General features: G+C 48.0%; 5 protein-coding genes, 4 long non-coding RNA genes and 1 pseudogene across 21 annotated transcripts; 4 read left to right on the forward strand and 6 right to left on the reverse strand.

The window, feature by feature from the left end:
- Window positions 1-29,049: 29,049 nt before the first annotated feature.
- LOC141411569 (uncharacterized) lies at window positions 29,050-38,560 on the forward strand. The gene is made up of 3 exons (XR_012436409.1): window positions 29,050-29,451; window positions 34,151-34,266; window positions 34,918-38,560. It is a non-coding gene; the product is annotated as an uncharacterized lncRNA (long non-coding RNA).
- A 29,698-nt stretch (window positions 38,561-68,258) lies between these two features.
- On the reverse strand, window positions 68,259-627,447 carry LOC141411417 (uncharacterized). The gene is made up of 5 exons (XR_012436131.1): window positions 627,045-627,447; window positions 383,072-383,187; window positions 266,354-268,161; window positions 69,915-70,051; window positions 68,259-68,490 (listed from the first exon to the last, which is right to left on the reverse strand). It is a non-coding gene; the product is annotated as an uncharacterized lncRNA (long non-coding RNA).
- On the reverse strand, window positions 101,732-105,170 carry Sox1 (SRY-box transcription factor 1). The gene has a single exon (XM_074042972.1). It carries the CDS (start codon window positions 104,423-104,425, stop codon window positions 103,274-103,276), a length of 1,152 nt encoding a protein of 383 aa, XP_073899073.1. The 5' UTR covers window positions 104,426-105,170; the 3' UTR covers window positions 101,732-103,273.
- A 63,065-nt stretch (window positions 627,448-690,512) lies between the features above and the next one.
- Window positions 690,513-700,315, reverse strand: Tex29 (testis expressed 29). The gene is made up of 5 exons (XM_020165609.1): window positions 700,261-700,315; window positions 699,123-699,233; window positions 692,366-692,435; window positions 691,479-691,579; window positions 690,513-690,550 (listed from the first exon to the last, which is right to left on the reverse strand). The coding sequence occupies exons 1-5, from the start codon at window positions 700,313-700,315 to the stop codon at window positions 690,513-690,515; spliced, it is 375 nt and encodes a 124-aa protein (XP_020021198.1).
- An 8,791-nt stretch (window positions 700,316-709,106) lies between these two features.
- Window positions 709,107-835,994, reverse strand: Arhgef7 (Rho guanine nucleotide exchange factor 7). 8 transcript variants are annotated; one of them, XM_074042974.1, is made up of 22 exons: window positions 835,766-835,992; window positions 802,524-802,610; window positions 775,845-775,929; window positions 772,428-772,558; window positions 769,320-769,521; window positions 759,523-759,611; window positions 752,631-752,725; window positions 752,317-752,412; window positions 742,981-743,103; window positions 737,846-737,984; window positions 736,972-737,031; window positions 735,960-736,106; window positions 734,186-734,272; window positions 731,527-731,605; window positions 731,222-731,361; window positions 728,691-728,915; window positions 726,467-726,560; window positions 722,993-723,082; window positions 720,227-720,403; window positions 712,844-712,943; window positions 712,494-712,548; window positions 709,107-711,519 (listed from the first exon to the last, which is right to left on the reverse strand). In XM_074042974.1, the coding sequence occupies exons 1-22, from the start codon at window positions 835,928-835,930 to the stop codon at window positions 711,397-711,399; spliced, it is 2,589 nt and encodes an 862-aa protein (XP_073899075.1). In that variant the 5' UTR covers window positions 835,931-835,992; the 3' UTR covers window positions 709,107-711,396. The 8 variants fall into 8 exon arrangements, with proteins under 8 accessions (XP_073899075.1, XP_073899077.1, XP_073899078.1 ...); XM_074042976.1 differs by lacking the exon at window positions 835,766-835,992 and adding an exon at window positions 802,717-802,845; XM_074042977.1 differs by lacking the exon at window positions 835,766-835,992 and adding an exon at window positions 785,214-785,475 and having other exon boundaries at window positions 802,524-802,710.
- A 51,017-nt stretch (window positions 835,995-887,011) lies between these two features.
- On the forward strand, window positions 887,012-898,520 carry LOC141411570 (uncharacterized). Its single transcript, XR_012436410.1, has 3 exons — window positions 887,012-887,147; window positions 896,355-896,417; window positions 898,426-898,520. It is a non-coding gene; the product is annotated as an uncharacterized lncRNA (long non-coding RNA).
- A 6,373-nt stretch (window positions 898,521-904,893) lies between these two features.
- On the forward strand, window positions 904,894-910,760 carry LOC141411418 (uncharacterized). The gene is made up of 3 exons (XR_012436132.1): window positions 904,894-905,004; window positions 909,305-909,385; window positions 910,557-910,760. It is a non-coding gene; the product is annotated as an uncharacterized lncRNA (long non-coding RNA).
- A 9,045-nt stretch (window positions 910,761-919,805) lies between these two features.
- On the forward strand, window positions 919,806-950,047 carry Ankrd10 (ankyrin repeat domain 10). 3 transcript variants are annotated; one of them, XM_074042983.1, is made up of 7 exons: window positions 919,806-920,155; window positions 921,846-921,998; window positions 926,188-926,279; window positions 931,152-931,313; window positions 936,859-937,094; window positions 945,075-945,170; window positions 948,492-950,047. In XM_074042983.1, exons 1-7 carry the CDS (start codon window positions 919,940-919,942, stop codon window positions 948,968-948,970), a joined length of 1,434 nt encoding a protein of 477 aa, XP_073899084.1. In that variant the 5' UTR covers window positions 919,806-919,939; the 3' UTR covers window positions 948,971-950,047. The 3 variants fall into 3 exon arrangements, with proteins under 3 accessions (XP_073899084.1, XP_073899085.1, XP_073899086.1); XM_074042984.1 differs by having other exon boundaries at window positions 931,185-931,313; XM_074042985.1 differs by lacking the exon at window positions 931,152-931,313.
- An 86,415-nt stretch (window positions 950,048-1,036,462) lies between these two features.
- Window positions 1,036,463-1,042,145, reverse strand: LOC109687615 (inhibitor of growth protein 1). 4 transcript variants are annotated; one of them, XM_020165573.2, is made up of 2 exons: window positions 1,041,942-1,042,145; window positions 1,036,463-1,037,975 (listed from the first exon to the last, which is right to left on the reverse strand). In XM_020165573.2, the coding sequence occupies exons 1-2, from the start codon at window positions 1,042,075-1,042,077 to the stop codon at window positions 1,037,272-1,037,274; spliced, it is 840 nt and encodes a 279-aa protein (XP_020021162.1). In that variant the 5' UTR covers window positions 1,042,078-1,042,145; the 3' UTR covers window positions 1,036,463-1,037,271. The 4 variants fall into 4 exon arrangements, with proteins under 4 accessions (XP_020021162.1, XP_020021180.1, XP_020021172.1 ...); XM_020165591.2 differs by lacking the exon at window positions 1,041,942-1,042,145 and adding an exon at window positions 1,040,341-1,040,480; XM_020165583.2 differs by lacking the exon at window positions 1,041,942-1,042,145 and adding an exon at window positions 1,039,514-1,039,954.
- On the reverse strand, window positions 1,040,337-1,041,332 carry LOC141411558 (inhibitor of growth protein 1 pseudogene; annotated as a pseudogene).
- Window positions 1,042,146-1,045,992: the final 3,847 nt, after the last annotated feature.

The following is a 1,045,992-nucleotide window of genomic DNA, read 5'->3' on the forward strand; positions in this document are numbered from 1 at the left end:
GGGGGTGGCATGGGAGATCCTGTGGTTCATGTTTTTTGTTTTGGGGGGGGAGTTTGAAGGCATTGATTGACCTCTGACTTTGTTAAAGTGAATACGTGTGTAAAAAATTGTAGAATAGGCACAGAAACTGACTATATAATGCCCTACTGAACAAAGGACAAACAGGAACTAAAGAGGAAGAGGAAAATCTCAGTCATTCAAAAGAGAAAGCAAGAAGGCTAAGAATAAGGTAGGACATAGGTGACAAATCCAAATGCATATGTAATAACAAATGATGATACTTCCCAGTCGAGAGCAAGGATCACCAAAATGAATTTTAAGATAAAACAGCCCAATTTTATGCTATTTACCAAAAGCACGCAATGAAATGGTACTCTCAGTACAAGAGAAGTGAGTACCAATGGGAGGAACGACAGGAGACTTCATGTGCTATACTGAGTGGAAGAAGTGAGACACGGGGCCACCACGGGCTGATCCCATCTGTGTGACCTTCGAACAGGCAAAACATGGGGCAGGAGACAGATAAGCCATTGTCAGGGCTCGGGGCGGGGAAATGGTGACCACAGGGGCTCCAGGGCAGTGTAGGGAGAGAACCATATGTACCTTGTGATATTGGGATGGTTGTTACAGGCAAACATTCATTCAACAACTGCTTCTAATCTCACAGAGGGAGCAGCACCCCTGACTTATTTTATAAAGATGAGAAAAGAGCCTATGGGAAAAACTGGTGGGATCCTAATGAAGCCTGCAGCTTAGTCTACAGAATCGTGCGTCACTTCTGCTAAACACATCATAGCTATGCAAGATCTCACCATTAGGGAAGTTTGTTGAAAGATATTCAGGAACTTTGTGCTATCTTCTGGAAATTTAAAATTAAATTTAAAATTTAAAATTATTTCAAAACACAAACTTTAAGATGTCAGTCATATTCCTATACACTAGGGATAAACTTTAAGTGGATCTTCCCAAAAGGAAACAGAGATTAACCAACAAAATAAAACACAAATCGTATCTGGCTGCCCAGAGAAACCAAAGACCTAAATAAATGAAGAGACACACTACAAATTGTAAGACTCGACATAGTAAAAATATCAGTTCTCCCAAAGTGCTTGTATGGATTTAACAGAATTTCAACAAAAATCCAAGATAGATCTCTATAGATAGAGAGAAACTGGTTTTACATTTTTTTGGGAAGCCAAAGAAAATAGAATAGCCAAGTCCTTTAGAAAAAAAAAAAAGTCAAGTTGGAGGACTCACACTACTGTTTTATTTTATTTTATTTTATTGTTGTGCTGGGTGTGGGTTCATTGTAGCATTTACAAATATTCTTACAACGTATCAAATACATCAACCGTGAATTCCCCCTCCCCCGCTCTCTCCCCTGAATCCTGAAACAGTTTCAACAGGACTCATTTTTGTATTTTCATGCACGTGCACACATTGTTTGCACGATGTTCACCTCCTACCCCTTTCCCCCTTTCCCTGCCACCTCCCCCTCCCCAGGTGGTGACCCCCCATCCAGACAGAACCTGTTCTGACCTTTGTTCTCTGATTTTGTAGAAGAAAAAAAACATAAAAGATAAAACTAGAAATGTGACACTTTTGCTAGCTTGACATGTGGATAGCTACATGGGGAGTTTCCTTGCGTTGCTCCCATGCATGTGTGTTATAACCCCAAATGACTCACCTTTTCCAGTCCTCTTCCCTCCTCCCCAATCTGCTTCCATGGTGGCCACAGCCAGTTTTAAATGTCCATATTCATTCCTGTCACACTACTCAATTTCAGATGTGGCATAGAACAGGGTGATAAAGACAGTGTGGGATCAATGCAGAGATTTTCTGGGGTCTAGAGACAGAGCCACACAAAAGTGACTGTTTTTCTCCAAAGTTGCAGAGACAATGCAGGGGAGAAATTAGTCTTCTAGTAATTGAGAAAATTGGCCAACCGTGTGCAAAAGGAAGAAAATAAGAACCTTGGCCTAGTCCTCACGTCTTGTATAACAACTAACCAAAACAGATCTTAGGACTAAATGCAAAACATTTAGTCAATCTTTGTGACCTGGGATTTGGCAATGAATTAGTAGATGTGACTTTGAAAACACAGTTCATAAAAGAAAAACATCAGTACAGAGCTTCATCAAAGTAAATGCTTCCCTCTGGGAGACACAGCTCAACAGACTGAAAACTAACCTAAGACTGAGATGTTTTCAGCACAGCCCCAACAGGGGACTGACCTCCAGGATTCGTGAGGAACTCTTCAATCTCAATAGTAAGGAATGACCCCAAATACAACGGTCCACAAACACATCACATGGAGAACCCATGGCAAGCACCCCAGCCTACATCACCGGGGGTTTCCTTAGGGAACTGCAACTTAACCCCTACGAGATGTGAGGTTCTCCTTCACACCATCAGGACGCCTCAGAGCAGATGCCCCTGGGAGCAGCTGGAACTCGCACAGTGGTGACAGAAACGAAGACGTCCAGGCTCCACAGCACTGTTGTGGGTTCTGAAACGGCTTATCAAGCTTTTACCCACGCTCAGTCTTCCCTATTGCTCAGTGTTCATCCTCCATCCAGACAGTTTTACTCCCAGGGGACATAGCCCACCTCTGGGGACATTTTTGATCCTTGTCACTGGGAGGGGTGCCACTGGCATCTGGTTAGAGACCAGAGAGGCTTAGAGGCTGGGAGCATCCTGTATCCTCAGGTGTACAGAACAGCCCCATTGTATTTTCCATCCCAAAATATTAGTGGCTCTAAGGTTGAAATGCTCTGCTTGGGAGAAAGGAAAAGTGATCCTGAGCGCCTAAATAGAACATGCGACTCTGTAATCATAAAAACTGGTAACAACCCAAATGTCCTCAGCATCTGGTGACCGGATGAACAAGTCATGACATAGCTGTGGACCGTGACACCACTGAACAACACTAGTGACCTCAGCTTTGTGGGTGAGTCTCCAAGACACAGTGCTGTGTTGCAGAAGGCAATTGCCAAAGGTTAGGCACCTGTTATACTCAGAAAGGTGAAGCCAGAGAGAGAACAGATTCACTGCTGCCAGGCCTCAGGGGTGGGAGAGGCGTGGAGTGTTTTGGGGTGGGCAGTCTTTTAGTCAGATGTTGGTGATGGGTGCATTAATCTGCCTCTGTGTTAGTGTTTGTACAACTGTGAACCCCAAAACCAATCAAATTATATTAAAGTCATTCAATTTCTTAAAATCTCACAAATTAGGGAAAGAAATCTGTAAGAAAACTGAAACATGAAGGATTTTTGTCTGAAATATATAAAGAACTCCTTTGAATCAAAAAGACCCAAGCAACTCATAGAAATGGGCAAAAGACAAAAATAAAGGTGTGACTGATGCAGTGAATGAAAACATGGATAGGTAAAAAAAAGTAAAAAGACAAAAAGAAAAAAATGAAAGAAAAGAAAGGAAAGAGATACGGAGTAATTGCACTTCTCAGAAGTGCATGACACATGCATTAGTTGGCGACAGTCTCTGTCAAAGGCCACTTGTGTTATCAACTCTACGGGGTTGAAAAGTTTCCCTTCAAAAAGATAGGCTATCTCCTAGAGCATGGACCTGTGAACGTGACCTTTTCTGGAAAAGGATCTTTGCTGGTGAATTAAGTTAAAGATCTTGCAATGAACCATCCTGGATTTGGAACCCACCTAACTTATGTGATAATTGTCCACTTTGTGATAATTGCAAAGTTATAGCAAGAAACTTTGTGAAGACGGAATGAGATAGGAGACATGTGGCCACAAGCCAAGGATGCCTGGAACCCCCAGGCGCTGGGAGAGGCCGGGAGGACCGTCCTCTGGAGCCTGGCCCTGCCCACACCCTGGGTCAGACTTCTACCTCCAAAGCCTGGAGACCTTAGGCTTCTCCACTGTTGACCTATGGTAGCAATGACAGGGAAACTTGGGCAAAGGCACGATTTTCACTGAGTCAGTGTCTCCAACTGCATCCACTGGGAGGAAGCATTTCGTGCCACTGTTCAGTGTCCAGATTTGCTAAACGAGACCATGTGCTCTTGCCTCTCCAGGGTATTTCCTCCATTCTACACCTTTTCCACTAAAAAAAGAAAAAGTGCTGGCTGATCTCACAGGCTGATTTCTTAGTCCTCTCAGGAGCGTGACTAATTGGAAACACTGTCCTAAAAGCTCCCACACCTTGTGGACCAGGACGGGAAATTCAGGAGTGTTTGTAACTCTGATGTCTGTGACATAAACAAATGGAAACAACCCAGTGCCCATTGCCAGGAGAGATGATGTGTGCTGTGGACGGACATCAGGACAACAGATGTGAAGGAAACACACACACTTGAATCATTTCAAAACAACATTGAGTGAAAAAGGAACCACGGAAGAGAACAAACATCAGAGTCAAAACCAAGGAAAGCCCTGGTACTTTGTGTCACACGCTTGTACAGGGAAACTGTTTTATAAGGCAGGGGAACGGTAAAGAAGCCTGAGTGGACGTCAATGCTGCACCAGGGCAGGGGCGAGGGTGGAGGGCACGGGCAGTCTCCCAAGTGGCCTCTTTCCATCCATCTTGGTTCGCGTTCTCTTGCACAGAGGCCGTGCGTTGCACACCATTGCAATGGGTTTGTGATTACGCCTGCCCACCTCACGGGCATTGTCCCTTTCCTTCCTGGGCAGTGAGGAAGAGCAACGCTGAACACAGCAGGCACAGTTGTTGTCCTTACAGTGGTGACACTTCATTTACGTTGCTTACTGCTCACTGTGGTTTGTTAAATGCTTGGTCTCCAGGGACGTGCTGTTGGGAGATGGGGCCTAGTAGGCAGTCCTTGGGTCTTTGGGGACCTGCTCTTGAGAAGACTGTGGTACCCCTTTACTTCCTCATTCTCTTTCTGTTCCTGGTTGGTGACATGAGCAGTTTGCTCCACCATCCGCTCCCACCACAATGTGCCATCCTCACTGTCCCAAGGCAAATGGAGACGCGTGATTTTGTACTGGAACCTGTAGAACTGTGAGCCAAAATAACTGTTATCTCTTTTTAAGTTAATTGCCTCATGCACTTCGTTATAGTGACTGAACACTGACCGATGTGGTACTGATCGTGTTGGCCAATTTTAACGGGAGTTTGTTCACAGCTATACTGAACGACAGCTTAAAGCTGGGTCTTCAGAGCTCTATTATTTGGATACTTCCATCCGCTTAAAATAATAGATAAGGAAGTTAACTTTGAGTTCTAAATCATGACATTTGGTTAAAGAACCAGGGGTAACAAACACCAAACATTGTTTCCTAAGGGTTTTCTGTACTAGAACACCTTCATTTACAGCTAAGAATAATATTGGAAGGGTCTCACTGTCCTTAATGAGAAGCAAAAATAGAAAAGACCATTCCACATGGCTTCTGTCCACAGGATGTGTACTGATGACACAAGGTCTTTCCTGAGGCGTGAGAAGCCACAGCTACCGGTGTCCTCCACGTGTAAAATAACGAAGGGCTGGAGAATAGAAGGTCTGTCTGGGAGAGGCCGCGGTTAGCAGAGAGGGAGGAGCCATCCTGTGGTTGGTGTACAGACATCTTGAACAGGTCACAAAATGAGGGCTGCCACATGGCTGTGGCTTTCCAGGACAGTGGGAGGTGTGGCAGGTGGACAGTTAGATGGAGTTGTATCTTGTTTCCTTTCTGATGACTGCAGACTGCTCTAAGTCACACAGGTGCCACGTGTCACAGGCGAGAGGCCCAACCCCACTGCAGAGAGTGCCCGGGAAGGGCCGCATGGGACCTGGGGGTCTGTGTACGAATGGAGACTCTCAGATACTCTGGACGTGCCTGAGTCCCAGGCCAAAGGCCCGCGAGACTCAGGGGTCCATTCCACCCCCTGCTGCCTCTTCAGCTCCGGAGATGGGAGTCTCTGTGGCTGGCACCCTAATGGTTAGCGCTCACAGCGTTTACAAGACAACTGTCCACAGCAGCCGTTTCTACCAGCTACAGTGGTGTCTCTGGGACATGCATCAGACACCAGGGAGGCAGTGGGTCTTAAGGTGGTTGCTTGATTTTTGCATTTCTCTCACTTTCTTCACCCATGTGACTTGTGAGCACGAGGCACCAAACCGAGCGTAAGCAAACCCGCTGAGAAAGCTCATCCCACCATTCTCAGCGATTCTGCCGGGATGGAAATGTATACGCGAACACACTCAATTCGTGAACATCTTCAAGATGTGCCTTCTACATGAGGAAGGGGGAGGGGGTTAGGACTGAACCAAGCCCCCCAGATTCATGTGTCGGAGTGTAACTCACAGCGCCTTCCTCAGAAAGTGGCAGTGGTCTCTAAGGAGGCCATCAAGGTGAAATGAGCTTGGGAGAGTGGGCCCCAATTTACCTGTTACTTATGAGAGGAGGACGCAGACACACACAGAGAAACGACCCTGAGAGGATGCAGGAGAGGATAGTGTCTGCTGGCCAAGGAGAGGATCCCCACCTTGGTCTGGGACCCCAGCCTCCAGGACCGAGAAGAATCAATACCTGCACTAAGCCCTCCAGGCCGAGGTATTTTGTGACCAGGGCAGCCCCAGCCATATAGGCTGCAACAAAGTCATTGGTACAATAAAAGCATTTCTCAGGGGCTGGGTGTGGCTCAGTGGCAGAGCACGTGTCCAGCATGTGCTGACTCTGGGTTTGATCCCAGTCCTCCCAAAATAAATAAGTGAATAAAAGCATTCCCAGCAGAGCTCTTTCACACACCATATATGACTGCTCCCCCCCACCCCCGCCGCCCCACAGCGGTCAGCCTCTGGACATGGGTTTCCCTCCTGCCCCGGCCTTGCACTTGGCTCTGTCCTGGAGCAAGCACTGGCCCAGCAGCTCTCAGGACCACTGTCCTTTGAGATCGCCCAGCTCTTGCACGTTGCTGGGCTGTGTCCTGACTCCACGTGTCTGGAAACTGAATGTAATGCCCCAGGGAGGGAAACCATGGGTCTCACACCCTCTCCCTCTCAGTGGAGCCTCTTCATGCATCAAGGGTGGCATTACAAATGGATCAGTGGACACAGGAAAGGAGGCTGAGGACTAAGTCCTCCGGAGCGCGGAGACAGGAGAAGCCAGAGGTGTGACCAGGAACACTGCGCTGGGTAAGTGAGGAGGTATCACAGGAAGCTGGGGCCAGTACTGTCCCATGGCTGCAGACGCCACCAAGCCTGGCTTTGATCTGTTCCATTGTAACCACATCCACTCACATGCATGTGCACACAGATCACACAGGTGTACACATTCAGAGAGCCAGACACACAGCGTCATGCTCTCACACGCATGTGCACACACTCACATGTGTAACACGTACATGCTCATACACATATGCAAAGTGTTTGTGTGCACACATACACAGTCTCATACACACACAGTGTGCACCATATGTCACACACTCTCACACATTGTCATGCACCCTGCACACATACGTGCTCTCACACACATACATAGTGTCACACATACAACACACACACAGTGTTTGTGCACACAAGCATATCCCCCCCACATACACGCAAGTGTTCACACACAGATATGCATACTCATGCTTGCACACATACCTCCACAGTGTCACGCACACATACACACGTGCACTCATACACACATGCTGGCCCATCACGTCTGCACGTTTCATCCTTCCCATCCCTTTCCTTGTTTCTTCCCCTACCTCTACGAGCACTTTTTAGCCTTTTTACTTTGTGAACAAGGGTGCTCTTTAAAAGTCAGCTTTAGAGAGAGTCGATGTACACACAAGTGAGTGTACATTTGTGTGCTATGATGCTTTTAACACATGGATGCCCCATCCTCATTCCAACACCCCTCCCCATGTCCGTCCCGCCCTGGGAGTTCCTGCAGGTTATTTGCACTTCATACAAGTGGCGTCTGTCCTCTTCTCTGTCTGGCCTCTCGTCGCACAAAATAACGTTTGGCTCCTCGTCCACACCGGAGGCAGGCTGATGGAGAGCAGCAGTTACTGTGCCCCTTCACTTTGGCTCGTGGTGCGTGGCATGGAGACAGTTTGTCTTTCCGCTCATCAGTCCATGGGCAGGTAGCCCTGGCGTAGGGCTGTTACGTACGTGTAGAATGCTATGGCCAGGATGGTGGCACACACCTTAATCCCAGCACTTGGGAGGCTGAGGCAGGAGGAGTGTTAGAGGCCAGCCTGGGCTACATAGCGAGACCCTGGCTCAAAAAAAAAAAATCATCGGACACAAAAGGACTGTTATGAACATTTGTGCACAAACATTTGTGTGACATGTGTTCCTCTGATCTTGGAGGTACGTCCTACAGGAGAGTGGCAGGTGTGTGACTGACTTTCAACCTTCTCCCGCAGTGTGTGAGCTCTGACCTGGACCATACTGCACGATCAGGTTTGTCCTCTTACCCAGTAGGTGTGCAATGCAATTAGGAGTCTCTTTTCACTGGATCTCAGGTGCCCTGGATTCTGACGAGTGTCCAATGACGTAGTCCATCTGTCCACATTGCCACAGTCATCTCAGGTCCAGCTGCCAGCCATGGAGGAGGGAAGGGGGCTCAGCCCAGCAGCCAGAACCACCCCACCCAGGTGTCTTACACTTTGCACTTCCTATGTGCTTTTTCTGTCTTACAAGTGAGTGAAGCCATCGTCCTCTGTGACCTCCAACCTCTTTCCCAGGCTGCCTCCCTGAACTGCAGAGCAGCAGCACTCACTCCACTACTCCATGGGAAGCAGGGTAGAGAGACTTCCTCTAGGCCCTTGCCCTCCTCACGGGACATCGTCCACCCACATCAGTGAGGGAGTGAGCACCAACCAGCTGTGGACCTGTTCCATGACTGGGCCTCACACGTGGGTCTCGCTCTCATCTGAGGCTAACATCTCTGTGCCGTGACCCCATCGAGTGGGCACTCTCTGAATGTGCACAGCTCCTGTGACTAATGGAAAGCTTGCATTCGTGGACAGTTCACCCTGAGCAGCCTTGGCCATGAGCAAGTTGCTCCCATCATGCATGGTGGGATGTCTGTGTCCTCCCTCGGCTCCCCAGCCTCCCCACCAGCCCTTGTTTTCAGCCGGCTGTGAAATCTGCCTCACTGGCTGGTCACTTCCTATGCTGGACTGTTTAAAATCAGATTTTCTTAGCCCTCAGACTCTACTGGTTGTTGTTACAACATTCATTTATTTCTAGCACTTGGACCTGGATAGGTTGGGATCCAATTCCCCACATCCTGTGGGAGTGGAGGGAGGGCAATTTGAGTTTAAGCACACAATAACCATGTCCCTGTCAGGAGCCAGAAGAGTTAAGCCATTCGGCTGTTCCCTGAGGAGGGTTTCAGCAGAAGTAGGAAAATAAGTACCAAACTGTCAGACAATGAACAGATCTGGAATAATGTGGGAATTACTGCCAAGGCTGAGACTCTGGTGTGTTTTGTTGTTAGTGGTGAGTTTCTCCCACAGAGCAAGGTACTAAGTGGACTGAAATTGGGGTACTTAGATAATGGGGTGAAGCTGGCCTGGGCGGAAGACAGCTGCTGGCCCTGGTCACTTGCATGTGCCAACCCCTGGGGCTGTGTAGAAATCAGACACTCTTGGCCAGAAGTCACTTCTGTCTGCAGGTGGCTTCAGGGCCCTCACCTGCCTGGCGTTGGCACAGGGTGAGAGGCTGGCAGCAAACACTCTGGCATCATCTCTGTGCATAAGTGGCCACTTACTTCCTGGGGACAAAGGTCTCCTTTAGACACAGGCTCAGCCAGAATCTCCTCCTGGCTCCGTGGTCCAATTCTCTCTGCACACAGGGGCCCCATTGTCCTTACCAGGAACAGCGAGGACAATAACGACGCATGGGGCAGGGGGACACAGGAGGACTTCAAAGCAGGGAGGGGAAGCCTGCTGCCCAGCCTGGTCCCCTCTTCTCATCCATGTTCTGTCTTCTCTCAATGCCCAAGCCACTACAGCTCAGCGTCACCTGTGCTGCCCAGGACCATGTGCCGTTTTAAATACCTTTACTCCGGGAAAGTAATGACCACACCATCACTGGCCACTTTGGAAAAGAAGCATGTCTTCTATCTGCTTTAGGGTGGGCAGCCGCCAGGCTTGGCAAGGGGTTTGGTTAGTTCTGCACAGGTCACAACACTGGCTTTCCTTGTCTTTCCAGGATGGGCGTGGGGCTGTCCTGGGTAGCAGGGCCTGAGACTTCCAGATGGCGGCCGTAGGTAGCTGGAAGATGTGGTAAGGGTTGCCACCTCTCTGTCCCCTCAGTCCAAGCTGTCACAACAGGGACAGAGACTGTGGCTCCATCAGGTGGTCTTGCCCTAAGGACACTTAACTGACCTTTGGGTTCAAAAGAGAGTTCCTGCAATAAGAAACTCGTTTAAGACGTAAGTGTGTGGACAGCTCGGTCAAACCACAACAGGTACTTGTGTTCCTGGTGTCTTTGAAAATCCACTTATTCTTTTAAAATCTTTGTCAAACCAAGAACACCAATAAAGAACAAATAAACTATGTGTATGAAGGAAATACAGAAATAAGCATAACAAAATAGAGGGAGATGGGTACTTGTTCGCACCTGTAATCCCAGCTACTCAGGAGGCAGAGATCAGGAGGATTATGGTTTGAAACCAGTCCTGGTGAATAGTTCACAAGAGCCTATCTTGAAAAACCCTTCACAAAAATAGGGCTGGTGGAGTGGCTCAAGGTGAAGGCTCTGAGTTGAAGCCCCAGTACTGAAAAAAAAAAAAAAATCTCCCAGATGGGTGCTTACAATTAATTTGGAATTTTTCTGGTGTTTGGGGTCACCCTCAGCCATGAGAAACCTGTGTCAGAGGCTGCCTCAGTGGACACACATGTCAGATAATGAATAAAACTTGGCCCTTCTGTGATGTTTTGGCCTGTGATGTTTGAAAACAATGCTGGCTACACCCATCACACGGTGACCAAGACGCCATGGTGGGCAGCACCTCAACGGCCTGCTTTCTGGTTGGTGGAAGAGCTCACACAGGCTCTCTTAGCAGACCGGTGTGCATTCTCGTCATGTCCTCCACCAGCTCACCCACAAAACCTACTGCTGCTTCCCCAGAACGGCTGCTATGGGATGAAGGAAAGGACTGGGCGGTTTATTCTCCTGTACTGTCTTCTCTACCAGGTTTTGTGTGTGTGTGTGTGTGTGTGTGTGTGTGTGTGGTGCTGGGGATTGTACACAAGCCCTCTACCACTTACCGCTTGAGTCACGTCCCAGTCCCTCTATTGCTTCTTAGTTGACTTAAACCCTGGGATTTCATCTGGTATTGAGAGCTGTATACCAGTCTGCTGTGCCAAGCGGTGTGGACACAGTTTCCTGCTGGAGAGATGATTCTGCAAGAACAAATCCATGCTCTGTTCCAGGTTGAGAAGGGGACAGAGGTGAGGAGGAAGAGAGGGGAAAAGACATTTTTGTGTTTCCAAGATACCTGCATTAGCGTCTGACTTTTTAAAATATAGGTAAGAAAATACCACTGATACCAGTGGATTCCTGTTACAGTCCGTCCTCCGTACCTAGGGATTTCGTATTTCTGAGTCAGCCAACTACAGATGGAAAACGTGGGGAAAAATTGCTTCTGTTCTGGACATGCACGGGCATTTTTCCTTGTCATTATTCCCTCAACAATATAGCGTGACAACTGTTTACATAGCATTTACACTGTGTCAGGTGTCACAAGTCACCTAGCGAGGACTTGAAGTATGCTGAGGATGTATGCCGATTACACATAGACACCTCACAATTTCACATAAGAGACTCACGTGGACAGCCCTGCGTGAGGGGCAGACTCCCCCTGCACCTCACCTGGACTCCATCCACCATGCCACAGTCTTCATTGGAGCCTCCAGGACCACTGCCATCTTCTCTCTGGCTTTCTCAAAGAAAAGCTCCAGCTTGTGATGAAGGAAGAAATGGTGGGAGCAGATCACAGATGGGGGTGTCATTGGGCCGTAAGGGCAGCTCCAATAATCACACAGGAGCAAACATCCTCACCATCCCCACCTCTCAGCCTTGTCAACCATCTTCCACGTTATCCAAAGTCTGTGCTTTCGATTCTCACTTCTACGTGTGGAGAGCACAATCATCAGTCAGGAGGGAGGCCAGTGCACACAGGCAGACAGTCCTAGCAAAGCAAGAAGCCAGCTCCTCGCGTGGATTGTCAGCATTCGTCCCCAAAGCAGCTTCCCTTTGGCTGTTGGCCCAGGAAGTTATTTGTAATCCAATAAAAATTAAAAGGACTCTGGGAGAATTGACTTGCCGAACGGATTGGCTCTCAAATTCAATTCTTCGTTAACATTAATTCCTGTCCATTCTGAAAACTCTGAATATAGAGCTCTTCCCTCTATGGAGAACTTGGCAAGTGGACAGCTACAACGGCCGCCACTTTTTTTTAAATTCGGCATTGGATGCTCCAGGCCCAGCACCATGGATGGGACACAGGAGGTGCCAGCAAATGCTCTTGGTGTTAAAAAATAAAATAATAAAAAAAAAAAGCTAGCCCTGCAAGCCACACAGGTAGGGCTGTGGTCCTTCCGTAAAAACAGAATACATGGAACTCATGGGCAGCCAACAGGAGAAAGGCTGGTTAGGCCGTTAGGATTTTGTGAGAGGCCCGGGGGTCCCGGGCTTTGTGAGGACAGCTCTTAGGGGAAACATGTCGTCCTCAGTTTTCTCTTCGGCTACATTCATTCATACATTTGTTTATTCTTCTGTACCTTATATTCTAGAAGACTTTAACTCCCCTGTAAAGCCTGTCTAAAACAAGACTAAATGTACATACGGACATGAAGACCAGTGTGTGCTGAAATGTGACCCTCTGAGGAGTCAGTTCCTGAGGTCAAAGACTGCTCAGGAGGCAAAATCCACTCAGTGACACAGACAGTGCTCCCCGCATACTGGGGACATGTCAGGGTTGTGCTACACATGGGTGTGCGGAGGAGGCTGCTCGTGGGCTTTGGGGGCCCCACTCCCCCAATTCAGAGAGGAGGGGAGTCCACAGCTCCGATCTCCCATGACATATCTCTGAGGACACACAGTCTGCCTGAGAGAGTCCTTTGTGGCATCAACTTGCACCCATGCCTGCGGGCACTGAGGAGGAGAGAGGAACAGGCCTTGTGTGCTCTCACCATGGCTGCACCAGAAGTCCAGCACAGCCTGCTTCCCACGACCACCCTCCACGAAGGCTCGTAGTTTCCTGGGCTGTTGCAGACAAGTCTTACAAACTAGGGGCAGAATCACAGAAATTTGTTCTCTGTGGGGAGGCCAGAGGTCAAGGCCAAGGTGTGGGCAGGCCCCCACTCCCTCTGGAGGCTGTAGGGGAGGCCCCTCTGCCTCTTGCAGGTTCTGGTGGCCATGTGTTCCTTGGCACTCCTAGGCTGGTGGCTGCATGGCTCCTGTCTCTGCCTCTGTCTTCAAGTGATCTTCCTCCTTCTATGACTCTGTCCTTCCACAAAGTAGGACTCCAATAGTGGCCTCAACTAGCTACATCTGTGTTAGTCACTTTTGTCACTGTGACAAAATGGCTGAACAAATCAACTCAGGAGGAAAGATTTATTTTGGCTCATGGTTTCAGAGCTTTCACTCCATGGTTGGCTGGCTGGCTCTGCATTTCTGGGTGAGGCAGAGCCTTGTGGCAGAAGGGTGTGTGGGAGAAGAGCTGCTCACTTTGCCATAGCCAGGAAGCAGAGAGAGAGAGAGAGAGTGAGATAGAGAGAGAGACAGAGAGAGAGATTGATTTCAGGGATATATCCTTCCACTGTCCACGAGGACCTTCTTCTGACTAAGTGATGTGTCTTGCTTTCCAACACCGCCCAACAATGCCATCAAATCATGATCAAGGGACCAACCCATGGATCATTTCAGGGCCCTTGGGATCCAATAGCTTCTCAAAAGCTTATCCAGCTGCCAGTCAAGCATGTGCCTTTGGGGACATTTAAGATTTAAACCATAATATCCTGCCATGACCCTATGTCCATGTAAGGTCACATTCATAAGTACTGGTCATTAGAATTTCAACATATTTCTGCGTGCAGGGGGAGTGGGGGAACACAATCCAACCCATAACACACCAATAAAAAAATGCAAAGGTGAAATTGAAGCCGGGTGCTGGTGGCTCAGGCCTGTAATCTCAGCTACTCAGGAGGCAGAGATCAGGAGGATCACAATTTGAAGCCAGGCCAGGCAAATAGCTCATGAGACTCTACCGAAAAAACCCATCACAAAAAAAAAAAAAAAAAAAAAAAAAGCAAGGTGGTGGGGCTGGTGGAGTGCCTCAAGGTGCAGGTTCTGAGTTCAAGCCCCAGTACGGCAAAAAAAAAAAAAAAGAAGAAAAAGAAAAAAGGTAAAAGTGAAGAAATCAATCTGTAAAGGCTCAAAACAACAGAGGCCACAGAGAGAGGCCCTAAGGTGTGGCTCCATCTGAAGTGAGGTGCGTGATCCATGATGTCAGCCACTCAGCCACCCCTGGTCAGACCTGGGCAGCTGGGGACTTGGACACATCCTCTTAAAGGCACATCCTTGACCCACGATTATGATTACAGGAATGCCGGGGACTCAGCCCTGGCCAGGAAGATCTGCCGTGGGTCCTGCTCCAACTTGTTGACAAAGGGCACATGAGCTCCCTACTTCCCTACCATGGAGCTGGAGCGCAAACAGAACACAGGACTACCCAGGAGTCCCGGCATTCAGCCTCAGAGCCCCTCTCCACCCACATTTAGCCCTGGAAGAGCAACAACGAAACCAGCAACACGATTCCTTTATTGAATCGTTGATCTGAAAATTTGAAGTCAGTGTCGGGTGGTCTGGCTGGGGAGCTTGGATTCTGGACGTGCACTGGATGTTGAGTCCACCCCCATGGGTGCTCCTTCTGCTCATGGAGGACAGTTCGTTTGTGCGATCTTGGGTCCTCCTCAGTGACCTGGCCACTCCCCCGCTCGCAGTCACAGGGAGTTTCCTCAAGGCTGGTGCACGAGGAAGATTTGTGGTAATCACAGATGCAGGGTGGACGACCTGGCTGCACTGGCCAACAGTCAGGTGGTATGGTGCTTAGGTGACCACATTTCAAAACTCCTTTTCTTCTGTCCTGCCTGGAGATCCAGTTCATACTTTTGTCGCACTTCCTACTTTTCTCAAGCTGTAACTGCATTTGTTTAAACTGTTGAGCAGTGCTACGATGTATCGATTAATTTGCCAGATGGTCAGGGGAGCTTCTATCATAGTGTAGCAGATCGCAGTGCCGTGCTGGGTGACTGTAGAGCAAAGCTGTGGACTATTTTCCTAGCATCCTGGCCAGCTCACTCTCATTCCTTCCACCATTTCTGCAGTTTCAATAGTGCCATTTGGCTCACGTCTTCAGCAGTTCGTGAGGACACTCGTTCTCCATCCTACTGTCCCTAAACATTCCTTATGGGAGGGTAACTCAAGTCTGCAGAGTCCATATTGCCAGTAGTGCCCAGTCCTGATTATACTCAAAGATTTGGGAGTTTTGGGGTTGCTTGAGCGGAGCACACAGCAGCACATGGTTCTCCAGCAAATGACGCTGGCTTGGTGTTGGCAGCCATGTTTGGAAGAACTGCTTTCTTCTCAACTGTGGAAGTGGTAGAAAACCCACCTATGTTGTCCTAAATCTGCCACACGGGACCCATGTGCCTCTCTTCAGTAAGGAAATGCTCAGCCCTCTTGTAAAGTCCCTGAAGTGTTAGATGTACTCCCCCAAAGGCTGAAATACATTTCCATTTTAAAGAAAATGTATTCCTTGACACATCCGCTTGCTCGGCTAGGAGGGTGAGATCCAGCTGTTCCCATCAATTCTGAGCCCCTCTTCTCCTCGGAGTTGGTGGATGCATTTTGTGTAATTACCCTGCTTGTTTTTCTGTTTTAACGATTTTCCCGGTAGCTCCTTGGGTATTTTTTCTTGGTTAATTGCTCGCTTCGCATCTTGTTCCAGGGACTTCAGGGGGGGTGTGCTCCAGGTGGAGCTGTGTAGCTGCCCTTCGCTTGGTCCTCAGGCATCAGGACGCTCCTCAAGACAGGAAGGGCTCAGCCTGGCAGGCTGATTGCTGGTTCCGCCTCTTTGCATTGTAGACAGTGCAGTCTTGGCGGCTGGCTGTCCCCAACACCCACCCCTTGGTCAGCCGTGTTCCTTTATACAAGGACACACTGTTTCAAAATACCTCGGCCACCACTGACCTTGAACGAACCTGCACAGAGCTGCAGAAGTGCTGCAGGACAGCTCTGCCCCTTCCCACTAAGGAAGTCAGCTTGGGCCAACCTTGGTAGTCAGGTCACAAACGTGGCGCCCTTTGCTGGTGCCTGTGCCCTCGGGTGGCCCGGTGGGGTGGAGGTCCAGGGCAGTCTCTCTGTGTGGTCCTTCCATTGTCCATCAGCCTGGAATGGACCCAATCTCAGCTTTTGCCCAGGCTTCCAGCACAATCCAGAACACTGGCCGATTGGGCTGGCTGAGGAAGTAAACTGTTCTCCTGTGGTCTCACAATGGGCCCACACAGGGTGTGCCAGACTTGCTGGCGTTCTATCTCTGAACTTGGAGCAGGGTTTGCAGGCCGCATCTGCTTGGAAGTCCTGGCAGAAGGGAACTGGAAACTTTGTCTTGCTTTTCTATCCTGACACTTCAAGCCCCTAAAAAGCAATACTATGACTTGGATTGTGCCCCCAAAAGAAAGGTTGAAGTCCTACCTGCTCCCCAGATGTGTAACGTTATTTGGAAATGAGGTCTATGCAGATGTAACCGGGAAAGCTAAAATGAGGTCATGGTGGCGTGGGCCGGGCCTTCATCCAGGAGGACAGAAGCAGAGGCGGTGGAGCTGGCGAGGCCTGGCCCCATCCTTCCTGGCCCAGGGGGACCAGCGCTCTCACACCTGGACTTCAGGCTCTGCACCCTGTCTGTGAGGCCACAGGCTGTGGTGCTGTGCTTGTCAGTGAAGAAAGTGGTTGAGCAAACAGCCACATAAAGGCAGGAAGTGCTTTCATTCCACAGGACCGTCCTTCGTCTTTCTACACAACTGTGCTCTGCCCACTGACCCTTGGTCCTGCAGTGAGTCCTTCCCAGGGACTCAGCTGGAAGCCTCAAGACTCCCAAGCTTCCTGCCTCTCTTTCTCCTCCCATCTGAGCACCTACTGTATCTATTCTACTAGTTTCACTTGGCCTCTGATCTTCCCAAGGCCTCCCTGCCTCCTCTCTGCCTCAGCACTCACTTCTTCACATCACTGTCAGCATTATGGTCCAAAAGCTTGGGTATAACCGTCTCCACCCTCCTTTGTAGCCTACTGTGGCTCCCATCTACTTTCTGTAGGGCAATCCTTTTCTAGAATAAAACTGCTACTCCTAGGAGCCTCACCCTCCACGTGGGTCCCACAGGTCTGGTCCCACACCTGACCACCATATCCTCCTCCCCACCAACTGGTTTCCTTCTCCTGGCTGTGCTCAGGCACCTCACACCTGTCCTTCATCCTGGCAGAAGTGTTCTTCCTGATTCCCTGCTGGTCAAGTCAACCCCCTTCCAGTTTACCCAGCTGCCACTTTTGCAGAAAGAGTTCTTCCCTCTCTGACAAAGTCAGCATTTCCCACTGTTTGGCTGTGCTGATTAGAACTTTCCTGAAGGGAAAAGAGTGCTGGCCTGTAGGAACACCCCCGTCCTACCACTGGGTTCTGCTTCCCCAGAGTGAGTGCCTATGTGGGCACAAACCCAGGTCCACAGGGTAGTGGGCAGCTCGGAGGGGCTCAGAGAAGTTTCCTCTCTCTTTTGCTCTTTGTTCCCACATGTGCATGGATAGGACACTGCCCTGACAGTCTTATCCCCTGAGCTCCTGAGAGACTCCAGCACATCCTGGCTTTGCAGTACCTCGCCAGCCTAGGAATCCAAGGTGTCTGCACAGACCCTCGCCAGACATCTGCAGACACCTGCTGAAGGAAGCGTGATGCCTGACGCCTCCGTGACTGTTGTCACTGCATAGGAAGCTGGCTGGGACCTCCGAGTCTCTTTCTGGTAATTCTTAAAAGTCATCTAAGTGTCTAGGTGTATGTCCAGGCACACACTACACGTATGATCCATTACTCAAGCACACAGCTGATGGTGGAGATTCCCTCTCACTTATGGCACTGGTAAAAGAAAGATAAAGCCAAGGTTGGTGAAGACGTGGTGCTAGTACAACCAGCTACTCGACGGGCGATAGGAAACCTTCTCCCTGCCCCTCCTCCTACATTCTCAGATACAAAGACGTTCATAAAATGACAATAGTTGCAAAATGCTTCCAAAAGAAATATGAAAAAGAAGTCAAAGAAGAAGAAAAGCTTACTGCTTCCCTTGGTGGAACATCTCAGGCTCTTGGGGTTGGAAGCAACAGAGATTTATCCAAATTCTTCCAAGTTGTGGATTGGGGGTGGGCAGTGCTGTTGGGCCCTGGGGACTCAGAGCCCAGGATGAGGCAGGAACGGGGAGAAGGCCTGACCTGGGAAGCAGGGGTGGAGGATGGAGAGCAGGGACTCTTGAGGGGGTCCTGGGTCCCCACTCCCCATTGCCCTGTGAGCAGGTCGTGTTACCCGTCAGTCTTCATTTCCTCACCCCTGCCAGCGGTGAGAATAATGCCTGTCCGTGGAGTGGCTGCCCTGCCACTGATCAGTGCTCCAGTCTCCACACACCAGCCACAGAGGGGTTGGTCATCCTGTGTGTCCCTGTTCACTCTGCCCCAACCGCTTCCCAGCACCAGAGTGTGCTTTCCTAAGTCCCTCACCACTTCTGTAAGCAAATAAATTCAACTTTGTCCAGCATATAAAGTGACTGGGTAAATATTATCCAAATTAGCATCCTGTCTTCAAATGACTATGTTGTGTCCTTGAGTACAACCCTCTGGTACAACCTAGAGGGAGGTGGGGGTCGAAAGGAAGAATGTGGGTGAACTTGTGTCCTGCGACTGAAGGATTGAAGTCCGTGGATAAGCAGCAAGGATGGGGTGGAGCTCCCTACGACTCCAGGAACCTAAGTCTGAAATTTGAGGCCAGTATGGTGGGGTAGTTGATGCGCTAATTGCTAGTGCACTGACTGTATTCAGAATGGTTGGAGCAGGGATGGCATAAACGAGAGGACATCGCAGTCTACATGACAGAGACCAAACTCAGATACAAAATTGCAGAGCCATTTTCAAATAGCTGATGGAGTGGGCTCTTATTTTAGTGCTCTTATTTACATGGGAGAATGGAAAGAAAGAAGGAAAATCACAGAGAAAGCCTCAAGAAGCCCATGACTTTTTAGTCAACAGATCTTCTTGGAGGACTCATTTCAAATAATTATACAAACAGCTCCCACTCGCCTGGCAACTAGAGGAGGTTCTCTCGTCATTCAGTGAACTTTCCATGAACTTCTTCCACCAGGAAAAGCAGCTGGTGCCTATGACAGATCTGCGTGCTGTCTGCATCGTGAGGTTTCATTCTTGGTGGGTTTTTAACGTCCCCTCTTTCATGTGTGGGTCTAATGGTTTGCTGAAATGAGCACAATTTCTAATCCACTGTGAGACAGGTAGATTTGTGATGGTTTGGACAATGTGGTGTCCCCTTATCAAAGGGTGACATATTCGAAGTTCCCCAGAGGATGCCTGAAACCACAAACAGTACTGTCCCTGTATATTCTGTGCTTTTTTCTATATGAACACAGCTATGATGAAGTTTAATTCATAACTTAGGTACAGTTAGATTTTAACATCAATTATAACCACATTCTGTAGTAAAAGTTATGTGAATGTGGCCTCTCTCTCTCTCTCTCTCTCTCTCTCTCTCATATAGACTGCGATTACATACATATATTCTTTTTCTGTTTCAAAACATCTTATTACACTTTCACCTTTTCACTTAAAGGACGCTCTTTCGGGCTTTTCTTCAGCGTATCTGAATTAACAGTATCAGTACTCTTGTGCTTTGGGGCCATTATTAAGTAAGATAAAGGTTATTTGAGCACTGGACCTGGTCAGTTGGATAACTGAGATGGCTACTAAGTGACCACTGGGTGGGCAGCATATACAGTGTGGACACCCTGGACAGAGGTGAGACTTGCATCCTGGACAGAGTGGGACAGCACAATATTCATCACACTTTCTTGATTGTAAACTTAAGACTTTTGATTTCTGGACTTTCCATGTTACATTTTTGGACAACACTTGACTGAAGGTAACCAAAATTATGAGACTTCATCTAAGGGCAGACTACTGTCCCAGCCTGGACCCCAAAGTGGCTGGAAGGAGCAGGTAACAGACATACTCAAGAGGTTTGGGTCCTCAGTCAGAACCTGAGCTCCCCTTCCACCACCTCCACTTAACCAGGAGGCCTCATTTGAGCTCTTCACGCATCCATGGGGTACCAACAACTGTGAACCTCCCCGAATGGATGGACAGAGAAACTGAGACTCCCAGCATGGAGTACAGTGCATGGTGAGTGCTGGAGTACACAGCAGGTCCTCCATCAACACTGGCCACAATGACAGTCCCCCTTAACGGGACTGTCTCCGTGAAGAACTACTAGCATAAGTACAAACACTGGGCCTCATCAAATAGACCAAAAGAGAGAGAAATAGAGACTGAGACAGACTTTGCTCAGACATTTCAACTTTGCCCTGATGCCTGCCTTCCCAACAGATTTCAGAGTTCACGTTCACATCTACGTCATGAACGCCAAGGCCTTTTCAGCTACATGAATTAGTGACACTGAAACCTAGTAAAAAGGCAACTTATACATCTGCAGCTTTCACATTCTATCCGGACAAGCCAGATTGCTGGCTAGAGTTCGCACTGAAGTACCCCGCTTTGGGGTATGTGACTAATTACCGTAAGCATCCTCTGTGAGGATGCATGCCTGGCCCTTTGTGTCATGGAAATGTGACATCAAGCCAGCATGAAGAAGTTAGGGAACCACTGACAGTCAGAGACATGCCTTAAAAAGACCCTCAACTTTTGGTATCACTGTTTTCCCAGAAGCCTTCAGGAGTGGTCACAGTTAGGCACGTCCCATGAATGTGGAGCAGTGGACAGCTTCCTTTGTGAAGCCATTGCTGGGGAAAGATGTATTTGTTTACAGTCGGTCTTTTCCTTGCTTGAAGGAGCTTTTTCAGCCATGCTTTTCCTCAGGTGGACATTTCCATAGTAAAACCATCATTCATTCTGCTGTGCCAGGTGCTGATGCTACGCGGGCATTATTTGAGATATCTCCCATCTGGGAGGAAAACACTATTATTTCCCCCATTTTACTAATGATACAAAAAAAAATGTAGCTTAGTAAAAGAAAGCTCAGAAAAGAAAAACTGGGGAGTTTCAGGCAATCCATGTCTCTAGTCCCAGTACGCAACTGTTGACCTTTCTTTCTCTCTCTCTCTCTTTCTTTCTTTTTCTCTCTCTTTCATTCTTTCTTCTTTCTTTCTTTTCTTTTTTTCTTCCTCCTTCCTTCCTTCCTTCCTCCCTCCCTTCCTTCCTTTCTTCTTTCTCTCTCTCTTTCCTTCCTTCCTTGCTTCCTTCCTTTTTTCTTCCTAAAACCTGGAAAGTTTTCTGAGCAGTGAGAAGGGCTCCTAGCCCTACAGTTATGCTTGGGTTGTGAGGTTGGAGCCCCCTGCTCAGCACCTTGGGCAGCACCTGCTTCTCATGTAGGGTGTGGGGCGCTCAGGACCCTCAGCTCCCTGATCTCCGCCCATCACTGAAGACAGAACCCTTGCCTCAGTGGACAATGGCGCCACACTGGCAGATCTGTCAGTTCTCCACTCACCATAGCCTCCATAAAACCAGCTTAGAGCAAACCTTGAAAAGCAAGAATTTAGTAAAAGTTCTATAAAAAGGAAATGTGTTATCCCAAGACAGAACTTGTTTTTCTCAGGAATTCACAATCATTTGCAAGTACAACGTAATTTCTGCAATAACTCCTTGATAAAATATTTAGCATCTCGTTTTCTTTGGTGAGTTAAGATCACACACTTCTGGCCCACCATTGAATCTCTAAAAGGCAGGTGGCTCACTGCGGAATTACGGAGTTACCGTGCACATCATGCTGGCAGGCACAGAGGCCTTTCCCCTTCAGAATTCCCATACAGAATCCCGGGGACGCTGGAGGGTTTGTCACTTGCTGAACCATGCGAGCTGTGCAAAGCGGTGGTTCCTCTTTCCCACCTTGTCAGTCTGTGTCAGAGGCCTTTCCTAGCAGGCGTGATTCTGCCAATGCACCCTCCAAAGAAGAGTGTTTAAAACACACCAGGTGTGGGGCGAGGGCGGAGAGGACCAGGCTAAGGAGAGGCGTTGCTCCTGCAGCTCAGCCTTAAACAACCTGCCATGATGAGGTTCCACAAAACAGTGAGGGGAGGGGAGAAGGGAAAGGGAGGAACCCTGCTGGGTCTGGGGGGCACAGGATGGACCACAAGGCTGGCTTCCAGCTCTTCCTCTGCCCCTATGTCCTTGACCCTGGGTAAGCTGGAACCTCAGTTTCTCCATCTGAGGTTTGGTCTAGGTGAACTTACAAGCATCTAAGCATAAGGGAGAGAGAATAAAAAGTTAAGTGGTCAGCTCAAAGCAAGAATTTAGTAAAGGGAGTAGTGGAATTAAAACTCTGCCCAGGCTCTCGCCGTACTGGCCTGTGTTCAGAACACCAGACCTGGATTCTTACAGGAGGCAGTCATGTCCATCAAGTCGAGGTTGGAAAGTCAAGAAGGGGGAGAACTGTCATTCTCAAGCCTTAGGAGGGCTTGCTGCTGTTAATCTATCAGGGAGCACAAGACAGCCTCGGCCGGCAGAGGCCTTTTGGGAAAAGTGGGGTGTGGCTGAGGTTCAACAGCAGCCTGATAGTATAACTTGAGATTCGGGGACCCCATCTCTCTCCTGTCCACCTGCCTTCTGTTGTAATGGAAAATCTCACTTGCTCTAATTTCCCTTCTTTCTGTCTTTGCATTTAGCCCTTTCCATTCATATCCCTTACTAATTGGAAGGTATTTAAAAGAAAGTTTACCAGCTGGGCACTGGTGGCTCACGCCTGTAATCCCAGCTACTCAGGAGGCAGAGATCAGGAGGATCTCAGTTCAAAGTCAGCCAGGAGAAATAGTTTGCGAGACCGGATCTCAAAAAACTCATCACAAAAAATTGGGATGGTGGAGTGGCTCAAGGTGAAGGTCCTAAGTTCAAACCCTAGTACCAAAAGAAAAAAAGAGAGAGAGAGAGAAATAAAAGAAAGTTCTGTTTGTCATTAGATCCTTGGTAATTTTCTTTCACTATTTTTTTTTTTAGGGGAAGTTTTGGATTCAAATAAGTTTAACTTTTCTCAAAAAAAAAAAAAAAAACCCCAAAAAAACCATTAAACACTGGTACAACAAAATGAATTTTTAAAATAATATTTTTGTTATGCAAAGATGTTTTTCTAAACAAACAACATTACTATTAGTGGAAACACCTTGTAGAATAAGTATAAAAGTCTTTGAAACCCTTTTTGGGGGGGAAAATCATACAGATTTTATATTAGCAAATAAAATCTTCATGTTCAGGGATAGTGTTGTCCAAATACGCCTGAGAGCTGTCACAACCTGTTCTCCTAGAACAATACAGAAGTGGTTCCAAGCCTCCCATCCCGATCAGTTTCCAGACAAAGGTTATCTGTGCATTGCATTCCATGTAAAATTTTTAAATTTCGAAACATTTTATTATTACAGTAACAGCTATTGCTGCTTCTCACAGACACCCTTGTCAAAGGTTTAAAAAATGTATGCTTGGGTTCATGCAAAAAAAAAAAAAAAAAAAAACAAAGGTCAAAACTTTTAAAATGTCACTTCTTGTGCAGTTTTGCATAGAAAATACAGGGGGAGCAGTGGGAGGCCTCCCTGCCCATAGAAACGGCTGCAGGAAAGAATGTCTCCCTGCTGCCGGGCTCCGCTTGCCCTGCAGCTGGGCTGCACAGAAAAGCACTGTGGGAGCCCATTGTTGCCCAGCTGGGTAACAGTGTTCTTATTTTACAGTCAGCAACCGAGGGGGGCTGGATGTCTCCTAAGTGCCTGAAAAAAAAATATCTATCTCCTGCAAATAGATCACTTTCTCCCTCCTCCACGAGAGGCAGGAATCGAAACTGTGTACTTCATTTAGGAGCTTGCCTTGCAATTAAGCATCACAAAAAAGGCAACCCCGCAAGGGGGGGCGTTGTGGGGTTCACGTGTTCTCCTGACAAACCTGGGCTTTCTTGCAGGAAACAGGGCCTTTGCAGGGTCTGTGTGTGTAATTGTTTCTTTAACCAATTATTCTTTCACTTCTACTTTCCTTGAAGGTCACCTGCCATAGGGATGAAGGACAGAGCACTAAAATTTTAATTTCCAGGGTTTGCAGCAAGGTTTTCAGAATCTTGGGGGCAGGGGGTGGGGTGCAGCAGTTACTCGGAGGGTCCAAGTTCATCCTTCATTGCCCAGGTTGGTTGGGGGTCGTGTCAATGGCTCAAGTTCGAGCAGCACCCAGACCTCGGGCTGATTTTGTTTTGAACTGTTGAGTTGTCTGTGGCTTTTGTTACCATGGAAACTCACTTTTTAAAGGTGAAGAGTCAGGACCTTGTGCAGTGTCCATGGCAGGAATCTGTGATCCAGGGGGACAGGAGAAGAGGTGCTTAGGGCAGGTGAGGTAGTTTTTGATGACATGCCTATGGGGACCACCTAATGTGTAGCCCGATGTCCCAGGGCCACCGGCCTCTTACATTCTTGGTCAAACCAAGTCACCTTCACATAGGACGTTTACTGAATAGTGACACTAGTGCAGAGACTGAGGGATGTTGTTTTGTGATGGGGAGAAAGGGCTCTGGTTTCCCAGCAACCCAAGTGTTCGCTCACTTCCTGGCAAGTGGCAGTTGCTGAGTTAGAAGCGTTCACTCTAATCCCCTGGCTCTCTGGGAACCGGACAAGTGGGTCCTTTACAGAACTGGTGGTGAGCCACCCCAGCGTGCGCTGGCAGGGTGAGCAGCCTCGGGTGACTCAGACTCAGGTGGTCAGGAGAACCTTCTTGTGGGGTGGATCGTTCTTTTAAGAAGACTAAACATGGTGGAGGGAGGGGCTAGTGGTAAATGCATGACAAGCACGTACAGACCGAGCCCCTCGGAGGTCACTGAGTGCAGGGGGTTCTGTGCATGGATCAGGACAACTCTGCAGTGACCGTTCACAGGACACTCGAGGGGGTGACATCTGTTCGGAGCCTGACGTCAGAATGCTCCTGTATCCATTCCCTGACCGTATCCTGATTGTGTGGCAGCCCGGATCTGAGATGAAGGTTCTTCACATGGGAGTCCAGCAACAGGAGGGGCAAATGAAAAGGTGCGTGTTTGACTGTGCTTCCAGGATGTTGAGAACCTGCCCGGCATGAGCAGGCAGGCCTGGGGGGGATTGGAGGGGCTGCTGGGCACCAGCACAGCATCTGGGAGCTGAGCAGCTTGTGCCAGACACCCAGGTTTTCGGCGCTCATCATGCGCGAGCGCCCTGCAATTCTGCTCACCAACCCGGGGGTGGGGAAGTAAGGCTGACATGCTTCCCAGTGACCTGTGACTTAGAGTGACATGATCTGTTCCACAGCTTTTCCCAAGGGATGGTGTGCACGACAAGCTGGATGAAGATGGTGGGGCGCCCGTTGCCAGCTGCGCACACCTCAGACGTGGGTCAAGAGCAGACCTCAGCACCTGGCCAGGCACTGGCAAGGCTCCTAGGAGAGGGGAGAGGATCTTGACCCAGTCTGAAGACAGCAGCAGCTTACACAAGGCACATTTGGAGGCTCTCCTGTCCGTGTCTCCACTGCCCGGAGGGAGCCTGCAGGCTGTGTTTCTTCTGCTTGCTGTGCTAAAAAAACGCCTGTGCATGAATGCTGCATCACGCGTGAGCAGAGTCACAGCAAATGCTCCATTGCAGGGCATTTGGAAGAAGAGGAGGGAATTCCAGGAGACCCTTTTCTGCCCAACCTGCTGCCTCTCACTCCTTTGCTCCCTTCCCTTGGGGCAGTCCCACTCCACCCCAGTGTCTCCAGCAGGTGTTAACACACAGATGCACAAAGCCCACGCAAAGTGATTCTCAATTCTGAAGAAACGATTTAAAAAAAGTGATGTAAGGAAAGAAGTAATTTAGAAAAATCATTTGACCTTCTTTTTTGATCTGTCCCTTTTGTATCTTCCCCTAAATTCAACGTCTGCCTCACAATTTCCCTAGAGTTACTACTAGAGTTCAGTAGTCTTGTTTTGGCGGGGCGGGGGGGGGCAGTAGTGGGGTTTGAACTCAGGGCCTCACACTTGCTGTCCAGGTGCTCTACTGTTTGAATCACGTCTTCAGCCCTTTTTGCTCTGGTTGTTTTGAGATAGAGTCTCGCCTTTCACTCAGATCAGCCTGGACATTGACCCGCCTATTCATGCTTCCTGCAGTAGCTGGGATGCCAGGCGTTGCTACTAGGCCCAGCTGTTTTCTGTCGAGACATGGTCTCATGAACTTTTTGCCCGGGCTGACCTTGAACTTAGATCCTCCCAATCTCAGCCTCCTGAATAGCTAGGACCGTAGGCATGAGCCACGGGTGCCTGGCTTATTGACACATAGCCTCAATGCGTTTATACAGCTGGTGACCAACTGGGAGATCCCTTTGGTCATGTAGGAAGGCAAAGCTTTGGCAGGGTGGAGAGGGGCAAGTACAGCCAGACATGCCAGGACTTTACTTTTCTCATCAGTAAAATGGGACTGAGAATGTTTACGGTCCCTAAACCACGGCCACAGTCAGGACTTTGGTTGGTCATGAAGTGGGTGATGATGTCTTCCACCGCTAACCTACGGTCATCCTGAGGACGGACCTGCCATGCCATGGGTGGCAACGTGTAGTGACAATATCTGCTGTTCCTACCCCCACCCCTGCTGTAGAGTTCCAGTGTCAAAGGGCTGGGGTGGGGCCTGACCCGCCTGAAGGATTCCCTCCTCCGTGACCCGGCTGTCCCCGTTTCCAGCACTTCCCTGGGTTGCCTCTCTAAGTCCCACGTCCAGATTCCCTTCACTTGTATGAGTAGATGGACCTTAAATTCTGCTGGCCTGAGAAACCTTAGGCCCCAAGAAAGAAAGGTCAAGTTCTGAATTTCCCATTTCCTTTCAAGCGATGGTTCTGAAGATAGAAGGGATTCCTCAAGCAGGATTCTGAGGACAGAGTCCCAGGAAAATGTAGCAGCCTTAGGACAGGCTTCAGCTCTGTCATACCCTCCCTGTGCCCAAATCCAACACGGCCAACTCGACTAAGTTCAAAGCACATTCGGTGGTCCTGGGATGGGTAAGGATCACGTTTGTACCAGAGGGGCAGGCGTTTGACCTTAAGAAGTTTGTCTCATGGAATAGGAAAGAAATACCCGTAACAAAGCTTGTTAATAAAGGTCAGGATGTGTGACCACGGCAAAGCCAGCACTGGGGAACAGACGCTCAGCATGGAAGAGTGACACTGTCACAGAGAGAGCTGAACGGGCTCCATCCAGATCACCTCCACGGCCATGTGTGTCTACAGGTTCCCTGGACACACCCATGACCACAGGCGGGGCTCGCTTAGAACGAGCGGGAAGAGGTTTTTGGATGCTGGAAGGAAAATCTGGCTGGTAATATACAGATCATTGAAAAGCAATTCATGTAGCCACAATGGTTTTAGTTGGTCACTGGTAACGTGGTGCTGTTTTATTTTACCCTTATTAGTAATGAGATTGTACCCATGCCTCCAGCTAATTCAGAACGAATTCAATGTCAACCTGTTGCCAACTTTGAGAGAGGAAAATGGTAAATAAAAGAAGAAATACTGCAGAACAGTGATCTTAGCAACATTTAGAGTAAATTCCAAATTAAAAGTATCAAACCCAAAAAGTTATAATCAGAGGCTAGCTGTGCTGTTTTATGAGAAAAAACACATGCTGCTCAAAGGGAAAACCTTGTTCTTTTTCTTGAACTAAAAGTGCTTAAGCTTCATAGCGTTACTAGGAGTTAGGGGGTGGAGGATGGAGCAGAAGAGTCAGGCATTTTGTCACGTCTGTGTGATAGGAAGAGAGAGGGAAAAAGACTTTGGCTTTGGGTTTCCATCTATCAATGTAAAGACTGTATCTGAGTTATGAGAGAGAAAGGGAGGGACAGGAGCACAGTCACTAGTTAAAGGGAGAAGGGCAGAAAAGCCAAATTACCAGAAGCAAAGTGGGAATAAGGGAAAGGAAAAAATACTATCACAAATAATCTTACGTAAGGAAGAAGGATGAAGTCAAGCCTATGAGTTATTATACTAAACATGACATAAATTTTCCCATGAAATTCAGAGTTTGTTGAACTATATTTTAAAAATCCACCTATATGTTGGATGTAAGAGGTCCTTCTAACAAGGTGGCAAGGGAAACTGAAAGCGAAGAAATCAGCAAACAGATACCACCCATGAAAACAAAAAAGAAAATGGAGGTGATAGTACCAGACCACGCAGAATTTAGGGGTATTGGCTCCAAATGAGGCAAAAACACAGTATAGACTCCTAAAAGCTATAATCTGTGAAGATGAGCCATTAATCTGAAGGCACCAATCAACATAGTGACTATGTATAAACAATAACAAGAAAGAAAATAAAATAAAAAAGTAACATGAGGCCAGGTGCTGTGGCTCACACCTGTAATCCCAGCTACTCAGGAGGCAGAGGTCAGGAGGATCATGGTTGGAAGCCAGCCCAGGCCAATGGTTCTCAAGACCCTATCTCGAAAAAATTCATCACAAAAATAGGGCTGGTGGAGGGGCTCCAGGTGTAGGCCCCAGTACCACAAAAAAAAAAAAAAAAGAAAGAAAGAAAGAAAGAAAGAAAAAAAGTAGCATGAGGACAATGTGTACCATCCTAAACTAAAAAATCCCAAACAAATGAAAATGTTGACCTTTATGATTTGCAAGTGTTAAGGAAGGCCTTCCTAATTAGAACTTTCTGAAATGTAAATTCCACCTACATTCCTCATTGGGATTGCAGGAGTTAATACAAGTTACCTGGGAAGACCCTAGAATTAATAGGATCCCAAACAAGCAGGCAGCCCTCTCTGTTCATTGAGTGGCTTGTTGAAGGTTAAGGACTCTAACCATTTACTGAAGAGTCCCTAAAACTTACAGAATGATTTTGCTTGCTTAGAAAAACCAGGACCATCACTAACCATATTTGTAAGTAAGTGCCAGGGGCTTTTATTTTCTTCTCAATAGACATTACCTGACTTCATGCATAGTCATGCTTGCGAGAAGTTTTATGTAAATCAAATCCCATTTTCCAGTTGACTAACTTATTATTTAAAATTTTTTTCTTGCTTGCTTGATTCTCGGTTGACAGTGGCTCTTGCATTTTAGCTGTAGGTTTTCTTTCCCATCCTTTCGGCTGAAGCACTAGTGATCAATCAGAAGTGATTAGCTGTGCTTGGAGACGGGGACTCAAAGAGCCTTGGTGAATCTCATCCCGGGAAGCACGCTTTGGTAAGCAGGGCTGCTCTGGGGTGTGAGCAGTAACCCCAGAATTTATCTGCTTGGGAAGTAGAGAGATATCTGCTCAGCAGTGTCTTGCACCTCTAGGGTACTGAAAGCTGGTGGAATCATCATTTCCAGGCCACATGGTCACAGAGCTGACTCCAAACCACACTCCAGGGAAAGAAGACAAAACCCAGTCTCCTCCAGTGACACCAGGTCACCCAGTAAGCCGAAGGAACTCAGTGGTTCAGTGTGACAGGGGCTTCTTTCCTTCCAAAGCTGGGTGGCTGCAGCAAGCCTGGCCGTGAACTGGGAAAGACCCCTGTTCACCCCTGGAGCTGAGACCTGGTGGAGTGGGTGGGACAGCCCTGGTTGGTCAGATATTATCTTCATTTCATGCATGAGAAACTGGGTCTCGGGGGGGCCTCATAACCAATAGGTCTGCATGGAGCCACGAGCCAGTTCCCTGGGAACTGTCTTTGAGCAGCTGCTGGTGACCGGGCCACCTGCAATTCTGGTTTGATACGTGGATCTGGCTTGATAGGAGGATGGCTGCCTGCAAAGGGCCTCTCCTCTGCAGTGGCCCTTTTGGCTGCTGGCACACTACCCTTCAGGGGACAATGCTCGGAGGCCTCTGCACTCGATGCCAAAGCTCCTAGATGACGGTGGCTGGAGCTTCTCTGTCTTCTCTTCTGTCCCCAAGCCATTGTCTGCTAACCATGCCTGTGGTTCCCAACCTGGGGAGCGTTAGAAGCCCCTGGAAACCACTCTTTCTTTTGAGGTGAAAACTCCAGCCCCAGAGATCCTGATTTAATTGGTCCGTGTGGGCCCTGTGTCACCAGTGTTTTTAAAAAGCCCCCAGGTGATTCTAACCCCCATCATACCCGAGAGCCACTGGACTCTCTACAAACCCACAGGACTCCCTACAGCTTGCAGAATATGTCAGGCCCAGACCTGTGGCCTAAAAGCAAGACTTGATTTGGCCGAAATGTATTTCTACAGCCTTGTCTTTTATTACAAGGGCCCCTGAGCACTTTTTCCTCAGCAATGTTGGTCTACTTACTCACCTGTGTGGTGCCTTCCTGTGCCAGGTGCCTCGTATTGGGGCTATGCACAGGCGCCTCCAGGGAGGGGGGCAGCACAGCAGGGACTCACACGTGTACATACGTGCTGGTGGCAAGAGTGCACACCGGGCTCAGAGGCCAAGCCCTGCGTGGGGCAGGGTCAGAACTCCAGGTCATGCTGAGCTGCCTTGGAAGATGCCACCCGGTTCGTGGGTAAAGGAAAGGGCCAGATGTTCAGGTAGCAGGATGGCATATGGCTAGAGAGCCTGGGAGGTTCCTCAGAATTGGTGGTGTGCAGGCAGAAAGAGGGGTTGAGGAGGCTGCAACCCCTGGGCAGAGGGCCACTTGGGAAGGCCTTGTGTACACTCACTGACTCCTTTAAAACCGGCCTTCATGTCTCCACTTCGCTGTGACAATCCAGAGCCTCAGAAAAAACGATTACCCAAGGCCACCAGCTGAAAAGCAGTAGTGATAAAGTGTGAACCCCCGTTTTACTGATCATAAACCTTCCAGAAATGCCTACTACTACCCCCACTTCCTCCTCCTTCTCCCCTCTGCTGTAGTGGACTCCCCCAGTCTTCTCTGCATTGTCTGATGGTGCATGCACGGAGTGGCCTCTCCACCTTGTCCATAGCGCCCCACATACCTTGTACCTGGCCACATGAGCTGCTGCTTAGATCCTAGCTTTTGTCTGAGGTCCTGAGGGCGTCACTCACATTGCCCTCTCACAGGTGCCCTGGTGGTCCTGTGTCAGCATGGCTCTTCTTCTCTTGGTCTACAGGACCCCCGGAGGCGGGCTCTGTCTGCGTCAGTCCTGGCCTGGCACACGGAATCCGCACGAGTACTTGTTCTGAGCCAAGGCTTGTGGTGGAGTCACGAGTGCATCTCTGAGTTTGTCTCAAATGTCTGTAGTCTACACAGAACTGTCAGAAGAGGAATTCTAACACCCCATCCTGGGGCACAGAGGGTGTGCCATGGAGCAGTTTCTAGATTTGGGGGAGTCTTCTTCATTGCAGGCTTGGGAAGGATCTTTCTGAGTCTTTGCTCTTGGCACTGATGATGGGCTGTGCGCCCAGGGAGCCGAGGTGGAGCATGTAGGAAAGGGAACGGAAAGCTCTGCACAGAGGTGGGCTGGGTTGGCCGGGAGGGTTCTCACTCAGCTCGCTAGAGAGGCAGAAACTCGGGGGAAATGCTTGACCCAGGAGAGCACGTTTGGGTGGAACTGCCAGGAGTCTACCAGTCAGGATCTAGTCATGGTGGGTACAGCAGAGTCAGGTAAATTGAGGAAACCTGACATTACAGTTTCCTAAAATCCTCTGCCCTTGGGTCCACTTTTTCCTTTCCCACTCTTATCATATCACACACAACTGTGAATGTCTCAGTATTTATACATAGCACCACACACGACTTTAACTGCAGCCATCTCTGAGACAAGTCATTGGGGGATTATAAAATATGCTCCATGTCGCATTGTGAAGTGCTTGAACCCTTTTGGTAAGTTTGTATGGCTTTCGGAATCAGAGAATGGTCAATAAAATTTCTAAAGTCCAAATAATTTGGGAAGAGGAGGGGCAGATGGCAGGGGGTCCATATGATCCTGCATCCCACCAAGGTGGGGGCAGCAGGTGCTATTTTGCCATCCAGTGTGGGACCCCGGGTCCTTCCAGCTCTGATATGCATATGCCAGACACCTAGGTCACTTGGACTGGTTCCGGTTTTGACCCACTCCACAGGAGGCAGTTTCTGTCAACTGCTGGCTGCTGATCTCCAGGCCCAGAGGGTACCATGTGGCCCGCTCAACCCTGAGATCCAGAGCAAAGACTTGTCTGTAAGACTTGGGTGCAGTTCTTGCTGCCACTTCGGCTTCCAGGGCTACTTTCTTTGGGTCTCATGCCTCCTGTCTCTGAGACATTAATCTCAAATATATATATTTTTGTATGTATTTGTGGCACTCTACCAATTGAGCCACACCTCCAGTCCATTTTGCTTCGGTTATTTTGGAGATGGGGGTCTCATGAACTGTTTCTTTGGGCTGGCCTCTAAACTCATCCTCCTATCTCAACCTCCTGAATAGTTAGGATTACAGGCATAAGTCAGTCACCAGTGCCTGGCTAGTCTCAGATTTTATAATCCAAATAACTGAAAAGTGTTAGCTTTCTGGGCTGTCCTAACAAATCAACACAAAATGTGTGAGTGAAAACAGACATTTGCTCTCTCACAGCTTGGGCGGCCAGAAGCCTGAAGTTCAGATGTAGGCGGGGCCATGTTCCACCCAGCAGCTCCAGGGAGGGTCCTTTGGAGCGTCCCCAGCTTGTGACATTGGTCCATCACCCTTGGTGTCCCTTGGCTTGTGGCTGCAGTGCTTTATCCTGCCTGTGTCAGTACGCAATGTTTTCTCCATGCGTGTGTGCTTCTCCTCTAGAAAGACGCCATTCATGTCAACCCAGGGCCGTCTCCTGTGTGACATCTTAGCCAGTAGTGTCTGCAAGAACCCCATTTGCAAATCATGTCGCAATCTGGGATGCTGTGGTGGAAAACTTCAGCATGCTACTGGAGAGACACCAGCGAGCCTGTGACGCCCACAGGTTCGAGATTTCAGTTAGAAGCTAACGGGACTTAGAGCTAATGTCTGAGGCGGAGCTCATCTGAATTTGTTTTAAAAGCGTCCTAATTATCTCGACAGGACAGAGCATGGAATATTGGTCAAATTATTTCAACTGCAACCTGCCTGGCTGATTTTTCTCCGAACAGGGTTGCCAACCCCTCCTCCTGCCAGGTTGGGCTGAGCTGGCCTCCTGCTCACCCTGTGGGGCTCTGCAACCCTCCTCCCCTGCACTCTTTCTGTTCCTAAGAACACAGATGTGACTGTTGCTGAAGTGGAAAACAACACTGGGACATTGTTCAGAGGAGTTTTAGGGCCAGTAGCACTTAGAGCAAAATGCCGGAGCTGACGGACTTAAGTTTTTGTTCCCTAAGTGCCACAGGCCATCTCCGCGGCTGGATGGTCAGGATGGTCAGGATGGTCAGGATGGTCAGGATGGTCAGGATGGTCAGGATGGTCAGCCCGCACCTGAGCGCTATTTCCAGCTCTTCCGTTACCTTGAGGGTGACCTTGTGAAAGCTCTTTTTACAAGGAGCTGATTTCGTCTTCCTCTGTAAAGTGCAGGTGGTAGTCATGAATCTTTGTTTGCTGCAGGTTTGCTTTTGTAAACCTCATCTCAAATGAAAAGTGCTGTGCAGCTGGGAGCATTGTTTTTATTAATAACTTCACTTTGGCACAGCTTACCCACTTCTCACGTTTCAAATTAATATTCTGCTTCGGAAAGTATGCTACGAAAACAACTTGTCTGACTTCTTCTGTCTTCTCTTTTGGAAGCCGACCTGTGCACAAAATAGTGAGATTGTCCTAAAACTCGGTACATGGTTTTCTCTTTCCATGTTAGGATCTAAACTTGGCCAGGTCTTCTACACTGAGCGTCAGTCTGTCTCCTCTGGCACTGCTGTTTGTTGACAGCTGCATTGATCAGTGTGGGCTGCCATAACAAAATACCACAGGGATCGGTTTCTCCCGGTTCTAGAAGCTGGAAGTCTGGGATCTCGGTACAGTATGGTCAGTTCCTACTGAGGATTCTCTTTCTTTGTAGATGACACATTCTTGCAGTACCCTCACATGGCAGAGACGGACAGACAAAGACACAGCGAATTCTCTGTTGTCTCTTCTTACAAGGGCACTAAATTCCATCATGAAGGCCCCTTACAGGTAACCTTATCTCAACTTTGTTGTCCCCTAAAGATCCCCATGGCCAAATGCCATCCTGTTGGGGGTTAGGGCTTTGACATGTGAATTTTGGGGGGATGTAAACATCAGTCAGCAGCACTGGTGGTAGACTGTCTAGAAATAGGATTGTTTTGGTCCAACCTTCTCAAAAATAGTTCTGTCTCATATTAGTGGTGTGTCTGAAGCCGATCTAGAGATATCTGGATAGTCAGTCCATTATGCTAACGTTCCCATTCTCGCCACTACAGTCCTGGAGATGGGCTGTGGTCAGGGCTACTCCAGGACACCACGTGTGGACCCCAGAGAGCTCCAGACCCAGTGCCGATGCAGTGAAGGGGGTGAGGCAAGAATTGGAAACCTTGAACCCTGTCTACTTCTGGGTGGCATGGCTCTCTGAATCGCAGAGTTCTCAGTGCATCTGGTGGCACATGGGAGAGCAGTCCGGGCTGGGTGCATGAAGGGACCGAGCCTCCCATCCTGGCTCCTCTGAGTTAGGGGGAGGGGGTCTCATTCCTCTCCACCACTGAGACTCTAAACATGGTGCAAGTCTCCGGGAGACACAGGGGTGACAGCACAGTGTCTGCCCACTGGCACCTTTGTCGCACTAATTTCTTCTTCATATCTTACTTGCAGCCTTGGGAGCCAGTGACAGCAATCTCCATCGAGGTCAAGACTATTCACAGCACCAGGAGCCCAGCCGAGAGGATTATGGAGAAGGCAGTCAGCAGCCCCGGGGCTCAGCCCCTTCCTGCCAACTGCAGTGCTCTCCTGAGGGAGGGATTCATGGATTCTGGTTCCACATGGTGCCAACCTCAGGTATGACAGAAAGGCAAGACTACACTACTTGGAAAACCAGGGTTTCTTTGGCCGTGCAGTCCCCTTTCCAGTGTTTATGACACTCAGAAGCACGGGCTCAAAGTAGGAAGAAGCAAAAACTCCAGCCGTCAAAAGATTGGGGCATCAAGACCCCTGAGCTCCATCTGCACTGTGTTTCCCAGATTGTGAAGAAGCTGTGGACGTTCCTGGGCTCTGACCTTCTGTCTCTGAAGTCCAACAGTGTTTAGTGTCTGAAGATGGATCTTTGGGGGGCAAGATGGAACGTGACAGAGCTATGAGGAAAGCTCACATCTCAGGAAATCGTTCTGATGAAGCCCCATTCCTAATACAAGCATTTTTCATAAAGCACAATTAATAATTTATCCAGCCGTGGTCAGACACTTCCAGTCTTTGAACAGAACATGGGTATCCACAAGTGCTTGGTGCCCATGTCTTCTGGATTATGAAAGCCACCAAAAGAGAACTCTGCTGAGGAGCCTGGCTACAGAGAGCAGTCCTCAGGGGGACAGCCAGGGAAGTGCTGCTGAATTCCTTCTCTCTCCTTCGTCCCCTGGGGTGTTCTCAGAGGATGGGGCTACAGGCTTAAACCATTAAAACCCTGACGGCAGTGAGAACGGGTCTCTGATCAGATGGTTACTTTTGCAAGAGAAGTGGCTGAAAGCCAAGCCTGGCCAGGCCAGGTAACAAGGAAAGTCAAGGTCGAGGAAGACTGCAGAGTCAGAGCGGCTACTGGAGAGTCTATTACTTGTCGTCTTTCGAGCACCACAATGAGATGTAATAACCCTAAACTGGCTGAGAACAGAAATCCGGCTGTCCGTCAAGTTCATTGTGTCGTATTTTACCACAGTCAGCTCTGGGCTCACTGAACCTGTGATAATCACTCAGGAAGAGGCCTGAGGACTGTCCATCAGCCCTGGCCCAGCTCCCCGAAACTGGAATCTGCTTTTGACCAGCATGTCATTGTTTACTGCATGGGAAACTTGCTAATGGTTAGCTAATGCTTATTCTTGTTCACCACGTGACTAAAAATCTAACAACAGCACGATCTTACATATGTCTTCCCTTCCCACACCTGTGGCAGAATTTCTGTGGGTCCGGATAGCACACTGTGGATCCTGAACCGCTGGCTCTAATGACAGGAGTTCTGTACTACACCCTCTGCTCCCTGGAAGTACCGTCCACTGTGCCTGCGGGAAGGAAGCTGGGGAAGCCTGGGCTTGAAATGAAGGAACGGAAGCCTCCTGCACTCTCAGGGGAAATGTATGTCTCCCTGGACAGTTGTCACCTCTCTTGTTCCATGAAACCCAGGTGGGCTGCCTGTTTGGGTGGCCATGGCGCGCCTATTGGTATGCATGTGCTGCTCCTACACTGTCAGCACAATGACTAATGTTTACTGGCACTCTCTTTAAGCCAGCACCACCCCCTGTCATTGCATTTAGCTTTTCCCCAGCTCCCAGGAGTGAAGTGTGACCCTACTGCTGAAGCACAGCCGGAAGCGACGTCCCAAGTCCCTGGACTGGCAGAGGCTCCAGGGCCTGACTCAGGCGTGGCCTGCTCTGAGCACAAGGTACCTGAGACGCTGAACTTAAATGCCTTGCGTTCTTCTCAGCAACGTAGTAGTTTAGAAGCAGGAACAGGAATGCATCATGACGGCTGGCCTTGCAAACTCTTTGCTGCTTAGGGCCTAACTGTATGTAATCTATGGCCTTTGTTTCCAGAGTCTTCTTCTGGGATGAACTGTATCATTAATGCCTTCAGTTTCAATCCCTACAGGGGCCAATATTAACTCATGCGCATGGTGAATGTCAGCTGGTGTCAAGGAGAAAAGCCTCCTCAAGTACTAAAATTGAGCCTAAATCCACACAGAAATGCAGAAACAACAGAGTTCTGGGGCCACCTGAGTATGGGTGGCTGAGAGTCTCTTCTGCAGAAAAGGGGACCAAGCCCAAGACGGAGATGAGGCGAGACAGTGAGGACCATGGCGATCTCCTTTCTAGAGAATTCCCTTAGCCAAGGACTTGCTCTGCACATGCAAACTCTGCTGAGGCCCTTTGTTTCCCACCTGTGAAGTAGGAACAAGTCCTCTCTCATCCCATGACCATGGCCACCTTGCTGAGGCGTTGACAGCTGGGGTGGTGGAGGCTTTGAGGCCCCAGAAGCCATCCTGCACATGGGACCTGACTGCACTTGGACATGTAGGATCTGCAGCAAGACATCTGTCTACCAACTTCCATGGCCAGGGGCTGACCATGGGAGCTTGATCTTGCCCAAGGCTCAGGACAGGACTCCAGGCTCAAAAGCCAGCATTAGCACCAGGCCTTTGGGGTCCAGCAGACTCTTCTAGTGTGTGTGTGTGTGTGTGTGTGTGTGTGTGTGTGTGTGTGTGTGTGTGTGGAGGTGGGGGGGCGGAGTGGCTCAAGAGTGGACTCTGGCAGACCCACTCAGGAGGTTACAGACCAGGCAGGACAGAGGCAGGAGGCAGGATGGGAGGTTCGGTTTCGGTATGACTCCTCGCTCCTCTGTAACTTAAAGCTATCCACCAAGGCAGGTGAGTGCCTATCTCTGTTTCTTAGAGCCAGTTTTCTTTACGTCCATCTCTGGATCTTCTTCATCAGCCTCTAGTCCCATTCTCAGCTGACCTGGCAAATTGAGTTGAGCCCTAGGGAGTCTCCCTCAGGGCTGTTAGGGTCTAGGGAGGGCATGCTCTGTCTTTCCCATCGGACCTCCCTCTGCCCCAGTTGGGTGGACCATCTCTGGGCCCCCTGAAAACTACAGGGGTGCAAGGAGTGCAGGTGCAGTTGTGCAAGGAGTGGTCTCCACACTTGAAGCCATGCAACACCCTGTCTCCACTAAGACAAGCAGCAGCAACTCCATTTCTTCAGCAGTAGAATAGCATCTCTTCTGTGTCCTGTGAGGGGCACAGGGCACATTGTAAGTGTGTCTCCATGCAGTCACAGTCACCAGCTACTGACAGTGGTGCCAGCACTTGTAGCAAGTCTGAGTCACTTCCAGGTTTTCATCCCCCCTTCTGGCTGTGTGCAGACTCAGACTGCTACTGACAGCCAGTGCTGCCGAGTGTGTTGAGGGAATTCAGGTCTTCCTGTCACTCCAAAGGGCCAGAGAAGGTCCCCGTGAGGGCTTCTGTCAGAGCGGCACAGCTCTGCTCTTTCCATGGCCGAGGAGCACCAGGGTCCCCCAGGAGTGTCAGTCTATCCCCTGGACTCATGGTGCTCCCTGACCTGGAAGCATTAACCAGCCAGCAGCAGAAACAGGGCAGCAAATAACCACTGAAGAAAGTGCATGGGAGCCAGGGAAGGGGCCCTGGGGTCCATGAGTGAGCGGGAGCGATTGCTCCACTGATGAGGAGGCCCCGCTGGAGAACAAGCAGGAGAGGACCTGCACAGGACGGAGGTGGGCTTAGTGGAGAGAGCTGGGCAGTTCTGTGTGTGGGGGTGAGGGTGGGGGTGGGGGAGGTGGAGTTGGTGGGGTCTCCTGGGAATACAGCAGTGGGGCCTGCGCTCAGGAGGTGAAGCTGGGGAATGTTGCTTAGAGAGTGCTAAAGGCAGGTGAGGATGACGGTTGCACCCAACAGTGATGGGCACGGGAGAGCCCTCTGCTCTGAGTCACAAGAAAGCCAAGGAGCTGACCCCAACCTGTGTGGCCGAGAGTGTAGAGGACAGCCTGGCCTTGCCTGCCCTCGCCTCTCTTCCACCATGTTGACTGACGGGCACGACTGCCCCCTCCATCCGGCTTCCCTTTCGGGTGGACTTTGTTCCTCATGGCAGGAAAATCTGGGCTCCCCTAACCAAAAGATAGGGCTAAAAGAACCCCTTCCCTTTATTGCTAGAGATGGTGAGCATTTTTTCATGTGTTTTTTGGCCATTTGAATTTCTTCTTTTGAGAAAGTTCTGTTTAGTTCACATGCCCATTTCTTTATTGGTTCATTAGTTTTGGGAGAATTTAGTTTTTTAAGTTCCCTGTATATTCTGGTTATCAGTCCTTTGTCTGATGTATAATTGGCAAATATTTTCTCCCACTCTGTGGGTGTTCTCTTCAGTTTAGAGACCATTTCTTTTGATGAACAGAAGCTTTTTAGTTTTATGAGGTCCCATTTATCTATGCTATCTCTTAGTTGCTGTGCTGCGGGGGTTTCATTGAGGAAGTTCTTACCTATACCTACTAACTCCAGAGTATTTCCTACTCTTTCTTGTATCAACTTAAGAGTTTGGGGTCTGATATTAAGATCCTTGATCCATTTTGAGTTAATCTTGGTATAGGGTGATATACATGGATCTAGTTTCAGTTTTTTGCAGACTGCTAACCAGTTTTCCCACACTAAGATTCCACCTCACCCCTGTTAGAATAGCCATCATCAGCAACACCACCAACAACAGGTGTTGGCGAGGATGCGGGGAAAAAGGAACCCTCTTACACTGTTGGTGGGAATGTAGACTAGTACAACCACTCTGGAAAAAAATTTGGAGGCTACTTAAAAAGCTGGACATCGATCTACCATTTGATCCAGCAATACCACTCTTGGGGATATACCCAAAAGACTGTTACTCCAGAGGCACCTGCACATCCATGTTTATTGCGGCACTATTCACAATAGCCAAGTTATGGAAACAGCCAAGATGCCCCACCACTGACAAATGGATTAAGAAAATGTGGTATCTATACACAATGGAATTTTATGCAGCCATGAAGAAGAACGAAATGTTATCATTTGCTGGTAAATGGATGGAACTGGAGAACATCATTCTGAGTGAGGTTAGCCTGGCCCAAAAGACCAAAAATCGTATGTTCTCCCTCATATGTGGACATTAGATCAAGGGCAAACACAACAAGGGGATTGGACTTTGAGCACATGATAAAAGCGAGAGCACACAAGGGAGGGGTGAGGATAGGTAAGACACCTAAAAAACTAGCTAGCATTTGTTGCCCTTAATGCAGAGAAACTAAAGCAGATACCTTAAAGCAACTGAGGCCAATAGGAAAAGGGGACCAGGAACTAGAGAAAAGGTGAGATCAAAAAGAATTAACCTAGAAGGTAACACCCACGCACAGGAAATCAATGTGAGTCAATGCCCTGTATAGCTATCCTTATCTCAACCAGCAAAACCCCTTGTTCCTTCCTATTATTGCTTATACTCTCTCTACAACAAAATTAGAGATGAGGGCAAAATAGTTTCTGCTGGGTATTGAGGGGGGGGAGAGGGAGGGGGTGGAGTGGGTGGTAAGGGAGGGGGTGGGGGCAGGGGGGAGAAATGACCCAAGCCTTGTATGCACATATGAATAATAAAAGAAAAATGAAAAAAAAATATCAATCCAAAAAAAAAAAAAAAAGAACCCCTTCCCCCTGGGGAAGACATGAAAGAGGAGTTCACCAAATTCTGAGCAGTTAACCTTTGAAAAAAATTTCTTTGGGAGACCGAAATCATAGCCTAACCCTGGCACACAGCACTGGGACTATCCTGCAACTGTACCTCAGTGACAGAAACACCCGTGACAAATCGGGTCAGAATAGTTTACCGGTTGGGCTGGGGTGGCTCAGTGGTACAGTGCTTGCCTAGCATGCGTGTCAGACACACATGCCTAGTCATATATGTCTGGCATGCCGTTAAAAATCAAACATGCACACCTGAAATCATTCAGGTGTTAAAAAATAAGTATTAACATAGTCAACTTAGTGACAACCTATAGATTGCTTTAGCTTTTATAATGAGGTGCACATGGTCACTGCAGGCTGACATCCAAACATAGCAAGGTTAGCACATATTTGTGCACATGTGTGCATGTCTGCAAATCTTGTGCCAAGATAGTCATTTTGAAGTAACATAGCTATGAACAGGAACCAATGTTCCTTTGAGAAACAGCTATGAAAGCTAGAGATGGACAAGAGTTGCTGGGGACATCCTGTCCCACCACAGTGACCGGCAGAGGGAATAAAGATTCTGATGGCCAATTGCCATCAGTCACACTGTCAAAGACTAAGGACTGTGGTGCATTGAAGCCCAAGACTGTCTGTTTACATTCTGAGTCCTTAATGAAACAAACTAACAAAACAATAGTCTGTAGTGATGGAGGTTGTTATTTTTGAAAACTAGTAAACAGAGAGTATCAAATGCTTACCTCACCTTCCAATATAATGGTATGACTGGACAACCAGATGTAAGAGGAGAACAGAGGAGATGGGGAGGGGGGAAGGGAGGGGACGGAGGTGGGGGGTGGGGGGGGAGTCTAAGCGCCCTGCAACCTGAAATGCATTAATGAATGATGATACTCTGGAACATTGCCTGCCTCCTTGGAGTCACAGAACCACCCAGAAAGTAGCCCTGTCCTCCCCAAGCCCCGTCCTCCCCACGTTCTGTCCTGTCCTCCCTGGCCTGGAACCCGAACCTGACCAGCTGCTCGGATCTAATTGCAGTTGGTGGGAAATGCAGAGGAGCGTGTTGGGAAAACCTCAAATGTGGAAACCTTACAGATCCATGACCATTTCTCTCAACAAATAAATTATAAAGGAAAATGGGAAGGAAGAAGAGAAGTGGCAGTGAGGCCTATCACCTGGAAAGACTTGGCAGACGCTTCAAGAAACCACAGCTGTAGGAGTCTTATTTTCATCGGGGTTCAAACAAATTAGAAAGAAAACTGAAAATACAAGTTTATGACACGTGCGAGATACATGGCATTCAATGAGATGGCTGGGAGGTTGGGCATGGTTTAGGTGTTTTACGGTCGTGAGGAGTCAGTGTTAATTTGGATGCAATCATGAATTTTTTTAACAGATGACTTATTTTTTAATGATCCATACCTAAATAGTTATACACAAAAATAAGTGACATTTGGGATTTGCTAGGGGGAGAGGATAGATTGAGCAAGACTTCTGAGAATTGCTGGTTGTTGGAACTGCGTGATGGGTTTAAGATGGTCCACTATGCTTTTCTCTCCACTCCTGTATGTCTGACATGACTTTAAAAATCAAACATGCTCACACACAGAGTCTCAGATTCTTACAGTATAAAAATCACTTCTATTGCTGAAACATGGAAGGATTTCTGCAGCATTTGTGAGTGTCCGTGCACACCTATCAACAAATTAATGACTGCATGTCTTGCCAAAGGTCTTAAGTGTACATAGTCCAGATTACTAGATCTATATTTTAATTGCTTTCCGTAGTGAGCGAGATAATGCATTTGGGAGCCATTGATTAAAAACATTAACTGTGAAATTATGCTGCAAAGTTTAGAAAACTTTCAGAGGTTACATTTTGACATCCTCAGATCTTGCCTTTAGCAATGACAGAATGCTACACAAAAACAGTGCACTTCCTCCCGTGTGGGTCTTTATCTTATCTTGACAGATTATTGCTGGTTAAATTGTAGCACTGACTTAAAGGCAGGACTCTTCAAGGGAGTCAGAAATTAAGGCTTCACCAAATGGTAATAAAGCTATTAAAAATGCAAACAGCAAACAGCTACACTGTACAGGTTAGACAGCTAATCCAAACTAGCGGTTTAAAAAGCAGAGCAATTACACTTTTATTTAAATGCAAGGCATATGAGCAAGAATGGAATGAGGAGCCTTGTTTAAATGCATTCTTTTGAATATTTATTAGAAATAATACATGTAGTTAAACCACTTATCTGATTTCAGTGAATAAGTAAAATGCAAAAGATCAATTTTCATAATTATACCAAAGAAGTCTGTCTTTCATAAAAATCTCATTAATAACACCATTATTACTGAAAAAATATCTTGGTATTATTATTGTTATTCTAATTATCAGCAAAATGCTACCTGATAATGTTGTCATAAAATTTCCTTTTAGTACCCTATTAAGGGAGATAGGCTAAGTGGTGGTTTAAGTTCAGTGTAGACCCTGAACAGCCTCACACAGTCTTTGTGTGTTTGGTTAAAATGTATTATGTATATAATTACATAAATTGCCATGAGTTTGGCAAACAGGACTTATGTGGATATATGTCTGTATGGTGTGTGTAGTCCCAAGCACACACCTGTGCATCTCCATGGCACATCTACACACTGGGGCTGTTGGGGCACAATGGCTTTGTGCTCGGAGACCATGCCATTTGTCATCTGACTGCAGAATATTTTTGCTTTTTGACCGATAAGCACGTTTGTATTTTTGTACTGTTGCTTTTGCTCCTTGGCCGTGATCACCTGTGTTTGCTAACATCCACCTTTACTGGAACCAGTTCCTTTCTGACGTCTGATACCACTGAAAATTTTTGCTGGAGGTGGGGGCATCACTTCCCTTCACCAGCCTGGTTTCCATCTCAGAAACCCACCTAACGAGGCCTCGGTTACCATTTGATTCCTGATTGTTTAGCTAAAAGTGAAACAATGGCTAGCCTGAATCTTGGCAAACATTGCTGCAACAGAACAAAACAAAACAAAAATCATTTTAAGACTTCTCTTTGCATAATGAGCTCTATTAAGGGGGAAAAAAAGGATCTGAAGCAAAATTAAGTATGCCGGTATTGTTAGGACTTTGTTCTCAGTTCCCATAAAAAAATGATTTCACAAACTCAAGTGTCTTTGTTTAAGCAGCATGTTTTCCTCCACCCCGCCTCCCCCAGCTCCCTGATTGTTAGGCCTGTACCAGGCCGGGGACAGCCTGGTGCTCAGCACCACCTGCGTGATGGACCTTATATCCGTCTCGTCTTCAGGCCCACAAAGAAGCCAACGACGCCTGCACACGCGCCTGCACAGGGGGATGATGCAGACGACTGATTCAACAAACAAAAAGTAAACCACTCAATTTAATACCTGTGTGAGCAGATTTAAATATCACTGTGTTGGCATGAATAAAGCCTTATGAATACGGGAAGCATTTAAATGCCGAGCCTCGTTTGGTGAATTAATGCTAAAGTATCTCTTTGAATTGGAAGAAATAATAATTTTTTGACAGTGTAGAGGAGAAGAAATAGCCACGGTGAAGAAAAGGCTTATTTTCACTTTCCTGGTTTTTGTGTCAGCTCAAAGCTGAAAACATAAAGGAACTGAGCGGATGAACTCACCCTTACTCCCCTGTCCGAGTGGCCAGCCATGGCCAGTGTGGCCCGAAGCAATGTGCACCCTCCTGGTGTGGGAGGCTGTGACTGTGTGGGAGACTCATCTTTGGGGAAAAGCCTCAGCCCAGCTTCCAGAGGTTTTCACAGCCATCCTCATCCTCAGGCAGAAGGGACTTCAGTGGTGAAGCAAGGGGTCCCTCATTTCCTAGGACATTAGGGTTTCAGAGCCCCAGAGGGCAATCTTCTACCCTGGCAAGCTACTCCCCGCACAAGGCGGCAGTCAGGAGCTTGCTGGTCCTGCCTGAGAAGACCCCCTGCGCAGGTGGCCAGTGGGGTATTAAGTTCTATCTAAACCCAAAGTGGAAACCAGACATCCCCATGTATCCATAGTGACCCAAGCTCAGCCTGATGGACCTACACAACCCAACCTTTTCCTTCTGTAGGAACTCACTCAGGATCTGGAAAGGCACTATGGCTTTGCTCTGGTTTTCCCTCTTGTGTTTCATTTGTCCTTGTCATACAGATGGAGGGCAGAAAGAAAGCACAGGAAACAGTCCCTGAGGCTGTGTTACCTCATGGCCACATCTGGGATGGGGGAAATCTGGGACGAAGAGGATACAGCAGAGAGGAGGGCCTAGGAGTTGAGTCAAATCAAGACATGAAGGGTAAGAAGGTGGTCAGGTACAGGCAAGAGGAGTCCATGATAGTCTGCAAATCAAAGAGGGCAGAAAGTCCACTATTCTGGAAAGTTCCCTCCTGGTCTTTCTTCTGGAAAGTGTGTGAAGTGGCCAGCCAAGGCAGGCCAGTGACTCAGGCAGGCTGGGTCCTTGTGTCTAGGAGCCTCTATGGTTACAGAGGGCTAGGCAGTGGAGTGTCTCCAGGCAGGGGGAACAGGCTGGAAGCGTGGACTGCTGGATTGCGAGCAGGCCCAGAGGCAGTGAAGGTGGAGAGAGCAGAGAGACACCATGCAGACGAGATTCTTAGAATACATTTCTCAAATTTTTGTGAGAAATCGGCTCCACAAGGGTGATGTGCGCTTTGGTGTGCTTATCTCTGAGATGAATTACTCTTTGGTATTCTTTCTGTGGAGAGTATTCTAGCTCTATAACTGAACGAGGTGTCATCTACTTATGAGTGAGCATTGCTTATGTGGATGGCTTTTGCAATGCGTAGACAGGGAGGGCTGGCCTCTTGGTGGCTCTTGGCACCAGCTGTGTCTTTCCTAGTCCTCAATTCTCCAAGTGGCTGCAGCTTTGGGTGGCTCAGAGGACTAAGTCTAAGAAGGTCAAATGGACTATTTGTGAAAGCGCCTGAGCTGGTTTTGATGGCGCCCTCAGTGTTATCCAAAGATAAAGGGTAGAAACGCTAAAAGCTGGAAATGCTTCCTGCTATGGGTTAGATCTTAAATGTCCTGCAAAGGTCCATGTGTTGATGGCTTGGTCCCCAGGAGGGCACTGTTGGGAGCTGGTAGATCCTTGAAGAGGGCCTGGTGGGTGGTCTTAGGTCATTAGGGACGTGCCTTTGGAGGAGATAGTGGGACTCCAGCCTCCTCCTCCCATTCCTTCTCCCACTCTTCCTCTCTTCTTCCTTTTTCTCTTCTTTTTCCTTCTTTTCCTCCTCCTCTTCCTCCTCCTTCTTCTTATTTCTCTCTCTCAGCTCTGGGCCACCATGAGGTGAGAACTTTGTCCCTCTCCACACTCCCTGCCATGATGGTGTTGCCTTGCAAAAACAAAGCAAAGGCCCACCCAACCATAGCCTGAAATCTCGGAAACCATGAGCCAAGATAAATCTTTCATCTTTTAAGTTGATTTTCTCAGATATTTTGTCACAGTGTTGGAAAGTTAACACATTTCCCCCAATAAAGTTCTAACAAATAAGTCATAAAATCAATCTCTGTAGGAACTCAGGTCTTGACTAATCACTGCTATTGAATGCCAAGAAAGAATTTATGGGTGCCATCTTTGTGCTGGTGTCAACCCATGGCCCAGAGCTAGCATTTTATTTCAAAGCTCTGATCTATCATGGAATGATGATTTTGTAAAACAGCATAAAGATTAATTACTGAAAAAATAAAATGAAAGTAACCCACAAATGATAACCTTAGTTTTTGGTTTTTGTTTTACTGTAAGACTCAATATATATAGTGCTTCCTGGTTGAGTTGTTAACAGTGCTGGTGCAGTCTGTGATCAGAAGACTTCCAGATTCTTTGTGTCCCACGGGGTAGAATCCGTGGCAGGACACGTGAGTATAAAGAGAGCTTACTAAATGCTAGGGAAGGGAACTACAAAGGGAGCATGGTGGGAGCAGGTGGAATCTGGAGACTGAGTGCGTCTCTTCTCCAGGTGCTTTGAAAACCTATGCTAATCTATGGGAAGAGAGGAACCTGGTGATTCCCATCCAATCATCAATGAGTGCATGGGTGGTTCCTGGCCAGGTGAGGGGGGTCCTGGGGCCAGAGTGTGGTGAATCTGAAAGGCACTGTTAAGTCACATATTTTCTTATGAGTCCCAAACTTTCCTTAATTCTAGCCTACCTCAAAATTGCTGTAGCAGTTTTGAAATTCTAACTCCATGTCTGCTTAACTTCCTCATATTTGGGCATCTCCAGGCTGTGGGCTGTGAGCCAGCCCAGAGTCTGGTGGTGGCTGGATTAATATCTGCCTATAGAGTCGGGCAGACCGTTTGCAGTGTGCTCAAGATTTGAAGGGATGGTAGGAATTCACATTTTGTGTGTTTCCTTTTGGAAGGGCATCTCCAGGAGCCAGGTGTAGCAGTATTCTTGTGGTCGTTTTACGTCCTAGAAAGCAGGCTCTACTCTTCCTTGCCTTTAGGGGCTGCTGCTTTCTGCTTGGCCCCTGGGACATCAGGATACAAGGAGGAAAAGGTTCCCTTCCATGGTATGTAATCAGACTTTGTTTGACTTCTGTGTTCCTCAGCAGAGACTTCATTTCTCCTGGACCTCAGGCAGAATCCCTGAATAAAAGGTCCATTGATGAAATGATTAAAACATTTGAAGTTTCTAGGATCTAGAGGCGGTTTGGGGTCTCTTGTGGGAGGAGCTGCAATCATTCACAGCTCCAGGCATCCTCTTTCCCACATTCCCTCCCCTTTCTTCCTCCCTGCTTCCCTCCCCCAACCCTATGGGGAGGTTCTTCCACCCCACCAAGGAAGATGAGCTGCAGATTCATGATGGCGCTTGGTCGGCTCCTGGTCCTCAGCTCCACCCTTCCCAGCTTGGTCTGTTGACTTGTGAATCTATGTGCATAATCCAGGGGAATTTATTTTCAAGGTGGGTCCCGAGGCCTGGCATTGAGCAGCTCTGAGGGCCAGGCGAAACAGCCATGGTGCAAACAGCCCTGTGTCCATGGTAACAAGCAGTTCAACATTTAACTTTTCCGGGTATAAAGGAGGTAATTACTTTCTTCTTTACATGTGTCTAGTTAATAATAGCGATAAATACTGCTCCCACTTCCAGGTCAGACAACTCCTGGTGATTAATGACCAGCTGGCCATTTTCATTTATGGGTTTTTTTTTCTTAAAAGGCCTTTGATTTCACTCCAGGATTTTAAACTCCTCTGGTTGCTTGCTAACTGCCAGAAAATCTCATCCTCATGGGTCCCAACTGCCCCCACACTCTTGGTTTTAAGACAGAGGGAAACCCTCTGGCAAGGCCTTGCTGTGTGGCACTGTCTTACCCGCTCTGTGTGTTCATGCAGAAGGCTGAGTGCCTAGAGAGCTATACGTGGGGACATTTGTGAGAGACATAGGTGACAGAACGGAATGACAAAGGAATATATCCCATTTAATGACACTGCAAGGACATTGCAATTTTTTCCAGTTCTCTGAGTGTCACCAAAAATAGTAATGTCTTCCCAAGGTTTCATCCATTCATCCACCCATAGAGACAAGCAGGAATTCAAACTTTCCTTGGAGTGCGCCAGCAGGAAAATGTGCCAGATGTAGTGATGATGTTTTCCTCCAAGGAGGTTTTGTACCTTGACTAAAATGCGCTCCTTTGCTGGACTTGGACAGTGCTTGTGACCTGCTGGTAACCGTTGAAAGAGACCAGCGTGCTCAGTGAATCCTACTACAGAGCCTACAGAATGGCATCTGAAGGGCACAGCAAACCTGAGATGGTTCAGATGTTGTCTACTGATGCATCACGTACTATGCCTACCTGCACAGGTCTTCGCCCACCCACCTTAATCCACATAAGGGGTGGCTGTCTCTCACAGGACAGGCCACCACCAGGCAGAAAACAGACCATACCTGTGCAGGTATTGAGGCTGGTAAGCATATGCACAGATTTGCAGTTCAGTGGGGCTGACCACCAGATGAATTCCCAATCCCCTGCCATGGCTTTTGAGATCAAAGTCTTCCGCCCTATCACAGATGGAATGTAAATGCTCTCCACAGGCTCATGTGTTGAGCACTTGGTTCCCAGCTGTTTTGGGAGGTGGAGGAAGCTTTAGGAAGTGGGGCCTTGCTGCTTGTACCTGGTCCCTGGTCCCCTCCTCTCTCTCTTTACTTCCTGTGCCTCTGCCACACATTCCTACCACCATGATGTTCTGCCTCACCACAGGCCCAAAAGCAATGGTGCCAAAGGACTGGGAACTGAAATCTCTGAAACCATGAGCCAAAATAAATAACTCCTCCCTTTGTTGATGACAGGTATTTTGTCACAACAACAAAAGGTAGCTAACAGGCTCCATGACACAAGTCCCCCACTCTGTGGGGGAGGGACAGGATGTGTCTGGTGTCCTGAGGTCTGGGTACATTGGGGAGCAATGGCTGGGTACCGAGGAGCTGAGATAGTGCTCTTTTCTCTGCAGGTGGCACTTGGAGATTTTCAACTCACTGTGTATAATTCTTTCTTGAACTCCGAGACGGCTGAGAACACACAGAAGACAGAGCCAAACGATGGCTGCTTCTCTCTCTGGACGTAGTCCTCATGTGTCATGAGGGCCTATAAAGGCAGTTTTTAAGTGGAAGTCCTAAAAGCCACAGATGCTGCATGCATGGGGAGCTGTGGCAGGATGCGTTCTGGCCACTTGCTCTGGAAGAATGTGGACCTGAGCCTGGCAGGAGTGACAGGCACAGGCTTGGGCTCCCCTCCCTCAGCACCCGGAGTCCCTGTAGTGGGCCCCTAGCTTTTTGTCCCTGCATTTCTTGACTAACCAGGAAGGAAGGACCTGGCCGTGCAGAGGCCTGAGCAGTGGACCAGCTCGGCCCAGCATGAGTGATGGGGACCATCCTGGCGGGACCCTAAAACCCCAGCTGGGGGCTTGGGGGAAGCCAGAGAGCTTCGAACAAGGAGGGGCCTGGATTGGACGCTGAAGATCTGTGGGACTGTAGACCAGAAAGAGGTGAGAAGAGGCTGGGAGTCAGCTGTGGTGTCCGTGAGGGGTGAACTGGATCTGTGAACTGGAGGGATGGCCGTGGTAGGAGTGGAGATATTGCTAGTGTGGGATGAGAGAAACAGACAGCTCACGTCTCCAGGTTCTGACTTCATGACAAAGGATGGGGATGCTGTTTTCTGCAGAGGGAGGCTCAGGCACTGCAGATACCATGCAGTACTGTGACACACTGAGACACCAGCTCCAAAGAGACAGGCGGATGAGCTTCACGCAACACAACACAGAACGCCATTGATTTTGGATTATTGAAAAGCTCCCTTGTGACTGTCAGCTCTTTGGTTCGTTACTTTGAACACTGATTCATATATCGACACAGCAGTGAGTGCTGTGTAACTAGTCCTCATCCTGTGTCAAATACTGCCAGTGTAGACTAGTTGAATAGGGTCCGGGGCCCCAGGATGCACCCGTTTTCCAGAGACCCTGATCCGGAACATGGCTTATCTGGTTCCCCTGGGAAAGTATGGGCCCCTGGGAGGGGAAGTCCTGTCCTGCTGGCCCACCTGGAGTTGACTTTCATTAGCTGAGTAACTTAACTGAAGGTGATATGACCACTGCCATCCAGGAGCCCTTGCTCACGGTTCTGCATGGTTCCCGTGTCATCTGCACCGCACTGGTGTTCTTATTTGGTTTCTAAGTATAACTTGCCCTTTTCAGCATCTTTTGTTCCTGCCATGCCAACACCTCCCCACTGAACTTTTCTGTAAGTTACAGAATCACAACAGTGGAACCTCATTCCAAACCTCATGCCCCTAGCCTGACATCCTGTTACTCCCTCCCCAGGTGAGAAAAGCACACTGTGGCATCCATATCCATTCTGAGTGTCATTTATTCAGGTTCTTATTAACAAATAGTAATCGAGTGTATATCTGGGTTTGGGAGGTTCCACACTGTGCACCTAGCAGAATGAGCAAACCAGGCAAATCCACAAGTGTGATGGCCCCACACTCTTGGTGGTGACCACACTAAAACCCACTGTTTTGTGACTTTGAAACAAGTGTTGCACTATTGTTAAGTCTGGTGGCTTTGCTGTGTGTAGACCACCAGCACCAATTCCTTTAGACTAGCTGAAACCCCATACCTTTTAACCAACATCTCCTCTTTCTGTGCTGCCCCCTGCCCTTTGCAGTTACCCCATTCTCCACTCTCCTCCATGACTTCAGATGTTGGAGTCCACCTATGTTGAAACCGTGCAGTATTTTAATTCCTGTGCCTGGCTATTTCACTCAGCATAAGGTCCTTGAGGTCTATTCACATTGCCCCAAGTGGCAGTGTCCCCTTCTTCTTAAGACTGACTAATACTCCACTATGTACAGGTACCACACCTCTTTATCCATTCATCCGGTGCTGACCAGTTGGGCTGACCCCACATCTGGGTCACACCTGGGTGTTGTGAGTAGTGCTCACCAAGGACCTTAGATATCTAGGTGCACTCAGCTCGTCCCCTGGACACATACACGCGAGTCTTCAGGATCCTGTGTGAGTTGTGTTTGCAAAGTTTTGAGGAACCACATCTGTTTTCTGTGGTAGCTGTGCTGTTTACCTTCCTGCCCATGGTGGTGGGAGCGCCCTTTCTCCACCTTTCCAATCACTGCGAATTATTGCTCCTGGTTGTGACTTTCTACACATGACAGTGAGGGGACAGAAGACACCAAAGGCTCAAGAGAGAGCAGATACTGGAAGGAGCTAGCACAGTGCGTGAGGGCTGCACCCTGAAGGCCTAAGCCAAAGGACAGGGAGCTTGCACCCCAGGGCTAGAGCACTTTTGGTTCCACACACACCCAGAGGACCTGTGGAGAGCAGAAGTGGAGAGCTGATGTAAAGGGACTTCCACAGCATGCACGAAGGGGAAAGAAGTTCCAAACAACGTGTGTGTACATGAGCTTTTCTAAGAGCAGGAAGTAGAGCCGGGCTCTGGTGGCTCACACCTGCAATCCTAGCTATTCAGGAGGCAGGGATCAGGAGGATCATGGTTTGAAGTCAACCCAGGCAAATAGTTGCCGAGACCCTATCTTGAAAAACCCTTCACAAAAACAGGGCTGGTGGAATGGCTCAAGGTGAAGGTCCTGTGTTCAAGCCCTTGTACCACACACACACACACACACACACACACACACACAAGTAGAAATAATGCATGCAGGTAGGGAAAGGGTGCAGGAGGGTGAATATGGTGCAAATACAGAGTACATGTGTGTGTAAATGGAAAAAAAAAATGAGACCTGTTGAAACTATTCCAGGAATGGGGAGGGGATAAAGGAGAACTGTGATATATTTGATACATTGTAAGAGCTTTTGTAAATACCATAATGTACCCCTGGCACAACAATAAAAAAAGGATACACGTATGCACACATGCATGCACATACATGTTGTTAACAGAAATAAAGGATGGGTAAACCAGAAACAGAGTATTGACCCACAGGGTGTGGTTGCACACTGGATGAAGGGTATAGAGATGGGAGCAATACTATCCTCAATTCTTACTTTTTCCTCAATTTCTTATTTTTAAGCTGTGTAAAACAAAAGGAATACAAAGAAACCAGAACCTCTTCCTTTGTGGGTTTGTATGGGTGGAATGATTCGGAATCATTCGGAATGATTCGGAATTTGCAGGAGGGCAAATCAGCAGGTGCATTGATGATCCTAGGAGCCAGAGGTCTCTCCCTGGGAAAGGGACAGCTGGTATGCAGTTGGGTGTAGACTGGAAAGGACTCTGTGTTGATTAAATTGGAGAAACCGGTGCAAACCCACAGTTTCTAACCCTCACCCCGCCCACCTCAGGAGCCCAAGAGTGTGGCACACAACTGGTGATGAACACTTTCTCACCAGGTCTGCACTTCCAGACTCTTCCATCCTAAGAGCAAGACTCGTTGGAGAGAAGGTGAACTTCAGGTCTTGAGAAGATGATCTTGGGGCATTTTCTTATCTCAGAAGGCAAAGCTCTAAATCCGAAGGGTTTCAGTGCTGAGCACAGGGGACAAGCCCAGTACTGCCTGCAGCTCCCACTGATCAAACTGGAAACTCTGGCCAGGATGTGAAGACAGACAAGCTGGTGTTATTGAAAGCAAGCCAGAGGCAGATCAGGAAGGACATCAAAACCCATGGTGTGGACTGAAAGTGACCCCAAAGGTTTGGTTATGGAAGGCTTGGTCCCCAGCTCATTTAGCTCTTTGAGAGGTGATTGGATCTGAGGGTGCTGAGCTTATCGATTGGCTAATCCATTGATGAGTTCCTATTGGACAGGCTATTAGGAGGTGGGGCCTACATGGAGAAAAGGAGGCACTGGGGCCACAGCTTTAGGGTAGTCTTGGCCCTGGCCTGGCTCCTATCTCTGCTCAGAGCTGAGCAGCTCTGATCCATACGCCCTCTGCTGTACCTTCTCCACCATGATGTTTTGCCTCACCACGGGGCTGTAGCAAGGAGCCTGCCAGCCATGCAGTGAACCTTTCTTTCTTTAAGTTCTCTTTCTCAGGTATTTTGTTTTGAGTCTCAGTCCATTCAGGCTGCTGTAACAAAATACCATAGACCGGATGGCTTATAGACCACAGGGATTCATTCCCCACAGTTCTGGAGGCTGGAAATCCAAGATCTAAAATCTGCCAAATTGGCACTGTCAGATTTGGTGTCTGGTGAGGATGCACTTCATGGTCTATGGGCTGCCCCTTCTCTCTGAGTCTCAGATGGTAGGTGGAAGAAGTGAGGGGGCTCTGTGTGGTATTTTTTTGTAGGGGCACTAATTCCCTTCTTGCAGGTGCCACTTGGATAACCTAAACATGTCCCTGAAACTCTCTCTTAATACCTGCTAATACCATTGCCTGGGGCTAGGGTTTCCACATAGCAATCTGGGGGACACGAACACTCAGTGTTCACAGTTTGCTAAGCCACAACAAGACCCTGAGAAGAGCCCAAATTTTCTGTCAACGGCCACCTGGCAAAGGCAGTCTGTGAGCCTGGAACAGGGATGCCCCCATTATCTTTTTGCCATCCTGCCCAGGCTAGGCTAGCCCCCCATGGATCTGCACCATCACTGTGATGGTCTCGGCACCTAACATCCCAAGAGAAACCCAGCTCTCTGGGTGAGGAGCTGCAAGCAGGACCTGTGGTGCAAAGAATGAGGGGATCCCTGCCACATCTTCCTGGGGTTCTTTTGTCTGGAAACTCCACAGAAGTGTGGGGGCATAGGGGCTCTGAGAGGATCCCCCTTACTGGCCAGAGACACTTGGAAAAGGGGCCCACAGACTCTGTGGGATGTGGGGGAAGTCCCAGAGAGAAGCAGGTGGAGAAAGGGCTTCCCCACTCTTTCGTGTGAAGCTAGGTATGGGGACAACACCCCAAAGAGGATCAGGAAAGTGGTGAAACTGGACAACAGCACCGACTGGTAGTTCCCAGACAAGAGCCCACGTGGTATGGCAGGGCCAGACCCAAATCACATGGCAAGGACTGGCACAGAACTGCCACTGAACCAGGCCCACGGAAGTCAAGGGAGCTAACAGTGTGACCGCCTTGTAAGCCACCAACAGGAGTGGACATTGAGAGGATCAACAAGGCCCAGAGCTTCACCATACAGCCTTGAAGACAACCAGGATGCAACTTGAAGTTTCTCCCAATGCAGCAAACAAAACCTGGCTGAGTCAAAGGGGAAGCAAGGGGAGGGTGCCATGCCTAGACAGCCTGTAATCAACAAAGTGGAGACAACAGGACGGAGGGGACCAGGATGGAGGGGACCTGAACAGCACGACCCAGCTTGACCTGACCGATCCCCTCAGAACACTGCACAGCAACAGCACCGGGAGCACCCCTAGCAGAGGTCGGACTGTATGCCGCCAGAGGAAACTTTTAAAGTGTATTTCCATTTCTGCATTTGAGAAGAATTTATGTCCCAAATCAAAAAGGTAGATTCCAACCTTAAGAAGCTAGTGCAGTAAGAGAAAACAGAGCCAGAGCAGACTGAGGGAGGAACAATGAGACAGACATCAGTGGAACTAAAAACAGAGGCACAGAGAAAAACGGATGGAGCCAAAGACTGACTCCCTGAAAATATCAGTAAACTGACAAACCTCTAGCTAGATAGAAGAAGCAGGATACAGCCCAGGCACGTAAGAATGAGAGGGAGGATGTCACCAGGATGTCACCAGGACGTGGAGTGTGTAAGGGGTGTTGACTGTGAACAACCCGCCAGTCATATTTGATATCTTAGAATGACAGAACCATTTCTTGAAAGACACAAACCACAAAACTCACTCAAAAGGAAAGAGAGAACCTGAGTTGCCTTGTATCCATGGAAGAACTTGAAGCCAGACTTAAAACTTTAAAAAAAAAAAAAATCAAAACTCCACACCCAGATACTCTAGAAAATACCATCAAACATCCGAGCAAGAAATGACACCGATGGACAGACTCTTCCAGAAAATGGAAGGGAAAGCAAAGTTTCCCAACTCATCTGGCGAGGCCGCTGTGACCCTGACAGAAAGGCACCTCAAGACAAATCCAGGGTACCATCCCTCATTCCTCTAGACACGGATCCTCAGTCAAAACCCAGCAAATGGAATTTGGCAATTTATGATCAGAACGGTATACGCTGACCAAGCGGGCCTTATCCCAGGGTTACAAGTGTACTCAGCATTTGAAAGTTAATAAATAGGTCACGGCATAAACAAACCAAAGTAAAATTTCACATGGTCAGCTGGATAGATGCTGACAAGGCACTTGACAAAAAAACATCCATTCGCTACAGAAACCGGGACCGAGAGATAGGTGATCTACAAGACCCCGCAGCCACCCTCCGGTTAACTGGGGAAGGCCGACCACTGCTCCTGTAAAACCACAAGCAACCTCACTACGAGCGGCTCAGCCTCACCACTTCTGTGTTTTATTTGGCATCCTCCTGGAAGTCTTCGTCAATGAAATCAGGCAAGGGAAAGAAACAAAACATAAGAATTGTAAAGGACGAAATAAAACCAGTGACCATCTCATCCTCGTACAAATCCTATGAAATGTGCATAAAAGTCCTAGAACTTACAGTGCATTCCACCACGGCCACGGAACCACAAGCAAGAAAAGAGCCAAGTACTCTTAATTGCATCACAAAAGTGAAACATTTAAGTATTCATGTCATAAAATAGTGCAGGATATGTGTACTAAAAACTACAAAATGTTGATGAAAGAATCAAAGACGACCTATGTTAGTGGAGTGGTGTCTATGCATGGGTTGGAAGTCAAGTCACTGGCATGTCACTGCTCCCAAAATTGCTCTGTGATCTCAAGGCAATCCCTTTCGAACCCCAGCAGGACACAAGCTGATTTTAAAATTTAGATGGAAAGGTAAAGTTATTAGGATTGCCAAAACAATTTTGAAAAAGAACAAAATTAAGACTACCTAATTTCAAAACTCCCTCTAAAGCTACTGTGATCGATGTAAAGCTATATTGGTAAAAAGACAGACACAGATTAATACGCAGAATAGTCCAGACACAGGCTTGCACAAGTGATTTCTGACAAAGGTACAAAGACAACTGAATGGAGAAAAGGCAGTCCTTTCAACAAATGGTGCTGCAATGATTGGACGTTGGTATGAAAAAAAAATCTCTGTTAACTAAAATTTCATCATAGACATAAATGTAAAACATAAAGCCATAAAAGTTTTAGAAGAAACAGGAATAAACCATGTGTCCTTGGTTTATCAAATTCTTCTTCAATACAATATGAAAAGTATAATCAATAAAGAGCAATTAAGAAATTGAAGTTCGCTGAAGTTAAAAACTCATTCTGCCCCAAATCACCACTAAAAGAATAAAAGTACGAAATGCAGATTAGGATAAACCACTTTAAAATTACCTACCTGACAAAGGACTTGTATACAAGGTATATAAAGAATTCTCAAAATTCATGGATAAGAAGCCAAGCCACCAGGTAGTAAAGTCAGCTAAGTGCCTGAAAACATACTTTACTAAAGAAAATACACAGATGGCAGATAAATGCATTAAAATGCTCAGTCCCATTATTCACTAGGGGAGTGCTTAGTAGCACCACAGTGAGAGGACACCGCACTTTTTATATGTATATATATTTCAGTGTGGAGTCGCTAGAATTCTCACATGACACAAAATGGCACAGACATTCTGGAAAACACTTTTGAATAGTTTCTTAAACTTCTTATAAAGTTAATTGTAATCTTGTAACATTACGCTTTAATCCTGCTTCTACCCATTTACCCACATCCACAAAAAATCATTTTTACAAGTGCTTTTAGCAACTTCTTAAATTTTCGGTAACAGCCCCCAAATGGGAAAGAATCCGAGTGCTCTCACCCAGGCCAGAACTGCTGCCCTGGGCTCTGAATGACTCCATTTCCGCAACATTCTGGAAATACAGGACTATGAGACAGAGACAGTCAGTGGTTGCCTGACTTATTGGTGGGAAAGGTGACCACACAGAGGTGGCAAGGGACCTCTTTGGGGGGTGGAATCACTCCGTCTCTACCTGTGATGGAGGCTGGCAGCTTAGCATTTGTGAAAACTCACACAACTGAGCATCGAGACAGGTAAATTTTAATGTGTGTGTAAATTTTTTAAATGTTACAGTTAAAGGCAGAAGCAGATATGGGAGAGGGATTTAGGGCAGGTGCCACCCCCACCCATGACAACCTTCCCTCACAGGATTTCCTGACTGAAAGCAGCCTTGACCCCTCAGAAAGACCCAATCACCTAGGCATGTGTGGTGGTACATGCCTATAATCCTAGTGGAGGCAGAGTCAGGGGAACTTTGGACTCAAGACAGTCCCAGCCCTATCCCAATAAAACAAGGGAAGGGCTGGAGATGTAGCTCAGTGGTGGATACTTGTCTAGCAAGTGCAAGGCATGGGATCCAGCCCAAGCACTGAAAAAGAAAGGGAGGGATGGAGGAAGGAGGGAGGGAAGGAAGAGGGAGGGAAGAAGGGAGGAAGGAGTGAGGGAGGGAGGGAGAAAGGAAGGAGGCAGGGAGGGAGGGAGGAAGGAGGGAAGGGAGGAAGGAAGGAAGGCATGCTTACTTAAGCACTTACTTTCTAATACCATGAATGAAATGTAAGCTTGAAATAAACTTTTCTCATATGCTCAGCACTGAACTACGTGAGAAACTAGGACGATGAAGAAAAGAACATTTTGTCTATGAAAGGTTAAACAAATTAGTCCTATCTTACCCTTGGAACCAGGACAGTAAACTAGTGAGGTGACCCAGGCCATCTTGTAGAGACAGACTCCCTCATTTCAACACCTGCTGGACAATCAGGTAACACATGGTGTGTTCAGTGTAAAATAAAAGGTCAATGTCCCAGACATAAAGAAAAGTGCTTTGTTACAAGGAACTTCCAAGGACTGTTATTAAAAGTCCACCTTTGGCTTTAAAATCCATGTTTATTGATATCTATTTTAGGCTATATAATTAGTGAATACAAGGTAAGGGATAAAAAATGGCTTTTGAAATTACTAACTGGATTTAAATAATAAAATTTTTTCACTATTGTAACTCGAACTTGAACCTGAAATCCTCAAGACCTTTCCAGATCAAATACAGGTACAAGTCAGACAGTCCTGTCTAGCTTAACCCAAAAAAGATGGAGTAGCCAGGACAGAAAGCCAGTCTCCAAAGAAAAGACCTCAATCCTTTGCATGCAATCTTGAACAAAATTCCGTCCTTGTTTCCCTGGCGTGGGTGACAAGACCCATACTCTGTCGTGCTGGACAAAGAGCACATACATTGGAACGGGGCTGCTCTGTGACCCCAGGGGGCAGAAGCCCACATGCAGTCCCAGATGGAGAAGATGGGTTCAAGCACTGGGTCCCACCTGTGGCTCTGGCCAAATGCGTGGCCTTGGAGGCTGGGTCTCCTCCCTCCTTCTCTGTGTAATGATGCCTTCCGAGAACACTTACAGTCCTGATTTCAACACACACACACACACACACACACCACATCCACTCACAAGCACTCACACACGTATCACACACACGCACAAGAAACCACTCAGAGCAGAAACCACACTTTCAAATTCTGCAAACAAATTGGAATTAACTCCAAAACACACTGTTGGTATAGTGTGAGTTTTAATCCTTTCCTGCTCTTTACTTTGCTATGTCTTGTGTCCCCCCCTTTCCTTCCCTCTCTCCCTCCTCCTCCCTTCTGTCCCTCTTTCCTTTCTCTCTCCTTTCCTCCCTCCCTCTCATTTCCCCTCCCTCCTTCTCTCCTTCTTCCTTCTTTCCTTCCTTCCTTCCCTCCCTCCCTCCCTCCCTCCTACCTCCTTCCCTCCTTCTTTCCCTCCTCCCTCCTTCTGACAGTCAAGTCCAACATGTGCTGGACACAGTCCTTACTGCTGAGGACACAAGTCAAAGACAGGGCTCCTGCCTTAAAGGAGTGAAAGGGACAGAAACTGAACAGTGATTGCATGCCTTGTGACAAGTCCTGGGGAGACATCCATCCGTGATTCGAGGAGGCTGTAAAGGACCAGGGCTGGAGAGGAGCAAAAGCTCCCAGGCAGATGTTGTTCCTGTTCCATGGCTGTGGACAAGGAGGAAGGCATGGGTGTCACAGAGCCAGTCCACCCTGTGGGGAGCAGGGCTGATTGCAGGCCTGCGCGCATCGCTGGCCCAGGCCCCCCCAAAGTCACCAACGCCCATTGAGTTTTAATATCCAAATTTGCCTGTTTTGAAATGTGTGTCATGGACCTACTTAAGTGCTGTCTGCTGCACAAGGGGTGCACTTGATATACGAATGCTTTGACTTCATTTCTCATTTATTATCCTTCATATTCAAATTCAGTGTGTGCTTCCGTCTGAGACTTCTGTGGACTTCTATGATTGAGATGGGGACGCCTCTCTCACCTCCTGTGGGGTCCCCATCTGAACCCCTTTAAGGGCTGGGCAGATGGGGCTGCCAGTGCCTCGGCCTCTGCCCTGCCTGTGGGCTGAGGTTGGGCCCTGGTGTCTGCAGAGAGCTGGGTGCAGAGCTCATTAAACGTCCTGAGGCCATGCTGGCCTCCCTGGCAATCTTCAGAAGGGGCAGCTTTGGTGATGGCCCCCTGATTGGGGCTTGGGGGCCCAGCGGGGGTCAAGAGAGCTCAGCAGGAAAACAGGTCTGGGCCTCGCTGCAGATCTTGCTCTGTGAGTGGCGGTGGCTGGAGCTGCCTCTGCTTAGGATGACGCGAGGTGTCGCCCAGCCTTGTGAAGGCAGCTCTGAAACTCAGCCCCTCGGGGCTGATTGGCAATTACACTACCCGTGGGTGCAATCAGATCAGAAATCATCTCTGCCCGCTCTCACGCTCAGGCTGCTCCTCCACGCACCCCTGATGGAGTACCCCGCATTGGTTGAGAGCGGGCTATTAAAATAGGTGACACTCAGTCCAATTTATTCTGAAGGCCTGGGCTGAGCACAGGTGAAAGACAGCCAAGGGGGAGGCTCGGAAGCTGCAGCCTGACTGGCTAGCTCAGTGGACAAGGGAGAAAAGTGCTAACTGAGGGGTCAACCTACAAATTCAAATAAAATAGAGCTGGGCACACTGGGGTGTCCCTTTCTCATACAGAGAGCTTCCTTGTAGCTCTTCTATCTGAGGGGGAAAAGACATCGCTGCTCCCCAAATACGTTCAAGTGTCAACATGATGCTGAGGGGTGGCCGGCCTGCCCCCCTCCCCCTCCTCGCCATGCTTGTTCGACACTGGTCTCAGAGGTGAGCTGGCCTGTTTTACGGCCCTCTGGGTCCCGGGGACTTGCACACAACACGGAGCTCAGAGCACCATTTCAGCCCTTGCTCAATCTCTCACCCTGCAGGTGAGGAGGGTGACACACTGCTGCCAGCTGAGTTCTCTGCCATCAGGGCTGGGTCAGGATGAATCTCAGGAGCCAGAGCAGGAGTGGAGAGGTGAGGTCATCTTCTGGCTCCCTGGCAGACCTGTCTCTTAGGATGCCTGCTAGATAAAGCGCTCTTCTCCACGAGGGTCCCTGTGTATCCTGCTCTGGATACAGGTTTTCCCACATCCTGCCCCCTCCACTGGAAACCATCCCTCCTCCAGGCCCCCTGAAGTCTCCTGCCAGTTCTCTGGGGGCTGAGGGGTCCCGTATGGATCCTGGGCAGTGAATGGATGGCGGCCTGCACCTTGGTTCTATCAGGCTGTGGTGGTGTGGAAGGACTCCCTTTCCTGATCCAGCTCTGCCAGTATCTGAGAACCACCCCAGCTGAGGCCCTCCCTAGGGTTGTTAGCTGCCCTGGCCATCCTGGGAGTCTGAAATGCAGAGGTTGGCAGGGCCAGGCTCCTTCACATCTGTACAGCAGAAGCCTCTTGGCTTCCTCCCAGCTGCTGGGTTTGTCAGCAATTCTTGGCATCCCCATCTGTGCCTCCATCTTCACAGGGCCCCTGACCTTCTGTGAGTCTTCTCCCTTCTCCTCAGGGTGCCAGCATTCTGGGTTTAGGGTGTCAGCTTGCTGAGACCACCTAGGCTAATTAGACCTCAATGGCTCTGTTGCTAACAAGGACATATTCTGATGTGAAGGGTGGGGTCGTGGTGGGGACAACTCAACCCAGCGTGGAGTACCCTGCCAGATGGCTCTTCCCTGAAGCCCACCCTTCTCCTTTCTCTAGGGCAAGTGTCCTCGTGTGAGCAAAGTCCCTGATCCTCACTATCCCTGGTCACTAAACAGGTTCCTTCATGGTCTCTCCCTCCTGTCAGGTTATCCATACAGTCCATCACCTACCCCAGGGCCCTCTTTGTGTGGAAGGAGGTAGTGTTAGTGTTTGGACAGGTATGGGTCAGAGCGCAAGGACACACGGAGACCATTCATCACTGTTTAGCAGCTTTTCATTGCTGTGAGAAGACACTGCAGAAAATCAACTTGAAGGAGGAAAGATTTATTTTGGCTCACAGTTTCAGAGTCTGTGGTCACCTGGCCCGTGTTTCTGGGCCTATGGTGAAGCGGAGGCTGAACCACGATGAGGAGTTTGTGGTGGAGCAAAGCTGCTCCACCTCCTTGTTTCCACCACTTCCCAATAACGCCATCAGCTGAGGACCAAGCCTTTGGCACGTGGCCTTTGGGAGACATTTCAGATCCAACCCTAGCAGTTATCTCCTTCCGAGTCCCTGCCAAAACTCACCTTCCTGAGGGCCCTGCCTCTCACTGTCTGTGTTTAGTAAGGGCAGTAATATTTACTTTTTAAGAAACAATGTGTGCACATAGACAGCTCCCCACATCATTTTTCTTTGACCAACTCCACAGGAGCATTTGGAGATTCTGCAGTTCGGGGTACAGAACACAGTGCTAAAAAATGTGGCAGTAAAGTGAGTCACAGAGGGTTTTGGTGTCCCTGTGCATAGGAAAGGGATGTCACACTGAAACATGGCCTATTAAGTGGTAACAGCACTGTGTCTTTTAAAAACAGCAGACATATCTCAACCAAAAAGACTGTATTGCTAGAAATGCTAACAAGCGCCTGAGCTGTTGAGTGGAAACACGCCCCGTGCACAGTTGCCACTGCCCTGTGTGTACGTAGCAAGGCCTGAGAACACAAAGTAGAAGCAATATAGTGACTGAGCCCATGCAAATCACGGGACGATGTTCACATGAGGTCTCACCTGCTCCGTTTGGTTTGGTTTCTCAACAATCATTGGTGGGTTGCAAGCATTTCTCTTCTTTTTCATGGTTGTCGTCTAAATGTCTGCTATAGTTTGGATCTGGAGAGTCCTCAAAGGCCAGGTGTTAAAGGCTTGGTCTTGTGGTGCTGTTAAGAGGTGCGAACCTGTAGCGTGTGGTCCCTGGTGGGAGGAAGTGAGGCCACTGGGGAGCCTTGAAAGGGGCCTGAGCCCCTGGCCCCTTCCTGCCTCTCTCTTTTGCTTTGTGCCCCCCGCCATGAGATGAAGTTTCCCTTGGCCTGCTCTTCCACCATACCTTCTGTCTCTCCACAGACAGAGCCAAGCCACCACAGTCTGAAACCTCTGAAACTCCGTATCTGTTGTCGCCACAGTGACAGAAAGCCGGCTAACACTCCCTGCGGCACGGTCTGTGAAGCAGCACAGAATGACTGGGTCCTTGTCTGGATTCTGACCCTGAATGCAACACTGCCTCAGTTTCCCCACATCTCAGAGGCTATCGTGATGAGGCAAACAACCTCTCGGAGCTGTCTAGGCTCTTGTGAGGTAATCCAGCTGGAGACAGGGCAATGCCCGCACACCAGAAGCGCCCACAGTGTTGGCTACTGCCCATAACCTGGGCTTTGGTGTGGCCTGTGAGCACTGTGTGCTGGGCACAGATGGGCAGCAAAGCCGCACAGCACAGACACAGTGGCCTCGTCTCTCGCATGGGATGGACAGCTGGAAAGCCTACTCTGCCCCATTGCCACTCGTTAGATCTGAACCCCTATCTCCAGTAGATACTCTATTTCTGTTTGTGCAAATTAAGGACATAGCATAATTTTCTCAAGGGTGTGTGCTGTTAAGTTAGGAGGATCCCAATGCTGGTGTCAACAGGGCTTAAAGTGGAAGTATTTCTCCAGACCACAATCCGACGTACAGAGATACCTCAAAATGGTATCTATAAATATTGAGACATGAATTATATATTTGTGCTTTTATTACCAATGTTTCCATTACAAGTCCATCATAGTGGAAGAAGTATTTTATTTTACCAAGATAATAATTTTGGCAGTTTAGTTTCTTTTCCCCCCCAAAATCTTGGCAAAGACTTCTGACCCCAGTACATCCAACTGCCATATGTAAATCCTACCCACCACCCACATGTGGAAGTGTGTCAGCAGACAGTATGTCATGTTAGGTGTGTTTGATGGCCATCTTTTCTGCCTGACAGCTGCCCGGCATCTTCTGCCCCTGCTGGGCACATGTGGGGTCAGCCTGTCTACTCACCCACCATGTCCCATGCATGGGCCGCAGAGCCCTGGTTGGCCCTGACTCTCCCTACAGCATTACACCTCAGCCCCACCGAATGGCCTGGCCTCTCAGGTCACCAGAAATCCACAACCATCTCCTTCCAGTGTCCTGATACTACTCCACCCCAAGAATTTTCCTCCTCACTCTCAAGCATACACCTCCTCTCACAACCACCTGGGTGTTGTCCTCCCATAGCTAAGTGCTATGGAGTCAAAAGAGGGAGGGAGCCTCTGTGTCATGCAGGAGGCCAGGGAAGCCCTTAATGCATTCAAGCAAAGAGCCGCCATGCCATGCGGAAGTGAGGCCAAACAGCAAGGAGCAAGGCCCTCTGGCAGGAGAGGGAAGGAGCTCATTGTGGTTGGTGTGGACTGACACAGCATAGTGGGAACTTGAAAACTCAACCAAAGGGGTAACAAGGGACCAGAGTGTTGAGGGTGCTGTGCACAGCAGGCATCCCACACAAGAGGACTGGGTCTGGCCGTTCACCAGCCTAGATTTTGTCTCTGACCTCCTTCCCTCCCCTCCTGTCCCCTCCCCTCCCTTTTCTTCTCCTCCCCTCCCCTTTTTCCCTCCCCCCCTCACTTTCTTGTTTTCCTGACCAGATCCTCCCCCCTCTTCCTTGACCTTTGTGCCCTGAGTTTGCACATTGTCTTCTACAACCAAACCTAAGTATGTCCCTAGTCCCGGCCTCATCCCTGCCCACACCAGCCTTCCACATGCTGCCTTTAGGTAAGAACCCAAGCAAACTTGGTTTCTCTTGCTGCTCAGTCCCAACCTGTGCCTTTCTCACAGAATTAGTAAGGCATTCCTGCTTGTCAATGCAGCCTTAGGCACTTTTCTGAAGACCCCTTGCTATTTATTTCATGCCTCTGTGCCTTTGCTACGCTGTTCCTTCCCTGCAATGCCTTTCCCTTCCACCCCTCCTAGAAACCGAGATCCCTGAGAAGCTCCTGCTCCCTCCTCCTGCTGCATTGCTGTGTTGCGATTGTGCCAAGGATGTTCAAGTGTTTGCTCTGTCTCTGTCTCTCTCTCCCACGAGGGGGGGAATTTCTTGAGAGCGGAATCATGATCAGTTTCATTTTGGGTTTGGTACCCTGCCCTTTGTGAAGCGCTATGAACGTAACAGATATCCACGCATGTCTGTTGAATTGGGTTCTTCCCGTCCAGGTCAGGAGTGTCTTATCTGGAGCTGTATAAGTCACTGTGCTTGCTTATGAACAAACCCGGGTAAGGCATCAGCTAGCCTTTCAGACCAGAAAGAAAAGGCTGCAGAGCTGCAGAAAGACCCTCTCACGGAGGGGGATTGGCCAAGCTCCTCCTTGCCTTTATTCCGTCTTTCCTCTTATGCCAGAAGCCATGAAATGGAAGTTTTCACAAGCCAGGCACCTTGGGCCTGCCTCCCTCAGGGAGGAATGACGGAGTGGACTCAGTGGAGGGAGTCCTTCCATCTCCCGTGGTTCCCACCAAATGCACCTGCTCTGGGCCAGCAGGAAAGAGGAAACAGATCATCTTTCTGGATTCAGTAGAGGAGCTGGGGGCTTCCTCAGGTCCTGCAGCTACTTCACAGACACAGTGTTGGCAGGTCGACACCCAGGGTCACGTCCACCAGGCACAGAGGGCAGCAAACCTGTTGAGTCCCAGCAAGCCTCAGGACTGTCTTCTGAAGACCCTGCAGTTCTCCAGGTGCTGAGGTGAAACCACTGCAGGCAGCAGGAGCATCCCAGTCAAGGAAGGAGGGTGAGAAGTTGGGATCAGATCCTGGCCCTGCTAACCTGGGTCAGTGCCACATGGGTGGCCAGGCTACCCCAGCACACCTGTCCTGAACAGAGCTGACAGCCAGGAGCCATCGATGGCTGCAGCAGAGTCACTGGGTTTGTTCTTGGGCTGAGAACCCTGACCTACTAGAGTCAATTCACCCCAGAAGTGGACAGGGGCCCCATTAGCAGACCTGGGGTAGTTCTCAGCCCTCTGACTCACTCATTTTCAAGCGAAATTTGGTGTTTTGTGTTTTTAAAAATTCTTTATTCCAGACCTCAGCTTCTGACTTCTTTTGTGTTTCTATTTTTGCCTTGGCAGCTGTTTCACAGCGTTTGTCCCTGCCACAGCTGTGGCTCGCTGCAACATTTGAGCCGCTGTGGTGTTCTGCAGCAAGCTCACTTCCCTGTGAGAATGCAGAAAAGCTGGATTTCTCCTTAGCTTTATTTCATTATACTTTATTGCATGCCTCACACAGCGCTTCTGTGGGAAATGCAGTTTGGAGCCAGGAACTCCAAACCGCTACTGTAAGCCTAGCTACTTGAGAGTTTGAGATCGGGAGAATTGCAGTTCAAGGCCAGCCTGGGCAAATAGTTCCAAAATAATCAGAACAAAATTGGACTGGAGGTGTGGCTCAAGTGGTAAAGTGCTTTGCTTTGCAAGCATAAAGGCCGGAATTCAAACCCCAGCCTATCAAAAACAAACAAAAAGACCCCAAACAAACACAAGCAACACAGCTTGGACCTGAAGGTAAAGCTCGCCGTCATTCCTGCCACTCAGAAGCGGGGACATCCTGCATGGTTGCAGGCTGTCACGCTATCGGTGGTATTCTTGACGAATACTTACCAACAGCCATTCTGCTAGCAATATCAAGCTATCACCTTATTAAACAACTTCTGTGATATAAATAATTAAAATGTCGAAAGGAACAACCACCCAGCGACCTTTGGGTAGTAAGAGTGACCAGTGTGTGACAGGGAAGCAGCCCTCATAGTGGTGCGAGGCCCTTGTCTCTTAAGCTTCCCGTGGGTTCCCTTTTTCTGGAATCAGGAAACCGAACAGTCCAGACAGGGTACCTGACTCTTGCTAGGACTTTGCCCTGACATGGAATGTGTCTTGGGAAAAGAACAAAGAACCCACCAGCAATGGGTGGACGTGCAAACCGCACAACTGGCATAGTAGGATATGGGATTTTAGAAACATCCATTTGCCCATGCAAGTTATTTAACTTGCAAAAACATTTATAATTTGCTTACAGCCATATTAAAATCTAGATAAGGTCCCTCATTTACAAGAGGACCTTGTTGCTTTCTTATCTGCTTTTGAGACATCTTGTAATAAGACTTTTTTTGGTGTGTAGGGCTTTTTCAATCAACGCAGCTGACACAAGATAATTTCAACACAAGGGACATATCACACTGGCCTTGTACGAGCGTTGTCCTAATTTAGTTAATCTTAGATTATTTATCCCGAATATCTTGCCTGTGAATATTTGAAAGTGTATAACCGTTATAGTCTCCAGGGGAAGAAAGAAGGACAGAAGGCCAACGAGCGTCTCTGTAGTGGCACAAGATGACGGAGCAAAGGAGACCACGCAATGAGCGCGCTAAATAAGCAGAAGCGGAGATAATTGGAATTTCTAGTACATGGGCTTTGCATCCCCCGATGCCTTTTTCCTGGACTTCTTTTCTCCATCGTGTTTACCATGCATGATTCTTTCCCTCCTAGATGGTTCCAAAGAGCGGTGTGACAGCGAGTAGCTAAATTCTTACCGTCTTTCTCAGCAGGGACCTCAGTAAGTCTGAGTAGCGCAAACATGAGTTTCAACAACAGAAGCATCCCGTCAAGCCGAGGAACCAGCCATCCTGCACACTGGAAGCCTGAGTTCGGGAGGAAGTTGATGTCCTTTGCGGGACACCTGCTGCATTTTAGTTATTTCCTTGGCAACGTTTTAAAAACAGCTAGATGAAGACTGACATGTTTGTGTTAGTTCCTTACTAGTTGAACAGAGGCCTCAAATAAGTAGAGGGAGGTCTTCCCACAAACGAATTCCCTAAATAAGCCATTTCAATTCACTTACCCACAAAACCCCAACCACTTTGGGTATTTTACATATATTCCCTTAGTTAAGTAAAAATTTAGTTAAAAATAGAATAGTTGATGGCCATACAAATAATGAGCAACAGGAGAGATTTTTGTGATGAAAAATAATTTTAATTTTACTCAAAATAATTTTTGAGATATTTCCAGTTTATTGACAAAATGGACTTAACTTCACATTTTTGCTGAATTGTTTATTAATTATACAACCCTCAAAATAACTGTACTAAAAACGTACTTGTTCATACACCAAGCTTATATGCATGTACAATTTTTTTATCTTGAACTTCTACTGGATTTATTTAAAAGAAGAAGCTTGGAATAATCTTTTCTCATTTGCTGTCATCAAAAGACAAAATACAATTTCTAATTTTTACAACTTTACTGCCAGATGTCTGGTGTCTGAAATGTTACGTTCTTTTTTTTAAAAGAAAAAAATCTTCTCTTAGGTAAAACATTTATGACTATGCTGTCTTGTAACCTCCTGACCCAAGTGTGACTTCACAGAGTTTGAAAGCTTGAAGTCAATCCTGGGAATAAGAGAAATCTAGAAAGAACTGCTACAAAGCATTTCACTGGATGCAAATTCTCTCTCCGTTGTTCGTCTGTTTTTTGTTTGTTTGTTTGGGGTTGCCGTGCTGGTAGGTGATGCGGCAACATAACTGCATGGAAAAATTAAAGCAGAAAAGTGCAAATGCTGGCCTGAAATTTGAAAATCATAGGAAATGAGTTGTTAGAAGCGTGCAGACCACATGCAGTAACCTGCAGTATTTACCTCCGTCATTATGCAACACCAGGAGCAAGATGCTTCAAAAGTTACTTGCAAGTTCGTGTGATTGCTGACTGAGATCACAATGCAGTAATTAGATGGAATTAAAGTTAAAATGGAGAGAAAACGAATCAAGCAATAAAATACAATGTAAAACACCATGCTTGCATCCTCCTGAAGGAAGAGAATTTAATAAGATATTATGTTAAAAAGGCAACTTTGTTTGGGGATGGGTGAGGGCTTTCCTTGGCCTCCTGCTCCATCACAGGCCCAGCTTTTCCCACCACTTCTGCCTTTCCTCTTCCATTTACTGGGCATCACTGTCAAGGTCCAAGGCTCCAAGACAAAAATGCAGTCCAAATAGGAGCCACAGAGGTCAAGTTAAATTTCTGGTATCTGCATTTTTCAAAAGTAAAAAGAAACAGGTGAAATTCATTTCAACTGAACGTATCCAAAACACAACCATTTCAAATTGCAGCCAATGTTGAAGTGATGGATGAGCTGTTTTGTCTGCCTTTTCTCATTCAGCATCTCTAAAATCCAGTGTGTATGTTACACTCAGCACATCTCAAGCCAGACGGCCACATTTTGGGTGCTCAGGGGCCAATAATGGTTGGAGGCTACCAGTAAACACCAAGTCCAAGCAGCACACAAGTGCAGCAAGAAAAGAATGCTGAGAAAAAGCATCACTGAAAACAAAATAGACACAGCCTTCCTTTCTCTCTGTCGTAGAACTTCTGTAAAGATTAGCTCACCTCTTTGGTCCCTGTGCGGGCCTAACCAAGGGTTCTCCCCAGCTCTGTGATCTCTCCTCCCATAAGCTACCCGAGTTTTCAACCAGCTTGTCCCTCTGAAGACCCAGGAAATGAGAGAGAGAGAGAGAGAGAGAGAGAGAGAGAGAGAGAGAGAGAGAGAGAGAGAGAGAGAGAGAGAGAGAGAGAGAGAGAGAGAGAGAGAGAATGTGTAAGTCACATGTAAGAGTGAGTAACTGCAGCATCTGTTTTGGGGCATTTGTGTGCTTTCGAGTATATGCTTGAATGTGTGTTATGGGTAAGGGGATGCATATATGGTGGGGGGCTTGCAAGGGCAAACCAAGGTCATAGTTTCTAGGTAAAGGGGGCAGGCCTTTGTGCAGGGGAGAGACCCAACTGCCCACAGAACTCCTTTGGCCCCTAGCTCCCCACACCCCAGCACCTCTTCACTGCTTGGGCAAGTGTACAGGTGAACACCCACCCGTCATGAGCCAGATGCTGTCTACAGCTTGGAAGACAAGAGCATCCAGTCTGGCAAGTCCCCCTTTTCTATGTAACTTACGCGGCCCTGGGGCCACCTCCCTATGGCAGTGGGTTCTCTGCCTTGGCCTTCCCAGCCTGGGCTACAGGAGTCCTACAGAAGCGCTCTGGGCTTGACCTTTGGCTTTGCAGAAATGCACACCGCCAGGATCTACAGCCTCCAACTCTCCAGAAAGAAAGCAGGGCTTTTCTAGTTCAATTTCCCCAAAGGTGTCCTATTTACAAAGAGTCATCCCAGACATTTTCTCTGGGTGGCTATGATAGAGGCCTCTGCCTTCACCCAATGTCCCCAACTAAACAAGCCACTCACCCTATGACGCCATTTATTTTCCAGTTCTTCCTTGTTGTGTTTACAAAAACAGTACTTAGTTGTACTCGCCTTCCAAATCTTACCCTCTCTGATTGTCAAGAGGCAGGAAGACTCCTCCAGTACCTGGTGGTCAGGACCACCCTCAGGATGACCCCCCCCACACACACACACACCTCAGAGGCCTCCCAGGGCACAGGGGACATGTATGCTCTTTCTACCTTCGAGAATCTGTGCACTGGATTCTCAGCTCAGAGCTGTGAATTGGCCTGGTGGCTTTCTTCCTGTTTACTGCCTCTTCCTGGGGACATTTTTCAGTCCATGGAGAAGGGAGGGAGAGGACAGAGGGCTCCCAATCCTGTGAGAAAGCAGAAGAGCAGAGATCAGTGGGTTGCCAGGGCACAGCACAGACTCATTAGGGGAAGAAAGTGCCTCAGTGGGCACCTGGGCCTCCCAGAGATGTGCCAAGCTCCTCCACTGGACTTCTGGCCCTCAGGACCAGACTGGGCCCTGTGGCCCCGGTTTGGGAGGCAGGCACTGGCACCCAGAGTGTGATTTGTGGGTTCCCGTGCTGGTCCCCCACCTAGGGACCGCCACTGGCACCAAGTATATCCTTCCCGGTCCTAGCTCCCAGGAAGAGGCGGTCACCTAGGAACGGAAACCAGGCAATGGAGAGGGAGTGGACTCCCTTGGAAATTTATGACTGCCCTGACTTAGCTAAGTTGCACACTTCTCTACTAAGTATTGCTTGGAGTTTTATCTAATAAAAATAACATCAGCAACTGTCACTGGCATGCTCACGAAGACCGACCGAGAAAGGTGTTCACTCACTCCACCTCATATCCTGGCTCCTTGCAGTGTGAATTTACGCTAGAGAAAATGAGAAACCTCCAAGCCTCAGGTTCACTTGGGTCAGACATACAGCCCAGAATCCCAAGGACAGTTTTTAAGGCTTTCAGATCCATCAGGAAGAGGAAATCAGAGATCCTCACTGGTTGTCACTTGCAAACTCTCGCCTGCCTAAGTAAGCCTCTCTCCCTTCCCCAGATCCCCCTCCCTTCCAAATGGATGTGGACTTTGAAACTTGCCATGGAAAGAGAAATCTTCCGAAAAAACTGCTCATGAATTCGGATTGTGTAGTTTTCAAAATCTGCTGTTTTGCAATGGTGACATGTCTGTGGCGGCCGAGGGTCCAGGGCGCAGCTGCTGGGGCTTTAGAAGGCCTGGAACAATGGGCGCACTGTTCCCTTGAGGGGCCTCGGGTACTTGCTTAGACTGTTCTGCCTGATTAGCCAGAGGGCTGTCTGGGCTCAGCATTGTCCACAGATCACTTGAAGACGGCAGAGGTGACAAGATTCAGGTGAGAGATGAAGTGGGATGATTCCCAAATGCCACCGCCCTTAGGAGCCCAGCAAGAGCTTGGGTCTGTTGATTGGCCAAGTGGAAGTGGGGGTGTACTCGTTTGCTCTTAAAAGGCCTCTTGGGTGGTTGGAGGGGGCGTTCAGAGGAAGGTTTATAGACAGGAAAGCCCTATATGGGGATTAGTTTGGGTGTGTTCCTTCATCTAAAAGCGAATGACTACAGCATTTGATTTCACTGCGTACTACTCGGAGAAGTTTGAGCTCTACTTGCCAAAAGGGAAGCAAATCATTTCATTCTCTGTGGCCAGAAACTGTCAATGATTCTGAATTTGCTCTTTTCCAGACACAGCATTTTGAAAAGCTTCAATCCTGGTCCCTTGGGTGGAAAACCCAAGTGTAAACTCAAGATGGTTTACCTCCCAAGTTACTAGACTAGAGCAGTACAGCACTGGTTTCACAAGCCCATGGTTTTACACCTACTCCAGAGAGAAAGTCAGAACACTCAGCACCTCCACCACCATGAAAACCATTTTCACTCCAAGCTTGTGGTTTGTCCTCAGCTCAGAAAGACAAGATCTTTGTAATACAAGTACCTTTTCCCCAAGAGGTTTGACACCAACGGCCACCTTTACCCCAGCTCTGGATATGGGTGTTGGGGTGGGGAGCTGTTTGGGACTGGAACTTGCCTCCACGCCCATGGTTTCTCCCTCTTGGAATTCCAATCTTGCAAAATGTAAATATTGCCAATAATTTGCAGAGACTACAATTTCGAAGGAGGAGGAGGAACCCAAGGCGGATGGTGGGTGGAGGATGGGATGAAAATCCAAACCGGAGGAGACATTTTTTGCAGCAAAACCCGGCAGGAGTCTGAGGGCCTCGATTCTCCCACATTCATGCAGCCCGCGTCTCAGGCACCTGCAGGCCTTGTGCCATTGTGGAGGGCCTACGCAGCCTGGCCCTGCACCCCCGCAGACCTTCCTCCCCCTATTCCTTGGCCTCTTCTGTGGCTGCCTGCGCCCGCACCACCCACTGGAGCACAAACAAGTGCTGGAAAAGGCGCCCAGCTGCCCTCATCCACCGGCGTGGACACCCACGCTCCATGGCCAGGGCCGCAGGGAACTGACCCGCATCCGGCCCCGCGAGGGCTGGGGAGGCGTTTCCATGTCCCCACCCGCGCGCTCGCTGCGGATTGCAGCGACGCTCATCTCGGGAATATAACGATTAATCCAACCGCAGGTTTCCAGATAAGTGATTGTGATGGAGATTGTTGGCGAGAAAATAGACAATTATCCGCTGTTAGCTTTACATAAAGATCGCATTAACTCAAATTAGTTATCAGACAAAAGAGCGTCGGCGCCCGCGCCCTGCCCGCCCGCGCCCTGCCCGCGGGGACCCCGGGGCGCAACCGGGCCCAGCGCGCGACGGGCGGGGCGCAGAGTGGGGCACGCGGAGGGGACGCGGCCCCGGCCCCACGCGCGCGGCGCTCGCCTGGCCTTGGGACTGTGCGGCTCGGCCATCCCATGCTCCCCCCACGCCCCTCACTGCACCCCAGTTCCCCACCCTGAATCCCCCGACCCCCATCCCCAGCAAGCTTCCTCTCTTGCGCGCGCCCTGCGAGGCCGGTGCAGCCATCACGTCGCCGCCCATAGCCCCTTAAGCGCCAGCAGGGACTTCATTCATTATTCCGGGAGGGACCCGGTCTTCCTCCTGTCGCGCAACTAGACTCTTCCCACACCTAGCGCGCTTGGGCCCAACCATCCCTCCCATCACTCTGCGTCCAGTCGCTCTCTGCGGGACCCCAGGGGGAGAAAGGACGCAGAGTGACCGTAGGAGTTGAGTGTTGGTGGCCTGGGGGCGCCAAGCAGTGCGGGGACAAGGCCAAAGTTGCACTGTCCACGCAGGGCGTAGCCTCCTGTCACGCTCTTTCTCCTGTATCCCTACCATAGTGGACACCCGCCTGTCCACGCAGGACGGATTTCACGGACACTGCCGGTCCAAACAAGCCCAGCGCCCAATGCCCCGGCCAGCAGCAGCAGCAGCAGCAGGACCCAGCGGGGTCCCCACTGCCGCAGGCGCCGATGGTGGTGGCGCTCGCGCCGGGCCGGCCTCGCCGGGCCCCCAGGGTCCCCGGGCCCCGCTGAATAGGGCGGATAATGACCCCCGGTTCCCAAGGCAGGCTTTCTGCTGCCTGGTGAGCCTTGGATTTGTGTGGTCCAAGCCTTTCCCAGCTTGTCCCATTCTGTCACCGGGATAAGGGGCTCCCTCGGCTCGTTTGCACCTGCGTCGCTTTTGGCTCCTTCAGGAATGCGCTGAAGCTTGTAATCAGCTTTGTGAAAGCCATTGAGTGCACGGCTGAGTGAAACTTCCAAAGCTCAAGGAAAACTGGCCGCTTGAATAGGAGCCAGCATGGGGCTGCTCTCCAAGCCTCCGTGCTGCCAAATTCCAGCAGAGCCTCTCACAATCGCTCCGCGCGGGCTTGACTGCTTTCCCCACACTGAGAAAAGTGAGAAAAGAAAAGCGAAAATACCAGTCACCGAGGTTAGCCGTTTGTTCCCAGATTAATGGCAAACGGCTCCCTCCCACTCCACCCCCTCAACACACAGCTCACCAGTTCAGGAAATAGGACACAGGCAAGGAAGGACGGTTGTTAGTATCTCCTCATCAAATTCACACCTTCTGTCCCCTCCCCCCCAGAGTCCCCATCTTCTCCCTGGGCACGGAGGGTCTTCCATCTTCAGTTTTCAGTTGCTGAGCTGAGCTCCAAGGCCCAAGTCTGCCTTTGCACCTGCAGCCTCTGAGCCTCCAGCTTCTGCCTCGCTGAAGTAGAGCAGGCCCACGAAGTGACACTGAAGAGCTCCCAGGAAACAAAAACAGCCAGTCAGGCTCTGCCATTCCTCACTCCCATCCCCACACAGGTCCAGGAGGGCCCAGACTGCCCTCCCCACCCCTACACACACAACAGGCACCTTTGGGCTTCAAAGGCCTTGGAAAAGAGGAGGAGCCAGAGAGAGGACTTCTCTGGTACCTCAGCTGCCAGGTGAGGAGGAACAGAGGTGCCTGCAGTCTCAGAGGTGATGCTGTCACCCAGCCATAGTCACCCGAGATTGCCTCTGAGTCTAGCCCTTCAGACAAGTGCCTCCACCTGCCCTATAGGCCTCTCAGTCTCTCTCTCCCACTCAAGGTGAGTGAAGTTTCCAGTCTGGCTTGGCTCTGAAAAAGAAAATCCCTGGAGACCAGTAGGAGATCAGTCCCTTGTGAAAGGCAAACCCCAGCTTATTAGGGTCAAGTCATACCTGCATCCTTGCCCGAGGGAGGCTTTGTTGTGAGGTTGTACCAGGTTCTAGGACAGTGCCTGCCAGTGTGGACAAGGCATGGGCACGTTTACTGAGTGAATGCTGTCCATTTTTGTGCCTGAACTCAGGGCCTGGAAGGAGCTCCCTCTGCAAAGGAAGCAGGGAATCCTCCCTCTGGATTGCTCACAAGACCCTCTTCTCAGCAAATCCCAGTGGGGATTACTTGAGTGAGGAAAGTGAAGACAACAATTATGAAATATGCATAAAAACCCTCTTTGCAACTGCTGTGAATTTCCTTAGCTAACCTGTTCTCTCCACCATGACCCGGAAGCCTTGGCTTTCCTGCCAGCACAAATACCCAGCTTTCGAATTTCATCTGGATTTCTGTTCTTACAGCAAACATAAAGTCAGCCCCACAGGGCTCTTTCTGCCATTGCAGTGTCTTGCTTTTGTGGGGGCACCATCGTGTCTAACTGTGGCTCTGTGCTATAAATAGTCCCCTGATAGATCGAAAGGCTTAATGGGTGTCTTTAAATACCTAACTTATTATAAAGCCCTGGGGAGAAAAACATTAACAGCAGAGAGGAACAAGAAGAGAGCTCCCCCTGCAGATGCCCGGTGACAGCATTCCTGGTTGCACTCTTAGGAGGTACAGTAGGCAGGAATTTTCCTAGTTATACATACTGATGTGCATTGGGCTCTACAGCACACCAGCACGAGGAGGGTCTTGCATGAGACACTGCCTGTGCGGTTCAAGGACGAGACCTCCTAGAGAGGTCAAGTGACTGGTCCAGCCTGCTATGAGTTATCAACAGAGTCAGAAAAGCAGTGAATGCTTTGCCCTGGTTTGCAACACATCAGATCGTCTCATAGATGAGCAAGGAAGTCCTTCACTTTGGATGGTTCTGAATCCCCAAAGGTGGGAGAACAAGAGAGTGTGGGACCCTGTATGCCAAAGCTTTGTGCAGTCATCCAGAGACACCAGAACGCTTTAAACACCCCAAATCCCACCACCCTCATTGGCGCACAAAGTTTACTTTTTTACTGTGAAGTTTGGCACGATGTTTTCAGCCGTGTCTCTCCTTCCAGCCATGCTCAGTAACAAGTCAGGAGGATATACAGCCATTCAGAAATTAGTGAAATTTTATTCCTGGTGGGGGCGTTGGATTAAGAGGCTGGGCGAGTGTGAAGCAAGTCAACGTGTAATTGCGTGATAAGGCTCTCGCGAGGAATTTATTGGCCAAGTTGCTATTTCTCTTCCTTCCTAATCTCGTTTAGCACATTCGTTCTCTGCGATCAGTCTTCATAATCTTCTGGGGCCGGGTGGCAGCCAATAGGAACGCCTATGTTTGGAGAGGAGAGGAAATATGCAGAAGCGTGATAAACTGACGCTAATTATCCACGTTTAGGACACCGAGTGCAGGAGATCAAGGTTTACAAATAACGAGCCAGAGCCAGTGACGATGGCTTCCTAGTGTGGAATATATCAGAGGGGACCAGATAAGAGCTTCCCGGGCAGGAGAGATTTATTGGTCAAAGGGTTCACCTTCCACTTTCATCTACAGTAAATAATTTAGGCTAAATTCACCAGAACATTACTCTTCCATTTGGCAGGGTGCCATGACTCGCTCTTTCTTTGTGTCCGTTCAATGCAAATCCTTGTAGTTTAACATCGGTTGATAAGAAGCAAATAATTGAAGTAACAGGTAATTCCCTTTAAATCGTTCATATAGGATGGTCCTGGGAAGACTGAGATGAGGTGAAGAGCAGAGGCTGAAAGTGAGGCGACACCGCCCCCAGCCTCAGATGGCACAGCTGCCAGAACTTGAACGGGTGTGGTAAGAAGCAGGGTTCCAGCGCCACAATCCGGCCGTTTTATCTGCCTGGAAATCTGGTCATTTGAAAGATAATAATTTAAAAAAACCCACCTAAGCACCACCTTTCTCTTCCTCCACTGTCCCCCACACCTCCCCAAGCTGATTTAAAACAGGCTCCCTGTCTTCTGTCCTCTCCAGGACTTGTGGCTCCAAGAGAGGACGCTGGAGGGAGCCAGCCTGGTTGAGGGGCTGGTGGCAGAGATTTCCCAGCATTCCAGTAATTGCCTTGTACAGTTTCCAGAGAGTGAGCACCAAGATGGCACAGAATTTTATGCAAATTTGCGTGCTTACTTTAAAATTTATTATGTCAACTAAGTCCCATCCAGGGGTACTTTGATTTTTTTTTTTTGACTCATCATTAGCCTTGGTGCCAACTGGGAATTTGGTCTATTTGCTTCATCCTTTGACAAGCTTCTAGAGTTTTCAATTGTGGCTTTCTGGGTTGATGGCGGATAACGCAATAGGAATTCTCTGATAAACACACATCGAAACTGGTATGGGCCACGTTTTATGAGAGCAAGATGGTTTGGGAATAAAAAGAGTCACACTGAAGTTTGGGGCTATCATTTATGATTCCCACATAAAGAAGTATTAGGAGACTGACCATGGTGGCACATGCCTACAATCCCAGCTACTCAAGAGGATCACAGCTCAAAGCCAGACTAGGTAAAAAAGTTAGTGAGACCCCCCCCCAATCTCAACAAAAAGCTGAGTGTGGTGGTTCATACCTGTAATCCCAGATACATGGGGATAGATCGGAGGTGTTGCCAACTCTGGGCAAAAAAATACAACATCCTATTCAAAAAGTAACTAAAGTAGAAAAGGACTGGGGGAGTGGCTCAAGTGGTAGAGCACCTGCCTAGCAAGCAAGAGGCCCTGAGGCCTCTTGAACCCTAGATTTAAAAAAAATATGTGTTAGGGAAGAATATCTGATTTTGACGCAAACTCTTTGTCTTACACCACATGTGCCTCTCTCCGCTCTACTCCATCAAGCCGAAGAAGCACCTCCTTTACACACAGCTGGAAAGAAAAACACCACCAGTCCAGAGTCCTTGCTGCTGGTGTGTTAGATTCTAGAGACGACAAAATATTCACGTGTTGTCTTCCAGAGGAACACAGTACGCATGTGTAGTTAACTGAATAATGAGTTTGAAATGTGTGGCTCAAAATATTTTCAAAATTACTTGTTCTATAAAGATTAACTAATTAACAAGTAGGTTAACAAGCGTGTGTAGTGAGCACATACTCTACAGGCTTAGTAAAATTGAAGTAATTACTCACTCAGTTCACCAAGAAAGGAAGGACGACACACAGGTTTTCTTTCATCAGTCATGGTCTCGTGATTGAGGCAAAAGATGTTGACTGGTGGGTTTTCCAGAAATTACTGAATTGGAGCAAGAACACCGCTGCTATAGGCAGACACGAAGAAGCCAGGTGTCGCTGCACATACACATCTGGGGCTCGCCAAAGTGGAGCGAGTCACTGACCCTGTTGGGTTTGTTTTGGTTTTGCTTTTGGGGTGAATTGGACCCTGGACCCTTGGGCCACCAAGTCAGACTTTCCCCCCAGTTACAGGTCACCATGAACGGTCGGACCGGGGCCCGTGCTCTGCCCGTGCCTACTCTGCTCTCAGATTCACCTCCAAAACCTGTTCTGCACCAGGCACAGCGCTAGTTGTCACTGAAAACAACCCTTCTTTAAAAATGGCATTATCACCAGGGACCAACAGTCTTACAGCGACCAGCGGACTGGGGAGCTGGGTCAGCCGGACCCATCAAAGCTAATTTGACATTTTAAGCTTTTTAAATCAAGTGTTTTCTTTGAAACTGACTGTGTTCACGCAGACAGACACAGAGACTGAGTTTCACCCCTCGAGTCTCCTTGGGCACCTGTAGAAAAGCATCAGGGAGAGAGAAGATGGCCGTGTGGTCACCAGGATGCCCTCACCCTTCTGACGCCCGCAGCCTGTGTGCATGTGTGAGCCCGGGCAGTGTGGGCAGGTGTGTGCGTGTGTGTGTGTGCATGTGTGTGTGTGTGTGCAGGTGTGCACGCATGCGTGTGCATGTGTGTGTGCAGGTGTGTGTGCACGCGTGCAGGTGTGCGTGTGCATGTATGCATGTGTGCATGTGCATGTGCACGTGTGCATGTGTGCATGTATGCATGTGTGCAGGTGCGTGTGCACGTGTGCAGGTGTGTGTGTGCATGTGCATGTGTATACAGGTGAGTGCCCACAGGACCACGTGCTCGTGGGGAGGCTCTGCCTCACAGCAATCTGTGACAGACAGCGTTCCTTGCCCCTGTCGGAGTTAGCACCCGTGGAGCCTGGGAAGGAGAACGGAGAAGCGCAGACATGGCAGGGACAAGAGTGAGAAGAGGGAGGGTCTTCTGAAGGCTGGCTCTGTTCTGCCTGGTGCCACCTGTGGAGAGATGTGACCTATCCGGCTCTCCCGCTGCAGCTGGCCTGGCGGGTGGCTACTCTTGGCTCCCATATCTGCTCTCCAGACCTTGTCCACACCCCGTATCGGTTCATAGTCAACACGGACTCACTCAGCGCAAAGAAACCTAGGTAAGTCTGTCTTCCGTGAACATCTGCTTCCCTCCAAAGGTTACACTCCAGTGTCCACCTTCCTGGATCAGCTCCTGGGCCACACCCTGCGGTGTGTCCTCGTGCAGACCGTGGGAACGGGGCACGTGTAACGGGTGCTGAACTCTGGCACCCGAGCCTGTGAACTGGTTAGCAGAGCAGCACGAGATGGCTTGGCGAGTTCAAACACACTTTCAGCTTCAGAAAGGGGATCGCGTGAACAGAGTAGGACGGGACTTACTTGGAGTTACGCAGGACGAGCCTCCTTGGGGTATGACAGTTCCAGCCAAGTCTTCGTTCTTCACAGGGGCAGAGGGGGCTGTCCTGTCTGAAGCTACGGTGCTGGTCAGCTTGGCTTATTCCGTGGCTTCAGGGACCACCCGGCTGCCACGGGGGTCCTCTGCACTCACGCGTGGCTCACCCCGACTTCTGTACATTACGAGTGGAATGAATACCCGATCGACTCTCCTCCATCATTACTGTGAGTTGATGTGTTAAATGAGCCCGTTGCTGGAGAGGTTATAAGTGACACGATTTTTACTATTACGAGTAATTTACAGCTATTTCCTGTTTGACGTGACAGATTCTCATGGCGAAGTCCAAATTTATCGGCTTGACATACATTTATTTTAGCACTTTTCTCCTTCTCCAAATTCCAGCGTGTGGTAACCACTGTTTTCCTAGGTGTCAATTTGCACCTGTGGGGTCCACCTCTCGAGGCCTCGGCGAGGTCCCCCGGCCTCCATGCCTGTTGGCACCTGCGTCTCAGCAGCTAAAGTGGGTGATTGCTGGCATATTTACTGTAATTTATAAGAATCACAGGAAATGACATTTTTATTAGTCACTGACTCCACCACCAGCAACGTTAGGCATACAAATGCAATTTTTAAAATCGTTCTTCCGAAATCAGCTCTCCCTAGTCGCTCATTCTGTGAAATGATCCCGTTCCACTCTGCTGTGAGTCAGGTCACGAAGGAGTGCAGATCACAGCTGATTTTGTAGACTTTGGGTCCTTTCGTGTGGGGACCTGAAAAAGGGTTAGGGGAGCCCCCACAGAAATGTCCCGACCATGGTCTGAGAAGATAGAGTGGAGGGTCTTTCTATGTGAGCCCTGGTCTCGGGCTGAGTCCCTTGTGACCATGTGTGTCTGCTGTCATTTGCTGGTTGTGTGACAGTGTCTGTGTGTCCCCTATGCCCACAGACTCCTGAACCAGGGCAGAGCAGATCCTGGCACAGCCTGTGGGGAAATGAACCGAGTTTCCTTCTCCCCGTCCCCGGGCCCTCAGAGGGACTGCTCACCTGTGAAGGGAGGGAGGGTTGAATCCTAAAGGGTGACTAGCTTTTTGTGTAGACTTCGGCCAAGGACAGCTTGCTATTAGCTGTGGCCTGGAATTATGAGAAAATATGTCCGATCGATGGTACTGGGGTGCCCAGGAGGGAAGAGCAGACATTAGCTAGGGGCAGTGGGAGATTAACAGAGGATGAACTTGTGCAGGTACACTGCGTGCACATATGGAATTCTCACGGTGAAATTCCCTCATATTATTAATGCATGCTAATTCAAAAATAAAACTAAGCTGGGCGCTGGTGACTCACGCCTGCCATCCTAGCTACTCAGGAGGCAGAGATCAGGAGGATCACGGTTCAAAGTAGGCCAGAGCAAATGGTTCATGAGACCCTATCTTGAAAAATAATCACAGAAAAGGGCTGAGTTTGAGCCCCAGTACTGCCAAAAAAAAAAAAAATGTAAAAACCAATGAAATTAGAGAAAAAGAAATTAAGCTGGAATCCCACTTTCCCAGGGTCGTACTCTGAGTGGCGCTGAGCGCCACACTTCGGAGGTGGAATGCTGTCCTGTAGGCAGGGAGCAGCCTGTCGAGTGTTGGGCGGTCTGTGTATTTGAGTCTGGCCGGGTTAGCTGCATGCTTTGCGGGTGGAAAGTAGTAGCTGAAGACAACCCATTGATGGATTCCCAAGGGTCAGGGTGAGAAAGGACGGAAGAGGGCTGAAAGTGAGCTCTGGGGACATGGCCTCCCACGGGGGGGACAGGAAGGACGCAACTGTGGGCAGGAAGAGGAATGAGAGCGTTGTGTCAGGATGTGCAGGGAGTTTGCCCGCTAGCCAGATGCCCAGGAATTCCAGTTGTGAAGCCAGTGAGCCATGAGATCCCAGGTGCAGGGAGGAGCAAGCACGAGTCCAGACAACGGGCAGTTGCAGGGCAGTGCGGCTGTGAGGGCAGCGTGAGGGGGACTGGTGTGGACAGGAATGGGTTTGAGCACCTTAGAGCTGGAGGAGGTGGAGAGCACTGAAGGTCGGTGTGCGTGGCGGGCACAGATTACCAGGACGCCGTACGCAGCAGGTGCCATGCTGGCGTTACCAGGACAGTTTCCTCAGCCCTGTCCCCTTGCTAACTGCAAAATCACTCAATCGGTGTCATCGCTGGATGTGGACCCAGGCAGGCATGGCTCCACAGTCTGGCTTTCACCCCGCTCTCTACAGTATGGGGCCGACTGTGACCCCAGAGGGAAGAGGCTTTAGGCCAAAGTGGAAGGAGAATCTTTACCCTGGACAAGAAGAGGGAGGAGAGGGGAGAAGGGGTGTTGCCTGTTAATTCTCTCACATTTTCTGGTACATTCCAGGTAGGGCACCACAGCCCTAGAGTTTATTCCTGAAGTGCTCTTGAAATGACAACAAAATTTTAGACACTCAACAGTGTGGCACCCATTACGTCCCACAACAACAACAAAAAAACCCAGATACATCAAGAAGCAAGGAAATGTGAGGAAAATGTGAAAATGACCACAGTCAGTCAGGAGACCTGAAGCGACAGAGATGCTAAACTCCAGTACAACCATCATGACCAGTTGGACATGTTTGAAGGAACATATGAACATGTGTGGAACCCTTGGAGAACACTGACAGAGAAGCAAAAGTGACCGAAAACACACGAAAATTCCCGAGCTGGAGAATCCAATCTAAAAGGAGCATTTCCCCGTCTCATCTGGAGCTTCTGATCTCGTCGGTCTCGTGCATAACAGGGTGACAGAGCTGGTGCCACTGTCCTTACTCCAGCTGACTTCTGCAGGGCAGCAGGGATCTCCACCAGCGTCCAGGTGCTCTGCACCCCTGCAGCCACGCGTGGGAGCCGCCTGCCCCCTGCGGCTGCCAGCACCTTATCTTCTAGTCACTGAAACGCAGCTCAAAGGTCCTAAGGAAGATGTTCATGGCTTTAAGTCCAATTTTGTAAAAATCTGATTTTTTGTGATGTTGAAAGAATCAACTCCAGACTTTGGAATAATTTAATGACTCCATAAAGAGTAGTTTGTGCACTGAGGAAGACGGGAGGGAACTTTTTTTTTTTTTTCATTTTTTGGTCAGCACGTTGACTGAAAAACTGAAGGTCATGCCAGTGCACTTTTCTCAGGGCGAAGAAGTCAGTTGGACAGTGGGTCATAAAGGTGAGTGGTGGGTACACTGCTCCCAGGCCTGGGGGCACCCATCCTGGGCACCTCATTGTGGGCAGGCATTTGTGATCATTTGTGATCCTAAGGAAGGAGCCCAGGGGTGGGGGGGGAGGAATGTACATATGTCTAAACCACATAACCACACTTTGCACAGCAGCCGGTGTTACTGTCATTGGGAGTGTGGACTAAGCCTTTTCTTTTGGAACTTGTGTTGGTATTGATCTTGTGTGCTCTTTTTACATATATTTTTTCTGTTTTTTATTTTACCGAATACAAACTACATTTTTCAGACGGTCCACAGTGTCATGTTTTGCATCCTAAACCCCCGGATATAGTAGGTGCCATTTATTTGATGAAGCTGGGTGACGGCTGCCTCACGGCACCATCTCTGAAACACGTGCTCCTCACACACTGGTAAATTAGTGACGTGACAACAGGACACTTGATCTCGGCCAAGCGTTCTCCCCGTGACATTGCCAGGATGCACTCCACAGGCTCTTGTGACTGAGATTCAGTCCTTTTCTCTTTGTAAAGAAGCCGTAATACGAATTTCGCTCACCCTCAATGCAATGTGTCCTGCCTTCGAGGTAAATGGAAATTCTCTCTCATAGGATACGGGTCTGGCTCGTTTTGTGGGACTCAGACTCGGGGGCCCTGTGGGAGCAGCTGAAGGAGGGGGTTTGGTTTCACGAATCTTGTTTGATCTAGGATCTGTATGCTGACTTAGCAAACTAGCTCTTAATCCTGACAGAGCTGTGTTTTCATCTAATCAATTTTCCATTGAGCAAACAAGTTTCTTGTACTTGAAACTTGAAATCTCCTTTGCAGGAGCTTATGTCTATAATTTTAGAAAGGTTTTCCGATCTGATATTTAACAGGAGTTTTGGTCTGATTGCTTAATGGAATTCTTCATCTTATTTTAAAAGCCAGACCAAATTGTTTTGTGTTGTGGTGTTTTGTGTTTTTGATGTGTTGCTAGATCAGGAAGTGGTATGTCTGTGTCTTAAACATGCTAGCGTGAACACATGTTCCAGATTACACAGGGATTATCCAAATGGTTCCAATATCAGCCGTAATTCCACTTGGTCCTCTTTGTATCTGTCATGTGCTCATGAGGAGAGGGACGCACTGAGATTCAAGTGTAGCCACAAATGTGTGCCTTGACGCAGGAAACGCCTTCCTTCTTTCTCCTTTATCAGAATTCTGAACCTTACACAATGTCCTCCCATACTATAAAATGCATTTGAAGAAGTACTTGTTTGACTTGCAGGTCCTTAAATCCTTTTCTTTTTATGTTCAAGAAATTTCTATAGTTTTGAGGAACCATAGTTCCTTTGGACTTTATCTTGAGGGCCTTTGATTCTAGCTGTGCTAGAGGGGAGACTACTGGATTAAACCGTTATAAACTCTGTGTGTATTGTCTACTTCTGAACACTCCCATGAACCACTTGAAAATTCTGTGATAGTCTTTCTGTGGCAAGTGCTTGGCTATCTCTCACTAGCTGAGAGAGGAAATTTCATGTTTGTGGGTCCGATCCTTACGCAGCCGTGTCTCTGGGGAGTGTACAGCTCCCTGCTCATCTGAGTCTCACCTGGTGACTGCCTTCCTTGTGCTCCTGTTGGTGGTGGCATTTGTCAGTGAGGATGGTGGAGTTTACCATCATGGCAAATGATGCAGAAACTCAAACCATAGAATCCTGCTTCAGTTGTGGCTCTGTGCTGTCTGTGTGCTCCATGTGCCAGTGCTACCTCTTCTGCGGACTCCTGCTGCCCTTCCTTTCCCTATACCACAGGGTTCAAGCCTTACCATGTTCAAAAGGGAGAGGTGGGGTGACAGGCTAACCATAATGAGGTTTGCTAACCATAATGCAAAGCAAAACCAGTCATGACTTGGGACATTTCACCTCTTGAGATGAGAACCCCGCCACCCAGGAACGCTACAGTGCGTGCTCACGGATCTCTGAAGCTGTCAGTCTAAAGGTGGAGACAGGCAAAGGTGAGTTATTGGTAGATACAAAGCGCTGCTCCATGCCAAGAGACTGAAAAAGCTTGGGAGCGAGGGCCTTATGTAACTTGACCTCTATCTCTCCTCCCTTGTGCGTGCCCATCCGAACACTTGAAGCCCGGTGCAGTGTGAAGTGGTGAAGCTTGACATTCAGAGAAGAAAGAGGTGGAGCTGTGCTTCCAGAACATGGGGACAGAGGGGAAAAAACAGAATTGTGTGAGGCAAAACAGCAAAGGTCCAAGACCTGATAAAACAGCAAATCCCAGGATGGTCAGATGCAAAGGCTTAAGACTGGATTTCTAAGCCGATGGAGAAAAACTGCCTGAGATGTTCCCTAGACTTCCAGCAAGTCATGCCATCCCGAGTTGCAAGCCACCTGCTATGCAGTTTGAGCTGGGTAGTTGGAACGTGCGTGTGTATTTTATTCCTTTTTGGAACACCTCTAATATGAAGATAAGTAATGAAGAAGAGGAGAGGCCTGTCAACAACAACACAGTTTTTGGAGATGAGAGGGAAGGAGGGGTGAGCAGGCTTATAAACGTCAAGAGCCAAGTGTAAAGTGAGTGAAGTCATTAGAAGAGGCTAATTCTTACCACAGAGCCAGAAGACACCCAAACTCTGGAATTCCAGGTTCTGAAGTCATTGGCAGAAGGCCCAGAAGTACCTTCCCTGGTCCAGTACATGGCGACTGCCCCTCCTCCAGCACCACAGGTGTATCAGCAGAAAATCAAAGCAAAGAGGCACCAGATTTTGAGGCCACAGCACAGCCCAGGGAAGGGGAGACAAGCTGGACCAGAAATGATGAGTACGTGAAAATTCACAGACTACATTGTGAGTCCCTCAGCCCCCTTCTCATGCTCAGCTCCAAGAATGCCTGCTGGTGGTTCTAGAATTCTTCTCCAGAGAGATGAAAGCATTTGAGAGGGGTGGCAACTATAAGTCGCCGTCATTTGGGTATTCCTGCAATGAAACATTCAAATTTTAGGGAAAATAAAGCCTTCAGGTGCTGTGCACCCCCCTCTATGCCAAGTGGGTCAAGCCTTATCACATTGAAAAGGAAGGGGTGGGAGGACAGACAACAACAAGCGATAATGCAAGTTAAAAACAATTACGACTGGTATTGGGACATAGTGGTGACCCAAGGTTCCAATCTGCTTTTTGAGGCCTTGATTTAAAATATTAACAGAGGAAAGGGATAAGCAGACATTTATGGAAAGCCCCCAGTGAAAGACTGCAACCAAAACTAACAGGCAGAAGGGACTCAGAAAGAACGGAAGCAATCTAGAATAAGGGGAAAGTATTTTCTAAAACCCTCAGAAGATACCTAATTCATACAACAAAATGAACACAATATTTAAAACAAAAAAGAACAGAAGCAAACCCAGAGAAAATAAGTGCTAGAGTACAAACACGATTGCTGAAGCCAGATGTTGGTGGCTGGCACCTGTAATCCTAGCTACAGGGGAGGCTGAGATTGGGGGAGTTGCAGCTCAAGGTCAATCCAGGCAAAGAATTAGCAAAAGTTAGTGAGACTCCACCTCAGCCAATAGCTGGGAGTGGTGGTACATGGCTGTCACCCCAGCTAGAAGCATAAAATAGGAGGATCAAGGTCCTAGCTGGGCCAGGCTAAAAGTGAGACCCTGTCCCCAAAGTAAACAGGGATTAAAAGTGCTGGGAACTGGTAGAACCTGCCTTGCAAGTGCAGGGCCCCGAGTTCCAACCCCAGTGTCATCAAAACCCAAAACAAAAAATAACTGGAGGGAAACCACTGGAGAGCCAAAAGAGAAAGAGGTGACCTCCAGTACAAAGTTTTGGAAAAGAGAAACTAGAGAGGAGTCTTCAAAGGAGTAATTTATGACATTACTCAGGACTGAAGTACACACCAGATTCTAGTACAACAGATGAGAAAAGACTCAAGTCAGTGCACATCACCATGCAATCTCAAAAACCAGGAATGAAGAGAAAAGTTAAAAAAAGAAATAAAATAGCCTGCATAGAAAGGCCAAAAATCAGAAAAATGCAGACGTTTTAATCTCTTCATTTCTAATCTGCATGCCTAGAGGCCAGCGGAGAGCGAACGGTGAAGGGCTGCAGCTTCTGATGGAGAGCAAGTCAGGAATGCCTTCTCTCATAGCTTCTGTTCAGCCTGGTTCTGGGGCTTCTAGCCCATGCAATAAGACAAGAAAAAAGAAGGCACACAGATTAGAAATGAAGGGATTAAAATGTCTGCATTTTCAGATGGTGGAATTGGCTACATGAAGTCTAAAAGGGAAATGGCTTGGCATAAGTATGACAAAAGATGCTTATGATTAATGCACCGTAAAACAACAAAGCCTCATTAAGAGAGAACAAAGAACACCAAAGTGCAGAGATGTAACACGTGGACGAATCAGTTCTCCCAAACTTCATTGACCGAGCGCATGAAATCCCAATTAAAATCACAGAAATTTGTTTTTCAATACTGAGGATTGAACTCAGAGCCTGTGCATGCTAGGCAAGCACTCCGCTGCTGACCTGCACCTACAGCCCTTTTTAAAAAGTATTTTACTTTGAGACAGGTTCTCACCAAGTTGTCCAGGCTGTCCTTAAACTTGAGCTCCTCAGCTTTCCTAGTACCTGGGGTTACAAGTGTTTCCACACCTGGCCAGCAGATTTGGGGTGAGTGGTAGAATATGGCAAAGTTATTAAAAATTTGTATGGAGATTCTAGGGACATGGAAAAACAAAGCTGGAAGATTTACACTGCCTGAGACTCACTGTTACCGAGATTGTGCGTTTGAGCACAGAGACGGCCTGAGATCAAGGAGGCAGTGAGCCTCAGAGTAGGGCCACACATACATGACCAGCTGATTGTTTTATAAAGTCACCAAAGCAGTTCAACGAGGAAAGGATAACCTTTAAAAAAATGGTACCGGAACAGTGAGTAGCCACATGCAAAAATATGAATCCTTACCTCACACCACACACACGCACTACTTAGTTCAAAATGCAGCACGGACCCGAGCGAGAGCTAAAATTGCAAGATGTTTTGTCATCCCACGATGATGAAAATGCTCTTTATCATAGCCACCGGCCATGGGACTACCAAGCGCTTGAAATATGACTATTGTGAGGGATGAACCACACTGCTCTATTTTATTTTATCTGATTAAATATTCAGTTGAAGTAGCTTCAAGTAGTTGTTGGCTTTTGAGGTTAGGGGGTGTCAGGAAAATAATCTTAGTGACTTGGAGTTTGGCAAGGATTTCTTAATTCTAGAAACATGAACTGTAAAATAGAAAGGAAATCAGTAAATCAGACTTCATTCAAACTTAAAATGTTTCCTCTTCAAAAAACACAAGAGGAAGCATTTGCAAACAGGTATCTGACTTGCACCCAGGATATATTAAGAACTCTCAAAACTCCATAAAACAAGAACCATAGAAGGGGTGAAATATCTGAACAGAAATTTTTCCGAGAAGATACATGGACAGCTAATAAGCTTGTGAGAAGGTGATGCTGAACTCTGGTTGCAGTTAGAGAAAAGCAGATGGACCCTGCACTGGGATTGCACTGCACACTTGGTCCTGTGGCTAAAGTGAAGAAGGAAGTGGGGACAACGTGAGGAACTGGGCCTCGCAGACATTGCTGACGGAACACAAAATAGCACAAACACCTGGATAAAGTTTTGTAATTTCTGAAGTTGAACTGCCCCATCATCGGCACAGCCATTTCACTCCTAAATGCTGACTCAACAGAAATGAAAGCTTATGTCCATGCATGGACTTGTACCCAAACTCATGACCAAATCCTGAAGACAAATGCCCATCAACAGGCACATAAACAAATTGTGGTATATCCACACAGCTCAACAGCAAAAGCAAGGAATTATTGACACATTATAACATGGATGAATCTCAAAATCATTTGATAAGTGACAGAAGCCAAACAAAAAAGAGCTCATACAATTCCTCACATGAATTTTAATAATTGCAGACTGTTCTATGGTGACAAGGGCAGATAGGTGGCTGCCTGTGGGGTAGAGGGCACAGGAGGGGTTTGCAGAGAGGAGAAGGGAATCTGAGGGTGGTAGATGTGCTGGTCTTGATGGTGGGGACTTCATGGGTGCGTACATTCAATCTATGTGTTTACTATGCAGTTTAATACACAGACCAAGTATACTCCAGCAAACCAGAAAAAAGAAAGTGTCAGGAGCTGCCCACAAGCAGCACAGGAAATCAGAAGATAAAAATCTCAAGGGAATATTTTACTCCCCCCCCCGGAATCCTATACCCAGCTGAACTGCTACTCTTGTGTGCAGCATGCTAGAAGACATAACTTCCCAAAACAAGGGAGGAGAGCAAGCAGGCAGAAAGCATGGGATCCAGAGATGGGAGGTCCACTTGGGAGAATGATGAAGTGAGAAGATGGCACCCCGGCAGCAGACTGGAGAGCAGCCCATCCACTTTGGAGCAAGTGGACAGAGGGGCCCTCTGTCGGTTCCAAGACGAAGCTGAACAGATGAAATTCCTGATGTAGTCAACCTTGCAGAAAACACTACTCAAGGTTTTACTAATATTTATGCAGAGCCGGAAGGAACTGAAAACCAAGCAAATGAACACCTCACAAAACAAGACCATCACTAAGTCAGGGAAAACAGTCTCATAAGAAAGGAACTACAATCTTAGTTTACCATGGGGCTCAGCCATAAGCAGTACTTCTGTGTTCAGAGTAAACCCTCACGGTCAAAGTCACAAACAATGGGTGCGTCTGCATGGACACAGGACAAAGATGGAATGGAGAGGACATAAAAGAGTATGAAGACTCCTCTGTGTCCACTAAGGTCTGAACACAGAAAGCCTAAATTTGACAAATCAACAACAAGCAATGTAAACATGTAATTCAGAAATAAGGAGATAAAGAAAGATGGGGGGAGAACAGCCCCAAAACTGTAAAAATGGTCTGAAGGTTGGGGGTGAATGAAGCAAGGGTGTGTCTTGCTCCTTACAAGGCTTGCAAGGCTATTCAACTATTACTTTAAATTTTTCATATGTATTATGTTAATTATAAATCCTAGACTCTGTGAGCTCTGGATTTTGACTTGAATTTTCTCCTCATTAATGATACGTCTTCTGGTAGATTACCTGACTCCTCCTGGTTTCTTTATCTATAATAAGGGGAAAGGCCTGGGTTCGGTGGGTGACCTTGGGCTTAGCGTGCTCAGGGCTCAGGGTTCCCTCTCCAGCGCTGAAGAAAGCAAAAGGTGGGCGGTGAAAATAGGACTTGTAGACCACATGACGCTCCAGATGCGTAGGGAGGGTTGAAAGGACAGCTGTGAGCTGTGTGGTGGATTACTTCTTTGGACATTGTGTTCTTCCAACAGGATGAAGGTGGTTTACAAAGGAAAAGATAATTTCTCAAAAGTGAATTAAGAGTTAATTAATGAGTTAAAATCTGGCACACAGGAATTGTTTGGTTTGGGGGTAATTTCATGAGTTGGTGTGTCCACTGCAGCCTTGTGGGACTCCCACCACCCCGAGGCAGGTGACTAACTTCAATGGACTCGGCTGGCGAGACGACAGCTAGGCTGGGCAAGGCTCCTGGCACACACGGGCTGGGGGCAGCTGCACAGAGTCTCTGAGAGGCCACCAAGGCTGAAACATTCACTCCATCTTGGGTGGAAACAGCTTCAGAACACTGTGTGTTACGAGAGAGAGTTCATGAGTGTCACTATCAAATGAGTGAACATGCACACATGAATAATAAAAAAATAAAAATTATTAAAAAAAAAGAGCGAACACTGCGGCTTCACTGGTGTTTCCCACTGCCCCAGGACCCTTCATTGGAAGCAGGGTCTTTTCAGGTAGACACATCAGGACAGGCTCATTCGTGGGGCCCTCAGCTGGTGATCGCCAGGCTTTTCGGACACAGGCAGCACACAGGAGAAGATGGTGGTGTGAACAGGAAGGCAGCGGGTGACACTTCTCTAAGCTGAGGAGCAACACCAGTGGCCAAGGGATCTTGGAGATCTTCCCAACAGCCTCAGGAGAGACTGGCCCTGCCACACCTTCATCTCAACTTCTCTCTGAAAACTATGGGTGACTAAATCGCTGATCTCTTTATACACATTATTTTTGGCGTACTGGGGTTTGAACTCAGGGCCTTGAGCTTGCTAGGCAGGTGCTGTACCACTTGAGCCACTCCACCAGCAATTCCTGTTTTTTTTTTTTTTTTTGTGAAATGAAAACACCAATTAATTTGTCCAATAAATATTTTGGGATGTGGAGTATTACAATGGTGAACAAAGCAAATGTGCCTTCACAGAGCTTTTAATTCAGAGGAATAAGTGAAATGATGCTACAGGCTTACTTTGTGAATTTCCTACAATTTTCTTGTGGGTATGTGTGTGTGTGTGTGTGTGTGTGTTGCTGGGGATTGAATCCAGGGCCTTGTTCATGCTACATGTGAAAAGAGATAAGACTGAAATATATTACATTATTAAAATATTTTAATGATGCCCTTTTTCTTTTGTAACAGTATTGAGAATTGATTCCAATGTTATTAAATATCTCAGTTTAGTGCTCCGATTCTAATGTATAATTTTGTTTGTGATCCAATTACCTTGAAACTTAAAATGTGTAAGATAGCATTTGAGACTGTTTCAGTGGTTCTGAGCACTCTTGTCATCTGTTTGTGGGGCAGTTTTCCAACATTATGATCCTATTCCTGTCCATCAAGGTGTCTTGTATGTTTAGTATATTGTGTATGATGCTAATATATGTTAATGATATATTATCCATATACACTTGACATAATATATAACATTAACATGATCTGCAGTACAGTTTGTTATTAATATAATACAGAATATCTAATATATTTCTCTTTTGGGGAGGTGGATTTAAACTAAGGGCCTCCCACTTGGTAGGCGGGTGCTCTGTACTTGAGCCACACCTCAGCCCATTTCACTTTCGTTATTTTTTTAATAGGGTCTCATATTTTTGCATAGGCAGGCCTGGATGATCCTCCTATTTCTGCCTCCCCTGTAGTTGGGAGACATGCCACCACACCCAGCTGACTGGTCAAGGTAGCATCTTGATCACTTTTTGTCTGGGCTAGGCCCGAACTTTGATCCTTTGGAATCTCCACCTCCCAAGTAGCTGGGATAATAGGTGTGAGAACAATTCCTGTTCTTTAAGATACCTGGTGTGTGGTGCTGTGTTATGACAGCCCTAGACACCAACACAGGTTGAAGTAGGCAGGTTGAAAAGTCCCCTCACTTAAAACGGTCCTACACTGAGGGCTGGATCCTAATTGATAACCTTTGCCCTGGGCCCTTGGTCCATGCTTTCCAGGCTGACCACTGTCCCTGAGGACCCTGGTCCTCCTCCTGCAGCTGTGGACAATGGGCATCTCTCCAAGGTGGGGTGGTCTCATTGCCAAAACCTTTTCTTTCCAGCATTTGGTCTTCCCAATGGGAGCCATCTTTGGGCTCTCTCTGTTCTGCCTTCACTCCTGGCTTCCAGGAAACTTCTTGTTTCGGACAATTTCCTCAGGTTCCATGTGTTTCTTGGCCTGAATTATATTCTCTCCTTGTTCTACCGTCCAGTCATTGTGATGAATACATACAAGCAAAATATTCATTCAATCTCCTCTACCTGAAGTGCAGTTATAGGGTTATAACAGAGGGCTCTGACTTCAGCAGGCGGGCGGTTACTGGGAGCTGTATTTACAGTGAGCAAAGCCACTGCATGGTTTTTGCTGAGCCTGGGTGAAAACAGATAGTGATGCCTGATGTCTGTTTTTTTTTTTTTTTTACTCCAACTACGGTCAGCAACATGCTGGTGTAATGGTCGGTTGCCTTCTTCTTGCTTCCTCCTTCCTTCCTTCTCACTGTCTTCCTTTCCTTACTTTTCCTTGATTTTACTTACCAAAGCAAAAAGAGAAACTTTAAAATAAATAGCTTTGGAAAAAAGTCATTTAATATGTAATGTTGAGACACCACTTTCAAAGGAAGCATTTTCTCATATCTGCTGAGTAGTAAGATAGAGATAATAATTTGAAAAACTAAAAATGCTGATCAAAGGTGGGGTTTCAGTTATTACTGCTTAGTAACTATACTCACCCCTCTGGGTTTGTCGCTGGTGTTTTGCACCACTGAGCTACACCCAGCCCCAGCCCTCTGCTCTGTGAGCCACCTTCACACACTGAGTGGATGGTCACATCTGTCCTTATCACTTGGTGTCAATACTGTCACTACTGTCAAGAGCATTACACAGATCCCCCCATATGCTGCTCGCACCTCCCTAACTGCAGACACTGCTAAAGGCTTTCGTCCAGAAGAAGACCCTGCACGCAGAAGGAGAAGGAATAACCGGAACTGAATGTGGGTATCAGAGTCAGTGAAATAAAACCTAGAAGTGAGATCTACAGGGACCCTGCAACTTTGCTGAGGAGAGTCAACACTAGCAGATAAGCATCTTCTGGGAAGCGGTGGAGATGCCTGGCACGGGTACATTTGCCACCAAGACAGACAAAAAGCCAGCGAGCGCAAGCTGTGCTGGCAGTCCCTCGGTGCACGAGTTTGTACGCTAGTGTTTTGTCATCTCTGATTCTCTCTGAGTTGCCTCGATTTAAAGTTTGGTTATGTTGATGAGAAAGATGTTAAAGAAAGTTAAAAACTTTCTCTGCTGTTTTTTTTTAAAGAAATAATTTTTCAGTATTTAAACTGAGACTATACTGTTAGAGATGTCTCCATTTCATAACAGTGACTATGAAATTTGGATAATAAACTAAATTATCCACTTGCTAAGGGAAATTATATAAAATTCTTAAAACTAATTAAACCAACACTTTATTATTCCAAAATGAATCCATCACTTCTAGCAATTATTTGCAGAAAAATAAAATTGTATTTCAAGCCACAGCTCAAATTACTTGATGCAATTGCATAAAGACTTAAGCGAAAAAAAACCAAACAAACTATTAGATGACTCTGTAAGCTCTGGCTTCCACGTCACTGTGAGTGGTGGACATTTTCTCCCTGCTCCAGCACTGTCCACAGAGCCCAGGCTGCACGTGGTGGTAGGCAGCTCCGCCCGTTACTCAGTCAAGTCCAAATGACTTCATATATAGTCTGTTCTGATAACATAGCAAACATTTTTTAAAAAAATAACATGTACAGAATGAAAGAAAAATAATATTTCACTTCAATCTTAACCTGGTGAGTCCTGTGCAGTCCCCCAGCCTGGGCCCAGGTTGGGCTCAACACCTCATTTCCTGGTCTTCTCCACCTTTCCCATGAGAATCAAGTTTTTTGTTTGTTTGTTTGAAACAGGGTCTCACTATGTAGCCCAAGCTGGCCTCAATCTTCCTGCCTCAGTATTCCAAGTGCTGGGATTACAGGTGTGTGTCACCACTCTTGGTCACAGGAATCAGTCTTGACATGGCAGAAAACCTAGTTACCCAAGGCTGGGATTTAGCTGCATGTTCACATTAGGACTGAGAACAACCTCCACTAACTGTTCTCATGGCATCTCAGATGTGCCTGGTATGGCTTTGTTTCTCTCAGAATTTAAAAGTATCCTGAGCTATTTCTCCAAATTCACTATGGGACTCTGGGGAGCCTTGCCTCACAGTTTGGGAGAGAACCTAGTAGACACAGGTGTTCATCATTGCTTGTCCCACTTGCTACCCTTGCCCAGGGTTGACCCCACCATCCTTGTTCTCAGAAGGACATTTCCAGTTCTGTGCACAGGTATTCCAAATACACAAGCAAGCCACACAGTCAAATTCACACTGCAGTAAGGAGACACACAAAGCAGAACAGTAAACCAGCATCTGATCTGGTTCCAGTTCTGACTTGCACACAGAGGTCACTCATTGTCTTATGGTTTGCCCTGCCCCACCAGCCCTCCTGGGTCCAAGTGCTGGTTGGGCCAGCAGCACATCGTTGCACTGTGTGGCTCATGGTGGCCCCAGGACCGGGTTTCAGTCTGGGTAGTGGCAGTCTTTTCCTTGCTTAGCTTCCTCTTTTCTAGGAGCCTGAATCATCGCTTTGCACCAAAGGGGACCCTGCCACATTGTCCTAACAGGAAGCGCTATCCTACGCCTGAACACTTCACACCCACTATGCGCCCAACTATGCATAGGCCCTGGGGAGCTCCAAGGCAAAGAGCAAGCTCCCTGCCCACAGTCACTCATGCAGTGTTTACACACCACAGGCATGCCAGCCAGTCCCGCCTGGGACTCCAAGCCCATTCCTCAGTTGGCCTCCTGGGGAATGAGGCCATACTGGCTGGCCAGAGAGGACAGCTACTTCCTGTCCTTTCCCTGCTCCCTCTCTCTCAGGACTGAGCTGCTTTCTCTAGCTCCCCTCTAACCACAGGGCCAGAGCCACGGCCAAAAACCCACTGACCCCTATGGCATTCTGGGACAAAGCGCCAAGCACATCAATCCCTATCCTGATCGCAGCTCAGCTCAGGACTGAGAAGGACAGGGGGCTCTTTGGATGGGGCAGGCTGGCTCTGACGTGCTCAAAACTTGACTGATGCTTGAAATGACAATTTTCTAAAATGTCAAGCTGGACACATTGCTGTCCGCAAGGGTGCTTGATGATGCTACGGTATCTGTCCCTAAGTGACCTCTGCCCAGGGCAAGTGCATTCCACCCAGGACAACTTTGCTCACAAATGGCCGTGGGCCACGAGCCTGCAGCAGGGACTGCAGGAGCAAGCCTGGAGAGGTGACCCTTTTCTTGACAAATTAAAAAAGCAGTCCTAAAGAATTCACCTTAAAATGCTATTGTAATTGTTCTCATCTCCTCATTATCAATTGGACATCGTCATAACTGTGCGAAATTCACTTAAAATGCCATGTGGTTCACATTGGCGTTGAACTTGTAGATTGGTTTCAAGTGACCCATTTTTGTTTATGTCATGTCTGCTTACGGGTGGATGATTTAATTTAAGCTGCAACTTTAAATGCGATTTTATTTTTCTGCAAACGATTGCTATAGATGACGTATTCATTTTAGAATAACAAAGTAAACTTTATATCATTTTCCTTAGCAAGTAGATAATTCAGTTATCTAAATTTCATAGTCAGTATTTTAGAATTGAGAATGCATTTCTGGTACTCCGCTGAAAGGCTAAAATGAGTGATTTGCTGTTTTAAGTGAGCATTTGAACATTTAGAATTAGGAGACTCCTCTTTTATTTCAAATTGATGTTCTTGCCTGCTACTCAAACCCTGAATTCTTCCACAGCCACTCTGTAATCCGAAGCTGTGCTCCTAAACACAGGAAGGCTGTCCTTCCCAGGGCCAGGCAGCAGCACTAGAACAACCATTGCCCTGAGCCAAGTGCTTTCGACCGACACTGCTGGGCACAAGTTCTCCTGTGCAGTGGCCCCTCTGTGGGTACCACCTCTCCCTCTCAGGACCGTCCCAGTCCTGCACGCACTGAGTCTTTTGCACAGGTTCTCCCATTTTGCAGAGGACAATACTGAGACGCTGGAGAGCTAAAGGCTGTCACTGCAGTTCTGATCGTTTTTTGGGGGACAAGGCAGTCATTTCCTGTGCACCCACCCATGAATGCCCCCTTCCCACTTCTGGCACACACTGTGGTTATGAGGATGGTGCAGACTTGGTCTATGGTAAAATGAGACACTGGTTGGACACACATCTGACTCCAGCAGCCCCTTCACTCGCCCGTTCCCAAGGTCAGACACGTGTCTGTGGCGTGTACCTGCTGGGGTTGTATGGACAGCCTTTCAGGAGGGCACAGAGGCATTGGTGGGGCCTGAGACAACCAGTCAGAAAATGGGGCATAAAACCAGTGGACAAGTCACTTTCCAGTCACGAGACTAGTGATCCAGCGTGGAAATTTTTTCTTTCCCTGCTAATTTTTTTTTCAAAAATCACCTAAATTGAACAATTATGAGAGCACTTTATAAATAATAAATTGCTACTCAGATTTTAATGATCTCGACACAGCCCTAGGAGCTGCTTACCATAAACAAATATTCAGTTCCATCTCCCAACACAGGTCTTCCAATTGTCCTCCAGGATCTGCCTCAGATGCTCCTGGAGTGTGCCTAAGAAAGGATTGTTCTCCAGGCACCTGGGGGCAGCTTTCCAGGGCCCTGGGTCAGAGGACTGAATATGTGGCCTGCTTCCCTGTGTACCCTGAAGGCGAGAGGCTGCTGTCCTTATAAATCTCCAGGTCTGACACCAGCCCAACCTGAAATAGCCAGTCACCAAAGCAAAGCTGTGCCCTGCTCCTGTTTATATCTCAATCTTTGCCAGTCCTGTGTCCAGCCTTCATCTGCCATAGTCCCTGCTGGGTGCCCCCCACTCAGGAAGACCCAGCAGGCAAACCCTGTCTGGTTGGTCTTCGTATTCTGCACTCCTGGTAACAGGCAGGTGACATGTGCTCATGGCATATGAGTGAATGTGGTGACCATCCAGTGACTGAAGAGAAGCTTTGTTCTGGGTGGAGGAGGGGTGGGGTGGCCCACATTTTGTGAAATGACCATAATTTCCCAAACTGGTGCCCGATGTCCCAGTTTTCCACTTCACTCCTCCTTTGAGGACACGGGCTCCTACTTCACGTGACCCTTCACGAAGGCCTTCAGTCTCTGGGCTCCGAGGCCCCTTGGGACATGTGTCCTCTGAAGCTGGTTTTATAATTGCTACTTTACATCCAGGAAGCAGACACACAAGTGAGAACAGCACTACTGACAAGGCAAAAGAGCCAATGGCCAAGGTCATTGGATAACTTCCCTCTTCAGTCCAGTTTGACACAAAGGCCTAGCTCAGGCTCCTCCACTCAGGTGGAAGTTGGGGCTCTTTCACTCTCTGAGGCCCCCTGACTTGGATTCTGCAGCCTAAGGTGGAGCGGTCCTTCCCTGGGTTGACGTGGTTACCTAGCCTTCCCCTGTTCTGTTATTAGAAGTAAGAAGGTAGATTCTGCCTTGGGTTTTTCATCGCCTCTCTCCTGGGTATATCACACACCTACCTGTGGGCACTTGTGCTCTGTAAAATCAGGGACTCTTTAAGTGAAATCCAGGATCAGTCTAAACCTCAAGCTGTCTAAACCTCTCCTTCCACAGAGCAAGCGTGGGACTAACGCAGAGTGCCACTGCCGCTGCCAAGTCTCATGGCTTGTTAGCATTTCCGGGGTGCTGGGAGAGAAAACAATGTCTGGGTGATGACTCTTGTCAGTTTCCCCATTGTCAGGCCCAATCTTACGTTCCTCCACACTCACAATATTTCCCCACTGGGAACACATCTGACATCGCAATTTCTCAAAACTGCAGCTCTGCACTGTGTGCCTAATTCCTGAAACTGCAAAATCTAACAAAAGCTGATTTTTTCCACTGATTTGACTGGCTGCCTATTTCCAGGCTTTGCATGTGATGACCTACGTTCTTCACAAACAGCATCTTTAATGTACCCACATGGTTGTTCTGAAGTGGCTAAGGGCAATTAAATCCTTGCGAGCCGCCTGCGGGGCATTCAGAATGACTCAATGTCCAGCGTTTCTGCCACAGACAAATTTTCCTGGTAGGTCACACTTAGCAGCTGACCCAGTACCATGCTGCTGCCCAGATTTTGAACTCAGAACCTACTTTCTAGCACCGTGCCCCAACCCACCCAGGTTGAGCTGTGCAAGTGACAGGTCACTTGGAGTTCGTTGCTTTGTTTTTCCTTTTTTTTTTTTTTTAAATGCTCTGTCCTTTTTCTGTTGTTGGTGGGGCTTTCATATTTGCAGAGGAAAATATGGCAATCTGGTGGTTTTTATTTTTTACTATCAAAATAGATGCTCTCTCTCTCTGTGTCTTTGGCTGCTTCACTTGTTTGGGTTCTTATACATTTTCTGTATTTGTCTAAAAACTCTCAACGTGCTCTCTCAGCACCAATTCCTGACCTGGCCCTTAGGAAGCCAGACATTGCCCTAGCTTCCCTCTCCACCTTCACCCCAGGTCCGCGCCCCTCAGATGAGTCCGTGGATTTTATCCGTGGCTTTTCGACCGACCGTGTTGGGGCTTCACCCTCCAGCCTGATGGAAAATGGGGTGTGTCGACAACCGGCCTTCATACTGCACCCCTCTCAGTACTGCTTGCCCCGCACACAAAATAAACCAAAGACTGCTAAGAATCTAGGATAAGGCAGGGTTTCCTGGAGGTGCTGGGGAAGACGAGGCGGAGAACGAGCAAAGGCCGCTTATGGAAATGAACTGCGTTTGTGAGCCGGGGCCTCTCAGGCAGAGCCCTAGAGGCCTGCGCGCCCTCCAGGGCAGCAGCTCGCCAGAAGACCCAAGGCGCGGGACGGGTCGCGTTTCCCCGAGGACGGGGACCTTTGATGGACAGCCCGCGCTCCCCGGTTGCAGTGCAGACTCGGGGGTGACCCGCCTCCCCTGCCCCTCCGCGCCCACTTGTTGCGGGTCCCGCCTGGGACCTGCTTGTTCTGCCCGCTGACTGTGAAAGGGTTTGGCTGGCCGCTGACCCGGGGTCAGGACTCTCTCCGCAGTAATCCTGCGGTCCTTCGGCCCGCGCATCAGTCGTCTTAATCCCCCACCCCCTCCGGCCGGCGCGGGCCCCAGCGAGGTGGGCGCCAGGACCGCCCCCGCACACACCCACGCCCCGACGCGGCGCAGGAAGAGGACCCAGCGCCCCCGGGCACCCGCCCGACCCCGGCCCGTGCCCCCGACGGGGCGTCCGGGCGCGGCCTCGGAGGGGAAGCGGACGCGCGGGCGCCAAGACAAAGGGAAGGCCGGGCCGTGCGCGGAAAGAGAGCGATGCAGAGCTGGGGCGCAGGGGAGCGGGGTGCTGGGGGACACGGGGGCCGCGGACCAAGAGAATGGATGGAGGGGACCGCGAAGGGAGAGGGCGCCGTGCTCGCGCTCGGCCGAGGACAGAACCCGAGTCAGGGCAACTTGAGAAGCCGGGCTGGGCGAGGGGCTGATGGCCGCGCCAGGGCCTGAGCTCCGCAGGAGGCCGGCCCCCGTGCTGGACGGGTCGCAGAACCCGGGCCCGGGCCGCAGGGCGCTGCCCGCCCGCGGCGCTGCCCTTGCTGGGTTCCCGGGGGCGGGCAGAGCGGGGTCCCGCGGACGCGCAGCTGGAGAGGAATGGCCGGGCGGGAGGAGGAGGAGGAGGGGGATGGGGACCGGGGAAGGGGGAGGGGGAGGGGGAGGAGGGCCGGGAGCGGAGGATGCTGAGCGTTGCCCCCCCCCCACCCCCCGCCGCCGTTCTCGCCCTCCGGCTGGGGAGGCGGTTTGGAGGCCCGGCGCGCAAGGGAGAGGAGGCCGAGAGTTCGGCTCCAGCGCGCCCGCTGGGCCGTCCCCACCCCGCAGGGCTCCGGGGCGCCCCCAGCCCTCCCCATCTGGCCCGGCCTTTCAATCCCGCCAAACAGTCGCGCTGGAAAACAGCTGCGCCAAGGCCAAGTCTGCTGCTTTTCTCTAGAAGTTTCCAAGGAATCAAACCTGATTCGATTCTGCCGCGGAGCTGGCGGAGCCTCGGGCCCGCAGGCCAGGCTGCCCAAGCGGGGTGGGGGCGAGGGCGAGGGCGAGGGCGGGGCCCCCTGGAACCCACTGAGACCGAGGGCCTAGGGGTGGTGGACCTAGGCCGAGCTGGAGCGTGCCTCCCAGGAGCACGCGTTCTGGGGCGGATTTCTCGAATTAACCGGAATTTTCCTGAGACAGAGATATGCGGTGCCCAGTCTTTGTCGAGAGAATGAAATGCGTGAATATGCGCGTTATTCTTCTCCCACACGCACAATTTTAATAGACCCACCGTCACACTCCCAACATCTGCAGATCAGGCGCGCTACGCCCGCAACTCTTGTAAAAATTAATTCGTTTCATCTAGTTACTGGTGGGTTTCTTTCAGGGAGGGTGTCAAAGTGTTAACGAGAACAATAACAAAGGGCCAGTAAGCTGAAAAACAAGACAAAACAAGAAAGAAAGAAAGAAAGAAAAGGAAAAGGAAGGAAAGAAGGAGGGGGTGGGAGAAAGAGAAGGAAAGTGCCTCAAGCAAACCTAAGGCCCTGTTCAGAGTCGGGCCCTGCACAATGGCTGGGTTAGGAAGAAGTCACGCAGTTGCCAGCAAGAAGTTATGAAACTTTGTCCAGGGCTGGAAAGGATCCTATTCTCGTTCTCCGCAGGGGTTTCAAACAAACTTGCAAAGATCTACAGAAATACCACTCTGTGATTTGGAAATGAGTAGTCATTATGTCATACTTATCATCATACAGAATTTCACTTTATGAAAACAAAGAGCATTACTTGGGCAGGAACCGAATTCGCAGCTGAGTGAGCTGTCTGAGGCCCTCCACTAATTTAATCTGGAGGAGAGAAAGTGGCCTGGCCATGGGATCTCAGCCCTGATGAGCCCTTGCTAATCCCTCCGCTCCCACCTCCCCTTGTTTTTTAATTGAGTCATTAGAGAATTTATATTTGTCTTTCTCCCAGTAGTTCTAAAGGGAATAAAGTGGCTCGAAGCACCTGGCATTGAAGATTCCAGCTAACCATGGATGGAACGCAAGCCTGAGAAATGCCAGGCTAAGCCCTTCTTCCAGGCAGACAGGCCGTAATGCCCGGTGTTCCCAGTACCATGACTGAAGTTTTTGTAGTCTCCTCCATTTAAAGTGAGGCTGCATTACTAATATGTGTGAAGAACCAAGACTTAGGTACCCACAGTCTAAGGTACTCAGAAACCTGGGCATACAAGTGGGTGAGCATGGCCACACAGTGTCTCCCACTGAAGTAAGGACAGGGCGCTGCTGAGGTGTGTGTGGGGGGAGTCACCACAGGGCCTCGGCAGGAGCTTGTAAGCCCTGTATTCTGGGGTGAAAGTGGCCTGGCCCTGCAAGCTCACTGTGGCATTAGCATCACCGGCCTAATGTCCCAAGGCACCTCCCACAGTGGGTTGCTGGTGGCACTTGTTCCAACTCTGTTTTTCAGCACAGCTATCCATATGCAAGCAAACACTTTCAGAAACAAGTTTAGAGAGAGATCAAACCCTAAAAGAAAAAAAAAAAGGAGGGGCTTTTATTATCTTGTTAGAAACAGTGGACATTGCTCTTGATCTTTTTTTTTTTTTGCAATTGCTTTAACGCACAAGTGGTCTGAACACAATTATCAAAATGATTCCAAAAATTCACACTTGTGACTTGTCAGATTAGCTCTACACTTAAAGCTGTTCTCTAATGCAGGCTGACTGGGTTCTTACTCTCTTGATAGACTAGGCCCACTTTTCTATCTAGTCTAATAGTATAGACTATCTTCTGTACTCATTCCAGGACAAGAACAGATACAGAGAAATCGAAACAAAATAGAAAATGAGGGGAGAGGCCAAGGCTGCTGAAATTAGCGTATTTCCCACCTGGACTTAAAGGTGTTTTTTTTTTTTTTCTTCAAAAAATAGAAATTTCAATCTTAACATCATGATTAATTTCAAAGTGTATTTGCTACAGTATAACTTTCAAATGCAATGTTTAATGCTGTCAGATTACTTGAAGACAAAGTTTTACAGAAAACTTTAAATTCCAGAAAAAAACTGCAATGTACCAATAAACACCTAGAAAAAATATAATTAAAAAGTTTAAAGCATCAAACAAGCTCGAGATCTTCTCAGGAATAATAAATAAACACGGCATTTTGCGTTCACATCGGTTAGCAACTTGTATCCCAGCTCACGTGTGTGGGGGGGGTCAAATTGTGTGTGAAAATCAATATTATTTTGCACTTTCCCAGGGAGGAAGGGCAGGAGGGGTGAGGATGGAGGAGGATTCAGTGGCAGTGCCTTTTGGCTCAGTGATCATTTACTGAACCAACTTCAGATTCATTCCACTTGCAATTCTAATTTCAGGGGGATTGGAGGCGCCTTGCCCTGGCGGTGGTCTTTGTCCCCTCCTTGGCCTGGTCCCGACATTGGGCATTCCCAGTCTTCCTAACCTCTGGACCAAGCTGCTTCCTAGATGTCCTGGCGGGTGGAGAACAGCTCCACACTGCCGCAGTTAAACAGCTAAACCATACAAAGATATTTTTGTAATTATATCTCGTTCTGTATCAACGCTTCAACTCTACAAAATAGTCTATGGATTTTAACTTTCCTGCCCTCCCTTTGAGTAAAGCTCTGAAAACGCTCCCTTCCGCTCCCTCGTCCCTGACTTTTGCGTCCTGCTGACTCCCCTCCACCAGTTTACTAATTGTATTTTGAACTCATAAAACATGCATATAAAATTAGCACGTTTCAATTTTATGGGGAAACGGGCTTTTTCTCGCTTAAATGTATTGACTCACTCGCATTTTTAGGGGACTCTGTTTTCGTTTTTTAGATAAAGGCTTGTAGGAAACTATGTACAAAATCTGACTCCTCCTCCCCGCACCGCAACGCCTAAAATAAAAATCTCACAATGCATTTACAAGAAATAATACAAAACCAAAAGTGGAAATGCTCAGATACAGAAAGTTTTACAAAATCCAGAATATAACTCCGCCGTCTTGGGGTGGGGGAATCTTTCTGTATAAATTAACAAACCAACTCAAAGGAGCCATAACAACTACAAAAGCTTGTGAATGTTGCATCTGCCTTACTACATTTATAACAAGGGAGGACAGCTCGCGGTCGCTGGGTCGCCGGCAGTCAAGCCGTTGGGAAGCTACGCAGGAAGGAAAGTTTGCGCGCCGGCCGTAATACAAAAGTTGGCGTCGCTTCGATGGGTTTTGTCTTATTGTCCCCACAAACAGAGAAAACATTTTCTGCCTCCTCCGTGGACGATAAATACTGTACAAAAAGTCTCAAGAAAACACCTAAGTTCAGTCTAAATGCAAGACTTGGGTGAGCGCCTCGTGGTCCCCAGGAGCTCCTGGAAAGGTGAGCGAGGACACTTGTGTCACCTGGTAGTGTTCTCCAGTGTTTTCATTTTTACAAGAACATGGAAACGTCTGTCCAAAAGCAAGGCCGCGCTGGCTCAGCGCCGGCCGAGAGCCGCAACGTCCCAGCGGCCCCGCGGCGCTAGATGTGCGTTAGGGGCACCGTGCCGTTCACGCCCGCGCCCGCGCCCTGGTAGTGCTGCGGCAGCGAGTGCAGCCGGCTCTGCGCCGCGGGGTCGCCACCCTCTCCCGCCGGCAGGTACATGCTGATCATCTCCCGCAAGTCCCCGGGGCACGGCGCCCGAGAATGCGCTGGCGCCGGCGGGCTGCCGCTCGGCTCCGACTTCACCAGAGAGCCGAGCGCGCCCAGGGCGCCCGACGACGCGGCCGCCGCCGCCGCCGCCGCGGCCACTGCCGAGTTCTGGTGCGCGCCGCCCGCAGCGGCGGCGGCAGCGGCCGCGGCGCCATAGGGAAGGCCGCCGTAGCCCGAGGGCGACGCGCTCATGTAGCCCTGGGAGTTGGAGATTGGGCTGTACTGCAGCGCGCCCATGTCGTAGCGGTGCATGGGCTGCGGGTTGTGTGGATGCGCGTGCGGATGGTGCGGGTGCGGGTGCGCCGGGTGCGCGTGCGGGTGCGCGCCGCCCGCGCCCGGGTGCTGCCCGTAGGCCAGCTGTGCCTCTTGCATCATGGCCGCGGCCGCTGCCGCCGCCGCCACCGAGCCGGGGTAGGCGCCGTTCGCCCAGCCATTGACGTGCGCGTAGCCGCCGCCCGCTGCGCCGCCCGGGCTCTCCAGGCGCTGGCCCACGGCCGCCGTGCCCACGCCCACGCCCATGGCCACAGCCGCGCTGCCGCCGCCGGCCCCGGCCGCCAGAAGCCCGCCGGCCAGCGAGTACTTGTCCTTCTTGAGCAGCGTCTTAGTCTTGCGGCGCGGCCGGTACTTGTAATCCGGGTGCTCCTTCATGTGCAACGCGCGCAGTCGTTTGGCCTCGTCGATGAACGGCCGCTTCTCGGCCTCGGACATGACCTTCCACTCGGCCCCCAGGCGCTTGCTGATCTCCGAGTTGTGCATCTTGGGGTTCTCCTGGGCCATCTTGCGCCGCTGCCCGCGGGACCACACCATGAAGGCGTTCATGGGGCGCTTGACCCGGTCCTGGTTGGCCTTCGCGCCCCCACCGCCGCCGCCCCCGCCTCCGCCCCCGCCGCCGCCACCCGCCCCGGCCGGGCCCGAGAGGTTCGTGGGAGCCTGGGCGCCTCCAGGCGAGTGCAGGTCGGTCTCCATCATCATGCTGTACATCGGGGCGGCTCGCGGGTTCACGGGCACCGCGCGGAGAGGGCCTGGAGCATAGACGGCCGGGTGGTGGGGGAGATGGAGTGGAGCTCAAATCGAGCGAGCCGGGGGATGGGGGAGCTAGCAGAAAGAAGAATGGGGGTGGGGTGGGGGCAACGACAAAAAAGAGGCAAAAACACACGCACTCAGCGCTGGTCCGGCTCGCAGGTGGAAAGTTTCTCCTCGTGCACAAACCACTTGCCAAAGCGGCCGACGGCTAGGGTCGCCGCCGCCGCCGCCGCCGCCGCCGCCCGGTCGCTCTCGGCCCAGCTGTGCAAACAGGTGCAATAGTGGCCAAGTTGCTGCTCCACTTTCTGGGCCCGGAGCGATGCGCTGGGCCCGGCCTGGGGTTCGCTGCCTCCTCCTCGCCCGCGGCCGCCGTGCGCTGCCTTCTTCCTCCTGTGCTGGTTCCTCTGCGGCCTCCAACTCGGGGCCCGCAACTTCTAGCAGGGCGGCGCGCCGCGTGCGCTGGGCATGTGCCGGTCCCAGGTGCCCGGGGGGGACCGGGAGCCGAGGGGGGTAGCGGGAGCGGAGGGGGCCCCAGAGGGGGCGATCGCGGTGCAGCGAGGCGCGGGGGGGGGGTAGTCAGGGACAGTGCAGAGTGTGCAAGCTCGCGGACAGCGCCAGAGAGCCGAGCTGCCTTGCCCAGGACGTGCTGTCCGCTGCCTGCCCGGGGCCGTGCGCTCGGAGCGGAGGCGCACGCGGGGCCGGCGGCGCGCGGGGCCCAGCAGCCATACGCCGGGCCCGGGCTGCCATTAAATGAGCGCGCCGCGGCCAATGGGAGCCGGCGGCGGCGGTGATTTGCATGGCGCGCTGGCAAGTGACGTGGGGAGGGAGTAGAGACTGTGGGCGCGGGCGGCGGAGCCGGGAGGAGGAGAGGAAGGAGGGGGGAGCAGGGCAGGAAGGAGGGGGGAAGAAGGCCCGGGAAGGGGGGGGTCACAGCCACATCGCTTCCTGAGCGCGCGCGCGGCGGCAACGGCGAACCCCGAGCTCGCCCCCTTCGTCTCTCCCCGCCCGCGCGTTCCGATTGCTTTTAAAACCAAAAGGAAGAAAGAATGGCTGGGGGGCGGGGAAGGGGGCAGAGATTCAGCCCCAGGCCATGTTTAAATGCGCGCCTTGGAGGCCCAGCTCCTCCTCGGTTCCCCGCCAGCTAACTCTGTGCCTGCAGAGAAGGGGAAAGTTGGCTACAGAAGCCCTCAGCTAAGTCCGAGTACAGAAACGGAGGCGAGCAGGGGAGATCGTCAGAAACCGCATAACCCGAAAGCCCCAAGGGTACCCCCGCAAGGATCCTGACAGTTGCCCCCTCCCTTCCCCCTCGCTTGAAAGCATCTTTCACTGCGGCGGGTGGAGTTCTCCAGTGCTCGCTCCTGCGGGGAAGGCCTTCGCAGTCCAGGCTCCATAATTTGGGCATCGGGGGCGCATTTGTGTGGCACATGGCTCACAGCTTTCTTTTAGTATCAGCCCTGAGATTTTTTTGGGGGGGTGGTGGTGGTGTCTTTTAATGAACCTGGGAGTTATAGTCCGTTTGCTTCCTTTTCTTGAATTTCTTAGGTCAAAAACAAGATCTATTTGGAATCTAGTCATTCCAACAGTTGAAAAAGTTTGTTGTAATAGCGAGAGAATAATCTAGCCCATGCTTTTCTGGAACGAATCTTCCACAAGCTGAGTGCCTAAGAACCGCGGCAAATGCGGGGGCCCAACCTGATACCAAATCAAAAGGTGGGACCTCATGACCACGTTCCTACAGTATGCAAAAAAAAAAAAAAAGGCCTGCTTGTGGTAAGATTAAGGCATCCAATCTGCCGCTATAACTCTTTAATTTCAAAATATCTGCATTCTGGGGACATACAGGAAGACTTCCAAACTCAGCCTTAAACGCTATTGGGTTCAGGCCGCCATTTCCAGGAGAATGATAGGAAAGTGGCTCAAGGACTCCGGTGGGAAAAACCCACTGAGCCCAGTGATTTCTCCCGTGTCCTGGGGAAGTTACAGGCAGTGTTTTTAGATCGGTGCTGGGTGAAGTAGGCCTTAACCAAATGCCACCAAACTGCCCTCCTGTAATAGGCGCGTGTGGTGGGGATGATGACAAGGACCACAGCAGAAATGAGGATGTTTAGAGTATGATGGACACCAAACGCCTGTCATTTCACTTTTTTTTCTACTAAAAAGAATTTTTCAACCCTATTGCTTGTCTGAGGTACAGGAATAATGCCTTATGTCCGTTCCCTACTGTGATTATTGCTGTAGGTTTTAAAAAAATATTATTGCAGGATTGTTACAGTGCAACAGTGCATTGGTCTTTCTGAAGATTAAACTGCTTTCCCTTCAGGTCACTCAGCATTTAACAGTAAACTCATCAAATAATATATAATTATATTAGAAAGGAAACATTTCTTATTTATTTTTCACCAAATATCTAGGTTACATACTCGATTTTCAACTACGTTCTTATTTCAGCAATCAAGTTTGTTAAATCTTTTGATTTGTTTCATGCATTACCTACAAATATCAGTTACATTGTGAATGAACAAAAAAGGAACAGGAATATTGTTTAGGAATGCTATAGACCCATTTTCCTTTGATGATTTAGGAGGCAATGGGTGTGCGGTGAGATCCCGTGTGTTAGGGAAAGTCAGCAAGACTGAAATAAAGGAAATGGTTTACAAATTATAAACTATATTATCCACTTAGCAATTGAAAGATTTCTTCCCTCTGCTTTTCAATTTAGATTTTAAACTAAATAGCTGAAGACCCCCTGAAAATGCTCTGTATGAATCAAGCTTGGCACGTTATTTTCCATATCAATGGAGCAATTTATTTTATAAACACCCTGCTCTCCAGTATGCTTTGCAGGAATGCTTTATGCTTTGGGGAACTTGGATAACTGACTTTGAAATGGTCTTATTTCTTTCTACCTTAGTCCTGAAAACTGTTTCCAAATACGACTTTACCCTTGTTTTCCAGAGCATCTAAATAGGAGGCAAATGGTTTAACGTTGTGTGTGATCACACTAGTGCTTACCATTCAAGCCCAGTTTAGTGATTCAATGTTTCCCCAGGCCCAGGCGGGTGCACGCCCTGTGGGTGCCCACCTGCAGCAGTATTAAACCAGAGTTGCAGGTGTAGCTTGTTGCCAAGTGACAGACGATTGACAAGCCACAGCCTGTGCCAAGGAGGCAGTGGCAGGGCACTTGGTGCCAGACCTCCTAGTGCCTTCTCTCCTGGCATGAGGATTGAGGAGCATTACAGGAACTCCAGCCAGTGATGGCTTCTAGCTAGGAGCCTCAATTTCTTCCTCTCCCTCTAGTGACTCTTAAAAAAAGGGAACAGTCCAAAACCAATCTGATAAACACCTCTGTCTGCCTCCCACCCTCTCCCACCCAGTTGGCAGGGATGTCTTTCCTGTCCCACACCTTCCTAAAAGCCAGATTCTGGAGGATTTGAAGACTGATTATAGCACAAAGTCCAGAACCCAAGGCAAAGGATTAGTTACATTGTTGACTAACTGAAGTTGTTCTCTTGATAACACAGAAATTTCAAAACACTAAAGACAAAATCAACTTAGAAATGTGGCTAAAGATGTTTTCTGTGTTTTTGTTTAGCCTGTGGCCCAATCCTCGGATTTCGGGTTCAGTCCATCAGTAGAGGACGTTATGTGCACATGTGTCCATATGTATATCTGCAAGTGTGTGGCTGAAAGTGATGGATTGAAGCAATTACACAAGAGCCTTTGACTTTCAAATAAATTGAGTCCTGGGCTTCATACCATAAACTCAAATGGAGTGACTAACATATTTAGCTTTTGCACTCCTTCACCCGTCATCGTGTTCATAAAAAACCTGGGAAGCAGAGAGAGTCCCTGTGGACACAACCCGACCCCCTAGTCTTTCATGAAAGTTAACCTTCAAGCATCTAGATAGAGAGGGACTCTCTGTACTCAGTGTCTGTCTCAAACTCCAACACAGGGTGTGATGGACAGATGGGAGTTCTGGCCAGTACAAGAAAACAAGAAACCTCCTCCTAGTCCATCCCTGCTCAGGTAGTCTGCCCTAGTGACTTCCAGGGATCCTTGACCAGACCACAGCTCGCAGCCCCCTCCTTCAGCTGTAGCAGTTGATGGTGTCTTTGGAGGACTGAGGCCACATGGAGTTGCCTTTGCGAAGCTCCTAGGGGCGCAGCCTTCCCAGCCCTGGCGTTGCCCCTAAAGGTGCTGAGACTACAGTTCAAGGGTGGCAAAACACCAGGGAGCCTCCAGTTTTTAGGAGGGAGGGAGGGAAAGAGAGAGGGAGAGAGAGAGAGCAAGGACAAGGAGAGAAGGGATGAGGGAAGAAGAGAGGGAGGGAGCAAGAGGGAGAGGAGAAGGGGGGAGAGAGAAGAGGGACAGAGCAGGGAGAGGAGAGAAGAGAGAGAGAGACAGAGAGAAGAGAGAGGGGAAGAGGGAGAGAGAGAGACAGACAGACACACACACACACACACACACACACAGAAGGACAGAGAGAGAAGGGAGAGGAGAGGAGGGGGAGAGAGAAAGAGAGATGAGAAGAGGGACAGAGAGAGAAGGAAGAGGAGAAGAGAGGAAGGAGAGAGACTGACAGACTGGGAGAGAGAAGGAAGCAAAGAGCGGGAGAGAAAGTACAGTTCAAGTGTGAAGAGACCTTGGAGGTCACCTCGGCCAACAGGAGGCGCAGATCCAGGGCGAGGTGGGAGGTGAGCGGGCCGGGGAGGGGCCGCCGAGGGCGGGGCGGGCGCCGAGGCCGCGGTTCCTTCCCCCGTGCGGGGGCCGCAGGAGGTGGAGGGGACCCGGCCCCGGCCGCCCGCTCAGGCCCCGAGGTCCCGCTGCGCTCTGCGCTCGGCCCTGTCGCGGCGCGGGCCGCGATCGCCGTCTGCTGGCCGCCACCGCCCTCGCTGCCCTTGCGGAGCTACTTCGGGCTGTCGCCTCTGCCGCTGCGGCGCCCCAGGCCCAGTTCCCGCAGCAGTGGCTTCGCTCCAGGGCAGGCTGCGCGCGGCCGGGGCGTTTGCATCCCAGCGCGCACTCCCTTGGTCAGGAACTTTTTGGGGCGTCGTCTCTCCCGAGTACCTGGGCGCTCTCGGCCAGTCTTCTATGCCGCGGCTCAGGGCTAATTTGACCAGCTGTTCCCAAACAAAACCAAAGGAGCCAAGTAACAAAAGTTTTTTTGTTGTTGGTTTGTTTTGAAAGGAAAAAGAAAAAGTCAAGGTAAAGGAATTAAGGTGGAAGGAAGAGGAAAAGAGTTACTTGCAAATGGGGACTTCGAACGAACCCCTGTGTCATTTGGGGTAGGCACAGAGCCCCTCTCTCCAGCGGCTCTAAGCGTAACAGCACGGCATCCTCTCTTTGGACCAAAACCGAGTCCGGGTTTGGAGAGTCGCTCCAGCAACGCCTGCGGGAAAAGGGTAAATAAAGCTGGTCCCCACCCCCCAGCAGGTTAGGCGCTTTTTCCGGCGAGCTGCGTGGTGTGGCGACCCGCGCACGCGTTGGAGAGCCCCGCACTGTGCGTGCCTCCCAGCTCTTGGGTGGAAGCATTTGGAGGATCTCTGGGAGCTTCGAGTAGGGGCTCACCCTGTGAGCAGTACTCACACATATAATTCAAATTTCACAGCTGACCTGCTCTGAAAACCTCAATCAGCTTCTAATTGAAGGGAAAACAAAATATTGCTTCCCTACAGCAGAGCTAACGATTTAATCATTATATCAGACATTATAGCTTTTAATTAGGCTAATGCTGATACTGTATGGAAAGAGATAATTCTTGATGAATTCTGTAATTGGGTTAACGGCGGAGCAGTCGGGGGAGAGACGTCAATATTCAAGCTGCGTCTGTAGCCACCAGGTTTATGAATGAAAAAGGAGACAAGAGGAGGAAAGACTGGAACCCGAGGGGACATCGCGCCCTCTCTCCACGGAGGGAGGCGACCGAGGCGCGAGCGGGGCTGAGCGGCCGCTGGGTGCCAGGCTGCCCGGGTCTCAGCAGAGCGCCGGCTTCTCCTGCCACTGGCTTGCCCAAATCTTCTACCCTGGGAAACTTTCCGAGGAAAATCTCAGCAGGCCTACCTGGCGGGTACACCTAAGCACGAGTCTCTCCGCACCATCCCCGCCCAGCCCACACCCATCCCAGCCGAGGGCTGGCCTTTGAAGATTCGGGAGCTGCGCGGGCCCCAGCCCTCACCGCCCTCGCCGCCCTCACCGCGAGTGCCGGGTGCGCAGAGCTGCCCTCCTCATTCAGCGCGCCGCGGGCGCGCGGTGGGTGCGCGGGCCCCGGCCTGTGGCACCGCAGGCTGCCAGCACTGGTCGTGCCCACACCGATTATTCAGAGGCCAGCAAGAAAGGGCAGCGCGAGTGGGGGACCCCTCCTGCTCATGCCTAGAGGCCTGGACCCTTGGCTTAGCTGAGCCGCAGCTTGGCCCTGGCCTGAAGATGAAGGTTAGCATTTAGAGCGCCTGGCCCGCTTTCCTTTCTCCAACCAGTCGCCAAGGGTCCTGCAAAAGAAGGGGGAAAGAAAAATCCGTTCAGACTCTACTGCGGGAACCGAATTGTGCCAGGGGGGCTCCTACCCCACCCCTGCTGCCAAGCAGGGCCTGGGCTTGAAACAGTTTCGGGGTTAGATCCGGATCGCGCTCCGCAGGTTGCACTGGTCAAACCTCTTCCCCGAGTCGGAGTGTGTAAACCCAGGGCCGCAGCAGGGCGGACAGTGTCTCCACCCTTTTCTGCCTCTAGCTTTCTAGGACCTGCAAAAGTTGTGCTCAAGCCGGTGAATTAGATTCTGAAGCGTGCAGATAAGAGGGTACTGAGCCTTGGATGTTGAGAAGAAAATGCTGACGCCTTCACAATTTGGTTGCATTCTTTAAAAAAAAAAAAAAAAGTCATGTAAGCAGCGCCTTCCGCGGCTTGAACACAAATGGTTTCAGGGTGTGATTTGTATGTACTTTTTATATCTCTGCGACCCTTCTTAACTATTCCTCTTAGTCTTCGGTTTAACTACATCAGCGCGATATTCTCCTTCAAGATAAATATACTGTATTGTGAGTCATCCTTGTCTTATTTTGTCAATAATTACAGCAAAATTAAGTGGGTCACTGCTAAAGTTTCATTTATACAAACCCCCATAATTAGCAGTTTGAATACACCTTTTTTGCATTGTGCAAAAGTTGTAATTTTCCAGAGCATGTTGTTTCGTACTGATAAAAAATGCTAGTGTTAATGTGATCGTCAGAATAGAAAGCCCTCCTCTGCGCACAGGGATGTTGTGCTTCCCGAAAGAGAGTGTCAAGAATGCGCACAAAATCAAACTTTTCCAAGTAGGGGATCCTCCTTACTACTCAAATGAAAATTTGCAGTATGTAAACAGAGAAGAATAGCGACAGCCAGATTAAGCTACGCCCCCAAAACAAACATTTGAAACCAAAATTCTTGGGAGCTGCATGCAAGACTCCCTGTTCTTGGTGGGGAGAGGAGTGAGTGGAAAGGTGGGGCTTGCCGCTCTAGGACAAGGTGTGTTCATTCTGGAGAGATCAGAGCATGTTTCAAGCCCATGCAGTGATCCGTTAAGCCCAAGTGAGCCAGTGACCAGGCTGCGTGCAGAAAGCCCTACAGTTCTGAGTAAATACAGCCCTTGCTCAAATTCTCTCATTAGCCCCCAAATAGAAAAGGCATCACTCACAAGAGGAGACAAGTCATGAGGAATTTCTATATGAAAAGGAATAAAGTGAAATCAAAGATGCTTTTTTTTCCAGGCCATCCCTGTTATTGCAAATTAGATTAGCGACTCGGGCTTCAATATAAACATGACACCCAGTTCACGCGAGTGAAAGCCGTCCACTCCAATCTCGCCTTTCATCGAAGCAGCGCACACAAATCACATCTTGTCCTTTAATACACTTTTCAATGAGATTAAAACATCACTTTGACACAATTTCGAGCCCTTTCAGTCATGTGGGTTGCTTACTTCAGAAAGCAGCAAATGGGAAAAGTGGGTCCCTGAAACCTCTGGGCTGTGGGATGGGGCTTTACTGTCCCGTCCTCCACACTAATGGAGCCCCCACAGCCCCATCGGAGCACCATTTATCTTCCCTCGCAGAGACAGAAACCAGCTGTGCTGCAGGCAGAAATCAGATTTCCTTGGGGTTGGATGAGGCCTGGCAATTACCTGCCTGCAGGAGTGTTTTGGGGGCATAACCTCTGGACAGGAGGGATGGGGAAGGGTGGTAGCCCACCCTCCCAGAACCCAGACACCCCTCAGGTCACTAAACCTTTTGGGGAGGGGTACAATGAAGATATGATAGAGGGTGGTTTAGCAAATCAGAGAGAAAACCCTGTTTTGGATGGCCTTTGAACCTTAAATAAGAACACTCATTCTTAGAGGGGATGAGGAAGAAGTGAGGTAAGTTTTGTCAAAGGGAGATCTTTGTCTCTCTTTGCCCACAGAAATGCCCCTAACTCCACTGGGCACCACCTTTCCCTTCAGGGTCTGGACCAACAGGACGGCTCTGTTCTTTGGGCCCCCAAAGGACAAAGGACTCCAGCAGGCGATAGAGGAGGGGTGTTTGGGTTTTAGGGTAGGAGCTCTGTGTCATTTCTTTGTCTTTTGGCTGTGTAATGCGTTTGATGCTCAGAACACCTAGGCATATTTGTTCCTGGAGGACAGACTAGTTAAAACTCCATTCCCAGGTGGTGGTACCCAATGTCACCTAGAGCTTCCTCTCTCAGGGTTCTGGCCATTTCCTTGTGGGGAGGGTGGCCAAGTGCAGCTAGCCTAGCAGCCCACTGGTGCCTGTTCCCTGGGATAGACCCCTGTCCTCCATCCCAGTCCCCCACCCCATGTCTGTCAGGCATTTGGCTCCATCTCTTCACTAGGACCAGAGTAGGAGGCCACTTGGAGGCTGTCTGGTGTCCTCACTGGGGACCTCGGTGCTCAGGCAGAGTTATCTAGCCCTGTGGCCCCATCTAGGGGAGACGCTGCCCAGGGAGGTAACCAGGTAGCTCAGAGGGGAGGGGGGAGACTTGTGAGGAGGGAATTCCCTTTCTTTTGGATCCTGACCTTCACGGCCATCAGCACCTACAGCGGTTCTTCCCCGGCCTAAGACCAGCCTGGCGCTTCCTCTTTGCTACCGGTGTCATCTGTCTCCAGGCTCTAGTTGGGGAAGGACAACTGGGGTCTGGAGACCTCGGTCCTGGGGAGGACCGAGGAGGACTCCTCTTTTCAACCCCGGCGGGAGGGAAAAGCCTAGGTCCTGGCCGCTTGGGCAGCCCACTCGTGGGGGTCCTCCGCACCAACTGGGGTGCCTTCAGTACAGTTCCCCTCCAACTCCCGCCTTTCACAAAGGAGCTTTCAGAACACCAGCCCTTCCGCACTGCAGGAAATCGATGCCACAAAGCGGGCTTTTAATGGGTTAATTGACTGGCGGCCGCTATCGCTTCGAAACACCGGTTTCCTGCCAGGCGAGGTGGCCAGCCAGGTCCCGGCCTAGGTCGATGTTGCCGGGCCTGCTCGGCACTGCCCATCGACTCCAGGCCACGGCGAAAATCCATTTCACCCCTGGAACTTCCTGACCTTTCCTCTCCACCGACTGCTCGAGCCCGGGCAAAGAGTGGGCCGAAGCGGACGGCCTGCTAGGGCGGGTGCGGGGAGACTCCCGCTACTCGCAGGGAGGACAAGGTGCGCGGCGCCGAGTAACAGGAAGCCGAAGGGTGCGATTTCGCTGGAGCAGGGAGGACAAGCCCACAAGACGCTGTGCATGCGCGCGGGGGTCACCTGCACCTATGTCGGCGTTTTGGGGGTACTCAGCACCCCCCTTTGGGGCGCCCTCCCCTCGCCCGCGGGACGGAGGCGTCTGCTGCGTCCGTGCGGCTCCTGGACAGACACTGGGTTCGAAAGCATTCGTTGAGTGGCAGGGACTCACGGCCCAATGATTTCTTTTTCTTTTTTTTCTGGTAGAATTAATGTAGTCAGGTCTGTCGGTCAGTCAAAGTTAAATTGATTCTTTGCCCAAAACACCTCTCACTAAATGGCACTCGCTTCAACATGTTAATTTTTTAAAGGTAATTTCATCCCGCGGATTTAGTTCTTGGCGCTGCCGGACGCAAGTGGCAGAGAGCCGCAAGCCTGGAGCGTCCCGCGCGGGGGCAGGGTGGGGTGTGCGGGCGGAGTGGAAGGGGAGCCGCCACCGACCGAACCTCGTCCCCAAATCCACTGACTCGCCCTCCCTCCCCGCTCCGCAAAAAGGGCGACGCAGACAGAAACAGCCCCCCGGGTCCACTGGGCGGCGGCAAGCCTTGGACACACGGCTAATAAAATGACCAGTGCACCCCGCGCGTCCGCTCGCGGTGATCTCCACGGCACCCACCTGTTCTCTACCGAGGACGCAAAGCTGCGGAGCCACCCCACATCCCACTCGGAAGGTCGCCGTGGAGACGCGCGCCCCTCCCCTGCGCCTCTCCCGCCGCGTCCCCTGCCCCGGGCGGGCGAAGCCCCCTCGCGAGTTCGAGACACACTTACAGTTAGTTCCTGCTCCAGCTCCAGCGGGTCCCCAGAGCGGGTCCGGGCGCCCCCAGCGCTCTGGCTTTGCCCGCCGGCACCTCCCGGAGCCCCGACTTGTTCTGGGCCGCGGTGTGGGGGAGAGGTCTGCCATTCCGCAGGCCGAGCGCGCCGCTGCCGGCGGACCCCGGCCCGGCCCGGCTCCCGGCGGCGCCAGCCCCGGTGGCGGCGCCCGCGCCACGCGCACGCACACTCACACCCGCACTCACACGCGCACCCCCGCTCGCACACTCGCTCGCACACGCTCCTCGCTCCTCGCTTGGCGCACACACTCGCAGACACACACACTGCAGGCGAGAGAGACAAGAAAATGAAATTTATTATTGATAGGAAAGACTTTGAAGACAATTTCAAGTTATTGTTTCTCTCTGGAAAAAGGGGATCCCTGCACATAATGAAACGCCTTTGTGTGGCGCCGAACAATACTAAACAAGTATTCTTAATAAATAGCCACTTTTTTGTTCCTCCTCGACAGTGAATAGAATTGAGCAGTTGGTTCGCGAGCAGCTGGGACGCCGTTTTGAGCGGGGAGGTGGAGCCGCGTCTCGCCCTCCTCTCGCCGCTCCCCAGCCCCGCTCCCCATTCGCCCGCGCGTCGCCGCCCCGCCCGCGCCCGCCGGCCTGAGCTCGGCTCGCCGCCCGCCCCGGCTCCCGCCTGGACTCTGAGGATCTGTCGCTCCCCATCCCCAACGGCAGTGACCCGACACCCCTCCTTCCCGCATCAGAGGCTGGGAGCCCCTCACCCCCCCAAAAAAACCCAGTTGTCACTAGTGTCATCACCCAGGCTGCGGGCTTTCGCCTGCAACTGCTCTCCCGGGTCTTCCCTACCTCTGCGTGGGAGGGGCCCCCGCCCGCACGCCTGAGTCAGCGCGGTCATTTCCAGGGCTCAGCCCCCGCCGCGTCCTCGCCCTGCGCTCCCTCTGCTCAGGCACAGGGCCCGAGCTTTGTTGTCTCGCCGAGGGGACACCTTGGCCGTGGGCGCAGCGCCAGGCCTCCCCGGGAGCTCTGGCTTGCTGGGTTTTTTATTCCTTTTTTGCTCTGCTACGCACTCTTCAATTCGCTCCCTCCCCCCGCCCAGTGCCCTCACGACAAATGGCAGCTGCTGAACGAGACAGTGTCTGAGGATTAGTGTGTGGACACTCCAGGTAAAAAGTCACCCCAGCCAGGAGGCCCGCGTCCGGGTGCGCACAGCGGGTGGAGTCCAGCGGGGCTGCTCCGGGCTCCGGGCAGCGCGGCCACCCAGCCCGGGAGTGCCGGCCCTTCCGGCACGCTGTCCCTCCCTCTGCAGACGGACCCGCACCCCCGGGAGCGAGCTGCCCGCCCTCCCCGCCCTCCCCGCCGCGGGGCGGGAGCACCCGCAAAGACGGAGGCGGGAAGCGTTTCTGAGAAGGCGCCGGGGCGGGAGCCGCGCACCCTTCGCTGCCAGTCTCCGTGCGTCTTCACCTCCTCTCTTTTGCCTCCCTCCGTCCCCAATTGTGTGAAGATGTCAGCCCTTCGGACTTAAGCCCGTCACACTCTGAGACTTTTTGGAAATGTTTCAAATACAAACTCACTGTTTTGTTTTTTTTTTAAGCGATGACCCCACGTTTGGTCCAAAGGACTTATGATCCCCTCACACTCTGAGGAACGACATTTGTTAGCATTAAACTAAGCTATGGGGGATACACAAGGACTGCACGTGTGATGACACTAGGCGCTCGCCCCTCCCCCATGCTCTGGGGTGCGGGGCGCGTGTACTTATCTATAGATCTGTCTTGGACAAACATATGATAATTTTTTTTTTCATCGCTCGCAGCTGCAGTTTTCAGGAGATCCTTGTCTGTCTGGCTGTAATCTCGGAGACAAAAACCCACATGACTTTTACTCAATGGATCTTAATCTAGAGAAACACTGTGTCATTTGCAAATTATTTCTTAATCGGACCTAGCTAGTTAGAAGTGCGAGTAGAGGGTTAGCGGTTTGGAACTCGCCAAAGACCCAGATGTTGGCTAGGAATTGCCCTTCCTAGCAGCGTTGATTTGTCCCCAAAGGCACGTTGGTTTGTGAAAGGAAAAATAAAGCAGGTACGTCTCTTTCCTTGGGGATTCATTTTTTTTTTTAAATCTACTTTGGAGAAACTGTGTTCTCTCAGAGGAGTTTAACGTAATTTAGCTCAGTTATTCTAAATGTCGGTAACAACAGGGAGAGGGAGTTCGGTACCTGACATTTTTTAAAACCCGGGTTTGTGCAGGAATCTGTTGGCGGGAACCTCGGAGATGCAAGGGGATTGGACTCATTCCAGCAGGCACCCTGAAAGCTCTTTCCTTTTGTATGGAAAATGGAAACATTTTGGAATCCAGATTTAAAACTTTGACTTATATTTTACATGTTAAATCACTGAAAGATTGGGTACAACAGTGCATAAAGCTTCAGAACCTGCAAATATTTGAACGGTTTTTGTAAGCCGAGCAGCTGCCAGTCAGCTGGCTTTGACAAGCTGCCACGGTTTTGTCACTTAATAGTGGGTGTTAGGCTAAGTGCAAAACACTCTGGCAAACAGATGTCAAACCCGTATCAATGGGGGTTGTGAAGTGGAGAGTTTTAACCCACATCATGGGAGCTGGTGTGCACACGGGTCCCGGCCGCAGGGAAGGCACGCTCCTAGAAGTTGTGGCCTGGCCTGGGGTGATGGAGATGCGACCTTGGGATTCTGTAAAAGTGTGGATGCTCCTCTTCCGCCCAGGCAGAGAAGAAACTGGGCAAACCGCGATGCAGGGCTTGAGGGATTGTCAAATGTAATCGCCTCACCCCTACTACTCTACTCTATCTGTTCCCACTCCCTTTCTGCAGACGGTGGCTCTCTGCAGATCCCTAGGCACAAAACTGTAGGCGCAGACTCGGGGCTTCCCTTCCTCCAGCTCTCTTTGGGTGCTGCCCTTCTCTCTCCCAAGCTCGGTCGCTGCAGCAAGCCTTTTTCAGCCTCCAGTGAGACTAGGGGGAAGCGACACATTACAAGACCTGCGATGATGGGGCACCGCCAAGGTGGCACCGCCAAGGTTTTCCTGCGAGGCCCAGAGCCAAGTGCATAGGGCCTGCGCACCAGACCTTTTATTCTTCTTGCTGTCATCGGAGCGTTTGGGTCCGAACTGGCCTTGTCGCGTTGTTAGCGACAGTGATGGGGTCAAAAGACGCTCGCTCGAGTCCTCGCTGCTTTGCAGGGCAGGCAGAGCGCTCCAAAGAACACCTTTGTTCAGACACCCAGAGGAGGGTCCTGGGGGTTCCTCTCCCCCAAGCACAGTCCTCCCAAATGTCTGAATGGTCCCCTTAGCCAGAAGGGCAGGCGCTCTTAAGGGTCCCCGGTAAAAAGCCCCCTCTGTCCTGCACCTCACGGGAATCCTTCAGCCTTTGTATTTCTCGTTCTTGGACTCTAATACTTAGGCATGGCTGCTGGGTGAGGTGTCCTCTCTTGGAAACAGTGTAGATTGGATTATTCTGCAGTAAGAGAATTACTCACCCAGAACATTGGTTATCTTTGAGATGTCTCCCCAAATTTTCATCTCTCAGTGAGGTGGTGCCTAACTTGTACACTGAATGCCAGCATTTACAGGATCACTTCTGTCACCTTAGGCTCATGCCATAACAGATTACTGTTAGTTTTTTTTTATAGTATAGTATGGTATAGATTGCATTTGACTTAATAGTTAGCTCCCATTTCTCCTTTCCTCTGTATTACCATCCTGCCAAACCTTTATTTTTGGAACTTAAAGTCGGAAGGTTAAAATAAAAAAAATATTGATTGTAACACAAAGTGTGATGAAATACAGATGTATCCTTAGGAAGACTTTTTTTTTTAATTCTCAGGGCTTTCCCTGAGGAAGGTGACTGCTTTGCCGAGCATATTCCTTCATGATAAGTTTTTTTTTTTTCCCAAAATGACTGTGAATCTTTTGGCTGTTCTGTACGGTACAGTAAACAGAGGTCAAAATACTCTACTTGCAATTCTGATTATTCTCAAATCAGCCTGAAATGCTCTCTGATGCTCCGTGGATGCATACACAGTTGAAAGGAGATCCTTACTGGTTCCTTGTATTCTTATGAATGGAACACAATCCAAACATAGTTCAAAGTCCTCCCCCCAGAGATATAGAACAAATATTCCACCAGGATGGGGGGATGTTACTGAGCTTCTCTGTGCCCACTGATTTCCATTGTATTTCAAGGAAAAGCAGATGCCTGAGATGTTAAAAAAAAAGGTCACAGATTAATTAATTCTAAAGGCTCCTAGATGCATTGCATTTTCACTTTCTGGCTAAAGTTTGCTATTTTCACCTGTAGAAGTGTCCAATCCCAGGTCTTCTGCTGAAGTGTGTTTGCTTTCCAAGAAGGCAGGGTTAGAGCCAGACAGGTGCCACCAGGCACAGGTCCACTGATTTTGACCTTGGAGGTAGAACTACGCAGGAAGCAGATTTTCATTAGGTAGACTTATTAGGATGTGGAGGACTCAAATCTCTTGAGAGAGGGGCAGGTAGCTCTTGCTCATGTCCCAGATGTACGGTGAGGATGTGGTGTAGCAACCATATGGTTCCCAGCTAAATTGTGGGGTGCAGGCTGAGCCGTTCCAGGGGGATTAGCACCTCAGGGATGGAGCTTGAAAGCCACAGATGATGCAGGTAGAAGGAGGGCCTCCTTCAGATGAATGACCCTTCCCATAAACTGGGTTCCAGGAGAGGAACTAGCATAACATCATAGTGTTCTCTTCTTTTATTTTTCTCAAAGTCACTCAGAGCTAGTTATGACCTTCTTGTTCAGGCAATATTCATTTGCTTACCACCTGGAGAAATGGGTTCATATCGGTGGACTCTATACTCTCAAAAATTCTTCAAATTTACGTTCTACCTACTGATCCCTTATTAAAGGCAATAGTTTCGCTTTTGTGGTAAATTTTCTATGCATGTTATCTAAGAATTTAAGTGGAACCAACTTGTAAGCTTTAAAATGATGAGTTTCACTGGTTTGTTGTTTTCTGTCTTCACGTTTAACTGGACACAGCTTCTTCCTTTTCTTCCTCTGCCCTGTTCCCTCTCAATACTTAACCAATATAGATGTGATCAGAACTGAATCTAAAGATTGTTGAAGAGGGATAAAATTGGTACTGCAAAATATTCTCTGCATCAGAGCTGAAGAGGGCCAATAATTCCCTCTGTTTCAATTCTCAAATTCAGAAGCACAGCTTCAATTACTGGAAGACCTCATCAAAAAGTTCTCTCAATGGAGAGTCACTAATAATGCATATATTATATCTGACATAAATCCCAACAAATGATTACAATACCTTATGATATATAAATTATAACAATGTATATGAATAAAGGGCCTTCTCAATTACTAACTTATAATTAAAACAATTTTCATTTGCAAGGTTAAACTAAACTTGAAGTTTCTAATACTTATTGGACTGTGCCTCGTTCATGCTGATTTATAGAGTCTCGACCATCCTCTTCAGCCTTACACTACAGCCTGTGGAGGTGAGGGCATGGTGTGATCTGTGGCCACCTGGAGCAGTGGTTGGTACCTCCCAGATGTTGGAGATATTTGTTGAATGAAGAGATGGGCAGTTGCACAAGAGAGTCTGTGACAGTCCGGCTTTGTTCTTCTGTTCTGCTTTGTGTAATCTTGGATGAGTTCTGGAGATATTGACTCCTATGTTGTAGGATTCCTGGGACAACCAGCTCTCCCCATATCATTGTAGTGTTCTGGTTCTTCTTCTTCTGTCTTCTCAGCAGACCCTGCACCTGATTTCCTACCCAGGAGACCAGTGCAGAGGATGGGTCAAGCCAGCAAACACCTCATTTTCTGGGGGGAGAGGTCCCATAGTCTTGTCTGGATGGCCCCTCTGGGTTTGGAAGCACGTGTTCACAGCATCAGCACACTCTCTTCTGCCCTGATGTCTCAGTGGTTTTTGCCTGAGTCCAACCTGAGATGAACTCTCCCTTCTCAGAGCTGTGATCTGTGACAACAACTAGACACTGTTGCATGCTGTCTTGTACTCAGATTGACTTTTTGTGGAAACAGCAGTTGTATCTTACACCTCTTACTGCTCCTGCTGATTAAGGCTTATTCCTTGACTTGAACGTTCACACAATTGGAGTCCACAGTCCCTATTTCATAAAATATTGGAGTTGAGGGCCTTAACCCTTACTTGTTCGAGGTTTTCTTTTTTGTTTCAGACATCCATTCATGATCCATCCATCCATCCATTTATCCTATCCATCCAACCATTCATTCACTATAGATCCATCCATTCATCTATCCATCCATCCCTCGACCTACCCATCCATCCATTCATTTCACAAATATCTACTGTATGCCAGGTTCCAGGCATTGCCTTAGACTTTGGGGTGAAATAGGGAGCTGAGTGTGGGGTCAGTCTTTGTCCTTGAAGAATGTGAGCGATTTGTAAGAGGGTTTGGTGAGATTTCTGCTTATTTTTCTGGAATAGCTCCTCTTTGTCCTTCTCAGCTATGTTTCCTCCTCATGTGGTATTTACTTCTTAAAGCTTCTTCTCTTTTTGTTTCTGGTAATATGCTTTCTTTCTTTTCTCTTAGGTCTATGATCATGTGGTGGAAATGATGTTACCTTGGGAGAAAAGTTAATTTTTTCTGGCTGTGAGTCCACCTGATGCAAAAGTCTCTGAATAATTCAGTTTTAAGTTCAGTTAAATTATTGCTTCTTCAGCTCAGTATCAACTAGTGTCTGGATAGGACACTTGGCATGTTACCTTACTTTCCTAGGATTTCAGTTTTCAAAGCTCAAAATTAAAGTAGCATATTCAACGGTTTCTGGATCCCTTTTCCAGGTTGAATGCTTATTATTCTAGAATTGAATAATGGGATGTCTTGTCCTGGTTTATGCCTTCAGGGCTCCATTTCTACATCTAAGAAGTGGGTACAGAAGGCACTATCTTCACAGAAACACTGGTGCTCATGGAGGAATCTGGAGCTTCCCACCGTGTCCAGTGCCAATTGCTATGGAGAATTTCCCTTCTTACTCCATGTCCAGGCACAGAAGGGGCAGAGCAGAGAGGGTGCCTGCAGCAGCCCTGTGGGGACAGAATCCCCCTGCCATTGGAAGTCTGCAGCTCTGACACAGTACTGGGTGTTAGCACTCAAAGAGTGATTTCATAAAGAAAAAAAAAGTGTAGTTTATACCAAAATGGAATAAACCCCCTTTTGAGTAACAACAATCTGCATAAATGCTTTAAGAAAGCCTATAATTATGATAAAAATGTTGCTCAAAGTTAAAATTATGAAGCAATCAAGATTTATAAACAGTCTCATCGACTTTTAATCATTCTTTCTTTTTTATATACAAACTGTACACAATATATGGCTGCAATATATCATGCTATACATCTTATTTTCAGTAATTTAGCTGAGTGAAATATATGTGAGGTGCCATTGAGACTAGGTTCCATATGCACGCAGTGATGGTGTGGAATGCTTACAGTGTGTGCACACACTGAGACAGCGATGGATCTTTTTGGCGTCTTACATAGAAAAGAAGCTTTTAATGTATCAGATTCTTTAAAATTCTAATTTGCATAGCTTCTTTTGCAATAGTTTGAAAAAGTCTGACGTGGATGTGAATATTGATTACCTTTTGCTAAAATAAAATATTGTTAATCACCAGATACCTGAGGCTCAAATTGAGAAGGGTGATCAATATTTGTCTATGTTGGGGGAAAATTGCGTATTTTGAGTGGTTGGAAATAAGCAATTTGGCTGCTAATCTAACATACGACTTGCAGATACTATGTTTGAAACTTTCCCCTAAATAATTTTTAAATGTTGAAGCTCAAAATGCAGAGCGAAACCCAAGGATAATCTTGATGACAGTAGGCTTATTCTTTTTTGTGTGTGGTACTTGGGATCAAACCCAGGGCCTTCCACATGTTAGGCAAGTGCCGTACCACTGAGCTGCATCCCCAGCTCAAAGGAGATTTCTTAATGTCCATGTTTTTGTCAAGGACCTGAAGAAGATTCTGGCAATATTTTCAAATTGCATGGGAGCAGAACCTGGCGGCTGAACGCGTTTGCCCGGGGTCAATCCTTGCCTCCTTTGACATGGAGTTCCCTCACATGGACTTCCCCTGTGTCTTTACACCTCTGGAGTACTAGTCTAGCCCACTTAATTCTAGTTTCTTCATTCAGTGGTCCTGGCCACACGAAACTGAGCCTGTCCAAGTCTGAAGGGGTCCTAGGTAGAACCTCGTGATCTGAAGATGTGAAGGGGAAGGGTTAACTACTGAGCTCCATTGTGTCAACACATACCAGCCAAGGTCAATGTCCTCAGCTACTCTCTATGTTCTCTGGAAGGTTTCTTTATTCGGGTTCTCTTGGAAGACTCAGCCATGACAGACGTACTGCCGCTGCTGCCCAGTCCATTTCTGGACTTGAACTGGCTGGAACCATTCCTGTGGGGCTCATGTTTTCTGAAGTCATTGCCTCAGAACTTTACCCGGGTCTCTGCCAACCTTTCTGCCAAATCTTGGGCTGTTGCCTGTAGATGCCTCCCTCCTGCCATGAATCCTTCCTTCCCTTTCTGCTCAGGGTGGGGCCTTCTCTCACAGCTCTTCTCTGCCTGGTTGCATGGGCTCTGCATCTGTAATGGTTCTGCCATGTCTTTTCTGAGCCATTTACATCCCAAACCACTTGTTTAAAGAGCCTTTCTCCCCAGTCTACCTTGGGGTCCTCACTCTGTTAATTCTCAGTGCACGGACTTTTAACATGCAATATCTATCACAGTTTCACTTATGGATTTGTTTCTATGACTACTTGTTTAACATCTATTTTCCCCCATAGGTGGGTAGCTCCGTTAGGTAAGGATCTAGGCACTTTCCTCATTCTGCACTCGTAGTGCCTGACACGTGGTAAACACTCATAACACATTTTTAGATGAGTGAATATGAGCAGTGATGGCAGCCGCTCTGTGAGAGTTACAGGAGGCAACCCTTCTAGCAGTGGACAGCAGGCATCCCGGCACCATCGTTGAAAGAAGGAAAGCTTTTGGATCCCATGCTCTGCATTCTGCCCAAGGACAAGTCCCTGCTGTGGTGCAGAGGGCTGGAACTCAAGGAGAACATGAGGATCCCTCTGGACTGAGTTAGCAAAATTCAGAGGCTGGGTAAGTGAAGCAGCTGGAAGGTGGAGGGTGGAACGGTGAAGAAGAGAGGGCCACTCAACTGGAGGGCTCCAGAAGTCTTAGCAAAGAATCTGTGGCTGAGGACCAGACCCAAGGTAACACTAACCAAGGCTTATTAGACAGAAGCTGGTGGGGATTGAGAGTGAGGCAGAAACACTGGAGATTGAGCAGTGGGGCACTGCCACTGTGGACAGATTGCAACATTAATGCCATGGTATCCAGATGAGACACTGGCAAGCCTACCTTAGGGGCTGGGGACCACACACTAGTTAGCATAAGACGTGATCTGGTCCGGCCTCACAAAATCTAGCACCAGCCCTGCAGAGACACACAAGACACATGGAGATGGGAAGTAAAGCAGGGCCAAGTCAGAGGCTTGGAAAACACTGGTTCTCCACATATTTCACTGACAACTCACAACACCACATTCTCAGTGATCCCTCTGTAATTAAACTTTCTGCTCTTCTAGCACCAACAGTGAAAAAAGGCAGGCCACAGAAAACACAGTCTCTACAGTCCAGTGTGAAGTTTAAGAAACTCACTGAACACACTGAGAAACAGGAAAATGAGATCCAGAGTCAAGAGAAAGAGCAACCATCAGAAACCGATCCTGAGATGACCAGATGTCTCACTTGGCAAAGATTCAGGAAATGACCATTCCCACCAGAGGACCCAGTGGGGATCTTAGAAGGCAATGGGCATGGTAAAGAGCCAGGTAGGATTCACAGAACTTAAAAGCACAGCGACTGCAAAGGAAAAGGTCCTAGGTAGGCTTCACAGCAGAGGGGAGATATTAGAGTAATTAGTTTAGGACTGGGGTATGGCTTAGCAAGCATGAAGCCCTGAGTTCAATCACTATACCATTAAAAAAAGTAAGTACAAGATATGAACAGAAATCATCTAGTCTGACCAAAAATAAAAATTGAGGAAAAATTACTAGAGTCTCCAGGACCTATGGATAAGATCAAATGGCCTAACAGACATGCAATTGGAGGCCCATGGGGAGAATCCAGTGATATGGGGTGTAATTTTTTTTTCTGAGAAAATAATGGCTAGACACTTGCTTAAATAGATAGAAAATATGACTTATAGATCCCAAACTAATCAAACTTCAAGTGATAAAATATGGCAATCTGGGCTCAGAGGCTCCTGCATGTAATCCTAGCTGCTTAGGAGGTAGAGATTGAGAGGGTCAAAGTTCAAGGCCAGTCCAGGCAAAAAGTTAGGGAGACCCCCCTCCCCATATCAATTAATAAGATGGGCATGGTGGTTCGTCCCTGTGATCCCAGCCTTAGACGGGAGGGTCATGGTTTGAGGCTAGCACTGGGCAGAAAAAAAACCCTAAATAGCAAAATAATTAAAGTAAAGAAGGGCTGGAGTGGCTCGTTGATTGATAGAGTACCTGCCTAGCAAAAACAAAGCCCTGAGTTCAAACTCCAGTATCACCAAAAAAATAATATACCTCCCCCCGCAACACACATCCCTATGATGACAGGTAAGCAATCAGTCTGCTGAAACCAAGGTAAAGGGGAGGTCTTGAAATTAGCCAGAGAAAAAAAGACACATGGTCAGAGGAAGAAGCTGCCTCCTAGCAAGGTAAGAGAGAGCAGAACACAAGGAAGGGCGAGGAAGGAGAGTCAGGACTGTCAGTCCAGAGCACTTCTGTAGGAAACAAAAATATCCTTCAAAAGAGGAAGGAGCATGACATCAGCGAACTAGCAGACCTTCGCCAAAATGTGCATGGATGCCTTCCCAGAGAGTGGGGACCCAGAGGAGCACGGTGACATGTGCTGGACCATGCTGTCTTTCTTTCCTGACTTGCTTAAAGGTAAGGAAGTGCTGACAAAGTAGACCCACTGCTTTGGAATAAGCACAGTTGACAGATAGCCTAGGGGAACTGACTCTGCTCTGTCCTGCCGCTCGCTATTCTAACAAACGGAACTCTCGCTTACAAGCAAAGCAGAAACCAGCAACATAAAACGGCCATGCAATGTGAGAATGATAAAGTTTGTCCCAAAGTGAAACAGAAGCACTGGGAGTTTGCAAACTTTCTTGAAGATAAAGATGCCTGTTACCTTCTTGTCAGGAACGGATTATGCTAAGGAGCTATCATGTTCTTTAGAAGCCTTCTCAGAAGTGCTCCAGCACCAGAGCACCACAGGACAAGGGGGAGAAGTGTTGAGTAAAACTGGCCCTTTTAACAGAGTTGTTTGCAACACAATTTGGTATTATCTTCTCCTCAAGAGAAGTTCACAGGCAAACTTTAGAGCTGAATGGTTACTTGACTTTGAACGTTTGTGTATAGTGATAAAATAAAGATGCATTTCTCTTGAAAATAAAAAAAGGTAATATCCAAATAGCTGCTGTAAGCCTTGCTTAGTTTCTCCTTGCCTTTCTTCTTTGCTTCTTCCTTTCTCTCTCTTTATCCCTCTCTTCTTCCTGTTCCCCCCGCCCCCCCCGGAATATTAGTCATCATTTTCCATGGTAGCCATGGATAATTTACTTTTCTTTCTTTTGAATATTTTACTACTTTTATTATCAGCCAGATCATAAAAGTCTTACACATTATGAAATAATGGTATATTTAAAAAATTTGAATTATACCTTGTGCATAACCAAGAATACTTGTAATACGTACGTATGCTGTGGAGCATAATAATAAAATGAACAGCTACAAAAATATCACTCAGTTTAAGAATTACGTTATCAAAACCCTCGTGTTAACTGCAGGTTGTCCTCCATTTAGTCCTCTGTGTAACCCAAGAGACAACCACAAAGTTGAATTTTATATTTGTCATTACCTTCCTTTGTATCTTATATGTTGATCGCATGTATAAAGTTTAGGTTAGGTTATTTTTGAAGCTTTCTATAAATATTTTAATTTTATGCTACTCTTTCATGCAACATTAAATATCAATTTGTCCGTGCCTTAGAGTTTTGTTATAATTCACTTGTTTTTCCTTCAGTAAAAAGTTCTGCTTCTAGATGGTAAGTTACTACTCTTGCTCGTGAGTCCTCCATTGTGAATTAAACTTCGGAAAGACAGAAAGCTGTGTCACTGAATGTAGTACTCGGAAAACAAGAGACACCTTCGCTGGAATGTGCAGCGTTGCCTTTGAGGACTGGATCATTCAAAACTGTTTATTTAAAAATTGTATGTATTCATGAAGTATTTTAATAATTCGACACGTGTGCAATGTGTGATCCAGTCAGGCTAACTAGCATTTCCCTCACCATTTCGTTTCAGGAAACTTTGAACTCCTGTCTTCTAGTTTGCTATAAAATTTGCAGTAAGTTGTTCTAAGCGATAGTCAGTCTACTGTGAGTGGAGCACCAGAACCCATCCTCCCCCCGCTGGGCTTTGGTGCCTACCATCCAAACCCCTCTGTCCCCCACCCTCCTCTGTCCAGCCTCTGCTCTCTCTGTGCTTATGAACTGGCTTCGTCATGTGAGCATGAGTGAGAGAGTGTGGTACTCATCTTCCTGTGCCTGGCTTATTTTCCGAGCGTAATGTCCCCAATTCCGTCCGTGTCGCTGCAAATGGCAGAATTTCATTCTTAGTGCTGAATATTCCATTCCGCATACATACGGTCTCTCCACCCGTTCACCTGTCTGTTCAGGTCAATCGACCATTTTAAATTGGATTCTTTTTTTGATGTTGAGCTGCATTCCTTGTGTGTTCTGGAGATTAACCTCTTGTCAGATGTATAGTTTGAGAATGTTTTGTCCCATTCCGTGGGTGGCTCTTCACTCTGTTGATTGCTATACAGAAGCTTCTTAGTTTGATGTAATCCCATTTGTCTATTTCTGCGTTAGGTGCCTGTGTTTTGGGGTATTATATCAAAAATTAATTCCCTGTTCTGGTGTCTTGAAGTGTTCACCTGTGTTTTCTTCTGGTTGCATCATATTTTCAGGTCCTGCATTTAGACATTTGATCTGTTTTTAGATTTTTTTGTATATTGCAAGAGACGGGTCAAGTTTCCGTCTTCTTGTGGATGTCCAGTTTCCTCAGCAGCATTTATGGAAGAGACTGTCCTTTTTCCTGTGTATGTTTTTGGCACCTTTGTCAAAGATCAGTTACTGAGGATGTGAGTTTATCTATTTCTGGATTCTCTATTCGGTTCCATTGCTTGATGTGTTGGTTTTATGTCAGCTCACACTGCCCTGAGGTAAGGTATTGGGACACCCCCAGCTTTGTTCTTTTTGCTCAAGATTGCTTTGGTTATTTGGGGTCCTTCATGGTTCCATATGAATTTTGGGATAGCTTTTCTATTTCTGTGAAGAGTGCCATTAGCATTTGATGGAGGCTGCGTTGACTCTGTAAATCATCTTGAATAGTATACACGCTCGAACAATACAGACTTTCTTTACATTTTTTTAGTGTCCTCTTCAATTTCTTCCGTGAGTGTTTTGTAATGTTCATTGTCAAGATCTTCGCTCCTTTGGTTAAGTTTGTCCCAGGTATGATTATTATTATTTTTGTAGCTACTGTGAGTTAGATTGCTCTCTTGATTTCTTTTTCATTATTTTGTGTACAAAGTTGCTACTGATTTTGTATCCTGCAACCTCACATCTAATGTGTATGTGTGTGTACCTTTCAGGTTTTTCCCCATATAAAATCATGTCATTTGTAAACATAAATAATATGACGTCTTTTTTCCCAGTTTGGATGCTTTTTCTTCCCTAATTTTTCTGGCTAAGACTTTCACAACTATGTTAAATTGTTTCCAGATATTAGAGGAAATGCTTTCAGATTCTATTCAATTTGTGTGTTGGCTGTGTGTATTTGTTATGTATCGCCTTTATTGTGTTGAAGTAACCCTTTTATACCTAATTTGTTGAGGACTTTTTCATGAAGTGATGTTGAAGTTCACTGAATACTTTTTTTTTTTTGCATCTTTTGAGAGGATCATACGATTTTTGTCTTTTATCCTGTTGATATGATATTTCCCATTTATTGATTTGTGTATGTTAAAATATTCTTGAATCTTTGGGATAAATCCTATTTGACTATGATGTATGATTTTTTTTGCAGTCCTTGGGATGGAGCCCAGGGCCTCACTCATGCTAGGCAGTGGGCAAGTGTCTACCACTGAGCTAAGCCCCCAGCCCAGTGTATAATCTTCTTTATGTGCTGCTGGATTCAGTTTGCTAGTGTTTTCTCGAGCATTTGTACATCTATGTTCATTAGGAATATTAGTCTGATCTCTCTCTCTCTCTCTCTGTCTCCGTCTCTCTCTCTCTCTCTCTCTCTCTCTCTCTCTCTCTGTCTCTGACAGATTTCTCTATTTTGCTCAGCCTGGGATTCCAGGTCTAAAGCAATCCTCCTGCCTCAGCTTCCTGAGTAACTGGGACTACAGGAGCCTGCTGGATTCACAGGGTGAATTTGGAAGGGTTCCTTCGCTTTTAATTTTTGACATGCTTTGAGATTTGATGCCAGTTCTCCCTTAAAAGCTTGGTAACATGCAGTAGTGAAGCTATCTGATCTTGGGCTTTTAATCTCTAACTCAATCTCATTACTTATTGCTTGTTCAGATTTTCTGCGTCATCATGGTTAGATTTTGGTATGTCAGAAATTTATTCATTTCTTCTGGGTTTTCAATTTGTTGGAGTATAGTTGTTCACAACAAGTGCTTATAATTGTCTATATTTCTGTGAGATCAGTTATCATGCCTCTTTTTTCAATTCTGATTTTATCGTTTGGCTGTTTTCTCCTTTTTTCTTGGTTAGTCTAGTTAAAGGTTTGCTAATTTTATCTTTTTGAAAAATGAACTCTTCGTTTCACTGATCTTTAATTTTTTAGGCTTTAGCTTATTTCTGCTCTGACCTCTGTTATTTTTTCTGGGTTTGCGGTGTTCTTATTTGTCTAGCTCCTTGAGTTACACTATTTGGTTATTTATTTAAGATCTACATTTTTTTCAATCTAGGTACTTGTTATAAACTCTCTTAGTCCTGCTTTTGTTGTATCCTACAGGTTTCGGTATGTTGTGTTTCCGTTTCACTTTTTAAAGAAAATTTTAAATTTCCCTTTTGATTGCTTCATTGACTCGTTGGTTGTTCAAGAGGATGTTTTAAAATTTCTAAAGTTCCTCTTGTTAATTTCTAGCTTTATTTTATTGTAATCAGGGAAAATAAATGCTATGATTTCATTTTTTAGAATTTGTTGAAATTTGCTTTGGGTCCTAATGTATGAGCTATCCTTGTTCTAGGTACTGATGAGAAGAACGTATTTCTACAGCCTTCCAATGATGTGCTCTGAATGCTGCCAGGCTTGTTTGGTCTACACCACACCACACCATGCCGCCTTGGTCTTTTTTCTTTGTCTGGGTGTCCTACACATTGATGAAAGTGGGGTGTGAAGTCCCTGACATTATTGTATTGGAGTCTGCCTCTCCCTTCAGATTTAATAAGGTTTGCTTTATATAATGGGGTGTTCCAGCATGGAAACACATATCTGTAACTGTTATTTTCTCCTTTTGAATTGACATCATCTTTGCCATGATACAGTGACCTTCTTTGTCTCTATACAATTTTGATTTAAAGTCTATTTTACCTGACATAGTAGAGCTACTTTTGTCTGTTTTTGATTTCTGTTTGCCTAGAATATCTTCACCTTCAGTCCATGTGTATTTTGCCAGGAGAAGTGATATTTTTATATGCAATATATTTTTGAATTAAAAAAAATTCATTCAACCAGTCTAAATGTAATTGGGGAGCTTATCCATCTACATTTAAGATTATTATTGATGTGTAAGGACTTATTCCTGTCATTGTGTTATTTTTTTCTGGTTGTTTTGTATATCCTTTGTTCCTCTCTTACGGTAATCTTTGTTATTTGTTGGTTTTCTGCACCAAGGTTTTATTCTGCTCTTTTCTCCTTTGTATATATGTTCCAGTAATGAGCTTTATACTTTCACGTATTTTTGTCATGATTCTTTTTGTCTTTTGGCTTCTGGACATAGAAATCTCTTAAGCATTGCTTGTAAGGTTGGCTTAGTGGAGATGAATTTCCTCAAGTTTTGCTTATCTGGCAAAGTCTTTACTTCGCATTTCATTTCTGAAAGATAGCTTTGTTGGGTACAGTTCTCTTGGCTATTATTATTTCTCCTTCAGGAGTTTGAACACGCCATTCCATTCTTCCCTGGCCTGTCAGGTTTCTACTGAGATGGAGATGCCCTTATGTGTGACTCGATGCTTTTCTCTTGTTTTTAGAATTCTCTCTTTAGACTTGGACTTTTGATTTCTTGACTGTTACATGCCTCAAAGTAGACTTTATTTTGTCTAATCTAATTGAACTTCCTGGATGTAGATGTCTATACCTTTTCTGAGATTTGGAAATTTTCCAGCTATTATTTCATAGAATAAGTTATAGGTTTTAAATGTCTTTTCCCTTCTCTCCTCTTTATCACCCATAATTTAAAAGTTTTCTCATCCGATGAAGCCCTGTCATCTTGCATGCTTTCTTCATTCTGTTAAATTCATTGTTCTTTCTGTTTGTTTTGGTTTTTAAGTTCAGAAATCCTTCTGATTGATCTGTCTGTTGTTGAGGCCCTCAGTGGTGATTTTAATTTTATTTATTTAGTTCTTCAGCTCCAATATTTTTGTCTTCATTCCTTTTTTTTTTGTGGTACTAGGGTTTGAACTCAGGGCCTACACCTGAGTCACTACATCAGCCTTTTTTTGTGATGGGTTCCTTCAAGATAGGTCCCATGAACTATTTTCCTGGGCTGGCTTTGAACTACAATCCTCCTGATCTCTGCCTCCTGAGTAGCTTGGATTACAGGCGTGAGTCACCGACACCTAGCTTATCTTCATTCCTTTTTGTGACTTCTACATCTTTGGTGAATTTCTCATTCAGAGCATGAAATATTCTCCTAATTTCTATCCATTTTCTCTTGTGTCCCACTGAGTTTCCTTAAACTCATTAATATGAATTATAGTTCAGGGAATTTTTTCTTTTCTTTGGCATTTGTTGCTAGAGAGTTGTCACATTGGCTTGGCTTTTCATGTTTCTCGTGCGTCTATTTGATATTTGAATATCTGGTGGATCTGTATCAGTTTTACAGGGAAGTTTTTGTGGCCACACGGAGTGGGGCCGTCCTATAGGTCTGGGTGGTGCAGGACGACATGCTAGCAGCGGGGGTGGGTGCACATGGATGTCCATGGGCCACATGGGCTCCCGTGCTGCACCTGTCAGTGTCCAAATGCAGCCTCAGTGCCTTTGTGAGTTCTTGGTTGGTGGAGCCACTCAGGGAAGGGCCACTCAGTCACTTGCAAGGACCAAAGGTGGGTGGCAAGGGCACTTGTTTGCTTCCTGGGACTGACTATGAGGAAATTTCTCCCTATATTTTTTCTTTGCTATTTGCAAAGTGGTGGATGAACACTACTATTTGGAGGTACAGAACATGCACACACACACACACACACGTGTACACACACATGTACACACACACACACACACACACACACACCACACACACACACAGTGCTCTTGCCTTCTTCTGAAGAGACACGCTTACCAAGGTCTTCTCCTTGAGGCTGGTTCTCTGCCCTTCTTCCAGTCATTCATGGGCTGCTCTCAAAAACTGACATTCTGCATATCAGTACAAAATCTGGAAAAAACGTGTTTCACGTGCCAGTTGGATAGTTGTTTGTAGTGATAGCAAATTACATTAAAAGACTAAGTCTTATCTAGCTCATGTAGACAAATTTACTCACATTTAAAGAATAATTAGAATATGACCGAATATTCTTTTTTATTGGCTCAATTGCTGCATTTTCTAATATCCTTTCCGTGCTTTTCAAGGGCTACCCTTCTGAACTCTGCATCTTGAGAATGAAGAACTCCACGAGTGGGGCGGAGACATCCCCATCAGCTGGGAACTTGTTAGGTTGCTGGCTCTCATGGCCCCCACCTTCTGCAGGGCTCCGGGAAGCGCTGCCCTCTCACAGAGTTTCAGATTTGCCTTGGACACTGAGGTTTACTGCAATAGTTTTAGAGGTGAATAACTGAATGTTTTGTGCAGCAGGCTCGTGCAACGAATCTCCAGACAGACATGAATAAGAACTTGTTTTGGGGGGGGCAGTCCTGGGGTTTGAACTCAGGACCTGATGCTTGCTAGGCAGGTGCTCCAACACTTGAGCCACACCCCTCAGCCCAAGAGATTTTAATTATTGTTTTTGATACTTTTATGGAATGTGTGCATAAACCCCTTGTTTTACATAAAAGATTGCTTGTTTTATGGTTTAAGATAATGATAAAATGTGTTATGATGTTCTTCTAAGTTCATTGTCTAGACAATTCATGAGTTATTTGGGGGTCAGACTACACACAATCTTAGTTTAGTGTGTAAATACTTAAATCTTTAATGCCTTGTTACTCATCGTCCCGTGCTGCCTTGTGGTTGCTAAAATATAAAGTAGGGTCTCTAATTTAAAAACAGAAACTTGCTTTCAATGGAAATTTGGGCTTTGACTCTTTTATCATTTAGACACTGATGGAGAGTGGAGGAGAATCAAAATGAAGTAAATATTCGTGAAATGCTATGGGCTGGGAAGCAGAGAATTGGGGGTGACATCTTCAGACTTGGGATAATCAGCCTCTAAATTAATTTTACCTCTCTTCTCTCTGGATTTCTCAAGCCATTATTTACAAGCTGTCAAATTTCATGGTTGAAGTGATTTGTACAGAGTGTGCACTGAGGACATATTTTATCCGTTCATTTCTTGACTGCTCATGGTAACCACTCATCTCCTGAAGAACTCTTTTCTGCTTGCACAGAACATAGATTGAAATATCAGTCTTCAATCTGTCCCTAATGCAGGGACAAAGAGAACACGCTGAGAAGTTATTGAGGCCTGGGTTCAAGTCATAGCTCTGCCCCTTACCCATTCTGTGCACCACAATTTCCTCACTGCTAAAGTGCAGGTGATGATAGCCTAGCGTGCAGAAGAGCTGCAGTGAGAGTGAAACAGGTTAACATGTGTGAAGCTCTGTCACTTGGAAAATTTTTAAAGAGCTTGGGAGACTTTTTCTAAATGAAAATCTTTGTAAGTGCAGCTTTATCTACACTTGAATTTCCTCCTGAAGGAACAGTCACTTCCAGGAATAGCAGACAAGGTAATTTGCAGTAACTCTCCCACAGAGGATAATCCAAGAAGCTAGGCAAAATGTTAAATAAACAAAGTCATTTTTTTTTTAAAGCATCGGCGTGAAGCTGGCTAGAAAAACCAGGTATAAATCAACCAAGAACAAAGCTCTTTGGAGTTGCTTTGCAGGAAACAGTTTCCAAATCAACCCGCTAGAGACCAGCTGAAAGCTGGCTTTCCCGGCTGATCATGCCCAGATGTTACAAGGTCAAAGTCCCCTATGCAGAATGATGAAGACCCCTGAAAAGGGACATGAGACCTGTGAGGAGGCATGGAGGAGAACTTCACAACTCCCTGCTTTCACCATCAACCAACAAGCAGCTTCTCCCTTCCTCCTTCTGATGACTCTGACTCCTCTCTCTGCCAACGGATGGGAGACAGATTTGAGTGTGTCTCCTCACTGAGGAGCCTTCAGTAAAAGACCTTTCCTTTTGAAGAAACCCAGTGCCACAGTACTGGCTTCCATGCACATTGGCAGTGAGCCCTCGCCCAGTATCAAAAGAATCAACGGGACAGTGGGATATTACCTGACCAAAATCTGGAAGAGGTCTGAGTCTAGAGAAATGAGTGTGGTGTGTGGGCCACTGTGCATCTTGTGGGCATCAGCTGAACAGAAAGCAATGACTGAACATGAACTAAGGTTATGGTGGCATCTTTAAGTGCAGGGGACAAGAGCTGGAACTTGGGGTCCAGCAAACTGAGGACTTTGATAAGCTAGTCCCTGCTTTGGATTGACATTTTGAAGGGCTGGTTCAGTGGGGACACTGCTGTAATCCAGCCCAATGTTGGTCTAAAGCCCTGTTTCACATCAGCCAGATGGCCAAGAAATCTGCAAGGCTGGACTTTGGTCTCAGGTGGCTCGAAACTGCTGCCTTCCCTAGTGAGCTGCAGAAGCAAATAGGCCTGAAATGATTTCAAATGCTTTTAAAAAATACTGCATGAATACACAGTCAAAGATAACCAGACAGGCTGGGCACCCGTGGCTCACACCTGTAATCCTAGCTACTCAAGAGGCAGAGATCAGGAGGATCGCAGTTCGAAGCCAACTGGGGCAACTAGTCCATGAAACCCTATCTTGAAAAATCCTGTCACAAAAAAACCCCCAGTACCACACACACACACACACACACACACACACACAGATAACCAGACAGAAGGGGACACCCTAAGTGAGAATGGACAGAAACAAGAGGCACCAAAAACATAACTGCAGTGATCCAGATATTAAAACAATCAGAAGAAAAGCTACTGTGAATTGAGGCTACCCCAAATTTAAAGATGATGGATAGGAAGTAGAGACCACCAAACGTGAAGTATGATTATTTAAAAATTCAGAAAAAATTTGCAATAACTCAACTAAGAATTCACTGGAAAGGTTTAAGACCAGCTTAGACATGACCAAAGGGAGAAACGGTGAGCTGGACCCATTTGGAAGTTCACCCAAAAACCATCAGGGAGAGATGAAAAGTGGGACACAGCCCTCTAAAGGAGCCACGGACCCCACAGGACTAAAACTTAACATAGCCTTAAAAACGAGAAGAGAGAGAATGGGGAAGGTGAAAGAGTTGAAAAGGTAAAGGCTGGTAGTTCCCCAGAACTAACAAATGACATCCAAGAGCAGACTCCAGAAATCCCGCTTAATCTAAGTGGGGTCAATAAAAGGAAGTTCACAGCCGGGTGAACAGAGAAGGAGGGTAGGCAGCCCGAGGAGCGTCACCTTCTCCCGCTGACCCTGACAGCGCCCGTGGAAGGTCTTGGAACCGTGCTCTGCGCAGGCTAGGCTGAGTGTGAGGGCAAGTCACCTGCCTGTGGCACGACACTTCAGGGGATGTCAGAACTCGGTTATCAATAGACAACAGCTGGTGGCTGGCCGACAGTGTCTGCAGCTTGGGCTTTGGTGGACAATGTCACTGGAGATCAGCCTCTGATGCACTGGTGATCACGTGGTCCATCTGCTCAGAAAACCTAGCTGGCTTAGGAAATTTCCATTTTTTTAATTGACCTGAACAAAAGTTCATGTCAGGTAAATAAAATTGGACAAGAAAAGTAAAAAGAAGCACAAATCTGCCATGTTAAATAACTTTTAGACGATCCCCTCTGATCTTTCTTCTTATGCATGTGATTCTATACAATTGTGGGAACGGGACGTATCACCCTGGCTCTGTACTCACACCCATCAACCACTGCCTTCCCCTTCCCTCCTGGGAGGTGGAGAAGGACAGCTATTGACCCCAGTCTAGTGGTTTCAGACAGCAGAAACTTACTCAGTCCAAGTTCCGAGGCTGGGAGTCTGAGATGGAGATGACAGCTGGGCCCTGCCCCTTTGGACTCTGGGCAGCATCCTTCCTGCCCCTTCTAGCTTCTGGTGGTGGCCCCTCACCCTTGATGTCCTTGGCTTGCAACTGTGGCACTCCAACCTCTGCTCTGCCACGTGGTGTTCTGGTGTGTCTGTCCTCACGTGACTGGCTCCCTGCAGGTCCCTGTCCTCTTTTTGTAAGGGTGCCAGTCATATGGGACTAGGACCTGCCCTACTCCAGTAGGGTCTCACTTGACCAATTGCACCTTCAAATGCCCTATTTCCAAATAAGGGCACATTCAGTGGACTCCTTTGGGGACACAATTCAGCTCCAGCAGAATCAAACAGAGTAGGTAGCTCATGAGCCCTGGTGCTCAGGCCTCTGCCTTCTCTGTCCCCCTGTCACTTCCCAAGTGACCCTGTAGGAAGCCCTTTTCCACTCACTTCAGTACAGCATCCTGCTGGCCCGGGGAGCTTCACTCTGAAGCTGGATTCCAACGGCTCCTCTTCTCAGGAAATCAAAAAGCATGAGGATTTCATAGTGAACAGTCCCAGTCCCACACTTTGATTCAAGTCTATTGTTTTGTTTTGTTTTTCTCCAACAGAAAATGTTTTCCTCTCCTGGCATCAACCTAAATGAACTACTTCCTGCCATCTTAATAGTTCTAAGTCCCCCGGGGCTTTAGCGAGACAGGGGTTTTAACATCCACTGCACCGGAACTCACAGAGCTCTCTGGGAAAATCAGTTGTTTTCAAAAGCCAGGGATTTGGTTCTCTCGCAAGTTGGGAGGTAGTAACATAGCAGAAAAGTACTCCTCTTTCCGAGGAGTGGCTGTCTACTTTAGTAAGGAAGGACTCTATTTCTGTGCATATTCATGTTGTTTGAGACTTAGATTTTCTTTTGTGTGCTGAAGCAAGTGCTTGTCCACTGCCAACCGAGGGGGACCATGGGGGACCTTACTTCTCAACCAACAGTCACTGAATAGAAACCACTTATGCAAAACGACCTTTCTGATGCATGTGCACAAAGCAGGTGGCGGGTTTGGTAGGGAGCACGGGGGCGGCACAGGTTTGGTAGGGAGCACAGGGGCAGCACATCTCGCAGGCTTTTAGTCTTCCTCCTAATGGGATTATGTTTGCATCAGGAAGATTTCAGTTGCATATCAAAAGTCACTTAGGTGCAATGCCTGAGGTTCTCTTCCAGGGAGCATAAAACCTTTGTCACAAATAAGCCAGTCAGCTTTCTGGGAGACAAGCTAAGAATGGAGGACCCAAACCTCAAGCTTCCTGTTCCAGCTTCTAAAAATAGGGTTCCCAGTGCAGGTTCCAAGGGGCCCATCATCTCGTCTTCTTATCACCCCGCAGCCGTGTGGGCCCAAGGATCATCTTGCAGGTGTGGCACAAATTCCTCCTTAAAATGAAACCAGAACAAAGAGTCTTGCTGTTTTGAACTCATTCTGGAAGGAGATGTGGTGGCTACAACCATATCACTTGAGTCACAGAATCCCATTAGTCTGAGTTAAGCTTTTAATAGACACCATCATGACTCAGTCATCACTCAGCAGCCATATGCTAGGTGCTGAGCACAGTCATACAACAGCAAACAGCAGACACCCTGTGACTACTATGCGTCACTACTATGACTGTCACACAAATGAATCTCTGTGTGGAGCAACACAAGCCAAATACAAAAGACCACAGGTGATGTAGCCACTTTTAGAAAGCTCAAAATTAGACAGGCCAGTGTGTGGCACAGGAAGGAGGGTTGCTGGTGGGGTGGGTGGTTTGCTCTGTGAAAGTTTGAGATAGCCCCCATGCCCTCGCCATCTGCTGTGTGACGCTTCTGAGTGTCCCCTGTAAGATCTACAGTGGGCTTTGATGCAGGGAGCACCCATGGGGCTTGTGTCTGGGGGGAGTTCTTTTGCTGTGCTGTGTGAAGTACATTCAAAGGAGGCAGCAGAGAGACCTGTGAGGGGCCATCGCAATTGTTTCTGTGGGAAGGTGAAATGGCTGGAACACGGGACAGGAGCGTTGAAATGTGATCGAGAGGAAGAAGTGCTAGGACCTGCTGAGGCGCTGGATGTGCGCAGGAGGACAAAGAAATCTCCACTGGATGGATAGTAGTGAACTTGATTTCTTCTTTCATCTTTGCACACCCAAAGTTCCATAGGGTCAAAAACAGATAATACAACACAGCGTAGAGACTGTGAGACTGTGGGGCATAAGTCAGTCAGCTCAAACTTTATCGGTCTCTTCCCTAATGAATCCAAGTCTGCATTAAATTGCATTGTGTCTGTGTGGGATGGCGGCAGGCCAGGTCAGAGGCTCGACTTGTAGCCAGTGGCGGCACCTGCATGTTTCTCAAGATTTGGGAATCGCTTACTGTGACAGACAGAGAATTGGAGATTCCTAAAATATGGAAAGGAAAAAAAAAAACCTATCAGCCACAGTCACCGCTGGCAGGTCCATTTGGCACCATGGCCTGTGACTTCGAGGTGTTAGTGTAATTGGGTGGGTGTGGCCCTCGTGACAGACTGGACAGTTTTTCACCACTGTGCACAGCACACATGGGGCAGCTTCCTGCATATCTCACACGGCCATGCTTATTTTAGAGTTTTAGTTTCATGTACACATTCATGTGGGATCTAGCCAGATGGTACAGTGATTTATTGATAGAACTTTTTAATGAATCTGCTGCTTTTTGTTACTACGATGTATTTAAAGAAGATAGTTTCTTTCTTTCTACTTAATTAATCCCAGTTTATCCCCAGAATAGTTGGAGACAGGGAGTTATTCAAGGTAACGAAGGGCCCAGAGCTGAACTTTCAAACAACTCCCTGTGGTGACAGAAATGCTCTGTACTTGGGTGTCCACTGCTGTGGCCCCTGCCACATGAGGATGTTCAGCACAAGCAAGGAACTGAAGTTTAATTTTGTTTGATTTGAACTTAAAGAGCCACCCAGAGCTACCACACTGGACTCTGCAGGTACAGGCCACCGAGCCTGTAGTTGTTCACTTTCATACCAGAGCTCCTTAGCAGGTGACAATGGCTTAGACTTCCTCCGAAGCTATGTTTGAAACACTTCTACTAATTCTTTGGTGAAAAATGGGTGCATTTGTTGTATGTCACAAATGAAACTGGGCTTAAGAGATTGGCTTAGTTGGGTTGGCTGGGGGTGCAGCTCAGTGGGTGAGCGCTGGAGGCCCTGGGTTTGATCCCCAGCACACCCCCCCCACACACGCACACGCACACACGAAGACTGACTTAGTATCTAGGAGGATTACTAGGCTAGTAGTTTTTTCAGTTGATACTCATAGGAGCAACAGTAACTGTGTTTTTTCATTAACTCTCTACGTGGTTTTTAGTGAGAACCTCTGTCTGTGGTCGACACCCCAGGCTGGGACAGGGTAAAGCTGGGTGCTCATGGAGCTGGCTTTCCATGTTAATGGAAACTCTGATATGGAGGAAGAGGGGAGGAAGGCAGCTTAGCTAGGGAAGGGTTCCCCAATAACGGATTTGAGCAGAAATCTGAAGGGGGTGAAGGAGAGCCCCAGGCCTGTTGGAGAGAAGCGCTGTCCAGACAGAACTGTGAGCTGAAGCCCAGGCCTGAGACCCAGGCAGGAGACAGCTTGGACCATTCAAGCAGCTACATGAAGTCCGCTTTCTGGAACAGAGTGACAATGGGACTATATGAAACTAAAACGCTTCCGCACTTCAAAGGAAACAGTAACCAGACTGAAGAGGCAGCCCACAGATTTCGGGAAAGCCAGCTACACATCTGACAAGAGATTAATAACCAGAATATATGGGGAGCTCAAAAAACTAAACTCCTAAAAAACCAATGGACCCAATGAAAAAATGGGCAAATGAACTAACGAGAGTTTTTTCAAAAGAAGAAGTCCAAATGGCCAAAAAACACATGAAGAAATGCTCACCATCCCTGGCCATAAAGGAAATGCAAATCAAAGCCACACTAAGATTCCACCTCACCCCTGTTTGAATGGCTGCCATCAAGAACACTAACAACAGCAAATGTGGGTGAGGATGTGGGGAAAAGGAACCCTCATACACTGTTGGTGGGATGTACATTAGTACAACCATTATGGAAAACAGCATGGAGGCTCCCCAAAAAACTAAAAATAGAACTGTCATATGATCCAGCAATTCCACTCCTAGGAATATACCTGAAGGAATGTTAAGTCACGTTACAACAAAGGCACCTGCACACCCATGTTTATTGCAGCGCTATTCACAATAGCCAAGCTATGGAAACAGCCAAGATCCCCACTACTGACGAATGGATTAAGAAAATGTGTTATTTATACACAATGGAATTTTATTTAGCCATAAAAAAGAATGAAATTTTGTCATTCGCAGTAAATGGATGGAACTGGAGAACATCATCCTAAGTGAAGTTAGCCAGACTCAGAAAACCAAAGGTTGCATGCTTTCACCCATAAAGAAGAATGAAATTGTCATTCCTATGTAAGTGGACGAAACTGGAGAAGAACATGTTATGTGAAGTTAGCCAGGTTCAGAAAGACAAAGGTCACATGTTTCCCCTCATATATAGAAGATAGATCTAATACAAATGCAGGGACAGGGTCTCTGGGGAGGGACAGCAGGAGAAGTCATCTATACATATATATATTTGAAGAACATGTTTCCAAAAGTGGGGCTGTTAGAGGAGACTGAGGGAGGAGGAAAAGAAAAATGATGGAGAATGAGTAAAAAATGAAAAACATCACATATGTATAGGAACAAGACACAACAAAACACACGAAAAAAACCAGCAGAGGGTAGGTGGAAAAGGGTGAGGAAGAGGAGTGGAGGGGTTAGACTGATTACTGTGCAATATATTTACAGATGAAAGAGCAAGGGGAAAGCAGACCCTTAAACAAAGAAGGACAGGAATGTAGACCAGGTCTTGTTTAGGGCAGAGTAGAACTGGGAGGGAGGGGAGATGAAGAGGAGAAGGAAGGTAAACGTGGTTCATGGGTTTTCTATGCATCTGCAAATGTGGTATGTAGAAGCCTGTTGAAGTCATTTTAAGAAGGGGAAAGAGGGAGAATAATGGAGGGGATGAGATAAACGAGAGTGCATTGTACACGTATATATGGAGATGTCACAATGAATCCCTCTGCACAATTATTATATACTCATAAAAAAAAAAAAAAGAGGAGCCAGAGAGATAGTGCCAGGGGTGGGGCCACAGGGAGGGGCGGGGCCTCGGGAGGGCGGGGCCTCGGGAGGGTGGAGTCTGGGGAGGGGGGAACCCATGAGACTGCACAGGCTTCCAACACATTTGCTGAAGGGCTGAGCCTGAGGTGTGAGAGAAAGGAGATGCCACGGGCTCCAAGGAGTTTGGATCCAATGGGGCAGAATGGGATTGCCACTAGCTAAAACGGGGAAGGGGATGCTTGGTGTGAGGGGAAGTTCTGGCTAAGCAGTTTGACACACACCTGTTGCACAGCTGAGCAGAGGTTTGGGGGGCACAGAGATTCCAGCTGGGTTTGCAGGCTGTCCCAGTGCACAGTGCAGCAGCCTGGGGGAGGGGACAGGGTCTCTGGGGAGGGACAGCAGGAGAAGCCACAGTGGATGGTCATGGACCAACCTGATGCCGAGAGGCAGACGGACCTCAAGGAGAGTGAGGCTGCAGAGATCACCAGGCTTGTGGCAATTCACTGAGGATGGGCTTAAAGAAGAGAGGAAGGGGACTTTGTGCAGTGCCCCGACAGGTGAGGCAGCCCAAGACTGAGAACTGATCTTTGGGTTAAAAGTGAGGAAGTCATTGTGGTGACCTTGGCAGGTACCCTTTAGGTAGATAATGGGAGATGAAGGAGAGACTGAGTCCAGACGGCACCTAGGAGGGACCTTCAGACAGGTCAAGATACAGATAGGTCACCAACCCCTAAAAATGCATACAGCTGACTCTCACTGCAGAGATTCACTGCAGAGGCTCAGAGGCCTGTATGGAGGCAATTCTGTCATTTCCATGGAAGCCATCAGGCTTCTCTAGGTGGCAGGGAATGACCAAGCAAAGTCAAATCATTACTTTTTCTTCACACAGCTTCCAGTGCCACTGACACCGTTAGGGGATCCTTTAGGCCAGTGGGGAGAGGAAATGAATATCTCTGGGCCAGGCAATGTAGATTAAGTGAGCTGAGTGCCAGAGGCCACTCCTAGCAAGTTGCTGCACCAGGAAGCCTAATTCCTCTCTCAAGCAAGAGGGTGGGATGCCCAGGGAACCAGGGAAGAAAGCAGGTGTGAGGCCCAGGCCAGGGGCAAGCCCTCTGAGCCAAGTCCCGTTCCTCCAAGCAGCAATGTCCAACGCACAAAGCTGACTTTGCACCAACCTGCAGGCACTGGAATTGATGGAGAGGGGTGATTTCTGGTTCTGTTTCTTCATGTTAATGGTCGTGAGAATTCCAGAAGGGAGAGGGAGATGGCCACTGTGGTACTGCGTAGGGTAATGAGAGGGAGCACCGGAGGGGAAGCACAGATTGCTGGGTGCTGAGAAGCTTTGCCTCCACTGGACTCAGTCTACAGAGTCTACAGGAATTACTAATGTTGGGAAGACCCATGGCTCTGTCGTTTGGGACTGTCCAGAGCCAGTGACAAGTAGCACTCTGCTTATAAGTCATGTCCTGTGCCCATTTGGACACCTGCTGGGCTCCTCTGCCACAGAGGGACTTAGAGCTCCACTTCCTGACTCCTTTGCAGCTAGGATTCCAAATGTCAGTCACATTCCCCAACTCAGGTTCTCCTGCCAGTGGGAGACTTCAGGGCAGAGGGGAGCTGGACGCCATCTTGTAGCTGCACCTGACCATTTCCTGCCAGTGGCAAAGCCAAGGCTCAGTTGTGGTTGTGGAGCGATGTTTGAGATGGGGCAATGGCAGATTTGCCATGACAGCTGTGGTAGGGTGAAGTCAGGGGAGCTCCCTGAACCTGGCTGTGTGTGCTTAAGTTGTTGGTGGTCAGTTCTCTGGGGTTTTAAGGGTCTGAAGGTCTCGCCTGCAGCCCCTCCTACCAGTTCTGCTGTGGAAGTCAGTCAGCAATCAGACTAGAACCCCAGTAGTGGTTTCTGTATCTTTTGCTAAACCATTGGTGATACAGCTCACCTTTTGCTGGGAAGATGGATTATCTTTTGCGCGTTCATTCACTCACTCACTCACTCACTCACTCATCTGTTCACTTGCTCTTTGTTTAACAAACATAACACTGATACTCACAACTTGTAGGCTCTTTCCTAAGCTCTGGGGACATAAAAATAAGTGAGACCCAGCTGGGTGCCATGGCTCACGCCTGTAATCCTAGCTACTGGGGAGGCTGAAAGGGGAAAAATTGCAGTTCCAGGCCAGACAGGGCAAAAAAATGTTTGGGAGACTGCATCTGAACAGGAAAACCAGGCATGGTGGTGTGTGCCTGTCATCCCAATGACAGCAGGAAGGATAAATTAGGAGGAATCAGGTCCAGGTGGGTCTGAGCAAAAAGCAAGACCTTATCTCCAAAATAACTAGAGCAAAAATGACTGGAGAAATAAAGTGCCTGCCTAGCAAGCACAAGGTCCTGAGATCAAAGCCCAATATTGCCAAAAAAACCCCCCAAACCCAAAACAGAGCTGATCTTTAAGGAGACAAAAATGTGATGAGACAGACAGACAGACAGCCCCAATAAAACACATCATGGAGATGACAGTGCCTACAGGATAGGGCACCTGACCCAGCTGAGAGTCTGAGGCTACCAGGTGGGGGGATGAGCTGTCAGGGAAGGTTTCTGGGGGACCATCACAGGCAAAAAACAGAAAAAGCATAATCCCTGGTCTCACAGAGCTTGTAAACTAAAAATAAATAGTCAATCAGGTATGCTTCACAGAGCTAAGGGGATGTGAGAGAGAAGCACAGCAGGAAGTGGGAGGCTACGGGAAGGATGAGTGGCACTGAGGAAGGATGAAGCTGATCTCCAAAGACTTCACGAAGAGGCTGATGCTCCAGCAAGACCCACGGGAAGAAGGGCTGTGGAGTGCGGGAGAAGAACAAGGCAGACAGTGGCCTCTGTCCTGTGCGCTCAAGGTATTTTTTTTATCAGCCTTCACTCCGATTCTCCAGCCTCAATCTGCCAGGCTCCCTCTTCCTGGCACCACAATCCCTGTGTCTACAGTAGGTCTTTCCCCTGGGGACCTAAATCGGTGACAGGGAACTGTAGGGTAGTGTCTAATTCCTCCCGGATCGCAGGAGAGGTGGCTAGGATGGCGCCTCAGGTTTTCTGCACGTGCAGCACCTCACACATGCTCTTCCAGCCCTGTCTACCTCCCAACCAAATTCAAGTCATCCTTCCACTCAAAGTGGCCCTGGAGACTCCTCTTGGCCAGGTCACACCTGGGGATCGTTTCTTCCCTAGATCCCCACATCAAGCCTAGAACAGGACGTCCAGCTCTGCCCTGGCTGCTGCCGTTTCATGATTCTGTGTTCTCACTCCACACCTTGACTGGCCGGGCCTCGGGTCCGTCATGCTGTCATTGGTACCGGAGCCTGGCGTGTCCCTACTGGGGGCGGGGGTGATCAAGTGCATAATGACTTGCAGGAGCCCCTGCTCCACAGGTATTGACTGAGGACCTGCCACGTGTACATGTGGATGTCCAGTGGGATAAACAGGGCTCCGTCTGCTGGAACCTGAAAGACTAGGCGTTGACATAGGAAAACGACCACATAAAGGTGAGTGCGAAAACTCCCGTGGTGAGGAGGTGACAGTTTTGGGACAGAAAGCAGGAAGGTAAGCAAATTTAAATTCCAGAGACAAGGGCTATCCCAGGACACGGGGTGCCTGATATATGAAAGGTACCTGTCCCCAAAAGGAGGAGAGAAGGAGCAAAAGTTGGGCACACTGATGCCAGGTAATGTGCAGGCCTGTGAATGGTCCCATAGGACTTAACACTACCTCTCCCAGGCAGGAAACTGAGGCAAGGAGCTCACACAGTCAGAACTTGGAGCGGGGATTTGACCATGGCAGCAGGAAGAACTTGCCAGCTGGGTGGTAGAAAAGGCAGAGGAACGGCACATGCAGAGGCCGGGAAGCTGGAGAGACCACACCAGTGGCGGGACTTGGGGATCTCCTCAAAGTCCTGGTGGCACAGGATGCACAGGAGTCACCCAGGGGACACTGATGGGCACTGACAACAGAAACCCATCTCCGGTGGCCACTGCTCATTCTGAGAGGACCACGACAGAGCAAAGGACAGGCTTGGGACTGTCAAACCACTGTTTTATTGCTTACAACCCTGAGATCACAGGCAAGTCTCAGTTTCCACAATTACAAATTAAGAAGAAAATGTACTTGTAGCCTGGTCTTGATATTGGAGACAATACAGGGAGAGCCCCATGTCTGGCACAAAGTAAATGCTTGGCAAATGGACACTATTATCGTGTCCTCACTCAACACACAGTTGGGTGCCTGCCTGATGGCGTGAGGACAGGAGCCCTGTGAGATCCCTTCTTGGTCCCCAAGCACCTCTGAGCACCAGCTCCTGGAGTTGAGATCTGGAGTTCAGGTAACATGGGATCGCTGGCTACCTTCTGCCAGGACTCACCCCTTCCTGCTGCTTGTGTCTGAGAAAAGGGCAGAAGCAAACCCACAAAACCCTCCAGCCACAGCTCCCGGAAGGCATTGTGGCATGTCCTGTTGGCCCCTGCAGCACCGATTCTATTCCTGGCCTCTCGCGAGTGATATTCTGTTTTTGTCACAGATCATTGCATCTCAGAACCGGCTGGCACCTCGAAAGGACTTTTTGCGGTGTGACAAAATCAAGACAAAATTTGTGAGCCCGTGGTACTCCCCTACTGGTCTGTCTCCCATGGACTAGAGGGGATTGCATGGGATTAGTGTTCTGCTGTCCAAATTTTACAAACTTTTCCTTAACATGAACCAGCAGAAACTTCCTTGCTTGCACCTAGACAGCCTGACAGAGGACAGGGAGAAGACAGATGTACATCTCCAGAACGCCCAGAGCCTGTGCCCTAGGCACTCCTCAATCTGCAGAATCATCCAGACACTGATCGTAAGTATCCATCTCGTTTCTTCTCGCCTCATTAGAAAGGTTCCTCGTTGCCCTTATTGATTTCTCTCTCTCTCTCTCTCTCTCTCTCTCTCTCTCTCTCTCTCTCTCTCCAGCCAGGCCAGTGAGCGAGGGGGAGCACTGATCTGAGAGATTCAGGCAACTTTCTTCCCAGTGCCAATAACCCAGCGTGACTTGAGGATGCTTAACACTTAGGCCCCAGGGAGCGGCAAAAACAAGACCCCAGGGCTTGGATGTGCGCTGAAGCTGCACATTGATTTTTAGCTCATGTGGCTTGGCCACTGTGGCATTTTGCCTGGACTTTGACTTCATTTGAAACACCGTGGGTGTGAAAATATGTCAGACTGTCTCCTTGGGAATGAGGCCTTTGCCAATGGGCATAGAAACCTGCCCCGTGTGATAAAATATTTTCTTCCAGAGGGTATGTGCGGGTGGGGAGGTGAAGGTTCTGTAAAAGCTGAACATTCCAGCATCACTGAACCAGGGCCTCCAGCTCCAGCAGCCAGAAAGCAGAAGCTAGTTAAAAGGGCATTTCTGCCCGCTTCCAATGCTGGAGCAGAAGGCTGAGAGTCTGTGTATGGCAGGAGGATCCTTCTGGAAGACAGAAGCCCATCTAGACCCTCTTCCTGGGCCTGTTCAGCTCTCTGTGACTGTGCCACATCCCCCAGGGTAGCAGGGCATCGTCGGTGCCAGGACCTACCCTGGGGAATCCCATGTGGTGCAGCAGGTCAGCGTCTTGAAGCTCTTTGGCTTTTTCTGATGGTATCCAGGAAGCACAAAGTTTGCTGCCTGAGGGCCGGGTTCCCTGGGCCAGGGTCTCACACGCTCACGGCAGGACACACCTCTGATGGAGCTCCTGCTCTAGATCCTTGTCCTGTTTCTCAGGGACCTGGGGTGGCAGGGGAATTGAACATGCCCTGGGGCCACAGGAAGGACGGGGTATGTGTATAGAATCCAGGTGTGCAGGGCTTGTTGGGACAGGTGCTATGGGATGAAGTTTCACACTCAGGGACGTTTACTTGCCTTCCCTGCCCCATCTGTGCCAGCTGCTCAGTAGGGGTCCAGAACCATCATTCCTGAAGGTTCATTTCAAATTTGGTGTCTCTTATTTTCACCTATCTATTTTCCTGTAAACTGTTCTATCTCTTCAAAAAAGAAATGAGACTTCTTGTTCATTTGATAAATCCACTTCTGAAAAGCACCTGCTTTGTGTGAATCAAGAGAGCTGAGCTCCCTGGTGTGACACCTCCAGTGGTCACAGCCTGGTTAGGGCAGCCTTTGTGGTCTTTGACATCCATCCATGGCTGATTTATTGGGGCACGGGGCTGTGGGGGTAAGACTTGTCTATCCCTCCCCTCAGTCCCAGCTGTGAGGCATTGACTGGCCCTACTGGTCCTGCGCTTCTGGCTTTGTCCGTGCTCTGGACTCGCTCCTCCCTGCTGCTTTTCCAAGCCTGCTGCACTGCCCACGTGGCCCCCATGCTGTCCTCTTACTTTTGTTGGTTCCTCTGACATCGTACAGCGAACTCTGCTCGTCTCTTTGCCTGATTGGTGCCAGTGTCCACATGCCTCTCTGGACTTGTGCCAGTCCAGTGCCTGTCGGGGTCTTGTTCGCAGTGTGGCATCTCTGAGGCAAAGAGCCCTGGGGCCAGGCTCGGGCAGCAGAGCCTTGTTGAGATGAGATTCTAGCTACTGGTCAGTCGTCAGTTAATGACAGCAGTGTGGCTGCCGGGGAGAGAGAAAAAGAGTCCACATCCAGAACTAATTAATTCTATCCTGTAAGAAATGCCACATGTGTAGCGTTCAGAGTCATTTGTAAGACCTGTGTTTCTCTGTGAATTTCCCTCTCTTGAGAAACCTCCTCCTTTGCTATGCATTCCTCTTCCTTCCAGCCCCCTCCGCATCCCCTCTGACCAGGAGGCTGGTGGAGAGCCCCCCAGAACGGGAGCCCAGAGCTGCTCACTTTGTGGCAGCTGGGAGGCGACCTGCATCCTATGGCAAAGGTGTGGGGACTCAACACTGCAGTCCTCTACCAAGCCTAAGCCTGCTGCATACCTGTGCAAACACCTGCATATACTTCCCTAAGCTTCCTTCGGTATTGACTTCTTCCCAGAGCTCCTGGTGAGTGCGTCCACTCTCTTTCCTTGGCCACAGGGGCACCAGGCTGGTTTGTTTTTGCTTGTCATGACACCAAGCCCGCCTCCTCCAGTTTTGTCAACATGGCTTCACTGAGTGTGTCTGGGGACCTTCTCTGGCATGTTCCCACTGATGCCCATTCACAGCAAGTTCACACTGTGCCCACAGCCCACCCACATGGACTCATTTCATTCATCGCTAGCATTCAGTTCAAGTTTGTTGGGGACAGAGGCCATGTGGTATTTCTCCTGGGCCACTTGTTGAAGAGGGGGTGTGCAACGAGGTCCGTGGGAAGGAACTGGGGCTTGTGGTGCCCAGGAGCAGAGGAGGGAGGGGAGTCCCCTGCACCTAGAGAACCCCACGAGGCATCAGGTTCCCATAGACTGCCCAGGAGAGGCCTGCTGGATGAACGTGGCCACTGGTCCTGGGACTCAGGGAAGGTGTGTGCTGCCCCTTTCCCCTTCCCTTGCCCTTCTCTTCCCTTTGCAGGAACTGGGGCAGCCCTGGGTCCAGCAAGGAGGAGAAGGAGCGCTGGGGACAGAAGAGATTCTGGGGATGTCTGACCACACCCCTACTGCCTCCAGGGCTCTGTCCAGCCACAGGACCAGGCTGGGGCACTGTGTCATAGGGGCAGCAGGAAAAGAAGTTTCAACCTTAAATGCAATCCTGGAAGGTCTTGGGGCAGGACTCAGTAAGTCCTGAGATGAGGTATTCTTGCAGCAGGCGTGACCAGTGGATAGGATCTGAGTCCTGTGGCTGCAGATTCCCTCAGGGGAGGAAGACAGGCTCTGGCCACCTGCCAGCTCCACGCACCTGTGAGATCCCTTCAGATCTGGGACCTTCAGACTGGGATGGCAGACGCCCCACAGACGTTCAATCCTCTGTCCTCTACCTAGCGCTGCAATCCTTCCTGGGCACAGGGACCAACAACGTAGCGATCACCACAAATATACTACACAAAAATCATTTAACGTAAATTATTTTTTCTCCCTAATGTGCTGTTTTGAAAAATTCCAAGCTGTAAGAGAAAGGATGATGCAATGAACTCTTTATACTCGACAAAGGTTAACGCGGCTCCAAGTGTGCATTTTCTCTCTCCGTGTGTGGGTGCTATGTGAAACTTTGTTCTGTTGCCATTTTTTGCTGAACCATTTGAAAGTAAAGTGTAGATGCACAGCCCCGACACTCCAATGGACACGACGCCATCACCAGGCCAGGAGACGTCACCTTGTTTCAGGATGGGATTCTAGTTCTACAGAGTCTATGTACAAATTTCCTCAACTGTCTCCAGAAATATTTTTTTGTGGTTTTCAAAATACAGATGCAAACAAGAGTCGCATTGCATGAACTTGCCATGGACTCAGCTTCCTCAATCTACAGCGAACCCCAGGATCTGTTTTGCTTTTGCTGTTTTTGTTTTTGGCTTTGAGGTTGTGTTTTTGGAGGTGCTGGGGCCAGCTGTCTTGAATATGTGTCTTAAAACCAGTATCCCTCATAGATCCAAACCACAAATTAAAACATGTAAGTGAGAAAAAAGACTCCATTTATCACAGCAAAAGCAGTGCTATGGTTCAGACCTTGAATGGCCCCCGGACCCCCCTGTATTACAGGCTCGGTCCCGAGGGTAGTACTATTGGGAAGTCCTTTAGGTCCTTGGAGCATGCCCCTTAAGGGGATTGTAGGATTCTTGTTTTTTCTGCTTCCTGCTTTTGCATCCTGGTTCATGAGGTGAGCAGCTCTGCTCTGCTGCTCACTCTTGCTATGGTGCTGCTCACAGAGGCCCAGTTTAATGGGGCCAACCTTGAACTGGAACCTTCAAAGCTGTGGACCAAATTAAGCCTTTTCTCTTTATATGTTAATTGTCTCAGGTGTTTCCTTATACAGATGGATGAAAAGCTGGCTCATATAAACAGCAACACCTTTCAACAACAAAGACTAGCAATGAATCCAACAATAAATGTGAAAATGCATACTGTAAAGCAGTACTGAAATATACAAAAGGAGGCTGGGACAAATGGAAATGCATATTTTCTTGATGAAGTCTCAACCCCACAAAGATGTGGATTCTGTGTAAGTTATCATAAAAATGGAATACGATCCCAAATAAAGTTACCAGCAGTGATATTTTTAATTGAGAAAACGATCTGGAAACCATGAGGACTAAGCAATGACAAGAACTCGGTGCCAGGGCATGAACAGATGCAAAAAGGAGTGGGGAAGAGAAGAAAGTGGATCGACACACAACCACTACAGGAGTGAATACAGGGTGAAGCCACATCTCAAGTCAAAGGAAAAGAGTGCTTTGTACCAAACGGTGTTGGAATAACTGTGTGTCCAACTGAAAAATTACCAGATTCGCATATCATGCCACACCATGGGATAGGCTCCAAATGAACCAAAAACTCAAGTGTTAAAGAAGAGAGGGCACAAAGATACAGAATAAAGCACGAGCAAATTCCTTTAAAACCAGTCTCAATACCAGAAAGTCAACGGTGATAAAACCCACTGGTCTCTTCCAGTCAGTGACATGCACGTGTGTGTGCCCATACATCTGTGTATACTCCTATCCAACTTTGTCTTTGGAGCGAGGTTTTTCTCTTGCTCCTTTGTTGGAGTGAGCTTTCTCTTGCTCCTAGTTATTACTGAACCTAACTGGGTTTAACTGGGGGAGACTGGAGATTCAGAAAAGACACAGGATAGACAGACAGAAAGTGGAATCAGGTGTGTTGGGTGCTCAGGTGGAGACGCACAACCCTTGTTGCATCTTTTCTCTATCTTTATTTTTTAAGGCCTTTCTCCTTTATAGTTCTTTCAAACTGCTTCTAAAGTCTTCTTTAAAACCTTGCTTCAAACCTCTTTCCTTAGACTCACTCTGTCCCATGTTTTCTCTTAGCTGTTCTTTAGTCTTTGCCCCCAGACTTGCATTGTCTTTTTAGCTTTCTTAAAGCCTCGGTGCTCAGACTTGCAAACAACAGTTATGCCTAAAATCTGCATATGCGTAACTCTTAAAGTCCGGGTCCTTAGACTTGCACTGTTCTCTTTAGCTTTTCTTTAGCTTAGCTTTTCTAAAGCCTATGTATAAAGTTCTTGGTGCAGACTTTCATTGTCCCATGTTCTCTCTTTAGCTTTCTTAAAGTCTCAGCCCTCAGGCTTGCTAGCAATTCCCTTTTAGCAATTCTCCTTCAGCAATTCTTTTACCCTTCAGCAATCTTTTACCCTTCCAAAGCCTCCCACATCCAAAAAGCCTTCCCCATCAGAAAACCAGAAGCAAAAAGCCTCAAAGCAAAAGCAAAAGCCCCCAAAGTAAAAGCCTGGTGTTCTCCTTCAGTGAGTCTTTTATACCCAGGGTGGAGCTGCGGTTCTCAGGGAGGGGCGAGACATTGTAAAAGGTGAAACTGCATTCCTGCTTAGAAGCAGCTGTTCTGCATTTCCCTCTTCTGTGGCTGGGGCTGTGCCTACCTCTGCCTACAGATAATCTTAGGAAAGACAGTTGAGCTGCATCTCGCCTTGCTTATGTCCAGTTGCCATAATCTGCTCTCCACAGTCTTGTGTGTGCCTTCATGTCAACACCATCATCTGCCCACAGAGCCTGACTCCTCTGGCACACCCCACATCTCACCCTCTCCTCCTCTTGTCCTCAGCCTCAAAACCACTGATGTGTTGTCCATCTCTTTAGCTGTCTCCTTTCAAGAATGTTCTGTAAAGGGAACCTTGCAAAGCCTCTGAAGACTGGCCTTTTCTACTTGGCACAATTTCCTTGAGGTCCCTGTTGTCATGGGTATCCATTGTGTACCCCTTCTGACAGCTGGGTTGTGTTCCACGGAGTGTGTACATCACTGTTTGCTCAACTGCTCATACACGGATGACAGCCAGGTACTTTCCAGTTTTGGATTGCAAATAGGCTGCTGTGAACATCATCATCTAAGTTCCTGCATGAATGTAGGAGTTTATTTCTCTGGAATGAACATGTAAAGGGTGAGTTTCCTGAGCCATGTGCTAAGTTCTTTCTCTTGTGTTCGAGTCATTGCGCACATTTGGGTCTATTTGGTACGAGCACCGTGCACTAGTTGTCCCTAATTTATACAGACTGGAAGTTCACGGGAACCCAAGGAGTTGCTGAGACCTACAAGGCAGCGACATTTTGGGGTTCCTCGGGCTCCTGTGGTGGGGGCTCTTTTCTGCATGGTGGGGGCTCTGTGAGCATGAGACAGAGCACTGGAGTACACTGACCTCATGTCTCCAAAGCCTCACCTTCAAGAAGGCAAATCATCTCTGTTTTGTTTCCGACCACTGGAACTCAGTATCAGGAGGGGAGGGTGGGAATCTTGGAAAATTTACAAGTATGTGGAAATTAAGCCACACATTCCTGAACAAGCAGTGGTCAAAAAAGAAACCGAAAAGGAAATTAAAAACTAGAACTCAACAACAAAAACAATAGTAAAAAACATGCAAACAGCTGGAAGCTGAACAACACATTGCTCAATGATCAATGGGCCATTGATGAAATAAAAGAGGAAATTAGAAGGTTCCTGGAAGTTAATGAAAATGAAAATATGACCTACTGGAACCTATGGGACACAGCTAAGGCAGTCCTGAGAGGAAAGTTTACAGCCATGAGTGCATTTATTAAAAGGACAGAAAGATCTCAAATCAACAACCTAACACTACAGCTCAAACTCCTAGAAGAACAAGAACAAGCAAATCCCAAAACAAACAGGACAGAAATAATAAAAATAAGAGCCGAAATCAATTAAATAGAAACAATTAAAAAAAACCATACAAAGAATCAATGAAACAAAAAGTTGGTTCTTTAAAAAATAAAGAAGATTGATAGACGCCTGGCAAACCTGACTAAAATGAGGAGAGAAAAAAACCCAAATCAGTAAAATCAGAATTGCAAAACTGGAGATAACAACATACGCCACAGAAATCCAGGAAATCATCAGAGACTACTTTGAGAACGTACATTGTAGTAAGTTGGAAAATCTTGAAGAAATGGACAGATTTCTAGATACTTATGACCATCCAAAATTGAACCAAGAGGACATTAATCACTTGAATAGACCTATAACATGAAATGCAATTGAAGCAGCAATAAAGAGTCTCCCAAAAAAGAAAAGTCCAGGACCTGATGGATTCTCTCCTGAATTCTATCAGAACTTTAAAGAAGAACTGATACCAACCCTCCTTAAACTGTTCCATGAAATAGAAAGGGAAGGAAAACTGCCAAACACATTTTATGAAGCCAGTATTACACTTATCCCAAAACCAGGCAAAGACATCTCCAAAAAGGAGAACTATAGGCCAATCTCCTTCATGAACATCAATGCAAAAATCTTTCAATAATGGCAAACTGAATCCAACAACACATCAAAAAGATTATTCACTACGACCAAGTAGGCTTCATCCCAGGAATGCAAGGGTGGTTCAACATACGAAAATCAATAAACGTAATAAACCACATTAACAGAAGCAAAGACAAAAATCACTTGATCATCTCAATAGATGCAGAAAAAGCCTTTGATAAGATCCAACATCATTTCATGATAAAAGCTCTAAGAAAACTAGGAATAGAAGGAAAGTTCCTCAACATTATAAAAGCTATATATGACAAACCTACAGCCAGCATTATACTTAACAGAGAAAAACTAAAACCATTCCCTCAAAAATCAGGAACCAGACAAGGATGCCCACTATCCCCACTCCTATTCAACATAGTACTGGAATTCCTAGCCAGAGCAATTAGGCAAGAAGAAGGAATAAAAGGAATACAAATAGGTAAAGAAACTGTCAAAATATCCTTATTTGCAAATGATATGATCCTATACCTTAAAGACCCAAAAAAATCTACCCCAAAACTCCTAGATACCGTTAATAGCTACAGCAACATGGCAGGATACAAAATCAACTTACAAAAAGCATTAGCTTTTCTATACACCAACAAACTGAGAAAGAATATATGGAAACAATTCCATTTACAATAGCCTCAAAAAAGACCAAATACCTAGGAGTAAATTTAACAAAGGATGTGAACGACCTCTACAAGGAGAACTACAAACCCCCGAAGAAAGAAATCGAGGAAGACTACAGAAGGTGGAGAGATCTCCCATGCTCATGGATTGGTGGAATCAACATAGTAAAAATGGCTCTACTACCAAAAGCAATCTACATGTTTAATAAAATTCCCATCAAAATCCCAATGACCTTCATCACCGAGATTGAAAAATCTCCCCTAAAATTCATTTGGAAACTCAAAAGACTGCAAATAGCCAAGGCAATACTCAGCAAAAAGCAATGCTGGAGGTATCACAATACCTGACTTCAAACTATATTACAAAGCAATAACAATAAAAACAGCATGGTACTGGCACAAAAACAGACATGAAGACCAGTGGAACAGCATAGAGGACCCAGATATGAAGCCACACAACTAAAACCAACTTGTCTTTGACAAAGGCACTAAAAATATAAGATGGAGGAAAGACAGCCTCTTCAACAAATGTTGGGAAAAGTGGTTTTCTGTTTGCAAAAAACTGAAACTAGATCCATGTTTATCTCCCTGTGCTAGTATCAACTCAAAAGGATCAAGGACCTAAATATCAGACCCGAAACTCTGAAGTTTCTAAAGGAAAGAGCAGGAAACACTCTGGAAGCAATAGGTACAGGCAAGGACTTCCTTGATAGAACCCCAGCAGCCCAGCAACTAAGAGATAGCATAGATAAATGGGACTTCATAAAACTAAAAAGCTTCTGCACAACAAAAGAAATGGTCTCTAAACTGAAGAGAACACCCACAGAGTGGGAGAAAATATTTGCCAGCTACACATCAGACAAAGGACTGATAACCAGAATATATAGGGAACTTAAAAAACTAAATTCTCCCAAAACTAATGAACCAATAAAGAAATGGGCAAGTGAACTAAACAGAACTTTCTCAAAAGAAGAAATTCAAATGGCCAAAAAACACATGAAAAAATGCTCACCATCTCTGGCCATAAAAGAAATGCAAATCAAAACCACACTAAGATTCCACCTCACCCCTGTTTGTTAGAATAGCCATCGTTAGAAACACCACCACCAACAGGTGTTGGCAAGGATGTGGGGAAAAAAGGAACCCTCTTACACTGCTGGTGGGAATGCAAGCTGGTGCAACCACTCTGGAAAACAATATGGAGGCTTCTTAAAAATCTAAGCATAGATCTGCCATATGATCCAGCAATCTCACTCCTGGGGATAATACCCAAAAGAATGCAACACAGGTTACTCCAGAGGCACCTGCACACCCATGTTTATTGCAGTGCTACTCACAATAGCCAAGTTATGGAGACAGCCAAGATGCCCCAGCACTGACGAATGGATTAAGAAAATGTGGTATCTATACACAATGGAATTTTATGCAGCCATGAAGAAGAACGAAATGTTATCATTAGCTGGTAAATGGATGGAATTGGAGAACATCATTCTGAGCGAGGTTAGCCAGGTTCAGAAGACCAAAAATCGTATGTTCTCCCTCATATGTGGACTTTAGATCGAGGGCAAATGCAGCAATGTGGTTAGTCCTGGGTCACAAGACAAGGGCAGAGCACATACGGGAGGAATGGGGAGAGGTAGAAAACCCAAAACATGAAAGCATTTGATGTCCCCACTCCAGAGGAACTAATACAGGAACCTTAAAGTGATAGAGGTTAACGTGAGAAGGGGATCACGATCTTTACCAGTGTAAAGATCAGTTAGAGATGAATCAACTTGAGATGTAACACATGTGTACATGGAAGCAATGCTAGGAATCTCTCAGTATAGCTGTCCTTATCTCAACTAGCAAAAACACTTTGTCTTTCTTATAATTGTTTATACTCTCTCTTCAACAAAGTTAGAGATAAGGGCAGAACAGTTTCTGCCTGGAAGCCAGGGGGGTGGGGGGGAAGGGAGAAGATGGGGGCGGGGATGGGGGGAAGAAATGGCCAAAACAATGTAGGCACATGTGAATAAATGAATAAACACAAAAGCAGGCTTGGATGCTTCCAGATGACCATGTGGGAGTCCCTGGGGGGCCCGTGCAGAGGTAAGGAGCTCACACCCTTCCTCACACCTCACTCTATGCAGCAATCATGACGCCTCCTGCTGGCTTTCACACAGCCGGGAAACAGGCCTGCTTTCTTCCTTTCAGATTGTTGAGAGGCACTGCTTCCAGAATGAAGCCTCATGGGGTCAGAGGCCTTAGAAATGTGTCCTTATGAACCAACCCTCGTGACCTGTGAGGTGACAGCCAGCAGGTTACAGTTCTACCTGTCATCACGCAGAAACTAAAATCCACAGATGACTGTGAAGGTGGCTAACTGCAGACACGGTGCTTGTCACTTGGTCCCTACCTGAAGCCTCGAGGAGCTGTGAGGCTGGCTGCACCAACAAAACGCTGCCAATGGTGGGCCATTTTATCTCCACATGCCTTTTTATTTTCTCCAACCTTGACACAAACGAAACACTTCCTCAGGCTGCCAGCTGATTCCTGACCCTATGTCTGGACATAGGTACCGTGTGTCACCCTCCTACCTTGTGCTGAGGACCGTTGCTCTCAACGTGCTGATCTGTGAAAGTGACTCAAAAAACAGAAAATGGAAGCTGCTGATGACAAATCTCCTTACAGCTTTAAGTCCTGGAGAAAGGACAGAAAGATGGACAGAGAAGTCACGGAGTAAGGCGCCAGCACACGCAAGAGTTAGTCCTAGGTTGAGAAATGTTAACGGTTGAGCTTTAGCAACAGCTCTTGTCATTGCTGGCATCTTAACATGCTTTTATTTATTTAAATCAAGGGCATTTAAAAGAATCTTGAGACAAAGAACAATGGAAATACAACGTATCAAAGGCTGAAGGACATATAGAGAAATCACTGTCTGTGTTCCACAGAAATAACTTAACCTCATATAGAAAAGAAACTAGAAACCACCAAGCTAGAAAAAGAACAAACTAAACTTCGTGTTAGCAGAAGGAAATAAAGACAAGAATAGAGAGAGCCAACAGGAAATCCACGGAAAAAAATCAATGAAACCAAGGGTTGACTCTGAAAAAAGAAACAAAATTGACAAACCACTGCCTAGGCTAAGGAAAACAGAGAGGACTCAAATAAATGAAGTCACAAATGAAAGTGGAGACATTGTAGCAGAGGGCTCAGAAATGAAAGGGATTATTGTGAAGAAACTGGGTAACCAAGAGGAAAGGGGTCAGTTCCCACACAAATACAAGCTACCAAGACTGGGTTGGGAAGAAGCAGAAAGTCCGATCAGACCAATCACAAGGAAGTAAATGAAAGCCTTCTGACAAAGAGAAGTCCAGGCCTGGACAGCTCCATCAGAGCACTGTCCCAGACATTTAAAGAGTTGTTACCAATACTTCTTAAACTCTTCCAGAAATCGAGCAAGAGGGAACACTTCTAAACACACTTCCAGCGTCGCCTTGACACCTGACCCAGAGAAAGCCACCATAGCAGCCCTGATGAGCCCTGATGTGACACTCCAGAGAATGCTAGCCACGTGTCAACCAGATGACATTCATCACCGGGTGGGAGTCCCCAGCTTGCACGGCTGGGCTAAATTATGCAAATCTGTCCAGGCAGTGCATTCTATTAACAGAACGAAGGAGGAAACCCCACGGTCAACTCAATTGATGCAGAAAAAGCCCTTGACAATCTGGTGTCCCTTCTCGATGAAGTCTTCCAGTTCAGGTGTGGAAGGAAAAGCCATTTACAAAACTTCTGCAGCTAACATTATAAGCAATGGGGAACAATGGAAACCTTTCCCTTAAGACCTCGTACAAGGGGGCTGGCGCAGTGGCTCAAGCATGACTGCCTAGCAAGTATGAGGTCCTGAGTTCAAATTCCAGTGCTGCAAAAAAAGACCTCGTACAAGGCAGGGATGCCCCCTCTGCCATTGCTATTCGACATAGTACCAAAGTACTCATGAGCACAGACAAGATAAAGAAACAAAAAAAGCATCCAAACAAAAAGGAAGAAGTAAATTATTGCTATTTACAGGTAACATGATCCTACGTGCAAAATCCTCCAACGATTCTACACATGCACAAAAAATGTTAGAAAAAGTGACTTCAGTAAAGACTCTGGTCACAAGAAGCAGCACAAAAATCCGCAGCACTTCTGTGTGCAAATAACCTAGTGGAAAAAGAGATGAGGGAGCAACACCACTCATGGAATAAAAGCACTTAGGAATACTTTTAACTAAGGAGGCGAAAGGTTTGTATATTGAAAGCAAACACTGATGAAACTGAAAAGACCCAAATGTCCTGTATTTATTGATCAGAATTAATATTGCTAAAAATATCCTTTATCCAAAGCAATATGCAGATTTAATAGGACTTCTATCAGTTACGGTGGTACTCTTCCCAGAGAGGAAACAATCCTGAAATTCATATGGAATCAAGAAAGAAAATCCCAAATAGCCAAAGCTATGCTGAAAAAGAAAATCTGACTTGGAGGCATTGCAATTCCTGATTTGAAATTGTATTATAAGCTGCAGTCTGATACAGACGTAAAAACAGAAGCACTGACCAGTGGAAGCTAAATGAGGTGCCCAGAAATAAGTCCAAACATGTATGGGTCAACTGATTTTGAACAAAGGGTATCACGAGAACGTGACGGAGAAGGGAGTCTGGGAAAACAGCTTGTCTACATGCAAAGAGATGAGACTGAGCCATTATTTCCACCACATGCAAAAAATAACTCAAAGTTGTTGGGAGAGTTAAATGTTAAGATCTGAAACCATACTGGTCTTGCAACAATAATTTGGATTCACACCAAAAGCTCAAGTCATAAAAGCAAAAAATAAATAAATAGGACTATATCTTACTAAAAAGTTCTGCAGCAAAGGAAGCAACCAGCAAAATGAAAAGGCAACATATGGACTGGAGAAAAATGTTTGCACACCACCTATGTGGTAAGGGGGTTAATAACCAAAATATATAAAGAACACTTGCAACTGAGCAGAAAAACAAATAACCCCTGACTGAAAAAAAAAAAAACAAACAAAAACAAAACCAAAAAAAACGGGCAAAGGACCTGAATAGACATTTCTCCCAAAAAGATCGACAAACAGCCATCGGGTGTTCGAAAATGTACTCAATGTCACTGAGATAAATGCAAATCAAACCCACAGCGAGGTCTCCCCCACATCTGTCAGAATGGCTGTATCAAAAAGGTAGACATTGGTAGGGCTGTGGGGAAAAAGGAACCCTGGGACATGGCTGGTGGGAATGTGGGTGGGTTCAGCTGCTGTGGAAAATAGGGTGGAGGCTCCTAAATATGGAGCTAGCATAAGACCAGCAGTCCATCACAGGACAAATAATAATGGGCAATGACCCCCACTAAAGACACCTGCACTTCCCTGTCCATTGTAAATACAAAATGGAATACAATTCACCCGACAAAAGGAGCTCTGTGGATGAACCAAGAGGATGTTGTGTTAGGTGAATTAAGCCAGGCCCAGGAAGAAAAGCATTGCACAGTCTTACCTATAAGTGGAATCTACATAAGAGGTAAGGGAACAAGGCAGGCAGGATTAAGGTTAAAGCAGTGGTTATGGGGACAGGTGGAAGGGGGGGAAAGGAGGAGGTGTCAAAGAGTGGACAGCCTAGAGCTCTTCCTCCAGCATGAGGACAACAGTGTACAGCATTAAAAGGTACAGAACCTGGGATGTGTGCGGCTCGGAAAATGTTCCTGGCACTGACAGGTGTCAGAGGAAGTCAGTGACTGACGTGGACCCATTTCTGATGAGAAGGGTTGGGCCCAGGGATTTGGTTTGCATGTAGGTCTTTGCAGTTGACACTATTTAAAAAATTCTCTCCCTTTTTTTTTTTTTTACTTTATTAAGTTGTTTTCTTTTTTAAAAGAGTCTCTCTAGTCTTTGTTTTTTCATTATCATATTATTGTCGTGCTGGGGGTACAATGTGACATTTACAAAAGTTCTTAGGAAACACCACAGATGAATTCACCCCTCCATCATCTTCCTTTATCCTCCTCCCCCATTCCCGGAACAGTCTCAACAGGTCTTGTTTTTGCATTTTCGTACATGAGTACACATTTATTTATTTCCACCATATTCACCCTCCTCCACCCTTTCCTATGCCCTCCCCTCTCCCACTGGCACCAACCCCAGACGGGACTTGTTTTACCTTCCTGTTTCTAAAAAAGACATTTTGTTTAACTTAGCTATACAGGAAGTTTCAGTAGGACATTTCCATATATATGAAACCTGAATTGGTTCATCCCCTCCATTTTTCCCCTAGACCCCTTCTCATGATGGTTTCAACAGGTTTAAAAATTCTACATTCATTCTTGTATAGAAAGTGCACCACCCATATTCACCTTCTTAACCTCCTTCTTTTACCCTTTCCCTCCCGTTAGTGACCTCCCCTTAGTGTGACCTGTTTTTCATTCTTGTCCTTCGATGTTTAGGTGCCTGTTGTTCAGTGGGATTTTTGCCTTGTTATTACACCCATGTGATTAAGCTCTGCATTGTGTTTAAGTCAACGTAACCCCTTTCCCCATCCTGTGTTGTTTAACAGTTTTCAGCGTGTTTCCTTGTGTTTTGTTCTACACAGATGTGATGTAATTCATTATTATTTGCTATCTTTCTTTCCTTCTTTTCCTCCTTCCTTGGCCTCCTTTATCAGTCCTACTTTTGGGTACATGTTCTGTATATATTTCTATGTATATATAATATTGCTTGTATTTGTTTTGGGCCTATATTACACACATGCAGCCTTTGGTCTTCTGAGCCTGGCTAACTTCACTTAAGATGATGTTCTCCAATTCCATCTATTTACCTGCAAATGACAAATGGCTGAACACAATTCCATTGTGTATAAATACCATATTTTCTTAATCCATTCGTTAGTGGTGGGGCATCTTGGCTGCTATTGTGAATAGCACTGCAATAAACATGGGTGTGCAGGTGACTTCGTTGCAACCTGACTTTGGGTGTATCCCTCAGAGTGGAATTGCTGGATCATACAGCAGTTCTAGTTTTAATTTTTTGCGGAGCCTCCATACTATTTTCCACAGTGCTCGTACGAATTCAATTCCTACCAGCAGCGTACAAGGGTTCCTCTATCCTTACATCCTCACCAGCGTTTGTTGGTGTTGGTGTTGATGATGCTACCATTTTCACGGGAGTGAGATGAAGTCTCAATGTGGTTTTGATTCACATTTCCTTTATGGTCAGGGATGGTGAGCATTTCTTCATGTGTTTTCTGGCCATTGGACTTCTTCCATTGAAAGGGCTCTGTCAGTTCATTTGCCCATGTCTTCATTGGATCATTGGGTTTTTTGGGAGTTGTTTAGGGTTTTTTTTTGGCTCCCTGTATATTCTGGTTACTAATCTCTTGTCAAATAGCTGGCAAAGATTTAAAACTTCTTTCTTCCTTAAGAATCTTTGGAAAGGTCTCAAATTTTTTCTTGAAATTTTGGGGCTGCGGGAGGTCAGGCAGTGACTCCAAGAGCTTCTCAGGGGGTGATTACTTTGGGACAGTGGAACTAGAGCTTGGGCTGCACATGAGTGGGAGAAATGGTACTTTTAGAGCAACTGGCCAGATGGCTTGAAACAGCCCCACTTCTGGGAAATGAACCACAGTGGTGCTCTCTCTCTCTCTCTCTCTCTCTCTCTCTCCTTCTGTCTTGTCTACTCCGAGTCCCCAAGGGATGTTTAGCATCTGCTGGTGAATCTTCCAAATGGAGACACTTCATGCTCATGTCACAGGGAGGTGGCAAAGCTGGGTGGGTTGTTCTGGAAGGCGCCTTGGCTGTACGGCACAGATGCTGTGTCAGGTAATCGGATCCCTTGCTTTTCAGACTCTTCAAAGTCATCGTGTCTGCTGTTCTGAGGAAAAGCCCTACCGGTCGTCCGTAAGCCCTGCCGTCTTCACCGTCAGAATGGAACCTTCTAGAGCATCTAGAGCACAGCATTTTCAAGCACAGCAGTTGAGCCTTCTGGGACAAATGTATGGTCTCTGTGTGGTCACTGCGTCCTCTGAAATGCCGGGGGAGTCCTGCCAGAACCCAGTCAGGGTCCAGGGAGGGGCAGGAGGAAGAGTGGCGCCTCCTGCAGGCTCACAGTGCCCGGCCACCTGGCCATACACTGCCATAGTGCAGACAACAAGCGTGAGCGTCCTCACCTGGGAAGGAGAGCAGGCCCTTGGCTCTGGGGCAGGTCAAGCAGGGCCCAGCCGTAGGACATCTAACTCCGACAGACAGTCTGAGATGCTGTCTGGAGTCATAAGAGAACTGAGTTCATCTGGGTCAAAACATGCTTGTCGGGGGAAGAATGCAATGTATGGCAATCCTCCGACCCCAGTTCTGTGTCTACCTCCTAGTTCTGAGGGGATCACGGGGCTGTGAAAGAACTTGTGTGCAGCATGCAATGCAGTCCCTTAGCCACTCCCTTCCTTCCTTTCTTCCTTCCTTTTCTTCCTTCCTTCCTCCTCCCTTCCCTCCCTCCCTCCTTCTTTCCTTTCCTCCCTCCTTCCCTTCTTCTTTCTTTCCTCCCTCCCTCCCTCCCTCCCATCCTCCCTCCCTCCCTCTCTTCTCCTTGGTACAAACACTTCACATCTACCCTCTCAGCAAATTGCAAGTGTACAGATGGACATGTCTACTGTATGCATCTTACAATACACTGGATCTCTAGAACTTATTCGTCCTGGCTCTGTGCCTTTCAACCATCTCTCCAAATTCCCCTCCTCTAGCCATGGTTGACCACCACACCGCTCTGCTTCTGTGGGTTTCACTATTTCAGGTTTATAGTGAAAGTCATGTAATATTCATCTCTCCACACCTAGCTTATTTCACCTAGCACAATGTCCTCATATTGATGATTGTTCCTGCAAATGGCAGAATCTCCTTTGATTGTAAAGCTGCATGGTAACAGTCCATTATTTTCTTTCTTCTCACCTCAGTCTACCAGCCCCTAGGTTGTCTCTGTATTTTCTTAGTCCACTGGGGCTGCTATAACAGAATACCTTAGAACTAGGTAATTTTTAAATAATAGAAAAGTATTGCTCACACTTCTGGAGGATGGAAAGTCCACGATTAAGGCAACAATAGACTTAGTGTTTGGTGAGAGCTGCTCTTGCTGTGTAGATGGGCTTCGTTGCTATGTCCTCAGAGGGTGGAAAGGGCAAGGCAGCTCCTTCAAACCTCTCTTACTAGAGCACTGATCCATTTCATCACACCACCCAAGGCCCTGCCTCTTCCTACTGCCTGCCACACTGGTCATTAGGTTCAGCATTCAGACCAGAGCACAAATCCCGGCTATTGTGAATAATGCCGCAATGAACGCAGGAGTGCAGAGGTCTCTGGATGTATTGTTTGCAATTCCTCTGGCACTGCTGGGTTCTATGGCAGATCAATTTTTGATTTCTTTAGGACTGTCCATACTGTTTTCCATAATGGCCCTGTGGTTTGAACTACCATGAGCAGTGCTCAGGGTTCCTTCTCTCCACATCTTCACCAGCACTTGTCTTTTGTGGTTTTGGAAATGGTTGCTCTTACTGGAGTGAGATGATGCTCACTGTGGGTTTGCTTTGCATTTCTCTGTAGTCTGGGACACCATCATGTACTTGTAGGCCACGCGTGTGTCTTCTTTTGAGGCTGTTCAGGGAGGTCTGCTCATTTACTTGCTTACGTCTGTAAAGAGTATGTCTCCAAATGAGTCATGCTGTGACCATGGCGTGTGGTTAGGATTTCTGCATGAGTTGGGTCTCCTCCTCCCTTCATCGTGGCTGTCCACTGGGTTCCTCTGTGCTGACCCAGTCCCATTCCTGCTGTGAAGGTGGACTCTGTGTAAACCCGCTGTGTCCTCAACCTATCCCACCTCCTGGGCAGTGCACATTGCTCTTGGAGGAGCTCCGAGCTAGTTCTTTAGGACAAGGTCTTTCTGTTTGCTTCAGGAACATTCTCCTTTCACACAGTCATTCTGTTCCTTTCCTCCACCTGCAGGGACAATGTGTGTCTGCTGTGATGCAGCCTGTATCTTGCAAGGTGGTGCGTTATTACCACTCTACAGATGACAAAACTGAAGTGCAGGAATCACACATGACTTGCTCAGGGTCAAATGGTTAGGTCAGCTCGGCTGGGCGTGGCTGGCCCTCTGAAAGGCCATGAAACCCACTCCCCTTCCATCACTCCACAGCACTGCTGTTAGTGAGAGCAAGGACCATGTCGGGCCTTCTGCACATGACCACTTCCCTTTCTCACCATGCCAAGTTGTGAGGAGGAAGCTTCGAGCCTCCAACATGTGCTCTGCCACCTGCTTGTGGACACACGGGTCACAGCACAGGCCCGGCTGAGGTCACAAAGCCATACATACTGCCCAAGAACAGAGGCTGTGATGATAGTCTGGTCAGCAACCTCAACGACAGGTATCACTAGCTAATTTGCTTTTCATTATTAGAAGTTCCTTAAAACAAAACGAAATGACTAAGAAAGTGAATGAACCCATTTATGCCTATTAAAAAAAACCTTGAGGAGTTGATGCTAACGGAGCAGGTAGAGGGCAATAATGGAGCCAATATTAACACATTTCAGAATTTCGGTCCACAATGGGCAGTGCATGGAGAAATACAGAGGAAGCAACCCACTCTCTCCTGACCAGAAGGTCCATTAGGAGATGATACAAAATGAGAGTGAGACAGAAGATCATGGATCTGTCAATGCACCACTCAAGATGAACCTTTTGGGAAGAAGTCAGGTAGAACAGTATGGTGGCCTGGGTGCAGGGTGCCCTTGCGCCTGCTGGCTACAAGCTGCAACCCTGTCCCTCTGCTTCTCCCCTGTGAGTGGAGAGCGCTGGTGAGGAGAGGCCTGGGCGAGAGTGTCCACATGAGCAAGGGTTGCAGTACCCCTCCCACTGCCATCTACCCTGGAGTCAGCTCAGCACCAGCCTTGACACAAGACACCTGGACTGTGTCATGACAGGTCCCTTCCCACCTAAGGAAACAGCCACCAAATGGTTCGTGGGTGGGAAAATGGCCAGCGTCTGATCAGGCCCCAAGCTGTGCTGCCTGGTGATAGAGTTGAAACCCATGGCCCTGGCTGTTCACAGCCACAATTCAAGGGCTCAGTGGCCTCTTGTGGCTGGGGCCCTTGGGTCTGGCAGGGGACAGAACATTTCCTTCTTTGCAGGAGGTGCAGTGGATGCCCCTGCTTTGGAAATCACAGTCAGTTTACAGAGGACAGACGAGTGAAGGAGAGCTGGGCCAGGAGGAGTCAGAAGAATGCAGAGATACAGAAAACTGCAGGTGTATCCTGTTGCAGGATACACCAACACGTGAGTAACAAGCACGCAGAGGAGGTAAGACCTGTTCTAGACCAAAAGAGACGTAAGAAGCATCAGTCACAGACAAGTGTAGGCCTGCTTGTGTCTTGGTTTGGACAAGCCAATGGGGAAAAGGCATTTATAAGATGAGTGGGAACTGGGACTTTGGCTGGATAGTTGGTAATATGAAAGAAATTTGCCAATTTTTCTTTCTAAAAATTGTGGATATCCATCCATCCATCTATCTATTTACCTATCCATCTATCTAATACAACATAAATATAATATTTAAACCATTCTTGAACATACAGCTTGGATGGCATTAAAGACCTTCACCTTGCTATATAACCACCACCATCCATCTCCATCCTAAACTGAAACTCTGCTCCCTACATGCTAACTTCCCTATACATGGCTCTGGTTGGCCTCCATCTTGCTTGCTTGCTGTTTCTGTGAATGGCAAAGACCTCACTGACGTGGAATTATGTGGCATTTGTCCTTTTGTGCATGACCCATTTCACTTCCTGCACTGTCTTCAATGTGCGTCTATGTTCTGCTCTGCGTATGCCACATTCAGTCTCATTTCCACCTTTTGGCCATCATGACCATTTGGGTACAGACACTGCTTTAAGGTCCTGTTCAATTTTTCAAGGTCCACACCCAGAAGTGGAATTGATGCATCATCTAGTGAGTCTATGTTTAATATCCGAGGAGCGCCGTGCTGTGCTCCCCAGCAGCTCCACTGCACACGTTCCCAACAGTGCACAGGTTGAAGCTTTCCACACCTGTTTTCTGGTTTTGTTTTCCCATAATAATCGTCCTAAGGGAAGAGTGATGGTGTCTATGTGGTTTTCATTTGCATTTCACTGATGATTATTGACCTTAAGCGTCTTTTGAGTTGCTCATTGGCTATTTGTAGCTCTTCTTTGGAGAAAAGTCTGCTCAAGCATGTGGACCGCTTTTCAATTAGGTTTGTGGTTGTTGTTGAGTGGTAGGAGTTCTTCATATATTCTGGATTGTACCCTTAATTTCAATATTTTCCCCCATTCCATCGCTGCCTTTCACTCTGTTGCTTGTGCCCTTTAATGTGCAGGAGTTTAATTTTGGTTTAATCCAATCTACTCATGTTTTCATTTGTTGTCTGTGGCTTTGGTGTCATGTCCAAGAAATTACTAGTGAGTTCTCTTAAGTTTTAGGTGTGATAATGGTATTGCATCTGTTTTCTGAAAGTCCTTTTCTTTCAGAGACACGCATGAAGTATTATTGCTGATGAATGACCAGGTCCTGGGTTAGCTGCCTCTCAGCAGAGTAAAGAGTGGGACAGGGTGTGGATGCAAGATTGGCTGCATGGGGACACCTGGCCTCGTCTGTCTGCTTCAGAGTAGGTTTGAAATTTTCTACAGTGGAGAAGTTAAAAACAACAACAACAACAACAAAGGACTGGAGGCACTCACTCTTCCTTCTAGAGCACCATGCTTCCTGCCCAGGCTGATGGCGCCTCACAGAGGCACTCTCCTGTGGACAGCCCTCTCCTCACACTTGGCACCAGCTCCAAGAAGGAGAGTCCTACAGCAGTGGGGGCCAAGGCACCCTTGCTTAGCAGTCTGGTCAGTGTTCTTTTGGATATCATATTTATCAGTGCTTTCAAAGACCCAAGGAAGAGAGCAACAGTGGCAGGCAGCCTTTGGAGAGAGATGTGTTGACCCTAGTCCTTTCCCTCTGCCTGCCACATGGTGGTAAAGTGTTGGGAAGCCCCTCCTCGTGTGGCTTTGAGGCCACACATGGGACAATGGAGGGCACGAGGTCGGAGTGCTTGTGTAGTCCACGGTGCTGCACCCACGTGCCTGCCTCAGCAGTATTTTGCAGCACAGTGACTACAAAAGAAAGATTTTCCAGAGGCAGCGACCAGAATAATTGCTTCTGTTTGCTGAGCACCTACTGAGGAAAAGTACAAAGCTGTCTTCAGGAACTACTTCATTCAGTTCATCCTCAAAGCGCCTTACGTCATAGGGGCATCGTTTACCCTCACTTCACAGATGAGAAAACCGAGGCTCAGCGCGATTAAGCAACTTTTCCAAGTTCACAAAACCTGCAGGTGCAGAGCTTATACCCAAATCCATTCTGCTCCATTTCTCCTGACTCTGAGGACTGGCATAGTGAATCACTGTCTTGAATTTAGTGGTTTGAAGCAACGTTCACACTTTTCACAATAAAATATCTGCACTCAGTCCAGGCTTTGGAGTTTCCCTTGTCAACACTTTGCATTTCCACTGCATGGTTGATTGACATCACTCATGTTTAGGAGTGGTCAGACCAGACCTCCCGGACGTATGACCCTGGAGGACACCCTCAGCCAGCCAGAGAGCCCTGAGGATTGCATGGTGAGCCTCACAAGGGCCCCTCCATGCCTGATCACAGCTGCCACAGGAGAGCAGCCACACAACAGGAGACCAGCTCACCTGGGGCCCAGTTCCTATGGCAACAGGTGCATAGATTTTTTTCCCCACTGGCAACTTCCAGGGAGAAGACTTTCTATCCTAAACCTGCTACCCGGTCTGCTAATCCCACACAGCTGTGTCCCATGTGTAGGAAGGGGAATGAAATTAGGCAAAACATGGCCAGGTAGGTGGGGATGGCTTTCTTGGCTATATATATTCTAATTAATCACATTTATAAAGTAACCACCCTATGGATGAAATGTGGAACCACCAGACATACAATTACCAAGCATCAGTGACATAAACCCACACAGTAAATACATTATAATTACTAGTTAAGACAAAGCCAAGATGGTGGGTCCCCCCTCCAAGTGCTCACTTCATTGAAAAAGCTTGAATAAACAACACGGTGCCGTTCTGTGGTCTCCACAATGTCTTATTAGGCAGTGATAAAGCGATCAACTATGGTATAAACAGAACTTACAATATCTAGCCACTAATTTGTAAGGTATTTTTCTGGATCAATTAGTTATACAGTATCAATATCCTTAAAATATCAATACGCATTAGCATTGCATTGACTTTCTGTTTTTAGACCTACCCCATTCTGTTCCAAAAAAAAAGCCTAGTGAAGGCACTTATAATCAGATGCACAGCCTCTAAAACAAATGAACGGAGAGTCGCTGTCTTTGGCAGGAATCTGAGCCTTATAATACTGTATATTTTCAGCCTTGTTTTGTTTTTGCCTGAATTGAAGCCAAAAAGCTTTCAAAAACCTGCGTTCACCAAAAACAGAGTAACTGCCAAGGCATAAATTGAATTCTAAAGACCCGAGCCATTGTTAGCTTTCATCGTCTTCGTTTGCTTAAAAAATGGATTTACAGTCTGAAACGAGGACACTAACATTTTATACACTTTTGCTCATTTTACCAATCTGATTTTTTTCTTCTGAGAATTTTTATTAAATTATCTTGTTTTCAGTAGGAGGTGAGATATATTCCTAGTGATTTTTAAGAATTGAAAAATGGCTTTTATGAACATGATCTACAATTCTAAATTTGCTGAGATCCACGTGTGCTTCCCCGTTGCAGCTCCGTGGGTGCAAAGACCTGGGAGGTAGGAGGGGTGTGCTCTGCCATTGTGTCGCAGCCAGCTTGTCGCTCCACCCGCTGGAAGCTGCTCTGCCTCCACTCGCGCTGTGCAGAGGTAGTCTCTCCACTTGCAGATGCCAGAAGTTAATGCGAGGTTCTTTCTACCAAGCTCTCCAAGTGCATCGTGCATTTGGTCACTTCCATAGCTGGGGACACCTCTGCCACCACTGAGCACTGGGCTTCAGTCCTTTTCATTTTTCCTGATGTACTGAAAGATTTTCAGTAACGTAACAGCTTGTTTTTTCATCTTCACCCACGATCAGTGATTCTCAAAATGCAATACACAGGGGGAGCCCCCCAAACCTTTACCAGGGTCCCCAGATCAACTTGTTTTCACAATAACACCAAATGTCCTTCACCCTTTTTCGTGCGGACACCTGCGGCCGTGGTGCATGCATGCTGGTGGTGAACTCCTGGCACCGGGGCCCCATCCAGGAGGTGGCACCCACATGTGCTGGTCCTCCCAGCATTCATCACTGCCAGGTGTTCACCAAGAAGATGATGACAATAACTGCAAATGCAGCCAGCATTCTCATCCCCAGAGTCTGTCTTTGTCGTGTTCTGCGTGACCGCCTGGTCCACATGCACGCTGCAGGGCAGGAGCTCTGAGGGGACTCCAGCAACACCGGCCCCTTTCTCATGGATGCCGTTCTCACTTGGAAGGATGCTGACAAAAACTATGGTGATGATGTGAGGTAGTGTGGTCTCACGCTTACTCGGGTAACAGGCAATCTACCACTTGATCCACGCTCCCTACATCTTTTAAAAATAGGAAAAAAAGCTTATAGAATAAGGCTAAAAAGGAAGAATTTTTTCTATGGCTGAACAATGTGTTTGTGTTTTAAGGTGTTATTATGAAAGAGTCATAAGTTAAAGAATTAAAGTTTATGAAGTAAAAAGGTACAGGACTGGAGGTGTGGCTCAAATGGTAGAGCACCTGCTTCGCAAGTGCAAAGCTCTGAATTCAAACCCCAGTCCCACCAAAAAGAAAATAAAGCAGTTGCAGTAAGCTAAGGATAATTTAGTAGTGAATATTTATTTATTTTTTACAAGTTGAGTGTAGCCTAGGCATAGAGTGTTGATGCAGGCCACAATGGGGTCAGTCATGTCGGAGGCCCTTCCTCACCCTGCATTCACCCCCCTCCCCCCTCCTCACCCCCCATGCACCCCCCACACACTGCTATGGTGCAGAACAGCTTCTAGTCTTGGGAGCTCCAAGCTTGGAAAGCCCCCTACACCGGGCACTGCAATATCCTTGATGTCATACTGTAACCAGCCTTTTCCATATTTAACTGGGTTTAGACAAACACACGCATAGCACTGTGGTACCATTGCCCACGGTGTCCAGCACGTAAACACCTGCCCAGGCGGTAGCCCAGGAGCAATGGCTGCGCCATGTAGCACAGGTGTGTAGCAGGCTGTGCCCTCTAGGCTGGTGTAAGTCAGTCTGTGATGTGCTTACAGTGGTGGGCTTGTGCACCAACCCCGGGCTCAGGTCATATCCCTGTCCTTAAGCAGTGACGTTTGCAGAGCTGCAAAAAGGCCCATTTTGTTCATTACAGATTGCACGCCCAGTTGTCTTCTGCTAAGCCAGATATAAAATAATGCCACCCTCCTTACTAAACTGCTTTGTTCCCTGAAACATATTCGCACTCAAAAAGTTACAAAGTAATGATTTATGGCTGATATTTTAGAATAAATTAGATAGTCTAAAATTTTTATTGGTTTTAATTTTCACACAGCATATGTTTACAGAGGTAACCCACATACACAAAAACTCTTGGGGTCCTCCACAATGTTAAGAGTATGTTGTGGCCTATGACAAACTTCACTTTTTAGATATTTGAGACTCCTGCTCCTGAGTTCCTAACTCTCAGATGTCAACAGTCTCACAGTTTTAGCTCAACGTTCTTTATACCTACTAAGATCTCTGTTTTGGCCAAGGTCTTCCCACGTCTTCCTGGCATGGTGGCATGGTCTCTGATGCCGTAGAGTGATGGTGAGGAGACTCAGTGCTCCTTCTGGGGGGGCCAGGGAAGCAAGCAAGGGGCAGAGTTTACCCAGAGCGCGTCTCCGGTTAGATGTCTCACCCGGGCCCCGCAAAAGCATTTTTTATGCCTAAGGAGTGATGCCTTTGATTAAGTGAAAGCACAGAAAACTGTCCTGGTCTCAAACACGGGAGGACGGGGGCCAGCGTGTGCCTGCCCTGCCCTGCAGGAAAGACCAGTGCTCCTGGTCACTTGCTGTGGTGTGTGTGGCGCTGAGCCTTTGATCCCAGAGGACTGCTGACTGCCCACCCTTCCCTCAGGTAAAATGACCCACAGCCTGGGAAGTGGGGGAGGTGTGGCTGTGTGCAGAGGGTGGAACATGCAGAGGCGTGGAGCAAATTCCTATGTCTGCCAGGTTGGAAGGGGCCGGCCAGCCAGGCAAACCCCTTTGCTCTTGTTCTCCATGGAAAAGCCCTGTGACTTCCACTAAGGCGTGTTGTGTGTCTGAGTGTGCGAGTGTGTGTGTGCACATGTATGAGAGCGTGTGCACGTATGTGAGTGTGTATACGAGTATCAGCATGTATATGTGTGTGTGCATACATGAGCACATAGGCTTCCACATTCCTCCTGGCAGGGTGTGTCACCCTGGCATGGATATCTGACACTGGATGCCCACAGCCTTTGCACCACGTGGGGAAAGCAGTGGAGACACTTTAATTTCTAATTTATTCAGTTTGTGGCTTTTGATGATAGCTAATTTCCAAATCCAAATTAGCTGATACTTATATTCTACAAGATTGCCACTTCTGCTTTAAAAAGAAACCCCAAAATGCATATGGAGGATGCATGTAAAACTCAATCAGTCCTCATGCCTCCTGTCATACGTTTTCAAGGTCCTCAGCACCAGCAGTGGCCGTGGAGGAGGAGAGAAGTGTGGACAGGTTAGCAGTGTGGGCTTGGGTGACTCTCCAAAGGTCTTTGAGTCTCTTTAGGCACCTGTAAGTAGGGATGAGTAATGCCTACATTTTAGGTTGACATGAGGATTTAAGGAAATAAAACAGAGGTCACTGTGGTCAGTGACCCTAGTCCATTGACATGGTCGCTGCTGAAGGAATCCTCTGACCTGCTGGGCAAGCAGATGTCAGTCGTGTCTGTGTGCCTGCTTTCCTGGACCAAACTCCGAGTCAGAATGCCGATGCTGGAGCTCCATGCTGGGTGTTACTGGTAAAATTTCTTAAACTTACTGAATCATTGAAAGAATCTTGCTTGAAGATCGCTCCTGCCTCTTACTTACATGGGTGAGATGCGTAGCTCTGTCGCCCATGAAAAAAGTCAAGGAGACCCATGAAGTTGGGCCACCTCTGTTGGCTGGCAGATGAAATCTCAAGATGGAAGAGCTCCTTCCAGAGAGCCAGTGCTGCGGTGAGGACCCCGAGTCTCCTCCCCACCAGATTCTTCATGCATTTGATCATTCTGTAACAGCGCTGGCTGGTACCTGGCACCCAGACTCACTGTGAGATAACATTGGCTCATTTCTCAGAATCAACAGCTCCACTCGCTCTTCGTCACAGTCGTGAACCAATGGCTGATTTGTTCTTTCTTCTCTCCTCTAATGGTCATCTGCCACAAGAATGCCCCAAACCAGATTGTAATGGGATGCTTTGGGCTGCAAGTACAGAACCTCTAAGTTCATTGTCTGCTACAATCAGGGAAATGCTTCGTTTTCTTTCACTATGTACAAAATTTTTTTATATATTATTTTTTGTTTTGCTTTTTAAATTCATTTTTATAATTGGTTTATTTTATTTTGGTGGAACTAGGGTCTTGAACTTGCTAGGCAAGTACTCCAGTCCTTTTTGCATTAGTTATCTTTCAGATAGGGTCTCGTGTGATTTTTCCATCATCAACCTTGGACTGTGGTCATCTTACCTATGTCTCCCACGTATCAGGGATGATAGGCATGTACCACCACGCTTGGCTTATTTGTTGAGATGGGCCTTGCTAACTTTTTGCCCAGGCTGGTCTTGAACTGTGATCCTACTGATCTCTGCCTCTGAGCAGCTGGGATCACAGGTATGCACCAGCATGCCTGGCCACCTTTTAATTAATTTTAATTGATAAATATATTTGTGTATATTTATAGGGTACACTGTAATGTTTTGACCCTTGTATGCATAACAGAACATTTCAATTAACCTGATTTATTTATCACTTCACTAGTTTACCATTCTTTTGCGGTGAGAATGTAAAAAGTGTGTTTCAAAATTTTGTTCTAATCTCAAATAAGAAGGCTCCAGGACCTTTAGTTGGGTAAAGGAAGATGTAGCTCTTTCTGTGCCCTTTGGGTCCTCTGGTCCTCTGGGGCCATCTTGGCCTCAAGTCTTCTCAGGGCTATGCCAGGCCAGCCACAGGCACCACATTCCAACAGGATCGGGCGAGGCAATCTCTCCCCTTGTCCTGCCAGGGTCAGAATCCTCTCCACAGACACCCTCAGCTTCCGGGGCTGCAGCTGCCTCTCACTGGGCTTCTTGCTGGGCCTGTCAGAACCATGCTGGACCTCTCACTGGGCCTCTCACTGGGCCTGTTGGAACCAGGCTGGGCCTCTCGCTGGGCCACTTAGACTGCTCTTTGGAGTAGGTCTGGCCTGTGTGCTTGAACCCATGAAGAGGAGGAGGGTGCACCCTTGAGGAAATGTGGATTTCCTTGGGAAGGAAGCAGGGTGTGGGAATGGCTGTGGAGCTGGCACCTTAGGGTGTCTGCTATGGAGAGAGGAAACAAGTCTGAAACCAGCTCTCCCAGGCTTTCAAACCTGGGAGGGAGGCCAACAGCTTCCTTCCCCTGTGGGAAGATTGCATGTGTCCTCCTCTGGGTATCACTAGACCCTGGACACCGGTGCACTGGCCCCTAGAGCAGACTTCTGCTCTCTTTTTCTTCACTGGCCGTGTGTCATTTCCAGGGCCTTTCACCTGTGCCCTGTCTGGACCTCAGGAATGGGAGTGACACAGTGAGCAGGCACAGATTACAGCAAGGTGACAGCATCAGGCTCCAGGCTCCTCTTTCTTCTGCTTCTACTCCCGACTTGAGAATATTAATGATGGGTATGTGAGCCGAGCACCCACTCCACCCAGTTCTGAGCCTGCTTTGTGTCAGCACACAGGAAGAGGACCCTTAGGAAGGGAGTGGGGGGAGGCGCCTGGGGGACAGTGTGCATCTGCGGTGTGAGTGCCGAGAGGAGGGAGGCACTGGCTGCAGGAGGGAGAACAAGCACCGGTCAGATGGCAGAGGAGGAGAAAACCTCACCAACTCAGATCCAAACAAAAGTCGTGCCTGTGCTCCAACCCAGTGGGAAGGGCACAGGGAGACCCCCTGATTTTAAATGAAGAAAATGTCATTTTTCAATATTCATAGGTTGCACATGGCATAAATCAGTAGATTATTTTCAGATGACAGATGACTCGTAAAATAAAAAGCAAACCTCTCAATAAAGGCAACTTGAAATATTGTCCTTTCTGGAAGCCTGATTTAAAAAAAAAATCTCATTTAAATGTTGGTGATCTGATAGAGCTTATGATAAATAAGTAAATCTTATTGGGCCTTTAAAAATGCAATTAGGATGCCATGATAAATTGGTCTGGAAAACTAAAATATAATGAGATATGCAATATAAAATTTACTACTTGGGTTACAAAAAAATTCAATAATAACTTTGTATTTCCAGAAAAACTTGATTCTGAAAAGCATGTTTAAATGTTTATTTTTAATCAAAGAGTAGAATCTATGTTTGTTTATAAACTAAAGACATCTAAGTTTACCTTTAACCAGGGTGAAGGGAATATGCTATCAACACAAAGAAGCAAATTAAATAAGGGAAAGAAAGAACACAGATATTGGTGGACAAAGTACACACTAGCTATCAAGGTCAGGTTTTTTGGCTGCGTGTTGTCCACCATGCAGTGGGAGAAAACCACGTGACACGAGTGAAGCCGTTCCTGTGAAAACAGTACTTTGCAACTGTTCCCCGTTGTCACTATACATTAACCCTCTCCCAGTTAATTACATCACCCTTTAAGACAGACGTGTAATGTAATTAGAGATTTGAACAGTTCACAGCCAGATCACTTAAAGTAACATTGTTAATGGGCTCTGGAAGTTCTCCCTTTAATGTTGCCAGTGTTATAACTTCTAATTACCTTAAATAGTTAGGGCTCTGTCACTCCTGATGGAGGTAACGGTCCCTAACACTAATGGGCATTAGCCGTCTTGTGCGAGGCATGTTTTGATGTTCTCATCCAGTCGCTTAGGGTCGGGGAGCGATTTGCCCTTGGAAACCTGGCGGTTGCTATGCGGTGACCTGGGCATCCTTGCTGCCTACCTCACGCTGCCTTTGCACTGCTGTTCTCTTTCAGAGGGAGTGCATAAACTCTATTCACTGGAAACTGCTCATGAAATGTAAATGCAGCACCTATGGATGAAATCTTCTGAATTTAAATTGCCCCTGTTGCTTGTACTACAAAATAACAGCATAAACCTGGATGTCAAATCAACTGGGGCGGAAATTAGAAGGCATGAGAATTTCTTTCGTGTACAATGAGGAGCTGCTGTGGGTTGACAGGAGTGAGAGACTGAAAGTATTTGGGGGAAAAGAAAAAAAAATCTTGCAGCTCTGTTGCGATTCACACGTGTGTATGCAGAATGGGGGGGTCGTGTGGGGTGGGGGAGTGGCAGAAAAATCACACGGGGGACAGAATAGGAGGGTTATGTGCGGGTGTGGAATGGAGGGGAAGTTGCACCAATTTGTCATCGGAGCGATAGATTAGATTTATTTACACACTTTATTAGGGTATTTCCAAATTCCTGAAAAGGTGATCAGTAGAAACTGAGTTACTTCATCCTAGCACACTCATTCGTTGCATAAATGGGCTTCTGTGCAGACCTCAAACAGCTATGGTCAAACTAAAAATACATTTGACAGAAGAAGCTTTTCCTTCTGTAGATGTCCCCCTCATAAGGATGCAGGCTTAGCTTCACAGTGTTTCAGCTCAAGACAGTCTCCAGCCCATATGTTACCAGGCGATGTTCAAGATGGAGCTCCTGGGAAGGCAGGCTGTGCCTCCCAGCACCTGAAGGTGGATCACATCACCTGAGCCTGGGTGAGTTCTATCTCACGAGCCAGGATGGATCCCATCCCTGGAAACTGAATACATTCCATCGTTGGTCCTGAATGGATTTCATCACGTGATCCTGGATGGATTTCATCATGCAAACCTGGGAAACCTAAGAAATCCCTGTAGCTTATCAGACTGTGGGCTAGAGACTCATCGTGTCATCTGACCTCATCTTCATAATATTCCCACAAGACAAGCACACCAATCTTATTTTTCATTTGCATAAAGCGGTGATTTGAACTCACATCCAGCACACTCCAGACGCTACCATGTTACATTTGTGTATCTAGAAATCATCGCGCTATCTACCATACAACAGAGACCACATGGCTTTATGACGGTGGACTGATGGTGTGGAGGTAACCAGCTAACATTAGAAATGTGGCTTTTTGAGTCTGGGGAAAAGATTGGAAAACCCATGATGGACTCTTAGGAGACCTGCAGTTAGTGGGTAGCCACAAGGAAGTTAGTGACAAGAAGGGAGCCAGTGCCACCCTCACCTGCCTTCGATGCGGTACAGTGGGTCAGAACTTCTCCTTCCTCAGCCCTCCACCCTGTGCCATCGTGAGCTCTGTCAATCCATCAACAAATCCTGATTCGACATTCCTTGAGCCCGGGGCTGGTGCTTGGGCTCTGCAGTGGACCAATCCATGCTAGACATGGTACCCCATCCCAGAGCTCAGGAAGGCTGGGAGAGAAGACATGACTACAGGAAAAAGTGACCATACATCCAGGCAATGGGCCAAGAACCAGCCACCTGATTCAGATACAAGATGTCTGAGGATCCCAGAGAGGGAGAAGCTCTTGCATGGGGTAGGTCCTGAAAGCTTCCTAGAGGAGTTAGGGTTTGATGTAGAAAGACAGAAAGCTGGAAAGACACAATTTCATTGGGGAGATGGAGGAGGGGTGAGTACAGATGACAGGGAGGTGGAACAGTAAGAATTTCCAGTAGACTTCCAGCAGATCTTTGAGTGAGAAGAAGTCAAAATTTGAAAGCTAAGGCATGGAAAACAGGGAGGAAGTGAGACCTAGAGGAGAAATGGGCCCCATCTTCCACGTGCTACCATGAACAGCAGCTGGAGGGCTGAGATGAGACGATGGTCTGAGGAGACAGTGACTTTGGGTAAGACCTGTTAGGTTCATGGTAATGGAGGAATGTATGTGAGGGAACACTCCGTAAGTCATCAGGACATGGTTCCTGCATGGAGACTGTACCCCCTGCTCCCACGAAAAGCCCTAACCTAATGCCTCAGAATGTGACCTTGTTTGGAAACAGGGTCATTGCAGATGTAATTAATAAAAAGAGGTCAGCCTGCAGAAGGTGGCCCTCACCCACTGTGACTGATGTCCTTCTAAAAGGGAAAGATGGTTTGAAGAAACACATGGAGGTGGTGGTCATCTACACCAAAGGAGAGGCCTGCAACAGATTCTGCTCTCACAGTTATAAGGAACCAGCTCTTCATCTTGGACTTCGACCCAGAGAACTGTGAGGTGACCCATTTCTGTCATTTAAGCCCCACATCTGGGGAGCAAACTCCTGCAGGTGAGAATCTGCCCAGCACTAAACGTTAAGGAGCCCTGCAATCCACCTTGAAGGCTGGGTAAAAGGAGGGCTAGAGGTAGCCAGGAGGAAGCTCTCACCCAAGACTGAGATTGCTCCAAGAGGTAGAGAGGTGCCAGCAACCATGCCTGGAGAGGCCAAACTGTACTCTGAGGAAGTGGCCCAGGTTGGGCAGGATGACAGACATTCTGTAAGTGATATGGAGTGCCCAAGCTCTGTGAAGACAGAGCCAACACCACAAGAGTAGTGACTGGGGAGATGTGTGGATTAGCGTGAGTGGGTGGCCTCAGTGGATGGGCTTTTGGTCTGGGAGGGAGGCACCAAGACTCCCTCTCAGGGGGTTGACACTGGAGTCAACCCAAATGGTGGGGAACCCGTTGTGTTAGAGCATCCCATGCAGGCAGTGGGTCAGACAGGAGCTGCGCCTGTGTAGAGTGTGCGTCCTGTACCTCGTTCCACATGTAAGAGTTCTGAAATAATCCCACCTCGACGAGTGGCAGTGCGGTTGAGGAGAGAGGGAGAACACTGCAGTGTGGAATATCATTCTCCGACGTATGGGACCTTCTGGAGAGCCCGCCTAGCTTCCTCGGTGGCAGACATAAAATAAGAAATATACTTCCCATGGACAAACGTCCCACTGAATCCTGGCTTTCTAATAAGGGTCATAGGACTGGCTAGGCGCACATGGGACTGGTAACTGTATTTGAAAGAGCTTCCCAAGCTCGATCAGAAGGTGATGGTCTCTCCACCCCAAGACTTCTCTCACTGTGGGTGTTTCCACCTTTGGCTCCCACCAGATGCCTCACAGGACTTCTGCCACACCTGAACACCTGGACTCCACCCTCATAGGATGAATCCCACTTTGGAGGGCTGGCCTGGAGGTGGGCCTCCAGGAGGTGGGGAGGTGCCTGATCCAACCAAGGAGTCTGCCCTATGTTTGGAATTCCAAGGAAGATCTCAGTGGACTGGGAATTCTGTGGCTTAAAAAAGGAGTGTGACAAGTGCCTCAAGTAAGACCTAATGATGCCTGTTTGTATTGTGAAAGGATTTGCCACTTGAAAAAATTTCATCCGATTTAAACAGAAAAACTGCCAGATGAAAGCTGGGCTGTGAGGAAAGGCAGAGACTTACCACAGCAGAAGAAGGGGCAGATGGTGGGGGACCAGGTAGGGCCCCTTCAGGTGGGGACTGAAGACAGGCCTCTCTCTGCTCTCTTCCTAAGGTCCCTTCTCCACACCTACCTTCTGGCAGGTCCTGGGCAAGAGAGGGGCTGCCCCTGGTCCTCCAGGTTAAGCCATGCCTTCCTGCCTCCCACTTGTCAATTCATGTTGGCTTCCCATTGGAGCCTTCTGTTTTTGACCTTTCATTGGTCCATTGGATTTTTGACTTCCCATTGGGCCATTCATTCACATTTCTGACCTCTGATTGGTCCATTTCATCCAGCAGCAGGACCTCCATCCTCCTCTGCCCAATTCATGCACCAGGGCAGGTCCTGGGGTATGTACAACACCAAATCCACCTGGACTCTAGAAATGTCTGTCCCCTTAAGCTGGCCAGTCTCTCCAGGTGAAAACCAACCTAATTCTCCAGTCAGAAAAGTCACTGGGATAACATGGAGTGGAGCAACCTGAGCCTGGTGACAAGTGTCACCTCATCCCAGTCCATGTGGGACAGTTCTGGGACAGAGGTGGCACTGCTGGAACCTCTGTGTGGACTGGCCAACTATGGAGAGATGGACCCGACTGCTGGGCAGCATGAGGAACTTGGCTCTTCCCTCCTGTGCCTCAGGAAATTAGGGCTGCTTGTGTCTCCTGCCTCATGAGTCCATCCCTCCTAGCTTGAGAAGGGCAGCTGGGCAAGGGACAGGAGCCCTGTGGGTTTTACCCCCATCTCACTGTGGCAGTTCTGTTGAGGTTTGAAAGACTGATAGATGTGGATATTTGCATTTTTAACCAAAAAGTGATTGAATGAACGTGAAGAGGGGTTCATTCTAAGTGGTGGACAACCTCCTCCACCACAGAAGAGCAGGTCAAGTCCCGGCCCTCAGTTGGCAGACTTAGGAGCAGCACCTGCCACCTCCTTCCTGACTTCACAGATTCCTGAGGTCATTTAGGTGAACAGGTTGCTGAGTGCCTCATTATGCAGATTTAAAATGGGTAAAGGTCCTGCGTTGAAGTGGTGTCGAAACTCATTACAGCAACGTCACGTCAGGAGACCAATCAGCCACTAATCCATTTCTGTGCTTTTCTTGTGCTTGCCCAAATGGTGTTGTGTGGGGCTTTTCATTCTTAGACAGAAGCCTGACCAGATCACATTTGTATTGACCTGCCATGGTCATTACCAAACGGCCACTAGGAAGAACTTGGGGCTGAGTGCCTGTATGCACTGGAACCCTGGCTCCTCCACCGCATCCCATACCTGTGGGATGGTTACCATCTCATTCAAACTACCACAATTGTTGTTGCAGATTCAGGGGACTCAGGTGGCCTGACTGGAAGAATGAGGAACAGGTTAATGGGGTGTGGTTCTCAGCCTCGAGGTAGGCATGTGCCTCTGCCTTATTTATTGCTTTTGTTTTACGTGGTGTCTACTCTGATTTCCTACTCAGTTTTTCTGCTCATAACAGCCACCACCTCCCTGCTTCTCCCTCTTCTCGAATTCCTGTGCGTCATTAGCACTCGAGAAAGCTTGACTGCTCTGCTCGGCTGCTACAGAGAAAGACGATGCAGGAAGGGCAGGCCGTGGGCACCCAGCAGTGTCCTGCCACTCTGCTCACACAAAGTCAAACCTCATAGCTAGTCCTTCAGGCGCTTCTGCCACACTGACTCACAACTGATCCTGGATCCCCCTTGCCCCACATCCTGTCTCCCTCACCCTGTCATACACTGCAGGCTGGAGCAGCCTACTCGTGGTTCTTAGATGCTCCTGTTTTGTGGAATTCCACACAGGGCAGAGCGTGGTTGACACCATCTGGGTGCATCCCCTCCCTCTCCGCGTTTCTCCTGGTACATGCGGTGAGCATGATGCAGGTGACTTTGAGGAGCTATGCTTCCCAGAATCTTTTGGGGTGACCTTCTTCTTTGCAGTTACTGGTGTTCGGGGGCTTAAAAGTGGCTTTGGAGGCGACAAGGTAACAGGTGCTTCAGGAGCCGGCTTGCTGCTTGCAGTGGGCTCGTGTCTCAGCTGCTCCCTGTCTTATACTTGTATCTGCAGTCTGACATGGGAACAGGTTCTCCAGGGACCATCAGCTCATATACGACCACTGTTTAGTCCTGGGGTGCATCGACATAGGGCAACTAATTTTGTTTTAGTACCTGTCAGAACCTACGACTGTTACTGATCCCAAATACTTCTGTAGATCCCGTAAGTTCCAGGCACTGAGTAAAAATGTGCATTTAATTTTCACACGGTTTGGGTGTGAAGTAAAGAAAATACCCACTGTACTGAGACCTGAATTGCCAAGCCCGCTCACCTATGAGGCAGGCTCATTGCTCATTCGGTTATACAACCAGCGCTTCCCTCTTGTTTGAAAGGTTCACATTGAGAATATCTAGAACGTGTGTATAAGCTGCTGTTCTGGAACATGTGTCTGGAGAGTGGCGGGAAACGCAAGTCTTGGAACTTGCTTTACTTACAATGACTTTGACCGTAAGTGCCAGTGGTCATCTACGTGTCAGACCTTCTGTGACCACTGATTTTTGTCTGTGCATTCTTTTCTCACTCCTGTGACTTCTTTGGGGACCATCAGGTCAGAGGGGCTCCAGCATGGGAAGCCAGGGCACACTGAAGCTTCTCTGTAGGTGTGGTCAGCCAGTAAGTAGGAGCTTGGGCCTGGATGGCAAGACGTTCAATCCTAGCGAGGTCATAGGTCAAGAAGCTGGGGCTGGGTTGCTCTGTGGGCACAGAAGAGATTGTGGGAACCAGAGAGGGAAAGAAATGATGGGGCTCCCTTTAAACCCTTTTCTTAACTCAATCGCTGGAGGTTCTCCTTCTTTTAAGAGAAAAAGAGGGCATTCAGTGGCTTGACCACCTGATCACACACAAGAAGCTTCAGTAGAGGTCAAGGTCCATATTTACAAAGGCCTTTCTGTGCAGAAAATTAACCTAACCCCATGCATTAGCCCTTGGGTTCCTCTCAGCAATTCTGGGACCCAGGTGCCCTGTTACAGGTGGGAAAAAGAGACCTGGGGAGGTTATGTGACTTGCCCGCGGTCACAGGGCCAGGAAACGGCAGAACTGGGATTCCAGACTGCATGGGGAAAATCACACCGGCTCTCGTGTGGCACAAACTATTCTGTACTAGCACTCAGATTTTTCTCCTAGCTTACAAATCCTTTATCTAGTCTTCGCACACAAATGGAGACGGGCGTTTTAATACACGAGCGAAGTACTTAAGTCCCCCAAGGATCCTATTTGACTTGGTATTGCGTCAGTTTCTTTCCTATGTAAGTAAAGATGTAAATGCCACAGATCTCTATCACAGAGCCATCTGCAGGATGGGGACGTGGGAGGGGATGGATCCTCGCGGCACACACTTCATCACTGCAGGCCACGGAGAGCAGAGTCCACCATCCTTTGCCACTCAAGATGAGAAAGTCATCACCATCCTCATTGGAGCCTGCAGGGGCGTGTAAAATGATTAACACTCAGCAAACTCAGAACGAATCAAAGTCCACTTCACTCTACTGGTTGTTTTCAAGACAAGCCCAGAAGGGAGCCTGGGTTCTGAAGAGTAATTATGAGATCCCATTGCAGTGGGCTAAGCTGATTCTGTCCTGAAGGACTTTTGGCGCTGACAGATCTGGAAGGAGAAAGAGTCAAGAGCCTAGCCTTTCATGGAGAAGGCTCTGCCTCCATCATTTCTAACCTTGAGACAAAATTCTAGAAGACCTGCAGCTATCAGGAATGCCAAAGAAGTTGATTCTAGATTCATTAAGCTTTCTCTGATTGCTTTTGGCTTCCCAGGAAGGCACCCTCAAAGAGTTGCACAGAGAGCATATCAGCAAGGCATGACCCGACTGAGGCAAAGATATTGTCCCAAACTGGAGGTCACCAAAGAGCAGAGTGGTGGGCGATTCTGGAGGCAGCATGTTTTTCATGGGAAGCGTATCAGGCTCTGATGAATGAACGTGTAATATTCCCCAGGGCTTCCCGATTAAGCGCAGACTTTAATAATTACTCTAATTACTTCTGTTGCGACTTACCTTTGAATCAACACCAAACAAACATATAGCAATTATTACACTTTCATTAATCCGCTAGTCCTAGAAAAACCAACCGTCATTATTTCCCTTTTCCACATGTTTGCTTGTAAAACAAGGCCAGAGATAAAAATTGTTTTTATTTAGTGGCAAGCATGTACTTAGTACGTAATGATGTGATTTCCTTTTACATATTTTTACTGTGCTGACTGTTCTGAAAGCCACAGTAATGCTGTCTGCCTTAGAGCTTAAAGCAGCCTATGGATCCTGCAGGTAACAGTGATGGCGAATTTCCCATAATCCAGCACTCCCCTTGCCCCATCCCAAATGACAACTGGTACATCCTGGTGGTCTGACATACCTTCAGGGATTTTGTCTAGAAAATAGCTTAAGGGTGCTATTCTTCACTAGGGCTAAGGTATGAGTATAACCAGAAAACCTGAAGCTTCACCCCAAGTTTCTCTACCACTGTCTAAAATGGACTTCCCAGTGTCTACGGTGGGGATCACAGCCGGTGTGGTGGCACACGCCTGTGATTCCAGCATTTGGGAGCCAGAAGAAGGAGGGTGTCAAGCTTAAGGCCCCCTGGGGCAAAGTTAGCAAGACCCCCATCTCAAAAACAAAACAGAAACAGAAGAACTGCAGGTATAGCTCAAGTGTACTTGCTTAGCAAGGAAGAGACTTGTTCAATCCCCATTCTTCACAAAAGGGGGCAACCCTGGGCATGCCAGGGACATCGTCATGTCCAAAGGGATGTCGCCCTGCCTGCAGTGGACATTACAGGACAGTGGACCCCACCATTCCCAAGAGGTCGTCACGTGCCTGCAGTGGATCACAGTTCTGAAGGGAAGGGCCCAGTGTCTGAGTGGCTGTCTTCATGCTCAGACAGGGCGTTTCCGTGTCTGCAGCGCCCTCCGTAGCTGGCGTCCTGTGTGGCTGGGCAGTTCCTCGGGAAGTCGGGGTTCTTCATTAGTAACAGTGGCTGCTTCAAAGCGCTGTGGTGAGAGCTAAAGGAGAGAATGGGGTTTTTCCTAACCTTGCCGTGCTGTCGTGATTGGCAGAGGCACTTTTGGAAAGTACGTATTTCCCTCCCTTTCTCTGGATGGTAATTTAGCGGGTCCGGGACAGTGTGGGTGAGAATCTGAAGTTTAACAAGTCACGCCGAGCCACCCTCCCAGGAGAACAGAACAGAGACCGAAGAGCTTGCCATGGAAACTCCATAGACGGAGGCCAGGTCTGTGACATGGATTCACACTTGGCCATGGTACCACAAACCACGCAATGGGAACCGGGCCATCTGCACTCGCCTCTGTGGGGAATTTTCACCCCGTGGGGATGGACTCAAGTGAGTCTAAGTGTTTTCTTCGACCTTTTTTTAAACTTAATTTCCTGCTCATGCCTGTAATCCTAGCTACTCAGGAGGCAAAGCTCAGGAGGATTGAGGTTTGAGGCCAGCCTGGGAATTGTTCTTGAGACCCTATCTCTGAAATACCCAACACAAAAAAGGACTGGTGGAGTAAGTGTGAGGCCCTGAGTTCAAGCCCCAGCACCACCAAAACATTTTTTTTTTTGACATCTAAAAACCTGTTTGTAATCAATGTATGCAACTGAATGAGTCTGGAGATAAATATGGCCCTGGGCAACCATTTGTATGACATTTTCCCCATCTCTTACTTACAATTGTCACATTTTCCCCATCTCTTACTTACAATTGATAAGAAGCACATCACAGGAGATCCACCCTCATAGCACGTCCAAAATACTCAGTTCAGGGTCGTTAGATGTAGAGCAAGCTCTGGAGTTTCTCTCTCTTGTGTAACTGAAGCTTTGCTCTCTTTTCTTAATTTCCCTCCACTTCCCCTCCCCCAGGGCCTGGCAACCACCATGCTACATCTGCACTCTTTCAGGGGTACCACAAGTTGTGCCCCCTGGAATTTGCCCTCCATGTCTGGCTTATTTCATTGAGCAGGGTGTCCTCCTGGTCATGCCGCACTCCTTTTGAAGGGTGTATAGTATTCCACTGTGCACACAGGCCACATTTTCTTTGCCCATTTGTTTCTGTTGACACCGTTCATGTTTCCATTTCTTGGTTCTTGTGAACTGTGCTGCAATAAATATGAGAGTGTAGGTGTCCCCTCAAGACCCCAATTTCAATTCCTTTGGATGTATGGCCAGAAATGGGATTGCAGAATGACTCAATAGTTCTGTTTTTAGTTTTTTTGTGGACCATCCACACTGTTTCCATGATGGCTGTACTAGTTTCCATTCCCACCAACGGTGTACAGGGCTCCTCCCTTCTCTCTGCATCTCCTCAGCACTTGTAACCTTTTCTCTGACAAGAACCATTCTTACTGGCATGAAGTGATATCTCAAAGCACCTTTACAAATAAAATAGATATATTTAAGGTGTGCAATGTGGTGTTTTGATATACGCTGTGAGATGGTTATAGCAGAAATCTCTTTTTGTTGATTGTTTTCTAGGCTCTATTTCCTTTCTTTCCATCTAAGCTTTAGACCCACTCCTTCTTCCAACTTTGGACTTGGTTTGCTCTTGTTTCTCTGGTTCCTTGAGATGTAAGTTTAAGTTGCTTATGTAGAATATTCTTTCCTTCCTTCCTTCTTTCCTCCTTCCCTTCCTCGCCTTCCCTCCTTCCTTTTGGCAGTACTGGGGTTTGAACTCAGGGCTTCATACTTGCTAGGCAGGTATTCTACTGCTTGAGCAACATCTCTAGCCCTTTTTGTTCTGACTTTTTTGGAGATGGGGTCTCTCTTTTTGCCCAGGCTAGCCTGGACCAGGATCTTTCTATTTTACACTTGTCATCTCACCACACCCAGATTTTTTTTCCACTGAGCTGAGGTCTCATGAACTTTGTTTTGTTCAGGCTAGCCTGTAGCCATGATCCTCTTGATTTCAGCTTCCCATGTAGCTGGGATTACAGGCATGAGCCACTGTGCCTGGTCCAGGTTAAGTTTTTTTTTTTTAATGAGTATTTTCTTTTTTTTTTTTTTTTTTTTTTTTTCATTTTTCTTTTATTATTCATATGTGCATACAAGGCTTGGTTCATTTCTCCCCCCTGCCCCCACCCCCTCCCTTACCACCCACTCCGCCCCCTCCCGCTCCCCCCCTCAATACCCAGCAGAAACTATTTTGCCCTTATCTCTAATTTTGTTGTAGAGAGAGTATAAGCAATAATAGGAAGGAACAAGGGGTTTTGCTGGTTGAGATAAGGATAGCTATACAGGGCATTGACTCACATTGATTTCCTGTGTGTGGGTGTTACCTTCTAGGTTAATTCTTTTTGATCTAACCTTTTCTCTAGTTCCTGGTCCCCTTTTCCTATTGGCCTCAGTTGCTTTAAGGTATCTGCTTTAGTTTCTCTGCGTTAAGGGCAACAAATGCTAGCTAGTTTTTTAGGTGTCTTACCTATCCTCACCCCTCCCTTGTGTGCTCTCGCTTTTATCATGTGCTCATAGTCCAATCCCCTTGTTGTGTTTGCCCTTGATCTAATGTCCACATATGAGGGAGAACATACGATTTTTGGTCTTTTGAGCCAGGCTAACCTCACTCAGAATGATGTTCTCCAATTCCATCCATTTACCAGCGAATGATAACATTTCGTTCTTCTTCATGGCTGCATAAAATTCCATTGTGTATAGATACCACATTTTCTTAATCCATTCGTCAGTGCTGGGACATCTTGGCTGTTTCCATAACTTGGCTATTGTGAATAGTGCCGCAATAAACATGGATGTGCAGGTGCCTCTGGAGTAACAGTCTTTTGGGTATATCCCCAAGAGTGGTATTGCTGGATCAAATGGTAGATCGATGTCCAGCTTTTTAAGTAGCCTCCAAATTTTTTTCCAGAGTGGTTGTACTAGTCTACATTCCCACCAACAGTGTAAAAGGGTTCCTTTTTCCCCGCATCCTCGCCAACACCTGTTGTTGGTGGTGTTGCTGATGATGGCTATTCTAACAGGGGTGAGGTGGAATCTTAGTGTGGTTTTAATTTGCATTTCCTTTATTGCTAGAGATGGTGAGCATTTTTTCATGTGTTTTCTGGCCATTTGAATTTCTTCTTTTGAGAAAGTTCTGTTTAGTTCACATGCCCATTTCTTTATTGGTTCATTAGTTTTGGGAGAATTTAGTTTTTTAAGTTCCCTGTATATTCTGGTTATCAGTCCTTTGTCTGATGTATAATTGGCAAATATTTTCTCCCACTCTGTGGGTGTTCTCTTCAGTTTAGAGACCATTTCTTTTGATGAACAGAAGCTTTTTAGTTTTATGAGGTCCCATTTATCTATGCTATCTCTTAGTTGCTGTGCTGCTGGGGTTTCATTGAGAAAGTTTTTACCTATACCTACTAACTCCAGAGTATTTCCTACTCTTTCTTGTATCAACTTAAGAGTTTGGGGTCTGATATTAAGATCCTTGATCCATTTTGAGTTAATCTTGGTATAGGGTGATATACATGGATCTAGTTTCAGTTTTTTGCAGACTGCTAACCAGTTTTCCCAACAGTTTTTGTTGAAGAGGCTGCTATTTCTCCATCGTATATTTTTAGCTCCTTTGTCAAAGATAAGTTGCTCATAGTTGTGTGGCTTCATATCTGGATCCTCTATTCTGTTCCACTGGTCTTCATGTCTGTTTTTGTGCCAGTACCATGCTGTTTTTATTGTTATTGCTTTGTAATATAGTTTGAAGTCAGGTATTGTGATACCTCCTGCATTGTTCTTTTGACTGAGTATTGCCTTGGCTATTCGTGGCCTCTTGTGTTTCCATATAAATTTCACAGTAGATTTTTCGATCTCTTTAATGAATGTCATTGGAATTTTGATGGGAATTGCATTAAACATGTAGATTACTTTGGGGAGTATCGACATTTTTACTATGTTGATTCTACCAATCCATGAGCATGGGAGATCTCTCCACTTTCTATAGTCTTCCTCAATCTCTTTCTTCAGAAGTGTATAGTTTTCCTTGTAGAGGTCTTTCACATCTTTTGTTAGGTTTACACCTAGGTATTTGATTTTTTTTGAGGCTATTGTAAATGGAATTGTTTTCATACATTCTTTTTCCGTTTGCTCATTGTTAGTGTATAGAAATGCTAATGATTTTTCTATGTTGAGTTTATATCCTGCTACTTTGCTATAGCTATTGATGATGTTTAGAAGCTTCTGAGTAGAGTTTTTTGGGTCTTTAAGGTATAGGATCATGTCGTCTGCAAATAGGGATATTTTGACAGTTTCTTTACCTATTTGTATTCCTTTTATTCCTTCTTCTTGCCTAATTGCTCTGGCTAGGAATTCCAGTACTATGTTGAATAGGAGTGGAGATAGTGGGCATCCTTGTCTGGTTCCTGATTTTAGAGGGAACGGTTTTAATTTTTCTCCGTTAAGTATAATGCTGGCTGTAGGTTTGTCATATATAGCTTTTATAATGTTGAGGAACTTTCCTTCTATTCCTAGTTTTCTTAGAGCTTTTATCATGAAATGATGTTGGATCTTATCAAAGGCTTTTTCTGCGTCTATTGAGATGATCAAGTGGTTTTTGTCTTTGCTTCTGTTAATGTGGTTTATTACGTTTATTGATTTTCGTATGTTGAACCACCCCTGCATCCCTGGGATGAAGCCTACCTGGTCGTGGTGGATAATCTTTTTGATGTGTTGCTGAATTCGGTTTGCCATTATTTTGTTGAGGATTTTTGCATCAATGTTCATTAAGGAGATTGGCCTATAGTTCTCCTTTTTGGAGGTGTCTTTGCCTGGTTTTGGGATAAGTGTAATAGTGGCTTCATAAAATGTGTTTGGCAGTTTTCCTTCCCTTTCTATTTCATGGAACAGTTTAAGGAGGGTTGGTATCAGTTCTTCTTTAAAGGTCTGATAGAATTCAGCAGAGAATCCATCAGGTCCTGGACTTTTCTTTTTGGGGAGACTCTTGATTGCTGCTTCAATTTCATTTTGTGTTATAGGTCTATTCAGGTGATTAATTTCCTCTTGGTTCAGTTTTGGATGATCATATGTATCTAGAAATCTGTCCATTTCTTTTAGATTTTCAAATTTATTTGAATATAGGTTCTCAAAGTAGTCTCTGATGATTTCCTGGATTTCCATGGTGTTTGTTGTTATCTCCCCTTTTGCATTCCTGATTCTACTAATTTGGGTTTTTTCTCTCCTCATTTTAGTCAGGTTTGCCAGGGGTCTATCGATCTTGTTTATTTTTTCAAAGAACCAACTTTTTGTTTCATTAATTCTTTGTATGGTTTTTTTGGTTTCTATTTCGTTGATTTCAGCTCTTATTTTTATTATTTCTCTCCTTCTATTTGTTTTGGGATTTGCTTGTTCTTGTTTTTCTAGGAGTTTGAGATGTATCATTAGGTCATTGATTTGGGATCTTTCAATCTTTTTAATATATGCACTCATGGCTATAAACTTTCCTCTCAAGACTGCCTTAGCTGTGTCCCATAGGTTCCGGTAGGTTGTGTTTTCATTTTCATTGACTTCTAGGAACTTTTTAATTTCCTCTTTTATTGCATCGATGATCCATTCTTCATTAAGTAATGAGTTATTTAGTTTCCAGCTGTTTGCATGTTTTTTGTCTTTAGTTTTGTTGTTGAGTTCTACTTTTACTGCATTGTGGTCAGATAGTATGCACGGTATTATTTCTATTTTCTTATATTTGCTGAGGCTTGCTTTGTGCCCTAGGATATGATCTATTTTGGAGAAGGTTCCATGGGCTGCTGAGAAGAATGTATATTGTGTAGAGGTTGGATGAAATGTTCTATAGACATCTACTAGGTCCACTTGATCTATTGCATATTTTAGATCTTGGATTTCTTTATTGAGTTTTTGTTTGGATGACCTATCTATTGATGATAATGGAGTGTTAAAGTCTCCCACAACCACTGTGTTGGTGTTTATATATGCTTTTAGGTCTTTTAGGGTATGTTTGATGAAATTGGGTGCGTTGACATTGGGTGCGTACAGATTGATGATTATTATTTCCTTTTGGTCTATTTCCCCTTTTATTAGTATGGAATGTCCTTCTTTGTCTCGTTTGATCAATGTAGGTTTGAAGTCTACTTTGTCAGAGATAAGTATTGCTACTCCTGCTTGTTTTCGGGGGCCATTAGCTTGGTAAATCTTCTTCCAGCCTTTCATCCTAAGCATATGCTTATTTCTGTCGGTGAGATGAGTCTCCTGTAAGCAACAAATTGTTGGATCTTCTTTTTTAATCCATTTTGTCAAACGGTGTCTTTTGATGGGTGAATTAAGTCCATTGACATTAAGTGTTAGTACTGATAGGTATGTGGTGATTCCTGCCATTTAGTTATCTTAGTTGTTTGAAGGTTTGATTGTGTGTACCTAACTTGATGTTACTCTCTACTGTCTTGCTTTTTCTTATCCTGTGGTTTGGTGCTGCCTGCCTTTTCATGGTTAAGTTGGGTGTCACTTTCTGTGTGCAGGATCCCTTTCAGAATCTTTTGTAATGGTGGCTTTGTGGTCACATATTGTTTTAGTTTCTGCTTATCATGGAAGACTTTTATTGCTCCATCTATTTTGAATGATAGCTTTGCTGGGTAGAGTATCCTGGGGTTGAAGTTATTTTCATTCAGTGCCCGGAAGATCTCACCCCACGCTCTTCTTGCTTTTAATGTTTCTGTTGAGAAGTCTGCTGTGATTTTGATGGGTTTACCTTTGTATGTTACTTGTTTTTTCTCTCTTGCAGCCTTCAATATTCTTTCCTTAGTTTCTGAACTTGTTGTTTTAATGATGATATGTCGTGGAGTAGTTCTATTTTGATCTGGTCTGTTTGGTGTCCTGGAGGCCTCTTGCATTTGTATGGGAATATCTTTCTCTAGATTTGGGAAATTTTCCATTATTATTTTGTTGAATATATTACGCATTCCCTTCGCTTGCACCTCTTCTCCTTCTTCGATGCCCATGATTCTCAAGTTTGGTCTTTTGATGGAGTCGGTGAGTTCTTGCATTTTCTTTTCACAGGTCTTGAGTTGTTTAATTAATAGTTCTTCGGTTTTTCCTTTAATTACCATTTCATCTTCAAGTTCTGAGATTCTGTCTTCTGTTTGTTCTATTCTGCTGGATTGGCTTTCCGTTTTGTTTTGCAGTTCTGTTTCGTTCTTTTTTCTGAGGTTTTCCATATCCTGGCTGTTTTCTTCTTTATTGTTGTCTATTTTTGTCCTGAGTTCATTTATCCATTTATTCATTGTGTTCTCTCTTTCACTTTGGTGTTTATACAGTGCTTCTATGGTTTCCTTTATTTCTTCTTTTGCTTTTTCAAATTCTCTATTTTTATTGTCTTGGAATTTCTTGAGTGTCTCCTGTACATTTTGGTTGACCCTATCCAGTATCATCTCTATAAAATTCTCATTGAGTACTTGTAGTATGTCTTCTTTTAAATTATTCTTGTAGGCTTCATTGGGTCCTTTGGCATAGTTTATCTTCATTTTGTTGGAGTCTGGCTCTGAGTTTCTGTTCTCTTCATTCCCCTCTGGTTCCTGTACTAATTTTTTGCTGTGGGGAAACTGGTTTCCTTGTTTTTTCTGTCTTCCTGTCATTGTCCTTCCTGTTGTTACTGTCCCTGTACTGTGTGTAATTAAGTATTTTCTAGCTTGTAATAATAACAATGGTAATATTGAGAACGGAAGAGTGAGCTGAGATGGAAAGCAAGAAGTTAAAGAAAAGGGGAAAACAAATATACAGACAAGAGGGAGAAAGCAGAACAAGGTATCAGACAAGAGAGTTTCAAAGGTATAAACAGGGAGTGTTAGTGTACTAATCGACAGTAAGCTGAACAGACAATAGAGTGACAGAGAGAGGATTGAAAATCAAAGATAAAAAAAATAAAAAATAAGTATATGAAAGTAATATCTATTTATAAAAATGAATTAAAATAAAATGGAAAATAGGAAATTAAAAAAAAAAAAAAAACCAAAAAACTTCCAAGTTTATATGCAATGCAATTTCAGTCTTAATAATTTGGATGTCCGTCTTAATCTCCAGTCCTGGAGTTGGTGCCTCAGATGTTGTTCTGTAGTTGTCTCATCAAAGGGGATGCTTAAAGTAGAACAAAACTACACTCACACACACACAGAAGAAAAAATAAAAAAAAACCCCCACCAAGTGTCCCCAGTTCAAATGCAATAGTTTCAGTAAGTTTTTCGGCTTGCAGGTGTAATTCGGTTGTTCTCTCATCAAAGGTAGGGAGAAAAAGAAAAAAAAGCATCTGGAGGCAGTTCTGAGAGTGGTATCTGCAACTGTGGCTTGCCTGCCTGCTGCTCTCAGCCTGTAGCTGGAGGCGTTATTTATGCAGATCTCTGGGGTGAGCTTAGCACTCACCTGGTCCCACAGGCTTTGTTTGCTCAGAGTTCTCCTGTGCGGGGGAGGGGGGCCTCTGCCACAGGCTTTCCCCTTTCCAAGCACTGGGAAAGGCGACACTGCCCCGCGTTGTCAGGCCTGCGTGTTTATTTACAGTTCACGTGGGAAGTGGGTCTTCCCTCCTCTCACAAGCGTCCCTGCTCCTGGTTGCTGGTGCGCCCCGCTCCCGCCAGAGCCTCTCCGGCCCGCCCGGCTCGTTTCTTTACAGTCCCGGGAAGGATTCCCTTCTCCCAATCTTCAGCGCTCAGGGCGCCCCACCCTCTTTCCAGCGTGTCTTAACTGTTCTTATTGCTTAGTACTCAGTTTCTCTTTTTTTCCCGGGTGGACGTCAGTCTGTCCAGGGGGCTATGCTGCTCTGGCCCAGGCTTGTCTGTGGGGGAACCGCGGTACCGCGAAGCTCACCTGGTCCGCGTCTTCCCAAGCCGTATGGGCGCCGGCCACTGGCGGCCCCGGGGGCCTCCTCGGTTCTCCGTTTAACGTGAAGTGGAGATTCTCTGCGCCGGCTGGAGATGTGGAGGAGTCAAAGTTATGCCTTTTCTCGGTGATTATGCCTGCAAAGTGTGTCTCCAGCGTCTCTCCAAGATTTCACTATAGGAGGCTCGCTTTCTGCTTCCTACCTCTAGCCGCCATCTTGGAATCTCCCAGGTTAAGTTTTGATGAAGCAAAGTAGCTGGGAAAATTCTGGCTGATGGTTTAAATGAAGGGACAAAACTGGGGAGAGGCCTAGACAGAACCTTCCTCCCAGCCCAGGAGGAACAGACACCTCGATATTGGACTTCCAGCTTCCAGCAATGAGGGAGGAGTCTGCTGTTCAAGCTGCACAGACTACAGGTGTTGTTAGGGTGACCCTCTCTCCTGCCACCTACCTCTTTCTTTTTACTTGTTTTCAAATCTTTCCTCTTTGGCCAGAACAAGAGCAGGAAGAAATGGCTCAGCTTGGCTGGAATGGATTGCAGGAAAATGGTTCAATGATGTGATCTTTTGGAATGGCTATGAAGAAAAAAGAGCTCCTTTGAAGATGTGCTTTCTTCCAGTTAGCCATTCTGTCACTGTGGCATGTCCAGGTGACAGCACCAGCCCAGGTGAAAGAGAGCCAGCCTTGTGGGAGATACAGCACAGGGACACTTGCACACACAAGCTTCCTACACCCAACACACCAGCTGAGTCACCAAGATTGCTCAGCTCTGCTCAGATGTCTGCATTTTACCTATCACTAGACCACAACCAGAGAGAGTATGTCACCTGGCTCAGGAACCTCCAGTCAAGTACTAAGCCCCAGTCATCCCTTCTCTCATTGCGAGCCTGCCATGCTTGCATAGGACCGTCCTGTCCCTACAGCAATGAAACCAAGCCCAAGGACTGAGCTGGCCACAGGCTCAGGGCAGATGCAGCCAGCGCCTTCCCGGCTCCTCTGTGAATGCAGATCTGCTGCTCAGGCACCTTGCAGCACCTGGGGAATTTTCCTTTTGGAGACTGGGTGGGAGGAAAGAGAAAGCCCCACGCATCGGTGTGATGGTTAATGGAGGGTTTGTGGACAAACAAAGGAAGACCGAGCCTTCTGTAGAAAGCATTGACTCTTCTCTCCTGTTCTACCTGTTCCTCAATCCCCACTCTCAGGACCGTCGCCGCAGGACGGAGCCCTTTCCACGCACACTTCTGTGGGTTGTTTCTCCATTAATGTTGGCAGAGCCCCAGCAAGTTTCTTAGAGTCAGAATGAGGTCAAGAGAGTGGCAATGAGCTGGGCTCTTCTCTCTGCCCTCTGACTCTCCCCAAATGGAAGTCCTCTAGAACCACAATAGAGTTGGTCGGTGACAAAACTATGTGTTAGTGTAGAGGTCCACAAACAACACAAATCTATACATGGAGCATCTTAATAGAAAAATGTGTGCATATTTTTATATAGGGCCAACCTCTTTTCTGAGTAAGGGCAGCTAACTGACTTACAGTCCTCCCTCCTGCACAAGCAACACCTATCCATGATGCATTTCCTAAGTTTCCATACAATGAGACAACTCATTAAAACCACTTGTGAAGTCATCTGACCATTGACTTTTGGTTAATCTACACTGGCTTCCTGTGTAGGTTATTCTGTATTTTAAAAAGCAACTTGCCTTTAGTCTTTCAAAAGTACTCAATTTAGTTCTCATAGGAAAGCAATTGTCTTTTCACTAATATTTCAGTGGCTTGTAGTGTTTTGTTAAAATACAAAATGGCCATTGCAAGGAAGGTGTTGGAGGACCACAAGCAGGTCACCAGACAGGAGTGGATCAGTGTCCTTCATGGAAGGAACGAGGAGGACACTGTGGGCAGGTGGGTAAGAGGTGGATCGGAGGCTCACACTGCCTACTGATACCTTAACCTTGACACTGTGCCATGTCTACTGTGTGCTTTGGGTCCTGCTTCCCCTTCGGCCATCAAAGGGCCCATCCGGCCGCTCAAAGAAGAACAGCAGGATGGTGCCACTGAAAAACGAAAATGTCACTTGGGTGACACTTAGGGAGATTCTTGGTTTTGCTCACTCTCCTCATTTGCTCAGTTCTTCTCTGACTATTAACCTTGGATCAACCAATTTTAATGTCTAACACAAATGAGCCTGTCAAGGCCAGCAGGACCCTTGCCATGGACCCTCTGGGGAAAGAGCAGTTGTCTTCCCTGGGGTTTGCTGTGCTGCATTAGGTGGAAATGATCCAGTCAGACTTTCAGGGGAGCACGAATCTTGAAACTCAGAGGAGGTGCTGGCCTTGCAGGACACACACAGGTGGAGGCTGTGGGTGCTGGTGGGTGTCCCAGACCCCACCCCTCCCTCCTCTTTCCCTTCACTGTGGTAAAATCTATATAACATAAAATTTGCCACTAGAGCCATCGCCAAGTGCACGATTCAGTGTCTTACGCACATTTGCAATGTGCAAACGTCATCACCACCTATTTCCAAAATGTTCCCACCACTCCAAAGGGAAACCCCGTCCCCATTAGGCAGTGACATGCAGACTTGTCTCCTCCTTAGTTGGGCTGTGCTGAGCCAGCACAGATTTGCCTGTTAACAAATTTTGACCATGACTTAACTAAGAAATAAATGCTCCTTGTTTTGTGTAAGTTAACGGCAAAACACGGCCATTTTTCACAGGTGACCCTGAATTACGTAATAAAGGAAACTCTTCTCTTAAGAATTACCAGAACCAAGTCATGTTGGCATCGGTCTGGTGAACGTGGGGTGGATGATGTTGCAGGTCATCCAACGTTAAAGAAACGGCGTTTAGATTTCACAGGTTGGGTTTTTTCGAAAGCAACACTGCTATCTCATCCCCAGTTTTTACATCCAGGAAAACTCATTACTTTCCTTGTATTTTTTATATACTGTATTTCATAACCAAAAACGACACTTGACCAAAGTCAGCTCAGTTAACATCCCATCCTAACTTCTGTTTTGGACTTCCTCAAATCACGCAGACCCCACACGCCAAGCCGCTGGCCCGGGGAAGGAGGAGGTGCCGGCATAGGGAGAAGCCACCCTGGGATGTAAGAGACCTCAGAGTCTCAAGTAAGCCCAGGATTTGCTGTCACCAGAGCAAGGCAGCCACGAGCACTTCCCGATCCTGCTCCGGGGACTTTGAGACACTCCCCACACATTCATCTCTGTAAGTGACACCCAATAAATAATATAAACATCTTTAAAAAGCAGATACATACGTTTAAAAGAATAATTTCTTTAGTCTGCACACTGATTTTTCAAAAATATTTCTCACAAAATAAAACCCCATTTCAAGATGTGTGTATTCCATCGGATTTGGAGAAGGAAAAGGGACGCCCGTGCCCTTTATCTGAGGAAGACACCAAGGTGGCCGTAATCCTAAAACGGGCGCAGCGCCACAACAGTTAAGTGTCCAGGGTGCGCGGCGGCTCGGAGCTGCGAGCTGGAAGTGTGGTTCCAGGGTATAATCCGACTGATGCACCGTGTTCTTTGCAAAGGTTGTGAGGCCTTGCCCTAATAAGCATAATCTCATTACACTGCAAATAAAAGTTTCCTATTTATCTCTAGATTTCAAATGAATCTAATAAGGCTTATGATACAGTCACCCAATACCCTAATCATATTTCTGCCTATCTAAAAGCAATCAGTAATTGCGTTACGGCAGAACGTGCTGACAATACCTCTGACACAGAGAGGAGAATGAGAGCCCAGCTGTACTAATTAAATTAAATGCTGGGCTGATGGAATACATTTGCCGCAGCCGGGAGCATGGGTGCGGAATTAATAAGCATTACGGCTCCGAGCGGGAGATGGTATCACAAAAGCGAGGGTTTGATGTTGAGAGCCCATTCAGATTCAATGCACCATAATGCCCAGCTCTGACAGCTGCTTACAGAGGTGCAGAGCCTCGAACAAATTGCACAGGAACGTTCTCGTTTGTGTGTTCCTTGGCGGGGAACATTGCATTTTGCCTTGCCCTTGCAGCCTACGGGCCGCCAGGCTGGCCCCAGTGGGCAGCTGCCACGCCTCTGATTTCCTTTCCCAGTGTTTGCATCCTCACCCCGCACCGCACGTCTCTGACCTCACCCTGCTCTTCCCTGACCACCTTCCCCCGCTGGCTTTTAGACGCCAAGCACGACAGGAGGGAGGCCCAACAGATCAGCTTAGGGACAGGCTCTTCTGCACGGTGTTTTCCCACTTCTTTTAGGGAACCAGGGCCTAGGGGGACCTGTGCCGTGCATTTGGAAGCTACCCACTGGGGGCCCAGCAAGAGCCAGTGGGGACCGCCCTCCACGGCGGGGCCCTGGCCACTGTGCGGGCGCAGCACAATCCCGTGCTCATAAATTAGCTGCACTATCTCGCCGGCTCAGTGCAGAGCTGCTGTGCCAGCCGGCCAGCCAGGATTCATTAGCGTGAGGATTTTGACAGGATATTAAGTTTACTAATCCTGAACTTGCCGGACTGACCCCTTGCTGGGAATAGACAATGCCATGTCTGCCGGTGAAACACTTTCTGCTTTCTTTCTTTCTTCTTCCTTGTTTCTTCCACGATCCCACACTTCCCCATCCCTACCACCCTGGCCTCCTTCGTGTGAACTCAGCCACCCACGGCACCAGGGCTGGCTCCCAGCCTGTTTCCCCAGCTCTGCAGACTCCTGCCCGACACCTCGCTCCCCACAGGTGACCAAATACAGGCAGCTGGGCACCGCCCTCCATGTAGATGTGTTCACAGGTCATCCGCACAGACACACGCCCCACCCATTCTGCACACGTGGACTGACACCCTTTGTGGATGGGTTTGCTGGGTAGGCCTAACAGATGTCCACAGTCTCATGGGCTCTGACCTTCGCTCATATGACTTTGACACAGACAAATCAGCATGCTTGTCACAGGTTATAGCCACACTTACGTGCGAGCATGCCTCAACAAGCATGCAAACACACAAAAGCATGCACCTTCCTACGCCACCATGTGCACACACCCACGTGTACACCCACACATGCACACACAGAGATGCATATCCACACACATACCCCACATATGTGCTCACACAAGCATACACAACATGCATACCACATACACACCACCCATGCGTATACCACGTGCATGCACTAACACTCCCCACACATGTGCACACATGTACACTACACGTGTACCCAGTACACACTTAAGCCTATACATGTATGCACACATGTCCACACCCACACACATGTATGCATATCACACTCACACATGGGCATATACACACATTCACACCCACACACATGCACCTTACATGTGTGCATCCCATAAACACTTACGACCGTGTACATGCATCACACATGGGTGTATATATATATATATACACACACACACACATTCATACCCACACACATGCACACATGGAAACACTCACACATGTGTACCCCATATGCTTATGCCTACACATGTGTGCACACATGTCTGTACCAGCACATGCACGTGGGTATACAGACACGCACACACGCATACCTGTACATGTGCATACACAGGCCCTGACGCATACCCATGTACATATACACACTGTGGCCCCAAATGTACACATGTGTACACATGTCAGGTACTGAAAGCACGCATGTGGTACCCACAGACATGTGCATGCCCCGCTACAAGAGCCTCCAACACACACACATAAACAAGCAGCCCTGTGTCAGTGTGGGGCTGGGTACTTCCCCCTGGGTCACCTGTCATCCATCCCAGGGCAAGCAACTCCACACCGGAGTCCATCTGGGCACACGCTGGCTTTGTGCGGGCTGCAGCCTCTGTGTGTGTCCTCGCTGCCCTCCCGAAGCACATGCGCTCATATGTTGTGATAGCAACTGCTGCTCTTTGTTTATTTCTCTATAAATAAGCCCATGCTTCATCAGACCCTGTGAATATTTTTAGAAAGTTCTGGGTATCACAGCAGAATCCAGTATCTCACCCATTCATAAGCTTTCTGTGCTTTAGAAAAACAAAATGCGCCCCAGATTTCCACTGACATTCTGCTAGTTTGATCTCTAAATAATTCAGCATTAAAATCTGGTCAGCTCTCCTGCCTCCCGAAAAACTCCTGCAAACACAGTGCCAATTAAGTTGCTGAAAGCAGCAGATTTCCACTGATACCGTACAGATAACGCTGACCATTAAGGTGCAATTTGACATCCCAGGCAGCAGTAGCTGGTGGCAGCCCGCAGAGCTTGTAATCTCGTTTAACCCCCTCCTGTCAGGAGCAGGCCCACCCCTTAGCATAATGCCACCAAATTAGACCTGACAGGGCCACAGGAGAAAGTGAAGCCTCTTTAGCTAAAAGTCAGGCCGCAGTGGGCAGCCCTGACCTTCAGCGGCCCCGCTCACCGCTCAGGTCTCCAGGGACCCCAGAGACATTTGCTTCGAGAGAGGAGGAGAGGCGGCCAGAGAGGAGGTGGGGCGGGGGCCTTGGCCACAAGGCACTTGGCTTTCCCTGGGGGCAAATTACAGAGAATTTTCCTAGACAATGGAAGAAAATTTCACCTGGGCCTTTTCAAGTCTTTCTTTGGTAATAAAAGATGAACCCTGACGGTTCTGTTCAAACCAGTCTGGCTCAATATTTCCCTTTGCCTGCGGTGCCCTCTGACTCGGAGCCAGGGGACGTCTCTGTTGGAACACAGAGCCCCCCTCCGGCCTCCGCAGCCTGCATTTTAGATGAGGCCATCTTAGCTGGTGACTGAGTCTTCAAAGCTTCCTCACTGGTATTTACTGCAGCCCCTGTTTTCATAAGGAAATCAGCTGCCTTGAGACCCCGGCCACGCTCTCCACGGCCGCCCGGCCCACCAGCTCCACCTGTTTTGTTCAGAGCGGGTGGGAGAGGAGGTGGCGTGCAGGGTCCCAGGGGAAGACCTTGGACCGTTACTTTGTCTCAACATTCGAAACCGTGTCTCCAGATCAACGCAGGGCGGCTTTCAGAAGAACCTGCACTGCTTTTTAAAAATTATTATTGCTTTGTATTTACCAACAATTATAAGCCCAGAAATTTAACCAAAATAGCATTCTATGTACATTCTATTTTAGGAAAATTCATATTTTTCTGTCATAGTCAGTTACTAAATTTAAAAGAGCTCCCTTTCCCAATGTGAACTTTTTGCTTTTTCTCTTAAGCAAATAAAATAATGCATTGAGGCCACACATTAGAGAGGCACATTTGTGACCGTGGTGCATCTTTGGTCTTTAGAAAGACAGAAAATGCCAGTCAAAAGTTCTAACTCCCCTTTTGATGCCCTTGCTTGAATTAAAAAAAAAATTGTAATTGCACACATCAACAACTTCAAATACTACAAGTAGAATTAGAATGAGAGAGAGAGAGAGAGACAGAGGGAGAGAGAGAAAGAGAGAGAGAGAGAGAGAGGAGAGGAGAGGAGAGGAGAGGAGAGGCGAGGCGACAGGAAATTCTCTTCTTCCTAGGATCACTCCCTTCCTCTTTTGGGAAGCAGGGTGACAAGGTTAAGAATGTCTTCCTAAAGGGAGAGAAAGTTAAGGCGCTTGCAAGGAGAAGGCTCTGGGCTCCAGCACAGCCTGCTGCTGCTCTTGGCGGGCACCCACCTTCTGCCCCGCAGACGTCCCTCTGCCCCAGAGCCTCCCTGTGACTCACCATTCAGGCTCCCAGAGCCACGCAGCGGGAAGGAGGTCCCAGCACTTCTAGAAGCTGCGGCCTCAGCGCGGTTGTCGGTGCCTGCGGCAGAGGCCAGCTCGCAGTGCGGCCGACTGATTCAGGTTCTGAACACCCCCACTCCCCATTTTTTCCCTCTCCTTGACTACAGTTAGCTGGAATTCCCAGCAGAAAGCACCTCAATGTTTATTCCGACTTCCCGGGGCTGCAGTGGACAGAAGCCCTGCCTGCCTGAGCCTTTCTGCAATGGAGTGGTTTATTTAATTTGTCAGAATAATGGGAGCGGCTGAATGAGAGACAGAATGCAGTGTGGTATAAAAGAAACAAAGGCTAAAAGTACCACTATTTTGATTCCCTTTTTAAAATTACTTCCAAAGTGTGGTATCTATTGTGAAGAATAATACTGGATAAAGCATAGGTCCTGGCAGTATTCACAGAGCTCATTCACTCACAGCCAGCGCTGTCTGTACATTCAGAGGTAGAATGCACTTATCAATGATGTATTGGAAGAACTGGAGCCTCTATTGTGTTCTCAGTGTAAACAAAAAGGCAGACAGGAGCTGACTGGCATATGGGCTGCGAGGCCACACTGGATCCAACCATTCCCTGGCTCCTAAGAGGGAAAACAGGAATCTGTACACCCGCACAGCAGGCTCCTCTCCACCCATTAACCCTGGTTCGGGCTGCAGGAACTTCCTGAAGGTTCCCCTGGGAAGCATTGGCCAGAAGGCACCCATCCCCATTCCTAGGTGGAAGGTGCCTTCTGATCCTTTTGGCAATTTCCAGAATCTTCCACTTGGAGGACACCCCCATTGACAATAGTTTGCACAAGTTTCAGCCCATGCAATGTGATTGTAGCTTCAATGTGCCCTGTGTCGTGGCCAGGTCAGGTCCTGCAGCCTCTGGGTCAGCCTCTCCCCAGGAGAGGGCCATTTGTGGTTACTGAGGCTACAGCAGCAAGCCCGGCCTTCCCTGACCACACATTGTGTCACTGAGAGTCCCAGAGCAGGTACTCCAGGCAGCCTGACTGCATCACACCCCCAGATCTGCAGTGCTGTCAGCTCTCTCGTTCAGCAGTGTATTTAGCAGAACGACACCACAGCCTGCTGGGTAAGCCATGAACTAACGACCCTCGTCCAGCATGTTTTGAATATTCTAACGTATTTTTTAGACACTTAAGACAACAGGGGAAAACTGTTTGGTTCTTTCTCTGTGAATCCTGCCCTGTGATAGAGAAACACAGACACCTTGTCTCTCACGTCATGCTAGGGTACTGACAGGAGGCCTCAGATACCCTCCTTGACCTTGACCGAGTGACACATCCACACCAGTGGCTCCTGTATGAAGAATCAGCCACCCTAAGACCGGACTGTGCCTGCTGAGAATTGAGCTATGTGGGAACCACGTCAGAAAGAAATATATTTTGTGGACATCTGTTTTCCACACAGAATGAATGCTTTGGTCACAGGGAGAGAGACAGTGAGAGTAGCACACAGTCTATCCCAGCCCAGGTTGCACAAACCCAGTGTTCAGGGGCTCACTGGACCTCTGACCGTAGTGTGCTCTGTCTTTAATGTTGCCGTGCTACATTCCATGAATGTCCATGTCCGACAAAACCTCCATGCTGAGGACTTCAGAGGTCAGTGGTTTCCCAGGCCTAGGCTGAGCAAGGATTGTGAGACCTCTGTGCACTGTGGCTAGTTTATCTAGGTGTCAGCTACCCTATTTATATTTTTCATTTCAATGCAGCAAATGACTATTGCTTAGGTTGGAAAAGTCACCAGCTCACAGCTTTAGCTGTGAGTCCCCACCTCCCTGTGAGGGAGACATGGTGTGTCAGAGGTACAGACATGGTTGGGAGTCTTCCTCAGCTTGGAATACTGTCCACATCTGCATTCCAGAGGCTTTCCCCTCTGCAGCTCCAAGGACCTCACCAAAGTCTGTCAGTCACTTGCTGCTGAGCCTGTGTGCCTCAGTTTTATCATTCCCCAAGAAGGAAGTAGGAATCACTCCCCTGGCATTGGTTCTAAGACCAGGACTCTTTGAATGACTTTGAAAGACAACATTTCAACAAATTCTGCAAAGTTCTACATTTACAAAGATTCTTAGACTGAGTTTTTAGTGAAAAACTCTAAGACTTCTACTCCAGAGGACACAGAAAAGGCACACAAGTTGTTGGTGTGTGAAATAGACAATCCACTCTACCCAGGTGAGGCCTGGCAAGTCCTGGGGTGCAGCCTGGCTCTGGTGGGAGCTGGGATCTAACGTTGCTGAGCCTCCATCTTTCCCTTTTGCAATAGAGGTTGCCATGTGACGTCAGGAGAACAAGGAAGGCGAGGAGTCAGGACTGCTAGGCCAGAGCCTTGGGTCCCAGACAGGGGCACATCATTTTTTTACCTGTGTGACAGTTTCAGGGCCTGGCTGCTGACAAGAGGAACAAGCCTCACCTCCGTGGAGAGGACAAGCCCCATCTCAATGGGCAGGAGAGGCTGTGGGTCAGAACCATGAGCCTTCACTTGAAGCCAGCACGTTTTCTGGCCTCTGTGACTGGCGGTGGTGGCCCAGAAGGAAGCAGGACCTATCAGTCACACCCAGCACTCCACTGAGGTTCCCATGCTTTTAGTTTTGTTAAAACTAGCACAGCATTGTCTATATGGATGAAATGGCTAGGTGATCAAGTTCACAGGATTGGATTTTTGGGGGAGCAGCCCAGAGGTTTCAGGAGCCAAGTTCAACCTGAACAAAACTGAGCTCTGCAGAGCGTGGACAGGGTGTGTGTGTGTGTGTGTGTGTGTGTGTGTGTGTGAGAGAGAGAGAGAGAGAGAGAGAGAGAGAGAGAGAGAGAAAAGAATCCAGAAGGAGTCTTAGAAATCAGTGGATCCAATACTTTTATTTTATGGAGGGAAAATTGAGATTCAAAGAAATTCGAGCTGCTCAATATTAGCTAGCAGACAAATTGTGGTTAGATCTCAGATCTCTTAAGCCACCCAGCTACGCTAAACTTTAAAAAATATGGTTAGCTCCCACACCCACGGTTTCTTATTGACAGACTCGACCAACCATGGATCAAAAATACTTGAAAAAAACTTTCATCTGTGCTGAACAGATACAGACTTTTCTCTTGTCATTATTCCCCGAACAATACACGCAACAACTGCGTACAAACTGCTTTCGTTATTTTAGGTTTTATGAGCACCCTAGAGATGATTGAGAGTACACAGAGGGTGTGTGGCTTCTCTGCAAACATCACGTCACTTCACATGGGGGCTTGAACATCTGTAGAGTTTGCTATCAGCAGGGGGTCACGGACTCCCTTCCCCCCCAAGCCCCTGGGATACCAAGGGACAACTGTAGTGTGGATGATAAAAGCCAGTTGTAAAAGATGAGTGTAATCAACTTAGCATACAGACTTTCCTGTATGCGTGCGTTATTGAATATACCAGTTCTCTGTGTTGTCCAGAAGATTCACAGACCCTGAGTGAAATGGCCCACTGTTCTTGAGTTGGCAAAGATCCACAGACCCCCTCCCTGGGCAAATCTTTCACCTGAAAATTCCTTTCTCTCTGATCATGAAGTAACCAGCGCGGGATGGCATACCTTAGCTTCCTCCCATCAACCCTGCTGCTGGCTCGTGGGCTGCCGGTGGCAACCTGGATGCTGGACTTCCTCAGAGGCAAGGAACATGGGGCTTGGTCATTGACTGGCTTTCTCAGCCTTAGAAACAGATTATTCTCGAAGCCCTCGGATGTATAACTTTGCTCATTACTGGTAATAAGTGGGCCGGTCGAGACTGAGGTTCTGTTAGGGACAGAGTCCAGCTCTTGCTGTAGCTGGGTGGGGGAGGGAAGCTATTTTACTTCTTTCCCTCCAATTCTCCACTTTGAAATGACCATGTGATTTGTGTTCATCTACTCTGACATGCACAACTTCCCCACATTTCCTGGATAGAGAATGTTCCAGTGATACACTTACTCAGAAGAGACCCGGGTGAGGAAAAACTGCAAACGCCCTCATTGCAGGCTCCTGGAAGCCAGAGCTGCACAAACTCAGTGCAATTCTAGTCTGCGCGTGAAGGCAGTCGTCAAAGTTTGGAAAGCTGCTGTCACACGACTTCTCCCCCATGTCGTCTTAAACGGTTCAGATCCCTATTCAGTAGCTTCACATTGTGGTCCCAACTAGACAGAGAGCGACAGGAGGCTACGCGTCTCTCTGAGTTTCTCACACATGTCATATCAGAGTCCGAATTTTTTGCGGAGAACCCACGAGAAGTAGAATTCCTCTTTTGTTGCTCTGATCTTGAAAGTCCTTCCGCTTAAATAGCACGACTGTCTCAAGCTGTATTCTCTGAATCTCATTTTCCATTATTGGGTCGTGGTATGTTTAGATTTCAAACAAGGACTTGTGTTTCCCTCAGAAGAGTGACCGAAGGAGAAGGAAAAATTTCACATTCTTAGCAGCAGCCTGACTGCTCCACGGGATTCAGCAGCAAACCCATTAAAAAAAATCGGTTCTCCGCTCTAATTTTTTTCAGCTCTTCTTTCTCCTTTTTTATTTTTTTCATATGCTTTAAAATTCTTTGCAGTCTTCCTTCCTAACTGCACAATATCAAAAGCTCTCTGTTCTAATCCTCTCCTGGGCTGCCTCAATTAATCACTTCTTTATTACAGAACTTGGCATCTTGCCCTGTAGACCACCAGCTTCCACGGCGCTGGGAAGACTCCTTTCTCCTTTGCCATCTAGCTTTCCTCGTTTTTTTTTTGTTTTGTTTTGTTTTGTTTTTTAAACTTCATTTCATTTCCAATTTTTTCTCTCAACCACCTAAAAACCAGCTCATTTTTACCTGGCTCCACACAGATCACAACATACTGGCTCTGTCTTCTGTGCCAAGCCTGACTTTCCAGCCTTCTGGCTCACGGTAGGGCCATGCTTGTGGGCACTGCTGAGCACTCCAGTGCCTGGTGTGTGTTGCCCTTGTGAACTGTCCTTAGAGGCCTCCAGAAGTCTGCAGAAAGGTTGTGGCCAGCTGTGAAGGTGGAAAAGTGAACTAGCCATGCTAACCAGAGACGGGGTGATCTGACTCTAGGCTCCTCAGAACCTCTGCGCTGCCTGTCTACCAGGGGCTGCTCACCAGTGGGCCTGAGTCTGCGAACTTCAACCACATCCTGCCATGGTGGAGGTGGCTCTGCCGAGATGTCCCCCTGGGTGTGGCACTGCCTCTCTCTGCCCTTCCATGGATGCCAATCACTCTGTGCGTGGACAGCTACACCTGCTACACTGCAGCCTGAGGAAAGGATTTCTACCAGAGGACTTCATGGGTGTAAACTTGGGATATCCACAGAACATCTGCTTTGGGTCAATATCAGGCTTATTTGTCAATATCTGGCTTGGCCTTCAGGGGAGCCATGGTCAGTTAGAATGTGTGCTCAAGGGTGTACTCGCCTAACACAAGATAAACAGGGTTTTAGGATTTCTTTCCTCCCTCCCTTTCTCCCTCCCTCCCTCCCTCCCTCCCTCCCTCCCTCCTTCCTTCCTTCTCTTCTCTCTTTCCTTTCTTCTCCTCCTTCCTAACTTCCCTTTTAACTTCCTAGTTTATTAAATAAAAGTACTGTGAGTGTGTACCAGGTGTGTGCAAGGCACTCCTGCTCCAGCAGGGACCCACTGTGAAATGAAATGAGAAAACTCAATGTTTTGGTAAGATGGGAGCACCCCACTGAAACTGGTTCCCCTGGTGTGGTCAAGAAAGGTCAAATCCAGAAGATGCCTTCATGCAATTAGTCAGCCATCGCCCAGCTCTGCTCCAGGCTGCTGCCATGCAGCACCTGAGCTGAGCCCAGCCAGCTCCCTGCTGCTGGGAGAGGCTGCTCTGAGGAGGGGGTCGCTGGTCCCACCTGAACCTGAGCAAGGGGTGAGGTGTGAGGGTCTGGTGAGCCTTTGATGCTAAAGACTTGCAGGGGAAAAGGATGTCATTCCTAAAGTTTGGTGACAGGCCGAATTTTAAGGCACTTTTAGGTTCACAGCCAAATTGAGTGGAAAGCAGAGATTTCACCTCTTGCCCCACACACCCATGCACCGCTCCCCGCTGTTGGTGTCCCTCCCAAAGAGGCCCATGTGTCACAGCCAACGGGCCAGAGGTCATAGACTACGTTCTGGATTTGAGCAAATGTGTGATGACATAGGTCCGTCACCACCATATCACGCAGAATTGTCTCCTGCCTCAAGTCCCTCTGTGCTGTGCCTGTTCACACCTTCCATCTCCCAAACCCCAGAGGCCACAGTGGGTTTTATCATTAAATAATTAGATTGTCTCCATGGTTTGCCTTTTCTAGAGTGTGTCTTCTATAGTCGGAGTCAGAACATGCTTCTTTCTCTAAGCAGCATGTGTTTAAGTTCCCTCCATGTGAGGTGGGGGGGGGCGTGTTTCTTTTCAGTGCTGCATAGCATTCCACTGTTTGCCTGGCCCTGTGTACTTCCTCTCACCTGCTGAAGCACATTCTGGCTGCTTCCAGGATGTTTGGGCTGTTATGAATAAAGCTCCCGTACACATGTGTCTGGGTTTTTTTCATGGATGTAAGTTTTTGCTTCATTTGGAAAAATACCACGTGGCTGGTTGCTGCACCGAAATGAATGTATTTTTAATATAGTGTGTTAGACAAGAGATATTCTGAAATTACTTTTCCTTTTGCCTTTTTTTAATGACTGCTAGAAAATTTAACCTCACCTTTGTGAAGTTATGTTCCATTGTATTCATGTATGTCACGTGAATGTTGCCAGGTAAGCTTGGTAAAGACTGAGCCGGCACACCCAGGCTGGCGCACTTCCCCAATTACTCCAGCTGGGAGTGTGGAGTGCGCACAGCCCGTGACTCGTGGCCCCATCCCCCATGGGTAGCTGGCTCAGGGCAGATGAGACCCGCGGTCACAGACCCACCACAGAGCAGGCAGGGCAAGCTCCAGGCTGGTTCACTGAGCTCTCGTCACACAGCAGTTTGGTGGGGACGCTGGGTCCCCCCAGGAGAGCAGGACTATGCTGGTCTTTGGTTGAGTTGCCTGTGAGGTCCACTGCCTCCTTCTCAGAGGTCAGTAGAGACCAGCTCTAGAAAGACAGTGGGGGACACTGCCGTGCTTGGAATTCAGGACCTTCCAGCATCGTGTGGATTCTCTGCCAGGGTTCGGCTGTGCCATTTCCAATGGGTCAGAACCACATGGGCAAATACTCAATGAGGAGATAGGGTTGTGTTGGGGCTGGCAGGACCTGGGTGGATGAGGTGCGCTCTGAGTGTGCATCCAGGCTGGCCAGGGCTTTCAGCCAGCACTAAGGTAAGCAAGGCTCTGTGCCTTGTGTGTGTAAACCAGCAACGATGCATCTGCCAGTGTAGACTCGAGCCAGACTCCATCTGTGTGAATCTCCACTTTGCTCCTGCACAGCCGTGTGATCTTGGAGAGTCACACACTCCTGCCTCAGTTTTCTCCTCTATAATGGGAGTAGGGACCAGAGAGAGACCCTACTACATAGGGTCACTGCAAAGCCTGTGAGCCACCCTGCAGAGAAGGTGAACACTGTACCCAGCTCACAGCAGGGGCTGGGGAGGGATCTCAGAATTTGCCATTTGTGTTGTCTTGACAGTGTGGGACTGGGCTGAGCCCAGAGGGAGGAGGGCTGAGGGGGGTCACTAGATCAGGCCCAGGGCCTGCCATGGGCAGAGCTGGTGAATAGACGCTTCCCTGGAGCAGCTGCCAGTCGAGGTGTGTGCCTGCCCACTAGCCTTCATTCAGAGTGCTCCGTGAGTCTCCTGCTCCAGCAGTTACCTTTGTTCCTATTAGGGTGTAAGACATCTCGCTCGGCTCCTGTGAGGTGTGGGGGAACGACAGCAAGAGCAGAAGTGAGAGCACGTTCCTGCTGTTGAAAGACTGGCCTGGCCCCGTGTGCCACAGCCCGTGCGTGGTGACAGTCTTTGCCTTTTAAACAGGTATCAAAAAAGTCACTAACATGTTAGCTGTACGAAGGGGTTTCTTTGTGATACTTGCACACATGCATACAATATGAAATCAGACAGATATTTTAAGGCCGTGAGGTTTCATCCAATGTGACCAGGAGCTGGGAGCTGACCTTGCTCTGTGGAAGCTGTTGTCCCAAGCTGGTGGTAGTGGGTGAGGACTGAGCTATCGCTGTGAGTTCAGGATCTCATACCATCCCACAGCTCTGGCTCTCCAGGCTACCCCTCTGTGGCTTCATGCTTGGGACACAGTTAAGGTGTGACGTTGGAGTCTTTGATGCCACCACCAGGGGCAGAGTGTGAAGTTCATTGCTGGGAAGGTGGCACTTAAGAGGGGAAGTCTTTGGTGGTGCTGCCTACCTCACCAGCTCAGTAGGCCGGGGCTTTGTGCTCTTGGCCTTCCCAAGGCACAGAGGTGGTCTCGACAATCGTCATGTTACTCAGTGGGACTCTGGGCTCCCCACTGTTATGGGGGATACCCTCAGGGTTGAGTGGGACCAGAGGTGTCTTGTTTAGTATTCACAATGGTTTATATGGACAGCAAAGTTTTACTTTAACCTGTGGATTGACCATGGACCTATAATTTAAAATTTCCCAAGAGAGAAGTTATTTGGTAACTGTTTGATGCTGGATCACACTGCTGATCTGGGGCTTCCAAACCTCGGTGCTGGGAGAGAATGGAAGATGAGCAAATCGACTTGTAAAGAATCAGTCAAAGACAGGTGTGTATGCTGCACCAGGGGCCCTGTGCATCTGCAGGACCCCAGACCATCCTGCAGGGCTTCTGAGTAGGACAGAAAATTGTCCCAGGATCACCACCATCCTATGTCTTGGACCCACGAGTGAATCAGAGCAGACACGAAGGTGGTGGCTACTCAGCCACCCAGTGGACAACACTGGGTGGTGACCACTGTCTCTGAGCATGAGTGCGAGGAAGGTGCTTCACCGTGAGCCCTCCCGGCATTGTCACAATGACCCAGGGGCTGCATCATGTCTGTCACACCATGGAGCAGACATGGAGGCTCAGGAGGTGACAAAACTTCTGAGGTCACACAGCCAGGCGCAGACACTAAGACTCCACCTACTCCATGTGTGCCTGTGGTGATGTTCTTAGGTGTGCTGGTCTCTATATAGGTCCTAGCCTACAGAAGTGACACAGCTGACCCACGGCTGCTGGTAAGTCAGACAAGCTTGTTACCACTGCAGCTCTGTCACAAATACACACACCAAGAAAATGTTGCATGACCTTAAAACAGTTCTTGGGTCCAGTAGCTGCATCTCTGAGGCTGGGATGGGAAATGGATTCTGATGACTTTGAGAAAAAAAAAGGGTTTTGGTAAAGGGACGATGACTTCTAGCTGAGCATACCATGGCCATAAAGACAGTGATGGGTCATGGAGACCCATTTTCCCAGACCCTCCAGCAAGCTCCCAACCCTGTCAGCCTGCCCCCAGTCTCGCCATCCCCCAGCCCCACCAGCCTGCTGCCTGTTGTCAGTCTGTCTTCTGCTCCCAGCCAGGAGAGCAAACCCTCAGCCCTTGTGGGATGACTTTTGGACAGCTCTGCCCCAAGTGCTTGGGCCTGGGTCAGAAAAGACACAGTCAACAGCTTCAGCAAGGACAGTGGAAACAGGGAAGGCAAGGGAGCAAGACCCAGGCCAGAGTGGGGAAGTTCAGAGACCAGAGGTCACGGCTGGACAGAGATGGGGCTGCCACTGGGATCTGTACATCCCACCCTCGGATTCTCATGTGCAGATGGAGACACTCTGAGTAGCTCCTGTTGTGGATTCCTGTCCTCATGCCCCGTGGTGGGAACAGGAGCTGGAGTGACTGTGCCCTTCAGACAGCACATACTCTGCTCTCCTGAGGCCAAGAAGAACCGCTCTGTACCTCCCAGGCCCTCGTCTACTGAAGCATCCGAGGCCCTCAGAGGCCCACAGGCACGAGAAGACAAAAAAGCAGCTGAAGGAGCCAGGGGGTCCAAGCACCCTGGCAGGCTCACCACCTTGCTGGGGCTCACTATAGGAAGGCAAGGCTGGCTCTGGGCTTCCTGTGGGGAAGGGGTGCTTATAGGAGGCAGCTTCCCAAGATGAGGGCTCACAGACAGGAGGAGAATTCTGCTCTGGACCCTCACAATGAAGACCTCTCTGACACAGGGGAGGAAAATGTTTCCCTTTTTTGGATTTTTGCTCATACACAATTTATTGTTTGCTTAAGAACAGGAAAATCCAGGGCTCTTGTTCTGCTCTTAAGGGAGCTGTAATTATTAAGCTCACAGTCCCCCATGTATAAGCCCAACCCCAGCGTTCACCCCAGTGCACAGGGGAGGAGGCACACCTGGGTGGAGTCCAGGAGCGCCCAGGCACCTCCTCAGGTTCTTCTGCAGTCACTGCCCTCCAGCGGCAGGGCATGGCCTATGAGCCAGGGTGGAATGCTGTTCTGGATGACAGAACGACCTGGGCTGTGGTGAATGTGGGGTGCCCACACAGGTGTAGGGGCACTTGGCAGCAGGTCCCTTGTTCATGTATCTCAAAAGCCCCTCGCGTTCCTGTGTCCACAGACCCATAGCTTGAAGATGGTCGGGACTGAGAGACACTGTGACAGTCACTGGCATAAGGAAGTAGTTAAAGCCATAGTGTGGTAGGAGGAGTGGGGAAGATTTGGTGAGTGAAAAGGCCACAGCGGTCAGGCACAGACTCTGGGTGACACGCACTGGGGCAAATAAGGCATGGCCAGAGATGTGGGGACAACACCACACATGCCTGAGAAGCCAGTGGGGTATAGGTCGGGGGAGGAGTACACTTTACGATGAGGTCAGAAAGGTGTCCTTGAACTCAGCAAGCACGAGACAAGACGTGTGCACCATGTTACACAGGGGACGCCTAGAGCCCTGCTTCCCAGTGACCAGTCACCAAGAATGCTGACAGCACAAGAAAGCAACAGTACATTATTGCACCAGCCAACAAACTTGGCTACATAAAAATAACTGACACATGGGAGGAAATGCAAACATAACAGAAAAAAGAGAAAATCCTGCAAGCCCCATGAGCGTCCTACAGATCCCTGGGTCCTCTGCCAACAGCCAACCACTGGTGACAGTTTCTAGTGGGAAAATTCCTTCCTTCCTTCCTTCCTTCTTTCCCTCCCTTCCTTCCCTTCCTTCCCTTCCTTCCCTTCCTTCCCTTCCTTCCCTTCTCTTCCTCCCTCCTGTTCTCTCTCTCCTTCCTTCCTTCCCTTATTTATTTATTTACTTACTTGTTTATTTGTTTCACAGTTCTGGGGTTTGAACTCAGGGCCTGTTTGATCCCATTGAACAGCCCATTCCTTTTGGTTTTAGTTTGTTTTTCAAATAGGGTCTGGGGCTGGCCTCAAACTTTGGTCCTCCTGTCTCTGCCTTTTGAGTAGCTGGGTTTACAGGCATGAAGCAGCCCATCAAATCATTTTGTTTATATGAAGGCAGGTTTTGAAAAGCTATATAAAGAGAACTTTTGGTTGGCAACCTATATCTGTGTCAAGTCCTCACATACATGAAAACAGGGCCCACGTGTCCTTGACTTGCTGTATAGCAAGCGCTGTTGGGCTCACCAGGCAATGGCCTGCTCTGGCCTTGGCTCTTTGGCTCACACCTTCCCAGTCTTCCCCCAGCAGATGTGTTTGTTTAGTGGGGGACAGTCATCCAAGGCTCATGAGGGATCATCTGAGCAAGCTGACCAGGAGAAGGAGGACAGATGTTGGCTCTGAACAGGAGGTTGGTGCTAACCACGAGGACAGCAGGCCTGAAATGTGACCCGTTTAGATGTTTGCTTAATAAAGACTGCACACGTAAGATTCTAAATGCAGAAGTAAGTGGAGAGCCTTGTAAGCAGCCCGGTCCTTACTGTCCATTGGCTTTGTGGTATGTCCTCCGTGAGGCCTCAGCACCTGTCACATGTCATGTTTAGGGCTACAGCAGTGGTGCTCGCCAGTCTCCAGGGGACACGTGGAGATGTCTGAAGATGGTTTGAAGGACTGGGCTGGGGACCAGCAGTGGTGGGGGTGTGGGTACCGCTACCCATCCTGTACTGCACAGGGCAGCCCCATATTACAGGACACCCGGCCCCAAATGTCAGTCGTACAAGGCTTGCGGAGTCACGAGCAATTGTGGACCTGCACTGTCACAGCTCGTTGGTGACACCAATGAGCCACCAAGTCCACCTGGAGCCACAGCGCGATTCACAAAGTCAGACCGTTAAGATGAATGGACGAACGTCCGGCTGTGTTCCATGGGTGTCCTTTCCCTGGCTCATTCTCCCCGAAAGCTCTTACATCCACACCCACTCAGGCAGCGTGACTGGGAGGTGCATTGTCCCGGTTTTGCACGTTGGCTTTGCTCAGCTACCAAACAGCGTTGAAATCTGCTGTCTCCATGCTAAATTAATATATTTTAATGCTTATACCCATAAATCATTCATTCCAAACTTCCCATCTCTTATGAATAAGTTCATCATTTTCATTCACATTTTGTCACAAAAATTAGGAGTTTAGCTTGTGGGAAATTTCATTTTCCACTTGTCTTTTTTGTTCCGCAAGTAAACCAGCAGATTAGCGTTTCTTCCTTCTCGGCGGAGGAGGGCGAGCGAGAACGTCACACAATCAAAACAAATTGCTTAGGAAATAATTCCTTTATTTACAGGAATTACCAATAAGTAGGCTGCTTTCATGAGAAACAAAAACTGTCATGGAGCTAGCTAGGGTCGGGATACGGGGAGTCTGAATTGTACTCGCTCTACTGAGTTGCTCTTCCAAATTATAGCAATCCTTACATCTCATGAATGACTTTTCAAAGTGCCTAAGTGAAACACTATGTAGAAATCAGCTGCTCTTAACATCACAAGTGTGGATCTCAAGCAAGGATTCTTTGCCTCGTGTCTGACTGGGCGCAGTGCGCCTGGTCCCCCAGCGTGTACTTCGGTCGATGAAGGACAATGGCCCACTGATACCATGTCACTATTTTTGCAGAGGTAATTCTCCTGGCCAGGGAGTTGTTACAATGCTAGCTTTCATCACAGAGCCGCTGCCTCCATACATGTTCTCATCTTGGTTATCCAACAGCAAGTATAGTCTTCTGCAAAATAAAAGATATCCAAGTGACACTTGGGTGATTTCAGAATATCTGAATTAAAATAAAAATTGAGATGCAAATTGAGATTTCATTTAAATTTTGAAGAAAAGCCCATTTAAAGAGAAATGAAAGCAAAAGCTCGAAACTAATTTATGTGTTTGCTGTCTTTGGATCACTTTCACTGCTGGAATAAAGGAAGGAGTAAATTAAAGATGTCCCAGGATATTACTGTAAGAGGTTAAGGTATGTGCTAATAGGCAGATTAATTCTGTAGGGAAATAACGTTAAATCTTTCCGAAGCCTTAAAATTTCTCAAAAAAGCATTCTTGCAGCTTTCTTGTTTTGCCACAAATGCAGTGATCTGGCCAGATGAGCTGGCACCCTAGATAACTTTGCACTTGAGGCTCGTCAGTTTGCTCTTCTCAGATTAATTGATTTTTTTCAGCAGATATTCTTGCCAGAAAAGACCGGAGTATCACGCTGTTTGGTGAGAGGGTGAAAAAGAGGGGGCTGCTTGCCCTGACCCCCTCATTGTCTGGTCTCCGAGGACGATGTGGGGGCAGGCCTGGGCTCACCCGTGCGCCCAGCACGAGGATCTGCAGGAAGCCTTGCCTCTGAGGGCGGTGCTCACTTCCTCCTGGCCTGGTGGCCAGTGCTGCGCTCACCCTGGACAAAGCCTAGCTGGGGCTTCCAGGGAAGGCCAAGGGCTACCAGTGATCAAAGTTCTTCAGAGGCACAGCCGGGGGTTGAGGGGACAGCCCCTTGCTACACAAAATGGTGCCGCAGACCATCGGCTGAGCAGAGGGGCTGGCTCAAGCTCAGGGGTTCTTGTATAGGCATGAGAATTCAGGGCATCGACATGTGTGCTAAAAAGACAAAAAGAAATCCCAACCCTTCCTAGCATTAGGAAGGCCTGGGTTTACGGAGATGCTACAGGGCAGCACAGCTCCCTCTCTAAACACAACCTCCTCCAAACCCCAGTGGGAGCACCAGGATGCCAGCTCCCTGCCTGCCCTGGACCGCTTGTGTGCACGTGGCCCCTGGCATGCCTCCACCTTCTCTGCTCTCAGAGGAGTGAAAGCGTGCCGCTCTGCCAATTGCTGGGTGATGGCTCCTCCTCGGCTGCACCTTGCCTTCCCCCAGCTGGTGTCTGGCATTGCTTGCTTCATTTCGGGTGGGGCTCCCTGGTCCTCTGAACTTCCTGGCATAGCCAGGGAACAGAGGGAGGAAGACAAAAGGGACGCTGTGAGGTGCCAACCACGTCTGGCCCTCCAGCTCGGGAGTCCGGGAGTGAGGCTGGCTGGCAGGGCCTCCTGTGTTCTTGACTGCACATGGCGGCAGCCCCACCACCCAGGAGTGGGAGGGAGAAGGCCACAGCTTTATTTACATCACACGAGAGATGTAACAATAAACAAACATTAATCACGATTGTTATGCCAAATCCTACCAAATTAGGCTGCTGACCGCTTCCACAAGGCATCGCTTATTTTTGGTTCCTTTGCTTTTCCTCTTAGAAAAGGGGAGAGCCCGCAAAAGCATCAGGAGCCATCCAGGGCCCCCCAAATTAACACGTGTGTAAATTAAACACATGTGAAGTGCTCGATATGTGGCAAATTAGTACGGAAAATACGGAGGCCTGTACATCTCTGGAGTCTGCCTGCACACGGCGATGTGACAGGTATTATTGCCCTCTGCGGAATTATTTAAGCCCGGCAGGAATTCCCAGTGTCAGGAAATGTCAGGGCCCTGTTATTAGACAAGTTTAATTAGGATCTACCCTGCTGATCCCAACAAGTATTTAATTAACTTCAAGGCAGGGCAATTAGCCTCAGATTGAGGCTGATTTTCGCGCTCACCTTCTGTTGACACTTGGCCCGCGCAGCGCCCTGCGTCGCTGAAGTTGTAATGGATCGTGTCGCTGGGAGTCAACACACGGCTCAGCAGTGAGGATGAAAGACAAAGCGACTGCACTGAGCCCCAGCCAGGGTGTCACAGGTCACACATTCCTAACAGGAGCGGGAGGGACAGCCTGACCTGGCAACTTTAGGCAAAGAGGAGTGAGAGGACAGGCACTGCACTCCCCTCCCCGACACTTGCCGGGCACGCGTGAGGAGGTAGGGAGGGCGTCTCTGCTCCTGGGCAGGTGCAGCTTGTGTATCTGCCTTGTTCCAATGCACACCGGTGCCTAACAGAGGCTCTGGCCACGCTCGGTCACTGTGAGTACACAGAGATCTAGGGGCCGCTTCCAGCACTGGCGATCACAGGAGCCTCCACCCGTGTTCAGAGGGCTGTGTCGTCAAGCACACCTCCTTGGGGTTTGCTCTCTGTGTTGCTTATGTTTTGCGTCCAGCTCCCAGCCACTGTCTGCTGGTCACTTGACCAACATCCATGGACGAATGCGGAACAGACACCACCCCACAAAGACACGGGGGACTTGAAACGACGACTCCCAAGTGCAGAATCAATCCAGTCAGGGTACGTTCTGCATCGGCCGGGTTTTCCAGTGGGAAGCGAGTCCGGAGAACGGCCCTGAGTATTGGAAACAGATTTGAACTGATCAATCGATTCCACAGATTTATTGAGCGCTTCCTGTATACTAGCCTGGAATACTGGAGATGATGGAGGCGGGATACCATTATCGGTCAGAAGCAGGAGATGCTTCTCTGTCCTGTGTGGGAAGTGTATCAGGCTAGCTTCCATCAGGGGAGATGGGTGATGAAAGTGAGAAGTGGGCTCCTGACCTCAAAGGGTCTTTTACAACGCAGCTTTCAGAAGCAGGTCCGTGTGCTCAAAGGTCAGAGCTAAACTCAGCAAATCACATGTCACCCGTTCCTCTCCGGCCATCCCTTAACCCACTGCAGCAGCTGGCTGGGTCACACGTCCAGCCCTTGCTTCCATCAGAGGTGGCCTCTGCTCTCCACATCATCCTTCAGAAAGTGCCACGACTCAGCATGGGAAGAGTGAACCCACTGGAAATCGAATAGTTAAGAACTTTTGAAATGCTCTGTGAAGAACCTCCTGAGCTTGGAAAGAAAAGAAACCAGCCTCAGTGCCTGTCACCTGACGTGCAAGGAGAAAGCGACAGAACATTTCCACCCGGTTTACGCATAAAGGGAGCGTGGGCAAACTAAGAGAAAAGGTTCTTCTCGCTTCTCAGCCCTGCCTTCCACAGGTGGATGTCTAACCCTACTCAACACACACCTGCAAAAGAACAACTTACGCCCCTACCCTACTTTCTGCTTTGTGATTTCGGGGTTGCATACACACATAAGCGAGGGAGCCAGTGGAGAACGCAGAGTCCGTCACCTGTGCTGGTTCCTGCTCTCCAGCAGCCTCTGTAATGATTACTGCTTTTCTAGGAGCTATGTCTCTTGTGCTGCTTTCTACGGACAGTGGGCAGAGCCAGAGGAGCCCACCAGTGGTCCAGTGCCACCTATGGGGGACCTCTGAATCCATGGATTGGCTGGGTGCTGCTGACCTGCTTAGATATAGCTGCTGGTATAGAAAGGAACCACCATGGACCTCAAACTTCAGCCAACAGCCTCTACAAAGCTGGCTCAGATGAGTGACTGGAGACACACCCAAGGGCCTCAGGGCAGGCCACACTGGCTAGAAACACTGAGCCTTTTGTGGGGGGGTCGTCCATTCCGCCTCTTGCCCAACAGTTTTCTAGCTGCTGATTTTTGTTTTTATTTCCTTCTGTATTCGGAGGTTCTGCACAAGTGGAGGCAGGAAGAGGCTGGGATAATCAGGAGAAGTTTGGAGACCAGGGTCTGTGTGCTCTGGCCTGGCTGTCAGGGTCCCTGAGGGCCCACGGGGGATGGTCAGCTCCTGGGCCCACTGGGCATTCAGCTCCTTTTCATTCTCCTCATGCTTCCCACAGGAAGGATGCTCAGCCTGGTCCTCGGCCACCGCCACCCTGGCTAGTATTTCTGGCCTGGTAAACTCAGGTGGGATTCCCTCACTTTGATGCTGCCCTTTCTGGGGCCACTGCTTCAGTGAAACCAGTGGACCTCATGAGTCTCCTTCTTGTAGCTGGCTGTGGACATACAGCACTGCAGGGACCTGGAGGTGTTGGGCCCCCAGACTTTTATGCCCCTTTCTCCTGGCCCTTCCTTATGAGCTGGGGACCAGCTCATAGCTCTGTCCTGTGTCCTTCTCACAAGTCAGTACTGAGAGAAGAGGGCACTGGCCAGCAGGGGCCCACAGACAACGTGGCTATTGTTGAAGGTGGTTGTCACCGTGGGTTTGCAGTTGAGTGCATCAGTTACTCAGGGTGTCTGTCATGAAGGTGGTCTGGTCCTGAAAGGGCCCAGTTTTTTCCTTGTCACAGTGTCTCGGCTCTTACTACCCATGGGGAGGTGCTGGGCCCAGCCAGTCCTTCCCCTAGGCCCTGGCTCTCCAACCCCCTCATACACACTTGCCTCTGGTGTCATCTCTCCTAGTTTCATTTCCTTCCTCCTTCCTCCCTCCCTTCCTTCCTCCCTCCCTTCCTTCCTCCCTCCCTTCCTTCCTTCTTCCTTCCTCCCTTCCCTCCTTCCTTCTTCCTTCCTCCCTCCCTCCCTTCCTTCCCCCTCCCTTCCTTCCTTCCTTCCTTCCCTCCTTCCTTCCTTCCTCCTTTCCTCCTTCCTTCTTCCTTCCTTCCTCCTTCCTTCCTTCTTCCTTCTTTCCTCCCTCCCTCCCTTCCTTCCTCCTCCCTTCCTCCCTCCCTCCCTCCCTCCCTCCTGCTTTCCTGCCACGCTGGGGATAGAACGCAGGGCCTCACACATGCGAGATAAATGCCTTGCCACCGAGCCACGCTCCAGCCCTCTCATTTCATTTATATCTGAATCAAAGCTGCAGGTGAAAAATGACAGGCAGATTCAAACAGAATAACAGTCATCTTCAAATGCCTGTCAAAAATTTGGGCCATGCTATATGGGAGCCCAGTTGCAATGCTGCCTCTAACCCAGGACCTGGTGACAGCACTGGTCACTGAGAACCTGAGAAAGCTAGGTGGCTGCTCTTCTTTCCATCTTCCTGGCCCCTCGTATTTTCATCTTCTTGGTCAATTGCCATGGTTTCAAACTCACTTTAGCTCCAATCTTGACTCGTCTAATTTCCAAATCCATTATTTCTAGTCGTGTAGAGGACATCTGACCTGGTCCGTTCTAGTCACTGTAACAGAGACCACAGCCTGGGTAGCTTACAAACAACAGAAACCCCTGTCTCACAACCCAAGACCAAGGTGCCGCAGGGCTGGCCCCGCCCGAGGCTCTATGGGAGCGCGTGTTCAGGCCTCCTTCTGGGGTTCGTGTGGCCGAGAACCTGGGGTGTTCCTTGGTTCATAGAAATGTCACCCACTCTGTGCCTCCATCTTCTGTGTGTGTCTATTACAAGGGATGAAGCCCCACTCTTGTGACTTCATCCGCTACGACCCCTATTTGTACACACAGTCACAGTCCAGGAGGGGCTGAGGGCCCAGCATCTTCATGGGGCTCGGGGAAAGATGAGGAGCAGGTCAGCATAGAACTCTGCCTGTGTCCCCTGTCTCCATCTCTCAAAGGACTGCAAGTGGATGCTTCCAAAATGACAGCTTCTCAAGCTATTCCCAAATAAGAGCTTGCAACTATTGGGACTTCGTTTTTGCTATTAACTCTCCCCAGAGTCTACACTCTCAAAATGCTGTGGTGCCGGTGCCTGTGCTGGTGGCTGACGCCTGTAATCCTAGCTATTCAGGAGGCAGAGATCAGGAGGATCACAGTTTGAAGCCAGCCCGGGTAAACGGTTCATAAGACCCTATCACACGAGAAAACCCATTGCAAAAGAGGCTGGTGGAATGGTTCAAGGGGTAGCGCACCTGCCCAGCAAGCATGAGGCTCTGAGTCCAAATCCAAGTCCCACCCCCACTCCACAAATGTCTCAACACAGAGGGGCTGGGTAGTGGGTACCACTGTGACTCAGTGGGCCATCACTCCCTGTGATAGGCCACCAGTGAGCCACAGAAGAGAGGCCTGGGACCAGTCTCAGGGAAGAGTGGTAGAAATGCTGGGACCGCAGCTCCAGAATCACACAGGAGGGGCCCACAGGGCAGGGTCCCAGGGTCCACCTCCGTGGAGCAGCATCCACTCTCTGTGGTTGGAAAAGCCTCTGTGAACCCCAGAGGAGGGAACCATGTGCCAATTGTCACACAGCACTCTGACAGATCAATACTGAGAAGCCACTTTGCTTGTCTTGTCCTCTGTCACAGAAAGGCCATATGCCGCAGGTTGTCTTCAAACCACGTGCCCTTCCTGCTGCCCATCCACCTGGAATAATCACAAGGAGGACATCGGTGTCCTGTTTGGTTCTGCGTAATGCGAGTGGGGCGTGATGATATGATTCAACTCGCTCAGGTGTCTGCTCTGCCTTTTGAAATCTCAGCAATATTACACGTTTTTCCTCATATCAGACCATTCCAAAACAAGGGCAAAGCCTGGTCTGAAGTCAGTAGGGTTAGAAACAGAACCTGCCGTGGTGACCAGTGATTCCCAGCGAGGGAAGCAGTGACACGGTCAGAGGTGACAATCACAAAGCAGACAGGGGACTGGGGAAATTTTTTAAATGAAAAAAATGTTCTGATGTTTGTGGGGGTCTTAATTCTAGGTTCTCTGGCACAATAGAACCTCTTCACCAAAGGTCACGGCTGGCTGACACTAGCCCTGGCCACATGGCTCCTGTTGCAGCCCTGGTTCTTGGAGCTGTAAATAGCTTTCATTCTTTTTGAAAGGCAAATAAAGACACACAGGATAGGTGCCTCATGCCCAGTGGCAGCAGCCACGGTTTTTATTACACAAGAAGCTATGGTGCATTGGGCGTGGCCATGGAAACGGGTGGACGCCCACGGCCATCAGATGAGCAAACAGCCATGCACCTGGGCTGTGAACAGCTCATCTCTGAAGGCAGGAGACAGAGCAAATGGAGGACGATTTTCTTTTCTTTCCATCAGGAGGTGGGGATGGCCAAAGTGGGGACAGGCTGGCCTTTTGGGATGTCTTCCCAATGCCCTGGCCACACACACTGCGTTAGGTGACATGTGGGCTGGGGGGTGGACTTCAGCAGACACTGTGACATGAGGACAAAGTTGGAGCACTGGCACTTCTCCAAGGAAGCAAATTGCCTCTCCAGGTGTTTAGAATGGCATAGCCGCTACCTCCTGGGTGGCGCCCTGGCGGTCAAGGGCACAGGGAAGAGACTTATTGTCCACCCTGTGCCCTCTGGATTTGTAGCATGTGAAGGTACTGCCTACTTAAAATTACAAATGAGGCCAGGTTGGTGGCCCAAGCCTGTAATTCTGGCTACTCAGGAGGCAGAGATCAGGAGCATCATGCATTGAGGCCAGTCCAAGCCAAAAAAGTTATCAAGACTCCATCTCAACCAATGGCCGGGCGTGGTGCTGCTTGCCTGTCATCCGAGCTCTGCAGGGAAGCACAGATAGGAGGAGTGAAGGGCTACTGGAATGGCTCAAGTGGTAGCACCTGCCTAGCAAGTTTGAGGCTCTGAGTTCAACCCCCAGTACTGCCCCTCCCCGAAATTACAAACAACAGTGGACATGAGTCCCATGCTGCCATGGGACTTTCTGCAGAAGGTGGGCACGCTCACAAGTCACATTTGTAACATTGTGTGGCTGCTGGGCAACTGGAGTGTCCAAGGTGCTCAAATTGGGAGCGACAGGACAGAGAGTTCTTCTGTGGATCCATATCCCATGCACCCTTTCTAGGACAGACTGATGTCACACTTGGTCAGTGTCCTCCAGGGATGCATGGCTGTACACCATTGGACAGCAGACAATATATAGGACCAGTGCCTTTCTCCTGCTGTAATATGAACAGTATTTGAGGGTACAAATGAAACCCTCTGCCTTGACATCTGAAGAACCTGGTGGATCCAAGAGGCTTCACTGTGAGTTCCATCCAGCTCTGCCCTGCAGTGATGTCTTCTGGCCAACAGCAGCTCTCCTCTCAGAGACCAGGTGTGGCCAATCATGCCTGAGGAGTAGGTTCCACCTGCCAGCTATGAGATTCTTCAGACAAGCCAGTCCTGCTCTCCTGTAGGGCCCAGGCTGGGCCTCTGGATGCTACAGAACCTGTTCCCATGGGCCACTTGCTTGCTCTGGACTGATGCAGTCCAGGCCGTCCCATCAGGCTGTAGTGTATGTGACTGTCAATGGCTGCCCACCTCATCTGCCCAGGGTTGGGTCTGTGTAGGGCCTGCCCAGGACCTTAGGGTGTGAGTCCCTTCCATGGAAGTGGGGAGAGAGGAAGCAGGCAAACCCATGCTGCATGACAGTCTAATTGTGATCTCAGAATCAAAAGGGCTGGTTGTGGCTGGCCAAGCCCCTCCACTGGGACAGTAACATTGGACAATGTGTGTCATCCTCGCCGGTCACCTTGGTGAAACATGCTTCTTGAGTTTGGGATGCAGCTCTTTCTTCTCCAGGCCGTTCAGTCAGTTCCTTCAGTGTGCTCTTCTGTGGTCTGTCCCATTGTCCCTTAAACACTGGTAATTCTTGGTGCTCTTGTTCTCTTGGTGCCCCTTTGGGACTTTGTCCCTTATGTACTGTCAATACCTTTCCATTTCAACGGCTCCCCTTTAGGGAGTGCCTGTCACGTGCTGGAGATGCTACCTGCATTATTACGTCAGCCAGTTACTCCTCAGATGGTTCTGCGGGGTGTTAACCAACCCTACATCACACAGGGGAACCTGAGGCTCAGAGGAATGACTGGTGGGCTTAAAGCCAGGGAGGCAGCAAGAGGAACAGCCAGGATCCCAGCCCAGATCCTGGGACGCCAGCCCCCAAGATCGTGTTGGATGCCCTGTCTTTCTGAATGTCCCCCAAAGTCCTGCCTGTCCAGGGAGGATGAGTCAGACCCTCTCCCCAGGACCCTTCACACACCTTGCTGCCCATGGCCTGCCCCTGCCTTCCCACAGGCACCACAGTCCAAGTCCAGTGTGAAAACCTCCCAGCCCCCTGTGAAGGTGAGACCCTCTAAACACATTCCTGCTCACATACTCCTGTGGGGTTTTTGTTTTTTGTTGAAGTATTTTGAAGGAAGTCAGAGGTGTCATCAATTTGGAATGTCGCTGCTGCACGTTTCGGTGTTAATTTCCCACTCTCATCCATTTCTCTCACTCAGGTTTTCCCCGTGTCTCGTTTCTCTGTTTCTATAATGGCTCTTTGTGCCCCTGTGACTAAATGAGTCTTGACTGCAGGTGGCCCTACCCTAATTTTTGCTGGGAATTTGATTATTCAAAGACAAGAAATGCAGCCCTCCATCAGTGGTTCTAACAGGGAAGGCTGAGTCTCCTGGGACACTGTCAATGTGTGAGCATTTTTCATCCACTGGTTCCTGGCATCTGGTAGGAAGTGTCTGATGATGCAGAGGACATGATGCCAGCCTAAGATGCCCTCTGTGTCGGGGCTGAGAGACTGTCCTAGAGTGTCCCAGGAAGCAAAACCCATGAAGCTGGGAGCCTTCTCCACATTTGCTGCTTCCGTTCCTTACCGGGTTCTTAGACAGTTGTGGCCACTGCTCTGAATGCTTGCCATACAGCACTGACCTCAGTCCTCAGATGACGCCAGGAGCTATGCACCTAGTGCCATCCTCACTTATGGACTGAGGCAGGAGAAAGTAAGCCAAGCGTCCAGGGTCACCAGGCCTAGAACCACAACAGCACTGACCACCGAGAGGCTCCACCACCTTAGAGCAGGATGGGGCAGAGCTCTGCAGGTGAAGAAGTGAAGGACCACCAGTGGGGCCTTCTTCACATCTTCCACCTGGAAGGACACGGTTCAGCCTGGGCAGTGACCAGGTGACGCTGAGCAGGTGTGCACTGTGTGTGCGTGAGTGTGAGCTTATGTGTGTGTGCGTGAGTGTGTACACTGTAAATATGTGCAGTGTGTGTGTGTGCTTTTCTGTTTGTGATAGTACATAAATGAATGAAGATGGACTGCCTAAAAGTCCATCAGGGGAGTTTGTCTGTAAATAATGTATTCCTCTGAAGCCACAGTAGGAAGAATGAGGTGTGTCTGGATGTGCCGACATAGAGCAAAGGTGCAGGAGCTGTCAGAGGGAAAGCAGAGGCAACAGTTCAGTTCCATCTTTATCTCACAGGCAGGCTCTGCTGTGCACAGTGGGGCTGCAGCAGGAAGTAGCTGTGTACCTGGAACCATGCACCACGAGCTTTGCAATCAACAGGGGGACTCCAGTCATTGAACGACCTTTAGATTGTTGAGAAACCATTAGCTCTCTCACCATCAGTTATGATGCAAAGAAAAAGAAAAATTGTTATATTTTTTCTAATATTTAAGCAATATTGACCTAGCACACTATAATTTAGAAGAACGAAAACATTGAGAAATAAAATGTTGCATTTCAAGTGAAAACATTATCAAGCAGTTTGAACAGCGCCTGCCCTCTTGCTATGTAATTTTCGGTACAGAGAGTGTGCATTTTCCATGCTTTGAAGTAGTGGTATTTCTTCTTTCTACCTTTGGATCAGAAGCCGGCATTTTATCCTTTGCACTTTCCGTGTGAGGAATGCTCTGAGCATTGCTTCTTGTGCGGTGCTGGGTGGCCTCACCAGCTCGGGGACATCACCATTTTTGCTCTCACAAAGACTTCCTTACTTTTGGGAAAGTCACCTTCACTGAGCTCTGTCACTGGTCCCCAGTGCCCCAATTGCAGTGCCCATGTTCTCACGGTCAGCTCTTCCTTCTAAAACCCCACTTCGGTTCAACTTGGATCTGACTTCCATTGTTCTTGCTTTGCGTGTCTTTGCCAGTCTCCCATCTTTGCTAGCCAATTTCCTTTTTGAGTGTCCGTTTTGTAAAATGTCAGGTGGGCACATTTATCTCTGGGGTCAGGAGGCAACAAAACCCCTCTGTCTTGTGGGAGAGCAACAACATATGAGGTTTTACTCAGGTGGTACGCACCTGTGTATGACGTTTGTTCTCCTCACAGTCTTGTACAGCTCAGCTAATGGGCCATGGCGACTGTCATTTGAATGTGCTGTTGGGGGACCAGGGTCACTGAAATTTGTACATAGGAGCATCATGCAGAGAGAGGCATGCTGATGGGTGCATGAACACATGTACACAGGAAAGTGATGGGGAGGAAGGAGAAGGGGGAGGGCGACGGATTAATTTTTATTTCTGGGGCTCTAATTGCTGTTTCTTTTTTACCTCATTCATTTCTGTCTGGTTTGCTTTCGTTCTTTTTGTTTTTTTGTTAACAAGCATGATTTTGTTCTATAGTAAGAATAAATCCTATAAATGACTATTTATAGATGCTTGACTATTTTATTGGCTCTTGAAAGAAAAACGAGATAGTTAACACTCAGATAACCAGATGTTCCAAGCACTCAGAACATTCAGTATGTCTTGTACCTGTTCCATGAGGAGAAAAGGTGTGTGCATGTGCGCGCGTGTGTGCATGTGTGCACTCGTGTGTATGCGTGCATAGGCACTCAGAGAACCAAGTGCTGAGAGGGTGAGGAAGAGGATCCTCTGTTCTCATACAGCCCACCCAGCTGCGCTAACATTGATTTAATTTTCTTCAAACTGAATTCAAATTGGCTCTTTTTTTTTTTTTTTTTCACTAAGCATGAGGCTCGGGAGATCACATGCTTGATGTACAAGCTCCAGGTTTTTTTCCTAGTAGACTGGAATAAATCTTTAACCATTAAATCAAAAGCATGCCTTTGGGTACCAGCTGACACCCTTGCCACTGTAGGAAAAAAACACTGTGCTATGCGATGGAGACACATCAGTGGGACAGCAGAGGCCAGGTCGGCCTGTGGAGCAGGACTTCCCTGCACTGTGACTGGACTCTTTGACTGGGTCAGTCAGCCAAGACTCTGAAGGTCATTGGGGGACACTGAGGTCTACAGCCAGAGGAGCAGAAGATACCAGTCTGCATCCTTTATTTCTGTTCATGCTGGAAAAACCATGCACCTCACAGAAGGGCTAGGCTTTGCTTTGGAATCTCACTCCTCCAAACTCAGCTGCACTGGCAGCCTGGGTGTCACCAGGAGCATGTCAGACACTGAGTCGGGCTGACCCAGGCTGCAGCAGCAGGGTCCACGTTCTCACAACCAGGCTCAGTGTCCACAACAGCAAAGTTTGAAAAGGGCTCCTCTAAAATCCTCTCAAAAAGAAGTCAAGGAAGAGGGTACTGGCAAAACAGTAGATTGAAATAGTGATGAGGGATGGAAGAAAGGCCATGTGGCTTCAGTCACCTGGTGCTCTCTGCTGTCTGTGAGGTGGGTAAGGAGCAGAGACCACTCCCTGGTTTCGCCTTGTTTGGTGCCTGTCCTCATTGCTATAGTCACTTTCCCACTACAAAGGCAAGTCCCCCTCTGCCACGTGGCGTCCCAGCTTGTTCAGGTGCGCGTTGACCCTGGTGAATCAGATTTCATCAATAGACTGAGGAACAAATGAATTCAGTGCATATAAAATCATTACAAGTAAAGTCTGGTATTGGTAAATTGTGAAAACAAAATTAATCATGATACAAGAAGCCTCCATCTCCACTGCTGTACGCAGTGTTTATTTTGCCCACGTACTTTCCAAGTGACTTAAAATACTGGTCCTTTTTCCACACGAGCTTCACGCTGACTGCGGGAGGCGGGGTGCCCTCCAAAATGCAGGCTCGGAGGTGGGCATGGCATTTCTGGGCCTGTGTCCATATGAGCTCTTTCTGCCTGTGGCCCTGGGAGGTGCCATCCAGATAGCCAGGGCCATCGGGAGCCAATGATAGTGATGTAATCAGATGGCTCAGAGGACTGAAATGTGCAAGTCCCGTCACTAGCTGACTTGGAATCCCAGTTAAATACTCTAAGTCAGAGCTCGGGGAAATTCCCATGAAATTGATGGAATTAAGGAGAATTTAGGTATCACTCTCTCTCAAACAAACAAACAAACAAACAAACAAAAGAAGTAGAGGTGGGCCTCGATCAAGAACTCAACATGCACACTGTGTGGTACTTCTGCGAGGGCCAGTCCCTGAAGAACCCACTTTGTCAAACAGTCCCCATTTCTATAAAACTTAGAGGCCATGGCCACCAGAGCTGCACACTGCGTCCCCAGGCCTATGGACTGCTATGCCAGAGGCATGGTGTGTGAGTCGTGACACCCACTGAAGGTTTAGTGGGCAGCGTGACTCCCGGACACGATGTCAACACTATACAAATGGTCAGACCAAGATGAGGGGCTGGAAAAGGGATACCCCACACGCATGGGGTGTAAAGTGACAGCGACGTTACCATTTTGCTGTTTGTATTTGCAATCCCACTCCCAATAACTCACTGCAGAATCCACACTCCCTGGTGTGACACAGCAAAGGAACGTCCGCCACAGTGCTGTTTGCAGTGAGCATCACAAAAAGAAGGAGAAGGATGAGGAAGGAGAGAAAGAGAGAGATGAAGAGGGAGAGGGAGGGTGGGGAGAGAGAGGGAGAGGGAGAGGGAGAGGGAGGGAGGAAGGAAAGAAGGAAAAACTGTAGCTTTGTACCAGAGGCTGAATGGGTTTCCAGTCAGATTGGATGATGATAGACTTTGGAATAAAATATTAAACGATCAGCCAGGAAACTTTCACTGTAAATAAAAAAATTTAAAAACCCCAAAGATAAAGTGGACCTGTTTGTGCTGATATAGAAAGACAGTTATGATGCATTGTTAAGTAAATAATCAAATTGTGAGGCTGTGTGGAGAATGTGATTCCGTTTTTGTTTAAAAAAACGATAGGATAACAAATGAAAAGGAGAAACGCCATAGGATCACACACATCAGGCTGTTGACCAGTGATGTTCCCAGGGCATGGGCAGGGCAAAGAGTCCTCCCTACAGTTTCAGCTCTATGACTGATCTGGGATCTTTCAGGCACATTCTCTCACTTGCAGAAAATCGGACGGTGTTTGTTTCGGGGCGAGAACTCAGTGAATACAAGGAAAGTGAGCCAAAGGGAAAAATGCAGAGGTGTGAAAAAGGAAAAATCTCAGATGCTGAGAACTACCTTACCCTTAAGTTGTATTCATGACAAAAATACAAGCAATGGTGAACCTGAACCTGAGAGGGTGCTTGCCGGGGATTTCCGCTTCTGCGCCTCACTTATCATGACCTTTCCTTATCCTTTGTATCTTAGTGATACGTTATTAATGAAGATGAAGTTTCTTTCCCTCTCCTTCTTTCCTTTCTTCCTGCTCTCCCTCCCTCCCTTCCTTGTCTTCTTCCTGTTGAAGTGAGATAAGACACCCACCTCCCACTGGGCGATGGTGGCTAGGAAGGGACCTGCACACCCACCACTACACCCCTGCTCTATCCTAGGGCCATTCTCCATGCCTTCTCCCTCGGGGGCCACTTTTCTTGCCCATGAGGGAGAAAGCCTGTCCTCTTGCGTGGGAGTGAACTCAGAGGCTGTGGTGGCCATGGGTCCTGGTGGTGATCTGGCCCAAACCATCCCCTCCACTGTGCCTGATGATGCTTTCAGGAGGGTAGGACACAGTTTGAAGAACGGTGGTCCCTGAGTTCAAAAGAGGCAGCAACTGGATGTCATGTTCCAGGGATGTAGTCACTGTTTTATTCACATGGAAATTTAGCTAGGCAGGAATCCATTAGAAAAAAATGAAAACACAAATATAAATCCACTCTGCAAATCTGAAAGAAGTAGCATCAGGCAGCAAGGTTGATGTTTGAGAAAAACAAAGCCACCCTAAGGGTGTTTTCTACACACCAAAAACAGAGGGACAGAAACAGTGTTTTCCTACAGAAGCCTTCTCTGGACACCAGCTGATGACCTCAGAAGCAATAGACCTGGACACGGGCTTGTCACCCGAGGTTGGGATTCGGATATTGCAGTCCTTGGAAATTACACTCCGATCAAATGTATCAACTTCTATAACTGGCAATTTCAGATTGTGATTCCAAATTGATATATTCTACACAAATAAAGAGATCTGATTTGGGGCTTTGAAATCAGCCGCTTGCCTTCTGTTTGCAGTACAATACCATCCGACTTCTCAAATGCGGCTGGCTGGGCCTTTCTTTCCCTCCTGCACCTGCTTAGCTTCAGAAATGCCAGCAGCACATCTCAGACAGGTCTGTCTGATGCTGGAGCAGTGATCAGCTGACAGGAGCAGGCGACAGCCAGGGAGGAGGGAGGGGAGGCCCATGTGTACAGGCCGGGCAGAGAGGACGGTGGCAGGCTTCCCACTGTTACCCCAACTCACCCTGAGGGCCCAGGGCTGCAATGCTCGTTGAGAGCTCTGAGTTCAGGACTGGTGAGAGGCCCTGGGTCCCTGTGGGCTGAGAATTGCTCCTATAAGAAACAGCCAGGATGAACTGACCTTAGAGGCCGCCTCACAGAGGAGTGGGTAGATCTGTCACACGTTCCAGTCACATCTTCAGTCTGGGTCCTAGGAATAGGATCCTAGGATCCTTCTGATCCTAGAAGTACTGCTCAAGTGTGCTGAGCTTTGAGTTGTCATCTGTGAAGTGGGGCTACTCGCAGGATTCCCTCCCCCCAGAGGGATATGGTGGGACAAAATGATGAATTGGGAGCCAGGCCTGGCATGAGTGTGGCAGCTGCTCTGTCTCTGCCACACTGTGACTGTTCTGGACACCTCTCCTCAGGAGAGAAGGTGCTTCAGAGCAGAACATGACGGTGAGGCTGCTCTGCCAAAGCCCAGGCCCCCCAGTACTGTTCTAACCACACTGCCAAAGGAGGAACGAGAAGACGTTCTTAGAAGGACACTGAGCTACTTACAGGAATTATCACAAACGATAAACCTGACGTGGCTTTAACTTTTCTTTTTATAAATGAAATATAAAGCCTCAAATCACTTCCTGTTAAAATTATTGATAAGGAAAGAAGCGATTCACTGAACACGAAGAGGGATCATGCAATCTTGATGCTGGAGGACGGAGCAGGCGGAGCAGACGGGAAGGCACAACCAGAGTGAGGTGGTTGGAGATGAAGTGTGGGCACCACGCTGAGGAAGGGGCTGCTCCTTCGTGAGCCCTCCAGAGAGGTGTGGGGCTGGGCCGAGGGTGCAGAGGCTTTGCCTGAGGTCCCCTTTGGGGAGGGAGCCCTTGCACCAGTCTGCCTCTCAGGGAGATGTGGGCTCCAACAGACCTTTCCTGATCTTGCCCTTCATCGGAGAAGTCAGCTCACCTGAGCCACTGCACAGCCATCTTCACACCTGTCTGATGCTATGCCTACACAGCAAACCCGTTCTAAAAATGGAGACTTATTTTTCTTATGTACCTGGAAAGACTCTCTTCAGTTACCTAGATTGTTTTCTCAGACCTCAGAGCCATCAGCCAACTTTCGCCCCTCCCCCCACGCTCTGCACAGGGCCATCCCCTGGGACCACTGGGACCCTGGAGCCTTGTCTGGCCCTGTGACTCCTCCCCTCTGTCCATTCCCAGGCCGAACCGGTCTTCTCTCTTACCCTGCCCTGCTTAGAAGCCACCACTGCACACACACGTCAGTAATTGGCTGTTTTATGTGATTATATGTACAACATTTCTCCTCTCACAGGCAGAAATCTGATTTCTTTCCTTGGGGTCTTGCCCCTTTCCTTTGCCTAGAGGTGTATAATACCCTTGTTGGTGGGCAGGACAGGTTAAAAAGAAGAATGGTGTTAGGGTTCAAAAATGAGTCTGACCTGTGAGGCCAAAGTGATGGAGAAGGTCCCAGGTGCATTTCTAGAAGAGACTTGGGGTTTGGAACTGGAGGGAGGACCCAGGGAGGATGGGCTTGGATGGAGACAATGTTGAGGCCCAGGTGGAGCCCAGGGTAAGAGGGCTCAGGTTATCCTTTAGCAGAGTCTTGTGCAAGGCGACTGACTCACCACCTCAACCCGAGCCAGGAGACTTCTTTTGTCATTCACCTCCACCAAATTCTACTTGGAAAGTATTTTAAACAATAGAGTTTAGCACATGGAAAGAGCTCACTAAATACTTATTGACTCTGAGCTGAGAGTGGTGGCTCATATCTATAACACAAGCTATTTGGGAAGTGGTGATCAGAAGGAGCAAGGTTCAAGGCCAGCCTGGGCAAAAAGTCCTCAAGACCTCATCTAAACCAATAGCTGGCGTAGTAGTATAGACCTGTCACCGCAGCTACATGGGGAGCACAAATAGGAGGATTCAGGCTGACCCAGGCACAAACTTGAGATCCTATTTGAAAAATAACTAAAGCCAAAAGGACTGGGGACATGGCTCAAATGACAGAGTGCCTGTCAGACAAGCATGGGGCTATGAGTTTAAACCCCCAAACTGCCAAAAAAATATATTTACTAAATATGAATGAATAAATGAGTATGTTTGCTTTAAAATATCACAGAAACAAAGCATGAGATGGGGGGCGTTGTGTCTGTGTGGTTTAGAGATCCAGGAGTGCTTTAGCAATTGTTGCCCTGGTGGGAAACCACGCTTCGTGGGGGTCTCAGCACCTCCCTGCCCTTGAGGAGGACAGTCCTGCCAAGCCAACTGCACAGAGAGGCCACCCTGCAGAACAGCAGCCCTCATCTAGGGGAAGTCCTCACGGGTGGGGGCAGCCCGGCCCTCCGGGGGGAGTGACGATGGCAGAGGGGCCCCATATTTTGATGTAAGTGAAGAGCAGTGATTTGTGATTATACTGCTATTCTCAAAATCGCCTGGTTTCTAAACCGTGTTCTTGCACACTTCACTCTGCATCTCTTCCCAACAATGCTGAAAGATGAACTAGCACTTATGGTTTCCTCGTATGGGTTACAGTGGCAATTGCCACTCCCTTCTTCCACAAATACCGCCTGTTTTTGTGGTTTTACTTTTTTTGGCCAGTTTTGAATACTGGTAGCCTGTGTTTCCAGTCAAGAGAACCTTGTCTGTCTGAGTTAAGGCCTAGATTAGTGAACTCCATCTTTTGCAACGAAAGGTTCTCACTTTCCCAATGTATGTGTGGCAGAGCTCCGTGAAAACTTTGTATGTGGGCATCATCCCTGACGGGTGTATCTACCATGGGAGCTGCTTTCTGGGCCTGTGGTCGGGGTTTACTGGGTGGATCCCTTGGGACAGGGTCCTATCTGACTCTGGACCTTCCCTGAGAACCTGAACACAGATTCTCTGGGCTGGCGCCATGGATCAGATCCCCCAGCCCAGGGAGCTCTGACCCTATAGACATGGCATCTCCCCCTCCTGCCAGCTGAATTGTCAACTATGCTGCTTGTTCCAAATCGTGAGCTTCTGGTCCTGGTTGCACCACTGGTGTCACTCCCAGCCCCCTAAGACCCTGTTCGTGGGGGTGTACAGAGGTGTCAGCACAGCCTCTGTGACAAGTTCATGTCACACAGCTGGGGTCACGTGGTCCCAGGGACGACTGTGGCTGAGATCCCCAATGCTGTTCTCTAGACCCATGGGACTTGGTCCTCTGGTCACTTATGCTGCCCAGATGTTGCCATGGAGAGGAAGCTTCCTCCAGCCTAGAGCCTCTCACTGTGGCTCCCGGGACAGTGGCAGTGGCCTCATCTGGGACTTGTTAGAAATGCAAGTTCCCAGGCCCCACAGGATCTCCTGAATTGGCCCACCCAGTAATTCTGAGGCACGTGCAAATTTGAGCACCACTGTCTGCCCTCAAACCTCTCTTTAGTGATTTGCTTTGTTTGGTTTAAATAATCAGGCTGTGCAGAGATCAGTGTTCCCGTTCTAATTCTGGGTGTGATTAGTCCCTCATGGGCAGCCGGGTCTGAGCTAGGCCAGTTCGGGGCTGCTCGGTGGGAACGAATGGACCATCAAGACCATCAAGCCTGGGGGCCTTGCTGAGCTGCACTGTTCACACACAACACATATGTGGCGTGGCTTGGCTTTTCCAGGTCTTCCTGTGCTAGGCATAGCAGAGAACTTAGTGTCCTCAGCTTCAAGGAGTCAAGGGAAGCCAAGACCCAGCAGGAAACTCTCCATGGCCTGTCTCGGCCATGAGCTGTCTGGATGCACACTGCCGAACGCACACAAGGAGATAAAATTAGTCATTCAAGGCCAAATCCAGGGCAAAGGCTCCTCCTTCTCGTGATCCGATGATATCCCAGCTTGCCATAGATGAGGTTGCCATGGTGATGGTAGGAGACAGAATTTGGAAAAAAGCCTGCAAAGTGTTGCAAGGGAAGACAGGGTTCTCAGAGCAGGGAGAGGCAACGCCCACCGCCCGCTTCCCACGGTGCTGCACCATCACCGCCAGCTCCTGAGTTCCTTGTGTGTGTCACTGCACAATCCCAGCTCCCGGAAGGTCCAAACTACAGGGACAGGGACTTTGTCCAACACCACCTTCCTCCCACGCCGCCTGTGGCGTGCGATCTTACCGTAGGCGATCGTGCTTCAGAAGCAGCAATTTTTGCAGTGTGTTCACTGGCTGCTCCTGCAGACGCCCAGGTCCGGCCGCTCTTGGTTGTACACGTTGCAGCGTTTCAAAAGGATTTTCACTCAATAAGCATGAAATTACATTTAATTACAAATTTAATGTAAATGAACGTAATCAGGTAATTAGGATGTGTGACGGCACGATATTTACAACACGTAGCAAATGTGTGAAATTATGTTAAAAATTCTTATTGAACTTTGTAAGAAAAGGCACCGTTCAGCGAGAGCAGATGATTTTAAAGTTCAACATCTTGGTGGCTTCAACATTTCATTTATGAAATGCTGTGTTTAGCCAATACTTTTAACAATTCGCTAAATATGTTTTGTAAAAATCAAACAATTTCATAGTTAGTGGAGTGCTAAAAAAGCCCTAGGATCTATTCTCTTGGCTGCATAGAGCTCCTGCAGCTGAAGCCAGTTTAAAAAGACGCTTCATTATAAGTCATTGAAAACAGGAGTTCAGAACAGAAATGCTGACACAGTTCTTTATTCCAAGCGAGGGCTTCAAGCGAGCATCGCCGAATTCCCAAGTGTGACCAAGTGGCGGTCCCCGGGAGGCTGCTCCATGCTCCTCCGTGCTCCAAGCTGGCCAAGAGCAGGGACCTTACACCTGGCGATCCGCGCACCTGCCGGCGGCGTCTCGGTGTGGAGTGTCAGGATTGGGAGCTGCTTCGAGGACCTCCTGGGTCTCACAGCGCTGCTGGGCAGCCTGAGGGCCCACTGGGGCTGGGTTTGGGCCTAGGTCTCCCCATCCTATTCTTCTTCCTACTTTCTGAAGTGTCCTGTGAGATTTCATTTGAAGGAAGCACACTGACCTTGAAAATGCTCAAGAGGTGCTGGGATATAGGGGAGATGTCCTCAGATCACCCCTGGGTTGAGTTCAAATTAGGCAGCAGCGGGCAGGAGTAAGGGTGCCCTTGGGAGAATGAGGCTGAGCATATTCCAAAGTTAGGGAGGTCATAGATCAAACCCAGAGAGGCAGGAAACTCCATGGCCTGTCTCAGCCATGAGCCGTCTCTTCACTTCCCTTTTCTAGGCCCTCAAACACCTTCTGTCATTGGTGCAATACTGAGGTTCGTAAAAGATCCAGGCAGGGATGTCCAAGCTGCAGTATTTATGAGTGTTTGTCGGGAAGTCAGTTTACTACCATGCATTTAGAGCTGGCTTATTCTTTACCTCATTTAGCCTGCTAGGAGCTTTACCTCCAGGACCCTGGACCCTGAGTGGTGAGGTTGGCTCTAACATCACATCTGGGAAGGGGAGGGTGTAAGGGCTTGCACATTAGCCTCAAGTCCCTCCTTAAGACAACACCATGCTGTCTTCTGAGGTGGATGATAATGATTAAAAGGAGAACCCTGTGACAAATGGCAAAACGACAGTGCGCAAGGTGGCCTGGTTCTGTCCGCCTTGGCAGAGGGAAGGACGGCCAAGCAGAGGGGGAGATGAGGCGCTTGTCCCCCAGTGGGGGTGGAGGGGCAGTTCTGGGGGCCCAAGATTTCCCAGATGCATCTGTGCCCTTCACAGGGTCCGGCAGCTGTGGCTGAGCTGTTCTCAGAGCAGACGGCTTTGTTCCTCTTTCTTGGCTGTGGGCTGTGCTCCATGCCCAGGTCTAGTTTCAACAGGTGCCAGGGACTTAGGTGAGCCAGGACAGAAAGGGGCATTCATCCTGAAATTGCTGCTGTCTCCCAGCCTCCTCATCAAAGTGTCACCATGGCTCTGCCTGGGGTAATTTGTGTGTAAGTCCCCTGATGGGTACAATGATGTATTCATTTCTTCGCAAAGATGAGTATCACGTGGAACCCATTATACGATGGATTTCAGCTCTCTTGAATGATTGCTCTGCCCATGCTGTCCTGACAGAGGCCTGGGAACAGGACACTTAACACCACAGGCTTCGTGGGAACCTGTCTCTGGACCAGCCACCACCACAGCTTGGAGTTCAGTAGCAGGGGCACAGGGCCTGAGTGGGGGCAGGGCACGGACGACCAGCCTCGGGAGAACCAAATGGCTGGTTTCCACTCTGAACCACCCCAGGCACAAGAGGAAGCCAGGGAGGGGTTGGGGAGAAATGGGTCATGAGCTCTGGAAGCTGGAGGGGGTTCCTGGGGACGTGGACAGGGCTGTGGAGAACACTCTGTCAGTTCTGGTAATGAGCTGGCCCAGCTCCACTACTCAGAAGTGTCCATCTCTGGCCCCAGGGAAGATCTGCAGATCCCCTATTGGGGAAGCGCAGAGAAGACAGGCTATGTGAAAATGTTCTGGGTGGTCGTCCCTCTTAGGAATGGAGAAAAACCAGGAAGGTGTTAGTCTTGAGTTTTTAAACCATTAATCAATAGAACACGAAACGTTTATAAAGCCAAACACACACCCAAGTCACACACAGTTCTCTGACCCAACGCGGCTTGTGGGGCGGGGACAGCTGGAGATGAGTCTGTGCTTGGCTCTTGGGAGCTGCACACTGCTGGATATGTCGTGTGCTGACATTTCTGCCCTGGAAACAGGGAGTCTGACAGAACTCATGACACAGAGAGACTCCTGGTACACGAGAAGGGGACCAGCTTTGCAATCAGACAGATATGACACTCTGCCTCAGTGACTTGTCTGCCAAATGGAAATAATAACCCCACTTTGCAGGATTGCTGGGATGGCAGACCGCCCCCCCCACCCCCACCCCCGATCGCTGGCAGGGCTGGGGCTCTGAACACCAGGGCCACTTTGTTAAGATTTTTGCAGTTTATATGGACAGGGCTGGGTAGAATGACGTCATGCTTATTGCTCCTCCAAGAAGCAGTAAGGCCTGCCCTTAGTACTGTGACCCGTGCAAGAACACCACAGTGTAGCCTGGCAGGTGGCTTGCAAAACCCATTCAGCCCATAGGAATTCTTTCTGGCCCTAAAAATGTACAATGCTCCTATTTATATCTATTGTCTATTTTTCCAAAATTTAAGAGCTAATAAGCACCTCTCTGCCACAGTGTACCCCAGAGTGGCTCCAAGCACAGTTCTGTAGGAACGTGGTATAAACACAAAGTGTACACCTGCTGTACTGGATGTAAGTGTTGGAGCTTTGGACAGAGCCCTGACATTTGGGGTTGCTGGAGTTCTGTGTCCGTAAGCAGATCCATCTGTTCTAGGGGAAATTGCCGGGAAAACTTTCTAACCTAGTCTTCTATCTGGTCAGACAGAGTGAATACGTATTTATTTGCTGGCTTTTTCTGAATGCACTGGCTATCATTTCCAGTCACTCAGGTTCCATGAACATTTGAGATCCAGGTAACTGAAGAAGTGGTAAACTGTGCTAAGCAGATGCCCAATTTTGTCCAAATTGAGCACTCTTGCCCACACCACAGGGGGGAGTTGTCTGCCGTTGGACACTCTGTCCTTGGCGGTCCCTCCTCAAAGTCTTCATTGCCTCATAGGCAACTGAGCCACCCATGAGCTGATCTTATGCAGCAAGCTGTTTAGGCACAGGGATGCAGAGCCAGGTAATATCATTACTGCCGAGACCACAGGTGTCCCCGTGCTGGGCTTCGGCAGAAGGACAAGAGAGGAAGGAAAATGCCCAGAAACCTTCCGTGGAGAAAACCAGCATCTTCTCAGTCACTTGTCTTGGTGGCAGGAAGGGCTCTTAGCAATTATGATCCAGTTTCCCAGGTCATTCTCTCTCTCCCTCGCAGTGGAGTTTACTTATGGTCATGTCACTGAGACTGGAAGGAGGGACACATGGACAGCCTGAACTCCAGAACCCCACACCATCGAGTTACAGTGTCAGCTGACCTCAGGCAGGGCTCGCCCCAAGCTCTGCACAGCACAGAGCTACAGGAGATGGGCTGTGTAGGTCACAGGTCAGGAGATGGAGAGGGAGGCGAAGACAGGAGACGTGGGAATGTCACAGAAACTGGAAAGCTGGTCTGTAGTGCTGACCAGGATGGACCCTGTGAATGTGGGACTCTAAATAACTGAACCACCAGGCTCATCCCCACAGTGGCTGATAGAGAGAAGACTGGAACTCCAAGCCCTGGTCCTGTGTGCTCCTTCTCAAATCACGTCTTCCCCTAGCTGTCTTCGAGCTCTGGGTTCCCTTCTCAGAACCTGAGGTCTGTTTTTTTTTTTTTTTTTTTTTTTTTGATATTTTTGATTCAGGGTTGGTTGCAGAAACTGGAGGTGGAAGAATAGGAGAAGAAGGCTGAGTGTCCAGGAAGTTGAAACCATAAATTCAATAGGGAGAAGGAAGACCCCGTGCAGGGTCCTGAACGGAGTCTTTGTCTGGCATGGGTCCCCAATCCCAGTGCTTCTGAGTAGCACCTTCCTGGCTGGAACAGAAGGTCCCTTCACTAATCTTACTGTGCCACTTGTGATCCGAGGATTGGTGACCACTCATTACATCAGGGCTCACATGATACAGAGATCTGGGGAAACGCACCATTTTCCTTGTATTGGCTCAAAACAGGAAGGATTTGGGTGTCATCCTCAGACCCTGGGCGTGAGCTCCTACCTCAGCTCAGAGAGCATCACAGTCTGCATCAGACTGAGATGGAGGCATGTGTGAGAACCAGATGAGGAATTAATGCAATATGGGGGAGAGCTGGCAGTTAGAGAGTAAGTGAATTCAACAGTCACACAACCAAGTGTCCCATGCAGATGAGGTTGCTGAGCTTGGCTGTCCCTTCTCCCCTGACACAGTTATTCCCACTGCTGCTGAGCCAGCCATTCACCAAGAACTTTCTCCCACGAGGGGCTGGATCACAGCCAAATACAAGGGTGACTATGTCCATGCACAAATGTCCTCCACCCTCCAGCTGATGGGAAGAAAGGAGGGGCACTGAGCAAGGTGTTGGCACAATCCCGCCCTGGTAGACCAACGGATTTCCTGGCCATCCACCATGTAGCTAGATTTTCATCTGGGAAAACATGGGCTTGATTAACTGCTATTTTCATAGGTTTTGTTCTTATTTAGGTGGGCAAGACCCCAGATTGGGAGGTGCTGCCAGTAAAAAGACAGTTTGCTACTCAAAGGCCCCAGGAGACAGAGGCAACTCCACTACGAGAATACACGAGAAGCACCAGGATTGGCCAGGAGCAGGGGAGGAAGAGACGGTGCCCACCAGGATTTTTTGGTTTTCAGGAAGAGTGGCTAAGACAGATGAGCAGGCTTAGAATTAGCTAGTTTGAATAACTGCAGTGAGTTCTGGGATGTAGGGCTGTTCCTAGGTGTCAGGCTCTGGCTCTGGTGATCAGGGCAGGGGACAATAGCCCAGAGTATGAGAAACTGTGGAAAAGTATGGGGGTGCAGACATATGGGGAAATGACCAGTCTCTAGCCAGGGCCTCAAAATTGAGTCAAGACAGCATTAAAACAATGTATTAGATACTACCATTCAGATATCTGAAGACCTGATTGACTCATTCCTCAAAGAGTCTGTGTACATATGTACATGAGCCTATATGTAAATATATGAAACGCACACATTTTGTATGTTACAAAGTATATTTTTCATGTTATATCTTGTGTCTGAAAAACTGTATACTTTGCCATGAGAAGGTACTAATGCTTACTATTTGGTAAGTCCTCTTTTGAGATTAAAGAGGATTTAATCCATGTCCTGGCATGCAGACAGAAAAGAAACCATCACCAAATGCCATCTTTGACATCCATTTATTTAAAAAGAATCAGTCTCTAACCCATGGAGAAGGTAGCCAGGTGGGATACGGTACAAGGCAGTGGCAGGCCTTCATACTTTGAAATAAAAAGAAACTCTACAAGTAGAGCAAGAGAACCAGGGTGAAAGTTGTTTTATGATTCAGTTTAATTTGGGTTATAAAATAAAATGGACTTTTTTTTTAAAGACTTTCATTTTTGCTTAAGCTGGAACTTGACTCTTAGACTTCTAAACCACTTCCCATTATTATTATTTTTTTAAAGAGACAACCAATAAGCCATCCATTCATCCAACCAATCAACCAACCAGCCAGCCAGCCAACCAGTCAACCAGCTATCCAGCCAGACAGCCAGCCAACCAGCCAGCCAACCAGGTAACCAACCAGACATCCTTTTTGGCACTGGAGGAGGGAATTTCCTTGTGCATTGGTCTATGATTGCTCTAGACACTGTCCCAGGGAGGAAGGCATTGGGATTCACTTCTGATGACAGGCCTTTTGACTGTTTCTTCATAGACATTCTGGGAACAATTATATCACTGGTCTCAGCCTGACAGCACATGTTGTCAGGGACATTGTGAGTCCCTGACCCTCAGGACAGGAAGGCCATGGTGGATGGTCCCATAGTGCTATGAGGGACAGAACAAGCACTGCTGTGGGCTGCCTTAAGGACACACGTGGCCAAGTTCTCTGGGCTGAGCCGTGTGGACAGAACTTCCAGGAAGGGTGGGGATCCTAAAGCTCAGATTCCGGTTCCCCAAGGGAGTGTGCTCGACCTAGAGCTCCTAACCTGTGGCACCATTGGCTCCTTCATGGTCTCCAGCTTAATCAAGGTCCAGGCACTACCTTGGGTTTCCCATTCCCTAGAGACCAGTCATTCTGTCTACTAGCTCAGGGAGGAAGGGTGAGGGAACACCCAGGTGCCTGACTCATTCCTGGAGGTGCCAAGGCCAGCGCTGTACTGAGCTGAAGTCATCTGTGCATCACAACCAGTCCAATCTGCTCAGTTTGGAGCCTTCCAGAGCATGCCCTGATGGAAGAAAGGGCTCCTTTCTCCCTCGTCGGTGCCACCTTCGTCCTCTTTCTGTCTCAGTAACTGATGAGGGACACCAGCAATGCCCACTCCCTTTAGGGGAGAATTCTGCTAACAACTGACCAGCAGAACAGAAGCTGACTTGGGCATTAGACAACAGACACAGGCAGAATTTGAGGGTGCTTTCCTCATGATACCTAGTGAGAAATGGGCAAAAGCTGAGCACCTGCCATTCCTTTTGTAGTAACCTCAGTTATGGAAGCCACATGACAATGACGCACTTAGTATTTCTAGCCCCATGGCTGTGTTTGAGGCTGCAGTTACTCTGGTTCAACACCACAACCCCACAATCCTGTTTTCAGCCTATGCAGGTCCAGAGCAAGTTTAACAGAAGTGGGACGTTAAGGGCGACTACAGGCACAGTGACGGGGCCTGACTAGGAGTCAGGTTAGCAGGAAAATGAAAAGTGTTACTTACAAATACAGAGAAAGGGGGTGGGCTGGCCCCAGCTTCTGGTTATCAGCAGCAAACCAGTTAGCCTGGGGCACGAGAACAATGGTGGCCACCAGGACATGGATCTAAGGGCTTTCCAGGACTTCTGTAGGGAACAGGACTGAAGGCTGAGACCTGGACTTAGTTGTCACGCAGATTCACATCGGTGTCATGTCCAAATGCAGCAGAAAATTCAGCACAAGTGGAAACTAGCTGAAGTTTCAGCAACAGCAGTCAAAGACGGGACTCCAACATCTGTGATCTCATCAGTGATAAGCAAAAGGTGCTCTTGGATGGTGTTTCTTAACAGTCTCTTGTAGATGTCTTCCGGGATGTCCCGTCCCCTTACTATTTTACCTGCCTTGCTCTGGGGGTTGCTTTCTTGATCTCTGTCCCCTGCTCCCGGGCTCAAGGTCTGGGGTCTTTCCAATCTCTCCTTCCTCTCTATCTGAGGATGCTCCTTGTTCTTTGTACCCAAACTTCTAATTATTCCCCATCTTTTTTCTTCTCTAAAGTCCTATTATTAACCCAATCTTGGTAATTCAGTGAAAACAATCTTTCATTTTCCATGAATTGCTGTAAAGCTAGCAGAACCCTTTCTGAACTTGGAAATCCAACATCTGACCAATGACCTGTATGACGTCACACAGGGCAAGCGAGGACTGAGAAAGACATAAAGTTAAGATTGTTTTCCTCCGGCATGGGAATTTGAACTCATGGCTTCATGCTTGCTAGGCAGGAGTTCTGCCACTTGAGCCACTCTTCCAGCCCTGTTTTGTGTTGGGTGTTTTCAGAAAGGGTCTCGCGATCCTCCTGATCTCTGCTTCTTGAGTAGCAAGGATTACAGGCATGAGCCATTGGTCCCGGGCAAGTTAAGACATTTAATGGGACTCGTGTCACAATTGAGCATTGCTTACTGAGAAACACCCCTCATACACCTATGTTTTTATTATGTCATTGAGAGCAGAGAAATAGGAGTTGGGTAAGAACACGGAGGGGTGCTTATGTTGAGCAAAGAACTTTGTTCAAAGACAAGCGGTGATGTCCGCCTTGGGGAGGGGTCTCCAGTAGTGTGCCAACCCTGTCTTTAACTTGCTTCTGTTCCACATCTTATCAATAGGGCACTTTGACAACTCTGAAGGTCACAAGGACAGGTGGCAGCAAATACATGACTGGTAACAATACCAGGATTCAAAGCCTCTGGATGACAGCACAGGACACAGCATCTTACCAGGGCTGCTGTGCACACTGATCCAACTCTGCCATCAGGGACCTCACGGGGCCCTGAAGTTGCCTCAGCAGGAGCATTTATACCACAGACGGTGGCACACTATGAACCAGGTCTTTGTTTTCTCCTGGAGAGCGTGTTGTAAAGTAGCTTTTATCAAGTGAACCATTGACGGAAACTGTTCACTTTCTTGATGCATGAAGTCATTTTACTTGCTCTTGACCACCTAATTTGAAATCCCTATAGGTTAGTCTGTCCCCCCCAATTTTCCTTGGTGTCTGAAACATGTCCCAGTGCCTCACCAGGGCTGGGATAGCAGAACATCCCAAGTGAGCTATTGGCAAATGGAACGACAGTCCTTCTCCTTACCTGCCCAGGCCCACCACTTGCTCCTTTGAACCCCACTGCTGCATTTGAACTTGTCCCTACCAAATGTCTTTGCTGGCTTCAATGAAATTGAATGGTCACAGAATCTTTTTGAACTTCATCAGAACTACCACTTACACAGCATAGATAATAACTCTAATTTCAAAGTGCTACTCTGAAAGCGATTAGGATTCGTGGATTTGCCTGTTGGGTTTTAGTGCTAACGAATCAGTCTTCCAGAAAACACAACAGACTATCACATGACATTCAAAGTAACGGAGCATGTAAATAAAACGGCTTAAGATTCTAACAAACTGAATCTGAAATTTTGTTTTCTGAAAGCAGTTAAAATTTCAAAAAATCAGTTGCCATACGTCTCGACTCGTGCAAAAATGATTACCGACCAAGTGGATCCTGTCCTGTTGGTTTGCTGGCCGTGACTCCTCACGTGGAGGTGACCGCAGGGACGGTGTCAGCTAGCACTTACTGATACTGGCGATGTCAAGTGCGGGTCACAGGCCCTGCCACTTGTGTTTGAGGTGCATTTTCTTATGTGATCAGTGCATAGCTCCTGCTGTGTACAGGGAGGAACCCATCTGTGGTCCCGTCTCAGGCTCTTGGGGAGTGACCACTAAGCTTTCATAATTTCCACAGGGACGAGGGTGCCTTTTGTTCTTTATGGCAGACCCTAGAAACTTGTGCTAAGGATGGGGACTGGCCACACGAGAAAGTTGGGCCATGTGACCAGGTGATGTCCTCTGACCTTGTACCTCAGAAGGGCAGAGAAGCTCACAGGCCAGTGAGTCAACCATGAGAGGAAGCCCCAGTGAAGCCTGGTGGGGCTTCATGGTTGATGCACGCATGGGTGACTAGGAGGAGGAGGTCCCCTGAGGCCACAGATAGTAGTCAGAGGGACTCTGCACCGGACTTCGTACTGTGTCCTCTTTGTTTGCTTGTCCTGAGTTGAATCCCCATGAGTACAGAACTCCCCCATGTTCTGAGAGCTGTTCTAGGGTCCCCAAACCTGAATGACCCAAAGAGGTCATTGCTTCAGACCTCACCTATGAGAGCTACCTCCACCAGGAGAGACGAACGAAGGGCTTTCCCCATGAGCACAGGGGAAGGCCGCTCTCCTGGCTGGGGACAAGGGCTTGTTTTAGTGCAGAAGAGCAAACAGACTGAGTTAAATGATGTCTCTACTTTACCCCAAAGTAATACAAACAGGCGATTCCAGCTGACACGGGAGGGTTCTGGTGAGGTGACGTATAATGGGGAAAGGAACATTCCGCGTGACACAGTGAGCATCACTAGCCACTGCGCACTGCAGGCTTCTCCCCTCCGCACTTCCGCAAGCCAGGCTATGGGTGGTGGTAGCCAGCTGTGTGTGCTGTGTGCAATGCGAGGCATTTGTTTACGTGTTTACGCTCGATCATTGCCTGTGATACAGGCAGATGTGTAAGTTGAGCTTTAACTCGGAAAGGTGTCTGCGGATGCCATGGACGCGTCTGAGCCGCGGGCTGCCGAGATTCTGCTGTGGCTGTGCCTGCCCCATAGTGAACCGCTCATTACAGCCGCCAGAACCTGGCATTAAGCCGCTCTTTGAGCCTTATCCAGGCATAAAGGCTGAAAGGCTGGCGCTGGGAAGAGGATGCGGAGGGTGTAATCACAGCCATTACCGAGAGCCATCAACGCAGCCAAACCTACACTTTCCACAGTCAGCAGCAGGCAGCTCGCTGAAAAGGAACCAAACCCGGCCCGCGACGTGCAATAAACGGCAGAGAGAAAACCTATTAGCAGTCTGCTCCACAGGCAGGGGACGTGTTGTCACCCTCCGAGGAGGAGAGATCCACGCTCGTTTAGAAAGGTCAGCTTTTCAGGGTAAACTGACAACACGGGGGTGGGAAAGCCGCCACCTCCGTCACAGGCACAGCTTTGAGCGGCACTTGGTCTCCAGGGGGGCCGGTGCCTGGTGGAGGGGTGAGCACGCTCCTCCATCTGGGTCACCCAGTGAGTCCGTCTGGGTCACCGAGCTGGGCGTTTATGTCCTTCCTGTCCCCTGAAGGAGGAGGCCAGGTTTTTTGCCTCGCTCAGAGTCTGTGTCCACGCGGGCTGGGCCAGCACTGTCCTGGGACCGGTCTTCCCCTGACTGGAGCATCTGGACTCATGGAGCATCCTGACGAGGTTTCATGGTGATACCCGAAGTGGAGGCAAGGTCAGAGGGTGCCCCAAAGGTCAGCTTCTCACACCTGGGGCAGGGATGGCAGAAACTCGCTTCCTCTGCGTAATCCTGTGCCAGAATAGGGAAATTCAGGAGCCTGTGTGTGCCATGTGCCCTGTGAGCACTGGGCAGGCAGGTTTTAGTCAAGTCCGAATAGAAGGGAGCCAGGATGAACGATTACGTCTCCAGAGCAAGGCCACATGGCTCACTTTTGAAGAGGTCACACGCACACCCATCGCCATCAGAGGAGCAGGCTGTGGTCTGCAGTGGTCGCCCTGGCACCGTCCACGTGCCACTATTCAGAGGAGCAAAACATTCAAGTGCCAGGCCGACATGGGGGTCAGAAAAGGTGTTTTTAAATAAGGCATCCGTGAGGGGTGGAATTTAAAAAACAAGCCCTAATGGCAGCTCTAAATTTAACAGACGAAGAGGGAAAACCCTGTAACAATGACAGCAGCCACGTGGGTAGATAAATCAACATGACAGATATCCTCCTGAATGCCAGCTTTGCGGTGACCAGCCTGGAGGAGGCGGGCTGCAGGGGAGCTGAGGTCCCAGCATAGGGCATTCATGACCCTGTCCGGTCGGTTGGTGGCAGTTGCTCAGCTAGCACTCCTCCTGGACCCAGCCTGAGCTTCACATAGGCTATTTCCTGTCCTTTCTTTTTTTGTTTCTGAGTAGACTAGGTCATGAGCTTCTGAATGTTCTGTCAAGGGTCGCCAAGGCAGATTTGTACGCTGTGACATTCATCCACACAGTGGATGTGGTCAGGAGGACAGAAGGAACCCCACAGGGTGACGTGTAGAGGGACTGTAGGTGCTCAGACTCACCAGAGTTCATGAGCTCCCATTTCACAGTCCTGAATCCGGAATCTTCGCAAACCCTCAAATCAGTGGGTAGAGGGATCGCCCCAGGTCTGACCCCTGTGGCAAGGCGGTCCCAGGTGTGCCCCAGGACAGGGCAGTCAAGCGAGTGGACATGCTTGGGGAAACTCATCCACACAATTCCCTTGGGGGAGCCGGTTCTCCCCTGTCCTGTCAAGTCTTGCTGTCCTCGAGGTGGCCGCGGTCCTCCTGGACGTGCCTGTCTGGCTTCGAGATGCGTTTCTGATGCCATTTGAAACCTGGCCTTCAGGAAGACCAGCCTCAGCAATTAGAATTCATTTTCTGGCTGAGTTTTTCGCTCACGGCATCAGTCACCCACAGACCCCATGTCCACTGCATCCCACAGGGTGGGCTCATGATGGAATTACTGCCTCCACTGTCATCACTGCCATTGTCACATTCCGTCAGCACCTAGAAATCCCGGATCTGTAGAATGTACGGTTAGATCACAGCTTTGTCCAAAAAAGAAAAACCAAAACATCCCTTCAGCCCAAAATCCACATGAATTCTTGCTGACACTGAATTGTCACATCTGGGGAGCATTTCAGGATTTCACGGCCTCCTTTCATCTCTCTGGGTGCGTCACATATCTACACATACCTGTAACGTGTGCTCACGTGTTTCACATACAAGTGTGTAAGTATGGGCCTAAGCATACTTTCACGTTTGCTACGAACAGAAGTCAGTCATGACCTTCATCACCTCTGTGAACACACGTTGAAATGGTCAGATATGGCAGGTGGGGTACCAGGTCCCCGTCCTGCTGGAGCTGCAGGCCACCGTATTGCCCCTTGTGGGACTCCGTCCCCCAGCTGCCCTCTCTCACGTCGGGTTCCTCTGACGCAGGCTGCTCTGCCTCATCTCTGGCGTTCCCATCATCCCTACAGTCTGGAGGTTCCCACCCTCCTCTGGTTTTGTCTTCTCTGCTGGTGCTTGCTAGTAAGTTCAGGTTGAAAAGTTTTTATTTCACATGGTAGAAAGCCAGAAGCCTCTGGCCCCTGCTTTTCTCTTGCCTCTGAGTCCCCAACCCCATAAGTCATTTCCGTCCTCTGGAAGCCAGTTGTGGTGAGAAAGCCACCTAAGAACCAACTCCACAGCTCAGTAACCTGCGCCGCGTAGATCCTAAGTGCTGGTACCCCCGCTCCACAATGTACGGCGCTCAGCACTGTAATCGTTCTCCTCGTACAGAGGAAGAGGCGGACGGCCTTAGGTAATCTGCCTAGGGCTGCCCCCTGGCAGTTTCCTGACCACATGGCACCTTTCCCAGGGGACTCAAACGTCACCATGGAATGCTGTGTCATATCACACATCCCTCCCAGAGCATGTGGGAGAAGCTGGTTTTCAGGCTGTGTTTACGCAGCATGACGCAGTTCCTTCTCTCGTGGGGTCTAGGATTCTTGAGGAGGAGGGGGGTGCAACCAGCAAGACCCCTGCCGGGCTCCCTGCTGCCTGAATTTCCTCTTCCCCTGCCTCCCAGGAGCGGTCTGCCACCCCTCTTCCTGCCTCTGGCTTGCCTCCTCAGCCACCTCCCTCCTCCTCCCCGCCTTCTTCCCTTCTCCCTGCTGCTCCTCAAGCGCTCCTCACTTCCTCCCCAGACCCCTTCACACCTGGCCCACCAGGCCCAGGGTGACCACGCCTCATGTGTGCCAGCTCCTGACCCCACGTGATGAACAGCACACTTTTTCCCCAGGCTCTGGGCTGTGGTCCAGGGGGCCCTTGTCCTGCCTCAGACTCTTCTTGGGGTCACTTCTCTCCTGGATCTCAGGGAATGAGTGCTGCACTGGACCTCCACCCAGCGCTACCTGTCCTGCCTCCGTGGCCTCACCCGAGACTGGAGGCTTCCCGACTGTGACTTCCACCTGCTGGGATCTGCTTCTGCTCTCTGGATCTTTCCTCTTAGTGCATGGAGGCCCCAGAGTTCCTGTCTCAGTAAGCATTCTGTCCAGGCCAGAACCCTACAAGCCTTCCTCACCCCTTCTTTCCAAACGCCTACTCCCAACCAAGGACACATTGTGTTAATTTTATCTTCTCAACAATCCTCCAAGGCAGCACGCTGTGCGCACCTCCTCTGTCACCGGGAGACGGGCTGCCTCCGGGTACCACCTGTCCTGTCGCACACTTCCTTGGCTGTTGTGAGGGTCCTGTCCTTACAAAACAAGTCACTTCCACAAGCAAGCAGCACAACTGTGGAGGAATCTGATCCCTTGCTGACACCGCTAAAAATACTTTGCCTGGTTAGCACATTCAGACAGCACACGAAATTACACAGGATATGCTAAAGCCCACATGGGGGGGGAGGGTGGCTTGGCAAGGGGTCGCTTCTCCTCCCAGGCGGCTCCCGAGGCTGGGGCTGGCCCTCTGGAGTGAGCACCACGGGTCTTATTCTAATTATGCTGGTAATTACAGCTCAAGTCTTTGAACCTCAGCACCCGCCTCTCCTCCAGAGCATCTTGTGGGATGAGGACCCGGCCTGAGGGTTTCTTGCTGGTTTGAAACATTGGCGGCTGTTGTGAAGGGTCCTCACACATAAACCAACCTTTGTGTTTATTTGTTTGCTTGTTTGCTTGGTTTTTCCTCCTGCCCCGTCATAAATTGCTGGTGTGCAAATCACTGTTTTGTGCTCTCTGTGTGTACTGAAGCGAAGGGGAGAGCGCCTGTCTCTCTTTCACGGTGATCTGAGTTGACACTTCCTCATTCCCACTAATGCTTGGGATCATGGATGATGCAAAAAAACAGCCCAGGGAGAGCTCCAGCTTTGTTCTGTGAGGTCAGCATCCGTGTGTGCATTTGGACAAGGGGTACAGCTTAGGTTTGGCAGAATTCTCAAAAACAAACAGCTGAATACTTAGGCTGACAGTGGTTGCTGAAGAAATGAACCATGGCCTTAGCTAACCTCTCTTACCTTCCTCGCGTGACAGGAATGCCCTGGTCCATTTTGAGCAGCAAGGCCAAATGAACACTTCAGGCTTGAATAATCTGGGAAAGGACCCAGGTGGGAAAGCCGAGATCCTCCACCAGTGCCACCAACAAGGAACTGCCTGAGGGTGATGAGAAGTGACGCAGGTATCTGTTTTACCAGTGAAGGTTCAGGAGCACTGACCTGGGAGCACTGGAAGCTGTGTCAGCTGGTGGGTGACCTGGAGTTGCAGGGCAGAGGGAGGCTCTTGTTTTAGACCATAGAAGGCCTCGTGTGGTTGCAGGCTGATCTTGTTCCACCTGACGTCTCCCTTTTTGAAAATGTCCATATTATATTGAAAAGGCAATAATTCTTATTTAAGATAACGTTATATAATTTCTGTAAGATCTAAGCCGTATAAACTTCTCTGGCCAAACTTTTGGAGAAGAATAAAAGCTTCCAAAATGCTTCTTGATCAAAGGAATGAACAAAAACCTCCAGTTGGAAATGCCACCCTAAAATCAGAATTGGTTCAGAATCAACACCAGCCAGAGAGGCTGGTGGAGTGGCTCAAATGGTAGAGTGTCTGCTTAGCAAGTGTGAGGCCTTGAGTTCAAACCCCAGTATCATCAAAAAAAATCAAAGCAAAACAAAAAAACACCAGCTAGGTGTAGTCTCTTAGTCTATCAGCCAGGGAATGCAGCCTGGGCCCACTGGAGCTGGGGGGAGTGCGCCGGTTCCAGGCGTTTAAGGGACGTGTGTTTCATCCTTAACTGATCACCAAGTTAACAGAGCAGAGACTTCAGCGGCCCATGTGTAACAGCACCAAACACAGACTGTGGAGTTAGCTCAGGAAGGCCACCAAGCACACAGCAGCAACAGCCAACCCCGAGGAAGGGAAACCAGATTTGCAGAGTTGGCACAGCCTGTCATGGAGTCATTATCACCACAGCTTAGTAGACACCTAAATGTGATTTTCCCATGCAATGGAATACTACGTATCACTGAAGCATAAGACAACATGGTTGAGTCTCAAGCTTTCTCTGAGAAGAGACAGAAGCCTCCCTTAAAAGGCTACTCCATTTACACAGCATTCTGGAAAAGAGCTGCCCCACAGTGGTCAGGAATGAAGGGTGAGGGAGGTTTGACTGCCAAGCAGCAGCCTGGGAACTTTAGTGGGACAGAGCTGCTCTGTGGTTTGGGTGTGGTGGGTACATGGCTCCAGACATTGGCCAAAACACCATAACTGGACACCAAAAAGGGTGAATCTTCCTGTAGGTAAGTTAAAATAATGATTTATAAAGCTAATGAAGAAGTAGTGAGAGATGAGTGATGTGACCGTCCGTGGACAGCTGTGGACGCTGGACTATTTTCTTAGGATATCTCACTTCCTAAGCTGCTAGCTCTTCGGTGGCCACAATTACTACTATCGACCTCTGCCTGCTTGGATTCCGTGTGATGACTAACCCACAGTAGGTCCTCAGGTGTGCTGAGGGGGCACTGATGTCACTTAGCAGTACTTCTTGGCCGCCATGGTTTCTGGATGGCCAGGGCTTAGGTTCTGTCCAATAGCCAAGCTCTACGTGTGAAGTTCGCCATTGTTAGATGGACACATGGCTCTCTGTTCACTCCAACTTCCTCTCCGTTGAGTTATGTCATTGTCACCATCGTTACACAGAGCTCACGAAGCTGTTTCTCACAGTTGATGCTGGGCCTTATTGAATCTGCTCTGATTTGAACGGTAGAACTTTCTACTTTTGCCTGAGTTGCAGGGTGTCTGGAAAGGAAGGTGTGTTACCTCTGTCTCACCATCACCGATTAGCACTGCCTATGGCTGCTTTCATACTGGTAGTACAGTAAGTTGTGTTTCAGAATTTTACAAATACCTTTCAGCATGGGGAGCACTTCTTGGCTTGTGTCCTGACCATCTTCATGGAGGTGCATGCTCCTCTGAACACACTCACTGCTTCCTCTCTGCACAGCGTCTTATCCCAAGGACTTCCTTGCGTGAGAGGTGGCAGGTAGAAGTGCTCCTGCTGCAGAGGCTGCACCTGCGCCCGGATGGAGGGTGCTCCCGCCTGGGTGGTAGGTGGACATCCTTTAGGAACTGGAGTCCAGGCCCGGCTCTCAGGAAACTCAAGGGAGGAATACTTTGTGTAGCTGCCAGGGTATCTAGAAAGTCAGGCTGGTTGACACACCTTCCACAGGACAGCCTCTCAGTGGGGGAGAGGAGGGTGTGGGCACCTCTCAAAAGCTCCAGATTCCTTCTGCTGCTGAGGGACGTAGGGAGGGAGTCGGGAAACTGATGGCTGAGAACCATGGCTTGGATGTTCATGAGGAATCACATCCTGGACTGCTGACATTCACAGAATGGCTTGTGACACAAAGCAGGGTCTTGCTGACCTGTGGCCCCCACAGCCCATGGAAAATGACAGCTCTGGTCTGAGCACCCAAGGTCAGGAACTGGGAGGAGTTGATGAAATGCATCCCAGTCTTTGGGAAGTCAGTGACACTCTGACCCAGTTTTCCAGGACTGACCACCCCCATGTTTGCAGAGCACAGTGAAGTTGCCCAAATGGAGAAAGATGGACCAAAGACAAAGCAGGCAGCACAGAGGATGGAAATGGAGGTGACAGTGGTGATTCTGGTCCTTCCCAGTGCCACCCTGTTGAGACTTCTCAAGGAAATTTCGCCTTTGAAGGAGCCATTAGTGTGTGTGGTACCCGAGAGAAGGGGCCGGGAGAGCATCTGGAAGATGTCTCTGGGGGGCCTCACGAGGCTGAGGAGATGCGGTGGAGTGAAATCCTTCATGCCGTCCACCTCCTCTTTGCCCAGTAGAGGTAGAGTGGATGTCCCTGTGCCATGTTCTGGGGCCCATCATATGATTGACTTTGGCCATGAGGCGACAGCAGGGGTGAGTGATGTCCCTGAGGGAAGAGGCTAGCCCCTCTGCCATTGCTCACGGGAAGGGCGAACCTCGGCTAGCACTCTGGCTCAGGGAAAGAGAGACTCAAGTTCAGACACGGACCCAACCTGCAGCGTGGAGTCCTGCCCGGCCGAAACCAGACTAGATGGGCAATTCCTCTCAGCTCAGATGCATGGGAGGAAGCTGGCAGGTGAACGCCAAGGGGCAAGCCCAAACAAGCTAGGGCCCCAGCCTTCCTCCTGGGCGACCTTACTTTTTGCCCTATGGCCAAACTCACATCCTGGAGGCATCTGCTTTAGTTAAAGTCGAATGATGGCGGATGTCAACATGTAGAAGTATTTCCACAGCAAGCACCTAGCTGGGTACTGCCACCCAGCCAAGGTGACACTTGAGACCGGCCACATAAAGAGGGTACACAATTGTTGGGACCACTGAGTTCTGCAGTGGTTTTGTTACCCAGCCTAAAGGACCAACTGCTAACCGATGCAAAAGCAGAGGCAATTACAGGTCACAGTCCTATGAGACACTAGCATGTTGGAATTTGATATTTGTTCAGTGCATTTGGGGCCTCGACATGCTCTCAGCTCACAAAGCCAGATAAAATGAGCACCACAAGATGAAGCAGAACAAAGAGTAGGGATCAGTCATTCATCAGCGGTGATGACAAACAACCCTTCATAACAATTATCTAGTTAAAACACCATTAACAATTAATGACATACATCATAGAACTTATTGAGCCCATTAAAGACTAATTTACTGGCTATAAAAATATGGCTTTAAGAATTTATGGATCATTACCTTTTCTTCTGGAATGAAATATTGCTGACTGAAACTCTTAGAAATTGTTAAAAAAAATTACTCATTAAAGTCACATGAAATTAAATGATAGGGGCTGAGCAAAAAAAGGAAGCCAGGAAGCAAAGTTGGAGAATGTTTTTTCAAGGGGAAGCACTAACTTTGTGTGCCTCTGAATGGATAGAGAGTGTATTTTCAAACAAGATTAAGATCTACAATTAAAGAATTCAAACAAAGTAATTTAAATGTGTAATAAAATCTTCTTTTGGGAAAAATGTATTAGATCATGACTGATAAAAATTCTGATCATGGTTAATCACTACTAGGCATTTTGGAACACTATTAAGGAGAGCAGAACAATGTTAAAATTAATTAACCAATTCCACTAAAGGATTTAAAAATATAGTACGATGTAGCAGCTTTAAAAGTGACTTCTTTTCCACCTTGCAACCAAAATTTGACAGTCAGAAATTCACGAAATTTCACTGCAGTCTCTAATTCATTTCTCTGTAATGAGATTAATTTCATAGTGAAGACAGACACCTTGTTTTCTAGGAAACCGTATGCAAATCCCGAAGTCCCTGGCACATGGGACATGCCTACCCCCACACGTGGGGCAGTCCTGAATGCACACAAGCAGCGCTCGGGGCCTGGGCTGCAGGACACCCACCCCACATTTGCTCTGAATGGCTGAGTAAAATTAACCCAAACCAGGCAGAAAAGTTTTGAGGTTAGGATACATTTTTGCATCAAGGAAACAGAATTGCAAAACATAAGGACCCTTGTTTTATCAGTGAAGAAACCAAAGCACAGAGAAAGTGAGTGACCTGCTCAAGGTCACTCTTTCACTAGCAAGAATTAAAACCATGTCCAAGTCCCCATCCAGAGTCTTCAGAAGCACTGTTTCAGATGGCCGTTGACAGGAGACACCTCTTCTGCTGTGTAGAGACCTGCGTGTGTGCACGAGCCCCATGGTACCTATTCTAGCTGCTTTCATGTGAGCAGACATCTTTTAGATTTCCCAAACCAGAAAGTACATGTCCTTCTCCTGGAGGCCTTTGGGGTGCCATGCGCTCACTGTGCCAGGTGCTTCTCAGATAGCTACCTATAAGTGAGGCGTTCCCACTGTGACTGTAGTGTCCACAGACATGGAGGAGGTCCCTCCTGCCCTCCAGCATGACAAGGTCCTCTCAAAGCCTCCACCAGGGCCTCTGCAAGTGTCAGTCCTGTCCCCTGCACCTGAGATCATCTTCAGGTGAATGACTGCCCCTGCTCCCTGGAGGTGGAGGCAGCCAGAGTTTCGGGGAGGCCTCCCCTAGGCTCATGGCTCTTTCCTAAGATGTAAAACTGCGCTCTTGTCTGCTCCCCGCAGCCCAGGAGGACATGTGCGGCCAGCCGGCCACAGCACAGAAGGCCACAGATTGTCACTTGCCACTCTGCCTCCTTACCAAATGGCCAGAAATCACTGAATATTTTCAAATGTGAGGCACTAAATGAAAACAATTGCTCAAGGCGCCTCTGACGGTGCGGGGCCTGCTCGCCCCCATCCTTCCCTCTTGTGTCTCCCAGCACACACAGCGTGCGGAGGGTGGTGAACCATCCATAATTCTTAACGACGCTGAACCAACCGCACAACAAAGAAGCGAATTTACTTCTAAAGCCGGCGCCATTTATTTTCACTTGGCTTTAATTTTTCTAAAGCTAATTATAATTATTAATATATCTCCTTGCCTTGGGGTTTATATCCTAATTGCTGAACTAAATAGGTGCCAAATAATAAAAACAACCCAGTAAATAAAAGACGGATAAATTCACGGTTGTTCTGAGAAGAATTATCCATGCACGTATGTTATAAATTACAATTTGCACACAAACTAATTCATACCCAGAGGACTACTAGCTGTGCTTTCTGTAAAACAGAGATCCTCTTCTATATCTAAACCACCTCATGGAGTAACAGCCGTCATATTCCTGGGTCAAGTTCATATTTGAGGCCTGCTTATCATGAGTGATGACTTAGGGACCAGTGCTGGAAAAGGTGTAACAGAAACACTTGTCCACGTCTGAAGGACCACGTAGTGGACACAGCTAGAGGTAGGCAAAGGTCTGTCCCAGTTGACCACAGACGAGCTCATGCCAACTTAATTGGCATAGCACAAGGACTTGGATATGGGATCCCAATGGCAGATCTGGACATTGGGATGGCACAACAGACTTTGCACCCTCCCCCTTTTCAACCACTGCATTTCAATAACATGCAACAAATGATATACTTGAAAAAGGAAATTGTCCAACTTTAAAAACAGAAACGTGGAGTGAAAGTCACTAAGGAAGTCACCGTCTGGCTACCACACTAGCAGATGGCACTCTCCCGGGACCATGTTCACGAAGAAGCAGAGTCAAGTCTGCCGGCCCCATCATGATGCCTGGGCAGCTGCTGGGCAGGAGGCAGGCAGCCGCCTGCTCATCGATAGCCAGCGCCTCACCTGAGCTCTAGCCTCTAGCTGCGCTCTCGGGGGACTCGGATCCATGCCCGTGGACCTCTGCAGTTCTTTTCTGTCACTCAGAATCACCCTCCTTGTCTCCACAAAGGCCCTCTCTGCATTCCCCTCCCCATCGGGATTGTTCAGGGCTCCCCCTGTGCCCCAAGAAGTCAACCCCGAAGACTGTGAGCCCCTATGAGCAATCTGAACTGCTCTGGGCTTTTTGTGCCCACTTGCCCACAGAAAAACAGAGGATATTTTTCATCCTCTGATCTCACACACTGAGCTGACTTAGTATCTCAGAAGTCCTGAATCTGCCTTCCTTCTCCAAATCCCTGTTCCACAGTGAATTTTAAAGGACTGAAACAGAGGTTTCACACATAAAGAAGACACCGAAAGAAGAAAATAGTGAGCAAAACACGAGAGGTCAATGTGGCACACACGACATATCACAAGTGGGAGCAAATAACCCTTATCTAAAGAACTTTTCCTCTTTCTTAGCCCTGGCCCATTGTCCCCAATCCTGGCAGAGTTTAATCACCTTTGATGCTTTTGCCCAGAAAGATATTTACAGGCATTCGTCTCTGTCATTAGTCTTTGAACAATTAGTCATTGTACAATTAACGCACATCAGCTATCTCGTTCTTTAAATCTCTACCCACAAACCATAAATCAAGCAGCCGCACGGACCCTTTAATCATTCCCTTTCCTTTTCTCTGCCACTCCCCCAGGCCCTGCATCTTTCAGTATCTGAGGCTTTTCTTGGGGATTTACAAAGACCCGGAGCAGAAGCCACCCAGGTTTCTGGGCTCCTAGGAAGACCACTGCAGGGGGGTGGGAAATGGTTCATCGTGATCTCTTGCCTGGGCCCAGGAACCCCAAGTTTCTCTCCTCAGTCACATATGGTTCCTCCTGGGAGAGCCCTGACAAGTAAAAACATACGACGCTCATGCTCTCTTTGGGACAGGCTTACGTGGAAAAAGTAGTCATCGCTTATCTGAAGTTGAGACTTCATTGGCCATCCTGTGTTTTGTCAGGCAGGGTCAGATCCCCAGCCTCTGCTGCGCCATCTACATGTGGTCTTGCTCTCTGAGGCAGCTGTGTACACTCTCTCCTGCCCAGCGAGACTTCCTGAAGCCACTTTTGAGGGATTGGTATCGCTCTCCCAAGAGGTCTCCCGCAATCAGCCTCTCACTATGGTTTTCTCATTTCAGAGGTTCGACAAGCATCTCTCCCTTACCACCATCTGCTTCTCAAAGGTGCTAGTGCTGGTGACATTCTGGGCACCTGGGGTACGAGCAGGAGAGTTCAGTGCAGTTGAGAAACAGCTCCTGCCTTAGCACTGAGGCTACCCAGGATGGGCCTCCTGCATTCGTGGACTTCACCTGGAATTGCACTTGGCCGGCCCTGTCCCGAGGGCATGCTCTTTCCTTCTGGATCGAGTCTGCTGTGTCTGCAACTTTGCTCTGCTACCATGTGTACAGCCCACGTTCAAAAGCAGGCAGGGCTCTGCTCCCACAACAGGGTATCACCCTGGTGTCTCTGTAGTTGTTGCTTCTAAAATCCAGGTCTGTTCCTCCGTGTTCAATTCCTGTTTTTTGATATCCTTGCATACCATGACTTTCCCCTAAATGAAGACTAAAACGAAAACCTGGCTTTGTAATGAGTAAAGTACAAGGAAAAGGGGTCCAAGAGGTGGGGAGGGGACCCAGTTTCTGGCGTGCCTGATGTCCAGGATACCAAGGGCAGGGCCAGGCAGTCAGGCATCCACTTGGGTACAAAATGGAATGGGTGACGAAAGCTCAAGAATGTTTTCATGCAGTATTTAAATAAGTCCCAGCAAAGGTGAAAATCCATGAGAAACAAAGTTTCGACGTTTGCAGTAAAGACAGGATCGGTATTACAATTTTTTTCTTTTCCCTCAAGTTTCTGTGTGGCTCAGGAAAGCCCTAATTGAAAGTCTCTGTGGCCACCCCAAAAGGCCTGTGGCAGTCAAGAAGCCTCCAGCGAGAGAGGGTGGGGCCCAGGACACTCAGGGTCGAGTTCTCACAGGACCCATGGGTGAAGACACCTTGCATAGCACCCGCATGACTTCGTTCCCCCCGCCCAGAGACTTGCTCTCATTCATTTACCCTAAGGCAACCCAGTCCCACAGAGGCCCAGTGACAGCACACCTCAGGGACTTGCCATGAGTATGGTGCCCATTTTAAGGACTATGAGATATTCCTGTCCACTCTCTCCAGGGCACAGACCATGCAAAATTAATTCATCTTAAACAGTCATGTCATCAGTCCATTTTCCTGGAAGCTAGGGCTCTGCACAATGGAAGGTGGATGGCAGGCACTCCCTCACACTCCCTGCATTTTCTCCTTGGCTCGAGGAGTTACCTCAAGTCCCTCGTGTGACTTGTTCGCTCTCCAGCGTCCAAATCTGTGCAGACTCGTCTCTTTGTTACAGGGAGGCAGTCCACTAGAATCGGCTTCCTTCCCATTAGAAGGGAGGATAACCCCTCCTTCTATGATTGGATTTGGCAGTTACTGTCATCCTGAAAAGATTTTACTTTAGGATACTTTAATGAGTTGACTGGACTGGGAGCCATCTTGATTCCCTTCAAGGGCTGGGAAGGACCTTCGTTTTTCTGTCTGCACTAAACACCTGGAACCTGAATGTACCAACAGACAATGGCTAGATCACACAGACCCACCATCTGAACCAACCTGTGTGGGAAACCAGCTCATTCCCTGCCCAGGAAGCCAGTCTGCTATCATAGGTCACACCTGGAGGAAGTCAGACAACTGTCAGCAGTAACCATACAGGGACTCAAACAATGACCTCTGTAACTGTCCACCCCATGTGGCCAGGACTCAATGAACTTTGGTAACTTCCATAACTGCTGTTCCTACTCCCAACTCAGAGCCAATCAAGGACAGCTACACTGTGCCCACCACAGAGGATGCCCCATTGCTAGTCAGCCACCTCCAGTGCCCACAGGCCAGCAGCCTGCAGTGGCTAGCACATACCTGGGACCTTCTCTTTTCTGCTATGAGCCCCCCTTGTCCTCTACCTTGCTTTTAAGGCTCTGTCAAACATCAGCAGAGATGGCAGACTTTCTTACTAAACTTGGAATAAATAACCTTTTTTTCTCATCTTATGGGCCTTCATTTATGTCCACAGTATAACCAATCGGACATGGCCTGGGCCTGGGAAGGCAGCTGGGTCTGGGGTTGATATCAGCTCTGCTTCACCCTCCATGTAAAAACTGCAGGTTCACAGCTTCCAGTGGGAGACTGCCTCTGTCACAGTCCTGGACACGAGAGGGGCTGGCTCACCTGCACCACAGCTAAGGACATGTTGATTCCCCATTTGAAATTAAAGTAATTGCTTCATTAATTTCACCGACGTTCCCCAGTTTCTTTCTTGAGACAGTTGAGGAATTTAGAGAGTCAGAGGACAACAGAGACAACCCCAGCCTCATGAATTTGACCAACGCAAGGCTTTCCTGTGACCGTGACACTGCAGGCTCACAACCAGCACGAATACAATCTTGACATTTCAGACTCCCTGGGAAGATAGCAGTTACGCATGCATATGCAAATCTGCAAACATCTGGATATCTTTTATACTAGTAGAACTCCTTAAGTGTTCAGCCCTCATGTCAACTTTAATGACTGTATTACTCTATACGCATAGTAATGAAGCCCACAACCATGGAATAACTCTGCTCCACTCACAAGAATTCCAATTCAGAGCTGAGCAGAACTCTAGAGACCTAACCCAACCCACTCACTTCACACACAAAAGCTGGAGCTCCCACGAAACCAAGCTGCTTGGTGGCAGAGCTGCAATCAAACCCCTCCAAAAACCTTCCTGTGCCATAATGGCTTCAGCATTTGGCATTTCTCACCTGCCTATTTGCTTCTAATCCCCACTGTAATATTATTGGCAACTACGAATCCAAGCCTGTTGAGGAACTTTGTTCTGTTGACTTTATGCATTCCACATGGGTTCTCTCTAGTGCTCTGACACTCAGTGCAGGGTCCAGCAGAATCCACGTGACTTGGAGACAGTTAAGACAGGGGGTCTCGGGAATCATTGCTGATCTACAACCCATTGAGTGCATGTTGACATGGTGCCTGGGAACCTCACACTGGAAACTGATGTTTGAGAGGAGCTCAACTGAACAATCTCATTTTTTCCTTTCCTATTGGATGCTGGGAATTTTATCTGGTTGTCCACTAATTGATTGAAAATCAGAGACATCTTTGCAATGGATGGAAATTGCCAGGTAAAGAGGCAACACACATTTCCACCCACAGAACAAGACTTGCCAGGCACACACCACTCCTCACGGAGTAGCTTGTACCTGGTGGGTTTCAGCAGCCCACAGTGACTTCGTCTTTGTCTTTGGCAGGCCTCCAGATGTCATCCTTGTGGACAATTCAAAACATGCACAGATGTGTAAAGTGAGGTAGAAAGCCCCTCACCCTGTACATCCCTGCTGGTGGACACAGTGGCCAATAAGCCAGTGCATTTCGAACAAACTTCAGACACCTGCTGTGAGTTGTTCCCCTCCTTCGAGAAGCCCTAAGAGATGGCCTGGTGGCTCAGTCTGCAGGCAGCGAGGGAGCAAGAGCCAGTGAGCAGGATCCATTTCTTCAGTGAGCATTGCAGCAGGGGTCTGTGTGTGTGGGGGAGAGTCTTCTGGTTTCCCTGCACCATCAGGCAGCAGGATGCCCAAGAGAGCTGGGAGGGGTCTCCATGGTCTCTGGTGGCCTCTGATGGAAAGCACCTAAGGCCTCTGTAGCCATGACATGGCTGCAGAAAAGCACATGGCTACCTTCAGAGGCTGAACTTCTGTTCTTGGTGGGGCTCAGTCACAGCAGCTGCACATCGCTTTAATAGGAGCAATTAAGCATCATTCCAGTCCTGGACAGCCCTGAGAATCTATGTGTCCACAAACACTGGGTACACCACACAAATGGCAATAAGCTGTATTGCTTATTTCCTTTTCTGAGATTTTCCTTCCCAACTTAAACACCTGCCTTAGCAAGTGACTCTTATCTGTGTGTTTCCTTGAACAGGTATCCATGACATGTACGTGAGAACAGTTCTAACAACTAACAAAATGATGAAATGGTAAAGAGCTCTCACCCCTGCTAGGAGGGGTGTGTGGGTTCCCCTGCATACACACACACACACACACACACACACACACACACACACGTGGACTTTCCCCCAAGAAGCTGATGCCTCCCAGCAGGACAGAGCACTTTGCACAGTGCCACTGTTCCTTAACAGTGTTTGGCCTTAGGTAGGTGTTTGAAGTTTTGTCACTCCTCTGCAGGACCAGTGCCACCTTGGCAAGGTGTCGTGAGAATAAAAAAGAAATAATGTATATCAAAAGTCCAGTCCAAGCTCAGAGCAAATATATGTGCTCACAAGTGCTATTTATGCTGACTGTTGAAGAACTGTGAAACTCTTATCTGAGCAACGTATCTGTTCTGTCCTGCTTGCACTCCTACTTCATCTCCATCTTGCATGGCATTCAAAGCTCCTCTGCACTCCTGCTTGGCTCCTCTTGCTGTGATGGCCCCAGGGAGCCTCTGTGGTCCCAGCAACCTTTGGAACCACTGCCTGGTGCCCCTGGCTCTGTAGCTGTTGAGAGCTCCTGTTTCCTGGCTTACGGTGCCTCCATACCAGCAAAGGCCTGAACACAGGGGCACAGAACAGGGCTTGGTTCTGCAGACCTGGTCACCCAGGGTGTGGCCCTTATCTGGCTGCCCAGGGCTCTCTAACCCTGCTGGAGTATAGCACGTGGTTTTATGCTGCTTCCTGTATGCTCTTGTCGGGAGGGCTGAGCTGCTCCATGAGAATGTGTCAGTGAGAATTTGAAGCCCTGCAAGTGGTTCACCAGTTGTAGTGCAGATGGTACCCAGAAAATATCTGCATGCTAAGGACAGATACAGTTCTTCCCATTTTTTCCAGATATTTTTGATCATTGCTCAGTTGAACCCTTGGATGCCAAGCCTGCAGATATGGAGGGTCAACAGTATTAAGAAAACAAAACAAAGCAAAATCTTCATGTGACATCTATAGAGATATTTTGCTGTACAAAAGGGATAAATCTAATATATCAGAGAGAAGACTGGCGTAGTTTTGAAAAAGATTAGCTGCAGGATGGAGAAACATTTTCGTACACCTGCTTTATGCTCCGTGTGAAATATGAGGACAATGTGAGGTCTATGGTCCTGAGCTAAAAGATGTGGTGATTAAACAGCCAGCCAGATGAAACAGTAGTGGAATGGTTACAGGAAGAAGCTAATAAAAGAAAAACTGTCAAAGCAAAACTTCAAACAGAGTTGGAACCGAAAGGGCAGAGCTGAATTTGCAGAAAATTGGATCAGTGCTGTGGAGGGAGAAAGGAAAGTGATGGTTAGGGTGTGGGAATTATAAGAAGGTGAAAGTCAGAAGGTGTAACCGGCATGTCTGAAGAACAGACAGAATAAGAGAGAGGCAGAGTCAATGCTACTGAACTGAAGACCTGAGTCTACAGTTTGAAGTGGGCTACGCCACATACAAGATAAAACAAGTAACAACGGCAGACATAACACTAGTTACATCCTAATTAAATATTTGATTAAAAATGTTTGTGAGCAACCAAATGGAGGCTTATATCATAGGAAGAATCTTCAGGGTGGTTTTGATGTGAGGATTTAACAAAGAACAGGATACTGGGATGAAAAGTTGGAGGCCAAGAATTTGTGGTCTGGCTGAGTTCATTTTTATGGGTAAAGGCAACAAAGATGTTCTTACATAGAAAGAATCTCGGAAATGTACCACCACGTATAATTCCTGGAAAAGTCACTCAAATACAGAGATTAGCTAACTAAAAGAAGAATCTAAGTAGTGAGTGAAGAACGAGGATGCCGAGTCCACAAGGAATGGTGGGAAATAGTGAATCCTTTTATGCCTGGGATTAAATACAGCAACTCATGCAACTGTACCTCTCCTGAAGCTAATTCATAAATTAAATGCAATACTAATCATATTTTCAATTACATTTTTTGAGAAAAACAAGATGCTTCTTGATTAAAAGATGTTTTTAGGAAACCAGGAATAGAAATATTTCTTCAAATAAAGACTGACCACATCAAACCAATAGTAACCGCATCGTTAGTGCTGAAAATACTGAAGAATTCCTGGAAAAGCCCAAGGAAAGCCTGGGGAACCTCTTCTTCTCAGTGGTCCTTAAAGAAGAATCTGATGCCACCCTGTTTGAATAAAATACCTACTGAGAAACCTAGAAAAACCAACCAGCACATCCATTGTGAAGTGGGTACAATATGTATACTTAGCTCATAGAAAGAATGCAAATAGCTTCTTTTTTACTGTCACGAAGAATACATGACAAAAGTTGTTATCTCTACCATTTGTAAGTGTACAATGTCATGCAAATACCTGTAATTTATGAAAAGAATCCCAGCCTCATTATAATAAAAGAAAAGCAAATTAAAACAGCTTTTCACCTTGCTGGTAGGCACATGGGAGTGCTGGTGAGAGCTGGCTTGAGTCTCCCATAGCCTTCACTGAGGTCCACGGAAACCTGACCTGCACAGACCATCTTCCCTTGCACCTGGCCACTGCACTTCTAGGGATTTATTCAGGTATGAAAACTGAGGTTCCTTTTCACAGAAGTGTCGCAGTGGTGAAGGACTGGAAGAAAGTGAACATCATCAGAGGTTGCTGGTTTGTCACACTACCGTTAGTGGTTGCTCGAGTCACTCATGAGATGTAGCAAGTGGGAAGGGGTCACTCTGCACTGGGAATCCACAAACGGGACTTCTGATACCTGCAGAAGGATGGGCAACAGATCGACCTACTAGAATGACATGAAAGAGCAGACAGGAAGTGACCGTCATCACACCTGGGCTGGAGCACAGAAAGGAGGGAAGACAAGAGAGTGGTCTGGTGAGAAACACACAGGTAGTCTCCGGTCCTGTGTGGTGCCCGCAGTAGCACACAGCCTATGGGGTCGTGGCCACTAGGCTGCCTATGTCCTGGCTCCACTGCACTCGCCTTCACTGGATTTTGTGAGAAGGAAAGGATGGGACAGCAGGGAGGCTGCAGAACCTCCTGCTGTGCAGGTAGGGTTTGGAAAAGCAACCTCCACCACAGGTGCAGCAAAGCCACCGACCCTGCCACTCCAGCTGGAAGTGAAGCCAGAGTGCAGACTCTGAGATCTGAACAAGCACTATCCCTACTGCCCAGAGAGTGGATGGCAGAGAAGCTCTCACCCACACAGGCCACAGGTACCCAGTAGCACAGCCGTCAGCCTTGGGAAAGCAAAAGTGCTGCGAAGGGTGGAAATGGAAGACTCAGGATGGGCAAGGAAGCAGGTGTTGACAAAAGTTCCCTGGCCAAGTGCTCTGCTCTCTAGCACTGCTGGGGCACAGAAGTTGGGGTTGCAGTAAAGGAAACCATAGCAACAACACACCTCAAACTCAGCTCACTCCTGACTGGATCTCCATCAACAGCCATGCAGGAGGAGGTCTGTGTCCTTTCTAGGCATATTTATCACTAATTCAGTGTTATCGCCCCATGGCCTCATCACCCAGCCAAAGTCTGTAAGACATGGAAGGAAGAGAGAAAGAAGGAAGGAAAAGAGAAGGCAGGCATGCAGGGTCAGTGTTAGGGAACCAGGCCATCCGTAGAACAAGACTCAGGAACAGCCCAACTCAGAAACACCGGACACAGAGCATTTGACAAACTGTGATTAATACTTCAAAGGTGAAAGTGGAAAAGGTGAACGCCATTCATGAACAGATGGGACTTTCAGAAGAGAGATGAAAACTTCAAAAGAGAAGCAACTGGGAAAAAGAGGAAGAACAGAGCTGGAGACAATGAAGTTATCACACACAGAAAATAAAGTCAGCTGATTACGTCTAAATAAAAGATATAAACATCTGAGTACAAAGACAGGAGCCACAAAGACTAGATCCCAACCATGCAGAACTCCTGAAGAGAATATAACAATTAAAACACAACCTCGTTTGACAGGTTGGAAAGCAGATAAACTCAGTGGAAGGAGGAGTTAGTGAGTAAGAAGACACAATCTCTTCTGAAGAAATAATTCGGAATGCAGCAGAGAGAAGTGTGCTAGACACCACAGAGGACCCAAACACCAGAGAGATGCCATCCTGTCGTGACAGATGTCAGTCTAGAACCTCAGAAGGAAGTGGAGGGGAAGGCAGGGCCAGAGAAATGTCCTCTGGAGACGTAACAGCCGGGTTTTTCCAGAACTGATGGGAGATTCAACTGCACAGACTGAAGAAGGACCACAATTCACTAGCATAGTAATTAAAAAGAAACCTGCATCTGAATACGTCAGGGCAGAACAACAAAACAAGGACAGGTTTTGACAGCGTTAGGGAGAAAGGAAAACCCGCTTTGAAGGCGTGGCCAGCAGCAAGGGTGCAAGGCAGAAAACAAGGATTTAGTCTCAAGGTGCCGACGGAAAATAACCGTCCCCTGAGGGTGCTGCACTGGCAAAGTCACCTTCCAAGTGTGGAGGGAAAACAAAGACATGTGCAGACACCATGGCCAGAGCGTTTGATGTCGAAGAAGGAAGGAAGGAAGGAGACCCCAGCAAGATGGTCTGCAAGAAGACACACACGGTGTGAAACGTGGTCAGAGTGTGGGAAACCCAATAAACACGGCTGCATAGAGCTGTAGTCATCACATCTACTGAACCTATGAAGAAAGAACTCGCGGCGGGTTCACATTAAGGACAGCAGAAGTGTATGAGCCATGGAGGGCCTGGAGGTCAGGCTCCAGGTTCCAAAGGCACCCACAGAGCTTTTAGGCCACTTTGACACCTCCAGACTGCTAAGTTCTTTATTCCTGTGCTAATGTCTTTGACTCCGGAGAAAAGCATAGAAACAGCTATACCTACAAAACGAGCGGAGGGAAATCAGAAAAAAAATCCAAGGGACATAAAGCAGAAATGTATGCTCTGTACCACACCTCAACCCAGCACATTCCAGCTCATGGTTCCGTGGGTCCAGGTTCTGGGATTGTGGTGTACCCCAGGACTGCAACCTCGCTGGGGCTCAGGGTCCTTTCCCAAGCTCCCCACTTGCTGGAAGAATTGATGCTTTGAGGTTCTAGACTGAAGAAGCACCAGTTTTTGTTCCTGCTGTTGGGTGGGATTGATTTCAGCTCCTAGAAGCTGCCTCAGGCCAGCCGTTGGCCTGTGACACAGCTCACACTCCAAGACTTCCCAGCACTGAGTCTCTGCAAGAGCAGCCTTAGAATCATCCTCACCTGTCCCATCCATCCTACCCACACGACAGGGGGGCTTACACGGCCATAGTCAGCATGGGGACAAAGTCTTAAAGGTACTTTGGAATTCTGCCTTCCACAAGGTGGATCAAATAAACAGTGTAAAGTAAGAGGCTGAGCACAAATTCAATTAGACAAAATATGACACTTAATTACAAGATGAGGAAAAGTTTACTCTTTTTCTGCTTAGTTTTTCTTATTCATTATCTCATAGCTGTCAAGCATGTCCACATCTGCGTTGGTCATTGTGCGTTTTCCTTACTGACTTCCAGTTTCAAAACAAAATTCCAACAGACTTATGCATCATGCCTTACAAAGCTTATTCCCCTTTCACCTTTTACCATTTGCCTATTCTAAGTGCCAGCATGTGTAATTTTTAGCTTTTTCCCCTTAGGAAAAAAGCGTAATCAGCGGGTCAAAGGTTATGATATTCAGGTGACCCTTGGAACACAGCAAGTTTCCCTTCTGAGAATATTTGTGTTCTCACTGTGTTGGACAGTGCCAGGGATACTGCAGCCTAGCATGTGTGGATATTGGCACTTTTACTCAAAATTAATTGTTTTACACTTTTAAACAATGTTTTATCAACTGAACTGTAGGACTAGAAAGACAGTAGCCAGGTCCTCAGATATGGGAGGTTTTACTTCTCACCCTTAACTTTGGAGAAATTGTCCCCAGCAAGGGCTCCCTCCCTCAGCCCAGCTTGTTCTCCTGACTGCACTGGGGGCCTTGCACCCTGACCCCCACCTTAACCCATCAGCTGGAGTCCAGGTATGCATGCAACCAGGATAACCAGCTGTAGGAGGGAGCTGCAGAGCTGCCCAGGGACCACCACCCACCTGCAGCATTTATCTTCTGGGTAACATGCCACTCTTTCCCTGTCCCTTCACAAGGCCCATTTCCATCTCATCCAGGGCCCATCGTGTGGATTTCAAACCCTCTCATCCAGGCCATTTTTCTTTCCCAGGTCATAGAATACCCGAGCTCACTACAGCTGTTCACTCTCTATGAGAAATCTCCAAACTCACTGGATTCAATTCACAACTTTTTTTAGTGACCCAATCTTTCCTAGCACTGGTGGGTCCTCCACTTGCACTCCTTCTCCATGAAACCAAAACACGAGCTTGCATTCCACCTCTATGGATCAGACTGCAGGACACTGAGCAGGCCTTCCCTGAAATCTAGGTCTCTGCACTGGGAGGAACAGAACCCATGACAACATTCACATTCCGTGAATCCTGGAGGCGACATCTTGAACCATGCACACAGCATCCCTGTCCTTACAGAAGTCAACACTTCTTAGAGCCTTCCGATGCTACCACATCCAAACGGACCCAGAAGAACGCATGGTGTCACCCTTACCTGCTGCAGGACTCCTGGTTCCGGGGCTCCGGTGGTTAATCTTCCATCCCCTGCTGTGAGTTCTCAAAAACACTTCCTCTCTTCCTCTCTGACCACTGCAATTTGTAATCCAAATTGGCCTGCATGGATGTGCTGACCTGGGTCATTGAGCTTGGGCTGATGGGCTGAGAAGGAAGTCCATATGGCCCCATTTAAAAAAAAAAAATCTCTATTTCTTCTGATTTTAGCAGGATAAAAAAGGCATCCTTGAGGTTCTGTTGCCAGGTGACCAATCCATGGACCCTGGCCTCCTCCCCTCCGACTTCAATCTGAAGGATTAGTCTAGGGTATTGGTGGGGTGGGGGGATGACTTAGAAAATATGGTAAAGAGCCCTTCCCCCAGGATTCTGAGTACATGAGGAATGGGTGGGAGGAAGAAGATTCAGCGTGAGTCCAGCTCTCTGTGCTTCCCGCTGCGGGCTGATGCTCGTAGGTCAGCACCTGGCACAGTTCAACCCCCTCCTCACCCACTTCAGGTCCATTCTGTACAGCCACAGAGTGACAGCAACGTATCCCAGTTGTTGGTCTGTTTTGTGCAAATCAGTCCTGGATACCTGTAACACGGTGAGCTCCAGCTCAATGTTTCTAAGTTTTCCTTCCCAGCTGCTCTTCATGAACTGTTCATGTCCCCAAATGTCAAGTGTGTGTGCAGGAAATTGTCCCAAGCCTGCTGGCCTTCCTGGAGGGCCACATTTCAGAGAGGGTCTCACCGAGGGCCTCGCAAGTCCTCATGCTTGCCTCAGAACTCCTCACTCTACTTGGCTTCTGGAGTGTTCTTCCTGTGACTCCCATGCCAGCCATGGGTGTCCATCTGTAGGCACCTGGATTCACGTGGGTGGAAAAATGCATCCACGAAACTACGCACGAGCACATCATATATTGCTCTGAAGAAATCGGGAGTTTGCACCGAGGTTAGACCTGGCATATTGTCGTGAAAGAGACCAGACTCATTCAGCAAAGTAGACAGACCGACACTGCAGGCTGACTCCCTCTCTCCTTCCAAACGTGCCATCGTGTAGACCGTCTCACTTTTCCAAAGTGCCTTAGGAGGAATGCTCGAATCTGGGAAGCGCTTTGGCTTTGAGGTTCTCCGGGAGACATGGGGGGCACCTCCCGCCACCAGGTCCAGCGGCGTCCTCCACCATGGCCCTGCTCTGTCTGGTTCAGGCTTTAACTCATTGCCTGGCTGAGCCTTTGGCTTGGTTTTGCTCTTTCCCTGGCAAAAGCAGTGTCTTGATTGGTCTTGTCTCTGAATTTCTCAACAGAGTAAAGAGAGAAAAATGCTGGAAACTGAAAGGTATAAACAGCCAACCAGCCAGCCTAGCCTTGCATGTGTGGCTTCAGGCCACCTGTGTGGAGCCCTGTCAGGCCTCTGTGGCATGTGACTCAGTTGGGGAACTTGGTACAGAAGATTGAGTCTGGATTCCTCAAGAGTGTGGAGCCCACTCAGACACCCAACCTCGTAGCAGCCGTGGATAGAAGTGATGCATGCTGGGATAAATGGCTGGAAACCCACATGAAATAGATGTGCAGTGCTGAGACAGATGCCAGGACTTCAGGAGGAGAAAAAGCACCTTGCATGGGTGACTCTCGCACCTGTATCAGGTGTGCTGAGGGAGGACCAAAGGGAGATGAGGAGGAAATGCTTCAGATCTTGGTGACACACAGCACCACCCACTTCAACCTCTGCGCAGTGCTGGGTCAGCAGTGGAGGGTGACTCGGCACAAGTCCACTGTAGTCATCGGCTGTGCCGTGGTGGTGGCGGGACCTGCAGAGCAGAGAGCAAAGATGAAGTAAGAACCAGGAAGAAGAGTTTGGTGGGCAAACCTTTAAAAAGAGGTTATGCTCATAACAACATCTTCCTGCAGGGAAGAGTCGCCACCATGCAATAAGAACCTCATTTCTCCCGGGTAATGGTGCGTCAATAAATAGACAATCACCAATCATGAACAGACAGACATTGCTGACCCGCTCAGAACAGACACAGTCCTAGTGGGCTTTGAGAAAGGCTGATGCATCCCAGGCAGGGGATGGAAATCTACAGCCACAACCAGGATTTTGCTCAGGCAGCAGCACAGGAGGTCCCTCAAATTAGGAAGAGTTCAGCAACTATGAGAACATAAAAGATGGCAAAACTCTCATTGTTTTTAGGAAGATCTTGGATGCTCTCTACCAACTGCACTGGCCAGGAGTGGCTGAGAAGCAGAGTGTAACGGTCAGAGAAAAATAGCCACAGAGTGACAAAGATGATAAAATACATGGAAGAATTTACCAAAAAACTAAATGCTCCTTAGAGCATAAAGTTAGCTTGAATAAATGAAAAGTAAAGTACATTTTAACAGAATGATGCATGAAGTATAGCCATGTAGGTTCTTGTTGCAAATCTATAAATTTAATGTGACTGTGATAAAAACACCAAAAATTCCTTTTTTTTAAGAGGGGACAAAAGAATCTGATTCACATGGGTAGAATAAACATCCAAGAGTAGTTAAGAATATTATTTAAGAAGAAAAAGGAGGGAGGTGACCAGCTCTACTAGACGGTGAAACATGTCATAAAGGTACCAGGCTGGTGGCACCTGCGTGGATATACCTGTGACAGTTTTGAAAGTCTAGAAATACACCCAGATGTGTATTAGAAGTCAAAACATGATAAAGATGGCATTTTGAATAAGCGAAGGAAAGACAGACTGTTTAACAAATGATGTTGAAACAATTGGGAAGCCAGCTGACCCATCTTTCACACTTAGGTTAAAGTCTAAATAGATCAACATTTTACACCCTATAGATGAAATCGCCAAAGTAACAGAAAAAGGGACAAGATTTTTAAAATCAGTATCAAATGAAAAGTTTGGTGTAACTCATGTTAAATTGAAGTGCGCAGCCTAAAGCCATCCCCCATGCACATGCTAAGTTTGGCCTTGTGAACCCTAATCTAACTTGGTATGTAAACAGACCACAACCTACTCCCCTAACCGGAAGCTAAGTCTCAGCCAATCAGAAGCAGCCAACAGATCAAAGCGTGTTCAGATAAGACAGAGTCAAGCAAGCTCTGGCCAATCAGACTGTCTGCTCCTCACCCTATTTGCATACCTCACTTCCTATTTCTCTGCCTATAAATATAACCTGCAGGCAGTGGGGGCAGGGCAGTCAGACCCATTAAGACTGCTGATAATGCTAGGGTGGCAAATAAAGCCTGTGAGGAAACGCAGACCTAGATTTGTCAAATATTGTTTTATAGAATGATCCAAAAAACTGGCAAAGGAAACACTGGTCAACTTAATTTCACAAATACATAACTTTTGAATAAATCTTCCCACCCACCAACAAAATGAAAAGATAAAGGACCGATTGGGCTACACAATTTTCATATTATATGAAAAAGTTAAAGAAAAGTTAATTTCCTTCTGGTAGAGCTTTTAAATCAATATTTTTGAAAGGTTGTCCCACCGTGTAGCCCAGGCTGGCCTCAAACTAGAGATGTTTCTATCTCAACTTCCCAAGAGCTAGGATTACAGGTGTACACCACCATATCCAGATTTACACATCAGTTTTTGTAAAAGCTGTTTCCAACCCCATGAGAAATGTTAGTAAGTGGTCAAGTCACAGAAAGTGGGTACTAAGTGGGAAACCTAATAGGTCATTTGAAAGGTGCTCAGCTCCCCCTCAGAGAACACTGGTCACAGCCACAGTGACACCTCGTGTTTTGTGAAAGAAAAGAATAAAAATGTGCTGATTATTTAACCCTCTGGAAGGTCGCTAAGAAGCTGGTGTACCATGATGTGTGCCCAGGAAGGGGAAGTCGGTGGTTAGAACAGAGGTATGGGGGAAGAGACTCATTCTTACCCTACCGTTTAAAAAATAAGCAAGATCTCAAAGTTTTAAAGGCTGTACTTGATAAAAAGTTGGCTTTTGCTTTGGACCTTGAAACTACATGATTTCAGATAAGCCCCAGGCAGTCAAGATCACGGCCCTCTTTTTGTCCTTTTGCATTTTCTTGTGTGTTTGTTTGTTTATGTATTTATTTTGGCATTCCTGGGGTTTGAACTCAGGGCCTTGCACATCCTAGGCAGGCACTCTACCACTTGAGCCTCTTTGTATTTCTTGAGAATTTATTTCTCACGCTCAGCTCAGCTCCAACTTCCTGCATGCCCGTGGAGCCCAGCTTTGGGGAGAAGAGGTCCAAGCAAAGCCAGCGCAGGGTGCTTAAAAGGCAAAGCACCTCCTTCCCCAGCCATTTGGTGACATTTGAGCTTTTACGAGCTCCTTGTTCACCTGGGCCATTATTAAAACTCAGGTACACAAACTCCTGATGAAATAACTTACGGTGAAAGCAAAGGTTAAAACCCCCCAAGTTGCACAGGAGGGTTTCACTGTTACTGGAGGCACTGAGGTTATTTTCAGGGCAGTGTCTGTCAGGCAGACCGGCTCGGTCACTGCACTGCTGTCACAGCACTGCCCAAACCTCGCCTGGAACTCCAGGATGGGCAGAACAAGCCCCAAACTGGCAAATGCTACAAGTCTCTGGACAGGCTTTTAAACATGTCCCGTGTCTCATTGGGAAGGCCATCGATCCACCTGGACAGCAGCACTGTGAGGACTAATGGCCACACTCCAGCCAGAATTCCTGTGAGGACTCCTCTTCCCCCGACTGCAAAATGATCACGTCCCTCCATGGAGACTGTGACACGTGCTGCTCACCTAGTTAGGTGCTTGTTCTTGGAGGAGGCTGCAGGCTCCCTTCTCTAAACTCACCAGAGCCCTGGTTTTTGGCGGGGCGTGTGGCTGCAGTATCTCCATGTTACCTTGCTTTTCCCAGTGAAACGTGAGCAAAGTTTATATGCTGCAGGAGACTTCTCAGGAGTCTCTTAGAAAGGGAATGAGTGTGTGAGGTTTTTTTCTCTCATTCCATCCTTTCCTGCTACTTGGAATATGGATTTGATGGGTGGAGCACAACAGCCATCCTGGATCATGAGAGCAAGGCCTCCCTTAGGATGGCTAAGCTGAAATCAGGAAAGGTCTTGAGATCCCACAGACCATGCACCCGCTCTGCCAGCTCTCACTCAGTCAGCTCCCCACTTTTCCCTCTTTCCTTTTTGTTTTCTTTCTTTTTTATTCTCAGGCCTCCACTGCTTGGCGCTAAAGCTGATTGGAGTTGAGAAGAGCTCTTCCTAACGAGCACATCACTCACTGAGGCTAATCCTATACTGTGGGCTCTTCACTAACTTAGTCCCTTTTCTTTCCAGAATGAATCAGAGTGTTCCTGGTCCAGGTCACCTTCTCCCTAAACATAAGTAATTGTTTTTGATTCCTGACTTGTACTGGTCCCTCTTCTGTGGTTCATAGTTTTCCTCCAGGATAAGTCAAACAGGATAAAACACCAGGTAGGACAGCCCCTTCCTCTCCGCTCACTCCTTCCCTTTCTCTCTGCTGTCTTCAAGACCTGCTCTCCCTCCCATCCTGCACCCCAGACTCCAGCCCTGAGAGAGGACAAATCTCTGCCGGTCATGTCAAAGGTCTGCACTGTGAAATCTCAGTGGGGTGCTGGTTGATGGCAGCAGAAAGATCCCGGTTGAATACAGATTCATTCATACTAAATTTAGACATGGCTCTCTAGATTTAGTTCAAATCTCAAGCGGGAAGGTGTTCAGCCCAGAGGTTTATAGATTAAGCAAGAAGGGGGAACCATTTGCTGTGGCCTTGCTTTGAATTCGGGCTGCAGAAAACATTGTGCAGAGTCTGCGGTGATGTCCTGTTGGCATAGTGGACGCTAGTTACTGACCTTCCCTCTTGGGCGGGCTCAGTGTTTGACCACGCTAGGCAGAACTGGCAATCGGTAAAGGAGCTGGCATGCTTTGTGTGTGTGGCTCTCTTGAGCCTGACCAGGACACTGTCATGGAGCTAGGAGAGTCTCCATTTCATAGAAGTTAGTGCCTTGCCAGGTCACACCGCAGTAGTGGACGGCCAGGGTTTGAATTTGGAGCCTCACCTCTTACCTCATCTCTTAGACTCTCTGCTGACTGCCCACCCAGGGAGACCCTCGTCACAAACACAGACCTGTATTTGTGAGGTCACCTACTTGCTGGAATTGATTTGGAATTGCAAAACCCACGGCAGGGGTGTGGTCACTGTCACACGCAGATGTGCACACTGGGGAAAATGTGAGGAGAAGACGGGCAGAGCTGGGCCTGGGGACCCCAGCTTGTCCTGTGAACGGGGGCCTTTTGGGGGCCTCTACTGCTGCCTCTTTTATTTCTGGTGATTTTTCCAGGTGATTCTCTAGTTTGTGGCCCCCCCAGCTCAGTGCTTGAGTGTTATCTGGTGTCCCCAGCATACAAATCCACGATGTGCCTGATGGAGAAAATTCTTCTGTCATGAATGAATGAGCTTCATTCATGTGAGTCATGAACTCACCATGAAGGAATTAACTTTATCCAAAAAGGCGTCCTTTTAGTTTTTCAACATTCTACCTTATTTTTTTGAGACAGGGTGTCTTGTTATGTAATCTCAGCCTCCCCAGTGCTGGGATTATAGACATGTACCACTGCACTGGCACTCACAAATCTGGCTGCCTACAAACCAAGGTCACAGATTGGCTGATTGATGGAAATGAGTGACCCGGGGTTCTCAGGAGCCTAACCCTGAATTTCCCCAGAGCAGTGGTTTGGGATTTGCTCAGTGTTTGTGGCATCAGGACCACTACTGAGTGGGAGAACTGACTGCACCTCGTGGTGCACCCTTGTTCTGCAGCTGCTGTGGAAGCAGTGTGCCGTTCTTCCTTTAAAGAGCATGGCTGGGACTTCTCCCACCCTCCAAGCTGGCCTCACCTCCACTTTCTGGTCACTCAGTCCTGCTGACGTGCCCTCCTAGGACAGGCAATGCAGGTCTTCCAGCAGAGGCAGGAGCTAGCAGCCACCATGGCTCCCAGGTGGCCTTGGGAGGTCCTTTGGATTCAGGGACTTCCTAAGGGTGAATGAGGAGGGGGTCAAGGAAGAAGAAGTCCCCAAGCCAACAAAGAGCAAACCCTTCTCTCCAGAGCAAGATGAGGGAAGGAGGAATTGGGGCAGCACAGACGTTTGGGTCAGTCCAGAGGCACTACCAAGCCATCCAAAGTGCAGGAGCCCCAGGCAATGGTAAAGGTGCAGCCGAATCATCCATGGTGGATCCAGGGTGTCCCTAAACCATGAGTTTCTGTGCAGGGGCCATCGGTAAAGGTCCCCTGCCCCTGGCACCTGAAAATGAGGTATTAGAGTCACTGGGACAGGGCGGCTGCCACTGACATGGAGACTTCTTAGAGACTGTGCCCAATACCACAGACATTTCTGGGCAAGGGCTGCCTAAGACCCAACAGTGAAGTGGCGATGAGCCAGTAGGTGACAGGGTGGGTATAGAGAGGCCCAGCATGAGAACTGCCAGCACAGCCCCTGCTGCCCATCCGGGCTTTGTCTTCCCTCAGGTCTGAGGATGTTATCACGGGGTTGATGCACCACGAGCGTGCCATCTTGCAGCTGAGGCTGCACCGTCTCCCGGGCACGCTGGTTTAATTAGCCACAGATGCATCATTTCTTCAGTGAAGGAGGGGCTGGCTTGCTACAACAGAGATGCCTTCAAAATGCTGTGTGAGGTTACGGCACCAGCCAGCCTGCACCTGGTGGGGACCGACATTTCCAGGTAAGGAGTGGGGCGCCCACTCGTGGGGTGAGTCCTGCAGGGGGAGGCTTCCCTTCAGGCATGGATATATCTTTGCGGAGTCACTCTATCTTTCTGTTGCAGTCCTGGTTGGAGGTGGATACCCTTCTCCCATGCTTCCCCTGGACATTCCTGCTCTCACTGCATCTCTTCAAAGGTGGACCGAAATGGCGTCAGGATGAGCTGTTTAAGCAGTAGAGGTCCGCACAGCAAGGCCTGGGCCCAGGTCACACTGTCCACATTCCAAATGTACATAGGACCGGGCCTTGCTTCCCCTGGAAACCCTCCCTCTCCACACCCTCCCTGGACTGAGCTCAACCCGGCCACATCTGAACCCCATCTGTTTCCTGCTAATGGAAGTTGGAGTGTGGGAAGCGAGGTGCTTTTGAAACACATTTCTCAGGTGGGGCTGCCATTGATTAACCTCTTTTATGTCTCAGCCTTTCTCCCTTGGACCCAAGTCGTGTGACTAATACCTGGCAGCATTGTGTGAGATCATCCACGAGGGCTCAAGTGCTGTTTGTGGAATGGGACCCTGCATTTCTGCGCGCTGTGGCGGGGAACATGGGTGGCCGAGCATTCACCGGGCTATTTATAAAGATAATTGTTGCCTGCAAGGGTTCTAGACATCCACTTGTCCACACTCCAGGGAGGAGCGGGGCTCTTTATCGTGTCTGGACTTAATAAAGAAGAAATAACGTGGGCTGGAGAGCTGGCTACAATGTGTCTTGTCCAGTAATCCCCTGTTTCCATTTTCTGCTCGGTATTGTGTACACAGCAAACAGCCTCAGAACTCAGCGCTGCTCCAGTTTCCCCGTGGGGAGGACAGGAGGAGAGGTCACCAAGGACACCCTTCGGATTTAATAGGATGCAAAACCGTGCAGAGTCACATTGTCCTTGTGGCCCTGAGGGTTCAATGCACGCTTGTGGAAATTTGCAATTTTCAAAACAGAAAATACGTTCCCAGTGGTTTACCTCCAGGGTTAGATTGCAGCTTGCCACAGACACCAGAGTTTGCTCATCCTGGGAAGTGGAGCAGAATATGAGCCTCCTCAACCCACCAGGGGAAACTGAGGCATGGCTGGCCACAGCCCTCAGGCTCCACGCTCAGGCTGCACGTGTGAGAGTGGAGTGGGTTCCCCCCACCCCACCACATCTCTGCAGATGTTGTTAGACCAATGGACCCCTGTGGACTTGACCCCAGCTAGCTGAGTGACTGCACTGTCTTGCTTCTGAGTAGAAAGTACAGATATAGTCCCAAAGCTGCTCTTTTTAAGATAAGTTTTCAGCGTAAACATCCAAATGTAGAGACATGGCCAAAGAGAACCTTCTCCTACCTTCCAAATTCACTGCACTCACCACAGCTTTCCCACTGAGGGAGACTTTCCGTCTTCACCCCCAGTTCGGCCCCAGGTTGTGCTTTGCAGGGAACGGTGCAGGCTGCACATTCAGCATGGGTCACAAGGGAATGAATGAGTGGTACACAGTAGCGGATGCAGTCTCAGGGGACCCAGTGGGGTCAGGAACTGACACCTGTCTCCATGGGAACTTAGCAGACCTTAGCCTTAACAATTCTTCACCCATGGGACTTTCTGCCATGCAAAGATTTCTTGAGCAAATATAGGTGAATGAGAAAAACATCAGTTTTCAGATCAGGAAAAACAAAAACTTTCTTCTTCCATGATAGCTGTACTTCTAAAAGTGTTAAAAATGTTCAACAGTTAATTTGACTAATATTTAACCAATTTTATCCTAATCTTGATGCTTTTATTTCTTACTGAGAGGCCGGGATAAGTAGCCAACACTTGGTATTTGGGAAATTGAAAACAAGATCAACTCAGGGTCAGAAAAAACAGAGCAAAGCTTTGTTTTTTTTCCAGTTGGAGACTTTCTGCAGAAAAGTAAATGATACTTTGAGGAGAGTATGCTGTTTTTGCTGAGGCGTCTTGAAGTGAAGGCGAGAAGAATGGGGCCAGGCTGGGCTTACTTCCTCTCCTTGCTGGGGCAGAGCTGCATAGGTGTGAAACCCAAAGCCAGTTTTTCTGTATCCATTAAGAATTTTTAAAATTACATTTCAGAACTTGTTTGTTTGCCTTCCAAGGGCCTCGAAATATCTCACAGCTTGCACGGAAAGGCTCTTGCCAGTGCCCCTCGGCAGGGGCTGGCCTGAGGGTGAAGGTACTGCAGCTTCTCTCTCCTTTTCTTTTGCGGTACTGGGGCTTGATCTCAGGACCTACACCTTGAGCCACTCCACCAGCCCATTTTTGTGATTTTTTTTGAGATAGGGGCTCACGAACTATTTGCTTGGGCTGGCCTCTAGTTGCGATCCTCCTGATCTCTGCCTCCTGAGTAGCTAGGATTACAGAAGTGAGCACCAACACCCAGCTTGTAGGGTATTCTTATTTCCAGTGTGCATTAATATGTCCAAGTGAAGTTTTCTCCAGGAAAGAAGTTATTAAGCATACACACTTTTTAAAGGGGCTAATCTTGGGAACTCAAAAATCTGAAGTGATAACATTCAGCATAGCAATAACAGCTCTGTTCAGGTTAAGACATAATGTGCTTGTTAGCTCATTATCTATGTCCAGTAGATTTTAATATATATTTTTTTAGGTAGTAAAAGGAGCCAAATTTTTTCACATGTTTCTTTGGGTCAGTCACAGTTAAAAGGCCATTCTGTCTCATGGAGACACTTAGGTCAGGAGGAGTAGGGCAAGGCCAGTGCACGAAGCACGGTGCTTAACTATGTTTCCTCTGGAGTTCAAGTCGTGCTGTCAGAAGCGCGACAGACGCACGTGTTCCTCACACGTGTGTAAGCCGTGTGCACCTGCTGTCAATAGGCTCGTGAGCTTCCTGACCGTCCACGCCTCCTCTTAATTCAGCAGAGCACTGTCACGGTGTGTCCTGCACCTGGAGTGAAGTAACACTGTGGTGGTACTAACTGAAACGGTCCCTGCGACTCACATACTTGCTGGTAGGTATTACAGGACATGACAGGTGTTATGTGATTAAGGAGCTAATAATATGTGAAGTTTAGCGGGCATCATACCTCTGTCTGTCACTGCTGAATAATCAAGACTCCGACATTCGCAGAGGGTAAGGCCAGGGTGCTCGTTGGAGCTCAGCCCCTACCCGTCTCAAGACCAGAGTGGTGTGAAGAAGACACAAGTAGTGGGAATGCCCATGTTTTAAAAGAGCATTGAAGTGTTGTGAAAATTTCTCTTTCTATTAGATTATAGTTAAGTGATAAAGAGGGAGACAAATCCAAAGCAGAGCATTCATTGGTCTAAGAGCTGATTTTTGGTACTTTGGCAAAATGTTTATAGAGCAGAGAAAAACTGAGAAGTCGCTCATACTGTTGGGAAAACTGGTTTTCCACACCTCAGATATGAAATCAACGTATGACTTGAGACTTGAAACTCTAAACTACTAGAAGAAAGCCTGGGGGACAGCTCTATGATATAGGTCTGGGTAATTATTTTTTGGATATGATGCAAAAGCACAAACAACAAAAGCAAAAATAGACAAGTGGAATTGCATCAAGTCAAAAGCTTCTGCACAGCCAAGGAAACAACCAACAGAATGGGGAAAAGTGTCATGCCACCCACACATCTGATAAGGGCTTAATATCCGAAATACATAAGGAACTCCAATAATGCAACAGCACAGAAACTCAGTTAAAAATAGTCAAAGCATTTACATCAACATTTTTCAAGAGAAGACACACAAATGGTCAACAGGGTCAGGAAAAATGCTCAAAATCACTAATCATCAGAAAAATGCAAATTAAAACCCCAATGAAACATCGCCTCACACTGTTGTAATGACTGTTATAAAAAGATAACAGATAGCAAGTGTTGGTGAAGATGTAAAGAATAGAGAACACTTGTACACTGTTGGTGGGAATGTAAATGAATGTAGCCATTATGGAAAACAGTAGGGAAATTCCTCAAAAAATTAAAGATAGAGCTAACCTATGATATAGCAGTCTCACTACTGAGTGTATGTTCAAAGGAGTAGAAACAGTGTGTCAAAGAGATGCCTGCACCCAAGTCCACTGGGTTGAGTGTCCCTCAACCAGTGAATGGAAATGTGAGAAAAGAAGGAACTCCTGTCACTTGTGACAAGTATGTTAAGTTGAATAAGGCAGGCACAGAATGACAAGCAATGCCTGATCCCACGTCTCTGAGGAATGTCAAGCTTATAAAATCAAAGTGGAAGGGTGGTTACCAGGGCCTGGGGTGGAGGGATCTGGGGAGATTTGCTCCAAGTGAGGCAGGCTAGTGACAGGGGACTCAACCCTCCTCTACAAAATGTCACCCCTCCCGCCCTCCCCCCCCCACCTTGGATATTCCCTCTTGTGGTCATTTTTATGGTCAGAACTGCAATTATAAATTCCACAGAAGACAAAGGAGTGGCTTGGCTAGTTCAGATGGGAAAATCGTGCCGGTTCTGTAAAGGAAATTCTGACCCCTATGAACTTAAGACCATATGAACATTGTTGAATCTCATCCATACAATTAAAAACCAGGCAGCCAGCATAATTGCATGTGCAGGCTGCCCACATCATCTACCAAAATCACCTAACTGCTCCCCAGGCTTTTCCCACCATTTACCCCATGAGATATAAATCACCATTGAGTCAGCGATCCAGACTCTTGTGCATCTGGCTGGAGCCCACTGCTCTTTTGCAGTGTGTTTTCCTGCCTATGCTTTCCTTTCACTTTCAAGAAAACTGCTGCTGCTTTGCAATCAGTGTATCTCCATCCAATTCTTTGTTCCCAAAGCTAAAGACCTGAGGTCTGAGACCACCCACTGGTAACAAAAGGATCCAAAGTTCCAGTTAGCCAGGAAGAGTGAGCTCAGGAAATGTGAGGGCAGCCGGGTGACTTCAGCTAGCGACAACGCATCATATTCTTACAAATTGCTTAAAGAGTGGATTTTCCACTCTTTAAGGTGAGCATGGGAAGTGAGACGCATGGTAATTAATTCTATTTAGCCACTTTACAATGTATACGTAAGTCAGAACAAGTTACTCATGATAAATATATGCAGTTTTAAATCAAGAACAAAAAAGGAAAAGAATAAATTAATCAAGTCAAATTTCAGAAGTAAAATATTACCTCTTTCCCTCCCCAAATATTGGCTTGTCTCTAAAAGACAGAAAACAAAAACAAATGCGTTGCCACGGTGCAGGTGACCTGTCCCTGTGGCCAGGCGGAGTGGTCAGAGCTGGCGGAGGTCGAGTCAGGGCTCTGCTTTCTGCTTGCGTGCCCTGCTGCACGTCTCGGGCTGCAGTGTGCTAACGGGCCAGAGCATGGACTGATGCCTGCCCTGAGGAGACAGAGTGTATAGAAAAAAGGCCAGCACGCAATAATAAAATGAATGGTAGATTCTTGCCCAACAGGACTCTGGCAAAACGGTGGTCTTACTCAGAACACATTGCAAGAACAGGTCCCGGTTCTGTGATCAGTGTGTCATCCTAAAACATACATATGTGCATGAAACCAGGCTCGAGAGCTGGATGCCTGTTAGGTTGCAGCCTGGAAACCAGCAAGCAGCACCGATGTCAAAATGTGCCCAAAACACGGGGAAAAACTGAGAGTGACATATGCCAAACTATGCCATGATTACAGACTGTCATGTTTGATGAAAGCAAGGCTGTATCTGGATAGCTTCAGTCACTCTGAACAGAGAGCAGGACTGTGCTTGCTGTCCTCTTAATAGGCATCCTCAGTCTAGTAGAGTTATAAAGACTGTTGTTTGAGGAATTAGAGAACTGTATCAAGCCAGAGCGGTTCCTGTCCTTGTCATCTCCTCCTGTGTTCAATAGAGGGGCCCTCCTGTCCTTTTGCCTGGCTCTCCTTGCCCAGGACTTCCAGAGAAGGCGCCCATCTCCTTCTCACCCCCTCCAGAATCAGGCACTTAGGATGGATTTTCAAATTGCCCTCCGGTTTGCATCTGCGTGGATGTTTTGCATTTGTTTGAAGCTTGCATCTGCTTCCAAACAATGAGCAGTGATTTTAAACCTGTTTAGCACGCATTTAACCCAGATACTTCTTTTGTGACCATTTCACTTGCATCTGGGTTTCAGTGCAAAGAGGTTGTGAAGAACAAAACAAGTGCAAAATGGTATCAGCCAGCAGCTGCATGGGAGGCAGCAAGCCCACGCAAGGGCAAGCCCACGCAAGAGCAAACCCACACAAGGGTAGCAATCCGATCCCGCACTAGTGGCGCCTTTCTGCAGAGTGCAGGCTGCTCCCCGAGACAGCTATTTTCATAATTCAAGGTTGTGGGTCCCACCTGGGGCTTGGTGCTGCATGAAGGACTGAATACAAGAGGGACAAGGAAGGGAAGGAAACCCTCCACCCGGCCCCAGGAGGACAGCAGGCACTTTTCATCAATGCTAAAGATTCATTCCCTGGCAGACAGATCAAGGCCCCCCAGGAGGACTCACACCCCCGACTTGAGGCCTAGCTAGCAAAACAAAGGACCTTGAGGTAAGGAAGGACTTGACCAGCTACCAGATGGCACAATCCTTTCTTTCTCACCCAGTGTCCTTAAAGCACACCTCACTTCTGGTCAAATTCTTTGTTCTGATCCTGGTTCTGTATGCTGGTCTAGCAGGGCCACACCCTAAAGACCTATGCAAGCCCTGGGATGGCCCACAGGGCTTTGTTCCACTGGGTGACAATGGCTTGTGTTTCTCACACAATTGTTAGTGCCAGCACTAAAATGGAGGAAGTGCCTCATGAGACCCCTCTTCTTCCTGGGATGGGGTCAGCTGGTGTCCCATAGACACAATGGCATGGGGTACCCTGCAACACCGCTGTTGGGGTCTTGGGGATCTCTGGACAATTCGTGGGATCTCAAAGTCACAGTGCTTTTTAAAGACAATTTTTTAAGGGTACCCAAATAGTCTGAATGTTCTTTCTCAAGGACTCAAAAATGATGGCATTTTTATATTGCAAAAGTTAGGAGCACACACCTTACGTGCAAAAACAGACTTGTCTAAAGGAAGGGCTAGAGACTTGTGCCAGACCCTGGCAATGTGTCATCAGACCTCTGTGACCCAAATGTGCATCTGTCCCTTGCAATGAGGTGGCTGCAAACCCCACGTGGCCCCTGAGCACCTCAGATGTGGCCTGTGTGGAGAGCCGAGTTGTAGATTTTACATAAATTAAATCCAGATCTAAGTTTGAAAAGACACACGTGCCTGATGGCTGCCACATTACACAGTGACAACAGGCATTCCACCTCCCCTCCACACGCATGAGGAAATGTATGCAGCAGAAAACACATGTACAGTTGTAGCACTGACTCGGGAAAAAATCAATTTTTATAACTTGAAAATTTAATTTTAATTTTGTATGTTTTTTTTTCTTTTTTACATTTTCATTGATAAAGCATGAAAAATGTCCTTAGAAACTTGAGACTAGAAGCAAGGAATCCATCACTTCCAATTCATGGCTTTGTCTGATGTCCTTAGGGTAGAGTTTTAATTCAGATGTCATCCATTTCTTTTAAAATGCTGCCTTATGGGTCAATTTCATATGTAGATTATTTTTTAGAAGCCACAGATCAATATAAAGGCAGTTAGCAATGTTTTTATCCTTTTAAAAATAAAACAATAAGTCAAGGTTTTGAAAAATGATTTTTAAAATGTGTATTATTATAAAACAAAATTTATTTGGATCTTAGCATATGTTAAAACAACCACTTGCCACTCTAATTTACGGTTAGTAAGGCCAGCGTAAAAACTCTTAGTACTTTATGCTGAGCCATGCAGAGGAAGGGATCAATAAATATTTGCTGTGGTTCTGCCTCATTATTTGCTCGCTGATAACAGCGCTCTGGTCCATTATAATAATTTATGTGGCAATTTTTTGCATCTGTAAAATACAAGTTTGGGCAGGACTTTCTGAGGAATGGTGGTGAAATTAAGTAAGTGAGGAAGATACAAGGTCACAGATCCTGTGGGTGCTGTTGCCACTGCCTTCCCTTCTGCTCTGTGGGGTTCTCTGGGATGTGGCTCTGTCACTGCATTTTTGTAGCACAGGGCAGGCATCAGCTGGCTCCTGGGTACAGGTGTTCTGGCTAAATGACGGCAGGAATGAGTGAGTCCAAGGAGGCAGACGAGCAGGGTACCTGTGACCAGACACTACAGAGAAGGCAAAGTCTGTTGGGGCCTTGAAGGCAGACTGGTGCAGGACTTCTCATCGACACCATGGATGAGATGGGTCAGATGGTACCTTGTGGTGGGCTATCCTGTACACTGCAGAACATTTCAGCATCCCTGCCCCTCACCCACCAGAAGCAAGGTGCACTCCCCCAGCTGTGCCAATCCAAAAATGAATCAGATATTGCAGATGTTCCCTGGGAGATCTGGGTTGTATGGCTTTTGTGAGGACTCTGGTTACAAAGTTCCATAGATTTCAAGGGTCAGCCTCAACCCTATTTTTGTTATAAAAATTTCCAACACTGAGGATTTCCAGGTGTGCTATGTCTAACTGATGGGCCATACTCATTAACAAGAAGTTCTCTGAGAATGACACTAAGGATGAAACGATTGTCTGCTTTAGGATTTTATATATATTTAAAATGTTCTATATACATACTTTGAGAATAACCCATAAAGTCTGATTTTAATAATACATAAGAGGTAGGTAAAATGTATTTGATTCATTAAACAAAGCACGTGGAGACATGACTTCTTTCCCAACCCCTAGTTAGTTCCAGTCTCAGAGTCACAGGAATGTCACTACTAAGTGATCCTAATAATGCAATGAATTTAAGTACGGATGTGAAGAAGCACCTGCTGGGCCCCACACCTCGCAGGACACGCTCTGTTCCTCAAGCTGTGTCCCTGCTCTAGGTTCCAGTGCCCTTCAGGGCTGATGGTCTTGCTCTGCAAACCACAGGGCCTTTGAACTACTGCTTTTAAATGTGGTTGTTGAATTAATACCTAACTTTGCCAGGGCAGAAAGAACTGCCAGCCTTGAAAGTTAACAGGCATTTATTAGCGTGAGACAGAAGTCATGACCTTTACCTTGACGCTGAAACACAGCAGTGGAAGCTTTCCAAAAGCAGTGACAAGGACCAGGTCAGCTCTCCCTATGATGTCCCAGTGGTGCTAGGGAGTTGAGGGGCTGAGTTTGGCCCATCAGCCATATGTTGTGGGGTTCCCATGGATTATTCACAAGGCACCAGGATGAAGACCCCCCCCCCACAGACATTAGAGACTCATCATGGCAAGGTTCTAAGAAAAGGGCCCGACAGGAAGTAGAACCGAACACGGCTGGACCCAGCTTTTAGCGGCTCACAGCTGCATCATCCACTTTTACTGTCCTCAGGAAGCTACTCCTCCCTCGTGCTCTAAGACAACAATTATTCCTTAAAACTGAAGAATAGGTTTTATAAGAATGGCTGAAGCGACAAGCAGGCTCTTGCTGGAGGCTCTGTTCAATAACAAGATAATAAAATGTTGGAATGCTGGAGTCACCTAAGGCTGATAATAACATATCTTGTACTTCTCTCTTTATTTTTACAGGCCAGATAAATTAAATTAAACCAGCTCCCTGCTCTCTCACCACAGAAGGACCCGCTCCATGGTGAGCGGGTGTGGAGGTCACGCTTCCTTGAGGGTGTGCATGGCAGGCAAAGGTGGAAAGGAGAAAAGACGGGTGGCTGCTTGTGTTCGACCTTACGTTAGGGATGCTGGAGTTGCCCAAACAGCAGACAGCAAGTGGGACTGAGGCCTGCTCCCTATGAGCCAAACATCCCCCCAGGAGTCCCAGAGCCCTTGCCAGGCCCAAGGCTGTCCCTGTCCCTAGGTCTAATGCAAGCTCCAGAAGAACATTCACTTGCAGCCCGGCCAAGACTTCAAGTTAACAAACTGTTTAAAAACATCTTCACTTCTCATTGGTAAACACCGTGTCTACTGATATATATTGAGAAAATTAGTGTTTTCATGCAGTGTTTTCTGGTACATTACCTAAACTCAATGTGTAACTCACACGTGGCGTTGGATCGCACACTAGCATTGGATCGCAATGTTTAGCCACCAACTATGGGCGTCACAGCAATAATTTGACAGGCGATAAAAAAAAGAATAAGCTCTTTAGTGCGATTTTTATAGTCTGTTCTCCACGGTCTTTGCCATTGGAGTGGAAGGAATGAAGACATACAGTTTAACCAGTATGTTTACAGGCATACAACAGATATTTTTCTTTGGCAATTAATTGAATTACACCTATAAAATACTTACATTGCAAGCCTATCAGTCCAGAGATGATTTTAAATCATTAAGGGGAGGTGTTCACCTTACTAGTAAAAGATTGCTATCACAGCTGGACAACACTGCAAGGTATCCCATGCCTAGGACCCTCTCCTCTAGCTTTTCCTCTTTCGTGACACTCACCGATGACACCCACTGAAAGCAAACTTCACTGAAATATAGTCACTTCAAAATCTCACATTCCAGACATAAAATCACCAGGGTCAAAAATGTGTGCATTAGGTGTGGCCCTGATAGTGGAACTGGAGTTTTGGACTCAAGGCCCAGACAGCGTATAGAACCACACAACTCACCCCTGCATACCAAATAGAGTGACACGGCCCAGGACATGCCCTGGCAAGAGGCAGAGTAAGTACTTCAGCTACCTTCAGGGTATAGATATCAGCTTTAGCTTTAAGTAGACAAATATTAGGGGCAGAGGACAAAAGCTATGCATAGTTAGAACAGTCCCCATCACAGGTGTTTTCCAGCAGTCGAGTGCAGCCTGGATGACCATTATCTCAGTCCTTGTTCTTCAGGGGTTCTGGAGAAGTTGTCATCACTGTCTTCACTTGAGGAGAGCCATCTGATTCCATGAGATGATTGCTCCCGCTCCAGGGTGCATCCTCATCATTATAGGTCATTGTCCTCATTTGGAGGGGTGGTCTGTCCTGCAAGGCTCTGCTGTTCCTTAGGGGTAGTTTCAGTTCCTTGTCGTAAAGATGTTATCGATCATTCCTGTCCTTCCTTGATTCCAAGAAGAGAATGGCTCACAGCAAAGGACAAAGATAGAAGATGGAGACAGAGATGCCAGGCTTTCTCCTGTGTTTAGTTAGTTCATGGGCCCAAGTGAGGAGTCGGTGCTTTTCAGCAAAAGCAGTTTAAGCAGCTCTTACATCAGCATGAGGCAGGCAGCAGTGCCTCTGGTGGGGTGGAAACCATCTTGGCTGTGCTCTCTGAGCTTTGCTGCTCTGAGTCTTGTCGTCCTGGTTGCATCCTTGGCTCTCTGAGCCTGGCGCCTTCCCTGTGTCCTGGTACCTCATGGTTGGAAGTGAGCAGGGAATCCCACAGAAACTCGGTCCCCGATGTGAACGCGGTTTAGGTGGGATGTGGGAGGTATGTGCTGGTACATGGTTAAAAATGGGGTGTTCGAAAACAAAACAGAAAGCAAACAAAAGAAGAAAGAAGAGAAAAAAGGATGTTCTGATTTGTAATATTTCCTATTTCCCCAGTGTAAGCATCCCCATGTAGTGTGACATTCTGGGCAGTGGAGTTGGGATATCTCAGTTCTCCCGGTTGACCCAGTGAGGCCATGTGTGCGGTGTGTCCCTGGAGCCCCTTTCGCCTGTCAGCCATGTCTCAGGCACAGGCGGGCACATTCGCTGCACATAAGAAAACACGTCTACGCTGTACAGTTTTCTGGAAGCGAGTTTACCATAGCCTTGTTACCTCAGCCTTTAAGCCAGTATCATTACACCCTCTTACCAGCACTGGGGGGTCATTTCCCTTGAGACAGCTTTATGAAAAGTAGTCTCTGTTGTCATCAGGGTGCTTCGTGATGTTTCTAAGATGCAATGTCAGAAAGTGGAGACCCTTTGGTCTTGGGGTTCCAGTTTCCTTCCACGCCTAGTATTTTAGGTCTAGTCATCTGAGGTTGGCCACCATTTAACTAATGTCAATGTCCCCAGTAACTGGAGGTATAGCGGGGGCTGGAAGGGGAAGTGCTGTCCTGTCCACTCCCTGCTGTTTCCCCCAGCCCTGACCACCAGGAACTATCTGGAACTGGCTCCATTTCAGGATCTGGGCGAATGGTGTCCCACCTGGGTGCCAGGACAAGAGTGCCTCTCACCAGTGGTGCTCTAGGCTGTGCCATGGTCTAATCTCCCTCTGAGCCTCAGCACTCATGGCAGCTGGTTAGTACTACTCCATAGCAACCTGTCATGCATGGCGTCTACACGAAGGTGTGAATTTACAGTGTTGTGGATTGGTGAGTTAAGTCTGTGAGTTTATATCAGACAGAAGCATTTTATTATAAGCATTCTTTCTGTGTTACCAAGATTCATGCTTTGAGAACACCTTTTTTTTTTTCCTTAAAGAAACATATTGTTTGGTTTTGATAGGTTTTTTTTTTACACAGTTATACACAAAAATAAAAAATAATCTTCAAATTTAACCCAGAAAGATGGACTAGAAGACAGAAAATGCTTTGTGAGACCATCACAGAACACCAGAAATTCAGGGAGTGTCAACAAAGCTTTTAACTTATGGACTGCAAGAGTTAACAAAAAAAATCAACACACAAAAAATCGTGTCTTGATTGAGGCCCCACTGTGTAACTGAGTCTATAGCACGAACCTTGCATTCTGTGAGGACAGACAGCAGACAAATCCCTACCCAGCTCAGGGTCAGGACTTCACAGGAGGTGACCCCCAAGGACAGCAAAGCAGGTAATAGGGGGACCGGTGTGTAGTACTCAAGTGGAGATGGGGGAAGGCCTTTCTCACAGGGCGTGATGAGCCAGGATGGCAGGCACAAGGACGGAGCCTGCGGGCAGGCGTGGCATGGGTGGTAGAGCAACAGGACACAGGGTGGGGCAGGAAGTAAGGAAGAGAGGAAAAGATTGTGCTGACCCTGCAGGGCCTGGGGGCCCAGATGTGAACTTTGGCTCTTAATCTGAGTGGAATGTGATGTCCCTGCAGGCTTTCAGATCCGGAAAGTACCATCTGTGCAGGGAATTCAGCTCAGACCTCTGCACAGGGGCTGGTAGCTCTGGACAGTCCAGAGACGGCTCCACAGAGGACGCTGGAGGTTGGAGACTAGCAGAGGACCAAGGTTCAAAGGGAGGGCAAAATACAGGAGTGGGAGGCTGGCTGGGCTGGGCTCAGATACAACACAGTCTCTGCCTTTGCACCAACGAATACACATCCAAGGAAGCCCAGGCCAGGAGAGGGAGGGTGAGGGCAAGAGTGACAATAGCAGAGCTGGAAGCTCAGGTGCCAGCCCAAGCTTGGGGCAGCGGAGGGCAGAGGAGCTTTGCAGAGTAATGACATATGGCATTTGCTGAGAGCAGAGCTGGGTGGGACGGGGCTTGTGGGGACTTTTCCAGGCCTGGGTGAGCTCATCCCCACGAGCATTGTGTAGGGCACAGACAAATAGACAGTGGGCCTCTGTGGGGTGAGGACAATGGCCAAGCTCCTGCTCCTCCCTGAATGATCTGGAAACACCCCTCACTTCTATTATTGGGTAGAACCAGGTGGTGGGTTCAGAACAGTGGATCAGTAGTCCTAGTCATAACGGGGTGGCCACAGTTGGATTGGTGGTACTATAAACTCAGTGTACTAATGAGTGTTAACATACAGTGTGCATGTAAACACACACACACTGAACATTGTAAATGCAGGCTCTAAGCAAAGAGCCTGAGAAAGAAATCTCAGCATCCAGTTAAGCTCTGAAGCAAACAAATAAAGCATTCCAAGTTACATAAACTAAAGACGGTAGCTTCCTCGTTGCTTTGAGTCTGAGTACAACTACAGGCTCTCCAGCTTTCTGGAGTGGGAGCAGCAGTTGGTCTGAGAGCTGTGGCTTGGAGCAGGCAGGGGTTTGATGGGTCTAGGGTTGCCATGGTCCTCTCCAAGATGGTGGTGGATATCAGAATCCTGTATGGGACTTTTCCAAAATCCACATCCCTGTCTCCTGCCTCCCACAGCTCTGCTCCTCTGCGCTATGTGGGACTCAGCATCTCAAGGAGCAGGAGTGAGGTCTCTGCCAGGGACAAAGCTTCGTCACTGCTCTGCCTGACCAACAGCTCTTCTTCCCACTTGTTATTCTTGGTGACTGTCAAAGTTAGCTTTGCAAACCTGCATGCATTTTGTGTAGCCATACATTTAACTGTAAACAAACTATAGACCAAAACTCTTTTCCTTCTCCTTCTTGTGCCCTTCCATAATCACTCATGCATAGATAGCACCCAGGTGATTCACTCTGTGCATGTCTCAGGGGACAAACCTGCAGGACAGTTGTGGCTCCCTTCCTCCAGAGCACCCAGACATACCCGCAGTCTCTGGAAATCAGCAATCACACCAGACAGCATGCCTGCCTGCCTGCCTGCCAGAGGCATTGTCTGAGACATCATGATGGCTTCTCCCTGGCCTGTTTCTCCACATGGGATGTGAGCTCCTGCTTCCCACAGCCCTGTGATGAGGGGCGGAGTGAGTGGACCCTGTACCATCTGAGGACCCCATCCAGGATCTACAGTGAAGCACCCTGAGCTGATGTGCACGTCTGCATGAGGGTGCTTCACCAGAACCCTGAGAGTGGCCTCTTGTACAGCGCTGTGTGAGCACCTGGCACGCGGGCAGCGAGGCTTAATTGAAAACGCATTCTTTACAAAGGTCTCCATGACCCAGATCAGCAGCCTGAGGCGGCACAGCAGAGGGGAAAGGCAGATGGCCAAGCAGGGACAAAGACAGAGACCTGCTTCCGAAGATGAACTGGGCAGGGGAAGGGGTCTCTGACTCTGTTTCCCAGGAGGAAGAAATCAAAGCCAAATGCTGACTGTATTTGAGGGTGTTTCTGGACAAGCGTGACTTTCTGCCCATCCCTTGCTGTCCCTGCTTCCACCCAGAAAGGCCTGGGGCAGTGTTTCTCAAAGCTGGGTTCCCAGGCAGGCTGTGTTAACATTACCTGGAACTCTGAGTAAGTGCATCCTCAGCCCACCTGAGTCAGAAGCTGGTAGGGGCTGAGCCCCTGTCTCAGCAACCCTACAGGGGCTCTGATGGGCAGTGAGGTCTGAGAGCAGGAACAAGGCAGAGAGAGCTGCCTCTAGGGGAATTGGAGTGATGTTTTGAACAGAGGACAGGGTCTGGCCACACAAAAAATGGGAACAACAGGGCAAAGTGAGCTTATCTTTGAAGATGCTGAAGAGGAAACACAGTCCTTTTATGCATATGCTCTTGCTGTGCTGTGTTTTGAGTAGGGCGATAGGTTTCCTATAGTCTCTGGGAACAGAGCCCTCCATGGGCCACTTGAGGGGCTGAAACACGCAGGTGTTCCCACTGGAATATAGCCCAAGTCTTCTCTGGGAGCCCAGGACACTCACGAGGACGCTGCCTGCCTCAGACCTGTCCCTCTGGGCTCCCGTCCACATCGGCACACTCAAGGAGGACTGAAGGATGCTCTGGGACCCGAAGGCCTGTCATCCAGTGTTAGGGGGCAAAGCAGTGGATTCCTACCCATGGTGTGAGACCTGTGACCAGTTTTTACATCAGACGTCACTATGGGAGTGGTTGCTGATTACTCTGTTTCCTTCCGCATAGAACAACTATAATCCCTGTGCAATGCCAGGGTGAGGCCTGCCCCTGGGCCACCAGGGAGGCCCAGACAAGGCCGATCAAGCAGCTATAGCCTGGCCCCCTTGAGTGGGGCTTCTGGGACTCAGTTGACCCTGGGATGGCAGAACCTCATGGCACAGGGACTATGCACTCAGCACCCTTGCTCCTGTAACTGAATTTCCAGTCACAGTCCCTTCTGGGCTGGGTCCACATGGCCACTGTGAGAAAAAATGGTGAGCTCTTGCTTGAGGAGTGACACCAGCATGGGCCCCATAAGGCCAAATGGTGTGGCCCTATTGGGAGTGACCATCTTCTGGACTGTGTCTGAATTTTCTGTGGTGGGCCAGCTCGAGGCACTCTGGAAACCCTGGCCCAAGAGGCCTCCCTCTGCTGTGCCCCTCTTCCACCTTTAACAAAGGTCATTGGCAGGTATGGGGGCAGGAGTTGTCCAAGGAAGACACCTTGTAGTCCAGGGGCCTCTTCCCTCACTCCCAATTTCCAAAGATTATTTTGGCAGTTCTGATCTCTGTGTGTCACAGATTTTGTGATTTCTAGACACCTAGAATCAGTGTTTCTCTAGAGCTCAGTGAAAACAGGGAGTGAGGACCCTCTGCACCTGTTCTGTGCCAAGGCATCCAGGACTATCTTGCTGAATCCTCCCAGTAAACAGAGGTGGCACAGCCTTGAACATGTCAAGGGCCAGGGCATGGCCAGGTGACTTGTCAAAGCCACACGGTCAGTGCTTCAGCACCACTGGCACACAAGCCCAGATCTCAGACCCACTGGACCTGGGCTCTAGTCCTCTCTCCTGACCTTATCTGGATGATGTTGGAATCTCACCTGTCAGGTGACCAGGCTGTAGTGAGGACAGCACACAATCCCAGTGGAGGCTGGCCCAGTGCTGCCCTGTCCAGCTGCCCCTCTCACCTTGGGGAGGCAGAGCCTCATGGTAGAGGGGAATACAAGACACAGCGTACAGTGCTGCAGAGCTCCTGCTTCCCTCTGCCGTATGGAGGCCATGGCTCAAAGGCCTGGCCTCAGACACCATCACTGTCTTCTTGGGGGAGAAGTAGAAGAGAAACCAACCTTCTGGTTAAATAAGCGTTAATCTGAGCATAAAAGCCTTAGAACCACTCAGGCAGCATTTTCACTTAGACACACAGATGCAGAATGCTCGTGAGAGGAACGAAATGCTTACTGGGGAGACAGTTCCCTGCTGCCCTGTTAAAACCAGAACTCCACCACAACACCACTGAGAACAAACCTTGGCTTTTCTCTACCTCATCTTTTACCGTTTCCCACAATGACTGTAAAGTCCACACAGATAAGTAGGGAGCAAGGAATAATTAGATAATGAGGTAAAAATTAGTTAATTGGTCCTGAATTACTTCTGGTCAGCTGTATGAATGCCAGAGATACTACATGGTCGTTACACGTCCACATAGTGTTCACCAAACCCAGTATGGGAACCCCCAGTGTCCTCCTGTTAGTCTTCCTCTGAACTTTAAAAGATAGTTGTTTAATCAGCTGTCCATAAACACAGTGTAAAAACCAAACAGGTCTGGAAAGCTTATGATCAAAATGGCTATGTCCTCCTGCCCAGGGCTCCCCATGGTCCATCCAGACCCCAGAGGCCATCGTTTAAAATCTGGCCGCTTCTGTTTATCTCCACACTTCCAAGTGACATGTGTCAGCCCCGTTTCTCAACCTTTTTTAGGTTCAGTTTTGTTTACTGACTTCGCATCATAGAAGATGAGAATTCATGTTCAAATCCTGCACCCTGCCTTCTCATATGGCCTTTTCCACCCCAAATGCCCACTAAGGCTTGTAGCTCTGAGTAGGTAGGTGTGTACATGGATCAGATTAAATCTTGAGAGGCCAGTGAAGGCCTGGACTGCACTTCCTTCTGCACTTGCTTTTCTTGTACTCCTGCCTTGCTTCTTCACTGGATTGGTTTCACGCACCCATTCCTCACTCAGCCCACGTCTGTGAGAAGCACAAATCTTCTCTCATAGACTTTAGACCATCTGTGCTCTTCATCTTTCCTCATACCAGGAAAGATGTCTTTCGCCCTCTTATGGCTTCCTCCTCCTCCACACCAGTTTCCTCTGACTCTTTCCCTTGCCATTCTTGGTCCCTCTGTTCTCTCTTTCTGGATTTTGGTGTCTTGAACCCATGGTTTTATCTGTCTCTCACTAACATCTCCAAGTACCTTTATGATGGAGGGGGGAGGGAGGTATGTTTATTGAATAAATATGATAGGATTCAGTCTTGATTGACAGTTTGGGTTAAAATTCTAACAGGAAATCCTTTTCCCCCCCCATACAATTTTGGAAGCAAGTTTCCATTGTCTCCTGACTTCAAGCGTCCTGTTGAGAAGTCTGGTGACCTCTTACTTTAATCTTGCTGTTTGTTTGCTTTTAAATCTCCACACACCATTAGAATCTTTTCTCTTGGGCCCACCCTCCTCCCTGCACCCTGCTGGCCTCAGCTATGCCATGTGACTCCCCACCAGAAGGTCGCTTCTGGGAATGGCCATCTGCCTGGGGAAGGTGAACACTGGGCACCCACCTGCTTCTGAAGCAGACTCCCAGCTTGCACTCCTGCTCAGCCCCTGCACCCAGGCCTCCTGCCATAGCCTTCCTGAGATTCCTAGCGGGATCTTTTCCCTGTCACCTCTGCCCTACATGTGCCAGTGTGCCGAGGGGCTCACAGGGATGTGGGGCGGTCAGAGGAAGATGCTGCCTGCCCCATGGCTCTGCCAGACCGTCCCAGGCACATGCTGGGCTGGGAGGAGGGTGCCGAGCTCAGAGCAGGGGAGAAGCTGGGACGATGGCTCCAGACACGGGAGGCAGAGCCCACACAGAGGGGCAGAGGGCCAGACATGGCACTGGGACCCAGTGTAACTCACAGTGCAGGGTGACAGGATGGGCTCGGGCCACTCTAGGAATTCAACTCAAAATCAGAAGTGGGGTTGCAGAAACAGGAGCTCAACAGGACTTTTCAGGAAGGTGGTTCCTTAGGCCTGGTGAACAGGTGGGTGGTGATGGGGTCTTGGGTCCCAGTAAGGCAATGGGATGACCCATCAATGGGGTGAAGGCAGACACTTTTTAAGCTTGGTTTAGTCAGGGAAGAAGCTGATGTCTGCTCTGCTGGCTTCTCCTTGGTGCAGAGGGGAGGCTGCTTGCAACCTGATGCTTGACACAGTTGTGGACCAAGCTCAGTGGCTGTCAGCTTGCTTTTGCTTTCATACACATCGAAACGGTCCCTCTGATCATTCACTGCCTCTTGTCAGGTGGCCGATGCTGAAGCAGTCTGTTCTCTGAGCTGAGCTCACAAGGGCATGTGACCAGAGACGTGGGGACCAAGCAAGGCTGGGGATGGGGACCACACCAAGGCTGCTCAAACAAGTTTGTAGGCTGATGATGTGTGAAGGTTGGGGAAGCCCACTTCTCCCATCACAAGTGCCGGGCAGGCCTGGGATTGCTTCCTCTGCGTGCCTTGGCTTTTGAGCTCTGCTCTAATTCAGTGAACATCTTTCTGTTGATAATTTTGAGGTTTAACGACCCGGAGAATAGAAATTGATGAGGAAATCCATGCCACCACCCATCTTAAAATGTGTTTGTCAACTGAATCATTAAGCTTTAAACTTTTCTCCCTCGGGAAGGAAAACTTCAATTGAGAACATGGCGGTTCTTCATCCCAGCCTTTCCTTCAGAGACAGGCATGAGCCTGGGTAGGGATGACAGTGGGGACCACTGTCAAGGGTCCCCAGGTTTGTATTTGTGACATCACCTTACATAAGGATAAATGGCCTGGAAGGATTGGGAGTGTCAGCACAGAGCTGTGATCAAGGGCTGGCTGGCAATGCTGGTTCCTTAGGTGTTGTTTGGTCCACTTGTCTCTTCATGGTGGATCCTGGTGGCAAGGTCCACAGGGAGGGGCCTGGGCTGTGGCCCTGTGCTCAGCCTGGCTGTCCTGGATTCAGGCTTCTCAGGCCCTGAGTCATTTCTTGATTTCTTCTCCCCTCCACATGTCTGTTGACTCCTCCTTTCAACTCAGCCTCCCTTTTCTGTCCTCTGGGGTCCAGTGAGTCCATCTTCAGATGCCCCAGGAGGTGGGTGACTGCCAATTTGGTATTCTTCTGCTGAGCTTGGGCCTGGTGGACCTGCTTCTTGGAGGACTGTCTGACCATTGGACTAATCAGCCCAGCCCACCAAGCTCCCTGTACTTGGGGCACCCCATTTCATTTCCCCTGAAAGACCCCTGGGGCCATGATGCCCAACCTAGCAATATCACAGGGGGCTCAGGCAATCTCTCACATCCCCAAGCATCCTTCTATTTATCCTGCATTCATGGGCACAGCCAGCAAGTGGCTGGAGGTCTGTGAAAGCAGCACTGTTCACCGATAGGGAGGGTACTGGGCAGAGTGGCTGTGCTCATTGGTCTGCTCATCCCTTGGGGCTTGTGGAGTGCCTGCTGTGTGTCCAGCCCCAGGAGAGCTGTTAGGTCCATAGTGATGAAGAAAACAGACAAGACTCTTGTTCTGGAGGACTGGGGAAAGACAGATGTCAGATATAACAGCCCATAGTAGATAACTCCAAAGTGTGTGAGTGCTATGAATAGGACACCCAACTTTGGAACTGGTCAGACTTGGGCTTAGTCACCAACCTGGCCACTAGTCTCCTGGAATGAACCCCAGTACAGTCTGAGAGGTCTGAGAGGTGGGAGGAGTGTGACTGTGTCCTGTCCTTCTAGCTCTGAGACCTGAAGGTGGAACAGGGACTCTACTGGAGTTCCAGGAATAAATGCAGAATTTTCTAACCTCCACCTGGGCTGACGTTGGGAGCTCCTGCCACAGTCACAGCCTTGAGGGTTAGAGAGGACCCCTAGGTAAAAGGTTCACACTGCCAGGTGTGTGTGTTTGTGTGTTTGTGTGTGTGTGTGTGTGTGTGTGTATGTGTGTGTGTGTGAGAGAGAGAAAGAGAGAGAGAGAGAGAATGTGAGCGAGTGTCATGGCTCTCAAGTACCTCCCCTCCCAAGCACAAGATAGGGGAGACTGTGGGCAGCCCAGATTCTCCCTAGATACAGGCTGTCCAGGCCAAGTTCCACCCTGGGCAGTCCACACAGGCTTCCGTGGCATCACCTGTGTACCTGGGAAGCAGGACGGGTCTAGAGATGGGCCTTTGAGGACACAGCCGCCGAAGGTGGAGGAACGAGGACAATGACACCCACAGTAGCCCCATGCATGGATTACTTTATAGCAGACACATGACTCCTTACCAGGAAAGTCATTAGATAAAGGGACATGTCACCTGCCATGGAAGGAGGCACAGTCACAGGTCCAAGCACAGGGGCAGGAAGCAGAGACCAGAGGACGAAGGCAGGGCATGCCAGCAACAGTGAGACACCAGGCGGAGGCTAAAAGAGACTCATGGGGTGCGGCAATATTCAAACAAGCAGCAGAAGAGGGAGAGCGAGCCAGATTCAGGGACAAACAAGCACCAAGCCAGGGGTATTTGTGACCCCTGGATGGGAAAAAATTCTAAAAGCATCCAGAAGTAAAGAAGGGATCGTTGCCAGGAAAAACAGTAGCAGAGGGACATTGAATTTCTCATTTTCAATGGAATTTGAAAGCCAGAAAATTCTAGAATAATGCCCCTGGGTTCTGCAGGGAATACAACCCAGGATCTCTATCCATCCAGGGTGACGAGGCAAGAAAAGGATATTTACCAGTATCCATGTATCCTGAGTGCTTCTCTGGGGAAAGTATTCGAGGAAGCAGTGTTGGGCAATCGGTCTTAAAATAAGCAAACAAATGGATACACACACATAGGTCACTGTGGTGACTTACCTGGAAATGAGAACTAGAGGTGCCATATAAAGAATTCTGAAATTTTGGAGACATGCCATAAGCAAGTCTAATTATAGTCCAGAAGGAAAGGACTAAGTCTGTAAAGTCCGAGAGTTGGCGTGGAGGGCAGGAGGACCATAAAGTGCCAGGGTAAGTGAGACTGGTGTAAGAGTGTGTGAAGTGATCCTCTGCCCACCCTGAGCGTGAGCACAGGGGACAGGTAGTGAAGGAGAGCCACCTTCGTTCTGCATATCACAGCCCAGGAGACAGTGTTGTGGAATTATTTCCCTGTAAGTATGAATAAATAACTTAACTTAGACAAAGACTGTTAATGTTTCAGAAACTGTTCCACTAAGATTCCAGCAAGCCAAGAGGATCACTGCCTAGGGAATTTCCTACGGTGTCACAGCAATGGCCTGTGCGTTTGACACCCACACAGCCGTCCATTTGTGGGGCCAGGGAAGAGGTAGCTTAGCCCTGGGCTTTCTTTGTGTGTGCAGCAGAACTGCTTGTTGGCTGATGACTTGGTTTTCATTTTTGCACCATCTTTCTTGGGTGAGGTAGGGCAACCCAGTCCCTAGAGCGGGTGCTAGGGTGGCTGCTTACTAGCTGGGAATTTGGGTGCATTACTCCTTTTTCTATCTGTAAAACACGAATATTAATGGCTACCTAAGGAAGTTGAGAAATTACTGTCTAAAGAGCCAGCACACGGTAGCAATGGCAACTGTCACCTCTTACCCACAGCCCTTTTCCAGTGTCACTGTGTGCACGTGAACTTGGGCACCATGTTTTCCCAGCTGTAGTCCAGCCCCTGTGGATTGACAACGAGCAGGGAGATGATCCTGTTGACTCACACCCTCAAGCCAGAGGCTGTGTGTTTGCAGCAGCTCCGCCATGCGTCATTCTAGCTGGGCTCCATGGTCCACAGAAAAAGAACAAAGACTTTTGTTTTAAGGATGATTTTTTTTTCAAAAGAGAAACATAAGCCTCTGACTCACCTGAGTTTTGAATAAAGAATAACCTTATGCAAGAGACAAAAAATTATTAAATGTGCATCTCTCCTCCATGTTGCCATCCAGCAGGGGTAAGGAGGACCTACAAAGGAGACAAGAATGGGGGAGCACTGGGAGTGGGGAGGCTGGGTGGACTGTCCAGCAGAAGGTAGCTGACTTGAGTCTACCATGGGCTCCAGACATCCCTGTGGTCCCAGGAGAGTCTTTAATGGCTCTAAGCTTCAGTTTCTCTCATAAAATAAGAGAAGCATTAATGCTGCCCAGGATGGGTGACACTCAGGTGAACCAGGCACAGGAGCCACTCGATGACAATGGTGACAGTGATGACACAGAGTTGAATGCAACAGGCACAGTCCTCATAGGTGCTGGTAAGAAGCAGATGCTGGACTTGGGTCAGCTACTCCTTGCACTGAGGAAGACTTGCCAAGTCTTCTCTTGGAAGAGAAAGGGGGAGACACAGAGAGATGGCCTGGAAGTGTGGGGAGCCTTATCACCTGCTCCTGGTTGGTGCTGGCTTCTCCAACCCTCATCCATGAGGTGCTATGTCCTCCTGGGCACTGCTTTGCAGATGTCCCCAACCCCGCTACCTCTTCTACCATGTAACAACATCATGGTCCTGCGACTCAGCCAAGGTCAAAGGGCATTTCCTTTACACGGAGGGAAAATCCAGCTTCCATGTGGAAATGCCTGCTTCCTTCAAGGTAACTGGTTAGGGATTAGGGCTGTCATTACACCTAAAGTTCTCTTCAGCCATGGGCACAAAGCTGTCTGCAAAGCCAGTACCCCCGTGAGTCTTGGTAGCCCCTTTCTACTACTGACTCTGAAGGCGTCCCAGTGTTGGGGAGCACACAGCCTGCGAGTCTCCAGCCTATGTCTGAAGGAGCACTCCTCAGAGAGTGAACTAGGTGATTCTTCTTAGTGTCAAGAGCAATCCTGGTGGGGCGACTCACTCCCTCCATTCTCCCTGACCTCAGTTTTTAACTTCATCCTACATTCATCTTCTCAACAAGACCCAACACAGCAATCCTGCTCCCAGCACAAAGCAGTAAAACAAAACAAAGCCCTTTCTATCAGCAGAGCAGTAGAGAGGCCCAGAGAGCTGGACACCCACAGCCTTTGTTTGGGTTGCTCGGCCAGGCCACACACAGCCGCCCACCCTGGAAGGATGAGTTGTTTCAGAAATAGCAAGCTGGCCCCAGTCCCCCGAGAGGCCTCCACCATGCGCCAGAGACATGGGAGTGTCAGGCTGGGCTGGTGGCATTTGCGAAGGAGGCCGAGGAGATAAAGGTGGACACACAGAGAGCCAGCACCTACTGGGTCGGCTGGAGAAAGCACAGCAGGTGCAGGGCTGGGTTGCGGGGAGAGACAGGTGGGAATCTGAGTGTGGCTGACAGCTGAGCATAACCGTGGCTTTGAGGTTGTTTCGCAATCTGCTTTCCATCCTTTGGATATGAATTGCCTGAAGCAATGACAAACATCACTGTTTACCAGGAACCAGCCCTATTTCCTGAACTATCCTGCAGTCAGGTTTGGCCCCTCTAACACAGCAGACCTGATGACAGCCCCAGAGACCTGCTGCGGGCAGCAGGCTCTGTACCCTCCCCAGCCCAGTGTCAGACTTCCAACAGGGAAGGGTGGGGGAAGGAGGTGCAGCCTCCTGACCCTTCCCCTCCCCCCGGGCAGTGCTGCCTTCTGCACCAGTGCTGGGAAGGTGAGGAAGATGAAGGGGTGAGAATGTGAAGGGTTGAATGGCACCCCCATAAGAACCTCCAGGACCTCAGAGTGTGGCCTTGACTGATGGCAGGGTGACCACAGATGCAAAGTTAAGATAAGCACCCCATAGAGAAGAGGTGACCCTGAGGGTGTCATTGGGAGCCCAGAGGGGCGGTTCTCTATCAGTGTTGGTGCCTAAGAAGTAAGACATGACGAGCCAGGTCACTGCTGGGATGGGTCCTGTCCTGCCCTGCTTGGATGGGGGGGGAGGCCGTCAGAGCACCCACACTGTCCCCACACTGGAGGTCCTTGAGATACTCCCATCCTGGCAGTGAGCCCCACACTCCTCAGAACTCAGAATTCTAACCACGCTGGTGAGAACTGCAGAGGAACAGAGGCAAAGGTTGCCAGGCAGGAGTCCAGCCGATCTTTGCAGGGAATGTCCAGAAATGGTATTTCTAGGAGCTCCGTAGCACCAGGGTTTCTGGACATCAAAAACCAGAGTCATGTTGAGACCCTGCTCTCAGATGCTTCTGGTGGGAGCGGGAGGGCATAGAAATTCTCAAATGTCAGCCACCCAGAATCAGCGCACATCCCGGCCAGAGAGGTATTTATGTAAAGCATGGTGTTTTAAATGAGAGCATCCGATATACCGTCTAACCACCAGCAATCAGAGCAGGAAGCGTGCGTTCTGAATTAGCCATTTTGGTGTATTATCCTAATAGAGTATTATTTTTTAAACTACCACAATATTTTAATTACATTCTCAGCATGAATCATTATGTACCTTAGTGAAAAAGCACTTCTGACTGTAATTGCACACTGAAGTCCCACGATATAGACGATGAACTTAAATCCCGGAATGGATTGACACACAGAGAGACAGCAGCTGCTCCCACGAACCACTGGGTGAGGCACAGCAACCTCATCCCACGGACCCACCTTCTCTCCCCGCTTACTGCCTTTCCTCCCTCACTTTTGTCCCTTCTCTTTCCCTCCCTTCTTTTCATTCAACAATCTTTGCTAAGCGCCCTGCACATGCTAGTGATTCTTCTAACCTCTGGGACCCCAGCAGAACTCCTGGCCCTCCCTCAGAGACGCCCGTGAGGAAGAACAAGACTGGCTTGCCAAATGGATGGTGGTTGCAGCTGCAGAGGAAAGCAAAGCAGAGGGTGGCTGGGGGCCCAGGGCTGGGGGCTGACTGAGGGGAAGCCTAGAGCAGACATCCCAGCATCTTCATTGTGACATTTATCCTCAGAAGCCACAGGACCACGAGACCTGCTCCATCAGAAAGGCTCTGGAGTGAGTTTTGAAGCAGGCAGGACAGGCTCAGCTTGAATGTGACTTGTGGCTCTCCTGCATTGTTACCCATTCAGGGTCCATGTGGACTAAATATTAAGACACCTATAGGGCAGAGATGCTAAGGTGAACATGGTCTGGGTGCAGAGAAGTCAAGGTGGTTCAAACAGCCCGTGTCCTGCTCTGTATTCCTTGGTGGTGTGTCCAGTCACTTCCTGCAGAGCCCCACTGCAAACACAGACCATTGGCTCCCACTCTGGCTCACAGCATCACTGAGTCCATCCAGGAGAGCATAGGAACTGGAAACCAGAAAGAAACATGTTTGTCCCCCCGAGGACAGTGACCTGTGGGGCTCCACCTGAGCAAAGATACACCTGTTCCACTCAGAGGGCAGTTCCTCTGTCTCCCCAGATGTCCTGTGGGGCTCAGCTCTGGACCAGTCAGGGGCTTAGACACAACAGCCACAGCATCTGTCACTTCTTGAGGCAGCCTTGACATTGCACCATCACTCATGGTTTACACCAGGTGCCTCCCTTGGAGGCTCTGAGCACTGACCTCAGGACCTATATAGGGTCTCTGCTGAGATGAGTCACGTCACCCACCCTGACCTGGGGCGACATCTGTGTGGTTGGGCTGCTTGGCCTCCTGTAAGCCCTACTCCGGGTCTGGACCTCCTCACATCAAGTGACTTTGCGGGGAGGGGTTAGAGACAGGCTGTGGGGAACAGGTTGTGAGGTCCTTTGCAAACACTCTCAAGGAGAGACTTTGGTCTCCCAACCTGGACCACTCAGGTTCAAAGTAGTGAAGCCACCTTCAGGCCACAGAGACAAAACCATGGAAGTAGTCTTAATTAGTAAAGAAAATAGTAAGTGAAGATCTGATTTCTCAAGGTCTCAAAATCTCATCATCCCACAGTGTGACAAGAAGGAGACTGCAGTCTCACTGGAGACAAAGACCGCATGGCAAACTGTTAACTCCAGGCCCCTTACTCCCAGGAAGGGGTGGTAATAGTTTGCCGTGTGTGCATTTCGGCATTGAGAGGGAGAGTGAAAGGGAGAGAGTCAGAGATAGTGTGATGCTTGCACGCTGGATAAAGTCCCTCTGCGCCAGACTGTAAGCATCTGACTCAGATCTGACCAGAAAAACCACAGGGAAGGTGGCGGCCACACGCGCACAGCACACACACGCAAGCTGTAAGGCAGTGATACTGAGTTCGTGTGGTCGGGAAGACATTTGCCCTCTACGTGAAGACTGTGTGGTGTGCACACCTGAGCTGCTTCAGCAAGTCTACGAATTACAAACAGGTTTGTTGCTATCCAACCCTTTTCCTCCACCTACTTTCTTCTTGGCGCTCCACGTTTAGGAAGATCCCGTTATTGCCCTGCAGTTGACACCCCTGTGCCTGCCCAGGTCTTGCTCTGCCCAGCGTGGAGGGAACAAAGACCTCTGCCTGACCTCTCAGGTTCCCTTTGGTACCAGGGACTCACTCCATCTCCGGCTGGTTGCTCCATCAAACCCCCCTTTGGGGGCACAGAACTGACTTAGACTGAGCCCTAAAGTCATTTCTAAGACATTTCAAGTAGGTCTGCAGACAGAAGACGGGCTCAAGGTACCTTGAGTTCTGAAATGCCACCCCCTGGGTTACTCACTCCGCAGCTGCCTGCGTGACTGCCTCCCTGCTCCCCAGACATGCCTCTTGTAAGCACAGGACTGTCGTGTTGGGTAGTCCTACTCTCAGGGTTCCCTTGATTTATATGGGTGATATTGAATCAAAACCCTTTGAGATGTGGACCCTGGAGCTAAAATGCTTGGGACAAATCTTGACTCAGCTACTGGTTACTTCTCCTCTCTGTGCCTCAGCTTCCTCATCTATGAACTGCACCTGGCAGGCATTTCTGCTACCTCTTTGACAACAGAGCAAGGGAGATCCAGAGGGTGACTGGCTCAGAATGACTGCTGGGCATGGAGATTAGGACAACCCTAGGGACACCTGGGCTCCTCCCACTGAACCATCTTGTCTTTACATTGCCAGGACAAAACGTGAGTCTTAAAGGACTTATCTAAGTGAAAAAGGAAAACTGCAAGCTTTAGGTGAAACTCACAGCTGGAGGACATAGGTAAAAGAGTAGACAACAGAAGAGCACACAGGTCTGAGGGTGGGGAGGCTCAGGCCTCAACGCTGCCTGCTGTCCCTGAGAAAATCTGCACTTTTCATGCATGTAAGGGGACCCTACCCCCCTCCAAAAAACAAAGCACAATGAACCTAAATATAGTGATTCTGAATTCCACAGGGGAGTCAAGAATAGTCAGTTTCTGAAAATTAAAAGCAATAAGAGAATGACTGAGAATTAAAAACCTATTTTAAAAACTACAACAATTAAAACAATGCTGTATTGATACAAAGATAGATGGACAAAAGAATCAAATAAAAAGTCCAGAAACAGAACCAAATGTGTAAGGGAATTTACTATCTAATAAAGAAAAAATTTCAGGTAACTGTAATAGAAATCAATTTTTTTCAAGGAATATTGGCCCAACTGGAAAAAAAAGTTAAATTTTTATTTTGTACTGTGTGCCCAAGTTCCTGGTGGGTCAACTATATATAAATGTGAAAATTAATTACATATATGTGAAAAGAAATCTTTGCCTGGCCTTACAAGGAAATACTAGGAGAAAACAAGTTACAACTCCTTTGTCATAATCAGAATGGGGATAAAAGGTTGTAAGACCTAGACTCCATAAAGGATTCCTATTAGGTACAGTTTTCCCCATTTTTTTAACAGTTTTTATTGAGGTATACTTGATGATTTGATGGTTCTGATGAAACCACCACAACCAAGATGGTAAGCAGGCTATCAGTCCCAAAGTTTCTTCCTGCAAACCCTGGTGTGCTCTCCCTCATGAATGTCTAGAGCTTTCTAGACAGTTCTATAAAGAGACCTACAGTGTATGCGCTTGTCTCCTTTCTTTCACACAGTGGATCTCTTTCGAGAGGCACCGACACCGTTCCAAGGATCCCTGGTTGCTCCTTTCCTTCAGGGATAGCATTCTACTATGTGGATATCCCACTCATCTGTAGATGGACATTGGTCACTTTGCAGCTGGAGCTGCAGGAACAAAGTCCTGTGCACTCGGAGCACCGCTTGTTGGACCACAGCCTCATCCCTCTCGCTCTGAGCTCCACATCCTAAAATAGTCGGAATTGCTGGACCACATGGTTCAACTTTTACAGGAACAGCCATGGTTTCCCAAGTGGCTGCTCCATGTCCACCCCACCATCAACCATCGGGGAGGATTTGGAGTTCTTCACACCCTCACCAACCCTTCCTAGTGCCTGGGTTCTACTTTTTGTTATTACTGTAGTGATCCTAGTGGGTGTGCTGATGTCTTAATGTGGTTTGATTTGCATTTTCCTAGTGATTTATGATGCAGGATTCTTCTAAAGTGCTCATTAGCCATTATTATATCTTCTTTGGAGAAATGTCTATTGAAACATTTTGCCCATTTTAAAATCAGGTCATTTGTCTTTTTATTACTGAGTAAAAATTCTTTATATATTCTGGATGCAAATCTTTCTATCAGATATACGATTTGCAAATATTTTCTCCCACGCCACGCCCTGTCTTTTCACTGTCTGAACAGTGTCCATTCAAGGGCAGAAGTTCTTAATTTTAATGATATTCAATTTATCATTTTTTTCTTTTATAAAGCATGCCTTTGGTGTCATACTTAAGAAACCTTTGCCTAATCCTACATAAAAAATTTGAGAATTTTGAGCTACAAAAAGGAATGGGAACAAAGAGAGAAGACAAATGACTAACTAGATCAAAATATTTGAATTCATATCGTAAAGTGCTAATCTGTCTAGTAGATAAAGAACTTGTACAACTCAATAAGCAGAAGACCAGCACCGTAACAGAACAAATCGCCAAGGGATACAAGCAGACAGGTCACAGAGAATAAACTCCCAACTTTAACTCATAAAGAGAAATGCAGATGAAGGCTGGAGCAAAGCACCACTGCTCCCCTTCCCCAGGAAGTGGGGTAACAGGCTGTGTCAGTGAAGAGGTGGAGAGGGGCGGTGGCCCCCTGTGGGTCCTTGGTAGGGAATCCGGAGAACAATCGGTCAGCCACTTGGGAGGCTGGGGAACAGGTTCTAACCTAGACAGATGGGAAGAGTAAGTTCTAGTGCTGCACAGCACAGAAGAGAGAGTATGGTTCACAGTCTGGTAGCTATTTTATAAAGAACTGGAAGAAAGATGTCTTGAAGGCTAGACACACAAAGAAATGACTAATGTTTCAGGGATGGCAGGTCATCTACCCTGATTTCATCATTATGCATTGTACACAAATTATCACACTGTACCCCCCCAAAATTTAAAATTACTCTGTGCCAACAAAAAAATTAGAAATATTAAAAATGTACATAGTTTTTGACTCAGAAATTGCGCTTCAGAAAGTTTATAGTTTATGTACACAGTCATATGTGAGAACAAAGACACATGTCACAGCGTGGGATAAAATATGGAACACTGAAAGTGACAGAAGGTCCATGAGGTGACTCACGGTTAATCCAAGCCACGAGCAATGGAACAACATGGGGGAGGGTCCCTCTCCTTAGCGTAGGCCTCCCTGTGGGGTGAACTCCATTTCTGGCTTTCTGTCCAGCCCAAAATGAAAGAGAGGGAAGAACTGAGAGGGCAGAGCCCTCCTTTTCAGGAGTGGCTTTTGTGCCTATTGAATTTTGTGCATGTATTGCTCATTCAAAGCAAGACAAAACAAGAGAGAAGAGATAAAATGGAAAAGAGCATCCAGAAGGTCCTTTCAGATGGTGAGCTAGCTCCTTAAGGAAAATGCATAGTTCACTGAGTACCTACTATGTGCCAGCACTTTCGTCTAAGCCTTACAAACCGCCCCCCACACAAGTAACGTCTATTCTTTGCTATAGTTCTGGAGGTCCAGATGCAGGGCAGTGACACACAAGGGCTCGTAGCCACACTGGGCAGGCAAGGCTGACTTGGCATTCATGCTCACCGTTGCCCATGTGGTCACCTTCCCGGGGAACTTCACTTCTTGCTTCTTGAAGACAAAGCACAGCAGGTTTCTCTGCTTCCTTCAGCAGACCCTTCCCCAGTAATCGCTCAGGGAATTCTCACAGGCCGAGGTGAAAAGGACACTGTGTGGGGGGTCTTGCTCCCTCTCCTTCGCCCTGACAGAAGGCTCCACGTGGTGCTCAGGACAGACTTGGCTCCTACTGGAACCCTGACTCTGGTGGTGGCCCCACCTGGGAAGGGCCTCTGGGAAGGGCCCAGGGCACCATCCCTGGGTGCTGCTGCCTGCATTTTAGTCACCTAAATCTGGATCCATGGACACTGAGGTCCTGCAGACACAGTCATTCTGTGTACAGGCAGAGGAGATGTGTGGTCACCTGCCAGGTTCCCATTAAGGGCAAGAGGTAAACTGGCTAATGGGATGTCTTGGAGCCCTTGGTGACCTACAGCCATGGCAGGAAGGATAAACTACCAATATATATAGATATATAGCTTAAGCTTTGAAACCTGATGGAGTCATCCTATCTTGTAGGTCAACACACACCACATGCTGGGCTGGAAAGACACCGAAACACATCAATTCCAAATTTCTCAGTTGTAGGATTTGCCAGAATCAGCCCCAAATCCTACAGGAATGAAAGAAACGGCACCTGAGTCACCACCCAGACTGTGGGGCCCCCGGGGAGCCTGGCCCGGGCCCGCCTGCACTCAGCGGTGAGCAGCACACTCTGCTTCCTTGCTCCTGCTCCTTTTTCTTGCATTTGTTACGATGAAAGCTTTGATACCCACTCTCCATGCCTGGCTCAGGCAGAGGCTGAGAAAAGCTCCTCACTGCTCATTATTTAAATGAGTAGGTGGGCAGTGCTGACCTACACTGTGCCCACCAGCAAATGGCCAGGCAAGCAAGAGGGGACACCATGATGCCCCCCCTCCCCAACATTCTCCTGCCAGATGTGGGTCTGAGGTCAAAGCATTGAGCACCGCTTAGGCTGGGAATGGTGCTCCACGGTGCTCCTCACTCAGGTTCTTCCCCTTCTAGAGAGGAGGGGTCGAGGAGGACATTTGTGCTCAACTCAAACTTCTCACTCTTCCCACATGATTGCATGACGCCGTGAAGAACATCAATCTGCAGGAAGGTTTGTTTCCCTCAGAAACCCACAGCTTGCCTCTCCATCGTGGCCCCTGACCCATCAAGGGCATCAATTTGCAACTGCATCTCAGAGCCTGCAGAAAACTTCGCTTCCATCAGATTCCAACCTCCACCGCGCCCAGCTCCCCACAGCTCCCGAGCACCCCCCAGGGCACCCCCTGCCTCCCTGCCCCCATGAGGCTTGCAGGCCTCATTGCTAGTAATTATGCTGTACGTGAATCATATTTTAATGTTTGGTTTAATACATACAGACTCTTTAAACAATAAAAAAAATCAGCAAACAGCATTGGAATCTGGAAATCTTTCTTAACATAGAAACTGGTTTCTTAAAGGCACGTGGGAGAACTCAACAGCAAGGCTGACAATATAATTAGAAGATTGTTACCGGGAAGGGAAAGGCATTCTTTATACAGCTCTACTCTCTCAATAAGATTATTCTCCATGAATAGCTAATCAGCTTTTTCCAGCTCCCCAAATCCACGGCTTGAGCTGCTTGCCCGGTTCTCCTTCCTTGCTACATGGCACACAGTGACACCTCAGAAGAGAAATTTCAAGTGTTAACCGAATGTGAGCAAACAGTGCGATGGAGGTTGCAGAGAGAGAGGTCTCTGGCAGATTAGCAGCAATTTAGGAGACGGCACTGTCACACCTGGGTTGACAGCGGCTGACAGGGTTTGTTGATCTCTGCTCCGATCTCAAATTTGAGTGTCACGTTTCAACAGAAAGGAAAGGAATTAAAAGAAGACGTTTCCAGGAGTCAGCCTTGGCTGTACAGCCCGTGTGGTTGGCACCTGAAGTAGAGAGTCAGGGTAGGTAGTAGCAAGAGCCTGCTACCTCTCTGGGCCAGGTGGTCACCACTGCCCGTGCCACCTCTGTGGCATGTCTCCATGTGTTGACCATGCGCTACCAGTCCTGAGGTTTGAGAATAGCATGTTCTGTTCTGGGGACCCCTGGGAGAGCGCTCTGCTCTTGTACACAGATGGTACAAGCAGGGGAGGCCTGGCAGGGAGTATGGAGAGCAAGGGCAGAGGGAAGGGGCACACCTGCTTGCTGGCCACAGTTGCCCAGCTCCAAGCAATGGCCCATGCTGTGAAGGGTCAGCAAAGATGGGCATCCTCTCAGTCTTGGGGCAGCATCCACCCACGTGGGGCTCTCACTACTCTTCGTAGCTCACTAACATCAGAGAATCAGACACCAGAGAAGCAGACGTTATTGACTCCTCAGACACGAAGTGATCTCACCTCCTCTTCACAGCTGCAGAAACAGACTCAAGAGACATCCTGGATGTGGTCTCTTGGCCAGAGAGGCTGGGAAGGGGACTGTTCCCCATGACCCAAATGTGTGCCTCACTCAAGTGTGCCATGTGGGAGTCGGGGCACGTGGAACCCGAATTTAAATATGTATTTATAGATATTTAAATGTTGACAAGGGAGGAGGTGACGTGGGTGAGGCTGGAGCATAGGGGACACTAGTGGCCCACTGCTCCCCACCACCTCTGGCCAGCTCTGAGCTCTGAGTAGAGGCAGCTCTGTGTTCGTCCTCCTGGTGTGACAAGGGCAGGTATCGCCATGTCTGTAGAGAACTCACTTCATGTGGGGAGAGACAGAGAGCAGGCATGGAGCCACGCCAGTGTGCCAAGCCATGGTCCTCTGGAGGAAGCACACAGGACAGGTCACAGCTCGTATGGTCGTGGCCCCGGAGCACAAGCACTCTCAGGCCAAGAGTACATCACCTGCTCTCTGTTGTGGAAACTCAGCATGGGACCCCGACTGCCTTCCTGTTGAACCTCTCTGGTTTGGCCCGAGGAGGTCCTGGTTGCAGGTCTGACTCTGCGGAGCCATATGGACCTTTATCGCTGGGCACAGAAGGTGTCGCCCTTGTGTGTGCTTCCCCTGGAGGCCACAAGCCACCTTGGAGGCTTGTGTGGTACACACTGCTGGCCCGTGGGGAGGTCTTCTGATCCAGTTTCACTCCGGCCCCAGGCCTGTCCTCGCATGGGCTCAGCAGAAACTCATAGCAAACATGTCTTCCTGGAGCACAGGAAGAACAGGTATTTTGTATCATTGGAGAAGGTCAGGCTGGAGGTGCCACCAACTGTAGGTCCCGGTGGCCAGCACTGCCCGCACACTGCCGTGTGCACCTGCTTAGCATTTGGACCTGTGAGCTCATGCACTTGTGTGATCTCCATGCCTGCGCTCGTGGACACCCACACCAGTTCTACTCATTGAACTTTCCTCCAAACTCAGCAAGTCCCCTGCCAAGATGAGATGGGCATCTCTCCTTGTGCCCACATGGCCAGCAACGCCTCAGCAGTGCCAGTGTCACTGGGTTTACACTGGAAGAGTCTCTGGATTGCTCCCCCATGTCGGGTAATCTCAAACAGGAATTTAAGGTACAAGAACATGTCTTCATGTCTGTGCCAGTAATTCCTCTAAGACACAAGCCAGCTCTGCCCACCCTTGGTCCTCCTGCCCCTGCCAGGCCAGGGCACCCACACACCACAGGGAAACATGGCTGGCCTCGGAGGGTGGTAACTGCTGCCAGGCTCAGAGAGCTGCGAGGAAGAAGTAAGTGGACTGCCACTCAGAAATAAATCTAGAGCCTGAGTTTCTGGATAGAGCCCTCGTGCATCCTTATTTCCCCAAGGACTTTTGGTGTCCTGGAACAGAAAGAGAAGAAAAGCATCTGTCTGGCAAAGATGCTCCTGGATTGCCTAAGTTTTTCTCCTCTTTGTCCTTTGCTGTCTCCCAGCGTTGCTCCATGCTGGTCTACGTGGTCCAAAGACCTCCAGTTTCGTGGAGAATGGAATTCCCTGCTCTAGGCCAGCATCTTCCCCTCATCATAGTCTTTCAGAATTATTCCACATCCTCCTGTCATGTGACTCCTTGCCATGGAAAGTCACCCTCAGAGCCCAGGTAAACCCTCGTTGCTCTTCTCAAGTGAACTTCTCGTACCAGTTAAAGGCCTTTCATGGGACTAGACACCTTTTCTGTTTTGAGTCTTTAGACAGGGAACACTCACAACTTGGAAAGTAAAATTGAGGCAGAACCATATGCTGCCCTGCCAGGGGTCACTGCCCCTTCCCAACCTATCTCTGAGAGGTCCTTGTCTATAAACTTTCCCCTGCACTGACTAAAATCAGACTCCTCGCCAAAGACAGAATTCACTGGGTCATTGATTGTGCCAGTGAGCACTCGGGGAAGGCTGGCCTCATTCCATGTGACCAGACAGGTCAACACTGTGGCCGGCCCCACAGTCTTCCCTGCTTTGGGACCACATGAAAGAAACACAAACTGTCCAACTTACAGCAAGCAAGCTGAGGACAAGACCCTCTCTGGTCACATCAGCTGCTGGATATGGCAACTTTGCCAGCCGAGATCAAGGCTGTGGAACAGGTGGCCACTTGCTGGAGCTGGTAGCACTGCTGGTTTTATAGTACACCATAGAGGACACATGGCAAAGTCACCATTGCTCTGACCTGCAGGAGTCGAGGACAGTCCTGGCCTCTGTGTGTTTTGGCTTGTGCAGTCTGAATGTGGATCTGGATGATGCAACGATCCCAAGGCCTAGAGGCCCAGGCCAGTCCCTGCTGCTATGTCCCTCATGGGATGACGATGAGACTGTGCCAGGCTGGTTGAGACAGTCCAGCCACCAGGCTGAGTCACATCTGTGAAGATAACCATCTGTGGAGAAGCCACACAAAGGTGACCAAAATTTTGGCTCAGCCCCAACCCAACAAAGAGCTCCTTAGCAGATACACTGTTCTCTCTTCCTCCTTGCACAGATCAGCAATGCTTTTAAACTTCAGCCAGAGATGAACACAGAGAAGCCATGCGTCACCTGCTCTAGGTTGTATCTCTAGTCAGACTAAAGTCAACGGCTGAAACTGACAGGTCATCTCTAAACCCAGACTTTCACTGACAGTATGGATGTGCTCCAATGCCAACTCCAGCTTGAGTTTCACCTGAAGTGTGAGGGAAGTAACCCAGAGGAGAAATTTAAGGTTAACCCCAAAGTTGAGAGTGCATTGCTTGTGCTCAGGACTCCATGCACTGACCGTAAGCTTAGGCACTTTACCTAATCTCAGCCTTAAATATCAACATAAGGGGAGACAGGGGAGCCCATTAGATGTGAAGTTATGCAGTGTAGGACAGATGGCCAGCACACCCACAGGCTGAGTCCTCAGGACTGGAAGTGAGGTGAAGAGGCCCCAGGATGGGGTGCACGGAGGGACGAGCTGCCTTCTCAGTGACTGAGAGCTGACTGATCTGCCGGTTAATTGTAAGGTGTGGAGATGTTTTGTCCTCTGTGAGAGCCGCAGTTACAACACAGAGGATGGCTTGATTTTCTGCACTTCACAGGATCACCAGGGAAAATCATCTCATCAGCTGCCTCCTCCAATTTTAATCAATTGCTTATTATTTCCCCCATGGTGACTTATTTCCATGATTTCCGCCACGGAGTAAGAATCACAAGATGCTCCACTGAGTGTGACCTGGCAGGAAGTGAAGCCCCATCATTGACCTGTGCAGGCAGGGTGAGGACCTGGAGGACTGCGTCCTAGAACTGGGACCCACACCACATCCCCAGCAGTAGGCCACCTGGTACCCTGCCCCTCTTCATCAGGATGAAGACTTAAACTTCTGGATGCCGATCCATCCCATGTCTTGGAATAGAAGTGGACCACCGCTGACCAACGTGCATGGCTGTTGGCCTGAGCTGTGACCACATCACTCCCTCCCACTTTCTTGACCTCATGAGCCCGTGTTGGATAACTGCCTGGGAACTCTGACCTGCTCCACACAGGACAGATGCTCTTCTCTGGGGATGCATTTTCCGTCATTTTGTGCCAAAGGCCCATGACTGAGGAGTTATCTACTTCAGGCTAAATCATGGAGCCTGAGGGCCATATATAGGCAGAATTCCTGGGAACATTCTGGAAAGCAGCTGGGAGGCACCCAGAGATTGCCTTTCCCAGATCGGCAGTGGTTTTTTTCTCTAGCCAGGCTCTTGTGGGTGACTGCATGATTTCAGGGGCAATAGGGTGGTCACATCTTAGGATGAGGGAGCCTTTCCACCTCCTCCAGGTGGCAGGCATTCTGGTGGTAGAGACTGCCACTGGTGACTCAAGCTAAGATAGTTTCTGTCCCCACTACAAACAAACTTGATCCCTAGGGGTGAACACTAGCAGATTAATCTAAAAGGTTTTCAGAATACTACCTAAAGTAACTTTCTTAGAGGAAAGAAACAAAAACTGTGAAATTCTACCAGCTTAGCATGAGTTTCCTGTATGACCTCAAGGTCGATGTCAAGTGGAAAGTCGATCCAATACTTCTCCAATTTCCTGGGCAACTTTGGAAGGTTACCTTGAGCACAACAGCAGCTACCCCTTCCCCTTGCAATTTGCCATCAGTCCTAGGGCCAATGACTTCCCAGGGCAGCCCCTAGCCCTTCTTTCGTGGTGCTTTCTTTTGTGCCTGGTCCTCCTCTCTCACTTTCATACCCCCCGCATTGTCTCAGCTCTTAGACATCTCCCCTCTCTGTAGACAGTGTACACCATAGCAATTAGCTTTCTACCAAGAGCATCCAAGAAAATCTCTGCTTTCTAAGGGCTTGCCTGAGTAGACTAGGCCCAGGACAAATAATCTCTCAACTAACTGAGTGTCCACTGAATCAGGGCCTTGATGACATCTGTGATGTCCCTTTTGTCACATGATGTAATCACTGGACCTCATCACATTCTCTGGGTCCACCACCTACTGAAGAGGAATGGACTCCTCGGTGTGCACAGCAGAGGGGACATCCTAGGGTTCCCAGAGCTCTGCCTACCATATCGTTCTTAGAGACACCATAGAGACCAGTTACTGAGTCTGTAGGGCTCAGTGAGAAATGAACTCCATCAATTCTGAGGCAGGCTGAGCAGACCCCAGAGCTGCCCTGACTGATCTGCAAACAGCATTGGTCTTATGGACACCTTGGAACGTCTGACCCTCACAGATCTGAAGGCTTCCTTTGACAACCTGGAGTGAGAGCAGCACAGGTCTGACCTGATCCTGGGGGAAGCCTGAGATGTTCCTGGCAGCAGAAAAGACATCCCTGCCTTCTCCCCAAGAGAAGTTTCCTACAATATAGAAGTTTCCCCTAGACCATGTAGACACTGGCAATTTAACTACACAGCTGCCCAGGCTTATCTGTCCTGTCAGACCTTGCCTCCATCAGAGCACTGCTGCAGGGTGGACAGGCATCCTCATAAAGTCCAGAAACACGGTGACAACAACCACTGAGATGCTGGTGGGGATTTAAATCATTTTCTTTAATTTCTTTGACAAATAAAGGTCAATACATTTATGGTGTGCAGCAGGGTGTATTTGCTATCTGCAGGACATCGTGAAAGGATTACCATGGCTAATTAACACACCCCTCTCCACTAGGGAGTCCTCATGGCTTCCAGGGAAGACGTCCTTGGAGGGAAGTCATCTTGTCTAGGAATCTTTAAGAAATGGATCTGGCTCTGACCCCAGAGTCTGAGCTCTGAGCAGCTTCCTGCCTTTTCCTGGTGGCTGAGCTGCCTCTCCTTCCTGCTGAGAGCAAGCAGAAGCTCCTGGGACCACCGTCATCCCTGAGGAGGGTTCCGTGCACCCTCCAAGTGCAGTGTGATGGCTTCCTCTGCTGGTCCCTTCTGCTGCTTCGGGGAACCTAGCGTTCTCGGGTTTTGTTTTTTAAGTGTCTCCTTCTGCTTTACCAATAAGGACTTCATGTCTGAATTTGTCATCTTTCTCTTGTCCGCTCAGAGCTGGTGGGAGGCACAGCTAGTCCGTAAGAGTCACCTGCTTCTGCGTACACCCCCGCCAAGTCTACAAAAGGACCGAAATCTCCAACTGTGAGTCTGGGTTTTCTTCCCTAGAACTTACCTACGTTTTCAAAAGCAGTTCTTTTTTGTGGAAAACCTGAAAAATTACCTTATAGCTGCAGGATGGTCATATCTCTGCAGTAGCACACAGAAGCCTGACCAAGTTCAACCAGTCAGTCCAGAACCCTGGCCAGCCCATAGCACTCACTGCACTGGAGATGGTGAGCTCTGGGCTACGGCAAATTTGCCAGATCACAATTGACAAATATTTGCTGAGGACCCCGTACTGCTCTAGCCACCTGGGCTGTAACTGTGAGCGAGAGAAAAGTCACCGCCATGAAAATGACAGCTGGAGGTGAAGTTAGGCCCCAAAGAGAGCATAGGGAAGTCAGGAGATCATGAGCGGGCTGGTGGCCCTGGGACAGGGATGGAGGCAGGAATCAGGTGACTGGGGCCTCACTGAGAGGTAGCACTTAAGCAGGAGGGCGCACAGTGCAGAGACCTTGACCCTTCGCAAAGTCAATGTCCTTCATCGTTTCCTGGATTTTGTTCCATCTTCTTAATGGCCCTAAGTTCTGATAAAAAATAATCTTACCCATTTCTTCTCTTAGGGTAAGGTCAGCTTCCCAGGGAGACATAAGTTGTCTATTTTGTTGCTTCCTGCATTTCAAATAATTTTTGGATTCAGCAGTCCATACTGATAAAAGTGATTGTTTTAATGAATTAATAGGGGAGATTTAAATGTTCCCTGGGGAAGAATTCCAAATGCTTCCATAGTGACCTGACCCCTCTTCATGGAGGGGAGCACACCTCCATCCCTAAGTGTGAGCTCGGCACAGTGACTTCCTTCACCTGGAGACAGTGTGGATAGGGGTGGGGGTGGCTTTACTATTGCTGAGTGGAGAAACCTGACAAGAACCCCTCAGCTGGGTGAGCCATGTCCACGGAGGTGATGGGCATGCTGACAGCATGGACTGATAAGGTGTGAGCAAAAGGTGAGAGAAGCTTCAGTATTCACTTTTAAGCTTTAAATAAAGGCGGAATTCAGGGAGGATGAGGTTAGGAAGACAGACACGCACGTCCCCAGGGCACAGGCTCAACTGGTTCCCAGCTTGGGTTTACAGCTGTCATGCTTGGTGTCCCCCCCACCTTGACAGTCCGTGCTTGCCATTCAGAGGTTTACTCTGTCGATAGTGCAGGCATAAGACCTAGCCTATGTACATCAGAGAAGAACAAGCCTTCTTACACTCCGGACAATTCATCTTAAAAAAATCCCACACAGAGGAGATATTAAAAGTATGAGTTATTTAACTTCTGACAAAGATGTGCAAATCTGTTGTGTATAATTGGTTCCAAACTGCCCTTCCCAGGACAAGGTTTCTTATTTAAATAAAAAGAAAGTCTCATGTAGCAGACAGACATACCAGATACAACACAGCCAAGAAAACAGTCAACAACACCGTGTGCTGTCTGAATTTTGTGAGTGGGGTCCCTCCCAGATTCTTCACTCAAAAGTGAAGTCTCCCAGAAGCCAAGTAAAGAAACTGTGACCGTGCAGAAGAAGCTTTTCCCGGAGCAGTCTCCCGCTCTGTGCCTCAGCCAACCTTAAAGCCCCAGCTTCCCAGGAGACTGTAATCATGGTGCTACACTCAGTCTCCACGTGAAGGGGTTAAATGCCATGGCTTTCCCCCCTCCCGCCCCCATCCCCACGTACTGGACCTCACATGTTAATATTCAGGCCAGGAACGGCTTAAAATCACAGAGAACAAGAACACTCCCCAATAGCTCAGTGGGAGGCTGAGCGTACATAGCTGACAGTCACCCGAGATGGGCCTTTGTGCTCCCAGACAGCCATAACAACGCCCTGATGGGCCCCATCACTCTTGCCACTCTGAAGGCCAGGGAAGCTGCAGGGAAGGGAGAGAAGTGACCCAAACGTGGAGCTATCTGCAGGGGACAGGAGCGCTTGGCTACCACCAGCAAGGGGACAAGGCTCAGGGGCCAGGGAAATGGTCCTTTATTGTCCTCTCTGGAGATATGGCCTCCTGAGCTGCACACACCCGGCAGGAAAGTGTGGCATGGAGACTCAGAACAGAGACAGGCTATGCTTGCACCAGGACCGCCTGCTCTTTGAGCTCCCATTAGAGCTGTCAGCCAGGCCCTCAGCTGCACTGGTGACTTGAAGCCAGTTTTCACTTTACACACACAGGGCTACCTACTCATGGGCTTATCACAGTTGAAATATCTGCCCTGCGTCCCTCACCATTTTCATTTGCCACACGTGGTTGCCCAATGTTATAAAAAAACAAGCTAGCAGAGGCACAGAAAGATGAAGGCTGAGTGTTTTAGCACTATGTGGAAGCTACAAAAGTTTGGTAGACGTAGAGAGGATAATGGTGGTGGCTGGGAAGGGGAGGGGGACAGAGGGGCCAGGTATGGGGAATTCAGACAGCTGAGAGGATCTAGTTCTGATGACAGGCAGCACAGGATGGCCATGGTTCAAGCAGCTTACTGTGCTCTTCTGAAGATCCGCAAAGACAGGAGTTGGGAGGCTTGGAACACCTGAAATGATGAAGGTTTAGAGAGAAGGAAATGCCGGTTACCTGATCTGACCACCGTGTACTGTAGACATGGCCGGATTATCTCTGTGCCACCTAACTGTCCACACTTACTAAGTACCAATTAAAATTTAAGACAGGACTGGGAGGGCTGTGACATGGCAGCCGGCCAGTACTTTAAGTGGTGGAGATGCTCCTGCCTTCCGTGTTGACACTGAGCTTAGCAGTCCTGTCCCCTGACTGTCCCCTGCGCACCATCATCCTGCAGTGCCCCTGCACAGTGCCACACGCACAGCAGCTGCTGCCCAGACCTCTTTGGGCACCATGACCAAAACAACCAGAACATGTGAGGCCTCATCTCAAGGATACAGCAGCGACAAAGACAGTGGTGACTTTCCATCCAAAATGACGGGCGTCATCTCGGCTGCTGCATCCTAAGCAGCAGATGTCTCCCCAAGACATCTCTTCTTGGGGAGAGAACAAAACTAAATGAAGGGGCAAGAGGCTCGGAGGCCCCTGGCCTCTCTAAGCAAGGTTGGTAGTCACTGGAGAGGGGAACAGAGGAGGAACATAGTGGCGATGTGACGTGGAAGGAGGCAACACAGGGGAACACAGAGCCTGTTGGCTGGCCCAAAGGGCAGGAGACTGAGAATGGACCCGGCAGAAGCACCACAGATAAGATTCTTCTCCTCCTGGGGACACACTGGAAGGACCACATTGCTGCCCAGAAGTTGGGCCGATAAGAGACACATAGGATTCTGAAGGGGGAAATTCTGACAATTCCCCAAAGAGAACTTGTGTGTTGGAATCATGATCTGTGACCAGAAGTGACATCTGCTGAAGCAGTGCTGACCCTTGTGTCACCTGCTCTTTCTGGAAAATAACTTTTCAGCATTGGATGACATCATTGGGGTCTGTGACTGGCTGGGGGATGCCTCGCATCTTCTTAGAGCTGTCCTACCCTGTCTCTGAATATTTCATTCACTTGGTTGACACTTCCAAATCCACCAGCACATATGCACACAGTCACATTCACTGCCACGGAAACAGTGAGGTGTGACTTATTAAGTGTCTGTTTACAACCTTCACACCTCAGACCTGACTGTGAAAATGCTTGTGTGCAAACCGGACAGACATTGGCTCTAAAGGAATAGAGCTAGGAGGAGATACACGAAGAGTCTTTTCAAAAATTACTGCATCATGGTTGTACTAGGGGTACATTGTAGCATTTACAAAAATTCTCACAGCATATCATAGTTGAAATTACCCCTCCATCATTCTCCTTTGTCCCCTTTCCTCCCATTCCTGGAACACTTTCAACAGGTCTCAATTTTCCATTTTCATACCATGAATACATACCATATTCATTCTACTACACCCTTTCCTCATATCCTCCCCCTACCCACTGCTACCAACCCCCAGACAGGACCTGTTTTATCCTTCTGTCCTCTGTTTTCAAAACAAGATATTTTTGTTTATTTAAGATTTCTGTACAGGGAGTTTCGTTATGGCAGCTCCATGTATATCTGGATTACAACCTGAATTGTTCATCCCTCTATTTTCCTTTGTACCTTAGGCCCTTCTTATGACGATTTCAACAGGTTTTAAAAATTCTATATTCATTCTTGTATAGGAAGGTACATCAACCATATCACCTTAACTTCCTTCTTTTACCTCCCCCTCACATGGAGAGTCGTGACTGGTTCTGAGCCATCCCCACCTCCCTCTTCCCCCTCGCTATGTGAACACTCTTGCTTTGGCATTTGATGGCATCTATTTCACTGTGGTTACATCCAAGATGTGCACACGTCTCCTCTTCCCACAGGGCCTGTTGGTACCTGGTAGGGAACTGCATTCCATCTGGAGCCAGAAGACTTTGGTCCAAATGTTGACTTTGTCATATTGTACCTGTGTGACCTTTGTCTGTCATGTTGTACCATGGGATCTTTGACTTCTGTCATGTTCTTGGAAAATTATTCACCCTCTGGTTCCTCAGTTTCCTCATCTGTTCATCAGGGATTATTATTATCATTAGAGTTGTGATGTGCATTAGATAGGTTAATATATGACAAGCAATAGAAGAGCTCTCTGCTATGTTAACAATTCAATAAGTTATACTTGTCACCACTTTTTAGGACAGAGACTTTTATGGCACAGAGATCAAACCCAGCATTTTTTAATAACCTCAGTTTTGCTTAGCAGTCTTAAGGCATTAATGTCAGCTTACTAAAGTTTTTATTTAGCTTTATGTCTTATATTTAACTGGTTTTGTATACATCTGCATATTAAGCTGCTTCTGATTCGTTTCATACACAGGTAACATCTCAGGCATGGTGCAGTCGGGTTTTTAACACTCATACAAGATTTTCTCCTCACCCAGAAAGACTTCCCAACACAAGTTCTTAAACAAGCCTCAAACCCAGCCTAAAGAGCCTTCCCTGGTGAAATCATCTCTGATTACTCGGGAGAAGGACTAGCTCCTAGAATGCTCCTACTCCATTGGTTCCAGCTGCTCGTGTACCAAAAACCACACCACACCATAGATACGAACTCACATTTGTGGTTCTCACTCAGCAGGGGGGCCCTGAACGGAGAACACTGTGAATACCATTCCATTCACCCAGGGAAGGGGCAGACAACTGACACTGGATATCAGAGTTCAGAGATAACCAGCAGCAACCGACTGGTGGCCCTGTGGCTAACCTAGCGACCAAAGCCAGAAGATCTGGCTGCTTCCACCAGGCCTCCCAGGTGCTTCTAAAGCCCTGAGTTGCCTGCCTCCCCGCCCCCCACAAACTCACCATACCTTAGGTTGCACTCCTTTCCTGGCTATGTGCAGATTTTTAGGGACACGCAGAGGGTTGTCAAGTCAGTAGCAGCAAACAGAATACAGGGTCAGTCAGAACGCAGGCTTTGCTGAAGGGGAAGCCAGTAAGAATTAGCATTGGATGGGAGGAACTGGCCCTGCAGGAGGGACCTTCCTGGTGTGCGGTTCAGCTCACTTCCTGTGCCTGCAGTACAGCCAGTGCACAGTTTACGTCTACGTCCTGTGCTGCAGTAGGACCAGTGTTCATTTTACCTGGCTGGTGTGTGTATCACTTTTGCTTTCTTGTCCCTGGCAGGAGTCTTCATCCGTGCTGTGGTCAGTCAAGCTGAGCTGTGGTGCAGCCCCGTCTCCCTGCCTTTCCATACAGAAACTACCAAGGCTCCTTAAAGTAATTTGCCTCTTGCCAGTCCCATCAGTTTGTCATTTAGAGGGACTTCTTGGTCCATAACTGGCTAGCAATGCTGGCTTTGCCATATATTCTGCGTCACTTCGAGCTCCGTTCTTCGTGTGTCCACATCAGTGTTCATATGTGTGACATGGGGAGGCATTAGTGACTATTTGTGTGAATGTTACTGGTTTTCTAGAAAATTAAGTAAAATGTGAGAGCAGTTACTTTGTATAATTTATTCCTAAATCTTAAAGTAGGGCATACAGAAGCTTCTCCATATTTGTTGAATGATAGCATGTTAATTAGTTTGGTGTATTCATTATATTTTATCTCAAATATGCTAACAAACACAGTGTGTGTTGCTTTAGCATGTGTGGCATGGCTGAAGTCAGCCCTCCCATTCCGTAAATGTTCAATGCTGTTATTTCTACTTTTTTTTTTCTTTTTCTTTTATTATTCATATGTGCACACAAGGCTTGGTTCATTTCTCCCCCCTGCCCCCACCCCCTCCCTTACCACCCACTCCGCCCCCTCCCTCTCCCCCCCACCCCCCCAATACCCAGCAGAAACTATTTTGCCCTTATTTCTAATTTTGTTGTAGAGAGAGTATAAGCAATAACAGGAAGGGACAAGGGTTTTTGCTGGTTGAGATAAGGATAGCTATACAGGGCATTGACTCACATTGATTTCCTGTGCGTGGGTGTTACCTTCTAGGTTAATTCTTTTTGATCTCACCTTTTCTCTAGTTCCTGGTCCCCTTTTCCTATTGGCCTCAGTTGCATTTAAGGTATCTGCTTTAGTTTCTCTGCGTTAAGGGCAACCAGCCCTCCCATTCCGTAAATGATCAATGCTGTTATTTCTACTTTTATTTTTATCTGCCCCTTCCCCTCACAGTGTTGCCAGGAGGATGTGTAAAGCATCTGCATGTTCCCTACCATGCTGAGAAAATCCTGAGGTCAGCGGAGGAAAAGAGGTCTGCAAATACAAATCAGTACTGTCAGTCTTCTCTCTGTGTTTCAAAATGCCATTTGCAAGCACAGTATTTAGTCACACAGCAGAGCTTGCCCTGTGGACAGAGCTTGCTGAGTGCCCTACCTACCCAAGGACAGGTTGTGCACCACACAGGTGATCGTGGCGCTTACCTGGTTTCCCAAGTCATGAGAGGTGTGTGTTTAGTTGGTAGAATGGTGTCCACATTTAACTGCCATGGTTCTTCTTGCTCTAGTGAGAGGAAATTGTTCCACAGATCCACCCGCGCCTTTCTTCAATCGGGTACAGCAGAGGCTTTTACAAAACACAAAGTTCAAATATCTCTTCTCAAAGTTCTGGTCCCAGTCAAACATCAGCCCTTTGGGACACCCCCAGTGCCTCGACTGAGAGAATCCCACATGCTTCTCTTGAGCCCCTCTGCCTCGCCCCCCTACTTCTTTGCTCCACAGCACATAGCCCACGGTCTAACCATCTTTGTGTGCTCGTCAGTCCCTGGAGGACAGGACACCTCTTGTCTCGGGAACCCAGTCTTACCTGTGTTGAGAAGAGGGCTGACATGAGTGTGGCCTTGATAGACCTTTACCGAATAGGAAGGGAACTCAGTGAAGGACCATGGATCGGCCCACAATGGGAGCTGGGAATTAAGTAAGTGTTCATTTCAGAGCAACTGAGGCAAGCTCTCTTCCAGGACTTCTGCCTTGCAAAACTGATGTCAGTGTGGCACCCTGGATCAGCTTGGCAGCTGACGAAGGCCCCAACTGAGTGGGGGTGGAGGGTAGCACAGGGTCGGGAGTGGAGGACATGGCTACATCACCCTGGGCAGCCCACTGCTGCCCCAGGTGGAAAGCTCTGGGGACTCCAGTGCCTGCATTTCACAGAGTGTCACACTGAAGTTCAAGTAGAGCCACATCTCCTGGAGGATGCCGACGTGGCCTTGCACATGTTGCTGTATATTTTAATTGAGGAATAAATTACCAGAAGTTCAGGACAAGAAACCATTGGCATCACACTGGTTGGGAAGACCTAGGGTTGGGGACTCCAGCCCCCCACTTGGTGGGACTATAGGGATGGAGATTTGCCTCTCTTCTATAAGAGAGGACCTTGCTCACTGGATGGTCCTCACAGTTACCACGTGCACAGTCATCTGCCTTGACAGATGAGCTCATGATGGCTTGTGGAGATGGCGAGGAATAGCAGGTAGAACAGGAAAGGTGAAGGTTCATGGGTAGAGAAGGGCCATGGGGAGGAGGATCAGAGCATGGTTGCCTTCATCAGAACAAGTGCAGACAAGGCTGCACTGGGTAAATCCATGGGCAGGTAGCTGTGCTCAACCCACCGCTGAAACAGGAACTTAGCCACCTGGGTCTGCTGCTACCATGTGTGACAGGACCAGTCAGCACTGTGAACTCCTGCATTTGCTGCTTCTCATTCCGGGGAAAGGTCACACGTGACTATCACAGCTGCTCCTGTGGTCAAGTCAAGCAGGCCACCATTCCTGGGCTTCCTCCCAACCCCCAGTGCTGAAGATGTAATTACTTAAAGAGGCCACGACTGGAGTGTATGCTGGGGTGGGTTTAACCCAATACAACTGTGTCCTTATAAGAAGACAGGAGAGAGACACGAAGAAGACAACTGTGTGACAACACACAGAGAACAGGGCACACCAGTGGTCCAGCCTTCCCGAAAAGCAAGAGAAGCCCGGAAGAGTCTCTCTCCTGGAAGAAGGAAGCAGCCCTGTCAGATGTCCAGCCTCCAGGACTGAGAGAGAATACATTCTGCTGTGGTCAACTGCTCAGCCTGTGGCACTTTGTCACAGTGACCCATGAATAGCAAGCAGCCAGAGAACCTTCTGAGTGTCAACAGTGATGGAAGATCTATGTCACCAGGCAATGGTGCTCATGGGAAATCACACCATGAAGCCACGGTTGGGATATCACCGCTCATTGCTCTGGTCCCATGGAAGGTTCCCATCCTTGGCTGCCTGGCCTCTGAGGACACTGCTGCTTTGGAATGGCACATTTGAAAAGCTACTTGAACAATACAAGCATGCATAGTAGTGAGCAATGGGGCGGAGGAAACAAGGTCCTGAGGACACATGCTCAGCTCCCAGGGGGTCTGCGTCTGTGGACGTGAGGAACCACCCTGGCCCTCAGATGTCAGCCGAGCTCCTGGAGCCAGTGCACCAGGGAAGCCTGGGTGTGCCGAATGCGGTACACTTAGCCTCTTCTACAGGCTGCCATGTGCAGGCAGCGTCCTCTGAAATGCTTGCTCAAGCAGGTTGTCACTGTCAACACCTCCAACAGGTTATTCTCATGACACCAGTGTGAAGCTGGCAAACATAAGTCTGATTGAGACTCCAGTACTCTCAGCCCAAACCCTGTGAATGGCTGCAGAGTCTCCTGCTATTGCCACCAACATCCCACCCATGGCCAGCCAGGTGCTCTCCCTCCTCTTTTCCTCTGGCTCTGGCCACTCTGACCTGCAGGTGCTGACAGCAAAGAACGTCTCACCAGGGCCTTTTGCTGGTTTGACCTTCAGTCTTCACCACTGTGCCACCTGTCACATGCCCACACCTGACACATGTGCACAACAGCAAACATGACAAATATGGGCATACACACACAAACACATATGCACACACAGTAACATGCAAAGGCAGACAGACATGCTCACATAACTCACATCTCCCCTAAAACATACACCACTGCCGAACACACACATATGCACAGGAACGCAAATGGGAGTTCACGTGCACACATGCTCACCCAGAGACTCACACACAGTTCCCAGAGACCCACTCCACAGTGAACTCAACCCACAGGCTCCTGCTTTTCTGTCTGATCCCAGATCAAATTCTCCAGATGTGCTGGCCACCCTGCTCTGATCCTGACCTCCCCTCCTTCACAGTTCACAGGACTCTGTTCCTCCATTAGAGGACTCAGCTCATTAGGAAATAGCATTTTCACCAGTGGGATTACTCCGTATCTTTCTCTAACTCCATGGCAGGGGTGGTAAGCATTTGTAATGAAACTACATGTCAGCCTTTCCCTCTTAGAATTTGTCCTTCTCTCTGCTCAGCCTAAATCACCTGTTTATGCTTGTTAATGGTCTTTATTCCTTTCTTTCATACAAACAACAAATGTGCACTCCACAGTTATGCACACAGGCTCACATATGCAACACACACATGTGCACACATGTACTCTTAGCTCAGTAGGACAAGAGGGCTGTGTCCAGCTTCGTTCATATGTAAAACCACAGTGCATGTGCATGCAATTAGTCCTAACTGAAAGTTTGAATGACACCAGAACTCGGAGGCACTTAGTGACAAGCTCACAGCTATAGAGATGAATCCATAGGAAAAGCTAATCCTATTCCAATTAAGAGGGATTGAAAAAGAACAGCTCTACATCGTTACTTATGCCCAGGAAGCAACGGGGTCAATCGGTATCTTGCAGGAAAGTTTGAGCACGCTCATGAAAGGAAAGGAAGCCCGTTTGCTTTTCTCATTGTCCCTGCTGGGAAGAATTATTTAATCCCATTTGAACAGCCACAAGGTCAAGACAATGATTATTTTCTGGGAAATCAATAAGCTTCACAATGCATTCCCAGCCTTCGCAAGCAATTCAATCACCAGCCATATGCAACGAGTCACCTCATTGTTGTGTCCTGCAAACTATGGGGCTTCCCAGACTGGCAAAACCCCGACGATACCCAGATGTGACTATTTTGACATCAGGCTAGTCCAGAGCTCTGTGATCAACAGGTCACTGCAGTGCCTCTACAGCCATCACGCCACCTGATAGGACGAGTGCCCAAGCTGGAGAGGCATTGCTCTGTTGCTTACTTGGTTTAAGTTACACCATGAACCTAACAGCACATTAGGCATAAAGAAATTCTAGCTAGTGAGTGCTTTATGGGTGCACTGTAACCAAATCGCTCATCTCCAGGTAGACACATACACAACCATGGCATTGGTCTAAGCTTAATTCAGGCTTTTCTTTCATGATTTGGAAGTCTCTTCAGAACCCACATGCCTCAGAGTTAGCCACGTGCTCACCAGTGCACTGTCAGTGTGCTCTGCAAATGAGCAGATGCTCCCCCAGGGCTAAGCCAAGTTTTAGATGTAGCGCAAGGAGTCTACAGGCATAGTCGCTAGCCATTGTCTTCTTGGAAGCTTGGTATATACGTTCACTTATTTTCAAGGCTTAAAAATTAAGGTTTAATTTAGACATGAGAAAGAAATATAAGGAACATATTCTCTAGAGAAAGTGTACGTTGGAGCCACCCAAACAACCCTTGACTATTTCTGACTGTGGTGCTACCTACCCTCTCTATGGAAAGTTGAGAAATGACTCCTAGGATCTGTTTCTACTCTATCACCCTAACCAGACTCACAAGGTCATCCTAGAGGATCCGTTGATGGTGCCGTACACAAAGGTCATTTTTAATTAAACCTCAAATTGGCCATTGTAGAAAACAATGTCTTGCCCACCAATATACATTCCTGGGTATCTCTGGGAAGCTCATCTGCCCCATTGGCCTGATCATTCACGGTACACAGGCTGCATACTTAAATATGCAACCCCTATTTCCCAGCATTTCCTACATTCAATGTGCGTGCTTCCCACTAATGGCCCCCATGCTGTAGGTTTTAGAATTCTATTATGGTTTTAATGGGGTGAAATGTGTAAGTAGGCTCTGCAGCCGGCCACTGACGAATGGGTCCAACTCATCCCAGCTCAGGGAGGCCCCCTGCATGCAGAATCAGCCGAGAGGTCAGGCAAGGCCAACAGCACTTGAGGTCCCCTCCTGCACCTCGAAGGCCACGGTTCAGCCTACAGGAGCTGATCCAGCAGCGCCCAAAAGGGCAAGACAATTAAACCTCCATAAGTTTGTGGAGCTCTTTGAAGATGAAAAGCACTATATAAATGCTAAGTATTATTATTGCATGGAAGAAGGAGGGTAGAAATGATGAATTCTAAGTAAGAGACACCTATATGATATAAAGTACCCAGGCAGAGCAGAATAAGAAAATTATCTCAGACTTAAGTTTAAAAGTAAAAGTACAATAGTAATAAGGCAAGTGAGAAAGCCATGCTTGGAAATGAAAGGAAGGACCCAGGCAGCACTTGGACAAATTATGCAATCACACAACATTAGAGAGCCCAAGGTCACCCAGAGAAACATGGGGATTCTGCAGCCTGCCAATGGTAATTAATTCCTAAAAAATCAATTAATATTTTCTCTCGCCATTCACGAAGGGGCTGGAGCAGACGATGGCAGTGCACATGCTTCCCACAGGAGGAGCCAGGCAGACACGACACAGGTGGCTGGGAATGAGAACTCATCGAGGATCTGTAGGCCCAAAGCCATCCCCACCACAGGCCCTGCAGAGAAGCCGTGCAGGGTTCAGAAAGGAGCAGCAAAGACGCTTTGCAGTTGGGGCTCCCACGAGAAGGAGGCACACGAGTGGCTTGTTTCAGTGGAGAAGGCTGATTTCCGAGTGGGTAGAAACAGCTTAGAGTGTGCTATCCCATAAAGATGGTGTGCACAGAGAAGCACCACACACACACACACACAAGCACTGCCTGGTGAGGGGCACACACACAGGTACACAGAGACACACACAGACAGAGACACATAGGCACATGGAGACACACAGAAGCACACGCACAGATACGTACAAAGGCACAGGCACTCTTAGGCACATGGACACATGCACAAACACGACACGCACACAGGCACACACGTGGAGGCACACACAGGCACCCATACAGAGATGCACACACACACAGAGCAACAAGCTGGCACCAGGCTTTCACAGTCACTGCTCAGGGGAGCTCCTGTGCAGCGGTGTCCATCATCCAGCGTGGGAGCCAGAACTTTGCAACAGGGAATGACGGAAGTTGAATGAATTGGCAGAACACCTTCTTAGTGCTTTATGACACAGAATGTGACTGGACAAGTGGGTTTGTCTATTTGTTTGTACGACATGGAAAGGAAACATGGAAGGAAGCAAGGATTCCCACTGCCCAGCTGCATAGAACACTCACCTATAAGAACCTCCCTTGTGCCAGACGTGGACAACACAGGAAAGACTCACTGTGGGGCTAGCAAGACAGATGGCCCCTGGGTTCCAGTGCTTCAGGGTCACCATGGTCTAAGGCCAGGGCAGGACCAGTTCATCACTGAGACACTGTTAATAGTATTCACAAGGCTGGCCGATTGACAAAGACGAAGGTGAAAGAGTCAGTCACCTCGAGAGGTGGTCTCCAAGTAGGATAAGTGGAGAATGCAATTAAGGAGAGAAAAATGAAAGATAATGAGATTGGGGTAAAAGTGCAAAAGGAAGTGTGGCCCAAATAATGGCAGGGCACGTGGTCACCTTGACTGAGACTCCGGGGGGGAGATAGTGATCAACCTTAATCACAGCCCTTATCAGTGCTAAAGAAATGAAATCCAGATTCGGGTCAGTGTGGAGGGGACCATTTGAGACTGTGGGTGGCCTGTCATGGGGGTGAAGCTGAGAAAGCAGGAGCTGGGGAGGGGTCCTCACAGGAGCTGAATTACGGTGGACAGCCAGGGTCAGGTAGGGTGGCCTGTGTTCGGAGAGAGAGAGGGAGAGGGAGACGGAGAGAAAACCTCCTTAGGAGGTGATGAATCTTTGATTTCTGTTCATTTGTATGCAAATCCTGCCTTCTCAAGATATTGATACTGATAAGAGTGTGGCCTGGCTGAGGATGCCAGCAGGACGGGCCGTTTCTGCCTGTTTGTCCTTGGCGATGTGCCTATGGACCCTATCCTATACTTTCTTGGGAACTAGAGTCCAGGGCCTGGCCCTCATTGCAGGAAGAGATGGTGGGGCCGGAAGTCTGGTGGGGCCCTGTGCAGGCACACACAGGTGCATGGAGGCATCCATAATGGGGACAAGGTCTCAAGAGAAGGCTGTGTGTGTTGGGGGCAGCTGGGCACAGCAAGGTTCCCTGTGAAATTCCACGCCCCTGTGAGCCTCAGAGCTCTCTCGTCTCTCGTGCCCACCGGCTTGGTCTCAGAGTTCTGTTAGAAAGGGCCAGGCCTGGACCCACAAAAGCCTGCAATTCCAGGGATGCAACCAAAGCCCAAAGTCTGGAATCCAAACTGCCTGCACTCACTGTCCATGAAGCAGCCCAGTGTCCCCAAAGCACCCAGGAACAGAATAGCTTTGGGAAGCTGAGCCTTGCTGACACCAGGCTATGAGGCCCATCTCTCCGAACACTGGTGTCCAGGCCACATCTAGGGCAGCTGCTCTCGCCATTTTGCTTTTGTCATTTTCAAATTGTCATTGGGTTTTCATAGCTTCTGTTTCTTCCTTCCTACCAGCCTCTCTTCACGTTCCTTCTAGGGTGTCTGTTTCAGAAGGCAAATCCACTCAGTCCACACTAACTGGAATGACCAACCCTCTAGGAAATAAATGTCAGTAGCTTCCAGGGAGAGCTGTCTTACAAACATAACCTTCACCTGAAGAAAGACCCAGGCCTGCTGCCTCTCTCCTCTGCAGCCCCTCAGCTCTGTCCGTGCCAGGGAGAAAGAAGCCATTTCTCATCTTATAGGTTGACATGGCCAGGGCTGCGTGGTCAAGGCTACGTGGCTGAGCAGATTCTGTCTGAGCTGGTGTCATGTCCCAGGGTCCTGCCAGTTGTCAGGGAACCATGGGAGATGCTCCTGTTCATTGGAGGTCGAGCCCCTGGGAGTAGCAAGGGTAGGGATTGTAGGGCTGGGGAGGGGTCAGACCCCAGTCAGGAGGGCTAGGACTTAGGGCCTAGGCTAATGTCAGTCTAGCACCTTCATGGGGTCCTGTGAATAGCCATAATTGTGGGAGGACAGGCAGGTGCCTAGAGGAGCCCTGTCTCTTTTGTAGGCCTTTTCTATATTTCAACCTCAAGGATAACTTCAAAGCCTGGGCTCTGTGGCATCTGTCTTGGCAAAGTCCTTCTCCTCTCAACAGTCCTGCCCTATAATCCCAGTGCCTGGCCCCACCCCGACATCAGCCTTTCACCTTCCTCGCCAGGGCTCTTGGAGCCTCCAGCGTGTTCCTGCTCACCTATGAGCCTCCACAGACTCTGCCATGGCTGGTGCTGGAGATGGGGACACTGCCTACCCACAGACTCACGGTTGGGTCTCTCCCTATCGTGCCCATCTCCTCTACCCTTTCAAGCCTGTCCTGACCGCTGGGCCCTCAGAGCTCCCCAGATGCAAAGCCAAGCATCTGAGTTGACTTGTGGGCCCTCCCAGAAACAGGCTGAGCACATACTCCATGCTGCCCAGGACCCCAGAAATGAAGTCCAGAAATGAAGAGTCTGGTCCCAGCCTACAGAACACCCTGACTAGCCTGGCCTTCTCTTCCTTCTGGCATCCACACAAGCCGACGGCTGGGTGTCCATGTCGTGTGCTCAGCGTGACAGTGTTAGGTTTCTACCATTTCTGGAAAGACTCTAAGGGTAAAAGCCAGGGGAAATTTCAATGTTATGTGTTGTGATAGTTATTACAAGCTCAAACAATTAAACATAAGAGTAAGCATGCTGGGCCAGTAAGGAAGTTTTTCTTCCGTAGCAGAAAAAAATTTTTTCATTCCGGCTTCCAACAATATTTTACATATTCCTATCAGCTAGCACTCTTTTTCAGATTTTTTTATTAGTGTAGATTAATCATACAACATAAGATTAGGTCATTTCCCTCAGGCATATAATGTACTTTGATTATATTTACTGCTCTACGACCCTCTCTTATCCCCTCCCCCTTCCCCCTTCTCCTTCTCATCCCTAAAATGCAGTGCCCCTTGTATTTTCATAACCCTTTTCCCTCCGAGTTACACACACATAGGAGAGTCTTTTTGTGAGACTGGCTTGTTCTGCTGAACATCATTACCTCTGTTTCCATCCAGTTTCTTACAAATGACATAATTTTTTATTGTTGACTAAGACTCCATTGTTCTTTATCTGTTTATCCATCGATGGGCCCCTATGCTGATTCCATAATTTGGTGTCGGGACCAGTGTGATGGACAGAGGTGCACAGGTGTCTCAAAACATCCTGACTTCGGTTGCTTTAAACACACACCAGTAGTGTAGGTGGATCCCAGAGGCGCTCTATTTTCAATGTTGCTGAGGACTCTCCATACCTGTCTGCACAGAGGCATCACTAATTTACATTCCCACCAGCCTGTGTAAGCTCTCCTTCCCATACATCCTTACTGGCATTTGCCAATTTTTTCCCTCATGATAGCCATTCTGAGTGGAGCAAGATGAATTTCAACCTAGTTTTGGTTTGCATCTCCCTGGTAGCTGAAGATATTGAATATTTTTTCATGTATTTGTTGGTCATTTGTACTTCTTCAAGTGCTGTTTGGTTCATTTGTCTATTTATTGACTGGATTATTTGCTCTTTTGGTGTTCATTTTTTTTGAGTTCTTTACATATTCTGGATATTAATCCCTTGTCAGATGAATAGCTTGCAGACTTTCTTCCATTCTGTAGGCTGTCTCTTCACGATGTTTATTGTTTCCTTCGCTGTGCAGAAGCTTTTTAATTTGATGCAATCCCATTTGTCAATTCTTGCTATTATCTCCTGAGCTACTGGAGTCCCTAGGCCTCTATCTTACTCACTCAAGAAAACCTGTTTGGATAATTCCCATGATTTGCAAGAAATTGTTCCAGAAAAGTTTAGGAATTTGCCTTTGCAATGTGGCTCAGTTTTGAATGCTATTTACTATGCAGCCATTCAGAACCTGAAAATAGCTAAATTTAGACATTAAAACTGTTCACAATTTCAATTCTCTCAGCTCTCACTTGCTGGCGTGTGGAAGTTTCTGATTGACGTGTGGATATGGAAAACATGTCTGGTGATGGAAGAACTCCAGCAGATCCCTGGGGTAGGAGAAAGATGCTCTTGCTGAGACAGCTCGGAGAAACTGAGCAATGTTCCAAACTCACAGCACTGGGGGGAAAATGTGCCAAACTTTGCATGAACTGTGAAACTTGCCGGTGAAGCAAAGCCTCAATGTCCGGCATTATCATTCAGAGCAGAAGTGCCAACGGCTGGGGAGAAGCTCAGACATTTCCCCTTAATGGAGGCAAGTGTGGCTGGGTTTGGAGGTGCCTGATCTTGTAGGAACAAATCTGGAGTGATGGTAGTGCTGGTGGGCAGTGATCCCAAGCCAGCGTTCACCTGCCTGAGCAGGTGGAAGATATTTGCTAGCCCAGGACCAACTTGTACATGCATGTTTGTGCATGCATGTGTGTGCATTTGTGCCTGTGCATGCCTGTGTGTGGTGTGTATGGAGGTGTTTACGTACAGGTATGTGTGCAGGTCTAGTGTGTGTGCATCTGTGTATGTGTGCGAAGGTGTGTGCAGATGTAGGTATGTATACAGGCATGCTGGCAGATGTGAGTATTTTGTGCAGTGGTATATGTGTACATGTGTAAAGGTATATGCAAGTGTGTGTGTGAAGGTGTAGGTATGTTTGTGCAAGTGTGTGTGCATGTGTGCTTGTATGCAGGTGTGTGTACATAGGTGCACAAATGCATGCATGTGCTTACACATGAGTCATGAGGCAAAGCTGCTGAAAAATTCCATGAGGTGAGTGAAGTTTTCGGCCAGAGACTATCACTGTGACGTGTCACAATACAGTTTCTTTTCCCTCTGACTTACTACGTGACGTTTCCTTTGTTGTGAGCCAGGGCAGAAAGCTGTGTGTTTGATGCAACTATTATCAGTTGGCTTTCTTGCTACCAAATATTTGATCATTACTATTCCAAAATGAGTTGGGCAACAGTAATTTCACAGATGCCGCTCATAGCAGATAATTAAATCTTAAGGGAGACAGCACAGCATTTCAAAACAATCACAGTAATGCTTGAAAACCAAACCTGTCTCAGGTTTATGGTATTGGCAAAAAGGAATGTCATAGAATATGAGCTGGTGCCATGGCTTGACTGTTCCCTCCAAACTCCTTCTGGCGTTGCTTGCCATCGTGGCCTGGGCTAGCTGTGTCCGCAGTGGGCTCTCTGAAAAAGGGTGCACTCGGTCCAGTCTCCTCTCTGTCTCAAGTCTCTCCTGCTCTTCTGTGTTCTGCCATGAGACAATCCCCCACAAGAGGCTCTTGCACCCCCAGCCTCCAGGACCATGAGCCAAATAACTACGGCTTGTGAGGCACCTGGTCGGGGGTGAGGGGGTTATTTTGTTGTGGTAGAAAACAGACTAAGACAATTCATCAAAGCATAACACAGGAAGGTGCGCAGCAAACAGACGTGAAGGTGTGAGTCCTGGGGACTTTGCAAGCCCTTGTTTTAAATCTCAGAATGTGACTAGTTGTTTTCCTGACTGTGTTCCTTTGCTCAAAGCCCTCTCATCGCACGCTCATCCCGTGATCTCTGAGCAGGGCCATCCAGGGGAACATGGGAGCTTCTGTTGCCCATCCAAGGTGCCGCCTGTGCATTTAGTGGAAAGCATGGCAAAATCTGACCACCGTCGTCAAGGGAGCAGAAGACAAAGCATCTAAAAGAAGCTGGAGAACGGCCTTAGCCCTCTTTCGCTTACAGCAAGGAAAATAGCTGAAGCCCCGTCCCTATCTTAGTACAAGTGGCTTTCTGGAATTTTCCATCCTAGTGCAATAGGAATGTCAACAATATGAACATAAACCAACAAGAAGGCCTTATACAGTGGTCTCCAGCCTCTCTCCTGCTCCTTCTTTCACTCAAGCCCCTACTGTGCGTCCAGCTCTGTTTGAAGCACTTGGGCTCTGTCTATGTACAAAACAAAGCCTCCGTTCCTTGTGGACTCTGCACGCTAGTGGGGCGGGGGAGGGGAGGGACCATAAGCAGGTGGGTGCTGTAGTACGTCACAGGTGGAGGAACTTTGGGGAGATGGGGTGCAGGTGGATGGGGCTGAAGTGTTGTATGGAGGGTCTCATTCTTTGTTAAACCGCTTGAGGTTTGGGGTTGAACTCCATGGTTACCTTTCTTTGTTTCATCTGTGTTGGCCCTGGATGTGTTTGTGACACACCCCCATGTCACACCTGTGAGCAGACTGGCGAGGACATGCCCTCCATCACAGGGTTAGAGCATGGTGGGTGGTTCCCCCACCATGCTCTTTTTAGGGAGGGGGACTCCACAGCACATCACCCCCATGAAGCAGCTAAATTAAAGACAGGAGCCAACTTCTTCCCACCTGGTACATGAAACAACCAAGCATGTGCCCATCCTGAGCGGGAGTGAAACTGAGGAGGACTAAGGGAGCCCAACCCATCAACTCTTGCTCCCTCGTTGTGCTGGCTCTGAGTGTCCTTGTGCCTCACTGCCACAAGCCCTTCCTCATGAAATGCCACCATCAGGCAGTACAAAATATCGTAGCTCCGTCTCAGCTTAGCAATTTCCACTTCTCTTCCTGCAAAGGCTCTAGGACATTCCTCCATTTTTGCAAGTGCCCAGAATTTCTTCCTAATCCTGCTACTTCCGCTACTTCCTGCTGCAAATCTCCCCGGGGGAGCCCTCCAGGAGAACCACCTCCTGCTGGACTGGACGCAGAGACTGTACATCCTCTCTGCCAGGGGCAAGAGTATATGTCACAGCTGGGCTCCCCTGTACACACGAGGTCTGCTTTGTGAGTTGCTTCTTCGCCTTCCTCCACACACCCCCAAGCTTCGGCTGCCACATGGCCTAACAGGTGGCATTTGCATGTCTGTGTCATCTCTTCCCCACAATCACTCTTTGAAAGCAGGGTCATGCTGAACTCCTGACGGGCCACATAACAACTGGTGGTGTGTTCTCAACAAATATCCAGCTATGAAAGGTTTGGCAGAACACCACAGCACAGGCACACAGCACGGAACAAATTCAGAAAGCACTTTGCAGAAGTACAAGGTAATTATTTGTTAAATATGATGGTGAGCCTGGCCCCGGATAGATGGTTCCCTCCTCTTATTTAACCTCCCTGGATCCTAGAGTGGCGTGTCACCTATTATCTACACAGCACTCTATTGTCTCTGCCACGGGGAAGAGTACATTAAGCTGCCTTTGAAATCTTTATCCTGTTACTATCAGCATGCATTAGCATATTTTATGATTTAAATCTAATTACCAGGGTTTTCCAAGCGATGTAACGGAAAGTGATCACCGTCCGGCTCTTTAACACAGACAGAATAAAGACAGAAAAATGGTCAAATTCGATGAAAAGCTATCACACAGGATGTACTTAAACTGATGAAAGATGAGAAATTGGGAGAAGAAAGAAAGGAGACCAGCTCCACAGCGCAGGGGATCTGTCTTGTGCTCTCATGGTCAATAAGCAGCATGTCCCACTGCTCCTTGAGTAGACCATGAGGAGGACACAGTCGTTGGGTACAAGTAACCACAATTCATCCTACACGTAGGGCATTTCTTTCCTCTAGAGATTTCTCCAAGGAAGCATTACTGAGATAGGCTAAGAATCCACTCAATGTTCTCTGGCCGGTGGAATCAGTTGGTTCTGTGCTGATATTAGTTTGTGCTATTGAATTTGGTGGCCAGTGTCTTCTTTCCTGGGGATGCCATAACAGAGCCCCACAAACTGGATTGCTTAAAACAGTAGAAATCTGTAGTCTCACAGTTTTGGAGGCTGGGGTCCAAGATCAAGCCATTTTCTATGAGGACAAATCTGTCCCATGCCTCTCACCTTGGCAGCTGGCTGCCTGGACGGCTCTTGGCTGTTCCTTCTTCCTGAGTCTTCACATCACTTTTCCTATAGGTGTGTCTGTCTTTGCCCAGATTTCCACTTTGTGTAAGGACCTCAGTATTGTTGGATTAGGGCTGACCCCAGTGACCTCATCACGACTTGATCATCTGCAAGACCCTCTTTCTAAATAAGGCCACATTCACAGTACAGTGGTTAGGATACCATTACGGGTAGAGGCCACCGTTCAACTCATAACCGTCAACTTGGCTTCACTGGCAAGTTTCCACCTAGAAGTGGAGTGCAAGGGCTGCAATAGAACATTCCACAGTACCCCTTCCTGGGGAAATTTGGCCAATGCGCATGGCTTAAACCTGAAGTTACCTTGCAGGGAGGAAGAGAAACTGACAGCCCCACAACAGGGAGGTGAAGGGAAGGGCCTTATTCTGCTGCCATGGGTCTCCTCAGGTAGTCACCCTCCTGTGGGAAAGTGAAAAGTTCAGGTGGGGACCAGCCACAGCACCTTCTTCCCAGAGTTAGCCAAGAACTTGACGAAGTCTCCCCAAGAAGCTGGAAGTATGGACACCGGGCTTGTTGATAAGGCCCAAGAGGGTCCTGAAGAGGTGGCTGCAGACAGGGGAAGACTCAGCCCTGGTCAGCCTCCACTTGGTCACCTCAGAAGGAGGCTCTGCTCCTGGGCAGGGTGGGTTTAGCCTGAGAGGCACATGATACCCACCTTGGTCTCAGGAGTACAAGTCTTACCAATGAGGATGCCAGGTAATCAGCAAGAACGCTTCATCTGTGATGTGCCCTAAACAATGGGGAGCTAGGATTATAGGCAAGCACCACCATGCCTGGCTTGAAGTAGGAATTTAAATGGTGGTACAGCACCAACACAGGCATCTCTGCTCAGAGCCTAGAGGGTAACCTATTGCTGAAATACCTTCCCGTCCCAGGGGAAGTATTGACAACTGTGTTAGGCACTTACCCATCACAATGTCACAATGACAAAATGACAAAACGTATAGATTTATTTTGGTTCATAATTTCTGAATGTTTCAGCCCATCATGGTGGGGAAGGTGTAATGGAGCAAAGCAGCTCATATTAGGGCAGCCAAGAAGCAGAGAGAGAGAGAGAGAGAGAGAGAGAGAGAGAGAGAGAGAGAGAGGGGTTGTGTACACTCTTCTCACCCCCCACCCCAGCTTATTCCATCTGGGTCCCCAGCCACCCACATTCAGGGCAGGTCTCCCCCACCCTTGACTATGCTTCAGTAACGTAGCTGCTTCTCAACCCAATCTCATTCACAGTCAAGATGAAACAGCACAATAACCAAATCTTTCCTTGCCAGCTTATCTGGGAAAATCCTTCTGGGCTCTGTATCAACAAAACCAAGTCCGGGACCCTGGGGCCATGGCTGCCTTGGAGCCTTTGCCTTCTCCAGCATGCTCAGCACTGCGCGATTGACACCTATCATGTCCCCTCACGGACTGCCCACTTGTCCATCATGGCCCCTCACCCCACCATTCTGTATCTCTCAGAACGTCCTGTCCAGCTCTACCTGTTGCAGTCCTGTTCGGCCACAGAAGCCCAGCCCAGCTAATCTCACCCCCTCCAGGAAGCCTTCTGGGGCCCCTCAGTGCTCACAGCACCAGTGTTCTCAGCACAATTCATCTTGTCACAGCGAGTTTCCTGTGGCACTAGATTCAGCAGGAACCTGTTATCTCCATGAGGACAGGGCCGGGCCGTCTTCCCCTGTTTCCTTCTGGCCTCTTAGCTGGCTGTAGATGCAGAGGGACAGGGTGAGGATCGTGGGCACCAGGTTCCAGGCAGGACCTCAGTGCCATGTTGGCTACAGTGTAGTGCCTGTGGAGGCTGGGCTGGCGCCACCAAATGCCAGCATCGTGTTGGGCTCCAAGGGTAGGCAGGAAGGCCGCCAGCTCTCTGCTCTTTGTTTGCCGAGGAACATAACTCCAGATGATCCAAAGTCAGGAAGGGCACCCTCCCTCCCACCCCCGGGTTCTGTTTTTAGTCTCAAGCCTGCCAGGCTCTTAGATACCATGGTGATAGGAGTCATAGAAATAGAGACAGATGATCAGTTGCCAAAAAGGCCCTGTGTTCTGAGCTCTTGCACATGGAGGCTGCAAGGACCTCCCCCTTACTTACCATGAGGCCCTCTTTCAGAATGAGCTCTAAGTCAGAGTTCCAGCCACCTAGGAGGGCCGAGGGAAGGTCAGGATGGTAATCACTGCTGGTGGATGTATCCCTTCCACATCGGGAAAGCCTCAAGCTCTCCCTGGGGGAGACCCAGGCCACAGACAGCCAGGATAATAGGAGCAGAAACTGCAGGCTCCAGAGAAGGCAAAGGCTTGATTTAAAAGATGGTATCCCTGCCTGCTGCTTTTGAGATGCTGAGGGGCCATGAGGAGTCTCCAAATACTCTTTTTTTTCTTGACCACCCTAACAGGACCTGAGATAGGAGACACACAACAGCCACCCAGCAAACTGGACTGCCCCCCTTCCCTGAATCTCCATGCTAGCCTGTGGATCAAGAGGCTGATGATTCAAAGACCCCACATGGGTCAATGGCAAAGAGCTGGACCCAGTTCTTCCATAAAACTCACACTAATAGCACACTTTTGCAGTACTGCAATTTGGAAATTGGGTTTGCAAAATTCAGAACCTAAGGAAGAAGGTTGCAATCGGTATTATTGGTATTGGTTTTGTTTTGAGAGCTGAGCACTTTCTAGGAAGCATAGCTGTCTCTCAGTATTCATGGGAGATGGATTCCAAGATGCCCATGCAACCTCAGGTCTGCAGATGCTCAAGTACCTCCAAGTCCTTTATAAGAAAATGCATAATACATGCAAAAACCTACACACATCCTCCCTGTGCTTTAAATCACTTCTAAATTATAGCACCTAATACAGCGCAGATACTCTGCAAATAGTTGCATTGTTTAGGGAATAGTGACAAGAAAAACATCTGTATGTGTTTAGTACAGATGCATTTTCTCTATTTTTTTCAATCCGTGGTTGGTTGAATCTGCCATTGCAATCCAGAAAACCAGCTTCTCAAGTCTTCGTGGCAAAGCCACGTAGTAGAAGCATTGCCTTATCCCCATAGATGGAGCCATGAGGAGGAAAAAGACTAGAGGAGTTTTCAGCAATGAACTTTCAGCAGTGGTGGAGACGAGGTCCAAGCCTGGGTCCTCCATTTCTGAGGACTGGTGTTCGTCCCCAAGGAGTCTCACATGCTAGTTTCTGTGCTGGGTTTGCAGTTTGTTGGAGACCCAGGATAATGGTTCAGGTGTATTGAGCTGATGGAATGTTCTGGAGTTAGAGGGCAGCAGGCAGCAGGGCTTGCCCCACCCTGCCCCCCAGGATGATGGCTGACACCCCCACTGGCCAACCATAGGCAAAGCCAGAAAATCCCTTCCCTGTGGTTGAAGGGAGGTTCGCCTCCTTCAGCTCAAATTCCTAGGATGCTGATTCAGATGGGGAGGAAGGGATGAAGGAGGCAAATGTGTTTTTCTTAAGTGACTCTTTGTTTAGAACTTTCTTTTGGAACAAATCATTCCAGTTGAAGTAATCCTGGTACAATAAGCGCAGTAATTTCAGGACAATGGCCCGAGGTTTTATAAGGTCATAGGCACCCAGCAGGTTAGGCAACCACACTATTTGTGGGAGGCATTTTCTTGTGTATCACGTTTATTATCATGTTTATTACCCAATCAAATGCTGCAAGTGGACACAGCCCACTTTTCCTTCTTTTTAAAAACCCATGAATAGAAACACAAACCTGGTCAATTATCACCCATGGAGCAACTCCAGCTTTCTAGATTGGTAATGCAATATGCTTTCAATCATGGAGCAATGTGACAGATAGCAGCAACAGATTAAAGAGTTCAACTATGGGCTGCATATTATAATGGCGTTTAACTTAATCTTCACATCGACACCCTCTCCTCTAGGTTCCTCCCAGTAGCCTAAACCATTAGATTAGCCAGGGCGAGTAATGGAGGGATGTAAGTGCCACAGCTGGGAGCCCGGAGAGGGACACTGAGGGTGTCCTTCCTATAATCTAGGCCTCCTTGCCCTCTTGGACTGTCCATCCTGTGGCTCAACTCTCTCATAGCGTGACGAGTCTGCAGTCCAGAGCAGGGGTTTGAGTTTGGCTTACCAGTTTCTTCATCTATAGGGTGATGCCACGGCTACCCCACAGTGTGCGTGTGGGAATTCCTTAGGTAAACTAATAAACAGATTAGACAGAATAACTATCCGTGGAGCAAGGAATAAAATGACAAGCCCAGTGGGTAAGCTGAGTGTCCCCCCCAAAGAGACAGTGCTGGTCCCAGCTAAGCATTTTTATTGGTTATTAGAAAGTAAAGTAATGTTACAGACATTAGCCCTGAAAATGACCAGCTACAAGCTGCTAGCAACCTGAGTTTTCCCCAAAGACTGTAAGCTAGAGGTCCTTGTGCTACGCCTCTCGGCAGATGTATCCCAATAGAAAAACCCATCACACCTGATGTCTGCTTCCTCTGACGTTGAGACCCCTGCATGGAAGGTAAATCAGTCATCGTGGTAAATACTAGCAGCGTCCCGGGACAGTGGACAGAACGCCAGCACAATTTCATCCAATAACTGTGTGACATGTGACTCCTTTGAGGCCTTTCGAGAATACACTGTCAAGGTCCACAGCCTAGGGACACATGGAAAAATTCCCAGCTCACATGGAAGCATTCAACAGATTCTCAGCCACTGGGGGGAAAATGCCTGGAAGGAAGCAGGAAGGATGTCGAGGGGAGATGGAGAATGACACCCTAAGGAAGAGAAGCAGGGAAGGCGCTTTGAAGCCTTCAAATTTTGCAACTAGAATTGGGTTATCAGAAGCTCCCAATCCAGCGGGTCAGGGCAAGGAGGATGCACCCAGCAGCTGCCCTCCCACAGGCGCTGAGTGCTGAGGAAAACACATGGCTTCCTTCACTTCTGGCCTGGCCTCTCAGGAGAGCTCTTAGATTTTCTTTTGAACACAGTGACCGTTTGAGGAATTGTACAGAATATTCTGTTGGTGAAATGCTCAAAATTGAAATGGGATACAAAGAGGTCTTTTCCTAAGAGCAGACTGTCCCTTACCTGGGTAATTTAAGAGATGCGCCATCTGTGGACAGGAAAAACAAGGCATGACCCAAGGTCCTACCCAACCCAAGATCCTATCACGGTTTTATATATTTTCTGTATCAGAGCAATGATCTGTCTGAGACCACTCTTAGGATATCTTGAAACAAAATCTGAGCAAAATAACCGGAGAACTTCTTCATCCTATGTGTTTTTTCTACATAAGATATAAATTACAGTGGCCAGGCAGAAGCCTGGGCTGGCGTGATATGACATCTCGTTCTGAGCCAGTATCTCCAGAAGTCTGCAAGACTCTCCTGAGATTTTCAGATTGTGGTAAAATAGGTATAATGTAAGATTTATCATTTTAGTCATTTCTAAACGTACAGCTCACGGATATTGCATACATTCACAGTGCTGTGCCATCACCCCCACCGTCTATCCCCTCAACGTCCTTCACCTTCCCAAACAGAAACTCCATGCCCATTAAACACTGCTCCCCATTTCTCCTCTTCCGACCTCCAGAAACTCCCCAATCTCCTTTGTCTATGAGCTGACCTTCTAGGAACTCCACACAAGATGAATCTTATTTGTCCTTTCATGACTGCCTTATAACGTCCTCAAGGTTCACCCATGTTGTAGCCTGTGTCAGTTTCATTTCTTCTTAAGGCTGAGTAACATTCTCTGTGTGGACGACGTTCTCTCTACCCTTGTTCTATTCCTTCATCTCTTAATGAATTCGGGTTGTTTCTGTCTTTTGACTGTTGTGAACAATGTTCCTACAAATAAATAGGTCCCTGTTTCCAATTCTTTTGGGTATTTTCCCACTAGTGGAATCTCCAAATTTTATAGAAATCCCATGTATCATTTTTTGAGGAGCTACCATACCATCCCACAGCTTCTCACCAATACTGCACAAGGGTACTGAGGCACCACCTCCTTACCAGCACTGGTTTTTGGATTTTGTCGCTGTTTTGTTTTGAATGTAATAACCATCCTAATGGGTATAGTGATATTTTGCTGTGGGTTTTATTTGCATTTCCCTAGTGATTGGTGACGTTGAGCATATTTCAGGTGCTTATTGGGCATTTCTTCTTTGAATAATTGCCTACTCAAGTACTCTGTCCATTCTCTTATTGAGCCGTCTCTGTTGTGAGTTACAGAGCTCCTGAAATATTCTGTATTTCAGAATATTTATCAGATTTAAGATTAGTAATATTTCCCCTAGTCCATGGGAGCCCTTTCACTCTGATGCTGTGTCCTTTGATGCACTAAAAGGTTTTAGTTTTGATGAAGTACAGCTTATCTATTTTTTTTCATTGTTGCCTATGAATAAGGACATTTTAGAGCTGGGAGTGGCTGGTTCTCTCCAGTGGGTAAGGACTTGGAGCTACACAAGACACCTTCTTTCATCCTGAATGCATCAAAAATTCACAAGGAACCCCTGAGCACTGCTCACAGATGGACCAAGAGGAGGCAGGGCCAGAGGAGGGCAGAGATGTGCTGGGGCGTAGCACAGTCATCCTTCTGCTGTTCCTGAGTCATAACTGGATGGCTTCAAGGGGGCTAAAGCAACCCTAGACACAGTGTCACCAGGTTTGTGAAGAACCATCCACCTCCCTGAGCCAGATCCCCACCCGCTATGCCAGGGTCAGGCACTGCCTAAGGCACATGGTATGGTAAGACTCCCAGGATCCGCTGCCAGGAATGCATTTGGCAGAACAAAGGACAAGCTCTGCTTTTCTGCAAGGTACTGCACAATGAGACCAGGGAAGAACCCAGAGCCCTCTAGGAGGTGCTCACACCTCCCACCCCCAGGAGTCACATCCTCCTCAGACCTCAGCTCTCTGGTAGATTCTGAGCCAATGCATGGCAAGGCCTGTCATGTGTCCACATTATCCTCTTTATCAGCTTCTTTCTCAGTGGAAGTTGGTCTAGGAAAGGCCCTGTTATTTGAAGCAGTACACAGTCATTACTTGGCCCTGTGGTGACGATAATGATGATAACAACAAAATAACAATGGATGACCTACTGACTGCCACCATCCCATCAAAGCCAGGTAAGCCCACCATGGACGATGTGGATGGGACAAAGATGAAAGTGACATATCAGCATTGGTGCCACAGAGGCCAAGGGCCTGAGCACCTGTGCAAAGGAGAGAAAGAGGGTCTCTAGGTCCTACAAGCTTAGATGGAACCTCATCCAGTCATACCATGGATCAGTCATCTCACTGGCACCCAAACCTAATGAAAATATAACAAAAGAATGCTGTAGTGGGCCACCCCTATCACCGACGCCCCAGTCAGAACTAAAATAACACTGACTTTCCAGTGCAGTGAAGGCACAGCTGCCTGGCACAGAGCCCTAGGCTCAGGGTACAGGTGAGTAGATGCAAAGAAGCTTGTGTGGGCCCCACAGTGCTCAGTGGGATTGCAAAGGTGACTACTGTCACTTTCTGGTATTCTCTGCCCTCTCCCATTATTAAACCCAATGTCTGTGTCTACTGAGGCAACTATCTCACACAAGGCTCTATGCCTCAACCGCGTGGTCTTGTTTGAACTTCCGAACCTTGTGGGCCCCTCACTTGACCTCAGTCCCAGCTCTCTGGTCTGTGTGATGAGTTTTGGAGGATTCCTGAGGTCACAAGTCTTAGAAGGAACCACCATGGAACTCCTCTTATGGCAGAGCAGGCCATATGCACATGAACTTCAATGAACCCGTGAATGGCTGAACTGGGCCGCATCAGTGGGTTGCAGTAGAAGGCCACAATATTTTCAGAGATGAGTTCATGCTTAGTTGTAAGTTTCTTTGCAAGAAAGTTACATTAAGACATTAGGGGGTCGGTGAGTACAGGCTTCTTTTCTCCGGTCTGTCAAGTTGGAGAGCAGGATAAGAGAGCACCCCCAGATCCACGGGGTGCATTCCAAGACCCTTAGGGGATGCTCAGGCCCAGGGAGCACTGAACCCACATACACGATACACAGAAAAGTGTAATGTGTAAATTAGGCACAACAAGAGACTAACAATAAAAATAGGACAACTATACAATATCCTGTACTAAGAGTTACTTAAAACTTATGAACTGTTCATTTCTAGAATTTTCCATTTAATAAGTAGATAAGGGGGGGTGGTTACTGCAGTCTGCTTATTTGCTCATTTTAGTGAATATCCAAAAATATTGGTGGAGGGGGACAAAGAGGGTTAACGGAAAGGTTAATCGTCATGTGATTTTCTTTTCTTTTCTTTGGTGGTACCAGAGTTTGAATTCAGGGCCTCATGCTTGCTAGGAAAGCTCTCTCTCACTTGAGCCATGCCAACAACCTTTTTTGCTCTTGTTTTGTTTTGGGATAGGGTCTCGTGCTTTTGCCCAGGTTGGCCTCCGACTGAGATCCTCCTATTTCCACCTTCCACATAGCTGGGATTACAGGCATGCACCATCACACCTGGCTTGCTTTTGAGAGAACACAGGAGGACAGTGAGATGCCCTCAGAGGATGAGACATGGAAGCACCATGGCTGCCTCTTCACCATAGATGTCTACACTGGGTGACCCAGACAAGTGCAGATCCCTTCAGCACAGTCTGGAAGTGTCCAGCCTCTGAGGTAAATCCCCCTTTTTCAGTCTGGGTGGTTGCAGTACGACTGGTTCAGGAGGAAAATAGCAGGAAGCAGAAAGGACAAGAAAATCCTAGCTGCCGTCTTGCATCACACACTCTGCATCAGCACCATCACTCTGGGTGAGATGTTCCAGGCTGCTCTGTGGATGTCACAGACCAGAGCCACTGCTTCCTGCTCACAAAAGTCACCAACAACAGAGTAGATTTCACTGCTCACAGTTGAGGTCCTACCCACTTCTCAGCTCATTTTGTCCTTTTTCTGTCCCAGTACTTCACAGATTTTTTAAATTGATAAATATTGAATGTTTGCTGCAGGACCTGCTGAGGCCTGGTGGACTGGGCCCCTTCACTTGGCATTGCAGAAAAATCCCCAAGCTAGTGGAAGAGTGTATTGTCATAGCACACGATGCTATCTTGCCACCTCATAGCCTGGGCTGGGACTGGGAGAATAAAAGGGTCTAGAAAGTGGCAAAATGTGCTTTGTACATTTTATACATCTCTTCTTTTACCTTGATCCCCCAGGGCACCCAGACCTCCCGAATCCACCTGCAATTTAAAAGCCCCCAGGAGATGCTGAGCCACACAGAAGACTTGGAAGCACTGTCCCAGGCTGCATGTGAGGTTTCTATTGCCCGAGGGGCAAAGCCTTGAAGACCATCTGGAAGAAGCAATGGCCTTGGTCCCGAGGAGACACACACAGAGAACAGACAAGAGATGCTTTGAAGATACTTGCTCATGACTATCCAGAAAGTCCAAATCCCGAAAGCAGTGTGCAGGTTGCAACAGGAGGGGAGAAAGTTTGGAGTGGCAGTGTCTGAAACAGGAATGCGTCTAATGGAACACAGTTCTTCCAGACACTAGAGTTAGCGCAAGCAGTTCCAACAAGCCCAATCATTTCTGGGAGAATGATGAAAATATGGCAGTGGGCTCTTAAGAGAAAAATGGGAGAGGCAAACACTGAAATTCACCTTTTGGATAGCGACTGCATGGAAGGAAACAATTGTCACAAGAGGAGAAACGCAAAGTCAAAGATAGCTACAGACACAGAGCTCCTAAATGAGATGCCTACGTGGGGCTGATTTTATATCTGAATCAAGAAATCAGTGACCTCAGAGACCACTTGCAGACCCCTGGCTAAGGTCAATGTCATGAGGCAAATGACAACGCAGAACCATGTTTGTCTTCTTGGAGTCACTTTTGTGACCCACGTTGGAAAAGTGGATGTAGGCAGTTGATGAGCTTACTTTCGTGAGTGGATAAAAAGTAGCCACAGTCATTTAGCAGAGATGGGCCTGGAAGGCATGGCCATGTGGTCATTGCCTGTGTACAAAGTGTCCTCAAAGGATCAGATGGTGGTTCCTAGCCTGGCTGCATGACAGACTTCACCCCATGAACTGTGGTGAAATCACTCTAGATGAGACGTTAGCCAAGGCTGAGAACTACTGAGGTTCAGACATGTGCCCTTCAGGGTGCAGTGAGGACAGGGAAGGTGGCACCCAGGTCCTGATGCAAGATGGCCACTCAGCAGCTGTGAGAAGGAGAGATGGTGAGGCTGGAAAACCACACTCCCAAGACCAGGGAAGCAGTTCACACCTTGGAGGAGACTCGCTCACACAGGAAGCCTCTTTCTACCACCACGAAGCAAGAGGCTCTAAATAACAAACAATGGCCAAATAGAAGAAGCTACTGGAACAGGACAGGAGAGGAGCCAGGGCAGTCTCCGCACCCTCTGGGGCACAGTGCAAAGGGAAGGCAACCCTCAGGGGCAGGTGGCCCTGACTCTGCTGTCACCCTCTCCCCACTGCCTCTCTGGGTGAGCTTGGAAGGGTCCCAGGCCTGGACTGCACTCAGGCAGCTGCAGCGACAGTAACCTCCCATCCTCCATGCGCCCACTCCTGCCAGCCTTTCACTGACAAAGCAGACTCACACTGAAGGCTTGCCAGAAAGAAAGGTAGGAGGGTGTGTCCATATCCCGGCACTGAACTGCTCATCCCTTCCCTGACACGGGCAGGAAAAACTAAGGTGCAGGGAAACAGGCAAGACAACCAACCCAGTCCCAATCAGGACTCAACATGGACTTGAGCTGCTGGAACGATCTGACAGGAAATTTGAAGTAACTATGGATGAAATATTAAAGGCACTAGCAGGCCGTGTGTGATATAAAGTGGGAATTTCAGCAGACAGTTGGAAAGTTGTTAGAAAAAACCAAATGGAAATGCTAGAAGAAAAACAAACCAACAAGGAAACCCTGAGACAGATTGGGGGGTGGGGGGGATTGGCAGGTTTGACCCAGCAGGAAAGAGTCTGCAGCCCTGAAGGTAAGTTGCTAGGAGCCACACTGCACTGGATGTACAAAGAGGGGCAGGAGCACAGGCAGGCACAGAACACGACATCCAGAAACTGTGGGCCCCAGGCACCAGATATATGTGCAGTGGAGAGCCAGAGGGAGAGGAAAGAGAACAAGGCAAGAGAAACACTGAACGGACAAGAATCTTCACCACACCACACACCCACTAGGCTCAGGGGACTCCAAGGAATAATACGAAAATCAGAAAGCAAGGCCTCCAAGGATCTCACATTAATCTGCTGAAGACAAAAACCCAGAGGAATCTTGAGGGCAGCAGAGGAGGACGTGTGTGGAAGGAGAAACACGGAGTCCAGGGACGGGGGAGGTGGGAGGCCGGTGCAGCACCTCTAAACTGCAGAAAGGGAAAATGGCCCAGAGTCCTGTGCTCACACAAAACATACCCCAGAAATGAAGAAGGACTTCTTTTCTGCAGGAAAAAAATGAAACCCCCAACTACTGAGGGAGTTCCATGTCCACAGACATACCCTGGGAAATATAGAAGGAAGCGCTCCCGTCAGAAAAGACTCAGCAGACAAAAACCAGGATCCACAGGACAAGGGAAGGTCACTGGCAATGGACATTGTGAAGGTGGATCGAAATTCATGTGTTACTTAATTTTTTTTCCTTTTTAATTATATTATTATTGTACTGGGGGTACGTTGTGACATTTACAAATCTTTTTACAATGTATCATAGATGAATTCACTCCCTCCATCGTTCTTCTTCGTCTCCTCTCCCCCCATCATACTTTATTTTATCTGAAAGACAACTGAGTGGGGAAACCCCAGCCTCCCAGTCACACTGGCCACCTGCATTCATGGGCAAGGTCAGAACATGGCTGGCTACCCTTCTCCCTGTCACACCACAGCAGCAAAGCTACGCCGTCTGCCTCTCAGGCAAGAGAGCACCCCTTCCAGCCCTTCGGTGAAGCTTTTCACTGATCCCTGGTCTGAAGAAAAGAATAGCTTTTATACTGCAAGTAAAAGCAGAGATTATGACAAAATAGCACTGCTGGGGCAGGGCACATGTTGGTGATACATTGTTGCTATTTAAAGGTGGACCGATACATAGTTTACATCCACTGCCACCACTAAGAGAAGTTTTAAAAGAAATGTAAGTGTCAGCACAGGTCTAATGAACTCATAAAATAAAATTAACACATTCTCTTATATGGAAGGGAGGAAGGAAATAAATTCAGATAGAAAAGAATAAATAGAATCGAGCAACATACCATATTGCTATATATATATATATATATATATATATATATATATATATATATATATACACCATTGTAGCTAGTTAGGGTTCTTTCTAGAAATCCATCAACATTTGAAACTCAGTCCACATAACTCACCATATTCATAAGCTAAAAAGGAAAACCATATGATCATCTCAACAGACCCAGAAAAAACTTAACCAAATCTAACATCCATTCATGATGGAAACTCTCAGTGACACCTCCACTCTCACTGATCATTTGGCCTTTGCCTGGTATATTCTACAGGCAACAACAAATGAAGCGGTGTGGCAGGTGCTGGTCTCATTCGGCCTTTTGCTTGTTGAGCAGCAGGTGGGTGCCTGACACCATGGCAATCCTCTCACCCTCACACCTCAACTTGCTCTCAACCAGCACTCTGACGCCTGGCAGCTCAGGACCCTCCAGTCGGCTGAGCTCTTGACTCCAATGTTGAACACTTAGGATTTGAAATGTCCTAACAGTACTTAAAATAACACCAAAGATGGAGTACTTCAGTATAAATCCAGCACGGTGTGTTTATGGGAAGTTCTTAACTAAATGGAGAGACATAGAGACATACTGTGTTCACAGAGTAGGAGACTTGTTGTGAAGATGCCTGTCCTACCAGGGTGACCTACAAATTAAACATGACCTCAGGCAAAAATCAGTAAGGGTTTTGTAGATGTTGACAAGCTGATTCTAAAATGTAAGTACAAGAAACTGGAAGGCAGTTTTGAGGGGAAACCTCCCACCACCCGATTTTTAGACTTGCTGTCATGGTGTTGTGGCAAAAGGATGGACCAGGAGGGAGTCCAGAGACCCACAAAGTAGTCAGCTGATTTCTGCAAGACAGCAGTCATTGGAGAAAAGAGAGGTTTTTCTTAAGTTGTCTGAAATGTCAGAAATCTCTACACAAACAAATCATAAACAATGACATATACTCTACATTTAACCCAAAATTTAACTCCAAATAGATCACATGCCCAAACAGAAAATGTAAAGTTATAAAACTGCTAAAGAAAACTTGCTGGCTCAGGGTTTAGTGAAATGCTTTAGAATAGGAAACCAAAAGCACAAGAGAAATTGATAGACTACCTTTCAAGAAAACTATAAACTTATTCCATGAAAAACATTGCAAAAAGAATGGAAATAAAAGCCATGGAAACGGTTAAAAATATTTGTAAGGCACCTATCTATCCAGGATATGTGATGAATACTTAATATTCAACAATAAGAAAATAATCCATGAAAAATGGACAAAAACGTGGCTATGGTGGCACATGCCTGTAATCCCAGACACTCAGGAGGTGGAGATGGGGAGGGTCCTGGTTCAAGGCGAGACTCTGCAAAAAGTCAACAAGACTCATCTCAACAAAAAAGCCCAACTGCATGGGAGGTATAAGTAGGAGGACTGTGGTCCAAGGTCAGCCCCAGACATAAAGTGCAAGACCCCATCTGAAAAACAACTAAAGCAGGAAAAGGGCTGGGGATCTGGCTCAAAGTGGTAAAGAACTTTTGTAGTAAGCATGAGGCTTTGAGTTCAAACTCCGGTACCACCAAGGGCAAAAAAAAAAAAGGACAAAAGATCTGATCAGATATATTACCAAAGAAGACAAAATCAAAGGCAAATAAACTATAAAAAAGCATTCAGCCTCATAGTGATTACAGAAATGCAAATTCAAACTGCACTAACATAACCTGGCTGGTTAAATAAAAACAAGTGAACGTAATCCTAAAACACCACCAACTTCAGGCACGGATGCAGAGGAACAGAAACTCTCATTTGCTGTTGAGGTAATTCACACAGCCACTCTCTGAAATAGTTTAATAATTTCTCGTGAAGTCAGACATACAAGCCTCCCACTCCCCGCTGTTTACCCAAGTGAGTACAAAACTTACATTCTCACGAAACATAAAACAGTTCTTACGAGATTGTACAGCAGCTTTACATGAATGTTCACTGCAGTGACAAAAAGGAACAAATGTGACTGACGCTACAAATAGATCTTGAAGTCATTTTGCCAAGCAAGAGCTGCACCACGAGATTCTGTTCCCATGACACTTGAGGAGTACAACCACAGAGACGCACAGGTGTGGGACTGAGGTTGACAGAGTGAGCAGAACAGGGAGCAGGTGTCCTGAACCCCACTCCATTGCACTTGCAGATCCAGTTCTGTGGCCATGTCCACAGCATAGCATGTGGCACCCAGCATAGAGGAAGAGTGACAGGATCCTTTCTTCACCTTCTGCAGTTTACCCCAGTGTCCCCCAGGTCCCAGCACAAGACTGAGACCATGGCTGCACTCTGGGCACGCTGCAGGCTGAGAACCCCACCTCTCAGGAATTCCTACCTCTCGGGGTAGGAAGTGGGCAGCAGAAACATGGACAGGCTGTGAATCTGAACATGGCAGTGTGTCAGGTTGGGAAGAGAGGGGATGGGACAAGGCAAAGGTGACAGGCTCTGTGGCAGCCTCAGGAGGGCATGGACACACAGGGATATTCCTTCTGCCTGTGCCAGGAAGCTCCAGTTGCGCTTGAATTGCTTCCTGGAAATATGGGGTCAAGGAAAAGGAAACCCCAAGCTCAACTGACCCAGGGCAGAGAAAGGAAAGTCATGTGGTCACACAGATAAGACCCAGCCATTCCTTGCATTTAGCAAAGGTGTCTGGGGCAGAATCTTTGCAGGTGTTTTCTCCCCTCACTATCCTGCACTGTTTCATCTCTGTTCTCACGATCTCCTGGACAGAACGGCATGTCAGTTTCCCTAATATGCCCCTTAGGCCACGCGATGACAGTTTAGAGGCAGGGTTGATCTCCTCCAACACTGCCTCCCAACGTGAGACTGTTAATCCAGAACACAACATCTTAATTGTTGTAGAAGTCGGCAACTGGATGAGGCCGATGTCCCTCTCACTGTGAACTGTCACCTGCTACCTGGGTTTCTCCCTTAGCCACCTTAATGATAGCAATCATGACCTGAGTTTCCTACTGTCACTGGTACCATTCTGCTAGTCACCTTGCCTCAACTTGCAGCACACCTGCAAGCACATGTCCCAAATAGCACAGCAACATTCAGAGAGAATTGGGGAAGTGAAGAAGAGGATGACTGGGGTGAAACTCCTCACATCTCAGTAGCTTCCCGGGCACTCACAAGGCAGACAGAGTGCTTTACGTGGCCTTTGCAAAGATGGCGCTCCTGCACCCCATGCCACCTGTGCTTGAACAGGGCACCCAAATCCAATTTCCATTTTTCTTCATGAGGCATGGTTTCTTCCACTTTTATTAACCCCTGAGCAGATGACCGTTGCTTTAATTTCTGGGTCTTCCTTGGTGTTGCTTCTCCTGCCCAGAATACTGGCCCCATCCCCAGCTCCCAAACACCTGAACAATTCTCTTCTTCCTTCAAGATCCTGCTCACATTTCTCTTTTGTGGAAACTTCCTCACCCCAAACAAATACCAGTAAGTCTAGCACCCATCCACTGAGCTGTTGGTACTTCAAGTCCTGTTCAGAGTTGAAGCCATCAGAAGTTGGATATTCTACATCACTCATGTCTGGTGTGTAGGAGATACCTAATAAACTTTTGTAAAATGAAGACCATCTGAATGGTAAGAGGATATGAAAGTTAAAAACTAACGAAGGATATGTGTTTCTCTGGGTACCTGCAGGGACATGGTTGATCGGCAAACATGTCAAGGTTCAACCACAATTAGGACATTACCAGACAGGAACACAACCAGGGCCTTCCTTGGAAAAGGAAGTGGGAATATTAAATAACAAAACCATCTTCACTGAATAGGGATGAACCATACTACGGTGATGGGAAGCCAATGAAACCATTCTAACATGTGAGCAGGAAATCTGTTTGTTCCAGAGAGAGGGAGCCCAATTAGGATGCGACAGAGCTCTGTTTGCATCACGCATTGCAAATACTGTTCGCACAGAAGGGGGGAGGGGGAGGATGTGCTGGTCCCCTGGTTGCACCCTGCACCCTGCTTTCCCGTGAACACCTGGATGGTGACGGTGTCGTCACGAAATGCTAATGTTGCTGCCCTGGCTGGAATGGTGGGACCAGGCAGCTTCAGCTTTCAGTACAAATTTAAAGATAAATCTATATATGTGATATTTGTTGAGTCAAACCACAAACTAAATATTACCCACCACTCTTGGGGATTTTATTCTATGCAATGGGTTGGCAGGAACCCAGTTTTGTTAGAAATGTACCACAGTTCTATTCACTTCATTTAGTTGTAACCATGACCAAAGACAACAAGCAGCTGTAACACTGTGAGTGAATAACATAGATTTTGAGTTATTGTTATCCTTCAGGAAATCCTATGTGGCTCCATTCAAAAGGGAAAAAAATCCATGAAAAGTATGAAAGTGATATTAAGCAGATGTGAGCCAGAGTTGTCAATCTTGTCTAAGCAGGTGTGAATGTGTTATAATTATCCCTTCTGGCAGTTGATGTTTAGGATTTTGGTTCCCACCTAGTCAATCACGGCTGTAATTGTTAAGCTACTTACAAGGCTCATATGCTGGGTAATAACCAGATAGGATTTAATATTTGACATTTACCGTCAATTACCTTCCTTCTGACATGCATCTCCCTATCCCAATATCTGCAATGGGGCTACCTTGTGACTTCTGGATAAACAAACAGAACTGCATGGGAAAGGGGAAGGGAAGGTGAGGTGAGGAATGCTCTATGTCCTCCCTCTCTGCTGTGCGCTCTTGGCATCCGACGAGGAACAGAACTGCCATTGCACTGGGATTCTTCATTTGGATGTGAGTTTTGCATATCTGGAAGACTTATTTTCAAAGGTCCTCACTGTGGGGGGCATAATCTATTCTCCCACAGATGGAGGTCTGGAGTGCAGAAGACTGAACTGCACGGTCAACTTGGTTGAGACTGTCGGTGTCAATTCAGTTTCTCCAGGTCCTCCCCGGGAACTTCCTGTTCCATATCTGCTTTAATTTTCAACAACAAAGTAAAATGAAGAAGGAGATATGGAGTCCAAGGGGGGCCTTGGTTCATAGCCTGCAATTTCCCAGCAAATTTCAGACACCAAACTGACTGAGCTTGTACTTTGTTTATGTGAAATCCATTATGGTTGGATGAGGTGGATTGGCTCATATCCAGCCTTGGCGTCACAGCTGGCACAGAGGAAAGGCACAGGAAGCACTGGCTGTCCCTAGCACGAGTGACTGGTTCAGTGACATCCTGAAAGTGTGTCCACCTGCCTGGACACTGAGCCTGGCATCTCCAGAGTTCAGTGGCAGGCAAGCACAGGAGCTGAGCTGTGTCCCAGCTGAAGCGTCTCAGAGGCAGGCCCACCCTCATCTGTGTCTCATGGAGCAGGAGCAGGCACAGGTGTAGTATGTGCTGGAGGAATGAATGATGCCACCTACAGTAAGACCTGGGTGGCCCCAATAGGACATCTGGCCCCAGAGCTTGTGCTGCCCTATGGGCAACTAGAGCCACACTTCCTTGCCAGTACCACAAGTCCTTAGGAGGGGCACTGAGAGCTCACCACTCTGGTCACTATGGTTCTCTGAGTAGTGCCACCATCTATCACACAGCGTCAGGTGGGAAGTGCTCACACAGCATCCCTGATAACAGGATGAGAGTGGCTGTTCTCAGTGAGGCTCACAAAGACCCCTACAGATCTCCAACGCTGTCACCAGGAGACTGGGTACATGAATTCATTCCTATAAGCAAACACATGCATACCTATGCATACACACACAGGAGCACATATATACACAAATATATATATACATGCTAACATACACTTATACACACACAATATAAACACATGCATGCACAAATATATATACATCTACACATATACATCCATGAAACAAACATATGTGAACATATGCACACACATCACACAAATATATACAAATATATATGCATGGTACATATACACACACGAACACACACACATATGTGCTCTAATGTTTAACCCGCACATATGAACATATAAACACGTATACATGCAGAACACACTCATATACATATATGAACACACATGCACTCCTTGGCTTTCTGAGACCCTGGCAGTTAACTTTTGGGCTTTCTCTGAGTCTCCCCCACACCCAGGGGCTCATGCTCATGGGAGTTTTCTGTTTTAACCTAACAGGATGACAGAACAGTAAGGCAGCACACAGGTGAGGCCACCCCTCCAGCCCTGCAGGCTCCTTGGCCACTGCCTGGGGTGGGGGCTGGGGCAGAGGACCCCCACTAAGTGGACAGGGTCTCTTCTGTCACCCCACTGACCTCTTGGGACCACATGTGCTCCGGAGGGGCCAAATGTGCCCCTTGTGAAGTTCTGCTACAGGCTGTGTTGACGCCTGGATGCGTTTTCTCTCCTGAGAATGAGTTTATTAATGATTCCCAGGAATGGGCAATTTTCCAATATTTTTACTGAAACTGTGTCTATGAGGATGGGGGGAAGGCAGTGGAAAATGCTCTCCTTTTAAATGATTTGACAGAAAATAAGTATCTACACTCATCCAGTCAGGTACACTTCCTCACTTAGAAAAGCACCATGTAACTTGCTTTCCTTTCGCTCTTCTTGCCAATGAACCAGATGGTCAGACTCAGGATGCCAGGGATGGGCATCACTACCACAAAAACAGCATTGCCACTGCGCGTGGCTCCTTCCTGAAGAACCACCTTGTTACAGGGGGCTCCTGCTTAAAGTTTAAATCAGAAAAGACGGCTCTGACAGCCGAGGGGCATTAAGACTTCAAAGCAAAGAAAACGAAGCGGGGACCTAGTCATTTTGCAATAAAATGTGAAGCTGAGTAATAGTGCCCTTTTAAGCCACTTGGGACTTTTAAGACTTCAAATAAAATGCTATTAGCACAGACAGATAAACAATCTAAGCTGCTACTTGCCTGGAGTGAAACCCTTGTGATTTACAATGGGCAAAGAAAATACAGCAGCTTAGGTGTTGAGGAAGAATGACAGGAATACCCGTCACCTCACTGCTTCAGCCACAGCGAGGACAGAGGACAGCGGCCTTCGCCTTTGGATCAAGCCTCCACTCACTGTCTTCCCAGGCCATCGCCTCTAAAACCAGCTCCGGTTTCAACTGAGAGGCAAGAAGCAATTTAAGGAGCTGTTGAGCAAGAAAAAAGTACCAGGTCTTTTGGTTTTGGTTTAATTGTGAGTGGTCTCACCTGCCCACAAGTGAGCCTGGCTTACAACCTGCTGGGTTGACATGCCTTGTCTGCCCTGCTGGCAGTAAGTGGCAATGCCCACCCCCCCACATACCTTGGAGCTGCTGTGCACACGGCCTATGGCTAACCACAGCACAAAAAATGTGAAGAGTCAAAAAAACAGGTGTGGTCCTCTGAGAGGGGTACACTCTTCAGGCCGTGGGGCTCAGGTGTCTTGCAGAGGGCAGGGGTCCTGGGAACCCCAGAACTGGAGGGGGCAGAGCACAGGACTGTAAGGCTCTTGCAATATTTCTCTGCTCCCCTGTCACACCTTCCCCAGGCTCATGGTGGCCCAAATGCCAACCCAAATTAACCTCTGCAGCTGGGCACGGGTCTAAACAAAACCCTGGCCTGGGCTGCTGCTTTCGGGAGAGCCGGGAATCTGGGCGAGAAGGCTGCCGGGGCCCTCCTTCCAGCTGGCACGGCTTTCCAACGCACACCGGTGCATTTTTTTAACCACGTTGCTCGTCTGTCTCCTGTTTCTTCCTCAGCCACCATTGTACTGCAAGCTGTCAGAATAAACTATGCCAAATACTGCTGGCAGAGGTGCCGACAGCTGATGAATGTACTTCCCGACGCAGAATGCACGGGGTAGAGCAGTGAGGATGTCCTTCCAGCCTGAGTGCCTTCGGGGCTCTAACCCGAGAGATAACAGGCACCTTCCAGACGAGCTGAGTCCCCGTGGGTGAGAAGCAGGGGTTTCTTATTTCCAAATCTATTTGGCATTTTGTTCAAGTGATAAAAGTGGGATCCAAGTTCACTGTGACCGTTCAAATAATCAGCACAAAATACAAATAAAATGCAACAATGATTTAGGATTAGGCTACTAAGACTGCTGTCCCTTTAAATCGGAAAAAAAAAATATATTAAGGGAAAATATTGTGCAAGTTCTATAAGAAGAAAATGTCACATTTGTATAGACCCCAAATCCCCTCTGTTTAAACAGGGTGATTAATATCAGTTCCTGTAGGAAATTAAACTCGGAGAAGCCCAGCAGCATGCAGATAGGCAGACTTCTGGGCAGAGTGGCCATCTCTGGGTACAGGAGCTGCTGATTAATCTGCGTCCTCAGAATGCAAAATGAAACCTTGGGCTCTCCTGGGCCAGCCCTGGAGCGACTTTTCCCTCCCACAGAAGGAGGAAGAAAGGGCCAAAGAGAGGAGGAGGGTAGTGGAAGCACATGCGGTGGTCTGTGAGTGGCGACACTCTGATGTTTAAAGTGGCATGTCACATTTGCAAAATGGAACAACTTCATTTCAGATCCTGCTTACCTCGGTCCTTAGAAAGTCCTCCCTTCTGGACATGGAAAGCTGACAAGCTTCCCTATTTTTTAATATCACAGCCCTCACCTTTGACCCTGTGCCTCCACAATACCCTCCACGTGTGGGCGTGGGGACGGGATGTGCCACAGTTTACTAGAGTTCCTTGGGGCTTAAACCTGAATGCTGTTTTGTCTTGTTTTTCCCCTGAAAGACTAAATGGAGTACACAATTTGTTTCCATAGGATGCCAGAAATTTAATTTTACATTTAAATTCCTCCCCTTCGAATTCAATGCCCTCATTGCTCCAAAATGTCAACATGGCCGTAGTGTCTGGTCTGGAATAAATATAAGATCTTTGATCATTGAAAACTAATGTTATTTATTTTTTTGAAAAAAAATATTTACAGCAAGATGGGAAATGTCATTTTCTGTGGGATTTTTGTAGTTACTAGAAACCTAAGCCTGTTATTCTGAACCATTCAGGGTCTCTGCAATAATTGTATAGAAGTAGGCATTATGCTATATTATTAAGGCTGTAATTTCCTGCTGAATCTGCCTGGATGTTTCTTTTTATCACTTGGCAATTTCTATCTAGTTATAGCATAATTAAGTTTCCTGACCCTTGCTCACTCTTTTAACAGACGCTTAGAAATATACTAGAATTGCAGATCTTCAGGCTGATGTCCCTCTCCTCACACAGTAATGGAATAAAATTATTAATCCAGTAATTGTACAGCACACATTACTTTGCATTGAATGTCCCTGGTTCTCATTTTCTGTTAGTGACAATCATCCCGAGGTACAAATCATTTCTGCAGGGAGCAGGGCCCGTGGAGAGCCTCTCATTTACCCTTGGGAGCCACCTGTGCAGCTGTGATTATCCAGAGGCAGTGTGGAGCTGGGCCCCAAACAAAACAAAGTTAATAAAAGGACTGAGGAACAAGATATTTCCCTGCCTGTGGCGTATGTGCCAAAATTAGAACCAACCGCCGAATGCTAAACTGAGTATCCACATACAAAACTAAAAATGAACTGAGGGGACTCAGGAGTCTCCCGGAGCACAAGTGGCCGCCAGGGCCACCACTCTCACTGGCTGTGCTGGGGGCCCAGCAGCTCTGACTACAGCTGCTTGCAAAAATAAGAGGACCGTTTTCGTCCTCATCACTCGGGTCCCACACCTTCAGGGCTTGACAAGTCATTCTCTATCCTCTGCGCATGTGTAAATCAGCCATGATGACCTTGAACTAAGTCACATAGGGAGGTCTGCTTCTCAGACCAGCCCCCAACACCCACTGGAATGCCCCAAAAGAGAGCATCCCCCACATTCCAGATTCTCTTGCTCCTGACCAGAGGGCACATCTTAGAAGAGGGCTGCCCTCTCAAAATAGCTCCGATTCAGAGGGTTTTTGCCCTCTGTCCTCAGACTGAGCCCTGGCGGTGCACTTGGCCTGCCAGGGAGCTCCAGCAAAAAAGCCCTGCTTGTTTAATAAAATCTGCATGCATTTCTGATGGCTGGGAGGATAAATGGGCAAACACCATCACCATCTTCATAAAGATGGTAGAAATGTGATTCTGAAGCAATAACAGGTCTCCAAGCAAAACAGCAATGCTTGTTCATGCATAAAATATGCGACCGCATGACAAATGTGTGAGAGACACACCACACATGAAGATGGATCATCTGTTCCGATGAGCACAGGTACAAGAAACGCATTTTGTCTCAAATGCTGGAATGTGTCCTGGGCCCTTCTTTGAGCTCTAGCACTGCTCTCTGATTCCACCTAAGGATGGACTTCTGAGCCACAGCACATTCACCTAAGAGTCATGAACAAACTGACAAGTTCATAAACTAAGCCCTGTGACCTCCTCTTGCATCTCGATAAACAATCACACTCACTTGTCACTCTTCTGCTGAGCAGTAGCAACCAGGTGGTAGCTGTGCGATCTTAAAGTGCCTTGGCCCCCGGGCAGCTTACACCCTATCCCAGTGTGGTTGTTCTCTATGTGTGGATTCATTTCGGTTGAACCAGCTACTTTATCGGGAAGACTTCCTGGAGCAATAGCTAGTAATGTCAGTTTAGCTATATGCTGACCATATCGGTTTAAATCAATAGATCACAACTGGAGACAATTCAGTCCCCCCAGGGGACAATGTCAGTGCATGGAGACCTTTGGGTTGTCACACTGGAGAGGGGGTGGTGCAACTGGCAACTGGTGCACAGAGCCAGACGAACAGCCAGCAATGCATAGGACAGCTCCCTGCCTCCCACTTAGAATTGTCAATAGTGCTGAGGTTAAGAAGCCCTGGCTTAACTGAACAAAATTTAATTGCAAAGAAAAAAATTCCAAACCGAGAGCCTTTGAGCCTGTCAATCCCAGATACAAGCAAAGCGCTAAACTTTTTATTCACCCGGTTTCTCAGCTCTGAAATTTAAACACAAGGAATTATTGTCAACGGTAGTATTTTTTTTCTTTCCTAGCTAAAAGATAAACTGTCAGAGGTGGGGAATGAGAACTAAGGAATTTCCTTTTACTCCATTCCTGATTTGATTAGGAAATTGAAAACAAACTAAAAATCCACTTTGTCCTTTCTGAAGATGCAAATTTAACTGTGGGATTAACAGTTTATATTATATGTCCGCTGGCCCATCGTGGAGATATTTCATACTTAGGGTTTCTATGAGTCCTGTGAAATCTTTGCATGTCGCCAGCAGACATTAAGAAAGCTTAAAGGTTGGAAAAGTGAGATTCAACATGTGAGTATATGCAGAACAGGAGCCATTTTTCATCTTCTTCCACGGAGCTGTCAAAAATCTCGCTTTAGGTTTTAACAGTTCCAGTCTCTGTACCTGAAGACATACGTTTGCCAAGGCAGCTTAATCCCCCCACCCAGCTGTGTCTGTTATTTCTCTTCTTAATTTTTGAAAGCAAAGTAAACTGTCACTCACTTTTGTTTTATTGTGAGCCATAAACGCAGGAGCCTGTAAGCGCACGGAGTCACACACGGGACTATTTGGTGGATTTTTTAGCTGCCTCTCTTTCAAAATCCAGCAGGGCACGAGACACTCAGGGAGCTCCCTTGTGCAGTCTGAATCAGCTACTAACAAACATGCATTTGCAGGACGAAGCCATGATGGGAGGAGCGATCACTTAACTTCCTATTGTTTCATTGATAAAAATGATCTTGGAAGCAGAAGAACGTATTAACTGTTTCCTTTGGTTTTCCATCTAGAAGGCTGAAAGACATTCTAAAATAGATCTATTTTCTTTTCATTCTACAGAATAATGCATGAATGATTATAACATGTGCTCTATCTCCCGTTTTTTCTCCACCAGTGGAAAAGTGCCTGACATTGTAATCACGACTTGTTGGATTCTCAGTCTAATGCTGGTCCATTTTATCACGGTCGTTGAACGTCCATTCTTGTTCGGTGTGATAAATGTTACAGCCATTTCACAGTAACGAGAAAGAGAGACGTGTTAAACCAAATATTGCTTCAGATTGTGTCTTTTATTCTCTTTTATCATCACATCTTAATTTATAGTATAATCACCATTATCACGACTGTCAGCCTCATTTAACCTCCCTGGCTCTCCCATGATTCTCTGCCAGCAGGTCTGATTGCTGCCTTCTGCTGACTGGTTGATAACAGCTGACTGATTGGCCCTCCCCACGAGGAAGACAATGATATATAGAACAGTGCAACTCGCTCTATATATTAATGAGGAACTGGCAAAGCTTTGATAAGGCTGCGAAATAATCCATCAGCGCGGGAAGGAGCTTGTAAAACTGGGGGAACGTTGCATGGGAAAAACACCTGGGAAGGAGGTAATGACCCAGCAGCTAAATGCCTGTCAGCTGTCGCCCCTCTGTTGTAATTAACATCAGATAGCAGCGTGTGGATAACCCGAGAAGTTTATCAACCCCCAAATCCGGTCCCATTCTCTCCGTGTTGTGCCCACTGCTCACTGTCTTTTACGACATATTTAGCAAGCCAGCAATTAATAGCTCATTTCTCTGGCGTCAGGAACTGTTTATCTTCGCAACTGGCTCTTATCGGAGGCTGTTACCTATGAAAGGCGAGAGGCGTGGTGCTTTGCGTTCTAGCTGTTACACTTACTCAGCAGAGGCCTGCCTCACCATTAGATACAATGCTTCAGATGGCTACTTGAGTTTGAATGCACCGTTATTACAGGTATTATATGAAATTGCTTGTGTTATGTGAAGGGGATTATAGAGCGTCTGGATCAATAACTTCAGTGGATGTTGGGAGTGATTACAGTGCTCTGTCAATGTCCCCCCCATTTGGCTGTCAGTGTTCATTTACCGCACACCATCTCTTTATTCACATCAAATCACTCATTTCATTGGTAAATTCTATATATCTCAATTTACTTTAAGTAGCTGATTTGTGTACAATAAAATGAATTCCTCTTCTGTGTGTGCAACAGACCTAATCCTATGGAGTAATAAAAAGTGTAAACACAAGGGAAACTCTTTGTCCTTTTCAAAGCGTCGCGTGGAGCACCGCGGCTGCCATCCAAATAAAATAGCTGTAATTGAAATATCCCCATTACCTAGACTTTGTTAGCATCACCCAGCCTCTTCATCTGGCTTTACTTTTTAATTGTGGGAAGGGACCCTGGACCCACTCAGTCTCGTCAAGTGCATGCCCTGCGCTCTGGGGAGCAGGTGTGCTCCCCTGCCCTGTTCCTGCTTGATTGGCACTTGAGGGGTGGGCTAATGCAAACCCCCATCCCTGAGTGGCCCTGCAGACACAGCCCTGCCTTCACAACTCCAGGGCCACAGACGCAGTCATGGAACATTCACCAGCCCTGGCCCGCAGCTCCTGCTCAATGCAGGTTGCTGAGCGTCCTTTTCCATGTGGGGAAGTGTGTGCGTATGTGCACTGGTGATTAAGGAGATGCATGTTGGACCTCAGGAAAAAGAGGCCCAAAAGCATGCAGTAAAGTGAAAAGCCAAAGAGACACAGACATATTGAGACCAAAGTTGGGATTTTTCTACACCAACAGCAAAATACTCAGATGACAAAATAGTGAGCAAACTCAATCCCATCCCCCGACACACTCAGCATGACTGGAATAATGGTTCCTTTGGAAACTGACCTTTGAACCATAACCTGGCATTTCTTTTCTAGTGATTCTGACCTAAAAGAGGCTCTTGGAAAACTGTGTACTTTTTTTTCACAAATAAATAAAACTTACATAAACAAAGTATTTACAAAATCATCAAAGGCAATTCCCCACATGCCTCCCCCTAACAATTGTCTATGGCTCCAACAGACAAATGAGTAAACCGCTAAATTCACCAACCTATTACTGCTCACAATTTCTGGGTACTGAAGCTATTCAGATAATAGACTAGAGAGGAGGGAAAGGATGTGTTTATTGTCTGTCCTGGCATAAAATGTCCTTTGCATAAAAATATACAGATTAATCCTGCACATCTGCCTCTTTCACAGTCATTCATTCACTTCATACATTTCTGATATATTTTGCCCACGTTATAAAGCCAGGAGAAAATGCAGGACTCTATTAAAATCTAATGGAAAAAATTTTCTATAAACTGTGCCTACATTTTCCAAAAAGCCCTATTGTCCCAGAGAGCATAATATTATTTAATATGCAACTGAAATCAAAGATCTTCAAAACCTGCCATCTCTCCACCCATTGCAGATCAAGCCTGCTATGCAAGGTGCTGGGTATCCCACGATCTGGGGTCCCCTCAACAAGGCACAGCTTGCCAGATGGAGCAGACCTCCACTCAATACCAGCATCGGCACTGCAGGGCCAGGGGGTGGAAACAGGGACAAGGACCAGGTGCTGTCCCCAAAGGGAAATGCTGGCACAGAGGTCGCTCACAAGCAGGCAGTCCTGGGGCCAGTGCTTGCTGCTCATTCTACAAGGGTGGGGCCTGCCTGCCGTGTTTCTAGGTCTCCCCCTAGCACATTCTGCTTCAAGTCGTCCTGCCAGCCAACTGGTCACCTCTCATGCTCAGATGAGACAGAAGTTCCTCTCAATTTTATGGATCATAAAATACAAGCGGATATGATTTGTGTTGATACATCCATAGGGAAAGGCTGGGCTACGGTTCCTACCTATTGTCCTCTACAGTTGGAAATGGCTTTGATTCAGACACGTGCGTCAGCTAGCATGGATGACTCAACTCACACCTGAGCAGGGCAGGACAGGGCAGGGCACCATGTGCCAGCCATGATGGAAAGCAGGCACAGGAGGGGAAGGAGACTTGGGAGTGTTTAGAGCATGAACCTGGTCCACAGGGAGTCTGGTCCAGTTGGAGATGACACCATGAACCAATGAGAACTGAAATCACAATAAAATTTAGAGAAAATCCTCAAGGGGGTGAATTTAATCAAAGTACGTTATATGCCTGTATAGCACAATACCTCACAATGAAATAGCTCAATGAAACCCCTCCATACAATTACTATGTATTAATAAGGAGAGAAAAATGAAAAATATTATTTATTCTTTATATGTTATAGCATATTATAGTAAAGATACTGACAACACACAGTTGTCAAGAGAGCCTTTCAGACAATACTCCTGTGAGTGAATGAGTAGGAAAAACTAACTTCCTCTGTATTAACCAAGAAAAGCATCGCAGAGGGAGAGCATGGGCCTTAGAACCTGGCACAGCATAGCCCGTGTCTGAGGCATTGCTGAGCACTCACACCGAGCCCTCTTAAAGGAAAATTAGATTTAGTGGAAATTTAGTGCATGAATTTGGACTTTGGACTGATAGATGACAAGTTACTGTTCAGAAAACTCTAGTTACAAAGGCGTAATAGCTCACTTTAACATAGCAATTCATTAAAAAATATGGCAAGGATTAATACAGAAGCCTCTGGAGTTGCATCTGACATTACGCAAAGGACATTCACATTGAAGAAGCATTTCCAAACAATAATAAAAAATCCAAATTAAATAATTGTCTCCAAAGCACCCACATATTTTTTGCTTAGGGAAACACTGCACTTTGACAAAGTTACACAACATACAAATTCACTCCTAGTCAGCCAAAATTCTATTATAGTTTTAATAACAAGGCCCACACAAAGGGGATACCCCGAAGGCTATCTGGTAAAATATCAAGGTGAAAATGTACAGAATGAGCCATGAACCCAAAGCCACAGTTCACATGACGTCCAGTACAAAATGCAACATATAGACCAGGAAAAAAATAAAAACAAAAACCAGAGCTGCCCAACCTAACAAGGCAGCTTGTGCATACTCCTTGGGAGTCTCGTCTCCTGCTTGACCAAAGACAACAGGAAGAGAAGGGGAACCCATAACTGGTGCAGCCTGCCTGGGTCAATCTCATTTCCACTGCCTCATGTAAGGCTGAGCTGACCAAAGAGGGTCCCAGAGGTATGGCATCTCTAAAGAGCAGTTCCCATACATCCAGGAAACTCTTCCTAGCTCCTGAAAAAGGACCCAGCATGCTGAGACACTCAACAGATGTCTTTGGAATAACCAAATGAATGACAGTGTCCAGATGACAAATGACAACAGAAGTTGGGGGGGTCAGAGGAAGGCTCGGTTAGTCTTCTCATACTCATAATTTTTTCCACAGCCAAAGTGAATTTCCTGATTGCTAGAATATTCGTAATGGCGGTTTTTTTGCTGGGGATTCTCTGTAAAGATGAGTTGAAATGTAGTGGAAGGCTACACTACATTTACTAGTCATAATCTTCGATCAGAGAAAAATCAATGTGATTTAGATTTAGGCTGAAATTGTATCAGGATCACTCAAATAAATCCTGCTAGCTTCCTACCCAGGGATGGTACCATTCCGACTTATTTTCAAAAACACCTTAGGGTAAGGGTCACCCAGAAGACTTGCCACCATGAAGACTGCTGACTGTGGCAGCCAGTAGCCTTCCAGGCTGGTGAGTGGAGCATTCCTGCTCTTCTCTCTGTGGTTGCTGTTTGGCATAATGAGAGGCAGAAAGGTTCTCGGTGCTCCGGCAGCCCCTATGCAGACCCTAGGAGGCTGTGGTCTGGTCCCCATGTCACCTTGTAGAAACACTTGTTTGGCTGAAGGCAGACTGGACAGGGAAGTCCAGCCTGGTCGCCATCTCAATACCTACGCTTAATACAAAATAATCAACACCACTGAACAGCAGTGAGTGTATTAAAAAGACAGTGCTTGCTTTTTTCCTCTTCCTTCTTAATGTTGCTTCTTGCTAACAAGTATCAACTGTCATTAATTTGGTTGCCACTTTTAAAAGAAAGCATGTTAGTTTTAACTCCATCCACAGGACAGAGCCCTTAGTGATGGGCGGGTGGACGGAAAGTAATAATGGCGACTTGGGGACGACACATTTAATAATTCAAATGAAAGTAACTGAATACTTTGCCACCTGAAAGTAGTTTCCCGGGTGGGCTACAGCAATCAGTGGGGTTGGTGAGGCCACGTTGAGGATTGGCCGACTGCACCCCTGGGAAGCCTGCTCTGTGGGGACTGTTTAATCTGCTGCTTCTTCCAGGAAAAAGAATTCCTTTTCCTTGGCAGGAGAACAATGTAACCCAAAAGTGAGCCGGATGTGAATGCCGGCTAGGACAAAACTGTACCAAAGCTCAGAAGCAAAGCGTTGTTTGGAGGAGAAGGAAAATCAGAAGGGTGCAGAAGCTGCAGGGTTTGCAGGTCACCCAGGATTCTCTCTGTGCCTCCACCTTCCAGATTACTTCCCCATTGCTCTGTAAAGTATCTGACTCCACAAGGTTCTTCCTCCTTTTAGGTTGCTGGTTCTACTACCACGATGGGGAGGATGTTAAAGATTTTGGCACCAATGTCTTAAAAAAAAAATGCACGTATCTCCCACAGTGAATTTGCATTATAAAACAATCACGTTGTTTTCAGGGTTCTCAAATTGTAGCAATCTCAATCCACTAAACCCGGCTTCCTGGTAAAACCTGTTGTGTCCCCCTGCGCAAGAGGGCCGTGGGACCACAGCAGGGAGGGGGGGCCAGCGTGAGCACCCCAGCAACCAGGTGCAGGCCTGGAGTCTGGGGTGGGGAAGGGAGAGCTTGGAGGCTCAGAGGTGGCCCCCCACCCAGCACGGCCACCTCCCTGGCAGCCGGGTCAGCAGCCCCGCAGACATGCTGTCATTCCTGGGTCCTCTGCACGCAGAGATTTCTCTCCACGGAAGTCTGCGTCCCTCCTTCCTTTTGTCTCAAGCGGAGGGTTTAATAGCTAAAGTAACTGAAAAGAACTAACAACAGAAAGGCTCCGGTTTCCAGAGTAACCGTAAAAACAGACCCCAGTCTCCATGGCAAAGAGAGAAGCTATTTGCAGCAGCCTTTTCAGAGCGCGAGCAGAGCTGACGGCTTTCCTATAATCACCCGATGATTTGTAGCGACTAACTATATTATAATGTTAACTATAGGAGGCCTTTGAAAACACGCGGGCGCAAGACAGAAATCAGAAATGCACTGGGTTTCCCTCTGCTGTATACGAATACATTATCAATGTGAGATTTATAAAAGAGTCCCTTCCAATAATCCACCAGGAAGGGGGTGCATAGTGTCCACCTCAGGTTTCTTTCTGCGATTCTCGCCGGGTAGCTACATCTATTTAGAAGTCTACATACAGTCTGAGTGTCTGGGAAGAATTCATTTGCAGGAGCAGCCCAGGGGACCCGTGAGCAATGTGAGCACCTTCTGTTTCAGCTAACCCGAGAGTGTTTCACCCGGAGCTCCTGCTTCTGCCAGTCACTTGCACCACAGCCCCAAATTAATCTCTGTGTGTATGCACGCATGTGTATGTCTGTGTGTTTACATGCACGTGTGTGTGTCCTTTATCCCAAGGCTGCATGGCCACCAGCCGTGTCCAGCACTGCCAGTGTCGGCTCTGGGTTCCCACCTGGCAGATTGCGGTTGGGGACAGGGACTGCTTCTTGTGGGCTGAGGTGCAGATGCAGCACCACCGAGGGCCTTTCTTCACTGTCCATGTGAACATGGTGTGAATTTGAATTTCAGACTCCATCTTTTATTTTCAATCCAAAATCTATATCTAAGGCAAAGTTAATCACTTGACCCATTTTCCGTCCACCTGCAAATAAATGATGAAGTGTCGATACAGACTCAATATTTAGCCTAGGTAAGCTAACGTCCACAGGAAAAAGCACAATGTCACTAACTGTACTTCTCTAGGGCTCTGTCTGTTTCTCTCTCTCTCTCTCTCTTACATATGTAAACACACCCACACACGCAGCTGTGGATTTATGTGCCACACAGCATACTTTAATTTCTTATGTGTGTCTGAAATGATTGCTATCAAAATGTGAAATAACATTGCATTAATAGAGAAATGACAACCACTTTGTTTTTGATTTCTGGGGGAATGTAAATAAATCTTCTGAGGGACGCAGCTGGAAAAAAAATCCTGGTAAAGTACAAATAAAATTAATTTTCATTCCATCTGTCTGTGCTTTCAAGAGAACTGAAAGTTTTCAGCTTGTCTGTGTTAAAAGTTAGGAGAACCAGACTGGGAGATAAATCTCATACCAAATTACCTCATTTTAAAATGGCACAGAAATACAAAAAATAAAATGAACCTGCTCCAGCAATGCAGATGTTTATATGATCAGACATTAACCAAGGTCTAAATTTAATTTCCCCATCATTAATTACAAACATTCCTCCACTTCGAGCTAAAATCCAGGGGGTAGCTACACAAAGCCGCATTTAGTTGCTGTTTGTCCCAGCATTGTAAGTGACCTAAGTAGAAAAGACACTCCCAAAAATACTGAGCCTGAACTGGAGTGTTTGTGTCACAATCTAGGGTTTTCCACAGAGCTTGACACAAAGAAGAAATCAGTTAATAAGTAATAGTGCCTTGCATTTTTTCCTGATTTTAGTTTTTGTTCTCAAATCTATTTGAGAAAACTTGCTGTTCTTTGAGGTGAGACGCATTAGCAGCCAGCTGGTCCGTGGAAGTCCAGGTGAATGTGCTGCTTCCATGAGAGGCCATGTCCCATGTCAGCCCACTCACCTCCTGAGCCAGCCTGAGCCTCCGCCCAGGCAGAGGACACAGAAAGGGACTGGGGTGGGGGGAACATTCTGTGCTGCCACTTGACAACATCAGTAAGTAAGCGTTCTGTGACCTCCCCCAGGATCACAAGGAAAAACTCCCAAAGTGAAAAGGTATTACCTCAAATCCCAACTCTATCGTGGGTCCTCTGGCTCCAAAGAACCTATATATCTATCAGTTTGATCTTCCCCCATGTGCCTCATCCCTAGAACATGCTGGCTTTTATAAATTGCTTAAAGATAAAAGGCTTACCCTGCTGCAAAAGCAGTAAGACATAATACTGAATTTGCACTAAAATGAACATTTGCCTGGTGCCCCTTATATATTTAAAATTGCTGTTTTCTTGCAATGAATATAATTCACTCTGTCTTTTCCAAAGCATAATCCCACAAGGGTTTGACCAAACAAAAATGCTCTAATGATTGCAAATGGTTCAAATATTCTGTCCAGTGAGTTAAGTGATAAAAGTTTCCATGTTAAAGGAAATAATAAGTGGGATTTCACACATATTATAGTAATTGTGAAACATCCAATTTACATAGAAACCACGGGAAGAAATTCTGGCCGTGGTGTTTAAGTGAGTCATTACATGCATGGCTGGTACATTTAGAGGCTGGAGCATGCCAGGTGTGTTTCTTTTAGCATAATAAGTCCTGTAATGGAGCCTTTAAAAGCTTAAAATGTATAGTTAGATTAACCTTTCTGTTTTTTTTTTTTTTCTCTTTGAGGCAAAAAAAAAAAAAAAAGAGGCCAGAAGAAAGAGATAGGACATTAAATAGGCAATTAAAGGGATAGCCCCTTTCTTCCACATGCCCGTGGGTTCCTGAGCCTCCCTCCGCCACGCACAATTTTATTCTGACTTTAGGTGCTTGGTAAGGACTGGACATTTTTTTCTTCATGGTTAGGATCCCAGAATTTCACTCAAATTCCTGGACAGAGTGGGCGTTAGTGGCAGTGGTGATCCTGAGAGAAGGTTATTTACCACTTAGTGGTCACAGCAATTTTCTTTGCTCAGAAAGTCAGGTTTAAGCAAACTTGCAGCCTTAGAGATATGAGATGGCCAAAGAAAAAGAGCCTGGGATTCTCTTCCAGAGAGGACTAGTGACAAGGTAGCTCCTGCTGCCTTCTCTCCCAAAGTGGCCTTTTGTGACTCCAGATTCTACTCAGGCAAGAGGACATACCTGCTCCACATTAGTGAGCAAGTGCTCAGGAGGTGCCCTGAGGAAGGGTAGGTTAACTCTTCAGGGATGCCGCCTTCTCACCTAAGCCTTCCGCTTTCCTGTGGTTCCTGATCCTTTCCTGCCCTTCATCATTGCTGCTGCATCTAAACCAGGGCTTCTCACCACCAGAATTTTGATTCTTTGGGCCAGTTGGCTCTTTGTTGTGTGCCTATCTGGGTAGGTGTGTCCTGTGTGGAGCACGGTGGTGACAGCAGCCCTATTCTGTACCTGTTAGTGACTAGAAGAACCTCCCCCAGAGATGCCCATCAAAATTGCTCCAAATTTTGCCAAATTTTCCCTGGGGAGACCCCTATCCCCATTGAGAACCACTGTTGTGGACATTAAATGTATGATAAATAATAAAACTCCTCATCCCTCCCTCGGTTAATTCAAGTCTGTAATTTCAACACTAGAAATTGCCTAGGGTTTCTCATGATCCTTGTTTTTTCCCTTTAGAAATCCTTCAGAAAAGATGGATTTGGAAGCTAAAGTGAAAATGTCAGACATATATGAGTACCATATAAATATGGTCCATAATAAAATTCTGATTTTCCTAAGTGCTTTCTTCCTGATAAAACTTCAGCTGTTTGGATAAAAGAGTGGGTAGTGCATTGGTCAGGTTCCCACTTCTTGTACCTGAGGTCCAGATGAGGAAAGATGGACAGTGCACACAGATCATTAGGTGACTGGTCTATGTCACCATGCCAAAACTCAACATCCATGAGTACAAAGATCTTGATGACACTTCCTAATGTCTCTGAGACAACAATAATAATACCTTAACGTATGCATCCTTTAAGAGTTTTTTCGTGTACCGTGTTATTTAATTTTCAAAAACTACCCATGTTTTGACATCCTTAGTTCAATTTCAAAATCTGTATGTTCATTCACCCATTATTCACCCATCTACCCATCCATCTATTTATCCATTACCTGTCCATCCACATCTGTTCATTCATATCTGTTCTGTTCAATACCTGTTCAATATTTAGTATGTACTCTGCAGAGGGGGAAAACTGTGTACATGGAACTATGGGGGAGAGATGATGCAGATATGACCTCCATGCACACACAGTTTCATAAAGACAGACTTAGCCTTGACTGACACATGTACCCACTTATTCTCATACAACCAATGGGTTAATGAGCAACAGCACATGTGTTTCTCACTGGGCGTTTCAGGGACTCGGGGAAAAGTTTCTTCCCCTTTGACAAGCTGGTAACTATTACAACAGAGGTAAGTTTCCAGGCAACAGCACCTATGCTTTTGGAAATGGGGTCAACATTTTGAGAGAATGTAAGGTTTATTATAAAAATGTTATGGATTGCCATATATTTTATATATATTTATGCAAACATACACACATACATTGATGTATGTGTGAGTTATTTGAATTACGTATTTATATCTGCTTCCATTCACAAACCTGTGAAACCAGGTGGGCCTCTGACATCACTAGCCATGTCTCAATTACTGTTGAATTCCATAAATGTTTGATAAGTGGATGAATAATTGAATGTTCAGCATTGGGCATTCTATCCACTTGGTGATGTGGCCTGGATGGCATGAGAACAGATGATTGGCGACCTGGGCAGAGATCAGTTTCGCAAAGTGGTTGGCAGAGACCTGGAAAGGGATCTCAGCACGGTTTGTGCTTTGTCCCTATGAGGACAGCAGATTGGATCATGCCTTCAATCCCCACCAGACAGACAGCACAGAGCTTCTTTTAAAGATCCAACCCAACCAGGAGACAGAATAGAGGAGAAGAGAGAGCCATGGCAGTTTTGGAAACTGGTAAGTACATGGTCAATTGGCAATGGATTTGGAAGAACAGACTCTGGTCTGCTAGGGGAGAGCATGGAGCACCTGACATTACAGGACAGATCAGTGGCTGCCAGCACAGGGCTGGGCATGCTGAGGACAGGTAAGTGCATATGAAAAGCATGAGTCTCCTTTTGGAGTGACCTTAGACCCAGATCCCATCCCACCTCAAGCAGATGGTAGATATCCTTTGCTCCACCATGGTCTCAGCCCTCCAGTGAGTAGAGCCGGCAGCTGCACAACATTGAAAACAGGAAGTACGTGGCAGGTGCACTTAGTTCCTCTTTATCATAGTCTTACTTAGTCTTCCATAGTTTGCTGAGTGCTGGTGCTCAGCAAAATTGCTCGGCCCTTAGAATAGGAGCCGTCAGGCCTTTCAAGTCCGGATGGGGGACTGGACAATCTTATTGGATAAAGAAAAAAGACCTAAATATACTGGCATCAAAGATCTTCAACATAGAGGGACAGTTAACTTTCCTACAGTAAGTCCCACAGCCACCAATGCACCACATGCCTGGAGCTTCTAGCTACCCTTTCAACTTTCCAGTGCTTCCTTCTCACATACAATAAAGGCACCAGGTAATATCTGACATACAAGCAACAGCTCCAGTATGAAATGAAGAGAGAAAAACGACAAGTAGGAAGACATGAACTTAGACAGATCAGAGGCCACACAGGAAGAAACAAACTTGCAGAAACTATTGTTAACATCTCTAAGGAGATAAGAGATGAAACAAGAAACAAGAACAGAAGGCTATGCAAAGAGACTAGTCAGAGAACAAAACTGACACTAAATACATGATGACAGAAAGTGAAAGCTCAAAAGTAAGACTATGATAAAGGGAAGTAAACCTCTCAGAAAGTTGAGCCAAAACACAAAGAGAAAAAAATGGGAATTTAGAAAGAGAAAGGAAAGATAGTATTATAGAATTAGTTCAGGAGTTGCAGTGTTCAAATAACAGGAGTTCTAGAAGGAGGCAGCAGAGAAAACAAAGAAGAGGAAACCCTCAGTAATTCCAGAAAAGTGCAGAGACATGAGTCTCCAAATTGAGGAAGTCCAGCAAGAACAAGGAAGAATGTCAGGGTCTCACACTGAAGAGTTCTACAATATGAGAGAAAAGAAATGAGGTCTCATACAGAGGACCAGAATATCAGCTTCTCAACCATGACAGAGGGAGCTAGAGGACAAGAGAAAAATGGCCTCACCATACTGGATGGACATATCTCCTTCTGGGACTTCCATATCTATTAAAAATCTCAAATGAAAATTGAGAAAATAAGGATTACCTTATCTCAAATGGAAACTTTATCAGAAAGCTACTGAAGAAAATTGTTCCAGCAAAAAGAAAGAGTGAATCAGGAAAGAGGAAAAAGGTGGTCCAGGAAACAGGACCAGAGAGACAAAGGGATCTCAGGTGGTGGGTGAGACCCCAGGAAATCCTCTGTGTCCTGAGGAAATCAGGAAACAAGTTGATGCAGGAGGAGCATGGAGGCTTGAACAGAGCTTCCTCAAGCATTGAGAGAATCAGGTAATTAGAGAAGGCCTGGGTTGTAATTAGTTATAAGAACATAGGAAACAAAGGGGTATGGATACAGGTATTGAATCCTGGAGACCTGTGCAGGATGGGAAAGGCAATTGTGGCACTCTGCATGCATCACCTGTGGGTAACATTCGGGCAGTCCTAGCAATGTAAACACATCTAAGTTAAGCCTGCCCTCTAACGCCAGGAAGATGGTGCAAGTGGAGAAAGGGCTACTTCACCTTTCCATAGAGGGCTCAGAAAATCAGTCCCTAAGACATAAAATCCAAGAAGCAGAAATTCAAACATTTTATTTAGAAATGTAGAGCTAAATACCCAAAGAACTGGAACAAGGAGTCAGAAGTGGCTGTGTCTGAGGAGGATGAAGGGGGTGAGGGAGTCGGGAACTCTGGGCTTGGCACAAATGCTAGAGAACCTTATGCTTGGTAAATATTTGTAAAAATTAAAATTAGAGAATCAATTGGAGTTCATCAAGGGGGTAAGTGGGAGAGATCATACTCAAGGCACAGAGATATGGAACAACATGTTGTGTCCAAGCTTCGAGTGTTTTGTGAGAATGGATATGGCGTGTACAGGTTTGGAAGGAGAGCAACCAGAAGGGGCGGTGAGGGAATAGGTTGCAGAAATGGACAAAGAACCTTTGTATTCTAGTCTCAGAAATACACACCTTGTCCAGCATGGAAGACTACTGGATGGGAACCATAGCACAGTCCAATTTCACTGACTAGGGCCATGCTGTTGCATGAAAAGCACAGCAGAACAACTCAACTCACTCCAAACAGACCTATGATGCAGAGACTGAAGATGGTCGATATGAGAGGTCACATGGCCAGCAGGCTGTTGTGGTAGTTCTGGAGACAAAGAGAAGATGGATTGAATTGATCCTGGGAAGTAGAGCACAGTGAATTTAATGTCCATTTTCATTGAGGGTTTGGCTGGATATGGAAATCCTAGATGGACAGATTAGAGATACTCCACACTTTGCTGCCCCTTCATGAATATGAAACAAAAATATCAGGCTTGTGCTGCAGGGGGAGGTAAGTGGTGTGGAAAGGCATGAGGGGTCCACAATGAATAGGAGACCACAACCAGGTGAAAACCAGAAATATGAAACTTTAGATTTGTAAAAGGAACAACAGACTTTAGCATAAGACAGTAGGCAAAACAGCAGAGAAGGGGAGAATTCCCCATCCCAAGAAAAGCTGTAAGCAAAAAAGAAAAGGAAAGCCTCAGCAAACTGCACAGGTAAACAGGCTGGCACTCTGCAAAAGTATAGCTTAAGGTGGGAGATTGCAATCACACAGCCAGCAATGCCAGAGAAGGGGTCCCTTGCACATCCTAGCTTTCTCACTGGCACTGTGGTGGATAATAATCTTAAGAGAGGCCTTACAATGAAACCAGAAGTCCCTGCATTTTTATATCTCTAAACCCCAAAGACCTCCCACTGTGCCCTGGCTAAGTGAGTGACCACTCTGGGAATGAGCGTGCACCCAGGAAACTGGTGTGACTTGGACTAAGATTCATGGTTATAGGTCTACTTGGGGGGAAGTTTGTGCCATGCTGCTGAAGGAAACAGAGCAAATGCATTTGGAAATTTCAGCCTGACCGCTGGAAAGAGGAAAGCAGCCAGCTGGGTGTGACTATGAGTGGGTATGTGTGTGTGTTGGCTAGATAGGGAAGGGCATGGCCAGGGCATGCAAGGGCACACAGAGCCATATGACTTTCCCTGCCAACTCTGCTTTTTCTGGGCTGACTGCTTTCCATACTCTCAGAGCAGTGATGACATTTGTTGAGAATGCAACCAGTCTCAGGCATTTCCCAATTTCCCATGCCCACGCCCACAATGGCAGAGGCAATGGCAACTCTAGTGTGCGTGTTGGGAGTGGGGTGAATCCAACCAGGGGTCTTCTGGCTCAGTTGGTGGGAGCAGCTTGTGGGTGATTCCTTAATTTGCTGCAGTGAGGGGCCTGCATATGGAAAAGCTCTGGAAGGAATTCATCTCTACATGCCTCCTGTGGGAAAGGCAGAGTGAGGTTAAGCCTGGCAAGGATCCCTTTCTGGTCTAACCTGCTTAGACATCAGACAGAAAATGACTTCCATAGCAAGTAAACTGCAAAAGTACAAGCCTGAGAATATATCTTTATCTCCCCAGGATGGAAGAAATATTGACTGGCTTTTTTTTCCTTCTTATTTTGTCTTACTCTGTATTTATCTGTCATTATCATTCCTTATACCTTCATCCCATATGCTTTTTTCTCTTTCCTACCTAGCTTCTCTCTTTTTTATTTTCCAGTACCTCCTTTTTATTACTTAAAACTTTTAGCCTTAATAATTTTTAAATTCTTAGTTTATCCTGCAAGTATCCTGGCTCCTTTCTTTTCTAACTTTACTGGGGACATAGCTGATGCCCCCATTTGTTTTTACTACATTTAACAATCTGGTTTATTTTTGATTTGTCTTTGTCACTGCTGTCTGCTTTCTCTCCTCTCCTGTGAATAGGAGTTGGGATTGAGGCCCTAAGAGAAGGCTGCCTGAAAAGAAGATCCCCATAAAATAACTGAAAGAGGTATCCATCCCAACAGATGCACAGATCACAATGTAGAAACATAAGAAATGTGAAAAACAAGGCAATATGACTCTGACAAAAATTTATAATTCCTCATAATTGAATCCAGAGATATTGGAATGGTTGGAATGCTAAAGAATTCAAAAGCCTAGCTTTAAAATTGATTGATGACCTCAAAGAAGATTCAAACACACACATGAGTGACATAAGGAAATCAATTCAAGACCTAGATGAGAAATTCATTGAGTTGGATGAGAAATTCAGCAAGAAAATTGAGATTCTGGGGGGAAAAAAACTAATGGAAATCTTGGAAATGAAAAACTCAATAAATCAAATAATCTCAGTTGAAAGCATTGCTGATAGACTAGATTGAGTAGAAAATGTTATCAGGGATTGAAGATAAGGTCAAGGAATTATTTTATTCAGAAATAAATAAGCTATCATGACCACAAGTTTCAAGACTTCTGGGAAGTGATCAAGAGACCAAACTTAAGCTGTGGGGTAGAAGAGAATGCTGAGACACAGAGTAAAGGCATAGAAAACTTCTTCAATGAAGCTTTAGCAAAAACCTTCCCAAATCTAGAGAAAGATATGAACGTCCCAGTACAGGAGGCATTTACAACTCCAAATACACATGGTCAGAATAGAACCTCTCCATACCACATTACAGTTAAAATGCCAAGAGGCTAGAACAAAGAAAGAACATCAAAAGCTGTGAGAGAAATGCCAAGTTGCTTACAAAGGCAAGCCTATCAGAATAATAGCAGACCTCACAGAAGAAACCCTAAGAACCAGGAACCATGAAATAATGTATTTCCAGCCCTGAGAGTAAAGAATTGCTACCCAAGATTACTGTCTCCTTTAAAATCAATGGAGAAATAAAGACATTCCAGGAAAAGCAGAAGCTAAAGCAACACACAAGCACTCTCCAGCATGGCAGGAGATACTTAAAAGAATCCTACACACAGGTGAGGAAGAAGGACAGTCACAATCACAAGGGCTGAGAAAATAATAAATTCCATGAGTGCAGTCGATGAACAAATGAGAATTCAGAAAGAATCAAACAAGTTCAACTCAGTGCACTAGCAAACCCCTAAGATGCATCAGGGAGAATGTAAAGAACAAACAGCACTTGAATCAACCAGGAAAAAAAAACCCAACAAAATTACAGGGATCGGCACATATCTCTCTATAATAACCCACAATATAAATGATGTTCACTCTCCAATGAAAAGACACAGACTATCGGACCAGATTAAAAAACAAGAGCCAACTATCTATTGTCTGCAAGAAACACAACCTTACCGTCAAAGACACTCACAAACTGAAAGCAAAAGGATTGAAAATGATATACCAAACAAAAGGAATCTAAAAGCAAACTCTCGTAGCTCTATTCATGTCTAACAAAGTAGCCTTCAGATCGAAATGTCAGAAAATATAAAGAAGATCACTACACATCAATGAAAACACAACACTTATAAATATATGCATACCAATCGTCAGTGCACCCAGTTTCATAAATGAAACACTACTGGACGTAAGGGGACAGATACAATAATAACGGGAGATTTCAATATCTAGCTGTCATCACCAGGTAGATTATCCACACAGAAAATGAACAAAGAAACTTCAGTCAGGCTGCACCGTCGATCAAGTGGACATAACAGACATCTGGAGAGTATTCCACACAGCTGTGGAATGTATATTCTTGGCACCTCATCACACTTTCTTCCAAATGGATCACATTTTAGGCTACAAAATAAGTCTTGATTAACACAAAACATTAAAATAACTTTTGCATCTTAACGTAAGATCATCGTGGAATAAAAATAGAATACACAAACACATGGAGAATGAACAACACAGTTTTGAATAATTAGTGAATCATTGAATTACTCTGGGGGAAAATTTTAAAAAATAAACTTCCTAGAATCAAGTGAACATTAAGACACCACTTACCAGACAGAATCTGTGGGGTGCAGTAAAGGCAGTTCTAAGAGGCAAATTTATAGCTATGAGTGCCTACATTTGAAAAATCAGAGAAATCTCAAATAAATCATTTAACGGTGCACCTCAAGATCTTAGAAAAGCAATGAGATGAATCTTAAAGCAGAAGGGAAGAAATTATAAAGAGCTGAAAGAAGTCAAAAAACAAAACAAAGCATCAATGAAACCAAGAGTTGGTTCTTTGAAGAGGTAAACAAGATTGACAAACCCTTAGCCAAGCCAACAAAAAGAGATAGGTGACCCAAATTTGAAAGCCTGGAAGAAATGGATTAATTTCTAGACATATATGACCTACCAAAATTAAACCAAGGAGATATAAGGAACCTAAATGGGTCTATAAAAGCAATGACTGAAGTATAATAGTGTGTGTCCAGGAGCACACAGATTCACTGCTGAGTCCTCCCAGGCCTTATGAAGTACTAACACAAATACTCCTCGAACTATTCCGCAGAATGGAAATGGGAGGAATGACTCCAAACTCACTCTATGAAGCCAGAATTACCCTGATACCAAAACTGGATAAGGACATGAAAAAAAAAAACTATAGATAAAATTCCCAGATGAAGATGGATGCAAAAATGCTCAATAAAACACTTGCAAACAGAATTCAACAACACATTAAAAAAGAGCATATACCACAATCAAGGTGGTTTCATGGCAAGAATGCAAGGATGGTTCAACATACATGAATCATGAACGTAATGCAACACATCTATAGAATCAAAGACAAAAATCACATGATCATTTCAATAGATCAGAAAGCAAGGAAGGGACTCAGACAAGATGGTAGATGTTGGAGAGATGCATCTATAGGCCAAGAACAGCATGGATCACCTGCAACATCAGAAGTCGGAAGACACAAGGACCTGTCCACTCCTACTTCAGAGGGAGCATGGTCCTGCTGACAGCCTCGAGCTTGGACTCCTGACCTCCTGAACTGTGAGACAATAGGCTTCTGTTGTTTAGCTGCCCAGTCGCAGCCCCAGGAAGTTAATACAATAAGAGTTAGATGACTAAAGCTCACATGGTAGTTGTCCCCTCATACAGAGACAACAAATGGTCTGTTGGACTACTCCTGGGCTGGTGGAGACAAGGCTATCATGCCTATAGACATAGGGCAGGCAGCCAGGAGGAGGCTGGGCCTCCTGAAATCAGGCCACAGAGAGATCCCCGCCCTTTCTGCTAGGAGAGGTGACTCTCCCAGCCCAAGGGATCTGCCAGGACAGGCACCTGGGCCACACTGCCCAGAAGGGCACTGTCACTTGGCTACCCACCAGCACAGCATTCACACCCCACTCCAACAGGCTTTCAAGACTGAACTCTTTCCGGTCATAATACTTTGTATGATGGGCCACGGGAACAAGGCCCAAGGAACCAGCTGTATCTGTTCTTCAGCCACAGCATCCTCTGTGTGAGGAACTCTGCACATGTCTGCTGCAGATTGCTGGCAGGGTAGATCACCTCCCAGTCACCAGCACTTACCCAGACCAAAACAGCCCAAGGAAGCACAAAACTTCTTTCCTTCCTATGGTACTGATAACGCTGGTTAAGACTTCACTTCTCTTGCCTTCTGCTGGCACTCTCTCCCATACCAGCCTTACTCTCGAGGGCCACAGTCATTCCTGGTGACCTCTGCCCTCAGCTCTTCTTGCTGGACTTTTCTCAAGCTTCAGGTTCTAGAGCTGGGCACAGGCTTGAGTCAGAATTTATGCTATCTTATCCTGGAAAAGTCCACCCTAAGAAAGGTGTGTGTCTATCACTTATCACTAGCATTGGCTGGTCTGCCCCATCTGCTCCATGAGGAACTTAGCCCCAGGTACCAGACCTGCTTCCTTGCATGGGGCTGTGTGTGGGGCAGCACATCTGGAGGGAAGAGAGGCCAGTGCTGAAGGGTCTCTCAGGGCACCCAGAAGTTGCAATATCATTGCCTCATATTTGATTGGCCAAAGGAGGTCAAAGGCTAGCCAAGATGCAAAGTGCAGGAAATAGACCCTACCTCTTGATGGGAAGATTAGTCAGACAACATTGTGAGGGGCATGTACCCTAGAATGGTGGAATCTGGGGCTGTATTTTGCAATTGCCATGCAAAGAAATTTGACTCTGATTCACTTCACTGATTCTCTAATTTAGTTTACCCTTCACTGACTCTACCATGTGATAAGGGAGAACTGGGTGTATGCTGGGTATACAAAGATGAAGGTGTCCTGGATCCATTGCCCTGAAGCCTCTCTCAGTAGTTGGGAGGGACAAAGAGATCACAGACAAACCAGGCCCTGTGAGAGCACAGAGGAATTCTTGTCCTGGGCCAGAAAGAACAGGACCCGTGAAGGCTCCCAGGGAAGATGGATGGATTAGATAGAGCTCAGTGCAGTGGGTACTTGCACTGGGAGGTACAGCACCCCAGATAGAGGGGTCAGCCAAAGCAAAAGCAAGAAGACCTCAGGGAGCATTTAGTCAGCCAGCAGCAGGTGAGCCTACTCTGCACGAGGTCCACCAGTGAGGGGGCCATAATGCTGGGGAGACCCTGGTTCCCACCACCCAGTAGCTGATGCTATAGGAGGGATGGAACCTCAGCAGAGTCAGTACAGAACACAAGGGCCCATCAGAGCATCCTGTGACTCAAAGAGGAGGGAACACTTGCTATTCACTGGGTCAGAGACACTTCCACAGAGGTCACGGAGTTTCTCTAACCTTCCTTGGTCCCTTCTTTACAGGAAGCCCCAGTGGCCAGAGCTCTCCCCTCTCATAATGGATCAGAATTTTTTCTCTTTCCTTAAAGACACAGCCCAAGCTTGTGGCTGACTCTGAGCTTGGCACTGGGTCCTTCAAACTTTGGAGATCCACGCAAGGTGGCTCCCCAGGAAGTGGACTCTTGGCTTGGTGTGTCAAGAATGCAAGTGCTCAGCCTGATGTCAATCACTGCAAAGAAAAAGCTATAGCTTGTCACTGGCCACTGCTCCCTGTCAGTTCTCTTCCAGCACAGCTCACAGGTCTGCTCTTCCATCCTGCTTCACCCTGGCTTGGCCTCAAGTCTCCAACTTCCATTTGTGTTTTGGCTGTCCCTCCTGGCTCATCCTTCTGTTTGCAGTGTCTCTGTCTCCCCTTCATTCACTGTCCACAGCCAAAGTCATCTGCTTCTCAAAGGGCTCTGTCCTTGGGATGCCCTGCTTTCCACCCCTGAATGGTTTCCCCTTGTCAAAAGGAAACATACCATCCTGTTTGACACAGAAGAGTTAGACTTCAGCAAGTAGCTGCTACCTAAGAAAGACAAACTGCAAGGATCCAGAGGATCAGGTCTAGAAAATGGACCTCTGCCCAGGAAGTGCTACAAGCAAGCAGGAAACACAGCATGTGTGGCTTGTGATAGGCGTGAGGAGACCCAGGAGAGACAGACCCCCAGAGTCCCAGGGCACAGGCTGGGACCCCACTGCGCCCTCGAGAGCCCTGACTGCTGCTGCTGTTTCTCAGCTGAAACCAAACGGAGCACAGCCATGGAGGTGCACAGCCATATTCTGTTAAGGGAATTTACTCTCTTGCGAAATAAAAAAATCTCTGACTTCAAAATAATCAGTTGAGGAAGAGTGGCACACTCACTAGGTCACTATCCATAGGAAGACTTTCCACTCTGTATGACCCAGCTCTTGTGAGGCAGAAGTGAGATTGTGAGCAAAATGTTTACAACAACAGTGCCTGGTGTGTAGTAGACGTTTAATAAATGTGAGACGTTATTTCTATTTACAATGCCAAAAGGAAAACCCAGACAACAACAATAAAAAGTCATAAACAAAGGCAAGGGCTAGTGTGGGGTAAAGCACTCAGATCTGAAGTGTGAGAGGCTCCTGGATGCACTCGCCTGGAGAAAGCATCACACAGAGTCATTGTTGGAGCTTTGTCCCCCATGTCCTAACTCCAAGACACTCAGCAGAAGTAGGAGCACTGACCACGTTCTGCCAGGCCTGTGGCTGAGCAGTAGGGAGCTGCCACATTTCTGTGGCTTCTGGGATAGGCTCGGCTCCCCCACTGCTATCTTGAGCTTTGAGGACACTTGCAGGTTCACGGGTGGCACAGTTCAGTGTGGCTCCCTGCTTTGTACACCCCAGGCCACTCAGCCACACCACGGACCATTCAGAGGTCACCACAGACCCAATCTCAGCCCCATAATGTGGAGTGGCCCTGAAAGAACCTCAGTGAGATAAGCAGGCTTGGGAAATAGGCTCCAGTCTTGGGCAAGGAAACTGAGGCAGAAAGGGCATGGCCAGATGAGCCAGCTGACTGAAAGGTGGCACACTGTATTGGTTTTCTACTGTTGCTACAACAGATGATCCACAAACCAAGTGTTTTCAAGCAAGCTGGATTTATCATCTCTCAGTTCTGTTGGCCAGAAGTCTAGTTTCCTTGTCCTGGGGCTCCCAAGACTGAAACCCAAGGTGTCGTCTGGCCTGGTGGACGCTTACCTGGACCCTCTAGGAGCAAGCCACTCTCAGGCTCACTTGGTTTGTTGGCAGAATCTGCTCTTGGGGTGTAATGTGGACACCCCTGTCCTTGCTGGTTATCCAGTGGGTTCTCATCTTCCCAGGCTATTCATCCTTGGCTCATGGCTGTCTTCATCTTTGAAGCCAGGGACCCCTTGCCTTCCATATCTCTGAGTTCCTGTCTGCCTCCTCTCTCCAACTGACTTTAAGTGGGGGGGGGGTGTGAGTAGATTGGTCCACCTCATAGCCAGGAAAACCCACATTCTAAGGTCCACAGCCTTCATCACGTCAGCAAAGTCCATTGTACCCTGCAACACAACATATCCACACATTTGGGAGAATGGGGCAATGACATCTTTAGGCCCATATGTGACCATGCTAACTGATGGAGGACCTGGAGCTCTACCTCCAAGAAGGTGAGTCAGGGGTCCCTTCTGATATTGACAAGGCAATGGCTGCTCTCACAGTGGTGGGTGACCCTCTGTCTCCATGGAGCAGAGCTGTCAAGCATGAAGTGACACACACGTGCACTGCTGCCCTGCCATGGAGAGACCCCTGCCTGAACACCGAATTTCTGCACAAAGGGGGGACAGAATAACAGAGGGTCTTCATTCAGCAAGCAAATCTTTGACCTTCCAGGGCCACATTGCATGGTCCTCCCTGCCCAAGGATGAACGAGGCTTTGTTCCTCCCATACAATCAACCTGGTGGGCCAGAGAGGATTGGCTCCTCACACCGTACCAGCTGCTGGGTCTCCACCATGCACCAGGTGTGGGGCAAACCACTCCACATGGAGCTGCAGGTCAGGCCTGGCTCTGATACTGCCTCAGTCATCTCAAGCCCTCCTTCTTCCCAGAGCCTCCCACAGGTGAGGAGGCTGCATGTGTCAGGCTGACTGCCAGCTCAAAGTCCAAAGACTCATGTGTCCTGCTGAGTGCTGGTGACCAGAGACAGGCTAGGGCTCTGCTAGCCCTGCCCTTGCTGTAGATGGGGTTGGGCTGTGTGTGAAACAGGTTTTATTACACAGTTCCCAACCGACAGCACAACAGGGACCTTTGTCCATTCCTCCTAACTCCACCCCCAAAATAAACAGTGACATTAAAAGACATCTTTATCCAGGTTTTTTCCCTCTGTCCCCCTCACTACTCCTCAAGGTAGGGTCATGTTCACACAGAATGATAATGCACAGAAATAAAAATAACAAAATTTATTTCAAGGCATGTAGCTGACTCCATGGAACATCCTTCTACGAGTTATTTTTGGTCTTTCACATTAGTTATGGTTACTTGCTGGTCACGGGCATTTCCCGAAGATAAATAACCCTGTCAGTGTTTATGATAGTCCACTTTTAAAATTGGGAAGTCCTGCAGGTCGCCTGCCCGCCCCTCCCCGCCGTCTGCTGCAGTGAGGACAATCTCAGCCTGCGTCTGCATCTGCTCAGGGCTCCGGCACCAACTGTCAGCTGGCCCCGGTGAAGCAATAGTAGAAGGATGGGGAGGCAGAGAGCCCTGAGCTCTAGGAATGGCTTTAGAAAAGGAGGGACAGCTTTCAGAGGCATCCATAAATATCTGCATTTAGAGAGACGCTCATGCCCACTGAGCCAAGCCAGACAGCTATCCACCAGGACTCAGAGGACAGGAAGGGGAGAACCATCGAGCCCCACAAGGGCAGGAGGTGGAGGCAAGAGGACGTCCCTGAGGGTGTCCCTTCCAGTTCAGGATGTGCAATGCGAACTGACCCCACACTGAGCCAGTGCTCAGGTAAGACAAGGAGAAATGTTGCAAGATGCAGAGAACAGGCACGCTAATGACAGTATCTACTGTGCACAGCTGAAGAAAATTCCCAAAAGCGTTTGCTCTGTGTCCTCAACAATAAGCCACAGAACCAGGCTACTGGAACCTGGCTATGGAACCCAGGAGAAGATCGGGATGAAGGCTGAGGCTACTGCAAAAGGTAGATAAGAACTGAGTCAAATACAAAGTCAGGGAATAAGGAAGGGTCACTAAGACGTTAAGAGTAAAGCCACAGCACTGGATCTTCATTAGAAATAAGAAAGCCCAACTCAGTACAGAAAACTCCACCCGGGGTTTGGAAGACAAATGTGAGATCCTTTCTGTGCAGTGAAGATCAAGTAGGTTTTAAAGAGAAGAGAAGCAGCGTTTGCCCGTGAAGAACGGAGAGAGCACAGAACCCCGCAATTACCAGAGTGTCAAAAAGGCTGAGTAAATGGGGCTGGGTGGGGCTCCAAAGCAAGTGCTGCTCTGAATTTCAAGAGTAAAGAAAGGAATCACACAAACTTTCAGATATTAAGGACAAAGTGTATGTAAATAATCAAGGGGGAAGTTGTCCCTGGATTTTGTCACTGTGGCCACATGAGCCAAACACCTGTGAAACATGGACACAGTGGACAGACGTGAGGAGGTGAGTCGTGAACTAAAATGCCAGCCCTGCTCAGGATGGCTCCTGTGCAGAAAGCAAGACTCTGCCCAGTCGTGAAGAATCAGGGAGGGCTTGACCCCACTGCCTTCCTGAATAAAGCATGGCGAGACACCGTGATTCCACAGAGACCTGAACACAGAGCACAGCACACAGCACTCCTGACCTGAGTGTAGAATGGGATCTGCACAACTGTAAAACTGGCTGCACAACTGAACATACAGACATCCTGGCAATTAAAATATTGTAAGTGGCCATCTTCAATGTCATTGCCTCTTGGCTTTAAAATCCCAGAGTAGTCACAGCAATCTTAGGAAGCATCTCAGGGAGGCGGCTGAGCCATTTCCCAGTCTTGTGCAAGTGACAGTTCTCAACATGGAAAGAGAAAGCTGGGTTTAACTCAGATCTTAAAACATTAAATGCAGCCACTAAAGAGATGAAGATGTAAGTTTCTATGTTTCAAACCACAATAATCAGACGTGAATAATGTATTTCGAGACAGACGAGGGTAAAAGGAAGTGTTGAGGAGTAGCAGTTAGGAAAACTTGGAGACCCAGATTTGCTGGGTGGGACCCAAAGCTGGTGTGTGAAGACCTGACCGGGGACCTGGGCTCACAGCAGAAAATCCCTCCCAGTGTCGCTCTCACACTGAGGATGCTTCACCAAGGCCTGGCTTGGCTGCCCCTCTCCCCGCACCCATCACCGCCCAGAAACTGGCAGAATCGGACAAAGATGTCAAATTCTCGTCCTTTTCAACAGTAAGACTTTCTCCTCTGCCTCTCAGAAAGTAAGGAAGTAAATACACAGCAAAGCTGTGAGGACTGTGGTGTCAATGTAGATGGTCAAAGTGATGCCAAATATTAAAATCATCTCTGTGTATCAGCAATAGCGGAAAAGCTGTTCAGAATAAGTACACATCATAAAACACGTGGAAATAAATATGATGAGAGACACACCTTATTTACTGAGGAAATACATACATCGAAGCAGTCGGGCCTGGTGGCACACACCTGTCATTCCAGCACTTGGGAAGCTGAGGCAGGAGAAGCACAAGTTTGGAGATGGCCTGGGCTACATAGCAAGACACTATCTCAAAAAATCAAAAATAAATAAAATAAAATACATGTATGATATTCCCAGAGAGAAAGTCATTACATATTCAGCTCACATTATTTAATAAATCAAGCGAAATGTCAACAAAAAGTATCAGAACACAGTTTTGCAAACTTAACTAAGATACATTAAACTGAATATGAAAATGTCCAGGGTTGGAGTGAAGGAAGCAATGAAGGGGTATGCTACCACTGGGTGTTAAAATGGACCACATAAGGCTGCCTGAATTCAAGTGTAGAAATGCCAGATGACAAGACAGAGTTCAAGAGAATAGACCAAAAGAAAAAGCAGAACTAGGACCAAACTCTGCGTTATTCTTAATATACAAGGGTGTGTGTTGACGGTGAAAGGCTGGACTGCTTCATAACTGCCAGAATCATTGCTTCTCTGTAAGCAAAAAATACATAAATTTTGACACAGGTACTCACACCGTGCATCTAAATAAACTTCAAATGGATTAGTGAGACAACAGAGTCATTAAAGCAGTAGAGAAAGAAAATTTTATAGACAAAAATGCTCTGTGTGCAGACAGATTTTGTAAACATGGTGCCAGAGTAAAAACGTGAAGGAAAATGTTGATGGGTAAAAAACTTCAAATTTCACACCTTTCTCATGTTAATAGAGACAGATAGCAAATTAGGGAAAATATCTAAAATATACACAGTACCCAAAGGCTCTGAAATGTCACAATATGTAAAGAGTACTTGCAAACTAATAGGAAAAATAGTCTCTGTGGGAGAATGGACTATGGATCAAACAGGCAATTCACGAGGACAGACCATAAATAGCCAGTCACCATATGAAAACTTTCCAACCTCAATGGTAACCAAAGGAACACAGCTTAAAGCCAGGTACCAATTTTTAAGGTCAAAATTTTAAAAATTACAAAACTCCTATTGTCAGCTGTATGTGGAACGGAGACTGGTTCCCATACCTTGTTGAAGGCTGTGTGTGACGCGTCTGGCGTGCAAACCTCCTTCCTACGTGTTTCAGGAGCCTGGGGAGTGTTTACCAACTCCGATCAACAATTCCACGTCGTGACTCTTCCCCCTGAGGGAACAATCAGAAAGACACACGAAGCTTTGGACCAAGGATGTACACGGCAACATTTCCCAGCAAACCTAGGGGACGCCTAACTGTTCATAGAGGGAAGAGTTTAAAGGGACTCAACTTAGTATTAATAACGATACATTGTATAAAGTAGCACGGTGTAATATTCAAAACCATTTTAGAGCAGCATTTAATTATATGGGAAAATCCTCGTGGAAACACTGACGCGCGCGGGGCACGGATTTCACCATCGTTATGACCTGTTTGACCTTGTAAAAATGAGCTGCTTTTTACTATTCCAGCTGGAATAATCATATTCAGAATAAGTTATCAAGTATCACAATCCAGGGAGGTGTGTCCAAATGCGTCTGGACACAGGACACCATCAAGCCGGTCCACATCTGGAATGAGCTGAGCTACTGTGGAGACGCATCTTCGCCCCCCCTCTCCCTCTGTAAAGCCATTTTTGTTTGTTCAGCTAGCGCATCTCGAACCACTTGGGATCTGGCCACAGACTCTCTTTTCTGCTCCACCCATGTCGGCCCATCCTGCTCTCTCAGCTGTTTTTAATACAAACGCAAACTTTTTAGGCTGCATCTTTCAACACAGAGGGGGCAGTCAGGGTGATGACAGCCATGGCAGGGCTGAGCTGCAGTGGCTGCCGCGCTCAGAGGCTGAGGCACAGGCCAGGCCGGGCTCCTAGCTTCCTAGGTGCCTCCATGCCCTGCTCGCCTCTGTCCTCCCCCCACCAGCCGTGAGGGAGAACTCATGTCCCCAGGGCAGGGAGGCCGGCTGGACTCCTCGCTCCCCTCTTTTACTTCTGATTCCGTACTGCTCCTCAGTCGGCCCCATCAGAGCTGGGTCATTCCACAGATGCGCAGCCAGGCGTGTGGCAGTGCCAGGATCCAGCAGAGAGTGGGAACACCCTGCCCGTGAGCAGCCAGTCAGTCCAAGGCTGGCCAAGGCTTGTTTACCGCCAGCACTGGGGACTTCAATTTGGATGCTCTGTGCCCATTCCCGCAGCCCAGCCCCCACCAACAGAGCCTCCTCTAGGCTTGGCCCTGACCCCTTTCACTGCCTATGCACTTTGGGGTGGGTCAGGCCTCGGGACTCTGTCCTGTATGGCAAAACCCCATTCTGTCCTCAACATCTAGCCAGAGCTTATGCCGTATTTTGATTATTGGTAAAACTAATTTCTCCAAGGTGAACTTCTAAAGCAATCTCTGGTGGCCATAGTTCTCGCATCAACACACCCAGAGTCCTCCCTGCCGGCCAACTACCCATCTATTGATTTTCCCTTCTTCCGTTTTACTATTTTAACCACACAGGGATGATGCAGCCCACATCCAGAAGGGAAAAGAGGAAGTAGATGAAATACTATTAAAACTTGACTGAATACAGGCCTGACTTGGGCAGCACAGGCATCCAGATTCCCCAGCCGACCCGTGCCACACCTCGCCCCTTTCCAGGACAGTCTCTCTCCTTGTTGTCACTAGGCGGGCTCACAGCTATGTTTAGAAAGAAATGCATCCCATGCCTTTGGATCTTTTGCCTGAACACTAAACTCTGTTCAGTTTTCCCTGGAGAGAGACAGTGCTTTCCTGCAGCCTGAATGGGGCAATGCTGGCTGCAGCTTAAAGCTGTGCTACCTGTGCTCCAGTGAAGTCCGGTAACTCACCAAGTACAGGAACAGGTGCAGGCACAGGCACCCAGAGGCCTGCAGGGCCTTGCACAGCCCAGCCAGGCAGGAAGTCCAGGAAGACAGTGGGTACAACTGCTCAAAGCAGCCCTGAGAGAGCCTGGACAGGTGTGTGTCATTCTAGCCAATTCACCAGGAAGCCATTGAAGCTGGAAACTCAGGCCCTTTGCACAGCCCATGAAGGACCTGGGAAAGGTCCTAACTACTTTATGTTAATTTGTTTCTTAATGAAGTCTATGTTGTGCAAGCATTACACCTCCAAAGAAACCTTTCACTTGGTTTCTGGTTTTGAGATTTAGGGAATAAATAACAAATAATTAAACCAATTAGGGCTTAAACAAACTCCCAAGATCTGCCCTATGTAAATTCCTTCTCAGCAGTTATTCCAGTCATATCTAGGTCCTCTGAGACACCTGCGGTCGTGTATGGCTCACTACTCAGGGATGGTTAAAAAGAAAACTGCTGATATTTGCACGCACTGTAATTTCTATGATGTAATTTATAAGCCACATTCTTACAGACAAGTGGCCAGCTGGTGCCAACCAGACCTACTTCTCCACCATCTCCTCTTCCTCTGAAGGGAGCAGAGCAGTAAAATGTCCTCCCCAACTTTGGTGATTCCCAGATCACTAACCCCAGGTGATCAAAGACAAAGCAATCCTGAAAATGGGCTCAGACATCCACAGCAATGAGCTTGCTCATAGTTTGGCAAGTTTCCATGAGTGAATCGTACACTTGTTTATATTTTATTCTCTCTCTCTCTCTCTCTCTCTCTCTCTCCCTCCCTTTTCCCACCTTCCTTTCCCTCTCAATTTCTCTCCTCCCTCCCCCATTCTTTTTCAGACTGAAGAAAAGTGAACACGAGCTCAGGAAGGCTGTGCTCAGGCCTGAAACTTAGAGATTAATCTCCACTGATGTTCACGAGCTGGTGGGGCCTGGGCAGTGTGAAGGGCAGGAGGGATGGTGTCTGAAGAGATAATGACCATGGACCCCACTGCTGGCCACAGGGGAGCAGGGGCCCTGGGGCAGAGCACCTAGCTGGGGAGAGCTGCATGGAAATGTTCTATGAGGCTCATCTCTTGAATCGATCCTAAATCGTGACCACTCTGTCTACCAGAACCAGGGACTTGACTGCTCATGTTCTGCATGTGGCAGAGAAAAGAGCCCGGTATTTTGAGCCCCTGCTCTGTTCTGGGCATTTTATTGGGTTTCTCACCTTATTTCACTTTAATCCATGCAACCAGAAGTCGATAGGAGCCATACTGAGGAAGCTGGGCTTCAGGGAACTTAGCTGGTTACCCAGCACCAGTGAGCAGGAGGATCGGGGCTGGGGTGCAGTTCCACTGCAGAGTGGGTTCTTAGCATTCACCCAGCACCCCAAATAAGCAAACTAAAGAATTTCAGCTAAAATCTATCAGAGCACAGAGACCTCTGACGTTAGCACTGCACATCTCTATGGAAGGTGAAGGGACATTGTTGCACACTGCAAAGACTCTGCTTTAGTAGGAAGAAGCACCCACACTCAGTGCATAAAAACTCTAATTAAAAATTTACAAATATTGCAAATGTAGCCCTGGGTGTACCTACCTCTCCAAACACAATCTGGCTCCAATTTGCAAAGGGCTAGAGCGAAGAAATCCTGCCAGGTACCTTTCTGTTCTTGGAGCCCAGCCATGTCTCCCCACACATCTCCCTTGGTTCCCCAGACCAGGCTCTGTCTGGTTGCTGCCGTGGGTCAGAGGTCAGAGGTCAGGCAGAGCTCTGCCCTCAGAGTCCTGATCCACAGGCTCCCACCCACACCCCAGCCTGGCTGCTGCCTCCTCAATCCAGTACTCATTGTGGACCCACTTTGTTCATCTATTTCACTTTTTTATTATGACATTGACTTATTATCATAAAATGAAATACAGAGATTTAAAAAAATGTCATCATCCAATTATCACATGCACAATTTCCGTTCTGCCATTATTTTTCTACACACGGATGAGATTATGTAAAAGTGTCCTGCTTTTCCACTTAGTTTTTCACAATTCTTCACCATCATTTGACAAAGGAGGGTGAATATGGTCCACATGCTTTCTACACATATATGAATATGGAACACTGAAATCTGTTGAAGTCATTTTAAGAAGGGGGTGGGGGAAGAGGGAGAATAATGGGGGGGGGATGAACCACAGTGGAGTATAAAATAGGTATATATGGAAATGTCACAATTACCCCCTGTGTAACTACATATACTAACAAACACGATAAATAATAATAACAAAACAATCTCCTTCTCACAGCATTACTTTGGACAGCTTTGTAACATTATTGTAACTTAGTTTACTCACCCAGCCTTACTCTGTGACATTTTTACACTCCCTGCACAAGCACTGTTTCCATACACAGTACTGGTTTGGGACTAAGTGCTAGAAGTGGAGGAAGCAGGCTGCAGGGCACTCACATCCTAAGAGTATGACAAATATCGCCAGATTGCCTTGGAGTAAGGAGGAGCTATTTTCAACTCAGTAACCCCGACAGCAGTTGATGTCATCCTTTAAAGCATTTGCTAATTTGATTAAGAAGCACTAATCTTCCCTCTGCCTCCTCCTGGGCTCCTTTGATTCAGACCACCTTCTGGGAAGCAATGACCCTTCTTCACCCCATAACTGGCTCATTTTTCCTGTCCCCATAGGGACATGGATTCCTTGAGCAGTTTGCTCCACATTCCTGCTCCCTTCCCTTCCCACCTTATTTAGGTTTAAGTTCCCAGTTCTCAGCCTGTTTGCTTGAACCTACATTGCTGACTAACGGTGCCCAAAGGTTCTGTAGCTTATATTCGAAATCTACAAAATGCAAGCCACCCTGTGAATGTTAAAATGCCTGTCCTCATGTCCCCAAGGCCCTGGAGATGTGACCATCAGGGAAATGTCTTGGCTGGCTCAACAATGGTAAGCAGTTGTCACTTGCTGTGGGTTCAATATGTGCCAACCTGTATGGTTTTTATCCAACCCTTTCTCGAACACAATGGCACAAGCATGATGACCACAGCTTCTCCTGTGAGGCTCCCAGGACTACTTGTTGGAGTGAGCTTTTTCCTCACTCTCTTGTTACTATTGAACCTAACTGGGGCTAACTGGGGGTGATGGAAGATGCAGAAAGGACACAGATGAGACAGACAGACAGAAAGTTGGGGCAGGTGTGTTGGGCACTCAGATGGAGACACACAACTGCCTCATTGCTTCTTTTCTCTATTATTCTCTTCATTTTCTCAATCTTTGTTCTTTAAGACCTCACTCCTTTACAGTTCTTTAAAACTTCACTTCTAAAGTCTTCTTTTCTATTCTTTAAAATCTTGGTCTTTAGACTTGCAGACAAACAACAGCGGCCGCTCCCTTGCAAGCTGCCAACCAATTCTATCAACCCCTCTTTAGCAGTTCCCCTTTAGCAATTCCTTTTCAGCAATTCTTTTCCCATGGCAATTCTTTTCCCTTCAGCAATTTCCCTTCAGCCAAAATCCTCCCATCAGAAAGTCTCCCCTATTCAAAAGCCTCATGTCCTCCTTCAGTGAGTCTTTTATATCCAGTGGTGAACGAGGTGGAGCAGCGGTTCTCAGGGAGGGGCATGACAGGAGGAAACTGTGTTTCTTCTGTGTTCCTTCTTTCTCTGAACACAAACACCTTAGGAAAAGCAGCTGCTCTGCATCTTACTCTCGCCCTCTTCTGTGGCTGGGGCTGTGCTGAACTCAGCCTGCAGAATATTGAGTACAACTGTGCTTATGTCCTCATAGGCTTCTCATACTCCACTCCCCACAACTTGTTTCTCAGAACCCCTAACCTCCAGATTAGGAAAGGCGATAACCAAACACAGACAGGGTATGACCCACCCAGGGCACGACAGGAAACAGACCACAATCAAGCCGACCCCACAGTGAAGGGTTTGGGGGTCAAACCTCCTGTCAGTGACCGTGTCTGTCCCCCAAAGCTAGCATGTGAGAACACGAAATGGAAGGTGTGTATTTCTATTCTTGTTATGAGGAAACAACTAGAAGACTGAATCCAGTCATTAATCATTTAAACGAGAAGATGTCTACACAATCTTGGTTTTACCACAGTGATTCTACCCAAATGACAAACTGGCCATGGTTCCAAGAATCGTCAGAGCCCAGGCTTGGTTTAAGGGTCAGTGTCCATGACTCACGTTGAGCCAGGATGGTGTGGGCCCTGCCCAACCTCTGCCCATGGTCAAGAAGCTAGGGACGGTCAATGACGAATCAGAAGTTTGCTTTCTGCTCTTCTTTATGTAGTCTCAAAGGTGACGATGAGCTCAGCGTGACAGGAGTGGACTGCTAAGAGCTTGAGTGTCCTTGACCAGATGTAGAATCGTGGCTGGCCTTAGAATCACATATGATTTTTAAAACTATGCACAATCTAGGAATTGAAAGTAGAAACTGTAATCGAAAGGGTCAGTGGCCAACCAGACAGAGCTGAAGACGGGACACTGAGTGGAAGATAGGCTTCAGCTCTCACCAACTCCTGCAGAACAGAGCAAAGGCAGAAAAAGTGAAAGAAAATGCAAAGTGTAGGAGGAATGTAGGATAGATATGAGAAAAAAGGTGAGCAGTAATGTGGGGAGTATAAACTAAACATGTAATTGAATAATAAATATGATTGTGATAGAAAACTAGAAGAAAAACAGGGTAAGAAGGGCAATATTTATAGATAATAGCTGAAATTGTTGTAACAGTTTTCAAGGACATGAATCTTCATATTGAGGTCAATAAATGTTAAGAAGGATAATTTACAATAATCCATACTTAGATACATACTAGTAAGATTGCTGAATATGGATGACAATGAGAAACATAAAAATAGCCCAGGAAAGAAGGTACATGCTATAATCCCTCTCACTGAGGAGGTGGAGATCGGGAAGATCATGGTTTGAGTCTGGCCTGGGGAAAAAGCGAGACCCCCATCTCAATAACAAAGCTGAGTGTAGTGGTGTGCACCAGCAGTTATGTTGCAGCACGGGAGAATGGCAATCCAAGGCCAGCCATGGGCAAAAGCATGAGACCCTATCTGAAAAATAACTAAAGCAAAGAAGGCCGGGGATGTGGATGAAATGTAGAGCGCCTGCCCAGCAAGTGCAAGGCCCTCAGTTCAAAACCCACACCCTCCCCAAAAAATGGCTGGGGAGGAAAACAGATCCCCCAGGATGAAACTAGAGTTGGAGCCAACGCCACTCATCAGCGACAGGCAGGCGAGGACGCGGAGTAACACCCCCGAGGGCCACCCTGGGGGTAAAGGGAGGAAGTGGGGGCACAGGAAGCAGCACAGGACCCCACATGCTGACGGGAAGGGGACAGGAGTGGGGAGGGACACATTGGAGGGGTGAGCTTCCCAAGGCACATCAGACGCACGCATGGAATTATCACAATGAACCCCCCTCGTTAGTTATTGTCCGACAAATAAAAAGTTAAAAAATGATAACAAGATTTCCAAAACCCAAGGCCGACCCTTATGAAAGGAGCGTAGGTAAGGTGAACTTTGGAAGGACAGAAGGGATCCCAGGAAAGATGTCTGAGAGGCGAGAAGAATGTTAATCACACAAAGTAATGACTGTGTGGGCATGTGTGCCGTGTATGATCCATCGGTTAAAAACAACGACACAGAACAAAGAAGCAGAAGAACCCCGGCAGGTGATTTGTAATAAAACTGAATTTCTTGCATTCCTTGCAAAGGGGTGGACACAAGCTGTAGATGCCAAGTTAAATGGTGACAGCTTGTTAACATTTAGAGCATGAAAAATACCATCACAGAAAAGAACATATCACTTCCAAATTGAATTGGGAAATAGGATGGGGTAGAAAAAACCTCAATTGATTTTTTAAACAGAATGAGAAAGGAACCTGTGGCCAGGCAGAAGGCATGAAAAAAATCTCCCAGTACTTACAATAAAGTATAAAAAAGTGAACCTCCTAACACAAAGATTACTGCTATTGAGCTGGATTTAAAATCCCAACTGCATGTTACTCATAACCAACACAAAAAAGACGACAAACAGAAGGAAAGAAAATATATTTCAAGCAAATAATCGAAGAAACTGGGACAGAAATAGTAGTGTCAGTTGGGAAAAGCTTTAGGACAGAAGGCACTACCAGAGATTTAAAAAAGATTATGACATATTAATAAAAGGCTCAATTCACCAGGCAATTATAACAATTCTACTCATACAGCTTCAAAATATTTAAAACAAAAATAGATGAAATCGTAAAGAAAAAATTGGTAAATCTAGCAACTAGTGGTGGATCCTAAAACACCTCTGTAGAGCAGGGAGTGGTGGCACCTGCCTGTAGTCCTGTCTACTCAGAAGGCTGAGACAGGAGTTCAGGGGCAGCCTGGGTAGCATAGTGAGACCCTTGTCTTACGAAGGAAAAAAAACCTATAAATAACTGATAGATCCACAGACAAAAATTAGTAAGAATATAAAACATTTGAGTAACATTTTTAAAGGTTGTCATAATAGAAATACAGAAAGAAGTAGAGAGTTGTTTTTGTCAAATACTCAATATTAATAGCATGAGTTCAATCCCCAATACTACAAAAATATGAATTCTGACCTTGCTAGGAGGTAAGGCAAGTTGCAATAGATCGGGACGTCAGCTTAACACACGGCTTCTGAGGCCCACATTTCCTTTCTCTGTGTTTAGTGTCTCTATGTTGGGGTCAGCCTTAAAACCTGGTGACTGCTTACAAGTGATATTTCCATGTTTTCGCATTTTAAAAATCTCAATATTACTTTTAATCAACAGCACTTCCATCGCAATGTAACACGTTGAGTTCAAAATCCCGCATTTATAATGGAAGTTGCAAAACACATGTGATGAATGATGACCCAAAACCCAGGAATTTAGAACTGCAGGACGCAGCCAAATTCATGATGAAAGGCAAACGTATAGTCTCAGAGTTTCTATCAAAAAGAACTAGAAATTAATCAGCCACCAGAATAGCGGAATACGCCTAACCAAGGCAAATGAAGGAACGATAAAGAATGAAAGGTAATTAGGTTGAAATCAAGGAGAGAGGATCAACACGGCCAAAATTCGGTTCTTTGAACAAGGCTAATAAAATGAACAAATCCCCAGAAGATGATAAGACGACAGGAGCGAAAGTCACCCTGCCTTGCAGAGACGAAAAGCAGAGGACAATGTACACAATGGCATGGAAATATCACAGACAAACTTATGACAATCACGTGGAAAAAAACTGAACATGACAAATTCACATATGACACAAACTCTCCAAAATGACCCCAAAAGACTGACCGGTCCTGTGGCCATCTGATAGCTCGCATCAAGATCTAAAACTCTGTCCCACAAGAAGTGCGGCCGATTCCACGCGTGCGCCCACTGGGCATTCTTTACTTTTCCCTCACACTCTTCCAGAGAATCCAAGAGGGACGATCACGGCTGGGCCCCTTGCTGGCTTGGTTAGCAACGTCAGGCCTGGGGTAAGAAAGATGGCGGGATAACGTCACACGTGAGCAGAGGCACTCGTGAACACGGGGGCAGAAGTGCTCACGAGACCCAAAGCACGTGGGATCTGTGTCCCACGGGTTTGCCACGGGCTCGGGGCTGCAGTCGCGGTGACATTGGACTCATGTGGCCTCCACACTGACACTGAAAGAAGGGAAAACAGCAGATACCCAGCCTGGTTACGCGGCTCGGCGTCAAGGCAGGGAGGCCCGGGCACAGGCACTGGAAACAAATGGACGACACAGGTCTTGAAAACAGGACCGCGTGGAAACCTGACTCGGTTCGGGTGAATGAAGAAGACGGGGATGCCGGCAGCCACGAGAGACCAGGACGGCGATCCCTACCTCACACCCCAGACAGACACAGGCGTCAGGAGCTCACACGGGCAGTCTTCTCTTATTAGGAGAAAACACAGGATGACATATTTGTAAATTGCAGGTCGAGAAACGCTTTCAAGTGACTCAATAAGGAGAAAAGATGGCACAGATGCAACTGCAGGATATTTAAAACTCCTGCTCAGCACGGTGGCCGACTGAGAAGAGAAAGTACTCCACGCGTAACGATAAAGCGCTATCAGATTCTAGAAAACTCTTAAGTCAATAAGAAAGCAGTCATCAACCCCATAAACAGCGAGGAAAAGGTTGGAGCAGGCCTGTAACCAGAGCGAGCGAGCGAGTGAGCGAGCGAGCGAGGCACCTGGGTGTGGAGGACATGCGGTGCCCCGTGACACGGACGGAAAGGTGAGTTCAAGGTCATGCGTGCTCAGCGCTGCTGAGGACGGTTCCACCGAGGAGCTGTGGACTTGGCCCGTCCTCACCGCCAGTGCTGTCCACGACGTGCCATGCCCTCCCCGGGGACGCTGCTGGCCGCACACTCAGAGGAAGGTCCAGGGTGGGCACTGCCCAGCGTGGGAGACCAGCAATGAACACCTGGGCACAGCCAGAGGCCATGACCTCAGCAGGGATGACAACGGCATCAGGTATTGATGAAAAAGTGGACAAGTCTCAAAAATACAACGTTGAGTGACAAAGCGTTACAGAGGACAGTTCTGCGCTTACTGAGGTCAGGAAACAGGCAAAATCATCCACACAGCGTTATGGACGCCCAACGCCTGCAGGTTACGAACAGGAGCCAAGGCGGAATTGCTGACACTGCCACCAGGGCCTCTGCAGAGACAGGTGACCCGGGAGGCTGGCCACCAAGCTGCGTGGAGGAGGAACAGGAGAGCGTCACTCCTTTAATCTGTGTGTTTAGCTTACGTTATTTTTCATTTTGATCTCTTTTGTAGCTATAATCCTAATGGGATCAAGTCTGGCAATAGAAAATAGAAGTGAGATGCAGAAGAATCAGAACCTCGGACGATGAAGAGGATGGGAACCGCCCCTGCAGCGCCCAGCAGTCGTGGAGCGCTGACAACGGGGCAGGTGGATGACATCTGTCGTGATGGCATGTCCACTGCACCTCTGTTCCTGTCCCCACCCTACAGATGAGCGCATCAAAGATCCAGTGACGAAACGGCCTCACCAGCGTTACATCTGAGCCATCTGACCCCACACCTTGTTCTCAGCCCATGTCGGTGTGACGCTTTGCAGTGAAGTCAGTATGGAAAATAAGATATGGCCGCTGAAATTTCAACGAAAGTCAAGTCCCCAAAGCACTGAGTGCCCAGGTTGTAAAGAAGAGAGCCGGGGGAGATTTAAAAGCAGAGGGAAGGTTAGGATGAAACTCCAAAGAATACTACATGAAAACAATATAAGAATAGATGAGATTACAGTGTAGGAACAGAGGACAAATTTTAAACAACAAAATTATAAGGGGAAATAGAATTGAGGAAAATATTTTTTAAAGCTTTGAAATGAAATATTACTCAGCCATAAAGAAGAATGGAATTCTGACATTTGCAGGTCACCATGTTAAGCAAAATAAGCCAGACACAGAGCGACAAGTACCACATGTTTTCTCTCTTATTGGTGGAAAATAAGATCTACCATGTATCTATCTACCATCTGTCTATCATCTCTATCTGTATGACAAATAGAGAAGAAGAAGGGGGCAGGGAGGGGTGAGGGGTGGGTATAATCAAAGCACCATCTGTGCATGCATGGCATAGCAAAATCCATTAATTTGTATAATTAATATGTGATTATAATTGTAATAATAAAAGTAAAAGAAAAGGGTTGAATCCGAGTGCCAGAGTGGAGGCTGGCAGCAGCTGTTCTGGAACCCTGTTGCCCTGTGGGAACAGAGGGCATTGGGTCCTTTGCCGGTTCCCCTTCACAGGACCATCTCACTCTGCTCTTTCACCCAAGGCCACAGATTCTCATACAGATGTTGACTGACTAACTGACCCACTCCTGCACACACTTACCAAGCACCTGCCCCTGGATGCAATGAGGCCCAAGTCCCCAAAAGACTCCCAGCAAGAGGCTTTCCTGGGGAAGCCGGGGCAAAGGAAAACAAGGGTGCCTGGACCTTCACTGTAGCCACCGTTTTCTTGTGGTCACCCTTTGCTTCTGGTCTCCCATGCTGAGCAGTGACACTCTGGACCTTCCTCTGAGTGTGTGGTCAGCAGCGTCCCCGAGGAGGGCAGTGGCTTGTCATGGGCAGCACTGGTGGTGAAGACAGGCCAGGCCCATCAGCAATGCAGAATCGTCCTCAGCAGTGCTGAGTGCGTGACCTTGAACTCGCTGTTCGGTCTCGTCTCATCAAGACCTGTGATGGCATGGCTACTGTGCCAGGTGACTGCAGACAGCCACCATTCACTGGGAGAAAAGAGGAAGAAGGAGGAGAAAATTCTCCACCACCTCACGCCTGATGCTCACCCTCTGTTCAGAAGGAAAACAAAAGCCAGCAAGTCCTATGGCACCTCTTGCATGAGAAAGGGTCACCTTTGCTTGTGGTCACCTTTTCGTGGTCACCCTCTGCAGGTGAACTGTAAACAGGAACCGTCTGCATGTCCTGCATACTGGCGGGGTCTACTTGGTGCACATTGTTACAGGCACTGGGGGTTGGGTAAAGCAGCATCTGTAAATTCTGTGTTCAGCCAGTGTTTCCGTGTTAACCTCTCTCTTTGCAGCTGTCCTGCGCTTATGCACGCCTGACACCTGGAATCCCTTACAAGCTTCCCTTCCCTTACGAGCTTCCCTTACAAGCGGACGGAGGCACACCCGTAAGTACGAGGGTTTGCAAGGAGGTAGGACACTGGCAAGGAGTCACATTAGCGGAACGACTTGTCCCAGACTGCAGGGCCTTGCTGACCCACAGCCCCCAAGCCCCTGGAAAATCACTGCCAGACACATGGGAGGAGTTGATGACACCTAACTCACTTTCCCAGGACTGACCACCCCATGTCCACAGACCACAGAGAAAAGCTCTAGGTCCTGGGACCCCCGGCATGGCAGGTCCTCCTGAACCTGTCCACCCTCCCGGTGAGACTGCGCTCTTGCTTTGCTCTGCATCAACAAGCCTGCTCTTGACTAAGTCTCCTCTGTGTCCGGCTGTCCATCCTTGAATTCTTTCTCAGCTGAGGCTAAAAACTTCCTGGCCCCTGGACCCAGGGACCCAAATCTGGTAACAGACTGTTTTTTAGGATTTAGGCTGTGAAGGGGAAAGTTCCTCACATTCTTTCCAATTTCCTTATCATGATTCAAGAGGTTCATCTCGAACTCATGTAGCTCAGTTACTCTTCGCTTTTTTTTTTCTTTTGCGGTACTGGGATTTGAATTCAGGTCCTACACCTTAAGCCACTCCGCCAGCCCTTTTCTGTGAAGAGTTTTTTGAGATGGGGTCTCTCGAACTCTTTGCCTGAGCTGGCTTTGAACCACAGTCCTCCTGATCTCTGCCTCATGAGTAGCTGGGATTACAGGCGTGAGCCACCGGTGCCCAGCACTCTTCACTTTCACCTCCAAAAGTCATGTGAAGGGAATTCGTGAACTAGGATTTGCAAAAACATGCAGAAAATTTCTTAGGTTTTTACTTAATAAAACCAGTAGTTTAAGAGATGAGGTGTCTCTGTTGCTTACCAAATAATGAAAACACAAATAGCCAATCTAAGAAGCCTGTAAAAATACTGCACGGTGCAATTAGCATCTCTGATGAGTACTGATGTTGACAGGCTGGTCATCGTGAGGCTGTCACTGACAGGAGCAGCCAAGGAGGTCTTCAATGGCCTGTGACATTCACCGGCTGAGCCAGGGGAAGGGATCTGAAGGCATCTGACAGGGTGCACACTTTGCTTTTTCTGCCGAGAGAGCAAAAGTGACAAGGGGAGTTTTCTCCTCCAAACTTGTGGTTGTGAATGTCCAGTTAAACATTTCGGTGTCATCATTTTAAAGTAAATAAGATCCTCACTCTAAATCAATATGCCACTCAGCCAGCTCTCCTGCAGCAAGTCAGTGTCACTTAGCTCTCCAAGTGGCTTAACTGCTTCCCAGGCACTAGCACCAGCTCCAAGTGGAAGCTGGACTAAGAGCACGTGAATCTCTGTGGTCAGGGAAGCAGGGACCCCCGGCTGCTCCTAGGGGAAGCAGAACTGAGCACTTGTCCCTAGGGCAGGGCGTCCACCTCACAGGATGGACTTTGAACTTCCTCCTTCCTCCCCACTGTGGGCACCCACAGACACAGCCAAGCCACACCGCTGGGTTACTTTGAGACCCATGGTCACAAGTCCCCCTCTTCTGCTCATTAGCTGTGCAGCCTTGTGCAGCTCACAAGGTTTTTCTTCACCTCATTTCCTCGACCGTGTGAATGAGGCCATTACGCCTGTACCATGGAGCTGTTGCAGTAACTGAAATCATTTTTGAGAAAAGCCCAGCCCCTCTCAGTGCTCACCCATTCTTATAAAATGCACATTCTACTCAATTCCTATCATGATACACGACACTGTGTAAACTGTTGCCACTCTAGTGTTGCTGATATTGACCCTCCAGTAAATGGCCACCCCTAGACAAAGGGACTAAAGGGACTCCCTGGGGATTGGAAGGGTAGAGACCACATTTTACAAACCTTATGAGTCAACCTGAATGATTCAGACTTTAGTCCAACAGCAAAAAAAAAGAAAAAAAAAATGCCACTAGATGCTTCTGAACAGAGGATAAAAAATGTGCCTTTTAGATGGTCATGGTGGCTGTGGCGAGGAGGACAAATGGCACAGGGCAGAGGTGAGGGGCCAGGTAGAGGTGGCCAGGAGACAGCACAGAGGCCAGAAAGACATGTGTAGTAAAGGAGAGAGTGACTCTCTTTGAGTCAGGGTCAAAGGCTGGTGAGCCACCCTGGAGGAGGGAAAAGGAGGACTCTGTGTCCACTACCCGTACCCAGCACTCACGTGACCCTGACCTCAGATGCCACGCTGCGCCCACTTTCAGTGGAATCAAAGTGTGGCTGAGGGTGAAACTAAGGAAGCCGTCACCCAGCCCTCAGCCTCCCGAGGACACATTCTTCTGAAGGCTGCCAGTGATTTCCAAGAACCAAACTGTCAGAGGCTCTCTAGAGGTCTGACGTGAAGTCAAGGCCGGGTCAGAGCCGCAGAGAATCACCAGCTCCAGGCACACCCTCGCAGGCTACCTCTGGATCGAGTCAGGTGGGCAGTGTGTGCAGGAATGGCTGGGACATGCCCAGGCCGCAGCTGCGAAAGCAAGGGTGCCCCTGGGCAGCAGGTCAGGGAGCCACCCCGAGCTCAGATGCTCATGACTGTCCTCAGACCTCAGGTGCCCATGGGCACAGAGCCTGGCTCCTCAAAGCGTGGTGTGTGGACCCACAGGATACACTAGTCCTGGGAGCCTGCTAGAAATGGGATCTCAGGTCTGTTCAGGCTCCAGAATCAGAGACCGAGTTTTAACCAATGTCCAGGGGACCTACACCTGTGCTCAGGTGTGAGGGGCAGTCACCCGGGGACATCTACACTGACCCAAACTCAAGGCAGGCAGATTATGTTCATAGGACCTATGTGAATGCCGGGTCGTGAATGTATGAGCCTCTAGTCTGGACGTGTGTGTGTGTGTGTGTGTCTATGTGTGTGTGTGTGTGTGTGTGTGTGTGTGTGTGAGAGAGAGAGAGAGAGAGAGAGAGAGAGAGAGAGAGAGATGAGACCTGATCCCCTTCTGGATGTTTGCACAGCTTTCACGTGGTGGCCTCCCCAAGCCAAGAGTCCTGCGGAAGTGACTCACGCTCTCTGTCCTCCCTCACCACTTCTGCTTTGTGTGCCTTTCCTTATATAGATTTTCGTGTCTAATCACAAAAGTCACGGCTTCTGGTAATTACACACACCACCTCCCACACTCATAATCCCCACTCAGTGAATGTCAAAACAATAACAAAACAACCAAAAGCCACAACGCAAACACGAGGCAGGCGTTCTGCTGGGCTGCTTTGCCCTTGTGCAGGGAGAGCCCTGTCTGGGAGGGACAGAAGCAGCTCTGCATCTGTGAAGTGCACACCCCGCTGTCCTCCCCAGGCCTTGGGTGGCTCTGCCTGGATCCCGACCTTTCCACTGCCCTCAACCTTCCTGGAAACCAGTCCACGTCCCATCTCCTCTAAGGAGCTTCTCCCAATTGGTCCCATCATGGTTTCTTTAAACCCAAATTCAGGGTGAGAACTAGCAAACTTAACTAGGTTAGTATATTTATAGGTAAGCTTTCCCAAAAAAGAAACATCAGAGCCCATTTTAAACTGAGACGAGCTCCTCTGAAATATGCAACTGCACCATGTTTCATCCTCTTAGTTCACTCTCAAGAGTTCAAGTGCATGTTTTGTGATGGAGACCCACATCCCTGTTTCTTTCATTTTCTAGGATCCTTGTTCTCTTTGGAGTAGCTGGCTGAGGAAAATCAACAGTTCAAAAAGCAGAACAATTGCAAAAGAGGCAGGATTCTTTAAAATATGTGCTCCAGGACCTAAAACTAGGTAGGAACCCCGCTAATATGTGTCATGATGGCTTTGTGGTTATAGCCACAGAGAGGAGAAACAAGGCTAGGAGGAGCTGCTGGGAAAACTGGGAGGGGACTGTCATGCTCGGGGACACCAGGAACTGGCCAGGAGACTTTCTGTTACTCATCAGAGGGACAATGAGAAGCACCCCTCCATCCTGTCAGGCAAGGCCACACAGTGGATCAGTAGCATCTTGGACCTGGATGCCCACAGTACAGCAGGGGAGGAACAGGGTTCTGAGTCCCCCGGTCAGCTTCTAGCTCAGTGTACCTTGAGTTCCCGGGCTCAGGTGATGTGCCAGTGTGGGAAGCCCTTGCTGAGCCATGAGTTTGAAGAGTGTAACTAAAAACTGTTTACTTCAGCATTCCCTGTGTCCCCAGGGTTTGGTCGTGAGGCTGTCATTGTGGTGACATTTATAGCTTTCTGAGGTTGTCACTGGATCCTTGTTACAGCACTCATCGTGTAGCTGCATCAGTTACAGTAAGGCGGCTGCTGCTGTGATAGGTGCCAGCCTCTGTGGCACTTACCCATTGTAGCCGTGTCCTTCTCTCACGACATCAGTGCATACGGTGGTTAGTTACCCGGACCTTTTCTGTAGGCCTACAGCCATCGAGAGGGCAGCTAGGCAGTGGGCAGCAGAGTGAGTCCACATTCGAGGAATGGGGACTCAGTTAACGCTGACGTGTAGGACTCACAATGTGACATTGAGCCCCTCGATAGAGTGGGCCTAATAGGAGTTAGGAGATGGATGTTCCCACCCAATGGGTCTACAGACCTTACGAGGCCATTTCCCACTCCTCAGTGTGTACCTGGGATGCACCTGTGTGGTCCCTGGGCTGTGGGGTGAGAAGCCATCCTAGTGGAGAGGGTCAGAAGAAAGCCTCAAAAACTGTCCCTTCTCTGATAAATCAGCAAATCCAAGACAATATTGCATTCCTGAAGGGCCTAAGGGATACAGGAGCAGGATTCCAGAGTGGTCTGCACTGCCCACCTGCTCACCTCCTGACAATCTCCAGGGACCCTGGTGAATGGACATGGGCAACTTCAGTGAGCAGAGGCCCAGCCACAGCTGCCATGTCTAGGTGGTGCTGACACTGGAGAGGTTCCTGTGGTGACAGCTGATGGGAAATGGCCACCAACTTGGAAAACCCATTAATTTCCAATCATGCCAGGACTAGACGAGCCAGTTCAGTCCTGCGGTGTGCAAGCAGGAAGACATCTGGTCTCACCACAGAGCCGTGTTAGCTCTCATGAGAGAATCCCAGGAACAAACCACCCATGTTCTCCACAGAGCATCACGTGGGTCCACCATCTCAATGGTGCAAGTTATCAGACAGTGACTGGGGCTCACAGCAAGACACAAAGGCTCCCAGGGAGGGACATCCGACCCTACGAGGGGTCAGAGCCCCAGTACGGACTTCCTCTGAGACACACAGACAAAGGGAAAATCATCACTGCCACATCCACACCACTTAGAAGGGCCACCACCTAGAGATTCCCTTGGGGCTGTGGAAGCAGCTTATAGCAACCTTGGGAATGGGTGCCACCTTTACTCAGCAATAGAAAAGGCTCCCAGCAATGGCTGGGTTACAGAGAAGGACGGCAGCATGCAACAGGTCCAGATGGTGGTGTGGGCAGCCCTGCCCTGGGCCAGATCTGGGAAGATCCCAAAGAACCAGAGGCTCCCATGGTGGAAGAATCACTTGTTGAATTTGACCCCTGGGGTTCTACAGCAGGCTGTGCCATCCATAGCAAAGTGACACAAGCTTCACTTAAAAACAGGCCGCTGGCGTGCTGCAGAGACTGACAGAAACTGGACCCTCACTAGTGCATGTCAAGGGACCATGTCATCAGAACAACTCACCTTAAGCTGGATACAGTCAATGACACAAGGTCCAGAGATAGCCCAGTGGTGAATCTAAGCACAAGCTGGTGCAAGATGACCAGCAAAAGCTGGGGCTCATATGTTATAAGCAGGTGGCCCCAACCCCATGGCACTCCCCAATGGCACTCAATCTCTCCCTGTCCCACCACATGAGGAGGACCGCTCAGGACCAGCTGATGGGGTATGACAAATGGGTGTCCTCCTGTGGGGTGACCCTGCTCCAGAGCTCTGGCAGGTGGGCAGGGCCTCTGTCAGTCTTGCTGACATTCAGACTCTCTGCTCTCTCTGTCCCACCACTGACCCCTTACTCCCCAGGGAAGAGCCCCAGGAAGCTCCCTGCCCCTCAGAATCCGTTCTCCCAAGACTCAAAAGCTCCCAAAACATGATCACAGGAGAGAAAAGGAACGCACTCATCGAGAACCAATCAGTGTGCCTGGCACACAAGCCACTGTGGCATGTCAAGGGTTGCTGGTGAACCAGTCACTGTAAAGCCACATCCCTCAAGATGGCCTGCACGACTATTATTCAGCCCACAAGGAAGGCAAGGGGTGTCTTAATGGCACGAGGCGAGGTTGAATGTCCCTTGGCTTCCCATGCTGGAGTTTGACCCCCATTGTGAGGTGTTCAATGGTGGGAACTTAATCTGATTGTGCTGTTTAGAGGGGGGCTTGGAAGGGGCTTAGGATTGGATAGTCATTAGAGTTGGAGCCCCATAACTGGACCCTAATGGCTTTACAAGAAAAGGGACAGAACAGAAGACAGAGACACATGCATGATTCCTAGGCTGCCAAGTGATACCCTGTGCCATCTTGGGGCTCCTTGACCTTGGACCTCCAGAACTATGAGTCAAAATAAACCTCTTTTCTTATAATTTACCTAGCCTGTGGTATTGTGTTATCAGCAGAAGATGGATTAACACAAGTGAAAAGATAATGAGTGTTGTGGCCTCTCAGACCTGTTGGGGCTTGGCCATTGGCTACAACTCCCAAGTCCACAGCATCGTCTGTCTAATGAGGCTGGAGGAAAAAGGAGATGGGAACACAAGCAGAGGATGTCCTCACCCAGGAGGACGGCCAGCCTCCCTTCCCAGGCTCCCTGTGCTCACCGCCTAAAGGCGGGATCGATGCCAGAGGACAGATTAATATTTGATGGATTTCAGAGTCATTTAGCTCCGAACACCAGCTGTGAGACATCTAAGCCAGCTTAGTCTCAATTTTATTAGCACTTAACCACGAAAAGGATCAAAGTCAACAGAAATTCTGTTTCGCAAATTGCCTTCAGAAGCCCTAAATTCTTGTAAGGAAATTATTGCAAGCCTGTTCCAGTTAAGTGCCTAAGACGATGCATTTCCCAGAAAATGCAGAGGTGGAAAGTCTCACCACAAACACGGCCCCTCTGCATCTTTCTACAGCGCCCCAGGGGGTAGACACAGTTCCCGCCCAAGGTGCCCGCCTCAAGCCATGCCTTCTACAGCAAGGACCGCCAACTAGGGAACAGGTTTTAGGACTTTATTTTTCACTCTCGACATACGACAGCCTCCACCACCCAACAACAATTTCAAGGCCCATGAATGGTTCAGAAATCAATTCTGCCGTCATCTCTGATCACACAGCAGATACAGAGAAGCCTAGGAAGGCAGAAAGGAGACAGCACTGCACCCAGTCTCAGGAAAAGTTAAATGGAATTAGATTTCAGTCAACAGCTAGATTACAGTATCACATTTCTGACAAGATTGCAAAAAGCAGGTTAATCCTCTCAGCGTACCTTAATTGTGGGAAAGGCTTCCGTGCCCGAAATCCAGCAAAGATAGATGACAGGGGCCTATCAGGTAGGGGGCTCTGGGAGCCATGGCCGACAGCGTGGAGGTTGGGGGGCCCAGGATGGGGAGATCGGCACTGAGGGGCTCCTGCACATCCCGGAAGTGCTCTCAGCCATGGTCTGTGGAGATTTTAAGTGATCACAACTCCAAATTCCTCAGCAAAAATTTCTGAACGTGGAGAAATTCAATAACTTTAGCTTCTCACTATGATTTTAAATCATGAAAAATGGACAGAAAACAACAAAAAACAAAATGGCAGCATGGATGCTCTTTTTAGAGATTTGGAAGTAGAGGGTGGTCCTCTTGTGCACAGATGTGCTGAGCTCTGGGGACGACCCCATGAGGTATCTTCAGTCATGATGACTGCAGAACTGATGCTGCATAAACTTTCAGCCTCACTGAGGTCACTCATAGGTTGCTTCAGTGGGTACAAAGGGTCCCCCTTCCTATCATCCCGCATGCATTCCCGGGACAGAAAGGCTGCAGTTATGAGCTAGTTGGTATCCCCGCAAAATGTCTCCCAGCCCCTGGCATCTCAGAATGTGAGTTTAATTGGATAAAGTGCCTTAGAGAGTAAGCAAGGCAACCTGAGGTCATATAAGTGGGGCCTCGTCCAACATGACTGGGTCCTCTTCAGAGGAGATCAGGAGGCCGACACAAACACAGAGATGGCCATGCGAGGACACCGGGAGAAGACAGTGCCTGCAAGCCAGGAAGAGAGGCCTCAGGAAGAGCCAGCCCTGGCACACCATGGTCTCCGACTCCCCTCTTCCAGGACTGGGGAGAAGAACTTCAGTGAAGAGCTGGACAAGGCTGCAGAGCAGTGTCATGGTGGCCCCACAGCACCTCTTTCCAAGGAGGAAGGGAGGCCCAGAGGCTCCCTGAGAGAGAACTTCCTAGGCGGAAAAGAAACTCCAGCCAGTGGAAAGTTTGGCCCACGACAAAGCCACGTTCTCGTGGTCAAGGTCACTGGGGGGTAAGAGGAACACTCTCTGGCCCAGCACACTCTGGAGGCAAGAGGAACCCCCTGCCTCCTATAGCTAGCTGTGGACGTGGTGGTGCCTGAAGATGCCAGGTCACCACACAGTCCCCAAAGTCTGAGGCCACAGCTGTGTCCAGGAATGCTGTGCCCAGCACATGGGCCCTGCAATGTCACGTCTAGAAACCATCTTCCCTGACAGGTGGACCAAAGGACAGTGTGCAGATCACCTGTCACTGGGAAGGTGGAAACGCAGGTTCCTGGCCCCCTGGCACTTGAGTCAGCTTGTCCGAGGGAGGTCAGGTCCCCCCTGCTTTGTGAGCCCTTTCCACGGATCTCTGGTGAAGGTGACTGACAGGCTATAAGGAACTGACCTGGATGGACATACCCTAAAGGCAGGACCTTCACAGTCCATGCCTCGCAGCCCTGACCCTATGACGCACGTACACGTGCATGCGTGACCAAAGGAAACACAGATTGGGTGGAGGACCTTGCTGTTCTCCACCCAAAAAATCAAAAAGCTACGAAAAGTGACATTGGCGTAATTCTGCAGAATACGCAGTCACAGACATTTGCATAATCACTCCCACTGCACTTTGCTACTGACCTCCAGTGACATTTACCCACACTAGTGGAAAGACTGAGGCCCCACAGGCATGTTTAGTGCTTTGTCAAGAACCACAGCTAGTGGTAAAGAGAATGTTAAGCATCTGTGGCTCCCCAGTGCCCTCCTGCCACCTGAAGGCTCCACCCACAAACCCGCCGCTGTGGACAACCCAGCTGACCCAAGGTAGGAGATGAGGTTCTGCAGACGAGTGTGGTGACCATCTTGTTCTGTGCCCCATGCATCCTGGGCTTGAGGCCACAGTGGAGCAGGAGGACCTGGGGCTTGCATGGGTGTCACCTCAGGACTTCCCATGACCAGGTGGTATACTGTACTCGTGTCCTTTGAAGACTAGTTGGGGTGCCGCAGGGCAGGGGAGATGTGGACTTTATCCTGTTCTCGTTCATCCTTCCAGCCTGGGCCTGAGATGAGTTGCCATCACCTTGTGAGGACCCCAAGGGCAGTGGGAGGGAGAGCTGCCGCATGGCTGGCCAGTGTGGCAGATGCCTGGGCATGGCTTCAGCCCTACTGCTGCTTCCTAGCGTCTTTGTGAAGCTGCCATGACTGGTTTCTGTCTTATGATTAGGGTCCATTCTGAGAACCCGTGCCTGCAAGGACAGAGTCATGTCTGTGAGGCCCTGCAGGGCCAGGAGAACAAGGAGTGAGAGTGGGATTAGCTCCATCCGTTGCCATCTTGGTGTAGGGTAGTTAACTGCGCGCACTCATGGTGGCGGTGAGAGGTAGGTCTGTATGCGTTGGAATTTTATTTCCTCTCTGATGAAAAGTTTGAGATTTTCCCCTTGTCACAGAACAAAGGGAACCGTGACTTCTATTCCACCGTTTGCACAGCTGACTTCACACGCTTTTGACAGCTCGATGGTGCTTCCGACAGTTACGAGGTCCCCCAGGGAAGTGAGCGGGAACTCACTAAGCTGTGTTAGCTCAGCCCCAAATGTTACCCTTTATAGAACCTAAAGAACACGTTTCCAAGAGTGCTAGGTCTTTGGTTTGGAAAAATAGCTAAACAAATCTCTAATAAGATAATTTCCTTAAAGGTAAAGCAAACATATACTAATGATATATTTTGAAATGCAAACCATTCACGGCTGGGCTCCCTGAAGAACATTCTAGCATTACTCTTCTTTTGTTGGGTTTTTGTTTTCGCAGTGGATGGGACCCGCCATGAGCGTGGTAAGTGAGCTACCTTGCCCACTCTCTGTCTGCTGTACGGCCCTGTGGCCCTCCAGGAATGCTGCTGAGCGTCGCCTGGGCTGAGTTACAAGGCCAACTGCAGCAGGTGCCACATGCCAGGCACTGTGCCACTCTGGGGGAGCCAGGGCAAGGAGGTATGTGTGGCCCCTGCTCTTGCAGGGCTTACAGTCTATGGGAAAGGCAATACACGTTCACAGTGTGACAAAGACAGGGTCAGAAATGACTTCCCCAAAGAAGGGAGGGTTCACGTGAGGCACAGGGTCTCAGCACAGTGAGTTCCCCACACAGCCTTACTCACTCTGCATTTTTGCCCTCTGTGGCCTCACGTGACTCACCCTTCAGCCCCTTAGCCCTGGGCACACCCCGCTTGGAAAATTTGGTGCTTGGACCAAAGGCACATGCCTCTCCAGACTTTCCACGTCAGGAACTCCCATCCGCCTAACTCCCACCATGATGCAGTCAGGGGGGCAGGGGCCATGGCAGCATCCAGCTCAGCAAGGGGAGAACAAAAGGTAAATCACAGCACCACAGCAAGCAGAAAAAGGTCCATTCATAGCATTCGGGGCACCAGACGTGTCACCAGAATCTGTAACCAGGGTGCCAAGTACACAGTCAACACAAAAGGATACGATTCATAAAGAGAGCAGCAACCACCCCAGGCCGGGTCTCAGGTTTGTGTTGTGTTCTTCTCTCCAGGGAACAGACTCATAGGTTTTCAAATGAGTCACTTTCAGTTTCCAGTTCAGACACCAGAAGAAGCAAGAGGTGCCATCCTTACTAAAGGAATCTGTCCCTTTGTGACTGCACAGACACACATGCTTTTCTGGCCTCGTAGTGCAGACAGACTGTATTTACAGTTGATTCTTGAGCACCACAGGTTTATAACGGTCCAAGTTCTCTAAATACCAGCCCTTGCCACCATTTTCATGCTATCCCGAAGGCGGCAGCTTGCTGCCTTGTGCTGTTTGGTAACTTTTGCACGTGATTTTCCAAACAGAACCGTTCATGCCAAGACGGCCGTGTGCACAGGCAGATGCTTCTCATCTTAACACAGTGCGCACCCTTTCCTAACCAGACACTGCCACGGTCACCACGAAAGCTCCTTGGTGACCAGAGGTGACAGGCCTTTAGAGACAGGACTGGATTTCATTAGTTCAGTTCATAACTTGCAGTCCAAATTTAGTCAAATGCACAAGAACAGTGAGCGCTCTCCTGTAGGAGCAGACAGTCGCTCTGCTGGAATTATCACCACTGGGCTGTAAAATGGGCTTCTTCAAAGTACTTCCAGTGTAAAAACAGCAGCATTTTCTTAGGGAAAAATTATGGCTGCCATTTCCAGGTCTCCTGTGGTAATTAACCCGGATGCCGAGGTGAAGAGCAGTCTCCCTAATGACTCTATTGGCTCAGAGAGACCGTCTCCCTCCATCTCCCCAGTGTCATCAGCGTGTTGTCAATGCACACAATAGTCTTATCTCGCTTCTTTTCTAGTCACCTGATTAACTGAAGAAAATAGAAATACAAACAGAGAGAAAAGAGCATGTCCTTGCAGAGGGGCAGAAATGTCACCGAGAGGCCAGGGAACAAAGGGACCCCCTGCCTTTGCTCTGGACATGAGCTTTCCCTCTGAGGCCTATAGCCAGTCCGTTCCACCTCAGCCACCCTCAGGCTTGGAGGAGAGCCCCTGCCCTGGGAAGCCCTGGCTGCTCCATCCAGGAGCACAGACCTCCTATCAGGGTTGGGGGCTCGCCATGACCAGGTACGCTGCTCTGTCTGCAAGTGAAATTGTGGCCCTCCCCAGACGGATCGCACCTAGAGATTTCAAGGAAAATCCCAGTGAGGGACCAAAGGGACCCAGAAGGCCCGGTGCTATCTCCTCTCTCATGCTCAACCAACATCCATGGCAAGATGAGGGCAAACAAGTTGGAGACGCCAGGACTGGAAGACCCTGCTTACATGGCCTTGGGGGAGGCGTTCTTCCTAGGAAAGGAGCCCTGGAGGGCACCGAGTGAGGTAGAGAGCACAGCTCATGTTTGTGTTGTATTGAATCCATCCACACGATAGTGACAGCAGCTAATGTTCCCGGAGCCTCGGTGCCTGAGCCTGTGCTGCATGCTTCACCCTTGTGTCTTAGACAACCCTTGAGCCTCCAGCCCATCCATCCAGTGACCTGCAGGAGGACAGGGGATGTCAGATCCAAGGTGAAATCTGGGAAATGGTTGTGTTTTAAATTCTTCTGAGGATAGTTTTCCTCATAAAAGGTTGCATGTGTGTGTTTGCATGCATGTACTAGTGTGCACACGTAAGTGTGTTTGTACGCATTTCCTGTGAGGATGCACGTGCATGCAGTTGCCCATGTGAACGTGTGTGTACACGCCTGCACGTGTGAACATGTGTGTTCATGCTTGCACGTGACTTCTTTGTTTCCCATTCCCCCTCTCCTGGGTGTTGGAGAGGGCACTGGGGAGCCTGCTTTTAGGGGAGGTGGTTGCTCCCCACGCCCCCAACGGCTGCCCTGTTCAGGGGGGCTCAGTGCACTGCAGGTGAGCCCAGTGCCCAGGCTTTGATGGTAGCTTGGTGTCAAATCCATTTGTCCTCTGAAGTCCCCAACTGGGACATTGCCAGCCCAGCTCATAAAGCATCCCAGTGTGGCCCCTGACGACCAATCCTACCCACATCCCAGCGGCAGACTCGAGCTGGGGGTGTGCAGGGTTTGAAAAGCAAACCCTTCCTCTGAACCCTATGGGCTCATTATTCCACAGAACAGTGGAGACATAATACATTTTCATTTACTTAGCCTTAAATATATGTAAATTAAAGGGTTTTCTTTTATTAAAACTAACACTGAAACTTACCACCGATGTGTTTTTGTTATTCTAAAGAGAAGCCGTACTAGAGGAATGAGGCTCTAATGACATTTTGCATTCAGGTTTGTGTCTTGCTGGAGAAAGAGGGGCCTCTCCACCCCGGGGCTGAACACCACATAAAGCTGCTGCAACTTCCTCTTGGGTACACTAATTGTCAGAGTTGGGATGGAGGGGACGCCATGGTAGGAAGCCTAATTGCAGCCAAGAAAGAAAAATCAATTGCTGTTCTGCCCTTGGAGTCACAGAACTCTGGAGGACAGAGCTCAGGGAGCGGGGGTGGGGGAGATTTGAACTTCATTACGTCGGGGAGCAGGGTTGCCCAGTGTCCTCCGAAAGATAGGACGTGATCCAGCCCGTCTCCGCCTTCCTGGGAGAGCCTTGTCACCTCAATTGTCCCACGCATCTCCTCCACCTGATCTTTCTCCCGGGGTTTCCTCTGCCAGCTGCTGGGCATAAGGCCCTTTGCAGCTCAGCAAGCACCTCCAAGCCCTCCCCTCATTTTTCCTTAGTGACTTCCCACTGCATTCTGAAGGACTGCTTCATTCCGGGCCAGTGGGCACTAGCTCAGCCCGGTTCTTGCATGCTGGTGCTGCCATAACCAACTACCACAAACCAGATGCCTAAGCAGCAGGAATCTGTCATCCCGCAGTCTGGAAGCCAGAGCCCCAAGTCAAGTTGTCTGCAGAGCCACACACTCTTCAGTTCCAGCTGGCTCCACCATCCTCAGTGTGTCCGGCTTGCAGCTGTGCCACCTTGATTCTGCCCCATTGTCACCCGTGTCTCTCTTTGTGTCCCTGTGCCTTCACGAGACCTTCTCTCACTTGTGTCTCTCTCTTCGTAAGGAGGGTGGTTGTGCTGGATGAGGGCCCACCCTCTTCCACTGTGACATCGTCATAACATGTCTGTAAAGACGCCATCTCCAACAAGGTCACGTTCCGAGGTCTGGGAGGGACAGGGGGTTGGGAGGCAGTTTCAGCCTGAACACCCTTCCATCCAGTGGGTCAGGCTTTTGAGTTGCTGAGGACCCACAAGTGGGGTAGATGGATCCTGTTCCCAGGTGTTTTCCCACAGCCGCCAGTTCTTGTCCTCCTCTCCCCAGAGCCTCAGCGAGAGCAGCCCCTGCATCTCAGAAGAGCCCACGGGCCTGCAGCTCTGTCTTGCCGCTAGCTCTGGCTGCTCTCATCCTCCCCACGCTCAGATTCGGCCACCTCCTGACGACCTCTGGGCCCGTGCTGTGGTCTTCATCTCTCAGTCGTGACCCTGGAGTCTTCGCGGATCCTGCTGTCCTGGCCACAGCTTTTCACCGCTCACTTTCCTGCCATCCGCTGGGCGTGAAAAGTGCCTGGTACTACAACTTAATGAGACATTTGAAGGGACAAGGGAGGCTCCTGTGTTTTGGTGACATCAACTAAAGACTGTAAGACAAACAGACACTGCCTTTGAGTTCAAACCAATCTCAGATGATCAGAGTATTCAAAACCACAGCATCTTGCTGGTAAAACAGTAAGATATTGATATCACAAGCAGCTCCAAGGAGGGTCACCACCTTGATCTACACCGTGCTGGCCATCTGCCCCTTGTCAGGGTGTCAGGCTCCATCCACCCACAAGGCTTTTCAGGGCCTCCCAATGCATGGCCTGCTGCACTCCCTGGTCCCTGAGCCCAGGGTGGAGAGTGGTCACTGAGCTTTCCTGTAGACAGGACAGGCTGGAAGACTCGGGCCACAGCAGCCCAGCAGTACTGCCTTCTATAGTTGGGCCTCAGCTAGTGTCTTTTCTGCCAGAAAGTTGACTTCAAATCTCCATCATGCTCCCAGGCACTGTCCCAGGACTGGCCTAGCCAGTTCAGAAAGCTGATTCGGGGTCACCCTGGAGCAGGGCCTCACTCCTCACTCATGAGAATGTGTGCGTTTGCACTGAGCCCGAGACCATCTGAGTTCTGTCTTTGCTGGTGAGATCCCCCAAGAGGCGCCAGTGCCTCTGCTCTCCAGGGTGAAGTTGCCTCCATCTAAATCCTGCTCTCAGGCAGCTCCTCCCAGACAGAGCTGAGTGGACAGCAGGGGTGGCCAGGCCAGGTGGACTGGACCTGATCCCAGGGCCAGCAAGACTACTTTCAGTGCCACATGCACCAAGCACTTACTCTCTGCTGTCACACACTGAGCTGCCACAATCCAAACGACCACAGGAAGCCAGTTCTCATCCAACCAGCAGCAACCTGAAGGTGAGGGCTGGCCCACCGCAGGTGGAGAGCCCATGTGGACCAGCCAGTCCCTGTCCCAGAGCTCATGGATAGAGTGCTCCAGGCACTCTCTGAAACCTACAAGCCCAGGCGCACCAGCCATGTCTTCCCAGGCTATGTGAAGCGCCCATAGGAAAAGCCCAGGGTGAGGTAGGCCTGGGCATAGGAAGCAGCCACCCACCAGTGGTGACCACCACTCCAGCTGAGCTCCCCACCACTGGTGTTTGCATTTCAGTGTTGTGCAAACCACCTAAGGTGGTTGACAGTTAAGGAATGACTGACACGACAAGAGGAATAAAGTGTCAGTGTTTCTTCCCCATGGTGGACAGTGCTGGCTCCACCCTCATCTTTAACCATTTACTCTGCAACCGTGTGAACCCCAAATTGTTAAGAGCCCTGTCTTAACACCTCTGGGTTCCATAAGCCCACAGGAGGCTTCCCCTGTGAGGACAGGTTGGTGAGAAGTGGGCAGGCCACTGTAAAGAACAGCAGAAGAGAGGAAGGGCAGGCTGGAGGTCTGGGGTGAGGACAGATCAAGAGGGGAAGAGACGGCTGGCACTGAGCGAGAGAAGGGCAGGTGCTGATAATGAGAGTGCACAGAGTTAAAATGCAGCATTGCCACCCCAGAAGGAACTTCAGGCACCTCTGAGCTTTACAACTTGGCCCCTCCTGGGACCCACAGAGGAGCCCGCTGGTGAGAGTGGCCTTCCATTGAGGGGCCACTGGGCATGAGAACTAGATGTGCAGTGGACCATGGGTGCCATGTCCAGATAACAGGAACACAGCTTTCATCCTATACCTCGGGAAGAGCCACAGGCCGGTGCCTCACAGCTGGGGCTGTGAGCATTGCCACAGCCAAAGGAAACTGTCCTTCTGCAAGGTTGAGTCACCCCAATCCAGGCCACCAGCAACCTCAAAATGTGACTTTATCTAAGATGTCATTAGTCAAGTCAAGATGAGGTTACTACAATCGGGGGCTGTACTCCACCATCACTGTGTCCTTATGCGATGGCCACAGACTCAGTGGGGACAGAGTGAGAGAGTGGGGACAGAGTGAGAGAGTGGGGACAGAGTGAGAGAGTGGGGACAGAGTGAGAGAGTGCAGAGCAGGGTTGGAGGAATGTGGCTACAAGCGAGGATGCCAAGGACTGCTGGCAACACAGAAAGTTGAAGAGACAGGAAAGGACCCTCACCAGAGCTCCCAGAGGGGGCATGGCCTGGCCACAGCCTAATTTCAGACTTCCTGCCCTGGAACCATGACAGAATACATTTCTACTGTTTTAAGTCACCCAGCATGAGGAACCTTGCTACAGCAACCCAGGAAACCCATGCATCCTCCAGGTTACCTCCCTGCCCTACTGGCCCTGCTGGAGGCATTCTTGAAGGGCCACCCCACCCCCAGAGTTAAAACCGCATGCCAGGTGGGATTGCTCACCTCAAGGTCCAAGACCCAGGCACCCAACCTAGGGCAGACAGCACCATACTGGGCAGGGGGCTCAACGAGAAAGAGCTTCTCCCTTTTCACAGGGGCCTCCAGGCTCACTGCTTCCTTCTCTGTGATGACAACATCAGAAGAGCTTTTACCCTTGTGCTGGCTGATGTGTGCACATGTGTGTGCGCACTGGCCAATGTGTGTGCACGCTTACACTCGTGGACTGGCCAATGTGTGCATACTCACACATGTGTGTTGGCTGATGTACACTCACGTTATCTAGAAGGGGAGCCGGGCACCTTGGCTGGCAGGGTCACACCAATGGATGAATGAAGCCTGGGCAACCATCAGCTCTTAAATAAATTCCGTGATGCCAAGCCTTCAACCTTGGCTGGTAGATGGCACTATCTGCAGGGTGGGTAGTGACACTGGATGATTGGGGCCCTTTGTAGTTGTTCTGGAAGAATCATGAAAGCCTTGGAAAGTGAGAGGAGGGTCCACACTCTGCATCAGAAGCTCCCTCCACACTCAGCGAGGGTGGCCTCCCTGTGAGCATGATGGGCTGCTGGCCTTGCTGGCTGGGCATCACTGCCATCTTGCTGGACCATTTCGGTAAGAGACTGGCTGGTGAACCACACTGTGAGGGAGCCTGGTTAACGATTTAACGGGAAGTACTGCAGCCCACCTGTTATCCCTCCAGCAGACCTGGCCTTGAGCTGAGAGCAAAGCTGAAATTGCCCCAGGCTTCAAAGTGGCCAGAGGACAACCCCTGATGTGAAAGTGGATCACAGCCTCCTGGGGCCTCTCCAGATTAATTTCCACCTGCATATTTGCCTCCAAGGGATAAAGGCAAGGCCTCAAAGTATACTTCTGATTTATTTGTAACTAAATGGATTCCCCAGCAGAAACTTCAGGCAGGCTGAACACAGGCTGTCACCCAGCCCTCAGGGAAAATAACCCATGACACCTTCACCAGACAGAGGCCCAACAAGGAGCATGAAAAGCTTGCTCATCAAGTGCCAGCGATAGCCACAATCAGCTAATGACCTTCTGTTAGGCCTCTGCACAGATAAAGGATGTGGGAAAACCCTTAAGGCGGAAGCTGGAAGAAGAGAAAGAACTAGAAGCCTGAGGACAAGGCATCTGACAGCAACCAGAGCCAAGAGCCCTGCGTGGAGAGCTGTGTCGATCGCGGTGTCGTCTAGTGGAACCATCCTGTGAAGGAACGGGTCGCACAGACAGCTTGAGGTGTCTGGCTCACCGCACCCAAGAAATAAGTCTGTAGTCCAGACCCCAAGAGTCAGAAAGTGGCCACAGGCCTGAAGCACCAGCGGTAGTGTCTTTGATGGTCATGTATGGAAGCTGCCTTGTCCCCAGACCCAAGAAACAGGCAACACTGGTCAGTTCTACCCTGCTTAGAAGTCCAAGCAACGACCTTCTCAATCCTTTGTCACTGCGCAAACTGACGCAAACTAGCAAGTGAGGCAAAACCCGCACCTGTGGGCTTTGCGATCCTTTAGCCTATGGGAGGCATTTCCTTCCTCTCTGTAGTAGTCGTGATGCCTTCCTTCCTCTCCTAGCCTGAGGACATACTGCAAAGGAAATTGCTACTTCCTTTTTAAACATCTTATTAAGACAGAAAGGAAAAAAAACCAACCAAATTAAAAGTCAACTAACTCCCCCTGCCATGCAAAGATGCAGCCAGGTGACTTGAAGAGAGGACATTGCTTAATTTTCCTATAACTAGGAGCTATTTATCCACAAACTACCTAAATTCCAGCAGCCCCCATCGGCTGGCAAGCAATGTACCGACAACATCAGGTTTGGGCCTCGGAATTAAAAGGCGAGTGAGGAAAGAGGAGTGAATGATTAAAGCAGACATGAGTCATCAAGCACTCTACTCTCCTGAGGTACAGGAGAGCCACACGCACCTCCCACCTTCCTCCGCACACGCGAGCCGTCCCCCGGATGGGGAAGGGGCTCCTGAGCCCAGTCACAAATCTCTCTTCTTCAATAAGAGCGCACTCCAAAAGAGATCCGTGAGGAAAGGTCCAAGGACTGCAGCCCTGCAGTGCTGGGATCCAACAAGCTCTCCGTCCCTGCATGCTTTGCCGCGACTTAGGGCTGCTCATGCGTGTCCCTCTGGACCCAGCTTGTTTGGTGGCATTTCAAGTGGGCATCACACCCAGGAAAGCACAATCAAAAAATTAACTTAGGCTCGAGGTTCCAGAGATCCTAAAAGCACTCGCTTTAGGATCACCTTCCCTTTTTTCCAGCTATAAAAAGCCAGGATAATTATACCATGTTGCTTCAGCAGCGTGTGCTAGTTTCTAAATAGCTCCCCCAAATTTCAGAGGGGAGCTTGCCACACTATCTAAGCTAAGCAGAGGCAGAGGTCACCTCCATGCACCCCAGAGGTCAGTTATTCCACCGAGGGAGAAAACCCCTTACACTGAGTGACTTTCTCCCTCTGTGCTTAAATTCGGTGCATGTGGCTTTAAGCTTGTGTTTTGCCACATCTCTGCTCTGTGTCAGAGGGCACAACGCAGTCGACAGTGAGCACCGCAAGGCTCAGCCCCAGCTCCCCCACCTCTCCTCCCAACAGAACACAGCCGGGGAGGCCCGGCCTTGCCTCCTGTCTACGCGCACCTCAGAACCCAAAGCCATTTACCGAATTCCACCCTGACTGGGCCCACTGGGGACCCACTGTGTTCTGAATGCTGGCTGCGGTCACACTCAGCAGGGGCTGGAGAGCCGCTGGCCACCATAGGGACATTAGGCCCTGGCCACCTTCCTGGGAGGCATTTTGCCATGGAGCAGGCAACCGTGGGAGGCCAAGTTACCAAGGAAAACATTTCGACGAGGACAAATGAGCATGTCAATATTCTTAGACCTGTGCTGTGTCCCAGGCAAAGCTTCATGCCAGTCTACAGAAGGGTCCCTGAGGGTCCAGCAGGTCTGCTGTGAAGGTGACGAAGTGGCATGGCTGTGTCAATTAAACAGGGACACAGCACCTGTGCTCCTTTGTGGGAGGGAAAGCTTGTTGCATGGTAACGGAGGTGCCCAAGGTGGTCCCCAGTAGCCCTACCCCAGCCTGCTGCTGGACGACCTTCCGTGTGTTTGTCTGCACCTGGTGGGGCCTCTTCCAGGCCCATCGCTCCACTGTGGCTCCACCGTGGCTCCATGGCCTCATCTTTGCCAGCGTGGCCCAGGGCCTGGCCGCTTACTCAGAGAGGGCCTGTTCAGCAAAGAATGACGCCATGAGACAATCACTCAGGCAGTGGTTAGAGAGCTGCTTTCTCCCTCTCCTTCCTGTGCCACCCGGGCCATCTCAGGCCCGCTCTGAGTAATGTCACGGCATTTCTGTCTTGCATTCTTTTTCAAGTCTTGAGTTTTCACACAGCTGCAAGATGTGGCTGGGCTGTGCAGCAAGGCAGCCTGGCAGGGGAACAAGGGCCACTGTGGTGAATGTCTCACCAGCACCTCCAGTGACAGCCATGGTCCTCCTCAGAGCAAGGAACCAGGCCAGAGAAAAGACCCAAGTGCCCTTTTCCAGGAAGGTGAAGAAATAGGACCTGTGGCTCCTTTTGCCCTGTACACACAGCACAGGGGACACCCTGCACACCTATCTGTTTGTGACGCAAAGATGTATTTGTCCTTTGGTCCCTGGCTCTCTTTTTGCTTTATTCTTTTTGTCTTTTTTTTTTTTAATGGGTGGGAATCATCCACTTTGCCATGAGGAATACCAAAGAAACACATAATTAAAAATGAAAAAAAGAAAGTCTTTTCAAGGCTGTTTACTTGGGTGACGAGGGTGACACAAATGTTTCTTTCTCCTCGCAGAGCCCACCCACAGAAAGAGTGGAACAATGATGCTACAGGGGCTGCACGGTGGGCTGGGGGGGTGACGACTCAGAGCCCCGCCGAGCCCATTCAGGCCGCCCGGGTGCCAGCCTGCAGCTCCGAGGCCAGCCCACGGCTAATTACAGCAGCATTGACAGGTTACAGGAGTTTCTGTGTCTACACAGTTAGGCAAGTCTCTCTTAATTGTCAAAAAAAAGAAAGAAGAAAAGAAAAAGAAAACCACTAATATTGCAGGGGAGAGGGTGGGCCAAGGAGGGAGAAAGCCTTTACTTCTCACACGGGTGGACACTGAGCACAGACCCCAGTCCTTCTGTGGGGTTGCCCTCCACCTTGGGCAAACTTGACCGAACTTCCCTACAAACTTTGCAGGCAGATTTCCCGAGGCTCTTGCAGCCTACACATGACGGATGTGTACAAGTAGCCCGTGACTCCGGTTACAGAGGGTCTAAGTTATCTTGGCATCATTTTAATCAACATTCATCATTTTAATTGCCTGTATCTCCCCCAGAACAAAGTGACACTATGGTTTTATGGTATTTGATTAATGAGGGCAGGAAAATTGAAGTTTTTGCAATAAAAGTAAGAAAAAAAAAAATCAACAGACTTTTCTGGTTCCTTCCCTTGTGATTTTAGTTTAATGGCTTGTGTTTCCACTGCTACAGAGGCTGTATACTTTAGCTGGCAATTACGTCCCATCTGTGAAGCACTGTGTTACTGTGTTATTACAGTTTATTCTAGTAGCTTTTCAATCACTTTTGAGTTGGGCTTTACAAGTATTCTTGCAGCAGGTGGGCTTGCTGGCGCGAGACCAGGAGCACACAAAGCGCAAAGCTGGAGTTTAATGGTAGCATATGCATGTGGCTGGGGGCTCCAGTCTTTCCCATATGCTGTGAGCAGCCCTTCAGCCTGCCAGTCACTCTTCTTACTGACTACAGTCTCTAAGTAGTTTTCTGCCAGGGAAAAATATACCAAGGCAGCAAATTTCTCCAGTGCACCATCCTTATTACTGAGACAGCCCTGTCATTAGCACAAGCACAATGAACCTGAACTCGGGATGCATACCAATTAGCTTGCACGGAGCACTTTTGCTTCTCATCTCTATGGAAACGCGCCCCCCCCCCCCCGGCCGCAGTGGACAAGCAGGAATGTCCCCCCACCCATATGTCACCTAGTTAACACTGTACACTTCCATGTGAACCAAAATCCGCTCCAGTCCTCTTGGCGGGGGAGAGAAAGGAAAGAACACAAGGCGAGTCTCGTGCTTTGGGAGGCAATGCGTCCTTAGAATTCTGGGTCCTGCGCGGCCATAGCGGGAGGTGCTGTGTGATTAACCAGCACCATTTTTAAATCCAGAAGTAATTTTCTCCCGCTGGATCTAGCAGGGAGAGTTTAAGCATGCGACAAGAAATGTCTTTATCCCATTGAAGAAAAATGGAGCCTGAAACATTTTCTTTAAATTACTGTAAAGAGCATTTCACTTGTAGCGGGCTGGAAGAACCCCAGGATTTGGAGCCTGTTTTCCCCTTGACCTTCCACCTGCCCACCAATACTAACATTACCCAAGGAAACAAAGGTTCAAAATGTGTGTGTGCAAAGTGATTCCCCAAACACCGAGAACTTCGCAAAGGCCTACAAGTAAGCGCTCTTGTTTTGAGTGTGTGTGTGAGAGAGTGAGACAGACAGACAGACAGAGAGAGAGTACACTTCTGCTTTAGTGGCTCCGTCAGGCTACAACCAAGAGATGGAGTTTGCACATCTTATTTTGATTTACGGTGCTCACAGCCATGGATGATACACCCTGCTTCATTTCCCTCTGCACTCCAGTGACAATGTTAAGACCAGAGTTGAGCCTCAGCATGGGTACCGCATCCGCTGGGCTGGCTGCACCCCCTTCTCTAGCCAGCAGCCCCACGAGCGCCCCATTCTGAGCAGACCCGAGCCGTCTTCTTCCTCCTGAGCAGGCTGGCCTCTCTGTGCCTCACTTCCTTCTGCAGGGAGAGTTTCTCTAACATGGTCCAAAGGTCACTTGCCTTGCACTGGGGTCTCTTAGGCTGACTGCAGCCAGCAACCGCAGTGAGAGGCAGGTGGCAGCAGGAGGGCCCTGAGGACGCACGAAGACTCTTACAGTGAAACGGGTCATGGCCCTCAAATTAATAGGAAATCGGCGAAAGTAGCACCTAAGGCACAAATAAGGTGTTGTTTTTCATATGAGATGCTGTGAAATAAGGTCATGTCATTGATGGCGGTGAGTCAGGAGGATGGGAAGGAAGGGGAGCCAGAAACAGTGACTTCAGCACAGAACTGACACGAGTGTCCTGCAGAGCACCTCCAGCTGTACTTGAACCCCTGGGTTCTCACAGCAATCGGCTCCTGCACAGCTTGTCCCTCAGGAAATCATGCAAGACGCTGACTTTAATTTCTAAGTCCACATTGCCTGGGAGAAGAAAACATCTTTTGGCCAGAGCAGCTCAGGCAGGGCCTACGCCAGTGCTACCCAGGCTTGGGCGAGTCAGGGGAGAGAAGAAATTGAGCGGCCGGGAAGGTGAGCGCCTTGGAGGTGTTCTGGGGAAGACTGGAGTAAACATAAAGAAACTACTTTCTGTGATCACCTGGGACGACCTGCGCCAGGGCCACAGCCATCTGTGCTTTTTTAACTTCTTTCTCAGCAAAGAACTTGGAAGCTTTCGTCTGGCCTTCCCGGATTCCTCTGAAACCCGGCAGAGCAAGGCCTCAGAGCACGATGGTGACCCTGCCATGTTTTTTTCTTCTCCTGTTGAGAAAAGGTATTTATCAATATTTGCGTTGCTTTGTAAAACACTGGAGCACGAATCTAGCAAACTACGCATACAGGCATGTGTAAAACTCTCTTTTCAAAGATACGAGTAGAGAGTATCCATACTTAACTTCAAACCCTCTTAAAATAGTTGGTCTAGTTGGTTTTTGTTGGTCTTGAAGAGAGGACATGCAACCTGCACAGGTGGACAGAGTGAGCTCTGTCAGGAGAAAGTTCGGCACCACGAGAGGCCACTGGGGGAGGCTGTTCAGAGGGTCCGGCTCTTATAAAGACACCTGCCCATCACCTCTTACTCCTGGTCCTCATGTTTTCCAGGCAGGCACACATGACCTCCAGACCCTCAAGTCAGGCACAGATGAGGACTTGGCATGCTCCAAATCCCACCAGGTATGGGAAATGTCCCACCGTTGGATGAACTAAGCCGAACTTCCTAAAGCAATAGCTGTGACTGAGCCTCCGTCTCCGGGTCTCCACTCTGGCCAGGGCTGATCTTTGGACCTGGTTCCCTTGGCCAGGTGGAGGATGTCGTGAGCATGACTGGTGGTGACCTGAGGACAGCAGGTTGCTTCTTCTGGCTGGGATTTGGCCTTCTGGCTGGTGGATTGACCTTCATTCTGATTGGTCAGCTCCTGCCCCAGTTGGACAGCTCCGCACCCAACAGCTTGCTGTGGTTTGAGCTGCCCCTAAAGACTCTTGGGCTGGGGGCTTGGTCCCTAGAGTGGTGTCGTTGGGAGGTGGATCTTTAATGGCTGGGCCAGTGGGTGGCCCTTAGGTCAATTGGGGACTTGCTTTCAGAAGAGACTGTAGGACCCCCAGGCTTTCTCTGCTCTCCAGGTGACAGTGTGACCTTTTCCTGCACATGTGCTTTTGCATGTGGTGTCTGCCATGAGCCATCACCAGAACGGAGCCAATGCCAGAGTCTCCCAAACAGTGAACTATACAACTCTCTTCTCTTTATACGGTTAGCCACTTCAGGGGATTTGCTACAGTAATGGAAATGGGACTAATGCAGTCGTCAGACTCTGTGTGTATTACTACTCTTCACTGTCAGACTCTTTCTTCATGGGTACTGTAATATATTGAACTGTGTCCCCCCAAAAATGGCTTGAAGTCTGTTCCTCTGCATCTCAGAATGTGACTTACTTAGAAATAGGGTCATTACAGATGTGAATACCTAAGAAGAAGTCATACAAGAGTAGGGTGGCTCCTGATCCCATGACTGATGTCCTCATAGGAGCGACGTTTGGACCAAACATAAGAAGAAGCCATGGGGACAAAGGCAGAGGTGGGGATTGGGCCACCAGCAGCAAAGGGACAAGGAAGGACCCTCCCTTGGAGCCTTCTGAGGGACACAGGCCCACCCTGACTATGAACGTCGGCCTCCAGGACATGGAGAGGAAAGCTTCGTTGTTTTAAGTCGCCCAGTTGGGCACTTAGTCTCAGCACCCCAGGGTCCTAAGATAAGGAAAGCTGTCTCCCCAACATCCAGGAAAAAAGTGGTAGTTTCAGGTTCCAAAGACTATACAGAAACGATGGCCCCAGTTCTCCAGAGCCAAGCCTCTCGGGTTGCACCTGGTCTTCACAAAAGAGTGGCAACCTGTCCATAATTAGGAGGGCACTGATCCAGCCAGCCTCAGTTCAAATCTCAGCTCTGCCACTCAGCAGCTGTTCAGCTGTCGATGAGTTACTTAACCTCTCTGAACCTCGGGATCCTTGTCTGTGAACTGAGGACAATACCCACACCCAAGTCATTAATTTCCTGTAACGTGGACTCAGTTAACCCATGTGAAAATAATGCCTGTACACAGGATTTGTTAGGATAATGTTTTCTCTTGTTAAAACCCACATCTAACTTTATACCACTTGTAGCCCAACTCTCTGGCAGCCATATAGCAAACGGAAGTTTCTTTTCACATGTGAAATAAAACCGCAGAATTGTCTTACCTGGGCAGGAGAAAACTGTTTTCAATGAATTAATGTGCACCTGAGGCTGCTCTGGGCTCCTGCACAGGGCTCCCGTCCCAGCTGCACTGTGACCTCTGATTCCATGTCACTGTCACCACCAGTGACATTACATCTGAACCATGAGTCCCTTTCAGGTTAGCTTCTCTTTCTTCATGTCTCTCTCTCTCTGAAAAATGGGGATTCCATGTAAGAATTTTTCCTACTTATGACTTTCGGTAAGTATGAGATACTTACCGAATAGGCCAGTGTAAAAACCCTGGCTTGTGACAGAATTTATGTGCAGATCCTATTGGGTGAGGTAAAAAGGACACCGCCTCTGACTTAGAGTCCCCACTCACCACTTGGACAGTCACCCGATGTCCTTACCTGCTCACGTGTAAGACCAGGAGGTTTCTGTCCTATCTCACTTTTGCAGGGTGATTACGAAAAATCAAATGAAGCAGTTCGAACCCGTTCCCTCCACCAGGCAACACTTACTGTGTGCCCACGATGTCCCGGGTCTGCATTAAGCACTGCGGGTGCAGGCAGAGGGAGAGAGACGGATGAGCCAGTAGTTACACTGCCATGTGTTGTGCTCGTGTGACACAGGAGCCCCCTGGGGCACTTGCAGGATTTGGGAACACAAGCATGTTGGGCAGGACTTAGCACAGGCGAGCCTGAGCCTCGGCGTAGCGTCCTCGGCTGCTGTCCCTGCCTGTCCCTGCCAAACACCTCGCTTTAGACAGCGCTGCTGCTTAGACAGTAACCCCAGGTCTAGCTCAAAATGAACAACATGAATGGCAAAACGCATAGCAAGCAGTAGTGAAATAACACCAATTTCTACAGTCTCGTCTAGGTGTTAAAATACGCATTAATCACCACCCGATTGGATCTCTGTCCCTTTGCTGAAATTTTGAATCTGGATAGCATTTAAAGTCTGTAGGAATAGCGCTAGTCATTTTTTCTCCATTCAAAACTATCAATTTATTTCACTTAAGTTATCAAAGTGCAAACAATAGTTCCTGGTGACCCTAGTCTCGGCTGCTTTCTAGCAGACTCTGCACGTTTGGAGTTTCCGCTCTGTTCCTTGTCATTTCACAGCTGAGAACTGGAGGCTGGGAGAGCATTGGTACTCATCTACCTGCCTGTCCTGTCCCCACTGCCTGGGTGTGCGGCCTTCGCCTTGACCGTCCAGGCTGCGTCCTCAACATGTCTTTCCCACCAACACCAATGGAAGACTGGCCCACCCTCGTCTTGACCTCTGCAGTAACCCCTACTCCCACCTTCTCTCAGGGTTCTCCAGGCTTACTTCTCTGTTTTTGCTTTAAGCATGGGTGGCCCCTGGGGTGCTGTCCTGAATCCTGCTCTTTCCCTGTCCCTAGGGCAATGGTGACCATCCTTGGGTGCATCAGAGAACACCCAGGTGGCCACCAACCCTGTTCTCCTTCCTTCGCACCCCAGCGTCCCTTGCTGCTGGGCTGGGATCCCACTGTGGCTGGAATTTGTTTCCAGAGAGAATCTTGGGGTTCTCTTTTTATTGCTTTGTGGCCAGAATGAATTCTAGCGGGCCAGAAGAGAGGACAGTGCTAGAGGACCAAAGGGTCCCAGATAGACCTCATGCTGACTCCTGCAGAAGGCTGCTAAGCCCCTGAGGATTGGGGGTCTGTCATTACAGCAGCCAGCACCTGTGGTCTACCCTGGCTGTAGGTACAAGCCTGTGTGGACAGTTCTTGTTTCTCTCTAGAGTTTCTGTCACAGACCCTCTGCGGGACCTCTCCACAAAGTTGTCCAAAGATGTCTCAGGTCACCTTCACCTTCTTCTACCAAACCCAGTCTGCTCCATGCCCTGCTGTCTGTGCCTCTGAGGTTGCTTCTAGTCACCCCAGCATTCCAGTGACAAGTCACTGTCCTCTCATCACCCTCCTTTGCACCTGCCACGTGTACTATTCCCTGACCCCATCCTCCTGCTTCCTGGACATCTCTCTCTGCTCCAGGACTGGACAACCTGAGCCCCTGCCTGGGGGAGGGCCCCTCTGTGTGGAAAAGCCTGTCTGACCCTCTTCCTGTGCCCAAACACACGTTTCAGCACTTGGGTTTGCAGTGGAGCAGACCTGGAGCATGCAGGTGACTTTGGGAACCACTGTCTCTGTCAGAATCTTCACCTACAAAGTGAGGGTGACCTGTGACTCACAGTGTGGTTGCAGGTAGCAAGTGAGTGACACCAGAAGATGTTTAGTGCAGCCCAGGCTGCAGCAAACCCTCAGTAGACAGTCTGCAGGGGGGCAGCCACTCCAGGGAAAGACGCTCAGAGTGACCGTGCTGCCCAATCCTTCCTAGTGACTGAGCTTCTCCACCAGCTGGTGGAGCAGGGGATTGGGCACAGAGTTCCTCCTCCTGTTCCTACCCTGGCTGTTTCTTTCTCAAAGCGAGGGAGAAGGTAGGAATGTCAGGCAAGAGGCCTGTGAATAGGGCCTGAGAATTTGGACTCAGACCCCAATGGACTCCACAGCCCAATGCTTGCCACTTGGAAGCTCTGAGCCCATCATGGCCAAGGTCCCCATTGCACACAAGAGCACTGATGGTCACCACGCAGCCTAGAAAGCCACGCCTAGAAGGCGATCCATCTGGTTTTCTTCCTGTGGCCTCCGTCACAGTGCGCAGTTTCTTCAGAGTTCTGGACACATGATGGTTTAGTCCAAGCAGGAAAGGAAAAGGCAAAGCCTCCAGAATTTCCATAAAGGATTTAGGGAAGCAAGGAATCCTTGGTTACCACCCAGTGGAATTCTGAACATCACACATGGCACCAAACGTCAGCACCTACACTGGCCATTAACTAATATTTGGGTACTTCACTTTTTCTTTCTTAATGACAGGGGATCAAAATACAGAAATGAAAGGTTACATGAAAGAACATAAAACCTGAACTCAGACCAGGCTACCAAGAGCACAACAGACACAATGGCGTGGCTGTGTGGCTGGGTGTCTTTTCCTTTCAAGGGTGACACATCTTAGCAGGTTTTAAATCATTATATCTACACTTTTCTTCCATAAGCAAGGTTGATGTTTATTATAATGTATACCTTTTCAAAATTTGCTGGCAAAATGCTAAGAGATTTTTCCTTTGGGGAAAAAACAATAGCTTTTTCAGTCATTTAACATGCTAATATCCAGAAATGCAAAGGTCACCTGTCACAATGGTTTGGTGGCACATATATTTGTAATATATTGCTCAATTATACGAGTCTTTACTGTTGTAAGAGGTTTTTTCTTTGTTTCCCATAAAATGAAAGAGTACATGTCTTATAAGACAATGTATTTAATAAATAGTAAAATTCTCAATATAAATTTTACCAAATAGATAGACTAGTGTACTGGCCAATATTATTTGTGTTACAAAGTAAAATGACAGAAATTTTGTCATTAGTAATACTGATATATTCTTCTTAATTGCCATCGAGCTATTTCCAAAAATAGCCTCTTCAAAGTTGAGGGGAAAAAAATCATGCAAGTATATAAGTTAGCTAATTTTCTTGGTATATTTAATAAGATTTTAAAGTCATTCAAACCACCCCTTTATCACCATTCCCACATTACAAAGTTAAGAGATGGCACAGGGTTCAATCGTGCAAAAGCTTGAGAACCAAGAAATTTATTATGAAATTCCAGGTCTCCAAGTTTAAGAAAGCTTGTTCGACCCCGCATTGCATTTTCTCCCCACTCTTCTTTATAATCTCCAAAAATGTCCTCATTAAAAGTAAGATATTTTTATTAGCAACAAATAACATTTTTCCTTTCTGGGTCAGCTCTGCCCCTCACCTCAAGTATTTGTGACGAGCGTGTGCAACACACACACACACAGAGTCCTCTTCTCTCCCACCAGATCAGAGCATGTGAACAAAATGCACAGTGGGCCTTGGAGCTGCCACCCACACAGGGGACACTGGAGCCATTATTTGACATGACATTGGACAGCCCTCCGCCCTGTTTCTTTCTGCCATGGAATCATTGTCTGTGACAATGGATAAATGAGCATTTTTACCCTCTTAGAACAAATTTTATATATGGAAAACATATGTAACACTCTAGTTTCCCTTCAGTGGGCAAAGGGACAGCTTGGCTTACACCCAGAACCCTACAAGGATGCTAAGATAAGCCACATTTTGCTTTCAACTCTTTTACCCCCAAGTTCAGGCTCCCCTCCTGGGGGAGACCATGCTGGAGTGCCTTACAGTCCCCAACAGCCTTCACTGTCCTGGCCAAAGTCACCTGCCTCAGAGTCAGCCAGGGCTTAGTCTCCAGCTGATGATGGCCTGTCCTCCACAATGCTGTGGGCTGGCCGACGAGCCTTCCCTGGCTCACCTGTGTGCCCCAGGCACAGAACCTGGGGAGGAAGAACAGGTGCCTCCTCTTTCCAGGTACCCTTCAGGTTTGCGGCTGTCAGGCTGTGCTCGCAGCTAGCACAAGGACACGGGAGCTGGCTAAGAGCAGAGATCTGTGTGGCCACAGGACCTGGCCCCTCCCAGGCCCAGCAGAGAGGCCCAGAGCCCAGGCCAGAGCCCGGGCAGCGCCAGCGCCTGGCAATATGCAGAGTGGAAGCATTTCCAGGACGGCAGGGCGAGCCGCTTCTGTCAGAGGGAAGTGTGGATTAATCAGCTCCATATTACGTCCTGATTAAACAACGAGGCGCCCTGGGGCTCCGCTGTCTGTCCCGAGGAGCGCTCATCATAACTAATGTGCGAACGCACGGCTCCCTCGGGGGCAAACTACCTTTTAATTTTTCCCTCTGAAGATTAATTCCATTGTTACGGAACCTGTTTTGTAAGAACCATAAACTAATCACTATTCATTTTCAAACAATCTGACCTTTCCTGCCGCGGATCGTGGAGTGCTTTCGAAAGAGGTCTTTTTTGGGTCCTGGATTTGCATCTCCCAAGTTCGGATTGAAGAGTTGGAAGCAAACAGTAATATATTGGCTGTGTAACTTTGCAAGGAGGGGAAACCTAACATAGCTTTTTATTGTAAGTGACTTTTTACATTCTAGCAACACAGAAAGTAAGACAGAGGATGATGCTTTTATCACAGCCCAGAAACAGACTGGGGAAGGAGGTGTCCTTGGACAGCTGGCTCCCGGAGAGCCAGGTGTACACATTCACTTCCCCTGGGGTCTCTCAGGTAGCTATGGGCGTTCGGTTCGGTTCCTAGGCCTCTGTAACGAAGTACCACACACTGGATGGCGTACACTGTTCTGGAGCCCAGCGGTAAGAGATCCAGTGTCTCCATTGTATCCTGGCTTATGGTCCTTTGGGTAGATGCCCAGAAGCAGTGTCACTGGATCATATGGCAGTTCTATCTTGGTGACCTATAGGAGCTCTGTCCGGACCTCTCTCAGGAGTATGGGATCCCTGGCTTGTGGCAACTCAAATCAGTCCTCATGTCCCACACTTCCTTTGTGTCTCTTCTCTGTTTCCACTCTGTAGAAGGATATTTATTGGCCCTATGAGATCAGGGACCCCGCTGCCCTGTTTAACCTCGAACTACCCAGTGATGCCTGTGACAACCGCACTTCCAAATAAGGCTGCATGCATCCTTCAGTAATGGGGTCAGGGCTTCTGACCTCATTACTGTACCATCCTACAATGGTAGGATGGCTGAGCAGATAAGGAGGTCACAGTTTGAGAAGCGAGTCACTTTCTCCAGGTCCCACAGCCTACAACGTGGAGCCTCCTGGGAAGTGGCTTACCCCAAAACCCTCCACGTTCCCAGATGCAAAACTCATCTTCTGAAAGAACAATCCAGAAAGGACAAAGTCCCATAGCCTTATTTCTTCCTGTTGAGATCTCTGTCACAGTATAGCAAGGTAGGTGACAGCTGAAATCCAAAGTAAAAAAGTGCTGGGTGCTGGACCCAGTCACCTTCTGTGCCTGCAGGAAAAGTCCCAGAGAGCCAAGTGCGCTGCTTTGATGTTGGCGGGCAGTTGTAGCCTTTTTAGTCTTTCTTGCTCTTCAGCCAAGTGTGAGTCTTGTCTTAGAGCCACTTTATCTGTGGGACATTGTATATTCAGAGAACTGAAGTGATGCACCTGAGCACATAGGTGTGCACGTGACTGTGCGTGTGCGTGTGCACGTGCACTTGTTATCCCTTTCTCTCCCCTAGAGGACCACAAAGGTCTCCAGAGCCCAGGGTCCCCTGCAGCATTGAGCACAGTGAAATCCAGAAACTCATACACCTGATCAAAGACGAGTAACCCAGGAAGATATCCAGCAGTCTAGATTGGGGCTTTAATGGTCCATTCCCACCACTGCGAGAGAAAAGCAAGTGACTTCAGCCCGGACCTTACTAGGACTTCTTTCTTTTTTAAGATTAGCGTTTATTAATTGTAACAATAAGAGATTTCATTAGGACATTTCCATACACGCGGAATGTGTACTCTGACCATGTTCACCCCTCCATTACTCTTTCTCATCTCCCTCCTCATCCCCTGTCATTTTCCATATCCCTAATAGTCTCCCTTTTACTTGCATGTTCTTTTTCCTCCTTGTTGTCCACACAAGACCTTTGTCTTCATGGGACTGGTTTAGTTCACCTCATATGAGGTCCTCCATGTCCATCCATTTTCCTGCAAGTGACAGGATTTCATTCTTTATGGCTGAGTAATACGTCACTGTGTAGATGCACCTAGGCTGGTTGCATAGCTTGGCTATTGTGAACAGGGCTGCAGTGGCCACGGCTGTGCAGGTGTCTCTAGGTTCCTGGGGATAGATGTCTAAAAGTGCACAGCAGGCTCACAGAGCGCACAAGGGTTCCTTTCTCCTCACCCTCACCAGCATTTGTTGCTTGTTTTCTTGGTGGCGTGAGACGCAATCTCAGCGTTGTTCTGATTTGCATTTTCCAGATGGCTAAATTAAGTATTTTGTTGCGCACCTACTGACCATTAGTACTTCTTCATCTGGAAGGTGTCCGGTTCCAATGCCCATTTATGATTGGATTATTTATGCTTTTGGCATGTAAGTTTCTGAGTCCTTTATACATAGTGTATCTAATCCCCTGCCAGGTGAACAGCAAGCAGACTTTCTTCCATTCTGTGGGCTGTCTCTTCGCTCTGTCAGTCGTCACTTTGGTGAGCGGAAGCTTTCAGTTCGATGCAATCCCATTTATCAGCTCTCACTCTTATTTGCTGAGCCCCTGGAGTCTGTTCAGAAAGCTGTTGCCGACGGCCACATGTTGAAGTGTTTTGCTATGTTTTTCTGCAGTGGTTTCAAAGTTTCAGACCTTACAGTAAGGTATTTGATCCATTTGGAGTTTGTTTTGTGCAGGGTGAGAGCTGGGGGGTCCTAGTTTCAGTCTTCTCCATGGGAATGCCTGGTTTTCCCAGCACCGCTGGTTGAAGAGGCCATCCTTTCTCTGCTGCATGAGGTTGGCACCTTATTGGGACTCAGTTGGTTGTAGCTGCATGGGTTTAGTTCCGTCTTCTGTTACATTCCATTGGTCTACATATCTGTTTTTATACTGCCACAAAAACCGACCTGCATTTCTGACAATTCCTAAGCCTGAAAAGCCCTTCCACACCCCAGGCAGAGGTGGAAACTACAAAGGGCTACAGGGTCGCAGTGAGACACAGACACACAGGGCTGTGCTCAGAGCTGCTCAGAGCTGCTCAGAGCTGGGGCCTGGCCAGTCGTCTCCCGCCCGCGTTTGCTCTGATCCCATACCCATGTCGAGGGCTCAGGTCACCGCTCACTTTCACCCATGCCTGCTGCTCTGTTCCTCTGCTTCAAACTTCCTCCCCTCCTCTTGGCAAGCCCAATACCCTCCTCCACAAATATGTTTCTGCCTTCACAGCAAGACTAGAACAGGAGTTTCAGTAAATCAGTAGCCAAAAAGTAGGAGATGGCCCGGAAGTGTGGAAAGACAACTTGGAGAAAGGGAAGAAAAGGAGGAGGAAGGAAAAAGAAGGAGGTGGAGGAGGGGGCTGGGGGAAGAAGAAGAAAAGGAATAGGAAGATGACAGAGAAGGAGAAAAGAAGGAAGAGGTAGAACATAAAAAGCAAAACCACTCAGCAGTGGTCACACGCACATAAATGAGGAATTTTCACCTCTCAAATTGGCAAAGCATTGTTACCAAGTACGAATGAACGCAAGGATTTCTATTGGTGACAGCATAAATCAGTACATTTCAAATGCCATCTACCCAAACCCAAGAACTGATTTTGTGTCTAATGATCAAGGTATGAGTTATTTTGCTTTTGTCTTAGAATATAAACAAGTCAAGGGTATACACAAACCATCACCATTCCTACTGAGCTCAAAAGTCCAGCCCGTATAGTAAGGCAGGAAAGAGAAGCAAGGGGAATACAAATTAAAAAGGAGGATTAATGCTTCCTATGTGCACAAATGAAAGGAATGTTTACATAGAAAATCCACTATGTGATCCAACATATGGAGACCCTTTGAAGAGGTCAAAACTAGAGGAATGGCCCGGCACCAGTGGCTAATGCCTATAATTCCAGCTACTCAGGAGATGGAGATCAGGAGGATCGAGGTTAAAAGCCAGCCCTGGGCAAATAGTTCATGTGACCTTATCTTGAAAAAACCCTTCACAAAAAGTAGGGCTGGTGGAGTGATTCAAGGTGAAGGCCCTGAGTTCAAGCCCCAGTACTGCAAAAAAAAAAAATAAAATAATTGGAGGGATGGGCTCCAGGTGATCTGTGTGTGCCCAAAAGTGTGGAGAGGGCTTAATTGCAAAGGGGCATGAGCACAGCTTTGGGGTGATGGGTCTGGTTGCTACCTGAATTATGGCAGTGATTGCACAGTAACATCTATTTGTTAAAACTGAGACCTGAACAACAAAGAGGGTGGTATTATTGAATGAAAAATAGACCTAGATTTTAAAACCTTTTCATTTTTCTACTTGTGTATTTCTCTCTGAGCTATTTCTGATCATGGAGTAAATTAATGTGTGATTTGCAAAAAAGTTAGTACTATGCTGGGGAAACAACCCTTCAAGTTGTGGGTGCCTCCTGCTGCCATGGTGCGTGAGGAGTGGTTGGTACCAGGGTGCTCACCACCGTCTGATTACGCCAGCAAAGATGGGAAAGCCAACACACAACACGAGAGAATGTGTAAGTAATTGTCATATAACTTCACGATATGATACTTTGCATTTACTTAAAACGAGTGCTGTAGAAATAAACGTGTTTACACAGAAAAAATCAATACACCATTAGGAGGGGAAAAAAGGCAGATTCTAGAACTTCATGAATGGCTTTATTCTGTTTTTCAATAAAACATGTCTACCCTGACGCTTGCTAAGCCACTCCTGACTATACAGGAGCCACACACAGGTTGACCAAGTGGAGGACAGAGGGACAACAGATCAATACGAGAGTGTTAGTGGTTCTGACTTTTGTTAATCAGATATGATTATTTTTAGTCTCTTTTTTTGCTAGTATGTATTTTCTAGTTTTGCCATGTAAAATAATAATCGATATTAAATCCTGCTCTTCCTTCAAAAGCTACCTTGAACTTTAGCATCCCTCGGGAGAGCCATTCCTTCCTTCCCCAGCCTGATTCACACTCTGTACATGAAGGACACACTTGATTTCCGCCATGGGTAAGTTTTAGTGAGCTGACGTTAAGACCATGCAATGACACAGTCTCTGTCTTGCTCCTAAATCCAAGGCGGAGGCATCCTGAGGGCATGGGCTGATCATCTGCTGTTTTCTTTTAATTTTTAAGTTTATTTATTTATTTGCTTGCTGTACTAGAGTTTGAACTCAGGGCTTTGCACTTGCTAGGCAGGCGCTCTACCCCTTGAGCCACGCTTCCTTTTAAAAGGGCTGGAACGCTTTAGCTACCTTTCAGACAGGGTCTTAAGCTTTCATCTTCAGGGCTGGCTTCAGACTACAGTCTTACTGCCTATGCCTACTGCATAGCCGAGGTCACAGGCACCCACCACGCCTAGCTCGTTCTCTGAGACAGGGTCTTAGATGCTTTTCTCTCCCTTTTGGCTGGTCTTGAATGTGCAAAGTACCGGGCACACTGACTTGTGCCTGATCTTTGTTTTGTTTTGAGATGGGCACTCACCATGTTGCCCAGGCTCACCTCACACTCCAGGGCTTAAACCATCCTCCTGCTTCACCTCCGTGTGCCAGGACTACAGGTGCCTCTGAGAAGGTTCTTGGCCAGTTCTCTGGGAAATAAGCAAGTCTCTCCCCAGGTTTATGGGGGTGGCTGAGCAGATACACAGCTTGCTTCTACGGACTTTGCTGAGAGCTGTTTAGTCCAGCCTGGGACAGAGGGGAGAAGAGTCAGAGGACATGGAGGGGCCCCTACAAAGCAGGGAGCATTTCAGGATCCACTGCATGGCCTGTGGTGGCCCTGGGGTCTCTCCTGGCCAACTTGCAGGACCCCTCCTTCGGTAACCACAATCCTCTACAAGGGCTTGGGGCTGGATGGCCAACTGTGAAACAAAGGAAACCTAGTCACCGGCTCTTTCTTTTTAAGTTGAAAGGTTACAGACTCTGTAACTGAGGTGTCACTGAGCACTGAGCTTTCCTGAAGGTGAACACTGTCTGCTGCTCAAACCAAAACCACACCACAAACCCCAGACTCAGCCTCATCCAACTCGTGTCAAGGTCCACACATGGGACAAACACCACGCACCTGCCAAGCTACCAGCTGGAGCCAGAGCCCAGTGGAGCCATGGCCACAGAGTATCTGCACATCTCCATTTGCTGCCGAAACTGGAGGCCAAGAGTCAGCGGCCTGCCCTGATTCACCCGAGCCATTTAACCACTTAGAAACTCACACAGCCAGCCATCCTGCAACTAACTATGCAAAGGCATTTACCTTGTCCTCAGTGTTTTGTAGCCCAAACACTGTCACCACCCAGAAGAGAACTCTGTCCCTGGTTCAGCAGACCCAAGCCCCTCACCCCAGGCCCTGGCACCAATCAGTGGCTCCCTATCTTTTCTGGATATTCCACGTACGTAGAATCATTCAGCTCTATCCTTTCGAGTCTGGCCACCTTTGTGTGGCACGAGCTGCAGCACAGATCATAATTTCATTCTTTTTCAGGGCTGGATAATATCCCATTGTGCGGGTATCACACACCTGGTCTCTCCGTCCACCCGCAGATGGGCATCTGGGCTGTTCCACCTTTTGGCTCTGTGACCAGTGCCGTGGTAGGCATGTGTGCGTGTGTTTCGTATGTGTCCAGTTATTTTGTGTGGACTCCTGGGAGTAGAATGCTGGGTTACACGGTACCTCTATGTTTAACTCTCTGAGAAACTTCAGTATACTTCTTACATCACAGAAACAGTGTGACTGTAAGTCAGGGGTAGCTAGTCGATGTAACTGTGGGCAAAACCCGCCTTTCATTTGTTACTGCTGCTCTGGAGTTTAGACTGTTTTCCTCATTGCTTTCCTTTTATTTTTTTTTTTGGAGGGGTGGGATTTGAACTCAGGACATGATTATTAGACAGGCACTCTAACGCTTGAGCCACACATTCAGTCCTGTTTCCCTTTTTCTCTGAGCTCTCTGTGCTGTGGAGGCTTGGAAGGAATGCCCGTGTCCAGTTGAAGTGTTCTCTGTGTTAATATCCCTGGCCTGGTAGCCACCTCACAATAGACTTGGACATAGGACCTAGAGGGCAGGGGACAAGTCCATGGGTGTCAGCCTGGGGTCCCCTGCTGGAATCAGAGACCCCACCCTCACCACAGAATGCATCCTCCTCTCTGGGGGGTCTTACCTGGGAAGATGCTCCCTGGGAGGGGTGACAGGGAAGTAAGTCACAGCTGGCTCTAGAGGGTAGTGTGGGCGCCCAGGCACCCACGCCACCCAGCTGCCACGCTCACTCTGTCCCTGCAGCTTGAGCTCGCCGTGAAGTTACATGGCAGAGCCACTCACATCTGTGGTCCCAACACAGTGGTGACACCGCGGCCATTGCTGTTAGTTAGCACCCTAGGCCCCGGCAGACTGACTCCACACACACTGTTAATTGAATTGAATTGGCTTTGAGGGAGTAATTATCTCTCTGAATTTAAAATGCAGATCCCTTTGACCCACTTGTGGTAATGCACACAGAAGGGGACAAGCTGCTTATCTCAGCGTTCTACAGAGGGCATAAATGCAAGGAGCAGAGCCACCATTAAAGGCGTTCAAAGTCAAACCATCCAAAAAAGCGCATCGTGAACACGCAACACAATGAGGTGACCCCAGGGCTCTGACATGGATTTGTGAGTGGCCGGGGTACCACACAGGCACTGCCCTGATCCAGGTGGCCCTTCAGGGGCCTGTGTGGCTGTGGACTGCGGCTCGGCAGAGAGGGCAGGGGCTGCATAGCACAGTGTGTCGGATGTGGGTGCCAGGCACACTCTGATTTAGACCTGAGTCCTCCAGGCCAAGGTAGCCCGGAGGGGAGTGGGTCAGCAGTTAGTTACTCATGCACTGTCGGAAGTCACAAGAAAGCCTTGCCCAGGTGAGTTGCACCGTGCACAGCTGCGCACCAGCCCCAGCTCGGCTGTGGGGACTGAGTGAATGTGTGCCATACAAACAACCTTCGAGAGAGCTGAAGCGAGACACAGGACACTTAGGACTGGTCTTTAAAATTCACATGGACTTGGAGAAGCAAACAAATTCCACATACAGCATGTGCACACGAGTACAGACTGACCGTGCACACACAATTCCCATACTTACGGACCTACAGTCTGTGGCTAGAAAGAGGAGCAGCTGGTAGTGACCGCTGCCTTCAGGGAACAGACCTACTTCTCAGGAAATACTGGTTTGTGCTGATTTAAGGTTTAAAAAAAAAACGAAACTGTAGGCATGTATTCCTTTCCCCCAACTTTCCTTCAATCACCCGAAATAACATGAAATGTAATGCACCTTCACTGTGAAGATAAGACATGCCATTTGTTCTTCTTACCAAATGCCACATGCCTTATTGATTGATGTGACATTTTAGAGCCAGCCTGTCACCTTCAAAGGACTCTCAACACTAGATCCAATGCATCAGTGAGTCCTTATCTCCTGGTGGGAGACTCACAAGGCAAGAGTCCTTGCCATTTGCAGACAGAGAAAGTGATATTCTGGGTGGTTCTGAGGCCCATACAAAGAGCAAGGTGTCCTGCCCACAGCTGCACCGGGTCAGACTTACCACTGGTACCACTGGTGCCTCTGGCCATCTCGGGATGCCTCTCCTCCCCCTGACCTCCACGTCATTGGGTCCCTCACTTCTCTTCACCATGAATTACTTCATAAGTTCTCTGGGGGTTTCCTGGGGCAGACCTCTGCCCTTAATTTCACGTGCTGCCTCATCAGGGCCTGTGACCTGCACAGGCAGAAGAAATCAGACCGAGCCCTGTCAAGAGCCCTGTGCAGTTTCTTTCCCAAATTAAATGCCATTTTCTGCTCTGTTACAAACACAGGATTTCCTTGATGGGTTCCTCTTCAACCTGCTGTGTGTCTGTTTTCTGTGGTAGTCTCAGGGACCATTTTCAATAGATAGTCCCACAAACAGAAAATCTGATAAGGGCTCTGCATCCATGGGACAGCAGGAGTGCTCCCTTGCTGCTGGGGACACCCTCAGCCCCTTCTGCAGGAAGGAGACGTGACATCTGCTGGAGCACAGCCTCCTTGGCTCACTGCTGCTTGGACCTCCTTTCCTGGCTCTACCTACCCCAAAGTAACCCATCTGCAAGCTGAGGCCCACCCCAAAGTAACCCACCCAGAGGCCGAGGCCCACCCCAAAGTAACTCCTCGGGGGTCCAAGGTTCACCCCAAAGGAGTCCACCTGGGGGCCAAGGGCCAGGAGTCTGGGCTTCCTGCTGAACCAGCCTAGGTTTATCTCCTCCTTCTAGTAATCACCACTACCAGAAGTACAATGCCAGCCTCCAAGACACATGTGAATCCCTCTGTTACCACTAAGCATGACAGTTAGGTGCCCAAGTGACATAGCTGAGTGGACCTCCATTCCACCTGGGGCCAGTCTGTGGGGCACTGGCAAGATGACAGACCTCGTGGAGTCAGCTGAGTCACTTGTGGGATGGGAGTGAAGAAGGCACTGACTTCACAGTCACTGGGGCCTAAACTCAGTGGTGGATGTCCCTCAGTGTCCCACACTGTCCTGCACTGGGCAGTGCACAGCAAACAGCAGCTGTAACAATGATCCACTCATCAGTGTCTGTGGACTTTGTAAACCTGGCTGCCTCACATATTTCTGAGGGTCCCTTATAGCCACCAGGAACATCTGCAGTCACTGTTGTCTCAGAATGGGAGACTCAGCTGCTTTTCCTTGCAAGTAACCTGCACTCGGGAGAAGTGTGCATTTCAGGCGTCCGTTCCCTCTGGCCTTCCTGCTGCACCTATGTCTTCCAGATGGTGCCACCATGCGAGGAAGTGGGGGGGTGAACCTGCGTGTCCCTTTCTTACTTTTCTGCTGTGTCTGGTGCTCTTCATCAGTGGAGATAGTTCTCGAAGAGTCAAAATGTCAATAAGGAAGTGGGAGAGGCAGATCTCCGCCTCGAGCTGGAAGCGGAGCCCAGGGAAGAGATACAGTCCTCAACTGCAGTGTTGACAGAGTGCTGGCGGCCAGCAGAGATTAGGTGACTGATCTTGTAAGGATCAGCCACTCACTCACGATGTTTACACTGGCATCGATGTAGTGACACACTGATGTAATGAAATTGCCAATAAGCCAAGGTCCTGATTCACTGGGGGACACAGAGGATTACAGGCCTCCATGGCAATTCGTAAAGAACACAACTCAGCCCGCAGATTCAATTACTGCAAAGTTAGCCAACTGTAAAGCCAGCGCAGGGAGAGAGCAATGGGGGCGAGGTCAGCCTCGGTTTCAGAACACAGTGTGGACTTGATCTTTTTTCCTAAAACAAACTTTCTGACTTGTTTTCATTGAGTTAATCAACTCTCACACGTAATCCACGTAACCGATAGATTTCAGAAACTCTGTGCAGACTGGTAGAAAGACAAACGTTCCTGGCACTGCAAACGAGCCCGGCGGCCTGCGCTCCTGGCCGCCTCCCGCACCACAAACTGGAAACACAGCTGCTTGCACAAAGGAGTCCAGATTCCCAGGAGATTTTAACAAAGCGGTATCAGAAGAGAGAAGCAGAGGCATTCAGTGTGCCTCGGGCCTGCTGCCTGGGCCCCGCGGCTGCCCAGCCTGCAGTGAGCAGGGTTCCTAAATCTTTAATGCAAGGCTCTATTTGGAGAGGATGATTGGGATTGGGACTGGTTCGGTTTGCCTGCTGTGCCCTGGCCTTTAATATCAGACAGTCAGCCATTGTGTACTTTCATTCATTCATCAGTGCTTATGTCTTTGTTGCATTTCAAAGTCACCCACGCTGTGGGTGGAGCATCCCACGGACACAGGGCACCACATACCTAACAGAAACCCAATATCGACCACAGTGAATGAGAGTGAGAAAGAGCAAGCCCATGCCAGGCACCCCCCCAGCAAAGCTGCTCTAAAAGAAGAGACATGTAAGTTTTTCCTGATGTTCTCAGGCCACATGGTCTCCATTGCAACCATGGTTGTGTCCCTTCCCCCTCCCTCCCCCCCAATTCACAGGGACATGTTCCAAGAACCCCCAGTGGAAACAGATCCTACGTGCACATCCATGATAAAGTTTAATTTATAAATTAGGCACAGAAAGAGATATCAACAGCAGCTAACAGTAAAATAGAACAATTATGAAGTCCTGCACCCTGTAATAAAATTGCCAGCATCAGAATTCTTCTGCTTTGGGGCCACTATTAAAGTAAAACAGGAGGAACTTGAAGACAGCACTGCCACATCAGGACAGTTGATCTGATAGAGACGACTGCTAAGCAGCTAACGAGCAGGTAGTGCCTCTGGTGTGGACATGCTGGACAAGGGGCTGGTTCATTTCCAGGCAGGATGGAGTGGGACTGTTGGAGATTCCATCACACTGCCCAGCCAGCTTGCAGTTTTAAACTTACGAATTGTTCGTTTCTGGAATTCTCCATTCAATACTTTGGAATGCAGCTGTCTGTAGATAACTGAACGTGTGGAAGGAGAGAGCTTCGGTAATTATTGCAGCATTATTGGTCAATAGCATACTCGCTTTGGCTAGTTCTTGCAGGATATCTCACCTAGGTGGGGACTGCCGTGCACAGTTCTGCCCCTGTGGACAGCAGAAGCCAATGGAAAATACACAAACAACATGGTGTGGCTGCATTACAGTCAGACTTTACTCAGAGACATCGACATTTGAATTCCATATAAATTTTGTCCCACTGTGAGATAACCTTCTTATCATTTGTTTTCCAATCATTTAAAAATGTCCACCCGTTCTTAGATCACCAGTTATGAGAAAGATACAACAGCTGGATTGGAGGCTGGGTTGCATGCAGTCTGCCAGCCCCGTTCTAGAAGCTATCAAGCCTCCATCAGCCAGTGCTGTGGCCTTCCAAGGGGAGGACCCAAGGTTGGACAACCGCAAACTGTTTGGGGAAAAAATGACCAGAATGGACTTTTTTTTTCTTTTTCCTATCTCAAAATGTACTCTAGCCCAAAGAATTACGGAACCCATCTTCCATGGCCTCTGGCCTCCTGAATGGATGTTTTAAAACAATGTTTCATAGACCTCAAGGAGGTCACCCCAACTCCACAGAGCTCTGGCCAACAGTGACAGTGGACGGGAGAAGACACAGGCTACTGATCTTTGTGAAGATTTGTTTCTGGTACCTGTTGCTCTGCCTTTGTATTTGCATTTGGAGAGCTGTGAGGGGCTCCAGGCATTTGGGCACAAGCACAGGCCACCCCTGAAGATGCCCTGGGACCTCTCTCAGCAGTTAGAAAGAAGCCCATGGCCCTGAAAACGCCACTATCCTGTCATTCAAGTGAGATACTTCAATACCGAACAAGAGGAATTTCTCTTGACACAACTGCTGGGCAGAGGGGAAACAATTAGGAAGCAGAAGGCTCAAAAGAGATACTTTAAGGATGAGAAGAAATCTTCCTTGGTACTGCATGTGGCGCAGAAGAGGGAGGGACAAAGTAGACGCGGTAATGCATTTAGAGGGCCCTTGGCTGGACACAAAGTAAGGTGCAGGTTCCACTCTCAGCGCATCGCAGAGCGTCCTTGAACTGCGTCCTGTTGGACGAGGGTTTAGCTTTTCTGCATTCTTCTCTGAGCTGTTGATGCAGGTGGATGCTTTGCAACTACAAGTTCAAGTTTGCTCTAATGTACCACCTCCCCATTTCATTTTCAAGGTATCTTATTGTCAACAAAAATAAACCATGAAGTCTACTGATAGCAGAGTCTTCAAACAGAAAATGCATATATAAATTATTAAATCAATCTCCATCAGGCGACTTTCACTGCACCCACGTTTGTATTTGATGTTTTTGTAGGAAACATAAAAAGATGTTGAGACATTCTCTTGACTCCCCCTGGAAGAGAGAAGTGCTAAGGAAGCTTGGGGTGGGAACATAGCACCGTGCAGACTTAGCTCACTCAACTGCACGCCCCCACGAGGGGCTGCTGAGAACCCTGGGGACATGGGAGACAGAGGACGAGGGGCATCGGGGCAGGCGCTCAGGACACTGGAAATCGCGTAGGAAATTAAGCTTCTAAAAGGCCCACCATCACCACAATCTACTGTTAGCTAGCAGGATCACCTTCTTTTGTTCCAAAATTAAATTTTCTGCCACATTTTCCCTCTCCCTTTCTGGGCACCTGTTGGACATCCCCAACCCTCACGGAGCCTCTCATTCTGGTGTATGCCAGACATCAGCAAACCAGGGCTCTCAGGAAAAATATGGTTCACTGTTTCATAAATAAAGTTTTATTGTTGGTCTGTTTTATAAATAAAGTTTTATTGGTAACACAGCCATGGCCATTCACTTATATGTTGCTTGAGATTGCTTTGGGGCTACAAAAGCAGAGGTCCACAGTTGTGACAAAGATTGTATGACCTGAAAAGATGAAAATATTATTATCTAGCCTAGTAAAAGTTTGCCCAGCCTGATTTAGACAAAAACGGGGCAAAGGGACAGGCAGCAGCATGGTCTTGGGCTTTGCCTGGTACTCAGCAGGTGCAGGATCCCAGGAAACTCCATCTTCTGAGACACAGCTGTGTCACCTGCCAAGCCTGGACAATGGAATGTGGCTCTCGGGACGTCACCAGACACGCACAGAGCCAGTGTAGCCCTAAGTCTTAATAACTTGCCAGGAAGGGGGGCTCAGTGAGCACCCAGGCTCACTGCAGGTTGGCTGCCTTGCTGTTGTGCACTCTCTCCTCCACCCCGTTCTCTCGCTCTCACTATGGGATAGCCTGACTATCCGCTCTTCTGGCTTCTTCTTGTCCTTCTTTCCTTTACCTCCCTCCGCCCTCTCCTCCCTTTCCCTCAACTGTGAGGTTGGTTCATGTTACTGAAGACCCACTGGCTCACCAGCAGTGTCCAGATGCTGGGGATTCTGTACCTTCTTTTCCTGGGGGGCTGGTCCCTTCTTAACTTACCTGTCAATGCTTGGACAATGGTAAATCTAGAGGAATCCCAAACCTCAAACCCCAAGGGCTCTGTCCTACCCTTCAGTCAGCCTCTACCCTGCATATGTCTGATGCCCTCGGCCTGGTTCCTCAGCCAGGCCCCTTTGCACCTGCTCTGCACCGTCGGCAGAGCTCAGGTGCTCAGGTGTGACGACTGGCGATACACTTCAGAAGTCTCCAGCATACAAATGATGGCATCCTGTTCCACATAGCGAGAAATCAAAGCCCTCCAAGCTTGAGTGACTCAATGAAGACAAAGTGAAGGTTTGGTCAAAAATACCCAGCAAAGTACCTTGCAGGCATTTGCTGGTGACCCTGGACAGGACTGTAACCAAGATGCCTTGGTTAAGGGACTCCATAGCCTCAGGCTGGTACAACATGTGTGCCAGTGAGAGAGAGAGAGAGAGAGAGAGAGAGAGAGAGGACCAAATGACCAAGCATGTCAAGCAACGATGCCACGAGAATTTTAATCCAATTGCCCAAATGCAAGGACGGTGTTGATAAGCCACCCCAAACTTTTGATTAACGCCCCATTTGCTGGAGAAGATGTACAAAGTCCTTGAACAAAACCACCAACAAATAAAAGGCCGAGCGTTCTCAGCACATACCTTCCCCACCCAGACAGGAATGCAGCTCCTTCCGGAGCTTCTGATTTGATCCATCACCCGACTAGAGAGAAAGGGACTGAATTCATCTCCCAGTCTCTGAAGTCTTATAATTGCCTAATATTTGACTCCCTGATTACAGTATTTATCTTTAAAGACCTGGGTAAACACACACAGGTGTAACAGAGCCGCCAGCCGCTTTCTTATCTCCTTCCTTTAGGAGATGCCATGAAAGGCTCCCCTGAATGGATTTGGGGTGTTGTGCACTGATAAATACCGCTGATCCCTTCACTCAGCGGGGGCTGTGTTCTAGGAGTGGAGAGCCCCGAGAGTCAACTCGGGTTATCTTCATTCCTAGGTTGTAAACGCTCCCTCGCTCCCTCAGGATTTTGGAAGGTGGCAGTGGCCTTGCAGGCCACATGTGCAAGCTTTAAAACCCCAAGTCAAAAATATGGTAATGGACGGAACACTTAGTAAGTCATCAAACGCTTTCCTTTCCTCTAACTCCCCAGGGACCCGATGGCCTTGAAGCGCCCATGCTGTGCTGAGGTCTGAGCCACAGCTAAATCCAGGATTTTGGTTAATCCTCAGCATCGTAGGTGGAGATGACATTACCCTGTATCACAGATGCAGAATCTTACCCTTTAAAAATGTTAATTTACAGGTCACGCTGTCCCCTGTCACCCAGCCAAAACTCGGTACAGTCCGTGGTGTCTCCCTGGTGGCATCTTCAAAACTCTGTCTGCCATTGAATGTGTGGTTTCTGCAGGTGGGGACATCTTTGGGCAAAACCAGAAGTCATTTCACTTCCTGCCACACACTGAATGACAGTCACTAAGCCCGAAGCCATCTTCATCGCACAGGTGCACTTTCCAACTGAGAGGTGCGTGAATTTAAAATGATGGCTGTCCTCGTGGCTATAATTTTTAAATTACTTTTCGCTTGCAAGAGGCCTGGAGGCCTGGAGTTATTTGAAAATCCACTGCTGTACATTCTACCTGGATCCCCTCCATTTCTCACTGTATCACTGTGCACCGTCAAGGCTCGGGAACACACCTACAGGGTGCGGACTGAACCCCTCCCTCCACTGGGACAGGTTTTCAGCACCGCCATCACGACATGACTGCAGTAGGTGCTGGGCACTACATCAAGCACTGGCGGACGGGGGACCCGCGCTCCAGAAGATGCCTGGGGGAAACCCACAATCTGGAGAACCACAAAGAACAGATGGGCTCCACCTTCCTGGATGCCTGGACGGCAGGGATAATGGGGCCACAGAAGACGCCGATCTAACCACCGCCACCTGCTCATCAGCGTGCTGCCCCGTAACCGGGGGCACCAGTGCTTGTGGCGGGCCACTGGAGGCCACTGGAGGCCACTGGAGGCCACTGCACAGCAGACTTCACCAAGCACACAGCCAGCTCACTGCATGGAACTCCTGGAGTGCTCGTGACTGCCTCACCGTGAGCATTTTCACGTCTGTTGTGCAAATAATGAGTCTCGGGCCCAGAGATGCTGAGTGAGGCCCCAGATGCCATCGTAAGTGCTGGACTTAACATTCCAAGCTTGTCCTGCTCGGGGTCACGTGTGCCCAGAGGCTGGCACAATACTCAACATGTTGTATGGGAAGCGCTGTGAAGACATCAGCAAGCAAGTGGAAAACATCACACACATTTTCCCGTCCCCATGAATTTGCCATTGCTATCCACGTTTTTTTTTTTCTTTTGCGGTAATGAGATTTGAACTCAGGGCCTTGCATCTTATAGGCAGTCGCTCTACCACTTGAGCCACGCCTCCAGCCCTTTCTCCTTTAGTTACTTTTCAGATAGAGTCTCTCGTTTTTGCCTGGACCAGGATCTTCCTACCAATACCACCTGCATAGCTGGATTACAGGCACATGCCACCCTGCCCAGCTTGTTAAGATGGGGGTCTCCCTTTGGAAACTTAAAATGACTTAATTTATTTTTATCTAGCATTAAATAGCATTTCTGTTTGATTGAAAAAAGATGGGGGGGGGGTGTTCCTAATGTTTTTGCCTAAGCTAGCCTTAGGCAAAATTGCCCCAATTTCTGCTTCCTGAGGAGCTGGAACTACAAGTGTGATACAAGTGTGAGCCACAGTGTCCAACCTGCTGTCTGCATTTTAAAGCTGACAGAATGGATTCCAGAGGTTAAGTACCCACCAGGACAGAACCCCTAGAAGTAGGAGAATCAGGTCAGAACCCCCAGTCTCGGTGGAGAAGGGCACCCTCTTAAACCATTCGTGCTGTCTTTGTTCCAATGAAAGGGCAGTGTAGGGTCTGCTGATAGAACGGACACTGAGAACTGCCCAGGGTGTGTGGTCTTCTCTCCGACAGTCCTCAGGATGGATTGCACATTTCAGCTCAGGAGGTGCGGGCAGCACAGCTTCTCCAGGACGAGCTCCTTTTCCTGGTGAGCTGTGAGAGCAGCATCCTGCAAGGAGCCTGGGGACCATCCCTGCAGGGCGTCTCTCTCCGGCCATCCTGGGAAAAGCTATGGAGAAACAGCTCACACGGAACTCGGGGTGAAGACTGTGTTCTCAGGGTTTTCAGGAAATCACAGGCTTGCTCCCACGGAGGGGACAGGTGGTCACTGGCTTCTTCATCTCCAGAAAAATGACTGAAGGAATCATTCATGTGATGAGCTAATTTGAGTAGAAATGGCCTCGCGCGTATCATGTTGCAAGTTATTTTCCAACAGACCTTTAAATTGAAAACTGAAAGTGGAAAACCGTAACTCTCACTATTTCCCCCACAGCCCCTATAGTTTAACATAAGAGCTAAAACACAAACAATGCAAAACAGAGGGGGAGTGACGCCTAACGGGGGTAGAGACTACATCAAATAAAAGAATGCCACTTAAATAGGCTAACGTCTCACACTATGGGAAAAAGAAACCTGATGCAAAGTCTAGGCTGAACACATCCCTTTCTCTAATTCTCTTGCTTCAGAAATTAAGCGTTATTTAAATGTCTCTTAATGCTGCAATTGTTCATCCCCCAAGAAATAAAATGGATCGGCAGCACCGTGCACATTCTGAAGGCAAAATAAATAGCAGTCCAGAGAGATATCACGGTAGACTCGGAATTCGCTATTCACTCAGAGCCCTCTTTCAGACACGCGTGACTAACACAGCCCCCCTCTCCCCTTGCCTCCCAAACATGGAGACCAGAGAATTTCATTTACTGACAATAGGGCACTTCTCCTAGTGAGAGCTCTTCTTGTAGGATGACTCCTGATGGTGAGACAGCAGTGCTGGCTTCTGGCTTTTGCCCCGCTGGGTGGGAAGGCACCATGTAAAGGCTGAGTTGCTCTCCTTGTCCTACAGACGGCATGCTCAGCCGTAGAGACCCCCCACCTCTCTCCCCGAGATCCTTCACTTGCAGTGCACACTCCAAGAAGCACCCGCTCCCTTTTCACCATCCTGGGAAATCAAGAAGTGCTCCTCTGTGGATGTATGTTCATGTCATAAGTGAAATACATTTGGATTCATTGCAGGATATACTGCATAAAGACAAATTGTTGTTCTAAGGGCTTTGATGATCCAGCCTCACGAAATATGTATTCTTGAAGAAATGTGTTTGGAAGCCCCGTAGCAATGTTACCTGGTGCTCAGTATTCTTCTAGATCCCAGAAGGAAGGAAATCTGTCCTGGCCACACATGATAGTCAGATCATGGAACACAGACACAGAATCTGCCCTTCTTCTGTCTTTGTGGATGTATTCAATCAACAATCAAAAAGAGACACACATTCTGGAGTGCTGGTACTTGCCAAGTGGGGTGCCCAGGACTGCACTGCACATCACAGGAGATCCCGTGACTTACTTCCTGCACCACATGGATAGTGTATTAACTGTACTTCACACGAGGAGGGACCACACTGGTGACAGAGTTTCAGCATCCATTGGTTTCCAGGGCAGATGCCTACTTGTATAACATTGGAAATCCACTACTAAATATGAGAGAGAGAGAGAGAGAGAGAGAGGAAACTAATTTAAGACCAGAAGTTGTTCCATATCGGAAAGGTCCGAGATTTTTAAAAGAAACAAGAAATGGGAAAGTCAATCCGAAATGTCTTAGGAGTAAGGACAAGCTTCTTTGCCCCGTGCTGGTCCAATACATAAGCATTTCACAAGTGAGAAACTTCGGGACTGGCATTTCCCCTTTCTTCTTGCTACTTGCTCCTGGAGTTCTCATGTGCCTGTCTTCTCTCTGCTCTTCTAGTCTTACAGTCTTTAAAAATTCAAATTTGTAAGTTTCCTTGCCCTGATGGTTTCCTGGAGGATCCTACAACACTTAGAGGAGAAATGAAACAGTTCTACTCGATCTCCTCCAGAAATCAGAAGCGGGGTCACCTCTGAGCTCACTCTGTGAGGCTGGTACCACTCCACTGCCCAAGCCAGCCAAGGACAAAGAAAACTACACCTGGACATTTCCCACAAACTTAGATGTAAAATACTCAAAACCTAGAGGCAAGTCAATTCCAGGAATGCACGGAACAAAAATACACCATGGCTGAGTGGGACTCGTGGCTGAGTCGGCAAAGCTGACTCAGTATTCAAAAATAAATCAATGTGATCCACCCTATCGTCACGCCAAAGGAACATCAGAACTTCACACTGACTGATGAAGAAAAGGCACTTGATGGAATCCATTTATGACAGGAATTCTGAGCAAGGTAGGAACAGAGGGAGTTTCCTACTCCTCACAAATAGCGCCTGCAAACTCTTCAGCCAGCTTCCCACCTGGTGGTGAAAGGCTGAACGCCTCACCTAGGTCGGGGAGAAGCAAGAAGGCTCATGACACCACTCCCATCGGGGCAGTGAGGCGACAAGGACCACAGAGGACACAGAGATGGAAAGGAAGAAGGTGATACTCATTCCCATGTGGAAAACCCCAAGGAATCTGCAAATCTCCTAGCACCAACGCGTGCGTTCAGCAAGGCGGCAGGACTTAAGATAAACACGAAATCAGTTGTTTCTCAAGCTCGCAATGAACAAATGGAAACTGAGCTCAGAACATCAACACCATGTTCAGTTGCTCCAAAGAAACAAACATGCCCAGAATTTGTTTGTCTAAAACTCAAAGTGATGATGAAATGAATAAAAGAAGGCCCGAATAACTGAACACACTGTGTTCTGGATTAGAAGACACCACATGACAAAGATGCCAAGTCTCCCAAACAGCTAGATCAAGGAGATTCTCCCTGGGCCTCAGCATGGCCTTCCGTAACACAGCTAACTTACTCGAAGACACGTGTGCAAACAGACCTGCTCTGGAACAGCCAGAGCTAGTTTGAAAGAGAATAAAGTAGAAAGAATCACCTACCTGATTTGGGGACACCGTATCCGGTCAGCCAGATGCCTGGAACAGACAGCAGGACAGACATGTAGCTCACTGGAACAGAGCAAGGCAGGAAATAGACACACAACAGCACCCAAATGTCCAGGACACTCCTGAACAAGCACGAGAGCAACTTAAGGGAGGAAGAACAGCTTTCCAACAGACAGTTGATCATTCATCCATACACGTAGAAGTCAGCCTTGACAAATATCTCACGCCTTATAGAAAAATCAGACCACAGTCGTAATGTAAAACTATAAAACTTTTAGAAAAAAAAAAAAAAAAAGCAAAACACAGGAGAAAATCTTCAGGACCTAGGACTAGCCAGTGAATTCTTAGACTTACTACCAAAATCATGGAAAACGTGAGGGAATATCAAGAGAAAAAGATGAGAAAAAACATTTGCAAATCACATATCTGGCAAAGAAGTTGTACCTAAAATATGTAAAGAGTTCTCAAAAGTCAACAGGAAAAAAACAGTAAATAAATAACCTAGTTACAAAATGGGCAGAAGACCTGACTGGACAGTCCATGAAAGAGGGACTACAAATAATTACCAGAAAAGAAGACCATTGCTAGCTATCAGAAAAGTGTAAGGCGAACCCATGGTGAGAAATCACCAGACACTTACAGGATGGTGAGAATACAAATGGTGATAAAATCAGATATGGTGGTGCACACCTGTAATCCTATCACTTGTTAAGCTGAGGCAGGAGGATTACAAGTTTGAGGCCGACCCAGGCTACATAAAGACCCTCTCTCAAAAACCAAATAAAAATAAAACCATTTTTATTTAACTTCAAATGCCGGAGAAGATAAGGTGAAACCGATTGCTTTAGACATTGTTGGTGGGGATGGAAAATGGTGCAGTCACTCTGGAAAACAGCTGAACAGTTTCTTTTAAAAAGTAAAATGGGAAGTCATTGTATGATACAGTAGCTGCAGTCCTGGTCATTTGTCACAGAGTAACTTAGGTCCCCATACAAAAACCTAAGCAGGAATGTCCACAGCAGCTTCCCAGACCACAGTCACACATGGGAATCCAGCCTCAGTCTTTCCACAGATGAAGGGTAAACAGACCCAGGGACAGCCACGCACAGACTAAAAGGAGCGAGCTATTGATGGATGCCCGCAAACACCAGCTGAGCACCAAGAAGCTTGTGCTGGTGGTACAGTCCAGTCACACGACCGTGCCATACGGTGACAGCAACCCGTGCTCTTCCGCAGCTCGACTCTGGGGTGGTCATGATAAAGTATCGTGCAAGTCCAGAAGTCTGCCTGTGGTAACCGAGGAATCTAATGGGCCCTGTGCCCCGAGCCTCTGTCACGGCCTGGTTTTGGGGTATGCTGCTACTCTGGGAGGGGCTGCCACCCACCAAGGGGGCTGGGTTTGGGTGCTGCCAATCTGCTTGTGGTTTTGAAACTTCCTGTGAATTTATAACTATTTCAGAAAAGTTTGCTTCATTTTAAATAGACAACTTAGTACAGCGTGAAGAATGAGAAGGAAGGAAAGGAGAAGAGGAGGAAGAGGAGAGGTGCTGGGCTCCCAATGCACCTCAAAAATGTGAAACTGAGAAAAAGCCAATGAACAGAGCCAAACAAGGTCACTTCAGAGGATACGCTGACAGCTTGTCATGGTGAGCGAGTGGCAGTTCTTTTTGTTTTGTCTTTTGTCTGTCTGTTTGGCTTTGGCAGTGTTGTTGTTTGTACGTGGAGCCTCAGGCTTGCTAGGCAGGTGCTCTGCTGCTTGAGTCACGCCACCAGCTCATGCGAGCGGTCGCTCTGAAATGGCCTTCCATGTGTACCTCTTGGGAGATGCAAATCCACTCCCCCTGACTTGGCCTCTTCCCCAGAGCTTGAGCACACGTGCAGAGTAGAGCAGGTGTGCACTGGAGCCACACACAGACTGCACCCTGCATTGTCCAGCTTGACTGACAGGCACCCCACGATGCCCACTGCTCATCCCACCCCAAGCCCAGACAGAGCTATCCCCAGTGTGGCTCGGCATCCTTGGGGCCTCTCCCTGTCACCTGCCCAGTATCATCACTTATGTGCTCGTCTTTAGCTCTGCTCGCTGCAACCACATCCCCACTTCTGCCAACACGAATAACACCTGGATGGACCCAAGACCCGACAAGGGCACTGACACTGGACCTACCCAAGGGCCCAAGGCCACAGGGAAGGAGCCACGTGGTGACTGCTGCCTCCCAGACTGCTACTCTGTCATCACTTCGTGCACTGGCCCAGCCTACTGTCACATCCCAAGAGTAGGTTCCGTGGGAGAGGAGCCTTCAGAGCTGCTGGTCCCGCGCTCCTTCTAGAGTGTGCGCGATGCGCCCTGCACCCCAGCTCTCAGCACACCACCAGTGTGCAGTGATTTGCTGCCTCCTTTCCAGGGAGACCGGGTTCCAGTTTGTAGTACTGGAATGAAGACCAAGTGAGGAGATGAGGAAGACTCACCAGGCCTGCTAGAAGTTTCCACATCCCTATTATTCACTGCCTTGTCCTTGAACCCATGCAGCCCTTCTATGTAACTCCCTTATGTTGGTGAGAACTTCGAGCCGACAGACTCCTGACAGGCTGAGAACTGATCTCCAGTCCTCTGTGTGCTCCTAGGCCAAACATTAGACCGAATGTGGGAAGACTGCCACAAGCAAGCACTGCCACCTCACTCACAGGACAGCCTGAAGACACAGGTAGCAGGAAGGCGCAATCGTTGGCCTCTATACTGCACCAAGTCTGTGGAAACATTCTCATTTCTACATCCACGAGGAGTTCAGTGCAGATGGCGGCCTGTGGGTTCCTCGCCTGCCATCTTGTTTGGCTTGCAAATGCTGCTCCAGGCCTTTCTTGGTGATATCTATGTGGGGTGCAAAAGAGATGAGTAGCCCCAGGTGCAAGAAGGGCAGGAGGGAAGAAAGCTGTGATCCAGGGATGCCTGTGTGACCAAGGACAGTCCTGCTGGGCACAGCCATCTTGTGGCCTCCATGAAGTTCAAAGGAGCTCAGCCAAGCTGGACTCTGTGCTGGGCTGAGCAACGTGGGACATGAATGGAGAGGAGAATCAGGTCCATAGAGAGGACAGAGCACATCAGGGCCCCATTGACCTGTGACCGCCCCTCCCTGTGCACACTCGGAGGCTAGGGGCTCTTTTCCACTTGGCACTTCCCCATGCAGGAGAGCTTGGCGTTTGCATCAAGGGGTCATTCATATGGCACTTTGATGACTGTGTCCATGGACCATAGGAGTCTAAAACACAGAATCATGATAAGAATGGATGGAGGAGAATTGTAAATAGGAATACCCAACTAACTTTGGAGCCTTTCCTTCCCAGTGGCCCTGGCCCCTCTTCAGATGGCTAATGACATCAGTACCAAAGTTCCATTGCAACCGAAACAGAGAGGTGAGTTGGTGCCTAGCAGAGCAAAGCGTCACCAAGCAAAGATCCAAAAACATGAGACCAGTCTCTGCTCTGGCCCCATGGAGTCTTCCCTCCACATTCTTGCTTCTCTGGAGAGCCAAAGGGAAAGGCACAGAGAGGAACTCTGTTTATGTGGTTTTTATTAACAGTCGTCTTTGCTTACAATTGTATACCTCTCCTGTGTTCAATATTTACCAAAGAACTGCAAAATTAAAGCGATCCCACAGTTACAAAAGACAGCATAATTATAAGGATGAAGTTGAGAAGACATATAATCTTCAGAAACCTGCGGGTTTGCCTGATAAAATATTTGTATCAGTCACTGTTGGACACCCAGAGAGCTCGACGTCAATGATTCCTTGCTAGAACCTCTCAGTGCATGCAGAAATGTCACATGCATACCACGTGTACGAGGGACATACCTACTTGCCCAGGATGGGTCCTTCTTTGTGACACATGGACACTGAGCATCATTGAGAAATTGTGACTTCTGTACCAGGCTCAAATTCAACTTCTTTCGTAAGTTTGAAAGCAGCTTTTTCTTTAGCTTTATTTCATCAAAAAGAAGCAACCAAAGAAACCTGGTCCCTGTCCTCTCAGAGACTTAAACAGGCTAATTTAGCACCATTGCTTTTTTTTTTTTTTTTTTTTTATGGCACCTGGATTTCACTTTGCGTTTAGTTGTAATCAAGCATGTTAAAACAGTAAAACAGTATTGACAAATAAAAATGATAGATTTATTGTTCCGCTGTGTTCACTTTAATGCAAGTTTTCCTCAGTGATTAGCCTGCAGTCATATTTTGGGTCCTGGGGATCTTGTTAGGCAAACTGTCTCTGCCTTTATAGACTCCAGCACATGGAGATGGTCACTCCTGGGGAAGGAGAAACCAAGCCAAGGAAGGTGCAGAACTTTCCTCCAGGCAGAAGAGTGGCGAGGGGTCCTCAGCTCCCTCCCTCCCATGACCTGGAGCCTGGCACCCATTCCTCCTGAAGCTTCCCCCTTTCTTCTCCATTAAGTGGAGTTCATATGCTTGCTTATAAATTTATTGCAGGTGTTAAAAGTTCTTAATCTAGGCCAGGTATGGCAAAACACACCTGTAATTCCAGAGACTGGAAAGATCATTGCGAGGATGTCTGGGCAAAAACATGAAACCTTACCTAAAAAATAACTAAAGTTAAAATAAAGGAGGGGGGGGGCTGGAGGTGTGGCTCAAGTGGTAGAGTGTCTTTTTCACTAGTGAATGGCCCTGAGTTCAAACTCCGGGACCACAAAAGCAAGTTCTTGGTCTGCATAGAAATGATGGCCGCTGCAGGTATTGCTAGCATTAGAACCCAGCGCTGAGTCCTGCACTCACAGCAGACCATGGATAAACCATGGATCTCAGGACCCTAGAGACAAATTTGCAAAAAAGAAAAACACCTGTCTCCCTATCCAAACACAAGAGCCCACCACAGAAGGTTCTAGAAGCCTACGCACAGCAAGTTCTCTGCCACCGATGTCTCTGCTGCGTGTCACTTGTCATGTGCCATCTGGTGACACCGCTGGGATGTCTGGGGCTACTTATGAAGGAAGCTGCATGCCGAAGTCGAGAGATCCAGCACTAATTTCCTCTGAAGGGGAGAAGGGAAGACACCTGGAGTTTTCCGCTGACTGGACGCAGACAGTGTGGTCTGACTCTGTGACTATGGTGTGACTCCTCGCCATGTTGCATGGCCACTTTACAGACTTGTGGCAAAACTCCCTTCAGCCCATGGCACCAGGAATTCACCTGGAATTCCTATTTGCCAAAAGGGTACACTTGCAAAGAACAACTATTCTCTAACCAGAGCGGTAACAAAAGTGCAAACATTGCTTCAGAGTGGAAACTCGAAGGTGCAATCATGTACTTGATGTGCTGTACTTCTACAAGGCTGGGCACTCGACTGTCCTACCCTTTTTTGTACTCCGGGTCTGTCTTCCAGAAACCTCACCGCCTTCCAGTCTCTGAATCCAATACTGCTATTGCCTCCCTCAAAGGACAAAGTTATTAAAATAAATAAATAAACACAGAAAAGGGGAACACAGGCCTCACCCACAGGTGCATAGCGGGGTTAGAAACCAAGCATTGCTGGGGCTGTTGAAATATCTCGCTTCAGTTTAAAAGAAACAGTTGATTCACAGGAGGGGAGAGCATCCTCGTGTGGCTTCCGCATGACATCTGAGCACAGGGGCTTGAACTTGGCGCTCTGCCCATACCACCATCCCTGGTGGTAGCCGAGAGACCCTTCTTTGGTGGGAGTGTTGGTGTAGGTCAGCTTAGACAGCTTGGTAAGAGGGGCAGGAATATGGAAACGCCCTGGGCTACAAGACCCCATGCTAAAACCCCAGACAGCCACTGCACCCTGGGCCAAGGATTAAGATAATGGGAGCCCACACCTCATACCGAGGTCAAGCATGAATCTTGAAGGTGCAGTGATCTCTGTGGGACCATTTGTAGCGCTAAACCAAGAAGGGCAGAGGATCAAATGCACAGGTAGCCACTGCTCAGCTGTCAATCCCAATGAGCAGAGCTCACAGGGGTGGCCTCACTTTCATGCCACCTAGTAACCCCATCCTACAGGACAGCAAGACTCCAGGTCTGACAGCTTCATGCCCGCCTCACCCTCAGGGTGTATTTCTGCTGTGCTAATAAATCTCTCCTACTCTTTGTGGTGCCTGGGAGAGTCCTGACCTTAGACATTGTCCCAAGAAGTGAGAGGATCAGGAACACCCCAACCATCAGTAACCGAGGCAGTTATGCCCTGCTTCTCACCTGGTGTGACCAGCCATATCAGTGGTCACTCAGAGACGAGGCTCTCCATGGTGCTCCTTGTTGGCTCTCACAGGCCATCTTGTCCTTCTGTCTCAACCCTACTTCTTCAGAGGGCAGGCCAAGAGGAGTCCAGGGAATTCTGACTGGGTGTCGGAGGATTGCCTACCAACAAGCCTTCCATGGAGTTCACGGTGCCCCTTACCCACTGCCACCACGAACACTTTGAGCTGCACCTGAAAGGCTTAACCTAACGCCCCAAATGTTTATGAGCTGCTTACAGGACCTCCACTCCTGTGGCAGTCTCTTGTGTGAAGGGAGGTGACACCAGGTGGCCTAGAGAGTCTGCCAGGTTGTCAGGAGAACCACCTGTTCCTCATGTCTCTTGCCCCAGCAGGGGCCCAGTACAGATCTCCCAGTAGAGATTACATGACACTGACCTTGCACTAGTTTTCTTGTTTCTAATCTCTACCATGTCACCATGGCTCCTGGGAGACTGCCCTGCTCCCCAGCAGCTCCATCGCCCTGCCTGCAACAGCAGAAAGGGTCCAGAGAGCAGGGAACTACCGCTCCCTACACTGTGGAGCTGCCGAGGCAGAAAAAAGTGCTCTGTGGCCTGCAAGCTGCCAGTGCTACCTCTCAGTGGTTTCCATGTGTGGCTGAGGTCCAGCACCCATGCCCTGAGGGTCCTACAGTCTCTCTCCAGGCATGAGAGCAGCTGCCTGCTCCTAAAGTCAGAATTGGACCCGCCGGTCAGCACAGGGACATCAGGAAGGGCCCAGCCTCACGGCCTTCCCAGCAGAAGCGACATACATGCTCACAGCAGTCACCTGTGGGCTCCATAAATTCAGTGGAAATGTCAGAGTAAGAAGGACAGAGTGACAAGGAAGGACAGGAGGAAAAGAAACACTAGGCAAAGTTTTCCACAGGAAACATGGAGCGGACAGTGTTCATGGCTCTGTGCGAGTGAGGACTCCGGCTTCACTCATCTCACTGGAGTTACATGCACGACAGGAGGAGGTAATTTTTTTGAGGCTGAAATTGTGGTGATATGGTCTCTGAAGTCATTCTGAGTCATCTTTGGACGAATGAATTCTCAGTTACAAAAATTACTTTTGTAATGCTGGCTGCACTTGGAGATATGATCGGGAGATCGTATTGCTAAAATAAAACGTGTTAAATTTAACATTATGGTAATTCTTTCATTTCATTCAAGCTACTGTAAATTGCCATTGCTCTCTAGGTAGGCCATTAGTCCACTTCTTTTACTTACGTCCCTCCTTTCTTTTCTTTTTAATCCCAGAGAAATGGCTGTAATGAGTTACTAATAAAATGACAAATAGGAGGTCCCAATTCATTCAAAGATTGTGATTCAGAGAAGACCTGATTCGCATTCTGTAGTGAGCTGCAGACGCAGCAGCCATGTCCGTGCCTGCTCCTCCCACAGGCTCCGTCTGCTTGGGTGAAATGGTCACTCCTAGTGACTGTACCAGTCCCCAGGCACAAGGCCACTCAGGACATGCCGTCACTTCCAGGCTCCTCCTGTGCCGTAAAGCCACAAGCCTGACCCTTGGAGCTGGTCTGATTGACCAGTGCGGCTCCATCCCTGGTCACTGTCAAAACCACAGCCACACTCACAAGTTCCATGGACTCTCACTCTTAAATGTCCCGTATCACACTAAATGGCCTGTATCACAGGCCCTGCATAGCCTGTGGTAAACCTCATCTTTGAGGTCATCTTCAGGTTTTCAGAACTGTAGCCTGGTGACCTTGAAGCAGCAGTTAACTGGTTGTTAGAATTCCAGCAGGGCTGCAAAACTGAAGAAGGCTCCTGACTTTGGTCTCTGCAAAATGGGAATTCCGCCCAAGCAGAGTGAGGGACTTGATAGAGGGCTCAGAGCTGCCCAGCACCGAGTGACACTCCTATGTGTTCTTTGGGATGGTGTGAGGCAACAACTCACGGGACCCGCCACCGGCCAAGCTGTCTAGACAACTGTTGCACACACTCAGGGGCTCCTGTAAGTAAGGGGAGCTGACTCAGAAGGTACACAATGCAATTTGACCAAACCTAAATATAACCAGTAATGAACTTGACATAGTTCATGTTTTCAAAACTTTGAACTAAAAAGATTAGGCTTCACTTTTGTCATTTTTTTTCCCCTTGATTCTTTTTAGGTCTGAAATATCGCCATAGACTTATAAGTGCTGACGGTTCCTGTCCTAAACCTTGATCCTGGAGGTTCCGCTCCTCCCTGCCCGCCCCCACTGCTGAGCCAGGCAGAATCAGCATGACCATCACAGGTGGACAGATGGAAATCCTCATGCTCAAGGACAGACCTTTGCCTGCTAGTCAAACCCAGGCATTTGCAACCTACCTTTGTTACCTGACTCAGACCCAGCGCCCCTGGGAGAGCAGCCAGGCAGTAGTCCCTCTGTCCCCATTACGGCGTGCAGTTGGCGCTCCTCATTGCCCTTCCTCGCTGGGCCCCACCTGAGGCTTAATCTCTGTGGACTGGTGCCACCCAGTTAGACATGGCTGCTCTGTGCCCAAAGCCCTGCACACCTGTTATCCACTTGGTCTCACTGCACTATCTTACAGATTATGTTTTTCCAAATACAATCAACCACTTCACGCACACCATTTCTTCTCACTTGATCGAAGATTTTTACAGAGAACTTATACCTCACCACCTACCTATTCTTTATTTTCATGAACTCTTCACCAAATACATCTACAACTAACAGTCTATAAACCTTAATATACCACCTGCAATGTAGTAACACTTAATATACAAAACTTAACAGAAGTCCTAAAATTCTAAATATGAATTCTCCTGTAAAAATAAATATCCTCCCATAAAATATCTCTTTCTCTCCTAAGCAGTTTTGTCTGTCAGTTTATAGAGATGAGACACTAAGTGCCACTTTCCTGCATGTCCCCCTATTGATGCTATCTGCAGTGATCAAAATGGCTTTTAATATCATGTGGCATTGGATGGTCCAGTGATTAGCAATTACAGGGAAGGAGTAGTGAGCTGAATTAATTGGTTGCTGACACGGTGACACTGATAGACATCCATTACCTTATAATGGACACTAATGTGCAGAAAGCACCCAGCAAATTGGCCCTTCGGCTCCCACTGGTCACAGAGTATATTAAGTGCAAGTCAATGGGCACCCAACAGAAAAGAGCATGGCTTTGATGTTTGCTCTTCAAACAAATGCCCATCCAACAGGTATCCAAGACTGGTCTTGAGGGTGCACGCAGCTCTTCCCTCCCTTCTGTGCACAGTCAGCATACCGCCCCTGCCTACATGAAATCGTGACCTCCTGGGAGCCACACAGCAACTCTGGGAAGTTTCAGGTCTCGGTGTGCTCACCCACAGCCGGGAGGAGTTCAAGGTGCCCTGGACTAGAGAGTGGTTACAGAGAAGGTCTTTCTCAGACAGCCCAAGATAGCACTATCTCAGGACCTGGTTCTGTTACTGAGTTTAAGTTATGCCTTGGCCTCTTCACCCTGAAATACCCACATCCTATGAACACAGCAGGGTCCACTGTTCTTCTAATATTTGCAAATGTTGGGGGGTACAATATGTGTGAGTGTAAATATGTGAGTTATAGGTCCATGTTAGTATGTTAGACTTTTTGTCCCCATGACACAATACCTGACATAAACAACTTAAGGGAAGAAAGATATTTTGCTCACAATTTCAGTCCATCATGGTGGGGAGGACATAGTGGAACAGACAACGTCCCTCATGGTGACCAAGACATAAAAAGAGAATGTTTGCAGTAGCTGGCCTTCTCTTTCTCCCCCTTTTATTCCACCCCAGTCTCTAGCCTATTCGATGGTACCACCCACATTCAAGGTGGCACTTCCCACACAGTATATCCTCTCCGGAAATGTACTGACAGACACACCCAGAGGTGTGCGTTACTAATTCCCTCGGCACTTTCCAACCCACTCAAGATTTGTCATCCCAAGTCCACCCCTGGTCAACTTGACACCCAACCAAAACTCCTTAAACCGTAACATTCCACACCCCAGAAGACTCATGCCCACCTCATGCAGATGCATCCAGTCCATCCTCAAGAGGCCCAGTAGTCTTAACAGTTCCACCATTCTTCAAAAGTCCAAGTTCAAAAAGCTGGGTGCTGGTGCTGTCACCTGTAATCCTAGCTACTCAGGAGACAGAGATCAAGAGGATCAGGATTTGAAGCCAGCCCTGGGCAAATAATATCTTGAAAAAACCCATCACAAAAAAAGGCTGGTAGAGTAACTCAAGGTGTAGGCCCTGAGTTCAAACCCTAGTACAGAAAAAAGAAAAAAGTTCAAGTTCAAAGTCTCTTCTGAGACTCAAGGCAAACTCTTAGCTATGAGCCCCAGTAAAATAAAAAACAAGTTAAATATTTTGAAGATATAATAGCACAGAGTACACATTTCCATTCCAAAGGGAGGGATAGGAAAAGAGCAGGGAGGATCAAAACAAAGCAAGACTGAAACCCAGCAGGGAAAACGTTAAGTCCTTTAGTTCCACATCCTAGCCGGACATACGGTGATACAATGTGAGCTCAAAAAGGCTTGGGCAGCCTTGCCCCTGTGGCCTTCCATTTGTACCCCACCCACATGGCCTCCCTCTTGGACTGGTTCCACTCATCACCTACAGCTTCCCTTGGCAAACATTCCTGTCATCTCGAGCTTCTGGGGTCTCCATTGCATCTTTAGTTTCCCATATTGCCTTCTCCGGAGCTTCCTATGGGGATCCTGACCCTGCCACACTTTGCCTGACCTCCCAGGTCTTCCTTTGAAATCTAGGAGGAAGCCTCCATCAATGGATAACACCAAGGTCTGCAGCTAGCTTGAGCAATAACCAGGGCCCCTTGGACCACAGCTGCAGTGGCCTTTCAAAAGAGTCTAGATAGCTGAATGGTGGAAACAACTCCCTCATAGCTCTCTCTTAAGGCAAATTCTTTCAAAAGAGTTAAAACCTTCACACCCTTGAGTTTGTGATGGCTGGGTCCTGGCCAATTCCTAAGATGCCCTCAAAGCACTTTCCTATTGTCCTGATGCAAAGTGCCTGGCTTCTTTTTAATGGTGTTATTCTCTTCAGAAAACATGGCTTCCTAAAACCCAACTTTAAGTGGGATTTTCTGACCGCATTGCAGGTTTTACACATCTTTCTGTTCCTCACATTTTTGCTCACAGTTCTGTCAACTTGGCCAAAAGAAACCCAGAAAACCCATGCCACAGTCTGAATGCTGGGCTGTCTCGAAATTTCTTCCACTGATGAATTAGTCTGTCTGTCACCTTTAAACTCAGCCTCCCACTCTATGGGATGGTGCCTCCCACATTCAGGATGGGTCTTCTTCCCTTCGTTAATCCTCTCTGAAAACACCAACACAGGGACACCAGAGGTATGTTTTACTAATCTCGTAGGCACTTCTCAATCCAGTTAAGTTGACAATCAAGATTAGCCATCACAGTTATGGGTGTGTACCTGCAACCCAACTGCTGTGTTCCTAGTGCACTCCTGTGGCCTCTGTGACAGACCTCAGGACACTGATGCAGGAGTTCAACAGATTAACAGGACCTCCCTTCTATGAGTTGTATTCTAGGGTGAAAATTCATGGCAGAACAAGGACCATGATATTCCCAACAAATGCTTGGGGTCAGAAGCTCACCACATACTCACGTGTCTCTGTCTAATAGCAAACACCAGCTATTCAGAAGTGGGCCTCAGAAGCTTTTCTCCCAGTGGCAGTGATTTCTCTGAGGAGAGGGCCCAGATATAGGAACAGAGAAGAAAAGTCAGTGCTACAGGCTGCCTCCCAGAAGGAGAGTGAGGATAGCCACCTGTACCTGCCACCAGGAAATCTGAGCCCTGGGTTTGTGGCTGTGGAAAACCATCCCTGCCAGCCATTGGGAGCTGTCCTATCTGAGAGCACTGACAAGACAGCATGGTTGTGCCAGCTGGAAGACAGCTGAGGGGACACACAGTGCCCCATCACCTAGTCTGTCCACTAGACAATGTGACTGGAAGTGTTTCTGCTGGAATGAGTGCCACCTGCTCAAGAAGCCATGTGAGGAAGTAACAAGCTGATGCACAGTCACGGAGATCCTTACCAGGAAAGGACAGTCCCTGACTTACCCAATGCTGTTTTTTCAGAAGCCATGCAGACCACCTGGCTTACATCCAGTGCTGCGACTCAACCCACAGGCCTTACATGTCAGGGCTGCCTGTTGCTGCCCAGGACCACTGCCCTGTGTGTTGTCCCTTGGAGTTCAACGTCAGCGTCATACAGTGTGCTGGGCTGGTCCCCCTTAAGTCCTGAACCATCCCCTGTTCCAAGGGTTTTCTTCTTTCTCTTGGGCAGACAACTTCCCAACCAATCCCTCCCAAACATCAACTTCAAAATATCGTGAAATTGCTCCCAGCCTCTCCCTTTCCCCTCTGAAGAGACATGTTTCATATGAAAAGAAAATCCAACTCTGGGAGATAAAGTGATAGTGTGACTCCAGTGATCTCCAGTCCTCTGCATGAATTTGAACAACTGCCTGCTCCACCCCAAGCCTGTTTCCTCCTGGAAGAGGAAGACCAAATTTCCAGGACTGAAATTCTTCATTAGTTCTCATTGTGATGTGGGGTCTCCATGATACCCCAAAGAGTTGGTGATCAGATAGCTACAACCTGAGTGCACAGAAACCCAGAGGGAGGGGCTGTTCCTCAGAGCCCAGGCAGACTTTTCTCTTAATGATGGAGTGATGGGTAGCACAAGAAAAGGGAAGTCACACATTAACTCAATGTTTTTGTAGGAGGTCTGACACCAGGCTCCTCAATATTTTCATTCTAAGTCAGGAGATGGTGAAAAGTCGCCATGTGATCACTCCGTTTGGCGCCCATCCTGCTCCCCATATCACACTGTACCCCTTCAGCCTTATAGATCCCCTCTGGAGTAGGGGATGATGTTTCAACTCCTAGAGAATCTGAGCTGGAGCAGGCCAGCAACCCCAAGGTTCACAAGCTTGAGTGGAACAGGAGTGATGTAGACTATCTCACTGCTAAGCTACACGATGGGTGTGACGATGTTCCACACCAAAGGAACATCACCCAGCAGTGGAAATGATTTCCCAAGGCACCAGGGTGTTTTAGAACAGCTTCCCACTTCCAAGTGGCTTTGGATATAGGGAGCAGTTGTGTTGAGAGCCCCAAGCTCTAGAGTGCCCTGCTCCCACCTTTTCCCACATGTCATGTGGGAATGGAACCTGTGTTGCAATTAAAGAGCCAGCAGTGACCCAGTGCTGCTAAGTAGGGCCATGCTTTCTTCTGCTATCCTCAGGCCTTACTTAATGTCCTCTTCCTTCCAGGACCCCACATGATACTTGGCTGTCAGATATCTTTCAAGCCTCCTGACTGGGACAGATTCTCAGACACTTCCTGTTGCTGACACTCTTGACATCTCCAAGAGTATCCATCAGGTGTTTTGCAGAATGTCCTTGTTTGAGATTTGCTGGACTTTTTCTCATGATCGTCTAGGTCATTCTGTCAGGAGGGCCACCAAAGTAATGGGTCATTTTGTTCATGTCACATCAAGGCTGCCCTTGTACATGCTATCAGCACAACAGTCATTGTGGGTGCTGGCCTGGACCACCTGACTAAGGGTCTTGGTCAGGTTTCTCCCTACAAAGCTCCCTCAACCCCACACTCTACCCCCAGAAGGAAGTCACCATGTGCAGTCCACATTTCAGAGTAGAGTCGGCTTTCATCTCCTTGAAGGCAGTGTATCTCTGTGAATTATTTGGAATTTGTCTACCTGGGGGAATCTAACTTACCCATTCTCTCATCTGTTTATCAAACCATTTATTCATACATGTGGACTCACGGATAGTGGTCTTATATGTGGGGTTGCAATTCAATACAATTAATCCCACCCCCTTATTTGTAGGGGATGCATTTAAGCTGCTTGATAGAAGCCTGAAACTTCAGATAGTACCACACCCTCTGCACTCTGTGATTTTCCCCACACATAGATGTCTGTGATGAAGTTTCATTTCTAAATTAGGCCCAGTAAGAAACTAACATGAATAGCTAATAATAAAACAGAAAAGCCATAAAATATGCTGAAATAAAAGTTCATGAAATATGTTTATTTTTGGAACTTTCCTTTTAATATCTTTGGACCATGGTTTCTGAATAAACGTGTTTCTCAAAGGCTCCCAGCCATGGTCTCGAGAAGTCCTCCAGTCGCTCCCATGCCCTTGACATGTCCTTCTTGCTGCGTGGTTTCCATGACACACACACACGTTCTAGAAGCAGATGCACTTCAGGTTTGTCTGCTTTATTTCCCATATAAGTTCCCAATCCTGCAAACAGACATCTGTCTGGGAAGCCCCATTTCCTTTTGTTGGGGAATGGATCCAGAACCAGGATCCTGGTGCTAGGTGTGCTGCCTGTGCCTGGTGCTGTGGCTTCTAGGTGCTCCCAGCTGACAGAGCAAAGACACGCATGTATGCCTTTCACTGCAAGGCATGTATGCCTTTCACAGCTCATATGCCACATCTGCAAGTCTTTCTTATGTCACCACCTACATCTGTGTGAAGCGCCCTGTAAGTCCATACTAATGTCTCCAGTTGTAATCCATCAGCAGAAGACTCATTCCGGCTCCTTCTACTTACCCGTCTGTGACACCCACCCCACCATCCAGGCACTGGGGGTCAGGTTTTAATCCAGGTCTTCCTGATACCAGAGTTCACACCCATTACCACACTATGTCCAGTTGTGGTGATTTAATGGCTAAACAACGTCTAGGAAATGCAGTGTCAGGAACATGGTTGACACCCAACCTCAGGCCAAACCCCAGACCCCAGCCTCAGCTGCCATCAGCAGGCAGCCTTCAATACCACTGCCCAAACTCCTGTCCAGACCCATCACCTCCCATCTTTCTCCCCCTGGGCCAATGCCAAAGTCCCTTCCCACCCAGTGCAGAGAGTCAGCCACAGAGAGCATACGCTCCCTCTCCACTGAGCAAAGCCAGTGTGTGATGGCAACAGGCCTAGTCAGTCTTACCCTGTGCTGAGTTGCCGTTGTGGCCAGGAACTTGCAGAAGAGCTCTGGACAGGCCTCTGGACGGGGATCTCAGTTGGCATAGCCATGCATGCACCTAGATACATGTGTTGTGTTGTAACACGCACGTGTGTGCGTGTGTACATGCATGTGTGTGTTTGATGTGAAGAGAGACAGAGAGAGAAAGAAGGGGCGGGCCAGCATAGGAGAGGTGTGGAGACAGAAGACATTTGAGCAAAGTTAGAGAGACTATCAGTTTTGGTGCTATCGAGATACCAGTAAAACAGAGAAAGGGGAGATGGAAGGAAAGGTGACTTGGCTTTGTAGTAGAGCAATGATCACTGTCACTTGTGAGAGCTGCTTACCGTTATAGCTAGTTACCATGTGCAAAAGGACTGTTATGCATGTCGCTACCATGTGTTGGATTAAGTTTTAGTTGGTGACAGCACAAAGCTCGACCTTCCTGGTTGGCCCTTTGTCATTGTCTGGTGTGACCATTTCTCAACATGAGATCATCTAACAAGCCCCTCCTGGGAACGGTGAGGAGTGGAGGGGAGTCAGGGGCACGGTGGACTTGGGCTCCTGCCATAGGAACTGGTGAGGACACGGCGCAGGGCTCAGGAGGAAGTCAGTCACCGTGACCTCACTTTCATTAAATGCTTATCAGGGTCTCTGAGTCCACATCAGCGTTAGGGAGCAAAGCAATGTGGGGAAGATGGATGTCACGACATATCACAGCCTAGACTGACACACACTGGAGGCCAGAGTGTGGACCCACTCTGTCACTGCCCACCATCTCTATAAGGGCAAAAACTCAACGTCTGGAGCCTCGCTTTTCTTACTATTTAAAATGTAAACAGTAATATTTACCTGGCAGGATTTGCCTGAGGATTAAGTGTGATTCTGTCTTAAAGAAATTTTTGCAGTGTCTGGAACCCCTGGGTACCTGCCAAATAGATACATCTTTACCTATCATACGCCTATGTTATGCTACATTACAGATATTACGTAACTTATCATAAGATATGATACATTACGTAACTCACATATTATGTCCCAAATCCTTACTGATTAAAACTTAGAAAGTATGATATCTTCAGAAGTTCAAAGGCATTAGGCAGCTGGCCCTGGTAGAAGTGTGAGGACTTCCTTGAGAACATTTGTCTGTATACACAAATACCAAATAAAAGGAAATGCTGTTCTGATGACATCTCAAGGTCGTACTCAGTAAGGAATACTCTCCAACTCTACTTACAAAGAGATTGCACAACACTTGCTAAACTCTCAGCTTTCCCTCTAATTCCAAACCGGCTCACATGGCAGTCTGGTCAGCCACACGAAGAGTCCTTGGACTATCAGGAGGCAGCAGGCCTCCCTCAGTACTGCTCCCTGTGCAACTGACCACACTGCTGTCATGTCTTCGCCATCTTCCTTCTCACTTAGGCCAACTCTGCCCAATGCAGAGTCGCTTAGAGAATGCAAACTTCTCCTTCTCCTAATGAGCAAAGCCGGTCTGTGATGGCCTGTGAATGCTTTGCTATTTGTGAGATACAAGAAGTAGACAAGCTCTCTCCCCATGAGTCCGCAGATCTAAATCAGTCAGTTCCTTTCCCAAATGTGGGAAAGCGCAGGTGGCTCATTCCACATTGTCTCCTGAGACATATCTGCTGGGACCAATTGCTTCTTAGTTCCTTTTTATCCTTAGGGGGATAAAAGAAAAAGAAAAAATACAAGTATATACCTTTCTTGAGTCAATCAGTGCCCTCCCAAAGGATGCTCAACTCTCTATTTCTCACAGCATGGTATCCTTTTAAATTAATTACAGCTCAGAGAATTTTAGGGTGGATCTGATCTAGGAAATCATGCCATCCACCTTCTAGACCAAAGCTAGAAACCCAAGTGAAATGAGCAGGAGTAGAAGCTGGAAGCTTGACCCGAGTGGGCCACCCTGACTGAAGCAGGTCTAACACATCACCTAGCTCCTATCACTCACCTTTCACCCATCTCTTCTATACTGCTCACTTCTGTGGCTTCATCCTCTTTTCAGCCACCACCCTTGACCTCCACAAAACAACATCCATGTTTTACAGCTAAGCTCAGCCCTTCTTTCTCTGTATAGTCTAAGGTCTACACTCATTAACACCATACAGTGTTTGGTTTCAAGTGCTTTATATGGCGCCCATGGAGGAGTCACAGGCAAGGAGCGCTTTGACAATAATGGAATTATCTTTGGCTCAAGGTATCTCCTCTAGCTCCCCCACCTCTGCCCATAGCTTCCACAGGCCTCCTGCAGCCCAGTCCAGTTAGGACACCTATCCTAGCATGACCTAAATCTTCTTTTTGTCATGCAAATCACAGATGTTCAAAATTATACAGAGTTTAAATATTAATTTTCCTCTCTGTATATTCTAATTTCAGAATACCAAGGAAAAACTTGATGACTGGTGATTGTTATCATGTTATTTAAATATAACATGTATTTACTTGATAATATCCAGTCGTTTTTCTCGGTTGTATATGTAATAAATACACTCCCAATCCATAATTCTTTATGATATTTATCTGGGTGATATAAACATTCCTTTGAATAATAATGCTTTGTGTAACCTCCCATGACAGTTTGTCTATTAAAAGGAAATTAAATATACAAAAGTAAGGGAAACACCACTGCAAGGCAACAATGAACTTAGTAAATTCAAGAAGGAAAATGAAATCAGACTTATTGACAGCCTAAACTTTCCTTTCAGTTTCTCATGATTCATCACTTATCAGCAGATACGGCTGGAGGCCCCTCCTCATGTGACCCCCATGATTGTGGCCAGATGGAGAGAGCCACAGCAGCGCCTCTGGTTCCCCTCCCTGAGCGGGGTCTGGACCTCTGTGTGCTGCACCTGCTCTGATGTCTCCATGTCGCTGACTATTTCCTCAGAAATGGTCCCAAGATAAGTTTTCAGCCCACAGACCAGTTTCAGGTTGGGCGTTATTCAGCTAAGAGTCTGGTATTTCTGTTTTCCATAGACAATGAAACTCCTCCTTCCAGAGTGTTAGCCAATCCCTACCAGTCTTCCTGTGCAGATCGGTACAAGGAATTACATTTAGTATTAAGCTCTTGTTTTACCACTAGTCAAGTGTGGACATTCAAACCTTTAAAAACTTTTCAAAAAATTTTGGGGAGCCCAGGGGATGAGGCTCAAGCTGTAGAGAACTTGCCTAGCATGCACCAGGCCCTAGGTTCAATTTCAGTACTGCAAAAAAAAAAAAAAGGAGAAATGGGGAATGCTGACTTTAAATGGCAACAATAACTTTATTACAGGAGTTTGAGCATCGTGTTACCAATATGTGTTCTTTTTTCTTTTATTATTTCTGCCTAATGTTTAACAGAAGTCAAACCTGAGTAACCCCAGGAACATAATTCCTTTAAAAGGAGGAAGACAGGTTTTAAGTCGGGGGGTGGGAGTGGAATCTTGTGTTTGCAAACAATGTACTATTTCGCTATCCTTCTATGAACCATAAAAAAAAAATTAAAAGCTAGACCAGATGAGTGAGAGTCATTCCCCAGAGAGACTAGAGCGGCCCCTTCCCTGACCAAAGAGTAGTGTGTGCCAGTGTTCACTGGCAAGGGTTTGCTGATCGGTGCATAGGTCAGCTATGTGTTTAGTTGAAAGCATGAAAAGACAGTGCGTATTGCAGCTAAGAAGGAAAAGTCATCATTTTAAAAGCCCTCCTGGTAATGCCTTTAAACTCAGCAGTCAGAAAACCATTAGATTAATTACCAATCTGAGGAGCCCTCGGGGCAGTCCTGGGCTGTCCACCTCTTGGCCTGCTCTGAGGGGCCTTTGTGACTCCCTCACCTCGCTGAGTGAGGCGCTGGTGATGAGAGGGGGGTTCCTTTCACTAGTACTGGAGCCAGGGAGACTCTTCCACAGGTGGGGTTCCCCACCTCTGCCCAGGCAGCTAGGGCTTGGCTTAGGGAGAAGACTCTGCAGAAAACTCTGGAGTTGGTAACTACAGAGCCCGGTCTGTCCATCCCAAAGCCTGCATCTCCTCCACCCCTCACCACCTCTCACTCTAACACCCCATCACCAGTTACAACTGATACACACAAGGGACTAAAGAAAGTGACAAGTCACCCTCTCCCAGATGCAAGTGGGTCTCACACAATGACAGGAAGTGAGAACACTCCCAGGTGTCCTCCTGGTGGCCTCTTGTCTCCTTCCTCCTTTCCTTTCCCCTCCTCTCAAAGCCTGAGACTTCATCTTGCCTGTGCGGTTCAAGGTCAGACCTGCCCCGAGGTCTGCAGTCTGCTGTGTGAGCAACCTGAGGTTCATTGTCTCAATGGTGACCAGCGTCTTGCAAAGTCATGGCTCGACCCTAACACACAACGCTGGCTCAATGCATCACCCTCATTCCTGAAAGTCTGGAGTTAAATAAAAAGGGAATTTTATGGAAAATTTCCATTCCTGACTCTGTCAGTTCATGTCCAGTTGGCCCCTGCTGGCAAGCCTATTTCCACATTGGGTGATGATCTTAAATTTTATATCCTGTAAAATGTGGCCTTCAAAGTCCCAAATTTATGCTATTAACTCTTAAATACAATCTCTAGTCCCACACAGAATATTCTTCAGAGGCGAAGTGTTACAAACAACCCTGAGCCTCTGTTTCCTCACTTATATGTAGAAAACTTCTTCCTCCTCCACTGGTCTGTGCTAACCCCATAACTTCATTTGGAGGAGAAAACCCTTCGGATCCCAAAGTCACGGCTGGCAGGTGCAGTTGAGTTCTGGGAAGCAGATGGACAGCAGGTGAGACAGAGGCAACACCAAGCTTCTGATGGCACTGCTCCCCACCCCGCACTTTACACCGCAAGGAGGACATACACAGTCGGCAGGGCCCGGTGTCCAGTCTTGCACGGTGCCGTGGTGTGGCAGAGCCCAGGCAGGTGACCCCTGTGTTCCCCTTCCCATGCATTTGAGAAACTGCAGAAGGTCTCTTAGGCTAAAAACCTGCAAAGAAGGGAGCAGACATAAATGAAGCTTTAAAATAAAAATTTTTATTACTGGTATTTCGAGCTCCACAGAAGCAAAGCTGCTCCCCCATTCCTCCGAGTCAATACGCAGCAGCACGAAGTAAGTGCTGTCCATTTCTTTGTATTTCACGCTAGATTTGCCTGATGGATGAGGTGTACTTAAGCAAAGAGCACACACAATTTTAATAGGGCAGGTTCTCCGAATGTACATGGAAGGTCACTCCTATTATTTCAATTAACAACGTAAGCTACAAAAACACATGAGGGCGAATTAATTTAAAGCCTCCATTTACTGCTACTGTGAGGACATCTTTAGGCCCCTTGGTTGTCCTGGCAACTCCAGCATCCCAGCGGCAAAGCCGGCGTCTGGCTCCCGTCTCAGCACACAGCTGAGCTAGTACATTACAGGGAAGATGGTGTCCATGTAAATGTCGAAATATTTTCGTTGCCATAGAGATAAGAAGAATGGCGAAAATACAGGAGTACTTGACATACTCCAAGACAGACTTTTAATTAAAGCAAATCTCAGATGACAATGCCAAGATGGCTGAACTCACCGGGTCTTTTGTGCTCCCTCACTACACGCGGGAGCCCCCACCCCAAGACCGTGGGCCGAGCAGCGACTTCTGGCTGAACAGCCAATGAGGAAGCCTAGAGCCACGGAGAGGTGTAGTGGTCACGATCGTTATCTTTTTATTGAGCATGGAGAAAGGAGGGGACAAAAGATAGTGGAGACAATTTGCCATGTTTGCAACATATGGCTTCAGAGACGGGAGCCAAGCGCGTGCCGGCTTATCTCGGGCATCCATGGCTGCGGAAACCAGGTCTTGACAAGAACAGCCTTGATCTGGGGTGATCTGCTCCCTTGCCTGCCACCCCCTGGGCGAGCAGATGAGTGGGGTCACTGGAAGGCACTGTGGGGTGTGGGCTCGGCAGAGGCTGGCAGGGGACATCCCACCCATAACGGCGGGAGAGAATGTGACCTTTCTTCCAAGTTAGCATTTCATTTTTTCACTAGGACTGTGCAGGTCTTCTCCAGGTGCCTCCAGCAAAGGACTCTGCTCTCAACATTCCCTGAAGAAGCCACAGTGGAGGAATGAGTGTTGTCACTTCCCCGGAGCAGGGCCAGTGTGCAGGAGGAGGGTTGTGGCCGTGCAGGACAGTGGGAGGCGGCGAGCCAGCTGTCTAGACAGTGCTTGCCGGCACTCCCCACTTACTCATCAACCTTGACTTGCTCGTGGTTTTTTTCCAACCATAGCCAGGCTGAGGCAGTTCTTCCAGAGCTCTGTTCTCAGCCTTGTCTCTCTCCACCCTTTCTGCTCCTCATCTTAACCTTTTTCTTCTTAGCCCTCTACCCACAGACCTCACTGAAATGATGCCCAAGAGTCTCTGCCAGTTTCAGCCCTCACCTGGGCCCTGGGCTAGTTGCTACCTGACTTCTTCCACACGATGGTCCATTCCAAATTTGGAACATTCTCTGTCACCTCACTGTCTTCCCTTCTTCCCCTGCCGCCCCCCACCCCCAACCCAAGTCTGGAACCCGGTTCCTCCATGTCCTTCCTTCTCTACACCACCAGTTCAGTAAGCCCCCAAGTCACGGGTGACCAAGGACAGCAATCAAGGCAGTGCCTCTCCCCTGGCTAGGGTTGACACCTGCCAAACTAGATTAATCAAACTCCCTGGGCCATGGCTTTGAGTTTAGAACTGAGTGTGGGATGATGGAGACACACAGCGGGGCATGTGGGTTCCCCAGCAGCCAGCAAGGTGTCCCCTTCCTCATGCCCAGGCGCACCAGAGCCCACCCTGGGGTCTGCCCCCATCAGATTCCTCCATCAACTCAGCCCAAAGTAAAAATCCTACTCTGCTTAAATGAGCCAGATTTGGTTTCTGCCATTTGCAATGTAAGAGACCAAATAAAAACAGAAATTATATAGGAATTTTTATAGAACTATTTCAGCAGAATGTTAGAATGAAAAAAGGGAGGGCACAGTCTTCAGCAGCCATGTCATTCAAAGACCCGTGCTAACCCTGACCTCACCCGCGTCCCTTTGGCAGAGTGTGCTGTGGAAGCATTTGTTGGGAGCCCCACCCCCACCCCCACCCCCGGGCTCGAGGCACAGGATAGACTTGTAGCCTGTGCCTCTCACACTGCAGAAGGAGGCTTAATGGATGGCCAGGAACATGAGCCCAGAAGGCAACCTGAGAGAGCTGCTGGCCATCCAGGGGATAGGCAGCAAACATTTTTCCAGAAAAGGGGACAAGAACTGTCCTGGGAGGGAGGCTAAAGGAGAGTGATGGAAGGAGAGAATTCAACTATGATACAGTTGATTTATTTGTAAATGTCACAATGTATCCCAGCACAACAACAACAACAACAATAATAAAAGCACTGCCCTGGGGAGCAGTCTAGGGGAGTGGGGAGAGCAAGAGGTGTCATGACGGGAGCCTCAAACAGGGAAGCCCACACCCCTGTGTGGAGAAGCCCAGTCTGGGCCAAGCTTGCGCAGAAGTCAGAGTTAGGGCTGCTGGGACAGGATGCAGGCCCAGTCGGAGCGACAGCTACACGACCATTAGCAAATCCACCATTCATAGCATCATCTTTGGTGGCCACATAAAAATACATTCAGCCTAACGTGGGCTGGAAGGCAGTCGTGGAGGCTGAGAGAGATGGCTTACCTCAGACCCCTGCCACTTCTGGGACACATGGACACCCAGAGAATCTTGGGTGCTTGATCTCTTGCCATGGCCCTGTGCTGTGTCTATTCTTTCTTCTCCCAACTTTCTCCTGGGGCAGCCTGGCACCTGCCGGCACTCCTCTTGATGTCAGCCTGACCTCTCAGCCTTGGAAGACCCAACCTCATGGTTCTGCCTGCACTATGTCCTTCCTCTGACAAGATAAAATGTGCTGTCCTGCAGCCACCCAAAGAGTGCCAAATCTGTGGTCCAGAACAATCCATGTGCCAACAGCTACAGCCAAACCCAGCTTGCATAGTCCCAGAGTTTCTGAGTGGTGATGGCCAGGAATAAATGAGAAGACAGGCTCCTGGAGCGGTGTCTGGGAGGGCTGGCTGCTGGCCAGGAGCAGCAGTGGGGTGGGCAGGACTGGAGCAGGAGCCCACTGTTCCCTTTCTGTCTGTGCAGTGGCTCTGCTCTGCCCCCCATACTTTTGGGTATAATTGGATGATGAAGGGGGCGCCAGGCTCAAGTGTGTGGTCAATGTGGGTGAGTAGTGCTGGAGATGTCTGCTCGACAGAAGAGGCAATGAGGGACCCTCACCTCCCCATGGGGCACAGACTCTGCCAAGTCCTTTGGCCAGGAAAGAGAATTCAGCATCCCGGTGGGGATAATTGCACAGCTGAACTCAGGCCAAGCCAAATCTGAGCTTCTATGAGACAAAGATGGCATGGTCCATGTCCAACAAAGCCCAGTGGGACCCTGGCTCTTCTGGGAGAAACTCTCCTGCAAGGAACAGGACAAGAGAGAACCAGGCAGCCTCACAGAGGCAGAGCAGGTGCTGGGGACAGAGGGCTGGGGGCTGACCAAGTTCACTCTCACCTTGGGAGGTGGCCGCCAGCAAAGAAGGCTGGAACCAAAGCCAGGGAAGAGTGAGTGAGTGAGTGAGTGAGTGAGTGAGTGAGTGTGTGTGTGTGTGTGTGTGTGTGTGTGTGTGTGTGTGTATGAAAGAGAGAGAGAGAGAGAGAGAGAGAATTCATCCCACACAAGGCGGGAGCTGAGTGTGCCTGGACACTGGTGATGCCTTAGTCAAAACAAACTCCAGCTAAGGAAGGCAGGCAGCTCCTGGTGGGTCCGGATTCTACAGAGAGAGCCACCAGACTGGAGACCTGGGAACAGTTCTTGCTATAATTCAAGTCCAAGGCCATCAGGAAGCAGAATTCCTTCTTCCTAGGGGAGGCCAGTCTTTTTCTCTTCTAGCCTTCAAGAGATTAGACAAGGGCCATCCCCATCAGAGATGGTCACTATTTTATCCACATCCACTGAGTCAATGTCAGTCTCATCTGAAAAGTCTATTCATAGAACTGTCCAGAGTTGGAGCGGATACCCAGGTGCTGTGCCTGGCCAAGTGGACACGTAGGTCGAACGACCACAGACCATTCCTCACAATGCCTGCTTCTTGACGCCGGCCTGACTTTCCTGTCTGGAAACCTCGGGGTCCCAGGTGCAGAGTCACATGCATCTTCTGTTTCAGTCCCAAAGAGAGCTTCCACCATTATGGTATGTTCTAAACTCTTGGTGGTGGGGGGAGGGGAGTCAGAAACCACTGGGAGAAACTAATTGAAGCTTTGCGTTTTCTTGCCAGAAAACTGCGTACAATTTCAAGTTTTCTATGGCCTGACCTTCTAAGGTCAGTATGTGAGTTTAATAATCCAATAATTAAAAGCATGGACACCAGCTATTCAGGAGGCAGAGATCAAGAGGATCACAGTTCGAGGCCAGCCAGGACAAAAAAACTAGTGAGACCCCATCTCAGTCAATAAAAGCTGAGCATGGTTGCATACCTGTGCCTGTGGCTACACAGGAGGCAGAGATAGGAGGATCATGGTCAGAGACTGGCCCCAGGCAAAAAAATCCTGCCTAAATTAACTACCTAAATCAAAAAAGGGCTAGAATTATGGCTCAAGTGGTAGAGCACTTGCCTAGCAAACCCAAGGCTCTGAGTTCAAACCTCAGTACCATAAACAAGTAAGTAAATCAAAAATAAGGCATCAAGTACCCAGCTTTGGGGGAAGCTGTAGGCAGATGGGCATTGCTACGGTCTGGAGGCTTCCAGCTCTGAGTGACCAGGAAGATGGACGGATGCTGCTCGCGATGTCCGGGGAGGATGAGGGTTCCTCTTGAGGAACAATACCATGTGCTGTCTGTTATCTCACCAGAGCCCTGTCAGGAGGTGTGCCAATGGGGTCACCAGAAGTAGGTCTGGCTCAAGTCAAGACACATGCAAGCCACAGCTGGGTTCCTTCAAAGCCCACATCCCCTCCTCCCTCTGCCTCTTGTTCTGGGTGGAGCTGGGGAGAGGTCTTGGCTCTGAGGGGCAAGCTCAGCCTCACCCTTGGCCAACACCACCTTAGCCATGCATCTTGCCTGGGCTCTGTGCACAGGCAGTGAACTCTGTCCTGAAATGGCAGAAGAGAATGAAAACTGGTGTTATCTACAGGTAACAAAAGTGGTTGACCACCGAGCCCCTCTCTGAAGAGCAGTCCTCAGCGTTCCACCTCTGTGGGACAGACAGACTCTCCACCAGCAAACTGGGCTTCAGTCAGTGTCCTTCTGCTCTTCAGAGTCACAGTCTCAACTCCCCAAGTACAGTCCTGGTTGTGCTGTGTGCTCTACAGGAATACAGGTGAACACCCCTGAAGTCTCCAAGTGTTAAAGGGGCCTGGTGAGGAAAGCTAGAGGGCAGCCATAGAACACAGTGACCAGCACAGGGAGACCATGTAGGACACCCCTGAAAGTCAAGATTCACAAAGCTAATGAGGTTTTGGGGGGAGAATTTTTTGGTTTTATTTGTTTTTTGGCAGTACTGGAGTTTGAACTCAGGTCCTCATGCTTGCTAGGCAAGCATTCCACCACCTGAGACACTCCACCAGCCCTTTTTTGTGTTGGGTATTTTCGAGATAGGGGCTCTTGAACTATTTGCCCAGGGCTGGCTTTGAACCACCATCCTCCTTATCTCTGTCTCTCGAATAGCTAGGATTACAGGTGTGAGCCACTGACACCCAGCTGTTAATGAGGTTTTAAAGCGACACAAAGACAGGGCCTTCTTAGTGCAGTGAGATTTGTGTGCTACTCCAGTAGGAAAGGGGTTGCAGCACCAACGTGGGGTCTGGAGCCACTGGGGAGATTTGTTAACGTTGCACAGACACAGAAGCTTGAGAAGAAAGTAGCTTCTGACAGGAGGAGCAGGTGCGTGGATCTGGATGGGGTCAATGAGCAGTTAGTGAATGCTAGCTACAGTGGGTGAACCAAGAACAGTTCCCGAAGCCCATCTGACTACACTGCAGAGCTGCCCAGCTCCTCCCACCCCTCCCTGGGTCCTTAAGAGGAAGGGTGTGGGATATGCCATTACCCCTAAGCTAAAAATAAGGAAACAGGAAGGAGAACATCTGTCCTGGATCCATGGCTGTGAAATGTCAGTGGCAAGCTGACCCCAGCACTGCTGTTCAGAGGCAGTGAAGTTAGACACCTGTGTACCATGTTCCAGGCTAAGCCCCCAGCACTGGCCACGGGCAGTGGCAGGAACAGAGTCTTTCAAAGGCCACATGTCCCATGGCGCCTTTGTTCTGGCCCTGCAGAGAAAGCCAGGCTGCAGAAGCAAAGTGACAAGGCTCACGCTGTTGAGTGGTGGGGGCCTGCAGGGTGAGGGTGGTGCGTGGGGCAGTCTGAGGGCAGGAACGAGTGTACCATAACTCAGGGACATGTCGTGTTTGGAACTGTTTTCTGAGCATTTTTTTAAAAATCAATGGTTTAATTAGACCCAAGTGACACTTTCATCTCCATGAAGTGAGGTGGCCTTGGAGCTAATGTACTTTGAGATGTTGTCTCAGTTTTGCCAAAAGTCAAACAGCTCTGAACGTTTCCCAGAACAAAAAGGAACTCGTGCAACTCTGAGGCCCCGAGAGCTGCCTCTGCCTTGGAGGGTGTAGCCATGGCTTTGTCAGGAAGCCGTGTTTATTCCTCACAAAGGCACATTGCGTAATGTGTCACCGTGAGGATCGGACCCCAAGTGCTTCTCACTTCAAACTCAGGGCAAATATACCAGAAACTCAGCAAGCGTACAGACAGAGTGCAGGTGAAGGCTGAGACGCGAGGGCTGTCATGAGGACCTGAGGGCAGCAATGATCTCCTGCAGCTCCACTCAGTGACCCGAATGAAGCTGGCCTGTGTCATGTGGCTGGGGGTGGGGAGGACTCCAGAACTCCCACGAAGTTCTGCGAGGGTCTGGCAGTGGATCTTGTTGTTACCTTTTACTATGTGATGTTAGTCAATTTTCTGAACCTTCTGGGTAGCATCAGCATAAAATAAACTCTTGGGCCACTGTGAGTGGGTGACAGGCCAGCTCCAGCTAGGGTAACAGAGCCCCAAAGTCAAAGGGGGGTCAGGGCCATTGCCAGGAACCCAGTAGGAACATGGGATGGTTCAGGCTCTTCCAAGATCATGTGGAGGTTTGGAGCCGAGATGGGTGTCTGTGGTATGCCACCATTGCTCAGTTTTCTGATGGACAAGACACCTCACCTCAGAGAGAACAGAGGGAGCCAGAGGTGTGAGAGGGGAGCATGGATAACATGATCTGACAGGGAGAGCCAGAGGTGTACACCCTAAACTCACATCAGTTACACACCCAAACACGAGCACCACAAACACACACACCCACGTACATATTTACCACTACACGTCAGTTTCATGGAGTCAGGGTGGCCTGGGCCATGTCTGTGCTCTCATGTCACCTGCTCCCTAGGGAGAACTGCCAGCTTCCCAATGAGTCTTGTGTGAATATTTCCTCTGCTATGCTAAAAATACTTTCATAGTTCCCATGATGCCATTCCTTCTGTCTGCTCCTGTTGAGGAAAAGAATTATTTTCCCAGGTTGTATTTGTCCACAGAAGCTGGTGGCATCTCACCGGGGGTAAGTTGGTCACTGGATCTGCCCAAGTGCCAGAGCCAGTGTGTTGTCCCTGAGTGCAGCTCTGCAAGGACATTTCAGCACAGGAGGAAAGTAAAAGCTATCAGAGAGCCAGGGGGATATATCCCATTTGGAAATTGCCACTAAAGAAATGGAAAGATTTAGAATGTTTTTCCCAATAGTTTTCAGCAAGAAAGAACACAGGGAAGGCAGCGAGGAGCAGGGGTCAAAGGCTGTAAGAGAGCAGGAGGTCTCTGAGTCAATGGTGCTGAGGGCCAGAAGTGTTCCCAGAAAGCCAAGGAAACACAAAACCACCTGTGGGTAATCACAGTGGTGCAGAAAGCTGAGCCTATAGCACCATCTTCAAGATGCCAGCTCCCCAAATTAATGAATTCAATACAAGCCAAGTCAAAATCCCAAAGAAAATTTTAAAGGATTTGACAAGCTAATTCCAAGATTTTTCTAGAAGAGAAAATGTGCAGAAGTCATTTTAAAGAAAGTAATTAGCAGTGTGCAATACTAAAGAATACTTGATACATAGTCGTGATCAAAGCATGGCAGAACAAACAATGGAAGGGAAAGTCCAGAGATGAAAAAAGAGCCATATGGACCTCGGCTCGTGTGAGAGAGATGGCGTCTTCCTACTGAAGGGGGACTTGGAGGCTCAAAAGTGGTTTTGGACCACTCAGTTAGGAAATATCCAATAGCCTACATTCCAGAGGTGACAGACACAAAATACTACAAAAGTACTACAAGATGTCATTGAAATAACACTTGTGAGACAATCCCGGAACAGGAAAGAAGCTACACAAACAGGTGCCTCCAGGTCCTCCAGGTCTGCTGGCTCAGTGACACTGGGAACCCAACCATGTCCATCGGAGTTCGCCACCACCGTCCTCTCTTCATCGAACCCAGCACAAAACAGTCTGTTTCTTGGGTCTTTGTTTCCAATGGCACCTGTGACATGCACAACTTATCATAAATATATTTGTGTGCTTTTCTCTTGGTAATCCATCTTTTGTTATAGGAGCTTCAACCATGAACCTAGCAGTGCATAAGAAAAATGACTTTTCCTTCTCCTGTACCTGTCATTCTTTTCTATGTAAAGATGCCAGATGCGAAGCTAGAAGAAAAATGGAAGATGTAATAGAAAATGATCTATCTATCATCCATAGATGTGAAGGTTATAAAACTACATATACTCACAGTCCAGTAAAAATATTAAAAAATTAGGAATTCTGAAAAAGAGGACAGTCATATACCGTAAAGAAAAACATCTCTTCAGTCTCACTAATACTGTGTGGATACAAAATTTTTCCAAGTAAGGTGAGAAACTTCTACATGCACGTATGAACATAGAATAATGAAACCATTAAGCTTGTTTAAGGCGGGGGAGAGAGAAGGAAGAATAAGAGAGGGCTGAATTTATCGAGGCACACTACATTCCTGTAAGGAAGTCTCACAATGAACACTTCACACAATTAATATGTACTCATAAAAAAGAAAAAGTTTAAGAAAGAATTTTTACATGCTAGCATTCAGTATTGCTGTGCTGTGGTAAATGGAGAGCAGATATAAAGGTCACCATGAAGACAATGCCAAACATCACTGCTTAGACACTACGCAACACACACACAACCCTACACACAACAGTACAGATGCCCCACGCACGACAGCACATAAACCCATAAACGAGTACACAAACCATACCCCATAATACACAACCCCACACACAGCGGGACTTACCAGATCATCCTAATAACAACCACACACACAAAATGAGCCATGTCTCTTAGTCAGAGTGGATGGCTGGACAAATAGTTCTCACAATTTAATAGTTTCCTCTTTATTGCATATGTCAATAAATTAAGCCACATAGTAATGGGTTTCATCGTGACATTTCTGCCATTCACATAATGGCAGAATTACTCTTTCTTAGCTCTGCTTTCTCTTCTATCTCCCCAGAAAAGGTTATACATTCATGGAGCCCCTCATCAGAATTGGCCTCTTCCAGGAAGCCTTTCGTGACTCACACCTGGACTTGCCATTCCCTCCCCAGCAGCCGCCCCCACTAGATTCTCCCAAATTCTGTGATGTGAAATGAAGTGTGGTTTCTCCTTGTAGGTTTAAGAGTTTTCATTCCCTTTTTTTTTTCGGATTCTTTCTTGGGACAGGGCAGGTACCCACTGCCTGGTGACGTCTCACTCCTATGTGCCTGCAGACACAGGCAGCATGAGAACCCTGTGGATCTGATCTTCACCAGACTTGAGACTGAAAACATCACTCCAAGGAGGGAACACGGGGGCACAGAGCAGCAGAGTCCTATGAAATGGGAAAATGAATTACTTCCAGGTCACACGGGCCACACCCTCCACTTTGCAGCTGCATCTGGCAGGCGAGTGACTTCCCTCTGGGACTCAGTTTCCTCCTTGGGGCTGTGGCTAGGATAGTCACCCTCACACAATCTTCACATGGATCTGCATACCACATGCACTCAATTAATGTTAATTAATTAATTAATTAATGTGAATTCCCTTCAGCCCCTGGTCATTTCCAGTCCTCGTCAAACCCATCCAGCTCAGAAAGAAGCAAATGCAGGGCAGGCAGTGCTCCTGACCTCCACGGTTGCACAGGTCATGAGGCAGGTGGTCACGTTAAAAGGTGAATGGTGATCAACTTGGCCGTGCTGCCATGTCACTGTGTCACTGTGCCAGATGAACAGCCTGGGGGAGCCAGAGCAGACATGGAACGAACTGGGACAGAAAGGCCTCGCAGAGGGGAGGACACCTGGCCTAGGGCTGCCACCATCGTCAGCCTCTGACCTGCGCCTCTGCTCAACAGCTACTCCCAGAGTTCGCCTTCCCCCTACTTCTCTCCAGCCACAGTCCTGTGCACATTTCTCTGTAAAGCTCATGCAGCGCCAGCTAAGACCGTCATTAACATCCCTGGCACCTCTCAGTGTCCCGTGCAGCTCCAGAGGGCCGGGGGACATCATCTCCCCTCACAAATCCTCCAAGACACTTTCTGCAAACTTTGTGCCCATGCACCACCTCAAAAAAGTCTGGACTGTGCTCAGAGACTGTCTATGACAGCAGATAGGAAATCAGGTCAGTGTGTGAGACCTTTCCTGGGTTTGTAGCCAGACGCTAAAAGTCTGGGATATGCAGACTGATTAAAGTTTCCGTGCCTTGGGAACACATGTGGCCTTCAAAGCCACCATCTGGACCCCACTGTCTTGCATCTGTATGGAGAAGGTGGGACAGGAGTGGACACAGCCGCAGACCTCGCCCTGGTTGCTGAGGAGGACCATGGTCGCATACAAGACCTGAGACTTCCCAGATGAGGTGGCCGAGGTCTGCACACAAGAGCATGTCTGACACGGTACCAGGAACATTGGAAGTTCTCCGTCGCTGGGTGAGTCAGTGTTTTCTCAATGGCCAGTGCCTGGTGCTGCATCTCAGGCTCCAGAAAACCAGCCACTCAGGGCATTGGGGAATGCGGGGTTTTGGGGAGGACAAGGCTTTGGTGGAGGACAGGACTTTGGGGGAAGACAGGATTTTAGGGGAAGACAGGGTTTGGGGGAAGACAGGGTTTGGGGGAAGGGCAGGACGTTGGGGAAGGACAGGGCTTTGGGGGAGGACAGGGCTTTGAGGGGAGGACAGGACTTTGGGGAAGGATAGGACTTTGGGAAAGGACAGGGCTTGGGGGAGGACAGGGCTTGGGGGAGGACAGGGCTTTGGGGCGGACAGGGCTTTAGAGGAGAACAGGGCTTTAGAGGAGAACAGGGCTTTGGGGGTCAGGGCACAAAGAACCACTGGCCACTCCACACTCCCCCCACTGAGGCTTCATCACTGCGCTCAGGACTTTGAAGAGGAAATCAGCAAATACATAGCTCATATCCATGTGAGGTGAGGCTGCGTGATCTTTACCTACATCAACCAAAACAGCACATCATCACAGACCCCAGCAGTGAGAGGATCCACCATCTCCATCAGACAGATGTTAAAGGAATTTGAAAAAAATGTCAACAATGCCACTCTTGTCACTAATGGTCTTTGTTTAGAGAATTATAGCTATTATTCATAAGAATGTTAGCTACATTACTATAACAAGAGTTTGTTATTATAATTTTTAAATAAATTGACAAACATTTATAACTTTTTCTGTCTTAATTTCTAACTATAACCCATAGAAACAAATATTCTTTGAGGTTCTTAATAGTTTTTTTCAGAGTCTAAAGAAATCCTAAGACCAGGCACAGTGGCTCACGCCTATAATCCTAGCTACTGGGGAGGCAGAGATCAGGAGGATCACAGTTCCAGGCCACCCAAGCAAAATGAGACCCTATCTCAATCAATAAACCAGGTGTGGTGGCACACATCTGTCATCTCAGTTACACTGGGAGCCGTAGGTAAGAGGAACACAGTCCAAGACTGACCTGGGCAAAAAGCTAGAGCCTATCTGAAAAATAATCTAAGCAAAAAAGGCTGGCGGAGTGGCTCAAGTGGTAGAGAACCTGCCTAGCAAGTGTGAGGCCCTGAGTTCAAACCCCAGTGCCACCAAAAAAAAAAAAAAGAAGGAAGAAAAAGAAATCTTGAAAATAAAATCACTCAAGAACTGATAACAAACGATTTCATTCTTTAAAAAAAAAATGATTTCAATCTTTGGACCAGATTCATTCTGAAAATGAAATTATCATAATCAAGAAAAATCTTTCAGAAAATCTTGACTCGTTTGTCTTGAATTCCCGTAGAGAACAGGGCTGCAGATTGCACGGGTTTGTATGCAAAGAATTCTGAACTGAGCCCAGCACAGTGTCACGGCCCAAATGCCCTTGTGACACTTCTTGCCTCGCTCCAAGCCACATGCTGACGCCAGGTGTACCGCCAACAGCAGCTACGTCTGCAGCGCCTGCCTCCTGACCTTCATATGGAGACTCCCTTTAACTCCCGCAGTAACAAGCAGGAGCTGGACTTAAGTCAGCCTGACTGCTCTTGGTCACCAGGCTTGGGAGGCCCACGGGGTGAATTTACTCATGGCCACAGGGCTTGCATTTCACATTTGTATTAATTCACAGATACTCTGTTCTCAATCATTGTCTTTGAGCTTTCCAGCTCATACATTCGTGACCATTACTTAATTACTTGACTCCTTCATGCATTCATTCATCAACAAATGAGCAACCACACAGCTAGACACTGGGTGGAGGAGACCAGAAAGGCAGTGTCCCTGTCCACTAGATGCTTATGACGGCCAACACTCTGTGGATGAATCCAGAATGTGAAACAGAAATCTGAACACAGTATTCTAGGAGCAAAGACGGGAGGGCGATTCGCCCAGCCTCACAGAAGTCTGAGAAGGCGTCACCAGAGACGGGTTGCATGAAATGAGTCTTGAAGAACGCGTAGGAGTTCGGCTTCCATGTTCAAAGTGGTTCTCTTGCTGGCTGGAAAGGAGCCGGAGGGCAAGTGGTAGAGTGGGGCCAGTCAAGGCGTCTCCTTTCTAGTCCCAAAGCCTTGCCTGTCTCACCTCCTCTTGGAAGAGCATCTTGTGTTATAGAAATTGAACATGAAATAAACACGGCCGACTTCAATCATGCAGATTCCTCTGTGGGGGGCGCTGGAAATTTTCAGCCGTGCGACCCTGGGCCTGGCTGACTTCTCTCTCTGTTGTTTTTTTCTATCTTTCAGTCAACCACACTAAATACAAGGTTTTAATGGAGCTTCTGTAGGTCTGGATGACACAATGTCTTCGAGAACATTCTGTCATCCTACCTATGCTGTGGTCCCCAGTGTCAGGAGAGGCCACCAGGGTGAACAGCTGAAGGACAGAGGGAAAGGGGCCTCATGACCTTTGTCCCTTGTGCTGCAATCTGAGCGAGTATTTGCATGGATACAGAGATTCCAGAAAGTGAGATGGGGAGACACCGACCAGTGAGCTGAGTGTTACTCCTACGGTTTTTGCATTGACCAAAGTCACCCCTACATAAAAACAGAGAGCAAGTTTTCTTGTGAAACAAGAGTAGAATAACAAACCAGAACTCTAAACACCTTTCCTGTGCTCAGACCCTTCATGGAAGCACAGCTCTGCACGCTTGGTGAAAAGATGGAATTCCTAGCTCTTTCCAGGGAAGGAATGATCTGGTCTTCAGTCTTGGTCTTTCCCAAGACTCGTCACAGGCTGTGTATTGGTACCACTCAATAAGATGGCTTCTTTTCTTAACATATCAAAATATATAGCATCCTAAAGTGAGCTGTCTTTGTGTTCTGAGATTAAGAGAGAAGCAGTGATTGCAGACGAAGTGTCATTATTGGAAAGGGGTCAGTTGGGAGGGACATGCCCAGGCTGCATTCTGCACACAGCGTAGATTGGCTGGGTGATGAGCGTCCCTGCAGCCTTGTTTTAATGCCTGCCTTTGGTAAGCCTGGTTTGATTGGCACGGACGGTATTAGGTAGAACAGACTGAAGCTGCAATGCCAATATTTTCCTGACTATTTTGCAATCGTCGTTAATCAATGAGACGGAGCTATAATTGTAGCAATTTCCCGGATATCACAGATATAATAGAACGCCTCAGTGTTCCTGAGAATTTGCTGTTCACAAATGCTAAATTAAACACACTGCATCAAATTGCATCCTGAACGCTCCATTTTTTTTTTTTATTCCTCCTGGGAATCTGCAAAGTCCTAGGGTGCCAGTTCCCCACAAAGAACCAGCCCTTCCAAGTTCTGCCACGCAGCTCGCTGGCTTGTCTCTTCCTGAAAGCCAGGTTGGAATTTGGATCCCACAGCTTCATCACATTTCATGAATTCAACGTCATTTTGGAAATTTTTCAATCACTCTGGTGACATGGACAATTTTCCATTTCATTAAAATGCTACAAAATGCAAGCACCTGCTTTGCTTTTCAAAATGGAAAGCTAATGAAAAATCAGAGAAAAAGCAGGTGTTCCACCTTTGTTGACAGAATTGAGTCTCCTACCAGAAACCAAGCATCAGAAAGCAAAACAGAGGCTCTGGAGTAACCACCAAGGCCAAGGGACAGGGCGGTGCCCTTGCAGAAACAGAGCTGGTAGCTTCCTGCCACCAAGTGCCTTTAAATCTAGGTAATCACAGGGGACTCAAAGGCTCCAGAATGAAATGGGAAAAAAGTAACTCTTCCTCCCTAAAACAAGAAGTGAGCGGGTAAGTCCCAGCCTGCTCTTTCAACCCATCCACACCTGAGTCATTCAGCTACCCAGCGTGTGCGGCTGACCTAGAAATGTAATGTGGGAATTCTAGTGCATGCTGGAAAAGACTTCCGGGAAACTTGACCTTTTAAGTTTGCTTTTCCTCCATCTTAGCAGAATCTGCTCAACTTTACCCTAATTCACTTCAATGTCTGCAAATGTCACTGTCGTTAGGCCTGATTAACTCCAGCAATTTCATCTTTCAGTGATGTTCGACTCTCCAGCTGCCAAACAAAGATTCTTCTATTTCATTATTCAAAATATTAAGTGAAGCTCAAAAGCCACAATGATAGACTTTGCGGTAAAGAAATATTTCTCTATCGGTCAAAAAGGCTCCAAGTTATTTCATCACATCAAATAGTACTCAGAGTGGCTCAACCATCAATTCCCTGTGAACAGAAAGGGTGACTAAATCAAGTCCCACCACCCATTTCATTAAGTGCACGCGTCATCGCCCATCCGCCATCTCACCGGAAGATAAAGATTTTGATGCAATTAACTGCTGTCATTTTATCCCTTCAGTTGTGACTCCTATTTAGTTAAGGTTGCAAATGAATAATAAACTTGGTGAAAATACTGATAATTCAAAAGGGAGTGGAAATGGGTATGTATCTCACAACTGTGTGACTTAGACCTGAATAATTCCAAGCTGGGTGCAACTTTTTCTGACATGAAGCATTTGGACATCTCAGCCCTGTGAGAACAGAACTTTTTTGTTTGCTAAGTATAAGAAAGGAGCTGGAAACTATCACAGACAGCTAACACCATGCAGGAGCCAGCTGAGACGCTGTGTGGGCAGTTAGAGTGTTTTCACCATGAATTGGTAAATCTGTAACTCCTGCATTTCCATTTTGACTGGGGAACAAGGTGACAACAGGCTGGCCTTGACAGCTTACTGCAAAGAGCCAAAGCACCACCACGCTTAGCTCCTCTGCTGTGAGGACATTCCGCAGCCTCTGTCTAAACCATAGCTGGAGAAAATGTTTGTAAATTGCCACTCTCCTTTCCAGAAATGACTTTGCAAGTATCAGTTGAAAACTAAACCTATCTTTGCCAACCTCCTCCTGTTCCATCTCTCCATCTCAGCAACCTACATAAAGAGGGGCAGAGGAGGAACAGCAATGGTGTTTACTTGCCTTGGACTCTGGCTCCCCTTTAAGGACCAGAAAAATGGGAGGCTTCCTACCAAGCCCCATGTCCCCCTGTGACAAATGCAGAGAGGATGGGCTACTGAGGGCGCTGACTAATCAACGGACTCATCCCGTGATGGGCTTATGATACGATGGCCTGGTGCAGATGGGGAAAGGTCGGAGGAGAGGAAGTAAGTCACTAGACACATGTCCTTGAGGGCTATAACTCTTCCTGGCCCCTGCCAGTATTCCTTCTCTGCTTCCTGGCCGCCAGGATGTGTGAGCTGCTCTGCGTGGCCATGCCCTCCCCGCCATGATGAAATGACATCTCTGAAATCTTGGGCAAAATAAATAGTTCTTCCTTTAAGTTGTTTCTGACAGGTATTTGGTCACTGCAGTGATAAAACTGGCTAACATAGGTCAGTATCACAACCATCCCTGTCCAACAGAGGTCAGCTTTGGTTCCCACACTGGTCCTGGTCCAGAGCGGGTGATGGTGGACTTTCAGATATGCCAGCAGAGCTGTGCTCCACACCAGAGCAGACCCAGGAGCGACTGGCTTCCAGCCATGTGCTACAGCTCGGTGCCTGGCTTCACTTTCCCTACCTAGGTGCACCACCAGGAGCAGCTTGTGCACACTGAGCTCAGACACCACCCGAAGGCAGTCTCCCAGGCTTTCTCCATGAGCCAGTTACGACTCACACAGCCTGAGGCAGGCAGTGTGTGTTTCTGGTTTTGCCAATGTAGAAACCAAGACAGGGAAGACATAAATGACTAGTGGGGTAGCCGTGCAGAGTGCATTGTAAACACGCATGGAGAAGTGCTGGATGCAGCAAGAGACTCACGAATGACAGCAGAGTTTGTTATATCTGGAATGGAGTCTCCAGTGGGGTCACTGTCCTCCGGTCCTGAGTCCTGTTTCACAAGCTGGACACATCACTGACTTACCCACCATTTTCCCCCTGAGATTTGAAACAACTTTGCTCACCTCCCCAGGCGTGGAGATGAGAATGCACTCAGGAAAACTACGGGGCACCAAGCCAAGAGCCGCACCTGGTGGATCCTCCCTCATTCAGGGTGCAGCAGCAGCTGGTTCAAACCACCAGGCGTGGCCTAGGCGAAAAGCACAAACCCACGGCTTTTCTCATGCCTCATGACTACCCAAGACAGATAAGGCCAGAGCTCCACCTGTGTCCAACCTTGGTCAAAACCAGGCTCCATGTTCAATGATGTTTACAAAGTGCCTCCTGTGCCCAGTGTCAGGGAAGGCTTGGAAACAAACAGCATTATAAATACTTGCTTCTTTGCAAAAATTAAAAAAAAAAAATCGTCACCTTTGGTTGTGCTGAATGTGTTTTGGTCTAAGACAACAAAGGCACGTTTGTTGAGTCCACTAGATTTCTTTCCTTGCTTTGATTCTAATATGACCCTAATTTATGTTTGGAAGCTACGTTTAGAGACAATCCCTGTCACACACACTGATATGAAGACCCCTCTTGCTCCACTACCCCAAAACACCAGGAGACGCACCCAGTGACAGACAAGCGACCGCTGGCTCGTGTGCAGGATCAAGGCCGTCTTCCATCAGCACAATGCAGAGCCAGGCGCAGTCACCTCATCCGAGAATCCCACCCCGAGTTCATGTCACCACCCCAGTGACATGACAATTCAATCCACGGATTAAAGACTGCTCGGCTGACTCTGAGGACCGTTTCAGTTCATTCTGTGTATCGCTGTAGCTCCAATCTGGCACCGCCAACCATAAATAATCCTATCATTTATTAATTACATTTCCTAACCTAGTCAAGAAGCATCCTGTGGTGTGGAGCAGCAGATCATAAATAAATGGTTCATTGAAAAGCAACTCTTATTGCCAAGTAGTTGTAAATTAGGGTGTGCTAATTACCCACTTTAACCTTTCAAACAGGTTCCTCTAGAAAGCTCCAAGATGGATGTTTTATTATAACAACTTTGACCTCCAGCACACAGCAACCCAATTAGTTTGCACCCTGACACAGGGATGCTTTGATCAGGCTCGGCATACCACATTGTTACAAGGTATTACCTGCACAGGTGTTGAGTGTGGGCGGGGACACATTTGTGCATTATACCCACACGGAATTATGCACTATGTCGATTTGAAGTATAGATCAAGCTAAGTAGAAAATAAGGAATAAGTATGGCCCGTAATTGCATGAAAGAGTGCCGGCTCTGCATCATAAACCATTGCAAGTGACACTCCCACGGAGTGTTCTGTCCCAGTGTCTTAACCCCACTGGACATCCTTTTCCATGTCATGGGAAAAGAAATGCAGCAAGACACTGGAGTCTGTCATAGCCGTGCCACACCAGGACCCAGCACTGGAATCTGTCACAGCCACACCACTCTGGGACCCAACACAGGCTTCCAGGACAGCCCAAAGGACCATCGCGGGTATAGGTAGGACTGCTGTCGCAGAGTGCCCAAGTAGGCAGTGGGGAGGGGCAGCAGCACCCCTGCTGAAAATTCAGATCACTGGGGCTTGCTCAACCCCAGCAAAGCCTGGGCCTCTGTATCCTAAAAAGTCTCTGTGAGGCATCGGTGTGCTGGGCAGGGACCACTCTGAGAGCGTCTTATCCACGGCCACTGGCTCCCACCTCAGAGAAAGGACAGGTCTCTTCCTGACTGAGATCTCTGTCACTGTCTCCATCCCTTCTGTGTCTTTGCTGAGTCCTCTGCTCTTTAACAAAGAGTCACTTTTACCTTCACACTGGGGACCAGGGTCCTTTGGGCCAATGGGACTGAGCTGGGTGGGGACTTCACTCCTGTCTGCAGCACCTACTTCCAGTTGGTGCCAAAGCCTCACCTCTATTTCATGAAACAACCAAATCAAAGCAGGACGTTTTAAATCTGTATGACACGGGGTCTTGACTGGGAGATCTAAGTCCTCCATGGGGAGGGACAGAAAAGGGGAGGGAGGGAAAAATAGCAGACATGTGACAGCCAGCAGCAAACTCAGCACTTATCCCCAAGATCAGAGCCAAGGTCATACCATAGCACAACCGGGAGACGGCCACTAGCAGTCCAAGTTCCTGCTGAAGAAGGCAGAAGGACACCCAACCCTTTATCCAGTAGGACTGACCTTGAGCTTGTTCGGGAGAAGTTGAGCGGGGAGATCGCTGTGAGAGGGGTCTGGAGCTCAAGTAGCCCAGGCAGGTTCGAGGGGAAGAGGACACAGGGCCCAGAGGGCAGAGCCCCAGAAGTACCAGGGTCTCCTGTGAGCAGTGACTAGCATTCAGCCAGGAGCTTGGCCCGCCTGAGTGCAGGCTCCACCTGCCCAGGACCACTCCATGGTCTTCTCTTACAAGAAGGGATTGAGTTTGTTTGTTGGAAGTCAAAGAAGGCCTTGAATTTCACATCTGGGCCAAAATGGAATAGAATCAAGGCTGGATGAAGGGAGGGAGCGTCCGAAAGCTGAACAAATACAGAGAAGCATTAAGAACCAGAGAGGATTGCGGGAATGCCAGCACACAGCAGGCCTCCGGGAGCGCAGACCACAGCGAGGTTGAGGTCAGTGGAGAGGAACCCTTTACTGGATCTCCAAGGATCTGCTGAATTGGAAAGATCCCCTCAGCAGACCATGCCGTGAAGAAGCTGGCGAAGCAGCACACACGCTGGTCTTTGCAGCCCACGGGTGGGAAATGCCAGGCACACACCACCTGCAGTTGGGGGCTGCAGACTTGGGGTTTAGGGAAGCAGATTGGCGATATGTTAGGACCCTCCACAGTTATCTCTGTCACAGTCACTTCATTCCTATGAGTTTCCTTAGAGAACACTCGGTAATTCAGAGACATTTTCTGTGTGATATGGGAAGAGATGAGTGACCAGCATCAGGTGGGAGCAGTGAAGTCCATGGCAGACCCAGCTAGTCAGTCCCCAGGCATGGGAAAATTGTCGACAGAGAGCTTGGATGGTGGGGAGTTGCTTATTCTGTAGCACTACAGAAGAAACCCAGGGTACGAAAGGTGTACAGGACTAAGAAAGAGAAATGCACGCTTCACTGGCCAAATGCCTCCCACCAACCTACATTGCCACAATTTGTCAAACAACCATGAATTACAGTTAATTTAAGAAGTTTTAAAAAGGGATCGTGTAAATTCTTAAATGAAAGATCCATAATCAGCCCTTGCATACACTTTTGCCCTTAAGTTGTGGAAGTCAGCGTAGAGCAAATCACAGTTGTTAGATAAACTTTACTAACAGGGGCATCGACAAGAATTTTAGCAGCAACAAATAAGATTAGGTACACGTGCCAGAGAGTACCAACCATCCATGACTGTAATCCAGCACTGACCGAAAGGTAAACAAAACAAGTCTGAAGAGCTGAACGGTGGCGTCTAATGCAGCAAAACACCATAAGCCGGGTCTGACGGTGCAAGTGCTAGAAGCTATAGGTACCGCGCTCCATGGCCGACGGCCTCTGCTGGTGTGCAGCACATCCACGAGTGCCTGCTGCGTGATGCCCTTCGCGCACGTCTGCTCATGTCTCATCTGTGTACTCGTGCACGAATATGTGTTTATGTTTAGAGACACCTTGCAAATTCTTCTCTCATCGTCCAACAAGAAAGTTCCAGAAACCAAGCTTTTCTTTTATATCCATGATTTGAACTGTCTGGATGATAGCATTGACTACTGGGTGATTGTGCACGAAGAATACAAAACTTAGGGGCCAGGCTTGCAGCTCAGTGGCAGAGCACTGGCCTAGCAGGTGCAAGGCCCTGGGTTCCATCCACAGCGCCACAAAAGCAAAAGCAAAAATAAACAAACATATGTACATAGGTATATACATATATATATAATTTAAAGCCAAATAATTACTGCTTAGAAAATAAGTCCCTGGTGACCTGGTGGTTTTGAAGTTTACACTGTTGACATTTTGAAATGATGGCCAAATCAGCCTCCCTGGGAGGCGCTGCGTTTCCACATCTGGAAGAGGGGCAGTTAAGAGGAAAACATTCTGAGGTGAAAATCCACTGGGACTCTGATAAAACTTTTTCTTCACTATTATTACTTTTGATTTGAAATCTCCAGCCTAAGGGCACATTTTGAAAAAGTTTAAAGCAACAACACAGAAGAAGCTGTGAGGAATAAATATCTCTTTAGCCTGGCAGCAGTAGGCACACAGAAAACACGATTATATCATCAGTAGCTTTCTTCTTTACCCATCGGGGGGCCTGTAATTATGTCATAATTCATATTTAATTGTTTCATCTGAAGACTATTATCTCATTTCTTCATGATTGTCTTATTCTAGCTGTTTATATTTTTTCCTATTCACAATGTCATAATTTTCAGACTAAAATATTGAGCTTAGAAAATATTAGTTTTGTTATAATTGATATATGTATATGGTTTAATTTTTATTTTAACTTTTTTAGGAAAATCAAAATGTAATCAAAAGATGTCTGTGTCTTAGCCATAGAAGCCTTCATTGTGAATGCTTTAAAATATATTGCATTCAGAGCTATAGCTCCCTTTATGGCAAGTATTAAACATTTTTTTGCAGAGTATAGTGTTAATTACTATGATAAATATCTTCAAATAAAAAGAGAAACAAGTCATTGCATACCCTAGGAAAAATGGAGTTTCTTAAGTAACATAAAAAAGAACTAAAACCCAACATTCCTGCTGAGAAGCAAAAGCTGCACTGGAACAGCCTTGTTCTTTGGAAAGCAGTCATTTCAAAACTATTAGCATGAGCATTTTTACAAAGTGGTTTTATGAAACTCAGAGAGACTATTAGCCCAAAGCTTTGGAGTTTGGACTAGAGAGCCTCCACCTGCTGGGTGAGGAGTTTCTTGAGGCTCATTTCTCTGTGGGACCTGACCTCTGGCTGAGGCTGAGGTCATGGGGTCAACTGAGGCTAACTCACACACCAGGTGGAAGACAACCCAAGATGGACATCTTGTTGATAAGCAAACGCCAGTTCTAGTGTCCATCACTGTTTCTCCACTGGGGAAAGAAGACCAGCTCTGCAGTGCTGCCCACGCCCACCTGTCCGTTGTCCCCCCATGGCTGGCTCCAGATTGCCACTGTGACACTGCTAGTCATGGAGCTGGCAGGGAAGTGCCACAGCCAGTCACAGCACAGAGCAGGGACCGTGAACCTCATGAGCACAGCCAACGGTGAAAGGGAGGCTTGCCTCAGAGTGGAGAGTCTGAGTACCTACCGCCTTCGTTTCTCACGTACACGTGAGTGCATAAAGTTCATTTTCAATAACAACTGGGTGACAGCGGACTAGGAGAACTGAAAGCAGAAGCTCTTGTCATCCTTAGCAGTTGCTCTGAGCCCACTCCAGCCCAGCTCCTCAAGCCTCATCCTGGACACACCTGGCAGCATGGACACCAGCACACACGAAAAAGTCACTGACAAGAAAGACAGAGCCTAAAATGAATGAAGCGCGAGAAGGAGCTTAGACAGTGATCAGAAGAAAAGTCACACTGCTAATGCCAGGGAGGAAAAAGCAGTCGCATCCTAAGAACAAGAGCACCAGAAGTCACAGTCAAAGGAGAAAACAATGGTTCCTAGAATTCAAACCTGCAGCAACTGAAATTAAAATTGTAATAGAAGACCAAGATTATGCAATTGCACAGAAATTAGAACAAAACTCAAAGAGAGGGAAAACAGAGATAAGAGGAAAAAATTAAATGGTCTAGCATTCCGGAAAGAGTGAGGACAGGAAACCCACATAAACAGAGTAGAAACACAAGGACCGTGATCTTGAAGCTCAGTGTCATCGGATCAAAAGAAAATCCTTCTCAAACACTTCCAAAGGAGGGAAACGGAGAATCCCTTACACTGGGCGAGGCATCAGAAGGGCTTAGTGTCTGGACAACAGGGTGTGCTTTACCAGCTGAGGGAAATTACATCAAACTTAGCTAGCTCTCCCAGCCAAACCGCCAATAAGACACGGAAACAGGAGACAAGATAATGGTTGAAAGGTCCATCTTCCACAGCACTTCCCTTCAAAAGCAAGTGGGAGACCCAATTCACCAAGAGAACGAAAACCACAAGCGGTGACATGGGGCCCAAGGAGTAAGGTCCAGCCTGGTGTGTGGATAACACACCTAGACTGTCCAGCAGGGGCCAGTGGCCCTGGTCCATATGGGACAAAGTTAATCCAGAAGAATGGGGGTGTTTCCAAGAAAGGATGAAAGTGAGAGTTTAAATGAAAAGAATTTAAGAATGAATTCATAGGAAGTATGTAGGAAATTAATAGTAAAACAGTTAACTCCAGGGAGAACAAAAAGTCATCCATGCAAGTAAAACAGGCACAATTACTTCCTATTGCATGACTGAGCCCCGCAGAGAGACAGGTGGGTCACTATAAACACTGTTTACCAGTGTGACTAACGTTAAGATACTGCTTTACAGAAAGGGTAGGGGAGAAGCAGCAGAAAGGACACCTTTGGGGAGATGTAAGGAGGTTAAATCTCCTTTAATATGCATCTGTCTGTCTGTCTATCCATCTATCATCTATCTATCTATGCATCCATAGTCTATCTACTATCATTTATCTGTCTATGCATCCATCCAACTATCTGTCTATTTTCCATCCATCTGTCGGTCTACTTATCTATCTATCTATTTATTTATCTAAAACTTAAAAGAGTTATCTGAGCATAGAAACTGAAAGAACTGAAAACGGTGCCTCCAGGTGCGGGGGTTTCATAATTAACGAGGGACAATGTCAGGGTCACCCTTGCCACCTCAATTTTGGAATCCACAACTCAGCAAGTGACCAAACCATGTTGCTCACAGCCCAGACCTTACAGCCAAGGAGCAAGCTAGTTACACTGGCCACACTAACAAGTCGCCACCAGCCCACCCTTTGCCATCCAAGGTTGATGGTTTCATGCAAAATTTATCAGACTAGTTGCTCTGACCATGGTCAAAAATGTCAAGGGGTCCTGCCTTTTTGAGGGTTCTGTTAGTCTTTTTGCCAAAATCACAATTAAAGGCCTTAATCTAAAGGATGCTTGCTTTGGTGACATGCGAGGCACCAAAATCCCTTGAGGGATTTTGGAAAAGGTGGAAGATTTAGGGAGCATCTCAATTCTACCACAAACTTTTCTTTGTAAGACTTGTACTGCCGACATTGACAATGACAATGAGCATCCATCTTGAACACCACCTCTACATCAGCTTAGGAGAGGGACAATGAAACCTCGAGGCACGGACATGACCATTTCTGCTTCTGTCACATTCAGAAACACTGATCCCAAGTTGCCTTCCAACACAGACCCAAGTATAGGGTCAGCAAGTGCTATTTCGACAGCATCGAAAGAAGGCAATAAAATTAGCAATCTACAAATGAAATGTTTATGGCAGGAAATAATGTTTTAGCTGGGGAAAGAAATCCCAACAGAGCAGGCTTTCCAAACCAGAATTTTCAGAGTTCGGCAAAATCAAAACACCCATCTCTGAATGGGTTCCCAGGGAGCCCCAGTCCCAGTGACACCCTCGGGCTCCATTGTGACATTTCCATTGTGAAGGGGTGTCACTGTGGCATGTCATCACATATTAATGTGAACATCACAATGCAATGTTAGACTATTGTGTCCAGCCTTCACCGTGACCCCCACGGGCACACCGGGAGGGCAGTGGAGAGCCACCCCTGCATGCTGCTGGGGGTCGGCCGACTTGCTGAGTGACCTTGGCCAAGGGCATTCAGCCTGTGCCTCAGTTTTCATTTGTACATGATGGTAGCAGTACTTGGGAGGGATTAGAAAGGGCAGTGGATGTGTTCCCATGGCCATCAGAGGCTGTGTCTGCTCTCAGTGTGCAGCGGTAGAGACACCTAAGGAACAAGACCCCTATTTAAAGAGAGGGCTGGGAGACTTTGGGATTTCTTCCTGAGATTGCAACTCTTGATGAGGAGACAGATTTGGGGAGGGGGAAACTGGTCTCTGGGGGAGGCATAAGCACCACCTTAAGGCTGTGTGCTCCTTGCTCTCTGAGCCTCGGCTGGGAAAACAAACGTATCAGCTTCCCAAGAGAGGTGAACATGGCTCCAGACGGTCCACAAAGCCATTGTAGAAGAGAAGTAACCGTCCCTGGAGTAGTGACACAGCTTCCTTAGATGTTTTGGAAATGACAAGGAAAAATAGGTAATCCATGGTTAATGAATGGATTATTAGTAATTACACTATTAAGCCAAAAGAAAAGCAAACCTTTGTTGTGATTTTTTTGCTGAGAGACAGGCATAGCATCTTCAAGTCCTGAAGCTGTGGCAGCCATAGGGAAATGGGTTTTCTGTATCTGCAGGACCCACTTCTGCTCTCAGGGGCTATGGCCCCAGCAGAGGTGACAAGTGTCCACCAGCCACAGTGTCCTGGTCAACAATTGTCATGATTGATGAGACTCAGGAAAGGAGAAATGTGAGTGGATGGCAGACTTCTGTGAAGTGTTCCCGGGCCACAGTCACCCCAATTCCAAGCTGATATCATCTGCCCCGGCACAGTGTGACTTTGCCCTAGAGACAGGCTGAGGCTAGAAGCCAGCTCCCCAGCAGGTGGTCAAGTGAGCACTGAGCAGGCTGCAGGCAGGTTGATCAACAGGGAATGCTGCTCACCCAACACCCAGCCTCACTTCCCACTACTGTCGCACACAGTGGGCGACCTCCGCCAGGCCCCAGAATAAATTCACTTTGACTCAGTTCTCAAACATACTCAAAACAAGAAAAATCATTGTGTTCAAAGAGTATAGCAATGGGAATAAATTGAAACACTCAACTTAAACCCTTTTCTTCCTTCCTTTCTTTCTTTCTTTTGGCAGTGGGGTTTGAACTCTGGGCCTTATGCTGGCTAAACAGGTGCTCTACCACTTGAGCCACTCATCCAGTCATTTTTGCCTTAGTTATTTTTCAGATAAGGTCTTGTACTTTTTATTCAGGGCTGGCCTCAGACCAAGATCCTCTTACCTATGCCTTCTGCATGAACCACCATACCTGCCTTGTTGTCAAGATGGGGTCTTGCTAGCTTTTTGCTGGGACTGGTCTTGAACTGTGACACACCTGATCCCTGCCTATCAAGAAGCTGGGATTACAAGCATGGGTCCACCACACCTAGCTTGAACCACATTCAAATGAAAAGAACCAAACATCAGTGAGCGAGTGTGTCTACAACAGAGAAACAGATTTTCCCAGAGAAAAGACAAAGCATTGAACTAGCAAGTTATTTTTCCCCTATGACTAGACCCACAGATGGGAAGGCATTCAGTAAGGCAGGTCATTTTTTATTTTCCCTCCCAAAAGCTGTATGGCCAGAAGATGTGACTTGATGCTGTTTATGATGTTAGAGCAAAGAAAGAGGTCAGCACACGACACAGGTGTTGCCTCATAGGACCACATCTCTCCCAAGTGTCCTTGTACAAGCTGGATACAATAATTGCCATTTTCCAATGAGAGAAACACTCTCCTTTGGTACAAGTGAAACTCCTGTGCTCATCCAGACTTGCTGCTCCAACCAAGTGCTAGGCAGGAGTCCAGGGGGCACCTTACAGAAAAAGGTCAGCCGGCTCTGAGTAGTCTGACATAAGTCAAAGGAATTGTTCACTTAATACAAAGAACACGTTAAAAATTAAAAAGATGATTGAATATTCCTTGGCCGTGAACACTTTAAACATTACCCCCACAAAAAAACCTGTGAATCGCACTGCTACAAATCCAGAATGTCCCAGGCTTGGGATCCACCTGGCGAATCTCTTCTTTTTATATTTGCCTGCTGGCCAATGCATGCTTGGACCATTGCTACTTCAAGCACCAGACTTTCTCAGAAGCAGATGCATTTCCTGGGGACTTGCCACTCCATCCTACCTAAGATCATCTACTAGCTGCATGCATTTCTCTGTGTCTCTGCCTGGCTCTGGCTCTTTTGTGTCTACTCCTTTCTTCCCCTCCCTTTCTGTCTCCTGTATGCCGATGACGCTCTTGTATCTTGACCTCTTGCTCTCTGCTGACAATGCCACCACCACTGTTGCTTCAGAGGTTTTCCTGGCTCCAGCCACTTCCTCTCAAATCCTCCCTGTATGCTACTGTCTCTCGAGTAACTTTACAAAAACATAGACTTTCACAGCCTGGCCTTGGTTTAAGAATTGGCCGTGCCATCCCAATTGCCGACCAGTTTCCTCTGTGGGGTTGTGCTAATGTTGGTCCCACCTGTTCAATCCTTTGGTTCCCCATCACTCACCTGCCCATGTCTTCACTATCCTGGGACTCACTGTGCTTGTGGACCCAGTCTGCTCATCCTACCCCGGGGGGGTCTGCCCCACACATGGGACGCCCACCCCACATCGGTCAGTGGGTTAGTTCCCTGTGAACTAAGCCTGCAGGACCCCATGTCCCCATCCTCTCCTGCACATCGTTTCTCAGGAGTTCTCCCTGGACCTTTCTGGCACCAGCCACAAACAGCCTTGTCCCAGCAAATAGAGGAGAATCATAGGCCACTGGGCCAGACAGGCGGCTACCTCCTAAGACTCAGAGGGGCTCTGGTAAATTGAGTGATGGGGAGGAGCAAAGCAAAGGGAGGGGGGAACTGAGCTGGGATCTGTTCTGAGGGCATTCATGGAAGGAAACACCTGCACGGGAGTGATGGCGAAACAAGGACACTCTCTGGATTCCTTGCCTCTTTGGGGTTTGAAAGGTGCCTGTGGCTACATTCTGCTGACTGGCAATGAACCCCTGGATCGCTGGGTGAAGACAGACAAGTCAGCAGGAGTGCTACAGTGGGATCCGCAGATTTAAATATAATTCTCCCACTGTCTCCAGCTAAGTGCTAGGAAGGACTGGGATGGGAATAAGATGACCCTGATTGTTTGAGGTGCTAACTTCGATGGTGGCTGTAATTCTGACCAATCCTCAGACCTGGCTTCCTAAAAATATGAGCACTACTAGGTCCAGCTAACCCTCCACACACTTAATCCACAGTGGTAAATTTATCAGCACACCGTCTGTCCTGGATAAACTAATCACTGGCATTTGATTACTCTTAACGCTGTTCACACAATCTCATTCCCACTGAGCACCACGCTGATGTCGTAACGCCCACTTTCCAAAAAGGCCTCCTGGGGTCGCACAGCTTCTTAGTGCAGAGCTGGCGGGAACTCCTTCCTAGAATCCTGCACTCCATGGTCCTCCACGACCCTGAGCACAGCCCCAGGAAGTTGTTTTCATCTGATCTGATCAGCACTGACCATCAGTGCTCATGCCTCTTTCCCTGCCCTCAGTGGACAATGCAGGGCACAGCTGCCCAGGTGGCTCAGGATGGTGAAAGGCCAGACCTGGGTTTTGACCATGGAGCTTGAGGTGTGGAGGAAACACAATCCAGGCCACACATGCTCTGTGGACAGCAGTCGCCAGCATGACAGGTGTGCAGTCTGTGTGTCACCTGGTGGGCAGGTCAGCATTTGGGGAACTGGTACTCAGGTATATTTGGTAACATTTTGCTCTTGGAGCTAACAGACCATATTGGCCCCACCCAGCCTGTGTCCTTTGCCACAGAAACAGAAAGGAATGAGGCTCCCCCTGGTGTCCTATTCCCATTGCTCAAGGGGGGAGGAAAACAATCCAGACTCTTGTGATAAGAGGAGCATATTCAGGTCCTACAGTCATGGGGACCTGGCTGTGCTTAGCTCAGCTGCACTGACCACCTGCCCTCTCTGGTGTCACATGCACTTGGTGTCCATCACGAACATTCTCAGGCCTATCACAGCGAGCAAGGAGGCAACAGTGCTGACTCCCAGAAGGGTTCACAGCACTGTCCTCAGAGACACAGTGGGACGTAGCCATGACGGTATGACCACAGCACTGGGGTGTTGAGGGTTTCTGAAGCTGGGAGGGTCTGCTTCGGTACAGCCACCCCATCCTCACCCTCGCTCACCATCAGACTCCGAGGGGCCCTGAATCACTGTCCATACCAATCCTGGGAGGGACAGGAAAGAGGAATGGAGACAACAAATTGTGGCAGGAAGCAGGAGTGTAGGCTGGAGGGGCAGGTAGGTGCTAAGGACTGAGGGTGACAGAAAGGGAAATGTACGCTTTGCCACCACTGAGGCAGCAGCCCAGGGTTGGGGAATCAGTCACAGGGTCCAGAGGTCCCCCACGCTGGGACAGCAAGTCAGGGCAGGGGCTGTGCCCAGTGCTTCTGCATCTGGTAAGATCCTCCCCATGCTGAAGACTGATAGGCCATGTCCCCAACACCCTGCTTTCAGGCAGGCACTGGAAGCTTCCTCAGACAGGGACCAAGGCCTAGACTGGAAATCTGAAGTGACTGGCAGGGCTGGGATGGGGCTGACACTGTTGTCATCTAGGAAGGAGGCGTGGGGAGGGCCCTGCTTACTGTCCACACACTGTCTGCGTAGATACCCATCTCTCTGCCAAAGGGCAGCCTGCTCTCTCCGTCTTGTGCATCTGTCTCCCTCTCTCAAGTTCTGTCTCTGTGTCTCAGTCTCTCTCTGTCTCCCTGTCTCATTTTCTCAATCTGTTTTCTTGCTAGTGTCTCCCTAACAAGAAGGCAGATGTCCCTATCTTGCCTTCTGTCTCATCTCAGTTTTCTTGTTAGCATTCCCCTCACGTGTTACAGGAAGGCAGAGGTTGATGTCAAGTTCACTGTGGTTGCTCATCGTTGATTACCAGGCCCAGGTGACCCACTTGGGCCTGGTCCGCAGCTCTGCCTCCCTGCAGGAAGGAGAGCTTCAAAGACACACAGGTGCCTGGCTCCTTGTACCCTGAGGGCTTTCCCTGGGTGCATTACACTGGTCCCAGCTTTAGGGAAGGGGATGGTTTTTCTTGTTCCCACCAAACACCTGCTCAGAGACCCGACTCCCTGTCTGGAGCCTCCACAATCCAGGCCCCCACTGGGGGTGGAAAGACGGGCAGGAAATGGCTCTTCTACACAGCTGGTGACTGTGATAAAAATTAATCATAAAACGCGTCTGACGGCCAGGCTCGTGTGGAGTCCACAGGTGGTGGTTTCGAACCTGCTTTCTCCAGAGATGGCTGGGTGAGTGCAGGCCTGGGGGGAGGGCTGGGCCTGTCCACTTCACTGGAATCGCTAATTAATTACCGAGCTCAGAGCAATTCATCCTGTGGCCAGGCTCCATGCAAACCCAACGTGAAGCCAGGAAGTGGCCAGGCTGGGGACTGAGCCGCTGGGCAGGGTGATGAATGCATGGCACTGTAGAGGGTCGGCCACCCCACTCCCCCAGGGCTCCAGGGAGGCCCATCCCCTTCAGGTCCAGGAACATGGACCGATTAAATATCTGTGATATCGCTGCAAATGTAATGAGCAGAGGAAATTGACGGCAGCTCCAACTAAATTACAGTTTAAAAGACAAGGAAGTCCCCAGGGAGGCCAACAAAAGGGAACTCAGCTGACCAGGCCCAGGTAAAATTGAATTGGAAATGTTCCCTGCTTGATTTGCATAACAAAAGTCCCAGTGTTTAGAGGAAAAAAAGTCATTCTGTTTAAAGGAAGGGGGAGGGGTGCAGTCCCACAAACACAGTCATCTGGGGAAATGGCCAGTCCAGTCATGGACATGGACGGAGCTGCTCTGGACAGTACGCTGCAGAACTGACTCCTGACAGTCGCTTCCAACCCCCTTCTCCCTGGACCAGGACTGACCAGCTATTTAAAAGCCATTGCCTTTATTTCTAATTTATAGCTAGATAATTTTCACTTGCAGAAGGTCAAAGGCAGGAGGGCCTTCAGCTAGCTGACTAGCCAGAAGTCAAAAGTACAGCAATTCACACTCAGACATGGTGGACACAATCAGAGATTTGCTTTCTATCAGAGATTTAGAGATTAACCCCATTGAGCAAAAACCTTGACTACTTTTACCATTTAAAGTCATTGTGCCTTACTAGAATGAGCATCAATGCGGAAACCAACAAAGGAAAAAAGGAGTAGGAATTAGATTCTGACCAGGAAAGGGAGACATGGGCCCACCCCTTTCTGAGCACTGGGGCCCTGCAGCCTTGCAGCCAAAGCCAGACCAGCGTGGTTATGCCAGGCACTCAACATGGTTCAGAGCCAACTCCCCGGCCACGTCAGCACACCCACCCCACAGCCTGGGCATCAGGGTTCACAGAAACCAACCCAGTTCTGCTAAGCTACACTTGTCAAAAAGAGCATCAACCCAGAGAGTCACCTTGCATCCTACACTGCAAGGATTTTATGTTCAAAGTAATGCTGGCTTCTAGGAGCACAGGCAGGCCAGGCTCTGACTTCTACAGGGTCCTCAGATGTCTCTCCTGCCGACAAGGGACACGCTTTTCCTTTCCAGGTGCACATCCTTTGTTGGCATGATGGGAAAAGCTTCTGCTTTGAGGTGAGGTGGAATTAGGCTTAGCTGGGACTAAGAGCAAAACAAAACCCTGAGAAAGCAGCTGCGGCCCAGCAAGAAGCCAGAAGAGGAGCCCAGAGCAGAAGGTGCAGTAAGTCCCCTGAGCATCTAATGGACACCTCATGGCCCTTGACAGCTGCGGTCATGCTGGCCCTCCCCATGCCTGCCCAGCTGGCAGGAGCAGGAGAGGGCTAAAGAAGAATGTGTTCCATACCTCTAAGGAGCTGTTCAGAAAGTTGAGCCCAGGCCTTTGTCTGATTTTATTAACTAGAGCACAGGGTCAAGTTAGCTGCAGGGAAGGACAGAAATGGGATCTTGATTTTGGACCTGTCAACACTCAGGGCTGTGTGACTAAGACCAGGAGACTGGCCATTGCATCTGGACAGCAAGTTCTGCAGCACAGGACTCACGCTGGTTCATTGGATGGATTGTGGAAGACGTTTACATTCACCCTCACTCCATATGAAGAACAAAGGAAGCCAGCTGCATGCTCCAAACCCTGTCCCAGACACTTTTTTTGGGTAATTGTTGACCCAGTGACAACCCCCATCTTTCTTCACATGCCACACTCAGGTGTGAGGCAGTGACTCTTAGTTAAGCACTGTGCTCAGAGGTGGCTGTCTGCAGAGCAGAAGCAAGGCTATCGGCCTGTCCCCAGGCCTCCCCTCCCTCCTGCCTCCTCTGCTCACGTGACTCTGGCTCTGACTGGACACAACAAGCTACATGTGGGCATAGCCTTTCCCCCACTGAACAGAGCCCTTCTCTCTGCTGAGTGTCATCAAGAATGAAAGGCCCTGGGGGCTCAGTCAGAACCAGGAAGCAGCTCTCAGACTAAGCCAGTGGTGCAGGTGGCTGTCAGCCGTGCAGGTCAGCAGCCAAAGCCACTCTCACCAGAAAGTTCAAGTTCTATTTCTTTCCATCTGTTCTGAAGGATAATGAATTTTGTCTTTATCGCTGAATGCTACACCAGCATCAAAAGAATGTCACTGTCTGCAGCTTCCAGTTCTGAGACTGTCTAGGCACCCCCCCAATCCATGAGCTGACCTTGAATTTGGATTTTTAAAAACATGTCTTTGTATCTGACAACAGTGTGTCACCGCATCGAGCAACCAGCAGACCAGTCCTTATGCTGTGCTGAGCTCTGAGCATGTTACATCGATCCTCACACTACCTCCTACTCAGGGAGCCAATCGGGTGCGTGGCCTCACACTCCCTTTATGGGCAAACCTGAGGACCAGAGATGCCATGTTATCTCCTCAACGTCACACAGCCTGGGAGTCCCAAGGCAAAAATAGGAAACCAAATTATTTGAGCTCCTGAGTTAATCACTGTAACATCATCAGTTTCAACAAATATTTCAAGGCTCAAGGGATGAATTAGCAAACCCCACTCCCAACATTTTGCAAATGTATCTTACTCTAAAAGTCATGAAGATGGGATGGTGGAGTGGCTCAAGTGGTAGAGCACCTGCCTAGGAAGCACGAAGCCCTGAGTTCAAGCTTCACCAAAAAAAAAAAAAGTAACAAAGATGGTGTTCATCTTGCATCATGTTTGAAACTTGGTTTCAAGTAAAACACACACCATGCCTTAGCAGGGAATAGAAACACCAGCAAACTTCTTTGCTTCTGCTGTCTTTGTATCCTAGTTTGTCAGTTGTAATTTTATTCCTGTTTAATTTATTAAGTGTTCTTTTTCCATGAGAGTTCCAAGTTCCACTCTGGCCTTTTCCTTGAACTCAAGTTTTATTCTTTGTTAATAAACATCTAATTTGATATTTTTCTATCGAAAACAGACAAAATAGAAATTTTCTTATAGAGTCAAGATGATCAAGAAGAGTGGAGCTGGGCCACTGTGCTGTTTATCTTATTTCCTAACAGAACGATTAGCTAGAACCTAGCATCTGAAGTGACATTTCTGTATCCCTGATGTGAAAGTGCAACCCTCTAGAGCTACACCGGTTTCTAGAGCTTTCTAGAACTCCTCCGTGCAGTACAGGGACCACTAGCCCCAGGTGACTCTTTGAGCACTTGACATGCAGTGATGGAGCGCTGAACTCTCTCTCAGGTCATGGGAATCACCTTGACCTCCCCCCATGCAGCTGGGGGCTGACACATCCCGTGGGAGACCCAGCTCCTTGAGGGAGGGAGCTGCCTGGATCAGCGGCCAGCTCAGGAATCAGCACTGACTTGGCACAATGTCTTCATAGACCACCACCACTGCTCAGAAGTGAATCTCAAATGGTGACATGATAGCAGGCATACTGACCCACAGCCCTTTTGTGGGCCCTAGTTCTTCACTGGAACTAGTGTGGTGGGGAGGCAGGGAGGGGGAAGGGAGATAATGAGTGCTACCTTGAAACAAAGAAAAACTGGAGTTGGGGAATGTCACCTGGAGACCAGAGGAGGGTCACCTTGCCCCAGAGGTTAAAACAGCCAATGAAATAACATGTGACTATGTATGGGACAAGCTGTGCCCCCCACCCCCCATTTCTGTAACCTGCTCTAAATGGTACATAAGGAAAGCCCCCTTTGTTCTCGGGGCTCAGCCTTTGAACAAGAGTCCCCTGAGTCGCTGCCGGCCTGCTTAATAAAAACTTGCGTCCCAGAAAGCTTTGGTGCCATCTCAGTCTCTGTCTGAGCACTACTAGGAGACCAGGAGGAAAGTGAGGCCTGAGGTCCTGCCCTGAGCCAGATTTGTAAACAAACATCCCCTCACCTACCCCAAAATTGCTCCAGGTGCCACGTGTGGCACTGTGGACACAGAGCCAGTCCAGTTGCTGGCCTGGGGGAGACAGAGACCATGGCAGTGGAGCCAGGGTTGTAAGATGAGGGCCTGGGGTGCAGCTTCTGGACAGAAGCTCCCAAGCACCTGTTCCCCACTGAATCTCTTGCATAGCAGACACTTCTCTGGGCCTGGACGACATTCTCAGTTGGGTGTTTCCTGGTTCCCCTGAAGGTCAACTACCAAAAGTCACCTCTCTGGTACTGCAGCAATGCCCTCCATCTAGCTGTCCACCCTTTCAAACAGATTTGCTGTGAGGAACAGCACCGAGCACCTCCAGTACTCACAGCTATCCTGATTGCACATCGTTAGTATTTTCTACCGAGAGTCCATGGCATGTGCTCTGAAAGTTAATTACAAACTTTGCACAGTGTTGCATCTGAATAAATACACAGCCTGAAGGTAGTTGTCAGCTCACACATCCTGCAAGATGTACGGGATGGAAAGCTTTGAGCTCTGTTCACTGCATTTGGAGCTCCAAATTCCCATGATCTTGCTGGCTGTTCCACACCTGCCCCCTTTCCATACAGGGGCCAGTGGCCATGCCAGCCTCTGACAGCTGTCACTAGAACTTAGCTGCCCAGGATGCTTTATCCAGATGAATGACCCCCAGAACAACTTCTGAGGTTGGCTCAGGGCTCAGCCACTGCCCCATTGCTGCTTTGTGGCTTCTCCTGTCTCAGGCACTGGTTTCACACCTGCCTGAGTGGTGCCACCCAGCCTCTCCTGGGCCTCAAGGTCAGACACTGGCCATTCAGCACTTGCCAGGGCTAGGGTCTGCAGTCTTTTCTGAGTTCAGCCTCTTTTTGGAGAATTAGCAGCACGAGTACACGGCAAGCAGAGCCTATTTGAACCTGCTTGCTTTCAAAGCTGCACCCCGCCCCCCGCCCCCGCAAAAGCCAGCTCTCTCACCATGCTGCAAACAGCCCTCATTGCCCTCCAGGCCCAGTGGCTGAGCCAGCTCTCAGGGTTGTGGATTCCGTCTCGGCAGGGCCTCCATCTCAAGAATTGTAAATTGAATCCAATTTTTAAATGCTCCAAAAGAATTTGCTCTTTAAAAATGATTAATAAGCCCAGTGTACTAGCTCATCCTATAATCCTGGTTTATTGGGAGGTAGAGATTGGGAGGGTCATGGTTTGAGGCCAGCCCAGCAAAACGTTTACTGTATCTTAACCAGTAAAAGCTGGGTGTGGGGCAAGCACAGAGGAAGCACTCAGGTGTGGGGCAAGCACTACTCAGGGAGTGTAAATCAGAGGAAGGAGGTCCAGGGCAGCCGGGGCAAAAAAATTCCTAAAGCAAACTGGGCTGGAGCCATGACTTAAGTGACAGAGGGCCTGCCTAGCAACCATAAGGCCCTGAGTTCAACCCCAGTACTGCCAGGAAAAAAAAAAGTGATAAATTCTTTGGGTATGGTTTCCTGTTGAAAAATGAACAAGGCAAGACCTTTGGAAATCCTGCATATGTTTGGCAAATGGAGTTTATGGCAATGTGGCAGAGAGCCAGCCCAGGGCCCAGGCTGATGAGGCAAATCCTGTACTTGGCTGAGATGGTTGGAGCAAAGTCCTCAACGTGGACTGGGGATTAGACACCGCAGTGTGGACAGAGCCTCACCTGGAGCTCAGACTTCAGGCTCCACGCTGTGGGAGAGTGCATTTTGCTCATTATAACCACCCTGCCTGTCATGCTTTGTCGCAGCAGCTGAAGGGTACTAACTAAGACCAGCAAAAGTGTCCTCAGCTGTGTGGAGGTCCTGCCCTCTACACGGCGGTGCTGTGGGAGACAGTGGCCAGCTTGGAACCTCTGACTCTTCATCTGCTTTTTTTGAAGCTACACAAAACACAGCCTGATCTGATCTTTGCTCCTTCCAGGATAATGAGCTCAGGAAAGGTCAAGCCAGACTTGCTCAGGAGCATTCATTTCCCAACAGGGCACTGCTCCCAAAGAATTCCTAACAAATCTCCTTTAGATAGAAAACTCCCCCAGAACATTCAAATATTGGATCTGCCTTACAGCCATCATAGCATCCATGTACAGCAACCCTACATGAAGCTGGGCCCCTACACCCTTCTGTGCCAGGGAGGTGGTCAGTGTGCCGGCCCCTGCAGACTCTCCGAAGGGAGCTGGTGGCAATCACTGGTTGCTGCATGGCCCAACCGTGGCATATCACTGCCGTAATTAATCCTGTATTCTGTAGCTAAGCCACAATGCTCATTTCAGGTTGGAGCTGGAGTACTGTGTGCCTATCTTTATCTGTAAATGAATGATATCATTATTTGGGGAAATGAAAGTTTAAGCTCTGTAAAACATACAATCCCGGGGAGATCTCTGTGCAGGAACTTGTATGCACAGGTGTTGAACGTGATAAGGTGCACTGCCATTTATCTGTGTACTTGCAGACAAATATTAACATAGTCATGAATTAGGTGTTTAATCCCTTTTATTATAAATTGAATATCTTTATTTTAACAAACATCAACAATGCACATTATTGTGCTCCCAACTATTCATTATACTCCCTGCAGCACGCTGGTACATGATACACCACAATACACGTGTTCCTGGAATGGCGCGCCTCGTCTCTCCCTCCAAACAAAGGAGTCCTCCCACGGAGCCCTTGGTGCTGGGAAGAGAATGGATCCACGTGGGGTCGGGGAAGTCGCGGACATGGTCCATGATAGAGACGTGGTTCAGACCAAGTGTTCTCATCTGAGACCTTGAATAGGATTCAACCCAGGTGCTGAGGTGGGATGATAGCCCGAGGGGCTTGGTTCACTGGTGCCCGGAGTGGGCACCATTGGGCCAGGTTTCCTGGGCTTTCTTGCTAGGGGCAAGGCTCAGAGGGAGAGGAAAGGATGCAACTGCCTCAGTCCCCTAAGAGATCACGTCAGTGTGATAAGTGTTGCCACAGCAGGTACCATGTGCACGGGGGCAGAGCCGGGGCCCTCAAGATTCAAATATGAGTGGACTAACAGTAGAGCCAAGAGCGAGATCTGAGCCCGGCTGGTTGAGGCCCATGGTAGAAGGCTGTGCCGTGTCGACTGGTGTGTATGTCGGGAAGCAAGTGACAACTCAGATCCCAGAGATTGAAGCAGATTACGGGGCACTGAAAGGCAAGGTGAGGCAAAGTCAGTCAACACACAAACACGCCAGCATGGTCCTGTGGGATGGACTTTGAATACGGTCTACTCTGCCATGAAATCTTAAACAGCCTTTTCTGAAAAGTTCAGGATGTCTACATACTACACAAGCAGAGGATGGAGCCAAAATCCATGTCCTAGTGTCAGGGACCTGATATGCAGGGATGTAGGACCACTCTCGTAACATGGGATGTGAAAAGTCAGCCCCAGAGCTGCCTCCACACAGGCTCCCAACCACAGCCCAGCCTCCAGGTCACACACCTTCTAGTTGCCTGCTTGCAAAGCCAGAATCCTATTTCTCCATTAATGTCACTCACCAGAAAGCACCATGCTTGTCGTCGGAAATGGAAAGGCTATGTTACCTAGAGGTCTGTCTAATCTATAAAAAGGCAAACGCTGCAAATATACCAGGGCTGAAGGGCCACGCCAGAAGACACCCACAGCAAAGCCTGCTTTAATGCTGAGTATCTAGTTTAAACAATTCAGAGTGATCTCTGTGAGTTCCCAAAGCCTCCGACTGTTTTATTCCTTCAAATGCTACCTATTTCAATAATTTTTCTAGCTTTACACACAGCATTGTCGAGGCTCAGCAGTCTGCAGAGGCCAACACATCACAACAGCATGTCTCTCCTACAACACACCATGGTACCAGTCACCCACCTGGGACGGCAAACCCCATGGACACAACAGAGCACCTGCCCTGCAGAGGGGCATGCACCCCTCCCCAAGGTGGGACTTCAGGTGATAGCAGGGAAAGAGTGGCAGAGGTCAATATCCCCTGTAAACACCTTATTACCCTCAAGCCAGCGGCAAGGACACGTGGCCCCAAAGAGCAGGCTAACTGCAAGAGAAAGCCTCAGGTCTTGTGCCGTGCACACCTGACTGCAGGAATTATCGTGGTTCATTTGCTATGAGTTGGGACTCCATTGTCACCTCATACACTTAGTTTGCAAAGCCCATCAGGCCTAAGGCCTTTCTTTTGAGTGCTTTGCCTGTGCTGGGAACTGTGCTAGGAGAAGGCCTTGAACATGAGTCTTCATCTGAGTCACCGACGCAGGCCCTGCCAACGCCTCTGCAACATGTCTCTGTCCTCGTTCCTGTCTTCACAAAAACAGAATTCTGAGTTAAATGTGTGTCTTGCATTTTACCACTAATCTCTGTCTTAAAAATTGAACACACAGAGCAAAAACTTCTAAATATATCTATCTTTTTCTTCTTTTTGGTGGTACTGGAGTTTGAACTCAGGCCCTGGCCCTTGGTAGGCAGGGAGGGGCTTTACTCCTGGAGTCACGCCTCAGCCATAATTGCACAGTTTAGGGTCAGCTTGTGGCTTTTGATTTATTGAACATTAAAGACGTTGTGGTCTTGGGTGCACAGTGACAAAATCATTAGCGGACAGATTGGCTCAAAAACTTTCAGCAATATGACTGCTTCTGCATCTTAAATTTCCAGCTGAATGGCTGCCAGTGCCACTTCAGTTATTTACTTAGGTGGGCTGTGGGGTTTCGTGTGAAATGTCATTTCCTTTTCTTGTTTTCTCTTAGTGTCTTAGTTTCTCTTAGTTATTAAAGTAACTTCTCAAAAATGCCAGGTTCTTACTCTTGGAAAAGTCCTTCCTTCCTACTTCTATGGGAAATTGGAGAATTCTGGAGCAATCAATGCTACCATCTAGTAATTGCTTGATATTTCACTGCCAAGCTTCTCTCTTCTGGGGGTCAGACACCCCATCTTCATTACAGTGGGGATCCTGAGAGTGCATCACACCTGCCCTCACTGTGACTAGCAACCCGCCTCCCCATCAGATCTTAAAGCCACAGGAACCTCACTCACCTCTTCCCAAGACTGTCTATCCTGAAATCTACGTGTCTGTCCAAGGGGGCTTCATTTGGTAATACCTGGAAAGTTCCTTGAAGGACAGTGGGGAGAGGGGTAGGCAAGGTGGAGAAACTGTGTCCCTTTCGGCAGAACTGATGAAAACTTGTTTTTTTTTATTATTGTTATATTATTCATATGTGCATACAACGCTTGGGTCATCTTGATGAAACCTTCTAATAAGAAGGTCATGTCATTAACCTGATGGTTCCAATTACACATTGCACACTGTGAGAAACACCGGTCAACAGACACAGCCTCAGACTGGGGTTGTGGCTCCAGCAACAGAGCGCGTTCCCACAGGCTCAAGGCCCTGAGTTCAATCCCTAGTACAAAAAAGGATGCAGGCCAGCAGATGGGATGAAAATTCAGAGATCTGCTCCTGTTCTTGACTTCACGAGAGAGCATTTGCCACAGCACCGGGTAGACAAGTCTGGGCAGCCCTCTCCATCCCCAGTGGGAAGAGCTGAAACTGTGGGTGTAGGAAGATCAGGGGAAGGGTTGACAGGGGCTTACCGCACCCATAAGTGACCCTCAGCCAGGGCAGCCCACTGGTGAGCCCAGGACCACAGCTGGCCTGCTTCTGAACTGGAGAGTGAGAACAGTGGCTGCTGCCACAGTGGAGCAGGCATTGGGTGTCTTGCTGAAAGAATGGATGTCCCCCAGTGTGGAGGACTTGGCTGAGGACAATGGCTTAGCAATTTCAGGGAGGAGATCTGAACACTGGGCTTCCATCTCCTCTGCCCTCCCGATGCGTACAGCATAGTCATCGACAGGCAGGGTGGGACCACAGAGGCTCACCTACTCTGACCCTGTGTCAAGGAGCGATCTTGGATAACAGCATTTCCCCTCCAGTCAAAGAAAAGGGGGGATGCTGTTATGAAACGTTAACAAAAATGTTACAGTGGCAGTAACAGCAGCAAGGATGCAAAAGAGAGACAGCGGGGATGCTAGGGAGGAGAGTTTACCCCCAGACTCCTAAAACTGCCTCCCATGCAAGGGAGCTAAGAAAGTTGGGGATTTTGAAGAGATAAAATGAGATGATGGCAAAGGAGCTGAGAAGACAAGGAAGCAAGTGTAGCACTGTGACAGCTGCCACGGAGCACAGAGCCGAGAATGCAGGAGGCTGCACCCCTGACACTGAGCCACCAATGCAGGAGAAAGAGCCAGAAGACGGGGACCGCTGGAGAAAAGAACAAGCACAGGGAGAAAACACACAGACATGCACTGCTCCCAGTTATTTGAAGGAACAAATGAGCCTTATAAGACCTGCCATTTAAGCTAATGCTCCCTGCACCAGGGTGTGGGGGGTTAATCAACACTGAATAAGTTCCAGTGGATTTACCTGTGGGAATCAGGGAGTTCACCAAGGAAAGGGATCTCAGTGTGATTCACACTAAAGAGCAGAGCTGAACTCACGTGTTGATTTGTGCCTTCCCCAGACCTTTCCCAATAGGAAAACAGAAAATCCAGCAAAGGGACCGCCACCCCAAAGCCCCACAGGCGAGAGTGGTTAGGAGCACGGGGCCACAGAGGCAAGGCAGCAGAAAGCCAGCCCAGACGCAGGTACACAGTAGGGATGTACATATCCCCGTCACAAGGTCCAGAGCTGGACTGGCCCAAACCAGTTACGATTATGCTTCAATGACTCAAAACTAAATAAAAAGTAAAATCTGGTTCCCCAGTGGCAAGTCTATAATTCACCCAGCAGTCGCCATCCTGGAAAGCTCAGATAGAGGCCATTGGCCACCTTGCAGGCGGCCCTGTGAACGGGGCCAGAGGGAGCAGCTCATCCCTCATCCTAGGGCCACCTGCTCTGTCCTCCCTTGATTGCTCTCTCATGCCTGGGCTTTACTTTCACGATGGAAGCAGTCCCACAAATTTAGACATCGCTTCCAGACACAACTTCTAAGACAAGAAGAAAGGGAAAGGTGACCTTATTGCCTACGTTTTAAAAATGTGAAATCTTTCTCTGGCAATTCCTGCTTGTATTATAAGGGCCAGAATTTGACTGCATAGCTCTTCCTACCACAGTCTCTGTCACAAAAACAGGATTATTATTGGCTTTGTTGCTGGAAGGCCAATCCCTTCAAAATTATGATGCAGAAAGACCTGTGGAAAGACATTTAAGTCTCACAGATATTCAGAAAAGTTGCCTCTCTCTGAAAAAGCCACTGGAGGGTGTGGTCCAACAAGACAAGAGTGCGACCTTGCAAAGACACATGGGATCCCAGCAGCTGTGTTATCTAACGTGAGTGTAAGACTCAAAAACAACCGATTTGCCAGACTCCCAGTGCCTCAGAAAAACTTTAATACCTGGGTTTATGGTCTAGGGTCCCTTGACCGCCAATGTCATCAGGGGTCCGAAGCCACCTGCTTTGCTTCCTGGGTAAGCAACAGCGACTGCTCACCTGCCACTCCCGCTAGTTGTCTTGCCTCCTAGTGGACGGTCCTTCAGGGTCAGTACAACGTCAGTGCTTTTTATTTATAAAGGTTAGCAGGGTATTTTGCACACTGGAGGACTTAACATTTTCTTAATTGAAGTAACACAAATAGATATTACTTTTCTGGTTAAAAAAAACTTGAATGTGAAAACAATATCTAGGTCGATACCCCAAAGTATCAAAAGAGGGACAACAGATATTTGTGTCTGTGTGTGTACAAGCATTATTCACAACAGCCAGAAGACGAAGGCAACCAGGTGTCCATCAATGGATTCATGGGAAGGCAAGGCAGTCCATGCATACAGTGGAATAGTATTCAGCTTTAAAAAGGAAGGAAATTCTGACAGGTGTTGCAATATGGATGAACCATGAGGCCTTGACACTGAGTGAACTAGGCCAGGCACAAAAGGACAAACTTTGCAATTTCCCCAGACGGGTCCTGGAGTGAGGGTGGCAGAGGTCAAGCCCACCTCATGTCGAGGTCTACATGGCACACACAAAAATATTGCTGCCCCATGCACCATTCTCTCCCCAGTATGACACAGGGCGGTCGCCTGGCATTTGTCCAATCATTGAACTGATGCATAACCTATCATAGTAACACAAGCCCTGGGGGAGTCCTCCACTCCTCCCTAAAGGGCATGCCATCACCGTCCTGAGCAGCCAGCAGCATCCAACAGTTCCCCAGGAATGGTCCTCCCACAGTCAGCTCTTCTGACTTCACTGCCTGTGACAGTCACTGACACCATGCTGCCAAGAGGCTGGGGGGAAGCAGTGTGAGGCCAAGGTCCCTTTGCACAGCTGTAGGAACTGGTTACAGAGGGGCCTTGTTCCTGAATGCTATGTAACCATAAATTTCTAGTGTCCAAACCAGCAAAGGGGGAGGGGACACCACCACAAGCAGGTTTGGTGGGGTCAGGACACAGCCCAGCAGTGCCTGGAAACCACATCCAATCTGTGACCAGAGGCAGGCAGTCAAGGTGGCTGAGAGTGAACACAGCGGTGAACACCAGATGTGTGCCTGAGCCAAGTCCACTCACACTAGATCACAGCCCAGAGAACAGGGGCCAGGCCCAGACGGCCTTCCCTCATGGAGCAGAATTAATCAAAGACCAGAAACTAAACGCATCACCATGGGAAGATTGTCTCTCTCCATAACTGAATGTGAACTCTCATGCTTGTGATGCAACTGTCTTAATGAGCCCTGTCTGGTGAGACCCCAGGCCTTTCTGAAAATGGAAATCTGAGGCTCCCTCCTGAGTTTTGAGCCTGAAACTCTACTAGTGAGACTGCTTGCTGTGTCTGCCATGTCCTTCTCTCAGAGTGAAGAGTCTGAGCTTCTCAGGACAGGAGTCTGTGCGAAGAGTGTGACAGGCTGGATACCCGGCACCCAGCTACTTAGGAGGTAGAGATCGGGAGGATCTCAGTTTGTGGCAAAAACTTGAGACCTATCTGAAAAGTAACTAAATAAAGAAGGGCTGGGGGCATGGCTCCAGTGGTAGAGCACCTACCTAGCAAGCACAAGGCCCTGAACGGAGAAAACTGTGCGGACAGGTTCTAGTCACAGCCAAGGATGACTTACACTCTTGATAATGCTAGCAAACTCAGACTGGAATGAATGTATTTAGAGTTTCTGTTAGTTTATCACTACAATTGCACATACACAGAGATCAGATTTAGAAACGCTAGTCAATAACATTCAGTCTGTCCCTGGGCTCCTCCTCCAGTGTCAATGTGGAGAGCCGGGCTCTTCTGTCTCATCTTGTAATCCCTCACAAGCAAAATGCAAGAACATTTTAGCCTCGTATTTTCTGGATTCACTGTACCCCCAGAGACTTGAAATACAAGTATCCCCGATACAGTTACACTGCCGCAGACAAGGACTTGAAACATCGGAGAACTAAGTACGACACGATCACTGAACTGCTAACAAACGCCTCCACGCAGCCGGCTGGCTCGCTCTGTCATTTCCAAGTGCATAGCTGCTCACTGGAGTTTCATGGTCTGCAGCGTTTTTGAGGTTGCCAGCATTTACCAATACGTAATGACTAAGCAAAAACCTCCCTTAAAGATGGTTGCTCCCTGCTCCAGCCATGCTGAGCTGCACTTCAATTCCAGCACTTTGATCAGGGCTGGTTGGTGACAGGACCCTAGGCAGAGTCTGTCTTGTGGTTTATTAGAGAGTATGTTATACCTGTGTGCCCTCAGAGTTCATGTCTAAGTTCTTGTTTCCAACCGATTGCATTTGGAATTGGGACATTTGGGAGGTGACTAGGGTGAGATGAGTCTGTGAGGGTGGGAGAGAGACACTAGAGAGCCTGCTCTCTGCTGTGTGACACAGCAAGAGAATGATCACCTACAGGCCAGGAGGAGGCCCTGACCACCAGAAAGAGGCCCTGACCAACCTGCCTCTGCTGACGTCTGGTCATGGATGTCCCTCTTCCAGGATTTTTTGCCATTTTAGAAATGATAAGTATGACGGCTGTCACCCTGACTGTGGTGCTCTGCTCCACAGCCCAGCCACCTTCATGCTCTGCAGACTCACCCTTTGGATGCAGAGACCAGACACCATGGGACGGAGAGGGGAGGGGAGGCAGTAACCACATGCATGCCTGTGGCGGGAATGGGGCCCCACGAGATAGAACTTCCCAAAGCTTCCAAACTCTTCCCTGAGTGGGCTGTGAGATTAAGCCCACCCCCCCTCAACTCTGTGGTGTGACAGAGGACGTGGTGGCTGGACACTGCGGCTCTTTGCCCAGGGTAGGGGTCCTGTTCTTCCTGTGCATATGTTCTGATTTACTCACACCTATGTTCTGGGGTCTTTCCCTACAATGGTTCTTGACATCCACCAACCGATACCATCTCTAACAGCTTCACAAGCAGTACACAGGTGAGTCTGCCTATCTGTTCCCGTTGAGTTGCACACACACACGCTCCTCCTGTGCGTGTGTGTCTGTGTGCATAAATATACCTGTGTACACACACACACAGGACCTAGCATTTCACAGTGTCATGGGTTTGGGATTGACTCCTCCCATCCCATCCCATCATCCCTTCCCCCCAAGGGTGAGGCTAAGCCGTGTCCTTCTGGTTAAGTTGTATGTTGGTATTATCCAATTATACCCAATTAGCTAGATTCTCTGCTTATCTTTTCAAAAATATGTTTTCTCATTTATTCAAGAAGTAATTACTGAGTGCCTGCTTCACTCAGGGGAATTCAAAGAAGAGCCGGCTCTGGAGCAAGGAACACAGCTTTCAGAGGCGCACACGTCCATCCCCGTGGCCCTCAGAAGAATTCATCGCCCACAAAGTAAACACTGGCTGGCCACCTAAGAGAAGTTCAATTTCCTCTGGTGTCAACACGAAAGAGAACTGTCCTGCGGGCTCTGGTGAAGACATGGTGTCAGGAACGACACCTGAGTTGTCACTAAGAGAGCTGGGCATGGTGATGTAATGCCACTGCTCAGGAGGCTGAGGCAGGAGGTGGCAAGTTGGAGGCCATCCTGGACTGCATAGCGAGACCCCATCTCAAAAGAAAAGAAAAGAAAAAGCAATGGATTAGTGTACCTGCAAGACTACAGCCAGTCCAGAGAAAGTTCCAGAATAACTCCAGAGCTGCTTCAGGCCTGGCAGAGTGCACCGAGCCTGGATAAGTGCAGCCCTGGCCCCCATGCTGACTGCTGCATTTCTGGATGGCGGCCCCAGCGCTCCCCAGAGGTCGAAGAGCCACCCAGACCTTGCTAGGAACAACAGATGGCTAGAATCCGCACAGGGACAGGCTGTCCCCAAAGCCGTGGATCCCTTACCACAACATTGCTGGCGTCTTCTCTACCACGTGCCCCTGGTATTGAACCAGCTTCTCTTCAACTAGCTCTCTTCTAAAATTTGACCAACCAGATCAGCTTTTGACTAATCCATACCTGCGTGCAGTGATGGGCTGAAAGACCCGATTTCTTCCTCATCGTTTCTCATCCACTCTTATCACTGGCATCCTAGGACTGACGGACAGTAGAGATGTCCTTGTCCCTAAGCTGACTGCGGGCCTGCAGGAGCAGGCTGGGGACACTGGCCCGTCTTTGGAGAGAATATCTGAGGGCACAGAGCCTCCTGAAAGTGCGGGGGTGCTGCCTGGGTGATACATACAGGAACCCTGATCCAGCCTTTACCTACGAGCCAGTGTCCATGTCCAGAGCCGAGCCTAGAGCACAGGAGGGGTGAGGCTCCACAGCACAGGAGGCGACACAGGAGCAGAACTTGTTCTTCTGTATATAGGTGCACCTACAGAGAGTCACCAGACTTGGTAGGTGACATCCAGGAGGCCTGACTAAATCTGAACTTCAGGTAGACAACAAATAGGACAAGCATAAGAATATCCCACACGTATGTCATTGCTAAAAAGAAAAAAAAAAAAGCTCTTGCCGCTTATGTGAAGTTCGAGTCTCCTTGGGCATCTGTACACTAACCAACATCCAACCAGTCAGTAGCACTTTCACCTGTCCCGGGGCTGCCTGTGCCGGTCACACAAACCTCCTGCTTGAAGCTACCATTCTCAGCAAGGGAAAGACCAAAAAATAAGCAATCTTTGCAGCCTACTGGAAAAAGGGAATAAAAACCTGGGGCTCCAGGCTCCACTCACATTAAACCTACAACTGTGCCATGAGCAAATTAAAATCAATTGAAATCAATTTACTGGATAAAGTCTCCCTCCCCGGCTGCGGCTCGTCTGTGGCACGAAACAGCTCCCAGCGACGAAACAGGTGCTTGTAAATTAATTAGCCTGCTGAAACACACCTTAAAGTGAATTTCCCAGAACTCCCTGGCAGGGAGCCATCCTGGCCCCAAGAGCTGATCAGAGTCTGTAAATATTGAGATTTGATCAAGTGCGGCTGCTCTGGCAGCAGATGGCTGGGGACGGTCGGCTGACACTGCTGCCATCACTTGCGTATGAAGTCTTTACTCGGCGGCCTCCTCTGGGAGCTACTGGCGGACCTGAGCCCCTCCGTAGCTATTTGCCTCCTAATTGAAAATCCTTATTCCCAGATGGAGCCGAATGTGCTTCTGCAGCCCCGAGCGCTGTGCTGCTTGACTGTTGATACGTGGGTAATTGCTTTCAGTAATGCAGGTTAAATGTGACATTTAGTGCTTAATAAAAATTATCAAGGCCAGAGCCGTTTATCATTCTTACACTCCGGGCTGTCACTTCTAAGGGGATCCTCCATTCATTTGAACGCTTGAAGAGACAGGCAACCCCACTGCGGAGCCACTGCAAAGACAGCTCCACTTCTTGGAGTTTTCTTCCTTTCTTCTTAGAACTTTAAAAAGATTTGCTTGTTTAAAAAACATTCCAAACTTTTTTTTTTAAAACCTCTTCTTTGCATTTACCGTGCATGACTGATGCATGACCAGCTGCTGTGCACTGATTAGAGGCAAACACCGGGTCACCTGGCCCCTCTGAGCCAGCATGGCAACCACTCAGCTAAACAGCACAAGGTAGACCTGGAGGGAAAGAGGCCTCGCGCACTGTCTCCTGATGACCCCTGCAAACATACTAACTCGTGCAGCAATGGCCGTGCAGACCAGGCACTGAAGTCCCCAAGGGTAAGTTCTTTCTACCTGCAATGGTAGCAATGAGGGTGGCCTTTGGGAGAGGTCATCATCCAAAAGTAAAGGCCCCAGAAAAGAGATGACATGAGTTTGCCACACATGGCAGAATGCTGACGGCAACGAGAACCAGAGCGGTCAAAGTCCTGGAAGGACAGGGCTGCTGACCCTCCCGTCTCCGGGGTCACGAGGTTCCCTACCTCCTCCGTTCCCCCCTGGAAGTACCCCACAGTGCATCCGTGAACCTGATTTGGGCCCATTGTGTCTGTTACAGTGCTGGAGGTGCCTGGACAGGATGGGGAGAGTCACAGCGAGCGCACAGGTCTGGGCAGTGCAGCGCCAACATAGGCTTGTTTTGCTTCTCGGCACGTCTTCCCACTTGGATCTAAAAGAAACAAAGTGGCGTCCATTGGAGAAAATCCCAGAAGCTCTGAGGAGGAAAGGAGGATGACTCTAATTCCATTTCCCAAAGGTAAGCCTTGCTGGACACATTTCTGCTCTTTCTCAGGGTGAGGAAGGAGGGAGGGAGAGAGAGAGGGCACAAATGAAACTTGGGGGTACAGCATTAGTCACCTCCCAGTTGTGTTGCTGTTGACTGTCACTCTTTGAGGTTTTGCACAACCACTTGTTGGATACATTTTGTCATGTATCCATTTTGTCATTCTACATAATTCTTCCAATTCCTGCATTTGTCCTCATTTGCTTTTTTTTTTTTGGTTCTAGGGACTGAACCCAGGGCCTTGGCCATGCAGACAAACGCTCTGCCACTGAACAACATTCCCAACCCTAAGGTGAAGGTTCTAAAATGAATATTAGGGCTGTTTTCAACAAGTATAAATAACACTGAATATGTTACTGCGTATTACTTTGCACATTCTAGATTCTTGTCTTTCGGCAGATCCCAAGACAAGAAACTGCTACATGAAAGGTCATGCATGCTATGTGCAGTAAGACACTGAGTGCTCTGCTCCTGTCTTTAAGTTTTTATATCAAATCCATAAAATCAACTTCAGTGTTTAAAAAATGCTTCCTCACCCCACACGGATATAAATATTCATCACTTTCTTTACATAAATATCCATCCATGTTTTTTATTACTGTATGATTTAATCTTCATTTAATTTTTCAATCCACTAGAGTTTACATATGATAGATAGAGTTAGGTAATTAACCTTTTTCCTCCCAATGGTTACCACTTATTCTGGTATTCTGCATAGATAATCCTCGCCCTCACTGATTGAAATATTACACGTGTCACACGCTAAGCCCACCACAGGCTCCGTTTGGGGCTTTCTGATTTGGCCAACTCCTACAGCATCACACGCTGCTCTGATCAGTTATACAAATGGATGTGTTTGAGTATCTGCTGCTAAAGAAGTTTAAGGGTTTTTTTTTTTTTATAATTTTCTTGGGGTTTTTTGTCAGTTAATTACATATAAAATTTAGAAGAATTTTATCATGTTCCAAGAAAAGCTACCCTTTAGCTTTGACAGGGATGATCGGAAGCCCCCTGTAGATGACCACAGAACGTGTACGACGCTCACAGAGTTGCATTCTTCCCGCTGTCTCTCGCCTCATTCAAATCCCATACTTCTCTTGCCTTGCAACAGAGTGCTGTCATTCTCTCATCAGACCCTGCACAGTTCCTTAGTTGCTGGCACTGGGGTGACTGCCTGTGTTGTGCTGTCCCAGGCCAGACTTCCCAGCCACATTTCCTCACTGTGGACTACAAGGAATATTTCTTTTGTGCCTAGCCACCTCGCAGCCACCTGTTGTTATCCTAATAGTTCTTCAGGTGCTGAAGAACTGAGTTTTCTTAATTCACCAACAAAACTTTCTTGGTTCTGGAAGCATTTTCTCTGTCCCGTAGCACCAGCTGACACCTCTGGCACAAGTTAGTGGTAGGGCAGTGTTCTGTCCCCAGTGTTCCCATGTTAGAAGGGCCCTTGTGACTTCAGCCATAAAATGATGCTCTAGATTTTTGAAAAGTTGTAATTTTCCATGAGATGGGTTCTTCTTCTGTTCCAAGTGCAGTCAGAGGTGTCTGTCTGTCCCTATTATAAATGACGGTGGATCTGAATGGTCCCATTCTTCTTCAAGCCCTGTGTTAGGAGTTCAGCTTACATAACGAGTCCATAAAGTCATCCTATTATTAGCTGATTGTGTGCTGAAAGAGGAGGAATAGCTGGTCTGTGGTCACCAAGCTTACAGTGTGGAGCACAGTCTGCATCCAGGCTGGAAGGTCTCTAAGCACCTGCTTTATCATCTCCATGTCTTCTGCCTAAAGTTTTCTTAAATTATAGTAAATCCTACTTCCTGATTTTATCACTCTTTTGATAATTCACTCACTCATCAAGTACTCTGTTTTCTTCATCTGGCTGCGTTTCATTTATGGGGAAGTCAGTTCTAGTGTCATTTCCCAGCACCCTTCCTGGTCCCACTGGGGCTCCTCTGAGCCCCACCGTGACCTCCACACCCCTTTAAAGTTCTTCTCATCATGCCACATGGTAGTGAGTCACCAAAGATGGCCCCAAGGCACACGCCTCCTGCTGCATCTCCTCCCATGTGAATGTGTCCTGACCCACACCGTGACAGAACCCTGGATTCACACCTCACTGCTGAGAGGACCACACTTAGAAGATCTCCTGTGGTGGACCTGAAGCACCACGTGCACAGCTGATCTGCTACTGGAAAACCACCCAGGGAGGCCACAGGTAGACAGTCAGACCTCCTGCTAAAAGACCACACAGGGAGGACACAGATATACAGTAGAATCTTCCACTGAAAGACCACACAGGGAGACCATGGTATGCAGCAGGATCTGCTACTGGGAGACCATCTGGGAGGTTACAAGTTTAGAGCAATCTGCTACTCTGAGATGACATAGGGAGGCCACATGGATACAGAGAATCTGCCACTGGACACCAACAGAGGCACCACAGAGAGACCACTCCCTCCAGCATCCATTCCCGGCCTCAGAGGACCCTAGTGCCTGCACTTCCAAATAGCAGCCAGGGGAGAGACCCCAAGAGGGTCCTGCAAAGAGCCTGGCTCAGTCCTGTCAGCCCATAGGGCCACAAGAGCCCTGGTGGTGTTGGTCCACTGCACAGCAAGAGATACTCAGAATGCTTTGTGACACTTACACTTTTGTCTCCCCAAGTTAGCTAAATATTCCTTTGGGGCTAAGCCCAGCTCTTCACCAGAGACTCCCTGGACCACCTGTTACCCACAGGCATATATGAATGCTGTCTCGATGATGGCTGTCCTACCCGAGGTCTTGGAGGATGAAGGCAATAAGCCAAGCCCGGCAGCATCTCACAGTACCTGCAGACTCTGACCTCAGCAAATGAACACACAATTGTACATGAGCCAATGAGACTGCGAAAGGCTGGGGGGTTGGCTTCCCTTTAAGAGTTAGGGGAGACCCTGGAGAACCTGGCATTTGGACTGGAGCATTCCTGTGAGAAGACAGCAGGTGATCAGGGTGAGGAAAGAAGCCAGCTATGGCTCAAGAAAATGCTTCAGGCTCTGGTGGACCCAGCAGATCATAACAGATCCACAGGCTAAGAAGTCCCACTTTTTGGAAAGGTCCAGAGGTCAACTGTGCTCAGATACTAGAGGGCCTTTATGCCAGCTGTGGTGGCATCTTTAATGACGGCCCTCAAGAACCCTGAGAAAGGATTAAGCAGGTTAGCAATGTGGTCAGATGTGCATTTAAAGATGGCTGAGGACAGGTATGAGACAGTAATGGGTGCAGAGAGAGGAGATGAAGGCAGGTACATTGTGGCGCTGATTCAACTAGGAGCCCAGGAAGTCCCAGCCAGGGAGGCTGCACTGGGAATAATTTAGGATGACAGCCCTCCCAGGTGGTAGCAAGGGAGGAAGAGGGCGATCTGGGCCTCTCTGCACTCCTCTACCACCAACTTCCTTTCTTTCCCTCTCAGTCTTCCCTTATCCTTTGCCAAGTTGTCCTTTTTCTCACAAATGCTGAGACCTAGGAGCACTGAATTCACAGAGGATGGAGCCCAAATTCAGTGAGGTGCCCATGGTCTCAGACCTCACTTTGGGGACACAGCTTCCTGGTAGAGTGACATGAACCCAAACTCACTCCATAGTTGTTTGGGCTGGAGGAAAGTGGCCAGTGTGGACAGGATGGCACATAGGCCACTCAGGACTGCAACAGGCTGGGCCACAGCAAGGGACAGGCCACATGTAGGCATGGGTCTACTGAACCACACACCCTGCACCCCAATTCCTGTGTTTTCTCCATCTCTGGAAATAGTTATCCAGAAACAAATCCTTAAATACGTCCTTGACACCAGGCAGGCACAAAGCGAGTCTTACATCGGAACAATGCTGACATGTTAAGTTCCTGTCACCCTGTCCAAGTATGTCACTGGTGACTTAAATCTTCAGCTCTGTCAGAGATCCATCGAGCCACTGGCAACACTGCTTTCCTTCACCTCTGCAGCCTCATCCTCCAGTCTACTTAGATTACAAAGTTTATCAAGTGTGTAAATCCTGTAATCAGCAACCTCTTGGCTCACAGGGTGGCCCTCAGAAACAAGGGAGCTCATGAATGCAAAGGGTCAGTAAGTCTGTCACCTAAACCCTTCTCTGGTTTAGATCCATGCCCTCAGGCACTGGGGAGTTAGTAAGATTCAGAACTCACCTTCAGCTCAGAGAACATGCAGTGTGGTCAGGAGAGAAGTGCAGATAAATCACTGCGATTGGGTGGGCAGTGGCAGTCCAGAAGAGGAAATTCAGAGGGAGGGAGACGAAGGTGAATATCACCTAAATGCACTGGTAATATTTGAATGGAGAAGGAGTCCACGCAGAGGAAAAGACCCAAAATGGGACATGCAACATGTGGACAGGTGAGCACACCTGCTGAGCTATACCCCTTGAGCTTGTCTCCTCTGACACTACTTTTGGGGTCTTCTTTGGACTACCTGCTTCCCAACACCTGAGGGCACCGTGGCTCCAGGATCTGATGCTTCCTTGTGGTCCAGTGGCCACACAATAGCCATCCGTTCACATCCTCGGTCAGGGGAATCAGATTACAGCAGTTAGAGTAATGAAAAGTGTGAGTGTCATCAGAAAGTTCTATGAAGTTGGGAGGTTGGAAGAAAAGGACAAAAGTCACCACCTTTCAGGGGACAGATGACAGAGTCTCAGGTACTACCATCTGGAACCTGGAAGTAGGAGCATCTATCTGCTCCCTAACCCCACACTCCATGGGATTCTAGAAGTTCAGAGCTGGGGATCCAGCAAAACAGCCCCATGGACTGAGAGGGAGCCAGGCTGACATTCGGCCGTGAGCCATGGGCGCAGCTGGGCCACTTGTTAAAATGTTGGAACACTTCCATGCCACTTGGTAAACAGCCACAGCCTTCACCACTGGTGCCCCCTGCTGCCCAGACACCCCATGAGCTCCACAACAGACAATCGTGGCCACCAGGCCGCCTGCTAGACGTGGCCCTGTGTATGGCTAATGTTAGCATTCATGTCACACAAGCTATGATTTTGAGTTTTATCTCCAGAAACAGTCCATGTTCAAGGGGTCAGAAGGGGTGACCCAATCAAAAACCTTAAACCTGAGAGATACAGTAGGATCTGCAATGCTTCAGCATCCTGGGAATTTGCCCCGCCAGCCGGAACCCTGGCAATGAGTGTATCATCGGCGGACATCAGGTCAGGGGAAGAAAATGACAATTTCAAGGACTGTACCAAGGGGTCGACATCAACTTGGGTCCCTGCACTAAAGGTTAGCACAGCATTGAACACAGCAGCCACCAACCTTCCCATTGGTGGGAAGAGGCATGTCCTCCTCAGTTTGCAGGATGTCTTGGAGCACTTTCTAATGGATTCGAGGACCTTCTTGGTGTTTAACCTCACTGAAACTGATTCTGAGAATTCCGCTTCTGTAAGCTCTTTCCTAATCACACACATCCCCATGATCCACCCCTCAGCAGAGTAAGGACCTTGGCGATCACGCAGGCAGGCGGAAAGAACTTTCCTTCCTTTTCAGTCACCCAACCCTGAACACCAGGGATCTTCTCCAGCCAAAGACACCTGGCAAATGATGCAAAAGCCATGACACGTGAGCACAGTAAACACTGAAGAGGCTCAGCCTTAAGCCATGGTCTGCAAGGAGCTTGCTGGCAGGCTTTCTTCACAGTGATGAGCTGAGGGCAGCTTCTGCTTGTCACAGCCATGACTTCTTCCCCCCAGCCACATAGGGCAGTCTGTCAGGATGACCTCTAGCTTTGCACTTAAACCTCACTGAGTCCTGCCAGGGGACTTTGAACTCCCTAGAACTGTAGTCTCACCATTTCTGGAGGTCACTAACTCTTCTGAGAATTGGATAAACACTAGATCCTTGGATCCCCAAAATAAAGTCTGTAAGGACACAACTAATACTTTGCAGGCCACTTTCAGGGTATTTGAAGAATTCCTGCAAACCATGCTATGATCTGAAGTGGCAGACTCCCACAGAGAGAGGGGGGGCTTCTGCGTACTGTTTGGGGGTCTCCATGTGACTCCCAATGTGTGGGCTTGTCACATTGGAACCACATTGGATCTCCAGCTGTGGAAGAAACTGCATCTTCTTTCCGTGTGCCTAATACAGTGTCACACAGAGAATGGGGACTAACAGTGGATTTATGACTATAGCGGCCAAAGCTGGAACTAAGTGTGGCAGCAGAGCAAGAAAAACTCACGCTGAGTGGCACCAAGCACAGTCCTGAGTTTACAATGGCACCTCAAGATTTCCTTCTCGACTCCTTGTCTGGAATTTGATGTCTGCATTTTCCCCAAATTACCAAACAAAGGTGATAAGACATTGCCTACAGGACCCTCTCTTTTCAACAACTTCTCCCTTTGCTCCCACCACCATTTCTTTTTTTTTTTTTTGCAGGAAGACTGTATATCAGCAGCCCCTCTAGGGAAAATGACTCTGAAAAATTGTATAGTGGATGCTAAGTGACTTAATGGATAATAAAATGACTTGTGCTTTTGAGACTGCTATTTAAAGACCAACTTGACATTTTATGTAAAATGAACACTAGTTTTTATAGAATCATGGGACCTTACCCAGCTTTTCTGCCAAATTTGCTATTTATGGAGGATGCATTTCTTCAAAGCAAGTTCTATGCCACTTCTGAGGGTCATTCAGAGGAGCCTGGAGGACAGCTGATTGTTGTAACCATCCCCAAACTGTGGATCAAGAAAAAGAGGGTGCCTTCAAATCCCAAAAGCAACCAAAAACTAAGATCACATCATGAAAGATCATCCCTGTGTCCTTCTGTGCATTACAACTAAGATAGGGTTTTAAGTTAGGGGACACTTGGAATTTGTTTGCACCCTGGCAGAATCTTTAGGACCAACCTAAGCACACAGTGACCACTCCCTCCTTGTGAGTTACTGTCAAGGCCACCACACCACCTCCTATGCAGTGGTTCACACCTTTGTTCTTTCCTCTTGATGTTCCCAACCGTCCTTGGAGCCAGACCTCATACCTGGGTCGTAGGCTAAGGCAGCAGCACCAATGGTATCTTCAACCAGGTGATTCCTTGTCCCGTGCATGGCAGGATGCTCGGTGGCCCCTCCTGTATTCCACCCACTAGCTGCCACTACCCTCCCCCCAAATGTGACTACCAAACATCCCCAGGTATTGCAAATATCACCCCAGGGGAGGGCCACTAGGTTTGGTAATCATCAGAACTGGATCAGCATAGGCATAAGCAGGCCATCTCGGGGGCCCATATTTCCAGCCTCCCACATGAAGTGCTAAGGAAATAAGGGAGGGAGGTGGAGGGGTCAGAGAGGGGCAGAGTACAAAGGAGAGAGAGAGAGCAAGGGTCAGATCACAAAGAGATGTGCAGACCATGTAAAGGAGTTTCTATTTTTTCCAGGGACAATGGAGAGCCATTGGAAAAGTTTAAGAAAGAGGTGAATGAGATGGGTTTAAAGTCTATCCAGCCACTGAGCAGTGCAGGAGCTAGAGGGAGAGCCAGGGGGCTGAAGACTGAAAACAAGACCAAGGTCACAGGGGAAGTGCAAGAATCTACCCACATTCCTGACCCTTAGGATAGATGCAAGGGCCTCTGTGCACCTGTTCCAGGCCTCCCCTTGATTTTCCACAGCAACAGGGTCACATTCACACGTCATTTAAAACCTGGCAATGGCACATCAGTTTCCTAGGACCGTTTCCATCACTGGGGAGGCTCAGAATAACAGAGGCCTAGCCTCATGCTCTGGAGGCTGGAAGTCTAAAATCCAAGCCTGGGCAGGGCTGTGCCCCCTGGAAGGCTCCAGGACAGTCCTTCCTGCCTCTTTCAGGCTCTGGTGTTTGCCCCAAATCCTGGCTGCGTCGCTGTCACAGCTGCTACTGCACACATTAACACTGCTCACCAAAACCCAGATCTGATCTCACGCTCTTTATGGTGAGTACTGCAATGCAAAGCCACTCAACTTCTGCTAACAAATCTCAAACTTTCACTTCCTCACTTCAGTTAACCACAGCATTTTTACCTGACTTTTGGGGCAGCATTTGCTTTCAGAGGGGCAGATTCTCACAAAATTTTGTAACTTGCAGGAAAAAAAAAATTCAAGAATTAAGAGGTTTCGTCCATCCTTCGTCCCAGACTCATAAAGGTTCAGCACCATGGTACGTTTGTGTGTGCTCTCAGTTGTGAGCAGTCCCGTGTGCATTCTCTCTCAGTCTTGTGCCCTCTCTCTCTCTCAAAATATCTATTCTACACACATATTGTGTATATGATTTCACTGAACCATCCGAGTGTAGGTCGCACACATCTGTGTATACTTACACACGTGCCTCAATGTAAACTTCTGTGTATACTTGCCAAGGACAAGGTTGGTCTCTGACATGTCTGCCATATTCTCAGTGATGTTTCCATACTAAGGAAAATCCATGCATTTTCCTAAACACGCTAGCCCTGAGTACAGCATGTGCACACACAAGAAACACCATGGAAGAGAGAATAATAGAAAATCCAGAGTCATCTTGCCCTGTTTCCTGACCAGCCATACATCTTCCCTCCATCCTCTGGGGCTCTGGCTTTTCATCCATCAAATGAGCAACCTAAGCAAGTTCTAACTACACCACTGTTCTCCGTGGCATCGTTGGCGGATGCTTTTTGTTGAAACTACTATTTTTAAAGCCCATGAGCTTGCTCTGCCCTGCAGAGGTTAATTTGCTGGACACATCTGCCCCAGATGTCCTATGCCCCATAGGGAGGGTTCTGGGCCAGACATCAGCAAATCAAACCGAGAAACCTTCCCTCCTGTGGTCTGCACAGGAGTGTCCTCGTTCGTCCATGATCCCGTGCTACTAAGTCATGCACATGGCTCTTTCCAAACCATACAATCAACCAGAACCTGGAAAAAAACAAAGAGATTATCCTAAATCTGGCGGTTTCCAGAGCCACCCCCACAAGAAATCCAGAAAATATTCACAAATTCTCCCCTCTCCGAATCCTGTTCCCTTATACTCCACCAACATCTGGGTTTTTATCTATGGACTCTAGGTAGAAATGGTTGAAAACCCATTCTCTCCCTCCAGTCCCCATCCTTGCTTTTGTGCCCTCAGCCTGGCCTTTTCCATAGCTGGCTAACAGCTCTTGGGAAGCTGTTTGGGTTAATGTCTTTGAGAACTATTTGTTGATCTCACCAGGCTGCTGCTACAGGACATCCAAACTCCTCACCTGTGACTTCTGCCTCCTCCCAACATGGTCCTCCCCTTTCCAGACTCATCCCCCAGCTCCGCTGCAGTGCCCGTCTGGACAGCCAAGCCTTGCCCAGGCTGTTCCCTGCCAGCCGTGGGCTCTTGCTGAAGCCATCTGACCTGGGCTGATGAGCAGTGGGAAGAGTGACGGCTCCTCCTCTGTGTTCGAGGAGGCCCTGTTGCTACTCTGGAGTGGAGCAGGAGTCCAGCCTCCAGGGCTGAGACTCAGGCCTGTCCCTGAGGCACTGGCTCCTGCCCTCAGCTCTACTGCTCAGGTGACCATCTCCTTCTTTAAGGAGGTAGCAGTGCTGGGTTGGAGGGAGTCTTCTCTTCCTTGATGGTAGGAGGTGGTGGGAACGAAATCGTCAGACCAACTGAGCAGCCCTAGTGACTCCCCCAGCTCTAGGTCCTCATGCTTCCTGTGTCCTGTTCTCCACTCCATTTTCTATTTGGTTTACTGTGCTCTTCTCTCCCCATCACCACACAAACATGAAAACACAGACTTTGCAGGATGAGCTGAGCACGGTTTACAGGAAACCGAAATTCATAGAGCCCAGCCAGCCCATGGCCTTGGTGATTACAGGAGAGCCCTACAGACCTATGCACTCTCAAAATGAAAGGATGCAAAAGAAACTTTATCACAGACTAAGTCAAATCAAACAGGTGAGTTTTGGCCGTGCCATTGTGAGGTACTTAGGTCATAAACTAAAGACTTAAACATTTCTCAGAACCGGTGATGTTGGAACAGCCGATGAGAACAGAGAACAAAGCTTGAAAGTGACACAAAGCTGAAAAGAAAGCCTTGTTTACATGATTGGCAGCAATGTGCAGCCAATGCCGACACGGGAGGGCAGCACAGGAGATGCCAGCACATGGCGCTTGGCAGACACAGAATGTCAAGTACACCTACACATGCGTGGGAGAGGGTGGGGACTCAGAGAGGGACAGGGGCCCAGGAAAGAGCTGAGCAAAGTTACCAGAAAGACCTCTGTTGCATCAAACCCCAGAGGCAGGTGTCCTGGGAACTACACCTTGTCAGAGCTAAGGTCTGGAAGGAAGTGCAATAGGGTTGAGGTCAGCAGGTAGATGAAAACCGCCATCGTCCATTCTAGGGTCATTGACTCCGTGGATCTCAGCCCAGTCGGATCCAATGGTCTTTCTTCCTTTGTTTTTCCCAGATAGTTTTTTTTTCTTTTATTATTCCTATGTGCATACAAGGCTTGGGTCATTTCTCCCCCCTGCCCCCACCCCCTCCCTTACCACCCACTCCACCCACTCCCTCTCCCCCCCACCCCCAATACCCAGCAGAAATTATTTTGCCCTTATTTCTAATTTTGTTGTAGAGAGATTATAAGCAATAATAGGAAGGAACAAGGGTTTTTGCTGGTTGAGATAAGGATAGCTATACAGGGCATTGACTCACATTGATTTCTGTGCGTGGGTGTTACCTTCTAGGTTAATTCTTTTTGATCTCACTTTTTCTCTAGTTCCTGGTCCCCTTTTCCTATTGGCCTCAGTTGCTTTAAGGTATCTGCTTTAGTTTCTCTGCGTTAAGGCAACAAATGCTAGCTAGTTTTTTAGGTGTCTTACCTATCCTCACCCCTCCCTTGTGTGCTCTCACTTTTATCATGTGCTCACAGTCCAATCCCCTTGTTGTGATTGCCCTTGATCTAATGTCCACATAGGAGGGAGAACATACAATTTTTGGTCTTTTGGGCCAGGCTAACCTCACTCAGAATGATGTTCTCCAATTCCATCCATTTACCAGCGAATGATAACATTTCGTTCTTCTTCATGGCTGTGTAAAATTTCTCCAATGGTCTTTTTATAGCATATTTTTAACTGCTCCCTGTGCTGTCTTTAATAATAATGATAATAATAAAAACCTACCCACAGGCTTAGTTTTAAAAATTCAACAAATGCCCCAACAGAATTAAAAAGAGGACAATCAGAATAAAAATTATCCACTTCCTCACGCGAGATCCTGGGCAAAGGCATAAGTGGGTCACCTGATATTTTGCAATGGACGGGACAATCACCAAAGCAGACAGAGGCAGGCATGCCCTCAGGAGGCTCAATGTCATGAGGGGCTGTCCATGAGTGACGTGCTTTCGAAATAGTGGCCAACTCTTAATAAAACTTGAAAGAACACCTGACATCTGCGCACTTCTGGAACCTTCCATGTGTATTACACCTGTGCAGAAATGATGCAGAAGATGCTAAGGAAAAGAAACTGGCCTCAGATACTTCACCACCTACCTACATGAAGGACCAGGAAAGCTGCCTGGGACCAGGGCATTAGTGTCGGGGCCATTCGGAGCCAGGCACTACTCTAGCCATGCTGACGCTGCTGGCCGCTCAGTGTAGCAAGTGAAAATGCTCACAAAGTCCCCAAACGCTTGAAGGTGGGACCGCATCAAAGCAGGATGTGGACTGATGGCTCCTTTCTGGGATGCGTGGGGAAGCAGGACTTGAGCAGACCAAGCCGAGGAATGAGCTTGAGATGGGGAGAGAGTGAGAGGAACCTGGGATCAGAGGCAGGAAAGCTCAGGCCCGCCTCCCTGGGCTTGCAGACTCTTAATGATGGCCCCCCGTGGAGAACAGAGTTGCGAGCTCTACCACATCTCCATCCCTTCATCCAGGGTCTGAGTCAAGTCTGCAGCATGTCACCAAGAGCCTGTGTCCTGCATAGGGAACTGAGAGCCCTCGGGATGCAGTATGTCATCCCGACTTGGAGAGCTCCACTGGGGCCACCATGCACTATGGCTTCCTCAGATGCCACATACACCCTTACTGGACATTGGGCCTCATCCATCCTGGCTTCTTCTAGGCCAAGCAGCCTATGTGCAGTGACGTGTGCAGATTGTGACCTGGGTGATATTTAGGAGAAAAGTGAATGGGTCATCAATCTGATCTTGAAATGACCCACTGAGTGTTTACCCCGATAGACCCGGGTTTGCTGGCTCCATCCTAGTTGCCCTATAATCTGGCCTTGTTTTCTGAAGATAAAAAATGCCAGCCCTACTCCTGCTGATCCACACCACAAAGTGGATGGCACACACGCCCAGTCTGGCGAGCACATGTTTCATGGTGGGTGTTAGACAGGAGAATATGTAATACAAAAGTGAGAACTCTCCCTGTGGGCCCCTAATACACAGGCTATTTCTCAGAGATCACTAATGAAGACACTCGAAATGTGTAGAAAAATACATATTTTCTGTGAACCATCAAAGAGTATTGTCTTTCAGGGTGAGATATTGACCAGAGCCTACCTTGGTCAACACTTAGTTTTCAGATCAATATTTCTGATGGGTATTCTCAATACAAGTCAATAATGCCTTATTACTCCCAGCCCATTCTGCTTGCCCTGAGAGGTTTGCCACTGCAAATCTCTGACAAGTACCTGACCTGACAGCAGAACCGCACCGGCCGGCCAGGACCACCTCAAGCCCTCATAAATGCTAGAACCCTGACCACTTCACCAAGGCGATGCATTAAGATGCAGTCAGGGATTGTAAGTTTTGCTCTGCCAGAGAGGATGGGAAAGAGAAAGATGTACAGGGTGAAAGGTGAATGAAGTTTGCAGCGACAGAAAATGTATTAGATCTGGTTACACAAAGAACCACCACCACCCTGCCCGAGTCCACCCAGTCACTCCACATTCACTCACTCAGGTCCTGTCATGGGCGATGCATAAGGACAGGGAGGCTGTCTTGTGAACCACAGGCTGCAGGGGGCCCCTGTGAGGAAGAGGTCCCCCTCACGCCTGGCCAGGCTAGGGCAGCAGAGGTCTCAGCACTTCCCACAGGCATCCCCCTGGCAGGTGGAGGTGCAGGAGAAATGGGGGTGGGTCCCAGCTCATGGCAGGATGACATTCCAGACTGAAGAAATGAGGAAAGTATTGATTACACCCAGGACTCCAGGTAACTAGGCCACCTGGAGCAGAAAGGACCCATGGGAAAGTCTGAAAGAGAGAAGGGACCAGCTCAAATGTGACTTTGTCCCATGGAGGATGTAAGGGGGCACAGACAGAATAAGAACCACATTTTTGAAAGCCCTTTGATGCAGGAACTGGGAGTTTGAACTTGACAGGAGGTCCAGGAGCACTGCTGCTGCCAGCAGGAGTCAGGAAGATCAGGAAAGCTGGGCTCTGGGACCCAGAAGGAGCAGGCTTGAGTGGCATTTCTCTTACAGAAATAGACCAATAGGAAGGAGCTTCTCTAGTGAGAAAAAGACCAGAAGTAACACCAACAGTGGCTGTGCTACTTCTACTTCTTTCATAATTTTTATTTTTATTTTCACTTATTTAGCTTACTTATCTCTTTATTTATTTTTGCAATGCTGTGGATTGAACCCAGGGCTCAAGCATGCTAGGCAAGTGCTGGATCACTTGAGACACACTCTCCAGCCTTTTGATTTTATTTTAATATCAGGTCTCACTAATTTTGCCCAGGTTGGCCTCAAATTTATGACCCTCCTCTCCTGTCTCTGCTTTCCAAGTAGCTGGAATTACAGGTGTGCACCACCACACCTGGCCGAGTTCTTTACATTTTATAACTGCTGTACAATAAATATGTGCTATGTATATAATGAGGAGAAATAATAGATGTAAAATAATTTTAAATTTTTATATGTACATAGCATAATTGACAAGAGTTGCCAATGAATATTTTAGGGTTTTAGTACAAGGAAGAAAAAGTGTTCCTGACATCTTCCCAGGTCTGTCATCCAGTGAAACCAGGAATACAGGAAAGGGAGTTTGCAGCAGATAGCTATGGGTTCTGCTTTTGGGGTGACAGTAAGTCATCCCCTCAAGTTTTCCAACACTAGGTAGTGGAACTGCAAGTGTGGCATCCAAGAACGAGTCTGGGCTCGGGATGCAGAGAAAGAGAAGCGGGATTCAGCAGAGGTACCTGGCAATTTTGTGTGGCTTTTATTTAATTCATTGATATTTTTTGTATTTACTCATTTTTCATTTTATCTTTTTGATAAAAATAAAATATCTGCCTGTTGTAAACTGCCCTCCCTGATCCTAGAGCCTTGGCCCTCTTCCTCTGCGAATGCAGGTAGCCTAAGGTGAGGTCGGGTCAGCAGGTGAATGGCGGAGCAGATGAGGGAGGGAAGCAATGCTGTTCTCAGGCACCTGTGGGGCTGTCTGGTATGGTGGAAGGTCATGAGGGCCACCCCTCACTGATGTGTGCCTTTGTCACGCAGCCAGATGAGCCAGAAATGGGAACATTCCATGGATGTGTCTCCATGTCATGCAGCAGAAACAGTGGCAGGCAGCGTTTCCTGTCCCACACCACTGCTCAGCACAGCTCTGGCCACCTCTAATTGAGCTGGCTGTTGGTGGGAAGCCTGGAGGAGACCAGGGCAGAGGCGACCCGCACTCTTGGGGCAGTGCAGCAAGAGCAGGGGCCGTTAGCCTGGAGTGATGGTCTCAGGCCACTGGCACTGCCAGCTCAGCATCCAGCAAGGGGTTTCTGGGAACCGTGCACAAGACAGCCTGAAAAGCTGGCAGGCCAGGAGATGCCCTGTGGCCCATGGAGATGCAACTGCACAGAGTGAACCACTCTTTCACTGGGGACACAGTCTTTGGAGATTAAGAAGGTAGATGCCTTTTAGTTTATATATTATTCATCCCACTTTCCATCACGCCTAAGCTCTTGATCTGCTTAGAAAATGGTACTGCCTTTTTTACCGTGTAAATCTGGGTCTCCAAATGCAGCGTGCTAAGGAAGCACAGTAGCCACCCTGTTACAGAACAATTTAAGCAAGATATCAGAGAAGAGTTGAGGACACACGCTCACAACCATGGAGACAAAACAGGGCCCTGGGATCCGAACTCTACAAAGCATTTGTATTTAACAGGCACCGCAGAGGGCAAAAGGAAGTACAGGTATCACAGAGCGCAAGCCGGAACTCTTGTAATTCAATACCTAGGTACCCCTGGGGTCTTGTGAAAAAGCAGGCTCAGAGGCTGGAGGCCTGGGTGGAGCCTGAGAGTCTGAAGCCCAACAACCTCTCTGATCCCGCCAGGTGAGATGCAGACTCTCTCCTAGCCAGGTTCATATCCAGGCATCCTTCCAGATGCGGACCTTTTCTGACCCACCTCCTATCTCATGCAGGCTGGAGGAGGAGCCCTCCTCCTCCCTGTGTGATCTTCCCCTGTGGGTCTGCCCTTCCAGCATTAAATGCCCACTCCCCCCACTGAGCCAAGACAGTCCTGAACACAGGAACTCTGGGGTTTCATCCAGGAATCACCCATAGCTATGTCCAGCACCAGTGGATGTTCAATAAATGTTTGTTGATTGGATGGATGGATGTGAGGGAGGAATGGGTAGACAGATTCATGGGGATGGATGGATGGATGCGTGCGTGCGTGAGTGAGTGAGTGCATGAAAAGTTTGGGTTGAAGGCAGACTCAATGACTCTCCTTAGTACTTAGCTGAACTGTCTGAATAAACCTTTACAAAAATGTCTGAGACCTCATTTCCCAGATGAGGAAACTGAGGCTGAGACAGATTGACTTGCTCATGCTCACACAGGAAATGACCACGCAAGGATTCAGCTCAGACTCGAGGACTCTCACCAGAATGGCACATGGCCAACAGAAGCTGCAGAGAGAAGGCTCAGCCATGGGCTCAGCCCACAGCTTTGCAGGATGGATCATAGCAGACTGCACGGTGCTCGTGCAAACCGTTCTCTGCAGAAATGCAAAGCACGGTGGTGGCGAGCTGCCGAGATGAGCATCCCGAGTAAATGGCACAGAAACGCCAGCCTCTCTTGCTACGTAGACAGACATCCAAAGCACCTCTCTCTCCACACGCCACCCTTCTGGGAAGTCACAAAATCCACCCGGGACAAGAGGATGGGATGCAGACCCCACATTTTGCTGGGATGTGATCTCCATGCTTCCTTCAGATTCCAACGCCAGACTGGCACCAGAGATGTCACCCCTGCTTTCCTCAAGAGTCACCCTCATCTCTATGGCTTCCAAAATAGTCCCTCTGCTCCAAGTAAACCAGTCCTCTCACCACGTCCTCAACATCCCCTGCCCTCTCTACCACCCAGACCATATTCTCACCTCTTCTCTGAGGAAGCAGCTGGCATTGCCCAACTCGGAAGCAACTTGCCTGGGCAGCTAAGCTCCCCCAGCCACCTGCTTTTCTATTCCGTGGGGGAGAAAATGGCCTTTGGACATTTGCAGACAACCCCAAATGGTCCTTCTCATCCCCCCAACCTGGGGAGGGTACTGTACCATCAGCTCAGCTTCACACACGGAAACCAGGCGTGCAAGGGGGTGGTGTCTGGATTCTGCCTAGTGCGGAGGGGGCTTTCTAGAAAAGCATCTTGTTCATCGGGGGACAGGATGGGACAGGAGAATGGGACGGCCACTGAAAGAAACAGCCTGAAAACCTGACCTCAGCTTAGCCCAGGTTTACAGCTCCCTCCGAACCCTCGCAGTGCTAATGAGTCTCCCAGTTGACACTGCCCAGAAATGGAGTTTCCAAGACCGTCTTCCAATGCTGTGTTATCAGAGGCACTTTCATATGAATATGACTGGGATCTTGATCTTTCTGCACATTTTTCAATCACTCAATATGGCTTTCATCCTTAGAAAAATGTTACCAACAAGGCAGGATGCTTCTGAGGACCCCCCTTACTGGGATTAATGCTGATATTCCCCCAGAGATTGTGGCTGTACTTGAGAAAGTTTACAGTGAAGAGAATTTGGTTTTATTAGGATGTTTCTAATTAAAGGCTAGGACTTTTGAGAGATTCCAGTTCTAATTTCCATTTTGCATGAATTTTCTTCCCATTCCAACAATTTTGGAAGAGAGAGAAGTGACCGTATGAGCCGGGAACTTTTATTGCTTGGAAAATTGCACCATATATTCCATTCATTGAGTTGGGGTTTTTTCATGACCACCGACCGACCAGTCCCTTGGTGATGCTTGGAAATGGGGTGTGCAGCGCCTGCTGGTGGCGAGAGGGAGTACTACATGCTCCTGCAGGTTGGGTAGTCCTCAACTGGGTCATTTGACTTAAGTGCAGAAAGCTCTGACTGAGGATGTGCAGCAAAGTCTACACTAGAGCTGAAGGTCACTCAGTGACTTGGAGAACAAGTGGCAGTCTTAAGAAAGGGCAAGGACACCGCTCTAAGACCCAGCCATCTTCTCGTACATGCTCGAGGGCACATACAAAGCTTGCTGTGCTGCACTGTCTATGATAGCAAACAGTTGGGGGCTAGCCATGCCGCCACCTATGAGATGATGGTGGGTAAGGTGTCACACATCCACACAATGGAATACTACACAGCAGAGAAGAGGGTGGGCTGTAATTCATCATGAGGAAGTCTAAGTGTAATGTTGAGTCCCTACACCCCTTCAGTCACTTGTTAACACCTGTGATGGTGCAAGGGTATTTGTAATGGTACGTCTTTTTTGGAGATGGTCTCTCGATGGAGCCCAAGCTGTCCTCAAACTCTGCTCTCCTCCCTTACCCTACCGAACGCTGGAAGTACAGGCTTGTACCACTACGCCTGGCTCTATGTCTTTCTTTTTGTGAGTCTGCCAGAAATACTTCATCACAAAAATTCTGTGTGTCACTTACTAAGAGAATTAGTTCTCATTCACATTCCAGAGAAAAAACGATTTTTCATAAATCTACCACTTTGTTTCACAAACTGACATCCCTCCCCTGATCCAAGCCGTCCCCAAACCTCCCTGTGATGCTCCGAGAGTTTGATGGCTGGCGGAGCCATCCTGGGAAGCTTGGCACTGCTCTGAGCCTGTGCCCTGCAAATCTTGCTGCCAGAGAATGTTAGGTAGGAAAAAGACACAACGCTCAACCAAGGATGGATTTCGCCTGCAGAGAGTCAGAGAAACTGTTGAGAAGCCAGAAACAATCTCCCTTTTTGGTCTTCTCCAATTTAATCCCCACAAGTTGGCCTAAGGTATCTCTTTAAAGTAAGATAGACAGACAGATTGATAGATAGACAGATAGATAGATACATACATACATACACAGATAAATGATAGATAAATGACAGATGGATGATAGACGACAGATAATAGATAGATAAGAAAAAATGTACCAATTTCTAAACTTCACCCATTGCTTCAGTGGCTACTGTTGCTTCTAGAGTAACATGCAAAATCCTTTATCTGGCCTCCAGGGCCTGTCTGACTTGGCCCTGACCCTACTGGATGACACCCTGTGCACCCTACAGGGCTACTACAGAGCCTCTCCCTCATCAGACACACCAAGCCACTTTGCCTCGGGGTCACTGCACCTGTTTCCAAACTGCCCAAAGATCACCAGCTTCTGTCATTTCTCCCTGAGGACAGGCATCTCCATGTGTCCCCAGAGCTTGGCACAGCCTGGCACCTATCTCGGTGTCTAGGCAGGCACATGGTGGTGTCTTGGGGGAAGTCCCTCTCAGAGAGAGCAACCCAGTCTTCCCTTGACCTCCAGCATCCCCAGAGGCGTCCCCATTCACTAAGTGTCCCCAGCACAGCACCCTGGTCCCTGCATCACTAAAAAGCCACTTGCCACTTCCACATGCTCCATTGGAAACATGGAACAGAGGACACACGTGAAGGAGGCAGAGACCTCCCATCCATCCTGGGACAGGCAAGTCCTCCCTGGGGCTGTGTGTGTCCTAAGGCCATGGAGAGAAAGTCAATGTGCAATTAAGCAGAGCTTGATAAGGTAAACTTAATCGCAAGAGCACTTAGGCATTTGGATGACTTTGATAGAGTTTTCTGAATTGAATGTCACTGTGTCATTGGAAATTAGAATCAAAGAAATAAACATGCTATCACTGAACAGTTAACTCTTTCAAGAAAAAAATTAGTGAGTGAGTGGATGGGGTACCTAAGAGCCTACGTACCAAAAGGTGTTTTACTTTTTCTCCCTTACCCACACCTAGAAAGAGATCTGCTGGGTGGGTCAGTCCAGTCCCACAAGTAGTCTTGGTCCTCGCCTCCTAGCTATTTCTGGATTCTGTAGCCTGGAGCTAACCCCACAGGACATGCACACAGAAACAAGTTAGCCTCTCCAGAAGGGGCTGTGCCAAGATCCTGACCTGGTTACTTCAGCCAGTTCTTCCTTTCTCATGTAGCCATGTCTTCCTACAGGTTTCTTGAATACCTGTGGGTTCTGTGTGTTCTTTCTATCATCTATCTATCTATCTACCTATCTATCTACCTATCTATCTACCTATCTATCTATCTATCTATCTATCTATCTATTTCTCTCTCTCTCTCTCTCTCTCTCTCTCTCTCTCTCTCTCTCTCTCTCTATATATATATATATATATATATATATATATATATATATCCATCCCATCCTTATAGAAGCTGTAGGAGAAAATGAAGTGCTTCAGGGTGCTAATGTTTCTTGTGAGGCTCTGGACTGGAGTGCACAGTAACAAGTGTGGAAACTTTGCAGGCTTCTACCCCACCCCCACCAAGGTCAACTCTTGCCCTCTGGTCCCCAAGGCTGCAAGGCAGAATCACCGTGGTTACCAGTCAAGTCATAGAAGCAGGAGGCCACGAGCTGGAAGTGGAAGAAAAGGGACTCAGCGCGGCACTGCAAGAGCCACAGCCAGTTCAACCTTGACTTTGTTCTTCAGTCTTTAGCTTCAGAGCAAAGATGAGAACAAAATACCTTCTGTTGATCACAGACTTGGGCAGGACCCAGAGAAGCAAGCCTTCCATGATGTTTCTGAAAACCACCATGGGTGCCCAGGAGTGGGTGACCAGGTTATACAGACACCTGAACACCTATGCTATTACCACACGTCTCACACGAGGCAGGTCATGGAGTCAGTCAAGCTCTGCCCATCAGTGATGAATGGATAGAGAAAATGTGATCTATGTACACAATGGAGTTTTACTCAGCTATTAACAGAAACGAAATTTTGTCATTTGCAGGAAAATGGATGGAACTGGAGAACATCATGTTTAGCAAAATAAGCCAGATTCAGAAGGACAAATGCTGCATGTTCTCTCTCATATGTGGAACCTAAAGAAAAAACAAAGACAGAAAAGAAGGAGGAGGATTATCAGGGAATAGGAAGGGGACCAGATGGGAAGGGGATGAGTGAGGGCCACAGGGAGTTAAATGCAATGACAGCTCCTTGTAACATGCACGCAAACTCATGATGAAATCCACATCGTGTACACTTAACAGACAGTAATAAAAAATAGATGATACAAATTTTCTACCCAAAATGGAGGAAGACGATGATTAGTGATGACGATGGTGAGGGAGAGGGAGGAGAAGCTGAAGAAGAAGAAGGCAGAGATAATGGGAGAGGGCTTGCAGCCCAGGCAAGAGACAACTGTCCGAGTTGAAGCCCTGGTTCTGCTGGGTCAGGAAGCAGCTGCTGGATGAGGTGTGCACCCCCACATCTCAGCTCCCTCAGTTTCGAAATGGAAATAACAGGGTGGGAGTCAGGTCAAATGAGAGAAAACGCGCTATTGTTCTAATAGTCTGTCATTGTGCTTTGTTGAAATGCATTTCAGCTTTCAGTTCTAGGCTTGAACAGCTCCAGGAGCTGGGCTGTGGCCAGGTGTGCCCCTGGGCAGTAGTTTTGGTGAGGACCTCACCAGGGTGAGCCCCGGAGTGTGACATCCTAAAAGCCAAGTCCAAATGCCCTGCCAGAGCGGGAGGGTCTTTACCCACTGCCACTCTGGCTCCCGTTCTGTCCTGTGTCACAAGTGCCACATCTCCTAATATGAAAGAACCCTCATGCCTGAGTTAAACTGCATTTTTCAGTTCTTCATCATGTCCAGGCCTTCCTTCCCAGGGATGGTAGTCTGAGCAAAAGAGCTGTTGGAAGACAGAAACTCTAGCGGCATGTCTAACACCAAGCCTCGCGAACATGACTGCACTGCAATTGCTGTGAGAACCGGAACCCAGAATAGCCCGACTTTCAGACATTTCAACTGTCTACCTTAAAGCTACAGCAGCGAAGAGGGCTCCTCCTGCATCGAGTTTGTTCCTGGTGGATCTGTTCTGCATCCTTTACGGGTGCAGGTACAGCAGATAGAGCACTCCTGTCTAAATCACAGCAGAACGCCTCGTGGGTCGCACAAAAAGTGCTGACGTATGGAAACTGCTCTTTCTCAAAAACCATCCTTTGAGTTGCTTTTCTCTATGCCACACCCTCCCCAGTATTTGTGGAAAATGAGAGGATACGGTATATCAACGCCGTGTTCCCAGACGTGGGACAGGGTGGCTCACTCTGCTCTCTAAACAGAAGAAGGGTCTTTCAGAGCTAGAGTGTCCTGCAGACAAAATGGCAAGAGGTAGCACGGAGGTCAGAGGCGTTTCCTTGTCTCCCTCCTAAGTAAGGAAGTAACTGAGCAGCATCTCAGTCATCTAAGACTTCCATTTCTTGTATTAAAAGAACAGAGTGTGCCTACACACACACACACACACCACACACCACACACACACAACACCACACACACACCACACACACCACACACACCACACACACACCACACATACACACACACCACACACACACATACAACACACACACCACACATACAACACACACCACACACACACAACACCACACACACACCACACACACCACACACACACCACACACACCACACACCACACACACACCACACATACACACACACCACACACACCACACACACACCCCACTGAGAATTAAGTCACCGTGAAGAACCGCAGCACAATAACTGCGGCTCGGTGATGTGCTCGCTGGTTCTCCTGCAGGGCTGCAAGTGTGGGAATATTGTCTATTTCACATAAAAGTTTCCCAAATTCTTTAAACAGACTGAAAACCACCACACAAAAAAAAGCTGCTGCGTTGCGTCACTTAACCGTTTTCGGTGTTCCGTGAAGAGCGACGAAAGCGGATCTGAGTGTGAGTGTGAGTGTGAGTCCGCAGGTGACTGATTAGAAGGCGGCACAGTAGCTAGGAGATGCGGGAACACCAAGGGGTGGCATGGAGCGGGGATCTGGAGATACTGGGTGGTCTCGGCCCCCAATTCAGGGAGTCAAAGAGGGGCTTGCAAATCAGAAGGCAGTAAGATGACAAAACCAAACGCAAATGTTTTCTGCAGCTGACACAATGCTCTCAGAGGGGAGCATGCCTTGGCCTGCGGCCATCTATGTCTACCTTTCCCCGAGATGAAGAAAAAGTGTCCCACAAATTATGGGAATGGACCAGTTACAGCTCTGATAGGTAGCTTCGCTCATTCCACCAAAAAGGCCCCCTGTCTCACAGGACTTGGCCACAATTTGCTGGGTTGTCACCACATGTCCAGTCTAAGAAGGATCCTGCCTGTGGGGCTAGGTGCCCTGGCCAGCAAGCAGCCGGGAGCCGGGCCTGCACATCCTCCTCCTGTGATGGGTGATGGGAAATTATTATTCAAAATAAATAATATTAACCAGCCACTGGCTTTCCTATTCATCAATAAACCCTAACAAGCTCTGGACAGAGAAGACTGGCTGCCTTCTGATCTAGGGGAGTGCTCACCCTCTACGACCGGCCAGCACAGATATGCGTCCTTTTCTCCAGCTGTCTTATGGGACAGGAGAAGTAGGAGATCATGCTTGGAAAGTAGTTGCTACTGCTGCTGGAACCGTGTATTCCCATTCAATCATCTTGCCCTGATAGAATAACACACCGGGATTTTTCATCAACGGGAACGTGTGTTTACAATATAAATAATGGTATTGGGTGACATTTACTCAGTAGATTTGAATCGTATGCTGGGCGTCTCTGTTACCAAATTCGCTCTCCTTGGCATCACTGAACATATTATGGATTTGTCTTAGGATTCTGAGGTGGGAGGTTTACACAGAAGCATGCTGGCCTCAGCTGTCAGCACCTCCCAAGACTCAGGGAAAACCCCATAGACTCACAGGAAATCCTCTGCTTCCTGCATATTGACAGCCACCACCAGCTCTTCTTGTCCCTCCCCACTTATTGCTTTTGCTCTTTCATTAATAATTTAATGTTTAGAAAAAAAACAAGCTCTCAAAGCAAAAATCCATTCAAAGCTAAATAAACTATTTTTTTTTGTCGGAGTTAAATGTCTTTGTATTTTGAAATGCCAGTTCTGTCACACAGGCTTAATCAAAGCTACTGGACTTAGAGGAGAGGAAGTTGTGTTGGTGAGCTAACCTCTCTGTGCTCCCTCAGCTTGAATAGGGCTGAAAATTACCTCCTCACGAGTGCAAATGTGTACCCAGTATTGTATTTTACCCCAGTCGTGCTTTGCTCACACACGGTACATGTGTTATTTAATCAGCGGCAAGGCCTCTCTCTAGACACAGCTGGAAGCAAACTGTCCACTCAGCACCTCTGAAGTCACAACTTAGAGCCCAGGTCTGCCAGACTCCCCCACTCAGAAACTGCCCCTTGCCTGAATTGTCAGCCTTTGCTCTTGAAAGAGTTATTCGGGATCCTGGGATACACAACACACCCAGTGATCCAAGTCAGAGACCGCCTTTGGTATGGGCTGAGGCCTCCCCAGGCCTGCGAAGGTTCCCAGGTAAGCCCACAGGGAAGGTGTGGTCCTCCTGGCTCCTGAGTCTGTCCTGGAGGAGAGAGGCTTATGTTCCATAGGACAGAGCCCTAGAAGGAAGCCAATTTGGGGCATCACAAAAGGTGTCAAGGCTCAGAAGGTTGTGAACTAACCATCTCCCCGCCCTGCACAACCCCACATCGCCCTGTCTTTCTGCTATCTGCCCTCCATGCCCAGCACAGCCACCTGGCAAGATGGAGCTACAATCTGCCACTTGACCTTTGATCCTCACTGCGCCCTGGAAATTCAGCTCCAAAGGACTCCTGTGCACTGGCAGGGTCTGCAGAACCTGCTGTCACAGGCTGTCACACCCCGCCTCAGGAGCGGGAGCAAAACACCAGAAGGAAGCAAGGAGGAGAAATCCTGCCCAGCTCAGCAAATGCAGTGCTGAGGTGAGCCGGCAGCAGGGCAAGGGTCCTTCGGAAACCCGACGTCCTGGTAGAACACAGGTGCAAAACGCTGTGCTCGCACTCCAAGAAACAGGATAGAAATTAAGGCAACAGGAAGCATTTGGCCTTTCTGAGACATAGCATGTCCAGGCTGTAACTGCTGGCTCACGGTACAGCACGAAGTTTGCTAAGTGTTTTAAGACAGGGCAGACTTGCTTCTCATTGCAGGATTGTAGGTGGGGGCAGGAATTAAAGGACCAAGTCCTTTCATTTCAGAGCCTTTGCTTAGACTGTTGTTTGAAAGCAATTTCCACGTTGGTTCATCACACAAGCAGGATGAAGAAGTGAGTGTCACGGTTGCCGCTCAAGTGTGACACGGTGTTAAGCCATCCTGTCTTTATAAACTTGACTCTCGGGTGGTGACAGAACGCAGGGCAGTAGCTTAATACCCTCACCTTCTGCAGAATTCACGGCTTCCTGTCGTCATGAAAGCACACAAAAGCGAAACAATAGCTATGTTTTGTTTACACTCAGATTATTTTAAATACGTTCCTTCTCACGGGCAGGAAAAGGGTTTCACCCTGTCTTAAAAACTTGGTCATGCGCTCAGACCCAAAGATCATCCCTTAAAGGTACAGCCTGTTTACCTCGTCCTAGGAACACCAGCGGTTTTCCAACTGCAACAGTTTCCACCACATTAGCACATTTTGGCTGAGGTATTGTTTTACTCTGACCTGTATAATAAGTGTCACATTAGCAACACAACAAATCAAACGTTTGTTAATTTCCCTGGCTTTCCCACACAGCTGGCGGTGTTATCATGTCACCAGATTTTAATTAATATGATAAGTAACACTTGCAAGACAACAGCCTGGTTTTTTTCCCCTCGGTGTGCGTGAGAGTCCATGTGCCGCCTGTGTGTGCACATGTGTGTGTTGTGTGTGCAAGTGTACACATGCACGGATGGCACAAAAAAGAGGGAAGAGACCACTATTCACAAGAACTTTTTGCAACAAATCGCAGTCACTGAAACATACACACCCACAGAACCCTATTTTCAAATAAACTCGTTTCGCCATTTCTCCACACCCTTTCCCCCACAGCACACTTTTCTGGAGCAAAGACCATCATTCCCCAATGCATTAAAAAAAAAAACAAAACGTAAGACCATATAATAAAATGCGCTCCTTTCCATACCTGGGTGGTTGTGTGTTTAAGGATTTAGCATTTAAGAGAGCTCAATAAGGCTGTCTTCAGAGAGGCTTAATTTTAATTTCTTGGCCTCCTGGAGAATGGCAGCAAATGCATTCCCAACTTAGCATAGCAAGTGTCTTCCTGGCACCAAGCTCTGGCTGCCCATTCTCTAGAGTAAGTCGAAAGTGCCATCTATTTGCAAAAGCTGGAAGTGCAGCCAAGCCAGGAAGGGAAAATTCCTCAGCCGGCTCCATCCTCCAGAGCCTGGCTGCAGATGCAGGGGTTTTGTTGAGAACCCTTCGTGTGCATTCGTTAGTAAAAGCAAAGGCAGCATCTAACTCCCAGGAAGGTGCCATCGACCGATGCAAATTATCACTGAGGACGAATGTGTTTAACTTCAGGTTTTTACAAAAGACCCCTTTCAGGAGCAACACAGTAGATAGAAACCAAGTCAATAACCAAATGCCGATAGCAGAAACCCTTAAATCATTTCCGAAGGGAAAATTAGAGCAAGAAAAATGGTGCTCAAAATTAAGACTGTCTCCAAGATTTTTCTGATTTGGACCGTTCTAGAGAGAAGCAGTACTGTCTTGGCAATGAACAGCACAGGCCCCTTCAAACACTGACACTTTTCATTCTGTCAAAAAATGGGAGATTCCACACCCTCAAACCAGGTGCCAGTGGCCCACCTACACTGACTGAGGCTGGGGAGCAGTTGCCTCCGTCCCAAATACGGTCCTCTCTGAGCACAGGGTCACATTGAAGCCTTTCCCACACACCCAGAACCCCAAATTCAATACTGATGTTGAACAACAGTGTCATTTCCCCCCCGCCCCCCCCCCACACACACTAACGCTCTAGAAAGAATTTGGGTTGCTACAAGCAGACTTGATGGCTTCGGCTGGTCGTGAAGAAGTGGACTGGGGTTCACACTTGAAGTGGTTCTGCAGGTGGATCCAGAGGCCTGGTACCTCTCGAGTCCTGAGTCCCTTCTTCCCCAGTCCACTGCACAAGACAGTGTGGAGGAAAACACACTAGGGACCCATCTGTCAGCCCAGACACCCCCCAGGAAGTCACATAACAAGCAAGCCCTTCCACCCCACCCCCTGTGACTCGCTAGTGTGGAACTGGGTTCCCCAAGCCCCTACCACTCCACACCCAGAGGTCTTTGCCTCCTCTGATGCCCTGGGTCCTCCTGCCTTGGTGAGCACAGCCAGTAGAGATGGCCCGACACACACACACAGCTCTGGCCTACCACTAGCTGGTGCGATCCTGAGCGTCCTGGCCCAAAGGGTGTTTGGTCCATGCCCAGCTCCCCGGTGGGACCTAGCCACACTGCTGAGATGAGGCACAAGGTGCAGACCCCAGCCGACTCCTGGGAAACAACCACACTGCTTTGCCTGTTCTGTAAAACCAGCCCCCAGGGGTTGACTATAAAAGTGAAGGGAGGAGGGTTCAGAGGACGAGGGAAGGAGAAAGGAGGGAGGGAAGGCAGGCAGGCAGGAAAGAAGGTAGAAGAGAAAGAAAGGGAAGAGAGGAGATGGGAAAGAAAGAAGAGAAGAGGGGAGGGGAAGGAAGGGAAGGCATTTAACCCATACAAAAAATTGCCACAATCTGGTCAAAGTAGCAAAATGAGGATAAATTAAAAAGATAAGCCTGTTTGTCTTCCAAGAAAGAATTTGGAACCTGTAACACACTCTTAACCACTCACCATCAACCCCTCATCTCTCTCTCTCTCTCTCTCTCTCTCACACACACACACACACACAGACTCACACGCACACACTCATGCACACTACAGAGGAAGATCGATACCCAGTAGATCAGGCCTGTGGTGTTGGCATCAGCTCAGTGACCGCCCCCCCCACCATGGGTGTCCACACTACCACCCACCAGGGAGGGGACACTAAATGCTCCCAGGAATCTCTTGTGCTTTCCTGGGGGCAGAACCACCAAACCAAACTCATCTTCAGAAGCATGGGCTGGCACACCCACAATGACATTTGAAAGTGAAGCAAGACTTCAGCTGTTGTAAGACACGACTTTATCTTGTGTACCACTAAGAAGAAAAAGTTGCAGTGGATGGTAAGATGCATCAATTTTAAACCTGTCACCTGTGAACGTGTGGCATAAATGCAGTAAGTTAATTAACAAATACTCAGAAATCAAATAGAAATAGGATTCAGCAGTAGGTCGTAGCCCATCCAGAGGCCAGTGGATAGCAAGCAGCCACCAGCAGGACATGGGCTGGCCACACTGTGGCTGTCTCCACATCTCACACGGGAGCAGGAATGGAGACTGAAGGTTGGATAAGTGCTAATGCAGGCAACACCCCCCACCCCACAAATCAATACTCCATCGTAATTTTTCAGGGCCAAAGAAACCAAGAGTGGGAGGGGGGAAAATGCAATGTGAGACCCTTTCCAGACCACACAAGGAAATGCACCTCCACCCGCGGCAGGGGCTGTGTGAGCTGGGGGAAGATGCCCTTGGTGCTAGAGGCAGTCTGTGCACCCTGCTCATTCCCAGAGCATGGAGGCTGTGGGTCCCACGAGGTAGTCAATGATGCAGGAAAAATGTGCTCTCAGTTAGCATTTTTGTTGGTTTGTTTGGTTAAATTCCTGAAAAATTGTACTCGTAATGCAACAATCGCTTCTCCATAAATAGAGCTCTTTGTCCTTTAGCTGACATACTTGGCTGTGACAAAAATCAAAAAGGAATTGATTTTGATAATCTGACATGCAACGAAGGGGAACACACTGTAGATGAATCAAGCAGGCTTCAGCACTGGTTTATGGATCGATTCTACACCTATGGCAGGTGTCTGTGACAATCATGGAAGAAGAAAAACAAAGCCACACTCCCCTTCCATGCATGGCCTTTGGCACTCGGTGCCCTCTTCCGGGGATCCTGCCATTCTGATATTCTGCTGAGAGTTATGTCTTTTTAAGTCTCCCTGACCCCAAATCATACCTTATAAAACACCCAGTCAGGAAGCAGAGAAAGAAGGAAGAAGAGAAACAGAAAGCAGGGAGAGAGCAGAGTTTCTCACGTTTAACCCTAAACACCGTTCACGCCGAAGTCATGGACAACCATCAGCAAAGGACACAGCTGTCTCCCTGCTTGAGCGCCTTTGCTCCCGTTAAGGGGCCTGGCATCAGTCACCACTGGCACCATTCAGCCCAGCTCAGGAGCTCCAGAGAAGAGGACTTTACCACTCGCAATACGCAGCCAATTTTAATGATTACACCAGGACTGGACGTATCATTAATCTCAGTTTACTTCAAACAAATAGGAGGTGCATTGTTATTCCAGGGGCTCAGGAACCACACACCTTCCTCCCGCTTGTCCTGCCAGTCTGTGGAAGAAAGATGGCAGCCCTGCCTGTAAGCACCAGTTACATCACGGGCTACGTGTTAAATCAAAGTTGCCTGGTCTGTGCCCATTGAATTTCACTCATGTCACCTGGGGAGGTAGATACACAGGTGCTCTCAAGTTTCCTCTCATTTCTGGAAAAACGTTGTCAAATTGTACAGAAATGCGTGAGGAATCTGTAACAATCAGTGCCCAAAATGATTCACCAAGAATAATTGGGGTATCACAGGCCCTGGAACTAAAGTTGGCCCTTATCACTAGCCCACGGGGGACTGGCAGGAAGCACTGAGCAACTCAGTACATGTGGACCCCTGGCAAAGAGCTGGATAGTAAGACAAGGTTCTCTGAAACCACTCTCCCTCCATCTGCCTGGGAGAAAGAGCAAGGTGTGTGTTCAAAGTATTCTAAGAATGAAAGAATGTTCTAGTGAGACAAGCCTCCAATTCACCTCAGCATCAGGCAAGAACACAGGGATGAAATGACATTATGTCCCTGCTTAAGAAAAGATGCAGGCTGCTTCTGCTCCAGGACTGCCCAGCCACCACCCCTGTGTCAGTCTTGGGGGCCTTCACCAGGGGTGGGCATAAGAGAACAGATATGGTGTGAGGGCCACAATCAGTCCTCCATGGCCCCAGGTGAGTCATACTCAGCCTTAACTTCCTCATCTGTAAAATTAACACAATGCAAAGATACATGTTCTTGTGAGAATTTATGAGATGATCCTTGCGAAAATGGAAAAGTTGGAGGGAAGCTTGTTCAAGCTCTCAAAGACAGCCTGTGAGAGCCTGGCATATTCCATACAGGAAGAGAGGACTGTATTTCTTGAGATGCTCTCCATCTGTTCTCAGTCACCCTTCACCCAACTCTTCACCCATCTGTTCATCAAACCACGCATGCGCCCATCCATCCATCTATCCACCCGATCATTCATTGCCCACCCACCTAGTTCTCCATCCGCCCATCCCTTTGTTCATATATTCATCCATTCATCCATCTGATCATGCATCCATCTACCCATCATCCATTGGATCATCCACCATTCATCTACCCTTCCATCCATCCATCTGACTATCCCTCCATCCCTCCACCTAATCATGAACTCATTCATGCATCCATCTGATCATGCATGCATGCATGCATCCATCCATCCATCCATCCATCCATCCATCCATCCAACATTTACTGAGCAGCTCCAGTTCCTAGCCCTGTGCCCAGTACTGAGATATAGCAGTAATAAAAGTAAACAGAGTTCTGTCTTCACAGAGCTTGCTTCCCATTGGAAGGGCCAGAAAATAACCAAATTTTCATCAATAAATGCAGAATTACATCTGTGTTGTGCACTCTGAAGGGGAGAAATGGGCAAAGTGAAAACATGAAGTGATGGCTTGGTCAGGTTTCCTCTAGGGAAGCCTGAAGTCAAGGCCAGGGCTGAGGAAGAATGGGAGGATGGAGCTGCAGGGAGGAGTAGAAAGGAATCCTGTGTGGGCTGCTAAGAGTTTCCCGTGACTGCTGTGACCACATACAAGGCTGGGCAGCGTGAAACAGCAGAAATCTACTCTCTCACAGTTCTGGGGGCAGAAGCCCGAGGCCAAGGTACTGACAGCTTGTTTCCTTCCAAGTGCTTTAGGGAGGGTCCTTCCCTGTGTCTCTCCTAGTGTCCCTCCTTGGTTGTGTCACTTAGCTGCATCCCTCCAATCACATTTCCCTGTGTATCTCTGTCCCCAATTCTTCCCTTCTCACATGGACACCAGTCTTGTACACGGACCCACCCTACCTCACTGTGACTTAGTTACACCTGCAACTTCTTAGCTCCAAGCAAAACTCATTCCCAGGTTTCAGGGCTTAAGACAACAATGCATCGTTTTAGGGGACACAGTTCAACCCGCACAGCTGAAGAATAGAGGAGAATAGAAGCAGATGGAGCTGGGGGTGGTAGCAGACCCTGTTGGCCTGCCCTCTTGGCTAGGCCGAGGGAAGTGGAGATGGTAGGATGTCAGTCTACACACACAGACTGGTGTGTCTGTGGTGCCAACAGCGGCTCCTCAGAACTTACTGGCACCAGGATTTCTTGGTTCCTATTTGTGTGGGCGCTGTGCAAAACATTGAGGTCCACTGGTTAGCAAAGTCAACTGCAGTCCCAAAGTAACCAGAGAGCCATGGCTCATAGGAACAGGACACTGGTCCCCGAGGGGTGGAAGTGACAGGACACAGAAGCAGCTGGGATCAAGGATGAGAGAGATCAGTGTCCAGGCTACCTGCAAGTCCCCAGTTGGCCCACATACGGTACAGTGAGGGCTGTCCACATGACAACCTGCCAACCTGGTCCAGATCCACTGAGACCTTCTATGAGGTGCTGTTTTACATCACTGTGCAACCTGTCTATAAAACAGTAGCATGGCTGTTAGGTAGAGCATGGTTTCCTAACTCAATTCCACAAATACAGACCCTTGCTGTATCACCTGTACACTTTTCCTTCCTGTTTCTGTGTTTCGTGTCATGACTGCACACTCAGCAATCAGTCAGTGTTTCTCTCTAAATGCAGCTAAAAATCCATCGTGCACTTGCACAGGTAAATAAATGGACAGTTCCACCCAAGGGAAAAGCAATCTCACATGTAAAAGTGATCCTCAGTTGATGCTAACTTATGCTTCTCTGATATTCTAGAAGTCCGTATAGCACAGCAGCCCCTGGGTGATTCGTGCTGATGACAGAGCCCTATGTGTATCACTAACAAATAACCATTAGCACCACTGCCCGACATTGAAGGACACAGCTGAACAGGTGTTCACTTTCTCTGTTTGTAGCATAATTTAATTATTTATGCAATACTATACTTAAATAGCATAAAATACACTTCCACCAATCAAACTACAAATTCACCTGTTGGTTTTTCTAAGGCATAATAAGATAATGTTTAAGTGGATCACGCTTTTATGCTAAACATACCCCTTTAGAAAGGCAGAGACAACCATGATACTCAGTGTCACCCCAACACAGTGTGACAACTAACCAGCCCCCAAGTCATGCCCAAGTGACACTCCTCGAGTGACCCACACCATGTTATGTGACACCTCTTACCATAGTTTTCTACATGCTTTCACCATATCTGCAACTTTTCACAAGAAAATCTGACTAGACTCAAACTCTGCTCCCCTTGGCTGGACTTGTCTCAGTGTCAGTCTCCTCGCTCACAAAATGGAGAGGATGAGGCACAGTCGCCTGTGACTGTCCTGAGCACAAAGGGAACATGACTCACCTTTATTCATTTATCTCATTATTGTGGTTTTTCTTCTTCCTGTCATCACAGCTTTCTGCTAGCAACATCCCTGCCCCTCCCTTCCTCCCTCCCTCCCTCCCTCCCTCCCTCCCTCCCTCCCTTCCACAGGAGACATCAGACCTCATGAGGGCTGCAGAATCAGATCTACAACTTCATCACAGCCAGGCATAAGGGAGGAGCAAGGAGCTGGGTGAAACTTGGAAGGCTCCCAGGTGCAAGGTGGGTGACTTCTAGTGCCTGCATTCCACCACTTTATCTTATCTCAAGCCACTTTTGCATCTTTGCTCTGGAGTAACATTTTATATCATGTACATTGTTGGCTGAGAAATCTTCTGATAAGGGGGGCAGGTCCTATACCTGAACTTCCCCATAGCCTCGTTGTGAGGGACACAGTTCCTTTTCTTCTTGCTGTGCTCAGCCTTGGATAACAGAGTAAGGTAGAGTAGAGGCCGTGCAAATTCCAGGCTGTGGAATGAAGAGACACACAGCCCAGGCATCTTGCAGAGTTGTGCAAGAGGCAGAGCTGCTCCACCTGCCCCACCCATCAGCCCACAGACCCATGAGAACATGGGCTGCTGCTTCCGTCACTGAGTTTAATGCATTGTGTTGTACAGCTTGACTGAGGCAATAACTAGCCAATAGGAGGTGCTACTGTGACCTTGAGACATGCTTATCTACTGAATTACCCAGGAATGCACACCTCGCAGAATATAATCTAAGGGGCTAGGTGTACCCTGTCCCGCCTTCCTATAGTGCAGGTCCCATTGGTGCTATGTCCTAAGAATGTGTCACCTGGCACACTAGCAACACCTCTGAGACAGGTGAGAGGGCCCACCTCTCTCCGGAGCACCAGGGCAGGAGTTAAGCATTGTTAGCACACTGTTAAATGTAGTTAAACCACTTTAAACCACTGTTAATGTTAGTGATAGATCTTTATGGTAGACACTCCTTTTAGTGTTTATTTTTTTCCTTTAAACAAGCTAAAAAGTTAGGAATTGAGCGATTTGAGACACTAATTGACAGCTGTCACACCTTTCACTGGTGTCCCTGCTCCCTTGAGCAAAGGACTGTCAACCAAAAGCTGCCCTCACAGCAGCACTGGCTGCAATGAACACTCCACAGACACATTGAGGAAGCAACACTGCAACCACAGCTGCTTGTGGCAGAAGCACAACTTGAGCTTCTGACAGCCAGGACTGCTATAACCAGCTTGCACCAAACATTTTGCCATCACAAGCCTGGTGAACTCCATCAGCCCTTTTCACCCAGGCCAGAGGGGGCGCACTTCCCCTGGTGGCCCAGCAGAAGGCCTGTGATGATTGGTGCCAACGTGGTCCTTCATGTGCATGAAGGACTGTGCTGACGGGTGCAGGCTTTATGGCTATATAAGTAAGCTATCCCACCTGTGAGTCAGGCAGGAAATACCCTCCTGTGCTGTCCCCCGGCGTCACAACGCTTGGCTCAATACAAGTCTTCTCTTTAGTGGCTTCTTTTCTTTCTTTCTTTCTTTCTTTCTTTCTTTTTTTGCCTATTTTTGATCTTCATTAGCAGAGTGGGCTGAGCTGATACCCAAAGAAAGAAGAGGTAAAAGCAATGGTGGTAAATAGTGGGAAAGTCACTGGCTGTGACAGCAGTGGCAGAACTGATGACAGTGACAATTGCAGCAGTGGCATAAGCAGGTCAGAGTCAGTATACAGAGGCAGCAGAGAAAACAAGGGACAGTGGAGGGACAGAGAAGGTGGGAGAGGGCAGAGCACTGAAGCTTAAAAGAGACTGAGGGCTGTAAAAAGCCAGAGAAGAGAAACCGTGGGTCCTGGTGGCTGCAAGAGCTCCAGATTGCTGCCCAGCCCATAGGATAGGAAGTCTAGCATCCTAGATCGAAGATCTGTACCATTTGTCACTGTAGGGCTAAAGGTCCCGACTCCAGTGCCCAGACAAGAGCTGCACCTCACTGCTGCTGCCATCACTACCGCCAGAAACCAAGGATAACAAAAACCACCCAGGACCCAGGATTATTAGCACTGGAAGAGCTTCTTCTCCTCATCTGCCCATGGTTCCTATCTGGGTAGAGCAACAGGACCCCGGCCATTGATTGGTAACACCTCCACCTCAGAGGGAAGCCATTCCTATCTTCGGCAGCTCTGTCAGATCAAGTAGGTTCCTCTCGCCTGATTCCAGGATCTAGTCACAGTAGGTGACTTGATAGTATTTGTTCACAAAAAATACTCTTTTCCTCCATCTGAATTCTCAGCACTTATCCTGTGGGTTCCTCCTTACTTTGCTCCAAATGGAAGGCTACTGTTTTCCCCCAGGTTCTTCTAATAATTCCTCCAGGAATCAAATCAGATACATCCATTTTAGAAAATCCAGTGTCAACTTCTAACACCAGCCTCTCTCCAGGCCCTCACACTCCCAGATGCTTCCCCTCTTCAGGCTGTGAAGATGTCACCCATCTCCTCAAATGCTCTATTCCTGCTCTCTGCTGACCTTGTTCCTTCTCTTCTCAGGTGTGTTAAATGCCACTCCCTTGGGGATGTCCTCCTGGGCTCATCTTTGGCTCCCAGGTCTTCAAGCCTTTAGAACAGCTCCTAAAATTCCAGTCAGCCCTCCAATCCAAGGTTCCATGTCCATGGAGTCATCCAACCACAGGCCAAAATTGCATCTGTGCTGAACATGTACAAGCCTTTTCTTGCCCTTATTCTTTAAACAATAAGGAATAACAATTATTTACACAGCACTTACCCTATATTGAGTGTCATAGTAGTCTAGAGATGACTGGAAGTATGTGGGAGGGGGACAATATGTCCATTTTGTGTAAGCATTCTCGGATTTTGGTATCTGTGGGGTATCTTCGATCCAAATATCTCAGATTACTGAAGGATCACTGTGCTTTGTTGCTCAACTATATCTGCTCCACCCACACATAAATGCCCAACAATAAGGTAGATGACAAGGACCTTGTCTCTTTGATTCTGTTGTCCCTAACTCCACCATTTGGAAGCACTGCATGCAGTTTTTTAGGTTGCTTACAGTTCAAGAGCTCCTACTAAGGGGGACTGAAGGGGCTGATGGGGAGACCCACCCTGGCACTAAGCTGGTTCTAATCCCCACTGTGGTTCTCTGTGGGCTCAGGCAGCACAGTCCTATTTACAACCAGCCGCAGTATGGGGTTTGTTGCTCTGGGTTCCCAGCACTTGTGTTGGGAAAGAAGCTCCAGCAGCTGGATAAGCTCCTGCCCAGGCTTGCCTCACCCTCACCCTCACCCCTTACAGTGGTCAGGCCCACCTCTGCCTCTGCAGCAACCCCTAGGCTATTCCCAGGACTGCTTTTACCCAGCAAGACAACAATGCAGGAGGGGCCATCATTCCCCTCCCTGGTGAGAGCCTGAACCCTCAGGGATTGGACAGTGTCCTGGCTCAAACACTTCCCACTCAGCAGAGCTCAGGACCATGTCTTTCTGGAGACAGCCCAGGTCCTCACACTTGGGCGTGGCCCTGCAGGTGCAGGAAAAGTGAGGACGGTTGTGCAGCACACAGCTGCAGTCCTTGGAAAGACATGCATGAGCCGCCCCCCCAACCCATGCCTGCCATCTGGGTTCCCTCCCAGCCTCAGTTTCTTCATTTGCCAATGACAGTTTGAGTGTCTGTCCTCACAGCATGGCTGCGTGAGATTGATAGAAAAAAGAGGGGAGAGGAGGAGAGGGGACAGGAAGGGAGAGGGAAGAGGAGAAGGGAGAGGGGAGGAGGAAAGCGGGGGAGGCGAGAGAAAACCCAGGTATAGCCTCACACGGGCACCATGGTGAGGACAGGCTAGCCACCCCCTTGGCTCCGGACAGTGAGTAGCCACCATCAGTAGCCGGGACCTGCCCTAGCACAGCAGCGTCTTTCTCCCCACCTCCACACAGACTTTGTGGTGGTGGGAATGGGAAGCTGGAATCTTGGGGCCAAGGCTGGACAAGTTAGAAGTCACAGGCTGTGTGGCCATAGCCAGAATCCCTGAGCGTGGTCCAAGGGTCTGTCAGTGCTGGCATGTGTGTGAGCCACTGGGTCATTCTCAGCCGGGTGCCTGCGTCTTTCCAGACCTGCTCTCTGAACCTGCTGGACCTGCACCATGAGCCCACATAATGAAGCCCGAATGCTGCCAGCACTGGAAAGGGATGCGTCAAACACCCCACAGGTTAGACAGAGGCCAGGTCTGGACAGGACCCTGACCTGCAGCCACCCTCTGTCCTGGAGCGCTCAGTGCTAGTTAAATGCACACATGCTCTGCAGCAACTCATGGATGCCTCACGCCACACGCACCTGTGCAGATATGGGCAGTGAATGGAGCGAGAATGTGTGATTGATCTGCAGGTGGTATGTGTGGAACCCCTGCAGACGGCACACAGGATTCCACATGAGAGGCTCTAATGCCCACATCCATCTTCATTAAACTGCTTCTTAAAAATTACTGCTCCGACACCACAAAATCCCAATTCATAATGTAATTTCTCCTCTAATCTCTGTCATTACACCCATGTGTGTGCATGAGCACTGCACACCCTGGACCAGGGTCACCACTGTTTTTACGTCTCCTGATTACCCGTTTCAGCACCAGGGACAGCTCTGGAAGAGCCTGGTTCTAGACCACACTGACATTCTCCCTCCTGTATTTCACAAGGAGGCCACCCACGTGTCCACTGCCCTGCAGTATGCAGTGTGTCCCAAGAGCCCAAGTCCAGGACAGACAAGAGACTTTTCTAAGGCAAATGACAGTGGTGACATTCACTGTCAAGTCAGGATTTCCCAAGCCGAGGACTGTGACTCACATTTCCTCTAGCTGCTCAGAGGGGCTCTCCACCTGGGGGTGGGGTGGCTGTCCTGTGAGAGAATGGGCTCAAGGAGCAAATGACCACAGGAGACATCGAGAGGTGCCCACTCTTGCTATGCACCCCTGATTTGGAAGACACTGTGACAGACTTGTGCCTTTTGCCCCCCCCTTTCCGCACCCCTCTTTCCTCCCCAGTTCTATTCTGAAGTCAACTCCTCTCCTAGACCTGCAAGGAGAAACTGAGGGATTGTTTGGGGAGGGGATCATGGACCTGGAGACTACCCTGGGGTGGCCCCATCACGCACAGACTCAGACTTCTCATGCTACAGAAAAACTGAGAGCATAGCAGGGTCCCAGGACCTCATGAGGGGGCACAGACACCTCCAGTGGACAACAACCTCAGGCAAACCTGATCTCTGAGCAGGCCAGAGATAAGGAAAGGAAAGAAGCAGTTTCATCCTAGTGTGCTGCCGGCAGTCTTGTGAGCCAAGAAACTCCTGAGGGGAGGGGGCCAGGTGTGGTGGTACACACCTGTGATCCTAGCTACTCAGGAGGCAGAGACTGGAAGGATTGATAGGCTGGGCATTAAGGTAGCAAGACCCTATTTCAACCAAGCAGGGTACAATGGGACAAATCTGTAATCCCAGCTACTTGGGTGAATCCTGGTCTGAGACCCAGCAGAGGCAAATACACAAGGCCTTATCTGAAAAACAACTAAAGCGTAAAAGGGGTAGGGGTGTGGCTCAAGTGGTAGAGAGCCTGTCTGGCAAGTCTGAGACCCTGAGTTTGAATGAGAGGACAGAGCCTTCGAGCAGCTTTTACTTGTCCCTCCTCACGTCTCTGCGTGGACAGTGAAAAGGCCACAGAAGGGCAGGCAGTGTACCGTCACCTGCAGACATACACAGCATTGGGATGGGCTACTTACCAACAAGAGCCCTACACCAGGGCCAGTGCTCTGCTCTTGTGGCACCCCAAGTCCTGGCATTACCAAATTGCTTGCCTTACCTATGAGATCTCAGCCTTCAGAGCTCAAGTGACTCACCAGGGTCTCCCATCAGAGAGGGGCCAGCTGGTGTGAGACCAGCCCATCGACACTGCTGTTTTCCTGCATACCCACGGTGAGTGTCAACCATTGTAACAACTGATAACAGGGATTGCCAGTCATAGGGGTTTGGCCTGGTGGCCTGGGGCCATTGCATTCTCCACAAGTGGAAAATGCTCACCTCGTCTACTGTGGACACAGACACCTGGGAAGAAGTCCCAGGGCCTTCCTCAAGAGTGCCAGCAGCCAGGGGCAGGGAAGGAGGGCATCAGGGAACACAGGTGCCTCCCTCCACCAGCACAGCGACCTGTGGATCCAGGCCATAGGAGGAGATGAGCCTGGAGCAGGAGGGAAATCTGGAGGCAACCTGCACAATGCAGCCACAGCCACAGCCACAGCCACAGCCACAGCCGGGCCAGGGCCTGTTGGCAGGGCATCCAGGCTCACCATCCTCCACTGCAGAGAGGGCTGGAACCACACCTGGCTCAACTCACCCGGCTCAGGCTGCCCTGGAGCAGAAGTCAGCCTACCTGAGATGAGGCAAAAGTGTTAGACTGGATGAGGCCAGGCTAGGCTTCCAATAAAGGAAAGTGACCCATAAACCAGGGAATTTAAAAAAATGTCACTAAGAGACACACCTAAGGTGGAACAGAAAAATTATATAAAATCATGTAAAGATATTTAAAATTCATAATCTTAAAGTAACATCATCACAAAGGAATGATTCTACCAGATGTAAGCAGCGACTGAGTGGGAATGTCACTGGATGTGTGTGATTGGGATTTTTATCCTAGAGTATAGAAAGGTGTTTTCTCCAAGAAAAGGGGGGCATGGAGGCCGGCCCCTTGAGGAAAGAGGACCTACACTCAGCCAAGGTGGGAAGCACCACCCTTGCAGGAGCCAGCAGAACAATTTGGAGGGTCTGTCAGGGTCAAGGAGACACCTCCCATTGGAGGGAGGCCAGGGTTGGGGTGGCCGGAGATGGAGCACAAGGTCAGGCAGACCTGGTAGGCTGGGAACACCCAGTGGAGGCGGCATGGCACAAGTGTGTATGTGTGAGTGTGTGCAGGTGTGGCTCTGTGCACAGGAGAAGAGTCAGCTCTTTTCTCTATCATGGACCAGGTAGGATGGAGCTAAGGAAAAGGGCTCAGAAGAGGACGCTGTACCTGGGTAGACCTGGGAAACCGTGTGTGTATCACCAGAGAAAGGAAAGGCATGAGGAGAACCCCAGCAAGAGAGAAGGGGAAACCTCCACTCAGCCTCCCAGTTCCGTCAAAGCACAGGATCATGAAGTCCAGGCAAAAAGCATTTCACAAAACAGGAAATTCACAAAGTGGAAGTTTAGCAAAGGTTTATTTAGCACATGAGGGAGACAGAAAGTAAGAGAGGAGTGTTCCTGACATGCAGGAGATAGAAACAAGAGACTCAACATGGGGGACCTTGTCCTGGGTTATTTGTACCTTCTGGGCTGTGGGGAGTGGGATTCCAGCTGAACCCTTACCTAGACATCCCCTAGAAGCTCCTCATCATTTGGCTTGGCTCCCAAGCATGGAGAAATCGGTTTAGAGTGGGTCTATTACCCAGATCATGGAGACAGGACCTAAGTGGTTCTCCTTATTACTTAGAACACAGCGACAACGGTTGTAACATTTAGGGCATTCCTTTATGCGTTCAAGGAGGTTGCAACTTCACACCTAAAACAAGGGTGGGCGATGGGAGGAAGGCCTGCTGCTCTTAGTGGGTTTTGGCTTGGCTTCCTGGTTCTGTTTTAATTCCTGAACCTGGCTTAATTTGTGATATAGGTATAATTTTTTATTTTAATATCTCAGTCACCTTATCCATATATCTATCCATCTATCCATCCATCTATCTATCTATCCATCCATCCATCCCGCCCCACCAAGACAGAGTCTGGCACATGGGAGAGGCTTTGGGACCTGGGTTCAGCTGGGTGGGCAGCTGAACCAGGAAAAGTCTGACACTCCCACACTGTGTCCTCTGACTTCAGAGATCAGGGGTGCACTTTCAAGTTATTTGAAGCCTCGTGACTACCATGTCATAAAATTCTCTCAGCCGGCACCTTTACGGAGCCACCAACAGATTCTCTGAGGCACAAGAAGGCAGAATGTCCGGGGCCACCTCTGCCAGGCTCTCACCAGCTCCGTGAGCCTCAGCCCTGCGCAGAGGCGGGAAGGGGCCAACAGGCTTCTTGCCGCTGGATTTCTTTGGCGCTTCTGTGACACGTGTCCCTCTGGCCGGTGGCTGCCTCTGCAGCACTGAGCGCATTGGCTCTGTCGGCCCAGCACAGCCTCTCAGCTCCTGGGTTTTCCTCCCGCTGGGTTGAACAATGTGATTTTTTTCATCATTATTTCAAATGTTTTTCACAAGCTTGATTTAAAAAGGGAAAATTCCCCACCATATTTTCGGTCTGATTATCAGATGACGATGGACAATAGATTGGTAAGAGTCACTCAAGGAGCCCCGAGCTCTTGTAACAGCTCCTCCAATTACCAGGCACTACTGAACTGTTATCGATCCCGCTCACATCGGGTGATAGCCGAGCGTTCTCCACTTCTTTAAAGTGCTGTTAGCAGAAACGCCCATCAGTGGAAAGCAGCAGATTTTCCTTTAAACACAGCTCAATACAATAAATAGCACACACCGAAAGTCCAGAGTTCTCCACGCTCAGCGAAACAACTCCCCACACAAGCACACAGACTTTCCAGTCGCTAAATGGTTTGTGACAGAGCTGGTGCTGAAGAGGCCATTGTCTATGCAACCTTGGCTCCCACCGGCAGACCCCTGAAGGACAAGTATAGCTCACTCCATTTGCTTTCAGTAGCTTAAAAAGAGAGACAGGCCAGGTGGGAGGTGGTACCCAGAGAGACGGTCGTTACCATCAAAGGTGCCCTTACTGTGGCTTTGAATGCATCCTCCAGTGTTGGTCAAGCAGGTCCACCTAGCAGGTCCCATGTCCACATGGCATTTTGGGACTCACGGGTGCGCAAGGCCTCTGGGAAGATGCCCGTCAGTCAGAGAAGCATCGCTGCTAGGCTGGGTGGAAGTTGCTGTGGAGAAGACTCTGGCCTGTGGCTGCCCTGTTCCTGGGCACCTGGCTTAGCTGGTGACAGATAGGTGCTTTTGTCCTGATGGACCGGCTTTTGTTGTGTGTCCAGGGCAAACTCGGCCCATGAAACTAAGGAAATTGACGAACGAGGAAATCAGCGGTAACTGCGCTGCTAATCTCTCCATTCCATCAGCAGTTAGCCCAGGGCTGACCACGAAGACGTGAGGTCAGGGCGAGTGACCTGAGCAGTCGATGAAAAGTGTTACCGCCGCCTCTTTGGCCATATTTCCCCCATTGTAAATGCTGTCCCCTTTTACTGTATGAAAATAAAAGCACAGAGCTTCTTGGAACAAAGGCAACTGGTCTCCATTCCAAGACAAGAATCCGCGCCCATGGATCCTCCCCAACCCCAGGCCCCCGCTGCTGATGTTTTTAGTACCTGCAAACAGGAGCTGTGGTCGGGGAGCTGAAGAGTCCCACAATTTCCCCAGAACAAAGGTGGAGAGAAGTGGGGGCTCAGAGGAATACAGGTGGATATCAAGGTTGGGGGCCAGGCAGAGTGAAAGTGAGGGCTCACATGAGCCTAGAGAGGGGGTGTCACAGCTTGTCCTAGTGCTGCTTCTCCTGTCATTAATCCCACCAACACATGCAGTTGTTGGGGTCACAGAAGGTTCACCCTTGTCTTTAAGTCACTTGCAGTTGAGCTGCAATGCAGTGTATGGAACTTACCACTGGGTGAAGTGTGCGGTGAGGATGAGGCAGGAGGAGGCTAGAACTCGGCTTGGAGGCCAAGAGGCTCCATGGGAGATTCTTGCCCTGACCTTGAAGAGCCCGCGGAAGCGAGCCAGGTGGTGGAGCTAGTACATGTGTCTGATGGTGGGCAGGGGCACTGGAGAGAGCACAGAGGACAGATGATGACTTCAGGAGCCACAGGCAGGGACTCCAGGGGACACTTGCAGGCCCAGGTCCACAGCAGCCATGCCCACAACAGCCAGAAGGCCAAGTGCCGTCAATGGGTGAATGAACAAATAATGCAGTCTATCCAGACAATGGACTATTATTCAACCTTTGAAAGGAAGGACACTGACACAGACGGCAACACGGAAGAACCTTGGAGCCATTACCCTAAGCGAAATAAGTACTCACAAAAGGGCAAATACTGCATGCCTTCGCATATACGAGGTCCCTAGCATCCTTGGGTTCATAGAGGCAGAAAATAGAATCGAGCTGCCAGGGGCTGGGAGAGGAGATGAGGGGACAGGGTTTCAGTCTGGGAAGGTGAAAACGTCTGGAGATGGACATTAGTGATGGCAGCACAAAAACTGTGGATGTGCTTAACGCTGCTGCGTGGCTGGCGGTACACCCTAGGTTATGTGTATTTTGCCACAATTAGTCAAATAGAACCTCCAGCTGGCCTGGGCAGCAGGACACTGAGCAGGGAAGGTGTAAGAGCTCCCGTGCTCAGCCTGCATTGAGTATGTTTATAGGATGCCGGCGGATGAGGCTCTCGCTTCCGACAGAGGACCTTCCAAGAAGGCCAGGTGACAGTCAGGAGGCCAGGCCATTGGTGGTGTTGATGTCCTGGGCGTGGGTCACAATGGCAGGCCAGTGAGGAGGGGTGGAAGAGCACGAGGAGGCCGCATCACAAACAGCATGAGGTCAAGAGCACCCTCCAAGACCTAGGATCCCAACTCCGGCAGCACGTGAGCCCCTCACAGACTGAGTGGGGGATGAATGAGGACTCATTTAGGTAAGAGGCACATGTGCTCTAGGGGTCATGGAGGATGTTGCTCTGCCGGCCCTCAGGATGCACAGGCAAAAGGGGAGTAGTGTCCTGCTCGCCTTCTGCCCACCCGGAAGAGGTAGGAGACCTCAGGGGCATGGTTTGTCCTTTCTTTGTGTATTTTGTTTTGTTTTGTTTGACCTTGGTTATTTTCTTTTAATTCAGTTGAGTGCCTATAGGCTGAAGGTGCATCCTACAGCTAGTCACAGTCTCCAGTAGTCCCTGTTGGCATCCATTAAGGCCTATGGAGGCAATGACCTAACTCGTTTAATCCTGACAGGCCATGGGGAAGAGGAGCAGGAGGAAGGCGCTGAGATGAAGCTTTCCATGGACTGGGGAGGAGGACGTAGTGTCAGAAAATGCAGCTTCCAACCACCCATTTCTCAGCAAAAGCAAAGGCAAAACATGGCGAGCTCCCCAGCCACTGCTCCAAAGGGATGTCCACATGGGCCTCGGAGGAGGTCACTAGAGCCAGGACACCTCACGTGGGGAGAATGTAGCTCACAGAGAAGAGCATGGAGATGGATGGGCAGTAGTGTGGCTGTGAGTGAGATCACAGGACAGGGTTTAGAGTTAGATAACTCTGGACCCCAGGCCTCTCTTTGTAATTTATCATCCGAGTGACCTTGTACAAGTCTCAGAACCTCTCTGCCTTGGTCTCCCTGCCTGAGAAGTGGGGATGATGGTAGTGACTCTCACAAGATTGCTGGAGGAACACAGCTGGAAGAGTGCCTGGTGTGTGGTGAGTGACGGGGACGTACGGCTGCCTTTGTCATTGTTGGTCCTCCTCCCCCTCAACCTCTCAGTTTCTTTAACACAGCATCAGTCAGGAGCACATGGCGTGAGACGTGCACAGGCACTTGGCCCACCACCTGACACATGGCAGGTGCCCCTGCAGGAGCTTCCTCCCCTACCTCATTTTCTGCTCATTGCAGCCTTCTGGGATCGAAGCACTATCAACCCCTTCTGATAGGTCAGGAAATGCAGTCTCAGAAACTTAAGGACCCAGTGACGTCCCTCTCTCAGCCAAAGGAGAAGGTGCTGGCAAGGTCAGGTGCTGTCCCAGTCAGAACATCATCCCTGGAGCAGAGGTGTGACTAAGTCACATCAGCAGAACCAATAGGAGAGATGGGAGGTGGTTGTCACTAAGGAGAAGGACAGGTGACAGCGACTGTGAGCTTACCTGTGTTGGATTGATCAAACTGGTGAAAGAAGAACCAAACACCAGCAATCCCACAACCTAGTGTCTGTACCTCATGCGTAATAAAAAATGACATGAAACTGACCATGTATCCCAAATTCAGCTCTTTCACCAATAAATTCCAATAAAAAAATGCACCTTTTTAAAAAAAAAAAAAAAAAACCATTTTCATCCAGAATCTTGACTGGAACTGAGGGAGTGACAAAGTCAAGCCTGCCATTTCAAATCCTACAGAACATGGAGATTCAGTTCTCGAGAGCCTGAAAGTCCAAACTGGAGGCGTTCCAGATGACGTACCCACACCACCACCCTCCTGAGGGACCACACTGGATCGCCACATGCTTCTCATGTTTGGGGTTCAGCTAGGAAGGTACATCTTCAGCAAGGTCGTCATGTGGGGTGGGAAGTAAGAGGCCCCAGCTGAGAGCCATCAGAACCAGCCTCCAGAAGGGACAAATGCGAGCTTTAGCTTCCTGTGTCACACGCCCTCAGCACCAAATATTTTGGCACAAGCACAGCTACCATTAAAAAGCAACTTAGCGAGAGAGGATAGCTGCTGAATTTAGCATTTTCTGGAAAAACTGTACCTCTCTTACACTTTCAAAAATCTTGAATTCCCAGGGCTTCACTGGAGAGCAGTTTAGAGAGTACACCTGACTCTGAAGGAGTTTGGGAGGTGGGAGTACAGCTGGAGGGGTGGTGCAGGAACAGGTGATTCAGGAGGACAGGAGCACTGAGAAGGCCAATCCGGTCTGCGCTGGTACCTGCTCACTTGGCCAAGCTGGCAAGGAACCCAACCAGCAGCCCATGCTCCGTCGAAGCAAAGGGTTGCAGAGATGCTGTGTTGGCAGGAAAGAAACGAGTTTTAAAGTGAAGGTTTTTTGAGTGACTAATAACATCACTGCAGACCTGGAAGTGGAAGGAAAGGCACTGGTGCTGACGTGCTCCCCAGGAAACTTGAAGCCCGTTTGCCTTTTGAGCAGCTATTTGCTCCGTACTATAATGGTGGAAATCAGACTGCAGTTTCCCCAGACTGGGAAATCAGGTTGTGGTTTCTCCATCCTAACACATCTCCAAGCCTGTCTGCCTCTTGATGATTCGTGGACTTCTGAAAGTTCTCACAAATGCTGCACGGTCAGTCTTGCTCCCACACCCCCTGGCCATGTTTTGGGCACTCATGGATCATCCAGGGAGAACCAGGCAAGCATTAGAATTCCCTCCATCATTTGGGAATCCAATGCTACAATCAAAGCTTCCAGGGGTGGAAAGAGATAGGAAAAGCAGAAAGAAGAAAATTCTGTCCCCAGCATCCATACCAAAGCATCTTGAACCTGAAATCCGCACAATCCAACCTCCACTGTGGGCAGAAAACATGGTGGCAGCCCTATTTCATATCTTTGCCTAAGGGCATTCCAGCCCTAAAGGTCTCTGTGTTGGGAAGCACTGAGAGAAGTTGCCTTCCCCCAGCCATCGGAGGCCCACTGGCCCTCAGGGCCACCTCGGATCCTGCATTTCCATTGAGTATTCTCAGTCACGATCACAGAATGTCAGATGCAACGGGAGATGAGGAGGCATCCCAGTCGCCAGCCCATCTCACAGTCACTGCTGCTCAGGCTTTACCAATTGCAGGGCACTGGCAAAGAGCTCACACACAGAACCCTCAGGATGCCCTTGGAAGTGGACTCTAGCATCATCCCTGTGTTATCAGGGAGGCTAAGGATGGCAACTTAGCCAAGACCATACACCTAGGACATGGAAGAAATAGGATCCCAACCAGGGCCTAATCCAGAATCTGCAGTGTCAACATCACAACCCTTCCTGTCACCAAACCAGAGGAGCTGTGGTTTAGAACCTAGATCCTTGACCACCTGTCCTTCCCACCCCACTCCCAACTGACTGCAGCAGTTCTTCATGACACCAGACTCATCTGCCCCACCAACTCCTAGCTCCAAGATTGTATGACTATCCTTCAATTCACCATGTGCTGTCAGCTCTGTCTGTTTTATTATCTTGTATTGGTATACATTTTCTGCTGCACAGGTGCTCTATAGACACCATCTCCCTGCTTCTACTAGAAATCACCTTGAGGGCAAGGAAGAAGGGGGTGACTTGCATGCCCATAACTCTGGTGACCCTTGTTCTAGACCAATATTAAGAAGAGATAATCCAGCAAAGGGTTCTTACACCTCTCCAGGTACAGGAAGCAGCCTTAGGATAAACCTTACGTGATAAAATACTGAATTAAGAAAACAGTGCAGAGTTTTAGGTTTTATAGAAGTCTTCCAGTCAACACATGAGGCAAGATGGACAGACTCCAAGCACCACCATGTTGTGCTCTAATGGATGGAGGCATCGGGAAGAAATGAGTGCAATATCACAAATGTTGGGACAGACAGACAGCATGGCCCAATGACAGAAAAATCCATCATCACTTCACCTAACTGACCAAACTTTCAGTTTCTCAGCACTGCTGACGTGTTGGTCATAATCCTTTGAGGGCAGATGTGTCATAGGTTGTTAACCAATATTGGTGCCATTGGCACCTTCTCTACTCTAACAACCACAAATGTCATCAGCCATGGCTCGGAGACCCCTGGGCAGTGGCAATTCCCCTGCCCCCAGAGAAACTTTGTGTCCAACTGCCAATATGGGGGACAGTAGGGGACAGAAGAACAAGCTAAACACACCACAGAGGTGAAATCAAACTGTGGGAAACTATATAACAACTCCTTTTCTTCAACAATGAATTACAAGGGATGCAAAACAAAACAAGATGGCAGAAGAAACCTATGTATTAAAAAAGATTAAAGAGTCATATCAATTAATTATAATCTATAGATCTTATTTGGATCTTGACTCAGATAAAAAACTATTAAAACGATAACCTGAGGCTACTGGTAATTTGAACACTGAATATTTGATAATATTAAAAGAAAATTATAAGTTCTAAATGTAAAAACGTGAGGCTGGTGGAATGGCTCAAGTGGTAAGAGCTCCTGCCTAGATGTAAAAATGTCACTGCTGTTGTATTGTAAGTGGCCCTTGTGTTCTAGAGGTGCACACTGAATTGTCTGTGATGAGGTACTCTGACATCTTAGACTTGCTTCAAAAACATGAGGTGAGGTGAGGTGATTCGTGGCGGGGGGTGGATAAAGCAAGATTGATCGCAAATGGTTCAACATTGCAGCTAGGTGATAGGTATAGACAGGCTTGTTATACTGTGGTCCTCTTTTGTATATATTTGAAATTTATTGTAAGAAAAGGTTAGAATGTCTTAGGAGGGCTTTTAACAAGGAGAATAGTGTGGGAGATCTGACTTGAAGCACACCCAGGTTGTGTGTCTTGCGGGGTTTAACAGAAGTGTACCTTGCGGTATTTGTTTATAGACTTTGTTGGACACTCAAGAGCAATTTCTATAGCCCACCTTACGGGGTGGAATTCCATGAAAAGAATCAGTGACACACATCAGCAGGGTGGGTATACACATTTTAGAACTTGAGACAAACTTCAAGTTAGGATGCAACAGGACATGCAAGACAGCCCGGGAAAGACTGAAGGGAAAGTCAGAAGACCATCGGGCAAAGCATCCTGAGAGGACACACGTGCCTGAAGGATTCCTCCACCTTCCCCCAAGGCCACACCTGTTCTGTCCTCAGGTGAGTGCTTCTATTACACACCCCAGCTCCACCTCCTTGTTCAATGTCTCTTGCGTAGGGGACCCCCAGTCTCCCTGAATTCAAGCACTGTGTTGACCATGTCTCTACTTTGCCTGTAAATCTCACCAAGAACAGGTGCCCCACGTGCACCATGCAGTAAATGACTGACCCCACGCTCAGGAGCTCTGTGCGGGTGAGGTCAGAGATGCACGGAGACCCCAGAGACAACAGACTTGTCCACAGCAGGCTCTGTCTTCAAGAAAAGATCCAGCACAGGTGCTCCAGCAAAAATTTCAAATCCTGTCTATGTTTACGACTTCAAGAGCATTGCATTAGATCTATGTACGTGTTTATATTCTTTTATGTTGTTAGCGCTTCAGTGACAATACCTTATAAAGTACAGCAAATGCATATTGTCATTTAAAATTTCGTGGGAGAAACATTTTGGTTTTTTTGTTTGTTTGTTTTTGTTTTGTGGTACCAGGGATTGAACTCTGGGCCTCATGAATGCAAGGCAAACACTAAACCACTGAGCTAGATCCCCAGCCTTGGTTTTGGTTTTGATGCTGGGGATGGAATCTTGGGTTTCACGCAAGCTACGTACACATTCTACCACCAAGCTGCACCCCAGCCCAAGAATGCATATCCAAATGGAGGCTTTCTCTCCCTCACTTCCTCCCCACTGGAGTCGTCCCATGTGCTGCCCTTCACTGGTGGCACCTGTGAGGCACGTGCCGGGAAGGAGCTGACCAACCCCAGCGAGGTCTGAGCAAAGCCAATTTTTGAATGAGACCATCAAGTAACCTCTGTGCCATGAGAGCCAGGTGTGAGGACAGGGCTAGGTGGGGGTCCTAAAGGCCTCACACTAGTTCTGGTTGGACCCCTAACCATCTCTCACCTTCATACTTTTCACTGAAAGGAAGGACTGAGAAAGGAAATGACTCCACCCAGCTCTTTCTTACTTCTCTGGCTCTGTGGCTCCAGGTTTGACCCCCCGTTGATCCCAGGAGTAGGCAGAGACCTGGCTGCAGCCACCTGCCCACCTTAGGTGGGACAGTGGAGTATTTGTCTTCAGGAAATGCCATGTTGGCTCAGTTTGACAACAAGCTTAGGGAGGACATTGTCAAGGGACCTGTGGACCTGGAGCTCTGGTGGCTGAGAAAGACCACAGAGGCAGCTGCCTGACTGGCTGTACACAGCCTTCCAGGCTGAGTACAGATGGCAAACTTGTAGCTCCATCCGTTCGCCCATTGGAAATAGGATGACAGAGTTAGAAACTAAAACTGCAAAGCATTGGATTAGAGTTTGTGACACCCATCACAACGTGGGAAAGGCGGTAAAGTGAGGACAAAGAGCAGCCTGACTCCCTTGACTCTCCATGCAACCAAGGGAAGACAGCCCCACACAATTATGGGCTTCACCCATTAGGATCACATCATTGCCAACACCATGAAAGAAATGACAAATTAGCAATTTCACAGCCAGGGCATAATGCTATCATTTGTATCACAAAGTCAGCAAAATCCAGCCTCCGATAACTCAGCTCCCCATTCTGACCCAGGACTGGCCATCAATACGGTTTTATGTGCCTTGCACTAATCACTAAAGCCAGATAATATGCAAGGTTAATGGTTGCAGACAGTCTGGGGAAGTATCTAAGATCTGATAAGGACACCCCCCCCATGACTGCAGTCCTCTGCCTATATGTCCCCACCAGAATAAAGGAGGAAGGAAATCGATGATTAAGGCAGTCGTAATACATCTCCCTGGGCAGCATAGAAATTGGCCCTTCATTTGCCCATTCACATTCCAGTTAATAAATAGTTCAGACACGGGCCATCCTGATCGGGAAGGAGTGTGACCATTGTACACTCGTCACCCTGTAAAGATTTATGCAGCCACCACACAAGGGACCCGGCCAAAACTCTGCAATTACCACACTGAGCTCTTCAAGGAAACAGACACTGTGTGCTGGCTTTTGATGAGGACTTTAATATCCGTATATATCAAGGCCTAAACCTGGAGCTGCACTTTCTTCTTCTAGCAATGCATTTATTGAGCACTGGCTGGACAGAGCCCAGCAAGGGCCTCTTTGTCCAGTATCGACTGCTTGGGTGACTGCAGAGCCTTGCACAGGGATCTCGCTCACTCGCTCCACCACAGGCCTGGTGACTTGGAGAACTTCCTGTGGTTTCCAACTCTTCATTATGATGGTAAAATTTCCTGGTTCCTCAGATGCTCTGAAAAACTCGCTATCAACAACCAGCTGGTTCATTTCAGGATGTTTATCTTAAGAAAGACAGAGCAGGTTTGCAAATACGCTTTTGCTGTTGTGATGCACACGAGCCAAGGGATCCCTGAACGACAGACTGAGACCTTGCAATGTGTTTTTTCAAATTTAAATACGCATTTCTGTATCCCAATATAATTACTAGAATTTACCTCCCCGAACCTAAAGAAAACATGCTGGCGACATGTTTGATCTGTAACTAACACACCAAATGCACATGTGGGATTGGCAGTGTGACCATGGTAGTGTTTGAGGAGGTTTATCTCGCCGGTGACAGGGAGAAAGACACTCTCCAATGACCATGAGTTCTGACGGTCTCTCTGATGAACGAAAAATCATCCCCACATACTTGCCACTCCAGGTTTGCATACGTTCTTTGGTGCATCAGCTGTGACGCCTGCAGCCACACTCACAAGCCAGACGTGAGCAGTGAGTGTTCCCGAAGCCCAGGGTTATCAGGTTGGGGGAAAGCATGGTAAGCAGACTCATGGTCACAATCACCCTGTGTGTATGATATGCACACAGAGACTGTGACCAAAAACACCCTTCATCACTCCATGTGGGAAAAGCAAGTGAGCCAGCCCCGCACAGAGCGTGACTGTCCCTGGAGAAGGAAGCCATGTTTCATGTGCCTGTGCACACGTTGTGCTGTGGCCAGCCACCCACTCACTGCACACAGTAGATAGAGATGGTGTCATATCCTAGCACGCTCCCGAGGGACAGAGAGAAGGAAGTAACAAATGCTGCCTGGTGGGGAGGAACATGAGGAAAGCTTCCTCAAAGAACCCAAAGAAAAGCTTGCAGAGGGACCTCGTCCCTGCTGAAGAGGTGTAAGACAGGCTTGAGGCAAAGGGCCTGGTTTCTGCCATGGGGTGAGTGGGGCAGCCAGTCCCTGCCTGGAAGAACCACATTCCAAACAACCCAGCTGCACCTGGACCCAGGGAAGAGAACCAGCCTCCTCGTGATGGAGCCAACAGCCAAGCAGCACGCATCTGTGGGTCAGACCACTGCCACATCTTCAAAACAGCCTGTCAGGGGTGCTCGTGGCCCCTGCTAAATAGACTGGCCACCAGCATCACGGGGTATTCAGGGGGAACACGCTTGTGTTCTTGTCACATGTAGAAAAAACCTGGAAGTCAGGCAGGAGATGAAAGTCCACCCGCCTGCTGAGGTACGTCTGATGCCTCGGGATCCTGCACCAAATGCATCTCCTGGGAACCAGAGGAAACGGACATTTTGGTTTATCTTTGTTTCAGACCTGGACCCCCTCACTCCTATGTTTGGCTTTTCTTTTCTTTCTCTTTGACAAGTGATCTTATTATGTAGCTGGCCTCAAACTCTCCATCTTCCTGCCTCAACCTCCCCAGTAGTTGCAACTACAGGTGTGAGCCACCATGCCTTCTGGAATATATGCAGGCTTAGGGGAATGACCTGACAAACTTCAGGCACATCCCACCATTCCTACCAGGACTTTGCAAAGTCTCAGATTTGCCTCAGGCTCAACATACTGGTTCTTGCAGTTATAAACCCCAGATTTTCACCTAGTGTCTCTCCTCCAGATGAAACAATTCTCTATTCTTACTCTCCCAAACCCCTAGACTTCCCTTTGTAAAATAAAGCTAAACCAAGATATGATTGAATATAAAACCTGTATGTATTTAAGGTGTACAACTTAACACTTTGATATACATGTGTTACTAGCATGTCTATCTGCTCTGCATAGTGACGATCTGTGTGTGGGGGTCTAAATGAACACCCAGTCTCTTAGTAGATTTCAATTATACACAGCAGACCCTCTGCTCCCCTCCTGATAACCCACCCAGGTCAGCAGCTCTGCTCCATCGCCATTGCTTGTCACTGATTCCATTCAATCTTTGCTTTATCCAAAATAATGAAAAAGGAAAATCGAGTTTCTAGTGTACCTAAGCAGTAAATTCCAGCTCAGGCAGTGTCTCCAAGGTCTACCTGCAGGTGGCCCTTTGTGGCTGTGGGTGAGCCACAGGGAGCATTCTTTCAGAGAATATAAAAATGGCCCTTCGCACATTTCCCAAGGGGACCCTCCTGCCATTTTACTTTGTTCCCATTTTCACTGATGTATGGCGTGCCCCCAATTGTGTGACTTCAACTGCCATTCTTGGCCTGTTTCCAGGACCTTCTCTGGGCGAGGTGTTGGCAGTGAGGCTGAGCTCAAACATGGCACCACCCAGGCCCTCCACCACCTCCAGCTCCTCCTCAGCTTGCCTCTGGGAGATAGAGGAACAGGGTTACCAAGGTCAAAGTTGTGTGCGCCCCCATGCTACACATACTTTCATGGGAGACCCTTGTTGGCTACTCTGGGGACTCAGAAATGTTAGAAGGAACAGCAGCCATGCAGCAGGCCCTGGTCTCCTCCCTCCTAGTGGTGAGTGCAGGCACAGAGGCAGGTCCACCCTCTCTCAACACCTGGCCTGACACAGGAGAGACACACCCAGGCTTCTTGGTTCTTGAATCCCAAGTCAGGACACTCTGTGAGTCCTCTGGCAAAGCTGCTGGTGGTTAGGGGTGCAAGTGCTCTGGGGGGAAACTGAGGACAAACAGGGACAGGGTTGCCCCCTCTGTGCTATAGACAAGAGCAGCCCAGTGACCCAGGCCCACGCCAGTGAGTGGTGCTGTCACAGAAAGCTCATGGATGGTGGGAAGCCCATCTGAGTTCAGACCTACAGGGAACCTCACCCTGCCCTCATGCTCACACAGAGACACGCACAGACGTAGGAACCGCTCCCCACAAGTGCAAGGAGAGGGTCAGCTGTCCCCCAGGCTAGAGCCCTGCCACAGCCAGCATCTACCAGGGAAGGAGCTGCATTGCCAACTCAATAACTCACTTGCATCAGGCCAGGTAGGAAATGAGGCCAGCACGCACCTCAGAACCATCTGGAAAGCTGGGTGGGGAGGGGTGGAGGTCTGTTTTCTAATTATATGTGGACAAAACATGGGAGAGGAAGTAGTTGAAAATCCACCTGCCTGCTGAAGTACATTTGATGCTCCGAGATCCTTTACCAAATGTGTAAAGTTCTGAGTTTTTACAGTTCTGGGGCGGGAACCCCAGGGCCTCAGGCATGCTAGGCAAGTACCCCTAAGCTACACCCCAGCCCTAGAAAGCGTGTTAAGACACCGATGAGTGCACCCGGCTGTTTCTGTTCCTAGGTGGTAGGGGTCTTTTTAAGCTGACCCAGGTGTCCTGCTTGCAAACAGTGCCTTTGAGATGCATGGTGTCCCTAAGTGAGAAGGACACTGGGAGTTTCCAGCCTGAGGACTGAAATGGATGAAGTGAGCACCTTTAGGTGTTGCTCGCGTGCTGACGTGAACACTCAGTGTTTCTGGGGTGAGGGAAGGCCAGCAGTGAGGGCCAGCAGTCCTTCTTGAAGGACACTATGGCCTGGGTACACTGAGGCAGGTTGGGGGCTATAGAAGAAGTCCTGTCCTTTGCAAGCTGGATGAGGGAACTTAGCAAGGGTCTGACAGGGGACACCTGAGCCCTGTGTCCTCTAAGCCCCATTCCAGTCCTGAGATGCCCAGAGTTCATTAAACTTATCTCTAACCTTGAAGTCCCTTACCATTCCCTAAGACTTGTGGACAGGTGAGCCTCAGGTAAGGATGGTCTCCTACCTCCCTGAGCCTGGGGCTGCCACCCTGGCCACTCAGCATCCCAGACCCAGGCTTGTCCCTTGGCCAGCCCTGGTTTCACATGCTTAACACCCTGGTTTTGAAATAGCAGTATCACAAGCCAGAATGATTCACCCCTGCTTGGGAAGACATGCAGTGTTATCAAGGTGTCGTGAATTGGTGTCATTTTTAAGGAAGTGAGATTTTTTTTTCAGCATACCTCAGCAGTAAGAAAGCTTTTAAGAAACATCCCGAATTTTCATTCCTCAACTCCTTTCAGGTCTAATTTGTGTTAATTCAATTAAGGGCATGTAATTTGGCTGTCACTGAAATTAAATATAAAGAAAAATGTATATTAATGCAAAGGTTGAAGAGTTAGCGACATGAAATTCAAGTTTTTAAAAAGTTAGATGTGCTCCTATAGCGAGAACTCATTATAAAAGAAAGCCAGAGAGAAAGAGAGGGGGAGGGAGAGGGGATGGAAGGAAGAAAAAGACAGAAAATTACATACACCCTTCTTTTACACTTTTATTGTACAAAAACATTTAAAACTGGCTCTGCTACAAAATTCAAATAGGCAACTACACAGGTGGAATCTGTCTCTATTCTCCTAATATATACATTTAATTTTTATTACATATTATATACATTTATAAAAAGCACCATGCTTTTACAGCAGGTGGTGGCAATCCTTTTCATTCAGCATCACTCTGTGTTCAAAGAGTGGACCAGCTGGTGGTGGGGGACTCTGGCCCAACAAGCCCCAGGTGGCCTAGATTGCAGGCTGCCCACCAACACAGCTGCCCTGTCTGTCCTGTGGCTCTTGGGGGGGTGCACCTCCAATTACAACACTAAGCAGTCTATGTCACTCTTGCTGATAATACTGTCCTCTAAAAATGCAAGATCCTCTCTGGGTTTCACACCGGCACAATTGCCCAGATAGTGTAGGGAAAACTGTGCCCCAGGAGTCCAGTGGTAGAGTCAGTCCCAGTGTGGGAAAAGGAGCCAGATGGCGTTAAAATCCCTCAAGGAGGGCATTGGCGGCATGGCTTTGTTCTTGTGGTCATTTTCACCTGTTCACTGCCATGTCTCCAACACCAAGAGCAGTGCTGGTACACGTAAGTGCTTGGTAAAAGCAACAGCTGACTGTGTTATTGCCCTGCGTTCCCATCACTCTCAATGTGCTCTCTTTCCGCTGGACACACTGAGTTTGATGGAATGACAGTCCCAGGACGCTCCATAATAACCAGGAGGCAGGGCAAGTTCTGCCCCAGAGCCCTTGCTCATGGCTAGCTAGGAAACAGAGACAGAGACGTCTCCTTGTAGAGGGGGCTCAGAACCAAGGCACCAAAACTGGATTCTCAGCAGAGGACAAGGGAAGGCTCAAGCAGGCACCACTAGCCCAGCAGCCAGAGCCAGGCCAGCCCCTCCTCTGCTGGGCCCCAGAGTTTGGGCTTGCTTTCAGAGGCAAGGCCAGCACAGCAGGGGTCTGAGCAGGGAGGTGAGAGGCCCAGTGTTCTCTGTAATAGCACAGAAAAGGCCTGACAGAGACAGGGAGCCACCAGAAATCCACTCATGCAATTCCCAAAATAACACAATGAGGCCTTAAATGAATGAGGTCCATCCAACCAGGACATGCTATTTGTAATTAACAAAACTTGGCCGATCAAATAAGATGTGGTCACTCTCCTGTGACCACAGGACTCTGCTATCTATAAAACTTAAGTCACCATGACATGAAATTGGGTGTCCTTCCTGCCATAGTTCCTCTCTGCAGGGTCCACCTCAGAGGACGTGTATCAAGGCAGGACCCAGTCTCACCCTCTCTGCTCCCCCATGTGTCCCAGCCTCCCCATGGGCTGTACAGTTACCATCAAGCTTCTTCTTGTGTCCACCTCAGGGCAGTCACAAGCTTTGGACCTGCAGTGGTGCCTAGCCTTTGTTTATCCCCCTGCCTCCCGACCTGGCCACTCACCAGGTGGCTGACAGCTTCAGTTCCAAAGGCCACCACAGCTACTGGAAACAGGACTCTTTTTTTTTTTTCCTTTTCTTTTATTATTCATATGTGCATACAAGGCTTGGTTCATTTCTCCCCCCTGCCCCCACCCCCTCCGCCCCCTCCCTCTCCCCCTCACTCCCTCAATACCCAGCAGAAACTATTTTGCCCTTATTTCTAATTTTGTTGTAGAGAGAGTATAAGCAATAATAGGAAGGAACAAGGGGTTTTGCTGGTTGAGATAAGGATAGCTATACAGGGCATTGACTCACATTGATTTCCTGTGTGTGTGTGTTACCTTCTAGGTTAATTCTTTTTGATCTAACCTTTTCTCTAGTTCCTGGTCCCCTTTTCCTATTGGCCTCAGTTGCTTTTAAGGTATCTGCTTTAGTTTCTCTGCGTTAAGGGCAACAAATGCTAGCTAGTTTTTTAGTTGTCTTACCTATCCTCACCCCTCCCTTGTGTGCTCTCGCTTTTATCATGTGCTCAAAGTCCAATCCCCTTGTTGTGTTTGCCCTTGATCTAATGTCCACATATGAGGGAGAACATACGATTTTTGGTCTTTGGGGCCAGGCTAACCTCACTCAGAATGATGTTCTCCAATTCCATCCATTTACCAGCGAATGATAACATTTCGTTCTTCTTCATGGCTGCATAGAATTCCATTGGAAACAGGACTCTTAAAATGCTGTCTCTTCCCCACTTACTTTAGGGTGCAGGGGGCATAGACAGAATGCAAATTAAATTCAAAAAGCCATTTTCCTATGCTAATACTTTTACTAATTTCAACACAAAGGAGTGTGAAGTGAAGCCTGCCTAAGCATTAGGTCCCCCACATCTAGGGAGTGCCTATAAAACCATGTTCTTCAATAACTTATAGGTGAGTTCGAGTTTTTTGTGAAAGCCTTGCTTCACTTCTTGGTCTACTGTTCACTAATTCTTAAATGCATTGCACTATTTATTATATACTCAGGTTTGGATTCTGAAAATAGCGCCTTTTGGTAGAATGAGGTGAGGGAGGAGTTAATAGTGGAGTGAATACCACCTATTAAAACTCTAATTTGAAATCAGATAAAGTTGGAGATAAATATTTGTTTCACAGAAAGAATTATTACTGGCTCATTGGGCAAACAACAAACTCCCAAAGTTAAATTATGGTTTGGTTTTTCAAAGAGAAATGAACTTTAAAACATCACCACAAAGCAGGTGAAAACTCCCACATTCCACATGGTCCTCACAACTACTTAGTGAACAAGTTCAGGTGCACTGAGGTGGCAGGGGGATTGGCACACATCTCACATGGACTGCCTTCAAGGACATGGTCTGTTTGTGTCCTGAACCCTGTTACACACAAGCTGAGTACACACTCAGCAGACTGTCGCTCCTGTAGGCTGAGCGCTCTGTGGTCAACAGGATGTGAGTCTCCATTTTTCCCCACTTGGTTGGAAAGCAGAAAAGAAGTGTTTAGTGGCAATACATGTGGTCCGCCCCTCCCAATTTGGGATATTTGAGAAGTTGGATTTTTTTCCCCAGGGATTCCATTAACAAGTTTCCCTATCACATATCAGCTGACCCTGGAGGAAGCCTACAGCACTTAGGTAAAAGGCAGGTGGTACACGATGGGAAAAACTCCCCATTATCCCTGTGGGAGTCCTTGTGGCAGGCAGCCTGGTCCACTGCAGGCAGCGTGTGACTCTATGGCCTTCTTTGACATGCTCAGCTGCCCGTGTCCTCACTTGGGCTGAACCTGAAACCTGAGACTAGATCTTTGTCAGGTCAGTGGACAGTACAGAGCCAGTGGTATCCACACCTTCCCCTGCTCCCAGGATAAAGGCTGACAGGGCTGGGAGGAACCCCAGGAGAGCAGCAGTTCTGGGACTTGGGAGGAAGGAGAAAGGACTGGAAAGTCTCCCCTGGGAGCCAGATAAACAGCAAGATCTGGCTTGATGATCAGCCAGATCAGCAAGGTGGGTGAGAAGCTAGTGAAGGCAGAGCAGCCTGGCATCCACCTGGGCTGCCCTGAGAGACAAAGCCCAGTTCCTGTGTGCAGCTCACTTTCCAGCTCTACCTGCTGGTGCTGAGACAGTCCTCACCTGTCTCATGGAACAAGTGATGGTCCTAGACAGTTCCTTTCCCCAAACTGGGCTGCAGTCCTGAGCCAGACCTGACAGGCAGGACACTGACCCTGCTGCCTCTCTCCCCAGGGACAAGGACTTCATGGCCAGGTGCTGGCCAGTTCTCTGATGGGCCCCACAGGAGGTACACATTATTCTATAGCCCTGAGCCTTTGCACAGCCCACCACCAGACTGCTTGGCAGAAGCACAGATGCTCAGTAATGTACAATGGGGTCCCGTCCCAGTAAACACTGGGTAAGCTGAAAATATTGAGGGCAAAACGTGTTGACTCCACCTGACCGACAGAGCATCACAGTTTAGCATACACTGTAGAGTGCCAGCTGTTTCCCCTCAGGATCACAGAGCTGACAGCTCACCTCACTGCCCAACGTCAGAAGAGAGGATGGTACCAGCACAAATCACATATAGCTAACCTGGGAGAGGTGGAAATTCAAAATCCCAAGCACAAATTCAACTGCATGCACACTGCTTCTGCACCATCTTAAGTCAGGCATCTGTAATATCCTCCTTCCTTAAACCCTGCAGCTTTCAACACACAGTTCAGACCTGTGCCCTCCGCCATGTCCCAGGCTGCTGGGGGAGGTGTGTCTATTTCCTCCTTAGCCACAGCAGTGCCTCCCATACAAACACTTCTACATAGATGTCAAAGGTCAGGTTACAAAACTCACGTGTGTGTGTGTGTGTGTGTGTGTGTGTGTGTGTGTGTGGTGTGTGTGAGGTCCTCACAGGACCTGCCTGGATCGAGTATACTTGGAAGGTCACTTGGGACAGAGTAGTTAAGAGCCACACTGGCCAAGGGGGCGGAGATAGGTCTGACACAATGGTTCTCAGCAGTGTGGCTCATCCTAGTCAGCGTGCGGGGTGTAAAACCCACACCAAGTCCTCAGTATGAACAGAGAACCTCCCTCAGTGACGTGTCACCCTCAAGTGGCTCTGACCAGGGGTGGAGCTCTCATTTCTCATGCAGAGCCCACCGTATGCTAAAGCCACAAGTGGACACATAGGCCTCCTAAGGGAACCAGGAAGTCCTTCAGCTGTACAAGTTCCCCCGCACCCCAACTCTCACATCTGTGACTTTCTCTTGGAGCCTGGGTCTGGACCTTGCCTGGGGACCGGAAAAGACCCGCACTCCAACTTGCCTTGGCAAGTCACCCTGGCCTCCTGGGACTACCAGGACAAAGTCCAACACTGGGTGACTAAGGTCAGAGGTCACAATCACAGTGGGTTAGCTCCTTCTGCGCGCACGAGAGAACCTGATCCATCCCTCTCCCTGGATCATGGCAGTCTCAGGCTTTCCTGTCTTCCCTGTGCATTTTTTGGTTCACATTTCCCTTCCCATAAAGATACCCACCATATTGGATTAGGGCCCACCCTGACCCTGCTAAATAAGGCCACATGAATAAGAAGTGAGGGTCAGGCTGCATGCCCCTCTAGGCATCTCTGCAGTATAACCAAGGACCCTCCATTCACAGTGGGCTGTCCTTCTGGCAGCTTCCTCTTAAAACAAAGGTGACCAGCTCCAAGACCCACACTTGCAAAACTTTGCCTGCTCTTGCATGAGGAACCCAATTCCCACTTGCCCGGCCAGTTCACTGAACCAGTCCTGCACACCCGCCTCCTCCACCTGCCCTCGCCTGATAGGGCTGAGAGGTAGGCAGTCCAACTGTGCGTCCATAGGGAGAGGCCATCATGCCAAGGAGGAAGTCAGATACTGATCACAGCCACCCACTTCCATCCCTCCCCGACTATCAGAAGGCTATCTGCTTTTCCTTAAGAGATCCCCTCCAAGGCTGGAGGTGCTAAACCACTGCCCTGACTCTCTGGGTGCACTGGACAGCGATGACCCAGGAGTCCAAGGCTGTATCCTAAAATGTGGGATTCCCTAAGGAATCAACTGCTAACATCTATCTGGCAGCCACCAGGGGTGCCTGGGAGGCCCTTTAGTAGAGCCTCACTCCATTCCCCTGCAAGGCTTTGGGAAGTGTTGCCCTCCTTTTACTATGGGGAAGGTGAGTCTATGGCAAGTTATAAAATTTGCCCAAGGTCAAAAGCAGGGGATGGAAGTGGCCCTTCAGCTTCACGGCTCCCTCGGATACCGTCCGGGAAATCCCAGACTGACAGCACCACGCTAATGGAACAGAGCTAAATGAGGAGTCACTGTTGGAACCCAGGTGGAAGGAACGCGCTCCCAGCCGCCACGCAGGGTCAGACAGAATGGTCACTGTAGAGGCTTCAGATACTAAAGATTTCTGATCATTTAAAGTATCTCAACCTTTCTATAATATTTTGCCCTATCAGCAATGATAAAAGCACATACTGCATGAGATTTTTTTAGAAAGATTTGCCTCGAGATTTAGAGAAGAAGTCTAGGTTTGCAATTAGCATCTTAGAAATTTCCTCAGCCAAGGGAAAGGAATAAAGCAGTTCATGCAATGTTTTCTGATCACACAGCTGAGGCTTGAAATTCAGAGATCACCATGACAAAGGGGACTGATACTCTAGGTAGACTGAGGTCATTCGCAAAATCTCTCATTTTGGCCTTTGTCACTCCTGGCTTATAGAAAACAGCCTCCCTGAACAATGCTGATAAAGTAAAATTTAGAGGTTCTCATCCCCGCCCACCACCACAGACCCTAATCCGATGCTAGGTCTGCACCTGAAACCCAATGCGGCAACCTGAGAAGGTTGCTACCAACAGTTCCCTTCTCAGTTTCCAGTTGCCACTTTCCAGGTGTGCTGAGAGTAATCCTAGATTATCCTGTGACCTCACGTTTTAATAGCCGGCCACTGTATTTACCCTGGTTCCTCCTGGGGTTTTGGTGCCCACCACATCCGCACTGGGTGTTTGCTCAGCTGCAAAGAGTCCCCGTCCTGCTCACAAAGGGCCGAGCCCAGCCTGTCTCTGTTGCTGTGTTTACCATCCCTATCACTCTGGCCCTTCTCACAGAGCTGTGCATGTCACCATGACTGTGCCTGTTCCCTGACAGCTGGGCAGAAGGGGAGGCAGTGGTCTGTGTGGGATTGGTATCTGTGCAGTCCTTATGTACCCCGTCCCTGGAGCACTTCCCCTACCCAAGGCCTTTTGCACACCCTCCATTCCACTATCTGAGCTGGAAGAGACACACTGGTTTATCTCCCCATTGGTCCCATTCCAGTCCAACCTTTCAGAGAATGCTTCTCCAGAGGGTGGAGTCTCAAAACTAACTCTATATGGATCTGGGTAGGGAGGAGGGGGAGACATTGAAAGGGGAGCAAAGCACTGCCAATGCACCCTCAGCAGGGGCGAGACAGTCCTGTTGAAGGATGCGGGGAGTAGACAGATGTGGCGTGAAAAGAATCGCCAGAAGTTTCTTCATCGTTGACATTGACACAGTCTCTGCTCATACATTATATTCTTTTGCAAAAAAAAAAAAAAAAAAATCCAGAAGTGATAGGTCAAAAAAAAATCTATCTTTTCTAAAACATAAGTAAATCCTCTCACTTCTAGTGGTGTTAAGCCTACATTCTGGTGTGCCGTGCCAAACTTGGAAGGCCTGGACTGTGCTTGTGGAGAGGCAGGAATGAGAATTGACCTTGGCCTGTTCTGGGTGCCATCACGAGTGTTTGCCCCTGTGAGGGAGGCCTCACCACAATCTCAAGATCTTGACTCTTGTGCTGGTGAGTGTCCCTCTGTGAGAGCCTAGGAGCATGGACCCAGCACAGGCAAAGTGTCCCTGCTAAGGTCACCACCCCTCCCAAGCCTCATGAGGTGCCTCGTGTGGAAAACAAGGGTTTGGACACCCTGTCGAGTTCCAGCCATTGTGCCCATCAGCCACTGTTCCAGAGAACCAGTCTACCTTGCTAATCAGAGTGAACAATGCCTTCAAATGTTAACAAATTCACTCTTCAGAGCTGTGTGCTGGTGGCTCACTCAGGTAATCCTAGCCACTTTGGGAGACTGAGACTGGGAAGATTGTGGTTCAAGGCCAGCCTGGGCAGAGAGTTCAAAAGACCCCCCATCTCAATCGATAGCTGGGCACGGTGGTATCTGTCATCCCAAGCTATATGGGAAGCTAAGATCAGGAAGGTCACAGTTCCAGACCAGCCTGGGCAAAAAAAGTTTGTGAGACGCCATCTCAACCAATAAAGCTGGGTGTGATGGCACACTCGTGTCATCCCAGCAACAGCAGAAAGTGTAAAATAGAAGAATAGAGGTCCAGGCCAGCCTGAGCAAGAAGCAGCACTTGCTCTCCAAAATAACCAGAGCAAAAGACTAGCAAGTCTGAAGCGCTGAGTTCAAACCCCAGATGAAAAAAATTTCAGCTATGTTCAATTAGCTTGTTAACACATCCATTTGCCTTTTAATTTCTAAGGCGGTTTTTCATTCATAGAAGGTCTGCTTAGTACCTCTTCAGATCGTCCTGTTCTTTTCTCGTTTGCTCCATCTCAGAGTCCTCTTCATGCTGTGTTGTCTTCTCTTGGGAGCATCGTGTGTAAGCCCCCCTTTGGGCACACCTGGTCCCCCCAGGTTGTGTGATTTGTGATTGCATGGTCACCTTCAGCAGGAGTCTATCTGTGGAAAATCTGAGCTGCACAGCCTCTGACAAGATTAGGATCTGTTTCCACTGTGCTCACAGGAGAAGGTCCCCCTCCCCACTGTGACTGTTGATTTCTCAAATAGGGGTTCTCCTGGCTGTGCTGGCGACATGAATCCAAACCAGTCTAGGAGCAGAACTGAGCTAGAATTCTCACAGCACTCTCGCCAGCAGGAGTGCAGCTCCTCTGCCATCTGTACCACCGGGGAGCTTATTTCTAGATCACGCTTCTACCAAGACTGGAGCATTTAGCAAGGATCCTGGCTTAGGTGTGTGGGAAAAGGGACATCACATTCAGTATCCTACCTAATTCAAACAGAAGGACAAACACTTGTTAAACTTGATAAGCTCAGGTCTGTAGGCTAATGAGACCCACCCCTTCCCCACTGCCACCCCAGGCTGCTAAAATGGTCACACCTTCACCGACCTCTCTGATTTTCAGTCTGCTTCTGAGCTCTGGGAGATCTCCCAACTTTCTTATGAATTCATCTAGCCACTGGAAATGTTTGCTATATCTTACCCATCACTTCTAGTGTTGGGTAGCGGGATAGCTCTCAGGTTCTCGGATATGTGCCATCTCAGACACAGGTTCTCAGCTCTGGCTCCTGAGTTCCTGCCAGCTTCTCGAAGCTGTGTTCTTTGCGTTTCTGTAACATCTTCATGAGGTACAACTCACATGCCATCCTTTGAACATAGCCACAGGGATGCACCACCATCACCACTACCAATTGTTGAACATTTGCATCACCATATAGAGAAATTCCATTCCCTTTGGCTATCACCCCATCTGCCCTTTTTCTTGGCCTGAGCAATTGCTATCTGCATCAAGCCTAGACTTCCCATGCTGCAGATGCACATGAACAGAATGTGTCACATGGCCTTTGAGGATGGGCTCTGAGCCCTCAGTCAGCAGTGTTTCCAAGGTTCATCGAGTGGCAGCTTCATTCCTTTCTATGGCTAAACAGCTTTCCACTGTGGGACTTCCCACACCTTCTTCCTCTGCCAGCTGATGGACACTGGGTTGTTCTCACCTTTCAGCAGTTAGGAGTCACACAGGTGCCCACACTCATGCCCCGTCTCCGTGGACAAGCATTTTCATTTCTCTTGAGCATCTGCCTAGAGGCTGAATTGCTGCTCACATGGTAACTATGTCTAATTGTTTGAAGAACTGCCAGAGAGCTGCTTCTAGGCTCTTTTTTTTTTCATTCTACTTCCATTTGCTCATTGTGGAAAAGAAATAACAACTCTATCTACAATTTGCTTATTTTTCTCAATATAGATCAGTATCACTGCAAATAAGAAGTACAGGCAAGTATACCAGTATTGAAAAAAAATAAAATGCACACAGAAAAAGCTATTAAAAGATGGCCCCAAAAGTGGTTTTCATTGGAGGAATGAATTTTTTAGCTTTATGTTTTTCTTTACATGCAAAATTTCAGTCTTCAATAATAATTATTTGTCATGAGAAGTAAATTAAGGAAAGAGAAGATAGTTTTCCAGAAAATGATCAGGAAGTGGGGGTGGGGGGCATTTTTTAATCAGAACCTAAAAGACACCTATCTATGAAGAAGCTGAGATGTTAGCATGAGGACATCCCCCTCAGAGAGGGAAGAGGCCTCTGCCAGTGCTATGTGCGGGGCCTGAGAGGCACAAGAGTCCCTGTGCAACCATAAATGCTTCTGTGACAGGCAACATAAGACTCACTACTTATTTAACTTTTCAAAGATGGAGAGAACCAGCCCGCCAGCTTATCTGCATATCATCCATCTAAAATGTCCACGCCTTACTGCCACAGGGTCTCTCTGATAGACAGTTAAAGCTTCTTCCCACAACCCTGATCTGAGGGGACACAACTCCCACTAGCCACTCGAGTTGGGAACTCAGGCCTAGGACAGCAGCTGTCAACACCACCTGACCACCATCATCCTAGCAGGATTTAACCCCAGCAACCAGGCTCCTGGCAAAACGCTTGGCCGGGGCTGGGAGCCGAGACCCCATGGGTGACACCATCACCTTAACAGGAAGCTGGAAATCTACTCTTGCCCCAGGCAAATATCTAATAGAATTTAAGGAAAAAGAAGCAGAGGTGCAAAGAGGTCCCTTCTCCAAAATAAAACAAAAGAAAGTAAAAACAAACCCAAACACCCTGTAGGTTCGATATAGGAAAGTGACAGAAGAGAAAAAATACATTTGGATATTTTTGGTGTGATTCTGTTATTCCTAAAATATTTCACCCCTCTAGTTCAGGTACTATTTCAGGTTTTGATTTGGCAATCAAAATATGGAACTAATCTCATTGGCTTAGGGAAGTGAGGCAAGGCTTCACTGAGCCTCAATATTTCAGTGAGGGGGTGATGTGGACAGGCCGGGGCAGATGGCCACCCCAGGCATCCTTGGCCACTAGGGCTCCAGAACCTCCCAGGTGCACAGTCCCTGTCCCAGAGCCCAGCCTGCAAACTCTTGTCCCACGGCCAGCTTCTGAGCCACCCATACCCTGCAAGCAGCTGCAAGTCCTTTTTGTCTCCACCGCTCAAAGATGACCTCACAGGTCGGACCTGGACCAGGGGTAGTAGGTACCATGTAAAGACTTGCAGGAGCACCTGTTTCCATGTGCCCCAAGGCCTGGGTTCAAGGCCATCCCACTGCTTGGTGAGTCTGCTCTTTATTCATGTAAGGACACCTCAGTGCACTCGCCTCCACTCCAACCACCATTCATCTGACCACCAAGACCAAGGGTCCCCAGAGGCACCTGAGCGTCCCCGGGGCAGGAGGGCAACACAGTGACATACAGCTGCAACAAGAGCTGCTCACAGGACACATGGTCCTGGCTCACCCTCTCTTGGGCTCTCTCACTTCAGACTCTTCTTCCTCTTTCCCATACTTCTGCGCAAGCTCCTTATGCCTTCTTGCTCATACGACTACATTATCTGGCTTAAACCTCAAAATACTCACATAGCAGGGGTGTCACTGTGACCACTTTAGCGGTACAGAAACCGGTAAGTGAGAAACTGCCCGACTGATTGGTGGCACTAGACTTTGAACCGGGCTCAGGGCACTCTGCCTATGAATTTGGTCACCCTGCTGCCCTCCCCACCCCAGGCCCTCAGAGCAAACGGAACCAGGTGTGTGGAAAGGTTCCACGAGCAAGAAACAGCAGCCCAGAGCCAGACACTATTTCTACGGCAAAGTGGCAAAACAGGAACACAACAATGCCTCTGCGACCTGCACGGTGTCCCTTCCGCCCTCCTCTTCCCCCCCGTGCAGGGTGAGCCCTGGCCCGGACCTGATGCGGTCTACAGCACATTACTACCAGGTCGCCCAAGGTAGACCAGGCTGACTGGAGACAGGGCAACTGAGACGGGTGGACCTGGAGCCTGGGCAGGGGCCACACGTCACAGACTCCCTCAGCAGTGTTTCGGCTCAGTGCCAGGCGCCATGGCCTCCTACACCAGCAGGTGCCCATGGAGAGGCACAGCACCAGGAGGCAAGGCGGGGGGGCTTCCAAAGCCGCAGGCCATCCCTGAGGGGGACGGGGGCAGGCAGACACCAGTCGGTAGGACTGAGCACACAGGACCTCAGCCTTCTTTCCCTGCCAACCTAGACCAGGTCCTGCTCCATGCCACACGTTTATTTTAAGAGGAACTTTACTGACATCTGGTGGCAATATGAGAAACTTCACCCTTTGCAAAACTTGGATCCAAGAATTTAACCTGCCTGCCCTAGGGACCATGGCTCAGTATACTGGAAGAGAAGGATGAGGTACGGGGCTCTGGAAGGAGCTGTCAGCTGGATCCCATGCGTGCTGCTGCTCCTGTCTGTGAGGTTGCTGAGAGCAAAGTGAAGCCGACATTGGGAGGGGAGCAGTGAGCCAGAAGAAGACAGAAATGGCGGCTCTGGGAATGTAAAGGAAACAGTAACTTTCTCCTAGATAAGGGAAACAAAGAAACATTTCTAAAGACACCCATCTAAAGAGATGAAAAACAGACCCCTAGGGAAAGTGATACAGCAAACTTTCCCAAGACAGCAAAAGGAGGGGCTCACCAGAATAACAAGTGGTACTCATAAGATGTATATGACAGGCCCCAAGGGCAGCACGAACTAAGGAGACCCTCTTGGAGTGTCCAGTCCAGTGAAGATTGAGGGGTGACGACAGATGGCTGGGTTCAGCAAGAAGTTAACTGGACAGCCAATTCAAGTGCAGCTTCTAGGTAGAATGGTTAGCCCTAAGCCTGTCAAGCCCTATGTCATCTCCTAGACTTCAGCCACTGTTTGACTTAGCTCTTTCACTAAGTCCCACCTGTCGGGGTTCTTTGCTGTCCTTTCAATAAACTTTGTGCTCGCTTTACTCTTAACTCCTGGTCCAGCGTCTTCAATCATCGACTATGCTCAGACACAAACTCGGGATCGACACTCCAGTATCAGCAGACACTTAATTCTCCAGGCACCCAGAACCCAGATGGTGAGCACACTGTGTCAGAGTTCAGATGCAGCACACAGAAAATCCACCAACTTGATGGTTTCCACTGATAACACCAAGTCCCTTTGGGAACCCTGATGCCTGGGGTGGCATGTCCCCAGAGCTGTTCCTGAGCACATGGTTCCCCTAGTCCTCACTGAGGTCACAGCTCTGCTGGTGGAGGAAGGGTTGTGACTGCCATGAGTGACTCTTGTCCCCATAACAGGAAAAGGTCTCCACCAGCCTCAACAAGAGTCAGGCAGAACAAAGCAGGTCCCAAAGTGGATAACAGAACCCTGGAAAGGCCATAGAATGCCTGAGTCCCCCACCAGCCATGTTAAGACGCAATACTTCTGTGATTGCAAGGAATGTACATGACCAGTGGTTTATCAATGATACATTTGAAAAAGGTGCCCAGGCCCTAGTGCCAGGTGTAAGTACATTCACCAACCCCTAATAAGTTGGGACAAAAGTGGGATTTCCAAAGTGAGAGATTTTTTCTAATTGACAAATGGGACAATAAGAGAACAGCACACAATATGAACACAGCCATCGCCCCTCCATTTACAGACATTCCGACAAAGACACAAAGAGCACATGTCAATGTCAGCACCTGGCTTGGCTGGGGTGAGTGTGGACGGCCACTTTCCTAGGGACATTTCCCAAATTGTCAACACTGATACTACGCAGTTCATGTCAGATCAAACACAAGAAAGCAGGCCTGTAAACAGAACCTGGGTGGCAGGAGTGGCCCAGCCATCCCCTCTGCACCCATCCCCAGTCCCCTCACTGCCACAGGCAGATGGTCCACCAGGTCCTGCCATGCTGCCAACCTGACTTCAGTGGGGCTCAACACATGGAACTGGACTTTGACGTCCCAAACTTATGAAGCAGACGAGAAGCCTGAGGCAGCTGCCTCCATCCTCACTCTCCCACTCGAGTCTGGGCAGCGCCTCATCTGAGTGTGGACCCCGCTTGCACCTGGGTTTGCATGGAGGTATCTGCCCAGACCTACAGACAAATGGCAGGCTGCTCACTTAACTCTGCCTCTGCCCTGCACAGGACTGCCTCTGGGCTATGACCAGGCTGTCCCCACTCACAGCCCAGACATGGCCACCAGCATTTGCATTCTTCTGGATGACTTCCTTTCTGCAGGGAACAGCCCATCCATCCTCCAGCCACCCTTCTGGTTACAACACTCCTGAGCCTCACCAGCCAGATATCCACCCCTCTCCAAACCCCCGTCCCCCACTAAGCTTTACCCTGTGCTCTGCGCCTTTCTCCACCCAAAGGTTTCTTCTTCCCAGGAGGCCACTGTCTGAGGGGAAATTGCTATGGAGTTTCCTGGACGGACTATGGACCAGGGTCTGCATCTTGACATCCATCTGGTCCTGACAGTGGGAGTCCATACCCAAAGCAGGCCTGTGAGCTCTCTGACAGGCTCACACCCCTCTCCAACAAGTAGTCAGACAAGGAGCAGAGGGAATCTTTTGCCCAACCTTGTATGCAGCAGGCATAACACAAGTCCACAGCCATGCTGCAGTGGTGTATAGACACACACCCTTTATCTCACAATAATGGAGAAGGAGCCTCTTCTCCACCCAGTGTGTGAACCACAGCAGAACTCTGCTGGCCAGTGAAGACCCCAGATCCTCCCTGCTGAAAAGGCAGCCCCTTGAGTCCTCCTGCTTCTTCAGAAGGTGCCATGGGCTGTCCACAGGTCTTTCTGGTTGTCTGAAGCCAGTTCTAAGTGGGCCTGCATCTTCTGCTGGTCCCAGCCACGATAAATCTGTCTTTGATGGGAACCTGGCCTCGGGATGCCCACACACTGCCTGCTGCTTTCTGGTCAGCAGCAAGCTCTGTGCTCTTCCCAGTCTCCCTCCAAGAATCCCTTGAGCCTGTGACCCACAGGGCTTCCCTCACATAGGCCAGGCTGACGGTCTGCCCTCGGCCCCCGTGCCCTCCTCTCCAGGCTGAACCAGGGCAGTGTCTCCCCGAGGTTATGTCCTTGGAAGTCAGACTACTCTGTAGCATGGAGACCTTATCCAAGGGCCTTCAGGGACCACTGTGTCTGAATGCTGGCCAACCCATCCCCCCCCCAAGCTCCTTCCTCTTGCAGGGCTGCCTTTGATCTCGGCTAATTGCCCAGGAGCCCTGGACTCACTCCTGGCATCAGCTCTGGCCTGCCTCCCTCAGGCTCATTTCTCAAATCTTTTCTCCCCTAATACTCTAGCTTTGAAAAGCAAATGATTGTGGACGTCAGTGTTTTGATAGCCCTCTGCAGAAGAATTTAACAACCACAGTTCCTGTGGCCACTTCCTGGGGTAGTGTGGACCCGGTTGCACAGGAGATGCTCAGGCCTTCACACATGTCTGGGGGGTCATTTCTCACAGGACCCCATGAGAGTGGCTGTTCTGCTATAATCCAGAGGCCTTTAGAAGCTGAGGGTAGATACTCATTGCTTCTGCCTCAAGGCAGCCTCACAAACTGGACTTTTAGAGACCCCTTGGGGACACATAGGCCCAAGGTGTAGGTCTAAACCTTTGGTTCTGTAAAATTCAGACTTTCTGTTTCAGCAACTCTTTCCATTCAAACCATAACAGTTCAGACTTTATTTTTTGATTATTTTAGACGGCACACTTCAAGTTCTCCTACTCTTAAAAGCAATGTGTTTGTCATTTAACATGTCTTCTAATGAAGGAACAAGAAAAGATACTTTGGATGGGGTAGAGAGGTGTGTGTGTGTGTGTGTGTGTGTGTGTGTGTGTGTGTGTACATACATATATAGACAGGTGTATTTTCTCCCCAAAACTGTGAAATTAAACTTAACTAGAAAGGGACTGAAGAGAAGTGCAGAGACTGAAGTCCACTGTCGGAGCTAAAGTCTGATGGTCTTGGCCATGAGTCTGGACTCAGGGTGACAGGCCTGGTTTTGGCCAGCACACTGGCTCAGACTCCTGACCTTGGGCAAACAACTGAATCCATTACTGTAACACATCAGCCACCATGCTCCATCCCCTCCCACACCCCCCAGCGGTTACAATCAGCACTGAATGAGTTATAGGCTCAGACCCAAGCACAGGCGTCATACCAAGCCAGCCTCAAATGAGTGGAAGCCACCATGGAGCCTGGGTTTCTACCATGGACAGGACGTGTTTAGCCTGCAGGGCAGAAATGACAGAGCCTCAGGGTCCTGAATCTCACCCAGAACAGAGCCCAAGTCACAGGCAACGCCCCTCAGAACTGGACACAGCTTCCCTGGTCCCCTGTGCCATCCATGTGTCATTATGCAACCACCTGTCCTGTACAGACCTGCTCACAGCTGGCCTCTGCTATGGTCATCCACACTCAATGGAGAGAGCTGAGGCTCACAGAGATAAGTGACTGTTCATAATGGTAAGCCCAGTATAAGAACAAGAAGCCAGTTCACCTAGGCCAGGTCAGGAGCCTGTCACATCCAGGTGGGGTTCAGGCTCAGGACAGGCCTGGAAATAGGTGCCCTAGTTCATGGCTTCTTCAAGAGCCTCTGAATAGCTGTGTGCATCTGGAAAAATTCCTCTCCCTCTCTGAGCTTCACTTTTCTCAGCCATGAATTAGCAGCATTGGACCAAGTGACAGATGAGGACCTTTGCAGACAGAACCTCTGGGGTTCTTTCCTGAGCTCCTATCTCTAAAGAAACCATAAAGCATCCTTCATTTGGTTCAGACATTGAAGTAGGAGGAGTCACACCAATAGTTAGTGGAGGAGGTGGGACTTGACCCAGGGAAGGGGCGTTTCCAGTAATAACACATCTGCTCCAATATGGAGCCCTGGATCTGCAGACTATCAGACATGAGAACCAGACAGCAGCCTCAACTTGCACCTCCCCCATCTATCCACCCGAAGCTTATTAGGCTGTGACAGTGGGAAGAAGGTACCAATGGCCTAAGTGAAGAGACGGTTATCCAGGCCTTCCTGCCCTTCTCCTTCCCTTCCCAAGCCTTCCCAGAAGCAGTGACTTCAACAGGACACCCATGTGCTCTGTGGTTTTTAAAAGAACGAAACCTGGCCAACCAAGGACCTTAGAGAAGAAAGCACATGTGTGCACAGAGAACGCTGTTGCTCAGTCTGGGTCGCTCAGACTACAGCCATGCTAGGTGGCCTCATATGTTGTTGGTTAAATATCTAAGTGCTTTGCATATGAATAAGTCCACCAAGCAGGGTCACCCCTGCTCTCCAAAGAAGGCCCAGAACAAGTGCAGCTGGTTTCAGCTGACATGGACTTCCATGTAAAAGCTGTCCTAAAGCAGCCAGAGGAACAAAAGTAACTGGTGTGCTCAGAGGCTCAGGATTGCCCAGGGCAGGGTTTGTTGGTGAGCAACCTAGGGAATGAAGCCCATCCCCATTCTGTTTGCCTTGGCCAGCAGAATCTCGGCTCTGGGTTCAGGGACACCTGGGTCCACAGGTGCCACAGAGGCTACTCCTGGGCAGTACCCCTAGCTTCCCTAGCATCCTGAAGGACTGGAGAATGACCCGAAGATAGCTCTGCTGCCTCAGCCAAAGCAGCTGCAAGACCAAAGCCAGAACGCCCCAAAGCCAGAACCCAGTCCCTGTCTGCCCACCAAATGCTTCCCTTCAGGGCCGACAGAAAGCCAACTCCCACCTCCAGCCCCCCACCCAGCCCCTACCTCTGCAGGTGAGCTTCACAATCCTCTCTCCGTGTACAGAGTGCACACGTCCACACACCCCATCTGTGGCTGCCCTCTCTCTGTCCCCAGTCCAGCCACACTCCTGATCCCAATCTGACTGGCCTGCTTCTCCCTGAGGTCCAGGGCATCTCTGTGCCTCATCTTGCCTGGCTTCTCGTTCATCTCTGAAACATGCCCTGCCTCTGGAGACCCCTGCTCCTCTCTAGTCAACGTGCCTGCTCCAAGAAATTGGCTCCACCTGCTGGGTGACCCTCTCCCCACTGCAAGTTTCCAGGTAAGGCCTGTTCACTGCTGTGACTCCAGCTCTGCCTCCCATGCAGACATCTCTGCCTAGCCTGGGACTCACCCATCATGGCTGACATGACCTCAGACCCAACAGGCCACACTGAAACCATGGTCCTTCCCTGCACACCTACTTTTTTCTGAGTCCCTGGGACACCAAGCCCAGCTGCAACTACCCCAGGCTCCAGGGGCAGAGAGGGGGGACTCCTCTCCTCCATGCCAGTTCTGCTCTCTATTCCCACTTCCGTCCTTGTCCAGGTGGCCAGTGTGCTGCACCCCATACCCATGCCAGGGTCCATCTCACGCACACCTCCATAGCCCTGGGCTTTGTACCTTCCCAGCCACCTACCATACGCTCACCCTTCCCATCTCGAATTCCCCCTGCCTCAAAACCTTTGCTCAGCCCTTGCCCTTGGCACAGAATACTCTCCTCACCCCATTCCAGCCCTACACCCACCCCTTCCCCTAACCCCGAGCATCCTTCATCGAGTCCATGCTCCCCCAGGCCATGTCCTCTCTCACCTAGGCTGGCTCCCAGCTCCACTCCAATGGCTGTGGAGCTTCCCATTGGGAGGGTTCAGGTCCAGTTCCCCATCCAGTGCCATCTTTGCTCCCCAGGGCACACCCTGCCCAGCACACACCACCCCACCCACCTGGAGGAGGCACAGCACCTACTAACACTCAGCAATGCTTGGTAAGTGAAAGCTGAAGGGAGGGGAGAAAGGACATGTTTTAGATGAGGCCCCTTATTCTCGAAAAGGGTGACCACTTGGACCTTGATCATATCTGCTTCAGCCTGAGCTGGACATGCCCTGTGGAATGACCGTCCTGTGTGGAAAAGAAAAGCACACGCGTGTTTTCTGTAGTGCATGTGTGTTTGTGTACATGCTTGTGTGTGCATGTAGGCATGTGTGCTTGTGTGCATGTATGTGTGTGTGTGTGCATACGCCGTGCAGCTGAGCTCAGATCAACAGTTAAGTCCTCTGAAGGATTCCACAAAAGCCATGCAGCTGGTTAGCCCTGGGCAGGGAGCTCACTGAGCGGTCAGGCTGGTGGGGAAGATTGGCGCTCTTGTCTTGTCACATACAATAGTTCTGTGTTTGAAAGCATAATGTAAAAAGAAACAAGATAAAAAAATCTCTCCCTTCAGCGTAAAAATCCATGCATAATACCCAGATTAGATATGCACATGCCACACCATGATTGAGCCCTAACTGACAGGAAGGGTCTGGAGGTGGCAGAGAGCAAGTTCTGTAGCAGCCTCAAAGCTGCTGTGACTTTAGATTGCTGCACCGTCCCAACACTTGAAAACGGAACTCGCGCACAGGCAAAGGACACAGCACTGCACCTTATAAAGCCTGTATTGTAAGTGGAGAATGTACCGTTTTAAACAGAAATCCTTAAAAACTGGAAAAAATAAATAAAAAAATAAAAACCACAGTTCTTGTGTGCCAACCAGGCAGGCTAATATTTTGCTAGCACGGGAACATTGGAACCCTTCCTTTGGATCCCACACAGAGAAAGATGGGGCAATGTCCAGACGTGACAAATTTGCTCAGAAATACTTCAAAGTTTCTTCCCTCTCAAAAGAGTTTATTTAAAATCTAACCTTTCAAAATGATTTTACTGATAAAGTCTCTTCAAAGTTTTAAGTTGCAGTAAGCTAAAGACTGTGAGATTTAAAGGTAAGAATTGTAACTCCTAAGACATTTGTCAAGCATTTTGCCTCAAGTATGAAGCAACAGTCAGTTTCATTAAATGTGACCGGGGGCAGGGATGTTCCTAGGGTCGCCCACAGATCGGTGGATCTATGTCAGGCCAGAGGATAAACTCAGATCAACTCAGTGCCCCAACATGTGACATCCAGCTTCCTCAGAAACAATGGGGGTCACCCAAAGCTTTGCCTGACCCTGGACAGTTTTGCAGAAAACCTTACAAGTTTAAAAAAGTATCTACATAAGCATACAACTAAATACAATTATAAATAACTCAAGTATACTTTAAGTTAGAAAGGCTTGGGTGAAATTCACAGGCACAGAAGAGAAACAGAAGGAAAAAATCCAAAGAGCTGCAGGCAGAAATACAACCCAGGAGGACTTCCCAGAGTCTTGAGTGTACATGAAGAGCAGGCCCTCCTCCCGATGCCTGAGAGAGGCAGGGCACGGGAGAGACCCCCCGACACACACCTCCGTGGAGCTCGTCTGATTGGAGCCAATCCGGAAGGAAAAGATATTTGTGTACATTTCCCTATCCCACACACCCATCCATACCCAAGTCACAGGCTTCAGCCCTACTGATTCAAATATACGTCAAGCCAGGTGTGACGGGGTATGCCTGTAATCCCGGCACTCAGAGGTGGAGGTAGGAAGGATGAGTTTGATGCCAGCCTGTGCTGCATTGTGAGACACTGTCTCCGTCTCTGTCTAGACAGACAGACAGATAGATCGATAGATAGAATGTCTACCTTTGTTTAGTTTTAGTGAACAAAAGGCTGAATGTGTCACTTCCACTGACACAGTAGGAAGCAAAGAAAAAGGGAAAAAAATCGGGTCTCTCTGATCATTAAATTAGATTGCAGATATAAAAACACAGGCCGAAGCTGAACCGTAATGACATTAATTCTACGTTCTTCCAAATCATGGTGAGTAAATTTTACCTGCTTCCCGGCCCCAAGGCTGTATGGGCTTCTGAGGGAGGGATCCACACTCAGCTCCCCTGTCTTCACTGCACACAGTGAGGAGGCAGCCATGGTGAGCACACGTCATCCTTCAGTCAATAGAGAAGACCTCGGTTTCAAGAGCCCAGGCACCAGCTGGAGTGTACTTGCTCAGATAGGAGTCAAGGCGAGCAGCTGCCAAGCAGACACTTGAAATCTGCATTCTTCCCCACACAGAGAGTGTGCCCTCCCATGTTAGCGTGTGCCCCAGGACTGAGACAAGAACCATCCTGAGTACCAGAGGCGATTTTAGTGTCCAAGGCAAGTGGGCCTCCCCCTCCCCACTTAACCTGCCAGGTGTGGTGGGCCATGCCTGTAATCCCAGCACTTAGGAGGCTGAGGCAGAAGGATGGTGAGCCCCAGGCCAGCCTGAGCTACAGAGCAAGACCCTGTCTAAAAAAAAAAAAAAAACCTCACAGGAAATAAAGCTTAGCATCTTAGCCAGTCATTCACACTTCTGCCACAGGTCCAGGGCAGACCACGGAGGCCTCGGCCTGCTTTCTTCTTTTCTACCTCTTCCTCTCAGCTGCTGGCTGCTCCTGCAGGGCCAGGGAGGAGCAAGGGTCATGCTGTACCCCTGTCCCCTCACCTCTGGACCCTGAATCCCTGGGGGTCAGCCCAGCCCAGTACCTCTGTCCTGCGGATCCTGGAGGCAGGGAAGGCACCTGCTTCACCGTGCAGGGCACAGCTGCACCCGGGCTCCCTCACCTGGGGAGGGCCCCTTTCTTCACTGCTATGCTTTCTGCTAACTTTCTCCCCTAAGGCTACTGAATTCTGCGAAGACAATATGAAAGTGCTGTGTCCTCTTCCCCTCTCAATGTCGCTTCTCAAGGTCAAGTTCATAGTCCCAGCTCAAGTGTGAGGAGGCCAGATGTCAGTCCCCAAGCCCTGTCCTGCTGGACCTGGGCAGGTCTTCACGGTGTGACTTCACTCACTGCATTCTTTACAATAATTCCAGTGAATTTGTGCTGCATTCATCTCCAAATGCACAAAACTTATACTATTTGTGCTGAAGATATTTGTGCATTCCTTTCTAAAAAGATCCGAAACCCACCTCATAAACCTCAGAAACACAAGTCTTATCAAGGTAGCAATCAACTATTCTGACCCCTCGTTTCCACTGTGTGACAAAGGACATGTGACAACGCAGTGACGGGCACACAACAGGGAAAGCCTCTCTGCCCCACAGAGAGCAGCATTCCAGCTTCCAGTCGCTAGATGGCAGCGAGCCACACGTTCCTAAATGAGCAGGTGCTCCTTATTCTAGAAACAGCCGTTGCTCCCAGAGGGTTCTTCAAGAAGAAATACTGAGTAGCGCATTGTTCTGTGCAAGCCATCTGCCAGGACGTACACAGGGGTGCGACCACGTTCACGGTCCTCGAGTTCAGGGTAGGATGCTCAGAGGAAATCTAGTCCCCACCTTGCTAGAGATTATGATGGTGACAGAGGAGTTGTTATTTAACTGTGTTCTAGCTACACATGGCTAAGGAAACAGGACCTAGACAGACAGGACACGCCCTTCCTCTGCTGTGAGCAGTGCCAGGCCAGAGGACACCAGATCCAGAGACTGAATGTCAACAGGAGTCCTGGGGTTCAGACCTCAATACTCCAAGGGTGTGCACTGGCAAGCCGAGGGCTCTGACAGCCCCACATTGAGGGCACCTCCTGCCCCACCTCCCCAAAGGGCAGCAGGGGCTTTCCCTGAAGTTCCCTTGTCTGCCCCGATCGACCTTCCAACAGGAGCTCACTAGCCAGAGTCCCCTGGGAACCTTGTCAGCCAGGGAAAAATTAACCCCTGGGGAGGAAGCTCCGCAGCCAGGCTCTGTCACCTGAGCTGCAAGACGGTCTCTGAGTGACTGCAGGACTAGACTACCTGTTCTCCCATGGAGGGACCCCCATGCCCCTGCACGCTTCTGTGGCCCCAGAAGCCATAAAAGCTGCAGGTGCCTGGCCCTCTTCAAATCTGATCCTGCACTGTGCTCATGTACAAGTGTGTGAAATTAAACGGTTTGTCCTGATGATCCTTCTACCGCCCTTTGCTCCTCAGGCTCAGCTAGCAAACCTTCAGAGGCAGAAAGTTTTTTCTCCTCTGCAACAGCATGTCAGTGTGGCGAGCTGCAAGTTTTCATCCATGAGAGAGAACTAAGTCTATGTGAGCCCCGTTGCATGCTGCATCAGCCTTCTCCTCCCTCCCTCCCTCTCTCTCTCTTTCTCTCTCTCTCTCACACACACTCCACCTCTTCCTTTCCCTGCAAAGTGTTCACGAGTGTTTTTCACCAAGGAGCACAGAGGGCAAACAGAAAACAGTGTTTTCTTCCATTCCCTATAACTTTTTATCAATACTTCTTAACATAAACCTAAGCACTTTTTTAAACAGATTTCACAAAATTTGAAAGTCTTAGTTGCTCGTTTATCTGTGGACATGTGTAAACCTAGACCATAAAGTACAAATGATCTTTGGGTCACGCAGACCATTACCCTAGCGGCTGGGCACTCCTCCAGTGGGCACAGATCTGCAGCCACCTGGGGCCACGGCACCATAGCCCTGGGGGGCTGGAAGCTTCGCTGTGACTCTCAGCCCTGCAGCTCTCTCCCCACACCACCCCGACTATCAGCCTTCACTTGGAAGGCAAGAGTCTGTTCACTGACACTTTACTCACAGAAACAGCACCGTCCTGAGTTAGACTCCCACTCGCCACACGAATGGATTGGTGGCAGGGGATGCCCAACACCCTCTCAGAAGTGTGTGGCCTTCTGCTGGGGACCTCTGTCCACACGTCTTCCTGGACCCAAGCAATGAAGGTGGAGATCCCAGGCCACGCGGACCTCCACTGAGCCTGTCTCCTGCCCTCTGTTTGCACCTGGGATAACCAGGGTGCACCTGCAAGGTTGGGAGTCAAAGAGGTAAACACCTGTGGGCCTGGAGCAGCGACGTCCATGCTATGGTGAGGAGCCAGGACCAGGGGAGAAAAGCCGGCGGGGATGAGGACATTTAACAGGTCCTCCCTGTTAACAGTACAGAGTAGAGAAATACTGCCATTTCCCCAAACCCTCCACGTCTAAAACCCATCCAAGATTCCTGGATCTCAGGTCCAGAGTCAGTGCAGGAGTCACAGCACCCACGGCTGTGGGCTATGCGGAGCCCAGGCCCCACCCAAGGCAGGGACAACTCTAAGTAGATGCTGGTGACCCATGGGCATCAAAGAGCCAGGTGCTTCCAACAGCTGCCACTCAGCAAATCACACAGAACAAGTGTCGGGGCCTCGCCTGGCAGGAAGGGCTCAGCCATTAAGTCACTCACTGTCCAAGGAAGCCCCTCTCCACTCCATTCAGGGCCGGGTGATCAGTGCAGGATGGGAAACAGGACCCTGGAGGCCTCGGGGTCCTGCTGGGCCCAGAAGGTTCACAACCCAACAGAAACACTGTGTGGTTTCCTCACACTGCCAGGATTACAAGGCAGTGTTTGGAAAAACGAAGGACTGGACCAAGGTGAGGCTCGATTTGTATCAAAGTAGTAAAGTAATTTTGAATCCGCTCTTTAATTTTATAAAAATACCCTTCTAAAAATCATTCGAGTGTCCCCATTAGTGGTCATTTACACGCAGATGTCCCTCACTGGAGACTGGGACTTTCACAAACCCCCGCTTTAGATCAGAGCCCTGCATCTGGGTGACCCAGAATGTGGTGTCTGCCGGACCCAGTGCTGATGGTGGAGCTGGATGCTGCATTCCACCACGTTCCCTGGTGCCATAAAATGTGATCTCCCTGGAGAGACCATGCCACGCCCCTGGAGAGTGCTTGCTGTCGCCTCATGAGGCTGAACTCTGGGAAGCACCAGTCCACTTAGGTCCCAGTTAGCCAAGGCCTGGGCTGGGCCCTAGTCAGTGTCCGTCCTGGGATGTCCTTAGAGACACGGGGCTCCTTCTGACTCACTCGCTCTGCATTTGTCAGAGCAGGCTTCTATCCTGGGCCAGCATTGAGTCCAGTAGACAACCAAAATGGAGCCTACTCACAGATGAAAGGACAAGGGTGAAGTGACCTTACCATTTGGGGTTGAAGCTCGGCTGTAGAGAAGGGGCAGATGGCACACCCACCTGTGCTGGGTACAGTGGTGCATCACCAGCCAGGCATATATTCTGACATGGGGTCAGCCTGTGCAACAAGGGAGCAACTTGGTACGGCCAGAAAGGTCAGCCCTTAAATGGGCTCAGTTCTAATCTCACCTCCAACTCACTCCCTGGAGGCCTTGGTTCTGTTGTATAACATCTACAGAACAGAACTATTTACCTGCGGAGGTGACTGCGAGGAGTAAGTGGAGGGGAAATGGGGGTTGTGGCAGATCTAACACATACCCATGGCTCTCAAGGTTTTCAGTTCCAAACCCAGGGTTGGGTTTTGTTCGTTTTGTTGTTGTTTTGAATACAGAGCCTTGCAAGGCAAGCACTCTCCCACTTGAGCCATGTCCCCAGCCTTTTTGCTTTTATTTTGGTTTTTGCTAACTTTGCCTAGGTCAGCTTTGAACTGTGATTCTCCTACTTCCATCTCTTGAGTAGCTGGAATTACAGGTGCGCACCACCACACCCAGCCCACCTGTTATAGTGACAGCATGTGACTGAAGACATCCACGATGTGCCTTGTCTCTCGCCAGCTATGGCCCAGCCTGCTACTCCCCTCTGAAGGTCAGGCTGAGCACTTGCTAGGCTCTGCAGGGTCCACTCACAGGCTTACAAAGATGAGCAGTGGAGACCCTGTCCCCTCCCTCATGCAGGCTGGGGTCCAGAAAGATGGGTGCCACCCACAGCCACCACAGTGGCAAATGTAACAGGGCAAATACAGGGGTCACTCCTCACCTCCCCACGTGCAGTGTGGGGTTGGGCAAGGGGGGATGGAGCACAAGGCTGCTGTCAGCTGTAACCTCCTAAGACCCCCCAGGACCTGCTTCTCCTTCTTTGCTCCCTATCCACCCCAAATCCCTCCCCCACAGATGAGGGGGTGGCAGCAAGACAAGCCTGTGCATGGCCCCGTGGTGTGTTGAAGGGGGACATGGCCACATCCGTCCCAGCAGAGCAGACACTGGATAGTCACCACACGCCACACAGACTGGCCAAGTGCTTCCCACACATAGCATGTCCATGTCGCAGGCTGATCAGCTCTACCCCAGCTCCACACAGAAGCAGCCACTGGTGGGTAGATGCTGAATCCACACTTGAAGATGTCCGATGTGCTTTCAATCAGGTCCAGTGAGACCTGCAGGCCAGAAAATGACTAACAGAAGAAGTTTACCCTCGCAGTGCCCTGGAAATAGGCAGGATGGGCACACGGGGCACAGGAGAGGCACCAGGAGGGGGCAGGAGGCAGAGGCAAAGGGACACATGGATAAAAGCCTTCCTTGTGGTCTCAGCAGGAAGGAATGGGGGAGGCAGGTGAGACGCCTGGGATTGGCTGGCTTGTCATTTCAGCAGGTCTAGAACATAAGGGCTGTCCCTGGTTGTCTGATGCTGGACCTAGTGATGAGGACAGGGGGACAGTGGGCCTGAGTGTAAGAGCTGTGTACAAGGTGGTGGGGTGAGGGCTCTGGAGGGTAGGTTTGCACTGCTCAGAGGAGACTTGCTTCCTACCTCTAAGACTTTGCTAACTCTGGGAGGGGCTTGACAAAGCATCGGACAGGTGAAAACACCTGGCTACTGCACCACAGGCCACCCTACCGAACAGCCAGCTGCACTGCTGCCATGACCCCCCCACCCAGGCCTGGGTCTCTCTGTGCCCCCACCTCAGAGGACGTGGAAGGCCGCTGTCTTCCTCTGAGCTGCTGGAACCCCTTCTGGACACGGGTGTTCCGGGCACCTGAGCCTGTGAGCACCAAGAACCCCAGCAGGTGATCCATGACCTTGGAGAACATGCAGTAAGGAGGACAGGCAGCTCTTCCATGGGGATTCAGGTTCCCAGCCCCCTTCTGAGAACGAGATGGACAGCAGTCACTACAAGGCCGAGGAGGCCTGAGCAGAGAACACACTTCCCAGCCAGGGGCTTCAAGGAAGCTGCATTGAGCCGGCCCAGCGGCGATCTAAGGCTCTGTTTAGGAACCATTAACCCCGCAATGAGATAGATAACCAAGCAATTAAAATCAGATTCCGTATGTTAGGAGGGGACTAGTGCATTTTCTCAGTTAAATTATTGCTTGTACATATAAACCATCCCGGAGATACTAAGTCAGGGTCCCTGTAGGTGTGCAGATGTTACTTCTAAGAAAACAGTGAAAGTCTAAGGCGTATTTTCATGGAACTACGATCTCAATCTTGACAATCTTCCGCTGAAGAGTTAAGAGCTCCTGGGAGCCCCTGACCATACAAACACAATTCTTTCCATACAACGGCAGAGAACATTCTAGAAACCGGTGGGTGGACTTACAGCGTCTGTCTCTGGTGAAGGGTGTGCTTCTTGGGGCACAGTTAGCAGTACAAACCTCCTGAGTTGGTGACACAAGGTCCTTTCTGCCCATTATCTGAGTTTGGTGGCAGTAGACACCAGGAAGCTCCACTTCTGGCTCTTCATTCCAGAGCCTGGGGGCCAATGTCACTTTGTTCACTATTTGGTGAAATCCATTTGTAAGTCACACACTGTCAGACTGCTCTGCCGCTCCGTGTCAGCACAGGGAGGGACAGTGAGGCCGAGGTCAGACCCCACGGTTTTTATATGAACAGCTCCTCCCACGGAAGCCCTCGCCCACGCAGTACAGGAACCACTGTGGCAGGCTGTCTCCCTTATGAGCTGGAGGTTGTCCCAGGTTGGCTTTGCCCAGGTTGTGGTCACAATGGAAAGGTGTCCCACTCCAGGTCTCACCTCACCACACCTCTCTCTCTCTCTCTCTCTCTCTCTCTCTCACACACACACACACACACCCCACTTCCCTATTCTGCATTCTGTCCCTGTTAGGATGAGATGTCCTTCCTGGGTGCAGGTTCGGGGACGGGCACTGTGTGTCCACAACCACCCCAGCATGGGTCTCTGCAGGACCTTGGTGCCTAGTACTGCTGATGGGGAAGGTGCGCTGGAAAGGCCTGAAAAATGGAGACGCCCTCCACAAAAGACCTGCTTAGAGACAACGAGGCGATGACAGCCATCAGAGAGAAAGACTGCTGCAGGAAGCAAGCATGGAGCACCACGGGCGGGTCTGCATCTGTCCACAGGAGGGCAGAGGCAGGGAACAGCCACCACCAGCAGCAGAGGAAGGGGGCCAAGCAGCACTGTCTCCCTGCAATTTACCATCAACCCCCTTTCTACACTGCAGGACGCCTCTGAGGACAGGTCCGTGACTAACCCGAGATCGAGACTGCCCCCTATCGGTGGTCTAATAAAATAATCACTTCTCTAAAAATCTGGACACGTTTCAGAAAGAGAAATTTCTACAACTGACTACGTGTCTGTCTGATGACCATGTTTTGTTCCAAATAATGCTGAAGCATTTGAAAGTGTCAGCGTCCTGTAAATGTATTGTGTGGTCGTTCGGCCCTGCCACAGTCTGTCCAGGAGAAAGCTAGAGCAGACAATGCAGCTAGCTGTGGTCATCCAAGCTGTTCTGCTGGGCGGAGGACAGGTGGGAAACGAGCATTAACTGAGCGTGTGTCAGCCGTCAGGCAATGCACAAGGCGCAGGTAATCCTTGCCTCACTCATTCTCGGCCTCAGTCATCTCTATAGCTATTTTTTTGGCGGGAAGAACAATATGTATTTTATTGAAGTACAATTAGTATACAATAAGCCGCACTTACTTAAGTGTATGATTTGATGGGTTTTGACATAAATATACACCCATAAAAACCTTCGCCACAGTTGAGACAATGAAGACATCCATCAGCCCAGAAGTTCCCTCCCACTCCTTTCTGATCCGTCCTCCTGCCTTCCCTCCCCTGCCCTGCTGTCCCTCACTGTGGCTCAGCCGACATTCCCTAGAATTCTGTGTAAGTGCTGTAAGCTGAAGATGCGCCCTTTTGCTTTGCCTGGCTTCTTTTATGCCACACGATTATCTTGAAACCATCCGTGCTGCATGAAGGGATAGGTACCCCTGCTCACGTCTGAGTGCACCCCACGGCGTGGCCAGTCACGGTTAGCCAGGCACGTGTTGAAGGACACGTGGTTTGTTTCCACTTTGGGCTATTACAAAGGTCAGTGTTTATATTCAAGACTTTGTTTAGGCACACAATTTTGTTCTTTCTGAGTAATTACCTAGCAGAGGTAAGCATGTGTTTATAGTATGAGGTGTATGCTTTGTACACGCATGAGATGTGGGCTTTTGAAAATCCTTGAAATGTGAGTGTTCGTATACACACAAGGCATTTGGTCGTATGTAGAGATGCACGTGTTCATATATGAGATAGTGTGTTCATATACATCTGAGGTGTGTGCTCATATACACAAGACATATGCATTCATGGTACACATGAGCTGGGAGTGTTGACACCTATGAGATGTGTGCATTTGTATTTACTAACTTCCGTGTTCGTGTGTGTACGTAGCACCTTTATGTACATACATATGTGATGCGTGTGTTCTCAGAGAGGACTGGATCTGTGCAGGTCAGAGTGACATGAGCGCGAACAGGCGGAACGCACAGAAGGATAATCAACCCTCTGGACACATACAGGTTGCTCCACACTGTGTGGTCCCTTGTGACCAGCAGTGTTGGACACCTTAGGAGACCACCTCATACATGAGAAATGAGCGTGTCCCCTGAGGCCTTCCTGTGTGGGAGTCCAGGAGAAGGCATTCGTCTTATGAGAGTGAGCACAATTGCCAGGCTTTCCAGGACTTATGTTGCAGATCTGATCTTGATAATGACACGAACGCCTGTCCCACACCCAACCAAGCCCTAGAGCTTCCCAGACATGATGGGCCACCAAGGTTGGCAAAGTACTCCTGACCGTCTTCTCACTCAGGCCCCCAGGGAGCCAGCCAGGGTGGGGATGTCCTAATGTAAATGCCAGCCCACAGTCATGTCTGTGAACACAGTCGTACACGTCCACCTTTATCTCATGCCTGGACAGACAAACACCTTACTGGGGATATGGTCTCCTTCTTCACTGCAGGCTTCTTAAAAGATGTGAGACTGAAAGTTGGCATGGGAAGATTGAAGTCTCAAAGGATCAAGAGCAGGAAGGGGACCACACTCTGGCCACGTGTCGGGGCCCTGCCCTGGGGAGGAGACACCTGCACCTTTGGGACCCACCCACACTCACAAGCCATGAGGCAGCAGCGCACAAGGCAAGGCCAAGCTGAGAGCACTGCCCATTGCCCCCAGCCCTCCCTGCCCTGGCATGGACCGGCCCACCCATCCTGTCTGTCCTGCCCATCTGCCCTGGGCTGTTCCCATTTCAGTATTACAGAGGCTATATTCACATTCAAGTCTTTGTTTGGACATATGGTTTTGCTCCTTTTGAATAAGTACCGAGACAGAATGATAGGTGTATGTTTGTTGTATGAGATGTGTTTTCACATGTGCACAGGTATATCTTCGTGTGTAGAGGTGCATGTGTTCACATACACAAGATGTATGTTCTTTGATGAGATTGCTTTGACAAGGGTGTCGCAAGGGCTCACACAGTGGCATGATAAACAAGTGCTTGCCTCCCACATGCCACCAGGCAGACCTTGTTCCCCATAGGATCCCCAGCCCCTTCCTACGTGGTGCACAGAGTACTTCCCTAAGCTGTGTGTGCAGCCTCCGGCAGTAGATCGGCACCCTCTGCTGATACACATCCAGGAATCACCTGCAGAGGCAGAGCAGCAGGAGGTGACCGTGGTCTTCACACTGAGAGAGGGGCCAACGCAAACAGTCCAAGAGCCCAGTGAGGCCATGGGCCCATAACTGTCCCCAGAAGGAGAGAATGGAAGACAGAGAACAGAACTGAAGCTACTGGGTATAGCACCTACTCTAAATTGTCACCCTGAAGGGTCAGAGTTCCTGACAGAGCAAGGCCTGCGGGCAGCAGCTAAAGAGGAGACAGTGAAGCCCAGGCAGTGCCACCTGGAGGGGACCCATGGCTGGAATGAGACTGCTTCTTCTAGACCATGCCCTCAACATTTTCCTGGGAAAGGCCAGGTTTACTCTTCAAGGTCAGAGTCCTGCAGTTCTGGGTTACCGCACAAAGCAAGGAACGCCAGACACCAAACTCTGAGAAAATCGCTACATATTCCAAAGAGCCAAGATGGAGAAACAGTTAGCAAAAGGGCTCGTCATCCTCTGAATATGGTTACAGCCAAGCCACAGAACATTTTGGAAATGAGGCTCAGAGAGAACAAAGCTGGAGTGTGTGAGCTGAGCTTTGTGTCAGGGACCACAGAACCCAAGAGACCAGATGTGCGCCTGTGTCTGCTGGCAGGCACCTTATCCAATGTGCTGTGCCACAGGAAGTGTTCTCACTTTGCATGCAGGCTGGCTTGTGTCTGGATGGGTCACAGTGGACCAGAGGCTTGCGTGGTCTTCTGTGCAGTCTAGACAAACATGGGTGCTGCCACAACTGGTAGCAGACACACAGAGGAGTTAAGAGAATTCTCACAAGCAGTAGAGAGCCATCCAGTTCCCAGATGAATGCAGAATGGAGAGGCTGAGTTGTTGTAGAAAGCCGTACCTTCACCACAAACAGGCCGGCGCACAGCCCTGCCTGCCTCTCACAGTGCAGGGTGAACACTGTCCCCGGCCTGCAGTGTGGCCACACACCAGGGATGAGCCTGTGGGGTCTGCATCCCACCTCCAAACGACAGTGAAATAGCAAAGGACCAGTGTTTGATTCTGAAGAGAGGCTTTTGATTTGGAGAAAAGGAAGTCACCTTGCAGGAATAAAAGACTTTGACAATGAGGAGATTCTGCACAGGCAGTGGAGGCATGGAGCCCAGCTAATGTCCCTTTGGGCAGCCCTGTATAGCCGTCTGTTATACTGTGATGACATCCTCCCCCAACTTGTCTCTCTCCTATGTCATTTTCTCCTTTTGCATATAGCAGATACATGTCTACCATACATTGTCCACAATGATGAAAATATCACCCGTGTAATGATGCAAATACTACCCATGTGTGTCCAAGTTTTTGCCAGGTCAGCTCCATCAAAGCTTCCCGAATATTTTCTTAGGTTATATGAAATGTCTTCTTCTCAAAGGGCCAGATGCCAGACACAAATGCAAGCCTCAAACCAAGCCACAGAGCAAGAATTCTTCCCAGGAGTGTTTGCATGACCAATTCAGCATCTGAGAAGCCTTATCTACCTTCCAAACGTCCATCACATCCAGCTGGCCTGTGAACACAGCGCAAGAAACAGAAAGCCACTGAGCTCCAGGAAGATGAGCACAGCACAAGGTTAAGAGCAACACAGGCATGCCACTCATGAGAAATAAATATAATGCACCATGGGTCACACGTGCTTGCTTGGAAAATGGGAAAGCAGTTGAAAGTTGCTGAAGGACACAGGGGGGAAGGACGAGAACCTGAGCTTGCAAGGAAGCGGGAGGCTGAGGGTACAGGGGAGAGCGCGCCCTTCCAGAGCTTGCTCTGCACAGGAGAGCATCAGGCGGCAGGGCTGGGGACCATGGGAGCTGCTGGGGACAGGGAGGACAGGGAGGAGGCCTCTTCCAGCCATGCCAACAGCCAGCCAGGATACTTGGTATCAGCCAGGGAAAGTGACCTCCAGGTACAAGAACTGGCCTGGGGAGTACCAGGTGTTCAAGGTGATTATCCACCCCCCACACACACCCCTACCCCAGAAAAGCAAAGCATCAAACATGGTCTGGTTCCAAAATTAATTCAAAGGCTGGTCTCAAGTCTATCACAGTTTGGAATCTCTCATCAGTCAATAAAAGTTCTGACTCTCTGATAGAAAGAGGAGTACAGCTAGACAGAAAGGCTTATCAAATGACGCATCCCATCGTCTCCAGGCACCTAGACCCCAGTCACACTGAGGCTAGGTGCCCACTCACAGGCCACTTCCCACTCTCTGTAGGACGCGTTTTGCTCTCCCCTCCCCAACACTGAAGACAGGTCCAGCATAGAGAGGCCAAGATGGCCAAAGCCACAGTGCCCGGCTGGGAGTCAGAGCGCCTGTCTCCATATGAGTTGTGCACATGGGGGTCCAAGAGCTGCACGGAACAGGAGGGATTCTTCCAAACAGACCAGAAAGAAAGAGAAAATCACCCAAGAAGTAATATAAGAAAACATCTCAAAACCAAGTCCCAGAAAATGAGAGGGAAATTTCAGGACAGCAAAGATGAACTCCTAGGGAGGAAAAACCATCGAGTTCCTGCTTTTTCCATTTGGTGCCACTTCCTGCTCTCACCGCCCAGACACCATAGGATGACGGAGTCTGTCTTCAATCGTGGGAAGTATCAGACTAGATTTGTATATCTAGCTGGACCACTATCACATATGAGGGCCTCAAAATACGCATTCAAATAAGGAAACTTTACCCAGAGTGCTCTTCCTTTAAAAATGAGAACTGGAAATAGATTCTAGAAAACAATGGCGCAAAACAAGTTGCAAATTTGGTATATGCTGATTTTTATCTTCCTCTGTCTCTGTTGTGAGTCCAAATCAAAGGGCAACATAGAAGAAGAGAAACAAGATCAGGGATGAAAAAGCAAGTTTCTAAAGAATTTAAAGAAGACAGTGGAGAAGCAGACAGAGAGAAAAGCAGACAGAAAAGGAGGGTTAAGGAGATTCGTGTTACCTGCATAGCCCTGGCCTGGTGTTGGGAGACGTGTGGGTAGGAACCTGGCCCCTTTTACACTGGCTTTTCTTGGTAGATGTCTATTTTGGGCCTCATGGGACCCAAAATATGAGCTCTTGCTCATATTTTATTGAGGTTATAAATTGATGACAAAAATCTCAGTCCTGACCCGCTGGTGACATCCTCACAAGCTGAAGGATGCAACGGGAACTGCCAGGGTGGAGGACATGGGATTCAGGTGAAATTGAGAAAGGTCATGTCCACACTTTAATTAGAAAATGTAGGTCTCCAGGAGCAGGACTAGGAAAATGTAAGGTGTGAGTAACTGCAGGTGCATCCATGCAGAAACTAGAGGAATAACATCAGCAAGGAATCACTGGAAGAAAGCAAAGTCTCTGTAAGAAAGCATAAAAGAAAAGAACCCATGGAACAAAACAGGAGTTAGGAGGCCCTCCGTCTTGGTCTACCCTCTTGAACAGCCTACAGAGCACCAGCTGAATGTCCCTCGAATGAGGACATCACCTCACACCCCAGTGGACCCCCAAGCCCTGCAAGTCCAGCTCTCTACCCAGGGCAACAATACCTGAAGCCAAATTAGAAGTGTCCATGCTGAAAAACGGAAGCAGCTGCCATCTGCAGGAAATAACAGCACTATGTGTTTAGAATACTGACGGGATTGACAGTGACTACAACCACAGCTATCTTAGCTAGCAAGGAGTTAACAAAATACCAAACCATTTTGTACGTAGACACACAAAACAAAGACAACCCAAGGCCACCTGGCCTCACACTGGACCACCCGGTGTCCTCACCTTCCTGTGTTCCCTTTCACAGTGTCCTAACCACCTAGATGATATTATGGCCAGACTCACTGGAACGTCTATGAGCACCACCAGGATACAGGACCTAAGTGACCCCATTCTTACCATTTGTCACCTGTCATCTTCACGGTGCCTCATGAACCATGGTCCTCAGTTTGTGGATTCCAATGGGAAAGCCTAGCAAGGTAAATGTTTTGCGTTCAGAACAAGAGGAAAGCCTAGACGGGGGCCATGTTTCTCTGTAGGTGGCCTCTGCCCTTCCCTGTGCAACCATATTGCCTGCCTGGGCCTCGGTGCACCACGCATTTCAGGGGTGCTGGACTGAAGCTCTGGCCACCCTTCAGCCTCAGAGCAGGAGCCATGGGCAGGCGGTGAGGAGGCCCGGGAAGGTGACACGGGAGCAGCCCACAGAGGACCTGAGCATTGGGCGCAGATCTGCAGAGCTGTCCTGGGGTTGACAATGACACCTCACTTTTCCCAGAAGAGCTTCTCCAGCACTGGGCCCAGCATTGAAGGCAGACATGCTCACGGCTGCCATGCAACTGCCAGTCCTGTACCTTCAGACGAGGATGGGCACGTTCGCTCAGAGTTCTTCCAGCCATCTTATTTTTGTCCTCACCCAGCTGACATCCTATTTTTTCACTCACTTTATTTAGCCTCTTTTGCATCTTGTACTGTTCCCCTACCCCCACCCCGGCTCTAATCTCTAGACTCTTCTTAGGCAGCTAAAGCCATCCTGCCCTCTGCTCCTTGTGGAGTTGCCCCAGCATAGCTCTGGGGAGCTCACAGGGACTGAGTCCTTCAGGGCTGAGTCCTTCAGAACGGAGGCCTGGGTGCAGCCCAGAGTAGGACCACAGCACAGGGGAGGGGTGAGGACAGGAGTCAGTGGGCAGTGCTTGTCAGCCAGCGCCCTCAGTTGTCTTCAATTTAATGAAGAGCAGGATAAGAAGGGAGAAATGAATAGGAAAGTCTGAATTTCCTCCAGCAGGTCACCTCCTCAGAGAGCGGTGCTACTTTTAAAGTAGTGATGGTTACCTAACATAGTTGTACCTACTGCCACCTGCCAAAAGAAGGAAAATTTAGATTCTTCAAAAAGGGGTGGCATGCATGAAAATATGCTCAACGTCATCACGGAAATGCCAAGCAAACCCACAATGAGGTGCCATCTCACACCCACAGGATGGCTGTCTTAAAAACAAGCAGGACAGCCAAGGACAAGTGTGGGTGGGGGGGTGGACACCTGGAAGCAATGAACATTGCTGGTGGGGTTTCAAATGGTGCAGTCACTGGGGAGAATAAGCATGCTGATTTCTCAGGAAATCTTAAAAGGATTACCAGAGGATCCGGCCAATCCCCTGCTGGGTCTGCATCCAAAAGACTGGAAAGCAAGCAGGGCCCCATAGATTCTTGTGTCCCCTGCAGCATTAGTGCAATGTCACAGTGCAGAAGCCCCCCAAGTGTCCGCTGCAGGTAACAGATAAACACAGAGTGACCTACGTGTACAGTGAGGATTGTTCAGCATGAAAAGGGAAGGGAATCCTGACACACGCCACAAAATGAGGCATTTTCCTCAGTGAAATAAGCAGTCACAAAAGGACCATACTGTAGGATTCCGCGCATATGAGGCCCCTAGAGTCACCAAATTCCTAGAGGCAGACAGCAGAATGGCAGTGGCCAGGAGCTGGGGGAAGAGATATGGAGAGCTACTGTTTAGTAAGGAATTAAGAAAAAGAAGAAAGTTCTAGAGATGAACTGTGCTGACGTTTGAACAGCAACGTCAATGCTTTTAAGACTATACAACTGTATACGTCAAGTGCTTAAAACGGTAAAGATTATGGTATGAATACCTTATCACGGTTTACAGACTTCAAGAGTTTCATCAATTTGTTCCAGTGGCCTCCCAACACAAATTCAAGAGAGAGTCGCTAAGATTAGAGGCATGGGAAGAGGCCCAGTGAGGTCGCTCTGCAGCGAGTCAGGCAACAGGGATGCAGCAAAAGGCCTGGAAGCAAGGACACAGCTGGACTGTGTGGCGGGGAGGGGTGGGGGAGGGGGAGGGGAGGGAATGTCCCAATGTCCCATTCATCCTCCATCCCCGCACCCCCATCACAGCCCACCTGGAGCTGTCACAACTAAGCCAGGGTTGGGAGGAAAAGGTAAAAGCACACATGCACACCCAGGCACAAGGGTGTGACCACACAACCTGACACGTCAGTGTGTCAGCAGTGTTCCCTTTGTGTGTGTGTCACAGCTGGGTCCTAGGCTGACCCGCTCCAGGATTTCATGGCAAAGGGCATGGCTCTGCCCTTTGTCCACCTACATCCCATCTGCCACCTCACTGTCCTCAGTCATCCTTGCCCACCATTTGGTCATTAAGGATAAAGAGGGTTGAGGATGCCAAGAGAGGGGTGTGATGGCATTCATCCTGCCAACGCTGGTGACATACACAGTGTCACACACAGGATGAACCATCTTAAAATTCAGTGTGACTGAGCTAAGTGTAATGGCTCATGCCTGTAATCCCAGCTACTTGGAAGGTGGAGGTAGAAAGATCGCAGACCAAGGTCAGTCAGGGCAAAGTTAGTATGAGACCCTATCTGAAAAAAATACCAAAATCCAAAGGGCTGGGAACATGCCTCAAGTGGCAGAGCACACGCCTAGCAAGCTTTACACCCTGAGTTCAAATTCTAGCTACGCACACACACACAAATTGCTGCTACTTGGTGTCAGGTACTTTACAGTGGAGAAACTCAGCAGATCCCAACGTGACCCACGCTGGGACAGATGGATGTGACACCTCCTGATAGGCTACTGAAGGACACAGCGTTCCGTCCGAGGTGTTCCTGCCTGAAGTGCAGAACCAGAATCCGATCGCAAGGAAACAGCAGACAAACCCAAACTGAGAGGCCTTCTGCAAAGGAACTGGCCCGTCTCAGAACAACAGTGAAGCACCACTGGCACCTGGGAGGTGATTGTGGACCAGGGACCTTCAGAGACAGGACAGGGACAAGTGACCACACCTGGGTATGGACCCTGTAGCGTCAAAGCTGAGGCACTGAATGTGACGACTTTATCATTACCGTGGCTGGGAGACCTGGCAACACGGACAGGAGAACCCAGGTGAGGCAAAGTCACACAGCAGGGAGACCCCTGCCCTGGTGAGACGGGGCAGCTGGGGTAAAGCGAGGCCTGGCAACGGGAGCCAGGAACTCAGAGGCGAATGCCGGGTTAGCGAACGGCCTGACCACAGCACAGAGGCACCGCTCTCTTCCCTCCAAGCTTCACGCTCCGCACTGAGCTGCAAACGCAGCAAAAGGCAGCACTCTCCCAGACTTGCCCACTGGCCCAAGTGACCACTATGCTCTGGGAACCGAGCAGGACACCTGCAAGAAAGACACTGATCCTGGGGACAAAAGCACGTGGTGAAATGACTCCTTTGATCATAGAAGTGTTTGCAAAGGAACACTATTTGTCTTAAGGAGCCATACCTGCTTGCAAGGAGTATCGGATGACACCAAAAGTTTGTTAAAAGGAATGCAGGACAGTGACTCAAATTTAGTAAAGTGACCAGACGTGATGCCTCTGAGCCCAGCTGATAATGTCAAAACAGGGTAGCAGCAAGAATGATTAAAACGTACCAGGAGCTCAGAACAAAGAAAAACACCTTCCCACCATTTCCCTGGTCTTAGAGCACGCAGGTGCTCAGGTGTGACTTTTGGGTGTGTCTGCAGGTGCCTGGGTGTTTACTGTCATTTCCTTCCTTTGCATTTTCACAAGCTTTCTCAGTCTCTACCTTGACATGCTCTGGACACGACCATGACTGTGACACCATGAACCTGTCCACCTTGATCCTGGTGACACTGTGAAGACAGAGACACACACACAGGGAGCACTGTGCCCTGTGATGACGGAGGCAGAGATGGAGCAGTGTGTCCATAAGCCGAGGCCCAGAGATGGGACCTGACCAGCTTCTTCCTCAGAACCACCAAAGGGAACCAACGCACCCAGATTTCTAGTTCCAGCACTGAGTATGAATCACAGTTGTGAAAGTCACCTCATTGTGGTCCTCTGCTGTGGCCACTCCAGGACACTGCCCATCATCTCATCACTTGACTTCTATGGCCACAGCTGTCCCCTCTCCCTGCTGCCTCTCCCACAGGCCATGCGGCTCGATCTACATATCCAACAGACTTCCCGGCCCTGGTTCCAGGTGAGAGCTGACGGCTGATGCTCTCCAGGCTGAGAACACAAGACCAGCACATGGAATGATCCCTCCCCTCCCTTCGTGGACAGCAAATACCTGCCACTGCCACACCCTGCACTGACACAACTGCTTAGGATAGATGCATCCATGAGCAAGAGACGCAGAACTGCCTGCCCTCGGGGTGTTAGAATCTAGTGCAGGAGCCAACAAGGAACCATTCTTACTAAGTAAACTGCATCTGTTAGAAGGTGAGAAAGGCAAGAGTAACGTCTACAAGGGGAGGAGCACGTGGGGTGCGACACAGAGGATACAGTGTACTTCCCACAGTGCTTACAGTGGACAAATACTTGAGAAGGGTAGGGCACATCACGTGGACATCCGGAGAGGAAAGCTCCCAGCAACAAGACCAGCCAGTGCAAAGGCCCTGGGGCAGCAGAATTCCTGAGTGCCTGGGGATCCACAGAGACCAGTGATTGGAGGTGAGAGAGCCTGGAGGAGGGCAGGAAGGGTCAGGCCAGTGGGGAGGGCAGTGGCACACTCTGAGCAGAGGAGAGCCATGCGGGACACTGGATGGATCCTCTTGAGAGGCTATAGGAGGAAGAGCCAAGGAAGAAAGCCAAGGCTGGTCATCAGGCAGGTGACAGTGTCAGCGCAGGGTCGGGGAGCTGGTGCAGGTGGGAGGCAGTAGGTTCTGAACAGCTTCTGAAGGGGGAGCCAGATCTCCTGATATATTCACAGGGAGCCTTATGAGAGGTTTGGGCTGAGCAATTAGGATGGAGTCACCTTCAACATGGCAGGGAGACAGCACAGCGGGAACGGGCTGGGGAGCAAGCACGCTGCACTCTGTTCTGGACAGGAGGAGCCACGATATTCTTGAACACCCAGAAGGAGGTCGGGCTGGAGACGAGTTCGTGAGTCCTCACAGGCCGGTGGAATGTTAGGTCCTAAGGGAGTGGGCAGAGGGAACCCTGGGCTCCCCCAGTGGCAGGTGCATGAAGACGCAGTGAGTGTACGGATCAGGGAACGCTAGCTGCTGTAACAAGCAAGACCCAGAGTTCAGCGTTGGATGCACTAAGCTCCCAACGCTGGCTGTGAACAGTTTCTACACCTCTGGTCTGAGGGCCCTTGGTACCTGGAGCTGCCTCCCTGCCTCTGTGTCCCGATGCTCTTCCCGTCATGTGCTGAGGTCTGAGCTCCCCACAGCGCCGGTCATCTACAAACATCAGTTCACAAGATGGGGCTTTGAGGACCGGGCCCTTCCAATCCCTGCCTTCTCCCTCCCCTCTGCAGTTAAGATGGCCCCACACATTCCACAGAGGGACCCCACCGGCCTCAAGTCTGTCCTCCTTTGGAACCCTGAGAGGGTCCAAAAGGAAGAGAAAGGGAAAGTCCAGTAGTCACCCTGGGACTCAGCCCAGCAAAGACTATGCCACTGATCCATCGTACCTGGAAGGTTCTAGATGCTGCCGAGGCCTCCATCTGGATGCAGAGGTCGGACGGGGACCAACTAGGGTGCCAGCCCAAGGACCACATGCCTGAGGTTTCCTCCACAGCACTCGCTGGGCTGATAAACCCCGGCAGAATGCAGGAGTCGTCACAGCTCTTGTGCCACGTGGAGGAGAATCCATTCTTCACGTAAGCCTGTCACTGGGCCCCCGCTCAGCTCACCTACAAAATCTCTCTCTCACCGCAGGAACCAAGTGAAGGTGTACAAGTCAAGCGGGGGCCTGTTGTCGAATGGAAAAACCCCAGAGGTACAGAACTGCATCACCTATAAGCACAGGAAGAGAAGACAGCCAGCACTGTCCTCCCCAGGTGGGAGGCACAGGGGACCCTTAGGGAGAGAGGAAACCGTTTCTGCACAGAGAGCTTTTTTCCCAAGAACAACTTACCTTCTACAGAGAAAGAGAAACTCCAAGAACTATGAATTAAATGCAGAATTGTTGATTCTGACAATTAGCACAGTTATTAAGCTGATCTGAACGTTAGGAGGGGCCAGGAGTGCTCTGAAAACTTTCAAGGGGTTAATCTGGGGCTGGAAGCCCTCCCTCCCTCAGAAAGGGACAGTGTAGGGCACACCTGACACAGCCACAACCAACCATGGGGAGCTCCACCCTCCAGGACCCTCAAGGGTGAGAACAGAAGGGACCATGCTGTTCCTGCGCCTTCAGCCAGCACATCTAAGGCTCTCCGGAATCTAACAGTCAGTGCAGGAGATGCAAAAGAGCCACCACTCTGCTGTGGTGATGGGGTGGCAGGACATTCTGGCAAGAAAACCTGATCGCTGGGCTGGAGGTGGGGAAGGGCACAGAAGGCTGCTTTAAACAGGACTCCCGAGCCAGGAGGAGGCCCTGGGTCTGCATGTGAGCTTGGACTATCTCAGGAAACTCTTTTAACCAACATCACTGGTTCTGTTGGCTAAAAGTCTCCCAGCGCACCAAGTCTCGGGCGCTGACGCAGGCTTGTCCCACGCCACCATCAATACGTGTGGTTCCCTGAGGTCTGCTCCTGCCCCGACACCTATCATATCCTGCCCTCACAGCAGCCTGCCCAAGGCCCCACCACTGGCATCACTGGAAAGACGGGGGACAGAGGAGCAGCCCAAGTCACAGCATGGGTCATGCTGAGCCCAGCTGGGGAACCATGGCCCAGACTTCCACCCTCTCGGCCACAGCGTCTTCTCCCCACCCAGACAGCACCTGCCTCACACCCATGAGCCAGGTGCTCTGTCACCTGCTCTTCTATGCTGTGCACCCAGTCACTTCTGCACAGCTGTGTCCTGGCTCTGAGCCCCCACCCCAACTATAGCACCGTGGTTCCCAAACATCCCCAGAGCTTGTCACTGCCAGAGGCCAGTGCCACTCTCCAAAAAGAAAAGAGTGAGGTCAAAAGAGAACCACTTGTGTCTACCCCAAAAACACTGTCTGCTAACTGCCACACGGGAACACAGCAAGGACGGCTGACACGGCCATGTTCCACGGCCAGGACAGACCCCACACGGAGCAGCCTCCTGCGGTGTGGACAGTGTGGAGCTTCCCACGACAGAGTGTGTGCCAATACACTCTGGGAGTCCTGAGACTCCCTGGGCTCTGATTCCACCCAGGACACTCGCCAGGCTGGGGACGCCATCCAAGGCTTTGGACGCTTCCTGCTTCAGCCTAAGATCCTTCCACATTCTTCCTGCCCATCGCTTTCACTTCTCCACCCACGCTCCTCACTGTCCTGCCCAGGAAGACTCATCTCCAGTCCCAGCTTCAGCTCGTTTCAAGAGTCACTTCAAACTGAGCACTTTCAGCTGTTGCTTGCAGTCACTACGGAGGCTAATGCATAGAAAATGCCGTTTCCGTCTGACCTAGGCTTTTCACAGTGACAACAGGAAGATCTGGAGAACATTCCAGATCCGATTTGTAGCAAATTGTTTGTGAACAACTGGCAACAGGATTTCTGATGGGGGTCCTCACAAAATCACAGAACCCCTTCCCCTCAGCCAGGCCAGGCACTCTGTATGGAGCCCATCGTAAGGGTTGGAGAGCTGTCTTCTAAAATCAAAGTCGTTAAATAGCTGTCACGGGCTGACATCTTTCCGTATTCAATCCTGTTCCGTGACTTTTTTCCAGTTCTGCTAGGGAGTCATCCAGCAAAGCCCAGCTGAACATCAGCTGTGAGCCGGGCACCAGTCTAGGTGGGACAGATGGAAAGGTAATTAAAGAAGCTGCCAAAGCCTGCTGGGGAGAATCGATGGGATCTGGTAACTGCAAACTAGATGCGTGGCATACCAGAGGCAGGTACCACAAGGTGACAGGACGCATTGAGGGGAAGAGGAGCAGAGGGAGCAGTTGTGGTGGCAGCTCACAGAGGAGCGGAGCTTGGCATGGAATGGAGATGTGGCACTGGACAGCTGGCTTTCAGAGGTGTATGGGGGTGGGCAGCTCGCATGGCCCCCAAGGAGGAAGCAGAAGGGCAGCAATAAGTAGTTTAAGGTGGACAGACCCATGGAAGCTTCTCACAGGAGCAGAGGCTAGAAAAGCCATGAGCCCTGTGTGTCCACCCATGCTACTTGCTGTAGCAGGCAGAAGGGCTAGAAGAGAAACAGGCTGTGTTCTGATAAGGAGACAGGGGGAAGGGATGGCAAAGCAGAGAGATAAAACTTTAAAAATTGAAACATGAAGGTCACATAGCACTGGGAAAATGAAATAGCCAATGAAGTCACATGCAGCCAGATGTGGGTTGAGCTTTTCTTTTTGCATCTGTAACCTGCTTGCAAGGGGTGAGACCCCTTTGTTCTCAGGGCTCAGCCCCAAGACCAGTCCGCTGGGTCTGTGTTGCCACAATAAAACATTGCCTCCTGCTAAACTGCCTCAGTGTCCTGTACCTCAGTTTGAGATTCCCGCAATACGGCCGCATGGAGAGACCCCAAGGGTTTTCAGCAAGGGAATCAGACTAGCACTGGACCAAGATCCTGGAAAGCAGAGCAGAGGTGGTCGGGGCAGGTGGCCTGGGCACACCTAAGGCAGGAATCTGCCTGGGAAGCCAGTGGCTGGGAAGGAAAACAGGAACGGTGATGGGAGAAAAACGGTCGTGAGACAGGAAGACGACACTGCGATGCCGAGGTTGAACCTTCGTAAGGAACAAATCTGTGAGCCAGTGGTTTATTACAAGCCGGTCCCTGAAGGTGGAAGAAATGGGGCAGAGAAGGGAGGCAGAGGAACGCTCAGCAGAGGCGGAGGTACCGGGTAACCACCGCAGTCAATCCACCTTTGGGGACAAACATAATTTTACATTTAAGTTAACTCTGTTTCCTACAGCAAACATTGTGCGAAAAACAGATTGCTAAGTACACGTTTACTTTGTCCCAGGACATCTTGGGATATTAAATCAAGGCAGTGCTGGTCCATTTTTAATCACCATACCAAAATACCCAAGCCTGGTACTTTATAAGGGAAAGGAGTTTGTTTTGACAATAGGAGTCTGAAAAGCCCAAGCTCAGGCAAGGGCCTCAAGCTGCATCACGAGGTAGATGGTGTCACATGGCGTCACCTGAGCAGAGTGGCAAGCAGCATGAAGAAGCCAGATGTGGGGTGGCCTCGCTCTCTGTCACCCACTCTGTGGTAGTAAGACCAACTGTGCCACACCTGGAGTGCTCCCACAGGCCCCCCCAGTTAGAGCTGTCACTGAGTTAGCGTGTCATCCCAATGACCAAGCTTTCTGCCATGAATTTTGTGTATGTGTGGGGGGTAGGCACCACACCCCACCCCACCCACAGCAAAGATATTCAGGAAATGCAAGACCATGTGTAGCTCTTCCTTTTAAAAATGTGGAAACTCAAATTCCCAACTAGGAAACTTGGAATACAAACAGCTCTGATGCACTTTTTAGGACAATTATAAGGTAAACATTCATGGCTTCCTCCTCAACTTTCATCAAGAGCATCCCAAGATCTGTGTCTCAGAGCAAGAGCTTTCCTTGACTCAGTGACGACCACCACACTTCACAGTAGAATCATAATTTTTAGCCGGAGCTGAATTTAAGTTTCTAGGGTGTGGCCTATAGTGCGTCTATCAGCACATGCTGATAGGAAAAGAAAGCACTCTGGAAGGACCAAGGTTCTGGTGTGAACAGCTGGGTAAACAGAGCACCATTAACTGAGGTAGTTGTTAGAAGAGGAACGAGAACTATTTCATGCCTTTGCTCATGGACATCGAGTTGAAAAGGGAGAGATTTTTTGACATTTGCTCTGGAGGTTGACAACTCCAGCGGAAGATGACATTTGGGAGACAGCAACCTAATGACACCAGGAAGGCACTGAAGTGAACCACCAGGGAAAGCAGGGAGAGCAGGCAAAGCAGGGCACAAAAGGGTGGCAAGCATGCTGGGAAGAGCAGTCATGGGGGCCAAGTGGGGGAGAGGAGCACAGAGCACTCCTGGAGAGAGGCCACCAGGCCAGGCAGGGCCGTGCGCCCTGGGCGGGCACAGGCTGGATGAGTAGGTGTGATCAGCGACTCAGCAGCAGGGCTACAGCTCCAGGAGCCAGATGACCTTCCTAATGTCAAGTCCACCTTTACAGAGAATGGACATCGTAACCCTAGCCCATCAGCTTCAGTCATTGGTGGCTAAAGATCTCATGACCCCAAGGTCATTGGTGGAAAAACTAAGTTTCATCTTCTTCATGGCCATATCTGGAGCAATCTGAATGTCAAAGTAAATTCTGGTTGTAATGGATCATTTAATTAAAAAAAAAGAATTAAAGAGACCATAGACACAAATAAGTAATAAATGGGGGAGAGAGAAAGCTGTTCCTTACAGCAGAAATGCTATGTCTGTCTCTATATGAGATGATGCTACATTGTTTTATTATTTACTGTTATATCAATAACATAGGATACCTAAACAACAGATACAGAAGAAACGCTGGAGACAGAAAATCACCAATCGATGCTAAACGAGTGGATGAAATTGAATAGGGACTGTTACTAGTCTTGGGGTACGTCCCTACAAATTACTAAACAGGAAGAGTGAAATGTCCCTTCACAGCACAGAAACTGGACAGACCATCCCAGAACCTCTTGGTCAAGCCAGACATCCCCAGCACTGGAGTAATGAACCTGGTGCCTCGCAGCGCTGGGCCTGAGGGAAACAGTCCCACCCCAGTGCACAGCTGAGTCCAGCTGCGTGGAACACCAGACAAGTCCAAAATGAGGGCTAGCTATGAAACAGTGTCAAGGTCAATAAAGTCCAAGGAAAGCTGAGGGTCTGTCCCACGTTCAAGAGATTCGAGAGAAGAGACAAGTGAGTGGGACCCTGACTCCATTCTGGGCAGGAAAGTAGTTACAAATGATGCCACCAAGTCAATTGATCCCACCAGAATCCAGGAGTTCCCAGCCCCCAGCTGCATCAGAATCAGAGACTTTGGAGCAAAGCCTGTTGCTGGACATTGGGGTCCGAGTCAGTAGGTCTAGAGTGGCCAAGAATTTGCATTTCCACCGTTCCCAGGACCTGATGCTTCTGGCCAGGGACCCCATTTTGAGAAGCACTGGATTAGACCACAGAACTGGGCCAGATGTTAAATTTCCCAAATTTGGTAAGCTGTGTTTATTGAAAGGAAGTCTGGTTACACACTGAGGTGAAGAGACTTAACTCATCTGAATTGAATCTCGGATGGTTTGCTTGTGTGTGTGTGTGTGTGTGTGTGTGTGTGTGTGTGTACAGAGAAAATGATAAACAAATGGTAAAAAATGAGAGATATTGATGGAACTAGCTAAAGAGCACATGGTAGTTTATTGGATGATTCTTGCAGCTTTCACAATTAAAATTATAGCAAAATTGCCACAGATACTTTCCAATAACATACAGTTCTTCCCTAAACAGTTGTCACCAGTGGCGAAGCTGATCCCCATCTTTGACCCCGTGATGTGTGTCCTGACACCTGTGCAGGGGGTATAGCGATAGCTTGCACGTCTCACCATGCAGAGCAAATGCTCCCTGATATGTAAGAAATTCATCAAACTCCTTAATTTGCCAATAAAGTTGAGTGTGCGTGTACCTTAGTCTGGAGAGAGGGTCGCTAGCTTTTGAAAAAATAAGAATTACTGCACTATAACAAGCACTGTGAAATCCAGACAAAATTACAGCTTCCTTCACCCTCTTAAGGAGGTTCAGTAAGAGCTGGGCAGGAGGTGAGGCCGCCATGCCTTCCGGTGCTCTTCCCATGGCCATGCTTCCAGCTCCATTTGTCCCCTCTTTAAGGCACCACTCTTCGTTCACCATCCCAGGAAGGATAAAACCAGCCATGCACACACCTGCAGCCCTGTGTCTTCAGAGGGGAAATTAGTCCTGTAGGAAAGATCCCATGTCAATAGCTCCCCAACACTCTTCAGGTCAATACAATGCAAAAGTGCTTGCAAATCATATGATTAGTTTAAGAATGACACCCCAACAATAGCTGCCTTCCTGATCCTGGAACTGGGAGACCCAGGTGGGGAGACTCCAGGAAGGAGTGAGAAGAGGCCCATTCTGCACGAGGAGTGGTGCCTTGTGCGTTGGCAGATTTGAACAGTTGGGCTCTCGGGATGCAGCCATTTAGTGAGGAGCGACTTCCCCTTTATCCCCCTCTGAAACATAATTGCATAATTCTGTTGATGACCTGCCCTGTTATTTTGCTGGCAATAAGTGAAAAGAGAAAACCTGCTATTTTTACATGAAAAAAACTACTCAAGCTTCATTCCCTGCAGCAGGGGCAATTTCACTGCTTCCTCTCTGCTATGATATCACAGTGCCACTGAGGAGGCTGGGACGGTCCCTGATTGAGCATACAGGGAGACTGGGGCGAGGAACTGAGGTCCACAGCAAGCAGGTGTGAACATTAGATGGAAATTACAGGCCATTAGGCCCAGTGCAGCCAGCCTCGGCCAGAGGAGCCCAACAACTCTGACTCAGCATCAGTGGAGGGGCACCTGGAGGGATCCCAGACACCTTCTGATTGTCCTTGGGGACCATGAGGGCTGTTGGGAGGTGCCACCCACCCTCCCAAACCCTCAACTCAAAAGCTACTGCCTCTCTCAGGGTCGCCAGCCCCCAAAACCCACAGTGTACAGTGCCTCACGCAGGTGGCTCCTCCCATGCTTCCTACCAGCTTCTTAGAGACACAGAAAGACAAGTCTGAGGTCAGAAAACCCTCTGGGATGCTGATCCCCTCTGGCTCTGACAGTGGGACTGAGCAAGGTCAAGACCTCGCTCTGCTGCAACATGGAGGTGACCACAGTACCTGCTCCACCCACCAGTGTGCAGGTTCAAAGAGACAGAGTGTAGCAAAATGCCAGGTGCCCGGTACACCCTGGATGACTGGTCACATCAGCTGCGAGTACCATTTTAACTGGGCCACATTTCTGTAACCTCAGCCAGGCACCTTCCACAGCCACACAAGTTAAGCACACGATAGCAATCAGGGACCTAAATACCCAAATGACAACCAACATGCAGAGTCAGGCTCGGGAGCAAGAGAAGATGGTCACTTTGAGGAGCCAGACACTTCTGGGTCCTGTCAGTGGTTGTCTTGGGGCAGGGGAGGATTCCCAGTACACAGGACCCCCAGGGTTTGGACCTTGAGGGAGGGGCCCCACCGAAATGCCCTCCAGCTGGAGCACTGCAGACCCAATGCCTCTGGCTCCTTGGGACTTACAGGAGGGAGTTGTTGGGAATGGGGAGAGTCAAGACAGGCAGGTGAACACAGGACAGATGGACAGTCCCATCTGTGACCAGCTCTCCTGTCTCCAACTCCTCCAGAGCCCGTAGTGCATCCTTCAGGTCACACACACACTCCTGAGAGGTTTGAGTTGTGTGCTGAGTCCACAGATGTGCCAGCCACAAATCTCAGGGATAGGACTCCCCAGTACGCTAGCCACCAGCCATATGCAGAAGTTAAACTAGCTGAGTGCCATATTTGAAATACACAATAGTCATGGCAGCCATAGCTAGCATAGACGGCACACAGAAAGTCATTGCCATTGTCACAGAGGCTTTGGTTGGTAGCCCCGTTTATGGAGCCACAGTTACCCAGATTGTGAGAGGAGGCCCAGCTGGGTCCCTGGGGGTGACAGGGGAGAAAATGGCGCTCTTCTGGGCAGGCAGAGCAAAGATAGTTTAGGCTTTTCTCCTTCTTCTTCTTCCTCTCCAACTCTCTGCCCCACAAAAGTTAATGAAGATTTTTATGTGCTAGTTTATAGCCACAGGGTCAGATAAATAACACTGTGTAATGGAGTCTTCTGAGGATACACCACGGGTCAGACATGTGCATAGACTTAGTTTTATCCTAGAAAGTCACCAAAAACAAGGAAGTCCTGAACACCCGGAAGTACGCCTCAGAGAGCCCACCTCTGGTCACACATTTGCATCAATGGCCCCCACAAACCTGCTTTGTGTGCCCTTCTTCATTTAAAGGTGCTTTATGTAATACAGTTGACTCTCCATATATTTGGGTTTTGCATCTACACATTCAACCAACAGAGGACTGAAAATGCTAAAGAAAACATTCACCTGTTCTGAGCACAACAGACTTTTGTGGTCATTCCCTGACCATGAGCACGGCAACTACTTCCACAGCACTGGGTGTCACAAGTCATCTAGAGACCACTGAAAGCCCATGGGAGGATTGCACAGTTAAATGCAAACCCTGCACCATGGCGCATTAGGGACTTGAGCATCTGCGGACTTTGACATTTTCAGGAGTCCAGGACCCCAGCCCCTGTGGACCCTGAGGGGTGAGTGAATACGCTGTGTTCATAACATGGAACTCACTGCCATCAGTGCTGAGACTCAGGCCTGGACCACGCTCACCTGGTAGCATATTTTGTCTGTGAGGCATGGTACAGTCTTCATGCCTGGACACTAGACAGTATTGCACACAGGCATAGGGACCATTTGAAAGCAGCAGAGTCCCCAAGAAAACACACAATGTGGGAAGTGAGACAGCAAAGGACACGTGTGAGAGCTGAAACGAGTAGAGGGTGCTCTTACTCAGCCTCTGGGAACACGTGAGGAAAAGATGTCAGGAGTTCAGCCCTCTTCCTTCTCAAACCTGTCCGTGTACTGATTCAGGTGTTACAGATACATTTTAGTGGGCAGTTGGTTGCTCATATGTAATCCACAAATTATGGGGATTGACTACTTAACATTTAACACCACTTTACCCTCCTGAAACAGTGTCTAAAATGAGCCAAGTACGGTTGGTCTGCTGGAGCCCAAAAGCCTTCTCCACGTCTGCATTCACACATCAAGTCTCTGGTTTGGGATCCTCCAAACAAAGAATGAACCATGAAGTATGCGTGGCAGATGTTCTTATCCAAATTTTCAAATGAGGAAACTGAGGTACAGGATATGAAATCTGTTTCCCAGACACAAAGTCTCTGGGCTGAGGAAATACTCAGGTACTCACTCCCTCCATCCTGATTCTCCCTGTAAACACGTGTGATGCTCCCTGACTCCCCATCCATCCACCGACCCCTCGAGGAGCCAGGTGTGAGGGTCTCACCTGACAGAACAGCCCTGCCTTTCCCCACGGCTTCGGTGACTCTCCAAGTTCTAGGATCTGAGTGAGTACCCAGGAAATGACAACTTTCTGGAGGGTGTGGTTAGAATAGAAGGCTCACGTCTGCTCCCAGCTGACCCAGCAGCTGGAATTTTTCTCTCAGACAGTTGAGGTTTCATGGCGCCCTTTCCATCTGCTGCTGTTGGGGGCAGTGTGGAAAGACAGGAGGCTAAAGCTGGCAGCCTGGCCCACAGGGTCATCCGCACCCATCAGTGGGAGGTGTGTGGAGTCTCCCACACCCTAAAACTGACCAGAAGCTAAAATCTCTACTGGCTTTTATCGTTCATTCATTCTTGCTACCAAATGTTCCACTGTGTTTCGTCTGTGTGAAATGCAAAGGAGAGAAGCCTGCCTTCCGGTCATCTGTGGTCAGCTCCCTTCACGGCCAGCACGAAGGCCTCCTGGCCTTGTTAGCAGCTTCCTCCTCCCCACACCACCACCCTGGAGGACCTGTATCGGACCCCTGCCTCCTTGCTCTCCCGAGAGAGCAGGGACCACAAGCTGCTAGTAGAGACTTCCCTCCCCACAAAGGCAGGACCCCACTCCCTAAGTCCCCATCCTCTCCACATCCAACCATGGGTCCCCGGAAGACAGTGCAGTGCTGCTCGTGCCAGTGGGGGAAGGAGAGGAAATGGTGCTAAGCAGGTCTTCTACACGTGTTTGTTGTCTTGGACCGCGAACTTGTCATTACCTCTAATTTCCCTCCTTTTCACCACCTCAGCTGTCAAACAAGCTGAAGATTCTCCAGGGAGACAGAGCCAGACGCTCAGAAGAAAGATGTCACGTGAGCTGCATGACCCCCACCACCCCATCACTGGTTCTGAGCACCGGCACCTGCTCTTTCCTGAGGGGCCTCCCGGTCTGCTTTTTCATTGCTGTCAAGTCTGGAATGCAATTTCACCATATCTTACTACTGTAGGAAAAACCTGGAGCTTCCTCAGGGTGTCTGTGCAATGCACCTTTAGTTTGTTTCCATCACTCAAGAGCTAATGGGAGGGGTTAAACTGAAGCTGAGGCAGGGTGAGATCAGGCCGGGAAGAAACAGCCATGTGCTAGGGGACACAGCCTGGGGACACAGCAGAGGCTGCAGATCACGTGCTGCTACCAGATATCCAGGAGTTCTAGGCCATCGGAAAAAACCCATCACCTCCAACCTTCCCTACGGTGTCCCCAGCCCCATGTCTTGCACACCTTGCTTCTCACCCTTTCTGGAAATAAACAAAATAAGCTCCCTGGCTGGTGCCACATGCACTGGATCTGGGGCAGGGAAGAGATACCTTGAGCATAGCCAATGGACAGACCTCTGCAGGCAGGGAGCCCCACGAGGAGCCAGGACAGCTCTGCCTAGCTGTGGGAGAGGGAGACCCCCCCCCCAACTCTGAGCCCTTCTAACACTCACTGACAGCTCCTGGAAGACACTGGGTGTGTGGCTCCTCTACTCTCTGAAGAAGCAGACTGCCATGGGTCGCGTGGCATGGTGACATGCTCTGGGTTCAGAACCCCACACGTCCAGGTCCATCATCCCAGTTCAGCCCCAGTCTACACCTACCCTGGGTCCTGTAAGGCTGGGATACGTGATAGACCAGGAAAGCACCTTTTCCTTAAAGACGTGACAAAGTTGAATCTGGTTGAAATAAAAGCCTTAGACATAAGCCCTGACAGTGAGGAGCAAAATGCACATCTCTCCAAAGCAGCCCCCAGCCTGCCAGGCCTGTCCACCTCGCCAGGTCAGCACACTGCTCTGGGGTCAGCCTCTGGCCCGCAGGTGGCATCCTGAAATGAGCAAGTTTGCAGCTAAGCTTGGCCTCAGGCCAACTTGGACACCAGCCACCCTCCATTTCTGTTGTGTGCAGCCCTGGCCTGGTGGACGTAGGACTTCAGAGGCGCCCTTTTTCTGTCACATTCCCTGCTGCCTTCACACTTCATTTTCCCAAGCCCTGTCTTCAAGAGGTCCCCTCATTCTTGACCTGAGTATCTCATATTAAATAAGACTAGGGCCACAGCAACTATCTAGAAGTGACAGGAAGAGTGGCTGGACCTTGGTCCCATCACTGGGTTCTGATCCATCACTTCACTGGGCAGGTGGAGCCCAGTCATGGGGCTCACAGCTAGCTTGTCCTTCAATGACCTCAATGGAAAGGTCTCATTTTCTGAAGGGCAAACCTGCAGGATGAGGCGCGCCCTCCGGATGGGTTCAGAGAACCGAGGGGCGTTTGCACTGGCACATCTCAGGGAGGAAGCTGCACAGCCATGTCCCAGAGCTCGCTGTGAGGCCAGTTGCTGCCCCTTGACTCTAAGACCAGCTCCCACTTCTGCCTCTACTTCCGTGGCTCAGTCTCCTGAGCAAAGACTATGACACTCCAGTTGGGGACGCCGAGTGGCGCAGACATTGTACATCTTGTACATGCCACAATTCATGTCATGACAGAGCCTTAGGCAGCAATGTGAAGTGTGGGGACTTATTTATCAAACTAGGCCATCCCCTGGCAGAGGCAGCATCCCCCAGTAAGACCAGTTTGGACAAGGCAGCCTGCAGCAGGTGGCAGAGGCCGTCCACCAGCAGGATAGGACTCCCCCACCACCATCACCACCACTCCGCCTGCTCACCCCTAGAGACAGCTCTGCTCCTCAAACTCCCACCTCCCCGTTGAGGGGGCCAGTGTGGCGAATGTGCGGGTGTCAGCACAGCACGCCTTATTCCTAGGACAAGACACAGGTGCATTCAGAGTTTGGAAGAGCTCTCCAGGACAGGGGGCTTAGCCACGGTGGCTTCCTGACCAGAGAGCAGGCCACAGCTTCAGCATGGCTCAGTGTAGATGGAAGGGCCCTCCTGATTGCTTCTGTCCTGTTCAGCGACCCCTAGAGCATTTTTCAGTACATATGCTCCTCGGTTTACCAGGGAGCTACTCACCTGACCTACCCTCGCTGCGCCCAGCCCACCTCAAATGTGCTCTCCGCACCCACGCTAGCCTGCAGCTGAGCAACGCCATGTACGCTGCGCGTTTTTGAAAATCCCATGTGATGTACTGAACCCCGAGCTGAAAGTGAAAACCAGGATGACTGCATGGATCATACTTCCACGCCAATGTTGAGTCAAAAAGTGGTTCATAGCCAGCCATCACAAGAGCGGGACCATCCGTATTTAAATTTAAAAATTCATGCAGTGTCCTCAGGGACAACTTGGCAGGCATGGACAGGTTGAAGGAGGAGATTCACTTTCTCCACACCCCCAACAATGTCAAGAGGCCCGGGTGTCCCCGTGAAGATGAGCCCTGAGTCTGGCCAGCTCCTTAGGCCACCACAAAACAAGCAAGGTGGCACTATTTTCGGGTACGAGTCTCAAAGCACCCTTTGCCATCTCTGCGGAAGCCACACGTGCGCGCATCCTCGGGGCTCCTGGGTCATGGGGTGGCTCACGGTCCAGATCAGCATGAGCAGACAGGGATCACCCACCCACCCCAGAAAGCTTGGAAAGTGGGCGAGCTGCGCTTCTGGCTGAAGAAGAATGAATGGAAGTCCTGGGAGCCCTGACTGGACAGGCCCGAGCATGCAGGTGAGCAAAGTCAGTGTCCTGAAGAGCACGACACTCTCTTTAACAAGGTGAGTCCCAGAGAGGGGCTGGTCCAGACTCTGGCCTGGGTCTGTGGGAATGTGTGGAAGTTAGGACCAGAGGCCTTTGCAAAACCAACAGGAAGGTGCTGATCCTGAAAGGACTGTGGGCTGTGCGTTTGATTCTGCGTAGAGCCCGTCTCCCCCAAGGGGGCGATGGACTATTTCAAGTCAATGTCTTCTTTTTGTAAAGCACGTTTGTGCCCAGGATATAAAACAAAACGTTTTGTCCCTTCAAAATAGAGCAATCTGTGCCTTTCTGAAAACCAAATGATCTGACGATGGGGATGATTGCACAGGTATTGCTTCAAGATTCTGCTCGCTCTGCATCTCTCACAAATCTAAACCTTCCCTCTGGCTCCTCTCTACCTGAGGACCTCAGGGAAATGGATGGTGGAAGACAGATTTTCTAACAGTAATCAATCCAGACATCCTTCCCTTCTTAGAAACCCAGAAATTCTTAAATTAAAAATTGTTTCAGGGTTGAAGAGTAATTCAGATTATGGTCTTTCATTGACTCCAAGTTGTTACAATAAAAAGAGAATCCTGACTGCGAGGATCTTAACGCATAAGAAAGTGGGTATTCGTATGGATGACCCACTGGGAACATGCCCCGTGCGATGTATTAGCAGTTAAACTTTGCCTCAGCCTGCGACTTAGACCTTACCATCTCCCAAGTGTCACCCCCAGGGGCAGCTAAGGCTCAGAGGATGAAGGGACGTGCTCAGGGTGAGACCCATGGATGTGTTCAGGCAGCTGGCTCCAGGGACTCACACCCACCATTTTTCAACCATATGTATCTCTGCCGCCATGAGAGGAGCCCACTCTCCGTGAGCGATGTCGTGCCTCAATGCCAGCATCTGGTCAAGGCTCATCAATGTCCAGCTACTTGCAAAATTTAACAAATACCATAGTCTTAATGAGAGCATGGAAATGGAATCCACAGCTATTGGCTGGAGACGTGTGTAATCCAGGAGACCACGGGTTACTCTGTCCTTAGATCAAGATAAAGAAACCCCTGTCCTGAACCCCACACCTCAGAGCTTCCTGGACACCCCTACCCCAGCAAACAATGACCAAAGGGACATGCCCTCTCGGATAGGAGCACCCCAATAGCACAGCATGGGTACCTGAACTCAAAATGCTCTGCACAGACAAGTTCTCAGACTTGTCTCCCAAACAAGAGTCACAGCTGTCTGTGAGATGCAGGCACAACTGAGATATGTGGGGCAGTGACTTCAGAGCCAGCTGGGCCAAACCTACAGATTCCTGTGTGGAAGTCCCAAAGGCAAGAATGCCATGTTCAAACCAGGCCTTAGGTGCTGTAGGCACACTCACCAAGGTAGACAGAGCCTGGGTGCTTGGTAGGTTGGTTTACAACTAAAATGTGCAGACTCAGAACACCTGGGTCTCCATTTGCCCTCTCACTCTGGGCCCCATGGATACTATGCATGGGAACTCAGCTGTGCATGTTTTTGGAGTTTAGCTGCTTGCTTGATGGATGCTCAGGCAGCAGGACCAAGAAAATAAGAATGCATGTCATTCGGCCTGAGGTCAGTGCAAATAACTCCTTTATTTGAGCTACAGGAAAGGTGCCCCAGAGAAAGAGCCAGTGACAGAAATGGAGAAGATAATAACCAACAAAATCCAAAACAAGGGGGAATCCTACACTTACATGCAAAGGGGATAAGCCACTTTAAAAGAATTAAAATGACCCAGGATGGAGAGACAATCATGCTGGCCCACACAGGCACAATACACCATTTTTTAAAAATAGTCATAATATCGCTCAGTGTTGCAAATTGTAGCTACTATGCAGTTAATTCTTTTTCCTTTAATGATGTGATTTCAAAATCTTTGCTATAAACTGAAGAATGCTAGCAAAAATGTTTATAGCAGTACCCAACCACAATGATAAAAGTAAAACCACCCGGCTAGACGATCCACGCTGTGAAATGCACCTTTAATGCATACAGTTGGTCTTCATGTCCACGCATGCACAAATCAATGGACTGTGGATCAAAAATGTTCAAAACATAATTCCATCTGTGAACATGTACGAACATTTCTCTTATCATTCCCTAAGCCATACAGGAAAACAAGGACTTGCGTTCACATTGTATTGGGTTATCCTAAGTCTGTAGAGATGATTTGAAGGCCACGGGAGGACTGCACAGCTTATGTACAAACATAATTTCACATAGGGACTGGGCATATGAGAACCTGAGTGTTTTCGGGGTGGGGGGGTCCTGGAACCTGTCTTCCAAAGACCAATCTTCCATTTTCTTCGTAGCCACCACACTGAATCACAAAGACTTGTACATCCTTTAAAATTAAAGCTAGCAGCTGTTTCACAATATAAGGCAACACTGAGGAAGAAATGAAAATTAACTATAATTGTAGTTCCCACTATTGCCTCCAGAAATAAGTACAATCCTAAATCCTCAAACATCAATCATGAAAACCATGGTGTGGGAGATGAGTATGTTCTCTGTGTTGAGAATGTGTACCAGATATTTCCAGAATGATTAAAAATCCTTCTACTGAATACTTTCTCCCAGGGGCTAGAAATTTTGATGTAATAATTATATTCTAAAACATAATTTTAACTTTACAAGAAAGTAAAGAAATGTTTTTTAAATGTGTCTAACACTTTCACAGAACACAGGAGTCATTTTTCTTCACTTTCAAGAGAAATTCCTGGTCTGTGACACTCAACAAAATGTTTAGGGTGAAGCTAAAACTGGGATGAAATGTAACATTGCACATTTCCAGGTTTGTCTCACGGTAGGCTGTATTTTTCAGCAATAACTGAAGGAAAGCTCAGCCATCATGTTTATGAGATGCGAGGTGAGGTTTGCAGATCTGTGCTGGCCGGGTACAAGGGACATTCCTCTGTAAATAAATTCCTGGTTTTCAGCAGCACAAGGAAAAGAACATCTTCAAAGTAGTGACAGGCTTTGTGCTACATCTTTGAACTTCAGAGATGTGGTTTGCATACAGCAGCTGAAAAGCATTTAACTTCAGCCCTAAAGTTTCAGAAAGGAGAAGGTCAAGGAGGGCAGGAATGAAGCAGAAAAAAGAAAGAAAGAAACACCGCTGCAAACTTGACAGATAATTATCTGCACAACGTCCTTTGCAACTGTCAGCGTGGCTGTCAGAGTTAAAATGCAGCACCCAATGTGGCACCCACATAGCCAGGAATTTTCCAATGTGCAGAAGTCACTGGCTTGAACCCCAATTCCCTAACAAATAAAAATACACATTCGCACCTATTTCTGATTTGACATCTGTTCCTGTCTTGAAGGGAAATCTAGTCCTACCGTGGTTAAGTACATGTCACTGGACGGTAGAAGACTGAGGGCTTAGGTGACATTCAGGGAAGATAGAGGTCCCTAAGCTCAGTGAAGACGGGTGTCACCACACTCTCCATGTGATTATCTCGCTTGTGCCTGATGGACAAGAGCAACTCACCTGAGTTCGGCAACATTAGCCAGCAAGTTGAAGCATCACAAGAGCCACACGGAGGCTCCCCCTGTCCTTTCTGCTCCCTCCTCCACCTGAGTCCTGAATTCTCCAGCTAAAAACAGATCATTACAGGCAAACTAAGACAGGGGGCCCCTATCAGAACAGCCATTTGATCCTTGGTCCATGCTCCGAGTTCTGTCCCTTCTGCCAGCAGAGGGTGTTTAAGCAGCCAGTCCTATTTGTCAAAGGTCACAAGCGCCGTGTCTCTGCATGGCACCTCCTCACGGTGGACACCAACCCACTCTATTCACAGAACCAAGAAGCCGCCATTGCCACCATTGGTCCCCATAGCAGGAGTCAGGAGCCTGGTGGTGGGTGGTGAGCCTGACTGGCCCCCAGACAGGAAGAGAGCCTCCCTGTCCAGGTAAGAGGAGCCTCAACCCACAGAGGAATGCAACGCCATGACACATGAGCCTGGAAGATGGCAGAACCTGGAGTAGAGCCCCCAGCCGCTCTCAGGGGATTTATGGGCTCACCTGAGAAAGTTCTGGATCACCCAACTCCCACACCTGTCAGTGCGTTCCCCATGTCCTCAAGCCATGCATGTGCGTTCATGTCCCCAGGGCTGGGCAGACAGCATCTTTCAGGAAAGAAAAAGCAGTTTGCTCCCTCAGGAGCTGCCAGGGCTGAGTCAGGAGCACTTTCCTCTTGGCCGGCCCAAGGCCAGCACCAGGGCCAGAGCAAGGGTGGGGCGTGAACTGACCTCAGGAGTCATTCTATGCTTTAATATTTAAAATTCCACTGACAGGGACTGGGGTTGAGATTCAGGGGTGAGCCCTTGCCCAGCATGTGTGAGGCTCCAGGTTCTATTCCCAGTGCATGATTGATTGATTGATTGATAGATAAAAATCCAACAGCAGCAAAATCTTGTCCATTTTATTTGATGGAAACTCACCTTACAAAGTGACTCCACCTTTCATTTCCAGTCTGAAGGCCCATGGAGTCCAATGTCCCCTTCTCACCTTCAATGCCTTCTCTAGGGGTAGGGCAGCTTTGTGCCCAGCCATGCTTGGAAGGCCATAATCTATAACCAGCTTGTGCCATGGACCCTTTTCACTATAGAGTGGAGTGTATGTGAAGAACCATCTTGGTCTCCCAAAGCGGGAGTCAGAGGGCACAGTGGTAGAGAGCTAGCCTGGTATAGAGAAACCCTGGGTTACACTCCCAGAACCACATACGCACACACAAAAAAAGTCTAACAAAACAAGGGACAGTGCAAACAGCTTGTCCCTATCTCTTTTTTAAAGAGGATCAGGCACAAAGCTGCCCTGGGCAGCTGGAGGCCGCAACCACGTCGCCCACTTCCCCTGCAACAAGACTCAGCTGCTCCCACTTAACATCAAACACCTCAGATGAAAATAAGCGACAGTGTTTGCATTAAACGCCGATGATTGAAAGGAGAACTTTTCACCTGGCCCCCCAAAGCGTGCAAATGAAGGAAATGATGATTTTTTCAGCTTGAAGCTGTGCTCGTGCCTGATCAACAATTTCCATATTGAATAAAATCTATTTCTCATCATTTCTCCCCTGGTAAAACGCTCTGGGAACTTGCATTTATAAGTTTCCATTACATGAAGTTGAAAGGTAATTCTTTGACAATTAGTGAGCTTTTCTTTCACAATGCAGGAAAAAAAAAAGCCATCACCGTGCACAGCTCTGCCAGCAGAAGGGACTTGGTGGGGGGCGGGGGTTGACAAAGTGCATAATGAGCCCAAAGCATCCTGGAGTTTTCCCCCCAAGATGAACCTGAGACATTCAAAAATCAGAATTTATTAAGGTGCTCGTGATATTGTACAGTGGCTGAGTAGAACCCTCATTTTGAAAGACTTCAATGGAAGTAATCTTTGCTAGGGTAGAAAGAGCACAGAGGTATGTTAGCGTGGAACTGTAGCTCAAGTTTACACTAATTGGATAATGACACAGATTACTACAACTGTCAGCTTCCACTGTGCCTTTAAAAGTTCCTTTTGTCAAGCACGTAATTCATTGTTAAAATACCAAAACAACACATAAACGCCTGATAGCCAACAGTAACCCACATACGTCCCTGCCCTGTCGGTGAGCAAACAAGCCTCCTCGCTCCCCTCACTTTCCAGTTTCGGTTCCTTTCCAAGGGGTGGGCTCCCCCTCGCTGATTCAGCTTCTCTGGAAACTGCCAAAGTTTACTGGCTGAAAATTGCACACGTCAGTTTCTCCATTCTTCAGTTCTGAATCAAGAATGGAGTTTACAGAGTCCTCAAGCTAAGCCAGAAAAATGCCTCTTATTCCACACGACCCTCAGAAAAAAAAGGTGACACAGAGTGAGCTAGGAAGCAGCTAGGCAAGGACCTTCATCCTCCTACACTCCAAACCCAGCGGGAGAGACTGGCCACTGGAGATGGCCCTGCCCACACTCCAACCTACGTGCTGCTGAGTCTTCACTTCATCATTTTTTTTGTTTTTCCCTTAAACTAAATTCAGAGCCAAGAAAAGAGAACTTAAACAGCAACCACAAATTATTCCCAGAACAACAGGAGCTTTCTACCCCAAGGCAGTGTCCTTTCTTGTGCTCACACTCTCACCAGGCAGGTGCACACACTTAATGATACAGCACCGCCTTCCATGGCAACAGAAAATGACCTCAGAGGAAAGACCCCCAAGCATAAGTCCAGGAACACCAAGGCTACTTCCACAGTCCAGCCTAAAGGTGGGGACGACACCATCTTTGCAATCGCCAGAGCACAACTTTCTGCCAACTTGCCGTCAGCGAAATGTCTGGTGGAACAGCCGCAGTCCCCGCAGTTCCAGTGGCGTGTCCCTCTGGTGAGAACCTCCAAGCTGTCTGGCAAACGTGGCTCTCAATGGAAGGAAGCCACCTGTGCCCAGCACCAGTAGTCACCACGCCACTGGCCTCCAAGGAGCCATGCATGGCTACAAGGGCAAACGCAGCCTCAGTGGCCATCGGGTCCCCTTGAGGTCCCACTTGTGCCATCTCAGAGGCACAGCAGCCCTGATCCACCTGAGAGCCAGGTGGAAGTCATCACAGTTCACAGCCAGACACAGTTCTCCCTCAGTGACCCCTGTCTGGCTCTCTCCTTCCCCACCTCCCCCACAGCACTTAGCAGAAAATTCAAAACAAGTTGTCGTCTCAGCTCTTCACCCCTGTCCCAGCTGAGCCCAAGGACGCCTTCCTGCGACTGCCAGGGGACCCAGTCAGCCTACCTGCCAGGCTCCCTCCGTGTCCAGATGCTGCCCAGCGCCTGGCCGTGGACCTCTCCGTCCCAGTCTACTCCTGCGAACGCCTCTCGTCCTGAGGCAGCGGGCTGGGTTGCCAGCCTCTGCTGCAGCCTCGGCAGTGATGAGCACAGCTTGAGACCATCCACAATTAAGCAAATACAGTGTGGCAGCAACAAATCACCCAGGAAAAGCAGCGCGCAAATAAAGCCAAGTACCCTTTCAGAGGGATGCTGGAGGTGCAGTCCCCAAATGCCACATTGCTTCTTCAAGATCGCTCCAGCCAGCCCCTTCTGCTATTTTTACTGTACCATAATGCACTAGGTCTGGCTTTTACCCTATTGAAAGAACATGAATATATTATTATTCACACAAAAGAGCAGGTTATTGTTTATGAATTACCAGCCTTCCCAGCAACAAAGGCTATTTTCATAAGAAAACTCAATTTCATTTTAGCTCCAATTTGATTACCAGCTGAAGAAAAGAAACTCTGCTCCTAACCCTCAAAGGATTTTTATTCATACCATTGAATGGGTTTTATTGCTTCCTTTTCAAAACTGACGTAGAAAGCTTTTAGAGTAAAACACTGACAAAAAATTATTGCGCTGCTATTTTGTGCAATACCAGAGCTGAAGAGGGGCAATGATTTCTCAGCCATCCTTCAGTGTACTTCCCAATGGCGAAGGCTGGAATTAATGACAGAGCAGAGAGAGGAGGCAAGCTAAGGTCTCACAATGCACGTCAAATCTAAATGATCACTATACATTGAAAAGCCCCCAAAAGCCCACAGCTGAGTGATTCGTGGCTTTCACAAGAAAGACAAGCTTGAAGAGTTTATTGCCCCACAATTTGCTCGGAATTATCATAAAAATGAATGTGGAGGCTGAATGTCACCCCGGCATGCTCCAAAAAACACACACCCAGGGACAAAGTTCACGCAGGAATTATCACTGCACAACCTCACGTTGCCAGACTCAGGACTCTGGGTGGCCATTATCAGGGCTTCACTCTGCCAGGCTCGCCTGGGCTCCCAGGAGAATCTCTCCAGCACACTGAAACACGTTTCTATCCTCACAATTTTTAAGTGGGAAAAACCTGCAGCTGCAAACAATGGCCCAGCCCGGGATGCTCTCGTCCAACCCAGGCTGCCCGAGCTGCACTCGCCCGCTGTGGGTCTCTCACCTCGTTTGTTGTCCTTCCCCAAGAAATCGGGAAGTTGCAGGGATTCGAGTGCTCCAGGAACAGCGTGGGGGTAAATGTTTAAATGATACAGGTATTATCGTAAAAATGGCTCTCGCCACATGCCTGGCACTTCTCTTTTCATTGAAATTTGAGCAATAATGGCTGGGCTCCTGGGGTTGTCAAAGAAACCTGCACTTGGTATTATGCAAATAGAGTCTATGGTATAATAACCCGTTGCTCAGGACTGGCTGCCAGCCTGCTGCTCCCATGTGAACCTCAGGTGAGATGGGACCATCCCATCCAGGACCCGTGGATTCACCAGGTTTCACTACCTCCTGTCCCTGGTTTATGCAGCACAGTCGGGACTTACAAGTGAAGAACTTGTGATCTTCAGTGTTTATATTGAAAATCAAAGCAAAGCTAAAAGTACCCAGCTGGCCCCACATCATAGAGTGATTGGGCCGGATCTCCAATACAGTCAACCCTCCAGCCCATCTCACTCAAGTCAAACAAGTCTCAGTGCAGACAGATGAGCCGGCTGTTCTCCAAGCCAGGTCTGGGTGACATACAGAGGTTATGTTTTCTTCTTGAGTGATCACACACATCCCAGGAAAGGCTGGCCCAGCTCAATCCAATGACCTTGAACTCAGTCCCAATTGCTGGCCCCATTAGGGCTTCCACCTGTAACCCAGGCTTCCTCTGGGACCATGGAGTGCCACACGCAGCTAAGGTGTGCTCCATGAGTAAGTGTGCTGCTCTTTGCTATAGACTGAGTGACTTCACAGCACCTGACCATCACTGTTCTGGCTGCGATAAACCACTCTTCTTGACTTCCTTCACTATTGCTCTGGAGTGACCATGATTCAGTGGCCACTAGCCCTGGATCTCAACAACACCGAGGCTAATATTTTTAGCAAAGTAAACATCCCTCTACCATCCTTGTGCTCTGAACATATCACTGTACACACTGGGATGGTGACATAAGCCAAAAAGCTTAGGCATAGTTCACCTTTCTTGAAGTGCCTTCCACTTCTGCACACACAGCCTGTTCAGTTACTGAAACACAAGTCAGTTCTATGGTAAGCCATTCAGCAGTGACATTCTGACATCACTCTGAGCACTGGATTAGCAAATCCTGGGCCTCTGGTCCATGTTTTTTGTCAACCAACTAATACATAGCCTTATTTATGTGTGTTTCTGTTTAAAGATTCCTTATTTAATATAATGTTGATTCATTCACATTGAAATCACAGTCCATGGCACAATGAGTGGTGCCTGAACAAGCTGCATCTCACCCATGTTCTCAACATGAGGCTACCATGGCTTAGGACACAGCAGCTCAGCCTGGGCTAGGGTGTTTGAAACAGGAAAATAGCACAAAGCACAAAAATCAAAAAGCATGGGCCTCAGGAGACCGTGGCAGGGACACTGTGCATGCAAGCCAAGTCCTCCTGTTTGAGATCCACTGGGTACACGCATGCTGGCAACACACAGCCACACATTCCTCACCATCCTCCATGTGAGCCGCCCCATGAGGTCCTCCAGGATTAATCCTGGGTCAATCCCAGAGTTAGGAATAAATTCTGGCAAGTGCTGAATTCACAAATACAGAATACATAATGAGGATCAATTTATTTTTATGTTTTTACTTAAGGCTGTTTGCTGTCATGTCTAGAAAGTCGCTATGAGCTGAATTGGGTCTCTCCATCCCCCAAAATTCACACACTGGAGGCCAAAGTCCAGCACACGTGCATTTGGCCATGAGGCTTTGGGAGGTAATTAGGGTTAGATGAGCCCCTAATGGTGGGGCCCTGATCCCACCCATCAGTGGCTTTACAGAAGAGGAAGGGAGAGAACCCCCGCAATGGGAGGACACAGTGTGAAGGTGGCCATTGCAGGCCGGGAGGAACCCTCCCCAGAAACCACATTGTCCTTGGACACGCAGCCTCAGGACTGTGAGGAAGCAGATGTCCACCGGTTAGGCCCCCAGGGTCTAACCCCAGGGTGTGGTGCTTTGTTTGGTAGCTCCAAACAAAGGTAGAGGTAGCAGAACAGGAATGAGCCCCAGACCAGCCAGCAGTGCCAGCTGAACCCCTACTACTTGTCCTGGGTACCACAAGGACCAGTGGGAGTGGGCAAGGAGCCCACTGGAGCATCCCTAGCTGAAGTACTCTGAGGAAGTACTCTGATGAGATGATATGCATGGAGGGCCTGCATTCTGAAGGGAGGTGATTCAAGGGTGGGGGAGGCACTGGGCTGCAGGAGGATCAGTGGCTCAAGAACAGTTCATCTGAGGAAGCCAAGGAGAATGGTTGCCAGGTAGCCAGGATAGTGTCAGGAAAGTAGGCCCTGAAGCCCACCCTGAGGGGGGTTACTCCCCAAGATGTGGCCTTGGACCCCCAGCTTCACAATCCCCTGGGATCATATGGGAAAAGTTGCTCCCAGGCCTATCCTACATCTGTGGGGCTGGAACCTTGTTGTAGGGTCCTGAGAATGTATGTTTCTCACAGACCACTGCAGGGGGCCCTAAAAAGTAAGGGTGTCAGTGTTTCAAGTCTTGTGCAAAAGAATGCACAAAACAGACAGGAAATACATTCCTAGTCAATTATTTTATGCTCAAAATAGATACAAAAGGAACTTTGAAAACAGAGGAGAAGTCTCCAAGTTGTGGTTTCTAGAAAGTCGTATTTCAAGGCCACGGCCAATAGTATCAGCAGCCCACGGCCTCCGTGGGACAACATGTTCAGGCCACCTGTGTGGCCCTGCCATGCATAGGGCACAGGAAAAATACCAGACTGTGGATTACATGGATCCGCTAGAGTTCTCAGACAGGCTGTGTGTCAGGTCACATGCTGACCAAGGCTGAATGCTCAGGTTAGTATAACAAGGGAAAACCATGGATTCGAATGCTACATGAGTGCGTTCATCTAAAAGAAAATTACAAGATCCCACTCGCATTTTCAAGCATCCTAGAACTTCTTTCAGCCACACTCAGCTGCCTTTCTCTCTCCTCCTCCTTCTTCACCCACATAGAAACTCCCCTACAACCAAATTTGAATTTGGAGGCACAGGCACAGAAGCTCTGTTCAGCAGGAAGTACCTGGGCCTGTGAGCAGCTCTCTCAACCCTTGGAAATCAGTGACCACACAACTTGGGTTACAGAAAATCAAGTCTGACCTTCCAGAGCTCAGACCTGTGGGAAAAGTCAAGTCCTCGAAATCAAAGCTTTGCAAAGGTTATATAACCCAGAGGCTGAGGAAATGCAAGAACCACAACAACACAGGCAACCAAAGTCCCTGTGACTCAACCCAGAGGGGCCACATCACCCCTGCTGATGATCAGTGACAGGCACTGATGCCATCATGAATGTGATGTAACAAATCAGTTTCCCCAGAGGCCCTGGCCACCTAGATAGAACACCTGTGAGTCCGAGGGCATCACAGGCGGTGTTGGTAATCCCTTGAAGAGCAGGTAACACTGTCGTTACACCTGTTACTTGCAGCTCAGGGAGAAGGTCTGAAAACTACACTGGTGTGATATCACTCAGCTTTGTACCCATTTTCCAGCATTTATCTTACTCCACTTTCTCTTTCAAAGCTATAATCCAGACGCTAGATCTGTGCTCGGTACCCTCCTCTTCTCCACGCCCCTCTTCCCTCCTTCAGCTGTGAAGAGATGGAGGGTCTGGCCTGCCCCTGTGTAGTTGGAGTCATCTCTCTGCTCATCACGGTAGATATGCACCAGAGTAGCATCCCAACTGGGGCCAGCCACGCCAGCCTCTAGTCCCACTTCTAAAACACTAAGAGAAGGAGCCAGGTTCAACCTTTCAATCTGAGGTATCAACTACCGCATTCAGGAAATTTAACTGCTGGTTAAACAATGTTGATCTGACATTGGGTATCAGAGGCTCCAAAGTCTTCTCAGGCCAACCTTGGGACAAAACATGGCTGTCCTGTGCCTTCCAGCTAAAGGATAAGGTCCATCAGTACCTACCCACCACCTGAAGGAGAAGGAGGCCCCTGGAACACACTGGGTCCATCCTTACCCAGTCCTCCCCAGAGAAGCCTCCAAGTAGCCTCGGAGGCCCTGGAACACACTGGGTCCATCCTTACCCAGTCCTCCCCAGAGAAGCCTCCAAGTAGCCTCGGAGGCCCTGGAACACACTGGGTCCATCCTTACCCAGTCCTCCCCAGAGAAGCCTCCAAGTAGCCTCGGAGGCCCGAGCTTCTGGGAAGGAAACATGTGCTCAGGGAGCAGCCTCCACTCCACCCCACAGCTCTTCTGCCATGGACAGAGGCCACCTACAGCCTGCATTGGGCTTACTGAGGAGAACACACGAGCTTCGGGAGGAGGACAGTCACATGAATGAGCCATAGAGCACCAGGTGTTTATCAAGCGTGCTCTAGACAACAGCTGGGAGCCCCATACTCCAGCCCGGTCCTGACATGACTAGCAGGGATCAGGACAGACTCCATAGACAAGACAAACCCCCTTTCCAATGCCAGCCACAGGTTCAGGTCCCTAGACCATCAGCACTTCCAACAGCTACAAATTCAGGGGTTCCCACGACCCCGCTTCAGGTTTAGGAATGACTTGGAACTCAGGAAAACATGCTGTCTGCAACAATGGCTTTATTGCAAACAGTACAGGTGAGTAACCACGTATGGGGCACATGGGCTGCAAATTTAGGGGGTGCAGAGGTGGGGTTGGCACAGAGCCCCTGGGCCCTCCAGACACACTGTTCTCCCCTTCTGTTGTCGTTCCACCAACCCGAGGCTCTCCAACCCCTCGGCTTCAGCGCCTTGTGAATTTTCATCCCGGGCTCTCCTCCAACTTCTCTCCTGCTGCAGATGGGCGGAAGGGCCCGAGATCCTCGTCCTCTCACCTTTGGTTGATTTGGGGGCATCTCATGAGCATACATTCAGATAGGTCAAAATCAGCTCATTATGACAAGGAAGGACACCCCTATCTTACTATTCCAAGGACTTTGAGAGTCCTGTGCCAGGAACCAGGAACAGAGACTCGATACCTATTTTTGCAATGCCAGGGTAGCATCTGGGCTCACACACTTACTTCCACGTCTCCCGAAGGTGCAAGATACATTCCTCTGACACGGCTGGCCTCAGCACAGGGTTTGAAAACATGAAGTCACAAGCCTGCATGGAGGAGCTGGGGCGGGAACCTACTCTGCAGCCACTTCTCCTGCTGGGGGACCCCAGCTTTCTGACCCAGTGCCACTGACCTGGGCTGCTGGTCACATCCTGCCTGTGACTCCAGCCTCCAGCCCCCAGCCCGTACCCAAGGGTGAGAGGATAGGAGTAGTAAAAGGAGCTCATGTTGGTGTCCCCAAATACACAGACTAGCCGACGTTTGCTCTGTCCTTGGCCCTTCTTATCATGTACTGGTCAGAACACGGTGGCACCGTCCAGGCCTTACAAGACCTGAGTCCAGGCCTTACAAGACCTGAGTCCAGGCTTGGCCCTTTTGTTAAAACGATGCTCACTGATATCCGTCAGCGAGCCCTTCACACACCCGCCGCATCAATTCCCTTACAACAATGCCGTGTGATCACTGCTGTGTCCACCCTGCCATGTGCAGGACCCAGACGCTATGCAGTGAAAGCCTAAATGCGGATTTCACAGGACAGCTGACCCCACGCCCCCTGGAACTCAACTTGGTGACTCTCTCAATGACTCACGAGTCTATGCAGACTCCTGTGGCCAGCCTGAGTGTGAGTGCTGCTCTACTTTTCCCTTCTCTCTGTCACCTTTCCACAACTTGATGGACATCAGTGCCTGAGGACGTGCTTCTGAAAGCTTGTCAGGAACCTTAGGCAGGCTGGCAGAGGCAGTCCCTGTGGTCCCATCATGGTGGACAGGCAGTCGAGTGGAGCTCCAGCCACCACCAGGAAGAACAGTGCCTAGTCCAGATGGAGGAGAAGAGTCCGTGACCCTGAGAGGCCAGCAGAGTCCAGACCAGGCCAAGCAAGCAAGGTCAGGTCCAACTATTCCAAAGAACCCCACAGCTTTGTGGGGAGTCATTGGTTTGACTGTTCAACCATCCTGGAATGGGCAGGCTTCCCCAGAGTGTGGTGGACCGTGCAGAGGTGGTGAGAGCCAACAGAGCTGGTCTTGAATCTGGGTTCCGAGACTATCATCACCTTCACAGAATCAGCAAAGCCAGGGGTCCTCAACAGTATGGGCTTCCCACAGGGCAAAGGCAAACCTCCCTTTCCCAGGGATGGATTCTCCAGCCTTTCTATTTTCTCACCTATTTTAATTAGAGCAAGATGTGTGCTCCTTCCACTCACCCTGAAGCCATTGAGCCCGGAAGATTCGGGCAGCTGTGTGGGATCCATTCTCACCAGTGGGGTTTTGCTGGCCTCCAGCACGCACCCCCATCCTTTGTGTCACTTCTGAGTTTGGGTCTCTTTATATCAAGATAACAATCTAAAAAGAAATAGTTGCTATATCAAGTTCTTTAAGAAAAAAATAAGGGTAGAAAAAAATCAGAAAAGGTATTTGAAGATGATAAAAAAATACAAATGCACAAGAAGACAGAAGAGGTGAGGATCTGAAAAGAGAGACACAGAAGGAAATAAAGTCCAGATAAAAGGACACATCAGATGCGGGGGAGAACAGGGAACGTGTGAGATTAAAGGACAATAAAGAGAAGAGGCAGTGAACAGTGTGACACGGAGAGGATCACTGCTCCAAAATGATGTGATTTCTTTTCCAGAAATCAAAATATCAGCGGGTGCCAGTGACTCACGCCTAAAATCCTAGCTACTCAGGAGGCAGAGATCAGGAGGATCACAGTTCAAAGCCAGCCCAGGCAAATAGTTCTGTGAGACCCTCAACAATGAGTTCAGGCTGAGTTCATTTTCATCACACGCACACAGTGACACATGCATGGCTTAGAAAGCACTGTGCAGTCAAATCAAAGCAAGGAAATAAATATTGCTGAAGGTGGGAAGACGGGGCCTTCAGGCAGAGCTCCCTGACAGAAGCACAAAGTCCTTCACAACGTGAAGAAAGAGTGGCTGTCAGGAAGGGACATTCTAAAGACGAGATAGGAGAGACGAAAAGGTGGGGGAGGAAGCGCTCCCTTCACGAGAGGCCATGGTGAGTGATTGCCCAGGGCGGGCCAGCATTGTGGAAGGTGTCTGAGGACCAGAGAAAGGAGGCCTGGCCCTGTCAAGACCTCAGCGGGGACCAAGGAAAGACCAGCAGGGTCCACCTGCCTCAGGGCTCAGAGACGATCCAGGGAAAGCAGTTGTCACTGTCAGGTACAAGCTGGACAAAGGCTGCACACGATGGGCGGAACTTACTGGTGACTTACTGTGCCCCAGAAGCTTATCCCGCTGAGACACGAGGCTGCCCTTCCTGCGGCAGCTTCAGTCAGCAGGACAGGGCTGGCCTCCGCCTGGGCCACAGTGAGGAACCTCACAACTCCACCTGTCATTTAATCACCTGACTCCAATTCACATCTTCCACCTCCAGGTCCGGTACAAAAGTCCACTCACGGGAGCTCGGCCCCCTTTCTGGCCCTACTAACTGGAGCTATGATGACCATGCTCGTCATCCCCCAAGCTGCCACATGATAGGGAATATAGGGGTCTCCAAAAAAGTACCCAGAGGCAACTGGCACAGCCAGGCAGGCTGGGCACTCTGGGGCCATACCGGCCCCTCCCCAGCTGGCCTCTGGTTGCCTGGTACATTTCCATCTGTGTTTTTGGGTGAGCGTGTCCTGTGCAGGGTAGAGGATGGAGGTGGGAGAGACGAGCTGAGGGCACACCTGGAGTCTCCCCAGCCCACCCTGCAGTCATCCCAGCCATGGTCACTAAGAGCAGTGACAGCCAAAGTACTTAGCAGCCATATGACATCGCAATGGCAATCAACGTGAGAAGAGACATCATGCCTTTAAAAGGGTCCTGAGAGCCTTGGTGTGTTGGTTGCTGCCCCTCCAGGTGCTGACTGTGTTATCCCAGGGGTACCACAGCACAGGAACGGGGACTTGGTAGTTCAGGGAAAGTGTCTACGGACAACCGGTGCAGGAGTGGGAATATTCTAACTAACAACTGCACCTTGAGGCATCAGGAAAACAGAAGGCGCCATATTGACTGCCTAGCAAACCACCCCCCAGCTTTGAGGCTCAGACAATAGCCATTGATTCAGCCTCCATTCTGCAAGTTAGCAGTGACTTCCAGACCCAGCTGGGCTCTGTCTGCCTTGGTGGCCAGCAAATCATTAGCCACACAGCTGCTTCTGGAGGATGTTTGGCTCTTGTCTGGGATGGCTGAGCCCAAGGGGTTCACCTGTCAGCAGCAGGGCTCCAGGAGGAAGAGGAGGAGGAAGATGCAGGTCTCTGTAGGACTGGACTCAGAGTGGGGACGGGTATAACACTTACCTGTTCTGTTAGCCACGGGGAACCACAGGGCCAGCTGGGAAGAAAGGGCTAGAGACACAGACCCAGATGTTGTGGGTTAGCAAAGCTCAGGCCATCTGCCACCTCCCAAATGTGCCATGAGCCAACAATGTGAGCCCAAGTCCCTCACTTGACTGGAGCCAGAGAAAGGGTGGGACAGGGCTACCTTTGGAGACCTTTCTAATATTCAACTTAAAACATCACAGGGGTCCACAGAAAAGATGTGGGTCTTCCAGAAAGTGTTGCCTGGAGACCAAGAATCAACTGAGGCCAGTGGAGATCTTGTTTTGTGTATGTAAGTTTCTTTTCCTTTGACTTATTTTTGAAAACAACTGAATCCAGAAGTCATCCTCTGTCTTCAAAGAAGGCTTTTGGAAGGACTGGGTTTGAACTCAGGGCCTCGCGCTTGCTAGGCAAGTGCTCTAACTGCTTGAGCCACTCCACCAGTCAAAGAAGGCTTTGAAAGGCTGTGTCTGGGCTTGCATTTCCTCGCAACTGCTGAGCTCAGCTTCCAGATCAGTTGAGGCAGCGATATTTGTATTAGCTTGGCCCATTGGATGGATATTCGGGTGATGGAGATTTTAGTAGGAAAAAAACAGAGTAGGTATGTAGGGATCGGAAAGGACACTTGTGCAAAGGGTGCTTGGGACCCCACGTCCATTCTTCAAGGGTGTTGAGCCCTTGCAGCAAAATAAAGAGATTTTGTTGCTTTTTTAATCCAACCTCATGAAAGCAGAAACTACTTTCCTCAGATAAAACCATATTCTATTTATTTCGCCTTGCACTCGATTTGAATAAACCAAATTTTATATGTATTCGGTATAAGAGAGTTGCTGGGGTCCTGCTGGCATTCCAGAGAACAGGTCTGTGCTTTGTTAGTGACCGCTGAACTAAGAACCTTCTAAATTCAGGGCAGAATGCCAAAGACTCACAAAGTACCCGGAGCCCCTGGCACCTGCCACTGCCCACTTTCCCAGGGTACTCCAGGCTCTGTCCAGACCACAGCAGGGATTTTTTTAGGAAAAATGTCCTCAAGCAATGTCGGTGCTTCTATTCCATGAGGTGATGACCATAAAAATTCTATCGGGGCTGGCTGAGCCACTGTGGGGTTTTCTGTTGCAGAGTGGAGGTGTCTTCTCACAGGGAAACTATCCAGCCAGCTGCCTGTGCCATGCGGTTTTGTTGAACACAGCTTCAGGAAGGGGCACTGGCCTGAGGCCGGGGGTCAGCAGATCCAAGGTAAAATGTTATTAAGCTTCACCGGTTGCAAGCTCAGCTTAGAGAAAACAACTTTGTCTCTGGCCCTTGCCTCCTGATGGTGAGAGGGCGAACTGGCCAGAACCGATCCTGACGTGCTGCATGAGGATTTCCTCCTGAGGACGACCATCCACACCCGACCTAGACATCCTGCTAAATTCTTAAACTCAACAAAACCTTCTGCTCGTCACAAAGGGCTTTTCCTAGACTCTAGAGCCAGAAGGGCTCACAGACGTCGTAGGCAGCACCTCTCCTATTTTGGAGGACAACACCGAGGCTCAGGCCATGATATGGCAGGAAGAGTGGTCGGTCTAGTATCTTGGACAAGAGCTTGGAGTCATCTGTCCTTTGGGGGCTGTCCCTCTGGTCGACCCCTGCCCAAGCGTGTAATGGGGCAGAGAGAGTGCCTGATGTAGTCTCAGGTGGGTCGCTCACAGATCACAGACAGCAGGGCACCCGTGGGAGTGGGCTCATCTGCCAGACCCTGACTTAGGGGATGCAGAAGTAACAAGGAGGTGGGCGTGCAGTGTAGCTAGCCGGGAAACTCTTTTTACATGTATCTTATGTGTCACCCGTCGTAGCCGTGCGCGTGTATGGGGCACAGTGTAACCGATTCGTTACCGTGTACGTGGATAAGTGCCATGACTCTCTCACGTTCCACATCCACTGTTACCCTTGTGTCGAGAGCACTCGAAATCCTTTCCACTAGCTCTCTTGAAATGTTCAATTGACCGTTGTCAACACAGCTATCCTCCGGTTACCACTCCAAGTCTTTCTTCCTATCCACCTCTACCCATGACCTCCTCTCTCCATCCTGCCCTGCCCCCCACCCCGCTCTTTCCAGCTCTGTGGCCATGTTGTACTCTCTCTCATTTAGGTCAGTTTTAGCTCCTGCTTGTCGGTAAGAACATGCCATGTGCGTTTTCTGTGCCTGACTTATCTCACTTCACAAAATGATCTCCAGTTCCATCCAGGTTGCTGTGAATGACAGAACTTCATTGTTTTCGTGGCAGAATAATATTCCATGGTGCATCTCTACTACACTGTATTCACTCATTCTTCGACGGACACCGAGGTGGATTCCATGTACTGACTACTGTGAATGGTGTCTCAACAAATGTTGAAATGCTGATGTCTCTTGGACATAACGACTTCAATTCCTTTGAATATATGTCCAGTGGTGGTTCTATTGTAGCAAAAGTTCATTCTATTTCTAGTTTTTGAGGAATCTTCACATTGTTTTCATAATGGCTGCACTAATTTACACTCCCACCAACAGCGTGCGACAATCCCCTTTCTGCACGTCTCAACCAGCATTTGTCATTTATCTTGTCCTTTTGGTAACAGCCATTCCTCCTGTCGTGAGATGGTACTTCACCATGGGTGTGGCTTTCCTTTCCCTGGTGATTGGTGGTGCTGAACATTTTCTCAAGTACTTTCTTGCCAACAGTAGATCATCTTCTGAGAAATCTCTACCCAGGTTGTTTGCCCACTTTTAAATCCCATTGTCTGATTTTTTTTTTCCATTGAGTTGCTTCAGTTCCTTACATGTTCTGGAAACGAATCCCTGTGAGATGAACAGTTTGCCAATATCTTCCCCTGCTCACTCATGATTGCTGTGCTGGGCTGAGCTTTTTAGTTTGATGCAATCCCATTTGTTAGCTTTGCTTTTGTGGCCTTGCTTTGGGGTTCCTATCCAAAAAAAATCCTCACCCAGCCAATGTTCTGAAGCGTTTCCCTACACTTTCTTCAGTAGTTTCATAGTTTAGGTCCTGAATTTAAGTCTTTGATCCATTTTGAGTTGATTTTTAATATAGTGAGGAGTAATTGTCTATTTTTTTCTGTATTTAGATGTCCAGTTTTCCCAGCTCAATTTATTGAAGACATTGTCACTTCTCCAACATACGTTCTTGCCTTTGTCAAAACTCAGTTTGCTATAAATTCACAGCTTTATCTCTGGATTCTCTGTTTTGTGCCACAAAAGAATATTTTCATCCCTGTATTGTGCTGTTTGGGTTACTAGTGCTTTTAAATATGTTCTGAAGGCAGACATTATAATGATCCAGACTTGCCCTCTTTGCTCAGAATTGCTTTGGCAATTTGGGGTCTTTGGGGATCCATACAAGTCTTAGAAGAGTTGTTTCTATTTTTGTGCAGAATGTCATTGGTATTTGGACAGGAATTGCATTGAATCTGTAGATTGAGGAAGTATGGACATTTCAACAATATTATTTTTCTTCAATCCATGAACATGGGATGTCTGCCCATTCTTTTGTGTTCTCTTCAAGTTCATCAGTGTTTTGTGGTTTTCATTGTAGAGATCTTCACATTCTTGGTTAAATTCATTCCTAGGTATTTAATCTTTGGTAGCTAATATGAATGGGGTTCCTTTCTTGATTTCTTTCTCAGCAATTTCATCATTAGTGTATAAAAAGCTACTGTATTTTGTGTGTTGATTTTGTATCCTGTAAACTTACTAAATTTGTTTATCAGTTCTACTAGGTCTTGGGCAGAGTCTTCACATTTTTCTCTACATAAAAATCATGTCATTGTAAACAGACTTCTTGACCTATTATTTTCCTGGTTGGATGCCTTTTCTTTCTTCCATCTATCCCTCCTCCCTCCCATCCTCCCTCTCTCTCCTTTGCTCCTTCCCTTCCTTCCTTCCTTTCATTGCTCTGGCTAAGACTTCTGATACAACGTTGGCTAGGCGTGCAATCTCGTTCCTGATATTACAGGAAGTTATTTCGGCTTGTCTCCAGTTAGTATGACATAGGCTATGGACTTACCACAAAGAGCCCTCACTGTTTTGAGGTAAATTTCCCTTATATATAATTTTTTGAAGTTTTTTATCATGAAGGTCATTGAATTTTATCAAATACTTTCACTATTGAGATGGTCAGATGGTTTTAATCCCTCATTTTATTGATATGATGGTTATCACTATTGATTTGCACATGTTGAACCCTCCTTCCATCCCTGGAGAAAATCTCATTTGATCACCATCTATAATCTTTCTTATGTGCTGTTAGACTTAACTTGCTAGTATTTTGTTGAGAATTTTTGCATCTGTGTTTATCAGAGATATTGATCTGAACATTTTTTTGTTGAGTCCTTGGGTAAACCTGGCCTTGTGGAACGAGTTTGAAAGGTTGCCAACCTTTCAACTTCTGGACTATCTGAGAATTGGCATTGATGCATTGATTCTTCTTTCAAAGCTTGGAAAAATTTAGCAGTGAAATCGTACGGTCTGGGCTTTTCTTGTTGGGATACTCTTCATTACTTATTCAATCTTATTATTTGTCATTTGTCTGCTCTGGTTTTCTGTGTTCTCACAGTTCAGTTTTGGTAGTTACATATGTCTAGAAATTCACTCATTTCATTCAGGTTTTCCTGCTTATTTGCATATAGCTGTTCAGAACGGAGTCTAATGGATCTTTGCATTTCTGAGCTATTCATTGTCATGTCTCCCTTTTCATCTCAGACTTTATTTGGGTCTTCTTTCATTTTTCCCCCATTACTCTAGCTAAAGTCTTGTCCTTTTTTATCTTTCCAAAAACCTAAATTCATTTTATTGATCTTTTGTGCATTTTTAATCTCCAGTGGTTTAATTCTGCTCTGATGGAACTCCGCTCAGCCGGGGTATTCTCCCCTTGGCATGACCAAGAGCACAGGATATCAGACAAGATCTCTGTGAACACAGTAGACAGAGACAGCACACGGACCACTCGGTGTTCATATCTGACCCACGTAAGCATAATCCAGACATTGCCCGGTAATGAGGGGATCCCCTGTTCCTGGCTGAAATGAGCTATAATGCTTCTTTACCCATACAGCATCAGCCTTGCCCTGGGTATGGCCCCTTGTACATAAGATTTCTAAAGACCCCAGTCACAGTTACCCTGTTTCCTAAAAGCATCCTTTCCCAACAAAGCCTGTTTCTCAAACTGTCCCCAACCACAGCCTTTGACAAGTCCTCCTAACTGCTCTACCTGAGCCATCTCCAATTCTCCTTACTGCAAGAAAGAATAAGCCAAACTTACTCAGCGTCAGGTGTGCTCCTGGGGTCTTTGGTAAAGGCAGCGACCGCCCCATAACCACGATTGCCCAAGCTAGGCGAAGGGACGGCCTTCTCCCTCTCCCATTTATGCCTTGGTGTTAATTTTACCTTACCCACTAGTCTACCTAAAAAGAAAAGAGGGAAGAAAGGAGTAAAGGAGGCTATTCTTGGGTACTGGAAGGGTGGAGGAGCTCAGGTGCCCGTGGCACCCCAGACCAGGACCACCCCAGAGATGGACGAGGGTGTGTCTCTCCCTGATGGTTCACTCAGACTGTCGGTTTCCCAACAAACTTCCCACTGTGTCCTCACACTGTGCTCAGCTTCCCTTTACTTATCTCCACCCTCAGCCCCAAGTCTGGTGTGAGCCCGAGCAGATGCAGCTGCACATCCATGGGGCTCCATGGCCGTGAGACACAGAGGCCCGAGACAGATTTTAAAGACTGAGCTGAGCTCCTGAACCATAATCACGGGGTGCTTTGGACAGGGGCTTAAGGTTCTTACTGACAGGGCTGTTGGCTCACCAGCCGGGCTGGTCCAGAGGATGGGCCTGCCCTGACGGAGCACAGCGTACCGGCTGGTGATCTGCGGGACTCACTGCAAACCACTACACTCCCCGCCAGCTCCTAAACAGAAGGCTGCCACTGCCATCGCTGGAGCCTGTCTCATTCTCCCTTGTTCCTCCTGGGCTCCTCTTTGCGTTCTCTAGGTCTCAGCCTGCTCTATTCAGCATCCCCCAGAGGGATTACTGTTGACAGCTTCTGTCCAGCTGGATTCTAGACACCCCATCTCCAGTTTGGATTCTCTATAGAGATGAACTGAATTCATCTTCACTGCTTTATGCCCCAAATTTTCCATCAGTGAAAGACACATCCTTCCTGCCAAATTCCTGTCCTCCTGGCATGTTTACAAAGCAGTGTGACATTTGGGGACGAAAGGAGCCACGGAAGCGGAAGGTATTGTCTCTCTGTGCGGTGGGCTTGGCCTCTGTTTTAATAGCATGGGCACCACCTGCAGAGCCAGTGGAAATGCTGTCCTTCCACTGTTCTCTCAGCCCCAAGGAGGGCCCAGCCTTCTGTGGTTTAGGTTTGGTTCAACCTTGACCATGGGAACACACGGAGAGAGCCAAGGAGGGGGATGAAAGCACCTGTTCTCTCTGCAGTCCTCCTTGTCGCCTTGTTCATGGGTTCACACAACATGGCACATGTGACCCCATCTCTCACACAGTGACTGCTCAGGGCATCACACCTACCTGTCTCTTCTGATACACTCGGTGGGACTCCCATTGCAGATTCTACTGGACATCCAAAGGACAGAAAACCCCTGGGTGAGGAGCCTGGGGCCGAGAGCTGGGAAGGGGCACTGGGCCAGGCCCTAAAATCTCTGCACTTCAGATTTTACTCGTTATTCTGCCATCTGAGCACCCTGACATCGGTAAAGAGTCACTCTAAAACACCTGGTGCTATCCTTTCAGTGCTTGACCAGATTGACTAAAAGTGACCCTGATATCACTTCCCAGGGTCCTTTCTCGAACACTGGCCTCTACACAAGATGGATCGAATCAAGAAAATAAATAAATAAATAAACGGACCACTAGGAATACAATAACAGATTTCCATGATTTGAAGAAGCACTTCCAATCAATGTTAAGAGAAAGAGAGAGAGAAAGGAGAGACAGCGAGAGAGAGAGAGAGAGAGAAGAGAAAGATAAAGAGAGGAAGGAAGGAAGGAAGGAAGAGAAAGAAAGACTTGGGAATGGTCACCTGCTCTCTCAAGCCCCATGGAGAGGACATAGCACCTCAGTGTTGATCCAATGTACATGAGAAAGCAACCGGCCCAGGGTTACGTTCAGACCACAGTGCCCACTGCTGAGAGGAGCAGAGGCTAATGGGAGGCAGAGGTTCCAGAAGCCTTTGGAAATACCCATGTCCACACATCAGCAAAGCTGTGAGAGGGTCTCCAGGCAGCATGTGGTCAGCATTTGGGTCCAAGTCTGCTCCTGGTACCTGGCACATTTTGCCCTGGTCTCCAGAGCTCCTGCCCAGGCTGTTTACAGAACTCATGTAAGTGCCCACAGAGGGCCACACAGACAACAGTGGCATGAACCAGGGAGAGGATGTGACAAGAGGCCAGAGGAGAGGGATGCTGAGGGAGGCAGGCTCTGAGATGTTCAGAAAGGTCGCTCCTCCCCAGAGTCCTGCAGAGTGACGCTCAGAGGGGCCTGGCTCTGCTAAGCACACGCTGGAGGCCCTCCAGCCAGGGCCCAAGGACCCTCCTGTGCCACCTTTCGAGAGTCCCACCTCCTCATCACTCTGAAGAACGAGTTCCATGACTGATGGGAAAGATATCTGATAGTGGATAAGAACTGAGACCATATTTTGTTCCAATGCTCAAAAATCACAAGATGAAACACAATATTCACCAATATAGTTCACAGTATATGAAAAGGACTCAAATTTTGACATTTTTATTGTCAGAAGCCCTGGGTTTTAGGTAACTTCTGGCCCAGTTTCCTCATCTGAAAATTCAAGATTTAATCTTTTCCCCACTTAAGGGATGAAGAAGAACAAAGCACAGCTTTTGAGTATAAGCAGCTTAGAGGTTACAGGTTTGTTTTGCATCTCTGTCACAGGTATTCACCTAAGCTGCCACTCCAGGATGTGAGCAAGGAAGTGGTGAGAGCAGGGCAGTCCACCTGCACCACCACCTCTCTACCTCTCCCTCCCTGGGGCTCTGTGAACCCCTAGGGCTCCGAGGAACAGAGTTTGTAAACCATCAGTGTAGCCCTGCCCAGGGCTGTTGTGAAGCTTGGCCGGGCTGCTCACGGTTTCCATGCTGCTGGGATTTCAGTGCTGTGTGACCAGCCATTGGGCTGAGCCTGAAACCTTACTGAATGTCACATGCAAAAAAAAAAAAAAGCTTTTTAAGGTGTCAAGGTGTGGAGAGAGCGTTCAGGGAGAGGCGTACGAGACGAGGGTGCAGGTAATTGGGCTCCTACACCTGAAAATCCCAAGGATTTGCAGGTCCAGGCCCAGCACCTGCAGTGGTCCCAGGAGACACTTGGAGACACCACCCACTTCCTGGTACCGATCCACTCCATGGAGTGCTTCCATCCTAAGCCATGGCAGAGGTGACACCAGCAGCCAGGATGTGAAGCGTGCCGTGGAGAGAGGCACTCACGGTCCAGCACATACACAGAGCTCCAGGGGCTGCGTCTGACTGGCCAGCATGGGTCACATGCTTGTTCCCTGGCTATGGACGCCAGGACTAACTCCCTCTGGGGACACTCAGCCCTGGAGCTGGGGTGGGCATCAGTGTCCTCAGAATAGCTCAGGACCTGGGGTGACTCCATGCAAAATAGGGTCCTATGCAGGTTCCTAAGACTGCCATAATAAAGGACCACAGTCCCTCCTGGTGACTTCAAAGAGCAGAAGTCTATTCTGCCATCGTTCTGGGAGTGGGAACCTAAGATGAAGGACACTTAAGCCAGGACACTCCTCCTTGTGGCTCAGCTCTGTGGCTCCCTGCCATCATCAGTCCTGTTTGCAAATGCCTCACGAGAACCTCTGCCTCGGCCTTCATATGACCTCCTCACCCTGCATCTTTCTTCTGTAAAGATACCAATCACGCTGGGGTAGGAATCCCCCCAAACTCCACCTGACCCCATCTTAGGAGTTGCATCTGTAGTGTCACATTCTGAGGCACTGGGTCAGGACCTTAGCAAGTCTTCAGGGGACACAATTCAACCCACGGCAGATGCCAAGGAGAGATGGAATGCTGAGAGGGCAAAGAGATGGCCTGCGTGTGCCAGCCTGGTGCTGAGTCTCCTCTCCCCGGGGGAGCCACATACAAGTGACAGAGTCCAGCACCGTGAGGACAGCCCAGGCCACAAGGCAGCTTTGTGGCTCTACCAACTCACTGCTGCCGAGCTGTGGCCTCAGAACTTCCCAGGGCTGTCCACAGTGCCTCTGAAAGCCCCAGTGGCCCTGGGGCTCTCCAGCAGATGTCACCACATTGGGGTCCCCTCAAGTTGCCACCACCAGCTGCTGTACTCTTCCTGCTCTGAGGGAAGTGACAAGAAGCCCCACACCAGCCCATCCTCTTGGTCCCTCCCATCCAGAAATCCAGTGCGACCATAGGTACATGGTCAAGTTCCCACTAGGTCAGTCCACCCTGGACTGCAGGATGGTGCCTGGTGCCCAAGTCGGGCTCAGGCCAGTGTGCCTATCTTCATCTAGGCCCTGTCCCTTTCCCCCAGATCGGCACCCCATGCCACCTCCTTGAAGCCCTGGAGCCTCTTGCATGGCCACTCGGCCTCTCTGAACCTCAGGGAGGAGTCTAGAGTAAGCATCCATCCTGTTCTGCTCTGGCACACACACTGCACGTGTCAGGTTACTGTACCACTCAAGAAACCTGTCCATGTCACACTGTCCACATCACACTGTCACCCGTCTCACACTTGTGAAAACAGCACTGAAGACCTGTCCCCGAAACAAGCACCTTTCGGTGTCCTGCAGCACATCTGGGGGGGCTCCCGATCTTGTCTCCTTAAGGAACCTGCAGGTGCCCATGGCATACCCGCAGACCTCAGAAGTTCTCAATAAGGCCTTTCTGTTGGCAGCATGAAGCTCTGTCCTCTGTCCCCAAAGGACTAATGGAGGAAGGCCACACAGGAGGATGTACATTCATAGGCAATTACAAGAGGGAGAATAAATATTGAATTAACAAATCCTGAATTAGTAGAAAGTCTACTGACTGGTCACATTGATTGTGTGCAAATGTGTCATTTCAAGAAAGCTGAGTGATCCTGAAAACTTGGTGACTTAAAATAACACACTTTATCTTCAAAAGCTACTTTTTTACATGGAATGAGCAAGGCATAGTCTAGCTGGGGTGTTTGAGGGACCTCTGGGAGGGTATTGGATTGGACGGGGTCATCAGGTTGAGTCCTGGTGGCCTTATAAGCAGAGGAAGAGACCAGAGGACACAGAGACACACTGCCTGTCTCTCACACACAATGTGTGCACCACCTTAGTTCTCTACCAGCAAGACACCATCACCAGACATGGCCATTGACCTCGGACCGGGACCATGAGTAAAGTGTATCTCTCAGCTATGGACAGATAGACAGAAAGACAGACAGATGTATGTTCTTAAGTAGCACATAGTTAATAGTTAATACTGACTTTGATCATTTTCAAACAGGCAGACAATCCTGGACCACAAACTCCCAGAGGCCTGGAATAGGAAGCAGATGCTAGACCAGGGCTCGCCCCCAACCCTGGGCGTGAAGTGGGGAGCCTCTTCTGCACACAGGAGTGGGCTGCAGCAGGCATTGAGAGGTCACCTCACCCCCAGATTGTGCAGGGCACAATCTCTCACTACTGCCTCCCCTGTTCTCAGAGAGGCAGCCCCAGCCCAATGTTGTCCTCCCTCCATCGTCAGAGCCATGGCCCCTGGCTGCTTTTCATGGGCTTTGTGCCTATAGCTGGATCATAGGCAGGTCCTGCTCCATGTGTGGGGAGAGTGGGGATATGGCCCAGTGTCTCACAGAGGAAATCCACCACCAGCAGCTCCACCCACAAGGAAGAGCCCTACTGGGCCTCCCCCCATACCTGCCATTGTCACCCACTGGGAAAGCCAGCCCCGCGCCGGAGGCAGGAATCAGAGCCAGGCTGGGGCCAGAGGGCTAAGGTTAAGCCAAGTCCCACTCTTGCCATGAGCTGGGCTTCCTGGAAGTGGTGTGGACCACTTTGAACATGCCAGTCGTGAAGTTTTCAGGCGGGAAGGGATGTTTGTGGTGGATGAGCCTGGCTCCCCCTCCACAGTGATGTGTGTCATGTTCCCCTCCTTCCAGGAAAATGCTCACTTCCAAACCTCCTCGCCCAGCGGATCTCAGCTCTGCCCAGATGCCTCGTCATTTGGCTGCATGAGCCACCCAGGTCGTGCGGTCCGAAACCTGCTGGGACCCAGCCCCTTGGTTTCAACAGGCCCCTTGGGGTCCTCCAAGCAGCTGCAGGCCTGAGTCCAAGCCACACTCTCTCCAGGAAAACTGCTCTCTACCACAGCCACCAAGTCTGCACGGAGTGGTCCTCACTGGGCAACACAGGCCTCAATGGTGGCAAGGGCCTCAGTGTGACAAGAGGCTTGCTGGGTGACATGCCCCAATCACTACCTTCTGCCACCTCACCAAGGGCCACCATTTCCCTCCACAGTGTCCCTGCTTCTCCCTGGGACTAGGCGGGAACAGGAGGAGAGATGAAAGCTGTCTCCATGAGGATTAGGCAGGTCATCAAAGTCACACACTGTGTTCCCCAAAGCCCCTACACGTGTGCACACACTCGAGCACACAGACTCATTCATTCGCTTTCACACTCAGATACACTCACACATACCCACACACGCATGCACAGACTGCAACGCACACGCACTCACTGGAACAGGCGTTTACCACTCACGCACATGCCTGTGCGTGTCCACATATGCATGGCGCACTACCCCACACCTGCACCCGTGCGTACATACGTACATGGGCTCACGCATACACATGTACACTGTCATGTGCACACACCCAAACGCATCCACACACACTCTGCTTCAGCTCCCCGCACGATCACTAGGAAGGAAACCGTGCTGTGAGAGCATCTGAGGTGAGCCAAGTGTGTAATCGACATCCAAGCACATGGACACCAGAGAAGCGAGTGACCTGCCAGGGACACACAGCCGCCGAGGCGGAACACAGAACCCCACACCCCTCTCAGGACCACCCGTGATAGCGTCACCAATGGACACTCCTGAGTGGCAGGGGCTCCTTAATGGCAAAAGGGACAATGTCCTTCATCGTCACCGTAATCTTCAAAGTGGCGAGAGCCAGTGGATTTCACACAGTGGATCTGGGCCTTGAGATTTTCTTAAAAGACAGTCTTCCCCCGGTAGCCATGGGGGATGGGCTCCAGGACCCTGTGGCTTCCAGACTCTACGAAGTCCCTTCTGTACAGAGTACAGTATTTGCACCCACCCTATCCACACGCTCCCTCCCTCAGCCTGCAGGCCACCTCTGGGCGGCTCACAGTGGAGACAGTAAGTAGACAGCGGTGGCCGTCTCACTTGGGGCGGGATGACTGCACATGCTCAGTACAGATGCAATTGTTTTTAGTATTTTCAATTCATGGCTGAGTCTTCGAGATGTAACCCACGGCTACGGACAATTTCCTCTATATTTTATTGTGTTATTTCTCATCACAAAATCAAAACATGTTTATCACAAAAGCAAGGAGAAAATGCAAACACACGGAAGAGAAAAATCACTAACCACTCGGGAATGTTTTCTTAAAATCTGTAACTAAGCGGTCCACTCTACAGCAGTTTCCTGTTTCGTTTCTGCTGCGGTCTGATAATCTATTGCAGTTAATAAGATATTTTCAGAGAGAGACCCCATTCACAAAATTTTATTAACGTACATTGTTACAATTCTTCTATTTTATTACTATATTTTGTTAATCTTTTATTTTGCCTCATGTATAAGCTTTCTCATAGGACTGTATGTATGGGAAAAAGCACTGTACGTGGGGCGTGGTGCTCCCCACGTTTTAAGGCTTCCCCTGGGGGTCTCGGAACACATCTCACGTGGCTAAAGGAGGACTACTGAGTGTGTACATTGCAGTGTTTAGTTGTGTGTCAGCTCGGCTGCGCCAGGGTGCCCTAACAGTGCCCGTCGGCGTGTTGTTATGAAGGCACTTTCACGTGAGATTAAGGTTTAGATCAGTGGGTTTCCAGGAAAGCCAATGACATGCCTTCCTGTGGGTGGGTGGACCGTACTCAATCAGGTAGATTTCCTCGAGGAAAGGGGAATCTGCCACCTACAAACCAGAAACTGCAGAGTCCACTGCTGCCTGGCCTCCGGTCTTCGGGCCGCCCTGCAGAGCTCAGACTGCCAGTCCCCCCAGCACATGGTCACCTTCTGTCACACGCAGGCACACGTGTTCCTGTTGGTTCTGTCTCAGGAGAACCCTGACCAGCACACACATAACACACAACCTCAACAAAAATGATCGTGCACACGGCAGCACAGCCAGCTTCGCTGACGCAGCTCATGGGAGGCAGGGATTCCTCGCTAAACCTTCTCCTCCCCCTCGCTGCACAGATTTCAGTTCTGTGGCCGGCCAGAGTTGCCCGGCCAAGGTCAGGTGGAGTTTTCTGATGGACTCACTTCTCTCCTCCTGGCCTGTGTTCTTGAAAGGACAACAGAGAGCCACTATGACTACAGCTGGGCTCCTGCCCCACACCAGTCTGGGATGCAGGGCGTGGAGGGGGTGGGGAAGGCAGGTGCTGCCCCCGGCCGAGTTCCTTCTCCAAGAGCCCCGAGCTGCTGTGGACGGGCGCCTGGTGAGCGGGCATGCACCCCGACACCATCTGCACCAGAACGCTCCTAATTGATGATGCAATTATCAAGAGAGGTATATTGCTGCACACACAGCATTCTCAACCATTTATCACAATGTTGATCTTTATTTTAAATATAAATCAGGCAATCATTTATGTCTCTCATGTTCTTTGTATTTATTCAAGAATATTTAACTGTAGACAAAAGGTGACTTATTCATTATTCATCCAGAACAAGGCAAGTGTGGCAATTTGAAAAGGCTGACATTTGAGCTTTTTACCAACACTAGCAAAATTATATCCTTCCCATTGTAAATCAATGAAGTAGAAGCATTGTGCACAAAGGAATTAAATTACCTTGTCACTTTAATAAGGCCACCTTATATACAACCTTCAACCAACGCCATTGTGTAGAGAAGCAAGGATCCTCAGCCCGGCGCCTCAGATCTCAGCTGGCTTTCCAATTAAATGCACATCCTTCAGGTCCTCCTGGCCACCCTCTCCTTCCTGAGAGACAGTGTCAGAATGTCACCGCGTCACTCGCTATCAGCAGCATGCACACGTCGAAGTGTGCTGGCGGCAGGCACTCTCTTACCTGTTCCTCGTGCCTCCCGCCATCCATCTCAGCTGCACGTGTGCACACACACACACACACACACACACACATGCACACACACACACACACATGCACACACACGCACCCTGAGACATGAGCCTATCGATTCAAGTTTGCTTCCATTGAAAAATGTCCAAACTTTCTTGACAGGAGCATTTGTGTAGCAACAAATGCCACCATCTGGAGTTTAACCACATCAGGCAGACAGTCCAGGGGAAGGAGGGAAGGACAAGGTAAGGGCAGGCAGGAGACACAAATGTAAAATAGAGCCCTGCAGACAGAGGCCCAGAGAGAGGCTTCTGGTTAGACCCAGCAAGTTGAAACACCCCTGTCCCTGCTCCCCTGCACTAACAAGTCATGGTACAGAAGGACAAAAAGAGCCAGCAGGACAGACAGGAAAGGGGACAATGTGTCTCCAGACATAAGAGCAGAGGCAGAGATACAGGTGCTTGCAGGGAACAGAGGCAGAAGCAGCCCGCTGAGCACCCTGGCTATGGAGAGAGAGGCTCAGGCCCCCAGTGTGGAGGGGTAGATGCTGAGGACAGGGGTCCCTGAAATCCTGTGAGGCCATACTGAGATCCATCCCCACAGCAGGACGGCACCCTGGCGGGCAGCAGGGATTCAGGTGCTCTGTGGAGGAGAGAGGAATTGAACAGTGTGGCAGCCTGGTTGCCTGGGACAGACCCAGTCCTACTGCAGACCAGCCCATGTCCTTCCCCTGGGTTTCTCAGGACACCTCAGCCTGCCTTCTGCCACCACCACCACCAAGAACAGAGTTGTCTTGGGGAAAACACCAGGCTCTGGGAAGTCCCCTGCACACTCTGACTGTCACCCACACATGAGTATCCAGGCAGATGGCACATACCAGGGCCCGGACACTGGGTGGCAGCTCCAAACACAGAGAAAGGATGGTAGGAAATCAGCGCTGACTCAGAGGGAACAGATGTGACAGAGGACGAGAATGCATTCTTAAATGACAAAATATCAAAGGGATGAGATGCTCACCTACAAAACAAGACAGCAAAAACGAGATATCATTGAGAAAATGAAAAAAAAATGTGCATCCAGCAAGGACAGAGATAGAGAACAACATTCTGAAAATGAAAAGCCAAACCAAGATGGAAAGTCGCAGAGAACATTCCAGGATTAATCTAAGAAATTTACTACCTATTTCCAAAAGGAATTTAACAGTGGCCTGTCCCAGCATGGAGTCTGAACCCCTCCCGCCCACCGACTTCTCCGTCCCAGGCCCACAGCTGATTCTGCCACCCAGTCCCCCATTGGGGACCCTGGGCTGCACACGCCCCTTCTGTGCCTCAGCTGGAAGTGAAGCCAAGGCAGGGGGAAGCAGTTGCTGCTCAAAGGGAGGTGGGCACTGAACAGGGGCCTATGAGAAGAGTAGTTTCACTGGGTGACTAGGACCAGCATACTCTCAGACAGAGAGTATGGGTCAGCCAGAGGGCAGTGAAAAGCTGGGTTTATCCTAGGACTGCCTCTCACTGCAGCCCTGGGACAGCTGCCACCTCTTTGCACTGCCCTCCCCAGCCCACAGCCACCCAGGATCACCCACCCCAACCCTGCACTGCCCACCCACCCAGTGCCCACCTCTGTCCCTGGTGTCTGGAGGCTCCATCTTTGTCAGACCAGCTTCTTTTGCCTTTTGGAACAATCATTTCACCCTCCTCTTTTCCACTAATTTAAGCAAGCGTTGAGTTGATACCTACTGTGTGCTTGGAAGTACAGAACACAGTCAGACTTAGGGTCAGTGGCCTCTACACCCCTGTGTCTATAGCAGTGCAGTTCTGCTGGTCACTTTACAGGAACTTTATGACCTTAATCACAGTCCAGTAAGGAGAGATGGCAAGAAAGATAAGGAGCTATTGTCCTCACATACCTGAAGGTCCTCACAGAGTTTCCTGGAAGGACACATTGGAGCTGGGTGTGGTGGCACATGCCTGTAATCCCAGTACTCGGGAGGTGGAGGCAGATGGATAAGTTTGAGGCCAACCTGAGCTACATAGGGAGTTCTAAGCCACCAATGACCCAAAGGGCTTCTCAAATCTTTCTATGAAGTCTTTTTGCCAAGAGAAGCTTGAGAAGGAAAATAAGATGAAGAAAGGATTGTTGAAAGAATGTATAATTGACTTGAGTGGTAACCAAAAGACCACGCATCTCGTCCATGATATGTGTCATGTTGACTTCCATTTGTTTCTAAGTTATTGGAGTTTTACAATAAGGATATTTAGTTAATGCACCCATAAACAGAAAAGAAAAACTATTTTAAGAAAATAAGACCATCCCTGAAGTGGCAGATGCAACTTTACAGATAAACAGCCCCCAGTGAGCTGGCTGACGTGACGGAGACACAAACCCTGGTGCCACCTCCCTTCGCTGCTGGCTGGGGACTCATGCATGTCCCACCACAGCGTGGACACTGACCACACAGGAATGTGAGCTAGAGCGGCTCACACACAGCCTGCAGGGGAGGAGGGGATGGGGGTTGGCCACAGAGAATGCAAACCCACCACGCACAGAGGAACCAAGTAGACCAAGAAATGGCTACGAGGAAGCCACCGAAGGGAGAGGCTGAGGGACAGAAGGACAACACCCCTGCAGCGTGGGCATGCCCAGCCCAGGCCCTGGGTTCTAACACCATCCTCCAGCGAAGAGCAAGTGCTCTGTGAGAACGCCAGCTCCAGGCCAGGCAGGAAGATGCACGAGGACGCTGGGCATCTTGTGATACCAGAAAGCAAGAAAAGGCCGAAGAGGAAGAAAGAAGATGGCATGTCACAGGGTCCCAGGATGCAGCCTGAAAGCACTCGCCAGGGCCAGGCCTAAGCAGTGGGAACACCATGACAAGTGACTGCAATGTTGGGTTATAAGCAGTCACGGGCTGGTGGACTTGGTAGAAAAGCTGATGCAATCCTAAAACCCTGTAGTGTGCCAGGGAGGGCAGTGCCAAGTTTTCTTAGTGTTGACAAGGGGCTGGGTCGCGTAAGAGGTAACAACAGGTGAGGTGGGAAGAAGATTTTCCTGAGAACACTGCGTGACCTTCACAGCTCTTCTGCAAATCTTGGTTTGTTTTCAAAGCAAGCATTTGAAGAGGAAGGGGACATGAAAGTGTGGGATGTCTTGGGTGTCTTGGGACACACTGCATCCGGGAAGGAGAGGTATCGCCATACACTCCAGGAGAAGAGAAGGAAGGGTGCAAGGGGTGAGTGGGAGCCGAGAGAGAAAGGAAAGGGCTCACATGCCAGGCAGGCACTGTCAGGAGAGAGCTCTCAGCTGAGCCCATGGGGCAGCGCCAATGTGGCAAAATACAAGACTTCAAATGAACAGAAAACTGAAGGTGCTTCACCCAGCAAAAATTCTCCAACAAAGGAAAACGAAAGCAGAGAACTGTCACCATACTCCAAACCAAAGGAAAATTATTAAACACACATTTGCAAGTTAAAAAAAAAAAACTTTACATCAAAAATCCAAAAGCTGAAAGAAGGTTTTAAACAAAATACTGAAATATGTGAAATGAGAGCTTACTATAAAGTGAAGAAAAAAAGAAGTTAAGATTTCATTGTAGAGCACCCAAGAGAGAACACAGGAAGAAAAGCAGCAAGAATGGGAACACAAAAGGAAGACTTCTTCTTAAAGGGACAAGGAGAAAACAGCAGATTCAGAGGATGAGCAAAGCAATCCTAAGAGGAAAACAACTTAGCAATGAAAAATAACTGATATTTGCAACTCAAGTCACGTGAGACTATCACCCACAGCAGTTCAGAATCTACAGGGCACAATTTAGACACTGATCAGGGAAATTCACAGCTTTAAATAATTACATGCATAGAAAGAAGAATAAAAACAAATGAATTCGATTTCCAACTGAAAAAGCTGTAATAAATGGTAAACCGAAAGAAGTCAGAAGAAAGGAAGCAACAGAATAAAAACAAAAGCCAATGTGACAGAAAAAGGAAAAAAAATTCTACATGAATCAAATGCTGTTTGTTTCCAGAGAAATGAACAAATGCCATTCTTATAATTTGCCTAAGAAGAAAGTAACATTAATGACAAGGAAAAAGTATCCATGAAAAACAGGAACGTAAAAAACTTACAAGACTTGCTGGGGCAGCTCAGAGGAGAACTTGCAGCTTTCGCAAGGCTCTGGGTTCAATTCCTAGAGCTGAGAAAGAAAAAAAACTCGTCAGAATTATGTTGTACAACTCCATGCAAATTCCTTTAAAAATCTACGTGAAATAAGTATTTCCTAAGAAAAAAACAATTTACTAAAATTGACCCAAATAAAGATAGAAAGCTTAAACAACTACTTCCACAGATAAAACACAGAAAGTTATCAACAAACTCTCTCATAGAAAAAGTCAAGACCTAGATGCTGTCATAGAGACCCACTAAACAAATGTGATCTCAGTGTTAGGGAAATTATTCCAGAGAAGGGAAAGGAGGAAAATTCCAAATTCTTGCCTGAAGAAAGTGTAACATTGCTATCTCAGCCAATAAAGACAGCACCAAAAAGAAAAATACAGGTCGGTATTTCTTATAAATATCAATGCAAAAATCAAAGTAAAATCTCAGCAAACCCAAACCCACACTAAAAAGTCCATCATGTCCAAGTAAAACTTACTCTGGGAATGCAAGGCCCAATCAATATTAGAAAATCAATAAAATTTTCTATAACAATAATAGGTTCAAGGAAAACTGTCTTCTTAGTATAATGGAGAAAATTACACATACACATGTATGTGTCATGGTGTGTACTACATAAATACACACATGCATCTATCCATTCATGCCTGCACACGCAATAACATGCATGTGGCTTTGCGCGCACAGACACGAAATCAATCCCTGAGTCCTTCGCTCCTAAACACGGGCACAGCAGAGGCTTCCCCCTCGAGGTCAGAGACAAGGCAGGGACTCCTGTGATCTGCACCACTATTTAAGTGTGTTAGAAATATAGTAAAATCAGTTAGACAAGAAGTCATCAAACAAATGCAAACTTGGAAATAAGAAAAACTTTATCTTCACCAAAAAGATTCAATATGGAAAAAAAAACAAAAGCAATTCAAAAATTAGCACAACATGAAGTGAATCTGCAAAAATCGTTACCACACGTACACACGCAAATGGAACTCACTACAAAAGCAACTAAAACGCACTTAGGAAGTGACTTCTGGAACCCCCAGAAAAATGGAAAACCCATGCAGAAAGAATTTAAAGCTGATTCTAAAAAACCATAACAAATAGGAAACATCCCTCGTTCTTGGACAGGATAACTCAACACTATGAAAACATCAAACTTCCTGGAGATTACACATCCATTTACAAAATTAAAATAAAGTTTCAAACAAGTTATTACCCTCGACTTAACAAGTTGTTTGTAATGTTTAAATGAAAAACCCTGAAAGCAGAACAGTGAGGGGGCAGTAGCCCAACCAGATACCAAAGTATAATGGAGCTCAAGAATTAAATGTGGTATTGATGAGCAATCAGACTGACTAACGGGGCAGAATCAAAGGTCCAGGAATGGTGGGCTGAGGCTGCAGCTCAGTGTAGGGCGCTTGCCTAGCATGTGCAAGGCCTTGGGTTCCACCTCCAGCACCACACACAGGGAAAACCCAAGATATAATGGAAAAGTGGTGTACTTTGATGAAGGCGACATCTGAAATCTCTGGGGAAAAAGTTGGCTTTGCAATGACCAGGATGCTACAACATTCCAAAAGATAGAGATGGACCCATAGCTCACCCTGTGTACCGGCACAAACACCAAATGAGCCTGAGGCAGGATAGACACGGACACAGGAAATTAAAATGAACGATTATTAAGAAGATCAGACTCAGACCTTTGCACCAGGAATGAAAAGCCGGAGCAGGAAGCTCCTCCTGCAGCCTTAGATATTAAGTTAGAGGAACAGGGAGACACGGAGGCTGTGCATCACCTTAACATCACCTTCGAGATGCTGAGAAGCCACAACACTCCTTGAATGGACAGAGACAGAAATTGGACGGCATGTCCAGCAAAGGGAAGTCCTGAAACTCACCACTGTCCCTGTGTTTGGGCAGACCTAGCTCATAGCTCCATGTTTTAGAATTGTAGACAGCATCCATCTTGGCCACCAGATCCATTGTCTAATGATTAGCGCTGTTGCTAGACAACATGACTGTGTGTGTCACCAGCTCAGAAAACAGGGACACGGTTAAGGACCACCATTTTCTGTCTTTACTCCCATTTCCCTACTTATCTGCTATAGTAGAAGATAAATCCTTGCTAAAACTCCCGCCTTGAGGCTGTTCTGGTGTGAGACACCTTGAACACGTGGCTCTCAAGTTCCTGTGATTTCGTGCAGGACTGAGGAGCTGAGGGAACCCCTTACTCCTCCTCTACTGACAAGTCAGTAATTTAAATGGAAGCGGTTCGAGAAGGAAAGAAAGGTGAAGTTTTAAATAACCTGGACATGCAACGCTTTTTACAATTCATAATTCATATGTGATAAGAGCAATTATTAATTTGACTATGAAACGCCTTTTAACTTCTGAAAAACATCAAGAAACAAAGTGTTAGAAAGTATTTGTGACATCACTCACAGGAAAGGGGCTAATCTCTGTAATATAGAAATTGCCCTTTAAAAATGGGGGAACAGGCCAGGTGCAGTGGCTCAGGCCTGTAATCCCAGCTACTCAGAAAGCAAAACTGATCAGGAGGATGGTGGTTCAAGGCCAGCCCATGCAAAAAGCTTATGAGACCACATCTTGACCAATGGCTAGACATAGTGGCACCCACGTGTCATCCCAGATATGTGAGGAAATACAGTGGAAGAAGCAAGGTCCAGACTGGCCCTGGTGAAAAGCAGGACCTTATCTCGAAAGTAACCAAAGCAAAAAGTGCTGGTGGAGAGGCTCACGTGGAAGAGGGCCTGCCTCGTAATACAAACTCTGAGTTCAACCCCCAGTACTGCAGAAAAAAATAGGGCAACACTCACCAGGTTGGAAAAAAATTCAAAAGCTGACCAACCACCCACCCTGTTGACAAGACTTCTGGGAGAAGCAGACCCTCGACTCCATTGCTGGTGGGAACACAAAATGACTGAGGGGAATTGTGTGATAGTCAAGAAAACTAGGTATTTACCCTTTAACCCAAGAATCCTACTTCTAGGAACTAGCCTTGAAAATACATCTTCACAAATATATGCGGAGGTTTTTACTATGGCATTATTTATAACTGTGACATATATTACTATATATAATTATGAGTGTGTACGTGTACATAAACTTGTCTAGGTACCTATCCATAGGCGGCTAGTTACATAAATTATAGTACAGCCACACAGTGGAGTATTACATAGCTATAAGAAGGAATGTATCTATGAATGACGGAACGATTTCCAGGATTTATTTTTAAGTTAAAGCAAAATACTGAAGAGTATATGTTGTATACTGCCTTTTGTAAGGTTATGTAAAAAGTATAGTTATAGACACATAATTTTTATAAGAATTAGTTATAACATAATTTATATTATTATAAAAATAACTATTATTTATAAAATAATTCGTATACATTATATTATTTATAAAGATAATTTCATGTACACACACACAGGAAGACAATCCAAAACCAAAAACTATTACTATCTGAGGGTTTGGCTGGGAACAGAATGAAAGGGAAATGGCTGGGAGTACAAATTCTCTGACTTTTTCTTAGAGTTTTGTCTTTTGAGCATCTAAACTGAACATATGTGAAAAACATAAGTCAAAATGAGGAGAAAAGGCAAACTCTAAAACTGAAATACAAACGTGAACTGACTGGCCCGTGGAGCTCATTGCACAACTGCACAGAAAGGAAAGCTCAACACCAGGACATTTTGTGCCCAGCTCCCCTGGTGTGCTGTACTCTTAACGACGATAATGACTGCGAAGAAATCTTGAATCTTCTTTAGTAGTTTGTTGGTAGAAGTGGCAGTGTAAAATTCTCAAAATGATCCCGTTTGTGCCGAGGCTTAAGGAAACGAAAGACATTAATCGGGAAGAGTCTCCGCTAAGAGACGGAGAGCCCAACTGGGACTCAGGAGCCAGGCTTGCTTGCACTTGAACTGGTGCGCTGGTGAGGATGGAGATCGTCCAGCTCTGACCACTCAAAGAGCAATGATCTCTCCCCTGACACCCACTCACCCAGAGCCCAGACGGTGTTGTCAGTACCACTGCCCACAGAGTGACCAAGGTCCCTAGCACATTAGCTCCTGAGACAGGACCACTCAAAGAGAGCCTGGACCATGTTTTACTTCAGAAAACAGCAAGGACTCGGGTCAGTGAGGACTCAGGTCAGCGAGGACCCCGGTCAGTGAGGACTCGGGTCAGCGAGGACCCTGGTCAGCGAGGACCTGGTCAGTGAGGACTCCAGTCAGGGAGGACTCTGGTCAATAAGGACTCTGGTCAGCAAAGAGTACAGTCAGCGAGGACTTGGGTCAGTGAATACGTGGGTCAGTGAGGACTCAGGTCAGCGAGGACTCAGGTCAGCGAGGACCCTGGTCAGCGAGGACTCTGGTCAGTGAGATCTTTGCTGGAGAGGCTCCTGGGACCCCTGAAACAATTTGATCATCAGAAAGAACAATGCTGGTAATGGGCCGTAACAAACGGAGTGAAAGGAACCACTGAGTCCATGGTCGGTTGTTTAAAAAGAGGTGGGAGGAGGGGACAGTTACCTTTATAGAAAACGTCAGTTAAGAAATGTGGGAGGATAGGTTAGAACAGCCCCAGCTTTGATGAAGATAAGTAGGAATCTGTGGGTGACCCCACTGGAGCAGGAAGTTCTCACAGCTTCTCCCATCCTCACTTCTTTCAAAAGGAAAAAGGGGCTTTGCACTGGAGAATCGTGGCACCCCTCATAGCCAAGGGACCAAACATAACACGTGGTCACATGTCCCCATGCAGGAGGCAGGGAGGGCAGGGCGTCTGCCCATAGCTGGTCGTGAGGACGAATGAGACGGTTCAAGCCGTGGATTTCGACGGGAGGGCTCACCTGGGCTCCGTGCCTTGATGCCTTGACAGGGTAGACAGTGGACACTTCTGTAGACCAAAGGAAACTAGAGCACCATAAACACATTAACGTGCAGGCTTTAGCCGTCTAGACTGAGTGAGAGACGCTTGGGAGAGAACTGGATAAATGGGGACACAAAGTGTTGGGGACGATGACAATGCCATACTCAGACTGGATACTGTCTGTTCCTGAGACATACGTGCTCAAGTATTTCAAATGATCCAGGAATCATTTGTGCATGTGTGTGTGTGAGAGAGGAGAGAGAGACAGAGACAGAGAGAGAGAGAGTTGGAGACAGAAAAGCACATACAAGTGACCTAGATAGGAGCCTGGTGACAGAAACATGAGGCTTGGAGGACACATAGCAGACCATGACTGTCCATGACAAAAAACAAAATCGGTAAATCTAGAACACTGGAGCCAAGGTGCCTGGGCTCAAATCCCATCTCTGCCTCTTACTCTCTCTGTTTTGGGGCCACCTATTTGACCCTTCTGTGCCTATTTCTTCATGGGATTAGCAATAATAACTACCTCCCTGGGTCGAGAGAAGTGAGGGTTAAAACCTACTCAGCACCAGGCACAGCAGGGCCCACCTGTCATCCCAACCACTCAGGAGGCTGAGGAAGGAGGATCACTTAAGCCCACAGGTGAGGACCAGTCTGGGCAACAGAGTGAGACCACGTCTCAGAAAAATAAAATGAAAAACCTGTAACACACTTTGAAGAGTGCCTGACAAAGAGTGTGAGCTGGAGAAACAGCTGTGCAAGTGGCCCAAGTGGCCATGTAAGGAGATTGGTCAGAAACAAGGAGGAAAAATGCCAAAGTCACAGGGAAAACCATGGGGTGGCACCTCTGGGGGGCAGGCTGCCTGGATGACCTGTGGGACTGCCTTCTGGCCCATGGGTGCTCAGGTGAAGACAGGACAGAGGGTAGGTGGTGAGGCGGCAGCAGCTCTGATGACAACACGGGACCTCTATGCTACCTTTACAGAAGGATGCGCGCTGTGAGACCATCCCCACTGTGCCTCGCCTCCTCCTCCGGGAGAGAAAGGGGCCGAGAGCAGAGCAGCTAAGTGGTTTTGACACCAAGGAGCTATTACATCAGGATCTCGGGGTTCAGTGGGAGGCAACAAAACCATGCTATCACCCACCCCTCGGGGACCGGTGGGGCCAGATGCCCATGTAGCCCCCCAGAGGGCTGGCACGGTGGAAGTCAGGCCTCATAGCCACCCTGCCTTTGGGATCAGCCACTGGGCCTGACAGGAGCTGGGTGCCCCCACCCTCAACCCACACAGGTCAACAGACCAGGAGCCCAAAAAGCTGGCCCTGGAACCAGGAGAGCTCAAGAGAAGTTCTCATCCAGAAGCACACACATGGCAGGACTCGCAGTGTTTGTGTGGAGTTTCCTGAAACGACAAAACTGAAATACCAGAAGAACAGCCTGCGCAAACAAGAAGCCAATGCTGCTCACACGGCCAGCTTAGCTGGAGGACGTTAATGCTGAGTGACCTTTCTCTGAAGGGTGTTCTAAGAGACAAAGCCTTTCTCTGAAACATGGTTACCATAGCAATTGGGCCTGGAAGAAGGGAGAATGTGCACATCTATGGTCCTCAGCCACCACGGCAAATGGTTTAATAAAGCAACATTCGGGGACTCATTTGAAGCAGAATAGATAAGCGAGGAGTTTTTAAGAAAGAAAAGAACAGCGCCTTTGAGCTGCAGTACAGGGCCATGTAGCCAGCAGGGACCTTCTGCCCGCAAGCAGGGAGGCTGACAGGAGGGGCTTGTCGATGCCCAGGCTGAGCTGGTTCCCCACGGGTGCAGGAGGCAAAGGGTCCAGGGTAGCAGGACCCTGGGAGTGAAGAGAGAGCCCCCTGCGTGCTTGCACATGGCTGAAACGGGCTCCTCCAACTTCAGGACAACGGAGCCACCTCTGATGAGAGCCTGGGCTCTCTGCAGAAGCAGTGGACCTCAGGCTGGGCAGGGAAGCACATAGCACCACATCAGAGAGCAAGAAAGGTCAGACTTGGATGGACACCTGCCAAAGAGACACAGGAATCTGCTGGCAGGGTTCCTCTGGCCAAACCTGAGAGAACTGGGCATCAGAATTACTGATGGCACCCACAGAGCACTGTGTGATGTAGGGAAGCCTGCGCTCATAGGAACAGATGAGTGGATATATAAGCCGGAAGTTAGGGAGGGTGTTTACATAATTCCAAAGAACCTACCCAAAATACCACAGCGGAAGAGAGAAGAGGAGTCACGTTTCAGAGAGTCGGTCTGTGAGCGGTGTTAGCCTCGTGTCCCCACGCCCTATTCTGCATGGATGTCTTAGTCTTGTCACTAAGGAAACTCTCTACACAAGATGACATGTTGAAGTAGAAAGACTGAGTGCTGCATCGTGCACATGGTCATCGATGTAAACAATCCTTATTTAATCGATTAGCATGGAAGAGGTCACCTTAATCCAGTGGTTAAAGTGACTGTCCCAGCAGTGAGGCCACTTCTGACAGTTGAGAGAGCAGTGACAAGCTGCTGCACCTCGGCTGTGATTTTCATCCCAGAGGAGGGTGGCCAGGATGTGCACTGAGGAAACAAACCTCAGCCAGCCACCTGGGCACTGGGAACTGTCCCTCAGTACTCAGGGGGGTCTGGGGAATGTCCCCAACTGAAGAAGACAGAGCACATGATGGCCAAATGCCAGGTGTGCCTCTGACCCCGGTCCTTCTGGCACAAAGGGTGTTACTGGGAGATTTGGCAGAGGTTGAATTACAAAGATAAGCTTCACAGTCTGAGGAGGAGGCAGTAAGTGTCAGGCCAAGGTTGCCCTCCCAGTGCTGGGCGAGCTGTGGTTCTGTAAGAGCTGGTTCTGTGAGGGGAACCCCAGAGGGAGGTGCGGCGCAGGTTGTTGTGCCAGCAGACGATCCCGAAATGGTGCACAGCAGACATATTGTGCGCGGTGACCTGAAACTTTTCTGCAAGTTTGAAAGTGTTCCAAATATAGATTTGAAAAAGAAGCCCAGGTGCCAGAGTGACCATCGTCTGCTGAATAGTCAGTGAAGGCACCCCAACATTTTTCAATGGCCCCCTGCACAGTGGCAATGGTCGCGCTCCATCTACCCTGGCAAGGACAGGCAAGACAGGAACAGCAATGGTGGAGGCATCGGGTTCCTCTGCTTTCATACGGAGAGCCAGGCTCAGAAGTCAGCACCTCACTTACCCAGAAGACAGACTCGGAGCCCTGGTCAGGCACCAGCACCCACACCTTCCTCGTGACACAGGTCTCAGCACGGACAACGTGGACAGTGAGGAGAAGACACTGCTGAGTGACTGATCAGAGCAGCCTGGTGAAGAGCCTCGAAGTCGGCCATGTTCTGAAAATAAATCTCCGTGCTCTCCGCAGAGCTTCTGCAGGCAATAGTTGCGACTATTGTTCAGAAACTGTTCCTGAAATGTTATCATTCGCTGGTAAATGGAATTGGAGAACATCATTCTGAGTGAGGTTAGCCTGGCCCAAAAGGCCAAAAATCGTATGTTCTCCCTCATATGTGGACATTAGATCAAGGGCAAACACAACAAGGGGATTGGACTATGAGCACATGATAAAAGCGAGAGCACACAAGGGAGGGGTGAGGATAGGTAAGACACCTAAAAAACTAGCTAGCATTTGTTGCCCTTAATGCAGAGAAACTAAAGCAGATACCTTAAAGCAACTGAGGCCAATAGGAAAAGGGGACCAGGAGCTAGAGAAAAGGTGAGATCAAAAAGAATTAACCTAGAAGGTAACACACACGCACAGGAAATCAATGTGAGTCAATGCCCTGTATAGCTATCCTTATCTCAACCAGCAAAAACCCTTGTTCCTTCCTATTATTGCTTATACTCTCTCTACAACAAAATTAGAGATAAGGACAAAATAGTTTCTGCTGGGTATTGAGGGGGTGGGGGGGAGAGGGAGGGGGCGGAGTGGGTGGTAAGGGAGGGGGTGGGGGCAGGGGGGAGAAGTGACCCAAGCCTTGTATGCACATATGAATAATAAAAGAAACTCTGCTCCTGCAGCTTTGTGGAGCCCATCCCCCATGAAGGGGGAGCTGGCTCCTCCCACAGGCCACATTTCCACCCAAGGATTCACTGCACAAAGCCAGCTGGACCTCAAGGACAGCTGAGGCGACACTGCTCGTATTTGGGAGGCCGTGGTGGCGTCTTCCAGGCTTCCTGAGCAGAACCCCTGCCTCATATGTAAGCACGTGCAGTCCTAACACCTTTGGAGGAAGGCAGCGCCTGCTGCAGACCACGTGTGCACCTGCAGCTCAAGTCCGAGAGGCCCCGAGTCATCACGAGAAACCGCAGCCTCTCTCCCTGGCATCGATGGCACGGGGTGATGTGGAAGGGAGAGCCACATCCACAGGAAGGGCTTTTCCAGTTGTTTTTGTATGACGCGAAACAGATTTTGTTGTTAATGTTCCTAGGACAAGGTATACCTCAAAGGCAGCCAAGGACGGCATGTGTCTTTTGAGGTCACTGTGTTCGATGCCACTTAACAGAAGGATCCAGTCTTGTCCCCCTTTTCTTTGGCTACCAGGAAACTCAGAATTCAGCACTTACTTGACTGTCAGTCCAGCTCCTCCCCAGGGTCACCTCCCTCTGACCTTCTCATCTTACTCATCACAGCCCAGCACACACTGGCTAGGTCCCCATGGTAGAGTTTGGGGCCACAGTTTTCACCTTGGGCTGGCGGTACCAACGCCATAACCTATAGCTTAACTTTGTATTTTGTCAAATAAACTGCCTCACTGTTGTTTGTGCATGATCTCGTCAGGTTGCCTCATCCACTCACAGTCCTGTGGTAGCTTCCAACAACTCCTCACAGAGGGTGACGCTCCTGACGCTGGTGCCAGCTCCTCGGCACTGCCCGGGCTCTCCTCCTTCCCCCACTCCCACGTGCTAGCTCTGTATGTCACTCTGGGTTCCAGGACTTATAGCCCCACACATTCCCCACCAGCACAGGTCTTTTGAGAGCAAGTGCCATGTATTATAAACTGCTCCAGGTTTATGATGTTCAATGTTTAGATCCTTAAAAGACTGTTCTAAGAAAAGTGTGTGTGTCTAGGAGGGCCCCAAGGCCAGGGACCTGGCCACGGTGCTGAACGCCGCAGGACTAGGAGGAGGCTGGTGACCAGTGAGAAGCCACCTACCTGATCCCCTCCACCATCCACGGTGCTCCTTGAGAGAACAGTTCTCAGGATTGGAGCAGCCAAATAAGGTATTGACCTTGAAGATCACAGAGTCAGAAAAGGGATGGAAAGTATCCCCTCTCCTGAGGGAGGCCGGGGAGGAAATGAAAGAGGGCAGGCCTGGAGGGTGTGTGAGGAGGCGAGGAGACCTGTGAGACAATCCACACCAAGATTCAGTAGCTGAAAAAACAATCACAATTATTTTCTCCCAAATCTGCAGTTGAACAGGACAAGGTACACAAAGCTCACATCTGCTTCACACACAGCAGCTGCCAGTGGGGTCAGCCCAAGGCTCCTCCCTCACACATCTGCCCCTGGGAAGGCTCAGCAACCAGGGTGAACCAGCTGGGCTCCGTGGCATCTCCCCTCCACCCTGTAAAGTCTCTTCATGCGCCCCCTTCCACAGGGAGGCATCAGGATGCCTGGATATGCTCACTTAGCACTCCAGGTACAACTGACACCATCCAGGGGAATCTGACACCTCTCGGTTGTCAGTGTTCCAGGTCCCTGAAGAACTGAACAAAGATTTGGACAAAATGCACAGAAGTAAGAAGCAAAGTGTAGAATTACTGAAAGTGAAGTACACTCCCATAGATGGGAGGCAACCTGACCATAGAAGCTCAAAGCTCTGATTGTATCAGGGTTGTAATTTAAGGCTGAAGCTGGGACTGGGGGTGGGGGCTGAGAGGGATGTCTCTCTTGTGATTGGCAGATTTGATTGACAGGAGGATGTTATATAACTTATTTTTGACTGCCATGTTTCTACCCACAATGCACTCGGTTATAATTACATGTGTGAGGTACAGTCCATATGTATGAAGCTTTAAGTGGGGCGTGTATCAAAAGGTCACTCAGTGCATGCCCAGCTCCAGGACGTCCCTTCTGCACAAACATGATGTAGCTGCTACTGAGTTAACCACGAAAAGAGGTTCCAAGACTTCCCAACAGATGTCCCCAAAGGAGGTGTGCCCTAGGAGGGAGATGGTACATGTCCTAGGCGGGACTTTTATGCCATTTTATCTGGTCAGTCTCCACCCCCTTTTGTGAACTCTACTTCTCTCTTCTCCTGCCTCACAATAGTGGCCTTTTTCATGACCCAGACTCAGCATCACCTCTAGAGGATTCTCCTCACCAAGCAAGCCACAAAGACTCCACCTAATGCTCAGGGAGAGCAAAGGCCCTGTGAGAGCAAGCAGGACAAAACCCATCTGCACTGACCAGGTCTGGAAAACGCCTTGCCACAGAGGTGCTTCCTAGTAGTGCTTTGAGGTAAGATTTATGTGGCACAATGGCGGCCCGTTTTAAGTGTGCACTTGGTGACTTTTCATCCATGCACAGAGCTCCATATCCATCACCACCATCTCATTTAGAACATGCTTGTCACCTCCAAAGGATCCCCACACCCATTCATCCACATCCCCAGGTCTTCACTCACTCACCAGTGGAAGGCCATCGCTTGATCTGCCTTCTGTGTCTCTTGGGTTTGCTTCTTCAGTACATGGAATACAATTTGGTGACTGTCGTTTTTTCCCATAACATAATGTTTTCACAGCTCATCTAGGTGTAGCACATACCAGAACTTCACTAGCTCATTGCTGATTAACATTCCACTGTGTGGATCTATTTATTTGGCCATTCATCAGTGGTGGACATTTAGATGTCTCCACCTTTTGGCTACCATCATGATGCTGGTAAGAGTTTTGTGCAAATGTCTATTTCCAACTCTCTGCTACATACCAAGGAGAGGAATCACTGCCATTTGGTGTTCCCCAACATGTGTATGTCACCCCAACATTTGCATGCTTGAAACCTAAACCCCAATGTGATGGTATTTGGAGATGGAGCCTTGGGAGGTGGCCAGGTCACAAGAATGGAGCTTCATGGTAGGATTGATGCCTTCTCAGATAAGACTCCCTCCAGAGGGCAACCTTGGGGCCATCTGCTTGGTGGGACAGAGAGAAGATGCCATCTGTAAGCCAGGAACCAGGCCCTCACCTGACACGGAATCTGCTGGGGCTCTGAGCTTGGACCAGACTCCAAAACTGGGAGAGTAAATTTCTTTTGTTCAGAAGCTACTTGGTCCATGATATTTTGAATAGCATCCTGAATGGACAAAGACATATGGTGATTTTATGTTTAGCATTTTGAGGAATTGTCAAACTATTTTCCAGAGTAATTTTACATTCCACCAGCAGTGAGAATGTAAATTCCACATTCTTGCCTATATTTGTTCCATCCTAATAACTGTGAAATAATATTTCACTATGGTTTTTATTTGCATTTCCCTAATGGCTAATGATGCCATGTCTTTGTTTATTGTCTGTTTATATATTTTTTAGAGTAAAGTCTACTTAGATCTTTTGACAATTTTGAAATTTTATCTTTTTACTGACAGATAAGAGCTCTTTATAGATTCTGCATACAAGTTACTTATCAAAAGTATAATTTGCAGCTGGGCACACCGGCTCATGCCTATAAACCCAGGAGGCTGAGATCAGGGGGATTGTGGTTAGAGGTTAGCCAAGGCAAAAAGTTAGCAAGGCCCCCATATCAACCAATAAGTTAGGCCTTGGCACATGCCTGTCATCACAACTTTGTGGGAAGCACAAATATGAGGATTGTGGTCCAGGCTGGACTGAGCAAAAAACTGTAAGACCCTATCTGAAAAATAACCAAAGCAAAAAGGGCTAGGGCTGTGGCTCATGTGGTAGAGCGCCTGCCTAGCAAATGTGAGGCCCTGAGTTCAAACCCCAGTCCTACCCCATGATTTATCTGATTCATAAATGCTCTGCATTTTCTTCTGCTTTCTTGACATCATTTGCAGCAGAAAAGTTTTATTTTTGGTTAAATCCAATTTATTATTTTTTTGTCATTTTTGCTTTTTGTGTTGCATCCAAGAAACCATCAAGTTTCTAAGAAACCTAATCCAAAATAATGAAGAGTTAGAACTGTTTTCTTTTAAGAGTTTTATAATTTTAACTTTTACATTCAGTTCTTTGATCCATTCTGAGTGAACTTTTGTACATGGTGTGAGGAAGGGATCCTAGCACCCTTTGTTGAAAAGACTGGTTTTCCCTATTTTAATGTCTTTCTACTACTGAGTTTTAGAAGGTAGGGTGTATTCGTCAGAGTTTCCTCAGTGCTGTGATAAAATACCTGACAGAAAAGCAACTTAAGGGAGGAAGGATTTATTTTGGCTTGTGGTTTCAGAAAGTTCAGGCCAAGGTCACTTACCTCTGTGTTTCTGAGGCAGAACACTATGGTGGCAGGAGTGTGTGGCAGAGGCCACTCACCTCATGACAGACAGGAAGTCCAAAGGAACAGCAACAGGAAGAAGCCAGGGCAAGACCTAGCCCCGGAGCACCTACTTCCTCCAATCAGGCCCCACCTCCTATTTCTGCCACCTCTAAGGCTATCATACTATGAATGCATCAAGACATTAATCCATTCATTAGGCCAGAGCCCTCAGGATCTGACTGTCCTGGAAAAGCCATCACAGACACACCCGGTGCAAATATGCCAGGCATCTCTCAATCTGATCAACTCGACAATCAAGGTAAACATTACAAGCATCTTGAAAAAGAGACTTCAGGAACAAAAGAGAGAACTGTTTGTTGGTAAAGCTGTGAACTGAAGACTGAAGATCAGAACCACCTCTAACATGCATGGAGCCCAGGACAAGAGAACATCTTGAGGAACCAGACCACATCTCCCTCCCTTCCCATGCCTGGCTCCACTGTGCACCATGAGGACCCACGTGTGCAAGTGCGCGACCACTCAGCCTGAGTAACCAGCCTTCCTGCAGCCACCCCTAAAGCCTGAGTTATGCAGGCTAATGAGGAAGGAACAGGGCCACACTGACCAGAAGTGCCTCGGCATTGTGCAGGGAATCACCAGGGCCCATGTGTCTGAGGCATGAGGCAGAAGCAGAGGATAGCTCATGTCTGCTGAGGTTCATGGGTTGCTAGTCTTGTAGCGACCATCATAGCCAGAAAAGAACTATTTAGAGTCCAAGACAAAGGTCAGGAAAGTCTGTAAAGGGACATGCAGTAAACGCTTCAGGTTTAGTGGGCCAGAGAGTCTCCATCACAACATCCAAGCCTACTCTGCAGGTATAGTGAGAGAAACCATAGACGATCAACAGACAGCAGGAGGGGCTGTGTTCCAACAAAACTCTGCACAAAGACCAACAGTGGGACACACTGGAAGCCCAGTTCAAAGCATGGGGTGCAGATGCAGACTGCCTGAGGCTGGCGTGGCTCTGCTCATGGGCTCACAGAGAAGCAAGAACAGAAATCTGCACCTGTTCAGAGAGGGGAAAGGGCTAAAGTGATGGACAGGTTCCCAGAGTGGCAGAATGGAAGGTCAGGGTGTTACCGGTCAGGTCCAGAAGAAAAAGAATTCAAGGACAGACAAAGGAGACTTTAGAAGGAGTGGGTTTAGCACAAAGTGGACAAAAGTCAAGAGAAAGTACACTGCTGAGAGGGGAAAGCAGGCAAGCTTACGAAGGAGTTGCTATCTGAGGGTCCCGAGACCTCAAGCTTTTATTAGGATCTTCAGGTCCTAATGATGGAGGTGGCCATCCCTGGAAACTGGATATTCACCCTTAATTCCTCCCACACATCGGGTCAGGGAGACTTTGGCCTCAGAGAGTCAGTCTGGGGCTTTTCATTTGATTGGCGAGACCTTACTGTATGTTGTGAGTTGTTCCCTTAATATCAGTGGGTCAGGATGTGATCTTTTACCAACACCCAACCCATGGTCTCGGCCATCAGGTTTCCTAACTCCCTGCCTATCCCCTATTTCATTGGAAGCTCGCGTTACCTGACTGTCATCCTCACATGAAGCCTGAGATGAGTCCTCCGCCAGCAACTTTCACCCTCAGCCTTTGAGGTTGGAAAAATAAACCAGTCCACTGCCTGACATGGACACACGCAGAGCCTCAGCCTGCCGCAGCCCTGGGCAGACACCTGGGAGGGCGCCTCATGCAGTCAGAAAGCAGAGCCTAGCTCAAGTCAGATCCTCAGGCAGATTGCTCTTCCAAATTTGAGCATGTAGATCCAATGCTCCTAGAAATAACTCTTTATGCAGTGTGACTGGTATAATTTTTAGTAATGCGAACACAGATTTTTCTTTCAGTCTTTCCGTATCCTCTCTCTTCAATCATCCTTTACGTCATTCTATTTTTGCCCACCGCCTGAGTATTTTTATCTCACCCTGCAGAGTGGGGAGTCCATAGGTCCTGGGGATGGAGGCTGTGGGTTCTGTCTCAGTTCAACCACATCCCAACAGTGTGACTCTGGTGATGGTCCCCAGCCTCCCTGAACTTGGGTTTCCTTGTTGGTAAAAATGGGTATGAAAATACTTCAGGATATGTTTTGTGGATGGAATTAAATTCCACTGCGAAGTAGGTTAGAGGCTGCGCCATTGGCCACAATCACCCTCACATGTCTGAGGCAGATAGAACGGTGGCACATAGCACATAGCTGTAGGAAGGAAAGTCTGTTTCCAACTTCATCCAAGCTGCAACCACAGCTTGACCTCGTCATAACCAATAACCTTGACTTCTGCATAATCTGAACCTCAGACCCTGCCTCCAGCACCCTCCTGCCTTCCCAGTTCACACTATCCAAAACCACAGCAGGTTGCTTCCATGTGCTCCTGCCTTCTTTACACAGACTGTGTTCCATAATCTTTGTTAGGATCTTTCTCAAATGCACCATTAATGCTTTACCTCCTCCCAGCAAGGCGGAACCTCAGGGCTTCCTCCAGCCAACACCTGCACCAGGGCCAGCTCCACTGTGACAACTCCTCCCTCCACAGTCACACCTCCCTCTGCCGATAGCCAGACAGGGCTCCACTTTTAGGGCCCAAGTGCTTAGGTTGAGCTACCTAGATGACCCAAGCTAATTGTCCATCTCAAGGTCCTTAGCCTTACTCACAACCACAAAGTGACTTTCATGGGCCCGTAGGTCCTGGGGATGAGGGCATGATGTCTTTGGGGCCCCTTGCTCTGCCCACCACAGCCTCTCCCATCCTCCTGCCCCTCTGGTAACCTCCACGCACCTGTGGGATTTTAGCAGTGTCCTGCTCAGCCCACATGTGCCATGCCTCCGTGCTCCACGACATCTGATTGTGTGCCTGACACATAGAAGCAATTGACAAGGTGCTGCCCCAAATTGACAGTGTCCCGAGTAGCTGGCCCCACCTCCTTCCCCCATGAGGATGCATGGCCATGCCTCTCCTCAACACATACACAATACTGCAGTGTCTGCACTGGACACCCCCCCCAGGACCATCTACCATAGTCCCACGTCGCATCTGTTCATTCCAACCTTTCCATCTGTTCACAGGTACAAATGTACATGAAAAGATCTGAATCCTGCCCTGTGCAGTTCCCAGCCCCTATCTGGGGAGGAAACAGGCTTTATAGCACAGGGATGTCAGCTCCCACAGGTAACTCTAAAACCACTCTGAAGGCAAGAGACTGAAACTCTTTGTTCTTGTTGTTGCTGTTGTTTGCAATACTGGGGATTGAACCCAGGGCCTCACACATGCTAGGCAAGTGCTGTACCACTCGAGCCACCAACCCCTGGATTCATTTTAAAACCTATTTGCTTACTCCCTAGAAACAAGCAATGGAAGTACACCATGGGAGGAAAGTGTTCTGAGCTGACGAAAGCACTCAGATCTGTCTTCCTGGTGAAGAAGCAATGGCCACCTCTTTGAGGAGGTACGTGGGCCATAGGTGGCACACCAAAGACACGGAGCTGACTGAACCGCATCAAGTTGGGGCTCAACACACTGGGTCCAAATTAAGTCTTATCAGCAAGTTCATTGTCTAAAAATAAATCAGCTTTTCCTTGCTTCATCAAAAGATCAGATTATAGTGTACACCACCTTTCTTGTAGAATGTTTTTATCCTTAGCAAGGACAATGAAATTGTTACATAATCCGTCTGGTTCTGAACAGCACCGGGGCGCAGTGGCGGGGAGGGGTGGGTGTTGTTCCTTTACCCTGAGGTTTTTCCAGCATTTCCCTCCACTACAGAGGTTCAGCCAGACTTCAGGGAAGCACAAAACTGTAGAAATGCAGTGGGTACAGACAAACATATCCTGCAGGCATGCATCTTGGATGCCATGCTTGACCAGAATTGTGGGGCTCCTTCAGGAACAGAGTGCCTGGCATCTCCCCACCCATCAGAACCTGGTCTTCCCACCCTCTGTGTGACCTTAGCCAAGTCGCCTCATTCTTCTGTGTGTTCACGAGCTGAAGACAGTGCCTAGCCTGTCTCCCTCACAGCACCATGAGGGTGAAACAAGACTTTCCACAGCTAAATGGCACCAAAGGAGGTCTTGATAAAAGCAAGAAACCCCATGTCCCACCTGAGGCAGCAGGTAGGACCAGCTGTAAAGTCACAGTAAAGGGGAAGGAGTCACCCCATGTACACCAAGCCCCTGAAACTGCCTCACAACAGACACCAGCCACAGGTTTAGGGACCCTAGACCGTGATTTTTCTAGCATGACTCACAAAACCCAGAGAAGGCCTCTATGAACCTATTATACTAAAACTATGAACTATATTCATAAAACTATGAACTATAGTTTTAGTATAATAGAGGGTACAAATCAGTCAGCCAAAGGCGAAGCTCCCACACCCAGGGGCATCCTTCCAACTCCCTCCATATGCACTGTCTACCATGGGCTCACTGGTCTCTGAGTCCCATTTTCACTGGGGCATCTCTGCATAGGCCAACTAATGAAACCGTTGCCCTCGTGGTGGAGCTCACTCTCATTTTAGGTCTAGATTCTGCAATGAGACAGAACATGCAATATTTGGCTTACTGAGCTTGGCTCATCTCACTCAACGTGATGGTCTCCATTTCCATCCATTTTCCTGCAAATGGTAGAATTGCATTCTTTTGTATGGATGAATGATATTCCATTGTGTATACTTACCACATTTGCTTTACCCATTCATCAGTTGTTGGGTACCTAGGCTGATTCCATAGCCAGGCTATTGTGAGTAGTGCCGCAATAAATGTGAGTGTGCAGGTGTCTCTCTTGTATGGTGACTTAAATTCCTCTGCGGCATATGCCCAAAAGTGGTGCAGAAGGATGATATGGTACTTCTGTTTTTAGTGTTTTTGAGGAACCTCCAGACTGCTTTCCATAGTGGTTGCACTAATTTGCATTCCCAACAGCATATGAGCATTCCTTCCCCCATATCCTCACCAGCACTAGTTGTTATTTTCTTGATGATAGAAAATATGTTCATTCTGACTAGGATGAGATGGATCTCAGTGTTCTAACTGCATTTCCTTTATGGTTAAGGAACATTTCTTCATGTACTTCTCAGCCCTTAGTCCTTCTTCTTCTCAGAACTGTCTGTTCAATACATTTGCCCATTTATTGACTGGATTTTTTGTTCTTTTGGTGCTTAATTTTTTAGCTCTTTGGATATTCTGGATATTAGTCCTTCATGAAGGATTAATGGAGTTCTGTGGGTTGTTTCTTCATTTTGAGATTTGTTTCCTTTGAAGTACAGAAGGTTTTTTTCATTTGATTCAATCCCATCTGACAATTCTTACTCTTATTTTGTGGACAATAGATGTCTTGTTCAGAAAATAGCTGCCTGTTCCTACAGCTTCAAGGGTTTCCCTATGTTTTTCTATGTTAGTTTCAGTGTTCCACTTTTTACATAAAGATCTTTGATCTATTTTGAGTTTGTTTTTATATAGGGTGAGAGAAAAGGATCTCGTTTCGGTCTTCTACATGTTGATGTCCACCTTTTTGTCTCCATTTTGTTATTTCTGCAAATTTGGGACTTCACTTGTTCATGTTTTTCTAAGAGCTTGAGGTACATATTTGAGGGTTTTTTTAAGGAAGGTGCTCATTATTATAAACTTTCCTTTTAGCACTGCCTTTGCTATAACCCAAAGGTTCTGGCAAGTTGTGTTTTCATTTTTATTTGATTCTAGGGATTTTTTTATTTCCCCCCACACACACATTTCTTCAATGACCCATGGGTTTTTTCAACAGTATACTATTTAGTCTCCATGTGTTTGAATATTTTCTGCAGTTTCTTTTCTTATTGATTTCTAGTTTTATTCCATTGTGGTCTGATAGAATATAGGGGGTTATTTCAATTTTCTTGTAATTGGTAAGACCTGTTTTATGTCCTGAAGTATGATGTATTTTGGATGAAATTCCATACACTGCTGAGAAGAATGGTATTGTGCAGCTGTTGGATTAAATACTCTGTAGATGTCTGTTAAGTCCATTTGGTCTGTAGTCTGTAGTGTCATTTTGTTCTGAAGTTTCTTTGTTGATTTTTTTGTGGTGAGAGTGGGACACTGAAGTCACCCACTGTTACTGTGCTGGGGTCTATCTGTGCTTTTATGTCCTACAGTAGCATTTGTTTATGAAATTGGATGTGCTGATATTTGGTATGTATATGTTTACAACTGTTATCTCCTCTTGATGTTTTGCTCCCTGTATCAATATGAAATGACCTTCCTTGTTTCTTCTCACCTATGTTGCTGTGAAGTCTGTTTTATCAAATGTGAGTATAGCTTCTTGTGCTTGCTTTTGGGCTCCATTTGCTTAGGAAATCTTTTTCTGTCCTTTCACACTAAGCCAATATTTGTCTTTGCTGTAAGATTCATTTCTTTAGGCAACAAATGGACAGGTCTTATTTTGTAATCCAACCTTCCAATCTATTTCTTCTGATTGGAAACCTGAGACCATTTACATTCCGCATTATCATTGAAAGGTATGTAAGTATTTCCAGATATTTTGTTTTGTGATATTTGATTCTTCCCTAATCCTTTTTTGCATATCTATTTGTCTAGTGGGATTTATTCTTTCCTGTATTTTCTTGCTTACATTTATCTTCCTCCTTTGTGTGTAGGAAAGATGCCTTTAGTATCTTCTGCAGTGCTGATTTAGTGGTCATGAATTCCTTTAGTTTTTGTTCATCATGGAAGATTTTTATTTCTCCTTCTTTCCTGAAGAATAGCTTTACTAGATATGGTAATCTAGTTGACAGTTACTTTTGTTCAGGGCTTGGACTATATCATTCCATGTCCTCTTTGAATTTAGAGTTTCTGTTGAGAAATCTGTTGTTATTCTGATGGGTAGGCCATATATGTGACTTGTTGCTTCTCTCTGTAGCTTTCCATATTCTTTCATTATTCCATAAATTTAGAGTTTTTGTTATAATATGTCATGGGGAGCTTCTTTTTTGATCAGGTCTGTTTGATGTCCTAAAAGTTTCCAGTACCTGGATAACCCATTTTTTCTCAAGGCTGGGAAATTTTTGTACTATTATTTTATTGAATACATTATTTATGCCTTTAGGTTGTACCTCTTTTCTTTCTTCTGTGCCCATGATTCATAATTTTGACCTTCTTGTCCCAGAGGTCTTGTATGTTCTGTTCATACTTTAATATTTTTTCTTTATCTGAGCGTTCTAATTCCTCTATGTTATCTTAAATCCCTGATACTCTATTTTTCTTTGTTCTACTCTATTAGTGAAGCTTTCAACTGGTTTTTGAGTTATTGAGCTTATCATTTGTATCATTTCAATTGAAGTTTTTCAGATTTCTGTATCTTTATTGAATTTTTCTTTCCTATCCTGCATTATCCTCATTTAATTTAGCTGTTTATTTGAATTCGTTTTTAGTCCAGTCAGCTGTTTATTTGTATTCTCTTAGAATTTACTCAGGTATTTATATATGTCCTCTTTAATTTCATTGTTCTCTTCTTCTTCTTCTTCTTCTTCTTCTTCTTCTTCTTCTTCTTCCTTCTTCTTCTTCTTCTTCCTTCTTCTTTCTTCTTCTTCTTTTTGGCCATGCTGGGGCTTGAACTCAGAGCCTCACACTTGCTAGGCAGGTGCTATTACCACTGAGCCATTCCACTGGCCCTTATCATCGTTACCATTAGTTCATTTTTTTGAGATTTCATTCACTTCACTTCAAGTCCTTTATTGTGGAATTACTGACTTTTATTGACTTTTGGAGAAGACATGTTACCTTGTCTTTAATATGACTTTAGCTTTTATGTTGGGATTTACTCATCTGAGGCCAAGTTTTTGGTTGGAGGTTTCAATCTCCTGTGTCCTTTTAGTTGAAGTACTCACAGTGTTTAGGTAATACTAGGCAATGGCCAGACTGCAGTATATTTTCTTATCACTGAACTGGGGGTGGTGGATGACTTGCCAGATATTTACCCACAATACTCAAGACCCTGGGTCTTGCTCCATACTCCGTTCATGGGGAAAAAGACATGCTGTAGAGGCAATCACAGTGGATAGACACACCTACTACAGAATACAGCAATCCCTAATTAAGAATAATCACCACCACTGCTCCAGTATCTTTAGAGAATTAAGGAGCAAAGAATACTTTGTGAACTAGGAAGACATTAGTTAATAAGGGTAGTAATGGGAAGAAGATAGGACTACAAGATGTGTGATAAATAATAATAAAAGGGAAGACAACTAAAGTAAACAGAGGTGGTAATGATAAAGGAGATTAATGAAAAGATCCAGATAAAGGTATATGATGAGGAAAAAAGGAGGAAAGAGATAAAATGATCTGGCAATCTAACAACCTGCCAAAAATAATGACAGCAAAGGACTGTGTGGGGGAAGAGAGTGAGAAGAAACATCAGAGAGAGAACGGCTTCAACTGGGGGTGGTGGATGAGTAGCCAGATATTTACGGAGAGAAAGAAGTGGCAGCGAGCAAGAAAGGGAGAGAGAGGATATGGCTGAGAGTTCAGTATCAAAATTTGGGTGTTATAGTTCACATACAATGACTTCAAAAAAAAGGAAGGACAAAAAGGAAAGTGAGAAAGAGAGAACAAAATATCTCCCTCCCCCCCAAAAAAAAAAACACAGAAAGACAAAAACAGTCTGTTAATGTCTTCTTTATTGTTGGGGAGGAAGGTGGCTAACTGTCCTCCCCAGAGTAGATTTTTTTTAAGTGTTAACTGGTTAGGCCATTTATCTCTAGGAGAGAGTGGTCACTCAGGGTCCTATGCCCCAGTAGAGAAAACTAGACTTGAAGTTCTAGCTGCGGAGCCATACTGGGTCCCAGGGACCAACCTCCTAAGCACCCTGATGTCAGACTCTCCCCACTTGACCTGTGGCATCCTCCAGGTCTTACAATTTGGTGTGTCCACAGGTGGTTCTCTAGACCAGTATGGTTCAGTTCCCAGGCCAGAGACTGCAGTGCAGAGCTCTGAGTTTGCTGACTCTCCACCATCACACCACTTAGGTAAGCTTCACTGGCCATGTGTCTATTAGGGAGCTGATAAGAGCATAGCTCAAAATGGGCCTTATACTCCTGAGTTCGGGGACAGTTTGTTATGTGGCAGGAGCTAACTCTGCCAGCTAGGGAGGCTCTGTTGGAAAGCAAACTCCATATGCAGCCAGTTGGTAATCAGCTGACCAACCTCATTTTCTTCTCCATGCTACAGGGCACCCATCCCTCTGTCACAGCATTTATTGGGCTTCAATCATGATTTTCTTATTTATGTCTCCACCCTTTTCTCTGGTTTATGAGTTCAAAATGAGAAAACACTTTGTGTTGACCTTATCCCATCCATTGCTGTACCATCCATTCACCTCTTTCCACCTCCTACTGCCACATGGAATATGATTTTGTTCTGACCTATATGGCCTCGGTAATAATCTAATCTCCATCACAACACGAAATCTGCTTTTACAATCACTAAAAACATTCAAGTCAAAGGCTGGTATTTCCTTCCCACCTCAGGGCACATATTTCCCACTAGCTAATTCTGGATCATATTATCTTGTGATCCTTCTTCCTCGTTCATTTGACATGTGATATTTCTCTACCAATTAAGGTCCTACAAGGCCAGTGATGACTCCACTCTCAAACCCTCTCAGATTTCCAGTGTTCATGTTGGGAAGGATATATTAAGGTTTTAAAAATGGCTGTAAGAGCTCCCATAACACTACTGTCAAAGTGACCTCATCTCTACTCCTTGCACAAAGAAAGAGTAGAGGACCAGGCTATTGTGTTCTACAGCCTTGCTACTTCAACAAATTACCGCATTCTTCACAGCTGGAGCCTGTGAGCTCTGAGTGCACTCCACTCAGAACAACATAGGAAGACATTCCCAGCCTCTGAGAGGTCCTACTCCGGAAGAGATCAAACTTGGTCCTATGATGACTGCCAAAGGCCAATGTTCAAGTGTGAATGTGCCCAGTGAACCCAAACCCCTGTGAAGTCAAGCATCAGAGCCATGTGGCTGCCAAGGAAACATTACCAGCCACTGTCCCCTCCCAGTCTAAAGATTTGCCAAACTCTTCAGAAAGTCTCCCTCCCCAAACACCTAGAAAATCTGTCAAGCCATGTACAGTATTTCTCAGATGAAGTATCCCCCATAACGAGATGTCGCTTGAGTGTAAATAAGCTCCAGCTGGTCTCCCTTCCCTCCCAAGGGGCTTTTTGGATCATCAGTCTGCAAGGCTAGCTTCCTCTCTCCCCCTCTGCCTCTCCAGTCATTACGAGGAAGGGTGCAGGTTTCCTTGATTAGTCATCCTTCTGTCCTTAGGACATAACTTCCATGTTGCAATCTTGGAACCCCACAACACTGCAAGATCTCTCCCCTTCTTCATTGAAACCATATTCCAACACGGTGCTGTTCTGCAGCACTACAGACCACTTTTGTGAGAAGCAGACATTTTGCCATCCTTTGCAGATCTTAGTGTGGAAGGCTAATGCTTCATCAGTAATTGTCCTAAAGCAATTACCTCATAAAGGATTTATCAGAAATGCACACTTATTTTAATTATTTGGGAATAATTTTAGAAAGTGGGAATGGATACCCCCTGAACTGGGATGAAAAGGAACATGACACAGTGCATGAGGAAGGTTTGCTCCAGAGATTACAGCCCAAGAAAGAAGGGAAGAATAGTGACATTCCAAGAACTCTGCAGAGTCGAGGTAAGGATGGACATAAATGTCCATTGTTAATGAAAGGCTGTGGGAAGAAATAAAGAGGATTTGAGGGGGAGAAAAGAATATACAAGATTTTTCTGTCTTTGAAAGTGAAGATGCAGTCTGGGTAGCAAGCACATGGAAGAGAAAAGACCACAGGACAAAAGAATTTTTACACAGGAGCCTCCAGTCTGGGATACGAGTCTTTGAAGGTTTCTATTTTTATCATTCTCATCAATATGAAATGATAGCTTGAGAGTAATTGGTACAATAGTCATAAGTGTGGAAAGCTTTTTTTCTATTGCGAACTTGGATCCTACTGAAAAGAAAACACAAAGAAAAAGACGCAGGATAATGAAGGAACCGTGCACGATTGAAAGGAGCCCAGTGTCTTCTTAAAGAATTCACTGTTGATGTAAGAAAAAAGAAAAAGGATCCTGTGGGAAGGGAGGAATCAGCCCGTTCAAGAGCACAAAGGCCTACAGCTACTGTCACGTGTGTGAGTGGCCTCCTGGAGTCGCAGCTCAGACGCACCTTTGTCACAGCCCTTTAATGGTCCTCACACGGGCCTCTCTGGGCCGCACAGGAACCAGAACTTTCCTTCTAAATCATACACACGTTTTCAATCTCCTAGAGTTGGGTTTGTGTTGCCAGACTTTAATTTGAGTAGGGGTACACTTTGTTGGCTCTTTTTTTATGTCCGAAAACCTTCTATTTACATTTTTTAACTTTTTATTCGAAAGAAGACCAGCTCACAAGAAGTTTCAAGTGTAGGACAGTTGTAGGGACACTGTCTTATTTCACACGATTGCAGTGCAGGGTCCAAGACAAGAAACTGAGCTGGCACAGGTGCAAAGGTCTAGGCCACTTGGCCACCTGCAGTAATGTGACCACCACTGGCTCCAGCTCTGAACTCTCCCTTCACATGACAGTCCCCACTCGCCTCCCCTTGGTCATCACACCCGTGTGTCTCATGACATCAGAATGTAGTTCCGTTCTCAGAGGCACAAGGGGAGACAGGAGCTGCCAGTCAACAGAAACAGCCAGGCGCCTTCACAATACGCTACAGGAATGACTGGTAAGCAGAAGACTTGGCTTCTGCTGCCTGTGGAAATGGCTAATTTCTTGTGAAAGTGCAGAAACTGGCGGCATTCCACTCAGGTGCTGTTCAGGGTGAATGGGGAGGACTCGAGACCTCTGGGCGGGAATCAACTCAGACCACTGTGATGGAGACTAGATCCTGTTGCACCTGTCCCCAGAATGGCAAAGCCACTTCAAAGACCCAGTACCTGTGATTCCCTGGAAGAAGCCCTTGGGGGGAGATCCTGCAAACAAGTGTATTCCACAAGTCTCTTCATTTTCCTAGAAGCACAGTGACGACTGTGCACCAAGGAAAGGAGCACAAGGAATATTAGACCCCGGCTGTGGAGTTCTGCTAATCTTCGGAAACACAAAGTATCACGGTCTCCACTGGTGAGAGTGGAGACTTATCAAGGCCAGTGATAGGCAAAGTCTTGACCTGAGTCTATGTCACACTAGGTCCACTATTACCGACAGAACCATCCTCTACAAGAATACCCGTAGCTGTTCCCTGACTCACAGGGTGAATATTCTAGGAAGCCCTAGAATAGCCCCCATCCCACCTCCAAGATAGTAAACCAAAGTGATACCGTAGCCCAGGGAGGTTCCAGAGATCACTGCCCACCAAAAAGTGAGAAAATGCATGGGTTGTGATTTTTTACCATTCTCCCACCTACCTCACCTCTTGGCAAGTCACAGCCAATGGGTCCTGCAGAAAACCTTAGACCATTTTGCCCCATTTAATGGCGAGGTGGTGAGACTACAGCTACATACTGCAATATGGTATCTTTTTAATTTTTTATTAACACATATTAAGTGTACCTATCAACAGGGCTCAGCGTGATATTTCCATACCCAAGGGCCAGAGATGTATGAGCATGAACTGATCAAACTCAGCCACTCTTTCCCACCCTCTCCCCCCACATATCTGAGAGAGAGAGAGAGAAAGACAGAGAGAGAGAGAGAGAGGAAGAGAATGATTTACAGGACGGTAGAAGCTGGCTAGGCAACTCCAATATCTGCTTCCTTACTTAAAGTCACACCTTAAAAATACCTCCACTGGATCAGTGTTTGACTGAATAATAGGAGACTATAGCCTAGTAAATAAGCAAGCTATTCAGCATATTAAATAAGTAAACAGGTGCTAAGCAGGAAAGAAGAGTAGACCAGGGGAGAGGGACCAGGAATTGGGAAGACCTCGAGAGAAGGTGACCTTGGAACAGAGCCTGCAGGAGGCGGAGCCTGAGCCACATGGGCAAAAGCAACCCAGGAAGGAAAGGGCAAGTGCAAAGTCCTGAGGCTGCAACAGTAGCAGCGTGTCCAGAGTAAAGTACTGGACAATCATGCCCGGAGCAAAGGTGGGGTTTGGGGAGAGAAGGCAAAAGAGGGGGCTCAGAACAGGACTGGGCAAATCCACAGGGCTGTGTGGGCTGTGCAAAGACTTCAGGACAGTGCTTTCTTCGTGGTTATAAAATAGACAGGAATTCAGTCAAAATATAGAAAATTATAGCAATCTGCTCAAGGTTTTCAGTCTACTTAACATTTTCCAGAGTGTTCTATCCAACAGAAGTGTTCACGTTTATCTGAAGTCCACATGTGACGTGCACCAGGTCATCACACCCATTGCAGGATCCAGACCGTGTGAGGCATGCTGTCTGACCACAGTGAGGATAAGTCAGAAATCACTTCCAAAAATTTATCAAAAAGCTGCCAGTGTTTCTAAACTAAAAGCAACACACTTCTGAGTAACTCAAGGTTCTGGGAAAAACTCAAAAGAGAAACTAGAAAATGTTCCGAACAAATGAAAATGAAAACAGTGCATCACGAAGTGTCCTTGAGCGGGAAATTCATGCAGCAAATTTTATGCCACAAAGTCCCCTGTTAGCAAAGAAGAAAGGCTTCACATCAATGACCTCAGTTTTCATCTTAAGAAATAAGAAAAAGACTGGGGGGAGAGTTAAAAAAGGAAAAAAGAAAAATACATTATATCCCAAAGAAGGGAAAAATAAGGTCAGAGTGGAAATTTATGAAACAGACAAAACAATAGAAAAATGATGGGACTGAAAGCTCACTGAGAAGCTCTTAGAGAAGATATGTAAAATTGATACATCTCTATCTGGGCTGATCAGGGATGAAAGCAAAGGTATAAGTGATCGTTGTCAGGCTGGAGAGTGGTGACATCAGTACAGACCCCACATACTAAGGTAATAAGAGAAACTGGAAAATTTTTACTGACAATTCTGATCACATAGAAGGAAATAAATTATTTGAAAGACACAGAGTTCTCAAGCTCCCACATAAAGTACAGAACCTGTAATTTAAAATCTTTCTACAAGGAAATCTTCAAGCTCAGGTGGCTTCATTGGTGACTCCTACCAAACATTTCAGGAAGAAATTACATGAATTTGACCCAAGCCACATCAGAAAACTGAAGAGGAAGAACCATTTTAAGTCTACAAGGTAGAGTCACTTTGATACCAAAATCAGACATTATAGGAACAGCAAGCTGCTAGCCAGCATCCTTCATGACCACAAGCACAAAAGCTCTTAAATAGTTTTTATAAACGACATAATAACTTGTGTGTATAACAACACTGGGAATCTCTCTGTGTAGCCATCTTTATACCAAACTAGCAAAAACGCTGTTTTTCTTATTATCTCTTATGTTTTCTCTTCAACAAAGTCGGAGAACAAGAGGACAGAACAGGTTCTGCCTGGAAGCAGGGAGGGAGTGGGGAGGGCGCCCAAATAATGTATACACATATAAGTAAATGTAAAAATGATAAAATTTTAAATAAATAAATCCACTTTAAAATAAAAATGATAACTTGTATGTAAGATTCCGTCTTACTCCACTTGCGCAGCTGTAGCAGAATGTCGCGGAGAGGGTGATTTATTCAGAGGTGTATGACGAGTGTATTCTCACAGTTCTGGAGGCTGGAAGTCCACGATCCTACTCATGTAGGGGAAGACAGAAAGGCAACGCAGGAGAAAGACGCCAGCCTCAGCCTCCCACCCCGTGGAGCCTTTATGACATCAGTCTGTTCATCCTCGTGACCCGAACACCTCTATGAGACCCACCTCCCAGCTCTGTTGCATCCTGGAGTAGGGAATAAGTTCCCAACACATTAACTTCCGGGGAGACAATTCAAACCACAGACTCCAACAGTATACACAGTGATACACTATGACCAAGTGAGTTGATTTAACACTTGAAAATCAGTGTAACTCATCCTATCAGCAACCTAAAAAAGGAAAAGCATCTGATTATCTTGATGGACACAGAGACAGCTCTGATAAATAGCCAACACTTAGTTCTGATGCAAACACTCAGAAACCTAGGAACAGAAGAAATAGCCTCTACCAGTAGAGAGCATCTGTCAACAACCCGCAACTCGGTTATACTTGACGGTTAGACTGAATGATGTCCCCCTAAGGCGGCGGCAAAAATGTCCCCTCTTGCCACCCCATTCAGATTGTGTGCTGGAGGTCCCAGACATCACTTAAGGCATGAAGAGGAACTAAGACACACCTAGATTGGGAAGTTCGGCTGTCTTTATTCACAGGTGACATGAGGGACCCACAGCGAATCCAGTGAAATCAACATACGCCCACACACACCAAAAACAGATTCTAGAACTAAAGGTGAGGTTGGCAAATTTGTAAGTTTGAGGTCACTGTAGGTGGAACTAGCAGAGTGGCTCAACTGGCAGAGTGCCAGCCTAGCAAGTGTGATGCGTTGAGTGCATGCCCCAATCGTATTTCTGTTATCAGTGAAAATCAGAAAATGGAATTTGAAGACCAATATATTTTGCAGTAGTATTAAAACTACAGCCACAGCCAAAGCCAGGCACAGTGGCTCACGCCTGTAATCCTAGCTACCCGGGAGGCAGAGATCAGAGGATCATGGTTTGAGGCCAGCCTGGGCAAAAAAAGTTTTTGAGACCCCCATCTCAACCAATAACTGGGTGTGGTGGTACGCACCTGGCAACCACACTTCATGGAGAAGCAGGAACAGAAGGGTTGAGGTCCAGGCTGGCCCCCAGCAAAAAGTGAGAACTGATCTGCAAAATAACATAAAGCAAAAAGGGATGGGCGTGGCTCAAGTGGTAGAGGGCTTCCTTAGCAAGCCGCAGTATTGGGTGAGGGAACCCTACAATGGGCTTCTGGAGAAATGGTGTTCAAGATATGTGTACCGACCTCTGTCTAACTCGGCTGAGACAAATGAAATGGAGGCCAGCTCTCCCTAAAGTGACGCACAATGAAAGGAAACAATTCAGCATAAACCTAACCAAAAGTCTCAGCAGGACTGTGTCTGAATTGACAAGCTGGTTCTAAATTTCGTGTGAAAATGCAAAATCTTGAGTAGTCAAAGCACTTTGGGAACAATCACAGAGACTTACACCACCAGACTACAGATGTACCATAAATCCACAGAGATAAGAAAAGTGTGGAATTACATCAAGATAACAAAAAAAGGACAATAAAGCTGAGTGGTATCCAAAACTAGACCCACACCTACAAGGTCAACAGTGACCCAACACAGGTGCATCATAACCCAGTGAAGAAAGGATAACTTTCACAAACAATGGTGTCCGAGCGCCTGAATGTCCACAGAAAAATGTGCATTTCAGTTCATGCCTTGCTACAGAGGGCTCCCAGACCTCCACGCGAGAGTGTAACTTACCTAAGGACATCTGTGAACGTTGTGAAGAGGGACTGGGAGGCGGAGGGTATGATCCATGAAATTGAAGACTGATCTTAGATTTCATCCAAATTATGAACTTGCCTGTGAAGATTCTCTTAAGCGAGTAATAACACAGGGCACATACTGGGAAGGAATATTGGGAAATCATTCCTCTGAAAAAAATGACTTGAGCCAAAAAGTCTTGCGATAATAAGAAAACAACCCAACTAAGAAATGGACAAGATTTGAGTGCACGCTACACTGACAAAGATAAGCTCGACGCAAATAGCGTGCTCGGTGTGCTTAGTCACTAGAGAACTGCATTAATTAATGCGTTAAGCCGCATTCGACAGCGGGAGACACAGCGCACACCTGGCAGACATTACACAGGATGCTGGTGCCAGACTGTGACCAGGAGGTGAGCACCTGGCTCTCAGGCCCTGCTGGGAGGGACAGAAAGTGGAAACCAGGGTGCCGGTTTCTTAAAAAGTAAAATATGCACTGACCCTGTGGCCCAGTCATTCCACTCCTAGGCAATTACCCAGAAGAAAGGTAAGTGTGTGCCTATGCAAAGACTTGACTGCTTTGCTGGTGATAACAAGCTGGAAACCCCCAGATCAATCCCTGGGTAACAAACCATAACATGTTTACAATCAGGAACGCTATTCATGTGAAAAGGAAACAACCAACCATCGATCAACATGCTAACAGGAATAAATCTCAAAATACTTACCCCGAGGGAAAGAAATCGGGCAAGAGTCCATACTGTAACATTTCATTTATAGAAAATGCAAACAAGCCCGGTGGGAAGGAAAGAACCAGGGAGCTGGGGATGCAGCAGAAGGGGAGAAGTCTCAGCGGGGCCTGGATGAGTTCTCAGAGGGCCAGATGCATCATCTGCTTGCAGGCTTGGTTGCTCACGGCTGCCTTTCTATGCCCGACTTCATAAAACTGCACATTTAAATATGCAGCCTGGACGTCAGTGATGTCTGGAGACCGTATCTCCAGGAGGCTTCAGCAACCCCTGGCACCTGGTGATGGCTCCTGCCACACTCTCACTCATCTGCTCAGCAAGTCAGCCAGCCAGGCGGACTTGGGGAGGAAGAGCAGAGCATGCAGGTTAGGCAGGTGAGGAAATCACAGGTGCAGTCCAAACAGCTACCTTCTCTAAAACAAATCAGCTGGTACCGACCTGCAGCTCAACATTTGGAAAACGCTGTTGTCAGAGCACCAGTAGAGAAAGTGAGGAAGAGTCTGCCTTCGGGCAGCAGGGCCGCAGTACCCCTGTGCTAAGCCCCTGCCAGTGACCCACCGTGCCTCTTTCTGCACATCCTTTTACTCTCAGAAGTGTTCTGGGGACTTGTAAGTCATGTGATCATCTCGCCCAGAACAAGGCCAGCCCTTCTACTGTCTTCCTAATACAGTCTGGAAGGGTCTCCGTGGCCATCACGCTACCAGTGTGGTTAATAGCATTGAGGCAAAGGGCCCTGGAGGGCCATGCTGGGAGGCACTGGGTGGCAGGTGCTGTTGCTGTCCACCGACATCCCTGGAGTCCCTCTGACAGATTCTGTGGACCAACATCCCACTTGCCATCTTCCCAAGAGCTGCCCTTGGGGAACGGGAGCCACCTTGCCTAGAGGGGCCCAGGAAGTTGATCTCACAGGTAGTCTCCAGCCTTCCCAGGCCAGGACCTGAGCACCCAGGTCTACCCCTCCCACCTACACTGCTTCCTGCAGAGCGTTTGCTGACTGAGTCACCTACCCGCCAGGCCCTCCTCAGAAGCTGCTCACCCTGGAGAGGAACTGCACTCCGTGAGCCTCTGGCTCTAAAGGAAACACACAGCACACTTAGCAAGCTGCCGAAGCCAATAGCTGAGCACCATGCAAAGCCACCATTCTGAGGGCAGGGCAGGAGGCAGGGGATCAGGAGAACAAGGAGGGAACCAGGGCAGTGTGTCTGTCTTCCACTGACACATAGTAGGTACATCTGCTGTCAAACAGCTGCTCTCTGAAGAGGTCCCTGATGAATGATGTTCTATAATTTGATTTTTGAACATAAAAAATATTTCCTAGCATGATAGTCAGTGTGATTAAAAATCTGCTTGGTTGTTTTAATAGAATGCCACTACCTTTTATTTTAGGAGCCCCGGGGCTCCTCAGGGATCGTCAGAACCAAGAGAAAGGCCCAGGATCTCCTGTGGCAAGCTGGAGACTCAGGAGACCTGAGGGTGGAAGTTCCGGTCAAGCCCAAATGCCTGAGACCCAGGGGAGCCTGCCTATGTTCCTGTACAAGTCCAAAGGCAGGAGACAACCATTGCCCCAGCCCAGAGACGGGCAGAGAGCAAGGGAGTTTCTTACTCAGCCTTTGGGTCTAGGTAGACCTTCGGATAATTAGGTGAGGCCCACCCACATCTGCTTTACTCAGTCCGTCAACTTACCTGTAAGCACCCTCCCGGACACACCAAATATGTCACCCCAGACCCAGCCAAGTGAACAAATGACATTAACCTTCATGGCCACCCTGCTCCTATTCAAATCTCCTTGCCAGTAAGAACCTGGCTGGGCTGCTGGTATTCAATAATAAATGCTGGGCCAGGCCCATTTGGTGGCCCACCCCAGTTCACATCAGCTTGGGGTGCAGTTTTGGGGCCAGAGGGCCACCGCTGTCCATGGAAGTGTGCCTAGACATCACTTCTGGGAAGCTCCAGCTGCTCAGCCTCAGACACAGGTCACTGAGTGCCATACCCAGCGCCCAGGAACTGCCTCCATGTTCCAGCAGGGGCCACAGCCTCTCCAGGTGCCCCTGGCCAGTGCCCCAGCTCACCACCAGGGGTATTGAGGCCAAGACCTTTCTGCCAAGAGTGGGATTCTCAAACACACACTGCCTACTCAGAGTACAGGACTCTCAGGGTCGGACAGGACATGGTTGGATACAGCTTTTCAGACCCATATCTCAGACTAAAGTGCCCCGTTTGGCCAGCCACTTCCCCTCCTCCCGCACAGGTGACAGGTTTGCATCAGTCTGAAGCCTTTTCCTCACAATCTGCCTGCCCTCGGCCCCTGCAGGTGGGTTCCCTCTCTAGAAGCCACAGCGCTGAGCAGGTGTCTGCTTCCTGAAGACAGCACGTATTCCTGACTGTATTGCCACCCCCGGGAGAGTTATCAGCACGATCCAAACTCCTCCTTTGCTCAGGGGCAATGGCAGTTCCTGGGGTGGGAATGCCTCCCACATCCAGGAACCTCCTGGGTCCAGTGGACAGCCACGCACTGTCAGGATTCAAAGACCAAAATTCCTCTTCCCTAGCTGGCCCACAGCCTTTGCCCCTAGACCTCCCAAGCACAGTCAGTCACTCTGGCAGCCCTCAGCAACTCCGGGAGCACAGAGTAACAATGGTCTTCCCAGAGACCCCAGATCTGAAGCGCCCATCAGGTGGTTAAATATTTCCCATGTCACCTGGCAGTGAGGTCACAGTGCAGGATCCCTGCAGTCTCGTTGGCTCTGATTGGCTCATGCTTTGCTTCCCGTCTGCAGTGGGTGGATGGACAGACACATCTGCCACTCGTCTTCCTAGGGCTCCAGAGAAGTTGGAGCCTCCTTACCCTATGGGCAGGGCACCAGTGCCCAGGGGGAGCATGAATGTCCAGAACATGGCAGGCTGTCCTGTACAGGGCCACACATCAGTCACCTCACCTGCATGTGAAAACCTAGGCTCTCCTCCTGCCAGGTCCCTGGGAAGGACTGTATTGCCTACCATCCGCTCCTTGCCTACAGACTGGTCCTTCCTCTCTGTCCTCTACCCTCAGCAGATCCAGTGTCCAGAGCCCTAGAGGAAGATCCACGGGCTTTCTGGGGATCTAGATCGGGGAAGCCCTTCCTGACACTCCCCAGCCTACAGTACAGAGTGATATACTCAGTGACAGGGTTCCAAATGACTGACAACAGCCTTGAAGACACCCACAGTCAATTACCTGGCACCCCGTTCGGATGAGGCTGGCTTTAGGTAAGGACCACACAGGTGGTCTAAGCAGAGTTAAGGGCTTTAGCAAAGGGGCCACCAAATGGGGACTTGCTACTTGGTGCCTGAGCAGTGGCTAGAGGGAGGCCGCTGGGGAACAGGGGACAGGTCAGGGTTTCTGTGCCCCTTGGAAATGAAGCATGTATGCCCCAGAGCATACTTGTGGCTTCTGGTGTCATTTCTGGAGCGGCTGTTCCACCTCATCTCTGCAAGGCAGTGCAAACCAAGCTGGAAACATCTTTCAATGTGCAGTCTGCAACAAGGACACCAAGCCCTCTGAACAGTTCTGCTTTATAGCCAAAGGCATTCCATGGTGAAAGGCGGCCTCATAACAACATCAGCTCAGCTCTGGGCCGAGTCCAACCCATCACCTGTGCTTCCGAACAAGCTTTTCTGGATCATGGCCGCGTCCTCTATCCACAGATCATCTGTCTGTGACCAGCCCCCTGCTCCAGTAGTGGGGTTGTGATAGACCTTTTGGGATGTAAGACTTAAGATGTTTGCTCTCTAGTCCTTTATACAATGTGCTGATTGATGCCTGGTCCAGCCACATGTAAGGGCCCAAGTGACCAAGGCCAACAAGACACCTGTGAGAAGGAAAAATGGTTTAACAGAGAACTGTCACCGTGCCCTCTCCTGCAGTAAACTGAAAACTCTACAGACAACAAGGGAACCTCCACCATTGACGGGAGCACCAGCCAGAAAATAAATGAAGCCCCCAGGGGCTTCTGTATCCTGACTACTCCCTCCAGTGGTCCTACGAGCAGGAAGAGTCTGGTCTGTTTTTCACGCATGCTTTTTTATTTTCACAGATATCTGTAAGTCAAATTCTTAGCTGGTTTTTCTGTTAGTTGGCTTATGGATGGTTTTGCTGCGTGTTTGCGTGCGTTCTCAAATTTCTACAACACTGTTATGCATCTTTTAAAGCCCACAGCCTATGGGTATCAGAGCCAAAGCCGCTCAGAGTCGTGTGCTTCCAAGGTGAAGAACCTGGTGTCCCAAGTGAAAGGTCCTCAGCCTGACCATGCACGGACAAGGTTTTGTGGGCTGCTCTGAGCCGCCAAGCCTTGACCCTGGCTGTGGAACTTGAGGAAGCTGCCGCTGGTGGCTGGGCCCTCTCAGGAACTGATGCAGCCATTCTGGCAGATTCTTCTCAGATACTTAACAAAGCTCGGTGCTGTGATGTCAAGGATTTCCTTGTCTGCGTGGCAGCCCTGCTCTGTCTTCTGCAAAGGGGGCTCAGTGGTTCACCAGGGCCAGTGCAGAGTGTGCCCACTCCCCAATGTCAGCAATAGACAATACCATGGAGACCAAACGTCCCCTCCTATGTCCACCCAAAAGGCACTTTTCCTCCCTAGATGAAAACACAGTCATGATAAGGCAACAGAAAGCAAGCAGTCACTTTCAAAATACCTTTATTTCTCATTGGGTAGTCACGTCACCACATATCTCATGGCAGTTACCACGGTGCATCTCACGTGGACATGCCCACTCTTCATGTCTCAGTCCTCATCTTCATCCTCTGTGACTGTCTCTGTTCCTAGATTAAAGAAAAGGAAAAGTGGGATGGCTCTCAGAAGGAACATTTGGCAAGCTTGAGAAGATGTCATCAAGAACTCTGAGCACATCTGCATGGCATCGCTTGACAAGCTTTGCTCACAAGCCAGTGTGGTGGGTGTCCTGTGCTGCCCAGTGTTTCTCACTGCACCCGGGGACAGACACCTCAGGGGGAGGGCCTTCACCACTCCTTGTCTCGCCACACAAGGCATGCACAGCAAGGTGGGCACATGTCCTACAGACATGCCCGGGGTAGGGCAAGTAGTGAGGTCTCAAGAGATGCACAAGGCTTCCTCTCCCTGTCCTTCTTTCCCCAGTGGCTCCACCAAAGCCACACCCATATGGGTAAAGGAAAGAGTGTTTCGTGCACATGAATCTCTTGATAGGAAGCCCATTGTTCAGAGCGTCCCTTTCTCTAGCTTGACCATCTGTCAGCCCGAAAAAGCAACATGAGGCCTCCTATGCGTCACCGACACACAAGTGAATTTGCCTCCCAAAAACCGGAGTGAGAAGAGAGCCACCGTCCCTCTTCAGCCACCACCATAACAAAAGCAGCCATACTCGTCCTGTGGCACCCCAGAAGATCGACCTTAGAAAACCTGTTGAGTGCCAGTGGACTGTACCCCTGGCCAGTGCAGTGCCAGCCACTGGCACAGCCACACAGGATACTGGTGGCTCAGGATGAAGTTAGGTAAAAAGGGAGCACTGGAGGAGAAGGCCCGTGGAGGAGCCCCATGCTGCAGCAGGGCCCCCACACATACCTGGTCCTCCAGAGCTGGACACCTTGGAATTATGCCCAAATTAAACAGCAGTTGTAACTGTTGCTGAAGGCGAAAAGGATGCTGAGTATCTCTCATGGGGCAGAAGCTGGGCTCTGGCCGAAGCCTGCGGACGGTTCAGAGCCAACCCACCTTCTCTTCCTTGGCTTTCGCTGGCCTTCTTGGAGGAGTGCGTCTTCTGCGAGGTTTTTGAGCTCTTTGCGGAAAGCTTCTCTCTCCTCTCCTGAACAATCCTGATGAGAAGAGAGCTTTTATCACAACCAGAGCAACTAGAGATGGAAGGGATGTCTTCCCAGGACATCCCTTGTGCACAGATCTCATGACCAGGCTCATGTGTTTGGTCCTGCTCGCCCCTACAGCCCCCCGACCCCCTGCACAGTTCTCATCACCAGCCAGCATGCGCGTTCTAGGGAAAACGCTTTGCCTCGTGGTCTCATCTTAGTCTTACTCAAGCTCCAGACAGATGATGGAATGAGGCCTTGAGATTCCAAAAACCTGAGACAGCAAGTGGACATCACAGAATGGGCTTGATTTTTTTGGACAAAGTACACAAATTCTCCTGTGTGGTTGTCCCAGAGGGAGGTTGCTCATGACAGCCCTGCCATGGGAACACCAACCACCACAGACACTGGGCTTCATTTCCTCAAGGGAAACAAGAGCTCTCTAAGATGCCCAAATGCTGATGTCCCACAGGTAGGATGCACACCACATGACAGTCTAGGTCAGCCCAGGTTTGGAGCTGGGTGTGGGACACTGGGAACAACCAGGTACTGAGTTGCCTCGCTGGCCCCATCACCTAAGCCATGGGGCTTCCTCAGTGCTGATGGCAGTCACTCCAACAGAGGACAGACCAGCACCCATGGCTGTGGGAGACTGATAGGACTAGCAAGGTGAGTCCCACACTGAATGTCAGGGCCCACTTTGTCTCCAAGAGCTCTGGAGCCTGGCTACCAAGAACCCTTCCTAACCTGTGCCCAGTTCCTACTGCATATCCACGAGGAAGAAGCAGAAAGACACACCTGTAAATGATGGTGATGATGAAGACCCCAGCTACAATCACGATCAGGGTGGAGAACACTGGCACATAAACTGCAAAACAAGCCCATAGCTTAGTGCCTGGCCCCAGGTGAATTTAACAAAAACCAGAGAAAGGAAAGTTGACCAGCCCTGCCTAGAGTTACATACAGAGCCCATCTACCCATCTGTTCAGGACTTTGCAGACTAAAGGGTATTTTCACTGGGTCCCTTCAGCCCTGACAACTTCCACATGGATGTCCCTGCCATTGAATCCTACATTCAGGAAAGAGCCTCTCCCTGGTCTTCACCCCACAACATCCACCCATCAGGGTGATGCAAGGGATCTTGAAACATTAACACAGGTAAAGGTGCAGGTGGACAGTCTGCCCAGAACTACTTACACTGTCATTGTTCCCATCATTCTCTTCTTCAATAGCTTTTTAACTCTCTCAGGGAAAGAAACTGGCTTACTGACAGATGCCTACCTACCTCCAGGGACATGATTTGCTACAATCTCCTTTCCCCCTCCCCCTTCTGAATTGCTTTCAGGCATTCCTGTCTGATAATATATTTATAACACTGCTAGATGATATGTGCTTGGGCGGAGGGTGTTAGTTTCCCAGGGCCACCACAACAAAGTACCACAAACAGTGGAACTAAAACAAAAGTCATTTATTGCCATCCAGATCTGCAGGCCAGAAACACAAGATGAAGGCCTTGACAGGGCTGTGTTCTCACTAAAGTCTCCAGGGAAGGCTCCATCCTCTATGGGTGCTGGTCACCATTGCTGTCCCTCAGTTTGTAGACATCATGTCAATCTCTACCTTCATCATCCCATCGCTGGCTCCCACCAGTTCTATTGGATTGGGAGCCACCTGTTCCAGCATGCACTCATCTTTACTAATCACCAGGCACAAAGACCCTTTCTCCAAATAAGGTCCCATTCACAGGTACCAAGGACTTGGACTTGAGCACGTGTTGTGGGTGAACCCAGTTCAACCCACACCAGCAGGTGAGTACCATACAGAGAAAGCTGCCTCCCAGGCAGTCAGCAGGATTACAACAGGACCAGCATTCCCTCTGCTGCTCTTTGGGTATCCAGAAATGAGTGAGTCTGTGAGTATCCATTATGTGGGAACTAGAGTCAGAAAACTGAGAGAGGATTGAAGCTACCGAATCATGATGGCAATCTAAGTTCTTGACTTTCCTCACATTGATGTGACCTCGGTCAGCAATGGTACAGTATACAATGGGCGCTCAATGTGGTCTGTCATCAAAGAGAAGGGAGGGAGGGGCTGGACTTGGGGTTGAGTGGCTGTCAGGTAACAGGCTCATACACTTAACAATGGACAAATTAGGGAAGCGCTTGGTGAGGACTCTTCCCATCAGATGACTTTTTTTCTTTAAATGATGGCTTTCCTGTGGGAACTTGTTTACAAGGAGAGGAAGATGACCGGCTTGCCTTCAAGTCTCCAGGGCTTCCACCATTGCTTTCAGTATGGTCTCCAGTGCCCTGCCCACCTCCTTTGTCATTATGCCCCAGAGAAATGCTCCCACAGTGATGAGGACTGACTTCTGACCAAAGGAGACGTGGCAGAGTAGAACTGCCAAGCCTGGATCAAAAGACTCTGCGGCTTTTACTCTACTCCTTCTTGGACCGTCTGCTGGGAGACAGACAGTCACTGTGTCACGAGGACACCTGGGCAGGAACAGCAGCTTCCACCAACACTCAGAACCCAGCTAGAGCACAGCCAATCTTCCTGGAAGCAGTCTACAGCCCACCAAGCTCCAGGTGACACAGCCATGGGTGACATCTCAGGAGGCATCCGAGCCCAGCCCAGTGAATCCTATGTGTCAGAGAACAACACAAGTGTTGGCATAGGGCTCACCCAGAGAAAGTGCCATTCGGATGATGGTAAACACACAGCATCGACTGGATGGAAATGCACAGATAAAGAACAAATTTAAAACTTTTAAGAGAGTAGCCACTAAGTTCTTGAATTCCTAAGGAATGTTGATGCCTTAGGAATGACTGTGACACACATACTTCTTAATTATTTTTGTGTTCAATTTTCAGCAACATTCCCTGTGAGCTAGTATTTCTTGTTCTTGACGTATCCTGCATAAGGCAGAAACCAAGTCTCTGAGTTTCTACACAGTGTATGGCCAGCAACACTATTCGTTAGAAACCCTATGTGTGGTTTATCAGAAACCATATATTATAACTAATCTTCCAGAAACAGCAGCAATTGAAAAGAAGGATTATTTTCTTTAAGGAATATCTTGGTAATATCTCCCCAAGTACAGTTAAACAAAAGTTTTGAAATCATTTCAGCAAGTCCCATAAAGAAACTGAAGTCAAATACTTAGAAGAAATGACATGCTAAATAATGTACCCTAAATCAAGACTGAAGAATGAAAGGCAAGTCTTTCTCTTTTCTGAAAGATCTACTGCTAATTCCCCCAAGTTCATATCTTTAATAATACAGATTATGCCGTAACACAATGTGCACTTCAAACCAGCCAATTTAAGAAGTTGGTGAAAGGTTTTCATAACATAGAATTATGTGCACAAAGAACTCATAATACCCTGTCACTGAATACTACAACTTACACAGCACAAAGGTTCACTTGCCGTTTTGAATGAGAAAGATGTCAAAGAAATGAAAAATAATTTGTGGGCACAGTGAGAACCCAAATGTAGGGCTCTCTGCCCAGACTCTTCCTACAGATCACCCAGCCGCTCAACTCGAAAAATGTCAGAAGTTAAGAAAAGGCGTAGTCCACACACCCAGGTATTAAAATTGGACAGCTGGAAAGAGGGTTCCTATTTGCTTCTATGCAAGCACGATGTACCCACTTGTAAAAGAGTGAGCCCCCTTCCAGCACAAACTCTTGAGAGCATATGACTCATTTTCAAGTGAGCGACAGGCATAAGTGATTGTTCTATTAAGCGATGTGTGGTACACATAGAGCAATCATAAAATGGTCACCACCTGTGTAAAACTGATGACAAGACGCCTGGGGACAGGCTAGGCTGTCAAAACCAGCGGCTGCCTGGAGTGGAGCAGTGCTCCTAGCTGGATCTGCCTGGGACGCCTGCTCACTTCTCTACTCCACACTCTCAGGTCTCCGTCTCACTGAGATAATTTCCAAGATGGTGTCTTGCTCTGTAGCCTGAGAATGAGTGTGTTTCATATCTTCCTGTGAGATGACTGACAGCACAAATTCTGTGAAAATTCAGAATTTTCACAAATTCACTGAATGCTCGTGTTTCCTGCTTTTAGGAGCCCAAACGGTGAATTTCCCAGAACACCTAAGTTGCAGAAGCACCCAGGAAACTAGTGTTCTGAGGACAAGTCTGCATGGGAATGGGGAGAGCTGGGTTCTCCAGACATGGGGCTGTCCACCGATGAGACATAAGCTTCGAGCCCCCAGCACCTCAAGCAACAAAAGGCAAGTGTGAACAGGAGCCGATTGTGGCCCGGTGGCCACCAGGCCCAGGCCCAGCCTGAGGGGAATCCACCACATGCCCTGGAGCAGGTGACAGGCCAGTCAGCCTGGGACTCCAAGAGATCTTGCAGGTAAGGTTGTGGCTAATGGTAGTGGGTTTTGTGTTGGGAGAGGTGAAGAACGGTGACTCCTTTCAGGATAAAACAGTATGTCTTATTGTGACCCTCACTCCTCAATGGTATGCAACTAGACTATGAGGGTCAAGAAAGTCCAGAGTTAACTTTGAGGTAGTATCAGCAAAAACAGCACAGTGAGAACTTCCATAAACTCCCTTCTCCATGCAAGCAGAGAAGACCGGCAAAAACTGTCAGAAGAAAATTTTTTTTCAGAAATCTGGAAATAAACCAGAAGCTTTGCAGAAATCTTAAGATGAACAGCTAAATCTTAGTAGCTTTGGGTATTTTATTCACCTTGCTTCTACCTTTCCTGCCCACCTCCTTGTCCACAGTAACTTTGAAAAGCAATGGCCAGAAGCCACTGGAGGGGCAGAGCAGGGTTGGAGCCCCTCCAAAGTCCCCTGCCAGAGAACTGTCTTTCTCTAACCCTTTTGCTTCCCTGAAGGATCCCATTTGCGAAGCTGCCTTCCTGCAGCTGTCTAGTGAGAACAGTCTTTCCCCCAGCACTGGTTGAAAACCACCAGAGGCTGTTGCTGAAAGTCCCGCCTGACTGGCGCTCTGTGGCAAAGAAGTAGGCCAAGAAAAAAGCAGGAAAGGAAAGCCGGGAGGGGGCTGGGGGGTATTCTTCACTGGAGCTTATATTCCTAAGAAGCTAGAAGGCCACAGACAGGCCCAGAGCTCTGAACCTGCCCAGGAAAGACCTGATAAGACCCGAGCTCTCACTTCCGGCTGACCTTGAGGCTTCTTGGAAGCAGGAAGTGAAGGCTGAGGCAGAGTTGGAAACTACCTGGTAGAAGTTATGTCCCAACACACAGACAGAACCCTGTGGGGCAAAGCCTGAGACACATGTTTCCAGACGTCTCAGGAAATTTCTGTCCAGCCATTAGCTGACCACTAGGCTAATCAAGCAGAGTCACCAATGGCCACATACCACAGTCCAGTCTCTAAAGAACATACACTTTGCAGAATTTGTCCAGAAAAACCATCGGACAATGGTGACAATAAAAAGCAGCAGTAACAAAGAGTCAGGTGGAGAACCTGACTTTAATGTTAATTTCTTTAATGTTATATGCTCCTGTGTCATATTGTTTTAAACGTCCACTTTCAACAAGAAACGTGAGGTATGCAATGAAATAAGTATGGTAGTGTACCTGAAAAATGGCATTAACTAAGGAAGCCCAGACAGTGGTCTTATTTAGGCAAAGACTTTAAATCAGTTATCTTAAATATATGCAAAGAATTAAAGAAAATCATGCCTAAATAAAATGAGAATATTTCCTCAAAATGAGAATATTAATAAGGTGGTCAAAATTATTAAGAAAAAAACAAGTGGAAAGTCTGGAACTGAAGGTCCAATGTTGGAAATGAAATGTTGACTGAAGAGGCAAAGTGTACCAAACAGACAGCAGGAGTCTTAGAGGGAGGGAGAGAAAGGAGCAGAGAGGGTAGCTGAAGAAACAATGGTAAAAACTTCCTAAATGTGATTAATGTCAATCTACACATCCAGGAAGCTCAGCTAACTCCAAGGATGATAAATTCAACATGGTCCAGCTTAGACACAAGATAAAATGTCCACAGATCTTGAAAGCAGCATGGTAGAAGTGACACCATGTGTACAGAGGGTCCCTGACTTTAACAGCAGTTTCTCATCAGAAACCAAGGAAGCCAGAGAGCAATGAGGCAAAATACTCTTTGAGTGCTCCACAAAGATTGTCAACTAACCATTTTCCACAGAACTGAGGTGGCTGCACAACTTTGTGAATACACTAAAAGCCACTGAATTGTATCCTTTAAAAGGGTGAACTTTGTGTTGTGACACTTTCAACTCAATAGAAACCACCTGCTTCTATCTGAGGACAGAGGATACCACGAGTGCTGGGGTCCTCTCTGCTGGAGTGAGGAGGGGGCCCCAGGTCTTCTGGCAACCCAAAGGAGACACTCTCAGCAGAAAATCCTTGCGGCTCCTCACGGTCTCCATCATGACCCCTTATGCCTGATCTTGACAAATCCTCTTCTTTTCCTCTTCTTCTGCCAGATCCTCACCATGATGCAGACAGACACCTCCAGTGCGAGCCCAGTCCAGCTGCCTTTCTTCTCGTGCCCTCGCCTGCGAAGTCAGTGTGGGGCAGCCCAGCAGATGGCTGCCTGGCAGTGCCCATGGTCATGGTGTGCCCTGACTTTCAGAGCCATACAGGGTCCGGGAAAGAAGACCAGGAGCCCTGTCCCTGATGGACTCAGAATGTAGAAGGCAAAAGGAGGGGAAGGATGGATCTCCGAGGCACACAACCCAGTATGCCTTCATCCCAGCAGGCTGTGGACGGGAGAGACATGGCTGGAAGGTGGGGGGCACTCAAACAGTCTCCAGAGCCTCAGAGCTGAGAACACCTCCACCGTGTCCAGCCTTCCTGACCTCTGGGGTGCAGACCCTGGTCTTTGAGGGAGATTAAGTGTCAGCTGTGTCCCAGACAGCACTCAGAGCCAAGTACCCTCACTTCTAGGTGAGGGCAAGCTGGGAGGGAAACACGTGAACCTTCATGTGGTTCAGAGCCAGATCTCCAGCATGTGGGGTCCACTCAGGTTGTAGAATGAGGACAGCACTTTGCTGCCATACACCACACATCCATGTCCACCTGAACCTGCTCCCTCCAGCCCCACTCTGATACCTTGTGTGGCTGGAGGTATTTCTCTGGGAGCTTCCACAAGCGAGTGGGCAGTGTCCCTTCTTCCCCCCTCCTCTACCCCCTCCCCCAGTTGCTCCCAGGCTCCTCAGGACCGCTGCCTTTCCACTCAGAAGCTGGAGTGACCTTAGGAGAAACCCAGTGGGGTGGAGTCTCTCAGCTGTCCTAACAGTGCTTGGCTGGACTGTACTAACGGGGCTCAGGCAGCTGAACTCACCTAGCTGTATGGCCAACAGCACCAACTGTCTCTGTAGGGCCAATTCACATCTTTTCACCTCTGCAACCCCCAGAATGACCAGGATCTTCCAGGGAGGTCCCTCCCACCAGAGCAGTGAGCCATGGGACGTAAGCAGTGAGTAGTGACCAGTGTGGAGGTGGGAACTCTCCCGCAGAGAAGATGAGAACAACCCAGGCGCACGGTGGGCGTGGGTGCCCTCTGGCCCCATACTCACTGGGAACAGCTTTCTCATAGCAGACACCCTTGTAGAAGCAGCACCCAAGCTCCTTGCACCGGTCCCTGGTGACATTGTAATCACAGATGTCATACAGAGGGATGTCACATACTGTAAGGCACAGAAACAGCACTGGTACCACAGAAAACAAAGCCATGCTTCTCTCTCTATTGACAGGGGGATCAGAGATAGCACTGACATCTCGCTCCAGGTTCCAATTCTGCCCTGCTCACATTCCCAAACGCTATCCCGTACTCCATGCATATGCAGAAACCCCAACACAGAGTGGGGGCCTCTTTGCAAAGCCAAGAGAACCAAGGTTCCCAGTCTTGCTCTAGGTGTTCAGTTCTGGTGCCCAGCATGGCAGGGGGTAGCCCATGGAATGAAGCATCTCCTTGGCCATAAATTGAGGTGCTCTCTTCAGCATAACGCAGATGAAAATGCATCAGCACTTTATTTCTCATTTTGTTTTAATATTTTTAAACAGTAGTACCCTGTCCTGTTATAAAATCCAGTCCCCATGATGTCCGACCCTCTTTCCCCTCTGCCAGCCAGTGGCCTCTTCCTTCACCATTTTCCTTCTCCAGAACTGTTGCTTCCTGGACCTTCTGTGATGTCTCCGTGCATTTCTCAACATTCACTAGACCCTGGAGAGTCCTCGAATCTTTCTGTGCCTGCCATCACCCCTCTACCCTGCTCTACGACCCAAGTGGTCCCACCCCTCCCGAGGGGCATATGCTTTTCTACACATGCCTGATTTGAAGTCAGTGCAGGTGTGCTGTGCACACGTGACGCACCTCTGAGAAAGTCACACTTGCCATAGCTTCCCTCAACGCAAAGGGGACCATGAGCCTCACTTGAGATAAGAATCAAGGAGTAGCTGAAGAATACATTTGGCTCCTGGCAGGAAATGCCCCGGCCTGTTAACTTCCAGGGAGAAGGGATGTCATTCTATTTCTTACAGATGCACACAGAGGTTTTTCTAATGAGACTTAAGAAAAAGGAAACTTCACGCAGTTTTCCCGGATTCTTCTAAAAACACACATTCTCACACCTGCCTTGCCCAACTACACCTGGTGACTTGGACTGTCAACACCTCAGGCTGAAACAGGCTCCAGGGCAGACTTTTCCACATTACCTAAAAATTTCTTCAGGAGATGTGGTGGGGACTTCATTTCTGGCATGTATCTCATTGTAGCAGCTAGTGGGTGCTGCAGGGGTCAATCGCTTCTCAGCACAGGTGGGCCCCAGGGTGTCCACTCCTGGAAGGACAGGGCACTTCAGCACAGGTGGGCCCCATGGCTATGTGCTGGAGGTGTCCTTGGGACCAGGGACTAGACAGTCAAGCCCTGAGGGTTATTCCGCCCCGCCCCCAGGGGAGGATGGCACATGACCCACCTGTCTATCATGTCCTTGGGCTGAGTCCCTTCAGCTGCCCTCTCTCTCTGTTATCCTTCAAGTGGGAAATAACCTTTTGATAAACAAGGAACTGACCACCTCCTCCTGTCTACTGTTCTAGGCTGTGGAGTACAGACACAGGCAGGCAACCCCTGCCTGCTGTGACATCACACAGAACTCCGAGGTCACACAGATGTCACACAGGACACTTTATGCTGACAGCGTACAGGCCACTCAGGCTGACAGCCTGGAGAAGGGGGTTTTGGTTCAAGGCACTGTTCTAAACCCCGAAACCCGAGTCCCACCTTGCCTGTGAGCCACCACCCAGGCCTGCCTGGCCGAGCTGCAGTATCAGGCTTTTAGGTTCTACCATGTCCTCCTTCCGGCCATGGTTCTCTTTCTTGGAGCAACCGAGATGCATCGTGAACAAAACTAAGCTTCCCTCCCTCCTATGGAAGGAGACTGAGCAAACTTAAGCCAGACCAAACCATGCCATGGGGAAAAGTAGGGAGCCTGGGCAGAGACTGGCTCACTGCTTATGCGATAGTAAACTGGTTGGAGAGTGCTCAGGGAAAGAGGTGGAGTGGTTTTATGTACGAGTTGATTGGGGAGGCTGGGACAAATCAGAGGGAAGGTGCTCACCTCTCCCTGGGACTCACACAGGAGCCGAGCATCCTCAGGGCACCGTCAAATGCTATCAGAGCTCTTCTTGTGTTCATTATGAGCCTTTACTATAGGCACCCTTCAAGCTCACTTCTCTAAGTGTGCGGAGATGTTAGGACTGGGGCCCAGGCTGACTTGAGTGAAGGACAGTCAGCTAAGCCGGCAGGCTGCCCTGTGCCAGGACCAGCTGCTCTGAACACTCCAAGGACACATGGAGGAGGCTACACTGAAGCATAACTCTGGCTACCATAGGCACTATCCCAGCAAACAGCTTACACAGGACTTTCTGTGATTACAAATCCCAGTGGTCCTGAATCCATTTCCACCCAAGTCAGTGGGGACACTTCCCCTGGTGCCCCAACAGAAGAGCTGTGATTGGTGCAAACACAGATCTTCATTTACATAAGGAACTGCTGTGATTGGTGCAAACACAAACTCCTTCATTTGTAGGCCTGCCATGATTGGTGTAGACACCCTTGACACCACCACCATCCCTTTCTAGCTATATAAGCCCGCAATTCAACTCACTTTGTGAGCAGCTAGGAGACATCCTCTTTGCTTGCTGCCCCCTGGTGTTGCAACATGAGGTCTCAATAAAGACTCTCTCCTGGGTGTCGCCTACCTTTGTGAGCTGGTAGCAGGAAGAGAAAGAGACGCAGTAGCAGCAGCAGAGGTGGGAAGAACAGCTTGGGGCTGCTCCAGCAGCAGGGCAGCAGCCAGGGCTCCTGTTCAGCAGTGAGAGCTGAGTGACCCCTGGTGGGGGCAACCTCAGGCCTATCGCAGCTGACTGGCCCAGGGAAACTGACAACACAATGACAAAGATGTTAAAAGGAAAGCTGACATGAGCAGGAAACACAGCTGCCAGTTGGGATTGGCAGTTGGAGAGGCCCCTCCTGTCACATCCTTGCCCAGGACACAGAAGAGCCATAGCACTTAGGGCCTAGGCCAGAACCCCATCCCGCCACACTGACTGTCAGGCCTGGGCCTAACCTCACGGTGCGTCTGCTGTTCTAGCTGAGAAAGGTCCTGGGTCACCTGCTGCTGCCCACTGCCAACCACTCACTCCACTGCCTGCAAATGGAGCCTAGGACCAAGGTCCCACCAAGGGTCTGGAATAACTTGAGGGACTTCTTTTCACCTACCCACGATTTCTATCTGGGTACAGCAGAAGGACCCTAGCCAACTGGTTTGAAACAAGGGCCGGCAGGGGGAGGGGTGTCACTGTTTTATACATGGTGAGCAGGCTCCCCAAGCTACAGCAGCAGCAAGTGCAAGGGCTCTGGGGTGAGGCAGTGCTGGTGAAGTTGAAAGGTCTGACGTTTGGTGCCTGATCTCCCTTACACAAGATAGCCAATTCCACATGCACCTGGCTTTCACTTGCCATCACACCAAATGACAAGTGAGCACCAAGATCACTGCAGATCCACACACAGTGTTGTGAGCGTTTCTGGCAATGATGAATTTCCCTCACGGTGTGTGGTAACTTCGTAACGCATATGCAGAAGGGTTAGGTGCTTACACACCTTCTCTCAGTTATTAACCATCAGCCACTTCTGTTTACAGATAAAACCGATTTAATTCACACTGCGTCTGCATTAGTGAGAAGTTAAATGGAGCCCAACGGTGCTGTGGAGAAGGTGCAGCCCTGGACTGCTGCCGTCAAGCAGGTCTCACGGGGACCTTGTCTAGCAGCTTGCTCTCTGGCCCTCACCCAATTGGTGGAGTTCCAGAAATGCCTTGAAAGCGCAGGAAAGTATCTGGGACTTTCCAACCTGGAAAGGAAAAGGGAGGACTACCTATGGTGGCAACGACTCCCCAGGGAGGCGTGTGACAAGTGGCGACCCTGAGACCCTGAGGGCAGACAGCGAGGACCCCACACCAAGGCAGCAGAGGTGGTGTTGGGGCAGGTGCCAACACCACGTAAGCCACTAAGCCCTGAGTTTTCACGTTCATGCATTGACTCCACGTCCAACAGTGACAGGCCCGACTGCTGGCCTCAGGATGTTCTTCCTGAGGTCAAGGCTGTAGGGCACCGAGACCACTGCTGTGGGCTGTGTCTCTCAAGTGTGCCGGCGCGCCTCAGAACGTGACTGTTTGCAGATGTAAAGCTAGTTAAGGTGAGATCACACTAGGTAAGGTGGCCCCCATCCATGGCGACTGGTGTAAGAAGGGGGAATTTGGACACAGAAGCACACCGAGAAAATGCCACCCAGGGTGGAGGCAGATTGGGTTAAGTCTTTGTGGGGGGACGGGGTTGTTTTTTCAGTACTGGGGGTTTAGCTCAGGACCTGCCCCCAGTCCTTTCACATTTGCCTGTTTTTCAGATAGGGTCTCGCACTAACTTCGCCCCGACTGGCCTACCTACCTCAGACTCCTGAATAGCTGGGACCGCCATGCCCAGCTGGGTCTTACGTATTTTAAATTTTATTTCCTCCTATTTGGTATTTTTTGGTATTGAAAATGTTTTTATATTTTCCACTTGTTTCTGACATAACACCACTAATTCTATTTGATGTATTTCATACACAAACAATAGCATTATTGACAATGACAATTTTAGTTGTTTCTCTACAACCAGTGTCTCCTCTCCCCTTCTGCCTTCATACAGCACTGAGTAGTACTCATCTTTTTTTTGAGGTACTAGGGGTTGAATTTAGGGCCTCATGCTTGCTAAGCAAGTACTCCAACACCCGAGCCACACTGCCAGCCTTTTTTTTTTTTTTTTTTTTTCATTTTTCTTTTATTATTCATATGTGCATACAAGGCTTGGTTCATTTCTCCCCCCTGCCCCCACCCCCTCCCTTACCACCCACTCCACCCCCTCCATCTCCCCCCCACCCCCTCAATACCCAGCAGAAACTATTTTGCCCTTATCTCTAATTTTGTTGTAGAGAGAGTATAAGCAATAATAGGAAGGAACAAGGGGTTTTGCTGGTTGAGATAAGGATAGCTATACAGCTGCCAGCCTTTTTTGTGGTTTTTTTTCCAAATGGGGTCGCTTTATGTCCCAGGCTGACCAGACCACAATCCTATTTGTGCTTCCCCACATAGCCAGGATGACAGGCACACATCAACATACCCAGCCATTGGCTGAAATGGGGTCTCAAACCATAATCCTTCCAATCTCTGCTTCCTGAGAAGCTAAGAATACAGGCGTGAGCCACTGTGCCCAGCGTCAAAGACATTTTGCTGTTAACGTGGCGTTTGTTGACAGGCTTCTGTTAATGGTCTCAGAGAAATAGAACAGGAAATCCCATCCTAGTCCTAGTTTGCTCAGTTTCCTCCCCATAAATGGATGCTGAATTCCTCCAAATGTGTTTTCTGAATCTAATCACAGGATCAGTTTTTTGTTTTTTCTTGTAAATGTGGTACTTATTTAACTCTTAAACCAAACTTGTACCCTTGAAATAAAAACACCTTGGCTATGCTGTTGTCTTTTCTGTGTATTTATTTAATATTCTTTGCATCTATTATTCATGAGACTGACTGGATGTTGTTCTTGTTCTGCCTGGTATATACTATCATTATCAATGTCCAGTGTTGGAATGTGACTTTGGCAACCCATTTACTCAATTTCTACGTTCTGGGAAATTTTGACTTAGCTTGCCCCAGCTCATAGCCAGGAAGAATGTGCACGTCGGCAATTGTGAATGACAACTTCCTCAGATACAACTGTCTGTTGTTTTCTATTTTCTGCTGGTCCTTGTGTCAGTCTTCAAGCCCTCTTCTAGGGACGCACCTATTCATTCCCCTCCACCTGCAAGTTCACCGCCACACCCAAGCATCCTGGTGCCACATGAAGCTTGTGAAGCTGTCTCGCTTTCCATTCTGACACGGTGTGCGTGTGCCTTGTTTACCTGGCCTATCTGGCCAACAGCTTCTCACTTTTTAATTAATCCTTCCAAAGAACAGATTGCATTCATTCCCTCGGTGCATGGCAGCCCTCACCTACCATCTTCTCCAATTGTCTCTTCCCAGAAATCTCCTAGGAATGGAGCTGCAGACTCATAAGGTGCAGGTGTGCTCCCTGTGTAATATCGAGACGGAGGCCGGCCAGGTACATGGGTGGCAGGGTTTAGGTTTGTATTAACTGTTTGGGAAGAATGAACTCTTGAATTATTGAATGAGGATGGAATTCTGACCCACAGCTTGTCTCTGCTCGTCTTCCTTGTCTCCATGTGTCACAGTTCTCAGTGTGTAAACCTTGAATCCCTTCTGTCAAACTCATCCTGAAGAAGTAATGGTTACTACTGCTTCTAAGGTACAGATTTCCCGTTGCTCCTTGCTGATACACAGGCTGCTGCTGGTTTTTGCATGTTCACCTTGACACATCACCCCCTACCTCAGTGTTTAAAACAAGTTTATCATCCTCCAGTTCTGGAGGCCAGACCCAAAATCCAGATGTCACAGGGTGGCATCGCTCGTAGAGGGCCTGGAGAATACCTCTGTGCCTGTCCAGCTCCTACAGTGTAGGCATGCCCTGCTTTGGGGCCTTCCTGGTGTCCATCCATGTGCTCCCGATACCATATTGCTGCCTGGGACTCTGTCCTCCACCTCCCTCAGAGAGGCCCCAGTGCCTTTGCAGCCCAGGCTACCTTCTCATCATCAAGAGCCATATCCGAAGTCCCTTTGCTATATACAGTGACCCACAGATCCTGTGGATTGGGGGATGAACACCTTCAGGGGCCATTATTCTATTATAATCTGGGGCCTCCTAATACTAACAGCCCTTCTGTAGTTAGGTTAGCATTTTGTCTGTAGACGGTCAGTCTAGAATACACACCACTGCCTACCCAGTACACATGGCTGCCGTCTCCAGCTTTTGCTAAAGCACAGTGGCCACGGAGCACATGGGGCTGTCCTTGTCCACAGCACCCCCAAACCCTAGTTCTGCCTCCTTGCAGGCAGCAAGGTTAGGCCAGTCTGCTCAGCCTCAGGCACTTCTGCCTGGGGATCCCCTCTTTGACACACCTCCTTCAATGCCTATTTGTTCTGTGCATCATACACAATTTACGCTCCCATTAACTCTACACACAATAATAATTAGGAAAATAATTTACTTCTCCCAGATGCTGGAAATGCTGATACACAGTCACGGGCTTCTGGGTTTGAAGACTAAGATGAGCTCCACGTCCCCTGGTTCAACCTTCTCTTCTTGCCAGGTGTTCTGGCCCAAAGATGGGGGAGGCCAAGAGAGTTCAGCCTCATGGAAGGCCCCAACCACCACTGTCCACCCAGCCCTCCAAGACTGTCAGATGCCCACAGAGGAAAGTGGCTTTGCCTTGCACTTGCCTGCCTGGCTGGTTCCATCCTCCCAGAGCTCTGACCTGTCGTCAGGCTCTCATGCCCTTCTGGATCCCTCTGGCAAGCACGCCCTCTGACCAGAAGGTCAGAAACTGAGTCAAATCACTCCTTGCCTTGCAGGCTGGCCACCACCAGCAGTGTGGCCACATTTAAAATGAGGTAACCTCCCTTCAGCAAAGGCAGGCAAGGCAGGGCTCAGCCATCCCAACGCAGTCAGGGCAGAGTGTGTGTGTGTTGGGCGGGGGAGGTGGGTGGACAGATGAGGGATAGGAGCATCAGATGGGAGGAAGGAGAGGGGAGGGAAGGAGAGGGGAGGGAAGGAGGACACAGACCTGACAGGAACTGGCAGGAGGCAGCCCACCCACCACACCCAACCCTGAAAAACATCCGTTTAAAACAATTTGGAGGAAGGGTGATGCTGGGGGAGGTCACGATCTCAGGTCCAGGGCTGGTTCATTAGAAGATACATCTGTGAGAACTGCCTGACACAGAAGAATCCAGGACCATCCTTCCCCCTTGCCATGCTGGCATCAATGAGCTGGGGATGGAGGAAGTGTTTCAGATAGCATCTATGCTCTAGTTTCTTTTCAGAAACGAGAACTGCAGTTGCCAAGGATGTGAATGGTAAATTAATTCCACTGAAAGCAAAAGCACCCAGAGCATCTCTGGGTCTCAGGCACAGCCACAGAGCATTCACACATGAGGGAGGTCTGCCAGCAGCTCACTAAGAAAAAGTGCAGTAGCTACGAGCTGTAGACAACAGTGAGTCCACAATGACTTGTCATTTTTAACGTACGCTAATTCAAAAATGTAATACAACTATCTGAGCAAAGACAATGGGTCCAACCTACACAAGCCTATATGGAAAGCATCTTTAAAAAGGATCAAAAGGGCAAGTCAGAGAAGATAACGTTCATGTGATCTCATCATGGAGAAAGAATCCACACCTGAACAGCACACACCCATCTCTGCTCAGAAGTGAACAGGACCCCAAGGCCTGTGCACTCCTTCCTCCTGTGAGATGTGTGCTTTCACTCCATGTTCTCGCATGCTCTTTACATGTCCCCTAAGCAGATATTCCTGTAATTAAAAACCACCGAGAACACACTCGTGTATAGCGCACCACAGGCTGGTCACAGTGCTAACCAGGAGAGAGGATTTTTTTTTTGAACCCTTACTCATTTTTGCCCCAACTAACTAAAATCCTTGAGATTTTTAGATTCTGGCTTCATCTAGGTTCTTGCACTAACCTGTGGTTGGCTGGATGTACTGTGTGGCCGCTTAGTAACTGCCAGGGTGCTGAGCCAGTCAGATGCTCATCACCGCCACATCCAGGCAGAGACATCCTGGCTCACAGCGTGGAGTGTCCTCACCCACCTGCACTGCTGGCCAGTAGTCAGGCTGGGCCTGCAGCCTCGGTAGTCCCAATCTGCACCCCAGGCTTTCAACCTGTGGGTGGGCTTTTGGGCTGCACCCATGCTGATTCACTGGCTGCAGGTTTGCTTTCCAGGTGACCAAAGGGCAATGTAGTAGAGGACAGTGATGATCCCAAACCACAAGATGGAGGGCTTACCAGAGTATCCAGCCAGACCTGTCACTACAGAAGACACATACCACCACCACCTCCCTAAAATCTGGCAGGAACTCGAAATAGTAGTTTACCAAGTTACCTGGCCAACAAAGTTTTCTTAAGTCAAAGTTCCTAAGATGACAGACAAGGCAATTAGCTCCACTTAGGTTAAGGGTAAAGTTTCTTATAAGTAGGAAGGTGATCCACTGCTGCAGTTTGGATCCTCATCGTCCCCCACAGGAATGTATGTGTTGAAGACTTACTTGATCCCCAGGTGGTGCCATTAGCATGTGGTAGAACCTTTAAAAGATGGGGCCGAGTAGAAGAAAGTTAGGTCATTGGGGATTGCTGAACCCTAGCCTCTTTTGTGTCTTCTCAGACACCACAAGGTAAGCTCTCCACCAGGTGCTCCTGCCCTGATGCGCTGTGCTGCCACAAGCCCAAAGTGACAGGGTGAAGCAACCATGGACGAACACCATGGTTCTCTCAGATATTTTGTCAGTCACAGAATGCTAATACACACCTACCAAATAGATCTATACCACTCCCAGCTTTGTCATTCTAATCAGAGGCTTTTCTTCCCTTCAATAGTGTCTTCAACCCTCTGAAGGAGAGACCCCCCTCGACCAGGGAACTCCCAACACCCTCAAGGAAATGGTAGGTAAGACTTTACCAGACAAGCACACAGCAATTTCCTTTTGTCCTGTGGCAATTCCTATGAAGAACCCCACAGAGATCTTCAAAACGCTCCCATTTATTCAACCCCACAAAATGGTCTACTGATAGTCTGCTAATTTGAAAGCCATTATTCCAATATGGCATAGAGACTGCACCCAAGAGGGCTCGCTTCCATTTCCTTCCCTAAAACTTCCAGTTTTCTTTCCTTATCTTGGTGTCTTCATGTGCTCTCAACTTGGTTTCAAACATAAATGTCCTATTTTTCAGTATCAAAAGCTCACACCAAACTTTTAAAATCTAAAAAAGCCCACACACACACACACACACACACACACACACACGGCAACTGTGGAAAAGATAAAGTGACACAGTTTGTGAAGTAGGAAAAATAGTCAGTTTAATAGATGCAATGATGTAGCGCAGACACTGTAGTAGTCAACACCAGGACGCTGCCTGTGCCACGCTTCCTCCGGGGCCAGGCGCCCTGGGCGCCCTGGGGAAGCGGGAATGATTGGCATGAAGAGTGCACAGGCCATGGCAGGTGTTCTAGGTCCAGCACCGGCATGTGTGTGGACAGCAGAACTGAAAGAGTACAACGAAGCTTCAGGTGCTGCTGCTACATCTCAATGTGGTTTGAAACAGAAAGTGCTTCACATCTACAGGACAGGAAATGGCTTCGTCCCCTAATCCCTCAAAGATGAGGACAAAGGAGTGACCCTTGGTAAGTGGGGCCCCTTTAACATCTGTGTCAAAGCCCCACCCTCTGAGGTGAAACAGACACAGGTGTGTACAGCAGGGCAAGTTTTAAAAAGAACTGCTCTCAGCTGCAGAATCCGTTCCGCAGCAAGCCTGGAAGGAGCTGGGCCTACAGAAGGGAAAGGAGCCGTCCACACGGCCTCAACCCGCATTCAGGGGAGGGTGTTTGGAACTTGAGTATTCCCACAAACACCTCAGGCGAATCATTAAGGCAGGTCTGTAGGAGGCCATCCTAGGACTCCAGCAGCCTCAGTGGTGGCGAGAACGGCCTGCAGAACACAGGCCACCCACTGCCCGTGGTGGAGAGGTCCGAGGAGAGTTGTTCCTGAGTTAAAATCTGCTATTGTCCACCGCAACATCTCATGGGTCACAAGAACACTTGTAAAAACGGGGTTTATGAACAAGAAGACAGAAGACTTGGTCTTTTCTTGTCCCAGTGCAAACATGTAGAGTGCAAGTAGGAAGTGGGTAATTCTGAGAGGACCTGGGGCCCCCGGCAGACCCATGCCTAGGGCTGGGCAGAGACTGCAATAAACACAAGTATGAAGGAGGAACCAGACCACCAGAAATCAAAGCACCTCAGAGGTGCCCAACTTGAAAGAATTTGCGTGCAAGCAAAGGACGATGAGACTGACACACAGAAAGTCAGGGCTGCTGCCGAGAGCTGGTTCCAAGGCATCTGCAATGCCTGCTGCTGGGATTCTTTCCGGCATTCCAAGGGAAAAGTCAATCTTCCTTTCAAACAGGCCTCTCTGGAGAGAAGCTGAGAGCCACACTCCTGCGGCCACCAACACTTATTGCTAAAACAGAGCCAGGCCCGCTATGAGGGGGGGGCCTCCTGCCCAGGCCACTGGCTTTCCAAGGCCCAGGGAGGCAGCAAAGCAGAGCAAGATCTGGCCTCCTTCCCTGTCCCCCACCTGTGTCAGGATGGCCCTTCACCTCAGCTCTTGCTATTCGGCTGAACTTCAGTGTGTATTGCTTTAGTCTTGCTGGAAAAGGGGAAAGTGGGTTTTCAGTGGGCACAGGGCAATGCTGGCTGCAACCAGTGGCAAAGCAGATCTCGGGGTCAAGACCGGCTACAACCATACCCCGCCGACTGGCATGGGTTCGCAGCACTGCTTCTGTTCGTTCTCACTGGCTATGGCATGCATAATAAATAACACATTTTATATACAGGCCCTAGTACTCTCTCTGGGGGAGGGCTAAACAGCGTACTCTGTCAGGTTTCTGTACGAACCTCTGTAGACAGTCTGAGCCATTTTCCCTATGCTGTGAGCACAGTCCTGAAACCCCAGTACTCAGACCACAGACAGACCTGGCGATGCTGACTTCCTGGAGTTCAAGGCCGAGGTGCACTCAGCCAGTGCAGTGCCCTCAGCACACTGCTGGCCTGAGACTGCAATACTGCTTTAAAAAGAAGACTGGTGACAAAAGGCTAAGCTGCCCTGTGAGGCATGCTGAGGTGGGATGTGCTTGCCCGGCACGATGGAGGCTGCTGGTGCAGGAGTATGACATCCACCAAAAGCCCCCCTAATCCTCCGCCTGTGATGGTGCCCAAACGCGAGTACAACTCCAGTGACCAGAGGGTTAGGGGGAAGGAGGGTCAGCCTGGTCAGTCACAGATGTGCGTTCAGAATGGATATTTACAAGAAGTGCGTGTATATGGTGTTTATAGATTCAATTCTAAGTCCAAAAAGGCAGGACTTTAGTCAGTCACTGAACTTATTGCAAAATGAGGTAATCGAGATGTCAGCAGAGGGAAACAATGCAGAGTGGCCCTCAGTGTCTATACCTCAGGTGGATTCTTCAGTGATGGTTTGAACATTTCTGTTTACATGGCGAAGACAGCTTTCGTCAGTCCTGCCTGGTCCTCACATGTCTTCAGCCTGTAAGAGCTGGGTGATCTCACAGATTGGTCTCATCCCAAGCAGGGTCATTCAAGCTCTTTAGAACCTTCCTCACCAGCTTCTCCAGATCTTTGCGGGCCCTCTGCTCTTCCTCCAGAGATTTCTTCATCTTTTTGTTATCCTGTGAGTTAAGCAGACCACAGGATGGTCACTGGCCTTGATACTGAACAGAGCCTCTCCCTAAACTGTCTGTGTGGCAGCATCTGTGGGCTGGGAGGTGGGGAGGCATCGGTCTCCAAGACTGTGAGATCTCAAGAGGCACTATGGCTCTCTGGTGGCAGACTAGCTTCTTGAGAGCCAGAAGAACTCACAGGTGGAGGGCACACCCTAATAAAATTTCTGCAAAGAGCGAAAGAAGAACAACTCCTACCCAATTTCTTGTTAGCATTTTCAATTCCCTTGTAAAGCCAAATAAGGACCAGAAGCAACAGACACTAAATAACCTCAGGAGTGAGTCAACCGTCGTGTAACACTGCTGGTGGAGTGGGGGGTGGGGAGGCAGGTGGAGGCCCAGCACACAGGGCGTGAGCCTGGAGCCAGCCTACAGGGATGCTGCTGAGACCCACTGAGGAGCCACAAGGATGCATCACAATGCTCCAGACCCAGAACACATCTGTCCCTCCTCCCTGAGCCTCCAGCATCTGCCCGCCTCCCTGCTCACCTTGTACCCACGCGGACACTCCTGATAAGCGAGCCACATGTCACTGGCTCACTGTCCTGGCTTCTGAAGCACGTGTACCGTTTGTGGTGGACTAAGAGGTACCAGTAGAAATTTTAAATTTTGAGATAGCTTATATCAAAACAGTACAGTTAAAGTATTTAAACAAGTCACTTTAAGAACACCTTTGCTGTCTATCACTCTTATGGAAGGCCAATGGCTGTATGTCTTGGAATTCTAAGACATGACTTCCTTTCAGTAATTTCTTTGTTGATGGACAGTGAGTTTCTTTTTCTTTTTATTTGGGGTTGTTGTTGTTGTGCCAGTGCTGGAGTTTGAACTCCGGACCCTGTGCTTGCTACACCAAGCTTCATTTGTAATACAGCATTTTCCTTTATTTCCCACCCATTATAAAGATTAGAAAGCAACTGACGCACCTGCCTTAACTCTTGGACTTCATCTTTCAATGCGTACACAGTATCAACAAGGCTCCTGAAATGGTAAACAGAGCAAACACATGAATGGGGGGGGCGGGGCGCCACGGACACGCAGACACAGGAAGGATCATGGGGCACCATGCTGGAAGCAGAGCTGCTCCGCCCTAGCACTCTGCCTTAATTCTCGACTCCAAAGCAGCCCACCTCTGCACCGCAGAGCCAAGCCCGACTCCAACCTGTGGAGGAATTTGAATTTTGGAAGCCATGCCCAGCCCTCAGGGATGTTTTCTGCCTCCACAACCCACTTAAAGAGTGCACAGGCCACCTCAGTAGAGTGGAAGACATCTTACTTTTCTTCCATCACTGTCTGACCGTTACTTTTAGTTTCTTCGACAATGATTTTCTCCTCCTCCGGAAGCAGGACTTGTGGAGCAGATTCTTTTCGTGAACCTAAGGTCATTAAAGAAAGAAAAGACCTCAGTGAATAGCAAGGCACAACCACGGAAGGGAGCTAACGACTACACGACATCACTACATGTGAGGCTGCGCATTAAAAACCCCGCAAGACAGACGAGGAGAGGGCATCTCTCACTTCCCCCACTTCTGTCTACTGAGTGCAGTCTTTTTCATGCCCGAAGCTGTACAGAGGAAAGGACACACCAGCCTGTTTGCAATTTATTAAATTTCATTTTTTGTATCTGGATTGTAGGTCTTTTAAACACTAACATTTTCAACAGCGGGGCAGTTAAAAGTTCTGATCCCATTGCCCTGTACACTCAATCAAATTTTAAGTCATATTATCACAGGAATTTTAGAAAGACATACAAGACCATATATAACACATACACTAAGTGTTTATAAAATTAAGTATCTGGCAATTAGTAAAAATGAAAAATTAACCCTTAACATCCCAAAAGAAAGATATTACAGCACGTAATTCAGAAGAAGTGGAATTTATTACCTGCCTATTTTATGAAACTTTTATTCTCCATTTCCCAGAACATAAGCACTTTTCTAAAAGACAGGAAGCGAGCTGTTTACGATGTCCGGGGAACCTGTATACCATTTTAACCAATACCCAGCACAAAAGCTCGTGTGGAACAGCCCTCTGGCAAATGCTGCAAGGCACCTACTTTAGAGGTCAATTGTGAAATCCAAACAGTCATTGTAAAAGGTAAGGGACGAGTCAGATCTATTTTAATAATGTGAAGATTCTCTTCAAAGCCAGGTGTTGTGATAACACACCACCGTATATTTGAACAATTACATCACGTGCAAGTTGGAGGAAGGGTATAATCTACTCCAGAACACAAGCACTTGCAAGTGGAATTGCCCTAATTTAAACATTTTTCCTTGAGAAAAGCACACTTGTTGCTCTTGGCAAGCTGACTATCAAGGAAATGGTGGTTAACTTGCCTGGTTTTATGCTTCTGCTATGCCTTTCATGTCTTCCTGAAAGTCTGTCAAATTGCAAGGGCACTGTGTTCCCTTGTTGTCATGGAAACCCAGAATAATGCAAGCATTTTAAAGACAATTGTAAAGAGCAGTTTGCCAGCCTTTTATGGCAAATGTGTACTCCCCGAACAGAACGAGAGTAACCACTGCCGCCAAAGCTGATGGTGAGAGGGGCCAAAAAATGGCCCATGTGGCCCCAAGGGCTGTGGCCTTGGGCACATGTCCCCAGGCTCCCCTTCATGTGCTTGCAAAGGCCACTCTGACACAAGTTGCCAAGAAAGAGCCTCTTCTGAGACCAGGAAGGCGGGAGCTGGACAGACTACAACAACACAGTCCACTCAGGGAGCTAGGGGAAGGGGCGGGAACAGCACTGGGTATGAGCAGTCAAGCACACCTGCACGACAGTCCACCCTTCACAAGACTTGCATTGTATGGCCGTGAAAAGAGGGGCTTTTGTGTGTACTCAAGAGTAATTTCTGTCTCCTAACAAATCCGAGCTCTTGGAATTTTGTCAAAGCTGTAATGAGCAGGTACATCTGAGTATATTCATAAATAAATTTATCAAAAACTATTTCAAGGAAGGCGGACTCTCTTGTGCTGACATGTTTACTGGGGGAGGGGAGGAGTTGCATCCACAGGCCCTAGAGAGGCCACACCACCCACCTTTCCCAAATTGACCCATGCTTCAGGGATGGTAGACTTCAAGATATGGTCCCAGAGAGGAAAAAGGTTTTATAAAAATGTCACCAGGCTTGACAACATCAGTCCTCTCAAAAATCTCTGACAGGCCCCAGAAGACAGGACCTTTCTGGATGACCTCTGTGAGGTGACAGGAGCCGACTATGGGGCTCCTCTTCCTGGTGAACATAGAATGCTGAAGGGCCACACCGAGAGGCATGAGAGAAAGCACAAAGAGGCGGCAAGGACCAGCCTGGCACTCTCCGAGTGCCTCCCGTGCAGGTGCAGGTGCAGGTGCAGGTGCAGGTGTAGGTGCAGGTGTTCCTTGTCTCTAGAAGAAGAAGTTAAATTCATATGCTTTATGCCCAGAAAAGTACACAAAGATTCCAAAGATCAGGTGTTTCCCCATGTGTAGAAACACATGGCTCTGCACAAGCTCCATGAAGAGAAGCAGGCTCCCAGCTAGCTGGCTACTCCCCATGTCCTGCTTTGGGCCCCAACAGCTGGTAACTGCATCAGATTCGAATCACAAAAAGATAGCAATGGCAAATCAGTTGCACATTACATTCAATAGACTTCCTCAAAAGGAGTAAGTAGCAAGTATGGCATGCATGTTGGAAAAAGGTTTTGTGTAACTATGCCTCAGAGTAAATTCCTTTCAGTTACTTTTTGTCTCTTCTAGTTTCCTGGACAATCTGTTCACAGTATCTTTGTTTACTTAATGTTCCCAAGTGACATAAGATAGTCACAAATGGTGTCACCCTAGGCCCATTACTTAAACAACTGAGTTTCAACTCATTACTCAAAAGTCACAAAAGAGCTGCAAAGCTGTGCTGAGAGTTAGTAAACACCGTTTTACTAACTCAGCTATCTCTCACCAAATGAATTTACAGATAAAACTTGAAATTCCATACAGCAATGTCATTAATTTGAGGAACTAAAGCCCAGTAAGGGTTGGTAATTCACGGCACAGGTCTTGTTTTTGCAAATAGTGTGTGCTTAGGGTACACAAGAATTCAGTGGCAAAGAATAAAAAGTGTGAGGATTGATGTTAGAGACAGAAGACACTAACTGCTCTAGTCCTGAGACTAACGTGAAAAAAAAATGCCACTGACGGACCCGCTGGGGAACCAGAAAGCAGAAAATGAAGATCATCACTCTGCACAGAAACCCACACAGTGCTAATCGTCTGCCTACTTGCAATATAACATACTTTTCTAAGATGACTGGAGAAAATGTCTGGCCTTTCAACAAAACAGTGTTTTCTAGCCAGGTTTACAAATAAGCTGGCTATTTCTTTTAGAACAAAGTTTCTAAAAGTAGACAAGTTACATCAGCAATTACTGAAGTATTTTTAAAGGCTTCACAGCACAATTTTTCTGAATTACCTAGGTTGGAAAAGGGATGTTCACAACAGAACCGCCAGCGAACATGATAGCACTAAGTCCTGTAACAAGGGCTCATGCTTACTAGTGCTGTCACGCTGGCTCTAAGACAGTCGCTGTTTGGGGAGATAACGACAGGTTCCACACCACATCACTTCTGAAGTGCTGCAGGTGACTGCCACTTCTTAGACATTCACTGTACACCTTTACCATGTAGTGGGCCTTTACCACAAAAATACTCATCAACTCAGCCCTTCCAAAACTCTGCTAAGGGAGGAACACTTTTTTCTACCAATAATAAAACATCTTGTGGTTTGCTACAATCCTGTGTCTACAAACACACAAAACTGCTGGTGTGTCCTTGCTGCTACTGTTTCTGTATGGAGGTGGTAATAAGAAACACATGAATATAATGGAATAACATGTACTCAAACTGGAATCTCCAGGAATGGCAGAGTTACCCTCAGGCCTCTAAGACACGGGGTGGGGGACAGTTCCACATGGCCACTACTGTGCCATGTGACTAGATGCCAGCAGGCCCTGGATCTACTCGACACCTGGCAACATGCTTGCAGTAGTAGGAGCACAGACGCTAACACATCAGCGATGTCTCAGAATCCTAGAACCCTGCCTTCCATTAGTCAGAGACCCCTAGGCTGAACCTCAGTTTGAGAAACACAGATCTCACCAAGGAATCTCACTTTATAGACAAAATGCCATGTCTGGGCTCCAACAGAGTAGGGTCCCATTCCACCAGTGCCTACCGTGCTGTCTGCAGGAACTGTGGCCGGGAGCCACAGTGATGACACACAACTGACTCTGGGATGATGGAGCTCCACCGTCAGAACCACGGCATGCACACACACACGTGTCTGCCTGCACTAGGAGCCTACGAGCATCTAGTGCACCCACCTGGCCATCAGTTAGGTACATCTGTGCATGCCTTCTTAAACGCGTGACCTTCCTAATTCTACATGTTATACTCAACTTTCGAGAGGGAGCAAAGTATTACACAAAAATCTGCTCAGGAGACTCTCTCCAAAGTCACGTGTGCCATTTTCTTCATTGTTCTGGGATCTGAGCTCATGTTTCCTTCATAGAAAGGGAAAGGAAGCATCTTTTCTCAGAGAGGTCTCAGCACCCGCTTACCACACCTTGTCCTATCCCCACGCATGCTACCAGGTACTTCTTTTCTTTCCTTTTTCTTTGCTGCGCTTTTCTCTTCTGAGCTGGGCATGTACTTTGTAAAACAAAAGGAAAACACTGATCCTAGCCTAAATAAAAAATTTTTTTAAATCCTGTTGTTTTTTTTACTTATGCACAAACGATAATGCTTCTTTTTGAAAATAACTCTTCTAGTGAGGGAAATAAAAAATGAAGGCGTGACCTTGCACTGTCTAGAACATATTTGACCCGAGAAGGTGCCAGCTCCTCTATCAAGGCAGACAGAGCATCCTATCGCCTGGCTTGCCTTTGGAAGATGCTGCGTTTGGGGAGAATAGCCAACTCATAATCAACTACAAACTATGCTATTCCCTCTCCCCCACATAACAAATATTAAAAGTCACGGGCTAGCAAATGCAAAATTTATTTCAACTGTACATAACAGATGTCTTTTTTTTATAAAACAAACACTTCATTGCCATATGCAACCACAAACAATGTGCATACTGTACAATACAATGCAACATCGAGATATACATCCAATAGTTTTCAAATGGTAGTCAAATACTAAAAATGGCTTTTCCCATTCACAGATAAAGAGCACAATATATAGATTTTTTTTTCAAGATCTTATACCACTATATACATATTACTGTGTTTTGGCAATTTTATGCAAAACACATAATTAATATAGCTTATTAAATACTTCCGACGAGCGTTATTTCGACGGGAACACTGTTCAGGACACCTTCAAAGGGCCTAGCGATGGCTTACACCTACCTTCCAGCTCAGTCTTCATCCTTCTGTTAGAATACCAACTGTACACAGAGTATTACAGAGTTCATGAACATAAGGTACCGGTATCATCGTGACTACAGTTCCACAAAAGTAGAAATGATGCCCTTTGGACGCCAAGTCACCTTTGCCACTTGAGGACCTTCTTCTGGGCCTGGGATACTAGTATTTCTAACCAAGTCACAAAGGCTTATGGTGTCAGACATTCAAAACAAATGCAAACAAAGAAAAGGTCAGGCTATTATTCTGTTACCGTCAAAATGGCTTTGACTGATACAATAAGGAGATGGAAAACTGTCAAACTTTGGTGAATACAGTACCGATGAAACGTCTCATTAAGACAAACAATGACACTTGATGTTAAAGAAAACCCCAAGTGTGGCAGTTGCATCTCATTGTTGTGCCACCCAGCATGTAACAAGCCACCAGTGCTAAAGCGTGGCAGACACATACCCAGTGATCACAGTGTCAAAGCAAGGATGTCCTATGTGATGTCAGAAAGGACATACACTCTGTGGGATTGCAACCCAATCACTGTAAGATATTGAATAAATATATACACTTCATGGGTACGTATTTCCAAAAATGTCACTTGCTATTTGGCAGAGCCTACACAAACCTCGACTCTATTGGAAATTAATACTGGGTGCCAATTTTAAAAGCTTGCTCTTCAACCCTCTTACACTAATGGATATAAAAGTACAAAACCTCCAGAGGGCACAAGCAGTTCAGTAGCGACTAGGGACAGATATCTGGAGTGAGCAGCTGCCCTGCCTGCCCCAGGGGCTCCTGTCATCCCCTCACTCCATGCAGATGCAGCCGCCCAGGGGGTCACAAGCCACCTCTGGCTGATGAGCAGCAGTACGCAGCTCCCAGGAGAGGGTTGTATTGCATCAGAGCGCACTCTGCGCAAATGAGACACAACAGTGAGCACATGGGCTTGGCAAGGAGGGGGTGGGGAAGAAGGTCACGCCACCTGGAACTCCAGCCACCCTGAAGAAAGGAAAACACATTATTCCCAGTTTACTACGGCATCATGTTCTGAAGCAGGTGTCAACGGATGCTTAAAATACAACCATTACGGTTCCATGTTAACATCAAACAGAGTATGTGGGAGAGAACCCAGTTCTGCCCCTCAAGCAATGACCAGAAGTGGGCTAGGACTGAATGAACAAAATCACATTCAGTTCTTTCTGAAGCCCAAGTGAGGCCGGTGAAAACTCCTTACAACAAATCCCAGGAAGACAGGAGACTTCTTACAAGTAAGTCTTCCATATCCTATTCCACTCAAGTCATAGACCTCAGGGTTGCTGTAAATGGAGTTTCACTGCAGCTGGTTGCTGAAAGCAACACTGTGCTCATGACTTACAGACAGCGCAAGTATGGATGTCAAGGCAGCCAGCTGTGACCAAAGCCAAGCGCTCAACCCCAAGCCTCTAACTGCTGTCTAATCTACACTGGCAGAGGCGGATGCTTCCAACTCCGGGCAGGAGGTTTGGGTTCAGGGTGAGACTTGTTGGTGCCGTGTACTGGCAGTCACTGCAGCTCAAGGTGTGGTGAGATGATGAGTGCATGTCTGAGCTGAGACAGTGAGCTCGCTTTACAAAGGAGAACTGCACTGACTCTTGGCCACAGTGCAGTACATGGAAGGACACAAGGCTGTGGGGCTGTGCACACCCATGAGGCCAGCCCACCAGCCTTCTGCAGTCTCCAGAACAGCCCTGGGACAGGGCTCGCGGCACTTTTGTCACAGACATTCCTCTCACCATCTCTCCACAACTGCTCCACCCAGTGTACATTAGACATAAAAAATTTAGGTCCCTACATGTAAGGCCAGAGTCTCCTCCTTGTTGCTGGCACTTAGATGGCAAACCTGTGTGGTTTTGGTATAAAATATGAAGTGTCCATACAGCTGTATCCAAAAAGAAACAGTTGCTGCACAGAGAATAAAAACCAACCAGCTGGAGGTTTTATAGAACAACTCCCCTTTGGAAAAGCACCCTCGGGCCAGGTTCCCGGGACCCACCGTCTCCCTCCAACAGCAGCAGTTGTGTACTCAGATTGGCAATTATGCTTCCACCAGGTACAATGGGAAATACCAGGAAAACTCTCAGAAGTTGTTAAAATATCACATAAAAGAGACAAGAACAGCAAGAAAACATCTAAGAAAAGCAGGCTGCGATACAACAAGCATTGGTTAAGAAAAGCTCAGTGTGCATTAGTTCTGGTGAGAGATATAGGAGCAGCAGCTCTTACGAGATGCGGAGCCCATTCTGTAACTATGGGCTGTCCATATACTGTCATACTCAGAGTCTTCCGAGAGGTCTGAGGGCTCCAAACGAGAAAGGCTACTGCGACGACCCAAGGAGTCTAGACTTGATTGGTCGTCATCAGCCAAGACGTGATTATGCATCAGGTCAGTGCCTTGCCATGCTAAGACGGGGAATGGAGTGACAGGTGCAACAGGCAGAGGTGGGATGAGGAGGGACGGACAGGAAGAGCCACAACCAAAACATGAAACAAAAGCAAAAGGTGACGGGAAGAGAAGGAAAAGAGAAAATATTGTTAAAAAATGGCAACAATGTATCTTTCTCCTTATTTATGGCTGGGTTTTATTAACAAACTTAGCACAACCTCAGAACAAAACTACATTAACCTAAATCACAATATTGCTTCAAATTGCTCCTTTTTAAAGAAAAAAAATATAAAGGCTATATCTACAAATTATGCTCATGTCCAAAAGATCATTCTAAACACTTGCAATTAATCAATTCTATTAACAAACAATCTCATTTAGAACATGATTTGTAAAACATACCCTTTATGTGGCTAATTAAAATGCATGTATTAAATGTAAGGTAATTTCAAAAGATGTGTGACTTTCTTATTTCTTTTCCAAGCTGTACACATCACCAGTGGGGTCTAAACTTACCTTATCAGTCTAACCACGTAGATGCTTCAAAGTGAAGAAAGGGGTCCTCGACCCTTCCACTATCTGCTCATAGGGCCCACCAGAGCTCAGCCCTCAGCACAGAGGAAGTGGGAAACTGAGTGTGTTCACAATGCTATCCCCGACACAGGCCCTTTATTGTCAGGAGGACAGGTGTAAGCTGGCAATGCCACTATGCTAAGAGGACAACAACAGAAGGTAATGGGAGTAAATGGGGGTGAGAGAGGAAACCCTACAAGAGGCTGGCAACCTCTCATTGCATGAACACGGCCAGGCCACCATCAGGACCTGCAGGGCCTGCCACCAGGGGAAGCCAGGCCATGGTAGTGAATGGCAAGTCACAGCCACCCAAGTGGCCTCTGCTCTAGACCACACATGAACTAAACCATAGCCCATTTCTTCCTCGAGATAGAAGTCAGTGCTAAAGACGCTTGGTCTACTGTCTTGTTGGTATTCAAATGAACAACAAACAAAGCTGAATTTTAGGTCAAATATATTATCTTTCTAAAAGGTGTTGTTTAGTAGGCATTTAATGCAGAAGAGCTTTCACTATGAAGCCATTCCCAAATGCCTTGATCAAGTATGCCACCTTTCTAGCACAAGCGAAGCATGTGTGTTACCACCACTGCCTGTGTCTCAGCAATGTCAGGTTTTGTCTGACTGGAACCTCTGAGGCCCCAGGATGAGACCCACAGCATCCACTGAAAACAAGTATCAGTCTAATGAGCAATGGTTATCTTGCAAGAGGCTCTGCACAAACTACAGGCCTCTCCTCTCGGGGGCCAGATGCAGGGAGCCGTAACTCATCACTGGGCTCTATAGGAGCACCAGGAGGAAACGTGGCCTGTGCCACAACTGACCTGGAGTGTTCACCTGATACTACCAGGCTCATGTTTCATTTCCATGAGCTGAAATTGATACAAAGAATTCTTAAAACCTCAGACTCCAAATCCACATTTATAGCCTATTGCTTAAAATGGCATCACTGTCAAACTATGAAACTACGACACGTCTAATTACAGAAATCTGTACTTAAATTACTGCTTGGCTGTACACATACATGTCTCTCACAGTGTGTCTTTCCACTCCTTTCCTACTCTGCTGAGCAGCTATGACAAACAGGTATTTTCCCCAGAAACAGTTAGGGATTACAAAAAAGAAGAGGACTTTAACTCTTGTCAAAAAGTCTTAATGTCGTAAGCAGAATATGGTGCAGTGCTGGAAGGTACTGGAAAGAGTAAAAAGAAACTTTTAGATCATCCCCTAATTCTACCTGAGATTTAACTTTTATTCCCTATTATCACAGCACAGGCACCTTGTAACCAAGGCTAATGTGGTTAGAGTCCTTGTCCCACCTTTACTGTGCTTTCCACATCAGTTTAAGGCTGGGTGTTGACACTGACTTGAACTGCTATCGTGCAGGTGATGAAAACACAGAGGAGGGACAAGGAGCCCGCCATAGTCAGGGTGGAGGGGAGGCAGGATGTGAAGCCACAGGCAACAGGTTTTATGCCAGAGCAACAGGTAAATCATCCAGCTCTCAAAACCAAACACAGAGACAGAGCAGGACAAGAAGACCACTGTGGGATTCGGTCTCACCTAGCTGCACAGGTGGCGGGGTATGCTTTCTGAGTTGAGCACTATTCCTAACTGCTATCATCATGCTGTGCTCCCTTCCCAACCTATGGTGACATTTTCTTTAAAAGCCACCTGAAATCTACCAAATGAATCAATTAAATGATGAGATCTCTATCTTTTGGACAATCCTAAGGAGTTTAAAAAAATAACAACAACAAAAAAAAAACCCAACAGAGCAGCTGCCATGATTACACTGCCTCCCACTGTCCTCTGTGCCTCTTTCAGCAACTGGAGCTACTGGAACGCCAGTTGCTATCTGGAAAGTCACACCTCTTCAAGGGAGGGGGCCTGGACCGTTGCCCTGAACTGCCTCTGCTCAAGACCATCTTCACTGACAGCAGCTTAAGCCATGAGCCTGCTGCCTTCAGACTGGGCCTTGTTGCAAACAAGACAAGACAATCCCCATCACCCTAGCATGTTACCATGACACTTACTGGAGTTGAGCGTCTGCCGTGTTTTTGCGCTTGTGCAGTAAGCTTCGATGACTTTCAGAATCTGAGCATCTTCTTCCAGAGCAGCTGTGCCTGTCGAGAGACACAAACCATCACTATCTAACACCTGGTCAGCTTGCCAGAAACTGCCCAGGGGAGTGAAGTGGCACTGACTCAGCCAACTCAGCAACAGACATGATCCTCTTTATTTTCTTATCAGATAACTATTCTCTAAATATTTATGAGTAGGTATATTCAAAAGGACTTTTAGCTTTTTAAAAATATTTTTTATCTGCAACCAATCTGGCAAAGGGCTAACATTCTAGCTCTAGAAAGGTTATCCTATTAATCCATAATAAAAAGAGTATCTGCCACCCACAAAATGAAAACAGGGATGAGATGCGAATAAGTAATTCACAGAACAAGACAGGCAGTGAGAAAACATGTTCAATCTCCTAGGAAAAAAAAGAATCAGAGCCAGAATCCATTTTCACAGACCAGCCCAATGAATATGGAAGAAGACTGACACCCTCACAGCAGCATACACAGAGCGGAAGTGAAGCTCACCCGCTGCACAGAGCAAAGATAGGAACATTGTGGAAAGGTGATGATCACAGACACAGAGGGAATGCTGCCTCTGACCCACAAATCCTGGCTCTATCGAACTTCATCTAAGACATTCAGGAAGCTCCAGTCAGGCTGAAGATGCCCACGGAGCTCTCCCTCAGACCATGGGTTATCTGGACTCTGGCTTCATGTCAGCACCTCACAGCCACTGGTGCCCAGTAAAGATGACCCGTACAGGCAACCTGCTTATTTTCTATAGTTTCTCTTTTTCTGTTTCTTTCTTTCCTAAGAAATTATTTGGACATAGATTTTAAAAGGCTCACCTAGGGGCACCCTCTCTAGGGACACACTCCCCACAAACTCAGGGGGGCCCTACTCTCTCACTTCACACTTTTCTATCTCAATAAACTCTCCTGCAAAAAAAAAAAAAAACGTAAAAAATAAAAACAAAAGGTTCACCTACTTTAATAAAAACTGTGAGAAGAACAGAGGGATAAAATGTTTATAGCTGTATAACAATTAAGACTCAATGTCTTTTTAAGAGAGTAAGTAAAACATATAAGCCAGATATGCACTACTAAACAATAAATTACAGCACCCAAAGTTAAAAAGCTGTTTTGAGAAAGCCTTCAACACTCCTTCAGAAGGGAGCAGGCAGACCCTGCAAGAGCTCTCTCCGAGCAGCAGAGATGGGGGTTGGGGGGTGGGGGTGGGGGGAGGCCTCTGGCTGCTCTAACCGCTCATTTCAGACGTGGGGTGAGCACAGACACAAAGGAAGAGAAAGCCACACAGCCAGAAGCACATGCCAGCTTCTCCGCCTTCACTCTGAGGGTAGACAGCACAGCTGTCGTGCAGTGTGGACTACTGCAGAGTAGAAATCCCAGGGTTCTAATGCAGTGAGTTACAACAACATAACCACGTTATTGAACCGTTAGTGATCAAGGTCTGTTAAGCACTCATCAGGCAGAAGGCACTGCTGACATGGGAAGCACTTAAGTAATAGCCTGGCAGGCCCTTCTGTCTCTAACCCCCTGGGACTGCATGGCTGAAGACGCAAGCACTCTACTGCTTCTCCTCTAAGTTCTGAGAGTGTGCAACTTTTGCCCAGCCCAGATTTTCACCAGGGCATCAGAACCATGTGTCCATCCACTGCCTGGAGGTCAACTGTGAGGCCCCACCCCAGCAGCTCCTGTGTCTCTACACCAGGCCAGCCCTACCTGTGCTGCTCTTGCAGCACCCCTGGGTCACACAGCAGACAGCCTGCAAGTCACAACACCGGCACTGCTAACTGTTCCAGATAAGAAAGTCTGAGTGTATCCACCCATGCTAGGATGTCTGTCCACAGCATCCCTGGACAATGGCACCTGGCTGTGACAACCGCAATGTCTTCCGATGCTTCTACATGTCCTCTAGGGCAAATCTCACCCAGAGAACCACTGCTGTAGGTCCTGTCTTCATGGTGCCTCTGCAATCTATTTATATTCCACCCTGTCGTTCCCACTGTGGCCCCATGTCCCCAGCACCTCCCCCTCCTGCTTCTTGGCTACACCTCTGGCGTTTGCTCTCAGCAAACAGGCAAGGCCTCTGCACAAGCTGGAGAGGCATAAAAGCCACTCAAGGCGTCCACAGGCATCTGACCACCCACCCATACTCCCAAGGCCACTTGGGCAAGCAGAGGTTCCTGCAGCTCCCTGAATATACTTCAGACCCCACCTGCAGTCTATAGCCAGGGCCTAGATGCCTTCACTCCAAGGCCATCCTTACTCCTACCTCCCTCTCCCAGCCTGCAGCACTGTCTGGACAGCACACCGAGAGCTCACTGTCAAGTTCCTAACTGTGTCATCTTCTAGAAGGGACTGCGTAGGTGTCTGATGATGACTGATGCGCTCACTTCACCCAGCCCAGCACCTAGCAGTGTGCTTCACATAGGCACTTGGCAGTGGCAGATATTTGCTGAAGCAGGGCCACCAGCCATGTCCTAGTCCATCCCTCATCCCCCATCTGTGGATAGGCAATGGCAGCTAGTGGAGTACGGGGGTCCCGGGGATGTGGGGGGGGCAGTGTGGGGGCAGGGACTGGTCTACTTCAAGAAGGTGGTCAGAGACCTTCACATGTGCAGCAGGAGTGGCTGGGATGGCAACCCATGGCACAGGCCCGCTGCATGAATGCCAGGTGGAGTGGTGAGGAACAGCACATGCTACGGAGCTGTTGGGGAGGACACTGCCTTGCTGGCCTTTACACACTAAGGATGAGAGGGAGGCACTCTGTGAGGTTCACAGTGACCATTCAGCGCAGGCTGGTCAGGTGCCACACATCAAAGCTGCTCTGCCAATCTTCCTCCACCCTCTATGCGATCCTAGTTACACTCAAGTTCTGACTAAAAAGTCTCTCCCATGATCCTTATTTAGAGTGAAAGGAGAAAGTGCTGAAAGCCAGGTGGGATCCTTGGGCTGAGGCCAAATACCACCTCTGGCTCCTCCAAGCCTGTAATATCTAAGTCTCCTAGGAAAGAGAACCAGAGTAAGGACATGGCTCTAGCACGTGAAGACAGGCCTACTGGGGAGGAGAAGGCTGCAGGAAACCCCAGCATCTCAGAAAGCATGGGATGACTATTTCATGGCCAAGCAGGGAACGGAAGAGCAGGTGAGACCTCCCCCAGTCTATAGCACAGTCTTGGTCCTGTCTCCCAGATGAGGCGGGGGCAGAACCAGGTGGGATATGACCTGCATAGTTTCACAAAGGAGAAGAACATGCAAGGGCTCCCCACTGCCACGCAGACACTTCCTGCTTGCCTGGCCACTACTTCTGCTTCTGCCTGAAGCCACTGGAAGGCTGCCGACCATCCCTCCATCCCCCAAGCACTGCGTGTGACAAGGAAACCACATTCCCCACCTGTACCAGGAGACTCACTTTTCCGCAAAGCAAACTCCTCATCCGAGGGCTTCCGTTCAGGTTTGCGCTTTGGCAGCAGCTTCTTCATGGTCTTGGGACTCTTACTAAGATCCTAAGGAAACACAAAGGACAGAGTCTGCTGACAAACTTCACTGCATCCAACTGCTGCAGCTTCCATTAGGTCCCTCAATTCACTCACACTTCAGTTTTCTTCTGCACCCACTAGATATTAACCAAAAACCAGCAGGGCATTTGTGTCATTAGTCACCGACTAATATTCTCAGGCTCTGATGAAAGGTGCCATGTTAACTCCATCGGATGCACCACTTTGTGAAGGCTCCCAGCAGATGTGCCTCAGCTGGTGAGAGAGAAAGGGCAGGTGGCCCATTTATACACTGCCAACACAGAAGGTGTGCAGGCCATCATCTGGAACAGAACCACCCCCACACACACCCGGTACAGCTGACTCAGGAGAGATAAGGAAAACACACTATTTTTAAAAGAAACAGGAGTAAAGTTCCTTTAGGGAAGTATGTGCAATCCTAAGTGAAGCAAGTGAGAAGCCTCAGGCTCTGAGCTGAACCTGGCGACAAGAGCTTGGAATCTGCTCTGCAGCTGGCCTACACCCCCAGATCAGAGTATGCATGGGGAAGAGGGAGTGGTACAGCCCACCTTCTTAGCACATCTATAAGTGACTGAAAGCAAAGCAGGGCGGGTGAGGGTCCACTGAGGAGCATTAGACAAGGATACAGAAAGAGACTGACTTCTGCCCCATTTCAGTTACACACTGAGAAAGTGAGGTGCACCAGACTGAAAGCATAGAAGAAACAAAGCTTGACTTTTAGTTACTTCTTAAAAACTTCTCTGCAAAAACAGACATTTAAAAAAATTCAGAAATGCAGTAGAAATGAGCTCCACAAAGAACACACAGAAACATATGGCCTCCCAATTCAGAGAGAACAGACATGAAGACTCCTGATACAGCAGTGCCCCCTGCCCAGAGGGTCCCTGCGCACACACTCAGGCACCACGATCCAGCTGCCCACACATCAACCTGGGCCCAGGCCCACAGGCTGAAAACAGCCCCCCAGGTGCTTCTTCTGCTGCTTTGTGACAACGGGCAGTGACCAGTACAGAAGCTGTGCTCCCATGGCTGGCCTGTTCACATGTACTTCAGTACCTCCTCCAGGCTTTTCTATTTTTGCCTAACAGTTTTACCCCAATTTCCATCCTCCGAAATTAAATCTCCACTAGTGCTTGTCTGTGACATAAACATTAAACTGGAAGACAAAGAACATTAATGTGACTAAAGCAATGTCTAACCTGGCACATGCGTTACAGCAAACTATCCAGGAGAAAAACAAAACCCACTAAGAGCAGAACAATGTCAGGCTTTCCTGTGCTGTAGGAAAGGAGGGAAGGGGTGTTGACAGCCCTGGTAAGGCAGCCCTCAGCTAGACCAGGAACTGGAGCCAGGCGACAGCACATCCCTCAGCTCACAGCTCCACTCACGCTCGTACTCACACGCTCACACTCATCCCACACCCGTGCTCACTCTCAATCTCACACACAGACACTCATCGCCATGTCAATCTCATATTCGTAATCTCACTACTCACGCTCACTACAATGCTCAGTTTCTTCAGGGGCAAGCAGGGCTAGATTAAAGCACAGGAGACTCTAACACCGCTTAGGGAGAGAAGGCATACTGCAAGGGCGCTCAGCATGCAGGACAAGTCAGGATTAGGATGGAGAGGAGGAAGGTGCACTGTGCCTTCTCATTGTCTCAAACCGCTGTCCTCATTTTACTGGTAAACAGCTTCAAGGCTCCTGGACAGATCCTGTGCAGGCATGGCTGCACTGTTAAGGGAAGCCTCTTGGCCTTCAAGTTCATGACCACCTCAGGCTCAGCACCTCCCCAGCTCTACCTGGTACATGGCCTCCCAGGCAAACATCAAGGCAGTCCTACCTGGAGGACAGACTGGTCTGTAGGCATATACGCCTGACAACAGGGTTGGGGCCTTTAGGCCCTCGCAGCAACCAGAAGGAAATGACAAGACTGAGGCAGACCCTGTCCGCAGTTCTGAAGGTAATCAGTATTTCTTTATGCCACACAGAAACAAGGGATTTTTCATTTCTAAATTCACTGAAATAAAAAACAGAACGACCAATCTCACGCGCCCAGGTTTCAAGGCATGCTCACTGTCGGTAGCGGTCCGACCGTGAGGCTGAAGGACCTCACCTCTTTGTAGCAGAGAGCAGCTGAGGGCCGGAGGGGAGGTGCAGGCCGCAGGCAGCTCAGGCTCCAAGGCTTGGGGGTCTTCGGAGGCTCCAGGGGTCCCCAACTGATGGTGGTATGTGGGGTGCCATGGTGGGAGGGGTGGGGGAGCGTGTGGTATGTGGGCGCCAGTGCCACAGGTTTGCTGTCCGCGTGCTTGCTGGATGGGGTGACAGGATGGGAAGGGAGCTGCCAGGCAGAGAGCAAGAAGAGCACAGACAGGTCATGAGACTGGCACAGTGGCTACAGAAGGACCCAATCGCATGTGCTTTGCCCCATGGTAGGATACAGACCCAGGGAAGAAAGCCCAGTAGCAGGTGGGCTGGGTGTGAGCTGCCACACCCTCCATTTTAGGTCACAGCCTGTTCAGGCTGAGAGCCAGAGACCAATTCCCCACAGGTCAAGCAGGAACATTTAGGAAAAGGCTCATCATATAGTATAAACATCAGCATTTCATAAAAGAACAGGCATTCCCTGACTAAAAGAACATGGTGATTAGGCAGACAGCAGTTCTCCCTACACATAAGATTTACCACCTGGGTCAGTTTTGTACTGAGAGAGAAGGGGAGAGGAGGGAAAAGCTTTCCCAGCAAAAATCAGCCAGGATCATTCTTGCTTTGGCACTTTCATGGTCACAGGGCAAAGTCCAGTTCCAATAGAGACCTATGAAGCCAAGAATAGGAACTATCTGACCCTTCACAGAAAATTGCTCGTCTGGAGTAAACAAGGTATTTTCTTGAAAAACTCAGCTCTAATGAAAACAAATTATTACAAATCTGATTTTCTCAGAGGTGTGTGTTATTAACAAGGTTTATATTCCTAGAAACCCCCAACATTCCATCACACTGATACTGAAATGGAAAATGAAAAAAAAAAAAAAAACCTAACACTCAAAATGAACTTCTGGCCTCCAGTTGGCAGACAACAGTAAGGCATATCTAATGGGGAAGGCTGAGTGGTTCTGGGTGCCGAAACCTGGATAAGGTGATCATCCTAAAGGTGCCTGTGACACCTGAAACAAAGGCCAAAAGGGAGGCCCACTGGTGACCAACTCTACACTGTCCTGGAACAGAAGCCAAAGGCTCTCCAACCATGACGTTCTGGTCCCTGGGTATGGGGGAGGGGGGTTGGTGGGGGTGGGAGACCCACAGTATGCTGTTAAACACTATAAAGTGAGCTTTCTCGAGCTAAGTCACTTACAAATGGAACAGGGTGTATGAAACACCCTTTCTGGTAATTAATGTTTGACTCATTTGCCCTCACTTGAAAAAGTCGGCAGAGTGGCGCTCTATACTAAAATAATATAATTCAAACCAAACAAAACTGGATCCCAGGGTGAATGCATACAGAATCCCAGAGATGTGGAGCTCTGTAAACGCCGGTACTCGAGACACAGCACCTTAACCCCGCAGCGACCCCACACGCCCTGCTGAACGGCGTCACCTTCACATGACTTGAGAGAAAACAACGAGGTGCCAGGCCCAACCACACGACAAAGTCTGCCTGAGTGAACTTTATAAAGTCTAGTTTCGGGCTGTTACTGGCAATCTGAGTGAAAGACCGCTTGCTGTTCTGTATAAATACTCACGCACACATCGATGTCACTGGACAAACTCAGTTTTGTGAAAGCTGAGCACCTTCAGGAATTTTTCATTCAGACTGAAATACTGGCTAAAGCAAGCCAGGAGTTTTGATCTCCAACTGCTAAGAGAAATCACTAGACCAGGAAACAGGTAACAGCCTTCTGGAGCTAAAACTTCAGGGGGAAGGGTAGCAAATGGAAAATGCACGAGGTGGCAGGATCCCCTAAGAAAAACAATGACCCTTACATGAAGACTGATGAAGGGGAAAGTCAACAACACAGCAGAAACTATCCTAGCAGTCTAACAGAGCTGTGAGAAAAACTTACTAATGAAGTGCCTGTGTAATGGTAACTTATTTTTAAAGTTCTGCCCGGTGTCTCACTAGAGATGACAAATGTTAAAATAACTCAGCATTGGTTCTCAGTTATAAACAGCAGCATAGAGAGGGCTACTCTTTGATGTTATCTATTTGAGATGTTCTAGCTCTAAAATCCAAAGACCTACTGAGCTTTTTTATTAAGAGAAAGATAATTTCTTAAAATGAGTTAAAAATTCAATTTTAATGCCTTCAACATGAATCTGGTCATTTTCATCATTGTTATAATGATGTTATAATCTTTTCTTTTTTAATGAAACATCATCAATGCAGTTACAATTCTCAGAAAAACTACCTATGAACCAGTGGCTCCTGGATGTAGTGGGAAGAAACCACCCCCTCCCCCCAATTAATCTTCTGGAGTAGCTCTGAGCAGAGGCAGCATGCACCCACGCATCACTTACCCCACATGCACACACTGAGTGGCTCACTACCAGATTGGACTCAGGTCTCAAGACCACGCACACCAACAGACATCACTCCCCCATCCCGACAGTCTACGGAGGAGCCCAGGAGGAGAAGCATGAGACTCTTACTGTATGGGATGGCACAGAGTGGGGCTTGATGGTGGGGTTGCCCGTGGACGTGACCTTCGTCTGCCTCTGTAGGTGGTCCACCCATTCATGCAGATCCTGCTGGTTGTTGCAAGACACCAGTATCCGTTCAATCATGCTCCCTAGGATGAGCAAGAACCAGTTAAGTGGAAATACAGGTGAACACACACACACCTGGAAAAAAGACACACTTAAACATCACCCTGGAAACACACAAGCAAGATCTGCACACAAGACAAGCCTCCCCTCCCCGTGGTGCCAGACTCACACCAGCTTGCACCCATCACCTGATATTTCAAATGCATTTCTGTGGTTTTCACTGTCCTCCAGCTTTGTGATTGTCATTCCTGTCGTTGGCAGCTTTCCCTAAAAAAAGACACCGCCCCCCGCAAAAAGCACAATGAGTACTTTTCTAATAAAGGTGCTGCTATTAAAGTAAATTTTAACTGACTTTAGAAAGGGCAGAGGAAACTGTGTGCACCAAAAAGGTATTTATAACACAAAAAATACACCTTAAATAAAAAATCGTAATACCAAACTGAACTGCCAAAAAGGAACAAAACCGAGCAAGCCTTCCATCTGATTAGGTACTCTGAACATAAACGACAGGACACAAATGTCACACGTTATGACAAAACTAGAGTGTATAATAGCTGCTTCAAAGGACAGACACATTCATAGAATGTGTCAAAAAGACAGAGGGAGCTCCAAGTTTGAGAACAAAACCACTGGTAAGTTGAGGCACCAGGAATTGTGTAAGAGTGACACAAGAGTCGTCCACCAAACAGGAAAAAAAGTGGATCTCTGGGCTGATGTCACACAGTGCACAGGTCGCTGGTAATCCATCCTCTCTGCATATGGGAGGCCCTGTAACGGGGCAGAAAATGTCTGCTGAGAGATACCAGAAGGGAGATGCAGAACCCAACACAAACCAGCCTGCCCCAGTTCACATAAATCACAGGAACAGCTGCCAGCCTCAGGGAGGACCCCATCAGCACCTTAACAACAGTGCTTCCCAACAAGGTACGAGGGATCTGCCCCTACGGGACATGCAACAGTGTCACACCTAGCAGCTGCTCCTGACATCTGGAAGGCAGGGATCAGAGAAGCTACCAACACACTAACAGTGCATAGGCCAGATGCCCTCTCCCCACCTGAAGCTCAGGCAAAGAATCATCCTGTCCCAAACGCCAACACGACAAGACTGAGAAGCCCTGGCCTCTCATGGTGGAAGCATGACAGAAGGCGGCAGCCTGCCTAACACTTCTGTGGCCAAGTGTTAAAATACCTATGGGCAGTAAGGTCACGGAAGGGAGTGTGGTTATAGCATTTTGCAGATACACTTGGCCAAAGTGTGCAACTATGCTTGCTTCACCTGGTGCATCTTCCCACCAGTGTACAAAACAGAACCGTATCGGCTGCTGGGTCTGACACTCTCAAAGTCACTGAGAACTGAGCTGCCCTCAAAGCCATGATCCTCCCACCTCACCTCCCGAGTGCTGAGGTGATAGGCATGCATAACGTGCCTGGTTGTGAAGTCAAGAGTTCTAACTGTAGAAATGAATACTGATGACACACAAACCAGGGCTCACTGGACTCAGAGTCTTTCTGGAAACTACATCACCTCTGTGGGGGTGAGGACACCAGTGGCATGCCATCACAACATGTGAGTACCACTTCATAGGGGGACCTCGTCCCCGAAGGCTGGGCAAGGGTCTGTCTGCAGCTAATGACACAAGGCTCTGGGCACCAAAGAAGAAGACAGAGAGCTGGTAGGAGAGGCCTCTGACCTGGCCTCATCAGGGCCAGTGACTCAGGAGCTGCCAGTCTGCCCATCAAAGCTACCCCATCCTCTCCTTGGGCAGCCTCACAAGCAAAGACCTTGTATTTCTGAGTCTGTCCACATATATCTCCTTTACCAATTTTACAATGCTCTTCTTAAGGTAAGTGGCAACAAGTCGTCCTGGTGGTGGGGGGATGGGGAGACAACCTTTTTGTGGAGGGGAACAGCCACATTTGCTTTCCACTTGGATTCTCTACTCCTTGCTGGGACAATACAAAACACCACACGCACCAGAGAAATGCCAGTCAGAAAAAACAAAGTGGCCATTCCACCATACTGGTATCTGGAGAGTGCCCTATCCTCAAGAAATGTCACTTCACAGAGAAAAAAAAAAAGACGAGACCTGTCAGGAGCACCTACCGGAACACAGAAGAAATGAGCTGCCCCACACCCCCAGAGAGGCAGGGTCAGGATAGCAACGCAAGAGAGCCCCTGCATGCTTTCTCAAAGAAACAGTGTAAGGACTAAAATCCATAACGTTAAATGGTCACGTTACAGGTGCCAATGCACTGAAGGTGCCTGCCATTAACGGTCATGACAGATCCTAGTCTCTGCCATCCCGCTGACCCACAGGACCTTGCCAGAGCTGTTCTGGCAGAACAATAAAACAAAACCCCAGAGAAGCACCATGCTTTGCAGAAGACAACATGGTCTGTGACACATTCTGATACACCACAGCAGTCTGCCCTTTCAAGGTGGCTCCACAAATTTATACTTCTTTTCCTATTTTCTGTTCAAAATTACACCAGAGTATTTTTACACAGTCACATGGAAATACCCAACAGGAGCCATGTGTCTGTATCTGAATACACAGTACTATACGTGTAGTATCATCAGACTATTTCCTGATATACAAATGCATCTCAGTAACCAAATGATTATTTAGTCACAGCGAAGAGATGCAGGCCAGGTTTTAAACAGCAGGACTGCCCAAATGGTAGGTTCTTCCCCATTTGAATGGCACTGATTATGAAGTGCAAAAATGCCAAAGTCTCACTGACCAAACACCAATGTCTGTAGTATTAATTCAAAAGTTCAAAACCAGCCTCAAAATGGTTCTCATACCACCAAGAACCATAACGCATAAATTCAATGTGCTTTACCTGATAGATGAAACCACTCATCCTGGGACTGGCAGACAGCATTAGCAAAAGGTTGGGGAAGAGAAGAAGGTATCGTTCGTTCTTTTCCTAACATAAAAAACAAATCGAGATCATTTTTAAAACCACATCTACTTATAAATCATTAAATGGCATTTCCTGTTTTCCTATTTCTACCAAATTATATTAGTTTAACTAAACAGAAACAAAATTATGATTAATTCTGTCAAGAGAGCTTTAATCAACAGGGGAGGACCAAGAACTGCTAAATTTTTCAAAATAAAAGCGTAAGAAAGAAGCTGAAGGGTTAGAGGCTTCTAGACTCACAAATACCCGAGGAACAGCCTTGAACACTAACAAGCCTAGCTCCATTATTAACTGCTTTAATTCTAAGATTTCCTTTTCATGGTTCAGAGAAAAATAACTTAGAAAGTTTTCCTAAGGAACAAGGGGACAGATGGATCCTTCAAGTTAAGGGAAAGATAAAAGTGCTAATTAGATGTTGTTTTCATACATCCCATAAACTTCTCCTGGTTTACATAGAAGGCTTAAAAGCTTTACTTGTGTATTAAAAGTCATTCACTTCACTAATGTAACATAATCCAAAGAGACCACACCTACAGACGAGAATTCCTGAGCGTCTAGAAGATGACACGGGGACAGAGATCCCAGAGTCTTATCCCACAGGCTGTCAAAAGATGTGGGCTCAATAGTAGGAAGCCAGTCCCCCAAGCACACTCTTCACAACACTAGACCTGTACGAAGCATGGTGGTGCATGCCTACAATCACAACCACTCAGGAGGTGGAGGCAGTAGGACTGAGGTTTGAGGCCAGCTGGGGAAAGTTAGCAAGACCCTATCTCAAAAACAAAATGCAAACAAAAGGGCCTGGGGAGCATAGCTCCAATGATGGCAGAAAGCCACCTGCCCAGGAGTGGTGGGAACAACTGCTTTTGGAGTGACACCCATCAGTGTCATGGAGATCTAGCACCACAGCAAACATACTTCATCCTCAATGAAGCTTAAAAATCACATGCTTCAAACGATGCTTTAGGTCAATGTGGAAAATGAGGAAAGTCATCATTTCTGTGATTCCCTATATTGTAAGGCCTTAGGACACAGAAGGGTGACGTTTTAAAACTTCATCCCACTGTGAGTTTGTGTGGTTGTCTTATTGTCCTCAGAGCTGCGTGCGTGAGAATGCATCACTCGCACACTTCCACCAGGCTGATGATTACTTTTTGCAAAGGGAGAATGAAACTCAGTAAGGGATACCCACTGAGTGATCCAGCTCCCACAAATGTGAAATACATAGTCAGTTATCACTGTGTGGGGGATAGCACCAAGGGTCTAGCTTGATCTTTCACTTAACTGAACTCATAAACATGCTGTGACTCCCTAAGTAAATGCACATGGTACACATTAAAGAGAAAAGCACAGGCACTGAACACAGCAGCTTCACAAAGTGAACCTCGATGGGAAACCCTGGCTAGGCTGGCACATATGATTCTGTGGCAGACATCTATCTGCACGTGCTGGAGTCCTGTCTGGACACCACCCTCCAGTTCACATGGGCTCTGGACCAAGCTGCTCCTGGCTGCATCTGAACTGGTCACTCTAAGCCTCTCTGTGCCTGTCAAGGATGAAAAGCAGACCAGAACTACAATCTAATCCAGGACTCATCACCTCTGCGGGCACATGACATTCCCTTTGGATCACATATCACAAGACCTTAAAGAAGAGCACAGGCCATCATGGCACAGGTGGGCTGCAGTACCTCGCTTCCTGCACACTGAACCATGACCTGGGACATGTAAATAACATTGCCCAGGGTCTTAATGTCATCGCCCTCCCAGCTCCGGATGGCCTCTGTCAGGATCTGCAACTCAAGCTCTTTCCTTTTCCGTACTTCTTGACACTGGGCCTGCAAGACAGGACAATATTGTTCAGAGAGACAGGTTTCCAGAGTCTTAAATTTTCACCACATTGCTTTTTCTTAAGACAATGATTCCTTTGTATCTTACTTCAGACAGGTGATCTATCGATGATCTGCTTAACAGTGGAATTACAGGGCTTGCTTCAAAGTATGGAATCAAGCCAAAGAGGCAAAATGTACAACTTCTCCAGAAGTAATACTCTAGAAAAACTCTGCCACTCTTTGGAAAAGGTGTATGGCAACAAGAAAAATATTTTCATTCTGGTTTATTAGTCTGCCAACAGAGAAGACTGAGAAGAGGTAAAAGAGTAAGTAGAAATTGTGCTATAAATAAGACACAGCTGGCAAGACAACATAATACCATATTCCCCAAGGTATCACGGAGAATTCTGTGGATGGAGGTTAGGAAATTATTGAAATCCTTTCAACAATTTTAAAGGAACTACAGTATGGATCAGGCTGTCTCTCTTTCAATTTCAAATAATCATCACATCATCTGTCTGGTGTCCATAGGACACCATGGGGAATGTACTAGCCACAGAATGCTTTTTTTTTTTATTTTCATTGCTGTTTAATATCCCATAATATAATTATAAAAATTTATCTATCCACTTTACTACCATTGATAGGACTGGAATTATTTCAAGGAAAGGCTACAATAGCATCTTTTTTTTTTTTTTTGGTGGTTCTGGGGTTTGAACTCCGGGCCTCATCGAATGCTTTTTATTTCGTCTGGGCAAACACTGAACTCAAGTGTCAACTTTATCACCTAACTTTTTCAGCTGATAATTCTAAATACATTTGCCATGATAACATCTAAGGAAATAAAATGATAATATGCTTAACCACTTACTGAAAGGTTTTTGAAGGCAGTCATAGATTTTTGAATATCCTGTCTATCGGGATGATACTCCTTTGGATAAAACAAACACACGATTAGCTTTCATAAGAAAAGTTCTTAAAAAGGCACTCTCTATAGGCCACCCTGAAACCTTCCCAATATTTTTCAGCTCTTAACATGACCTTTCTTTACAACATTAAAGTGCTGGTTTCTCTCTTCTCTCTCTCCTCTCTCTCTCTCTCTCTCTCCTTTTTTTAAGGGAATCATGAAGCCAACGGACTTGGAGAAAAAATAATTTGGGGCAAAATAGGCAAGAGCAGAGGTCAGCAAACAATGCCTGTTCTGTAAACAAAGCTTCATCAGAACATGGCTGCAGCTCCATTTATAGGCTGTCTCTGACTGCTCTGCCCTAAATTGGCAGAGCTGAGCTAAGCAGCTGTGAAGAAAGCCTGATGGCCCACCCAAACCCAGAGAATAAGTGAAATACAAATTTCTGCCAGGCCTTCAAAACGATGATAAACGTAATCATTACTCAAAGTGACTCTGTTACTACTCTGACTGTTAACTTTGACACTTATTTGCAGCTCAATGTTCCTGGTGTGATACCCAACACTATAGGAAAATCCGTTTTCATTCTCTAGCTTTTGGGAACTGACTGGCACCAGTGGATGAGAGCAAGAAGGCAGAGAGGCAAATGCATTCTATCTTTAGAGCTGGGTAAGGAGAAAAACTTCAGAGTCAACACAGTCATTTTCAAACTCTGAGTAAACTGTGCTGGTTCTGGCTTCTAAAATAAACCACTTCTGTCAATCTCTCCATCAGGAGGTCTGACAACACTGTCACCATGCTGTGGATAGCGGCCAGGGACTCAGCGGGAGCGCAGCACCTCCATGTGTCGCTCCAGCTCCTTCAGCAGTGTGGGGTACTTGTCCAGGCGCATGAAGGGCTTGCTGAGGCCAGTGGTCAGCACGAGGATCCCAGGGCTGCTGGCACCTTTTGTCTCCATGAACTCCCCCAGGTCCTCACTGGGCAGCAGGGACAGGGCAGGAAAGAGAAGTGCAAGGTTAAGGATGAAGAGCATGATTCTGCTTCGCCAGCTAGAGCCAGGGCTCATGAAAACATGTTTCAGTCACACTGTGAAGGCTGCACTTCTATAACCAAACCTAGGCCCTCACATCCAAATAACGAGCATCAAGTCCAAATGCACCAAATGTACCCATGGCTGCTCTTACATAGAATACGCATTTCTGCCATCCTGTTATGCAGTAAATGAAGAGAGGAAACAGGGAAACTGAGGGCAAGACCAGAAATGATAGAAAGTTAAAAATCAGTTTTAAACTTCTAGTCCTCTCCCACAGTCATCCTCACTGCACTCATGTGATGTCTGAGTCCTCCATGTACATGCACATTGTCCCCGCCCTCAGAATTAAACAGGAATAACACAAGCAGGCGCCATGGGGACCAAGGTCTGTCACCAACACATGTGTGGCTGCTAATGCAGAACAGGTAGCAGTAAGGGGACTGCTGGGCCCAAGTTGGTTGTCCCCCAGGCTGGACGATCAATCCAAACATTAAGAACTCTGCTGCCCAGGGCTGGGAAAGAGGAGGCAACAGCTCGGGCAGCAAGTGTCCCGTCCTCAGTCAGCACGTCACATCGTGGAGACCAGAGGTCTCAACTCAAGTGACACCTGTGCCTGGGATCCCAAAGAACTTTCCATCCCAAGTCGAAGTTTTTCCCTAGAAGGAAGCGATGTCCCCCAATGTTACACTCGTGACTACTGAAGATAACCCAAAAGAACTTTCCATCCCAAGTCGAAGTTTTTCCCTAGAAGGAAGCGATGCCCCCCAATGTTACACTCGTGACTACTGAAGATAACCCAAAAGCCCTAACAAGGGAGTGGAGAGGAAGGTCATTCCCTGACCACATCTCACCAGGAACCACTGGCAACCTTCAGTTGCCAGTCCTGCCCAAGCTGCTCAGGTGCTCTGCCAGAGCCCTAGAACGCCGGCTCACTAGAGGTTGCAGGTGAGAACCACAGGAAGCTGACAGTTCAAGAATGGCAGGTAGTGAGTTTCAGGTTCAACCTGAAACAAGTTAGTATGGGCGGTGTGATAACAAGAGTTGGTGGGGGCCCGCCCTCCCTACTGCATGCTCAGCCCTCTCACATCCCCCTGGCTAGGGCATCAAAGGGAAGGCCGCTTTACTCAACCAAACCCGGACTGGGTGGAACAGAGGATGGTGAACCACTGGGAGCAAGCCTCACATTTCAGAAGCGTGGACACCTCTTTCAAGACCACTTCTACCCAAGCACCTCCTACCAGAAGCTGGGGGACCTCACTGAAAAAGGAGGTGGTGAGGGCATCCTTGTACTGCATTGCACCTGGTGACAGTGTGACTCACAGTACCTTTGGGCTGCCTATCCACATGTATGTACACATTTGACGCCAAAATTAAGGCAAATTATTTTAAAAGGAAGTCTCATGTAATTCTACTGATAAAAAGTTAACAGATACAACGAACCTTTCTCAATTCTATATAAAGTAGAGGCTCCATAATTACTTTATTCCTGCAGAAGCACCCATCATGACAATGCAATTCAAGGTTATAGCATAAAGATCGCCCAATGACATCCAGAAGTGCACGTGCACACTTGTGCGTGCTGTGTCCTCGTAGGCAACGCAACTCAACATATTTGTCCCTAATTCTGTGCTTTCTGCAAACTGTGTTCTCAAGAAATCACAGCCTTAAGCTTCCTGAAGTGGCACAGCGAGACCTGCAGGACCCTCTGTGGAGTGCAGTACTATGAACCCTGACATTAGTAACCACTGCTCGTAACTGCTCATCTCCTTCTATCATGTGCTCTGCTAGTCTCTAAAGAACGAGCAGAACACACAGGAGAAATTTCCATTTTACCAACTTTCCTCTGAAATGAACAATTTATCAGGCACAGCACCATAAAAGTCAGCCTTTATAATATTAAAAATACATTCCAACTCCTTTTAATATGATCTGTGCAGAGCCTTTTCCACCAAGATAAAAACCAAGGAAAAAAATCTGTTCACATTTTTATTGATATTTGAGGATTTAGTGGCAGAGAAAAATTAACAAAATTAAACAAGTTAAGTCCATCACTACCTCTCCCCCCAAAATAATCCTAAAACTAAAAACCAAAGTAAAATCTCTACAAGGAAAAGTAGCTTCTATAGTGCCCACACAACATAATGACAATGCTAAAAAATGTCACAGCTAAGAAAGGAAACAGAACTGCATAAATCTCCATAGAGCACAGTTGTACTTTGTAGTTTTTTAGTTCTATAAAAGTTACAGCTACTGTGACAAACAATGGCTCCTTCAGCATAATTTCTACTGATGCTAGCAGCTATTGATATGTCCTCTATGTTTGCTGTAATGACACTACGCACTACGAGACACAACAAAGGACACATTAAAAAGAACCATCGTGTCACCAAGCAAAAAGAAACTGCGGGGAAACAATCCTTTTCTTACAGATTAATTTATGAAACCCACTGCTCATTCAGAACAGAAGCCCACCATGAACACAGGGTGTCTCCTATAGTACGACGGTTGGAAAAGAGCCCAGGAGTTACAATCCTACAGAGCTGGTGACTCTGCTCAAATGCTGGCAAGACTCACACTCCAAAGCTGGGACGCCTCGGCGGCAGTGCACCTTCCTGGCATGGGCAAGGCCCTGGACATCCCAGCTCTGGGGAAGAGAAGAGGAGATTCACTCAGAATTCAAACTAAACAATAAAGCCAGGAGCTGTGTGCACGCGTGTGCATGCATGTGTGTGCATATGTGTAAGCAAGCCCTCTGCCACTGAGCTCATCCCAGTCCTGTGAGCGAGACTTAAGCTTCAACACACCATATTTACATCAATCCTCAAAAACAAGGCTCAAACATGAAAAGAGATGGGTCATCCAGTAGGTGTGGCAGCTTGGCGACATCACAGCTGCAGGTACAGTCCCAACGCTCAATATGAAGAGAGTGCTGAAAGACACTAGCAGGCATTAGAACCTGTTGCCTCAAAGCACCAACTTACACCTCAGGAAGGGTAGTGACCTGTGGGACACGGCTCAGCGGCCTCAAGAGAGCACACAAGCACCGCATCCCGCCGCCACCATGCCTCAGTCAAGGGACTCTGCTTTGAGGCTCAGTTTCCAGAGCCCCCTGCTCCAAGCTGCTGTCCAGAGCACAACCTCAGGCTCCCACCGCACCCTCCACAAGCCATGTTGAGCTGGTGCCCAGACACTCCTCATTCAAAGCCAAATCTGTGTTCTTCCTCTGGTTATTCTGAGAAAATGCTGTGCTTGCCTTGCAGACAGGGCCCAAACAGCCATTGGGGAATAGCAGACAAGGTGATAAACGGCACCAGCCCACACACATTCTCCTCAGGGTTTAATGCTTTAGGCCACTCTGACAGCCTCAGTGGCTTTAAATGTCCTCAATTTTTTTTTCATAGTTAAAATATTTAGATGCTTTGCCCAAGTCCGTCCACCCTGCTCTCTTTCTATAGTTTCAACCCTACCCTAGGAGGTCAGTCCCCTTCCCCACAATAGAAGGCAGGGGCAGAAAAACACAACAAAGATTTTACAATTTTTTTTTTTACATTTTACTTGCTTTTTGCATTTCTCCTCCACCACTCTATCAATAATGCCTGAAGACATATTTTTAGAGATACATACTTATTTTTCTTTTGTGGAAATTTTACCTAACTTGTAAGTTCTGGGATCAATGGTAGAGCACATAACTGAGTATAAGCGTCACATGTTAAAACACAGTATGTGGCTAACAAGGGCATCCCATCCCAGGAAGAAGGGCCAGGCCAGTGGGCATGAGGGCAGATTCCCCATATGGAATCCCCTTCTCTAGGACTGACTGCTCAGCACCCCAACCCCTTCCCTTAATCACTATCCAAGGCTGCTACTTTCATTTCAAGACTGCAGATGGATGGCTCAACACAAAAGGGTGTTGGAAAAACTGATTCTTTCATACTTGAGCACACTGAGAAAACAGCAATTTCACTTTTCTTAAGAAAACAAGACAACAGAACAATGAGCCCTAATCGTTGTCAGCCTGAAGTGATCCATTCGTGCGTACAGGCTAGGTTCAATGCTTACCATAAGCCTATGAGCAGGGACTTGAAGGAAAGGAGCTGGTGTACAGAAGCCCGCTAGGTCCTAGGGCCTGGTGGGCCAGGCCAGCTCACCAAAGTTGGTTGGTTGTTGCATTTTATAGTTTTAAGTTGAAACGTTTAGAGAAGCTGAGGTTAAACAGTGAAAGTAGAAACACGATGGTATTTGTCTTTGTGCTAATGAATACCTTTCCCATTTATGGGTTTGAAAAATTTTGAACAGGTTTTTGAAATAAACCATGAAATTTCTTCTAATACATTAATGAAAAATATTGTGCCCCTTTTAGAAGCAGAAACCGAGCCTCTGAGGTCCTGAAGTGTCTCCCTGTCACCTAGCACAAAGGCAACTCTCAATTCTCAGCAGTCACCAGTGATGGTAAGGACCTGACAGCCAAACAATTTCTTCTTTCAACTTGCAGAAAACAACACAGTCCTCATCAAATTCTCAACAAATGACATTCTGTGTTATGTTTTACTTTTGTCTTGGGTTGAAAAGCTCTAGAATTTCAACTGGTCTCCAATTCAATAATTGGCCTACAAACCAAGTTCTCAGGGCACTGAGAACAGGGCACTGCCTGCAGCCTCCCTAACTCAGGCTGTCCTCCAGCTTTGCACCGCAGGAGAAATCTGATTCCCACCACCTCAAATGAGCTTGTGGATACTTCCCTACTCCTACAACCCTTCCACCAAAAGTCTAGGCAAAAGGGAGACATCAGAAGGACCCTTCCTTTTGCAAACACACTAACCAGCATTCACTCTGAGGTCAATCAAAACCAAATGTTCAGTCAGTACCAAGAGTACTTCATGCAAAATCTGGAGGCAGAATTGTTCACCTTCCCTCCCACTCCAATGTCTCAGGGAACAAACCTGTGCTCGGTGAGGACGCTGACAGCAGATGGGTGGTTGGCACAGTACGCGAGGTACAGGGTCCTCATCTGCGGCATCAGGCTCAAGAAGCAGCCCCCAACTCTCTGCTGGGCCTCAGGAGACCTGGAGACAAGGCACAGAGGGAGACAACATCAGCTACAGGCACAGGAAGGTGCTGAGTGGAAAACACTCCAGACCTCCATCTGCACAGACCCTAGGCCCTTCTACTATTGCCCCCATCCAGCAGGTAGAGGACATGCCAGAGAGCAGCTCTGTTTCAGGCACCTTCTACAGCATCCAGACTGCTAGGAAGGACACATGACACAGTGACCAACAAACAAAAATCCAAGTTCTTTTGGGCAGTGAGAAAAACAGATGTCACAATGCCTTAATTTCTGAATAAAATAAGGAGCATTACTAATCATGGTCACTTGGATGGCAAGTTTTTCCCACCCAAGTAGCATCAAGGCTGGCACAAGTACAAAGACCACCTTTCACTCTAGGCAACAGAGACTAGACACGGAACCTCTCCTTATCAACTCCATGCAGTAGCACTCGTTCAGAGGATCCTAAAGGCATAATCTCATGAGAACAAAAGGAACAAAGAACCAACTGGAGCCCACTGAAGAGGCTGAAAAGCAGAAGAATGACAATACCTTGGTGACTCAACCAGCTGGGGACCCCCCCCACACACACACACTGTGGGCCACCCTAAGAGGTGGGAAACCTAGAGCACTCTGCCCATCTCTCTATACCTTGGGGTATCTGGGGTGGGGCACCTGTACTACCAATAGGGCTCCTGGGAGGATGCCACCCACCTCCCCTCACCCAGTGGGTCTTCAGATTCCCAGCACACTGATGGAAGGATGAGTTCCTGCTCCAAGAAATAGGACTCAAAAAAATATTAGCACCAGGGACTCCTCAACAAAACCAGAATCAACAATTTCCACTCATGGCCAGCACTTCCCAATTGTAAGACATGGAAGGAAGGACTGACAAAGACTTTTGCAAAAACCAAACAATCAGAAACTAACAAAGATAACAGAATCGGAAAAGGAGGCAAAAATAAATGAGTTACTATCCAGAAAGTATGAAAATATCTGAAAGCCTTACAATTATTCCTGAGAAAAATGACAAAAAATACTGCATCTGAGAAAGAAAATGATTCCATAAGGACATTCACAATAAAAATTTTAAAACTTTTGATAATTAAAATAATGACAGCAGAACTGTGAGTAATGAGTTTAGAAAATGAGGAAAGACAGAGAAAAGTAAATGACCAGAAAAAGCCATCCCATACAAGGATAAAGTTTCCATATACGGAAACCAGAGACAGATAAGCACAAACAAATCAAAGGAACCACCACAAAGGTGATTGGAGCAGAAAGACCAAGAAAAACGAGCATCCAAACACAAAGAGTGTCCAAGTGCTGCACAGGAATGAAAACGGACCAAAGCTCGACATGGCATCCCTAAATCAAGACCTTTGCAACAGCACTACATGTTCTGTGGGAGAAACACAGCTTCACACAAAAAAACAGAGCCTGAGAAGCTGGAATGTTCCCCAACACCAGAGCCCAGATTCGACAAAGTGACAGCACAGTGGGCACAGTTCTGCCTCCACTGCAGTCCAGTTAGGCACAAGCCTGACCAATCACCTGCCCAGAGGATGCATGCAACCAAAACCAGGGAGCCAGGCAAACAGAAGGATAGAGCAAGGTCCAAGCCAGAGGAGGTGTTGAGGACCTTGGCATGATGGTCCAGATCTGCCACTGGCAGGCAGCATCTATTCTTCTCTGCTGTTCCTTCAATAAGCACTCTGTGTCAGTTTTTACCTGCTGCTGTAACAAAATGCCTGAGCTCGGTGATTTAGAGATCCACCATTCATGGCTCTGGAGACTACGATCATGGTGTCTGGGGAGGGCCTGTCTCTACTTCAAGATGGTGACCCACATCTGTGTTCCCAAACAGTGGAAGGGGGAAGGAACATTTATAATGATGCCATCATGAGGTTCTCTCCTCTCCTGCTGGCCCTATCTCCTACCATCTGATTGGCAATTAAGTCTCAACCTATGAATCTGGGGAACACCTATAGTTGCAGTGCACTGCAATTGCTAACTGTGCTACCCACCTGCGGTTAGGACCTCAGATCAGTAACCCCCGGGTTCCACCCCCAGCAAGTCCCCTCCAGATCCTGCACCCCAAGGGTGGATGAGAGTCCCACACTGTGAATTTCTGCCTCTCAATTAGGGTCATTTCTACCCTGAGGCTGCCAGGTGCTGGCTGGAGGAAGTCACCTAGTTGTTGCGCAGAATTGCCCTGAGGGGGCTGTCCTGAAAAATCTCACGTTCAAAACATGGAACACTCAAAATTATGGTAACTTGGTCATCTCCCTGTTACTCAATAATCTTTATTCATTCATTCCTTATTGCTTACTAAGTGCCAAGGCTGTTCCTGATCAATTTGAGAACAAGTACTGATTAGTCAGTCCCAGACTGCTCCGAGATGACTGGGAGACAAGGAAGAAACACCATGGTAGTGGTTCTGAGCCCTTGGGTTCCTCTCTCCTAACTCCCAATGGCTCCTGTCAAAGCTGGTCTTCCCACTCCAACTGCATATAACATGCTGGCTCAAAAAAACAAAAACAAAAACAAAAAAAAAAAAAACCCCACCAGGCTTCAGAAAAGTGCTGCTAGTGCTAGACATTTGACTGACACACACTGGATGCAAAAAATCATCTCTTGCTTCTAAAAGCAGACAATATGTAGACAGAAAACGTAAACAATGCAGAAAGGGGATGGGAGAAGCTTTATATAGATGACTGATCCCTGTAAAACGACCTGCCAGTGCACCTGAGTGACAGGAATGCTCCCTTCCCCGCTCTATTCTACACAGCACTGAAAACTCTCATGGTTTACTCCTCACAACCTTCCTTTGATGATTGTCTGAACAGGTCACACAGCTGCAGAGCAGGAAAGGAAGCTCAAAGAGGCACAGTACAGGAGACAGGGCAAGGCCATGTTGAGCAGAACCAGGACATCCGCCCTGCCTGCTGTCTCTGCCAGGCTTCTCTGCCTCCCAATTTACCATCCACTAGACAGGAGCTATGTAAAGTTAACTAAAATGAAAACTGCCATTCCTCACCTAGAGCAACCTCAGATCAAAGGCTAAGCAGCCCCACATAGCTGGTGGCTGCAGCACTGGGGTGGCACAAGTCAGGACATGTCCACCAGTGCGAACACTGCTATTGCACGTCCCTGGACAGGCCACATACTTGTTGATGCAGGTCTCACTGAGTAGTAGACAGATGAGTAACTGAAGTAAAAGTAAGCTCACATGGCACTGCCAGCAGGCTGACATCCAGCATCAAGCACGTGGTGGGGCCTAACAGTCTTTGGGATCTGCCAGGTAGGTAGTTCTGCCTCCCTGCAGGACAGTCACTAACTCAACAAATTAACTTTATTCTGCACCATTTTAAGGCACTAGGAAGAGATTAATAACAGCTAAGAATAGTTTTTACCTTAAAAGTGAGTGTAATCACTTTGGAGAAGACAGAATATACATAAAAGTAAAGTGAACATGAGACAGAATGTGACCTCTGCATTCTGTGAGGGCTGCAGCCTGCGCAGGAGAAAGCTCTGGCACGTCCTGACGCAAAGGAGTACTGCTGGAGACAAATGCTTGGGCCGCTATCTCCAGGCCGAGTCAGCACTGCAATCTGACAGTGGTTGTGGTGCTGTCACCAAGTGGTCTGAGGGCTGCAGCAGTCTACCCCTCATGCCTACACAGCACCGTGTCAGCGAATGAGACACGGTGAATGATACTGAAATGCACTGCATCTGTGCAGGAAGACATAAAGAAATGCACGAAAGCTGCTGAATAGCCAAGGAGGGAGGGGAAGTACGGAAGAGTAATAAAAGGCTAATCTGATTAAAATGCAATATATTAAGAGGTAGAATGCCATGGTGAAGACGCTTTGAACAATGAGTTCGCGCTCACATAATAAAATAAAGGAATGTAAAACAGGTCCTGTTAGCGGAAGGGCACAGTGGGACGGGCAGGATACATGGAGAAGGTAAAGGAGAGTGAATATAGTCGATGGACTTCATGATATACTTGTGTGAAAACAGAACACGGAAACCTGTTAAAATCACTTTAAGTAGCAGGGAGGAAGATGGGGAGAATGATGATGGGGATGAACGTAACCAAGGTACACTGTAAGCACGTATGGGAATGTCACCATGAAACCTCCTGTATAACTAATATATTAAAGATGTCTATTTTTAAAAAAAAGGTCAAGAATGATCCATGGTCCTTGCTAGGACCGGGTCCTTGAGAAGTATTTAAGACACTCTTTCCTACTAGTTCTGTCCAGGAGGCTGAGGAAAGCTCCCAGCCAGCACAACCAGGGTCAACAAGAGACTGAAATCAACACAAAGACCTAACTATATGCTGAGTGGGCCTCACTGGTCATTTATGACCATACAGGCAACCAACAGGCAGCTTTTGGAGATGACACTTCACAAGCAACTGCATGTCCGTGCTCATGGTGGGGACATAGCTGCTATGGTGCCTGGCTCCTTGCCTGTCAGTCTCCTGGCAAGTCTGCTCATGCTGCACCCAAAACAAGAACCACAATCAGCTCTTTCAAGCATCCAGCACACCCAGAAGGCAGCAGAGCTTGGGTTGTACCCTGGGGTACTCCATACTAGGACCCCTGACCCCTGTACTCAGGTTCAGTCCCCAACCCTTAGGACACTCTGCCGTGCTGGTCTGTGTGTGGCATGTGCTGCCATCACATCACCACCTGCACTCTTGTTTTCAGATCCAGAGACGTTGTGGCTCTCAACATGGCTCTGAAACCATGTTTCTGTGAAGTCAGCAGATGCTCAAGTGAGGACATTATGGGCAACGGCTATTAAAGGACCTCACTCAGGTGAGGTATGTAGCAGTCCAGGGCTGCCAAGGTTCAGTTCTGAAGCCACATTTACAGTCCAGACCATGTGGCCGTGACTCCTGAGCCCACCACCTTGAATCACCTTCTAAAGTGCGCACGAGACTCCCCAAGTCCTTCCCCAATGGCAGCCTGGCCTGTCCTGGCTACTTATCAAGGATGGTTTGTGCAAAGGCATGGGATGCTGGAACCACAACCCACTGACCCTGTCCAAAGTCACCCGGGCATGGGCTACTTGGATGTTCCAAACAGACGGCTTTCACACCAAATAGATTACATCCTCCAGTCTGGATTGTGCCTGGTCCAAACAGTGTTCACAAAAGTGCACTTATGCAAATCTTAAGATAAGCTTTAAATTAATTTCTCAACAAAATACACAGTGCTCGCTTAACTTGTTTAACAATTACATTAAATATGCGACTTTAAATAGTTTCCTCAATAAAATGAAGTTGTATCACAGTGTAAGGTAACCAGAGGAACTCAGCTTGTTGGTTAAGTAGGATTCAGCAGCAGGAGAGCAGGGAAGAAAACCACATTCTATGAGCCAAGAAGGCTGAAGGGAGGCGAGCACACTGTGGAAGGACTCCAGCTGACCAGTCAAGCTTTGGAACTGAACATCTAAGTTTGCTGTTCTCAGGAGTAAAAATTCCCATGATTTTTACAGGTCGTATTCAAACATCTCAAGGAGCGGCTGGTGAAAACAGCACTGGGGACAAGTACATGGGAAAAAGGGTGTCATTTCAATGTCAGCTTTGGAGCATAGCATTGACTCCTGCAGAGAACTTCAGAGATGCACACAGCAGGGCTGGAGGGAAGACCCTATACCATGCATTCAACTGACTCTATCACCTTGAATCCCCTGGTTGAGTGCCACTCATCTTATAAGTCTGCACAATGAATTCCAAATCCTCCCCCAGACCTCGCAGAACCACCTGGAAGCCCATCCCATTAGGACAGTGGAACAAAGTCATAGTGAGAACCCAGGAGATGTGAATCAGGGCCAGGCTGTGGCAAGAACACCTGGCAGGGCCAACATAGAACCAGGAGTCTCGGCCGTAATTCAAGGTAGGAAGAGAAGAAGGAGTAAGGACAGGCCAGGAGTTCTGGAAGGGACTGACAGAGAGTAAAGGTAAGCACCAACAAGGGGAGAGAGGGGTGGCATGGACTCCTCTCATGTCCACTGAAGTCCACCGAGAACTCCACAAAAATATCCGGCAGTGCTAGAAACTAAGTCAAGAGTTGGGGTAAGGTCAGCCTCTTTTCAGAAAGGCTATTTCAGAGGCAAGAGTCACCAATGGGCCATGACACTTGGACCTGAAATGGTAGAGATTACGACACAGTACCTACATGGCAGACCCCAGCCTGCAGCAGGAGGCCAACAAAGAAAAAGAAGCACTATAGCTAAAAACAGGCCAAAGCACTGCAGTTCCAATCACCCCTCCCCTCCCCCTAAAAAAGCCATCATGTTTCAGCTTCCTTATCCCAAACAATTCCTCCCTGAACACATGGCCAGTTTCTCTGTCAGACCGAGGAGGTTTTGGTGCATGATCCAGCATCGCCCCTTCCAAGGCACTGACGAGCAAGATTAAAAATACATGCTGCTGCTCTCTACCATTCCAAATACAAGCCATGATGGTCTGAACTAGCTGGTGGTTAAAAATAAGCTGTCTCCCATCCTGCTGTATCAAAATTAAAGTCCAGAATAATAAGCAAATTCATCAAGTCACTCATGAAGTCCTTTAGCTCATGCTTGGCCTTCAGACTGACTCCCCGGCCAGTCAACTACCTGCCAAGATCTCTACCAAGAGCAAGGCAAAGAGAAGAGATGCACGGAGCAGAGGACACATGTCACCCTCCCATCCCAACTTCCCAGAGATATAGGCACTAATGAAATGTCCTACAGTCTGAGAGTGAAACCTCGAGAAGACTATGCCCAAGGCCTGAGAGGGCAGGGAGAAAAGACCTTCCTTTAGAGAAGGTCAGCAAGGCCAGCCCAGGCCTTCAAAGCCAGCTGGCTCAGTGTTGACATGTTACAATGGCTGGAGGAGGGGCACAAGGGCTGGGAGGCCAGAGAAGCCCAGAACAGGACTCCGGGTCACAAGCACCTGCCCAGGCTCAAGAGGGCCAGACACTGTGTGCTGCCCCTCCCGAGGACCTGCGAGTGTACGCAAAGCCAGCAAAGGAATGGAAGGCTGGGGAGGGCAGTTATAAACTCCCTCAGGACCCTGCCATGCCCCACCCAGGTCTCCTTCCATTTCCACTTCAAACCACACTCCAGGGCCATCCAACTGCACACCGCTGTCCCCAGAGCAAGATATAAACACCTCAAAATGCCTCAGGACTTTATCCCAAATCCTTTGCCTGCCTTCCTACAACAGTGCTACTAACATCCTTCTCAATCAACTTGACTCAAAAATCACATTTTTTAAACCTGTCACCAAACAGAAGCTGAAAACCATGACTACTTCAGCTTCAGCTAGTAAAAAATACATATGTCAACATTTCTCAAACATGCTGAGAAATTAAGTCTCTAGAGAAATAAATTCCTTCTTGTGCTCTACTGTCCATTTTCATCATCCATTTATATAAAAATTACAACACATTAGAATTCTATTAGTAAATGACTGAAGGTATAAAGACTAAGACACCATCTTGCCTCCAATCTCACAGCCTTGTGCACTAGCACCACAATGGTGCAACTTTTGCTGTAAGATAGGTGTGTACCTCCCCTACAGTCTTCCACGGATGGCAGCATTCTGTAAACTGATAGCCAGAAAATACGCTCTGCATCTGACAAGACTATTCATAAGCCTCTGAAACTTCACAATGAAAAAGCGTCAATGTATGGAACAAGGAAGCAGAAAATGAGGGAGTAACCAAATGAGAGAGAAACATGAACATATGCACAAAAGCACCCAGCAGGCCAGGCCAGAACACTCAACAAGGACTAGTGGAGAGTCACAGCTACCCCAAGCAACATCATGTATGTAACAGCTTTACTGTAGAGCCCCTGGCACAGTGCTGGACTCTGGAGAACAGAGATGCTGGTGCCCCAGCTCTGTCTGGAGCTGCACAGAGATTCTCCAAGCTCTGGCATCTCCACTAGCCGCCAGCCTCGACTTTGGCATCTGTCCTTCACGAGGAGCTAGAGACTTAGTGTGCTTTGGATTCTCGAATTAGAAAACCACACCAAAATCAGTGACAGTAGATCTAGTGCAAGAATAAAAACATCCCAGAAGAGAACAACCTCTGAGGTTCTACTTTCAAAGTAAATGTAACTTGCTTTTCATCAAAATAAAATATAAACAAATGCCCAGCTTGTAAAGGGGTTTTATTTGAAAACGTGTTTGTAAAATACTGTTAGATTCAGAGAATTCACCTTCCTACACAAGCAGTTTTATAAACCACACTTCGGCATTCACAGGCCAGTACTACTGGTCTTGAAAGAAGTCTTTTTACAGAAAAAGTCTTTAAAATTGCAATGTAGTAGGTCTACAGTAAATCAGGTCTAAGGGATTCTCTGTCAAGTAACTGATGTTTTTAAGTAACAGCTGCATGTCAATTCAGTCCTGAGTGAGCACGTGCTGCCTCATCTTGGCCTACAAACCATCCCACCACTAACAGTGCAGCCAGGCCTATTCCCAACTTGAGCAGGACACCTGACTAGCTGGTGGCTCCACATGAGGCCACAAAAGGGGAGTGGAAGGTAGAGAGAAGAGCAGCCAGGCCCTAGAGGAGCCTACTGGCAGGACACTGCCATGTAAAAGTGTCAGTCCGAGACACTCAGTGGAGAGCAGCGTTCTCAGAATCAACCAGCCCTTCCTACTGCATGGAGGGGAGACCACCTAGCTCTAACTCAGGAGTCTGCCAGCTTCTGTGGCCTTGGCTTTGGGCAAATCACTCCACTTCATAGTGCCCTGGCTTTATCTTTAAAAACCTCCCTCATTTAAAGAACAAAGAACAGCACCTGGATCACATTAAAACTCAGTAAATGGTAAGACTTGCAGAAGTGAATTAAACTCTGAACCCCCACAGTGCATCGCATGCATAAGGTGCATTATACTTCAGCTTCTTGTAGCCAGAACACACAACTGCAGTATGACCCTGGGGAAAACAGACTCCCTGTGCTCACGGGCACAGGGAGCTGAGCCACCTGTCATCTCCACAGAACACCTTCAAAGCACTACTTTTGTGAAGCCTTTCCCCATGCTGTAAGGATCTCTAGTATAAAAACTGGACAGTTGAAACTGTACCTTTTACTATAAAAGTTTACCTCCCAGAGGATTTAAAATAACCTAGTTTACATCCTTGGAAATGTGAATTCTGGGATTGTGTTGAACTTGACCGATTTGGATTTCACAAACTTTTAGCATCTTACTTACTTGGTGCATTCTTCTAAAGACTGTACAAGCATTTGCTGGAAAGAACAGATTTCCTCTAGATTTCCCATTAAATATGAAGTGTTTGCTGAACTTAACCTAGAGCCAAGAAAAATAACAGTAAAAAAGTGTAAATGGTCTGACGACTCATATTCTCATTTCCCACCCCAAACCCTATTAAAGTCTTAACCTAACAAACACATTGCTATGTCTAAGGCGGAGTGGTATGCTGAGTTCCATCCATTACTTCAGCCTCTAATTGTCTGAAAATCTAAGAGACACCCTAAGGTGAGGACTAGCACCCAACTCCAACTTACTTCTCGCTGGTCTGCAATGGCCGCAGGTAGGTTGAAAGCACAGTCTGCAGCTCTTTAGAATATTCACTTTCTGTTTCTAAGATATTCTGTAGCACCTACAATAAATGATGAGTAAGTGTTACTTGACATTTCAAGTGTTATTTGACACCAAGATTCAAACTTTGACAAGATCGTCACCATCGTTCAACTCATATCTTTTTGCTTCTAAGTAATAAGAGTGTGTTTAATGTCATGATTCTTTGTGGTTACTTGGTAACCCCATGGGATGAATTGTCACTAAGGCCAGATACCTCACTTACTGCCAGCCTCACATGGCACATGTATGTGTAGAATGAATTAGAGCAAATTCCATCCTCAGACAAGCAAGGCCAAGTCTCTTTAGATAAAAAAGAGGAACCACTGATAGCCCCAACAGCACGGATGCACTGGTGAGTCTCTGCAACACTATGTTGTGCGAATGTAGCCATCACAAAGTACAGTCTACATACCCGCTATTAAGTCCAAGAGCAGACAAAACAAACCTACCATGACAGAAATCAGAAAAGAGATGGAAAGTAGGCAGGAGACACGTTTCCAGGTAATAGGCTGTGTATTTGATATGGATGGTAGACAGAGGGAATACATTTAGCCAAGGTCATGGAACTGTACCTTTAAAATCTATGCATGTCAATATGCAAGTTAAACATCCCTAATCCCAAACCCCAAAACCCAAAGTGCAGCAAAATCTGACACTACTTGTGCCCTGACACAATGCTCAACAAGTTTCAGATTTTAGACCATTTCAAACTTCAGATTTTTGGACTACAAATGTTCAGACAGTACAGTCTATGCAAATATTCCAGAATTAAAAAAAAAAAACAAAAACCTCCAAAATCTGATACAGTTCCAGTCCTAAGCATTTTGGATAGAGATGATAATTACTATGTAAAATACATCTCACTACGAAAACTAAGATTAATTTCTGAGAATGACACTTTCATTAGAGAATATGATATTTAGATCAATCTACACGATACATCTACTAAAAATTAAAGGTCTATCAAAGCAAACAACCTTTAAATGGACACTACTTTTTTTAAAGTCAGAATAGTTATAAACTAATCTTATAATTAAAATGTTGATAACCTATATTAGTGCAGCAAATTTAGCCAAAATTGGATAACTCCTGACAGATAAATATAAAGTACAAATTAGCTGAGCCAAAATGAACGCTTCCCATTAGCAATTGCTGGCAGTAGACACCTTGCAGGGCAGGATGGGAAGATGCCAGATTTCCAACAAGGCCCCCGAGCCATGTGCAGCTCCGGGCACAATCCAAGCACTGATACCACACACCTGCCATCTTTCCTGGCACTGAGCTCCAATCCTTGCAAAAATGTTTCCTTTCAGACAGCTGGTGAGCAGCAGAGCCATAAAGTAACCCTGGATTTTCTGCCACCACCACAGGGCAGCCATGGGTACAACAGAGGAGCAGAAGTCAGAGACCCACAGGATCCCACATGGGAATGGAGGTCCCCTCCCCATCCTTTCCACCCTGCTCTGCTAGAGGGCCAGTGTTGTTTAACCAGAAAGTCATACCTACCTCCATGCACTAGGATGCACTACAAAACCAACAAACCATTCCAACTGATCACACAAACAGAATGTTCAGGAGAGATGAACACATCAAACGTGCTCAATCTTCTGCCTGTGACTTTTGACTATCTTAATACAGATTTAAGCAATGAAAGGAAAGCCACTGCTAAATCTAAACTCCAGCTTTAACAGACAGGACCTGATGACTCCTGTCCACTGCTGTCCCTGTGAGCCAAGTAGAGGGCACTCACTCACCAGGAAGCAAGACCTCATAAACAGCGGCCCACTCAACTGCCCAAGATGAAACGGCAGAGGCCCTTTCCACTGCTGAAGCTAGCCTCGCCCCTGAATGGGTCTATTCATGGCGGCCAGAGCAGAAGAGGGAGGGGTCAGCCAGAGCAGGGAAAGACTGTGAAGGGAGTTCACTTCCTTGTGGAGAAACGTGGAATCTGAGCCCACGATGACAATGTCCTTCTAAGAAACAGGCACTGAACTCAAGCGTCAGAGGCCTGGCAGACAGAGGACACACTGTGTCCTCAGAGACTGTACTTTAAACCGTCAGACCCAATCCTCCAAAACTGGGAGAAGCAAACAACCAAAACCAGCCTTCAAAAAGAAAAAATAAGATATATCACAGACAGTTAAGAAAATGTTATAAGGAAGGTAAGAAGGACAATTAGGTTTCATAGTTAAAAATACTGCCAGGCCCACCTGGCAAAACTGCTTAGCCCGTACTGGAAAACTTGCGCCCGTTTCTCCAGACAGGAAGCACCTCATGTGACAAGAGGAAGAGATCTGCTGGAGGGGGTGAGCAGAAGGTGAGATGTTTCCTCAACCTTGGCACTAAGCACAGAACACAGGGGTGAAAGCCTCCAGGAGGTACCAAAGACCCCTGTCCCAAAGCCAAACGCGCTAAACTGCTTAACTGTAACTACTCGTGTTTGCTAAAGACCGTTTCTGTAACACACCCACACATATGCCACACACACACACACACACACACACGCCACACACACACACACACACACACACACACACACACACACACACACACACACACACACACACCCTCCCTCCAGGCCTATGCCCTTCTTGCCCTCACAGCCTCACCCTTCCTGACCCAAGCATGTCAGTCACCTCTCCTTCCCTCCGTGCCTCGGGCACACCCTGGCTGCTGCAGGATCCCATGCAACTTCACAGTTCCTCACTGGCCAGCACTGCTCCATCACACCACAGCTGGGAACTGAGAAAGCAGCACAGTTTTTAGGGAGAAAGCAGCCTTTACAACCCACAATGCTGAAAAGGCCAAGAGAGCAGGGCTCAGCCAGCACAGGCTGTCCCTGAATCACGAGACAAAGAGCTGTCCAGTCACACAATGGTGCCACACAGGAAGGCGGGCAGCCTCAGCAGTCACACAGACATCCTACACTGTCAACCTCAAGGCAAAGCTGGAGGGCCTTACCCCAACGCAGACATGGAAGCTTACTTTATGAGCAGCGTCATTAAGAAGAATACTCACATCTGACTGTACAAGTGGGTCACAACTGTCACTGCAAATTCCAGCAGGTGTTACGTATTCTATACATCCTTTTAAAATATGTAACTGATTCACAGAGCCAGAGGTGCAGCTCGGTGGTAGACCACTTTCATAGCATGTGCAAGGCCCTGAGTTCCATCCCCAGTATCACAACAACAAAAAAAAAACCAACTAAGAAATTTTTAAAATAACTGATTCATATGTAAGAAATAAAACTTTCTTTAGATTTCATCCAGATAAACATCATCATAAACTAACACCAAATATCTGTAACATAATCCTACTTTATAAACACAAGCAGAAAATTAAAAACTGGCACAACTACCCTGAACTTTCTTTCTCTCTACCAAAGCAGCCCTGCCTGCCATCAGCATGAAGAAAAACATTCATGTCTTCCTTTCAGTCCATTCTGTTTAAAGGTAGATGCTGCTTCCTTCTTTGACAAAAGAGCAAAGAGTTTTCCTGGGTCAGGACAAGTGCGCAGGAGTGCGATCCCTGAGTTAAGGTAGGAAGGAGTTCTACCAGCCACCTCGCACACCTCCCACCCCAGGTCGGATTCCCATTTGGAACCAGGAGGTCACTGCTTCACAGGGCAGCGTTTCCCACAATTGAGCAACTCAACACTTCATTCTCCAAACACTCAGCTTCTACCTGTGTCAGAATCCTGCTGCTAACCTAAACCCTCAACCTGCTCCATCCTGAACTATGTGAAACAAAGAAGTTTCGTAAGTAAGTAAGGAGCAAGAGCTGGGAAGCCGGCAGCACCCTACTGTGCACAGAAAACATGGTTAGGACATGAGACCGCTCCAGAGAGCTTTCCAGAGCCTCAGGGAATTAAATGCAAGCCTCTGGAGCTCTGCCAAGAATTAACTTGGTTTGATAATTAACTTGAACCACCTACAGCCCTGGCAGACTTCTGAGGCCACAGGATTTAAAAGGAATCTTGGCCAAATTGCAGGAAAGCAAAGTGAAAAGTCAAGGCTAAAAAGATGAAACAAATCCAGGGCTTAGGATTGGTGATGATGCACATGAGCCAGAAATTTCCAGACCCCAGTCTTAGCATCTCCGACTTGGCCAGCATGCAGAACTGCACAAAAGAAAAGACAGGCCTGGTGCTTCTCTCTAGAGCACAGGAGAGGTAAGGAGGAATCCAACGGGTTCTGACCAAAGACAGATTTTGCTTTGCACATTTGTAGATTAAAACTAGTAGCCAGGTGCTGGCTCATGCCTATAATCCTAGCTACTTGTGAGGCTGTGATCTGGAGAACCTTGGTTCAACACCAGCCTAGAAAAAATTTTCAAGGGATCCCTTCTCCAAAATAACCAGACCAAAACGGAGGTGTGGCTCAAGTGGTAAAAAGTCCTAAGTTCAAGGCCCGGTCCCACCAAAAAAAAAAAAAGATAAAAACCTAGTGACCACTACTTGCCTCTCCTACCTGCAGTCCATCTAGGCAAAAACCACCATGCCTTCCCTCGGCATTAGGCATGAGGATAAGGATAGTCACTCCCTGTGCTGACGCAGGAGGATGCTAAGCGACACACTGACCATTGAGCATGGAAGGCCATAGGCCGTGTCTTCCCAGGCCCACAAACCTAAGCAACCTTGTCCTCTAGTGAAAAATGAGGACACAAGATGGTCACTCTCCCCAGGGTGGGATACCCAAACCCTTCCGGGATCCAGATGGGGAAGATGCCTGTCACCATACTGCAAGTGTGTCCATCGAACTCAGGCAGGTCGAGTCAGGACAAAAACCTGTCTCCTGTGACTGCAAGATCAGGCCAGTGTGGCCACACATCTCACAGGCTGCCCTCAAAAGTGAGTGGAAGGTGTGGTAGCCTCAGTCACGCCTTTTTCTCCCAAAGCTTCTAAGTGCTCTTCCTGGCACCATGGAAACCTCCAAGAGCCCAGCACTTTGCTAGGCACCTGAAGGTTAATGGAAAATCCTATTTACACTACAAGGCCAAGGCCAGCATTAGCAAGTAAAGTCTCTGCTCAGGCAGCGAGAGGCCCACCTCCCAGCCACTCCACTGATAAGCCCCAAGGACAAATAAACCCAGAACCTGCATCTCTTCAGCTACACACCAAACACCCTGGTCTGAGCTGAGATGCTCTCAAAGGTGCACAGCACCCTGGTCTGAGCTCAGATACTCTCAAAGATGCACAGCACCCTGGTCTCAGCTGAGATGCTCTCAAAGGTACCTAGTGGTCAGCTGAGAGCACCACCCAGTGGAAGCCCAGAGCTTTCAGCCAGACTGTTCTGAGCAGTCTATTTTCTGCAAGTTGACAATACTGAGGTGCAAGTCAGGGTCCAAATCAGTCAGATGAAGACTGGTAAGAGAAGGCAAAGGCCTAACAATGGAGGCAGAGGAAGAGAAAACCCACTGTGTCCCCACATCAACACATGAGCTTGACATGTGGAGACTCCTGTCATTTTTGTTCACTGTCAAGTTCCCAGAGACTTGGGCAGTGCTGGGCTCGGTGCAGGCTCCTAACGTGTTAAATGAGTAAACTTTCCACATGGCAAACTTGCTCTGTAACAAGATGTGGAAGCAGCGAGAAGGTTATATGCTCAGGTCTGAAAACACAGACCCACAGCCCAAGACTGTGGTAGAACTCATTCGTGTTCAAATCTGTCACCATTTTTCATCATTTCTTAATACAGATACAGACAGTGAAACACTCATGATAACAGGACCATGACTCTGAAACACCAGACAGTCACTATTACATCAGAAAATGCAAAGATCTGCAAGGGTTCATTTTTTTTTTCATATTAAAAAAAAAGTGGAGGAAAATAACAAAATAAATGCACATTTTCTACAGATGTAAAAATAAACACACATGTTTAGAAAGTTTACTTTGCTGAGGTCATACCAGCAACTTGAATTTACCTAAATGAAGAGTATCTTTTTGTTTCTATAGTATATGCAATTGTCTAGGTACAAAGGTTTAGATTATACACATTATTACCAGAGATATTTTTTAACCTCACAAAACTCATCATGTTATGTTTCAAAATGCAACAAATTTTAGGACCCATAAACACCTGTCTTAACCATGCATAAATTCTAATGCTCCTCAAACTCCATACCACTTGATACCACACAGCAGTATGAAACTCCATACCACACAGCAGTCTCAAGAAAGACTCAAGACAGATACAGAATGAGCTACAAATCATACAGCCTGGCGTGTTTCAATCCACTCTCAATACTAATGTTAACAGCACTCAATGCACAGAAGACTGTTAAATCCCACTCTGCACCTTGCAAAATCTCATTGTTAAAGATTCGTAATGCTAAAGGACACGATCGATCATAGTACTATGCTATGTGACAAGAGCACGGCAGGCTGGACACCAGTGGCTCTCACTGTAACCCCAGCTACTCGAGAAGCTGAGATCAGTAGGATCACAGTTCAAAGCCAGCCCGGGCAAATAGTTCATGAGACCCTATCTCAAAAATACTTAACACAAAAAAGGGCTGGCAGAGTGGCTCAAGTGGTAGAGCACTTGCTTAGCACGTGTGAGGCCCTGAGTTCAAACCCCAGTACCACCCCCCTCAAAAAAGAAACCCAGTTCAAACAAAACCACGGTTATAAAAGTTCATGGAGGCCAGGAGACACTTGGAACAGCAATGCTGTCTGTGTCTCCGTGGAACTCGTAGATGGTTCTCACTCCTCCTTCATACTCTAGGCGGCTCACTTACAATCCACGTTGCCCAGTTTCAGAGACATTCAAGAAGCAAGAGCCACTTATGAAATGCCCTGCAGTCACTCACCACATTATAATAGCTCTTGTTGATGGCAGTCGTGTCAAACCCTTTAGGTGGACTCTTCAAGGCTCCTGACTTGGGGGACACAGGCTTCTCTGTAATAAGAACACAAGGAAGTTTTACTAAATCAATGGCAGAGATGACAAAATGCATGGCCTGCATACCACGGCTACTCACCTACCAGCCTCAGCTAAAATAACCAAGTCAGACAGGAAGGTGAGAAAAGGGCCTTGCACACCAGCTGCGTGCAAGAGAGCCAGCATCCCTCCTAAGAGTCAGCACATCCTTGACCCACCCTGCTCTCCCAGCTTGGGGTTGGAAAAGCTTAATAGATATGGTCCACAAGTGTCAGTTCAGCCACACATATAGTTTCACAGTGCCATGAACATAAAATATTATGCAAACAGACTTGGAGAAAACACTGAGATCCACAGTTCTGGACTGTATTTTAGAGACTCATGACACTCAGGATATGACTCAAGGCTTGCAGTAACCATCATACACAGAGATGGAAGGAAAAGAAAGGCAAACCCTCCTACCGAGGCCTCACACTTACAGAGGCAGGATTACTGCAAGGACTCAAGTGGTCAGAAAGGCACTGCTCTATCACATATCCATTCAACAGATACTCATGCAGCATGATGTACAAAGAAGTGGCTGCTAAACAAAACCCAGCTTGTGCACGTCTGCCCCTCACTCTATGGGGAAGTGGGTGTGTTGTGCATCATTGGTTTTAGGAGAGGAGTGGGCGTATGAGTCTACCAATGGTTCTATGAGCTCTATCTGTATCCATCAACAGTCCTATGGGTATCTGTCTGTCTATCAGTGGCGGGGTGCGGGCTGAGTGGGTATGTGTCTATCGCTGGTTTACGGGGTAGATGGGAATGTGGATATCACTGGTTCTAGGAGACTGCTGAGTGTGTGTGGCATATTTCAATGGTTATGTGGGCATCTGTCCATTTATCACTAGTTCTGGAGGAGGTGAGGAATACAAGCCTAACACTGGTTCTGTGGGTCTGTCCATCTGTCCAGCACTGGTTCTCCAGGGCTACCGGGCAAAGCTGCAAATCAGAGTTAATGTGGATGAAGGGAAAGAAGATGCTTTTTCACATTCTTTCCTAAGGAACTTTTATAAGCATTTCCTAGGGGAGTTGGTTTTCACACCATCCCCCTCATCCCTTAGCTCCCTGTAAGAATTCTGTTGTGTGAATCGTGGTTGCTGGATGGGGTCCTAGCCATCCTTCTGGTGTGTGAGTAGCACCTGTTCCAGTTTTCTTTTAGATCTCCTCTCTTCTCTGTCCACGACTCCCGTCTACCATCTCTCAGCACAGGGCTCTGAGTATTTCTCACACCCAATGCTCCCAGGCTGCAGGTCCTAAGGCCAATGGCTACTGGGCACTTCAGTGCCTCCTCATGCCTGAGACCAGCCCACAGAACTCACCACTCTGCCTCCATCACAGAAGGTTCCTGTGATGTCACCTGCCTAAATCTTCAGCAATGCCTCACCATCACGTTTTCCCAAATGGTGGAAAATAAAGTACAAAACAGAAGGTGTCAGTTCTAGTTGAAAGAATTCTGTCTATTCAGGACAGAAAACCAATCACTTCCAGACCATTTAAGTAACTCAAGCAGGAAACCCAATGTGTTCTTGCTAACTAAGAATTCAACTGTGAAGAGAAAACTATGAACTATTTTACACTGGAAGAAAAACAATGCTTTCCACCTTTAAAGTCTGCAATTCAGGGGTAGAATACAAAACAATGGTAGAGAGGAGATGGTGACCTAGCTCAGTCACCAGACCCTAAACCACACATGGAAACACATGCATCAACATGTGTGCCAGCAGTGAGCATGGAAACAGTGGCCTGAATCTGCTGCATTTTAAAAGCAACTAATTAGCAGATGTGGTCCTTTACTTAAAAACCTAAGATATAACTCACAAATCAGCTCCTACTTAATAAAATTCAATCAATTTACAATGAGAACTAGAAGAAAAACAAGTTTTCAAAAGAAATTTTAGTGCTTCATGCTTTGCAGTGCCTCTGTGAGCACATCCCCAACATACTTTGCTGCTACTTCTCAACAAGGGCTGGAAGGCCACAAATCCTTCTACCAAGCACCCACAGAGGGTCTGCTCCTACATGGAACCACCCAGCCTCAACCACTCCTCCCTAGAGGAAGAGACTCCACGAACAGCTTAGGCAGGCCTAACATGGGCAAGCCCCTGTCTACTGTGGGAACCCAACAGGCCGCTCCTCACTCCAGATGCAGAAGTCACATGTCAACTGGCTTAGACCACCAGTGTCTGAGCTCCAGGGATGTGGAGGGAACACATCATCAACAAAGCAGGGCAGGCAGCCCTGGGCAACTGCAGGGGCTTCTGGTAGCTTCTACCAAAAAACAGCATGGAAACGTAATAAAAAGGAGAGGAAGCTTTGGCCATTCGAGGCCGGAAAAATACATGTAGCCAGGAAATAGATGAAAAAATTTCCAACCTCCTTAGTGTCCTAAGAACCATTTTTGGCCCCTGTGATAGCTACAGCTCATTGCCACTTGCAGCTGCTCTGGTTAGGACGGCGAGAAAAAGGAATAGTCCCCCTCCTAGGGCTGCATGTTATAGTTGCTCTTCCCTTTCCTGCAAGAAACTCAAAAATTCAGGCAAAAAACAACAGAATGTAAAAGAGAAAGCAGGGGAAGCTCCAAAACATCAAAGTTTTGGGAACTCACAACACTCCCTGTGATGTGGGAGGTGAATTTATCACGGCCCCAGCAGGGCTGCAGCCAACACAGGGCGGCATAGCCCTGGTTCCAGCAGGGCAGGCAAAACAGGACCTCCTGTGACTGGCACAATGATACAAAGCAGCCAAGATGCTTCTGCCCACCACAGCGGCCTGGAAACTGCAAGGCAAGGTGTGGGTGCACAGGGCAAGGCACAGTTTACAGTCATGTGGCCCACACATGCCTAGTGCAAGACCCACCCAGATTTACAGAGAACAGGAAACTCTGGGAGTCCAAGGACACCAACATTCATCCTGGCTGTGGGAACACTTCCACAGGGCAGAGTACAGAAGGACAGCACCAAACAACATCCCCACCAAGAGTGAACCCATGAGGTGTACGCCCATGAAAACCGTACCCAGCGCGTACGTGAGTGTGACAGGGGGCCAGTGCCCAAAGGTAGAAAGAGTCGAGTCAAGTGACAGGACACAAGGAAGGCGGCCAACAGTGAATGGAGAAGCTCCATGAACATTAAGAACATGTGGGAACGAACGAGGCAAAACTTCTAAAAATAAGTAACATGGTCACTAAAATAAAAATCTCAGTGGACAGGTTGCCATCATAGGTGAAGAACAAATTCATGAGTGAAATTTCAAATTTGAGGAATGGATTCAGAACTATTGGAGTCCAGCAAAACAACAACAAAAACCTTTTAAAAATATGAAAAACATGAAAAACAATTAAAGCCACAGAGGGCACAACAGGACAAGAGACCACAGAGGGCACAACAGGACAAGAGATGAGTTTCAGGAGAAAACAAGTTGGGCAGACCTTTCCAGAACTAAGAAACGCTGTGTCCTCAGGCTGAGGACATCACCCAATAGGAAGGATCAGAGTCTACCCAGCAAGCAATAACCAGTGCCATGCTTCCCTGTCAGGCTCAAAGGAAGCCAAACTCAGGGCTTTCCGCTTCCAGCCTTCTCTATCAATGATAAAGAATTTCTGCTGATCCATGTCCTCCTCTGCCCCGTCCTGTTGGTAGGAGGCTACCTTCACCTTGATGAGTACTCACAGCCATGCCACTCCCCAAGGCCATGGCATGAGCACAGGTGCTGTCTCCAGCGCCCTCCTGCACCAGGACTGCCCTGGCTTGCCTGTCTACAGGGAAGGCTCTCTGCTATGGTGTACCCTCTGCCTACCTTTGCATCCCAGGCTCCTTCCAACTGCATTTCAGCTGTCTTCTTCCATGTCTTTCCAATTCTTTAAGGGAGCATTTGCAGAGAGTAACCCTTCCTGATCTGCTTCTGAAACTGTCACAGTTGTGCCACCGTGGCCTTTCCCTACTTCGGTATACGTAAAAGTACAGCGAACAACTACATATGTTCTCGTTTAGCTCCAAGGTCATCAGCACTGAGCTGACCCTGTCATATATCCTATTTTCTTTTCTGGAAGCATTACACAGCAGATCCCAGGAACGTCACCCATCGCTACTTCAGTGTCCACGCTGTCAGAGGGACCTTTTCTTTTTTGAAATCAAACTGCTAACATCAGGTCATTATCGCAGATGACAAAATCAACAACTTTTTCATCTTATCTAATCGCTAGACTAGTCAAGTTTCCTTGTTTGTCACAACAGTGACTTTTTTAGTCAGCTTATTTAGCTTATTCAGAGCACTGACTATTGTATCTCTAGTCTCTTTCATTCTGTACAAGTGCCCACAGAGCAGACAGCGCACAACTGCCTCCTTCCTCACATCAGTACCACTCAGGCCGCCTCAGCTGAGCTTCCTCAGCTTGGCTTCCCACTGATGTTTCTCTTCATCCTCACAAGTGGTTGCTCAAGAAAATACTTGTGAATGGATGCTAGTTTGGTTTCAGAACCAGACCCAGCTGCTAACAATCATAACAAAGCAATGTGGATCATGCAGCTGACCAGTGCTGAGTGAGGACAGACAGAGAACAGGATCCAGGTATGTCCTCATGTCACACAGAGGGGCGTGTCAAGACACAGCAGACAGGGGGGGTAAGGGGGGGGGGGCGGTGGGAAGGGGGGAGAAATGACCCAAACATTGTATGCAAATATGAATAAAAAAAAGACACAGCAGCCAAAGGCTGATGAGATATACATTAAGACTGAAGTATTACTCAGCACTCCCAGTAAAGAGAAGCAGCAAAACAGGAGCATGGAAACAGGCTTGGAAAGAGGAAAGGAGGGGAGAAGCCAAGGAGTCAGGAGTGTAAGCCAAAGGTCATGAACCAAAGCAGAAGTGTGGGCACACGAGGGGCTGGGGCTGTCCCACAGGAAGAGAGAAGAGAATGGACACTGTCCCAGGCAGGGCCTGGACTTGCGGGGACGTGCTTTGCATCACATAAGCTCTTCCCTCCTACTTGCTAGAGGACACATTTGTATGCCTTCAGCATAAATAAAAACAACACTTTATAAAAAGAACACATTTAATTCTGGAGTGCTAACAACTTCACCCCACACTGCTACACATACTCAGTCTTTGTGCTGTGCCCTCACTGTCACTGTCACTGCAGACCCAGTGTCCAGTCACACAAACCACTGCACACTGTGAGCCTGCATGAATGTTCACACCTAGTGCCAAGAAAGATGCCAAATCCTCTGACCCCTCATCCCTTTCGACAGAAAGCTGTTTCTTGCATGTGCCTCAGAGGTTCACAGCTTCCTATCTATGCTCTAACTAAAATAAAATTTTTTAAAAATCGATCTGAAATAATCCTCTGTATCCTGAGTGCTTTCAGAAAATAAGCACCACCTGCAAACAGGCACCTACCCAAACCCAGCCCACACTACAGCAGAGAAGGGATACAGCACAGGCATATGCTAGTGACACAGCAGACAAAAAGTTCTTTCACAACTACATTAATAACTGCGTCCAAAATTCAGCTGCATTTTGTCACTTTCTGGGAAAAGTAAGCAGGAAATATTAAAAAGTGACAAACTAAGGAGGATCTGTGGACCTCAATTTTAAGTTTGTACATGCATTGCCCAGCATGGGTTATGAATTATCAGCTCAAGAGCCAACCAGCTCCTGAATTAACATTTTAAAAATGCCTTTCCTGTACCACAGATGATGAGTTGTCCAGAAATGAGAGCACCAAAGTCCAAACACCTGAAATAATCATCTGGAAGAAGCTGGTGGAGACACACGCACGCACACATGAAGCGGGACTTGGAAGTAGACGAAGCTGCCACTGTTCAGCCCAGTGATGCCCATCTGGAATCACTGGGACCCATCACGCTGACCACACTACTCTCGTGCCTTTAATTTAATAGCGACAAGCAGCATCACTAACTCCCAGGACAGGCCTGCTGCCTCTCCCTCCTTGCCTGTGCAAGTTTTGTATTATGTGCTTTTATGTATGGAAGACATACATTCATTACCTGTACATACAAGAAAGTAGAAATGTGGGAGCTTTACAGTCTATGAAGATGCACAGAAAGCAAATGCTAACACCTATGCATCTTTCAGAAAACTGCTCATCAGTGGTGATGTACAGGGCTTATTTAGGAATAATATGCCACCAGAAATCAATAAAAGTTTTTGTTTTTGCAGTACTGGGTTTGAACTCAGGGCTTCATGCTTGCTAGGCAGGCAAACTACCAACTGAGCCACTCTGCCACCCCTTTTTGTGTTGGGTTATTTTCAAGATAGTCTCGAAAACTATTTGCACAGGCTGACTTTGAATTACAATCCTCCTGATCTCTGCCTCCTGAGTAGCTGGGATTACAGGCATGAGCCAACAGCACCTAGCTGTTTTGGTTTTGGTTTTTTGTTTTGTTTTTTGTTTTTTTGAGATGGTCTCACTGTGTAGTGGCCTTGAACTTGCGACCTTCCTTCCTCAGGCTTCTGAGTGCTAGGATTACAGGCATGAACAACCACACCTGGTCAATTAAAGATTCTTATTCCGAATACTAGAAGGTGTCTGTCTTCAAAGAGGAGCTATGTAAAACAAGAAGCCATACACAGGTCAAAAGCACAAATACACAACCGTGAAGCCGGAAAGAGCACTTCCAAGGCTCACCACAAGAGGGCACAATCGGTGGCCATTTAGACTCCCCAGGGAAGAGATGAATGGGACAAACTTTATCTGCAAATGAACAGCCTAAAGAATGCAACAAATTACAATGTTTACTTTAAGTTAATTTAGAAAAACAAGTCTATTCCAAAGTCAGAAAGTCGCATAAGCTAGTGAAAAATGTTATGCCAAAATCTAACTGTCCTAGAATTTTATCCTAAATTGCTATGAAGTGGCAGAATAAAAAATGTGCAGTTTTACCTCAACTGCCAGAATTTAAAATCAGATTGGCTTAACTTTTCTGACAATATATTCAGGTAAGTAGAGAACAGTGAGGGTAGAAAGTTACTCTCAAAAGGTTATTCCCTTGGTTCACTGTCAAAGAAAGAAACCAAGTAAACCAACTTAGTTCTCAGTTTAGCTCAAAAATTATGAATTCAACATGGCTCCTTGCAAATAATTTTTTTTGGTACTGGAAGTCAAACCCCTGGTTCTACACACATGAGGCAAGTGCTCTACCAGTGAGTTTCATCCCAAGCACCAACAATTCATCTTTGCTAACAAGGTATCATGAACACCATTGGAACTGGTCACATAAACACACACAGAAATAAAATACAAACACAAGAATTTCAGGTAGAACAGCTGACATGGTTGTTCCTGAGGAAGGGCAACACTTCTGCACACGTAATACTGGTCCTTCCTCGTTACTCTGCAGGTGCCAGCCTCAGGCCCCACGCCCTATGCCAAAAGTAGGGCCTCAAGAGTACCATGTGTAAGGCACACTCGTATGTGTGCATGCTGCAGAATGAATCACTACCAACAGACAACATGAAGAATGTTCAAACCTATTTGAAAATCACACTGGAAGTCACCTGCAGAGGACTCTGAGACCCCCGAACTATCCTCAGTGTCATTTCTTACCCTGGGTTAACTGAAAAATCCACAAGGAAAAATACCTGTAAAGAAAAAACTCCTTCATCTGTATTCCTACTATGGCAATTCAAAATGAGAAAGAATTTCCCTTCAAACTAGTAGTTAGTCCATATAAGAACTAAGGAAAGTCCTGGGACTTAGAAGGACCAGACTGAACCAACCTCTGCCTCCCGCCAGACAGGGCTCCATTCCAGTGATATACACACTAGCTCTGTGACACCCCCATCTACAAAGGTGGCAGTGAAGTCAGGCTTCCCCTCCCTGGCCCAGCAGCTCCTTCACCAGGCGTGCTGCATTCAAAGGGCCAGGACAAGGGGGTCCCCAACTGGGCAGGATGCCTGGCTAAGCCAGAGACTAAACCACAGCTCCATCCGTTAGCTGGTAGAGCGTCACTCTCTCGGCTGGTTCTACCCATGGACAGGCATCTTCCCAAAGGTTTTCATTTATTTGTTCCTAACCTCCTTAATATCTCAGTAATATTTGTCTTCTGCAGCTTGGTGAGCTCCGCAGTCACAGGTAAAAAACGACGTTCCTTATACAGTAGCCAGAGCATAATAAGCAACCAAGCAATCATGGCCAAGCTGATGCTAGGATAAAAATGAGAAGTACTGTTTTTAATGTGATTAATAACTGTAACACATAGCAACAATTACACACCACACCACACTCAACAGAACAGCAGCACCAAAAGGAACAGTAAGACAAGGACGTGGACAGACCAATAGCACTGCTGGTGGGGATGTGAAATGGTACAAAACTGGAAAGCAGGGCTGGGATGTAGCTTCAGTGGTAGACCATTTGCCTACCATGTGCAAGGCCCTGGGTTCAATCCCAGCACCTAAAAGAAACAATTAAAAAAAAAAAAACTGGAAAGCAGCATGGGGCTCCAGTGAAAGCAACCCTAGAATCACCATCTGATCCACCAGTTCTACTCTGGGTACAGGTGGATGGCTGCTGACGCTATGAAGGTTTGGCTTACAGTTTTTCTATTTTACAAGGCTCTCTGTTTACCACTTTGCTCCATAATCATCTCTCCCTAGGCAGAATCAGAGGGATGATGTCATACAACTTCTTTTCAAACACTGGAGCAAGATGAAAAGAAAGTTACAGGATTGATGAACAAACCTACCCCTCCCCCTCGCTCCTACCCAGTCACTCTTCCCCTTTATGACCCTGTCTTTGACTTCTCTTACATCACAAAAGAGCACAATTCAAAAGCAAGGCATGCATAGGTTCAATCACAGCAGACTTTGCAAAGCCACCTGTCAACACTCAATATGGATCCATCCATGTGCACACCTGTGTCTGTGTCTCATGAACACCGAGCACACCTGCTCGGCACTGGCCTAGCAGACGTGAACAGCCACACCCTGGTGACAGGGATCAAACCACAAGCCTCAGGGAACTTTCAACTTCAAGACGTGAATCACAGCTAAGTAGTAATGAACCCTTTAAAGACCACTGTTCCCTTTCAAAAGAATACTAGCCTCTGATAGATCAGCCTTGAATATGTCAAAGAGTCACAGAAAACACAAGGAAAGTGATGCATTACAATACAGAAAACAGCAGAAATTAACCACCTTACATCATGGGCAACAGTACCCGTTAGTAATGAAAAACAAACACTGCCTGCATACCGCAAATCCCAAGCCTGACACTGGCCTAACAAGAGGATAAACTGTATCTTAACAGAAAAGCCTAACTGCAGCAATAAAAACCGCTGGCTGGGCACAGCAGCACCCCTGCAGTCCCAGCTCCTCGGGAGGTGGAGACAAGAGGATCACTTGGCTCAGCATCACAGCCTGGGCATCACAGCAAGACCGTAGCAAAATAAAATAAAGTAAAAATTAAAATAAAAGAAATTCTTCTCTTTGTATGTGGAAACTGTCATGGTAGAATGCAAAGCTTGTTTGTAACTATGAAGTCCTTTATCCTAGACCCCCGTGCAGAGGAAAAGTAAAAAGAAAACATCACCCAAGAGCAGGCCATCTCCCTAAGTTGGTCTGAAGAGTAAACCCTCAGGATGCTAAGGACATCTGTGTCCTTTGGTTCCTCCTCATCCAGAAGAAAGGGGGTGGGCCATGAGTCTTGGCTTAGCCACTTACCACTGGGCTTGATCTCCCGCACATAGTTGCTGGGGAACCAGCCAGTCCTGCCGTTGTGTGTGCCCTCCCACCAGCCTCCTTCTTCTACCCGTGTGACATGGATGACATCGCCTTTCGTGAAGGAGAGCTCATCTTCGTTGGTCTGCTGGAAATTAAACTTTGCTCGTACCACCAGCTGACTGTTGCTGTTATCGGTCATGTCCTGAAAGACAGGTGGAGGGACAATTACATCAAGCGCAGTCCACTTCATTATAAAGCGACTAAGTTACATCTTACTATTGTAAAGGCAGCCAAAACATGACTAGAATGCCCAGAACAGTCAAACAACAGGAAAATGTCTAAGAACCATGACCTTCCCATCTCCCAAGCCGCCCCCCCCTTGCCCACCACCAGCCACCAGCCTCCAGGGGAGACATCTCCATGTTTTAATGGCCTCATTCTGCCACTGCCACACCTGCACATACACAGAGTCACAGTGTCCACAGCATACTGTGGACATTTTCCAACCAGCAGTAGACAACAGTTAACTGTATAATACACTATATGACTGTATCATTATTTAATCAACCCTCTATTATGCATTTTTAGGTTATTTCTAGTATTTTTCTACATGGTAAATGGTTTTCTTCTTGTCTTGCAAAACAAGGCTGCGTTAAAAATCTGCACTTCCATCTGTGAAGGCATCTATTAATAAGGCCATATGTCAAAACCCCATCAGGGGCACAGTAACGTTTAAAACTCAACAGGTTTCTAAGCTGTCCTCAAAGACTCCACACACTTAACACCAAGCAACATGGCCACCCACAGAATCTCAGAGCCCTTACTTTGTCAAACTTTCACAAACCCTGAATAATGCCAAACATACTCATTTTTGCCACACTAATAAGACGAAAGGTACATACATTTTAAGTGGCATTCTTCTCAGACACTGCATAGTTTCACAGGCCTCCATCCAGCCGGGACTAGGTTCTGGAGAAACCTCATCCAAAAAGGGTGGACCCAAACACACACACACACACACACACACACACACACACACACACACTCTCTCTCTCTCTCACTCTCTCTCTCTCTCTCCCAGAGAAGCCTGCCCACCCAGGAAAGCAGTCTCAGGGGAGCCACCCGCAGGCCCACTATACCCACTCCAACCAGCAATGACCACAGTCCCACCCCTGTGCCTGCCCACTGCAGCAGGTGAGCCTAACCCACTTGTACCACCATGTCAACAGGGACTGGACAGAACGTACTGTGTCCACAGATAGCAGCAGGCATACCTATGTGGCACACTGGTGTCTCTTGGCCCTCTACCTGCCCACAGGGACAGAAGCCTGAAACAGAACCCACCCACTGTGACTGGCTCAACACTGAGGTTTATTTTCATGAGATCCATAAACTGACGCTCAAGAACCACAAATTCGCCTGCCTGTTTAGCTCATGTTCTGTTATGGAAAACTTCCAGCACAGGAAACCACCCATAAACCACCTTTGAACAGATATTTGACCATTCTTGTTTCACTGCAGATTATTTTCAAGAAAATTATTTCACAGTGCTATTAATAAACTACATTCAGAAAAACCTCAGGGCAAACAGTCGTCCTCACCTAGCATGTAAGAGAAGTGCCATGTCCCATGAAAGAAAAGTTGCCTCTCCAGGAACCCGTCAGCCATGAAAGACCACATGGGACAGAGAGCTGAAGACTTTTCATTCCCAATACCTCCCAATTCTTTTAACTCATGAAAAATTAACCCTGTACCAATTATGATCTCAGTAGCATTCACTACCAATCTGACATTTAACTTTATTTTACTTAAAATTATACATTTGCAATCCAGTCCTCATTTACTCAGTAAGGAAAGCATAAAAACTCAATGAAAATTGCTCTGGAACAAAGGCAAGACAGCAGGTGTTTTCTATTCAAAGTGTGCTGATTTCTTACATTCTCCTCACACACTTTCTAAAGCTAATCTGAAGCGGTTTGAGTAGTTCTTAATTAGTCCTGCAGCACTAAATCCTATCAACAGGGCTTGAAAATACCCAGAGCTCTGGTAGGAGGGTGGGGCTGGCGCAGGGGAACCACGGAACACAGGTGTCACGATACACGGTCAGACCGAGGGAGTGGAGCTTCTGAAAGCAAACACTGCACCGAGAATTAGCTTCACTCGAAATTCTCAAGAACACGAAAAGCCTGGACCCCTTCCATATTTCACCATTTTTATTACTGTTCCACTAAGTGCACTCAAGTATCTCCCTCTACAAACTACCACTCAATCAAAATTCACTTTTGTTTCTTGAGGATCTCCATTAACAGGCCTTCCAATTTCCTTCCTGAGTTAGAGCAGAAGGAAAGCCATGGTCCTCTTTAATCTCTCAAAGAAGTAGGTTCTCATTAGAGCCCAGTCAGTGTTTTATGTTTCAAGGGGGTGCACAAGAAGTCAAGCCTCTAACCTAGTCAAGACTGTCACCACCATCCGCTCAAAGAGGGTGGCTCCCACACTGCAGAGATGTGGCTCCCCAGACGCATCAGACCCCACACTTAACCTCTCCCTAATGTGAGTGCCAACGTCACCGTCCACCTGGGCTCCTTACTCATAGCCTGCATCCTGGGCATTTAGAAGCTGGATGACTAGTCACCTAAGTGCCAATCCTCATGTCCTAAGCACTGGTGGCAAGCTCCTCCTGGTGAACTTCCTCCCAAGTCAGGAAGGCTCCAAAGGATGCTTTAACTAGAGGAAAAGGCCACCTTCAGAATCTTCAACTCTCCCGTCTCTTCTCTGTATGGCTCAGTGTTCCACATATATACTGTGCATCCTATACTTCTGTACACTGCATATGTCAGGTAAGAAAGCATTACAGCAGGGAATGATGTCCAAGCATGCATCTCTCTAGACAACCATAATTATAAGTTTTTAATATAATCTCAAATAAACAAGTTTTTCAAAAGCACCGATTCAGAACAGTATCTGGAGGATCTGATGGGCAAATGCCAAACACAGCAGCCTCAGAGAAGATCAGGCCACTTCTGGCTATTTAACGCTGTCAGTAGATTACAATCATCCCTCTAGACACAACTGTAGACTCTCATATCCCACAAAGCCCCTCATACTTACCAAACTTCGGTACTGGCCCTGGAACAATTTTGAAGTCCGACTGTGAGAAGACTGGGATCCCAGGGAATCAAAAGACTTTATTCGATGCGAGGAGGGCCGAGCACACACGGAATCACTTCCTAGTCCGATGTCTGAAAAGGTCATGCACACAGAAAGAGAAAGTGCTGAAAATGCCTGACACCACACACCCTCACACACACTGACGCTAAAACTGGGCCAGCATGGAGGGCCACACCAAAAGACCACAACAAAGCAGGCCATTTACACAGTAAACAAAGAGCAGATTCTTTCCTCATAAAAGACTTGCATTAATTCCCCAATTACCTCTCCAGAAACTGTCTGCAATGACTACTTATCGTTCTTCTCTAGTATAATTTTTCAAAAGTTGGTAAAATGTTTTATTACGTTTTCATACCTCCCCTTCACCTGAAAAAGGAACCCTCTCAAATTCAACCCAGCAGAACAGCATGTGCTCACTCTCCATTGTGGCACCATACTGCCCACTTCTCCACAACTACTGGAACAAAAGGAAAAGACTCTTGTTCAAGACCAACAGAAAACCCTTGTGTAATTTCACCCAGAGACCCTTCTGAGTATTATTTCCTCCAGGGGAAGCTGCGCACAGCTAAGGAACAAAGCAAGCAGGCAGTAAGGGCTTAGCTCTATTCCCTGGATTCCCTCACCACAGGCCAAACAACGAGTAAATATTACCAGCCCATGTCTTAAGAGTGGTCTTAAAAAAGAGGAAAAGAGGGGTTGGGGATTTAGCAGAGTGGAAGAGCGCTTGCCTGGCAAGTGCAAGGCCCTGAGTTCAGTCCCCAGCACCAAAAAAAGGGAAAAAAAAAAAAAGCAAAACAAAAATGAAAAGAGGAAAAGAAAGAAAAAGAAAAATGAGGGTGTGAAAGCTTTCCAGGGCAACCAGTGTTTGAGATTCCAAGTGCCTTGCCAATGTCCCAAAGCTATGTGGAGGCCATCCACAAAAGCACCCCAGACCAGCATCTCTAGATCCTGCTCCTCTGGCGGACCCATCTGGATCCATTCACATGCTCGCCAATGAGACCCTAAGTTAGATGTCGATTTCTAAAAGTCTGGACAAAGCCGAGAAATCCAGAGTTGCAGATGCTCTTGATGCACCTAGACTCTTGATGCACCTAGGCAACATGCAGCCTGCCTAGGCTGGGCCAGACCACCCAGGAGCCCAGGGTGCCCCTTCCATCCAGTCCTTCCTTGACACTGCTGCAGGCTCCACAGCCAGGGGAGTGCAGAACCCTGTCCTGAAACACTCTGGCCATCCCAGGAGCCACCTCTCAGAGGTGCCCTATACTTCTAACACCCTGCATAGGGGTGGGGCTGTCTCCACAGAGCATCTTCCACTTCGAAGATGCCATGAGCCACCCCAAGGACAACATCAGCCACAGACGTCAGCATTTCCTGCAGACCTGCCCAAGAAGCTGCCTGTCTAGCCCTGCCCTTTGAGGGAATTCTCAGTATAAGCAAGGCCTCTTGAGACCCCTGCCTCTCCAAATCAGCTCTTTTGTCCAGCTAAAAGGCAAATGTTCATCTAAATGTCTTGAAAACACACATGGTTGGTTGGTTTGTTTGAGACAGGGTCTCAATATGCAGCCCAGGCTGGCCCTGAACAAGCAATCCTTCTGCCTCTGCCTCCTGAGTGACAGATTACAAGTGTGTGTCACAACACCTGGCTACTCATGATTTTCTTTAAGTGACAGGAGCAGAGGTAAAATAATGCCAGAATTTTCCCAAAAATACAGCAGCTGCTACTGTCCTACTGTGCAGGCAATGACTTTGAGTTGAGAACTAAGAGGATACAGTCACTTCCACCACAATGACTTCAAAACCAGAAACTACCAGAAAGGAGCCAACAAAGGGAAAAGCACAAGAAAAACACTTTCCATCTAGGAGGGGTCACTAATACTATTTAAAAGCGGAAAAATTAAGTCTATCTCTTAGTTTCCAAATATGACTTTGTAAGGAAAACACTACATCCATCTAGTGGGTAGCCAATGACATAGGAATACATGACAAGCTGGGTGTGGCAGTACACTTCTGTAATCCCTGCACTCACTATTTGGAGGTAGAAGGATCATTTGATTAAGGCCAATCTGGGCAACATAGCAAAACCTTATCTAAAAACTAGCAATAAAAAAGTAAAACAGGATAGAAAAAAAAGGAATACACAAGAAATATTTTGCATGTGATGGGGAGAAAACGAAGGTGGCAGGTGCCCAAGAGCCATTGGTCCCAGTTTCTTGCTATCTCCCTCATTTACCTGAAAATGACAGTGCCTCAAACCTGGACTGACAACGGGCACAGGACTGAATGAGCCTGGACCCTCTGCAGCATGCAGGCAGAGACGGTCTCCACGGTGACTCAGATTAAGGACTCTTATAGATGTTATTTATCTAGGCTATGCCTATCCCTGCCTGCCACAGATCTACACTAATTCTGAGGTGATCATTTAAAACTTCAAGGCAACAACGAACAGTCATGTGTCACTTCACGATGGGGCTATGCTCTGAAGACTGCACCTTCAGGAAGGAGCCTTTGTCAGGGGCACACATCAGGATACACTGACACAGACCTACGTGGTACGACCTTGGGAACACCTATACGCTGCAGTGCACACGCAGTCCAATACTGAGACTGTATCTAAGGAAGGAGCCGAGGAACAGACACGTGCCACACTCTGAGCACATCTCACACAGTCTTTCTTGTATTCAGTCCCACTAAGCCATCCCAAAGAACTTCCCTTTCCATATCATCCACAGCTTGAGGTACTTGACTGTCTTCCTTACTGCCTGTTGGCTCACATTAAAGCTACCATTCCACAACAAAGAAACAGTGAAGGTAACAGCTGTCTAATCACTCACACAAAAATGCCCTCAACGCTCACCTGCAAAACATCGCTGAACAGCATGGTAGCTTGAACAATTCACATCCATCTCTGCATTTCTATCCTTTGCAATTCGTGTCCTAGATGCTTTCTCCTAAAAAGTCCTAAGAGATGTGCAACTCTAACCCTAAGTAAGGCTATGAAGGATGCAGCCATATTTCAGGTGACACCCTACTCTGGGAGAATCCTAGCAGGCCTCAGCTCTCCTATAGAACCTGGGCCCAGACAAAGGGAAACTTCCAGGCAGCAACCAGAGCAAGTGTGGTCTAGAAAGTGATCAGGAGGCCAGTCCATGGGCACAGAGCGGCCTCCGAGCACCAGGAACTGCATTCCAAGTGCTCATGACCCCACAATGACAGCAGCAAAAGGAACAACTGAGCATGCAATGTCAGTGAAGATTATTTCATAAGTTTAATAATGGTCATTCTCCCTTGCTAACAAAAACCAAAGGTTTTAGGCCCTTAGTCCTCCCACCCTCTCAAATTTAATAAAAAGAGTCTTACCTGCTGTTACTTTATTTAGGGTCACTAAGGAACTGAGGACCTTGTTAAAATTCTGTCCCTGATACAAATCATTTGCATCAAACGTCTGAAAGGCAAAAATTAAACAAGGAAAATTAGTACTGAGTCACACATTGGGCACAGGATAAACGAAGTTTCTCCCAGCAACAACAGGGTGCCTGTGATCAGGATGCTTGGTTTGAAAGCCCCAAGAGGAAGAATGACATACGAGAACAGGACCTTGGCAAAGGAGTGCAGTTGGGTCCCTCACAAGGCAACCCTGTGAGGCCAGTCTAAGCTCTTGGATGAGGACCAGCTGCCTACCCACCAGTCCCCAACCCTCCTCCCTCCTCCACCCAGGGTGTGAGCATATCCACAAGGCAGGGGCTGCTTGGCTGCCAGGGCTCAGTAAAGGCTCAGTGGTGGTTTACAATCTTCTCTCCTTACATTACACACAGGCCACAGGGCAAGACATGCTAGAGATGTTCTTTCCTGCTACAGAAAAGAAGGAAAAATGCAGCTGATTACAAAGCCAACAGCAGCAAAAGGAACACACAGACGTGAGAACACAGTGAGTGGTAAGAGTACAGCAGGGAATACAGAGACAATCCCAGAGGAGGGACAAGGTGGGGTATGACTCTGGAGATCCAGGACTGTCTGCGAACCCTCCAATCCAGAGCTGTCTAGCAACCTGGGACCCTGAGCAGGTCAGTCACACTGCAGGGACAGGTATTTCCACTACCTCCTGGGGCTGGGAGAGATGGCGTGCAAGCTCGCCTGGATTGCAGACAGCTGGAGTGTTGCATGTGTTGTATGGATGACAACCTGTGTGACGGTGGCAGGGAGACAGAGCAGATCTCCTGGACATGAACAAGTGGAGTCTGCAGGGAGCATGTCAGAGTGCAGAAGAGGTTCTGACAGGATGTGTGTGCACGTACACAGACATGCTGAAGTACACCCAGCTCTTTACAAATACTGTTTAAAGATGTCATTTTTGATCAGTAAATAATTTTAGTAATCCAATCACCTACCACTCTAGTCTAGAAAAATTGGGAAAAAAAATCTCAGAAGTACAAGTAACAGAAAAATATATCCAGATACCAAAATACATAACACACTTTCTCTCCTTGAGAGACAAAAGAATGGCACCTCCCCCTCCTCCTAGGCCAGCCTCTCCCTCTCAAAGCTTCTTGCAGACTCTGCCAGGAACTCCCTTCTCCTCCTCTTCCTGCCTCCCACCCCACCTCCTTCCTGGCTCAGTCTTACTCATCTTACTTCCTGAAGGAGCCCTGCCTGAACAGCACACTGACCCCCTAGACAGCCCCTCGGCACATTTGTCACAAGGACAACTCTGCGGTGACTGTCCATGTTGCTGTCCATATGCTGCCAGGAGCGTACAATCTACAGAGGCAGACCACAGCTCCCAAGGCCTCACAAATGTGTGTGGAGTGAATACGGTCACACCCAACCAGTCATCCTCATGGGAGAGGTTTGCACAAGAGATCAGAGAAATAAGGTTCCAAATCTGACTACGCACTTCTATCTTCTCAAAAATTACATCCAATTACTGGTCTTCTACCAACAATTTTTTAAATGATGACTAAAAAGTCAAAAGGTACATTTATTAAAACAAGAATAAAAAAAACAGTATCACGCAGCAGGACGACCTCAAGAAAAAGGTCCCCAGTCAGCAGAAAGAGCCAAAAACAGGGCACTGTTTAAAGCTCACAAGAAAGACTTAGATGGAATCATGAAACTCAAAAAGCAAAGCTATGAATGCACCCAAGCATCCCATTTCTGACCCCCCGATCTCATGAAGGCACTCTTCCTGTGAAACACTCCTTAGAACAAGTCCATAGAACCACCTTCTGGTACAGAGTTTAACTTGTGCTGTGACACCTAGACTTAAGAGGAAAGCCAGCTGCATCCAGGCAGACTGCTCCATCTGCGTTTCAAAGGGGCAAATATGGGCTGAGACACAGCTTTTCAAACAACTGAAAGGATTAACCTTAATGGGCAGAAGGCCTCTTCGCTATAAAATGCTCAAGGAGGTGATCCTGTCCTCCAGCTCTGTGGTCTAATTCTAGAGCCTAGACAATTCAAGCTGTGGTGCTAACAAGAAACACATACATAAATGTCCACTAACCTTCATTGTGGTGAGGCAGCGAGTCACAAAACCCGAACAACAGGATGTGAAAATGGGAAGTTTCCTGTTATCCCGGGACTATATATCTTTCTTACTGGGATACCAGGAAGCATCTGACTGGCTGAAGCCGCCCACCAACGGGCTCTGGCACGTTGTCAACAGAGCACCACATAGCACCTTCCTCAGGAGGAGAGTGAACAATGAGATGAGACAGGGGCACAGTCTAGGCCGATAAATGTTTTGACTACAAGACTCCTCTAAAGCAAGGTAACAGATTATCTCCTGAAATAGGAATGTAGTCAACAAAAAGCAAAAGCAGAAACGTCTTAGCACAGAAGCCTACATTTCGAAGGTCACAGAAATGCCTCTGCAAGGAAATCACCAGTACTGAACCTGAGAATTACCACCACAGGAGACCAGCAAGGGTTCTGGGCATTCAGTGAGTAAGACAGACAAATGTAGGGCCTTAACCCTCAACTCTCCCTAACACCTGCCCTGACAGCAGGCTAGGCTCTGCTCCTAAGAGCAGAGGGCAAACAGGGAAGGGTCTGAAAGCCCAGTTCCACTGTCCTCAGCCCTTCTTCGATGGCATCTGGAGAAGCAGCTGTCACTATGAGCTGTGCACAGCCTGCAGGGAGACTCAGAAGAGAAAGATCCTCCCAGACAATCAGATGAGAACCTGATGGAGGGACTCTGATGTGCAGTCAAAGGTGATAGGTGCCTCCCACAAGAGATCAGAAAGGTCATTCTGAGTCCCACCAGGCAGTGAGCTCACAGAGCCACCCCCTCCTCACCCAGGGGACAACAGGACCACAGAGATGAACAGAAGGGAAAGCTAAGCCCTTGGTACATTTAGAATCTGCCCATTTGGAAAAATGTACTATACAAACTCGCCCTTAGTTTACATCTACGTGAATTTACATGTGCCACAGAATCATCCAATATTTCCAAAATAAAACCATCCTACACTAAAAAGTTCATAATATGGAAAATATTATGTGGCTTATAGTTAATATTCTACCTTCAATAGAAACAATACTGCATAATGAAATACATTTAATACCAAAGCATACAGAAACAAGGGTAGAAAAGCCCCCAAGTGCACAAAGTAGACACAGAAGCACTTTCTAAAAAGCTGCTGTTGTCTCCTCAAAGAGCAGGTAAAGTTAAGCAACACAGGTGACAGGCTGTGGAAAGGAGATGGCACAGTTCTGCCAGAAGGGAAGGCTGTAAGGCTAGAGCCCCTTGAAGAGCAGGGCTGCCGGATGCCTGTGCCATCTGACGACCATACTGAATGTCTGAGCCTGGGCTTCTCACCTCACAGCACGAATGAGGCATCAACAGGATGCAGGTGAGGACGAGGACGAGGGGACACGTGTGACCCTCACACCTCAAAAAGAAAAGGACTTCTGAATCCTGTGCTAAGCCCCGAGGACTCCTTCCAAAGCTGACCTGCTAAAACTATGTCCTGCCAAGGACGACTGATTTTTCTGAAGACACAGAAAATCACCACCAAGAAAAGAAACAAAAAAGCCCTCCATCTCGCTGAACAGACATAAAGAAAAATCACCTCTTCCACACAGTTCAATCTGGTCATTTTAAAGAAGGAAATGAAGCCTAAGAGAAAGAGAGCTTTTCTAACTACTCCAAATCACTAAGATCAATGGCACTCCTAACTGCTAAGCCCATCAATCAAAGAAAAAATGATGACAGGTGGACTCCTTGTCTTCTGACTGCTTTGCAGAAACTGCTTGGTGGGATCCTGAATGCAGCTGGTATTATTTAGGAAACTATCTTGAAATATACACATATGAAGCAAGGGGCCTAAATTAAACAGAGAAAGGCTAGAAAGTGCCGGTTCACAGACTGTAGAAGAAAGGAGTGTGCAGTAGAGAAGCTACCACGAACAAGTCCCTGCACTGTCAGGACATGAGATGAGACCCGACCACAGATGGAGACTCAGAAAGACACTCCTCCAAGAGTGGGCAGGAGCAGCAGCTGCCACTGGCAAACACAGATGTCTGGATCCAGAAGAGCATGGTACCCACAGTGGCCGGGAGCAGCACAGTACACTGGTCTTCAAGCATCACTAACATCTGACACTAAGAGAAATCCCTTTCCCAACCCAACACAGAAAGAAACAACTGTAGTGCCTCACCATGTCCTCCTCACATGTCTTCTGAACACATGAGGACTGGGCACCTGTGGACAGCCAGGCCCTGAGCCTTGTCCACAAACCTGTGCCATGGACAGCAAGATTGTTCCAGACTGAGAGGGACCTAAGGAACACAACCACCAGACCAATGAGTGATCTTGGGCTGAACCCTGTTTTGGAGAAAGCATCTGCAAAGGACAATTAGGGACAACAGGGAAATCGGGACACAGTCCAAGTGTTAGAAGGAGTCAAGGAATCATTCCTAAAATTGTCAGGTATGCCTTACTACTCTGCTACATCAGAATATGGACTGTTTTGCAAAGATATATTTTGAAGTATTTAGGGATGAACATCATGTTTAATACCACTTGGGTTAAAATATGTCAGCATGCTCAAAAATGAGTTTAAAAAGAAGTTAGGCTTTGGAATATAAAGACAAATGTAACAAGGCCATGGTGTTTGGCACCATGGGAAAGAGTACACTGGGGCTCAGGGTAAGGATGCCTGGAAGGGGCACAGGGCAGATTCCTGAAAAGCCAGCAAGTGGGTAATGGCCAGGTGAGGGTAAAGCACTCCAAACAAAGGGCAGGAAGGAGAGAAGGCATGGGAACTGCAGAGTCCTTTCTTCCACCTCCAACACTGCACAGCTTCCACTGTTAGTCAGATAAGCCAAGGCCACAGAAGCACCCTGGCACTTCTCCCCAACCCCAGTCTTCCAGTTCACAGTCCAGTGCTCTCTGCCTGATAGCTTCACCTCCACCCACTTTTACCAGTGTGAAGGACACACCCTCACAAAATCAAACACCCATGCCCAGAAGACGAGCGTCAAGAAGTGCATGAGCCACGTGGATCACTTGGCAGACAGAAAGCACACCTCTGCAGGAAAACTGCCCCTCTGCATGGGGAGAAAAAAGGAAGCCCCCAAAACACACACACACTGAAGGAGTGTGTCTGCACTATGACTCTCACTGAGTCAGTGGACAGCAGCATCCAGGCCACCCATGCAGCTCTCTACAAGTCTTGGGCACCTGCCCGCCACAGAACTGGAAACCAAACCAAGGCCCCATGCCTATGTTGGTGCAAACTCCAACAGGGCCACACATCTACCAACAACTACCCATGTGTGCACCAAAAGGCATACCTTTCTCTCTCCCACCATTCACCCAAAGAAATACAGTAAATTATTTTAACAGAAAAAAAGACTAATGAAAGTATCTCCAACAGGGACATTGACAGAGAAAGATGTTCTAAAACTAAGATGCAAACACAGACAAGACAGAATCACCCTATAAGTAACAACTCCTTTATTAGGGAGAATTTCCAAATACCAAAAAGATTTGAGCTGAGAGTATGTCACTTTTTCGAATCAATCTAAACAGCGGCTGCTACAAGTGACAACACAAACCTCCACTGACCAGGCGCTGATTCCCACTCTTCCTTCAGTTTCTCTCGAAAGCATAGAGATGCTCTTCCTCTGTGGGGACCTGGAATCATTTAATCCCAGTAGAAAGCTAAAATTATCATCGCCAACAAGAAAAGCATGCACACCATTAATTCCACCAAAACCAGGGTTAGGAATGAGAAGTCTAGGCTGTCTGCCTTGGCTGGAAGGTTGTTTGTCTCTTGGCTAATCTAGGGTATCATCTTACACAAGACATAACTTGAGGACAAATCTAACAGAAAATTGAAGAAGATGGGCAGATGACGGCTAAGCCTAGAGCCAACTTAACACAACAGTCATGCAGGACACCCTCAGAAGTGACTACCCAGATCACTACTAAGGGAGAAAGGGGTACTACTGAAAGTCAGCTGAGACAGAAAGGTAAAAAGCAGGGCCAACCCAGATAAGCAAGGCCACTCCAAGTCTATGTTTACAACCACAGTTGGGAAAAGCAGCTGGAGGAAGACACATGCACAGGGAGCTCACAAAGCTGGTAGCCAGGGACACAGCAGTATGCATCCTGCTGCTCACCTGGGAGGGGAGAGAGGCTGATTTCACAACAACCTAACTCCAGCTGCACAACTCAAGGATTCCTCTGACACAGTGAAATGACAGCCCGCTTCAAGCAAGGGAGACCAGGGCCAAGAGAGCTGTCAGAAGAGAACGTGAGAGGGGATGGAAGTGGGGGAGTTTGGAAGCTGCAACAGGCACATGGAGAAAACATGGCAACCAGCAGGGGGGAAGGGGAGGCTCTGCACTTGCAACCAGAAAAGGGCACTCTGGGCCACCAGGCAGATGATGGGCACTGCCGTTGAACATGCCACGGCCAGCAGAGCACCAGAAGTGTCTGCAAGACCCAATGCCTCAGATCCTTTCCCACCCAAGGCAGAAGCCAAAATGAAGTGAAGCAGGCCAGGTCTACTGAGGTCACGGCCACTCAATGCCCTCCAGATGTGACTTATGTTCCACGCTCAGAGGCAGGAGGTCAGATTCTTGGCTTGGAGGAGCTCCCAGGCTAAAGAGCAAAGCAAAGCACCCACAACTTGAATGGCAGAGGGCTTCATAGAGAAGATGACACCTGTGTGCTCACAGGAAGGCCAGCCGTCAGAGCAGACAGAAGGGGAATGCAGTCACGCCATGTGGACAGAAGGTACTCATCTGCATCAGCAAGTTGGTATCTGGCCTACAAGAACAGCTCCACTCTCCTTCCCTGTCTCTTCCCCTGCCATCCAGCCTCCAGGCTGAGGGACCCACTCCTCAGTGCCCAGCACTCAGACCCCCCCACCCCCCAAGCTCTGATCTTCAAAGACTTTGCAATCTGGCCAAGACTCAACCCCCAGCCTTAACTGCTGCCATTTCTCTGTAAGTTTCTATTCTGGCATATTCCTTATTTTATGGTTATTTGTAATAGCTGAATGTAGTATCAAGCTTAGTTCTTGAACAAATGCCTGATGTAAGATGGGGCTTAACTGGTCTACAGTGCCCTCCTGGCAGGCTGCTATTAGGGTAACCCTGTGTGCACCCACAAGCTTACATCACCTAGGCTCCCAGATGTGAAAACCTCTGGCCAGACAAAGAATGACTAAGTCTTAACAGAAATGCCTCAACCAAAAGAACACTATTGCAAGTAAAGACACCTCCACAGTATGGGTCCTAGGAGCTGATGCTGGTCCCACAAGAACTTTCACACTTAGCAGGCTATCTTCCAACTCTCTTTGTTCTTCCACCCCTGGCTAACTACAACAGCAGCTGGATGGTAGCTGTGACTAGCTACCCTTCCTGCAGAAGTCTGCAGCCAGCAGGTACACAGGTACACAGGCATAGCCACCTGACTAGCTGTGACCAATCGTGTGAGCAGCAAGGACAGACAGCCACTGTGAACATAAACAACACAAGATACATGCTAGTTCTAACCAGAAGTACTTCAACAAGTCTCCCTATCCTTTTCCTTTAGAAGAGAATGGAGCTGCTCCATCAGCCTAGATTCTAGAGAGTAAAGGGATGCCTGGAGCAGAGTGACCCCTATCTGTACTTAACACAGTAGTGTTAATGACTCTGGCATTGTGAGGCACAGGAATGCAGGAGCAATTTATTAACAGAGTCACTAGCAAGGCGATCAGTTTCAAGAATGTTGAAGGAGGAGGGAGTACATCTCCAAAAACAGAAAAAAAAAAAAAAAAAAAAACCAAGACACATCAGGTGAAGCAATTCAGTCATTCAAAGTAAGACCACTTTAACATGAGATCGTCAAAGTTAACCTCTTAACTAACACAGATACAAAATGCTCTGTCATTCAAAGAAAGACTGTTCTTAGCAAGCAATTGCCACTTCCTAGCAAACAAGGTTTACCCTTCCTTCCCTGGAGAGAGCTTTTTCTTGCTCCCTTGTTCTCCTGACCTAACTGGGGCTAACTAAGGGGCAACAGGAGATGCAGAAAGGACAAAGGATAGACTGACAGACAGAAAGTTGGGGCCAGGTGCGCTGGGCTCTCAGATGGAGACGCACAGCAGCCTCGTTGCTTCCTTTCTCTCCTAACTCTTCTTTTGCTTCGCTTCTCTCCATTATTCTCTTCTCTATTCTTTAAGGCCTTATTGCTTTATAATTTTTTAAAGCCTTGCCCCTAAAGTCTTCTGTTCTTTAAAGTCTCTTTCCTTAGACTCGCTCTGCCCCATGTCTACTCTTAGCTTTTCTTTAACATAATCTCTCAAAGTCTTTGTCTAAACTACATTAGCGTAACTCTTTAAGACTTGCACTGTCCCATGTTCTCTTTAGCTTTTCTTTAGCTTAGCTTTTCTAAAGCCTATGGTATAAAGTTCTCAGTGCAGACCTGCACTGTCCCATGTTCTCTCTTTGCTTTCTTAAAGTCTTGGCCCTCAGACTTGCAGACAAACAACAGTGACCGCGTCATTCAGTGGCAGTCCTCTCACAAGCAGCCAACCAATTCTATAACCTCTCTTCAGCAATTCTCCTTTAACAATTATTTTTCCTTCAGCAATCCTCCCTTCAGCAATCTCCCTCCAGCAATTTCCCTTCAGCCAAAAAACCCTTCATCTCCTTCAGCAAGTCTTTTATATCCAGTGGTAAACAAGGAGGTGGAGCAACAGTTCTCAGGGAGGGGCATGACACTGCAACAAAAGAAACCTGCTGTTCTTGCTTCTCTGAACATAAACAACTTTGGAAAAGCAGCTGAGCTGCATCTGGCCTGGTAGAGCTCTTCTGCAGCTGGGACTGTGCCAAATCTCAGCCTACAGATTATTTGACACAAACATCTTAGGAAAAGCAGCTGCTCTGCATCTTACTCTCGCCCTCTTCTGTGGCTGGGGCTGTGCTGAACTCAGCCTGCAGAATATTGAGTACAACTGTGTTTATGTCCTCATAGGGTTCTCATACTCCACTCCCCACACTTCCCAAATCAAAAATGTGCCAATTACATAAATATTGAAGATTACTGTTTCATAGAATCTCCAAGGGACATAGGGATATCTGCACGTGAGCCCTGAAGGAACACAGTCCTTTACAGAAGACCCTTGCTTCCTCTTGGTTGATAAACAGTCTTCATGGCAAGGGCAGGAGAAAGGGAGACATGATATAACATGCAGGCAGAAGGACAGAGCAACCAGGAGAACTCACCCACTCTGATACATGCTTAGATCTACCCAGTTTAACCTCTGGACGAAAACTCAGTCTAAGCCTCAGTGGCTTCACAACATCTGTGTCAGAGTCTCTCAGGAGCAGCTTGGCTGCATGGATATGGCACATGGTCTTGAGGGGAGGCCATCAAGGTGTCAGCTGGAGCTGTAGGCATTTGGTAGGCTTGGCAGGCTGCTGAAACAATCCCATCACTCAACTGTTGGCAGGAGGCCTTAGTTCCTTGTGTCAATGCCTTCAAGTGCTGTCAAGAAGGAAGCCAGGGCCTAAAATTTTAGAAATGAAACAACCCAGCACCCCAGAAGTCACAAGCACCATATTCTACCAGTGCAGCCCACACTCCCGGGAAGGAGATCACAGTTCCACTTGCAGATGGGAAGAGGATCAAAATGTGAGGACAACACCTTAAGACCACCAGGAGGTAAGCAAGCTTGCAGCTAGTGAGACAGAGCAAGAACAGCTGTGCAAGAAGCCAACAATGAAATACATGGTCTGTGGTAAAGCCAGACACAATACCCACACTAGAGTTCAAGATCTGGATGTGAATTCAGCACTAGTACTAAACGAGTACACACTAATGGGATCCAATACAGGACACACACCTGCCATGATCTGTGTTCATCACAAGTGCATCAACACACCTGCCCAGTGTTCTCACCAACGGTCACAGCAGCCTGGCCACACAGACTCACATATCACCATCAGCACAACTGACGTGACCCACCTCACAATGGTGACCTAAAAGCAAAAGCAGGAATTCACACGTCAATGAAGTTCCCAGTGAGCACATCAGCAAGCATGCAGCAGGCATGTGGAGAGGAGAGCCTCCCTTCTCCTCCTCACTTGTCAGCACCTCAACACCAACGAGACACCCACAAGGGGGGTCCAAGCCAAGACTTGCTCAGCCCCCCGGAGCTTTAACATTAGCCCAGCCCCTCGAATGAGTCTTTGAGGAAGCTATTTTAGACACACACAAACACACACACACACACACAAATCACTATTTTTGGCAGAGTTCTGGAGTGTGGCCTACAAAGTTTAAAAATATAATTTTGCCCTATTACACTGCCAAATGGATTTTGTGATTTTAGAACAAGAATAACTAAAAATGAATGTTGATTAAGTGGTGCTATTTAAGTTTAATGCAAATGGTCCATATCATTGGGGATGTGAAAAGCAGAAATCCAACACTGAAGTTTTATCATCTTGGCTTCTGGAAATCGTGTACTTAATTCCACCTACTCTGACTCCCCAGGAATAAAACTGAATGTCTGATGACAGGTTCCATCAATTATAGCACTTTCACCCCACATTCCCCCAACAACTTATTTCAACTTAAAACAAGAATCGAATCTTATTCCAATCTGTAGACTCCACTGCACCAACACCCAACTGCTATAACAGGGAACACAGATTCATAAAAAAATAATCAAAAATTTTGTTAGTGTCCAGTAAAGGCTGGGGCAAGCACAGAAGGGAGCCAGGAGCACAATAATGAAGAGAAGTGAGACACCTTCTTCTGACCAGTGCAACTCATCCTTCCCCAGCCTAGGCTCAACCTTCAAGACACACAGCGAGGGAAGCGGTAGCACAGGGCAGGAAGAAAGGAAGATAACCCACCTGCTGAGGACCACTGCATGCCATGTGGGCATGAGCACGGGCTTGCCCTCATGTAGTTCAGAATGCACACAAGTTTTACCTTACAGACAGGGAGATCAAGTCTCCAAAAACAGTGTGACAAAAGTGACGAGGGCAGAACCAAGACCTGATCCAGATCAGTCTGGCTTTGCTCATGACACCACACAACCAGCCAGGGGAGGAAGTATGAAGCTACAGGCACCAGGGGACAGTGTGGTCTCACACAGGTCACATGAGCATCCCAAATAGCCAGCACTGTCCCTTGACTGCACCTGAACACAGATGACAGCAGGACCTGGGCAGAGGTCCAATACCTGCAGGAAGTGATAGCAGTTAGAGCTACAAATGCACTAACTTTTGCACTAACTAATGCAGAGTACTGCATTAACGCTGAAACTCAGAGCCAGGGGAACCAGACACGGGGGCTCCAGCTTGCAATCCTAGCTACTTGGGAGGCAGAGAATGGAGACTGTGGTTATAGCACAGCCCAGGCAAAAAGTTCATGAGATCCCATCTCAATCAGTGGCTGTGCACAGTGGTGGGCACTTGTCCTCCCAACTATGTGGAAAAGCACAAATAGGAGGACTGTGGTCCAGATTGGATAAAGCAAGACCCTATCTCAAAACTAACCAATGCAAAAAGAGCTAGGGGAGAGGCTCAAGGAACAGAGTGCCTGTCTACCAAGTGTGAGGCCCTGAGTTCAAACCCCAGTAGTACACAAAAGAAAGGAAGGGAGGGAGGGAGGAAGGGGAGAAAGAGAGAAAGAAAGAGAACGGCTCAATTAAAAGCACACAGGCATATTTTCTTTACTATAAACTTTACACCTCCCTCAGTAAGCTGCAACATTTAATAAAAAGAAGAAAAAAAGAGAGGGAGAGCAGCTCTCGCCCTCTTGCCATTGTGCCCAAATGGTTGCTCTGGGACTGAATAAGCATATCCTAGAGAATGACACTTAACCTAGAAAAACAGTAAGTATAATAAACTCTTGGGAAGATGACTCATTTGATCACAAAAGTGTCTGCAAACAAAAATATGTATCTCAAGGATGGACACTTGTCCTAAAAGGAGCATCTGACAACACCCACCCTTTGTGCTTGGGTACCCATGTCATTTTGTTCAAAATTTAGTAAATGGGCCAACCGTGAAAACCTCCAAGCCCCACTGATAAGGCAGTGAGACAACAAGAATGATGGAATATACCAGGTGTCCAGAATAAAGGGTAAATTAGAGTCAAACCCCCAACCTGCTTTTTCACCATAAATACCCTTGGATGTTAGAGCACTCACTGCACCTGTTATCAGATGTGCCCACACTAATGTCTGGGACTGTCTTTCTAGCTTCGCTTTACTAAAAAACTTTCTTGGTCTCTACCTTGATGTGTCCTAAAATTCGTTTTTTTGTTGTTGTTTTTTTACATCACAAACTTGGTAACCAAGGGCTAGGTAAAGACCTCCTCCATGGAACATCGATTCCAGTAACAACACGAGATGAGAAAGGACAGAACAGGTGGCACTTGCAATGGGACTTGAGGTAATGCCATCAAAACATCCAGAAAGAACCAAACCAGGCAACCAGGAAAAAATAAACTCATGACCAAATGTTTTCACTGAGAACATTTTTGTTCTAGAAAATTTAGGTGCCAATACTTCTGTCTAAAGGCTGTAGGTCCTCCATCCATCACTGTCACCCTTCTCTGGTTTCTAATCCCAGTTCATGCACACTGTGAGTGACTCTCAGAGAAGGATCACTTAACAGCCTTCCAGCATGAACACATGACAGGATTCGAGGACAGCTGCGGGCAACCACAACTGGCCTCTAACTAGTCACTGGCCTTCATTCCACTTGAGTCTTAGTACTCGGCCCAGCTTCTCTTTAAAAAAAAAAAACTGCCTTCCAAAATGTTTGGGCACACATCCAGCCAGGATGATTTTCCCTTCCATGCCCAAGTTAGCACTAAAACTACCCCCAGAGTTCCTGTTCTTCCTGCTGCTACCCACGTCACTGACAGCCTGTACTAACAACCCTTCCTAGTTCTTTTCTACATCTTTAAGATGAAAGTCACAAAGGTAAGAGAGTAACAATTCACTCAGCTTTTAACAGGACAGCATCACTGCCACATCTTAGGAACTGTAGAGTCGGCCAGGGCTCCTCTATCTCTACCGTGGCTCTTGGCTCCAGCCTCAGCATCTGGACTAGGAAGTATCTGATGGCTGTGGCAGTGGGTCGCCTGTAAACTCTCCAGTCACATGGTAGCCTCTCTGTGCCTCTCTGCTTTCAGCCGCTCCATGCCTCCACTTCCAACAGTCTCACTTTACCTCCTCAACAACTGCTGCTACCAGGCTTCTTCCACCAAAGTGTCCCCTCTGAAAACCCAAGGTCCCAGTGATCACAGCCCCAGGCAAGGACCCAAAATGCTGAGGTATTCAGACTCCCCTAATTCCTACTTACAACAGCTCATCAAACCTAGGATGTTTTGTTGGTGCAAATCAACAAATTGACTTGAGCCACCCATCAGCCAGCCAAGCAACAGGATCAGGCTGTCCTACACAGGTGTGTCTCTTCCACCTGCTCAAAGTGGCCAAAGACCACTGTCACCAGAAGTTTCCTTGCATTTTCCCACCTGCAAGTGGGGTTTTAATCCCAAACCATACCAGGTATCCCTCTCTTGCAATAGAGAGGCCCTTTTGAACATTCACCTGCTCACTCTCCCAGGCTAAAGGACCTGGCTCAAGAGGCACCCTCATGGGCTGAAGGCATGGCTCAAGCAGTAAGAGTGCTGCCTAGCAAACATGAAGCCCTTAATTCAAACTCCACTACTGCCCCCCCAAGCTTCCTAATAAGGAAGCTTTGTATGCAAACTGACTATCCTGGCTTAGAGAAACACAAGTGAGCTCCCCATTCACCAGAAAACCCAACTACTCCTCAGCTTTTCAGAGCACAACCCAGCCAAGAAATGCTCGGGTCAATGATCTCATGGTCATCTGCTGCCTCTTCCTAGGAATGCTCAAGTCCTGATCCCAAGGCTGGTGCCAATGTCAGATTCCAAAAAAAAAGGCTAACAGGAGAAAGGTAAATGCCCAGGTCTTCACTTCACAAAGGGATATAAATTTTGAAACTAAGACAACTCGAAACTCTTACTACCCAGATTCCCATCCAAAACTGCCTTGTCTGGTTCTTCTAGTATCTCCATCTGACCAGAGTCCAAAACAAAATCCACTTTACACTACAGCCTGCACATACACAGTCCATAGTGGATACAGTCTGCATAGTTAATACGCTCACATCAGACATGAGAAAACAGTGAGCAAATCAAGGGCAAGGCTGATTCACACCTGAAGCTGCCAAGTACTCACTTGCTCCCTCCTGTTCCTTATTTTCCAGGAATATCCTGCATTTTATTAACTGGCTCTGAGTTATGTATGCACCATACTCAAAATGACTGGGATATACAGAAAACTAACACTTTTGCAGTTATTCATAAACTAAATTCCCTTGCAGCTTTGTGGTATGGTTTAATGATACATGGTGGCTCACTCCTGTATTCCCGACTACTCAGGAGACAGAGATCAGGAGGATCATGATTCGAGGCCAGCATGTGCAAAACCTATTTCAATCAATAAGCTGAGCATGGTAGTGCTTGCCTGAAATCTCAAACTATGTGGGAGACATAGGTAGGAGGATCAGGGTCTTGAGAAGACTCCAGGAAAAAAAACACAGAACCCTACCTGAAAAATAACTAAAGCAAGAAAGGGCTGGGGGCATGGCTCAAGTGGTAGAGAACCTGCCTAGCAACCATGAGGCCCCGAGTTCAAACCCCAATACTGCCAAAAATTAAAAATTAAAAAAAAATTTTAATGCAGAGCCAGGTATGGAGGTGAATACCTATAATCCCAGCACTCAAGAGGCTGAGGCAGGAGGATTTCAAGTCTGAGGCCAACCTGGTCTACAGTGCAAGACCATTTCTTAAAAAAAAAAAAAATCAAAGTCCTAAGTGGTAAGACAGGAAATGTTCTACATTAAGAAAAACTGAAGAGACATGACAAATCAAATGTGGCACATGATCCTTGCTCAGATCCTACATTTCAGAAGAAGAAACGCTACACGAGTCACTTGAGACCACTGTAGAAATGTGAGCACAGATTGCATATAAAATAATATTATTCCAACAACGTTAAATGTCTTGGGAGATTATGAAAGAGAACATTCTTATTCTAAGATACATACTGAAGTATGTACGCAAGGTCTGTAATGTGGTTGAAATGGTTAGCAAGATAAAATTACAACGGGTGTGTATGACCTCGCAGATATGAAACAAAGGGCAGAGTGTAAGCAACAGCAAGCTACAAAAGCACATTTACTACGATGGTGGTGTTTACAGCAGAAAAAAAATACAGGGAGAACAGATTACGAGGCTATCTCTAGCATCCACTCGCCATCCCTAGCCTCTCCTTAAAGAGAAAAATAAAAATAAAGCATTCACTCACCAGCCACAGGCCTTTCCTAAAAACAAGCACCCTGAGGAACAGCCCTACTGAGCCCAACAGCACTTCCCAGGCCTCAATCGCCCCACCAGGCCCTGCACTGGGCTGGCTTCACTCTGTAGGCCTGGGAAAATCAGCTGGCTCCTTCCCAGGCAGACCTTCACGTCCCTCAGCAAATCAAGGTTAAAGGGCCTGGTCTCTTGGTCAGCACCTCTGCAGGGACCCTGAACCCAAATGGGTACCTGCCAATGTTCCCGACAGGGAAAGGCAAGCATTCTATTCCCATGGGAGGAGGAGTGAGAAGTACTATGGGGCCACAGGAATCACTACCATGCCACCTCTGAACTAGAGGACGGTTAGTTTCTCTAAACTGTGAGAGAAGACACCCGACAGTACTAATATAAATTCAGAGACAAATGCATACCCTGGATATGAGAGTTATTTTTTGAAACACAAAAGGCTCAGTTTTCACATCTAATTATGGTCTGGGAAGAACCTGGGTTTTGTTTTACTTACTCACTGGGAACCGCTGCTCTGGCTGGTTCTCAGGACAGAGGATGCTCAGAGCACAAGTGCTTTAGGGCAAGTACCTATCGAGAAAAGGGAGGGACTGTCCCTTCCTACCAAGGACCTGGCTTTTCTTGATTTGTTTTCAAATAAAAATAGATGATGACAAGATAACCAAAGAAACCTGTTTTACTAGATGGGAGGGGCTGGTGATGTAGCTCAATGGCAGAATATTTGCCTAGCCTGCAGGAGGTCCTGGGTTCCACCCCCAGCGCCACCAAAAAAAAAAAAAAAAAAAGGAGAGGGGAGAAGAAATAGGAAGTAAACCAGGGGACTGCACGATTTTTCACAGACAAGAACAGCAGTCACGCTATTTCAAGACTCTCCGGCCACACCTGTAGAAGTTCAAGCTTCATGCCACTCCTACCCGCTGGTTGTGACTGTCATTGTTTCATTTCCCACAAGAAACTTGCTGGAAATAAAAATACACATCCTCAATGCAGCCGTTTCCCCACCATTTTGGCCAACACTAGACATCCTTATTTAACAGCAAATTGAAAGTCACCCATGTTATCTAATGTATTCAGGATAATACATGCTTTATACACAGAATACCTGCTCTTTTGCCCATTCTGGACCAGTGAGGCTATCTAATGCTAGAAGCTCTCTGGGTCATGGTCCCAGATCTGTGTGGTCAGCTGGGCCAGTCCAGGCAGGCCACCCAGTGTGGCAGCAGCATTACCTGAAATGATAGCCACGCAGCATGGCAAAGAACCTACACTCTTACTACACAGTTCTGGAAGACCCAGTTCCAGACACTCCAGGGGATGTGACCCTCCCCTCCCCCTCAGCAAGCACAGGTCTGCTCTCCCACCCCCAGTCAACAGCAGAATGCGTGCCTCTTCTGGCCACACCACCTGAGCCCAGATGGACTCCTTCCAGGGAGAGACAAGGATGATGACGTAGAATTGCACATGGGCTTCCTCACTGCACACACCACCCTTCCAGGAATCTCCAAGGTCTCCCCAGTGGGAAATGAGAGAGTGTCCCTGTACATTTTCCTGACACATCGCCACCAGCGCAGAACCACACAGGCAAGAAGAATGGCGCCTTCTCAGTTTCTCTTATTCCCGGGCAAGAGAAGTTTGCCAAACGCGGTTTCTAACCAGGCTCAAGGTCCTCTCCGACTCCAGGACCTAGGCGCCTTGCACTGAGTTCCACCACAGGTAAGCCAGCACCAGCCGACAAGTGGCGGTAAGCCACTTACCAGCTGTCTGTCCCCTCAAACTGACTCTCCTGTGTCAGGACTGGCAAGGCAGCACCCACTTGATACAATGTAAGAGTTCTTATAAGCTATTTGACAGGGAAACAAGAAGACTGCTTATTTAGTTATACTTCAACAAGTTTATGAAGCAAGACCCTAAATAAAAGGTAAAAATGTAGTGCTGAGAATATTGGTATGGATGGGGTAGAGAAAGGAGGGGAGAAAAGGGGAAATTGCAAGAGAAACAAACAGCATCGTCCTCAGTTCCCTTACCATTTGTCCTGACCAGCACCCCATGGACCCAGAATGGCCCTCTGAGGCTCTTGGATGGGCATCCCATTATCCTTAGTGGGTATCTTATGGTTCCATAATGGGTATCCTAAGCCCCTAGGTTGGGCCCACTGTAGAGTTGGTTTTTGTATACCAGATCAGTAGACATCTATTTACTGTCTGTTAAGCAAAAAACACCAAACCAACCTCCAGGAGCTTACAATCAGGTAAGAGAGACACAGGTAGACAATGATACTGTGTTCAAAGTGCCATGAAGAGACACAGGCAAAAAGAAAAAGCATCCAAAAGGAACAGAAAAAGCAGCAGCAGAGATGGGGCTAAGCTGGCTTAGATGAGAACTCTGCAGACAAACAGAAAGAAGGCTGCTCTAGCCAGAGTCAGGAAGGGCATCGAATTGCAGCTTGGTCACACACTCACTGTGTGACTATGCTCTGTTCCCAACCTCAGTGTCTCAGTCTCTAGCTAAATGACGCCTCCCTCCCAAGAGCTGTTGCAAGCGTAAATGAGGTGATGTCCATGAAGCTATGACCACAACTCCTAGCATAGACTGTAGTTCACATATTGGAAAATAAGTCAACTAACAAACACTACTAAGAGACATCTCCAATAGTCTCACATGACTAGAACTGAAAGCCTAAAAACAAAGGAAAGGGATAAGAGACAACCAACAAAGGTCCCGCCCACCATGGTCAGCTCCTGGATATATCCTCACCTGATGGTAATCCTCCCAAGGTCCTGATTAGGCAGGATGTGGCACACTGGTGACAGGTGGCAGGCTGGCAGGACATTGGACTGGAGGCCACGTGAGCCATTCCACAAGGCACTAGAACAAGGTATGGAGAACAGCAAGGAGGAGGAGGCTTGGGACAAACTGGGAGAGGAGTTGGGCATGAATCCGAGGATGCCTGTGTGACCAGAACCAGGAGGCAGTGACGGTTATGTCAGACAGATCACACAGAGCTCTTCAGGGACAGAAATGGCTCTGCAGACCCCACAAGTAAAAATGTTTCTGCTGTGTGCAGCTCATTCTTTACTTGGCCACAACAGGCACACGAAATCAGGAATTTGCAATCCGCCATCAGGGAATGGGGGCCTAGTGTGATTAGCATGTGTGCTCAGAGTGCTAAAAGGTCCTGGATTTGAGTCCTAGCACCACATAAAAACAAAGAATCCCAACAACCCTCCCCCACCAGATGTTTCACACAAGAGAATAAGAACCACACTTCTGCCCTCAGCAAGGGGGAACAGAGCCCTGAGGAGGAGCAAGGCTCTGGGACCAGGCTGTGCTTGGCTTCTGTGTCCTCACCTGCAAAGAGGGGGGACAGTGCCCCTGTGGTGAGGTGTTTGTGAGATAATTGGGTCAAACACCTGGCAAGGCCTGGACAGAGGAGACACCAGAAAAGGTGTCTGTGGCAGCACCAGATAGAGTAGCAGGACACGCCTCCTTTACCCTTCCCCAAACTCATACACTCACTGTGACCTGAAATACTTGAACCCAAAGGCTGGCCTTTGACACGCAGGCTCAGTTCCACCCTGGGGTTCTCTGCCCTAGCTGGTCACCTGGAGGCAGCCCTATTTTACCATGGAACTTTCTGAGCTGAAAGGTCACCACAGGGTGCTCCAGGCCTCAGGTCTTACACAGTATCTACAGACTCCTGGATTCCTCTGCCTCCTCCTCACCACCCCTTACGCTTGCTGTATTCTTCGTTATAACTCTTGTCATCGTCTAGACTCTTGATCGGCTCATTTGTTCAGTCCCTGCACGTCCCAAGTGTGGGCCTTGTCTGCAAAGCCGCTAAGACGATGCCTGGCATGCAGTCAGCACTCAACAGGAGACCGCTGAATTGCTAACTCAATTCTGCAGTGGCTGTCCACCGAACTCTTAAAAGAAGCAACCCAGAAACCATGGGAGCCAAGGGTAAGCAACACACCACAGAAGACACTCACCTTGTAAACAGTCCCAACCTGATTAAATTTAAAGCAGAAGAGTCAAAACTCACACTTTGAGGTGCATGCCCAAGAGGCTGGCTAAGATGACAGTGCAATCCCTAGAAACACACACACACACACACACACACAACCTGACATAGCCCACCAGACACCTGCGGACGCACATACTAGGCAAAACCAACCCAGCTCCTGTCGGTGGCCTCCCACCCTCACACCCAGCAGACACGTTGCTTCTTCAGAGGCTGCCTTCCCCGGAACTGCAACCAATGTATTTCATCGTTTTCTTTCTCTCCACTCACATGCCCACTGAGGTGGAGGCAAGTGTTGTAAGTTGACTCATATGGATGCATTCAGTTTCTAGGTCAAAACTGTGCAGCACTGGGCTGAAGACGAAGCCTGTGGTAGAGCATTTGCTTAGTATGAGTTTGACCCCCAGCACCCAAGAAAGTGTGTGCAGTATTTACTTTGTGACAAAACACTTACCTATGACAACTTAATTTCCAAAACAAGTTTGTAGGCATCAAGTGACATTAGTAATTCATTAGGTGATTTCCCGTTTTGCCCAGCATCCTAGCCCTGTCCATTTCTCAGATAAGACAGATGAAGAGCGGACTTAACCCCTATCACTAACAAAATGCTGAGAGAAGCCCACTAAGGCGTCAAGTTCCTGTGTGAAGCCCCTTTGGTTGTATAGACTATCAAGAAGTTGAGACCTAAGGAAAAAGATGCGTTTTAGAAGTGTGTTAATTTCCTTTTAAAAACCTCACTGTACAACACTGAGCCAATGAAGCTCATTATAACATTGGAGAGCCACCTGAACTCCTTTTAGCTCTCTGCAGTACAGGCAGAAAATGAAAAGCTCATTGCTCAAGCAAAGGAAAACAGCCGGCTCACCTGTGCAAACAGCCTTGCACCCCATTTCAACCAGAGCTCCCGCTTGGGCAAAGCAGCCCAGAAGGCCCCTGCTGGCCCCACGCCCAGTTACTGGTGCCAAGCTGGAAGGAAGCACGAAAAATTTCTGAGGTTTTCAATTTTTTATTTATTATTCTGACAGCTTGTCTTTCACATCCTCCTTCACAATTCCAATGCAGGGAGCTACGAGTGCCTTACACTCAACTTTAGTCTACCACACAGCCAGAAATGCAGGGCATCAAACAAGACACAGAAAGAAGAACTACACTGTTTATCCTGGAAGTTTGCATCTTCCTGAGGGAAAGAATGCAAAGCAAAATGATAGCTGAAATTCTCCAGGATGGTAGATGTTCAAAGCCTATAGAAGCTCCACCTTTGACCTTGCTGTGCCGTCAGGGAGTCTATCCTACAAAAATAATCAAGCATAACAGCTTTGGCATAGAAATGCCCTTCACACAGTTCACGTCTCACAATAGTTAAAACTTAAAACCAGCCAAGCACTAGTGTTTCATGCCTGTAAGCCTAGCTACTTGGAAGACCGAGATCAGAAGCTCCCGGTAACCAGGCCAGTCCAGGCAAAAACTTTTTGGAGACCCCATCTCAATGGAAAAAAAGCTGGGCCTGGTGGCTTGTCTGTCATACCAGCCATAGGGGGAAAGGCAAAAGGCTGACTGTGGTCCAGGCTGGCCTGGGCAAAAAGTTAAGACCCTACCTCCAAACTAACCAGAGCAAAAAGGGTTGGAGGTATGACTCAAGAGGTAAACAACTGCCTAGCAAGCATGAAACCCTGAGCTCAAACCTCAGTAGGCACCCCCCCAAAAAAAAAAAAAAAAACTTAAAAAACACCTCTAAATCCAAAAATGGGTATTATTAACCAACTAAAGGGCAGTCATTAAAATTAGCAGGCAAATATCCAACTTTTGGAAAGTCACACTGTATCACCTTAAAAGCACATTACAAAACATAAACAATGATATCACCAATATTTTTAAAGTACACTTACATATGTGCAATGAGAAAGACTAAAAAATAACTATAAATTTTAATGCTAATTATCTCTAAATGGTAGCACTAATTTTTACTTACATTTCTCTAGTTCCTGAATTTTATATAACAAATATGGATTTTTAAAACAAAAAACACAATGTGATTCAACCAACAAAAAAAGGAAGGACGGCAGTTATGATAGTAACAGTTAATACTTATTTAGCATCTCAAACCTGTAAGATGCTTTTATTAACTCATCTGATCCTTACAAAGGCAAGTATCATTATAACTATCTCCCAACCAACAAAGTAGAAGTGTGTAAACCACATATCCAAAAAATATGAAGAACTAAAACAATACAATAATTAGAAAGCCTGAATTTTTCTATTTCAAATATGTATTTCCCAAAAAACATACAAATGACTCAACATCACTAACCATTAAGGAAATGAAAAATGAAATCTCAATGAAGTATCACTTCACATCTGTTAGAATGTCTGTCAAAAAGACAAAAGATAACTGCTGGTGAGAGCATAGAGAAAAGGGAATCCTTGCACACTATTGTTGGGAATATAAACTAGTTCAGCCACCTCAGAAGTCAACGTTGAGATTCTCAAACTAACAGTTGCCTTGACTCAGCAATCCCACAACTGGGTAAGTACCCAAAGGAACAGAAGACAGTTCGGTGAAGAAAACACCTGTACTTATGTACACTATGGCACTGCTCATAACAGCCACAAAGTGGAAATGACCTACAAATTCATGAGCAAGTGAACGGAGAAAGAAAACAGGGTATATATACACATTATTTGAAACATTATTTGGCCTAAAAAAGAAGGAAACCTGTCGTTAGTGACAACATGGATGAAGCTGGAGAACATCGTACTACATGAATTAAGCCAGGCAGACAAAACAATGCATGCTTTCACATACATACAGAGTCTGAAGCAGTCAAACTAATGAAAGTGGAGCAGCTGGTAGTTACCAGGGCTGGGAGGCTGGACAAGGAAAGGGATGATGGTGATCAAAGGGTACAAAGTTTCAGTTAGATGGGAAGAGTAACTTTTACTGAGCTACTGCCCAGTATGGTGGTCACAGCTGATAGTAATGTATTGTATGTCAAAACTGCTAAAAGGAATTTGAATTGTTCTCACCACAAAGAAGTACCTGATGTATATGATGGTTAGCTTGATTTAATCACTCCACAATATATCTATTTATAACGTTACACTGTACCCCATAAACATACACATTTGTAAACTTACAAAATAAAATATATGCACTTTAAAAAAAAAAAAAAAAAACTAAGTGGTAGAATGCTTGCCTAGCATTCATGAGGCCCTGGGCTCAATCCCCAGCACCACCCCCCGCCAAAAAAAAAAAACCAGAAGAACCTAGATTGTGAAGCAAACTTTATGTAAACATTTGATCTACATTTCATTCTCTACTGATCTGAGAGACCAAAAAAACCAAAAATTTCCAAGAAAAGAGCAGATTTCTGTTCTGGAATGCCCAGGCCTTTGGATGACCTCCATTTTTCCAGAACAGCTACATAAACAACAAGAAAAAAATTATAAAGCCAGCAGGTAATCTTTGTATTACCTGGAGTGCCAAACAGGTGGGAAGACCAATGATATTCAGGCTACCTTCACCAGAGATGGCAGAGAGAACGAAAGGCTGTGGCTGGCTTCATCTGACAGGTCCCTTTATTGCTTCTTGGAGCCAGGCGAAGAGTTTCATCTGAAGTATCTCATTTTCCTTTCTCCAGCAATGATGGCAACCTTGCATGGCAGTTCCCAATCAACTCTTAGGCAGAAAAGCCTGGGTAATACTAAACTATGCACAAGATTCCCCTGGTTTAGTCATCTAATTTCCTCTTACCTTTGCAAAGACTGGTCCCATCTAGGCAGAAGCGTATGCCAGGAAAAGAAAATCACAAACCAACCACAGCTCTCGCTTCATCACTACCATTTGGACTTTAGATTGAAAATTCATAGATAAATACTTGCCTTTATTTTAATAATGCTCAAGTGCATTTTTTCTGTCAATTTGGGGGCATGACTCAAGTAGTAGAATCCCTGTGTGCCTGCCTAGGAAACATGAGGCCCTGATTTTAACCCCATTATTGCAGAAAGTACATAAATAAACCTGACTAAAAACTATGTGCACGTTATCAAATATGTGCCCATATAGCTAGATATGAAAACAGCAGACACTTGTAAACAACGAAGTCAAAACTCACTGCATGTTACACAGTAATCTCGTGATAATACCCTGGGAGCTGTGTTATTAATAGGGGTTGAATTTAATAACACCCCATTTGAACAAGTGGAATCTTATGCCCTTAACCTTATGTCTTGAAATACAGAGTTGGTAAACATATCACAGGTGTGATGGCATTAACAAACATAGCTTCTTCCTAGGAAGAATTTAGATAACGTGATGAGGTAAGAAAACCTTGGCAACTCATGTAGTGTGACCATGTACATGTATGAACAAAAGGGCACACACACACCCAGCAGCTGCAACACTTGGACCAGAATTCAAGAAATAATTCAGCAAAAAAATTAGAAAACAAGAATTATTCTAAATTTCTCTATGGCTATTTTACCTGAGAAGTACAAAGAAATGTCCTGATTCACCTGGCTTATCTAAGTAACGTCTCCTTAAATAAAATGCAAATAAAGACGATGATGATTTGGGTAATTTTTTTGAGACACAAATGGAAGGAAACTGGCATTACTGTGCTCAGTCTGCTCTGTCCTAACAAAAAATAAAAATGTTTTCAAAAAAAGAAAATTATAAGCAAATGAATAGGTCACCTAAGTTGTATGCACCGCTTTCCAGCACAAAATTACCCAATTCTCTTTTTAATTTCCAAATGTAAAAGTTAAAAACTACAGTGCTTCTCAAAGTTTAACAATAAATGCAAACTGCACAATACTGGTTTTATTTCTGAAGTTTCTTTTATAACTTGAACTCCTTGGAAGATAACATCTGATTTTCTCCAGCTAATTAAGAAGTACAGCAACAATGATGCTCACTCCTCTCTCACTTTAAGAATCACCAGGTGAGCTTAAAATGACAACAAACTAGAAAAAGAACCTTGACGTTAATAATTACAAAAGCTTATCTGGAATTTAAGTTATTGTTACGTTTCCTGTTTGTAATTTCAAAACGCTGTCAGTCTTGCACTTTTCAAAATTTGGTGAAAAAAAAAAAAAAAGTAAATCCTGAAACATATGTCAATAGCACAAGGCCTTCCCTCCTTGCTCCTGAAGTGTTTCTCTCCATGGAAGACAAGGTTTCCTGGCACAGGCCTGTCCCCTCAAACCATGGATCACAGGCTGGAAGCCTGAGCTGGAGCTGTAACATCCACAATTCCTTTCTCAAGGTACTTCCTAAAAATCACAGTGACTGAACAAATTGAGATTTTCTTCATGTGCTGTTTTCTTATTATTTTGCTTTTATTATCTCCTAGGTAATTGGGAGTTTCAAATGTGAAACTGAGCTTGAAAGAATGCTAGTATATTTGTCTCTACTGTATTTTACACTGACTGGAAGAGATATTTGCTCTTTAAATATAGCACAAAATAAGTCACAATTGATTTTGTTTTTAAAAGAGGACACCTACTTGCTATAAATTACAATTTCAAGCTCATTTAATCAGCAACAAATACTTACAAAGGCCTAATCTGTGCCAAACTCATTTAATCTGCCACTAACAGTTATGGAAAGCCTACTGTGAGAATTGCTGAGCTAGGTGCCTGGGACACTGTGGTGAAGGGACTCTCTTTAGAGAGTCTTTGCATAAACGCAAACTACAAAAAAATCGTTGCTCTATGAAATATCAACAGCAACCTTTGGGAAACTAAAAATGAGGATTTAACATTTAACTTCCTTTAAAATAATACTTTATTAAAACATCTGACCCTGAAGTTGTCAGACAATCTTAATGTGCAAGGTGAATTTGGAAAATACAGTACCATAAGCAAAGCTCAGTAGTATGAAGAGAATAAAATCCTACAGCAAAGGGCAAGAGAAAATAGTAATTGCTGTCCAGCCCGGTAAGACGGCAAGGCTGAGGCCAGAAAGGAAGACCTCACTAAAAAGGTGTCTTCTCCCTTTCAAAGGGGTGTAGTGTTTTTGGAATCTCCTCTAAGCACTTTGCACTTACCTGCAGTGATTTCCTCATGGACGTCAAAAATAAGCTATTAACAAAAACAGTACTAATACTTAAGTCTCCATAAATTCCTACATGCCTAACTTCAATTAAATAAGCTTTCCAAATAATCTTCCCTCACAGATGATGCCTTCCACATTTCCCCCCAGGGAGCCTACAGTAAGACACTGTGCTTCAGGAAGGGAAGCCTCTGCTGGGTCATGGGAGCGTTCATATATGTCCTGTTTACCCAGCAGCTTGGTACAACTCCTTTCAGTTCTCTAAGGCTAAGCATTGAAAAGCAGCAAATGCAGAAGACAAGATTTATACACAGAACTGACTGCAAACCACATCGACATGTTCTCCTCCAGAAAATAAAAGCTGGATGTCTGAATCTAAAGCACTGCCCCAGGGATAACAAAAATTACCAACGGTAAAACAAAATGAAAGAAAGAAATCCCCAAAGAGCGGCCTCCGAGAACCACATCAGACAACATGGAAAAGACATCCCCAAATGCATGTTTTTACAAACCCCAGACATGGGCTCATGTAAGTCCTCGAGCCTAAGCGTTAAGTGCGGGAGGTTCAGTAAAATCACCGAATTCCTGGCCTGGGGGAAAAAAGAGCAGATGTGGGAAACAGGCCAGGAAGGGTTTCGGGCCGTCTTATTTTCAGCCCGGCCCAGCCTAATCACCTGCTGCGGACTGAGCCAGACCTGGATGGGGGATCCTGGACAATCCCTAAGAACGGATTCCAGGACTGGACAGGTGCCCAGAAACAGGACCAACGGTTGGTTACGAACATGTCACCTGCACGGGCCATCCGCACCCCCGATCCTCGTGGAAGCGAGGACATAGCGTGGGCTTGCCCACGCCGGACCCTGGCCCTGGTGGCGACCGGAGCAGGCGTAACACCGCCCAAGGGTCACTCCCTGGCCCGCGACGCCCCGCTGCATGGCGGGCCGAGCGGCCGCGTCGGCGTGCGGAGGCGGCGGGCGGCGCGGAACGGGTGCCCAGACCCCGACCTGCCTGCCCGTCCCCCGCTCGTAGCCCCGGACACCCCGGCCCCACCCCCGGCCCCGAGGCGCGGCGCTCACCCACCTCCAGGCGCAGAGAGGCCCCGCAGGCGCGCAGGAACTCGCGGATGTTGCTCAGGCACTCGCTCTCGTTCCGCGGCTCCGGGTAAACCTGCAACACAGAGCGTGGTGCTGAGCGCGGCCTGTGAGCCGGAACGGACCGAACCGGCCCGAGGCGACCCCGCCGCCCCAGGCGCCCGGCCGCAGCTTATCCTCACCCTCTGCTTCCTTCGCGTTGCACCAATCTCGGCCCCTTCCCGCATCCGGAAGTGGGCTTGCCACCGGAAGTGACGTCGTCAGACCGCGCGCCCACCTTCCCGGGCCGCGCGCGGCCGCTTCCGGCCGGTGCCGGGTTTTCGCTTGAAGGTGTTGCTCACCCTCACCGCCCTGGGTTGGGTCCGGGACTCCACAGATGGTGCCCACCCGGCCCGCCCCCTTCTTCCGGTGCCCTCTCCCAACGGGACGCCGAAGGACCCCGGAGAACCCTGCCTGGGCGGTTCGAGTATCCCCGAGGGGCTGGAGAGGACTCCATACTTTGTCACCTCGGCTCATGTAGAAAGCAGTTTTTCCTGTAACGCTATAAATGACTAGCAGCACAAATTACGCAGGGTGGGAGTAGAGTGCAGTGTTTTCTTTTCCCTAATGCAGGCCACGTGCTTCATGAATGATTAACCCCGAGAGCCGGTTACCGCGATCCGGCAGAGATGCGCGTGGAGCCTGCACTGCCGCGGCCGGCCGAGAGGTGGCGCGCTTGGGCTGCTCGGCGTTTGAGCCCGGGGTACTGGGGGGGGCCACCGGCCACGCGTGCCCCCTGACCCGTGCCCAAAGCTAAGGAAGCCCAGGAACAGAAGCAAGGGCTGGAACATCTAAGGCGAAGCCTGATTTTTGTTTTTCAATCCAAGTGTTATTTACCTAGTAAAGAAAAAAATTCGCTCTGAACTGCGTAAGAATTCGGGTGTTGGCATTTACGCTAAAGCAGCATCCAGCATTCAAGTACTAAGGCCATTCAAGGTATCCTTGTCCCGTCCTGTAGGGAGAAGTCACCCCATTCCATCAGGCCGCTCTCAGGAATGCTGTGGCTTCATTGCAAAGTGCTTGGGTCTTTTAAGATTACAAATAAAACCACGATGTTCGGAGATGCCAGAAAAGATGGGCTGAAGCCTTTATTCCCCTACAGTTGAGAAACAGGAGAAAGTGCTGACATGCTTCCCTCCAAATTGAACAGATTGGGGTTTTGTTTTGTATTGTTTCACTGAAACTTAAGAGTGAAACAGCAAAGTCGGTCAAGGCTGCTTCCTACTCCATTTGCTCCTCCTTTCCCTAGCAGAATTTTGAAAGATTGTGCACCACGAATATAATTAACATCTAAATTTTCTTGCCATAATTTTAAATAGTTGCAAAGGTTGTAGTTTCTGGCATTCCAATAATGGCATTTTAAAGTAAAACTTTCATTCTTTTTTAACCAGCTGTCCAATGGGATCTAAATACACTAGCAATATACCCATTTTACATCTAAAAAAGTTTATGAACAAATTCTTTGAACATCAGATATTCTTTTCTCCTTTAGCTTATTCCATTCCACACAGAATTGTATCCTAATGTTATCTGTTTTTATGCTGGAAAGCCTTGGTGATCATGGTATCTTTTTTTGCAAGCAACCCATACAAATAGTTACTCGTGGTTATTCACAGGTTCTCTATTTGTGAACTTGCCCACGTGCTAAAATTTATATGTGGCCCCAAATAAACATTCTCATTTATTGAGAAGTGCAGAGCATGGAAACTGTGACTCACTTTATGTGCACATCCCCACGTGGGCTTGAACGAGGCCATGCTCTGCTTTCTTGTTTCAGTTCTCAAACTAAGCAGATGCCCTTTTCTCAGTGGATTTAGTGCCATGTTTTTCAGTTTTTGTACTTGTACTTGGTGATTTCACTGTTTCACCTGGCTTCCATGCGTAAAGTGCTGCCTAATGTTCCTAACCACAAAAAGGTTGTGATGTGTCTCATGAAAAAAATTCGTGTGTTACAACAAGGGGATTGGACTATGAGCACATGATAAAAGCGAGAGCACACAAGGAAGGGGTGAGGATAGGTAAGACACCTAAAAAACTAGCTAGCATTTGTTGCCCTTAACGCAGAGAAACTAAAGCAGATACCTTAAAGCAACTGAGGCCAATAGGAAAAGGGGACCAGGAACTAGAGAAAAGGTTAGATCAAAAAGAATTAACCTAGAAGGTAACACCCACGCACAGGAAATCAATGTGAGTCAATGCTCTGTATAGCTATCCTTATCTCAACCAGCAAAAACCCTTGTTCCTTCCTATTATTGCTTATACTCTCTCTACAACAAAATTAGAAATAAGGGCAAAATAGTTTCTGCTGGGTATTGGGGGGGGAGAGGGAGGGGGGGAGTGGGTGGTAAGGGAGGGGGTGGGGTAGGGGGGAGAAATGAACCAAGCCTTGTATGCACATATGAATAATAAAAGAAAAATGAAAAAAAATCACCCGAAGATTCTGCTTTGAACAATCAGACAACATCACTCACTGAAATAGAACCAAAAGATTGGGTTTAGGAAAAAATGATGTGTTCAACTTTGGATATGTGGGCTTGAGGTACTTTAGAGATTTCCAATGGCGCCTGTCTCTTATTCTTTGTCTTACATTTCCCCTTGTATTCTCTTGCTGTTTATAATTAACTTTGATTCGTAAAACTGATTTTATTTTTGGATCTTATGTATTTCAGAATATATAACAGACTTTATTAAAAGACTTTATGAAAAAAAAATTCGTGTGTTAAATAACCTACATTCAGGCATGAGTTATAGTGCTGTGGGCCATGAGTTCAATGTCAATGAGTCAATAATACAGTATATTCAGAAAAAGGAAGAGGAGATGGCAGGTCTGTTTGTGAGGCTGCTCCAGAAAGTGCTAACGTAACATACATAGTGTGTGACAAAGCTATGGCAAAGATGGAAAAGCAGCTAAATTTGTGGATTCATGAGATGATGACCAAAAAAAAAAAAAAAGTAGTGGACAGCATTGTGGTGAAACTAAAAGCCAAAGAAGTATACAGCCATGTCACCCAGTGTCAGAAACATGTTAAACCCTTCTCAGCTTGTGCAGGCTGGCTTACACATTTCAAAAGATGACACAGCATGAAAAATTTTAAACTTAAAATTTTCTCCTGGTTCTGTAAACCAGGAGGCTGCAGAAGAATTTTAAAAATGCCTGCTAAGTGTTATACATGGAAAGGGTTATGTGGAAGAGCAGGTTTTCAATGCTGATGAGACTGGGTTTTACAACAGTGTTGGAAAACAAACCTGTGTTGTGCAAATGGTTTCCAAGGCCCCAAACTTTAAAGCGTTCAAAGACCATGCAACCTTGCTGTTGTGTGCCAATGCCAAGGGTTACTTTTAAGTGCAAGCCACTAATGGTATACAGAGCTCAAAACCCAGAAGCACTTAAAGGGAAAAACCTGAAGTGTATGCCAGTTCACTGGAGGTGGAACAAAAAAACATGGATGTCCTCTGAAATATTCTGGGATTGGTTCCACAACTGCTTCATCCCAGAAGTTGAATGCTATCTCTAGGGCCAAAACCTTGGCTTCAGGATTTTATTAATTTTGGATAATGCCCCAGTTCATTGCCATGACAAACTTGAAATGCCCACCCCAGTGTAGATGTTCTTTTCATGCCCTCAAATACCTCACCTCTCATCCAGTGCCTCAGTCAGGGCATAATAAAAACTTTCAAGGCATACTTCATGAGAGAGCTGTATACTAAAGCTTGTGAAACACTTGACACCAGTGAAGAAACCACCATGATTGACTATTGGAAATCAGTCACTGTACGCAACACTATTGATTATGTTGGTACAGCATCAAGCAGGCTATCATCAATAACTGTTGAGAAAACATTTGGCCTGACTGTACAAAAAATTTTGAAGGTGTTACAGAAAATATAAAGAATACTACCAAAAGCATAATGCATATTGCACAGCAAATAAGTAGAGAAGCTTCAAGAACATGAAAGAACGAGATGTGCAGGAAGATTCGGCCAAGGCAGTAGAACCCACCGACAAAGACCTGAATGAGATTGCAAAACATGGCTTCAGAGTTAGTGATGAAAGTCAGGATGGTGATGACAGTCAGCTTAAGACTCCAACAACCGTCCCTCTCACAGCGGCCAAAATATCAGAATGGAATTATGCCTTGGAAAAAATTTTCAATGACATGGAAAACGTAACCCCATGCTTGAATGCAGCCTCACATTTAAGCATCTCACCTCCACTGCATTTGACTTAGACTTGAGAAGAAAAGTCAGACAAAGCTGAATGAGTTTTTCTAGCCAGTTTGAGAGGGAAATTTGCGAAAGCCAAACTCTGAAGGTAGCACTGCCTGATCACAACATCCCATCTTCATTGACATCTTCCTCTTCTGCAGACCAAGTTCCACCAGTGCCTCCTGTGGTGTTTATGGGGCAAGCCAAGGTCAAGAGGTTAAACCACACATCCTGCAGCTACATCCACAGTAAGATTTTAGCTAGTGTTTTCATAAAACTAACTGCATAATATTTGTTTAATGCTTATTTCAGGACTTTTTTTTGCATTTCTCTACAGTACACATTTATGGTACTGTATGTGTTTGTGGTCTGCTTGTGAACATCTATGTATGTGAACTACTGAGTTAAGCTAGTAGTCATATGTTGATATAAATTACATAATGCTGTAATTAGTGTTTTATTGTAAAGAAATACTTTATATGATTATTTGTGACATACATATTAAGTTAGTTGTCTTCAAACAAAAATACATGTAAGAAAAGGTCATGTATTAATTGGTTGACAAAATATTGTGACCACTGTCTTGCAAGAACCTAATTCTATTATTTCCCATAGCAGCAATGTACAGTCATAGCTAATTCAATATTTGAGTAACTTTATAGAACATCATTACCACAAACAAGAATCATCTCTACACTTGATTATTAAGCTATGAGGATCTAATTATGATTTTTCTCTTTTGACTTAACTATAGTGAGTACATAAATATTGGGAATAATATACTGCAGTTTTGATAATTGTTAGATGTAAAAAGTCGAACAATATTTGGAAGTGTATATCTTAATTAGAGGCGTGGTTTTAAACTCCTTTCCCCATGGGTGATCATCACCGTTTGCTATAAGAGATGTGGGCCCCCATCAGCTCTTTTCCTACCTGGGTATTTTATGCACACTCTGAGAAACCTTCATAAAGAGAACCATGGAAATGAAAGGGTTTGTGATGTAATTTAGTTGTCTGAATCCTTCTGAGTTACAAAACAAAACATTAAGTCCTCAGTTAACAAACTTAATACATTTTCTTCAATTTCTGTGAAAACTAAGAAATAGAAACCCTGGAGTTGCACGTTCCTGTCATTAGGGTCATTGATGTCTCAACACCCTGGATATTTCTAACTGTCCCTTTGTTACATGGTCAAGGTTTTCCATCTTTCAGCAGTGTACCTGGGGAGGACAAGTGAGTGAAAGGTCTGAAGTGGTAGAAGGTCCATTATAAAGAGAAGGTGGAACAACCAAACTGGCTTCATGCCTTCCTGAGTCACAGCACCTTCTCAGCTACCCAATTTTAGATAAGCACATATGCAACTTGAGGGTCTGGAGATGGAGTCCCTTAAAACTGCCGTCTGCATATCCCTTGAAAAGTCTTGTGCATTGGTGCATGTGGCTAGCTACTTCAAAGAGCATACCTGTCTGAAGAACTGTAATATCGAAGAGTCAAAATATCAAGTGCTGGGTGTGATGGGCACCCGTGTGACCCCAGCACTTGAGAGGCTGCAGAAGAGGATCAGGAGTTTGAGGCCAGCTCAGCTACATAATGAGAACCCACCTCAAAACAGAACATGAATTTCTAAGTAGTGCCTGTCTCTGTAGCAGACAAGTTACATCACCTAGGACAAGTCACTTCACTCCTCTGTACATCTAACAGGCCAGGTGGGGGAGATCATTTGGACAATAAGTCAATTCAGCAATCTTTACTGGCATAGACTCCACAGCAGTTCATGTTGTAAACACTGACTGCAAAGCCACCTGCCCTCAGTGAGGCCAGAAGGCTTGCACTGCACATGGTAGGCACAGCCTCACACAGGTACACTCAGGACCATGGACACACAGCAAGGAGGATGCAAATTCTACAGACACAGGGTGGGACCAGAGGCTTGGGACCAATATAGCTGATCATGGGCAAAACTTTTGTGCAAAACAAAACATTTGGAATATATGATATTTACAAAACAGATAAAAGTCCCCTTCATACTTCACTGAAGAAACTATCTGGGTGGTTGGTGGGCACATGTCAAAGTGTTAGTCATCATTAGCCATTACAGAAGAACAAATGAAAACCACAGCCACACTGCACACTCGCCTGAGCGGGGCACACAGAAAATGGAGATGACACCAAGTGTGGGCTGGGCTGGGAAGCATTTGGAACTCACAACATTGAAGCAGGCTAAATTAGGGAAAGTTTGGAATTCATAGAAAAAAAACTTTTTAGATTAACCATGCTTTGATGGAGAACCAGCACGCCCCTCCCCACTCATTGATTATTGGATGGGAATCTCCTGGTTCCCCCTTCCCATAGATTAGCGTAGGTTTTAAGAGCACCTGAAGAGCAGAGACATGCTCTCTCGGCTGGCAGACTCCATCTGGGACCCACCATGCTCCCCTTTTATTTTCCTTCCCTAACTTTTAATAAACCCCATTTACACCCATGTGTCCTGTGATGGATTCTTCCCCGCTGGCCACAAAGAATTTGGAAGTCTTCTGATCAGACTGCACCAGGCCGTTAACAGCATGACTTGAGACAGTGTGACTGGTACACCTGCAATACTGGCAGCTTCTTGCAGTTAAACATATTCCTACCCTAGGACCCAGCAATTGTTAACCCAAGAGATGAGAACAAGGCCACAAGAAGCCACAGATAAGAATAGTCACAAGAGCTTTATTTACAATCAGCAAGGCCTTAACAACCGGAAGAAAGGGGTCTCCATGCATCCTCCAGAAAGATTCAGTGAGCAAGTTCACATCCCAGAAATTTGACCCAAATTCTCCCCAGTAAAAGCCTCCACGCTTTTCCATCAAACACTCATCAGGCCGAGGCATAGAAAGCATAAAAGCCATTATGATTTGCTACAGGAATACAGCTCTTCGGCCCAGTACTTCATGAAGGGTGTGTCTGATACGAAAATTGACCACAAAGCAATTCCAGAGCAGTGCTAAGGTCAGACTCTATAAACCCCCACAGCTGTCTAGCACCTCCTCCACTCTTCACCAGCTGCTCCAGGCCAGGTACGGTGAGCAAAGTGCCAATAGAGGCAGCTGCCTCCACCCAGTCGGACTTGGACAGTGTTCAAAGAGTTTGAGGACAGGGAGGTGGGCATCAGGAGAATCACAGTTCAAGGCCTGCCTAGTAAAGTTAGTGAAACTCCATCTCAACAAACAAGCTAGGTTTAAGGGGTACACAATCTGTAATCCCAGCTACACAGGAAGCTGAGGTTGGAAGATCAGGGTCTGAGGCCAGGCGCAGCAAAGTTAGTGAGACCCTGTCTGAAAACAAAAAGGACAGAAGGTGTGAGCCAAGTGGTACTCAGGGCCCTAAGTTCAAACCCCAATGCCACAAAAAAAAAAAAAAAAAAAAGTTGACAACCTGCATGAGAAGGAAGGACAGGCAGTTGTCAACCCCAGGTCAGTAGCAGGCCCCATGCCACCTGGGCAAACAAGACTGTGGAGGAGCCCATCACAGCTTGTGCTGTCAGAGAAACTCGGTCCCCACAGCCCAATCCGAGGCTCTGACTGCACAGAGCCACGAGTGTGTGTTGGAGATGCCCATCTGGTTCTGCCTGTCAGCCAGGGTTATGCCATTGTGCAGTATAAACACCAGGATGATCTGGACTAGCAGTCGATGGGTCTAACACCAGTGTCAAAACTGCCTTTCTGCTGAGGTCCAGGGAGACGCTGATGGAACCAGGGCCAGGCTTAGAGAACTAGTAGTTATGCAGACTGAACTCTCAGTACAGGAATGTCTGGTTTTCTCCCCCTGGGAGAATAACCAAAGCTCCTGGCCACAGGACATAGGGCCCAGTCACCATCATCAGCCCTATCACCCAGGTGAAAGGACCTCTGCCAGCTCAAACACCTGTGCCTGTCTGCACACTCACCGTGTGGCGGAACCTACTTGACCACACCTTCGCCTCCAGTTAGACATCCGTCCCTAACGGCAGCCCACAGGCACCTCATTAAACAAAGCCAGGTTCAGAAAGACAGGCTGCTTGTTTTCTCTCACATATGGAAGATAGATCCAAAAGGTAAATGTATACGCAAAAACAAACACGATCACACACATTTATATAGAGAACCTGTTTGTACCAGGGACTATTCCAAGGAACTCAGGGGAGGAGGGAGAGGAAAAGGGAACGAGTCAACAGTATCGAAGCGCATTGCATCCTGCAGGTAGATGATGTAACGAAATCCACTGAAAGCTGTCACATTATAGGAGATGGTGGAGGTGAACCTAACCAAGGTACAATGCAAGCATATAAAGAAATGTCACAATGAATCTGCCCTGTACAACTAATAAAGTATAATGATTTTTAAAAAGTCAGCACAAGTGCACCAAATGACCTAACCCATTTGGGTCACTGAGTTCACATGTCACTAAGTACAAGAACCTTCATGTGGACTGGTCATAGGAACACCTGAGGTTCTGCTCAGAAGGGGGAGGTGATCTGCCCCAAGTTATATGTGCCTACTTCACCAACTCACCCTGACCTTGGAGGGCTGCATCTCCCAGGCTCTCCTGCCCTCTGGCCCTGGGAGGTTCAGACAGTAGGAGACCCTGCCAGGAAATGGCAGGGGCACCTACTGCTGGGTAGCTGGTGGCACTCATCACAGAGCTGGCTGCCAGCAGCTCAGCCCAGCTCTGCACTCAGTGATGTCACAGTGGTAGCTAGAAATCAGTAAACACCACAAAGCAGGACCCCACCTCACAGCACAGGCTGTATTCCACCACGAATCCTAGCTCCCTTCGGGGAACCCCTCCTGCAGCCACAGCTCTCACTGGCTCCTGTGGCCCTGCTTCCCCCACTGTACCCTGTAGGGAGTAGTGGACTCCCAGGGTTTTGTAGCATCTCACTGGTTGTCCTTGTCCCTGCCCTCCCTTCATAAACGGTCTCCTCATTAAACTGTCTCCAGCGACTCTGTTTAAGGTGCCATCTGTGTCTGCCGAGACCAGAACCCGAAGAGCTTCCTGGTCTCCACTGAAAACAGAACACCATAGATACTGAAAGATTAGAAACAACTTAAAGAACAGATTGAATTGCAGTGCTTCCACAGACAGGCCACCAGCACACAGCCCTTAAAGAGTGCTCTGGTCTCCAAGCTACACTAGTGGGGGACAGGAAGACAGAGTAGCGCGGAGAGTAATGATGCATGTGTGTGTTCAGACAGACATGGACTATCTGCAGGCATATACCAGACACTGTCAATCGGGACTGCCCCAGGAGACAGAGGGAATCCTGCAGGACAGGGACAGGCAGGCGTCTTCATTCTCCACTTACTCCACCCTTTGAATTCTGTGCACATGCACATGCAAGTGTTATTAAAGGAATGCACTAGGAAAGAAAATAGCGCTGGCAACTTTTTGGCATTCTTCCCCTAGATCAACGTGGCTTTCCTCCCAGGGCCCTGCCACCAATGGGTTGGGGTCCCTGCAGGGCAGGACTCTATCACTCCAGCTAAGAAGTACTTCTGGATCTGAAATGCTAAGTCCACCATGAAAGTTGACTTAGCACTTAATAGCTCATCTACTGATTAATCACACAGTAGCCCCCAATTTGTTCTAGTGGGGCTGCAACAGTGTTCTCTCTTCCCAAGACCCCATACCTACTCTACAGGCACCCCACAGGAGCACAGGAAGCTCATAGGTCAGTAGTGCTCACATGCAGTCCGCTGAAAACAAATGGAGATACAAGCAGAAACCTCAAAGATATGCCTGACAGATGCCAGATGGGTAGCCCGGTAAATAAGTCATCAACTGAAAGTAACTAAGCCTTTAATAACCTGTATTTTTTTCTTTGGCTTCTCCAATATCTCCCAAATTCCAGCACTACATGGAATGCTACAAAACAAAATGTTTTCCATTGGTATGAAACTGGCCGTATTAAAAAGGGTAACAGTAAATAGAAATGTACAAAGTCTCCAGTTCCCAACATAAATTCAGACATGGCAGAGACGTGACACATCCAGGACAGGATGGAGACTGCATTGCTTAAATTAACTCACATGTCCCCTGAGGCTTGGTTCCCACAAATTCTAAAAGCACGTTAAGTCCTTCAGAGCTGGTGGCAACCATCCCAACATCGTGTCAATGCCAAAAATGGGTAAGAGAATATTTAAGGATAAAACATCACATAACCTAGAATAAATTTCTCCATGAGCTGTGTTTCATTCTGATAGTGTTAGATAAACACAGGCAGTTGTGCACTAACTGTCAGGAAAAGAGGACCTGAAGCCAGTCACGATGGCTCACACCTTTAATCCTAGCTACTTGGAAGGCTAAAATCAGTAGGGTTGTGGTTAGAGGCCAACTGAGGCAGAAAGTTCATGAGATTCCATCTCAATCAATAACTGGGCACAGTGGCACATACCACTGTACATACAGCCGACGTACATGTCATCCCCACAACAAGCTGAGATTGAGATGAACACGGTTCCAAGGCAGCCCATGAGACACCATCTCAACAGAAGAAGCTGGTGTGGTGGTGCACACCTGTCATCCCAGCCATGATGGGAAGCATAAAATAGGAAAAACACAGTCCAGCACATCCCAGGCAAAAAGTGAGACCCTCATCTCCAAAATAACAAGAGCATAAAGGGCTGGAAACATGGTTCAAGTGGCAGAGCAAGCCTAGCAAGCTTGAAGCTCTGAGTTCAAACCCTAGGGCCACCAATAATAAAGAAAGGACAATCTGAAAAGAGTAGGTGTCCTACCATGGCCCGAGGTTAGCCGCTGTGATGATGTTAACAGCTGGCCCCAGCATGGCCACGGTAAGCCACTGTCAAAGGCTGGTTCCTTTCCCTCTTCGGGGGCCGTTCACATACCTCTGGGGGATCTTGATATGGGAAAACTGAAGAGTCCAGATTCCTAAGGCAGCTCTGAGTCTGTGGCCAGGGGTTTTCTTTAAAGCTTTACCTGTTCACATGGGAGAGCATGTTCATCTCATATCTGTGACCTAATGAGTCTGCCCATAGATCATGGCCCAGTATTCTGTGACTGGCATTTCCATATGGTTCCCATCCTTTGGCGTCTGTTTCCTCACCTACTGACGGCATCTCAGTGGGCCGTGACCCCATTTCTTCTGTGCATTGTTAAGGAGCCTATGGAGAAGGCCTGGGGCCTCTGAAGAAAGGGTGCCAATCCTCAGAGTGGGTGCTAGCTGAGTGGCTGGTGTAACAGTAAGGGTGTGAGGGCTGCTGGAGGGAGGCCCACGCTGTGGGTGTGCCGTGCACAGCCGCTCTGACCAGGCATGTCTCACACATCTGCCATTGCTCACCAACCACCCAGCATCCTCCTGATCAGGCACTCGGAGTGTCCCGATGGCATTCCGCATTCAAATTTGTATGCAGAAGTCTCAGGTTGTCCATGGCTGCTCTCATGCTTCCTGCTAGGTTTTCCTTAGCTCTTCAGATTCTCTTCTGAGGGCCCTCCTGCTGTCCCCTCCACTCAGTAACGCTAAGGGAGGTAGTGGTGTTCCCAGGCTTCCCTCCCAGCTGAAGAACCTGTCATTGCTTTTTAAATTGCTCAAGAAGCTGCATTTGTGGATGCAGAAGCCATACAGCCACAGTAGGGGAGACCGGACATGAGCACGTAGGAAGAATTTTATTCTAGGGCGTGCTTGCTCGAGGGAGCCTTGAGAGCAAGGCAGGCAGACAGCACAGTCTCATTGTAAACAGAAGACAGCGAAGCTAAGAGGAGCCACTCAGGAGGAGGTTGTCAACAGCTGAGGACATGACGTGAGGGGCTATAAATAGCAGGTGAGCCCTGCCCCACGCAGGCCAGGGCAAGGACAGGTCAGAAGCAACACTGGCCCTGGACACCTGTGGGCAGTAAAAGCCCCCTAGAGGAAAGCACTCAGAGCTAGTGGGGTTTTCACAGTAACTGGGATGACAAAAGTGTACTGAAAAGGGCCATTGTTGCCTGAAATGCTTAAATATCAGTGTGGCGTGGCCTGAAATAAATATGGGCATAGCTGTGAATCAGATGTGCGGTAACCTATACTTGGGAAATAAGTTTATAAGACACCACTTAGACAATCTGACCTTCATCAGTTAAAGATGAGGCTGCCAGTGTATACACAGGAAATCATTTTGTTCATGTTTCTGTAACAGACACCTCATTGCTTACTTATGATCTGCCTGTCACATCACTTCTTTGCCTAAACCCATTAAAAGCTCCCTACTTCACTCAGAGAAAAAGCAGAAGTGCTTCAGAAAGGAAGACAAGCCACAGACCAGGAGAGGGTATTTAAAAACATACATCTAATCAAAGACTTGTACCCTAAATATCCAAAGAACTCTTAAAACTCAACAGTAAGCTGGGCACCCATGGCCTACACCTATAATCCCAGCTACTCAGGAGGCAGAGATCAGGAGGTTCAGGGGTCAAAGCCAGCTCCAGGCAAATAGCTCAAGAGATCCCATCTCAAAGAAATCCATCACAAGAAAGGGCTGGTGAAGTGGCTCAACCACTAAGAATGCCCTAAGTTAAAACCCCAGGGCTGCCTGAAATAAAAGAAAGAAAACAAACAACTCAATTTAAAAGATGGGCAAAAGGTCTGACCAGACGACTCACTAAGGAAGATCCCTCAGTGCCAAGTATGTGAGCCTGATGCCATTATCACAACAAATACTTGAGATAAACCAACTTTTATGAAGAGGAAAGGTTTATTTGGGCTCATAGCTTCAGAGGTTTTCAGTCCATGGTCACTGGTCCCATTGTCTCTGGGCCTGAGTCAATGCAGTGTATGATGATGGACTCTCCTGGCAGAGGAAGCTGCCCACATCATGGTGGCCAGGAAGAGAAAAGAGAGTGAAAGGGGCCAAGGACCCTAAGACCCCAGTGACCTAAGACCTTCCACTAGGCTCCACCTCATAAGGGGTCCACCTCCTCCCACTAGTGCCACAGGCCTAACACATGGGCCTTGGGGACATTCATCTAAACCACAGCACTGTGTAAACATATAGAAAGATATTCCTCGTTATGTCATCAGGGAAATGCAAATTAAACAATTAAGTTCCAGATCCAAATCCAGAACAATGACCATACCAATCGCTGCAAGAATGTGGACACTGGTGGGAATCAAAATGGCACAGTCACTTCGGAAGGCGGTCCGGGGTTTCTTATGAGATGAGCACAGTCTCACTGCACAGTGCAGCTATGGTACACCTTGGTGTTTACCCGATGAGTTAGAACCTGCAAGCCATGTCTGTAACGGCTTTATTCCTGGTTACCAACACTGGAAGCAACCGAGATGTGCTTCGGTAGGGCAGTGGGAAAACAAACAATGGGACCCCCTACAATGAGCTGCTCAGTGATCAAAAAAAGTGCACCATAAAGCCACGAACAGAAGTGGAAGAACCACAAGTACGCAGTGAAAGAAGCCAGGTGGAAAGTCCTTGTGCTGAGTGATTCCAGGCAAGTGACATTCTGGCAAAACAACAGAGACGGTAAAAATACTGGTAGTTGCCTGTGGTTAAGAGGAAGCAGGGAGGATGAGGCAGAGGGCAGAGGATTCGGGGGCAGTGAAACTGTGCCATGATACCATGAACGGACACAGGTCACACGCATTTATCAAAACCCAGAGACTGTACAAAGCAGAGTGAGTCCTGATCTAAACTGCGGACTTTAGTTAGTAATCGCTGTGGTGTGAATGTCCCACAGCTCGTGTTGCAATGTAATTGTCACTGTAACTGCTGAGAGGAGGGACCTTAGCCAAGGACAAGTCATAGGGGCTCTGACCTGGTGCCTGGACCACAGGACTGGGCTCCTAATAAAAAGAAAGCCCAGCCTGACTTCCTCTCTCCGCGTCTCCACCCACCATGTTGTGACACAGCACGAGGTCTCACCAGGTGCGGCCCCTCCATCTTGGCCTTCCCAGCCTCCGAACCCCATTCGAAATAAACTGGCATTGCTTTTCATTTCCAGACCACGGTGCTCTGCAGTAGCAGATGAAAACCAAGACGAAACAATACATCTGTATTTGTCATCAGTTTTAACAGGTGTGTCACACCCACACAAGACGTTAATAAAGAGGGAGGCTGTGCGGGTGAAGAGAGAGGACGCAAGAACTCTCTGTACTTCCTGCTCAATGTTCCTACAACAGCACTGAAAAACAAGGTCTAATAACTAGTGCAAATATTTACAGGGGCCCCACGGGCTCTGCACAGTCTCATTCCTTGCTCCTGCCTCTCTCTTCAGCCACCTCTCTCTCACTCATACCAGCTCTGCTGTTCCTGGGGCTCACCAGGCAGCTCCTACCTCAGGACCTTTGCACTGGCTATTACACTCCCCTCCTAGATATTCCCATCTCTCCTTCCTTTGCTCGTATTCAGCATCGAGTCTCTGTTCAAATGACACAGCTCAGTAACCCCTATATAAAATTGCAACGTTGCCTTAATTTCCAGTACTCCCCTCCCTCACCTGGCTCTGTGGCACTCCATGACACTTGTCACTGGCTGCTCCTGAACAGTGTGTGCTCCATAGGCAGAGAATTGGGCTGCAGGACAAATGTATCTGAGCATGACATCGATAGGCACTCAATATATTATTTGCTCAATGAACTCATAAATCAAGGACCTGTGCCCGTAAACTCCAATCAGGTACCCCAGATCACTTGATCACAGCTGCTGAAAGTGAAGCGGTAGCACCTAGAATCAAAAAGTCATCTACAAATGTAATTCTATGCAGCCATGAAGAAGAAAGAAATGTTATCATTCGCTGGTAAATGGATGGAATTGGAGAACATCATTCTGAGTGAGGTTAGCCTGGCCCAAAAGACCAAAAATCGTATGTTCTCCCTCATATGCGGACATTAGATCAAGGGCAAACACAACAATGGGATTGGACTTTGAGCACATGATAAACACGAGAGCACCCAAGGGAGGGGTGAGGATAGGTAAGACACCTAAAAAACTAGCTAGCATTTGTTGCCCTTAACACAGAGAAACTAAAGCAGATACCTTAAAGCAACTGAGGCCAATAGGAAAAGGGGAACAGGTACTAGAGAAAAGGTTAGATCAAAAAGAATTAACCTAGAAGGTAACACCCACGCACAGGAAATCAATGTGAGTCAACTCCCTGTATAGCTATCCTTATCTCAACCAGCAAAAACCCTTGTTCCTTCCTATTATTGCTTATACTCTCTCTACAACAAAATTAGAGATAAGGGCAAAATAGTTTCTGCTGGGTATTGAGGGGGTGGGAGGGAGAGGGAGGGGGCGGAGCGGGTGGTAAGGGAGGGGGTGGGGGCAGCGGGGAGAAATGACCCAAGCCTTGAATGCACATAGGAATAATAAAACAATAAAAAAAAAGTGATCTACAGTCACAGGGGACAATGCCAGAAATGTGTCATTGGTGGCTCTGTCATTGCAGGGACATCACAACCTACCTGTACGGTGCCAGTATGGGATTTCAGCTTATGGGACCACTGCCGGATCTCCATCCAGTTCACCAAAATGCAGCCCGTGATCAGTTGCTCTCATAGCAGAACTGGATGTTTAAGACAGGAAAAGGACCCGGAAGCTATATCCTTGGAGATGTCATCACAGCGGACCAAATGACAAAAGAAAGATTGCCCCTGGTTTTGCGTGCAGGCCTTTGTCCCTTCTTGTCCTGATGGAGAGACACGTGTGAGCACCCCCTCTGCCTGAGGCTGGCTGTCCAGCGCGCTCACAGGACTGCCCACACTCGGGCCCAGGGCTCAGCTTTCTCGTGCACCAGGGCATCCATGCAGCAGGGCGGCCTAGAGAGGCTCTGTTTACAGCTCTCATCTCCCTATCATGAAGGAAAATCACTGGCTCCATGCTGGGTCCCCCAACAGCTGGCCTGCTGCCTTAGGCCCTGTCCGTCTCCTGGCGCTGGTGTTTTTATGCAGCCATCCCTAAAGCCTGCATGGTTAATTGGGCTGTGTTACGTGAGTTTCCTAACTTTCACAAGGGGGCTCATGTGATTCTGACATCTCAGAGATCAGAGATCAAGAGACACAGAGCGACGCAGAGACTGAGACAGACAGACACAGAAAGAGATGTGGACAGAGACAGAGGGGAGGGACGGGAATGTGCAGGACAGCTGTCCCTGCTGATTTATGTGGTTTCTCACCAGTGCCCGCCTAGTGTCCTGGCAGCCCCTGCTTCTCTGGTCTGTGTCTCTCTGTCATCCATACTGAGCACATCCATGGATGTGCCCTTAAATTTGCTGATCCTGCCTTATGTCATGTCAACTACTTTTGAGCCCTTCCAGGGAGTTGTGCCTTGGCGACTCTACCCTACAGGTCTGTAAGCTCAGAATTTCTTTGCTGAGACGTTCTGAGTTTCTCATCTGCCATTGCTTCTTGGAGCCGCCTCCTGACAGCCTCGTGGGACTCCCTGGGGTGCTATAGCATCCTGCAGGAGGAATGCCACTGAGGGGCCTCAGCAAAGCCAGCCAGAGCTGGGTCTCCACTGCACCCATTGCTCCTGTGACCCGACTGGGGACAGACAGGGTGTCGTCAAGCGTCACACGCACTCCACATTCAGTCAATGCATGGATTCTCCCCTGGCAGCTGAATTGCAGGCTGGAGTGAACCCCAGAAGGTCTTGGGGTTGGCTGGAGGCCGGCCTGAGTGCTGCTGCTTCATCTTCAGAAAACTGAGGTGGTGGAGCACCAGGATGACCAACCCACATACCTCAGCGACAGACCCCAGCCCCCCGAGGGCAGCGGGCTGAGCACCCTCAGTCAGACCTGGGCTTGGTTTGCTTTTCCCCCAGAGCCTTAGGGTTGAAGAACAGCTTTTCCTAGAACAGGGTCACATTTTGGGGGAGACTTCTTGTGACCCCCATCTCATTCAGGCTCAGCTCCTCCCAGGTCTGGTCGAGTCTTCCAAGGACATCTACAGGCTCCTCTGGGTGAGTGGCTGGTTCCTTGGCAAACCTTTGGACAGAGCTGGTCTCCTAACAGAGACGTGCTTCTTCTATTCTAGAAAAAACTGTGTGACATGCAGAAACAAGTGGGGACTTGCACTTTTCAGGTAAATTCCAAGCCCTTCCAACACAGGCAGGGTTTCTTCTCCATCTTCCTGCCTCCCTGTGTGTTTCAGCTCTGCAGAACCCTGAGGAAGCAGCAGGCAGGCAGCGCTGTGACAACTGAGAAGGGACCCATGAGGAAACACACCAGGAGTGAGGGGACACAGCAGGGTGAGCAGGCAGCCTGGCCACCTGCTGAAGAGCCCAGGGGACACCAGGGCCCCAGGCATGGGACTGGGTGATTTGCCCAGCATGTAAGTCATAGCTCTCAACTGGGGTGTCTGGACACAGCATCAGTGTCCCTCTGATCTTGGGAGGGATGCAGGTCCTCAGCCCTGGCTCTGACGTACCACATGGCAGAGACCAGGAATCCAGAGTCAGAATTCGTACAGCCCTCCTGGTGGTTCTCACACACCTCGCCAAACCACTTAACCAAAGGTACGCAAGAGGGAAGGACCTGAGTGACTCCAACCTGAAACCCTGCACTCCTGCTCCTGACACTGCAATGTCACTAACATCTCAATATGCAATGACACCCATCAAGATGAGGAGAACCAAGCAGTGCAGACACTTCCAGCCCCGAGCTCCTTAATGGGCTGCCTCTCCCATGCCTCCTCCAGGAAAGCCCTCCCACCTTCCTCTCCCAGGAAAAGGAGCAAGGAGGAAAAGCAGCAGCGTGCTAGCTCCCCCGCTCACAGAGACAGCGGAATTGTGCGTGCCTCAGTGCTTCAAATTGGTACAAAATACCACTGCCGCGTATTGCAGTCACAGCAACGCTGTTCCTGATAAACGCCACTTGGTTTACTTTAATCCCCCTCCATTTGTCATGATAGGTAACACAGTCTTTTCTAAGTGGAAAGAGAAACAAATCCCAGGAGGGTCACAAAATTATAATACAAAAGAAGTCTTCCACTTGAACCTCTACTTTGTAAGAACTAGCCACCGACATCTCCACCAAATCTGGACTTTCAGATATCAACTGCAAGACAGAAACACCGCAGAGAGCAGTGAATTTTTGGCAACGACACCATCCTTACCTTAAAAGCTGTTCATTATCAAATGAATCAAAGAGGAAAGATGAAGGATTAATACATTTATGCGACGCCAAGTGTTAACTGCTTGCAGGAATACCACTCACTGGACTTAAACCAACAGACTCGTCCGTCATGAAGGAAAGAACATGCTTTAAAACAAGGAAAATGAAAGAAAAAATATCCTAGACATATTTCCCTGAATCTCTGAGGGGGCACACTGTTTCTAGAGTCTCTCTTGTTGAGGAAAACATGGCTGAAGGTCCACGTTCTCTTAACACAATTTTTAAGAAAGTTTCTGACACCATTTTCCACCTGCAAATCTCCCTAAATTCATGCAGTCCACATGGAATACTGTCCACACGGCTGGGCACCCACTCAACGGAGCAGGCTGACCCATTCTTTCACACTCCACAGCCCTCTTTCCCACCTCTTCCAGTCCCTGTGTACCTGCACGTCCCCACTACTGCCCTCCAGTCCCTCTCTTCTGTGCCCTCGCACAGAGTCCTGGCTGAGATCACCAGGTGAGGGTGGCCCCGTATCCAGGTTGGCCCAGACCAGTCATTAGTGAGTATCCCTCTCTCCCCGCATCAGCCAATGCTACAGGTCTCAGGGTGGCCCCCCTGGACATCTCAGCAGCCCAGTAGCCAGCCTCCCCCACCTTCCCATCACTGCACATCTGCTCAGTGCCCCTGACCACCTTCCTTAGTCTCCTGGGACTCTTGAGCGTGGCCCGGCTACTCTTTTCCATACTCCACAGGCTTGGTTCCTGGTCTTCTTGCATGTGCACTATAACACCCCCTGCGAAATCTCCCAACTCCTTCAGCTGCAAATCACATCTCCAAACCATGACTCCCAAACTCATACTCCAGTCCAGTGTCCTCCAGACTCCCACAGCTCCACACAGACACCTCCAACAACGCATTCAACACCGTTCATGTTCTCCACGCACCAGCCCAGGCCACATGCAGAGATGACACTCCTTCACTCCTGCTCTGCAGCCAGAGACCTGGAGCCACTCCAAAGGCCTTCTCCCAGCTCACCTGGGACCTTGCTTTCTTGAGCCCCTCTCCAACCCATCCTCATCTCTTTGGCAGCCCTGCTCCTGCTTGACCCCCTGTCTCAACAGCCCTCCATGGCATTTGTTCTAATGTGTTCACCATCCCGTGACTAAGCACCGTTTTCCCAACATGCAACTGGTTGCACTGCTCTTCCCTTAAAACCCTTGGAGGACAAGGAAGCCTTGAGAACCACTGGTCCACCAGGCCCTGTGCTGCCTGGCCTGCCATCCCTCCCGGCACCCTCAGCTTCAGCTGTGAACCATCCTGGCCCCCCACCCCCACCCCAGGCCAGGCAGGGGTCCCATCTAGCATGTGCACCCCTCCTGTGTGCAGCTGCTCTCTGACAGGGTTCAACTCAAATGCCACTGCACAAGAGTCTTCCCCAAATGATCCCAGCCACCTGCCAAGACTCAGCCGGGTCCCTTCTCAGCACACGTCAACAAATCTGTTTGTCGCTTTCAGAGTGCGTGTGTCATTCGGAATACAACCACCCGTGCCATTCCTTTCATGATTAATACCACCTCCACCAGTAGTACGCTAGACTATTCCTGCGATCTTTAAATCTCCAGGGCCTAGCACAGCTCTCAGAACGCAGAAGACACCCAATAAAGATTTGGTCAGAAAATAAACAAACAAATAAGATGCCAATAGTCCCCATAAACTGTAAGCACCACATTTCCCCTTGTACGTTAAAACTCTACACACTTTCTAGACTCATTCTTAGGTTCAAAATTCATAGCCAGTACAATGAATTAAAGCTCTATTACACCAAGAAAAATGCATGACAGGGCAAAGACTGTCATTCACCAAGCACCGAGGTGCCATCCACCTGCAATGAACTGCTTACCTCCACAGGCTGTGGTCTCACAAGTGTCTACACGGCCACCATCATAGGTCCCTCATGGGATCAGACAAGACCGTGCCTGCCACCCTAGCGGCTCTTTGAGTAGCTTCCCAGTCACTTCTTCCCGTCCCCAGACCGCAAGCAAGCACTGACCTCCTGTCACGAGGATCACACTGCACCTCTAGAATTCCACATCCATGGAGTCACTCATACTTAATGGCGTTATTTAGCGTGTTGAGACTCACCCATGTTCTAGTGCATTCTCTGCAAAGTCAAGTAGGATCCCACTATGTGGAAGTTCTCCAGTCTGTTCATCCATCTGCCACCAGAAAACCAGGCACTTCCATTTTGAGGCCATTAAAAATAGAGCTGCCATGCACACTTGTGAGCAAGACTTGGGACGAACATACCAATTCCATTCTGGGGGCACAGATGCCTACAAGTGGAGCGGCTAAAACCTTTAGCAGTTACGTGTTGGCTATTGAACAAGCTATTTGTTTTCTGAAGCAATCGAATAATTTCACATTCCCACCATCAGAGTGGGAAAGTGCAGCTCCTTCCTGCAGAGTGGCCGTCACTTGGCCTGGCCACTCTTGACACTGCAGTGCCATTTCAGGCGTGCACTGGATCTTGTGGTCTTAACTTACATTTCCTGAATGACTAATGGCATTGAGCCTTGCATGTGCTCCCTTGCCTTCTGTATAACTTCTTTGGCGAAGTGTCTGTTTGAACCACTTGTCCATATTTCTTAATTGAGCTGCTTGTTCACTTATTAATGCGGGCTGGGGATTCTTTATGTATTCTGGACACAAACCCTTAAATACATGAGATTTGCAAATATCCTCCCCCATCTGTGCATTGTCTTCATTCTCTTAACAGCATCTTAAAAATAACAGAAGTGTTTCATTTTGATTAAGTCTCATTTATCAATTCTTTCTCTTATGGAACACGTTTTTGTCATATCTAAGAAATATTGCCTAGTTCAATGGTACAAATTTTTTTTCCTAGAAATTTAATTTTAGGCCTTACATGTAGATTTATGGCTCATTTTGGATGAAATTTTGTATACTGTACAAGGTATGGTTCATTTCTTTAAGTGGATTTCTGAAACCGTTGTGGTATCATGTATCAAGAGAGCATGTGTCAGGCAGAGAGCTGCCTCTGCACCACTGCAAAGCCGGGTGCCTGTGGGTCGACAGGTTCCCTTCTGGATGCTCTATTCTGTCCTGTCGATCTTCCCCATCTTGACCCCATGCTGCCTCACTGACTGGGGTTTTGTGAAAAGTCTGGAGCTCACATCTTCCAACCTTCTTCCCAATTGTGGTTGTTCTGGGTCCTTTGTGTCTTCCTATAGATTTAGAATTATTTGTCAAGTTCCTTCATAGAAACTGCCTCTGGGACTCCAGAGGTGATTCTGTTGACCCTGAGATCTGTATTGGAGAGTCACATCTAGGCACAAAGAGACGACACTGCACACCTCTCCGTGTCTGCTCCGCTGCTTGGCAGCTCTTGGTGTTTCAGAGGACGTGGGCGTGTCTTACTTTTGTCCACAGGACTTTCTCTTCTCTTGCTTTTCTTTTCCTTATGCTACTGTAAGTGGTATTTTCAACTTCAACTTCTGATCATTTTGCTATTGTATAGAAATACAATTGATTTTGCATATTAATTTTATATGCATCGACCTTGCTAATTCACTTATTAGTCCCAGAGGCTATTTTACAGACTCCATCTGATTTTGTACATCAGCAGTGCTGTGGTGTACCCACAAAGATGCTTTTATGTCTTCTTCTTCCCATCCATCCTCCTGCCTTGGCTTTCTTTCCTTTCTTTCTGTCATGCACTGCAAGGTTGGCAGAAGAGGCGAGAGTGGCAGTAGCTTGCTCTTGCTCTTGCTCTTGGGGAAGCTCCAGCCTCATCACTGACTAGATGGTGGCCATAGACGTTACATGGTCCTTGGCCAGGTCAGGGAGCGTCCTCCTGCCCTACATTGCTGGGAGGTTTGGGGCTCTTTTTGCAGGGGGCTGTTTTATTTAATTTTATCCAATGCTCATTCTGCATCTTTCAAAATGATCCCTTGTTGTTCTTGTTTTTTTTCTCAGTTTGTTAGAGTCATGAATTATATCAGCTGATTTTCAAATGAAAAACCAACCCTGATGTCCAGAGACGGCTCCCTCTTGGTGAGGGTATATCACCTTCCCATCTAATGCTAATTGTGCTGAAGCTTTACACCTATGTCCATGAGGGTTATTGGCTTGTAATGTCTTTGTCAGATTTGGTGACCAGGACGAGGCTGACCTCATAGAAGAAGTTGGGAAATGTCCCTTCACTTCCAGTTTTTTAGAGGACTCTGTGAAGAGTCGGCATCTTTTCCCCTAAATGTTTGATAGAATTCACCATGGAAGCTAGTTGGCCTGGAACTTTCTTTATGAGAAGCTTTTTACCAGGCCAGACATGGTGGCTCACTTCTGTAATCTCAGCTTCTCAGGTGGTAGAGATCAGGAGGGTCGTGGTCTGAGGACAGTCTGGGTAAAAAGTTAGTGAGACCTTTCTCAACCAATAAGCAAGACATAAGCACGGACAGAGGCCCTATCTGAAAAATGACTGAAACACAAAAGAGCTGGGGGCATAGCCCCTGCCTAGCAAGTACGAGGCCCTAGGTTCAAACCCCAGAATCACAAAAAAGAAGAAGAAGAAACTTTGTACCTCCAAATGCAGTTTCTAAAGTAAATACAGGGCTGTTAAGCCTATCCATTTCTTCCTGGGTGAGCTTTGGAAGTTTGTGTTTTCCAAGGAACCCACCCCTCCATCCAATTATAACACCATAACACCAGTTGTCTTCCTCTTCCATTGCTGTGGCATGTGGGCAATCCCTCACACTGGCCATTCGGGTCTTCCCTCCTCCTCCCCTTTGGGCTGGTCTTCCCTGACTTCTCACAGATTCTGCTTCTGGTTTTCTTGACTTTCTGCAGGAATCTTCTATTTCTGATTTCCACTCTGTTCTTTATTATCCTTGCTCTCCCTTTGGGTTGGGCCTGCCCTTGCTTTTCCAGCTTCTTCAGGCAGAAGACCTCTCCCCCCATCCACCAGACAACTAGAAGACATGGCGCTTGCTGGCTGAGCTCCACCCGTGCCCAGCTCACAGCTCCTGAGTGGTGCTGCAGCCAGGCTGCTGCCTTTCGGAGCAGCAGACTCAGTGTGGCTTGGAGGCCCAGAAGCAGCTGCTCATCAGAGGCTCAGGAATGGAGCCTCCTTCCCCACATTTGCCAACAAATGATCAACAAAGTCTGGAAGACTCTCGGGGCTCCTTTTCTGTCACTGAAAAATGTGGCCTTCCATGATACTTTCTGGAAGTTTAACCTTTGACACAAATCCATCAAGAATCCGCCCATGTGCTATTAATGGAGGCTGTTTTCATAACGAGCACAAACGTGTTTACAAATAGGAATGACTCTAAGCACAAAGTTTGCTCCGTGAGCAGAAATGTGGCATCAGCACCCAGGTTTCATGAGATGAATGACCCAATCCCAGATCTTAAGTTGGGGTTTCGTCGGCACCACAGGGAGCTTGCTCAGGTAAAATCAAGGCAGGCCTGGATCAGGGCTCCGATGGTTCAGTGGTCATTTGCTCCCCAAGGGAGCCTGCAGCAGAGGCTCTGAGAACCTGAAATATCCTTGTGAAACTCCCAGTTTTGTCAGTCACATACCATTCTTCCTTAAAGAGAGTGTCAATGTCACCATCTTTGTCATGTGTTCAAAAGCAATCAGCTCCTTCAGAAACTCTGTTCCTGGCCAGAGTTCTGAAGGTTTGCTAGCTGCAGATGGGAGCAGACAGTCTCTCTTGAGCCTAAAGGAATTGAGGGGTCAGCGGGAATGAGCCTTGGCGTGGGACCTTAGTGGTGTGACCTCAGAACTGCGAAAGAGAGGCTATCTCAGGCCGTGGGATTTACGAGTAAACCCAAACCACACCATTCTAAAGAAGGTGCTGCTAAAAAAAAAAAATAGATAAATAAATACTGTCAGAACCAGACTTCATGACAAAACTATGCAAAAGCAAAACAAACTTAGAAGTGTGGATTCCCAGAGCAATTCCGTACAAACTGAGAGGCTCAGCTGCTCTTATATATGCCTTTTTTCAGGATCTGAATTACACATCTTTCTTTAGAGAAAAGGTCAGCATGTTATCAGTCCCTTAAACCTGTTCTGTGTACACAGATAAAGTTACACACAAAATACCAAGTGACAGGAAAAAGGCCACTGAAACATTAAAGTGTTCAGACAGAAGAGAGGACATGCCAGCATCGATACATTCCTCCCTCCCTCCCTTCCTCTTCCTCCTCTTCCTCTCCTCCTCCTCCTCCTCCTTCTTCTTCTTCTCTCTCTCTCTCCCTCCCTCCCCATCTCTCTCTCTCAGAATGGATTCCAATTTCCAAACTACAATAAAATTATTTCTCCTTACTTCTCTTGAAAGACCCCTCCCAAGCAAGCAGGAATACAGGAAACACAGCCTTATCATCAGTAACACCAGCACCACTGTACCCAGGCCACCGAGTAAGGCTGGGACACAGCAGGGATGGCCTCAGACCTGATCACAGCATCCAGCTGCCTCACCTGGCCACCCCACTGCCATATTGGTGGGAGTCTGAGACTCACTCTGTGGGGAATAGCGAGCCACAGAGGCCCAGGCTTGTGGACAGAGAAAACAGTGGCCATGTGAGCCTCTCTCTGGAGAGACTGTGGCCTGTGTGAGGGGCCCATAGATGCTACTGCCCCATGAGAGGGCCACCCACCCCTGGCCCAGCAGGCACATCATGCTCCCACCACATCGCCAGCAATTTGAGCAGTCTCCAAGAGAGGACGCAATTCCAAAAGGGAACTCCAGAGAGACAGAGACAATGAGGATGGAGGAGAGACCCTTCAAGACAAGAGAAGGAACCTGCCTCAGATGAGAAGGGGCTGGGAGGTAGGGGGGAAGGACAGAGAAAAACAGAGAAAGAGAGGAATGGAGGAAGGTAGCAAGAAACAAAAAAGAACACTTTAGAAATTTTAAATAAAGACAAAACCAAAAAAATCATCAGTAGGTCATTTAGGAGTCAAGAAAAAAGCAAAGACACAGTAGGACGGGCCAGCAACCTGGACGAGCAGAGTGAGGCTCAGCCAGGAGGCCGAGCAGCCAGCGAAGGCAATCGCACTAACATGGAGGCAGCTGCTTAACCGCTCTGCATCCCTTCTGAAGATGGAGTGATGTCCGGGGCCCCGACGGCATTGATCTGAGGTTGAACCAGTTTCTACAGGTAAAGTGCTCACAACAATGCCTGGCGTAGCACATGCACTTGACAGGACACCGTCTCTGCTTAATATCAATATATTTCTACAAAGGAAAACAGACAAAATACCAGGGAGGAAATTCTCAAAAAAAAAAAAAACACAATTTTTCCAGGAATGAAGGCTACAAAGGGTATTTTAAGTAGAAGTGTATACAGTGTTTGAGATTGAATTCGTCTGTAGTGACAGTGTTCCCGAGTTAAGAACGGTACATGTATAGACTGTCATCTGCAGTCAGGAATGCTGGCTGCTATGGAACCACCCAAGACACTTCAGTGACAGACTGCAGTTACTTTTCTTTTTGTTCTTTCTTTGTTGTGGTGGTTGTTTGTGTTTTGCTGTGTAACCCAGGCTGGACTTGAACTCCTGATCCCTCTGCCTCAGCCTCCTGAGTGCTGGCATTACAGCCATGCTACCATACCTGGCTTAGTTAACCTTGCCCCCAGTGGTGGTGGTGGCTCCAGCTGGCTGCACTCACTGAAGCTTCTGAGGTTGACTGGCTGTAGCTGGGTCCAGAATGGCATAGGTGAGGGCCACCGGGGTCTCCTCCGTGTGACCCTCAGCCCCAGCATCCAGTCCTGGTTTGTCCCTTGGAGCAGAGTCTGAGAAAGAGTGGAAATGCACAAGACCTCCTAGTGACATGGGTCACTTCTGTCACACTCCACTGGCCATGACAAATCTAGGTGAGCTCTGACTCAAGTAGTAAGGAGACAGCTCCACCTCTTGAGGGAGTAGGTGCTCGAAGGCCACTTTGGGGGGTGGAGAATCAGGGTGCTCCTACAGTCTACCACATACTCCTCTGCGATCCAGGGCCCCTCGCAGCACAGTTCTGGGAGCACCATTTACTTACTTACGCCACAGTGTGGCACACAACTTACCCAACCATGTGCAACTGCCTCGGCCACCTTTCTGAGGACTCACTGTGCCCTCTACCAAGAGCTCGTCCAGAATGCACACGTGTGTGCATGCTTCTGTGCACACGATATGGACCACGACTGTGCTTGCAACCGGAACCCGGTTAAGTGCATTGACACGAGTGGGTTTGAACCCGGTTAAGTGCATTGACACACGTCCACGTGAATGCCCCCACCCCAGCTCCTCAGACAACGGCAGACAACTCTACCCTGCGCAAGTGGTGAGGCTCACCAGCAGCATACACTGCAAATGCTCCGAGCAAAAGCTGCAAATACAGCTAACCTCCTGGATCTGATGAAAGGTGGGGGAGGGTCACAAGTCAGACATGGGAAGCCCAAGCCCCATCTCTGGGGCCCAGGCACCCCGTCCTCCCTTCCCATCTGTGAACCCTGGCCTTTCGCCTACATGAAACTCTCCAAATGAAATCTGAGCCCCTACCAGCTCGGCCCTCAGCCTGGCCTGCAGCTGGCCCCAGCAGCTGCGTGGACCTGGCCCCTGCACAGCCCTGGGAGCTCAGACAATGGTGGTCTGTCCAGGATGGGGAGGGAGGAGCTGCACACTCCAAGGTTGCAAGTCTGCCCTGCCGTGAGAACAAGCGGCATTTCTGGAATGGGGTGGCTCTGAGTTCAAACACACAGTGGGAAATATCAATGTCAGTCAATGAAACGACTGCGGTAGCAGGTATGAGGAACTACTCGGGGCCCGGCGACTTCCTGCACCTGGGAAGGGTACAGCTGCCCACAAGGTGCTCCTTCCAGCAGTTACCATGCATCTCACTTTCCCTTTTTTTAATATATTTATATATTTTTGGGTAGCACTGGAGTTTAAACTCAGGGCCTTGCCCTTGCTAGGCAGGCACTCTACTGCTTAAGCCACACCCCAGCCCTTTTTGGCTTTAGATATTTTTCAGGTAGGGTCTGGCTTTTTGCCTGGGGCCAGCCTCAGACCACAGTCCTCCCACCTATGCCTTCTATGATTACAGATGCATACCACCACACCTTGCTTGTTTGTTCAGCTATGGTCTCATCAACTTTTTGCTTGGGCTGGCCTCAAACCATGATCCTCCAAATCTCTGCCCCCCCGACACACACACACACACACACTCCAGGAGCTGGGATTATACATGTGTACCACCACATCCATCCCCTCATCTCACCCTTAGGAAGAGAACACTGAGACTCAGAGAAGGAAGGGAGGTAACTCAGAGTCACACAGCAATGTCTGTGGCATACAGCCATGCCTGTCCAACCCTGGAAGATGTACAAGGACCATGTCTCACAGGTCTCCAGGTAAGGAGGTAGGAGACAGTGGTTTCAGGACCACTAGCCCCTAGCACTGCAGGTGGTTGTACACCCAGAGGAGCAATAAGCCCTGCCCATCCTCCACCTGCATTGCTGGACACTGGACAATCCCCAGCTCGCAAGAGACTCCAACTCAAAATGCCGAAAACACCCCAAGACACACAAGCAAACAGCCTGCCCGCCCCCACCCTGCAGCCTGCCTGCTCCGTGTGTTTTATTTTACAGTGGTCTCTGCCTCTGAGGGAGGGACTCTCCTCAAATGTCTAGACAGCGTTTCAGCTTTTAGTTTGCTGTTCATACATGTGTGTGTCGTGTTGTACACGTGTTGTACATCTTGACATAGAAACCCAGTAAACACTACCAGAGCAGAGAAGCCCCAGGACCCACCACCAGTGTCAGATGCCAGAAGGAGTTTGCCTCCTGTCCTGGTGGGGTGTCTGTCCTCCTGGGGCTCACAGGATAGGCATCCTGCGTCACGACGGCAGGGGGGGCTGCATGGGATGATGTAAGGTTCCCAGAGGGCCCCACACGTCCTTCTAGGTGGCTCTGGGTCAAGTCTACTGCCAGGCAAGCCAGGATGCCAGAAGCCACCTCCATGCACCTCCAGAGAACCTCTCACAATGTCCCTTCCTCCTCAAGACCCCGTTCTGAACAGGGACCACACCTTAGCACACGACCTAATCCTCCAGTCTCTCTGCCTGGGGTGCTCGGGTTGCCTCACCTGGTTTCTCCATCTGGGTTATAAACTCCTTAGATGGTAACTGTCAGTCTCCCCAGATGACCTGGATTAGCTTAGACTCTTCCACCTCCGCTGCACGGGTGACCTGGGGAAGGCACCTCCAGGCCTCAGTGAGCAGAATGGGAGCCCAGCCTGACAGTGTGCTGAACCCCAGCTCCAAGAGCTCACAGAGCACCCCCTCCCTACCTCCAGGACATGCCAGTGGCAGCCCAACCTGCAACCCAAGTTGGACGTGTGTGCATCTGTGTGTGCAGACATGCTATGTGTGCACTTGTGTGTGTGCAGACATGCTTACATGTGCACCTGTGTGCGTGCAGACATGCTTATGTCAGCACCTGTGCATGTGCAGGCATGCTTGGGTGTGCGCCTGTATGTGTGCGCAGGCATGCTTGTGTGTGCACCCGTGTGTGCAGGCATGTGGGGGGGACAGACATGCTTGTGTGTGTACCTGTGTGTATGCAGGCATGCTTGTGTGTGCGCCTGTGTGTGCAGGCATGCTTGTGTGTGCGCCTGTGTATGCAAACATGCTTGCGTGTGTGCAGGCAAGCTTGTGTGTGCGCCTGTGTGTGTGCACACACACGTGGGCAAGGCCAGCATGCACGCTGTAGCATTTCCAGTCTGGCTCTCTGGAAACCTCTCAGATGTTCCTGATTTAAAGAGAGCTTAAGTCTGTTTGCTTTATTTTGAATGAGCCAGCAGGCACAGTCCCAGCTCTGCACTTCTCCAGGCCTGAAACCCAAAACCAGAATCACAGTCCGTCTCAGGGCTGAGAGAGGACTGCAGTCACGTGCTTCCAAAGGAAGTGTTTATTATTGCAAGGTTAGCCCTTCTGAGACCTTCCTGGGCAGGCTCATTAGAAGTCGACAGAACCAAGAATTCCAGTGGCAGAGTCTTAAAGACTCCTCCTTAAAGATGGCCTAAAGGAGGCCTATTCTATAACTTCTCCATGTGTGATCTATCAGCCAATCAACACATCTGCATGCACTGCTACAAGGCTCAGCCTTTCCACCTGACTCATTCTGAGCAAGAACCCTCTTCAGGCGGTCGCCATGCTGCCATCATGAGCCACATGCCATGCAGGGGGCCGAGGTCCAGGAGAAGGCACATTCTCTGAGTATGTCTACCTCCTGGCCACACTTCAGGAAGATGTCCTTTGTTTCCCGCCACTCCTCACCAGCCCCAGATTCCCAGCTCTGAGCAGAAAGTGAGTCTTGAGCCAAAGCAGTAAGTGTTTTCTGTTTCGCTGGCTCTCTGTAAGCCTGTGGAAGTTTCCAGGTAGGGAAATGAACTCTGCTCTAGTCCACATGTCAGGAAAGCCACCCAAACCCGCTCTGGCTCCCTTCCTTCAACCCCTGGCATCACAGCCTGTGCTCTCCTTCTGCCTAACATTGGTCTTGTCTTTGGAGTTGTGTTTTCTCCTGTTCTAGTCCCCTAAGGACCCGTTATTCAGCGTGAGGCATCAGTGGGCAGGTTCGTATGTAGTAAGTTGATTTGGTTCAAATGTATTATGCAACTCATTTTGATTGAACTGTGTTCCCCAAAATTCATCTGCTGAGGTCCCAACTCCAGCACCAGAATGTGGCCTGGCTTGGACCTGAGCTCACCACAGGTGTGATTACTTGAGTTGAGGCTTGAGATGAGGTCATACAGGACAGGGTGGTCCACGACACAGAAAGACTGGTGTCCTTATGAAAGGGGGGGGTTGGACAGAGTGCAGACAAGAGGGAGAACATCCTGTGAGGGTTGGCATTGAGCTGCCACAAGCCCAGGGACCTGCCGATGCCTGAGGGGAACCTGCAGAGTCTTCCTGGCACTGGAGGGATACGCAGCTCACTCATGCCTGGGCCTTGGACCTCTGGCCTCCAGAATGAAACAAACGCACATCCCCAGAACATCCGGCAAGACCAGCAGGAGCCTCTGACTTCCAATTACATCCCACAAATGCTAGGGGATGCAGGTCGCCCATGGAGCGTGCCAGGTGGATTATGCAGGGCCTCTCTGTCCTCTTCTCTTGGGACACACAGAGAGAGCCAAGTTCCTAGGGTGTTTCACGGCGAATTGAGCGACTTACATCTGCTGAATCCACAAGTAAAATGAAAACAGCATTTGAACACGTGTTGTATTAACCTCACAGAACTTTTCCATCCTCTCAAACTTCTGCACCTAGAATTTACCTCCTTAGGCTAAAGTCTAATTTAACATTTCAATAATAATGTCGTAAGTGAGGGTTTGGGGACATTATGTCCTCAGCGTGCTTCTCATGAGAAAGGCCGGGCACGGGGTGGACAGCCAGCACCCGGCCTGCCTTCTACAGAAAGCACAGGGTGAGATCTTCACACCCACGCCTGGAGACCCCTCGAATTCCCACGCTGCTCTTTCCTGCAGCCACACTCATCGTCGGCCACAATGAAAAGCGCCTCTCTGAACCGTTCAAGGGACGTTTGTTAGTCCCTGTCCTCTGTCAAACCTCCCACCCTAAGAGAAAGGCAGAGGGACTTCAGAGAAGAGGACCCTCGGCCAACAACTCTACGTGAGCTGGAGCTCAGTGCACGCCCCCTCCCTTCCACCCACTCTGAAACAGAACAGGCGACCATGATGGAAGAAGCACACAGGTCGTTTTCGTAATATAAGACACATGGCAAACCTCTTCATTCTGTGCCTGTCCCCAGCCTTCTGCTGGATTTTAAGCTACAAACTCCCAAAAGTGAAGTCACCCGCTGCACACAGTTCACCGGGTGCCAGGGTGCCCACGTGGCAATCGGGTCGATTCTACACAGTAAGTTCAGTTCCCAAATGTTCCTTTCTAAGGAAAAACAACCTCAGACTCACACCTTCCATTTAAAAAAGAGCTATCCCACACATGTGCTTTCTGGCACATATGACTACATGCAGACACCAATAAGCACAAATAAATGACTTTTTAGCAAATGGAGGCTTGCGAAACCCAGGATTTTAGAGGCAGAAGATGGCTAATATTTTACTCCCTGAGCCTACCTTTCAACCCAGGAACTCTCGTCTGTAATTCAGCTTCGATGCTGAACTCTCACTGTTGTGGAGTCAATTTAAAACAAATCAGTAGATCCAGGGGATGGGCAGAAATTTCCATATGGCTGTAGTTCCAAAGTCTGGTCCCCGCCAATGTGGCTGTGACAAGCTAAACATTTTATTCGTTCCTCTCTTTGTTGTTTGAGAAAGGAAAGGAGGGCCACGGCTTTCTAACCAAATCTTTTATAGAATTTTAAAATGATCCTTGAAGGCTGCCAGTCAATATTCATACAGCTGACATGTCAAATCACATATAGTTGGATGGTGACATTTTTATCAACAGGACATATAAAGTTTCCTAAAGCTTAGCTTTTAGAAATGAAACTGCATTTCCTCAAGCCTACTTGGTAAACTTAGCATGCATTTCAATGCTTTTCAACATCTGCCTTTTATTACCGGTATCCAGATGACAACAGAACATTCTGGATGCCTTGAAAGTTAGTTCTGCTCCTTACATCATAATTCTATTGATAGTTTCATGGACAAGCCACACTTTCATTCCAGCTGGCTGACAGGCAGGCAGCTAGCTATTCATTCTAAAATGCAGATACTGTTTTTATAAGTTCCAAGTCAGACAAATACCTAAAACTGGTATGTAGGCAGAATTCCTGTTAAATAAAACGTTTTTCTGACCTAATTTTAAATGCCGCGCCATAACATGCAAACTTACGGATAAAATTAAGCATTGTACTTTCTGAACGTCACTTAATTAACATGTGAACAAATTGCTGTCCTGCCAGAGGGACGATACACCCATTAAAAGTAAAATAGTTCTTTCTCAATTTCAATTTAACACCTTTTAAGTAATTGTTGTGAATTATTTTGTAAATTATATGTTGCCCAAAGCCACTGGAGGTAGGACTTGAGCACGTATATGGGCACCGTCCTCAGAAGTGGTCCTGTCCCCTCGCCTTGCTCTGTGAGCTCCCAGGGGATGAAAGCAAACTTTGTGGCCCACAGACGGGGTCAAGGTTCACACCAGCCAGGAGGGTGCAGTCTGTTTGGAGTCAGACATGAAGAGAAGAGGAAATGTGGACACCTAAACCAGCCCTGAGAAGAGGCCAGGGCTTTCAAACCCTGTGCGTGCCATCCTGCCGGCGAGGATGCGTGAGGAATTCCTTCGTGGGCACAGTAGTAAGTCATTTCACAGCCCAGCCCCCGGCTGCTGATGGATGCGTCTTTTAAACACGCAGCGCACCGGGTCCACTGCACCGAAGGGTGAGCCTCCTGCAATGCCACGGGCGAGAGCCGCTCAGACAAAGCCATCGCGGGAAGCTGCGAGGCTCTGGAGCAAGGTTCCCCATCAGGTCAAGGCGAGGAGCCGAGCCGACCTCCCAACTTAACGTCAGGGCGGAGCAGAAACCCCGTCTCCGACCATGCGGACAACTCTCCTTGCCCCAACCCCGACCCGGCAGGTCGCCGCGGCCCCCTTCCCAGGACGGTGCCCTCCAGAGCGGCCCGGTCCCCTCTCCGGCCCCGGCCGCCCCGCACACAATGGCGCCCCCGGAGCTCCCGCCACTGGTCCCCGCGCCCGCCGCGCCGCCCGGTCCGCGCACAAAGGCGAGCGCGCGGGGCCCGAGCCTGCGCGCGCCAGGTGCTCCTGCGCGCACCGCGGACCGGGCCGGGCCGGGCCGGGCCGGGCCGGGCCGGGGGCGCGGGCTGGGCTTGGGGGTGGGCACTTACTTTCTCGATGGTCCCGGGGAGCAGGCGCTCCAGCAGCCTGCAGAGGACCACCCCATCCTTCAGCGACGCCTGCAAGAAGACCTCCGGGTCCGAGATGGTTTTCTTGGGCGACTCCAGCACCCCCAGGGTGATAAGCCACGTAACGGTCTGCTCGGCGGAATTCATCGCTGCGGCGGCTCGGGCCGGGCGCAGGGAGGGGGCGCCGCGCGCGCCGTTCACCTCGGAGCGGCGGCCCGGTCCGCGGCCGCCCCCGCCCCCGCCGCCTCCGCGCCCATGGGGAGCCGGGCGCCGGCGATTGGCTCGGCCGGCCCAGCAGGTCCGGCTCGGCTCCGCTCCCTCGCGCGCGCCCTGGCCCGCTGTCAAGTGCCTTTTCATTAGATGCACAGGAACCTGCGGGCGCCCGGCGCCGCCCCCGCCGCCGCCGCCCCCCGGCCGCGGCCGCCGTCGCCCGATGACATCACCGCCGGGAGAAGAAAGACGCGGCGCCCGCCCGCCCGCGCGCGCCCCGCGCCCCGCGCAGCTCCGCGCCAGCCCCGGGCGCACGGACGCAGCTGGGCGCGCCCCGCGCTCACCTGCGCAGCCGGGCCGGGTCGCCCCGCGCCCTTTGTTTATGTTGCCAGTGCAAGGCTTGAATTATGAAGTACTTCCCAGAATGCTCGGTTTATTTCTGCCAGTCTTATTTTGGGGGGCCAGGGGGACGGGGAGGCTGCAAACGAGACGCCTGTGTCTCTTCGCTACCTTGCAAGTCAGTAATGACGGAACACAAATGCTAATTAAATCTGTAACCCAGATCGGTCTCATTCGTGCAGGAATTGATTTTCCTGCTGCGGCGGCTCAGGCCCTGGGGGACGTGGGCGCCCGAGCGCGGTGCGGCTGGCGTCTCGAGGGCCCCCTGTCGGGAGGCGGGGGACGCGGCGAACGGTGACCTCAGCTGGCGGAAGGGGGTGGCTCTGCCAGCTGGTGGCACCGGCCAGAAGCCTTGCGTGACTCCGCGTTAAATGGATGGTGACGTCCCGAACTCTGTCGGAGGAAGGTCAAGACCACACCGCACAGGCTAAAGTGGGTGCGGAGGGTGAGGAAGGCGGCCAGCGCCGGGCGGCGGCGCGCAGGAGCAGATCCTCCCCTGGAGAGCGCGCTGTCAACGCGCAGGACCCGGAGAATTCGGGCGTGCAACGGTCGCGTGACGCGCAAGCTTCTTCAACACGAATGGCAGCACCCACACCGACGCTATAGGAGGAATGGAACTTCCTCCGCCGAAGACGTGGATTTCCGTTCGCTCAACCCCTGACCCTGGGCTTTCCCTGTTTGCTAAGCTCACTCCACGGCAGTTCCAAACAGCGTTTGTAATCAGTCACCTCTGGGACCTTTCCATGGGCCGGGCCTTCTGCCTTCTCCCAGAGTACTTTGATTGCAGCCATTGATCTCAGCTTCTAGTTAGGTGCTTAAATGTCCTTTGCAAATACAAACATAAAATTAAAATAGCCGGATGAACTCGGATTCGTGATAGCACCTGCCACCGATGGAGCGCTGGCTGTGTCTGAGAAGTGCTCTGTGCCTGCGGTTCCACCTGGAGAAGTGGCTCATTGTGTCCATTTTCCTGGTCACATACACGTGGCCGAGATGGGCTCCGCTCCTCCAGGATGCACATAGGAAACGCTTTCCATCCTGCTTCCGTGTTGGCTGTGTAGGAAACAGGAGCGCCATCCACGATTGCATCAAGGTTCCTGCACCCAGAGTCTTTATCAGTAGAAGGCTCTCAACTCAAGGGTGGTCACCACGGGGATTTCTATTTACTCTCCTTACTGATGAATTTGAAAAATAATGGAGAATATATTGGTTACAATTTCAAACTCTATCAAACCAGATCTGGGCCTATAATCTAGTCCTGCCAAATGGCCCTATAGAAGCCAGCCCCAGGCAACAACAGCCTCAGGAGACCAGTGAACCTTGGGACCACTAAGAATGGAGACTCTCAGAGGACAGGTTGTAACTAGTCTTCGGGAGAAGTCCCTGACATGTTAAATGCTTGTGTCTACTAGTTGTGTTCTTTTGAGTGTGCGTTACTTTTTTTTAAAGTTTATTTGGAAGACATTCTAGAAAGTAACACTGCTCTCAGCTAGGAGTCTTCAGGTGCCAACTGAGCCGCTTCAGTTTCCAAGGGAGACTCTGCATTAGGTTTTGCTTAACGTTTTCTGAGTTCCTAAAACAGAGACTTGCTACAGAAGGGCTGCTGGAGCACCTCACTCGCTGGCCTATTTCTTTGAGCCCATTCAGAGTGTGGTCTAAGATTTTCAGCCCTGTGTGTGGCTGTGTCTGTCACCATCCTCAAGGACCTGTGCAATGGCTCTCAGGGCAAGCCACTTTCATTTCCTGCCTTGCTCACATGAGGACGCTACTTCATGGTTTCTGCTAATACCCAAGACCCACATGCCACATCATTGTCACCGGTACCTCCCCCAGGCCCTCTGCACTGCACCCCTCAGCTTGTACAGAGTCACTTGCACATGAACACAGTCTCATGAAAATGTTACGTACCTGAAGTCTACCCAGCCTTAAGCTGGACAGGCAGGTGGACATTGACCTTGAGCGTATAGTAACCACTGCCTGTAGACTTGCTTTCTTGAGTTGAACCATCATCTCGATGGAAGACTTCAGAAAGAAGCTGTTCTACAGAGCTCAGTGCATTACAAATGCAAGGCAGAGAACTGTCCATAAACTGTCTATAAACACGTTGCGAAAAATCGCACAGGATCAAAAAGCATTTTAGCAATCTAGTACATCATAAACGTTAACGCTGGTGGGATCTTCACCTGAGTTTGGTGTCCCCGGAAGCAGGTCTTGGGCCAACAACTTGAGTGCAAGTAGTTGACAAGAAGATACCAGCAAGGACAGCAAAGAAGGAGGGAAAGCAGATAAAGTGGTAAGTGATGTATTAATGGGCAACTGGCACCCCACTCCCCTGGGAGCTTGAGGAAGCAGGTAGAACAACTCTGCAACCAGAGGACATTGCCTGGGACCAAGGGCCTCCCCAGCACTGACCTCTGCTGCAATATTAGGGTCATTTCATGACCCAGTGCTTTCCTTGCACCTGCTCCTCATCCCAGTTCCACACAGATGAGAGTTGTCATCATGATGCCACAGAGAGGGGTACTGTCCTGTGTGGCACCAGCAATGGAATCTACAGAGGCTGATTTCATCTTGACTGGCCCCTAGGGTGCCCAGATATTTGGTCAGACACTCTGGGTGTGTCTCAGAGGGTCTTTCCAGGTAAGGCGAACATTTTAACTGGCTGACTGAGTAAAACAGATCCCTTCCTATTGTGGATGGAAAAACAGCAATTTTCCCTGGTCTCCAGCCTGAGGCCATCTCGCAGAATGAACTAGCCAGCCTCCCTCCTCTTCTGAGCTGGTGCCTCATACTAAACCAGCCAACAGACTGACAGACAGACCTATAGCTATGGATGATGGAGAAAGAGACGGATATCTAGGGACATACAGATGGGTAAATACCCTATCCTATTCCTGGATGTCATCGGATATCCTGTTGGGTCCATTTCTCTGGAGAACCCTGGCAGACATCCTGTGGCCTCACCATCTGGCTGGCAAGACACATGGATTTAGGTTCTCTTCCTGTGTGGCTGCTTCCCAGGGTCCCTCTTGCTACACACACCCTGACAGCAGAGCCTGCTTACTCCGGAGGTAATCGTCAGTCATGAGGACGGGGCGGGGGGAGGGGAGGCAAAGCTCGATGAGAGGTGTCCATTGTGGGCACCTGAGAGAAACCCCACTAAGCCCTGGATTCCTTTCCTGTGACTGCGATACCAAAGTCTCCCAATCATCGTGGTTCCAAACAACAGAAATGTGTTCCCACATAGTTCAGAAGGTGGGGAATCTAAAATCCAGTGTCTGCAGACTGGTTTTCCTGGAGAACCCATCCCAGGCCTCTCACTCAGCTCCTGCCCGCCAGCAATCCTTGGGGCTCTTTCTTTGGCTTGTCAATGAGTCTCCATTCTCCACCTCTCTCTTGTCATGGCATTTGCTTCCTTTCTTTGCCTGTGTCCAAATTTCCCTCTTCCTACCAGGCCACCAGCCACTGGATTAGGGTCTACCCTACCTAATCCAGGATGACCTCCTTGTAACTGGAGTAGATCCGTGACTATGTTCCAAATGAAGCCCATCCACAGGAACTGGGAGTTAGGACCTGAATATATCTTTGGGAACACACAATTCAACCCACAATAGGACCCTTTGGGGAGCCATCAGGACCCTGCCTCAGACCTATCCCACTGGAGGGAGAGGAGGGGGCATCCATCTCACCCCTCAGGAGGCCCACGCTGTCTTGAGGCCTGTCTTCGGGATGTGGCGCCCTCTGTGAGCTCTGCAGCTGTCACGGGTCCAGATCCATCACCTGTTTGTTTCAGTACTCACTAGTCACCCGTGTAGGCGTCAGTATTTCTCTAGACACATCTCTTGATTGTATGTCCCTTGATTGGAAGTCTGGAAGAGGCTTCGTTTTCTTATCCACTGCAGGGAATCCGCCACCCCTGTCTGAGACGCAGCTCCTACAGAAACGCAGGTAAGAGCGCACCTGATTCCCATTGTTCACCAGTTCTTATCACCCTGCGCTGGAGCTCCGGCATCTCCTAGGGGACCAGCAAGGTTTGAAAGAATCCTCACAAATTAACTCATGGAGCTTGAAAGACACCCGTGATGCATTTCAGTCTCTCATTCTTCTCTTCCTGCCTCTCTCTTTGTGCTCAGGGGACCTTTCACCAGTCCCTGGCATTTCTGAGCGTCCGAGCAGGGATATAACAGACCATCCTTTCAAAAATGTTTTATAGCAGATGGCCTTGAAAAATAAAGACATCTTCCACTCCCTGAGCAAATTTTCTTGCAGGTCATTATATTAAAAGTAACGTCTCCCCGTGGAACAGTTTGGGCAGATTGACCTACTGTCCCTTTAAAGACTGACTTTCATGAGCTCAGGGTCCCTCTGCTGTGACACAAACCCACTGCGTGCATCCTCCACCTGTGCCCCCACACTGCCTTTGCGGTCCCAGGGGCATGGGGCCTGATGCCAGCCTGAAGCGCCTGCCACCTGCGCTGCTGGGAGCAATGAGGTGTCCTGTCTCAGACTCAGGAGTTTCCCAGCTCCTACCAGCCACCGCGGAGCTTGCCAGCTGTGTAGGTCACATGAAGAAGAAGAGCTCAGGTCCACCGCAGCTCCTCACAGCGCCTGACACATCACAAGATGAGTCCTCAGCCCTTTCTCCCTGACTACAGCTTTCACTGCACCCAGGAGGTCTACACAAAAGCACTTCCTTTTCACTGCTTCCAAAGAGAGTTGAAACTTCCCTTTTGGTTTCCTCCATAAGGACACCTTTGCATAAGAACACGTTTCTTAATTACCAAGAAATTGGGGCCTTGGTGGCCATTGATTGTGATTAGGCAGTTCAGCCTATAAATTCCTACTTCACAAACTTGGCTAAGATTTTAAATAAAAGAATTCATATACCTGTTCAAGAGAATATATTTTATATTATGTAAGGTTTTGTGCTTTAAAAAAAAAACAAAACTACTCTTGCCAGGCATGGTTGTGCATGACTGTAATCTCAGATACTCGGGAATCAGAAGCAAGAGAATCACAAGTTCAAGGGTGGCCTGGGCAAAGTTAGCAAGACCCTATAGCAAGACCCTATCTCAAAAACAACATTGAAAAAAAACGAGAGGGCTGGGGACTTAGCTCAAAGCAGTGACAGGCTTGCCACTTTCCAAGCAAGCATGAGACCCTGGATTCAATCCCCTGTACCATAAAAAAATTGCATTCTGGAACAATTTTCCCTCACAATATGTTTGAAGGAGGACAGAGTTTCCACCTGACCCTCACCCAGCACCCTCAGTGATGATGATCCACTGAGCCAGAGCACATTTTCAAAACAGACACTGAAGTTGGTTTAATACTGGGTACTAAACAAACACGTGATTTGGATTTCACCCGTGGTTGCAGGCAGTGTGAGTGTGCGTGTGCGTGTACTTCTGTGTGTGCGTGTGGTCCCAGGAGCTCCACACGGGCATCGATTCCTAGCTCTGTCACCACACAGGCTGCAGCTCTGTTCTGTAGCCACAGAAGCTTCCAGGACCTATGCTTCAGAGTCCTGCTCTGCCAGAGTTTCTGAATCCTTTCTTCTTGTTAGATATGTCAGTTCTCAAAGAATTGATTTAAATTTATATCAAGTTTTCCCTGAATTCCAAATCATTTTATAATTTTATATCTGATGTTTGCGGCATGAGTGGATTGAAAACTTTTGCTTCTTTTGCAGACGTTATGCTTTAAGGCAATTCATGTTGCTCAGTTTGATTCCTCTGCCTTAAGTTCTGCATACCTAATATCTTTCTCCCTTTTTTCTTTGCTTCTGTTTATCTGATAAAAATCTTAATAGTCAACCCTTCCTCATTACTTTGTAAGACTGTATAAACAGCATAAATTGGGGCTTCCTTGTGCCTACTTGACAGTATCTTTTTATAGTTGTCATTTGGGGGGTTTTGTTTTGTTTTTGACAGTACTGAGGTTTGAACTCAGAGCCTCATGCTTTCTAGGCAGGCAATCTACCATTTGAGCCACTCAGCCAGTATCTGTTTTTTTAAAAGGGAAATAAGTCTATTAACTTTCACTGTCTTGCCTCTTCCACTTCATTTTGTTCTTTGTCTTTTGTATAAATTATTATGTATTTCACATTGTTGTTATCTGTTTTATTTACGTTCTTGTTGATTTGTTCCAATTTCCCTTGATCGCATTTTTTGTTCTTTGTTAAAACCACATCCTAATCCCCATTGAACAAGTGACCACCATTCTCGGCTTAAGCCAGACCCGTTTCCCTACTTACTCAGAGACGCCAGGGCACTCTTTCCACCCACAGCCCAAGCTCTCAGCTTCCTGCCTTCCCCGAAGATGGGACTTCCAGGATGCTGTCACTTGTCCCAGCCCCAACTCACAGCAGAGGCCTCTATGTACCCCCTTTCTTCACCCCAAACTCCTATATTTCTCCAGAGTTTAGTTTCAAACTGTGATTAGAATTTCACTTGTAGAATCTGCCTTCTTTTCCAGGACTCTAGCTCTGGAGATTGTAACTCTCTCTCTCTCTCTCTCTCTCTCTCTCTCTCTCTCTCTCTCTCTCTCTCTCTCCCCCTCCACATCTCTATAAATGAATGGGTATCTATAAATGATATGAGTGGTATCTTACTCCTCCCTCACCGGTGTCTCTTCAGCCCTTCATGCATCCTGCGGTCCGTGTGCAGGCGTGTGCGCTGATGGCGTTTCGAATCGCAGATTTGCCTCTGGTGGGGCACAGGGGTGGTAGACGACTTGATTTCGTCCACTTCTATAAAACTATTGTATCACCCAGCCAGGGGATGCTGCTGAGGTCAGGGTGCATTTTTCCTTCTCAGAGACGGCGCTGTGGCTCTGCGGTCTGACAGCCCCCAGTGGAGTGGAGGAAGGGGTCCTGTCCTGGCTGGACTCATTCATTCTCTGACTGTGCTTTGGATCTAGAAACTTGTAAGATTTTCTTCTCCTGGCTAGAGATTAAGACTTTGTGAAGATCTGGTTATTCTGTGTGTGTGTGTGAGAGAGAGAGAGAGAGAGAGATCACCCAGGGGCTGTGCCTCCCCTGGGTATAAAATAGCAAGGACAGGAATGAAGGGCCAGGTAACACAATTGCCCATCTGTTGTATTTAAAAAAAAAAAAGCCCAAAATAAACATTGCTTTAAAAGTGGGTGGTGCTTTCATTTTTCTTTAAAAACACTCCTCAAGAGCTGGTGGAGTGGCTCAAATGGTAGAAGCCCGCCTGTATAGTAAGCATGAAGTCTAGAGTTCAAACCCCAGTAGTGCCATAAAGAAGAAAAGAAAAAAGAAAGAAAGAGAGGGTGAGGACAGAAGTAAGGCATTGGGACAAGGAAATACAACAGGTGGAGAAAAATAACACGCATATGTGTTTTCATAGCACCATTATTTGTTTTGTTTTTATTTTCTGGTTTTTTTTGCTGTGCTAGGGATCGAAACCATGGCCTTGCATTTGAGCTACAGCCCAGCGTCATTTCTTAACTCGGAAACTGAAACACGTTCACACCGTTGAGAATGAGCTTGGCAAATGAGCGCAGAAGTTTTATGGGTCAGTGTGAAATCAGTGAGACAAGAAACATGAACAGTAAGAAGTAAGTGTGCAAAACAAGACCAAAATCATCGCTGTTGTCACCACTATCATTGCAAGTACCGGGGTTTGAGCTCAGGGCCTTGTGCCTACCGGGCAAATGCTCTGCCACTTCAACCTCACTCCCAGCCCTTTTTTTTTTAGTTATTTTTCAGATAAGGTCCTGTGTTTTTGTCCAGGTGGGCCGACTGTGATCCACTTACCATGGCCTCTCTGATAACAGGGACCTCAGGCACACCACCATGCCCAGTTTATTCATTGAGATGGGGTTTTTGCCTGTGTTGGTCTCAAAACATGACCCTCCTAATCTCTGCCTCCCGAGTAGCTGTCATTACAGGCATGAGCCATCACACAGGCTTGTTTTTGTGACAGAGTCTCACTGTTTGCCTGGGCTAGCATCCCATTCTGCGCCTCCTGCCTCCGCCTCCCAAGCATTGGGATTGGAGGCACACAAGCATCACCAGGTCTGGCTGGGATTTTATTTCTTGATGCTGCATGGGGCATCTGGAATGAGGCAAGGGTTTCCGTACTGTGCTGCTAACTGTAACATGAATGCAATGTTCCAAACTATGCAACTCCCTAAAGTTATAGGGAATGAAATTATACCTGTTCTGTGGTTCTCTCTCAGCTCCAAGCCCAGCCCTCTGTCCTTGGCTCTGGCTTGCAAGGCCCAGACCTCTCAACCCTACAGACCTCCATCCCTCCATGGCTGGCTCAGCAGATGGTCATGGGTGATCAGCTGTCCATGTGGACAGACATGAAATCACCCTGGTACTTCATTCCTTATACATGAGAGAATGCTTGAGAAAGGAGACCCACTTTGGGACTGGCTCCCAAACTGGAAATCAGACAGCCATACAAAATATTTGGGGGATAGCCAGGCACTGGTGGCTCACGCCTGTAATCTTAGCTACTCGGGAGACAGAGATCAGGAGGATCGCAGTTCGAAGCCAACAGGGGCAAATAGTTCACGAGATCAACCCTATCTTGAAAAACCTGTCTCAAAAGAGGCTGGTGGAGTAGATCAAAGTGTAAGTCCTGAGTTCAAACCTCAGTACCAAAAAAATATTTGGGGGATAATTCTGGAGATTTGACTATGAGCTGTATATTAGATAATATTAACGAATTAGTTAATTTTCTTCATTATAGTAATATTAGGGTTATATAGGAAATACTCCTTGAAATATGTCACAATGTCCACAAATGCTCTCAAGTAGTTGAAAAAAAAAATTACCAGAAAGAGCGAAAGCAAATGAAGTGACATTGTTGGTTTGTGGGTCTGGGTGGTCGGGGGCTACATGGTGTTCATTGTGTAAAACTTAACTTTTCCCTAGCTTTAAAAATTTTCGAAACAAAAGTATGAAAGTTAAAATCATTTTAAAATAATTGTTACCCATCAGGCCAGTTAGCTCAGTTGGTTAGAGTGTGGTGCTAATAAAATGGTTATTACCTCCTCGCACAGTGGAGTCCTGTGAATTAAGGCATTGTGACTAATACAGATCGTTCTACCTGGAGGCTGGGAAATCCCAATGTAAGACATTGGACAAAAAGTCCTAGTAACTGAAAAAAGGCAACATATGTAGGTCAAGGTTAAAGTTTCAAATATATTTGTAAAACTCAAATGAAAATCAAGAAAATAATAAACGCAAAATTTAGGGTAGGGGTTGTCCCTGGGTGACGGAGGGGTCCTGGGTGTGACTCTGGGTCATTTGCTCAGTTGAAGGCAGAGCAAGGACACAACTCACAGTTTCCTGTCCCACCCATGGCCAGAGGTGACAGTCAAATCTACCAGACTAAAAATATGCAAAAGCAAAACCTCAAATGCAGAAACCACAGTTCTCAGGCTGCCACCAGCACAGCCACAGCAACTGTGCACCTGCCCAGCAGAGGTGGACACGGGAGCCAGAGATTCAGACTCTCACGGTCATGCTCACCCTTGCTGCCTCTGAAATCACCCTGAAGGTTTGCTGGGGGTTTGGCAGGGAACATGATGGCTGGGGAGCAGAGCAGTCTGTGGCTGTCTGCTCTCACTTCTTCCCTGTCAGAGGAACGTTCTAAGTCACGGCGCAGTGACAGAGCTCAGGCCTGCTGCAGCCAGGAGCTGGTTTCAGAAAGCCTTGGGGCCTAGAGTCTTGTGTGAGTGGAACGAGCAGAGGCCCAGACAGAGGAGTCTCTGCTGGGTAGAAGGGATCCCCTGGGGCTCTGCTGTGGTGGTCATCAGCCTAACTTTTAAGGCTCAGACCCGTTTCTGCTCCCACATGTGTCTCTGGTTTTGTAAGTCCATCTTGGAACTCAAGAATTCAGCGTCATGTTGTCTCAAGATACATGGGCACCCAGATGTGGCTTCCACAGGGGAGACAGTAGCACAAAAAGTAAAAATAAAACAAGGTGAACATTAGACATGAGTGATGGAGGTATGCAAAGCGAACCTAGAATGGAGAATCCTTTGTTCAGTGCATCTTTTCCCTCTCTCCCTCTCTCTCTCAATCTCTCTCATGGCCTTCTTGCTCACATACTGCAAGTTAAACTTTTCTTAATCTAAGCTTTGGGAGGCACATCCTTGTAAAACATCTGCAACACATAAGAGAGCCCAATCCTACCGACAGGGAGGAGTCCGGGTGCAAACTACTATGGAGAAGGCAGATGTGATCAGACCCTCCCCAAGATCGGTCTTGCTCTGGAATGTATACACACTGGATATGTCTCCCTACACCTGGTCCCAAACGAGAAACAGTTCTGGTCTAGACCCGTTAAAGGTGGCCGCTTTGACCAACCAACAGTCACCTTCTGCCCATTACCATGTCATTGTAATCTCATTGTGCGTTTTGATTTTCTCCCTGATTTTCTTACATGGTCCTGGGTAATGGCAGTGCAGAAGGACTCTTGGGTCGTGTCATAGCACTTTCACATTCACTCCCGTAGGGCAGTCCTGGGAGGGACTCGATGCTCCAACCCCTCTGCTTCAAAAAAATCCTGGTGTAGAAGAGATTATCCTTCTCCACCTCCTTTTGACATGACCCACTTTCAGGTCTAAACATGCCAGTGCCTTTCTAGTCTGATAAAAGTTGCTATTCTTCTTAATAAACGTGGCTATCTCTTTCACAATGGTTTGCATCTTGCCTGATAGGAGCAGTAACCTTCCGGTAACAAAGGGGCCTGTAAGGAGGGAAGAGGTCATTGCTTAAAACTGCAAAGCCTCAGGCTGGGGTGGGGTTCACTGGCAGAGCATTTGCCTGACTTGCAGGAGTTCCAGGCTGAGTTCTGTCCCCAGAAGCACGTCTAGCCCTGCAAAGCCCCACGCTGCCCATGCAAAGAGCCTGGCCAGGTGGACACGTGTGTGCATGTGTGTGTGTGTGTGTGTAGAACATGATTCCCTGAGCGTTGAAGAAAGGATTGATAGGGCATATTGGAAGCATCTGGAGCATGGTGGAGGAGAGATAAAACCTGGCTTCCTCAAGTGGCCACCTTGACCCTAGAGGGTCAGTCTGTCCCCACCTAATTGCACTCCCTCACCTCAAGCTCTCTGAGACACCTGTGCTCTGAGCAAACCCCCGCTTCTCACAACATGTCAGAAGAAGGCCCCACTGCCACTTGCAGACTTGATCTCCACAGGGTCTTCAGTGTCCATGGACCCACTTTTTCCCATCGGAGTACTGACCGGGCCCAACCAAGTGTACTTTCAAGACCAGACAAGATCCAAGTGTGCACGGTGGTGTGACCATAGACCATGGGGTTCTGTGAGCCCTCCCACCGAGAACCACTGGCTCTGTTCGTCAGTGGGCTGCGGATGGGCGCTAATCAGCCCACTGGCTGGGTATTAATCGTCCTATTTTCCTTCAATGCCATGTGCTCTGAGCCATCACTAACAAAAAAGACGGTAGTCGATTGGATATGAAGCTCCAGTTCTCCAGGTGGATTTGTTCCAGCGCCTGCAGTCAGCTATGCTGCATCAGCTCTCAGGGACACAGGAAGGTAGATTTCACGTGAAGGATTCTTATCACATGCCCACAGGGGGACACAGGACACTTGGAGCTGACAGTCCTCCCGTTAACCTTGGTTGCAGTGAGTTGCATGGGTGTTGACCCTGGCCCAAGGTCATAAATTGCTCACATGGAACAGGTACAGGTTTTGTAGATCAATCAGACCGCAGTGAAGCTGTTTAAAAAATAAGTCGAATATTTTTAAAAGAGAGCCAGAGTTAATGTAACTTAAGGGACAAACAGAAATTCGCTCGGTGGTTCCATCATTCTGTCGGTGGCTGTTTCCACAAATAGAGCAAAACAAGTGGACGCTGGACCCTCAGCTCAGGTTGACAAAGTGAGGAGGTAACTGTTAGGAAAAACGCTGCGCACAAAGAAAGCTCAGGAGAAAAGTCTCGCATCCAAGAGCAAAGTTTAATGGCAGCTCAGGCTAGTGGCCAGGGAAAGATGGCGCAGCACAGACTCTGGGCCAGGAGTGGCTTTTATAGAAGGGGGAGGGGAAGGAAGTCAGCGCATGCGCGGGAGTCCCTGGCCGGGATGGGGCTGTCTTAGAACAAAGGAATTTGTTTAAGGGCGGGGCTGTCCTTGGAAGTTTCTCAAGTGAGATCTGAGGATAAAATGACGGCTGATTTATAAATGGCGACATTATTGTTCTATCAGTAACCATTTGTTTAGCCAGAGCCATCACTTCCTGCAAAATTTACACAGGAGGGTCTGTCAACGGCGGCCTTTCCGTGGTTACAGACACCAAAAAGATTTCAATAAGGTGTGATCGGCACACCTAAAACCAGCCGGACACGCTCCAACACCATCACGCCGGAAAACAGCCCTGTTATCCCCAAGTCCCGCAATCCGAATTCCATCCTCCCCGCAGTGACCGGGCCATGACTTGCAATGACAGATGGACAGACCTGTGTAAACGTAACGTGGAGAAATAAGTGATGCACAAAAGACAGACAGACGCGTGAAGACATGCACGTAAAACTGAACCATCTTCTCCAGGTGAAATTAAGCTGTATTGTTTAGGAATGCGAGCGGAGAGGATTGTAAGAGTATTCACATTTTTCTGGCCATCATTGCTGCTCTCATGAGTCCTGGGTGTCTGTGTGAGCGTGTCTGTGAACACGTGCATGGGAATGCTAGTGTAATTGACATGCGGGCGGAGATCCTGGTCTGGATGAGTCACTGAAGGCTGTTGAAATTGACTTTATGACCCAGTGAAGAACTTTGTTTTGTTTTGTTTTGTTTAGGTGGTACCAGGGGTTGAACTCAGGACCTTGCTCTTCCCGGGCAGATCCTCCTATTGATGCTTCCCCCTTGCAGGGATGACAGGCATTCACTACTACACCACTACACCCAACCATTGATTGAGATGTGGTCTTGTGAACTTTTGCCTGTGCTGGCCTCGAACCACAATCCTTCTGATCTTTGCCTCCAGAGTAGCTAGGATTATAGGCTTGAGCCACTGTATCCGACTGAAGAAAGGTTTTCTAAAAATGCTCCACCTGTGCTTGGGAAGGATGTAGATTTTGGAATTATTAGGTGCAGCACAAGCTTTTTAACCTTTGTGGAATATCTGTATATTGAGTATTTCTCCTGCTTTATCTGTAACACCGAGACAGATGTGCCAAAATCTACTGTAATGGCTAATTTGTAAAATTTCCCTGGATTTCCATCAACTCTCATCGTGTAAATTTGGGGCTCATTTTATGAGGGACTCCAACCACTCACCCGTGCAGCCGACTGACGTCTTGCAGCTCCTCGGATGTGACTTTCACTTCCTTCTGGCTTTCTTCTCTGCTTACTTCATTTGGAAAGTTTCGATCACATTCATACGATGTTTTTCTGCAGTGTCTGGTCTGTCATTGATCGCTGAGATTTTCCCTTCTGGACATTTGACTTTGGTCATTGTTACGTCTCCACTTAACTTGTCTGCTTTGTCCTTTTGCTCTTTGAACACATGGAAGGCAGTGTTCTATTTTATTTTTCCTTTTTTTTTTTTTTTTTTTCAGTGCTGGGGACTGAACTCAGGGCCTTGCACTTGACAGGCAAGTGTTCTTCCACTGAGCTAAATCCCCAACTCCTCAGAGTTCTATTTTAATGTCCTTACGTGTTAAATCTGTCATCTGTCATTTAGGCATCGGTTTTGATCATTGATCTTTCTTTCCTGTATGGCTCACCTTGCTGTGTCTTCACAAAAAGGGTGAGTGTCACCCTTACAGGTGGTGGATGTTTTTAATGTCTCTGGGCCCTCATGGGTCATTTGTGGGCTTTGTTCTGCCATGCAGCTGAGTGACAGAAACATTGCATTCTTCTACATCTTGCTTTCAGTCTGGGTCAGCGAGACCAGGGCTCATGGTCCCAACACTGAGGTGACACCCGTGATCATGTGTCCTCTCAATGCCTGGTGAAGTGTGAGGTTTCCACTTAGGCATGAGCACCCAGGACTGCTCTGCAGCCTTGTAGGGAGCAATCACAGTCCATCTGAAGACGTGAGCTTCAGCCAGGTCTGGTGGCTCACGTCTGTAATCCCAGCTACTCAGGAAGCAGAGATCAGGAGGATCTAGGTTCAAAGCCAGCCCGGGCAAATAGTTCTTAAGACCCTATCTTGAAAAATCCTTCACAAAAAAAGGGCTAGTGAAGTGGCTCAAGGTGAAGGCCCTGAGTTCAAGCCCTAGTACCACAAAAAAAAAAAAGTGGGGTTCAGCTTCACACCGAAGCTGTTCTGGGGATCACAGCACTCCATTGCCTGATGCCATCTTGAAGGTGTTTCAGAGATTTTGTTTGGTGTTTTCTTTTCTCATGGAATAGTTCATCTTCCTAGCAAATGTAAGGCCCTGAATTCAAATCCCAGTACCACTAAAAAAAATAAATAAAAGTAAATGAGTAAAAAATAAACATGGAGTCACCCTATGAGCCAGCAATCCCACTCCCAAGAAAACAAGCCAAGGATTGAAACCTGTTAGTGCACCCACCTGCTCAGTAGCACTGTCCCCAACAGCCAAGGCAGGAAGCACCCCAAGTTATTATTCAGCCACAAAAGGAAGGAAATTCTGATGCGTACTACAACAGGGATGAACCTTGAGGACATGAGATAAGCAGTCACATACCACCTGCGGGCCTGAGTAGCTAGGCTCACAAAGACAGAAGGAAGGCTGAGTGTGGGACCTGGGGAAGGAATGGAGCCAACGCTGAAGGGGAGCAGAGTTCCAGGAGGGGAAGAAGAGAAAGTTCTGGAGGTGGGTGGTGGTGAAGGTTGCTCACCAGTGCAAATATACGTAAGGCCACTGAACTGTGCGCTCACAATTGGTGAGACGGTAACTTAGGTGTGCATCTTTTACCACAAGAAATAAAAAGAGCACTTTGTTATAGCTAACTTTTTTTTAAAAAATAGGAAATTTGGAACCATTTTGGCTCTAAAGAGTATGCTGTAATTGGTTCATTTGGGCAGAAGCTGGTCATAATGGGTCACTCTCAGTGGGGCTGCTATCTATGTCCCCATAGTCACCCTGAGTCTGAACTGAAAACCCTGCAAACACAGCCATAGGTTACCCTGCACCTGAGCCCAAAATCCTGCAGACGCAGCCTGAGATCATCCTGCATCTCACCCAGAAATCCTACAAAAAGGCCACACATCACCAGGCATCTGAACCTGGGATCCCGCAGATGCAGCCAAGGGTCACTCTGTGTCTGACCCAGAAATCCTGCAAACACAGCCACAGGGCACCCTGCACGGCAGGAAATTCTGTAAACACGGCTCTGGCGACAAGATGGATGGAGAATGCCTGCATCATGACACTTATCCTGGCAAAACCAGCCTGTGACCCCCAGGAGTCACTCACACACTAGTTTTGGCTTATTTGTCATGTTGTCTGTCCCCTGTCTGAAGGGAAGAGGGATGTGATGGGGCTGCTGGTCAAGAGGAGGCAGGTGTGTGTGCCTGAGCTCACAGAATGTCTGAAATTCTAGAAGAAAGGTATTTGTAAGAGAAACTTGCCTCCTGCAGTCCAGAAAAGGTTTGTTCACATTAAAGAAGAGTGGCTTAAACTATTCCAACCCCTCCAGGAGTCTCCTGGGCGGAGCAGAAGACGCAGGTGCTCTGTTGACACCTGCAGGTCAGACCCCCTCTGACTCTGCTGACCTCTGCACACTCCTTCCCATGCCTGCAACTCTGTCCAGTTTTGTCTTTAAATGTCACTGGAAAATGTCGGTTGCTACTCCACCTGCCACCTCCGAAGCGCTGAGTTGCGATGGGCCGGTGGCCATCTCTTGTGCTCTGCCCATCCAGGACAGTGGAGAGTTGGTTCTGACATGGGGTGTTAGACTGTCGTCCCAATGCTCCTGCTCAGTTAGGACCTGGGGACTAATTGCTGCAGCAATTTGAACTTAATCCGGGCTTCATACGTGTGAGAATAAGCACGGAAATTTAGTGCACAAAACCTGTTCATCAAGAATAGGCCTCCTTCAACAGTGGGGGTTACATCGACTTACAATTCATTTCCAGGTAAAATACCAGGCAGACAATCCCACTGAACAACAAACAGACACCTAAATAATGGAGGACAAGAATGTAAAACAGAGCCAGGTGCTGGTGGCTCACAACTGTAATCCCAGCTATTCAGGGGGCAGAGATCAGGAGAATCACAGTTCGAAACCAGCCCAGGGAAATAGTTCACGAGACCCTATCTCGAAAAAACCCTTCACAAAAAAGGGCTGGTGGACTGGCTGAAGGTGTACCTCCTAAATTTCAACACCAGTGCCTCAAAAAAAGAAAAAATGTAAACAGGTCATGCTTAAGGGAAGGGCACTAACGGGAGAGGAAAAAGAAGGAAGTAAAGAAGGTGAATACGGCTGATGTACTTTCTACACAGTGACGCATATGGGACATTCAAATGGACTAAGGCAGAAAGAATGATGGAGGATGAGTCAATTCGGGGAATATTACATATATATATATGTATATAATCACAATAAAACTCCCTGTATTACCATAAAAAAACCCAAAAACATCTTTTTTAAAGAATGAATGACAGGAAGGTAAAATAGGTCCTGTCTGGGGGTTGGTACCAGAGGGACCAGGGAGGACATAAGGAAAGGGTGAGGAGGGCAAAAATGGTGGAATATTATGTACTCCTGTATGAAAAGGGAACAATGAGACCTGTTGAACTGTTCTAAGAAGGGAGAGGGGAGATAAAGGACAATGATCGAGGGGTGAATGTAACTAAGATATATTGTAAGCACTTTTGTAAATGTCACAATTGCCCCTGGTACAACTATAATATGCTAATTAATTTTTTAAAAAGAATAGACCTAATTATTAGAACACGGTGGAAAATAAGCATCCTGAGTCCTGGTGATTTACACAGTTCTCATATTTTAATTACGCTTTTCCTGGCATCTGACTACAGTTACTCTGGTTGGAAACCCATAGAAAAGCTATACACCACATATCATAATGATTTCATGCAGTAAACATGCATTTTCAATACCAAATGTTGGTGTGAACACGGAGCGGTGGCACTCTCACGTGGCTGGATCTCCCCAAGTTTAACATGCACACCTGTGACCCAGCTAGCCTCCTCCTAAATCCATCAGCGATGCACATAGGGCTTCTCGGTCTTTTGCCTAAGATCAAGTGTAGAAATGCATAATCTGCGCACCAAAAGAAGTGCCAGTGTGTTTGCACAACTGTGTTTGGAACAGCCCAAGCTGAGGCAGCGGCTGGGTAGCTGCACGGTGGCGGAGAGTTGCAGCGAAGTGCTAGACAGCACTAAAGCAGGCTGTGCGCTCCACCCTGGCAAAACCACGGCCCTTAGACCAGGGCGAGCTCAAGAGCAGGGGAATCCAGACGCATTTCCTGATTCAACTTATATAAGGTGTTGCGTATGAATCAGGATTGGTGATGGCCAGGAGGGGAGGCAGGGCGGAGTTTCCTGTAGGTTTCCTGTCTTCGCCCAGGTGGGGGTGCTCTCAGGGAGGTGTTACCTGCGTAAAAATATATCCAGGTGTGCATTTGTGATTCATGAGCCTTTATACACACACATACAGTACTTTAAAAGTGGGCTTAAAATACATCTGTATCATTTGAAGTTTACCGTGCATATTAAGGTGAAGTCGTTTTGAAACTAAAAATATACACAAGTGAAAAAGTGATAAAAGTCCTGTAAAGATTCTTAAGCATTCAGTCAACAATGAGATCCTAACCATGTTTTCCACCAGAGGCACTGCTGGTTAGCGCCCCCTCTTGGTCTTGGGCAGCAGTGCAGGGTAGGTCCCTACGCGAATTGGTGACCATCTCCAGCTGTGGCTCACCTTTGCTCACAGGAGTCAACTGGCACTGAAGTCAAGAGAAAGAGCAAACAGCGGCCTGACATTGTCACCATTTTGTCTGGCAAGTGACACATGGGAGTCATAACAACCACGGCTGTATTTCAGAACATCCTTTAGATCTCATGTGGCCTTGAATAACCGGGGATCCCACAGGGTCTTGTTCCTCCTGCTGCCCTCCCCCAGCACAAGGCACAAGTCCTCGCAGGGGACGCAGTCACAGAGCTCCAGCATCTGCTTCTGCATCTGTAAGGTTCATCTCAGAACGATGATCCCCGGAAACTCAGTCACTCACAGCGAATGGCATCGTTTGAGGGATCAAGGTTTCTGGGAAGTGATAACCAGGCTTCTGCCTCACACTTTGTGAGTGTGTCTGTGGCAAAGCCTGCTGTTGTCCTCCCCTGTCAGCCTCTGGGTTTTCCTGCCTCGGTAGCTGTCCCCCAGCTTGGAGGATGTGAGGTTCCAGGGGAAGATTCAGACCTGTAAGGAAGGATCTGCTGCTGCATCGGGCACCCCTGGGCAATCCCCTGAGCCGGTGGGAGCCAGGACTGTGGTCCAGCACTCTCCTGCTTTGTCAGGATGGGGGTCTTTACAGCAGAGAGTGATGGTGAGTCACTGTCCAGAGGGATGAAGGGTCATTCTGAAGACGACCTCCACAAGACAGCTTCGTGTGACAGCACCTATGGACCAGTTTCTTATGCATTCTCAACGCTGGAAATATCAGTTGTCTTTTTAATTGACTGAACTAGAGAGAAAAGTAAGGCCACTTGACCTTTAGGACAAAAGACGGTGCCAGCATTGTTTGCCCTCAGTATGGATGCTTACCGCCGCCAAACCCATGGGCTACCCCTGAACTCTTCAACACCAGCGAGCAGCCCTGCAAAGTCCTGGCAAGGAGGAGAAACAGAACAACAATCAGGTTCTCCTTTCAACCTTGGGGTACTGACTAATTACACCCATCCCATGTGTCCACATTGTTTGCCTGTGGGGTCAGTGCCATTGCCATTTCTAGGAGTGCCTACAGGGCTGGCTCTGTGCCAATGCATGCCAGTACACCAGGGCAGCTACTGCCTGGGGTGGGGACAGTGCGTTCAGGCTGCTACTTTCATTTAGCTCCAAGACAAGGAAGAGCCATGCCCCCTCTCTAAGTTAAGACCCCTCCGGCCTCCCTGGTGTGTGCTGTCTCCACGGTGATCTCTCCATGGAGTGCATCCCTGAGACAGGGGACCAGCCACAGGATCCAGAGACAGGCAGGCAGGATGGTAAACACATCCCCTCACGTCTAGAACCCAGGCGAATGGGAGCATGACTGCCAAGTGCACATTACACATTCCTGCTTCATGACTGTTCCCAGAGATCAGGATCGTGACGTGCTTTTCCATAAATAACGGGCTCCGTAGCCTGATTTCCTGGAATATGTAGGCACTGAACAAGTGCCTGTTGACTGACTGATTGAAACAGTCACTTTTGTTTGTAGTCGGGAAGGGCAAAAGATCTGGAGACAGTGTAACTGTCTGAAAATAACATGGCAGTAAGTGCCACTTTCCTAGTCATTCTTTTCAATATTTCTGTCTCAGTGCATTCACATGGTAAAAAATCCAAATTTTAAGACATGTATTTTAAAAGTTATTCTTGCGTTAATAGAGACCGTTCGTTCTCTGTACAAACACTGGCACAGGAGACCCACAGTGTTGTACCTTGACATTGTCACATAGCACAGCACAGACCATTCAGGTTCAAGCAGAAAAGTTGACTGAATTCTTTTTCCTCCTTATTATGAAAAAAAAAATTAAATACTGGAAAGTACAAAGAACATAATCAATAACTGTGTACTCATCACTTGTCTTACACAAATCAGGATTTTACCACGTGTGCTTAAGAAATGTCTTTCAATGAAGAAATATCATAGTGGAAGCCATGTAAGCCTTCCCTGGCCCTGTTCCCTTCCTCTCGCCCACAGTTTGGGAGTATTAATCCAAACCATGTTTTTATTTTTATCCTGTACAGCACAAGCACATGTGGCAGCTGTGTGTGGCCATAAATAACATAGCAGCAGTCCTCCAACTTTTTCTACAAACCAGATCATAAACACCTCAGGCTTTGTGAGCACATGGGCTCTGCTGCCCAGTGGGAACAGCCACAGACAACACGTAAATGAGTGGGTGTCCGTGGCTGTGTCCCAATAAAACTTTATTTACAAAAATAGGCGGCAGGTTGAACTTGATCCTCAGGCAGTAACTTCCGACCACGGACATGTACTATTTTTTAAAATTTAAATATACAATGCCACACTGTTTCTGTCACCCCACCCCACCCCCACACACTCTCAGTGCAGCAGTTTGGGGACTTATTCATGCCTATAGAAGGTGTTACAGAGATCAGCAGCTTCTTTTTCCATTCTCTTACTGAGGGAATCTAGATTACTCTCAGGTATCTCCGTTAGGATCCCCAACGTGCCTTTAGTTTCCCAGATGCTTTTCATTTGTTATTATTAGTTTTAAAGTTTTTGCTCTTCCTGCTTATATTCCCGTGGTGGAACCTGAACTTCAGGTTCGCTGACTTTGTGTTTCTGTGCTCTTTTTTCCTGGTCATGACTTTAAGTATGCCATGTCTTTTTTATATTCTCTTCTCTCTCTCTCTCTCTCTCTCTCTCTCTCATCTCCTCCTCCTCCATCTCTTCTTCCTGGGATTTGAACTCAGGGCTTCACACTGGCAAAGCAGGAGCTCTATCTCTTGAGCCACACCTCCAGTCCATCTTTGCTCTGATTATTTTGGAGATGGGGGGGTCTCTGGAATTATTTGTCCAGAGTCGCCTTCAACTGCAATCCTCCCCATGTCAGCCTCCCCAGCAGCTAGGATACAGGTGGGAGCCTCCAGCACCTGGCTTAGGTTCTAGCTCTATTGCTATGTGCTTGAGAGAGGAGTTGACCCCAAGCGTGAATTTCCAGAGCTATCTCGATTTGGATTCTCTGTCCTTAATTTGTGTGTACACCACATGCATCCTAAAAATCTCCACGCTGTGTAAGGCCACGTGTTAAAACCCACCAAGGTTATGGGAACTTGGGGTGGGCGGCACATTGGTGACACATTAAAAAATGAAAAGAGCTTCATGACAATAACACAGTTCTACACGTGTGTGTCACTGGGCAGGGACCCCCACCCATGTGGAGGACCAGGCAGTGCATGGACAGTGGAGGCCTGAGCATGGAGGCCTGTGTGCCCACCTAGCTATTGTCCTGTGGGGGGGCGGGGGCGGGGGACCGGGGTAATGCACTCATGCTGAGGGGACAGAGCCAGCCTGGCCTTCGGCCATTGCAAGAGGCGACCTTAGACGCGGAGTCCTCGAGCACCGGCAGGTGCGGCCCGGGTGAGTTTGAGTCCCGGCCGGAGAGAGCGCGCCGGCCGGCAGAGGGCGCCCGCACACAGCCATCGCCGCTGCCCACTGTGGACAAGCTGTGGACAAGCTGTGGACAAGCCCGCGGAGGAGCGAAGCCAGCCAGGATCCCATTTCCAGCCCTCTCCCCAGCCATCCGGCTCCGGACACTCATTCCCCAAGAGCCCTTCATCCTCCCCGCAGCTGTCCCTGTCCACGCCGCCGCCGGTCCCACCTCACACGCTGGCAGACACACCCACGTGCACGCGGGCATGCATGCTCAGGTGTGTACTGGTAGTGCAGGAACACGCACACCCACGTGCACGCGTGCACACATATACACCTGTGCACACTCAGACACGCAGGGACACGTGCACATGTGCACGCGCAGATGCACACAAGGCTGCAGTCCTGCCCTTCACCTCCATCTCTGGGTGTGCGTGGAGAGCAGCTCTGTTCATCCTGACGCCCTAACGCACCAGTGTTCTCGGGAGCAGAGGTCCAGCGCAGCCCGGACACCCAGCCAATGCCTCTGGGCGTCCTGATGTCTTAGGGGAAGGACTGTAGGATGCCTGTCCCCCCGCCCCACACACAGGGGAGCAGAAGGCAGCTGTGTCCACAGCGATGCAACACCCACAAACCTGAAATCAGGTGCAAAATGAGGGCAAACCACAATTCTATGTGTTCTGCAGAGTTTTTAATCAGAGCTGACATAGCCCTGGCTCTGACCTGTGGGACAAATGCGTAAGGCTCTGGCTCTAGCACTGGGTCCTTTCTGCCCAGGCTGGAATCCAGTGGTTCTTACTTGACCCTGCTTGAGCCTCACCTGGGCTGGCCAGGCAAAGCGTGGATGCTGCTCTCCTCTGACCACAGGGCCAGCTGTGCCACTGTTAACACTTCTTAGTGGGACATTTCTCCTGCCCTACTCACATGTCCTTTGTAAAAATTAGTATGACACAGAAAATAATGAGAAAAATTAAAATCATCCATGGCCCGTATCTCTTTGGCAAACGGTCATCCAGTCTTCACTCCTTGACGTCATAAAAGAAAAATCGAGAAGTTATTTTAGAGCTACTTTTATAGCTCTTTGTCACCTGACATTATACTCCATCATCATGGTGGATATGTTTTTATTAGGTTGTTTTACTACTTTAATTCTGAATTTAGGCCTGTCATTTAATGGGCTCATTTTGGAATGTAGCATAAGGATTTAGTCATGTCAGTCTGAAAGGTCAGGGTCCAGATGTCCTGAACTCCAGGGCTTGTGCAAGGGACTGGCAAGAAGGTGAAAAGGAGCGTTGGGCCATGCCCAATCTGTCTGGACCTGGCCTCAGACAACACAAAGCTGAAAAATGGCTGTCAGCAACAAAAACATGTGATGAGAATTCAACTCTGTGTTTCTGAAAGGTGACTCTGGTGGCTCTGAAGGACATGCACTGGTAAGCCTGGTGACAAGAATGCTGGTGAAGAAAGAGTCTTTATGACTGGGGGGTTCTAGCAATCCCAACACACTTGACACAGGGGACGGACGTGACAGGCGATGTCCCAGACTTGTCATACACGAGCTGCTCAGTCCTCAACAGCCCAACTGTCAATCCTCCTGTACAGACATGAAAGTCCTTCACAGACCCATGTGTTGAATGCTTGGTCCCCAGCTGGTGGTGCTATTTTTGGAGGGGAGGCCTAGCTGGAGGAAGTAGGACACTGGGACAGCCTTTGAAACTTGTACCTGGTCTCCAGTCCCTTCCTTTCTCTCTGCTTCCTGTCCACCATGAGGGACTGGCCTCTGCCACTTGCTCCCGCAGTCACCATGATGTTCTGCCTCACCGTGGGCTCAGGAGCAACAGAGCTAAGGATGATGGACTGAAACCTCTGAAGCCATTAGCCAAAAGCAATAATTCCTCCCTTAAGTTGTTTTTTTCAGATATTTTTGTCACAACAAGGAGAGGGCTAACTAACACAGTGCCTTTCCAAGCTCATTCGAATGCAAAGGGAAGAACTAAGCCCTAACACAGAGGTGGGCTTCGGGGGGTGTGCTCTGCATTGTGACATCATTCTATTACAAATCAGGACGGAGAACGGACAAGGACAGGCCAGCTTGGTTTATCACGAGTTTCAGGCCTTCCAGCAGACACCCTGGAATTGTGCATAAAAGCCAGAAAGATGATGCAGGTCAGAGCTCCACATTGACAGATAGTCAGCACATAACTGTCACACAAGACAGGGTTAAAAGGTGCAAGAAAAGCAAAAAAGAGCGCAAAGACCTCCAATGAATAAGGTGCATTCAAGGTGCTTTGGCAGAGACCCCAAAATACAATGGCCTCCCATGACGAAGGCTCGTCCTTCCCTCCTGGGTAGGTACCATCCTTCCCTACCCAGAGCTCTGACTGCCCCAGTGGCTGCGCCGCTTTTACCCAGACTGCCAGTAGGAGAGACAGAGTGAGGAAGCGCTGTGTCCACTGATGGGACCTAGACACCGCCCGTGTGGTTCCCACTCACAGCCTCCCCGCCGGACTAGTGACACAGCACCCATGGCCTCAGGGAGGCTGTGGAACGGTGTCCGCGCTCGGCTCATCAAAGGAGGGGAGCATGGTGTGAGGACAGCACAAGGTCTGAATCAGTCGGGGATTCAATTATCTGGGGCGGGGGGAGGGGTCAGAGGAGACAGGGAAAGACGGAGTGCGGTTAGACGGAGGGTAGAGATGGGGTGTCACCAAGGCCGAGGAATGAGGGTCTTGGGAGAAACGCGTGTGGTCTATGTGAGCAAAGCTTCCAAATTCGCAGAGATTGTAGCAGCCAGGCTTTGGTTGCTGTGGCAAAGCCCCCCAGTGAAGTGAACGAAGGGAGGCGTTATTTATTTCTGCTCATGGGTTCAGAAGTTTTGGCCCGTTATGGAAGGACGAGCGTAGTAGACCCCGGCAGCACACATCAGGGTGGCAGGAAGCAGAGAGAGAGAGAGAGAGAGAGAGAGAGAGAGAGGACATCTGCACTGGATGGCTGTCCCCTTTCATTCCATCCCGGCACCCAACCACAGATGGTGCCACCCACACCCTCCTTTAGGGCAGGGCAGGGCAGGTCTCCCCCTTAGTTAATTCTTTCTGGAAACCCCTCACGGACACACCCGGGAGTGTGCTGCCCTAATCTCCAGGTGCTTCTCCATCCAATCAAGAAAAATCACCACATAGATTTAGAGGAGATTTTGCATAGAAGGACATACCCTCAGTCACAGAGAAAGAGCCGGATATGAACAAAAAATATTTCCCAAACTCACCAGTGGCCTTAATGCAATTCCAGCCCAATTACACGTTTGATTTTAACTTGATAGAATGATGCTGAACTTTTTGTGGACGGAGGAAAAGTAAACAACTCATTGCCAAGAGTGATAGCTAAGGCCAGTCGTACCTGACCTGCTGCGCTGGGCTGCCTGTGCTGGGCTGGGTCACACTGCAGGATTCTGCAGCCACGATAGTTGAATTACAAGCACCCGAATTCTGCAGAGCTCCCTCAGGCGGGACGTGGGTGTGGGAGTCTGCTGCAGTGACGTTTGTTGAGAACACACACGGATGGAGCCACTCGTGGACAGCAGAGAAGAGGACAGAACCACAAGCAGCTGGGCCACTTTGGTTTTTACTGTTGAAGTGGCGTGTTCCCAGGGAGAGGCAAGGGTAAGGACGGGGAGGAGAGCTGCCTTCCTTCCGGGGATCTGCAACAGGCCTCCCTGGCAGATGTGGGATCCAGCTTATCAGGAGCTGGCCTGTCTGCTGCAACTTCAGTTCTATAGCTCATATTCAATGACTGACCTACAGAACTGAATACTCCTCTGAGCTGACACCCGCGAGGAGATCGTGCACCTCACACTACTCTCTGCTCTGGTGAAAATGTCTTGACAGGGCTGTGCTCGTGGATGAACGCACACCCTCTGCTTGTCCTCCATCTCTCCCAGCCAGGCTAGTGGCACCTTCTGCAGTTCACAAGTGTGGACGGAGCTGGATGAGTTCCAGGGAGCTGTCTCTGGTGTCACTGTCACCCTCTGCCCAGATCCCGGCGAGTGGCCCGCTATTCCCTGACCTCCCAGCAGGGCACTGGCACTGTGCTGCTTGCTAATGCTGGAGCAATCTGTGCCCTTGACCGTGACCTTGTGTCTCCAGAGAGAACCTTAAACTTGATCTTATCTAAGGGGAAGAAGAAATAGAATTTTCTCCATTTCACTGGGAACTTATTTTTTTAAATAAATACACTCTCCTTTTTCTCCGACAAAGACAGTGCACACACTTCTGAGGGCCACTGTCATTTCCACGTCACTGTCGTTGCCTGAGTTTCCCCTACTGAACACGTTTTGCATAAATTCTGTTCCCAACTTGTTAGAAGCAACGCTAAAGTCTTTTTAGAAATTCGTGATCTTAGACAAGTCACTGCTTCCCTGGTTTTCAATATTCTGTAGAATCAAGAGCATTTGGAGATGTTCTCCCTAAATGCTATTTCGTATTCAACATATGATGAAGCATAGTTATTTATAGGTGATGAGACAAGTGAGTCTGTAGTACGTAAAGCTATGAAATGTGGTCGTTCCTATTTTCTGAGCCAGGGCAGAAACAGTGAGTCAACTATTACACTTGCCATTTTTGTAGTTCAAGCTTTCTTTCTTGGCAAGGCAGTAAGATGAAGGCCGTGGTCCGGCCCCACCCCCTCCGAGAGGCGCTCCAAGCCGGGTGAATCATGGCCATGCTGACTGCATCCTGAAAACATGGGTGACAGCCCGACTTCAGAAAGCCCAGGAGCCACAGCCAGGCCATGTTCTGAGTCCTTTCTCGGCAGACACTGAGGGGGTAAAGAGCAATGAAGGTCCTGAATTGTTCTCAGGTACCCAGGGTGACCTGGGGGCTTGGGGAGGAATCCTGACACGTGAGTGGAAGGTGACAGCTGGGCTGCGGGTCTAGGAGCAGCTGCAAGACTGCAGCCTACAAAAGGAAGACTGCCTCACCTCGGAGCTGGGCGGGCCAGCAGGCGCTCCTACCTCCTGTGGCTGTGAAGCTAGACACTAAGGCCAGACAGGACAAGGAGCCGACCAGTGCTGTGACAATGGGACAGTAGGGTGACGGTGCCAGCCATAGCAGCCCCTGACTATTCACCTTTGCAAAGCCATGCTGACTCTTCATTCTCCCACTCTATCATTTTTTTGAGAACTAACTTGTACACGGCTGACATGGCCCACGGGAGCGAGCAGAGGCAGGGCTCAGGGACCCACTCCGAGAAGAGCCTGGACTCTGGTTCCATGGGCCACCTCATCCCCATAAACTCCTATGCTAGCTGGAGGGCTACCAGGACATTCCCGTCTTCTGGAATCAGTCTGTCCAGAGCCCAGTTGTCCCATGGTCCCTGAAGGTCTGGCGACTTCCTTTCCCCCAGGCACAGCGCTCTGCTAAAAGGTTGAAAGTCTTCTGGGGAGGGCTGGGAGAAAGATCCACAGTGTGACTCCTGGGGTCCTGCCTCCAGGACATGGGCCTCCAGCCCACGCAGGGTTCTGGCTCTGTAAGTTGGCTCACGCTGAATGACCGAGAGGCTGCAGTTCTGTTTTTATGGGTCAGTCACGCCATTGTTCACGTGATACAGAGCTCTTTCACATGTACAAACCACACAGGAGTTAAGCAATAGACCCGTGTATTTCACGTCTAGGACACAGTGACCAGTCGTCAAGGCCATGGGTCTCTGTGGGTCAGGCCTGTGCAGTCTGTTGTGGGAACCACACCCACCTGCCTCAGCGTCTGAGTGTTGTCTCTTGGTCCAGGCCAGGCAGGTGGCAGTGACCCCCAGTATATCTAGGGTTGCAGTGAGTGGCCACGTCTACTGTGTGGCCTGACCTACAGACAAACACAGTCACAGAGCAATCCAAGGAGACAAAGCTCCCCTCACACATGGATTTCCTGCAGTGGTGGTAAAAGAGGAGTTTCCTGGCCCTCCCAGGGCCAGCAGGTCTCACATGAAATCCTCTGCACGCTGAACCTTCGGGTAGCATCACCACAGCGACCAAGGAGGGCTGGTGGTTCTGCCTCATTTAGCACCCCCCCCCCTTTAGCTCTGAGTTTAAGCCAGTCACACCACAGGGCCTTTTGTCTTCTCACACTGAAACACTGAACCCGTCATCTCTCAGCCATCTCAATAACTCAGCTTGATCCAATGTCATTCCTTCCCGCATCATCCTGGACTCCTAACATCCATCCCACACTCATTCCAGGCGGTCCCAAAGACCATGGGCCTGTGCCCCCTGAGAGCAAGGGAGGCAGAGGGTCAAGGCTGGGACCTTGGAAGGCAGGAGGGACCCCTCCCACCAGGGAAGCAGCACACTGTCAGGGCTCAGCTGGGACCAAAGGACAGGGAGTTGAAGTGTGGATCCCCTTGTGGTTCTGTGGCGTCATAAAGGACTGAGGCAGCAGCCCCGTGGAGAGTGAGGGTGCTGTGTGGGAAGGTGCTGCCCTGGAGACACAGACTGAAGATTTACAGTCTGGCTTATGTATTTATGTGTTTGAATAACTCAGGCTTACTTTTACAACCATTAAGATTTCCACTTTTGTTCGTTTGCTTGTCTTGGCAGTTTTTTTTGGTGGAACTGAAATTTAAATTCAGGGATCTGTGCTTGCAAGGCAAGTCCTCTACCGCTTGAGCCAATCTCCAACCCTTTTTGCTCTGGTTGTTTTGGAGATAGGGTCTTGCTTTTTGTCCAGGCTGGCCTGGACTGTGATCCACTTATTTTATGCTTCCTGTTGTCACTAGAATGACAGGCGGGCGCCACACCATGCCTGGCTTTTTTTTTTTTTTTTTTCCTCTGAGATGTGGTCTTGAAAACTTTTTTGTGCAGGCTGGAATTGAACCGCCATCCTCCCAATCCCAGCCACCCAAGTAGCTAAGATTATAGGTCTGAGCCACCAGCATCTCACCTTGGTTTGCTTTTTTGAGACAGTGTTTTACTGTGTAGTTCAGAGTTGCCTCATACTTGGGACCCTGCTGCCTCAGTTTCCCCCGTGCTTACAGACTTGCACCATCAGGCACCATTTTTATTAATTAAAAGTTTTATAACATTTACTTCTCTTTAGTTTCCAAGTGTGATAGGAGGATTCTATCAATTATCTATCTATCATCTATCTGTCTACCTATCTATTTATCTATCTATCCATCTGTATGTCTATCATCTATCTATCAATTATCTGTCTATCTATCTCTCTGTCTATCCATCTATCTCCCTATCTGGAGTCAATCATACTGACATGTAATTTACAAACACATGGCAGTTTCCGGTCCATGAGCTGACAAGTTCCCGTGGGCACCAGCAGTCAGGCCACCATAGCTGCGATCACCATCTTCTGCATTTATGTTTTACTAGAAAATTCTAGATGCTAGACATAACTATTTTACAAAGGCATTTTGTTATCTTGGACATTGAGCTCAATCACATACTTCACAGATGTCACTGTGTGTCTGCCGTCTTGGGGTCATCTCCTCCGTAAGGGATGAGGTTTCACTATCAGGCCTGAGGTACCTTACCCTCCTTCCATCAAGGGAAAAGGTCCTGTGAACAGCAACTGAGTTCAACATAGCCTTTCTTTATTAGGAAGGTACTGGGGGTACAGCAAACGACACATGCTGCTGATGGACTGTGCCCTGTGTGCCTAGCCCTAGGCTGGGGCTCCCTTGACTCCAAGTCTCTCAGGGATGCTGCCACTGGAGGTACTGGCGACCTGATTGGTCCTTGGGACTCGCTACCCATCAACACTGCTGAGGCATCAAGCCTCCGAGGACAGACCCTACCTGGAGGGCTCAGCTGTGGTTCCTTCTCGCCCGGAAGTAATGCTCTGGACCTTCTGAGAAGTCAGCTGATCCACCACACTTGCTCTCTGGGGATGGCCTTCCTCTCTCCCTGACACCCCATTCCCACGCCAGTGACCAAAGTGCAACGTGTGTGACAATGCTCCCATCTGGTTCTTTCTGAGTCCTGGGGAAGGAGGTGGAAGTTTGGGTGGAGTAGTTGGGGAAGAGCTGGCGATACAGCCACCCTGGGCCCTCACATGGCAGGACCCTTTCCTCCCTCCCCCCACCGGGAGATGCCCTGGGATGTGGCCAGTCCCCCGGCCAGGCCTGCCGATAGCTAACCCTCCCCTGAAGTAGGTGCCTGGCTCCTTGGTTTGGTGACGTGTGAGTTGCAGGAAAATGGACCAGGTCCTTGGGATGTCTAGTGTTCTTCCACTGATCAGACAGGGCAAGGGTGTCTTTGGGCACCGAGGCGAGCCAGAGTTTTAAAATAAAACAACAGGTGCTCATTGGGAAAAAGCCATTGCATTCCAGGTTGCTGGTTCAGATCAGGCCCATGGTGCCTGCCAGGGGACCTGAGGTCACATCCGTGAACAGGGACTTCTGATGGCTTCCTGTGACAGCTGTCTCCATCATGAGGCATTGGTCCCAACAAAAAGGTCAGAACTAGGCTGGGCCTAAACAGGGAGCCATGTCACTCTCTCAACCAGGCTGTGCCTGGCCTCCAACTTGGAGTTGCAGGAATGCAGGACTGGTCCCGCAGCGAATGGACACTTGTCAGTGGACAGCTGCTCATGTCGCATAAAGCTACACAAAGAGGCAAGAATAAGCATGGGTGACAAAGCATCTAGACTGTTCCCTTAAAGGAGCCTGTGCCTGAGACGTGAGACCTCGCCAGGCCATGGCCCATCTGGGGAGAGCCATGTGAGGACGGGAGAGCAGCCCACCCGAGCTCTCACCATCTTGGCCCCACAGGATGGAGGGGTGGGAAATGACACACCAGCCCGGTGACAGCTACGACACGCTCAGATGATTTCACGTGGGTCACGTTGAAAGTCAGCCAGCAACCCCATGCACACATCGGTCCTGAGCGGGAGACACTGGATCGTTATTTTGTTCCTGTGGTTAAATTTTTGATGTGTGGAACTTAAAAATCGAATAATGAAGAGATAACGAGAGATAAAATTAACCCTGCTTTAAAAATTCACCTATCGTCTAATATGGTTAATTTAATTCCTAGTCAGCGATTCATCCTCAAATTTCTAATTTCTGTCAGTTAATCAGATGTCAAAATCAGTTACTCTACTCAAGTGAGCTGGACTGTCCCCTTAGGTCCACAGCTGTCGCTCACGTACAGGAGAGAAAGGGGTCAGAATGAGAAGCAGTGTCCAACAGGGTCCCGGGTTTTACAGCGTCCACACCAGAGGGCACTTTAGAAACCGTTTTGAGGCCAGGGTTAAAGTCTAACTTAGTACAAGGGTGAAGGATCAGCTCATTTTTCTACCCCATGACAAGAATGAAAAAGAAGTTAAAATGGCCTTCGTAACTCTGTCTAGCAACATTGTCTGTCCCAAACCCTTCAAGCTCATCAGCCAAGCTGCCACACATTTTCACTGCAAGGCTGTGCTTCTCAACGTTTAGGGGGATCTGGAAAGCAGGCGATGGGAATTTGAGCTGCTCATGGATGGCAGGAAATGGAACCTAAAACCCAGGGTTTGAAGAGGGGATGGGATTTGGGAAAAGAACATTGTTGAAGTGGTGTTTTGGGAGGTTGCTAGCTGAGATACGGGACTCCTGAGGCAATTAGCAGGAAGCAATGTTTATTGTGCCAGCACAGACTCAGCGGACTCGTGTCCAAAGGCTGAGCCCCGAGAACAAAGGGGTCTCACCTTATATACCCTTGCAATCAGGTTACAGCAGCAAAAAGCAAGGTCTAATCCATATATGGTTATATTTAATTTTATTGGCTACTTTATCCTAGTGCTACATGACTTTCCTCAAGTTCAGATTCTCAGGTTTTATCTCTGCTATGCCATCCCTACTTCCCTGCTGCTTTCTCAGGACTCAGGCCTAGACTGTTTTCTTCTGATCCTCCTCCCCGCTACAGTGGGAGGGTGAAAACCTGAGGGAACCTGTTCTTAGGTTCTCCTACATAAAAGCATTTTAACCCACAGTAAGATTAGAGAATGAAAACAATGGGCTGGGGGCGTGGCTGAAATGATAGAGCGCCTTGTAGCAAGTGTAAGGATCTGAGTTCAAAGCCCAGTACTATCCATCCTTCCCCTCCACCAAAAAAAAAAAAAAAAAGCCAAGAATGAAATGTTTCCGATGTCCTTTTGGCTGTTTTGGAGGGTGAGCATCCATCAAGATTGGAAAGTGTCACAGAAGTCTTGACAGAGTCATGGCCTGGCACCAGGCTAGCAAGAGAGAGACCTGTCTTGACACCTGCTTCACTGGCTGTGGTTCCTTCTGCCCTGGACCACCTGATCTCACAGGTGGGTGAATCCTCAGAGGTCTCAGTGGAAAAGATGGTGCAGGTCTCCCCTGTCATAGTGGCAGGAGGTGTGGGGACAGCACGGATCCTCAGGAGAGAGAGTGGACACCCAGTATGACAGGCCTAACAGCAAGTGTGGCGGAGCCTGGGAACTGGCCAGAATTTCATTTTTGAAAATCAACATGGGGGGAGGGGAACGGAAGGGGTGAGGGCAAGAGGGAGAAATGGCCCAAATAATGTATGCACATATGAATAAATGAATTTAAAATTTTTTTAATTTTTTAAAAAATCAACATGGGGGGAAGAAAGGGGGTGGGGGATGGGGGGAGAAATGGCCCAAACAATGTATACACATATGAATAAATGAATATAAAAAAAATTTAAAAATTTTTTAAAAATCAGCATGCCCAGCCAGGCTTGGGAAAATGATCTTTTTCCAGGTCTGGGAGGGTAGGAGCCAGCAGACCAGAGTTGGGAAGTGCTTGGTCACAGATCAGTGGGGACTGCAAAAAGAAGGCTCCCTGGAGAGGAGCCAGTGGGACAGGTGAGTAGCAGGAATCACTGAGTCTGTGCGGCCAAACACTGGAACTACAGCTCCAGCCAAACAGAGATATCGCTGTGAAACGTGAAGCACTCAGCAGTGCTTCAAAACAGTCTCCTCCAAAAGCAAATTACTGACAGCGCTTTGATATATAAAAAAACCATTGAGCAACCCAAATTCAATAAAACCAAATAATTAAAAGAAGGGGTGTTTAAAAACAAACCAAATTAGATGAGAAGGAATATTGCAATCCAAAGAAATGCACAGGGCGGGTTTCAGGCTGTAGATAGCCCACTTGTGCTGCTGGGCAGGCTGACTGAGGCCCAAAAGAACCAAGGTTTTTGGCTGAGTTGTCTTCTGACAGCAAAGAAGTCAGCCATTCATATTCCCAGCTGCAGACATTGTAATCTCCTATGGCTCTGTCATGACAGTGAAAAGCATGGAGCCAGAGAGATGAATTGTTTAATTAATAAATTAGGAAAGTAAGGGTACAAAATAGACACAGCTGAACATGGATTGTTGATAGAGAGAGGAGAGTTTATTGTGATTGTAATGAACACAACTATTTATTACACAGTTGTGTTCACACAACTACAACTGTAGTGAACACAGACGATGAAAACCCCAGGGGCCAGGGGAGGCGCTACACACACACACAGGACTAAAGATAAAAAACAATGACCCAACACAAGTACAATTGGTGTCCTTGAGGTAGATAGCTAGCAGTCAGTAGTAGTCAAGGAAGAGATGCGAGGAGTCGGCGTGAATGAGTAACAAAGCAATTCTTTAGAGCGAAAGAACACATCAAATTCTAGGACTCAAGTCCAAGCCATGCACTAATTAAACGGTTGCTTTATTCAATCAACTTAGTTGCATTGTGGTCTCATTCATGTATGATGAACTTCATCCATTTAAAATCAGTGGTGCCAGGGCCATGTGACGTGTTTGCCTGAATGTGACGAAGTCCTGGTCCTTCCCCAGCACCAGAACAAAACACACAGTCTGTGGTGCAATGAGTTGGAGGGATGAATGAGTCATGAACCACTGTCTGTCACGGGAAGCAGACCGTTTCAGCCGATGTCAAAGGCACATGCCCCTCTGCCGTCCGCTCCTCCCTCCAGCCCAATCTCTCTGGTCCCTGCTATGTGACAGAGGAGAGTGTAACTGGTTTTCTTAGCCTTTTAACCAATTTTAGTTACATCAATTAAATAATTAATCATTTAATCGATGTAATTAAATAAAATATTAATAGTTAAAATAAACTATTAATTGGATTGATAAGTATATTAAATACTAATTGATTAGATTAAATTAAAATAATTGCATTTATTTTAATTACGTTGGCAGTGTACGTGTGGTTTAAAGTCATTTCACACAGCTAAACTGGGCTGGATGAAGCGGAGTTCTTCCCCGGCCCTGAACCGCCCTGATGTGGCACCTGGTCCCTGGGCCACGGGGCCTGTCCGTTGGTCCACAGTTCACATATGACTCTTCTGGAAAGGACACTGCGCAGTCAAGCTCAGTGTTACCTCGTGTGCTGTTTCTAACACACAAACTCAACAACACTGTGGAAATCGTGCTGCTTGGTGCTTTTCCACCTTATTTTAAAAACTGACCACTGTCCCCTCCCTGGGCCTCTCCCTGCGCTGCGTGTGCAAGGCCTCCATTGCGGCATCGACACTTCTGTTCCTTGTCCTGCTTTCAATCGGGGCCGATTCCAGGTGGCTGAGAAGAAATACCCACTTGTTTAGTCCCCTAAAACTAGATGTCCTGTCTTTCTTCCCTTCTTTCTTCTCTCCTTGCTTCCTTTTTCCTCTCTCCTTTCCTTCTCCCTTCCTTCCTCCCTCCCTCCTCTCTTTCTCTTTCCTTTTCTTCCTCCTCCCCACCCCCCTCCCTTCCTTTCTTTCTTCTTTCTTTTTCAGTACTTGGACTCAAACCCAGGGCCTCAAGTACTCTGTCACGTGAGTCACACCCCCAACCCTTTGTTCTCACTTTGTTTCTGAGATAGGGTGTTGCTCCCTTTGCCTGGGCTGGCCTTGAACTCATTATCCTCCTGCCTTTGCCTCTTAAGTAGCTGAGATTAAGGGCATGCACCACCATACCTGGCTATATTTTGTGTATTTTCTGTTGGGTGTGCTTAGGTTATATCCCTGGTACCATACAGTTTTTGCTATTTTGTAAATAATATTCTAAATGACATCTTTTTCTTTTTGCAATACTAGTGTTTACACTCAGGTCCTCCACCTTGAGCTACTCCATCAGCCCTCTTCTGTAATGGGTTTTTTCGAGATTGCTTCTCTTGAACTGTTTGCCCGGGCTGGCTTTACATAACCTCTTACAGTGGGTTACTACCAGCATGTGGAAGTGCTTTTTGGTTCCATTAATCCTATAGTCACTGGGGATTGTAGATTAGTATTAGACAGGGTCTAGGGATTAGCTGGCAGTCACATTCTGGATTTACGATCACAGTGTGTGAAAGGTCAAGGCCTTTCCTGGGTTTGATAGCTGTCCTTCACTTGCACAGAAGAATGTCCTTATGAATAAAAACACACACTGAAGTGTTTGGGGTGAGAGGTCTTCATGACCCCAACTTAAAATTGTTCCAGGGGAAAATACAGTATTAGTGGGGATTTTTGTGGAAGATGATGACTGTGGGTTTTTTGTAATTTATTTATAATAGTGTTCCCTGGCGCCTGCAGCAGAGGGAGTGAGCCTCAGGGAGACAGGAACAAGCACGATTTGAACTCATGTCCTCCAGAAAAGGGCCCTGGCTCCTGACGCAGGTCTGCAGTGACTTAACATGGTCTACTGAGTGCTTGGACTGCAGGCTGCTGAGGCCCTCAAACAGCCGCCCCTGTGGTCATCCCAGAGTCCTCCTTTGAAGCCCCCAGGCAGCAGGTACAGTCTCTCATCTCCACAGCTGCCAATGGCTCTTGTTATTTGGATTTTCTCGAGGTCTCAAGCCCAGAATCAGCTGCCGTGAAAGATTGTTGTGTCTTGGTCTCTGTCAAACCTTTGAAAGAACAATTTACAAATCCTCTTTGAGGACAAGGGCTGCACAGTCACTCTTGAGCTCCTTCCCAATTCTGTAACTCTGGATATAAAAATGGACACTGAACAGAGCGCCTGAAGTTAATTCTGGCCACCAGCTGGAGCCACCAGCTGGGAGGACACCACAGCAAATCCTTCCTGGCCTTCCGGGCAGCTGGTTCAAGAGAAGTCTTTAAATAGCAGCAGCTGTTGCCTTCTTGAGGCGGTTGCTGGAAATGTGTTCATGCATTTCTGGGGTTTTGTTTAAAAATACTAAGAAGCATCAAACAGTAATCTCAAAAACCACTTGAGTCACGTGTTCAGAATCTCATGTCTTCTACACATAGGAAGAAACTAAATAGACAAACAAGGGCCAGGACAGATATTCAAATAGGACTTTGTCCCAGATCTGCAGTGATGTGTGTAGGAAACCTACCCCAATCCAGCCCAGGGAGCCATAACGTCAATCGACCCAAAATGGCCAGGACTCAATTAATAACCGACAGATTCCCTGGTTTTTGTTTCTGCTTCCAACGGAGTACCAACCAGCGAAAGCCAGATGTTCCCCCTGACCACTTGCCTAGGCCGTGGGCTTCCACGGAGCCTCCAACAGCTGCTAGGCGGCCGGAGCGGCCCTCCTCTCCTCTGCAGCCGCCCCACTCCTCTGCCTGCCTTTGGGCCTCTGCTAAACTCAGGTGCTAGAGTTTCTCTCTTGCTCCTGGAGAGACCGACCCTCTGTCTCACTTGGTCGGTCACCTTTATGTCCACAATAGTCTAAAACAAATTGATCTAGCACAGTCCTTCAAGGAAGGTAGAGCGGACAGCCCCTTTGAGCTCTAAAGACACAAAACGGCAAGTGACTTCCCTGAAGCTACTGTCAAAGCAATGCTATCCAGTGACACTTGTTGAAAACAGTGACAGACTTTGTTCAAGAGAGACTACTGCCTGAGTGGTGCGTCATCACAGGTCTCACTGTGAGAGAGAGAGATGGGGCCCAACTCTGAATACAGCACAGTTGAGTAGGGCTTTGGAGCCAAGGAGCAGGTAGGGTCAGTGGCTAAAAAAATCACTGAGAGGAAACTTCAGGGCACAGGGGACTCTGGCTAAATTGATCTAACAGGGCTCTTGCTGAAGGCAGGCCGGGGTGATCAGGCATCACCTGGAGGAGGGTGGAGAACGAGGCACCTGGTGAGATACATCAGCTATGGAGGAGGGAATTCTAACTAAACCAGCCCGGTAGGATTCCAGCTGAAATTAGACAACGCAGAGATGAACAAGAAAGTCCAGAATTGAGGTCCTGGTGTAAGAGCTCCAAGCAGCCTGAGGGTCGCTGGGTGGAGAAGAGGATCCCGTCACGTTCCATGTCCCTGCAACACCAGAGTAGGGCACTGATGCTCTTCTGGGGTCATTTGCAGGGCATTCCTTGCATTGCTTTATCACTTATTATTGTGACTGTGGACCCTGAGGTGGCACTGAAAGTCGAGATTCTTAAAGACAACCCAACCAAGCTCCTCCAAAAACTGTTTCCTGACACCACATTGGCGGAATTACCCAGTCTCCCCCATGCCTCCCCGCAATGGGCTGATGTTAGTTAAGGACACAGAAATGCAGAGAAGGATGTTCCTGAGTGAGACCTTCTGGTGAGGACCTGGCCTGAGGGCCACCAGGTTGTTCTCACATTCTGCTGCCTCATGACTGCCACCTGCTTGGATATTCAATGTGGCCATCGATCTCTGTCATCCAGCCACGAGCCAAAGCTCATGAAGCCCTTCCCCAAAGGAAGCCTTCCTTCAGTGGAACTTGCTGGTCACTGTGCCAGGGATGCTTAGATGTATCCACCTTTCTTCCTGCCATTAAATCCTATTTCTCAGGTGAGAAAATACTGCTAATAATTACCGCACGTCGAGGCAACCTTCCCAGCCAGCCAAGTCCAGGGACACGAAGGGTTTCACTGGCCTTGGGGGCTGGAGACCCCTAAACCATAGGTGGTATTGATGTAATGCACTTTCTTCTAGGGGAGAGGTATCACAATTTTTGTTAAAAGACAATTTTTAAAAAAGTAAAACCACTATTCATATGAAGTACAAAAAGAAAGCATGTCAAAGATTCTCCTTAATTCATTGATTAATGAGGAAATCAGGATGCTACAGCTGATTTAAAGAAGAATTTAATTTGCATTCATAGTCACAGAGGTCCAGAAACGGATTCACAATCAGCAGAACTGGCCAATGTCCAGAGGCCAGTAACCAGAGGCCATTCCAGCTCGCGTTTCTATGGGGAACGTTTATCTTCACTGCTGTCAGCCTTCCACCAGTGACAGTGCTCTGGGTCAATCAAAGGTCACTATGACTGGGTGACTATGCAGGACAGGACACCCACTAATCCTGTTTTTATTTCCCCCGTTCAGGCTCTTTCCCTGCCATGCCCCTGTGGTCATAATACGACATTCTTGGTTGCCACAAGGCCACCTTGCTGAGTGATTTACACAGGTGCAGCGGTGCTGATTTACTGCGCTGGCCTGGTGAAGCTGGAATCAGGAACGATGACCTCCCACAGGAGAGAGGGCCAGCCAGGAGGGATTTCCGGGTGCACTCTGGAACGTGTAAGGAAGAAATGACACCATTTCTACTCATGTCTTCCAGAAAACAGAAGCAGAGGGAACACTTCCCAACCCAATCCTTAGGGCAGCATTAGCCCAATGCCAAAACCCGACAAGATATTACAAGAAAGGAAAACTACAGACTGAACATTGTCACGAATCCAGAAGCAAAAACCCACCACAAAAAACTCAGCCAAGGCAATCCAGCAACGCATAAAAAGGAGATGCTTGTCTCCGGGTGGCGTTTATTCCAGGCTTGCAAGGCTGCTTCACCATTCAAAAGTCAATTTATGTAATCCCTCATCAGTGCACCAAAGAAGAAAAATCAGACCAGACCAGGTGGCACATGCCTGTGATCCTAGCTACTACAGAGGCAGTGATCAGGAGGATTTCAGTTCAAGGCCTGCCCTGGGCAAAAAAGCAACTCTAAAGACCCAGTAAGCAAAAAAAAAAGGATCATGTAGTCAAGTGCTGTGGCTCACGTCTATAATCCTGGCTACTTATGAGGCTGAGATTAGGAGGATTCAGGTTTGAAGCCAGCCCCAGCAAATAGTTCTTGAGACTCCATCTCCAAAATAACCAGAGCAAAATGGACTGGAGGAGTGGCTCAAGGGATAGTGTACCTGCCTAGCAAGCTCAAGGCCCTGAGTTCAAACCCCAGTACCACAACAACAAAAGAGAGAGATGGAATCATGTGTCTGAGGTAACTTTGTTAGTATGTAATCAAAAGGACAATAAAATGTTTAAGAATAAACATGGAAAGCAACGTGATTACTTCAAAAGTCCAGTTCATTAAGACATTAGTCAGGAAATATTTTGTTCCTTAGGTCAACACATAACCCCAAATGACTCTGGGTAGACACAGAGTCTCTGCCCTCCAGAAAATCACACAGACAGTGAAGAATGGCCCTTTACTGTGGGTGAAGGTGGTGAAGGGTTCACCGAGGAGACAAGCCCGACCTACCTAGCAAACCCTGCTGAGATTTTATGCCTCTCATCGCTTTTTATTCAGATTCAGAGATTATAAATCCAGGCAAATAAGATTCACTTTCCCAATGGATCTCAGAAGGTCCTTGAGGCCAAAACAAACTTCACAGTAAGACTAGGATCTTATAGTAATTTGCAATGTGTCTATCATTACTGTTTTCAAGTGAAACAATAAATAAACTTTTTTTTGTTGTTTGTTAGAACTGGGGTTTGATCTCAGAGCTTTGTACTTTCAAAGCAGGCAAAAAACAGCTTGAGCCACACATTTTGCTCTGGTTATTTTGGAAATGGGGTCTCGAACTATTTGCCCAGATGGACTTTGAACTGCAATCCTCCCCAAGTCAGTCTCCCAGGTAGCTAGGATTACAGGTGTGAGCCACCAGAGCCCTGCCTCAACTTCAATTTTTAGTAAGAACATAAATATTTATAACCTACAGAATCTAAAGTCGAGGTCCTAACTTAACAAAAGTTAAATCCTCAGAGTGTTAAAAAGAGTCCAGAGACCAAAACGTGTTTGAAGTCACAGCTTGAGGACAGAAGTCCCTCATCTTGTGCCATCACTCTTGCTGCAGGGTACTGTCACATAGTTCATAAAGAAAGCTGAGAAGTGGAGTGACGGTCAATGTTAGGTGTCAGTTTGACTGGGCCACAGGGCACCCCGCCATCTGCTCAAGTGTTTCCTCCGTGGTGTTGCTGGAGAGGACACACATTTATCGTCAGACTGAGTAAAGCCCATGACCCTCCCCAGGCTAAGTGACCTCATCCAGACCAGCTCAACCTGAGTAGACCAGAAGGTTGGCCTTCCTGAGGGAGAGAGACCTCTCCTGCCTGACCGGCAGAGTGAGATGGGTCTCTTCTGCCTTTGGACTTGAACTAAACATCAGCTCTTGCAGGATCTCAAGCCCGCCTGCTTTGGACCAGAACTATCCCCACGGGCTCTCCTGGGTCCTCAGCTAGCTGACTGCAAATCTTGTCAGCCCTCGTCTCCCTGGGAGCCAGTTTCTTAGCCTGCGTCTCCTCGGGTGTATGTACGCATCCTTCTGGTCCACGTCTTCGGAGAACAGATTAAAGCTGTCAGTCTCACATAGCACGCCAGCAGCCACATGTGAGCCACACATCTCCCCTTTGAATGGGGCAGAACCCAGCAGAAACGCTAGCAAGACCCAAAGACAGAGTCTTCATCGACAGCGGATAAAAATATGCAACATTGTATTAACTGAAGGCTATGCTTAGTAATCAATGTTCCAATATTCCAAGTCACTTAAAAATTACCCAGGTGTGCACATATTGGACGAGAAGTCAACGTGAAATCATTCCAAGGTCTTACATTGCCTGATGATCTTGGAAAATATCTTCAAGTTTCCAGCAGAAGACATAAGTACTGTTGGAATACAGCATTCCTCAGAAAAATTACTTAACTTACTTAAACTCAAGCTTACATTTCTCATAGTTCTAAACATTACCAAGGAGTAACACGAGTTCACTTGACCGTGAACCTGTTGGGATTTCAGGAGACCAAACCCAAATTATTATTTTACTGACCATGGAGAGACCAGGGACGGCTGTTCCTAAAACTACATTTTAGACTAGATGAAACTGAAACCGCAGTTCTAGGCCCCAGGCCTAACTCCAGGGGTTCCACGCGTCGGGTTCGGCCACTCCTTACAACACAGCAGGTGGAGCTCAGCACAGGTTTCGGACAGAGCCAGGAGGTTTGTCACTCAGCGCGGACACCCGCAGGGAGCCTTCCAACGTGCAGGCGTGAGCCTTAGGTCTACGTAGAGGAAGAATCTGGGGAGGGCGGAAGATATGCGTGGTTATTAAACAGTCCTGGTCAGAGTGTGGCCTGGTTGGCCAGAATCTCAGTCCCGGTTTCGGGAAGGGATCTGGAGATATTGTCATCGCTGTCATCACTGGAGGACAGAGTCTGGCCGGGGTAAGCAAGTCATCGTTGCCTGGCAGTGGCCTGTCCTGCGGAGGCTCTGCTGTTCCTTGGGGCGGCTTCCTCCATCCCCCTTGTAAAGATGTTATCATCAGCCCCGTCCTTCCTGGATTCCAAGGCGGCTGCAAGAGGTCTGCGAGAACAGCTTGGACAAAGACAGATGCAAAATGGAGGCAGGGATGCCAGGCTTTCTCCTGCTTTTCATTCATTCACGGCCCAAGTCAGGAGTCAGTGCTTTTCAGCAAAAACAGTTTCTAAGTTATAAACCTATTCCAAAACTACACTTGCCTGTTACTAAACGACTCTCGTTTACCCAGAGTTTATCTAATTTGTAAAAATATCACATTTCAAGAATACTTCGTGTTAAGTTCAATTTTCTTTTTTTTCTTAGAATTTTAGGAATTTTCAGTTTATATACATGCCTGTGTATCTCTGTGAGCCAATCAGACATGGCCTCTTTAACCTAAGAGGTATTAACATTTAATTCAGTATCCTCCAGCCTAGAAAAGGATTTCACATGCTCAAGAAAGGTCAAAGCCTGCGCCATGGTTTGAAGGTGTCCTCCAAAGTGTAGGTTTTCTGATGCAATGGTAATTAAAAGGTGTGGCCTTTAATAGGTGCTGGGAGCTTCTCCCTCGTGAGTAGAAATGAGACCCTTGTAGGACAGGTGTCACAAGGTGTTTCTTCAGCCCCTCTGCCTCGGTTATCTGAGGACATAGGCTTATCCCCTCTGGGGTCAGCAGGAAGGTGCCACGGTGGGAGCAGGGAGCAGCCTTCACAGACCCAAACCTGTGACCGGGGACCGGACTGTGGATACTCCAAAGAGCAACTCACAACTTTGTAGTCACATGAAGAATGGCTCTAGTCACTTGCAGGTGTAATTGGGTATCATATTTTAGTCATTAAAAGATTGCCAGGATGAATTTATAATAGATGCAAAACTGGTCACTATTCACAGGGCAAAAAAACTGCATTCCTGTGGGCACAACGTGTGTCACTATGCTAAGAGCAATTTCATTCATATTGGTTGGTAGTACTCACGGGTGGAGTGGTGTTCCTGTTTGTCTTATTTTGCTTTGCCTTTTAAATCTGTGAGGACTGTCCCTGTAACCTCAGCAGTCTCAGATGTGCTGCCGTCCTCACAAGTCCTGTAGATCTGAGCTTCAATGTCACATCCTCACATTCAGAAGAGCCAGCCTAGCACAGCATCACTTGAAGTTCCCTCTCTTGGTGGTTTTGCCCCCTCCCTGCCTCTTATCATACTTCGTGGTCATATTTTTGTTTGGGGCCTTGTGTAAAATCCATGCCTCCCCCAGGGTGGATATCATTAGGCACTCCACCTGGGGCCTCCAGTGTGTGTCTGCTTCACAGTGATGCTCACAAATAGTCATTGTATTGATACTAGAAGACAGAGAGGGAAACAGGGAAGCACACGGCGTTCTGAAGGCTGGACTCCTCCAAGCCCTGAAGGATGGATGGTTGTGACTGAGGCTCCTGCAACCACCGCTTGTACCGACTGGAGACAAGCAAGCTTCCTTTGTCCTGCCTCCTGAAAACAGCCCCAGGGCTGACCCCCATCCTAATATTTCTTCCAGAACCCCTGAGGTATTCCTGGGAAGGCAGGTCCAATGCCCACCTCCGTGTCCCCCAGTGGGGGTGATCCCAGTTCCCATTGCATGTGCATGTGGCTTTTCAGTCTTTTCCTTTCTATAGCAGCACTGGGATTTGAACTCACGGTCTCGTGCTTGGAAGGCATGGGAATGTGCTCTACCACTTGAGCCACACCTCCAGTCCTTTTTTTTTGTTTTGTTATTTCTCAGATAGGGTCTCATGGCTCAGTGCTAGCTTCATACGTCATCCCCCTGCATAGTCGGGATGACAGACACGCACCACTATGCCCAGCTTCTTTGCTGAAATGGGTTTACTCTTACTTTTTGCATCGGCTGGCCTCAAACCATGATCCTGTTGATCTCTGCCTCCCAAGTTTACTGGGGTTACAGGCGTGAGCCACCGCACCCACCCAGCTTTTGTCTTCATGGTGTCTTCTCTGACCTCCACACCTGTGTCTGAAGGGACAGATGAGGATTGTGACCCAGGGAGTGCTGACTCAGAAGCCAGGTAACGAGTGGCCTGCAAAGGTCGCTCTGCACTAGCACCTGACAGACATCATCTCAGTCTCTCCCCACTGCTCTTTGAGGCAGGCATCTTAACTCAGACTGTGGAAAATGCCAGGTCGGGATGTGGCTCAGTGGCATAGAGTGTGCACCAGGCCTGAGTCCCATCCAGTCTTTCTCAGCAGAGAGACAGAGACAGAGACAGAGAGAGACAAGAGAAAGAACCACAGCCTGGGCTTCAGCAATAGACACTGATTTCCCCAGTCTGGAGGCTGCAAGACCATGCCTAAGGTCAGCAGAGTTCAGTCCCTGGTGTGGGCTTTTCCCAGCTTGAAGGTGGCCACCCTCTTGCTATGTCCACAGACCCTTTTCTTCATGCAGGGGACAAGAGAGGTCACGTCCTCTTCCTGTAAAACCAATGCTACTGGATTAGGACTGCACCTTCATGACCTCACTTAACTCTAGTCCCCGGAAACCCTATTTCTAAGTATATCACACTGTGGGGGTGGGGGGACGTGTGAAGGTTTTGACATGAGTTTGAGGAATAGACACACATTTGGTCCATAGCAGCAAGAATTCTCACCATTGTACAGACAGGAACATTGAGGCTGAGGACAGTTAAGCAATCTGTTCTGGTGGTGTAGAGAGGAGCCAGGAAAGATGCCCAGCTGGCTATGTCAAGAGCCAGCCTGTGTGGCTGTGGGTACCTCCCCCCCTACACTCTGGCCACCTTTCCCACACTGGCAGCTACATCCCTCCCAGATCCCATTCCAGACAGGACAGTCACACTTGCTGGACAGTGGCCACTGCTGGACACCCTGAATTCCTCCAACCCACTGCCAGGAAAGCAGAGGGCAAAGAAAGGGGTGGGGGAAGTGACTTCTCTTGTCCCCAGGGGTGTGAAACGTCACAGCGATGGTGGGTCTGTACTCAGACTAGGGGAGAGGGGTGAAAGAGTGAGGGACGGGGAGCCCCACCCCCACCCCACCCCCAGATGTTCTTGCTATGACTCCAGCTGAGAGAACACGACCTTAGAAGGACCTGTATGGGGGCCCAGCAGAGGACAGACTGCACAGTGTCTGCCCACTTTCCTAAGGGGGCACCCAGGATAATCTGGACACAGCCTGCTCTCCTCCAAACACCTGGAGGGTGGAATTATAGGGCAATATTTTTCCTCCCAAATATTACTGGATGTTTGACATGAATAATAGGTGCAGAACAGATTAGACAGAGCACACAAAAGTAGGAATTATAAATTTATCATCCAAAACACAGGTGAGTAAAAATATACATTTTAAATATATCCATTCTTCTTGCTTCAAAGCACAGCTTTAAAAAAAGAAGAAAGGAAACCTATGGTAATAGCTTTGTAGGATGTTTAAAGCCTCAGAGTGGAGTTTTTAAAAAGCAATTATAATTTAAATGTTATATAATCCTCTCCCTAATGGCTCCCTTTGGAATTTCTACCCTGTTTATTATTCCCAGCTAATGGCCTAAAAGTTATATTTAGTTGTGGATTTTCTGTTTAACAAAAAGCCTCAATTCATCAGAGGCAAGCAAGACTCAATTCCTTCTCCTGGCTCTATTTAAAGGACTCTCTTGTCATCCTGACTAATTCTCTCTCAACTCATTCATGAAGTCATTACTGTCATTGCCCACAGGATACCAGGTGTTTGCTTGGGGTTGCCTTAAAAGGGGTTTCCATTTTAGTCAGAGGGACAGACAGCTAACTGGCTACAGATTTAGGAAATGGTGTGTAGAGCTACACCCTGGGGATATGAGGAACACTGGGCAGGGTTGTTCCCTGGGAGGAGGTCCCTTATGATAAAAACCCAAACAACCAGAGAACTCATGGAGTCATCTCTACAATAAGTTACTTTCCCAGCAAGATTCTGTGATGTCCTCACACCTACATGGAAAGAGGAGGAACTGACATAATAAAGGAGTTTGCAAAAGAAAGACAACATAGGACATACCAGCTCCCCAACGCCAAGACTTCTCCAGTATGGAAATAAAGTCTGAAGCTGGGAGTGGTGTCACACAACTGTAATCCTAGCCCTCAGGAGGTGGAGGCAGAAGAGTCCAGGCTTGACCACAAAATGATAACAAAAATAATAACAACCAGCCAGGCGCCAGTGGCTCACACTTGTGATCCTAGCTACTCAGGAGGCAGAGATCAGGAGGATTATGGTTCAAAGCCAGCCCAGGCAAATAGTTCAAGAGACCCTCCCAAAAAAACCCATCATAAAAAAAAACTGGTGGAGTGGCTCAAGGTGAAGGCCCTGAGTTCAAGACCCAGTACCACACACACATACACAAAATAACAACAACCAAAAAAAAAAAAAAGAGAGAGAAAGGAGAAAGGGAGGAGAGAAGGAAGGAAGGGAGGGAGGGAAGGAGGGAGGAAGGCAGGAACTCTGTTGTGAAGGATTCAGCCATCTGTATTTTATTTTATTTTATTTTATTTTATTTTATTTATTGTTTTATTATTCATATGTGCATACAAGGCTTGGGTCATTTCTCCCCCCTGCCCCCACCCCCTCCCTTACCACCCACTCCGCCCCCTCCCTCTCCCCCCACCCCCTCAATACCCAGCAGAAACTATTTTGCCCTTATCTCTAATTTTGTTGTAGAGAGAGTATAAGCAATAATAGGAAGGAACAAGGGGTTTTGCTGGTTGAGATAAGGATAGCTATACAGGGCATTGACTCACATTGATTTCCTGTGCGTGGGTGTTACCTTCTAGGTTAATTCTTTTTGATCTAACCTTTTCTGTAGTTCCTGGTCCCCTTCTCCTATTGGCCTCAGTTGCTTTTAAGGTATCTGCTTTAGTTTCTCTGCGTTAAGGGCAACAAATGCTAGCTAGTTTTTTAGGTGTCTTAGCTATCCTCACCCCACCCTTGTGTGCTCTCGCTTTTCTCATGTGCCATCTGTATTTTAATAAGGCCCACAGGTGATTCTGATTCAAGCTCCAGTCTGAGAGCCGCTATTTTAGGAGTAACAGGCTATATATATAACTTAGTCCTGAAAGCCACCAGGGAAGTCGTAGTGGCTCCTAACATTTCCCATCTCTTTTTAGCTACTCTTTTTCTGCAAGAGAAATTTTATTGTAACATCAAATTCACCATAACTTTTCTTAATGGTTTGTGGGTTGTGAATTCCCAACCTAGAGTCTAAAATAACCACATTATTCCAGTTTTGTTTAAATCACTGGTACATCTGCAATTACTTTTGGTCAAAAACAGAGATACAGTTTCATGATTTACTAAACTGCATTAGTGAAAAATCTATTGTTTTCCCCAAGAACTAGCAGTCTACTTTTATCATACATCAAATTCCTATGTATATTTTGAGTTTATTTTACCTATGGGTCTGTGTGACAAAAGCAAACTCCTAGCAGGGACTACAGGCTAGCTTTAATTTCAACTCCTTTTTCCTTTTGGTTTATTTTGCTGTTATTTTCTCATTACTTGGGATGAATGTTTCATTCATTTGCTTTTGTTGGGTAATTTAAGAGTATAAGGCTAAGAATTTCTGAGAGCGTTGTGTTAGCCAACGTAACAGGTTCTGATATACTTCTTCATTATTTTCCAAAAACTGCACTATTTCCGCTTTGACATCCTTGACAAGAGTAAAGAGATACTCTCTGTGGTAGGTTTTTCTTGGTGGTTATTTTCTGTTTGATGATTAATTTCAAGTTTTGTCATCAAGCAATGCAACCTGTTCCATTTCTACAATGGGAAATTTACTCGTTTTTCTTTTGGTGGCTACTTTAAAAATAAATATTCTGTGAATACAAAAAAAAAAAAAACAAAACAAAAACCTCTCCAGTAGGAATAGGGTTAAGGTTGTGCCAGACTAGCAGATGGACAGATGTACAGGTCAACCGAGAACAGAGACCCCACAAATAAATCCCCAAAGAGCCCCAACTCATCCTGACCAAGTGGAAAGTGACGTGCAGCCGGGTGTCCAAGAATGGTGCCAGGACAGACAGACTTCTACAGGGAGGGGAGAGAGAAAAAACCCTAAACCCGAGGCCCAAGTCTTATACAGAAAGTAATGTGGGCCGGATCAGACTTCAGTGAAAAGCAAGAAGCCTAAAACACATCGGTGCTTTGGGGGGTTCTTTCGGCGGTGATAAAAGTCCTCTGAAAACGGAGGGTGGTCTCAGAAGACCCTGGTGGGGAAGGTCTCAGAACAAAGCACTGGACACGGATCGCAAAGTCGAACTGAAAGGAAAGGGAAAGCATGGGCACTGCAAGGGGAGCGCGGGACCGGGCCAGGTGACACACACGTGCCCATCGGCGTCCAAAGGCGGTTTTTGAGATTAAGGGACTGTGGTGAGGCAAATCTGGGCGGGCTTTGCAGGAGGGACTGGTGTGATTGACAAGGTCTTGCTATAGCACACGGGGCGTTTTGCGCATGTGCTTACGTGGATTCCCAGGTCTTTTTAACTAACTGTCCATGAGACGTGACCAGTGTCCATAAGGTCCTAACTGGAGGGCTTTCCCTGAGAGGTCAGACCTAGGGCAGGTTCGCCTTTACTGTGCGTGTGCCATTTTCTGGTCTGAACCGGCCAAGAGCTTCCCCTGTCTTTGCGTGAATTTTAACTGCAGAGGAATTTACAACTGTAATCCTGACCATAAATGACATAAGAGGGGATGTCCGAGGGTGGCACCGGGTGGGACAAGGAGGAGTCCAGCATGGAGTGACCTTTTGCTGAGGAGGGCTGCATCCCATGACCGGTTTTTTTTTCTTTCCCTGTTGTTAGCCTCCCTCCATGATGGCTGCAAACGTCACAAACGTGCTAAAGTGCACTGAATCTTACGCTTTAAAGCGGTGAGCTTATGATACATGAATCATATTCCAAGAGAGGGAGACACCCTGGCAGACAGTGTGGCAGTTTCTTAAAAAAAAAAACATGCAACTGCTACCTGACCTGACCCAGCGGTGGAACTTCTGGACGTTCATCACAGAGGAACGAAGACTGGTGTCCACACAAAGACCTGTACAGCTTAGAACTTGGTTCATCAGAGCCAAAACCTGGAAGGAACCCAGATGTCCTTCCCTGAACAACCAGTGAAGCCGAGGTACACAGGCACGGCTCAGCCATAAAAAGGCAGGACTGCAGGGGCGTGCCAGCATCTGGGTGAAACGTCCATCTCTCAGCTGGGACACCGAGAAGTTAGTCCTGGTGCGACTCTCAGCATGGAGCCAGGGGGAGTCCCAGCACTCACTGTCTGACAGCCACCTCTGATTCCTTGACCTATGGCCACGCCTTGAAATCACAGGTCACCGTGGAGTCCTGGCAATGCAAAATGAGTCCATGGTGAAGCCAGACGTTCTTAGGCTGAATTTCAAACAGAAATTCTCCATCAATTAGAGCAGAAACTAATATGTTACTTAATGTCTCTGTTAACAAGAACCAAACTCATGAAATTGCCCCAGGGACCAAAAGGACCCAAAGCTAAGAGTTTCTCAATAAATATTCCAACCTTAAAACTCAATCCATTGCTCTCACTCTACAGACAACCCCCTTTCAGTCTGGTGACAGTGTGTTCCTCTCCTAATAAACTTTACTGTCCCTTTTACTATTTCTTTTCCATCTTGCTTGAATTCTGCCAGATGCAGAACACAGGTAATTATCGGTGCTGTTTTTCTTATGACATTCATCAGCTCCATCCTGTGAGTGACTGACTAAGTGAGCGAGCAAGGGAGTGAATGCAGAAGCAAGATACAGGATTTCCTTACTCAGCAAACCTTTCACTGTTGCTTCCCCAGAAGAGGTGTCGTTGTCCTTGTTCCTCTGTTGTCACCAACCCTTGGAGTTCCCACTAGAGGGATCTTTAGAACACAGAGCTGTTGTGGCCCATTGAGGTCAAGGCTGGTGTCCCCAAAGACGCACCCATGCCCATCAGTGGCCTTGGATGGTCAGCAGCAGGGCTGGTCTGCACGGACATCCCTCCTGTGGACCCTCCCTGCATGGGACAGAACCTTGGCCACAACCCCCAGTGCCCTCCGGGACAGACCTGGGTCCCTCTGCCTGTCAAAGCATCCACATCACATCTCTAGGATTAATCCAGAAAGCTCCAGAACTTCGTGATTCTGACACAGTTAACCGTCCCAGGATCTATTTACAGCTTTCTAAAGACAAAAGTGTGGAAGACAATGATGCAGATTGCAGAGACCAGAGCGAGAGCGTGAAGAAAAGGAGAAACTCAAGCGCCAACAACAACGCGCCATAAACGGCTCTGCAAACAACAGTGTGATCCCGGCTAACGGAGCCCCACACCTGAGCCACTCACACGCCCGACTAAAGCCAGCACAGCCCACAAAGGAAGATTATAAGTTGTAACGCGTCCTCGCTCGGAGCAGCGTGTTAACCACTGTTTGTAGACCCCTCCAATTACGTTCCTTTAATTCTTTCATTTAGAAACCGGTTTACATTATAATAGCCCGCGCTGCTTCTGTTTTTAAACAATTGGTTATACGCACATTCCAAATTGTGGGTCTGCGGGGTGTTTTCATGAGCAAAACAACTGTAAACGTGCTGGGGACGGATCTGTAACTGGGACTCCGGTGACCCGAGCACATGTGGTCTGATGGCCACCGCTTCCCGCTGTTCCGGTGCCCCCAGTGGGGTGGAACAGCCCATTGTCTCTTCCCTGGTGTTTTGGGAGCAGGGGTTTGTTTAACGGACTTGGAGGAGTGGGAAATGTGAGCCAGGTGTAGCTGCCTTCTGTGTCACCTTCTTCCAACACCCTTCCCTTAGCCATAGAGAAAGCTGCAGGCTCTACAAGAACAGGTGTGGGGAAGTGAGGAGGTCTCGAGTCAGATTTAAAGGAAATCCGAGCACTCAGTGGTTCCTCACCTTCCAGGAGATCTGACCAGGCGAGAACAAGTTGAACAGAAACACGTGGAGCTGTACACACACTAAAACATAACAAAAGGAATAAATGCTAGACACAAGACTAATCACAGAAGAAACGCCATGCAGAAGAAAGGACAGACTGCATTCTTCACACGTGGAAAACTCATAGATGAGAAATACATCACAGAATGAGGCACAGAGAGAGGGACCGTGTGGACCGGATGTGAATTGTCTTTCAAGGTTGGCGTGTTGGAAGCTTGGGCCACAGGGCAGAGCTGCTGGGAGATGTGTGGATCCTTCCAGTAGTGGGATCTGCTGGGAGTTCCTTAGATCATTGGGGGGGTGCCCTCAGAAGGGACGAGGGTGTTTCCTGGAAGATCCTGGTTAGTCCTCCTGAGATGGAGTTATAAAAGCCTGGGCCTGGACCCCCAGCCTCTCTGGCTTCCCGTTTGGAGACTCATCTACCATGGGGCCTCACCAGAGCCTGCACATTGCTGTTTGGACTTCTTTTTCTTCTCCTTCTCCTTCTCCTCTTCCTTCTCCTCCTCCTCCTCCTCCTCCTCCTTCTTCTTCTCCTTCGCTTTCCCCTTCTTTTTCTTTTGGTGGCACAGGGGTTTGAACTCAGGTCCTCATGCTTGCTAGGCAGGTGCTCGTACCACTTGAATCACTCTGCCAGCCCTTTTCTGTGATGGCTTTTTCAAGATAGGGTCTTGATAACTATTTGCTCAGGGCTGGTTTCAAACCTTGATCCTCCTGATCTCTGCTTCCTGAGTAGCTAGGATTACAGGTGTGAGCCACCAGCACCTGGCTTGGACCTGTTTTCTTCATAAAGTTGGCTCACCTCAAGATTTTATTATAGTAACAAAAATGGACTAATATAATGATTAAACACACTGAGAACCTAACAATATCATTACAGAGGTGATAGAAGTAATAAGGAACAAGACAGGTTCTTGTAGAGATTGACTTGTGTGTAAAAAAAACCACAATGAATAGAGGTGAAAAAGACAAAGGAGTTACACCAGACAGAGAAAAGCCAAATACTGAAGACAAAGAAAGCTCAACACAAGGAACAGAGATGTCTCTGATCAAGAATTAAACAAAGCCAGTGGCTCAGGTCTGTAATCGTAGCTCCTTGGGAGGCTAAGATTGGGAGGATCACAATTCAAGATCATCTTGGGAAAATAGCTCTTGAGACCCCATCTCCAAAATAACCAGGGCAAAATGGACTGGAGGTGTGGCTCAAGTGGTAGAGCACCTGCATTGCAAGGTGCACTGCTGCCCTGGAGTGTCTAGGATAACTTCCTAGCCTGCCAAGCGCTGGAACTCCAAACCTGACACAGGCTGAAGCAGCCAGCCCTTTCTGAGCCCTGTACATAGGAAGTGGCCCGGGGATGGGATGAATTCCAGGTGAACCAAACCAGAGTGACTCCTTAGTAGCATCTACCTAGTGCTAAGGGAGAACTCTGAAAGCTGTAGTAGAAAGAGAGCATAATGGAAGATAATGTGTTCATGTTTTCTGTCTTGTGATGGAAGTCCAACTGCCACGGAGAGATTGGAGCTGAGGCCAAGAAAGAGAAGACGGGGGAGGAATGGCTGGAACCTGGGCCCTCGGTCCTACGTTTCATGCAGGACACTGTGGGGGCTCAGCCCTTGTCTTTCACACAGGACACTGGGGCCCTCACCCCTGTGTTTCACACAGGATGTCTGGGCCTTTATTCCTGTGCCTCATGACCTTGGGATTTCAGAGCTGGGAGAGAGTTTGGGGACCTGAGATCTGGGCCTGTGTCCTTCAAGGCCACTGGATCTGCCGGTCCAGAAACGTGCCCTGTAACTCATCAAGTGCCCTGAATCCTGGCACGTCTCTGTTCATGGAAGGAGATCCTGCTGGGTTCAAGGAGATTCTGCTGGGTTGGCCATTTGTACTTAGGGTCCTGATTTGCAACCTACTCTTGGATCCTGGGGGTTCTGAGGACTGAGGACACAGAACAGGCCATGGAAGGGAGCAGAGAGGATCTCGGTTACTACAGGACCCCACCAGCCCCTCCTCTTTCTAGGAGCAAACCCTGGGCATGGCCCCCACCCCCACAGGACAGACCCCCAGCTCACCTCCTGGTCGTGATGTCACAGGCCCATGGCATTCCATGTATCCAGGAGACCAAGGCTGGAGAAGCTGAAGACTTCCAGGAAGGTCCTCCTCCTTCAACTGGAGGGAACATGGCAGTGTATACAGGGGCAGGGACCCTCTCCTTTGTCCTCCTGCTGTGCTGCTGGGAAGAAGCGCGGCCCTGGCCAACTAGGATGTATTCCGAAGAGTCTGAAGGAGACTGGCAGATAAAGAGCCCCGGGCCTGAATCAGGCAGGTGACGTCCTTTTCTGCAATGGTTTGAAGGTGTGCCCTCCAAAATTCAGGTGTTGAAATAGTAGTTACAATATTAAGAGGTGGGGTCTTTATGGTGACTGGGCTGTGAGGGCTCTCCCCAGTGAGTAGGATTAAAATCGTTGTAACAGAGACCTCATACAGGGTTCTCATAGCTCATCTGGCCACCTCCTGCCCCATGAGGGCACAGGAATGAAGTAGGGTTTGGGGAGCAGGAAATGGTCCTCGACACACACAAAACCTGCCAGAACCTGGCTTTTGGACTTGCCAGCCTCCAAAACTATGAGAAACAAATTTCCACTCGTTTTTACCCAGTCTCAGGTATTTTTTTATAGCAGCAAAAATGGACTGAGACATTCTGCTTCCTCACTTACCCAAATTCACCAAGGGATACTTACTCTTTATGGAATTGAGGAAGTTTGTGTTTGTTTTTTTGGGCTTTTCAAGCCCTTTTTAACTCCAGAACTCCATGGCAGAGTTGCATACATTATAAATTTTAACTTTTTATTAATACGTGGAAATTTTCTGACTTACCCAACAGTAAGGAAAAATGTCATGGACCTCCGAGTGTGCGTCCCTGTTTCAATAATTGTGCACGTTTTGCCTTCCTGGTCTTTGTACACACACATGCACGCACTCACACATTATTCATTTGGGTGTGTTTTCCAGCACTGTTGTCAGTGTTCCGTCATGTCACATTAAATGTTTTCTTGCTAATGGATAAAGGCATTGTTTTTATATATCCAAAATGTTACAGTCGCACTAACAAAATTAATGAAACGCTTCAGATCAGCTAATTCCGGTTCATGTCCAAGTCACTTCATTACCTGAGGATGTCCTTTTGCAATTGGTTGGTTGGTTGGAACCAGGTCGCAAGCAGGGTCCCTCATGCTTGGCTCCATCTGTCCCCTTTTGTTTTGACACGTCTGTGTAGGGAAAGGGATGTTGGCACCTTTTGAGCAGAAGCCTCGGAAGCAGGTGGGGCCTCCCTGGCCCTGGCTCTCGGTACAAGTCATGCCTGGCTCCACTTCAGCCATCCTTAGAAGTAAACCAGGACCAAGGCTCAAGAAAAGAGGCCTGACTAGGGCTCCCAGTCCAGCCCCAGAGTGGACAAGTCGGTCCTACGCCTGCAAGGCTTACAGGACGCTCTTGAGAGGAGGACTGAGCGCCACAGCCACAGCCAGAGTTGACCTGGGCAGGACAGGTCAGCCTGGTCCTGTGTCTGTGGAGAGGGCAGGTGGTCACCAGGGCCCAACAACAGCGTGAAGGATGCCACCATTCCTCCTCCCTTTTCCTTTGTATTTTCTGTAGAGATTATTAACGCATGTTAATTGCACAAATGAATGAACTTTACTGTGATGTTAATACATATGCATATATTGTATTTTTGTCATAGCCACTCTTTCTTCTGCCTTTTCTTGCCTCTCTCTCCACCCACACGCCCATCTCCTTCCTTTCCCTATACCCCTCCTCTACTTTCAGGTCATCTTTTCCTTCCTTCCTTCCTTCCTTCCTTCCTTGCTTCCTTCCTTCCCTCCCTCCTCCTCCTCCTTCTTCTTTTCTCTCTCCCTCCCTCCTCCTCCTTCTTGTTCTTTTCTCTCTCCCTCCCTCCTTTCCCCTCTTTCTTTTTTTGTTTCCAAATATGTGAGAAATCACATACTTATCTTTTTGTATCTGGCTCATTTCACTAAACATGTCCTCCAGTTCCATCCATTTCCTGCAAGTGACATATTTTTCTTTTGAGATAGGTTATCACTGTGTAGCTCAGGCTGGTCTGAAACTCATGGTCCTAGTGCTGGGATACACACATCGTCCCTATGCCTGGTCTACTTTCAGTTCTTTGAGGAACCTCCATACTGTCTTCCATAGTGGTTGAACAAGTTTAAAATCCCAGCAACAATGCATGAGGGCTCCTTTCTCTCCACATCCTCATCAGCAGCTGTCATTTCTTACATTGTGGAGGACAGACATGCTGGCTGGACTGAGAAGGAATCTCGGTGCCGTTTGGACTTGCACCTCCCTGATGGTCAAGGTCACTGAGCATTTTTTCATGTTTATTGGCCATTTGTATTTCTTCTTTTGAGAAGTGTCTGTTCAGATCACTTGCCCATTTTTTTTTATTGAATTGCTTGTTCTTCTCATGTTACGGTTTGTCAATTCTTTATAAATTCTAGCTATTAATCTTCAGTTAGGTGAGTAGCTGGCAAAGGTTTTATCGCATTTCATAGGCTGACTCTTCAGGCTGGTAAGTTTTTCCTTTACTCAGGGCCTCGCATTTTCTAGGTAGCCACTGTACCACTTGAGCCACTCCACTCACCCCTAAAAGTTTAATTCTACATCATCCCATTTGTCAATTCTTGCTATTACTTCCTGAGCTGTCAGAGTCCTAGTTGGGAAGTCACTGGTTGTGTGACACCTTTAAGCGTTTTCTCTGCAGTTGCTCCTAGAAGTTTCAATGTCTTTGATCCATTTGGAGTTTGTTTTGTGCAGGGTGAGAGGTAGGACTCTAGTTTCAGTCTTCTCCATGAGGATACCCAGTTTTCCCAGCACCATCAGGTAAAGAGGCCATCCTTTCTCCGATGTATGTTGTTGGCACCTTTGTGGAGAAATGGTTGTGGCTGCATGGATTTATCTCTGGACTTATCCTATGCCATTCCCGTCTCTGCATGGGTTTATTCTATCCCATTGGTGTGCATGTCTGTTTATCTGTTTTTTGTTTTTGTTTTTTGCCAGCACTGTGCTGTTTTTGTTCCTATGCTGAAGTAGTATAACTTGAAGTCAGGTCTTGTGGTACCTCCAGTATTGCTCTTTCTGCTCAGAATTGCTTTGGCTGCTGTGCTTCCATGTGACTTTTAGGATTGCCCTCCTAGCTCTTGAAAAATGTCCTTGGTTTTGTGATGGGGATTACATTGATCTCTAGCTCACTTTTGGTAGTATAGCCGAGTTAACAACATTAATTCTTCTGACCCAAGAATATGGAATGGCTTTCCATCTTTTTAGTGTCTTCTTCAGTCTCTTTTTTCAGTGGTTTATAATTCATTATAGAGGTCTTTGGTTAGGTTTATATCTAGGGTCTTTTTAAGCTCTTGGGAATGGAATTAGGTTTATATTTTGGATATTGTTTTTTGAGGCTATTGGGAATAGGATTGCTTTTCCCATTTCTTTCTCAGCAAGTTCACTATTGGTGTATAGAAAAACTACTGAATTTTTATACAATAAAAATAGTAGTTGTGTTTTATACACAACTACTTTACTGAATTTGTTTATCAGTTCTAAGAGTCTTTTCGATGGCATTTTTGGGGTTCTGTAAGTGTAGAACCATCATTTGCAAACAGGGATAGTTTAACTTCCTCCTCTTCTTCTTGCATCCCTTTTATTTCTTTCTTTTGCCTGATTACTCTGCTAAAATTTCCACTGTGCTGAGTAAGAGTGAATGAGACATCCCTGTCTCATTTCTGATTTTAGAGGACATGCTTTCAATTTCCCCCCAGTGTGATGTTGGCTATGGGCTTGTCATGTATGACTTTATGATTTTTTTCTTTTTTTCATTTTTCCTTTTGGTCATCATATTTTGGTATCCTAGTAATGCTACTATTGTAGAATGAATTTGTAAGTGTTCGCTTCCCTTGCCATTTTATGAAACACTCGGAGAAGCATTGGTAATGTTAGTTCATCTTTAAAACTAAGGTAAAGTTCAGCAATCAATCAGTCTGGTCCTAGGCGTTTCTTAGTTGGGAGACTTTTTATTACTGCTTCAATCTCATTCCTTGTAGGTTTTTTTAATAATCTTTTGGACCAATTTTGGCAGGTCACGTGTGTGCAGAAATTTGTCTATTTCTTCCAGATTTCAAATTTATTGGCATATAATTTTTCAAAAAATCCCTTAAGAGTCCTATGAATTTCAGTGGTAACTTTTTTAATATCCCCCTTTTCATCTTAAACTTTATTTGTGTCTTCTCTTTTTCTTTTAGTTTGTGTAAAGACTTGTCAATCATATTTATCTTTCCAAAGAATCATCTTTTTGTTTCATTGTATTCATTTCCATTTCATCAATCTCTGCCTGATCTCTATTATTTTCTTTATTATTTTTTTCCTTCTGCTGACTTTGCATCTGGTTCATTCATGGTTTTCTAAGACTCTGAGATACATCATTAAGTTATTTAATTGAAATCTCTCTGGTTTTTATTGGTACTGTTTTGGCTTGGGTTTTTTGTTATTACTGTTTTGGGTTGTGTTTTGGTTTTTTGGTTTTTTTAGCAGTACCAGAGTTTGAACTCAGGGCTTTGTGCTTGCTGGGCAGGCACCCTACTGCTTGAGCAATGCCTCCAGCTCTGTTTTTTAATGTAGGCACGCGTAGCTATAAGCTTCCCTCGTAGTATTGTGTCACTGTACCTCACAGGTTCTGGTATGTTGTGTTTCGATTTTTATTTTGTTGTAGGGTTCTTAATTTCACTCTGAATTCTTCAATTGCCCACTTTTTGTTCAAGTGTGTTACGCAACATCCACATTTGTATGATTTTTGGAATTAGTCTTGTTGAATTCTAGTTTCATTCCATTATGATCTGAGAAGATGCAAGTAACAGATTCTATTTTTTTTTAATTTTTAAAGATTTGCTTTATAACCTAATATAGCCTATTTTAGAAAAAGTTCCATGCACTGATGAAAGTCATGAGTAATCTGTCACTATTGAATGGAGTATTCGGCAGTGCCTATTAAGTCCATTTGATCGCTATTGTAATCTAACTAATATTTCTTTGTGGTTTTTTTTGTCTGGATGGTCTGATGATGATGGTGGGATCTATCTCTCCCTTTGTGTCCAGCAGTGTTTATTTTACAAGGCTGGATGCTCCAACACTAAGTGCATGTGTATTTACTGTCATATCTGCTTAGTGGGTTGTTCCCACTATCCAAATGCAGTGACCGTCTTTGCTCTTTTGACCAGTTTTAGCTCAGAGTCGGTTTTGTCAGACCTGACTATACCTATTCCTGCTGCTTTGGGCTCCCATTTCTTGGGATATTGTCTTTCCATCCTTTCACTTTCTGTCTGTGTTCTTGACGATGGAGTGAATTTTGTGCCGGCAGCAAACTATGACTGTCAATCCAGTCAACCAGTTTGCAACTTTTAATTGAATAATTAAGAACAATTAAATTCAGGGTTATTATTGAAAGGTATGTACTAGTTCCTGTCATTTTGCTGTTTTTCTTCTGGTTGTTTAAAATAATCTATGTTCATTTATTTCTCCTTTATTATCTTAGAGGCTTGCTGGTTTACTAAATTAATAATGTTTAATTATTTCCTAATTCTCATTTGTTTATCTACTCTTCTAGTGAGATTTATTCACTCCCATGCTCCATAAATGTGTATATCTTGATTCTTCTTCTGGGCATGTGATTCCTCTAAGTATTTTCTGTAATGCTGGTTTAGTGGTTATGAATTCCTTTAACTTATGCTCATCTTGAAAGGTCTTTATTTCTCCTTAGATTCTGAAGGATGATTTTGCTGGATACAGTAATTTAGGTTGACAGTTATTTTCTTTCAGGGCTTGAAATACATCAAGGATGTGTTGTGGAGCGGTTCTGTTCTGGTCATGTCTATTTGGGGTTCTAAATGCATGTTGATCTCTTCCCCAGACTGGGGAGGTTTTCTGCTGTTATTTCACTGAATAAGTTTTCTATACTTTGGCCTGTACCTCTTCTCCCTCCTCTGTTTCAATCATACATCCTTTGGGTCTTTTAATGTTATCCTATAGATATTTTTTTGGTGACACTGAGTTTATACTTACAAAGCAGGTAATCTACTTGAACTTTTGTCTCCTCTATTCTTTAAAGTGTCAACCAAGATACAAGCAGGATTGGACTGCCTCCCTTTTTCTTAAAAGAAATTAGTTCTGAGGTGCTTACATAGGAAACTGTGGTTAGGTGTTGGGGGAAGGAAGTCTCCAAAACAGTCACGGGATGTATGTCCTTACTAAAATTCTTCCACCTCCACTCTACCTATCCATTCCTGTGGACAGCCACCAGCACCTAGCTCTTGCCTGTACCCAGGATTTCTCAGAAGGTGTTTGTTAAGCAGCTCACTCCTGCCACCAGCCAGTCATTACCTCCCAAGACCCAGCCAAAACTTTGGGTAACCCTCAAGGTCTTCCCCAGCTCATGAGTCCAGTGAAGGGGCAGTTACCACACTGCTCTGAGAGTGACACAGGTCTCCTCACCCAACTCTGGGGTCTTGCCATTTTCCAAGTGAGCTGTGCCGACCACAGTGTGTACATCCCTCACACGGAGGTGCTGAGCACTGAGAGGAAGGACAGGGCCTTGGTGATGGAGAAGGGCAAGGTAGTGCAGTCCCCAAACTAACCAGAGCAAACTCGGGACGCAGCGGTGAACTTCATGGAGCCAGAGTGTGCAGTGAGGGGAGCAGTGTCCTGTCCTGACCACACTGGCAAGTACCGTCTGGAAACTGGGACTCTCAGGAGGAGGTGACAACAGGAAAACCGTGGTGAAGCAGCTACACTTGACAATGGACATAACCAGCGTGGATTCTATGAACAGAACTACTTTACGCCAGTGCTCGCGGCTGACTTGCACAATGCTCCATTGTAATTACGGGACAGACACAAAATGAATATTTTTAACAAAGCGCTGGCACGGCACAGCTGTGCCCATTCTTAATGATCCATTAATGCCTCATCCACAGAGGACTGTACTTCTGTTTGTTGCTTTGCCGAAGGTCGGCATGCTGGGAAGATTGTCATCACCATTGCAGACCTTTTTGCACACTCCCCGCATTGTCGGCCTGCAGATGAGCTATTGCTATGCAGATGGGCCTTCATTAAAACCACTTGAGAATCAGCTGTGTCATTGGTTTCCCTTGGAACTTCAGTTCTGCAGACAGAGCTCGGGCCCAGAGAGGAGAGGTGCGGTGGGCCAGCCTGCCATCCTTCGGGCTGCCCACGACCTGGCACTGGAGGAAGAGGCCCACCTTGATCTCAAGCCAAGGAAGTGCACCAGGAAGGACCCAGAGACACCTCAACCTCTGATGGAGAAAAGCTGTAAATGTAGAAGGGAGGAACCACTTGGTGGGTGCTGAGGAGGGAGCCACACTGGGAATTGCCATAGTGTCCTGACCATTCAGGGCACCACTTCCTGTCCACCAGGGAGTGGAGGCCACAGACCAGACGGCCCTGGACCTTGGGAACAACTGACTTCCTGAACCCTTCAGTTCACACACAAGACTCCACTTCCTACATGCAGTTGGGCCCACTCTGAAATGCTTTGCTCATGAAAGAGCAATGATTACTGAGTCCCCCAAATACAGAACCACAGAGTAAATCAGGCAGCACCAGCCCACAAGCAGCTTGGACACACGGGGCACATGGGGAAAATATTTGTGAGGGATTCTCAGAGCAAAGCAAATATGGATTGGTGACTGTAGAAAGCCATAGTTAGAGGCTGAGCACAGGTTTCCTCTTCCTGTTTCCGGTGAGCTGGGCTGTGGGGTGCTCAGGTAGGAATCCGAGGTGTGGTAGCCTCCCAGATAATAATCTTCACAGCTCACAAAGGAGGAAAAAGAGTTGCTTTTTAACCAAAGGAAGTGGGTGCCCTCTTGTTTTGTGTGCCCAAAGTAGTTGAGGTAGCCCTGGGACCTTGTGATTTTTGTTACCATCCACGAGAGTGATTCCAGTGACCAGAAGGGCACGTTCCTCTTGGGGCACCTGAGCAAATCGGGTGCTCATCCTCATAGCTGCCCCATTGGTGGGTGCCTTCCTAACACTTTCCACACAAGAAACTACTCTCGGTGCTCATGGGAGAGACTGAGACTCCAAGTGGGGACCCTTCCCATACAGCAGGCTACTGGATATTCCACAAAACCATATCCATTTACAGAGGGGTAAACGTAAATCAACGAACATTGTTAAACTATAAGATTTTTATTTTTCTGCCAGACTCACAATCCGAAGTACCATCAAAGTTCAAAAATTTGGACGATGATGTGGCTACAGTATTTGGTAAGTAGTTCCCATAGCAAATACCTGGTTTGTGGGTGGGGCAGGGTGTTGTCAATGGGTGTTTCCAAATGACCTGTCACCAGTTGCAAACATTGGAGGAAATGATTTGATTATAGGGCAGAATAACCTTCCCATTCCCTGAGGGTGCCTACATCTGAGAGCCAAACTCCCTAAAAATTAAGAAAGATATTGAATTTCAGACTGTCAGAACTGAAACTCACACACACGCACACACACCTGGAGCCTTCTCAAAGTGAGGTCCAGAAGCATCTGTGTCACCCAGGAGATTGTGAGAAACGCCCAGGATCAAGTCCACCCAAGCCTCCCTGTGTAGCTTCTGCATTAAACCAGATGCCAACCATGCACCCGAGGCTGAGCATGGGCTCCTCCAGCCTTCTCTCCCCACTGTGCAGTTAGCAATGAGACGTTTCCAGTCCTCAGAGCACACGGAGTCTTCAAAACCCAGTCACACTTTAGCTCAGAGCCCATTCCATTTAGATCCAGCCACATTCCCGTGTCCACATGGCCAGAGCTACCCTGTGGCAGTGCTCACTGTGTGAGCAACGCTTTGTGCTTGTGAAGGGGTCAGGTCACCTGTCAGGTGGGGCCAGGAGTAGATGGAGGTCACCTCCAGCTGGAAAGCTGAGCCTCATCAGGAGGGTTCTAATAGTAACACAGATGCTGCCAGGTGACATGGATCAGGAAGGACCTCCGCCAGGAAGTGGGCTCTTCTCCACTTCCAAGTCTAGGGGTGGGAGACCTTCTTGGATTGCCTAATTGATTGATTGATTGATTGGCTGATTGCATGAATGACTGAGTGGATGGCTGAGTCAACAGTACCAGTTCACCTGTGCTACTGCCATCCACCCTCTAAGTCATTCATGTCTCAGACACAGGAGACTCAGTCTCCATCCTGCAGGTGACCTCATCTCTGACATCAGGATAGGCTGGCAGCAAGCTGTCCCCAGGAAGCTTACCCAGCACTGTCCCTAGACGGGATGACTGCCATGCTGCTGAGATGTGGCAATTCCCAGCTGCCACTAATTTAGCTCCACCATGGTCCCCACACCACACTGGGTACTTCTGCTTTATGTGAGCCTCAGAAACATGCACCCCCTTTACAGAAGGAAAACAAAGGTGAGAGATGTGAAGAAATCCACCCATGATTTTAGTCAAGTGAGGAAAGAACCAGCACGAAGGCCCACCCAGGTCTGTTATGTTAGAAGGTTCGTGGGAGAGGTCCGAAGGATAAAAAGGAAGAAAATACAGCTGCATTTGAGTAGAAATCAGGAAGGACATTCATTCAAACTGAAGGACAGAGACAGGACGGAATGACAAGAGGGCAGGATGGAGAATGATGACCTTGTCTGGGGCCTAGGCTTCCAGTATCATGTTTTGGGATGGGGGGGAGGATTAGTCAGTTTTCCATCACTGTGACAAAACACCTGAGGTAAGAGCCTTATTTTGACTCACAGCTTTGGAGTTTCCACCTCCAAAACCCATGGTTAGTTGGCCCCGTTGCTTTGGGCCTGTGGTAATTCAGCACATCGTGGTAGGAACTGAGGTGGGAAAAACCCACTTACCTCATGGCCAGGGGACACAACCGAGGAAGGAGCCAGGGTCCCACAGTCCCCCTCAAGGGCATGCCCCCAATGACCTACAGGACCGCCCCCCCATAGGCCCCACCTCTTAAAGGTCCAACACCTCCCTAGAGCACCACCCTGGGACCTTTGATACACAGACCTTTGGGGACCTTCAACATCTACACTCTAGCAGGAGAAAATGTTTAGAAGTTACCCAGACAGTCTCGTTTTTCTGAAATTATTTAGGGAGGCAGTGGCCTTCCTGCCACAGTCAAGGTTCTCCAGAGAGTCAGGTCCCCATCCACCGAGCTCCTGGGGTTCCTGTTTTCCCGCCTCTGTGCTCACGGCTCCCTGAGGTTCAGACTGCACACAGGGCATCAGCCCTGGGCCAATGCATCTAACATGTTCTTGTGTGTTTTTTCAAGATGAAATTCTAGTCCAAGAGATTTTGGATCCGAACAAATCAGTATTTTTCAAAAGTGAAAAACCACTAACACCAACAACAACAAAGGAAAAAAGCAAGTATATCCCTCTTTTTAACCCTATAATTGCACATGTTCCCAAATCTGTGAATACAGAACCTTCATTTTAAAGCATTCTTTAGGAGCAGCTGCACCTGGGCAGAGGCAGGTGGACATGTGGAAGAAGCAGTTGTCCAAGCCACTGTCATAGCCTTCCTGGGACTTGGGCTGTCAAGCCTCGGTGGCAGGGGAGACTTACCTTTATTCTGGGATGATCTCTGGGTGCACATTCACGCATGTTCTTGCGCTCGGGATGCAGATGGGATTTAGCTGCTGCAAGAACACAAGGCGCTCAGAAATAAGGACTTCGAGCCCACATGTGCCAGCCCGACCTGTGCTGCTCCTCTGTGCTCACTGACAGCTTCTGAGCCAGCAGGGCAGTTCTATGACTCCATTTGGCAGGAGGTAAAACCAAGGTCCAGCCCGTGACTTGTCCACGGCCACAAAGAGTAGTGAACAAAACAAGCATGTGCTTTTCCAAAATGCTGCTCCTAATCATCAGATTAAAATAAAATAAAATATCATCAGAGCTGTCAAAACCAAATAAAATAGCACAGAAGGTCAGACAGGAGTGATGGACAGCTGCTAAGGCGGGATCTGGGCGTCAGAAATCACAAGCATTTGAGATGTGCCAGCAGCAGGAAGGGTGGTGTTTCCTCGAGGTTTTGCTTCTGATGTGAATAAATTTCCGCTTCCTGGGCTTTGTTTACCCGACACCCGCCCAGGCTCAAACCTCAGGGCTCAAGGCAGTCGAATGGCGCTTGACGTTTACAGACACATTTCCAAATAGAACTCAGAAACTTTGCTATCATTCCAACCTAACATTTCAAAGCAAAGCCTGGGCCAAAAATGTTCTCAGGTTTGTAATCAAGAAAATTTTCTCCCATTTTTTGCATATTCATCATCAAAGTTGTCCATCTGAAAGAGAATTACAGCAATCTTCCTAAGAAACATTTTGAGAACAAGCCCTCTTCTGAAAATACAGAGAAAGTTGCTTTTGATGGTAAATATGGCCTGCCAATCCCCTGCTAGGTTCTGAACGTAACTGGGGAGACCGAGTCAGACAGATACGGGTGCAAACTTCCTCTTGGTGATGGGTGGAATGGTTGGCTAGAGGTCATGGTTATTTCCTCCAAGTTGGGCAGATTTCCCAAGCCTTGGGGGGCTGAGGAACCCCCAGGAGCCCCAGCTCTGCCCTGGGGCCAGTCCTGGATCACACAGCCCAGAGGATCCCAACAGAAATGTTTTCTCATGGGCCCACAAACCCCAGGAGAGAGAAGTCATGAGAGTCCATGTCCTAGACTTGTAGCTGAGTCGCCTCTCCCAGGGAGGTACAGAGAGAGCCAGTGCGGCCCCAGGTGTCCCAGGAATCAGGAAAAGCCATCCTCTCAGTGAGCTTGCTGAGAACGAGCCGTGTGCAAAAACTCAGAGAGGAAGTCTGACAGCCAGAGGGTGACAGATCTCTAAGTATTAAGATCAAGGAAGAGTGCCTGTGTAGCTCACAGGACATACAAGCAGAATCTGTGGCATGCCCCACACACAGGCCCAGGCCTGGACTCCAATCTTGGTGGCCTCAGGCATAGGGAGGGGAGTCCTGGATGGGCCCAGGACTCTGCATTTCAACCCGTTGTCCTTTCTCTAGGGACCACAGCCAGTGCGGGAGGGGTGGAGGGATTGTTTCAGGGCTTAAACAAGAACTTGGTTCTATTTAGTGTTTCTATCACTTCTGAACTTGTCCTATTCATTTTTTGAACTGAATGAATTGTCTGGTGGTTCTAGATTAAATGTAGCCAGTAGCTGCCCAAAGTCAACAAGACTGCAGGGGTGTCCAAACTGAAGGCACCCAGCAAGTGCACGGTCCTCAGGGAGGGGACAGCAGCAGATAAAAGCAGACCAAAGCCCTGAGTCCAGGGACTGAGAACAGCACTGAAAGGAAGGGGATCTGAGACCTAACAGAGGATCCTGAGGCAAGCTGCACCCTGAAGACGGCTCCACCCTCAGGGAACAGTGCATTGGAGGACAGCAGACTCCCCAAACCTCATCCTATGTGCAGATAGGACTGTGGACCCCCAGTGTGCTGTTCACATATCCCCTGCCCAGTCCCAGGGACTGATCTGTGGCCTCCACGTGGAGCTTGCCCTCTCTAGTGTTATCAAGTTGCTGGGGCCTGATTCATTCAGGCCCCAAGGCACTGGACCACCCTTTAACATAAATGAATCCCTTAAGGTGAGTTATGACTTTGGGTCAGGAAGGTCAAGGGCAACCAGAGGCTAATAGGAGACCCTGGTAGTTTGGAGACAAGGTACCCAGAAAAGAGAGTGGAGAGGAGGGTCCATGTGGCGTAGAACTCTGCCTGGAGTCTGCAGTAATGAATCCATACTTAAGGAAAAAAAAAAAAAGTCCCGGAAAGCCAAGGCCTACAGCAGCAGCCTGGGCTGAGCTGCCTGGGTGCCTCGCTGGGACAGACACCAGACACCACCACCATCCAGTTGCCTGGCAGCGGGTTCCCAATGGCCCTGCAGCTTCTTCACCCACATCTGTGGTCTATAAGTCAGGGGCTGCACATGGGGCCCAGGCCACCAGTGAGCAGAGGTGAGAAGACATTGAGACAGAAGTGCAGGACAAGTGAAAGCTAGAGCAGCCTCAACTTCCTCTTGCGCCCGATCCTCTGCTGAGCTCAAGAGTGCAAATGTTACTGAAGGGTGGTCTCAGAAGACCTGGTGGAGAAGCTCTCAGGTTCTTGTGTCTTCAAACAATGCATTGGACAAAGGCACAAATTGCAAAGCAGTAGGAAAGTTTTCCTGAAGGGAAAAGTATAGGCATCACAAAAGAAGCAGTGGCGGGCTCTGGCCAGCTGGCACAGAGCACCGGTTGTTGTGGAACTAGATGGTCAATCCTGAGTTCGTGACCTGGCCGATGATTGAAAATACCGGACCAGGAGGTAAGAGTAAAGCAAGCACAAAGTTTATTGTAAAGGACAGCAAAGTGACCTGGTGGGTGGGACTCAGTGAAAGAGCTAAGCCAAAGAGTAGCTGAAGTCTAGGGGATAATCTAAGGCGTTGTCTGACTCAGGCTCCTCTCTTTTACATTTGTGATTGGGTGCTATCTAATTAACTTCTCACCGAACCTGACCATTTGGCTGACCCCATCCTTATCAAAGTGGACATTCCAGGAGAGGTCTTGCTAGCTCATCCTGGCCTCGAGGTCTGCCACTTACGTTTTATGACTGCCTCTTGGTACACTGTGGAAGGTTGCTGCCTTATTTTCCTAGAGGAGCCTGTTTCTTATCCCTTTGGATGTTTGTTTTCAAAGAGCTTTCCTGTCCCCCTTTATCTAGAAGAAAGATGGCTGTATTTTATTATCTGGGTGAGAAGCCCTTTCCTCAGGTCTCCTTAGATGTTTGTTTTTAAGGATACCTTGTTTCTTTTATCTGAAACAAAGTTACTTGTGCCATTTGTTCCTCTCACAGTTGTAAGGGCAAGTGGGGAGAGGGTGGAGGCGGGATTGACAGTTGGATTGACAAGGTCTTGTTGAAACTGGAGTTTTGGATACAAGGCCAAAATTCTGAGATTTCATATGCCAGGTCCAACTACCCACCCCTAAACGTCAAACAAAGAGGTGTGGTGAAGGCAGAGAAAGGAGGTTTATTACACGACTAGGGTCATGTCGTGGGAAAAGATAGAGTAAGCACTCAGTTCATCTTCAGCCATCTCAGGGTACAGACATGAGCTAAAGGTTTAAATAGACAAAGAACTGAGGGCAGGAGACAAAAGGGATGCACAGTTAAACAGTTCAGTCACAGGTGTGGTCTGGTTGGTCATTATTTCAGTCTGCTCTGGAAGAGGGTCCAGGCAGGTGGTCCACCCTGAGGAAGGTTTACTGTTGAGGGTAGTTTCTGTCCCTTGTCATCATCTTTCTTAGACTCCAAGGTGGTTGCAAGGTGACTGCAAAGAGAATGGCTCAGAGCAAAGACAGATACAAAATGGAGGAAAGATAACAAGCTTTTTCTCCTGCTTTTAGTTAATTTCTGGGCCTGAGTAAGGAGTCCACGCTTTTTAGCTAACACGGTTTGAGCATCTGTTATATTGTTATATAACACAGGAGACTTTCTGTGCATGCGTTTATGCTGGTTTCCAGGTTTTTAATTGTATGCGACCAATATTCATAAGGTCTTAAGTAGAGGGCTTTACCTAAGAGGTCAAATGGAAGACCTCTTGGGTAAATGCAGCATTTTCCAGTCTGAACCAGCCAAGAGACTCCCTTGTCTTTTGGGGAACTTGCAACTGTGGAGGAATTAACAATTGGAAAGGAATTTACAACTGAGGCAGTGTCCAGGGGTGGGTACTGTGTGACACCAAGAAGCAACACCAAGGCTGTGACCATCTGTCTGCATCTTTTGGCTGGTCTGGCCCAGCCTCCACTAGTGCTACGTTCCTTGTTACAGTTTCTGAAATGTCCTCGGTAAGGGCAGCGAGCCAAGTCCCCCACTGGCTAAACAGAGTCACCTTTGCTCAGACAGAGAGCCCCTTGGTAACTGGGAGGGCTCAGGCTGTGTCCTTCAATTGCCACTCTGGCACACGGCTGTCCTGGGTGCAGTGTGCTGCAATGAGTAACAGTGGCCAATGAGTGACAAGTGTTAGAAGCTGGTCACACTTGCAGGGCTCCAGCATACAACAGAACCGTCTCTTCCCCCAAAATTTCCACATCTTTGCAAGTAATGCTGTGCCGCCCTCACAAAGCTGAGGACAGTGAGACTGTCATGGCAGGAAGTGACAGGCAGGCCCTGGCACCCTGAGGTGGGCTTCAGCTCCAGAGCAGTGTTCAGGTGTCACCTTCGTCTTCATCACCTGGACCACTCTGAGTAGAATTCCACAAGCAAGGAGCTGCGCCTGGACCACAACTTAGTGTGGCTAGAGAAATCAATTCTTTGAGTCAAACTTCAGCACTTTTCTGATGGAGACACCGCACCACTGCTCAGGACACAGTCCCCATAAGGAGGAGCAGACAGAAGAAGTCAGGGATGTAGCCCCAGGCAGGGCTGCCACTGAGGGAGAAAGTCAGCAGACTCAGTGAGAGGACACGAAGTCACCACATCTCAGTTTGGTCACAACAGGTCCTCCAACCTGAAGGAAGAGCTCCAGCATGGGACAGGTGGCCCATGGAGGCTCTGACCTGTCGGTTGGTGTCTCCCAGGCCCAGCACCATGGAGGGGTGCTGTCGCATATCCTGGGGAGGGACCAAAGCTCTCCGGAGCTCATTGAAGAAGTAAGGCTTCCCAGCTGCAGTGGGAGCAGGAGGAACCCTGCCAAGCTGAGTGGAGCAAAGGATAGAATGGCCCACCTGAGGTAGGAGTTCATTTTCCTGGAAGTAGGCAGCTGCAGTTGTCACACGTGTGCAGTCTGAGACTCAGGGTGTATATGTCAGCCTGTCTGGGAAGCGTTGCAGAAAAACCACAGGACAGGTTTAAAAAAAGTATGACAAAAGTAGTACTTAAAATAGTATCCACTGTGGAATTATTTTAGCTAAAAAGCCACGAAAGTATTACAAAGAACTTCTAAATTCTTTCCCCCTCAGCACCTTCCAAGGTCAACCCAGGAGTCAGGCATGGCAATGACACCCATGGATGCAAGCTTTTTTACTCACAGACCATTGTCCATTACCCTGCTGTGTCTGCTTGTCCTGTCACCTTAGCTCCCCAACTTGGGACCTTCCTATTTCACCTTTGGCTTTCATAACCTTGAAGAGTCCTGGCCTGTGACTCTGTGGAATCTCTTTCCACTTGAGTTTGTCTGAACTGTCCCCATGCCAGATGCATTTTTGGCAGGCATGTTGCAGAAGTGACACTGCGAGCACTGATCACTTACCAACGTGGTAGCCACAAGGTTGCTCCAGAGTCAAGTTAGTTTTTCTTTTTTTAACTAAGTATCTTGTGAGGAGACACTGTAAGACTGTCCTTTTTGTCATCTTGTTTTCACCCACTAATTTAACGCCCACTCATGCATTCATGTCTACAAAATTCTGACTGTAGTGGTAATCCCCCTTTTGACAAAGGGGGATTTTCTTTTTCCATCATCCCTTCCTTTGGCATTTATTAGTTAAAATTCTGTAAGACTTTTCTCCTCTCTCTATTAATTTGTTTATTAAAGTATGTATTGATATCAGTGTAACCTTACAGAGGTTCACTTTTCCCAGTGGTCTGGAAACCCTTCTTCTGTTACTCAGATTGTCTGGTCTTGCTGTTGGGAGCACCTATGTACTTTTAGCACCCTTCCTCCTCTTTGGTCCTTCCTTATTGCCGCTGCAAAAAACTCCAGACTCTCTGATTTGTTTACTAAGGGTGGTGTAAGAAACCGACATCTGTGCTCTGGGTGTGCTTCTTGTACTGGGGTGTCACTGCCTCCAGGCCCTCCCAGCAGACAGAGGAGCAACGCACCTGTGTACAGAGCTGTCTACTGCTGCATTGCCTGGCAGGTGTTGGGCACTGTAAGTTCAAATTGATCTCTGATTCCAATCCTGCACCCCAGGCTCATTACAGCCTTCTTGTTTAAACTGTGAAAAGCCTGGCTCTCATTGTCCACAATATTTTATCAGTTTGCTCAGTCCTAGATGACACGGGAGTGGTTTCAGAATTGCTAATGTGTACTTCTGCAAAACTAGAGGACGAGATTTGCATACACCTTTTGTTTTCGTTTCCTGACTTACCTAGGTAGTCAAATACTGCTTTCCAAAGTTCATCTTTGTTCTTTCTTGTCCTCTTCTGTGTGGTTATGCTACTTACATTTAATATTCCATCTTGGGTCCTCCCTCCATCCTGCTTGATTCGATTGGTTTATTTCAGAGTGTGAGAAACATGGTTCTAACACGAAAAGCAGTGTTCTCAGAATTATCTCCAGTTCTTCTAACCTTCCCATCCCCGACTCTTTCCCCTCATTGCACCCATGAGCTGCAGATGGCCAGTCTATTACTTTTTGATTTACCCTGTCCGTGTTTCTTGAGCTCAGTTCAGAAGGTCCACATGCATTTTCTGATGTCTTATGTAGAAACTCTTTTGCACATTCTTTTTTTTTTTTAACCTACCCTTATATGTTGTAAATCACCCCATGCCTCATTAGAGAAACCTTCCTCACTGTTCGTTCCTGTGGTTGCTTAGCTTCACACTGAGAGGACCCCTATAGTCTATTCAACTTGACAATTACTCTTACAGATTTTCATTTTGTGGCAGTGTATTTCCACAATGGGCTGCTGAGTTCAAAGGTAAGTGTATACACAGTGTGTTCAGACCACTGCCTTCCCCTGTGGGAGGCTATGGGGTTGGCATTTCTACCAGCAGTGCCTGCCCCCAACCCAGGCCTGGCTACAGAGTACATCTTCAACACATTTTCAGTTTTGTCACACTGCAGGTCGAGAAATGGCATGTCATGTTTAACTTACATTTCTCTTTGTATAAGTGACCGGCATATATTTTTTTGTGAATTGTCTGTTGACATCTTTTTCTCATTTTCCCAAATCCTACTTTTCAAAACTTTTTTAAATATGGGGGAGGTTTAATCTTTTGTCTGTGAGATATGCTGGAAACATTTTCTCCTAATTAGCCACTTGTCGTTTGATATTGCTTGGGAATTTATAAACCCAGGATCTGGGGTCCGGAGTCTGGGCTGTTCCTGTCTGAATGTTCTGGTCAAGCATGGAAATGTCACCTGGAATACTAGAATGGATGCTGCTGAGACACACGTGGAAGCCTCAAAAAAGCCCTGCCAAGGACAGCTTTGGGCAATGTGTACCTTGAGTGAGAACGGGTCAAGGGACATGAAAACAGCAGAGCCTCAGAAACGGGATGATTTCAGGGATATAGGAACCAGTCAGTGTTCATGGTACTTGTGCTTCCATTTAGGACACAGAAAAGCTGCAAGTCCCCATCCTAGCTGAGAACAGGACAGATAAAATACAATACCATGGCTTGTAAAACCCGGCAGGCAAGGTCAAAAGGCCACCAGGTGGACTGTCCCCACCAGGGACAGAGATCTCTAAGGAGAGACTGGCTTGCCTTTGGCACAGCACAGAAGAGAAGTAGCTACCCTACCTTGGGTAGAAGTCAGCAAGGTTTTGGCCAATTCTGAGTACAGGTTTGCCTGTAAGCTGTGACTACCTTGGATACTGACAGGCCTCCCTGGGAAAGGAGACTAGGTGGGGCAGGAGACCAGAGAAAGCCCTGTGCTGGGGGTTTGAGCACACAGGAGGTGACTGGCTGCACTGGAGGCCAAGCAGGCAACCTGGCCTGCCACCCAGATTCTTCTGTCCTGAAGGAGAAGAATATTTCAGGACACCAGCAAACACTCACTGCTTCTGGAAAAGAGGAAGAAGCAGAGTCCTGTCCCCAGGGAATCAGTAGCAAGTGCTCACTCTCCCAGTGCACAGGCAAAGACCCCCTCTGATGGAGGAGAGAAGCAAAACGCTGTCTGTGGAGAGTTAGCTCTTTTCTTGGGCCCAGGATGTTACACTAACACGATGGAAGCTATTTCCCAGATTCCCTGGCACTTTTCTGTGTGAACAACCACGTCTACGAGCGACACAGTTCTGCATCTTCCTTCCTGACTTCTCTGGAGTTTACTTCTACTTCTTGCCCTATTGCATGGGACCAGGACCTCCAGCAGGGTCTTGAGTAAAGGGGCTGCAGGTTAGCATCCCTGGTTCCTTCCATTTCAGTGAGAAGCTGATTCTGTCTTTTGTCCTTAAGTACAGTGTTGGTTGGAAGTTTTCTGTATCACGCTCTATCAGTTTGAGAACATTCCTACTATCTTTTTTTTTTTTTTTTGGTGGCACTGGGGTTAACACTCAGGACCTCCTGCTCGATAGGCATGTGCTCCACCACTTGAGCCACTCCACTCCACCAGCCCTTTTTGGGTTGGGTATTTTCAAGATAGGGTTTACAATCTATCTGCCCAGGCTGGCTTTGAACTGCCATCCTCCTGATTTCTGCATCCTGAGTAGCTAGGATTACAGGTGTGCACCACTGGCACCCACCTTTCTACTATACTTTTTTTGTTGAGAGTTTTCATAATGAACTCAGTCACGTGCTTCTTCTGCAGATGAAATGACTGCACAGTTCCTTGGTATGTGAAAATGGTGATCTGTGCCAGGCACTACTTTCTTAGGATCTATTATCTCTTCTTGTTTGTTTTATTTAACTTGTGAATATTTCCTAAGGAGTTTTCATCTGTGCTTATGAAAGACATTGATCTGAAACTTTCTCTTTAGTGAGATCATATTTTGGCAGTGGCTGTAACAAGTTGGGTGGTGGCACCTCCTTTTTTTCTCAAAAGCTCAAGTAAGATGGGCATCACTTCTTCCTTGGGTGTTAAGTAGAATTCACCAGTGAAACCATGTGGTCCTCCAGCTTTATTTTTCTGATAACCAATTAAAATTTTAGACAGCTCTGTGGCTATTTGGGTTTTTGTTTCTTCACATAACTGGACTGAATGAACGCCTTTGCCTTTTTGGCGGCCCCAGAGCAGCAGGCTGCAAACATTTGCATAGAGGGCCCTCTCAGCCCCTATCACAGGTGACCAGCTAGAACACTGTACTTGAAGCCTCAGAAGCAGGTGGGACCACAAGAAACTTCTGTTGGTGGAGGTCAGAGTAGCCCAGTCCCCAAACCTGTAGGAGCTGCTTCCCCGCCCCTCCCGCCAGGCCTCCTGAGGGGTTGCCCTACAGAAGGTGTCTGCTCTCTGCTCTTCACCCAGGGTGCTTGTGGAAACCCTGGCCCCACTGGCAGCTGATGCAAATCCTTATCCTCCCATCCTTGTAGGCAGGATGTCTGATTTGTTGGACTGCCTACCTCACAACTCCAATCCTCTTTTCAAGGGATTCGGTACATGCCTGTACAAAACCCTGCTCCTGCCTGTCAGATTTGTATTCTTTCACTCTACAAATACAGCAGCCCCAAGATTCTTAGTCCTCCTTGTTCAGGGCTCGCTGAGACTGACTTCTATTATATCAAAGTGAGGACTCTGCAATGTTGTCCTTGTGATCCACTCTGTGCAATTATGAGGCAAAGACATTTTAAAAGTGGGGCACAAAGGAACGAATCTCTAAGGAGAAAGTTAAGCCATCAGAGCAGGGAAAGCAATGGAAGCTTACTCTGCTGAGCTAGGACGGTTCTGCATGGCAAAGGGGTGAGAGAACTTTCTATGTGGTTACCTCTTTTCCTGATATCTGATCTTTATTAAAATCATCTTTTATATTTGGATCTTAATATGGTATCTGTCCTATTCTAATGGTTATTCCATATACCAAAAGATAAAAGGGGCTGGGCACCCGTGGCTCACGCCTATAGTCCTAGCTACTCATGAGGTAGAGATCAGGAAGATCGTGGTTTGAAGCCAGCCTGGGCAAATAGTTCACAAGACCCTATCTCAAAAAAAACCCATCACAAAAAAAGGAGTGGTGGAGTGGCTCAAGGTGTAAGCCCTGGGCTCAAGCCCCAAAAGAAAAAAACAGGAAAGAGACAGACACTAACGAACCACTATAGGCTCATTGGTGAAGACACAGAGCATTTGCTTATATTCTGAGACCCAGCCAGCCCTACCAGCATCTTTCTCAGCAGATGGGGAGTGATAAGAGATGGCTATGAAGGGGTGCGGGGATGTGGGAGGCAGTGCAGGGTATGGGCTGTGAGCCTGGGGTCTAGGGCCAGACAGAATGGTTGAAAAGAGAAACAAGAGTTTGAAATTAGACCATAATTGTTTGTCAACTCTTGCTTATTGTTCTTGATTTATTCCCACAGAAGAGGAGAAAGAAATACTCTTTCAGATTAAAAGCCTCGCAGCTATGGAGAAAGTGATTAGCAGTCTTCGAGTAGCCATAGGTAAGTGAAACTGATGATGGTTAAGTGCAAAGACGGCTCCTGCCCAGAAGTCCCTCTCCTGGGCTGAGGAGGGCTAAAAGTGCCTCTCACAGCTTGGGGTCTCTTCTAAGAAGCACTAGGAGGAGCAGGTGTCTCAGTCTCTAAACCTCTAAACTGTCTAGGAGTTTTCCATGGGACACCTAAGCTAATAAGTCAAATTCATTGGGTCGTAGCCCATGTCACCACGGGGCTCACTCCCTTCCTGTCAAACTGAGTGGGATGGTTCCCCTTCTTCCAGGAGCCATTAGGACCTGTGAGGCTGCCATTGCCCATGCCAACCAGGTGCATGGTTGCTTGCCCCTTTGTGGCCAAGCTACCCACTGAGAGAGGCAGGAGGCCTCCCCTGGGCTGAGTCTTCCCCATCTCCACCCTCGCCTTTTACACATGGTTCCATGGGGTCTCAATGCTGAGAAGGTGGTCACCTCCTTCCCCTGTGGCTCTGCCCTGGCCCACACTTCTCTGTGGAACTTTCCAGACACTGCCCCTTCTCCAAATCTGAGAGAGGAAGCAGAGGAAAGGAGGCATCAAACAGAAAGGTCAGCTGGAGAAGCAGGTGGCTGAGCCTCTCCTCCTGCCTCTCTGCTGGTTCCTCCGCCACCTCTAGGAGTCCCACCTGTCTTACACACTTGGGTTACCAGGATCCTACCTGTCCCCTCTCGCTTACTGCTAGTGTCCTGCCCTCCAATTCCTCTTACCTGGTCAGTCTCCTCTCTGGGGTTTAAGGACTCTGAGCATACAAAGGGTGAAGTCCAGCTCCTCACTCAGACTACTCCCTCTGGACCTGTTCCCCTGACACTTTTCTCTTCCTGCTCTCTCCTCCTGCTACCCAGTGTCCTCCTGGGAAACTGACCATGAGATTCTCCCTCACTGGGCTCTTTGTCCCCAAAGGGATCCAGAAGGGCTAACTCCATGACTGGGAGCAGGGTCAGAGCATTGTGGAGGCCCACACTTGATGCAGCTCAGGGGAGGGCATGAGGAAGGATCACAAACATTCAAGGGTCATCCCTTGCCACATTCCAACAGGCCATTGCTCAAGTCAGTCCACTGGTGTGAGGGAACCAGGCAGGTCTGACATTCAGGCTGAAGCAGCAATCGGGGAACACCTACACCTACAAAATCTCTTTCCAAACAGGAAATCACTTCAAGAAATCACTTCAAGAAATCACGGAGGCTACACAAAAGCATGTCGGGAATCCGATACTCCAGGAGAAGTTGAGCCTACTGTGCACCCCAGTACCGCCTTAGAGTAAGAATGAAGTGGGTTGCTAATCACCCTGTATGAAGAAAAACTGTATTTAAAGAGAGCCAAATAAAACTAATATATTTAAATATTAAATTAACAGTGATGTGGGTTTTTCCCCCTTACACAAACAAAGGAAATGAAAATCTAATCAAAGCTTGATGTGGTGGGACACACCTGTAATTCCGGCTACTCAGGAGGTAGAGGAAGGAGTATCGAGGTCCAAGGGCAGCCCTGGGCAAAAGCAAGAGACCCCATCTGAAAAACAGCTGAAGCCGAAAGGGTTGGAGAAATGGCTCAAGAGGTAGAATTCCTGCCCAGATAAATGCAAGGGTCTGAGTTCAAACCCCAGCATTGAAGACACATAGCCTCAGCGCCTTAGTTACGGTTCGCCATAGAAATCAGTAGTGTGTGTGTGTGTGTGTGTGTGTGTGTGTGTGTAGACTTCTAATAAGGAATAGGACTATGTGAATGGAATTCCAAAAGTGCACTCTAACAGGGGCCCTGGGGCTGTGGGAGAGGGCCAGGAAAGACACACATGGAAGGGCCCTGTCCCCAAGAGCAGAATGTAGATTCAATGACAACATGTGGGTGCTGCAGCCATTGGCAGTGAAGTTGTCCGGGCAGAGGTGGTCCCAGCTGGGGCAGCAGGAATACCCACCAGGGCACAGGTGATAGGCCAGTATGCAAGGCCTGGTCACACAGTCTGTGAATCCTGGGCAGGTGGTCCTGGGCTGGGCTACAAGGGACTCCCGGACTGCACTCTCTGGGTGGATGCCCTGCAGAGCCTCCCTGCACCACAGACAGAACCCTCAGAAGTGTAAAATCCAGCTGGGCGCCGGTGGCTCACACCTGTAATCCTGGCTACTCAGGAGGAAGAGATCAAAAGGATTACAGTTCAAAGCCAGCCCAGGCAAATAGTTCAGGAGCTGGTATCTCGAAAAACCCTATCACAAATTGGGCTGGTGGAGTGGTTCAAGGTGAAGGTCCTGAGTTCAAGCCCCAGTACTGCAAAAAAAAAAGTATAAAATCCAGTTTTTCAGTCTCACCAGCCACCACGTTCAAGGGAACAAAAACCCTCTTTAAAGGTAGTTTTGACTGGGAGAAAAAACATCAAACTTAAAATTTGTAACCCAATCCCTAAAGATGAAATTCTACTAGCAATTTAGTTTTAAAATGTATTCATTAAATCAGTTAATAACTTTTGAGCATCTGTGGAGAGTAAGGCCCTGTCTCTGGCATGGGGGATCTACTCTCCAGGGGGCCAGACAGTAAACGGGAAACAAGATCTTAGTGATAGGAAGATCACTAGGAAGAGGCCAAAGAGCAGGGAAATGCCCACAGTGGGGGATCTCAGAATGGGTGCTCAGGGAATCCTTGTCTGCAAAAGATGACAGCTGAGCTGAACCCTGAGAGACACAGCATCCATGTGGGTCTCGGGTAAGAGTGTGCCCAGCAGCATGGACTTGTCCAAGCACAGAGAGAGAAGCCGACGTGACCAGAATCCCAGAGTTAGGGACAGTAGGTCTGGGGAAGCTGGCAGGTGCCCAGGCAGGGCATGGCAAACCTCTGTATCATTCAGATTTTGTTCTAAGTTCAGCAAAACAGGAGTTGGAATGTTTTACACTGTTGCTATAATTAGCTCTTCCTTTTGAAAAACTGCCGGGTGCCCCCCCCCCCCCGCTGTTGCCAGAAACACTGGGAGGTATTACATTGGCTTCAGCAAGAGATTACAAACCAGCAGAGAGGAGCAGAAAGGGAGGTGGATGGACTTGAGATGTGCTTGAAGTGGAGCCACAAGGGCTTGCAGTTGGATTGCGCGTGGGAGGACAGGGTGTTGAACTATAGGGGCTGGGCTGGAGCTACCAGATAGACACCAGTGTCATTTACAAAGCTGGAGAACGCTATGTATGAGTGGGATGGGTGACAGGTGTGGCGGGATGACTCAAGGATTTCTTTGGGGCATAAGTAGAGCTGCCTCTGACAGATCCAAACAGAGATACTAGAGATCATAGCTCAGCCTTCAGATTTGAGTCTGCGGCTGCTGGAGTCGGGAAGAGGTCAGGCTAGAGACATCACTTGAGGACTCATCAACATATAAATAGAGTCTGAAGGTGTGGGGTTAAATGCCTAGGAAGAAAATGCAGAGGCCAACCAAGGATAGAGGGGCTAGATCTGGGGTCCTTGAACATTTAAAGGTCAAAAGGAAAGTTGGCCTGTCACAGAGGGCCAGGGTGTTGTGAACAGGTGCAAGTGGTCAACCTGTTGCATTGTTTGTGGAAGCTACATCAGAGACAGACATGTTTGTCTTTCCACAAATGTCTGAATTTATTGCAGAACAATAAATTCACAAGCTACATTAATTTTGTTGGCTTTGCTTCACCAAGTACTTTCAGTTTCACTTGGTACTCATACAACACATAGAGTCATTTTGCCTCAGCATCTGCGCTCAAAATGGAGCAGACTGGTGCTTTATAAAGTGGAGTCACTCGGGGCAGGGAATAGCCTGAAAGCTGCTATTCTGTAAAGAATGGAGTAACCTACAGCAGTGTTCAGCCTGACCTCCACATGCAAGCTACTGAGCGGTAGAATACAATTCAGAGAGAGAACTGATCATTGGGTCTATGGTGAATTTCACCAGAGATACTCCCTGTGAGTACTGGGGACCAGTATCCAGTGTGAAGGGGTCACAGGAAGGGGAGGCAAGGACCATAACCGATTCTCTGGGGTTGGACTGAAGGGAAGCAGAGATGAGCAAAAGGGGAATGGTAGGAGTGATGAGAAGGCATGTGTTGTTTTCAGGCATGGCACCACTGAACGTGAGTATCCCTGCTGACCAGATTCATCCATTCAGTAGGGCAGGAGCAATGACCAGTAGCTGGACACTTAGGTTTCCTCCCACTGAATTGCCTATCAGGGTTCCTTGCACATTATCTTTTGGGGACCAACTGTGTATTGATTGTAGAATTTCTTTTTATATGCTGAATACAAATCTTTCATTTGTTCAATGATTTGCAAAGAATTTTGTTCAATGATTTGCAAAGAATTTTACTTTGTACTGATACTTTGTCAAAATGAACTTTTTAATTATAATATAGTCCAAATATCTCTTTTTTCCTTTAATGGTTGTGCTTTACGTGTCTAGTTAGGAGATCCTACATCATGTCATAACTATGTTCTGCTATTTTCTTCTCCACCTTTTCCAAGGTAATGCTCACATTGTCATGAGTGAGCTGAGCAATTAACGTAAGTCATCAAATTTGTGTCATCTAGAATGACAGAATTTATTGAATGTCAACAGATTCACAGCTACATGGGTTTCATCAGCATTATTTCAGAGCACTCCTGTTTTCACTTGAAGTCATTACCATGGTCACATGGTCCTTTGCTCCATTCCAATCTTAACGTCTAGTAACACTCAAATTACACATCACGCTCCACACAATCACACACACACACACACACACACAATATGGAAACCTTAAATAGAGTAAAGAAACTATAGTAAAAGGGAGCGATGTAAAAACAGTGTAAAGTGTCACTGCAGGTGGCCAGGTATTGGGTTAACCAATCACAGAAATGTTGAGGCAAGGGGTCCACACAGTATTGAAACTGGCAGCATAGAGGATCATTCTGAGCTGAGTTTGGGGACACTTTGGTTGTTCCTCACCAGTGATGTTCTGGACAGAGGCTGTGATGAGTACACAGAGTGGTTCTTGGCAAACTGACAGGTTGGTATGCTGTGCTGCACCCTGAAGTACCTCTCCTTAATCGTGTCTGTGTACCTGGTCTGGTGAGTCCAACATCCAGCAGCTGTTCTTTGTTTTTGTGGCACTGGGGCTTGAACTCAGGGCCTCTATCTTGAGCTAGTCCAACAGCCCTTTTTTGTAATGGGTTTTTTTGAGATAGGGCCTCACGGAACTATTTGCCCCAGCTGGCCTCGAACTTCGATTCTCCTGATCTCTGCCTCCTGAGTAGCTAGGATTACAGGCATGAGCCACCAGTGCCTGGTTCCTTTTATTTATTTTTTTTATTTATTTATTGGAGTAGTGGGGGTTGAACTCAGGGCCTCCACCTTGAGCCACTCCACCAGCCCTTTTTTGTGATGGGTTTTTTCGAGTAGGGTCTCTTGGAACTATTTGCCTGGGCTGGCTTTGAACCGGGATCCTCCTGATTTCTGCCTCCTGAATAGCTAGGATTGCAGGCGTGAGTCACCAGTGCCCAGCTGCCCGGCTCCTTTTTAATCTTGATAGGATAATTAACATTTTCCTTTAATGAACAGAGAGGCTAAGGAACTCACTCTCTCTCTCTCCTCTCTCTCTCTCTCTCCAGCAAAGGGATCAAACAGTACTCTTTACAAATAAACCAATCCAGCCCTCTGAAACAGAGAAAGGAAAAGGTTGACACAGCCCCAGCAGCAAGCCCCTGGGCCTCCTGCCATTGCTGAAGCTGTGCTGTTTTCTTTGGCTTCTGTCCCACTTCTAGCTGCTTCCCTAGACGCTCAACGGTCACTTGTGGAGTTTTTAAAGCACCAGGAAGAGTGGTAGAAGGTTCTAGAAGACAATGGACCACTTGTCTTCCTGGTGGGGACTGCACTGTGGCAGGAGTACTCACGGGCTCCGTGAGCTGTGAGTGACAGGGAAGTCACTGTAACCTTGTTACCTTATCCTAGGTAATAGGTCCTTTCGCATAGATGTTTCTGCAATCTTCTTAAGGAGTGAATACACCGTGCCACTTCCAGGAAGGGCGAGGGAGGTGCAAAGCCCTTCCATGGCTCTAGACTAGTGGACAGTCAACAGCCTCTGTCTGAAAGCTGGGCACATGTGTCTGAGCCTCTGGTGGTACCTGGGGACTTCCTGGCCTCCTCTGTGGGTGTAGGTGTATTAGGGGAAGGGCGAGTCTGACACCCTTCCCAGGCAAATCCGATGAAGAATCTTCTAATAACAGAATGACTTGCTGGGAAATTTTCTCTAAGGTCATGACATGGGTGCAGGGCGGGGAGGAGTAAGGAATTGATTGGAAACATTTTAAAGGACTGCCAAATTAAAAGTCAGGTTCAGGAAGCCACCTGTGTGCCATGGCATCAGGAGAGCCACTCCCAGCAGGCTCTTTCCTTAGCAGGCAGGCATGTGCTGTGCTAGCCTGCTCTCTTTCCTGTCTTCCTGAGTACCTGCCCTGGTTTGGATGAGCGTCTCTCAAAGGTCCATGTGTTAAAAAGCCTGACCCCCCAGAGTGGCACTATTGCAGGGGAGAGGGCTAGTAGAAGGTCCTTAGGTCACTGGGGGTGTGCCCTTGAAGGGGACCGTGGAACCCTGCCTCTCGGTCTCCCTCTGCTTCTATGATCATGATTTGAAGAGTTTGCTCTGAAACACTCCTGCTACCCTTGCCGGAGGCCCAGAGCTGTGAGGATACCTGAGCTTGGGCTGGAACCTCCAGAGCTATGAACTAAAACACCTTTCTCTTAGAGGTTAATTGTAGTTCACTACAGTAAGGTGAAGCTAATGCGACACCCTTCACTCTCTCTATCCCCATCAGTCTGACAAACAGGTCTCTGACTTTTCCTCTGACAGAACACAGGTCCTTTTCTTTTCTTGCATTCTTCCTTGCTTTCTCTCTCTCTCTCTGAAGGATATTTGTGCTAATTTTTTTTTTTTTTTTGGCAGCACTAAGGATTGAACTAAGGCCCTAGAGCACTTGCTGAGTCCTTTTGTTTTTAATTTTTTCAGATAGAGTCTTGGGCTAACTTTCCTGGCCTCAAACTGTGGTCCTCCTACCTCTGCCTCCCAAGTAGCTGGGGCCACAAGCATACATCACCACCTCGGACCCAAAATTCTAGAATCTTTATGTTCTTTATAATGGAGCTCTCTGGCTTATAGCCCGGTCCCCTTTCAGCTGATTTGAATTCCATGGCTTCTAGGGATACAGTAATGGTGAAGAGAAAGAAGTAGACAGGCCCAAGGGTTACAGAGTTCCCCTCCAGAGCAGAGAGGGGTGGCCAGCAAGGCCAAGTCTCCCTCCATACTTAGAGGCAGCAGAACAGCAAGCTGGCAGGCTTCTAAGTAGCAAAGGTCTGCAGATACAGACTCGGAGTCTCGCACTCCTCATCAGGCAAGGTCTTGGGGAGTGGTGCTGAGGAGTCTCGCACTCCTCATCAGGCAAGGTCTTGGGGAGTGGTGCTGAGGAGTCTCGCACTCCTCATCAGGCAAGGTGTGCTCTACCACTGAGCTACACCTCCAAAGCAAGCAAGATTTTTTTTTTTTCGGTACTGGAGTTTGAACTGAGGGCCTTGTGCTTGCTAGGCAGGCACTGCCACTTGAGCCACTCTGCCAATGTCTTTTTGTGTGTGTTGCGTGTTGGGTATTTTTGAGATAGGATCTCTAAAACTCTTTGCCTGGGCTGATTTTGAACTGCAATCCTCCTGATCTGTGCTTCCTGAATAGCTAGGATTACAGGTGTGACCCACAGCACCCAGCCAAGATCTTTTTATTTTTTTTTTTTTGAATGATTTTTTTCGTGATTGAAAGTAATATTTTTTGTCCAGTTTTTACACTGTTTCATTTGAGGGTAACAGGAAACAAAGCATGTGCTGCCTGAAAAAGAAGGAAGCTTCTGCTGTCACAAGGAAAATGCTTGAGGGACAAGGGACAGTGGGAGTTCCCTAGCCCTGAGCTAAACAGGTGGGTACCAGGCCAGGAGGGGCATTCTGTGACAAAATCACACCCTGACCATCTTGGAAACAGAAACATTTTTGCCATGTGGTGTTTCAGGCACCTCCCTTGGCATCTGTGGTCAGACCACCATCTTTTCCATTTGGTCTGGCTGAAGTGGACACCCTACCCCCAGGGCCAAGCCACAAGTCCCATTGGGTGCTCCCCACTGCCAAGAGTCATTACTCTCTCCCTTTTATTGGCGCAACAACAAAACCCTTCACTGGTTACCACCACTTCTTGAAATTTACAAACAGTCCCTTTGTACACTTGGTCTGGAATATAATCTGAGGTCTGCCTTCTTCTCCAGCCCCATCCACCTTGGGACACACACTTGGGATAGAGCAGCACTCAGAGATAGCCCAGCAGTGGGGGTCTCACACCTGGACTTTGCAGTGACTGAGGCCTGCCCCACCAAGTGACTCTTCACACAATCAGTCAGGAATGCCTCACCAGGCAAGATTTTTTTTGGGGGGGGGTGCTGGGGTGCTTTGCTGGAAGAATGCAATTCCAATTTTAAAGACTGGGCCTTTTGTTTGTTTTTCTTTTTATAAGAGTTGGGCAAAACCTGGGTGACCAACCAGTTGGTACGCTGGCATTTGAAAGACGCATTACATCCTCTCCCCAGTCTCCATGAGGCACGTCTTGGGGACCCATCTATCTCTGCACATCTATAGAAATAGGTACATAGTCCAAAGAGTCATAAGAAACAAGGAAGTAATCTAACTGAGGACATACTCTAAGCATCCCATTGTTGTGGATATCATATTTGCTAGGCCTGAATACTCTTTTTTATTTTTTTGGTGGTACTGGGGTTTGAACTCAGTGCCTCATGCTTGCTAGGTAGGCGCTCTACCACTTGAGCCACTCTGCCAGTCCCCGAATACGCTTATCAAAAAAAGCAAAGTGTAACATGGACTGGAAAGTAGGTGTGGATACGGTTCTAAGCCCAGCAAGTCCTTAGACCATCTGCCTCAGGCTCACAATTCCCAGAAGCAGGGAAGAGAAGAGCAAGCCCTCTATCTTGTTGGAAGGGAATGGGAGGCATATTTAATGTCTTTTTGCAAAATGGGATTCCTTTTTCCTAAGAAGGAAGTCATTATCAGAGGATAGATCTTAAAAAGAGATGAAAACATGGCATCTGCAGAGAAAAATGTGTTATTCTACCAGAAACCAAGCTTGAAATGAACTTAGCTTATTTCTGTCTTTTTTTACCAGAACAAAAACGTATGATTGAACCACAAAAGTATTCTTTTTTTTTTTGCCTCACCTAATGGATTGTGAACTTGAGAGAAGGCTGTCTCCTTCATATTTCCCGTTCATTCGTCACCGCTCACTAAATTGAAAATGTGCCCTTTTCCTACTCCCTATGCCTAGAGCACTTCTAAATGTGTTTCACCATCAACTGTGATCTACGTGTACACCACAAGTTAACAATTTCCCTTTGTTAACACGCCAGGTTTCTTGCTTTATTGACTAATGCTTCAACATGCTTTCTCATGCAGACAAGCTGGTTACCGACTTGAAGGTGAGTTTCTTCATGCAGATCTCATAAAAGGAAAAGTGAAAGCGATGTGCACAAGAAAATCTACACGCAAATGAAAATGTATGCCTAGAAATACTGTAAGAAGTGTACATGACATCAGTGGTTATTCCTACGTAGTGAGATTATGACTTTCATAATCAGGAAAAGTTACTTAGTTGCGCTTACATGAGGGCCTGGGTTTGAGCCCCAGCATCTCAAAAGAAGAAAAAAAAACCCTCAACCAACCAAAAAGGCCTTTTACTGTGCACCTATCTGGCCTTGTGACTCATGTTTTAAAGTTGCAGAAGCGCGGACCTGACGTTCCTCGCCCGCTGCTGGGTTTCCAGGCAGCGATCCCAATTAAAACACGCAACCCAGTAACCGGCCCCGCCCTTGACGGTTTCGGGATTTTAATGAGGAGCCGGGCCCCGCAGGCGCCCAATAAACATTAATTGGAGGAACTCAGTGCGGCCGCAGATGCTGGCCCCAGGGCCCGGGACCACGCGGACACCTGCGACCAGACCCCTGCGTTGCCGTGGGAAGGGCTCCGTGTGCTCGGCCGCGCTGCAAGGGCTCAAGAGGCCATGGCAGCCTGGGGCTGTGACCCATGCCGGGAAGCTGCAGGCCCCGCCCCCAGCATCGACATCTCAGACGACAGGAGCAGCCAAGTCCCGCCCCACAGCCACAGACCACGCCCCACCCAAGCGCAGGTCCCAATCCCAGCCCTCGGCAGTTGCTCGCATCCTTCTCCAATCACAGCCGCCTCAGGCGTCCGCTGCTAGGCCCCGCCCCCGAGCATAAGCCCCGCCCCCAGCCCGGCCGCCCCAGGCGTCAGTCACCGTCCCGGCCGCCTCGGGCTCCAACTCCAGTCAGGCCCCGCCCCTCCCCGCCCAGGCCCCGCCCCCGGTGCGCGCTCCGCTGGGCAGCGGATGGGACGCGACAGCCGCGGCGCTGCTCCCTTTCCTTTGTGCTCGGGCGGCGGCCTCGCGAACCCTCGCCGGCCCTCTCGCCCCGCCAGCCCCCGCGCCCTCCAGTGACGGATCATGGCGGCGGCGGCGGCCGCGGCAGGCGCGGGCGTGGAGGCGGGCTTCTCCAGCGAAGAGCTGCTGTCGCTCCGCTTCCCGCTGCACCGCGCCTGCCGCGACGGGGACCTGGCCGCGCTCTGCTCGCTGCTGCCGCAGACGCCGCCCGCCCACCTGGCCGCTGAGGACTCCTTCTACGGCTGGACGCCCGTGCACTGGGCCGCACACTTCGGCAAGGTGGGCGCGGGCGCTTTAAGGCGCCATCTTCCGCAGCTCTCCCGTGGGGGCTCCCAGAGGGCTGGGGCGCGGGGCGCGCCGGGAGAGCGAGGCGGAAGCGGGGTCTGCGGCGCCGGCGCCCCGAGGGGCCCAGGGCGCATGTGCGGCGCGCGCCGGGCGGCTCCCGTTTCAAAGGCGGCGGGACGCGGCTCGCCGGCCCCTGGCGAGCGCCGTGGCGGGGCCGGCGCCGGGTGACTTCGCTGTGACGCGCGGGGTCCGCGCGCTCTTTTGTTTATGGCCGGGGAAGGCGCGCGGTCTGCGCCGTCCTCGCAGGCGTGGCCCCGCGCTTCCCGGTGACCTCGGAGCGTCGGGGCCGCGGGCCCCTGCGGTCAGGGGGACGGCGCCTCCCGCTCGGGACTCATCGGGCCCTTTACCGTCCACCCGATGGCGTTTTAGGAAGACGGCTTTGCATCCGCGGGGCCGCCGCCTCTTCTAAGGCGGCGCCGTTGGTTCTGCCCCGGCCCGGTGCCTGGCGGGCGCCCCGCGGGGAGGCGTTTCCACGGGCACGTCACCGCGATTTCAAAACCGGCGTCGGTGTAGAGCGCCGGTCCCCAGTTCAAGCCCCAGTACTGTTAACAGAACAGAAAACGCTTTTTAAAAAGTCTGCTCCGAGCCCACTGCGGGGACTCCGTTGTTTGCAGCTGGTTTGACGGTAACCGGTATAAACTTGGACGCAGAGGGGCCTTCGGAAGCCGGTTCCCACCCGTGAGGACCCGGGGCGCCCCACCGTTGCCCTCCTTGGGGTAGGTTTCAGGCTCGCGTTCTCAGACTGCCAGGGGTACCCGTTAGCTAACGTTAGGAGGCTTATCTCCTGGGGGACCAGCCTTTGTTTAAATCCCCAGTTACACCTTGCATTTGCAAGGTGACAGATGTTAAAACACCTGAATTCCAAGCCCAGTTCCTTAAATTGACCCCATACATAGCAGGCTTCAGTCCAGAAGACTCTCAATTCCTGTTTCTCAGGGTTTCCATCTTTGCTCATTTTTACTGGGTTTGACACCTGTTCGTGTTGATGCTCAGTAATAACGGCACGCCTCATCAGCTTTCACTCCGTTTCAAGTTTGTTGAAGACAGACCATGTCTTAAATCTGTGTGTCCTAACTGTCGTACTTCAGCCAACAGAAGAGTATTTATTGAAGTGATCTGTCTTTTGCAAGTTTAGACCTCAGTTGCTCAGAGAGGAGAAGTAAAGGAAACTTGGAATGCTGTTTGTTCTTCTAGTGAGGTCTGTCTGTCCTTTTGAACAAGAGAAGTGCTTGCAGCCAAGCATTGTCTTCACTGACTGCATTCTGGTTGGTGAAAGGGGCAGTCCAGGATCTGAGAACACCTAAGTGGGTCTAAAAATTCCGGGACACAGGTAGGCGCTTGTTAAAGGTTGAATGCAATGGACTCTCAGAAACTTGCTTAGTATTGAGGTCTGGCCATAGCACGGCAGTTGTCATTTAGTCACTTCTGTTTCTCTACCTTTTTTAAGACTAGTGACGGGAAATGTTCAAATGCCTTTTAAAGTTTGCATGATATTGGGAAGGAAGTACTTATTCTCTTAAAAAATTGGTACTGCTCCTTGTCACCATTACGGAGTTGAGGTTGTTGGGGGGTATTCAGTAGTATGCTGACATGTGCACGTTTCGTCCCCCTCCTGTGTTCAAAGTTGGAGTGCTTAATCCAGTTGGTGAGAGCGGGAGCCGCGCTGAACATCTCCACTACCCGCTATGCCCAGACCCCCGCCCACATTGCTGCTTTTGGAGGACACCCTCAGTGCCTGGTCTGGCTGATTCAAGCTGGGGCCAACATTAACAAACCGGTAAGGGTACTATGCCTTGGCTTTGCTTTTGTTTTGTTTTTCCCAGCTGTTATTACTCATAGGATTGTTTTAAATTGAGCCCTTAATTAGAGTTTGATATATTTACCTGAGGCTAACTGGGATTTGTTCCTTCAGTTAATTTGGATAATAGGCTCTTTCCAGAGGCATGTGTTTTGTCTATAGAGCGCTTTCACCTGTTATGTGACTCACTGAGATCTGCTGCTGAGATCTGGTGACTTGCCCAAGGTCACAGCTGGTAATTGAAGGTGACTGGCCTCGAGCCCAGGCTTCTTGGCTGGGTTTCTGCAGCTGCCTTAACTTCACTTAACAGATACTGTAAAAACACATCTGGGCTAGCAAAGGGATGGCCAGAGTCATGTGCTGCAGGGTGAGCTCACGTTGCTTCAGACACAAGTTGAAGATGATGACTGCATACAGAAAAGTCCCTTCATGTCATTTACTGAGTGGGAACAGTAAATGACCTGAGGACTTCTTACTTAAGACAAAGTACACAGACGAGTGTAAGTGTGCTGGGTTTTTCATGGTGTGTTTTAAATATCTTTCCACCTAAGTGAAACCCACACACGAATGTTTATATTACTGGCCACTGGGTAGAGAAGCATGCAGAATATGGTCTGAATTGGAGCAGCCCATACTCAGCCTTCTGCCTGAAGAGTGGATCCGCCCTTGGACTTACGCCACAACTCTGGTAGCTATTCTTTATGCCTTTGTTTTTCTTTTCCTGTTTTTACATATTTTTCTACTAATAGTTATCAAGATCCTGTTGTGTGCAAAGGAACTCTACTTCCTCCCTTTTGCTGTTTTTTGTTGGTCCTGGGGTTTGAACTTGGCCTTGTGCTTGCTAGGCAGGTGCTCTACCACTTCAGCCACACCCCCAGGCTCTTGCTTTTGTCTCTTTCCTAAGGGACAACCCATAGTCCCTCTCCTGAAGATGGCTCAGCTACCTACCTGAAAGAAAAGTGGTTGAGGAAAGGTGTTTTGCTATGGTTTGAAACAAGGGAAGTGGGAAAGGGGTGCAGAACCTCTCCTTGAGAGACATGTGGGAAGAAATACTGAGGGGAGGTCTGGGGTTTTAGGCTGATGTCTCTGAAGAAGGGACAGCAACTTGCTGGGTTTTCTTTTTTGGGTGTGGGGGTAGTGGGGTTTGAACTCAGGACCTCACACTTGTTAGGTGGTCTACCACTTGAGCCACTCCACCAGCCCTATTTCCGTGTTGGGTGTATTTGAAATAGGGTCTCACAAACTATTTTCCCAGGCTGGCTTCAAACTGAGATCCTCTTGAGTAGCTAGCATTACAGGCATGAGCCACCGGTGCCTGACTAGGGGCAGCTTTTATGCTTACCACACTCACACACACCTGTAGGTGTTTGTGTTTCTCTATTTTGAACTTTGATTCGTATGAATCATGTCCTTGCTATCCACCGTGTTGAGCTCTGTGGGTTTGAGTCCAGGTTCTGGTGATTCTGCTGACTTGTTGCTCCAGCCTTGAACAAATCACTTAACTGTGGTTTCATCTCTATCAATAAAATATGGATAATTCCATGAGTGTTAGTAAGTATTAAAATGCAGTATTAAAATGTTCTGTATGTTAACTTTCTGTAAATTGTTACATAGCATCTAATTTAGAGAGGTCTAAAACTGTTTTTCACGCTTTGTTAAACGTAGAAACCAACATCTTAGAGCAGCTCGGTGTTGTCAACAGTTGGTTAGAATGTGGGCTACAGTATACCATGTGTTGTCCAGTGGCTGCCTCTGAGTAGCACCAGTTTCTGCACTCTGCTCCCCAGGGCAGATCCCCAAGTCTTTCTCTGCTGCCTTCCATGTACTCAGATACTCACCCGTTAAACAGACCTGGGTCCTCACGTGTGTACCCAAGGTTTTGGGGTGCCCTTATTAACCATCCTGGAATTTATTCCAAAAGGGCCTTAGGTTGCCATGGTCTCCAATATTTGGAGCTAAGTTCTGGATCTCAGGTACTAGCTTTCTTTTTAATTGTATATAGATCTTCATCTTTTCTGACGGGCACTTGGTGGCCCTTGAGGTCACGGTAGCCCTCTGGCAGTGTCCAGCACACTGCTCATCATGAAGTAAAAATTTTTCTCATTTCCTACCTTAAGGCAGCTCAGTATTGTCAGGTCCATGTTTGTCTCATTCTTTGCTGTTTGTGTGTGTTTAGTTTTAGAATCTGCCATAACGTTTTTTCTGTTAACCTTTGGCATGTTAACTGCTGATGGTTTGACGTTCATTTTCCTTGAGGTTTGTAGAGACTCCTTGGCCATCTGTCAGGTGAACTGTGAGATGACAGAAGTTCTGTGCTGTTTGCAGACTCCTTGTTGCAGGCTTCCCTCAAGAGAAAATGAAGCTAGCTTTCATTTTTAATGCCCATATGCACCAGACTTGCCAAATATTTGTAGGCCACCTGTAGTTTCCACTATCTGAACTAGAAATCAGCTCTTTCTTATTTAGATGTCAGTGTGGCTAGGATTGACTAAAGTGGTAGAGTGCCTGCCCAGCTAGCTGAAGGCCCTGAGTTCAAAACCCCAGTACAGAAGAAGAAGAAGGAAAAAAAACAAGGCACTCTGCCTATCTGCTAATACCTCTCCTTGCTTGCTTTCTCTGAGTTTGCACGGTGCTAGAATCTTACTGCAAACTGTCGGCTACCTTGGAGATGTGGTAGGTCTAAATGGAAACTTGTGCACTCTTCACATGGTGATTTTCCTCTTAGGATCTTCTCCAGCCTGAAGATTCCTTCCAGCAGTGTTTGCTCTGCCCTCAAAGCTTGCTGTCCTTATATAATACAAAGCAGGTCTGCTTTTTCTCCATTAATATTTCCACCATCTTTCTGAAGTAGTGTATTGAATGCTGAGCTTTTCTTTTTTGTCCTAAGGTTGGCTTTTAGAATTTTTTTCTCCTTGGTAATACGTTGCAAAACCTTGTCTCCATCTCAGTTGCAGTTTTCCTGGCAGTGTTTCTGAGAGATTTTATTTTTCCTTACTGTGGACCACTTCTCTTTCCTCCCTCCTCTGTGGGAAGATAGTTGGATGTTTTTAAACATGCAAGTTCATTAGTAACTAGATAGTTCTTGAATAGCCACATGGTTAGCTGTTTCTCTTTCTTCAGAAATGGGTTTTTTTTTTTTCCTTTGTGAGTTAATGTGCGCTGGGGAGGAGCGTAGATAGTTATTGAATTTATGAATGAACTGTTTTCTCAGTGTTGTGCACCTGTGCAAAATTGCCTGATTCCTGCTTTTGCTCTTTATCCCTTCCCATGTAATAAGTGTGTACTGCCAACTGAACCGCCACTATTGTCCCAGTTCTGTCCTCAGGGTGTCTTAGACAAAGTCTAAAGTTAATGTTTCTGACAGAAATGACCCATCCTTGCCAGCTCATATCTTTGATTACATTTACTGTTTATCTCTTACTGACCTTACAGCCTAGGAACTTTGTATTTCAGAGGGTATTTTGGTTTGGGTTTTTTTTTTTTCCTTTATTCATACAGTATAAACAAATCCATCTTTATTTGAATGACTTGCATTACACTCCAAAGTGTTTGCCTGAGTCTGCTCACTTGTCTCTTTTGCCCCTCCATACTTCCTCCACTGTCTGCTAAAGCAAAGGTCTTGCCCTGTCTGAACCTTGTGTTATGCTCTTGCTTCTTCCTCAAACTATCTTGCTTAAAATATGTTTTCAATTCAGAAAGACGCAGGTGGCTTGGGGTTAGCATTGTAGCAGCTGTGGAGGAATATAGGCAGATTAGAAGTTAGCTTTTATGTGCTGTTTATCAGCCTAGATTGCTGTTTTAATGTGAATTTTTTAACTTGTCATGGGATAATTATTTTGGGTTTATATGTAACACATTTGTGCTGTGATTCAGGATAAACAATTTGTAAATCACCATTTATGGCATTCATGCAGTCACTACAGGAGAGGCCCCAAGGTTTTTGGTTATTGACCTATAGCTAAATATTTTGTAGTATCTCCCTACCACCATGTGCTCCTGACTTTTATCTTCCCTTCTGGATATATTTATCTGTGTTCTGCTTCAATTTTTGTTGCTCATCACATTGTTTTATTTCAGAGATGAATGAGAAGACCTTCTGGTCTGTGATAATTATTCTGCTTTACAATGGGAAAGGTCTTGTTAGAAATGAGTGTCTGTTGTGTTTTAGGACTGTGAGGGGGAAACTCCCATTCACAAGGCAGCCCGCTCAGGGAGCCTCGAGTGCATCACTGCCCTGGTGGCCAACGGGGCTCACGCTGAGTAAGTATCTTCAATTATTCCTCCCAACTAGAGATGTAGTCAAGGCGTTGTATTGAAAGGAAACATTTAGAGCAAACACATTTGTTTTTAAAGTTAGTGGTACAATTTTGCCTTGTGGATCAGTTGGTGTTAGTAAGGAAAATTATGTGGTTTAAGTTGACCACTAGCAGAATGAGGCTTAATTTCACAATAGCCTCAGAATTCTTGTTATGAGAGAGTATTATTAGTATGGAAAGAACAGTCAGCTGATTAGATTTGGAACTTGACATCAGTGACTTTGCCACTAGTTAGTTGTGTCATTGTGGCAGGTCTTCACACTTTTCTTTGCTATGTTTTAGTTTGAAAACAAGGGACATGGATTGGAATAAAATCTCTGCAGGCCTGTCTTGCTCAAAACAGTCTTGAGGACAGTAAGCACCTCTAAGTCCTGATATCCCCATATTAGAAAGTGTGAGGGTGTTATACCTTGAGCTCCTTATAGAATGGGACGGTGTGCGTTAAAGACTGAACACCTGTACTTGATGATTTCAACATCAGTTTTTGATGCTGATGGAATTTTAGAGTATCCTTGTTTTAGTCCTGTGTGCATCAGCTAGATAAATCTTATGTTTTAAATGAAGTTAGAAATGTGATCTTATATGTAAATCATTAGCTAGTTACGACATTGTACATTTATTTCAGTGTTAAATTCATTTGTTGTAACTTTCTCAAAGATTTATATTATAAAAATTTTTCTTCTGCAGTTCACAGCATTAACAAAATGGATGCGGTTTTTCATCATTAAATGTTGAGTGTAAGCTAAAGAGCTTAATAACCAAAATAACTGATATCAGCTTTTTAAATTTTACCTTAAGTGTTACAAATTAATTTATAGAAAGTAATTAGAAATCACATTATTCTAATTGGAAATGTACAAATTTAGACTCGGGGAGAAGTAAGACCCACAAACTAATTCAGTTTAACCCTTTGGTTTCCATTTCGTTGTTTGACTCTGTATTGCAGTCAGTTTTGAACTAGATTCTACACAGCAAAACCACATAGGTTAAATCATATAGGCATGTCTGTGTACCAGAGGCTGTGATTAGTCTCTTTGATTTCATCATTATGGGCAAGGTTTACAGTTAGTTTGGACTTGGATCCTTTACTTACATAGTGAGTTAGTGTTATAAATATGGCCTGAATTAATTAGTGATTGCAGGACTTCATGTGTAGTTATGACATAGGGAATGTAAGAAGTTGATAATGTGACTATGTATTATACAATTTTAAAACGTGCTTTAAAGTAAAATTGTAGATGGAATTTTATTAGTTGTGCTTAGATTAAAAACTCTGTTCTTTAACAAGCTTTGATTATAAAATACAGAGTCATATATAACATAATTTATTAAACTGCCTAATTACCATTTATGGAAATAATAATTAAAATTTGACCTTTTTAACAACTTACTTTCTGAACAATATTCTAATTGGTCTAAACATTTTATTGCATAGGTGTTAGTTTTATTCATTTTAATGGGTAGCTTAATCCTTTAAGCCAATAAATATCACTATGTCCTTTTTTTAAAGTAGGTGTCTTTTAAAATATGAGCATCTTTTATTTACAATTCTGTCCTTGGTTACAGGACCCTCAAGTGTCTCTTTTCCACCAGGTGTGGCTGAGCATGGCCTCGCGTGCCAGTCTGTTCCCCATCTCAGTACAGGAGCCACCCCCTCGAGACCCTGCATTATGGTGACTGCCCTGGACTGAGCTTTCACTGTTTTTTTCTTTAGAAGAATCATTCAGCCTCTAAGCTACCTAGCCAAAAGCAATTCTTAAAATTTTAAATCTTTGGCCTGGGATAGAACACAAGTAATCTGATTTATTGCTGTTGTGTATGTGGTTACTTAGTCTTAACATCTAGGTGACATGTCAGTTTTTGCCAGTGAGCTAAGTTGAAAATTGCTTTGTGGGATCTGTTCTGCACATACTTTACCCCATGTAGTCTGCCAACAGTAACCGTTTGAATCCTCCCCCTGCCCCCCACCCCCCATGGTACTTAGGTCTGTTTTATTTCCTGTACTGCTGCTCATATGGTCAAGTGTAGTCCTAGCAAATAATAGACCTTATTTTTATTTATTTACATTTTTGGTAAAGATCAAAGGCATAGAATTAATTTACTTAAATTATTTTTTTCCCTAGTTCAGGATGGGCCAAATTGTTAATTCTTCATTTTATATTTTATAACATTCAGGAGATAATATAAAATTTTCCTTCTGTGAGTAGATTTAAAAGGTGCCTCATACTACTATTTTAAATTATTGATTTTGCTCTTAATTCCTAATCTTACTTTTTATAAGAAAGTGGCCAAAGTCTGGAATTGTGCTTCCTTTGGTCATCAAGTAGGGAATGAGGGCAAGTGCACTAAGTGTCCATGGCTAGAACGGATTGTTACATCACTTACTTGTTAATGTAGGTTGCAACTGTAAGATAACGCATTTCAGCTGCTGTGCATCGTAGTAAATATTCTAGCATCACACGTGAGTATGTTAATGGACTTTTGTTTTCTTCTCTTAATTTAAATCTTGAGTTTTGGTGCCAAGTTATCTTTTCCATGTAAGCTTGTGTGTCTGGCTTGTGGATGGATGGTCATTAATACTTGCCATTATTTACATCAAAAATTTAAAATACACGGGATCAAATCTTAGTTCTGTGACCAGACTGCTTGTTTGTATACCTTAAAGCACCTAGACCTGTGTCTAAGATTTGAAATTGTGGTGATTCTTAGTCCTTACCTGAGAGGGTTCCATTGTAGCCCATGTTTGTGCTTGCTTCACTCTGAGCTTTTGATTAGAAGGACATGTCCCAACAATGGACAGTGTTGCCTTGTTTTTCTTTTGGATGATAGAATAAGTAACAGCATGAGGTTAAGTTAATGTGAGTTTGGAGAAAGATTAAAGTATTTGCTGATTATCTGCTGATAATTTAGATTTCACTACAGACATTTAATTGTTAACATAGATTTAGGGCCTTGAATTAGCTTTACTTTTAGCACTTGACTACTTAATTTGTTTTTATTTTCTTGAGAAAGTGTAGAATTTCCCATATCAACCAAATGTTAAGTAGCTTTGCTTTATTCCTTTGGATAGAAATAAAGGGATTTCCTAGATGTGTGTGAAACCAGAATCACTTGCACTATAGGCACATTGGCTCCTGTCTAATTGCATATGGTGTGGATGCTAGTCTCCTCCCTCTGTGGAGAAGGCTTCTTTCGAAGTTCTTGTTCTGTGGTTCCAGATCAGGTGGGCTACCTTTCATTGACATAGTTTCTTAAACCAGAAGAGCTTCACTGTGACCACTGGACAGCTGGAGAAGGAGATGTAGTCTGAGATAAGCTGAGTCAGTGACTCACTCTAGAACAAGCTTTCTTGCTTAAGAAAACAGGCACAGTTGTCTGTAATAATGGAACTCCAAAATGTGATAACAACCAAGCCACTGAGCTTTTACAAATTCTTAGTTAAAATGGAATGGTTTGGTTTTGATGGCCTTTTATGAGCAGCTTATTTGCTTGTCACAGAGCCCTGCCTGGAAACAAAATTTTCACCAGGGCAAATAACACATGATGAGTGTACTTAGTATCATTAGTGTCAGAAATTGACTTGCAGCTTTGGTTATGGGCAGAAATGTAACCCCGGTTTACTGTCGTAGCCACGCATTTTTGGAATCTGTGGCTTTTGTACATTGTTTACTTATTTACTCTTCAGTTACAGGATTTATTAGGATTACCACTCAGAGTTAGTATTCTGATGTTACAAGTGCTCTGAATTCTGGTCATCCTCACATCCTGGTACTTGTTCCCTTGTCTGATTGTCACTCCTGCAGACTTGTCTGGTCTTGCTACTTCTGCTCCTTCTGTCTTCTTACGGGGGCTACAGGAAGGCCTCCTGAGACAGCTGCTTTCAGTTCTGCCCACTAGGCGGAGCAGACGTCATCTGACAGTTTGCTCTGGAGCTGCTGACAAACTTAGCTTCGAATTTTGATCATTTTTTGTAACAGCTTGAATCATACATAGATTTCAACACTTCCTTAAGTACTGCTTTTATATAAAGATAGTGCAAATCTTTAGGTAAAATCTTTAGATCCCTGTATTTCTCCTTTGCTAAATTACAGTGCAAGCAAGCCAACTATTTCATCAAATTCCTTGGATGATGTTCTTATACTTTAATGTATGCAAACATAATTATGGTTCAATTATAACCTAAAACTGTTCTCAGTAAATGCTGAACTTGAAATGAAAACTTGGCACCAAATTTATGAGGTCGAAACTTTTTTAAAAAATTGTTTTTTCTGTTGTTAACTGGAGTATATTTGGATACCAAAGGGTTAAAAGTACACATGTATTTGTTTTGCTCAAGTAATTTCAGATGTTTGCTAATGTTTTGTCTGTACAAATGGACATTTAGTAATGCTTTAATCTATCTTTAATGATTCCATTTATTTGCTTATTTCCATCTAGGAATAGTTACTAATGTATTTGCGATACAGCATACCAAATTTTAAAGTAACCAGAATCGTGAGTTGATGGTTTTTAGTCCATACTGTTAATCTTTTGTTGAAATGATTGACATCTTTAAATTGGCTTCATGCTAAAGTTACAAGAGGTAACTTAAAGGCGTGCTGTAGAGCATTCGCTCGTGGTCAGGGTGGTCACCTGTCAGCAGCTTAGCTCCGTGACTGCTTCTGCACCTCATGTGTTTATATGTATTTTTAATCCAATTGTTGCCTGCAAATGTGATCCCTTATTACTTAAGTTTCCTGTGTATAAACCATTGCCCGTTTTAAGTCACACAGAAGATTCTGAACCTGTAAAATCTACACATGTCAATGTTTTACAGCTACGTAATTCGAATTGACTTGATTTTTTCAAGTAATCCTAGAAAGGGGAGCATTCGTATAGAAACTGCTGACACTGCCACAGGTGCCTCTCCGAAACCTTACGGTTGTGGCATTGAATGCTCAGTATGGCTTCCTTTCTGCACACAAGGCTTACTGTTGAGGTATTTGTTGCGGTGATTGGTTTTAATGCTAATCTAGGAGTTCAGAAATAGAGTCTAGATTTGCATGCTTTGCTTACCCTAATTTATGATACCTACCTTTATTTGTAAACTAACAATAGCTAAATCGAGATCAGAGTTTTAACAGAAATATTATTTATATAAAAACTGTGCTTATTCTATTGTCACATGGCATTAATAAAACAATTCTGAAGGTGATAGGACACCTCAGATTCTAAAAATTGTATTCCAGATATTTCCCGATCTGTGATTTTCTTAAATTAAATGGCTTCTTTCTATTCTGGTGTGTGGCAATGTAAGTGGAAAATCTTAGTTACTCTCGGTATGGAGTTTATTCTAAGGTTCCTTGGGAGGAATTCCTAGTTGTAATAAAATTTAAATACTGGATTCAGAATATCCTTACAGAACGTACCAGTGTTTGTGTTTTAACTTGAGTACAGTTGACACCAGCTTGGTTCATTTTTGCCAGTCGCTTGACAGAATAGATTGTAGCGAAGGTTGTTTGTTCTTCCCGTGTACTAGTATTCTGATTCTGGCACAGGCAAAGACACTGCTAGGAAGTGGTGGGGGGAAATTGGGTGTCCTTCCCGGGACTACTTTTTAGTCTTGTTGACGGTTCCAGGAGCTGGGATTGACAGATAGGAACAACTGACATGATTTCCATAAGAAATTGCAGCAAATTTATTACCAGTGTAAAAGTCTGAGTCTGCCAACTGCCTTCTAAACAAAATCAATTTTTAAAACTTAAATGAAATTAGAACCAATTTGAACACCAAGTTGGCTGTTCTCTCATTTCTTGAAATCTCTGTCCGTTTTCAAAAATTTAAATGAATGTTAGGGTGGACTGACAAGGGCTTTCATGTGATTTCCCAGTACACTCCTTGGTTGTCAGATACGGACGGAGAGAAACTGTAGATCACTCACAAGTCTGCGCCCAAGTGTGTTACACTGAAGTGTACATGTTCTAAGGATGCAGTCTAAAAAGTACAGTATCCACAGTTTCATCTCTATCGTAGTTTCCATTCAAATTATAGCTTATGAGGACACTTTTAACAATTTCTCCCTATAGTTTAAATTCCCCACAGTCCACAACAGCTTTGTCCTTACCAGTAGCTCACTGGAGGTTAATAGGAATGTAGTCACATAGCACATCGGTGAGTGTTCACGGAACGCAGGCCAAAGGTAGACTGTTAACAAGTGCTGGACCTGAGTAGAACAGCATGGAGCCTGTAAGTCAGCCGTCTCAGTCAGGTGCCTCTTTCCCATGCAACTTTAGATTTAACACCTTCTTAGAGAGTGAAGTCTTAATAAATTTGATGCATTTTAACCAGGGTAACTTTTTCACCTATTAAAACACCAAAATTCAACCTGGCCACAGCGACTCCACAGTCACTCGTAATTCTAGCTACTCAAGGGGTCGAGATCAGGAGGATGGTGGTTCGAAGCCAGTCTGGGCAAATAGTTTGTCAGACCCTATCTCAAAAAATACCCAACCAAAAGAGGGCTGAAGGAGTGGTTCACTTAGAGGCAGGTAGAGCACCTGCCTAGCAAGCGTGAGGCCCAGAGTTCAAACCCTGGTGCTACAAAAAAAGTTTAGTTTAGCAAATATGAAAACAGTTTAGAGACTTAAGTCTCTTTTACTGAAAATCAGTGTTTTGAGAGCTAATGGTGCATAAGCCATGACCAGGGCTCTATCCCTAGCACTGTAAAAAAAAAAGAAAAGTATTTTGAGAACTATTTATTTTAGTGATTCTGATTTTAATTTGGAAGCCCACATAATTTTCAGCCACTCTGATACATTTGAAATGAAATAGTCTGAGGCGCTCAGAATCTGCTGTAGTCCTCACTTGTATACTGACCCTTGCCTGCGTGACACTGAGGCTCTAGAGCAAGTAGGCGTGGGGCTGCAGTGCTCTGCTCAACCCCTGATAATTTTCTTGATTTTTAACATTTTGTGACAGATTTGGCTGCTGTCAAAAAGGTTTTGTTGTTTGAATTGTGAATTGAATAGTGCATGGAATTACTAGGAAGGCTCCTTACAGTAAGTCCATCGTTAAGAGTAGAGAGAAGTAGATCAAGTAGACTTAACAGCTACAGAATACTCCATGTTCTCATCAGCAGTTCATGGAACTTTCTCCAAAGTAGATGATCTCTTCAGACATAAAGCAGTCTTAACAAATACAAGAAAGGGGAAATGATTTCCCATATTTTATCAGACTGCAATAGAGTAAAACTAGAAATCAGTACTGAGAGAAACCAGAAAATATCCAAACATATGGAGACTGAGCAGTCACTCTTGAATGATTAGTGGGTCACTGAAGAAGTAAGTGGAGAAATCAAAAAATTCCTAGAATCAAACAAAAATGAAGGCACAACTTACAGAACCTTGGGACACAGGAAGGGAAGTGCTGAGAGAAAAGGTCAATGCCTGTGGGTGCCTTCATTTAACACTTCCATGAGGCACCCCACACTCTTAGAAAAATAAGAACAAATCAAACACAAATGCAGATGGAAAGAATAAAAAGATCAGGGCAGAAATTAACAAAAAGGAAACTAAACAATATAAAGAATCATTGAAACAAAAAGTGGGGGTATCAGTTTGGTTAAGTGTTAGTTGACACATTTAGGCCACTTCCTGACTTTTTTGTGGCCTATAAGCTAAGAATGGTTTTTACTGTTTAGATGATGGTTGAACAGAAATCAGAAGAGTGGCAGTATTGTGTAACACATAAAATTATATGATACTCAGATTTCAGTGTCCACAAAGTCTTACAGAACATAGCCACACTCAGAGGTTATTTATCTCATGATAAAATGCTGGCATGAATATTTATCTCATGATAAATAACCTCATGAGGCTCCCCAGGTAAGAAAACTAAGAACAAATCAAACAAACACAAAAGCAGATGGAAAGAATAATAAAGATAAGGGGAGAAATTAATGAAAAGGAGACTAAACAAACAATACAAAAAGTCATTGAAACAAAAAGTGGGTCATCAGCTTGGTTCCTGATGTATTTCCTTTGTGGCCCCTTACAGAAGAATTGCTGGCTCTAGATCAGGTGTCCTGAGGATGGATTTGGGCCAGTTCCTGCGATGTGCACCACATGTAGAAAGCTGCGTGTGGAGGTTTTTAACTTGAGCATAGGAGAGTAAGGGTGGCCAGCAGGAATAGAGTGTGCAGGCTGTGAGAGGAGGTGGGCAGGAGAGGAAGTGGTAGGAGGACATCTGGGGACAGGAAAGTTAAACCATTACTTTGTGCCCTCAGTCCTTAGAAACATGAAACGCCATATAGTTGCAATCTCCTGTTACTAGGAGCAGAGAAAGGGTATTGTGTGTTTCTATTTCTGATAATACCATGCAGGTAGTATCACTTACACATTGAGCAGAATTACTGTCATCACTAGTTCTTTCACAGTCAGTGTATAGCCCAGATTCTGATGTCTAGAATTTTTTTTTTAATCTCCCTTTCATGTTTAACTTCTGGTCCCCTAAAATTAAGCAGAAACTGCCAGGAGAAGCTCAGTTTTATTTCTAGTTGCTGTGACTGCTCCCTTGCTCTGTATGTGAGGACACACAGCAGAAGTTGGTTGTCATCCTTCTTTTGACTCTTCTAAGTTTAGAAGATAATGCCTCAGACTCAGGAGTCTGGCGTAAGTTCAGTGATGTTCCAGTGTTGACTGCTTTTGTTGGGCAGTCAGGTGTGGCAGGGCCCAACCAGTGTTGTCTGGGTGCAGCAGACCTGCTCCAGGCCCTATACTCCTTGGTGGTCCCATACCGCCATGCTCTTCACATGTCTTATTGTACGTGCCATTCTTTGATCCCCTCATGAATACTCTGTACTGTCCTTATAGTAAATGGTCACTTCTTGTTTCTGTGTTCTTTGACTTTGGAGAGCAATACCCACTTCTACAGAAAAGAACTTTGTTTATATTCTCAGTCCATATCTTTTCGAATTTTAAAGAGATTTTAAATTTTCATACAGCAGCTTGTTTCTTGGCTGAGTAGACCTGTCTAGACCATCTTCACTCTGGTATCCTGTGAAATGAAAGTCATCCTGCTCTGATATTAAGCAGTGGACTTTGTTTTGGATATGTACAGTTAGATTTTACTTCATATATCAAAATTAAAATGCTGGAATGAATGTTACTGGAATGCTTAGCAAGTAAAAATGTTTTAGTTTCTATTAGTCCTGACATAGTTACTTTTTTATTTACAAGAAAATTTTATCAATTTTTGAAATTCTTGAGTCCTATCTCTAGCTCATTAAATTGGACTCAGACCTTTCTTCCAAATGTTACCTTTCTTTATCTTGTGTTTTAAAAGTATACACACTTAGTGAGGTTCCAGAAACTCAGTTTTTTTCATTTCTGAGGCTAGAGCTTTAGCTTGTGGTCACTGCAAATATGAGTACAAGCTGTGGTTATCCTTGTAAGTTAAGAACCATTCTTTGACCCTACACCTATAGTTTTTACTCTCAAATTGCCTTTCCCCCCCCCCTTAACAGTAACCCTAAGAAGCCACAAGCATCAGGGTTTAGATTGGTTTTCTGTGTTGTACAAAGTGAGGCGTTCACTTTATCACATCTTGGTTGGGCCTGTAGCATGGCTGGCTGAGTAGGTGTGGAAGCTGTCCCTTGCCTGCAGTTACTAGTGTTTGCTTTTCTGCAGGTTTAGTACACAAAGCAGGTGTACTCTTGTCTTCAAAGGGACTTTAATGCAGAGTTGCTTTGTTGCCTTGATTTTAATTGAGTTGCCTCGTGTTTACAAGTTCCATTTTATTCAGAACTTTCAATTCCACCAGAAGACATAAAACCTTCAGTTTGTAGTTATCAGCTAAGTTTCTTTTGAGTGAAGGACTCAGCCTGGTGGATGAGTTCTTAAAGCAATGTTATAGGCTTTTCAAAGGAAACATCCACTCACATGCAGCGGAATGCCAACATGGAGTAATCCTGTAAGTTCTCCTAAGCAAGCCCTGAAGTACCAAGATAAAGTTGAGCTTTTTCGGATGTTGAGTCTGGTGGAACTCATATTAACATCAGAGGATCCTTCTGAACTTCCACTTACAGCGCCACATGTCAGCATAAAGCCTGACGTTTGTCTCTAGGAAGCCGCTTCTTACCAATGCCATGGACAATGTAGTACATTCTGTGTGTTACGATTCTACTCAAGCTAAAGGAGGGATCTTAAAGTTAAGTGCATTCACTTTTAGTCTGAAGTTAACATAAGTTTATATTCTTCAGACTAACATAAAACATGATTTTGAGAAGTTAAGTTGGAAGATGCCTTTTGAAAGTAATAGTGTATTGATTTTTTAAAATTAATATCTCCCAAGTCTTGCTTAGAAATCACATATGTATAAGAAAAGTTATTAGCAGAGCTAGAGTAGTTTACTACCTCCTTAATGAAGACTTGATGTAAATTTGTTGAATTTCTCGTACCACCTTCAGATAGATAGTTAGTTCAGCAGGAGCAGAGACCAGGTTCAAATGCCAATGGGATGTAATTCAGTGTTTTTGTGTTGTGCAGCCTAAGAAATGCCAGTGGCCTGACAGCAGCAGACATTGCACAAACCCAGGGTTTCCAAGAGTGTACCCAGTTTCTCTTGAGCATCCAGAGTCATCACCTGAGTGGTTTCTATCATAATGGCGCCTTGAGTGGGTGTCAAGAGAACCTATTTCCCAGTCGAATTAGTGTGGGAACAAATCGAAAGCGATGTTTGGAAGACTCGGAATCCTTGGGAGTGAAGAAAGCTAGGACTGGAGGTGAGACCTTGGGGGGTGGCAACGAGCAGGGCTCTTCCCTTAACAATCTCTTTTCATGGCCGGGCGCACCTTCATATCAGGATGCACCTTGTGTCGGATGGTGGCAAGTGTCCTGTATTGCCACTGAAGATGGCATGAGCAGCTCATGAAGGGGTGTCCTTGTGACATTGTGGAGTGCTCAAATACAAGTGTACCTACAGCTTGTGAGTGCTCACACTCACATTCCTCCATGAATTAGTAAGTTTGCTGTGTTTGTTTAGAATGTAACTATTAAAAGAAATCTGCCATCAAGCCTAATTTTTTTTTTTTTGTTAATTTCTTCCAAATGTTCTTGAGCTTATAAAAATTGTCAGTGACCAGGCAGTAAAACATCTTTTCATATTGGGGAGGGCAGCTGTTCCTGGTACCGTCACCACTGGCATGAGGATGTGACCTCATCTGGCCTCTGTGCCTTCTGTGGTGATGCAAGTTTATTAATTTGAAGTGGAGGAGTTCAGGTAAGTTACTTTGGTTACATACTTAAAGTATTATTCTCCCCTTTAAAAAAAAAAAAACTTTATTTTTACTTTTTAGTATATATTAGTTGTCCAAAATAATGGGTTTGCACTGTGACATGAGCATTTACACACACTCATCATATTCATCTCCCAGCTGCCCTCCCCTGTTCCTCCTCTCCTCTCATCTTGATCCCTTCTTCTTCCCTAATAGGCTCCTCTATTTCAGGGTGACCTATGGGTTTTTGTTTTTTTTTTTTTAATTTTCCCTTTGTTAAAGGCAGCTTTAGAATTTTGCTTAGCCACAGTCACTGGCCATTCTGTTATTTGGGAAAGTCTGCCTTTCACGGGAGAGAACTGCCTGTGTCCACATATTAAAATGCCTTAACCAGAGGTAGATGTCTGGCCATGGCAGGAGAGAAGTGAGTGTGAGGTAATCCATTGAAATGATGAACTCAGAACCCAGGTGAGACTTGCTGAGGTTGATCACAGGTCCAGTGCTTTGGTGTTCAAAAAATCAACTGTAGCGATGCAGGAGGACACTGAACTAATGTCCGTCTGGGTGGAGGCAGCATCTCCTCTTTGCTGTGCTGTGCCTCGTTTACCATAACTGGAGTGTATCCAACAGAACAGTAGTTCAGCAAAATCAAGAGTTTTGTAAGTCCATAGGCCTAATAATTTCTAGAAGGGTGCTGTGAAAATCATGAGCATTACATGAAGTGAGGTCGTTTCAAAATGGCGATTCTTTGTCCTCTGAGAACAGAGTCTAATGCTGTAGAACCCTCCTGCTTCCGCCGTCAGGACTACATGTGTGCACCACCATGCCTGGCCCTCTAAGTGGTGATTCTTAACGGTGAAGTGTTCAGCATTGCTACTTGTACCATGTTCCACTGTAGTTTTTAGACATATTTTAAAGCCTCTTGAAACCATTTACAGTTTAAAATCTCTGCGGCTTTGTTTAATGCCTGGCTAACAGTGAGATGGTAGTAAGTACTGGTGTGATTATACACTCATGGGTCAGTTGTGTAGCCCTTGTATTAGCTTGTAGTTTAAGAGCCCTTTAAAAGTGCTTTGTGCTTTGTTTTCCCTTGTTACCCTTAAATTCTATTTTGTGTTTTGAAAAAGATGTCAATATTCTAATTAGACTCAGAAATACAGACCAAGGTAGTTTTTAAAACTAGTCTCAGTGTTTTTAATGTTATCAAGTTGCCAATTTCTTACTGCTTGACTTTCCTGAAAGTGTTTCTTTATATTTCCTAAACCTGCTGCTGCACAGATTCTGCTGGAGTCAAGCTGGTCTTCAGAGGGTAGCTCGGTTTGCATCTTTCCCAAACTGCACATCGTGGTGCTCAGCCTAAAAAAAGTGTGCTGACTGAAACAAGTGTGACTGGAGCCCAGTGTGTTTGCTTACATTACCTTTCATCACGACAGGGTCTGTTTGAGCCACAGTGCACATGACTTCAAAACGTTTAGTGTCTCTTCTTTGTCTGTTCACTGTGATGTCATTACAAACATAAAGCTGCTTCATGTTCAGTGCTTTGTGTAGCTGAGAGTCCCTGGATGTAATCTGCATGTCACTCATGCATTTAAGCACAGATAGGCATGTCCAGCCCTTGCACCTTTGCCACTGTCACAGTCTGCGTGTGAAATGTGGCGCATTGGGACAAACATGGGTATTCTAAGTGGAGTGGCTCTTGTTTGAATAGATACATAATTATTTCCATTCTTTGACTTGTTTGCATTTTCTGGCATTTTGTTTTGATTTACTTTTTTTTTTGCTATATCTGAATTACTCACTTTGTTACAATTTTTTAATTCTAATGACAGTAAAAATAAAGGTAATACTCATTGAGCCATGCACATAAAATACTTTTAAAAATAAATTCACATATACAAATATTTAGAAAAGTTGAGGCTGCCCCTTTTTTCACTTTGTTGGAGAAACTTTTTTTTTTTTTTTACAAGCCCGTGTGGTATCTTGGCTGTATGAGGATACATAGCTTGGACCTCATTAATTAGACGATGTTTTTAGTGTACAGCTTGTACTCATTAAAGCAGCATTTCAGAAACTTCTGGGTAAGCCAGCTCTTAAAGGAGTATTCTTAAAAATGTATTCTTTCTCTCCTGTTTTTTTAACTTGGGATCATGAATCTGAAAGTTACCCACTCAGAAGGTAGCATCTCTGCTTTCATAAAGTACTTTCAAGTAGTGTCAGTTCGAGCAGTTTTTCCTTGGAAAGGACATTGACATAAAATATCTTCATAGCAATGACTAGGTCTCTGCATTGAATATAAACTGATCTCTGGAAGCAAGTTATACTACAAAATTTATACTTTAAAATGACTTTCATAATGACAGTTCAAGTCAGTATCAAAATGTAGCTTGATCAGAAAACAGACATAATAGATATGAACATAGAACTAAGGAGTGAGAGAAAGTCTGAAGTTCCTTGAGCAGTTGGTTTTCGTGGCATTTTGGGGTGATTTCCCCACGATGGGGTTTGTTCATGTGAGGCCCTGCAAGTAAGCTTGCATGTGTTTTTGTGTTTGTATGTGTTCTGTTCATCAGCCATTTGCTCAAGATAGTATGATGATGAACTTGAGAACAAGAGCTGCACCTGCTCCATCAGAGCCGTGTGGCTTTGTTCCTGTTCTGGTTAATCTTCAGGAACAACTCAGCATGCTGTCTACATAATCTTACCAGGAGCTTTTCATGCCATGACTGGGAGAACCGCTGCCGGGAGAAGTGCACTATGGTGACAAGTACAAGTCACCTCAGACAAGTGCAATTGAGCTCTAATCAGTGTATTTTGGCTTCAGTCTCAGGCATACTGTGTCAGTGTTTTATATGCCAACATCCTCTAGGAAAAACATTACCATGCTTTGAACTTAAAATTCATGCACTCTTTCCTTGGGTAAAGGATTTCCATTTTGAGGTTCTTAATTGCCCTTGTTGAGTACACATAAAAATGAGGAGTAGTGGCTGGTTATGGTGGTCTGTGTCTGCAATCCCAGTTACTCCAGAGACAAAGGTAGGATCATGGTTTGAGACCAATCTAGGGAATGTTAGTGCAAGACCCTATCTGATGAAGCAAACTGGGTGTGGTGGCAAACATCTGTGGTCCCAGCTCTGTAGGCAGAGGTAGGCAGGTCTCAGTTCGAGGCCAGCCTGTGCAAAATTAGCTTGAGATCCTATCTGAGAAAAACAAGCTAAAGGACTTGGGGGCACGGTTCAGGTGGTAAGAGCACTTGCTCAGCAAGTTTGAGGCCCTGAGTTCAATCCCCAGTACCACAGAGATGGGGGGGTAGAAGGGGGAGATGGTGACCAACAGGCTTGGTAAATAATAGATGTCCACTAATTGACTCAACTTGAGATTTGAAAAATAAAATGCCTCCCAGCATGAATTTCTAATTTAGTTTCTTAAAATTCAGTTGCATATGTAACACTTTTACTTCTGATTTCCTTCATGGTCTTAAATTTGCAGTGAACATCTGTTTGTATTTGTTTTTAAAAATTTAGCCAGAGTGGCAGAATAGGCTTCTTGATCCCTACAGACCTCAGTTCTCACACACTTAGCATTCTGTGTGTATCTCACAGTGGCCTCATGTCCTCACTGCTCATGGACACTTTGTGAACAGTCTATCTCATGCTTACCTCTGTGCTATTTGAACCATTCTCAGCTCCCCTAAGCCCCACAGAAGGTCTGCCTTGTAGTAGAAGAGCCTTCATTTGGGCCGCCTGTGCTACTTTTCAACAGGATCTTTCTAAGAAAAAGTAGACATTGAACCAGGTGTGGTACAGGCCTATAAGTAACCCCGGCACTCGGGAGGTGGAGGCAGCAGGGGTATATATACCAAGACCTCTGTCTCAAAAAAACACAAAGCAAAATGAAACAAAAAAAAAAACCTGCTTGTACATACTGTTGTAATTCACAATGGGTGGTGGAAACAGAAAGGGGGTACTTCTGTGCTTCCTCTTTTGGTGGAAGTCGAGACTTCTCCATAGTTAGCGTCCCCAGTAATGGATGCATGTAGGCACTGAAGGCCATGGGGTGTGAGAATTGATTTTTTTGTCTAGTCTTTTAAGTTTTGGTTGAAAGCTCCAAGTTCAGGCTACTGAGTTGCTCTAAGCACCAGCCTTAGTGGAGCATCTCCTGGCCCCAAAGTCAAGAATGAGATTTCTTTGGTGGAGGGAGGCAGGGTGGTTCTGAGTCCATCCCAGGGAGTTTTTTGTCCTGCATGTTCAGTGTCTCATGCGTACCAGAAGTCTGTCTTCCCAGTTGTCAGTGGAGACACTTTGCAGAAGGCATACTAAGTACCGTTTTCAGAAACCAGCAGACACATGCGCCTCTTCAGTTCAGCAGTACAGGACGATTTTAGCTAAAGTGAATGTTTTTCCCACTTGAAAACAGGTAGGAAGTACTCCTTCCAGAGTCACACTTCTTCTGTAAGGGGAACAGGGTGGAGGACACTTAAGCTTCTGAATTACATTGTATTCTTCAACAGTTACGTGTGTCTCTTCAATTCAGCAGTATAGGCCTATTTTTCCTAGAGTGAATGTGTCTCCCGCTTGGAAACGCTGTGAGATAGGTTTATTCCTTTGACATGCAAACTCAGTTCTCAAAGAGAGACATGTGCAGGACGCACTGCAGCTTATATGTTAGATGCTGTTCTTCCAGCAGACACATGCGCCTTTTCAGTTCAGCAGTACAGGGCTATTTTAGCTAAAGTGAATGTTTTGCCAGTTTTCCTTTAACCCCAAGTCAGTAGGAAGATGGGAACAAAAGGTGCCCCTTTTCTAAACACAAGTACAGAAAGAAATGGGTGACCGAAGGTGATTTTTTTTCTGAGACGTCTGCACAGACCACCATCTTAGAGACAGCTTGTGAGAGTTAGGTGGCTCCTCCAGCAGTAGCATTCGGGGCAGGGGCAAGGTACCACAGGGGCTCTTTTTTTTTTTAAACTTCTGAAAGAAAGCAGATGGAATCCAAATCCATTAGGCCCAGGATCTTGAGAGTCCAGTTTAGTTTCTTGGCTTACACAAGTTTAAAGTAAATAGTTAACCATGATGCCTGCGTGCAACCCGTTGAGCACCTGTTTGAAGTGCCTGGAATAAGTTGATGAAGAGGACATTGGGGTTGTTGCCGAAGCTTGTGGTCATAGACGGTGGGGAAGCATGGCAAAGGCTTCTGGGAGAAAGATTAGACCTCAGCATGTCAGTGGGACCCTGTCTCACGTTAGTTTCTTCCCTGCTAAAATAGGGAAGCCTTCCATTCTTTCTTACTCTGGTTTATTGTGAGAAAGCGTCTACCAACAGAGGCCCTGTCCCCAGCTTAGCTGGGCTGCTACCCCACTCTTAGTTTGAATGTACCCAAGCATCCCCTGCCTCCTGGTGGCATAACCGCCCTCACATGTCACTGTGCAGCTTGAGGCCATTGGAACTCTCCTTTTGTAGTACTCTAGTACTCTGGCACTTGAACTATGCCCCAGCCTGAGACTGGGATTCTTAAGGTTTTATATGTACTTCAATTATTCCTAATCATTTGGGGTGTTTGGGTTTTTGGTTCGGGGAGGGGTGTGTGTGTGTGTGTGTGTGTGTGTGTGTGTGTGTGTGTGTGTCTGCGCGCGCTTGCTAGTAAGTGGCCCTTATTGCTTGACCTGGGAACTCTTCAGTACTACACTTAAAGTGAGTTAAAAAAAAAAAATAGGCAACACTCCTGCTTTCATGAGGCTTTTGGGTTTTTTGGTGGTAGTGGTGGGGGAGGGGTTCCTCTCATCTTACCTGTCAGGTGTTTTTTTTAACACCTTTCAGAGGGGTGACTGCAAAAATGGCCTCTAGTGGCCACTTTATGCAAAGGACATTGAGACATTAAGTGTGTGGGTAGTAAGTGCTGCCAGCTGCATGTGTCCCCGGTGAGTCCAGCTGTGCTGCTGAGAGGAGAAGCTACCTCTGAGCCCCGCCCCATTGCCAGCTGCAAGACCTTGTGTGAATGTCTGCAGAGGACGCTCAGGTGGTGAGCCTGCATCAAAGGCTCACTTAAGGAATTGGCTCCTCCATCTCCCCCCTTCTCCATATTTTTAAAGCTGAGATGTTTGCCACTAATTTTTGGAAAGTGAATACCAGTGTGGTAGTGAAGATAGAGCCCTGCTTACAGCTGCTTTGGGGCCTGTGTAGGGTTAGGAAAGCCTTGGTTGGAAAAGACGGACTAGTTCCTCTGGTTTCAAAGCACCTGTATCTGAAAGAGCTTTTGGCCTTGTTCCTGTGCAGACTTCTGCTTTCCCCACTGTACAAGTCACACCGGTCCATCTCTTCCATGTACTTACTGTTTGGAAATTGAATTTCCATTCTGTACATTGGCATTTCTGGGTGTAATGTAGGGCTGGTGTATATGGTTGAAAATGACTTGGTTCCTCTGAGATTAGCACTAGTGAAAGCTACAGAGTCCAGTTGTCCCTATTTTTAAATGTTTAACTGAAAAAAAAATTTGCACCAGGAGTTATTTGCGTTTTTTGGGCCAGAAATATTGTGAGCATTAAGAATCAAAAATGCTGACAGAGATGTGTTTATGAGGATTTTAATTACAGTATTCATGATAGAAAAGAAAAAGGAAGAAGCCCAGGCAGCTGCTGGGAGTTGAGTTAGATGAGGTATGACATACATAGCCATAGGGTGGATTAAAGATACTTTTGAAGTCAGTTGATATGGAATTCATGCCTTGGTAAATGAATAGAGGAAGGTAGAATGGGGATTTTAAAAGATTTTTTGGATTCAAAAGAAGACCATTCTTACTAAAATTAGAAGCTGCCTGTCAGAGGGACTGCCTGCCCCTGGCTGCACAGTAGTGAGGTCATCCCACAGGGAAGGGGGTCTTGCGGGGAGGGGAGGGAAGGAGAGAAGACAGTTTCCACCCGTGGATACAGAGAGCCAGCCATGTGTGCAGCTTCAGCTCCACCTTTCTTGGAACTCAGACCAGTTTTCAGTTTTCTGAGTTTGAGGCTCAGACCGAATGCTGCCAGGGTGGTGTGGACAGGCTGCCCCTGAGCCCCAGCCTTTCCATTATTTTTTGTTACTGAAATTAGTAAATTTTTCTTAAAATCTCAAGATTTGTTTTAATGGTTTCATGTTGAGAATTGTCTTCAGTATTTCTTCCCAAAAAGTGTTGAATTTCGGTGGGGGGGGGGGGTTTAGCATTATCTCTCGGTTATACAGCCTCTTTATATTCTCCAGAGAGCCGTCTCAGAAGTTTCCCCTCACGTAAATCTAAACAGGTATCCGGAACGTAGCACTTTCATTTGAAACTGTGCATTTCAAGAAATGCTTTATTGTGGAAAAGTAATTTCTTAGTGTACAAGGCTCATTGGTAATCTTTGCTTTTTGAATTGACATTTTTAAAGCATTCAGTGCTGACAGAAAAAAAAAGTGAAAGTTTTGTCTTTGTTTTCTTGTATGTACAAAAGAATCTGAAAAGTCTTTGTTTCCTGTGCAGTGCCAAGCCTGGATTACGCCATGCCACTAGCAAATGGCGAGACAGAAGACGATGCTGACAAAATGCACATTGATAGAGAGCTCGCTGCTGTAACAGGTGGGAGTGGACAGTTTCCTGTTAGCTGCAACAGCAACCCAGTGGTCGAAGACATCAAACAGCAGGAGAGTGGTTCTGTTGGACCCAAAGAAATAGAAATATATACTGTTTCAGCAATGCAGACCCCTTGTCGTTGCAAGAATCAGTATGCATGTTATCTCTAACAGTTTTTTTCAAGCTCCTCTGCACTTTGTTGTCCAGTGCCCTTGAAAACTGTTTTACTACACTTTGCGTGTCTTGGGCAGTTTGTAGATGCAAGGATAAGTGTTATGGTGCGTCCTGTGGATATGGGAAATGAAGTGCAATCTCCCTGTTTTGATTTGAAGTTTTTGCTTAATGTGCCTTGCTTATTTTTAATGAGGTTTGCAGTTTTAATTTTCTGATGTGGCCTTTGGGCAAATGCACTGAATATGGTATCTAGTATTTCTAAGGCAGTATACATCAATGGCAGCTTGATGTAAGCACTGAGAACTGGTCAATACTACAGCCCTGACTGTACCCCATCCTGCCAGGACGGGAGTCCCTGCCCACACTCTGGTTGTGTTGATGCCTGGTGTTCCCACTGAGGCTGTTAAAATGCTGAATGTTGTTCCACAAAACATTTTGTATGTGAAAATGTTCAGCATATTAAACAGTTAATATATCTTCAATTTTGACAGGGCAAAAGCTTAGTTTTTCCTAGCATTTAGAATGCTTAAAAAGGTTTGTCTATTTAGCTAATGCTTTTTTTCTACCATTCTTTCATTTAGGTAGCCTAAAAGCATTTTGGCCATTGTCTATGTGTTAATCTGTATAGAGATACCCAGATTCTTCACTGGGAATTAAAAAAAAGTGTTACTTTTTTTTTCCCAAACCCACGTGAAAACACCATTTCTGTTCACTAACATGAGTAGGGATGTGTGCATCCTTCTACAAGCCACAGAGGAGTTCAGTGCCCTCTTTTTGCCCAGTAGTTAGATGGACAAAAAAAGTGCCCTCTTTTTGCCCAGTAGTTAGATGGACAGTTTTGATCAGATAGTACATTGAAAATAATATGTGTTCTGTAGTTAGGTGCTACCAGGACTCAAAGCCTGTTTTATTCTAGCTGTCTTTGTCACACACTACCAGCCAGGGCATGCTGGTGCTGGTGCTGAGCGTGCTGGCAGGTTCTCCTTCAGCCGCTCATCCCAGGTGTCAGGAGCCAAACAGGCCCTCCCCGGGCTTTCCATCACACCTTTGTGACTCTGACTAAACAAACCTATTAAGTCCCCAGAGATCACCTGCAGTTTCCACGTGGGCTGCAGCATCTCTTGCACCCCGAAAGTTTGCAGGAACTGCAAATTCTGTCCCTGGAGGTAAGCAGAGAAGGCTGTCTGCCCTTAAGTTTGTCTGTCTGCCTTTGAGTTTTTCTTTGTTCTGTTGGAATTTTTTTAAGGACAGTGTATTTTGAAACTATTCAGCACTTTCACATTTTGAAAGGACTCAAGGGAGGACACTGCCCAGTGCTCCTCTGCTGTGTGTCTAAGGTTAAGTCCTCAGGTGATCTAGCTGTCTGTACCATGTGCTTTGGATAAGGGTGGCCTCCATGGGGTGGCTGCAAGTGGCTGGAAGGGAAGTACGGAAGGGCCTTGCCAGGCAGCTCCATGTAGAGGAGAGCAGGAAGGAGCCAGCGAGGTCTGTGCCTACCGTGGTGACATTAGGGAGTCTGCTCTTGTGGTATGCAGTGGTCCCACATTGCCCAGGACATGGTGAGGCCTCCGAGGCGCCTTGAATTCAAGATTGAGCAGTGACATAACTGACTTTAGTTGGCCGCTAAAGGAAAATCCTGCTTATTTTGTTTCACTGTGGACTGTTGTTTCCACAGAGTGGACATTAGTAACTTATCAAAGTTGCCATCTTACTTACTAGTTTTATCACGTAAGACAGGTAGTTTCCTACATGATACCTTTTTAAAGATAAAAAATATTCATATTTAAAAAAAAATTGTTTTCCCCTGGGAATAAATTTTGTATTTAGTTCTTGATATAGTTGTTTCCTAGTCTTGAGTTTTAACTAAATAGAAAAGCACTCATTTAATTTGAAAAATCCATTATCTTGTAATAGAGGGGTAGCAATTGTTAAGCTGTGATTGTTGCTTAAATTGCCAAAAAATTGATGATCAGGGAATAATTGGAAGATGTCTTGTTCAGCCATGATCCTTTGTCGGCAGAAAGATTGGCAGGACACACAGACCTCTGTCAGGTGGTGTATGGGAAGAGTCACATTAGGGCGATTGGTGTTAAAATGTGTGCTCGTTCTACAAGCTATGAGAACCGAGTTCTCTCTATTTATCATCGTGCTTACTTTGGTAGCCCAGAGCACTGAGGTAAAAATCTAACATTACCAAGCAAGAGGTAACATTAGAGCTGTCTGCACTGTTCCCTGAATTCCTGGGGAACAGGTGTTCTCCATTCCACTGTACAAAACTTGCAGCTTTCTGTCTGAGCATGCCCAGGCTTTTTGTGAAGGACATTTTTCTGTAGGACATCTCCCTCCTAGTGGGCCTATGTGCAGATTAAACCGTCCACATTTCTTCCAGTATAAGTGGTTTCTGAAAGTAAGGTGAAACATGAGACCCTGGCTGTCACTATCAACTTAATTCCTAGACTCAGAAGAAACTTCTCAGAACTATGTTCTTGGTCCAAGACTGTGAATCCCTCGCACTCACAGTCCTTGCCGTGGCCGCCAGTTTCCCACGTTTTGCTAGTGATCTTAACGTGGGAGTTTTTGGAGGTCCTCTGTGGATTGGAGTGTCACTAAGGAAAAGGAGAAACAAGGTCCTTTTAATATTCCTGTATGTGCTGCCCTGAATTGTGGGCAAAGAAGCTCCAGGATGCTAGTGTAGGTAGTTGGAACTTCCTTGGTTCTTTCATCCGTTTCTTTTCTTCTCCCTTTTGAAAACTAGAGAAGCTTTGTGTCTGATTTTAACTCTGGACCTGTTCAAGGGTGCTCTTTGAAAGTAATCTTAAAATAAGAAGAGTCTGAAAATGACAAGTTTAACTTGACAGCTTTTTTGTATTTGTATTTTTATGCAGCATATCTTTCAGCTTATATTTTTAAATTTTACTACCCAATGCTACTGAAATGCGTACCTTTTTTCAATTTTACCTAGAAAATACTATTGTGTATTATTTATAAATCTAATCTATGCACATTTTTAACTTGGAAAAGGAACTGTTAGAAGAAAAAAAAGCAACAGAAAAGAAACTAAATAAATCTTTAAAATTGTGGCAGCCGTGAAGCATTTTATAGTTTCTCCCCAATGGTTCTGAACTTTGGTGACAGGTGTATTTCTTAATGCAGATATGAAAAACAGTAGCTCCGTGTCGAATACATTGACAAATGGATGTGTCATCAGTGGACATTTGGACTTCCCCTGCACGACCCAGCTCAATGGGATGGAAAGCAGGAATGACCCGTGCTTAACAGGACCTAATGCAGTTAGCAATGGATTAGTTCCAGGACCACCATTTCCAAGTGGCCAGGGTTCTGCCCATGTTAATGGGGCTGAGGAGCCAGAGAAGACCTGTATGAGCGTTAGCCCTGAGATGTGTGGCTCTCTGCACCTGAACGGGAGCCCCAGTAGCTGCGTAGCCAGCAGGCCTTCCTGGGTGGAGGACATGGGGGAGAACTTGCACTATGGACACTACCATGGGTTTGGGGACACTGCTGAGAGCATCCCTGAGCTAAGCAGTGTGCTGGAGCACTCCAGCTGCGTGCAGGTGGAACAGCGGTACAACAGTGCTGTCCTGGGCGCCATGCACCTGCACCATGGCTCCTGAGGCCAAGAGGCCTGCCTCCTCTCTGGTGGCTGCTCAGAGCATCACTGCAGCACCAGCCTGAAGGACTGTTGTGGTCTGTGCTGTGGTACTTAGCTCTCTCCTTGGAGCAGTCCCACTTCGGTGTGTGTGCAGGGCTCCCCAGTGCACAGACGTTCCTAACGGGGCATTGGGCCTTTTATATGATGCACTTTTGGAGTATCATTTTTCTGACACCGCCAGTCTAGTTGGTTTTGTTTGTTTGTTTGTTTGTTTTTTAAATACTGTCTCCAGAAATTATATCTGACCAAGATGAATTGGGGTAGTACATGAGGTGCTTGGTAACCTACCCGTTTGTACTTGGGCACCGTTATAGAAAGCTTTACTCTTTCATGTAGAGTTCATTACAGCACATATTTCCCTATGCAAGGTACAGCCTTAGAACGATGGCTGTGGTGGTTTGTGTAAAGAGAAGAAATTCGTCCATTTCGTGGAAGCATTGCAGCTTGTCGCATGGTGAAGCTCTCAGCTGTCCAAGCACTTGGTGCGTGAGGGTGACGAGGTCTCTCTGTTGAACGTGCAGACCACTCCTTGGGTTTCTTTAAGAGCAGGCTCTGCCTGGGATGGACTGAGATTTGTTGTTTTTACACCATGTTTCCTACTTGGGCGCTAGAATTTTTACCACAGAAATGGTTTCCTTTATACATAGTGGAAGTTACTATTTGTAGGACCTGTACTTCAAAATATTTAACCATCTTGACATTTTTTTCCTTATTTTTTTTGAGGGGGGGCTGTTTTGCTTTAAGATACACACCACTATACATATATACACACATAGACATACGTATCCAGTTGCCGAGAGGACTTTTGAGTCTCTCAGTGGAGCTGCACTGTTTGTGGCTCAGAGAAACAAGCTTTTGTCTAGGCTACTAGTGGCTACACTGTGCAAATACTGTAATGGATTTTCACTTTTCTGAGTTTTTGTAATAACAATTGGTGCAAATAGAGAAAATGTCAAATGAACAAACCAATGTTCTAAGAGTGTACTAACATTTTGTTTTAAAGCTGTTGTTTACAAATTGAATAAACTTTGACAGCCAATTTGTTCCTGGGACTCGGTGTCTCTCTTGGGGTGGGGAGTGGAGCACCAGTGGCAGGGATGGGAGGGAGGAGAAAGCTGGACTGCATTTCAGTTTGCATGGTCAGTCTCTCTGTGTAGTCTTTCTCCACTCTTGCTTTGTTAATACGGTCAATTGTATGGCCCCTTCTTACTGAATTGCTGTTGCAGCAGAAGTGTAGGTTGTGTCCCAGCCGGCATTGCTGCTGGGCATTTATTTTCATAAAAGACAGCAACCATAACTCTCTGTGCTTCTTAGATTTCATCAGATGCTAAAATGATGGTCCTGAGATGAAGTTGAGAATGGTAACAAAGCCGTTCCGGCTCGCCTAGTGTGCTGTTCACCACAGCCACACGCACTTGTGAAACTAGAGCAGCACGAAGATCGCTTAGCTCGGAGTGCTGCCACCACGTCAACAGCAGTCAGCTCCGAGCCCAGCCCCCTCCAGAAGCTGCCACCTTTCTCAGATTCTTAAGGAGATGAAGCTTGATGCCCCCGTGAGGATCGTCCTTAGGATATTTCAGACTTTGTACTGAGTTAAATGTTTGCCGAAAGATTATCAAGCAGATCTCTTAGTCATTTGGTCAGTCTCCGAAATTGAGCAGAATGCGGCTGCTTGGGAGCAAAACTTCTGCACCTCCATGGGTGGCTGATGCAAAGGTCGTCATCGGCTGGTCTTAAGTTCTCAGTTGTCCTTTAGTACAGACACATCAGGAAACTTGGTGATGGAGTTCTTCCATTCCTGGACTTTGCTTCAAAATAGGGGAGGGTGAAGTGAGTGAGTGTTAGCCAGCGCCTAAGGTGGGTGGCAAACACACAAGTCTCTACTTCGTGAATTTTTTTTAATGTTTGTTTTTAATTATGACTTCAAGGAGAAAAAGAATGGTTTAAGAAATTGTGCATATCATTTGGACAGTGGCCAATAAATCTTAGCTTTTGTTTTATTTAACTCATCAAAACTAAGTTTATGCTGATTACTAGGATGCCCACTGGTTCTCCGTCTTCTTGGCCTGAAGACCCATTTCCACACTTGCATCTTATTCTTGTGCACTTACAGCAAACAATTGGAAAACAAAATCCATTGAGTAGCACCAAAACCATGAACTACCTTAACAAGTATACCTTAACAAAAAATGATCAAGACCTCCACACTGAAAACGACAGAACTTTGCTAAGAGAAAGAAGAGTGAACCATTTACTGAGTGTAAAGGAAAGTTGGCCTCATACGATACTTACTGGGAAAAGGCAGTAATATTCTAAGTGTTTGCACATATTGGACGTTCGGTGATTTCTTAACGCGTGTTTGCAATATGGAATCAGAATCCATGCCAGTGCTTCATTTCATCAGTGTATACTCAGGTTGAAATTTAACAGGGTTACTCATTTTTATTTGCATCAAATACATGCTTAACTGTAATTGGCTTTTCTCTCTAGCTGAGTTTAGAAATAAAGAATAACCAGGGTGATTTTTGTTGCTAAAGGATTCTTGCTAATGCACTCGAAATTTTGCCCTTTTTATTTTTAGTGTTACTGGGGTTTGAACTCATGTCCTCATGTATTTTAGGCAGGCACTCTACCACTTGAGCCATTCCACCAGCCCTTTTTGTGTTGAATATTTTCAAGACAGGGTCTTGAAACTATTTGCCCAGGCTGGCTTCAATCCATGATCCTCCTAAGTAGCTAAGATTACAGATGTGAGCCACTGGCGCCTGGCCTACTTGCCATTTCTCTTGAATCATCGGTGCAAATGTCAACATGATGAAGAAGGTGTATCACACATCTTGGCAATACAGCTTTGGCCTTGTGGCTCCCCAAAACCATCCCAGACGGTACCCCTTCCCCCAGCAATTTGAGAACTGCTGGAATCACTAGACTGTGAATTGAACAAATCCAAACAGTGATAAATTCTAGAAAATGTGGAAAGAGTGTTCGCTAAGGTACTCTCCCGCAGATTAATAAAAAAAAGGGGGGGGGGGAGGAACAGCAGAGAAGGGGAAAAGATAGAAAATAGAAAACGTGAAGAATTTTCCTAAAAGGAGGAGCCAAGAAATGGATGATAGAAGAGGGGATGTGTCACCCCTCAAAGTTTTGAGATGGGTAAAATACTACATTTGAAAACATGGGAAAACTAAAAAAAGGGAAGATGGCTGAGAATCATGTTGGTGGACATTGAAGCAACCCCAAGTCATGACTCGAGTAGGTTGGAGAGTAACGGAGCCAGGCCCAAGACGGGCTGGGGCACAGCTGTACCGAGGAGGAGACCTTGTGAGTGTGGGTGTGGAGAGACAGCAAGCAGTCTGGAAGCAGGAAGAGGCAGTGAGCATGGCTGCCTCCAGGTCCAGTGGGGATGGCTGGGGGAGCGACTCAGCTCTCATATTGCCAGGAAGAAAATGTGAGCATGGCGTTCTGCTAAAGCTGGTCGAGGCTTCAGATAGCCCTGTGAGTGGCTTTCACGAGAAGATGGTGCCAGGAGAGGTGACATTGGAAAGGGCTGAGGCAAAGGCTCAGGACTGGAGTTGGGCAGGTGATCAGAAGGAAGAACTGGGACAGGTTTAGGTGGATACAGATAACTGCTTTGTTGGATTCTTGGTTTTGATGCAGTGAAAGTACCAGTATATGAAGAAACAGCTCAGTGAGTTTGTCCCAGTAGGTGGGACATGGGGTACATTTTTGTTTTCGATACTAGGTTTGAACTTGGGCGGGGCCTGTGCTTGCTAGTCAGTCTCTACCACTTGAGCCTCGCCCAGTACATCCCAGTATCTTGTTATAGGTAACACAGATGCTTCCCTGGGTTTAAATATTTTTAGAGTGGGGAGATCAGATTGTCCTTAATCTGATATTAGGGATCCAGCATTTGGATGAGTTCAGGGGTAAGACTAGGATGAAAAAATACTGCAGGCCAGCGCCATGGCTCAAGTGGTAGAGCACCTGCCTAGCAAGCTCCAGGTCCTGAGTTCAAACTCCAGTACCAAAAAAAAAAAAAATACTGCAGCTACTGAATGTGTGAAGAGACGAGAAGGCTTGGAGGAGCCAGGCTCAGGCAGGGGAGGGAAGCAGGGTAGCCTCTGTGTCATACAGACAGAATCCACGACAATGAAGAGATGCCAGAAGCAAAAACACAAGGCTGTGATAGGAATAACGCAGGAGTCAGGGGACACGAGGCCAGAGGTGAGGCTTCACGGGGAGGTGTCTCAGCCCCCTGGATGCCACAGACCAGCTGAGAAGGGACATGCTTCTGGGATGAAGGCAAGCAAATCCGGTGCATGGACACCCAGAGGGACTCAGACTCAGTGCTAGCATGAGGCCTGCAGTGCCCTATACCTATGTCCAGAGGGACACCAAGAGTCACCAGGCCCTGACCAAGACTGATGTCAATGGGTCAGAGCACACACACACACACAGACACACACCCCCATCACTGCAGCAGGAGTGAATAGTGCCCAATGGCATATCCAATGGGAAGGAGCCCTCCTGCTGCAGTGCCTCTGCCCCCAGCAGACCCCTCACCATAGGGTCTCTTGGAGGGACGTGCTGATAGGCACAGTGTCCCCTGCCCTTGGTTGACCCCACTGCTTCAGGTCACTATGAGGCAGATGCTGGTGTTCAGTGCCCCTGCCCTGTGCTGATCCCTCAGCATCAGGTCACTGCAAGGGAGACACTGGTGTCCTCAGTGCCCCTGCCCTCTGCTGACCCCTCAGCATCAGGTCACTGGGATGGAGGTGTTTTGTCCCCATTGTCCCTGTTCTCAGCTGACCAGTCATTATGGGATCACAGAGGCAGAGACTTTGTATCCATGCCTTGTTGCAAAGCAGGTATGGGTACATTGGGATTTGAGAAGCAGAGAACTGATAACTGGCCCAGCAGCCGTCCTGGAAGAAGAGAATTAAAGGAAGTTGGAAGAGGACTCAGTTTCAGAACTCAGTCATACAGATGTAGACATGGTCGGTCCTTTTCGTGTGTAAACTGCATTTTGTGGGTTTACCCCCTCACTACAGTGTGCAGATGTGCACCCTGATGCCTTTGTTGCCATCACAGCTGTTCTTGGTTGACGGGGACTTGGACACACTCCCTGCGTGTTTCTGCTTTTATGCTGCGTTTTTCTTGTATATTTTGAACACATTTTCACATACCTGCTTCTTGCTGGAGTGTCCCCTGTTTCCAATGGCCATAGATGTGGTGAAGTTCTGTCCAGTGTGCTAAACATGAGAAGGCTGTGCTCCTCACAGCAAAAATCCAAGTCAGGTGAGCCCCTGGGCTGAGTGACAGCACAGCTGGCCCCGAGTTCAATGTTCACGAATCAATGACATATGCTCCAAAGGTGTCTTTACACAAAAACACACCCCAAGCGCGTGGCTGGTGATCAGTCAATCACTGAATGTGACAGAGGCTCGAACCCAGAGCCATGTTGCAGGGATCACTAAGTCGGTGTTAAAGCAATGTAGAACATTGGTGGTGGATTTCCAGAGTGGGGCTTGAGATGGGCAGCCACGTGAAATGAGTGAGCAGTCGGGTCTGGAAGAACGCTGGACTGAACCTGAAACACAGTAGCCTAGGCCACACTCAACAAAACGTACTCCACTGGCACAATATGTAAAATCGAGTCTCCTTGTCCTGTTTCTAACCCAAGGTCTTGGCGGGAGACTTCCCGACAGTTGTGTACAGCTGAGAACATGCACCCCCAGGGCCCAGTGATCCCATTCTAGGACACTAAGAAAGTGCTTGCAGGTGTCATGGCAGCACTGTGTCAGCTGTGCATTGTGTGTAACACACTGCTCAAAACTATACGTCACAAACATCTGGAGACACCTGCTCAGGTATGTGTCTCCACTGGGTGCCTCCAGATCAGGGTTTCTCACAAGCCTGTGATGAAGCCAGGCTGGGGGCTCACCTACAGAAGCTCAGGGGGGGTCTCCTTCCAGCTCCCTGCCAGGTTGGTGGCAGATTTGTCCTCAGGGCTGAGGGCCCCACTCTTAGCTGGCTGTTGTTCTGAGGCCACCCAGTTCCCTACCTCACAGACCTTTCCATAGGGCAGATCCCATCATGGCAGCTGGCTTTTCCTCAGAGGGAGCAAGCAAGAGAGGGGAAAGGGCAGTGACTGTACAAGTGGCATCTCACCACCTCTGTTGCCTCTGGCCACTGCAGCCAAGTCACTAAATGGAGCCCACCCCAAGACAGAGGGGGTTCCCAGGATAACAGGCTAGGAGTGAGAACCACAGTGTCATATCAGAGTCTGTCTGCCAGGACAGACAGACATTCACTGTAGCAACACAATTTCCCACAAGTGGAGCACGGATCGTAAATAACTGTACAACTGTGAGATGTAACCCTCCACAGCAGTTAAACCCCGCTGGGTGTTCGCGTATGATCTAGGATAGCCATGTAAAACATGAGGCTGAGTGAACTGTCCCAGCAGAGCAAAACTTAAAGATACCACCCCACTCTTTACCTTCACGTGTGGATACAATCAGGGTGATGCCTATGACCTGCAGACGGTGCTCACTGGGGCAGGAAGGGTGGGGAGCAGGAACAGGATGGAAAAGACATCTTGTTTTTCATTTTATTGCCTTCTTGAAAGGAAGATCTGAAGCCAAATACATTCTTTAAAAACCTAAGAACAAAATAAGATCAAATTGGAACAGCTCTGCTTGGTTTCCCAGCCTCCCAGTCTCCTTGCCTCCCGCCTCTGCAGGCGCCACCCTTGGCCCTGAGGTTCCCTTCCTGTCCAGAGCCACCTGGGCAGTGCTGTATCACCATCCTTGCCTGCAGTCATAATGTCTGCAGAAACAGCTACAGAAGTTGCAGCTCAGATGCATCTGTGAGCTGTCCCCATTCGCTTTCCACTAAAAGATACCTTTTATTACCACCTGCTGCTTTCGGCTTTCCTGACAGTTCACAGAATTCAAGATAACTGAAGCCAGCTTTGCAAGCAAAACATGAACCACTACATCAAATAGCACATTAAGTTCCCAACACAGTAACTTTGTTCCTTTATTCCAATGGCTTGGAAATTCTCTGCAGAAGAGAAAGCAATGTGACACACAACCCACAGAGCAAGGTGACTGTCATTCCAGCCAGGTGGGAACCTGGGTCAGAGGCTGGGGAAAATGGGATTAAAATTATAGCTACTGATGTCACTCCGTGGACTGCATGAAAAGAAGAAAATGTCACAACCCCTGCCTCAGTGGGCACCCGGATAACCAGGGGATCCTGCAGCAAAGGGAGTTGACCTGCATTTTCCCTCCACAGAAGAGCTGGCCCTGAGGTCAGTCTAGGAGGCACTAAATCTGAGGTCAGAGGCAAGTCACCCGAAGAGAAAGGCAGAGCTGATTCGGAGGCCTGGGGGTGCCACCCATTGTTTTCACCTTTGTAGCTATGAGGAATGAGTGCTGCCTGTGACCTGGAGGGTCTGGTGAGCAGGGTGGACACTGTGTAGACAAATGGGCGGCTCTCCTGTGTGGGGTCCCAGCCTCATGGCCTGTCAAGGTCCAGGGGGCTGTGTGTGGCCAGATAGGACTTATGTGTTCACAGCAGAGTTCTATACCATGGCACACATTGGTTCAGGCGACATCCACCGAACACAGTGTGATGTGAAAGCCCCTCTGCTGGCTCAGGAGGCCCACCAGTTTCAAGTACAACAGGCCCCTCTGGATCCCTTTGGGACCCTCTGGGCAGGGCGGTGCTGCCACCATGCCGGTGAGGCCTCCAGCAAGAGGTGTCAAGGGAAGGAGGGGAAACGACAGGAGGATCCAGCTGAGAGGCAGCAACGCATCGTGGTTCTCAGGGGCAAAAGATGATTATAGGCCTTGGTGGCTCACTGTTTGTCCTCCCCTGTGTTCTGTTCATTCTGGGGATGGAAATATGGAGGGATTTGTGTGGAGATGGGGTGACCAGGGCCCACAAGGGTGACAGCAGAGGGAGTTGAGTTTTGTCCTGGCCCAGGAAAACGGTTCTTCATAAGATTGACCTCTGAACAGCTATTCTATTACATGACTGTTGTGCTTTCACTCAAATAGGGCACAGAGGAGTCCAGACGTCACTGGGCTAGCAGGGAGCACTGCCAGGTTACCACGCTTCTGGCCAGGCCCAGGTCACAAAAGCAAGGAGAGTCAGAAAGTCCAGGCCAAGAGCAGCAGGAGGAGGCATGAGTGATGTGGAGTCCTGGACTGGAACACAGCCAGGAAGTTGAATAAAGTCTGGACTTCGGTTTTAGTGACTCTATCAGCGTGGGCTCACTGACTGCGGCAAATGCATTTGGTGATGTAGACCGTCAGGGACGTTGGTGTCAGTAGGAGCTCTCTATATCACTTCCCAATTTTCTGTTAAAGCTGTTTTAAAAGCGAGCACTATAAAAATTGCCAACAGTTGTTGGACTCGCCCAACATGGAACATTAGAGCTAGGGGTGGAGATCCATCATGGACAGCTGTGTGGGAGTCAGGAACACAGTGTTTGGGTTGGGGGGGGTCCCTGCAAGTGAAGGGTTATCCCCAAGGAATGAAAGGAGGCCGACCTTCAGTCCTCTTTCCAGCCAAGCTACCATAGCACCAAGATGAAGGGATAAGACGAAGTTGATTCTGACAAGGAAAGACCTGGAAGGTGTACTGCCCACTCACAGTTTCTGAAAGAATTCCTGCAGCATGCATCACACAGGGACCAACGTCCCACCAAGGAGCCCTGGACAAGGCTCGGAAACTGGGGAAGTGCCAGCTAAGCTGGGTCATGGTTAGCTGAGACACCTCTGACCCTCTAACTCATCAGAGCAACAGCCTAAGCAAAGAAACAAGTTAACACACTGGTCCACATATCTGCGTGTGAGTGTGTGGTGCGCTAGTGTGAGTGCGTGTGACCAAAACCCCACAGGGGAAGGCCCGCCAGTCTTCAACCCCCTGGAGGAGCCGTGGATAGGCCCCTATGGCTGCAATGGTGCACTTGAGTTTGTGGGATATTTGGGAGTCGGCTTATGGACCAAGCTGAGAATAAGCTGTGAAAGAATGCTAATGGCCACAGGTGAGGGGGACTTGAGCTGGCAGGAGGGGTGTGGGGCCAGGGAAGAAATGAGAGGAGGTGTTGGCAATGATGGCGTCCTGGTGAAGGTGAGGCGTGAACACAACAATGACAGAAATCACTGCATATTATTTTCAGTTTGTTCTAGAAAAATCTGATCCCAGTGTATGAGAACCAGCTGCCCAAGGTGGGAGGAGGAAAAGGGAGACAGGTCCTGGACTGGCAGAGTGCAATTGACTAGGGACTCATGGACAGAAGTGTGTCCTGGGGGAAGGGGGAAGGGGGTAGTGGGACAAGAGATAGCACCTAAGATGGGAGGAAGAGGTTTATTTTTTTCTTTTTGGTGGAACTGGTGTTCAAATTCAGAACTCAGGGCTTCATGCTTGCGAAGCAGGTGCTCTACCACTTGAGCCACACCTCCAGTCCGTTTTGCTCTGGTTAGTTTGGAAATGGAGTCTCATGAACAATATATTTGCCTCTTGATCTCAGCCTCCCAAATAGCTAGGATTACAGGCGTGAGTCACCAGTGCCCGGCTACAGGAAGGGGTTTATATGCTACTCAGGACAGGTATGTGGGGCCAAACAGAAGGCACCTGGCCTTTTTCAAGAACTATTCACGTGTCACACGCCAGTTGAGAGCAGCCACATCAGCTGGCATCTTAGTGACTTTGTCCTGTGGCGTTGGGGCTGGTGCCACATCACCTGGCTGGCAGCATGGTAGTTATGACCAAGATGGCTATTGTCACATCAAGCTGGGTCCCCACACAGTGTTGACAGAAAAAAAGAAAATTAATAACTCTGAAATGAAAATGGTTCATTCTAAGCCAACGAAGAACCTGTAGCTCCAGGAACAAGGAACTCAGGTTAACAGTAGGAGCTCTGGAAGGACGTAGTGTCCAAGGCCATGGTCCCTCTGGGAGGTCACACAAGCCTTCATAGCCCCAAGAAGTAGGCACAGCCATCAGGCCGGCAAATCACAAAAAGCCTTGGCAAAATTCTGGGCCATCTTCCCAGCCTCACGAGATCCGATCCAATAGTCACCAGACACCGAGCTGGGCACAGGCTGCTGACAATGGGACGCAAACCGTCCAGTACGACGTGGGCTCTGCACTTACAACACTGCCCCTCTCCACAGGGTCACAGCATTCCCCATCAGTGGGACTCGAACCACCTGGAAGGTCAAAGGTCCCTTTGAAGGGATGTCAGTTCACAGCAGTTATCATGATGTTACATTTAGGACTCGATTTCACACACAGAACAGAACCCCTGACCGCCGTGATTTACACAGACATTTGTTTTTCCCTTCTGGTGTCAGTCATCAGACCTAGGTCTCCAAATCCCTGCCTCACAGCTCTGACACACATATGTCATTGTCCTCGTCTGAAGACTTCCAGAGTTCCAGGCAGGTGCCCAGCTGGCCACTGGGTTCTTCTCGGGAAGTGGAGAAGGGAGGTGGAGGAACTCACAGCATTCTGCCATGAAAGACTAACGGAATAGAACGAGCTGAGGTGACTGAGCTGCCAGGCAAGAGGGAGCCACAGAGCAGTGTGAGCGAACAGAGTTCTTGTTCTTCATTCTTGGGAGCCAAGAGCACACGTCTGAAGTTGGTAAGAGAGATGAATGTACACCACACATTTTTTTTTTGTGGTACTGGAATTTGAACTCGGGGCCTACACCTTGAGCCACTCCACCAGCCCTTTTTTTATGATGGGCTTTTTTGAGATAGGGTCTCATGATCTATTTGTCTGGGCTGGCTTTGAACTGTGATCCTCCTGATCTCTGCCTCCTGAGTCGCTAGGATTACAGGTGTGAGCCACTGGCTCCCAGCAAACCACACAGTAGGGACGGTGGTGAGACTTTGCTGACAAGTGGGATGGAGGGTGGCGTCTCTTCCAGGCTCTGTCCTGGCTTCCAATTATATAAATAAATTTGTTGAAAACTCTAAATGCTCATTAATCTGGCAACACATGACAGGCAAGGTGTGGAAACTGACGCCCTGGGGCCAATGGGACTGGAAAGTGGTACTGCTTCCAACAGCTTGTCACCATCCACCCCACAAAGAGTGAAAAAAGCCACAGGCTAGCAAAGGACAACACCCTTCCGCGCTGTGAAAATCCCAATCTCGCCAGCCACCAGTGGCTCCCTCCTGTAATCCCAACTACTCAGGCAGAGATCAGGAGGATTGCAGTTTGAAGCCAGTCTGGGCAAATAGTTTGGGAGACTCTACCTTGAAAAAACCCCATCACAGAAAAGGGGTGGTAGAGTGACTCTCTGAGCGTAGAATGTCTGCCTAGCAAGTGTGAGGCCGAGTTCAAACCCCAGAACCACCAAAAAAAAAAAAAAAAAAAATCCCAGTCTCACTTTTGCAGAAAGAGAAAAATCCATCCTAAAATTCCTACCCTATTTCAAGGGACCTTCAGTGGGAAAACTGATCTTGGAGGAGATCAGAGCCATAGAACTTCCTCAACTTCAAAACCCATCAGAAAGCCACAGTAAGCGGAGCGGTGAGGTTCTGGTGTAAAGACAGACAAACAGACCAACAGACAGACTTGCCATACTTGTCATTTTGGGGGACCTGTCTTTTCATGGTGGCCTCGTAGTGACATAGGTAGCACCTCACCATTGCTGTGATTTGCATTTCCCTGTGAATCACAGCACAGTGCCTGTGGGCTGGCTGTGCACCTTCTTTCCAGAAGGGTCTATTCTTGCCCTTCCCCGTTTTTCCACGTTTTGTTACTGCTGCTCAGTTGTAGGGGTTCTGCAGATTTTCTGGACGTTGATCCCTGGGCGTTTCTCCCATCCCCTGGGTTGCCTTTCACTCTCTTGGCTGTTCCTTTGCTGCAGTTTTTAATTGGACGTGTTGTGTCTGTGGGGATGTAAAATGGTGTACCTAGTATGAAAACAGTATGGCAGTTTGAAAAAATTTGAGCGTACAAGTTCAAATCCCAGTTGGGTATTTTTGGTGGTACTGGGGGTTGAACACGGGGCCTCACACTTTCTAGGCAGGTGCTGTACTGCTCCACCAGCCCTGAGAGGACAATTGCAAGGTAGAGCCACGGTGAGCATTTCCTGTCACCACGATGCATTAACTTAGGTGCAGCACAACCAATGTCTTCCTCACTTCATCCCAGGCTCTTCGCGCCCACCCCTCCATCACTGTCAGAAAGGCAGCGAGCAGGGCAGCACCACAGCCCCTCAGCTTCTCGTGCCAAGTTCAGAACCATGACCCTCGGCCGCCTGACCCCTCAGGCCAACGTGCACGCGGACGCCGTGAGAAGAGACGACGTTTGCTCTGCTGTCCTGACACGGGGCTCTTTCCGGTCTCCAGAGGACACGGGGCTCTTTCCGGTCTCCAGAGGACAGGTCAACAGTGAGTAAACGCCCACGCATCTTACAGTGGTCATCTGTCCTGATGAGAAACGCAGACCCGCTCACTCCCCCGCGCCCCCATCCTCCATCCTCCGCACGCACCTGAGGCCAGGCTCCTAAATGCACTAGTAAAGCCAGCTTTCTGCGTCAAGGCTTCTTTCTGCCTTGGTGCCTTCCCTTGGAATATATGCAGAAAATTAACCCAGTCCCATAAATACCCAGATGGAGCTCCAGCGAACTCACTAAACCATTTAAATACAAAAAAAGAAAAGAATTAACCTAGAGAAAGTAAGAAATACACATCTAAGTAACCAATGAGCCAAGAGGAAAGCATGGCAGAGGTTTAAAAACTCTGAGCTGCGCTTACGGAAAACGCCACCTCTCAGTAGCTTCAGGCTACGGCTAAAGCTTTACGCAAAATGTGAATTAAGACTCCTCACACGTTAGGGAAAAAAGCTAAAATAACCCGAGTGTGCATTTCAACAAGTTAGGAACCCCCAAAAAGTATCAAAACAATTAAGAAAATGTAGAAATCGGTGAAAAAGAAAACAAGTTTATAAGAGAGACAATCAAAACCGCTAGTTGGTTTTCTGTAATAACTAAAAAATAAAAATCTGATCAAGAAAAGGAAGATCCCTTTTTTCCGCTCGGCAGTTCTCCGGCGCAGGAGGCAGCCGGGCGCCCAGCTGGACTGGCACGATCCTGCGGCCCCACTTCCACAGGGACTGGCAGCGACGAGGGGCCACTCGGTTCAACCAGCCAGCCCGGCAAGCAAAAGCGTCCGCACCGCCCCGCCCCGCGGCCGCATCGCCCCGCCCCGCGGCCGCATCGCCCCGCCCCGCGTCCTCATAGCCCCGCCCCGCGTCCTCATAGCCCCGCCCTGCGGCCGCATCGCCCCGCCCCGCGGCCGCATAGCCCCGCCCCGCGTCCTCATAGCCCCGCCCCGCGGCCGCATCGCCCCGCCCCGCGTCCTCATCGCCCCGCCCCGCGGCCGCATCGCCCCGCCCCGCGTCCTCATAGCCCCGCCCCGCGGCCGCATCGCCCCGCCCCGCGTCCTCATCGCCCCGCCCCGCGACCTCACCGCCCCGCCCCGCGGCCGCATCGCCCCGGCCCGCGTCTGGACCCATCCGGCCCACAGTGAGGAAGCCCTCGGCCCCGAGAAGGGAGCTAGCTCTGCTGAAGAACTCAAACTGGCCACCCAGCTGGCAGGACGTCTTCAAAAAGGAGAAAGCCAGGGCCATCACAGAGGAGAACTTCAAAGCCTTTGCTAGCTTTCGCATGGCCGGTGCCAATGCCCGACTCCAGCATCCGAGCAAAAAGAACCAAGGAAGCTGCAGAACAGGACGTTGAGAAGAAAAAATAAAGTAGCGTTGTAGCTTTGTAATAAACCCTCAGGAAAACTAAAAAAGAAAAGAAAAAAAGATCCAAAAAATGTCATGGATACAAAAGGGTTTGACGGGTCTTAAAATAAGAAGATAAATAGTTTTTTAACCAGTACATTTGAAACTTCAGAAAAAAATGCATATGTTCTTAGCAAAACTACAAATTTCTAAAATATACACAACAAAGAAATGGAATTGTCTGGAGTTGGGACTGGAATCTTAATTTGCAACCAAATGCGTAATTTAAACCTCTCCACCAGAGCTCATCTGCAGCGTGGCACGCGCTGAAGAGAGAAACCTCTTGGAGTGAGCTTTTGGTCTGGCCAAAAGAGCTGAGGGGGACGTGCCTTGGTCCACACACCGAGCCTTTGAGTGGTGGTTTGGGGTCTGACTTACTGTCTTTGTTGTCTCCAGCCAAGTTCCCCATCAACCCAAAACCAATGTCAACACCAGCGGCTGATGCCTGGCCACAGGGCCCCCATCCTGCACCACAGGCATGGGGGCCGGGGGGGCACTGCAGTCCTTTAAAACTGCAGGTCCCTGGTTCCAATCCATTGCTGCTGCCAGAATATTTCCTGACCCTGAAAATCCACTCCGGCCCTCTCTAAGGCCACAGGTGCACCCGGTAGCACCACTTGCGGCAGCATGAGGCTTAGGTGAATGGCGCAGGCTCTCTGCCTGCGCTTCCTCAGCACCACCAGCCTCGATGATGGGGCTCCAAGTCAATGTCATTTCTACAATGAGCGCAGCATAGCCTAGAGGTCTGTTCCAGGTGAAGCCTCCCAAAACTGTGACCTCCCCATTAACTCTGCAGCTAAGCAGAGCAGTCGTGAGAGCTAGGAGGGAGAAACTGGCTGGGAAGTGGGGTGAAGGCGCTTTTCCTGCAGCCCTCTTGTCTTTCTGAGGGTGCCCACACCTGCTGAGATTTTCGGATGGTGGTGGACATCAAGATAAAAATGCAAGCTGTCTGCACAAAGGCAGCTGAGGGGTGCTGCAGACCTTGGCACATACCTTTGTTGGACGGAGGAGACTGGGCATGGAGTGAGTCTGGATGCTGCAAGGGAGGGATGACCCCCGAGGCTGGCACCCACCAAGGTGGGCAGGGCCTCCTGGGTGATAACCCAGAGACGGGACCCTGGGTGAGTTTTCAGAAGACGGGGGAGACCTAAGGGACCCCAGGCCAGTGCACTGTGGGGATCTCAGCAGTGCTGGATGTGGGTATGAACACCAGACACAGTGACCCCTCCAGCCCCAGGGGTGAGGGTGGGGCAGGAGGAACCTCAGGAATGGCTGAGGCTGCATTTCCTGCTGCCCTGTGAGATGGGGCAGAGTCAAAGTGAAGGTGATTTAGAGGTCCCCCAAATCCTTCTGACTCTGTGGAGTGGTGGACGGACAGTCATACTGAAAATTTGCAGAGGTTGTGCTGGTGAAAGAAGCCAACTCAAAAGGTTCTTCCTTCTCTAACATCCTGGAGAAGAAAAACGCAGATGCAAACAGAGCAGCTGCAGCCAGGTGACAGGACCACCAGGGACACAGAGAACTGAAAAACGGCCTTGTGTCCTGCTGTCTTGCCCAATCCCCTTGAGTTCCAGTAGCCTTCTGTAGATGTCAGGATTTTCTACGTATCATGTCATCTGAAAACAGACAATTTCACTTCTTCCCTCGCAGTTCAGACCCCATTTATTTCTTTATTTCATCTCCTCGCACTGACTAGACCTCCAGTACGGTAAAGTCGATCAGAACAGGTGTCAATCTTCAAGGGTGCGGGTGAAGTCGGTCACAGGCCCCATGGGTTTCTGTTACTGTGCGTCGGCTGGAGGATGCCCCCTCTCTAGTTTGTTAGAGGATTTTTGTTGGGTTTGGGGTTAATCACAAATAGGTTTCTTTTTCTTTGTGGTGTTGAGAATTGTCCCCAGGCCCTTAAACATTCCAGGCAAGCAGTTTGCCACAGGACTTCGCGCTCAGCCCCAAATCGGGACTACTTGTTTCATGTTGTCCTAACCTGTTAGATGATAACGTGAGTTGTTGGTTTTTTCTTTTATTCTGTAATATGGTCTACAGGGAGAATTGATTTCAGATGTTAATTTGACCTGTATTCCTGGAATAAATCACTTTAGATTTCTTTTTGTGTTTTCTGGATTTAGTTTGACATTTTGTCGAGATTTTCTTTTAATCAGTGATCATGGTGTAGACCTTTCTGTACACTGATGTCGGGTTTGGTGTCGGGATAATACTGTAGGAGTTGGGAAGTATTCGCTCTCCTGTTTTTCTTGGGGAGGCTGTATAGAATTTCTGATAATGTTCGGTAGAATTGTCTTAGAAACTGTCTTGACCTTGAGGCTGGAGCAGGGGAGGTTAAATTACAAGTTTGATTTCTCCCATCTGAACTTTCACTGGTGTGAGTTGTGGTGCTCTGTGTTTTGGGGAGGTTGGCTTGCGTCTTCTCGGGGGTCATAGGTGTGGACGGAGCAGGCTGCTACCATTCCTCTAAGTCCTTTCCATGTCCACGTGGTCTGTGGTAATAGCCGCTTGATTCTGGTATTGGCAGTTTGTATCGTGTCTCTCTTCCTGTGTGAGTCGTGCCAGAAATTGTCAATGACACTGACCTTTACAAAGGACCAGCTCTTTGGTTCACCAGTCGTATGAGCTGCTTTCCTGACTTCAGTTTCATGGATTTTCAGTTTCATTTACTCTTCTTTCCTAGGCTCTCGGGGTTCACGTTAAGATTATTAACGTCAGGTGTGTCCTCTTTTGAACGTGTCCACTTAGTGGATTGTCCCCAGCACCAGGACTTCCCGCAAGCTTGCCTTCCCGCATCTTCATTTTATATGCTCTGCTGGGCGACTTTGATGGTTTCCAGGGCACTAAAATGACTTCAGCAGTTTTGTCCAGGCTGGTAGTTGCTTTTTGGGGGAAAGGATTTCTTGGCCTTACTTTGTAATTTTGGAAGTGAGCCTCCCAAGTTTTTATTTTATGACTTAGCAGTTTTGAATGCAAGTTGATTTTTTAAATCAACTTTTCATGAACACTTTTCATATTTAATATAATATTCATAAAAGTTTTTCATACATACGTCCCCACATGATTTTTACTATTCACTTAACCACCCCCTCCACCTGGATATGCTGACAGTCTTGGCCTTTTGCTTTCCTAACTGTGACACTTTTTCTGTATTTTTTTTCATTTTTATTGGGATGTATTCTTTGTACAGAGGGGGATTCATTGTTCCAGTTCTGAATAGCCTTACATTGTATGTCGCCCAACCCTCTTTTTCTGTATTTTTAATATGTTCTATATGAAAAATGCCTATATTGGACACAAGTCTTAAGACCTCATTTGCTTCTGAGCTGTCCACCCCTTAGACTGTTCCTCTGCCAGCAGGAGCCCCGGTTGTTTGCCCTGGAATCCTGGCCCTCTCTCCTGGCCACTGCACACGGCCTGTGACCAGCACGCTCAGCTTGGTGCTATGGGATGGGGCAGAACATCAGCCTTCAGGTGTGGCACCTGTACTCCAACCAACCACAGGAGGAAAAAGGCAACCAGGAAAGGCAGCATGGAACGTGATTACCATGGGATCAACATGCAACAGCGATCTAATGGAGGCTGGCTGCCGGCTCCCTGCCCCTCTCTGGCATCCAACGGTTGGCTCTGAGATCTGTCTCTCCTTGCAGCCTCTGTGCAGTAGATGCGTCTGTGGGACCTGCGATGTCTCCCCGGGACACCTCCCTCAGGAGGAAGAGCTGCTGGGAAAGTGTCACCTCCTGGCTCACTTGCTTCCGGGATCCCCTCCCACATTCAGCATGACCACTTGGATCCATGTCCCCCATTTTCTAGGAAACACTAAGATGTCCAGCATCAAAACCCAGTGATCACCACACACGCAGAGGGTGAGGACCATGGGATACAGGCTGTGCTTGTCTCCCTGAGCCATCAACACATGGGCATCCGGCCCCTCCCGTGCTTTCTGTGCCCTGTGGCTCAATCCCCTTGGCCTGTCTCCCTCCCTCCTTTCCCAAGGCCCTTTGTGACAGTCTTCTCTTTTCTGGTCCATGACTGAGAGTCTCAGTTTCTTTGTTCTTGAGGGTGAAATCCCAGAAACCAGGAACTGCCTTGTCACGAGTGTTTTGCTAGCAGTCTGTCATTTTTTCTCTTTTATAAAAGACCCTGTCTTATACTTCTTCAGCATGACCCTGACCCCTAGGAAGGAGGTGTGTTTTCTCTCTGCTTCAGAAAGGGAAGGAGGGCGAATAACCCCATCTTACTGCATAAATAATGAAACCATGCATGTCGTTGAGTGTGTGGTTTCTGTCATATTTGGGATCAGCTCCTTAAGAGAATCACAGAAGTAAGATGACTGGATCATAGCATAGGAGTAGTTCCAGGGCTTTTTATGTGGTGTAGGAATGACATTTAGATTGTGGTACACGTTTTTTAAATATGAGTTGTGGTTGGTGTAATTTGGGGGTAGGAGGCTGTGATAAGCGAAGGCTGGCTGTGTGCTTTCTGGTGTCACAACCAGTCCTTCCCTTCTCAGGTCGCTGTGGCACACATATCCTACCATGTACCTGGCTGGTGGTGTTGAAAATTAAGCGACACAGCTAATGTTCATATTGCAAATATTTAAGTTCTAAAAAGAGATTGAGAGTCCCCCATGCCTCCCCAAACACATCAGGCTTATCTGTCTAATAAAAGCCAAGTCACCAGAGAACTCTTTCTAAAATATGTTAAAATGAGCACAGAGACGGGTAAGAAGATGACAGAGAATCAGTATTTCCTAGGCAGTCTGGGGCCAGAAGGAAGCTGGGGCCATTTGCTCAGGCGCCCATAGTCATGGGCCACCAATGGGGGTGTTGTCTTGTGTCAAACGCCACCTGTCGGCCTCTGAAAACCCTGGCCTGGTCCACCTTTAATTTCCTCTTGTTATTCTAATTACTTCGGATATCAATTCTGGGAAGCAATTTTAATTAAGTTGGCTTGTGACACGTGAGTAGATTTGTACAGCATGTAGAGCTGTCATTAGGCTGGAACCAGAGTGTCTGTTTCTCCTGAGAGGGGCAGCAGTGGAAGGGAGGCACTTAGCACTTCGAGTGTTTGCTGATACCACCCAGCTCCTAGCACCTGTGCTTATTGGACGAGACATTTCTGTGAAAGTTACCCTGTTTACGAAGTGTCACAGAACATCACCAACATTACAGAGCACCTGGACTCTGGAAAAGACAGCTCCATCCATCACTTGGGATAAGGAAGAAAGATTCACAAATCTGCGCCTGTCAGACTCGACCAAAATCAACAGCTCGGGTAATGCAAAGTGGGGACCAGTGGCTTGCCGGGAAGCGCACACACACATGCGGCCTCAAATGGGACTTTCCAGAATCAGCTTCTGCAGGTTTCAATCAGGTTCATGGAACAAAATGTTTCCCACAAAATTTGCACAAGATCTTGAATGTGTCATAAGTCTCAGCCCTGGGAGCTCCAGTCACCATCTTTTCACAGGCTGTCATCTCGACTATTTTTCTGTGACTTGTTGGTACACTCATCTGCCTTGCTACCTAAGCACCTTCCTTCCCCGCTGTGGGCTCCTGGGCACAGTCAGCCCTTGCTGACATGTGGTACACCTCGCCTCTGGTCCCTTGCCTTTTAACTTGTTCTGCCATCTTTAACTGAGATGTTCTTGTCTGTAAGTAGTCGAGTCTGCCCTGCTGCTCTTTGATGGTTTCTCAATCTAATTTCTTCTATGAAAGTTCTTTCTCACCCACAGGATTTCAAATATATTCTGCCACATATTCTTTTATTCACTTGTGATCTTGTTTTATATCTAGTTCTTGATTCACTCACTTGGAATTTATTTTCACCTGCAGTATGAGGCAAGCATTAGCTTTTGTTTTCTCCTAAACTTATACACACTGACCACAGATAGTTGTCCAATGGTTTCTTTCTCACACCCTTTTGAAATGCCACCTGCCTCAGACACGGAATTCCTGTGTGAATTTGGAAAGGCGCTGGGTGTGTTGTTCCGCTTTTCACTCTGCCGGCTCTACACTGTTTCTTTTCTATGATTTTTCCTATCTTGCACATTTATTTCTCCTGCTGAACACTAGAATTAAGTTATATTGATAAGCAAAGGTTCTCATTGGAGAGGCTGATTGGAACTCATTGCATCTCTGTATTAATCTCAGATGAAGTGGCGTTTGTACACCACTGTCTTCCCATCCTGGATACTCCCCTTGTGTTCAGATCTTCAGTAATGCTGTCCTATAACTATGTGAGATATGCATATATATAGAAACACTGTTGCATCCTATAAATGCATCTATGTGCCATACTCAAGCGGTGCTACCATTGTGAATGGGATTTTTTTCTATTTCATTTTCTAACAATAATGCCAATAAAAATCGTTTTTGTTGTTGTTGTTTAAATTCATCTTGTATCTGGATGTGTGGCTCAAGGGATAGAATGCCTGCCTGGTAAGCATGAGGTCTGAGTTCAAACTCCAGTACTGCCAAAAAAACAGAAGAAAAGAAAAACAAAATCCACCAAGTTCCTCTTGTACCCAACCATCTTGCTGATGGCTTCTGTTGCTATAATATTTTTATCGATGCATTTAAATTTCCTAGTTGCGCAATTTTAAAATCTAAATCTAAGGCAGTTTTCTGGCTTTCTTGTTTGAAATGTCTGAAGCAACATTAAGTAATTGTGCAGTTCTAAATAGTCTCATCTTTTAATGCTTTCAGATTTCATCACTTTAGATCATGTTGCTGCTGAGAGGAAGGTAGGATGAGAACTGGATGTGTCCTTCAAATTGGGAAGCAAAGAGACCGTGGAGGAGTTTGCAGAGTGATAGAGACGAAAGCCAGGTGCAAGATGGATGATCCACCAGCAGGTGGAGCAGCTTGGAGTTAGGCAGCTCACGTGAGAATTCCCTCTGACGGGAATTACCTAAAGGTTCACATGATGGGCGGGGGAGGCAGAGCTGGTGTTTAGGATGGAGGGACATGAGCAAGGGAGAAAGAATTCTAAGTCTCAGATGACAGAAGGGCCAACTGGGAAACTGAAGTCCTTAAAAAATTGAGAGAACCAAACATAAATCTTAGTCATCACTAAGAGCCCTGAGTTTTGATGCAATGAAGCTGAGCTAAGAGAAGTGAAGCGTCTGTGTAATGTGCTGCTGCAATGGTCCAAAGGAGAAGATGGGTGAGTTTACTTGTTCCAAATTATGGATCCTCCAATGGTGAGCCAGTTTGTTGGTACATTTTCCTTTCGAGACACAGTAATCCAAGACAGTGGTGGTGCTGATTGACTCATTGTTAGGGCAGAACTAACAATTCAGCATTTATTTGGTTCTGGCTGTTTTCAACTTGGAGTGTTTTTCCCACCTTGACTATTTGATCTTATTTTTGAGTATATAAATCATTGATCCAATTCCAAAATACAAACTATAGAAAAGATAGATTCTCCTGTCATCCGTTTCAGTCCATTCTCACCTACCTCTGCACACAAATGGTTTCTTTAGCTCTGGCTTATCCTCTGGCAAAGATAGCAGGCGTCTCAAACTTGAGGGAAGCACCAGAGAGAGACTAGGAGAGGGGTTTGGGGGTGTTTACTGGATGGTGGGATGCCTCAAAAGTGAAGGGGGGAGAGAAGAGGCAGGGGAGAGGCATCTCAGGTGGACCCATTTCAAGGAAGAATGAACTCATGTCTTCAGGTCCCTAAAGCTCCCTATGTGCTTAAGTCCCTGGAAAACATGTTTCCCGAGGTACCTGGCGGACACTGGTCTAAGGCCCATGATTGGGGCCGGGCAGACCACACGGTGGGCTCTCCTGCACACACTCCAGGCCACCCTGGTCAGGAGGAACTAACTGCACATATTTGGTCTTCTGAGCACCATGCAAGTGCAAAGACCCTAAACCCAAGCTTCTCAAACTTGAACGTGCATACCACTCCCCTGTACAACTTGCTAAACGCAGGCTCACATCTAGCAGTCTGGGCACCGTGGATTCTGTGTTCAGCAAGTTCCCAGGGGCTGCTGGTGCTGCTGATCTGAGAGTCACATTTGATTCACAAGTAGAGCCGGTGTCAGGTGGATGCACCAGCAAACACCTGAGGCCTTACACAGGTGTGCCTGCCCCACACCCAGAAATGCTTTCGGTGGTACCAGCTGGGATGGTACCATGGGTGAACACCATAACTTTTTAACAGCTCCCCAGGTGAGATCAAGCTCAGCTGAGACAAGAACCAAGTTCTGGAAACCATCATCAAAGCTGAGATGTGGCTCTCTGCCTCTATTCACTTCTGGAATTATTGTGTCAAGGGTAACTGTCCATCCAACACTGGCCCTTGGTGAAGGGATGTTGTGTGCACCCGATTTCTGCTCATCTTCTGCCCCCTGGGACTCATCCTTCCACCAAAGGGGGTGCCAGGGAATTCTCAGAATGGAGAGCGCCAGTTCTCACAAAGGAACACATTGGGTTCCTGCTGACACATTTTGTGGCATATTGCTCTTGGATATGTTTACTGACTCATTAGCCATAATTGCGCCTTTTAAATGATGGTTAAAACTTTAACTGTCTGCCTTTTTGCCCAGCACCGAACAATTAAGCAACATCTCCATACAGAGGAAGGGCCGGTGTGCGGGGGGAAATTTTGACGTGATTTGTGGAAAGGACACTGGGTTGTGTGCCTCTGTCCCTGGATAACCTTCCTGCATTGAGATTGTGCACACATCCACAGACATACGCCCCACAACACGCAAGACACACAGCTTGTGTTCCAGCCGTGTTCAGCATCGCATCTCCACCGCCCGGACCTTTCCCAGAGCCCGACGACGATGAGCCAAAATAGCACCAGCATTGCCTTGAATTCAAGGAAAATGTCCTACCAAGCTTTGGCTCTACCACTGGAGTGCTCCGGCTCGGGATTGGGTAAGCGCACCCATCCCGCCCTCCGCATCAGTGTTTCATGCTCTCCACGTGAGACCAACAGCACACGTGAGCTGTCGTGTTCTACCTTAGGTTCGACATATTTCCAGCAAAAGGCTTTAAAACCTGCCATGAAGTAGACGGTCACCTTGAGACACATTTTCCATATGGTGGTTGGATCCGACCCGTGTGTTGCTGGAGCTGTTTTATTTGTACTTGGACCTGAGATGAAAATTCCTGTTTAAATAAATGCTTGTATCTTATTTTCACATCATTTCAGCTTTGAAGAGCTTCATCAGAAACCATCCAAGGGCTGGGGATGTAGCCAGTGGGAGAATATTTGCCTAGCAGGCACAATACCTGGTTCCATCCCCAGCAGCAAAAAGAAAAACAAACAAACAAAAACAAAAACAAAAAAACCCCACACTTATTCAAAAGTGGAGAAAAGTGTGCATTTGCTAAACAGCAATCTTTGCCTCTTTCTGTCTCATTTTTGCCTAGAAGACCCCCTTCGTGCTGCACTGACCCCCGTCCTCAGTGGAAGTGTCGTGTGTGCGTGCGTGTGCGTTGCTCTGTGGGGTATTTTCTCACAGCTTCGCCGGGGTGCCATGGGGCAATGCCACCATACCGACCTCAGCCCCTTCCCTCCCACCCCGGCCTGCGCGCGGCTCAGGCTCCCTCTGCTGGTTCGATTGCCTTCCTGCAAGACCTTCCTCTGGCCTCTCAGTACCCCGTGGCCGAGGTCACGCCACACCATGCCTGGTAGTCCAGGATGGGGCCTCTACCATATCCGGTTTGGTTAGACTTCCAGCAGGACCATTGGTCAGCTGTGACAGGGCTGCATGATTTGTGCCCAAAACTTTATGTTATGTATGCTTGGTCCTCAGTGTGGCAACTTTTGAGGAGAATGGCGAATCTTTAAAGGGCAGAACCTTAGGGAAAGTAGTGAAGTCACTGGGGATGCCACTGTCAGAAGGGAGCTGTTCACTGCCCTCCACTCAGCCTGAAGGCCCAGCTCCTCCTGCCTCTAGAAGGCTCTTCCAGAAGGCAGTACAACTTCTAATAGTCAATTAGTTTCCTAGGGCCACCATAAAAAAGTTCTGTGGACTCAGGTCTCAAAACAACAGGATTTTGTCACCTCACAGTTCTGAGGCTGAAAGTCTGAAATCACAGTGACAGCTAGGACCTCACCCTCTGAAACTTTGCAGTGTGCTTCCTGCCTCTTCCAGCTCCTGATGGGGGCCATTGACCCTCGGCAGCATGACTGCTCGCCTTGACCTGCATCTGTCTTCACGTGTTGTCCTCTTCTCACAAAGACAACGGCCACCAAATTCCCATGTGATAATCTGATCAGATCACAAACACCACTTCCAAATAAGGTCACATCCACACATACTAGGGTTTAGGATTCAAACATCTTTTTGGGTAAACAAGTCAGCACAGGCAGCAACTGGGCTTTTCCAGGTTACAGGTGAGACTCACGGAGCCCAGTGGCCTTGGGGTCCAGGTCCACAGGCTCAGATTCACAGCACCATAGTCCAGCAGCCCGATGAGATCATGGTCTTTCTGAGGGTCTCTGCAGAGAATGCAACATACCCTGCCCCTTCCTTCCTTCCCTGCCTTCAGAGGCTCTCTTGCCTTTTCTACATCATCTTCTTCAGCCTGCATGTCCTCCAGCATCCGCCCTCACCTTGCCCTCCAGATGTCTCCACCTGTGTCACTGCACTCCCCTCATCTTCCAGCCTCTTCAGTCCCCACCCTCCCTCTTTCCAGGGCTGCTGCTGACGAGGTGCAGATTCTCCTGCATGGGAAGAAGAGGCGGAGGCACTTGGATGCCTGCCTTTCAGCACTGACTTGCCACAGAGACAAATCCACCCAACCAAGAGGCTAGAACAGCACCTCAGGGAAGCCAAAATAATCCAGTGGCTCTTCAGCTGCAGAAACTTGGCTCAGCCTCCCTGGCCCTCTCCTTAGGACTGTGCTCTGCTCTGTCCCATCCTCACTCCTGGCCTGATGGCTGGCCCCCTCTGTTAACCCTGTCTCCCATAGATGAGTGGTTCTTCATCTTTGCAGAGTCATGCCCCTCCCCGCCAGGATCATGGATTCTCCTTGGGGGATGTGCATACATCCACATCGATGTCTTCAACCACATAGAGGGCCTACAGACCTGCCCCAGGTTTTAGGTACCAGCTTAAGAATCTGAGTACTACTCTGAATCCTCCCAGGGCAGGAACTTTGCTCTGTGTGCCGCCTCCACTCCAGTACTAAAATGAAGAAATATTTTTGAATGAATTACCCATCATGAGGACTGAAGGCAGGATGTTCAAGCTGCAGTTCTGAGCAGCAGCTTCCCAAGCCTGGATGGAAGATGGAAATACGTAGATATCTTCCAGAGAAGCAATCAAGAACAAGGAGGAGGAGAAGAAGGAAGCAGTGGGCAGGGCACTGGCCCCAGGTCATAATGGGACTCCAGCACACAGGGGTCCACTGGGACGAGGGCAGCAGAGACACCTCACAGGTGTGTGCACACTGCAGACACCGTCTGAGCTTCAATCCCACCAGCTAGCAGTTGCCAGATGCTTTATTTGGTGCAAGACCCGGCCTGAGTGCCTGGGTGAGAGGCTGGGTTGCAAAGGTGGATGAACACACTCTGCTCCACCTCCATGGCCCCCAGGCCTGGTCCTCATCATTCACAGCCTGACAGGCCTCGTGCTTGACATGCTAGTGTCCTGCAGGCTTCCTGAGCCATTTTCTCCAGCACGAGGAGCTGAATAACACCCTAGATGGACTGATTTTTCCCATAGTGAAATGAATTCTCCCTAAGTAATTTGTGGCTGTTGGTAGATCAGCTGTGGTCCGTGAAAACTTGATTTGAAAGAAATCAAACTGTCCGGCATACCAGGGTTTGACAAATGACTGAGCTATGCAGTCACAGTGGAGCAAGAAACATTTATAAGCCTAATGCCTCCACTAGCTGCTAACCCCGCAGGATGACGGCCAGCCAAGGAGCAGGGCAGGAATGAGCTGCAGTGCCCGCAGCAAAGCGTGGAGGCCCAGAGCCTCACGCTGCTGAAAGCAGAGAGCCAGGTTGCCACCTGGAAAGGGAAGGAGAGAACAAATACCCAGAAAGGGTCAGGACAGGGCTCAGAAATGAAGTGAAAGGGGTGTCCAGATGACATCTACCAGGGACGGGGTGAAAAGGCCCCACTTTTCCCTCTGTCCCCGCCCCAACCAGATGGGCAGTGCCCTCAGCTGGCTGCCTTCCTCACACACTTCTTTGGGGTAGGCTGATGTCAGGTACTGACAAAGCCCCAGAGTGGAGCTCCAACCAGAGGAGCTGAAGCTGTGGCCTGAGATCGAGGTGTTGCAGGGGCCATGTTTCCTCTGCAGCCTCTGGAGAGTTCCTACCTATGGACTCAGAAATACTGCCTCTGACCTCTGCCTTCATCGTCCTGTCATTGGATTTAGGGTCCACCTTAGTCAAGGATGACTTCATCTTAAATACATCTGCAAGATCCCTATTTTCAAATAAGGTCACATTCCGGTCACATGGCTGGGCATGACTTTAGGGAACGTTATTCAAACCCATTACAGTGAATGATGTCATCAAATTTGAGAAACAAAAACTATAAAGAAATACAAAGAGAAAAATCTGTGTGTTTTGTGTCTCTGTGACCCTGGGTGAACACCCCCAAATAAGTCACTCATCGTGTGACAAGTTTGGTGGAGGCATCCAGCCAACTCCTGATCTGAGCATTCTTCTTCTGCAGATCCTGGGGACTCATCATCGCACATGTCAAAAACCAGGAAAAAGCCTGCCCTAATTCCCTGCCACCACCTCTGCAAGACATACACAGGGCTGGTGTCTACGGGACACTCATTGGCAAGTGTGCAGAAGATATCAGGATAGACATGGAAAGTCAGTGAACTTCAACCCCCTCTCTGCCACAGCCTCGGGTGAGGCTCCGAGCCTCCCAGAGCCCCATCTCCTCTGGGAAATGGAGACGTAGATGACTCCTTTTTGCTCTACAGCATCGCTGAATTAACTCACCAATCAATGACAAAAGTGGTTTCCATTGCTCCAGTCATTTCCAAGACAGAGAAGAACTTGGCCCACTGTGTAAGATGACGGATAGTGTTTTGGACTCAGGAGCCCAGGGTCCTGGCAACTTAATCACTCCTCCTGTGAGGCTTCCCAGGTGTGGCTGGCAAAGTGGAACAATCCATAGAAAAGTGGTGGCACCAACCTGTCTGATGGGCTCCCCCATCAGAGCAGATGCTGACAGCACATGCTGGGGGCCGGGCTGCTGGTGTGCACAGTGGACCTGGGATGAGCCCAGCCCCAGCGGTGGTGAACTTGAGACGATGAGGGTGAAGTTTCCTGCTCAGCGCCTTCCTTTCAGTGCTCTCCTTTCCAGGATCTTTTTTCTTAGAAGGCCTTTCATGCCTAAGGGGTGTGAGTAATTTGGATTTTAGTAGTGAGGCAGTAACCCTCCCTGTCTTGTGAGATAAATTCATGAGGAAAAGTTGGATCACTCATGCATTCTGGCCACCAGTCACCACCAATACAGTCAAGGGTGGACAAGCCTCCTTAGGCACCGTGCTAGAAGATTTAGAATCCAGAAGATTCTAAGGGCCCTAAGCAACTGACATGTTATTAGAGGGGCCCAAAACACAAACCCACGTGGACTATGGTGCTGAGAAGGAATCCCTCTGGTTGGCCCAGTGTGGAAAGGAGGATGGGGGATCAATGGACAGCCCCATCAGCTCTTCACAGGCCTGTGGACAAATTCTCTGCCACCATCAGAAGCTGGACACAGCACTGTTCACCTTCTACAGAACTAACACCCCAGACATGGTGCCTGTCTACCATCATTGACATTGCATCTAGCACCTGTCCAGCTCAGGAGCCCTGAAGCACTGGACATGGTGCCTGATAACCATCACTGGACACTGGACACGACGCTCCATCATCAGGAGACCCACAACACTGGATGCTGCTTCTGTCCTTCAGGTCTTGAGAAAACCCAGAGGACCATGTTCTGTGGTGTCTGGGCAGCAAGCCAGGCATGGGAGTCAGCAGGAGCTGTGCTAGGGGAGGGGAACCTCAGGGTGGGCAGTGGCCAGTGTGACCAGAGATAAACTTTGCTGGGCTAATCAGGCTCCCAGCCACAGGGTGAGGACAGAGTGAAAAATGGCAACATGGTGGCTGTCACTGTCTAACAAATCATCCTCAGACAGAATGTTTCCTCGAGTTTTATTTATTTATTTGTTTATTTTTGACGGTACTGGGATTTGAACGCCAGGCCTCAGACTTGCTATGCAGGCCCTCTATGACTTGAGCCATTCCGCCAGCCTTTTTTGAGTTGGGTATATTCAAGATTAAGTCTCACCAACTGTTTGCCCAGGCTGGCTTTGAACCTCAATCCTCCTCATCTCTGTCTCCTGAGTAGCTAGGATTACAGGCGTGAGCCACCGGCACCCAGTTTTCCTTTGGTTTTAAAGTTTAATAAGCTGTTGAATGAGATTCATGCGTGATCAGGGAATTGATTTGAAATATGAAATATTTCTCCAATGAGTAATAAGGTATTAAATTTGATCCTTCTCTCTCACACCTGAAAAATTCCCTTCAGGAAATTACCAGAGAGAAATCCAAGGATTTAGGGGCCCTGAAGTCCTCTGTGGCATCCTCCAGTGAAGCCCCCATGATGCTGGTCTAGGGTAGGTTTTGCGGGGACCTCTGGTGTCAGATGAGAAGGAACCAAGGCACACGTGGGACTGCAACGTCCCCAAACTTGTCACAACCCTCACATGTCTGTTTAGCGTTCTTGTGCGTCCTGCTTCCTTGAGAACTGCAGCAGATGGGCAGCAGAGCACGCAGGGAACTGGCCTCACCCCACCCTCCTGGAGTTTGTAGCCTGAGGACTTTGCAGGCAGTCCCCTCTGAGTTCATGGCATGCCCTGAGAACTGGGGTTTCCTGGTTCTCTTGGGGGGAAGATCTGGCGTTGCCTTTCTAGGTTAACAGTCTTTAGAAGGGTGGGGAGGGGAGCCATGGGAGCCCCGGGTGGATGAGTCAGAGCAGAGGGCTGGTGCTGGTCTCCTTCCTGACGGAGGGCTGGGCCACCAGTGCTCACTTCCAGAGATGTTCTAGAGGGAGCAACATAAGTGCTGGGTCCCATGTTCCTCACTGCACCCTGGCGGAGGCAGCTCACGTAGGCGAGGGACTGCCACCCTTGGTCCCCCTGCCTAGAGGGCAGTACTGAGGAGTTGCCCATGGCCTTTGCATTTCTCAGAGGGTAAGGATACGGTCCAGCCCAGCTGCCGGGGGTGCGTGGTCAGGGTTGTCCTGTCGGGGACCCTTGCATCATTACATGTTGGTCTTGGAAGCTACATGTCCACAGCAGCCGTTAATATCGACTCGCCAGGCAGTGAGCAGGAAGTGGAGGACAGCTGACATCGCTACTGTCCCCACGCCATTCTTCCAGCTGTGCATTTGCTAATTCACATCTGCTTTCAGTTCTTCAAGTAACATTGCTGGGGTAAGAAAAAGACGGAGGGAGAAGAGTGCCCAGGCAAGCTAATACAATGCAGTGCTTTTAAAAAAATATTTCCAGCTTGTCCCAATGTTCTGCACTTTAATTGCCCCCTTGGGAAGAGAGGAGGGGCTTAGGAGGCAGGTGAGGGCAAGACTTACTATTGACCCCTTCTGTGGGCTTGACTCTTTTTGGGGGTGGCAGGGCGCTTGAGTAATCTTGCATTTGGCCATCAGTCCCATTTAAATGGGCTAATCCGTAAGCCCACAATGTCAAATTCACTACTGGCAAGGTGAACCCTGGTAGTCTTCTGGATGACACTCTCTGAGAAGGCACACAGTCCCTTTATGCACACAGCTGAATGCTCAGCCAGTGACAACTGTAAAAGCTACCATTCCTCCAGCATCTGACCCCTCCACTTGCTGTGGGATGGAGGTGGGGGGAGGGGGGAGAGGGGATTCCTGGAGGCAAGCGACTGACACAAAAACTCATTTAAGAAAATAGCCACTCGGAGCAGGAATGCTGGTCCACCCTGGGTGTCAGTTCCCCTCTAAGCGTGTGTAACAGGGGCCTGGCTCCACAGGAAGAGAACAAGCCCAAGGCTGGTGGGAACAGGGCTCCTGCCCGGGAGGCTGTGGACCAGCCTGGGCCTGAGGTAGGAGAAGTCTGGATGTCCCCTCCCTGTGAGTGTTGTTGTCAGAGAGCATGGGCTCTGGCCTAGACAGGACAGCATTCGGGGAGCTCCATCCTTCGTTGTAGTGGCTGTGGGCCAAGGTTCTCAGCAGCCCAGGGCCCAGGGTCATAGTGCTGGTGTGGACAGAACCATGCCACTGTGCCACTGTTGCCAGATGGGTGCTCTCTGAGGGCTCTGGTCAGAAAACTCCTCGGCACTTGTGTCCTGAGAGAAGAATTCAGGCAAGATGCGAAGATGTCGTGAACACGGTAGAAAAGGTTACCGAAGGCGAAGGGAAGGCACTGCAAGAGAAAGTGGCAGTGGCTCCAGCCAGATGGGAAAGAGGCCCCCATCTCTCTTTTGAAGAAAAGGCTGAAAAGTCTGGAGGTCTTTGCAGGATGGGCTAGAGTGAGTGACAGGCTTGATTGACAGGTCTTGCCGTGCAACGTGGGCTCTCTGCGTGCGCCTGTGCTGACACTCAGCTGTTTTAGTTACGTGAGGGAGGTGTGATCAGGATTTGTTTTAAACAGAGGCTTCTACCTGAAAGGAATGGAGGCAGAATTTCCTCAAGGCTTCCTGTCTCAGAGCTCACAACTGCAACTTAGAACAATGCCAAAGGAGTCTGCGACTGCAAAGGACGGCCCTGGGCTGAGCCAAGGAGTTCAGCGCGAAATACTGGAGACCAGTCTCATGGCGCCTGAGCCAGGGGTCCTTATTGCTAGCCCGCCTACCGTGACTATTGCAGGATTAAATTGGTCACCACGTTAGCTCTGTCCGCACATCTCGCGCACCTGCTGGAGGAGGTTATCCTAAACTGAGTTCAGTATTTGGGGCTGCCCCTCTTGACATGCGTTAATCACCAAACACCACATTGTCGACTTACCAACGACAAAACGAGCCCCAAAATGGAACATCCAAAACACAGGCTGACACAGTGGTGAGGCCAAAAAACAAAAGGACTGGGGTGTGGCTTAAATAGTAGTGCACAGGCCCTGGGTTCAATTCTCAGTACCACAAAAGAAAATATCTGAACTACCCGATTTCCTGCAGGAGCCATGTTTCTTTTAGCATAAAACACACAGCATCCTTTCTGTATTTGTTCACACGCTTGTGTTGGGAGTGGGAGCAAGTTCAGGCTAGCCCAAGCGAGACCAGGAAGCTGACATTTATCACAGGGGTGTCGCATGGCCTGGAGCCTCTGGAAACCCCAGCGTCTGCTTCTCCATGTTTACTACCCGCCTCTCTGCATTTCTGCTTGCTTCTCTTTTTCTGTCCCTAGCCTGGCTTTCACTGCTTCCCTGGTCTCTGGTTGGAAGAGGTTCCAACCACACACACACAGTGACAGGCAGAAGGTGAAACCCTCTTCACAAATTTACAGAAGCCGTTCCCCCAGGATCCACCACACCTGAGAGTCAACTCAGCCCTGTTGAGAAAGCCTTCCACTGCCAGGTCACCTTGCCTCTGTGCTCCCTGTCCACTCCGTGGCTATTCATAACTAGACAGTGAAACTCGGAGGAGACAACGGTCTCTGATTTCCAAGGGTGATCTGAGGTGGGCAGGTGCACGGAAAGCAGAGTCCTTTGGTGTGGACATTTAACTACACAGCCACCTGCCTCAGGTGCACACACTCACACACAGCTGGTTGACAACTCAGTCACGCAGCTACACAAAATGACAACCATGCAGAGCCCACCAACATCCAGTGTCCCTGATACATGAGGCAACAAGGACAGTGTTTGAAGAAGACACTGAGCAGTTATGGAGTGCAATCTATTTTCAAGTGACGCTATAGGAGAAACGGGCATAAATAAAGTTTCACTATATATTGGAATTTGGTTTAATTTTATGTGGTAGGAAAACAGGAAGCCACATAAATAAACGGAAATAGCTTGAATTTTTAGATGCTGCTGACTGGCTGAAAGTAGACACGCAAACCTGCTTCTGAAGTACGAATGCGTCACATACAAAGCAACAGCAAACACACAAAGAGTGTTTTAAGAAATGCTGGTCATTTAATGTAAAATAAATTAGAATATAAAACCCACATAGACAAAGCAAATGTACCACAGAAAATTACTACAAAATATGATGCAAAACAAAATGAAATATGTTTATACGTGCAAACAAAAGCATAGTCCAGTAAGAATGAACACACGACACAGAACAAGAGAGTACAATTCCAATCACTGTAATAGCAGGAGTCCAGGGAAAGCAGATTTCACTGATGATTTAAAACCTGGGAAAAGTAACTTCTGTCTGACAGTCACTTGACGCTCATAGCAATGCCACCATGGCTATAGAATGACCGCTCTGGGTGGTCTTCGCTCGAATCCCGGGTGTGGTGGGGAAATCGGGGTCTGCACCTGGCCTGTGGCACGGCCTGTGGGAGGCAGGTCCTGTAGGGTGTGAATCACATCTTTGTTCTGACAGCTGCAATGCCACCCTCCTCCAGTAGGGGGCAGCAGTACCATCCACAGCGGATGGCAACTGACTAACTCCCCAGTGGTCCACATCCCAAAAGGCCAGTGGAGGCAGAGAAGTTTTAGGATATAGTTTTGGCAGGAAAATACAGATGACACGTAAAACACAACAGGAAATCTCAATTCACCTGGGAATGGCGGTGAGAGGGAGCCACTAACACCACGTCAGAATTAAAGCAAAGCCATAACTAATTCCAGGTCACCTGGGGACCATTCGGGTGCCAGGTCCTCTTCCTGCCCTCTGACTCTAAGCAGGTGACTCTGCAGAATGGTCCCTCTCCCTCTGCTGCAAGAGCCGACATTCGCACGAACAGGGCATGGTGGGTAATGGATGTCACCAGCCAGGCCACGGACAATCTACACCTAGTTCACGGAGTCAAGATGTGTCATTGTTTGATACTCAGCAAGGAGAGAAAAAAAATGCTCCCAATTAAACCAGAAAACATTGTGTTCTCAGCAGTAGACTGTCCACTTTACGCTTGTCGAAAGAGCTAGCTTTGACTTATTGAGGCTTTTATCAAAATCCCACCTTTGCATTCTTAACTATGAAAATAAGGCAAAAAGCAAGAGTTCTGATTTCGTGTGCGTGTGCTTCCTCAGACCACAGCCCATCCCAAACCTCAGCTCTGAGCAGGACTCCCAGGTGCAGGCTCCTGTGCTCTCAGGACAGGGGTGAGGTGGCTTCAGGAGGGTCCCCACTTTGGTCCTCACCATGGCAAGGGTCAGCCGGAGACGTTACAGGAAGTACTGTGCCCCTGGGTGGGACTCAAGTGGTTGTGACATTACGTAATCAAAACCATCACCCTCAGTCTACCTCACCCAGAGTTCACACACCCAAAGCCACCCTGGTCGTCATTTGGCCCCATGTGCAGCCTAGCCTGTAAGGAGGGAAGCGGGGCCCCCAATCATTATGTCTTGTCCCCTTGGTCATACTTTTTGCCATAAATTAATAAATTCACCTGAGGTTCTGGTGAGTTTGAGCAATGTCAGCTCTTAGGCTCTAGAATAACTGCTGAATTTCTGAGCCTGCAGGACTAAGGCCAGACCTTGGGTGTGCCCCCCCCCAACAAAGCGATGCCACATGGTGGGGACCTGTCTTCCCAATGGCCTGCCATTCCCATTGTACCATTCCCTGGCAGAGTGCCTACAGAAAGGGACCAAGGCCACAGAGCCGACAGGGGCAACACAGCGTCATTTCAAAATCCACTTCTCAGTCCATGGGAGGTGGCGCCCTGATCTCAGATGCTGGGGCTGTCCCTAAGTGGTCACTTGGGGCATGAGCTGACCACACGGTGATGGTCTGGATGCAGTGTAGATGGACCTTCTTGTATTTGTACTGTTTTCCTCCCACCTGGAGAACCAGACTTGGGACATCGTCACTTCTGCCCAAAGGTCCGTCATTTCTGGAATGGTGCTCAGAGCTGCTAACTTCCCAGAGCAGCATGGCGGCTTAGGCAAACCAACACTGACACATTCACTTGTCCATGGCTGCAGGGAAAGGACACAGGACACTCAGAAGCAGGGGCCCCCCTCTCTCCTGCAGCAAGGACACAGGGGATCACAAAGCCACAAAGCTCCAGCCCTTCCCTCTTTCAGCTCTAAATGCTTCTCACAAGGTGCAGTGTGTCTCTTGCAGGAACTGGACCCTCAGCTGCCAAGTACGGACTTGAGAAAGAGCCTCTGTGGTACCACTCCGAGGTCCACTCCTCCCTCAGCCTGCTTCCTGCCCTGGAGCCGGGGGCTGAGGCCAGGCGGGGAGCAGCACAGCACCCTCAGCACCTGGCACCATGTCCCTCAGGGCTGAGAGGAGAGAGGAAGAGAACAGGTCAAAGAATCAGAACCCGGAACTCACCCAGGAAAGACATTGGAGGAGTAGCTTCAGGGCGAATTCCACTGCACTAAACCCCTCCTCAAATCCCTCTCCCAGTGAAGCTCCTTGTGGATTTTCTTCTGGAAACCTTCCTGGCCTCAACTACTCAGAGAACCCAAGTGAGAGCAGCGGGCATAGAGGAAAAACCTACAAAAATCGCCTCTGACTATGACATGAGCTGTCATAGAACCTGACAAGTCCAGACCCCTGGATTACCAGGGTCTCCAAAGACGTGAGCATCAAACCAGAGCCGACGGGATGTGGGGCGTGGGTGTGCATGTGTCCGTGTGTGCACGTGTGTGTGAACACTGCATCGTGGAAAGACGTCTCCAGGCATCGCTCAGGTGATTAAGAAGCCCGGGGGGACTGGCCAGCTGGAGACCCAGGTGACTCAGGACCTCGTGCTTGCTACGCAGACGCTCCTCCATGGAGCCGCTCCCTCTCTGTTGGTTATTTTTGAGATAGGGTCTCGCTTTACACCCAGGCTGGCTTGAACCCCTACTTGTGTTTCCCCATGTGGCTGGGATGACAGGTGTCCTCGCGTTTCAAGCACTGGCCTCTGACAGCAACCTTCCTGATCTCCTCTTCCTGAATAATGTTTGATCCCCTCTCTAGGCAAATACGTTAGGGTCCCAGCTGAGTTGACCCACAAAAGTAAACCATCACTGTGCTGCTGAAACTGCGGGGCCAGCAGAGGCCGTGTGCACACCGGCACTTGGCTCAGGGTGCAGCACGGCCGCCGTATGTCACCCCCCCCCCAGGGCGGGGAATCCCCTCTGCGCTCTCACTGCTGTATTTAATAAAATAAAGCAAAACCATTTGCCTAAGTGACTTATTCCTTCACTTGAGGAATGACAGCTGTGCGCCTATTTGAGAATTTCATCCCTGGATAGGCACTCGAGGTGACCCTGGGTCTCCACCTCTTCAGTATGGGGACCGGTGACTTGTTCTAGCCATGGCAGAGAGGGCGGTGTGTCCTGTGACCGTTACACCACATAGATCTCTGCCCAGACCCACTCGCCCTGGAGACTGTTGGCCGATGAAAGAGGAGACCACCTGGGAAGGTCCGTGTTCTGAGGGGCAGCAGGTGGTCTTTCGCAGCGATGGCCCTTCTGGGACCTGAGAGCCAGCAAGAAGCTAGGCTCTAGCTCCACAGGCTCAGGAAAGGAACCCTGTCAACAACTGCAGAGACTTGGGAAGAAGTGCCTTCTTCCCCCAAACAAGTGTCCTGATGACACTGTGGGCCAGGCAGAGCAGAGGGGCCTGCTGACCAAGGCCTGACTCCTGACCACAGGGTCCGAGGTGAGAAACGTGGGAGCTCCTGAGTGCTTCTCCAGGAGTGAGGAGACAGTGGCACTGTGGGTGGACTCACAGGCTCACGAGCCATGTTTGAGTCCCAGGTGGGCCCAGCTGTGTGACCTCAGGCAGCTACTTGATTTCTCTGAGCCTCAGTTTCCCCACCTGTGAAACAGTGGATCCCTAAAGTCCTTTCTAGTTCAATGACTCACTTCTTTTAGAGTTGAGAAGTGAAGAAAAGAAAAAACAAAAGCAAGAGGAAACCCTGAGTGCAGCAGGTGACACTGTTGCAGGCAGGCACTTGGGGAGGTGAGTTTTCATGCCGTCCCTCTCTGGGGCTCCCTGTCACTCAGCCCTGCTCACCATCCATGGCTCCTGCTGTCTCTGTTGCTGCAACAGCCTCCCCGGGCCACCTCCATCCTCCTGGGGGAGACCTCACTCCTCTTGAGCCCTGAGTCCTCTGTGACTGCCACCTCCTCTTCTGCCCCACTTGGCTTCCTTGCCACCTGCAGGACCCAGGGTGCCACTGAGAGTCCTGGGCTCTGAGGTGCCTTTGTGACCATCAGAGCCGGTGACACTGTTAGGTGCTTTGCTGTGCTCCCACACTTGGTGCTGGCTTTTTTTTTTTGCCATTTTGAAATACATAATGTGTGCACTGGTGCCCACCTCTGCTCCTGGGGCTCAGTCCTTTCACCAAGGGCAGCATGCGTACAGTGTCCTCACGATAAAAGTCCAGGTACCGATCTTCTGTTGGTCTGGGCTCGCATGGCACTGCACGCTGCACTCTGATTTGAACGCTCTACGTGTTGGGTATTGTTTGATCTGAGCACGTCCTCCTTCTCTGAAATGACCTTGTGCTACTTTACTGTCTGCTTGGACAGACATTTGTTAACCGGACTCTCTTTTTTGCCATTACAGACCACACAGGCTCGGCGGGAGGCGCTCTGCACCCCTGGGAGCTGAGCTGTCTGGCAACACATCACTGGACTGAAAGCTTCCTGCGTGGCAGATTGTGTCCGCGTCCTCGGGTGACCTCCAGAGCGGCTGCCCCTCAACGCTCCCAGCTCAGATAAATCCCTTCCTCTCCATTTTTATGACTCCAGTGTCATGGCAAATTTATTTGTAACAATCCTTCCAATCTGATAAGCAGCAAAAATTGAATTTCAGTGTTTCCGTTTTGCATTCTTGGGATGGTTTGTGCCTCCTTGTGAAAACTTTTCCTGTTCTTCTCCATCTTTTATTACGTCCTGGCCTTTCAAAATACCCATTTTTAAAAATTGTTTTGATAGGACTCGGGTTTGAACTCAGGGCTTCACACTTACAAAACAGGCAGTCTGCTTCATGAGCCACACTTCCTGAAATACTGATTTTTAGAAATTATCATTAAATTTATTTGCCACTTTCCTCTTGAGGTATACAGTTTACTAATTTATCATTATAATTTGATTTTGTTTACGGTGATGTTTGTTGCTTACTAAGATGGGGTGTTAGGGTGTCGGTCAAATTTCCCAATTTTTGTTTTCTGGCTAACAGGGTTTTTTTGGTTTTTTTAGCTCAGGTTGGCCTTGAACTTGAACTCTTACTGCCTCAGCCTCCAAGTACCGAGATTACAGACGTGCATCACCACACCCAGCCGGGTTGCACGTTTTCTGTCAGAGTTCAAAAGGTCTTTGCAAGTCACAGGTTGTTCTCCTGGCTTTCTCCTGTTATTTTTGTGTTCTCATTTTTCATGCTTGTGTCTTTCATCCCTGTGGAATTTGCTTTGGCAAATGTTGGAATCCAACTTTCCTCTTTCTGACGATGACATGCTTGTCCCACTGCGCTTATCAGGCAGCAATGTCATCTGCTGTAGGGACTTTCCACGTCCTTCCTCCCACCTTTCACAAGGGAGGCATAGCATCATGCTTTCAGGGACGGGAAGGGCATCACGTCTATCTGACAGCACTATCCTGGGTTTTATTGATTGCTTAGTATCCTCCATCCAAACGAGTATTTTAAATAATTTCGTTTTTTCAAAAATTATATATTCATGTAGTTCACAATGAGAGCTAATAAAATAAGTCTCTGCCCAGTCTGTCCCCCAAATCGCCCTCTTCCCTTCCCAGGGAGCGTCCAGCCCTCCAGGTCCTCTGCTCTCCACAGACACAGTTCTCACATATTCCACACACACGAGTCCCACTAATCAGTCACTTATTTGTCTCACTTTTAAAAGTCTTCAATACTGTTGGTATTTTTTAAGGTTGAAGTCACATTTATTCTCTTTATTAGCAGATGTTACTTGTGCAAACGATGGCTTCATCGTGACATTTTCATACAGTCACGATGTATTTTGATCATATCCACCCCATCACCCTCTCTTGTCTCTTGGTATTTTAAATGAAATAAAACTCAATTTGTAAATAAGCTAGAGGATCGGTATCTCTACAATGAGGTGAGTTCCTGCCCAGGAGCATTCTGTGGGTTTTCATTTGTCTAGCTTTCTGTGCATTTTACAGTTGTTACTCTTGTTATTACTAATGGCGTGTTTTATTCCATCAGATCTTCTAATCAGGAGGTCCCATTTCCTCACTGTTTCACTGCATGAAATCTGACTAAAGCACAGAGTAACTGGAGTCCTTCTGGGGTCCAGTGCTTCTTGTGCAAGGTGGCTGGACAAGGATGCTCACAGCTAGACGTGACAGTGCTTTACTGACTGTTGTATCTAGAAGCTCTGTGCCACCCAATCCACAGAAAGCCCGAGAGCCCCACAGAGGCCAAGGGCATCTGGCCCCTGCCACTCTACCTGAGCACGGCTCATGGCAGTGGGCTGTGATGATTCCAGCTGTGTTTTTCTTTGGATTTGCTTGGGTGTGTGGAGTTTCTTAGCTCTGTAAGTGAGTTACCAGATTGGAGAACAAGTCAGCCATTCTCTCTTGAATTACCTTTCTGCATCTGTTTCTTCTGCTGGGATTCTGACTGATGTTAGACCTCGAGAACCCATCCTGTGGGACCTTGAAGCTTGGTTGATGTCGAAGCTTTTCCCTCTCTGTTCTCCACAAAGGGCCACTTCTCGCACTCTGGCTTCCCACTCACCGTGTCTCCTGTCGTCTCCATCCCGTCAACCCTTCCTGGCGATATAGTAGCTCAGAAGACATCTTTTATCCTCTTTGTTTTCTAGATTTCCTGTAGGTTATTTTCTTACATTTTATACTTATCTGCTAAGAGTTTAACAGATAATCAGGAGATTTCCTTTATGTCACTGAACAAATTTATACTCACTACTTGAAAACACTTGTCTGTAAGCCCGGCTCCTGGATTATCTTGGGATGAGTCCTCATTGCTTGTATTTTCTCTTGAGAACGGCCCATACTTCCCTGTTTCTTCAAAGGTACTTCCCTGTTGACATTTTAGACGAGGTGATTTTTTGTGATGAGGGCTGTCCTGTGCATCTCCTTCTGAGGAGATTCAACAGCCGATAGCTACCCATTACCTACTATGTGCCATTAGCCACCCCATGGTTGAGACCATCAAAAATGTCTCCAGGCAGCCAAACATCCTTCTGGGAGGCAAAATTGCCCTCAAATAAGAACCATTCAAATAGAGTAATTTCAGATTGTACACTGGACATTGTGAATATTCAGTTGTAGAGAACCAGAATTCAGGGAGATTCCTCTGAAGAGTGTCAATTTTTGCTGTTGTTTTATACCTGGTTGAAATCAACTGTAAACTAAGTGTCACAGGTGTGTCTATTGAATCTCAGTTCAGTTTTTTTACTCTGACCTGAGTTGCCTGGAGTCAGCAACAAGAATGCCTGGCTCAACGATTGTCTGGTAATTTGGGCAGTTTGCACATAGAATTTGAGGCTTCCCAAGTGTGTCCATCTTTTCCAAAATTTCCCCTCACTTTGCAGAGGCTGTGGTTATCCCAAGGTTTCCCTTGGTTCTTCAAGCTAGAGAGGCTGCTTTTTCTACAAAACTACTTTCAGATGTTTTTAGCTGCCTAGGTCTAGTCCTCAGGCCAAAACCCACAAAAACAAAAGACTCCTGCCATATCAGCTCCCCTCTAGAACCTATCTGGTTTTGGTTCCTTTCCAGTGTCTTCAAGTAATAGGATTGTTGGTTTTTTTAGTCTATTTTTTCAGAAGTAATACTTGTTTTGTGAGAGATCAACCCAGCTACGTGCTTGCTCAGTTCTGCCCAGAAGCAAACCTGTTACAGTCTTTAAACCTACAGGATCTCGAAGTGAGACATTTCCCATTCACTAGAGTTGGAAGACTTGACTTACTGCCTGGGTCATTCCTCCTTCAGCGGAGGCAGGGACCAGGTGGTGGTGACACTGGAGAGTCTTCAGAAGGCGGGAGATGACATCCAATTCCAGACAGCACCAAGAGTGCACTCTGAGAACCCCATTGTACACCTGTCTCCTCCAGAACACCCTTCCACATGACCATGCTATCCCCTCTCTCAACATGGTATTGCTGCTGAAGTCCCCACCGTTATAATGGACAGGTCATGCTTCTGAGAAAACTGAACAGCCAATGGCTGCCCACCAAATGACTTCTCGAGTGTGTCAGTGCTTTTGTGCAAATTCTTCATTTCTGTTTGGATAGTGAATATCCAAGCGTGTTGATTCTACACTCTTGGTAACTAATTAGGACTTTCTTATTGTATCTAAAATCCCATGTGAGTAACAAGGGAATAGGATGGCTGTATTGGAAAGGGGGAATACTGCATTGTTATAATAAAAAGAATTAAAGACTGAGCATATGTGCCACTTTCTAGTGAACAGCCTCACAGCGAGCAATCCAGGACCCCAAAGCATCTTTCCTAACTGCCATGAAGAAGCCTAGGCTCAAAAAATATAAATAAAATAAAATAAAATAATAATATATGACTACAAAAAAAAAAAAAAAGAAGAAGAAGAAGCCCAGGCTCCTTCCAAGTCATGGCTCAGCCATTCCCCTGGCCACACTGTCACCTGAAAGGTCAGTGCTGGCTCCATCCAGTAGAAGGGAGAGAGGGAGCACAGAGCAGCAGGACAGATCCAGGTGTCTGGAATCCCACACCTGGGAGTGGCTCTCCTCACTCCACTTGACACCCCAAGATCAAGAGCTTAGTCACATAACTGCACCTGGCTGCTGGGGGAGCCAGGTCACATGGCCAGGCAGAACTCGGTAACATGGCAGAAGAGGACAGGTTTTGGTTGACCTACAGTTTCCACCACAATGACTGAGAGTCAGGAGCTTTTGCCTTGAAGCAGATGTCTGCTCATCTCAGACCTCTCTCAGTCTCCCCTGAGCTGGTTTTGTATTAGGGAACTGGACATGGCTGGGCAGGGCACCTCTTAGTTGTCCCCTGTGTCCTAAGTCTTTCTTCTCTGCGTGCTCAGACTCATTGTGTGCTGGGGCCATGGACACCTGCTCCTGCTCACAGATGTCCTTAGCTCGGCACTGCTGCAAACAACCAGCGAAGACCAGTGGCAAGAACAGTCGGTCTGAGAAGAGTTTGGCGAGGACGCCGAGCCACTTTGAATAGTTCACCCCATCCTCAAAGTTCTCTCCCTGGAAAGTCTTGAGAAATTGATACAGACTCTTGACCACACTTTTGGATGACTTCCAATTGGAAAGTCGGGTACTTTTTCTGGGCTATACCCAGAATAAGTTTTGCTTATCTCATGACACCTTTTCTTTTATCTCTGTCTGAACTAGTTCCAACCCACCAGGCACAACTGCTCCTCAAAGTCCACTTGACAAACTCCCTGCAACTTGGATGCTGTCCCATAATCAGTTCTTGGGAAGGATCTCACGACGTCTGCCTGAGAGGGGGTTTTCACTGGTGGAGGCTCCCACATGTGGCTTGTCAATGGCATGAATTTCTTTGGCCATGATCTGATGCAGACCAAAGTGGAGAGCCCCAAAGTTAATAATTCTCCTTGGTCACCCTTGAATGTTTGCACTAATGGGGGCTTTTTGTAACAAAACTACCAGTGGAGGCAAAAGCTACTGGCATATCCTTGACCCAAACAGGCTCCCCTTTCCTGCACCGTCATCCTCTTTGATGGCGTTTGCAGCTTCAGAGGGGACTTTGGAAGCAGAGGAGGTTGGGGAGGAGGAGGACCAGTCATTACAGGGCCATGGATGGGCTTGTGGATAGAGCTGTCTCCACATGCCTGGTCCACAAAGCCATAAGTTCTTGACCAGTCCACCCGCTTCATCTGCCAGGGTCCTGGGTTCCCCTTCAGCTCCTGCCCTGACCACATGGGGACAACCCTCTTGGGGTTGAATGGCCTTCATGTGAACTGTGGGGCCACACATGCCCTGTCTTTCTGGAGCCCAAAGTGCATGCAACATGCATGGTGGGTGCTTGTTAGACTCTCAGGGCAGCCCACTTCCCAGGGGTGCTGAGGATGAAAGGTGCTGTTATTTTTGTTTATTTTAAACTAGGACAGCTGCAGAAAGGAAGATATCCTCAATGCCAAACACAGTCTTCCTGTTGAACTGTAGGTGACAGGAAGCAAACAAAGTCTGCCTTCTTCGGAAAGAAAGGAGAAGACAAAAGGAAAGAAAGGGAGTGGAGAGGAACAGAACGGAAAGGGCGCATGCTGTACACATGCGTTATCTCACTTAACTTTTCTGATGTCCAAATGAAGCAGGTGTTCCATTCCACGTGACAAATAAGAAAGCAAGGCCCAGAGAAGTTTAGTGACTTGTCCAGAAGATGAGATCTAGGATTTGAGCCCAACACAAAAACAGGACTGGTCAAGTGGCTCAAGTGCTAAAGAGCACCTGCCTAGCAAGTGTGAGGCCATGAGTTCAAGCCTCAGTACCCCCAAAAATTTAAAAACAAAAAACAGGGTAACAAACACCAGATTAAGGGGTTCCTGTGGTGACAGGAAAGCCAATGTGTATGAAGGTGCTCCACAAAGGAAAGAAGTAATTAAGATCAATGTCATCCCGTGGGAAGAACTATCTAGCTCACATGCAAATAAGAAAGGTTTGCTTCTGGAGGGAAAGGCGGCGGTAGGCTTGTTTGTATGCTGCCCAGATGTTGGGGCATTTTTACCAGTTCTGCTCACACAAATCCCAATCCGGCCTCCATCCAGGGGGCATGGAGCACACCGAGGCAGAAGCAAATGTTCCTGGAAGGACTGAGGATGACTTTACCATTCCAGGCTCTGTACAGAGGGAAAAGTCCACTTCAGAGCACCCTACGAGGTCCTGAGGCCAGTTTCCACCTTAGATCAGTGGAAAGTGACGTAAGGTCTGGCTTTCAGTCCTGGCACATCACTATCTGCTTGTAAACCACAACTCTTTTCTGTTACTTCTCACAGTCTTAGGTGTTCTGAGCTGAAAACGACACCTAACTAGTGCCTCATAAGCACAGTCTACCTCTCACTGTCGTGAGAATTCAGAGAGAGAGCACACATGCAATTCACTCTGCACCATGGCTCACCGCCTTCCGCATGGCGGTGTCCAAACAGCCCTGACCTCACACTCCCCATCGCGACAATGCCATGAGCAAAGCTCCCATCACAGCCACAAGTATTTGTAAGCTTCTGTATGTGCTGCCATACTCACACATTTAATTTTAGAATTAAAACGTACTGCTGGAGGCGTGGCTCAAGTGGTACAGCGCCTGCCTAGCCAGCGCGAAGCCCTGAGTTCAAACCTCAGTGCTGCCAAAATAAATCAATAGACATATATATTCTTATAGAATAAGAATAAAGTGCCTAAAGCACAATCTAAACATTAAATGATACTCTAAAGCGATTCTGTGTTATTTTTTGGATCCTACAAAAACCTTTTGTCTCCCTAAAACAGTAGTTACTCGTAATATTTTAGCAGCGAATAACATGGAGTCTTAGCTTAGCATTTTCTGACACAGCGTTTGAAGGGTCTGATTCTAGGTGTTAATTTAGGCTCGTGGCTGTCGAACTTAAAAGCGCTTCTCGAAGAAACACAGGTCCAGATAATAACGATTAACAACTGCGTGAGTTGTTTGGTACCCGTGTTTGGATCTCCTCTCGCAGTTGTGTAGACATTTGTGGTTGCATCCCAGTTACCTTTGCATCCTCACTGTGTTTGCTCCTTCACATTCATCTAAGGCACTGTGATATTTTGTAACAAATGGAAAAACGGCCCTCCATTGTTGGGCATATTGTTAAATAGGAGAAAATGATGTCATTTTCTTAAAAGCATGGCTCGGGAACTAGTTTGTTAGTTACATACACTATTTTGGGCAACAGTAAAAATTGTAGACCATCTGTTTTCCAAAGGCTCTCTCAAGTTTCTTTCTAAAGGATGTTGATCTGTTACTCATTAGTTTAAAACCAACAAATCACCTGTATCTTGAAGGCACAAATTAATAGCATTTTTGGTTATTTTTACCACACCTGCTAGGAAGCCTGCCTCTGACAGCCATTTGTTTTCTCAATGTCAGGCTACAAATTTTGAACAACTGTCTTCTTTCTGTAAAAGAAAACTGTTAAGTCATACAGTTCAAAGCTCTTTTCACTACCTTGCTACAATTTAACCAGGACAATTCTTGGTGGTACAAAAGATTTTTTTAGTGGCACACATAGTTGTACAAATGGGTTTCCTTGTGATACTTCCCTCAGTCCAGGGTACTTTCCTTGTTCCTTCCATATTTTAATGTCTGCTTTTTTATTAAGCCACCAGATTCATGCTGGTGATCAATCTGTTGTTCTCCGTGACACCTGGTGGCTCTGGCTGTGGTTGTTGTGCTTATCAGGCGACGGGGTGTGGTCCCGTGTGCTGTAATCACTGTAACCCGGCCCCAGGTCACTGTAACCTGGCCCCAGGGTTACATCCTACGAGGTGGGTTACAGAGCTTCCATCATTTTTACTTCAGTAAATAAGCCATTTGCTCTAAGACCATATGTTCTCTGGCACATCTTTCTTTAGCTACACAGGGAAAACAGATCTTTTTAGAATTTAATTTTGAAACAGAAAGCGGCGAATGCCCTGAGTCAGGATACCCTAGATGCCAGGTGCCCTGGCTAGAAGCAAGGGCTCCACCATCTCCAGGAGCGAGGAAACGGCCAACTTACAGGATCTCCTTTCCTAGAGATCAAGGTCAGCCTCACGTGCCCCCGATGTGAGATGCTGGAAAAGCCCCGACATTCCCTCTGTGGGTCTGCTGCCATTAGGCACAGCCCCAGTCCATTCCTGGGGCAGAAAAACTACCCAGTCCCCAAGAGAAAGCCAGCCTACAACATAACTGCACGATGAGTCAAGGTCATGAAAGACAAAGGCTGGGGACTACCTCCGATGGAAGAAGCCAAAGAAGACATCACAACTGCCACCCCAGGCCCTGGGGGAAAAGGGACCTGAGCTGGAAGACGGAGAAATCCCCTCTGAACCTTGGCTTCAACACCTGTGCGGTGGCTAAGGGTTAAATCTTGCAGACCGAGCATGAGTGGAACTCAGCACCTTCTGTTGGTTTTCTGGAAATCTGTGATTCTTTTAAAATGAGACGCTTCGAAAGGAAGATGTGTACTTTCCCAGCTGTGCAGCAGTCTCCCACACGGGCCCTGGGCTCTAACCCGCTGCTCCTGCCAGCCACACGGCCCATGTGCACTGCAGCGGTATTTTATGACAAAGAAAGCCATTTCTGTTTGCCACCCTATTATTTTCTTTGTATTTCAGCTATTTGAGCCACAGTTGGACATTTTTCCTCTATGGTATTTGACTAAAATTGCTACGAAGTAAGAAAACCCAAAAGAGACTTCTGAAAATGTATCACACATTTAGTGAGTTTTTGTAATGGACTGTTATTTAGGATCCTAAAAATGGTAAAAGTTTGTCTTCATTTTCTTTCTCTCTCTTTTTCTTTCTTTCTTCCTTCCTTCCTTTCAGTAGTGGGGATTGAACCCAGGTCCTCCAGCATGCAAGACCAGTATTCTACCCCTTGAGCCACTCCCCAGCTCTTTTGTTTATTGTATTCTGATTTTGAGATAGGGTCTCTCTAACTTTGCCTGGGCAGCTTTGAACTCAAGATCCTCCTGCCTATGCCTCCCAAGAAGCTGAGATTATAGACATGCATCATCACCCGTAGGCTGTTTGTTGAGATGAAGGACTCGATAACTTTCTGCTGGGGCTGTTCTTGAACTATGATCTCCTGATTGCCACCTCCTGAGTAGCTGGGATTACAGATGTGAGCCAAACTAGGCACGAATATTTCAAAATGCAACACAGACCCCAGGTGTACTCATACAATGACTGGCCTTGATCATTTTGAATTTGCAGGCTTCTTATCACATTTAGTTACACATCACTGCTTTGACCTGCAGAGTGGCCAACTAATGCTTGTAGTCACAGTGGAATTGTCACCTTTCCCAGGCTGCGTGGGCACAGGCTGTGTGGGGAAGGCATGGCTTTCTTTCAGTTGCCCCTTCTTTTAGAGAGTTTTCTTCTTGATTTTGTTCTCTTCCAGCTGCCAGAGAAGCTGGGGCACCCCATGACGTCCTTGTCAGCCCTGCGGGGGGGTGGAGCCTCACATAGCATCGAGATCACTTTAGCCATCTGGAATGGCAGGCTCACAGCATCTGTAAGGAAGCACCGTCGCCTTGGGTCTAATTCCCCAATAAATCACACTCAAGCTGCCAGACAGAGTTACTATTTGTCCCATGGTTTATGTGGTGCTTATTAAGATGTCAGAGAAACACAGTTTTGAGTGGAAACCCTTCAGAAGGTGTGGCTGAGCCCCCAGATGGAAGAGAGAGAGAATGCACCCACAGGGACTGAGGGTGGAGGAAGGAGTGGCAGGGGTTCTGAAAATGGGTGGGGGACTGCATTCCACAGAAGCAGGAGGCATAGGGGAGACTGGGCACTGCTGGATGTTCGGTCCATTACAGCATGGAGCCGAGCCTGGAGAGGTTTCCTGGTGATCAGAGCATTAGGTGGGCTTGAGCGGGTCTCCCCTTCCAGCATCAACTAGTGTTTGTCTGCACAAGGAGGCAGTCGTCACCCTCCAAAGCTGGAAAGTTGGCCACAGTGGGCACTGAGGTCATGAGCTACAACCTGAGCTCCATACCTAATGAGAAAGACGGTCCTGTGGGGACCCAGCTCTGAATGCACCCCAGCAGGAAGACTTGGAAAGCCTGTCCCTGGTGTTTCCAATGGTAATGGCAGAGGGAAGAGAGATGATCATGAAATATCGCTCAGCAGGAGAAAATCTTCCCTGTGCCCATCTCACAAGGCGGCACGCAATGGACAAGATGGTGAGGTGGAAATTCTTTTCGTCTGCTTTTGCCTTGCGAATCTGACCCTAGAGGGAAAATGAGGTATGCGGGCTGCTGGTGTCTGTCAGGAGCTCTATAGCTCACTTCTGTAACAGGAAACAGCATCTGTTTTTACTCAGCATCCAAATAATATTTTTCAAAGTTTGGCTGAGCAATTGGGTTTTCTTTTCCTGCCAAACCCAGTATGGTGCTTTAGAAATTTGAAGTGAACACCTTTTTCTTAACTTGTTCCTTCTGCTGATGTATCAGAACACAGAAAGGCTTATGTTCTTGCCCCCATGCAGGGTCCTGGGGTTTCCTGAGCATTGAATGGGAGTTCCACGCTCAGGGAAGAAGATCCTGGAACTGTGCCCAGCTGAGGGGGATCTGTGTCCACCCAGTGGGGAGGAGACAGAGCCAAGTCAGTCTTCAGTGGAGCATGGTACACAACGCACTCTGACCTCAAATGTGCAGTACCACTGAGGCAGGCTAGACTTAGGGAAAGTTTGGGACTCTTAGAACATACATGACTTAATATTGTATTGCCTCTCTTTCTCTGACCCTTCTATTCAATTGCAAACGTGTGTAGGTTTTTCACACCCTGGCCTAAGAGCAACTCAAACCACCCCCACCTCAGCCCGGGGACCACCCCTGCTCGTCCCCGGTCATGCATTATTGGTGGCTAGGGATCACAGGTCTTCGCTTCCCTAGACTAGCAAGGGTTGAGAAAGACTCTGTTTCCAGCTCCCACTGTGGCCTTTTGTAACCTCTAATAAGGTCCATTACCTCCCTTACTACACCCACATGTCCTGCCTGGATGCTTCCACGTGGGACACAAAGAATTTGGAAATCTTCTGATAAGGGACTGCACCCACCAACAGCACCAGGAGGTTTTCCATGTGTGCACCCAAAGTCAAGATCTAGAACATCCCCCCCATCAAGAATTTCCTCTCACACGTCTTTCCAGACCAGACCAATGCCACCCAGACGCCACCACTACGATTTCTAGAAACCTTGATTCTTCCCATGGCCCCGGTCCATGCCATGGGTTTTACACATGACCTCCTGTGGTCCTTGCAGCCAGCCTGATGCGTGGGTGACTTGAGGGCCAGAGCTGGGCCCAGAAAAATGCCAGGGCTGTCACTTATTGCCTGTGTGCCCCAGGGGCAGTGCTGGCGGTGCTCATCTTTATAACACCTGACCAGGTGGAGGCTTGCTATTTTTATTTCACATATGAAAAGTGAAGTGACAGCCAAGGCCACATTAGTAAGTGGAATTCCAGTTCCAACATAGGTTTGTGACTTCCATTCTCTGTCCCCACTGAGCTGGGGTCTCCACTCCCACCTTTTATCCTATACCAGAGTCCACACATCCCTTGGACTTCAGAGATGTTTGAGGACACTATGCGTGGCCCACAGGCCTAAGAGACTGACCCACAGGAGCCACCTACCAGTCCCCAGGACGACTAGGGCCGACAGTCTGCTCTCTCCCCAACTCTGAGTTCAGAGGCAGCAGGCTGGCATGTTGAAATCAGCAAATGCTATAAATCAGGGCTTTGTCCCCAGGCAATGTGAGCTAGAGTTACCTCCCCAGGCTGTGAGGAAATGCCCCAGGCCAATTCCAAGGGCCACTGGGTTGGGGGGGAGCCTGCTTGGCTGGACTGCTCAGTTACAAATTCTTGTTTTTCCTCTCAGATCCTCTGCTACATGCGGGTACCTCCACTCGATGTTTCCCAGCCCTCAGCCAGGAGCTCACAGACACCTTGTCTGGTCCTGAGGCACTGCTCAGCCCCCTCCTCTTTCCCCAGCCCGCTTGGGTGACTCCATAACACAGGCCTCAGGTCCCAGCCATGGGCTCCTGCTGTGAGTCTCTGGATTCACCTGCAGTGCTGTTCCATCTCAGTACCACCTGGGCTTCCGATCTGCTCACCATCCCCAACTGAGAGCTCCTGGGCCCAGATGAAGATGCTCAGAGGTGAACCAGTAAACGTCCTGCCTCTCCACGCGTGTGTGGTCTCTGTGCTGTCAGTTAATGCAGTGACAATTCAAGCTAGATCAAATCAGAAAGGGATTTGTTTTGAGGAAAGAGAGAAAGGAGAGGAAGAAAGAGAGGAGAAGGGGGAGAGGGAGAGAGAGAGAGAAAGAAGAAGGAAGGAGAGGAGGAAGAGAAAAGGAGAGTAGAAAAAAGAAGTAAAAAGAAAAGGGAACAAAAACTGGACCCCATGGGAGCTTCTGGGAAGCCTGACCAGGGACAGAAGGGTCACACTGCTCCCTGGGTCCTGTTCTTCCTTCTTGCCATGGTTTCTACTCCAGGTGACATCTGCTCATGGGCTCACCATGATAACTACTCTGGCCTCCATCAGACTACCAATGACAGTGACTGGGGTGGCTGATTCTGTCATAATTGTTTTTAAAGTAATTTATTAATTTAAATAGTTAATATATGTACGTGACTTTTTTTCAACTGAGGGTACCAGGATGTATGTTCTATACTCTGTATACATTGTGTACTGCTCGAATCATGGTGAACATAGCTACGTCCTCCGACATCTTTTATTTCTTTTTGGTTAAAAGATTCACAATCCTTTTTTCTAGCTTTTCTAAGAAAAATATAGTCATGTGATTCCTTTTGCACAAAAGGTGATACATTAAAATGTCATCCATCTGACCCCAGTCCATGGCCTCATCCTCCAAGGTCATTATTGATGCTAATGTTTTGCACATCTGTCCAGAGGCATTCTGCACAGAAGAAATACTATTTTTTTCTAGTACTGGGTCAGGGCCTTGCACTGGCTGGGCAGGTGTTCTAGAACCTTATCCACACCCCAGCCAAGAAGTACTTTTTTTCATGTATCTGGGTCGGTAGAAAAAAAATATCCAAAATGGCCGAGAAAAATCTGAGGAGATGCTCAATTCCATCAGAAGTCAGAGAATGGCAAATTAAAGCTTCAAGATGCAATTCTATCAGCTTAGCAAAAAAAAAATTACAGTCTGATAAAATTAATGGTTAGTAAGAACTTTTATACATGGCTGGTGGTAATATAAATTTGAACAGCCATTTGGGAAAGTGAGCAAGCAATCGGCAATAAAAACATAAATGCCTATCATAAATCCTAAAGCCTATCAGTTCGCCATGATGTGTACTGTAACCAACAGTCTGCACACAGAAGTGTGTGCAAACATAGCTGCAACAGGAAAAGGAGGACCAACTGCACATCATCATGAGGTACAATGCCAGACAGCCATTTTTTAAAGACTCAATCTACTGGGTCTTTAAAATATGAATGGGTTTCTTCTTTGATTTACAGGCCGTGCTCAAAAACATGAAGAGACTTCAAAAACCTGATGCCGCTCCAGTTTCCTCTCAGGAGCTGGGAAGAGTCACCAGATCCCTTCCAACAAGATGTACAAATTCTCGATTTCTGCTGAACCCACCAGGACACCCTGTCACAGGACAGCCCACCAGCCACTGGAAGGAAGTGGGTAGAACCTTGACAAAGCAGCAGAGGCTGGGGGGAGAGGAGGAAGCCCCCCAGGGCCACAGATGCTGGCTGTTCCCACCTTCTGGTAGTTTTTCCTGCAGCAGATCTGCCTGGTAGGGGAGGGCAAGGGAGTCCTGAGCAAGCTTCCTTCCCGAAAAGCCTGGGGTGCTCACACAGAAGCATGACCAGGACACCAGGTGACAGGCCCCTCCCCTCGCTGATAGACTTAAGTGAATAAGATGATGGTCCCCCCAAACTCCTATGTGGGAGCTCTAACCCCCAAAGTGATGGTATTTTGAGATGGGGCCCTTAGGCCCCATCTTATAAGAAAATGATAAGGATGGGGATGGAGGAGAGGCTCAAGAGGTAGGGTGCCTGCTTTGCTAGTGTGACTCCCTGAGTTCAAACTCCAGTCCTACTGAAGAAGAGGACAAAGTCTCTCTCTCTCTCTCTCTCTCTCTCTCTCTCCCTCTCATTCTCTTTAACTCCATGTATATACTCCAAGAAAAAGCTCTGTGAGGACACAATGAAAAAGCGGCCAGCCATCTATAAGCTAAGAAAAAGCACTCACCAAAACCAGAATTAGGCAGGATTGGCTGTCACATTGATCTTGGACTTCCAGCCTCCAGAACCATGAAGAACACACTTCTGATGTTTAAGCCACCAGTCTATGGTACTTTGTTATGCAGCTCAAGCTGACTAAGACAAGTAATCTCAGAGGAAATGAAGAGAACTGCAAATTGAATAAATGATGGTACAATAAAATTAATTTTTATTATTTTTTAAATGGTCCAAAAGATAACTGATTATCTAAATCAAAATCAGTACGTAGACCCTGGGTATCTCCATGTTTCCATGGAGAGCGACTGTGCACAGGATGCAGAGTTCAGTTCTGTACCACGGATGCTTGAATCATTTTCCCATAATGTCACCTAACTTCCACTAAAGATGTGCCTCCTTTCAACAAATTTAACTATTCTCTTTACCACTTGAATTAAGCACATTATTGCCTTTTTTGGCTTGGGAAGATTACCATAACTTGCCCTTACCATGCTTTGGGGACAACATTTGCTTTTGGAAAGGCAGGTTTTCACAAAATTCAGAGTGGGGAAACACTTGGAAACTCTCACAACGATTTAGATCATTGGGACTGACTGGGACTGACTGAGAGCTTCTCCACATCAATTGAGCTGCATGTGGGAATTTAAAATTTTTGTTTTTGAAGTTTTTTTTTCCTGCGTCCTTAGGGGTTGAACTCAGGGCCTTGCGCTTGCTAGACAGGAGCTCTACTACTTGAGCCGCTCCACTAGCCCTTGACATTTCTTTTGATATTTATTTATTTACTTATTTATTTTGGACAGCACTTGATCAAAACCACATGTAATAAACCTGTGAACAAGGCAAGCTTCTGTCATGCATTGTGTGATTAAAAGTAAATAAAATGTATGACAAAAGCACAGAGGATGAAAGAAAAGAATTGTGGGATTCTTACACTTCACAACAAGCTTGTAGAAACTACAAGAAAGAACCCGATGGATGCCAGACATAGGGTGCACAGTGACAGAGATGAAGAAAGGCTTTGGAAGCTCAGTGGTGGAGCTGACTCAAGCAAGGAAAGATTCTATGAGCTTAAAGAATCAGCGTGGCTTGCTAGCACTTGCCTGGCAAGCACAAGATGCTAAGTTCAAACTCCAGTCCCACCACCATCACCACCACCAAAAAAAAAAGAAAGACGTAAGAATCAATGAGCTGACCCAACCAAAGTACAAGAAAACAGAATAAAAGGAAAAACGCAGGAGACAATCCCAGAGCTGTGGGGAGATGTCTTAGAAATGTGCTCTTGGAATACCAGAGAGAAAAATGGAGCAAGAGAAAATTTAAACAATCATGTCTGAGAATCTTTCAAAATTAATGGCTGGCAGTAAATCATACAGCCAAGAAAACTTGGAAAATGCCAAGAAGGACTTGATACAACAACTGAATGCAACATTCAAACTGCTTAAAACAAAAGACAGAGACTCTCTGAAAGGCATCAGAGAAAAACAAAGTAGCACCGAGGAACAAAGTAAGAAGTACAGCAGACTTCTCACCAAAACCCATGTAAAGCCAGAGGGCGATAAAATGGCAGCTTTTAAACACGGAAAGAACAGTCTCACCTTAGGATTCTATACCCAGCAAAATATCTTTTAAAATGAAGAAGAAATACACAAAAATCAAGAGAATTCACTGCCAGTGGATGTACACCACAAGAAATGTTAAAGGAGGCTCTAGATGGATAACATCTGTGCTTGACAGATGTGCTCCCTAAAAAGACGCCCAGACTTTGGTTCCTGGAACCTGTGAATATGGTCTGCTGTGCGGCAAAGGGCAGTTTGGAGGTCATCCCGCATCAATGGTGATCAGCCAAGTCTAGCCACAAGTCAAGAACTCTCCTTAGCCAAGGGCCAACAGAGTGGTGTAAGATGTCAGAGTCAGCATGCAAGGACCTGACCGTCCACCGCCAGAAGGGCATGTGGACAGCACGGGGAGCAATGTGGGCAGTGCCCAGGAGCCAAGTTCAGGCCTGTCCCACAGCAAAATCCACAGCCTTACAACCCCCAGGGCCCTACATCCCACCAACGACCAGAATGGGCTTAGCAGTGACTCATCCCCAGGGCCTCCCCAGAGCCTCCCCAGAGCTGCATGCAAAGCTGAGGGGTAGTGCCTGAAAGTGACCTGCAACTAATTAAAGATTAATGTCATAAACCTTAGAGCCACCACTAAAATACCTCTATAGGGTTTACGGATAAGTCAACAGTACAGATAAAGTAAAATGATAAAATGTCATTGAATCTAGACCAATAGTCATAATACCAAGTCACGATTGCAAAAGGGAGATTGGTGGGGGGACCAGCAGGTGGGGGCAGGGAAGGAGAGGGTGATGGGGTGAAATGATAGAAGTGCATTGGATTATGTACGAAAACAGCACAATGAAACCCACTAAAAACTGTTAAGCGGGGGCAGGAAGGGGTTAAGAAAGAGATCTTTGTTAGATCAGATGTCTTCGATTAAAGCACGCTATACAGCTGCTGTAAATATCACAATGAGACCTCTTTGTACATTAATTTATGCTACTAAAAAATTAAAACTGGTAAAAATGTTAAATTAACTTGAGAATACAAAGAGGGAAGAGAGATAAAAGATGGAAGAGAAAAAAGAGCTAGCAAGATGGTGAATTTTAATCCAATTATATTGATAACCGTATTCAATATGAATGATAAACACACACGAATTAAAGGGCAGAGGTTTTTACACAACAACTGTGTGTGTGTGTGTGTGTGTGTGTGTGTGCGTATCGGATACTGGGATTTGAACTCAGGGCCTACACCTTGAGCCGCTCCACCAATCCTTTTTTCTGTGATGGGTTTTTTCGAGTTAGGGTCTCATGAACTATTTGCCCAGGCTGGCTTCGAACTGCAATCCTCCTGATCTCTGCCTCCTGAGTAGCTAGGATTATAGGTATGAGCCACCTGTACCAGGCTGCACAGCCCATTTTAAATATGATGCCAAGAAAGCTGCTTGTGGAGAGATGCGTGCAGTAAGATGCACGTGGTGCAAGTTTCTGCAAACATAGCAGAAGCCGGACCGTTTGCACGCTCTGTGTGTCTGTGCGTGTTGACGTACTAAAATCCTAGTGGCTTTGGCTGGCACGATGCATACGTGGGCCTTATGATAGTGATTGCCTGGGGAGAGGAGAATGAAACAGTACAGTTAGCAAGGTGACTTCTGTGTACTAACCAGTAATGTTCTATTTATCAGTTTTAAATCTAGAGTAAATATGATCAATGTTAACTGTTTTCAACAGTTGAAGTGCTGATTAAGTGTTCAACAGTTTTCACGCATGCTTATGAGTTTGTTGTAGGTTAAATTGTGTCCCCCTAAAAGAATCGCGAGGCGCTTGCTCCTGGCACCTCAGGACAGGGCCACTGGAGGCACAAGTGGTTAAATTAAAAATAAGGTCATCCTGGAGGAGTGTTGGGTCCTAATCCAAATGTCCGATGTCCTCATCAGAGGGGAGAGGCAGGCGCGCACAGGGTTGCTATGGACAGACTACGGAGGACACCATGTGATGACAGAGGCAGAGACTGGAGTGATGTCTACAAGGCTGCGGCCACCACTGGAAGGTAGAGGAGGCCCAAGAGTCTTCCCAGGGTCATGGTCACCAGTTTCAGACTTCCTGCTCGGACTTCTGCTTCAGGACGCCTTTTTGTGGCTCTTTCTTACAGCAGCCCAGGAGGCGAATTCAGTATCATGTGAGGTACCTTCCTAGAGCTAAAGTTTTTAATAAAACTACAAAGGAAAACAAATGGCTCTTGCTGCACATACTCCTTTGCGCTGTCCTAAAGGTCACGAATGGCTAGAGTTCACAGAAAATTCAGGACACAAGAAAATGGAGATGCCATAAGCAAAATCCAAACTGTGGAAAACTCTGTGGGGGAAAAACAGCCTCATTTCCTTACAAAGTAAAATGTAGCTGGGCATCTATGGCTTATGCTTGTAATCCTAGCTACCTGGGGAGGCAGAGATTGGAAGGATCACAGTTTGAGGCCAGCCTGGGCAAATAGCTCAAGAGGCCCCATCTCCAAAACAACCAGAGCAAAAATTGGACTTAGAGGTTTGAACCCTGAGTTCAAACCCCAGTCCTAACCCCCAAAAAAGTAGACTAAAATGTAAAGATTCATGGATAAAAGACAAGAACCAATCAAAATGTCTGCGTTATTAGGATCCTGACTCAAACAAAAAGCAGTTGAAACAAATTACAGCATTGTAATTTGAAGGAAAATAAAGCTGATCTTTATGAAAAGGAGGGACTGTATCCTAGATCATTTGTGAGGCCACATGACTTTGGCACTAGTCTTTGCCGTGGACTAAAGTTTGTGTCCCTCTAAAACTCATATATTGAAATATCTTTCCCAGTGTGCTAGTGTATGAGGCAGGGCTTTTGGGCAGTGATTAGGTCATGGAAGTTGGGACCTCATGACAGAATTAGTTCACTTATCAAAGAGACCCCCAAAGAAAACTAACTCATGCCTCCCACCAGGTGAGGGCATAACAAGAAGGTGGCTATCTACAAACCAGAAAGTAGGTCCTCAACAGACCCCAAATCCATCAGGGCCCTGATCTTAGGCTTCCAGCCTCCAGAGCTGTGAGAAATGAATTTCTGTTGTTAAAAATCCCTCAGTCATCAGGCGCTAGTGATGCACACCTGTAATCCCAGTTACTCAGGAGGCAGAGATCAGGAGGATCACAGTTCGAAGCCACCCCAGGCAAATAGTTAGTGAGACCCCATTTCCAAAATAACCAAAGCAAAATGGATTGGAGGAGTGGCTTAAGTGGTAGAGCACCTGCTTTGCAAGCGTGAAGCCCTGAGTTCAAACCCTAGCCCAACCACAAAAAAAAAAAAAAAAAAAAAAAGTACGCTCTTGAGATGGGAGAGTAGGCAGGCTGAAGAAGCAGCAGCTGCCCTGAGGGCCTCACAACCTCAAGCTTTTACTGGGGCCTATGGGCATGGGAATTCATTTCTGGAAAATGGCAGAGATTTCCCTGGAAACTGGGTTGTGCCTCGCTCGCTCCTCCCATGTCAGGTGGGGAGTTTTGGGCCTTGGATGATCAGACTGGGGCTTTTCCTTTTCCACAGGTTCCAAGAGACGGAGGGTCAGCAAGACCTCGCTGAATGCCAGAAGTTGTTCTATTAATGTCAGCAGGTCAGGATGTGATTTTCTTTAATCAGTATCCAAACCATTGTTTCCAGTCATCAAGTTTCCTTGCCTAATCCCTCCATTAGCCCCCTCAAGTTGTGCAGACCCTTATATGCTTAGAAGGAGGAGAGCTGGAGACCTCTTCTTTCACAACTACTTCCTGCTGAACAGGCCATCATCCCTACCTATGGGTCCACCTTTTTGTCCTTGCTATCACGAGGGGTGACAACTGAGACTGAGGGGATAGAATAGGACAGTGTGGTGGCCTGGTGAAAGCCCTGGTGCACCAGCATTGCAGGTGAAGTGATTGAAGCCCAAAAGTTGGATTGTTCTGAGTTACCACTGTGGCCACCGCCCACTGCAAGAAGAGGTCCCCCAACTGTGGCCGGCAGCAACAGTCACCTGTGTTTCAATACAAATGCTTCGACAGCAGTTTCACTGGCTCAGCATATCTGTTTAGCAAAACAATGACGGTGTCTTCCTGCTGGGGACTGTGACTTTCCCCGTCATGGGTTTCTGCCCTGGCTTTTAGTACCAAATATGGTTCTCTCCCATAAGATCTGATTGGAATATGGTAGGTTGTACCCACACTAGTCATGCCCTATTGCACCAGTGACCACATCCTGCAGGGCCCATGGCTGAGCAGGTCCACTGGTGGCAGTTGTTTCCTGGCAGCCTTCACAGTCCCCTCCAGCATTACAAATGCCAGCCAATGGGGAGAAAGCTTCCAGTTTAGCCCCAGCTTGAGTTCTGTGCTCTGTAACCTGAGTGTGGTGTCTTCAGCAGTAGGGACTTACAGTCCAGTTCTGATGTGCAGCCTCCTGAGGTGACAATGGCCTGAATGGTGAGAGGGCCCTTGGGTTCTTCCTGGCTGACAACTCATAGGGACATAACCACTCTGGCACTGGTGTTTTTATTCAACCACCTCATGGGTTTTGGAACATCCATCCCCCGCATGCACAGTGCCTCTAAACTCTTCAGCTGTTTTCAGTACAAGTGTGATTCCTGTATCTGTAGCCAATGCTTTGATAGTGGCTGTGATTTTTTTACTCTCCTCTGTCAGTCTGTTCTGCTTAATATTAACTCCCTTGCATGGGGCAGGGAGCCTCACCTCCTCCCGTTTCACTCAGCCAGTGTCACTGCCTTTCCACTCACACCTCACACACAGCTGAATCCTCCAACAGTGGCGTGCAGGGTGTGCCACAAAAGCACATCGGCCCCTGCTATGTTTTCTTGCAGGGAGAGATACAAACAGTGTGATCTCTGGGATTGTTCACCCCGGGATAAGCCAGGCCTTCTTCATTTGCACTGTCCTATGTCCGTGTTTCTTGCCCTCTGTGTTTGGGGGAATTGCCATGAGTTAGGGTGCATTCTACCCTGGTGTCCACCAGGGTCCATGTGGTCTGCATATTAGTAGGGGACCCATATTTCACAGTTTCATGTGGGGCAAGCCAGTCACCCTGTATGACCCTCACTTGTAGGCACCGTGACCATGCCATCAGAGGTGAGGCTGGGGGATTCCATCCTCTGAGGTCTTCTGCTTCCCTTAGGAGGTGCTGTCTGTGAATCATGCATTTGCTCATCGTTCTCTTCTTTATGAACTTAAGCCTGGAAGCAAGACCTGCCCAATGACCTGTGCACTCACAGGAATGCACAAGCGAAGAACTGTGCCTGGCTTCTGTCACCGCCAAGATGACTTTTATTGGGGTTGCTCACAAATTCATGAATCTTTTGTGGGCACCGAGCAGTGGACAGGAGCCTTTTTGGCTCAGGTAATGCCCATTCAGTCCCTAAGAGAGCACTTGCAAATGTGAAATGGGGCTTTCTCCGCTGGATCCCGAACTGTGTGTTTGGGTTGCTTCGTGGCACCATAAGGACCAAGTGCTGCCAAGGATGTTTTACTGTATCGATAGTTTTGAGGTGGAATCTCACTATGTTTCCTAGGCAGGTCTTGAACTCGTGGGGCATGTGAACTTCCAAGTTCAGCCTCTCAGGTGGCCGGGACTCCATCGCCACTGTACCTAGTTTAGGGCACTTCGTAATTGTGAGGAGACACAGTTGCATTCCTGGGGATGAGTTGCTTGAGGAGTTCACAGGCAGCTTCTTACCTTGACAATGTTGTGTCCTCATGGAGCTAGGGTTTCTTCAGCAATTGCAAAAAAAAAACAATCCAGGCAAGGTCAGGCAACCGGTGCCTCATGTCTATACTCCTAGTTACTCAGGAGGCAGAGGGCAGGAGGATTATAGTTTGAGGTCAGCCTGGGCAAAAAAGTTCATAAGACCCATCCCAACCAATAGCTGGGTACAGTGTGAACTCTTGTCATCCCAAGCTATGTAAGAGGCTGAGATTGGAAGGATCAAAGTTCCAGGCTGGCCTGGGCTTGAGAGACCCCAACTCAACAGAAAAAGCTGAGCTTGGTGGGATGTGCCTGTCATCCCAGCTAGGGCAGAAAGCTGAAATAGAAGGATTGTGGTTTGTTCTAGCCAGGGCAAAAAGCAAGACTTTATTTCCAAAATAACCAGAGCAAAAAGAGCTGGCAGTATGGTGCCAATGGTAGACCACCTGCCTAGCAAGTGGGAAGCCCTGACTTCAAATCCCAGTAGTGTGAGAAAAACAAAACGAACAACAAAAACAGGTGGGGCAGGAAGTGAGGGTGGGTGTCCCAGGAGTCTGAAGATGGAGACGTTGTGTGGTGAATGTGCCATGCTAGCCCAGGAGCAAGCAGCCCTGTTACTTAGGGATGAGGTGAAGTTGTTTAAATTTTCATCTGTGTGCAACATTTTTTCATGAGCTACCTAGTAGCATCGTCAGAACACTGCTACTTAATAAGCAGCACTGTTAGGTATTTCTTTTGGCCATGGGGCACTGGGAAAAGTGACCATGCCCTGGAAGGGTTCCCTGAGCCCAGAAAGTCTGGGAACTTGTAGGCAGGTAGTGTGGTCCCCAAAGTGACCAAGCCCAGGTTGAAACAAGACCAGTGGGTGAAGAAGGACTGATGGCTTCTTTTAAAGATTCTTCCTCTTACCTTCTCCAAGTCAAAAGGCTCATTAAGCTTTCAGAGAGCTGAAACCAAATGACATAACAGTGACATTACAGAAAAGCACAGTTTAAAATGGAGAGTGTGTCTAATGAGCTATGGATCGTATTCAGAGTCGATGTGGGGTTTCCATCCCCAGTCCTCTCTTAACCCGGCTGCCTCACCCCATTACACTGAACCCCTCCTTTTGTGGCTCCATGTGCCCCACTTGGTAAACTAGAGCACTGGTAGAAATCACAGACAACAGAGAAAGGAAAAGCAAAAAAGACACAAACCCCACACCACTTAGTGACAGCTCAAGCCGTGACTCTGGGGGGAAGAATGTCAAGGTTCTCCAGTTACACAAGAACCAGGGAGGGGGAGGGAGAGCACCTTGTGGCCCACGGACACTCCTGGCTCCTGGCAGCTCGGGGGACATAGTGAAGCTGCTTCTCACACGCTCCCAGTGCCCATGTGTGCCACATGCACTTGACAAGAGTGGCTTCTGCCCCACCTGGTCCCCTAGGACCTCAGTCTCTCCTGCGTTCCCGGCTGCAGCGCCTTCCACAACTCAAGTGGACTGAGGCATTGAGTTCCGTCCCCTCCCAGGGCTGTCCTTCCTCACCTGAACACAAATTGGACTGATAGTTATAAACCACGAGAACACAGCAGGAGAGGAGGGAAAGGCGTCAAATTAAATGAAGTTAAAAGTTAGTCTAAGCAAAAGGGAAGCACACTAAGAAATCACCTAACTGCAACACGAGCCCTTCTGAAAGCAGTTGGAAAGCAGTTATGCGACACAGGGGAAGGCATGTGAGATCTGACGGAAAAGAAAGTCACCTGTCACGTACCTCAGGGCATTGTAGGAACACTGTCTTAACCTAAAGAACGGAATCAGGAAAAACAAGGGCGGGCTGGCAGCGCCTGGGGCAGGAGACACAAGCTGGACGTCAGCTGCCGCACTTGGGGACTGCCGTGTCCCTATTGGTAAGACACTGGCCAGTTGTCTGGTTTGGGCATCAGGGCAGAACTGACCTCATAAAAGGAGGAGAGAGGGCGCCTCTCTCTCCCAGCTTTTGGGATAGTTTGCAAAGAATTGGAGTTTTTCTTCTTCGAATGTTTGGTAGGATTCTGAGTGTGCTGTCGGGCCAGGGCTTCTTTTTAGGGTGGTTCAATTCCTGATTCTTCTCTTCCCCCATCCATCTAGTAAGCTGTCCTGCCTCGCACACCAGCATACTGTCCACTGTTAGTCCTTCCCCACCGGTGACCGGAGCATCCAGGGGTACAGCGCTGTGCTCATCCTCATCCCACCCAGAGCTACACGCAGTTGTCAATCAATGGACCTCATGACAACAGGGGAGAGCTGAGTTCTTCCTCACCCGGCCCTCAGGCCACCTTCTCCTGTGTTTCCTGCTTTATGTAAACTTGTTCACCAGCTGCTGGGGTCCAAGACGCCACCTGGAAAAAGCCAAGTGGACACTCTCCATGAGGTCCTTTGAGACATCAGAAAACCCTGAGGCTGACAGGACAACACCACAGGGGACAGACCTGTTCCCTCTCTCCCCTCAAAAACTTGTCAGTCATCTGGGCGCCAGTGACTCACGCCTGTAATCCTAGCTACTCAGGAAGCAGAGATCAGGAGGATCATGGTTCAAAGCTAGCCCTGGGCAAATAGTTTGTAAGAGCCCAGCTCAAAAATATCCAACACAAAAAATGGGGCTGGTGGAGTGGCTCAAGCAGTAAGAGCGCCTGCCTAGCAAGTGTGAAGCCTTGAGTTCAAACCCCAGTGCCACCAAGGGAAAAAAAAAAAGAGAGAGAGAGAGGGAAAAAAAAAAAAAACATTGTTGGTGAAAGATACAAGATCACAGGCCACAAAGAGAACTGTCTCCAACTGTGGCCATAGCTGTGGTCTGACTTCATTCATGATTTATTGCAGTCACAGAGAGTATCCAAAACCACAAGGTAAATTGGAAAATTCTCTCTCTCTCTCTCAAACTCCTACACCAGGTCAACACCGCGAGGACTCCATTACAGAAAATCCCAGTAAATAAGTGGAAATTGATTGCTTTGAAACATCAACAGCCAAAGGAAGAACACCAGCATATCTGTCCCTTCACACCCCACAGATGGGGATCCTGCAGGTGTTATAAAGAAAAGGAACGTGGGGTGCAGATGGAGTTCCCCCATGCTGTAGAGCATGTGCTTAGCAAGTGTGAGGCTTTGGGTTTCATCTCCAGCACCCCCTCCCTCCCAAAAAAGAGAGAGACATTGGACTCCTGCTGTCGTGGGAGGTTGCTAGCTGAGATACGGGACTCCTGAGGCAATTAGCAGGAAGCAATGTTTATTGTGCCAGCACAGACTCAGCGGACTCGTGTCCAAAGGCTGAGCCCCGAAAACAAAGGGGTCTCACCTTATATACCCTTGCAATCAGGTTACAGCAGCAAAAAGCAAGGTCTAATCCATATATGGTTATATTTAATTTTATTGGCTACTTTATCCTAGTGCTACATGACTTTCCTCAAGTTCAGATTCTCAGGTTTTATCTCTGCTATGCCATCCCTACTTCCCTGCTGCTTTCTTAGGACTCAGGCCTAGACTGTTTTCTTCTGATCCTCCTCCCTGCTACATTGCCTGATCTTAAAGTGTGCATTGGTCCATTGCCTACTACTGCAGCAAAACACTTGAGTCTGGTTACTTAATAAAGAAAACAGTTTCATTTAGCTCACAGCCTTGGAGGTCCTAGAACAGGGCACCTTCTTCTGCCTGGCCCTAGTGAGGCCTTCTGCCTACATCACAGCATGGTTTGGCTTCACTGCAATGCTTTTAAAAGGGAGTGGTCACGTGGCGGAGGATGGCAGAAGGTTGGACCAAGCTGTCTCTTTCAACAAAAGGGGATTTTTTGGTTTTTGGAAGTAGTGAGGTTTGAACTCAGGGCCTTGAGTTTATTAAGAAGGCACTCTACCTCTTGAGCCATATTGCCATCCCTTAGAGCTATCTCTTTTACAAAAACAGGCTCTAGAAAGAGTGAACTCACTCCACCACATCAGCACTAATGCCTTCAAAGGGACACCTTCCACTAGGTCCCACTTCTAAAAGTATCCACCTCTTGAAACTGCCATACTGACTAACAAGTTTCCCGCACATGTACACTTTGGGGGACACACTCAAAGCATAGCAGAATGAAAAAGGAACAAGAGTCTAAAAATCTACAAATTACAATGCAGGAGGTATCACAATACCTGACTTCAAACTATATTACAAAGCAATAACAATAAAAACAGCATGGTACTGGCACAAAAACAGACATGAAGACCAGTGGAACAGAATAGAGGATCCAGATATGAAGCCACACAACTATAAGCAACTTGTCTTTGACAAAGGAGCTAAAAATATACGATGGAGAAATAGCAGCCTCTTCAACAAAAACTGCTGGGAAAACTGGTTAGCAGTCTGCAAAAAACTGAAACTAGATCCATGTATATCACCCTATACCAAGATTAACTCAAAATGGATCAAGGATCTTAATATCAGACCCCAAACTCTTAAGTTGATACCAGAAAGAGTAGGAAATACTCTGGAGTTAGTAGGTATAGGTAAGAACTTTCTCAACAAAACCCCAGCAGCACAGCAACTAAGAGATAGCATAGATAAATGGGACCTCATAAAACTAAAAAGCTTCTGTTCATCAAAAGAAATGGTCTCTAAACTGAAGAGAACACCCGCAGAGTGGGAGAAAATATTTGCCAACTATACATCAGACAAAGGACTGATAACCAGAATATACAGGGAACTTAAAAAACTAAATTCTCCCAAAACTAATGAACCAATAAAGAAATGGGCACATGAACTAAACAGAACTTTCTCAAAAGAAGAAATTCAAATGGCCAGAAAACACATGAAAAAATGCTCACCATCTCTAGCAATAAAGGAAATGCAAATTAAAACCACACTAAGATTCCACCTCACCCCTGTTAGAATAGCCATCATCAGCAACACCACCAACAACAGGTGTTGGCGAGGATGCGGGGAAAAAGGAACCCTCTTACACTGTTGGTGGGAATGTAGACTAGTACAACCACTCTGGAAAAAAATTTGGAGGCTACTTAAAAAGCTAGACATTGATCTACCATTTGATCCAGCAATACCACTCTTGGGGATATACCCAAAAGACTGTTACTCCAGAGGCACCTGCACATCCATGTTTATTGCGGCACTATTCACAATAGCCAAGTTATGGAAACAGCCAAGATGCCCCAGCACTGACGAATGGATTAAGAAAATGTGGTATCTATACACAATGGAATTTTATGCAGCCATGAAGAAGAACGAAATGTTATCATTCGCTGGTAAATGGATGGAATTGGAGAACATCATTCTGAGTGAGGTTAGCCTGGCCCAAAAGACCAAAAATCGTATGTTCTCCCTCATATGTGGACATTAGATCAAGGGCAAACACAACAAGGGGATTGGACTTTGAGCACATGATAAAAGCGAGAGCACACAAGGGAGGGGTGAGGATAGGTAAGACACCTAAAAAATTAGCTAGCATTTGTTGCCCTTAACGCAGAGAAACTAAAGCAGATACCTTAAAAGCAACTGAGGCCAATAGGAAAAGGGGAACAGGTACTAGAGAAAAGATAAGATCAAAAAGAATTAACCTAGAAGGTAACACCCACGCACAGGAAATCAATGTGAGTCAATGCCCTGTATAGCTATCCTTATCTCAACCAGCAAAAACCCTTGTTCCTTCCTGTTATTGCTTATACTCGCTCTACAACAAAATTAGAAATAAGGGCAAAATAGTTTCTGCTGGGTATTGGGTGGGGAGAGGGAGGGGGCGGAGTGGGTGGTAAGGGAGGGGGTGGGGGCAGGGGGAGAAATGAACCAAGCCTTGTATGCACATATGAATAATAAAAGTAAAATGAAAAAAAAAATCTACGAATTGTCTCCATGGGACTCTTCTCAGTGTCCACAGCTACCTCAATGTGGTCGTCCCTACTGATGGCCACCTACCACCTTCCCCTTGCACTAGGGCCACACGTTCCACCACTAACATCCCACACTTCTGCACCACCCTTGGAGCAAACAAGCCATACTCGGTGATCTTCCACCTGACGAAACCTCTTTCTCACTAGACTCTCATTACCCAGCACCACCTTCGGCCGAGCTCTATTACCCTGGGAGCTGCTTTCCAACTGGACTTCCAGTGCTCTCTGCTCTGCCCACCCTTGACGTCCCTGACTCCATGTCTATGTGCCCTTGTCCTTGAGTGGTTTCCACTGACTCCCTATCCTTTCCTGCTCCTGTGCAAAACCCCTAAACTGCTTTTAAACTCTGAGGTACAGACTAAGTCAACCAAGATACCTGATTCTCTTTGGGCACCTTAGTTCTTAGACACAGGCCAAGTCTGCAAGACTGAACCTCTCAAAATACAACTGGACCCTTTCTTGCCCCCCAGCATGGTCACAATTCCTGTCAAACTCTACTTCAAGGCCTCTTTGACAGCAGACTCAGTCTCAGTCCCTGTATTAACACCATCTTCCTAGCAAAGGACTCTGTGCTTGGTCAAGGGTAGCTGAGAAGTCTACCATCTGCTCAGTTTTCTTTAAACCTAAAACTGCTGTAAGAAACACAGTTTTTTTTTTTTTTTTAAGCATAGAACAACAGGTGTTGCATTAGTTCAAGCCAGTCCCAGACCTGTGAGCAAGAAACAAAAGCCAAGCCAGTCAAGCGCCCAACGCCAACACCCACTGGCCTCTCTCCCACCCGATGTCACCCTTCACAGTCACTGACTAACGCTCTGAGCTCATCCACAGCCCTCGTCACCCCACCTCACGTGTTTTGCCAACAATGTCTTTGCACTTTCACGGAACAAGGGTTTGTAGAGACCTTCTCATTTCTCCAGGACCCTGAATGTGAACGTAAGAGACGTAACCTTTCCTGGAAACCCTGTCCTCATCCAGCGTGTAGACACCCATCTCCTCTGCTCTCCTGAGTGTGCGTGGGCGTGTGTGCGGTGTGCGTGTGCGGGGCTAGGGATGGAATCTGGGCCTCACACATGCTAAGCAAGTGCTCTGTCACTGAGTCACACGCTGCCAGCCCTGCTCTCTTGATTTGACTGCAGTCTACACTTAGTATTTACTCCAAGCTCTCGCCCTGTGTGTTTAGAGAACACAAGCCCTCTAGAGACAAAAATGCAATTCTGCAGCCTGCAATGCATTACTGAGGACGTGATGTCATCCCCAAAGGGAGAGTTTATTCTCTAAACAAATTAACGCCACCACCAATTCCCCTCTCCCTGAGGCCAAAAGATAGCTCGGAGGGTTTCTGAGACTGGTACTGCCAGAGCTGCTCCCCCTACCTCCTCTCTTTGCCCCTAAGGAGACAGTCAGTAAGTCCCTAAACTGGGACTGTCCTTCTGTGCCTGTTTCCAGTTTCAGCTCTCCTCTTCCTTCCCCCATGCTTAGCCACCCAACTGCTTTTTCCCTCTCCCTCTCTCTCTGCACGCGGAGGATGGGTGGGCTTTGGTCATCCTTGGCCAAAAGCACAAGAGCCCCCCCAGGCCCACCGGCTATCCCAGCCTTGCTGCCTGGCTGTGTGCAGTGACTGTCCAGGCCACTTTGACTCAGTTCTGAGTTGTGCCCTTGACCTCAGCCTGAGAACAGCCAGCACTTTGCTGCGTGCAAACCCTCTTCCTCTGCTCCCTACTGCAAGAACTGAAAGCAGGGGCTGAAACAGACACTTTTGTGTCCATGTTCACAGCAGTGCTATTCACAGCAGCCAAAAGGAGGGCAGCTCAAGTGTCCATCAACAGAGCAGTGGACAAACACAATGCAGCAAACACACTCAATGGAATAGTATTCAGCCTTAAAGAGGAAGAAAATCTGACACACGCTACAACTTGGATGAACCTAGAAGACTTTGCATTAGGTGAGATGGGTCAGACACAAAGGATGAAAACCGTGTAACTCCCCCTCCCCACCCGGCATGAGGTCCCCAGGGGAGTCAATAGACCCAGAAAGGACAACGTGGGCTGCCAGAGGCTGGGGAGGGAACAGGACTAAGGTTTCTTGGGAACAGAGCTTCGGTTGGGAAGAAGGATGGTGGAGATGGCTGCGTGACAGTGTGAACACGCTTAATGTTGCTGAACACTGCGTATAAAAGTGTCTCACGCATCCAAGTCTGTGTTGTGTGTGTTTTACTGCTTTGGGAAGAAATTGAGCAGTAGAAGCCAAGCTGCTGATTCACGAGCGCCTGGCTGCTCCTGGAGAATCAGCCACCTGACAAGGAGGCTCACGCAGCCCCAGTGCTGATGGAACTTCCTGAGTAACGAGAGGGGACATGTCTCCTTCCTACGGCCATCTTCCTGCACCCCTGTACCCCAACCTCTGCTATGCCATCGCCCTCAGAGATGTCACTGCTGGGGGGCTTCAGGCTAACAGTTGCTGGTGCCTGAGGCTGAAGGGCCCCCTGGAAACACACCCAGAATTTTGTCCACCCAGATGGTTCTTGGCCTGTTGTGCCTCTTGCCACAATTGTGCATGGCAGCAGAGGCAACCTTCCAGGCCTCCCCACAGACAGCGGGGGACCAGGTAACCTCACTTGGTCCCTTCTGCCAGAAGCACAACCGTGGTCAAGTGCACAGAGGGAGCATGGATGACAGCCAAGCCCCCAGTCCCTTTCAGATCGCCTGGCACCATGTATTCTGATCCTTGTCTGTGCACTGTCAGGATGGGGGCTCTTCTCTGAACACAAGCGCTGTTCCCCTTCCCTGCGCTGTGCCTGAGCCGTGTCCCCACAAACACAGCAAGTTCATTTCCCTTCAGTGCTGGAGGCCGGAAGCCAGAGGGAAAGAGGACTAAATGTGGATGACTTTGGGTTTGCTGACCTCCCAATCAGCAACGCCATAGCAAAACTCCAAGAACCTTGGCTGGTAGAGTGGCTCAAGTGGTAGAGCGCCTGCCTAGCAAGTGCAAGGTTCTGAGTTCAAAACCCAGTACCACTAAAAAAAAAAAAAAAGTACAACCTTGGGCTTGTGCTTCACAATTCAAAAGAATTCAAGTGGCTGTGTGGCTCAGGTAGTAGAACACCTACATAACAAGTATGAGGCCCTGAATTCAAACCCCAGTACCACCAAAAAAAGAAAAACCAAAAGTAAAAGATCTAATAATTTCAAAAGAATACAAGCCTCACCCCAAACAGAAATCCACCACAGCAGAAGACCCTGGCTGAGGTTCTTTTGAGAGTCCTGGAAGCAGACGGCCACATGTGGTCACCTGCTCCTGGAAATAACATCAGATGACATCATGAAGTGTCAGTTTCCACCCAAGACACCAAAGCCAGCCTCCACAAGACTTCCCTGCTCCCTCCCACCATCCTCGTCTTTTTCCACTCTGTCATGCTTGGTTTTGTCTTGTTGGCAGTGCTGGTGGTGCTGCAGTTTGTGAGGCAGGCACCAAACCACCTGAGCCACATCTCCAGCCCTTGATACTCAACTCTAAGATGGGTCTGCCCCTCACTGTCCTCGCTCCTTTGCAAACACCATACAAACAAGGGACAGGACTCTCTGGATCCATATCCTCAAACTCTTTCCACCGCTCAGTCTTGTGTTGCTGAATAAGTCATCCCCTTCCCCTTGGGACCAGTGTCTGTCGCCATTCACCTCTGTGGATCCCAGCAAGCCCTGATGAGGACAAGGCAGGGAGTCGGGAAATTCATGGCTGAGAACCAGGGATCAGATGTTGATGAGGAATCACATCCTGGACCCACTGATGTTCACAGAATGGCTTGTGACACACAGCAGGGTCTTGCTGACCTGCAGCCCTGGGGACCCACAGAAAATAACAACCCCAGTCTGACCATCCAAGGCCATCCCCAACTTGTGGGAGGAGTTGGTGACATGTAGCCCAGTTTCAGAGTTAATGACTCATTAATCCAGTTTTCCAGGACAGTCCACCCCCATCTCTGTAGACCCCAATAAAATCTTGAGGACCCCGGACCTCCAGCTCAGCGCCCTTCTTGAGTCTGCCCAGTGTTCTGTCGAGGGCACACCTTGGCTTTGCTCTCACTTTGCTTTGCATAAACAAACCCGTCCAACCTCATATCAGCGCAGCTCTGTCCTTCCCTGTGTCCTGATAAACTTTTGTTTCTCCTCCCTGCTTGCATGGTAAATTCTTTTACCAACCTGTGACACCCAAAATCCTGGACGCCTTCTCCCTGAGGACGATTCTCTGCAACATCAGCCCTCGCCTGTCGACTTGTGCTAAGGGGACCATAGACCTCTCACAATTGGCTTTTCTATAAACCTGTATGTTCTGGTAAAAATGTGGGGAAACAGGGACACTTATCTCCCTGGTGACCCCTGTTTCCTCCTCTGTGTTTTTTCCGCCAGCCTTACAGACTGTTTAACTCTACACAAAGCCACTGCTCCCAGGGTCTACACCCAGGGCTCGCCCTCCCTGATGGTTTTGGGTGGGATCCAAGGTCTGGGAAGGAAAGGGCCAGGGCCTCCCTCTCCCCATCTGCCCCTCTCTGAAGCCTAAGAGGTGGCTGCAGCAACATGTCAGGGGGGGCAGTGGTCCATGGATGCCAGGAGGGGTACTGTGGCTGCTGATGGAGGGTAGGCAGCTGGAAGAGACCTGGGCAGAGATGAAAGAGGGTCCTCCTGTTCCCAAATGTACCCAGGGGTTGTGATTTAGGAGAGACAAGGGAACACTGATATTGGGGCAACAAGAAAGGAACTAATATTTCATGGGTTTTTTCCTCCAGTCTGTGGGAGGTAACCAGCTGGCTGGTGGTGAGATAAACCAAGCTCCTTACACAGCTGTGACCACAGCTGAGCAAAGGCAGGAATGGCCCTGGCTGCTCCACACCAGGGCTTTCTTTCCACCATCTGGGGAAGACAGAGGGAAAGGACATCAGCTGAGTTACTGATACCCGTTTACCTGACACACTTGCGTCAGACATGATGGGCTGGCCCTTGAGGGGCCGGGTATAGATATGTGTGTGGTGTCTGCTCTTGTTCGGAGGACACGTGACCATTAATTCTCCCTCTGTGGTCCCCAATGTGGTGACAGCCTCCAGGGAACAACATGGTGAGCCTCTGGGCTCCTCGTCCATCTCCGAGTTTGGACAGCTGCTAACCTAAGAGTCTCTGGCCTTATGAGAATTTGGTTTCAAAATTCAAAGCCACTGAGTTCCAATCCTGTCAAAGTCAACTTTTTCATTACAATTTCTATTAACCTTTTCCCACAAGAGTACTTTAAATTGATTTTCAACCCATTTTGAAAGGTTGAGAAAAGTAATAATTTGATCTGAGGTGCTTGGCATCTGAGGCCTCCCACCTGCTCTCGATCCCCATCCTGGGGAAGCACCTCACTTCGGGAAGTCCCAAGGACAGAAAGGAGTCACAGTGTGGAGGAATGGTACCTGAGAGCCTCCATTCTCTACTCACAGAAATCCTCCTGTGTCAGGTGTCTCAGCTCTGTCCCTCACATTTTCTTCCGAACTGATAGACTTACAAAAGGTTAGGAAAATAACAAAATAAAACAAGCATTGTTTCTCTCTGGTTACAAAAGTAACATCCATTTATTTTAGTAGGCAACTTAAAAGTAAAAAATGACAAAGAAGATTACTTTTATATGAATATGTCGATACTGCATTTTAACATTTTTTAAATCTAAGAAGCAAATAACATTTTTACAAAATTCAGAAAAGCAGCTGCAGTAAGAACCATCAGCACAAATGAAAATGACCATGTCCTTGCAGCTGGATGGCACGGTACCGAATGTGGAATTTTCTCTGAGTACAATCTGACACTTCAAGTCTAAAGAGCAGCTTGAAATGAAATCCCTTTTGGCTAACCACGTGACTATCCACTTCCACACTATGTCAGAGACAAAACAGTCTAAAGGCAAAAATATTGTCTGTCCAGGACTGGTTGGTGGAACAGATGCTTCTGTCTGTGCGATGCTTCTGACAGATGCTTCCGTCTGGGATGAACAGGCGCCATCCAGACCTACTCCACCCAGGGTTTCTTTGTAGACTAGCAAATAATACATCAAATTTTGGTGCTTTAGTGGACACTAGAAAGTAACCTCTATTCTGCCTCAAGATTCAGTCTGATATATGATGATCAGACATGTTTTATTAATTCCAGGATTATCACCTTTTGTGTACTTTTCCCACTTGATCTCTCATGGATAACAGGTGAATTAAAAACTCCTGTTGTATTTCAGTTTCTCCTTGTATATCTTAAAAATTTTAGATTGTAAATCTAATGCTTTAAAACAAAGAACCTTCTTATTTTGAAATGATTTCAAACTAACAGGCAGGTTGCAGCATCAGAACAGAAGTCCTGTACTCTTCACCTTGAGTCCTCAATGGCTGGTGTCACTATACATCTCATCGCTTCCTCTCTCTATTTATTATTTGCACTATATTTCAGTAGTGCTTCCTAAAAACAAGGTCCCTCTCTGAATGCCCACAGCTCCGGCCACCACACCTGGCCATTAACTTGGACTCAGTGCTGCCCTCAGACCGAGTCTCCGTCTGAACTGCACGACTGCCGGCCCACCCTGCACAGCTGCGGGATCCAGCCCGGGTCACAGGTCATTGTGTGTTAGGCGGTCGTGTCTCTCTGGTCTCTTTCTGTCAGGCTATTTCTTGTCTTAACTTGCCCTTAGTGACCTTGACATTTTTGGAGAGTACAGCCCAGTTACTTTGCACAGTGCCTCTAGGTCTGGGTTTGTCTATTTCCTCGTGGTTACATTCAGACGAAGTATTTTTGGTAAGAAGATCGTGATGGCGTTGCGGTGCTCTCAGTGGGTCCTATCAGGAGGTTCACAGTGTCAACTTTGATCACTTGGTCAAGAGCCGTCCTGCGAGGATGCTCTGAGACTATGCATTCCCTCCCTTCTCCGTGTTGATGATTTTTGCCTGAATTGTGACTCTCGTGAGTGCCAAATGGCGATTTTCTACTTCTACTGGTTGGTGTTGTATGGCACTTATTACTCATTTATTTATTACATTGAGGAGATTGTATTTAATTCAGTGGTTACAATTTATTACTGTTCTTATTAAAATAAATAAGATGCTTTGATCTGGCTAGCAGAAGCTCCTTCAAGATGCTCCTGTGTCATTTGCCTTTTTTTTGGCAGTACCAGGGCTTGAACTCAGGCCTTCACGCTTGCTAGGTGGGTGCTCTACCATTGAGCCATCCCACCAGTTCTCCTGTATCATTAGACATGCCCACTCGTCTTGGTGTTTCCTCGCTCGTTGGCATAGGGTGCTCCAGGCTCAGCTTGTACCCTCCCTGTGCAGCCCAGAGCCAGCCATGTGTCAAGAAACCCTGGTTCCATTCAATGAGGAACAGTATTAGAAACCAGCAGCCAGCTGCTGTTTCTATACTCTCAGTGTGCAAAACTGGGACACCTGTGTGTATGTACACACACCTGTATGTGTGCACAAGTTTACACTGCTAATTTTGTTCAGATCCCCACTGTAAGTCACACTCAAGGCAGATGAGAGGACTGGGATGCAGAGCAGTCACTGCTAACTTCACCAGGCTGGAGCATGTTTTTAATGCTGTGAAATCTTTATGTACAAATCACAAAGAAATGTTCACCTCCTCCATTTCCTTCTTTCCTGTCCTGTCCAATCTTCTATTTCCTCTTATACATCCTACTTACCTGTCCTCATTTTCAACTATATTCCTCATTTATCTTAAACAGATATCGAAAAACCTTAGTAAAATAATAAAATTTCAAAAAAAATTCATCAGAAACAAATCCTTCTGAGATCAGAACAATGAAAAAAGCAAGGGAGGCTCTGTCACTACCCGTGGACCCCAGCAGGCGCAACAGTGGTAACAGACGCTGGTCAACTGGGAACTGACGCTCTGCACCCATGCTGCATGGGAGTAGAAATGGGAAGGCCTGAGCAGAAAGATTTAGGGGGCTGTGGAGGAATGAGCATATAGCTGAGCAAACGCCACTGCTTCAGAAAGGCCCTGGAGAAGATGGTAGGCTGGCAATAGCAGCAGAAGTCTCTGCCGAATCTCTGGGTACTTACTGTCCTTTCGTTATGGACAGACAGGGCCAAGCTAACCCCCATCTATTTAATTTTCCTGGCAAGAATGTATTCGCCCCTCTCGAAAGGGTGAGTGCATGAATCTATATATATAATTACATAACACATTACATATGTGTGTATGCATGTGTGTGTATATTCCCCTCCCCACACACACACACACAGTGCTGGGACTGAACCTGGGTCTTGAGAGGCTAGCACTCCACTCCCATTACATTCCCAGTCCTAAACTGGTGAGTTTCCAGGCAGCCTTCCAGACCCACTTCAAGCTCCTCTCCTTTGGGGACACCTTCCCAATGGAAGCTTCTCTGGCAGAGCTCATGCTCCATCCTATGGGCTTTCACAGGATGTCATCCACACTTCCAAGTCCACTATAGTCTGTCCTCTGACCAGCACCTCTGACCTTTGTCTCCTTGAGGCCTCATACAGCACCTGACACCTGATAGGTGATTAACAACTGTGTGAGGGGGGAAAGCAGAAAAGAGATAAAAAGTTGAAAACAATTGCAGGTACAGGCCTGCAATCCTAGACCTTAGGAGGCTGAAGGAGGAAGTTCTAGGTCAGCCTGGGCTACATAGTGAGACCCGGTCTCAAAAAACAAAAGAACAATCAAAACAAAAACCCCTCAAAAACCAAGACAAAAACAAATGAACAAACAAAAATTGTATCTGCTTAAAATAACCTCAGGGGAAAGGGATGACCAGGGAAATGGTCTTTCTGAGTCTAAGCCAGAGGCATTTTTCTTGAGAAAAAGGATGAAATAAACCAGTCCACCCTGTCAGCAAGTAATGTGTGAGTGTGCACCTCTTGTATAAATTATGCACATGTGGTGTACTGACATATATGATAAAACAGGAACCACTGAGCTACACTGAGCAAACAGGGCACTACACACAACTGAGAACCAGACATGGCAAAATGAAATCCTCCAAGACCTCAGAAAGTGTGAGTGCCAGAGATTGCTGAATAACTGTGCTTAATATGATTTTAAAACAAGAGAAGCTCCACAAGAACATAGATATCTTAAATGAACAAGTCAGAAGTGAAAATTAGAGTTGAAATTTTCAAAGCAAAGTGCTGAATAAACAGTAGATTAGACGTTACTGACAAGACAATTTATAGTCTGGAAGATTGAGTCAAAGAAAAGATCTAGAATGTCATGTGCAGAGACAAAGAAAGAAAATATATTTAAAAATGAGATTCAGAGAAAGAAGAATAGAAGGAGCATTGTTACGTTTATGAAACTGCAGCTCTGCATGGTGATACCGAAGCAAACGGGCAGGAGGTAAATTAGAAAAGAGAATGGACATGGGTGGGGGAAGGGCATGGCTCAGATGGCAGAGCACCTGCCTCACAAGTGCAAGGCCCTGAGTTCAAACTCCAGCACCACACACACAAAAAAGGGACAGTCAGTGAGCATTTCCTAATGCCATTGAAAGCTATGAACCTTCAGACCAATCAAGCTCAGTGGAACCTAAGAAAACCCCAAAAAACAAAGTGAAACTAGACCAAAGTAAAAAAATCACAGAATTTAAAGGGAAAATAGTCCATAAAAGCTGCCAAACAGAAAAAAAATTAGATCTCAAGAAAAGGGCAATTTGATAGACTGCTGACTCTACACAATAACAACAGGAGGCAAAAGTCGATGGAAGTCTCTGTTCCTGTTAAGAGAAATTTGTGAATTGCTCTAAGAAGGGAGGCAGGGGGAAGAGGGAGAATGATGGAGGAGGTAAGTTTAACTAAGAGACATTGTAAACACATATGTAAAGATCACAATGCATCCTCCTGTACAACTATTTTATGTTAATAAATTGTTTTTAAAAAGTAAAAGGAACTTTCCAAAAGAAAAAAAAAAAAAAAACTAGAGATCTGTCACTCTAGAATCCTGTGCCCTAAGTTGCTGCCTTATAAAAATGAAAGGTACCTTTTTTAGGCTGAATCTTAAAGAGCAAACCAACAAATTTTCATTAAAGGAAGCCCAAAAGTCAGTGCTGAGGTCAGAAAAATTCAAAACTCAGCTAGAACTTCTGATATACAAGCTGGATGTGGTGGCCAGGCCTGTAATTCCAGCATTTGGAGGCTGAAACAGGGGGATCATGAATTCTGGGCCAGTCTAGGTTATGTAGCAAGATCCTATCTCAAAACAAAAAACAAAAAAATACCCACAAAAACCTTCTGAGGTACAAGAAGACACAATAAGCAAAGATGTCAAGAAGTATGAATCGAATACATTCTAAACAAATATTGACTCTATATAACAATTATGTCTAATCTGTGGGAAAATATAATACCAAAATACCAAATAGCAATGCAGATGAGTTGGTCTTTATGTAGTTAGGAGAGGGTAAGTTCATTAATTAACTTCAGCTCTTGCTAGGTATGCAAGGGGTAACCACTTGCTAGGTATGCAGACACACAAAAACACAGAGTGTCTACAACTTCCAAACAAAAAAACTCAAATAATAGGCATTTGAAGTATCTGACAGGAAGCGGGAGTGCGGAGAGTGTTCTTCTCTCCTGGAAGGATAGGAAGTCACACCCCGTGCATTTTGGCTCCCTTCTTGCTGTGAGCCAGCAGACGGCATCGGTGCAGGCTGCAGAGTGACAGGGAGACTCAGTCCCACCTTGTAGTGGAGACACCAACATCAAGTGTGGCAAACAGCTTCGTTTCAACCCCGTCTTCTCTCCAGCTTCACCAGCCTCAGGAGCAGCAACGATGTTCTTCAGTTAGTGACTTTGGGGAAGGCTTCTCCTCCCCGTTTGTTCCTTGAGTCCATCCAACACTTTTATAGTAATTTCTCTCCATGTGAAATGCACAGGGAGTTTTGTTTTCCTGGCCTGACATTCGAGTAATACGCTCAGGAGAAAAAAGCAAAGCAATGTAACAGTACCTAATGAGACTGTGTACGTGAATGTGAGTCAGAAACCACAACACATGTAAATGGACTAACTTCTCACCTTAAAAGACAAAGAACGCTAGACTGCACTTCAAAAAGAAAGAAAATGTCACTGTATGCTGTTATGCAAGACATCTAAATCAGGAAAACAGAAAAACATTAATTAGCAAAGGATGGTAAAACATATAGTAAAAATGGAAAGGCAGCCATCCATATTAACGTCAGACAAAATAGATTAAGACAAAAAAAATGCTGGCCATAAATAAGATTACTACATAATGACAATTCCAATTCAAGAGGAAATGTAATAATTCTATACTTGTACCACCTAATTATGTAGTCTTAAATACAAACCACCTAATAATGTAGTCTTAAATACAAAAAGCGTAAATAAAAATAAAACAGATAAATGAACAAATCCACAAACATGTTTGAGACAGGATCCTGCTGTGTAGCCCGGGCTGCCCTGGAACTCTCCATCCAACCGCCTCTGCCCACAGATGCTCAGGCTGTGAGGAAAGCAAAGGTTAGAACACATGCCCCTCTGCCCCACTGCTTCAGTGACATTGTCCTGACATGCTGCGTCTAATGGTGGCTCCTCCAAGTGGGTCGCACTGCCGTTTGCACCATCAAAACCACAAGTGAACCTCCCCTCCCAGGTGAGGGTGTGAAGAGGTGGGCCTTGGGAAGTGGTGGTGTCCTTGGAAGGAGCCCGATGGCTTATTCACCCTCCACTGCCAGGGCTCTCAGCTGGAGCCACCGTGGAGGAACAGTTTGGGACCACGCTCTTATAGCTGTACAGCCTCAGTGCCTCCCAGTACCTCTGTTAACTAGGTAAATGCTCGTCAATCAAGTGCTTTTCGGTTTCTCGTTAGGACCCTGAGTGATACAGCATTTGATGATTGGGAAAGGGCATTCTTTAAAATTATATCTAGATTAATCATTTTTAATTGTACACTTGCTAGGAAAAAGGTCAGTCTTAAAAAGCTCTCCAGCTAGTGGAGTGGCTCAAGTGGTAGAGCACCTGCCTAGCAAGCGTGAGGCCCTGAGTTCAAACCCCAGTGCCATACAGGTGAACGTTCTCTAACCAGAACACAATAATAAAAGATGACTTAAAAACACATCAACAGATGCAGGAAAAGTGAACTATTGGCAAAATAGGAGTAGAGGGGAACCTCCTCAACTTGAGAAAGACCACCCACAAAACCTACGGGGGACCCCACTTAGTGGGGAAGGTCATAGATGACCTCAGCTTAATGGGGAAGGTCACAGATGACCCCTGCTCAATGGAAAAAAATCTCAGCACTCAGGAAGCGAAAGCAGGATGACTTTGAGGTTATTTTGACCACAGAATGAGACCCCGTTTCAGAAAACCACAAATAAAAAGTAAACAAACACAACTAAAGAGAGAATCATTGACCTGGAAGACAACTAAGAAAATGCCTAGAATGAAGGCAAAGGAAACAGTGGATTGAATACACAGAAAAGATCACAAAGAAATAAGAAGTGCACTAAGAAGCTTCATCATAGGTTCAAGTAGCCAAGCAGAAATTTTCACCAACTGAATCTAGCCGAAGAGCGATTGCTGAAATCACTGCTTGCCCAGTTAATTCTAACAAATCTGAGGACAAAGTAACTCCTGTACCAAAATCCTGTACGGAGGTAAACCTTCTCAATACACTCCAGGAGGTGGATGTAATCCTGACACCAAAACAAGACAAGAACAGCACTGGGGTTTGAACTCAGGGCCTTGAGCTTGCAAAGCGGGTACTCTACCACTTGAGACATGCCTCCCCCAACCTTTTTGCTTCGTTTTTCTTTTTTAAATTTTATTTTATTTTTGAATTAGCATACATTAATAGTATGAAGGGATTCCATTGTGACGATTCCATATGTGCATACGGTGTGCTTTGAACAAGTTCACCCCTCCATTATATTCTCATCCCTCCTCCATCATCTTTCAGACAGTGTTTGGTAGTTTTCATTATATTATACTGTCTTCAAATTACTTTTTTTCTAATAGGGTCTCGCATTTTGCCTGGGAAAGCCTGGACTGCAATGCTGGGATGGCAGGCACACACCACCACGCCAAGATTGATTGGTTGAGATGGGAGTCTCACTAATTTTTTGAGTGGGCTAGCCTCAAACTGCAATCCTCCTGATCTCTGCCTCCTGAGTAGTTGGTATTAGAGATGTGAGCTACTCCACCTGACCTGAGAACAAGTTTTTTAAGAGCTCCACCTCAGACACAGAAAATACTAGCTAAAATATCAAATAATCAAGTACAACCACGCATTAGAACAGTAACGTTTTATGGTTATGAAGAGTTTATTCCAACAATGCTATGGATCTTCGAACATGAATTAGACCATCCACACTTAGCTATCTTGTCCCCACTCAGAAATTATTTGACACCAGGCAGCTGTGGCTCTTGCCTGTAGTCCCAGCTACTTGGGAGGCTGAGATTGGGAGGATCGAGGTTTGAAGTCAGCCTGGGGAAATGGTTCATGAGACCCTATCTCAAAAATAACCAGAGCAACATGGACTGGAGGTGTGGCTCAAGTGGCAGAGTGCCTGCTTTGCAAGTGCAAAGCCCTGAGTTCAAACCCCAGTCCCACCAAAAAAGAAAAAAAAGAAAGAAAAATTATTTGACAGAATTCAACACTAATTCCTGGAAATACTCTGAAAATACTAAGTGTCACAGGAGGAACTCTCTGTACCTGACAGACAATAGCTACCAGTGAGGTCTGGCGTTTCAGAATGGACTCCACCAGCGGCCCTGGGATGCCCAGCACCTGCAATGCCCTCTGCCGGGAAAACTTCTAGAACTGACAGGAAGCTTCGGCAAGGGGCCAGATCTGAGATCAGCATGCAAGAATCAAGATGTTATTACCCTCGAATAAAAGCCAGTAGAAGGAGGTCACAGGGAAATGGCCCTGTGTGTGGTACTGGCGAAAATCCAAAGAAAGCTACAAGACAAAGCTGAAAGCCTTACGAGACCTCAGGAATAAACAGGAACCCGCCATTCACCTGCACGAGAAGACTCTGCAAGTGTATAGATCTAGAACTTTCCCTGTTAACTATAAAGAGATACTCTAAAGTTAGTGCAATGACAACTGAAGGCTTTTTACAGTGATAAATGAATCAGTGGAAACAACTTAAGGCACCAAGCGGTGTGGAAATTTAGAGTGGAACAGAGCCAACATTTCTGTGATGAGGAATGAGGGGCCGTTTGGTGTTGGATTAAGACAGCTGACCATGCATTTGGGGAAATACTTGGCTAACATGCAGCGTTATTTTAAGTTCTAGACATACACACATTATCTCATTTGGACTTCATATTAACATCCTTACAAACAGTCATTATGACCTACTTCATGAATGAGAAAGCAGAGCAGAAAGCCACCCAGGCCACACAGCTCAGGACCTCAGGCTGCAAACAGGTCACTGTCTCCCTTCCCCACGCGGTGCCCTGTCTCCCGCCACAGACAGAGCGCCACAACTCCCCCCCAAACAAAGACCAAAATAAACTCCAGATGGAAGAGATTTGAAAACAAATCTCTACATGCAAAAAACAAATCTTTACATGCAAAGTAAAACAAAATGTAAAGAATATAGGAGGTTATTTTATAATCTTAGGGTGGGAGAAAACCATCTTAAGAAAATACGATCAAAAAAAACTCTAGAAAGAAGAAAAGTTCAGAGATGACCATCCCAAACTTTAAAGCTTCTTTATGAAGATGTGCCATAAACACAAAAATTATCATAGTAGAGTTGGAGAAAATATATGCACATAACCAAGCAATAGAAAATGGAATAATTTTAGAATAACTACAGTGGTAAAGTGGCAGAAAATCACTAGAAACAAGGAAGTGCAAATCACCACATTTAAATATAAATAATATGTATACATTTTACATATAATGTAATATTTTAAGTATTAAATAGCATGTATTATCTAACTGTATTTTTATTCTTAGGATGGGATGAAGTTCTCTTTGGTGACTACCCAGGGAGATGAGCAAGCCTCACTTAGGCTGGCAGAGGTGTGAGAGATACAGCCTTTCTGGCAATGAGACAGAATGAGAAAGTGTGAACCCTTTTTTACTAAAATTTCATTTCTATGCATCTCTCACAGAGAAATGCTCCACCCACACTGGAGGAGGATGCAGAGATAGTCAACTCAGAATGGTTTGCTATAAAGAAAAAAAACGGAAACAATGTTAAGTTGTCGGTGAGCCAGTGGGGGAGTTTTGAATAAATTATGTCTTTGCTGTATTTAATATGCTAATTAATTTTCTTGTTTTGATGTGGGAAGATCTCCATGGTGAAGAGTCATGTAGGGAAAAAAAAAAAGACATAGTTGAGGGCTGGGAGCATGGCTCAAGTAGCAGAGCATTTGCCTAGCAAGTACAAAGCCCAGAGTTCAAGCCTTAGTACTGCAAAAATAAATAAATAAAATGAAATAGCTAGTTGAAGGTCAATGCATGGAGCTGTTCCCATCCATCCTTTGTTACTATTCTGGTTAGCAATTGTGGTGTAACCATTACCCCAGCTGCCAGCCGCTGCCTTGGGGAAGTTTGTAGGACTGTGAGGTGGAGGTTGAGGGGTCAGTATACAAGCCCACATTGAACCAGCTGGGGTTCCTGGGCTCACGTGGCTTCAGGGGTGGCATGGGTGCCATTAGGTCTGCTCAGAGCAGATGCTCCTCACGTGGACAAGGCCAGAGTCCCCACAGCTTACAACTCCACCAAAAGACAACAGCTCTGCTGGAGCTCCAGAATAAAGTCCCAGGAGAGAGATGGCGACTGCCGTGGAGCCCCTGCGCGTTCCACCCTCACCCTGTGGCAGAAGGGGGTGGTGTTCTGAGGGACCAGGCCTTGACTTGCCCACCCTTCAGCATGTCACACTTGCTCTGACTTTCTTGCTGAAGAGGGTCCACCCTGTCCTTGAGGCTTGTCACCTACATTTTATGACTACCACTCATTATTCTGGTGAGACCCCCCTTTTTGTTTGTCTTGGGAAAGTTTGCTGTCACTTTCCTTTAGGGGTCTGTACTTCATCTCCTTAGATGTCTGCTGTTGGGATTGCTTGTTTCCCTGATCTAGGAAAAAAGACCACTGCGCTTTACCACCTGGGTGAGAAGCCTGTTTCTCATGTCTCCGTAGATGTTTTGCTTTTGAGGATGTCTTCCTGTCTCCTTTACCTAAATCAAAGGTACTTCTGCCATCTGTTCCCTTTCCGTTCCCAGGGTCATGATTGTTTTTTCTTAGAGACATTTCTGCCATTTTATTTCCAAAGATATTCCTACCATTTATTCCCCTCACATTTGTTCCCCTTACAGTGGCACATGAGGATTCTGGTTGGTTTTTTTGTTTGTTTGTTTTTTTCTTGTGATGCTGGGGCTTGAACTCAGGACCCACACACCTTGTGCCACTCCACCAGTGCTTTTTTGTGATGGGTTTTTTCCAGATAGGGTCTCAAGAACTATTTGCCCAGGCTGGCTTTGAACCTTGATCCTCCTGAGTAGCTAAGATTATAGGCATGAGCCACCGGCACCTGGTGGGAATTCTTTCTTGTGTTTGCTTGTGAGTGTGCATTTAAAACTTCCTCTCCTCCTGTATTTCATCCTGTATCTCTGTGTGTCTGGAGGCCAGCTCCATCCCACATGGGCGGTAAGGTCTTTGTGGCTGCTGTGTGACTGGGTGTTCCGCTGCCTTAATGCTACCTGCTGATGTTACTTCCATCCTTATTTCCAAGGCTGATCCCCGCTCTCTCTGCACTTAGTAAGTGCAGGCCTGGCCCCTTGACTGTTAAGATCCCAGGTTGCCCCAACGCTGAGGAGGGAACATGGTGGCCTGGTAACGGAACAATCTTTTGTCCCATGAATAGTCCAGTGTCATGACAAAGCAAGAAACACTGTTCGTGAGCTTCTTTCCTATGGCAGAGTACAAAAATATAAATAAACTATAAAAATATAAATGAAATCATGAGAGTCACACTACAAAGTAACCTCACAGGAATTACAGGAAGTAAAGTGGTAAACCTGTCTGTCCGCATCTTTTGCTTTCTGAAGACATCATGACAACCTTGTCACTTAGGGCTTTGCTGACAGTGTTCAATTTGCTTGTCTGCGGTCTGTTTAGTCATGTCCTATTTTTCAGTCATGTTCCATTGCAAACTCAGGGGCAGCGATGGGACCTCGTCTAGGATTTGCATCTCACCAGCATCCAGACAGACCTTAATAAATGATAACCACGTGCTGACATCACTTGGACATTCTAGGCCACTTTTGAAATTTGGAGTAACACGATAAAGCCCACGAACACCTCATAATTACCCTCCCACTCTGTTCTCATCCCTCCATTCTGCAGCTCAGTCCAGGTTTGACTTCTGTAGGACGAGGTCTGGCCTGCCCACCTTTTTATTTTCAACGTTCACCTTGGTGCTGACTGAACACCTGACTTTCCTGGTAATGTGCAGAAGTGAGGTTCAGCACTGGCAGCAAAATGCTCCTCCTGGGCCTCCACATTGAAGGATGAACCACAAGGAACGCCGGGAAGCTCCTGCTGTGCCTTTCACCTTCAAGTAGCTGAAGTTCTGCTGAAGACTTTTGTCATGGAAGAACCTCACTGTCAGTCAACGCCTCCTTGTTCACTTTCAGGCAGCAGAGTGACAGCGCAAAGAATCAGAAATATTTTGAAAGCCATGAACATTGACCATGGAATAATTACAATTTCCCCTCTCCCGCCAAAATTTTACCCTAAAATACAAAAATTAATTTCCATTTCCTGAGCACACCCCAATTAATGAGGAAGGAATGGAGGCAGATCCAGTCTGGTTGCCATGGGAGCAACGTGGCTGTCATTTCAAACGCAGCATTCATCAGGGCAAGGATTTAAGATGAAAAGATTACTCCGGGCATGATACCTGACTGTCCAGGACCCATCGCAGGGGCTCAGTGTCCATCCCGCCACCTTCCCCTACCTGGTGCCGTGTGGATCCGTGCCTACCTGGCCAAGCCACTTCTCAACCCAGCTCGGTGGCAGGGAAGGGTCCTCACTGCTGCTCTGGTCCCCTCTTGCTTTCCTGCCCGGGCTTCAGGCTGAGTCAGAGGCTCTCACCGTTACTTGCAACCAAAAGTTGCTTAAATACAAAAGGAAGTGGAAGTACTTACCAAACAATTTCCCACGTGAAATGAACGAATGTGGAAGGCCACAAATCATCCCTAAGCATCCTGCAAAGGCGTGATCGGGTGATCGAAATCTAAACACATTAAAGCCAGGTGTGGTGTTACTCTTGCAATCCCAGTACTTGGGAGGCTAAGGAAGGAGGATTGTGAGTTCAAGTTCCGCTGGGGCTACATAGCCAGACCCTCTCAAAACAACACAAAAAAAATCTAATTAATTACTGTCTCAAATAATCATTTAGAAATATTGCATTCCCGATGACCTATCCATTTATCCAAAATATATTTTCTTCACACAAATCAGTTTTGGGGTGGGAACTCAAGACCTCACGCTTACTAAGCAAGTACTCTACTACTTGAGCCATGCCCCCGTCCCTTTTTTGTTCTAGTTACTTTTCAGATAGGGTCTCACTTTTTGCCCGGGACCAGCCTCAGACAAAAATCCTCTTAACTACACTTCCTGTGTAGCGGGATTACAGATGTAAACCCCCATGCCTGGCTTGTTTGTTGAGTTGGTGTCTCCATAACTTTTTGCTCAGGCTGGCTTCGAATCTTGATCCTCTGGATTTCTGCTTCCTGAGTAGTGGGGATTACAGAATTGAGCTACCACGCCTGGCACACAGATCAATTTGAAGTTCCTTTTTGAGAGTGTTCTTAGAACTGGCTTAGAAGTTAGGAAGGAAAATGTCTCATTCTTAACTGCCAATTCTTGGGTTTCTTACTGACTCTACCAGCATTTGTTAGTGCTCTAGGGCTTAGCGTGTAGAGCCACAGAGCCAGTGCCTGCATAAACATGACCAGGTGCACCAGCAGAACAGCAAGGCCCAGGGAAGGCAGTGTGGGGAGACCCAGCACTGCCTGTCCTGTAGGAGCCCAGCTCCTGGCCAGTGGCTGTGAGTGGTGACCTCACCACTCTGCCTCAGTTTTCTCACCCACTCCCAAGTTCAAGCAAGAGGTTTAGTGGGCTCTTGTTGCTGCTGAGATGAAAACTCTCCCTTCCTACTGACTTCTGGTTTGGAGAGACGGCTTGGTCCACAGAGCAGCTATGGAGAGCAGTGGCAGCCAATGACCTGCTCCTGTGGCAGGGACAGCAGGTGACCTCTCAGGGCCTCTACCAGACTCTAGTGTCTTCAGCAGTAAGGGATCCGCTCATCTTCTAGAATGCACTTGTTAGACTAGAATGACCAGCAAGCAACCAAACACATGGCTGCAACCATTGCTTGAGTGAACCTTCAGCCAGCTGTCCCTTGCTGCGGGATGCACACTGTGCCTGTCTCCCTTTGCTTATGGGGACACTGGCAGAGGACAGCCGAGCCAGTCTCCACCCATCTCCAGACTCTACTCTGGACTCGTTGCCTCCTCCAGGAGATCCGCTGCTTCAGGAAGTGCTTTAAACTGGGTGAAACTGGCCTGAGATCCACTACAGGGTCAGTTGAGAACCTGCTGCAGGTGTCCTGAGCTCCTGAGGACCAGGTACAGTGCAGGCATCCGTGGCTCCTGTACATCTCTTTCCTGTGGTGCTGGGATGGAACCCAGGGCCTCACACCTGCTGGGCAAGCGCTCCCCACAGAGCCACAACACAGCCCCTGAAGGTCCTTTTATTCAGGCAAAGGCAGCCAGCCAGGACAAGATCACAATCTCTTAACTGTCCCGGCTCCTCAGGCAGCTCCACTGCTGTGGGACTTTCGTGTCACTCCACCTTCCTCCATTTTTGCAGTCATGGACCCCCACGGTGGGAGAAGGGCAGGGCCCATGGTCACAGGTCCCAGCACTCTGTGGGTTTACTTAACTGAGCAAGCAGTGCCAGTTCTGACCTGGGGCGTCTCCTGGGGTAGGGAGGGGGTGGAGGGGAGGGGCTGTGGCCTTGTGGGAATCAGGTCCCTCAATAAGAACAACAGATTTACCGCAGCATGGTGTCAGGGCTGTCATAAAATTTAATGCTCAAAACAAAAGCACATGTGGTCCCCTGTGTGTCATCCTAGCTGCTCCCGAGCTGAAGCAGTTGGCTAGCAAGCTGGAGGCCAGTTTGGGAAACATAAGACCCCAATTTTAAGGGTTTTTTTTTTTTTTTTTTTAACATAAAGTAGGTAAGAGTTCAAGGCTTAAGAATGTACTTCAGTGGTAGAGCACTTGTCTAGCATGTGAGGCCCTGGGTTCCATCCCCAGCACTGCAAAGAAGTAAGTATAAAAGAGCCAGTGACAATAACAGGTGGCTGTCATTGTATCTGCCAGCAATGCTGAACACCTCTACTTAAAGGTGAACCTTTAAGTTGGTTTGCTTAACAAGCACCTTCTTGTTTCATAGAAAAATTCTACTTCATCGAAGCACGGAATGTTATAAATCAGTATTTAACCTGTGACTCACTTTGGGAAAATACCGCCCCATCTTTCTGAACACACCAGGTGATACTAGGTTGGTGAGGCGGGGAGAGGGATGTAGACTCACACCATCTCTGTTCTGATTGTGTATTTCGTGTCGTTCTCTTGAGGGGAGTTGGGGTACAGCACACCACTGTGTTTGGTTGCAAGTTAAAAACTGAAGTGAGATAAACATTGTGAAACAAAGTCCCTAATAGAGAGTCTCAGGAGGCTATTTTGACTTAGCAACACAGCACTATACACTGTTCCTTCTCCTCTTCCATTAGCTGTCATCCTCCTAAGCCTCCGCCCAAGTTCAGAGGGTGAGGCACAAACCCAGTGCCACAGAAAAGCAGGTGTACATGCCAGTTTCCAGATTTTAAAATCCGAGTCAACTCCCAGACTCCCTGAAGCCACCTGGACTCTGAGATGAAAGAGGAACAGATCACAAGCAAAGCCAGAGATGCAGGCATTATCCATACAACCTTCTTCCAGGTAAGCGACCACTCCAAAAAGCCCCAAGTTACGTCAGAGCGAAAGGGAAAGGTCTGGCTTTAAAAGTGTAGAGACAAGCAGGGCGTTGGTAACTCACGCCTGCAATCCCAGCTACTTACTAGATCGGGAGGATTGCAGTCCCAAGCCAGCCAGCAAAAAACTAGTGAGAAGCCATCTCAACAGAAAAAAGGCTGTGTGGTGGCATGCACCTGTCACCCTAGCTGGAGCACAAAGCGTAAAATAGGATCATGGTCCAGGCCAGCCTGGGGAAGAAGCAAGACCCTATTTCCAATAACAAGAGGGCTGAAAGTCTGCCTAGCAAGCTCCAAGCCCTGAGTTCAGTACTGTCAGTACTGCTCAGTACTGCAAAAAAAAAAAAAAAAAAAAGCACGGAGTCAGTCACTTTGCTTAATAAAAAGGTGTAAAATTTTAATACACTCTACCTGAACACAAGTGAATGTGACTATAGCCATTTCAAAATGTCTCTAAAACAGTTTATAGCAAAATGAAAATGGCCTTTACTTTGGTAAGTGCTGTACTACTTCAAATTGGTCACCACTGACAATCTCACATATCAAGGACTTTAAGCCAGTGACCCAGTCAGGTTAGTCCCTGTAACTAGGCAGCATCCCATCCCAGCCGCATGGGGACCAGCCCCCCTGACCCCCCCCTCAAGCTCACGAAATCAAACATAACATTATCAGAAACTTCATAAAGCTAGGGAAGACTTTGCACTTCTCACCTCACTCCCTTATTACACAACTGCCTGTGTTTCTCAGAGCCACTCTACATGAAGATGTGCTGGGCACCAGTGGCTCATGTCTGTAATCCTAGCTACTCTGGAGGCAGAGATCAGGAGGATTGTAGTTCAAAGCTAGCCTGGGGCAAATAGTTCCAGAAACCCTATCTTGAAAAAAAAAAAAACCCATCACAGCCTGGCCCTGGTGGCTTACGCCTGTAATCCTAGCTACTCAGGAGGCAAAGATCAAGCAGATCACGGTTTGAAGTCAGCCTGGGTAAATAGTTTGCAAGACCCTATCTCGAAAACCCCTATCACAAAAAACTGGGCTGGTGGAGTGTCTCAAGGTGAAGGCCCTGAGTTCAAGCCCCAGTACCGCAAAAGGAAAGAGAAAAAAAGAAAAAAAAAAACCTATCACAAAAATGGGCTGGTAGAGTGGCTCAAGGTGAGTTCCAACCCCAATTCTGAAAAAAAAAAAAAGTGAAGACGTATAGACCAAAAGTTTTTTAAGAGCAAACCCCGAAGGGATGAAGATGGGGTTCACACAGCAAGGCTCGTAAGTCTTGGTGGTGTCTACCCACTCTTTAGTGGACAAGGAAGCATGAAAGAAATCCAGCACCGGCAACTGTGCTCCACTTTCATGACTTAGTTCTCATTACTGGCTCCAGATAGAAGTGAGACACTATCTTTATTGCCACTGGATTTTTATCAAGCATTTGAATGATTTTCGCCTAATAAATTCTTTTTGCTCACCATCTGTCTAGGTAAATGTCATCAAATTTAAACACTTGAGTTGTAAGGGTTCTGGAATTCTGCTGCAAAGTAGGCACCTAAGAATTTGAATGTAAAAGGTTCAAATATTAACAGCAGAGTTGAAATTTTACTTTCCGGCTACAATTTGCACTGCTCTATGAAGTAGCCCTCTGCAATGGAAATTCACCAGAAACAGGGACTTTGAGTCTGGCACAAGTAAAGTTCACAATAATCATTTATCAAAAGTAAGCTGTCAACAAACAGCTGTTTTACAAAGTACAATAAATACAAGCCACAGCTGCCACAGTGACAACGGTGACGTTGGCTCTGCAGTGTCTGCACAGACATCGTGGACCAGACTACAGAGATGTCACATGTGGGAGGTTAAGGACACGGGTCATCAATGCAGACAAGCCTACATTAGTGGCCAGGAGGCTTTCTGTAAAGGGCTTTCCTGGCTTCAGACTTGGTCACAGCTACTCAACTCTACCAGAGTTTTACAAAGGCAGCCACAGACAATAAGCATGGCTGTGTTCCAATGACGCTTTATTTATAAATACTAAAACTTGAATTTCATATGATTTTCATGTGTCACGAAATATGACTTTTTAAACTATGTAAAACATAAACACCATTCTTAGCTCACAGGCCATACAGAAACGGACGGTGGGCTAGATTTGATGGGTGGGCAGTAACCTCTGGTCTGTATGTATACGCACATATATATAGACCATATATATATATATATATATATGACACATTTATTTGCTGGCATTTTGACATTGAGAACAATAACACACAATGTGCTTTTAAGGCTTTGTCTAAACTGCTGGTGTGTAAAATTTTAAGACAAAACTTTTAAAACTCCTTATGTTAAAATTAAATATACTGCTAGAGAAGCAAACTGGCCAAGTGTCATTTATTTCTTGATGTCACATCTGTACAGCTCTCACACACGCAGCACAGCAGGAAGCACACCTGGGGTTCACAATAGTCAGACTGCGCTTCTGATTACAATACGGCAGGGCTCTGGGAAGTGGATAGCTATACACTTCATATAAGCGAAGATGACTACACTGTGATCTGAAACAGCAAAGGCATGGTCTGATTCCCACGACTAGACCACTTATGCTTGACTAATAAAAATGCAGCCAATCATTTAAAAATGGCCATTTGGGGAACAGGCCAGGGTATAAAATACCTGCGTGTAAAATGTGTCCAGATGCCTTTTTAAAAAATAATCTTCGAGCTTTAAACCTTTGTTACTGAACTGTTACATGGATATACACTGTGGTAGCAAGAAACAAATCTGTTATAGATCCTAACTTTTAGCAACCTGGTAATTTAAAAAAAAATTGTTCATAAAGTGTAACATTATTTTATAAAATAAAACAACCAAAATGAAATATTTTCTTTCCACTTTGTTAGGTTGCTTCCAAGTCACTCCCCACCCCCCAAAAAATCAGTCTGAGACTCACGTAAGTGTTTAATTCAAACCTCTATTCGAGGTTCTAAACCGCTGATCCACAGACCAGTCTTGTTACACATGCTCCCGTGAAGACAGAGCTAAGAATCACTGCCACCCCATAAAAGCAGCACTCCTTCCTAACGTCCTTAAAATACTCCCTTGACGACACTCACACCAGCAAAGGCCGTGATGTCATAAACACACTGGCCAACGTCCCCTCCCCGGCAGGGAAGGTCCGCAGACTACCTGTTGTAAGCTCTCTCTCTTTTGGACTTCTCCAGGGCTTTGTCCATTGTTTTCTCATTCTCCCCCCGACACTTGGGACAGTACCACTTGCCCTTTGGTTTATGGTTGAGCCCCACGCAGGAGAAGTGGAACCACTCGATGGGGCACTCGTCGTTGTCACAGCCTATCATCTCTCCATAGGAGACCTGATTGCACAGACAGTACGTGGGCTCATTGGGGTCAATGGGGAGGTCTGCGGGGGAGGCCTCCCGCTCTGCTTTGGCCTTGGAGCGCTTCTTCTTCTTGGAGGTTTTCGCTCTCTTCTCCTTGGGCGTTCCTGAGGTGATGTCGTCGTGGTCGTGGTTGTTGGAGGCGTTCTCCCGGTTCTCATTGTTGCGCTGCCGCCGGGAGCGCTTGTTGTTGGGCTTGTCCGCCTGTAGGACGACCTCGTTCCTGGACTTATCTTGGCCAGCTTTGCCGCTGTTCCCTGTGCTGTCGCCGATCTCTTGGTGTGCCTCAAAGAGTTCCACATGACTGTCCACTTGTCTGGTCCGGTTCTCCACCAGCTCCACCATCTGACTCACAATCTGGATCTTCTCATCGCCCAGCTCCTGGCTCCGAATGAGGGCTCTCTGGATGCAGTGTAACACTCGCCTCTTCTGAGCACCGTCAGTCTCACGCTTGAACTTCTCATAATAGTCATCCAGGTCCTTCAGGATTTCTGCAAATGAAAACGATACTTATTATGCATCCAGGCTCTAAACGTGCCAATTAAATAAGCCTTTCACTCTGTAATCTGTAAGAAGGTAATACACAGAAATGACCACCACAAAGTTTCCCAGTAGAAAAATCTTGCCATCTGTAGGACTTTTAAACAAATTTTTTTGTGGGGTGGAACTGGGGTTTGAACTCGGAGCTTCAGTGCTCAGAAGGCAGGCACTCTACCACTTGAACCACACCTCGAGTCCATTTTTGCTCTGGTTATTTATTTTCTGCTGGTTCTGGGTTTTGAACTCAGCACCTCATGCTTGCTAGGCAGACGTTCTACCATTTACGTCACTCTACCAGCCCTTTTTCAGTTGAGTATCTTCAAGATAGGGTCTCAACAACTATTCGCCCCGGGCTGGCTTCGAACCATGATCCTCCTGAGTACTAGGGTTATAGGCACGAGCCACTAGTACCCAGCTTGCTCTGGTTATTCTGACATGGGGTCTCATGAACTAATTGCACTGGCTGACATCAAACCTCGATCCTCCTGATCTCCGCCTACCAAGAAGCTAGGATTACAGGTATGAGCCCTGTGCCTGGCTGCAGAAACTTTTTACTGTTCAAAATGTCTCAGGAACTAAAAACAAACGCTGTCCTCCCATTTGGCAAAGTGTCTTTAGGGACCCTGCACAATTTAGAAGCATGGATGGGAGTTCAAATTTAGGTAAAGTGCTTGGGCCCAAACCTTTTTAAAAAATTATATTAACAATTATGGCCTACGTTTCCATCCTTTTTATTCAAGTGTTTTTGAAATAATTTGAAGGCACTTGTTCTTTTCAATGCATCAGCATCTAGACTACCTTATGAGATGCTGCATACAGATTTTGATAATAGTTTATGATCGGGATTAAGAGGCTTCAGGTTTAGTGAGTGAGGGCCTCAGTTCACCTGTCCCTTCATGATCATTTTAGCATGTTGTTCTGCATTGCTGAGAACGAGAATGGCCTGTACCCCCAGCATTTGGGAGGCTGAGGCACCAGGATCTCTGTATCTAGGCTAGCCTGTCTCGAAAACTAAAAACAACAAAAAGAACAGTTTAGTCACAATAAACCAGGCAACCTAGCCTTACTTTAAAATAAAAGTGGTAATTTTATGCTTGTATCTAGTAGTTCATACAAACTATGTCAACATATTTTTAGAACTAGAAGTCAACAGATTTGAAAACATTGAAAAACCCTCAGTATTAAATTTAAGCCTTCTTAGGTTAGAAAACAGTGCATGATTTAAAAATGTATTCTAGCAAATGTAACTAGACAATCTCTCAATGTAAGTTGTTAAATAATCTAATGAAATAAAAACTAAATAGTCTTACCTACTTATATACACGCAAAATTCCCAGTGATTTTTCTCAAACAGAAAACAATACCAGATATTTATCCTGAAACCCCTTTGCAGCCTCTGAAAATACAGCAACTCCACTAGGTTCTCAAACTAGGAGGGGTGTGGTGAGCGGGCGGTCTACACGGTTCACTAGCACCCTGTCCATCTCACCACAAACAGCTGTGATCATAAACCGGACACTAAGCTCCAACTCAGGCAACAGTGGCTCGCCCAAACGATAAGGGTTTCATTCCAGGCCCAGAAGTCACTTGTCGTAGACTGCAGAAAGGAGGAATGCCACCGTCTTGTCTCTTATGTGTAGTCTACTCTGCAAGTCACCCGACCCAACTTGTCATCACAGATTAACGTTAAAAGTGAGTTTGTGCGACTCATTTTGAAATGGATTGCAAGGCTGTGTCTTCGGTTTAGCCAGTAACCGAGTTTCTGAAGACCAGACTGGCATTTTGCAGAAGAGAACGACTGTGCCAGGCTGCGAAGGGGTCTTTCCCGTCACAGCAGAGCAAGGGGCGCACCGCAGCCATGGCGGAATCGCGGGCGGCACCAGGAAGGGCCCGGGGCGCCGCTCCAGTGCCGCTGGCCTGGCCTGGCCTGGCCTGGCCTGCGGACGCTCCGCAGAGAGCAGCACGCAGGACCGAGCGACGCCGCACCGTCAAACGCTCCTCAACTTCAGCTAAGTTCTCGACGGAGCCGACCTCTGCAACACGCGCACGCAGACGCCCCGGGGTAACCGCAGCTGATGCCACGCAGGCTCACGGCACGGAGTGCCCGCGGCGGGACAGGTCTCCGGCAGCGACCAAGGGCAGCTTTCCAGGGGGCGTGGAGGTCGCCAGGGAGCCCACTCCACACCCTGGAGTCCGCAGCCCGGCTCCATTGTTCCTCTAAGGGCCCCAAGACCCCCCCCGTCCGGCCGGGCTGGCTTCCCGGGCACCCCACTCCGGAGCCAGGACCAGTGGGGACTCCCCGCCTCGGTCACTCACGTCTTCCGGCACGCGCGGCCACACCCGCGGGACATCAGAGATGTGGCCCGGGCCTCCCGCGGGCTTCTGGGGGCGGGTAAGTGGCCCTAGCTTCAAACCTGCACCATAGCATCCGCCATAACTCCACAGCCGGAAGGGGTCTGGCTCAGTGGAGATACCAACGGGGCCGAACTCCCGCCAATGAGAAAAGGCTGGCACGTCCCGCCCCTAGAGCCGCTGCCTATGGGGATCGACGAACCGGAGGGCGGAAGCCAGGTAGGGCACCAATCGAAGCGCAGGACTTGAGAGCAGAACCCGCCTCAGCAGCGCCAGAAGCCAATGCAAGGCCGGAGGCCAGGCGACCCAAAGACATTCAAATCAACTCGACCTCCTCCTCCTGCCCCGCCTCACTTCGAAAGAGAAAAAAAAAAAAAGGCAGCGGAAACACAGACCCGTGCCAGTCACTAAGCAAGGCCCGCCCTCATCCGGCCCGGGTACCAATAGCGGCGCAGCGGACTGATAAGGACATTCCACGAAAAGGTTACGACCAACCATAGGCAAGCTGAGGCGGAACGTTCCGCAATATGCTAATGACTTCCTATAAAAGTAGCTGCGAAGCTACGTCTCGGGCAGAGCGCGTAGGGGCGCTTTGCCTGCAGGGTTTGTGATGCTTCCCAGGGCCGGTACTCGTCTTGCACTCTCCCTCCAACTCTTCCGTTTCCCTGCTGCGCAGTCCTGTAAACATTAGTAAACTCCGAGCGACAGTCCAGGTCAAAGAGGAGCCCCCAGTGCCTTGCCTGACCTCAGAGGAAAGTTTCCCCAGCAGCCAACAATTCCCGGCGGGTACGAAAGCTCCACCGCTCTCCGCCACTCCGGGTGGCCGGGTCTGCAGGGAAGGACCACAGGTCCCCTCACCTGCCACGTTCCTCTCCAAGGCAGACAAGGAGTCTGCCTGCGCCCCCCACCCCCGATCGCAGCACAGATGGGCGCCTTCCCCGCTTGCACTGCTCCCCTTCCCTTCCCTCCGCACACCGAGAGCGCCCTGGTCCTCCGCAAACCACGCTGGCGGCGTCGCCCCTCGCGGTCGGCCACACTCCGTGTCCAGCGCCAAGGGAGGGCCGGAGGGGGGCTGGGCAGGGACGGTCGGGCGACCCCGAGTGGGGACTGCCCTGGACTTTATGTAACACTCGATTCGGGACTGGGTGGGGGTCTGTGAGGCTCTGGACCGACGCTACGTCCACGACAACCCCGGCGCGCCGCCGTCCCCGCAGCTGGGGCGCCGGCAGAGCCCCGCACCTCTCGCTGCCGCCCGAGACTCTCCCCGAGGACGCGGCGGACCCCGCGCCCCCTCCCCCGCAGCACCCGCCTCATCACTTCACTACAAAGAGCGCTTTGGTCGCGCAGCCTTGCAGCGAGCCGCTCGCGCTCCTTCCTCCTCCGTGTCCCGGGCTCGGCACACAAGGACCTCGGCGGATCAAAGGCGCTCCAGACCTTTTGTTCCTGCCCCGACGAGGCCGCCGCCAGCCGGCCGCTCGCTTGGGGTCCAGGAGGACCAGCCGGCCCCGGCGCCCGGACCGATGGATGGACGCCGCCGCCCCCGCCCATCCATCACCGCCCCGTACCTTGGTATTTCGCGTCGATCTCCCGCATCAGCGAGACGTTTCTCTGCAGGTCGAAAGGCAGGGACTCGATGGAGTCTAGGTAATCCTCCACATAGTTCACCAGGTGGATCTGCTCCCCGTTGGCAGGACTCAACATGGTTCACCCCGGAGGTCCCCGGCGACTCGGCGCGGCTTTCCGCTTCCTCCACCCCCCGCCCCCCTCAAAACAGCACTGCAAAATGCAAAGCGCTCGCCCTCCGCGCCCCCCCGCCGCTCCGGCCCGGCCGGCCGGCGGCTACATCGGACTCCCGCCGCGCCGCCTCCGGGGCCGCGGGGACCCCGGCGCCTGCGGGCGCGGGCCGCGGTGGCGGAGGCTTTTGGCGCACGCCCCGCCGGCAGCGCAGGCCCCCTCCCAGGCGGCGGGCGGCGCGGGGGGCCGCGGGTACGAGCGCGCACACACCCGGAGAGGCCGAGCGCCGCGACCGCCGCCGCCCACCCGCCGCCGGGATCGGGAGGGGAGGGAGCGGGACAGGCAGCGGGAAGGGCGCGCTTGCCCGCCCGCCCGCCGCGCCGCACTTGTCCAACGTGGAAAACCCAAATACCAGTTTCAAACACTTGGGAAACATTCAGCCCCACGCGCACCGCGCATGCGCACCCCCCCCCCCGGGGGGGGGCCCCCGCCCGATCCTGGCGGCGGCCCCGCCCCCGCCGCATTCACGCCCCTCACCGTCCCGGGTCGGGGGGCGGCGGGCAACAAGGCCGCCCCCACGGGGGCGTGGCCTTGTCTGTCACTTTCACTGGGGGCGAGGGTCGCGGAGGGGACAGTGAACCGGACGCCGGGACAAGGGTGCCAAACGAGGCGAAACTTTACTAGGAGTTTGGCACTTGGTGGCGAGGCTGCTGGGCAGCGCGGGACCCCGGCCAGAAGACGCAGGTTGTGGCTTGCTCCGCTGAAGACCCTCCCGGGCTCAGAAGGACCGGGGCGGAGGGGGTGGGTGGGGGGGAAGGGAAAGACACGAACGCCTCGAAAACGGTAACATACACCCTCTGCTACCTTCGCATCACCAGCATTACTCTTCCCAGCCACGCCTCGCAGCGCAGTATAAGTACGGCCCGCAAGTGAACTGGCAACCTCTGGGACCAATCCACTTGTCGCCCTTACCTCGGTGACCAATGAGAACAGAGAGAAGGCGTGGGGGTCGTGGGTAACTCCTCCCGTACTCCTAGTACTAGAGAGCGGGTCCTCCGGGAGGAGGGCAGAGGGGGCGGGCCCAGGCGAGGCGGAAGTGGGGCCGCGGCCCCGCGAGGGAGGGGGCTTTGGAGACGCGCGGCGGGACCACCACTCCCAGAAGCCAAGGCGGCTCCGGCGCCTGCGCCGTTCGCTACTGCCGTCCCTTTGTGTCGCCTCCTCGAGCTGAGTTTGGAACGGCGTGGAGACAAAGGGGCCCGAGGGGGAAGCTCTGTTAAGGGCAGAGCCTCTGCTGAGGGCGGGCCGGCGGGAGCGACGCCTCCTCTGACCCCATAGCCTTTCCCCATCCAGCGCCCTGGAGTTTGCTCTCCAGCTGTAGAGATCGCCAACAACTGGGCGGGTGGCAGGCCGAGGACGTGCACCCCCGAATTATCAACCCGCCCCTCCCCCACGACTCCCAGATTTAGGGCTTTCTGAAAAGCCAGTGCTGAGCGAACCGTTGCCTAGACAACGGACTGGGATGGTCCGCCCTCTTCCGGCCTAGGCCACGCCCCTGGGCGGGCCTCTCCTTGGGTGGCTCTCCAGCCTTTGTCCTGGGCGGGCCGCGATCCAGCTCCGCCCCGCCCGGTGCGGCGCGGGTCCCCACGGGCGGGTAGCGAGCTGCGCCGGGCGCCGGGCTGTAGTTCCTGGGTTTCCGTGTCGTCTTTGCTCGGCCACGCTGGGGAGCGGTACCCGGTCAGGTTCTGTAGCCCTTCTCCGCGGACTGCCTCGGAGAGCCCGACATTGAGGGCTGATGATCGAGCTTAGCCCCCAGCCTCGCCATGCCTTTATGTGGCCTCAGCGCCAGGGCGGCTCTCCATCGTCCTTATCCTCGTCGTTGGGCAGTGTCGGATTTCAGCCTCTGTCTCCCGGGCTCACCCTGCCGAAGAACAGGACACACCACTCCAGACCTAGAACAGTGACCGTTCCAATGGCGCTCATTCTGGGGTTAAGAGGGGAATGCCCCGCGGAGCACCGTGACATCCGAAGTCACTTGGAATTCTTAAAAGTAGCACTTCGGACTAGTCCAGTATGTATTTCTAAGACGGAGTAATAACGCAGGCTCTGTTCCAAGGGTCCGCAGGCATTTTTGTGATATGGAAGTCAGTGCAGCAAAGGGGAAGGGAGGGGGTCCAAACACTGTATACAATGTAAGTGAATGTAAAAACGCTAAGAGAAGAAGAAGAAAGAGCAGTAGGCCCACAATTTGGAATCAGTACCATGAAAATGTATGTTATTTAAAATAAAATTTAAAAAATTAATGAACTGTTTTTGACATCTTTTGGTCCACGTTGGAAGGCCGCGGTGCTCAAGGAGGAGGAGCACAACTGACTCAGGTGCATGGTGAGAGCTTTCTCGCTTTCTCTCTCTCTCTCTCAGCCTCATCTCACCCCACAGAGGGAATGCTCGCTTTGATGGGGTGATGGCTGTTGTTTTACAATACCTTCACACTGCTTTCAGTCTTGGCTCAGTTAAGAGCAAATGAGGGAAGTTTTCATTTCTGCAGTCAGAAGACATTATGTGGAATAAGAATGCATTTTCTGCAGAGCCTACAAGTGGAAAGTAAAATAACAAGAAAGATTCCTAGTATTCACTGGGAATCCATGGTACTCACTGAACAGGGTTTGAACTCAAGATTAAAGGTTAGGAATAATTTGCCTGTTCCAAACATAAGCTGGAGTCTACCTCGGGCGTGTTTCAAAGTCAGAATGCTACCTGAATATTCATTACAGTTCTCTCATGCTCATGGAGTACGTAGACATAAACCAGTAAAGGCACCTCAACAGTACCTGACATTCTTACCTGTGTCACCTGAATGTTGTATGTGCTGGGAATACAGTAGTGAATAGGCTTGCCTCCATAAAACATCTAATCCACCCCTTGAGCTAACGTCAATGTTTTATTTTTATTAGCTTTTCAAAGTGGTTTTCTGCACAAGCTTAGGAGACTGACAGATAAAGCCCAACTGTCATCATGCATTTTGAATAGTCAAAAGGAAAAGTACGTCCTTTTGGGGGGACTGGGATTTGAACTCAGGGCTTCAGGATTGCAAAGCAGACACTCCACCACTGGAGTCACATCTCCAGTTCATTTTACCTTGGTTATCTTAGAGATGGGGGTCTCTTGATCTAACTGCCTGGACTGGCCTCCAACACCAACACTCTTGATCTCAGCCTCCCAAATAACTAGGATTGTAGGCATAAGCCACTGCCCCAGGCTGAAAAGTGATTAGTTTTGATGCTACAATTAAAGAAAATGTGCTGTTTGAGTTTGCTGTTTGTGGTGCATTGCCAAAAATAAATTTAAAACTTTTACTCTAAAGTTATGTTTCAAACTAGGTGGTAGAGGACTTCACAAGCACTTTCGTTCTATCTCCCAGGCACCACACACAAAAAAAGGTAAAAATAATGTTTCTAGTTTACCTGAAGATGCTTAGACCTATGGGAGTCAAAGATAAAAGATGGACATACAATTCTTTGTTTTGAAGTGCTTAAAAAATACTCATCTCAAAACTTGAAATGCCCTAAGCAGTATGCTACTTCCTGTAGCCTAGCTGTTCTACTCTCAATTTACAAAATTTTCCCTTGAAAGAGAACATGATCTTGAGAACTAGATTTTAGTGTCACTAAAGACTAATAAATAGCATTTGTGGTATTTTGGAATAATTTTAATTCACTTCTTTGTTCTGACTTAGAATAGAGACGAAGGTGACTTCAAATTCTCTTTTTAGGAATATATACTGACAAACCTTTCCAGTCACTTTTACTTCCTTTACTATTCATTGTGTAAAATTCAATATGCAAGAGGATCATATTTTAAATCATAATTAAATGATTGGTTAGG

This window comes from Castor canadensis, chromosome 10, assembly GCF_047511655.1.
Source record: "Castor canadensis chromosome 10, mCasCan1.hap1v2, whole genome shotgun sequence".
Lineage (NCBI taxonomy): Eukaryota > Metazoa > Chordata > Mammalia > Rodentia > Castoridae > Castor > Castor canadensis.

Coding starts and splice junctions, on each gene's coding strand:
- Sox1 (XM_074042972.1), bottom strand. CDS start 104,425: ATGTACAGCATGATGATGGAGACCGACCTGCACTCGCCTGGAGGCGCC.
- Tex29 (XM_020165609.1), bottom strand. CDS start 700,315: ATGAGATACATGCCAGAAATGAAGTCCCCACCACATCTCCTGAAGAAA. Junction 692,436..699,122: donor CTATGAGAAAGCTGTTCCCA/GTGAGTATGGGG, acceptor CTTGTTTTGCAG/TTTATGTGCCAGTGTTCTCC. Junction 691,580..692,365: donor ATCATCACCATCATTTACAG/GTGTGTCTTTCT, acceptor TCTTCTCATCAG/GATTGTTCAGGAGAGGAGAG.
- Arhgef7 (XM_074042974.1), bottom strand. CDS start 835,930: ATGAATTCCGCCGAGCAGACCGTTACGTGGCTTATCACCCTGGGGGTG. Junction 737,985..742,980: donor AGCGTCCTCACCGAGCACAG/GTTTGTTCCCTG, acceptor CCTGCTGCCCAG/TGAGGACCTGGGGGAGTTCA. Junction 726,561..728,690: donor CTGCTCTCTGCTACAAAGAG/GTGAGGTCCTTC, acceptor GTGTTTCCTTAG/GATCTTAGTAAGAGTCCCAA.
- Ankrd10 (XM_074042983.1), top strand. CDS start 919,940: ATGGCGGCGGCGGCGGCCGCGGCAGGCGCGGGCGTGGAGGCGGGCTTC. Junction 921,999..926,187: donor GGGCCAACATTAACAAACCG/GTAAGGGTACTA, acceptor GTTGTGTTTTAG/GACTGTGAGGGGGAAACTCC. Junction 937,095..945,074: donor GAAGAAAGCTAGGACTGGAG/GTGAGACCTTGG, acceptor TTTCCTGTGCAG/TGCCAAGCCTGGATTACGCC.
- LOC109687615 (XM_020165573.2), bottom strand. CDS start 1,042,077: ATGTTGAGTCCTGCCAACGGGGAGCAGATCCACCTGGTGAACTATGTG. Junction 1,037,976..1,041,941: donor GATCGACGCGAAATACCAAG/GTACGGGGCGGT, acceptor TTTCATTTGCAG/AAATCCTGAAGGACCTGGAT.